The sequence below is a fragment of the Zalophus californianus genome, chromosome 12 (assembly GCF_009762305.2).
Source record: "Zalophus californianus isolate mZalCal1 chromosome 12, mZalCal1.pri.v2, whole genome shotgun sequence".
Lineage (NCBI taxonomy): Eukaryota > Metazoa > Chordata > Mammalia > Carnivora > Otariidae > Zalophus > Zalophus californianus.
The window spans coordinates 81164430-82317862 of record NC_045606.1 but is presented as its reverse complement, the minus strand read 5'-3'; the positions used below and the strand labels follow the sequence as shown (position 1 = coordinate 82317862).

Here is a 1153433-nt window from a genome sequence, read left to right as displayed (position 1 = left end):
TTTTTTTTAAGATTTTATTTATTTATTTGACAGAGAGACACACAGTGAGAGAGGGAACACAAGCAGGGGGAGTGGGAGAGGGAGAAGCAGGTTTCCCGTGGAGCAGGGAGCCCGATGCGGGCCTCGATCCCAGCACCCTGGGATCATGACCTGAGCCGAAGGCAGCCACTTAACGACTGAGCCATCCAAGTGCCCCAATACTTTATTTTTTTAAACATTTATTTGAATTATGTTAACTGAATTGAAATTTTAAAAATATTAAAAAAAATAAATACATAAATATTTGATAGAATTCAAAAAAAAAAGTAAAGATTTATTGGAGAGAGCGAGCGAGCGAGCACGCAGGGGAAGGGTCAGAGGGAGAGGAGAGAATCTCAAGCCAACTTCCCGATGAGCAGGGAGCCCAACAAGGGGCTTGATCTCGGGACCCATGAGATCATGACCTGAGCCGATACCAAGAGTCAGACACCTAACTGACTGAGACACCCAGGCGCCCCTAGTTCCACCAGTACTTTAAAGAGCTCCCTCTAGAGCTACATACAAACCTCAGCAATCTTGTTCTACACAGTTCAGTGCCACCGCTCATCTATGGGGCAGCCCTTCAACTTGCCTATTCTGAACCTCAAGGGCCAACACTTGAGAAACAGGAGTTCCTCCTCCCCTTACAAACTCAAAAGTTGAGGTTCATTTTCTAAAAGTGAGTAAGTTGGACAGATCTGTCCAATTCTATCAGTTAACTGATGTCTCCCTAGAAAATGCCTCAAAAATCAGATGATAATCCTGCCAAGATATATAAAAGGTTCTTAAATACAGAGAGAAGAGAAGCAAACCACAGCCCATCAAACACCAAATGCACCCCTAACCCCATACAGCCCAGTCTGCACGGGCACACTCACTGGATGAAGGATGGTACCCAGAATGTTCTGGTTGTGGCAGCTCTCCAGAATGATCTGAACATCTCTCTGAAGCAGTCGAGACTCGGTGAAAAATTTGGCTTCTGCAGCAAAAGGCTCTGGCGTTTCACTGCCATCTGCTTCCCGCCGAAAAGTTGGGCACTAAAACAAGAGTAAGGTAGGTGGGTAATGCAGCCTCAGTGTGAGTGCCAGGCACTCCTCACACCACACCAAACCACCCCAAACCGCAAATACCACAAAGCTAAGCTACGGAAGGTCTCAAATCAGGCCTTCTAACCCCTTTTTAAAACATACTGGTAAAAGGGACTAGAAATAGCAAATTGTCAGACTTCTTGGGAAGGTAAATAAAACTCATGTCACTATCATGGGGCAATTTTAAATTATATTTGAAAATTACCCCTTGCCAAGAAAAGAGTCACAAATGCCTAGTTTTAAATCCCCAATCTTTTTTTTTTTAATCAAAATGGATATTTTACATTAAGACAAGCCATTCTCAGAAGAGACAGAAAGCTCTGAAGTTTGCTTTCTGCGTCTCAACCACCTCTTCACCACAGCCCACTCGAAACAAACCCTAAGTACTTTAAAAGATTTTTTTTTTAATCTTATTTGATCTAATGAGAATAGTCCCACTGCAAAGTTTACAGTATAAAGTACTCTAGTCAATGCTAATGGCCCATATTAGGAAGAATAAGTAAATCCAGAGTCCCAGAGTAGAAGAATCTACCTGTCACTGAATGCTTCCACAAACCCTATATCCACCCCATAGCCCACTGTATGGTCTGACCTTGATCCCTGACAGCATGACCGTAACCAGGTAGTAATCTGGAAGGAGCAGGGCCCTGACCACACTGCCGTCCCGCACATGCTCGATGATAGCTGTGTGACAGAATAAACAGCTTAAGTCATTAGCAAAAGTTGTGCCAGGGATAAACAATGCCCAATCAAACTCCATTTAACACAGTTCATCTCCCCAAAACCCCCAGAAAGCCTCCCTCTGAGAAGTGACAAAACACTAGAAAGATCACAAGTATCCATACAACAGAGTCTTCTACAAACTACTCCTGGGAATACAGATTAGACTGACTTCTAGGTCTTCTCTACTTTCTGGGATCTCGTGGCTCATACCTAGGCTTTGTTATCCGTAAGCTAGGGGGCTCACCACTTGAGTACCAAGTGTGCAGCAAAAAATAAGTAATAATTCAGATTTGGTAATAATTTTATTCTACTCAGTCTGTAGTTAACGAAGTCTCAAAACTGGGCCAAGAACTACAGTGTGAATGAGTGTATGCATGTGTGTGTGTGTGCGTGTGTCTTTACTTATATACAGAATATAATTTCAGGGATGTTACTTAAGCAGCAGCTTTTAGAACACAGCAAGTTACCCAATGTGGAAAATTACCAGCAATCTACTACCCTGCACCAGCAAAGGATTAACCTCTCTCAAAATACATCTGATGTAACCTACATGAACTGGATTCAAGTTACCTTCCAAAATACCACAGTGCTATTGCACTCTTAACAATTTCCTTTGGATACCAAGTAAAATAGCTTTTATAAACCTCAAGACACTTGAGAGCAAACAGAAATCACTCTGCGTCTTGTCTGTCTTTTCCCACCAGCCTCACCATTGACAGGTTTCTGATGGTGTGAGTCCACAAAATGCCTTGGGTTCTCAATGGTGTACTTGAGGTCCCGGATAGTATGTGAACCATTTCCCTCACTCCATGTTCCTTTCTTAGCTGCTTTTGCTTGTTCCTCACATTCTGAGAGTCGGTTCTGCTCAGGACTGGGACATGAAAAAGAAACACGTGTGATAAGTTCACAACGGGGAAAAAAAAAATCAGGTTCTTCTTTGAACTCAGCATCTGCTCCCCTTGAAGAAACCAAAGCTTTTGTTTCAGACCTATGGCTACAGACCCAAGCCTATAACCAGAAAATCACCATGAGTGTAATTTCCGGATTCCAGTCTTGTTCCCTCAAAACAACAGATTTGCTCTTAAGAGCATTTAATGAGAAGATGCAAAGAACACACATCTCGGTACTACCACCATCAGTGATTACAAGAGAACAAGCTGGTGGCTCAGAGGGAAGCCTCTCCGGGGGGTATAGCCTCATTTAACCATCCCAGATTCAGGAACTGGAATCCAGGAAGAGCTCAGCACAACACAGCACAAGGACAGTGACTAAGAACCACTCTTATTCCCTATTGTCTACAGAACAGGGCTGGGGAATACAGAGCAAATACTATTATTACAGATGTCACCCCAAAACTACTTACACGTTCAATAAGACCAGCTAGGCAAAAGAAGTCTGAAAAGCTTCCATTTTGAAAATGGAAGACTCCTCCTTCATGAAGCAGGAAACCAAATATATATGAGAAAAGTCAGAAAACCAGAAGATAGACCTGAAAACAAAACCAGAAATGGTTTCCCCCTTCGCCGCCCCAGAAACACACCCCTGAGCTAAAGGGAACAGTGAACTCCAAGGCCTTTCCACAATCTCAACACCCGGTCCCATCAAAGGCTGTGTGCATAAATTGAATCTCCCACCTTGAGCAGTAGGGATATGGGAACAGAGATCCCTGACCTACAATTTCTTAAGCCAGAAGTCTTTAGTACTGTTCTTTTCCCCTCCTTCCCAAAGAAGATAGTCACATCTTTGGGGACCCAAGACTGCAACCAGAATTCAATAAAAAATGTAGCTTAAGAGATAGAAGCAAACATAGAATCTGAGGAAAGGAGAAGTCAAGACAGCTTTAAAGAAAAAAGACTGGGACTCCAGGGGAGATTTCTTTGTTGAGATGGTACAACAGAGCTATGAGCTTTTTAAAAATTTTCATTCTGGTTGCAAACTGGATTCCCAAAAAATACTGCAATGATAATCATGTCAACAATTCTCCTTAAGATACAACTTCAGCCTCCAAAAGTGCCACTTAAGACAAATGTCTTTATTCAATTAAATTCCCAACATGCTCACCCCCCAATTATAGGCTCCAACAAATGTTTCTTTGCAGTTAGAAAGGACCCACAGAAGTATACGGTGAATGAGTTGGCCTCAAAGTCTATGAAGGCAGGAAGAATGCAAAAAGTACATTCTTGTCTTTGCTCATCCTCATCACTGGTACAGTTCATGCAAATATTTACCTAAAACCTTTTGTACACCAACAACAGTCATATAATACAGCAAGGACTTAATGATTTAAACAGCATCTTTAGCCTCCAAATTACTGATGTAACATATCACTTTTCAGAGACTAAAGTGTTAATTAAAGCCAGCTGCAATCCATCCTACTGTGAGCCAATACTGGTGAACTTGAACATGATACATGTGCTATAAAGCTTACATAACTAACACTCATTCCCATTACGTTCACACTGCCATTAGCTAAACAAATACATTTCTACCTACTATTTAAGCATCTACAGATCGGTAGACCAAAACAGGCTTAAAAGGCTTTGGAGAGACAGAAAATTTTCCCTGACTTTAAAACAGAACCATTGAACCCTTGTCAGTTTCCCTAGATTCTAAGCAGCAGATTTTGCTTTGAATTCTATTTAATTCACTCCACTTTATTTTTCATTGCACTTATTTCTTGCACATGATATACTGTATATCTATTTGTTTATTGGTTTCTTGTCTATCTCCCCATTAAAATGTTAGCAGAAACTGTTCACTGCTGTATTCTCAGTGCCCAGAACACAGCCCGGTACATAGTAAGTGCTCAATCTTTTGGGATGGATGGATAAATACTCTGGAACTGAATATCTATCGTGTAAGACATAGCCTATTGGCGCTTATGAATATAAAGAATGGAAATGCCTTGTCTCAAACTCCTTTATTTAAAGGAATTATACATGTCAAATGCTACTAATGAATCTTGAGTGACCTCCCGGCTCAGAATAATCCACACTGGGGCAGGAAATGTCCTAAAAGCCAGGAGAGCACCAGGGGACAGCACCAAGTTACCCAGGGGACAGGAAAGAAAATGCAGCAAAGACACAGTAAAGCTGACTACCCAACCTCTTTTGAGCGACCCCAGCTCTCAAGGTGGAGGAGAAGGAAGTTTGAGGGGGTCAGAAGAGTAATAAATACTTACTTATTAGCTCTCATGCCTTCTCTCCGGGTGGCCAAGCCCTCTGCAACCAGAGATTCTGCAATGTTTTCCCCATTGGTATCTGAGGAGGAAAAAGGGAATTAAACACAAGATGCAAATCTGTCTCCAAAGCAGCAGAGCTCAAATGGAACCACTTTCACCCTTAACTCTTCAAGAAGAATGATGTTGCCAGAGAACTGGACAGGGCAGCAACATAGTGTTGGGTTTTTCAGAAAACCTCTTCTCCCAAAATGTCTAGTCTTAAAGACCCAAAGGTCTTTAAATCTTCTTCTTCAGGACTTTGTTTCTAATTTTCTTGCGTATCTTCCAGGCCAAAGGCAATCTCGGGAACTACGGAGACTGAAAGAAAAGCAAGACACACACAGCAGCCCAAGAGAGTATAAAGAACACTGACCTAAGGAGCAGAGGCCTGGAGCAGAATACAAATTCCGCCACTTAATAGCTTAGACAAGATCTCTCAGTATCTTATTTTATTCACCTATAAAATGGGAAGTATACCTGCCACATGGGTTCTTGCGAAAATTAAACCACAATGTCTGTAAATCTAACCCAGTGCCCAGTACACAGCAGGAATTAAAAACAAAAAATTAGTCCCCACACATGTACAATCATGGATTCATTTAGGATTGTCTATCATGTTTTACACAGCAAGTCTAACTCCTCTCAGGATACCCTATTCTCTGCTCCAAGAGGACACCAAGACAAGCTACACTGTTTGTCAAAGACTTTCTCCTGCTCTCAGAGACAGAGGGGCAGAGGTAGTGTCTAGATTTCTAATCTATCATATAGTAGCAAGCAAGAAAAATGAAGTTAAACTTAAAACCCAATCTGATTAGGTTCTACCTGGGCACTTGAAACATTAATTGCATTTCCATGCTATTGAAAAAGCTTTCAGGTTCTGTATGCTCTTAAATCTCCGCTTGTCAGACAAAGCAATAAAGGAAGACATCTGTGAAGGAACTGCTGCATAAAAATCTTTAATGTGGCAGAGAACAAGGTCCCAAATAAACTGAAACACAGGAGTCTAGCTAATAGGTAAGGTCAGCAAAGAGTAAAATTCTTAAGATTTATATACACTATGTATTGACTTCTGTAAGCAGTAACAATATATACACCACGCCCAAATCCAGCCTAAATGTCCTGCCATTAGCATTGCCCAAATTGCTACAGAAGCAAATTATAAGCCTCTTTTACTACCAAGGAAAGTCGAGATGAATGATATTTATACAACAAATTCTCAGGTTCTGAGGCTGAGCATGGATCATCAGAACCTCTCCAGTGAGGTTACTGTGGAGGCCAGACACAGGCACACACAGCTATCTGACATTAGCAAATATTACAATGGTTGTTTCAAAACAACAGGAATCCCAAAGAGTAAAAAGTCAAAAGGAAAGGTTTAACAATTAAATGAAAACTTGAGCAATAAGGTGCCAAGATGTCAGGGAGCAGAAAGAACGAAGCCCAGGTACAAACAAGGTGTGTGGTCACAAAACCAGCCAATCAACTGCATGCCAAATAGCTTTCAGTTTCTTGGCACAGGGCACTGTGAAAAAGCCGTTGGCTGGCCCACTTCTAAAAAGTGAGTTCTGATTGCTCCTTCAAAAGGAAGAAAAATATACTTCCCTGGGCTGAACTCTGGCAACAAAATGTGGTGGACAGAATACTGAAATGGGGGATTTGCAGGCCAAGGATCTTATTCTTGCTTAGTACTTATCACTTATAAAACTGTAGTACTTATCACTTATAAAACTGCAGTACTTACCACTTATAAAACCGCAGTACTTATCACTTATAAAACCGCAGTACTTACCACTTATAAAACCGCAGTACTTACCACTAATAAAACCGCAGTACTTACCACTTATAAAACCGCAGTACTTACCACTTATAAAACCGCAGTACTTACCACTTATAAAACCGCAGTACTTACCACTTATAAAACCGCAGTACTTACCACTTATAAAACCGCAGTACTTACCACTTATAAAACCGCAGTACTTACCACTTATAAAACCGCAGTACTTACCACTTATAAAACCGCAGTACTTACCACTTATAAAACCGCAGTACTTACCACTTAAAAACCGCAGTACTTACCACTTATAAAACCGCAGTACTTATCACTTATAAAACCGCAGTACTTATCACTTATAAAACCGCAGTACTTATCACTTATAAAACCGTAGTACTTATCACTTATAAAACCGCAGTACTTATCACTTATAAAACTGCAGTACTTATCACTTATAAAACTGTAGTACTTATCACTTACAAAACTGCAGTACTTATCACTTATAAAACTGACCAAGTCACAATTGGGATGGTATTCTGACCACGTAGATGACTAGATTTTCTCCAAAAGTCAGAAGACTTAATTTTTTTTTTTTAAATAAGTTCTAGGTCAACCAAAATTTCTGAAATTCTACCATTCTTCTCTGTCAAATAAAAAGTCAGTAGCCATGAAATAGGATAAACATATGGATACTAATTTACCTAAGCCACTGTATCCTTCCATTAGAACTGGCATGGAGATTTCCTTAAAAGAGCTGAATGAAAATATTAAACTTTAAGTCATTTAAACCCGTAAAACTAAAAGATGTAGATAATTCCAAAAATTCTTTCAGTATGTATTTACTGATCACTTCCTATGTAGCAGGTTTTATTCTAAACACTAGTACAGTATCATGCTACATTATATCCAGTTTATAATTTGGGTCAATTTTAAAAATGAACTTTCTAAAAACAACAAAGAATTTTAAACGTCGACTTCCCTTAAAATAAACACTTAGACCATTTTAGCTGAAGACCAAGTTTACTTAAAAGAACTCTCAGAGGTGGTCTCTTTATAGAGATATCTGTGCCTGACATTTTCTGTAGTTTCAGGGAGGTCTCTGGCAGGGTACAGAAGACTGACCAGCTGTTATGGAATTGCAGTTTTTTAGGTGATAAAATCCTTGAGCGACTGCATTCTGAAGACCATGTGCTTCTATTCTTTCTAACCAGGAGCCACCTAACAACAATGCCTAAGTGTTTTATTTCCTACTGTTATTATTTGAATTTTGGATAAAAGGCAAATTTGTTTCTTTTTCTGAAAAGATTCTATATATTTCTATAATTCCCCATTTAATCAAGAAGCAGATAGCCATCTGTCTGGGAGGCTGAAAAGGGCGTTTGTCTACTGGGTAAATCAAATGAAGCATCTCCTGGGTCACCCTGGAGTCATCCAACTCAGTTTCCTAAGACCTCTACAGTTAAAATCAGAATCTTAAGAGGATGTTGTTAGCTGCTTGCTTACTTCCAGCTTACGTACTACCCAAGTCAAAAAATTATCTAAAGCAGCTCCGTTGGAAAGTTATTTTATCAAAGAATCAGAGAATTTAATCAAAGATTTAAAAAAAAAAAAACGCACTCCCAAAATAACTCCACAAAAGGCTGCTTTATGGAGAACAACCTACCAATCCTTTCAATGTCCTATTTCTGTTCAAACTCCATTCCACAATCTTATTCTCTCCCTGTACCTAATCCAAAAAAGATCAGAACACCTAATATCCCATGAGCCACCTGACCCAGCTAAACAACAGGCATATGTGCACGTGCACACACAATTACTGAGTACATACTCTGTGCCAGAGCCAAGTGCTTTACACATACTATCTCTTTCAACTCTCTCGATAGCTTACAAATGAAAAAACTAGGACTTACAAAGGCTAAGAGTTAAAGAATACACGGTAACAGAAGCCAGAATTCTAACCCACATCTACACAACTCCAAAGCCTGTGTTCTTTCCATTCCATTCCAAAACATGTGGCTTGCAAAAACCCACAAGCCCTAAACAACTCCTCCTTTGCTAAAAAGCCCCAGGAGAAGAAAAGCCAAAAGACTGATAAAGGAAACAGAAGATGCAATAGGAAATCTACAGGAATTCAATTAGCACTAAGACCTAGAAGCACAGAGCCACTGGGTTCCACAGGCTGATGGTCTAACTACAAGGAAGAATGCTACGGGGTACTACGCACACCTAACCCAGGCCAGCAAAGCAGGCACAGGAGTAAACAAGGAGCAGGAATCGGGGGCACTGCACCAGGAGCGCCTATGCACCATGAGCTCTGGTACTCAAAGGACTTCCAATTACACCTACAGCCAATTGTCCTCCATCAGAACTCACACTGGCCTTCCACCAGATAAAATCTGATCTTTGGAGAAACTTTAGACTCTGAGGGAAGTAAATCCTTTTCTCCTTGCTAACTCACCTTTTCCAAGGTAGATCATGCCATACTCTCGTCCCTGAGGAGTCTTGTTTTCTATCGTGAAACAGACTTCCTTCCCAATCAGCTTCTTCCGAAGGAACTCTCGGGCAGGAAATGCCCAAGGCTGAAAGACAAAACAAATGTGTCACATGAGAACCGCCTAGTTCCCAGGGGTCCTGGGATCGAGCCCCTATCAGGCTCCCAGCTCTGCCAGGAGTCTGCTTCTCCCTCTGCCCCTCCCCTGTTCATGCTGCTCACGCGCTCTCTCTCAAATAAATAAGATCTTTAAAAAAGGAGGATCCAGCAGTTGGTTTAACAAGCCCAGGCCCTAAAAACAGGCCTCATAGTTGCCCAGGTACTGGCAGCAGTACTTTCAGAGCTATAGTTTACTTCATGAATAATAACTGCCAATAATTTTATAGCACTTGCCATGAGCCAGCCACTACTTTCTAAATGCTTTGTATTTATTTATCAACCCACTCCTGAATGGGCTCCAAGAACTCACCTAGTCAAAGGGAAAACATAAGTAATACCACCTCCATTTGTTTGCCTCTCTCCAGTTTACAAAGCGCTTTCACTAATTATTAAACTAGCCTGAAAACAGTTCGAGGCACTGTCAGAATGAAGGCAAGGTTCTAGGGCTCTTATTTCAGAGTGAGTCTCCTGCTCAAGTAATAGCCTTGCTTATATCATTTCCTTCACCTTTTTTAAGAACAGCAGAGTTGAGAAGGGCAAGAACAATTCTCCCCAAAATGTCTCCGTTTCCTGCTCTAGTCTGAGGCTGCACCAATGGGACCCAGGTCCCTGGTAAGGAGTTATCTTGAAAATGGTGGTTCTTCCCTCCACCCATCTAAGGCCCTGACATAAGGGGTGAGCCACACATCCACAAAATGCAAAGTCTCCATGTGATCTCCAGATCCCCACCCCATCACTTCTAGGATGGTACAAAAGGAGAGGTCTCTGAAAGAGCCCTGTCAGTCAGAGCCACCTGCACTTGAATTTACAGTCTAGACCTAGCTCAGTGCCCCCAGTTCCCTTAGAACAGAAATGAGGAAGGAGGGGGTAAAGTTCAAGGAATATAGGATCTGCAGGACCTCATGCGCAGAAAAAATGCGAAGTACAAAAGGGAAGCGTGCACAGGATATGCATGTGTTGTCTACAATTGCCCAGAGCCACAGAGTTCGAGCTACACAGAGTAAAGGCAAACGGTATATCACTGATGTGGAAAGGAAGCCTCTGCTAACCTTTTCAGACCATTAAGATTATTCCATGGGGCTATCCAATAAGCTTTTCTAAAAGAAAAACATCCATATGAGTTCTCAGAAATCAGAAGCCAATCAAAAGATGGCAGTCCACCAAGCCATTGGGCCAGTATTCACAAAACTAGCACTGTTACGTAACATCAGTTGGGAATGCTTCTAGGAAGAACTGATCCTGTGTTAAGCTCTCTCAAGGACACAAAAACAAGCTTATCCTCATTCATCTAATGCTCTTTCCTCAAAGCACCCAAACAAAAGAGCCAATCACTCAATGGTCATATAAAGTTCATCATATTTTCATGTCCCATTTCCACCCCTTTCTCCACTCCCTAAAAATGAAAACAGCCACCTGTCACCAAAAAGTCTTGTAATTGAAAAATGAGCCCAATCATCAACCACATCACAAAAATCGTACTGAACAAACTAACACAGCCTCCTCCATTTTTTTTTAAAGATTTTATTTATTTATGTGAGAGAGAGAGAATGAGAGAGAGCACATGAGAGGGGGGAGGGTCAGAGGGAGAAGCAGACTCCCTGCCGAGCAGGGAGCCCGATATGGGACTTGATCCCAGGACTCCAGGATCATGACCTGAGCCGAAGGCAGTCGCTTAACCAACTGAGCCACTTAGGTACCCCGCCTCCTCCATTTTTATTACCTTAGTGATCGACTTCACTCTAAAAACATCCTCAGCTACAAATGTAATGTTTAGTATTCAGTTTTGAGACCACACTAATATCTAAAATTCAGTTAACACACGGTTTTCCTAAATACTTGGAAAAGCTCTGACAAAACAAGTACTCCTAAAAGACTTTGGTAAAAACTCATTTATCAAGGGTCAGTTCACAAGGAACTATCTAGCACCTATGGGGAAATCTGCAATTTCTACCAACTAAAGAAAATTACTAAAAGCTTTTAAGACTTGCTGAAGGAGCACCCTTCTCTTCACCCTTAGGACCTCATATTTTACAGTTGGTAAGTCACTGGGCAATAAGAGAAAGCCACCCTGGAGGTCTTGGAAAGGACATATACCTAATCCTATAAGAAAAAATAACCTAATTTCTGTAACCTCGCTTTTTTTAAACCAGTTTTCTCAAGTTGTGTTCCACCCAGAGTTGGGCAAATTCACAAACTACACAAGACTTTAGCTATGAAGAGAGGCAACTGAGGGAACCCACGGAAGCGACTGACCACACCACTCCTCACTAGGCCAAGAGAGCACTCCAGGACAAATCTTTGCGCAAGTGTCCATACAGAGGACAGCCAGCAGACAGCTTTCTGCTGGAGAAGGCTATCCCAACAAAGCCTCCCAGAACAACTCTAGGAATCAAGTATAGGGAAAGATGCCCAAAGCATTTATCAAATAAGCTCCAGAATGGCCTCACAGGAATGATAGCTGTGGTCTGTTCATGACGTCCCAGAGCTCAGTCTAAGAAGCAAATGGCTGTTAAGTAGTTGAGACTCAAAATTACCTCTTCCCTTTAGAATGTTCAACAGCATGCAACCTAGCAGCTTGCACTCTGCTCCCTGCCTCAAGCAAGGTTTAAGGTCTACCACAAGGAAATGAGTTTTTTATTTCCAATCTTTTCTTTGAACCAGGTAGACTCCTCCACTACTGAACAGTGTATGTAGTCCTTCAAAGCTAGCTACTTTTGTCCATGGCCCAGTGCTCAATACTTCTTATCCCATCTTCTCATCACCCCACCCATGGTATCCCATGTGTATGTAACCAATTCCTCTCGGCCCCACCACCCCACCACCCTAATTCTCAAGTGCTCCACTGAATGTAGGACTATAACATTCATTTCTGGATTTCTCATGAAACCAACATAGAGCTTCACACATAACAGGAACTCAGTAAATATGTGGGAAATAAGTATGTAATTCCCACAGTGCCCGTGAGTGCAGTATCTAGGCTGCCTAAGTAGCTAGGCAACACTGGGGATTAGCCTGGAACAGGGTAGTGATGGCTGGGGACATACAGTGGAGCTGCTTTTACTGCCACAGGACTTAGGAGAGAGCTGAGCTCCTTTGAAAGATGGTATCATGAGTGAAGGCAGAGAATAAACAACCAAATGATATTTGGGACAGTGACACAAAGGGAAGCAAATGAGCAATATCATCCTTGACTCCATCTGAATGTGAAAAAAATAGACAACATGCTCCAAAACAAAGGAAAACCAGCGAGAAAGGGTAATGCCACATTCCACAATCCACTGATCCCCAAAAAGGAGATGCTCAGGTTTTTTACCCTCATTATTCACATGTTTATTCACTGTTTATCTGTTTCATGTCAAGCACTGACTAGGTTCAAGAACAGAGATGTGAGATAAGGTCCCAGCCCTCAAAGTGCTTAAAATGTAGTAAAGAAAGACATATAAACATGAAATGAATGCGGGAATAACACTGAGCAAGGAAATGAATGCAATTCTGTTTCAAAAAGATCTGGGAACATATGGAGAAAGGATTAGAGGGGAGGAGAATGAAGGCAGAAGGACCATTATTTCAGCATTCCTAGCACACCATCAGAGTGGAACAAAGAAAAATAGGAGTAGTAATGAAGTTTTAAGGATGGAGAAGAGATCTCTTAAAGGAGGCAGACTCTCTAGGTCTTGATAAAGGCCTGGATGTCACAGGGGAAGGGAAGAGCAAAGGAAATCGGGTTTCTGATTTGGGTTACCAGTTGGCATCACTGGTCACTTGAGCCAAACCAGGTTCAAAAGCAAGGTGGTCGGGGGTGGGGGGGGGGGGGGCAGAAACCAGATCACAGCAGGGAAAAGAGAGACTGGATTATCAGGACAGAGAAGTAGTGACTGTGGCTGAGAAAGGGTGAAATCTGTAGCCATCAAATACTTCACATCTCCAGGACCTTTGAAGAGTTACCAGGAGAAACGTAAGGAGACAGGGTTGCTCTGGAAGAGAAAAAAAAGCACCACACTGTATAAATACATGAAACTGGAATGAGGGCTGGGATCAGAGCACGTAGTATTCTCTCAGCTAGGATAGTTCCTGTAAGATTTTACTGTACAGTTATATAGGATACAGTTCAAATATTTTAGAACGAGTTCCAACTGGCCATGTGTTCCTCCGCCCTAGATTCCCATCCACAAAACAGGAAATTAAAACCCAACCCTTCTTTCTTAGAGGCTACATTGCATCTTTCTTCTGGGGCAATGAACTTAATCAGCCCTAGCCAGCCAGGGTCAATGCTTCTCCTCTCATGAGCACTTGAGCTGTTACACAACACACAATTGAAAGGGAAAGAACTATTCCAAATGTTGCTCAAGAAAAGCACTTAGGACCCAAAATCTGAAAAGTGCTGTAAGAGTTAATCTTCAGGGCTCCGTCTAACAGTACTAGGCATATTTATAGTAAAAGAAATTAAAACAAATGGCAGTAGAGATTATAAGTAACATTTATCAAGTACTTTTAGACATGGGCTAAGCATTTGACATGATCTTGTTTCAACCTTACTAAATAACCCCAATGTCTACACTATCACTATTCCCAATACCTGTGGTCCTGATGGAGGACCAATGAAAAAGAATTTCTTTGGCCTATTTTGTCATCATCCCAAGAATCTAACTGGATTGCTGCCGAAAGAATTACGGGGGACTTTTCTCCATTTTCTAGACTACTGCTTCATTCCTGTAACTCAAAAAAAATGCCCCTTTATTATAGATTTTTAAAAACTACACGTTTTCCTTAAACAGAAGAGCCCCATGAGTTGCGTTTTCTTCTTCTCTTCCACGTCAGGGAACAGCAGAGGAAAGCTGAGGTAGCAAACTTGCCCAATTATCATCAAGTTGGGGACAAATAATCAGAATCCAGAAATTTCACTTTTGATGATAGCTGAGCACTACTTAAGAAGAGACAAGAACTGAGGTTTCAAAGTACGGGAGCCAAGAAGACTAAACAATGCCAAGTCTGGACTCACAGCAGTTGCTAGGAGATAGAAGAACTGAAGAAGTCCAAGGCAGACCCCAAACACAGCAAGGTGGGCAGGCGCTAGGGGTAAGGAAACAGGGCAATGAGGGGGATGCTGGGGCGCAAGGTCACAAGTCTCTCAAACGGCCACAACACAATGGTTCCTGCCTACTGAGCCACAAAGCTGCCTTGAGAAACCAATTAAAAACTCCCTCCTTTAACAATGCATGTTTACACAAAACTTTGCACACAACTTCAGGGGATTCACAGAGGCCGTTAGGGGCTCACGGATCCAAGATTAAGAACCTGTAATAAAGCACAGGCATGCAGTATGCTACTATTTATGAAAGGAAGAGTGTCTGCTTGGGAAGGTGATAAATATCTCTGGAAGGAGATACAACACACTAACAACATCAGTAGTCCCTGGAGAGAACTAGATTTTTCACTCTCTCTCCTTCTGAATTTTGAACATGAAGAATTCAAACATACATTAATAAAAGAACTCTGCCATAACCAATGGCAACCTCAAATGACTGAGACCATGTAGGAAATATTCCAACCTAGGCCAAGAGAAGGAGTGAAAACACGGACAAACCTGAAGAGGCTCCAAGCTTATGGGAAAAGGCAGGAGAAAAGGGCCAGAGACTGGGATTACTGCTAACAGGGTGAACGTGTAAACCTATGCAAGCCATGGTAGGTATGTCCAGAGTCATCATTCCTATGATACAAAAATAATACTCAAAATATACAGGAAAAGATTACAAAACTTGCATCAGTCAAGGAGATTGGGCTATAAGCTGGGTCCACAGCCTCAGACAAGCCTCTGGAAGCACCTACCTCATCCGGGGTATCTTTTGCATCAGGTTGAGTTGCAGCCGCCCGGCGGGCAAGATTTCCAGCTCGAATGTTGCTAAGGTTGATCTGCCTCTCGGGGGGAGGCCCACCACGAGGCTGCCCTCTGACAATGATGGCACAGCCTGAGAGGACCTACGGAGAGGGAGAAAAAAAAGAGAAAATTAGCTGTCTAGAGGTTAAGAAGAACATAGCAGAAGTTGTTCACTTACTGTATCCCCAACATCTCGAACAGTACTTGGCTCCTTTGAGGCATTCAAATATTTGTGGAATGACTGTTGAATGACTAAATGAATGGGATCCTTTTTAATTTCATAAGAGAAACACCTACAGAAACATTGGGCTAGCTTCTCAAAGGACAGACCCAGAAATAGAAGTAGGAATTAAACAAACACTGGAGAAGTCATAAAATAAATAGACCGTTCGGGATAAAGAGGCATGTGAGACATGGAGATGAATGACCTTTGTAATTTCATCCAGCGAGCACCACCACGTTCTTGTCAATTATTAAGAAGTTAATGTCTCCCCATCCACACATCCCATTCTAGGATGGAAGCACGCCATGTAAGGCCTAAGAAAAAGGGAAGCTGAAGGAAGAAGCCTTTACACTCCATCTGCAAGGAGCTGAGTATGCCCGATGCTACACTTCCGTTGCAGACAGCGCTCAGTCTACAGTAAGGGAGACATATGAAGTGATCTAGAAAGTCCATGCTCTCCAGGATTAAAACAGAAAAATCGAAGAGGCATCTCACAGCCCCCAAGCACAGTAGCTCCTTTTATCTCTCTAATCAAAGGCACCAGGCATAGAACCCACTTGCAAAAGAGCTCTGAAGCTCACTGGGATCTAACTTAAAATATTTGCAGGGGAGAAGAAGGGAGGATTTCAAGTGGGAGAAGAGAAGAAAAGTCGTAGAGAAAAAAATGACAAACGTCACCCAAGCTATTCAAGTTGTCTTCGCTCAGCAAGGCACAATTTAATGAACAGATGGACTCAAGCACTGGCTCTGAAAAACTCCCAATCTCACGCTTCAAAACAAGAAATAGCTGCAGAAAAATTAGTAGATGGAAGGCTGGAGAGTTCTGCCAACACAGAGCCCTGTGGCAGACAATACCATGGAGTTCTCTGTAAAGGAATGAATGCTTGGAAAGGCAGGCAACTCCTGGATACATTTGCTTAGCTGATATTTCTCCCTCACCTCTCCACTTCAATTAATGCTTTAAATTGTGAAATATTAATATAAATACAGAAACACATTTAAACACATACATACACATTAAAAAATAAGCAAAGAACTGAGTAACCACCACCCAAGTGAAGGACTAGGAACACGGCTGGAACCTAAGCTCCCCTCTGTGCCCCACTCTACTTGTAGCCCCTTCCCCTGCCACCATTATGACAACCCCTCCCTTGCCTTCCTGTACAGTTTTACCATCTATGTATACATCTCTACACAATATGGTTTCATTTTTTCTATTTCTGAACCCTATATAAATTGAGTCTACTGTGTGTGCCCATATGTAACTTGCTTTGTTTGCCTTTTGTTTTGTTTTTCTTGGTGAAACTCAACCGTGTTGATGTAAAACACTTGCTTATTCACTTTCATGGCTGTATATTTCACTGTATGAACAATTCATTTATCCATCCTACTAACTTTTACAGAAATGTCCAACAAATATACACATTCCAATTAAACAGAAAAGATAGTGCTCTGATTAATGTCTCAGTATCCTCAATACTTTAAGCACAAAGACCTTGGTCTAAATGGCTCTTCTCTGGCTACACCAGGACAACATATAATAAAAGACAGTCTTTCTTATCTAGTTACAGGTCATGCTCTTCATTTATACCCTTTCTGATCAAGTGTTACCAGCAATTAAACTCTATAGTTTCCAACCAAACAGCCTTTCGAACTGCCTCTCTTGAGAACCCATGCCCTGGGCATCATCCCTAGGAATTGACATTCTAAAAAGACAAGCTTTCAAGGTGAAGCCAGGAAAGAACAGATACATTAGAACACCGGATGCTTGGTGTTCCTGAAATGAGAAGCGCCAAGGATGTAAAGGAAAAGAGCCTGGATCACATTCATTTATAGTCAAGTCTTCACAAGCAGCGGAAGCAAGAATAGCATATTATAGAATACCTGCACTTGAAATCATTCACGCACAAGTTCTGAATGGGGCTGAGGAGAGCCAAGCTACATACAGCATATAAACCAGACAGAGCATCTGTCCCCAGTGCCTGATCCTCAGTTGTAGTCAATCTTTCACAAAAAGTAATGAAGCACTCCCAGGAGACCCAGTACTTCTCAGGGGGGAAAGCTAAGGTCCATTTACAAGAAAATCCACCTTAGTTGATCAAGGTAAACCCTGATAGGAGTGAGCACTGACCCAGGCTAGGGAAAAAAAAAAATCCTTATTTCAAGTCTGACCAAAAAAAAAACAACAAAAAACACAACACTGAAAAGCTCAAGAATAGAATGAGTGCTGGGAAGAATCCCCTTTGTCCCTACATATCAGAAAGGTGCTACCTCTAATGCCTCTACCTAGTAAACTAGATCCCTGGGGGGCAATGGGTCTGTAACTATTATTACCCTGGCCCCATAAAGGGCTTTGGCAAACAACTTGTGCACAGGAATTTTGCAAAACTTCCTCTGTACCTCCTCCCCTCTCCCTAAATGCTATTCTGAAGACTGTTGTCAGAACATCTCTGCATTATTGCACCAAATATGCCATTCAGACAACAGTCAATGCTTGGATTAATATTAGAGAGAGAGGATTTACTTTACATGTTGCTTGACACCTTTTATACTACTAAGTATACAAATTCAGGTAGCAGGCACGAATTCAACCTCCTAAGCAACAAGAATAGATGCTCACCATGGCAGGCAGTGCCATTCCTAGTCCCCCAGGAGGAAAGGACTGACCCATGTACATTATTCCTGTGAAACTCGCTCCCCCTCATTCAGCCATAGCCTTAGTGGAGAAGCAGGAAAAGACTGCGTCTGCAAACCATTAAGAAAGAAGAGACCTGGGGCGCCTGGGTGGCTCAGTCGTGAAGCGTCTGCCTTCGGCTCGGGTCATGATCCCAGGGTCCTGGGATCGAGCCCCGCATTGGGCTCCCTGGCCGCGGGAAGCCTGCTTCTCCCTCTCCCACTCCCCCTGCTTGTGTTCCCTCTCTCGTTGTGTCTCTCTCTGTCAGATAAATAAAATCTTTAAAAAAAAAAAAAAGAAAGAAGAGACCTATCTATAAGAGAAGAACCAGTTTCCTTCCTACTATTTATAGGAAATGAAATAACAAAAAGGAGGTATAGTGTGTGCTGAACTATCTCCATTGCAGCTTCTTTTTATTTTATTTTATTTACTTATTTGAGAGAGAGAATGAGATACAGAAAGCATGAGAGGGGGTAGGGTCAGAGAGAGAAGCAGACTCCCTGCTGAGCAGGGAGCCTGATGCGGGACTCTATCCCAGGAGCCTGGGATCATGACCTGAGCCGAAGGCAGTCGCTTAGCCAACTGAGCCACCCAGGCGCCCTCCAATGCAGCTTCTAAGGACTGTTAAACTCCTTCCACCTGCCTTATATGCCAATAATCTTTACTCAAGGTCTTCCTCAATTAAAAACAATTTTCTTTTGAGAGAGAGAAATTGGGGTGTTGGGGAGGGGCACCAGAGGGTGAAATGGGGGAGGGGAGGAGGGGTAGAGGGAAAGAGAGAGAATCCCAAGCAGGATCCACACCCAGCATGGAGCCCAATGCAGGGCCCAATCTCACAACACTGAGATCATGACCTGAGCCGAAATCAAGAGTCAGACACTTAACTGACTGAGCCACCCAGGCGCCCCCTCGATAAAAATATTTTAATGGTCTTCTCTTATCCAAGGTTCGTCACCAAATAAAGCCAAGGAGAAATAGCTTCTGGTGGGAAAAAATACTTAAAGGGTCTTTAAAAATGAAAAAGGCCAAGGGTTTATATATCAAATTTAACTTGTATCTCCTTATAGCACCAAAACAAATCATTTTTCCCCTCTGAATGACCTGACATCTAAGTGGATAACTTTTATAATTTTATTCATTGATTCATTTATTCATTTATTAAATCAATGCAAATCTGAGTACCTACTATGTGCCAGGTATTGTTCTAGGCAAGTGACATACTCAGTGAAATAAAACAGACAAAAATATCTACTCTTAGAGAGCTGACATTCTAGTAGGAGACAAATAATAAACATAAGTAAATAAAATATATTGTTTGTTTATCAGAATTTTAATTTCAGAAGAATAATGTTAAGATTGAGAGGAAACTGTCACGGATAACTGTTTTGCCAAAGCTGTACTGATTCATGTTGCAAACTTTCATGGATGCGGTAATTATCCTTAATTGCTAATTTACAGGGCATAAAAAGCAAGTCATATGGTAACTGCTTTATCCAATTATATTAATAAAATGACATACTCTAGAAAAACGATCTTAGCCCTACCTGATACAGCAGGAGGTTTGTGAAACCAGCTGTCACAATGAATCAGTTTGAGGTTATAGATTAGACATTTCTCAGCTCTGCCAATAAAGGTTGCAAAGGGACTGGTGTGATTCAGAGGACCTGGCTTCAGGGCACAAGTTAGATGGTGACAAAGGCTGAGACAAGCCAGCTAAGTAGGAAAATAGGGACTCAAACTGTTCAAACCCACTTACAGGTTTACAGGAAGATTTACCTACGGTGAAACACTATACAGGCAGCCACTAAAATGTTGCCCAGCAACAGAATACCACATTAAACCTTCGCTAGATCCTGATAGATGATTTGGTGCATGTAACTCTTAAACCCCCAGACCACAGACACTAGGAGACAGAAAACTTATATAAAACCCTAGCCATGTTATACTCAGAGCAAAGAAAGTGATGGTATGAAATCCATTTAAGTATGGGGCACCTGGGTGGTACAGTTGGTTAAGTGTCCGACTCTTGGTTTTGGCTCAGGTCGTGATCTCAGGGTCGTGAGATCGAGCCCTGCATCAGGCTCCACACTCAGCATGGAGCCTGCCTGGGCTCCTCTCTCCCTTGACCTCTCTCTCCCTCTGTACACACAAGCTCTCTCTCTCAAATAAATAAATCTTTTTTATTTTTTTTAAAGATTTTATTTATTATTTGACAGAGAGAGTGAAAGAGCACAAGCAGGGGGAGCAGCAGAGGGAGAGGAAGAAGCAGGCCCCCTTCTGAGCAGGGAGCCTGATGCAGGACTCGATCCCAGGACCCTGGGATCATGACCTGAGCCGAAGGCAGATGCTTAACCATCTGAGCCACCCAGGCGCCCTAAATAAATCTTTTTTTAAAAAAAAGAAATCCATTTAAGTATGACAATAAAGCCAGTATTTTTTTCACAGTACCAAGAGTTAAGAGTCATCTTGGCCTGAGAATGGAATCTTATTAGCTGAGAACATCTCATTAAGCTCTGCAAGGAGAACTAGATTAACAGATATATCTGCCTATTAAGATTCAAGAAGAATATCTTAGCAACACCTGCCAATATGAAGACCTAATATAAATAAGGGGAGCCACTTGATGAACATTAATATGTTACCAAAAAGGCCTGAAATAAACCCACATGTTTATGGCCAAATGATTTTCAAAAAGGGTGCCAAGATAATGCAGTTGGGAAAGAATGTTTTCAACAAAAATGGGCTGAGAAAACGGTATCTGCATGCAAAAGAATGAAGTTGGACCTCTACCTCATACCATATACAAAACTTAGCTCAAAAGTAGCCAACTTAAATATAAGAGTTAAACTACAAAACCCTTAGAAAAAAATATAGGTATAAACCTTCATGACCTTGGATTAAGCAATGGTTTCTAAGATGTAAGATGATGCCATCTTACAAAGCACAAGCAACCAAAAACAAGATAAACTGGCCGTCAAAATTAAAAACTAGTGACTCAATGGACACTATAAAGAAAGTGAAAAGATGGGGCACCTGAGTTATTTAGTCGGTTAAGCATCTGCCTTCGGCTCCGGTCATGATCCCAGAGTCCTGGGATCGAGCCCCTTGTCATCGAGCTCCTTGCTCAGTGGGGAGTCTATTTCTCCCTCTCCCTCTGCCTACCACTCCCCCTGCTTGTACTCTCTCTGTGTCAGATAAATAAATAAAATCTTAAAAAAAAAAAAGTGAAAAGACAGTACTTACTAAACATATCTGATATGGGTCTAGTGTCTAGAATAAGGAACTGCTAGAACTCAATTTAAAAAAAACACACACAATTAAAAAATGGGAAAAAGATTTGAATACACTTACCCAAAGAAGATACACAAATGATCAATAAGCACATGAAAAAATACTCAACATCATTAGTCATAGGGGAAATGCAAATCAAAGCCACAGTGACCAGGGCACCTGGGTGGTTCAGTCCATTAAGGGTCTGCCTTTGGCTCAGGTCATGATCTCAGGGTCCTGGGATCGAGCCCTGCATCAGGCTCCCTGCTCGGGGGGCAGGGGATCTGCTTCTCCCCCTCCCTCTGGGCTCTCTCTCTTTCTCTCTAAGTCAATAAAATCCTTAAAACAAAACAAAAAAAACACAATGATCACTTCAGCCACTAGGATAGCTTTAATCAGTAAGACAAACGATAACAAGTGTTCGCAAGGATGTGGAGAAGTTAGAACCCCCCCGACATTGTTGGTGATGCAGTCATTTTGGAAAACAGTGTGGCAGTCCCTCAGAAGTTAAACAAAGCATTACCATATGACCTACAATTCCACTCCTAGGTATATACCCAAGAGACTATGACCACACAAAAATTTGTGCACAAATGTTTATTCCAACATTGCTCATAAGGGCCAAAAAAAGTGGAAGCAACCCAAATGTCCTTCAAATGATAAATTAATAAATAAAATGTGGTATATCCATAAAATGTGGTATATCCATAAAAAGGACCCAAATGTCCTTCAAATGATAAATGAATAAATAAAATGTAGCATAGTCCATAAACTGGAAATAAGAAATGAAGTACCAATTAATACTACATGAACGAACTTTGAAAACATTACAATAAGTGAAAGAAGCCAGACAGAAAAAGCCACACATTTAACGATTCCGTTTATACGAAACATACAAGACAGGCAAATCCACAGAGGATTAGTGGTTCCAAGGGCTGGGAGGGGAGCTAATGGGTATAGGGTTTATCTTTTCAGTACTGACGAAAATGTTCTAGAATTAGACAGTGTTGAACATTACGTAAACACAGTAAAAGCTACTGAATTGTATACTTTAAAAGGGTGAATATTATGGTGTGTGAATTTATTTCAATAAAAAAAATTTTTTTAACATCCAACATGGAAGTACAAAACCTTGGGGACATAAGATGTACGCTTTGCTATAGAGCATTCCCATATCTAGCAGGAAGATTAGCTGCTTAGCTGATCAACGCTAACCAAAAAAAAAAAAAAGGGGTGCTAAAAAGGCAGTTGACTCAGAACCAAAAGTCAGGCATGGTGACTCACCAAAGAATGGAGGGCTACTGTAAACTTTCAAGTCCACTAGAAATAACAAGGTAGAAGTGACAGGAAGGAAGCAGAACTTCAACGAAATCTGCAAAGCTCTAAAATGATGAAAACAATATAAGCTCTTTCTGAGAAAGAACACAGCAAGGAGAATGAACTCCTTTCCCTCTTGGGGCACAGAAAGAGACAGTCACTGGGCTGAAAGAGCCACAGCGCCATCTGGAAGCCAGCCACTGCCACACCCCAGGCTGCCGGGGCTGTGTGTCAGAGTGACAGAGCAGCAGGCCAGGGACCCTTCCCTGGACAAGGCGTTTCTCTACCTACAAACACCATCAGGGGATGGGGAAGGAGCTGTTGTGGATAGGGTGGGAAAGCTTTTATTAGATACACTCTCATGAAGCAAAAAACTTCTTAAAAAAAACAAAACAACAAAGAATTAAAGAGTAACTGAAGAGAAACTAAATTGAGGGAAATTTCAGAAAGTATATCAGGAAAAAGCTTCTTGGCAGCCAGAGCTGTTGCCTCCACAAGAAGAATCATCACTTGAAAATTAAAAAGTCATTGAGACAAAGAGCAAGCAATCCCAAAAGAACATAAGCTGTGTGGTCTGGGAGGTCTTTCCCAGAATACTCGCCAACACAGCCAGCTTTTTCTTTCATTTCTGGCAAGAGCAGAAGGCAAACCTAAATTAGAGGCCCAGCATTCAAACACAATGAACTGGAAGCCCGTGGCCTTGTGGCAAGCTATGTCACTTGCTCTGGGTGCACCAGCACATTCAGCAGAGACGAGCAGAAGCAGCGGCTCCCTAGGCCAGCTCTACCACAAACTGGTCCTCAGTTTGAAAATCGGGGAGTTTACATCTCAGAGGGACTATAACAATCATCTACAGAGAGGGGGCAGCTAAAGAGAACATCTAATCTGGGCCCTTTTATTTTAGAGATGAAAAATCTGCAAGCAAAACAAGTAAAATGACTTTTGCTGACAAAAAGTACTGATGGCCGAGCAAGGACTAGACATGAGGTCCCCCAGTCCTCACGTTCCACTATGCCAACACATGTAGAAACAAGTATCTGGGGAGCTGACGTGTATTAATACGGTATCTGAAGTTACCTGAGGATTAAATCTGAGATTACCTACTGATTAAATCTTTTTTCCAATTACAATCTCCATTTTTATGGGTCAGCAGAGCAGGTGTCAAAGACTAAATCACTAAGCAAGTAGAGCTTCCATGAGCTAGCTGCCTGAAATCAAACCAACACTTGTTAAATACCACCATATGCAAGGCAAGCAGAGACTTAAGAGTCCAATATTACAAAAGAACACCCAAAAAGGAAACACAAAGGAAGAAAACTCCAGAATGATAAAAACAGGATTGGCAAATGACAGCCCGCTGGCCAAATCCATCCTACCACCTGTTTTTGTACTACCCATGAGCTAAAAATGGCTTTTACGTTTTTAAATGGCTGGGGGGAAAAAATCAAAAGGGTATTATGTAACATATGAAAAGAGTATGAAATTCAAATTTCAGTGTCCATAAATAAAGTTTTATTGGAATATGGCCAAGATCATTTGTTTGTCTATGGCTGCTTTCACACTGGAAGCAGAGTTGAGTAGCTTCAACAGAGACCGTATGGCCTGCAAAGCCTAAAATATTTACTACCTGGCCCTTTACAGAGTCAGTTTGCCAACCTCTGATGTATTATGACAAGGAAGTGAGATGAAAACTAATCTTATGGTAGTCTAAATAGCAAGTGCACAGCAAAAATAAATTCTGGACTACCACTTCAAGTTATACAAACTGCTCCTTTTTGTAATCAGAGAAGGGACAGTGGTATGTAGCAGTAAGAATTTGGTTTCAGAATCAAATCAATGTCAGTGGTGACCTTTGAAAGTTAACTGGCTCTATTTGCCTTAGTTTCTTCATTTATAAATATTCATAAAATATACAAGAATACCCATGAGAGCTGTAATGAAATCTAAGTAAGAATAGCTGGCGAAAAGACCCAATAATAGCCAATATTGTTTAAGAAATGGTTCAGGGGCACCTGGGTGTCTCAGTGAGTTAAGTGTCCAACTCTTGATTTTGGCTCAGGTCATGACCACATTGGGCTCTGCACTCAGCAGGGAGTCTGCTTGGAATTCTCTCACCCTCTGCCTCTGCCCCTCCCCCTGCTCTCTAAAAAAAATAAATAAATCTTTAAAAAAGAGAAATGGCTCAAAGTGTAGTCTTCAAGTAAAGATTGTAAGAGTATGTACAATAGAAAAAAGTGGACATTTCTTCTGGGGGTAGAGTAAATACCAAAATCATGGAAAATTCGCCAACAACTGAATTCAATCAGAAAAGATTAAATAATCCATAATCTACCTTCCCTATTTATCAGCTAAGATCCCCCCGTCTAGGAAAGTAGATTTAAGTGCTTATGTCAGAATCTTTGTCCTAAGAGGTAATGGTAAAGAAGTATTGTAACTTACATCCGCACTGAACTTTATCCCTGACAAAGTATGGTGGCACTCATAGCCTCTGATGTCCATCAACTCTGAAATCCGTCTTGAGTCTGAAAACAAACTCAAGTAAAAACCATTCCAAGTACTGCGATATTCCCTCACCTGTAAATGAGGACAATACTACTCCCCCCATCCCCTCTGGGTTGTTAGGATGACGAAGTGAGATGCCTCACAGTACCAGACACCTAGCAGGTACTCAGTAAAAGTTAAGGGCATGTTGGTCTCTTTTCCCTTCCCTCCCTGACCTCCACCCCTCTTGATCCTCACAACAATGCTCTGAGGAAGCAGAGCAGGCCCGGTTATCCTCATCTTACAACGGAGGAAACCATGGCACGGTCATATGATGACAGCAGAGCTAGAACCCAGGTTTTCCTGGCACACTTTCAGTAAACCCCAAATGCTAAGTTTTTGAGAACTCTGAGTCAAAAAACTGGTGCCTGTGGGTGACAGCGGGCAAAGTAGGTGAAGAGAGTCAAAAGGTACAAACTTCTAATTAAAAAATACATGAGTCATGAAGATACCATGTACAGCATGGCAACTATATACTGCACTGCGTATCTGAAAGTTGCTAAGAGAGATCTTAAGAGATCACAAGAAAAAAAGTTCTGTAATTATGTATGGTGACAGATACTACCTAGACTTCTTGTGGTGATCATTTTACAGTATACAATATCACACTGTTATGTTGTACACCTGAAACTAATATATGTTGTATATCAATTGTACCTTAATAAAAAAAAAATTGGTAGCTTACATTAAAACGCCAAGATTGTAGCTCACTCATGCACAAATAAAGCCTCACCATGAAGGAACTGACTCAATCTCCGGGAAGCCTGTACCAGGACTGTCCCCAGGATGACTCCTCTGCAGAACCAAGTCCTCGCTACTCAATGCTCGGCTCCACTGTTGTCAAGGACACAGAGATTGAGACACAATTAGTCAGAAATAAGAGAAGAACTCAGGAAAAACTATATGGCAGGCAAATGTGAGCGCCATTTCAGAGAGATCCATTCCAGTTGTCCAAAGAAAATTTCAAAGTGAGCAACAGTCACATGTGAAGATTACCAAAAGAAGATGAAGAAAAAATTAATTGACTTTGGAACATAAAAGATTATCCCTAAAGGATTTTGACCCCTCTACTGACTGAATGGTTATGGTCAAGTACTCAGACTATATTAAAGGTAAAGAAAAATTACTGCAGTCAGCAGGGCTTTTTGTTGAAGATCTCACTGTTTAAATTTAAAATGGTCCCCAGGTGTAGTCCTGAAGTGATCTTTAAGCACAAAGAAAGATGTTGTGATGTGCCTTACAGAGAAAATGTTAGATAAATTTCATCTGGGCATGAGTTATAGTGCTTTTGGTCATAAGTTCAATGTTAATGAATCAACAATATATATTAAAATAAGGTGTCTTTCACCAGAAGCACATATGGAACAAGGTCAGATATCCATCACTTGATGAAAATGTGAGGACCAGAGGCTGGCAGGAACCTAACTCTGTTATCTCTCACAGGAGAGATGGTTCAGTATTCTCTCCAGTGTCTGCAAGTTTACAGAACAGAACTACCATGAGTAAGGACTGTAATAAATACAGAGAGATGATATGGCAATTGAGGACTCTGGATGAAGGGAACACAGAAGTTATTTGTACTACCCTTGTAATGTTTATGTAAGTCTGAAATTCTTCAAAATAAGGTTTAAAAAAATTTTAGGTGCTAAACATACTACAGGCTGTCTTAGAGCCTTATGACAATACAATCACAAAAACTGGATCTCATTGGTACTTCTGAAGCTGGTGGTTGTCTTGCTCCTCACCTCCCTCCCTCCCCTGCTCTATGCACACAACACTAAGAAAATGACTGTCAAGTTGTTATGGTGTTGCAGGGACATCTTTTGAAGTTATCCATTCACTGCTTCACATTCTTTTTCCAAATAAAATACAATGCTTTCAAATCACAGAATTCAAACCTTGTCTGAGCGCGCAGTTCAAAAAGGTGATCGCACCCAAAAAGGATCTCAGGTTTTAGGGAGAGTCCCTCTTTCTTCCTATGCTAGTTATCTGGTGGGGATTTTTAAAATTTACATGTGTGATCTAATTAGGTTTTATATTCAGAAAAGCCAGAAACTGCTTAATGTCTCAAAAGTTTTAGGAAACAACTGATGACAGTTCAGTTATGATTGAGAACATTCTTGTGTGTGTGTGTGCGTGTGTCAGAGAGAGCGAGCGAGCTCACAAGCAGGGCGAGCGGCAGGCAGAGAGAGAAGCAGGTTCCCCGCTGAGCGGAGAGCCGGATGTATCGCTCGATCCCAGGACCCTGGGATCACGATCCAAGCCGAAGGCAGACACTTAACCTATTGAGCCCCCCAGGAATCCCAACTGAACATTCTATAAGAGACAAGAGCACCATACACATTTTTGGTTTCAGTGAAGCCTTATATAATCTTGGTTATAACCTCTTTACCCCTCAGAGTGGGCCTTCTTTATTATCATAGAGGAATGGGATTATCAAAAACAATGCCTGAGTCCCCCACGCTTATCTAGAAGGGTGTTTTGGGAGATGCCAAAAGAAATTCTCTGTTAATATGCAAGACACTGGATTTTGTTTTGTTCTTAACCAAATCCTAAAATTTACTCCTCCCGGCCTTCTCTACAATGTAGGTTGTCCAGATCAAAATGGAAGGACAGTAGAGTAGAATTTTCAGTCAGCATGTGGAGGGCACAGGAGGAACAATCTCTACTGCTAATCAATTACAGCTAGAAAGCCCTAGACAGTTCTATTACTGCAGCCACCATGGCTACAGCCTGGGGGGAAAAATGACCCAATTGAGTCCCATCATCTTTCAACTGCAGCAAAAGAATAAAAAAGGCAGAAGTGAGAAGGACGCACAGAAAGCCTCTGAAAAAAATTACAGACCAACAATCACTTGAGAGGTTGTCAGAAACGCAGACACTCCAATTCCACCCAGGACCTACCGAATCAGAATCTGCATTACAATAAGATCCTTGAGTGACGGGTATGCACAATAAAGTTATTAATTCCCAGTCTCTTTATCCCACCCTAACTGCCTGGCTCAGAAACATGTTCTCTGGCAAATTCACTTAAACGGTTTCCTCAAAGAGGCCAAACCCCAGACTGGGTCAGATGGCCTTGCTATATGTGCTGACTACGCTGTACTTTTTCCCACGGAATACATCACAACACTAAATAGAAGAGCTGTTTAGTACTGGTTTTCCTCTCAAAGCTACAAGATCTATGAGGACAAGGATCAGGTCTACCCTAGTCATCCTCATAGCCCCAGAGCCCAGAACAAGACCAGAGACAAAGGCAGTATGAAGGATTTTTTTAATAAATGAGTGGCCCTACTGTGTCTAAAGCACAGTGCCAGACTCTGGAGAGAGGGGCCAAGAACAATTAAGACATGGTCCTTGTCCTTAAACAGCTCCTAGCTCAGTGGATTTTTGCTGAAGCTGACAAGAGCCAGGATCTCAAGAGCATGTGCCACACTCACAGCTGTTTTCCTATTTCTCTGCCAAGTGGCAACAGGTAGCCCAAAGGCCTGCCACCCACCCCCTCGGCACGACCCACAGGCAAGCGTCCTCCTCCCTTCATCCAGGATTCTCCACTCCCAGAGCTCAGTACCTGGTCCGGCCTGCTCTGCCCTCTCTAACGCAGCCTCAACTATCTTCAGCATCGGTCCATTCTCCCCTAGGAAGTTTGTCTTATTTCTGAGAACATTTTCTTCAGCCCCCTTCCCTCAGCAGTCCTCTTATTAGGAGATGTTGAATTTCCCTTGCTACCTCCTTCAAGAACGTCTTAGCTAACTCATTTCTAACCACTCAACTGATTATTTCCTGTAAGCTGTCAAGTCTACTCTATTCAACAGAAACCACTCAAATCTATATCCCAGACCACACGGGAGAGCCTCCCAATTAAGTGTTCAATATTCAATTGTCTTCCCACTTCCCTCAGTCACTTCCTATATCCCCCAAAGGGACACTAGCAAATGTGATAATTTTTTCTATGATTATATTCTCCATAATTCTTACATTTATTCTTATTTAACAGACAAGAATGTCTTGCTAGGTTTATACCCCAAAGCCTGTATCCCAATACTAAGGTAACAAAAATACATTTGAATGCCTTAACTGGAAGCAACAAAAGTAATGCTACTTCCTTTTTATCTTCAGAGAAATGTAAGTGGGTAGGCAAAGAACACACTGTGACAGAGAGGCAAGTGCTCAGGGAGGGCACAAGCAAGCTTGGGCTACCATTGAGCCAGCACACAGCGGTCTCTGACAGGCTCATAATCCACCATTCCCCAACCAGACCCCAGGTGGAGTCCAATGCAGCCACTAGAAACATCCAACTGTAGGCTCTAGGGCTCTTCTAAGCGCTGTACATGCACAAAGTACTACAGATGTGTTCCTGTGCCAGCCACGAGCAGGGTTCACAATTCTAAGGGCTGTGCATTCTGAATGTTTTCCACATCCCAACCTGTAATAGTGATTAACCAAATCATGATGAACTGGAACCCTAGTCCAAAGATTTGGTTGGGGACTACCAGAAATTTTAAAGCACTGAAAGCACTTTAAAAAGTCACTGATTTGTACCTTTTCTTAAACACTTCAAAATACACACTTCTAGAGTATCTGGCCTCAGCCTGTCTTCCGGGTTTCAAATAACTGATGCAGCTGTTCTGTTCACATACATTTCATCTACATGCCCACTGTTTCAGGACTACTTCATGTGGTCATATGAGAGGAGGCTTGAAGAGCAGATGCCTCTTAAACTTCTGTGTCCACCCTGCAGGTAGAGGATGAAGCTCCCCAAACACAAAGACTTCTTCTTTCTTCTCTTAAGGAAACCCCCAAAAAAGTTTCTGATGACAAAAAAGGCCATCCCACCATCCCTCTTCCCTGCAGGAACTGATGGGGGTGAAGCAGGGGTTGCTGAGGCAGACTAGAGAAGCCTGGGACTGCATTCCGGGAGCTACTCAGTTATTGGGTCAGTCCAGTCCCCACCCCTGACTTGGACTCTTTCCGCCTCAGCACCCTCAATGCTCAGAGGAAGGAGGGAAGTGCCCCCTCGCTTCCTGATCCAGGGAGGCAGCAGCCAGAGGGCAGCTATTACCCGACTAGCCCGCATGGCTGTAGCCGCCATCTCGGACTTCTCAGAGCACTGCGGGCATAGTGGCCCAGAGTACAACAGGTCACATCACAGTCCAATAATTAGGAGGGGAAGGAGGGCTGATACCAGATACAGCTAAATGAAAGCACACCAGAGACCCTGAAAGACCTGAGAGAAATGAAGATTATTGCCTTTGGTTTGCTGCCATAAAGTCCTATGCATTTTTTCTTAGAACTTACAGCAAAAGGGATGCTAGCTTATAGAGCATAATACTCAGTACTATTCAGAGTGAATCAACTCTAAAGAATATCTAACATATTTATTTTGGTTTATATGCAGGCCTGACTGTAGAACTTAAGGATGTAATTCAATTTCTAAGCTACCCACGAAAAGCATTAATTTTCCCACTTTATTTTCCAGATTTGTTTGGAAACTCTTCCTATTTGAAATGTTAATGCTCAATTTTAGATGTCAAAATAAAGTACGAATCACAAATCTACCATAAACATTTCAGAGTCCTTTATTGCTAAATTAATGTACCATCCCAGGATTCTTCTTACCATTAAAATCCTAGGAAAACTATCATGGGGGAATAAAAATTGAAGTCTCCAATCATCTAACACAGCTGGAGAACACAAGACAAGTGGTCATCCTTCCCCACTACCTGGTGGTGCCCCAGTCTCGCTCCTCCATCCTCCACCACAAAGCACAGATTTGCATACCTCCTCAAGAAGCTAAAGAGAAGGCTATCTGGCCTATCTGGAATTCCCCTGTGTTATCTTAACTGCAGGTACTGCCCAGAAGAGATTGCTCCTCCATTTTATTAAAAACGCCCCCTCCAGGGGCGCCTGGGTGGCTCAGCCTGTTAAGCGTCTGCCTTCAGCCCAGGTCGTCGTCCCGGGGTCCTGGGATTGAGCCCTGCATCAGGCTCCCTTATCAGTGGGGAGTCTGCTTCTCCCTCCCTCTGCTCTTCCCCCCCCCGCCACCCCCCGCCGTGTGCTCCCTCTCTCTCAAATAAAATCTCAAAAAATAAATAAAATAAAAACATCCATAATATTCTGCACAGCCTATGCTAACCAAAAAGTCCAGCTCTGATTCCCCTCTCCTTTGCGGGGGGGTGCGCAGAGGGAGTGCACTCTCTAATGAATGACATAATAAATACATTTCTTTAAAATAAAGCATAGAATTCAATCCAAGTTTATGGACAGCTCAGACTCACAGGGCATCTTTACTCTTTGCACCGTGCCATCAACCACTTTCAAAAACCAATGTTCTAAGTTCTTCAGATAATCTAAGTCCCGAGCTTCTTATTCTCCCTACACTGGCTTTTAGCTTCTGTTGATAATCAAAGAAACACATTTTCTTTGACACAAGAGTGAGAGAGGTACTTTCATTAAGAGCACTGATAACGGGAACACTTAAGAGTTAAATGGAAACCAAGCGTTCCCTACACTGCCTCACTATGTAACGGAGAGCTAGTCCTCCAGAGCTGGAATCACGATGACTAACACTGGGGCAGGGCAGGCTTACCCAGGAGCTGGGCCTGTGCCCCACAGAGAGCCTGCAGGAGGTCTCAAGAGATTCTAAAGCTCTCACAAGAGAAGAGTTTAACAAGATAACTCGGCACTGAAGTAACAGAGGCAGCCTCCTGGCCTCTGGGCTGTGAAAGGGCTCACCTGCCAAGAGTAATAACATAAGCAATTACTGCACAAAGAATAACAGATCTCAGCAGGATTCCAGGACCCAGGCACTCCAGAGTCTCCCTTCCGCACAGAGGGAAGAAGGAAAGCAAAGTAGGGAAAGAATGCACCACTTTTCATGAAGACCTGGGAGAGTACTGTTAGGTAAGCAGATCAATTACACTTGGCATGATAACGCACTGTTTTGGGTTGCTGCCAAAAATTAAAATGCCCCTGGTATTAAAGGCTATAAAACAATGATTTTCCCTTTCCTGGAACAGAATTCATGAAGTTTAAAGTTCACTAACCTCCCATTCCAAAGACTGGAAACAAAAACTTAGAAACCTCACCTCTTGTTCCTTTCTCCACTACAAACTTCCAGCAACGCTTAGTCACTTTAGGCAAGTTGCCTTAACCCTGCACATTGCATCCACGTTGCTCACAGCTGCTTCCAAGACTACCTGGTATTTCCACCTGTACTTACCCATTTCTCCTTTTAGCTCATCTATTTTCTTTCTCTGCCTCTGTCAAGACCTGTCACTTTCACCACCTCCCCAGAAAAGATTTTTAAAACAAACGGATCTGAAAATCTCACATCTGATTTTCCAACCCATCCATTCTCCAAGAAAACCATCAGTATTTAAATTCACAAGTTTCCCTTTCCATCACAAAACAAAGCTACCTGCTTCTATTTAATAGCAACATTTTAATGAGACTGACAACTAAAATTTCGTCAGCCCAAAGCTTTACCCAGAACCAAGCACATAGCCTAGGGTCTCAAGCCTAGGCCGCCTTCTGTCCATTAAAGGCTTTCTTAGCCATGAGACCCTCCTTTTAGGCCATCCCAGTTGCTAGATTTACAGAAACATTTCCCTTCGGTTTATATTGGTCTCTGTAAACTTTGTCACCCCACTCTCTCCCAGATTTGACTGTTTGTACCAAGTAAACAACCATTTTATCCCTGGAATCAGGACAGTTTGAAGTGAAAAGGGGTGTTACTGATAATTATGCCAAGACAACAGGTGAGAACTGAGTCTGGCTCCAGATTCAGCATGGAGTCGGCTTGAGATTCTCCCCCTCTCCCTCTGCCCCTCCCCCTCCACTCAAACGCACTCTCTCTAAAATAAATAATTTTTTTTTAAGATTTTATTTATTTGACAGAGAGAGACACAGCGAGAGAGGGAACACAACCAGGTGGAGTGGGAGAGAGAGAGAAGCAGGCTCCCCGCTGAGCAGGGAGCCAGATGCAGGGCTTGATCCCAGGACTCCGTGATCATGACCGGAGCCGAAGGCAGACGCTTAACCACTGAGACACCCAGGAGCCCGAAAATAAATAAAAAATTTTTTTAAGATTTATTTATTTATTTGAGAGAGCGAGAATGAGAGAGAGAGAGTACATGAGAGGTGGGGAGGGTCAGAGGGAGAAGCAGGCTCCTCGCTGAGCAGGGAGCCCGATGCGGGACTCGATCCCGGGACTCCGGGATCACGAACGGAGCCGAAGGCAGTCGCTTAACCAACTGAGCCACCCAGGCGCCCAATAAATAAAATTTAAAAAAAAAATGTTTTAGGGGCGCCTGGGTGGCTCAGTCAGTTAAATGTCTGCCTTTGGCTCAGGTCATGATCCCGGAGTCTTGGGACTGAGCCCCGCATCGGGCTCCCTGCTCAGGGGAGAGTCTGCTTTTCTACCTCTCCCCTCGCTCTCGCTCAAATAAATAGTCTTTAAAAAAATGTTTTACATTGTAGTGAAAAAATTGTTCTAAATATATCACCATATCAACTTCCAAGTTTTGATGTGGATTTGGGCAGGGGTGGAGTTGACGCAAGCAGTGATAAGGGTACTGGAGGAGGGGGAGGAAATGCAGGATGGTCCTATACCAGAGGCTAGAAGGTTGCTGGGAGGATGCGGGCAGGGAACCAAAGGGAGTTAGAACTTTTCTCACTTGAGTTCCTCCTAACTAGTCACCCCTGTGACACTGAACAACAGCTAGTACTGACACACACACAACTGAAGTCTTCCACACATGACCTCAACTTGTTTAATCTTTCCTAGTATTTCAATAGCTAATATCTCTGAAGTTCAGAGGAGTTACACATTTGCCAGGTGTACACATTTCTGCTGTGCCAGGGGTTCCCAGACTTTTAAATTTCATAGACAAGTAAGATTCCCCTGCCCCCCTCCCCAAATTAGGGACTAACCGGTTATCTAGTTTTTACTTTTGCCAAGGATATTAAAACGACTGTCATCACATTATTTATACAATAAAGGATATTTTAGCAAAAGAAAAAGTATTAACAACATTATCTCAAAACTAAAGCCAGTCCTTTAAGTCAAACAACTTTAACATCACAAGACCTGCCAGGTGTCTTTCTTTATTCCTCTCATTTTGCTCAACCAGTTTCGTTTTCATTCCCATCTGACTTGAGGATTGATACAGAAACTGCTGGACTAAGACCAGCTAATGGTTACTGAATGCCACATGCGCTGGACACTGTGCTAAACATTTTCCACACATTCTCATTTAATCAGCCACAACCCTATTAGGAGAGTGCTGTTATTACACCCATTTACAGGCAAAACTAGAACTTGAAGGGGTAAAATTACCTGCCCATGGTTATATGGCTAGTAGTCAGTGAAGCTAATGACCTGAACCACAGACGCTCGAGAAATCAGTTCAGTTCTGCCTCAAGACACAAGTTATGTCTGTTTCCCAATGTGTGGGCTTGTTTAAAAACAGACCAAAAAAAAAACTGCTTTAAGGGATAAATGAACCCTGTATATATCAGCATTTAATATCTACACATGCATAAGAACTGTCCCCGTTCCAAGTCTCCTTCAATGATTCCTATTAAATGAAGAAGAAAGTTCCAGTTTGGTGGCAGGAAGCCTTTGGCACATCTTCATCACTTGTTAAACTTTCTTCAGAGCCCTCCACAAGACACAAGACCTAGCTAGAATTTAATAACATTTTTTTCATTGTGCATCTTTTAAGATACTTTCTAATTATGGCAGATAACACAGGTTTTTTCCATTTCCAACAGTAAAATTAACTTTGCTTTATTTTTTTTAGGATTTTATTTATTTATTTGAGAGAAAGAGAGAGAGAGAAAAGCAGATTCCCCACTATGCAAGAAGCCCGATGGGGGGGCTCAATCTCAGGACCCGGAAATCATGACGTGAGCCATAAGGCAGACGCTTAACCAACTGAGCCACCCAGAATATCCAAATTAAGTTTGCTTTAAAAATAATATTTCAGGGGTTCCTAGTCATGATGATTTTTTTAAAAGTTGCAGGACACATATATTATGACCCCATTTTTATTTCTTAAAGAAAAGAAGGAGGATGTATATTTCTGCATGAAAAGTTTGGAAACACATTTCCTTAGGGGAATGAGAATGAATGTTAGAAAACTGAGGGATAAGGCCAGAGAGAGAGAGATTTTTGTATTTAATTTTACATACTTCTATGCTATTTGAAATCTTACGAGCAGGTATTAAGTCCAAAACTTAAATACTGGTAATTATTAAATTATCAACACTGGCTGGCATTCACCTGAACTTTTTGAAGGAATTCAGGGATGAACTAGAAAGCCGTTGGTCAATATGAGGAAAAGCCACCAAGGGAACTACAGATGTGACCTTTAATCATAAGGTCTTTGAAGACTTGAGAATTTTAAGAAAATTTTATTTCCATATTAGACAAACTAGTGGAATAAAAAGTAAAGACGAAGACCATCAAAGAGGTCATTCGGGGTTTTACTGATATGGTTAAGAATGGGGCTTATAAACAAGAAAACAGGAGAGAAACAAACCAAAAGGCCCAAGTGTATGGCTCCCAAGGATTACGAAAGTAGAAAGTGAGCAGCACAGAATCTTCATGTTTGTAGATGACACTAAAGACTTCCATAGTAATAATGTGCCAAGTTATTGGCGCCAAATTATAGGAAGATCTTGGGAATCTATGCAAATAGAAGGAAAAGTGGCAGATGAGTGTTAAAATGAGCATATGGCCTAAATCAGGCATGTAAAACAACAACTACTCAGCTATCAGTTATGACCCAAGAATAGGATCTCAGATCACTGTAAATGGACCCCTGAGGACGTCAGCCCAATACTGAGCTACAGATTAAAAGCAGTGCAGGGCGCCTGGGTGGCTCAGATGGTTAAGCGTCTGCCTTCAGCTCAGGTCATGATCCCAGGGTCCTGGGATGGAGTCCCGCATTGGGCTCCCTGCTCCTTGGGAGCCTGCTTCTCCCTCTGCCTCTCTCTCTCTCTGTCTCTCATTAATAAATAAAATCTTTAAAAAATAAATAAATAAATAAGTAAATAAGTAAATAAAAAGCAGTGCAAAGTGTCCTGGAAGCCATCAAGACAAGCACTAAAAAGAAAGAGACTAGTACCCTCCCCTCATAAAATTCTGATGCACCCACCCAACACTCCTTTTGTCATTTGTGTCCTGCCCCTTCAACTACATACAGAAAAGGAGTTAAACAAGATCAGTGGGTCTCAAATGCCAGTCCCTGAATTGATCCAAAAATGACTCTTTTAGAAATCACCTAGGAGAGGCTTTTTAAAAAATACAGATTCCCAGGCCACACTCACTGAGATTCTAATTCAGTGCCTCTGAAAGGCCTTCCAGGTGGTCCTGAAGCAACGATCTGGGCTGTTTCTCTCTAAATCTACTCCCACAAAGGATTTAAGAAAGCTTACAATAAAAAATAAACTCAAAAGAAACCATGTGAGGAACTACCAAGAATAGATTATGATGGTTCCTATACTTGCACATTAAATGAAGTGGAAAAGAGTTGCAAAAGACAATTAGGATGACCTAAAGGAAGAAGCTCCAGCCTTGAAGTGTGAAAAGCAGAGCTCAAAACCCTACCAAGCTCCCCCAGATTCCTTCAAGTAAGAGCAGGACCAGAGTAAATGCTCCCCATGAGCTACAGGTTCCCGGAGTGCCCTCCTCATCCCCACCCTTCCCAAGTCAAGACCTGCTGCCCCAGGAGAATGTCAGGATGTCCTGAGGCAGAGCTGAGATGGTAAATAAAACCCACTGCTGGCATGTTCTTCTGGGTCCCAAACGAGCATCCACTAGTCTATCCTGATACCACTGCTGAGGCCAGAAACCCCCTGGCTCATTTCTATCTACCACCTCTAATCCACTCCGCTACTCAGTCATTTAGTGTAATTCAAATTCTAACTCCCTCATCTTCTACACTACAAAAACCACATTTCATATTTCATCTACTGTCGCAAAAAAAAAAAAAAAAAAAAAAACAAGCAATGGCAACAGAAAACATGTTTCATTGCAGGATAAGCAGCAATTCAAAGTGAAGCCTACCATACGGTAGATTTCTCAGTTTTGATTCATCATGCCTAAATGAGATGCAATATAAGGTTTCTTATACAATCACAGTCTTTTGGGACTGTTAGAAGTTTAGAGACTGAGCTTACCACTTCATTTAAGAAAGAGTCTGAGAGGTGAAATATCTTACCCCACATCACCCATGTGGAGAATAGCACCATCTGGGCTAGAACTGTATCCCCTGAATCCTAGGTCAATCAATCTCTCTTCTCTGCCAGGCTGCTTCCCAAAGACAATGTTAATAAATTAGGTTTATTAACTTTAGGCACAGATTCTCCCATCTTTTCAATTCCTCCTCTTACACAGGAGGTTGATGTTATAAGACCATCCCAAGAAGACTTCCCATATAGAATCTAAAGCACCTCAAAATGTGTTAAGGCATAAAGGGAGGAGATGGTGCCTTAAATCACTCATCATAAGCATATAAAGAGAAAATGTGTCAAGCCCAGTTTATATCATACATCTCAAAAATGACATCCGAAAATGTCACCTAATTTTCATTAGATTTTTACCTGTAAGTTGTTTTACTTCCTAATTTTAAAAAAATGCCAACTGAACATTAGAGCTAAGTGAGAAAAACATTAGTTTATCATATTGAGTCTCACTGAAATTAAGTGAAATCCCACAACACTCCATCTGCATCAAATGTTCACAACCTGTGATTCTGCATCAATTTCTACTGTAAAAACAAAAAGCATATGTCAGTCTCCCAAGAGAGGAATTAGCAACAGAAACTGGGTATCTCTCCATTTCCCAACAAGACAAAGGGGAAAAACTACATAAGCCCCTAAGAGTTGAACCCCTTTACTTCATGCCCTGTCCCGGAAACGGCAAAGAATTTCCTACAATATTTAGCTATGTTATTTCTTGAAGAAATGAAATAAAATAAATCCAAAGACCAGATTCCAAAGGATATCTACTGCACCCCCTGCTAGAACCACACCTGTCAGCTGGACAGCTAGTCCACGCTGGTGAGTACACAACAGGACTTAGAACCTTCACTCATTTCCCAAATGTCACACTCCAAGTAAACTGAGGCACAGACTCCACCAAATCATCTGCCCACTTATTACCAGCACTGATCACTATCCAGGCTCAGGAGTCTCCCCTCATGTTAATAAGCCACACTATGCATGAGCTAGTTCCTTCCTGACCATTAGTTTGAGCTCTGGAGCATGCTACTTTGCTTTTCACCATCACTGTCACTAAAGCTTACTAGGTTAAAAGTGTTGCCAGAAGCCAGAGCAGCAGAACATTCAACGTAGTAATAAAATGCTAACAGAAGTATAAACAGTGACAAATTCTACATGCTCTTTGACTCTCATTGAGCCTGCTCCTGGCATTTATCTTTTCAGTTAAGTACCCTCCACTGAAAGGTGGTGACCTTAAGAATACACAGGACTGGCTAACAGGAAGTCAAAAAACCTTAGCCTTGGCCCTGTACGAAACATGTATATGACCAAGAGCAAGTATTTTTTTATCAGTTTCTCACTGTTTACATTGAGTTAATGTCAGCTATCTATCTCACCAGTGTACCAGGACAGCAACCACCTCTACTGCCTTTCTGCCTTCTATCACCCTAAAACACAGATTAATAGTTCAGGTTAAATCCATACCATTTATGTGGAACACTGACCTTGAAGGAATTAAAGAGCTACTATAAAAACACTGAAGATAAACATGAGCGGGGACCCTACAGCTTTTGCACTTGCTGTTCCCTTTACCAAGAACACACTTCCCCTATGGCTGGTTGTTAGCTGTCCATCAGATTTCAGCACAAATGCTGAGAAAAGCGTTTCCTAAACACCGTATCTATGGGAGCCACTCCTTCCATTGCTCCCAACCACTCTGTCCCATTCCCCAGAAATCATTATCTTATAATATCATGCTTATTTCTTGTTTACTTTTTTATTGTCTGTCTCCTCCATAAACCATAAGGGCAGGAATCTGATCTACTTTTTACCACTGTTTCTCCAATATCCACATAAAGATTGACACAGCAGATGATCAATAAAGTTTATTCAAGAAAGAAAGGAAGTATGATTGCTCACCACTCTGTATCATTAGTACATGGCAGCAGCCAGCTGGATGCTTTCTTTTCATGCAGAAAAAAAAAATGACAGAAAACATTTAAGATACAGTAGAAACTTAGTGGAAACTTAGTGCTCCTTTACTTACAATCTTGACTGAAAGCTACCATGCTCACCTGCTGAGAAGTGGGCAATTTTAAGACTACAGGGAAAAGCCTTCCATCCTATTTTACCTAGTTCTTTGCAAATGGCTCTACTAAAATACTGTTATTCAGCTACCTTGTCCCTGAGTAGTAGAATAAGAGTATTTTAAGTAGGTTAGGAAAGATGTTTTTTTCTTTCAGTCTGCATGAGCTAAGTGCACGTAGGAAGGAGCAGATCAATGAACTACTACTCTTTGTCCCCACTACACTCTGGAAAGACACATACTTCTTAGTTCAGAAACCTAAGAAACAGTTAGCTATAATAATCTAAATTACAGGTAGCATTTCCTACAAGCTGCACACTGGAGAAATTTCCACTAAGCTACTCACTAGGAAGTCTATATCCCACTTCAGAACAACCTGGCAGCACAATTCCTGCTGAAGGAGGAAACTGTGGCCATCTCCTCCTTTTGATGCCCCACTGCCTTAGTCACCCAGTGAGAATCATGGTTCTCAGCCTAAAACCAAAGACGACTGGCAGAGGGATTCCTTTCTCCTTTAGGCAATTAAGAGGGGCGGGGTGAAATAAACGGAGATTTCGCATTATCCTCCCTTTGGCCTTTCACACCATAAGCAGGGTAAGATATGCTGCTTCCATAGCTGCTTCTGATAAGCACAAAAGATTCAAAAACTGTGGCAGACTAATTCGGCTGTCCTGAAAGCAACCCAGGTGGCTCCTGCTTGAAAAGACACACAAACACACCGAGTTAGAATGGGAAAGTCAGAGTGAAAAGACATAGAAAAGGGCTCTATCCCCAAAACAGAAAGTAAATCAGGTGGGTAAGACTGGAGAAAACAGCCATCTCTAAGTGCTGCTAAGTGGAGTGACCAAATTTTATACTAAATACCCCAAGACTTCTCCCAATCTCATCTATCTTTCATGTGCTGATAATACTCTGTTGCAGTTAAAGAAGTCTAGCAAATTATTAAAAAAAAAAAAAAAAAATCCAGAGTTAGAATCCTTCAGGGTTTTGAGAAAATAGTATCTGATTTGACAGGACATTTACTTTTCCAGGTTATATTTTGTCTGCCCACACACTTGCCAGTCTCATCCCAACTCAGGAAATATAAATCCACCTTCAGTTTTTCCATCATCCTCACTGCCTTTTCAGTAACAGAACAGCTCCAAAATGCTTATGTCAACTTACTGCCCACTTCCTCCTTAAACACATTCCAGAACCAACTCTGTTTCTGTCTCTTTGCTCCCACACTCAAAAGCAGACAAGCCACTACCTTCACCATCATTTTTTAAAACTGGTCAAATGGAAAGATTTTTTACAACTTGATTTCTGAGTACTTTCTTCTTTAACCTTAAAAAAAAAAAAAGTAACACAGAACTTACTAGGATTAGAAGGCAGAGACCAGAAGAAACTTGTACCTTCCATGGCTCTATAATCTGATTTTTGCCCCCCAAAAAAGAGGAAAGACTATTCAGCAAAGCTCATCCCTATACCGTTTCAGACCTGCAGCTCAGCCTGAGTCCAGACAAATATGGAGGGCTCCCTTGAAAAGTATACCTCTGGTTAGTCAGTATTCCAGGCTCTACCCCTCTCCCAAAAGGCAGTAACTATGTTCCAATTCTCCAAACTATTTCCTTCTCACTATCCTTTCACAGAGCTCCATTTTCCTTTGTAGAGTTCTTACAAAGCAGTTCCTAGTACCACTGGAAATGATCTCTCTCCAGGAAAATACAACTTTGCGTAGCAGAAGGGCTTCACACAGAGCAATTTGCCAGTGGTCGATTTTTCATTCCAGACAAGGCTTCTACTCCTGGCACAAATCTGCCTGTCGCCCTGCAGTTCACCTCGCTTCCCTCCCCTAACCCCTACCTGCAACTCACCCACCCATCCCTGCAGTTTGGTCACAAAAAAGAATAGACTACTCAATAGCTGAATTTTCTTTTTTTTTCTTCTTTTAAGATTTTATTATTTGAGAGAGTGAGAGAGAGAGAGAGAGCACAAGCTGGGGGAGAGGCAGAGGGAGAGAGAGAGGCAGGCTCCCCGCCGAGCAGTGAGCCAATCCCAGGACCCCAGGATCATGACCTGAGCCAAAGGGAGATGCTTAACCAACTAGGCCACCCAGGAGCCCCACCAAGGGCTGAATTTTAAAAGCTTCCTCCCAGATTCAAATGTGTCTTCCACACCACACTCCTATGCACATAATGACCATAAGCACTAAATGAAGTCACTCACCACAATAACAGCTCGAGGATAAGACAAGGAGTAACATCTAATCTTTCCTCAACTTGATCACAGTCAGCTTCACTTTCCTGCAATTTTGTGGTCATGCATCACTGGTCCCACCCTCCACATTATAAAAGCATGCCCTGGAGGCAGAAGCAGCATAGCATGATGTCGAACAGCACTTGCTATGGCAGCCAGTCCTGGGTTCAAGTCCCAGTTCTGCCTCTTATTGCCAGTAAAAGTGCCTGTCCTGGGGTGAACTATTCTTTCTAAACCTCAGATTACACATCTGTAGACTGTAACCAACAATGCTATCTACTTGTTAGGTGTTATAAATGAAATAATACAAACAAAATGCTCAGCACAAGACATGACCCTTAATAAATGATTGTTGATATTCAGTATCCATGGGGGTAAACTGTGGGCATGGTCACCTCATAGAATCCAGGTCACCTTCCTTAGAGAAGGAAAAAATTCAGAAAGATCCACTCAATGCTGCCAATTCCACCACCACACCACTAAGCAATGCTGTGTTCTTATGGTGACGGGGAAGATTAGTGCAAATGAAAAAGCTAATCTAAGAGGAGCTACTCATGGGACAGATCAAGATTCGAAGAGGCAAAAATATGTGGACCTTGGAAATTCCCTTCTCATTCAGCTTCTAATAAATTCTGACTTTCCATTTACCCATAAAGGAGAAAAGCAATACCGAAAACCCTGGGAATCGCAGCTGGTGGCAGAATTTTATCTAAGAAATGAATACATGAGAATAAGGCTGGAGAAAAAAAAATCTCAAAAATTTACACACACACACAAACTAAAGAACATTTTAACCCTGACAGATAATGAGCCAAGAAAACAGAATGTTTTTTAAACTTTCTGGCAACCGCAAAAAACTGTGGAACTTTGAGAGAAAATGTCATAAAGGGCATTTGCTGTTCCAGAAGGAAGTCAGTACTGAAGTCTGAAATGTCTGAAAGTCCATTAGTCTGCAGTCATCACAACTGGAAAATCTGTTAACAACCAAGAAACGTCAAGTTCCAAGATGTGGGAGGGCTGGGGGGAGAACAGAGGTGACAAGTGATAAAGAGAATTTATACTACAAAATTATCATGGAGCCGGAGAGTTAATTTTTTAAAAATTAGTCTTGCAGGGTTTTATATTCAAAATTCAAGAATGTAGGGAGTGAAGGGATATAAAATCAGGCAGAATCTAGCGTTAGGGCCGTGGACTGGGAATCCGAACACTTGGGCCCCGGTCCTGGCTCCGATCCAAGCCACCATGTGATGACCTTAGGCAAGTCACTGCCCTCTTCGAACCACTCTCCTTAAGTATAAGGGGTGAGGGAACAATAACGATCGCTAAAATTCCTACTGGCCTAGCATTTAAGGATCAAAAGGAGAGGGAGAACAAATACTAAGAGCTTTCGGGACTACACACTTGACAGAAGAGGTGGAGAGAAAAAGACGGAATACGAGGGCCAAAAAGCGAGAAAACTTGGGAGTAAGTGAGCGTCAGTGGAAACTGAAAAGCTTCAAGATGGCCAAATGCTCTTAGTTTCAGGGAAGAGCGGATGTCAGGATCTCGAAAAGCTGCACACTGCTCAGCAGATGTCAAAATGGACAGAAGAACCGGGCGATGGGAGGGCAGATATCAACTTATTACCCCCGTTAATCAATCAAGTAACCGATCTGTCCAGGTAAACAGCAGATCTGAGTGCCGCGCGACCACGGAAATCACCGTGACCCTTGACGGCCAGGGTGTCCGGAAAGCAAAGTACTAAGGGGATTCCGTGTCGGGTTCCGTCTAGGAAGGAAATTCCGAGAATGGGTGAAAAGGAAAGGAACAGAGGAAAAGGGATCTGGGAGACCATGCAGACTCGCGGAAGGGGAAGAGAAGCCGGCGCCAAAACCCGCCCGGAGGCGGGCGGTGGGGTCAGTGTCCCGGGCCCCGCTCTCACCATCTTGACGATGCCCCGCTGCACGGTGGGGACCGCGGGTCCCCCGGAGGTGCCGCCGCTCTGCGCGGAGGAGGCCATGTGTAGAGATGGAACGGCAGCAAGTAAGGCAGTGGGCCGGCTTGGAGGTGTCAATGTGGGTGTCGGTGTTAGTGGGAGGCCGCCGCGGCAGAGAACTGGCAAGCGACGGGTTTCGGGCAATGGACGGCACGGACTCGCCGGGCGCTCACAAGAGCAGCAGCGGGACTGGGAGCGAAAGAGGAGACGCGCTCTCCGCCGCCGCCGCCACACGTTCTACTCGCCGCGCAAGCGTGCCAGAGCGCCACCGCCCTCCGGCCAATTAGCGCCCAGAGCCCGCCGGACCTCAAACCAATAGGCACCCTGTTCGCGGAGCCCCGCCTTTTAGTCCCTGAACGCGAGGCAAGCTCCAGGAAGCGCTGAAAGAGCTGATTTGCGGTGACGGGCTAAGTATGGGGCGGGACTTCCGGGGCAGCCGTAGTAGGTAGTGTCGGGAGGTGTAGTGGGAAGGAAAGGACACGTCAGCATCTGGCCGCGGGGCGCGGGGGGCCATGGGAGCCGGGGGGTGGGGCCAGCCTCACCCTCCGGCCTGGCCCCGCCTATTGCGCCCCGCCCCGCGGGCCACCGGGGAGCCCACGTGGACTTCCCGCGTTCCTGGACTGCGCCCCCGGATTGGGGAGTGCGGACTGGGGAATCCGGAGCCATGAAGGCGAAGACTTGATAGGGTCTCGTACGGGCTGCACGCCTAATTCCGACATTTTACCTCAGCTAAAAATGTGGGGAGAACCTGGAAAAGTCTGAGCATCGTGAAATCTACGGATGTTGGCGCTGACAGGCAGCGCGGCCTGGCGCCTTCCCTGTATTCGGGAGTGTGTCTCTTTCGTGTTTGTGTCGCCGGTATCTCGCACTTGTAAGGGTCTCGATTAATGTTCGTTGGTGGGAGAAATAAATGTCTCTTAGGGGGTGATGTGCCATGTGCACGCGCGAGAATGACCCTCGTTTTCGGACTCTTCCTAGTTTCGCTAGTGAAGTTAGGGAAAGCCTTGGTACAAACTCTCCCTGGGCCTGGAGGAGAGAATCCCTAGTAGACCTCTTGCGATGAGCCACGCCGCCCCCAACCGCCTCATCCCATCCCTTTACCTGGCCCTGGTCTCTTTTGAATAAAGAGATTGAGGGAGGGGTACAGAGCGAGGGCATACAAATGTTTAAATGAATGTTTAGAGACAACTAATATTTGTCCTGTGCCCACTATGTGGAGCCAAGGACCTTTCCTTTAAGCCACTTAATCTTCAAATGTGGCTCTACACTGAGGACACCACTTCCCCTGTAGCTCTTTTGAGAAGAGGTTGTCTATGCTTCCACATTTCACATATCCCAGGGTCAAGTTTTGGGGGTCAGCATCTTCCTAGATCCTTAGTGCTGCCCCTTGCATCCCATTAATTTGCCAACCTCTTAAAAAAAACAACTTTGGGAAGGGTCATTCCATCTGATTTATACCACTATCTCATTAAATTTGTTGTCTTCTCTGCCTCAACTGCCACCTTGTCATTGGTTGAAATCAACACCTGGTGCATACTTCTCCACCCAGTGATCCTGAATGACTTAAACATTTATGAACCTGACTTGTCCAATACCCTGGCGTCTCAGCTCCTTGACCTCATCTTCAAGGAACTTGACCTCTGTGCCAATTTAGCCACCCTCTTCGGTAAGGATGAAGTATGGCAGCTGTTCCATGGCTGAAATTGTGAACCCCAGACCCCCCATTCTCTGATCATAACTACTGCCCTCTCTCCCTTCTCACTCAGTTACTTCTCTTATACCTTGTGTTAGTTATCTATTGCTGCATAACAATTAACCCCAAAATTTAAGTATTAAGCAATGAGCATTTATTATCTCACCATTTTTGTCAGGAATCTGCATAGCTTAGCTGAGTGCCTTTACCTCACGGTCTCTCACAAGGCTGCCATCAAGGCGTCAGTGGCAGCTGTGGTGTGAAGGTCTGTTATCTGACGGGGAGGATCTGCTTCCAAGCTCACTCATGTCATCATTGGCAGGATTCAGTTCCCCAAGAGCTTTGGACTGAAGGCCTCAGTTCCTTGCTGATGGGTCTCTGCATGGGGCAACTCACATGGTAGATGGTTTCTATCAGAGCAGGCAAATGAGAGAGCAAGAGAGGACAAGCAAACCAGTCTTTCTGAACCTAATCTCAGAAGTAACATCCCATCACTTTGGCCATATGCTATTATTCATTAGAAAAGTCTCTAGGTTGGGCCCACCCTCAAGGGGAGAGGACTGCACAAGGGCACAAACACCAGGAGGCAGGATCACCTGTAATCATCTTAGAGGCTGCCAATCACACACTGTTCTTTAGCTTTACATAGAATTCAAAGTCCCTGAATCTATAATCAATTCCCTTCTGCTTTCTCCTGAATCCTTGGTTAGACTCTGTCATTTTTGCCCCCTCCTCTCAATATCCTCATCTCTAATCCCTGTTTTCTTCCATCGGGCCTACCTGTCAAAATTCCAATTCTAGATCTCTCTGCCTTCTCCAAACCTACCACTTAGCTAGAGAAAACACTCCTCAGCTGTGCAGGTTGGTGCCACGGTGAATTCATGGGCCCTCACACATTGCCTGGAGTTCTGTTTCCTCAGCCACTTTGGCCAGTAGGTGTGGTTGTTGTTTAATTAACTGTATTTTTTTAGAGCAGTTTTAGACTCAAAGCAATAGTCCCTGCCCATGCACATGCATAGCCTCCCCCATTATCAACACCCTTCACCAGAGTAGTGTACTTTCTACAGTTGATGAACCTACGTTGACACATAATCATCACCCAAAGTCCATAATTTACATTAGGGTTCACTCTTGATGTTGTACATTCTGGGTTTGGACAAATGTATAATGACATGTACCCACCATTATGGTATCATACAGAGTAGTTTCACGGCCCTAAAAATCCGTGACTCTGTGGGGAGAGGGAGGATGCAAAAATATATATATATATTAAAAATAAAGTAAAATAAAAATCAGGCTATTTTAAACCTCTTTTCCTTTTAACTCCAATTCCACTGGCTCCCACACTCTCAAATAGTGGTAGGCCTTCTACTTGGGAGAGATAATAAAAGCCATCAAGAACGCCGTTCATTTCCTACCACCAAATCTGAAAACTTAACTTCCTTCTCATTCCTTGTCTTCTCCCTTGTTACAAAGAAAAACCATCTTCCTACCTCTTAGGCTAACCCCTCAATCTATGTTCTGGATCTACCCCCTCCACCTTGTCAAGGACTCTGTTTGTTTTTTGTTCTTTTTTTTAAATTTAAGTAATCTCCACACCCAATGCGGGCCTCGAACTCACAACCCCAGGATCAAGAGTCGCAAGCTCCACTGACTGAGCCAGCCAGGTGCCCCAAGGACTCTATTCATAGATAATTCCCTCTCCTGTTTTTATAGCTTCTTGGTTTATCCTGGATTCTTCTTATTAGCATTTAAATATTCTCAAATTTCTTGCATAGTGAAGATAAATAAATCTTTCCTTTATTCCACCTCCCTCTTCTGGTAACTCTCCTCCTCCCCTCACAGGCAAACACTCTTGGTGAAATTTTTTATGTTTGTTGCCTCCCACATCCTCACCCTGCAATCAGTCATCAGCACACTGCACTCTATTGCTCTTATCAATTTACTGAAACTGTTCTCTCCAAGGTTAATAATGACCTCCTCATCACTACATTCAGTGGACACTTTTCACACCTCACTTTGCTGAGCCCTCTATAAAATTTGACAATATTTGCTCCTTGAAATGCTTTTTTCCTTCCCATATTCCTTCTATTCTTCCCATCTATATGGCTGCTCCTCCTTATCTCCATTGTGAATGACTCTTCTTTTGCTTGCACTTAATATGGATGTTCCTCTGGGTTCTTCTCAAAGCATCTTCCTTTCTAATTTGAAACATTCTTCCTAAGACATCTTAGCCACTCCCCTGGCTGTATGCTAAGGATTCCCAAATATAGGTATATAACTCCTGTTGAAATCTCTCTCTTGAGCTCCAAATCCTATGTTCAACAATACTCTGGATATATGCCTACGACTGTCACCTTGGGAATTCAAATTGAACATGTCTCACAAGGAACTCAATTATCTTTCCTCCCAAACCTGCTCTTCCCTAGTATGTGTCACAGCCCAAATAATGACACCAAAAGTTACCCAGTTGCAAGCCAGAAATCTGGAGATCATCAGTGACTCCGCCTCTTACTCATTCCCCACTTCTTAGTCAACCTCTAAAATCTGTTAGATCCACAGGGGCATAATCAATCCCACATGCCCTGGGAACAGACCACCTGGGTTCACATCCCAACACTGTATAGCCTTGAGCAAGTTATATAGTATCTCTATTTGATGGATGTCTCTTCTGTAAAATAAAGATGATAATAGGATCTACCTCCTAGGGTTGTTCTGGTCTTGAGGGTTATATGAATTAGTATATGCTAAACACATAGAACACTGTCTGGATCATCTATGTGTTAAATATTTTATGATTATTATTAAAAATCTCCTATTGTTTAAATTTGGCATATTTTTTACTTGGACTGCTGCACAGGTTTATAATAGAGCTCCCTGACACCAGTCTTCCTTACCTACACCCCATTCATTCTTCCTATTGCAGCCAAAGTGACATTTTTTTTTTAAGATTTATTTTTTTATTTGAGAGAGAGAGAGAGCGCGCATGCACAAGGCCGAGGGAGAGAGAGGGAGAGCAGCAGAATCCCTGCTGAGGACGGAGCCCAGTGCAGGCTTGATACAGAGCTTGATTTGGGGCTTGATCCCACGACCCTGAGATCACAACCCAAGCTGAAATCAAGAGTCCGATGCTTAACCAAATGAGCCACCCAGGGCCCCCCAAGTGACATTTCTAATGCCACTTTCTCTTCTCCTCAATTCCCTCCTGTGATTTCTTCACACCAGATCTCCTCTCACAGTTCTACTCTTTAAACAGCCAGACAGGCCAAGTAAACTTGGTTTTGGTCTCTCTAGGAAACACTCCTTTGCCTTCAGGGCTTTTTTGCCTACTTTTGTGTCTGCCCTGATCACTCTTTCCATCCCTCTGTCCTCCTCCCCACCCCCACTCACTTCACATGGCTACCCTCTCCCCATCCTTCAATTTCCCACTTAGAAATCACAGTGCCTCCCCTGAAAGGCATTGAGAAGAATGACAGGTTCAGTTCTCTTTCCTCCTATTTTTGGTCTACCAAAGCACTTATCAGATTGGAACATAATTGTCACTTTGCCCTCTAAAATGTCATGAGACTCACTCTGACTTATTTACAGTGGAATTCCCAGCCCAATGTCTGGCACAGATAGCTGGTCAGTCAGTATTTGTTAATAAATGAATGAGAGAAAAGCATTATCGTACACATTTTACCTATAAGGAGCTAGAAACTCATGTAGGATGTTTGTTGAAGATCACAGAGCTAATAAGTGGCAGAGAAAAGATTTGACACCAGTTCTTGTGACTCTAAAGCTCATGATCAATTTGCCTTTATAGGAAGGAAAGAGACTTTGATCCTCCTTAGAAGTAGATACTGGTACCCGTCAGAATGGCTAAAATTAACAAGTCAGGGAACGACAGATGTTGGCGGGGATGTGGAGAAAGGGGAACCCTCCTACACTGTTGGTGGGAATGCAAGCTGGTGCAGCCCCTCTGGAAAACAGTATGGAGGTTCCTCAAACAGTTGAAATTAGAGCTACCATTCAATCCAGCAATTGCACTACTGGGTATTTACCCCAAAGATACAAATGTAGGGACCCGAAGGGGTACGTGCACCCCAATGTTTATAGCAGGAATGTCCACAATAGCCAAACTGTGGAAAGAGCCAAGATGTCCATCGACAGATGAATGGATAAAGAAGAGGTGGTATATATACACAATGGAATATTATGCAGCCATCAAAAGGAATGAGATCTTGCCATTTGCAACGACGTGGATGGAACTGGAGGGTGTTATGCTTAGTGAAATAAGTCAATCAGAGAAAGACATGTATCATATGACCTCACTGATATGAGGAATTCTTAATCTCAGGAACAAACTGAGGGTTGCTGGAGTGGTCGGGGGTGGGAGGGATGGGGTGGCTGGGTGATAGACATTGGGGAGGGTATGTGCTATGGTGAGCGCTGTGAATTGTGTAAGACTGTTGAATCACAGATCTGTACTTCTGAAACAAATAATGCAACATATTTTAAGAAAAAAGAAAAAGAAGAAGATAGCAGGAGAGGAAGAATGAAGGGGAGTAAGTCAGAGGGGGAGACGAACCAGGAGAGATGATGGACTGAAAAACAAACTTGGTTTCTAGAGGGGAGGAGGGTAGGGGGGATGGGTTAGCCTGGTGATGGGTATTAAAGAGGGCACATTCTGCATGGAGCACTGGGTGTTATGAACAAACAATGAATCATGGAACACTACACCAAAACAAATGATGTAATATATGGTGATTAACATAACAATAAAAAATTAAAATAAAAAAAAAAGTAGATACTGGTCACTTCTGTGCCCAGGCAGCATCAGACCAGAGGGAGTGAACTGAGCGTTGAGCAGGTGTAGAGGTGAGAAAGCCTCATCTCCTCTCAAGAAAGTTAATACAGGAGCATTTGCTGGTTTGGAAACATAGTGGAGATTGCATCTCTGGTTTCTCTCAGTGGAATATAATAAGAACTCTAGCTCCTGGTCCTAATTGTACACCCCAATCCCTTGCTTGGAGCTAGGCCTGGATGTACCTAAGCTGTCTCTCTCAGTTGTATAGCAGCCCCTTGGAGAAGGATCAAAATTCAGATGCATGTGGATGGGGTAAAAAGCCAGAGTACAAATTTCTTTCCCTCCAGGAGCCCTCACTCCCACCTCCCCACAGAAACCACACCTGCTGTAAGATGTCTCTAGGTGGCCCTGTCCTCAGACGGGGGTCAGGTGTTTTATATCAAGGGTGCCCTGAATATATTTTATTTTTTAAAGGATCTATGTTTGTGAACTTTATGTATACTGGCAAGATTTTTAAAATGTATTTAATTTTGTAATGTTTACCAATGATTTATTTACAAGCTATTTACTCAAATAAGTGGAGCTGATTACAAAAAAAAGAGAGAAAGAGAGAGAGACTTTGAAGTCCTTAAAGATGACTCCTTCTGTGTGGTGAACACACACACACACACACACACACACACACACACACACACACACAGAGACTAGAGATGGACGAGATTCATTTATACAAACAAAACACCTTGCTTCCTATACTCCTTCGAGAGCAATTTTTTTTTTATTTTTAAGATTATTTATTTATTTGAGAAAGAGAGCATGAGTTGGGGGAGGAGCAGAGGGAGAGGGAGAAGCAGAAGTGAGCTCCCCACTGAGCAGGGAGCCTGACAAGGGGCTCGATCCCTGGACCCCAAGATCATGACCTGAGCTGAAGGCAGACCCTTAACTGAGTGAGCCACCCAGGTGCCCCACTTTGAGAGCAAATTTAAGAAATATATCCGTGGCAGTAATAATAACCAAAATATATTGATCACTAAACATATACACTAAATAGACTTTGTGCTAAATGCTTTTCTCTGTATTACATGACTTAATCCGTAGACCAGCCCTATGAAATGGATATAATCAATCTCTTTCTACAAAGGACAGTAATGCTTGGAAAAGGCAGGCAACTTTAGGTCAGTAGCTAATCAGGGACAGAGTCAAAATTTTAACCCAGAACTTTCTGACTGTAGTCTGCTCTTAACTATTTGACTAGCCTGCTTCTAAGGTGGCCAAACATGCCCTCCTCACTCTAGACCTGCACTTGTAGGATCTAGATGCTGGACAAAGGAAGAGTTTTCAACTCTCTAGTAAGCTTCCTTTAGGGAGAAAACTCACCACTAGAGTAACTGCTGTCTCCATTCTTCCTGACCCACCTCCAACTTCAACCCATCCTCCACACTGTTAACCTGGTGTTCTTTCTAAAATGCAGATCTTAGGGCGCCCAGGTGGCTCAGTCGGTTGGGCGACTGCCTTCGGCTCAGGTCATGATCCCGGAGTCCCGGGATCGAGTCCTGCATCGGGCTCCCTGCTCGGCGAGGAGCCTGCTTCTCCCTCTGACCCTCTTCCCTCTCATGCTCTCTCTCTCTCATTCTCTCTCTCTCTCTCTCAAATAAATAAATAAAATCTTTTAAAAATAAAATAAAATTCAGATCTCAGTCACATAGAATCCCTCCTCAACCATGCAGCTGCTCCCTTTCTGTTTCAGGATAGTTTCAGCTCCACCTAGTAGTGCACGAGGCCTTTACCATCTGGTCCTGACCTACTTTCCCCTTCCTTCTCCTTCTTTTTTGAGTTGGTTTTGGATGGAACTGTTTCTCCCCCAGATTCCCATGTTGAAGCCCAAGCCCCCAGTGTGACTGTATTTGGAGACAGGGCCTTTGTGGAAGAAATTAAGGTTAAATGAGGTCATAAGGTAAGACCCTCATCTCATAGGATTGGTGACCTTAAAGCAGAGGAAGAGACCAGATCTCTTTGTCCCTGCAGATGCACAGAGAAAGGCCACGTGAGGACACAGTGAGAAGGTGACCATCTGCGAGCCAGCGAGAGAGTTCTCACCAGAACAACCCTGACACCTTGATCTTGGACATTCGGCCTCCAGAGTGCTGAGACACATTTCTGTTTTTTAAGCCAGCCACTGTGTTGTTATGGCAGTCCACACTGACTAATACAAAGTTTCACTGTACATTTACTTAAAAGAAAAGACTCACAAACCTAAGTTGTCCAGATCAGGCCTGGTCAGAAGAACTTTCTGTGATGACGGACCCTTCCGTGTATGCTCTGCCCAGCGCAATAGCCACCAGCCACATGTGGCCAATGAGCACTTGAAATTTGGCTAGTGCCACTGAGGGACTGAATTTTTCATGTTATTTCATTTTAATTAATTTAAGTTTAAACAACTCCATGAGGCTAGTGACTAATGTATTACACAGCACCAGTCTAGGTGATTAAACTTGAATCTTGATTAAACTTGAATATCTGATACCATGATTTTCTATATGAGTTTTTAAATTAAGTGATTTCTATATTCCTCGTGTAGTCCAAACTTGATTAAAATGCATGACAGCATAAGGCATCATTTAAAAAAAAAACTTAAGAAACAACAAAATAAGTATATAACATTAAAAGTAGAACTTAAATCCTCTTTGACAAAAAAGAAAAAAAAAGAAAGAAAGAAAGAAAAGAGACAATTTATCCTGTGCCTGAGACTTAGACATTATTTCTCAAAACTTACGAACCTTAGAACAAAATTCATATCAACCTAAGAAGGATAATGCAGTCTTCCCAATTTGCCCTCTCTATATAGTAAGTCAATGTGAAGGATTTATAAAGGTGTCATATGCATTTATGCAACTATATGATTATTTGGGCAATAGTTTCAAAACTTTTAGTTAATGAGTGAACCTTATACCCTGTCCTATTGTCATCTGATGGCAAGACCAACCTTAATTCCATTCTCCTAAATGCTATTCATCAATGTCTCTGGGTTCTCAATAGCCTTAGATAATTGTATATTGATTTTTCTCCTGCTACAGCCATCATTTTAACCACCATCACATTTTGTCACCTTGGACCCTCCCTGCCATACTCGAACCTCTAAGAAAAAAGGCATAAGGAGAGCTCCAGCCACTGGTGCCATCTTTATCAGAGGGTAGCATGTTGCTCTGAATCTCTGTCTCCTCTCTGCAAATTGAGATAGATGATCAAGCTAGGACAGAACCTAAGGATTCCTTTTTCTCTATCCCCAGAATCCTAAAGTCGCTGGCTAGCAAACTTGAGAGTTAGGAACGTTTGAGCAAGGAATAACCAACTACATGAACCATAGGCTAAGTATACATTTTTCTTCCACAGATCGAGAGGTTGGAGGCATTTGTTTAGAGGCTGAACCATCTCAGGGTGGGCATCTCTGCAATCCTCTTAGCTTTTCCCCTGTGGTTGCAAAATAGCTGCTTCGGCTCCAGACGCTCTAAGAAGAAGAAGGCAAGAGAGAGGAAAGAGACCAGTACCAGAAAAATCTGCCCATTTTTATCAGGAAAGCAAAAGCCTTCCCAGAAGTCCCTGACCTAGGGTTCTCCTTGCTGCAGGGGAGGCTGAGAAGGCCTTTCGATTGTCAAGGGAGAAGGATTCCAGCGTGGGTGCTGGGGCGGCCTGAGCACTGGGTGTCATCTTTGCTTCTGGCCCTGGCCTGCCCTTCCTAGAACTCTGGCCTATTTCTAGGCCCCATTCCCTTTCTCAAGGGAAAACACCATCCCCTCGTTTTTTCCAGACTAAGAAAGCCCAAAGCAGTAAGCCTGTGTTCGTCTGTGCCGTCTCTGGACTCTGGCCCTTGCTATCACCTCCTCTACTGAAGGCGAGTAGAGGGAACATGGACTTCCTCCCCTTGCCTGGGGAAAACCCTTCTATCTACTGCAGGACAGAAACACGTGCTGCCTTGCCCTCCCTGTGTTGCTCGCTGAGCCCCAGCAACTCTACTACTTGAGAAACCTCAGTCTAAATATACCCAGGGCCCAATTCCCTCCACTGGGATTGCCCTTCCATTCGGTGCAGATACAGCTTTTCCTATAAAAATCTTCTGAGATACCTGCAACTAGAAGTGACCCCCACCTCCTCTGTATCACCAGGCCCCATGGGCACCCCCTACCCAGTTTTGTGCACTATAATCTTCCTGTGTAATAGTTGAACCGGCCTCGGAGCTTTTTGATAACAGGCTCCTATGAGTCTTGCTGGCTTTTGCCTTCCCTCCCTAGGCCTGGTACTGCCTTGGAAAGGAGAAGCACTCAGTAAGTGTATTTTGAATTAAACGGAAGTAGTCAGCCTGTTTGAAGGACTGAGATGACTTACTTCCTTCCTCTTTTTGGCTCTTATTTCCATCACATATTTTTTTTGTGTGTTTTCTGGAAGTTGCAACTGAGAACGTTGGGGTGTTTAAGGTGGAATTTAAGGGGGTCATAGTGGGGGTCATTATCATCGGACAGCTCCAGACACAAGATAGTTCGTCTGAGGCATGAATTTTATTTAACTCCTGCCCACAATTATCTGTCCTCACCCCTTCCCGAACCCTGGCCACCACATATACCTTAACTTTTGTTTGCCGCTTGTCTTAGATAAGGTAGACCAGTTACAGAAACAAAAGAACTCACAATTATTCGGGGACAGAACAGCCCAGTCACATAGTCATCCAAAGGCCCACGCTGGTTGCAGCTCTTCCATCCATTAATAGGGACTCTAACAGAACTGTCCTTTGGAGTTAAGAACAAAGGGAGAGGGATATGTAATGATGCAGAGACATTTTGTGGCAGAGAAGAAGGACAATGAAATGGTCACATTGGACATTCTCAATCTTGCACACGAAGTTAGGAGAACTTAGGAGTCAGAAGACGGGATGAGTCCCTGGGGAAGCCATGACCCCAGGATTGAAGATGAGGCCCTTTCCAGGGAGTCTGTGGCCTGGAAGAGCCAGCAGCTGATCCAAACCCAGCCAGGACTCTGGAGTGGGGAGTGGGTTGGCATGGTCCCCACCAGGACAGCCAGTGTCAGCTGTTAGAGTTGAGAAGCCAGAGGGACCCAGAGGAAGCATGGCCAGAGGGACCCAGAGGAAGCATGGCCAGAGGGACCCAGAGGAAGCATGGCCAGAGGGACCCAGAGGAAGCATGGCCAGAGGGACCCAGAGGAAGCATGGCCAGAGGGACCCAGAGGAAGCATGGCAAGAAGCATCGGCATGAGAGGTGATGGTTGGGAATGTAGGGGCAAAATGAGGAGTAGGGGACTGGGCCCCAGGCTTGGGGAACAGACACAGGGTAGTTGGAGTGTGTTGGGGTTGGAGCTGCCGGCAGTAAATGGCCAGAGTCCAGGCAGGCGTGTCGTCTGCTGGGGGTGAAAGAGCAGAGGAGAGCTGAGGCAAGAGGATGGCGTTCAGGGGGCAGCTTGAAGGGACTCCCCATCTGGGTTTGCTCAAGGTGAACTTCAGGACAATCTAGGCATTTTTATCAGTGCCCTTTTCTGGATTTCCTCCAGCTTAATTCACTCAAAGGACAGCTATTTCAAGTAAAAGTACACCCTATTTCAGCCACATTCCACATAAACACCACAGAGACATTTTGATGTCAGAAAATCACCTCTCTTTGTCTTTACCCAAGTCTTTGTTTCATGTATTTGAGGGCAGCATAAATTCCAATAAGAAATGATTTTACGAAAAGGCAAGATAATTCTAAAGTTATACTACACCGTGTTGTTCAGCAGAGAGCAGTTAATAGAGTTACTCTCTTAAGAGTACTTCAGAGGACAGGATGTTGCTTTATGCTGCAATCGAAACAGGCTAAACGACCATCGAGTTCTGTGATGTTTCCATGCTTTTTTAAAAAAAGTCTCTTTCTCAATACAAGGCCTTTGAGCAGCTTCCCTCTGTCTGGAGCTCTGTCCCTGCAACAAGGAACAAAACGGACAACATCCCTGCCTTCTGGGAGCTTACATTCTAATATCAGAAAACCAGGTTGGGATGATTACGATGGCTGAACTTTAAATTTGGATTAGAGGTATTTGCAACCAAGGCAAAAACAAAAAAGACACATTAATGTTATGTAAGTCTCACTGACTGATTAAAGGAAGCATATTATTTTATGGGAAGAGACAAACTTTTCCCTTGACATTGAATTCTGGAAGGTTTTTATTACATGACTCTTACCTAAAGAGCAATCAGTGAGTAAGATAATGGGCGATGTTTTTAGGAGAGTTTTGAAAGACATGTAGAAATGTGGCTCTTTCTAATAAAAAGTTCACAGAAAACCTAAAGGAATACTACTACTGGATAGTAATCCAGTGAGAGTTTGATAGGACACTGCAATCATTATAAGGAAAAAAATATGCTTGGAAAAAGAGGGCAAAAATAACTAATTCTTTCCTTCCAGGTACTGACAGTCAACCAAAACATTTAAGAAAGGGAAAGCGAGACCTTTAAGGTTCTAAGTGAGTCGAGTGAAGAGAATACTATTAAGGCATTCACCAGAACATACCATTTTGCTGAGGGAAGATGTATGGAGAGGCTGTACAATTGGATTCCCCAAACTTGACATGAATCTGACCCTTCACTAAATCCCACCCAATGTCACTGTAAATTGGTTCAGAGTGTATAGAGAATAATTTGGATGTGTAAGAGCCTTCTAAAATTGTTTAAGACTTTCAACTTGGCAATTCCACTTCAAGAAATCCCCAGAAAAAATAAAAGGTTCCAGGTCAGGGTGGGGGGAATCCAAAGCAAGTGTTCTACAAAGGGGTTGGGAGTAAGGGCACTAGGATGTGATTGCCAGAGTTTTCACAACTGTTTGTGAAACTTATACTTTGCAAAACTTGCAATTTACTTGACCTCTCCAAGTCTCAGTTTCCTTATCTGTAAGATGGGAATAAAAAGAGAACCTGTCTCAACAGGTTGTTCTGATACTAAATGAGATAATGAATGAAAAGTTCTACTCACAGTGCCTGGGCTCGAGGGAGTTCTTAGCAATTCAGGCATCAATTAGACTCAATAAGGAAACCAACACAGCTTTGGCCAGATTGAGTAGTGAATTGCAGTTTGGTGAGGATGATGATGATCTTGAAAATTTGAAGTCATTCACAGTCCCAAAGATATGAAAATAGCTAAGAAAATGTGTAATATGTAAACACAATGAAATACTAGGTAGCTATTAAAAATGATATGTGTGTAAACTATCTTTATAATGCAATGTAAAAAACGAGGATGTGAAAGAGTTCGGCATATTGATTATAGCAAGGTAAGAAGATATATCGACATTAAAAATAACCCAACGGAATTTTTAACAGAGTTTAATGACCTATCAGCTTGCTGGCTACTGTTTCCAAGTTCATAGTGAATTCTTCTTCAAGTAAACCTAGTTCTCAGTGCCAAGAGATTCATTTCTTATTTTGAAAGAATCATTGTATGATTATAGGAATCATTTTCTTATTTTATTGTGAACTATAAGAGTTAAAGGAAGGTGCCCCAACAAAAATGTACAACTTAGTGATTAATCACAAAGTGAACACCAGTATAATTACCACCCAAGTCAAGAAAATGACACCAGCATCCCCAGAACCCACTCTCCTAATTATTGCTCTAAGCATGTATCTCAAAAAACTATAATTTTTTTTGTGTTTTTAAAAATTTATAGCTGAAATTAAACAATATGTATTCCTTCCTGTGGCTTCTTTTGCTCGTTATGTTTGTGAGATTCATTCATGTCGTTTCATATAGCTGTTGTGTGTCCATCTTCATTGTTGTATAGTATTCCGTTGTAACGAATATACCACAATATATTTGTCCATTCTACTTTGATGGATATTTGGTTTGTGGCAGGCTGTATTTTCCAAAGATGGTCACAGACATATCTCTCAACATATGTGTTCTTCTTATGAGGTGACCTCGTCCTTCCTCCCATTAAGACATGGAGTCTATGGCCTTCCTTTGCTCTGCCTTTGCCAATAGACTACAGTGAAAATGATTTCTTAAGTCACTTCATAAAAGTGACTTGGACTTCTGCTAGCTTGTTCTTTTGGAATTCTTGCACGGGAATCCAGCCACCAGGCTGTGAGAAAGCCCAAGCTACAACAGAGATAGGCTGCACTCAGGTGTTTTGGCCAATAGCCCCAGCTGAATTCCTGCCAATAGCTGGCATCAACAGCCAGATGCGTGAGTAAAAAGCCTTTAGATGACTCCACTGAGTCACAGCCTTCGAGCCTCCCAGCAGAAGCCACATTACGGAGCTGAGATAAGCTAGCTCCTCTAGACCCATTCTTTCTGAACTCCGGACTCACAGAACCATAAGCATGACAAAATGGTGGTAGTTTTATGCCTCTATGTTTGGAGTGGTTTAAAACACAACAACAATGTCTGGAACAGTGTTGTATACAATTTTCAGATATTATAAATAAACAGTCATGAACACAAACTTCTTTGGGGAATGATAGGGGGTCATAGGTTATGAATATCTTTAACTTTGGTGAATAATGCCAAACTTTTTCCAGAGCAGTTGTACCAAGTTAGACTCCCATACAGTAGTATCTTATTATGATCTTAATTAGCATTTCCCTAATTTCTAATGAGGGTTAGCATTTTAAAATATGCATATCTGGCATTTGGTCATAAAGATATTCTCCTGTATTATCTTCTAGGAGCTTTATTATTTTACCAATCATATTCGTAGGAAAAATTCCAGGAGGTACTGTGACATCATTTCGTTTGTCTTTCCTCAATTCATCTTTTGGGACTGTAGCTATTTACATGCTATCCTAATCCAAAATGAGGTAGGAGGGTGAGAGAGGACCTACCCCTGGGAATATTCTCCTGCTCCCAGAGCTTAGAAATTCTTAATTGTAAGCCAGCTGATAAAATAAAAATCCTATGGCCCTAAAAGAGTAGAACTCTTTATTCTCCAAGCAGCCTGGTCCAACTTAATCATTTGGGACCCAAATTGTAAAAGAAGTTACTGACTCACTCTGTGCTCCCCGTCTCAGACCTCTCCTCCAAACCAAGTTCTACTTGAACCTCTGGCTCTCCACCTTTCTCACTGTGATAGCCAAACAAACTTTTCCATTCGCATCTAGCCCCTGTGACCAGGACAAGGAGATTCACTCTTCTGGACTCTGGATTCCCAGATTTAGGGGCAAACATGAGAGTGTCAGTGCATTTTAACTGTACTTTAGACGTTTGAGTTCCCCTGGAAGGATTAGGTTGGTTTCTCTTCTCAGAAGTTACTACCCATGGAATTCCAGTGAAATTAGATTTCTAGCCTGCTTTTCTCTAAGATGGGAGACCAATTTCTGCTTCCTAGCCTTGACAGACCCATGGGAAAATGTGTTCAGTTACCCTAATGGTAACTGCTGCCCAGACTCCCCTAGTCATTCATTTCCCTTCTCTTCCTCCCATTCACCTTTCTTCTTGCTTATGACTCCTTCACATTCCTAAATTACTTTGTCTCTTTCCCCAAACTAAAAATAAACACATTGTAATTAAATGCCCCCAATACAAAAAGTCCACCCCCTAAGCACACATTTTTTTTTTCCTTAAGATTTTCCACCTAAAATGTAAAAACATTTTTTAGGGCCAGGAAATGCAAGAGACAGAAAAGGAGTCAAAACGTAGTGTGAGCATAATAAATGTTTACAGAAAGGGGTAACAGCTGGTTAGGAGGTTGACAGAAATGCGGAATCTAGAAGTGCTTGGGTGCTCACAGAGACCCTCACCTCCCTCCTGCCCCCAGCCTCCTCTTAATCTTTCTCTCAGTTAATCTTTCTTTCTTTCTTTTTTTTTTTTTAAGATTTTGTTTATTTGAGAGAGAGCATAAGCAAGGGGGTGGGTAGAGGGAGAGGGAGAAGCAGACTCCCCGCGGAGCAGGGAGCCCCATGCTGGGCTCGACCCCAGGACCCTGGGACCACGACCTGAGCCGAAGGCAGATGCTTAACCGACTGACCCAGGCGCTGCTCTATCAATTAATTTATTCAAGAAGCATTGTTTTGGAAGCCTCTTGGAGTCCATCCCACCCTGCCCAAAGGTTGAGGTTATTGTCAAAGACTTGTTCCACTTAATAACATTCACCTTATCTGCCCATTTTTTCTTATTTCACAAGGCCTCTTACTGGTCCTCTTGCTCAGCTGTCTTTTATTTTCCCCACCAAATGATCCTTTTTATTTCAGTCCTAGAAACAAAATGCTGGAGAGATGAGTCATTGTTGCAAGCCACTGTGGCAATTCTCTGCCTTCCTCCTACAGAAACTGTTCTCTAGCTCCTTGGGAAATTTTTTCCCCCTTTTATCCAACTTGATTGTCCTTTCTTTGCCAAGAGATTTTTCTGTTCCTACAAAGTAGAGATGAGAGGGAGTCTCGTCTAAACTCCCTCTTGGGTTCAGACAGAGCTGACAATATCTGAGAAGGTTTGGAAGTCCCAGGAATGATGTTTAAGGAGGGGATTTACTTTAATGGTCCTTGCTTGTTCCCCATCCCCATTTCCAGGGCTTTTGCCCCCTCTCGGGGATTCCTTCCTTCCAGGTACTTGGTGACCAAATGCTGCCCTCTGGCTGCCCAGCAAAACCTTGTTGGCAGGGCATGCCCAATGCTTGGTCTATGGCCTCTTTCTCCAGACTAGCTGACATACTCTGGATGTCATAGGATGGTCAAGGCGTTTGCAGAAGGCATTCAGTTAACTTGAAGACTGTTTATCGGATGGACCCTGGACAGCTCCTGATCTCCTCCCTACTCTGGGGCCTAGAAATTCCAGGGAGAGACAGGATGAACCTAAAATGAGTTCTAAAGGCACTGTAAGAACATGATGAGCAGCATAAAGTGGTGTTGGACCCGTGGAGTGGTCTACAAAGAAGGGCTTGCAAGTGAGGGTAAAAGGAGAAATGGCATGTTTGTGAGAGCCAACTACTGCCTTGCTGTTCGAGTCCCTGCCCAAGAAGCAGGGTAGGAACTCATCTTGGTGACCAGACAGGAGGACAGAGCAGAAGATGCTGTCTTCTTGGGATGTGGCCACGAAGGGCCTGGTTATCTCTCTCCAGGCCTCAGTGCTAAGAGGTTATTGTAGAAGAAGTCCTAATTAAAACAATGGACTCAGTCTTGCTATGGGTTGAACCATGTCCCCCCCCCAATTCACGTGATGGAGTCCTCACCCCCCGGTACCATATAATGGGACTGTACGTGGAGATAATTGTAGATGTAATTAGTTCAGTTAAAATTGAGTTATCCTGGAGTATAGTGGACCCCTAATCCAATACAACAGGTGTCCTAATGGAAGAATGCCTTGTGAAAGGACAGATACACAGGAACACTGGAGTCATGGAGCCACAAGCCAATGAGCTACCAGAAGCTAGGAGAAAGACCTGACACAGATTCTTCCCTAGAGCCTCAGAGGGAGTGTGCCATGCTCACACCTTGATGTCAGACTCCCAGCCTCCAGAACAACAAGCCTCCCTATAACAACAAGACAAAGTAAACTAGAGTTAGTTTATTCGTAGAAAGCTGAGGTCTCGTGGCAAATAAGTGGCAGAGTTTGGCCTAAATATCAATTTTTCTAGCCCTCCACACGCCTGCCAATGGTGTTCTCCCACCCTGTCTTGACAGGGCAGGACAGAAGATGCCAGGCAGTCAAGAGCATAGATTTCCCCATGTCTTCTCTTTTTCATTCCTCTCCCACATACTATTTCTTCCTACTCCAAACTGTTCCCTTTCATCTCCTACTCCACGCATTTTTAAAAGATGGGAATAAATTGGGAGAGGAACAATTTAAAGCCTAGGAGGCAGGACTCACTTGGGTATTTTCATTCCTCTATTTTGTCTCTACATCTTTGTCATCTGCCTAAGGAGACTAGCGCTCAGGGGGCTCACCCTCTAGTGCAGAGAACCCCCAGCATCTGGGGGAGATAAGCTGCCATCTTCTTATTTGAATTGCTTGGCATCTCTGCGGGCTGACTGATGAAATTCTCTTGCCCTGTCTTCTCTCTCGACTGGGGCTCTCCCAGTACTCAAGATGTGTGAACTCAGAACCCTAAGGGAGTTTGCTGTTTACAGACTTGCTTTGCTTCTACCCATCATCTTCATAGATGGACACCTCCATTCTTCCCCAAGGCTCCACCAATAGCTCCAGAATCAGCTTTAATTTTTTGAGACGGGGGTGATGAAGAGGAGCGCAAGTAGAAGCAAGCACAAGAACTTCCTTCTCAAAAACATCATGGTAAATGAAATGAACAAGACACAGAGGACAAATATTGCATGAACCCACTTATAGGTGGTCCCTAGGCTAGGCAAATTCATGGAGAGAAAGTGTAGAGGTCCAAGGGATGGGGGAGGGAGGAATGCAGAATTACTGTTTGATGGGTACAGATTTAGGATGATGAAGAGTTCTGGAAATGGAGAGTGATGATAGTTGTACAACGTTGTGAATATGCTCAAAGCCACTGAATTGTACATTTAAAAAATGGTTAAAATGGGAAGCTTTATGTTATGTGTATTTTCATGCAACGGGGGAAAAAATGACCAGAGGTAAAATCAGCATTTTTTAGTACAGATGCTACATAATTACAATTTTTTTTTCTGAATTAGTGCCTTTGAGCAATTATGTTAGATGATTTGATATTTTTATTGTTTGTTTTAAAATAAATTCCCTGTTTTCTCCTAAAAAAAAGGGGGAGGGGGAGAATTCTATTCTCAAACTCGGCTTCCTCCAACAGTGGCAATGATACTGAAAAGATTTTACTCTGTTGAGTTCCAGAGCCTGTCTTTTCCATTCCATCCCTGGAGGCAGAAAGACGCGCGATACAGGAGTGGGTTTGGGAGGATGTGGGGTTGAAAAGGGACCTGGCGCCTCAGAGCACTCCCAGCTGCCATGTCTTGCCCAAGTCTGCCTCTCCTTTGCCCCTTTTGACCTGGTGCTGACTCTCCTGCCCAGTCACACCGCTCAGGCTTTCAGGGGAGTTGCGAGGAGGGAAACCTGGGTCACCGAAGGTTACAGTCATGCTGTGTCCCCACCAAGTGCAGGGCACTGGGCAGGCTGCAGGGGGAGCCCGCCTGCAGACCCAGCAGGTCGCCTGGATCTGCCAGGCTCCCCAGTGACTGATCTCCGTGGGGTCAAGCGGTGAGAGCCAGCTTTCTCTCCAACCACTGCTTGGTTGGAACAATAATTATTATACATTAAATTACAAAAAATATAAAGAAAACTAAGAGAAAGAACTCAAGGTACCAGGAGAATAAAGAAAAACCAGCATAATGGGTGGAATAAGTCAGGGCTGCAGTCAGCCGTCTAAATGCTGGAGAGTGGGAGAAGGAAAGAGAGTTAGAGAGTCAACAGAGAATTCCCCTGAACATTATTGTTGCGTGTCTTCCAGGGGAAAAAAAACAGGAAATGTGGAGCAGTGCAGGGAAGGCTAAAATCATTGATTCCAGGGAGCGGAGACTTGAGAGTAAGAGCAGTTTGATGTGGAACCAAGAGTGGACCTGAGGGCCAGCAAGGAGGAATCAGGCAAGCTGAAGATGGTGGTGAAGGGGAGGCCAGCTGGGACCATGGATGAAACCCGGGACCAGGGACCATTCCCAGTCTGGTTATTGTGTTGGATAGTGCCAAGCCAGAGACAGTAATGAGACTTTCTTTATACCTACCTATCTTTACATAGCTTGATCTCTGGGTAGGGTAGTGACTTCTGTTGGGCTGAGCAGGTATTGCTTTGGAGGCCTTCGGAGGCACAGGAAAGGTTGAGAGCTCTGGATTTCTGAGACAGAGGTAAGACCCTTATCCTTAGGAGGGAGTTTTCTTCCCCATTGCCTTTGGGTCTTGCTAAGCAGTGGAAAGTTACCCATAATTGGAACACTGAGCTTTCTTATGTAGGACCTGTTACAGATCTAATTTCAGTGATGGCTAGCTTAAATTAACACAGTCCCCTCTCACTCTGTCCTAGGCCTGGCCAAGCCCCCACAACCTTCAGAAAGCATATAAGCAAAGACCTTGGATCATTGATGACTTTTGTTCTTCATCTCACTCTTTCAAAAATGAAAAACTTTTACTACACTTCAAAGGCAGCAGAAAGATAGCCACCCAACTATCTCCCAGGTAAGGCAACCCTAGGTCAGAGAAGGAATATCATATAATAGGCTTAATGAACCCAGAGATCAGGAGGGTCAGCTGAAGAAGCATAGAGGCAGAAATGACAGGATTGCTAAGTATGTACAGCAAGGGTAGGGCTAGAAATCTAGACTGTAACTACTGAACTCAGTCAGTAGATAATTGGATTAACTATTGGCACATAACAGTAGTAGTAGTAAGAGCAGTAATAACAATAATAATATAATAGTTGTATAGAAATGTTCTTTATGTATATTAACTTATGTAATACAACATTCCTATGGCTACTGCTATAGTTCCATTTTATAGATGTGGAAAACTGAAGCATAGAAAGTTTTAAGATGTGGGACACCTGGGTGGCTCAGTCGGTTAAGTGTCTGCCTAAAACCCATCACCTATTTCACCCAACCCTTCTCCCCCCATAACCATCAGTCTGTTCTCTGTAATTAGGAGTCTGTTTCTTGACTTCTCTCTCTCTCTCTCTTTCATTTACTTTTTTTCCCCTTCCTCATTTGTTGTGTTTCTTAAATTCCACATAGAGTGAAATCATCAGGTATTGGTCTTTCTCTGACTATTCACTGCCGCTATCCCAGTGCCTGGCATACAGTAGGTGTTCAGTAATTATTTGTTAAATTAATAGTTAACTGGCCCAAGATCATGTAGATAGCATGGCAGAGACGGGATAGGAATTGAGGTTTGGTGGTTTTAAAGGTTCTGCTGTTAAATACTGAGTCATACCGTCCTCGATGCAGTTACAGGAGATGAGCTTTGTGTGTCTCTCAGCCTGAGTTACATCTGCTTGAAGAACCCTGCCCTCACTCTCAAAGTTGGTTATCTGAGGAAACCCTTCCTAACTCCTTGTATGAGACCAACATTAATTACCCTAATGCCAAAGGAGATAAAGAAATTATGAGAAAGGAAAACCAAAGACCAATATGTCTCATTAACACGGATGAAAAAAATCCTCAACAAAATATTAGCAAATTGAACCCAACAATGTTTAAAAAGAATTATAGGGGCGCCTGGGTGGCCCAGTTGGTTGACCATCTGCCTTCAGATGGAGGGGGTCCTGGGATCAGCCTGCATCAGGCTCCCTGCTCTGTGGGGAGTCTGTTAAAGGACTATTATCCAAAATAAGCAAAGAACTCTTAAAACTCAACAATAAGAAAACAAACAATCTGGGGTGCCTGGGTGGCTCAGTTGGTTGGGCGACTACCTTCGGCTAGGGTCATGGTCCCGGAGTCCTGGGATCAAGTCCTACATCGGACTCCCAGCTCAGCTGGGAGCCTGCTTCTCCCTCTGACCTTTTAAAAAAACGGGGGGGGGGGTGCCTGGGTGGCTCAATCGTTAAGCATCTGCCTTCGGCTCAGGTCATGATCCCAGGGTCCTGGGATCAAGCCCCACATTGGGCTCCCTGCTCAGTGGGGAGCTTGCTTCTCCCTCTCCCGCTCCCCCTGCTTGTGTTCCCTCTCTCACTGTGTCTCTCTCTGTCAAAATAAATAAATAAAATCTTAAAAAAAGAAAACAAACAATCTGATAAAAGAACGGGCCAAAGACCTCAACAGACATGTCACCAAGAAAGGATACACAGATGGCAAATAAGCACATGACAAGATAATCTACATCATACGTCATCAGGGAAATGCCAATTGAAACAACAATGAGATAACCACTAAACAGAATTGCCAAAATCTGGAACACTGACACCACCAAATGCTAGCAAGGATGCTGAGCAACAAATAACTCATATACTGTTGGTGGGAATGCAAAATGGTACAGCCGCTTTGGAAGACAGTTTGGCAGTTTCATACAAAACTACCCTTACTATATGATCCAGCAGTTGCGCTCCTTGTTATTTACCCAAAGGAGCTGAATCCTTATGTCCACACAAAAACTTACACATGGATGTTTGTAGCAGCTTCAGTCATAATTGCCAAAACTTGGAAGCAACCAAGCTGTGAGCAGATAAAGAAACTGTGGTACATCCAGATAATGGAATACTATTCAGCACTAAAAAGAGAGAGGCTCTCAAGTGGTAAAAAGACAGAGGAGACTTAACTGCATATTAGTAATTGAAAGAAGCCAGTCTGAAAAGGCTACCTAGTGCATGGCTCCATTATATGGCATTCTAGAAAAGGCAAAACTGTAGTGAGAGTGAAAAGATCAGTGGTTGTCAGGGGTTTGGGGGCAGGGAGGAAGGTTGAATAGGGGAGCACTGGGGATTTCTTAGGGTGGTGAAACTATTCTGTATAATAACTGTACTTGTGGATATATAACATTATGCATTTATCAAATGCCATAGGACTTTATAGCACAAAAAGTGAACCTTAGTGTATGAAAATTTTAAAAAACTGATGCAGAGGTCAGGGACTTCTAAGATGAAATGCAGGGTATGACAAAATAACCTAACTGTATTACAAACATATGCAGCAGCTTCAGTGAAGGGAGTCAGGGGAAGGGAGTCAGTTTAAGTAACTTTGGAAATGAGTAGAATCTGAGAGACTAACAAAATAAGTTGTACATAGATATTATACAGAGTTCACAGAAACTAGGAGGGGAGGATTTGTGTAATAATGGACTAGAGTTGGAGACATCATGTTTAGTTTAATATAGATTCAAATGGTTACATATAGAACTGTTCATAGATATGTCTATAGACACAGGTTAGTCCACACACATCTGTTTCTCTGCTCTGTCAGCTGAGAGAGCCTACACGCACTGATGCCCCAGTAGCAACAACATATGAGGCACCCAGATCTTCATTTCTCATACAATTCTCCAACAAAAGGTACCAGGCTCCTTGGAGAAATGCTGATTCTAGGACCGGGGCAGGAAATATACAAGATAAGCCTGGATCATCTTGCAGCGCCAAAAAATAAGGAGACACACACATACACACACACACAGGATAAAAACCAAACTCCACAACAATAGGGCTATGCCAAAGGGACATGGGAGTCAAACCAAAAGAGCTCCCAATGGCCAAAGTTAGAACAATTTGAGTGTCAAGTAGTATATTGGATTATAATCCAAAGAATAAAATAATTATTCACAAATCCATATTGATATAAAGAAATCATTGAATAAATAAATGAGAGAGAAGAGAGAAATCTGGGCAGAAGAAATCCAAATGATTTATGTAGATAGTCCACCCTCAAGCCGAAAGCACAAGTCCCCACTCCTTAAGCATGAGCTGTGCATAAGGACTTCCTTCAGAAAAGTGCTGTATGGGAAGGAAACACAAGAGTAACTTCAGTGGAGACACCTGACAGACACTACCTCAGCCAGGTGATCAAGGTCAGCATCAACAGAATTAAGTCATTTGACAGCAGGTATCCTTAACACGATGTGATGGGAATGGCACCTACCTTTTTTGGTCTTCTCCCTCAAAACCCCTAACGCCAGTCGAATCATGAGAAAAATCTCAGACGAATACTAACTGAAGGATGCTCTCTGAAATACCCGACTCCTAAACATTTTCAAAATTATCAAAAACAAGAGTCTGAGAAACTGTCCCAGCCAAGACGAGCCTAAGGAGACATGGTGACCAAACGTAAAGTGGTGTCCCGGATGGGGTCCTGGAACAGAAAGGACATTAGGGAAAACCTGTGGAAATCTGAATAAAGAATGAATTTTAGCTAATAATAATGTATCAATATTGGTTTATTAATTACAACAAATATACAATACTGATGTGAGATGTTAATAATAAGGGAAACTGGATGTAGGGTGCATGAGAACGCTCTGTATTATCTTTGAAAGTTCTCTGTAAATCCAAGACTGTGATAAAAAATAAAGTTTATTCAAGTGTATTTAAAAAAATTGACTGCTATCTGCCTTCCCAGATCCTCTACCCCAAGCACGGTGGGGGAGGGGAAGGAGAGGGAAGCGTTGGAGAGCACAGAGCGGGCAATCTCCAGGGAACAGATTGAATTTCAGGTTACTGGGTGGGAGTGAAAACCCCAACCAGGACGCAGCAACTTCCCCACATTGGCAGGGCTGGTGCGCATGCGGACCCAAGGACACACTCTCCACAGGTGGTGCGCCAAGCTTCATCCGACCTCCTGATCGGCTATAGTCTGAGGCGCACAGTGCTGGTCCTGGCAGCTCTAGGCTGGGCTCTTCCTAGCCTGCCCTTCACATCCCCACCGGTTTCCTTGCCTGGCCTTCCTGGGTGCTGGGCTTTAATCCCTGAACTCCCCAGCTCTCTCTCCAGGGAAGTGCAGACTCACCACCCTGCCCCGCAAAGCCCAGTCCTGAGAGAGACATGGAGAAGGGTTGAGCTCAGAGGCTAGGGGCTCTTGGTAAAAAAGAAGAGAGGAAAAGGAAGCATTTTCTATGCCCCAGTTGGGAGGGGCACAGCCACAGCAGGGGCACCTGCTCTTAGTCCTCGTTTCTTCAAAGCCACAGTTGGGAGGATGTGCTCTTCACTGCCTCCCTGGCGTTGAGAGGGAGGGAGCTGGATAGCCAGCATCTAGAAACTGAGCCAGAAGTGCAGGGATTTGCAGATGTTAGAGCTGGGACTGGGTGGGGAGAGCAGGATGACTACATAAAGCCTGGGGGTGGGGAGGGGTTGCAACTTCAACATCAAGTTTAGGAATATCCAGGGAACTTGGGAGATTCCCCGTGCTTCTGTAGTAAGGAAACTACTATGACTTTCAACGGGGAGGCACGTGCTGCCAGAGAGTGGTTTTGGAGAGATGGCGCAAGGCAGTGCGCTCTGGAGAGCTGAGGGCTGGCCTGAGATGGTGCTTGCTGGAGAGAGGGAAGGTGGGAGACAGAATCCCACAGCCTACTAACAGATGCCAAAGGGAGGGGTGGAAACAGCTTAGAACTGGTGTCACCTCCCCCCAGTGAGCGCCAGAAACCCCAGGTGAGGTGTCAGACCAAAGCTCCCGCCGCCGCAGCCACAGCCACCGCCGCTGCCCGCCAGGTCCCTGCACCGGCTGCGCCCTGCCCTCTCCAGCTTTACGCACAGGCCTGTCTTGTCTTCTGGCCCCATGAGGAGGGCAGGGGAATTCCAGCCACCTCTCCTGAGGACAGATCTTTTCCCACAGCCACCTGACTTTATACTAGGAGTTTCTGAGGGCTGAAGAAGCCAGCGATTAGGGCTCTACATCAGGGTGAGGGACAGACTGGAATGGCCATGGGCGGCCTGGAGAGGGGCGCGCAGCCTGGCTGGCGGGTGGCAAGACCTCTGAGTTAATGTATAATTTCGAGCAGATGGCGGGGGCTGGTGGCAGCCTGGGCCCAGCTAATGAGGGACAATTAGCCCCAAACCTGGTGGGGGAGGCTGAGCGAGTCAGACAGTGAGGGCAGATATTTGCTCCTCAAACAGTCTGGTGCGCTGGGCAGAGGGCTGAGTGGCTGAGCCTTTGGGCTGGCCAGGCCCCCCTGCCAGGGCCCTTCCTCTCTTTTCCCTCCCCCCATCAACTCTAGGTCGAAAGCCTCTGTTTGTTCAGACCCAAGAGCGTGTTGTAAAGGCGGGGGGAGAGGGTAGTTTATGGGGGAAATCGCTGCCACCACCATCTGCCAGGGCTTGTCCCTTCTCCCCTTGACACCCATCTCTCCACCCCTCATGCAGCTGTCCATGGTAATAACAGGTCAGGACGCGGAGCCTTGCGCCCCCAGATGCAGGGACAGGTGTGGGGGGGAGGGGGGAGGCAAGAAAGGAGGACTAAGAACAGGGCTACCACAGGACTTCCATGGGACCCTCTGTCACCCAGGCATGGCCAAGTGGAATGAACAGCGGTCTCGCACGCCCAGGGATTGAATGGGCTTGATAGGTACTAGTGGATGTGCTGTCCTCCCCCTGGTGCTGAAGCCAGCTGCTACAGTCTCCCCTCGTGGCCCCCCGGGCTCTAGCCTATAGCCTGAGGAAGCTGGAGGAGGCTAGAATGGGAGGGGAGTATATGTGGGGGTAAGAGAGAACACCGATTTCTGTGATACATTTGGCCCTGCTTTGAGAACAGGGGTTCTCAACCCTAGGATCAAGCTGAATGTACAACACACACTCCCAATGCCCCCCAAACCAAAGTATTTACCAGTGAAATCCATTCTTCCACCCTCCGGGTCTAGTCTTATTGCCCTACACCCTGCTTACTTTCAGCCTGACTTCTAAGAGCGTTTCACAGAATCCAAGGTATGGAATGGACCCAAAGGACTTTCCATGTTGGATTCTTCATGAAGGATCTGCCCAAGACCATGGTGGTAATGAAGCTTCCATCGCTAGGGCTATGTTTCACCTTCAGCACCCCATTCCACAAGAACCACCTAGCCAGCTACTGGTTTCCCCACCCCAACAATGATCCAGATAAACTGTGGTTTCCTTTGTGGGCACAGGAGTGTCATTCATAACATAGAGTTCAAAAGCACCAAATCCCTAGTGTAATGGAGCCTGATAACATTGGAGATAGAAGAACGACAACCAATCTGCACACCTCCTCATAAACACCCCACTGGCATCCTCACTACCCTTAGAGGCTCATTACCACCACCACTGTTGCCATGGTTCTATAGCCCAGGGTGCCCCTATTTCTAGGCAAAAATTCATCCTTGGTGTCACCTCAGTCAAGGAGCCACTTGGAGAATTGGTGAAGACGCTCTGTGGAGAGAGCTGGTGCTATGTGACACGTGCTTTTCTACATGGACCATCATTCTCTCAGAGATTTAGAGCCAATTTGGCCAGTATTAGGTATGAGTCTATATACCCATTTATCTTTTATTGTAATACACATAAGACCCAGGAGTTGACCCCAAAACCCTGGCATGTGCACTGGCTGGGGGCAGCTGTCTGAGGTTCTGGAAGTCACCCTTGGGCTTCTGTGCATTCAAAGTCTTGAGGATACAGCTTGAAATTCCCCCATCTTCCATATTCCCCATTCCTTTCAGGAGTCCTGGACCCTGAGCGGGTGCACTTGGGGTCCAGGGGGCCTGCACGAGACATGGCTCTATACCTGCCTTAGGGTGGCAGGTGGACACCGGGTGGGCTCTGAGGACTGCCCGTGGAAGGGCAGAATGGGTCACTGGCTGTGGCTTGCTCTGCCTCAGGGCCGGTGTCAGTCAGCCCCGTGCACACCTCCCTCCTCCTCTCTCCTCTGCTCATGGCCTGTGACATCACTGCCTGCTCCCAGAAGGCTGCCCTCTTCTCCTGAGCACGGGCTCTCTGTAGCTCTGGACCCCCTGGCAGGACTGAAGCAGGAGCAGAGAGGAGGCTGTTACTAGGACCAGACCACCATCAGCCCTGGAGCCTGCAGGGGTCTCAGGAGCCCAGCCTAGGAGACTGAGACCCTCCCACTGAAGCGCCCACTTCATTGGCTCCACACAGGTAGCTCACCTGCAGGCTCATTGTCTGCTCTGCCTCCCAAGCCGTCTCCATGTCTTTGTGTGGCCAAGCCAACTTCCCTCCTCCTCCTCTGTCTTTGCAGCCTAGCGCCCTCCTGCCCCTCCAACTCCCTACCCTGCTTTCCTGTCTTGGGAGCACCAGCTCTTTTATCAGACGAGTTATTATGAATGTTGGGAAGGAGTGGGGTGGCTGTTGGGCATGGGGTTTCTGTTGGTGAATTTTACATTTGGAGATGATTTGGGTTTGGATGTTGAACCTGAGTCCCCACTCCTCCTCTGAGTTCTGGTCACTTAGAGGGGACACTCAGTCATAGCAAAGGTTTGGCTGATATCCTGAGCCCCCAGCCCCCTGCCCTGACAGAGCCCTTTCTGTTCCCAGCTTGGCTCTTCTCTCCCCATTGTTTTGGTGGCAATTACACAAACATGAAGCAGGGGTGGGGGCAGAGAAAGAGCCCCAGGATTAGGAGCTGGAAATTTTGGCTTCTGGGGAGGGACTGGCTTCTAACCCTCCCTGAGTTTTACACCCTGGGTGGCCCCTGATTTGTGGGAACCCCAATCTGTGCCTCAACTTTCTTTTTGGAAAGATCTCTGCCTTCTTTCCCGGCTCTCTGGAAAGATGAGAGCTTGAAGGGGAACGTGTCTCTACCTCCCTGGACAGGAGTAAGTATAAGCCAATTCAGCCACTGAGTTAAAAGGAGCTCTGGATTCCATACTCTGGGAGTTCCTTGTTTCTCCAGTGCCCATCTCCTCTTCCAGGCTGTGCTATAATCTCTTGGAGGGCAAAAACCTTGTTCTTTTTATTTTCACTCCCTTTATCCTGAACAACCAGCAATGTGCTGATGATTAATACTTTATTCAGCAAATAATTGCGGATTAATGAGCTAAGCCAGGATGGCGTAGTTACTGCAGGAACGTTCTATGCATGAGCTGTTTTCTGGGGTGACCTCCAGCCCTGCCAGGGTTCTAGGCAAGAAACGAGGTGATTTCTACTCCTGTTACTTGTTGATGAAAGCAAGAAAGGCAGAGTGGCCCAGGATCTGCATCCCTTACTGCTCAGAGACTCTCTTGTGCTCACAAGTTATTCTGTATCAGTCAGCATGCGGCTCTCTCCTTGGAGCCCGATGTGGGGCTCGATGCCAGGACCCCGGGATCATGACCTGAGCCGAAGGCAGACGCTTAACCACTGAGCCACCCAGGTGCCCCTCAGCTCTCTTCTGCTCCTCACTCTCTTCTTTCAACATGCTTTTCGTAAGTTTTAGTTCAATGAGCGAGTGTCTGATCCCAGGCACTTGGTCTCTGAGAGCGAAGCTGCTTCAACTGCAGGATCTAGAACTCTCCAGAGTTAATAGGAACCAACAACCCCAGCATGTTAGAAGATACCAAGAGATGTGTCTTCCAAGAGAAGCCTAGACTTGATGCTTGTTCATCCTTAACTTCCAGTGGGTGGGACCAGAGCCTCAATGCCCAGGACTGGAGCTGAGCCCCCATGTTTCCCCAGAGCTTCCTGGAGAGTATATAAAAAAAAAAAAATCAGGAGCAAGACCCTCCCTGAAGTGCTCTGAGGAAAGCTTTCTAGTTGGTGGTCTGGAGAAACTAAGCTTAGGAGCTGCCTGGTAGTGAAGGCGGCCTTGAACCTGGTCTCTAGTCTCAGACCAGGGCAAATGGGATCTTTGGTCACTGATGCCCTCTTCTGGCTGGGCAGAATATTCTAAGTTTTGGGTTTTGACCCTATTGAATCTGAACTTAGGAAGCCTAAGCACATCACCCAGGGCTGAGAAGGCTCTGAGGGGTCAGCGATAACAGTGGTCCATTTGCAAAAGGGAAAGCCTGAGCATTTGGATGCATAATCCTTTTCTACTTCCCTAGCCTCTTTCAGTGAAAAGTGTGAGAAATGAGAGCCTACCCACCCGCCAAGCCCTTACCAGGACATCCAGAAAGACCCGGTCCTCTGCTGGCCCTGTGATATGTTAGTTCGTCACTGAAGGGTATAAGTAGAGAGAATTTGAATTTTCTCACCCAACCTGCTGGCAAATTTTAGAAACCTGACCCTCTATCACAAAACATTACAACCCAAGACCATTCTGAGCGAGAGGCTTCACCCAAATAACCTCGGTCATTGCAGATCCAGCCCCAAGACCAAAGAAGGAGCTCCTAGGAGGAATCGCTCTCCCCAGTCTTCCCAGTTCCTGCCCTTCTGTGAAGAGCATTGGCCTGGAACATGCCGCAGGATGGTAAGACGCCTGGGAGAAGTGGGAAGAACAGGCTAGTGTAAGGGGGGAGGCAATATCTCAGGTCCCTGCTTCCCTCCAGGGGAGGAAACGCCACCAGTTTCCATGCCCTTGGCCAGTGTTCTGGGGGAGCTTCATCCAGGCACTTCCTCCCTGCTCCACCTGCTTCTCTGAGATCACAGGGGTCAGCGCTAATGGCCTCAAAGCAAAGACTCACCCGTGAACCACCTCCCAAAGAAAGGGGGAGCTGGGGGACCCTGGGGGTGAGGACTTTTTCTGTGATGGGAAGCCCGACCGGAGCAGCCTGAGGAATCCTCCCCAACAGGGTCCTCCATGCCGCAGGTGGGCTGGGGAGAGGGGAGATGTGTGGATGCCTCCTTCTCATGCCCAGGGATCAGCAGTGTGAATCAGCTGGGGGGATTTTTTGTGAACGGCCGGCCCCTGCCCCTGGACACCCGGCAGCAGATTGTGCGGCTGGCAGTCAGCGGGATGCGGCCCTGTGACATCTCCCGGAGCCTGAAGGTAGTACGGTTTACCCAGGGATGGGAACAAGAAGCAGGGACATGGCACCCTCTTTAAGGCAAGTCTGAGGCTGTTGCAGACTCTGAGGGCTTTGGGGGCTTGGGCTACTTCATGGGAGACCCTCTTGGGGTCCAGGGTGGGGATCTTCAGGCTCCCAAGGGTGAGGCTGAATGCTCAACTCTGCGGCCTGGGCCAGTAAGTCTCACTTTGCCTTGTAGCCTCCTTCTGCCCTAGGGACACTCACCCTCTGCCAATCATGCCATCATCTGTCCCTGCTTCTCACCTGACCCAGGTATCTAATGGCTGTGTGAGCAAGATCCTAGCACGTTACTACCGCACAGGTGTCTTGGAGCCCAAGGGGATTGGGGGAAGCAAGCCACGTCTGGCCACACCCCCTGTGGTCGCTCGAATTGCCCAGCTGAAGGGTGAGTGCCCAGCCCTCTTTGCCTGGGAGATCCAACACCAGCTCTGTGCCGAAGGGTTCTGCACGCAGGACAAGACTCCCAGTGTAAGTGCTCTCCCCTCCCTGCGGGGCTGGCAAACCAGCTGTCTGGGGAGAAGACCCCCTCTTACTTGACAGTGGGGCCATCCCAGGCTGGGGAGGCTGGGCCGAGGGGCTCTCTTCTGAAAAGTGGGGTCGTGGGACAAGAGAGAAGGAGAAAGCTTGGGAAGAGAAAAGCCTGCCCTGGGAATGATGTGGGGGTCCAGACAGAGGAAAGAAAGGATATTGTAGGGATATTGTAAGGATTCAGGATGTGACCCTGGGTCTGCACACCATCTCCCCACTCAACACCCTGACTCCCCCAGGTCTCCTCCATCAACCGCATCCTGCGGGCGCTCCAGGAGGACCAGAGACTGCCCTGGGCACAGCTCAGGTCTCCAGGTGGGTCTTGGAGCTGCCCCCAGGGACGCTCAGAGCAAACGTCAGCATTTTACAGTTTGCAAAGCCCCTTGTTCTTTCTTGGATCACCCTCACAGAAAGACAATAAGGAGGGCCTGGAAGGGAGTATTGTTCTCTCCTGGCAGAAGAAAATCGAAGCTCAGAGAAGGGAAGTGACTTACCCAAGGTTGCCAGCTAGCTGTTGGCAGGTCTTGGAATGGAACTCACGTCCCTTGGTCCTCAGGTTCACAGGATCTGCCAAGGAGGAGGAAGGACTGGACCTTCTGCACCCTCCCTCTTCCTCGTGCACAGCTTCTCAGAACACTCTTCATGTTCTGTGGGATCGTGCAAACCTGGACCAACCTTGCGGCTGTTTCCCCAAACACTAAGCATGCACCCAACCATGGCATTGGCTGTGCCTCTCACTCAGTGTCCCTGAAGTAACCTCCAAGGAGCTGTGAATGTCCTACCAGCACAGCTCTGCTCTTGTACCCATGCCATCCCTTGTCCATAGCCCCGGGGTCTTGGGGAACCCCATCTGAGGAGAAGAATCACTATCACAAACCACCACAAGCATTTGTCCCCCTTTACAGCTGTTTTGGCTCCAGTCCCTCACCCTCCCCATAGTGGCTCTGAGGCTCCCCGGGGTCCCCACCCAGGGACTGGCCACCGGAATCGGACTATCTTCTCCCCGGGCCAAGCCGAGGCGCTGGAGAAAGGTGCCAGGGCTGGGGCAGACAGAGGGCTCGAGGGTGCTTGGTGTGACACATGGAGGCAATGCCGCAGTTGAGAGGTGGAGGCTGTGGGTGGCCCTGCCTTGGGGAGGAGGGTAGTTTAAGGTTGTAACAGGTGGAAGTGGAGCCTGAGGGGGAGACCCAGGCCTTGCTTCTCTCCACATGCCCTTACTATGCGAGCCTCGATCTCGGCAGAGTTCCAGCGTGGGCAGTATCCTGATTCAGCGGCCCGGGGAAGGCTGGCTGCCGCCACCTCACTGCCTGAAGACACAGTGAGGGTGAGTGAGCTCTGCCCCACAGTGTGCAGAGACTACAGGAAGAAAGAGTCTGTGCTGAGAAGGCTTTGGGTTCTGGTGAGGTGGGGAAGGGGGCGAGAAGGTGGAAACAGATTTGTTTGTAGCAGAAATCAGACATAAGACCCTCCTTGTTCTCCTTCAGCTGATTGCTCTCCTCTCTTCCCCACCCTAAACTTTTGAGGTGAAGAAGGGGACAGAGAACAAAGGCCAAAGCAGGGAGGGAGGGCGTCAAGTCTGAGGAAGTCTGGGTCCAGACCAGGAACGTGTGGTGAGAGCAGTAGGTGCCGGGAAGTGGAGAACACAGCCAGCTATGCTGTTTCTGCCCTCCCTCAGGTCTGGTTTTCCAACCGAAGAGCCAAATGGCGCCGACAAGAGAAGTTCAAGTGGGAAATGCAGATTCCAGGTGATTTCTCTGCACATCCATGCTTCTATCCATCCACTCACCTACCCACCCATTCTTCCATGCATCCACGCGTGCATTGCATCCATCCATCCATCCATCCATCCATCCATCCATCCATCCATCCATCCACTCACCTATCCATCTATCCACCCACCCATCTATCCATCCATCCATCCATCCATCCAACCATCCATCCATCCACTACACATTTACTCGGCATCTTCCATGTGCCAGGCCCTGTGTTAGATACTCGGCATTCAGAGTCTCTGTTCTTCAGGTCTGCATGGTCCCCAGTTTACCATCCCTGAGATTTAATCTTTCTTCCCCAGTCTCCCAAGGCTCTGCCTTGAGGAGGAGGCTGTTTAGGGTGGTAGCATCCATCTTTTCCCATCCCTGCCAGAAGTTGCTGCCTTTCCTAGAACCTCCCCACTCCTCCCCACTCCTCCCCACTCCCTAGATGCATTCCTTCTGAGTGGATCTGCTCTCACCTTGTAGGTGCTTCCCAGGATCTGACTCTACCGAGTGCCTCCCCAGGGACCACTTCTGCACAGGTATCAGGAAGAGAGGGGAGTCTGTAAACTGGGAAGACAAGAGCTCACTGCTTCTCCCATTCCCAGTTTGAGGTCTGAGCTAGAATTCCTGACTGCTCCAGGTTCCTACACTGCACATTTCAGAAAGCACCATCCTCATAGTCTACCGTGTGAATGGTGCCTTCTGGAGTTGTACAGGATACAGCCGGAGGCAGGGGGCAGCCTTAGAGCCCCAGGTCTGCTGAACAGGAGCCATCGCTGACAGCAGGGGGGGGGGGTCCTCTTGCTTTTTCTAGCAGTTACCTTGCTGTGTGCCCACAGCAGTCCTGCCTGCCCTCGAATCCTTGGGTCCCTCCTGCTATCAGCTGTGCTGGGGGACAGCACCAGACAGGTGTCTCAGTGACACCCCACCCCAAGCCTCTCTCAAGCCCTGCTGGGGTAAGAATCCACAGGCCCAGTCTCACTCATGCACGGCGTGGGGAGGGCTTACTCCTTGACCCCCAAGAGGGTGCGGATCTTCAGTCGGGATCATCAAGGAATCTTGACACATCTTTCTAGACTAGCACCCCCGGAGTCTATAGTACCACAGACAGCCTTAGCAGGAAAAGGGGATGGGATTGGGATTTGAGTATATATATCCATCATATATATATATGATGTCTGTCCCTCTTCCCTCCAGTGACTTTGAGGGGTGGGATCACAGCAACAAACCCAAACTCACCCTCTCTTTGTCCCCACAGGCTACCTGTCTCCTGGATTCAGTCCTGCTCTGCCACCCTTGCCCTTCCTTCCATTGCCTCCATTGCCAGTCTTGGTACCCCTGAGGCCTTGCTCTGGCCCTGCTCCCCACCCCTGCAAGGCCTGGAATGAGGGCGGAGGGCCAGAGTGGAAAGGGGATGGGGTCGGGAGGAGTTAATATCATCCTGCCCAAGCACATTATTGCTGCCCGCTCCTTCCTGGGATTCTTCCTCACCCGTGGACCTGGCCTGGCCCTGCCCTGCTGCACCTCCGATGTGCACTTCTTTGGAGGGGCTGGAGAGGCCGGGGCCACGCACTACTCACACTGGCCTTAAATGGCTTCTAGTTGGCAGGAATAAAAACATTTTTTAAATAGCAGTAGTTCCTGTTGGTGTTTTTCCCATAAACATTCATACCTCCACCCCTATATTTAACAACGATAAAGTTTGTTCTATCTCTATCTATATGTCCATCTATCTACCTATCATCTTTATCTTCCTATCTATCTCCCTATCTTCCAATCCATCTAATCCATGTATTAGTCTATATGATCTATTTATATATGTAACTATGTATGTATGTATGTAGCTAGGTCTCAGCTATTTAGTGTATCTGTAGGTCTATGTAACTATTTAATCTGTCTAATCCATATATTTATCTATCTGTGTATATATCTACATATGTATGCTTGTATATATGTATCTATATTAATGTTTGGATGCTCATACACCCACAGGTGCACCCACCCACACACCCATACACTGATGGTACATCATGGGATGTCGCCCCTTATTTGGGGGATCTAAAATAAGGAACTTTTCTTACATAGTTACAACATCTAAGAACATTTACAATAATTCCTTAATCTAAGAAAATACACATTTCTTCCTTAATTGCATATTATTTTTGGCAAAGCAGCAGAGCGGAAAGGCCATTATTCATACTCTGCTTGTCCCTTTATACATGATCGGGGGGCAGGTTTGCTTGCTTCTTCTTGGCAGTAAGTTCCAAATCTTCTCAATTTTGTCTCCCTGCAGATAAATCTCTAGGTTCCTCCTGGGTAGCCTTAGCATGTAGGGAAAGAGAGGAATATGGGGAAAGGGGGGTGAAGAAAAGGGTACCTTGAATGAGGGATGGGCTCATCCCATCCAATTTTTTCCCCTTTGAAGAGCTGGGGATGGAATGATGATGGTGCAAAGCAGGATAAAAGGAGTGGGGGCAAGTCTGTTTTCTCCCATCTGGGAGGGGTACTCCTCCAGAAGTTATCTCATCATCAAATACTCTAGTGCTGTGCTCTTCAGCAACTAGCCACCAATCACATGTAGCTATATAAATGTAACTAAAATTAAGTAAAATGAGCAATTCAGCTCCTCATTCACACTAGTCACATATCAAAGGCCCAATAGTCACAGGTGTCCCCTGGCTCTGTATCAGACCGTAAACATTATAGAATATTTCCATCAGCACAGAAAGTTCTATGGACCAGCACAGCTCTCGAATGAAATCCCAAGGGTCATGGAGCACACTCTGCCCCTGCCCCTGGTGACAGACTGCCCAGGGAAATGGGTGAGGTTTTGGGGGATGACAATCTGCATGGTACAGTCTGAGAACAAGCCATTCACTCAGCAGTAGGACTGAGGTCAGCAATGGAGGGAGCTGCCAGCTGAGGCCCCATGGCCAAGCACATTCAAGTGGAGGATGGATGGCCACTTGTGGGGAATATGGGTAACAGACTATGTGGTGTGTGTGTGTGTGTGTGTGTGTGTGTGTGTGTGTGTGTGTATCTGTGCACATGCATGATTGTGCATCTAAGTTTGTATATGCATTTATGGGATGCTGAAGAAGAGATTCTGCATTAAATGACCCCCAAGGTCCTATCTCTCTGAAGAGTGTAGTGTATTCCTCTCCATATCTTTGGCCTATTCTTAACATTCTCTAGGAAAGAGATGCCCTGGTCTCTAGTGTTCTCAGGCTTTCCTTACTAGATTAAAATTTTTACAGAATTCTTTTCTATCTCTTGAGGAGAAACATACTTACAAAAACCTGAGGTCATTTCCCTCTATGCAAATGGAATCTCTCTCATGTTGTGGTTTTAGTTTCTTTTCTTAACAGATTAAAAACCAGGCACGCATTATAGTATGGTGCAATTTCCCCAAATTGGGGGTCAGGCAACAGTGTTGGTATTTGAGAACACTTTAGGAGGCATGTAGACACTGCTTTAAATAATATTTAGTCAGAAATGAGAAAATTATTCCCCTTTTGACTCCCTTTCAATTCTGATTACATTGAAGAGAAAGCTTTCATTTTGGTCCTAGTGTTTAGTGCTTCTGTAACAGTTGTTAACTTTTTTTGTAACAGAGGGAAAGGGAACCTCAGGTTCTGAGCCTTGGGCAGGGGAGGGAATCTAACTAGGATTTGATAACATCACTTTGTTTTCATTGTATTTATTTTTAAGGCCACTTTCTATTTATGGCAAGTGATTCTCATCTTCCATTTTATGATAGTGATTAAAATATTCCTTTTTTTATTTTAAAAGATTTTATTGATTTATTTGACACAGAGAGAGAGACCCCAAGCAGGGAGAGCACCAGAGGGAGAGGGAGAAACAGGCTCCCTGCTGAGCAGAGACCCCCCCCCCCCCGATGTGGGACTCGATCCCAGGACCCTGGGATCATGACCTGAGCCAAAGGCAGATGCTTAACTGAATGAGCCACCCAGGCACCTTTAAAATACTCCTTTCTAAATAAAAGTACTTAAGAGTCTATGTCAGTAAAGACACTGATAGAGCAAATAGTAGTTAGATGAAGGCCAAAGTTATAAAGACAGTACGAGAATGATGGTCATTGTGGAAGCTCTGTTTTGATGGAAAGAGTAGTGGACGTTACAGTGCATTCTAATCGAAGAATTGAGTCAGAGCTCCCAGTCATGGGACCGTCACTTCAGCTCCCTGTAAAAAGTGGGCAGTGTTGGGGAAAGTACCTGTCTTGCCCAAATGACAAGATCAAAGGTGAGATGGTTGGTAAATTTCAGGCTATCCAGGTATAAGGTGTGTCATAACCATTACCCTATGCCCATAGGACCCATAATCCTTCATTCTTTCCAAACCAAAAGACATCTAATCATTTCTGGATTCTGAATCCTTCAGGGCAAAATGGCTCCTCATAGGATTACTGGAAGAATTCTAGTAGTCCTGGCGGGGATGGGGGAAGATCAATGCAAGAATTGGTTACCATTTGGTCTCGCCTCTTCTGGATAGAACTTGGAGTGGCCTGGGTCCTTGGTCTCCACCCATATCCAGACCCCTATTCTGTACTGAGTCAGATGCACACAGGGGTCTTGGGGGTGGCCTTTTGTGTATTGTTGCTCGAAACAGGTGCTTTGCTAAACTGGGTAGGGAAAGTTGTATAACAGATATTCTCAAGGATCTTGACTCTGAGGTTCCTGTTGTGTTTTGTGCAGTAGTTTCTCCTGGAGGATTTGGATTTCCATAAGTGGCATCCCATTGACCTGGGAAGAGAAGAGGAAATAGAAATCTTTGGTCAATCGTTCGCTGATCTTGGGCTTTTAGGGAAAATCTGGTAAGATCATCTGGGAAAAGACAGAATAAAGTGATTTGTCCCATTCTTTTTTTTTCTTTCCTGTTTTTAAAGGGCTCAAACTCATAACCCTGAGATCAAGCAAGACCTGAGCTGAGATCAAGAGTCAGAGGCTTAGCCGACTGAGCCACCCAGGCACCCTGTTTTGTCCCATGTTTGATGATGGATTACACAGATGTATGTGAAGTTAATTTATAGTAAAATGCTGTAAAATTATTTTTTAATCAACTTAATGGTGTAAAAAATAGCCTCAGAGTTCAAAGGGGTATTGTAGTCAACAGATGAGATTTACTAAGAATTCAGCTGGTTCAGGGAAGGCTTCTGATAGAGCACAGTGCGCTAGCTGCCAGGCTGTTTACTACACATTTTATAATCGTTATCTCACATAACACAACAAAATCCTACAAGATAGATACTATATTCCCATTTCATTGGTAAGGAACCTTTGAGAGGTTCATTTTTCCAGGATCAAACAACAAGTTTAAGTGATAAAAACCTAACTAGAACCCAGTTCAATGTCCAAGAATGAGCTCTTAACCACTATGATGCATTGACTACTGGAATGTCAGGCCTGGAAGGAGCCTGAGAAATTTAGTTCAATCGAAACCCTTCATGGAACAGATAAGAAAACAAGCCTGGTGGAATTTCGTTTGATTTTTTTTTTCCAGTTTGGCCATAGCAAAGGGTTTGTATAGAAAACCAGTAGAAAATGCAAGAAAGGAGTGAACATATATAGTGGGGAGATTCATATGGCTACTTAACCTTCATACCACCCTATGAAGTAGATATTATTCCCATTTTACAGATAAGGAAACCAAGGCCTAGAAATGTTAAAGCAATTTCCCCAAGGTTCCAGGTCTATATGATGACAAAAGCAAAGCTCTTCTTCCTACAACATCCTCATGACCTTCTAAGCCAGGAAAGCGAGGCCAACTGTGAAGAAACAGGGCTAAGAACAGTGAGGTGTCCTGAAGAGGTGTGAACAGGGAATGATGGATTAGAGACAGCACTTTAAGAAAGCAAACTTGGTGTGGAAAAGAGCTTGGATGGGATTGGTCTGGAGGCAGGGAATGCTGCTGGGGAGCTCTTATTGCAGTGCAGGCTTTGGGTGAAAAGCCTGGATCCACAAGGTAGCAAAGGTAGTTAAGAAGGAGCAAGCACCCAAGAGGCATTGTTAAGGAAGTACCCAAGAATTTTCAGAGTTTGGTAAAGGGAATGAAAGGGAGGAAGGAGAGACGGTGCTGAGGTCTTGATCCAGAGCATTTGGGAGGACAGCCATACCCTAGATGGCCATGGGGGAGGACCGGAAGAATCATGGGGGAGGGCCAGAAGAATCATCTGTGGGAGGGAGGGGGAGGAGGCTGATTTTGAGGGGATGGCAGGACAAAGTCAAGTCAGTCGTCAATCAGGAGGTTGGAAAGAGGAGGTTATTGTTCAGGAGAAGGGTGAGAGCTGCAGATGAATATTTGAGAGCCATCAGCACTCAGGGATCCAGGGGTGTAGGAATAGAAAGTGCACAGGCTAGAAAGCATGCCCCAAAGTTACCTGTCTTCCCTAAAAATGGGGCAAAGCTCTGCATCTTAATGAAGAGAGATAAACACATGAGGACACCTGATTCTATCCCCTGCAAGCTTGCTTGCACGCATGTGTCAGTGTGGCATAATCGCCAGAAACCTAGCGCCGATTTCCCCTCCTTTCTCCAGCAAGTCTGGGTTTAGAAGCCCTGAGAGAAAAGGCACGGATTTGGAATAAAAGTCTGGAGTTGATCAGGCTGTGGGACAGCAGTTAGTCCACGGGTGTGCTTTGGTCTCACTCTCACCCACTTCTCTTCTTTTCTTGCCCCTCCATGCCTGCTCCCCCACCTCCTGGTCCCGACCCACTCGATCTTACCTAAAACTCCCAAATACACTCTTTGGTAATCTCTTCGCTGTCTGCCAACAGGGTGCCGCTTCGGTCGGATCGCATGTAGAAGCCATTGGGTGCCAGCACCGTGAGCAAGTTGCTCCCATGAAGCTCTATACAGAAGTTGAGAGCAAATTTTCCCCAAGGACGAAAGGTGCCGAAGGATGTTATTGACCAGAAGGCTCCACCCTGTGCTGGGGAGGGAAGGGTGAAGGATGAAGTCTTCCAGGGGTACCACCTGCGGAGGCTCCCGGGGAAGCATGCCAGCCCTCCTGGCCCCCCTACCCTGCCTGTGTCGGCAGGTCCCTCTGTGGAAACGCAGGAGGGCTGGATTTTGCTCTGCCAACCCATTCTGGGGGACTTGAAGTGTGAAAACAAAGAGAAACTCTGTTTTTCCTCTTTGGATGAGTAAGCTCTGAGCAGCAGGCCATGAAGTCTGAGTTGGGGCTAAGGCAGGACAAGACTGTGAACCCAGGGCCAGAGAAGAGGAGCTCCTCACCCTGGAAGTGGTAGATGCCCTGGCGGCAGGGCAGCAGGTGAATGCAGTCGGGCTGATCCATATTGCACTTCATGAGGTCGTGCTCTGAGGAGGTGCCCACATACCCATAACGACCTCGCAATACAAGGAAGGGCCGGTTAGCTAATCGAATCCCAAATTCCTCATTGGGGCCTGAAAGAAATAGAAAGGAGTTATTTGGATGAGCTGCTTCTAGATGCTTTCCCAGATAGAAGCAGGAAGAGGGATGCTAATTGCAGAAGGTTGTCAACATTTTAACAATTACTGAACACCTACTATGTGCCAGATCTTAGGCTAGGTGCTTATAAAATGTTTGTGAAAGCATTTAGTACAGTGTGGAGCCCAGGAGGTTTCAATATTCTTCCTTCCTTTGAGATGTGTGAATCTATTTAATCTTCACGAGAATCCTGTGAGGCAGGCAGGTTGGATGTCACCTCCATTGGTAATGGAGCCAGGGAAACTGAGGCTCAAAGAAGTGTTTGCCCAAGTGATGACAAAAACTCAGTGATTCAGCAAATACACAGACCCAAATCTTCTGACCCCAACTCCAGTGCTCTTTCTATTATATCCCAGCTCCCTCTGAAAGCATCTTTGACTTGGAATAACCTGGCAGGAGGGCCACTCTCCTCACCTGGAATGGTGGCATTGGCCATCAGCAGGCCATTGTCTATGATGCCCAAGAAGCGTCCATTGGGAGACTGCAGGATGATCCTGCCACAATTCCAGTGCACACGGAAGAAGGTGTCAGCCTCCATTGGATGCCCATTAGCCACCACTGTCCTGTGGCGCCTCTGGAGAGATTACAGGAAGCAGAGAAGAGAAATAAGGACAAAATCTCAGCTTTCTTCCCATCATTTTTATTCCTAGACCCTTTCCCACATCCCACCCACTGGCTTTCTTCATCCTCCCAGGGCATGATTTATGCTTTCACATCCTTTTTTTTTTTTTTTTAAAGACTTTACTTATTTATTTGACAGAGAGATCGAGCACACAAGCAGGGGGAGTGGGAGAGGGAGAAGCAGGCCTTCCTCCGAGCAGGGCAAAAGATTTGAACAGACACCTCACAGAGAAGATATACAAATGGCCAATAAGCACATGAAAAGATACTCAACATTATTAATTATAAGGGAGATGCAAATTAAAACCACAGTAAGATGTCACTGCACATCCATTAGAGTAGCTAAAATTAAAAAGACAGACAATAATAAGTGTTGATGAGGATGTGGAGCAATTAGAACTCCCATACATTACTGGCAAGAACGTAAAATAGTATATCACTTTAGAAAACTATTTAACATTTTCTTAAAAATGTAAACATGGGGCACCTGGGTGGCTCAGTCGGTTAAGTGTCTGCCTTCGGCTCAGGTCATGATCCCAGTGTCCTGGGATTGAGCCCCACGTTGTTGGGCTTCCTGCTCAGTGGGGAGTCTGCTTCTCCCTCTCCTTCTGCCCTTCCCCCCTGCTTGTGCGCTCTCTCTCTCTCTCTCTCTAACTTGTTCTCTCTCAAATAAGTAAACAAAATCTTAAAAAATATATAAACACACATTTATCATGTGACCCAGTATTTCTACCCCCATGTATTTGCCTAAGATAACTGAATATATAGGCCCACAAAAAAATCTGTACACAAATGTTGCTAGCAACTTTATTTTTTTAAGATTTTATGTATTTATTTGAGAGAGAGAGAGATCGAGAGGTCAAAAGCAGGGGGAAGAGAGAGAAGTAGGGAGCCTGACATGGGGCTCGATCCCAATATCCTGGGATCATGAACTGAGCCGAAGGCAGATGCTTAACCAGCTGAGCCACCCAGGTGCCCCACAACTTTATTCACAATAGCCCAAACCGGAAACAACTCAAGTGTTCATCAGCAAGCAAGTGGATAAACAAATTATGTTTGTGTTGATGAGTAGTAGTATGGAACACTGCTCAGCAATAAAAGGGGACAAACTACTGATACACGGATCACGAATGAATCTCAGAAACATTATGCTGATGAAAGGAAGAATACATACTGTAATACGCTGTGATTCCATTTATATGAAATTCTAGAGTAGGCAACTCTAATCTATAGTGACAGAATAGTAACAGTGGCAGAGGGGAGGGCAAGGGGAAAGGGGAACTGACTACAAAAGGGCAAGAGGGAATTTCTGTGGTGATGGAAATATTCTTTAACTTGTGATTAGGTGTATCCATTTGCGTATACATGCATAAGTGCATACATTTGTCAAAACTTATTGAATTGCACATTTAAATGAGTGCACTTTATTGTATATAAATTGTGCCTCAATATAGTTCCTTTTTCTTTTTTTTTAAAGAGGCCCCATTGGATGAAATCGGGCCCATTGGTTGAAACTTGACAAGGGCCTCCACAGTTCACCTCAGCATCTGGTCACCTGCCTTGAAGAAGAAGAAAGTATGTCTAGAATGGGAGAGCTCAGAGATTAAGGGTTCTCTTGCTCAGGAGGCCCATGTCTCACCTGGGCTAGGTAGCAGCCATTGGCTGCACGAAGCTGTAAGGTAGGGCTCTCATCATCACATTCAAACTGGAACAAGGACATTGGGGTTATGTGCTCAGAGGCAGCACATACCTCAACATCTGCAGAGAAAAAACATGTCAGAAGGAGTCAGAATCTGGCTTCACCCTCAGTCTCAGTCCCTCCTCCACAGTTTATATCTGTGTTCCCTCTGTTTTCCCTCTTCAGCCTTTACCACCTTCTGTGGATCATAGGTGCCTGGAGAAGACCCAAGCTACTTCCCCTAAAGCCCATACCCCTGCCTTATCACCCTGCTCCATGACCTAAGAAATCCTGTTGGTACCCCAGGATCTTCTTTATCAGCAGGTTCAAAAATCTTTGCTGATCTCCAACATATTTTTCTCTTTTAAGCAGTCAGCTCTCTCCCTCCCTCCACAGCTGTCTTGGACCCAGCACTTGCCATAGATGATGGAGAGGAACTTCCGAGTCTTTGACCTGAGGCTGACCCAGGTGGGACAGCGCTGTAGGATGAACCACTCCTCACCCCTGTGGGGCTTGGAGCCCAGGCCCAGGAGCAGACGCGTGCCCTGTGGGTACAACATGCCTCCTTCTCCATCACTCAGTGCCACGAGCCCTCCGGGCCGCACCTGCATATGAAAAGCTGTCTGTGTTGAGGGTTGGGGGACTAGCCGGTCTAAGTGGGACAAGAAGAAGTGTGCTGAGGTCTCCAGGTGGTAGCATCCGTCTTGGAAATGCAACAGGAAGCCACATTCCTCCAGGCAGGGAACTGGTGCATCCACCCAGACGCGGCCCATGGTGGGGTCAGCCCGGGCATAGCAGTGGTTGACAGGGCTGTAGAGGATCACGTGGACATGCAGGGCTGGCCGGGGGGTCCACATGTGGTAAGCCGAGAGGACCCTGGAGTTGCAGAACACATCCTCACCATCAGACTCCAGATAACGGCCACTAATTATGCACTGGAGGGTCCACTTGCCATTTCGGTGGAAACGCAGGAGGAAGCACCCATGGTGGCTGGTCCTTGGCCGGCCATAGCACAGACTGCCGTCTGCCTCGCACAGGAGGTAGAGGCCCTGCAAGCCCCTTAGTCGTACCACGGCCTGGGCATCGTGCTCATTGCTCACCAAGATCTCCCAGGTCTGGAGGCGTCGTTGGGAGGGAGAGGAAGGAGATCAGTACTGCCAGATGACGGGGCCAGGGAGTCCTACCACCATCACTCCCAGCATCACCCTACAACCTTCATGGGACCAACCACCTGCCCCTCCACATCAGCCTCCATGGTGACTGTCAGCTCTCCCATCCTCTCATCCAACAGTAATCGAAAGATTGCAGGAGACCTTTACTACTGAAATCAGAGCACTTCTCAAGATCCCAAGAGACGTTCTAAATGCCTACCTCTTCCAGCTAACAGAAGGTAAACCTCCTTCTCTCCTACTTGGTGGTTTCCTTCAATGACTACTTTTCTAAGAAGTGCTTTGGTTTAGGTTTTACTTTTCTCTTCCTCACTGTTGCCCCTGGATAGCATGCTAGCTAACACGCCCCTTCCCCAAAGCCCACCTCCCCAGCATGGCAGGAGAAGATCAAGACCTCTTACAAGCAGGCCCAGGCTCCAGGGATAAGGATGGGAACACACACGGTTGAGATGCAATTGTCTGGTTCAGCTGGGATCAACCCTGTTCTAAACGAGGGCCTTGCTACTGCCTCACTCTGGGGTAGCATTGCAGGGTTGCCTGCATCCGTCTCTAAAATGAAGACGCACACTCCCAGAGGGCTTGTAGAGTTCCCCATTCCCAAACCACAATCCGAACAGAATCATGGGCCCTGCAGTCCCTCCCCCGGATGCCCACAATCCTGCCTTCCAGCCTGGGCTCTTCACCTCTCCCCTTTGTGATGACACAACCACCCGGTGTTGGTGGAGGGAAGAAAGCGGCCAGAGAAGGCAAGGCCGCAAGGGCTGAGGCTTTGCCTCTCAGAACAGGTTTAGACAGGGGGAGAGGGAGCGATGGAGACCTGTGAGCAAAAGCCTGGGGGAGGAGGGTCTCGGTCTGGCAATGATCAAGAGTGTACCCCAGCCACCCCCCCCCCCCCCCCCCCACACACACACACACACACGGCCACTGGGAAAGATGACTTCAGCACAGGTTTGCTACCTGTTTCCGGCCCAAACCCTTTGCAGTAGCAGTGACCGTGTTCTTATATGCCTCAAAAGTGAGGTAGGATCCTGCCCAGCTGATGAGCCCAACCCTTAGCTCCTCAGGCTTGGGTCTTCCCGTCCACTCCACCTCCTCCATGGGGCCGGCACCGCAGGTGATGACTCCGTCCGGCCCAGCCTTCCCCCCCTGGTGTGGTTCCACAGGCCATAGGGCCTGGAATCAGGCCTGTAGTACCCACCAGAAGACGTTCCCCAGAGGAAATTTCTCAGGCAGAGCCTGGCCTAGGGCCCAGCACCTCTGTGACCCGGGAGCATTGTGACTGTGAGGGCTGCCTCCTATCCGTGGTGGGGAAAGGGCACTGGCCTGGCCATGTCGATCCACAGCCCAGAGGAAGTGGGTCTAGGGCCTTTGGCATTGACCTCCCCGCGCGACTCCAGGCGCTGAGGTGACTGAGCTGAGACTGGGATTGGAACTTTGGCCTGTGGCAGCGATCACCTGGGACTACAGGCAAGTGTCTTCCCTTCTTCACTTCTGTTTCTCATTGTAATCAGAGGATAAAAATCAACCTCTTTCCTCCCCACGAAGTGAGGGTGAGTTGTCTGGCTCCCTAGGGACACAAGTGTTCAAGTTCAAGGTAACCAGGAAAAATCTATTAACTTTTACAGCCCTTGGGAGAATGAGGCCAAAATGTCTCAGAAGTTGCCTTTCAGGAAGGGTGAGGAAACCCTAGATAGATAACCAGCAAGGATCACATGACTCGTATTCATCAGGAAGGGCTGGCTCAGAGCAGGGGAGGGAAAATGTCCTGGGTGGAGAGAGCACGGGGCATCTTCCTCATAATCCCCGGCTGCACTGCTGCTAAGGAGCCCAGCCCTTCCCCTCAAAGGGTCCCTGTCGGCCAACACCCTCTGGGACTCATTTCCTACAAAGCTCCTGGAGAAAATCAGTCCAGAACCTGGAGAATTTGACAATGTGAAAGGAGAAAGACAAGAAGAAATAATGGCGGTGGGGTAGGTTTTGTTTAAGTTTTGGGATTCAAAGAATGCGCAGAGTAACCCACACTTGGGGAAACAGCCCACATTCCTGGTTCCATGCGCACACTTTCCTATTCCCCATGGTGGGGGTGGGGTAGTAGAGGGCAGGGATGTCTCCCCAGGTAGAAAGAGTTCCAGTGCACGGGGAGGAACTTTAATCCCCAAGGATTAAAAGGGACCTACCAATGTTTTATAGAACAAGGCCAATAAACTACTAGTGACAGAATCACTTGGGTAATTTCTAAGATGCATATTCTTGAGCTTCAGACCAGTCCTAATTAATTATATTTTCTGAAGTGCACCTCAGGACCTATTTTTAAAAAATATCCCCTCCTCCCCAATTTTAATGTTCATAGTACTCATTAAGAACCACTGCTAGGAGATGGAGAGGCACAGGATGTATGGGATTTACAGAATCATGAAGGTAGACCCCGCTTCCCTCAGCAAAGGCCCCCTGGAATTGGGGAGGAAATGTTATTTCCTCCACTGGAACCCCTGAAGCACTTATGGCCTCAATAACAACATGGGAGAAGCTGAGCTAGATGAAAGCAGCAGGGTGTGTGCGTATGCTGGGAGGAGAGGGTTGGCTCTGCAGCCTTGAGCCTCCCCCAAATCTTATTGTCTCTTTGTACCCAACAATCCAGCCCCCCAACTTCTAGGCTACAGACAACACCGTGTACAAACCACAGCAAATTTATTACTCAATGTCCAATGCCACATCATAGCACCACCCGGAGCCCTCACCTTCCCTCCCCACCTGGCCCCGGGGGACACCCAAAATGGAAAAAACAAAAGTAAACCCAGATCCCTGCTCCTCCTCTGGAAGAAGGGGCCTTAGCCCTGGAAGTCCCTTCCACAGGTCCCAGCAGGCAGGAGAGTGGACCCCTCCGTGCCCAGAGAGTGAGGCTCCAGGCTCCAACGACAGAGAGAACATGCAGGCAGGAGCAGAGGCCTGTGTCTGTGGGAGAGGAGTGGGAGGGAAGGGCACTGCCTGAGGAGTCCGGGAAGCTGGCCATCCCGGGATGCACGCGGGAGCTTCCGGGCAGCAGGGGCCGGCCCCTGGTTGGTTAGCGCTTCGACAGCTCATGGGACAGCCAGTCGAGCCCATCATACAGGCCTGTGCCTTGGGTTGCACAGGTGGCCTGGACGTACCACTGTGGGGAGAAGGAAAGAAAGATCAGTAGCAGGGAAGAAAAGGGGGGGATGCCTTTACTTCCCACCCCCTTCCTGTGGCTCCCCTGGGAGAGGCAGGAGCCTCACCGTGCGGCTGCGCAAGTGCTGCAGCCCCAGCTTGTCGGTCAGCTCGCTCACGGGCATGGCATTGGGCATGTCCTGCTTGTTGGCAAACACCAGCAGCACCGCATCCCGCAGCTCATCCTCCTGCAGCTGAGAGAGGTGAAGGGGATGGAGTCTGGAGTCCTGGCGGAGTCTCCAGGCCTCCCCTTCCCTGCTGTGTAGGGGAACCCCCCTTTCTACCTTCTAGCATATTCGTGGGAAACATGTAACATTGTGTAGTCTACTGCTGAACACAAGACAGAGAGTCATAAGTCAGCTTGAAGCCATCTGGCTTTAAATCCGGAAAGAGCCTTTTTCTAATGCCTTGCCCTAGTCAAAATGACAAAATTTCCAAATGGAAAAACAAGAATGTAAGACGATGTTTCTCTCTACCACATATAATTCCCCTTTCCCCACCAAACTCCTTGGATGTGAAGCCGTGAGCATTCAAGGAAAAACTCAGTCCTATGCTTTTTTACCTGACTCAAATTAAAAGGAGAGTAAGATATGCCTGCCTTGTGACTGTGTCCACAAAGAGAAACACATTCAAGGCCTAGGAAATGTTCCTGACTTTCACCCTAGCACAGAGATCTCAGAGATCTGTCTCCAAACGAGGGCTCAGTTCCCAGGGCTCTGGGTGCTCACCATCTTCTGGAGTTCATCAGCAGATTCCTGGACCCGCTCTCGGTCATTACTGTCCACTACGAAGATGAGGCCCTGGGTGGGAAGGAAGAAAGGACAAGCGATCACTCCTACCTGGGACATACCCTAGTCTGGCTCTTTCTCTCTTTTTCCCATCTTTGTCTAAATCTTCTCATCTTGTAAATTTTCACTAAGGCTCTGCAGACATGCTGGCACCAAGTGGAGACACCCTGCAAAGGATACAACCTCTGCCGTCAGGCAAGCAGTGTAGTTAGAAGAAGTACAAGGGAACAGGGAAAGACCAAACGAGAGCTAAATGAGGCAGCATGAGTGCACCTGGCTGGCTCAGAGCATGCAACTCTCGATCTTGGGAGTTGTGAGTTCAAACGCCACGTTGGGAGAAAAAGCTTACTTTAAAAATAAATAAATAGATATCTATCTATCTATAAGGCAGCATGGCCCCAAAGCCCTGCTTCTCAGGAGAAGCTAAGGTGGCTAAGTCTCAGAAGACTAAGGCCCTTCCTGAGGAATGAGGAGAGGTAAGCCTACGAACGCGGACAGATAGGAGGTAAAGGTTTCTTCCTGGCTTGCGGGCCCAGTGTAGGCCAACATCTCAGTCTCTGTAGCCCTAACACTTTTTCTCCTGGGGTTGGGGAGCCCCACCCCACCTGAGTGTTCTGGAAGTAGTGCCGCCACAGAGGCCGAATCTTGTCCTGGCCTCCCACGTCCCAGACTGTGAAACAAATGTTCTTGTATTCCACTGTTTCCACATTGAAGCCTGGAGATAATTGGGGGGAAAAAAAACATGAGAACAAAGTCCTGAAAGAAAGGAACTCTCTAAATCTAGATGCATTCATCAGGGACATAAAACCAGAAGGCAATGATCAAGTCCCATGGGAACAGAACCCCAGAGCACAGGCAGTCCACAGACCAGGTGGAGCTGGGTCACATTCACCCCGCCTCAGCACCATCCAGCAACTAAAGGTAACTATGACCCACTTCTCAGGTAGCAGTGTCTGGTGTCAGGGTCAGCTCCCTGCAGAGATAAGGGCCTCAGGCTGAATGGGTAGCCGACCCTGGGAAGGCCTGCCGCCAGCCTCCCGCTCCTCCCGGCCTCGCCTCAGAACTCACCTATGGTGGGGATGGTGGTGACAATCTCCCCCAACTTCAGTTTGTACAGGATTGTGGTCTTGCCAGCTGCATCCAAGCCAACTGCAAGGAGAGGGGCATAGGGATGGAGACGGGAGCGAGGGAGCCCTCTAGAGACCAGGGAAGGGGAGAGGCCAGGACAGCTGATGGAGACGGGGGCGCAGAGCCCAAGCGCCTGCAGGTGCGCGCTGTTCTCTACCTTCGAGGCCTTAAGAACAGTCTGGATGGTGAGCACCAACTCGTGCCCCCGAAGCGGGCGAGAGGCGGGAGAGGGCCGGGGGGTAAGGGGCATGGGAGGAGGGCCGCGCTCCTTTTAAAAGTCGTCTCCAAGGGCGGAATCCTCCCTTCTTACCAGCCGGGCTGGGGCGGAGGGAGCTTCACCCCACCCAGGCCCGCAGCTCCCGGGCTCAGGCCCCGGGGTCGGCGCTGCAGACTGCGACCCACCCGAGAGCAGTGACCCCAGGGGGTTAGGAGGTGGGCGACTCTGGGTCAGAGACCCGGCTGAGCCCGGCTCGGAGGGACGCGGGGGCGGGAGGGCTGAGCGGGGGCCGACGCTCCGGCCCGGGCCGCGCGCTTGATCTGCCTCACCCATGAGGATCCGCATCTGCTTCTTCCCGAAGATCCGCGAAAATAGCGCGGACACGGTGAGGCCCATGGCGGGGCCCGGGGGAGGGGGTACGGGCACGGACGCGGGGTGCGGACTGGAACCGGCCGGCCGCTGGGGGATGGGGCGCAGCAGCAGAAGGAGGAGGCTCCGCCGCCGCCTCCGCGCGTCCCGGCCCGCCCTACGTCAGCGCGGGCCCGCCCCGCCCCTTCCCCGCCCCTTCCCCGCCCCCAGGCTCCGGCTCAGGCGAAAACTGGAGCTTAGCGAGTCTCCCCAGCCTCGCTGCGTCCCGCGCCGGCTTTAGAGAGGTAAAGAGTCTGGGTCTCTCCCCGTTTCTAAAGCGCTGGCAGATCTGTGGCTGCTTCAGCGGCAGCCCGAGCGGGGCCGAGGAAAGTCTACAGTGCTCCACAACGGCCCTCGATTCCCAGCTTGAAGTGGCCGGCCCCTGGGCTTTGGTTTGTCGCGTCCAGCCCACCCTGTGCTCCGGTTTAGCTCTTGCGAACTGGCATCACCCACTGTATGCACCACCCTCCTGGGGGAGCGGAAGCTCTGTGCTCGCGTCTTAGGCTTCTCTTTGGCCCCTTCAGCGCCCAGAGAGGGAGGGGCTTTGAGCGTTGCAGGTGGTTCAAGGGACCGTAGAATCTCGAGAGGAGTGCGCTGGAGGTGGAAAAAGAAGGTGCCCAAGCTCTAGCTGGCCTTCTTGGTTTTGCAATCAGCAGAACCTACTCCTGCATGCAGGAAAACAACGCCTTTGCCCCGATGGCCCAGACACAAAATCCTTCAGCTGACCCAGGCAGCTTTTTTTGAAGCTTCTTTACTTTGCCACAGACCTGGGAACCCGGATTTTTAATGCCCACCTGTCCAGGAATTTATGAAACTCTTGTGGCCCTAGACTCAAAGTGCTTCACAGGTAATTTCCCCACTCAGCAGAAGGGAAATAACAAGACAGGAATTAATTTAAATTTCTTCTACGATGGAGACTGGGTCAGTGCCAGGCACCTAATAAATGCTTAACAAATATAGTACTTGGTTTGGATGAACTAATAGGCTACTCAGTGGAGTAAGGGCAAGCGATTTGAAACCGGAGCGCCAGTAGGCTTATGGACTGGACGTGGTGAGGTGAGCTGAGAATCAGAGAACCTTCATTCATTCACTCATTCAACAAATATTGAATGCCCACTATGTAACATTGTTCCAGGTCTCAGTTCAAATCTCAGTTCTGCCTTCCCGCCCTTTTTTTGAGGGCTTAGCTTCAACGATTCTCACAACCTATTATTTTCTACAAAAGGAGACTAATATCTGCCCTATCTCGTGAGGTTATGGTGAAGATTAAAATGATGAAACAATATATCTGAATGTTTTGTATAGTACAGCTGGATTTTGTCTGGGCCACTAAGAAATTAACTGGGTCTGAACAGATCTCCAGGGTCTGCCCCATCCTGACCTGAAAAGTCTGTAAAGAGAACAGGCTTCGGACACCAGGTATGAGTGGGTCCATGACTTTCCTTTACTCTTCAGCCACAGACTTGCGTTCTTAAGAAGGCTTTTTACAAGGTTGAAGAGTGCATTTAAGAGTCTCAATATAATAACCGAGCTTGTGGTGACGAGGTCAGTTCCATATCTTTAGCTCTTTTAATTAGCCTCTTCCTTTCCATCCCTGTTGTCCTTGCCCTATTTCACTACCATCTCTTCCTCGGGACAGAAATAGCCTCCTTACCAATCTCCTGCCCCTTGGTGTCTTCAACCTGTCATACAAGTCCGGATGATGCCACTCAAGATTAAAATCTTTTAGTGTCTTCTTAGCACCCAAGATAAAGTCTAAATGCCTTAATTTGTGTCTCCACCTATTGTGCCTGCCCCATCTGTTGCCAACCTCCTTCACATACCCTAAGCTACTGCCATGAAGTGATTCTCAATGCTTCCCCGGGTGAGCCAGGCTCTCTGATGCCCTAGGAGTCCTAGCAATCTTTTCTCTCTGCCTGGAATGCTTGTTTCCCTCATCTCTAGTTAGATGGGACAATCGCTACTCATGTTTCAGATCCCCAAGTATTCTCCCTGAGAACCTTCTCTGCCTCCCCTAGACAGGCCTCCCTCCTCTTAACTTCCATATCACTTTGAATATACCCATACATACTGGTATGAGAGCAGGACTTGTGTTTGTACCTCTGCTTTCTCACTGGAAAGGAGCTCCTTGAGGTCAGGACCTTGTCTCTTCATGGTGATCACCTGGAGCAGCACTTGGTATGTTGAGAATTGGACAGATATAGATAGGATTCCTAGCTCTGTGACCTTGGGCATGTTATTTAACCTTTCTGTGTCTCATGTTTCCACCCACTGAGCAGAATAACTGCAAGGGCCAAATATCAAAACTCTTGTTAAAGTCCTGGAATACAGATGGCCCATAGGATGGAGGTCATGGCCATAGGGTGCCCTCTACATACATTTGTTGAATCAACTCAGCGGAACTCAGGAAGGGTGCTAATAATTATTATATTATATACCTAATAGGTGCCGAAACTGTCCTATCAAGGGTTGCAGTTTTCGTGGTCTAAATGAGAGTCTTACTTGTCGATCTTTAGGGTCAGAGATACTGAGCCCCAAATGTGAGGAAGAGTCGCTCATCCGGGTGTTTGAGAAGGACCCAGTGCGACGTTGACCACTGTCTCTCGCTCATCGTTGACCGAGGGTAAGCTCAGGCGCCGCCACCAAAGCATTATCACTCCGGAGTCCTCGACATTCCTTGCCCTGCGTTCACAGCCCCGCTTGGTTCGGAACAGGCCGCCTCCGGCCCTCCGGCCGAAGTAGCTCCGCCCACCTCGCGCCCCTGGGGGCGGAGCCTGTTGCTTCGCGCTGTCGTCACTTCCAGTGGACCCGGAAGCGCCGTTCTCTGGTAGCTGTACTTAGGAAGTCGTGATGGGGTTACGCTCGGTTTAAACCCTTGGCCGGCCATGGCCTGAGGGCCGGCCGGGACTGCTGTGGCCCGGGCGAGCGCGGAGCAGCTTCTGAGACAGTACAGGCGAACCCTGGCCCTGTGCTTCTCTTGGGCCGGCGTCGCTCCGCCTCTAAGATAGGACCCGCCCCCGCCCTCGGTGCCTGGGACCCGGCGGACGCTTCTGCCAGGTCGTCCCGCGTCCGGCATCCGGTCTCGGACAGCTGGGAGGAGCGACTTCGGGGACAGTTCTCTCCCTGTCGTTTACAGCCCCCGCGACCCTCTTCTGGCTGACGTCGAGCAACCTGGTCTGAACATGGAGAAGTTTGGTATGAATTTCGGGGGCGGACCTAGCAAGAAGGACCTGCTAGAGACCATTGAGTTGCAGAAGAAGCAGCTCCTCCAGTACCAGGCACGTCTTAAGGATGTGGTCCGCGCCTATAAAAGCCTCTTGAAAGAGAAGGAGGCTCTAGAGGCCAGCATTAAGGTGCTGTCGGTATCCCACGAGGCGGATGTGGGCCTCACAGGTGTCCAGCTTCCAGGCCTCTGTTTTCCTGACTCTGTGGATGACCGATGCTCCACTCACAGCGAGGATAGCACTGGGACCGCCACAAGCTTGGATACTGCAGCCAGTCTCACCAGCACCAAGGGTGAGTTTGGGGTAGAGGATGAGAGGCTGGCTCGTGGACCACCACCTCCAAAGTCCGAAGAAGCCAGTGGGTCGGAGAGTGGCGTTAGCAGTAGCAGTGGGGATGGACCCTCTGGGGGTGGGGAAGTGGACAAACGACTGCACCAGCTGAAGACTCAGTTGGCTACTTTGACCAGCTCTTTGGCTACAGTCACCCAGGAGAAGTCTCGCATGGAAGCTTCTTACCTGGCTGACAAGAAGAAGATGAAACAGGACTTAGAGGATACCAGTAAAAAGGCAGAGGAGGAGAGGGGCCGTCTGGAGGGAGAATTGAAGGGGCTGCAGGAGCAGATAGCCGAAACCAAAGCCCGACTTATCACCCAGCAGCATGATCGGGCCCAAGAGCAGACTGACCATGCCTTGATGCTTCGTGAGCTCCAGAAACTGCTGCAGGAGGAGAGGACCCAGCGCCAGGACTTGGAGCTTCGGCTGGAAGAGACCCGAGAAGCCCTGGCAGGACGGGCATATGCAGCCGGTCAGATGGAAGGGTTTGAGCTGCAGACCAAGCAACTAACCCGTGAGGTGGAGGACTTGAAAGGTGAGCTGCAGGCTCTTCGGGATGAGAAGAATCGGCCCGACCCTCGGCTGCAGGAGCTTCAGGAAGAGGCTGCCTGCCTGAAGAGCCATTTCCAGGCTCAGTTGCAGCAGGAAATGAGGAAGGTAATTATTGTCATCTCCTTCATATGGTAGTCATTTAGTCTACAGTAGGAAATATTAGGGTTTTGGCTCCTTTGGTAGTTAGAACTAAGTGGCTGTGCTCTCAATTTTTGATGCTATTCAGAACGTTGCCCTGTGAGTCCTGGGAAATCTGTGTGGTATGGTGTTGACAGTATCCACAGAATGTGCTTCCAACAGGATATGGGCTTCCTCAGTGTAGGCTGGTTTGGAACCAGATACCTGTGAACCCTGGGCCTTGGCATCTCACCAGCTGTGCTCTGTGAAGCAGTATAGCGGCAGCTGCCCAGTGAGAGGAGCGTGTCCGCCTCTGGGCATGTGCATTACACAGGGAGCTGTATACGCCTATAGGTAGGGGGCTGGGGTGGGATGGTATAAAAGGAATCTTCTCCGAAGTAACCTCTCAGGATTGCTTCTAGTCAATTTGCTGCCTGTTCCGGAAAGGTGTGCTATTTTACAGTGCTCCTTTCAGTGTGGAGAGAGATCCAGCTGAGTTTTGAACTTTCAGGAATATTGGGAGAGGAAAAGAACGTTCTATGATTTCTTAGTAGGATTTGGGGAAACAGATGATAAACAAAGGTCACACACTTCCCATGTGAGCCTTGTGTATGACAGGAGAAAAGCGGGGGCACTAAAGCAGAACAACAGCAGATAGATAGAGGTTCTTGATATTGTTCGGTGTGCTTTATCTCTGGGAGCAGAACGCAGCCAGGTTACAGGAACTTTTGTTAGTTTCCAGAGCAACATACAAAGCCCCACTTTCCCTTCTCACCAGGCCATCCCAGTCCTGTGACCCTTTGGCCCCCCTCTCTTGCGCTCTCAGTTTGCAGTGGGCCTTTGCAGTGGGCCTTTGCGGCTTTTCTGGACGCGTTGCCATCCGTTCCCTTGTTTTACAGACAGCCCTGGCAGAAGATCAGCTACGCCAGCAGTCTCAGGTGGAAGAGCAGAGGGTGGCGGCCCTGGAGAATCAAATATCTCAGGTGTCTGAACTGCTGGGCACCTATGAGAAAGCCAAGCAGAAGGACCAGCTGGCCATCCAGAAGCTGAAGGAGCGCATCGTGCAGCTGGACCTGGAGAATAAGACGCTGGCTCTGGCCGCTTCTAGCCGCTCCCCCCTAGACAGCCATGGCGAGGAGTCCAGTCTGGATGTCAATGTCCTGAAGGATAAGATGGAGAAGCTGAAGAGGCTGCTACAGGTGGCAGCCCGGAAAAGCCAGGTGACCCTGGATGTGGAGAGGCTCTGTGACCTGGAGATACTGGCCAGCTCGGAGGCTGCCGACGGGGAGAAGGCTTCTGCGCTCTACTACCAGCAGGAGCTGAAACAGCTGAAGGAGGAGTTTGAGAGGTACAAGATGAGGGCCCAGGTGGTCCTCAAGAGCAAGAGCACCAAGGACTGTAATCTGGCCAAGGAGCTGGAGGAGGCCCAGGAGCAGCTGGCAGAACTGAAGGAGAAGTATATCTCCCTGCGGCTGTGCTGCGAGGAGCTCGAGCGCCGGCACCAGCAGGAGGCCGAGGGCTGGAAGCAGGAGCTGGCCCGGCTGCAGCACGCGCACCGGCAGGAGCTGGAGCAGAGCCAGCTGGACTCCAGGGACCGCACGCTGAGACTGGAAGAGGAGCTGCACAAGCAGCGGGACCGGGCCCTGGCCGTGCTGGCCGAGAAGGACTTGGAGCTGGAGCAGCTGCGTTCCGTGGCCTTGTCGTCCGGCCTGCCGGGACGCAGGAGCCCCGTGGGTGGCGGGGGGCCTGGGGACCCGGCTGACTCATCTGCCCCAGACAGCCTGACCCAAGCGCTGCAACTGGCTGCATCCAACGAGCCCACTTTCTTCCTGTACGCCGAGCAGCTGGCCCGCAAGGAGGTGGAGATCACATCGCTGCGGAAGCAGAGACACACGCTGGAGGTGGAGGTGCATCAGCTGCAGGACCGGCTGCTGGAGGAGGGCGAGCGGCACCGTGAGCAGGTTGGAGCCCTGCAGAGCCACATTGAGAAGAACATCAGGGACCAGAGTAGGGAGGGAGCCAACCTGGAGTACCTCAAAAACATCATCTACCGCTTCCTGACCTTGCCCGACACCCTGGGCCGCCAGCAGACGCTCACGGCCATCCTGACCATCTTGCATTTCAGTCCTGAGGAGAAACAAGTGATTATGCGGCTCCCGACCAGCGGTAGCTGGTGGCCTTCTGGCAAGAGATGATGCCCTTGTCACTGACTCCCGAAATCTCTGTGCCTCTTGTGTGGGAAGGACAGACTCTGGTTTCTGCTGCCCTTCTCTTACATTATCATTTCTTTTCTTCACTGTGTTGAACTGGAAGAGTCTTTAATGCGGGATGGGATTTTCTGCCAAATGCCATTAATGTCACTTTGTCCTTGGGCCCTAGAGATCCTGGAAATGCCCTAGCAATATGTTCGGGCGGTGTGTTTGTGAGGGGAAGAGCGGGGAGAGATGAAGACTGGGAGGTGCCAAAGTTGGGGAAGTGGTGAGAATCTTCCAAAATAAGACTTTCTGTTTTAGTATTATGCTCCTAGCACAGAACCAGGAGTAAATGTGACTCCAAAAGGAGTTCAGTTATTTCTAAACACTCACAAGGACCGGCTCTTTACTCCCTATCTCATCACGGTCTGAGTCTGGTCCACTGCTACCCCAATTTTCTGGGGACATAAATCCGGGTTGGAGAAGGACCAAGAAGTTTGAAATGGTGACAGATTGTCCCCTATTGTCCACAGATTCTTCTGTCCCGGAACTGGGAAGCTTGGTCTAGTTGGGGCTAGGTACGGCCTGGTCAGTCTGGACGAAACACACCCATAACTATGACCATCCTGTAGAGGGCCCCGAGCACATGTCAGTCCTAGGCATTTCCTGAGTAACCTGCTTTTGGCCTGAATAGGGTTATCGCGGGCTTCTTGCATTTGACCCTGCCTTAACCTGTCTGCCTCAGGTTGGCCTGAGATTTCGTGTGAATGATTTTGCTAGCTTTTCCTCAATGTTGAACTTCCATTGAGAGAAAAATCCTGGCTTTTACAGAGAAGGGCCCAATTGGGAAACTCTGATCCTGTCTAGATAACAAAGAATTAGCTCAGAGATTTACAACCTCCTCCCCTCCCCGGCAGCTGTTTCTGCCTTTGTAGGGACGGAGAAGAGGAGGAAGATTTGCTGATTCCAGAAGATTCTGTGACCCCCACAGGAAAGTGGTGGAAGTTTGGCGGAGGGCCTGGAGAGCCAGTTGACCCTTGGATAGCATTCCAGCTAAATCTCCACCTCCCTGTACACCCAGCCAGGGTGTACTTGGGTTACTGTTACCAGGGTCTTTTGCCCACTCCTTTAGGGGGTCATAGAGTTTCAGTACACAATGCTCGTCTTCCCCACATGCGTTACTACAATTTTTCCTCCTTCCTGGGTTTTTTATGTTTGGTCTTGCACAAGTAGATTTAATCTGCATGTAAGGAAAGGGGGCTTCAAGGCAATCTGGAAAGGAGGGCCTCGGAAAAGTTGGGTTGAGAGAGGCCATATCAGTCCCCTATTCTACCCTTTCCCCCTGTGCTCTTGCTGGCCATAGAGATCTTTGGACGCTAAAGACCAGTGCCTTGTCACTGACTGAACTAATATATATCTCCCTGTTATTTCATCCTAGAGAGCTGTTGTGAGGGTTTGGGGTGCAGAAGGCTTTGATTAGATGTTCTAATTGGGAGCCTGGGTGCCCTGGACTATCTACAGACAGCAGACTCAATGAAACAGATGCGATGTGTTCAAATGACAACGTAGTCATTTGAACGGAGTCATTAAATCTGAACAACCTGACCTGTGTGCTTTCTTAACGGAATGTCTGTGTGCACGCGCACACACACGTATATACACGTACACAGTGTGAGTGCAAATGGTGGATAAAAAGGATGGCGATAATCATGAGTTTGAGGGGCGCCTGGGTGGCTCAGTCTGTTAAGCATCTGCCTTGGGCTTAGGTCATAATCTCAGGGTCCTGGGATTGAGCCCTTCATCAGGCTCTGCACTCAGCAGGGAGTCTCCTTGTCCCTCTGCCCCTCCCCCTCCCCATGTGTGCTCTCTCTCTCTCAAATAAGTAAAATCTTTAAAAAAAAAAATCCATGAGCTTGAATTTAGAGAGGAACATCTCAATGCTCTAACTACCTCAATTACAAGCAAAATTTTCAGCCTGGAATTATGTGTGTGTGTAAGCAGCTACACTAGAAAAAGCTTTCTCCTGGGTTTGGTGGGCGGACTTGAAACTTCAGAAGTAATCAATTTTTTGAATGCTTTATTATGCTTCAAATCAGGGTTCACAGTATCCTGGAAAAGTTAGGATTTCAAACTAAACTAAAATCATCTCTTAATTGTCTTACCCAATCCCCGTAAATGTAGCATATATATACATATATATATATTTAAGATTTTATTTATTTATTTGACAGAGACACAGCGAGAGAGGGAATACAAGCAGGGGGAGTGGGAGAGGGAGAGAAGCAGGCTTCCCACAGAGCAGGGAGCCCGATGAGGGGCTCGATTCTAGGACCCTGGGATCGTGACCTGAGCCGAAGGCAGACGCTTAACGACTGAGCCACCAGGTGCCCCTATAGCATATATTTTGATTGTTATTTCTAGGTGGTTTGGGACAGTGTAGAAAGATCCATAGTCACAGCTGCTTTCCTAGGACTAATAATTTCTGTGCTTTTGACTTTTGAGAAGATACCACATAGGCAAAGAAGCAAGTCAAGTTCTGATTAATAATTTTTAAAGTATTGCTATTTATAAGCCTGTGAATGCTCCCTACTGAAATGGAAAAGGCTTGGTCCCTTCCCGCCCTTAAGAACACAAGTTCTTTATCTCCCCACATTTTCCTCCCAAGTATGTTTTCCAGTTACTTGACTGGTTTTCCAGTGCTGGGTACTCTTCTAAGAAAGGAAAGGGGGAGAGAGAGAAAAAGAATTGAGATCAGATACAGTCAGAGAAAAATAAGTTTTCCCTTGGCCTTGGTTCCAGAATATCAGACAGTGCATGAGGTGTGTCAATAAAGTAATGAGACAACCTTGTTTGTTTATTACCACAGAACTTAGGAGGATTGCTGAGAAGAACAGATGCAGGGAGAAGGGGACGGGAAGGCAAGTTGATCATTCTAAGGGCTTTCTGCTTTCCTCCCCCCAACCCCATCTCTTGTTGGGTATCTCCTCTCTGGGGAATAAATAGCCATATAGTCAGGCCCTAGATATAAATCCCCATCTGTTACCCAGAACACTAGGGCTCTTGGCCTTGTCTTGAGAAGCTGCCGCTACAGGGTTGTTTGGGAACACTTGCCAACCGTGCCAGCACCGTGTCGAGCTATTCACACCCATGGTATCATTTACTCCACACACGTGTTGTTATCCTCCATTTTTACAGATGAGGAGAGAGTGGTTGAGATGTTAAATTTGCCCAAGGTCATGTAACTGCTAGATGTCCAAACCAGGTCTGATGACCCAACGCCAGCTCAATCTGGGTATGCGCCTGTCTTCTCAGGACTTGCGGTGGTCAGCGCCTATCTCCACAGATGACTGCTAGGGATGGAGAGACTCATCTCTAGGTTGAACTGGGTTGGTTCAAATGGAGAGAAAGTCTCCAGCTATAAAATTGCAGTCAAGCGAAGTTGCTATGCTGTAGAGTGAAACAAGCAACATCGGTTCTTTATAAAGAGTCCTGAAGCTGCCCTGTCCCTCAGGGCTAATTTTTAGGACTCGAATCACTAACAGAGCAAAAGGAGGCCTGGTTACCAGCTATTGCTGTAATGGGTTCCAACTATAACCTCTAGTAAAGCTGGGGAAACAGCTTGGGGAATTAAAAATAGAGCCCTAATGAACGGGTCACTTTACCGATCGTTGATCCCCTTTACTTCCCTCCTCTGTCTTCCCGTGCTTCACTAGGCAGCCTGGTTACCTCCGCCTGATGGTTGTGGGGCAAGGAGCTAGGCTCACACATTCTGGGTTGAAATCTCAATTGGATCTCCTGTCAGCTCTGTGACCTTATAAATTAATCTTACTGAACTTAAGTTTCTTAAAATGGGGATAATAACACCTATTTCAGGGTTCTATCCTCATTTTAAAGAAAAATTAAGTACATAAAGAACCAGCCCAGTACCCGAAACAAAGTAGCTGCTAAACCACATAAGATGCTTTTTTTCCCAGAGTGTGTAGGTGGCAGAATGGAAGTTAGATTAGCTCCCTGGATTTAAGTCCAGTGTTTCTTAGCCACAGATGTTGCTGTAAACAAAAGTAGAAATAACAGTGGCCTTTTGTGGAGTGCCTGCTATGAAGCAGACTCCTAGCATTTTCCCTGCATTATTTTACTTAATCACACCAATCTTGAGAAGCGTATCTATTTTGCAAATGAGGACGTGGAGGCTTGGCAAAATGAGATGAATTGCCCAAGGCCTAGGGCTGGTAATGGCATAATCAGGATGCAAACACGTGTATTTGAGGCCGTGCTGTCCACTGTCAAAATATTTTTGAGGTTAGTAGTTAGAGTAGGTCCATTGTCTTTCTCTTAGTTCAACCGCTATCAGGCCTCTGAAAATGCAGCTTCAGTCTAGGGAATATCACAGGCCCTTCCCAGGGGGAAGTCCCGTCCTGGCAGCCTGTATACTCCCCTGGCCCATCTGCCCAGCGTGGAGCTTTAGTCAGCTGAGTTGGAAGGAGTCTGGAGGCCAAGCTTGTTGTGCTGGGTTTGTAGGCCTATGCAGAGTCACCTGGTCAGTTTCTATTTTCCAAAACTGGGATCCCTGGCACACTGTTCCTTCTAACTTCACAGTCCTCCCCCACCCACATCCCAACCCCGGCAGTATGCTCCTGCCCCTTCACACTCAACTGGAATGTCACTTCCTCTATGTCGATTTTTCTGATACTTAACCATGTGCAGGTGCTTCCTTCTCTGAGGTCCTTTGGCACTTTTTTCGTACTGACCTTGGGCACAGTGGTTTCCTGTACTTTTTTTTTTAAGATTTTATTTATTTATTTGAGAGAGAGCACAAGCAAGGGGAGCGGCAGGCAGAGGGAGAAGCAGACTTCCCGCTGAGCAGGGAGCCCGATGCAGAACTCAATCCCAGAACCCTGGGACCATGACCTGAGCCGAAGGCAAATGCTTAAGCGTCCCATCCGTTACTTTTTTTTTTTTTTTTTTTTTTTTAGAGAGGGAGACATGGTGGGGTGGGGCAGAGGAAGAGGGAGGAGCAGACTCCCGGCTGAGCAGACTCAATGGATCCCAGGAGCCTGGGATCGTGACCAGAGCTGAAGGCAGATGCCTAACCGACTGATCCACCCAGGCTCCCAACCCAATAATATTCTTTATAGGATTTGTCTTCCTCTTGTAAATGATCCTGTCAAGGATCACATATTGCATTTAGTTGTCATATCTCTTTAGTCTTCTTTAATCTGGAATAGTTCCTCACCTTTTTACGATCTTTTATGACAGTGGCATTTTTAGATAATACATGTGAAGCAGACTGCTTGCATTTTCCCTACATTATTTTACTTAATGTAAAAGCCCCCTCCCACTTTAACAGAAGTTTCTTCATTTTGAGTTTGATCTTTCTTCATGATTAGATGCTGGTTATACATTCCCTGCCAGAATATTATACAAGTGATATGATCTCAGAATATTACATCTAGAGGCAAATGCTATCCATTTACCCCTCACTGGTGATATTAATTGTGGTACCCAGACAGATGTCTGATTTCTTCACTGTATGGTTAGTCTTTTCTGCTTTGCTACTAATAAGCAATCTATGGGGAGATGCTTTAAGTCCCTGCAGATATCCTGCTCCTCATCAAAGTTTTCCCTCCTAAATTTAGCATCAACCCGTGATAATCCAATCATTACTCTCTTGACCGTGATGGTTGCAGAAATGATTTTCAACTCCAGCATTTATCTTTTGGTCCTTGATGTTTTCTAAGCAAGGGCCCTGCCTTCTCCATCGCTTATTTAATAGTTTATTTATCTATTTATTATTGGTATGAACTAATGGATTCCTATTTTTCCACAGTTTATAATTCACCGTTTTCCTTAATTATTTTGGCTCAAATTTCCTCAGATTTGGTAAAAGTCCCTTCAAACTCCTGTGTTCTGGTGACATTCCCCCATCATTTCTGGCATAAAAATGTGTGTCTGGCTCATGTTATGGGTTCTATACTCCAGTCCTGAAATCAGCGATTTCTCTGGGGATCCCTGGTTCCTTTTTTTTTTTTTTTTTTGGTGTACTGTTCCATGATTCATTGTTTGTTCATAACACCCAGTGCTCCATGCAGAATGTGCCCTCCTCAATACCCATCACCAGGCTAACCCATCCCCCCACCCTCCTCCCCTCCAGAAACCTCAGTTTGTTTTTCAGAGTCCATCATCTCTCCTGGTTCGTCTCCCCCTCTGACTTACTCCCCTTCATTCTTCCTCTCCTGCTATCTTCTTCTTTTTCTTTTTTCTTAAAATATGTTGCGTTATTTGTTTCAGAAGTACAGATCTGTGATTCAACAGTCTTACACAATTCACAGCGCTCACCGTAGCACATATCTTCCCCAATGTCCATCACCCAGCCACCCCATCCCTCCCACCCCCGACCACTCCAGCAACCCTGTTTGTTCCTGAGATTAAGAATTCCTCATATCAGTGAGGTCATATGATACCTTTTAGTGGAGACTGGAATCAGAAACCAATGTCTGGGAGTGATATAAGCTCATCGTCACTGGGGTGTCTGCTTTTAGGTCATCACAGCAGGCAGGAAGTGTAGGCAAATAGGAAATGTCTGCATATAATGTATATACATACACACACGTACACGTGTGGCTATATACACTTTACAAATCCTGAGTTCACACCCATACCTCCAATTCCAATCCATTTCCACACAGTGTTTCTGTATTTGTGTTTCCTTTCTTCTACAGCAAGAACTCTTGGATGGAGTCCTTTAATGCTTCATTAATATTAAATATTTCATTAACATTTAAAAAGTAGGCAGAGGGAAAAGAGCACAAGCAGACAGATAAGGAACAACCAGAAAAGGAGGAGAAAGCCAGTGGAGGGGATGAAAAAGAACTCAAGGGAGAGTGAGTTTCATCATGGAGAGAGTGCTCAGTCCTGCCAAATTAAAAAAAAATAATTAAAAAAATTTATTTGAGAGAGAGACAGAGAGAGGGTGAGTGCAAGGGCAGGGGGAGAGGGAGAGAGATGTCTCAGGCAGACTCTGCACTGAGCATGGAGCCTCATGCAGGGCTTGATCTGACAACCCTGAGATCATGACCTGAGCCAAAAGCATGAGTCAGATGCTCAGCTGGGTGTGCCACCCAGGTGCCCTCAGCCCTGTCAAATTTTAAACCACATTCCAACGGGATTTGAAATGGCTTTTTAACATTCACACACATTCCTGCTGTGGGACTCAGCAACTGTTTTCATTTTTTTTTTTTTAAGATTTATTTATTCATTTGAGACACAGAGATACAGAGAGAGAAAGCCTGAGCAGGGAGGGAGGCAGAGGGAGAAGCAGGCTCCTCGCTGAGCCGGGAGCCCGATGCGGGACTCGATCCCATGACCCTGGGATCATGACCTGAGACGAAGGCAGACACTTAACCATCTGAGCCGCCCAGGCGCCCCGCAACTGTTTTCATTTTGATGCTCCCTTCCAGTATCTGCCCACAGGAGTACTTGCCTTTATGCTGCACGATTGGGACAGTCTGCGAGATAATTTGGTGGTTTTTTTTTTTTTTTTACTTGAGATTATTTTATAACACATGTTCATTTTCCATGTGTCCCCTCCCCTGTTTTAATGGCTGTAGTGATTCAGGAAGGAAGAGGCTCCCTTTGTTTCAGTTTCTGGGGCTTCCCTGGCCACTCACGCCTTTGCCCCTTCATCTGCTCCTCCCACCTCCCCCCTGCAGAACAGACAGCGACTACACTTAGGCTGTGTTTGCTGTGCTGAAGATTCACAGATCTGCTGGCATTGAATCCAGAGCGACAGCAGTTTCGTATGGTCTCAGTCTACCGTGCCAGGTACTACGTCTACATGTAAGAAAGACCAGACTGAAGAGCTTCTCTCTGCTATGAATTTAATTATTCATTATTTATTCATCAAAACAGCCTCATGAAGCATTATTATCATCATCCACCTTACATCTGAGGAAACCGAGACAAAGGAAATTAAATAACTTGCCCAAGATCACATAGCTAGCAAGCAGGAGGTGCCGGATTTGGGCCCAGAAAGTCTGGCTTTGGGGGCCCGGGTTCTTAATCACTACCCTACAATGCCTCTCTAGAACGGACTTGCTAAGCTTGAAAGGACCAAATCCAAAGTTGTTGAAGGACCCAGAACCAGTTTTCCTGCTAAGTGAGTGTGAGTGCCCAGTGTTTCCCCCTTTTAGAATTTATTATTTAATGTATGTGGACATTGCTCAGTAGATGTCAGAACCAGGAGGCTAGGGAGTGGGCCTGCTCTTTATGCCCTCATCCCTAGTGCCTTGTGCAGTGCACAGAGGAGACATGCCGTCGACATTTGCTGAAGGAGAAAGGAAGGAAGGGAGGGAGGGTAGTAAGTGGAAGGTAGACCTTGGGTTGGAGACTGGGAGGGCAGGCGGGATAAACTGTAGCAGGCGCCAGTTTGACTTGTGTGGGGAGTTGGGCTGGGAGGGGCACCAGGCTGGGGTTTTGTACTTCTGGCATCCAGAGTAGGACGGCCCGGAGGGGTGAGTGCAAGCCGGAGATGCTTAGTGTCAGTCAGATGGTGAACCCCCGACCCAAAGAGCTGCTGCCAGGGTTCAGAAGAGGGTGGAGGCCAAGGTGGGGAGGGGAGAGGCAGGAAGGAATAAACCCCTGAAGGAGGGAGCCTGTAGCATCTTTGAGTTCCCTTGCCCTGGGAACCATGCACGCTACTGTGGTAGGTCTGAAACACCTAGACTGCCTGCCTACCTGACTTCAGGTCACGGTCTAGAAGACCAACGGTGGAAAGGCTCAATTAACTTCGGGTCTTTGAACTCTTTCCATAAGTGCTAGATGTGGTGGCAGAATGCCTGCAACCATACAAATGTTCTTATTAAAGTGGGCTTTTGATTTCTAGCACCTGGGACTCAAGTTCTTTGAAAGAGTAAGAGACAAGGCTGAGGACCACTCCTGAAAGAGATAAAAACAAGATACCAATTTTGTCCTCACCTGTCTCTGGGAACTTTGTGACTCATTGTTTCGTTTTTGTTTTTAAAGATTTATTTATTTGAGAGAGAGAGAGAGCACGTGCATGTGCGGTGTGGGGTGGGGAGGGGCAGAGGCAGAGGGAGAGAGAGAATCCCGGGCAGACTCCCTGCTGAGCACGGAGCCCGATGTGGGGCTTGATCCCAGGACCCTGAGATCACAACTCAGGCTGAGACCAAGAGTCGGACACCCAACCAACTGAGCTACCTAGGTACCCCTGTGACTCACTGTTTTTAATCTGTCAGAAGGGGAAGCAGTGCATTTACATAGTTTCTCAAAGTTATTGTGATGATCAAATCAAGCAGTGTATTAAAAGTTTTTAGAAAAGTGTAAAGTATTGGGCTGCCTGGGTGGCTCAGTCGGTTAAGTGTCTGTCTTCGGCTCAGGTCATGATCCCAGGGTCCTGGGATCGAGTCCTGCATCGGGCTCCTTGCTCAGTGGGGAGCCTGCTTCTCCCTCTCCCTCTGCCCCTTCCCCAGCTTGTGCTCTCGCTCTCTAATAAATAAATAAATAAATAAATAAATAAATAAATAAATAAAATCTTAAAAAAAGTGTAAAGTACTTTAAAATGTAATTATTAATGTCTGACATTTTATACACTAGATAATGTAATACGATGGCAAATTAACTACATGCTGTTGAAGTGTCACTTAACCCCCAGCCTGACTCCCCCACTCCTTCCACTGTCTTCCTAAGCAGTAGATTCATAGTCTCAAAAGGATGAAGTGGGGGGAAATATTAATAGAAGTATTGATTTGTTCCTGATGCCATAACAAATTACCACAAACTTGGTGAGTTTAAAATAACACAAATTATTATCTAACAGTTCTGGAAGTTGGAAGTCTGAGAGAGGTCTCCCTGGACTAAAATCAAGCCTCTGTTCCATCTGGAGGCTTAAGGGAGAAGGTGTTTCCTTGCCTCCTCCAGCTTCTAGAGGCTGCCTGCGTTCCTTTTCCCATGGTCCCCTTCCTCCATTTTCAAAGCCAGCGATGTGACATTTCTCTGCAGCTTTCTCCCAGAGTCGCATCTTCCTCTATCTCTCTTCTGCCTCCGCCTTCTACTCTTATGGACCCTGTGATTACATTAGGCCCGTTGGGATAATCCAGAATCATCTCCCTATTTCAATTCCCCTTTGCCATGTAACCTGATTCTGGAAATTAGGACATGAACATCTGTGGGGGGACATTAGTCTGCCTACCACAGTATATATTTGGAAAATAATTTGCCTGGAAAGAATTTTAGCAAAAACAAAAATGTAAAATGAAAATTCTAACTTCTTGGTAATAAAGGCTCCCAGTACTACTGGATGATTCTTAGCGATACGCTTTTTCATGGGAAACCAGCAACACCTAATGTCTCTCCAAATAAATTTCAACAGAAAACACAAAGTGTCCTCTAATTAAAATGGTAGAATAGAAGGTGAAGCTCAGTGCCTGATGGCGGAGAAAGGAAATTCTCACCACTCAGAGAGGGAGAAGGCTGACGATTCTCTCTTCTATCTGTTCTTTTTTTTCTTTTTAGCATGATGTTTTCAAGGTTCGTCCATAGCTCTTCTATCCTTTAGACCTAGCTGTGAACCCCCACATCCATGCATACAACCAGAAGTATTTAAATTAATTCTGTTTCGGGCATGGCACAATACTGGGCTCTGTGACAGAAGAAGAAAGGTAAGAACATGATCCCCGTCCTCAAATTTCTTCTGTCTTATGGGGCAGACAAGACATACCCTGGCAATTAAAGCATATATATATATGTGTGTGTGTGTGTGTGTATATACCCATTTACAAAACACTAGAGACTTAATGGCAAGGGCACCAGTTATAATGAGGCTTAGAGGTACATATATCAAAACCCAAAAGAACACTGGCTTCCGCGGCAGAGAAATGCATTTCTTGTTCTTGTGAAAGAATTTGTGTAGTCATTGGAAGCCCCTCAGAAAGTTCGACCCAGGAGTTCCACTCCAAACTATATACCCAAGAGAATTGAAAACACACTTCCATACAAAAACTTGTACACTAATGGTTACTAATACATATAATAGCCACAAAGTGGAAACAACCCAAATGCCCTCCATCTGCTGAATGGATACTAAATGTGGTATAATCCACACAATGGAATATTATTCAACCACAAAAAGGAACAGAGTACTGATAATGCCACAACGCAGAGGAACCTGGAAAACATTGTGCTAAGTGAAAGAAGCCAGACACAAAGGCCGCCTAGTGTATGATTCCAGTTATATGAAATGTCCAGAACAGGTAAATCCATAGAGACAGAAAGCAGATTAGTCATTGCTAGGGGCTGCAGAGCAGGGAGGGAAGAATGGAAGTGATTGCTAATGAGCACAGTGTTTCTTTTGGGGGTGATGTTCTGGAATTAGTGGTGATGGTTGGACAGCTTTGTGCCTATGCTAAAAACCCTAACAGCCATTGAATTGTACACTTTAAGTGGGTGAACTGTTTTATAGGTGAACTATATCTCAATAAAGTTACTAAGAACATGCTAGGAGGGTCACGGAGGCAAAAAATGGGTGATGAATAATCAGAGGACACAGACAAGAGATTGGAAAAGTACCTCCCAGGGGTTGTTTGCTCCCCTCTCCCATCCCTTCTTCAGGCCTCAGAGTGGTTGCCCCTGTCTTTCCCATGTATTATGTCTCCTTCCTTTCCTCCTCCCCTACTACAAATAGCAGAATGTTCACTACGTGAGGCTGACCTGGCCCCAGCCAGGGAGAGAGATGGCATTTCTGGTCCCTATGGCAATAAGGTAGAGAATGTGCTGATGGACACAGAATGGAATCGGGTTCACGCCCCCGATCCTGATGGTGTCCCCACATGGGAGGCACTTCTGGTTCAGGGGAACAAATGTCCTTGAGAGTCCTTGGCCCTAATGGCACAGGGGAGGAGCTCTGTGAGCCTGATACATCCCTGTGGCCCATGATGCAGTTTACCCGTCTGTTTGGAGGATGATGAATCTTAGGGCTGCCTGTGTCCCTAATCTCCACGGGGCATGTGAACTAGCAGTGCCTGTCCCCACGCCCCTGGCTGGCCCTGCTTTGGACCCTCAGGCTATTCATCTTCCTCCCAGTCCCCAGTGATGGAGCAGTTCCTCATTAACACACGTTCTGGGATCTCTTTCACAGCCATGTGGCTTTATTCTTGATCTGTCTCCTGTTCCTCTTCTTGTGCTGTACAAACCAAGTACTCCCCTTCCTTCCTCCCTCCCTCCCCCTCCCTCCCTCTTCTCCTCCCTCCCCCTTTCCCTCCCTTTCTTTCTTCCTTCCTTCCTTCCTTCCTTCCTTCCTTCCTTCCTTCCTTCCTTCCTTCCTTCCTTCCTTCCTTCCTTCCTCTCTCTCTTTCTTTTTCTTTTCTGGAGTTGTAACACAAAAAACCCTTTATTTGTAGCAAATAAGGAGGTCACAGGGGATAACTTCCAAAGCCATGACTCCTCAAGTACTGTTTCTGACATCACTACAAGGGTTCTTTCACTTGTTCTAATAGGCCTTTGTCAATAGTGCAGATTGGATTAGGCTTCAGGCATTACCTTGAGTGACTCATGTCTGCCCCTATGACCTTTCTGTCTGTATTCATGGATCCCAGGAGTCTAGGTAGGGTGGAGATGCATGGGAATTGAGTCTGAGGTGAAGGAACCATCCTAAAAGATGGAGTCCCAGCTCTCACAGCAGGAAGTGCAAGGAGACATGATGATTAAATGTAACATGGTATCTAGGATGGAATCCTAGGAAAAATGACGTTAGGTAAAAACTAAGAAAATACAAATAAAGTATGGACTTTGGTTAATAACAATGTATTGCTATTGCTTTATTAATTGAGATGAATGTGCCATACAAATGTAAGATATTCATCATAGGGAAAACTGAGTTTGAGGTATGTGGGAACTCTCTATATAATCTTAGAAAATTTTCTGTAAATCTAAAATTATTCTAAAATTAAGACTTCATTAAATCACTCCCAAATAGTGTCCCTATTCCCATCAGAACATTTAGCTCTGGATTGGCCAGGCCATTTTAAAGGAAGAGTGTCATCCCATATGGCTTCTTTATTTTTTAAAAGATTTTTAAATTATTTTTAAGTCATCTCTACACCCAACGTGGGGCTCAAACTCATAACCCTGAGATCAAGAGTCACACACTCCACTGACTGAGCTGACCAGGTGCCCCCCATGCACCTTCTTTAAAGGGTAGTTATCGATACCACCTGAATCGTTAGTGTGGCCTGAAAAAGATCAATTTACCCATGTATCAAAGACAGGGTGTTAAAGTCCTGGGTAAACGGGTAGGAAGCTGAGCACACTGGTGCCCAAGTGCACATTCTGGTCCCAGGGTGGATGAGGCCTTGAAGGACATTGCATGACTGTGGGAACTCTGGGCCATGTCTGAATGGCTCTTAGGAAAGGACTGGCCCATGAGGACACATCTCAGGGAGTTCAGGTAAGTTTTGCATCCCTGACAGAGCCAAAGGTCAGGAGCTGAAAGTGTAGCCAGGCTCCGTGCCAAACTCATGAGTTTAGTCTGAGATTGAACAAAGGTTGCAGGCGTGTAAACCATGCAAACCTTGGGTCATTTCCAAGTGGGTTCAGGGGCTCTAGGTTCCAAGGTCTCTGATTGGGTGCACAATGGGGCAGCATATTTCTCATGACAAACTGTTAAAGGTAGACAGCCTGGCCAGCAAGATGCCTCTGTCCACCCCTCTGGGGAACACTGCTGAGGAAAAAGAGGGACTGAAGAGTTGGAGGGAGAGTAGAGAAATGACTTGGCAGCCCATCCTACTCTTCAAGTGGTGACTGGTTTTCCTAGAGAGGGTGCTTACATATTTAGTAATGCGCTGAATAGTATCCCTCAAATGCACATCTATCTAGAACCTCAGTATGTGACCTTCATTGGAAATAGGGTCTTTGCAGATATAATTATTTAAGATGAGGTCATACTGGATTCAAGTGGGCCCTAATCCAATGACTTTTGTCCTTAAAAGAAGAGGAGACACACACGGAAGAAGGCCACGTGAAGTTGGAAGCCAGGGAACACCAAGGATTGCCTGGAGCCACCAGAAGGCGGGAAGAGGGACTATGACCCTGCTGACACCTTGATTCGGGACTTGTAGCTCCCAGAATTGAAAGAGAATACATTTACGTTGTTTCAGGTGACCTAGCTTGTGGTTCTCTGTTATGGTGACCAGAGGAAATCAATACATCTGATGGGGCTGATGCTGGGAGGGTGTACAGTACCAGCTACCCTTGGAGGGCCTGCCTGCTTCCTGGTCCCTGGCAGACCCGTTGTGTATTCATACACAGTTTGTTTTTGAGACATCCAGTAATGATTAGAAGTGTGCCCCTAAGCAGTTCTGGGCTCAGCTCTGGCACTCACATCTTAATTAGGTGGATTTTGACTCGTCATTATTTAGTTGCCCATTTTTCCTTAACACAGTGCTTTCTTTGTTTTATGCAATTAGAAGGAGGAAGCTCACAAAAGTCATCACATTACAGAAGAGATATGACAGAAAAGATCATTAATTCTATCTTACTGTACAAATCCCAGCAGTAATTAGGGACTTACGTAAACAGCCCCACTTAAATTATTTAGTTGACAATCGCTAATAACAACTCCAGCTGTGCGGTGGTGCACTTTATTCTTCATAAAAGCAAAAGTGATTAGTTTGCTATATAATCTAATCATTGGAAAAATGTAATTCCCACAGCAACATCTGTTACTATTGCCTTGTAAAAGGGCGGGCAGAATATGGACACATCAAATTGTACTGCAGCCTGAAAAGCAAAGTCAGTGCTTCCTCCACTAGAGGGCTAGGGTCCACACTGTCTTGCGGAGTTCTCCCCCAGGCAGCAGGCAGTGTGGACAGATTGGGGCAGAACCCAATTCTCAGCAATTTCTAACTTTTTCATTACCTGGGTGAATTCTAGGAAGAAATGTTACAGAAGTTAAATATTGGGGGAGAAGAGTGGTTCCAGAAAGATGATGGAAGTTCACATGAGGTTTGGGGGGGATTTCTGCTCCATTCTGCTGCCTGGGATGGATATGCAGTGGCTGAAGCTCTAGCAGCCCTCTTAGACCATGAGGAGGAGGGCCCCACACAAGGAATGGTGGAGAGTGAGCTGGAACGCACCTTGGGTCCTTGGTCACTTAGCGGAGTGCTGGATAAGTAATGGGTTGTCTAGTGGAGTGCTGGATAAGTAAGTAATGGATTGTCTACTTCTAGATTTCTTCTAGATGAGGGACACCTGGGTGGCTCAGTCAGTTAAGCGTCTGCCTTTGGCTCAGGCCATGATACTGCAGTCCCAGGATCGAGACCCGCATCAGGCTCCCTGCTCTGTGGGAAGCCTGGTTCTCCCTCTCTCACTCCCCCTGCTCGTGTTCGCTCTCTCACTGTCTCTCTCTCTCTCTCTCTCTCTCTCTGTGTCAAATAAATAAATAAATAAATAAATAAATCTTAAAAAAAAAGATTTCTTCTAGATGAAAGAAAAATAAATAAATTTTGGTAAAAAAGTAAAATAAATTTCCCATCTTAACCATTTTTAAGTATACATTTCAGCAGTGTTAACTATATTTACACAAACTACTGTTTTTTTTTTTTTTGCTTTTGTTTCTACGAAGCCAAACCTAATCCTAACTGAAACATAGTAGAAGCTCTTTTAACTGACCACCGATTAACGACCTTGTGAAATTAAGGGTCCTGTCCATTTCCTCAGTGACCTGTGCGAGTTGTTACAGCTCATTACATGAATGTTCCTGCCACTAAACTATATACTCTAGGACAGTGTTTCTCAAACTTGCCTGTGTTCAGAATCACCTGGAAGACTTAAGATAGTGATTACTAAACTCTGCTTCCAGAGTTTCTGATTCAGTTGGTCTGGGGTGGGGCCTAGGAATTTTGCATTTCTAACCAGTTCCCAGGAGACACTGATGCTGGGGTCTGGGGACAGGCTTTGAGGCTGATCTAAGGACAGCAGAGTCTTCTGTCCTTGTAGGCAGAGCTGAATGTTACCAGGAATCAATTATGTATGTTCTGAAATCTGTGTATATATATTTACAAATTTATACTGTTACAGTTATAAATCTTTACAGCTGTAAATAGTAAAAAAAATCTAATTTGTAAATCTTTAACAATTGTAACAGTGTAAATTTGTTTATACCTAATGGACTTGTGGTTGTAATTTAATTAAATATCACATCAACCTATGGAAAGGTAGTTGAAAAAAGGATTGTTGCTATGAAACTAAGCTGAATGTTTTTGCAAGACAATATAGGTGCTCACTAAAATAGTATATGTGCTGCCAAAACAAGCCCAGCCCCTCACTAAAATAATGTTTGGTTTCATGGCGCAACAGTTAAAGACCAGGAAAAAAAAAATCTATAAAAATTTAGAGGAATTATGCATTCAAGTTGCTTTAACAGAGTCTTTAAATTATTGTTTTACTTTAAATAAATCAAGGCTGCAAGTTGGAAATGATGTGCTTTGGTTGTGATTTAGTCAATAAAGATAAAATAGAACTTCAATCTGTGGATCCCGTCTTGAAAAAACCCCAAAAACCTTTGGCGAATTGGCAAACAAATGCACGCTTAAACATTTTAAATCGAGATAACATTTTAAATTAAAACTAAACGTTTAAATTAAAATATTTAAAGTTTATGTTCCCTGCGTCCTTGCTTTTTCAGTTAACTGCTTGTCTCAGCCTGGGTTACCCAGAATGCAGAGCAGGTGGAAGTAGCTTCTGGGCCATTGCTTTAATCAAGAATGCAACCCAGGCAAGATGAAGAAAAGGGGAGTTAGGCAAGGAAGGAGGGAGCGCCAGTGTGAAAACGCCAAACTGAGCGGGCCTGCACTTGCAATCAAGTGTGACCAATTTCTTATGGGGCTATTTTTCTTTCTTTCTTTCTTTCTTTCTTTCTTTCTTTCTTTCTTTCTTTCTTTCTTTCTTTCTTTCTTTCTTTCTTTCTTTCTTTCTTCTTCTTTCTTTCCTTCTTTCTTTCTTTCTTTCTTTCTTTCTTTCTTTCTTTCTTCTTTCTTTCTTTCTTTCCTTCTTTCTTTCTTTCTTTCTTCCTTCCCTTCCTTCCTTCCTTCCCTCCTTCCTTCCTTTCTTTCTTTCTTTTTCTTTCTTTCTTTCTTTCTTTCTTTCTTTCTTTCTTTCTTTCTTTCTTCTTTCTTTCTTTCTTTCTTTCTTTTCCTTTTCTTTCTTCCTTCCTTCCTTCCTTCCTTTCTTTCTTTCTTCCTTCCTTTCTTTCTTTCTTTCTTTCTTTCTTTCTTTCTTTCTTTCTTTCTTTCTTTCTTTCTTTTCTTTCTTTCTTTCTTTCTTCTTCTTCCTTCCTTCCTTCCTTCCTTCCTTCCTTCCTTCCTTCCTTCCTTTCTTTCCTTTCTTTCTTTCTTTCTTTCTTTCTTTCTTTCTTTCTTTCTTTCTTTCTTTCTTTCTTTCTTTCTTTCTTTTCTTTCTTTCAAGATTTTATTTATTTGACAGAGAGAGACACAGCAAGAGAGGGAACACAAGCAGGGGGAGTGTGAGAGGGAGAAGCAGGCTCCCTGCCAAGACTTGATCCCAGGACCCAGAGATCATGACCTGAGCCAAAGGCAGATGCCCAACAACTGAGCCACCCAGGGACTATTTTCTGAGAGGCTATATAAATGGCTGTTTTTCAGCACAGTATGTCTAGAGAAAAGAGGGAGAAGAATTTACTTGCTGCCTCCCCTCTCTCATTGACTAAACGTTTGTTCCATGGAGTGTTGATTTTCTTACACTCCCATTGAGCCACACATGGGCACCAGGGCTGGCTTCCTGGGCAGGTGACCAGTGCAGTCATACAAGGCCCCAAGCTCAGGAGGGGGCTGACTCCTGGTGTTTAAGGTTCTGTAGTTGCTGTCTTGAAATTCTTAATAATTTTATCTCTGAATGTGTATTCTGTAAGGGAAGTCTGAGGGATAATGAAGCACGTGCCTGGGGACTTGGAATTTCTGCTCACGTGTCCCGCCTCTCCTCTTTTCCCTGATATCTGGGTTGGGTTCTCGGCAGCCTGCTTCCTATCCCTACAGCTTTCCCTTGCGCACCCCCCCCCCCAATGCCATTACACTGTGTATTAGCCTGAATGTTTCAGGGTGTTGAGGCATATGGTGAGACAGTGGAGTCCATGGTCATGGGTCCCTTGTTACATTTTCTCTTCTATCAGGTGGGTACCTTGGACCAAGGCAATGTTCTGTGTGATATAATGTCAATAGAATAGGCATTTGTAAACCCTGGCTGGTGGTGCTGTTGGAGGCATTGTGGAGATGAAAGGCAAACCTTAACTTAAGCAGGTGTCACATCTGGAAAGAACAGCTACTGCTCTTCATCTAGGGGAAAAGGTTATGTAAGTATAATTCCTTGAGGAATAGTGCTATGCTATTAAATATTTCAGTGTCAGTCTCTGCTCTTGGCAAGTTGGGCATTCAGCAGTGGTACTAGCTTTGTCCATTTTGATGAGGAGTAATTCATGCTATGTAGCCCACCCATACCATGGTGGCTTGGATGAGGCTATGGATATAGCATGAGTCTATTGTACAAGCACGATGGTGGCCAAGAAAGAAAGGTTGTCTCATGTCTGTAAGACAAGTCACCCTGTCCATCTGGTTGGTGAGAGCCTTACCTGAGAGGGTCGGACATTAACATGAGACACAAACATATAAACACTTAGTATCTACTTCCATTGGTCATTCACATGCCTCTTCCCCCAGACCTCCTTATTCCTGATAGTCCAATCTTGTTCCTTTCAGGACTTGACCAAACAGGCCGTTCTTTGCCACTGCCCAGGAATCTCTTCGTATCTTTACTTCAGGCCATTCCATATTGGAATGGGCAGCCAAGTATACTGCTCAGAGGTCTAGCTACAGGGAGAATTTCCCTTTATCACTGTCCTTTAGGTTTGTTCCTCAGCAATGCAGCTGCAGTCTTTTAATTTAATTTTTTTTGCTTTATTTTATTTTATTTTATTTTGGTTTTGTACCAATATATTGTTATGGACCCATCTATGAACCAGGCTTGAGGTCTTTCTCCCTCTGTTAACTGGTATTAAGGTATCCTCTGTGAGGCTACAGGAATGAGTTGAGGAGGAGCTATTGGTGCCATCGAGACAAGTGAATGGGAGTCTGGATGACCTGTGCATGTAATTTACTTAGACCTCATTTTCCATCATTTAGTGGATTGCTGTACTTGCCTGACCTCATGATTCAGTGAATCTAATCATATCCAGCTGGATGGGCAAATCTCAAACTCATTTGCATAGTCAGTTGGTATCCCAAATTCAATCAATCTCTACGAGGACCCAGTGGCACACCAAGAGCTGTTTTTCAAATGGAAATTAGTTCTTAGCCGTAGATGATGTGGCCTTGCTCTATGACCCTAGTATTTTGTGATAACTCTCCCGCTGAGGCTTTCTGAGACTCCACACAGTGTTCTTATCCACCACAGTTGCTTCCAGCACCACCAGATCCACTGAGAGATAAGGTGGCAGAGCAGCTTGCACCTCCACTCGGACTCCTGATTCCGAATGCAATCCCAGGAGAAAAGTGAGGGAAAAGGGGTAGGGAAGCAAGAGAGGAGAGTGAGTGAGTAAATATGAACATGCATTAGTCAATGGCCACCACTTGGATCTGAGAGCAACCGATTTCTCGGGGCACCTGGCTGGCTCAGTCAGTGGAGCTTGTGACTCTTGATCTTGGGGTTGTGAGTTCGAGCCTCACATTGGGTGTAGAGATTACTTAAAAATAAAATCTTTTTTTTTTAAGATTTTATTTATTTGAGAGAGAGAGTGAGAGAGAGATAGCATGAGCAGAAGGAGGAGCAGAGGGAGAAGGAGAAGCTGACTTCCCCTATGAGCAGGGAGCCTGACACGGGTCTCGAGGTGATGCAGGGCTCCATCCCAGGACCCCGGGATGATGACCTGAGCTGAAGGCAGATGCTCAACTGACTGAGCCACCCAGGTGCCCCTAAAAATAAAATCTTAAAAAAAAATGACTGATTTCTCAAGCTCATGAGATAATTTTCTGACAGGCTTTGCTGTGTTTTGTTTTCGGGTCAGTTCACATAGAGTCCAGTGGAAGGAAGAATCTATCTGTCAGCTGCCATTTTGCCTCAGTCAAAGATCTATCATCTATTCCATGGGACATTAATTTCCTCACACTTCCCAATTGCACATATGTGGGCAATATATATATATATATATATGGTCTGCCTCAATAAGGAGATCCTCTGGAAAAACCTGGAGGTCAATGTGAGAGATGTAGGGTGTGGGCACAAAGGTAGAAACTGTTGGATTGTGGCAGCTAGTCTGGAACAAGTGACCAAAATCCTTGGATTCAGTTGAGACCAAGAGTGCCACAGCAGCACCAAGGTAGTGTTTGATTTATTTATTTTTTAAAAAAGATTTTATTGATTTATTTGTCAGGGAGAGAGCACACAAGCAGGGGGAAAGGCAGAGGGAGAAGCAGACTCCCTGATGAGCAAGAAGCCCAATGCGGGGCTCGATCCCAGGACCCTGGGATCATGACCGGAGCCAAAGGCAGACACCTAACTGACTGAGCCACCCAGACATCCTGAAGAGTTCGATTTATTTATTTTTTTAAAGATTTTATTTATTTATTCATGAGAGACACACACAGAGAGAGAGAGAGACAGAGACAGAGACAGAGAGGCAGAGGGAGAAGCAGGCTCCCAAGGAGCAGGGAGCCCAATGTGGGACTCGATCCCAGCATCCTGGGATCATGACCTGAGCCAAAGGCAGATGCTTAACCATCTGAGCCACCCAGGCGCCCCAAGAATTTGATTTATTAACCAACTACACGTCCCAGGTGAACTGGATTGGAGGGTCTCTGTTCCATTTATCTGAATTATTGATCATGATTGTCATTGACCCTATCCCAGCGACCTTTCCCTGCAGCTCCTAACTCATGTGTCCAACTGCCCATATTGCCGCATAAATTTAATCAGGCATTTCAAACTTCATGCTGCCATACCAGAGCTCTTAATTCCTCCCACCCCACCAGACTTGCTTCTCCCTTAGTGAGTTGCTCAATTCTCACATCTGAAAGTTACACTTCTCTCTTTTCCTCGGTGTCCTCTCCCTTGACTACTCCCCATTTGCTCTAGTAACAAGTCTCCCAAGACACGTCTTGAATACGCTCACTTCACCATGACTTCCAGTAGAAGCCACTTTTACCGTTCCTTGTATTATTGAAATAACCTCCCTTCTATACTTGCTCCACCTAGAATCTGCTCTTCCCAGAGCAGGAATACTTTCTAAAAAGGGAATGTAGATCATGTCGCTAGCCTGCTTAAAACTCTCTGATATGCACCCTCCTATAATTAGCATAAAATCAAATCACATAAGTGGTCTAGCTCAAACCTATCTCTCTGACTTTATTTCACACCACTCACTTCCTCCACCATTGCATTCTAGCCACACTGGCTTTCTTTCTGTCCCTAGCTCTTCCCTCTGCCCAGAGTGCGCTCCTCCCTGAGCTATGCATGGCTAGTTTTTCCAAAGAGTCCACCGATGAGGTGTAGCCCACCCCCTTCCTGTCCCACCGCCCTACACTTATTTTTGTTTACTGTCTCTTCCTGGCCCCTCTCATTAGAGTGTAAGCTCCATGAGAACAGAGAACTTATTCTTTTCCACTCTTGGATTTATTGAACCTAGAAGAGTGCTTGGTGCAATGTGGGTGCTCAATAAATATTTCTTGAATGAATGCATGGATACTGATACCTGTAATAGAATTATTTATGACTAAACCAAGAATTCCCTTTTATAAATAGAAAATGTTTCAGATAAATATTTGTCAAATAAATTTCTTTTTAATGGCATCCTGTTTTTCATTTGACTGAAGAGGACATAGAAACTGTTTCTAGGAGACTAAGAGCTTGGGTTCCATGCCCAGATAGGTCAAGTAGGCTTCCCTATGGAGGATTCAGACTGGGGATCAGTTGTTGCAGCCAACTGCCAGAAACTTCACGGCTAATTTCAAATAGACCTGGCTGAAGTTAATTCTTATGCATAGCCTAGGGAGGACCAGAGCCTTTAGCAGGTTAGGGGAGGAAACCTTTCAAGCCAAACCTATGCCGATGAAGCTATTCTGTTACCTAGAAAGCACATAACATGAGAAACTCATTTTAGACCCATTGTATTACCGTTGTCTGTATTCTCTAGAGGAAAGCTCTCATCGTTCTTTGAAATTTTTTTGGGTGGCCCTTCGAAATCATCTGGTTTAGCCTTATTTTATGGATGAGGAAAGTTAAGATCTGGAGAGGGAAGGCGACTAAGCCAAGGTCATTCTGTTAATCAGAGGCAGATCCAGTACCAGAATTCAGATCTCCTAACAGAGCCTTGAGGCTTTTACGATATATCACAGCACGTGTTCCTTTCTTCTCCTGCTCTCCTAAAAAAAAAACAAAAAACAAAAAACAAAAAACTCAAGAGATTTGCCTTAAATAATGTCCTTGTGAGTCCCGATGGGACCACCTTGGGTGTCTGAATGCTGGCAGTGGTAGTAACAAGGAAGGCACTGATCTTCCTTTCTTACTTTGCTTGGAATATTCTGGACTCATGATCAAACACATATTTCCCATCAAGGGAAGTAATTGTGTTTTCAGTTAGGGCTTCAGTGAGACCTATATAAAGTCACAGGAAACATTCCCATTCCAACTAGTTACCAGTCTGCCGAAATTCACTAGAAAGAAATTACTGTGGGTGTGTTTTCTCACAGGGATTCAATTTGTCTCCTACGAATCAACAGTTGTCTTTCCTCTCCAGGTTTAGGTTTGCAGAATTTCAGAAAGTTTATCCAGGTCTCAAAAAACCAGAACCGTTTTTCTTTGTATTGTGTTGCTGTGATTAAAAGGAGCATCAAGGAAAGAGTCTGCATAATTTGTTTCGGAGATTTTGGGGGGAAGATGGAATGTTTTCCTTCACTGAAAACAACTCGATTCTATATTCTCTCTCCTGTATATGTATTCACCGTTTACTTCTTTCTCCGTTTTCCTGACTTCGAGTTTGCGGTTTTCTATCCATATGTGTTTCCTCTAGACAACTCTCAGGACGATGAGGATTTGGTGGTTGGGGGTGGTGAACACCTAGGAGCCAGCTGAGTAACTCACCAGCCCGGTGCATTTCTAGCATGCGGCCAAGAAGTTCAGGACCGGTGTTGGCTGGCTGGAGCGTCTTGGTAAGCGTGGCCCTTTCTAAACATTCTATGCGATGTGATGACAGCAGCACGATGTTCTTTTGTTTCCAGGGTGGGTCTGGGGGGACAGCAGACCACTCAGGACTTCGAGTGCGTCCGTCGCGGAGCAAAAGCTTGAGCTGAAACACCCGGCTGAGATCCTCCCGGGGTTCCTCCCTCCTGCAAATGACTTTGGTATTTACTGCAGCTGCCCGTTGTTTTCGGCACTCTCCTGGCTCCGCTCGGTCCCTGAAGAGGCAGCGGCACATCCAGCAAGACCCGTCCCGTAGCCCTACCTTTGTGCTGCCCTTCCCTCCCCAGTAAAATGTTCTCGGCGCACAAAAGCGGCCGCTGAAGGGGCGCTGCTTGGGGCGGAGAGGGAGGGAGCCCGCCCGCCGCGCGCCGCCGCACCAGCTCCAGCGGACGCCGCTCGCCCCGCCTAGGACACTAATGGAGCGTCCCTAAGAGACCCCAACTCCAGCCTGGCTCACCCCAGCTCTCTCCCCCACCTCCAGACCCCCAGGTGAGACTAAAACAAAGCGACAGCCCCCGCGACCGACCGACAGTCCCGCCTGCCTGCCTGTAGAAGCGGGGCTCGCAAGCAGGCTCCTAAGCCCGGAATTCGACCCGAATCTTGGGCATGTTTTGTTTCGTGGAAAGAAATGTTGTCATCACCGTTTTCCTTTGTTTTCCAGCCGTTTCTTTTCTTGCGGTAACTTAAAAACATTTCCTCCGGGGATGGGGCGAGGAGAGTCGGATATAAATGTTTACAAGTGCCAAGCCCTCTGGCTGACTGGGGTGTTTGCGACTTCAGAAATACCCACTCCTAACCAGGTTACCCAGGCGAGGCTTCCAAGGGCCTCCTCCTAAGAATGGTGACTGAGAGCCAAGGGTACACACGGGATGCTGAGATTTGTGGGGGTCTGTTTCAGCATTTATATTTAAATATCTTGCACTCTAAGAATTTTTAATTGGAGATTTTCGCCTTGAGGTGCTCCAATAAATCAGAGAAGGAGCCAAACCTAGTTATTTCGCTTCGTAACCAAGCTTTATTTCAGGGCTTTCTTTCCCCTGCGGTTCTTGCCCCGAAGCGATCTGTAAAGCGAACCCACTCTGATACAGTTTGAAAAGTGCATTTTGTACTTGGCTCTTTCTTTGATCGAATTAATCTGGGCTTTTTTGTAGTTCTAAATGAGGCCTATGGGCTGACAATGTAGCTGTTTAAAGGGGATTTTAGGGGATAATGGCCAATGCAAATAGCGCCATGAGAATGGCAACTTGCTTTTGCACTTTCAATCACATAATAACAGCAAAGAAAGCTTTTAAAATGAATTGAAATTTTGTGGCATGCCATCTGGGATTATTTGGGGAAACAGTTCTGAATACTGCAGTTGGGCAAAAGAATGGTGGTACGGTCTGCTCTTAAGCTGACATGTTTCAGATGGCAACCTTATGCTAACTGGTGCAAAGTTGGCTAGCATTTTTTTTTAATTTTATTATTTTCTTTCTTTCGGATTATCTGCAAAAATTCTCTTTGATTGCTGGTATTTGGGTCTGAAAAACTTTTCTATTGTTGAAGAATTCAATTCAACCCCTTGCAGCTGCTGATCCCCTCATTGTTCCACTCGTTATGTGTACGCGTCTCAGATGAATGTAGCCAAGCCTTTTAGTGCCTTAATAGGTGTCTACATAAAGGTCATTTATTCTGCCGTACTTGTTTTAACAAAAGTTTATACACAAACAACAACCACAGCTAAAACATTCATGTTAATCAATTTCCTCCTGATGCAGAATGCAAAAACTGCCTCAGGCCACGGCCCCGGGCATGAAAAATGTTTTCTGTGTATGATGCTGCAAAGCAGAAAGTAGTTTAAGTAATTTCGTTGAGGGCAAAGCATAATTATTTCACCACAGTTTCTAGCCGAGAGCGCCCATTCTGTGCTTCTCTGTGTGTGGAGCTATGGTCAGGTTACATGGAGGGCAGAGAGGTGCTTTGGATGCAGGGAGTTGAGGCGTTAGCTTTTCCCTTGATGTTCACCCTGGTTTGGGGGCTGTTCTCCGTGAACTTCTGCTATTGTCTCTGCAGGGAAGGACGGGAAGGTGATACTAGAATCTGGAGAAAATTGCATAAAGGTATCTAGAATTTGCAAAAAAAAAAAAAAAAAAAAAAGATTTCCTCGCAGGTGTAAGTCCCCCTGCTGTACAAAAGAGGACCACAGCCACTTCTTCCCATCTGTAAACCCCACAGGGGCTGCTTTTAGGATGAAGTCAATGATGACAAGAACAGCTTCCCACCGCAAGCTCAGGTGAGGAATGCCCGTAGGCTAACTAACATGGGGGGGGGGTAGTTACAAGCGAGGGTTCCTAAGGGATCTTGGTGCTTGTGGGGGATTGCTGAGCACAGCGGACGTCATATGGAAATTACAGAACTCTGGCCACGCGGGCGAGGGAGCAAGGAGGTCCACCCACCCGGCCTCCCTGAGCAAACCCCAAAGAGCTTGCCTCTGCCAGGTGATTCAGAGATGGGGCCACATTCTTTGATCCATCTCAGGATGATACTTAGTAACTGATCACGGCTCTAAATTCACCCAGATTTTTCAGGAGGTAAATATAAACATTCTTAGGCATCTACAGGTTGTTCTCCCAGGCCCTGTCAGTTTATCTGCTCAAGGTTTAGACTTGGTGAGTTAAGGATTCAAGTCCTTAGATGCTTTGGGGGTTTTGTGAAGGTCAAAAAAGCTCTGAGATTTGGCCTTAGGGTGTGGCCACCTCTTCCCCCAACCTCCTCTGGGGATCTCTTCCTTTCTGGACTCTCCCAGGGGCCCAGCGTAGTCAGCTGATTCTTCCCCGCAGAGACTTCTCAGCCTTCTGGGTTAGACAGTGCTTCTTAAACTTTAAGGAGCTGCAAAGGACCCGGGGTCTTTTAAAATGCACATTGTGATTCTGTTGCTCTGGGATGGGGCCTGAAAATCTGTATTTCTAAGGAGCTCCTTGGTGATTGCTGATGCTGCCGGGGGTCTGGATTTTAACTCACCAAGAGGTGAGGTACAGTTCTCACTGTCCCACAGCCAAATTATCCATCTGTAAGATGATGGGGATAAAAATGCACATTGAGGCCATCAGGGAGTTCTTGGCTTTTCAACTCCAGTAACTTTTCGGGAGATTGGGAAAGGCTTGGGGACAGTCTGGTTTTAGGGAGCTTATCCTACAGTTTTTCTTGCACCTCATTTGATCCTTTGGTTCCAAGCAGGAGACACAAAGTAAATGATATTTGGTCCCAATCTTTTATCATTTCTATATTATTCGCTCATTTAAAAAATGCATTAAATGTATACTGGATGCCTACTATATGTAGGCACTGCCCGAGGTGCTGTGGGCACAGTGGTGGCAAATAGCTCTCATCCCTGTCCACAAGCAGTTTGCACTCCTGGAGCCTGCAGCAGAGAGGGTCTCACCCTGGCTGCACTTTGGAATCACTTCGGGAGTTTTGGGGACTCATAGATGTCTGAGCCCCACTCCCACTTGGAGAGAGGCCCTGGTCTGGGATGGGGCTCAGTCAACAGCAGTTTTGAAGTGCTTTTCAGGGGCATCTAGTGCACCCAGGACTGAGCATCCTTGGCCCAAAGCCTTCCTGCCAGCCCGCCTTTCCAGAACATCACGCTCATTGTCGTGAGAGAGGAAGTCGCAAAGCTACTGTGTGTTCCCTTCAGAACTTCGTGGCGTCACAGCTACTCATGTGTCCGTGACATCAGATCCTGAGTCTAAGTCCTAGGATGTGGTGTCGCTCTGGCATTAGCCCCTCCACTGCTCAGCTGAGGCTGCTTTGGTGCAAAAGAGGGGCAGGACTTCATTGGTTCTAGTTTGGGTGAGCAACTGTCCCGGTTTGTCCGAGACTGGGGGGTTCCCCAGGATGTGGGACTTCCGGTGCTAAAGCCAGGAAAGTCCCATCCTGGACAAACCTGGGTGAGTTCGTAGGCACCTTAATTCTAATGTAATGACTCCTGCTGTGGGGTTCTTAAGCTTGACACAAAAAGCATGACTCATAGTAGGAAAATGGATAAATTGGACCTCACTAAATGAAAAGCTTTTGCTTTGTGAAAGACTACGTAAAGAAGATGAAGAGATTAGCTACAGACTGGGAGAAAATATGTGCTGACCACATGTTCTATAAAAGGCGAGCATCTAGAATATATAAAGAATTTTGAAGACTCAATAGGAAAAACCAAACAGCGCAATTAGAAAACGGGCAAAAAGACATGGACAGACATTTCACTGAAGAGGATATACAGATGGCAAATAAGCACATGAAAAGATGTTTGACATCACTAGTCATTAGAGATATGCAAATTTAACTGCAATGAGCTATTACTATATGCCTATCAGAACGGCGATAATGAAAAATAATGACACCACTGAATGCTGGTGAGGATGTGGATAAAATGGATCACTCTGAGGTCGTGTGTGGGAATGTAAAATGATACAGCCACCCCAGAAGACAGTTTGGAAGTTTCTTATAGAATGAAACATGCAACTACCATATACCCAAGCAATTGTACTCTTGAACATTTATCCCAGAGAAATGAAAACTTGTGTTCACACAAAAAGTTGTACCCAAATGTTCATAAAAGCTTTGTTTGTAATCACTAAAAATTGGAAACCACTTAGATGTCCTTCAACAAGCAAATGGAGAGTCAATGATTGCATTTCAGTAGATAAAATCTTTTATTTTTTAAGATTTTTTAAAAATGTATTTATTTGATAGAGAGAGAGCGAGAGAGGGAACACAAGCAGGGGGAGTGGGAGAGGGAGAAGCAGGCTCCCTGCCGAGCAGGGAGTCCAATGTGGGGCTCCACCCCAGGACCTGGGATCATGACCTGAGCCGAAGGCAAGACGCTTAACGACTGAGCCACGCAGGCGCCCTGATAAAATCTTGTAAAACATTGTTTGTGGGGAAAGAAAATACAAGGAGGTGAGGATATTGGAATTACTATTGCAGTGCTTACTAGGGCTGGATATTTGATTTCGGGGTTCTACATTCAGAGGGTAGTCAGTCTGTGTGGTGAGCTGGGAAAAACCCTCTGAGGGGCTGGGTGAAGAACACAGCAAAAGAGAATTCAATGAACTGGAAAATTAAAAAAACCCAAAACAACAACGACGACAACAACAACAAAAACCCCCAAAGCCAAGTTGTAAGTAAGAATACTCATGTCAGGGATATTTAATTTAGAAAGGGGACTATTTCTAGGATATAGTTGATGTAAGTTCAACTCGATATCCTATGTCTGTACCTCTGTAGTATAGGGATAACAAAGGCTCATAATAATGTTCGGATCATGAAGTGCTTTCTGACTTGTCAAAACTGCTTTATAAGTGTTATTATGGGTAGACTGTATTACAGTTTTCTGCAATGTGGTAGTGCATGGATGGTCTTGTTATGGCATCTCTTAATTAATGTTTGCTGATCCAGACCATGCTCTTTCCCATCCCTTGGATGTTCAGGAGTTGAAGGTACCTGAACCAAACAGAACTCATGAATGCCTCCTTCCATTGCTAATAGAAGGGTTCATCTGTTGGTTCAGATCATCATTCAGGTTGGATTTGGGGCCCAGGCATCCAGAAGTGCCAAGCCAAGGGGCCCACTTGTGTTTTTCTTGCTAAAACGGTACCCTACTGGAGCCCCCCCCCCCCCCCTCTAGTATAGTAGATGTAATGACAGCTGACTCCTGTGTGGTACTTCCATGCACCAGACACCGTTAGAAGTATTTTACTCATGTTAACTCATTTAATCCGCCTTTCAAGCCTATAAGATAAGTACAATTTCTATTCCCATTTTACTGATAAAATGGGCTCCTTGCTCAGCGAGGAGCCTGCTTCTCTCTGCCTGCTGCTCCCCCTGCTCGTGCTCACTCTCTCTCTGACAAATGAATAAAATCTTAAGAAAAAAAAAAGAACCAAAGTTCAAACCCAGTTCATCTGACTCTGGAGTTCATTCATTCCCTTCCAAAATAAAGTATGCAAATGCATAGACTTTGTAATAGGTCATCTATTTGAATGCCAAATATTTTTATTTTAATATGCCTCAAATTTTCCAGAATTTGTTTTGGTTCCCTTTTCTGAATCAATTTCTCTATTAAGTGTCTATATCACTTACATGCAATATTCCAGTTTGCCAAAATGGTAACCCATGGTAGGCTGCATTAACTGTGGAGTCTCACAAATGGCAAGACTAGATTAAGATGGAATAACGTTATTGTAAATGTCATTGTGCATGTCAGCTGTTTTGATGAGGCCTGCATAATTGAACAGTTACTGGTGCTATGGAATAATTTGTTGGATAGCATCATTTTCATTTATTTAAAATTAAGATTCAGGATAATGTGTCATTTGTGTTCATGGATTGCCATTTTCCCCATGGGCACCCTTGAAGATGAAGGACAATAAGTTTTAGAGGGTTTATGTGAAGTGTGTGTCTGCTCTCCCCTTCTCCCACGTTGGCATATCTACTGCAGCTGGGCTGACCTGTGAACACCAGTATGTTTTTTATTCTATGATATGTCCACAGGCTTGGAGGGATTTGAATGGCTCTAGATTTAATCACCGTCTACTGTTTCTTAGTGGAGCACATATTTCTTTAAAAATGAAATGAGACCATGTTATCTTACAGCAGTCTAAGGGATTTTTCTTGCAGGAGTTTGTTGTTGTTGGTACCAAGACTCTCTTTTAGTATTGCTTCTGTTTCTCTATTTTTCAAGAAAAATCAGAGGGTAACTTATGTGATTCCCTCCCCACCTCCTTTCCTCACTCTCAACTTAGACTCCTGAGCTAGCTCAGTAGGAGAGCTAATGGCTGGTAATTAACTTTTAGATAAGTTTACTGCTGGAGGAAAAGGGAAGTTACCTTGAGAGCTGGAAGTCAGTCCATCAAAGCAGTCAGGGGAGACATCCCTATAATTTTGTCGTTTGGCAAATGATGACAGTAATGCTTGCTTGACGATCTAAGAAATAGCATGTCAAGCATGCAGGCATCCAATGAGGAGGAAAAAAACCCTACGCCATCATCAAAGTGTCTTCTCTCTGACTCAGAACATAAGGGGCAGGGAGAACAGTGTCACCACGGCTAAACACACACTTACACTTACCCCCCACCGGCAGTCCTGTGAGCTGCCAGATCAATCTTCAGTAGAAGAAAGTCATGGCCCAGAATTTAGCCAGGTTATAGAAACGACTTTCTCTGAGCAATCAGGCAACTGGCAGAAGATGGAAAAAAGCATCAAGTCCACCCCGTTGTGATGGCCATGCTTGTATAGAATGACAAGAGGACTTTAGCTTTTTCTTACTCTTTTAAGCTCTATGTCACGCTGACTTAAGTCCTAATTCTATGTTCGTTACTATTTCCCCTCTTATTTAGTTTTCCTTTGACTTGTTCCTTAGAATGACAGTTTATAATGATGCATGCTAAAAATGACATGTTTTTGTATTCTATTGGCTGGCTAAACAACTCTTGCTATGTATTCCATCTTTTTTGGCTCATACTTCACTGAATTATGACAACCTTCTCAACTGTTGGAAGTAGCGTTACTATTTTTATCACATATACTATCGAAGCTGGAATTCCACTGGATAGCCCGGAGACTTGGAGAACAGGAAGGAGCCTTTGAGCCAATAAAAGCTGCATTTGCAGAGTGCTTAGTCCCTGTCAAGGATCCCAATAAATGTATAGTGTTTCATTCTCTGCAGTCTGTGGGGTGAGTGTAAATTATCCCCATTTTATAGTGAGGATGAATGAGGCCTGGCCAGGTGAACTAACATGAGCAAAGTCTCCCATCTGGTAGAGCTAGGAGTAAAATAGTAGCTGCCCTCACTCCGGTGTGTGCTCGGAAGGTCCAGGTGCTGACTCCCTGGGGTGAATACCTTAGAAAAGAAAACTGAGGTCAGGAAAAGTTAATTTACCTAAAATGACATCAACACATGGCTGATTTTCTGAGTTAACTAAGAAAGCAAAAAGGGGGGAAGGCCAGGTGAAGAGCCTGGTGTCCTGGAATGGAATTCTATCCCTTCTAGGCCTTAGGCACTTCCCCACCCCCATCTCTGGAAACTCCTTCACTGATGAGAGCCCAAGCACATTCTAGCAATAAGCACTTAGAAATAACAGTTTGTTGAGATATAATTTACATAGCATAATATTCACCCTTTTAAAATATATCATTCAGTGGTTTTTAGTATATTCACAGAGTTGTTGGAACCATCACCAGCCCCTGGTTTGCCTATTCTGCACATGAATAAATGGAATAATTCAATATGTGGCCTTTTGTGTCTGGCTTCTTTCACTTAGCATAATATTTTCAAGGTTCATCCATGTTGTAGTATGAATCAGTTGCCTTTTTTTTTTTAATAAAGATTTATTTATTTGACAGAGAGAGTCACAGCGAGAGAGGGAACACAAGCAGGGGGAGTGGGAGAGGGAGAAGCAGGCTTTCCGCTGGGCAGGGAGCCCGATGTGGGGCTCGATTCCAGGACCCTGGGATCATGACCTGAGCCGAAGGCAGACACTTACCGCTTAACCGACTGAGCCACCCAGGCGCCTGAATCAGTTGCCTTTTAACAGATGAAAAATATTCCATTGTGTAAATATACTACATTTTGTTTATTCATTTATCAATCCGTGGACATTTGGGTCCTTCCACTTTTTGGTTATTGTGAATAATGCTGCTATGAACATTCATGTATTAGTTTTTGTGTGGATGTATTTTTTTTTTTTTAAGATTTTATATATTTATTTATTTGGGGTGGGGAGGAGCAGACGGAATCTCACACAGACTCTGCTGTGAGCACAGAGCCCCATGCGGGGCTTGATCCCATGACCCTGAGATCATGACCTGAGCTGAAATCAAGACTCAGATGCTCAACTGACTGAGCCACCCAGGTGCCCTGTGGAATGTATGTTTTCATATTTGGGGGGCATATACCTAGGAGTAGAATTGCTGGGTCATATGGTAACTCTGTGTTTAGATTTTTGAGGACCTGCCAGACTGTTTTCCAGAGTGGCTGCACTATTTTATAGCCCTCCCAACATGGTCTGAGAGATCTGCTTTTTCCACATCTTGCCCACACTTGTTATTTTCTTTTTGGGTGCTGTAACCGACAAGCCCAGAACTCTTTTGATTATAGCCAACCTAGTGGGTGTGAGGTGGTATCTCATAATGGTTTTGGTTTGTATTTCCTTAATGATTAATAATGTTGAACATCTTTTCATGTGCTTATTGACCATTGTATATCATCTTGGGAGAAATAGCTGTTCATATCCTTGGCCCATTTTTAATTGGGTTGAGTGTTAAGAGTTCTTTGTATCCTGGATAGTAGACCTTTATCAGATACGTAATTTGCAAATGTTTCTCCCATTCTGTGGGTTGTCTTTTTGCTTTCTTGATGGTGTTCTCCAAAGCACAAAGTTTTTAATATTGATGAAGTCCAATTTATCTGTTTTTTAGGTCACTTGGACTTTTTTTGTCATATTAAGAAAACATTTCCTAATCCAAGGTCACAAAGATTTACTCCTATTATTTCCTTCTAAGTGAAATATGTAGTTTTAGTTCTTATTAATTATAGTAAGAACTAAAATCTTAGGTTTATAATGCATTTTGATTTTTTGTACATAGTATGTGATAAAAAGCATTTTTCATGCAAGTTTATGGAAGTTAATCAGGTTGGCAGATATCACTTTGATTATTAAATTGATGTATATTAGAACAATATAGTCCATTACTTGAAATTATGTTAGTCTATTAATATGATTATGAAGGAAATATTAGAATTTTGGCTTCACATTTAAAATTGATGCTAGCCCTGTCTTTTCTAACTTTAATTTTCTTAAAACTAATAATAGTAAAATGTTCTATGATTCTTTGATTCATATCTATCTATTAAGCCACTATACTGGGGATGGGAAATCATTTTCTATTAAGGGACTTCTGCTAACAGAAATAAAAAAGCAATTCATGAGCCACAGGAGTAAAACATAACTTTAATTATTATTATAAAGGAAGTAATAAGATTGAAAAAAGAGTCTGCGAATCTGGTTCTTGCATTAGGAACAGGCAACTGAAAGTACTATGTAAGCACTTAAGAATTAAGTGTTTAAGCACGCCATAGTTCCATATGTTGGCCAACTGCTGAGGAAGAGAAAAGAGATGGACGGGATTGGGAAGGAAGGATCAGGGAAAATGAATTCAGGAGAGAGACCAGTCAGGAAAGCCACCCCCAGATGGCTAGTGTGGCCTGGCGGTTCATGGGGCAGGGGGGACTGTGGCAGAGTGGAGAAGACCCACCCAGATGAATGGCACTCAATGAAACATGTAAAATTTGTGCTATTAAAAATAGAAAGGCAAACAGAATAGAAGAGGAAAGAAAGAGACTGCAATAGGGCGACTGGGTGGCTCAGTCGGTTAAGGGTCTGCCTTTGGCTCAGGTCATGACCCCAGGGTCCTGGGATCGAGTCCCACATCAGGCTCCCTGCTCAACGGAGAGTCTGCTTCCCCCTCTGCCTGCCGCTCCCCCTGCTTGTGCTGTTTCTATCTCTCTCTCCACCCCCCCACTCTCTCTTTGACAAATAAAATCTTAAAAAAAAAAAAAAGAAAGAGACTGCAGGATGCAGAAATTTATCAGAGTGCTGAAAAGGAAAACAGGTTTCAGGAAGTCATGAGCATTTTGGGAGACCGGGATTAAGTCATTTTAAGGGGGGGAGGGTTCTCCTTATTCAATCAAAAGCATAATGACAGATCTCCTATCTTGGTACTCTCACCCTGGGTAGGATGACATTCAGTTAGGACCCCATCCAGCTTCACAACCATGTCTCTTATCTTGGCAGGGTCTCTGCTGTATCACACCTAGACCTAGTACAGAAGATGGAATTTCTTCTAGTGAGTTCATGGAAGTCCTTGTTTTTTTTTTTTTTTAAGATTTTATTTATTTGCGAGAGAGAAAGAATGAGAGAGAGAAAGCACATGAGAGGGGGGAGGGTCAGAGGGAGAAGCAGACCCCCTGCTGAGCAGGGAGCCCGATGCGGGACTCAATCCAGGGACTCCAGGATCATGACCTGAGCCGAAGGCAGTCGCTTAACCAACTGAGCCACCCAGGCGCCCCCTGGAAGTCCTTGTTGTATATTATTCTATTTCTTTAATATATTTCATGCAGCCTTAGCACACCAGGCACTTACTAGGATCATATATAAATGCCTCTGTTTTTGCTTTCAAGGAACTCATAGCTATAATGCAGGTCAGTAGGCAAAAGATTCTAGGTCTCTGAGACAACATTAAACATGTAATATTATTATTGCAAACTTTAATTCAGATTGTGAGCAACTAGAATTCAGTTGTACTGAATTGACATGAGCGCCAGTCTCGGTACCTTGATAAAAAGGTTTGAAGTGATTAAAACAAAATGTTGATAAATAGCCAACAATGTGAGACTCTATCACTGTGTGACAGGTTTTTAATTTAAGAACATTACATGCTTTTGTATCAAGTTTTTCAATAATATTAATTTTCAAGAACATTAAATTCTGTCTAGTGTACCGAAGCTAGTAATTATAATGCATAAAAACAGCTGAATAACTGGGGTAGTGCCAATTACTCTGTCACTCATAAGTAATCAATTATTTTTGTGCAGCATAATATATATGATGGCCGCACACAAAGTGATAATGTACAGCTCGTAAATGAAAAATAATTCTTCAAATGCATGGTAAGGCACATCTGAGGGCTTTAACAAATTTACTTGAGAGCTAGGTTTTATCTCTTTGAGGGGTGCTATGTTGAATGGTTTGAAGGGATTTTGGTTCTGGGCTGGTCTGTGTGTCCTAGGAATGCTGGGAGCATAGCTCCCTTGTGCTTAAGATGACGCATGTCATTTGACTGACCACACGGCAGACATTGACGTACGGACTGTGTGATGAGTGGAGCATATGACATGGGTGGATTACAGGGGTGATAATGGTGTCTGTCTGGGGACTAGGTGTTGCATCTCCAGGATTTCCCCCTACCTTCCCAGCAGCCCCCCTGTGAAGATGGGAGAATCTTCTCTGAGGCTGACAGCCCCTGGCTCTTCTTCATGAGCTATGTTCTGGCATGCTCACTAGACCCCTTGTCTTTCAGAAGGCCTCAGCAGTGAGCCTTTCAGGTGTCTCAAGGAGAGCTCCCTTCCTCAGTTCTGGACTCTTCCGAGAAAGGAAGCTTGGGGAGAAGTTGATAAAATTCAGAAACAGCAAGAAAACTGCTTTATAGGTTGTTGTTAGAACTAAATTAGATATTTGGCAGCGCATTTACTGTGTGAGCCAGGCACTGGTTTAATAGACACTAAACTATAATTTTTACTATTAATTGTTATTAATGATAACTATACATTGGAACTAATTGCCTATTTCATACTCTAACAATCTATTTCCCCTTTGGAAAACTCCACAGTCACAAAGGAGGTAATGGAGAGATGCTTTTCTTTGTAAAGGCTGTGTTTCATTTTAAATTTAAGTATAATTTATTAAAGTCCCTCTAATTCAAATATATGAAAAAAAGTTTGGACCCAGAGTCATCTAGAGGATGGTAGGTAGAGTATTATTTAAAGCAAATTATTGGCTTCAGTGGGTGGCATTTATTGAACATTTGCTGTGAAGCTCTGTGAAGAGTGAACCTCAGTTCTTCCCTCAGGAGTGTGTAATGAGGGCTCAAGTGGACCCTTGGTGAGAGAGAGAGAGAGAGAGCGAGCGAGCGAGACTGTGTATGCGTGTGCATGTGGTCAGGATAAGAGGAAGAGGGACACGAGGTAATAGAAACCAAGAGAGGAGAGTATGAGCTAGGGAGAAATTAGGAGGAAAGGATCCTAGTCATTTTTACTGCATACCAGGGGCTGGGCTTCCTGATGGGTGCCTCCAGGGAGCTTACATGCCACAGGGGAGGGGCGCGCAGACAGGGCTAAAGGCACAGAATCAGCTGAGAGTCACCTGCAGGAGCCTGGGGGAGCAGTGATGGTGCCCTGACCTAGGGAGGGTCAGAGAGCGCTTCAGGTGCTGTAACGGACAAGCCCAGAACTCTCCATGCCTCAACACAACAAAAGTTGTTTCCATGCTGTGTCACAGCCCAATATGGGGATTCCAGGCAGACAGCGTTCTGGGTCTCATTCGGAGACCTAGGGTCCCTCTATCGCATGGTCCCATCATCCTCTCAGACCCCAGAGTCTGCTCCGTTCTGCTGGTGGACGAGGAAAGAGCCTTGGGGATGTACGTCTGCTTTGCAAATGCTAAGTAGTACAAGTCACATCAGCTTATATTCCATGGGCAATAGCTAATCATATGCTCTCTTCCCCACACCAGATACCAGGGGCTTAGAAAATAGAGTGTCTGTCTGGACAGCTGTTTCCCTGTGACAATTCCATGCTACAGAAGAGGAGTCCAAATCTTAGGCGGTAGACCGTGGTCTCTGCTACAGTTGGGTTGGTGAGACATGAATGAAATAAAGCGTAACCCAGCAGCTGGAATCAACAGGTGAATTAATTAAGCTTCTGTGATTGATGGACATGATATCTGAGGGACAGATAAAGTTGTGGGTCACTCCCAGTTTTTGGCTTGGATGGCAAAGCTAATAATCTCTCTATTTACAGAGATAAGGAACAGAGGAAAGGGAAGCAGTTTGTGGGGAAGGAAGAAAGAATAGGAGTTTGATTTTAGGTGTGTGGAGTTGCAGGTACCCCAGGGGGATAGCCACGCGAAGATGAGCAGTTGTGGATTACGTGGGTCTGGAGTTTAGGGGAGAGGTCTAGGCTGGAGAAGGGGATGTAGGAGTCCTCAGTACATAGATAGAAATTGTGTCATGGAAGAGGAAGAACGTTCTGTTGTGTCTGTCTGGGTGAGAGGCAGGTGGATGGGGGTCAGGCCTCCTGCTGGGGGAGGGATCAGGAATGTTGTGGGAGAGAAAAGAAGGGAGCCAGCCAGGACACCCACACCAACACCACGTCCGACTGCAGTTAAGGGCCTGGGAGGGTGGTGCTGTAGTTGGTAGAAACGGGGGAGTTGGGATGGGGTGTTGATTCAGAAGAGGACAATAAATAGTTCAGTGTTTATGATAAAGTTATTGATATTGATACAGATGTTGATTAATATTGATAACACAGCATTAAATAAGGGGCTTTGGAGGTAATCCCTTTTATTCTAAGTCTTTGAAAACTTAGGGGATAAAGGAGAGGAAAGGTCAGGGTGTTCTTTATTCTATGGGATATTAAACCATGTGCTTAGATACAGTCCCATAGACACTGTGCATTAAAAGGCCTCTGGAGGCCTGGAGAGGGAGTCTTTGTGGGTCCTCATAGTTAGGCAGAGGAAGAAAAGGCAAGTGTAGGATCCTGGAGAAGTGAAGAACACAGAGGAGGATGAGGTCGAGAGGAGGAGAGACTAGTTAGCAGGCTGAATAGCAGGAAGCCTTTGTGTGGGCGATGGGCTGATATGTCAATAAGCGTGTTTTGTGTGATCTCCCTCATAAAGTACATTTCAAAATTGTATCAGTAAAATGACAGTTCTCATTTATGCAGCTTGTTTGGATGGATGTGGATGTTGCATACGCAAATGTTTGATTTGTTTTAGAAAAGAATTAAAATGGCATAAAGTCTTGTTTCGTGAGAGAGTTGAAGGCTAACATAAGAAACTCTGAACACAAGTTTGCAATCTATTAGGAGTGAAGGACATCACATATCTTAAATGGCCCAGGGCCGTTAAGAGATTCAGTTTCGTAGGAGCGGTCCCGCAGCTGCAGAGGATCCAGCGCGCTTGCAGCCAACAGATGTCAGTGTTGTGATGCAAGCCGAGCCAGAGTTTTGGCGTCTCCTCTCCTGCTGTACTCAAGGCTCTGATTTAGTGTATGAATACCGTCAGCTTCCTCTCCCCCTTAAAAAAAATGCCAGCAAAAGTACATTATAATGAAAGCTTTCTATATACAGAGAATGGCTTTTACACCCATTTATCTGATCGTGAGAATGGACAAGAGCTGATGTCATTTCAGTGTAACTGCAACAGACTGTTGAAATGATAGCATTGGGGTGAAGCTATCTGATAATGAGTGTCTTAGAATGGACAGGGAAAATAGTCAATGGTGAGGAATATATTGACTAAATGTTAGCGCATATCTTTTTTTGGACACAGTCACTGGCTCTAAAAAGGGCCATATTAATTCTTTCACTAGGCTCCATTGTAGCCTCCGAAAACTTACATTCATTTAAAAGATGCAGCAGCTCTATAGTTCGCTCAGTCCTTCTCTTTGCACGTCCAGGTGTCATGGAGGCTGGGGTCCAGTTGTTTTGTGGGATGTCAGCAACCCTGAGAGGACTGAGTGTCGTCAGCAGTGGATTCCTTCTTTTTCCTTGGAGAGCCTGTTACTGTGACCAAAAGCACTTGCTGTTCGAGGCCGAACAGAGCTACATGTCTCACCAGGCTGCTGGTTTTTAGACCATCGCCCAAAGCGGGGGCTTGGCTATCAGACTTTTAGATTGAATGGGGATGAGCTTGCAGACTGAATTCTTTGGGGCCTAGTCTAACTTCTTTTTTCTCTGTGGATGGGGCTGACAATGTAAGCACCTATCTGGTGAAAGTAAGAAGAAATGACACAGGGGTCAAGGTTAAGTGGGGAGAAGTGTACTCCCAACACCTGCAGCTGGCTCACCATCCTGTATTCTCCAGTCTATTCAGGGATTTGGCCTTCCTTGTTGCCCACCTTCCCAGATATGACTTTTGAGCAACATTGTATCTGAAAGGAAGGAAACTTTGACTCTGACTTTTGGTACAGGAGAAAATAATCCTGATTTCCAGGACTCAGTTTGTCTAGTTACAAGGTAGAGATAATATTGAATTCTCAGCAGTTGGAAGATGTGACATTGTGGTTTATAATAATAAATATAGTTTATTTGGTCTTGGCCCTGTTTTGACACAGAATTCCTAGAACCCTCAGAATTTCCTAGGTGATGAGGGCAATAAAGTTGTCTTTTGTTGTGCAAGTGAGGCGACTTTTAGAAAGCTTCTAAGGATGGGGTTGCCAGGGCAGCTAACTCTGTGATGGGAGGGTTGGAACTTCCTATCCCTCCTGACCTCTGGGGAAGGGAGAGTGGCTGGAGATTGAGTTCTATCAATCAGACTATGTAACAAAGCCTCCATAAAAACCCAGAAGGACAGAATTCAGAGAGCTTCCAGATGGAGAAACTTGGGGAGACTTGGGGAGAGTGGCATGCCTGGGAGAGGGCATGGAAACTCTGCGCCTTTCCCCCATACCTTGCACTCTTCTATCTGGCTGTTCCTGAGTGTTATCCTTTTATAGTAAATTGGTAATCTAGTGAGAAAACACGGTTCCTGAGTTCTGTGAGCTGCTCTAGAAAATTAATCAAACTTAAGGAAGGTCTCTCAGGAACCTCAGATTTATAGCCAGTTGGTCGGAAGTACAGTAGCAACCTGGATTTGTGACTTGAGTCTGAAAAAGAAGGAGGGGGTTGTGGGAACCCCCAATCTGTAGCGGGTTGGTCAGAAACCAGGTAACCACCTGGGCTTGCTACTGGTGTGTGAAGTTGGGGGAGGGGCATCTTGTGGGACTGTGCCCCCAACCTGTAGAATCTGGTGCTATCTAGGGGTAGGTAGTGTCAGAATTGAGTTGAATTCATGGATACCCAGTTGGTGTCCCAAGACTTGCTTGGTGGTATGGAGGACCCTGCCCCACCTGGCCTCTGCCACATTGCCATTGGGTCCTGGAAACCTAAAAGAGAAAGATTTGTACACGATAGTGATCTAACCATGATGACTATAAAACTGCTTCACATAGCAGGAGGATTCAAACCTAGAGTGTAAGGAAGCGAATTCCATCAGCGCACAAGGTGGATGCTAATGACATCATAGTGCATACTGAGATATTTGGATGTGGCACATTTACACTGTGTCATCCTCACTGTTCGTGGCTGAAGCTACGTTAGACACCAGAAATATGGCAGCTGGATACTGAGGATAGATCTTTAATTTACAAGTGCACTTATTTGGCACCAGGAATGGTGATAATACTAGAAAGTCTAGTGACGTGCCAGAAGTTGTGGAAGAAGTGCCCAAATTCTGATCATGACTCTGAAAGCTGAAACCAGGAGACACAAAGTCAAGAGAGCTCCGATTGGACCCCAAGGGTCAAAGGCCAGCTGGGAGTGGCAAAGTTATCAGTATTGCCCTATTCCCTTTTGAGCACTAGCCAGCAACTTGGATGGGGTTGTTCTGTGAGGCAGATGTGGATGAATCAAGGTACGCATATCATGAAAATAGGAGGTGGATTGGGAAAAGAACCAATAACCTTTTTGCTCTTGTGTGTTTGAGTGTCACGGGCAGGGTTGGGTCACAGTTGATGGTTGTCATGGCTGCCTGAGCACCACAGTCCATGAGTTCAGCCCACCAACTTTTTGTTGATCTAAACAATGGATCATTGTTTGGGTGAAAAATGGTGGTGGTTGGGGGTGGTATGTGTGGCAGAGGTGGACAGGAATTTCAGTCCCAGGGAATAGCATGAGTAAAGGGGGGGGCTTTTGAAGGTGATCTGTGTAGGAGAAGGCAGAGGGCAGGTTGTCTAGCCTGGCAAGGGACATGAAAGGACATAATAGAAGACAAAACTCACAAGGTACTTTGGGCTCAGATGTCAGAGAGCCTTAAAATTTATGCTAGGGAATCTAGGCTTGGCCACAGGTGGTGGGAAGCCATTTCCAGCTGGGGAATGATGATATGTCTTAGAGAAAAGTAATCTGGGCAGCAGAAACCTGATTCTAAGGAGAGGCAAGGGCTCCAGCTTAAAAGGAGCAGGTCATATAAGCTATAATGCAGGGCCAGAACCTGAGCAGTGGCAGTTGGATAGCAAAGACATGACTTTAAGGTAAAATTAGGTTGGGTTAAGAAATGCAAAGACCCTAAGCACTGACAAGCTAATGGCATCCTCCCTAGCTCTCATATGTTGTTTAAAATAAAAACACTGAATTGTAAAATAAACATAACAAAATCCAATAAACTTCTGATTTTGCCTATAACAATATTTTGATATTTTTATAGAAACATCAAATATACACTTCTTTCAAATTTTGTTTTTTTTTTTAAAGATTTTATTTATTAGAGAGAGGGAGAGAGAACTCACGCACGCGCGCGCACACACACACGCATGAACGGTTGTGGGGGAAGGGCAGAGGGAGAGGGAGAAGCAGACTCCCCGATGAGCATGGAGCTGATGGGATGTGGGACTCCATCTCAGGACCCTAAGATCATGACATGAGCCGAAGGCAGATGCTTAACCGACTGAGCCACCTAGCTGCCCTCAAATTTTGTTTTCATGCTATTGGAGATGACTTTGCTTCATTCTCATCCTAAGAAGGTACTTAATATTCCTATAGGGTTATCTAGTCATGGATAAAATGGTAGTATTTGGAAACCCATTGGAAATAGGAGATAAGGAATAGAGTGGAGTTTCTGGCTTTGTCCATAGGGAGGAGAGAGAAGCCATTGACAAAGAACATAAGGTGGGTCCTGGGTATAAAGCACTGATAAGGTTCTAGAGGGAGAAACAAAGAAAGCATTAAGACCCTGCCCCAAACGTTGCTGAACGTAAGAGCCATTCAAGCTGCTGACATTGTCAATTATAATATTTATTGACTCATAATATTGCGTTCTTTTAATATCTAGAATATTAAACAACAAAAACTAACCCAATTGAAAAATAGGCAAAGTACTTGAATAGACATATCTCCAAAGATGACATAAAGATAGATGGCCAACAAGCATGAAAGATGCTATACCTCACTCATCATAGGAGAAATACAAATACCACAATGAGATATCACCTCACACCCATTAGTATGGCTACTCTTGAAAAACCAGAAAATAGTAAGTGTTGACAACCATGTGCACTATTGGTGGGATTATAAAATGGTGCAACCACTATGGAAGACAGTATAAAAGTTCATCATAAAATTTAATATAGAACTATCACATGATTCAGCAATCTCACTTTTAGGTATATATCCAAAAGAATTTAAAGCAGAAAAAAAAAGAATTTAAGGCAGGGTCTCAAAGAGATAGTGTGTTTGCATGCCCATGTTCATAGCAGCATTGTGCATGATAGCCAAGAGTAGAAGCAATCTAAATGTTCATCAGTGGATGAATGGATAAAGAAAATTTAGTGTGTGTATATATATAAATAAATAAATAAATAAATAAATAAATAAATAAATAAATAAATAAAATGGAACATTATTCAGCCTTAAAAAGAAAGGAACGACATGGATAAAGCTTGAGGACATTATGCTAAGTGAAATAAACCAGTCACAAAAAGACAAATACTTTGTGATTTCAATTATGATGTGTCTAAGGTAGTCAAACTCATAGAAACAGAAAGTAGAATAGTTGTTGCCAGGGCCTGGGGGAGGGAAACAGGGAATTGTTCTTTTAATGGGCATAGAGTTTTCGTTTTGCAAGATGAAGAGTTCTGGACATCTGTTGCATAAAAGCGTGAATATGGTTAACACTACTTACCTGTACACCTAAAGCTGAATAAAATGGTAAATTTTATGTCACATATTTTTTTACCACAGTTTTTTAAAGTTACAACTTTTTGCCTTTTCCATTATTACAAACCTAAACCATCTCTTCTAAGTTCCAAAAAATCAAGCTACAAAGAAAACATGGAAACATAATCTGTTACTGTTCACAGGTACCCTGAATTCAATTTAATCTAAGAGATTAGTTTGTGTCATACGACTGTAGGGGCATGGGCATCAAAAGAGAAAGGGAGAGAGCAAAGTGGCTTTTTAGTATAAAGCATAATGAGATTTCTAGGAATAAGTCATTTAGCTGGCAGCAAGGGGTCCCACTCATGTCATCACAAAGATGGATGCTCACTTGTCTCAGCATGGCCTTCACTCTACAGTTTCTTCCCTTAGGTTTGTGGATCCTATCTGTGTGCAGTCATAGTGTGTGTGTATATATATATACACACACACACACACACACACACACACACACACACACACACACACACCTATATACCCCTATACCCTGATAGTGATAAAATAGCAGGAATAATGATACAGACCAGAATAATAAGTAATACTTACCGAGTGTTTTCTCTGTAAAGATTCTGTGTCCAGTCTTTATATGCACATATGAACTCATTTAATTGTCACGATGACCCTTTTAGGTAGCTATTAGTCTTCACTCCATTTCTCAGTGGAGGAACCTAAGTCATGGAGAACTTAAGCACACATAAATCATAAATAGTGAAACTTAGGTTTGACCCTGATAATCGTATTTTAGAGCCTGAGGCTTTAACCACCATTCTACTTGTGGTAGTCGATATGAAGGGTTTAGTAGAGTAGGGCATTGCAGAAATGTATATATGGCAAAAATAAAAAGCAGATAGAGTATTGAATCATCTGACTTAAGAGTAGTTTTCCTCTATGACTAAAAAATTTATATACCAATATGTAACTATCTGTAATAGTTACAAGAGTAGTTCTACTAAAATGCTAATAGTATTTGTTTGTATGAGGGGACATAAATGCTTGTTAAAGAGGAAGACATTATTTTAGTACGCTGATAGTAATACATGCCTTTTTAATTGAAAATTTATTGAGGGACCCCTGGGTAGCTCAGCCGGTTAAGCATTCTGCCTTCGGCTTAAGTCATGATCCATGGGTCCTGGGATCGAGCCCCGCATCAGGCTCCTTGTTCATCAGGGAGCCTGCTTCTCCCTCTGCCTGCCACTCCCCCCTGCTTGTGCTCTCTCTCTGACAAATAAATAAATAAAACCTTTTAAAAAAAGAAAATTTATTGAGATAATGGTAGGTTCACATGCCGGTTGCAAGAAATAATGCAGAGAGGTGCCCCTGGGTGGCTCAGTTGTTTGAGCATCTGCCTTGGGCTCAGGTCATGATCCCAGGGTCCTGTGATGGAGCCTGCGTGGGCTTCCTGCTCAGCAGAGAGTCTGCTTCTCCCTCTGCATCCTCCCCCCACCCCCCTACAATGGGCACATGCTCTTGCTCTCTCAAATAAATAAATAAATAAATAAATAAATAAATAAATAAATAATATATATTTTTTAAAGAAAGAATGCAGAGAAATCTCATGTACCATTTACTACACTTTCCCCCAATGGTAGGCATCTTGCAAAACTATAGTACAATATCACAACCTAGATATTGGCATTAGTAAATAATCCACCTTTCTTATTCACATTGTCCCCATTTTTTTGTACTCATCTGTGTGTGTGTGGTGTGTGTGTGTGTGTTTGGTTCTATACAGTTTTATCACATGTGTAGGTTTGTGTATCTACCACTACAATCAAGACCCTGAACATTTCATCACGAGGATCCCCATGTTTCCCTTTTATAAGCACATCTTTCTTTCTCCCTCCTGCCCACACCTTCCGTCCCTAATCTGTTTCCCATTTCCATAATTTTGTCATTTCAAGAATGACAAATGGAATCACACAGTCTGTAGCCTTCTGCGTTGGATTTTTTACCCAGCATAATTCGCTTGAGATGCCTCCAAATCGTTTCATGTATCAGTGATTCATCCCTTTGTACTGCTGAATCATGCACTGTACTATGAATGTACTACCGCTGTTGAACCCACCTGTCGAAGGACATCTGGGCTGCCTTGGTTAGTGACTATTAAAATTGGGCTGCTATGACTCTTTCCTGACAGGCTGTGGTGTGACTCTAAGTTTCCCATTTCTTTGGCATAAACATCCAAGAGACAATTATGATGGCATATGATAGGTGGTATGTTTAATTTTACAAGAAACGGCCTGTATTAATTTTCTATTGCTGCCACAAAATTAGTGGCCTAAAACAACACACATTTATTCAGAAGTCTGAAATGAGTCTTATGCAATCGGCAGGGGGGATTCCTCCTGGGTTTCCAGAGGTGAATCTATTTCTCGCCTCCACCAGCTCCTCCATGTTTAAAGCCAGATTTGGAGCATCTTCTCTTCTCTCCGACACCTGTCTTCATCTTCCAAGAACCCTCGTGATGTTATTACACCCACTAGATAATCCAGGATAATCTCATGTCAAGATTTTGGTCTAATCACATCTGCAAAATCTCTTTTGTCGTATAAGGTAATGTTTCAAAGGTTCTGAGGATTCGGCCAAGAACACCTTCTGGGGGCCTTCAGTTAGCCCCCCGCGCTGCCAAAATTTCTTCCACAGGGACTGCTGTTTTGCCTTCTTACCAGTAATGTAGGAGCAATTCATTTGTTCTGCATCCACATCAGCATGTGATGTTGCCAGTGTTTTTCATTTTAGCCATTCCACTAGTGCATGGTGATACCTCATTGTTGTTGGTTTTCATTTATCTTTCCCTGATGGCTAATGATGTTGAACACCTATTCATGTGCTCATTTGCCACCTGTCCAGCCTTTTCATTCAAATATCTGTTCATATCTTTTGCCCATTTTCTAATGGATTGTTACCTTTTTTTAACTGTTGAATTTGGAATATTCTTTATAGTGTTTAGATCTTAGTCTTTTGTTGGGCATGTGGTTTGCAAGTACTTTTTCCCATTTATAGCTTGCCTTTTATCCTCTTCACATGGTCTTTTATAAGACAAAAGTCCTCAATCTGATGAAGTCCAATTTATTGAGTTTTCCTTTGATGAATTATGCTTTTTGTGTCTAGTCTAAGAACTTTTTGCTTATCCTGAGACCTGGAGTTTTTCTCTTATTTTTTGGTTTCTAAAAGCTTTATAGCTTTATGTTTTACATTTAAATCCATGATCCCTTGTGACTTAATTTGTTTAGAAGAAGTCAGTGCTTTTAATAGAAAAAAATTGGGTGATATGAGCCAATCTTAGAGTCTTTTGGCTCCTGAAGATTATATTCATGATGTCATTTGTTTAGTAAGAATTGATGCCAAAAATAGACATCTTCTTTGCAGATAAACTCTGTGGGTTTCAGTAGCAAAGCAAACATAAAATGTTTCTGATTCCCCTGGGCATAGTTCTGGACTCTTTTTCATGTGAACATCCAAAAAAAAAAAAAAAAAAAAGAAACTCCTTACTTCAATTAAAAAAAAAAAAAAAGAATACCTGACTTTGTAGTTCTTTTCTGAAGAAAAATAATGAAAAAAGATTCTATGTCATCTTTCTTGCTCAATTTATTTGTTGTGGGCTTGAGTAATTTTAACTGATGCCTTATTAGAAAAGAGCTCCGTGAACTGGCTTAATGTTCTCAGTACTGGTTGTTTCATTACCTATTCCTCTAGTTTCAGAAGCATGAGGGGCATTTTTCAATGTTAAGCATCTAATTAAGTTCTATATTATATTGTTGGACTATGGCTGGAGGGTAGAGCTGAGGCAAGTCATAGAGGAATTTTGGAAAGGAATTAGGGAGAGATTTGTAAAAGGTAAAACCCAGCATTTTGAAGGATGGGACAGAAACTTAAGGATTATCGGTATTATTGCTGAATGTTAATAAGAGACCCACAGAGGGTCTTTCCCTCAACCCTAGGTTATATACTAAAGAAGTAAACGTAAACTTGTATCTCCCTCTGAAATATTCAGAAGTGTTCACTCTCATCAGTTCAGATACATTCTTGTTCTGGTAATTTTACATTGCAAATTTCATGATGGATTTCATACTCTGGAACAAATTCAATAGAATGTAATGTATGTGCTTTTGAATTTCCAAAAGTCGGTATGGAAGGTGAAGTGGCTTTTGTAATAAATATAGCAACTGGATTGGTAGAGATAATTATGGAGTGATTCTATCCCTGCCCCTTGAAGATTGATTCCACTGAAATCGATGAAATTACATGCATGGATCAAAGATAGGATGTTGATTAATTTTCACATGTCAAGTTAAATCAGCTCACGAACTAGTTGCTACATGTGCTAGAAGAGCAATGTTAAAATATATAATCAGATCTTTATGTGCTTTTGCAAAAATTATTAGTCTTAAAGACTATATCTTATACATGTTATTTTGTTGTCAAAAATATGATAAAATTAATATGAATGTTATTTCTGCACACGTATCTTGGAAATGATGAGTGCATAATTTCAAGGACCCTTTGGTGATGTATCTGGTCTCCACAATTGTAGCTTGATTGTAGATCATCAAATGAAGGGAATAAGCCTCCAAAAATAAAGATGGCACTATTATAATTAGTCTTTCTTCTTTCAAAGCAAAGACGGAAGTGCATATTCTTTTTTTGGTGGGTGGGGGGGTTCAGAGAGAGAGAGAATCTTTAAGCAGTCTCCACGCCCAGCACTGAGCCCGACTCAGAGCTCCATTTCATGACCCTGAGATCATGACCTGAGCCGAAATCAAGAGTCGGATGCCCAACTGATCGAGCCACCCAGGTGCCCCCAGAAGTGAATATTCTAATGGAAGGTGGAAGACTCTGGTCTTCTTGAGCTAACGGCATAGCCTTCCCCACCCACTTGGGCTCAACCTGTGTGCTCATCCTTTCTTAGCATCTGAACGGCCGTGGACATGTCACATGACATGGATGCTCCTCCCTCACGTGACAGCTCCCTAACGCTGTGTGACCAGATCACAGCTTCTAAAACATCCTATTTCAGACTTGGATCTAGAATTAAAGAGGCCCAATGTAAAAATATCACGTCAGGTTAATTACTCAACCAGAAACCCCCTTTTTGTCTTCTTGGATCACCTGATCATTTTTTTTCTGACCTTGCCCCATTGTCTTTGGTTTGTGGACAATTCTCTGATAGGTATACCCTTATTTAACTTTTGTATAGCTTATGCAAACATAGGTATGAGTGAAGTGGGACTCCATTCCTCTCCAGTGATTGCGTGTGACAAATGCTCACTTTAGCCTGAAAGGGTACTGTACTCTTTCATGGCTTTATTTGGCCATACGGTTGAGGGCTGAGCTGCCTTCCCCAGTCCCTCCATGCAGAAGTAATAGCTCCCTTCTGTGAATTTCCTCAGCACTCCATCTGATTCTGTCTTAGAGAATCTCTAACTCTTTACTTGATATAATACTTACCTATGCACCAGCGTATCTCTCCATAGACTGGGAGCCTCCGGAGGGCTCAGGCTGTGTCAAAGATGCTTTTGCTTTTGTGGTTTCACATGGCGTCTGGTTGGGGCCCGTAGTAGACTGGGCACAGCATAACAGTGGGCAGGCAGGTTGTGTCCAGGTTTTCCGCGTATTATGAAGTCTGAGTGAGGCATATCATGATATTTAGTGGAGCTATATATGTAGTAACATTTAATGACAAGGCTTTTGTTGGTCCGAATCATACCTTTCAGATCAGTGGGTCTGGTGTCCTTATGACCAACTTTTCTGCATTTACGTCTTCAAAAGGAGAAAGTGGCTCTCTCCTCTCTTTTTGTTCCCTGTTTTTATCTCCTAGGACATGAAGCATGCTTATGCATGCTCTTCTTGCTAATCACTACTTTGTGACTAATCATCAGGGACCTTAAATTTAGAAGAAAATATGTAAAATTCATGACCTGAATTTGTTTTTAGGGAGCTACTGAAGTATTTTCCTGAAAAAAAAAATCACAGTCCTAATCCTTTTATTATTAATATTAGATTATCCTTAGAATCAACATGTTATATAGTGATTATGAAGAAACAACCTGATATTTCTATAGAGGCATTATCATACATAAAAAATGTCTCTGGTTTTCATGCAGAAGTACTGTATACTTCCAAAGTACAATTATTATTATTATTATTTTTTAATTATTATTAAAAGTGGGTCTATAAAGCCAGGAAGATATATGTTTTCCAAGAAAACAGGAAATAAATTTGGTTTTACTAGTCATACCCAGTGGAAAGTCATTAATTTTCTTCTGAGAATAAAATAGAATTGCAAGTGGGTGTTTAAAAAATGCATTAAAATGGCAATGTGCACATAATTTAAATGAGCAAGAGCTGCTAATTATTCTGGCATGTGTTCAGTTACTTTTGTACTATTTCTCCTCTAATGTAAACAAGAGAAATCCTCTTAATTGTCAAAAATAGCTTTTTAGTAAAGGTTTTTTTCTGTCTTTTTTCTGTTCTTTTTGTACAGTTCACATATTTAAGAACTAGTCACAAAGTGTGATGATTTAGAACATTTTTTAAAAAAAAGAATGTGCTATTACTTATATTTTTCGGCTCTTAAAATAAAATTAAAGAGCTAATTAAGCTATTCATTTACTAGAGCAGAAAATAATTATGCAATGTGTATCTGGAGGAATAAACGGCCTCATGTGCATCCAATGAGGTAAAAGCGGGTTGAGACATAGTCATGTAACTGGGTACATGGAGCACATTTCATAATGAAGAAGGCAGGTCCTTTACTATAGTATACTTGATCATTGTTTTCCAGAAATGACATTGATTTGTGGACGTGTCTACAGTATTCTTCATGGCTCAGGACCTTCAGTGTATGACTAAATACTGCAGTCTTATTTTTAAGTTTTTTATCATACATTTACAAAATCTAAATGAGTTAATTAAGTTTATTAGAACATGCTTCTGCTTCTTCCAGTTTGGTGAACTAAATACTCAGCTAGTTCCTGGACAAAACATACTTATTGTTGAGTAACAGAATGTTGGACCAAAATTCTTCCCCCTCAGTTTTTTTTTTTTTTTTTAAAGATTTATTTATTTGAGAGAGAGAGAGCATGCACGTGAGCGGGGGCGGGAAGGTAGAGGGAGGGGGGGAGGGCCAGAGGGCCAGGGAGAGAAGCAGACTCCACACTGAGCATGGACCCTGAGGTGGGGCTCGATACCACAACCCTGAGATCATGACCTGAGCTGAAACCAGGAGTGGGTCCCTCAAGTGACTAAGCCACCCAGGCACAAGATTTGTTTATTTATTTTAGAGAGAGAGAGAGAGAGAGAGAGTCCCTGAGTTTTGATTGAAGCACCAATATGATAGATACCGAAGAGAGAGAACATTGTGAGAACCACATCGATGAGGTAGTAGCTCAAGGACATGAAAAGGGTCATTGCATGGGAGAAGAAAGGGTTAGTGAGGAGGATATCTTTGGAGAAAACCATGTGATAAATCCCACAGTTTCCCCCCACACAGAGGGAGATCCTTCTTCATCTCAGGTCCAGTGAGAACTTCCATGACACCATCTAGAAAGCTTTGTTATGTGGAGTCCGAGTCTGGTGTCAGAAATCTAGAGGGCAAGAGAAGGGCTAACCAACGACCCTGTGGCAGATTTTGGGAGGTTTTTTTGTTTTGTTTTGTTTTTCGTTTTTTGTTTTTGTTTTTTTTTTTTTTTGTTTTTTTTTTTGGGGGTTTTTTTTTTTTTTTTTTTGGCAAAAGCTGTCTCATTGTTTCAGAGACTAGACGTGGGCACTTGGGTGAAAAAGCCAGTGTGGTTTCTGTTAGAGCCTGCCATGTGCAATGGATGAGAAGATATTGGGAGATAGAGGCTGGTTATATACCACTGGTGTACAAAGACTAAGGGGGAATTGTGAATGACCACTTATATATAAATGGGTTATAAAAGCACCCATTTGGGGCTAGACATTATGAGAGAAAGATATCCACTGATAGTAAGCTCTGCAGAGCTCATTAACCCTCAGCTCATGAGGATATCAGTTCAAGTATGAACGTTTGTCCCATGTCTCTGTCATCCTCCTAATTTGACCCTGATGACATCAAAACATCAGCTTGGGAGAGGGAAGAGGAAGAAAGAGAAGAGAAGCACAAAGCAGTGAATTAGGGAAGAAGCCAATCAGCCTCTCTCATTGTAGGCTTTCAACTTGAAGCAGAAGCGAGCTGGGAGAGGAGGAGATTTACTGCTAAATCAAGCCCAGAGTTATAATTATTATACAGAATTGGACATCCTAGTTTCTGAATCAAGACTGTTTTTCTTTCAAGCATAGGGAAACATTATCCCTGCTAAATAAAGCCTAATGGAACAGTGGGAGGCAGAAATAAAGTTGTGTTTTGATTACATTATGATATACATGTGCTTGAGTAACATCGTGATTTCAAATGCAGTGCTGTTTGTAGGAAATGAGGGAAATATCTAACAGTGTAAAAAAAAAAAGAATACTTTGTTGAAATTTGAGTAGCAGATGCAGTGAGCTGTAAGCAAATGCAATCAGGAGACTGAGCTTTGTGCCCAATGGAAGGTGACTGAATAGAACATGAGACTTCTTTTTTAGGTTCAGACCCTGGAAGGGAGATAAGGAAGCTCCAGGTCTAGTGCTCCCTGGCCTCCAGCAGAAGAAAGGGAAAACCTGCTCTGGAGGAAGGCAACCTCCATTGGCCCTCAGGATTCCTATAGATTAATATCTACCAAAGATAAACTCACAATCAAAGATCACCAAAATGACAGAAGAAAAAGCCTCTGTCTCATCATGAGAAGAGTCAGCAGAAACAATAAGCAAAGGATTTAGAGCCCTAATAAATTCAGGTTTCAGAATTATCAGAATGTAAAATATCAAATGATTATATATGAAATGTTTAAAGAAATAACCTGGTATCTCATAGAAATGAGAAAGCAGTAAGGAACTATCCAAAATAAACAGGAAGATTTGAAAAGAGACCAATACAAATTTCAAAATGGGAAAATATAATTGTTCAGTTGATATTGAAAAATTAATGAGTTGGTTAAATGGCAAATTAAACACAATTGAGAGAATCATTGATATATGGATTGAAAGAAATTACCTAGAATGCAGCATAGAAAGACAAAGAGATGGAAAATGTGAGAGTTTATCATCAACAGGCCCTAATAAACGAACTCCTTAAGCAAACATTTTGGCCTCAAAATTCCTTTGCATTCTTAAAAATTATTGAGGACCCCAAAGGGCTTTTGTGTATATGGGTTATATCTATTAGTATTTACCATATAAGTTAAACCTGAAGTTTAAAATTTTTTATTAATTTATTAAATTTATTTATTAAAAAAACAAACCCATTTAGGGTACCTAGGTAACTCTGTCAGTTAAAGATCTCTCTCTTTTTTTTTTTTAAGATTTTATTTATTTGACAGAGAGAGACACAGAGAGAGAGGAAACACAAGCAGGGGGAGTGGGAGAGGGATAAGCCGGCTTCCCGCTGAGCAGAGAGCCCGATGCGGGGCTCAATTCCAGGACCCTGGGACCATGACCTGAGCTGAAGGCAGACGCTTAACAACTGAGCCACCCAGGTTCCCCTAAAGATCTGACTCTTGATTTTGTCTCAGATCATGCTCTCAGGGTTGTGAGATGGATCCCCATGTTGAGCTCCCTGCTGGGTGTGGATGCTTAAGATTCTCTCCCTCTCCCTCTGCCCCTCCCCACTCCCTCTCTTAAAAAAAAAAAAATTTGATGTTAGCATAAATGACGTATTTTAAGGAAAAATAACTTATTTTCACACACAAAAACATTAGTGAGAAATTTTTTTACATTTCTGACAATCTATTGCCTGGGTAAATAGAAGACTGCTAGATCCTCATACCTGCTTCTGCATTCATTCTGTTGCTGTATGTTGTTTTGGTTGAAATGTATGAAGAAAATCTGTCCTCATGCAGATGTGTAGCTGGAAAAGGGAGAAGTATTTTAATAGCCTTTGCAGGTAACAGTGGATATTATTCTTGGTACTGTAGCAAAACTCATCAAATAGTAGTTTCCTAATGGTTAGTTGCAATGTGGAATTTGAAAGCAATATCAGTAAACATTTTTTACATTTTGTTACATTAAAGTTTATTTGCCTATCTTAAGCTTTAAATGGATCTTTTACCTGTGTATGATCTTATAACATCAAAAACTGGTGATTTGGAAAACATTGGTAATGTAGGTCTTCTTAACATTGATACAAAAGTCACATTCATTAACATCATCATTGATCTTGTTATGAAAGTCCATGTACTGAACAGCTGTGAAGCCCATGGTGCGAAATACAAGTTTTCTAAAATTCTAATTTTCCTTGAAAACTTGAATTTTGTCATTGGCAACAAATTCTGTCATTTGTTTTCCTTGAAATAACAGGCTTACTTCATTCAATTTTAAGAAAATGATGCCAGTTATCCAAGTCTGAATAGCCATAGTTCATCCTGTCAGTCATTCTTTTAAGTAAAGATGGTGTTCCATGAAAAAACTGTTTACGTCAGCTTGCAACTCAATCACACAAGTGTTTTCCTTGAGACAACCGTCATACTTCGGTATTCAGAAGTGTTTTTCGTACTTCCCATTTGGTTACAGAGAATATTAAAAAGACATTGTGTAAACAGGGCCAAGATTTAATAAAATTAATATGTTCTTTTCTGCTTCACCAAGCATACTGTTAAGTGAACTAGCATTTCAGAAAATTTGCTAAGAGTGGGTGACAGAGAAGAACAATTGATTCTTAGCTTAGTTTGGTCCACTGCCTTGATTTGTGTTAAGGTACCAGCATTTTTACCCACCGTTGCTTTTGCACCATTAAGGTATGTGTCAATGCAGTGAATAAGACAAATAACACCTTAGTATTATTATGAAAGTATTTTGACCTTCTAGACTCCTCCTAAGAGGGTCTTGGAACCCTTGTCAGTCCATAAAGCACACTGTGAGACTGTTATTCTAAAGAAATGAGAAGAATGTCTCCAGAAGTAAGGTCTAAAATAGAAGAAGGTCTAGTGAACAAAGAAACTGGTAATCTAACGAATCTTATGTGTATAAAATAATAACATCTTATTTGTGGGAATTAAAACACTAGAGTTAAATTATATGGGACAGTGGCATGTAAATTGGGAAGGGTGTTCAGGAGTGAGGGCTGTGGAACTGAATAACTTTAGAATTTAACTTAAATACGAAGGAGATGTTTTAAGAAGGAGAATGTCCAACTAAACATTATAAATTGAATGCTTGCATTTATTTTCAATCCCTTCCCCAAATCACAAGCATGACAATAAATGGATATTTTTATTTAAAAAAATTTTTTTAAAGATTTTATTTGAGAGCGAGAGACCCCATGCAAGTGCATGCGCGTGCCCTCATGAGCAGGGAGAGGGGCAGAGGGAGAAACATAGACTCCCTGCTGAGCTAGACTTCTGTCTTAAAAATATCTATTTAGGGACGCCTGGGTGGCTGTCAGTTAAGGTTAAGTGTCTGACTCTTGATTTTGGCTCAGGTCATGTTTTCAGTGTCTTGAGATCGAGCCCTATGTCAGGCTCCACGTGGAGCCCGCCTAAGATTCTCTCTCTCCTTCTCCCTCTGCTCTCCCCGCCCCCCCCCCCCCCCCCCCCCCCCCGCCCAAAGACAGAAGCCTATAGGAACAAGTGAAGAGACAATAGCAGCCAAATTTAGGAAGCTCATTTAGGAAAGCAGGTGATCATCATCTCAGAGGGCCTGGGAAAGCTGACTTCCAAGCTTCATGAAGAGTCAGCAGAAACAATGAAAAATGATTTAGATTCCTAAGAACTTCAGATTTAGAACCACCAGAGGCAGAATATAAATTATGTACAAAATTGCTTAAAGAAAATAACATATGTCCTCACATAAAAAGGAAAGCAACAAGACGCTCAGAAATGCCATGTGTACCTGGGAGAAATAAATGGCATTATATGCATCCAGATGGAGAAAGCTGAGGAGCAACTGGTTGAGGAACCCTCTGATAGTTCAGGTGTCATTAGGCATGTCTTGGAAGTGGAGGGAAGGTGAGGCCACAAAAGGAGGAGTGGCCGAAAGGTTATCTAGGAAGCGGCTAGCCCCCCAGCTTTTCTACCCTGGAGATCTCCAATGGATAGGGTGATTCGTGCCTTCTGGGCTAGCGAGGGACCAGCACAGTGGGGGTGCAGTAGAGTTAAAGCTTAAACACTGGAGGGTAGGCACTGAATGTGTGTGCAAAGCAGCAGCATCTATCTAAAATTCAAATAACTGTTGTGCGGATTGAAGAGTGATATTTGTGCGTATGTGGTAGGTTAGAAGAGGATGGGGGTATGTGTGAAAGTACTTTAAGTCTTTATTTTCCTGAGTGAGAAGGTAATAGATAATGCCTGAAACAAAAAAATCAAGAAGTAATAATATGAGCATGTTATGTAGAGATATGGACACCAATAGCCTAAGATATGGACACAGCCCAAGAATCAGATAAAAAATTGAAAGTACTTACCTCTGGGGATTAGGGTATGAAGCTGCATTTGACTCAAAAACTATTTGATTCTGGGGCACCTGGGTGGCTCAGTCATTAAGCGTCTGCCTTCAGCTTGGGTCATGATCCCAGGGTCCTGGGATCGAGCTCCACATCAGGCTCCCTGCTCAACGGGGACTCTGCTTCTCCCTCTCCCTCTGCCCCTCCCCTGTTCATGTGCAGGCGTGCACTCAGGTGCTCTCTTTCTCTCTTCTCAAATAAATGGATAAAATCTTTAAAAACCAAGACAGAAAAAAACCTATTTGACTCTAAGCTATGTCCACATGTATCTTTGATTAAAATAAGAATGAAATTTTAAAATTATAAAGGTAACTACTGAAAGAGTAGAAATAGGTTCTATAATTTCAAACTCGTCAGAGAAGAAAAAAACCAGAAAAAGTAATCTAAATAAGATTTAGGAAAAAATACCAGGCCCAGATATTTTTACCAAACTTTAATGAATAAGTTATTTCAGTCTTATACTAATGCTTCTAGAATATGGCAAAAGAGACAATACTTCCCTACTCATTCTGTGAAACTTGTATAAACCTAACACCCAAATTTGTCAAGAACAGTATAAAAAGGTAAATTACTGGCCAGTCTCATTCCTGAACATTGGTGCAAAAATTCTAGATTAAATATTAACAAGCCAAAATCCAGCAGTATATAAAAAAGATAATGCATTGTGAAGATACTGGGCTTCCTCTAGGAATACAAGGGTAGTTTAACATTCAGATATTTGTAAATGTCATTTGTTATTTCAAGAGATTAAATGAGAAAAAAATCAATCCAATAGATGCAGAAATTATTTTGACAAATTCAAGATCTATTTATGATTTTTAAAAAAATCTCATGAAGCCAAATGTTGGAGGATATTCCCTTAACGAGATAAAGGGTATTAAACAAACAGTACCCTACAGTGAACATTTTTCTTAATGATGAAATCTTGGAAGCTGTGAACATTATTCTTAATGATAAAATATTGGAAGCATTCTTTTTAAGATCTAGAAAAGGCAAGGGCACCAACTGTTGTCAGTTTTCATTAACATTTTATTGGATTTCTAGTAAGGCAAGAAATAATTAAGAAGCAAATAGGTCATTATTTGCGGATAGTATGATTCTCTACCTACAAAGTTAAAAGAATCTATAGGCTTCTTAAAGAATTAAGAAGGTGGTTGGATATAATGTTGTTCTATAAGCTATTTGCCATCAACAAATAGAAAATATAACAGGAGAAAGAATATCCCCTTTATAACAGCAACAAAAAATGGTACTTATGAATAAATCTACCAAAAGATGTACATAATCTTCATGAAATAAATTGTAAAACTTTATAGAAAGAAATTAAAGAAGACCCAAATAAATGGAGAGATATCCTATGTTGATATAGTAGAAGATTCTATATCTTGGACCATTGATTCTTTCCAAATTAATTTATAAATTCAATGCAATTCCCATCGAAATCTCAATAGGGATTTTTTCTTTTTTGGTGGGACTTGGAAAAACTGATTATAAATTTTATATGGAAGAGTCATGAGCCAAAAATAGCCACAATACAGAATACAGTGGGTACGATGCTTCATTGTATTTGAGATTCCTACACTTGGGAAGCGGTTGCCTGGTGAGTTATGGCTAGATTCAGGCTGAGATAATGTTTGACTCAAAACCTGGGATAGCTTTCAATGATAATTGAATTTCTTAGAGTTAAAGGGAGAAACACAAACCATATGGAAATAAGTGGAAACATTTAACAGGAAGAGCTATAAATATGCAAATATATCTTTCAGAGTCATTGAAGTATTTTATAATTTCTTCTTATATTCCTTGTGCAGTCCTACAGTGTCCCTTCAACCTCTTTCCGACATCACTAATTAGCAAACTCCCCCAAGTACATGATTGCAGTCACATGAAGTCCTATTGGTTTGCCACCACCTTTGCTATCTTGAGAAACTTATCTGCTCATTGATTTATGTACCAGCTTATATGGATAAGTTGCATTTCTACACCTCTTGCCCTAATACCTTATTATCTCTGCTGACCAAGGATTCTGAATCTCTAAAGTATATTTCTGTGTGTGTAACATTCTGTTAAGTAAAATAAACAGATTACATTGCCTTTTTTCCCCATCAAAGTACATGATATCAACAGATTCTCAGTGCTTTGGAATCATCCCATTGTGGTACTTTTAACTGACTGTATGTCTTCCTGATAGTTCTTCATCTAGAACGGTACTGCCGACTACTGTAGCCACTAAGTATATGTGGCTATTTGAATTTGAATGAATTAAAATGAATAGAATTAAAATTTCAGTTTGGCAGTGAGATTAGCCACGTTTCCAGTGTTCAGGAGCTACATGTGGCTAGTGCCTACCGAACTGGATAGAGCAGGTATCAAACATTTCTGTCACAGGACAAAATTCTCTGGACAGTGCTGATCCAAGACATTTCTTATATTTGTCTTGAGCTTTTTATGTTCTCTACCAGCTGACCTAGGCGACATCCCCCCCAGTATGCCTAGATGTCTACAACCAAGACTTTATGGTCTTCTCTCCCCAGTTTCTCAATCCTTGCAGTGTACTTCCATGAATCATGCTGAATCTGAGGGTTACACTGGGGCCTTGTCATCACCCAGAATCACTGCTTCTGACACTTAAATCTAAGAACTAAGAACTGGTTCTGAGTTCCTTTGCTCTCTGATGTCACTGCACCGGCTCTTTAGTTACCCTGGGACCTCCGGGTCCTAGACCCAGCTATTTGCTCTCATTTGACTCCTCGGTCTTTCTTATTCATCCCAGTGTCCGTCTCTACATGCTCCTCTTGCCATTATCCTACACTCTGCCAATCCTTATAATTCTAATACATCCTCCTCAGCTTCTCTGCCCCCTTATCATGTAAGTGGAGCAGGAAGACTGACAAAATTAGGTGCAACTGAAATTGGTTAGGTGTACTTAACCATGAGTTGTTGTGTTTTTCAAACTGAGTCACAACCCATTGATGAGCTCAATCTAGTGGGTTTTTTTGTTTGTTTTTTAGGTTAAATAGGATAGAGTAGAAAGCATTCATCTCAGAAGGGTAGTGTAAGTTTTGTTTCATGAATCTTTTGTGTTAGTTATGTGTATGTGTGTGTGTGTGTGTATTGGGCCATAATATAAAATGCATTTCTTTTCTTTTCTTTCTTTCTTTTTTCCTTTCCTCTCCTTTCCTCTCCTCTCCTCTTTCTATCTTTCTTTCTTTCTTTCTTTCTTTCTTTCTTTCTTTCTTTCTTTCTTTCTTTCTTTCTTTCTTTCTTTCTTTCTTGGGAGAGAGAGAGAGTGGGGCGGGGAGGTGCAGAGGGAGAGAATTTTTTTTTTTTTTAAGATTTTATTATTTGAGAGGGAGGAGAGAGTGTAAGCTGGGGGAGGGGCAGGCAGAGGGAAAGAGACAAGCTGACTCCCCACTGAGCAGGGAGCCAGATGCAGGCAGCTCGATCCCAGGACCCTGGGCACATGACCTGAGCCAAAGGCAGACGCTTAACAGACTGAGCCTATCCAGGTGCCCCTAAAATGTATTTCTTAATGTAGAATAAAAATGTTTGACGGCTTCAGCTCTATTTTGTCTAGAGGCTTTCAGTGTGTCTGATGTCTTCAGAAGCTATTTTAAAATTTCCCTTCAGGGGCGCCTGGGTGGTCCAGTCAGTTGAAACACTGACTCTTGATTTCAGCTGAGGTCATGATCTCAGGGTCATGAGATGGAGCCCCATGTCAGGCTCCGTGCTCAGTGGGGAGTCTGCTTGAGGATTCTCTCCTTCTGCCCTCCCCCCGCTGGCTTGTGCTCTCTCTCTAAAGTAAATAAATAAATCTTAAAAAAAAAATAAAATAAAATTTCCCTTCAGTCCTTAGCCCAGTCCTCACTTTTCAGCGAGGCTGTCAGGCCAAACACCTTGAACGTCCTCCTCTACCAAGAAAGACACATCCATCTGCCCCTGTTCTTCTTCCTGCTCTTCTGCCTTAATAACAGAGATGGTTACCTATTGTTGATAAGGAGCTCAGCTCTTTCTGTCCTTGGTGGCCCTGCTTCATTGTCTCTCTGCTCTCTTGGGTCTTCACTCTTTCTCTTCCATAGTCTGTGTAAGTATGCAGTTTCCTACCTTTTAAGAAACATCTTCCTCCATCCTGGATCATGTGTTCTCTGTGTGTATCTTTTTTTTTTTAAAGATTTTATTTATTTATTTGAAAGAGAGAGAGAATAAGAGAGAGCACATGAGAGGGGGGAGGGTCAGACGGAGAAGCAGACTCCCTGCTGAGCAGGGAGCCCGATGTGGGACTCGATCCCGGGACGCCAGGATCATGACCTGAGCTGAAGGCAGTCGCTTAACCAACTGAGCCACCCAGGTGCCCCCTCTGTGTGTATCTTACATCTACTTCTTGTCATAGTCATTTAAAGTTTTTATTTTAAAACACATTATCCTTTAAAATATTACCTTTGTTTCCCTTGCTTATTATAACAGTAACACATGTTCTCTGTAGAATATTAGGAAATGAGAAAGTCGCCATGCTTATAGAAGAAGTTTCCACCTGCTGTGGCCCTTCTTCACAACCTGTGCCCCTCAGAAGCCTCTGTGACCTGGCATCCATTTCTCTCTTTCGGTGAAGCTGACCTTGTCCCTCACCAGTGACCTCTACATGTTCTGGCTCTTGATTTTCCTCCTGGTAATAGGAAGCCCTGTTGACCATTTCTCCCTTCTCCAAATTCTGTCCTCACTTAACTTCTAAGTCACCCCCTTTCCTTGGCTTACCTCCCACCTCTGTGGTCATTCCTTCTCAGTCTTCTTCCTGGTTCCCTCTTCCTCTGGTCACCCCTTCATGGTCAGTGTTTTCTCGGTCTCTCTGCTTGTGTTGCTGCCTTTCCCAGCTGTATGCCATGGTATATGCAGGTCTCCTCTAGCCTGCAGTTGTGGGCGCCACATGAGCCCTGATCACTTGTGACTATATCTCCAGCCTAGTGTCTGGAGATGTCTAGGGGCATCTCCACTTGAGTGCTCCAGAGCACCCCCAAATATACCTAAACGGCACTCATTAGATTTTCTCCAAACCTGTTCCTCGTCCCAGGTTCTCCACCTCAGTAAATGACACCCTCCCTCTACTAAGTTGCCCCATAAACTTGCATATGTTTTAATATTGCTCCCTGTTCCTGCCCACGCCTGTGCAGTCACTGATTGCACATCCCTCTCTCTTGCCTCTATGTCCTCTTCATCCCAAGGACAGCTGCCCACCCTGGGCCAGTCCCTTCTTGCTTGCTTGTTGATGGTGTCCTCCTCACTGGTCTCGCTCTCTCTAATCTTGCTCCTTATTAATCTTTCCTCTACTCTGCCACCACTATGATATTTCAGTTTTTGAAAATTGCAATAAGATTGTACAAGTAGGCACTCGCACATTTTTGTTATAAACATCTTTTTTTTAAAGATTTTATTTATTTGAGAGAGGGAGAGAGAGAGAGAGCGCACCCACGTGAGTGGGTGAAGGGGCAGAGGAAGAGGAGAATATCCAAGTAGACTTCTCCTGAGCGGGGAGCCCCACTTGGGGCTTGAGCTCATGACCCATGAGATCAGGACCTGAGCCAAAACCAAGAGTCGGGTGCTTAACTGACTGAGCCACCCAGGTGCCCCTTTGTTATAAACATCTTAAGCAGAAAGGTTGAGTAAGAAATGAGTCTCATTTCCCCACTCCCACTCTCTTCCCCAGAGATAATCACCATGGACAATGTGCTGTGTGTCTTTCTGGACCTTGTCCTATGCATTTACGTGTACATATAGGTTCATAAACTGTGGGATTTGATTTTTACATCGATGGGATCATACTGTTCACTCGAGGTTTTTTCTTAATGTCTTAGCACATTTTGTATTTCAGTATATACACATCCACATAATTCTTTAAATTGCTCCATTACTTTACATAGTAGAGGCTTAATTTCCCTTTCTTCTACTAATGGGCATTTAGATTGTCTTCAGTTTGGCCATTACAGATAATACTGCTGTAAAAAGCTTTCTACATACATTGTGTCATAACTGAGAGCATATTTCTGTTGGACAGATACTTAAAAGTGGAATTGCTTGTCAAAGAGTACATGCACCTAAAATTTCAACGGATACTGCCAAATTGTCTTCCAAAGAGCTGTGGCCGATTTATATTTCCATAAAGACCATTTCCTAACACTCTTACAGTAACACTGAATATTTGCAAATCTGATTGTAAAATGTATCCAATTGTTGCTTTTATTTGCATTCTTTGGATCAATAGTAATCCTAGTCATTTTTTCACAAGTTTAGTGTGAAACCTTTTGGTGAAATGCTTGTTTTATTCTTGCCTATTTTTAAATTGTGTTGTCTTTTTCTTACTGATTTGTGGGAGCTCTTACAAATATTTTTTCCTGCTCTATGGCTTTTTCTTATTTTTGGAAAGTACCTTGTATAATTTAAAAGTTTAAAATTTTGGGCTCCTGAGTGGCTCAGTTGGTTAAGCCACTGCCTTCGGCTCAGGTAATGATCCCAGGGTCCTGGGATCGAGTCCCATATCGGGCTCCCGGTTCAGCGGGGAGCCTGCTTCTCCCTCTGACCCTCTCCCCTCTCATGCTGTCTCTCTCTCTCTCAAATAAACAAATAAATAAAATCTTTAAAAAAATAAAAGTTTAAAATATTTTATATAATAAAATGGTCAATATATGGCCTCTGGGTCTGGTAAAAACTTTTCACTCCAAGATTATATTAAAATGATCTTGTATTTTCTTAGGATGCTTTTATAGTTTTGTTTTTACACTTAGCTCTTTAATCCATGTGGAATTTATTTTTGTGCAACACAGGAAGTAGGGATCTAATTTTGTTTCCAAATGGTTAGCTATTTGCGCCAATGCCATTTTATGTAAAATGCTGCCGTTATGATAACAGAAAGTGGCTGCTTCTAGATTCCCTCTTGTCCTCTGTTGACTATACCACATGTTTTAATCATTAAAGCTTCATGTTTTGAAACCTGGTATGGTAAATGCTCCCTTGTTGTTCTTTTTCAAATATACTCATACATTTTTCTCTTCCAGGTGAACTTTATAACAAGCTTATAAATCCCATAAAGAACCATGCTTGGATCTTTTTTTTTTTTCTCCATGCTTAGATCTTGATTGAGATTATATTGAATATTTGGATTAATTGGAGAGTTTTACAATTTTGAATTTTTTCATTCTGAAATATAGCATATTTCATTTACTCAGGTTTTCTTCAGGATATATTTCAGATAAATTGTGTATTTTTATTTACATGAGTTTTATGCATTTCTCATTAGGGATGTTCCTGGATATTTCAGCTTTTGTTATTTCTATAAGTGGATATTTTTATTTTTATTTTTTAACTTGTTATTTCTTATTTTTATTTTATTATTTTTTGTGAATGGATATTTTTTTCATTACATTTTCTAACTGGTTATTGTTGGAATGCAGGCAATTCACTGATTTTTTTGTGTGTTGATTTTGTGCTTAGCCACCTTAGTGAACTTCTGTTTTTTCCTTAAAGATTTTATTTATTTATTTATTTAGTGGGGGGAGTGCAGAGGGAGAGGGAGAGAGAAAATCTCAAACAGACTCCCCGCTGAGCGTGGAGCCCCATGCCGAGCTTGATCTCATGGCCCTGAAATCATGACCTGAGCCAAAATCAAGAGTCAGACATTTAACTGACTTAGCCATCCAGATGCTCTGAACATCTATTATTTATATATTAATATTTTTTTCAGCAAGTTCTAATGGACTTTCTAGCTTGACAGTGACATCATCTTCAAATAATGAGTGTTTAATTTCTTCCTTTGAGATCTTTTCCACTTATTTCCATTTTCTTAAAAACTTTTTTTGTCTTTATTACGCTGGCTAGGATGTTGTGGTAGCATTTTTGTTTGTTTTCCAGCATCTCTTTCTCCTAACCACACCTTGATTAATTGATGAATTATTTGTATATTTGTGGGCAGTCATGGAAGAATGGTAAATCCTGGGACCCTGCTTTCCCATTATGGAAGTAGCAGGGGCCCTTGGATATTTTTTTCATTAGGTCTTTCCCATCAGTGCCCCTGCATCATCAATGGGCAGGTCCATGACCCAAGTTTAGCCAATTAGACTTACCATCCTAGGACTTTGGCTCTTGAAGAAAGTGAACCATATGAAAATGAGCAAGAAAAACAGCAATTCATTGATTCCAGAGACCAAAGAATTCCTGTCAGTTTCTGAGCTAGGTTCTCCAGCCTTCTGGTTGATGCTGTGAACTTTCTACAAGTTTTCCAATAAATCCTTGCTCCCTTTAGATTAAATTAGTCAGAATTGGTTTCTGTTGCTTGCATCCCAGATACTTTTATCTGATACATTTTCTTTCTTTCTTTTTTAAAAATATTTTATGTATGTATGTATGTGTGTATGTATGTATGTATGTGAGGGAGAGGGAGAGAGAGAATGAATGAGCATGAGCAGGGGGGAGAAGCAGAAGGAGAGGGAGAAGCAGGCTCCCCAATAAGCAGGGAACCTGATGCGGGACTCGATCCCAGGACCCTGGGATCATGACCCAAGCTGAAGGCAGACAACCTACTGAGCCACCCAGGCACTCTGATATATTTTCTTGGTCTTGTCTTTAATTACAGTGCCTTTACTAGTTCACCATCAAAAATTTGCATGGTTCTGATGGTTAACTTCTGTCTAGAAAAAGGAAGTTTCTTTCTATTCCTACCTCTTAAAGGTTTTCTGAATCTAAAATAGGATTTTTACTTCAAAAAGACTACAGTCTTCTGTGAAATGCATTTTTGTGTCTATCAAAATGGAGAAAATCCCATTTTCTCCTTTGTCAGTGAGATCTCCTAACATTGACTCATCCTTGCATTGCTACAACAAGCCTTATTTGGTCAATTTATATGTATATTATATACAGTATTAATATACTGCTATATTTAATTTACTAATATTTGGTTTAGGATTTTTGTGCCCATATTTTTGAATAATATTGTCAATAACTGTCTTATTTCGTATGAAATTTAGTTGTGCAAAGTTATGTTTCATTTGAAAAGTAAAGTGGGAAAACTTTCTACCTTTCCTATGATCAATCTGGAATTGTCTAAAATAGAAACCATTTTTTCCCTTAATTTTTTCTAGAACTCACTAGTAAAACCATCTAGATCTTCTTGATGCCTTCTCAGGGATAGATTTTTAAAATTACATTACAATTTTCTCCAGTGGTTGTTGGTCTCCTTGTGTTTTCTATCTTCTCTTGACTCAATTATTTTATATATTTAAAAAAAATCCACTTACTCTAGGTTTTAAAATTTGTTGATAATAACCTATATATAATATTATTTTAAAAATAAGAACTTTCTATAGTTATGCCTCTTTTTTTTTTAACCCTAAAACATGTTTCTCTCTTTCCTTAATCATGCATGATAAGTTTGTCTACCCTCATTTGTCTTTAAAAAATTAAGTCTATCTTATCTTTCTTTTCCATTTTGTCAATATTTGTATTGTCTTCATTAGTTGCTTTTTTTTCTACTTTCTTTGGGCTTGTTTTGTTTTTGAGTTGATAACTTTTATGGGAGACAAAGCCCACCTTCTCTATAAAAGCAGAAAATGTTGGTCTTTCCTGTAGCTTGGACACAGGCACACGATCTAGGCTCCAAACACAGGGATGCGACCCTGGTGTTTGAACTGACAGCGATGGCACAGAAGTCAGAGCATTGGCATCTGCAGCAAGACCAAGTTCTTGGGACAGCAGTGACAAGACCGCCAGGGGCCGTCTCTGCGTCTAGGGCTGGCAGCGGCAGCGGCGCCCGATGCGGTTGCTGGCACCTGGCGTGGCAGAAGCATTGCCCTGTGCAAACTAGTTTGGTGGCACACTCGTGGGCATTGTCTTCACTGTGCAGCTCTCAGCTTAGTCCTACTGCTAAGCCAGTGCTTCTGTGAACTAACCGGTGTCCTTTAATTAAAGTCATTTTCTGCCTAAGTTAGCCAGAGTTGGTTTCTCTTGCTTCCAAATAAGAATCTTAACTGGAGGGGTGCCTGGGTGGCTCAGTTGGTTAAGCGTCTGCCTTCGGCTCAAGTCATGATCCCGGAGTCCCAGGATCGAGTCCCAGGATCGAGTCCCAGGATCGAGTCCCAGGATCGAGTCCCAGGATCGAGTCCCAGGAAATGCTCCCTGCTCGGCGGGGAGCCTGCTTTTCCCTCTGCCTGCCACTCCCCCTGCTTGTGCTCTCTCTCTGACAAATAAATAACGTCTTAAAAAAAAAGAATCTTGACTGTATACATGCTTTCATTGTTGCTACTTTCTACATAGTGTTTCTAAATAAAATAGTGTTTCTAAATAACATTTTTATTTCCTCTTTTTCACAGGAATTATTTAGGAGGATATTTAAAATATTTCCCAGTTGATAAATATTTTGGTTTTTTTTGTTGTTGTTGTTAAGTTCTCTTTTTGTTGTGATAAGGTCAGTTAATGTGGCTTGTAAGATTTTTTATTTTTGAAATTTATTGAAATTTTACCCGTGATCTGATATATGTCACCTTTCCTTACTGTCCAATAGTATATTTTCCATTTGTGAGTAGAAAGTTTCCTTTCTGAATGTAGCCATGTGAGGATTTGTTAATTTTACCTTTTATTTCTAAGAATTTGTCTTCATAATCGATTATATCTTTTTTAGTATAAAATATTTTTGTTTCATTTACTATTTTTGTTTTTTAATCTTGAATCCCATTTTTTTAGTATTGATATTGCTACATTTGCTATTTTTTGTTACCAATTGTGTATTTTCCATACTCCTATTTTAAAGTTTTATTCGTAATTCCTTTTCTTTCCTTCCCTCCTTCCTTCTTTCCTTCCCGCCCTCCTTCCTCCCTCTCTCCCTCCCTTCCTCCTTCCTTTACTTGATGTGCAAATCTCTGTCTTTTAAAGGCGGAACTTAACATATTTGTGTTTATTATGATTATAGATACGGTTAATTATAGTCCTACTAGTTTATCTTATATTTGTCTTTATTTCTTGATTTTTTTCCTTTTAGGTTTTTACTGGGTTTATTACCTTTTCTTTATTTAGTTTTTGTTTCTCTTTTCCTAATCATTTTCCTTTAAGTTTTTAGCCCATATATTTAAACCTAAAATTTTACTTCAAATTTTAGAGCAGCATTACCTAATAGAAATTAATGTGGTGATGGAAATGCTCAATATTCTGCAGATAAGACTGCTTCCTGTATTACTGCAGAGTAGGCACTAGCTGCATGTGGCTGTTGAGTCCTTGAAATGTGGCTTGTGCAACTGAGGAACTGAAGTTTTAATTTTAATTTTAATTGATGTAATTAATTAATTTTAGTTAATGCAAATCCATGCAAATTTCCACAACCACATGTAGCCAGTGAGTACCATTGGTATTAGTTTGCTACCACTGCCCTAACAAAATACCACAGACTGGGTGTCTTAAACAAGAGCAACTTAATTTCTCCTAGTTCTGGAGGCTGGAAATCCAAGATCAAGGTGCTGGCAGGCTTGGTTTCCCCTGAGGCCTCTCTCCTTGGCTTGTGGATGTCCTCACTTGGTCTTTCCTCTGTGTACACCATCCCTGGCCACTCTCTGTGCATCCACATCAGATTGGATGAGGCCCCACCCTACCAGTCTCATTTTAACTTAATCACCTCGTTAAAGGCCCTATCTCCAAATATAATCACATTCTGAAATACTGAGGGTTAGGGCTTCAACATATGAATTTTGCAGGGACACAGTTCAGCCCATAACAACCATACTTGGAGGGTGCAGGCCCAGAGTTAATCTGTATTTATTTTTTTCCTCTACACAGCTACTCACCTTAGGATGCTTTCATTTTTCTCCTCCCCATCCTATACCACTATCTGCCATATGGTAATCATCTGGAATTCTACTTCCAATTTTTTCTTGCTTTCTGCATTAGCAATGATTAGAATTAACTAGAAATTTTACATATTTGTTTATCATTTTTTCATGTATACCATGTATTTCTCTTTCTAAGATTTTATTTTATTTATTTGACAGAGAGAGAGATAGTGAGAGCAGGAACATGAGCGGGGGGAGTGGGAGAGGGAGAAGCAGGCTTTCCACCGAGCAGGGAGCTTGATGTGGGGCTCGATCCCAGGACCCTGGGAACAGTGACTCAAGCCGAAGGCAGACGCTTTAACGACTGAGCCACCCAGGCGCCCCTGCACATTTCTCTTTCTTGAGCTCATTTAGCTTGTTGCCACAATATTGTTCTCAAGCAATTCTTTCAGAGTACTTTGAGGGCCAGGTATAGGATTCTAAATTCAAAATTCATTTCTCTTAATTTGAAGACATTGTTTACATTGCTGGTGTCCCACTCAGACCCCCTGTAGCAGGCTAGTGCCTCCATCCCTCAACTGCGGTGAGCACCGGCTACTAACAGTTCACTCCTGCCCACTTGTGTGGAGAATTGCCCTTTACTCCATGACCCCTAACTCCTTTGGTAAATTACTCACCACTACCCCTCAGGGAGCCTCCAGGCAATTGCTGCCTGATAGGGGAGTTAAGGCTTTTACCATTGTCTCAAGATGGAACAATTCTGGGGGTTTTCCAAGGGATCTAGCTGAAGCCAGACTCCTGCTGACATATCTTAGTTTTAGTTCCTCCCCCAGCTCTATTCTTTCTTTTATTCTCTCTCTCCTTAGAGCGCTCCCTTCATACATCATGTGCACCCAAATCCTGGTCTCAGGCTCTGCTTCTAGGGAATCTGATCCAAGATACATTGTCTCAGTATTTTTATTTACCCCTGCCCTCATGCTTAGTCGAGGACCAATGTCAATTAGACCTTCAGAAATTGTTCACTGAATGAATAAATGAAATCATCTTCCTTGGGCAGCATGTTGATCACATTACACTTTCTTTCTAAATATAACTTCTAATCATGAAATTAAAATTCCTGATTTTGGCTTTAAAGCCTTGTTCCAATGGCTCATCCGTATCAAGCCCATCTGCCTTTATTAGTCTACTCTAATTTTTTGTTTTTACTGATTTTATGACCCCAAACTTTTTATTTTTTACACATCTGAATTATATACAGTACCACATTGCTTGTACAGTGTGTTACGTGTCTTATTTCCTTGGCTGGAACACAATTTTATGGATTTTATGTTTCTCTGAATTGCTTAGGACCTAGCACCTTGCTAGATATATAGGGCTCAATTAATAATTGTGTAATGTTTTTGTAACAGCTTAAAGGGATTGTATTTGAACACAAATTTTCTCTTAGAAAGTACTTCTTTTTTCTTTATTACTCTTGGATCATTTAATCCCTGTTTGAAAACTCTATTTCCATAGCAATAGATTATCATAAAAGAGAGAGGATAGTGTGGTCTTTGCTTTGAACGGCCAGAGAGAGAAAGATTATGGGAAGAAAACTTATAATTGCAAAATTATAAATAAAATGAATGAATCAAGCAGAAGGAAATAGTACAAAGAAGGATAAATCATTTCTAACACTATTAATGGTATTATTGTACTTCAAGATGATTAAACTAGCCAGCAGAATCCAGAAGCTCAAACATTAGTAATGTGATAAACTTTAGAAGCTGAAGGCAAAAAGCATCAGGCCAGTCCCAGGGGTCCTTGCTGTCTTCAAAGCAGTGCCCTCTATTTGATCAGTGAGGGCAGTGGTACAGAACCTAAGCTCTGTAATGATTTACAGTATCATCAAGTTTCCAATAAGCCTGTATTTGAGAGTTGCCTAAGGTGACTTTCTCTTTAATTTGCAGAAAGTGTTCAATATCCAAGTAGTGACAAATTGAATCTGGCCCACAAAAAGGGGAGAAAAATAATGTGACAGAAAACAAGCTTCTTTTTGGAGAACCTAAAGAGCATTCAGGACAACCCTCAGTGACTGGAATTTGGTGGGTATTTCTTTGGCTTTATGTGGCAAGATATTTTAAAATATACTAAGTAGATGTTGCTATGAACCAGACTCTCTTGCCACTGAGCCTGCTCGCCTCTTCTTGAAGTAAAGACTTTTTTGTTGGAAAAAGGGACTGCCAGAGAGGTGTCAAAAGTTCAGGGGCTCCTGGCTGGCTCAGTAGGTAAGGCTTGGGACTCTTGATCTCGGGGTTGTAAGTTCGAGCTGGACGTTGGGTGTAGAGATTACTTAAAAATAAAATCTTAAAAAAACAAAAAAGTTCAGAAATAGCCAAGGTAAAACCAATGGATCACTGAAGTAGAGATTAGTAAACGTTTACTGTGCACACACCAATAAGGCTGTTTGCAAACTGAGAACACCCAAACGAAAACATGGAACGAGGCTCAGGAGTATATTGTTAGAAAGCAGCTTATGTAGTGAGAAAGCACTGACTGTTTATTCTTCACAATGATTGGTTTTAATATAAGAATTCTCTTAAATGATAGGGAACTGGTCAGTGGTAACTAATATCAACCTTGGGAAAGAATTTAAGTCTTGCTTATGATTTTCAGAGGCATAAGCAAGAAATGACCCAGGTCAAATTAGTCTTGCAAAAAAAGCTGAATTAAACTTTGTATGACTAAAACTGGTTTTGTCTGCATGGGGAATTTTCAAGGTTGCTCTCTGTTTATTATTTTAACAGATGAGATCATACCTAAAGCTCAAAACTGACCCAGTCTTGGGAGTGCAGAGATTCAGATAAATCTCTAAGCATGGATTTTTTTTTTTTTTTTAAATTATCAAGTTTGGGATTCATTAGGTTTCTTCAGCTTGGGGAGAGATATCCCATTATTTGCGAAAAGTTCTTAATCATCAATCCAAATATTCTTTTTTCCTATTCTTTTTCTCTCTTGTCCCTCTAGAGCTCTGGTTTGACATATCTTTTGGTTTCTTTTTTGTAATTTCTGTCTTGATCTCTCTATGTTGCCTTCTGGATGATTGTTTCTACCTTCCTGTTTCACACTTCAACGTTGTTAGTCTATTAAGTTAAAAAAATTGTTTTTTTTTTTTTAGTTCTAGAATTTGTATTTTAGTATATATGCTGCCAAACTGAGTACTATGCATATATTTTTTATTTAAATATCTGCATCAGGGCGCCTGGCTGGCTCAGTTGGTTAAGCGACTGCCTTCGGCTCAGGTCATGATCCTGGAGTCCCGGAATCGAGTCCCACATCGGGCTCCCTCCTTGGCAGGGAGTCTGTTTCTCCCTCTGACCCTCTGACCCTCTTCCCTCTCGTGCTCTCTATCTCTCATTCTCTCTCTCTCAAATAAATAAAATCTTTAAAAAAAATAAATAAATATCTGCATCATTTCTATGGCGTCTTTCTTTTTCTTCCTATTTTAAGCCATTCTTAAATTTATTTAGATATAAAGCCTTTTAGACTTTTTTTCAGTCTGTTCTGTTGGCTTTTGCTCATGGTACTTTTTTCCTGTGTTTATGTGTATTTTGGGGGGGTGTTTTTTGTTGTTTTACACCATGACCTCATGTTTCTGGGAACTTATTTGCATGAATTCTTTGAAACTGTGATAAATCTAATTCTGCAGAAAGGATTTTGAATTGTTCCTGCCAGGAACCTGGAGGAGCTAACAGCCCAGGACAACTCTAAACTGACTTTTTTAGCTTGTGATTTATTGGACATCCTAGGTAGTGTGAATTTGGCCTTTAAAACTACATGAAGACTGACTGTGGTTAAGAAATTTTAGGGAAGAGTCCCACCCTCTCTGAGACTACATTTCTGGATAGGTAATTTTGTTTTCAGTTCTGTGAATGCCAGAATTATTTTCCAGTTCACTCTTACACTGGAGCTAAGTTTCATGAAAGGGGATCTCCTATTAAACCCCTCACGTTAGGCTCAGACCTTTGGAGACCGCTCTCCTCTGAGCCCGCTGGTGTTAAATAAACCTCCTATCCTCCAAGAAAATAAATAAATAACAAACAAACAAACAAACAAACCCCTCACATCGGGTGAATCCTGGGCTTTGTGACCTTTATTCTGTGGCTTTATGGGGCTGGAAAAAACAAGGAGCATGTTCATTCAGTTTGGCAAATGCCCCCAAGCCAAAAGTGGCTTCTCATTTTCTCTGATTACCTCTCTGGGTTCCTAGTTTCACTGAGTTCCCCTTACTCAATATCCAGATAATTGATGTATTAAAAATATTTTTATTGTATCTTGATTTCTTTTTTATTTATTTTTTAAAGATTTTATTTATTTATTTGACAGAGAGCACAGGCAGGGGGAGCTGCAGGCAGAGGGAGAGGGAGAAGCAGGCTCCCCGCCAAGCAGAGAGCCCAACACAGGACTCAATCCCAGGACCCTGGGATTATGACCTGAGCTGAAGGCAGACGTTTAATGGCTGAGCCACCCAGGCACCCCTTGTATTTTGATTTCTGCAGGAAGGTCAAGCAGGGTACTTTGTTAACCATACTGCTGGAAATAAAGCCCAGGTATCAATTTGGTATTATACTGGGGGAAACTTTCCTAATACTGAATAACTGGATAGCATTTCATGACCACAAAATAAAACATGACAATGCTTTTTTATAGAAAGCTAATTACAAGTATAGCCAGCAATAATATTATAAATTATAAATTATTATGTATGTATTATAAATACACACATAAAATAGTAAAGCAGTATTTGATCTCTTTCTGTCAAATAGATAAATAAAAAAGAAATCAAGATACAATAAAAATATTTTTAATACATCAATTATCTGGATATTGAGTAAGGGGAACTCAGTGAAACTAGGAACCCAGAGAGGTAATCAGAGAAAATGAGAAGCCACTTTTGGCTTGGGGGCATTTGCCAAACTGAATGAACCATGCTCCTTGTTTTTTCCAGCCCCTTGTTTTTTTATCATTTTATCCATTATTTGTGTTAATGATTATGTAATAGAAAGAGCTAGGGTTCTGTGGCAGTGAAATATTGTATTTTCCTGCCTTCCTCTCTTCAAAGACCCTCTCATATCTTGCATGCTGGCCTGGCAATTAAAGCTCTTCAGAATAAGAAGAGCTCATTGGCTTCATCTTTCCACTCCTCCCTTTGTAGAGACTGGTGCCCTCATCCACCAGATTTCACCACCAGTAGACCCAGGCTGTGCTCTTTGCTTTGCTCCCTCAAAGCCAGCATTTGTCCTTCCTCTTCTTCCCACCCATGCTTTGATTATTTTTGCAAATAACATGGTTTTTGGCCAATAAGGCATCTTTTCTTTTCTATCTCTATTTCTGCTTTGAGGGTTATTTAGAAAGCATCCTTCTGAAACCTCATCCTGACAAGACAAGATGTGATCTCTTTCTTTACCACCGAGAGCCTTTTAAACCTCTCTAAAGCTCTTCTATTCTGGCTTGTATTATTGTCTTGATTTTTTCTTACCCTCTCTCTTAGAGTACTCTTCTTGGATGCGGGGACTTATTCCTAAGTGTTTTCCCCTCTAAATGACAAAAACAGTGTCAAATACATGTGGTGTAGGTACAAGAAAAGCACCAGATGTAGTATAATAAAAAATGTCTATTTAATGGAATGAAATGGACTGGCTTGAACACAGAGCACTCTTCTTTCAGTGTTAGTGCATGTGAAATTATGAATGGAGATAAGGTGGTATAGGAAAAATGTGTGGTTTGTATGCAAACAGGATTTGGAACCCTTGCACCGTGTGGAAGAAAGGGAATCATTATTCAGAAAGTAGGTGGAAAGAAAGAAATGATTGAGTTATTATCATTGACCTTGTGCATAAGTCTTTGTAAGTGGATCCAAGTTAAATTTTGCAAGATTATTGTCATGAATGAGAATTAGAGGAATTCTTCTAGGATATAATTAAGCGTGTGCTAAATGCAAATTGCATAGCTTGGAGTCACCGAAGGGTAGCTTAAATTTAACATGACAATTTTTCAAAATATTATTTTCTTATGTGAGGATCCAGAATAAGCGTGATCATTTTTTTTTTTGTTCGAGCAGCATATCTTTATTTCTGCTCCCTGTTAGGTCTTTTGTGTTTTCAGATGCCTCTGCTTTCACGTGAGGCATCACCAGCAGCCTCATGGCTGGCTGGTGGGATCGCTGCCTTTTTATACTCTTCACCAGATATAAAGCCCTTTGTATCTACATGGCACTTTGAACTTCTTCAAAGCATGTTTACACTTTTTATGCTTGCAACTCTGTGAAATAGGAAGCATGCGTTTTACTACCCACCTTTTACAGAACAATGAGCCACCGAGAGGTTAAATGTTGGGTTAAAGGCAGTGGTGCTTCCTCACTAGCCCACTCTGCTTTCCTTCTTTGAGTGAAATGATGTGGGCACATGAGCTCTCCTGGAACAAACACAAGCTGGGTTATACAGGCTACTTGACACACCTGTGCAATTGCTCGCTCTGTTGTGTGGACAGAGGGCTGCAGGAAAATGAATTCATCCTCAGAAAGCTTGTTTATGAGCTCACATGTTTTATCCACACTGTCTTTTGAACCCTGTGGGCAAGCCAGTTTTCATAATGACCTCACATCCTCACACTAAATGTTATTCTTCACATGATTTGGAAATTGGTTCACTTAATTTATGCCAGATGCTTTCTTACTGTTCTATCACTATGGGCAAAATGACATTCAGATATGAAAATTTTCACTTTAAAATTACGTTTTGGGCTCCCAAGCCAAAAACTCAGAAGACTGGTTCACTTGTCTATTGATAATAGCAAAGTAAGCATATCTCTAGCCAAGAAGCAGGGACTTCTTTCAAAAAATTTGCTTCACCTGGAACTAAATCCATGAATTAGTCTTAGGGGCATGATGAAGTTACTTAAGAATTTTCAGAAGAAATGAATACGTCTATTTACATCTCCTTATTCTTTTGGTAATTCCTGTACAAACTTCTCGAGTGGTGAGTTTTTTCTTCATAATACATTTGTCATGGGGCACCTCGGTGGCTCAGTGTGTTAAATGTCTGCCTTTGGCTCAGGCCATGATCCCAGGGTCCTGGGATTGAGCCCCACATCGGGCTCCCTGCTCAGTGGAGAGCCTGCTTCTCCTTCTCCCTCTGCTGCTCCCCCTCCTTGTGCTCTCTCTCTGTCAAATAAATAAATAAAATCTTAAATAAATAGATAAATAAATAAATGAAATCTTAAAAAATACATTTGTCATGGCCTTACTTTAAGATTTCCATTTAAAATTTTTATTCAGTTTTGTGGCACATTTTCACAATTTTGGCATTTAAATCCATTTCATTCTTCAGTTTTGCATTAAAGCATTAATATAACTATAGTGTTCTCTATGAATAAGAACTTTGATGCCAAAATCTATTTTTCACTAATGAATTTCTTATAATCCTTAAATAATTCTTATGGCTTTCCTCCAGACCAGATAAGTTTGTTTCTCTTTTTCTCCATTATGATTACCTATATCAGGACTGCAGACCAGAATATTCATTTTGCACATAAGGTAGATCTCACCTTTTAAGGCTTCCATTAGCTGTATTCAAGCTGTTCCCTTAAAATAATTCCTGGCCTAAGTTTTTGCAGAATGAAAGTAACAAGGGGAGGTCACCAGCAGGCCAAGAGGGAGCCAAAGGACACTTATCCTCAATAAAGGGATGCTGGAGGTGGGTGACTAGGTCAGCAAATGGGGTCTGGGGAGGACTGGGGTTGTTGAGGACCCCTTACTAATTGAATGGTGGTTGTATAGATGCAGCCTAGTGTCGTGGAGAGGTGCTGAACTTGGGGACAGACTAAAGTTCTAGATCCTCTTCTGCTGCTTTCTAGCTCTAAGATCTTGGATAAATTATCTAATCTCTCTGAACTTCACATTCCTAATTTATAAAATAGTAATGATGGTAATATCTCTTAGGGTCTTTCTGTGTTTCAGTTATCTGTTGCTACGTAACTATCTCAAAACTTGATGGCTTTAAACATGATCATTTATTTGCTCACAGTTTGGTCTAGGTTCACTTTATACCTGGCTGTTCTTCTGTTGGTTTTCTGGGGTTGCTCATGCGTATACTGTGATCTGGGGGTTTGACTGGAGCTGGATGAGCCAACATAGCCTCACCCTCACCTGGAGGTCAGCCAGGACCATCAGCAGAGTGCCTCAGTTCTCTGTCTGGCTGCTTCAGCAGCAGAGACACGTCTCCTACGTGCCAATGGCAGTAATTCCAAGAAGGCATATCTCTGTGTGCAAGTGCTTACCAAGTCTCTGCTCCTCTTGTATTTGCTAAATGTCTTTCTGGTCAAAGCAAGTCACATGACCAAGCCCAAGGTCAATGAGAGAGGGACCTATCCAACAGCTGTGTGGGATGATTTGTGTAACAGTCTACACATTCTGTCAGTCAAATGTGGCAATCCATAGGAGATTATTTTTTTTAACTGATATATCAGTGTACATTCTGTGTTGTGTATATGTGTGTATATGAGTGGTGGTGACGGTGGGGATAAGGTATGAAAACTTTAGTAGATATTGAATTCACAGTTCTGAAAATATTTAGTTTTATCTCTGACTTCCATTATTAAACTAAAAATATTTAATTAAGGTGGGCTCAGAAGTGTAGCATGCTTGAATCTAGGTAATGTGATCAATATGTGAGGCTTGGAGAAATGGATTTAGCTACAGAGAATCAGCAGTGTTTCAAAAATATATCACACTATGGGTGAGTTGGTCATTCATCAGAACCTAGAGGTCCATTCTAAGTGAGTTTAACTTGAAAGTCAGAAGGGTAGTAGTCAATGTCCCACTAGAGCTCTCCGTACATCCTGACTGTGGATGGAGATTGTGGAGATGAGGGTTCATCTGAGACAGGCTGGTGGGAACCAGGAAGGCACCATCCCTACAAGTAGAAGGAATTAGGGAAAGGACAGGGGGCTAAAGGAGGCAGAAACCAAGGCAAATGCCTGTTTCTCTGGACTAGAAAAAAATACATGAGTAGGGAGGGCAAATAGCATATGAATTTGGGAGTATTGTGACTTAGGGCAGGGTTAGACAGGAGCTTAGAGTTTCTGTGTCATGAGTGCCCTTAATGCTGGCCCTTAATGAATCTTGGGATGAAGAGGGAGGATGTGGAAACTCAACAACCATCCTGAGCCACTGGGTCCCAAGTATAAAGGCAGGGCTGAGAGTGAGGTTAAGGCTTTTAAATTTTCTAAGTCAGGACAAGCTCAAGAACTGAAGTGAAAGTGGCAGGCAATAGTGGGCTTAGGGGGAAGGTTTCAGAAGGCTGACCCTGTAAGATAGCGGGTCTTGAATGTCAGTGACCACAGGAATTTTGTGGTTAAAAGTGCACATCCTTGGACTCATCCCAGAGATCGTGACCCTGAACATCTGGTGTGGTGCCCCCAGATTTGCATTTTCAAGAAACAGCTTAGTGCTGATGACCTAATCTGTGCTGTCCAATATGGTACACATGTGACTATTTCAATTTAAGCTAGTTAAAATTGAATGAAATAAAAAATTGATTACTCACCATGTTTCAAGTGCCCAGTGGCCACATGTAGTTAATGGCTACTACATTGAACAATGCAGAATTAGAACATTGTTACCATTATGGAAAATTCTATTGGATTGTGCTGTTTAAGCCATCTACTCCCTGTATCCTTTCCTTTGGACCATATCTAGTTCTGTCAGACCTTCCTGGGTTTGTACTCTGTGCCACATCCATAACTACATCTCCTCTTCCCACAGGAACAACCTGTAGTTCAGGACCATGGACAACGGCACACATGTTCTTCCCTCCCCTCAAATAGGTTTTGTCACTCTGTACTTCAGTCTAAACAGGTGAGAAGCTAAGAGTGGGAGGCTAAAGTAAGGAATCCAAGGCAGCAAGCCACACAAGAGACTTTGACTCATACTGAAAACTTCAGTCCATAATCCCATAGATCACTGGTAGTGATTTTGGCTTCTGGTCACATCAGCTTTTCTCAAGGAGAAATAAGGAGAAGGAGCCCTGAGCTGCTATTTAGAATGAATCACTAACAAGCACCATACATATTGATATAGGGCAGTGAAGTAAGAGATGAACATAGAAGATTCAAGCAGGATTAAATTCTGGGCTGTCATTTACTTGTGGTGCAACCATGGGAATGTTACTTAACCTCTCCAAGCCTCAGTTTTTCAATCTGTAAAATGGCTATAATAATATTAATGTTATTAAATGATAAAATGCATTTAAGATACCTAGTGTAAGTCCTAGCTACATAGTAGGTATTCAATAAATATTAGTTTTATTTCCCCTCTTGGTAAATTGAACTTTATACTCCCTAATGTGGCAAGTTCCAACTTCTGGTACAGAGTCTCTACTCTCTGGTAGTGGTGTCAAAATTGAGGGACAGAGATGACTTGATAGGCCATCTTTTTAAAATCTGCACCCAAGTAGGATCTAGTACAACTACATAATATATAATTCAAGTACCCAGAAGAGCTCAGAGGGCTGCAAGTGTCTGTGAATAGAATTTCAAATAATAATCTGGAGTTAGAATATCAAGCAGCTTCTCTTCCTCTCCGTTCCTTTTCCTCTTCTTCCATCACTTCTTTTCCTTTTCTACATCTCTTCCTTGTCTTTGTTTTCCTTCTCCTTCCTCTTATTTTTTCTCCTCTTCTCCTTCCTTCCTTCTCTTTTTCTTCCTCCTTTTCTTTCTTCTGCTGCTATGAGAACTGCTGTATGGACAAAATCACAATCTTGTTATTTATTGGAGCTAGTGAGTTTTGTTAATGCAGTGTTTTTGAAAATGTCAAACTGTTAGTGTGCTCATCTATTTGAGAACATAAATGGTTGTGTTTTTTTTCCAAAGATATCTCCCTTACATAAGGATCTGCTGATTTAAACTCATCAAGTAGAAATCAGTTTGAAATTATGCTTTGATTCTTTATTTTTAGCTTTACTGAGGTATAATTGACAAATTGTAAGGTATTTGAACTGTACAATGTGTTGATTTGATATACACATACATCTAGTTAATTAACACCTAGTTAGTTAACACATCCATCCAGTTAATGAACACATCCATCCACCTCACATATTTATACCTCCCTTTTTGGGTGAGAACATTTAAGTTCTCTCTTAGCAAATATCAATTTTACAATACAGTGTTATCAACTATAGTCACTATGTTATACATTAGATCCTCTTATGGATCTTACTTATCTTGTAACTGAAAGCTTGTATCCTTTCACCAACTTCTCCCTATTTTCCCCACCCCCCAGCCCCTGGCAACCACTTTTCTACTTCTCATTTCTATGAGTTCAACTTCTTTTTTTCTCTTTAGATTTCACATATAACTGATGCCATGCAAGATTTGTCTTTCTGACTTATTTCATCAGCATAATGCCCTCCAGGTTCACCCATATTGTCACAAATGACAAGATTTCCTACTTTTTTTGAGGCTGAATAATATTCCAGTGTGTGTGTGTGTGTGTGTGTGTGTGTACTAAGTTTTCTCCATCCATCATTCATTGATGGACACTTAGGTTGTTTCCAAACCTTGGCTATTGTGCATAATGTTGCTGTAAACATGAGAGGACAGATATCTCTTTGAGAAAACGGTTTCATTTCATTTGGCTATATACCCAGAGGTGAAATTGCTGGATCATAGGGTAGTTTTATTTTTAATTTCTTGAGGAACCTCCATGCTGTTTTCCACAGTGGTAGTACCAGTTTACATTCCTGCCAACAGTGCAGGAGGGCTCCCTTTTCTCCACATCTCCTCCAGCATTTCTTATCTCTTTTTTTCCTAAGAGCCATCCTAACAAGTGTGAGGTGATATGTCAGTGTGGTCTTGATTTGCATTTCCCTGATGATGAGTGATGTTGAATACCTTTACGGGTACCTTTGGTCATTTACGTGTCTTCTTTGGAGAAATGTCTGTTGAGTTTCTTTGTCCATTTTAAATGAAAAATGGTTACTTGTTTTACTTTCCTTTTTGCTATTGAGCTGTACAAATTCCTTATGTATTTTGGATATTAACCTCATCGAATATGTAGTTTGCAAATGTTTTCTCCCATTTCATAGGTTGCCTTTTCATTTTGTTGATGGTTTCCTTTGTTGAGCAGAACTTTTTAGTTTGATGTACTCCCACTTGTTTGTTTTTGCTTTTAGTGTGAAGTTCAAAAAATCATTGCCGAGACCAATGTCAAGGAGCATACTCTCTATATTTTCTTTGAGGATTTTTACAGCTTCAGATCTTATGTTCAAGTCTTTAATCCATTTTGACTTTGATTTTTTCATGTGGCATAAGTAGAGGTCTGGTTTTATTCATTTGCATGTGACTATCCAGTTTTCCCCACACCATTTATTAAAGAGATTATCCTTTCCCCATTGTATATTTTTGGCTCCTCTGTCATAAATAGATGAATCATATATGCATGGGTTTATTTCTGTGCTCTCTATTCTGTTCCATTGATCTGCATTTCTGTTTTTAATGCCAATATCATACTTTTTTGATGACTCTAGCTTTGAAATGTAGTTTGAAATCAGGAAGTGTACTGTTTCCGGCTTTGTTCTTCTTTTTCAGGATTGCTTTGGCTTGAAATCATGCTTTGATTCCTAACGGATGCAATAAGATCGTTATTGAATATTTCTTTTCCAGTTAGTTGCAAATAATAATATCTCGGAGTGCCTGCTAGTCCAGGACATGTATCTTTATCAACCTTTGGATTATGTGAAGGTTTAGTATCTATATCATTCAGAATGAATCTGTGTTCTAGTTGAGTTTCAAATAACAGAAAAACACCTTTAGAGTAGAACCTTTTTAAAAATTATGGTGTTTTGGGGACATGACAAATTATGCATTCCATAGCAGGCATTGCTGTGTTAAAGTTACTATATTTCAAAGGCATATTTTGACTGACAGTATAAATATGCATATAACATGGAAGCAGTGAGACACCTAGATTCCAATCCCCATCTGGCCATTTACCAGCAATGCAGTGCTCAACAGCTTGCTCAACTTCGCCAAGCCTCACTGTCCTCCTGTTTGAAATGGAGCTAATAACGACCTGTAGGGATGTTGTAAGGATTAGAGATAATATACAATGCTCAGCACAAACGTGGTAAAGTTGATTTTATACTACATTATTACTTTTATTTACTTTGTCCAGGAAAGATTTAGGGAATATAGTATTATATTAATAATGATCATGAGTGTTACTAGGGAATCCTATTAATATTACTAAAAGCAAACATAAGCCCTCATTATTTAATGTTGATTTTATTCTTTGCCTTGAAGATAGTTATTTTAAGTACATGTAATAGAAGATCACCTGATTTTGGAATGTATTACTTATAAAATTAAAAAGAAATGGAATATGTCAAACTACCAAATTTTTAAAAAACATATTATTATAAAGTTTCACAACTGGAGAAAAATACTTCCCTCTCAAATTCCCCTGAAATCGTGGTTTTTCCTACTGGATGCATAACTTACTCTCTCATTTTAGTCTGGTAAAAAATGTGCCCTCCAGAGAATGATTTTTAATTTACTTTTTTTGACTTAATATGTTACCTGTTAAAATAGCTAGGAGTAAACCTTGGCTTTGACATGAGGGGAGAAAAGATTATAATTTGCAGTTCTTTTTCTTCAGTTATTTGGACATTAATGTACTGTTAAAGGAAAGAAAAAACCCTAAGAAGTCTTTTTGCCCTGCATTTATGCAGAGTAAAAATAAATATGTTTCACTTGGATTTTTCTAATTATTGTATTTATTTCCTTTGTGAAGGTGGAAAAATTTGATGATTTAAGACATTTTTACTCTCTCTTGCCCTAGCATAACTATATTGCAAAATAGAATGCATTATTTAAAAGAACTTTTCTTCCTTAATGATGTCATCTTTCCACACTGAAACAGTAAAAATTTTCTTTCATTACATCTGTCTTCAATATCAAGCTACAAACACAGTTTTACTGTCCTTTGTGCATGACAAATTTTGCCACATTTGCTCATAATAGAAACTATGGTTACCCTCTCTACACCGATGTGATGAGTCTTTTGTTTCTAAGGAAATATTTCATAGTGGCATGTGGTGGTGATTTTCTAAAAACCACTTCATTGAGATGATGGACATGCAAAAAGCTGTACATAACTTGATGAGCTCAGAGATACATATACACCTGTGCAACCGTCACCAGAATCTATGCCTTAAACATATCTATCACCTCCAAAAGTTTCCTCCTACCCTCTTCATTTATTATTATTTGTTGTTGTAAGAACGCTGAACATAGGCCTAATCTTTTAGCAAATTTTTAATTATATAAAACAGTATTGTTAATTATAGTGCTGTATCGTTGATCTGTGTGGTGATTAAAAAAATGAAATGCAAAGGAAAACTGGATAATCATGTATTTTCACCTTAATAAGTTAGAAGCAACAATGTTATTTCCCAGAGATTCCTTAGAAGAGCAATAACCTATCTTTCCTATAATAGATTTTCAAACACGTATTAGAGCCAACTGCCTAGGTGAACGATGGACTTCAGAGTTATCTGGTCAGTGCAGGGGCAGGGACATCAATCAGCTTAGTTCCCCCTGCCTGGTCATGCCGGAGTGGATGATGGGAAAGCAATCAATGGGAAACTGCAGTGTGGCAAACCAGCTGCAGGTGTCGAAACGTGCTAGGGAGGACAACGGGTATGGTTGGCTATATAAAGGATGCATTTTTAGTTAAAAGAAAAAGAACACAATGAACTCTCATCCGGGCCAAGAGATGGAAGTTGGCCATATTCCAGATGCCCCCTCTGTGTTCCCGTTAGATCATATTCCTCTTCCTCCTGGCTGAATTTTTGTGCAATATTGTCTTATTTCATTACAGTTTTACCCCACATATTCATTTTAATGAGCACATTGTTCAGTGTTTTCTGCTTTCTAGAAATGGAATTATACTTAGGTATTCATTTGTAACTTGCTCCTTTGCCCCAGTTTTGGATTTTTGAGATTTATCCTTGTTGATACATGTTATTCCAGGTCATTCATTTTCACTGGGGAGTGTTTTTTCAATAAATGAACATGCCACCACTTCGCTCTCTGTTCTGTTGATTGACATTTGTGTTGTTTCTTGTTTCTGTGTTATGACTAACAAAGGCTATAAATATGCTTGTGTATGTCTCCTCATACATGTGCATAAGTTTCTCTAGGGAATTTAACTAGTAGTAGGAATATTAGGTCACACAATATATGCTTTCAAATAAATAGTTTCCAGATTGTAACAACGCACTGTAACAGTGAACCATCCCACCAGCTGTAAGTTTATGTTGCTTTACCTCTTGGTCAACACTTGTTATTACTCTGCCACATTTGTAATGTGACTCTAGGCTTTCGAGCTAGAGTGAATCTGGGTTCAAATCCAGATTATAGCATGTGATCTGAGGCTAACAGTATCACTTGCAGAATTCTTGCAATGTATGAAAAGATGCCTATGCATCTTTATACTGGCAATCATTATTATTGCTGATATTGTGTATTCCTTGTGATAAGCTTTAAGACTCTCTAAGAAAATCGTTCTCTATCATGTTATTTAGAACAATCCCAACTTCCTTTTTAATAAAGTCACTTGATGAATGCATATACGATATGATGCATACATATTTTATATCACTCACCCACATATAGGCAAACTGAGAAAAAAAAACACTTCCATATGTGACTGAAAATATTCTGTTGGTCTGGCTAAAAACAGGAATACTGAGATACATAGAACTATTCATCTTTCTTACTGAATAAACATTTAGTCCAGGAAAAATTCCTTTCAGTCCTTCCTTAAAGGCAGACAGGAGTATTTTTTTGTTCCTGATGGTTTTCTTTTCTTTTTTTTTAATTTTATTTATTTGAGAGAGGGAGACAGAGAGTGAGAGAGAGAGCAAGCACAGGACCAGGGGGGAAGAAGGGCAGAGGGCGAGGGAGAAGCAGATTCCCTGCTGAGCAGGTAGCCTGATGCAGGGCTTGATCCCAAGACCCCAGGATCATGACCTGAACTGAAGGCAGATGCTTAACAGACTGAGCCACTCAGGTGCCCTGTTCCTGATGGTTTTCTGAGGACATCTGTGATAGATTAAAAATTGTCTCAAATTCTTTGACATTCCTTCCATTGAGAGGTCCATTTCTCTCCACTTGAATCCAGGCTGGCCTGGATTCCTTGGATCAAGAGAGCACAACAGAAGTTTCACAATGCCAGTTGTGGGCCGAGACTTTAAGAGGTCTGACAGCTTTCTCCTTTGTCTCTTGGAGCCCTGATCATAAATCAGCCAACAGATAAGAAGTCTAGCTACCCTGTTAGCGAAAACACGTGGAGAGGTGCTGAGATTATATAGTGAGGGAGAAGAACTCAACTGTACTCTGCCATTGGCAACACTGCCAAGACATTGGACTTGTGAGAGAAGTCATCTGGGACCTTCCAGCCTAGCCGTGGAGTAGCATGATTGACCACAGTGATGCCACATGGAACAGAAGAATCACCTGGCCAGGTTCCTCCCAAATTTCTGACCCACCAAATCATAAAATATAGTAAAATGGATGCTGCTTTAAGCTGAGTTTTGAGGTAGTTTGTCACACAGCAGTAAATAACTGGAAGAGAAGGTTTTCAAGGATGGGATGGTGGAATGCTGCATTATTCTGCTTCTAGCTCAAGTGTTTCCATGTCTGGCTGTAGAAATGTAGGGTCCTTCTATTTGTCAAGGACCAAGAGCCATTGTGACAGTGACTCATGAGTTTTAATAAAATCTTAAAAAACTAAGAACTGCAGTTTAGGCAACACAGATGATTTGGCCAACTCTCTCTGTGAAGTAATACCAATGGATGGATTGTAAAAGTTTAGATGACTTTCATGGTACCTCAAATGATTAGTCTCAGAATGTTTAGGATTTGTCTCTCAGATATTTGACTTTAATTATATTTTATTATTTGCTAGTTAAACCCTGCATAAGCTTCTTCGTGTTCTTGGCTAAAATATTCGTGTAAAGTATATTTCCTTTTATTTGAACTTAATCTACATCTTTTAAGCTGTAAGTGGCATCCTCTGGTTCTAGTGTGCTAGGATTGCGTGAAAGGTCCTGATTACACTATTTCTACCTCTATGAATTTACAACCTTCAAGTCTCCAGTGCTATCTTTTGGTCTCTGGTTTTCATAGATTTTCCTTGAGTTTCTAATAAAATAATTAATTACCCTTCTCTAGATTTTTTTTGAATTTCCAGTAGTATTTATTTGGCAATTAATATATAGGTTGTAATAATTTTGTCTTCTGTCCTCTGTCTGATCCTAGCATCCTGCTGGCTTTGTAATTCAACTGCCTGTTGGGATGATGTGGTGACACTCTGCCTTTCTACTGATCATAGCTATTCCCCAAATGACTTCTCATTGGTAGAAATCTTGGAAGTTCACCTAGCCTTTTCCTTTTCCTCTTCTTAGGGGATTGAACACTGTATCTTAAACCCTCGGTTCCTAAATGCACCACCCAATCAGATCAAATCTTCTTGAGAGGCTCTTGGCATAGAATAGATGAGCACCCTTGGTGATTCTGCCATATGTCCTTGCCTCAACTTGAAAATAATGCTTCAAGAATGTATTTTCAACTTCTAATGGATGCCCTTATGGACCATGAGGCATGGTCCAGGATGACTCCAGACCGAGTTCACCTATGTTAAGATAGACTTTTTACTTAGGAAACTTAAAAACCCCACCTCTTTATTATGGAAATGATCAAATATACACAAAATAAAAAGAATAGAAAAGTAAATCCCCTGTAGTCATCACTCAGCTTCAACAGTTATTAATACATGTCTAATCTTGTTCCCGCTATATTCCTAACCACTCTCACTTCTTAACTTTTCCCCACCCTACTGGATTATTTTAAAGCAAATCCCAGATATCATATCACTTCATTGTAAGTACTTTAGTACTTACTTCTAAAAGATAAAGAATTCTTTTTTTTAACCGTAATACCATTATCATGTAGGTATCAAGATTTCAGGAAACAAAGTATCCCAGGAAATAACTTGAACCCGTATAATATTATTAATGTAGGTTTGAATTGCTTTTCTTAAAATGCATTATCTATCCTATTTACACAGGATGAAATCATCCAGCAATTCATCTTCATTCACTTAGCATGCACTATTGAAAGAAATTTAAGGGTCATCTATAAACTTTGCTTCCTATGCAATCGCCTTTATATTAACATTGAATAAAATCCATCTGAGTACTAATCTCTGGGAGAAGAAGCCCTATTTGTTGACACATCTCCACCCAGAGAAAGGTGTATTCAAAATTCACCCTTTTTTACCATTTTTATGAGACCAGTATCCCATCCACATAAAAATATTACTTTCATCCCAACTTTTATTTATTTATTTTATTATTATTTTTTTTTTTTAATTTTTTTAATTTTTTTTAAAGATTTTTATTTATTTGAGAGAGAGAGAGAGAGAAACAGCATGAGAGGGGAGAGGGTCAGAGGGAGAAGCAGGCTCCCCGCTGAGCCGGGAGCCCGATGTGGGACTCGATCCCAGGACTCCGGGATCATGACCCGAGCCGAAGGCAGTCGCCTAACCAACTGAGCCACCCAGGCGCCCATTTATTATTATTTTTTAAGATTTTACTTATTTGTGAGAGAGAGAGAGTGAGCACAAACAGGGGGAGCGGCAGGCAGAGGGAGAAGCAGGCTCCCCGCTGAGCCAGAGCCTGATGCGGGACTCAATCCCAGGACCCTGGGATCATGACCTGAGCCGAAGGCAGACGCTTAACTGACTGAGCCACCCAGGTGTCTCTCATCCCAACTTTTGAAAATGAAAAGAAACTATTATTAAATAGTATATTATTAAAAGGGCTTTTAATAATTTTTATTGAAGTATAATTCACATACAATAAAACTCACTTATTTGAAGTGGATAACTCAGTGAGTTTTGAAAAATGTATGCAATCCTGTAACAGACAGAATGATCAAGACATAGAACAATTACATCATCCCCAAAAGTCCCCATATGTCTACACCAGTACTCTACCATTTGGCCCATGACAATGACCAACCTACTTTCTATCACTACAGTTTTCTCTTTTTTTAGAATTTCTATAAATGGAATCTTTTGTATCTGGCTTCTTTCATTTAGAATAATGCTTTGACAATTCGTTGCCTGTATCAGTACTTTGTTCTTGTTGTTATTGTACATTATTCCATCATATAAAATACCCAAATGTGTTTATCCACTCACCACTTGGTGGATATTTGGATTGTTTCCAGCTTTGGCTGTTTGTGTAGATCTATGTTTTCATTTCTCTTTGGTAAATATGTAAGAGTGGAAGTGCTGGGTCATGTGGTAAGTGCATGTTGAACTTTATAAAAAAACTACCAAACTGTTTTCCACAGTGGCTGAACCAATTTGCATTTCCACCAGAAAAGTATGAAAGTTCCAGTTCCTCTACCTCTTCTATCATTATTTAGTTGTAGTCATTGTAGGAATTGTGTTGTAATATCTTGTGATTTCCCTGATGACTAATGACATTGAACATCTTTCTATGTACCTATTTGCTATTCATGTGTCTTCTTTTATGGACTTTCTGTTTGGTTCTTTTGCTCATTGTTAAAATTGGTTATTCATCTTGTTGATTATAAGAGTTCTTTATATTCTGGACACAAGTCTCTTATCAGGTATAAGTAGTAATATTTTCTCCAGGCTTGTGGCTTACCTTTTCATTTTGCTAAAACTGATTTCTGAAGCGTGAAAGTTTTACATTTGGATGAAGTCAAATTTGTCACTTTTTTTTCTTTTAGAATTCATGTTTTTATATCCTATAAAATTTTATTTGCCTAACCCAAGGTCATGAAGACTTTCTTAATATTTTCTTCTAGAAGTCTTATAGTTTTAGCTTTTACATTAAGTCTGTGACCCACTGTGAGTTAATGTTTATGTATGGTGTGAGGTAAAGATTAAGGTTCATTTTTATTTTTGCATATGGGTATCTGATTTTTATAGCACTCTTTTTGAAAAGATTATCATTTCCTTATTTAATTGTCTTGGTATCCTTGGTGAAAACTGATTCATCATATATGTGCGAGCCTATTTCTGGACTTTTCTGTTTCATTGTCAATCATTATATTTACCTGTATTGTCTATTTTGCCATTCTGTATGTCTCTCTTTAGTCTATACCACACTATCATGTTTACTACAGTTTTACAGTAAAATGTATGAATATCTACAAAAAAATCTTGCTGGGATTTTTATTGGAATTGCATTGAATCTGTTAATCAATTTGGGAGCAATGAGACCAGATTGGAGCAACCATAGTGAGGGCTGTCATCGCCAACTTGCTGTGACAATTCTACTGTCTCTTTTAAAACACAAGACAGAATGACTAGGTAAGTCTGTCCAAATTTCATATTTGTATGTGGTATGTCTTGACCAAGTGCTGATGAACCTCCAGGATTCCCCCTCCCCTTTTTTTTTTTTAAAGATTATTTATTTATTTGAGAGAGAGAGAGCATGAGTTGGGGGAGGGAGAGGGAAAGGGAGAAGCAGACGCCCCACTGAGCAGGGAGCCCCAACATGGCCTGATCCCAGGACCCCGGGATCATAACCTGAGCAGAAGGTAGATGCTTAACTGACTGAGCTACCCAGGCGCTCCCCCTCCAGGCTTCCTTAATAAGACAGGGTGGGATGTCTTCTTAGAAGTTTATAAGGGCAATTGCCAAAATTTGGATGTATGCAAAAATTATTCAATCATTCATTCTACAAATATTTATTAAGGGCATATGATGTGTCAGGGACTGTCCTGGGGCTGGGCTTACAGCATTTAACAAAACAATTTGTTTTGTTAAAACAACATTTACATTTGTTAACAAATGTAAAAACATTTGTTAAATGTTTTTACAAGAGCCTATGATCTAGCCTTGTAGACAACCACCAGTATATAGGATTGATTAAAAGTAGAACTTTAAAAATTATTCTATCTCTTGATCTAGTACTATTTCTTCCAAGAATTTATCTGAAAAAAGTAATTAGAGATGTCAAAAATGATATAAAAATGTGTATTGCAGCATTTATGGTAGCAAACTGGAAAAAGCCCTACATATTTAGTGATAGGGAGTGATTAAATAACTGGTGATATATACATTTGGTGAAATATTGGATAGTCATTAAAAACATAAATTTTAGAGACTATAAGACAAGATAGATAATTTAAAATGCCAAATCACTTTCTAATAAGATTGAACCAAGTTATATCTACCAGCCATATTTGAGGGTATCCATTTAACTTTATCCTTGCTGCAGTGTGTACTTTGAAAAAACAGAATGTGGTATAATCCTAAACACGTGTATGTGTAATATGTAATTATACAATAAAGCCAGTTTGGATAATAAAAGTGGCATGTCATTTTAATTTACAATTCTTTGATTGGTAGTGACACTGAACATTTGTTCATCTGTTTAAGCTATTTGTGTATTCCTTTTGTGAACTGTTTTTCTCTTTGAAGGGAATTTGGGGTAAATTCTATCAGTTTGATTTGTTGAGAAGGCACCTGTTTAGTGAGGTTTTTATTCTTTTATTGAAAAATATATTTATTGTGCTACAATGTGATTTATGAAGGATACTTTAAAATTGTAAAGTATTCGGGCGCCTGGGTGGCTTAGTTGGTTAAGCGACTGCCTTCAGCTCAGGTCATGATCCTGGAGTCCCGGGATCAGGTCCCACATCGGGCTCCCTGCTTCTCCCTCTGATCCTCCTCCCTCTCATGCTCTCTGTCTCTCATTCTTTCTCTCTCAAATAAATAAAATCTTAAAAAAAATTGTAAAGTATTCTTTAAGTTTACTGGGAAAAAAAGCTCACACAAAACTATTTTGAACAGTAAGTATTCATTGTTCTTTCCCCCTATTTCTTTGCTGTTAAAAAACTTGTTATTGGGGTGCCTGGGTGGCTCAGCCGGTTGGACGTCTGCCTTTGGCTCAGGTCATGATCTCAGGGTTCTGGGATCCAGCCCCACAGCAGGCTCCCTGCTCAGCTCAGCTGGGAGTCTGCTTCTCCTTCTCCCTCTGCCTTTCCCCTCTGCTCATGCTCATGCATGTGCATGTATGTTCTTGCTCTCTCAAAAATAAATAAAATCTTAAAAGAATAAAATAAAAAGCCTATTATTAGGTAGGTATAATTTGTTATATTGTTAATTTTGCTTATTGTTTTAGATATTTTAAAATATGTATTTTTTTGCATATGTAACTGCTCTGCTCTTCCTGTGTTTGGAAGAATCTGCTTCTATAACTTTTGATATTAAAGTTTTGATTTGAGAATAAAAATACAACTAATAAGCTAGGGCCAAAAGAAAATTGTTAAGTATACAGCTAAGAAATAATAAAGATTTTATTTATTTAACTGACAGAGAGATAGAGATGCTAGAGAAAGAATACAAGCAGGGGGAGAGGGAGAGGGAGAAGCAGGCTCCCACTGAGCAGGGAGCCTGATGTGGGGCTCTATCCCAGGACTCTGGGATCATGACCTGAGCTGAAGGCAGACGCTTAATGACTGAGACCCCCAGGTGCCCCTACAGCTAAGAAATAGAAAGCATTTACCATCTGTTACTAGATTGCTTTTCTAAAATATCATGGCAAGATGTAGAAACATACGAAATCCGTGTGTTCAAGCAAGTGCAAAGAGAGCATGGGAGTTAGTATGACACTATTGGAAGACAGGAGAGGTGGCTCACAGGTATTGAAGAAAGGTGGGGAAAAGCTGGGGGGACAAGGTGGGACCAGATAATAGGAACCTTAGATGCCATGCCAAAGAGTTGGAAGTTCTTTCTGTAGATAATTGGGAGCAATTAAGTATACAAGTTTAGAAAAGCAATGTAATGAAAATAATATAAAAAATATTTTGTCTAATGTATAACGTGGCAACTGTAGTTGGTAACTGTACACTTAACACCGTATTTTATTGTATGGTTGAAATTTGCTAGAAGAATAGAACTTAAGTGTTCACATTGAAAAAGAAAGGTAAATATATCAGGTAATGGATGTGTAATTAACTCAATGGGGAAAATCCTTTCATGATGTATATGTATATTAAATCATCACATTGTATACTTTAAATACCTTACAGTTTTATTTGTAAATTATACCTCAATAAAAAGAAGAAAGAAAAAAAATTGAATGGTAGTCTTGAATCTATTCATAGCCAGGCTGTGAAGGGTCCTTCCCTTAGGATTTGAGATGCTCTTTTTCCCTTGAGACCACTTATATTTGCTCCAATGAGTTTGACCAAAGTAAACAGAATTATTCCAATCAGCACTCATTTAAGCGAAAGGAGACTTAATGCTTTTAATAAGAAGGGTGTCTGTTACGGCCAAAAATATTACAGAGGGCAGCAAAGATGGCTTCTCATTTGTGGTGGCTTCAGTGGACTTTCAGTGTCAGGGACTTCCTCACTCCGTGCTCGCCTCAGCTGCAGGACCCTTGAGGGACTGTCATCTGTTCTCAGGGCTCATCCAAAGAAGACCTGAAAGTGTCCTTCTGATGGTGTGGTGAATGAGGGCCCTCTAGACCTTTACCCCGTGACTCTGAGTTTCTTTGGACCAAAAAATTAGCTTCTATAGAACTAGATGACTCTCACTTAAAATAATAAAAGAATTCAACTGTGTGCATAATTATCCCTTGGTGGACAAGCAAGGAAGGACCACTGAAGTCCATTCTTGGTTGTAGTTCAGGCAGCAGGGAAAAGTCTAGGGTGGCTATTCCATTGCAACACTGATTGTCAACAACTCCTCTGGGAATAGGAGGGAGTTAGTCAGGATTAAAGACTAGAAGGGATGTAGGCGATCCTGCTGTTTGTCCTTAGCTGAGCCATCCCCTAATATTTCACTGGGCTGAGAGCCAGGGTCATTTCCATGGTTTCAAAAGGCCATACTTAAACAAGATGGGATGTACTTGCAGGAAGATTAAAATTTGAGTGTATATGAACGTTGTTCAATCGTTCATTCAACAAATATTTATTAAGGGTATCCTATGGACCAGGTACTGTGTTAGGTGTTGGGTTTGTAGCATTCAACATAACAGATGAAAATCATTGCTTTATTAAAAGCCTATACTCCAGGGCGCCTGGGTGGCTCAGTTGGTTGGGCGACTGCCTTCGGCTCAGGTCATGATCCTGGAGTCCCGGGATTGAGTCCCGCATCGGGCTCCCTGCTCGGCGGGGAGTCTGCTTCTCCCTCTGACCCTCTTCCCTCTCGTGCTCTCTATCTCTCATTCTCTCTCTCAAATAAATAAAATCTTAAAAAAAAATTAAAAAAAAAAAAAAAGCCTATACTCCAGCCTTGTAGAACCACCAGTATATAGGATTGGTTAAAAGCAGAAAGAGAGAGAGAAAAAAGAAACCAGTGGGTAAAAACTTTTGTGCTTTTACTGAACACCATCAAGAAATGAAAAAATAACCTACAGAATGGGAGAAAATATTTGCAAATCATATGTCTGATATCATATATCTAGAGTAAAGAATATATAAGAAACTCAATAAGACAAGATACCCCAATTTTTAAATGGGCAAAGGATTTATTTTTTAATTTTTTTCTTAAAATTTTTTTCTTTTTCCCCTCCCTTCCTTCTTTCCTTCCTTCCTTCTCTTTCCTTCCTTCCTTCTTTCCTTCCTTCCTTCTTCCTCCCTCCTCCTTCCCTCCTTCCTTCCTTCCTTTTCTTTCTTTTCCCTTCCTTCCTTCCTTCTTTCTTTCTTTCTTTCTTTCTTTCTTTCTTTCTTTCTTTCTTTCTTTTTCTTTCTTTCTTCTTTCTTTTCTTTCTTTCTTTCTTTCTTTCTTTCTTTCTTTCTTTCTTTCTTTCTTTCTTTTTCTTTCTTTCTTTCTTTCTTTCTTCTTTCTTTCTTTCTTTCTTTCTTTCTTTTTCTTTCTTTCTTTCTCTCTCTCTCTTTCTTTCTTTCTTTCTCTTTCTTTCCTTCCTTCCTTCCTTCCTTCCTTCCTTCCTTCCTTCCTTCCTTCCTTCCTTCCTTCCTCCTCCCTCCTCCTTCCCTCCCTCCCTCCCTCCTTCCTTCTTTTTCTTTTTCCTTCCTTCCTTCTTTCCTTTCTCTTCTCTTCTCTTCTCTTCTCTTCTCTTCTCTTCTCTTCTCTTCTCTTCTCTTCTCTTCTTCTTCTTCTTCTTCTCAAACCCTTGTGTCCAGGGCTGACTTTCAATAGATCCCAGGAGGGAGCTGCTCTACAACCTAGGAAACCCCAATCAGAAGCAGGTCGTCTAGGAATGGTTTAGCATCAGGTTCCCCACACACCCGTATTGCATGGTGGGCAAGGGGGTGGCCCCCTTTCCAGCCCTGCCAGGTTTCCAGGGAGGAAGGGCTCTCCACACCTGACCCATCCCCATGTGAGGTGGAGAATGCCATGTGGGGTGCTGGGCGGGTCAGCGGGGCACCAGCTGTCCAAGTGGGCAAAGGATTTAAATAAATATTTTCCCAAAGAAGATACACAAATGGCCAACTAGCACTTGAAAAGATGCTCGATGTCACTAGCCAATGGGGAAATGGAAATCAAAAGTAGCTAACTACTTTACACTCCTTCGGATGACTATAATCAAAGAGAGGTAATAACAAATATTGATTAGGATGCAGAGAAACTGGAACCCTCATATATTGCTGGTGAGAATGTAAAATGGTACAGCTGCTATGGGAAAGAGTCTGGCAGTTACTCAACAGAATAAACATGGAGTTACATATGACCTAGCAATTCCACTCCTAGGTATATCCCCAAGAGAAATGAAAATATATGTCCATACAGAAACTTGTACACAAATGTTTATAGCAGCATTATTCCTAATATCCACAAGTAGAAATAATCCAATCAGCCTATCAACTGATGAATGAAATGTGATAAATCCATATAATGGAATTTTTTCAGCAGGAATGAAGCACTGATACATAGATGAACCGAAACCGTTATGCTAAGTGAAAGAAGTTGACACAAAAGGCCACATATTGTATGATTTTATTTATGTGAAATTTCTAGAATAGGCAAATCGTAGAGACAAAAAGTGTATTAGTGGTTACCTGGGTCGGGGGGAGGGGGCCTGCCGTGGGGGAGAAATGGGAAATGACTGCTAATGGGTGCAGGGTTTCTTCCTGGGGTGATGTAAATGTCTGAAAATTGTGATGGTTGCACAACCCCCATGAATATACTAAAAACCATTGAACCGTACAGTTTACGTGACTAAATTGTGTCGTATGTGGATTATATATCAGTAAAGAGGAGGTTTAGAAAGGGTAGGGGTGAGTGTGTCAGTCTCAGCCCTGGGTTACTGGCAGCTAGAAAAGCAAAACAGCTCTGGAAAAGGACGTTCCCATCCTGTTTGACTAGTGGACATGGCAGCTCCGCAGCAGATCTGCGGCAGTTACCAGCAGCCCGAAGACCTGAGGTCTGTCCTCCGCTTCCTAAGATAGCTCTGGGTTGGTAGTGGGGACGTGGCCATTTGCGGGAAACAACTGATCTTACTTCTACCCCAAATTAGATGACTAAGTTCCCCCCTGTGGGCCAGCGTAAAGAGGGGTTAGGGACAGGCTGGTGGGCTATGGATGGGAGCAGAGAAGAGTGCATCTGGTTTTCTTTTGTTGGAGGACACTATTTGAGAGAGAGGAGATAATCTTGGGCCTCGTGTACAGAGTATATAAGCAAAATTTTAAGTTTCTTTTCAAAAGCCAAACTCAATATATTGTATGCTTTTCAAGTGAAGTAAACGATAATGCTTTTCAAATCACTTCCAGATTCATATACTTAAATCACTTTATATCTTTTGTGAAAATTGTGATTCAAGAGACTCCCCAAATTGTTATGTGGGGAATATTAATAGACACTATCAGAAGACCAAAACAGTAATGGAAACAATTCAAAATGGTTTGATATTCTGAAATAAAACCAACATGGATTAGGGATGAAAAATGTTAATGCAGTTGGCTTCAAATGGTAACAGAGTACATGGACTCTCAAGTGTTATCCATAAAAAGGCTGAAAAAAGGCACTGAGTATATCTTTGGTGAGTACAGGGTCAGTCTTTATGCCATTGCACCAAAGTTCCTTACCAGCCACACCTGTGGTACAATTCACCAGCTTCTGTTCATGGTCGTGACTTGCTCAGCGCTGCACTTTTCTGCCCATAGACGTTTTTGCCTCTTCCTATGTAGAACTCACATGATTTTACTGGCCTGCTAGCACTCGTGGGGTAGGTTTTTCTTAAAATATTTTAATCAGCATGAATTCTGTTATTGATCCAGCTCCCCGAATTTGCCTTCCCCTCCTAGGCCAGTAGTGCCCAAACTTTGCACCACACTGAATTCTCTTAGCAATCTTTAATAAGCTGATGCATGGCTCCCACTCCCAGATATTTTGGTTTAATAGGTATGGGATGCCACCTGATGATTAGGATTTCAAAAATTGCCCAGATGGTCCTCATGTGCAGCAAAATCTGGGCACCACTGCACTATACTATTATGTAAAGACTCAGTGTAAGCCTCTACAAGACTAAAAGGGAAGAGCGTTAACCCCAGCCAGTCACTGTACACGGAAAATAAGACTATTAAATTATGCAATAGTATGTAAAGTCAAGTAGTAAGAGATGTTCCAGTGACATCATTTAAATACTACTTACTACGATTTTTTCCTTTAATTTTATTTAATGCCATTTTTCTTAGCTCCAGGCTAAATGCTTTCTCTTGCTTCTTGGCATTAATATATTTTACATATTTTTCTGTAACCTTATCTCTTCACTCTGTCATCTTATGGCAGGTTCTGCATATTTAATCTTGTGGTCTTTTTGATGATTGGATCCCTGAAGGCTCCTGTTTGTATGTTTTGCTGGCCCTGCTATTCACAGGTTTCTCGTGTGCCCAACTTGAACATGATGTGAGACTAGATGGTTTCGGCGAACAGTGAGGAGAGGCAGTCTTCTGTCTGGATACCCGGTCCCAATCAGCCCTGACGTGGTTTTCACTGACGTCATTGGAAACTAAAGCTCTAATTCATTTTCTGTTATCATTCCAAGAGCTCTCCCCATTTCTCCTCTGCTGTTCCTTCTTGTCATTTGTTGCTTTCCAGGCTTCTCTATTATTGAATAACTATGCAGAAAAGTATTTCCCCGGAGGTATTAGATTGAATTTTTTCTCAAAATAAAAAAAAATGTCCTGTTTATTAATGAACTGTATGGGCAGTTTGTGTCTGGGTTGGCCTGTTTTTACAGTCCTCCCTCTTGCTTTGCCAAGATACTATTTGAAATATGACTTAATATGCCTCAAACTTCCTTTTGGAAACTATTAATATATTAAATAACGTCAGAACCAAAGCAACAATAGCCCAACATCACTGTTGCCTTAAATGGAGAGGCTTAAGGCTTTTTATTTTTTCACATACAATTCTACCTGATGTCTGCATTTCTTTTACTCACTTTTTCTGATGGTAAAAATAATATGTAATCATTAAGAAAAAATTGAAATTACAAAATAATAATTTTAAATTGGGAGGTAAATCGCCTATAGTTTTTTTTTTTAAAGATGTTATTTATTAAAGAGAGCACAAGTGGGGGGAGGGGCAGAGGGAGAAGACACCAAGCAGGGAGCCAGACAGGGGGCTCGATCCCGGGACTTCATGACCTGAACTGAATGCAGATGCTTAACCGACTGAGCCACCTAGGCGCCCCAGAAATTGCCTATAGTTATATTGACATAATTACTGCCAATATTTTGGTATATTCCTTCTTAGTCTTTTTCCTATATATATTTTTCAAATTTTTATAATAAAAATTTAAATATATAAAAAAATGGAAAAACCAACACAAGGAACATATATATATACATACACATACCTGCTACCTAGATTTGACAGTTCTTAGGATTTTGTAATAAATGATTCGTATCCCTCCATTTTTTTCCCCTTGTGTGATTGGCAGGTAATTATGGCATGAAATTTTGACTCTTTTGAGTCTAATCTTCTCATCTAATGGTTTGGGTATCCGCTGAGATTCTTGCCTGAATAAATTATCTTGTTGGGGATTGCAAAATGGCGATTTTCTAATTCTGCCTTTTGTACATTCATTAGCTGGAATTATTTTGTAAAGAAGAGCATTCTTTCACAAACTTTGGTTCCTTCTAAAAAGGCAGGGCAAATGCTTAATTTCCCTTTATTTACTAACCTTCAGAGTAAAAAATTAGTGTAATTCATAATTTTTTTAAAAGACACAAAGTTGAGATCCTAATGCATCTATGGTTTCTATCCTTTTTGGGTAGTATGCTAGTTTTATTGCAGTTAGCATTTTCCCATACTTACAATGATTTGTCAATATCTCCTTTAATGGCTACATATAATTTTTCTGTAAAATTGTATCAAAGTTCTTTCCTATTAAATATTTAGATTGTTTCCAATTATTCATGGTGGCCAATAATGTTTTAGAACATTGTGTGCCTACATTTTTGCTTAAATTTTGGATTATTATTTCCTTAGGATAGAGCCTGTTTTCATAAAACCAAATTAAGCGTATAACATACGAAGAGCATGTTGGTCAGTGACTGGCTCACAGATGTATGACGAACCTTTGTTAAATGCTGGCTCCCCCCTTTTCAGATCTAATGCTCATCTAGTGCTCTCCTTTCCCTCATGCTGCCTTGTATTGTGCTTCATTTGTAATGTTTATGTTGTCTTTCTCAATGATTTATAAGCCCTCTGAGGTAAGGTATTGTTTTTTATTTCTCTGTGTATCCCTAGCATCACGTATTATGTTTTACTCACCATAGACACCAAAGAAATGTTCATTAATGATGGTGATTTTTGATTTTTTTTTTTTTGCCATATCATCCAAATTTAGTAGCCTTAAAGTGACTAGAGTTGTCTGTGATTTTGGAGGCTTCTGTCTAATGTCACTTAGGTCTATTCCTCCTATTGAAAGGCTCCATCATTTTGTGTGTGGAGCAGAAGATTGGCAAAGGTGACGCTACTGTGTTTTGTAAATTTCTCCTGTGTCCTGGATAATATAGTGTAACCTTGGTGCTGACGATTGTTTATTTTAACACACAATCTACTGCATCTTCTATGGTATGCTGCTGAGAGGTCATAGGTGTGGGCCAATTAGTGAGTAATGTGGTTGGATGTCCCTCTCTGTGATGGTATCTTCTCCTGGGAAGATTGCATTGACAGATGAGTCTGCATAAAAGGGGTGAGCAATTATCTTTGGACAGCCATGTTAAAGGAGATAAAACCTTTATTACCTACCTCATTATTATTTATTTGGTTATTGCTAGGAATCAACGATGCCCCCAAACAACTACTTCTTAATGACTGATGTGTATGAAATGACAGCTTATCAGTGGCAAAACTCGCTCTTTCAGAATTCTTTGGTTTTCGTTCAATTGAAGTTGATATATGTTCAACATTATTCCTTATAACCTATTAAAGAATCTTTTTTGGTTGTACTTCACATATATTCTCTCTTTAAAAAATTCACAGTTAAATTTTTTTTTTTTTTAGTTTGAAACATTTTATATTTAGGAATGTTTAGACCTGGAAGTATGATATGTTTTTTAAAGTAACATTGGCAGATGGGTGGAATTATTCTTCTCTATGAGCAAACTATCTCTCTGTTGCATAGACTACAAAGTTTTGAAATGCATGATTGCATTTTTCTTTTTCATTGTTTTGAAATGAGAGAGAATTTCTTAAATAGACTTTATAGTGAGGACAACAATCATGTCTTATTAATAAAATGGAATCTCCAGAACCCAATATAGTGCATAGTAGATGCTCAATAAATTTTGAGTCAAAGAATGAATTTGTCTCTGTTGCTGTAAGTAGGACGTAATCAAAGAACAAATAAAGTAGCTCTTCCAGTCTCTGAACAACCTAAAATCCTTTGTGGTTCTTAGACTAGATGATGGGTGCTGGGGATTGAGGAGTGCACTGGTGATGAGCACTGGGTATTGTATGTAGGTGTTGAGGCACTGAATTGTATATCTGAAACTAATATTTGCACTGTATGTTAACTAACTGGAATTTAAACAGAAGCTAAAAAAATAAAGTTATATGTAGAAGCGTTAAAAAAATAGACTAGATGGTAATAATGCTTTCTTTTAACTTAAAATGAAGAAGTACTTTAATCTCTGTCTTTTGGGCCAACAAAGTAGATATTGCCATTTTTCTTTTTAAGGTGTTTTTTCACAGCACATACACACATCATGGAAAAATACATAAAAATTAATTAAACTGCGGTATTTTCAATGCTTTATAAACAGTCCCATTCATTATCATAATATCCTTGTCAAATAAATATTATTATCTTCTGCAAATATGTGGGTAAATTGAAGAACCATGTCTGCAGTGAATATACTGAGTCATTTAGTGTCATAAGAGTTTTCTTGTTCTTCTATTAGGTGTACAGAATCCATCCATAGTTTTGATGAAATTCTATTTTTCATTATTATAAATTATGGTTAGTACAAACAATTTTTTAAATTCTGGGAACTATCGGGTATTTAAAAAAAAGAGAATAGAAGGTAATTGAGGTATCCTCCACTGGACAAAGATTATAATGAGCAGAGCAAACAATGCAGTGAAATAAGAGAGATTAACCACTAAACTGCAATCCCCAGTGTATTTGTACTTACCGCCAACCACCTTGTTAGTGTCACATTTCAAATCTTAGTGACCTAGAACCATGACTTCTGTTCCCCTTCTCTAGTTACTCTAAGACTCAGCTCTCCCTACACACGTGTTCCTGTTTGACTTGTCAGACTCCCAGAGGTGTTCTGGAACTGTGCCTTTCATCCATGTCACAAAGCCCATCTTCCTTCCCTTCCCATACTCCATTTATCCCCATGAAACTAAGTGGCCCTATGCATACGGAAATGCACACCTGCATAGCTATCCAGCTGTTTTTATCGCTCTTTCAGGTCCCTATCTGTCCCCACACTGGCCCTAGGGAAGAATGTACCAGTGATTTCTGGAGGGAAACTATATAGGTTGAACAGATGGCTGAAGTGCTAGATTAGATTTTGTTTCCTTCTAGGATTTTTTTTTTTTTTTTTAACCACCAGCCTCCAACCTCACCCTAGAAACTCTTTCAGTATAGAAATGCCTCCTAGGCTTGGTTAAAAACTTCCCCAACCATCTGGAAAAGATAGTGAGCTGAAAAAAGACAAGGAGGATGCAGGGGAAGGGCGTGTATGTGGCAGAGTGAATGTGACAGGGACAAGTTCTAGGCTCAAACATTAATTCTTTTGAATTGCACTTTTTCCATTCCCTTCTTTAGTTACTTCATGCTACCTGGGGCACTTGCATCAGGATAGAAAACAATAAAAGTAATTACTCTAAAATGTTATGGTCTCACTATGATATTATTTCTTTTTATACATTATTTCTTTTTTTATAACCACTGTGATGTAGTTAATAGTACTTCATTTTATAGCTGAAAAAAGTGGAGTTCAAAGAAGGTAAGTGATTCGTAGAATCAGTAAATGGCAGAAATTGGACTGAATCCAGGGTTTTTGATGGTAACTAAACCACAGTGTGAAGACAATAAATAGCACAGTATATGGGAAATGACAAAAATGAACATAAGAAAAGAAGCCATAGTTAAGATTTCAAAAAGTTAGTCTAACAACATTACAGAGTCATTATTTGGGTAGGAAATTGTAGAGAAATAAAATGCCAAACTTTCATTTAGCTCACTAGATTGGTACAAGTCAACCTTGTGAAAGGCTGTGCTTCATTAATTTCAGAAATGACAACTACAGCAATAATATGAATGGAGGCCCATAAAATTCACAGGAAGTACCTAAAGGAAATCTAAATGAAAAATATTTAAAAATGGAAATAATAGATCTATGTTAAGGAAAACACATCTTGAAGAGTCAAAGTGAGGAAAATAAAAAACTTCAATCTCAGTGGCTGCAATAAAGAGTAAGCAGTTAAAATATGAATCCCTTCTCGTTACAATGTAACTGCCAATCAACCAAACTGTCATCAATAGCCCATGGAACCGAAGACTGTTAAGCATGACAGGGGGTTACGTACAATGCCTCTATGTATTATAAAAAGAATTTCTCTGTATGTTCCAAAGCAAATGATTTATTTAGTGTAGAAAACATGTTGCCATTTTAAAAAACTCTGTTACAATTAAAATAAATCTATTTGGACTTCTTCCCTAGAATATTTCCTGCCTAATTCCTATGTAGTATAGTCAGTCCATCTGTGACATGTTAGTAGGAAAAGAAGAAAAACAATGGGGAAAAGGTCTCTGTTCAATCTTGTTCATTGAAAAATGCTTTCTATGTCAAATTATATATATATATATATATATATATAATCTTTCTTGGGGCTCCTGGGTGGCTCAGTCAGTTGAGCGTCTGACTCTTGATTTCAGCTCAGGTTCATCTCACAGGTTGAGAGATGGAGCCCCACCTTGGGTTCATGTTCTGGGCATGGAGCCTGCTTGAGATTCTCTCCTCCTGTTCCTCTGCCCACCCCCCAGAAAAATCTTTTAGGGTGCCTGGGGGGCTTAGTTGGTTAAGCATCTGACTTCTGCTTGGGTCATGATCTCAGGGTCCTGGGATCAAGCCCCGCATCAGGCACCCCACTGAGCAGGAAGTCTGCTTGTCTCCCTCTCCCTCTGCCCCCCTCGTGTGCTCATGCTCTCTCTCTCTCAAATAAATTAATAAAATCTTAAAAAAAATCTTTACCTATGAATAGTGGATCTGGCTATAGTCATTCTGAATGATGAATTTCACTTGGTTTAATGGAACCTCATATGCTTACCTAATTTTACCTTAATATTTTAAAGAAAAGATATTAATATAAAGACAAGAATAAAATACATCTGTAATTTTTCTGTCCAGAACTAACTACTGTTAACCTTTGGTATAGTCCTTATTTTGATTTCAAAATGCTAAATGAAATAGGTTATGCTTCAAAAATATTTTCATAGAAATGACACTTTTTTTTAACAGAATGGAAAATTGAAACTTTGAAAAAAATTAAAGTGCCAATTATTTGGATTGGCAATTGCTTAATTAGGCTCCTTGGATTCTCTCAAGGCTCACAGACTCTTGTTATTGAAAGGTACCCAGAAGACCAAAATACAGGAATCACTGTGATAGGTGGTGTTGAATCTTTGACCGAAGATGATTCAACAATTGGCTTGGGTAATTCTGACAACTTTCCCCTTTAAATCATTTTACTTATTAAAGATTTTGGATTCAGTATTTAAAGACTTCCAAAATTTAAAAAATATTTGTTACACAGCAGAGGTGCTAAAACACAGGTATGTATCAGAATCACCCGGAGGGCTTACTAAAACACAGATTGCAGTTTCTCATTCAGTATGTCTGGGTGGGGCTAGAGATGTTGCATTTCTAGCAAGTCCCCATCCCAGAGGATGCTAGTGCTGCTGGCCTGGAGACCACAGTTTGAGAACCCCTGATATAGGACATGCTTACATAAATGCAGCTTAGAAGAGGCAACTTTCCTTACCACTGCAAAAAATAGTGTCATGCTTACAATTAACATCTTCCATTTCACACCACAAGGATGAGCTGTTAAGTTTTATTTCGGAGTTTTAAAATGAAATTTTTAGTCTGGTTTTAATGAGGATGTCAGGAACACACTCAAGTATAAAGCAAAAGAGTTCAATTTAAGGCTGGATAGGTATGAGAGAAAACAAGCAGTTCCTTCAAAAGAAAAACCTCCCGAATCCCAGAATTTCCTACTTATGTGTAGATTGTCTATAAAAGCATTAGGGTGTGTGCCAGCTTATGAATCTGTATGTAGGGTGAAAACTTCTGTTTCTCATGTTCTCAACCCCTGCTCTTTGAGTTTTCCTCTTCAGACCTAAACCTGATCAGCGCGAACTCTTTCCCTTCCCTTCCCCTCCCTGACGTTAGTATCGGGCCACTCTCACAGATGCCCTGGGTCCAGAAGACTCATACAATTCCCAAAGGGCCCAAACCCTCTCGTGCTTTATAAAATCTCTGCAGAGCCCAAGACAGAAATGAGTTCCAGTGGGTCTCAGACCTTTGCCAGACAACCAAGCTCTAGAAAACTTTGCATTTCAAGCTGTCTTTATAGTCATTGAGACCGGACACTGGCTTAGGGGTGAAGTAGCCTCCATTCCAGCTCTAATCCTGCTGTGACTTGGTTGTTAACTGTAGTTAGGCAAATTGCTTAACTCCTTTGGTAGAGTGTTCAGGCCTTTGGTGCCAAGAAGACCTGGGTTTGAGTCCAAGTTTCTGGTACTGACTGGCTCTGGGAATCTGTAAAAAAGGGGATAATAATAAATAAATACAAAGAGCGCGGTGGATGTACATTAGAATATATATGCCCCTCAGTGCCTACAGTAGGCCCTGAAAACCACACAGTAGGCCCTGAAGACCACACAGTAGGCCCTGAAGACCACTAATAATAATTACCATACATGAAATGACAGGCTTGGATTGGATAATTGATGCTGGGGCACATTTCAGCTCTACAATGCTATGATTTTAACTGAAATATGTAGTTGAAATATAGTGACGGCTATATTTGTTTTGCTATGGCTACCATAATGAAGTACCAGACTGGGTGGCTTCGACACCAGAAATTTAGTTTCTTACGGTTGTGAAAGCTGCAAGTCCAAGACCAAGGTGTTGGTTTCTTCTGAGATCTCTCTCAGGGTTGGTTTCTTCTGAGATCTCTGTCTTTGGCATATAGAGGGCCACCTTCTTCCTGAGAAGGTCATCGCGTGTTCTTTTTCTCTCTGTGTGTATTTGTGTCCAGATTTCCTCTTCTTACATGGAAACCAATCATGTTGAATTAGGGGCCACCCTTATTACCTCAGTTTAACTTAATTACCTCTTTGAAGACCCTGTGTTCAAATACACTCGCATTCTGAGTTATGGGAGTGAGGGCTTGAGCATATGCATTTTAAGGGGATGCAATTCAGCCCATAACAATGACTAAGCATGCAGCGTGGGTCTTTGTTTTTTTGTTTTGTTTTGTTTTTACTGGGTTTGATGAAGACTTATGAGTTTTCTGCTTTTGCTGTGGGGCTCGATCCTTGGACTCCGGCATCATGACCTGAGCCGAAGTCAGAGGCTTAACCAACTGAGGCACCCAGGCACCCCTGTTTAGGTCTAATTTAATGTATAGTGAAATTCTCCCTTTTCAGGTGCACAGTTCAAATAGTTTTAATGAACATATACGGTTGCATAGCCGTCATCACGTCTGAGATCTGGAACATTGCTATCCCTCCAAAAACTACCCCTGTGCCCCTTTGTAGTCAATCTCCTTTCCTCCCTCACTGATTTCTGTCCCTATAAATTTGCCTTTTCCAGAAAGACATGCAGCAAATAGGAATCCCATAGCAAATAGGCTTTTGTGTCCAGATTTTTTCTCCTTGGCATAATCCTACTAGGAGTCTTAAGCTTTTTGTGTCATGGGCCACTTCAGCATTCTGGTTGAGCCTCTAAACTTCCTTTTTGGAATAATGTTTATAAATGCATAAAATTAAATATTTACAATTACATAATGAAAATTATGTTGAAATATAGTCATTGAAGCTTTAAAGGAGCTAATTTGTGATATAGTATATGTACTTTTTATTAATGCATTAAATAATAAGATCTAGCCATGGGTCTAAGAACTACTATATCAAAGTAGTCATGAGTATACATTGTATTTTGAGATGTCTGCAACGATTGTAATGAAATATGACCATATTGGTGGTTTTCATTGGTGAAAGAATCAGATGCTGCTCCTAGTGCTGTGCTTTGTTGCCTACCTTAATAATGAAAGGAAATGCAACACTGTAAATAGAGATTAGTGAAAATAAAAATTAAAAGGTTTTTCTCACTTATAGCAGAGATTCTCTGAAGTCTATCCGTGGATCCTGTGGGGCTCCATGTACCCCAGGATAAGAATTCCTGTTTTGGGGGCCTCCTCAGCACTTACAACCAGCCTACAGAACAGGAAAGGAATAGAGAAGCATTGTAGAAGATGTTTCTGGGCCTGGCCCAGCCGTGGGATGTGTCACATCTGCTCGCATTTTGCTGTAGAGAACTTAGTCATATGGCCCCACCTATCTGTAAGAAAGACAAGGGAACACAGTCTAGCTGTGTACCCAGAGAAGAAGCGGATGGATTTTGGTGGCTAGCTTGTAGTCTCTGTTATGCTAACCTTATTTAAATATTTTATTTATTTATTTGTCAGAGAGAGAGCGAGCACAAGCAGGGGGGTAGTGGGAGAGGGAGAAGCAGGCTCCCTGCTGAGCAGGGAGCCAGATGCGGGACTCGATCCCAGGACCCTGAGATCATGACCTGAGCCGAAGGCAGACGCTTAACTGACTGAGCCACCCAAGCATCCCTCTAACCTTATTTAATTTAACCCTTATAGATACCACCTTACCTGATAACATCATAAATGATAAAGAGTGGTTTTGAAAAGTTTAATGATAACCTAATTTAGTTAGTAAGAAACTCAGGACACAAATATGGGTCTTCTCGTTCCAAATCCTTAACTGTTTGTACTATGTCTTGGTGGACTTATGATGCCATGGGATTAAAGGACCACTCCAAAGATCTACATGCATGAACATATTGCCCCATTTTCTGTGATGCCACTGTGCTTGGGGCTTAATGCTCTGTGGCTAGTGTCTTGGAGCTCAATAATTTTATCTTTTAATTTTGTTTTGTTGGGGCACCTGGGTGGCTCAGTTGGCGCCTCAGCTCACATGCAGTGCCACCTGCCATCCCCTCCCCTAGGTCCTTGGCTGCCTGCTCTCTGCCCCCTGGTATCTTGGGCCCCCCTTGTCTCCTCCTCCTCACTCTTGCCCCACGGCCACTGTTACCCTTTCCGTGGCCTAGTAACCAGGTCTTCTCAGCAGAGGTGGGGGAACCTGCATTCTCTTGTCCCATCCTGTCCCTGGCGGTGGCCTTGGTGCAGGTGGAAGTGGGGCCGAGTCAGCTCCATGCCCAATGGTGTCTCAAGTGGCAGCACCCCAGCACCTTTGGCAGGTGACTCAGAGGGACCCTCTTGAACATTCTTAATTCAGGTACTGGGTGTGTACTGGCGTGAAAGTTACAGTCTTTTGGGGGTTGCCTGTCCTCTTTGGTTTGGGACACTGGTTCCAGGCCTTTTCATTTTCATTTTGCACTGGACCCTGCAAATTATGCAGCTATCCCTGTGTGAGGATCCCAGTGAAAGCCGCCATGCTGAATTATACAAGAGAGGCATCCGCCATTGTTTCAGAAGTTTTTTGTTTTGTTTTGTTTTGTTTTCCAACACAGATTTACCTAGAAGGGCTGGAGGGATCCTTTGTCAGTCTCCCACAACCACATTATCATGGATCAAGCTCCTTAGTTTTGCAAATTATAACCAAAGATTGCATCTTTCCTGAGGAAATCCAGGACTGGCAGATTTCTGCAGGTAGATTCCATAATAGTAAACCTGGAGAGGTAGTGGCAGGATGGGCCAAACAGCAAGGTTGGCAGGCTCAGGCAGAATATCCACAGGACGCCAGAGGATGCGGGCCAGGAAAGGCAAACAAGATGTGGGGAAGTGTGCGAGGCTGGCTGTGCAAGGGGAGGAAGCCAGGGAAGGAAGAGAAAGGGAGAGCCAAAAGGGAATTCTACTTTACTTCATAATTTTGCTTGGTCTGGGGTTTGCTTTGAAGACTTAATCTTGAGGAAAATGGCAGCAGGAAGCTGAGGTGTATGTCAGCAGTGTTTATATGCTCAAATCTAAAAGTAGCAATTTCTTGACACTTTGAAGTTTGGCTGGTAATTTTGCACATTCTTCTAAGATGAGTGGTTGTATCTCTGTTGCTATTATATTGTCTCTCACAAAAAACACTCAAGATGACTTAGGACACTTACAAGTGTCCGAGACTTCTGTTATTTTTCTTCTTCAACATCAAGAAGAAAAACAATCAGGAGGACTAGAAATTGAAACTAGAAGTCGTGGTTGCCATACTACTCTTCAAAACCACTATTTTACTTCCTTTCCCACAACCATAATTTCACAGACAAAGCATTATTGCTTTAAGCAAAACAGTAAAAGTTATGGGTTGAATTGTATCCCCCCACCTCCAAATTTATGTGTTATAGTCTTAACCCCTAGTACCTCAGAATGTGGCTTTATTTGGAAATAGGGTTGTTGCAGAGTTGATTGGTTAAGACGAAGTCATGCTGGAGTAGGGCGGATCCCTACTCCAGTATAACTGGTGTCCTTAGAAAAAGGGGGATATTTGGACACACACACACACACACACACACACACACACACACACACACACGGAGAGCATCATGTGAAGATTGTTAGGCTTCACAAGACAAAGAACTACCAGACGTTAGGAGTGAGGCCTGGAACAGATCCTTTCTTCATGCCTTCAGAGGGAGCGAGTTTTTGCCCACACCTTGATCTTGTATGTGTAAGCCTCCAGAACGATGAGATAATAAATTTCTCTTGTTTCTGCCACGCTGTTAGTGGTCCTTTGTATGGCAGCCTTAGAAAACTAATATGGTAAGCAAAAGGCTTGCTGATTCTGTACAATAAGAAGTCTTATCTCATAAAGATTCTCTATTTTATTAAGAAATTACTGGTGAAACAAGGAGAAAGAAATAGAAAGTATGTATTACTTATTACTAAGGTACACAGAGTAAACTAGCAATTTCAACCAAGTAGTCTGCCAGCAAATGACCCAAAAACCTTAAATTTTTATTTTAATCTTAGTTATAATCCTTAAGGAATCACAGAATCCTCTTGTCTAAAAGAGACAAAGAAGTCCATCCTCAGTTCTTCTCTTTGTTTATTACCGATAGGAATAGATGTATTTTTTTCTTATTGAATATTTCCCATGAAAAGATTCTGTAATCCTTCTCAGGAATCTCTTCCTTGGCCATCTTGATTTAGGTATTCCATCCAAGCAGTTTATACCTACCTCCTCCCCAAAATAATGTAAGGCAGTTGATGATTCTTTCCTCCTCTCTGGTCTGGAATGTCAGAAGCATATTGGTGGCTGGATCAATAATACAAGGTTCATTAAGCAATTCACATGGACCAATGTGAGTCGTGTTGCTGTAATACCATAATTATAGTATAGACGATGTCTTGATATTGGATCTAATTCAACTTCATAAAACTAAATTAAAGAGGGATGATTCAGATTGAGAAAGCAAGAATGCATAAAGCCTCCGTATTTTCCAGCTCACAAAGCAGCAACTGGACTCCGATTCTAAGATCTGTCTGTCTTTATTAGCTACAAACTGTAGAGACCTAGTCCACAGCTGAGCAACTCTGCTGTTTGGAGGTGGTCAATACATAAAATTAGAATATAAAGGAACTAGAGTCTTAAGGTCACTGAGCCACTGCCCAATTGTGTGTCTCTTGTCTTTGTAAGTTATACTATTATACTGTTAATCCCTTAAGGTCCCAGATGACTTTTAGTGACAAAGTGTGACTATAATGATACCTCATACCCTGGAGGAGCATGGGGGGGAACACTGGCCATGTTTTCACTAGATTTCAGAGAAAACCAGAAAGGCTGTTATGTTTTTCTTGAGTCAATACATGAGCCTCTCACAGTCTGTTATCTGCATAGCAGCTGGAGTTGATAGAACCCAAACATGATTATGTTACCTTCTGCCCTGCTTAAAACATTTATAGTCAGCCATCATTAAAATACCACATTTTAATTTGGCCTTTAAATCATGAGTTCATCATCTTCCACATTTGAAGCTGAGCCTTGAGGCTTACTGCCCTGGGGATGAGAAGAAAGTTACCTGACTTCTTTAATCTCAAAACCAGGCTTGGGCTAGAGATGATTATCTAAATTTCTGTGGCATATATAGAACCAAGCCCACTAATTTGAGATCACAGTGTAGAGAAGATACCCCATCCTCCTGTGATATGATAGCCAGGCCATGAAGCTTGCTGTCATCCTGTGGTGGATGAGGATATGGTGTAGAGAAGTGGTTCTCAACCCTCTCAGATCCAATGTCCCCTTTTCATAACTAATGTTTTATAATGCTTCCTTTATTACCCTGAAATGAAAGTCATAGATAATATAAATTATCTCCACATAGAATTCCAAAGAAATCAATATAATAACCTAAGCCTAATATAAAGGAGAAATAAAGGGAAAGCAATTTATGATAAAATAATAAGCCTTTCTAGCCTAGACATGTCTAGACTAGAAGACATAATGGGGGGGGTCAGGTGCTTGAGTCTTGTTATAATGAGAAAGTTTGAATTTAAGAGAAGTAAAAAAAAAACTCTTCTGTATAAGAAATACAAGGAAATGAAAGGGCAGAAGTACAAATGGAAACGGAAATAAAAACCAGAATTAGGATATGTAATATCAGATGAGACTTATTTGTATATAAGAGAAAGAGGGAAATAACCATCATTGAAGTGTGGATAACAGCCAAGACAAATTATAGATAGCTGAAATGGAGAAAACGAGGAAATGAGTTTGGTTTTATTTGTTATACAATGTAAAATAATTCCCTTTATTGTGATATTGGATAGGCAGTGATGAAGTATCACACACACAAACAAAACATGTCTCCTGTCTTAAAATCCCACTCTATCCATTCTTTGGTGTATAAAAAGACCTTGGATACTGTATACTTAGGCAGAGGAAGAAGGCAGATTGGAAAACAAAATCATATCAAAAGAAGGTTGTTTGACAGGCTTCTGGGAACAGAATCAGAGCAAGGTTAAAAAACAATAGACTTAAGTTATGTAATTTGAACACGTAATTTTCACAGCATAGATAACAGTGTGTTCTACAACATTAAAAACTTGAGAAATGATGTAAAATATTTTTTAAAAAAACTCTTATCATTAACATTCAGTGAGATCCCTGTATTTCTGAGTCTGTTAAAAAGAGTCTCCAACTCCCTTGGATACATATTTGCAGGTCCCAGCAACAAATGGAGACTGATCTCGAAAAGCATGTTGTACCAGCAATTCAAACACCGTGAGGGCACTGCCCCTGGGGATGTGTTCCGAAATCATGAACAAACCTTGCTAAACTTCCAAACAAAACAAGGTATAAGCAACACTCAATTTACATGGTAGGTGCATTTCTTGAATTTGCTGTATGTTAAAATCATGCAAAAATACTTCGTGGGTTTGAACTGTGTAGGTCCATTTATATGCGGATTCTTTTTTATAAATACAGTACAGTACTGTCAATGTGTTTTCTCAATAATATTTTTTGTTCTCAAGCTTACTTTATTGTAATATTGTAATTATTGTAATAGAATACATAGAACATACAAAATATGTGTTAATGGACTGTTTTATGTTATATTAAAAGTTAAATGTGGATTTTCAACTGTGCCAAGTGTTGGCGCCTAACCCTGACCCTTGTGTAGTTCAAGGGTCAACTGTATATGTAAGCTAGAATTAGATTCTAGGCTCAGCTAATTATAAGCATTTTTTTCACCTTTATGAAAGCCTAGTGGGATATTAAAACATCAGGTATAGTTCTCCAGAGAAGATATACAAATAGCCAATAAACACATGAAAAGATGTTCAGCATCATTAGCTATTCGGGAAATGTAAATGAAAATGGCAAAGAGATAGCACTTCATATTAACTAGAATCATTATAATAAAAAAGACAGACAATAGCAAGTATTAGCAAGGATACAGAGAAATGAGAACCTTCATCGACTGCTGGCAAGAATGTGAAATAATGCAGTTGCCTTGACAAATAGTCTGCATTTCTGCAAAAACTTAAACATCGAGTTACTGTATGACCCAGCAATTACACTCGTAGGTGTATACCCAAGTGAAATGAAAAACATGTCTACACCAAAGCTGGTACATGAATGTTCTAGCAGCACTATTTTTAAAAAGATTTTATTTATTTGTTAGAGAGAGAGAGAGAAAGTGCACAAGAAGGGGGAGCGGCAGGCAGAGGGAGAAGCAGGCTCCCTGATGAGCAAGGAGCCTGATGTGGGACTCGATCCCAGGACCCTGGGATCATGACCAGAGGTGAAGGCAGATGCTTAACCGAATGAGCCACCCAGGCATCCCTAGCAGCACTATTTATAATAGTCAAATGTGGAAACAATCTAAGTGTTCATCGACCGATGAATGGATAAATAAAATGTGGTGTATTCATACAAGGAATATATTTGGCAATCAAAATATTGAAGTACTGACACATGCTACAACATGGATGAACCTTAAAACCATTACACTAAGTGAAAGAAGTCAGACACAAAGGATCAAATATTATATACAACCAGCTATACAAAATATTCAGAATAGGCAAATCCATACAGACAGAAAGTAGATTTATGGTTGCCTTGGGATAAGGGGTTGAGGTGAAATGGGGAGTCATTGCTAATGGGTACAGGATTTCTTTGGGGGTAATGAAATGTTCTAAGATTGATTGTGGCGACAGTTGCAAAACTCTGTATATATACTAAAAAATGAGTAATACTTTAATAGGTGAATTTCCTAGTATGTGAGTTTTATCTCAATGAAGGCGTTATTAAAAAAATGTCAGGCAAGGGGCGCCTGGGTGGCTCAGATGGTTAAGCGTCTGCCTTCGGCTCAGGTTATTGTCCCAGGGTCCTGGGATCGAGCTGCGCATCGGGCTCCTGGCTTAGCAGGGAGCCTGCTTCTCCCTCCCTCTCTGCTTCTCCCCCTGCTCATGCTCTCTCTCTCTCTCTCTCTCTCTCTCTCTCTGTATCTCTGTGTCTCAAATGAATAAATAAAATCTTAAAAAAAAAAAAGTCAGGCAAAATGTTGCCCGAGGTGGTCCTAAGCACCGTGAGACATCTGGTCAGGTATCTTCCGTCCTGTTCAACGACAGTCACAGCTGCCAATCATCGTGACGACCAGTAATACCCCCAGAGAGTTCCAAACATCCCCTACAGAGAATCACTGAACTGAGGAAGAAGTAAAAATAAAGTTTACCCATGTTGGTGGACTAGAAGCGTGAAGATGTTTGGACAAATTCTCATCTCTTTATTCTGAGTTCCTGAAACTCTGGAGAGGAGATGAGTCATGCTGGCCTTCCCCTGGTCTCACTCATTTGGGGCAAGTATACTTGATAAGCTGGGAGGAACAACAGAGGTGGATAGATTATTCCTCCCCTCATTGTTTGGGATCCTGGGAGGAAACTGCTGTGCAGGGCAGTCCTGCACCCACATGGGGGAATGTCTGCCATAGTTAAAATGGTGCTGCGGTGTGTTTAGTCAGAGAGGTTTTGTTTGCATTCCTGATTCTCCCTCAGTTCCCATGTGGCCTGGATGCTGAATTTAGAGCTGGCAGGCCTGTTATGCACAGTCTGCCAGGAGCTGGATGACACATGTGGCAAACATACAGCCTGATCCCAGGAGAGGCTGGGCAGGGACCGAGGGGCACTCCTGGGCTCTGGTGAGGCAGAGGGAAGAACACGTCAGATGTTCATCTACCACAGATGTTAACAGGACATCCATATGACCCAACAATTCCACTCCATGGTATATACCCAAGAAATAGGAAAATAATATGCCCACGCAAAGAACTTGCACACAAATGTTCATGGCAACATTAATCATGATAGCCAAAAATGGAAACAACCCCAATGTCCATCGACTGATGAATAGATAAATAAAACGTGGCATATCCATACAATAGGTTATTATTTAGCAACCAAAAGAAATGAAGTACTGATACATACTACATGAATAAAGCTTGAAAACATTTTGCCAAGTGAAAGAAGCCAGACATAAAAGGCCACATATTCTATGATTCCATTTATATGAATGCCCAGAATAGGCATATTCATAGAGACAGTAAGTAGATTAGTGGTTGCCCTAGGCGGTGGGGAGAGGGGCTTAGAGTTACTAATGGGTACAGGATTTCTTTTTGGGCAGTGAAATGTTCGGAAATTAGTGGTGATGCTTGCGCATCTCTACAAGTATATTGAAAGCCACTGGCTTGTTCATTTTAAAAGGGTGAGTTTTATTATATCAACTATAGAACGCCAATGATATCTCAATTTCAAAATATATGTGTATGTGTACATGTACATACACAACATAATGACACCACATTTTGTGTGCATGTTTGAGTGTAACGATTAGCTCTCTAACCTTGCTACACGTCCTGATGCTTTTGCTTTGCTCTTAAGATAAAGGACCTCTACACATGGCCTGCGAACGTCTTTCCAACCTCAGCTCATACCACGTCCCCTGTGCAAAATCACACTAGCTGTCATTTTTCCATAAGAACTTTATACTTGCCAGACCGTCTTTCTCCTTACTTCATCCAGATAATTCTTTGTCGATTCCTTTGGCAAGCCTTCCCTGACCTCCCTGACAAGGTCAAATCTCACTATTGTATCTCTCATGGCACCGTATGTCTTATTATACCACTTACACTGTGCACATTATATTTACATCATAATGAATGCTTTTTGGGTTAATATCTCTCTTTTCAATTAGACTGTAAACTCCTTGAGGGCTAGTAAATCATGTCTGGTTTTGCTTCCCTCCCCATATACCCTGGAACAGTATCTGATACACAGTGCCTGATCTATAGAGATCCATAAATATTTACTGAATGAGTTAATAACTCCCTTTCTCTCTAGTCCCTTTTATGCCACTTCTGAGTATACTTCCACTTCCGCTCATGTGTTCATTCAGTCAAAAATGCCCATTGAGTGCCTACTATGTGCCAGACTGTATATGGTTGCCTGTGACTAATGAATTCATGACTGGCTTAATCAACTACAATTATAAACGTAGGAGTCCATTTACTTACAAAAGATCCTGAGTAGGCCTCAAAGATACAGGGATTCATTTTCTCATAACATGGCTGTGTATATGGTACCAATGGAAGGCTTTGTAGAATTTTCCTTCAGAGTTCTCAAAATATTATTCTTGGTAATGTCAGTCACCCAAATCACATAACTTAGTCTTGAATTTTTTTTTCCTTTTTAAGATTTTATTCATTTGAGAGAGAGAGTGAGAGAGAGAGCATGAGCAGGGGGAGGGGCAGAGAGAGAAGCAGGCCCATGGGTCCTGATGCCAGGCCCTATGCGGGGCCGATGCCTGGACCCCAGGACCCCAGGATCATGACCTGAGCCAAAGGCAGAGGCTTAACTGACTGAGCCACCCAGGCGCCCCTTGAATGTTTTTTTCTTGCTCCTAACCTAATCCTGCTACCAACATTGAGCTCATCTCCAAATTTAATTTTGTAGCAAATCAAACTATTGGAGTATGTAAGAACTAGGCCTGCTATCCACAAAGATTTCTGTCCTATCTGAAAACTGCAAAAAGTTAGCTAATTGATTTTCATAAATGACTTTTGATTATTCAAGTAATTGTATTCTCTTAATGAATCATATCTTATGCAAATTAATTTGTCTATTTAAATAAATCATAGCAAAAGACATTCTTATATATTATGTATATTTGTACTAACTCCTAAGTATAAGCAGTAGTGTATTTTTGGCAGAGGTATGGTTTCTCAAATTATGTAAATTGAGTGTTTCTGTTGATAATCATGATTTTTCTGCTGAATGTTTAATAGAAGGAAAGCTTTTTCTTTTTAAAGTTATTTTGGCATTTTTAATCAGAAAGTAAATTAATGAAAGCGTATGCATGAAAACAATAGATTTCATGTAACCTGTGGGGGGACAGCAATCAGACAGCTGTAAATTCCATGAAGGTGCAGATCATGGTTTTTGTTTTTGTTTTTGCTCATCATTACATCTCCCAATCCTTGGTACAGTTACTGGAATAATGCAGGTGCTCACTAAATACCTGTTACATGAATGAATCAAAATACACTAATTCGATAATTGATATTTTTAGAGGATAAACTAATGAAATTTTGCCTAGTCAGCAAAGACTTCAAATACATATGGAGGTGTTGGATGGAAGAGGAATTATACAGAATTATATATGTTCTATATACTCATACTTGCTGGGTGTGAGAAGCTCAGGAAGGCCAATTTCAACACAACAGAATAAAGTGGCATGAATTGTCTTAGGGGGTGGTAAATTCCCTAATACTTAGAAATGTTCAAACTTTAGCTCGGCCCTTGGCAGGAATATTGTAAAGGAGATGCAAGCTTTAGATGGAAGGTTGGAGTTTAAAAGACGACTTTGAAGTTTTTTCCAACCCTGACATTGTGCAAAAATGATTGGTCATTGAGCCAAATCCTCATGCCTTTAAACTCATGTAGTTCAAAATATGGTAAATTTGAACACACTTTTCTCGTGTGAATCATGCAGTAAGAAATTAGAGTTATATTTTCTTGCCCCTCCTAATTCAAAGTTAGAATATTCATTTTACTCACTGGTTTCTTTCATAAATAGACACAAACCAACAGTTGACCTATTAATGTCAATTACCCTTTCCTTTCTCCTCACCACCTCTATATTTTTTCTTGGAATTCTTTCCCCTCTTTTTAATACAAGGACGATGTAAGGATGAACAAGTAGACTACAAAATATCTTCTGTAGACTCTTTTTTAATTCCCAGAAAACATGAGGTCTTTGTTATCTTTAAGTGAAATTCCAAGGGACAGTTAGATGAGATACAAATGTCTCAAATGTTTTCCAAATAAAATGCAGCACTTAAGTTGAATAGTCTTTGGACATTCATTTTATTAATCTAGTTGACTTGTGCATTATTTTACATCTTCATTCATCTGGCTGGGCTCCATGTTTAAAATGACCTTCTTATGACCAGAAAGACCACAATTTAGAAAAGGAGGGATTTCAATGAGATCTTTGCTCACCTTACTGTATAACTGTTCTCAGTTTCACAAGTGATTAAGAAAAAAGAACTAACATTAATGGGGGAATTTTTGAATATTCTATAGTAATTGTTCCTTTTTAAAATAAAATTTCTGAGAAATGTAAAGCAAGTTTATTTCCATAAATGAAACTGCCATTCCTCACTGAGTTGGCACACTGTCTCTTCTAGCAATAAGATGTTTAGAAAGACACTGAACGGACTCACTTTTTTCAAAGGCATTTACTTGAGAAGAGAGTGACAGATATTCCCCCAAAAAGTTCGAAGAAGAAAGTGTCATTCTATGGTATTGAAAACAGTGATATTAACTCCAGCACGTAGGTGTCATTGGATGATTTAGGACTGCCTAGCAACACAGGTCTTACCAAGAACCTTGACACTCTGGATCCTATGGTGCTTTTATCCTAAATAAAAGCTACTGTGCCTGAATGGAGGGAGTAACTTCCTGATGATCTTTTTCAAAATTCTTACCAATCTAACTTTTTCTTACTCTATATATGACAATGACAACACTGAAATTGCTTTATAAACAGTCTGTTGTCGCTCTCTGATGACTTGAGAGTAGAAGAAACACCCAGCAAGCTTCTGACTATATAAAATACCATCTCCTTCCATATGCTGTAATTTTAGAGATCTCTTATATTCACGATAGACAACTCTCATTTGAAAAAATTAGAAAGTTTGAATGGGAAAATAAATGTTGATTTAAGATAAAAAGTGATCATTTTGTAGAAATTATTTTAGAAATTACTTAAAATCTTGGACAACTGTAAGTTCAGAAACCAGTCACTTAAAATGTTTCATTAAAATAATATTTTGTTGTAGGTTATGGTTTGATACATAGCAGTCTATGTGTTCAGTTGGAATTAAGACCTGAGGCATATGTATGGATTTTTAGCTTTTGACTCAGTTTCCATAAGCCAAAAGTGTACGTTTTTTTCTGATACTTTATCATTAGAGAAGTTTTTGGATTTGGTAGTTCAGATCAATACGCTAAGGAAGCTAGAGTTACATAAACGAGTTAACTTCATTCTGTTCCACAGCCTTATTAAATCAGTCTTACAAATAAACTCCTTTGGCCATAAGGAGGAGCAGTTGAGAGAATGAAAAACTCAGAATGCATTTTATTTTATTTTATTTATTAGAGAGAGAGAGAGAGAGAAAGAGAGAGTGCGAGCAGGGAGGGGGAGAGGGAGAAGGAGAGAGAGAATCTTAGGCAGGCTCCAAGCTCAGCACTGAGCCCGATGCCGGTCTCAGTCTCAGACCCTGAGATCATGACCTGAGCTGAAATCAAGAGTCGGACGCTTAACTGACTGAGCCACCCAGGCACCCCTAGAATGCTTTTTTAATGATATAATACCAAATACAAAACTCTTCAATGACTACCTGTCTAAATAGAATCACAAAACATTAACAATTTAGAATTTAGAATGCATTACCCTGTTAATACATAACAATAGATAATCTATTAGCCAGCTATTCTTAAGGAATAGGTCTTGGAAACATTATAATATTTACTTGGAAAAAGCAACACATTATTTATTCATCCTCTATAATGTTCTCTTCTCTAATTCAAGTGAGTTGAAAAACGCTTTGCAGCAAATGCTCCCTTTCCCTGTCCCCCTGCTGCTGTTGTGTATGGGACCTTATAATTCCATGGTTTCACTCATCTGTACTGTGCCTGTCTTATGTGATTATTATGAAATAATGTACTATTTTTTTACACGTCATCATTATTAGATTGGGAACACCTCAATAATTAGACTAGAAACTCCAAGAGGATAGGAACTTCCTAAATTATTCATGGATGTCTTCCTAGGACCTGGTGTATAAGGCAGGAAGTAAATTTTTGTTGACTAAAGGGAAGAAAACTTGTCTTACTGTATGTTCTCAGTTTGGCAGGATGTTTGGAATATAATAGGTACTCAGTAAATGTTGGTTGAATGGATTTTCCAATAATTATAAAATTTTTTTCAACTTCATATCATGTAAGACTAACCCAGAAAACAGTTTCCAGTTACATAATTGATCATTAGTTTCTATGATGATTAGAAATAAAAATTAACTTTTATTCTTTTACTTTTGCTTTGATAATTTCTAAAACCTAAACAGAATTATCAAGATCACTAGTTAAAAGGAGTCTCTATAATAAAATCATTGTTATCTCCTTACAAATTGCTTATTCATAGCAAAAATAGAACTGCACAGTGGAGAAACTGAACAGCCACTTAAGCCAGTGAGGAAGATTAACATCAAACAGACATCACATGCCTCTGGTTTTGATACTCTGAGAAAGACACCACATTCCTTATGCTGTATTCCATTCAGAAAAATCTAAGACCTCAATCTAATCATGAAGAAACATCAGACAAACCCCAGTTGACTCTTTCTATAAGAAACTGGCCTGTATTTGTCAAGACGTCATTGTCATAAAAGACAAAGAAAGACCGAAGAACTGTCCCAGGTTGAAGGGAAGTAAAGAGTTATAACTAAATGCAATATGTGGTTCTGGATTGGGTTTTATATTGGAGCAAATAAAAAAACATCCATACAGGGCACTATCAGGATAACTGACACAGTTATAATTAATATAATATGTATATTATATATAGTAATAATAATAACAGAAGAGAAAGAAGTACCGTTGGCCCTTGAGCAATGCAGGAGTTAGGGGTGCTGATGCCACCTCTACCCCACAGTTAAAAATCCACATACAACTTTTGACTCCCCAAAAACTTTACGAATAGTTGGCCAGAAGCCTTGCCAATATCATAAACTGTCAATTAACACATATTTTGTGTGTCATATGTATCATATACTGTATTTTTACAATAAAGTAAGCTAGAGAAAAGAAATGTTAAGAAAGGGACAGGAGAATATATTTACAGCACTGTATTATTTTTATTGAAAAAAATTCATGTATAAGTGGACCTGTGTAGTTTAAACCTGTGTTGTTTTGAGGGTCAACTGTATTGTATCAAATCATGTTTTTTTTTTTTGTTGGCTTGTTTTATTTTTTAAGTAGGCTCTGTGCCCAAAGTAGGGCTCTAACTCAGGACCCCAGGATCAAGAGTTGAATGCTCTACCTACTGGGCCAGCCAGGTGCCCCAAATCATGTTTAATCAAATCAAATCAAATTTATCATGTCAAATTTCCTAAATTTGATAACTGTACTGTGGTTATGTAAGATAATACCCTTGCTTCTAGAAAATACACACTGAAGTAATAAAGGATGAAGGGCCATGATAGATGCAACCTATTCTAAAGTGGTTCAAAAATCAAATGGAGAGAGAAAACAAATATGACAAAATATTAAAAAATTGGTGAATCTGGGTCAAGGGGGTATGGGAATTACTTGCAATTTGGGTTTAAATTTGAGAATTTAATTTAATGAAATTTAATTTCAATTAAAAGTAAAAACAAATCCAAACAAAAAAACTACCCCTCAAAAAAAACAAAAACAAAGTCATAAATGGTTTTATATGATGGATGGTTAGTCGTTTCAAGTATCTAGCTGTGGTATATATTCTACAGCAGTGCTGACTCTGTATGCTAGTGGTTCCTTTAATTGTCCTTGTATGATTGTTCTCTACATTGGAAATGAGTGTCCCATTAGGCCAGGAGCCTAAGTAAACCAAACTCGTGAAACTGATTTTCCCCACTACATTTTTCTTATTATGTTTACTGCTAATTCAGGCCCTCAGGCCCACCCAGTAACTTTTAATGGTTGCCCTGTTATATGACAGAAGTGTGCTAGATGATGGCAAAACACAGAGGAATAAATTAGGGTCTTTGTTCTTGACGAATTCTGATTGATGGGAGAGTCAGACATTTGATTAGAATGGTGTACTACAGGAGAAAGAAGTTGGAGCAATTATTTGTCCATAGGAACTGATTTCATAGAAGGAGTGACATCTGAAGTGGGTCTTGAAGGGTGAATATGAGTTTTCTAGATGAAGGGGAAAGGTATTTCCAGGCATGAGGAGTAGCATGTGCAAAGGCATAAAGCCTTGAAAAGTTCAATAATCATTTCTAATTTCTGTTTCTAAGATGTAGTTCAGAGGCATTAAAACCTAGGTCAGCTACTTTAAAAAACATTTTTATTGTGAAATTTTATACACATTCGTAAAAGTGCATAAAACATATCTATCAGCTTACTGAATTATTATAAAGCAAATACACATGTAATGATCACTGAGGTCAAAAATCTATAAAATGGCCAGTAATTCCCAAATTGGTACTGCTTCATTCACTTCCACTTCCAATCTTCTCCTTCCTGGAAAGGTAACCACTATTCTAATAGTTGCTTTAACAAATGGATACACCCTCATAACTGACACCTCTATCATCTCTCTCTAAAATTCCCTTGTGTCTCACACTCCTTCTCTACTCACCTTTTGCTTTGTTAATTTCTGAAAAGGGTGAGAAATCCTTAGAGCATAAAGTTGTGAAGTTGTGGGTGGGCCAGATGTAATGAGTATTTATTATTTCATACCTGTACTGTGTTCCAGATCCTGCTGGGTACTTTATTCATTAGCTGATTTCTCACTAAGCTGAAAATAGCATAAAGCTGAGAAAACTGAGGCTCAGAAGAGGTTCTTACTTGCCTAGAGACACAAAACCCATGATTGATGGAAATAGGACTAACATCCAGATTTTTCTGACCTCAAAATGTACGCTGGTTATATGGTTCTTGTTAAGATTTTATTTCTTCATGTAAAAAATTGGCAGTCAACAGAGATTTTCAGTTGGAGAGTAATATTGGATTGGTTTGGACTATCATTTTGTTGATAGTGTGGAGTAATTGAGGGAGGGAGAGATGGGTGGTAGGGAGACCATGGAGGTGGTTATGGCAATGGTTCAGAGATAGGGTTTTAGACTAGAGCATTGATGGTGCATATGGAGAGAGGAAACTATTTTCTCGAGCTTTCTGAGGTGTAACAAATTGTTTATGGTGGTAGGTTAGATATTGGGGATAAATGAGATGAGAAACCTGTATATAGGTAACCTCCGTTACTTTGCATCTGTGCCAATGTTCTTCCTTTGACTCCAAGGCTTCTGTCTTGAGAGCCTAAATGGATAGGGACACTGTTGGTTAAAATTTGAAAGAGAAAGAACAGTTTGGTAAGAAGTTCAGTTTTGGTCCTGCTAACTTTGAGATGCCCGGGGAAATTCAGATGGTCTCATGGGTAGTCAAGAGTTTAGAGGCTCCAGGGACAGGTCTGACCTGGAGATAAAATTTTAGTAATCATTAGAATATATGTAACTTGAGACATAGGAACTGGACTCAGACCTATATTTAAGTCTTGGCTCAGACATTATTTGTTTCTCTTTACATAATATGGGATAATATTTAACCCAGGATCTTTGTAAGGTTTCAGTGAAAAACTAGAAAACACTTAGCACATTGAGTTCAAAAGTGACAAAATTATCATTAGCTATTGTTAGATTACAATACAGACTTATGAACAAACTCCTTTATAACCAAAAAACATTTTTAAGAAATGAAATTCACTTAAATGCTATCTGAAATGCATTTGAATGGAAGACTTGTCAAGGATGGTTTGGTGCCCAGATGACAGCGTGGTGCATGCATTGTGTCACCTGGCCAGCAAGACCTAAGTGTGCCTTAGCACCAGGAATGAAAGATACAAGTTCATGTCAGGGTTTTCTGGTAGGCAGCTTATCTCCAGGGGAGCAACACAGGTACAACCTACTCCTTACTCTCCTTAAAATAAACACCTTAGGGAAAGCATTATCTTCTTTTCTCCATATTATGTTGCTTGTAATTCTATACAGTTGATAAAAGAGCAACAGTTTAATATTTGTCCCTCTAAATCAATTTTTCCATGACTCTAAACTCTCAGCCTCTATTTTGGCCCATAATCTGATTTGCACATAATTATGAATTTAATTATTTGTGTTATAAAGTGCCACGTCATTATCAAAGCTAGCAAAATCTGGACCAGAGTAAAGGTTCTATAGAAACCATAATTCTATTTGGTGTTAGGTTTTTATGCTGTGTTTTAGTGGGATGTGTTTAAAAACAGATGGGAAAACCTTTCAAAAAGCAACAAAATGATGAGAAAAAGAAGTCTACTTGGAAAAGTTAAGTAATCATCAGTTTATCTACACAAGGCCACCAAATTGGCCCAATTATTTAAAGAATAGGTTTGATTAGTATCTTCTTGTTTTGCTGTTCTTAAAGGAATCATACAGCATTAAAAAAATTCAACAGCTTTAATTAGCTAGTACCATTCTTGAAATAATTATCTATTTTAAAAGAGTATATGCAAAGATCATCACAATAATCCTTCCCATTCCTATTATGCATGTCCCTTTGAAATAGGACTTCGCTGTTCTTCCCATCCAGAAGGGGAATCTGTTTTCCCAATTCCTGAATCTATGCTGGCCTTTTGACCTACTTTGACTAACAGAATGTGATAGAAGTGATGTCATGTAACTTCTGCTTCAAGAGGTCTTACAGCTTCCTGTTCCTACCTGCCTGGCATGCTGCCTACATATGAAGTTCAGGAAGAAAGGCTAGGAGATAGGTGCAGCCAATAGTCAACACCAACAACCAGTCATGAGTGTGCTCAGTTAAGATGCCAAATGATTCTGCATGATCCCAGATAAGGCCAGTCTGAATCACTGATCTATAGAATTGAGAGTACATAAAATGGTTTTAAAGCACTATTTCTAGGGTGGTTTCTTATGCAGCAATAACAAATGTGTATGTGTGTGTAGAATTTTCCTGCCTTGAAGATGAGAGAATAATTTTAAACCATAAAATGGTCTTAGGTTAATCATCAGGACGTATTTCCAGACTTTAAGGATCAAAAAGTTCCTTAAAGCCATAATGTGTCACCTAGGTTGCTGCAGTGAACAATGAAGACATAATTTTTCTGGGATGATTTGTGCAGTGGGATGATTTGTGCAGTGTTTTTAGAGGTAGGATGGTAATTCTAGATGATGTCCAAAGTCTAAGCTCTAGAGCCCTATGAAATTTCAATTAAATTCTTGTGATTTAACAACTCCATAAACTTGGACATAGCATTTTAATACCTTTCACAAATGACAGGATCTACTGGCTCATCTTTCACATATAGTGTGATCCAAAATGGTTATGGTAGAGTGTAGGCAACATGGTATAGGCAATATAGCATAATGGCTAAGGTCATGAGTCTCAGAGCCAAACTGCTTGGGTTCAAATGCTGGCTCAGTTGCCTATCAGCTGTTATGTACCAGGTAACCTTGAGGAGTTATCTAACCTATTTCTGCCTCAGTTTCCCTACCTGTAGAATGAATTGAATTGTTGATAGGACTAAGTGAGTTATTTAAAATTTTTTTAAAAGATTTTATTTATTTGAGAGACAGAGAGAGTGAAAGTGAGAGAGAGGGAGAGAGAGAACATGAGTGGGGTGAAGAGCAGAGGGAGAAGCAAACTCCCTGCTGAACAGGGAGCCCGATGCAGGGCTCGATCCCAGGGCCCTTGGATCATGACCTGAGCCGAAGGCAGATGATTAACCGACTGAGCCACCCAGGTGCCCCTAAATGAGTTATTCTTGAGCTTAAAACATATTACTCAATACATGTCAGATACTAGTATTGTTATAGAAGGGATTGATCTAGGTATTAGACCCAGTTCTGTTACTTTGTGACCTTTAGCAAGTCAGTTAACCTCTCTGGATTTCAGTTTTCTCATTTATAAAGTAAGGTTTACTAGATAATTTCCATGGTTTCTTTTCATCTTTAAAATTCTGATTCAGTATTCCAATATCTGTTTTACCCACACAGACGTTCCAATCTTGTCTATACTTATAATTTCTCAAAAACTGTTTAAAATTCATTCTATTAGCAAGCAATTTTGGGGACCTTCTAGTACCAACCACTCTAAAGTATAAAGACTGCTGCATTTACTCAGGAAGCTAACCATTTTTTACTCATATGTGGCCAGCAAACATTTATAACTCACATATTTGAAGCAATGCCTTTTCAGGTTTATGGAAACTTAAAATTGTATATTCATTTTTTAACCTGTGCTAAATAAATGTGCTTATCGAAGTAGGAAAAGCTCCTCTGGAAATGAAGAAAATATTTCACCTCAAATTTTACCAAAGAGCTCCAATGTTAAATAAAAATTACCTGTAACTCCACTGTTAAGGTGTCACATTAAATTTTTTCGATATGCTTAAGCATACTGCACACAATTAAATATTACACAAAATGATTTTTATTGGCTGCCTAACAAACACCATCATGTGGACATATCATACTTTCTTTTACCTTACATGTAGGTTGTGGCATTACATTTTAGTTTGATGTTGTGTGACGCTTCTTGACAATGGGACAGGAAAAAAATGATCAAACGTAACTACGCATGTGACTGGTGTGTAGAATGTACAGTACCTGGAATTCCCTTAAAAAAGTGTATCACTTGGACCACTCTGCTTCCTTTTCCTGTCACCCGTATAATCAAGCTGCTACAATCCCCCAAGACCTATGCAAATGCTCCGTTATTTTCACAATAACGAGTTTATCAATTAATTACTGGACCTACCACAAACTTTCCTATTAATTTTTAAAACAGATTTCAGTCATTCGTTTGCTCTTCCATGTACACACAGAACCTACCGACTGTTAAACCGCTCTTTCAGGACCCCGCAAACGGACAATTCAAGCTACACAACTGCGGAGATTTTCAGTGGATCTTTCGGCGCGAGAAGATAAAACAAAGCTTTTTCTCCCTTAAAATTTCCTGACCGACAGTGGACACGTATTTGCTTGTAGAACAAAAACTCCGTTCTGGGAGTTGAGGAGGCGGCTCTCCTGCCCCAAAAGGCGACCACACGGGTTTTCGTCATTTGACAGACGACCGCGATCTTCGGGGATTTTCCAAGCAGGACGCGGGCACCGAAGAGGAGGGAAAGTGCGTCCTGCCCACGTGACCCACCTTCGTCGCCTTCAGGTTCTGGAAGAGCAGCGCCGCGGCAACCAATCCCGATCGTCCACCACCAGATAAGTTTCCTCCCAAGGACCTGATGAAAACCCCAAAGTGCTGAGAGGCACACTTCGAAAATTCTTAGGTAAAAAAAACAGACTTTTACCATAAGTGTGCTGACAACCTTTTCGGAATCACCACTACTTACGGCTCACCCATTTGTCGAGCCTCCTCCTACAGTTCATTCCCGTGCTTTTCCAACCCTCCCAGTTTCGGTCCCAATGGAAGGAGAAAAGCAACAGTTTGCCTGCCCATCAGCCCGCCTCTCAGGCACTAACAGCCCAGGGCTTCGGCTCTCCGTCCGCCCGCGAGAGGACGCGCGGACGAGTAGCCGGCCCGAGAACCCCGGGCGCAGACCCAGCGCCACCGGCCCAGGTTCCCTCCCTTTGCCCGGCCGCAGCGCGTCGCCTCGCCACAGGCCCGGGCGCCCGGCCGGGCGCATGCGCGCGGCGCTCCCGGGCGTGCCGGCCACACTCCCCCCACCCACTCCGAGAGCTTGTCACTTCCTGCCCTCGCCCCATCTCCGTCCGGGGTCAGTCAGTCGCTCCCTGTCGCTGCGGGAGAGTCTCTGCTTCCCCCTTCCTACCCGCTCCGCGGCGGTAGCTCAGGCTCTTCGGGGAGGGGGAGACAGAGAAAGAGAGAGACTGACTTAATAAAGTTTCCTGAAACAACTACTACCAAAAAAGGCCCAAGGTGGGGGGGAACCCCCATTCTTCCCCGCCCCTCTCCAAAAGCCTGAGGGACCGTTGCAGGTGGAGCGGCGCTTGGGGGGGAGCCGGGCTCCGGCGGCAGCCGTTGCCCCGGCGAGGGGCGCCCAGGTCCTGCCCGCTCCGGTTTCGGCTCCTTCGGTGGCGGCGGCGGCTTCTGCGGGGCGGTTCCTCCTGTCAACTGCCTGCGCCCGCGAGCCGCCCGCCCGCCCAGCTCCACAGCGCGGAAGGACGCCGTGAGCCGCCGCCGCCGTCGCCTCGGGCCGCGGAGGGACGTGGTGAGCTGTGGCGCTTCCGCGTCAGCGGCGGCGGGGACTCTTTGGGAGCGCGTCGGGCCCGAACCCCGGTCCCTTCGCGTGGTCTGCCGAGGCTGCGCCAGGTGGGGCCCGAAGCCGCCTCCCACGCCAGGCTGTCTCCGCGGCTGCCCGGCCTGCCTGCCTTCCTTCCGCCTGCCCGCCCTAGGAGTTAAGTAAGTTGGGCGCACTTGGTTATGGGGACTGGGGCTCCGCCGCGGAGACCCCAACGCACGTGCGTAGCGGGAAGGCGCGGCGTGGGCCGGCCGCCGGCGGGAGCCGCACCTCGACCGCCCCCGTTGCCGCGCCCGCCGCCCCGCGGGCCCCGGCGCCAGCCGTGCCCGACGCGCTCCGCGCCTCCGTCTCCGCGCGCGCCCGCCCGGGCCGGCGAGGCCGCTGCCGCCCGCGCAGCCGGCCAGGCCCTCGCCTTGCGCTGCGCGCCCCAGGCTGCGTTTCCGGGTAGGGCGATGAACCTGTGCGGGAGTTTGGGCTGGAGAAGCCTTCGTGCGTTTTTCTTTTTTAGGTTCTAGAGGAAGGTACGGGTCCGTGGAGGGAAAACGGAGGGCGGGTGGAGGGAACGTATCTGGAAAATATAGCCAGAGCCCCCCCAGGAAGTTCAGGGTGAGTGACGGATTTGTGCTTCTTTCAACAGCCAAGCCGCAATGAAGAGCTTCTTACAGTGAAAGGAAAGTAGGTCTCGCCCACTGAAAATGCCTTTAAGGGACAAATACTGTCAGACTGACCACCATCATCACGGATGCTGTGAACCAGGTATACTCCTTTCTTCCTCCAGTTACTTTGCTCTCCGTCAGAGCCACTCTGTCTTGTGTTTTCCTTCCAGTTTTCTTTTCCTTATTTCCTTATTTCCTTATTTAGAAGTCATTTCTAAATAAGCAGCCTATAATTTCCCCCAGCATAAAACTAGTTATGAAGCTAAAATCTTGTACAAACAAGAGGGCTCCCCTGCTTGATCCCTTAAAAAAAGTACTGCAAGTGTCACCTTCAATCTTTTCCACAAGATCAATCACTCAGTCCCTTTTCCTTCTTTCGAGGCAGCCTGCAGTTAGTAGTGTACCTCCGTGTCCTTTGAATGTTTAAAACTGAACACGGGAGAAGATAGGTAGCTGAATGCTAGTATGTCTTCGTGAAAGTGGATTCATTTAAACTTCTAAAAAATTAAGTTTCTTACGCATATTTATTAGGGAATAGTGGTTAAAGCCTAAAAATGAGTTTAGTTCGGCTAAAAAAGTTTTTTAAACGCAGCTTGTTGGAAGAATCAGGTTTTGCTGACTGCAACCTTTAAAAATTTTCTTGCACAGAACATACTGTATTGCAAAATAAAAAATCTTGTTATGTAGAATACATAAGTATTTTCAGGATAGTTTACTCAGTAGAACTGTTTTTAGTTGGATTTATGGAATGAAAAAGCTCCTTTTTTGAGTCTCTTGAAGAATATTAGAAAACTTTGATAAAGGTATATAAACTTGAGTTTTTCTAGTTATCAGAAGTTTGCTGAGTTTTGTCACAAACATTTAGAGGTACAACTTGGAATCATTGAATACATATGTCACTAAACCAAACAAAGGCTATTCTATTCTAGTTTAAAGGCAGGTGTTTGTCATTATTTTTGACCTAAAAGTTATTAGGACTCTTTATGTTTTTGTTTTTTTTTTTTTGTTGGGAGTATGTTAACTGCTCTGATGTACTTGGTTCTGTCACAGTAGAGTTCAAGTAGAGGACTTTTTAGACTAATGGGAAAAAATGGCAGTGGTAAAGAGGAAGAACTCCCATTTTCAGAAAACTTTGATACACATGAGAAAAAATTTGTACTATGGCCCTCTCTCCCCATTGGTTTACTGGAAATCAGTCATAACTTATCTCTGCTAATAATATAGTCCCAGAATGGGATCCAGTTTCTGTTCAACTGCCCATGACCTATTTTCAGCACCCCTTCATACTGCATATTTTGTGTATTTTGTGTGTCGTTTATATTTTATCAAATATTGAATGGAGTTTGTTAGTTTTGAAGTAGAAGGCTGTGAATGCCTTTTATACTTGTGTTCCACTGACCCTTTATTCTAGTTTTTATTTGAGAAATTTCAAGTCATTTAAATTGAATTAGTGAAATCATTTTCAATAAAACTACTTACTTAGGAGGAAGTTTATGTGTTCATTTATTTATTTCTTTGACAAATTATTACTGAGCACCTGTTAGGTGCTAGGCACTATCCAAGGCAATGGGCATGTAAGTTGTGAACAAAACCGATAAGGTCATTCCTTCATAAAACTTTTGAGTGGGAATAAATAGACAAGTAAATAAATAATTTGTGACCATACCTTATTTAGTGTATTCTGATAATTAAAGTTTTCTAGAGACTTTAATGTCTTTTTAAAGATGTTTTTCAGAGTTGAACTTTTTAATATGTATTGGAACTCCTTTGCTTTTTTTCTCCCTCATTAACAGGAAATCATATAAGTTGCATTAATTTTAAAAATTAAACTTTCTTTTACCAGAAACTTTTTCAGTACAGTTTATTTTTCAGACTACCAGGTCATAAGTAGTTTACGTTTCTTTTGCTTCTTAGCTAGAATTAAACACTTTCTGAAGATTAGTTTGGTGGAAAGCTAGAAGTTTGTTAACTTACAGAATAGTTTATTGTCATTATTTCAGAGGAAGGTAAGTGCTGTGTGGGAGGGTATTTCCAGTACTGAGAGGAATGTTAGGATAGTTTTTAAAAGAGGATGTCTTTAGATGGAGGGAAGAAGATGGCATGCTGTTTGAGAAATTCTTTTGATGGGCAATCATCAGAGGTCTAGCCTCTTTTGAATCAGGAATAGTGGGGCTGGTCCCTGAGCAGTGTGTTCTGAGGAGGCCTTGATAGGATGGGTCAATTTGTAGTGAAGGGTGGTGATGGAAGCCTGTCGGTGTATGTAAAGTACTTCTTAGTTATGTTTTAAGACTGTTTCTTACAGAACTTTTCAAACATTCAAAAGTAGAGAGAATGGTGTAAGGAACCTGTTGTAAGCGTCACACAACTCAACATGTCAATACATGGACAATCTGTTTTCGTCTCTAATCTCCCTTCTCCACAGTTCTGTTCTCCACCCTCCTACTACTTCCCTACCCTCTATTATTTGTAAGTAAATCGCAGACATCATAAGGAGAAATTTATCTTAAGGGGCTTTTTTTAAGGTAGGAGAGACTGTTAACAAAAGTAGGTATTTGATTCTGGGACGTGTGTTCTTGGAAGGATGTAAAGACAGATGTTAAACTTCTGAGGGTTTGGGTGTTTTGATTGGAGGGCGATGATGGCTTTTTTCCTAATGGTCATGTAAACCGATCTTGGGAGGGATGATAGGGTATATGAGAGGGAACTTTTATAAAATACTAATATATAAAGTTTTTTAGGGTTGAGAGTATGTTTTCAAATGAAGAATCATTTTTTTTTTTTTTTTTTTTTTTTTTTTTTACAGTGGGAACTACACAGATCTCTATGCTAAGTGGATGTGTCCATGGATAACTAAGCTAACTCTGGGGTTATTTTGAATGGTGTCTCAGATGTTGATGTGTCTAGTGGTAGCAGTGTTCTGAAGGTGATTAGGTAACAAAATTTTGCTGTAGCTTTGAAATCAGATGTTCTCATGTGGAAATGGAAGCTGGCGTATTAAAGAAAGTTTTCTGGAGCATTTTTAAATGAGGAAAGGGGGACTCCAAGGACAAGTTTCCATTTTTTCTCCATATCCCTCCCTTATTCATTACTGTTTTTTTTTTTTTAATTTTCCCTTTCTAGAATTCTTGCTACTTATAGAGCCAAACCTTGATGCTTTTAGTTCTTTACAATTGTACATTTTCTACCCTCTCTTTTGTAGTTATTTTTTTTTATAAACAGTTGTCAGTTGTTTTGTACAAATAGTGAAAAGAGATCCATCTAATCCAAAGAAATGGTATCATCAGTCTGTTTTACAAATTTCTGCTATTGCATCTTTAAAGGATTGAATTCTACTTCTCTTAGGTTTTGGAAACAGTTTTTCAGTTTTTGGTGTCAGAAAGCAACTGATTTGTACATGATGGTGGTGGTGGTGGTGGTGATAGAACACTTATTGAACACTTAATATATCCCAGGCTCTGTTTTAACCAGTTTACCTGCATTAGCTCATTTAATCCTCATACAACCCTATGATTTAGGTACTTTTATTATCCCCATTTTAGAGTTGAGAAAGAGATCAGAGAGTTTAATTTGCCTTAGTTGTATCTAGAAAATGTCAGAAAAAAATTTCAGTGTAGTAAGTCCAGGTCTGGAGTCTCTATATTTTTAATCACTGCAGGTAGTGCCAATGTCAGATGTTCTCAAAATGAGTTGTGGGTGCGTGCATGTTCTTAATTCATTTAAAATTCTCCTAATGTATCTCTTAAAATTGGAAAAGTTGTACTTAATAAGATGACTTGGTCCTGAGACAGTTCCTCCCACTTATGTACACTGAGCACAAGACTTGAAGCCTTAACAGAGAATCTAAGGCTGTGTCTATACACATAGGAGAGCAGGCTTTAGCCTCCTTATCCAGAAAGCTAAATGCTGCCCAAGACCGGGTCCTGAAGCAGTAGCAGCACACATTATTGAAGTAATCCTCCTTATTTTCCCACAGAGTGGATGATCCTGGGTTAAGACGGTAATAGTTGAGTAGAACATTGTAACATATTGAAAAAAGTGAATTAAAGTGACTGGTTTTTCTTTACCAAAAACCATTTCTTTATTTGGTATCTGATGGAAAAACTTCTCCTTTTCAGTTACCTTGTTTCATATCATCATAATCTAATTATATAATTGTACTGTGAACCTGAGAATTTTTTTTTTTAATTTTTATTTATTTGACAGAGAGACAGCAAGAGAGGGAACACAAGCAGGGGAGTGGGAGAGGGAGAAGCAGGTTTCGAGCCTGATGCGCGGCTCAATCCCAGGACCCTGGGATCATGACCTGAGCTGAAGACAGATGCTTAACGACTGAGCCACCCAGGTGCCCCGAATCTGAGAATTTTGGAAAGCAGACCTCTCTATATGAAAATGAAAATTTTTATTTTTAAAGTGGAAATATTATTTTTACTTATTATAAAAGTGTGTGTGTGTATTTTAATATGCACACTTCTAAAAGCCCAGGCTCAGAAGCACTAGCGAAGTATGAGGCCGAAAATTAAACACCCCGTAAAGTCCACCCTGACAGAACCCTTGTTTTGTTGGTATCCCACCAGACTTTTTTGTGTTTATATTAGTGTCTGTACATACACACACATAAACATTAAATTTCTTTCTTTCTGTATCTATTGAAATGTATATTAATATAAGTGAGATCATATTCTTTAACCTGTTTTTGTTGCTCAGCAGTCTATTATTGACATCCTTTGTCGTTGGTACATGTAGATCTAGATCATGTAGATCTAGCTCATGCTTTCTAATAGCCGTGAAGGATTCTGTTGTAGGGATATTTCATAGTTTATTTAGTCTGGTTCCTACTGAGAGATTTTTAAGTTGTTTGAAATTTTTTCTTTCTTATTTACAGTGCTGCAGAGTGCTGTAGTGAACATTCTTGAACATCTGTCATTGTGCACTTCACTAGTTCTTTCCTTAGGCAGTGAGTGGTTTTTGAGTTTTGCTCTCATAATTGCCCAAAGAGCTGTACTAGATTGTCCAGAGGGTTCTGGAATGGTTTATGAGATGTGGCTAGGACATCATTGCCCTAGAATTTTGATTAAATACAGAGGGTCCTCTTCAAGGGGAATAAAAAGGCAAACATGACGAATATGTAGTAAATAATACCAAAATAGTAAATCTTTGCATTTGAAGCCTTAAGTAGCTTTAATTTAGCCTTGAATTGAGAATAATTTTAGTTATTTTTTTCCCATTATTTCATTTTGCCTTACAAAGATGATGGTGAAGTATATACGAACAAGTGTGATTATCATTAACATGATTGTAGCAAACCATTGTTTTACTACAATAGTAAATGATTTAAATAACCCTTTTTTTGTGGGGATTGGGGTGGGTGTTTGTCTTCCATGTAGTTTATATCCTGGAACCTGGAGATGCTCCTTTGTTACAGCAACCACTACAGACATCCAAATCTGGTATTCAACAAATAATTGAGTGCTTTCGATCAGGTATGAATGTTTTAGGATGTATTTTTCAATCTTCACATAATAGTTAAAAACTACCTAGAAATCCTTAGAATTAATTGTTAAAAAATATTAAAATGTATACATTGGTTTTATAGAATACTTTTAATTGTCGTATTTTTAAAAAGTGATTAATAAATATTGACTTGATCTAGATTTCTTTGTCAGTACTATATATTATATATTAATATAGAAATAAACTTATTTAGTGTGATTTAAAGAAATATGTGGTATCTTTATTGGTAATGTGCCTCTTCTAACAATTTATTGTTATTTTTTGGCATATTTTTGTAAACCCTCAATGGGCACTAGTATCTTATACTGGGTCTTTATAAGCATTGGCAGAGTAGATTATTTATTCAGAATATCTGAGATGTCACTTGTTCTAGATTAATTACTTTATCGTCTCTGTTTATGTGACTCACCTTCTCCTGCCTAACCCTGGAGTTTCAACATCTTTGATAGAACGCAAGACAGGAAAAATACTTATTCCAGTCCCTGGTCTCTTTGGATACATTTGTTTAGCTTTGCTTTCTATTAGATTATTGTAACAGTTGCATGTATAATAATGTGCAGTTGCAGTCCAATGCTTTAAAATAGGTGTTGCTTACTACATATATATGACTGAGAACTGTTGGAACTCCTTTCTCAGTGAGATCTTGGGTTGCTGTGATTCTTACGATTCACTTATCCACCTTTTGTAGATTTGTCTTCTCTGACATTGCAGACTGTTGCGTCAGATATAAACAAACAAATACACATGATTGATGGGACACCTAACTGATGGAAACTTAAAGGATTAGAATATCTTTTATTATTTTAAAGCTTACTATTTTAATGAAAAATTTCTGAGATTAAAAGGAAAAGGTATTTATATGTAACCACTTGTTTTGTATTGATAAATGCTTTGAGGTGCCTATTTTTAAGTCATTGTAAAGAGAAATAGCATATATTTGCTTTATTTTAGGATCTAAGAAATAGATTGCTCCTTAATCTAAAATAAAATGTTTTTATTTCTGACTTTCTGAGATCTGTTTCTTGGATTTTTAATCTATAGTCCTTATGGCATTGCTTTTATGTATATTTAATTCAGTAAGTATTGAGTGTATACTCATGCCTTGCTCATGTTGAATGGTGGTATAACCTATTTTAGGGTGTTTTTTGTTGTTTTTATTTTTGATAGTTGCCCTTCATTAACAGAAGTAACTGACGGGTCAGGTTTTCCTATGATAAATACAATTAAAATTTTACTTACTAGGGGCAGTATTTATAATATATTTCTGGCATAACGGAAGAATGATTAGTTTCTGGTCATAGTAAGAGTTTTTTTAGCTACCTTTAGTAGATAATTCTTTTTGTTCTTTCTCATGGAAATGAAGGTAGTAGCTTTTCACATTTAGTTATGTTCTTTACTATAGTTATTTTTTTCTTTCTTTTTTTTTTTTTTTAAAGAGAGGGAGAGAGAGGGGTGGGAGGGGGAGAGGGAGTGGGAGAGAATCTTAAGCAGGCTTCACACCCAGTGTGGAGGCAGATGTGGGGCTCAGTCTCACGACCCTGAGATTATGACCTGAGCTGAAATCAAGAGTCAGCTTGATTTAACCGACTGAACCACTCAGGTGCCCCTAGAGGTTTCTTTTTTAAAATCCAAAATTTGGAATGAATAAGATTATTTTATACTACTTCACTTTATTATAGTGTTATTTGATTAAGAAGTTAGAATTGGTTTATCATAAATGCTTTGTCTTGTAAAATATACTTTTTCAGGAAGATCCTGTTCTCAAAATCCGTGCTTAACTTTGGAAGATGAATATTTAGAAATGAAATCAATTGTTTTCCTTTTGCACTGTGCTCATGTCTGTTTTCTGTATTTGCTATTTCTTTACAATCTAAAGAAAAGGGTCTGTAAGGGGCACCTGGGTGGCTCAGTTAAGTGTCTGCCTTCAGCTCAGGTCATGATCCTGGAGTCCCAGGATTGAGTCCCACATCGGGCTCCCTGCTCAGTGGAGAGTCTGCTTCTCCCCCTGCCTCTGCTCTTTCCCCTGCTCATTCTCTCTCTCTGCCTCTCTCTCACTCTCTCTCTCTCTCTCTCAAATAAATAAATAAATAAATCTTTAAAAAAAAAAGGGTCTGTGAAATGGGTAAAATGTTCTTTTTTAAATGTCTCCTTCTGACCTTTCAAATTCAGATTTGCCTTCTGAGTTATGTTTTATTTAGGTAAATTCTGAAAATACTATAAATTTAATTCTGAGTACCATTTAATTTAAATTAGAAGTGATTTAGAAATATGTTTAGCAGGACAAAGAACTTATTTTGGATTTAAAAAAAGGAATTCTTTTACTTTGTTAATGTGTCTCAGAACTAAGCAATTTTAATTTCCTCAAGATTGTAATCTTTTATATATCCGTGTAATCTAAAGTTTGCTAAGGTAGTTCTTCAGCACTGAAGTATCCAAGCCCTGGCTGACTGAAACTTTGGGAGGATAGAATGGAAGTTTGGGCCACATGACTTAGGGACGAAGATCCATTCTTACCCCTAAGTTCTTCCTGGTCCCATTCTACTCCCAACCACACCTTCAATGACTCATTCCTTTCTAGACTCTTTTCATTATAGCTGGGTCACACACATTGCATTTAAAGAATTATCCGAAGTCTATGCTTTTGCTCTTGTTAACCTATAGAGGCCAAGTCAGGTGGGACATTAGTAATGTGTTAGGATATCTAGCTTAATCTTTAAGCTCAGATAGTTGTCTTCAGCTACTGTATCATTTCTAAGTGACTCACCTCCTGTCTACACTGGGCTGTCTGTGACTTGGTATTAATTCCTACCCAAGCTGGAAGTTCCTAAAAGGCTGAGGAAGGAGTTAACTCATTTTTTTAGGTCTACCAGCCCCACATGTGCTGTACTAACTGCTTGATCAGTTTTGACTTGTTCTCTTTGCTTCACATTTCAGTTTTTGCTTTGGACTGTTTTTCTGTTTTTAAATGATAAATCTTTCTTGACCTCTGATAATCTTTTTATTTCTGGCTGCTTCACTTGTAAATTAATTTGAATAGATTTTTCTTTTTGGAATTAAGTAATATTCCTATATTGGAATAAGTAATATTATTGGATTAAGTCATAAGTGCCTGTGGTTTAAAAATAAAAAGGAAGTATAAAAGGATATACAGAAATACAAAAAATAAGTCTCTCTGCTCAGGCAACCACTGCTACACGATTTGTGTGTCTTCTTCCAGAGACCGTATATACATATACAAGCATATATATATCCCTCACTTTTTTCCCCAGTATGAATGGTAGCTGAATCTGCACACTGTTATGTATTTTTGCTTTATTAACAGTACATTTCACTGTTGTTTGACATTTGTCCATAGATAAATACCTCATTTTTTTTAGAAGGCTGCTTGTTTTGCTCCAACCTACAGATTTTCTACTCTGACATCCCTGATGGTTGGATGACTTTGAGACATGCTGTTTGCTCTGTATCCCTGGCTTTTGGTACTATCTTGACTGGGCCCTGCCTTTTGCTAGAGCACTGCCTTAGCTCTGTTAATCCTTCTAGGATCACATCTGTGACGTGGTGTCTTCAAATTTCTCTCCTTTTTATTGACGCTTTTATTTTAGCTTCCTTTCTTCCTGAACTGAAACAGAATTGTAAGTAACAACAACAAAAAAGGTGTACTTGCATGAGACATTTATTAAAATCGATTTAATTGAGCTTAATATTCTTTCTTAGTCTCTTAATCTTCTGGTGCAGGCAAAGGAGCTATTGAATGCCCTAAGATTAGAAACAGAAAAATGGGGAGAAAAGAGAAGGATAATCATTTAGTCTGGCATTCAAAACTGGTCTTTCATGTGAAGTTGACATTGTTTTTTTGAAATCTTGAAACATATTGTAAAAAGATAATATAAATTATCTGTCTATAAAATACTGCTGTGTGCAAGGAAGGGCATCTTTTCTGACTCTTAGGGAGGAGTAAATGGTAGCGAAAAATGAGAATTAGCTTTGTGTTGTATTTGCTATTGTCATTATCATCTTAGGTTTGGTCATTTAACGTCTTAGAAGAGTTGTTTGTTTCGTTTTGGTTTTGTACTGTTTAAAACAAGATTACCTGCATTTAGTGTAAGCTGTTCCTGGATGGCGATGCCTGAGTCCTGACTCAGCAGACAAAAACTTAGGATGGAAATGTGATTTATCAGAGATACATAAGATAAGAGAGTGCTATATGATATGGGTTTTGTTTTTGGTTGTTACACAACAATAGTAGGAAATTTAAAATCAGACTAGATATTTTTTGGATGAATAAGACAGATGTAGATTTGTTTGATTTGTCGTTCTTACATTCTTCAAGGAATGTCATCTGAGGCTGTGTTCCTAGAAGAGCAGACATTTATATTAGTCTGGGAACTTCTTAAGGGCACAGATCAGATCCTTCATCCCATGTTTCCAGTGAATAGCATTGCAACCTCATATTTAATAGGTGTTCAATAAATGTTTGTGAGACTAAACTTAAAGATTCACCAAGTAGGCACTAGAATAATTTTATTCTGCTTATAAATTTATTGTATTATGTGGCAGTGTTCCATAATTAACCTAGTAATTTTTTTTAAGGATTTTATTTATCCATTTGAGAGAGAGAGAGAGAGAGAGTGCACAAGCAGGGGGAGAGGCAGAGGGAGAGGGAGAAAGCAGACTCCTGCTGAGGAGGGAGCCCGATGCAGGACTCAATCCCAGGACCCTGAGGTCATGACCTGAGCCGAAGGCAGACACTTAACCATCTGAGCCACCCAGGCGCCCCTAACCTAGTAATTTTTTTTTTAACCAACTCTTGTAGGTGGTTTTAAGAAATCAATTTAAATTTTCTTAAGTTTTCCCTATTTTTTAACCTTTAAGTACTTTTGTTAAGGGATGATCAGTTAGAAATTTCCTTCATATACTGGCCTTGGAAATCAGTTTTGACAGGAATCACAGATTTGCTTGCAGTGTTGAGATGATACTGTGTTTAAACAGTCATGCTAAAAATGATTGAGCTTATGTGTGAATCATCATAAAGCAAGCAGTATAGCATTTAAAAATCATTACTGCTACAACTTAAAATGGTCATTGACCAACATATCCATATGTTAAAGAAAAAAATGAAAGCTTATTTTTGGCACAGAAGAGTTAGAATTAATATCAATCATGTAAAGTGATTGCCATCCATCCTAATGTAAAACTGAATACTGATTCCTTTTGAAAAAAATCTTGTAAACATTTTTCTCAGTATATACAGTGTATTTGATATTAAGGAATAGCACATGACTAAACCCTTGATGAGGTTTAGGTAATTTTTACTGAGCACCTATTATGAGAATCTGAAATATTCACTAATTAGTTAATTTCTAGGCATCAAAAGCCTTACCCTTAGTGGGCTGTGTAGTTTTTTTTTTTTTTTTTAAAGATACTGATTAATGATCTATGTAATCAGTAAACAGTGACTTCAAAGATAGTTTTAAAACCCAGGGCAAGAAAAAGTTACTAATATGGGAAAAGGAATAATTAGTAGTAAGATTGCATGGATCTCTTTCAGGATCCAGGGCAGTGGAAGAACTTAATGTTGCTGTCTAGATGACCATGTCTGTTGTCTCAGGTGATGAAAGTTTTAGCTGTTGACAGAGGCACAGTTGATTGGCTGTGTCTAATTGTTAGTAAGCAAAGCAGTCACAAAATGGTAGCTGACAAGACCATTATGACCAAAGTCATTATGACCACATGGGAAAAACAACAAAACCTTAAATGGTAACTAAAAACTAACTTAGGGAAAAACTTCTATTGTCTGTATTTATGGAGTGGGCAACATCTTATTTTTCTCATTTGTAGATTGTATAAGTTGAATTAGAAAATCTGAGGTCTCTTTTTTGACTTACCTGGCAACTTAAATAGACTAAAAAAAAAAAAATCTAATTTATAGAGAACGTTTCCTTAAACATAAAGCTGTCTAGTATGTCATTTAGCAAACCTCAATCAGGCATAGTCCTGAGGGCTGGGAATATAGTGGGTAATCATTAAAGGTATCTTCTCTGTCCTTTTAGAGCTTCCATTTTAATGGGACTACAGAAAAATAATTAATTACAAGATAGTGGGATAATATAGTACGGATGTATAGGGTGCTGTGGGAGTAGGGGTGAAGAATTTGTAACAAAAAACAGGAATCAGAAGGCTTCCTGGGGGATGCGACTTCTAACCTGGAGTTTTTTTTTTTTTTAAAGATTTTATTTATTTGAGAGAGAGTGAGAGAGAGAGCATGGGGGCGGGGGAGGGGGCGGGAGTCAGAGGGAGAAGCGGACTCCTCACTGAGCAGAGAGCCCGATGCAGGACTCGATCCTGGGACTCCGGGATCATGACCTGAGCCAAAGGCAGTCGCTTAACCAACTGAGCCACCCAGGTGCCCCAGAGTTTGAAGGATTACTAGAAGTGAGCCAGACCAGGGAAGTGGAAGATTGTTATAGGCAGAGAGAAAAAAAAAACATAGGTGAAGGCCTGAAAAGTGAGAGAGAGAAACAATTTGGTGAACCCATGGCTCTGAAAGAAATTTGATGTACCGGCATCAGCACAACTGTGCTTGTATGTGTGTATGTGTATGTGTAGGTGGGGTGCAGTGGGGGAAGCATTTGTGAATTATTATTAAGAGTGATGAGTTTAGGTTAGAGCCAGAGATTTTTTTAGGGGGATGCTATTGGAAACGAATAGACACTTTGCTGAATATAACTAGTTCTATAACTAGGACTAAAGAATATCTCTCTGTATAGATTTTTTAATTTTTAATTAATTTTTATGGTTGAGAGAAACTGGTGGGCAAAGTGAGATCTCTGATTTAGGGATGCAGTCTTATATTTTTAGCAGTAACTGTTTTTTATGTATAACCTCATACTTTTTTTTTTTTTAAAGATTTTATTTATTTGACAGAGTGAGAGAGCACAAGCTGGGGGAGCAGTAGAAGGAGAGGGAGAAGCAGGCTTCCCGCTGAGCAGGGAGCCCGATGTGGGGCTCTATCCCAGGACCCTGGGATCATGACATGAGCCGAAGGCAGATGCTTAACCATCTGAGCCACCCAGGCGCCCCTTAACCTCATACTTTCTATTTAAATCTTCAGCTGAGTTCTTAAGTTAAATCTCGTTCAGCTTGTTTTTGCATTCCTCTTCAATCTTTTTTGACTATCTTTAAAGGCAGAATTGAATCTTTAGCATGGGTCTAGCAGGTATTTCAATTTAGAATTAAAGTGTGCAAAATTTTCTATGTTTTCTTCTTACTGGTGCTACACTTAACTATACTTGGGAATTATATGTAGGTATGTTAGGTTTATCTAAAATATTTCACATTTAAGCATTTTTTTTTCTATCTTAAAATTGATTTTCCCTATATACTTACTTTATGGATCAAAACCTTATCAGAATCTATTCCCTTTCACATTGGTTGTAAAAGTTGGAGGTTATGGCAAGTAAAATAATACTGAATTTTTCTAAAGCTGTCTTTGATGTTGAATAAAGATTTTTATTTATTAAAAAAAATACTTTTGTCATCAGTCTACCTCTCATAGTTTGTCGTCACTTAGGAGGTTAACTATGAACTAAACACGTTAGCAGTCTATTGCCAGTATATTTTGTTATGTGAAGTGGACTAAGAAGGTGCGTGTGTGTGTGTGTGTGTGAAATTACTTTTATATAAAGAATAATACTCAGGCTGTCCTCTGAATCTTTTTAAGTTTATGTTTTCTGATTTTGTGGTAATATGGTTTAGTGCAGTAAACCATTGATTCGGATTTGAGAAATGGTGGAGATGATTTCATTATATTTATTTTTTCCCAGTAGAAACCCAGATGTGTAATTTAATTTTTCTGGGATTTAGGTTCATATTTTCTTTCATGATTCTCTAAGATAGGTTTGGTTTGGTTTGTTCATTTTACAAGATGGATAGTATAGTGTGTTTACTCTTTAGTAGTCCCAGAGCTTAACAGAGTGTCAAGTACTTGTGGCATGATGGAAGAACACTTTGTACCTCGATAGTTTTAAAGTTTTTTTTCAGGACACATTTGTTTTTTCCTCTTGAAGTCGATATTATTAGCATCTTTTTTATTTGAGGAAATTAAAGGCTAATTAATTAGTAAAGCATGGCAGATCAATTTTGTCAGTTTACCTGTGGCAAAAAACCTGTAGGAAATAATGGTAAAAGATCTTCTATTTGTGTTTTATTCCTGGTGGATGTTTTTATTTTAAAGATTGGATGCTCATTGCCATTTATTTTTTTTCCTGCCTTTTGATCTTCTGTCATAATGCTTAGATTCCCTATATCAGTGGCATTTCTTCAACTAATCTTTACTGAGCATTGCTAGACCTGAATACTTTGTAGTTGTAAATAAGACAGGTTTGGTCTTGGCTGCTTTGGAGTTTATAATCTAGTGGGGAAGACAGGCTTTAAATTATTTTAAACTGTAAACTATCAGTATTTAATTAGTTGCACTTGGAGTGAGTTTTTGAGGGAGAAAGGCTTTGAATAAATTTATAGTGGTATCAAGAGGCCTAAGCAAAATTCAAATTATGGATAAGGGTTCTCTACTCTGACACTCAATGGCCATAATTCCATGTTGGCCCAAAACCTTGAAGTAATTTGAGCTGAATTTAAAGAAAAAGTCACAGGCAATCTTGTGACACAGTTTTGATTTTTTTTAAGGAATCAGGGGAAAACATATTACAGAACTCCATGTTCACGTCTTATTGCGGAAGGGAGCTATAGGAACCAGCCAGAAACTTTGGCAAGGAGTAAGGGGTTGGGGGGGAGGGGCATGTTTAATTCTGCTTTCCCCTTCCAGATCTGTTGAATCAGAATCTCTAGAGGTGGGTCATGTATATCTTTATTCCCAGTTTATTGTGATGATCAGCCAGATGTTTGAACCACTGTTGGGATATTCTAAGAATTGATTGGCTGCTGAATTAGAAAAAGAATATCAATTTTAGCTGTCATAATATCCAGGTGATGATAGAATTTTACTTAAAATTTAGTTTATAACTTAGTTTTGAATACAAATGGTGGAAATTGGCAATGCCTATATTTTGTTTGCAAAGTGTAATTGCACTTTGGTTTGTCAACAGTGGTTGCCCAGTTTAAAAATGCATGTTAAAGTTACCTTTTGTGTTAAGTTTTATTTTCTTTTTTCCTTCAGGAACTAAACAACTTAAGCACATTTTATTAAAAGACGTGGACACTATTTTTGAATGTAAATTATGCCGCAGTCTCTTCAGAGGATTACCAAATTTAATTACCCATAAAAAATTCTACTGCCCACCAAGTCTCCAGATGGATGACAGTAAGTTTTATTCATATATTGAGTTATACATTTTACAGTTAAGTATTCTTATACTGCAGCTGTACGTTTGTGTTAAAATGGTATCAATAATTTAATGATGGGGAATAAAATTAAATATTAGACTTAATGTTCATTTTCTTAGGTACTTTCATACTTTTTACTTGGGTTTTTCTAAAGATATATGAGGTTAGGTTTATGAGTATATTTATTTATATTAAGATACTGGATATTGTTTTTGAATGTTTATATGGACCATATAGTTTATATTCAGGATTTTTCTAAGTTAAAATGTGAGTGATTAAGGGGGGTATTGGTATTTTTCATTTTTACTTCTTTTAACAACTTGCTACCTATGACTGATAATTTACTAAGATTATCCTTAAGTAAATGAGAAGGTTAGAGCAAAGAATGAGTAAATGAGTTGATTTCTTGGGAATGGTGAAGAGCATTAAAAAATATTAACCTTTCTATTTTTTTCTGGGTCTTGATTTGAAGATCAGTTTTGTTCTCAGTGAAATTTATTTATAACTCAATCATTTTATCAGAAATGAGATTGTGTTATAGGCCGGTTTGAGATCTGAAGTAGCTTTATGCGATGAAGGCAGATTGTAGGCTAATAAAGTCTTTGTGGAACCGAATGTTGGATTAAGTGTATTGCCTTTGTATGATTAAGTTAGCAGTATATGTAATGGTATTACTTTCTTGCTTTAAAGAACCGATACAAATTCCTTAAAGTATTTTAATAAGTAATAGGTTACTTTCATTATTTCTTGTTCAGGGGTTTAACTCTTTGTGGATTTACAAATTATAGAACTTATTTTGTCAGTTTGATACTATAGTTGCATTGTGGAGTTTGTGCACTTTTCAACTTAACTTTTTTGGGATGGGAATGAAATGAAAACTCCAAATATCAAAAGTACCACTTAATTACTAGCATGAAGCTGATTTAAAGTATACTATAGGACATAGTTGAAATAAAAATTTCATTTTTGGAAATTTTTCCTAGTACTGTTAGATCTTATTATACTTGTTTTTATCATTGAGATATAAATGAAAAGGCAGTCTGTAGGGATTAGTTTCAGATCTGATCTTTTAATAAAGTATTTCTGGTAGTTATTCTTGTTTTTAGTGTAGAGTTGACTTTTAGAAATATAAATAAATGGATTTGTTGGATTATTGTATATTTTTCTTAGCAATAGTCATTCTAGAAATACTTCTGTGAAAGTGTTATCCTTATAGACACTACTTTATCCCTTTTAAATGGGAAGATTACTAGAAGAGCAATAATGAATCATTTCTTGTTTTCTAAATATCAGATTTGATGCTGTGTTTGTAGCTAGATTTTAGAATTGTATGTGGAAACATAATCAATGTTAGATAAATCTGGTATAGTAGTAGGAATATTTGGTTGCCTATAGGGAATGCAATTATTGCACAAGTAAATAAAACTAGCTCTGTTTTTGGAATAAATCTATAGTTTTTAATCACTTGTTTGAATGGGATGGTACCATGTTAAGAAGCCCTGTAATAGCAAACACTTCTCTACATGTCATTCATATTTATATCCTACAAATCTTTCTTTTTCATTTCCATAAGATCTTGTAAGTGTCCCTTTCTACAAGTAGATTAGGTTATTATGGATTAAGTTAATACGAACGCTGTTATGTTTTCTAAAAAAAGAATCATTTTTATATATAATAGTACGTTCTTCATGATGTTTTATCCATCTTGGGTTATGAGAACTTTGATATGCCTTTGCTAGGCTGAAAATTTTAGACTAAAAATTTGAAATATTGTTTTAATTGTTTAGGACACTCATGTGCTTATATATTTGGTATTAAGGGCACTTAGGAGTGGAAGTATCTCTTCAGATTGCATTTATTCCTTAACATTTGTGTACATTGATGAGATTTTAAATTAATTTTAGTTTAATTCTAGTTTTAAAACACGGAAAAGTAGATAATGCTCTTCTAAAAATAAATATAAACCAGTAATAAATTTTAAGGTAGAGGTTCATAATACATTTTTAAATTTTAGAGAGCTAGAACAGGCACATTATTTCAGATTAAAATGTTGTTTTTTCCTTAACAGACCTTCCTGATGTAAATGATAAACAAAGCCAAGCCATAAACGATCTCCTAGAAGCCATATATCCAAGTGTGGACAAGCGAGAATATATTATTAAGCTAGAACCCATAGAAACTAATCAAAATGCAGTGTTTCAGTATATTTCAAGGACTGATAATCCTACTGAAGTCACAGAGTCAAGCAGTACTCCTGAACAGACCGAAGTTCAAATACAGGAAACCAGCACTGAACAGTCTAAAACAGTACCAGTTACAGATACAGAGGTGGAGACTGTAGAGCCCCCTCCTGTTGAGATTGTTGCAGATGAAGTTGCACCTACATCTGATGAGCAACCTCAGGAATCACAGCCTGACTTGGAAACTTCTGACAATTCTGATTTTGGTCACCAGTTGATATGTTGTCTTTGTAGAAAAGAATTCAATTCCAGACGAGGTGTTCGTCGTCACATTCGAAAAGTACACAAGAAAAAGATGGAAGAACTAAAAAAGTACATTGAAACACGAAAGAATCCAAATCAGTCCTCTAAAGGACGCAGTAAGAATGTTCTAGTTCCAATAAGTAGGAGTTGTCCAGTATGTTGTAAATCATTTGCTACAAAAGCGAATGTAAGGAGGCATTTTGATGAAGTTCATAGAGGACTAAGGAGGGATTCAATTACTCCTGATATAGCAACAAAGCCTGGGCAACCTTTGTTCCTGGATTCTGTTTCTCCTAAAAAATCTTTTAAGACTCGAAAACAAAAGTCGTCTTCAAAGGCTGAATACAATTTAACTGCATGCAAATGCCTTCTTTGCAAGAGGAAATATAGTTCACAAATAATGCTTAAAAGACATATGCAAATTGTCCACAAGATAACTCTTTCTGGAACAAACTCTAAAAGAGAGAAAGGCCCTAATAACACTGCCAGCAGTTCAGAAATAAAAGTTAAAGTTGAACCAGCAGATTCTGTAGAATCTTCACCCCCTTCCATTACCCATTCTCCACAGAATGAATTAAAGGGAACAAATCATTCAAATGAAAAAAAGAACACACCGGCAGCACAGAAAAATAAAGTTAAACAAGACTCTGAAAGCCCTAAATCAACTAGTCCGTCTGCTGCAGGTGGCCAGCAAAAAACCAGGAAACCAAAACTTTCAGCTGGCTTTGACTTTAAGCAACTTTACTGTAAACTTTGTAAACGTCAGTTTACTTCCAAACAGAACTTGACTAAACACATTGAGTTGCACACAGATGGGAATAACATTTATGTTAAATTCTACAAGTGTCCTCTTTGCACTTATGAAACTCGTCGGAAGCGTGATGTGATACGACATATAACTGTGGTTCATAAAAAGTCATCCCGCTATCTTGGGAAAATAACAGCCAGTTTAGAGATCAGAGCTATAAAGAAACCCATTGATTTTGTTCTAAATAAAGTGGCAAAAAGAGGCCCTTCGAGGGATGAGGCAAAACATAGCGATTCAAAACATGATGGCACTTCTAACTCTCCTAGTAAAAAGTATGAAGTAGCTGACGTTGGTATTGAAGTAAAAGTCACAAAAAACTTTTCTCTTCACAGATGCAATAAATGTGGAAAGGCATTTGCCAAAAAGACTTATCTTGAACATCATAAGAAAACTCATAAGGCAAATGCTTCCAATTCACCTGAAGGAAACAAAACCAAAGGCCGAAGTACAAGATCTAAGGCTCTTGTCTGGTGAGGAACAGTTACAGAGTTTTGCTTTTTTCCCCCCATCGAACTAAAAAAATCATTTGACCATAATTTATAGCTGGTTCCATTTTTAACACATGTTTGCTTCCATATATCTTATGGCAATGGGAACTGCAAGAGTAATGTGCATATTGCATTTACCTCTTCAGTGACCTTTATTCCAGTGGCTTGGGAACAAAAGTTAACTTCAGAACTTATCTTTCACAGGACAATACAATATAGTTGTAGGGTAGATGGCACAGGGTCAGTGCTTTCCTCCCAATGTTGTAAAATATATACATTTATATTGGCTTATGTTTACAATAGAAGTCTTCTGTTTAACTAACTTTGCACAGGTTTAATTCGGTTTAGTGACCTAGTCTACTAATACATTGTAGAAAAAGTGAAATATATTAGAATGAATTTGTGAAGGCGATAATTAGAGGAAAAGTCTTTTGAGGCACTGTAATTATTGTAAAAATTAATCTGTGATGGCTAAATAAAGTACTGCACTCAGAAGAAAAAATCCCCAAATTGAATTTAGAACAATTAGCATTTATTATTTACATTTAACATAGTGCTTCCAGTCAAAGGGGAAACTTGATAGATAGAAGTGTGGATTTTTTTTTTCCTTCTTGGGAGTATGCGTTAGTTACTGTTTTTAGTTTTGATCTGTGGAAAAAGTGAATATATAGGTTTCAAATCTTACTTTTCCATTTTGTTTTAAATAGACTTTTTGTGATCATTTCAACATAGTTAATATTATTAAGTAGGGCTTTTTGTTTGTTTGTTTTTGTTTTGTTTTGGTTTTTTGTGGTTGTGCGTTGTAAGAAAAGGAAAATCCCTATTGGGAAGAAAGAAAAAAATTTTACTTTTTTAGAAGGTTTTGGAATAAATGTAGATTTTTAAAATGCAATATAAAATAAGGAGTAGACTCCCTATACTTGTTTTTGCAAGTCTCTCTATATTTTTAAAAGTTTACCTTCAGTACCTGTCTCCCTGTATTAAGGCATTTAATATATTTAATTAGTATTAAATTAGTTTTGGATTCAGGTTTTAAAGCAGTATACTTAGTTTGAGTGCTGAGTAGGTTAAATGTTGTGGTTTGAGTATCCCACATTTTTTATTTGTGTGGAAACTTGAGATGAAACCATCCTTTAGAAGTCATTTACTATTGTGTAATTTTAAAAACAAGGTTTTATTGGTAAACTCAAAAGTGTTCATTTATTCCCATTTCTCCTCAGATAACTTCAAGTGATGTACGAAAAGGTTTGGAGTTCATTTTTGTGGAAAGACTTTAAATTGGTGTTAGAACCACTAAACGTCTTCAAATGGTACTATGAGAAAAAAAAGGAAAAACAATTTCATAAATATTCGACTGTAACTGCTGTTTTCTGACTAAAATAATAACCATCTAACCACTTGTTTCTAAGGCACTGCCTCTCCCAGCACTTTCAAGTAGCTGTGACATTACCTATTGTCATCACAGTCCATCAGCTAACCACCCTTGACCTTGTGCATTTGGTCTACAGTTTCTACAAAAACGTTGCAAAGTTTGTTTTCCAAACAATTTGTTGATTAAAGCGATCAACAACCTGAAGAATATATATCACCACTGGTGATTTTTAATTGACAAAAAGACTATATCTTAGTGATTTTAGTTTTGTTTCACTTTATTTGGCAAAATTTTCATCTGGATTGTACAGATATATTTACTAGTGAGTGTATGTTAGGACCAAAAGAGAAATTAGTATCAACATATTATAAATATTTAGCGTACTAAATATTTGTAATTATTCTTACATTCATTTATTTCTAACTTGTTCTCCAGCACTTAAATGTTTGAAAGTTTCATTCTAAAATATATACTACAGGAAAGTTCCAGTTCATTTTCATCCATGGATCATTACCCTTTTTATTTGTAAACATCTGAGGTTTTTATAAAAATTAAACATTCCCCTTTTTTTCTTTAAATTTTATACAAAGCACTTTAATAATAGATGCAACTTAATTTTTCAGTTTCTTTTTTTTTTAAGACTTCACATTTACTAATGTTAATATGAAGGTAGTAAATAGCTTACTGATATTTTGTGGATGCAGACAATCCATGCACAACGACTTCTTATGATATTAGTTTATTTCTTTAAATATTGCTAAAAAAGGAAGATGGGAGTGAAACCCTGAATTTTTTCTCCCAAGTAAAATCTTAAATGACTACTTTAGATGATATTTGATTCCTACTGTAAAATTTGGAAAATAATGAATTCTTGTCCATTTTTGTAATCAAGATTTTAGGAAAACCAGAAGTACATCTATCTTTATGAAATATTGGGCAGGTTTTTGTGTATCAATATTTTGTACTTTTTAGGGAATATTTTATTTTTTAGTAATTTTTGTCAAATTATAATTTTAAAAGGTACAGCAGAGAATATACCATGTTTTTATATAGGTTCACACCTGTACTTAGGAGGGACCCTGTCCATCTATATACTTTTTGTATAAAATTTTAAAATGTTGAAGATCACAAGGTCATAATAAAATGCTTCTATAGCTAGAAAAACATTTACCCTTCCCAGTGCTTTGCACTAAAATATACTGTGAAAGGAAAGTAGAAAGACTGTAACTGTTGCTGGAAATGTTCTATATTGAATGTACATGCTCTTGTTGGAAAAATGTACTATATGTGATGGAAATAAACCAGACTCAAAGTTATTTCAGCTAAATGTGCTTCAACAAAGGTGCATTGGTTGAAACTTAAATGTTTTATCAAATTTAAGTTTATTCAGTGACTATGAGCAGCTACACTTGAATTTTACCGATAGTTTTATTTTTAAGAATTAGAGTGATAATTTCTTTTTAATTTAAAAACAGATTTACATTTCCACATATGGAAAACTTGTACTTATAGATCTAACTTTAATGATTAATAGCATAATATATTTAGGGAACTAAATGTGTAGGTGGTATTTCATTTATAAACCATCTTCATTAGTTGCACATTATTAAATCTGTATGTTTGACTTTTGCAAGGTGTTATCTTTTATGCATTCTTACACACAAGACATATTCCAAAGATATTTTCCAGACTTAAGTGCCTACAACCAGTGAAAAGATATGAGTATTCCTAAAAAGCTGGGGGTGGCTCTTTGCTGTAGCCTCTCATCTGCATGTCAGCCTCTTGCTCTCTACTTTACTTTTTTAAATACTGTAGGGAAAAAAGAAAAATAGCCTGATGTGGGTGGAGGGGAGCCTAATTGCTGGAGTTCCTTTACTGTAGCTCACGTATTTCCACAGTACCATTCACGGTTTGTCTCCTCCGTCATAACTCTAGGGCCACAGAGCGGGAATTTAGAAGGTGGAATTGAGGATTCCAAGGACTGTCAAAAGGTTTCATATGGGTCATAGAGGAAAGAATAGCACTATGTCAGGATGTGTCTGTCTAATTTAGAATTGCCTGGAGAGAGTAGGAATATTTTATCATAGTAGACAAATTAATGGATTATGGCAGACAAGAGTTAGAGGCTAAACCAGGACAAGTTTAGAAAGGTAGGATGAACAAGTAAAAAGTTACTAGAAATTCTTTGTTCTTCCTATTTGTTTCTGGTCTTCATCCTTACTTTTTGGTTTTTATTTTGACTCATGAGCTCTGTCTTCTCAGAGGGCTTAGGCCTGAGGCTCTTAAGGAGAACAGTCCTAGGAAATTTGTGGCAGAAGCTTTTCTGGGTGCAGGCTATATGAGCACATATTTATAGCACTTTTTGTTGTGGGGACAAGTAGGTAGGCAGAGAGCCATCAGAAACTGCTTATTTTATATTAAAACCTATTTCGAGCTACAAATTATATCTACCTTTGTTGTTATTTGATCAATTAAGTTTTCCTATAGAATTCAACTCATCTTGTTTCCTGAGAAACCTTCCACACCTAAGTGCAGTGGAAGAGGAGAAACAATAAGAAGTAATGGCTTGCATTTCAACTTCCTAAGTTTGGATAGTGCACGGCAGAGCTGCATGGCTGACACCGGTCAAGTGTTCATTAGAACTTACAGATACACCTTGAATTCATAATAACCTTTTTTGTTGTTTTGTTCATGTCTCTCTTTTTCCCCTCTTCCCTCCCTGCTTCAGGAAGAAAAGTTTCTTCTTGAAGAATATATGTATTCTTGCAGAATATATAAATTACCCATCCTTAATTTTTGGCCTACTTTTGTGGATAGGAGCTAAATTTTTGGTCGACACAGATTGCTGGTATTATTGAAAAGTACCCTTTTTTTTAGGAATATGTAATATTGCTTTATGATCTATAGGCTGTTCTACCCAGTTTGCTTCAAAGAGCTTATGGATGCAGTAGCAGGGAATTTTGTGGTTTTGCTATGGTTTTAGACTGTGGGTATGGACAGAGGAGTTTCTCAACAGGTGTTATGGCAAGAAGGTATGGAGGTAGAGAGAGGCACGAGTGGGTATCATTTCCTGTTGTGAAGTTGCAAAAGATCTTTTCAAATAACATGACCACTGAAAAATGCTTCTTAAACTTTAGAAATTAGATTTCCAGGTTTCCTGGAAATATTCTAGGTCCTTATTTAGGAGTTTTAGAAGCTACCTTTTTAATGGAATCTGAAGATTACTAGGATTATGATTTAGCTGTGGCCCTCATAGTTGATCAGAAGCCGAGCTCTAAGATAGGTGCAGTACGATGCTGGCTCTTCTGTTGGACAAAAGCCTTCTGTACCCTGTGCTGTTTTTCCCTCCTCTGACTTTAAAAAGCTCGCAGAAACCTCAGGATTGGAAAGGAGTAAGGATCAGCAGTCTTAAGAATGGCTCTACTTGTTTAGTTTCTAAGACATTAGGCGCATGATAGAATGCTACTCACCTGCAGTTATTTTGGCTTTTCTAATTTTGAACTTCATTCCTCCTCTCTCTTAGAGTTTGTTTCTGTACCATTTTACCTTGAGTTCTCTTCTGAATTTCTGGCTCTTTCCTTTTTTCTCTTCTGGTTAATTAACAGAGATCATTAGTACCAAGATAGCCAAAATGTTTTTTGAGAAGGTAAGAGGGTAGAAAGTCAGCTCATTTCCTCCTGAATCTTTATCACTCTAAATTCTATTTGTGGGGTTTATTTCTTTTTGAACTGCTTCTTCTGCATGTATTCACTACTACCACACCACAAGCAGAGGGGAACTTAATGACAACCATAGTTGTGTCTGGTGGGGAAAATGCCCAAAGTTGGAGGTTTTGCTCTTTGTGTCCACTCAGAGTTAATTTGCTTGATTGTGTATATTTGAAGTCAGGGACTGTGTCTTGATAATTTTGTTTAGTGACTAGCACATTTTCATGTATACCCAGGCACTTCAAATAAAAACTTGATATTAAAGTAAGTGATAGCCTTTTCCCTCTTAAAATTGTGCTGTCATATACTTTGAGACTTTGGATCTTAATTTCATAAACTTTTATTACCTCCATGTTGATTTTACTTACTTTAGAAAACGCTATCAGTACTAAAATGAGAGTTTGTCATAATAAACAGAACTCTTAGTATTAGATAGTAGTAATGAACATTCATGGAGTGCTTACTATATCCCAAGCACTCTCCTAATCCTTTCTATGCATAATGCCCCTCATCTACCGAGATCTACCAATAAAATCCGCCAATAAGAACTGTTACTTCGTTATCTCCATTTTATAGAATAGGAAGTTGAAGCTTAGAGAAGTTCAGTGATTTACTTAAGTTCACATAGCTAGTAAATTACAGAATTGAGACTTGACACTAGATCTGACTACAAAACATGTGCTCTTAATCAGTGAACGTTACTTTTTTTTTTTTGCATACATTTTACCATTTGCAAAGCACATTCGCTACATTACCTTATTGGCAGCTTGATCTGGAACTAGATTAGTTGGTGAAATTTTTGACCCACACATTATTTCCTGTGTGACTGTACAAGTTACTTAAACATTCTGTGCCCTAGTTACCTCACCTCTTAAAGGGGATATTTACCTCATAGGGTTCTGAGGATAAAATGAAAAGTACATGTAAAATATTTAGAATAGTGTTTGGCATGTTACAATAAACGTTAGATATGGTTACTGTAAGTGATTTTCATGGCATTTTAAAATGTGTAATTTTTTTTATTACCACTTAAAGTTTAGATTGAAAGGGGTGCATTAGAAGAGAGAACTTTATTGTTACACATCAGATTTTAACTGCTGCTGTGTATTTAATTGAGACAATGAAGACCTAACTATTACTATTTGCTGTCAATTTTCTTCTGATCAGGTATTACTAGTTTACCATTCTTACTCAGATTTTTCATTTATCTTGAAAAAGGTATTAGGTAGTTGTAAGCACATTCATTTTGAGTTAGGCTTTATTTTTATGGTTACTTCCCAGAACAACCCCTCTGTCTTAAAATCCTCATTAGTATCTTCCCTATCACACGAATATTTTATTTTTGGTCATGTGCAGAATAGTGACATGGAACAAATATAAACTGAGTAACATAGCTGAAATGTTTCTATAAAACAAAAGTATATGTGCAGTACTATTTGAAAGAAAGCTTCAGTTATGGAACTAGTGGATTCTTAGGGAAAGCACGATTTGGGCCAGGTCAGGAATTTTTTTGGTAAATGTGTCATGAAGAGATAAGAAGAAATGGTACTTTTTCAAGAGTCTTGCCACTGGTAGTCATTAGTGGCAGTATTCCAGATTTCAGCTGAGGCCCAAGTACTGTTAGATTATCTGCTGAGAGGTTTTACCCACACACCTGACTGTTCTTGATTTTGCTTTTTTAACAATAAGATAAAAATTTTAGGGGCACCTGGGTGGCTCAGTCGTTAAGCCTCTGCCTTCGGCTCAGGTCATGATCCCAGGGTCCTGGGATCGAGCCCCTCATCGGGCTCCCTGCTCGGCGGGAAGCCTGCTTCTCCCTCTTCCACTCTCCCTGCTTGTGTTCCCTCTCTTGCTGTGTCTCTCTATCAAATAAATAAAATCTCTAAAAAAAATAAGATAAAAATTTTAGTATTTAGGGACTTGTATAATTTGCAACATCAGAGAACCTTTGTCCGTAGGTTTGGATGAAACATCATATTCTGAACTTCAGATCAAGTGCTGGGCTTCCAATACCTGTGTTGTGTGGCTTTTTAGTGATTTTGATACTCAAATACTTGTGCCAGGTGTCTGGAGCATATTCCTGTCACACAAAACACTATAATGTTTAAGGAATAGAATGATGTGCTTGAAAAAACAGCCAAACCAAAATAAACCAAAAAACCCTCACCCTGAAAGCTTGAGCAATAATAACTTGCAACCTATCTGGGTGTCCCTGCTTTATATAATCTCATAACTTTTTTTTAAAGATTTTATTTATTTATTTGAGAGAGAACGAGAGACAGCATGAGAGGGAAGAGGGTCAGAGGGAGAAGCAGACTCCCTGCTCTGCAGGAAGCCCGATGTGGGACTCTATCCCGGGACTCCAGGATCATGACCTGAGCCGAAGACAGTTGCTTAACCAACTGAGCCACCCAGGCGCCCTCATAACATTTTCAATACAAGAGTGTGTAATGATGTTATGTCCAGAGGAAAAGTTACTACACCAAAATGAACCCCAAGTGCATGGAACTGTTTTTACAACTCAGGTTTTGAATATTGGTTTTTAATCTCTTCTGTGGGATTATCCTGGAAATAAATTAGCTCTGAGAAATGGAACTGTGGCTTTTAGTCAGACTTTCTTTCTAAACTGTGCAAAAGTATTTTTTAAAGTAGCTGAGACTCTTGCATAGATTGGTGCTTTGGTAGACCTGAACCCCAAAATACCTGTTAGTTGTGACTGGTAGCATTTATTTTGAAGAGAAAGGAAAAGCAAGGAATACTTTTCTTCTAAGAAAAAAATAGTGAAGACTAGGAAAATACTGTGTGCACAAGTGATTGGATTATATGAAAAAAATTATACTTTTAGGGAAACGATTTTTATGTAGTTTTCTTGAATTTTTGACATAAGTTGTTAGGGGCGTTTTGTATAGGTTTCTCTAGGAGAGTGGCTTTGTCATTTTCAAGCCTTTTGATCATTAGATATTTTTAGAATTCCTTGGAATTCAGTGTGTTGGGCATTTGTAGATGGTTGAGATCTCCTTTCCTTTGAGTGAACAGACTTCGAGGTGATAAGATAGGCTAATGGGATTATCATAAAGATAGGCAAGAACACACTTAGTGTAATTTATGAGTAATTTTCAGTATATCCTCAAGTTAAACTTTTTTCAAAACATTCTCATGTTTTTCCAGTTTGTCCTTTCTTTGCTTGGCCATCCTGACTAGCCAACTGTTGTTTCTTGTGATATGAGAGAACAAAATCACTTATTTGCCATAAAATTCGGACACAAACAGAATATTGCACACACAAGAGGAAGAGATGGTTTTGTTTCCTGTAACTTCCCTGGATCGCTTCTCAATCTCTAAGTGCACAATTGTAATGATAGGAATTGTTAAATTTTAGGGTTGAAGATGCTTCTTTGAAGGCCCTTTTTTTCTAAAACAGTTAACTAGAGCTAAGTAACAGTGTCTTCAAATCACCGATGCTACAAGATGGAAATAAGACCCACAATGCTTGAATTACTACCCACCACCCAGTTTGCCTTGTCATCTAACTGCAGGTGTGTGAGTGCATGTGCACTCATATAAAAATATTGTACCACACTTTTTTTTTTTTTTTGGTTGCAGGCAAGACAGAGCTTTACTTGGTCTGTAGCTAGTAATGAGAAGTTTATTAGATAGCTTTATGTGGGGAAATAAGGGAGATCGAAGTGGCCAGACCTTATGTACAAACTGGCTTCACCATATGGATTTCAACTAGGTCTTAATAGAAACTGGAAAAAAATAAATGCAACTCTAGTGACTGGGTGTGGCCCTCTTAGCAGCAGAAGTATTACTTCTCTGCTGCTATTGGCCCTTTGCAGATTCTGCTTTTACTTTTTATTTTTAAACGAATCACCTCATTCTCTGTCTTCTCTATATGGTTATAACTGCCTCATTACTTCTGCTGCCTGCCTTCTCTGTTTTTCAGCTAACTTTCCCTCTGTATAGCCTGAGTTCAGACTCCTGTAAGAGAAAATCTGATTGGTTGAGTTAGATACATTTCTTCTTGGGCAAATCTCCCATGCCAGGCCTCTATAGGTTGTGGGCCATAAGTTGCTCTTCATAGATTGGCTGCTCTTGGGATATGTGCTGTCCATTACTCCTGTCATTGGTGATCCTGGGGGAAGTCAGTGACTTAAAACACGTCTGTGGACCCAATAAAAGGCATCTTGGTGGGAATCTTTTAGAAGAGGGATCTGGATAGTCCTAGGGCGCCTGGGTGGCTCAGTTGGTTAAGCGACTGCCTTCGGCTCAGGTCATGATCCTGGAGTCCCGGGATGGAGTCCCGCATCGGGCTCCCTGCTCAGCAGGGAGTCTGCTTCTCCCTCTGACCCTCCCCCTCTCATGCTCTCTCTCATATAAGTAAAATCTTTAAAAAAAAAAAAAAGGATCTGGGTAGTCCTAGAATGTAATCATCTTTCCAGTACATGTGATTTTCTTCCATTTTAATGGTGATATAATTAGATAAATGGGATTAAGAGTACACTTACTGTGATGAGTGCTGTGTAATATATAGAATTGAATCATATTGTACACAAACTAATAGAACACTGTATGTTAATTATACTACGATTAGGAAAAAAAGAGTTGGTAGGTACCAGATTCATGGTGTGAATCTATTTTGCTCTGGAAAAAAAAAAAACCCACCTAAAACCCCATAAAGGTGATAGAATTAAAGGTAACCTGGGGGTTTAACTTGTATGTCATACAGCACCAGTCCTTTCCATACTGGGAAAATGTGGGAAAGTTTTCTGATCAGCGTCTGCAGTTCCTTTTCTGAACTGACTGGTGGTGTTTCCATCTTTGGCTTTGCAGGTTGATATAGCCTGAAGTTTTCACTCACAAAGAACCATTACATCTCCTGTAACAGCACATTAGGCCATTCTGCAGTTGCAGCTGCTTTCCACACACTTCCACCTCCAGTTATGCTGCACAGTTTAAGTTGGTGATTTAGTGAATCCTTCATGTATTGCTTCTGCTTTTCCACTTGTTATTTTCCATATTTGGGTTCACTTTGCAAGAGCTGCTTTATATCCTTTCGTTCATTCCTTCAATGACACATACTATTGAGTGTCCATCATGTGCCTGGCACTATTCCATTTTTTGGGGAAACAGAATCATACAGTGATTAAAGTATGGATTTTTAAGAATCATGCAAACCTGAAAAAAAAAATCATGCAAACCTGAGTTCAAGTCTGGTTCCTTAATTCACCAGTTACTTCTAAACTTCAGTTTTCTTGTCTATAAAATGATAGTATTAGAGACTACCTTACAGGTAGGTTTTTTGTGGGAAGTTATAGAAATTTAGTGATATATTGTATATAATATACTTAGCACAATGCCTCGCTCAAGTAAGAGCTCAATAAATATGCATTATTACTGTTGTAGTAATCACTAAAATTATTATCAGTTTGCTGCTGAAATACTTTCTAGCACTTAGTTTCTGGATATCTTGCTTTGCCATTTGCAGTTCGTTGCCTTTTTGTTGGCATTAATCCAACCGTTTAATGAAAAGTCAGATGTGACATCTGTGATAAAGCCAAGATACACAGCAGTTTATTAAGTTAGAACATATTATTTTATGGGTCTTTAATCTGCCATTTCTGATAGCACCTTTTGCTGATTGTTGAAGAATTTGTTGAACTTTTCATACAATTTTGCTTTGTGGTTAATGTAGAGTTTGTACAGCATGTATGGTTTGAGTAGCAAAACTCAAAGCAGCTTTCGGTTTTATTCTTTTGTTGTAAACATTGGCTGTGGGTACATGGACATACTCTTGAGTTTATAAGCAAGAATCGTATCTTCTCTTTGTGCCTCACAGTGTACCTGGCATAACGCAGGTGCTAAGAGAATGTTGAGGGAAGGAAAAGGAGGAGGCAGGAACATTACATCAGTTATCTTCAGGCTTATCATCAGTCCACAGTATATCTCAGCTTTTAAATTTTTCTTACCATTACCTCATCTTCTGATCTATATAGTTTCTCTACCTGTGAGCTCCTCTTTGTTTCTGTTGCTTCCGTTGTCGGCCTTCTGTGCGTGAGCCTCTTAGCTTCTGTCATTGCTGCTTAGTAATGGTGACAGATTTAAACTCATGGGAGTGCTGTGTTGGCTGTATACACTGTAAGTAATCTATAATCAGTTGTACACTGTATGGGTGTACATTTATTGATTTTTTTGGATAATTCCTTTAAAGGTTTACTTTTGTTTAATTCATGCCTATTGAATTTTTGAAGTGCAGCTCACATTTCACTTCCTGTTCCAACTCCCAGATCTAAACAAAAAGCAGCAACTAATCGTTGATTGCTTCTTCTGTCATTTGTGTAATCGTAGGAATTGGAATTGATTAGTTAATTTATCTAATTCTCACATTGCCTACTTCAGAACTTTTGCACCATCCTTAAAGCCCCCAACTGTGTTTTTGGTCCCTTAATAAGTGCCATAGCCTGTATCATGTCAAAAGGTAGAGGACATTTCTTTATGTTCCCCTCCTGCATCACAATTATTTTTTGTCTTCTCTCTCTGCTTTGGTTCTTTGCAGAAAGAACTGTTCTTTTCCAAGTCCAACACTTATACCCTCACCAGTCTTCTTCCCCGAGACCTTCCTCCAACAACCCTCCTCTGTTTCCCGCCTCCCCATCTTCTTCCTTTCCACAAGCTTCTCCCCCTGAGCTCACAAACATGTTCAAATTCCTTTCAGCCAGAAAGTAAATTTTGCCTCCCTACTATCTTCTATCTAGTTACTGCTATCTGTTCCTCCTTCCTTTCACTGTCAAGCTTCCATGTGCTTTCTTACTGCTCTGTTTTAGCACTAATTTCACTGTAACTGTCTATTTCCTTGTCTTCTTTCTCCTTTAGACTGTAAAGCTCTTAGATCTGTGTCTTGATCACCATTGATTCCTCAGGGCCTAGGATGTTTCCTGCTACATAGTAGGCATTCAATAAATACTTGTTGAATGAACGAACGATTCGGTGTCATTCCTATACCCTTCTCTTGTGAACCATTGGCAATTTTTTCTACCCCTACATTTCTATTAAAAGTTTACTTGAAGGGCATCAATGGCCATGTAAATGCTAAGTCTTGTGGCTTCTTGACCTCTTCATGGCCAATAGTGCTTACAAATTTACTTTTCCCAGACTTTTATGGTCACTTATAACTGGGTCACCTTGGGCTAGTCCCAGCATGGTATTGCATCCAAAAAAAGTCAGGCCCAAGATTCTTTGGAAAATAATGCATCTATTTCCTATTTTACAGAAATTTTCGAAGGAGATAAAAAGGTACAGTTACATAAAGTTTAGTAAACTTCATACAAGTTACTTTACCCATCTCTCTTCCCACATCCTCATATAACCTGGCAGCTTCCTCAGTCTTCTGTAACATTTCCCCCAAAGCCTTTTGTAAAGTTTTTACCAAAAATCCCTTGTTCACTTTCCCATCTTATTTTCTTCCAAGAATAACGTTTTCCAGTTTAAATCACTTTAGCCTCTCAGCTTCTTCCAGTTCTTTTCTATATCCATTATCTTGCTTAGCATTCCAAAAGTCTAGAACGTTCTCTTGATTTCATCGGTTTGCCCTTACCAACTTTCTTTGCATGATTTTACCAAATCTTGAAGCTTTAGATCAGACACTATGTCCTTCAGTGAGTATTTCCTGACTTCCTAGGTTTGGCTAGGTTTCCCCCTTGTATGTTTCTGTAGTGCCCCATCAATAACTATATTGAAACAATCTATTTGTGCCTCTTCCTTCGGCTATAAGCATCTTCAGGGTAGGGCTTCTATCTTTTCTTTATGCCCCTGGCATCTATCATAGCACCTGGAACATGGTGGATGTTGATAAATATTTACTGAACGTTTGCTCCTGTGAACTCTGATTCTTTCTCTCTTGCCACTGGCCTTTGTTACTAGGCCTTTAAATATGGATCAAAGTTTCCTTAGTCTTTTTTTTTTCTTTTTTTTATACTGTCTCAGTGATTCCTTCACTTCCAAAGTATCAGTTATCACTTCAGTGAAGATGACCCCAGACCTATTTTCAGCCTGGCTATTCTGATTATAAGATCATTTGTTTTCACAGTTGCATGTCAGACATCTCTGGATGGATGTTTCTCTAGGATCTTAAATGCAACAAAAACTCAGTAAACTAAACATATTATTTTCACTTTAAACTTGTTCCTTCTTTATGTGTTCCCTGTCTCAGTTATTCATGCTCCTACCCTCCCAGTTGCCTAGACTAATCAGAATCCTAGGAAATACCTTGACTTTTTTTTTTTCCTCTTATACTCTTCACCTAATCAGTGATCAGTGCCTGTCCATCCTGCTTTTGAATGTTTTTTACATTTGGCTCTTGCCATCTCCATGTTTAGTAGTTTAATTTGGACTCTTATCTTGTACCTACACTATTGCATTAGTCTTGTAACTGACCTCCTCTCTAATCTGCCTTCCGCGCTGCTGTCAGAACTATCTTCCTAAAACACAGATCTGCTGTTACTGTCTGTTCATCACTTACTGACTTATTCTCAGGTCTTGGCTTAATTGTCACTTCTGAATAAAGACAACCTGGGGTCACCTGAGTGGCTCAGTTGGTTAAGCATCTGCCTTCGGCTCGGGTTATGATCCCGGGACATGGTCCCAGGGTCCTGGGATCGAGTCCTGTGTCAGGCTCCCTGCTCAGTGGGGAGCCTGCTTCTCCCTCTCCCTCTCTCTCTTTGCTCTCACTATCTCAAATAAATAAATAAAATCTTAAAAAAAAAAAAGACAACCTAAAGTATGTCTTCCTTGTAGTTCTGTTTCATATTCCTTTCCTTCTTGTCATCTAATACAATTTGTAATTATGCTTATATTTGTGCATTGATTTGTTTAATGCCTGTCTTCCCACTGGAGAGATTTATGTAAGAGACGAGGAGAGTTATGTAGACCCTGTGCCTAGCACAGTGCTTGGGACATAGTTATGCTTTGAAAATAGATGTTGAATGAGTGGATGGATGGTAGCTTATCAGTATAGGCAAACAGGAGATAGCAAAGGCAGAGAAGTTACAGGGTCCTAGACTCTTCCTACATTCTCAGAGACCTTGGTCTGTAGTTCTGGCTTTTCTATAATATTAATGGGCTTCTCCCTTCTGTCTTTTGCATTTATTTCCACGAGGATGGGAGTCAACAATTACATTACCCCACACTCACACTAATGCTGATGTGACTGCAGTTGATTTGGGGGCCATTGGGTGGTGGCAGCTAGATTTGTTTACCTATTATTGATAGGTGGTACCCTAGACATGCAGGCAAACAGGTATTTGCTAGGTCAAGTTAACCCAGATTCCTTTTTAGCTTCTTGAGTGATGCAAGCCTTTATACCACATGTTAATTAAAGTGTTTATTACCTGTAGGACTAGTTGTATTTGAAAAGAGGTATTTATTTGCCTTTTAAAGATTGAAGATTTCAATTTTACAAACTTTTATTGAATAGAAGCTGAAATAAGTGGTTTAAAAACATCTAGGGATAGATCAGTGATAATAAGCAAATTAAACTTTTTTTGCCCCTGTGAAGCCTGCTCTGGTATCAAAAGTCAACGAACTTGATGCGTTTTGTAGATTGACTGGTTTCATCCATTCAGTAGGCATATTGAGCTCCTGCCTTGTGTGAGGCACTGAGTTAGGTGCTAGGGTTACAGAGATAAGAAACAGTTCCTTTTCTCAAGTATCATAGAAGAAGAACATATTATAAGGATACATAGAAGTGGAATATTAAAACACACTGAGGGATTGGGGAAGGCTTTTCATAATTCTTAAATTCGTTCTTGAATTCAGTTTTGAAAGAGGTTAGAAAAACTTCCAAGTGGGTACAGAAACATGAGACCACGTGTAGACCAAGGGAAGGAATATGAGACAAAGTGATAGCCGAATCAAGAAAGAAAGATCTTTTGTACCAACTAATTTGAATCATATTTTGAAGATTAGGGGTAGCTGTTGAAGGATTTGAAGCAGGGGTATATGATAGCATTGAGGAGATTGAATTGGGGTGGAGAGTAAGATTTGTGGTGGGGAAATCAAATAGAAGCCAATTTCAGAAATCTAAGTAGGAAGTGATAAGGGCCTAAGTTTAGGTAAGGCAATGAAACTGGGGAGACAGATACGGGTACTATAATTATTTTGGAAGTGGAATTTTTCAGGCAGTGGAGATGAATAAGGAATTGAATATGATTGCCAGGTTTGAAAATTTTGGCTGGGCAGGTGGGTTACACCATTCTTCAAGGTAGAGAACACAGGAGGAGGAACACTTTTCTGGGGGGAAATGAAAGTTTAGATGTGTTGAATTTGAGGTGCTGATGGAACATCTCATTGGAGATGCTTAGTAGGACCAGTAGATACAGACTAGAGGGCAAGAGAGAGATTGTCCAGAGGCCTGAGATTTATGAGTCATTAGTGTATGTGTATTTTAAGCCCTAGGTTTTGAAGAGGTTACAAAGAAGAATAAATAGAGTCAGCATATCATACTCACATTCTTCTGGTTTATTGTGTAATTTAGGTCAGTGCTTTCTATTTCAGTTTTGCATTTGGGAAATGATGTTTGGCTAAGCACTGATTCTCCGTCTGCCCCACCCACTGCTACTTTCTGCCGCCATGTGAACAGTCTATAATGTAACATATATTTGATAATACTCTAAGAAGTGCTGGATAATTAAATTGTAATACTGTGAGGCAATGTGAACTAACCTGTGTTTTATTTAGAGAGCTTTACAGAAATCTGTAAGACCTATTTTAAAAGATTAACTTTAGAAAGGAAATACCTTATTTTATAAAAATAAAACTACTAGTGTTACTAGAACAAGATCTGCTTGTTGAGTCCTATACCTTGGATATGTCCAGGATTTGGTTGTGATTTAGTCCCTTTTCTTTCTTTCTTTCTTTCTTTCTTTCTTTCTTTCTTTCTTTCTTTCTTTCTTTCTTTCTTTCTTTCTTTCTTTCGAGAAGGGGAGAGAGAAAAGGGGCTTGGGGAGGGGGAGAAGGAGAGAGAGAGAGAAAGAGAGAGAATATTAAGCAGGTTCCATGTCCAGCGCAAAGCCCAATGCAGGCTCCATCCCACAACCCTGATATCATGACCTGAGCCAAAATCAAGAGTTAGACGCTTTGCTGACTGCCACCCAGGTGTCCCTAGTCCCTATGCTTCTGACCAAGGCAGAAACTATTTTTGAAAACTAGGAGGAAGCCATCTCACTAAACTAATAGGATCTGACATAATCCATAGGATAAACTTAACTTAGTATCCACAGTCAGAATCTAAGGGGGAAGATGTGCTATTAAACCCTGAACAGATGATTGAAGTATATTAATTTTACTTTTCCAAGCTGCACTTTTTGGATAGGTGAATATTTAAGATAACAGTTAAAAATTAGGTCCTGCATTGTCATATATGTTCCTGTGGCCCTCACTGGTTTCTCCCAATTTCTTTTCCTTCCTTTCTGAATGAAGGTTTAGACCTTGCCATCTAGATAGCCACTAGAGCTCTCCACAGGTGGAGGTTTTTGTGCCCTCAGAACTGACATGAAGCAGCTTGTTTACCCTGCCCAGGCCAATGGATACTGAGGAGGGTATGCAGAATGAGTTTTAAGAAGGCAGCCCTGCTTGGGATTGAAATCAGTGACTTAATACTGAAAGCACAGGTCTGTATACCATTTGAGCTATCCAGCTGTTGATTCACTTTTAAAATCTGCCTTTAAAGGCAAGAATTCCTGGGAGACTATCTGTGTCAAGTTTTAATAGGTGAATTTTATGGATGAGTTATGACCCTTAAAAACTGAATTCAGTAATAGAAATGCTGACAGACTTGAACTGAAAGAGGACAGCTATATTATAGTCTTATAATCTGTAGTTAAATGAGAAAAGAAACCTTTAAAGTTTTCTGGTCTAATGCTTTGAAAACAATTTCTTTTTCTTGTTATTTGAACTTTAAATTAATAATAGGCATTAGCATAAACCTAATATCCATGTCAGAATAACACAAGGCACATTGCTGTAGCACAGAATTATTTTAAATCATCAACTTTTAACTAATACTTGTTTCAAATCTTCTTTTCTAAATAAATTTGTTTTTAAACATTTTTTCTTTCCTGGCAGGCCCCTATATACCCATTCTCAGCTCAGTAAATCACTAAGAGATTATTGAATAAAGGTAATTTATGTATTTAGGCACTTGTAGGATTGTAACAAAAATGAAGAGTGGAATAGAATTTTAGTATATTGTCTGCATTGAGGACTTCATTTGTTTAATAACCTTCTTTATATTTGTTGATATTCTTTCTTGCCCCATGCCAACATTTTAGAAATTTTGTTTAGGAATTTCTTACAAGATTTATCATGTTACAATAACACACACAGATTTTTTATCCATAAGATAATGAATACCTTGAATTTATATTCTGTATTATGCCGAAATTTGTTAAGTGGTCTAATATGCTTTTAGCTTTACTAGATCACTGAGAGATAGAGGGTGGTTTTTTGTTTTGACATTCTCTCTCATTTAGTAAAATCCACAACACTCTATTACATCAACTAGACCCAGTTCACAGGCTTAATCAATAGAAAAGTAAAACTGGCACCTCTTGATTTCCTGGTTTTGTGTATCTTGGGTGGAGCTGACTCCTGAGTATGAAGGTTGTGATAGGAAATGATGCTAGGTACTTGCAAGAAAATACTGGAAGGGGTTTGCCAAACATCCTGTTTAAGTATGATTTTTCTCATACCTCAGAGCCCTGCCGTATTAAAAGTTGCATCTAGGTGAATATTGATCTTGTATTTGAGCCTGTTCAGTCACTTTTGACATAATACTAGCATGGCATTACTCCTCTGTAGTAGTCTGTGAAGGAAATTTGGCAACCCAATATTTGAAATTAATTTCCAACAGGTTTTGCAAAGTTACTATTTAAAATCAGACTGTGACTAAAACTAAATCCATCATTCTGCTACCAGCACTGACTTCCCTTGCTGACTTTATTTTGTCCATGCTACCACCACCATTTTGCTTCTCACGCAGATTTCAAAATCCTATTTCTTTTATGAATCTGTTCTTGATAGCTCCAACCCCTGGTGATCGCTTCCTCGGATGAACTCATGACATTTACCTTACCACTTATTTTGCACTCTCATCCTTTGTGTTGTTATTGCATTATTATTTAACTAGAATGTCCCCACGATTAGACTCTAAGCCCTTTGAGGCCCAGCGGTCTTTCTCTACAGCATCATGAATAAATGGATCGCCAAGCCTCTTCCTATTCTCTGTTCTCCAGATGTCAATTTGGGTTTCTTTCTTTTCAGGGTCCTCTTCATGTCTTACTTTGGCCTAAACCTTCTATTGCTCTCCACTTGGCTACTTTGGTTCTCTTAGTATCTTGTGTTAATGAAGATTATGAATGATTTTAGGAGATTCTTGGGCTAACTTTATGTGAATAGGGGGTGATTTTTCAGGCTTTTTTCCTATCTCAGGATCCATTTTTTAAACTCTGCTACAAAAATTCTACCCTTTTACAATTATTTTTAGTATTTATTCATTTATCAAAGTATATTCTGGAAGTCTGTATTTTGGAAGCAATAGTTTAGATATATAAAAAAGGAGGATTAACTGGAAACAAAGAAGAGAAACACTGTTGAGTTGCCAAACACAAATTTTATTCCCAGACTCGCTTGCTATGGTGCCTTTTTTTCCTTATAGCCTCATGGGAACAGAGCAGGCAGAAATGTAAATAATTGTAATATCACGTTATATAAGTCACTGCAAAGTAAGGTGTTACAATTATATTTCTTTAGCCACCTGGCATTTTGTATGTACCATCTTTTGAGGCATAATTCTATTGAACTGCAGATGGGGACTCTAGAGATTTAGTAGAACCTCATTTTAAAGTGGAGAAAGTTGAGGTAAGTGATTGCACCAGGTCACACATGTAGTTAATGAAGAAGTCAGGAATAGAGGCCAGCTATCTCTTAAAGATTATTTTAGTAGGTAATAACACATACATGTAAAAAAAATAAAACAGTACGATGAGGTGTTCTGTGAAAGGTAAGTTTTTTCCTATCCCATTTCTCTATTCCCTCATTCTCTACCCCAGAGTCAAATTACCAGTTTCTTGGGCTTTCAAGAGCTGTTCTATGTATATATAAACATATAAATGTATACATTCCCCCTTGATGAAACTGGTAGCATGTTTGTATACACTCTTCTGTACCTTTTTTTAATCACTTTTTTTTTTTTCCACATAGCATATGTCTGAATTTTGTAGAACCCAGATATTTTTATTCTTTGGTCCATGAACTTTCATTTTACTATATTGTCTGTCATTTAAACAACCAGTTTTTTTTCATGTGAATGGACAAAGTCTTAAATTATTCTTTGTTTCTAGTATATATTGAATTCCTCATATGACCATAATGTAGTATTTCACATTACTTTCAGAAAAGAATCATGGTCATTGATTTATTTTATGATAAATGTTGAAGTTAAAATAAGTGAAATATATATAATAATTATTATTGCTAAGTAACCTAAAATAGCTGATTAGGATATTTGCTTTTCCATTTGAGAAAGAAATGACAGGCAAAGTTTTCAGGAAAATGATTTACCTTTAGACGTGTAAAAATCTGGTATGTACAAAACAGTTTCTCAGTGCCAGTGAAAAGCAAAAGCAATGATGTTATAAATATCAAACCACAAATGTTTATTTTATAAATTCTTTTTTTTAAAAGATCTTATTTATTTGACAGAGACACAGCAAGAGAGGGAACACAAGCAGGGGGAGTGGGAGAGGGAGAAGCAGGCTTCCTGCTGAGCAGGGAGCCCGATGCGGGGCTCGATCCCAGGACCCTGGGATCATGACCTGAGCCGAAGGCAGACACTTAATGACTGAGCCACCTAGGCGCTCTTATTTTATAACTTTTTAATACCTTTTTTAAAAGATTTTATTTTTAATCTCTACACACAACATGGGGCTTGAACTCACAACTCTGAGATCAAGAGTCACATGCTCTACTGACTGAGCCAGCTAGGCTCCCCTATTTTCTAAATTTTTAAATCTCCAACATCATATGCAAATAACAGATATGATTTTTCATTTGTTTCTCAAAACAGATTGTAACTGTGTTTTAATCTTCTTGATTAAAGGGAGCATGACTCATCACCTGTATAAAAATGTATCCTTAATTTTGATCATTCTGGGTTTAATTTGGCTAACATAATATGTATCAATGCAATTATGGCTTTATTTTTCAGAGATTAATGGGGCCTAAAGAACTGCCTGATTTTAGAACTTTTGGGCCAAACTATATCACAAAAGGCAAATCCATTAAAAAAATACGTCCCATGCCAAATGTCCATGATAGGATTTATAGAGGTTAAGGATTTATATTTGAATTTTACTTTAGATGGACAGTAATCCTGTGTTCTCCCTAAGACAGCAGTACTTCTCAGTGCATTATTTACTGAGTAATTCTGTTTGAAAATAGTATTAATTATCACTCCATTACTGATTGGAAAAAAGTTAATCATACTAAAAGTATATTTTCATAATACTTTCACAATAGTTAAAATTCAGTAGTGGAACAAATAAGATCGTATCTTTGAGGCTTATAGCATTAGTGCAGCTTTTATGTGTTATATCCTCAACCCCGGACACAGGGTTCTACTGGTTCTTACTGCATTCTGACTCTGGAATTCTTGGTGTAAGACTGAGAACTAGTCTTGTCAAAAACTGTGATAAGTCATGTTAGAACCTTGCTATATTTATAGGTCTCTCTCCTATGGAGATGTTATCAGAAAACAAAAACTGACAAAGCACCCCAAACAAAAACAAAACCCTTAAGTAACCATGTATTATGTGAGACACAGGAAATGTTTTGATATCTCTTCTTTGGTGTAAGTTTGTAAGTCCCAATTCTACTTCTACTTGAATTTTTTTTTTTTTTTTTTTTTTTTGGTGTAGGTGACTAACAAGTGAAACAAATGCTTATTGGTGCCATTAAAAAAAAAATCTTGAGCCTTCTCTGCTGTAAAAACTAGGCTCTAAATTCACAAGGTGGTGCCCTGGATTCTGGAGAAACACTGTATTTTCTTCCTCCTTTTTCCATCATTTTCATTCCTAACTGGTTCTTTGTGTGTGTGTGTGTGTGTGCGCGTGCGCGCGCATGTGTATGTGTTTATGTGTATTTGAGATCACATGGCATTGTAGTTTGAAGATGGTGAACAAGACAGGGAGGGCAGGCTAGCTTCCCTGCCGGGCCTCAGGTAACTTTGACATGGCCATTACTTTCTAAGGCTGGCCTTGATTACTGGTTGATGTAGCAAGGTGACTGGGTACTAGAGAACTGGGTCACTAACCAACCTCCTAGATACTGATGTGTAAATTCCACAATGCTAGTTTTAAAATTTGCAATGAGAGGTATCAGGCATACTGGTTTCTCATTTTTATGGCTCAGTGTGGTTTCTCCAAATAGGCAAGTCTACAATCTACTAAATTATAATCAGAAGGTTGCTTGATGAGCATTGAATCAGCTCTCAGTGACCAAAATCAGCAAGTTCTGGTAGTATAATGCATTCATCTTTCCCAAGGAATATATTTGCTACTCAGACCAGATGTTCTCAATTCTCAGAGCATCCTTTTTACTAGACTAGGCTGCAGACAGATGGCCAGCTTTTGATTTCTTGATTTTTTTCTTAAATAGTTACTATAGATGATCTCCTTTAGCACATTTTTTTCCATTAGAGTTTAATAAAATGGCATTCATATCTGTAAAATAGCTCAGTGCCTGGCATACAATAATTAAATAACTAATATTGTTAAGTATAAGTGGTGTTGAGTTCAGGTCACCTTGATACCTGTAATGTCAAAGACAGTATTTTGGGCCATTTCTTTAGATAACTGATCTGTTCCATCTTTTACATTTTGAGTTATTTTCATTCCTTATTCTTTAGTTCTTTTAACTCCTTAATTTCATTTATCTTTAATGTTGAATCCGTGACCTAATTAGGACAGTCCTTTTTGGCTCTGAATGATTTTGTTACCATTTTGTTTTTGAGACTTTGATTCTTTTCAAATTTCAGTTTTTTTGCTCCAGAATACCTCATTCCCCACAGTTTCCCATCTGCAATGTGAATCTATTGAAAGAGATCATCTTCAAGTTACTGTTCAACTCTAGAATATATAGTTTTATATCTTATTTGAACAGATGATGTCAGTTACAGCCCTTTCCATCTAATCATGCTTACCTTCATTTCAAGCTCTGCTTAAAATCTTTCTCATAGAATGTAAAGTTATTTTGGAAAATGGTAGCAGCATCTGGAATCTTAGAATAGCAGGATGGCCACGGAATGGGGAGGCAAATGATTGAAAACCCCAGAGCTTAGAGGTATGATGATGGTGAATTCAACAGTCAACAATGATGTTGCAGCTATGACAAATACACATTTGGCAAATCAAAACTTTTTGTATGAAAATGAGTACAGAAAGGAAAAATTGAGATGAGTCTGTTGGTCACTCCAGCAACAATGAGCATTGTCAGCCTATCCATCCAGGGATCAGTTATTCTTTTAAGAGTGGCAAAACAGATTTAGGAAAACAGTGGAGACATTGCCACAGCTCTTTCTGGTATTTGTAAAAATACAGATTATGGTGCATTTTTGAAGCTGGTGGTCTCAGAACAACACTTACTGTTGTGGGAGTTCAGAAAATGGAGAGATCATTTCAGACTGAGATATTCAGATATTCAAGCTTGTTAGGAGTGGCTTTGGTCTGGGTCTTGAGGGATGGGCAGTGTTTGAATAGATGAGGGAGAAAACATTTTTTTGATGGGTGAAATGCCAAGAATAAAAGCATAGAGGTGAGAAATAATAGTGTATGTTAGGGGAGTGGAGAGTCAAGTAGTTTGGTGCAAAGTTTCTTAAACCATGGTTCATGAAAGAATTGAGGCAGTGTTTCTGTCAAATATCACTTCAGAATTAGAAAAACTTGGTTGTTCAGCATGCAACTGGGTGAAATTATTGATGCCTCTCAGTGCATCAAGCTTCACGTTTTCATGTGCTCCCTGATGTCATCAAAGAAGAATTCCATTTTAGGACACTTTTTGGAAATTGGAAAGGCTGTCAACATTTTCAAAACAATTCTCTATCTAATATTCAAATGGAAGAAAAAAAATAGCACTCTGAGGGCAGATGTGTGCTCGTCATGTCAGGTACACATCATGGCTTTCCTGCCTTGATGAGGGGATAGCCACACGTCACTATGTCTCATTACTCTCTGTATCAGCTGCTGTCACCACCTTTCCAAGAGGTATTACCACGAAAGAGGAACAGAATAGGATGTTTTTCTCCACTAGACAGAAGTCTGCTGCCTTTCAAGAGGTCTTAACTGGATGTGAAAGCAGAGGAAATAATGTTACTTGACTCTAGCTTGAAGGTCTTGGAGGAATTTAGTGTCCCAGTACAGAGGCTGCCTCAACCTGACAAAGCATTCTGTGGAATTCTGCTTTGGTTCTGTGTACCTTTGTGAGTCAAAGATTTCAGTACTTGTTACCATGGAGAAAAAAGTTGCAATTGATTATCGAAGATGTATGTGTTGCTATGTCAAAGACTATCGTAATTTCATCTCAATAAGCCAAATCTCGTTGAGATTTACTACTGAGCAGTTAGAAGTTTTTAAATTAAGTTTCTTCAGGAAGCCATCATTTTTCTCTTATGAAAAATAACGTGGGGGAGGCATAATCCTTTATAGTTTTTTTTATGTATGTTCAGGAAATCAGTTTCCAGTGCAGTGAAATAAAGATGTGTTGTATGCATTTGTGTGCATGTTTCTGGAGGAGAAGTCCATATCTTTAATCAGAATCTCAGACTGGTCTTTGACTCCCCCGAAAGGTTAAGAACTAATAACTTAGCTAGTGTGGAGACAATGGGATGCTATGGATGAACCTGAGCAAAGGAATGACAGGAAACTAGAAAGCTCATGTAAACAATGTGAGAAGGAAAGCTTTGGCAGGACTGAGGGGTGATGTAGGGATTCAGATTAGCTCCAGGGTCTGAGTTATCCTAATAATCTGAAGGTAATTTTCTAGATAGAGCTTCTCAAATGTAGTAACCCCCTGTTATCTTCTTTGGTCTTAGTGTCTAAGCACAGTGCCTGAGACAATAGGTACAACTGTCAGATTAAATTGAATCACTCTATGGATAATGAAAGTTGGACTACAGCACCCAAAATAAATGCTCTTCTGTTTTATCTGTATTTAATCCTGTTTATGTTAGAACTCATTTGGTGGCAAATAAGGTTTTTGGAGAGAGAATGCTTTATAAAAAGCTCAGACAGCCTTCTTTCTGTTCAGGAGCGGTTAATTAACACAGATAGTGACAGATAGTAACAGAGATAGCGAGAGAGCGCACAAGCAGGGAGGAGAGGGAGAAGCAGGCCTCCCACGGAGCAGGGAGCCAAACGTGGGGCTCAATCCTAGGACCCTGGGATCATGACCTGAGCCGAAGGCAGACGCTTAAAGGACTGAGCCACCCAGGCGCCCCAGGGATAAACTGCTTTGTAATACTCTGATTTACTCAGAACCTTTCTGGAAGGTAAAGTATTTCTGGGGACCATCCATTCATTCTTAAAATCTGATGTCCTGGGCGCCTGGGTGGCTCAGCCGGTTAAGCGGCTTCCTTCGGCTCAGGTCATGGTCCCAGGGTCCTGGGATGGAGTCCCGCATCAGGGAGCCCTCTTCTCCCTCTCCCTCTGCCTGCCTTTCTGCCTACTTGTTCTCTCTCGCTGTGTCAAATAAACAAATAAAATCTTTAAAAAAAAATCTGATGTCCACCAGTTTACTAAACAATATTTTCATAAATTTGAATTGGGATAAAGTTAGAATGGGTACATAAGAATGGAGTAAAATTTTAAGTTAACTTGTGTTTTTTATTATAAAAATAAAATGTGCTTATTGTATACAATTTGGGAAATATCTCAATATTACCTGCGGCCTCATCACCTGGATATGACCCTGTAACATTTTGGGGTGTTTCTCTCCATTATTTTACACATCTGTGGCATGTTGTGTGTGTATGTACGCACATAAATATACAGCTCTCCACACACACTACAAATGGGGATGAAAACTGATTTTTAATAGCAGGCTAATATCCACTATAAGAAAAAGACCGTCATTGAACCGACATCTTACTATTTCTAGTTTTTCTTTATTTCTTTTTAAATTTTCTTTGCCTTTTATGTTGTTTTTTTCTGTTATAGATACTTGTGTTCAGTGGAACACCCTTTATGGAAATTTTGTATGTATTCATAATTATTCCTTAGGGGAAAATTCTAAAACTAGAATTGCTAGGTCAAAGTATGAAAAAACTTTAAGGGTTTTGATACATTTCCTTACATTGCCCACCCCTGGATGAGACTTCAGCTGGATGCTGGTTTCCTCTGATCAACACAGTTTTCTCTCCGGTGTCTGGGACAACCTGTTGGGCGGAAAAAGGCATCGCGCTGAGTTTGGGTTCGCGGCTCCCGGATTAGCTGGGAGGAGCCGGCGCGTGGGTCCCGTTTCTAACCGGCGTGTCTTTGTCTTTCTCCCTGGGGACCGCTGCCGCCCGTGCGGGCCGAAGCCTCGGGAAGCCGTCGTCCCGCAGCGCCGCCGCCCTGCGCCCGGCAGCCCCGGGGAGCCGCTGCCCGCCCACGGGCGCCGTCACCACGCGCCAGGCCGCCGCCAGCTGCCGCGCCAAGCTCCGCGGCGGCGCCGCCCGGGAGCGCCAGCACGCCGTCCGCGGCCTCGGGAAGCCCGCGCCGCCGTGAGCGCCGCCGCCCGGCCACCGGCGGGACTACGCCAGCGCTCCGCACCGCCCGAGTACCTCAGGCGCCCCGCCGCGGCCCGTCTTCTTCCCCGCCCGCCCGCCCTCCAGACCCTCCCGGGCTCTGGGAAGTCCATTCTGACCGCAGCGAACTCCCCGGGCGCCCGGCTGTTCGCACACCTCCCTTTCCCCCCTCGCTGTCCTCGAACCTCGTTCACCCCAGAATCTTGCCCACGCAGCCCCTCGGGAGGACCGTGTGCCTTAGGGCCGGCGGGGCGGGAGGACGGCCTCCTTGCTAGTCGTTGCTGCTCTGGGAGCATTACTTCCTCATCCTGCCTGCCCAAACCCTGGCTTTTTTGAGAATCTTGCCACTGGACAGTAGCATCCTCTTTCCCTCTTTGTAATTTATCAACTTCCTAGGCAGTTTGTTTCATTAGTTCTTCAAAGACTAGCTACCGCTTTAGTCTTCTTCACCGCAAATCCTTATCAGCAAGCTAGTTACCCACCCACCCCCCATCCCCCCGTCTGCCAGAAGATTGTTTTAATTAGTGTACAAATCCCCAGTGACTACGGGCTCATCAACACAATCTGGAGTGTGTAATGCATAACTGTGGTTGAACTTGAACTCCAACATCCAGTGTCCTCTTTGTAACTTCATCTCCAATGACCATTTCTTCCCTTCGGAATCGGTCCTTGCCCCCATGGTTCTAGATTGCCATCCCAGGGGATCCGCTCCGTTTTGCACTGAAGCCATGCTTCTCCTGGGCCACTCCCAGCCCCTAACTGAGCACAGTGTGGGTATTAGTGATGGCCCGTTCACGTGACAGGCCGGACTCCTCTAAGGAGCGACTATGTCATGGGGACTGCTCAGCAGCCTGGCTGAAACTTTATTAGAACTGTGCTGCATGCAGTCTACGGCTCTTCTTGCTCAACCCCCTTGTCCTTTTGTAGTGTCAGACTTGCATTATGGTGTGAAGGCCTACCCCTCCCCCCGCTCCTGTTTCCTTCACAGATGTTCCCTAAATAAAACTCTTGCTAGTTGAACCCTGCCTTGGTGTCTGCTTCTAGAAGGACCAGAGATAACACCTTATCAGACATTCCACTCCAGTCACCATCTTCCTATCCTTCTGGATCCCTCATTTACTGACAGCGAATTCATTAACCTCCTTTTCCCCACTATCAGCCCATTTTGGATTCACTTCCTTCCTTGTCTAGCCTAGATGCCACGGTCCATCATTGTAATCATCCTCCTTGAAATACAGTGCTCTCAGCAGTCTTGAACCTCAATTTCTTCCAATTTACTTGCCTGGTAAAATCCCAAGTCTGGATCAACTTTACTATCTGCCTTCCATGGGCTTGATTGGGACGACTGAACATTTTCCTCAAGAAAATCACACAGTGCAGTCAATTAGTTTCACTTCTAACTTGTTATTTCCAACCTCAAATTGGTGCTATTGTTCCTAGGGAGTCTCAGATTCCCACTAAAACTGATAAAACTTTTCATTTCTCCTCACATTTTTCTGATCCCCTTCTGCCTGTTTACTTTAAATTTCCCTCAGAAAATAGAAGATACTACATAAAAACTTCATCTTCCCACCATCAGACTCTCCCCCCACCCCCATCTCCGTCCCCTCACCCCCAACCCAGCTACCTTGGTAACCCTCTCCTTCCTTTTGGTGACTATGGAGGAAGTTTCAAAGGCCAGCCCCTCTTGTGCTCTGGGTCCCATTTCCTGTCGCCTTTCTGGGGACATTTTTCTCCTTAGATTTTCCCCTTTCTCTCGTCTGCATCATCAATCTCTGTTGTGAGTGGATCATTCTCATCAGCCTGCGGACATGTTCCAGTGTCCCCGCATCTAAGCCACATCTTTCCCATCTGTTAGCCATTTCTCAGCTCTCCTTCATAACTCAACTTCTCTTTGGAGTTATAGATTGTCTTCATTTTCTAATCTTCCAATTACTTTTCAGTCAACAATGTGACTCCCCTGCCACCACCAGCATTGCAAGTGTCCTTGTTAAGGTCACCAGTCACTTCCATATTACCCTATCCAAGAGGATACTTTTCTGTTCTCACCTTGACCACTCTCTGCTTCTTTAAATGTTCTTTCTTCATATCCAAGACACTGTTCTCTCCTGGTCTTCCTCCTCCTTCACTGATCAGTGTTAGACTCCTCCTGCCTACCTTTGAGAAGTTGAGATTTCTCACCTCCACTCAGGTCCCCCCTCTTTTTTTTTCTATGTACTTCCCCATGACAGTCTTATCAGTTTCCATGGATTTAAGTACCATCTTTATGCTAAAGGGTTTCAAATTTGTTTCCTTCCTTGACCTTTGAGTTCTAGACCCACATATCTAATTGCTTGCTTAATATCCTCATTTGGATGAGTCAGATCTTTCAAACTTAACATGTCCCAAATCTAATTCCTCATTCTTATCCCAAACCTGTTTCCCCCTTCTCTATTACAATAAATAGTACCACCATCCTATCAGTTGTTCAAGCTAGAAACCTAAGAGTCATCCTTGATTCTTTTGATGACCTCTTTTTTTTTACATCAAATAGGCCAGCATAATCTATTAGTTTTATCTCCAAAATATACCTTTAATCCATCTGCTTCTTTCCATTTCCAACACGATTACTTAATCCTGATGAATATTTTTTCTCACTTGATTACTGTGACAGCCAGTCCTACCTAGTCTCTCTGCTTCTACTCTTGACCCATGACCCACTTCTGTACATTCTTGATACAGTGGCAACAATGACTATAAATGGAATTGAGTAAATTGTTGCTCATAGAATAAAATGTAACCCCCCCACCTGGCTTACACAGTCCTGTACAAACTGATGCTTATTGTTCTCTCCATCCCCATCCAAGCTCCCCTCTTTATTGCTCACTATGATGCAGCCACACTGGTTCCTCCAACAAGCCGAGATCTTTTCGGTACCTCAGGGGCTTAGTAAATGTTATCTCTGCTTTATCTGCTCTCCTTGGCTATCCTTTATATAAGGCTTAATAAATACATCTTGAGAAAGGCCTGCCCAAGAGCATTGATTGAAAGTAGTCCTCACCACTCTTCTCCCATTTGCTATCTCGGTTCTTTGTTTTCTTCATTACTCAATCCTTTATCTCAATTTGTAACTTTATTTATTTGTTTATTTACTTTTTATATGTGTGTCTGTTTCTCATACTGGAATGAATGAGGGAAGAGACTGTGTCTGGATGTCTAGATTCTTTAACATTGTATTTCTAGCCCCTAGCACAATACTTGGCACATATTAGATGCACAATAAATACCTGTTGAAGGAATGAATAAACACATTTGCTAATTTTCTGTTGGGAGTTCACTTTTTATTGATTTATAAGAGCTCTTTATATATTAAAACCATCAACCATTTGTTCTATATGCTGCAGACATTTTGCCCCTGGTCATATATGTACAAATTTAATTCATGATGTCTTTGATATATAGAAATATTACATTTTCCATTTAGATAAATCTCTTCCATGATTTCTGCTTTGGGTAATATGTTTAGAAAAGTCTTCTCCATCTCAATGTTATATAAATATTTGTTTGTGTTTTCTTTTCTTTTAATTTTTAAGATTTAAATCTTTACTCCAAATGGAATTTATTTTTGATATAGATGTGATTAAGGCTCTAAATATTTATTTAGTTGTTGCATCATCATTTATTGAAAACTCCCTCTTCCACTGTTTTAAACCATATTACCAAATATTAAATTTTTACATATACTTGGAGTGCTTTCTGGATTTATTGTCTGTTGGTTGGTTGGTATCCATCTCTATTCCTGAACCATGCTGTTTTAATTACTGTCATTTTATAATTTGCCTTATTATGTGGTTAACTTTTTAATGGGGCAAACGTTACTCTGGGGCAAACATTATTCTTTTTTTTCAAAATATTTTCATCTGTATTTGTGCATTTATTCTTTCAGATAAACTTTAGTTATATCTCAGTCAAACTGCAAAAGGAATTCTATTGGCATTTTATTTAGAATTGCTTCAATGTTATAAGTTAATTAGAGGAGAATTGCCATCTTTGTAATATTAATTTTCCCATTCAGGAACTTGTCACATGTCAAGGTTGTTGAAGGCTTCCTGTATATTCCTCAGTAAATTTGTGGGTCCTGTGTATTTCTTGTTAATCATATTATTAGATATTGCCATATCTTTGTTGGGATCATTTTCTCATTATATTTTATAACTGGTTGCTCCTTGTAGGCTCAAGCTATTGATTTTTGGTAACTTTCTGAACTCCTCCATTAATCCTCCTAGTTGATTCTCTTCTTCTAAGTAGACAATCATTTGAAGTGTAATTAATGATAATTTTCTCTTTTCCTTTACAATATTTATACCTCATATATTAAATAAGTGATGGTATTAATTTTGCTCTTATTCCTGACTTTTGAGGAATGTCATTTATATTTCATCAGCTTTTAATGTTAGCTGTTGGACCGAAATAGAGGTCTCTATCTGGTTAAGGAAGTGGTTTCCTGGTTCACATATATTAAGCATTTTATTGGAAGTTGTTGAAGTATATTAAACATATCTGGGAAACTAGAGATGATTTTATGGTTTTACTTCCTTGACCTATTATTACAACAGATCATATTAATAGATTTCTCAATGTTAGATTATTTCTGCATGAGATACATCCTATTTCATTATGGTGGGTCTCTTCCTCTTTCAGTATAATATAATAATGTTGAATTCAGCTCCTTACATTTTATGTAGGATAATTACATTTATATTCATGAATAAGATTGGATGGTAGTTTTACATTTTTTAATTCTATTTTTATCAGCTTCAAAAAATCATGTTCTATGTTCTAGATTAGTAGAGTATAGGAATAGCTTTTTTGAGGATTTGGAGGAACTCACTCATAGCACTGTTTAGGCTCCAAGCTTTTTTTCAGGGTAGGTGAGTGGGGGATTAGTTTCTGAAAACATTAAAGTTTTCTTCCATGACTTTGGCCTAGACAGGTTAACTACTATTTCTTGGGTATCAATTTAAAAGATAATATTTTAAAAGAAAATCATGCATTTTCATAGAATTTAAAAATGTATTAGCAGAATTTTACATATAATTATCTTATAATTAAGAATATTTTTCCTCTATATTTATAGTTATAGCTCCTTTCTCATTTCTAATTTTTTGGTTGCATTTTTCTTTCTTTTATTAGGCTTGCCACTCTTTTAAAAGAACAACACTTAGCTATTCCATAAATTCTATTTTGTCTATTTTTTACATCACTAATGTAACTTTTTATTCCTTCTTTACTCTTTTCTTAAGTTTATTTTGTTTTCTGAATGTTTCTTTGTAATTGATGACTTAGTTCATTTATTTTTATTTCTTTCTTATTTAATAATAGGACACATAAGGCTATAAATTTACCTGTGAGAACAACTTTGACTGCATCTCAAAAGTTTTGGTATGTAGTCTCTTAATTGTTGCTATTTTAAAATAATGGATTACAATTGCTGTTTTTATTTTTGACTGGTGTTATTTAGGATAGTGTTGTGAGGTTTTGTTTTTGTGAATCCTGATTTCCTTTTAATAAAGAATAAATTTATTAATATTTATGTTGCTATTTTAATAAAGAGCTAACTTTGTTTGGAAAAAGTGAAGGTATCTGTGAAGTGGTCTTATCTGAAGTTATATGCAAGCATTACCTAGAGTTTCTTCTTACAAGATCTTCCCAAAAACATCAACCAGTGGTGTCTATACTAATTACTGACAACAGGGATTTCACACACTAATACCAATAATTTACTGAAATTGTGATTTCTATATAATGTCCTAGATGCTCATGTAAAAGGCAAGAAAGAGCTTTAAAAATGTTTATTGCATCCAAAATCCTCAGATAATATAGAACTTAAATGATCATCTAATAATTAGAAAAACTCATTATCAACATTTATGAACTCAGGAAGGATTTGAAAACTGTAACATGGACTTTGTCAAAAAATTTTGGCATTAAAAATTTTTTTCTTTAGACTTGGAAAAAGCAATTTTAAAAAATTTATTTTTATGATTACAAATGTGATTTATGTACATAAATAAAATAAAAATTATCTGTAACTCTATCACTCAGAAAAAACACTGTTAACATTTTGTTATATTTTCTTCTAAGACTGTTTCTGTACATTGCTCTTTCTTTCTTTTTGATAGAATTAGGATCATATTCTTTTGCATCTTGGTTTTGTGTCTTCACTTATTATTTGTGAGAATTTCCCTATGAAATAGGAACTGGAGATGATTGGGAATTAATTTATTTCACTGTTAGCAGTAAGGATTGGCGTCTTCCTGTTGTGGTTTCTACTGCTTAGACTGATTGCTTTTCCAGCGTGGTCTGTGAAGACTCTCCTGGTAATCTTCCATGTAATTTCTTTGTTTCTTGAACTAGAACGAGTAGTTTCTGTCACTTGCACTCAAGAACTCTGACTGATACAGGGTTTTGTTTTATTTGATTGATAGCATTTTCAGAATTCTTATGTTAAAAGAAATATGCATGTGTGTGCAGGCATGTGCGCATGCACACACACACACACAAACACACACACTCACACCCATACACATTTGGGGAGTATTGACTACTTTATTGGCCAGTCTGGAGGCTCACAGACCAAATTCTCATACTGAAGGTTCTGAGAAGTTCTACATAAGAAAAAGGTTTGCTTTAAAAATATTTCAAATACTTCATTGTAGAATACATTTTTTTCATATATAATATAAAATTATATTTTATATAATTTTATATATAAAATTATATAAAACCTCAGGAAATACTGATTTTATTTATTAGCTTAGCAATGTTTTGATGGCCCTTTCTCTTGGCTTCCACACAGCAGTTATATTTAATTAGTATGTATAGTATAACTCTCAACTGAGTCAGCATATAGAACAAGTTTATTTTATTATTGTGTACCAAGGCGGTAGTCCCAGCTGGGCCTGAGGATCTTATCTCAAGATTGCCCTCAGACCCAGGTAAGAGAGGCCTCTGCTTTGGGCCCCATGCTTTACAGGACCCTGCTCTGTCACTTGTTCAGTTACTCTTAACTTTGCCGGGACAAAGAGTCTGGGGGAGCCAAGGGTATATGCCCACCTGGACCCTGAGTCCTCTTCTGCAGACTACATTCTGGGTGCCTGTAACCCAAAAGTCTCAGTCCACACAGCCTTGCTGTCTGGAGCCTCTTCAGGTCCATCCTTTTGTGCCATCACTTAAACACCCGTAGGCCCAAAAAGCAGCCAAAGGGTGGCATTTGCAAGGGTGTGGACACAGCTTGGTTCTGCAGGCTAGAGAGTCCACACAGGTGCATGTGAGGCCCCTTGCGGTGTGGGATACACCTGGGGGTGTGAGACAGGGACCAGTTATGACTAGGCTACCATGCTGCAGCATGGGACTCTGAGGAATCCCAGAATTCTTAACTTAAATGTGGCCTTCTAGGAAATTATGAAGATATATGTGTTAGCATAGAACAATAGGACTCATTTAATAGTTTGTTGGTTTGTTTTGTAACTTTGGAAATATTTGGATGTCTGAGACATAAGTCTCCATTTTACTCTTGCCTGGCCCCTGCAAATATTAGGGGTCAGATTGGTGCTAGGAGGGCTAGAAGCAAAAGTTGTAATCCTGGGGGCAGTGGCACATTTGGGAAGTCTTGGGACCTCAGAGGAAAGTGGCCATGGAGTGCCACTAGGGTGACAGAACCCTGGGTGCCATGACTTTCAGCCTGACGCAGTCCTAAAGCTTGGCATGAAGCACTGGAGCCTCTGTCTTTGAATGAGCTACAAGCTGGACAGTGAGTATCTCAGTAGTGAGCGTAGACTGCAATGGGTTAAAGTCTAGATGCCTTTACCACAAATCTTAAGCACTCCAGAGGCCTCCAACAGCCTTGCCAACACATAATTCCCCCTCACTGGTGAGTGGGAAGTTCAGAATCAGATTCAGTTTTACTTAGAAATTAAAGTAATAGCATCTCTTTTATATCTGAATGTGGTGGTGTGAGAATCACACTAACAAAATTGTAATAAGTGAAAAATGGTGCAAATAGAAGCACAGAATGTCTTGGAAGAATGAAACAGAGAGGGGCCTCCCTTGGTCTGGAAGTTAAGGTTAAGTTCTTGGAAAAAGTAACATTTAGCTGAGAAGTGGACAATGAGCAGAGTTTTCAGGGCCAGCATTCAAGGGAGGAAAAGAGCAAGGGCATTGCAAACAGGAAAGAAGGCCATCTGGGGAGGTTGGACGTGGGAGAGAACATGGTGGATTAGAACTGAATGGAGGTCTGTGTGTTGTGGGAGTTGGAAGCAAGATGGACAGTGTGGCCAGATAAGACTGGGGAAGAATGCAGAGGCCTGATCACATGGGGGGCCTGTAAACCATGCCATGAGCTTCTTCAGGAAAACAACCAGACCATATTTTACCTTCAATGAGCTCATGGTCTAGTGGAGAAAAAAGAATCCAGTAAGGAAATTATTAAACACAACGAGGTTTACTATTTTCTGGGACCATGGAGGAAAAGGAGCACTTAAATATTACTGAGGGAATCAGAGAATGGTTTGTTTTCAAGGACGGAAGTGCTTGAATTGAACCAGAAGGGTTGAATGGGAGTTTCCCAGTGAACAAAGGGATGGTGAAAGAAAAAGAGAAAGGGAAAAGCAAGGGCACAAAGACTTGGGGGACAGACATCCATTCCTCTGGATGGAATTAGGGTGTATGCCTTGTTACATTGCTTGGATGTTTTCCTCTGGGTGATGGCAGGTATTTAAAGACTTACCAGTAGGGACATGCATGTTAAGAAAGATCATTCCAAGGTCAATGTGAAGGATAAGTTTGAGGGACATATAACTGGTGCTGGAGGACATAGTAAAAATTTATTGCCAAAATTCAGGTGAGAGGTGAAGCTCCTGAAAGAGAAAGTTGGTAGTAGGCGTGGGGAGAAGATGGGGAGAAGAGAAGATTTGGAAATGGGAGGAACCAACAGGTTTTCCTAGACCTTTGTGCCTTATTCATCTCATCTTGACTTCGGACAACCAGAACATTAAAAATAGGCCATTCTGTAAAGAGCGAAGTCTGATGACCCCATTCACAGTCATGTATCAATGACTGTTAAGTTAGATGTCCTTTCTCAGAGGACTTTGGATTTAAAAGAATATGCCAGGAATGGGCAATAAGTGTGTGGAAGGATGGAATTTCAGGTGCTTTGGATCTTGGTAGAAAGGTAATTATTGGATAGGGGAGGGAAAAAATCTGATTGCTTCCCTTACATCAGTGGCTCTCAGCTGGGGCACGTTTTTGCCCACCCAGCAGACATTTGGCAGTATCTGGAGACATTTTTGATTGTCACAACTGGGGAGGGGGAGTGCTGGGGTTAAAGGTGAGGGATGCTGCTAAAAATCCCATAATGCACAGGACATCCCTCCTGCCTCCCAACAAAAAATTTATCCAGCCCAATGGGCAATATTGCTGAGGTTGAGAAACCCTGCCTTAAATCATTACAATAGTGGCTCTGTATTAAGACTTGCCCTATAGCTAAGAATTACAAAATTATTAGGTTGAACAATTATGACTCAAGGGACAAAACCATAAAGTGACTTCTATTATTGTCAGCTTTTCCTTTACAATGGTTCTGTGGGGCTTGTTCTTGTTCTGGCCTTGGATAAGAACTTGGACAGTCATCATGAATTTTCCATTCACTTTTATACAACGAAAATAGTCCTATATTCATTTTAAACCACAAAGTACATTCTCAATTCAGTAATTAAAGTGTCTAGACCCTTGTAATAATCAGTAATCCAAGCTTGAACACTCCCCTAACACCTTCCCCAAAGGCTGTGGTGGAGGAAGAGGTGTGGCAGGCTTCTTCCCCTTTTCCAGGCTCGGTGCTCTCTCCTAGCTGGCCCAACCTCTGGGGTTGGTGCATGGGGAGTGATGAGGGGGAGGGGGCCAGGAAAGTTCATAATGAGTTGAGAGTGTCGTGAGTTGGTGTGGAATTTCCTGGGCCTGGCATGTATTTAGTTGATTCTAGCTCCTTGGATATTTCTAGGGGCCTCTCACCTAGAATTCCCTTCTGTGAGTCATGCACTCTCCCCTCACACAGGGCTTCTTGAAAAGCTATCCGTGGTGAAGAACCAGGATTTGGGGGTGTGTGAAAGGAAGGGAAAGGGAACAATAGTTTCCAATTATTTCCAATCTGCTGAGGATGGAAGGTTTTGAAAATATACAATAAAAATGAATTGCTAGTAAAATAAAACGAAAGAAAAAAGACATACAAAATGAAAGAAAGACATAGAAAATACAAACACATGTTTTAACTGACCACATTCTACAGACATTAAGTTACTCTGTCAAACTGCTATACAATTTTCTAAAAGCTTACTTTTGATTTCTGTACTTTTACAACATTGTAGACCAGTAGCAAGCAGTCTGTGGACCAGCCCCTCTTCTCAGACTGCTGAGCACCCATCTAGCTCATTGCTTGCTTTTTCCCTAGTTGCCTGAGAGATGGCTTCATTTGGTTTCTCTCCTCTGAGGCATGGCTGCTCCTCACGCTGCCTGAATATCCTTCCTCTCTCACTCACATTGCCCATATCATTTGGCCAATGGAAAACATTAAGGCATCCCTTGCTCCAACATGGTCCTGGAGCGCAGATTACCCAATGGGGCTGCCCCTTCGGGCTCACCCTCCCAGCTGCTAGCCAGCAAGTACTCTCCAGGTGTGGTCAGCAGAATAATGACACCCCTCCCCCCAGCCAAGACCTCCATGCCTAGTCCCCAGAATTCATGAATATGACTTTACATGGCAAAAAGGGTTGGGCAAAGGGATGTGATTAAGTTAAGGATTTTATTTTTTAAAAAGATTTATTTATTTGAGAGAGAGAGAGAGAGCGTGCGCACAAGTGTTGGGGGTGGGGGAGAGGTAGAGGGAAAGGGAAGAGAATCTCAAGCAGACTCGGTGCTCAGCATGGAGCCTGATGTGGGGCTAGATCTCAGGACCCTGAGATCACCACCTGAGCCGAAACCCAGAGTCAGATGCCTAACTGACTGCGCCACCCAGATGCCCCTAAATTAAGGATTTTGAAATGGAGGGATTATCTTGGATTCTCCAGGTGGGCCCAGTGTAATCATAGGGATCCTTATAAGTGAAAGAGGGGGCAAGAGAGCAAGATGTGATGGCAGAAGCAGAGGCTGGAGTAATGCACCCACATATGTGGGCAACCTCTGGCAGGTGGAAGAAGAAGGAAATGGATTCTCCTCTAGAGCCTCCAGAATGAATGCAGCCCCACCGACACCTTGATTTTGGTCTACTGAGACTTCTTACTTCCAGAAAGGTAAGGGAATAAATTTGTGTCATTTTAATCCACGAAATTTGTGATAATTGGTTACAGTAGCCGTGGAAACTAAGCAAGAGTGAGGCCCCAGCTCACTGTAGCCCCAAACTTGGGTGCTCTGTTCAAAGTACCTCCCTTTTGTCTTGCCTTGAGTCAGATTTCAGTTTCATTTTTTAAAAGATTTTATTTATTTATTTGATAGAGAGAGGCACAGCGAGAGAGGGAACACAGGCAGGGGGAGTGGGAGAGGGAGGAGCAGGCTTCCCGCCGAGCAGGGAGCCCGATGCGGGGCTCGATCCCAGGACCCTGGGAACATGACCCGAGCCGAAGGCAGACGCTTAACGACCGAGCCACCCAGGCGCCCCTCAGTTTCATTTTTAAGCAGCACAATGCTTGGCTGCTTGGTGGAACTGCCCTTTAAGCTGTTTCATTGCTTGTTTGTGAAAGAAACCAAAAAACCAAAAAAAAAAAAAAATTAAAGTCTCAACTTTGATGGCAGGGCTTAATGACCCGTTTATCCCTTTTGAGCTGAATGAAAAATATTCCCCAAATTATAAACCTTAAATTTGCAATTTTACTTCTATGCCACTCTTTAACAGCATTCATTGTTTCTAACTAAGAGGGATATGAAATTAGCAATTTAATTTATTTGATCACTTTGATGATTTTCTCTTATACTTTCCTTTCATTCAAATACTGTAAAGTGCCTTGTAGAAATCAGACTTCGTGCAAATAATTAATTCTCCTTTGTAGGCTTTTGCTTGTAGTGTTAGCAGAAACCTGAAAATGATATATGCAAACCCAAGTTTCTTAGGATAAAACAATACTTAAAAGCCCTTGCTATTGTTTTACTCACCCAACTTTTCGCTATTCTATGATATATGATTATTCATCATTGTGCAGAATAAACAAAACACAATGGCCCTAATGCTGATCTTCTGAAGGCACTTTGGCTATTACGTGGTTCCATTTTTTAATTGGAAGTTCTGTATTTAATAAAGTTGGACTGAGTTTCAGAAAGAACAGTGAGGCTAAGGCTTCAAGCTCACAGCCCTCAGAAAAGTTCCTATTCATACTTCACGATTTAGATATTTGCTGAATATTTAGAATGTAAGACAGTGCATTAAATTCAATAGAACGTCAGAAATTATTTCTCTTGATTAATTGCCCAGGAAATATCTTTAGGTAATTGGGTGATTATCCTCTTGAATATCACTATTTCCAGGAGATGCCCACATCAGCACTATATCATATATATAAAATCAAGAAACCAAAGGAAGAAGTAGATATGTAACTCGAGAAAATCCATTATGAAAGAACTGATCTTCCAGCTGATGCGAATGCTTTAGAATAATCAAACTGTTAAAAAATGTTATGCTTTCTTCATAATTTTTTCTTTGAGTGCTCTGGGTTCTCGTGTAAGTTGAAAGTGATAAAGGAAATAAAAGAGGAGAAATGGTTTGCTTTTGGACTGTCACTGTTCTGGGGCCCCCATCAAAGAAACTCCATTTGTTTTGATTGAACAAGGTGATAGAAATGAATGAAGAGAATTGAATTGGAAATGGAAAGAGTGTGGTTAGGATAAGCAAAAGATTGGGACATGGATCTGACATCTAATAGTTTTGGCCACAGACACTAATTTTATCTTTTGATGCTGACTTCTTGGTTATGAATAAGATGGAATCCGTCGACTCATTTAACTCTGTGTTCTTGGAAAACGCAAGTTAATAAGAGCAAAATGCTTACAGTATAATTGGGCATTGGAAGTCCAGCTACATTACATATTATGGTTAAAGACAGAAAGAAGGCTAATGATGACAGTCGGAAAAGACAAACTGAAACCTTGAATTCATCAGTTAGGGTACTGTGTGTACTTCTCTTTTCAAGACTAATCTTTTACTTTTTTTAGGTAAGAGTTTTTCCTTTAATTATTAGAAACTTGGAGTAATTGATAATGCATTTAAATATCTACTTGTAGATTAGAACTTTGCATCCTTTTATTGCAGAAATGCAAGTCATCAATACTTCTCTAGGCTGAGACCAGAAACCACATTCTAAGTCATCCCTTACATTAAAAAAAAAAAATTCTCTTTCTCATTGATGAATAAACGTAACTCTAATTGAGGCCCACTGTTTTTTGTTTTTTTATTTAAAGATTTTATTTATTTATTTGAGAGAGAGCGAGAATGAGAGATAGAGAGCACTAGAGGGAGGAGGGTCAGAGGGAGAAGCAGACTCCCTGCCGAGGAGGGAGCCCGATGTGGGACTCGATCCCGGGGCTCCAGGATCATGACCTGAGCTGAAGGTAGTCGCTTAACCAACTGAGCCACGCAGGTGCCCTGAGGCCCACTGTTAATTGTCAGCAACATACATTGGTATTACCCTTTAAGTTTCAGCCTATATTAACTTTGTCCCCATTTTAGCTGTATTACAGAAGGGAGAATTTTATTTATTTATATATATTTTTAAAGATTACATTTATTTATTTGAGAGAGGGAAAGAGAGAAAATAAGCAGGGGGGAAGAAAAGAGGGAGAGGGAGAGGGAGAAGCAGGCTTCCTACGGAGCAGGGAGCCCGATGTGGGGGCTCGATCCCAGGACGCTGGGATGGTGACCTGAGCTGAAGGCAGACGCTTAACCGACTGAGCCACCCGGGTGGCCCCAAAAGAGAGAATTTTAAAGATAACTGTCCTTTGTGTGTCAAAGTGATCCCTGAAATGACAGCTGAATCCACTGTCTCCAGAGAGTGTGTAGGCTCCGAGGAGATAAGCCCTGGTACTTTCTGGAGTCAGCTTGCTCCTCAGCATAGTCCATCCATTTCTAGATGAGGGTTTGTTTTGCACTTGACCCGCTGACTCTGGGGGCGAAGGTGATGTAGCGCCACTGGCCTTCCGCGCGCATGATCGCTGTGTTTTATCCAGTCCTCTCATCCATCAAGGGACGTACACTGTTGATGCTACATGTTGAATTTAATTTAACAAAAGACATTTAAAACTGTCTCCAGAAACCTTCTCTTTTGTCGTACTGCAAAGCCCGCGGGTCTGTCTCAAGCCACGGATATGCGAGGACAGGCTTTGTTATGGTTGTCAAGAGACACAAGGTGACATTTAGAGGAAGGAGGAGGGGGAAGTATGATCGTCGGGCCGGGAGCACTCGGTCATCCAGGCTGAGAGCCAGTGCACCTCAGGCGAGGGCGGGACAACAGCTTGCGGACCCACCGGAGGCTTACTCGGCCAGATCGCCTGTGCCTGCGTAAGGCGATGCGGGCCTCTGCGCGGCTCTGCTCTCAAACTTGTCGGGTCTTTGTGGAGGTTGGCTTCCAGGCCGTGCTGCAGCAGAATGCACGCTGTGGACAAGTTCTGTGAAGGCCCAGCGAGGTGCACGTGACTGGGGAGGAAAGGCCTGTGGGAAGCGCTGATAGGCAGCCTGCTGCCTTCTCGGGCTCGGCAGAGGTGCACCTGGCCAGGCTCCTCTGGGAACAGTTTTTGGGACTGTGAGGGGGCCGAGGATGTGGGGTTTTTCTATCCCTCCCAGGCAGCCAAAGTTCCCTGGCTGACACCCAGAAGGCAGTAAATCCCACGCCAAAGTACATGGTCAATGTATTATGGGTTGGATGCTTTTTCAGAAATAATTATTTCAATACTTAAAGAAAAATGTAAGTCCAGGCCTGATGGAAGAGCTATCTGAGAAAGCTCATGCTGTTAAGTGAAAGAATCCAGGCTATAATAAGAAACTTAAGAGAGTTTAAAAGAAAAGGTAGAATTGTCTTAAAATATGCCTTGTCTGGAAGAAAGATCAGGTTGCTCTGAAGGAGGCCAACTTCTGCAGGGCTCAGGAATAGGCCTAAAGCTGACCAGTACAATCTCAGTTCTTCATGAGATTTTTTTTGATTAAGACAATAAATTTACTGGTCAAGAAAAAAAAAATTCCTCAAAAACATTACTCCATGATTCAGCACTGAAAAGTTACATACAAAGAAAGGAACAGAGCAATTGGACATACATTTGATATCAGGGAATTGGGTATTTATTGTTAGAGGGATAACTGCAATTCTATACTTTCATACAAAGTAAAACCAAATGCTCTCAGGTACCTAAGAAAGATACTTAAGAAAGCAAGCAGACAAAGCTATGGTATGTGTCTTCTTTTGATATGAGCAAAAGGACTACCTATTGTAAGCCATGCAAAACCCCTGAAGGCAGAAGAATTTGTCACATCCCCTGGACTAGGTGACGGAATTTTAAGGTGATGGGAGAAGCTGCTGGGATCAGTCAGGCCTGGTGCAGGTCTGTCGTTAAGTCATCAAACATGAATTTATCAGAAACTTTCTGCTACCTATGAGTAGAAATTCCTTAAGTTCCAGCCACTTGTGATTTTATTGAGGGAGAAAATTAAAGTACAAGTTAAGTCAAAGTGGTTAGTAAGTGCTAGTAAAACCCTGGTGTTCCTTGACCTGTCTCGAAATTATTCTGTTATTGCAAAGGTGCTAGAAAAGATCAAGATCAGGTGAGCACAGGTTTCTGGACACCTGTCTCTAAGGATAAAAATAACTCTTTCAAAAAGTATAAAATACAAATTCCAAATGGTAAGAGAGCAGTGTTATTTATTTTTTAGGAGTACATAAAAGAGTGGCATTTTAGGTTCCACGAAACACGTTAGCTCTTCTGGAATCCTGAGTCTAGCACAGCACCGGGCACCCTGGGGGGGCCCAGTAGGAGGTACCCGGCTGACTGGAAGGATGAATGGCAGTGGACCCTGGGACTGGTTACATTTCTCATGGGCACTCAGATGGGTCAGCCGTGGCTCTGTGGACTCCCATTAAGTTTAGAATTTGCTCCAGTTATTCCACATACTAACCAAAGAGGGCTCATCTGCTTCATGGGAGACTTGGTTATGCAGAAGAAAGGAGAGACAGTAGCTCTGAATGTGAAATCTTTTCTGTTCTAGCACGAGCCTCGGGATGCGGTAGAGCGGAGCACGTTAAAACCATGGGCTTTACAGTCAGGAGGCGTGTACAGCTGGTACCACTGACTTGCTGTGTGGCCTTGACGGAGTTACTAAGTCTCAGTAGTTTCATGAAGAAAATGATAATAATAAAGGAAGTCCTACGCAATGGGGTCGTGTGCTTAGCACAGTATCTGGCACATAGTAAGTGCCCAGTGAATGCAATTATGAGTTCAAGGTAAAGACAGAAGGAGTTACTGGTTCCCTTCTCTAAATTATGGGAGAGGAGAATGGATGGGAAATTATGTGAATACTTGTGATGAGCACCGGGTGTTGTATGAAAGTGTTGAACCACTAAATTGTACACCTGAAGCTAATACTGCACTGTATGTTAATGAACTAGAATTTGAATAAAAACTTTAAAAACCCTAATAAACAAATAAACAAAAGAAAATTATGTGAATACATTTTGGCCACCAGAACAGCTAAAATTATAAAAACTGGCAACACCAAATGTTGGTGAGCAGATGGAGAAACCAGAGCTCTCTTATGTTCATTGTTGCTGGAGGTATAAAGTAGGAGAATGACTTTGGAAAAAAGTCTGGCAGTTTCTCATAAAACTAAACATTACATCTACCCAATGACCTGAAAATTTTACTGCTAGGTCTTTACCTAAGGGAAATGAATATGTCTACCCAAAGGCTTGTACAAGTATCTCCATATCAGCTTTATTCATAATAGCTCAATATGGGAAATTTCAGATGTTCTCAAGAGGAGAATGGACAAACCATGGTATCTAGCATATAACATACAATGGAACACTACTTAGCAGTAAAAAGGAATGGACTTTGAATACTCATGAAGACATGCATGAATCTCAGAAATACCATCCTGAGAAAGAGGAGCTTTACACGAAAGAACACGTCAAGTATGATTCCATTTTGAAAAAGTTTTAGAATAGGCGAAACTGATCTATGGTGAAAAAAATCAGAATAGTGGTTGCCTCTGGTGTGGGGGCTAGGTATTGACTGGAGAGAAGCCTGAGGGCGCTCTCTGGGATGATGAGAGTGTTCTAGACCCTGCCAGGGGTTTGGGTTAGACAGGTGTGTGCATTTGTCAATATGCAATAAGTGAACTAAAATATGCGCATTTCACTGTATGTAAGCTTTAAAAGAACTATAAACAAATATTGAACTCTAGTTGATGGTATGCAGGCTGATGGGTTTAAGAGCGAAGTATACTAATGCCTGCAATTTTGACATGCGTCAAAACTAAGACAGTGATGGATGGGTAGAGGGATGGAGAGATGGATCCGTCTGCTTTAACACAAATGCAGTTAAAACGTTCATTGTCAGATGTAGGTGGGAGGATACAGGTGTATCGTGTACAACTATTTCAGCTTTTCTGTACGTTTGAAAAGTTTTATAACAAACGACAGGAAAACATGGCATATTTACACTTATGTAGTGGGCATGCTCCTCTTCCTGGAGCAGGGAGATCAGGACATTCATCCTCCAGTTAGAACTGGTACTGGTTAGCTTTCCTTCTTCTCCCAAAGTGTTGTTCTACTTGCAGTTCTTTGTTTTCAGGGTTTGATTTCTGGCTATTTCCTACGCACTCTGAAGCATTAGAATGCTCTGGATCATTTTAGCCTCTTAGCTTCTCAGCTGTTACTGATGGCAGTTCCTTGGGCCACTCAAATGCCTGTCCTCAGTTGATCTCACCTGTTTCCCCAAGTTTGCATTCTCCCAGCACTGCCCTGTGTGCTGCTTCTGCTCCCACAGCCCCCAGATGTCACCTAAGAGGGTGGGTAGAGGAAGAACACACTACTCCCTGGCTGCTTGGTCTCTCCAATGCTACTTCTTAATGAATGTGTGTAGTGTGTGCTTGATGGTGTTCTACACAGTGACATCTCTTCTTTTACTCTAGGAATTGAAGCCCCACAACGAGGCTTTTATATTAGTGCTGTGTTGTCTAAGGGATACGCATCTGGAAGGTGGGACACCTGACTTCCTCCCGGGCTCGTTCTTCCCCTAACTCGCCATGCAACCCTTGATCGTTTACATCCTCGGCCTCGGCCCCTAAATCTGTAAGATGAGGGATTGGATTAGAGACCATGCAGAGACTGCTTCAACCCTAAAATTCTGAGTCCAGGTGGTTAGATCAATGCCTAGGGGCAAACCTTGCCCTACTGCCTATTAATTATGTGACCTTAGGCAAGTTGCTTCTGTTTTGCGAAGGCTTAGTTTTCTTATTTGCGAAGTAGAAATAATAGTAATAATAATTATTTATCTCTCAGAAATTTCCTTAAGGATTGAGTTAAATAAAGCATGGAAGGACCTTGCATGGGTCCAGGCACACAGTAAGTACTCCAATGCCAGTGGCTACTGCTGCCACTGTTCCTCCTTCTGCTCCTCCTCTTCCTGCTTCTCCTCCTCCTCCTGCTCCTCCTCCTGCTCCTCCTCCTCCTCCTCCCGCTCCTCCTCCTCCCGCTCCTCCTTCTCCTCCTCCCGCTCCTCCTCCTTCCACTCCTCCTTCTCCTGCTCCTCCTCCTCCTGCTCCTCCTCCTGCTCCTCCTCCTCCCGCTCCTCCTCCTCCCGCTCCTCCTGTTCCTCCTCCCGCTCCTTCTCCTGCTCCTCCTCCTCCTCCCGCTCCTCCTCCTGCTCCTCCTCCTCCTGCTCCTCCTCCTCCTGCTCCTCTTCCCACTCCTCCTCCTGCTCCTCCTCCTGCTCCTCCTCCCACTCCTCCTCCTGCTGCTCCTCCTCTTGCTCCTCCTGTTCCTCCTCCTCCTCCTGCTCCTCCTCCCGCTCCTCCCGCTCCTCCTCCTCCCGCCCCTCCTCCTGCTCCTCTTCCTGCTCCTCCTCCTCCTCCTGCTCAGAAAGCCTGGAAAGCTACCATCAAAACAGCTGCAAAAGTCTTCCAAAGGCTTCATGTTTCTTTTTCTCTCTCACAGAGAACTTTACTGTTGTTTTTTTTTCAGTTTGACTAAAGTTAACTTAAATGTTTTCTCTCTGATTTATGTTTGGTAAATTTATATTTGCAGAAACTTTAGGGGGTGTGCTCTTTTATTGTTCGGCCGTATTGATTTTTCCAAAAGGATATCATATTAAAAATAAGTATCTGTCTTAATTCCACACTCTCTTCCTAATCTTTCATCTTCTGAAGGCAAAAGTCTTCATATTCTTTCTTCTGCGAATCATAGGGACTAAACTGAGAAAATCAATTCTTCCTAAGAAAGGAGAAAAAGAAGTGTTATTAAGAAGTAAAGAATGGTATGAGGAGGGCGTGAGGAGATCAATGGAACCATCAGAGATATTCTTCGTTTCTAACTAAAAACTAAACCATCACCTCAGGCTGCTGCTGCTGGACATCTATCCCCATGGGAATCGGTCGACAGAAATATAGGCAAGTACCCATCAGCCTCAGCTCTCCGGATCTCTGCCTTTTACTTACCACTCTTAAAACAACAACAACAGCAACTGAGAATATCAATCGTTAGATGAATGCAATTAAAAAAAATAATTCTAGTGTAAGACATGAGCTACTTTTAGCTATCCAATATTCTATACTATTTAGAAGCATTTAACTAGAGCTTTTAGAAGCCAGAGGATACAACTTTTAACCCAAAAGATGAATTATATTTATAACATAAATAATAATTTTTCCAGAATGGTGGGGATGTAGAATCATGAGTGAAAATCAGGTACTAGTATTTGATCAGAAGCCCCCGATATAGATAACTTTGTCTTGAGGTAATCTGCCATCTCTTCAAGGAGCTTGTGGGAAATGTGGGCACAGAGGACAGAAGACTGCAGATGTCCACCTCTAACTTTGGTTCCAAACCCTAATGTAAAACCTTCGAGTGCAAGATCCCCTTGGCCACCACCAGAGGCAGCTGTGTATCTAGCACATGGCAGGCAGGCTGAGAGTCTACTCTATCTTAGCTCTTTTCCCAGCCTCAGCCTCACCACCCATGGCAAGGAAAGGCCTGTTTAGGGCAAGCAAGTTGCTGGGCCCCTCTTTAGGCCCTGTCAGGCTGGCCCAGAAGTTCTCTAGCTGGAAGGTAGGCTGTGTTTCAACTTGGGAGATACCCAGACCCCAAGGTCCCTTAGCACACTGAATCCATTCGGGAGTAAAGCAAGCATGGGGTGCGGGTACCCAAGAGCCCTGCTGCTGTAGCTAGGGTGCTGGATCTCGAATGAGATTTAACGCCATGCCCCCGTGAGGGGGAAGTGTTGCAGCTAATGTATTATTAACACAGCTCTGGACACTTCCAGAGCTTACAGGTGAAGGCTCTAGGTGAGTCAGCTGTGAAAAGAGGAGCAGAGGAAGTGAAGCAGGGGTGAATCTGTCCCAGGGGTGAATCTGTCTCTTCATTTTCATGACTTCCCCAGGAACTGGAGAGTGATGATGGCTGTATTCTGAAAGGGATCCCAGGAAGAGCCTCATAGAAAAAACTGCAGGTCTTCTCTGATCATCAGGCTGAGGAGGTATTCTTCTCTCAGCCAAAGATCTTACTGACTTTATAAGGCTAAAAAAGACCACCTAGTTACATTACTACTATTGCTAGGGTAACAGATTGGGAACATCAGCATCTTTTCTGAGGAGACTGACACAGGCATAATGTATAGGTTTGCAAAAGTAACAAATATGAGATGTTTTTCTTTTATAAAAGATTCGATATAGAATACCTGTAAAAAACAAACTTCCCAAGTGCAGTTGAAATTTGAGTCCATTTATCATCCAGCTTTTTAGGAATGAATGTATATCACATATGGCAGGAATTATTCCTATGAGATACTTGTTTTGAAAGCAGACTTTAAGTCTTGGTAAAGAAAAAAAAAAAACAACCAATAAATCAAAATGTAGTATGAGTATGTTTCAGAGAGGTCAAATCAAAGCTTTGGTTCTAACCACAGGTATAATATCTAGACCAATTTTCCTGGAGACCTAGTCCACCAGGAATCCGAATGAGGAGATCCATAGTGAGATTCTTTTGTCAAACCTGTTATTAAAATGAGGGGGTTTGTGTTAAATCTACAAAGAGGAGAGGTGACAGAGGAATTCCCATATTATTCCCACAGTATTTCTGAAAGCTAAGTCCATCAATCTTGTTGCCTGCCCTCTGCTCATAATGCTAGGTGGTGGGAATAGAAGACAACCCCTCATTTCAAGGAGTTTTAAGGCTTTTTAAAGGCCAACCTTAAATATGAAACCGGCATGGTTGAGAGATGGCCTCTAAACTCACTCACTAGCTGTATGACCTTATTTAACTTGCCTATGCCTCAGTTGTCCTATCTATAAAATGAACTAATAATGGCAGTTATCTCATATGGTTGCAAGAATTAAGTGTGCTAATTTATGTAGCATCCTTAGACTGGTTCCCAACGTAAGTAAATGCTCAATGAATGTTAGCAATTATTATTGTGAAACAATTACACAGAGTATTATAATGCCAGTGCTAGGTTATGAAGGAAGAAAGGTGATACAAAGCATCCTGGATTGTGTTAAAACAACTGCCTGGGTAGAGCAGGGAGTTAAACTACTCATTTTCAGAAAGAAACTAAATCTTGCAGTTGTTAAGATTAAATATAAGCCTGTAAAATGAAGCATTTCGTATTTTATTTCTCAAGGTAAAGAGTACCCACTAGAGACTGTGTGCTTTACTTAACCACTGTCACTGTGGGAGAGGATATTCAAGGAGGACGAACCTGGTTCTTCCACCATGAGTATCTCAGGGTGAAGCCCCCGAGATCGTCGTGATGAAGGAGCCCTCCCTCGCATAGCTGCTGCTCCCTCACCTTCACGTTGGACACCCGGGGCTGGGAGCAGGTCCTCTTTTGTCTACAGCAGATTGCGAACACAGCTTAGTTACTAATCCCTTTTAGTCCAATTTTCTCAACAAAGATGTATGGTTAAGTTTTTCTAAAAACTGTACCACCAGTTACTCTATGAGAACAGATGGGATAAAAGAAATGGGGGAAAATCCTGAGGTATAAAGCAAAAGCCCGAAGATTTACCAGGTTAAATGTTCCTCTGGGTGCTATGAAATTTGACTTCCTAGCTTGCAGCTGACTGAGGGGTGAGAAATGGGGAGAAGGAGACATCTGAGAAATACATAAATGAGTGTTCCATTTGTGGCAGTCGCGGCATTCCTGTAGTTACAAAATACAAGTGGTCAAAAAATATACACAGCAGTCTGGAGAAGAAAATGAATAGGGGAAAGGTAATCTTACCAATTCAAGGTACCTCAGTCACTGTCCGAGGCCTCCTTCCTCCGCTCCTCCCCTTCTCCCTGACTGCTTCCCTCAAGGGGCTTATCCACCATCCTGGCATCTGGGCAAGGCTTCCAGGCCGTCTCTTTTCTCTGTGGGCATCTACATTTTTGTGGCTCATCCTCTGTTCTCTTAGGCACAAGCCGTATATGGCAAGTTCCCCAGAAATTCAGTCTCTCCCTCTCCAGATCTGGTCCCAACCATGGCTCTTTTTGGGACTTGCTATTCTGAGAGTCAGCCACCTCCTCCAGGTCCCTACTGGTTCATCTGTGGCCTCAGCTCGGGGTCAGCTCGCCTGGAACACAGTTACCCCTTCGTAGTTTTGCTGATTTTCAGTCCTCAGCTGCCTTCCGTGCCTCTCTGGGTTTCTCGGCAGGCCCAGGAACTGAGGTGGGGGTGTGGTGTTTATCTCAGACCTAGCTGGGGTTCAGGTGGCCGGCTGCCGCTTCTACTCCCCTGCAGCTGCATGTTAGCCGAGGGTATGTGGAGCCTGCCTCCTTCCAAAGATGGGCACAAGCAGGGCACAGCTCTGACTCCGGTCTCAGATTCCCAACCTCCTGAAGAATTTCTACAGCTCGTCCCCACAGTGTTTACCAAGGGAACAGGTAGGGACAGTGTGTGCCCCCTTGGCCTTTATGAAATGGTTAGGCACTGCACAATGGTGTCACGTCTGAGGGAGCCCTATTCACATCAAAGACATCATAGATTTGTACATGGATTATGACAATTTTCTGGAAAATAAAAGTCGTATGTCTTGAGGGATGAGCACTTTTTTCTAATTCACACAAAGACACCACCTGGGACAAAATGGTGGTCCAAGTGCCTGGGCCAATATGGAAACCCTCCTCCTCTTTCCAAGCTCCTTTTCGCAGCCCATAATCTCCCCTTTGTGTGGTAGCAAATTGGCTCTTAAATCAGCACACATCCTTTCCCATTCTCTGGCTTAATGTTACACCTAGAGTCTCTCAGCCTCCCTCTTGGTATTCAAGCTTGAAATCCACCCCCATCAGCCCCTTCCCTCCCAACATTCTTTCTCACAAATGCCTGGCTTTTAAAATGAAAAGCCAGAGCTTTCAGAGCTCTAATTTGGAATTTAAAGCTGGAGGTTTGAATCTGTTCATGCTGAATTTCATGATGGATAAAGGAGAAAAATTTCCTGGTGATGAAAGCTGGAGGACCACTTGGTTGAGGGGAGATAAAGAAACCATCATGGTTCTCTGCACTTGCTGAGCTAACAGAGCCAGGAGAGAAGGACTGAGAGAGACACCATCCAGGGATGATGGCAAGATGCCAGTAGCTGGTTGGGATGGCAGGAGAGGGGTCTTCTGCTGCCTCACTAGAGTTCATTCAGAGCGGGATAGATTTGGACCAAGGATGGAGAGCCACCACAATGATCCGATCTCAGTTCAAGTTCTGTTTCCACCCGTCAGGCTCGAGACACGATCCCTGGCTTCTGTATGAGAGACACGGCCATAAGAAGCGAACTCTTTCCGAGCACAAGTGTGAGCAGCATGAGACGCAGGGAGAGACAGCCACGAACAGAAACAGATGGAGCTTGTTAGAGCTTCGGAGGCTCGCTAAGGGGCACATCAGATGTGCACACAGGGTAGAACAGGCAGCAGGCTACTTTCCTTCTTGCCTATCAGAAACCACATTGCCAGAAGTGTCTTTCTCGAGGTGAGGAGGGTGTGCGATAATCACCTCTCCACGGTACCTCTGCACGAACGGCCGGCACCAGCGCTGCTAGGCTTGCAACCTTGGTTTGTGAAAAGCATGACCCTGCTTCTAGGTTTCTGTTTTCTCGGCTTTGTTCTTACCGGGGCAACCACCAACCGCCTGGCTGAGCCACATTCCCTGGCCTTACCGCCCTCACACACCAGCCTGGGAGGGAAGTGAAGTTAGCAGAGAACTACGGAAACCCTGCTGTGCTGTCACTAGGTTTGCTGTATGGTTATAGCAGTCTTTTTAAGAACATAAGATTGAAAAAAAAAAAAGTGCGAAACAGAAGACAACCTATATTTTAACTATTGTTTCTGCAATTTTTATGCTATAATCTATGGAAACAAGCTGTTAATCACATGACTTTAAAGGTATGTTTTTTAAAGAGTAGCTAGAAGGTCAAGGGTAACCTTCTCTTCTCCTGTATTTAGGAATGCCAAGTGTATAATGAACCATCGCAAGTACAACTTCCAGATATTGCTGTCATCTGAGGTCATGTCAGCAGAGTCCCTTATTGGTGAATGCCCCTCATGTGGACTTGATTTTATTATCCTCGTAAATGTGTCGGCTTGCGTGCATGGGGAGAGGAGAAGGGTGGAGGACTGTGTATGGGGTGCCTAATATGTGCGGGCTGCTGTGCTAGGTGCTGAACACTTGTTATCGCACTTATTACCCCCAGTAGTAGTATAAAGTGTGTGTAACTATGCCCACGTTATAGGTGAGCAAAAGGACGCTCTGAGAACTCACATGACTGGATCAAGGTCACATAGCTAGTAAGTAGGATTTGAATCCAGGACTGTCTGACTCCAAAGCCCGGGATAATTTATCAAGTGTGTGGCCCTGGGTAGTTCAAAGGGACCAACCTTATTCCAGATTCTAGTATATAGTGACGTTTTAGCACAACTTTTATTTTTTTAAAGATTTTATTTTTCTTTAGTTGAGAGAGAGCGAGAAAGAGCACAAGCAGGGGGAGGAGCAGAGGGAGAAGCAGATACCCGCCCCCCCCCACCAGGACCCTGAGATCATGACCTGAGCTGAAGGCAGAAGCTTAACCCACTGAGCCACCCAGGCGTCCCTTCACTAATAGTTCTTACACAGTAGAAACATATTTAGTTTCTTCAGTGCAACATTTGTAATAATTCTCCCACAAATCACCTCTCAATCCTGTCAATTTGTATCACCAGCAAATGGTCGGCTTTGAAACATTACATCATAAAAGGACACACATACTTAATTACTCAGGGAACAAATGCTATCCACTTAAATGAACTTTGATAATATCTTTCTAAACAGATTAATAGTGATTTATTATTTGGTAAAAATTTATCACAAAACAAATGAACTTTGATAATAATTCTGATAGCATTTATGTGTCATCCTTGTAAATGAACTTTCAGAGTATCTTTTCTTTTGACGTGGATAATGTCACTTGTAAGTGGCTGTGCCTTCAGAGAGATTTGTGAAGGCAAATGGAGAATTGCAAGTTATTTCTGTGCATGACCTGTAAATTTTATCTTTGTTCATTCATTCTTTCATTCATCCAGTTAGTCATTTTATTTTCAAAGGCAATCATAGTCTGGAGTACTGGCTGGAAGTATAGTATAAACTTTAGTTAAATAAGCAAGCAAAATATTAGAGCTTTTCTTATCAAGTGGTTACTATTACGATGTTAAGCATTTTTGTCTCCAAAGCCAGAGACGTCTAGAGATTGGTTACTAAGATCTAGATCCTGGTTCTCCCACTTCCTCTAGGACTTTGAGTGAGTTATGCAACCATTCTGTGCCTCAGTTTCCCAAATAAAAAGGGTGACTCCAGTTCATGCGTGTAAATTAAGTGTGTTAATCTATTTAAAGGCTGGAGAAAAATGCTGGTGCCCAGTTGATGCTCAATAAGTGTTAGTTGTTGTTAAGAACTGGAGGAAGAATTCATTGCTCTGGGAATTTTTTGAAATTTCTTTGAACTTATATTCTGAGATTTCTCAGCCCAGAATGGACCAGAGATCTGGTCACACGGTGATGCTCTTACCTACTGTAATTGGACCACCACTTGGGTGCTGTTGAAGTGTTTTTTCCTTAGCTCAAGATTATCAGGGAGAGGGGCAACAAGCAGTCCATGGGGAAACACAGACCCGTGGGCTCTCTGACGATGAGACACTTCCCAAAGGCATTATTTATACAAAGCGAAACAGTGTTGACTATGGACAGAGCAAGACACTGCCCAGGTGAGTCTTGAAACAGGGTGTCAGGTTATCATTCTCTTCACCTTTCAGCGTCTTTTTGTGTTGATTTTATGTATAATGTCTAGGTTACTCATAATACTCATTGGAGGACTAGAGAAAAGTATGTGTTTCATATTCCTGGAAGCAGAAATCTTCTAAAAATGACTTTTAACAAAGGAAATTATTGTATGTTTAATGCACTGAGTGACCAACATGCTTCTTAAGGCACATACTGGGGGGCAAAAAGTCCCATTTTCTGACAAGAAGGGCAACAGTTACACAGCTTGCCACAGAGCAGTAGGATACCCACAATAAACCATTCCATTAAAAAATGTTAAATACTTACTTTGCCTGTTGCTTAGTTTAAATAAGAACATATGGCTGTAGTCCATCTTGAACATACTGCTGGTAACTAATTTTAACATTATTATTCATGTTTTTTTTTTTTATTGTAACAGAAGGAAAAGTTTCTGCTCTTTAGGTTTCATAAATGTGAAGACCTAAAGCAGGTCAGAGTCCCCACACAGGCTTCTCGCATCTCCTGCACTCATACTCTGTCTTGAATAGCAATGCCCCAGAACACGCAGGGTTCCCTCTTCAGCTGCCTGCACAAGAAACAAGAATCTTAAAAAACAAAAAACAAAAACAAAAAAGGGCTCCTGGGTGGCTCAATCAGTTAAGCGTCTGCCTTCTGCTCAGGTCATGATCCTTGGGTTCTGGGATCAAGTCCCGCATTGGGCTCCCTGCTCAGTGGGGAGTCTGCTTCTCCCTCTCCCTCCCCCACTTGTGCTCTCTCTCTCAAATAAATAAACAAAAATCTTAAAAGAAAATTAAAAGAAACCCCAAACCCATGGTTCTTGGCCTTCCTGTCCATCTGCATGGCAGTGGTCCTGCATCAATAGGCCCTAAATTTACAGTGTTCTGGAAGAAACCTCACCACTCTCCATTCCTTACAAAAATAAAAGTTAGGGGATGTTGTGAAATTTTTCTGAAAGCCTCTCAGAATACAGGATAGAGCTGATAACTTATAAGGGATGTGTTAACTTTTTTTTAACGTTTCATTTGAAATGCGGTATCGATGTATCTCCTGTTCTTTCTTCCATATTAGCGAGTAAATTATTTGCTATCTTGGTATATCAGTGATTGTACCTCAAATTGTATCTCTATAATAGAGAGAGTTCATCCAATAATGTAGTCTTCTAAGATTGTAAACTAGACAAGTCTTATGGTTCAGTTTAATCTAGTAAGCATTTGCCCATTATCTATAATGTGTTATGGGGTGAGGGGATAAGACAAGAACAGGGCATATCCTTGCCTTCCAGGGGTTCATAGTGTGGTAGGCAAGAGAAATGTGAAACTCTTAAAATAATTCTTTTTTTTTTAAAGATTTTATTTATTTATTTGACAGAGAGAGAGACAGCAAGGGAGGGAACACAAGCAGGGGGAGTGGGAGAGGGAGAAGCAGGCTTCCCGGGGAGCAGGGAGCCCGACCTGAGCCGAAGGCAGATGCTTAATGACTGAGCCACCCAGGTGCCTCTCCTAAAATAATTCTGATATATGGAAAGTTCTGATAAATGCCATAGCAGGGTAAAAAATTATAATGGAAAGATGATAATATGATATACTGTAAAAACAAATGTTTCCAATTAATTTAAGACATTATAGTCTCAATATTGTAAAGCTGGAAGGATGTCTAGAAATCATCTAGTTTAAATCCCTCTTGTACATGGTGAGTCTAGAATATTTTGTCATACCAAACAGTAAGACGGCTCTCAAAGACTACTCTGGTAGTGTCAAAAGGACTCAGAGTCAACTTGAAGAGGACTCCACTGGCCAAAGATGGGACATTTGAGGTTTATTAAGGATAAGAAACTCAGTGAATTGAAACTCACATAATATGTTTAAATTAATGAGTTCATAGTGATGTAAAATTATTGATAATATTCAGAAGATGATGGGGAGCTGATTAACTATCTTAGAACTTTTTTTAAAGGGAAAGAAGCATTTCTTACACAAACTATATCAGTGGTTATACTGGGTAACTAAATAGTAGATGAGTTAAGCATCTGTTTATAAAAATATCCTAGCTAATAAATGAAGATAAAATGTAGAAGTGGAATATCACCATTTGACTACTCCCAGTGAATGAATGGATCTGGCAAAGAGTGTCAATGGCTGTTAACATCACAAAAAGAGAGATAACATGACCACTTATAGACTTACCAAAGTGATTGAGCCTGAGTCTGACCAAGTGTTTGGATCCAGGTGCCATATGCAGGACATATAGAGGACAGAAGAACATGTTGAACTGCACCATGAATGTGGAGCCAGCAACACCCAGATGGTGGGAAACCAGGCCAAATGGTATGAATTTTCCATCAGATAAAATGTGAGGAAAAAAAAATAGAGGGGAAATTCTGTAGATTAAAAGAGATTTAAATGACATTTTAAAATTTTGAAACTGGGCAAGACTAAATTATTGAGTCTAAAAAAACCAAAAAGAAATATAAGGTAGTGATAACTAAGGGAAGATAGAGGTTACTTTTGGAGGGAAGGAGGTGGCTGTGTTGGGGTAGGGCATGTGGATGAGCTACTGGAGTGGTTGGTAAATGGCAATTTCTTGACATAGATGATAGTTACAAGAGTGTTTATAATATTCATTAAGCAGTGCACTTATGTGTGGTTTTCTGTATCTGTGTTTTATTTTACAATGAAAAGGTTAAAAAAAGTCTAAAAAGCCTAAAGACTAAGCCAGTGCATCAATCTCAGAGTGTTCTTTTTCTCCCTAAATTTCATTTTGTCTAATTCTCAACATCTCCGCTCATGTATAAGCTGGGCTAATAAATAAGGGTCATCACGCATCCAGTTTGCCAGGGACAAGTCCCACATTTGTCTGTAGTCCTGGAGTAATTATTAATAGTGTTGCCTTTCTTTTTCAGAAGTGTCTCAGTTTGGACAGTAAAGTATACGGTCACTCTACTCATAAATAACGCTATCTCTTTTCTGTCTAGGTTCAGACCTATTGAGAATAGTCCAGGAATCAGACTGATAGAAAGCAAAATGTCAGCTTAATAACTGATAAAGCTGTTGGAGAATATAGCTCCAGGTCTTGCTAATGTTTTTGTCTAGGAGTAGGCAGGTTTACCACCTAGCCACAGGCAGCACAGAGCGACCTTGCTGCCGCTGTCCTTCCCTCCCACCCACAGGGGGGCCTGTCCCCATCTTGGAACAGCTGAGGAACCGAGAAGGGCCAACAGTATTGCTCTGATGGTGCTTCCTGTAGTTCTTTGGTCTTCTGCTTTTTGCCTTTCATTGAGCTGAACACTTTTGAAGAGTATCGACTTGTTATTTTCTAGATTGTAACTAAATTTGCATTTTTCTGATTTTTCCTCATGATTAAATTGAGATTATGCATTTTTGGCAAGAATATCACGTGGATACATGATATTGTATCTTTTTCAATGCATCATATTGAGAGGCACAAAGTATTAATTTGCCCCATTACTGGTGATAACTTTAAGTACTCGTTGAAGGAGAACGTCTGTCAGGTTTCTCCAAGAAGTTACTCTTATCCCCATCATAATACAAATCATATGGAAAGATAGATACTTTGAGACTGTAATTATCCTAGCTCGCATAAAATTTTCACCTACAAATTTTAGCATTTGTCAACGATTCTTGTCTGAAACAATTATTACTGTGGTGTTTGCCAACTAGATTTTCTATTTTCATGATTCCTTCAACCAATATTTGTTAGTTGAAAATCTATTGTATGGAAGAGATTTCTCTTCATTTAATGTACGTATGTGTTTAATTTATTTATATCGCTGTGAACTCTGGACTTTTATTTCAGTCCATGGATTATAACCCAATACTCTCCTTTTTTGTTGTTGTTGCTCAAATTGTCTCAGATCTGACTATTAGGAGCCCCTTCAAGTTGGCTACTGTGTCCTTTTAACATATTTGAAGCTGTTCCTATTTGAGACTAAAATGCTAAAAATATTCACTTGAATCCTGAAAATCTACAATTCCAGAGACTTCTGGAGGCTCATTCCTGCCCCTCTGGACATTGGTTCTGGGTCCACGACAGCTCCTCAGAAGAGTAGGCTATGCCAGAGGTGGAACTCAGGTGAGTCCCTCTTTCTTTCTCTAAAAAAGATTTTATTTATTTATTTATTTATTTATTTATTTATTTATTTATTTATTTATTTATTTATGGACTGTGAGCAGGGGGAGGGGCAATGGGAGAGGGAGAGAAAGAATCTCAAGCAGACTCTGTGCTGGGCGTGGAGCCCAATGCAGAGCCTGGGGCGGAGCCAAATGTGGAGGCCCACCTGGGGCTCCTGGAGGAGCTTAGGGTCAGCTCGATCTCACGATCCTAAGATCCTAACCTGAGTCGAAATCAAGAGTCAGTCCCTTAACAGACTGAGCCACTCAGGTGCTGCAGGTGAGTCCCTCTTTCTAACTGGACATCTCATCTACCATAGAGTTCCCATCATTTCATATGTATGGAGATCTTTCCTGGCTCCTTTCAATGCCTCTGTAACTATGCAAGGTGGGTCCTTCCTTTGGTGCACTTTCCGTGGCTGGCCTGGCTGTGTGTGACCCAACATAGCCTACTTTGCAGGATAGCAAGAGGATGAAGCTTATAACTTTTGCTACTTCTTTGCCTACAAATTTTTCCTAAAAACTTTATTTTGAACTTACATCTTGTAATGTCCATGCCCTGTCCATGCCAACCTTATCATTTAGATCTATTCATGTAATAAAAGTTGCCCCGTGGTGAAATTAATTATTATAAGTACCTCACTAGACATAAGCTGTGGAAGTTTTTACAACATTACATATGACATTTTGTATGGATTTACAGTGTTTCTACATTTTAATGGCATAAAAATGAACTACTACTCAAACATAATATTATCAAAGAGTGAAAAATGGATGAAAGTGACAGTAAGTCAACACTTAATCCAAGTACAATGTACAATAAAAAATTACTCTGTCCAGATCAAGTTTTGGGAAACTCTAAAACTTGGATTATTTTAAGCATGGGCTATTAAGAAGCAGATATCAGTACAAAATTGTTTTTATGACAAAATGTTTTGTTCAATTTAATGGTTTTTAATTTTTCATTGTTTATGTAATGGGACTTCACTTTTTTAAACAAGAATTTTTTAAGAATTGAGAAGTAAGGATTACTTATGATATTCTTAGAGTCATATAAGAATATTCATATTTTGTAAAGATTTGCTTTAAGTTTTTACACAATGATGAGCCGGGTGACCTTAGACAAGTTTCCAAACTTTCATGAAGCTTATGTAAAATGGCAATGTTTGTAGTACCAAATTGGATAATATTCACAAATAGCTTAGTATGGTGAGTAGACCATAATGAACCCTCTGTAAGTGTGAGCTATTACCATTATCTGAAACCAAACAATTGGGCAGTCATTTAATTATACATTTAATATCAGTCTGAGACTGTTCGAATGAAAGTGATGCCAATAAAAATGATCAATAGTTTAGTGGTTTTACAGAAACATGGGACAGGCTCCATTTCCATACATAAATGAATCTGAGATTTTAAAAGCTCCCTGCCTGGGGCATTCTCAAGTATCCTGCCTCTCATCTATCATAATGAACTCAGCTGTAACCACGGAGCTGAGGCTGTGGATTCATTAGTGCCTGAAAAACTGATACTGAAAGCATGTTATGGGAAGAACATTGTATTGAGGTAGAGTAAAACTGTTGAGAAAAAGGTGTTATCTTTTCTCACACAAAGTTTGACCCCTTGAAGTTCAAATGCATGTGGGTTGATTTAAAATGCCTGGTAGTGTCCTTTGGGTGTTTCTTAAAAAGGCTTTTGAAGACTTTACTTTAAGCTCTAACTTTAGAGCCTGTGGAGCCAAACAGATGTTTTCGTGGACTCAGGGTGAGTAATGTCCTCGTGTAACCTGGGTCATAACTCATCAAATATTGCTCTAGTGGCCTGGAAGAGGCCATATAAATCTGAGTATGCACTGGGGATGTACTTTAATGCCAGAGGATCTGGTTCAGTAACCAAAAACGTATTTGGATCTTAAAATGAAAATCCCAATGGGAAATCCATGCTTTAAATACATTTCAAGAGGATCCTCCTTAAATCAGCTACCCATTAGTTCTCAAGGTGTTGATGCCAGTTGTGCTCAGGACAAAGCTCTTGTGAGAACAGAATTATTACTAGTTTTAATTTTTCAGTAAATCCATTAGCATCTTTGTTCTAATAGTCTTTTTTAAAAAAGATTTTATTTATTTATTTGACAGAGAGAGGCACAGCAAGAGAGGGAACACAAGCAGGGGGAGTGGGAGAGGGAGAAGCAGGCTGCCCGCTAAGCAGGGAGCCTGATGGGGGACTCGATCCCAGGACTCGGGGATCATGACCTGAGCCGAAGGCAGACGCTTAACCACTGAGCCACCCAGGTGCCCTTTGTTCTAATAGTCTTGATAGCAGCTGAGTCTTGGTGGTATGGGTTGTTTTTGTGTTGTTGCATATGGGCTACAGAGCACCTGTTTTGGTGTGTTTTTGCATTTTTACATGAATTGCCTCAAGTAATTAGTTTAGTGGGATATTGCCTTGGCTAGTGTAACTGCTCTCAGGATTCGAAGCATGGAATAGGCATGGCCAGTCTAGCCTCCTTGTTATTCTTCTCCCCACAAAATGATCAGACTAGCAGTTAAATTAAGAGAAATGCTAACTTTTTAGCTTACAATTTCTCCATCATATATACTTGATCACAGGGCGCAGGGTTATTATCTTAGGGTAGAGAAAAGTGCTGAAGACAAATTCTTGACTTTGAATTTCTAGTAGTGCAATAGTTTTTTGATATCTACAGCAGAGTGAAGGATTTAAATTGCAGAAGTGTAGGTTTTTGAAAGAGAAAAGATATTTTGAGATCCAGAGGGCTAAGAGACTGAAGGATTCAGAGCACAAAGTTCATATAAAAGACAATAGATTTGGAAAGACTGCATGAAGGTGACAACTAGTTCTCCTCCTAAAAGTTTGGGTGGGGGTGCTGATATGTTTCTAGGAGTAGGGATGCCCCATCCCATCCTCCATCATGGACTAACGGCAGTAACAGTACCCAACACATCTAGTACTTACTATGTGCCAAGCATTACTCTAAGTGCATTGCTTTTAAAATTCATTTACTTGTTAGTACATGTTTCAATATCAAAGCAATTATAATTTGGAAGTCATTTGTGAATAAATGTGCAAGACGAGTGCATATTGGATGTATATGTTTACCATGTGTTAGAAAATAAAATTATTTTGCTGAAAAAAAATTCATTTACTCTTCTCATCAACCTTATGAGATAGATCTCATTTTTCAGATGAAAAAAACTGAGGCACAGAGTGTTCAAGTGATAGACCCAAAGTGACCATGTCAGAGCCAGTGTTTGTATTCAGCAGTCTGGCTCTGGAGTCCTTGTTGAGCAGTGACCAATCCCTGGGTGAATTTACTAGCTCAGCTTGGTTTGGAGGGTTCCCAGGGAAAGATCTGTGCCTCACTTCCTGGTCTCAGCAGCAAATCTCACGAACACACTGAAGCATCAGCAAAGCAGAGACAGCAGCTGGCCCAGTCTAGGTGAGAAAGGTTCTGATAGTTTGGAGTCTCCCGAAGCCCAGAGAAGAGCCCACAGTAATTTTCAGTGTCCCTGAGGGGGTTGTGGACATGGGCAAGAGAGGTTGGTGACAAGGGTTCAGTGTAAGCAGGAGCAACATGGAAAAGCTGGGGGCCATAATGCACACTTGCACAAGGGAAGGGTATGCTTTGGAAATGGTGGCCAATTACCCAAGACCTGCAGGTGGGGGTGCCCTCAGCAGATGCCAAGGGAGGAGCTCCTCACTTCCCAATGCCTGCCACACACAAACCCACAGAACTACACTGTCGTTTCAAGAGAATGAAAGGGAAAGGGTTGAAAACCTGAATTTGTCTGATTTTATCCATGAAATGACTGAAGAATTAATAATTTGAATTAAGTTAGGAAGATTAACTTACCTGCCACAGAGAAGACTGGGAGCTTGAGATAAAAGTTCAGTTCAGTGGTAGGAAAAGTAAAGGTTGTATTTTTGTACCCCTGATTATTGGCTTTGTAGAAACTGTATTCAGTATGATTGTACTGAAAAATCATCTAAATTCAACACCAGAAGCCACCATGTGAACTCTCTGTCATGTTTTCAAATAGAAAGTCCTCGGTGTTGGGCATGGTTGGATGAGATGGACTCTGAGTCCCTGGCTTCACATTTCTTGTGCAGACACAACTCCTTGAAAAGCAATTTCCACTCAACTGCATTTGCTTTTCTACAGGCCGGAAGCAGTTAAGGGAAATGAAGGACGTTTCGGTGCCAATGTTATATTGGTTACTGATACCAAATTATTTCTGTATTAGAAACACTGTGGTCCATATTGTGGCAGTAAAAGTACTTCGCACCCGGCTGTGGATGAGGCTAATGTGTCAGTTTATAGACCTTGTATTCCCTAGAGTGCCTTGTAAGTTTGTGAGTTGTTCCCAAGTGCTCTATTTTACATTTGGATTCCTAGGAGAGCTGGAAAATTAAATGAATAAGCACACACACATGTGAAGAGGTACCTGGTTAATTAAGCATCACAGGAACTAGACATGCTCCATTTCTTTTTTGTTTCTTTTATAAAGCGTTTTTTTTTTTTTTTTGGTTGAATTTTTGCCAGAGAAACAAAGAAGGGTTTTATTTTCTTTTTCTTAAAGATTTTATTTATTTGACAGAGAGAGAGAGACATAGAGAGAGAGGGAACACAAGCAGGGAAAGTGAGAGAGGGAGAAGCAGGCTTCCCGCTGAGCGGGGAGCCCGATGTGGGGCTCGATCCCAGGACCCCGGGATCATGACCTGAGCCGAAGGCAGACGCTTAACGACTGAGCCGCCCAGTCACCTGGGTTTTATTTTCTGAAAAGAGGTGAACAAAATACTTCAGTAAGAATTTATTGGTCTTGGAAAGAAGTTTAAATGACCAAAGTGGGTCTGGGATGGGCTCCTAAGCAAAGAACAAGCAGATTCTTACAGTTACTGCAGTCAGTTAATGTTTTTTGAGAATCAGCAATGCAAAGGACTCAGTTCTGGGTTTAACACACACTTATGTCTTAGTTTTGTCCCTAGTAGATAATCGCATTTGAAGTCTTTTCTGTAGACAAGTCCCTCTTTGAACTTAATGCATGGTCTTTTGCTAAATCAGCCTGCTGCCCAGGAGCCAGGAGAGGCTCCGAGTTGTTCTATGATTCTGTGCTTCGATTTTCTCCTCAATGCTAAAATGGAGATAATATCTGCCACAGACACATATCATTAAGATGTTCGAGTAATTTGTGAGCCATTACCCGAAAAGTACTTTAAGTATCTTAGGAGAAAAGAATCATCACATGTAGACCAGCATTTCACTCCCACATCCGACTAGGAGAGATTTCACCAGCTCACGCATCCCCCCAGAACAGGACAGGAAGTCATGATTTTCAGGTCTCTGAATGCACCCTGTGTTTCCCCCCATCTCACCCTCACCCAGGGAGCAGCAGGACCCAGGAGTGCAGGCCGTTCCACCTGTGACATGATCTGTTTCAGTTCTCTTGTCTGTCAATTTAGAAAATATAATTCACAGGATTGCCATATGGAGTAACCAGGGTGCTGGCAAAGCCTTTTGCAAATAAAAAATGCTACATGTAAGTGAAGAATAATACTCAAGCACATGCATTTTCAGTGCAGAGATATGGGTATTTGTCTCTTCCACCCTTTATTTGCAGGAAATGAGTTTGTTAGTTGAACTAAAGCCGACACAGCTTTTAAGACGACAGCTGTGATACTTAAAAACATATGCTGCTTCATATTGTTTCTGCTTGACACTGCCAGATTGAAGATTTAAAATGAGTTTCAAAGAATTTCCAAGGTATTACATATTTTGAGGCCTTTTTCATAAAGGACACACTTTTTTGGAAGTATAATTGACAGAAACATTATATTAGTTTTAGGTGTACAACATAATGATTTGACGTTTGTATACACTGTGAAATGATCACCACAATAAGTCTAGTTACCATCTGTCACTACACAAAGTTACGTACTTTTTTTTAAAGGACACATTTATTAAGCCTATTTGGCCAAGCCATCTCTGGGATGTGCCTGCTGTGAAAATCCTACAACAGTGTGTCTCATGGGTGACCAGAATTTCCCTGGACATGTAAGGAAGTCCTCAGTCTACAGCAGGGACCACTAAACCCAGACCAGCAACAGGCTCCCCAAAGTGGCACAAATCTGAACTTTGTTAGTTTGGTAGGCCATGGCTCCTTTTTAATCCCTTTATAGTGTTGTAAACACAATATTTTTTCCATTATTTTTCTTAAGAGTTGGGGGCATATATTGCCTGCATTCTGGAGAGTGAGTCAATGCCTGAGTGTCATGGTTGCCTTGTAAATCCTGAAGAGCAGACCATCACTGATAAAGAGCAGATATAGACTGGTGTTTTTTTCCTTGTGTGCTTTCCAAATTCCCCTCAAGTAAAGCCCAGTATCACTGAGGAAGATATTTTTATTCCCTAACTCTGAATTAGGAGTGTGGCTGACATATCATCGGAGCTCCAGATGAGTAATTTTTTTGGTTATATGTAGATAGAGGTTCCCTGACTCTGGGGAGCCAAAGTCCTCCCTGGAGGTTCCAGACCATGCCTGTCAGGGTTGTCCTTCTTGGAGGGCCACAGCCCTGAGCCTAGAGGGGAGGTACTCATCCATCAGTCACGGTGATATGAAGTCAGCAGAGAATGAAGCGAATGAAATAGCAAGTGAGGAGGCAGAGGGGCAGGTAAACTGGGGTGCCAAAGCTGACATCAAGGTGTGATCAAATGTGAGGATGGAAGAAGACCCTGGAGACTTGGTGCTGAGACTGGGAAGAGGTATGGGTACAGGGTAGGATTGGTCCAGTGAAAGGAATAGATATCAAACACATTAGAAACATGGTCAGTGGTGGGAGAGGGAGATGGAAACAGAAATAGGGGATAGGGAGAAAATTCAAAAGTAAAATAAAAGTGAGACCTTTCTTGGAGCCAAGGAAACTGATGTGCCATGAACTATGGAGTATAATTAATTCAATCCTTGGCTCTGTAGTTGAACAAGGACAGACAAAACAACCTTGAAGTGGTGGGATTCTGGCCCCTGGATTCTTTTATATGCATCTAGGAGTGTTCCCCATAAATGGGGAGTTGACATTCTGAATTCTGCAGCACCAGATCTCTCTTGAACTCTTCCACCAGTATCTGGCCTTTTTTCCCTCAAAGCATGGAGGGGAGGAGTAAGAGGCAGAGGGAGAATAGATTTCCTTACCCTTTGCTCCTTCCGCTTTTTAATCTTTCTCCCCTCCAACTACCCCTGCTATAGTCTCTCCCAAGTAGAAAACATAAATTCTATGCATAATGCATATGAGTGCATGAAAACAGGTATTGGGGTGGGGAGACAGTTTAAGAGAAGGGGGAGGTGGGGATTTGACTGCACTCAATATTGGAAGCTCCGCTAGGCCAGGTAGGAATATTGTCGACATTAATTGGCATATAGATGGACAATTGCTGGATTCCACCATGCTTCTCTCTCTCTCTCTCTGTCTCTCTCTCCTTATTTGACATCCTGTGACCTCTGTGTGAAGATGGGCCTGCAGGTGCCCCTTGCTTTGGTCCCCTTAAAATTTTGAGGCTGAGGGAAGCCAGGCTGGTAAATTGAGTCATCTCCTCACCAGACTCAAGAAAAGACTTTCTTTGTCTCTTTTGCGCAGGCCCAGGCCTTGAGGGACAGGGAGAGTCTCTGAGATTCTCACATAGTCCAGGGCAACCCAACAGGCAGCTCCTGAGTTTGGGCTTTTGAGAAAATGGAGTGGATATTTGGCTTCTGGGTCTTTGGCAGCACCTAACCCAGAGGCTGGTGGCTGCCTCCTGTCCAAGATCCCTTGATGAGATATGATAGGCACAACGAATGTTTCAGAGAGTATGCTGGAACTACTTAAATAAACTTATCCAGCTTCAAAGAAATGCTCATTCACAGAAAGGCAATAGGCTAATTATTCTTAGCCATTTACAGAAAGGGCAGATATATACTCGACAACATTTTGTCAGTTGTATTTATTTAAAGGTAAGAAAACAATATTTCTTTTAAAAATACCTTACAATTTTAATGGTTTTTCCCTGAATAAGAGAAAAACTGTATAGCTAAGATTCACAGCCACATCTTCTGTAGAAATTTATCATTGGCAAAGCATTTTCCAATATACCATCTTGTTTAGTCTTTACAATGGCCCTGCTTGATGCTAGGGAACAGGGCTGCTAAGGCCTTTGTCCAGGGTCATGCAGCCAGCAGGGAGCAGAGCAGGATCATCAGCTTTCAAATCTTATTTTGTGGTTCTTTGGAGCATCTTAAACTTAGAATGAACTTGAACAAAGTGAATGTCAAGTCCTCAGTTCTTCCTAGGCTTCTTAAGCTGTTACATGCACAAATTATGGCATTTTGAGCTCCTTTCATTTCCTTTGGGAAACTCCCCAACATTTTTCTCTCTTGTTCTGTCTCTCTCTCTCTCTCTCTTTTTGTAAGACTTTTGAGAGATTTTTATAGTTTTGTTTTTGAGTTATTTGGCAATGAGTAACTTGTTTAAAGGTTGGCTGTGATGTCTTAGCGAGCATAGTGAATATACTCAGGGATCCCTGTAAGTGAGAAAGATCTATCCTACGAGTTGTTTTCAGATGTAATAAAGATTTGAAGTATATTGGATTCAGTAATTAACAGAGCCTATGTATGCTATATATAGCAGCATTTATATGTTTGCTTACATTTATATAGCTATATATTAAGCACTTATTTTGCAGTTTCCTTACATATCTTTATAGGGATCATATATTTTCATAGGCCTTCAAGAAACACATTTTTAGTTTTCTCATCTTTAAATTAGATATAATAATAGTATCTTACTCAGAGTTGTGATGAAGATTAAATCAATTTCAGTTAATAAGATTAAAGCTCTCAGAATACCTAGCACATGATAATACTGATTAGCTATTAGTATTATTATTCCTAGTAGAAAAAAGAGCTTTCATTATATACCTCACCACAGGACATATTTGTAGGGAGCCACTAATTCGACAATTTGAATCCTAATATGATCCATGCCTGCTAGTTTATGCTGAATATCCAAATAACTTTGGAACATAGCTCTTGAGAAATGATACGGTTTGAGAGAAGGGAAGACTGTGTAAGGTAATTACAGTCAAATATAGCAAGGATATTAATGGGACTGTATTAATGAGAGGCAAAAATCAGTGCTTTCCAGTCGAGTAAGATGATTAAGAGCATGGATGTCCTGTTTCAAATATTGGCTTTGAATTCACTCTCTGTGTGATCTTGGGTAAGTTATTTGAGCCCTGGAAGCATCCCCTGCTTTCACCCACAAAGTGGAGATATTAATAGTATGTATCCTGAGGGCCAGGGAGGAATAAATGAGATGGTGCCATAATGCTTAGCCCAGTACTTGGCACCGAGTGGTGGTCAAAGTGTTGGCTGTTAGAATTATGATTGTGAGCTCAGGGCAGGAGCCCAAACAGCCGTGATACTCATTTATTGCCTTTATATCTCTCACATGCCAGTGTTTTGCAACCCTTAAAATCCTTGCCCATGGTTGATTAAAAAAAAATCACATTCTTTGTCTTCCTTTTTTTTTTTTTTTTTTGAGATTCTAATACCCACCTTGGGTGAACCTCCATTTGTGAATCAGTGTATATTCTGCATATTTTTTCCAGCCAAGCAAATGTTGTCAAGTGTTGGTTTGCTTTCTATAGTTTCCATTATGAAAAAAAATATGTAAAGACACATATCTATTTACATATATGATATACATATATACAGTTTCTGTAATATAAAAATGTAATACTGAATAAATTATAAAAACTCTAGAGTCACATTTTCTAATTTCTCTAACCAGTTTGAAATATAGCCTATCTGCAATAGAGGACAAAGTGCAGAAGTTAGTTTGTGATATTGTGATTGATAATAAGAAATATATATTTGTTCTTCATCCCCATTCTAGCACAGAGCTTCTAAAAGGTTTGGGATCTTCTAAGCTTTGATAGCCATAAAGGTGTCTTTTGTTATGTTAATAAGGTGACTTTGGGGACCCCCCCCACCTAAGGATGAGGGCTGGTTGCCTGTGGATCCAACCTTGTTATTAGAGGATTGGAACCGCTCTGGAGATTTAGTTCCATTGCCAAGAGTCAATGATTTAATCACTCATGCCTATGTAATGAAGCCTCCATAAAACCCCAACAGAATCAGGTGTGGAGATTTCTTGGCTGGCGAAAGCATGGAAATTAGGGGAGAGTGGCACACTTGGAGAGGACATGGAAGTTTTGTGTCTTTGCCCCACACCGTGCCCCATACCTTCTTCCATCTGGCTGTTCCTGATTTATATCCTTTTTAAAATAAACCACTGATCTATTAAGTAAAATGTTTCTCTGAGTTTTGTGAGGGAAGGGGTTGAACCCAGGGAAGGAGTTGTGGGAACCTCTGATTCACAGCCAGTCACAAACACAAGTAATCACCTAGATTTGCAGCTGGCTTCTGAAGGGGGTGGGAAGTGGATAGTCTTGTAGGACTGAGCCCTTAACCTGTGGAATCTGATGCTATCTCTGAGTAGATAGTGTCAGAATTGAGTTGAACTGTAGGACATCCTACTGGTGTTTGAGATGCGTGTGTAGAAAACGCCCTTCTCTACATTTAAATTGGGTCCTAGAATACCTTTTAGTGTTTAATTCAGTTTGCCACAGGTTGGGAAAAAGCCCAAGTTTTCCAAGGCAATTTACTAGTTGTCTATGCAAAAAAAAAATCATATTTTAATGCATAACTAATACTGTTATAAATCTCTTGTTTGAATGCTTTTGTCAAGTTATCTATTTTCCTTTTAAGAGAAATATACCTGCCCTTCATAATTAATTTAATTTCTATTAAGTATTTTTCTTTTCTCATCGTAATAGTTTTCTATTTCAGCCCTAACTTCTTTTGTTTAAATGTGAAATTTGTGAGTCAAATAAGGCAAATGGTACAAAAAGCAAAATTATCTTTAATTCATTATTCTTCAGTTTTATTCATTTCCATAATAGGCTTCATGGTGGGAAAGTATTGACTTTAAGTCAGTTAATTTAGAAACTTTTGTAAGAACTGAAAATCTGAAAATGGGGATAAAAGAAAGAGGTAGAGAGGGCTGTACTGGGTGGAGACTGGTCTACCCCCTGGGAGGAGGGTGGGACAGGTAAAAGTGCTCTGGAAAGGAGGAGAGGGTAAGTCATGGTTTCATGCAGTTGCGTGGGTAGAAATATAGGAATGTTGGCATTAGAGGCTCAAAAAGCATAATTAGATCTCAATCACATAGACCTGGAGAATTTTTTTTAATAAAGATTTTATTTATTTATTTGACAGAAAGAGACACAGACAGAGAGAGGGAACACAAGCAGGGGGAGTGGAGAGGGAGAAGCAGGCTTCCCGCGGAGCAGGGAGCCTAATGCGGGACTCGATCCCAGGACCCTGGGATCATGACCTGAGCCGAAGGCAGACGCTTAACAACTGAGCCACCCAGGCTCCCCTAGACCTGGAGATTTTTAACCTATGTCAGTAATTCCAGAAAATAATCAAAAGTTAAAAGTGGCTAATTGGTTTCAAGAAGCCCTCTCTGCTTAAAAATCACTTTTGCACTGATGTTAAATATAAACATATCTCACAGCTCTACATTGATGTGTTTCTGAACCTCTCCTTAATATATCCTAGACCGTAGAAAGATTATCTGCTCATGAGCTTATCTACAGATTTTACATTTATTGGCTTTGGCAACAAATAGTTTTCTGAAAAATGAGTGGCGAAATAAATTTTTATAAATGAAATATCTAGTTTTTAATACCAGAGGAGCTCTCAGTTTAAAAGAACTCAAATAATTATTCTTTGATTTGATAACTCTGTAAGTTCAATTATACTAGGTTTTTTTGAGCTCTGGGGAGAGAAGGTTAGAACAGAAGATTGTCTAAAATGGTCATAAACGGGGTGGGGGCAGAGGCAAGGGCAGACTATATACGTATTGGTTGGCAAATGCACAGTATCTCTGAAGGATTCACAAGAAACTGGAAACATCAGTTACTTTTGGGAGGAGAACAGGATGGATGGGGAATAAGGATAAAGGAGATTTTTTCATTGTAAATCCTTTTGTGTTACTTGAATTTTGAAGCTTGTGGGTATGTTACCTATTTCTTCTCCTCGAAAAAAGATGATAAGCACTGTCATTTGACTTTGTGAAAAGATCAGTCCTTCATTCATGTGTAACTACTTTTTAGGTGTCTGTCTTGTGCTAACCATTGTTCCAGGCACTAGCTGGATCCCGGAAGACTTTTCTGAGGAGGTAGCATGTGAGCTGGACCAGACTGTGCCAGGCAGAGGGAGTAAGTACAGAACACCCAGGAGGGAAAGGGGCCTGAGGACTAACCATTGTTGAGTTGGTGGTTACTACGCGTGTATTTAAAGGTGTGTGTGTATATATATATTCATGGCTCTGACTCTGGTCCGTGTCAGCCCTCCTGGGGATGGCAGGATCAACATTTTACCAGGGTGGCAGAGAGTTGTGAACTATAAAACCACTTCTGGATTCTGTTTTGCACACCCCTAGGGTTTGTTCCTCCATGTAGCTTCCATAAATACCACAGATAACATTAGGAGGAGCATATTAAATCTCCTCTCACAGAGGCAAGCCTGAGGTTTCTTCCCCAGTAATCCGAGAGAACATCCAAGAAAGAAAGAAGAAATGAAAGTTTTGGCCTCATGCTCGGCATCACCTGTACAGATGCTACCTTTGCAGGGGGAGGGCACGGTCCTCATGAACAAGAGGACTTTGGAGAGACTTAATGAGACCAGGTGGGCTATGAAAGTAGCTTGTAAAATAATGCTTGAGGTAGTGATTTTATTGTCTCCCCCCAACCACCAATCCTTCTTCTTTAGAGTAGGTCATAGAGAGAGCCATTTGATTTTTGATATTTTTTCCTGTTTATTTTAATTTAATTTAATTTTAATTTTTAAGAAAGATTTTATTTATTTGAGGGAGCACATGAGAGAGAACACAAGCGGGTGGGGGGCAAAGGGAGAGGGGTAGCAGACTCCCCCCCGGAACAAGGAGCCTGACCCGGGGGTCGATCCCAGGACCCCAGGATCATGACATGGGCTGAAGGCAGAGGCTTAACCGACTGAGCCACCCTGGTGTTCCTTTTCTCCTATTTATTTAGCAACTTATCACAGGTCAGGCACTGCTCTAAGTGCTTTATATATTAATTCATTTTATATATATAATATATATATTTATATATTTAACATTCTTATTGCTAGTCCCATTTCACTGACAATGAAACTGAGTCAGAGAGAGGTTACACAACTTGCCCTTGATCACACAGCTAGGGGGCACAGAGCACAGGCAGGGTTTCAAACCCAGGCAGGTTGGTTCCAGAGTCTATGCTCTTACTGATTATATTGGCAAGGAATACATTTAAACTTCCATATTTTCCATCTCAATTGATTTCCATTCAATTTGAATAGTGATGTAAACACTCTTAGAAAGAATAACTTAATAATGAGTGCCAGCATTTAGATGATATAATAATTAGAAGAGAGATGAAGAAGGAAGTTTATTAGCTTGTATGTCCAATCAGAAGATTTGACTTGGTTTAGTTCAATTTTCCAGAAGAATCAAAAAAAGAAAATTAACACATTTTATTGCACTCCTCTCTTATTAGATAAGCATGTTAACATAGTACGGGTTTGTCCTTTTTGGATAAGAAGGTTTAATAGTTAAAGGGCCATGAAGTTCATCATACAATAATGATGGAACAGCAAACAAAGAGTCCCCATTCAATAGCCTGGCATTTGTCTATTCCATGGGACAATTTTTACCTTATTGCATCATTACACTTTATTCAGGCAATATTAGCAAGTACGATGGTCTGTAAAGAAAAATTAACTTTCAATAAAAATATCAGGATTGAAGTGAAACATGGGAAATTAATACTCTTGCTGCTAGGATCCCTAAAATGTACCACAAAGTTCTAGTAGTAAAATTTCTTTGAAATCCATGGTGCTGCATGAGAGGGGTTTTGTGGAAAAATAAAATGGAAAAGATATCCTTTTGCCCTTGTTCACTGTGATACTTATTATGTGGTTCCTCCTAAATGCCTGCCCATTTCCTCATGCACAGATCTAACATATCATTTCTCATTTAACTATGCAGAATTGAGAAAATGCATAATTTATAAAATCGTTCACTAGAATGTCAAGTGGCCCGAGCTGTGTGTTTCTAGAGCTGAATTTTCATTTCTTGCACCAGAATAATGGCCCATGACTAGAGATCTAGGGCTACTACTTTTTCCTCAGACCCTGCTCCAACATCCAGGAACACAGTTTTGCCCTAAAATGTCAGTAGGGCTGGCAGTAACATTCGGGTATTAGCTTGAGAGTGTGTGTGCAGACACCCATTCACACACACACAAACACCACACACTGATCTCCAGAGATTGTATTTGGAGATGGTTACACAAATGTAGTAGAGCCCTTTGGCAAATTTTGTCCTGTTTTAAAGCTGGGTGGCTCAGATGGCTAAGCGTCTGCCTTCGGCTCAGGTCATGATCCCAGGGTCCTGGGATCGAGTTCCGCATCGGGCTCCCTGCTCCTTGGGAGCCTGCTTCTCCCTCTGCCTCTCTCTCTCTCTCTCTCTCTGTCTGTCTCTCATGAATAAATAAATAAAATCTTTAAAAAAAAAGATTTAAAAAAAAAAAAAGCTCTGTTGTAAAGAATAATCACTGTAAGCCCAAGCACACTCTATTCCTCTTGAAAAGGATTCATCTATGAAAATATTTTTTTTTGGACTTAAGGCCGTATCTTAGAATGTATAGTTGAAGCACATTGTTTCTAATGATAGGTAAGGAATCATGATGCTCATGTCACTCCTCTCTTCAAAATCCTACAACTATTCTCCATTTCACCCAGCATAGATGCCAAAGTCCTCAAGGTGGCTGACAAGGGATCCCCTTTTCTTTTCCCCATCTTACAGCCTTTACTCCAGTTGTTCCCTGCCTGGAATGTTCTCCTTGCTTACTCCCTCCTTCCATCAAATCAGTTCAAATCCTTCTTTCTCAAAGAAGCCTACCTTGACCCACTTCCCCACCCCTGCTGTCCTGATCCCATCTATGCTGCCTTTTTTTTTCCTGTTATATTTGACACTTTTACCCTATGATATAATTCATTTATTTATTGTTTACCATTTAGCTCTTTTTTTCCTAAAATTGCAAGCTCCAGGAGGACAGGAATCTTTTTTTTTTTTTTCACTGATGAATCTCAAGGGCCTAGGGGTGCCAGGTGCACAGATGTTGCTGAGTAAATATTTTTTGAGAGCATGATCGAATTAACTGAACATACATATCACAGAAACAATCCCAAGCTCTACGATTCCCATTTTCTTGACAGGAAAACTGCTCAGACTGATTAAGTGACTTGTCCGAAATAAAAGGAGTTACCAGTGACAGGATCATGACAGGTCTGCCTACCACCAAAGCCAGTGTGTTTTCTTCAGCACCAGAATCACAGCCTTTGTAACAGAATTATAGTTGATAAAAACAGACTGAGTTATGGTTTGTCATGACAGGACAGAGGCAATTCCACACAAACTGAGAGAAATTAGTGGTTTTTGTAAGCCTAGGTTTGAATGTGACCTTTTATGTGGTTTTGAGGGCTTGGGCTGTGATTGAGAGTCAGAGAGAGGAGATGATTCCAGAAAGCTGCATTTCAACATTCTTGAATTTGCTATGAAATAAACTAACCCAGAGAAGAAGGGAGAGACATTAAATAGATACAGTTCAAAAAGGATCTGAAGTTAGCAATATGGTGTTCAGGTTAATTTTTATTTTTAGGGTCCTATTCACCTAACATGTGTTAGAAATTTCCTGGGGAATATATGAAGAATTTAGATTCCTAAGCTCCACTCCAGCAGCACTGGTTTAGTAGATCTGTAGACCCAGAAATCTGCATTCTCATCAAGTTCTTCTGTGGTTTTAAAGCAGGTGACCCAGCGATCACAGCCAGAAATTTGTCCCTAAGTTTCGTAAGCGGAAAAAAAAAAAAAGTAACTTTAGAGACTTATCAAGTCCCTAAAATATTCAGTATTTCAATTTTAATCTCTTTCTTAAAAAAAAATGGAAGAGTCTGTCGTATTAAGACATTCAAATTGGCTTAACTGCTCCCTTTTGGCACCTTTACCATTTGGCTGGTTAGTGATTGGAACCTACTGACAGCGGTGGGGATTGAAATGCATAGTTCTTAGGTGCAACATGCCTTCTGAAAATATTTGTTGACTTGAAATGCAAGTGCTTTGTAACCTCTCTTGAAGAGCTCTCTAGAAATAAAATATAACAATTAATTCTCACTACTATAGTTAAGTTGAAATGTTAATGTCTTAAGCATCTATATCCCCAGGCTGCTCTCTCAAGTTCTACAACTTATAAAGACCGTAGAGTGGTAGGGTATTGAATCAGTGGCTTTCACATATAGAAAATTCTTCCTTTTTCTTGAAATCTCTTTTGTTGTCATCATGTAGTTGGGGACATGTGCTTCAATGAAGACATGATTAAAATGAAGCCTAATCAATGAGTTTGCTAGTGGTAGTCTCCTATTTACGTGAAATTCTGGTCAAAGCCCCACAGAGGCAATCTCATTGCAGATAAGGGTGTGGCTGGCTGCCTATCTCAGGTAGAACCTCATGGTTTTCAGTTTTGGAATTATATTACTCTAGCCGGAAGTGAGATCTTCATTTCAAAGTCATGAAATTGAATTTGTCACTTCATGAAGTTTAAGTGGTATTGGGTTGATTAAGTCAAACCAGATTCATAGGATATTTTATTAAGAAATAGGAATCCCAGTTTACCAAATTGCAGTGGAAGGGCCACCGACCCTTCTAGCTGGTTGAATGAGTAGTCCATTCATGGATAGTATGTCATCTTGGTGAGCACAGAGCTAGAGGGAGGAAATAGGGTGCTGCTAAAATGACATTTGACTTAGGTTAATGTTAATTGCTGTGTTAGGTTTCTCCAGGTTAGGAATTTTTGGTCTAAATAAGTCCTGATTATATTTAGGGCACGCTCTTCTGTATTCTGAGCTGCTCACATGTGTTTGTTTTGATGACTCCATTTATCAGTTACTCCAAACTTTTATTACACCACTTCTTAGCAACATTTAACAATTTATCTTACTGCTATATTTTAGTGAGTTACTTTCTAATTTTATTGGCAAACTCTGTCTAAATCATTCATAGTAATAATGCCAACACGTGACTTCATAAGGGACCTTAGGAGTGGACACCTAAGGATATCTAGCCATTAGGGATAGAATCTAGACTAAAACCCAGTTCTCTGATTCCTAGTTATGAACTCTTTAATTCATACTGCCCCATATTCCTATGGCTAAATGAAGATATGGAACCAGTTTTTAGCTGTGGAATTGAGTACAACTAAGTAGCTCATCTAGGAAGAGAACCTACCATCATGATCTCTTTAACACAGCATTTTCACCAACCTACGAGTCTGAATGGGTCATCTCGGATTACCAGTTCATTGTAATTATTAGAGGGATGAGAGAGCAATATATGCTTTGTGTAGACCTCAATCTAATTACTACAGATACAGAAATTTGTCTAAGGATTTTCAAGCTTTTGTTGCCCAATTTCTTGGAATTTTCAAATATTAGTAATTGGCTTGGGTTTTGGAATAATTTCCTTCTTCGGTCTTAGAAAAGCACTGGCCCTTTTGAAGGCATATTTTTAGTATTGGTATAGAATTTCCAAGTTTAGTCTCCTTCAAACAGAAAGAGAACCATTACATTTCCTTTTTTTTTAATTGGGAAAAAAACTGTACAATGGCTTTTCATGTCCCTATAACTTGAAAATAACTGAATTTTTCAAAATAATATATTTCCTCATATTTCCTAGTACAGACAACATATAAGATAGGTACTTAATAAGCATTGTTGAATGAACAAATATTTATTTTGGCCATTGAAAAGGAGTATATGAATTATATTACTTCTTACTCCTCTGGTAGCACTGGATGAAAATAATGACTCTCTCAGATGAGAAGCCAGACATCAAAGTGGCTGGTTGTATTGTACAGCCTGAGACCCAGGCAGAACCCTAGGTGTTCTAGTTCCTAAATCACTAATGTTTCCCTAATGATGTGTAAGGAAGATCTTTGATACTTTTGGTAAAGAGAAAATCATGACTCTCATGCAAATATAAAATGAACATATACCAAAGATTTTATTTAACTCATTAATGACAGAACCAGCAAGATGTTAAAACTGGTCAAAAGAACATTTGAGTAGCTAGGCATTTACAGGCAAAACTAAGATAAGATTAAGGGGTTATATACAAAACTGGTTAATATCCAATAGAGCCATAAACCATAACCTGTCTGGTTACCTATTCTACCAAACAAACATCTACAAGTTAACCTGTTCCTCTGCAGAGTCGTAAACTGGCCTAGACAATAAAAAGCCAAGCCCAGCCCTTTACCGAAAGGGTTCCCAGTAATCTCTTTTTGCCTGTTTCCAAGTTTCAGATACTTTTCTGACACCCTGGCGTGCCAAGGGTTTCTTACCGTCACCACTGTCTTACTGCCCATACTGCTGCTGGCACTGATCCTTTCGTCTTCCTTTTCTTCTCCCTTTTCTGTCTCTAATATATACATTGCTTTCTAATTGATCCTCTATTTAAATTTTGTCTTGGGTGAAAGTAAATTGTGACATTTATCTGGGACTCCCCGTCTAGTCCATTGATACTCTTCTCTTTTCTTTCTTTCATCCCTCCATCTACCCATCCACCTATCCTTCTATTCGTTTCATTTTTATTAACCAATTCGCGCATTTATTCAGCAGGCATCTGCTGAACTTCAGTTATAGGTAAGACATGTGTCAGGAGCTGAGGAGAATTAAGTCCTTCAGATAGCGTATCTATGTCTTTTCTGAATTCAAGCTTATAAAACAGTTGGTGAGACAAGACATCCATTAAAATTTTTTCACAAGAGTTATTTTGTTTGCCAAGACTAAAACAACAGTGTTTTAATCAAACATTTTTTCAAAGGCTACCTGGTCATCCACGACTCTAGCATGCTCCTGTATGAACTTTTATTAATAGAAAATTATCACTCTGAAAGCAGTGCTCTAATAAAGACAGAGTTTGATTTGAAAGTATTAACTTTTGCCCAGTGAGCTATATATCAATTCAATTCAACAAAAAGAGAGTCTCTTATGCCCTGGAAACTGGATGGGCATTGGGCATATATCTTCACAGAACTCTGTTAAAATGCAAATCCTCCCCTGAGAGACATACATTTTTAAGTGCTGGTAGTCATTTCAATTTTAGTGTGTTTTCCATCTTTTCTTGAGAGTAGATTGAAATAGAGAATGTAAGGGTATTTGAGCACCTAAGAGATAAAAAGAGGGACTCCCCTTGAAACAATATAATGAACAAAATGGATGATGGAATTTCAGTCATTAAGAAAATTAATTAAAATAAATAAAAATTAATAAATAAGTAAATTCGTTTTAATTCCAGTATAGTTAACATACAGTGTTAGATGAGTTTCAGGTGTACAATATAATGATTCAGCAATTTGACGTATTACTCGGTGCTCATCATGATAAATATACTCTTAATCCCCTTTACCTGTGTTACCCATCCTCTCACCCACTCCACCTCCGGTAACCATCAGTTTGTTCTCTATAGTTAAGAATCTGTTCCTTGGTTTCCCTTTTTTCTTTCTCTGCTGTATTTCTTAAATTCCACATATGCGTGAATTCATATGGTATTTGTCTTTTTCTGACTGACTTATTTCACTGAGCATTATACTCTCTAGATTTATCCATGTTCTTTAAGGCTGAAACAAATATGTAAAACCAGCTGTCTTCTACTGAGTCAGACATTGAGACTTGGAAAAATCTAAAAACTCTACTCTTCTGAGAGAGAGACATTTAAGTAAGAACCAAAGAGATGAGAGAAACTGAATAGAGAGGAAAACTGGATTTAAGAATTGCTACACACTGCATAATCCTATGTGTTAAAAATGCAATTAAAAGTAATTCTTTAAAAACAAACAGAAAATAGATTCATCCATGTTCTTGCAAATGGCAAGATTTCATTATTTTTTATGGCTGAGTAATAGTCTATTATATGTACACCACATCTCTCTCTCTCTCTCTCTCTCTCTCTCTCTCTCTCTCTCTATATATATATATATATATATATATATATATATATATATATATATATACCACATCCATTATATATATACCACGTCTTCTTTATCCATTCATCTATTGATGGACACTTGGGCTGCTTCCATATCTTGCCTATTTTAAATAATGCTGCATTAAATGTAGAGGTGCATATATCTTTTCAAGTTAGCATTTTCATATTCTATGGGTAAATACCCAATAGTGGAATTACTGGATCATATGGTAATTCTATTTTCAACTTTTTGAGGAATTTCCATACTGTTTTCCACAGTGGCTCGGCCAGTTTGCATTCCCATCAACAGTGCAGAGGTTTCCTTTTTCTCCACATCCTTGCCAAGACTTGCTGTTTCTTGTTTTTGACTTTAGCCATTCTGACAGGTGTGAGGTGATATCTCATTGTGGTTTTGATTTGCATTTCCCTGATGATGAGTGATGTTGAGCATCTTTTCACGTGTCTGTTGCCCATCTGTATGTTTTTGGAGAAATGTCTATTCATGTCTTCTGCCCATTTTTAAAATGGATTATTTTATATTATTTTTGTGTGTGCATGTGCTGAGTTTTATAAGTTCTTTATATATTTTGGATACTCTTTATTGGGTATGTCATTTACAAATATCTTCTCTCATTCAGTAGGTTGTCTTTTAGTTTTTTTCATTGTTTCCTTTGCTATGCAGAAGCTTTTTCTTTTGATGTAGTCCCAATAGTTCATTTTTGCTTTTGTTTTCCTTGCTTTGGGGACATATCTAGAAAAATGTTGGTACAGCCAATGTCAAAGACATTACTGCCTATGCTATTTTCTAGGATTTTGATGGTTTCAGGTCTCACGTTTGTCTTTACTCCATTTTGAGTTTATTTTTGTATATGGTGTAAGAAAGTGGTCCAGTTTCATTCTTTTGCATATTTCTGTCTAGTTTTCCCAACACCATTTGTTGAAGAGACTTTTCCCTATCGGATATTCTTTCCAGCTTTGTTGAAGATTAATTGACCATATAATCATGGTTTTATTTTTGGGATCTCTGTTCTGTTCTATTGATCTACATGTCTATGTTTGTGCCAGAACCATACTGTTTTGATTACTACAGCTTTGTATTGTATCTTGAAATCTGGGATTGTGATACCTCCAATTTTGTTCTTCTTTTTCAAGATTACTTTGGCTATTTGGGATCTTCTGGATTATTTGTTCTAGTTCTGTGAAAAATGCTTTTGGCATTTTGATAGGGATTGCATTAAATCTGTAGATTGTTTTGTGTAGTGTGGACATTTAATATTTGTTCTTCCAATTCATGAGCATGGAATATCTTTCCATTTATTTGTGTTGTCTTCAATTTCTTTTTTTTTTAAAGATTTTATTTATTTATTTGATAGAGAGTGAGACAGCACAAGCAGGGGGAGCAGTAGAGGGAGAGGGAGAAGCAGGGTCCCCGTAGAGCAGGGAGCCCGATGCGGGGCTCGATCCCACCCTGGGATCATGACCTGAGCCGAAGGCAGACGCTTAACCATCTGAGCCACCCAGGCGCCTGTCTTCAATTTCTTTTATCAGTGTGTTATAGTTTTCAGAGTATAGGTCTTTCACCTCCATAAGTCTATTCCTAGGTATTTTATTATTTTTGGTGCAACTGTAAAAGGGATTGTTTTCTTAATTTCTCTTTCTGCTACTTCATTTTTAGTGTATAGCAATGCAATGGATTTCTATATATTGATTTTGTATTCTGCGACCTACTGAATTCATTTATCAGTTCTAGTAGTTTTTTGGTGGAGTCCTTAGGGTTTTCTTTTTTTAAAATTTTATTTATTTGTCTGAGAGAGAGAGAGTAAGCATGAGCAAGGGGGAGGGGCAGAGGGAGAGGGAGAAGCAGATCCCCCACTGAACATGGAGTCCCACCTGAGGCTTGATCCCAGGACTCTGAGACCATGACTGGAGGGGAAGGCAGATGCTCAACCAACTGAGCCACCCAGGCCCCCCTAGGGTTTTCTATTGGTAGTATTATGCCATCTACAAATAGTGAGTTTTACTTCTTCCTTACCAGTTTAGATGTTTTTTTATTTCTTTTTGTTATCTGATTGCTGTGACCCTCCCACTTGATTTGGTGAATGATTTTTTAAATGTATTGTTGGATTCAGTTTGCTAATATTTTTTTGAGGAGAAATTTCAGTCATTCTTAAGAATGTGTGGGAGGGTTGAGGGAGTTAGTGTGGAGAGAAGAGGATTTGTTAGTTATTTGTAGGTTGGTTGGTTGGTTAAGGAGAGAAAGGAATAGAAGTGAGAGAAGGACATTGCAGAAATTCCACCATACCTTGCCATAGCTCTCTGGGTCCTGGTTGGGAAAGGGGGTAGGGCAGGTGGAGGAAACAAGTTCTAGAAATGCAAAGGGTCTCATTGTCTTAATATAAATTGGCACTAACCTAAACATGTCAGAGAGGTTGCAAAATAAATCACTTAGGCCATCTTTGAGAAGCCAGGTAGCTCAATCCTAGTTAAGGACAAAATCTAGGAAATCATATTTTCTTGTCTACCTAGTTAACATATAGCTGCTTTCAGTCCTGGCTTATTTGGTTTGAAGCAGCTTAGTGATTTGAATAGTTCTCATTAATGAAGAAGTAGACTGCATGTATTAAACTTTTAGAGTTTCCATTATTGGCTTTCTGTTAAAATGTTCCTAATTTTGCTCCTGGGGGAGAGTATGTCAGGAACTGGGAGGAGGAAGGCTGGGAACTAAAGTCAGGTTAACTTGGGAAGAGGAGCTTGGCCAACTTTGACAGTTTGTTGGTACTGCCAAGAATTAATCCTATTCTCAGGGAGGAGTGTAGGTTGTTTTAGGCTCCATGTCTTTCATTCATATGTCTTGAAAATAAGATTGACTATAGGAAGCTGTAGCTAGGATAATGCTGCTCAAAAGTCATGCTTAGTAAATGCTTTTGGGAAATGTAAATAAACTGCAGTATTCACTTTATTTGTCTTCTTCATTTGAATATACTTGTGATTAAGACTTTGGGTCAGGTAAATTTAAATATCCAGTAAACAATAGAGTGTGATTTATAATAGAAAACCTATTACCTTAATTTGAAAAGAACATTGCATGGAATAATTTATGAATGCAGAGAAAGAAATCTACAATACATATTTATTTATATGTAAATATATATATAAACATATATACCAAATATACATATCTAAAAATGTAAACCTAAACACTCCTTATACGAGTTTTGGGGTGATGTGCAAAGGACTGGGCCAGGGTCAGCAGGCCAGTCTTCTAGTCCTCTCTTTTCCTCTAACTCACCAGGGGATCTTGGGCAAGTCCTTGCCCTGCCCTGGGCATCAGTTTCCTCACTGTGGTTAGAAGGGTTCGGACAAGATAACCTTAGCAGCTTTTTCTATCTTGGTGATTCTATGTTTGGCTTGAATTTGAGTACTTTAGAAACAATGCTCTTGTGTTTTGGGTGACTTTCATTCTATCCCTACATACTGAAGCATCCTTCTGGATTCCCTTCCTGCCTTATCTCCCACTTTCTTTCCACTTTTTATTTTCTTACCCCTTTGTCTTTTCTCAAAGCCCAGGTGAGAGTGGTTGTCTCAAGGAGACTCAAATTTGGGAGCGACTCAAATTTGGAGAGACTCAAATTTCTTCCCCCAGCTCTTACGTATTTTTACAAAAGGAAATCTTAGACCTTATATGCTAAATTTTAGCTTCAGAAATGAATGTATGAGAGTGTATTTTTCTGAATACAGTTCCTCAGAAGGAGCCACACTGGCAAAATGGCTGGTCTTGTCAGATGGTGAGATGGCCGCCTATGCATACTGCGTTGGGTACAGCACCATCCTTAAGACATGCTAGTCTATTTCTTGGGGAGTTTACAAAATCCTCACCTGATTAATTTGGAATTCAGCACTGTCTACTGTCTAAATGTCTTTATGGTGAGACACTGAGTGTACCTGAAATGTTTCCTGACTAGAGGGGATGTTTTGGCTTTGAATGGTGTGGGGGAGGGTGAAGACCTTCTTCACTTGTGGCCAGAGCACCATTCAGTGACATTCAGTTATCTTTGGGAGTCTTTCTAGTCAAGGCACTGCTGTGACATAGTCTTCCTTAAGCTGTGACAGTGACAGGATCACACTTCAGAGTTTAGCAGCTGGAGCCCTACACATGCTGCTAAAATAGTATCAGAATTGAGGTGAAAAGCTTAATTTTAGGCTTTTGAGAGCTAGGCTTTCTTTTTTCTTCAAAGTCTGAGATCAAATTGTTGCTTATCATCTTTTTTTTTCTATTGCTGCCAATGAAACTCTTTACTGTCAATCATTAGGATGTAATAATATATTTGCAATATAGATTATTGAGACCAGTTTAATGAGTTTAATAAGTCTTTCTTTGTATTGATTTTATATTGTAAGATATTTTCAATCCACAGTTTATATGCAAAGATTTTAAATTTAGTTCAGATTTGGTGGTCATGCTAATGTCCAATTGGGAACCTTAGACTTAAAAAAAATGACACTTGCATCAAGGAAGAATTTACTGACAAGTGTGCTATGTCATAGCCCAGCACATCATATAGAGATTTAACCCAACTATTACGGTTTGACGTAGGGACATGAAAACTTTTTTTCTATCAAGGGTCAGAGAAGGGGAAAAAGCCTATTGAAGGTTACATAAATTAAAAATAGTGACCATCTGTTAAGGTTTTAACTTAGAGCAAAGAACAGGAAATTCTATTCAGGAAGTATAATATATAATAGATATCCTTTTATTTTGTAATAAGGTCACATAAAGAGTAAGGACTGAAGGAGAGAGAAAAAAAAAGATGGGAAGAAAGGAAAGTGAACAGAGAAAGGGTAGAATTAGGAGGTAAAGTTTGAGAAGGCTGGAGAAGGAAAGGAGAGAAAAATGAGCAGGTCCTTCAGGGATGGAGACTTTCCATGGGCCCATCTGAATACCTCTTCATGTTCTCAGCAGCCATTAACACATCCTTGGGGAAAGATTACTCCTTCTCTACCTCTTGTTTAAGTTCTCACTTTTCATATCCCCTTATGGGGACCTGGCCCTGCTCACCAGCTATTATTCTGGGCACTGTTCCCTCTCCTGCCCTTCCCAGCCCCACTCTTCAGGTCTCACTGTTCCTCTTTGCTTTTGGGCAGCCTTCCCGTCTGCAGCCCCTAGTGTTCCCACCGGCCTGCATACCCGCCTCTGCCACCACTCTCTTTCCCACTCAAACAACTGCACCCAGAACTTGCCCCTGGAAATGCTCCTGGATTCTGCTTTTCTATCTCAGAAGAGTGAACTGGGAATTCCTCCCTCACTTGTAATTTAAGGCAATAAAACCCCAGATGGCTAGAGTCTTCCCCAGAGCCTCATTTTCCCTCCTCTCTCTCCTCCCCTCTTTGATTCCTTTACTGCTTTCTTTCCTGCCTCCCTCTTCTCACTTGAAATGGGGAAAAAAAAAAGATTAAGAAGTGCAGTAATTCTTCCAGAAGATGATCATGTTTTTCACTCTTCTTCCCTCCAATGAAGTTACCACTTAGTATCCAAAAATGGAAGAAATGTGAAGGAAGGAACAAAAGGAGAAAAAAGAAAATAAGACTGTTTAGGTACAGGCAAGACCTGTATTAGATGCTTTGTGACCATCCAGAATTAAAATAATAAAATTAAAGCTGTTAAAAAGCAATGGAATCCCAGCCAACTATTCTCTACCTCACAAACTAATTTTTTCCCCATTAAATGCAACAATGTATTAACACTGTCAGTTGCACAGTTTATAAATTTATAAATAGTAGATGCTGTTCCTTGCTTAACAATTGCTCTGAGTGCCTGATGGAGCCATAGGCAGGCACATTCAAGGCTCTGCAAGCCTCACTGTGATGACAACTTCAAAGCAACAACTCCTGTAGCAGGCAGACTTCTAAGATGGCTCCTGAAGATTTCTGCTTCCTGGAGTTTGTACCTTTGTGTAATCACCCCCTTTCCTTTGAGTGGGGTTGAAGTGAGTCACCCAGTGACTCACTTCTAATGAATAGAAGGATAATGGCAAATGTGATGGGATGTCACTTCTAAGATTAGGTTACAGAAGACTGTTACCTCCATCTTGCTGGCACTCTCCTGATTTCTTTCTCACTTGCATACTCCGATGAACTAGTTGTCGAGTTGTTGGCTGCTTTATAGAGAAGTTCATGTGGCAGGGAATTAGGGGCGGCCTCTGGCCAACAGCCAGCAAGGAACTGAAGCTCTCAGTCCAACATCCCACAAGGAACTGAATCCTGCCAACAACCACTGAGTAAACTTGGAAGCAGATCCTGTCCCAGTCAAGTCTTGAGATGACTAAGGTCTCAGCCAACACTTTGACTGCAGCCTTGGGAGGGAGCCTGAGCTGGAGACCTATGTAAGCCAGGCTTGGATTCTTGACCAATAGAAATTGTGAGATAATAAATGTGTGCTGTTTAAAGCTGCTAAGTTTTGGGTTAATTTGTCATACAGTTGTAGATACCTACTATGCTGTCTTGTAAGTTAACTTTTTTTTAGCTGGGTTCCTTTGGTATCTCAGTACATCTGAGTGAGTTTCATGATTTGCTTACCATAAGCCACATTTTTATACCTAGGAAATAATATTTTAATAAGATTCTTTTGGACTATGGGACTGTGGGAAAGGGAAAGCTGTGTTTCCTGTAAGCTCTGGAACATACTATTTTGTTCTCTACCCATCCTTCCTAGACCAGCTTGGTCCTCTCTTCTCAAAACCTTCTCAAACTCCTAGAACACCCGATTCTGACCTATATAATTTAGCTGTTGATTGTTGTACATTTTCTCTGTATTACTACGTATCTATCAGGCATATCTGTTATTTTATGATGTAGAGGCTATGACTTCATTTAGTTCCCTGGGCCAAGTGGGTAATCATGAGTTACTTGATTATTAGCCTTGGAAAGAATCAAATAGCTTATCTGGACTCATTATTGAGTTCATGTTCGTCTGTATACTTTTGTTTGCTTATTATTTCCTGGTCAGTTGATGATAAGCAAAGCAAGCCGAGACATCCTGTCACTGGAAGTCTCATGAAACGAACGCTCATTTCTGACATCAAATTATCACAAGAAGTCTTTGGTACAAATTTAAAGCTACATGAAATGTAATACAAGTTGTTTCTTGGACAATAGCAACTAGTAGCTAACATTTATGTTCTTTCTATCTGCCAAACATTGTTTTAAGTGTTTTTCCCATAAGAACACAGGTTTCTGAGATTCAGATTAAAAATTTAATGAATAATTAGAGTAAGGTTTAGATAGTTTTTAAACCTAAAGAACTGAAATGTAAAATCACATTTGGGGTTGAGTTATATCCAGCAATTTTTACAAAGTGATTTAAAAATATGATATCTATTAAGCTTTCTCTAGTGTCACCTTTTAGCCTTGGAGGGCACTAAGGTGGGTGTGTGATGGGTGGTGGTAGGGGACTGGGAGGTAGAGGTGGTGCAGGTGGTGGTGATGGAGGAGGAGGCGGTGGAGGATAGCTGGTGGTCGTGGCAGCTACAGTGGTGGTGGTATTGCTCTTGATTCTTTCCAAGGTTAATAGCCCAGGAACTCATGATTACTTACTAAGGGCGCAAGGACTCAAATGAAGTCGCTACTACACCCTATGAGAAAACAGTCCAGCTTGATAGAGATGCAATAAGAGAAAAAATGCATTAATATAAACCACTAACAGCTAAATTGTGCAGGTCATGTTAGGGTGTTCTAGAAGTCTGGGAAAGTGTTTGAGGAAAAGGCAGGACCGAGCTGGTCTGAGAAGGGTAGGTGGAGAAGAAATAATGAGGGTGCTTCAGTGCTGGGAAACACAGATTCCTTTCCCCAGCTAGTTCAAAAGAATGTTTTTTTGATACTTGAAGGAGGTCCTCTAAGAGGACGTGAGAAGCAATTCTCTCATCAGTAGCAGTCCCCTTGGCTTGAAGATGTGTCTGGTCCCAGGGAGGGAGGAGGCAAACACTGCAATGCTGCTATCTTTTCCTTCTCTCAGGCCAGGTTATGCCAGAGGTAGGGAGCATGGGGCTTGGAAAGGACACGGACGTGGCGCTGTGCATCTGAGGGCACAAGTGTTGCTAAGGAAGGGCACGTAACCATGCTGAAGTGGTTCTTAGAGAAGCAGAGATATTTCTCTCTTGTGTCTCCTGGGTTTAGTGGGGACACACTTTACCATGTCCACATGTTGGTTTGCAATCTTGGCAGTTCACTGGGTGAAATCTGAAACTGGTCTCTGAATGCAGAGGGCAAGGAGGCCTAAGGAAGAGGCAGACCACTCCAGATTGGTATGTGGTAGGAGTAACAAGCAAGGGAACTTACTTATGAGGCTTGTCTTGGGTGGCTACAAGACAAAGAGATCTCTCTGCCTGCCCACCAGAATCTTAACAGTTTATACAGTGGCCTTAATGGGGTTCAGTCACGTATCCAGTCCAGATGGTCTCAACAACACATTACTCTCTCAAGGCTATGTCCTTGCAACAGCTGCTAGCATGGGAATCGTAGGCAAAATGCACATTCCAAGGACAGGAGAAAGGGTAAGGAACCACCGATTGCCTGGGTGGTTGCCTAACAGCAGTTAGGTCCTCTCCATGACCTCCTCCAATACCGCTTTATTAGTTAGAATAAGAACTAAGTGCTATAACAAACGAATCCTTAAATATCAGTGATTCAACACAGTGAAAGTTTCTCACTCACTTAATAATTCAGTGTGGATGTTTCTGGTCATCAAGCAGCATTCCTCAACTTGGCAATTTGAGGACCCAGGGCCCTTCCATCTTAAGCAGCCATTCCTAGGACCATGAAAGTCTCTGCCTCCACCTGGAAGAAGGGGAAAGGGTGGGGCGGTGGGGCGGTGGAAGCATCTCCTTCTCAATTTCCTCAGCCTAGAAATGGCGTGCATTGCTTCTGTTCACTCTACAACTACATATGTGACCCCACCTAGTGCAAGAGAGGTGGGGAGATGCAGTGTGTGTGTGTGTGTGTACATTGTGTGTGTGTTAGCCCCTTTCCAGTGACAGCTCTACGTTATTGATAGGGGAGTTGAACAGATGGCTGCCTTTTCCATACCCACATACAGGTAAAAAATCGAGGTGCAGAAATGTTAAAAGGGCAAGAGGATATGATTTATCAATGGCAGAGTTAGGTGAAACTCAGCCTCTTTTCTTTCTCAGAAAACACTGGGTGGAACCTCCTCAGTTTAAAAAGAGTTGTAAAAGAGAGAACAAAGACCTGGACAGCATGGGCATCCCCTCCCCAGGCTCCTGATTTCTAAGATTTGTCTCCTTAGGCTTTGCAAGTAACTTTTTACATATTTAAACATGCTGCCTGCTGGTTGCCTGTGAAGAGAATGATTTCCTGAAAGCAGTGGATTTCAAATTTTAATGAACATCAGAATCACCTGGAATGTTTGCAAAACATACAGATCCCCAGGCCTTATCTCGGTGAGTCTGATTCAAACAGCTCTGGACTGGGCCCAGGAATCTGTGCCTATATCTGGCTCCCTGGTGATTCTGAGGCAGGTGGTCCCAGGACCACATGTGGAGAGACATTGCCTTGATCCTTGTAAGTGTTGTGTGGTTTTCCTAATAGCAGATGTTGCAGATGCTGTCACCTGCTATATTTTCTCAGCCTTCTCCATTAAACACTGCCTGCCTATTCACTGCCAGGCCCTGCATTTCTTTACTAGAGGGTTTTACCTGGCCTTTGGAGGCTGGCTGCCACCCAGGTAGTAGGCTGAAATTGCCGGAAATTAACACCATCTGTGAGCAGTTCTTACCAACACCTGATAGGAGTGGGTGTATGGCTCCCTCACCTCCGGGTTGGGGCAACTCTGGTGTGTGTTCTACCCTAGCTTCCAGAGTTCCCCACTGGTAGTAAGCTCCATGGGCCCACAGTGGCAAGTGGCTTGATAATGCACACTTTATTGGCTCACTTCCCCACCTGACTACTGGGACTTCCTTCACCCCTTAAGTAAAGTACTTGCCCTCGGGTGCCTGGGTGGCTCAGTCGGTTAAGCGACTGCCTTCAGCTCAGGTCATGATCCTGGAGTCCCGGGATCGAGTCCCACATCGGACTCCCTGCTCAGCGGGGAGTCGGCTTCTCCCTCTGACCCTTCCCCCTCTCATGTGCTCTCTCTCTCATTCTCGCTCTCTCGAATAAATAAATAAAAGTCTTAAAAAACAAAAAACTACTTGCCTTCGAATCCTTGTCTCAGCCTGTGCTTCTGGGGGAACCCAAATGAAGCCAGTTAGGGATTCATGTACACTGTGCCATATGTATCCTTTCAGGAAATCCCTCCCATGACTCTTACACACAGGTGTGAGCTGTGAGGGTGAGGGGCACATCACTGTCACGAACCTCATTGGCCAGTGTTTTAATAAGCTGAGCAAAACCAACAGGATACACTCACCACCACTTGCAGATGGTTTAGCAAGAAAAATATTGTCTTAGTTTCCAAAAGAAACAAATCCCATTCCCACTTTTCCCTGTCAGTTTTGCTCTATGTGGGAGCTTCATGCTGTCAATATTCCTCCTGGGTGAGTAGCCTGCAAAGGTTCTGAGTCTTAATGATTACCCCAAAGCAGGAATTGTGGCATAAATCTCCATGTGTGGAATACATATCACAGCTTGAGTTAAATGGACCCCAAACATATGGCATTGTTTTTTGCATTTTCTAACACATGGACAGTTTCTCACATTTTAAATCAACTGAAAATGAGAAGATTATAGGCAAATCTTCTTGGAGGATTAACCACCAGGAAATGTATTTGGTTTGCATAAATATTTGGGGTGGGATGGATGATGAGGTCAGACACCTTCTGAAGATACATTTCACACGGCGGTGTGATAGCCCAAGGAGAGACCAGGTGGATGACTCTGGAATTGCCTGCTATCTGGACTGCCTGGGCTTTAGACACTCTCCTCTGACACAGGCTGCAGCAGAGGGCGAGCCAGAGGCGTGGGGTTTCAGCTTGATGAATAGGGGTTGGACAGTCTAGTGCCTTTATTATGTGAGTGTAACTGACAGGGACCAATGACTTGTGAAGATGATCTCTCTTCCTCTGCCCTGATGTTGCCATCCGTCTGGGTGGATTATAACCTGTGCATGAGTTTATGTCACTTGCTCTGGGGCCACCAGATAAACTCATTGAAAACACTCCAGAATATGTGTGATGGGTCTATTCCCTATTGACCAGATTCCATGTAGGACTGGGATGATGGTCCCATTGTGAGTTTCAAGAATTAAAGATGATGTAAAACCAAACATGAGAATTAAACTTTCCCTCGGGGAGATCAATTCTGCTCATCTCTCAGAGGGCTGCACCAAAAGAGGCAGCGATGTGCCTGCAGGACACCAGTTCCCTGCAGGTGACGATCAATATGGAAAGGAGAAAAGCAGGCTCATTAGGCACTTCTCCCCTGAGCAGCTCACTTAGCCTTATTAGGCCTCCAAAGCCCCAACCAGCTATGCTGTCCTCATTTCTGAAATGGGCCTGCCAGAGTGCCAGGGTGCTGCCCTCCCTGCTCGCCCTGGAGCAACAATCTACCTACTGGGCCCACAGCTTGCCTCTAGCAGACCCTGGAGACCATGGTGTGGTCAGCAGCTCTGTGGGCTCAGCGTATTTTCAGGCTTGCTATGCCTGCTGTGTCTCCACTCTCCAAATGTATTAATGCATACACAGTAAAGGGTTTAGAAAGAGACTCAGACACCCCTGTGACCTGTGATAACTGCTAAGACATACACCACTGGCCTACAGTTTGGGGTGGAGTGGTGGGCTATCTACTACAGAAATCAGGCTGCTGAGTGAGAAATCACACTTCTGGGAGAGAAGAAGGGAGCCCTGCCAGTTGGTAAGAAAGTCTCCCAAACTTCATGCAGACACATGACTGATGAGCCCACCCAAACCCTAATCTGATCTCTGTATCAGGGGTTCTCCTAGCACCTTCTCTGCTCCAGGCTGTGTTGCCTGCTGGTCACTCCCTTCAAGGCTGTGCTATACATTCATAGTGGATTGAGGATCCCTATCTAGGAACCTGACGACAGGGGACCCAGTCAATTTTATTTCTCCAAAGCCTCCTTCTTCCCTCCAGGTGGTTGTGATCATAAAATAATGATTCTACAATCAAGTAGCCCTCATGGGAAGATGGGAGAGGGAAAGGGAATGCGAATGGGAAGAGAAGGGAGTGAAAGGGAAGAGGTCTCCTGAGCTGGAAACCTGTAGATTTTTCTAAGGGACAAAGAGGGTGGCTTTACGAAACAGCTGTCTCTTCAGTGGAAACTTCACACACTGATGCCAGTTTTGCGTAAAGCAACAAGCCCCTGGAGGAAGTGTGTGCGGGGTTTGGAAGCCAGGCAGCTCTGATTTCTGGCTCTAGTACTTTGCAGCTGTGTCTCTAAGCCTCGGCTCCCTCCTTCATCTGTAGAGTGGACTTAATTTATTATTTTCATCACCTCACAGAGTTGGTGCGAGAATTAAAGGAGCCTGAACAGGATAAGTAATATACAGGATAATGCAAGATACCTGTCATGATGCCCGTGACGTTCATGATGCCCGGGAAGTTGAAATTCGTTGCGGAGATGCCGAATGGGGGAGGCGCAGCTGCCTTGCACGGGGTCCATCCGCCCCTTCTCCATCCTCCCCATCTCCCACCGGCTGTCCCCCAGTCCCGCAGCGTTCCCCACTTGGGTGGCGGGGAGAGGCGGCCGAGGGCTCCCCGGCTTACCTGGCGGCCTGGGGTGTGGGATGCAGTGGCGCGCGGCCGCCTCTAGATGGAACTTTCTCACCAACACAAGGCGGCGCCGGCCGCCGCTCCCCCGGCGCCGGGCGGCCGCGGGGCTCCCTCTCGCGCGCGCGGGGGCAGGTGCGCGGTGCCTGGGCGATAACTCGGGGGAGGGCCGCTGGACTGTGCCCGTAGAGCCCGCGGGTTTCCCTCGGCTGGGGGCGGAGGGAGTCCCAAGATTCCCCCTCAGAAACCGAGGAGCCGCGCGGTGCGGGTCCTCAGGAGTTTCCCGCCCCGCATCTGCGGCTGCTAGAATGGGCTCAATACCACGACGGTCCCCGTGACCGCAGCGGGACCGTCCTATGTCCATGCTCGAGCTCCGGGGACTCGGTAGAAGGCGCCCCCCGAGACCCTCGGGAGCGAGGGTGGGGGAGACAATCGCCGGAGCTGCGGGCAGGACAAATGGCCGAAGAGCTGCGCCGCGTGAGGTAAACTTTGCAGGGGAAGCGCGCGGCTGGCGGGCTTTACTTTGAGCATCCCCGAAGAGAAAGCGTGTGGCGACACTTGCCATCGACCATGTATTCTTCACGGTGACCCTCTTCGGAGCTGTGCTCCTGAAGGAGGACCCCAGGCTCGCGGTCCTGACTCCCGGCTCCGCGTGGCCGTCGTGCGGCGCCTTCCCGCGCGGGTCCGGGCTCGCCAGGCAGTCGGAGCTGCTCAGCCGCCCCACAGCCATATTCTTCCTTCCATCCGCCCGCACTTCTTCCTACCCTTCCCGCCACTCCCCACCCCCCGAGTCTTTGAGTCCTCCCTTTTCTGTTGGGGGCGGGGCGGGTGCGGAGGGTGTGTGTGTGTGTGTGTGTGTGTGTGTGTGTGTGTGTGTGTGTGCGGAGGGTGTGTGTGTGTGTGGGTGGGTGCGGAGGGTGTGTGTGTGTGTGTGTGTGTGTGTGTGTGTGTGTGTGTGTGTGTGTTTTAATCAGAACTATTGACATTTCTGGTCCCGGCGTTGCTGCGGGCTGAAGTGATGTAGCGCGGAGGGGAATCCGTCGGCCGAGCGCCCCTCTCCCTGCCCGCGCCAGGCTGGCTCAGCGGCACCGAAATCCAGGGGTTCCCGCCCCTCGGGGTTCCTCCTCCTGCTTCCCGAGGTGACTGGCTGGCGCAAAGCGATTGGCGATCCCGGACGCGATCCCGGCCTTGGCTCCCCGCGCAGCGCGGGGTGAATGGCCGCGGGCGGAGGATCGGGAGGCGCAGGGCGCAGACCAATCGCGGCCGCCGGTGGGAGTATTTGTTATTCACATGGAAGACACTTGGCGCCGGCCGGGCCACCTCAGCCCCCTCAGCCCAGAGACCAGCCACAAGTGCGGCCGCGGTGCTTGCCTCGCGCGGCGGCGGCGGCGCCGCTGACATGGAGATGCTGGCCCCCCGCCGGCTTCCTCACCGCGCCCTCTGCGGGGAGCAGGGTAAGACGCGCCGAGCAGCAGAAAGAGGAAAAGCGGGGCAAGTGCCGAACCACTGGGAAAAAACGCCCCCACCCCCAAACTCCCCCCAAAGGTTGTGCTTGCGGAAAAAGGAGAATTCCCCCTATTTTATTCCCCTTTCCGTTTTCTTCTTTAAAACCTTTCAGTGGACAGCCAGGTGCACCGTTTCTTCTCCGATCACTTTAGTGATTTGTTTTTCCTGGGCACAAGTAAATGGCCTTGCACATCGGAGTCTGGGAGAGAACTGGCGGGCGGAGGGGACGGGAACGGGGGGCGAGGGGCTGACCGGGCATGGAGCTTGATTGGGTATCTGTTGATTTTACGTTGCAAAGAACAAGGCAGCCACCCCTCTTGTCTTCCCATGATTACATTCCAGTGAAGAGGTTCAGAAAAGAGGAAGGCTTAGCTTGGAACTCCCAAGGCTTGGAGATGTGATCCCCCAAAAGTTTAGTCGGCGAATGAGAGACTGAAGGGTGACAGGAAGGGGGCAGGAGCGCCTAGGGTGCTCTGATGGGGCGTGTGGCGGCAGGATTGTAAAGCGCTCTTCCTTGGATTGCCTGCCCTGGGTGACCTCCTGGACCTGCCCTGGCGGAATCCGGACTTGCCCCGCCGAGATGACGAGGTACCTCCGGTCTGCAGATCTAACGGGAGGGATTTCCGAAGTTAGAGGCTTCCGGGATGAGTTGGGTAACCCCTGCCTTCTTGAGAGCGGGGCTGGATGAATGTCTAACCAGGATCTAGGGAAGACGGGAGTCGCGGGAGAAGCCTGGTGATTTGGGGGTTCTCGAGAACCCCTCCATCCCTGCACCTCTGCTTTGAGTTTGGTATTCTCCGAGTTAGCCCGGCGAGGTTGGGATTTCCGCACCCCCCCTCCCCTTGTGGCTTTTGGGAAAACACGAGTTCCCTGTCCTGTTGGGGGTGGGGGAGAGAAGAAATGGTCTCAGGGATTTTGAGTTTAAAGAGCAAAGGCAGGTACGCCCGACAGCTCCTCCGAAGCACCTGCGCCCAGAGTGGCCCCAGTTTCGGGCGGACCCGCGCGGGCGTGGGCGCTCGGGGCAGCCAGGTGGGGCCGGGGCGGAGGCGCTCCCGGTCCCGCAGCTCTCGGAGGCTGGATCCCCGGGCGTGCGGGGGGACTGGGGCGGCACTGGAATACCCCAGCGGCGCGGGAAAGGCGAGAGAAACCAGGTACTTCTAAGGCCCTGGGCCCTACCCGGAGCCCGGGTTCAACAGCCGAAGGAACTGAGAAGAAAAAGAAAGATGCAGCAGGAAAGAGGGGAGCGGGGGCGGGGTGAGTGGCTGCCGGCTGAGATAGAGGTAGAGATAGAGACAGAGATAGAGAACCCTCTGAGCCGCGCGGATAGCGAGCCCATCTGCTCTGCCAAGCAGCTCGGAGATCCCTTGAGGTTCATACAGTTGGTGAAAATATAACCGAATCACCAAAAAACCGAACAAAACCCAAAGCAAACAAGAAACCCGTCTGTCTGACACGCTCCCTTGGTGCAAATGAAATGCAGAGGGGTGTGCAAGTCGTCCAACTGCGCAAGACGGCATCCCCACGCTTCCCCGAAGAATTGTTTCCCTCGTGGCCCAAATTGCAGGACCTGGGGTCAGAGTGTCTGTGCTCCCAGGATGGTAGGGGTAAAAATAGACCCACCCGCCAGCTGCAGTTACCCAAGCCCCACAGTCCCCGAAGCTAGTCCTGCTGGGGAAGGGATGCCCTATTTGCCATTTGAGCGTTCCTACAGACCTCAGGGCATGGGAGTCTCTCGGAACACCCAAGAATACGCTACCCTTTCGGCTACTATCGCAATTGAGTACAAATCCTGCCAACTGACAGAACTGGAAAACAAGGCTGGTGGTGGAGATATTGACAAGAAATATCATAAAGAGTAGAAATGCATTCTGATAATAGCTTGTATTTTGCTTGAAAGAAAAAATAAAAAGGGAAAAGAGCCACCAGCAGGTAGATCTTGGATAAACAGCTTATTGCACTTGACTGTAATTCCCATTTTCCGTTATGAAATTGTTTGTCAATAATTGCAAATGGCTACAGAAACCACTTTAGTTTACCTTGGTCACTTGCTTGTGAATAATGTCTTGAAAAATCTCTGTAGAAGACAATCAGCTGTGTGAAATTCACTGCCCAGTTCTTGAAAATATGTGGTTTTATAATTTTGAAGAGAAAAGCCTTATCCATCAGGGAAAATGAAGTAAGGTTCTTAAATGCAATTTTCCTATTTCGGAGTCAACTACAGGTTGCATCATACCTGAGATAAAGACAGCATTCTTGCTATTAACTCACGGATATAGGGAGCAGTAGCTCAGGAGAGGCTCTCTGGGAGAGGACTTAGCCAGAATAAAGAACAAGATGCTGAGAACGCAGCTCTGTACCGTCATTTAGGCTCTATTTGTTCTATTCGGTTTTTGCTGGCTAGTTCTGCCCTACCATGCTCTCTTTGCAAATTATGACTACTTGAATAATTCTAAAAACATCTAAATACAAAAGGAATAGATAAAAGGAAGAGTTGGGATTCTATAAGTGTGACAGCAAGTTAGCGTCCTGGAGAGATGTGCTCTTTTCAAACTTAGCTGAGCAGGTTAGAGCTGCTAAGGGGCTGGTTTAATTGGTATTTATGCAGCAAACAACAGGCTGACATTCACGTTGGCAACACTGTGTGCCAATTTTTGTGTAAGAATGTTCCGTTGTCTTCAGGTATGAGGCACAGTACACTGCACACACAGGAGCTCGCTCATGGTATCAGTGATGTTTTTCTTTCCGAGTTTCTTTCCTACTATCTTCCTCCTGTAGATAGAATGTCCAACATAAAGAGGACCTTGCCTTTAGTCAGGGGAGTGGAGTTGTTCTGTTTCAATGTCTTAAAAGGAAGATGCTGCACGGATTTATCTTTTACCTGGATCCATAGCAAAGACCCAGACACATTTCCATGCCTGTAAAGTAGGCTGGCTTTCAAAGGTTCAGGAAACTATTGCTGTTTTCTTGGTAGAACCTGATTGGACATCACCAGACTCACACATGTAGTTTTGTCAGGAGGGACGGTCATTCCATGTTGTTCCAGGAGAGGATGTGAACAGAGTCAGCTGAATCACATTGTTTCTATCACAAGAATGGGTTTTCTGTACCCTAAGAATTTAATTTTATTTCTTTTTCCTTTCCTTTCATCCCTCCCTCCCTCCCTTCCTCCCTCTCTCCCTCTCTCTTTCCCTCCCTCCCTTCCTTCCTCCTTCCTCCCTTCCTTCCTCCTTCCTTCCTTCCTTCCTTCCTTCCTTCCTTCCTTCCTTCCTTCCTTCCTTCCTCCTTCCTTCCTTCCTTCCTTCCTTCCTTCCTTCCTTCCTTCCTTCCTTCCTTCCTTCCTCTCTTTCCCTTCCCCCTCCCTCCCTCATTCCTTTCTTGGCTCAGAGAGATGTTTTCTTTGATTTTCATTTCTACTTGGTGCTTTGACAGGTTGTGATGAACTCACTGACTAAGGACCTTGAGCATGATGTATTCTTATCCCAGGACCTGCCTTCTGAGTGGTAGGCGTTACTGTTGGAATGATTTGAGGGACACTGCTGAGAGGCTACTGATTCATGATAACTCCTGGCTTTGACTTGTTACATTACTAGTCTTAACCACTATTAGATACATTTCTTTGGTAAAGAAATTATGGATCTCTTGGAAATTGTCTTATAAATGCAGATGTTCCAGTTGGGGGATGACACTAATGCTTCTTTAGGTTTTGATACCTGTTAATGAATTACCTCAGTCCCTGGGGAGTGCCAAGGTAATGGGAGAACCAGGTCTTAAGAGTGTGACTTGTAGGACACATCAGCACTGAGGGAGGGAAGAGATACATGTCTGGGGGAGGAAGGAGCAGGTGAGCACAAGTGGGAAGATATAGGAGAGCCCAAGAAGAGTCTGTGGAGATTATTGAGCATGTGTGTTGCCAATTTTATATTTTTCCAGGCAAGATTGTGTCTAAAGATAGAAACCTACCAGCTGTTTGTTGGCTAACTTTTCCAATGGCAATGACCCTTTGAGGTAGAAGCTTTGTGTTATATCTTGTATACAACTGAGGAAGGTTTCCTATTATCCTCTTTTCACTGCAGAAGAATATCTTATCACCACTTCCTTCAGAATAGCTCTTTGGATGCTCCAAGTGTCCATGAACTTCATTCTCCTGGTCAGATGCTGCACTTGCATTGACTTCCTCTGGGGTACTTCTTTCCAATTTTCCTTTAGTCTCCTTTGATTCCTTAGACACATGACTTGTTAGGGTCTGGCTGGCTCTGAGTATGATGGTAAAATGTTTTTTTCAGGTCTTCTAAGCACAAAACACTAGTAAAATATTTGAGTTCCAGGACTGGTTAAACTAAGAGTATCTCTGTACATTCTTAAGCACTTGGCAGGTTATAGAGTACTTTTACCTACATTATTATATCATTTGACTTCACAGTCTTGGGAGGTGACCAGAAATCATTCCTCAGTTTAGAAACAAACTACTCCCAGGTGAAGTGACTTGCCAATGCCATATGGCAAGTACTGGGGGGAGTGAGATTAGAATCAGGGACTTCTTGAACCCCAGGATACCACACTCATGTGCACATTATCTGTCGTGGTCTCCTGAACTTAAGGGGTGTGGAGTGAGGGAAAGAACATAGCAGTAGTCCTGCATTTGAATTCTGGCCCAAGATTTTGGACATATTCATATAATCTTTCTGTTTTTAGGTTCCTCATCTCCCAAATGGGGGGCGAGATACCAATCTTACAGGTGTGTTTTGTGATGGAAATGAGATCATGTGTGTGAGGCTCCAGGTGTGCTGTGGGCATTCAGCAAATGTTGGTTTCACTCCCTTTCCCTCTTCTTGTATGATACATACTATAAAAGTGGCTTCTCATTACTTTAACCGTGGTCTTTTTATGCAATAGCTATGTTATTGGGAAAAAAACTGCACAAATTGAATTCCAAATCAGATTGCATTTTAAATGCATGGGGGATTTAGCTATTTAAAGGAAACCTGTGGTGAATTCTTTTGTAATGCAAACAGTCACCATCTAATTTATCTGTTTAAGTTGAGCTCCTCATGTATCAGATTTTCTTAATATGGGGCTTGCTTGTACAGAAGAGCTTTCACAACCCTCTCACTGATGGGAAAAATTCACTCAGCTTGCAAACAAAATCAGTTATTGTGTTCAGCTGGCAAAGCCTTGCTCTGGTGTTTGAGCATAATCTCATTCCCTTATTAAATAATAGAATCTCAGAATGGGAAGCTGGAAGATACCTTAGAGATCATATGGTCCTCTCATTCATTTCACAGATGAGGAAATGGAAGCACACAGAGGTGAAGTGACATGTTCTATGTTGCCAGCCAGTGACTGTCAAACAAAGATCCCATTCCAGGCCTCTGTTGCCAGGGGAGTGCTCTGTCTGGGACCCATCCTCACTCTGGGACACCCCCCTGCCCAAGATTCTAGGGCCATGCACATATGTTGTAGCATAGGAGATTGTAGACAAATGTGATGCATTTTCCAAAAGAACCAAAAAGAGCTACAAGTGTGGGCAGTTTCAGGTGAAACTGCTAGATTTGCAATTTTGAGTTGATGACAATATTCAGCTTAACCTTTTTGTTAAAGAGCTGAATGAAATCCAGCCTAGGGATGCTGTTTGGGCTTTTTATGAGGGGAAAAAAAAAAGCACAATTCTTGGCTCATGATATTCCTCAGTGAGGATTAAGCTCTCAAGGTCCATATCATGTCTTAAAAGCACTTGCCAAGTGCTGGAGGAAGACCTGCTAACAGACCTGAAGGGCCTTCTGTGGGATGGTGGGTTTGTTCTCATTGGCATAAGGCTGGCCAGGAAACCTGGTTTGAAGCAGGGGTTTGGACAAACTGTATTTGATATCCTCAACGCTTTGAGGGATTTGGAAATTACCCTGCCCTAGAAATGCCCCCAGATTGTCTCCTCCTAATTGGTCCATTATTTTTTTTTTTAAAGGGCTAACTGTTGAAGACCTACACATTTCTGAAAGATTTCAGTCAAGGGGAAGGGCTTTCATACTCATGTGTCAGCCAGTGTCTGCAGCACTGAGCGCTTTCTGAAGGACAAGGACCCATCTTGGGGGCCTGAGGATTTTGACTATGGTACCATTCACTAGCTCAGGGCTTTGGGCCATACTCAATCTTTCTGGGCCTTCTTTTCTTATTTCTGTAAGAGCTGGTGATGGGTGTGTGAAAATTCATGTGCTACTGTGTTACATACTGGGGTCTTTGGTATAGAGAAGGTATGTAGAAAATAAAGAGAAGCAGAATTCTGGGCCCTGGCCCTTGAGGAACTGTCCTTACTGCTGGCCTTTTAGGAAACAGAGCACTCTTAGGAGGCCCCAAACTTATGTTCCAGCTGGAGGCCTCCTCCCCACCTGCCCCGGACCAGCAGGGACTTTTGGTGAAGTGCTAATGATGTATGATGTTCCTTGTACCTAAAACGGGCCAGGGCCAGGAGGGAGTGAACCCGAAGGGCTTTGAGGGTTAATGGTTAAGCCTCCTCACAGGTTGTAAAGCCCTTGTTGTGGACTCAGAAATAGTGTGAGGTATTTGCTCCCCTCCGATGCTGATTTCAGGATTGCAGACCTCACACCTCCTTGAAGAAGTCCATCAGCACAGGCGAGGTTTGTACCCATTCCCAGAGAAAGGTCCATTTGAGAGAAAAACTGTTTTATTCTAAGCCAAGCACAGAACACGAAGGAGAGCTATTTAGTTCTGTCATATGAAAAGGTCATTATTTCTTTAAAACTCATTGACTCCAAGTAGGATGAGTTTAGATTAAAGCTTACACGAATTGCATAAGAGTAAGATTAGGCAATGTAAGATTACACAATGAAACTGAATTTATATGGTCTTCCACAAACTTTGAAATTTATTTGTCCTTAAAATTTAAAAGGGAAATTAGTTTCCCTTCAGTTCAGTTGTTGAGAGTCTGATTTTTATGATGTCATATCAAATTTTGAAATAACTGCAATGTTTCAGTATTTTATAAGTAGTTCTGATTTTAATGTAATTTTTAAAAAGGATTTTATTTACTTATTTGTCAGAGAGAGAGTGTGACCAAGCACACAAGCAGGGGGAGGGGCAGGCAGAGGGAGAAGCAGGCTCCCCACTGAGCAAGGAGCCCAATGTTGGACTCGATCCCAGGACCCCAGGATCATGACCTGAGCTGAAGGCTGACTTAACTGACTGAGCCACCAAGGCGTCCCCTGATTTTAATTTTAAAGTGACAAAATTCAGTAAAAACCTCACCAATTGGGCAAATATAGAAAAAGTTGCTCTGCCTTAGTGGGAAATGAGTTACAGACTAGATTAGCAATGACAGCTCTTGTTTACTGAGCACGTACCCTGGACCAGGTGCTGTGCTGTATGTGCTGCATGGCAGTTTCCTGGTTCTGTCATTCCTTTACAAACAAGAAAACCAAGCTTTTGAGAGGTTGTGTACCATGAATTCTATGTTGCAGGGGAGGGAACTTAAGCAGAAATTCAAGTGAGCTGTCCAGTCAATAATAACCAAAATGGAACCTCTCTCATTTTCCATTTAAGTGCCTTCATCTACTAAATAAAACGAATTCCTGCCTCACTGCTGCTCATCCCCAACCTTAAAGTTCTAAAAGGACCTATGAGATGCTAAAGAAACTAAAAAATTATTACAAACAAATACTTTTATAAGAAACTCAATTTTATTAATTCCAGGACTGTACAGTGAGTGGAACTAGGTTAATGCCACATGAGCGGGGAAGGATGATTTGTAATTAACAGATGGACAGTTTTTATGTTTGTATAATTGAAAACCATTTATTCTTTTAAGTACTTAGGAGTGGCTTGGTGTAACGAAGAAAGGCTGGTCTTTGGAGAACAACAGGTGTCCTTCCCCTTCTCTTTCCTGTTAAACATTTCTCCTTCACATATCCATTTATTCTGCACTCTGTCAGAAAGGATATGCTAAGGGTCAGCCTGGCCATGTGGACTTGGTCTCAAGCTCTGAATCAGTGGTCAGAGTTAATGAGGTTTTACTGTCTTCTAACTGGTGTTCCTTGTGAAACTGTAAAACATAATCCTACATCTCTTAATGGGTGGTTGATATAATTTATGGTCCATCACTTAAATGGTTTTAGCCAGAAAGTCAAGTTGACTTTCTGAGTGTTTCCTTTTGTGGAATGCCTGGGGTCAGGCTATTGTCAACTCACAGATTTTCTGAGGGAGAAACAGCTGCTAGGAGAATTGAACATGAGGGAATGTCAGTCAAGTGGTGAGAAAAATCAGAAAAGGACTAAGTATTTGGGGGCAGAATGGAGGGAATCTAGGGCTTAGCCTGTGGCAGGAGGCAGGGAATGCTTGTCATGGGCAGAATAGAACCATCTCAGCAGACTGGGCCAATGGCTGTATTTCTGAGTGTGCGCCAGGTGTATGCTCAGAAATCCAGGGCAGTGGGCTATGATGAGCCAGCCCCCATTTCTAATTTGAAAGTGAAAAAAGTGCAGCTTTCTCTGAAGGCTTTTGGACATATGTTCAGTTATCCTCTAGGGAGGCAGTATCCTTTCCTTTGGGACAGGGAGGATGGAATGAAAATTTTATGAACTGGAAATTAAACAAGGGAATGGAAACTACAACCAGATGTTGGTTGGCTAGGTTAGAGGAGAATTGTCCAAATTTCAGGTTTCAAACCCATATGTATAAAAGTAGGTTAGAAACGAGCCTTAGATGAACCATCCTGCCAAAACAAATTGGTGCTGTTTATTCGCTTAATTATAAGTGCATTTCAAATATCAGATTGTCTTATGTTAAACCAGTTCTTGCTTTCAGTTAAGCCTCCTCAAAAGTCCTTTGAAAGAACCTCATGGAATTATTTAAGATTGAAGGTCCTAAACTTTTTCTCTAGATTTGCTAGTTAGACGTTTTCATTTTAGGTTATTTCTAGCCTTGATGAAATAACTGGTTTCCCCCTGAGTCAGACAAAATTAAGAAGCTCTTCAATTGATCTCCAGCTCTGATTTGCTCCTTGTGATTCTAGGATCAAAGAATGTTTACTTTCAGCACTGTGAGAATACCCATTGCTTCTACCCCAACAAATTCATAGGAATATCGTCACACATAACCCTCCTCATGTGTCTCATTTTCAAGTCTTTGTTTTGTTATCAGAGAATAATAAGATAATTTATACAAAATAGCTGACATTTTATGTTAAATCTTTTCACAAGCTATAAAACATATACACTTGGGGTCCTTGGATTGACTTCCATCCTTCCTTCCTCCCTCCCTTCCTCCCTTCTTTTCTCTCTTTCTCTCTCTCTTTCTTTCTCTTTCTCTCTTCCTTCCTTCCTTCCTTCCTTCCTTCCTTCCTTCCTTCCTTCCTTCCTTCCTTCCTTCCTTCCATCGATCCATCCATCCATCCATCCATCCATCACTTTTTCCCCACTGGGAAATATGAGGCACCAAAAATGTCATTAACAGATGACTGGCTTGTTGAATACATCAAAGAAAATAAACTTTCATTATGATTTTGTGGACAACATTTAAATGCTAAATTCAGACAGCTGTCAAAAGTAAAAACAGATTTGAAAAGAAATAATGCCATAAATCACAGGATTTTTACCTGCATGGATATTGGATTTATTGAAATAAAATGGTAAATAAAAATACTTTGTGGCTTGGGAGAATCAGCCTAGTTTCTGATACTTCTCTGTTTCTCTTGCTCCCAAAGTGTCATCAATCTCTCTGTTTAGATGCAGTGCAGCCAGGTGTTCAGAATCATAGGGGGACAAAAAAAAGTAGTTTCTTACTGAATAGGGGAAATGAAACAAACAAACAAAGAGGTTGGTATAAACAGGGCTTAAAAATATGAAAAATGTAGACCCGTTGAACTGAACCCTTTTTTTCCCTTCCCCTGCCCCCCCAGGAATAATTCTGCTACAGGGCTGACTTCAAGGACGTGAATTGTTGACCTCATCCCACCTTCAGAACCTCAGCTGTTATTCTAATTTTTGCACCATTCCAGGCAAGTTGACTTTATATGGAAATAAAATTGAACCTTAGGGGTCTGATGGAAATTCACTGTGACATTCAAATCAAGAAAACTTGCTGAAACCCACAGAACCTTTTCCCCCATGGGCCCTGATGGTAGCCTCCAGAAGGTGCAGCCTCTGGTGGTCCCCCTTCTTCTGTGGCAAGAATAAACTTTGGGTCTTGGGTTGCAACACCACCTGTGGAGAAAATGGTATGTGAGGGAAAGCGATCAGCCTCTTGCCCTTGTTTCTTCCTCCTGACCGCCAAGTTCTACTGGATCCTCACAATGATGCAAAGAACTCACAGCCAGGAGTATGCCCATTCCATACGAGTGGATGGGGACATCATTTTGGGGGGTCTCTTCCCTGTCCATGCGAAGGGAGAGAGAGGGGTACCTTGTGGGGAACTGAAGAAGGAAAAGGGGATCCACAGACTGGAGGCCATGCTTTATGCAATCGACCAGATTAATAAGGACCCTGATCTCCTCTCCAATATCACTCTGGGTGTCCGGATCCTTGACACATGCTCCAGGGACACCTATGCTTTGGAGCAGTCATTAACGTTCGTGCAGGCATTGATAGAGAAAGACGCTTCTGACGTGAAGTGTGCTAATGGAGATCCACCCATTTTCACCAAGCCTGACAAGATTTCTGGTGTCATAGGTGCTGCAGCGAGCTCCGTGTCCATCATGGTTGCTAACATTTTAAGACTTTTCAAGGTAGGTAAAGGCATTGTCTTTCTGACCATTGTGAAAAGACAGTAAGTTGTTCTGACTCCAACCACAGGTTTAAGAAGAAAGTGAACATGGTGAAGATGTTCACAGACCTTCTCAGGGTCACCAGGTTCCTCAAATGGAGCATTCTGTGATGGGGTTTATACATGTGTTGATTTAGTTAGTTTAGTTAGTTTGGATTAATTATGACTTTTTTCCCCCCGGAACAAACAGGTGATAATTTCTGTGACATGTTGAGTCCTTAACATCTTGGGATATCTTCCTTATTGATGCTCATTGTAAGTCAGAGCAAGTGTTTTTAGAGAGTATAATGAAATCTTAGCACATTTTTCATATAAAACATATCTGTGGTGTTTGAGATATAAGATAATTTACTTGGTGAAGCTTCTTTAAAGTGGGATGCTCTTTTATGACAAAAGTTCCTGTGTGAAGAAATAGTATTTATTACTAACATGTAGATGGGAGTGACATCCTGGGATATAATATGGCCATAAAATTGTCAGGTTTATAATAGCTACAATAGAGCAGAACCTCATTAATTCAGACTGCTCTGATGCAGACTTGGAATAATTATATATAATTCTTATTGAGTTAAAAGTTCAAGTTATCAGGATAATTCAAGTCTTTCTGATATAGATTTGATGATCTACTACCTATAAATTGCATTTACATATTGAATAAAATTGACAAAATAATGTATGGAATAATACTTTGAAAAGTATAAAGTGCCATAAAAATAACTCACCATCTTTCATTAACTTTCTCATTTTGTTTGTTAATATCTATTATGTAGTATTCTATAATAGATAATTTTTTAAATTGAAAATACTTTTCACTGGTTTCTTGGTGGGACATGACTTTTCCAATTTAATCTGAATTAATGAGGCTTTGTTTTATATTGTGAGAAACTGTTCCTGTGCCTATTAGATTTAAAAATATTAAAGGAATATGGAGAAGTTGGACAGGTGACAGCTATGGAGACAAAAATGAACAAATTGATGGAAAACTTCACAAAAAAAATGAAAGGAATTGAATCAAGGACTCTTGGTTTGGAAGATATCTTGAGGCATCGTGTAGTCTGGCTCACTTTGTATGCTCGAATCCTCTTTGTAACCTCCCCCTAGGTGGCTGTCCAGCTTCTGTATGAATCCCTTTAGTTTAGAGGACAGAATGCTAAGAGGCAGCTTAATGACTATTTTCAGATTGATGAAATTTTCTGAAATGAGGATGCTGCTGAGCAGAAGCTCTCTGTGTCTAAGGGGTATTGAAGAGGCACAGAATGCTGGAGACATTTGGAAGGACGTTAGGAAGAGCCTCTTGGCAATGAGAAGGACACAAGATTAAAATAGGCAGCCAAAGGTGCTCTAATTCATCATTTCTAGAATAATTTCCCTTGGGCTAGCTGACCCCTGGAGTCGAAATGACTTGCCTGGAGACAAGATGAAGACCAGGATTTTCCAGATGTCTCATCACATCCTGGGATCTAGAATTTCTTCCACATGTCTGAATTCTGAACTACATGCCATTTTGTGCTCTATGATGGTATCTAGTTTCAGCCACTTTCCCACCATCTTTTTCCTCTCTGACTTGATTTCTTTTCCCGCTTGCTCCAAAGCATCTCTTTTCTGTTCTTAACTCAGTGACTGTTGCTCAACAACACCCACTTTTCTTTAATTTTTTTAAAGCTTTTAATTCTGTTAACATACAGTGTTCTGTTAGTTTCAGGGGTACAATATACTGATTCAGCAACTCTGTACCGTTACTCAGTGCTCATCATGATAAGTGTACATTTTAATCCCCATCACCTATTTCACCCATCTCCCTTCCTCCTACCTCCCCTTTGGTAACCATCACAGATAATTTGTGAGCTTGTTTCTTGGTTTGTCTCTCTCTCTCTCTTTTTTTTCCTTTACAACACCCACTTTTAGAGAAGAGGGAAACCTTCATGAGGATCTTCTCCCTTCCTTCTGTTACCCTGCCCTTGTACACTAATTCTGGTTCCCATCAGTCCCATAATAATTCCTATGAATCCCTCTCCTTCCTATAGTCTGGTGGCCAGCCAAAAGTAGACACGGATTTGAGGAGTGGAGTATTGGTGATAATTGCTTATTTGAGCTTTTTAAAGCATGTTTACATTAATTTTATACTAATAGAATCAGCTTATCTATAAAATGGGGATAAAAACATTATGTTAGGTTTTTGGATGGATTTAATGAGAAAATGCAGGTGAAGGGTTCCACCAGTACTTGCCCATGCCCTTCAACTCCTTGAGCTGCCAAAGGGACCTTCAGGCCACCTGAAGGGTGGATTTAGTTTTTATGTAGTCTGGATCTGGCTTCCCTCTGTTCTGTTCTTCAGTCATTGACCAATTCTCTCTTTACTCTCTTGGGTAGTTCTGGAGGGACCTTATTTGCCCAGGTGGGGGAATTACCATTGACTCTTAAGGCAGAGCTCAGTGTGGCAGGGCAACCCCTAAGACAGTGGTCAGCACATGAGCTGGCTGTTCTTGCCACCCTTGACCAAATCACAGAGAGCGGGTGACTTAGTCAGGAGGGGGTGTTGGTTATGGAAAATATCATAACTAAAATCAGTACACTGGCACAGAGTGAATGTTTATTGTGTGGAAGCAAATATATTTATTAACCAAATTACTGGGGCTTGAAAAATGTATGTCTTTCAAAAGTGAGAGAGAAGAGGTGCTTAGCCTATCTTCCAGCTGAACCTAGAACCACATGAATGTGAATTTGATAATGATAACTTTTATTGTTTTGCTACTTTAATTCATTTTGATGATTTATGTGAGACTCCAGCCAGCACGCTACACTGGTATTAATCATGAAATGATGATAGTTATTCTTGGAATAGAAGATGTTTCACTTTATGTGTGAATGTATTCTGTTTAAACATGTATGTTGGGATTGCCATGAAACATTAGAATAGTTAGCAAAGGAATGTTTAGCAAATTAATGTATTGCAGATTGGCTCACAATTTCTTTTTGAAAAGTAATAGTGTGATTAAGCCAAATGCTAGGATTTAAGTAAAGGTGAACATTTAGGACAGTTTTTGGAGTTTGGGCCCCTTCAGGATAGAATCTAAAAAGATGCACAGATATCAATATATTGCCACTTATTCCTAAATTAATGGAGTTAAAAGAAGGTAGTGCATCTTGGTTTGGAAATACACAATTAAAAGTATGATAAAGGATAAACAAGGTCTTAATTAATGAATTTACTCACTGTCCTGCTCAACAATAAACATTAGTTGAGGTCTTTAGAGTGTAGCTGGCACCTGTTTTAAAATTCTATAGAAAATACTTGTGCAAATCTTAGTTCTCTTTTTTTGGACAACGCTGGAATAGCCTTGTCTTCACCTGCTATAGCTGCCTGGCCCAAGTTGTATAGGAGACAAAGGCCTCCAGGCATCTCTCTCTTTCTTCAGCCTTGTTCTTCCTGTGGCAGCTTCCCCTGTCCTGTCTCCTTCTATGTTCTAATCAAAGCCTGGTTTCAGGAAAGGAGCTCTGTATGATCAGTCATCTGCATAGAGTATGTCTGTGTTTAAATCAGGAAGATTCTATTTTCTGCAGGATCCCTAACAGTGGGATGCAATGATTTGTCTTTGTGAAGGGGATTCAGGCATTAGTTGGAGAGGTTCATTTAGCTCCCCCAGCAGAGACTACACCTCGTGGGTGGCCACCTCCTTTGCCCAGGAGTACAGCAGGCTCTGCTCCTCTCGAGCGGGAAGAGATGTTGTTCTATTTTTGCTTCTCTTCCTATCAAAACCCAGAGACAAATGAAAAAAAAAAAAATCAGCCTCTTTAACTTAGGAGGAAAGTTGGACAGGGGGCTAGAGCTAGAAGCTGTCCTGTGGCTTCTGCCCATAAGACCATGGATGCTCTACTAAACCAGTGGTTTTCATTCCCGGGGGGTGGGCTTCATGCCCTTCTTTCTCTTATTGCCCCAGTGGGGTGTGTTGGCTTATCAAAATGACCTCAGAGGCTTTTCAAGTGACAGGACCCAGGATGTGAGTATGTGCCTCCCCCAGCTCCCTGGGAATCATTTCTATGGATTGAAGTGTTTCACATTTCTTAAGTGTGTTGGGAGTGAGAACAAGTTGGAGAGCCACAGATGAGGACTTTAAGGACCTGAACTTTTTAGAAGCACGGCTGTGCCTTAAAACACACACATGTCATAAATGGGTTAATATGAGGGCAGCGTGGTCACTTAGGTGACTGTTTAATCTTTACAGCAAGTTAATGGTTTTAGATAATAATGGTATCAATTAGGAGATTGTGACATGTAACTGCAGAGTAGCAACCCCAGAACTGCTTCATCCTACGTATCCAGAGGTGAAAATGCCACCCCAGTGGCTCTTGTATTACAGAGACTAATGAAAAGAGGGGCTGAGCTCTCAGAGATTGTGTAGTTTAGAAAGAATTAAAAAAGAATGAAGGGGCCTTCTGGGAATGTCAACTGGGAAGCCCATAATTTAAATTTTTTTAAAACAAGTTTGAGGAATTTGCATATGTTTTATAAAGAGCTCAGATTTCGCCCCCTTTTCTAGAACATATTCCACAGCCTCCTTTAAATTAGAGCAATTCTGTTCCTCAAAACACTAATCATATACTTACTTTGAGCAAGGATTGAACATTCTAAGTAAAAAATAGCACATCAATGCTTGGAGGTAACCACTCACATTAGTGTCCATATAGATGCATCTGGGTCATAAAAGGACAGTGTCAGATATAATTTCTCTCTCTCTTGTTTTTCTAGTTAACTTTACCTAGAGAATGAACTTTCTACTCTTGAAGAATAGGGGTTAACTAGTTTTTAGTGTATATTTCCCAAAGCAATCAAATGAGATGTAAATTGTGGGTGGGATAATTTCTTTACACGTGTCAAGTGGTCCAGTTATACATGGATAAGATTGACTTTAATGTTAAGTAACTGAAGGACAGTGAAACATCCCATTACTCTGGAAGTCTTCACCTACCTTGCTGTGTTTACAAAATATGTTTCTTTCAAGAGACTCTACTAACTGTAGCAACCACTTCCATAAAGCCAAGCATTTTAGTGAGTTATATATTGCATACAGTGGACTTTATTAACTGTAAACTTGGATGAAGTAAATCTGCCAAATTCAGGCTCATCTTAGTTAGATGGACAGATATATGAGCCCAATCAATAAACTCAGCAGGAGGTAACATTTCGTGTTAAATATTACTTGATGGCAAATAGATAATGGCAAATTGAAAGATAAACTCCTTAAGTCAATCCTTTGCCACGGTAGCAAGCTCTAATTTAACTTTGTGAAGAGCCCACTCACCTCAGATGAGAGATGAGGGATACTCTCTCTTAGTGGCTCTAAGTGGGAGTACTGGGGAAGTGGGCATTGTCTGTGGTCACTGGCACTTAAACTTGTGGCCAGATATAAATATTTATAAAAAATATATTTAAATATAAAATATATATATATGTGTGTGTATATATATGTATATATATAAAATGCAGACTTGGTAATGTCACTTCCCTTAACATTCTTTAATGGCTACCATTAACTCCAGGATGAAGTCTACCTCTATTTTGGGAAGTCTTTTCTCGCTTCTCTTGATGGAATTAAGTTTCTTTGTTACATGTAATAGAGTTCCACTAGGGCAGGATAATATCTTGATATATATGAGGGCAGGTATCTCTTGTTTGTTGCTGTATTTCCAGCACCTATCATGGACCTGTCTGGGAATCCAATAAATGTTTGCCCAATGAATGAATGAATGAAGGAATGAATGAATGAACTGTATCTCTCTACCTCCTCCAACTCTACTCTCCCTTACCCCAATCCCAAACGTTGGAGATAATCTGTGTTGGGTGGATAGGACAGAAATGGAACTTTATTTATTTTACTTTTATACTCTTTGAGAAAAAGGAACAGAAGGAGGAAGAAGGGGGGAAAGAAGGAGACATAGTATATTTCGGGAGTTACTATTTTCATGTGCTTCCTCATTTTCCTACAAATTCACATTTTCTCTAAACAGATTTTTAAAATTAAAAAAATAAGTAAAGGACATGAGCACATTCTCATTTTGAAAAGTTTAAGCAATGAATAAATAGTGTAAAACAGAGAGACCATATCTAAATACATTTTAATAAAATTATATACACAGACACATAATTTTATTAAAAGATCTATGTCTCGTGACTTTTTTCACGTAATGATATATCCGAGAGACATTTCCATGTTGGTTAATATAGTTCTATCTCATTAATTTTCAACCCTGACTGCACGTTAGCATTACCTGGATAGCTTTTAAATAAAAATATATGCTCAAACTATCCAAGACTGGTGAAATTGGGGTGGAACCCTGGTATTGGTATATTTTAAATAATTGCTAGGTGATTCTGATATTTGTATAGGATTGAGAACTAGGAATCTTTTTTTAAACAGCTACTCGGTTTTTGATTATAAGAACAGACCGTTATTTCATAAATTGCTTAGTGATAGATTACTTCACTTTGATTTCTTAAGATCATTTATCGTATGAAAAAAAGTTAAAACAATGCTAGAGGCTCATCTAAACACATTAGCTCCAAAGTGAAATTTGGTATGATAGGGCTCCTTTATGGAGTAACAAAGGGGCTGAATTAATGAATTACCAAAACATCTTGCTATAAGGCAGACTCACACATCACAGACTGTGGCTCTTCATGACATGAAGTATCTTAGAGTCAGTTTAGGGGTCATGTGCTCAAAACACTAAAGGAGCATCATGACTCTTGTTGGGTGAAGCAGATTTTTAAACTTGGGGAACTTAATCTTACTTTTCCTTAGCTGTGAACAGTTGGAAATCCTACCATGAATACTAAAGGTATCTTAAGAGCTTACTTAGTGATTAATGCCTGTCTTTTGAGTGTTTTAAGTAATGAGGTTGTTTTGAAAATAGTGAGGAGTCTTTCCAAGAGAATGGCTTGTGAATGGATGCTATTTATTATTTTTTCTGTTCATGAATATTTATTAAGCAGCTCTGATATGTCAGGTTAAGGTTCATCTTCACTGCGGGGATAGAGAAGGAACAAGAAAAGTCTGTGTCCTCAGGGAGTTTACATTCTGGTAGGGGTAGAAGATATGAGGTATACAAACAAATGGAGACAGCCAGTGACAATGTCATAAAGAAAATAAAGCAGGTGGGCAAAGACAGGGCATGAGCTTGAGTGGCGGGGAAGGCCTCTCTTTGAGGTCATGGTGGAATGATAGGACAAAGCCAGTCAGTAAACAACTAGAGGAAAGCATCCAGATGGATCTTCCTTTTTCCCAAGCTCCCCTCAGCCCAGGCCCCGGTCTAAGAGTATCTCAAAGGAAACCAAGTTCTGGGGAGTGATGCCCTTCCCTCCCTTTATTATTGAGATTTTTCAGAGCCAGGATAGACCTGATATAAGAGACTGGGATGGGAGGGGATCTGTATGGCCCCTTTTCTCCTCCTGGCTGTGGTGCCACAGGCTTCCTCTGGTCAGGGGCACAGATCTGACTCCCTGTTTTTTGAGAAACCAGGCCTGTCTCCCTCATTCAAGTGTCCTTCAGGTCTCAGGCCAAGCCAGACCCCAGGGCTGAGCAAACAGGTGCGACAATCCTTCCTGACTTGAAATCCAGGTCCTTGGGAAACCCAGGGGTGGGACTGGCTGTCAGGATTTCCGAGAACATGACCTCACCTTTCCCAGCAGGCTGCACAACACATTAGGAAGATGTGAGCCTGGGCCGTCACAGGAGGGGGAGGGGAGCCGTGTGGCACAGCGAGACTCCCAGGGCAGGTGGGCAGTCAGGGCTGGAGGTTTCTGGGTCCCTCCTTCCTGGCCCGGTTCACCACGTAGTGGGTAACTGTGACCAGGTGGACGACGCTAATGAGAGACTTGAGCACCATGATAAGGGCAGTGATCCAGAGGCCCACTTGGAAAAACCCACAGAGCCAACTAAAGGTCCCTCAGAGACATTGAACAGGTGGAGGAGGCAGTAGAAGAACTCATTTCCAGCACAAGGGATAAACAGAGCAGGCTTGATGAAGGGCTCGAGCAGCATGCCCATGGAAAGCGTCCAGAAGTCCCATGAGCAAGTAGGAGGAGGAGGCCCTGAGGGGGCAGCAGGGCATGAAGGAGAAAGAAACCATGGTGAAGGCAATCTGGGCATAACCTTGGGTTGGACATGGCAGTCAGGGTGGGATCAGAGAGCCCGTGCAAGGCCCCTCACCCTCCCATTGGGCCCAGAGGTATACGGCAGCACTCATTGATGAGATTAGGCACAAACAGGAAGATGTTTTCGCTGTGAGGCCTCACCCTCCATCCCAGTGCCCCAGGCCATGCCAACAACGTGCAGGCCTCTGCCGCCCCCTGCCCTGGATGCGATTTATTTATTTTGTATTTTTAAAAGATTTTATTTATTAGAGAAGCAGAGGGAGAAGCCGACTCCCCACTGAACAGGGAGCCATAAGCTGAGTTCGATCCCAGGATCCCGGGATCATGACCTGAGCCGAAGGCAGACGCTTAGTGGACTGAACCACTCAGGTGCCCGTGGATGCGATTTATTTTTAAAGAACTTGTCTGATAACCTTTCTAGAGCATACATATATATGTATGTATGTATTTGTGTATATATACATACACACACAACAAACACATGTGTAAGGAAAGTCCTGTGCTCTTTCTACTCATTCACCCTAAAAATTGTGGTGGTTGGTTTAACAAAAAATTTTTTATAGACTTTATTTTTTTAAGGAAGCTTTAGGTTTACAGCAAAATTGAAAATGGCAGTGGTTTTATTTGGTTTCAGGACAGGTTTCTCCCCAGACTCTTCTGAAGATAACTTTTTGCGACCAAAGGTGTACTTTTTGGGGAAGACTTAGAATCCAAAGGCTGTCCCCTGGCTCCTGCCCAGTAGATCTCAAACTTTAGCATGCATCAGAATTACCCAGAAGGCTTGTTAAAACAGATTGCTGAGCCCACCTTCAGAATTTCTGAGTCAGTAGGTCTGGGATGGGGTCTAAGATTTTGCATTTCCAACAGTTCCCAGGTGATGCTGATGTTGCTGTTTTGCAGACCACACTTTGAGAACCACTGCTCCATATACATCACTTGCTGGCTGGCTTAGGAAGTCAAAGTACACAAAACAAAAATAAGACTGAACAATGTTCTGTCTGGCAGCAGACTTTTTTCTTTTGACTCATGCCTGGTTGGATTTCTGTTCATATTGGTCATAATCACAACAGCTGCTGTATGGATCTGTTTTTAATTGTGTGCCCTTTTGGAAGTTGTGTTCCTTATTAAATAATGCATAGCTCAGGAGTAATGACCAGCATAATGGTCACTTGAACTTGATTCCTATAGCATGGTCCCTCAGATTACCACTTTTACTCATTTTTACTACCTGTGACAGTAGAGCAGACTGATTTAAGGAACTTAGACTGTAAGATACACATTAACTGGGAATTGAGAATAGTAAAAGACGAAAGAGCCTATGATTTGTTTCAGCTATCAGCAATTTGTCTTCAGAAACCATGACAGCTACCTCCTGATTCCCATTATCCAAGGAGATTGCAAATAACATCCCACAGCAGTCTTAATCAATAGAGGGTCAAAAGAGGCCCTTCTTTCCCCATGGTGGGGGGAAAAAGGGCCTATTTACCAATTTAAGTGATAGAATACACTCTCTGGCAAATGACAGAGACATCTCTTTCAGCTGTAATTAGGGATTTTCCTTATCTCTAAGCATTCTTAATAACATAGAAATATACACGTAACCTTTACGTATTTTAAGTACATAATGAGCACCAGGCTGATGGGGTGGGAAGGAGTCCAGGTATAGCAGCATCCAAAGCCACCTTTATCTGTTTCCAGAAAGAGGCCAATCTCTGCTGCTTTACTCCATTAAGCTCAGCAAGCTAATGGGCATGTGTTCTCAATATTGGTTATTAGTCTCCTTCCAAGACTCTCCTAGGCTTCCCCCCGTGCTTGGGAGACTGGGTTCCTTGGTATAACATAGTCCCAGATCTCTTGGTTAGGCCCAGCTCCCGAGAGGTCATGATCTGTCTCTGTGTCCCCCACACAGCCATGCTAGGCTCCCTGGGGTTGTGAGGATGGTGATGTATTCTTGCTCCAGTTTCTCGCCTTTGCTTCCTTTCACATAGATTGAGATTAAACTCTAGCTTTCATTAGTGCTTGTACTGTTTCTCACACTTTAAATCAAAGTATTTACATTGTGGCAATTCTATAAGAGTTCTCAAAGTAGTTTATCATCTTAGCTCTGAGAATGTTTGAATTTTATAAAACAAATGGCATTTCATACTTAGGAAGATTTGTTGTGCAGGTATTTGTGGCGTATAGATATTTATCATCAGGAGCTGTCTATTCAAATTATAGATTATTGTAATATACTTATCTAGTGGTGCTGATACTCTTTTGAGTAAAAGAGAGTAATATGCATTATATGAAATAGGTGAAGCTCTGAAATCAGACTGCGTGGGTTCAAATTCTGATATAATGCTTATTAGCTATATTCTTTAAACAAGCTGGTTAATCTCTCTTAATCTTAGCTTTCTTATCTATAAGAACTATGTAATAATAGTATTTCCTACATAAGGTTTTAAATGAAGATAAATAAGATAAAGTGCATAGCGTTCTAAGCAAGATCCTTGGCAAATAGCACCATAAATGTTTGCTATGGTGATGATAATAAGGAGGAAGATAGTGATTACCACCATCACTAAGATATTCATTTTGAGTTATACCTCTTTTCCAATTTCTCAACCGTTCATCCTGACTTGCCTTATTTTGTGAATAATGGCAGGTTAGCATTTAGATGTGTAGTCATTGCCCAAGAAACAACACAATAGGTCCAAATAGGCTCTGGCATGGAGCAAGGCTACCTAGTTTTTCTGAAGACTGGACATGAGACTGGGACCTCACCAACCCCATGCTCCAGCCAGCTAAGCTAAGAAAGTAGTGGTACTGTTATTCTTTGCAAATACATGTGTTAGGTGGTAAGAGTCTTGTTTTATTTAAGAAATAAAACCAAGGAGAGGATTGGATGACCCAAAGGTAAGCTGTGCTAAATTTTGATGTTGTTCCAAGACCCAAACAAAAGTGCTACTAGGATTCAACTTTGGAAAAAAAAATGAATTTTTGCACATTTGGATTCTTTCCCAGTACCCCCAGTTTGATGGTATAAGAGGTGGAGTTGTGGTTGAGGAGAAGCAGTGGCTTACCCCAAAGCTGGATGGCAGCCTTTAAAGCTGTCTTTTGGGTTGGAATTCCCTTTCTTTTCCATGTTTTATACAGTCCCAACGTAGAAACACAGGCCCACTCTGGACAAAGAACACTACCTTTTTATTGAGGGAATAATTTTTCTTTCTCCCAGGGATGAACTGCATGACATTTATACCTATCACTTTCTGATACAAATGTCAGAAATATAAGCACTAAAAGAACTCAGAGGTACTTTCTTTAGAAGTCAGATTCATTTTGGGATAACTGGAAAAATAGTGGACCTAAATATATTAAATTTGACTCACATTATGATGTATCTCTCTCCACTTTTTTTTTAAGATTTTATTTATTTATTTGAGAGAGAGATAGCGAGAGAGAGCATGAGCAGGGGGCGAGGGGGGAGACGTGGGGCTCCATCCCGGGACGCTGGGATCATGACCTGAGCCGAAGGCAGACGCTGAACCGACTGAGCCACCCAGGTGCCCCTCTCCACCTGTTTAAAATGTGAATTCAGTCAAACACATATCAATTATACCATGTCAAATTTTCATTCTAATCAAACATGGATAATTTACTCACATGTAAAAGGGAAAAAGAAATGCTGTTTTCATAATGAAGAATTCTAGTGAGGTCTAATTAGGAAGGACAGAATCCTATCAGAGTGTTTTAAGAGGTTGCTGAATAGTTCTTAAACTCAGCGCTAAATCTCTTTTTTTTTTCTCCACCAAGAGAAGCAGAATAAGGTGAAGAAATGCCGGGTAGTATTTTCTTAATTTTATAAATGAGGAGAGTGTGGCTCAGGAATAAAATATTATTCACTTATTCTCCTTCTTTAACAGGTGTAACAGGTAGTAGTAAATCAATCCCTCAGCAGGGATTTATTCAGTGTCTCCTAGGTATATGCATCATGTTTGACACTCTAGGGAACAGCTATGAAAGTAAGTATTAGGCCTTCACATTGCTTAGATCCAGTTGGGGAGAAATATGTAAAATAACAACAAACAGTATAAAGCGATATAGTAAGAGCTATAGTGTGGTGCCAGGGTTTCGAAGAAAGGCCAGCTTCACCTGAGGAAGTTGCAGTTATCAGTCAAGGCTTTGTGTGGTAATGTGGGGTTGGGCAGGACCTAGAGGGATGAATAGAGCACATCAACCCAGAGGCCAGGAGAGGACTCCTGGAGAGGGCTCTTCCAGGCCTAGGGAATCCCATGAACCTTTGACCTGATGTCTGGTCCTGTTCAACTATGTGAAGATGGAAGTTAAGTGAAAACCTTGTTTGTTCCTCATCACATCTCTTTCCTGTGATAAAACCTCAGAGGATCACTTTAAGAGTCTTCTAGGAGGATTTAAAATGAGGAAGATTAGAGGGCTATTTCCCTGCTCCCATTGAATACAAAACTTTGGACCTCTGCTAAAATCCAAGCCAGTGTGTACAGAGCACCCAGAGGGCAGAATGCTAAGCCCTCAGGGTAGGCATAGCTAAAGGAGGTGAATTGCTGTGGGATTCAAGCAAGGAGCTAATGGACTTAGGAAAAGCCTTACCCCCATCCCCCATTCTTTGCACTTTGGAAATCCAAGAAACTTAAGATCCCCCCCAAATTTTTTTCATTTGTCACCTGCATATCTTGACTATTTATATTATTCTCATTAAGCAGAGGTACACAATTGTTGAGAGAAATTAAATACATTATCAGTGAATTGATTTTATTTGCCTCATTCCAATAAGGAAAACCACTGTCCTTGAGAGGCTCATACTTTCTTACTTCTATCTTCTTGACCCCTGACTAAACTGGAAGTAATCGTATCTGCACTTTCTGTTTCACACAGTGGTCATAGATCTCAACAATGTAAACATTTGGGGAATTTACAGTATTCTAAGTGTTAAGTGTTTTGAGTGATTTGGAAATTGGTTCTGTATTGAAAATGGCATAAATGATTATTTTTCTTCTTAATGCTGTAGTACCTCAACTTGTAATTTTTACTCTTGTAACCCAACTGATTTAAGTGGGAGCTAGATATAAGATGTTCTGTTGTCTTTGAAACCACTGGGATGGAATTTTAAAGCCTTGTATTTTTTCCCCCTCCGCCTGAGGAAAAAAAGACACTGGAAATTCCATTTTTAGTTTGGATTACTTTATTTCATTTATATTCATGCAGCTAAAGTACCTAGTGAAGTTTTACGTGTGTATAAATTAGTATTTACAGGTAACACCTTGCTGAAATAAAATAGATTAAGTGGAGAATATTTTTCCCACAGCTTCCTTCTCTAACGAAAATAACCCAGCACCACTCCTTAACTGAATGCCCCATCTGTCACCTCCAAGCTGCTCTGAGCCAACACTGTCCTGGGAGGAGTATGGGGCCAAGGGTCTGCATGCAAAGCTGGATGGGTTTAGACACATGCTGGGAGAGTTGGGATTTGAAGCCTCAGACTTATATTTACTTTTATGTATTTCTCTGAATTATGAGGAACTAAAACGAAAACCTGTATTTTTAGACTATAATTACAGTTAAATTTCAGCCTGTACTGATCAGTATTAGGCATACCATATGATAAAAAAATAGATATTAAATCAGTGATCTAAAGTACTGTAGTCATCCGAGGTTGATGAATAAATTTTTAAAAATAATTTTTTATTATGTTAATCACCATACATTACATCATTAGTTTTTGATGTAGTGTTCCATGATTCATTGTTTGTGCATAACACCCAGTGCTCCACGCAGAACGTGCCCTCTTTAATACCCATCACCAGGCTAACCCATCCCCCCACCCCCCTCCCCTCTAGAACCCTCAGTTTGTTTTTCAGAGTCCATCGTCTCTAATGATCCGTCTCCCCCTCCGACTTACTCCCCTTCATTCTTCCCCTCCTGCTACCTTCTTCTTCTTTTTTTTCTTAACATATATTGCATTATTTGTTTCAGAAGTACTGATCTGTGATTCAACAGTCTTGCACAATTCACAGCGCTCACCCAGCCACCCCATCCCTCCCACCCCCCACCACTCCAGCAACTCTCAATTTGCTTCCCGAGGTTAAAAATTCCTCATATCAGCGAGGTCATATGATATATGTCTTTCTCTGATTGACTTATTTCACTCAGCATAACACCCTCCAGTTCCATCCACGTTGTTGCAAATGGCAAGATCTCATTCCTTTTGATGGCTGCATAATATTCCATTGTGTATATATACCACATCTTCTTTATCCATTCATCTATCGATGGACATCTTGGCTCTTTCCACAGTTTGGATATTGTGGACATTGCTGCTATAAACATCGGGGTGCACGTACCCCTTCAGATCCCTACATTTGTATCTCTGTGGTAAATACCCAGTGCAATTGCTGGATCATAGGGTAGCTCTATTTTCAACTGTTTGAGGAACCTCCATACTGTTTTCCAGAGTGCCTGCACCAGCTTGCATTCCCACCAACAGTGTAGGAGGGTTCCCCTTTCTCCGCATCCCCGCCAACATCTGTCGTTTCCTGACCTGTTAATTTTAGCCATTCTGACGGGTGTGAGGTGGTATCTCATTGAGGTTTTGATTTGGATTTCCCTGATGCCGAGCGATGTTGAGCACTTTTTCATGTGTCTGTTGGCCATTTGGATGTCTTCTTTGGAAAAATGTCTGTTCATGTCTTCTGCCCATTTCTTGATTGGATTATTTGTTCTTTGGGTGTTGAGTTTGATAAGTTTTTTATAGATTTTTGGATACTAGCCCTTTATCTGATATGTCATTTGCAAATATTTTCTCCCATTCTGTCGGTTGTCTTTTGGTTTTGTAGACTGTTTCTTTTGCTGTGCAAAAGCTTTTTATCTTGATGAAATTGATGAATAAATATTATTTTAACACCTTATTTTTAAAGTTTCATGATGTTTAAACTAATAGCATTAATATTTCATTCTAGTAAAGTGGTACAAGTTTAGGATTTGAAGTAAAATAAATGTAAAACCTATAAATTTGCTGATCACATCTACATGAAGAGTATTATCCTTAAAGAATCTATGACCTGTTAGAAAGTGGTTCTTGTGAAGGAATAAGTACATAGTTTTGCATTGTACTTTGTTTTAGGTAACTCAGTTAAATTCATTAGTGGAGTTCCACTGTTTTCAAATATCATACCCACTAGTGGGCATTTAAAAAAAATGTTTCTGGAGGCTTGGCGCAAAATAGTTTATTTTTTTCTGAAGTTGTTTTCCTAGTTCTCCTAAAACTTGCCATTATGGAACCTTAGAGATGGAAGGAATTTCTGAGATCTTCCATTATAGCTTTTCATCCAAAGCAGAATCTAATCTATTAAGATGTACATAGTGATTCAGTGGTACGTAGTGATTCAGTGCTGCCTTTTGGTCCTCTTAACTGTGTTAAATATGTCTCCACCCAACCCCCCTCTAGAATGTAATGTTCTTGACAGCAAGAAATATGCCTTACTCATCTTTATGTTCCTGAGAGTACCTGGCCATGGTCCTTGGCACGTAGTAGGTACCAAATGAAGGCATTCTGAACTGATTTAACATTGCCAGTGATGGGATGCTAATAATCTCACAAACTGACCCACTCCATTTTGTAATGGCATTAATTTTTTTCTTTATTCTGAACTGAAATTTTTCTCTCCCTTGAATAGTTTTAAGAATGGTTTTAGTTCCAGAAAGGGGAAGCCCATCTTAGCCAGTTGGAATCCTGGTGCTTAAGAGGGGAGCAGATATCATGGTCAATCGCTTCTACCCATTGGCCCTGCTCCTGTCTTCTGATGCATTTCTTTTTTATGAGACACAGAGTCCTGAGTCTTGAGTTCTTTAGGCTGAAAGTTCCTATTGCTTTACCTGCTCCTACTAGTAACAGCATAAGAGCTAATGTTTGAAAGCTTCTTATATACCAGGAGCTGTGCTAACCACTTACATGCCTGATCTTATTTGATTACAGTTCCATCAGATAGGTATGGTTTTCAGATGAGGAAATGAGACTTATGGAAAGTAAGTGGCCACTGGGTGTTATACGTAAGTGATGAATCACTAAATTCTACTCCTGAAACCAGTATTATACTATATGTTAACTAGAATTTAAATAAAAATTTGAAAAGAAAAAAAAAAAGTGGCCAAGCCATACTCAAACCTTGGTCTGACAAATGCAAAAGTTCATGCTTTGAACCACTGGTTTGTATAGCCTTCCATACAGTATGATTTTAAATCTTTCTGTTATGGTTTCCTTCCTCTGAACACAATCCTGCTGTTAGTTTAACCCTGTTCTAAGTTAAATCCATTTTTTCCTTGCTATTCTAAAAGATTGCCTTTGAGAAGAAGAGTTATCACACAGGCTTCAGCTCTGTAAGCCTTACACTGTAAGCCTCAGTGTGGAATGTCTGGAATGGGAGATGGGCTGGCCAGCATATCCTCAGTGGGCAGTGGCCTCAATACAAGGATTGAGTCTGACTGCCCATGACCCCATATGGCTTCTCTGCTCCTGGAGTGGCCACACAGTTCCCCAGGAAATGTTGGGAAACGTGTACTCCTTTAGCAGTGTTGATGGGAGCCTCCTATTGTTACAGATGTTTTCCAAGGAGTATGCTGAATGGGAAGAATTTATATTATTACAGATGGCCAGAGCACTTTATGTATCAGGAAGTTTTCCATGGAAAGACTAATGTATCCAAAATTATTCTTTGAAGTTAATGGCAGGATGTGGTAAAACTACTTGGACTTCATAAAAACAATGAGAACATCAAAATAAATACATGTGGTTTGCACCTACTCCTTTCCCAAACTAAAATAGGACCCATGACAGCATTTCCTCAACACATGGGATCAAGTTCTAGATCAAATGCAGAGATGATAAAATGAGCATATTTGTAATTAAGGTTCTTTCATTTACTCCTCATTTCCACTGGGTCTAGTTTAGAATGGTTGGGTAGGGTTATTTGGACCAAAGTTTGTGTGATATTATCAACGTCAGAAAAACAGACAATACATTTTCATATTATGTGGGGAGAGAAGAGAGTTCTAATTCTATTTCCTGTACCTTGGCAGAGGAAGAGAACTGGGTTCTTTTAGCCACTCTTGGGGACAGACTTGGGCAGCAGCCCCACTTATCCATCAGTTAACCAGCCCCAGAGCCTCCCAATGCAGCTGCTGTGCATTCACTGTCACTCTACCCACCCACCCCTTTTTCCCTCCGGTAACCTGCCTCATTATTCCACCCCAAGGCTTCTTTAAACCAGCTAAGATGTGTTTGGTTATACCTTTACTTTGAAAACACTTTTGATCTTTTTAGAGTTCCTCTTGATTTTCCTATTAGATAAAAACAGCTTTTTATATCTTTTGTTTCCATGGTAATGGATTCCAGAACTACTTGAGAAAAGTACTAGCTCCGTGTGCCAGTGTGTGCCAGTGGAAAGTTGGAGCGTTGTGGCCTAACACAATAAAAACCAGCCCACCTGTAAGAGGAGAGCAAGCTGAACCAGGGTTATGAGATGATGTGAACATATTTAAAATGAAATAAAAAGTGAGTCCTGCATTGCAGGCAAATGGTTTGGGAGCATTAGCATGAAATTTAGTGTTCACTGATCAGCTCAAGGCAGAAAGAACTAAGCCCACTTGAGGCATTAATTTCAAATTTAACAGTATATAAGAAGCCATAGAACCCCATTTCTTGATTTTCAGAAACCTTTGAAGATTTTGCAAGGGCCAGTTCTGCTCTTGGAAAGTTGGAGGATATAGGCTGAGGAGAGCCTTCCTTGGGCTCTTTGCCTTTTGGTGAAAGGAAGATTGTTTCTGAAACCTCAAGGGAATCTACTCGGTATTGTCAGCAAATGTATCTAGTAATCTGGGGTACAGACTATAACTCAATAGAAAAATATGTTAGAGTTGGCCAAAGGCAGGGCAAACGTAAAAAAACAGATATTTTTCTGGAAAAAATAGAGCTACTTTTTATGAACAGTCTTAGATTTCTGAGTATGTGGAAGGAGAAGGAATAATCAGATTTTTGAGGTCAAGCCTGACTCTGCCCCTACAACCCTGCTTTTTGTTATAAGGGGGAAGAATGAAAAGGAAGAAAAAAGGCAGAGGGAAGAAAAGAGGAAGGGAGGGTAGAAAGGAAGATCAGAGGTGTGTGCCAAGTTGATCGTGCCTATTTGGAAGGAGAGAATGAATCAAAGCCCCTTCTTTCCTAATGTGGATTTTAATATTTAAAATTTAAAATTATGCTTGCCATTATTGAAGATATTAAGATGCTTTTATGTTGAACTGATTAAAATTACATTTGGAATAACGAATGACATGTAATGTACAAATACCCTCCCAGACACCTTTAAACAAAATTTTTTTTAAAGCATAAAAATTATAAACAACTGTAATGGAAAGTTTTTGGAAGCAGTCTTCTAGAAGACATAGGGTTGGGGGACCAGGGGCCCAGGGCCAGCAGATCCTATGAAATGGTTTACTAATAAGATTGCGGGCTCCTCACCTGCCTGGGAGGATTCAGGACAACTGCTTCTAATGAAATTAAAGGGAGGTTGAACTACTCTAGAACTCAGTTTCATTCATTTCTTTTTAATATTCCAAGATTGAAGATGCCTCTTAATACAGGTCTTTTATATATCTGGTAGGGAGAGTTTACCAAGGCTGATTTTGAATCTAGCTCATTTCTTTGAGCATTTGGAGCAGGGATTCAAATGATCATACTTGTCCAGACCTTCACCAGACCTTCATCAAAGCCACCTTAGTTCCATTTTTTGTTTTTTTCCCCAGCAGTATGGGTTGCACAGAAAGTGGGGCTTTTGCCTTTGTAATCGGAATGTAAATGTACCACCCTCTCTAAGGAGGAGGCTCCACTGTGCTGAAGGTTAGCTGAGACCCAAGGCTGAGCAAGGAATCCCTTCCAGTGTGAAGGCAGGTCAGCCTGTTGGCTTTGAAAAGAGCCTTCCATGATTACCAGTACAAGCATTCACCAACCCACTGTACTTCCTGAGGAAAAGTTCTGTGGAATTTCCTGGCGGGTTCCTTTCTTTGTCTCCACCCCAAATGTGTACCCAAATAGCAGACAGATTGCTCCTCTGTGGAAAAGGTCTAGTTAGCTCCAGAGTGATCCTGGTGTAAGAGATGCCTCCCACTGCTCCCATTTTCTCCTCTTTAGTCTCTCCTTTGCCCTTTTCCAGCTTTCCTGTGAGTTACTTGAACATTTTATAGAATTCCATTTTAATTTAGAGTGCTGTTATTTTGATTTGATTTGTATTTTAGAGTCTCTTTAAAAAGCTTTTTTTATGGTTCTACATATAACATTTATATATACATAATTTATCATAGTCTACTGGTGTTGACATTTTACCAGTTCTGTTGAAGTATAGGAACTTATATCCATTTACCCTCCCCCTTTTATGATTGTTTTAAATATGTCCTCTCTGTACCTTGAGAACCATAATAGACAGTGTTATGATTATTGCTTTAATCATAAACCATATTTAAAAAACTAAAGAGAAGTGAAGTCTGTTTTATTTACCCATATTTTTGTTCTGCTGTTCTTTCTTTCCTGATGTTCCAAGATTCCTTTTTTTTTTTTTAATCTCCTTTTTGTTTAGAGACCTGTCTTTAGCCATTCTTTTAGGGTAAGTGTGTTAGTTTTCCTTCATCTGAGAATATCATTACTGAAGAATATTTTCTCTAGACATAGAATCCTGGGTTGATTGTTCTTTCTTTTTTTTAATTTTTAATTTTTTTATTATGTTAATCACCATACATTACATCATTAGTTTTTGATGTAGTGTTCCATGATTCATTGTTTGCATATAACACCCAGTGCTCCATGCAGAACGTGCCCTCTTTGATACCCATCACCAGGCTAACCCATCCCCCTACCCTCCTCCCCTCTAGAACCCTCAGTTTGTTTTTCAGAGTTCATAGTCTCTCATGGTTCGTCTCCCCCTCCGATTCCCCCCCTTCATTCTTCCCCTCCTGCTATCTTCTTCTTTTTTTTTTTTTATAACATATAATGTATTATTTGCTTCAGAGGTACAAATCTGTGATTCAACAGTCTTACACAATTCACAGCGCTCACCACAGCACATACCCTCCCCAATGTCTATCACCCAGTCACTCCATCCCTCCCACCCCCCACCACTCCAGCAACCCTCAGTTTGTTTCCTGAGATTAAGGATTCCTCATATCAGTGAGGTCATATGATACATGTCTTTCTCTGATTGACTTATTTCGCTCAGCATAATACCCTCCAGTTCCATCCACGTCATTGCAAATGGCAAGATTTCATTCTTTTTGATGGCTGCATAATATTCCATTGTGTATATATATCACATCTTCTTTATCCATTCATCTATCGATGGACATCTTGGCTCTTTCCACAGTTTGGCTGTTGTGGACATTGCTGCTATAAACATCGGGGTGCATGTACCCTTTCAGATCCCTACATTTGTATCTTTGTGGTAAATACCCAGTAGTGCAATTGCTGGATCATATGGTAGCTCTATTTTCAACTTTTTGAAGAACCTCCATACTGTTTTCCAGAGTGCCTGCACCAGCTTGCATTCCCACCAACAGTGTAGGAGGGTTCCCCTTTCTCCGCATCCCCGCTAACATCTGTCATTTCCTGACTTGTTAATTTTAGCCATTCTGACTGTGTGAGGTGATATCTTATCGAGGTTTTGATTTGGATTTCCCTGATGCCGAGCGACGTTGAGTACTTTTTCATGTGTCTGTTGACCGTCTGGATGTCTTCTCTGGAAAAATGTCTCTTCATGTCTTCTGCCCATTTCTTGATTGGATTATTTGTTCTTTGGATGTTGAGTTTAATAAGTTCTTTAGATTTTGGATACTAGTCCTTTATCTGATATATCATTTGCAAGTATCTTCTTCCATTCTGTCAGTTGTCTTTTGGTTTTGTTGACTGTTTCTTTTGCTGTGCAAAAGCTTTTTATCTTGATGAGGTCCCAATAGTTCATTTTTGCCCCTGCTTCCCTTGCCTTTGGTGATGTTTCTAGGAAGAAGTTGCTGTGGCTGAGGTCGAAGAAGTTGCTGCCTGTGTTCTCCTTTAGGATGTTGATGGACTCCTGTCTCACATTGAGGTCTTTCAACCATTTTGAGTCTATTTTTGTGTGTGGTGTAAGGAAATGGTCCAGTTTCATTCTTCTGCATGTGGCTGTCCAATTTTCCCAACACCATTTGTTGAAGAGACTGTCTTTTTTCCATTGGACATTCTTTCCTGCTTTGTCGAAGATTAGTTGACCATAGAGTTGAGGGTCCATTTCTGGGCTCTCTATTCTGTTCCATTGATCTATGTGTCTGTTTTCGTGCCAGTACCATACTGTCTTGATGATGACAGCTTTGTAATAGAGCTTTAAGTCCAGAATTGTGATGTCGCCAGCTTTGCTTTTCTTTTTCAACATTTCTCTGGCTATTCGGGGTCTTTCCTGGTTCCATACAAATTTTAGGAGTATTTGTTCTATTTCTTTGAAAAAAGTGGATGGTATTTTGGTGGGGATTGCATTGAATGTGTAGATTGCTCTAGGTAGCATTGACATCTTCACAATATTTGTTCTTCCAATCCAAGAGCATGGAACGTTTTTCCATTTCTTTGTGTCTTCCTCAGTTTCTTTCATGAGTATTTTATAGTTTTCTGAGTACAGATTCTTTGCCTCTTTGGTTAGATTTATTCCTAGGTATCTTATGGTTTTGGGTGCAATTGTAAATGGGATCAACTCCTTAATTTCTCTCTCTTCTGTCTTGGTGGTGGTGTATAGGAATGCCACTGATTTCTGTGCATTGATTTTATATCCTGCCACTTTACTAAATTCCTGTATGCGTTCTAGCAGTTTTGGGGTGGAGTCTTTTGGGTTTTCCACATAAAGTATCATATCATCTGCAAAGAGTGAGAGTTTGACTTCTTCTTTGCCGATTTGGATGCCTTTGATTTCTTTTTGTTGTCTGATTGCTGTGGCTAGGACTTCTAATACTATGTTGAATAGCAGTGGTGATAGTGGACATCCCTGCCGTGTTCCTGACCTCAGGGGGAAAGCTCTCAGTTTTTCCCCATTGAGAATGATATTCGCTGTGGGTTTTTCATAGTTGGCTTTTATAATATTGAGGTGTGTACCCTCTATGCTTATACTCTGAAGAGTTTTGATCCAGAAAGGATGCTGTACTTTGTCAAATGCTTTTTCTGCATCTATTGAGAGGATCATATGGTTCTTGTTCTTTCTTTTATTAATGTATTCTATCACATTGATTGATTTGCGGATGTTGAACCAACCTTGCAGCCCAGGGATAAATCCCACTTAGTTGTGGTGAATAATCCTTTTAATGTACTGTTGGATCCTATTGGCTAGTATTTTGGTGAGAATTTTTGCATCCATGTTCATCAAGGATATTGGTCTGTAATTCTCCTTTTTGATGGGGTCTTTGTCTGGTTTGGGGATCAAGGTAATGGTGGCCTCATAAAACAAGTTTGGAAGTTTTCCTTCCATTTCTATTTTTTGGAACAGTTTCAGAAGAATAGGTATTTATTCTTCTTTAAATGTTTGGTAGAATTCCCTTGGGAAGCCATCTGGCCTGGGATTTTGTTTCTTGGGAGATTTCTGATTGCTGCTTCAATTTCCTTAGTGGTTATAGGTCTGTTCAGGTTTTTTATTTCTTCCTGATTCAGTTTTGGTAGTTGATACATCTCTAGGAATGCATCCATTTCTTCCAGATTATCTAATTTGCCGGCATATAGTTGCTCATAATATGTTCTTGTAATTGTTTGTATTTCTTTGGTGTTGGTTGTGATCTCTCTACTTTCATTCATGATTTTGTTTGATTTGGGTCATTTCTCTTTTCTTTTTGATAAGTCTGGCCAGGGGTTTATTAATCTTGTTAATTCTTTCAAAGAACCAGCTCCTTGTTTTGTTGATCTTTTCTACTGTTCTTTTGGTTTCTATTTCATTGATTTCTGCTCTCATCTTTATTATTTCTCTTCTCCTGCTGGGTTTAGGCTTTATTTGCTGTTCCCTTTCCAGCCCCTTTAGGTGTAGGGTTAGGTTGTGTATTTGAGATCTTTCTTGTTTCTTGAGAAAGGCTTATATTGCTATATACTTTCCTCTTAGGACTGCCTTTGCTGTATCCCAAAGATTTTGAAAAGTTGTGTTTTCATTTGCATTTGTTTCCATGAATTTTTTAAATTCTTTAATTTCCTGGTTGACCCATTCATTCTCTAGTAGGATGCTCTTTAGCCTCCATGTTTTTGAGTTCTTTCCGACTTTCCTCTTGTGATTGAGTTCTAGTTTCAAAGCATTGTGGTCCGAAAATATGCAGGGAAAAATCCCAATCTTTCGGTACCGGTTGAGACCTGATTTGTGACCTAGGATGTGATCTATTCTGGAGAATGTTCCATGGACACTAGAGAAGAATGTATATTCTGTTGCTTTGGGATGGAATGTTCTGAATATATCTGTGAAGTCCATTTAGTCCAGTGTGTCATTTAAAGTCTTTATTTTCTTGTTGATCTTTTGCTTAGATGATCTGTCCATTTCAGTGAGGGGGGTGTTAAAGTCCCCCACTCTTATTGTATTGTTGTCGACGTGTTTCTTTGCTTTTGTTATTAATTGCCTTATATAATTGGCTGCTCCCATGTTAGGTGCATAGATATTTACAATTGTTAGATCTTCTTGTTGCATAAACCCTTTAAGTATGATATCGTGTCCTTCCTCATCTCTTATTACAGTCTTTGGTTTAAAATCTAATTTGTCTTTCTTTTGGTGTCCATTAGCATGGTAAATGGTTTTCTACCCCTTCACTTTCAATCTGGGGGTGACTTTGGGTCTAAAATGAGTCTCTTGCAGACAGCATATTGATGGGCCTTGTCTTTTTATCCAATCTGATAGCCTGTATCTTTTGATTGGGGCATTTAGCGCATTTACATTCAGGGTAACTATTGAAAGATATGAATTTAGTGCTATTGTATTGCCTGTAAGGTGACTGTTACTGTATATTGTCTGTGTTCCTTTCTGGTCTATGTTGCTTTTAGGCTCTCTCGTTGCTTAGAGGGCCCCTTTCAATATTTCTTGTAGGGCTCGTTTCATGTTTGCAAATTCCTTTAGTTTTTGTTTGTCCTGGAAGCTTTTTATCTCTCCTTCTATTTTCAATGACAGCCTAGCTGGATATACTATTCTTGGCTGCATATTTTTCTCATTTACTGCTCTGAATATATCATGGCAGTCCTTTCTGGCCTGCCAGGTCTCTGTGGATAGGTCTGTTGCCAATCTAATGTTTCTACCATTGTAGGTTACATATCTCTTCTCCCGAGCTGCTTTCAAGATTTTCTCTTTGTCTCTGAGACTCGTAGTTTTACTATTAGATGTCGGGGTGTTGACCTATTTTTATTGATATTGAGAGGGGTTCTCTGTGCCTCCTGGATTTTGATGCCTGTTTCCTTCACCAAATTAAGGAAGTTCTCTGTTATAATTTGCTCCAATATACCTTCTGCCCCCCTCTCTCTTTCTTCTTCTTCTGGGATCCCAATTATTCTAGTGTTGTTTCATCTTATTGTATTGCTTATCTCTTGAATTCTGCCCTCGTGATCCAGTAGTTGTTTATCTCTCTTTTTCTCAGCTTATTTATTTTTCATCATTTGGTGTTCTATATTGCTATTTCTCTCTTCTGCCTCATTTATCCTAGCAGTTAGAGCCCCCATTTTTGATTGCACCTCATTAATAGCCTTTTTGATTTTGACTTGGTTAGATTTTAGTTCTTTTATTTCTCCAGAAAGGGTTCCTCTAATAACTTCCATGTTTTTTCAAGCCCAGCTAGTATCTTTAAAATCATCATTCTGAACTCTAGTTCCGACATCATACTAATGTCCGTATTGATTAGGTCCCTGGCAGTCAGTACGGCCTCTTGTTCTTTTTGTTGAGGTGATTTTTTTCCATCTTGTCACTTTGTCCAGAGGAGAATAGATGAATGAGAGAACAAAATGCTAACAGGGTAATAACGTCCCCAGAAAATATACTCTAAACAAATCAGAAAAGACATGACACTGGGGGAAAAGAAAGGGAAAGAAAGGAAAAAGAGAAAAACAAAAACAGAACAAAACAAAACAAACCAGAATATGATCAAATATGATCAGGTTGGGCATAGATTGGTGCCACACACTAGATTTTGGGTGTATTTTGGTCTGTTTGAAGAAAGTGCCTCCCAAAATTTTAAAGAAAGAAAAACTTATATATGTATAAAAATAAGGGTTAATATGATGAAGGGATGGAATATGACTGTAAAGATGAAAATTATAAAAGATTTTATAAAAGGAATTGATGAGATAAGTTGTTTGAAAAAAGAAAAAAAAGGGAGAGAATGTGATTAGGCAGGAGACTAGAACAAAGCCATATGCTAGAGATTTAGGGTATATTTTGATCTGTTCGAAGAAACTGTATCTCAAAATTTTAAGGAGAGAACAACTTATATAAATATATGACAAAAATAAGAGTAAGTACTATGAAGGGATAGTATATGACTCTAAAAATGAAAAATTAAAATGTTTTTTAAAAAAGGGATAAGATGTTGGTTGAAAAAGGGAAAAAGAAAAATTAAAAAAAAAGACAGTTAAAAAAAGTTAACTTTGAAAGACTAAAGAATCATGGTAAAAAAGCCATGAATTCTATGTGCAGTATTCCCCTAGCACTGGAGTTCTGCGTTCTCATTGATGGGTAAACTTGGTCTTGGCTGGGTGTTCTTGCTGATCTTCTAGGGTAGGGGCCTGTCGCAGTGGTTCTCAGATGTCTGTCTTTGCCGGAGGCGGACTTGCCCTGCCCTTGCCAGGGGGCTGGGCTAAGTAATTTGCTCGGGTTTGCTCTCGGGCTCTCGGGGGCTTTTGTTCCCTGCAAGCTTTCCCTACAGCTTTGGAGGCCGAGAGTGAAAATGGCGGCCTCCCAATCTCTGCCCCAGAGGAGCCGAGAACTCAGGGCCCCACTCCTCAGTGCACCCCCAGAGAAAAGAAGTCAATCACTCCTGTCTCCCCGGTCTCCAGCTGCGCTCTGTGCTCACCTGGCCTGTGACCTAGCGTTTCTATCTCTGGCGCACAACCCCATGTGGAGTCTCCAAACCCAGCAGATCCCTGCGGTTCGCTCCCGCGCCACTCCTCCCAGGGGAGGAAGGGGAGTCTCCCTGGATCTGTCACTTGTTGGGTCCCTGCTGGAGGCGCAGTGGCCTGACTATGCCGCGGATCACGGTTTATGGCCACCCCGAGCTGAGAGCCCACTCCTCTGCTCCGTCTCTGCAGCCGGCTTCCCCGCTTCGATACCCAGGAGCTCTGCCACACTCAGGCACCCCCCGTCTTTCTGTGACCCTGCGGGTCCTGAGACCACACTGTCCGGCAAGGGTTCCACCCCCCACTTAGCCACTGGAGCAACGTCCCTCAGCGGAGCCAACTTCTAAAAGTTCTGGTTTTGTGCTCTGCTGCTCTATCACTTGCCAGAAGTGGCTGACGGAGGCCCCCTCCCCTGCCGTCTATCCTCCCGAATATCGCCTGGGATTCACTTCTCCGCAAGTCCTACCTTCCAGAAAGTGGTCGCTTTTCTGTTCAGAGAGTTGCTGCTATTCTTTTCTTTGATCTCCTGTTGAGTTCATAGGTGTTCAGAATGGTTTGATCCCTACCCAGCTGAATTCCTGAGACCAGACGAAATCCAGGTCTCCTGCTCCTCTGCCATCTTGCTCCACCACTGATTGTTCTTTTCTTTCATTACTTGAAAACTATAGCACCACTTCCTTCAGGCCTCCTTGATTTTTTATGACAAATCCTCTGTCATTCCATTTGTTTCCCCCTTGTAGCTAATGTATCATTTCTCACTGGCTACTTTTCAAGATTTTTATCTCTGTCTTTAGTTTTCAGAAGTGTGATTATGATGTGTCTTGGTGTGGATTTCTGGGTTTATCCTGTTTGGTGTTCACTGAGTTTCTTGGGTCTGTCTTTTGCCAAGTTTGTGAAGTTTTCAGCCATTATTTCTTTAAGTACTTTTTCAACTTCTTCCTCTTTTTCCTCTCCTTCTGGGAGTCAGATAATCTAAATTTTAGATCCTTTCTTATGATCCCACAGGTCTCTGAGACTCTTTTCTTTTTTTCTTTATTTTATTTTATTTTATTTTTTAAAGATTTTATTTATTTATTTGACAGAGAGAGATAGCGAGAGAGGGAACACAAGCAGGGGGAGTGGGAGAGGGAGAAGCAGGCTTCCCGTGGAGCAGGGAGCCTGATGTGGGGCTCGATCCCAGAATCCTGCGATCATGACCTGAGCTGAAGGCAGATGCTTAACGACTGAGCCACCCAGGCGCCCCTCTTTTCTTTTTTTTAAATCAGTGTACATTCTCCCTATTGTTTTTGATTGGGTATTTTCTATTTTTCTATCCTCAATTCACCAGTTCTTTCCTCTAGCATCTCCATTTGCTGTTAAGCCTATCCATTGAGGTTTTTTCTTTTTTTAATTATTTCAGTTATGGTATATTTTAGTACCAAAATATCCATTTGGTTCTTCTTTGTATCCTCTTTCTTTGCTGAGAATTCTTACTTCTTTGCCAAATCTAATTTTTCATTTGTTTCAAGAATGTTTATAATTGCTTATTGATGCTGATACCACTCTGGCTGTTGGGGGGGGGGCCCTTGACATTGCTCCACGTGACCTCCAATGACACTGCTGGGGGTTGGCACTGCTGAGTGGTGATGGTAAAGTCCTGAGTCTCCACTGGGCTCTTCTGATAACACCTCAGCGAAGGATTGCAGTCAGCAGAGATGAAAGTCCAGTCTCCCCATTCAAGCTTCTCTAAAATCATCATGGTCAGTGTGTCGGGATACCTTGTTATCATCTAGGCCTTTTCTGGTGTGTCAGGGATGGGACTACATTTTTTTCTGCAGTGTTTGGTTGGAGTAGAGTGATTATTATCTAAAAGTTTTCTATCTAAAGGGGCTAGGCTACTCCTTTCCTGGTTCTTTGGAGAGAGGGGTATTTTATTTTTTTCTATGCCTATTATAATTTCTAGGTTGTTGGATTCTCTAATATCTAGTCTAAAATATATGAGGAAAAAAGAAAACGTAGGAACTCACCACCATGTTATTCCTTGGGTTGTCAGGTCCTTAACCTTTTTGACTTCTCTTTATCTTTCAGAGTCTTCTTATGTTTGTTCTAGAAGTAATGTCCATGGTTTTTAGCTATACCCGAGGGAGGAATAGGGAACAGTATGTTTACAACTTCTTCCTGTCAAACTTCCTTTTGATCCTTATCTTTATCCATTTCAGACACCCTTTGTGTTGTTTCACTCTCTCAGGGTCAGAGAATGTAGTATAATTTTGAGAACATCCAATAATTCTGTAGGAAACCTGGCTTGGAACAGGAATTGCAGGATGTAACCAGACTCAAGCACTGTAGCAATGGCATGACATTTTGGGGGAAGAGGCCCAATCACATACTTCATGGTTAGATGAATCTGGGTTCAAATCCTGTTTCTACCATGTAATTGTTACATAACACTAATACGTTTTTTACTCTCCTTGAACCTCATTGTGTCTACCTGTTGTGAGTAGAAGTGGCATATTTCTGGTGCCTGGTACATAGTAGGTGTTATAAAAGAAACGCTATTATTGCTATGAAGCCGGTTATACATTCTTTGGATATTTTGTCAATAATCTGACCTCTACCAGGAGAGAATCAAGTCCAAACTCAGGAAACTATTTTATGTAAACAAGTCATAGTTAAATGATCTCCAGAAATGATGTCTTCCTGTCCCAAATACTGCATCCAGTAAGAACATCAGTTACAACATGGAGCAAGCGCAGTAATTCCTCTAAGGAAGTGGACTAGAATAATTTCAAAAGCAATGGGTGGCTTGTTGTTAAAGTTAATGCTGTGATGAGATCCCCATTCTCCATTTAAAAGATTTTACAGTGCAAGAAGCAAATTAAGGGACCTTGGGGAAGGTTTCTCTGTTCCCTAAGGAGCAGAACTGGAAGAATGAGTCATTGATAGTATTTTTAGGCAATGTTCTGTTGTTGATAACCTCAGTTTGATTGTTTACTGACTTCAGAATATGTCTTTTAGCTCCTAGCTACAAGTCAGGTGAGAGCTGAGAGGGCAGGAAGGAGGGTGTTGCCTTTTCCCAGGGAAAGAGTAGATTTCTAAACTGGAAGGGACAAGGGGGCTATTCCTGGCTTTATGAGTCACTGGATTTAATGTTGGGCTCTAGATAAAGATAGTCCATGGAGGTCTTTTGACCATTGTGGAGACTGAGGTGATATGCCAGCTTGGGACACTCATGGGGAAGTGCAGCATCTGGTTAGTGTCCCCAGACAGGAGATTCTTATACAAGTGATTTTTTAAAGAGCATTCTCAGGAGAAAGGATGTGCTTTCAGGGGAAGCCTAGGGTCAACCTAACCCCATGGGATGCTCTGTAACATCAATCACATCAGAATCTAATCTGTCTTGAGGTGCAGAAGTGGGGATTTGATATTGTTGCACCAATCAGTTCTTAGCTAGGGACAGCCTAGCCCTGTGTTAGGGTAATTCTAAGGCACCTTCGGACAAGGTGGCTCTATCACCCAAGGTCAGTTCTCTGGGGAAAGTTACAGGTGTGAGGGTAGCAGTAGCATTAGCAGCTGCTGGAAGAGGGATCCCTGGGAATATGGGCATGGCTTAATAGGGCTCATCATGGCACCAGGTAAAAACCGTTGGCTTGCATAACAGAAGGCCTGGCTTCTATGTCCTAATTTGCTGTGTGACCTTGAGCAAATCATTCAGGCTCTCTGCTTTACTTGTAAAAAGGGATTGGCAAAGGTGAACTCTTAAGGCCTTGTTGACTCAGATGAGTTGATTGAGAACATTAGATTTTGTAAGACCTGGGCTTGCTGGCCAGTGGTACATGGAAACAAAGCCTTCAAGAAGACAAAGGAGGCAACTGTGAGGTTATTGCCACATAGCCTGAAACCCAGGGAGGCATCTCTGGGGGCCTGGAAGGGACAAGGGTTCCTTACCTTGGGGGCTAGGACCTGCACAGGCCTCGGGTCAGGGGAGGAAGAGCTGCATGGTTTGGTGACCAAGGGGACAGCAAGGAAGTCCACATTAGAGAGTAGATTCTGGGTGGAGCGAAGGCTCCTTGCTTCTTGTCTAAGTGGTTGCAGTGGGAATCTACTCTAGTTAGAAGTTTAAATAAATGCATTTAGTATCTGGACTTCAATTTCTTGTATTTTGCAAACTTTTTTTCGATCCCTCTAATAAGAGCCCTTTTCATAATTTGATTACATTATTAGTAATATTTTGCAATAATTCTTTGGCTCATTATTGCAGTTTGTATGCTGGTCAGGGGAAGAGGCAGTTGCTTCTGTATTTTCGTACGTGCCCACAGGCAGAAACTGGACAGCTCTAGGGAGTAGTAGGAGCAGGTGAAGTTGGGGTTGGGGTGGAGTGAAACCTCAGTAATGTCAGTCCTGGGGCTCTCTCAGGATAGTGGAGCTTCTCCCTGTAATGCAGACAGTTTCCTTCTGTAGGACAGAGGTTTCTAATGGGGATATTTTATTGTAACATGACACAAGCAGTTGATACTTTGCTGTTACCCTTGTTGAAATATGGCATAGATTCTGTGTTGGTCCCTGAAACTGCTTAGTGGTTTCAGGAAATTATAGGTCAACATCCAATGAAACAAACTTTTTTCATGCAGGTCTTTTGATTACAAAGCTTTTATCACTCTCAAACTTTAGCTCATTGTGGAAACGCTCCAGGCTGGAAATGCCTTCACTGTGGAGTGGAATCTCAAACCAAATTGACTGGCTTCATAGTAGGTTAGGAAGAACCCTTCAGCTGGCATTGTTTTGAGGCATGGTCACCTACGTTGGCTTTCACCAAAAGCCAAGCATTGATTGTCTGGAGTTGGATGTTTCTAAGAAGTTTTTAAGCTTGGCTAATTTATTAATAAAAATACTGCATTCTTATGGGACCAGTATCTTTCCTCCATTTTTCAAAGGGTTCCACAGCTGAGAAAGCTTCAGTCCCTTTCAGAGGGAGGAAGGTCTCAGCTTGGTGCAGCAAAAGGAAATTCTGCCGAGGAGTGAGCTGCCTGTTTGCGTGGGTCTTGCTACATTTGGGAATTGCTCAGTAGATTGGCTTTTCCAAAGGAGTAGTCAGTTTATAGCCGGGTCAGCAGATCTGTCTGTGGTCTGGTGGGACTTGTGCACCTCAGATGTCTCATCTCCTCTGGGTGGAGGTTTTGGGATGGACGTGGAAGCTCACAGGCATATTATTGGATTTGCGTGAGGATAGTGCGGCAGTGCTGCTTTTTCTGCTGACTCTCCTTTCTCTGGGCTCTTGAAATATCTGTGTTCATAAATAGTGGCTTATTTAAAATTCAAGGCAAAACTGTAAAAATAGTTTAATTTAGAAAGAAAGATTAATAATTTTAAGTACCTCCTTAGGAGATTTAGTAAAAACATGACTTATGAAATACTTTTTGCCATGGAAGAAAAAAATCTTACTGTGTTTCTATATTTCCGTCTTGCAATTGTTGACATTTTAAGGACGAAACTTCTGTGGCTGAGATGTCACCTGGACAGATACCACCATTTGCTACTAATGATGATTGATGGTAGTCAAAAAAGTTCTTCTCTGTCAAGAGGGCACTTGGAAGGCAGGTTATAAAGAGCAGTTCTCACCATCTAAAAGCATTTGTTGTCACTCATGCTTTGATGCAGCAACACATTGTAGTTCTTGGCATAATGAGAGCCAGGTTCCAGGAGTTACTGCTGCAACCAACTCTTACGTGCCTAACTATAAAGACAAACTATTTTGAGGATTAAAGGATGGAATTCCTTTGTGCTTTGTTGAAGCAGAACTGAAAGGTTTATAATGACAGACAGAATCATTAGGAGGCATGTCAGAAAAAGAAGCAGCAAGGCTGAAAGTGTTCTGTGCTAGAAAGGAGTTGACACTGTTTGAACATTTAAGTTCAAATAATGTGGCATCCTTTACCTCCATAGAGCACACTACTGACCCACTGTTGGTGGAGCGTGGGCTATGGGTTGTTTTCCAGCAGAAGGGATAGATTTTCTTCAGATCTGTGTTCTTATACTTGCCAGAGATCTCCTCTGGGACCAGTAACAGGCACCGAGGAGCCTGAAAGCTGGAGAAAGGGGAGGCTGGATTGTAATGGTGAATGCTTATTGAGTGTGTGTGATGTGCCAGGCTTCCTTCTAAACAGTTGACATGAATCACCTCAACTATTCTTCACAAGCAACCATCTTACGGAGTAGGATTGCTTAATAGTCTCACCTTACAAATGGGGAAGTTGAGGCTAAAGAACCTGTCCAAGGGCACACAGCAAGAAATTGGTGCAGCTGGGATTTGAACTCATCATGGATCATGCTAGGGCAGCAGCTCTTAAGCACCATAACCTGCTATAGTCTAGTTAGCGGTTGAGAACATGGATTCTGGAGTCAGAGAAACATGGGCTCAAATCCTGACTCCCTCCACTGATTGCTCCTTGAGCTTGGGTAGGTTACATAACACAGTTGGGGCAAGAAAGGAAATCAGTCAGAGAAGCCTGCTACAGATCATGGCATGTAATAAGCACTCAATAAATGCTAACCACTATTATTGCTAACATTTCGTTTTTGCCACAGAACAGAGTGAAGCTAAGAGGTGGTGGTTCTGCATTTGCATCAACATGGATGGAACTGAAGGGTATTATGCTAAGTGAAATAAGTCAAGCAGAGAAAGACAATTATATGGTTTCACTCATATGTGGAATTTAAGGAATAGCACAGAGGACCATGGGGAAGGGAGGGAAAAAAGAATGGGAAGAAATCAGAGAGGGAGACAAACCATGAGATACTTTGGACTCCAGGAAACAAACTGAGGGTTACAGAAGGGAGGGGAGGTGGGGGGATGGGTGACCCGGTGATGGGTATTAAGGAGGGCACGTATTGTGATGAGCACTGGGTGTTATACACAACTAATGAATCGTTGAACACTACATCAAAAACTAATGGTGTAATATATGTTGGTTAAGTGAACATAATAAAAAAAAGTGGTTCTGTACTTGAAGTGCCTAAGAAAGAAATTGCCTATGATATATTTAAGAATAGGTACAAGAATATACCTATACTGAGAATTACTATTCTTATTAAGAGATTTCTGGACTCCACTCATGACAGATTCTAATTCAGTTGGGTCTGGGGGAATGGTGGGTTGTTGGACCCAGGAACCTGAATTTGTTTCTCTTTTCTTTCTTTAAATTTTTAATTTTAATTCCATTACTGTTAATGTACAGTGTTATATTAGTTTCAGGTATACAGTATAGTGATTCAACAATTCTGTAATTACTCAGTGCTCATGATAAGTGTATTTTTTAATCCCCATCACCTATGTCACCCATCTCCCCACCCACCTCCCTTCTGGTAAACATCAGTTTGTTCTCTATAGTTAAGAGTCTGTTTCTTGATTTGCCTCTCTCTCTCTTTTTTCCCTTTGCTCATTTGTTTTGTTTCTTAAATTCCACATATGAGTGAAATTGTACGGTATTTGTCTTTCTCTGACTTATTTTGCTTAGCTTTACACTCTCTAGCTTCATCCATGTTGTTGCAAATGGCGAGATTTCATTCCTTTTTTATGGCTGAGTAATATCCATTTTATGTATATACACCACATCTTCTTTATCCATTCATTTATGGATGGACACTTGTGTGGCTTTCATAATTTGGCTATTGTAGATAATGCTGAAATAATGCTTGAATTATTGTTGTTGTATCTTTTGGGTAAATACCCAGTAGTGTGATTACTGGATTGTAGGGTAGTTCTATTTTTAACTTTCTGAGGAACCTCCAAACTGTTTTCTGTAGTGTCTGTATCAGTTTGCATTTCCATCAACAGTGCATGAGGGTTCCTTTTTCTCCACATCCTTGTCAACACTTGTTGTTTCTGTGTTTTTGATTTTAGCCATTCTGACAGGTGTGAGGGGATATCTCACTGTGGTTTTGATTTGCATCAGGAACCTGAGTTTTTTTTCATTTTCTAAATTAACATATAATGTATTATTTGTTTCAGGGGTACAGTGATTCATCAGTCTTATATAACACCCAGTGCTCATTACAATGCATACCCCCCAGTGTCCATCACCCAGTTACCCCATCCCACCACCCCTCTCCCCTCCAGCAACCCTCAGTTTGTTTCCTATAATTAAGAGTCTCTTATGGTTTGTCTCCCTCTCTGGGACCTGAGTTTTTAAAAAGAACTTTAGGTGATATGGAACAAGTGGTCTGCATATGTCATGTTGTGAAGCTCTGTGGTGTAGGAATCACAGACTGAGTCACCCTCCTGCTCTGTGCCCATCCTGGTGAGGCTGACTGGCCACAGGCAGCTTGCACAACAAGGCTTTAGAATTTACCAAAATCCAGAGCTGCATTTCATAATGATTTATGCATTGAGCCATAATCAAGCAATGGACTGGAACACAGATATTCTGTGGACTCTCTCTTAATCATTAAAAACCAAAAATAAGCCACACACAAAATTTAACCATTAAAAGGACTTGTGTTTCACAGTGTCAGTATTAGCAATTTTATAATGTGTGCTGGAGCAAGCACAGGAATCACTGATGGGTTTTGAGAGCTGGGGGTGGGGGTGGTGCCTTGGAGATTCTCGAGTCACACCTCTGATCAACCAGATGCTGACACTGAGGATGGAGGGAGAAGCAACTCGCTTATAAATTGCAAAGTTTGTTGGCAGTGAAGTCTACAGTAGGATACTCTGGCCACCTCTGGATGAGGGGCCACACTTGAACCCTTTGGGAAGTTCTACAGTCTCTGAATTTAGGGTGACAGCATAAAGGAGGGAGGAGTCTCTCATCTGCTTGCCACTGCATGAGGTCTTTTCCTGTCCGGATGCTTTTTTCCCACCATGTCTAGCCAGCATCTACCCACTCATTAGGGTCTTTTGTCGGCTGCCTTTTCTGGGACAGTTTCTCTGATGTCTCCCACACTTGCTCCCAACAGAGTTTATTACTGTCCCTTTAGCTACTACTGAACCTTATAGCAACTATTGCACTAATTGGAAATTTTTGCTGCTTGTCTTATTTCCTGGGATGCAATTAGGTGGCACAAGGGAAGCAACTCTCCTATTTTTCACACTTGCAGACATCATTGATTATTTATTCTACTCATTCTCCTACATGAAGGAACCCCCACTATATATACCAACTTCATTTAGAGAATACAGAGCAAAGAATGGACTTCATAAATGAGAAGATACATAAAAAAATTAGATATTGTAAAACACCAATATGTACTATGAAGAAACTAAGAAAAAGAATGATGTAATAGGTAAATGATACTGGGTGGTCAAGGAAGGACCTTCTCAAAGGGTCTCTCAGTTGAGCTGAGACCCAGATGATGGGAATTGGGGTTCATATAAAGATCTGAGAGAAGAGTGAGTATTCTAGGGGAAAGGAAGAGTTCATGAAAATGAGTTAAAGTGAGAACGACCCAGGCATCTTTGAAGAACAGAAGGAAGCCAGTGTAGAGAGAATGGAATGAGCAAGAAGAGTAGTATAAGATGAAGAGTGGGAGATAAGCAGGGGCACATCCCATGGGGTCTTGTAGGCCATGGAGGAGTTTGGTTTATAGTCTAGAGGCAATGAGAAGCTGTTAGGGTTATGTAAGCAGGAATGTGGCATGGTGTAATTCATATTTTTAACAAGTCACTTTTATCTACCGAACTTTGACTTGTTCTCAGACTCTAAACACTGTATGCTGGGCAGTCTCTACTTATTGATCAGTTTGTACTTAAGGAAAAAAAAAACCTTTAAGGAATTGTTGCTAAATTCCTTGAGGACCACCTTCATGTTTTAATCACTTCTGTGTGCTGAGCACTTTGTACTGTGCCTGGCAAAGAGTAGATTCTTAGTGAATATTTGTTGTATGAATGAATGGTTTCTGAATTATTTTATTCTTTGGAATAAAGAAGTAGCAAGGTTCTCTCTGTTGGGTGATATGTTTTTTTTTTTTTTAGTAGGTCTACTAAGTGGAAGGTGGCAGGATATTGTGAAAATTAATTGACATCCCAACTTATCTCAATTCACTTCAAACATTTTTTGGTTCTATAAAATTCAGATATAGTTAAGCCAGGAGGTGACAGAGAGGAGCCTTTCCAAAGCCCTGGAAGTTACAACTATACTGTCTCACTAGCTTTTAAGCATCAGGTGGAGAAGGCCTGGTGTACGTCTGCCTCCTGGTATTATGGCAGACTGAATGTTTCGAGAAACTCTCCTAATTATGCACACCGAGAAATGCTGGATATCATACAAAAATGTGTAGCTAAGTTCATGCAAATTCAAGGTAAATTGGGCTAAAAAGGGAAAGTTGACATCAGGGTGGTGAGTGAGCACCTTAGCTATGGCCTGCCTTGGGGGTGTGTGAAGATAATGGAAACCTGGAGCCTTGGTTTCTAACTGTCACACTACAGAGGGTGTGTTGCCAGGGGGATGTGGTAGAATAGGAGACAAGTCTTAGACGCTACAAGGCAGTGACTCAGGCTTGATTAAGAGCCTGCAAAACCAGAAGGCTTGAAGATTTGTATGCTCAGTGAAAAGATGGACTGAAAAATCCTCCTGGCAAAGAAAGTTGCTGGGAAAAGTTGCTTGTTCCAGTCTTGGCTGGAAATGGGGTAATAAAAAGAGTCCTGAGAATTCTGACCTTGTGAAGATTTGGGGTTTAAATTTACATTATCCACATATGCTGTCCAGGAAACCTCAAGTGAAAGAAGTGGGTTAAGATGATTCTAGTGTGAGACTCAGAATGCCAGCAGAATCACATGAGGATCCTCTTTGGAGGAATGCACCCACAACTGAGGTTCTTTAGGAACCCCACAGACTGAGATCAGCCATGTGTCAGTTCATAGTAAAAAGTTACTAATTATGGAGTGCACAAGTTATAAGCAGAAACAAAAACAATAGAATTAGACTTCCCAAGGACTTCAATATAAGGATTATCAGAGTCAGAATATAAACTAAGTATCCTTAAAATATTTATAGAAATAAAAGACAGCATTTAAAACATGAGCGAGGAAGAAGAGGCTGTTAAAAAATGATTAGTTAGGGGTGCCTGGGTGGCTCTGTCATTAAGCGTCTGCCTTCAGCTCAGGTCATGATCCCAGGGTCCTGGGATTGAGCCCCCCCCGTCAGGCTCCCTGCTCTGCGGGAAGCCTGCTTGTGTTCCCTCTCTCACTGTGTCTCTCTCTGTCAAATAAATAAATAAAATCTTTAAAAAAAATGATTACTCAGAATTTGAAAAAGAACCAAAATGAAATTCTGGAAGTAATTTTATATATACATACATATATATATATATATATATATATATATATATATATATATACATATATATATAACTTTTATATATATATAACTTCTATATGTATAATTTTAAGTTTTTATTTAAATTCTACTTAGTTAGCATATAGTTTCAGGAGTAGAATTTAGTGATTCATTACTTACATATACACACAGTGCTCATCACAAGTGCCCTCCTTAATCCCCACCACCCATTTAGCCCATCCCTGCCCACCTCCTCTTCAGTAGCCCTCAGTTTGTTCTCTTTGGTTAAGAGTCTCTTATGGTTTGCCTCTCTCTCTCTTTTCCCTTCCCCTATGTTCATCTGTTTTGTTTCTTAAATTCCACGTGTGAGTGAAATCATGTGGTATTTGTTTTTCTCTGACTTATTTCACTTAGCAAAAACACTCTAGCTCCATCCACGTCATTGCAAATGGCAAGATTTCAAGGAGTATTATATTTTAAATTGAAAACTGGAAGGGAAAAAGAAAAGCTTAACTACCAAGTTTTCTGAAAATCTGACTGATAAGGAGTTTGAATTTATAATATTTAAAAAAGTCTTACACATAGAAAAGTGTAAACACCATAATTGTATAACCTGATGAATTTTCACAAATTATATGCACCATGTAACTAGTATTTAGCTTAAGAAAGCTTATCAGCATCTCAGAAGCCCTCTTCATGTACTTTTCCAGATAATCTCCCCACTCCAAGGGCAACCACTAACCTGAATGCTAATACCGTAGTCAGTTTGCCTGTTTTCTTTTTAAGCATTTTATTTTTTATTTATTTATTTTTTAAATTTTATTATGTTAATCACCATACAATACATCATTAGTTTTTGATGTGGTGATCCACGATCCATTGTTTTCGTATAACACCCAGTGCTCCATGCAGTACATGCCCTCCTTAATACCCATCACCAGGCTAACCCATCCCCCCACCCCCCTCCCCTCTAGAACCCTGTTTGTTTCTCAGAGTCCATAGTCTCTCATGGTTCATCTCTCCCTCCAATTCCCCCCACTTCATTTTTCCCTTCTTTCTCCTAATGTCCTCCATGCTGTTCCTTATGTTCCACAAATAAGTGAAACCATATGATAAGCATTTTATAAATTTATATAGGACATACTTTTTTGGATATGACCTTTATCTCTTAATGTATGAAAATGATAAAAATATGAAATTCATTCATATTTTTCTATATAGTTGTAGTTTATTTCTTATTTAATATAGTATTCCACTGTGTAAATATATCACAATTTATCTACTCATTCTACTGCTCAGAATTTAGGTAATTTCCAGTTATTATTTATCCATTTCTCTTGGTTTATACCTATGAAGGGGATTGTCAGGTCACAGAGTATGCATATGTTCAGCATTAGTAGAAACTGCCTAATAGTTTCCCACATTTTTCTAACCCTGGTGAAATCTTGTGTGGAAATTCAACAAATAAAACCAAATTCAAAATGTCAAAACAGACATACAGGGGCACCTGGGTGGTTCAGTTGGTTAAATATCTGCCTTCGGCTCAGGTCATGATTTCAGGGTCCTGGGATCAAGCCCCGCATCGGACTCCCTGCTCAGTGGGGAGTCTGCTTCTCTTTCTGTCAGCTGCCCCCCTCATGCTCTCTCTCAAATAAATAAATAAAATTTTTAAACAAACAAACATATAAAACCTAATGGAATGGACGGATTAATAACAGATTAGACCCAGTGAAGAAACAATCAGTGACTTGGAGATAAATATGAGAAATACCCAGTATGCAGCTCAGAAAGACAAAAGGATCAAAAAAGAGATTAAGAGACATAAAAGATAAAATTCGAAGACTTATGTCTAATTGAAGAAGGCTCAGTGGAATTGAGTCAGAGAAAGAGAGTAAAAATATCTAACTCACCATTAGCAAACAGAAAAGTAATATGAGCCACACATGTAGAATTTTTTTTATAATTTATAGTATATGTGTTTTATTTAACCCAATATATACAAAATATTCTTATTTCAACAGGTAATCAGTACAAAAATTATTATTGACATTCTTTTTTCATATCAAGTCTTTAAAATCTGGTATGTGATTTTGTACTTATAGGACATCTCAGTTTAGCCACATTTCAGGTGCTCCATAGCCCCCTGTGGCTAGTGACTACCAGATTAGACAAAGCAGGTCTAACCAATCAAGGTATATAGGGAAGAGGAATTGACCACAGGTTACTAGGTTTCTGGAGGAATGAGCCAGTTGAAGCAGAGTGATGTTTTGTGAAGGTGGCAGAATGTGGGTTAGTGTAACATCACACAGGTGGCATTGGGCTTTGAGTTTACGCACATTCATAGCCTTCTGTACACTTATTATACCCTTCAACATCCAGTGAATTGCAAAAGTACAGCTGTTGAGTAGTTCAGAGCAATAATAAACAATAGCTGAGTACAAGAAGAGAAATATATCGTATCTGTTGAATTTACAGGGGGATTTGGAAACTTGGAATTTAATTATCCTCATGCAGATTTGACCAGAAGCCTAAAGTGAGCAAGTCTGACATTTACATCAAAGTTCACTGTGTGTATTAATAGAAGTAGGCAGGTTGGGTGTGGCTTTCATTTCTTTGGCTGTAATGATATGAAAATTTGACAATGAATACAAGTAGGTTGTTACCGTGGTTTTTATGTCTCAGTTAAAAGATAGTTCCGTGTCCTAGTGTGCTCATACAACACAAAAGCTATATTATCAGGCTCTGAATCAAATACCTTATGAACTTGACCCAAATAACCTCAGACTTCCTAGGAAATTCTGTTTGGGAAGAGATGTGGCTTTAGTCAGTTGGGTCACTCTTGCAACAGCTTCAAAAGCAGTGAAGAAAGGTGCCTGGAACCTCTGTCTAGACTCTGCCATTTGAGAAGTAGTAATAAAATTGAAAATGCATTTCTGTCTTTAAAAACACCTCCAAAGTGCTATGTTTATTTGTGTAATGATAACACTTTTTATGCTGGCTCTGACAGTCCAAAAATAGGGGTGTGACTGTTATGCAAGGCATACCATTATATAAGGTTGTGATCTTTATGATGGAAAAAAGTCTTTTTCCCATAGCCTAAGAATGAGGCCGACTCAGCCAATTTAAGTGCTGCCATATGTTTGATTATGAAGCTAGCAGTAAAATTATTAGTTTAATCCAATTATCTGGAATGTTCTGTAGTAACTTTGAGATATTCTTTGCTTTGGTTTCAGAAGTTTATGCAACAGTCTCACTCTAATGTAGAACCTATACTAAGTTGATCATCCTACAAAATATGTGAAAGCATATCCATCAGAGGCTGAGCCTTTTATTTGTGCCCATTATCTATGAAACCAAAGGGAATTTTTCATAGCCAGTGTCCTTCTGGGGTATGAGATTGAGTTTACTGGTGATGCTGAAGATCATCTAGTTGGAAGTATACTAGGAGTTAGAGTTTCTGATTGTGTGACTAGAGGAAAGTCACTGATCACTTTACTTTTGGATACTTTTGCAATTAAAAAAGGATTCCTCATATACATTAGGATTGGAAGAAGTCTTAGGAGTCATTTATTCTTACCTCTCACCCAAATTACTAGAACTCTAAAGCATCTGTGACAAATGGCCATCCAGCTTTGGCTTGAATGCTGGACCAGAGTTTACTCCCTTATGACACTGCTCCATCACTTGATATTTCCAGGGTTAGACCATTCGCCTTTGTATTGAGAGCTAAAACCTTTTTAGCCAATGCCCAACTCATAGGATACTTGGGAGGTAAAGCATCATAAATATTGAAAGATCTTTTTTTAGACAAAGTTAAAAGACAGTATATAAATTAGCAGATATATATCACTGTTTAGAGAGGTGAGCCTACATGAATGGAGCTAGTCTAATTCATGATGCCTAGATCCTTGCTGTTCTTTCAGCAACTCCCCAAACTGAAAGAATCAACATCTTTGTGGTACAGCTTTAAAATTTAGGCATTGAGCTACTGTGGGCTTGTCTTGGAAGTAGGGAGAAGAATTCTGCCTCTCTAAGGTTGACCAGGGACCCTCAATTTTTTTTAAAGCTGATTTCATAGATCATCAGGGTCTAACATCTAAACTCTTAGCAGGTTTAGGAATTCTCTCACTTCTATTGCTTACCAGGACTCCAGAACCTTGTAGCTTTTTCCAGAATGGAGATAGTGGGTGAATTACATGTGTGGGATCTCTTTGGTTCACTCTATGTTTTCTACCCTGGAAACTCTGAATCCGGCTCTGAAGGTTTGGAATTTAGACTTGGGCAGGATGGGATGTGGCAAATAACAGAGCGGCAGAACCAGACAAAGGATAATGAATTCTCAGGGTTTCTGGAGGGGGTAACCTTCTGTCTTCTCAATGTTCTCTTTCACTGAAAACTTAACAGCTAATGTCTTGGCTGGGCTTCATACTGGACAGCATATTCTTGACTTTGGAAAAGGTGGTGGGGTTTTAATAAGCTTCCTTTCTGATTTGACACTTAGTGTTGGTCCTAGGGTAATTCCTTCCAAACAGCTGCTGTGTATCCCTGCTCTTTCTCAAATGAAGTTTCCAGGTGGATTTACTTCTTCAGCAGTCACAGAGTGCAAACTGAAGGCACAGTGTTTTGTTCTAGGTGCTAAATCTTGTTGGAGTAGAGAGAAGGGAGAAACCTAAACTATACTTAAATAAACATGGTAAGTCCCTTGGCTCATGGTTGGCTGCCTTTGGTTTCTTTCGGCACCAAGCAAAACATCCATTTTAAGTATTTATATCCCTGATGTTGAAACAAACACACTCTATTAGACATTCCAGGATTAAAACTTTTGTGGGAAATGGAATTGGGAACTATGTATCCCCAAGGAAAAGTTAGGCATTAAAGGCAAAAACTCAAATAACAGGAAAAAGAAAAGAAATTCAGGCAGCTTACAAGCTGGAAAATTCAATGAAATGACTGAAAACTAGACAGATGATTACAGGCAAGAGTGGGATTGGGAAGAGGCTGGTGATAATAGATCATGTCAAGTGTACTGACTCCAGTGGTTAGAGGCCTGGAAAATGGCAGATCTGTGAGATTTGAGGTGAACAAGCAAGGTGAGAGTTATAAAAAGCTTTCTACTCATTTGCTTGTGGGTCTGCCTCCTGAAGGGATCTTGGGCTCTGTGAGGAAGTTGTGGGATAGCAGTCTCAGTGTTGGATATAAATTCTGGCTCCCTACTTGTTATCCAAGTTCCTCTACATGTCTTTCTCTCAGTTTCATCATCTCTGTATATCTATTCCAATAGCATCTTCTTTGCAGGGTCACAGTGAGATTGTAATGGCAGGTTAAGTGATAGCATGGTGGCTGGTACTTCTTACATGTCACGCATTATTAGTATCTATATTTCTATAGCTCAGAATGATATTTGGCTCATAGCTGGCATTTAATAAATGTTGAATAAATGAGTGAGCATTTATGATTAGTGTTTCAATAAAAGTTTTCATCTAATTTAATTAATTCGTTTAATTACTTCCCTCTCCAGCTGGTTAATATTACTTGGTGTCCTAATAAGACATATAGAAAACTTTGGAATAAGGGTTCTGAAAATAAGAGGGCCAAATGCATAGATAGTAAATACCAATATTTTCTCTTAAATAAGAATATAAGCATTTTATAAATCAAAAATATATGCTCTTCCATGTGCTTCATCATTTTGCAAAAATATAAATTAGTATGTAATTAACCATATTTCTCTCCAGCTCTGCTTCTCTTCCTATTGTTGAATAAAAAATGGCCGGATTCTCTCTAGCATGTAAGCCAGAAATCTGGGAGTCATCACTGCCTCCTCTCCTTCCCTCATTGCCCATATCCATGCATGTTTATGGACATATAAGCCATTTCATCTCCTAGCTAGCTTCTGAGTTTATCCTCTGTGTTTATCTCTGCTGTTACTGCTATTATTAGTCCAGCTAATTGTCATCTCTTGCCTAAATTAATATCATAGTGCCCCGATGGATAATTAAGGAAAAGTCTTCTAGGAAAGTCTAAGGCAACCAGTGTTTGAACTTCCTACTGGCAAGCTCTCCAGTGTTCATGCACAAAGGATTCATGAGACTTAAGTAGCTTGGATTTCTGTGGGTTTGCAGAACGTTGGAGGTGCTTGCTTTCTCTTCCTACTGCATTATGTACAAGACAACTGCTGCTGAAGCTAGTTAGACATGCGTTTGTGATGCACAAGCCTGGAAGTTTTTCTGAAGTTTGCTGTTATCATGCCTTATTAATTCCAAGGAAATATAGCTTCTCAGGATTACAAAAGAGCTAGCTGTGAAAAAATTCACAAAGATAGGAAAATAATTTTTATGTGTATTACAAAAACACAACTTATTTAATCTAAATTTATTTACCAAAGTCTATATGTATCTTCAGGCTACCCTACTTAGGGCAGTTGATAGCCAGGGAAAGTCATATAGGACTATAGAATCCATCTTTCAGAATTTAGAGGCTCAAAGTTTCTATATTGATTAGGAAAACGCATGTTAAATGGGTCAATATTCTCAAGTCAGTTGTTCTAGGAGATGACTTTACCACATTTGGCAAGATTATTGACAACCTTACCAGAATGGTTAGGGAATCCAGCTTTGCAAGGAATCATAAAGCACCTTGGTGGATTGGCATGACTGCACCTCACTCATGAGATCCAAGTACTCTAACTCTGTAGGCGGAGGTAGGAAGATGCTAGGATCCAGCAGTTGGGTGGAGAAATAAGTTTGTCAGGAAATAAAATTGAGTGGTTTAAGGACTGGTTCTGGTGCTAGTGTCCTTGATCCCGATGGCTCTCAGTTTTCTCATATATACATAGCTAGCAGAGCTTACTAACAGAGTCCGGCATGGGTTATGGCTTTTGGAACAAGTTAGTCACTCCTATGAGGATGTAGTTGCCTAAAATGATGGTCATAAAAACTTCTGTTACTGAAGGGAAAAGAGGGACCTGTTTTATGTGTAAGTGCCTGGAGGGATGTGGGGAAAGAGATGAGCATAACGAGGACTATAGGGAGTATAGCAGGAGATGGGCAAAGGTCAGAATGGGAAGGAGTAGTGTTTGTGAAAGACCATGTGGAAGTTATCAGGAAAGAATTGTAGGGCCCAACTGACCACTCATAACACTAGTAGGTGGGTGAGGCTCCATCATTTTCCCCTCACCTGCCATAGACCCCAGGGAAGATTTGACACCCTGGATGCTCCCTGTGCCCCCAGTAGAGCACACTGGATTCCTGCAGAGCAGCAGTAGAGAGGATAGGTCCAGAAAGTCACTCATCTCATGGTGGCCCTGGAGAGATGGTAGTGTACCAGTTCTCTTACCTCCTTATGAGGAGAGGACTAGCAAAAAGGTCAGAGTGGAAAGACATAGTGGTTGGTTTTGTGCTTATTGAATGTGAAGTGACATCTGATAGTACCCCAAAATAACTTAGGGAGACTTCAAAGGAAGCCTGAGTGCTAATAACTCAGGCGTTAATGGAAATGTGACTACATTTGTGTTCATGGGCTGGTGAAACTTGCAATATTTGGAATATATACAATGCATTAATGCTAAAATGCTATGATTATGCTGTATTTAATAACATTCAAACATGTGAGATAAAAAATTACTTAACACTAATTTACAAATGAATCACAGAATTTTTATCTAGAAGGAACTTTAGGAATCATCTACTTCAACTTCCACATTGTACACATTAGAGTCAGAGAACAAAGGATGGGAAGTGAGTGAGCTCTGTGATGTTGGGCATGTGAGTAGCAGAGGGTATCATATCCAGAGTTCCTGGGTCCTAGACTTAACCATTTTACAACAAAAAGTAAGAGAGGAAGTGGAATAAAAAAAAAAATCAGTAAAAAATACCAAGTACCACTCAGTTACATGTCAAGTTAGAATTCCAAAAAATTACATTTTAACTATAGTTTTGTACCAAAACACATTAGTAGTTCTCTGAATAATAGTGTATATTTAAGAAAAAGGTTCTGAAATTTCAGTTCTATGATTAGATATCAACATAAATTGTGTCTTTGATCACTTTATCTTTGGCATCTCCTTCCTGGTGGGTTTTGTTATGAGAGAAATTTGGTGGTGGTTTCGCCCCAGAAGGGGACACAGGCCTCCAACAGGCCAGCTCGCTCCATCTAGAGCCTTGCTGAGGTTATTTCCTCTACCTCAAATATCTTCCACCAAATCATCCTGAAACGGTCTCTTTCTCATCTTTTATGGTCAGCTCAAGAGTCACCTCTCCTTAACCCCTTCCCCTCCCCAGGCTGGTCATATCAGTCTCCAGTGGCTCTCAACTGAGGGTGATTTTTGTCCCCCAGGAAACATTTACCAATGTCTGGAGACATTTTTGACTGTCAGGACTGCAGGGTGGGATGCTAGTGGGTAGAGGCCACTGATGATGCTAAATATCCTATAATGTACAAGATAGATCTCCACAACAAAGAATTATCTGGTCAAAAATGTCAGTAGTGGCAAGGTTGAGAAACCTTGCTCTAACCCATTCCCTTAGCTCTGTTTTTTTCAAGGTCTACCACAATCTTATCTTCTTTGTTTGCATGCTTTCCTATCTGTCTCCTCCCGTCCCACCCCCTTGAATGAAAGCTCTACAAGTCTAGGAACTGAGTTTCATTCATTGCTGTAAATGCTTCCAGAACAGTACTTGGCACATAGTAGGTGCTCCGTAAATAGGAGTTAAGTTGATTGAATGAATGACCCTGTTGCTTCTACTGGAAAGATAACGCACAGGGCCAACTGGACTCTAGTGGTACAGCATACACATGGATGAAAGACACCAAGGCAAATGCACCAGGTAAAATGGAATGGCTTTTTTCTTTTTGGTTTCATACAATCAGGGTCAGCACAATTTTGTCTTTCAGAAAACCCACAAATGAAAAAAGGCGAGGTTATTGAAAACCCGTGGGTACTGCCTGGGTGTCAGCTGTCAGTGTAATCCTGTAGCTCCTATAATACTGGTTATCTAGGCTCAGACTGCAAAGGGGAATGGAAATGAAGCCATTTGTACATAAGCTACATTTGGCAAGGAGTAACAACTTATTGATTCAGGCTGTCCAGGAAGGCCACGTTTCTTCTCCATGCCTTTTCATTCCTAGTCTGGGTTGAATTGAGAACACAAATTCTACTCAAATGTATTAACAGCCTCCTAATGTAAGCTATTGGTCATGGAGAAATGAAAAGAATTATTTGAAGCACTCACAATAGGCCAAAGTTTCAAGATGATTTATTTTACCTGTATGTTATAAAAAATGAAAGAGCAACCCTGTGCTAATGCCAAATTAGAGATGCATCAGTACAATTTTCTCAATAGAACTGAATAATAGCGAGCATGTCTAGCAAATGTGATCAGGAGCATCATGGAAATAAAGACTGAAAAGTGCTTTAACAGCTTTAAAATTCACAGATGGCAAATCAAGTAAAAGATCTGTTTATCACCCTCTGAGCACTCCATAAAATGCACATCCGAGGGCTAGGAAGTTTCTAATGGCAACTGCTGCACTTTTAGCAACCTCAATGGAACCCTTGGCTCTCTGATATTAAGCTCTTCTGGGGTCTTGCTGCAGAATGGGGAAGCTGCCTTCCTGACCACACAGCTTCTGTACGATATAACTGTGAAGACTGCTTTGCCAGGAGTGTCTGAAGGCGACAATGAGAGTCAGATATGTATAGTAATGCTTTGGAGATTGTTGTGCCATGTCCTATGTTTCACAAAGTCTTGCACAAACAGCTTGATATAGAATATTACAGAATAGTAAAAGCTGCTTTCCCATGTTTGCTCTTTCTGTCTGCAATTCAGTGAATGGTATGTACATTCTCAGCATAGCTTGACGACCACATTTCTTTTATGCTATGAAAATATAAATTAATTAATGAACTCCATAATCAATTAGAGCTCTACTATATTTTGACAGTGACTCATATTTAGCTATTTATATTTTAAAATTATTTTAATTTAATCCCTATTTGTGTGACATACATTTAAACAATTTTATAAAAATAAAATTTAAAAAATTCTGCAATTAGGACGTTCCTTTTCTGGTTATGAGGGGCTTCTTCTTTCTTTATCTTTCTCTCCTTCTTCTGTCTTCCCTACTCTCCTTTACTTCCTTCCTTAAACCAATTCATACATAGTTCAACCCTTTAAAATCCCAAACTTAATCACCTGCTTTGTTAAATATTTGTTCATACAAAAGTGTCAAAATATACTGGATAATATTTATCTTTGTATAAAATAAATGTAATTTCATTTATGACATGGATCTCTATTAGATGTCCAGTTGCAATGTAGATCAAATCATGTCTCCTGAAACATAATTTATGGTAAAAATCCGATGTGTAGCATTTGGCCTCCATGAGAGGTCTGTCTTTAACTAAATATGAGGAGATTGTCTAAAGAGTATAGCCCAAAAACTTTGGCTTCCTTGAGCTAAAAAGACAAAGATATTCTAAAGATGAGGATTCTTGATCCTACCTCTGTTAATCTCCGTTAGGTCAGAGGGGATCTCAAAAGAAGAGAATGGCTGATTAATATTTAAGGATCCTAGGATAAAATGGCATACTTGAAGAGGTCCCCAATCTTATATAAATGAATGAGTGGGCACTTTATTTGTGTGGAGGCAGGCTTCAGAGTTATGTGAACCTGAGTCCAAATTCTGGCTCATCCATTTAGTAGGTCTTGAATGACTAACTACTTACGCTTTTCAGAGTCTATATTGATAAAATGGGGATTTAGTAATAACTACCTTGTATGATGGTTATATGGAAAAGGACTATGTACAGAAAATGCTTTCTTCTCTGACACCCAGTAGGCATTAATAGTAGCTATTAGCAATATTTATTTGTAAACAAGTAAAACGGAGTGCATTAAGAATCCAGAGAGTTCTGTTTTTGTGGTATTGTTTATAGTATTTGTGAGATAGAATTGATGATTAAGTGTAATATACACACATGATGCACACGCACAGTCACATATGTCCACACACATTCTCAGCCAGAATTTGTTCCTGAGACATCAGGTGCAAGAAGGCATCTTTCAGCAACTAACTTTGGCTTCCCAGTGAAGGTACAACTTTTTTTTTTTTTTTTTAAGATTTTATTATTTGTTTGAGAGGGAGAGTACGAGCAGAGTGGAGAGGCAGAGAGAGAGGGAGAAGCAGGCTCCCCAGTGAGCAGGGAGCCTGACGTGGGGTTCCATCCCAGGACCCTGGGATCATGACCTGAGCCAAAGGCAGATGCTTAACCGACCAAGCCACCTAGGTGCCCTGAAGGAACAACTTTTTAAAGGCAGTGTCCAACATGTGCATTTTCTCTAATCCTTCATCAGATAAAAAGAATATGCTTAAGAAGTATTGAAAGATTAAATGGTGGGGGTGAGGAGTCTAATGAGACTTGATAGGCAGATTTTCATAATGGAATTCTCCTTTTTAAAATTAAAATGCTGAATGGAGCACTGGGTGTTATACACAAAAAATGAATCATGGAACACTACGTCAAAAACTAATGATGTAATGTATGGGATTAACCTAACAATAAAATAAATAAATAAATAAATGCAAATCAAGGAAAAAATAAAATTAAAATCCTGTTCAATGTTTTGACTATGGCCACATAACTGATCTGAAAGTTCTGTATTACATCCCAAACAATTTCAGGCTATCATGTAGGTTGCAGAAGGTAGGGAAATTAGGCAAGTTTAATCTGTAACTGTGCTGGCACTTCCGGGGGGGGTTTCTATTTTCTTCTTGATCTGCTCCCCAAACCAAGTGTAGGGCCTCCCCCAGGCCTCTGGTAAACATTTGTTGAGCCAATGTGTGGTTGGATATAGGGAATGGCAACTGAAGTGCGTTGATACTTCCTGTGGGAATTGAATCACACATCCAGAACATCTCAATTACTGCTCAATTTTAAATTGCTATGGAAGACCAGATAAAGGCATAGATTTTAGTGAGGTTTACATTTGTGTAGTCTTTCCATGTTTCCCCAAGCTCACAGCACCTGTGATTAGTTAGTACCAAAGCTGTGTCTTTCTCTTCTTTAAGAAAAATGTGCACATGATAGAACCTCTGCATGTAACTGAAAGCATTCCTGGTTATTTGACCTACATCTACAAAAAAGCAAAGCTGAAGTTAAATATTGTAAAAAATCGGTAGTACAATGAACTGAATAACATTTTGTCTGAAGCCTTTTTTTGGTTGTTTTTCTGTATAGAGGATCTTTCTGCCACTTAATACAGGCATTGCCAGCGTCATGTTCCTCTGGCTAATTAAGATCCTATGCAGAGCTTGGACTCAAGGAAAACGGGAGTGGTTTGTGTTTTTCTAAATGGAGGCACAATTTACATCTTTTTAAATAATAGGTAGTGTGGTTCCAGACAACGCTGCTACAAGGTGGAGGGATGGCTTTAGGATGGAGTACAGAGAAATCCTATCCTCATGTGCCTCTATTCTCTCATAATGTGGCACACTATTTTGGAAACCAAGGCCTGGAACTGCCTCTAGCTGTGATCCTGAAGGGGAGATCAACATTTAAAGCAGCAGAGCCTGACTTTTCTCATGTGCAATCTCGGCAGAGACTTTTATGAAGAGGTCTTGTTTCTCATGTTACATAGAAGTTCACATCTATAAAAAAAGGCGGGGGGGGGGGACTGTCTATTAGGAGTGGTTTCAAGGTACATTGTCGCTTTTGTAAACTTGCAGTAGACCCAACTTCTTCATTGATGACATATGTTCTCATTTTTTTGAGAGCAATTTAAATTTCTACTTAATAAACATTGAACTGGTTGTCCATTAGCCATTATCTTTTTTTTTTAAGTTTTTATTTTAATTCTGGTTAGTTAACATACACTGTTATATTAGTTTTAGGTGTACAAGATAGTGGTTCAACAGTTCCATACAACACCCAGTGCTCATCACAACAAGTGCACTCTGTAATCCCCATCACCTCCCCACCCATCTCCCCACCCATCTCCCCTCTGTAACCATCAGTTTGTTCTCTATAGTTAAGAGTCTCTTTCTTGGTTTGCCTTTTTCTCTCTTTTTATTCCCTTTGCTTATTTGTTTTGTTTCTTAAATTCCACATATGAGTGAAATCATATGGTATTTGTCTTTCTCTGACTGACTTATTTTGCTTAGCATTATATTCTTTAGCTCCCTCCATGTCCTTGCAAATAGCAAGATTTCATCCTTTTTTTGTGGCTGAGGAATATTCCATTGTGTGTGTGTGTGTGTGTTTGTGTGTGTGTGTGTGTGTATACCCACCACATCTTTATTCGTTCATCAGTATGGACACTTGGGCTGCTTCTGTATCTTCATTATTATAAATAATGCTGCTATAAACATAGGGGTGTATATATCCCTTTGAATTAATGTTTTTTGTATTTTTTGGGTAAATATCCAGTAGGGCAATTGCTAGATTGTAGGGTAGTTCTACTTTAACTTTTTGAGGAAACTTCATGCTGTTTTACACAGTAACTGCACCAGTTTGCATTCTTATCAACAGTGCAAGAGAGTTCCTTTTCTTCCACATCCTCACCAATACTTGTTATTTCTTGTGTTCTTGATTTTAGCCATTCTGACAAGTGTGAGGTGCTATCTCATTGCAGTTTTGATTTGCATTTCCCTGATGATAAGTGCTGATGGCATCTTTTCATATGTTTGTTGGCTATCTGTATGTCTTCTTTGGAGAAATGTCTGTTCGTGTCTTTTGTCCGTTTTTAAATTGGATTATTTGGTTTTTTTGGATGTTGAGTTTTAGAAGTTCCTTATATATTTTGTATACTAATCCTTTATTGGATATGTCATTGCAAATATCTCTTCCCATTCAGTAGGTTATCTTTTAGTTTTGTTGATTGCTTCCTTTACTGTGCAGAAGCTTTTTATTTTGATGTAGTCCCAATAGTTAATTATTTCTTTTGTTGCCCTTGCCTCAGGGGACCTATTTAGAAAAAGTTGCTACAGCCACTGTCAGAGAAGTTACTGCCTTTGCTCCCTTCTAGGATTTTTAAGGTTTCAGGTCTCACATTTAGGTCTTTTGTCCATTTTGAACTTATTTTTGTGTATGGTATAAGAAAGTGGTCCGGTTTCATTCGTTTGCATGTTGCTCTCCAGGTTTCCCCAATACAATTTGTTGAAGAGACTCCCTTCCCCCTGCCCCCCCCCCCATTGAATATTCTTTCCTGCTTTGTCAAAGATTAATTGGCCATAATTATGGGTTTATCTCTGGATTTCCTATTATGTTCCATTGATCTATGTGTCTGTTTTTGTGTCAGTACCATACTGTTTTGATCACTACAGCTTTGTAATATAACTTGAAGTCCAGAATTGTGATGCCTCCAGCTTTGCTTTTCTTTTTCAAGACTGCTCTGGCTATTTAGGGTCTTGTGGTTCCATACAAATTTTAGGACTGTTTGTTCTAGTTCTGTGAAAAATGCTATATTTGGTATGGATTTCATTAAATCTGTGGATTGCTTTGGGTAATATAGACACTTTAACAATATTTTTTCTTCCAGTACACGAGGATGGAATGTCTTTCCATTTCTTTGTGTCATCTTCAATTTCTTGCATTAATGTTTTATAGTTTTAAGAGTATAAGTCTTTTACCTCTTTGGTTAGGTTTATTCCTAAGTATTATTTTTGGTGAAATTGTAAATGGGATTGTTTTCTCAATTTCTCTTTCTGCTGCTTCATTATTGGTGTGTAGAAGTGGAACAGATTCTGTACATTGATTTTGTATCTTGCAACTTGACTGAATTCATTTATCAGTTTTAGCAGTTTTTTGGTGGAGTCTTTAGGGTTTTCTCTATATAGTATCATGTCATCTGCAAATAGTGAAAGTTTTACTTCTTGGATACCTTAAGAGAAAATGAAATGGAAAACAGAATATCTCTTTAGCACTGGACAATATAAGCCAGATCTCGAAACCTAGAATAGGGTAACGGACCAAAAACAAAAACAAAAACACAAAAAACCCCCAAACCTCAAAACAAAAAAAACAACTCCAAATCAAAAAACCTCATATAGTATCTGAATGAAAAAAAAAAAGCAACAGTAACAATAACTAGCATTTATTAAGGTCTTTCTCTGCACCTATTCCCTGGGTGCTTTATATGAACCAGCTCATTTAGCCTTCCCAGAAGCTATACAAAGACATATACTATTATTGATTTCATTTTTATTTTATAGGAAGCTCTTATTCAAATTGGTTCAGAAACTTGATAAAGGCCCCAGAGCAGTTTTCAAATTCAGCACTGATTGCACACAGTTGTGTTCATTATGACATAAAAATCGATTGACTTTTGTCCAATTTACACGAATCATGTTTTGACCTGTGCCTGAAATTGTATAAATATTGTTTAAACAAATTAACTTTTTTTTTTAGTCATGAATCAAGGAAAACCTCATAAGGCCCAAATAAACAAAAATAACCCTTTTGGTGATTCCACATCTAGAAAGCAAAAGATGTATAGTATCCAAATAATTAAGAGTTTGGATTTCAAATGCTTTCTGCTAAAGAAATAGTACTGAACCTATGAGTATTATTGCCCAGAGCAAGTGAATTTATAAATGTTTCCTTTGCCCACTTTCTGTGCCTTATTAGATGCAACAACAAGTAATGTTGTCTCCTTTAGGTATGCCAACTTGGTATTCTGTTCTCCCTAAGTGTCCGAAACTTTTGGTTTCTGCAAATAAATGGGCCATATCAGAGAAGTTCCTGGCATATTTTATTGTTTTCCTTCCTATTGTTTGCTCCTTTCTCTGAGAGATTTTTTTCCTATTTTTCCCCTTTTCTTTTTCAGACAGACATGTTTCCTTTCTCACTGTGGAAGATAAAAGAAACTGTTTTGTTTAGTGACAGCAAAAAAACTTAACAAAGCAAAACAAAATACATACATAAATCCATGAATTTTGAGTTGTGAAGCATGTTAGGAAAAAATTATTGTTTCTTTGGTCACACCCTCTCTGTCACTAGGATGTGCATAGAGGTGGTTAATTAACAACTTCTCTGAGAGGCAAAGCTTAAAATAAACCCCAACATTTAGGGCCCTTCCAATTTCTTTGACAATTGTCTACCTGCACAGGTTGTTGAAGTTTTGTGAAATATCTTCTTAAGAAGTAGTTTACAAGTAAACATAAAATTAAAGAATTTTGCACTTGAGCATTTAAAAATTGAAAAGCCCTTTTGGAAATGGGCTAGAAATCCTGGGAATTTGTTCTAACGAACGAACAAACTAACTAACTAACTAACTAACTAACCAACCAAATGATCACCCTCAAATCCATATAGATAAGCAATCTAGGAACAGCCTAAATGATTGACATGAACTCATGATTATAAAGATAATAGTAATAATTATATATTATTATATATTTATTATTATGAAGAAAATACCCTAGAGTGCTAACTATATATCAAGCATTCTTCTAATCACTTTATATTAACTCATTTAGCCTTCACAAAAACCTCATAAAATAGGTACTACAATTACCGTTCCTATGTTGTAGATGAGGAAACTGAAGTGCAGAGAACTTAAGTGACTTGTCCAATGTCAAACAGCTGTGAAATGATAGGATTCAAACCCAGGCAGTCTTGCTCAAGGCTGTGCTCTGAAGCACTTACTTTATTGCCTTCAAATTATGATAAATGAATACACAGGTTGTTTATAACACTGAAGATGGTAATTATGAAAGAAGTGTAATAATGTGGACCATATACAAAGTACTATCTTAATAGTCAAAGGATAATTGGCTGTTATATACATACATGTGCTTTTGGTATACAATGTTTATATGGACAGGGATTGAAAAGAATTATGCAATAATAAAGTGATGGTTCTAGGAGATGAGAATAGCCCCTCAAATTAAATGTCATATTTTTTCATAAATGAGTAAATTATATTAAAGTGCTAACTATTCATATTTGTATTTGTTTTGCTGCTATACTATAGGTGATGTCATTGCATATGTTCCCCACTAAGTAAGAATTTATGACAATGTAGAGAGAGATTTAGCAAATGAATATCTCTTTTAATTTAAGGGTTTTTGTTTTTGTTCATTTGCCATCCACTCATTTATTCAACATTTATTGAATGTTGGGTTTTTTGTTCCAGGTCCTATTTAGGTGGTAGGGAAGACAAAAGTATATAAAAAACCCACAAATATCTGCTTTCAGTGAAAAAATCAGTCAGTTTTTGGAGGGAGGAGTAGACAGTAACTACACGAATGACCTCAAAAGAGTAGCATGAATATTAGGAAGAGGGAAGTTCAGAATTTGGCAGGAGCCTAGGGAAGCGTTCTTCACATTTTCTGGTTGGGTTTATAGAAGGGATCCCAGAGGAGACAGCTTGAGTTAAGTCTGGAAGGAGTAGAGTAGGAAGTAGTCACAGGAAGATGGTGGGGAAGGGCATTCTGAGTAGGCAAGAGAGTGAGGTGAAAGTGCAAATGTCCAATGGAGAGAGAACTCACTACATTGAGGACTATTTAAGTAATTCAGTAAGTGCAAAGTGAATAATGAGGGTTGGTGAATCCAGAATGGTTTGTCTCCACAGGGCAGAATTCTGTAACCTTATGGAATTTTAAAGTTAACTAATTTTGTCTAATCTGAGCATGGTAATCTTGACTAATAATTAGTTAAGATTTTCTCCAGTTCATATCTAGACTCTAGAATTTCTGAAGATGAAACACTTTGTTTTGCATCACTGATACCATACTCCATAAAGAAGACTAAATATAAAATAACATTTTTGAACTTTATTTTGGATTCATAAGCAATAGAAAATGGGACTATTAATGAGTTCTGCTGAACATACTGTACTAGGCAAAACAGTGGCCTCCCAAAGATGTCCATGCCCTACTCCTTGGAGATTGTGAATATGTTACCTTTCATGCCAAAGAGGACTTTGCAGATGTAATTAAGATTAAGGTTTTTGAGATGGGGGAGATAATCTGTTCCCTCTGTTGCTGTGTCTCTCTCAAATAAATAAAATCTTAAAATAAAAAAAGTACGTTTTTTATTATGTTAATCACCATACATTACATCATTAGTTTTTGATGTAGTGTTCCATGATTCATTGTTTGCGTCTTCATTTGTTTTTTAGATTTCACATATAAATGAAATTTTGTATGGTATTTGTCTTTGTCTGACTTATTTCACTTAGCATGATACCTTCTAGGTTTATCCATGTTGTCACAATTGCTGAGATTTTATTTTTTTTAATGGTTGAGTAGTATTCCACTGTGTGTGTGTGTGTGTGTGTGTGTGTGTGTGTGTGTACCCCATATTCTTTATTCATTCATCTATTAATGGACACTTGGATTGCTTCCATAACTTGGCTATTGCAAATGCTGCCATAAAGATAGGAGTGAGTATATCTCTTCGATTTAGTGTTTTTGTTCTCTTTGGGTAAATATCCAGTATTGGAATTACTGGATGATATGATATTTTTAATTTTTGGGGGATCCTCCATACTGTTTTCTATAGTGGTTGTGCCAATTTACATTCCCGCCAACAGTGCAGAAGGGCTCTCTTTTCTCCACATCCCCACCAGCACTTGTTATTTCTTGCCTTTTTCATACTAGCCATTTTGACTGCTGAGGTGATATCTCATTCTGGTTTTGATTTGCATTTCCCTGATGATTAGTGATACTGAGTATTTTTTTATGTGTCTGTTGGTCATCTGTCTTCTTTGGAAAAATGTCTATTTGGTTCTGCCCATTTTTAAATCAGATTTTGTTGTTGTTTTTTGTTGGTGTAGAGTTGTATAAATTCTTTATTTATTTTGGATATTAATCCTTATTGGATATATCATTTACAAATATCTCCTCCCATTCAGTAGGTTGACTTTTTTTTTTTTTTTTTTTGGCTGTGCAAAAGCTTTTTATTTTGATGTATTCCCAATAGTTTATTTTTGCTTTTGTTTCCCTTGCTTGAGAAGACATGTTCATGAATATACTGATGAGGCTGATGTCTAAGAGATTACTGACTATGTTTTCTTTTATGAGTCTTATGGTTTCAGGTCTCATTTAGGTCTTTAATCCATTTTGTGTTTTTTTTCCTTTTTTTTGGTATGGTATAAGAAAATGGCCCAGTTTCATTCTTTTGCATGCAGCTGTCCAGTTTTCCTAACACCATTTATTGAAAAGACTTTCATTTCATTTATTCTTTTAATTAATTAATTAAATTATTATTTCATTTCATTTATTGCAAAGTCTTTCCCTCATTGTATATTCTTTTTTCCTTTGTCATAGGTTAATTGATCATGTAAGTGTGGGTTTATTTCTGGGCTCTTTATCCTGATCTATTGATCTATGTGTCTATTTTTGTGCCAGTACCATACTGTTATAATTACTATAGTTTTGTAGCTTAAAATCTCGGCTTGTGATACCTCCAGCTTTGTTTTTCTTTCTCAAGATTTCTTTGGCTATTTGATGTCTTTTGTGGTTTCATACAAGTTTTAGGATTATTTGTTCTAGTTCTGTGAAAAATGCTATTAGTTGTTTGATGGGGATTGCATTGAATTTGTAGATTACTTTTGGTAGTATTGACATTTTAACAATATTTGTTCTTCCAATTCACAAGCATAGTATATCTTTCTATTAGTTTGTATCATCTCTAGTTTCTTTCATCAATACCTTGTAATTTTCAAAGTATGTGTCTTTCATCTCCTTGGCTAAATTTATTCCCAGGCAGAGGGAGAGGGAGAAGCAGACTCCTAGCTGAGCAGGGAGCCTGATGTGGGGCTTCATTCCAGGACCCTGAGATTATGACCTGAGGCGAAGGTAGACATTTAACCAACTGAGCCATGCAGGCGCCCCTCTTCCTTACCAATTTGGATGCCTTTCATTTATTTTTCTTGTCTATGGCTGTAGCTAGGACTTCTGACACTATGTTCAATAAAAGTGGTGAGAGTGGGCATCCTACTCTTGTTCCTCAACTTAGAGGAAACGCTTTCAGTTTTTCACCATTGAGTATGATTTTAGCTCTGAATTCTTCATATATGGCCTTTATTATGTTGAGGTATATTTCCTCTAAACCCACTTTGTTGAGGGTTTTTATTATGAATAGATATTGTATTTTGTCAAATGCTTTTAACTGTATCTAATCATATAGCTTTTATACTTCCATTTGTTAATGTTATGTTTCATATTGATTGATTTGCAAATATTCAATCACTCTTCTGTTCCTGGAATAAATCCCACTTCATCATGGTGAGTGATCCTTTTAATGTATTGTTGAACTTGGTTTGCTAATATTTTGCTGAGAATTTTAAAATCTGTGTTCATCAGGGATATTGGCCATTGGTCTCTTGAGTCATCTATAAAAACAAATTCTAAACAGTACATTATTCAAGGATTATTTCTCAGTATCACTATTTCCCAATTTAAAGAAATTTTACTTTTTGACCCCTTTCAACACTTTCTTGCACCTCCATTCCCACCTCTGGCAACTACCAATCTGTTTTCTGTATGAGCTTCTTTTGTTGTTGTTGTAGTTGTTTTAAGATTCCATATATAAGAGATAATACAGCGATTGTCTCTCTCTGACATATTTCACTTAGCATAATGCCCTCAAGATTAATAGAGAAATTATACACTACCAGTTTGGATAAGATGAAATACAATTTCACTTTTACCCATTTGCAAATCTAAACAAGACTTTTTTCTCTTTAAAATTTGATTAATTTACTCTTTTTCTTTTTAAGAGATTCTGTTAGTTTGGAAACTGTTTTTCTTCCATATTTATCTCAATGCATTGACCATTTCAGTTTTTTGGGTAGGTTGCCATAAACTTAAAAACATCTACCTCTAAAAGGCACATATCCTTTTTTGGCTGGTTCCTTGGGATTCCACATGGTCTTTAGTGATGACTTTAGGGTGCACCATATCCCAGACCCCCAGATACCCCCTCTAATGGTTTTGGTTTCTGGTGGGCAGACAAGATTAATTCAGGCATTGAGATGTGGTATGTGGTATGTGGTAGACTTAACAACCATAGTGTTGACCTCACTTCTGGTACTATTCATTGTTACATAGAGTCAGATCTATTACAGCTCACAATGTATTTTTCCTCAAAAATAACCGTACATGGTAGGATTGCAGTTTAATATGGTTCTGCTACAAGGCAGGTGTTAATTCTGAATCCTGGTCTTAGCATCATAAAAGGTTTTTGTTGATTTTTCTTTTCCAGAGACCATTATTTTGCCTGAAGCCTGTCTTAATTATTTCAGAATTTTTGATTTTTGACACTACAATATGCTGAGAATAATGGGTTTTTTGGGGTTTGACATGCAAAATTAACATAACATGGACTACAAAATAAATCTTTTTGGGGAGAATTTTGTCATTATCATCATCATAATTGAGAAGAAAAATGTAACCCTCTCATCTATTCTTTGATTAATTAATTAATTGCTTTATTCAGAAAGAACTCAAAGGAACATTGAAAGCATTGTGGTGGTTTCAAAGAAGCAGCAAACAGTTTTTATCCTGTGAAGATATTTCTGTTGAGGGAGAAAATCACATTGAAATAGAATATAAATGAAATAACGTATGAACACAATCACTGATAGGAAATTTCACTGTTGTGAAATTAGAATACCAGGGATAATATTGTAGGACAATAAGGCTAGGTGAGCAGAATTAGCAAGAAAAGGCTTTTATGTGTTGTGATGAGCACTGGGTGTTATGTGCAACTAATGAATTGTTGAACACTACATCAAAAACTAATGATGTACTATATGCTGGCTAGCTGAACATAATACAAAAATAAAAAAAGGCTTTTTATAGGCAAAAAGGCTGGAATTAGGTCTTAAAGTGATGTATTATGAAACCAGGAGTGCATTACATTTTCTGATTTCAAAACACTTTACAAAGCTACAGTAGTTAAAACAATATGGTACTGGCATAAAGACAAATGAAACAGATTATAAAGCCCAGAAATAAACCCATGGATGCATGAGCAACTGAATTTCAACAAGGATGCCAAGGATACACAATGGATAAAAGATAATCTCTTTAGCAAAGAGTGTTGAGAAAGTTGGATATCCATGTGCAAAAGGATGAAGTTGGACTTTTATTTATTTTTTAAGATTTTATTTATTTATTTGACAGATAGAGACACAGTGAGAGAGGGAACACAAGCAGGGGGAATGGGAGAGGGAGAAGCAGGCTTCCCGCCAAGCAGGGAGCCTGATGTGGGGACCCTGGGATCATGACCTGAGCCGAAGGCAGATGCTTAACGACTGAACCACCCAGGCGCCCTGGACTTTTATCATATACCATACATAAAAAGCAACTCAAAATGGATTAAACTTAAAGACCTGAAACTAAAAATCCTAGAAGAAAATATAAGGGAAAACCATGACATTGGTCTTGGCAATCATTTCATGGATATGACACCAAAAACAGGCAACAGAGGAAAAAGTAGACTAGTGGGATTATATCAGACTAAAAGGCCTCCTCACAGCAAAGGAAACAACAGAGTGAAAAGGCACAGCCTACAGATTGGGAGAAATATTTTTAAACCATAGAGCTAATAAGAGGCTAATCTGCAAAATATATAAGGAACTCCTACAACTCAATAGCAAAAACCCCAAAACTAAAACCAAACAAGGCCCCCAAACCTCCCCAAACACTTCAATTTAAAAAAAATGGCCACTTGAATAGATATTTCTCCAAAGAAGACATTCGAATGGCCAACAGGTATATGAAAAGGTGCTCAACATCACTAATCATCAGAGAAATTGAAATCAAAACCACAATGAGATTTCACCTCACACCATTTAGGATGGCTATTATCAAAATAACAAAATATACCAAGTACTGCAAGGATATGGAGAATAGAACCTTTGTACATTGCTGATGGGCATGTAAAATGGTATAGCCACTATGAAAAACTGTGTGGAGGTTCTTAAAAAATTAAAAATAGAACTACCATATGATCCAGCAGTCCCACTTCTGGGTATATATCCTAAGAATTGAAATCAGGATCTGGAAGAGTATCTGCACTCCCATGTTTATTGTAGCATTATTCACAATAGCCAAGATTTGGAAACAACCCAAATGTTTATCAACAGACAAGTAGTTAAAGAATATGTGGTACATACATATGATGGAATATTATTCAGCCTTAAAAAAGAAGGAAATCTTGCCATTTGTGACAACATGGATAGTCCCGGAAAACATTGCATTAGGTAAAATCAGTCACAAAAGATCAAATACCACATAATTCCACTTATATAAGATATCTAAATTAGCCAAACTCCTAGAAGCAAAGAAGAGATGGTTGATGCCAGGGTATGAGGGGAGAGTGAAATGGGAGTTGTTCAATCAGTATAAAATTATAGTTACACAAGGTGAATAAGATAAAGAGATCTACTTGTACAACATGGTGCCTATGATTAACAGCATGGTGTTGCCACTTCAAAACTTGTCAAGATTAGATTTCATGCTAAGTGTTCTTAACACACGCACACATGCACACACACACACATACACACACACACACACAAGCAAGGGGACACAAGAAATCTTTTGGAGGCTGTTGGATATATTTATTACCTTGTTTGTGGTGATAATATCACAGATATATTCATATGTCTAAACTCCTCAGAATGTGTATATTAAATATGTGCAACTTTTTGTATATTAAGTATACCTCAATAAAGTGGAAAAAAAAAGGAAGTGATAAACATGAATGAGTGGAATGGAGAAGCACGTATATTGTGAGAAGGACATAAAGAGATACAGACAAGGAGGACCAAGGTCAATGTGGGGGCTGTGTGCCAAAGATAAAACTGGGAACTAGCTACAGGGAGATCACTATTTGATCCCAATATCTAGAATGCCTAATAAGATCAAGGAAGTCAAAAGTGAAGTTTTATATCGACATTTTTATATTCCATTTATCATTTCAACTGGGGTCTGGGAGGGGAGGAGATTTAGACACCCTGTGTATAAATCACCTTATTACCTGGAAATCCCTGGAAAACATGGCTTGACTTGTGTTTATTAATCCTTTTGATATAAAGTCTCTAAAAATGATTTTCCTTTTTGTGATAAGGAGTAATTATGCTGATTTCCCTGGACGTCTGCTAAAATCAGTCTCATTGCTTAGTATTCACATTTTCTCTATCCTATAATCAGTCTATCAGGAATGCTAGTTAGATGAGGGAGTTAATACCACTTCTTATGGATTAACCATCAAGGACTTTGTTGAAATGGGACTACTTTCCAAGTGTTGTGTTCTTAATTTTAAAAATAAAATGTATCTGATGCAGAAGGTGGGATTCCCCAAAGTTGACAACGGTGCCTTACCTTTTCATTATAGTGCAAAGGAGCATTAAGGAGAAAATTAATCTTAACCTCAATGAAAGTTAGAGGCTCAGTGGGGCCTTTCTTGGAGTCTTCTACTATTATATAATAAACTGTTAGGAGTGGAAGATAACCTAATCTAATTCCCTTATAATAACAATGCTGATAATGATGATGGTAACAGCTGAAGTTTACTGTCATCCATATATTAGTTTACCTAATTTTTACCATAATCCCATGAGCATTACTATCATTGTATGCATGAAGAAACCAAAGCTTAGAGAGATTGATTATAATGTCAAGGTCATACAGCAAAGCAATGTCAGAGATGATGTTTGAAGGTAGGTTTGTTGAACCACCACTCTGAAGCCAACATTCTTCACTGTTATCCTCCTATTGCTACATCATACCCTGAGGAAATTGAGGCAGAGAAAAGCTAATTCCATTACTAAAAGCATAGGACTAGCTGCTTGCAGAGCTGGGGTAGAAGCTATGTCTTTGGACTAAGAGTCCTTGGGGGAACTCTGAGCCTGTGGGTCAGCTGGTGGTAAAATCTGGTCTTGCCTCTCCCTGGGTACCCTCTTACACCAGTGGGGCTGCTCATCTTTGTGATGGGGGCTCACGTGACTTGATCATGCTTCAAGTATAATTCATGTTATGAGAGAGATAGTATGTTAATGCTCTTAGGATTTTAATTAAGTTGTATTCTTTCTCTGTTTTTGTTTTCTGATGCTTGGACTGATGATTAAAATGTTTCCTGAAACAGATATTGAAAAAGAGCTTTTTGGATGGGCTGGGCTCTAACTTTAGAGATGCGGAAGTTTATAGAGGCAGCTGCCTAAACAGTGGTAGAATTTTTTTCCTCCTGTCTTCTCTGCAAGTTGCAAGACTGTAATATTTGAGAAGGTGATTATGAGGATATATTCCATAATCATTGTTCCTGACCCTAAGTATTAACAGTTGCTCAGGAAAAGCTATAACCTCACTCTTTAAGCCTCCGTAAAACTTGGAGCCTTTTGAAATGTCCTGGGAATGTCGCTTCAATTGAGAATTGACATGGGGACATACAGTACTCCATCTCACACTCTGGAGTCTTAGTCTGTGGAGTTAACCCACTCAGGGATCCAGCACTATAAAGGAAAGTAGGTTTTCACTGAATTGGGTTTTCCAGAAAATGATATGAAAATTTCAAGCTTCACTATAGCCTGAAACATCTGCCCTGAGTCAGTGATGCAAACTCTTCCTTTTCCATCGATTCACACTTCTGAATGGACATCGATGAGGGTTATGGCTTTTGCATTCTCATTTACATTTGTAGGTTGTATGTATGATGATTGTTATTATTTTTATAAGAAGAAGATATTAAAAATTAAAATATAAAAACATATTAAAAACACAACAGACAAATTTGTGTTATGCATTTCCTTTGGGGGAAGGCTCAATGTTACCCATTTAGGGCCATAACTGAACATTCTGACATGGTTTTATCCTTACAAAATGTATAACCTATTAGGGAAACTGAATATTTATGTAAGTCATATGTAACTACATGGATGGTAGGGAAAATTAAAAGCTGTAATTTTTTTTTTAAAGAGAGAGCATTCACTTTGTTTTAGAGTACTCAGGGAAGTCTAGGAGGTGGGAAACGAGGTGGACCTTAAACTATGGCTAAAATTTAGGTGTGAGAGGCTTGAAGGTAGGAGGCACAAGATATATTCAGGGAATATGTAGGGCTGTCTGGCCAGAGCAGGGTCCGCGTTAAGTGTTCTTTGGGGAGGTAGGAGTGGAAGTGGGAGGTGTATTCTGCCTGTACTCCAGCCTCATACCTCTTCTCCAACACCGGGCTTTGGGAAACTTCAAGTGTGAGTGGACATTTTGTTTTAATAACATGAAGACCGTGAGGATGGCAACCCAGTCCCCATACTTGTTCAGACCATGACCTTCATTTTCAGCACTTTCAGGGGTTCTTCCTATGCTGTAAATAATATAAAATGCTCCCTGGCTTGTTGTCAATATTTTTTATGTCTCTCAGACTTCCTTTCCTTTGTAAGCCCTTATGGGCTCCCTGAGACTGATAAAGCACAAACCTAGCGGGTGAAAACAGATATGTCATAAATTAGTGTACAGGAGCGCTCGGAGAGCTTTGTTTGGAACAGTCTGGAATCTGAGACCACAGTTTGCAGTATCTCCCAGAAACAGATTTTAGAGTTCAGCTCCCTCGAGAAGTCATTCCACCCCACCCCACCCACCTTGGGAATTTGAAATAACTGCAAATGGACTAAAATTTAAATGAAGCTTTAGTACCTATAACGTACTTTGGTTAGCTATTCAAAATAATGATGCATAATTTGGCAGCATAAAACATATGTTCCTCTTTTATGCATTTGTTCTAGTCACTTCCTCCAAGTTTTTATTTGAAAAGGTACTTCACATATATTCTGTGCCCCCGGTAGTATTTTCTAATCAGGATATTGTGCAGGTCTTTTCATGTGGAGTTGACCTATGATGTGGTAATATGTTAATGATAGCAGCAGTTGTTCAATACTATTTTACAGAAAAGGAGAGAAATGCGTTGCATCAGCTTGCTACCACAAATTGAAACATACATGCAAAACCATGAGTTTTAATACATGTGACATAAGTTAACAGAGCATGGAAGACAGAAGAATGGAAAATGGTGTCCTTAAATCAATTTAATGTGGTAACAACCCCAAACAAACAACAGATTGGGCTTCTTCAGCAAAACACACTAGAAAAACGAAGGTTGTCAGAAACTGTGCACAGTATATTCTTCATCAAATTGCAGAGGAGATTATCTGACAGAATTAAGTACAGAGTCAGTTATGAGAAATTTGTCCTCTTGGTAGCTAATGCTGAGAATATTATTTATATTAACAGGCAAAATAGGCTGGCAGTACACAAGCAATTATCTAAATTTTATGGATGTGGTTCTTCCCATAAATCTGGGTAATGATGGCATCTCTCTTACTGGGACTACATTAACTTATGGGTTACCATAATTGTATTGAATCAAGGGAATGTCCCCTTGAAGATTAAGGCATCAGAGTGATAACCACTAGCTGATGGACAGGTAAAAAGGCTCTGGTCATCAACAACAAAAGAAACTTTCCAATTAACTATAAATGAATGTAATTTGAACACTGACCCCTTCCATATTCATTATATTCTCTAGAACTATTTCATTGCTAGAAGGTTAAAGGATGTGAAATTAAAGTAGTCTCCTTTTTCATATGATAAAAACAATGTAGGTAGTTAAACTGTCAAGTGCACTGAACCCAGAAATAGAGATTCTGATTTTTGCAGAGATGTAATTTCATTTCAGGCTTCTTTCAGTCTGAAGCTTCTGATATCACAGAGTGATTTAGTCTGGGTCCTGATGTGAGTGAGTTGGTATTTCCAAAATATAAACTTACATAATTGAATCAGATGAGAAATACAAATCTAGGACTCAGATGTGTCTTTGCTTTGTCAAAACTGTGAAATGAAAGTATTTATTAAATTTAAAGTACTGAAATAAAATTTTAATTTACTCATAATCTTTGTTATATCAGATAGATTATTTCATTTCTCCTTTTCTCCAAAAATTAGAAAAAAATTGACCATTGCCATAGACTTACGAAAATGTTATAGTTTTTTATTAGCTCATAAAAATATTTTACCAGGTCACTTGAATAAAGAATACCCAGAGAGGAAAGAAATCAATTCATTCTCAGCATAAATGTTACTTACCTCAAGTGAATATTTAACTAATCGTAATAACAAGATTGGAGTTAAAAAATAATGATTGAACTAGATATTTATTAGAAAAAATAAGGACCTTCTTTCAAATTGCTTTCCTAGTTTACTACTTGCAAATATGCCTGAGTTCCATCTTTGTAATTAAAAATGCTGTAGTTTTTATTTTTGTATAAATATATCTGTAGCAGACTGCATCACTAGCCTCACTTCCCCTTTTCTCCCTCTGTAACTCCCTTTGCCACATAACCTTATAGTCCATTTCCAGTGAAGGCAGGACATAATTCCCTGCCCTTGGTTTCAGCCATATGGCTAACTTTGGCCAGTAGAATAAGGTAGAGGTGAGGACTAAGCTTTGAGTTTAGGCCTCAAGAGTCCTTGTGTATTTCTGGTGGCAAGCTCCACCTCCACTGCCATGAGCCCATGACTGGGATGGTCCACTGGAGGATAGCAGACATATGGAACAGAGCTGAGTAGTCTCAGTTGTCCCAGCCAAGGCCAACTGATAATGGCCAACAGCCAGTGACTGTAGACACTATAGACATATGAGCAAACCTGGCTAAGACTAGCAGCTGACTGGGGCATAAGCAATAAATATTTTTTGCTGAATGCTGTTGAGGTTTTTGTGGCTCTTTGTTATGCAGCACTATTATGACAGCAGATAGCTGGTATATTACTTATGCTGATCTACCTTCAGAGGTCAAAATGTGTTGACTTGTATTTTTCCAGCAGTGGGGATGAATTGCTCTAAACTGGTTACTGGTTTTCTAAAGGTTCTCCTAGTAGTAAAATTCAAGAGGAGGGTGTTTAGCCCTTGAGGTCACAGAAAGGTCTTCAACCCTGTAGGGCTCAGTTGCTCATGAGCCAGACAGATGTAGTCTATGGCCTTGTCTTCTTTTCACGTACAGGTACCAACTTCACCTCCCTTTCTTGCTTCTGTTTTTTTTCCTTTGCCTTTATTGCTCTGCAAATATTAATTAAACATTTATTTAATGTCTTCTATGTGTCGGACAGCCATTGTGGGGCCTCATAAACTAGACTGAGGGAGGGTATGCAAAGTGCACTTTGTTTGAACCAATTAAGAAGTAATTTGGGTAAAGCATCAATGTGGGGATATTTGCTTAATATTTAGGCATACAATTCTTATAGCAGGATAAAGGAAAAGGAGTAAACTAGACCTGCTACACAGGGCAAATGAAACAGAATTCTGCAGATTCTGTAGCAAATGGAATATAATGATGCCCCTCCCCCTCTGGCCAGTTCTAAATAAAGCCACTTCTCTGTGCTGGAGATGAATCACTGCATTCATGATAAGGCCCTTGAGAATTACTTTTGTTTACTGAAAGCATCACCAGCAGAAAGGTTTAAGAATACCCCACAGTTAAAACACAAACACATTTACAATGATGAGTGATGGAAAATAGCTCAAATCTACTTAGGTCTGCAGGTCTTCCCAGCACAGCCAGTGTACTCGTGTTAGGTAGTTGGGGAGGGAATTCCACCACTAGTAAGAGAACACTGAAGGTAAATGACCACAATCCAAATTCCTATAAAGGCACTTTGAAGCTTCTAACTTTTATGGCAGTTTTGGATTTACAGTATCATAAAAACCTGGGCAGTGAAACCATGAGAAAATAAAAGTTTCTTTCACTACTTTGGAGGCTCAGTGTTCATAATATCATTTAAGACAAGATACAAGTCAAGGGGATAGAAGTGTGGAGTATTGACTAGAGTACTGTTGTCAATTTAGCCCTGGTGGATTGATGGGGGAGGCTCTGGCAGGTCAAGGTGAGTGAGTGTCCTCAGACTGATCTGCTACAGTTTCTATTTGACTCCCTGGATAAAGCGAATTATTTGATTTATTAACAAACTTTGCTTGCTATTTGATAAGCACTATACCAGGCTTGGCTTGAGGTGCCCTTGATGGACTGATTGAAGAGATTAAACATGCAATGAGAACAAGTTAGAAAAAAAATGGTGTTAGATGTAGTATATATACAAACTAACAATCTCATGTACAAAATAATAAAGCACAAATAGGAGTCAATTCAATGACTCTGATGGCTCTTTGGAGGTGAAATGTTGGGCCTTTGCACAATGCTGGCTGAAGAGGGAGATTAGCTGAGAGTAGGCTCCAGGTGGGGCCATGACATTGGCACAAGTGGACAGTTCAGAAAGCATCTTGGAGCTCGTGTAATCCCTCATGCTGGAAATCTTAGTAGAACTAAGATCTTCTTATTCAATATTTTATTCATACTTTTAAATACAAATGTTTCACTATTATTGTTTAAGAGGCAGTATCGTAGAGGATCAAGCTATCTAGGTTTCAATCTTGGTTCTGCCATTTACTAGTTGTAATGGGCCATGATAACCAATGTGTCTCAGTTTTTTCATCTATAAAATGGGGTGATCAGTTGTGCCTCTTCATATGGCTGTTGTGAGGATATAAAGAGCCCTGTTTAAATACCCTATGTAGAAGTGCTCAGAAATGGTAACTGCTATTACATGTCAAGGGCAGGGACAATTTTTGTATTCCTAGAACTCAGCACTGTGCTCTTCCTATTTCAGACACTCGGTAAATGCTAGATGTGAGAAGGGCTGATACCAAGAGGCCAAGTGACAGAGGATTATTACATGAGATCAGATGAGTTCAGTGGAAGAATGATAAAATCAGAGCTAAGGGAGGCCAATGATATTGCTTAGCCCCATCCTATTATCTTTTTCCCCCCAAAGATTATTTATTTATTTGTTTGTTTATTTGAGAGAGGGAGGAGGAACACAGGGAGAGGGGCAAGCAGACTCCCGGCTGAACCCCAACATGGGGCTCAGTCTTATGACCTTGAGATCATGACCTGAGCCAAAACCAAGAGTCAGACACTTAACCAACTGAGCCACCCAGTTGCCCCCTTATGATCATTTTTACAGATGAGCCACAGGTCTGAGTATATTCATGTTAATCTGAGCCTTTTGGATATTGCAGATGGAAGAATGATATGAAGCTATTGCAGTGGAGAAAAATTGGGCTTGAGTGTAAAAATGAAAGGAGTCAAGGTAGTGAGAGCAGAAGTTGTGGGCTCCAAGGCTTGTGGCAGGGAGAACTGACACAGAAGGGGCTATGAAGGAGGGACATGTCCAAGAATCACGTAGAGGAAGGGTCCAGGAGTTCATGATGCAGAAGAGAAGAGATAAGAACACCAAGTGTGGATTTATGTCAAGGGAGTTGGTGCTAGTTATGGTCCATACGCTGATGGCTTTGGAGGTCATCTGAGTGCACTGTTGTTTGCTATTTGTATGTATGGAAAACCCTACATTTAATGTTATGACTTTAGGGACTGGAGACACACTTTGATTTTACAGATAGACATGCAGTTCCTCTTTGAAATCAGATGTGAAAGAATCACTCCTGCTTGCTTTGACATGAGCATTCTTCTTTAAAAAATAGATCCTCTCTCAAAATAGTTTGGTCTCAGAAATGGAAAAAAACAAGCTTATATGTTTAACATCTCCAGGTACAAAATGTTGGGGTTATTATAACCTAGATGCTTTGATAGTAAATGATGTTCTTTTAAACAGCTTATACTTGTCTTTGTCAGGAAATTCAACTTGGAAGGTAGTTCTGAGTTCATTAATAAACACCGATTGTGTCTTGTTGTATGTTCCCAATGAGATGTTTATTAAGCAATGGGCTAGAACTGGGGCTAAAAAGACCATGAAAAACTCTACTCTTCATCTCACAATCTGACTGAAAAGACAGATATATTAAGATAATAGAGGCCTCACTGAATTGTGCAACACTTGGCATTTCTTGGTTGTACATTAGGTGTGGAAGCCAACTACAGGGGCTTGAGTTGACATAACTCCAAGAGTCAGACCTCTTGGCATTTTTGTAATTTTCAGATTCCCTCACTTCATGAAGGGCTCCTCAAATGAAGCCCTTTTGTGTAAGCTTTTTTCATGCCCACCACAACAATCTCATGATAATTATATGCTGTGCATAAAGAGTAGGGAGAACAGAGAGGAAGGCATAACCAATTCTTGGGGTTGATAACTCCACAGAAGAAGTAAATCCTACTTAAATTTCTTTTGTGTAAGATCTATTTTGTTAAAACGAAAACGCCTTTGTTGTCAAATATATATTTATATATGTATATATTGCATATTCTCATGTGTACATATTTTATACCTGTATCAATAAGGATCTAGGCAGGGAACAGATGGGGAGAAATAAAGGGACTGTTTCAAGGATGTGGGCTGACTTTCTTAAGGGAAGCCAACAAGGAATGCTGCAAGAGTATAAAATGATACCCCTCCTATTACTGAAGGTGCCTGGGGAAGGACTGTAGGAATGGCTGCCTGCCAGGAATTATGGCCTTTGGTAGAGGGATACGGCCATTGTCCACCCACAGCATCGTAGAGTGCTAAGAAAATAAATACTCTTGTTTCATTCTCCTCCTGCCTTCTGACCTCCTGCAACTTGGCTTTCACAGGAAGCCACGGTGAAGGCACCCTTTAATGTAGACCATAACTGTCAGACCCCTGGGGCAGAGTGGAGAAGGTGGAGGTGTATCTGGAGAAGCAATGGGGAATATCTAGCATGATACCTGTTAGATTTCTTGGCTTGAACCTTCATATGTGGCCACGTCTAATTAAAACATAGGGTCATTTCCCTCCAAGACATAATAATTTGACGTTTCTGATTTATGACTTATTTAATTGGTTTTTCTTGCTAAGATATCTGTCCTGGTTATCTCTTTAGCCATGGTTTATGCAAGTTTCCATGTCTCTGTTCCTCGCATCATCCCCTTCACTTGTCTGGCCCAGAGTTCTTTTCATTTTATGCTGTTACAGCATATTTATCATGATCCTATGCTCTCCATAGTACAAATATATACATAAGGCATTTTCTTCAGCTTCCCCCCGAAGGCTCAAATCAGTGCACATTATTAATTAAGCCTCAAAATGCCCCAGTGAGATAGATAGTAATGCATACATAATAAGATGTCAAGAGAGAAATTTTATCAAGATGATTAAATGGGTAGTAATTTTCATGTGTGCAGGCATGAAAGATTAAAAAACCCACACCACACTGTATACACAGATTCTTGTTGAGGTCACCTATTGCTTAGACATTACATTGCTGGGGATCCTGGATATTCTCCTCTTGGTCCTTCCATTATGGCAAGTTCTCTTGAATGGTTTTGGTAACTGAGCTGATGAACTTGCCTCAGCCAGATGCATGGGTGGCTCTTTGGGTAATGTAATGGGATGGGGAATGCCTCAGATGTCTAGCTGGCAACAGTATGTAGTTGTCTTATTTCATGCCTTTTTTCTGTTTACATATCGGTTTGGGAAGTTTTTATTTATATATCTTCAAGCTTCCTGATGCTTGGTCATGTCCTGTCTACTGGTGAAACTATCAAAGGCATTCTTTATATCTGTTATGGTCTCTTTGATTTCTGGCATTCCTTTTTTGGTTCTTTCTCAGAGTTTCCGTAGCTTTGCTTACATTACCCACCTGTTCTTGCATGTTGTCTAATTTTTTCATTATAACCCTTAACATATTAATCATAATTATTTTAGATTTCCTGTGTGGTAATTCCAAAATCTGTGCCATGTCTGAATCTGATTCTGATGCTTATTTTATGTCTTTGTTTTTATCTTGCCTTTTAGGATGCCTTGCAATTTTTTGTTGCAAGCCAGACATGATATATCAGGCAATAGGAACTGAGGTAAATAGGCTTTTAGTGTGAAGTTTTATGTCAATCTAGCTAGGAATTGGGCTATTTTTATTGTTTTCTGTAGACATAGGTGCTAGATATATAGAGGAAGGAAAATTCCATCCAGACAGATGGATCATGAAAGGTCTTCGGAAGCACTGGAGTAGTTTTGAAGGTGAATAGGATTTTGGTATGTGGAGTTAGAGTTGGATACTCTGGATTAAAATGTTAAAACAAAGATCAAGAATTAGGAAAGGGAGAGATTTGAATACCCCCAAATGTTCCTGTTTGGCTAGGTAGGGGAGTAGTAGAAGTAGTGGGGCCGAGTAGGATTATAGGCGGAGTTATCGCTGGAGTCAAAGTAGACTGAGGGCTTAATTGATAAAAGGGTCTTGAAACACAGGCTGAGGAATCTCTATGCTGTATCATTGCCTCCTTGAACAATTACTAGGAAGGTTAAACTTGGGTAGTTGAAAGGTCTTGGGGTTGGGCTAATGTCAGAGAACACAACCCAGTGTCAGCAAGGAAAACCAGAGGGGACTCCATTGCCCACCAGGCCTGATATTACGGTTGTAGTGAAGGTTAATATGTCCAAGGTGGCCACTGCCTTATCTTCTTTCTCAATGAATTTTTTTTAATCTCTTAATTTTTTTTTGCTATCAGCTACATTCCTGATTTTTAAGTAGAAATTATGAAAATTAGATTTTTTTCTCTTTAGTAATATTTAGAAGTCTGTAATATAGTTAACACCATAAGAATACCCCATCCTTTGGAAAGTTTGAATAGGAATGAGGAAGAGATAGAAAATATTCTAGCATTTAAGTACTTATTGTGGTGACAGGGCACCATTAGGAGATATCTTCAGGAGGGTTCTCTCCATTTTACCTTTCCTTGTGGGTCTTAGGCTTTCGGGGGCTGTGCTCTTACTTGACAGAGTTCTTCTTCCCTTTCAGAATCTTCATTTCCTGGGCTCTTTCTACTCTCCTCTCATAAATCTGTTTTAAGGAAGGGGTAGGACACTCATCATTTACATGTTAGTGTACATGTAATGATTTTCCCTCTGGCTGTATTACTTCTACATTTTAAGAGTCAACTTTTATTGTACAATCTTTGCTCCACGTTAATGATGTCAAGGCATCAGTGTTCGTGTGGGGAAACTTTGTGGGTAATGGAGTCAAGGCAAGCTTTGTATTGTCCTTAAATAATATCAAGTAGGGATTTGCCATCTCATGAGACTTCCTTGGATGGAAGCTGTCACGTGTGGAAAAAGAATCTAATCTGTCACACTCAGTACAGAGCTCCCTGTATGCCCATAACTGACTGTCCTAACAGAAACAAGACCTTAGTAATATGAGTAATTCAAATCTGGGTTTCTGAAGTATGAGTTGATAACACTGGGTAATCACCAGCTCAGAACTGTGAGCACTGGCATGGTACCTGCTTTAGCAAACGTCAGAGAAAACTTTTTTTTAAAAATTAACATACGATGTTATATTAGTTTCAGATGTATAACATATTGATGTGACAATTCTATACATTACTCAGTGCTCACCAGGGTGAGTGTAGTCACCATACAACATTGTTACAGTATTACTGACTACATTCTCTATGCTGTACTTTTCTTCTCTGTCACTTATTTATTTATTTTATAACTGGGAGTTTGTACATCTTAATCCCCTTTATCTGTTTTGCCCATTCCTCCCCTGTCCCCTTTGGCAATCACCAGTTTTTCTCTGTATTTAAGAGTCTGTTTTTTGTTTGTTTGTTTGTTCATTTATTTTGTTTTTTATTTTTTTTAACTTTGAAAAATTCTTCCTTTTTATTTTTATTTATTTTTTTTTGGTAGCACTTTTATTTATTTTTTTATTTTATTATGTTAAGTTAATCACCATACATTACATCATTAGTTTTTGATGTAGTGTTCCACATATACATGAACTCATATGGTATTTGTCTTTCTCTGTCTGACTTATTTCACTTAGCATAGTACCCTCTAAGCCCATCTGTGTTGTCACAAATGGCAAGATTTCATTCTTTTTTATGGCTGAGTAGCAATCTATCATATATATACATATCATATATATAAATCTATCATATATATCTTCTATCTATCTATCTATCTATCTATCTATCTATCTATCTATCTATCTATGTACCTTCTTTTTCCATTCAGTTATCAGTGGATACTTGATGTTAGCAAACAGCAGAGAAAACCTTTAAACAGAATTTTCTATATTGTTAAGAAATACCATTTTTGAAAACATTTATTTGAGAGAGAAAGAGAGAGCAGAGCAAGAGAGAGAGAGCAGGAGTGGGGGCGGGCAGAGGGAAAGGGAGAAGTATGTTCTGCACTGTGCAGGGAGCCCAATGTGGGGCTCGATCCCAGGACCTTGGGATCATGACCTGAGCTGAAGGCAGACACTTAACTGGCTGAGCCACCCAGGTACCCCTAAGAAATACCATTTCTTGTATTTGCTCAATCCTAGGCTCAAATTCAACTTTTGGTAGCAAATGTGGGTAAAAATTGATGCCCACCTGATGCTTTTCATCTTGTTTCTGACAGTGCTATTTTTGGAGGAGACATTAAAAAACAATTGAGAAGTTAAAAGCCTTCTGTTTTGACAAAGAAATGTTAAGAAATTTTACTGACAAAAGATCTAAGTGGAATTAATGTAGTAATAGTCTTAAAAAAACAAACAAACAACAACAACAACAAAAAAACCTGAGTCAGGGACCTAGAGGACCAATTAGGCTACAAAGGGACATCATTTAGTCAACTCTCCTGAAGGTGAGGGTTAGGGGGTAGGGCAGGGCCTGAGGGCAAGGTTTTTCCATTATGCTCAGATGGTGGGTTAGCTTGAGGTAGGAGCTGGCTCTGGCTCAAATTTTAGGGAGACAGATTTTTCTCCAGGAGTCTCCTTGCCTCTGCATTTCCCACTTCATAGCTTTGCGGCCATGCACATCTTCTGGGATTCCCTTTCCTCTCTCTCTCCCCTTGTATCATCCTTATTCTATACTAACATGCCGAAATAAGGGAAATGGATGGAAAAGATACCATAACAGGACATTCTCTACGTCTTCAGGCATACATTCAGGATCTATTAGCATTGTAGTCAGTTGTGGATAGAATGTGAGTTTATAATGAGTAAGTATTGAGGGGTGTGTGTGTGTTGCTGTGCATGTTTCTGACATTCATTCCTGCCTAATTGTCAGCTGGTTAATTGTCAGTTAACAAGGGATAAATTGATTTGTATCAAAAAGTTAATTTTCATAGGTTAAACATCTAAGAGCAATTCATAGTTTTAGAGAAGACTCTTGAAGATACTCAGTGCAAAATAATTAATCTCAAACGGTAAAATCTTAGCATCAGGGCAGCATCTCTAGACCCTTACCTGAAGAATGCCCTTTCTGAATCCAGGAAACTTGATGAGGTGTACACCATCAGGAGGGCTGCAGGGCAAGAAGTAAGGGAAGAAAGGGACTCCTAGCCAGTTAAATCAGGTGGATCTATCTTGGGGGTGAATGTGGGACGGATGTCTTAGCTGGATTGCCCTCAAGTCCCTCCAGTCTGCCTGGAGGTGGTTATTTCTCTTATTTTAAGGTTATTCTTTTAAAGATCGTAAGTTGGATCATGTCATTCCTCTGCTTAAAGCCCTGCAATTCCCTGTTTTGCCCAGAGTAAAAGACAAAGTCCTTTTAAAGGCTTACAAAGCTCTCTACAGTCTGACCCTCCTTCCTGTTTGGTCATCTCCTACTCCCTTCCCTTTCACTCTGCTTCAGCCACACTTGGCCTCCTTGTTCTTCCTGGAGCAAACCAGGCATGTTCCTTTCCCACGGCCTTTGTACTGGCTGTTTTCTTTGCCCAGGTTGCTCTTTTCCCAGGTGTCCAAATGGCTAATTCTCACATCTGTCATGTCCTCTTCCCAATGACAAATAACCACCCCACCCTATTTAAAACTGCAACCTCCTAGCACTCCTGATCCCTTATACCATGTGGCATTTATTATTTTCTCTGTAACACTTAATCACCTTCTAATAGATGACATTATTTACCTGTTCATAATGTTTATTATTTATTGTCTGTGTTTTCCCATTACAACATAAGCTACTAGGGGGCATGAAGCTTATCCCAGCTGTACTCCTAGTACCTAGACCAGTGCTTGGTGTAATTCTGGATTCTTATTAGCCACTTGTTGAACCGATATTTGCTGAATGAATGAGTACCTTGGTTGTTATTTTCCCTTTTTTCTATACCCTCCTAGGGGTTATTTTCTTCTGGCTGCCTTAGAATCTACCACCCTAGGCTAGCTCACAATTTTGATGTAAATTTTGTTACAACTGGGACTCAGACAAAAGGTTAGAAAGTCAGAAAGAATGTAAAAAAACTCCAGAAAGCCTGTGGTGTATACATGTTTGCACTCAGAGCATGTAATTTTTAACACTTTCTTCCTTTATGTGAAAATGTTATATTCAAAATTATTTCATATGCAATGAATCATGGAACACTACATCAAAAACTAATGATGTAATGTATGGTGATTAACATAACATAATAAAAATTATTTCATATGAATTGAAATGCATGATAATAATGCATGATAATGATAATAGTGACATATAGAAAAGACATACAGATGATGGATATATTTTTATTGGACTTCATATATATATAATTATGCCAGTAAAAACTAAAAAATAAAACATAAAACAAGGGTTATGTACAAAAAGGAAAAATGTAATGGATTTGAATTACATTAAAAATTTTTTTAAAAAGGAAATTACTTATTCACTGGTCAATGACAATAATGAATAATGTTAGAATTGAATATCAATTTAGTGACAAATAAGAATAGTAAAAAAGAAGAAATTTTAATTTAAAAGGTGATTATTGAAATTCAGTAAAATATTTGTGTATGAATTAAAATTTGCTCTTACCAAACAAAAATACTTCATCTCATATTTTGCGCTGTTTCTTCAGTTTGTTTGTTTTAAACAAAAATTAAAACTCCAGTGATCCCTTGAGTGATGAATTAATGCAAACTTGTTTCTTTTTTTTACGATGCATATCCTATCATTGTTTATTTCTAATCTACTGTTTAAACGTAAGACTATGGATTATCATAAGGATCGGAGGGTTGTAGATACAAACTGTGCCCAAAGTGAGCCAGAATGTTTCCTGAATCTTCATGAATTTACTTATGGAATGAATATGTTTATCTGGGCTGCATGTGTCTGGAGTCAGCTGTATAACTGGGAGTTAGCTGAATTATCTTGCTTGTAGATTATAATGTATATTAAAAGATGAGTTAATAAATGGGGCGCCTGGGTGGCTCAGTCATTAAGCATCTGCCTTCGGCTCAGGTCATGATCCCAGGGTCCTGGGATCGAGCCCCGCATCGGGCTCCCTGCTCGGCGGGAAACCTGCTTCTCCCTCTCCCACTCCCCCTGCTTGTGTTTCCTCTCGCTGTGTCTCTCTCTGTCAAATAAATAAATAAAATCTTTAAAAAAAAGATTTATTTCTAAAGAAAAAAAAGATGAGTTAATAATATGTTAACTTAGTTTGCATACATATGATTAAAATCCAACCATAGCAAGTGTTAGAACATATTCAACAATTTTTTGGAGAGGAGTATTTTATCACTTACATTATTTAGAATTGCCATCACAGGGGATAATAAAAAAGCAGACCAGCACTTGGTCGGTTTTAATGTTTTTAAATGTTCACACTCATTTTTGCCTTTATCCCAGTTTGCTCCCTTTTTTCTACATTTGGCATGCCATTGGAAACACCAGATCTTTTTTTAAACATTCAGTCCCCACATTTAAAAAAAGCAATTTAGAGTCAGTGATTTCCTTCTTTTAGTAAACTTTCAATTTTGTTCAACCCATGCCTGCAGATCATAATTTTTATTTTTATTTTTTAAAAAGATTTTATTTATTCGACAGAGAGAGACACAGTGAGAGCAGGAACACAAGCAGGGGGAGTGGGAGAGGGAGAAGCAGGTTTCCCGTGGAGCAGGGAGCCCGATGCAGGGCTTGATCCCAGGACCCTGGGATCATGACCTGAGCTGAAGGCAGAGGCTTAATGGCTGAGCCACCCAGGTGCCCCCCAGATCATAATTTTTAATCTAAACACAAAAGGAGAAAAAAAAATCATTACCTCTGATCAGGGTGTTGTCTGGAAGATTAAAATGTGTCACACCAGAGGCCCCTTGAAGGTGAAGCAGTATTAATTTTAACATGTCATTTTAGAAGAAATATAAAGATCCCTTTTATAAAAAGAACTTAAACTAGGACAACACAGGATATTTTTATGAGGGAAATCTGTGTATGAGGATGTGAGAGAGAAAAAGGGTGGAACTCTCAGGTGTCTTTTCTGTAATGTTCTAACTTGTGAGATAACAAAACTATATATTTTTTATCATTACTGAAAAGAAAACAGTATTTTCTCTCATATTGCTTTTTTTTCCATATTTAGAACATTCAGTGTTGTAAACGCTAGAGTGCCGCCAGCCCAGGCAGTTATGTTGCCTCCTTCCCTGGCACCTGGGAATGTTCTGGGCACGAGCCAGTCTTTGGACGGCGGCTCAGTTCCAGAGCTCACGTGGAACATGCAACCAGGTGAAAAAACAGGCCGATTTTGTGTGGACCTCATTTATCACCACTTCAGAAAGCAGTAACATCCATCTGAGTTGCTGAGCTGTTGGTGAAGAAAGGCTCTAAATTTATGTGGTCTTAGGTGAATTCCTTAGAAATTCATCCTAAGAATTTAATTTCTAAGCTTTTCATGTTTTCTAATCTTGAGTGACTTTGGACCCTGTGTATGATGAAGAAGAAGGAAAAAAAAATCACAGTAAAGGAGCAGGAGGTAAAGAGGAATGTTCAGATAGCCAAGATGCTTGCCTGTGTTTATTGCTTCATGAAGGGAAAAGCCCAGGGACTCAGAGTTAAACTGTCCACTGTTGTTTTGTGTAGCTAGAAATATATATATATACACATACACATTTATATATATTTATATATATTTTATATATTATATAAAATTATATATTATATATTATATATACATTTCTTTTTTTAAATTCATTCCATTAACTGACTTACAAAGGACTGATAAGGTGACAATTTTCATCACCAGAGATTTTTTTTCCCCCCTTGGTGGAATAAGTGTCACATGTATCTTCCTGATCCTCTGACATTTTCTGACACAAATCCTTATTTTATTAATTCTTAGGTTCTGAAATTGTCAGTAAAATGATGGTAGGGCTCTTGTTACTTCTCTCCCACGTCTTATTTCTCTGAGTCCTCCGCTCCCACCAGTGAAGCCACCCACCTCCTTCCAGACATACACCTTCTCTCAGGTTAGCAGTTACTTTTGGAACTTCTCTCCTCTTGGCTATCTAGGGGTGAGAAGGGACCAGAGAAGAAAGAATGCAAGAGTGGAAAAAGATGAAAGAATTCAGTGACAGGGACTCTGATATACGAGGCCAGCAGGGAAACTGTAGCATGAAAGCAGTTTAAAGGTGCGATTCAGACGGAAGGCGGTTTCTTAGGAAACAATTAAAGGTGAAGAAATTAAAAGGCCAAGTCTGTGAAATAGCAGCAAGAGAAGAATCTGTCAACAGTGCGAAGTTGTGATGACAAAGCACTGTGTTTGATAAATTAGGTCAGTATGAAAAAGACAATCGAGGAGGACGAGAACATTTGACATGGTCGTGAAATACAGCTTTGGAATGGATACCTAGGTTTATAATGCAAATTTGTCTCTTGACCAGCTGAGAATCCAGGTTGGGATTCTGGATTATCATTACTAGTTGCAAAACATGTAGTTTCCAAATATTTATAGTGTGTTGATATTTAAGAGTTTTTTCTTAGGCAGTGAAACTGGTTTAAAAACTAATTTCAGTATATGCCTTTTCATCAAAATGTCAGGTTCTTAGAGAGGCCAGTCCAGACCACCTTATCTAAAAATAATACCTTCCTCATTTTTACACTGTTTTAGTTTCCTCAAGCACTTAGCACTATTTGAAACCCTAATATTTATCTGTTTATGTGTTTATTATCTGTCTCTCCGCTAAAAAGAAGCTCCGTGAGGGCAAGAGCTTAATTTTGTTTACTGTTGTATCCTCAACTCTCAGAAAAAGCCATAGTGGAAGCTCAGTACATATCTTTTGAATAAATAATAATGGTAGCTAACATGATTGAATGCTTCGTATAAGCCAGTCCCCATTTAATGTTTACTATTGTGAACTCTACTTTAGATGCTGAAACTGAGGCACTGAGAGGTTAAGTACTTGTCCAAAGTTACCCAGTAACTGGTGAAGCAGAGATAGTAATCCCTAAGGAGGAGAGTTTGTTTTGGGTTAATAGGGTCAAGACAGAATTCATTTTGGGTCAATATGGTCAAGATAGACTTTAAAGCTGAGTTTTGAAACGGCTGAGTTTTGGAGTGAAGTGGAGAGGGCCAGGAATTTGTTAGTATGAGGAAGAACATGTCTAAGACAGCTATAAAAGAAGTTTTCCATAAAGATTTGCAAAAACATACCTTGTGAGATAAGATTGGAGGAGGGGGCATGAAGGCCAGTCTGAGGTTGAAATAAAATTGTTCAATTTTTAAAAAAAATTAAAAAGTTAATTTATTACATAAATCTTTTCTGCATCAGATTGAATTGTTCTCCTAGTTAATGAAGGTGAGTTAGTGAGGTCTTACTGTCTGTTCCCAGTTTAGAAAAGACCACAAACACGTTATTTGAAACCTTTGTTTTTTAGAGATAGTTCCAGGCAAAATTATATAACGGGCAATGCTCATCTTGCTGATTGATGTTCTCTACTCCTCTATTCCTGTCTCAAACCAGGTACCCACGGGAAGCAGATAGCATACCCCAAAGGTGTGATTAGAAAGAGGTTTTTTCCCCATTAAAAATTTTTTTATGATGGGGACGCCTTGGTGGCTCAGTCGGTTAAGTGTCTACCTTCGGCTGGGGTCATGATCACAGGGTCCTGGGATCAGGTTCCACATCAGGCACCCTGCTCAACAAGGAGTCTGCTTCTCCGTCTGCCTGTCACTCCCCCTGCTCGTGCTGTCTCTCTGGCAAATAAATAAATAAATAAAATCTCAAAAAAAAAGTTATTAAAAAATCTTTTTACGATGGAAAAACTTAAACATGTACAATGGAGAGAGAAAATTATAAAGGAGACCCATTTACCAATTATTTATCAACTCATGGCCAAACATGCGTCAGTTCCATATCATTTTATCCCTAAATATTTCAGGAGGGATCTCTAAAAAACAAAGACCACTTTAAAATCAGTCACAATATTATTATTACACCCAAAGAAATGAGTAATTCTGCAGGGGGTTGTGACTGCAGGGCCTATTAACAAAGGGTTAGGGGTTGAGGGAATTCAACAAGGGATGGTGAAGCACCCTAGGGTTAGCAGTGGGAAGCCGCCGAGATGGCTCTGCAGGCTTGCAGAGATGACCGAAATCCATGGAGACCTGTAGCTGTGGGAGAGGTCTGTCTGGCAGGAGCTGTGGCCTTCAGCAGAGAAACAACCACTACCTACCCAGCAGGGACAGATGGGGGCTGTGCATGTCTCAGTTTTCCTCTGTCTACCTTCTCATCCCTGACATGTCCTTTCCATTGACTAAACACAGCAGGAAGCCAGAGGGCAGGCTGGTATGGTTCATAGAAGTCAGCCTCCCAGGCACATAGCACACAGCAGGTTGGAGAAGGATAGAGAGTGGATCTGAACTGCATTTCATTCCTGCCTAGCACTACCCATCTCCTTCTCAGCCACACACCTTCTTCTAAGGATGCTTTTTGAGGCTTGCCTTTGCCACACTGTACAACAGACCCAGAATCTATGACTTTGGGCCCCACCCTTCACCTACATGACTAAAAAAAATAATCTACGCTGTCAATATAGGTAAGCTAGCAGGGTTAGTTAGATATTTTGGTAAAGAAAGTCCTTTCCCTTCCCATTTCAAAAGCATTCCTATTTTCAGCTGATCTTGATGCTGCTGAAACATGAGCTCAATTTCAATATACCACTCTTAGCTGTTGATAAATCAAGACATAAGGGAGCTAGCTACTCTGTCTTTTTGAACTTGCTTTTCTTTGCTGTGTTGCAACTAGGTCTAAAATACTTAGATGAGAAAGAGTAGTTCTGGCTCATTTAAGATAAGCCTTTAGTAAGAAGCAGTTTGGAGTTTGCTGTTGGAAGCCGGCAGGGGTTATAAAATGCAGAGTCTAGTTAAATAAATCCTTTTACTATTAACTCCCTAGTAAGACAAGAGGGAGGAATCAGAAGAACGGTTAGTCTAGCAAAAGGAGAGAATAGGAATTACTTCCAGTTAATACTTGGTTACCCAGGCAACCATTCCCTGATTGGTGAAAGCCATCTGGAGTCTTGGTTGGATGGAAGGAAGAGACCTCAGGTTTTCCTTTTTGAATCTTTTTCTTCTGGCCTGGGAGAAAAGGGAGCAGGAAATATATAATAGGACAAAGCAAGTGGGGATCACCCCTGGATGGAGGTGTTGGTGAAGGAAGGGCAGTGACTGAGGGAGGATGGCTGCCTTTTCCCTGGTGCCTCCTTGTTGGGGCTGAGGTGGGATGTCAGAAAGGCTCAGAGCTCCTTGAGGCTTTCCAAGCAGCAAAACCCACCTAGAGCTCCTGCTCTCTACAGCTTGGAAGGTCTCAGGGCCACCAAATATTTTAGTTCTGGGAAACAACCAGAGACCTGGAACCACAGAATTTTTAAACCATAGAGGAATCTTACAAATGATACAAGCAATGGAAGTCTAACACTTTTTTTTAGTTGAAGAGACAGACCAGGAGGCTTAAGGGGTCCTCCAAGAACCACAGTTAGTGATGGTGTGTGAGTGATGAGAGGTGTTGCATTTCATTGACTCTAAGATACACATTTGAACATTCCCATGACCAGAGCTGTCCTGCCGTTGATGTGATAAGGTGGAACTGAGTTATAGTTTGCTTGGTAACATTTTTTCCTTTCACAATGGCATATAAAATAATGGTACACTGTTTGCTCAGTGATACCTTAGATCCATGAAAATAGGGTAAATAGTGACAGAAGAGTGCATCATTCTGCTGCACGCTCCTTAAATCTTGCTCATCATTATGATCGTCTTGTTTATTCACGTCTTACAGAGATTAGTTATTTAAATTATTAACAGATTTTTTGTTGATAGAGAAAGTACATTCAGGTAAAGACTATGTTTTCTTTCAGATATCAGCTGTTCACATTTGGAATAAGTCTGTTGTGCTTAAGCAGCACTACTACTACTACTACTACTACACACACACACACACACGCACACACACACACACGCGCGCGCACACACACACGCACACGCGCACACACACACGCGCACGCGCGCGCACACACACGCACACACACACGCACACACACACACGCGCGCGCGCGCACACACACACACGCACACGCACACACACACACGCACACACATTTCACAGTAACCTAATTCTCCCTTCAGTCCCCTTCGAGTGCTACCCTGACTGTAGATGACTGAAACTGGGTGTCAGGGCTTGGTGATGACTGGGGTGATGGAAGGGTCGACTTTAGGAGTGTGGGTTGGGAGGGAAAGACTCGTACCATCTCCCTCAACTGCTCTAGGATTGGCCTGCCTCTCCATGTCTCACAGATCAGTTTTCTTCTGTGCTCTTCTTATTTTTTCTAAGTCTTGATCTTTTCCCCCTCTTTTCTTTTTTCTTCTCTCTCAAAGGTCAAAGTACCAAATGGGTTATATTTATTTGATGAAGATGGGAACATTATATGGTTTGTTATACCTCTACCTCAGGTTCGTGGTTCTTAAAATTCTGTGTGGTGAGCTAAGTGCCACAGTCATATTTCTTACTTGCATTATTTTCATACAAAAATCTCTAGTTCATTATAAAAACTGAGCAAATCAGAAAAGAATAGAGAAGAAAGTGAAAACAATGACCTTAATCCCATTATCCAGAGAGAACTACCATACTTGATTGTCTTTCCCCCAAATCTGAGACCTGCTTGTTTCTACTAAGAAAACACAGATTTGGCTTTGCTTTCTTTGGGTTGGATCTATTTGATGGATTTCTGAGAACATGGTGGGGAGCAGGCAGGCTCAGCCAAGGTGGGTGCAGTTGTAGGTTGTCTGGCCCTTACTCATACCTCATGTCTGCCTGATTGGGAAGTGACCTCCATTCCCACGAGGGAGTCCCCACATGCCTCAGATCCTCCCCTAATTCATCTTGTAGCCAGAGGCTTCTCTTTTGCCAGAGAACTGCTATTTTTCTCTCAGCAGCCTTTCCATAGCTCCCCAGAGGAGGGGGGAAAAAAAAGGCTAGCCCACTAAGCTTGCTTCTCTCCAGATCTATTATTAATGTGAGGGCTCAGAATTTTGCAGCTCCCCAGTGTTATATGTGAGGGCTGTGTGGGAGTGTGTATGTATGTGTATGTGTGTGTGTGTGGGGGGTGACTGAACCTCCTTACACGGACGGTATCACTCTCCTCCACGCCAGAATCTTCATTTTCTTTCCTCACACACTATTTTCTGAGGTCATGGCCTTTGGTTGTAAACTTTTCTTTGTTTGCCAATTTCTGGTCAATTTTTGTATCCCCCCCCTTTTTTTTGGCCAGTTTTTGTTTCATTTTTTGTAGAGGGAAATAACATGAGCCAATTCATTCTGTTGTCCAGACCTGGAAGTTCCACGGGCAGGTTTCCATGCCCAGTTTAGTGTGAGTTTGGAAAGCTCACTAACCACCCTTCTCCTATAAGGATGAGCTCACATATAGTGTTGGCCGGGGTTTTGTCTAAGCAGGAAGTGTATATATGCTACTTCCCCTTTGCTATAATATTAGATTAATATTTTCTTGAAAGAGATCTATGTTAATAAGCTTTAAAATGCCATTTTCTAGTTTTCTCATGCTTAGCCAATGCTTTTATAAAATCTCTCTAATAAATATGTTCTTTTACATTCCATTAGAGTGTTTGTTCTTTAGCTTTGCTTTCCAACTGTGGAAGTAAAGTCAATTATCAGAATCATCTTTTATTTGCAAAAATAACAAATTAGTATGCTCCAGCCTTTTAAGCATACTACAGTATCAGTGCAGTGTCAGATGTCTTTCAGGGAAGAATCTAGCATTTGGATTATTTTGTTTAAATTTTAGAATGCTCTAATTTAATAAAAAGGTCAGTCCTCTTCATCTTTGATCTATTTGCCATTTAAATAACATTAACTCTCATGAAAAAAAAAAGTGTGAAGATCAATGGCTCTATACACAGGTACAGTCAGGGGGGAAAAAACGCATGTGGCAAAATGATTATAATCTGATTCACTAAATGAGGAGTTTGTTAAGGAGATACACATAGATGAATAATTACTAAAAAAATTGTAAGGTCGCTTGCAATCCCATCCTTCCTCCCCACCCCAGCCCTGAGACTCCAGGGGTTTTCTACCCTCATGGATTCATCCTGGCAGGTTTGACAATTGTATTAAAATCATGCCATAAGCTTTTATAGAACTCTTCCAACAGTGTCATACATTTGAAGTTGGTGATGAGTTTGTCTAAAAGCTTTGCCAGTGTTTCTTTATCCCCCATATTCTATGTAACAATTAATTAGCTCATCTGTAAAAATAGATGCTGGTGGCTAAACTCAGCATATACTCAGACAGTGTTTCCTTTCCATTAATTTTCTGTGTTCACAAGTACTTTATCTTGCATCTTATTATCAAACAGTGACTAAATGACTTAGCTTAGATAAGTAATTTTAGACAAGAGAACCTATATGTAGATTACATCTGTTATTATTAGTTCACAAAAAATGACGTGAAGAATATCCAAGAGAGCTGAAAGCAAAAGCTTCACTTTCCTTCTCTGTGGCCTGCTCCAGCGAAGCATCTCTATGCTCACAGTCTACAGTCTATTCTTTTTTTTTTTTGCATTTTTAAAAAACTTATTATGTTAATCACCCTACATTACATCATTAGTTTTTGATGTGCTGTTCCATGATTCATTGTTTGCGTGTAACACCCAGCGCTCCACTCAGAACGTGCCCTCTTTAATACCCATCACCAGGCTAACCCACCCTCCACCCCCCTCCCCTCTAGAACCCTCAGTTTGTTTCTCAGAGTCCATAGTCTCTCATGGTTCATCTCCCCCTCTGATTCCCCCCCCTTCATTTTTCCCTTCCTACTATCTTCTTTTTATTAACATATAATGTATTATTTGTTTCAGAGGTATAGGTCTGTGATTCAACAGTCTTGCACAATTCACAGTGCTCACCATAGCACATACCCTCCCCAATGTCTATCACCCAGCCACCCCATCCCTCCCACCCCCCCCACTCCAGCAACCCTCAGTTTCCTGAGATTAAGAATTCCTCATATCAGTGAGATCATATGATACATGTCTTTCTCTGACTGACTTATTTCACTCAGCATAATACCCTCCAGTTCCATTCTTAAACCAAACCTAAGTCTAAGAAGGCATGTGTCAGCAGTATTACCATATGACCTTTCTATTGTGAAGTATGCTTTATGGCATGCTTGGGGGCCAAGAGGACTTGTTGGCAGAGTTTGGTATGCTGTCACTCTAGTTTTGGGTAGGCCCCTTCGGGGAGGTTGCCATGAAGATAACAATGAGACAGAAGGGAGAGTGCCAACTAGCTGTTTTGCTGCCACTGGAGCTAGGACTGGTGAAAACACCAGGACAGTGTATTCAGCCATCTTTTGGGTATGGATAGGATGTCATGCCTCCACCCAAATGTCTGGACAATCATTGGATTCCTGAATCTGCCCTGGGTTCTGACAAGAGAGTGGACAGTGGGGTGCTGTATATCTGAGCTGGAAAGGACACCTATGACTAGCCTTTCAGAAGCTGGTTCTAGATGCTGTCCTATGTCCTCTCCAGTCTGGCAGGCTCTTAGCTTAGACTTGGCTTCAGTGGCATCTTGAGATGGGGTAAGGGCATCTCTGAAAATGGTAATTTTAGGGCTATTAGACCTCACAAAGTCTGCATTTATTTGTACAAACTCTTTAATTGCTCTCTGACATTTTTTTTCTCTCTATTCTAATAAATGCCAATTACTTCTTACTTTCTGCCTCCAATCATCTATAATGGTGGTGTTTGTTTTAATTAGATCTCAGGTACAAAGAGTTAAGTTAATCATTCTCCTTAGTTCATAGCACATTGTCATCATTTATTGGTGCAAAGACTTCTTCTTATTTTCTTTCTCTTTCATCTTCCCTGATCACTGCTCCAATTCCCTTTTCTCTCTTAGCATTCACTCTGGTGTCTTTGATGTATGTCTTAAATATATGGTGTCTTAACTACATGTGTACCCTTGTTAAGTCTGCCATGTTGTTTTGCATGTGAATGTGTTTTTAATTTTCATCACTGGTATTATACTATACATCATACTCTGTTTTCTACTTCTGTCAGTCATCTCTATCCATGTAGCTATGTATATCATGAATGTTTGGTTAGGCTGCAGTTATGACCAGTCTCCTAAATTTCAATGTCAGCAAAACAGATTTTCTCGTTCATGCTACGTTGCCAAAGCCAGATCCTACCCTGTGTCATGTCTGGTGGGCTTGAAGAGGGGAGGTTGATGGTGTGCCCCAGGATGGAGGGTTCATAGCCCCACAGCCTGGACTTGAGTTTCACATTTGCTGTCTTTCACTAAAACTCTGCCCCTGAATGAATCTGCCTATGCTTCTGCTGTGAACCTTCTCTCTTCCTGGATCTTTTCTATTTTAGCTGTCTAGTCCCAAGCTAGGGCTGTGGAGGGGACAAGCAGGTAGAGGGACCACCCGGGCAGGCTAATCAGTCACATTCCAGTTCTGCCCTGATGTTAACTCATGACTGCTGCAGGGTGGGATGGTGCTGCTATTCATTTGCCCCAGCAGTAAGGGACAAGTAAAGTTCTATAGAGTAAAAAGAACACAACTCATAGGCACAGCACCAGTCTATCTGTCCATACATTGCCCTTCCTTCCTTCATACTGGCTGCCATATTTCTTCCACACTTGGCTACTACTAATCTTTTTCTTCCCAGAGTTTCTTCATCGTCTTTATATTAGGTATGAAGATTCATATACTTTTAGAGTGTGTGTGTGTGTGTGTGTGTGTGTGTGTGTGTGTGTGTCTAGGGTTGGGCTAGTGGAGGAATTCAATAGCTCTTGCATGTTGAAAGAAAAACCTTCAGTGTTTACACATAGTCATTATGTAGGAACAGTTATTTCATGGGATTCCTGAATGTGTGTGCCAATACCTAATTTTTTCAATGAGAGGTGAAAGATTTTAATAAATGGTTACTTTTTCTGAAAAAGTCCTCTTATGACATGGCAACCCCGTAAACGTAAATAACCGCTGCTAGAATTAGCTGCATGGTGTAACAATGGGCACTGCTGTTTATTAAATATTAGTCAGTGGTCAAGAGTGGCTCAGCCCCCAGTTTTCTACCACCCTCCTCTCCTGTGCTGAGCCACAGGGCCACCTTCTGTTGTTCCCCATGTTATCAAGCTAAGAGATCCCTTGATTTTCTTCCAATAGTCCAGATCCCACATTAAATTAAAATGAGTATAGGAAGGACAGAACTGGGGTGTCTGGGTGGCTCAGTGGGTTAAGCATCTGCCTTCAGCTTAGGTCATGATCTCAGGTCCTGGGATTGAGCTTCATGTAGGGTTCCCTGCTCCGCTGGAAATCTGCTTCTTTCCCCCACCCCCCATCATGTTCGTTTGTGCTCTCTCTCGAATAAATACAGTCTTAAAAAAAGAAAGAAGGACAGGACTAATTTCATTGCCTTTTTCTACTTCCTGACATGTGATACTGGCCCATTTGTATGCATGTTTTATAAACCTCATATTTATTGAGTGGAATTTGGAGGACTCTACATGACAGACTTTGTGAATAAAGCTTTTGTAAACTCAACTTGCCATTTGGTTCTAGATAACTCTTTCTGCTTTTTCCTTTTACTTCCTACATGGGCCAATAGGGCTCAGCATACCAAATATTTACTTTAGTGCCCTTGGTAACTCAGCATTATCCTCCTCAAGTACAGTTGGTTTAGAAAGACATTCAGCTTGTGGCAGGGGTATGTTCTTCTTTGATTTCCCTCATGGGCTTGTTCAATGAATTAAGTATTTTGGGAGATATTTTATTTTATTATTATTTTTAAAGATTTTATTTATTTATTTGACAGAGGGAGACACAGTGAAAGAGGGAACACAAGCGAGGGGAATGGGGAAGGGAGAAGCAGGCTTCCCACGGAGCAGGGAGCCCGAAATGGGGCTTGATCCCAGGATCCCGGGATCATGACCTGAGCTGAAGGTAGACGCTTAATGACTGAGCCACCCAGGCGCCCCAGATATTTTATTTTAAATGATTCATGATAGTTAATTTATGTAGGATGAATCAAAGAAAGAACCGTCTCCTGTTTCAAGAAAGCATATTTTCCCAAACAACAGAACCATGGTTTTAGAGTATAAAAACAACAGAAATGCCATGCTGGGTTAGATCAGACCAAACTGGATGTATCCTGTTCAGCGCTACCGCTACCGCTATGACAAGGATGCAAGTGGTTCTTTGTGGATAAGTGAGGGGTGGGTGCACCCTGCTGACAAGGTAAGTAGCTCTAATTTCTACTCAGTGACATGTTGGAACCATCATCCTAGATTATAGCTAAGTCTTTCTTGGAACCTACTTATACTTTCAAGTCTGTACCAATTCTTAGAATAAAGTTTCATGTTTGCCACCTGCTGGGTAAAGTGGTACTCTTTTTTATTTATTCAAAAGCCACTTTCTTCAGGCTTAAAGGGGTGCCTCTAATTCTAATATTTCTGAATTTGGAGAATGATCAGAGTTTTATTTCTTTTGTAATCCTTTGAGGTATCTTTAAATGCCTCGTCTTTAAATGTTTAAATACCTATGTCTTTAAATCCTCATGTCTCTTGTAATATTTTAGACATTTTTAAATCAATACCAACCATCATGTTTCTAGACTGTTCGAGTTTTAAAAATGTGATAGAACAAAGTGAAGAAATTGGTATTCATTTAAAATGTTTCTATCTTTCGGAAGTTTTATTCAAAAAACCAAATAGAGAATATATATAGTGGGAAGTCCTGAAATCACTTTAAAAGAAAAAAAGATTTAGTTCATGGGTTGGAAAACGGAAATGTCACAATGAATTGATACCTAAGAAATAGCCATTTGTCTGAAAGGTGAATGGTACATTCAGTTCAACAAACATGCACTGAGCATTTTACTGTGTGACAGTCACTTTTCAAGTCACTGGGAACAAAGGTTACATCAAACGTGGTTTCTTTCTTTCATTTTTCTTTCATTTTAATTTTATTATGTTATGTTAGTCACCATACAATACATCATTAGTTTTTGATGTGGTGATCCACGATCCATTGTTTTTGTATAACACCCAGTGCTCCATGCAGTACGAGCCCTCCTTAATACCCATCACCGGGCTAACCAATCCCCCCTCCCCCCTCCTCTCTAAAACCCTGTTTGTTTCTCAGAGTCCATAGTCTCTCATGGTTCATCTCTCCCTCCAATTACCCCCCTGCCTCATTTTTCCCTTCCTTCTCCTAGTGTCCTCCATGCTGTTCCTTATGTTCCACAAATAAGTGAAACCATATGATAATTGACTTTCTCTGCTTCACTTATTTCACTTAGCATAATCTCCTCCAGTCCCATCCATGTTGATGTAAAAGTTGGGTATTCATCCTTTCTGATGGCTGAGTAATATTCCCTTGTATACATGGACCACATCTTCTTTATCCATTCATCTATTGAAGGGCATCTCGGCTCTTTCCACAGTTTGGCTATTGCGGACATTGCTGCTATGAACATTGGGGTGCATATGGCCCTTCTTTTCACTACATCTGTGTCTTTGGGGTAAATACCCAGTAGTGCAATTGCTGGGTCATAGGGTAGCTCTATTTTTAAATTTTTGAGGCACGTCCACACTGTTTTCCAAAGTGGCTGTACCCAACTTGCATTCCCACCAACAGTGTAAGAGGGTTCCCCTTTCTCCACAACCTCTCCAACATTTGTTGTTTCTTTCCCTGTCCATTTTTGCCATTCTAACTGGTGTAAGGTGGTATCTCAATGTGGTTTTGATTTGAATTTCCCTGATGGCTAATGATGATGAACATTTTTTCATGTGTCTGTTAGCCATTTGTATGTCTTCTTCAGAGAAATGTCTTTTCATATCTTCTGCCCACTTTTTGACTTGATTATTTGTTTTTTGGGTGTTGAGTTTGAGAAGTTCTTTATAGATCTTGGATACCAACCCTTTATCTGTAGTGTCATTTGCAAATATCTTCTCCCATACTGTGGTTTGCCTCTTTGTTTTGTTTCTGTTGCTGTGCAGCTTTTTATCTTGATGAAGTCCCAAAAGTTCCTTTTTGCTTTTGTTTCACTAGCTTTTGGAAATGTATCTTGAAAGAAGTTGCCGTGGGCAATGTCAAAGAGGTTACTGACTATGTTCTCCTTTAGGATTTTGATGGATTCCTGTCTCACATTGAGGTCTTTCATCCACTTTGAGTTTATCTTTGTGAATGGTGTTAGAGAATGGTTGTTTCATTCTTCTGCATGTGGCTGTCCAATTTTCCCAGCACCATTTATTGAAGAGACTGTCTTTTTTCCATTGCATGTTTTTTCCCGCTTTGTCAAAGATTATTTGATCATAGAATTGACGGTCCATATCTGGGTTCTCTATTCTGTTCCATTGGTCTATATATCTGTTTTTGTGCCAGTACCATGCTGTCTTGGTGATCACAGCTTTGTAATATAGCTTGAAATCGGGCAACGTGATGCCCCCAGCTTTGTTTTTCTTTTTCAACATTTCCTTGGCGATTCGGGGTCTTTTCTGATTCCATACAAATTTTAGGATTGTTTGTTCGAGCACTTTGAAAAATGTCTTTGGAATTTTGATCAGGATGGCGTTGAAGGTATAGATTGCTCTGGGTAGCATAGACATTTTAACAATGTTTATTCTTCCGATCCATGAGCATGGAATATTTTTCCATCTTTTTGTGTCTTCTTCAATTTTTTTCATGAGTGTTTTGTAGTTCCTAGAGTATAGATCCTTTACCTCTTTGGTTAGGTTTATTCCAATGTATCTTATGGTTTTTGGTGCTATTGTAAATGGAATCATTTCTCTAATTTCTCTTTCTACAGTTGTGTTGTTAGTGTTTAAGAAAGCAACTGATTTCTGTGCATTAATTTTGTATCCTGCCGCATTACTGAATTGCTGTATGAGTTCTAGTAATTTAGGGGTGGAGTCTTTTGGGTTTTCCACATAAAGTATCATGTTGTCTGCAAAAAAAGAGAGTTTGACTTCTTCTTTGCCAATTTGAATACCTTTATTTCTTTTTGTTGCCTGATTGCTGTTGCTAGGACTTCTAGTACTATGTTGAACAATAGTGGCGAGAGTGGGCATCCTTGATGTGTTCCTGATCTTAATGGAAAGGCTCTCAGCTTTTCCCCATTGAGGATGATATTCGGTGTGAGTTTTTCATAGATGGATTTTATGAACTTGAGGAATGTTCCCTCTATCCCTATACTCTGAAGAGTTTTAATCAGGAAAGGATGTTGTATTTTGTCAAATGCTTTTTCTGCATCAATTGAGAGGACCATATGTTTCTTCTCCCTCCTCTTATTAATGTGTTCTGTCACATTGATTGATTTGCAAATGTTGAACCATCCTTGCATCCTGCGGATAAATCCCACTTGGTCGTGGTAGATGATCCTTTTAATGTATTGTTGGATCCTATTAGCTAGGATTTTGTTGAGGATTTTGGAATCCATATTCATCAGGGATATCGGTATGAAATTCTTCTTTTTGATGGGGTCTTTGCTGGGTTTGGGGATTAAGGTAAGGCTGGCCTCATAGAATGAGTTTGGAAGTTTTCCTTCTGTTTCTATTTTTTGAAACAGCTTCAGTAGAATAGGTATTATTTCTTCTTTGAATGTTTGGTAGAATTCCCCAGGGAATCCATCAGGCCCTGGACTTTTGTTTTTTGGGAGGTTTTTGATCACTGCTTCAATCTCGTTACTGGGTATTGGCCTATTCAGGTTGTCAATTTCTTCCTGTTTCAGTCTTGGCAGCTTATAGGTTTCCAGGAAGGCCTCCATTTCATCCAGATTGCTCAGTTTATTGGCATATAGTTGTTGATAATAATTTCTAATAATTGTTTCTATTTCCTTGGTGTTAGTCGTGATCACGCCCCTTTCATTCACAATTTTATTAATTTGGGTCCTCTCTCTTTTCTTTTGGATAAGTCTGGCCAGTGGGTTTATCGATCTATTAATTCTTTCAAAGAACCAACTTCTAGTTTCGTTGATCTGATCTACTGTGTTTCTGGTTTCTAATTCATTGATCTCTGCTTTAATTTTAATTATTTCTCTTCTAATGCGTGGCTTAGTCATCATTTGTTGCTTTTTCTCTAGTTCTTTAAGGTGTAGAGTTAGTTGGTGAATTCGGGATTTTTCTATTTTTTTGAGTGAGGCTTGGATGGCTATGTATTTCCCCCTTAGGACCGCCTTTGCAGTATCCCATAGGTTTTGGACCAATGTGTTTTCGTTCTCATTGATTTCCATGAATTGTTTAAGTTCTTCTTTGATTTCCTGGTTGACCCAAACATTCTTGAGCAGAGTGGTCTTAACTTCCAAGTGTTTGCATTTCTGCCAAATTTTTTCTTGTGATTGAGTTCCAGTTTTAATGCATTGCAGTCTGAGAATATGCAGGGAGTAATCTCAATCTTTTGGTATCGGTTGAGACCTGATTTGTGACCCAGTATGTGGTCTATTCTGGAGAAAGTTCCATGTGCGCTCGAGAAGAATGAGTATTCTGATGTTTTAGGGTGGAATGTTCTGTAAATATCTATGAGGTCCATCTGGTCCAGTGTGTAATTCAAAGCTCTTGTTTCCTTGTTGATTTTCTGCTTAGATGATCTGTCCATTGCTGAAAGTGGAGTATTGAGGTCTCCTACAATTAACGTATTGTTATCAATATGACTCTTTATTTTGGTTAACAGTTGGCTTATGTAGATGGCTGCTCCCATGTTGGGGGCATAGATATTTACAATTGTTAGATCCTCTTGTTGGATAGACCCTTTAAGAATGATATAGTGTCCTTCTGTGTCTCTAATTACAGACTTTAGTTTAAAATCTAATCTGTCTGATATAAGAATTGCTACCCCAGCTTTCTTTTGAGGTCTGCTTCACTTTCAGTCTGGATGTATCTTTAGGTTCAAAATGAGTCTCTTGTAGGCAGCATAAGGATGGGTCCTGTCTTTTTATCCAATCTGCAACCCTATGCCATTTAGAGTGATTATTGAAAGATATGAATTAATTGTCATCATGTTGCCTGTGAAGATGTTGTTTTTATAGATTGTCCCTGTAAATTTCTTTTGTATATCACTCCTGGGGTCTTTCTCCTTTTATAGAACCCCCCTTAATATTTCTTGCAGGGCCAGCTTAGTGGTCACATATTCTTTCAGTTTCTGCCCGTCGTGGAAGCTCTGCATCTCTCCATCCATTCTAAATGAAAGCCTTGCTGGATAAAGTATTCTTGGCTGCATGTTCTTCTCATTTAGTCCCCCGAATATGTCTTGCCAGGCCTTTCTGGCTTGCCAGGTCTCTGTGGATAGGTCTGATGTTATTCTGATGTTCCTCCCTCTGTACATAAGGAATCTCTTCCCCCTAACTGCCCTTAAGATGGTTTCCTTGGTTCTAAGATTTGCAAGTTTTACTATTACATGCTGGGGTGTTGGCCTGTTTTCCTTGATCTTGAGAGGGGTCCTCTCTGCCTCTAGGACATGAATGTTTGTTTCATTCCCCAGATTAGGGAAGTTCTCAGCTACGATTTGCTCAAATACATCTTCTAGTCCTCTCTCTCTCTCCACTCCCTCCGGGACTCCAGTTATTCTGACATTGGAATGCTTCATGGTGTCCCTTATTTCTCTGATTCTATTTTCATGGATTCTGAGTTGTTTTTCCCTGGCCTCCTCTTTTCCCTTTCTATCTATTATATTATCTTCCAGGTCATTTATTCATTCTTCTGCCTCAGTTACCCTAGCTGTTAGATTATCTAGATTGGATTGGATCTCCTTGATAGCATTTTTAAATTCTGCCAATTCAGCTTTCATTTCTGCCCTTAGAGACTCTATGTTGCCATTAATGTATTTCTCCATTCTAGCTATTGTCTTCACAATTGCTAGCCTGAATTCCATCTCCGACATCTTGGTTATATCTGCATCCATTTGTAAATCTGCAGCATAAGTCATAATCTCTGAGTCTTTTCTATTTTGGGGGCTCCTCCTCCTAGTCATTCTGTTGATGGGTAGTTGAGGGAATGTATAGAGTCCAAATTATTGACCAAAACCCAAGCAAGATGCACCTGTTTTCTTGGGACCTTAGGGTTGCTGGCCTCTTGTTTTCCCAACCTGTCTTCTGGGGGAGGGGCCTGCCGGGCTGTTACTCAGGCAACTCTGTTTGGGCGGAGCTGCCCTGCTCCACCTGTGGTAGGGGATGGGCTCAGCGGGAATCAGTTTTTGGGGCTTTTGTTCTCTGGTGGCTTTCCCTGGCAGCTCTCCACATCTCTTCCGCGAGTCAGAGCAGAAGAGACCATTTCCAACCCTCCGCCTCAGAACAGAGAGACCGCAGTCTGTTCTTCAGTGAGCTCTCCAGGCCACACTGTCTCCGTTTCTATCTGTGCTGCTATAAACTGCAGTGGCCTGGGTTGTGTGCCCCTCCGCAGCGCCCCCGTCCTGCCTCCAGGTCGGAGTGTGTCTCTGCCCTTTGTGCTTCTAAAACCGCCAGCCACCCCCAGATCGCACGCGCGACCCCGCTGCTCCGGGTTTCTGCCCCGGGGGCTGCCCTAAAGTCCTTTCCCCGCCGCTACTGGTCTGCGAGTCTGTGCCCAGTCCCCAGCTTGCGAGGCTGTTGGTCACCGGTGGCTAGGATCCCCTTGGCCAGGCACCCTCCTGTTGCCATTTATCCTCCAATATCTGCCCGCGGAATCACGGCTCCCCACTTCGTACCTCCAAACCAAACGCCTGTGATATTCTGTTTGTAGAGATCCAGATCTTACATCTCAGGCTGGTTTCGTGGGTGCTCAGAGTGGTCTGGTAGATATCCAGCTCAATTCCAGGGACCAGTTGAAATAGGTCCCCTACTCCTCTGCCATCTTTCCTCCCCCTCCACCCCGTGACCTTACATTTCTTGATATAAACTAGCAAGATTACCTCATGTGCTGCATGAACTGTCAAGAATGGTAATTCAGTTTCCTGTACTTTATAGTTAAAAATAGACCCCAACTGGGTGCAGTCGGTTAAGCACCTGACTCTTGATTTCAGCTCGGGTCCTCAAACATGGTTTCTTTCAGGCCTTCCAGTGAGAGGGGACAGCCCACACAAAGCTGGGAACTTAAAACATGGTGTTTCAAACCAGGAAATAAAGTGGAATAGCTGGAGCATCATGTACCAGGATGGAAGTAGCAAGAAGAAGCTAGAAGGGCTGCATGTGGGGGGCAGGAACTGGATCCTGAGAAAGAGAGTGAGGCACGCAGTAGTGTTTTTGAGTTCCAGGGAAGAGTATTCTTTGCAAAACTAGAAGTCTAGACTAGTTGAGCGATTGGTTTCCTCAAAGCTTTTCTCTAAATTCCAGCCTGCAGAGCATTATTCTCCTACAGAACCAGGGCCATGTTGTGGTGCTGTTGATTGCTTTGATCCTCTTTTTGGAACCCTGCTGCCCCTATGGTGGCATTCAGCAGAGGTTGACCAGGAAGCCATCTAATCTTCACACCCACGCTCCCCAGGTTCCCTGCACTTGGAGCTCTTCTCACCTGACCTCCCCTGTATCACCGACTGACCTTGAATACAAAGCCAGGTCTTGGGTTTTCCTTCATGTATACGTCGAACTTCACTAATAAGTCGATTGTATTTTGCAAACTTTAAAAAAGTTACAGTATTTAAAAGGTTGTTTATGCTCAGATAATTCAGATATTTGTTGCATCTAATTGAATTTAAATAACATTTATAAATAACTTTGTGCCAGGGTCTGTGCTAGGTGCTGGTGACACAAAATCAGTTAAGGCCTTCAGGAGTCCGGTTGAGTAGGAGAAATGGGCAAAAGTGGATTGAGAAGTTTGAGACTCCTCCTAGTTCATGTTCACCTATTTCAGATTGCCTGACAGTCCTCTGTGTCCCAGTTAACTTGCTCGACAACTTCCACAGTGACTGTTTCAAGTTACCACTCTCTCCACTTCCCATCATTTAACAAATGACTTCTATGATTTCACAGAGAAAATAGAAGATATCTTCCCAGAACCGTCTCAGTGTCTACCAAACCTTTAAATCTGCCCACACCCAAATCCACCTTTGCTCTTTTCTTCCTGTCATGGTGGCAAAGGTGTTCCTCCTAGGAAAGTTCCAGTTATTGTCTGGATCTGACCTTCTCCCACATTTTCACAGTCTCTCTGCTATTAACTTTTTAAAAATGGATTTCTCTCTCCTTTACTATGTTTCTGACCGCCAGGGACACCAGAATTGGACTTAGACGAGCTTTGCACGGCACCTGGATTAACTGTGACTTCTTGCCTGCAGAGGTGCTTCTGATGGCTGTGAAATATGCCTTTCCCATGGACTATAATTAAAATGAGCCTCACACTTTATTAATGAATTCTTCCTTTTCAGTGTCCCAAGTGATCCAAATGCTAAAGATACAGTATTTCACAGCAGGTTGTGCGACCTTTTATGTAATATACCCTTTAAGTAAGTGGGTTATGGTCTTGTGATTAATGCGAATTGATGTTCACATTGAGAAAACGGGAGGTGTTAAACTCTTTAAGAAACCCAAGAGCTGTAAGGAGATTTTTGTGATTCATGCTAATAAGATTGACAAATTTGTTATTCTACAAATGGCATGCCTGTAATTTAATTTTGATTGACAAATGGTTCCAAACTGTTAAGAACATCAGTATCATACAACATTTGAACTCTAGTTTTCTATAAAGCTTGTCTGAAAAATTATTCATGGTTTTCCTCTTTGGAGAATTTCTTTAGGGATCTTTTAATTGTTTTCTCCAAGTGTCATCAGCTGTGCTTCCAATTTAAAGAAATAATTTCTGTCTCATAATACCTACACTCATTTATAAAAGAACTCAAAAATATCTTGCAAAGAAAAAGGTCACCTAGAAACACATTAGGCCAACCTTCCCCGGGGATCAATTATTGGGTACTATGGAATCTGAATGTGGAGATAAACTGAAGTCAGATTAGGTTATATGTGGGTCTCAATGGAATTTTCAGTCTAGCTCGAGCATCTTTCAAAACAGAATGAAGTTGCTGTTGATCAGGTTGGTAGAATATTTCTTTTGTTGTAGGTACTCAATCATGATCATTTCTTGATTTTAGGGTAAATTGTATCCAGTGTTTTTTTCTTACTTCACTATCTTCACCCTCTCTGCCTTGTCTTGTCATTTTTGCCCATTATCATTACCACCACCACTACCGCCATCATCACCACCAATGCCGTCGCCACCATTACCACCACTCCTACCACCATCACCACCACCACCACCACCACCACCACCACCACCATAATCACCACCAAAACCACCATCATCATCACCGTCACTTTCACCACGACCATCATCACCTTTGTCAGAGTTTGAATTTCTGCACTTTTCTCAGTGCTTTACCTCCATTGTCTCTTACCCTTAGACTAGCCCTGCAAGGTGAGTTTTGTGCTTATTTAACGAGTGAAGAAAGCGAGGTTCATAGAGGTTAATGAACTTGTTCAAGTTATTTGGTAACTGCTAAAACCTGCGTGGGAAATTGGGCCTGAAGGACCTTAACTACTTTGTTTCCCTCCTGCTGCTTCCATGGGTCCTGCCAGTCTTTCCTGTTCCTGTAGTTTGTACACTATATGTGTTCCCTTTTTCCCCTAAGGTAACAGGAAATGGAGAAGAGATAGCAGTTTCCTTATTTTTAAGATTAAAAATAAAAGTGAAAATTCAACAATTAGCAAGTGAGAAGTAGTAAGAGTAATTTAAAAATGATGTAGGAACATGTGATATTAAAACTTTTATCTGCTTTGGAACACAAATGAGAAATGCTAAACCTTCAGAATATAAAATACAATTTACATTTAATACTGCCAACAGAAGAAAAGAGTAGCATGTAAATTTTTAAAATGCCCCCCAAGGTACACACTACCCCTTCTTCAGGTTTGTCATCCATAAACTAAGTGGAAGCAGCTTGTCTCCCTTATGTGCTTCTGGGCTTCTTACCACACTGAAGAGTCTTTTCTTTGAGATTTTTCTGTAAATACCAACTTTTGATATGTCTCCATTTGTATTTCTTAAAAGCCCAATAGAGAGCTATAAACTCAGAGACTCAAGGAATATGGGATGATGATGAAGGGCAGAAGTTGCAATGAGACTCAACACCTTTGAGAAGATCACCTGATACGTTTACCGTAGAAAATGTTGATGACCACTTAGTTTCATGTGCTTTTTCACAACCACCCAAAGTTGGGTTTTAGATGTTCTTTCTTTTATGATATGTACCGATCCATAGGAGGGATAACTTACTTCTTACCAGGGTGTTGCTTGTGGGGAATTTCTGAAGGTACTTGGTCTATATGCTCAAAGGTAACCAGAGCCCTGGAGTAATTGAGTTTATTATAAAAGCAGATAAGATAATTTTCTGTAGGCAGGCCATGGCTGGAGAAAGGTCTGGGATAGCACAGATTCCGAGAACGAAAATAGATCCCATGGGTCAGGCTGAGAGACCTTCAGAATATAGAGTCTGCAGTGCTGCCCTAATGAGACCTGACCTCCTACAAAGTCCTTCTGCACCAAGGGACCAGGTGGTCACATGCTTAGTCATGCCAGCATATGTTATTCCCTAAGGAAGGAAAAGTGCTTCATTTTTGTTCATTGTAATATATAGCACTTACGAACTGAGAAAGAAAAAAAAAACCACTTTGTTAAGAAAGCATTTCATAATGTCAGGTTCCTTAGGCTCACTGTGAAGGCAATCTTATTTTTAAGGTAGGGTTTACCTATTTTGGACATGAGTGTGTAGTAGTATCTGGAGGGCTTCTTCAATTCTGGACTTTGTGAAGCCAATCAAAGTGTTAACTAGGAGTGATTGAGTCCCTGCTATGTAATAAAAACCGTATCTATTTTACTCACCTTGAATAGAAGGAGGCAGCAGAGCACAAGTACGTGCAGAACAGGCTGGGGAGCCAGAATGGTTTAGAATCCCATGTTGTCACTTTCAGCGGTGTGTGTTAGATGAGTTACACAATCTTTCTGGTTTTTCATTTACCCCACTTGTGAAATGGGATAATAACACTTACTGTGTATTATAGTTGTGGTTGAATGATGTAGTAGAGGTGAGGTCCTTGGTTTAGCTTCTGGCATACCAATGCTAGGCACAAAAGAGCCAGTGGGGCTGTGATTTAAATTTCCAATTCTTTCCATTAAAACTTGGGATACTCTGTGCTGTTGTCTTCTTTTCTGCTCTGGTTCTGATGACTCCCAGCCTCTGCTGGGCACTACTGTGTATCCATGTACTCCTGTTCCACTGTCTGAGGATATACCCTTGTTTCAGGGACCTGCCTACCTATGTGGTTTCTGCTATTGCAATGCCTCCAGTGTTAAATACCAATTCTTTGTCAGTTGTTTTCCAGGAGGTGATTTGTTCTTTCTCATCCGAGCCCTTTGTTCTATGTCTATCTGCTTTTCCATTTCACTGAGGCATTTTAAACTCCTTTGATTGAAGAGGTGCTTTCTAATTGGTAGTTTGGGCAGAAATAGATACCTGAATTGACTCCCCTGGTACAGCCATTCAAGAGATATTCCTTGTAGATTACTTCATGCCTGGTATGGGGAAAGTCAGCGCTTCTCAAACTTTACTGTGCAGAGTAATCACTTCGGGAATCTTGTTAAAATGCAGATTCTGGTTCAGTAGGTCTGGGTGAAGCCCAAAACTCTGCGTCTTCAACAGGCTTCCAGGTGATGCTGGTTCAGGGACCATACTTTGAGTAGCAAGTAGTTGGGGATCTTAATGCGATGGACAATTGAGTTCCAAGATGGTTAAGAGTAGGCACATTATATCTTAGAACAACAGAGTTTTCTGTGCTCCTCTATACTAATTTTCATTTAATCACTTGTTAAAGCTATGTTTGGAACACCAATAATATGCAAAACTCTGACATTTTTTGTCTGAATAAATAACAAAATATATGCTAAAGTCTTGACATATAACTGTATAGGGATTCAGCATTACAGATTAAAAAAAAACCCAGTAAAATTGAATGTATAAATTAGTTCAGAAGGGTGTTTAAAAAGAGGTGTTTTGAGCCCAGCTTGAAAGATACAGCAAATGTGGATTGGATGATATTGGAAATAGGCTAAGTCAGTGCACTTGTAAGGGGCAGAGGGTGGACTTAATCCCTAGGGACTGGGGGTGGGCTGGATGGGGTTTATCCAAAGCAGAGACTAAGAGAGAACTGCAGTGCAGGGCGCCTGGATGGCTCAGTTGGTTAAGCGAATGCCTTCGGCTCGGGTCATGATCCTGGAGTCCCGGGATCGAGTCCCATATTGGGCTCCCTGCTCGGCGGGGAGTCTGCTTCTCCCTCTCACCCTCTTCCCTCTTGTGCTCTCTGTCTCTCATTGTCTCTCTCTCAAAAAAATAAATAAAATCTTTAAAAAAAAAAACTGCAGTGCGTTTGTTCTTCAGACAGAAGTAGCCCACCAAGCTTGCACAGAGCATTATGAGAGAGTTTAACAATATGCATGAGGAAACAGGATCTCTTTCAAGTAAATCTAAACTTTCTCCCCTCTATTAGTGGGGCCTGTCAGAGGACCCTCATCCACAACAGCAGGAAAGCAGCATCCTTACTCTCTGCACTTCTGCCAGGAAACCTCACCTTTCAGTTGGGGAGGTGGGCCTTCTGACCTTTGGGAAGCATTGATTAGCTCTTTCTGAGGGCTTCATTGGGCTGCTCAACTTTAACTCATTGGTCCATTCATTTGTACATTTAATATTGTTGAATTGTGTGCCTATATTTGAACTTCATACTAAGGGTGTGCTGATTACATGTTTGCAGTTAAATAGCACCAATAACAACAACAACAAAATGGCATCTAACCTAGAGACAGATGCTTTCCCCTTGCCTGCCGAAGACCTTCATACATTGCAGGTAGGCCCTGGTGTTAGGTGATTAGCTTCTGTTCCCCTTTTATTTTTCCCAAGCAAACTTCCTTTTAATCTGGAGACCCTTTCTTTGAGTTGAAGAGCAGCCAAGAGCCTTCTTTTAGGTCATGGAAGACTGTTCCAAGAGATGCCAGGACTGCAGAGATGAGGTGGGGTAGAAAATTACTATACAATGAGTAACCCTCAAATGATCATGGGATTTTTGAGTAATTGGAGGTGAACAGAGGGACGTTTTTGAAAGGGAGGAGATTAGTAGCGCCAGCTATCTCCTGGAACTTGTCTTTGGTGAAATAGCTGGATGATTGAATTCAGTTCTAATCTTGCCAATTAAAAGGTAGGGATTTCAAGGAAACCATACTCCTGATTATCATATCCCTTCTGAATTCTCAGCTAGAAAAAAACACTAGCACTTCCAAAAACTTGTTCTCCTTCCTCTCCCCCCTCTGGGTCTCTCAGTCTGTGGATCTCTGTCTCTTTGTTCTGCCTCCCTGAGCTGTGAGACACCCCCCACCCCCTTCTTTAATCTTATGCTCACTTTTGCACTGGAAAGCAGCTGTGAGTCTTGTCAAGCCAAGTCTCTGGGAACTACATAGTCTTCCAGGGATTTCCCAAGAAACTGTAGAGTGCTCCAAGTGTCTCTGGCATTCTCTTCAGCAACAGACACCCTTGTGCTGCTTATTGTCCTCTGAGACCTATTTATTACTCACAATTAAAAAAAATAATGAAAGCAGAGCAGATTAAACAATAGATCAATAACTTTTAAACTCCAGATACGATTTACTAAATAAACAGTGTTTGTTTCCTGGACATGCTCTCTTGATGCTGGCTAAGGGCCTTTCCTAGTACCCTCCCAGGGCCCTGGAGTTGTCCAAGGCGTTGTCTACCACCAGATTTCTCCTCTTTTTTCTGCAGCTCACCCTGTATCAGGCAGCATGAAATTGTTTCTCAAGGAGAATTTATCTTATAGATACTCCATTTTTATTTTTTAAAGTTTTTATTTAACTTCCAGTTGGTTAACGTGTAGTGTAATACTAGTTTTAGTAGAATTCAGCAATTCATCACTTACATACAACACCTGGTGCTCATCACAAGTGTCCTCCTTAATCCGCATCACCTATTTAATCCATCTCCCTGCGCCCCTCCCCTCCAGCAACCCTCAGTTTGTTCCCTAGAGTTAGGAGTCTATTTTATGGTTTGCCTCTCTCTTCTTTTTTTTCCTCCATGTTCATCTGTTTCTTAAATTCCACATATGAGTGACACAACCTTTGGAATGGGAAAAGATATTTACAAATGACATCTCTGGTAAAAGTTTAGTATCCAGGGGTGCCTGGGTGGTTTAGTTGATTGTCTGCCTTCAGCTCAGGTCATGATCCCAGGGTCCTGGGATTGAACCCCACATTGGGCTCCCTTCTCAGTGGGGAACCTGCTTCTCCCTCTTCCTCTGCTCTTTCTCTGTCAAATAAATAAAAAAAAATCTTTTTTTTAGAAGGTTAGTATCCAAAATCTATAAGGAACTTATAAAACTCAACACCCCAAAACCAAATAATCCAGTAAAGAAATGGGCAGAAGACATGAATAGACATCTTTCCAAAGAAGATATATAGTTATCTGATGCATGAAAAGATGCCCAACATCACTCATCATCAGGGAAATACAAATAAAAACTACAATGAAATATCACCTCACACCTGTCAGAGTAACTAAAATTAACAATATAGGAAACAACAAGTGTTGGTGAGGATGTGGAGAAAGGGGAACACTCTTACAACTGTTGGTAGGAATGCAAACTGGTGCAGCCACTCTGGAAAATAGATACTCCTCTTTTAAAAGTAAAGTTGCCTGCAAACGATGAATTATGGAACTCTACATCAAGAACTAATGATGTACTGTATGGTGACTAACATAACAAAATAAAATAAAATAAAAAATCATACCCTCAACTCCTAAAAAAAGAAGTAAAGTTGCCAGATAAAATAGAGGATACCCAGTTAAATTTGAATTTCAGATAAATAATGAATAATCTTTTGGTCTAAGTATGTTGTATGTGATATGGGACAAAAGCCAAAAATTATTTATCTATTTATTTATGCTAAATCTGGCAAAACTGAGAGCAGGGCTTATTCTATTTTCTTGATAAGTCAATGTCTGTTGATACTTTATGTATCATTTTCTATATAATCACTCTATGCTGCTTCAAAGTGTTGAGTGGCTCATATTTACTTTCGAAAATAAAATGAATTAAGTCTAATTTTGCTTTGAGAAATTAATAATGCCACTTGGCACAATTAGCTACTCTTACTGTGTTGCAAAACCAGGACAGGTATCATTGACCTATGGCAACATGAAAACTGGATATCACAGAACTGGATTGTGAGGCTTGGAAAAATGGCTTATCTGGATCTAACAACCAAACATAAATCTTTAACTGTTGAATTCAGGCTTTAATTCCTTTGTATTATGTTTTTGCACAACACATAAACTAGTGTCTTGAACCACATAATTATGACGCGACTACACTGTTGCTTGCATACCACATGAAGAGAATATGAATCATAATACAAGAAACTTTACTTGGAAGCTTATTTATGAATATAACATGACTATATAAGTACACAAAAGGGAAATATTTCTGATTATGGGTAGCTTGAGGTCACTGTTTTTTCCAAGGAGAAATAACTACATCAGATTTAACAATAATTTCCATCAAGCTATTTACAGTTGAGAAAATTAAATAAAATGTCATTGTTTAATTATTATTTGTTACCCTTAATTAAAATGTTAATTGAGTACATTTGTATGTGCAACATATTTAATGTGTTGACTTTTTGACAAAGGCAATGATAATGTTTTCTACCTTCTACATTTAAATGCTTAATCGTTCACTTGACAAGTATTTTGGAGAAAAGACAAATATATTTAAGCAAACAGAGCAGCATAGATTGAAAGGTTATTTTTCTGCGAGAGCTGTAGATAGTAGATCTGTAGGAAATCAGCACTCTAATCACTAGAAAGGAAATCTACCAGAAGTATGCATTTTGGTCTTTTATTCGCATACGAGAAAAAGGGACAAAAATTAATCAGCCATAAAATGTCCACCCAGAATGACATTTTTAAGTAAAGAAATTGATCTTGAGGAGATGCATTTTAAATATATTCTTGCCTCACTAACAGTCAGAAGAGGCTAAAAGATGATAAGGACTTTTATATTCTTTTATATTGATGTACACTTGGACTTTTCATTTGACAACACTTGAGACATTTGTTTAAAACAACATATAGACCTATGCTGCAAAATTGGTTTGAATTTCCTTTTAACAATGGTTGTGATTTCTGTTTTCTATGCAAACCTACTGTACTGACCTCTGTTCAGTAAATAAACATGCTTTGTGTTTTGTAAAGCAAGGGTTTCTTGTATATTAGCATAAAAACAAAATGGTTCCTTTTCAAATAATTTATGAAGTGTAATGCTTTCCAAAAACAGCATCAGTTAGGCAATCATATGCACTGTACATCTATCAGCAACCCAAGCAATTGGGGAATAAAGAAACAGATGATGGAATAGACATAATTCTCTGTCCTTATAGAGCTTTGAGGCTAAAGATTTCTTCTCCCTGGCCTCCCACTCCTGAAAAACTTACTCTCTTGTTTTTTTTTCCTTGATAAACTCTAAGACTTTAAGGACAAGTAGAATGAGATGAGATAGTGCTTTTTAGAAAGTAATAACCATAAAAATAACAAATACACAGTGTTTATTTAGTACCCACACTTCTAAATACATTATTTACAATATTTCATTTAGTCTTCAAAACAATCCTCTTTGTAAGTACTATCATTATTCCCATTTTACATGAATAAACTGAGGCACAGCTTTCCCAGGGCCATACAGCTAATAAGCAGTGGGGCTGGGAGTTGAGACCAGACATTCTGGACTCAGAATCTGTTCTCTTATCTTCCCACTATCCTTATGGATATTAAAAGGGTTTAGTGCAAGAAATATCAAAACGTTTTGAGCAATTTGCAGCAAAAGTAGGAGAAAGTACTTGTGTTGACACTTCAATTCTAAACTCAATGGTTTTATAGTCTTCATCAATGATCATTAAAACATTAAAGTATGATTAAGAGCAAACAAGGGGAAGCATAGGCTTGTAATGTAATTTTTCTAAGAGTTCATCATTTTTTCATACATAATGAACCTTCTGCTGTGAATGAGGATACAGTCAGTAATTTTGTGGAGCTACCTGGCATTTGTTAAAATTTCACCTCTGCCACTTACTAGGCAAATGATCATGGATAAATGATTTAACCTCTGTAAGTAACATCTTCTTTTGCAAAATGCAGATACTAATGCCTTCCTCACAGGTCATTGTGAAAATTAAAGACAAGGCACACAGCACAGCGTTGGGCTCGTATAGAGACCCACTAAAGGTGAGCTAGAGCTGTTACAAATTAAATAAGCAAGTCATTTTGTTGAGAAGTATCAAATTGGACATTACTTAGTACCTATTAGGATAGCTCTGAAGAGATTTAGGAAGAATATATGTAGATATGCTGTTTAACTAGCCTAAGTGAACAGGCTATCGCTGTTTAACTAGCCTAAGTGAACAGGCTATCACAATTTCAATGGTTTGCCTGTTACTAGCAGTGAATATTTATTAAAAATTAAAATGAAACTTTTCCATCTGTTTAGGGACTATCCCTGAAGAGCTGATTCATTTTGCTGTTTTCCTTCCCTTGCAACCACTTTATCTATTAGAACTGTGGAAAGGAGACACAATTAAAGCGGGAGATGCAAAATGGAGCGAAGAGAGGATGGCTTCAAGAAGCCATGCTTGACTTCCAAGGCAAGTTTGGAAGGGGAGAGAGGGGAATGATTTGGACTATTCTTTCCACTTCACCCTGTCCAGGGCTTCCCAGTGTGGCAGGGTGATTATTGGGTGCATCTGCTCTTGGGGAGTGGTGGAGAGAATGCTTAGGCATTGCTGTACTATAAATGGTGTCTTTCAAACTTAAAAAAAATCTATGATGCACTAAGCAATACATTTTACGTTTCTATCTAGTCTACTAGTATATAAGCATCACAAGTGCAGGGATCTTTATCCTTTGTAGTCCGTAATATATTTAAGTGTCTAGAAAAGTACTTGGTGCATGGTAGGTGTTCAGTGAATAGTGGTTCAGTATTATCAATCACCTATTCATCATCTATCTACCCAGGAAAAGAAAAATTTTATGGAACATTCTTACACTTATTTTTTGCTTGTAACATATTCTGAAATGTTCTATTCTGTTCCATAAGAAGAAAAAAATGCAGTCAAGACCTACTAAATTAATTTCAGTACATTCACTGGGGAGAGAACCTTAATATGTCATTCTTTCCAGTTCTCTGGGTTATGATCTGTAATTGGGAAAGCACTCTGTATCTCTGGGAGCAACTGGTTTTGTGTGTAAATTGACTTGTGTCATTGAGACTTACCTTTCTTGGGATCACAATGCTTCATTTAGCTTGGGTATTTCACCTGTCCAAGCACTAGTGTGGATACTCACCTTACTCATGCTATAGGTTGGTGGAGTAAGTCAAGTAGTATTGAGGGTTGTTGTCCAACTTCTTGGAGATTCTGAAAGTATTTGCTGTACTCTGAAGGGTTTGTTTTTGTGAAGTCCCCATGTAATTATTAATTGTTGGGTAAGTGATACAGCCTAGCCAGGGCCAATGACTGACTAGAATGGTTTGGATGTAGTTCTCTATAAAGGCAGAGGATTGGAAAGAGTGACCTATTAAGATTCTCCCCACAGTGAGCATACTTTTAGTCCATGCAGTTGCTGAAATTAAAATTAATTGTTGGGAGGATTTTGAGACTTTTAAAGTCTTTATTTTTGTTTCTGATTTCTTTCTGAGTTATCTATACTTACATTTTATAGTCACTGTAGTTATAAGAAGGAAGGAGATGGAGTAGAAAAATTGATTCAATTAAGTGTTTTGCTAGGAGTGAGACTTGCAAAAATCTTTCATTTCCTGAGAAAATATGTTGGAGTAAAAAAGATACTGTATTCAGATATTATATTCATTGTGAAGGGGCATTGGAGGTCTTAGTTCTGTTAGTTTTCTTTACCCCTAGAAAAACAATGTAGCTAGATTGATCTAACTAGACAAGCAATATTCTGGCTTAAGGTTTAAGTAAAATTTGAATGAACTATCTAGAAGAGCTAATTGGATATTAATTCTAGTGTCTACTCTAGGTCTGAGTGCCATAGCCTACCTAAGGTAACTACAATCTCATGAGCAATAATCTTGATCAGGAAGTCCCCCAGTTGCATGGGTAGGATGGACACTGGGGAGGGGGCAGGGTTGCAGAATGAGACTGACTGGCTGAGGATGGCATTTAGAGGGGTTGGTGAAATCACAGATGCTAACAGCCTAATACAGCCATTGACATCTTGTAGGTATAACAAGGTCTAATGAGCATTGTTGACTGGTTGTGGAAGCTCAGTGATAGCTAAGCCCAAAGTAGATGATCTTTGTAATTCCAAGGAACAGACAAAATAGTATTGGATTAACAATTCCATCAGCAAGCAGGCAGTCACAGATTTTAGGTCAGAACTGGTAAGAATTATTCAGGAACCTGATCACAGAGGATCATGGCTTCTGAGATCAATTATAAAAGTATAGGAACAAGGCAGAACTTAAATTATCAACACGGAGTGGTGAGTGGGAACTTTTTCCCCCCCCCAATTCAAGGCACATGCTTGGTTTTCAAATACTGAGTCACAAGGATGTGGTTTAATAAGAAAGAGTAGGAGTGACAAGACACTGAGTATGAGAACACTAGGTTAGTGTCTCTCCTTTCCAAACCAAGATCAGTCCTTGAGAGAGGAGATTGGAGGTGAGTCTAAAACTGGGTAGAGTTCAAGGGTCCTAGATGTTCATAAAAGGAAGATGTAAAGATGGAAACCAGGCAGGACCTGACATTTCATTCAAGGATACTTAATACACCACCACCAGAATAAAGGACACTGGATGTCTGGATAAATCAGAAACATAGAGACTTATAGTAACATAGGATATGAAATATCTTTTAAAAAGTTGCATTGTGGTACAGAAGTATTACATGTACCTTTTAAAGACCCCGATATGGGACAAATTGAGCAAATAGAGCAGTGACTCTCCACTAAGAGCGATTTGCTCACCAGGGCCATTTGGCAGTGTAGGGAGATGTTTTTTGATTGTCACAACTTGGGGAAGGAATTTGCTTTTGGCATCTAGTGAAGCTGCTAAACATCCCACAATGCACGAACACCCCTTTACAATAAAGAATTGCCCAGTCCAAAATTTCAGTAGTGCTGAGACAGAGAAAACCTGAAAAAGAGTAAGAATTCTATTATGAAGTCTTAGTTGAATGATGAATTTTTATGAGCAGTACAGTATATTTATAGGTGCACATAAATTGGTTCTAACTTGGTTGTTGGCAAACCAGGGCTCTACTATCAGAGAGTAAGTCGGACTAGGAGTATATCGCCTTGAGGTGCGGAGCCACCTGAGCCACAAGCAGAGTGGAACTAGCCTACCATTTGAACATTTATCTATGGATCTGTGAGGGAACCTGTGCTTCTGGTGTGAGTGGTGAGCTATCTCCAGTTGTGGCCTGGTGTCTATAGGATTTTGTGTAGTGTTTACTAGAGGTTACTCGACCTTTCCACTTACTTTGACTTTTGCCTTCTTTGTAACTTTTGACTGAGTGAAGGATTTGTGCCATTCTTTTTTTCCACAAAACTCTGCCCAGTGCCCCAATCTTCATCTACTCTGAAATGGGCTTTCCATGGGCTGCAGACAAGGGAAAATACTAGTGGATGGTGCTGATGAGGGGTTGATAGTTATCTCCAGGATGGTAAGTTTAAGACAAGCAACTGATTCCAAAGCTGAAACTTAAATTCATTGTCTGGAGTGAGTGACTGTTTCTTGAAGAATATATGCCAGAATGATTTCTCCACCAATCGGTCTATTTAGATTTGACTTTTAGGCAGTTTGCTCACTATTACTGTTTTGCTGATATTGCTGCTCTCATGGGTCCGTTGTTCAGGCTGGTACTACACTGCTGTGACTCTTGTAAATCACAGGGACCCGTGAAATGTGCCTCTTGCCCTGATGTCCTCACATTGCATTTTGTAATCTTTCTCCTGTGGAAGAAAAAAAAATGAGCCTCTGAATAAGTCTGTGAAACATTCAGACTTAGCATTCAAACTGTAGTGTCCTGTTTCATGGGAAATGTTTCTAGATAACTCACAATCAAGAAATTGTGAGAACACATTACTTTCTCACTGTCTACCAAATCAGGGCTGGTGGGCTGGAAATCAGCATGGCAAAGTAGTTTGAGTTTGTGTTCTTAGGGTTGGACACACCTAACATGGAGTCCCAGCTTTGCCATTAAAGATATGACCTTGGGCTTGTGCTTAACATCTCTGGGCCTCAGTTTTCTTATCTGTGAAATGGGGGGTTGTTGTGAGGATTAAATAATTTATGTGGCTCATATGACACAGTGCCTATGTCAGTAAGGACAAAATAAATGTTTTTGTCAGCATCACTGTTACTATTCATTGTGTTGAGCCATCCATTCTGATTTTCTTATTGTTAAAGACAGTGTGAGCTGATTTGCATTTCAGGCAGGTGGGGCTGATACTCTTCTGTGCTTTCCCCACTAAAGATGTTTTGCCTTTTTCCTTTGGGTTTTCCCTTCAGATCCCCTTGGCGTGTGTGGATGTGTGTGATACAAATAAAATTTTAAAATGTATAGTGAAGTAGTTCAGATTCCAAGAGACAATTGCTTTATTGACCTAAATATTAGTTATCATGAAATGGAAGTGTTGTGACGCCATTCACAGTTGTGCTAAAACATGAAGTCATTCGAATGCTGGCCCAGGGGGGTGAGCAGATGATTGGGAATCTAAAGCATGTTTATAAAAATGAAAAGCCATGAAGAAAATCTGCCTGTCTGGGCTTTACAGCGTAGGGCTGGAGAAGAGGGTCTCAACCCTGAGTGCATGCACATCAGTATTGCTGGGAAGGCTTGTGAAAACTCAGGTTTCTGGGCCCCCTGCAGGAAATATAAAGGTTCTGCAGGTTGCTAACAGATAGGACTCTAACAGGTGCTCTGAGCAGGAAATATTCAAGCCTCTGGCTATATGGTCCTCTCTCTCTCTCTCTCTCTCTCTCTCTCTCTGGAAAAATACTTCAGAAGGAGAATGGGTGAGAGTCGAGGTGAAGATTAGGTTGCATGCCTCATTTGTTTGGAAAATGCTAATTGGAGAAGGGCTTTGTAGCTCTGGATTGAAGGTATCATAGAGGTTCAAACTAAGGGTTGTGAAACCTCAGCTCCATGACCTGTTTTGGGCACACTTTGTGGAGAGGAGACTGGAGGGGCTGCTTATACTTCTGATTGGGATTGGGCCACCAGTTTGGAGAAGGGAGAGAGAGAAGGAGGGAAGAGATACAGAGATAAACTGATTTGTGCCAAATAGGCTGCTGTAATCTTGGCAAGTGTTTAAAAATTAGGATCTAATTTTTTAAAAAGGAATGAATTTGAACAATTAGTGCAAATTCTAATCTGTAACATTCCTATGGGCTTATAATCTGGCAAAACTATTTTCATTTCTTTACTCTTTAATAAAAATTGTAAACGTGAAATCTTGCCTGTAGGCAGAAGTCAGTTATTTAAATTTTTACTCAGAAAATTTATTGTATTTTGAATCAATAAAGAAGCTCACCTGGTATTCAGGACCCACAATTCTGTTACTATTATTTTTTTAATAGCAAAGAAAATTAAATTTTTTAAAAGATTTTATTTATTTGAAGAGAGACACACAGCGAGAGAGGGAACACAAGCAGGGGGGGTGGGAGAGGGAGAAGCAGGCTTCCCGTGGAGCAGGAAGCCTGATGCGGGGCTTGATCCCAGGACCCTGGGATCATGACCTGAGCCGAAGGCACACGTTTAATGACTGAGCCACCCAGGTGCCCCGAAAATTAAATTTTTAGAAACGTACCCAGATGAACCCAAGGTGGTATAATAATAGGGGACTTTTAAATTTCAAATTTTAAGTAGAAAAATAATAACTGTCACAACTGCATAAGTTTCTACCTACATAAGTTCAAAAACAGAGGGAGAAAATTTAATAGATTAAGAATGGACACACTTCATTTTGTTTGACCTACTTCATAAAATATGTTAACATCTAGGAGAAGCTAGATGCTATCACTAAGTATAAGTAGCAGTTGATTGGGTTCTACTAGATGCCGGGTGTGTGTTAGATCCTGAGGTTATAGAATTGAATATGACCCAGCCTCTGCCTCTAATGGCCTGTAATGTAAGGAGGAGAGAACATGAGTAGATAATGCCTATATCAGGTGGGAATGGGGCTGTAGAGATGTCCGCATGTTATTATGCATGTTTAGCTATAATTCAGAGAGTGACTGATCTGTGGATTGTAGCAGAACCCAAGCTCTTCTGCCTGGTGCATAGCAAAGCCAGTCATGGAGACACTGAGTGTGCAGCAAGGGAAAGGTGCAAACATGAGAGGCAGCCACATGAGGAGATGGGAAGGGCAAGCCTTAAATCCACCTTCCCAAAGAGGGGGATGACAAGTTTTTTATAATCATAGGGGTTGGGATTATCTACATATTGATGAAAACGGTGGGGGAAATACCCCATTCATTCATGAATGACTATTCGTGAAGAAAAATGGAGTGTGTGCATTGAGCAAACATATATGTAACATACATCCCATGTTCACTTTGGGTGAGGGCTTAACATTAAAATGAGGCAAAATTTGGCTCCTGACATTAGTCAAGAGATCAAGGTCATCTGAGGACAAGTAGAGGGGCTATGCACAACCTCCAAGAGCTGGTATGAGCTGGATGGGGTCTTGGGCTCATTATCTCCAATAAGGAACGCAGGGCCTTGCTTGTTAGTAGACTGAAATCATGTCAGTGACCTTCAGTCCAGTGACCTTCAATCCACAACTTGTGGATTTGTTAGTGGGGTCTGAAAGTAAACAATAGCTGATTAGGGAGAAATAGGTCTCTGAAAAACAAGTTCTAAATTTCCTGTAGTTTTGGGGCACCTGGGTGGCTCGGTTGGTTAAGTGGCTGCCTTCGGCTCCGGTCATGATCCCAGGGTCCTGGGATTGAGTCCCGCATTGAGCACCCTGCTCAGTGGGGAGCCTGCTTCTCTGTCTGCCCCTCCCCCTGCTCGTGCTGTCTTTCAAATAAATAAATAAAATCTTAAAAAAAATAAATTTCCTGTAGTTTCAACTTCATTAACTCTATGGGGCAGGGTTTCATGATTGTGCTGCAGTTGATATATATGGTGTGTATGTGTGTGTGTAAACTCCAACTCCCCCAAAGGTCTTACTTTTATCCCCATTTTACACATGAGGGAATCAAGGCTGAGAGAGATTAAGTTGTCTGAAAACATAGTCAGTTTTATCAGAACTGAGATTGGAACTTGGAGTTCAGAATGACCTTGAAACCTCTTTGCATTGTAATGCTGTGATTTTTACCCTCTGATCTAATTCTGCATACCTTCTATCAAGCTAATATGCAATTGTTCATTTTTCCAAGTAGATCTGGAAACCTCCTTAGATTACAAATATTTTAGAAATTGCTTACATGTGATGGGGGATTTTCTCAGGAGTGAAATATTAAAAAGGAGAGCTAGAACACATAGTATTTTCAACTTGAACTTTGCTGCATAGTACACATTTCTCTAGAAGAGGAGATGGGAACATCCATTATATTCTCAAATGCAAACACATCCTCCATGTTAAATGAACGATAAATTTTCTCTTCTAGAAACTTTCATTGTCTGTGCACATACATGTTTATAGAAATAGTGAGTTGAGACTCAGAAGTACACAGCAGAGGTTGGTATTTTTCCACAGTCCTGGGTAAGTTTTGTAACTGATCTCAGCTACTAGGATTTGAAAGATTTGAATAAAAAATATATCCCTTTAGTGGAAAGAGAGAAGTCTCTGATCTGCCACAACCTACTAAATTTATGTTTTAAATATCTTCACATTTTATGTTATAAAAGTTCTGCTGGGCTGTACTTTATAACACATAGTTGAATGCTACTATTATGGATGCTAGCTTCCTTCCTGGAGGTAGAATGAATACAACATAATCTATTCTGCCATAACATGAGCTATTAGAAGTGATGCTTCTGGCTGTTAGGGGTAAATCATATCTGTGGAATGAATTAAGAGTTGAGCTGTTTGCAGTATATTGGATTTGCCCATTTCACAACTGCATTCATTAAATCCAAATTTGATGAAAGCTGTTCATATTAAATTTGATAACCCCAATTCTAGCAAGTCACACAAATTATAAAGCTCCTTTGAAAATTCTGTGACATTTGTGTTATTTTTGTCCCTTAATAACTAAGTCATTTTAAAATTAGGTACCCGTGCTTAACCATGTTTTGGTGGAAACACTTCATAATTTATGACTCTTAATTGAATTAGTTCAGAATTGAGTGCTCTTGTCTAATTCTGTCTTTATGCTTTGACATTGAAGAATCTAAGTGAATAATTTGTTTTTCAGTGGAATTCACTGAACTTTTGAGGGATCCTTCCGATATGCATAGCACTGTGCACGATGTAGTTAGTTTGAAGAGGAAAAAGAACTAATTCTCACTTTCTAGAAATTACTGTCTACTGAGATAATAACAAACAAGAGATTTGTACTAGGTATTTCCTCTGTTATTTGTCAGAGAGGGGCAATCTCTTTGGAGCTTGTCATGTGTGGAAAATGGTCTATTTTGTCATTTTTAAATTCTCCTTGGGAGTAAGAACCACAATCCTAGATGAACAGAGTTCTCTGTGCCCAACTGCTTCTAACTGTCTTGTTCCTGGTTCTTGTTTTAAAAAATAAATTACCTATTAGTTTTTTTTTTTTATCTCTCAACTCTGACTCTCGAGGTGAAGTCTTTTCATCCATTTTTCCTGATCCAGTCCTGTCCTGAACTGCAGAACACAATTGCTTCTGGAGGGAAGGCTAGGGGAGAACTTCGTTGAAATTAGTAAAAAAGTTTTTATTATGAATAGTTCAAAATTTAGTCTTGTTATTTTCAAACATATGTAACAGCTTAAACAATACCTAAAAAGAATTGCTTGGAATATTTTCAGTTGGAGATTTCTATGGATCTGCTTTCATGAATAGCTAAAAAAATGATTTATTAGCTTACATAGTGTTTACATTTATTTATATGAAAATGGACATGTTAGATTCCTCAAAATAATTTTTCTTCTTTGAAATGGGTTAAATGCTGTTTTCTAAAAATGTTTCCATCCTATTAATTTACTGAGTAAGCTTCCCTTTTAGAAATGGGTGATAAAAGCATAAACCCCAACTCAACCATCCCAGCATCTTCTCTTATCTGATTCAGTGATTTTCTTTAATATAACATGTAGTGCTGTTGGTAAGTTAAATATAAAAATCCCTTTGCCTATTAAATTTTCATCATGTTAACTTTCTCTGTTGGTCATCCATTTAATGTTTTTTAAAAAACTTATTTCTGAAGTTTACAGAAATATTAGCTTGTTACAAGATCTCTGTGAAAGTTCAGACCCATGTTTAATGGACCCAGAGGAAAGCTAGCTGAAATTTGGATAGACTCTTCACTTAGCTGAATATTTTATGCTCTTAGAAGATATATCTCTTGCCTACATTTTATAGTTAAGAGCTTAAAGTTTTTTTCATATGTAGGAAAATGCTTATCAGTTAACAGTCCAGGAAATGCATGAGCATTTCCTTAACAGTTAAAATGTTTCAAAATGTTATGGTAGCAAGTGAATAATATTCATTTTATTTTTTATTTTTTTCTCTTTAAAATTGTTTTGGCTTTCTTATAATTCAGATTCTATTTTAGCTGCATTTGCTTTTGACAGAAAAGTGTTTTAGTTCATTCTTGAAATAATTCCACTTGATTGTCACACCTCCTTCATTGAATCATATGAGGTTTAATGTCTAAATCAGGTTCTTTGGAATTTATGTAATGGTAGTTTATCAAGTTGAGGTATTTCATGGAGGTGAGATCTGTAGCAAGGTATGACTGTTTTAAATGGGTCTTTGAAGTGCTGAATAACTTTGTTGCAACATTGTAGATATTTTTTCACCCATTTTTTTTTCTCAGTACTGTCTGTCGTTTTGTTTTTTTGTAAGGAATGAAACTTTCTGAGTACAAATGTACTCAGCAATGGGTTCTTGATTTACTCATGAATGAAATCATTCATAAAATGTAATTATAATAGCAGTTAATGCCCAATCAGTACTTTTATGTACCTGGCTCTGTGTTAAATACTTCACGTATATATTTCATTTACTCTTCATAGTTAAACCTGCTTTTTGGGTGGGGAGGCTAAGGGTTAATCCTGTGAAGATGAATGGAGGTAATATTGAAGTCACATAAATAATACGAGGTGGAAGTAGGATACAAACCCAGAATTTGCCTGTTGCCAAAGTCCGTGTGCTTGATGATCATATCTATCTCAATGAGACTACTTTCCTTGGGAATCCTTCCTTTTAGCTAGAACTTTTAGGGAGTCCTATGTCCTAATAAATTACTGCAAAATGATTTCAATATAGACTGCAAAATGGCTTCGCTTCTTTGCAGCATTAGAAGGTAAGGATTACTTTTTGACTACGTTATTCACTTGCATACACACCAAAGACAAAGAAAAAGCAAAAAGAAAAAAAACAAAATGTCAGTTTATTTGATTTTTTTTAAGTTGGCAGAGATTTATGGAGTTAATCATATTTTAAAAATATGCCAGTATTACTCTAACAAGAGTCCTCCTTAGGGGGTGCGGGTCTGGGGACAAGTCATGCAGTGTATCTTGCTTTCTTCAATAAACATTTAGGATTCATCTTGTCAATCCATTTACTGCAGTCCCAGAGGAGTTTCCCAGAGGATGCACACTATCCTTCCTTCCTCAGGGCCTTTTACCAGCCCTTTCCTGCACTTAGAAGCCTCTTCCCCTGGTACTTACAAAGCCAGGCTCTTTCTTGTCCTTGAAATCTTGGCTTAAATGCCATCCCCCTTGAAAGTCCCTTTCTGGCCCTCAACTAAAGTGCAATTCCTCAATATTACCTATCCCACATGCTCTTTATTTCCTATGTTATACTTTCTTTAGCTGTTGCCAGTCTGTTGTCTGTATATTCCCCACTGCATGCTAAGCTTCTTGAACCGTGTCTGTTTTATCTTCGAGTCTCTAGCATTGAGCAGGATGGCATGAAACAGGTACTCAGTAAATATCTGAGGAATGAATGAAAGAACAAATGAATAGAGCTTTTATAAGGAAAAGAAATAGTTAAAAGGAACAAAAATGCAGTGAAAATAGCTTTTTAGTTTATAGAGTGAGCAGAGTGGATAGCACCAAAAGGTGGGGTGGAGGGCCTTTTTTCCTTAGCATGTGAAGTGCAGACTTGCCTTTCCCCTTTGAAACCAAACAAGGAGTTACAACTTCATTCTCTGAAAAATACCTGTGTCCCTGGTCACTTCTTTTAACAAGGCAAGACCTTGATCCAAATTCTAGGCTTCAAATTTGCCGTATCCCAGAGAAGGCTGTTTGTATCTTGCCATAGATAATGAAGACTGGTCTGCAGTGCACAATAGATTCTAGTTTGCCCCTATTTTTTTTTTTTCCATGACTGCAGAACTCAAAATGAATGACATATTTTAAAGTGTCATTCCTTATTTTGAAAAATGTCATTATTACAGTTAAAAATTAAATTCACATTGTTCACTCTTTTGCATTTAAAAGGTCAGAGCTGCACAGGTGTAGGGAGGAAAACATAATTAAACATAAGTAACAGATGCCAGGAAACAAAGGATAAAAGGAGGAAATGTTAAATTATGACAGTAATATGGCAAGAAATAGGCAACACATCTCCTTCTACCATAAAGTCACTGTGGAGGTGACCAATCCATTCCATCTTTAAATTCTGCATTGAAAAAACACAGAAATGAGAATTATGGTAAATTGATTGGCTAACAACACATAAGTCATATTGCTATTTTTTAAAAAAATGGTATAAGAATAAAGCTAGGAATTTGAGGTGGTGAGATATGTTAAACTAGAGTCCTTGTAGGCTGGTAAGAACTGAGAAAGTGACATAAAGAAGGAAACCCCATTAACTGGAGGTCCCTGGCCCTTACATGTGAATCTACTTAAAATGGGAGCCAACTTTTCAAGGTCGAAAAAATATTTATCTTAAATGTAAGAACAAAAATTATGAAAGTAATTTCCTCTGAAACCTAGATGTTGTCTGTGGTTTTCTGCACTTGGTCTAACTGTCCTGAAGGTCAAAGGCCAATGGATTAATGAATATTTTCACGTTATGACAACCTTGCTTCTCCGTGCAACACCATTATGGCGGGGACTTGGATAACACATGCTCCGTCAATTAAGTACTCTTGTAATTCTTCTCTTAAACCCAAATCTCCTGTCCTGCCACCAAATCTTGTTACTAAGAAGTGACTGGGAGACCAGGGATCTTCAAAATTATCCCGGTTGGCAACCAGAGGCTTTCAAATTCAAAAAATTGTTTGAGCCATGTATTAGTCTGCTAGGACTGCTGTTACCATGTACTGTAAATTGGGTTGCTTAAATAACAGAAATGTGTTGTCTCACAGTTCTGGAGGTTTGAAGTCTAAAATCTAGGTCTTGGCCAGAGTTGTTGGTTTCTTCTGAGGGCTGTGAGGGAGGGTTGCTCTGGGCTTCTTTCATTGGCTTGCAGATAGTCATCTTATCCCTGTGTGTATGTATCTCCATGTTGTCTTCCTTCTATGGGTGTCTGTCTCTGTGTCCAAATTTCCCCTTTTTATAAGGACATAAGTCATATTGGATTAGGGATCCCCCTAATGACCTCATTTTAACTTGATCACCTCTATAAAGACCCTATCACCAAATATGGTCCCATTCTGAGGGACTGGGCATTAGGACCTGGGAGTTAGGACTCCAATATAGCTTCTTTGAGAGTACACAATTCAACTCATAATAATACACTGTTCTTCTTCTTCTTCTTTTTTTTTACTGCATAAAGGTGTCTATAGAACTCAAAATCAATTTGAAAGGAGTTAAGTACAGTGAACTGCTAATGTAATGATTCATGACTAAAATGAATGCTTGTTGTTGTTTTAAGCCACTGAGCTTTGATTTGTTATATAGCAATGGATAACTTAGACCATGATCACACTAAAGATCACTCCAGAAATTTCTGAGTTTAGAGAAAAGGGATCAATGTTTCTGTGCTGTTATATATTACAAAGAAGGGTTTTTGAAAAAAAAAACAGCATTTTTGAGGTGAAATTGATATACAAAGAACTACATCTATTTAATGTGTGCAATTTGATGAACTTGGACATATGCAACCACCCATGATACCATCACAATTAAAGTAATAGACCTATCCAATGCTTGCCACAAAAACCAAAAGGATAAAAGCAAACAAGGGGATTTTCACAGACTGAGTTGGAGCTCAGATGTTGATAGTGTTGCAGTCTTTTTTCCAGTCAACTTCCATTCTTTGTTATTTTGAGAAATCTTATCTTGAAAATGGGAGAAGGGTCTGATTGGAGGTAGGGCTTTTGAGAAAAGAGGAGAGTAAAATTAATAAAGGTGTGGTATGATATCTTTTGCTTCCGGTCCTTGCTTGGCTTTGAGCTGAAAGAATGCAAGTCTTTATGTCAGACTAGTAAGATTTTGAGCACCAGAATATCTTCTTGGGACCCCAGCTAACACAGGGGGACCTTGCGTTGGTCCTGGAAACTTGGGACAGTGCTTTGGTAGTATTGGGAGAACAGAAACATTGGTTTTCTAAAGGTGGGCACCACTTCAGAGGCATGTATGGTGAACCACCTTACAATGCTTCATGGGTGGTAGTGGATGTTCATAAGTGGGAGCCAGTACAGTGCAGTTGCCTTGGGCTATTTCCAAGAGAGACTGGTTTGTGGGTACATATGAGATATTTCTCTGGGGACTTCTCCAAGTCTGGTCCCAGGACCTGCAGCAACTTGTTAAAAATATAAACTCTTAGCACTTTCTACAAAGCCATGGGAACATGATCTAGTATAGAATCTGATAGTGTGGGAGAGTCCGTGCCTTGTCAGGGACCTTCAACCGATGGAATAGGGAGTTGGCAAATAAATGTACTAGACTTATATTATTTAGAAGGACAATTCTGAGGCATGTTTTATATAGTTCCTGTGGGTGCCTTGCAGAGTTGAGTCCCAGATTCCCACTGTTCCAACCAAGTAATGATATATCCTCTAACTTCTTCATCTCACCTTCCCAACTCATTTATTCCTGCTTTCTGGACTTAACCTCTTGAAAAAACCAAGTCCTTGTCTCAGGCTGTACTTGGGAGATAATAATAATCTGACAACAATAATAAGATACCCACAAACACATTCATTGGTCTATGAGAATATTCTGATTTGTGATAAGTATATGGATTCCAAAACAATGTTTAGGTTCCATGATAAACTGAGCAGCTCTATGGGAGGAACATGGGCTCTCTGTCACCTTAGTGGATGTCCAGCATGTTTCTTAGGAAGAGAAAAAACTCTCTACCAAGATTCTGGCACAGAGGAAAATAACCACATCCATGACTTGCAAGCCTAGCCTTCAGATTGAGTCTCTTATTGATTTTGCTTCTTGTGGCTTGGGAATTCCCCCACTATGTGCAATTTTTACTTATTAAGAAGGTGAGTCTCTTAGCAAACTGTTCCTTGGTGTGTCTGGATAAGGATGAGAAATGAAATCTTTTACAGTTTAACACAAGTGTGCTTGAGAGTTTGATTTTTGGTTAGTTTGAATATTTAATTTGCGTGAGTGTTGCAGGAGGTCATTGAGAGGACATGCCTGCCAGTTGATTGGGGAGCTGGACTGGGGCTCCTCACCCTCTCCCCTGTTCTTGAAATGTACATTCTGCCCCCATTCTCACACTAGGAGGTGTTTCAAGGCCATAGTCTTGAGAGAGCAGTATGTTATTGAGACCGTCTTGACTGAATATGTGACTGAACCCTGTTAAGGCCTCTGTATCAACTTTTAAGATTTTGGCGACAGGTGTGGAGATCTACTCATCTTCTGGCTGCCAAAGACAAGCCTCCTATGTAAGTTCCCTTGCTTATTTAACCTGCCAGTCTGGAATGGATAACCTCTTTCTTTGGTCTCTCCTTAACCTCCATGTACTGGGGCCAGTTTCAGATTTCAGGGGAACTCCCAGGGTTGTGAACCTACAATGGGTGTATATATTTTTCAGTATATAATAAGTTGTTGGTTAAAATTATTCTAAGGAACAGGGAGTTTGATTTTATGCCCAGTAATTTATTTTCTCAAATATATTAAATACTTCTGCTTTGATGTGGGGGAACACAGTTCAAAGGAAATGAATATCTTTTTTCAAAAAGTAAAGTTATTAGCTAATAGCTGCAGTAAGGGATGGTAAATACAAGTGTTAAGTCTTGTTTGTGCTTCAGCTGAAAGAATAACATTTTTTTTGTTTGTACCTGTGATTCTCTAGATTTATTAAAGATGTCAGTACTTGAAAATGTTGATTTCACCTATGTTCCTGTTATGAAATACACCATGCATGAAATGATAACATACTTATGGACATTTATACACATCGTTTCTTTCTAGGAAGAAATAATTCCAATTTATCAGGTTGGATTTGGTGAAGGAGTCATTTTGAAGTCATATGATTGATGTTGATAATATAGTTATTATAGGACCTTAATTCATGTGGGTTTTTCTTTCTTTTTGCCAGTTTTTTTTCCTTCATTCAGATTTTGATTATTGTTCAGGTCTTTGCTGGGTCTTCTGCTATGCAGCTGCCATTCACAAGCTGAATGGGGAGAACAAATTCTGGATGTAAATATAAAGGTTGCAGTAGATATGGCAGGAAATATTTTTTCCTCCTTTTTACTAAGGAAGTTATATAGTGTCACAGAAAGAATGTAGTCTTTGGAATCCCACAGATTCTAGCTCAAGCATTAGCCCTTCATCATTAGCTTGTTGCAACAAGACTGACACAGGATTGTTGCAAGAGATATAATATACATAGTGCCTAGAAGACTTACAACAAATAGCAAATATTATTACTGTTACTCTACTACATTGAAAGGAGGTTTCAGATAAAGACAGCTCACTTTGTTAACAGTGTGCTTGGACAGCAGGTTTCCAGGCTGTATAGAAACTGTGCTATAAACAAAATGACTCAGCTTGAAGGTCGTTATGTAGGGTTTTTCTCTAAAGACTTATAGCATGATAGTCAAACCTGGATAATTCTTAGGATACTTGGAGGAACTGTTCAGTATCATCCCAGAACAGAGATTTTGGATTTTTAAAAGTTGCCTAGGTGATTCTGACAATCAGAAAACTTTGGGCACCATGTCGTAGGATTCAGACCCAGGTTTTCCAGACCAACTTGGGGCATCATTGGGTGAGTAGCTACAAATTATTCTTAAGACTTTTTATCTTTTTTTTTAAGTAGGCTCCACGCCTAGCATGGAGCCCAATGTGGGGCTTGAGCTCACAACCTTCAGATCAAGACCTGAGCTGAGATCAAGAGTCAGACATTTAACCAACTGAGCCACCCAGGCGTCCCTTATCTTTTCTTTTTAAACTATTTTTTTTCCACTCCGAACAAAATTAATGTAATTCCTTAATATCATCTAAAGCCCAATTTATATTCACCACATCAAAAACTAATGATGTATTGTATGGTGACTAACATAACATAATAAAATTAAAAAAATTAAAAAAAAAACAAAACCAAATTGCCTTAATTGTCTTAAAAATGTCTTTTACAGTTGGGTTATTTGAATCAATATCCAAACAAGGTCCACATATTGCATTTGGTTGATATGTCCCTTAAGTCTTTCTTCTTTTTTAATTTTTAAATTAAAATTTTTTTTTTTTTATTTTTAAGTAGGCTCCATGCCCAGTGTGGAGCCCAGTGTGGGGCTTGAACTCACCACCCTGAGATCAAGACATGATCCAAGACCAAGAGTTGGACGCTTAACTGACTGAGTCCCCCAGGAGCCCCTCTTCTTTTTTAATATCATTGATTTTTTTGAGGCCCCATGTCATTTACACTATAGAGTGTTCCACATCTTGGATTTCTGATTCTTTCTCATGTATTCCAAAATGTGGAACTTTTGCTCTATCTTCATATTTAACATGAACTGGTAGTTTGATAAAGAGGCTTGATTCGATTTAAGTTCAATTTATTTTTGGATTATTATATTTTTAATGTGTTCTAATTTATTGTATTAATTATTCTTTTTGATGAAAATTGTTCTATATTAGGTCAGTAGGAACTCCTTCATACTGGCTCCAGTGGCCTTTCATACAACCCTATTAATTCTTGATAATATCCTTGCTTTGTGGCACAATATGTTGTTTCAGGTTCATCTTGCTGTATTTCTAGAATCAGTGATTCCTAGAAGAACCCTTCTTCTTTTCCACGAGGAATGGTAGTTAGAGACCACAGTCTGAGTGCCAGGCGAGTTCATTGCTATTGTACTGTCATTGCATTTAGCATTTTCAGTAGACAGAATTAGGAAATGCATGTTTAAAAATAAAAGGAATCATCAGTGTAGGCTGACATTTCCAATTCAAATTTAAGATTATATAATATTTACTTAATTTGCTTGATTTTATACTTGTATCTCTTTAGTCTTAGGCTGAAAATTTGAAGGCTTTCACCCTAAGTTGTATAGTTGTGCTGGCTTTCAGTCTATCTGCTTTTATATCCATGCTTCACCCATCCTCTGGTTTGCCCTATGTTATAGGAGGTTGATCCCTGTAGTTTGTATTTCCATGGTTCCCCTGTTATTGAGCTTCCAGTTGATCTTTGTTAATGCAGGGCACTGGTAGGAGATTGGCAGATAGAAAGGAAAAAGATTTCTAATTATTTCTCCCCTTCTATCTCTGCCTTGGAGTCATATGGCTAATGTTGATATTCTCCTCTGAAGCCCCAGGATTGTCAAGGGTTCAGCTTTTATTGGTTGACCCTGGCCTCTGGCTCTAGTTATATCAACTTCTCCTTCTCTGTCTGGCTTAGGCATGGTAGTGGCTTCTTCTTGGTGTCAATCTTTGGGTAATTTCACTGTCCTCTGGGTTTTTATCTCTCCTGTCACCTATGTAATGAATTACCTTCAGAGTAGTCTTTCTGTTTTAAATACTCAAGTGGTTTCCAGTACTTGGTTACACTCTGATGCAATAGTGTTGCTGAAATTTTTTAACATTTTATTTTACCAACACTGTGTTACCAAATGTGAATTTTTGACTGCTTGGAGCTTGCATACCAAATCCTGACAGCCATTATTATTATTATCACAAGTCATTCTTTAATCATAACACTGTGGGTATCATTTTATACATTTATGATCTTCCTTTTTAATCACAACTCTTAGCCTTTGTCTAATCATACTTTCCCTCTTGCTCCTGAATCTGCCATTCCCACCGCTGTCACACCACTTCAGGCCATTATGACAGCCTCCTTAAATTTTGCAGTCACTTCACAACTCTCTCCCCACCTTTAGTCCCTCTATTTTCCAGTCTATTTTAAAATGTGCTGCCAGATTTATTTTTATAAAGCACAGATCTAATAATTTATTTCTATAAGACACCATCACTAAGAAAGAAAATCTCTTGTGGTTCCCCATCACTTACCAAATTAAGCACAAAATCTTTGTGCTGGCCTTCAACATTCTCCACAGAATATCCCTAAACTTACTTTTATATTGAGTCTCTCATCATACAAACCATGCTTCAACTTATTGATCCATTGGCATAGAAGCTCCTTGGAAGTAAGAAAGATATCCCTGATTTTGCCATATGGGATGGGCTGTTTGAAATGTCTAAGTCAAAATAGGCTTAGAGGTGGTAAACAAATTTGGAGTCGCCATTATAGAAACAATTCCTCCTGCATTTATTAATTGGAATCCCTCTATAGAGAACTTCCCCTCATTTGCTATGTAATTACTCTGAACTACTGAAAAGACAAATTAAATATTTGGTTTTCCCTGTCTATTATCAATTTTTGGTGTAATGATTTGGTGCCCAAACAACTTCCAATGGTGACCAATGAATTTCAGAGTATTGTGAATTCATGCATCATTATATGTGTGTGTGTGTGTGTATAATATTTTATATATTTACATTCACTTTAGTTATTTTTGTTCTTGATGTGCATTGTCACATCCCAGGTAAAGAGTTTATCTCTTTTAGATTTTAAAACATAGAGACTACAGTGATGTACCTTAAAGATAAAATGGCATTCACCTTTTATACGTTTGTTTATTCTACTCTGATTTCTGGGTCTTTCTGGATTCATTTTAGAAACAAAATGTTAGTGCTTAAAGAAGGTACTTAACTCTCAGAGAAGGTCATCATTGACACTTTATTTTATCATTACTGTGGGCTTACTTGGTCTTATTTTGTTCTTTATTATAGGCTACATTCATTCACTTATTCATGTTTGTTGAACTTTTTATTACTAGGTACTGGAGATATGGTGGTAAATAGGATGGACAGGGCCACTGTTCTTGTGAACCTTAAATCCTACAGTGGATATAGAAATTAAACCATAAATTATATAAATAATACAATTCCAACAGAAGTAGGTACTATGGAGGAGAATCTCAGAGTGTTATGAGAGACCATTGTAGGCTTTCCTGAGGAAGTGATGTTTCAACAGAGATCTGAAGGATGAGGGAGGATTTAGGTGATGAGGGTATATGAGCATAGAATACAGAAAGTGAGAAAGCCTTAAAGAGGGAAGAAACATAATCTGTTTGAGGACTGAAGGGAAAGCCACTGTGGCTAGAGTGTGGAGACCTACAGGATGCCTGAAATATTGAAGAGATATGCAGGGACCAGGCCATGCAGGGCCTTCTAGATCATGGTAAAGACTGCAAAATTTTTTAAAAGGCTATCATCATCTGATCTGTATGACTAGAGCATGGGAAATACACTGGAAGGACACAGGAGAGAATGCTGAGATACCATACAGATGTCGGTGAGAGATAATGAAGTGTAGGACTAGAGACGTGCCAGTGGAGATAAGATGTATCAAGACTCTGAGATATTTTCAAAGTAAACATAACATGGTGATTATATGAATATGAGTGTTGAGGGAGATGGAAGTGGGAAAGCATGATACCAAGGTTTCAAATGACTTGGAAAGGACTTGGTTTTGAAGGATATGGGCTGGGGTGGAAGGAGAAGCTGGGCATAGATTAAAATAAAATCAACTTTATTAAAGAATAATTTGCATATAATAATATACACCTATTTTAGGTAATTTTTACATATAACATGAACTTAATTTTAGGTGGATAGTTTAATGAGTTTTGACACAAATGAATATACCTGTTTAATCACCACCAAAATCAAGATAGAAAATTTTTCCATCATCTAAAAAGTTTCCTCTTGCCCTTCACAGTACATAGTCCTCTGCCCGGGCCCCAGCCAATCACTGATATTTTTTCTTACTAGAGATTTGATATGTCTTTCTAAAATTTCAAAAATGGGAACCATAGTGTATGTAGTCTTTTGGGTCTGGCTTCATTTGTTCCATTAAAGGGTTTAGAGATTCATTCATATTATTATGTGTATGAGTAGTTTGTTTCTTTGTATCACTGACTTGTATTCCATTCTATTGCTGTACCACTATTTGTTTATCCACTCATCTATTGATGGGCATTTATGTTGTTTTCAATTTTTGGCTATTACAAATAAAGCTACAATGAACATTTGTGTCCAAGCCTTTGTGTGAATGTACGTTTTTTATTTATTTAAAATATTAATTCCACTATAATTAAAATACAGTGTTATATTAGTTTCAGGTATACAATATAGCGATTCAACAATTCTATGCATTACTCAGTGCTCATCAAGATAAGTGTGCTCTTAATTCCCTTAACCTATTTCACCCATTCCCCTCCCCCGGCCCCTACCTCCCCTCTAGTAACCATCAATTTGTTCTCTATAGTTAAGTCTTTTTCTCATTTGTCTCTTTTTTTCTTTGTTTTGTTTCTTAAATTTTACATGTGAGTGAAATTATATGGGATTTGTCTTTCTCTGACTGACTTATTTCACTTAGCATTATACTCTCTAAATCTATCCATGTTGTTGCAAATGGCAAGATTTCATTCTTTTTTATGGCTGAGTAATATTTCATTGTGTTTGTGTGTCTGTGTGTGTGTGTGTGTGTGTGTGTGTGTGTGTATGTGTATCATATCTTTTTTGTCCATTCATTTATTGATGGACACTTGGGTTGCTTCCATAATGAACATATGCTTTTATATCTCTTGGATAAATATACTTAGTAGCAGAATTGCTGAGTTGTATGGTATGTGCATATATTTAATTTTTATAAATATATATTATATAAGTATAGTACATATACACATATGTACACATATACATATATAGTATATATATTAAAGAAATTGCCAACTTATTGTCAAGAATGCTTCTATCATTTTGCACTCCCATTTGCAACATATGAGAATTCTAATTGCTCCATATCATTGTCTACATTTGGTATTGACAATTTCTAACTTTAGCCATTCTAGTGGCTAGAGAGTGGTATCTCATTTGTTGTAATTTCTATTTTCATCTCCCTGAAGAGTTTCCATTTGACTATCTTCTTTTCTGAAATTCTCTTCAAATATTTTTCATTTCAAAATTAGGGCTATTTGTGTTCTTATTGAGTTTAAGAGTTTTAAAATTTCTGTGTAAAAGTTTTTTGTCAGATATCTATGGCAAATATTTTTCCCCAGTCTATGACTTGCCTTTTAATTTTATTAATGATGACTTGTGAAGAGCGGCAATTTTGAATTTTGATGAAATCTGTTTTAGTCCATTTGGAGTGCTATAAAAAAAAATACCATGAACTGAGTTTATAAACAACAAACATTTATTTCATACAGTTATGGAGGCTGGGAGGTCCAAGATCATGGTGCTAGCAGATTCAGTATTTGGTGAGGACTGCTTCCTAGATGGTAATATCATATGATAGAAGAGATGAGCTAGTCTGCAAGTAAACACATGTGTTACTTTCTTTCTTTCCAATCTGTGTGCCATCTATCTATCTATCATCTATCTATCCTTTGCTTGTTCTATTGTATTGGTTAGACTCTAACATAATATGGAATAGAAGTCGTGAAATAGACATCTTTGATTTGTACATGTTTGGTGGCCCAGCATATGGTCTATCTTAGTACTTTAGACACACTTCAAAAGAAAATGTATTATGCTATTTGTTGGGCAGAGTGTTTTACATGTATTAAGTCAGCTTGGTTGATCGTATTATTCAAATCTTCTGTATTCTAACTGATTTTCTGTCTTCTTGTTCTATCAATTCCTGAAAGAGGAGTGATAAAATCTCCAATTATAATTTTAGATTTATATACTTCTCCTTTGAGGTCTGTCAGGTTTTGCTTCATGCATTTTATAATTATACTTAGTTTCATATAAATGTAGGATTGTTATTTTTTTATTATGTTTCTATCATTATGAAATGTCCTTCTTTATCAGAAAGTATTCCTTGTTCTGGTCTTCTTTGTCTAATTATTTCTGTTTTAGCTTTCTTACGATTAGGGTTTCTATGGTATATATATTTTTAATTTTTCTTTTTTACTTTTAACCTGTGTTTTTTGTATTAAAGTGAGTTTTTGGTTTTTTTCTCCAGCTTTATTGAGGCATCATTGACAAATAAAATTGTAATGTATTTAAAGTGTACAATGGACTTAGCACTTAGCAGAAGAGTCAAGGGGAAGCCTATGCAGATTTCTGGAGCTCTTTGTCTGCATAGCTTCCACTTATCTGGTTCTTTGATCTACGAATTTCTATCACTTTAGCTTCTTTGAACTCTGTTTTCTCAATTCAGTGGGGTCACCTTGTCCTGCCTGGCATGTCCCTTCCTACTCCATAGTCCAGAAGGTGACTTCTGACAGAAAGCCAGGACTATCATAGGACTCATTTGTTTCCCTTTCTCAGAGATTATAGTCCTGAATTTATTTCATATATTTTGTCCAGTTTTCTAGCTGTTTAATGTGGTGGTGGGGTTACAGTTGGTCCCAATTATTTCATCATGGCCAGATGCATGATTCTGTACATTCAGTTTTGATCATACTGAATTTAAGGTAAGTTTGAAATTTTTAACTGGAGGTCCATTATCCAGTTGGTGTTAGATTTACATTTTAGAGGAGAAATCTGGGCTGATGAAATAAATTTGGGAATTGTAGTAATATGGTTGGTAATCAAAGTCATTAGTGTGATTGGATGTTATCACCTTGTAAGAATGCAAATATATGAAGAAGATTGGGCTTTGGGTCACACTTCAAGGAACTTCAGTTTTAAATTCCAGGCAGAGAAAGACGAATTAGAGGAGGTAACAAAGAAGGAACATTTAGAGAGGTAGGAGAAAACTGGGAAAGCATGTGCAAGAGCCAGGGAGGGTATTGTCAAATTTTAATGATGCTGGTTCAAGTGAAATGAGGGCTGAAAATTGGCCATTGGATTTTGTTACATGAAAAGTTTTAGTGACCTTATCCACAGCAATTTCAGTAGAGCCCTGGGACGGAAGCCAGATTTAATAGTGAGAAGAGAGTAGGAGGTAAGACAATGAAGAGGGTAAGTTTAGATAATCTTTAAAAGTTTAGTTGTAAAGGGAGACAAAAGTTAGCTTGAGAGCTAACTGAATGACAGTTTCAGAAATGGTAACTTTTTTTTCTTTTAAAAATTGTTTTAAATCTTTTTTTTAATTTTATTTATTTTTTGACAGAGACAGCGAGAGAGGGAACACAAGCAGGGGGAGTGGGAAAGGGAGAAGCAGGCTTCCCATGGAGCAGGGAGCCTGATGTGGGACTCGATCCCAGGACCCTGAGATCATGACCTGAGCCGAAGGCAGACGTTTAATGACTGAGCCACCCAGGAGCCCCCCCCAAAATATTTTCTTTTTAAATAGGAAGGGCTTGAGTAAATACAAATGTAAATAAGAAGGACCCAATGAGAGTATAAAGTTAATGATTTAGAGAGAGGGGATATTCTATAGTATTAAGAGCAGAAAACATGTTGCATGTGCATTCAGAGCACGAGTTGAAGCTTGATATTAGATAGAAAAAGTGATATATCATCTTGTAACAGAAGGAAGGGAGAGGGAATGGGTGCCTAGGAAGTCAGGTTTGTCAGTTTGGTGGTGGGAAATTGAGAGCTTATCTTTAACTGATGGCTTTTATTTCTTATGAGAAAGAAAAATATGCATTCTAAAAATATTTTGAAGAATAATTGACCCATATTGATAGAACAGAAGAACTTTTGAAGAAAATTTGGTAATGTTTAATCAGAAACTATGAGCAGAATAATGCAGTTAAGTTTGTGTAAGTCCAGTTGTGTTGATTATAATATCTGCCTGATGGTTAGTCATGATGGGACTCAGTATCCCAGGAGAATGGTTGGATAGAATGAGACTACACTGAATCAAGTCTACACCAGTCCAGAAAGAGGACCTCCAGATGATTAGGCCAATGGTAGCCTTCTAGCAAGAATGGAAGATTGGAGAGAAAACAGTGGCTTCTTTGCCTGTTCCTTCCCTTGCTAGAGGCTCCCACTTCTCTCTTTTCACTTTTCAGGTTTCTTTCCCTGTTTCTGATGTTTCAGTCCTCAAGCCTCACTGCTATCTCCACTAATCCTCTTCTTCTCAGTCTCCAGCCTTATTACTTTAATTATGGTTTCTCATCCAGTATTTAACTTTCTTAAAAAAAAATTATTTATTTATTTTAGAGAGAGAGAGAGAGAGAGAGAGAGAGAGAGCGTGCGAGAGAGAGCAGCAAGAGGGGGAGGGGCAGAGGGAGACAGAAAGGGAGAGAGAATCTCCATTAGACTCCCCCCTGAGCAGGGAGCCAGAAGCAGCCCTGGATCCCAGGACCCTGAGATCATGACCTGAGCCAAAACCAAGAGTCTGACGCTCAACCGACTGAGCCATCCAGGTGCCCTAGTATTTACCCTTCTCACTCTTCTTCACCCTTCTCCTGAAAATAGTCTCTTCATTACTTATTGAAGTCTTTTTTCCCCATCTTTCAGTCTTTCCAATTCTTCCTGTTCCTTTGTGTTTGTCCTGCTTAAAAAAAAACAAAAACAAAAACAAAAAGAACCACCTTGAATATGACTTGTCCCACTCTATTTAAGAAAGAAAAAGTCTAATTTTCAGTATTCCAAGTCCTAATTTAAGGTAGATTATATTCTTTCTTTTTAAAGGTTTTATTTAAGGGCATCTAAAAAGCAATATATAAATCTCATCAAGTTTGAGGTTGAAATAGTATTATTTTTCAAGACAGAAGTACCTGAAAGGTTTTATTTTCTTTCCTTTTTTGCTTCTTTTTTTTTTTTAAAGAGCCCAATGATACTTACATACAGTCTCTGGCAAACCATTATGAAAACATTTACATATTTAGAATATTTAGAAAATTAGAGAGAATTGGAAAGACAATAAATGTCTTCATACATCTAAGTTATGGTCTATGAAAAAGGAGTTAGCTCTTCATAAAAAAATAAAAGTATATTTTCATTTAAGCACCAAAAATGTGAAAAGCTTTTGAGAAGCGGTGTTACTAGGTAGCCTGCAGATATTAAAAGTCAGGAATCCTGAGTTGTTTTACTGTCACTACTAGGCAATAACATACGTGGATCATCTACTGTGTACAAAGTACTTTCCTAGAATCTGCTAAAAAGTAAGTATATTCCAGAGTCTTAGCTCACAAGCCTGCCCTCTGTTAGGGTAGTTGTTGTAAGGAATACATTTGTTCTTTAAAACTCAAGTGCAAGCAACTTTTTTCTTCTATGCCAAGTAACTCTAGCACTGAGCCACATTGACTTGTATGTCAAGAAATTCAATCATTGTCATATTTGGGGCCTATACTAGTTTCAAGTGCTACAGAGATGTTCGCTATGGAGATGTGCACTGTAGGCCCCATGGGCTATTAAAAGGCAGTGACTCTGTTCCTTCCATGGGAAACACAGGTAAAAGTCTTCTTTGATGAGGTTCCTGGGTTCTCAGACATTGAAAGGGAACAAAATGAAGATCTCCATCCTTCCCAATCCCTGATGAAGCACTGCACTACTCTCTCCCTCCCTTTCCAATTCCTCCTCTTCAAACCTTGGGTGATCTTCCTTCTCTAGAGAATTCAGATATACAGCCTCTGTAAGCTAAGGCTTCTGAAAACAAAGCCCGTTTATTCTCTAGGGAACACAGGCTTGACTGCTTTTGTGGAGGGCACAAAAGGAGAAAAAAAGGAGGAAAAAAGGAAAAAAAAATTCTTTCATAGTTCTTCTAGAGCAATAAGAATCGATAAAAATGAGTATGTCACTAAATTATCCTGTTGCATATGAATGCTATGGGAAGTTTCTTGATGACAAGGTACATTGCATTTTAAATTTGACTTTCAATCATTCAGCCTTTGTCAAACTTTTGTTTTTCAAAAACCCATCCATTATTTTCAAATAAGCAATATGTTTTAAAAACCTCTTATGCTCAATACTCGACATGATGTATTCACTGGTCTATAGATTAACCATGACACAAAAATAAACTTCACGACAGCATTTGATGCAAGAATTGAAACACAATACTCTTAAAATATGACTACAATTTGTGAGTAGTGGGATATTTTTGGAAAGAAATTTCTGGCTTGTTAGGAGATGTTTTTCACCTTAGGGGAAGTGAACATCATGTTCAAGGCACCAACTTCTTCATAAAGTGAGCTTGGAGGGAGCTTTTATATCTCCTCATGATGATAACATCAAGATCTACCAAAATAATCCTTGCAATGAATGCATTTAAATCCCTTTGAGTATGATATGGAAAATTTTCAAAAGAAAATACAGGGCTCCTGAGTACACATTCAATGTTTTAGATTAGAGCAGTGCTTCTCCAACTTTATTGTGCATAGGAACCACCTGGAGATCTTGTTAAAATACAGATTCTCATTCAGTAGGTCTGGGGTGGGGCCTGAGGTTCTGCATTGCTAAGCAGCTCCCAGGTGATGCTGGTGCTGTGGGTTTGCTGACAACACTGAGCCCCAAGATTATAGAGAAAACTTCATTGACTATAGATATTGTAGTCAATGCTGGTATATCAGTCTTTTGGAATGTGAATATATCTTTCATAGCAAGCATATACCAAAGCATACTTCTTTCCTCTCAAGGAAATTAGGACCTAAATTTATTTTTTGAAAAGTCTTCATTTCTGGTGGCTAACCTGACCACTGAGAGACACAGGAAAGATGAGGGCCAGACAAGGTAGACCAAAGTCATTCATTGTATGCTGTAGGAGGTAAACACTCAGTACTGTGTAGTTAGAAGTTGTTACAAACAATAAAGTATGTAGCACTTACATACATTTGGAATCAGGCTGATTAGCTTGATGTGGTTTGAGACTTTTGGTATACCAGTTGGCTTCCAGTTTATGCTGGTAAAGATGTAATAAGTTTTGGACATGTTTCGACATACAAGTTGGACACTCAAGATATTTCAAGGACACGGGTGTGGAGCTCAGAAAAGATTTATACTGGATGGATAGATTTGGAGCGGGTATGAAGTAAAAAGAAAAGAGAGTGTAGATCATATCCTAAAGAAGACTAACAGTTAAAGGAAGAAACACAGGAATAATAGCCAACAAAGGAGATAGAGATTTATGAGGAAAATTGGGAGACTGATTTTTCACAGAAGTCAAGTAAGATTGTTTGCATATAGTAGGTGATTAACAAATGCTTGTTGAAATGGAAACCAAAACCAAACAAACAAAACCAGACTGAACTGGGCTCATGGACACTTTGTACAAAGACCACTGAATTGTTTGATTTTCCTAAGCATATTCTTTCCTATGTTGGTTTCTATCAAATACTGTCCCCTCTGCCTGGAATACCCTTCAGTCTCCTTCCACCTTTCCTGATTTCCACCTCTGCTAATCACCCCCTGTTGTTTTTGCACATGCTTTTTCTGGTCTTTGGGCCTCAACTATCCCCTTGGCTCCTGATTGTCCTTGTGGACCTGGATGATTGCTGCCCAAACTACTCAAACTCTACCTGTTCCCACATTGTCTCTGACCAATTTGCTGGTACCCAACTGGGTTAGGAAGACTTCCTCCACAGAAGGGACTATAGCAATTGGTAGAAACCAAAGAAGGAGATATTTACTTATAGGAAATGTAGAAAATGTTCATATTTCCTTTTCACTATGATGACTTACATGGTGATGGTAGTGTCCAAGCTCTAGCTGAATCATGACCTGAGACCCTGAGAGAGTTGTGTATGTGACTGGAAGAGGTGAGAACAGGAAACTGTGGTTGCATTTTTAGGAATGTGGGTACTTGTGGGAGGCAAAGCTACTGAAGAATGAACATTTTAAAGTAGACCTGAGGTAGTAGAGGGTAGAGGTGTTTAAGAGATGAGTCAAGATTCACACTGCCTGTGTTTGAATCCCATTCTACCATTTACAAATTATTCAGCCTCAGGCAAGTTATATAACTTCTCCAGGTCTCAGTTTTCTCATCCATAAAATTGGGATAGAGCACTTAGCAAGTTCTTGGCCAATACAACATGCTAAAAAAATGTTAACAAAACCAACTACACACACATACATATGTATAGGTATGCCCGTGTACATACACATGCACACACAGAGTTTCATTAGTTAGGTGTGCAGATGGGATATGACACATAAAGGAGTTTATCAAGAGCAGTAAGCTAGCCCTCCCCTGTGGATGGGGCAGAGATGGTAATAAAAGGGCTAATTAGTCCACTTTGGAGAAACTTAATGTGCTGCCCTTTGAATATTAAGATGATAATGATGTTGCTTGGTAGAGGAACATGTGCTTGGCACATTCTTCAATATGTAGTGGAATAATAAAATATGACTCATTTGCATTCTTTCATCTACTTTTGCTATTATCCAATGATGGCCATTTATGAAACCAACTATTTGGTCTTTGGAATGTGGTTTTTTTTTTTCTATGTAAATGGAGCTGTAATTAAGACCTTTAACCTCATATGCACCTTCCTCTAACATACTGAGTTCACTAGCTTAGACAACATAAAGGAAATGAAAATTTCAGTGGCATTTGGCATTTGGTGTTCAGAATCAGTACCTGAATGCCAGCTGGGGGATAAATAATCAGTTGAAAACCAGGATATCAGTGAATATGGGTAATCACTGAAAATCCAAGAAATTGTCAATTGGGAGACTTATTTACGCAGACAAATGTCCTTATCAACATTCTGCCTTATTTTCAAGATTCAAATCATATATTATTGAGTGATAAAGTGCTAGTCTAAATGGACTATTTGCCAGCTTAAGGTTTATTGACTTCAATTCATTGGTTATAATTACTAACTTTTTATTTTTTTAATGTTTTACTGCTGACACGCTTGGGGGAAAAATTGAACCATAGTGGTGATTGCACAGCAAGAAAATCAGCAGAAGAGGAAAATTAAATGCTAGGTGACAGTTTTAAGTCAGCAGTGGTGGGAATGAGTGGGTGGGTGAGTTAAATTTTTAAGTGATTTGGCAAATGATGCTAAGAATGTGCCACAGCATCATTTTGGTTTTTTCTAATGTAACAAATCATAATTGATCATTTTTTTGTGTTCATGTAAAAAAACCTCTTTACAGAAAATTTTTACTGTCCTAAGGAACTCATTGAGAAGTTTCCCCCACCTTTTGTTTAAAAGAATATTTAGAGATAGATTTCATTTCAAAATCCCAAGCTGCAGGGGTGCCTGTGTGGCTCAGTCCTTAAGCGTCTGCCTTCAGCTCAGGTCATGATCCCAGGGTCCTGGGGTTGAGCCCCGCTTCGGGCTCCCTGCTCAGTGGGGAGCCTGCTTCTCCCTCTACCACTCTCCCTGCTTGTGTTCCTTCTATTGCTTTGTCTCTCTCTGTCAAATAAATAAATAAAATCTTTGAAAAAAAAAACAAAACAAAAACAAAATCCCAAGCTGCATGAAAACTTTTTCAAGAAGGTATATCTTTTACTCTGGAATATAGTGAAATCATGGCAGTAGTGGTTAGAAATAATGAAATCAGGGAATGACATTCTCCTTGTCTCTCTGGGATGCTGGGTCACTGAGCAGAGTTTTCAGAGGTGGACAGATTCATTTATTTCTCTTTCCACCTCCTGAGAGGTGCTGAAAATATATATTATCTTGTAAGGGGGAAAAAGCCCAAATTATTCTCCTCCTGGGTTATTTCTAACCTGCTTCTCATGTCTTTTGAAATCCTATCCCAAAGCCTTCACTGCCTGAGTGAAAATGAAGTGTTTCTTTTACTTTTCAATCACTTTTTTACTTTCCTAAAGGAAATAAATATCAGAGCTTATAAGTAATATAAAGTATGCTTCCCACCACCCCCCCCCCCCCGTGCCCTTGCCTTAAAGTTGTCTTTTTTTCCTATGGGCTTAGTTTCTGCTGGATTTATCCATTCTTTCATTTCCCATCTATCCATTCATTTGTTCATTCATTCCCAACCCTTATAAACCTCAGGATCTATGAGAACATAATGCAATTCTTGCTGATAATTACATAGTTATTTTCTAAAATGGTTCTGATATGAGAACCCAAATTATGCTTATACTAGTTGAAAATAGTATGTGTAAAAATCATGGGAAATGGTGGTCTTTGTTATAATATTATGCAGCCTGTGGCAAGTTTCTGAAATTAAGTACCTGTTAGTAGACTGCCCCTCCTCCTCACTTGTGCAAATTGGGTGGTTTACACATCTGAAGGGAGGCTGAAGTGAAAGACAATCTGTGGCTGGTGTTCAGTGTTCCTTTCCTTTTTTCCCTTACCTTTTCATGTGTCAGCTTAATGTCATTTCCTCAAGGAAGCCCTCCCAATCCCTCTCGGAGCAGATGAATTACCCTGTTACTCTTTGTAGCCTGTACTTCTCTTTCCCAGTGCTTATTACAATTGCTGTTAAATGTTTATTTGGGTGATTGTTTCTTTAATGCCTGTCTTTTGCATCTGACCATATGCTTCATGGGGTTGGAAGGACCTTGTATTGTTCGCTGCCCTATATCCAGAGCCTGTCATGGTGTCTGGAACATAGTGGGAGCTAATTTGTTGAATGGACTAATCAAAAAGTAACCATTAAAAAGACATTATATTTAATTTAACCACTAATCAGAAAAAATGTGTGTATTGAATTAGCCTTTTTAGTTTGCAATTTTACATATATACTGGTTATCATTTTCTAGAAATTACAGTGTACTGAAATGTATAGAAATCAGAAAAAAATAGTGTTCACTTATTTTTTGAATAAGGAAAAATTGAAGGTCAGGAAAAGCCATAAATTAGAAGAACTAGAGAACTAGTTCGAATATTAAAGTCCCTTCCTTAAAAAGTGAAGGTTTTAAATCCAACTTGCTATTAGAATTTTTGGATGAATATATGCAGGGTGGTTAGGCTTAAAAATTCCCACACTACTAGTGACTTGATAGATTATAACAACTCTTTCCCTTAAGGAGCTACTGTGCTTTCTCATTGTGAAATGTAATTAGCAGCCATAAAAAAAGTTTATTAATCTTATAGGGTATAATTATGGTTGTTTATATGTAAATTTTTTCATGTTCATGGATTGCTTGTCTTTCATTTTAAATAAACAGGTCAGAATGTCATTACCAATTTGATTAACATCATTACCATTTTCAAACAGGGCATTACTTATTTTTCAAAAGAAATTTCAACTGAATTGGTTAGTTTTAGGGTTGGAATTTCCAATAGCCAAACCAAAATGTCATAGTGTAGATGTTGTGCCAAAAGTATTTGAAATCATATAGTTATGAAAAAATTGTATAACATAGGAAAGTGGAAATCTGCACAGTTGTACATAAATTTATTTAAAGTGTCTAATGATCAGTGATGAATGATACCTGAGATGGATTGCATCTGCTTGCCCCTCATATCCACCTTTTTTCTCTCTTTTGCCTTCTGTTCACTGTGTTGGGAAACGATTCTGTCCCAACAACATCAACAGGTTCTCTTACTCCTTGATTTTCAGTGAGTTTGGTCAAGGAGGGAGTCAGCAGGAGGTCAGGGTATAATTCTTTTGAATCCCTTTCTGTGGAGTGACCAGGGACTGGCTATGTCTCCCTAGGGAAGCCATTGCATCTTTCAAGATGGCTTTCATTCATGACTCCTTCTCCTTTGTGTAACTGCTTCCTTCTCTAGCCCTTAGGGCCCAGAGGTGGCACCTGCCCCCTTCTGACTTTTACTGGATCTTGGCTTTACATTGCCATTGCCTAAATACTGCCCCAGCCTTGAAAATAGTCCCTTTATGAACTCTTCTGGAGTTACCCTAGTTTGAGTGTGCCACTTCCCTGACTCATACAGTACCTTTGCGAAAGTGGTGAGAAATGTACCCTATTACAATTCAGTAGAATATCCAAATGGATTGCCTGAAACCAAGAAATGACTTTGTAAGTGTAATATATATTCATACTTTCAGATACATATATGTACAAAAATGTACTCTTTATGTTTTGAAGAAAGTGTGCCTCCTATGACTAGATCTTCATATTTGCCTCTGAAATTTCAGATTCATATCAGTAACAAGCCATCTTTGAATTATTTATCTAGGAGTGAGAATGAATTGACCTTGTCTCTCTTCTCTCTGGTTGGCTTTGTTATCTGTGCTGTACATTTGTGAGGAGGATTCTGGTGAGGGGTACAGTCTGCATCCTGGCCCATAATGAAATTAAACTCGTGACCTTAAAAGTACCAACAGCATGCTATACTAAGCTATGTTAATGAACCACAGGCCCTTTCAGTGTGGGTGTGTAGGTAGAGTCCTCTTACTCTGAATGAGCTGATGTTGGGGAGAAGGATAAAAACAGAGCACAGTGAAATCTCTCTCCTTGTCTCTTTCTTTCTCTCTTTTCATGGCCTCCACAATTTCCCGTTTCAATAGACTTCCTCCCTTTTCTTTTGCTAAGCTCCACTGTGTAGCAACACACAAAAGTTTGTGTCCCTTTGAATCAACTGTGGGAATTAAACCGAGAGGAAAGCCAGGAACTGAATTTCACACTTGGCACTAACTTATACAAATAGGAATATTACTATCTGTGCATTGTGCAGGCAGGATTGCTTTGAGTAGGTCTTAGTTTGGGAGGAGAATAGTACTTCCTCATGTTTTTGGAAGCAAACTGTGGATAGTCATCACTCTTCATTATAATTCCACTCTTTGGCTCTACTTTTCCTTTCTCCTTTCCTTCTCATTCATTTTTGTGAAGCTGAGAGGAGCATGACAGCTCAGGACAGTGAGGAGGGGAGGATCAATGCTGGACATTGACTTCTAGCTCCAATCTCCTTATTTTTATCTAATTTCTGATTATATACTGATGTTTTGCCAAGAGCAGCTAGTGGTTTTAATACCAGAAAAGTAGTCACATCTGAAATGACGAAGTTAAATGGCTGTAATCATTATGGTTTCCTGGACCTGGTTCTGTAACAACAATAAATCCATTCCAAGACCAGGTGGCAGGAAGTTATCATAGTGATGGCTTTTGTTGCTAAGGCTGGCATTACTGAGGAAGTTCACAGGCAAACACTACCCCCTGAGGAAACAGCATAGCTTCAAGCTGATCTTTCACTGGAGAAAACCAATGATGCTATTGAACAGCATGAGGAACCCACCCCACAAACCTCCTCCACTAAGTTCGACAATCAATGGACAAGGTTGTTTGTAGAGATAAACAAGAACAAAAACCTTTTTGGCAGAAATTGATGGTGAAGATGTTTGTGACTCAGGTCTTAAATTGTCTTCTGTCTGCAAACCTGTCCTCAGATGTATATAAGTGTCTTACAGAGAGACTTAAATTTACCAGGATTCTGAGGCAGTTCCTCTGAGCTGTGCTTCAGGTGGCTCATTGCTAGTCTTGTCGGGAGTGCCTTGGCTCTTTAGGGATCTTTGTCAAACCAGAAACTGAGAAAAATGGATGCAGGATTCATAGTGTTTTGAATAGACAAGGCAAGTTTTATGCTAATCCACAGTATTTTGATATACAAACAGTGGGAAGCCCAAAAAAGGCAGTTGGAGTGGAATTATAAGCTTCTTGGACCATGAATGAGTATTTATTGTGTCTAAAAGTCCCTCAGCCCCTTTGCAACTCAGTAATGTCCCATTTTACCCTCTCAGTCATGTGCAGTCAGACTCAGTGATGGCAGCAGGGAGAAACACAGTCCATTTAAGGGAGATTAGAAGCACTCTCAGCCCTGTCTAGAATATCCATTTTACAGATGAAGATAAGCAAGAAGGGGCAAATAATTTTAAAATCTCTGACTTTGGTCCTTGATTAGAAATGTAATTTTTATTCTTCTTTAATGACAGATGGAAGTGTTTGCCAAGATAGTTATGAAATTTTCATGGCCGTTTTCAGCATTTCAAAAAGCTTAGTGGCAGTTGTATGCTTCCCTACAATGAGCCTGCATAGCCACAGTAGAAATGACACTTAGTTGATTTGAACTGGAATTTTATCACCTCAGCTTGGTAACAACAGATATGCTGATCAGAAGCTTTAGCAAATGAATAGATCTTTGAGTAATAAAGAAAATGGGAAATGGGTGAATTTTTACTTAAATAGTTTTATAGAAAAATCTTTCAAAATCACAATGCATGGAGAAAAATAATAAAAGGGGTCCTTGATTGATTGGTGGATGTATTAATTTTTCTTTCAATGAATATTTATTGAACCTCTACTATGTGTTAGAAGCTCATGTTACAGTTGTAAACAACACAAAGAAGACCCCTGTAGAATCTACATTTTCGTAGGGGAAATGGTATACACAAATTGACACAGGCTGTGATCAAGTGTAATGAAGGAAATAAATAGGGTGATGTACTAAATGAGGGTGGGGAGACCCCTGTAGGAAGGAAATCAAGGAAGGTCTCTTTGAGTAGGAGACATTTGAACTAAGGCTGAAGCATGAGAAAAACCTGGAAGGACTTGGGCAAAACATATGGAGCAATAGACATGAAGCTTGGAGGGCAAAAAGGGCTTGGCTGTGTCAGGGAACAGAAAGGAAGCCACTGTGGCTGGATCAGGTGAGTGAGGGGAAAGATGTCAGATGCCAAATCACAAGGATCCTGTAGCAAGATGTTTGGGTTTATTATAAGAGCAGTGGGAAAAAACTGAAGGGCTTTGGGCAAGATTTTTATTTTATCTGATTTTTTTGAAAAGATCAGTTTGGTTACTGGTGTAGAATAGATTTGGGAGAGGCAAGAATGGAAGCAGGAAGAACTGTCAAGTGCCTTTAGGAATCTAGATATTGCAATGGCTTGGACTAGGTGTGACTTTTTTTGCTCTACCATTACTGGGGCATGAGCTGAAATGGCTAATTGAACCTTAGACATCATGTCCGAATTCTGGCCAACAGGAAAGAGGGAGGTGCATGAGAAAGACATATTCTTTTCCTTTAAGACCATTTTTCAAAATTTACCCTCACCACTGCTAATAATCATAACTAAGAAGGCTGGGGAAATATCTTCTTCTGAGTGGCCAAGTTCTAGGTAAAAATCTGGAGTTCTGTCTAGAAGAAGTAGAGAACAGTCATGAGAGGAAAATAATCTCTGCTAATTCTTATTTAAAATGTATACATACTATACATATTTGTTTATTTTTATTAAAGTATCTAAGAGGTTATAACTGAATTTCTTTTTTCTAAAATAGAACTTTTGCTTCCTTGAGTTCCAAGTCAGACTTTGGCCTCTCGTAGAGTTTGTAAGTCCAAGATTCACAGAATGACTAGCTAAATGTGGATCAAGTAATTAGTTTTATTAACAGCTGGGCAAACATCAAATAACTTCCTCATACACACAGCTGCCTGTGAGAACTGGACTGGAAAGCATTTAGTGTGGACTTGAGACCAAAATTGTGTCTCCTACTCCCACACCACATCTCAACTTAGGACTGCACAGAAGACTTGAAATCAGCTTGTTTAACCAGTGACATGGGCTTCAAGCCTCCCCTCCAACACCTGGTTGTTAGTGGAATATGGAGAGGAAGGGTGGACTTCTTCCCCGGGGCAGAGAGGCCTAGCCTGGTCTTCTAGCCATACAGAGAAAAGAAGCCTGGTATGTATGTGGGCAGGTCAGAGAATGAAGGCAGGGCCTGTTAGTGACTCTTGCCCCATAAACATAGAATCTGACCTCTCATTCTGTTCTCTTTCCCTTTGGGCAGAGGAAGGTAAAAGGTAGAGATCTAGGTAGAAAATACACATTATACAACTCCCCCAGAGAGGTAAGGTTAGGGGTAGGAATCTCTTCTTCTTTGGACTCAAGTGAAAATGTAATGGAAGAAGAAGAGTTTTTTTCCCTAACCAAACCAATTATCAGAAAAGTGGAAGCTAAAGCACTTTTTTTAAGGAGAGTATGGTGATGAGTATATTGTGTTGTGCAAATTAATTGCCTCAAATATGCTTTATTTGTGTAATGGAAATATGACCTTAATTTAAGTACACATCATATTCTTTTTTTTTTTTGTAAGATTCTATTTATTTATTTGACAGAGAGCAGGGAGAGTGTCAGGCAGAGGGAGAGGGAGAAGCAGTCTCCCCTTAGAGCAAAGGAATCCCAATGCGGGACTCGATCCCAGGACCCCGGGATCATGACCCGAGCTGAAGGCAGTCGCTTAACCAACTGAGCCACCCAGGTGCCCAAGTACACATCATATTCTTATGGAAACTCAGCACAAGAAAAATAAGTGATTAAAAGCAAAATGACAGATGTTTTCAAGTGATGCAATTTGCTGTTATAAGGCACTGAAAGAGAAAGAAAGGAAACAGAAACAGGCATGTAAGGTAGAGTGGTAGAGAAGACTGGAAGGGAAAATGGATGGAGAAGGGTTAAGAGGTTAGGGCACGGCTGAGGATGGGGAAGCACGGCAGTGGATGTCTCTTCTACAGAGACCTGAAAGAGTGGGTGTATTAGTCAGGCTTCTGGCAGGGGGTAATGGGAGAGACGTTAACAAAAGTACTATTTATAAGATGTGGGCACAGATAAAGGACCCAACACTGGATGGGAAGTACTCAGGAATTGGCAACACTGGGAAGATCTGAGGGGTAAGGGTAGAGAGTAGTCACTAGAACCTTGTAAGAACTCTAGCTGTGGATGAGGGCTTAAGTAGAGAAACACCAAGTTGGTGGAAGAAGGAGTTGGGAGAATTAATACTCTCACTTCTATCTTCTGCCCTCCCATCTCTGTTGGTGTCTCCCAATGGCCAAACCCAGGTGGAAGCCTGAGGTGAGGGAGCTCAAGTGAGATAGTCACAGAGCAGCCTCCTCGGACATATAGTGGGAAGGAGAAGGAGTAAGAAGGGCAAATGGAGAATAGTCTGTCCAATATTTTGCTGGAATGCAGGGCAGAAGGCTGTGGGGAAGAGTCTGCATCAAGATTCCTGCCACAGTTTAATTAATTAATTGTCTCCAAATATTCGTTGAGCATTTGCTCTGTCAGATGCTAGGGATACCAAATAAATCAATAGACAGTTTTCCCTTGGGAGGCTCATAAGCAAGCACACAGTCATGGTTCTCATGTCAGATGATGGAAGTTATGGGAGCAAGGAGTGGCAAAAGACTGCTCTGCCTGAGGGAATGAGCAAAAGCTTCCCAGGGAGGAGGTGACTTTTGAGTTGGATATTGAATTTGGGTAGAAGATCTCCAGGTGGACAGAATGGGCTTCACAGGGAACAGCATGGGCAGGGGTGCAGACTCCATCAGGGCATGACAGGGAAGACAGGAGGTTAGGAAGGAGGATGGGACAGAGTCTGTCATCAGGGTTTGGTGACCCAGACTGAAGAGTTTAGATATATTTTGAATGGGCAAGTGAGAGTTAATAGAGGCTTATGAAGGATGTTATTTGTTACAAAGAATGAGCTGATGAAGAATGCTTTTCCTAACACACTCTTTTCTTGGTACATTCTCCTTCTTTTCTTTTCTTTTTTTTAAAGATTTTATTTATTTGAGAGAAAGAGAGATCATGAGCCGAGGGAGGGGAAGGGGCAGAGGGAAAAGGAGAAGCAGACTCCCCACTGAGCAGGGAGCCCAATGCAGGGCTCGATCCCAGGACCCCAGGATCATGACCTGAGCTGAAGGCAGATGCTTAACTGACTGAGCCACCCAGGTGCCCCCATTCTCCTTTTCTTTCTCATTTCCCTCTCTACTTCTGTCCCTCACTTACCACTTTTTTTTCCCCACCTTTCTTTTTTTACTCTTGTTGTTTCTAATAAATGAAACTCAGAGTGAAGGGATTAGTTAGGATGGATTTAGTGGAAAGAAAAGAAAAAGGAACATTCTAGGTTTTAAGGAAAAAAATCCCACTTCAGTTGCCAGTAGGGGGTTAATTGAGGATAGTGGAAATATTGGGAATGCTGGCACAGAAATCAAAATTTTTAATGAGCCAATGCTTAGTGGTCAACCACAATAAAATTAAAATGAGATGCAACTTCATAATGACTTGAAAAGTTTCTTAAAATATGATCAGTATACCCTGATGTCTATTATTGTAGACTGCAACATAGCAAAAATTGAGCAAATGAAAACACAAACGTGTACTCTCACTTTTCCACACCTTGATCTGCAAAGAGAAAACTCCTCAAGACTTTGGGGAATAAGTCCTTTACCTAATTATTCAAGCAACCATTTTCTATCTGCACTTTTATTTTATATACCCTTTACACCTGTTTAATTAATCCTAAACATGATGCTGACTGCTAATTAAACAGCCCTGGAAGTGACTGACTGAAGGTAGTAATTTGAGATAATTAGTTTTGGTTTCAAACACTCAATTTTCACACTTTGCACTCATTTTTAGAAAGGGGTGGCTCATTATTATAAGCAGGGTGGGGGTTGTGTAAGGCATTTTACTGCTGGACTCTGAGTAGCTGAGGAAGTGGGAAGATTATTATATATCCAAATAAGACAAGGCAATGGTATAGTACTATAGAATTTGCTATAGAATGCTCTCCTATCTCTTCCTACACACATACACACAGACACACACACACACACTCACACATGCACAGAATTCCTTCCAGAGTGAAAGTCAGGCTGCTGAATCTTTTTCATTAGAACATAGACATGTACATGCTCTTGATCTTTGGGAGTTTTATTTAGTAGACGGTAGATCTCACTGAGCCATTCACTGTCTCTTTCCCAGGTTATTTAGAAGCAAGCAATAGAAGGTGAAAGAGGCCCAGATTTGGTGTGTGGTTTGAGATTTGAAGGGGTGTCCTTGCTGAGGAGTCATAGGCAGAAGGTCTAATCAAGGGAACAGTCTTCCAAGATAGGACCAGTGTATCTAGCAGAGAAAGCATAGGGGCAGGAAGGAGGCAGGACAGACTGGTTTTTATGGTCCCACAATGTTAATAAGCAAGTTAACATGGTCCCATCAGGAGAACAGGACCAGGAAGAATTGGGGGTTAAATAGGATAAAATCATTGTATAGTTAATATACATAGATACTGGTTACACAAAAGCAGAATGGATCCTGCAGCACCCTGGAGAGCTCCAAGCACATTGTTCTAAGTGCCGCTCCTGTTAACTGAGGCTTTTATATCTTGGAAAGTTTAGTTTCACTTTACTGGCTATCAATATGGAGTAGGACTCTCTAGACCCATGAAAGGTTATTCAGATGTTGAGGGCTTTTCAAGGATGTCAAGAGGAGAGTCCACTCCATGGGGACTTGGAATTATCTGGCCAGGGTGTGGTGGGTGACCGATTCTAGACTGTGCAGTCAGCCCCATGTGGGAAGATAGAACTGCAGCCTCTTTGACACCTTAGTACTGACATTACCTGCAGGATCAGATGGAGAGCAAAGTGAATTATTTTATGTACCAGTCAAACCTGCATCTTTAACCAAGCAACCTGACTTAGGGCATCTTGGAGTCATTTTGACCTCTGAACTTACACACTATGGCAGGGCAGCAGAGGCGTGGTGAGATGCATATTTGCATAGCTCACACTCCCAAATTGCCCTTCTTTCACTCTTGTTACTTTCCTTGGCTTTAACTTCTTCATAATGCGCCCCCTGCCCCCCCGCTGTGTGGCCTTCTTAATCTCCAGTCCCAAAGACTCTTGAATTCCATATCCCAATATTATTGCCTACTTTTTAGTTGCTTTCATTCATTTCATAGGAAGCTCAAAAGAAGCCAATAAAAAATTAAACTCACAATTTTTGTCTTCCAAATCTCCTCTTTTTCTATGTATCTTGGTAAATAGCAAACATCATCTACCCAGTTACCAAAGTCATAGAAATAAGAGTCATTCCACATTTCCCCTCATTACTTTCACCTTTCCTTGCTTTTTAGATACTTATAGGTTCTACACCCTTCCCCACCCCCATTCTCCCCCATCATTGCCTTAGTTTCAGTTTTCATTGCTTAGATTTCTATAGTAATTTTCTAACTGGTTGTTCTGCATCTAACATGGCTTTCTTTTGATTTATCTCTAAGCATAGTGTGGGCCCACCTGTATTAGATTCTTCTGGAGAGCATATTAAAAAGCAGATTTCTAAACCTCTAGACATACCAAGTCAGAATTTTCGGGAATGGGGCTATTGAGGTGTACATTGAAATTTGAGGGCTGCTACTTTCTCCACTGCTGCCAATGTGATCTTTCTAAAACAAATATCTGATTATGCCACCATCTTAGTTAGTCATTCTGTGCTACCCCATGCCTTTGTGATAAAATCCACACTTGTTGTCAGACCTGACTAGCCCTTTGTCCAGCTTTGCTGTTTATTTGCCGACATTCCTCCCTTGCTATCCTGCATTCCCTCCATGTGAAATGCTGCAATTCCTGGAATCTACCATGCCCTTTCTTGACTGTATGCCTTTGGGCATGCAGTTCTTTGTGGCTGAAATGTCCTTCCTCTCCTTGTTTGCCAGATTTCTTTCATCATCTGTGCCCCATCTAGCCTGAATGTCCTTCCACTGTACTTCTTCAGCATCCATGTATTCTTCTATCCTAGCGCTTTTCACTGGTAGAGTAAAAGTCCTTGCTTGGATATATGAGTAAATGTTACTCATTTTTATATAAAATTTTTACAAATTTTAAAAGGTTTTTAGGGGGAGATTGTGGCATGTAGTTAATTTGTTACTTTGAATTTATTTAGGATAAGTGACATAGGATTCCTAGTTTTCAAAATCTGGCAATTCATCCTATGTATGATAGAAAATTGTCTCTTTTCCTAAAGAAATTATAGTATAGATTCCCGTTTTGTAATTTTTTTGGGTGGGCAGCTGGAAAGATCTTTTTATTAGAAGATACATAGTTGGTTGTTCCCAAATCTTTCTGTGGCACCCAATGATTATATCAATAAACAGTGAATAGACTCGTAAAACTGTATATTTAAAGTAATTTACCGAAAGTGTAATCTTAAGATTGAAATGGTATCAAGTGTAAAAAAATCTCATATTAAATTCTCTGTTCATGATCGTGTAGCCTTTATGTCCTAAAGCTAAATACAATTTCAGAGATGACCTTTTCTGATGTGTGTATGCATTATACCTTCATTTTGGCTTCATTTTTGTGCCAGAACTTATCATCTATGGTATAAAAAAGAAGCAATAAAAAGCACAAGTGTTTTGCTTTGGCTTCACAACCTGAAGCAACACTAGGTTCTTTTTTGCTGTTTAGAAATGTGTTTTGAAAGAAAGTGAGCCTACAGACTTTTATAAAATACTAAATAAAAATAAAATAAAATTGGTGGTCACAAAACCATATTTTGGCTTCAGGCTGATATGGCTAGGTTACTGGTATAGCTTTGGCTACTTAGTCTCTTGTGTGACAATTCATCATTCGACAAGATTCCTTATGGGTTGAAATGATCTGTCACTTGTTTTGCAGATACCTCAAATCAGCTATGCATCCACAGCCCCAGAGCTAAGTGATAACACCAGGTATGACTTCTTCTCTCGGGTAGTCCCACCTGACTCCTACCAAGCGCAAGCCATGGTGGACATTGTCACGGCACTGGGGTGGAATTATGTGTCAACACTGGCTTCTGAGGGCAACTATGGAGAGAGTGGTGTGGAGGCCTTCACTCAGATCTCGAGGGAGATTGGTAAGCATATATTTATCAGATGACTGCATTTGGAGGCGACAAGTTGTGGAAGTCTGAGCTTCTCCAAGTGCTCTCTGATCTGTGTGGAATAATTAGAGCTCCTACAGATGCATGACCTAGGCTGTCCACTCTAGGGGGAAGTTGGGTTTATTATAAATGATTTTGTTGTTCATGGTCTATCAAGGTGATATTTTGGTGCTAATTTAGGAAATAGAGCTCCTGACTCAGGTGAACATTTTTTAAAGTTGTCTGTTTTGATGAGGGAGCTTGCTGGCACATTAGAGCCACTGTAAATTTGAATAAATGACATACTATTTGATTGTTCTAGGTGGAAGTTTACATTAGCAAGTCATTAAATTAAAAAAAAAAGGCAGTGGAATTTAACATCCAACACTAGAGGGATTAAGACTGGTAATCATCTTAAACAATACTGAAGTAGCCCCGGAGCCTATACTTCAGCAATATTCTTATTGTCATATTTGACTTTTTGCATTTTTATTCTTACCTTATGCTCTGTAGCTTACAGTGAAGTGAAAGGCAGTATGTAAAATTTGGGCTAGAACAAGGTGCTGATGGGCTCTGTCCTGGGCTTTTTTTAAGGTGCTTATCTAAATCTCTAAAGGCATTTTACCATGTGTATGTTTAGCCATGAGGTTGTAAATCCATTCCATTATGTGAAAAAATCAGAACAAAATAAAAAACAACTTAAAGTGCAAATCTTACTGCTGACTGGTCAACAATATAATTAGTGGGTGAAAGGAGACATATTGTTACTTAACAAATCTAATTTTCTTATTGAGAATTACTGAATAAGATGTACATATTTTTTCTCTAAGAGTAATAATAATATTTTGTGGAAAAATTAAAGTGCCCCTTGGCTGTTTTTGAGTAATTTTGAACTTGAAGGAAGAAATTATATTGATAATTTGTTGTCTCTCTTGGAGGCTTCAGTTCAGGAAAAGACCATGGGAGTGATTTGGGCTTATCTAGAATTAGGAAGGACGGAGTCTAAAGTTATATTATTGGAATAAGGTTTCTCTTGAAAGACTTGAAGATGCTTGGGATCTGTTCTGCATTTACTAGGGCATGAAAATTTATTATACACAACAGTTAGTATATTTAACATTTATCCCAATGCTGTGCTATTGTGGAAAATGTAGAAAAGGCCTGGTGTTGTTGGACAGCTTGGGATAATTGATTTAATTCAAGAACTGTCCACACTTGTTGTTAGTGTACATGATACCATACTCTTTGCTCTTTGAAATTTTAAATTCCATCATTATTTCTATAAAAATGATTCAAACATTCAATTAAACTTTAAATGATGACAAATTATATTATCTTCTTGCATAAGAATCCTAAGTTTTTCTTAGAGGAAATGCCCACTCAAATGAAAACAAAAGCTTCTGGAAGCAGGGTTAATGCATTAGTTAAGCAGCTGATGTCAGTTCTCACCAGAGTGGTAATTCAACAAGAGAAGGAAACTGATAGAGTATGTATTGAAATGATATGTTTTTTGCAGTGATACTGTACATTCTTCAACTACAGGTCACATTGTGTGCATGAAACAGATTGCTATGAAAAATTCAATACAGGACATAATTTGCCAGTTGTTGCAGAATCTGACAAAATGCATTGTTCCAAAAGTTAAGTGAGATCGCAGTTTTATTCTTTTGACTAAAAAAAGAAATACTTAGTTTTCACTTTTGGGGAGCATTGCTATACTTTGGTAATACTGTCACATAAAAGGATTCAGATGGTGCCGTTCATTATTCCTGTTTCTATCTTAGTCATTAGTATGGGAGAAAATAATTTTAGTGCCTTGTGTATGCTCCTGATTAGAGCAACACATTTCTTCAATGTTGATCCTTTCAGTATTCTGTGACTTGATTGGCTGTCCATTCTATTTCAGCTCTCACTTATCTGGGGAATGGAGGAGGGCTGGATTGTCAATTAATATGCAGAATACTGAAAAGGCCAAATTGGTACCACACTAGAGTATGCCATGGAATATATTAAATATCAAAACCATCCCTCATTTTAATGACAAAGATTTTTATCTAGAACAAAAATAGCTGAAAATTAAACCTTTTACATGACAATGATATTAATGGGAATAGCAAATGGTAGCAACTTAACCCATTCTGAAATGATCTGATGACTCTGATGAAAATTCATTAGTTCTGTAACATTCACTTCTCTTACTACAACATTGATGACATTTCTGTCACCATGTTAGTAGTGTGTTTTTAAAAATCTTAGTATCTTGACTGAGAAGGAGATGTATAAATTCATTTTGTGGAGTGTCTGCCTATTAATAAAATTATATATTTTCCCAATTCTTATAAATTTTCCTGTACTCTGTTCTGAATTTCTCTCTTTAGAAACATTGATTGCTAAGAAATTCCAGTATAAATTGAGGCTTCCAATGTTTCCTCTCTGATTAATTCAGATTATAATGGAACGATAAGGAAGTGAAAATCTGTTTAGTGATAAATTGCTTGTATGGTTTGATTAGAACATTTTTCATTTTAACTAATCTGAGACTTGGGGGAAGTGTCTGTGAATCTTGGAGAATCAAGAAAATGAGTGAATGATGGTCATGAACACAGCCAGATGTCTGTGATGGCTCTTATCTAACCAAGATCATTCTAGGGAGAGCAGGACAGGAGTTACTTCATAAAATAAAGACAAATAGTCCCTTGATATCCAGCTATTATAGTATCAGCCCAAGGCATTCTTGACTATAGGATTTTTTTTTTTAAAGGCAAAAACATTTGAGATCAGCAAATAGCACAACTTGATTAGAGCATATTTTGTGTCATGATGTATAGTAGACAAAATTGGAAGGCTTGACGTGGACACATAGTTGAGTATTCTACCTCCCAGAGAGGTAATTTTATTCATCTTCTAGACAATGAAGGAAACTGCTCGAGAGAGGGATCTATCAGAACGTATTTAAGATTGTATTAATGAGAAGTCGAAGATGGGGAGACCAGTTGAGAGGCCTTTGCAATAGCAGTCTTAGCTTGATATAGGGCAGTGACAATAGAAATGGAAGAGGGAACAGACTTAGGAGATATTTGTGAGGTGGGGTCTAAGGAATAGGAATTGATTGGAAGTAGAACTTGAGGGTAGGAAAAAAATTAAAGTTGAACTTGAAATTCTGAACCTAGGCAATTAGGAGAATGCAAGTGCCACAAATAGAAAAGAGTCAGTAAAATGGAGAGGTTGGTTTGGGATTGGATGGGAAATGTGGTTATTGTATTTGGTTACAGATACAGTAAATTGTAGGTACCGATACATATCTTTTTGGAGAAAAACAGCAAAGAATGTTTGTCTAGAGCTGAGAGGGGAGGGAACTGAGATATAGACCTGAAGCTCATTCTCACAAAATTGATAATTAAGGTGGGAAAGGTAATTGCTGAGGTAGAAGATGTAGAGGGAGGATTGAAAGGGGCTGAGGATAGACTCTTGGGGGAGAAGTTCTATGTAAAGGTAAACCATAAAAAGACTAGGTAAGGATGCAGAGGAAAGCGAGCCCTTGTACACTGTTGGTAGGAGTGTAAATTAGTGCAGTCATTATGGAAAATAATATGGAGGTTACTAAAAAATTAAAAATAGAACTACTCTATGATCCAGCAACCGTACTTCTGAGTATATATCTGAAAAAAAAAATGAAATCAGTATCTCGATAATGTATCTGTGCTCTCATATTTGTTGTGGCACATAATAGTCATAATAGCCAAGATATGGAAACAACCTAAGTGCCCATTGATGGACGAATGGTTGAAAAAATATACATAAGTAGAATATTATTTGGCCTTAAGAAAGAAAGAAATCCTGCCATTTGTGACAACGTAGATGAACCTAGAGGACATTATGCTAAGTGAAATAAGCCAGACACAGAAAGACAAATAGTACCGAAAAAGTTGAACCTGTAAAAGCAGAGGGTAGAATTGTGGTTTCCAGGGGTGAGGGAGTAGGAGAAATGGGTAAATGTTGGCCAAAGAGTGCAAGCTTTCAGTTATGCCAGATGAATAAGATGAATGTATAGAATGGTGACTACAGTTAATACTGTATTGTATACTTGAAATTTGCAAAGAGAGTTGATCTTAAGTATTCTCACCACACACACACACACACACACACACAAATAGTAACTATGTGAAGTGATGGATATGTTAATTAGCTTCATTGTGGTAATCATTTCACAGTATATACGTATTTCAAAACATCATGTTGTAAACCTTAAGTATATACAATTTTCATTTGTCAATTATATCTTAGTAAAGCTGAGGACAATTGATATAAATGGAAAAAAAGTGTGGGAATAATGGCCTAGGCTTAGCAAAGCTAAGATTAAGAATGGCAGAGTGTTACCTTCTCTTGATGGGTTTGTGGCTCTGTGGGGACTCTCCGTCTCCTTTGAAGAAGATTTCCATGATGGGAGATGGTAGGAGTTCTTGAGGAAAAAGTCAGGGATATTGAGCTGATTTCATAGGAGAACAGGAACTTTTGCCAGAGAGCATAGCTGAACATGTGTGGTACAGTGGCAGGAATCAAGGGGTGTCCTTGAGGGGGTGCATTAGTTCCCTAGGGCTGCCATAATAAAATGTCACAAACTAGATGGCTTAAAACAATGGGAATGTATTGTCTCGCAGTTCTGGAGACCAGAAATCTGAAATCAAATTGTTAGCAGGACCATGCTGCTTCTGAAAACTGTAGGGGGGAATCCTTCTTTTCCTTTTGTAACTTCTGGTTTCTGCTAGTCATCCTTGGTGTTCATCGGCTTGTAGAGACATCACTTCAATCTCTGCCTCTGTCATCATATCACAGTCTTCTCCTTTCTTGTGTCTGTCTCTGTGTCTTCTCTTCTTATAAGGATCTCCATCATATTGGATTAAAGGTCCACCTACTCCAGTATGACCTCATCTTAATTGCTTTTGTGATCACCCTATTTCCATATAAGGTCACATTCTGAGGTACTGGGTTTAGGATTTCAACATACCTTGTTGGGAGACACAATTTAATACCCATAGCAGGGAACAGTAGTGAAGATGGGTGTACTTAGGGAGCTAACTAGCAGTGACAGGAATGGGAGGTAGACCAGGAAGACAATAGATTAGAAATGAAGATGAGAGGGGTGCTAAGTAGAAAAAATTTGGTTAAATGGAGAAACCTATAACAAAACCAGTTCAGAAGTTTCTTTTTGAATGTTACGGGATTTGAACTTCCCTATCCTGGCTACTTGGGTAGATGGAGTGACCTAATGGATGATTCAGGGTTCCATACTAGGGTAGGTGGTGGGATCCGAGTCTGGCTTTCCTAGGCTTCTAGGTAGTTAAGAGCTTCCTAGTAGGATCACAGTGGGCACTCCCTGTGCAGTGATGAACTGGCCGTTCAACCCCCCTGCTTTGTGTAATCCCAAGGTGCTGCTCTTTTCAATGACACCAGGAAAATTATGGACATCCAAAGAGTCCTATTGAGACTAATTTGTTTTTATTTTCCCTTTTGGGCTCTCTTGGCCTGAGGGAAGGGAATAAGCTCAGGTGCTGCTGTTTGTTAAGACTTATCCATGTTGCACACCCTCAGTTGTTAGGACCAGAGTCCTCTATTTCTGTCTTGTTTTAATTATTTGATACAATGTTTTCATTGATATTGTAATAAGGAGGTTCATAGTATATGCTTACATTTTTCCATAAACTCTGGGACTTGCAGCTTGTGACTCAAAAAAATGACTTCCTTGAGTCTATTTAGACAAGCTTTCACTTGTCTTACCTTATTATATTATTTTTAAAAAGAAGACAGGATAATAAATGTTAATGCTACCACTATCATTATAAGGGGCAAGAAAGCTAAAGCTTTATCTTTGAAGATAAAAGGAATTTGTGAAAGCATTATATCTTTTCACTGTGGATTTGTTCAGTATGGCCACACACCTCCTTTAATCAGTCATCATGTTTATGAATGGCTTATTGAAGATGACAGGCCTGCGAGTCATCATTGCACACATTACAGGGGCCAGAATAGACCTGATTCTGTCAAATCTTCTAGCATACGTGACTTTTTCTAATTTTTTTTTTAACTTGCAAACGCTGGAAGCTTCCAACTATTGTCTGATATGTGTTTGGAATCTTAAAAATCTCAGAATTGGAAGGGATTGCAGAGGTCATTGGACTGGCACAATCTGTTTGAAATGTTAATGCAATAAACCAATTTAATTAATTCTTTTTTTGTGTATAAAATGACTGACACTTGGCCAATAGTGATTTATTTTTTGGCGGGGGTCAAGTAATAAAGTCAGGGAGATTTCATTCCTAGTATATAATTGAAAAGTGCCCACTGATCATATTTTTAAACTATGTCAGTACCATTTTAAAAGAAAGCATTTTTTTTCCCCTCTTGGATTATAAACAAGAACCAAGTTTCTATTAGCTGAAATGGATTCACTTCAAGATTAAAACAAAGAATTTTCAATGACAGAAAGGAATACATAAAGCACAGCTTTTCCCCTCAGATGTTCATTGCTTTGGAAAAATGACTTCCAGCAGGCAAAAATCAATTTGACAAAAGTATTAATGTTGTAAAATACTATGAATGAAAGGAAACATTTAAATTCAATTGAAAATTTTACTTTATATTCCTACAGCTGAGTTCCATTGATAACACCAAATTTCAAGTTGCAAATCACATTTAATTAATATTAACACCAGGTAATTGGCAAGAATAACTTCAAAGGAGGGCTGAGGAAATTGCAAATTGGAACTGCAGGTGCAGTGATCCTGCAGAAGCTTTATAGGGATCCAAAGAAAGTGTATATGATTTTAACAATTACTGCAGAACCTGATCAAATAGAGCATCATTTCAAAGCTGTTCTTCACCTTGGCCTTTCTTAATATTTAGGACTTAGGAACTGCTAAGTAGCAGCAGCTGCTGTTAATGTGAAATAGCAAACAACATTCAATAAGTGCTTTCAGACCTATGATTCTTAATGCTGTAGTTAAGTGTTTCGTAAACAATGGCAGTTTGATGCAGTGGAACCCACATTGGAGTCAAGAACTTGTTTAAATCTCTCTTCTTCAATTATGAGACTTTGAGGATTAATTTTCTTGTCTGAAAAATGGGAGCCCTCTCCTCAGTGGTCATTAAATGATATAAAGCTGATGAATATTACTCATAAACTCTAACATGCTATTTGATATCAGGTATTACTAGTGAAAGGAATGGGGATAAAAGATGGATTTTTTCCCCAGTGTGTGGCAAATCTACATATTACGAGGGTAGTAGATGTACTGCCTGGTGTGTAGGATAAATAGCCAGAGAGGGCTTGACTTGATTCATTAATTACCTTCAAACTTATTTATGTCCTTCCTAAGAGATCATAGAGATCAGAAAGGAGGGTTTTGTGAAGCTCCTGACACCTTCCCCTCTTTGTTCTCCTTATTAGTCTCCATAACCACTATGGTAAGTCTTCTACCCTAAGTCTTATTCTTGTCAGGTGACACAATGTTACTTATTGTGTCACCTGACAGTTGTCTTTGCTTGGGTCTGGTTGTTTAGTTGCCACTTAGAAGAGTTGAGGTTTCAGGACAAGTCTGGAATATCTTGCCTTGTCTTCAGAGATGTGCTCCTGTAGGTCCCTTGGCACCACTTGGCACTCTGACTGTAATCCTGACCTCTCTGTATCCATCTTCTCCCAGATTGTGTTTTTCTCAGGGGATAGACCCCCCCCTCCAACCACATACCCACCCCCATGCCAACATCCAGCAGAGTGCCTGGCACATAACAGATGCTTTATGAATGTCTGTTAAATGACCATTGTCACCAGATTCATGGATGTGTTGGTATTGTGACCCTAGACGGCAGGCTTGCTCAGGCTCTGGGGTCTGAAAGGGAGAGATGTTTCCAAGAACAGTTTATCCATTTTCTTTCCTAATGTGTAATCGAAGTGGGAAACTTCAGGGACTTCCATACTGTTGAGCCACTTAGAATTCAGTTTTTTCTTACTGGCAAATACCAAAGCCTATAGTTTGTAGGTGGAGACCACCTCTAAGCTCTCAGGTCAGACAATGCTAGGGAGTAATTAAATACTTATCTTGAGCTGGGTTTGAGTTCCAGAATTGTCATATCCTAGCTCTGAGACCTTGGGTAACTTAATCTTGTTGTGCCCCAATTTCTTCATCTGCGTAATGGATTTAACAACTGTGCAAGATGTGAATGAGATCATACATGATGATGTGTGGCACATGGTAAATGCTCAATCATTGTTAACCTGTTTGTATTAGGAGTTCATTCTCACCAGTGGGTAACAAAGGAGGGGTCTTATTGCCCTGAATCTGTATCCAGTTTGCTTGATGAGCAAATAAGAAGGCAGAGTGAGGTCCAAACAAGTGCTCAATTAAAGGCTGCCAGTGCTCCTTATTCCTGAATCTTGCTTTGTACCTCCTAGCAGTGACCAATCCTATTATTACTATTTTTTAGCCTGACTGATTTGTTACCTAGAATAGTGTTGGCACATAGTTGAATGCATGAGTTACTTAAATATCAGTCAGCCTTGGAACACTGTTCTCTTTCTCTTCCTTTTTCAACCTAAATATTAATCTATTCAGCTAGCATTTATTGTGCACACACCCTATATCAGGACATGCTTGTGCTAGGCTTAGGATATAGAGATGAATCATGGCTTCTGCTTCCTAGCTGGGCACTGTGTATCAGAGGACTCAGAGATGCAAGCAAACCATTACAAATGGATGTGATTGTTGCCTTAACAGAGGTATCATTTCTGGGCATTGCCCAAGAACACATTGCCCCAAAAAGGGCATCCTGCAGTTCATGTAACAAAAAGACCCTGCATAACACAGTGGAGGGTGGCAGTCTGTGAAACTTAAGCTGAAAGACGGTACACTATGTGATGGGAAGTGAAATTTAGATAACTCCAGCAGAAACATAGTTTCCTGAAGAAGAGGCAGCACAAAGAATTGAATGTGGAATATACCGACTTTGTAATGAATGTTGTGCTTATTTGTGAAATGTTTAATAGCTGTAAAATGTATATAGCTTTTTGACCATTTTTATTTCTTGATCTTTTGATGATTACTCAGGTGTATCCACTGATGGACAAGTGTATGACTTGCCCTCTCACATTAGCTCTTCTCCCTGATCACTCCTACCCAGCATCACCTATGCCTTTGGCAGTGTTTTCATCTTTGTTTAGTTCCTGAGTCTGAGCCAGGGCCAACAGTTTTCCTCAACCTCAGCCCACAAATTTCCAGGTTTTGAAATGTTTTGACCATGATAGACTCTGTGCCTGGTGGTTCTAGGGTGAGCCCTGATCCCCTCTCTAGGTCACTGCAAACCTACTGTATTATCCCATCCTTGACTCATACTCTGGATCCCTGGGAATGGGGCTCTGCCCCCGACTCTGAACTCTGAGGTTTGGGCCATGACACACTGCTGATTCCTTGTCAACTCTTTCACCTGATTGGGTGGGGGTGTCCAGGCCTGCCTATATTCTTGCACAGCGGTTGCAATCTGACTCTGCATAAAGTTGCTGAGCACAGCCCTGCCTGTAGAGTGGGCCCCTGATATGTCCTGGGGTCCCTGACCCTCTCTGGCTTGTTGCCTTTACATCTCCCACATCCTTTTAGTGTCCTATCCCTAGAATAAGAGAGCTTAGCCTCAGATGATGGTGTGAGGTTCTTTTCCAGAGATTGCCAGGCAAATTCTTGGGAAGGGACAGGATCTGTCATTTCAGTAGCGCAGTCCCTGTTTTGAGTTATTTTTTCCTGCTACCTAACTCTCATAACCAACTATATTACTTTTCTAGGGCTACCATAACAAAGTACAGCAAACTGGGTGACTTAAACAACATCAGTCTAGGCTCAAGTCCTAGATCAAGGTATCTGCGGGATTGGTTCCTTTTGTGCACTGTAAAGGAGTATTTGTTCTATCCCTCTCCCCTGGCTTCTGGTGGTTTGCTAGCAATCTTTGGTGTTCTTTGGCATGTAGACATATCATTCTGATCTTTGTTTTCATCTTCAAGGTATTCACTCTCTGTGTGAGTGTGTGTGTGTCCACATTTCCCCTTTCTTTCTTTTTTTTCCCCAAGTTTCAGATATTTATTATTCAGTGTAAACCCCAAAACAATACACCAACCTGATTTGTGCATTTAGAGGGGAAATATTTCCTGGATAAGTGGAAAATTGTGTGGATGGCTTCTGGAAGACCTTCATTCTAAGCAGCTTTAGAGTGAAACATTTCATTTAAAAGTCTGGACCTTCTTTCTTCAGTTTGCTGTAATCTACATTCACTGAGTAGAACTTGTATTGATCATTGGGACCCAGTTTGTTCCAGGGTTCTGGGTTATTCTTCCTATCCCAACTAACATCTGGATTGAACAATGCCAGGCGCAAGACATACAGTGCTGCTCCAGTACCTCCTGCCCCAATAAATACGAAGAGGGGGCTCAAGCTCCAGTGCTTCTTGGCCTGACCAATGATCTGGCATAACATGGTTGTGGCAGAGGCCTCCTGTCCAGGAGAAGAAAAAACCAGACGTGGAAGGCCCGGCACTAAGTAATCCCTCCAAATTTCCCCTTTCTATAAGGACACCAGTCATATAGGATTAGGGGCCGACCCTAATCTAATATGACTTCATATTAGATGACCTCATATGAGTATGATCTCATCTTAATCTCATTTGTAACGACCCTTAATTAATTACAACTGCAATGAAAATAAAGTAACATTCTGAATTACTAGGAGTTATCATATGAGTTTTTCTGGTACCGTTCAATCCATAACACCAACGATGGCTGCTGGATTTATGGGGTTCTTTCTGAATCAAACCTACATTAGTCCTGGTTCTTTGGATTCTGGGCATTGGGCTACTCAGTTTCTCCTGAGGCATCAGCTTTTATAACCAGGTTAAGCAACCTTGTTTCCCCTTGTCCTTGCAGCTGGTCTCTGCATGCCTCAAAACTGAATGCCCGAGTCATGACAAGTGTGTGCTTCTCCTCTTTGCCTAGCCCTAAAGAAATCACATTCTTTTATTTCCTTTTCCAAAGTAATTTCCTCATTAAAGCCATTCTGCTTGGAAACTGTAGCACTAGATGGGAGCTTTAAGGTGCAATTTGTACTTCACTGTGTCGATAGGAGAACATAATATAAAAATACCCTCCTGCAGAAATGAAGAAGCATCAGAATCCATTTATGTCATTTTTGTAGGCCTGAAAAGGTTGGCCTGAGAATTAGGAGTGTGTTTTCCCAGTTTATTCTATTACTTATCAACTAAGCACTAATTATGGTTTCCTTGAAAATAAATGGCTCAAGAATAGTACAATCAGTTTGTTGAAATAGGTGCCAGTTATTTCTGGGGTCGTGTCCCTTAGCAAAACCATGCTGCACAGTCTTTGTTCTCTAACTTCTGCATGTTTGACAGATACTGGGCTTCTTTCTTGGCTTTTTTCAGTGTTACCTGACCAGAGCCATTCCATGACTCACTGGGGGTCCCACAAGGGGAAGGCAGGGGAAAGGAGAGAAAGTAAAACTCAAGTCAGCACATTTTGTTTCTTGTTAACAGCTCTGGGAAGAGGTTTGGTCAGGAAAGAATTTTAAGTAATGATTTAAACATATCTTCTGGCATTGTAGCAATGAGAGAGAGAGGGGAAAAAAGCCTCTCGTAGCAGCTCAGATACACTTCCAAGGCTGTGGTACTCAGGGCCATGTGACTCTGGGGCCACATTTGCATCACGTATCACGGCTGGCATGCACATAATGGACTATTAAGGGAAAGTGGGATGCACAGAGTACATTGCCAGCCTTTTGTGTTTGATTTCGTGAAGGGCAACCAGTGTGTTCCCCTTCAAAATTACGCATGATGCTATTGCCAGAAGGAATCCTGCATTCGGTGGAACTATTCATGTGAGCTGATGTGACAGTTTATTCAACAAATACTTGAGTACCTACTGTGTGTGTGGGCCCTGTTCCTGGGAGGTTATGGATATGGTGTTGGACCAGTCAGACCTGGTTCCTGCCCTTGTGGGATTTCTAGTTAAGCTTACTGTCTTTACATTTCTCATGTTCTTTTAGTCTCCTATCTCTAGGCTATGGGAACTCAGCCTGAGCCAAAAACAGTGTGAGATGCCTGAGATTGAGAGTCCATGAAAATGTGGAGAAGGGGCCTGCATCTGTCACATCAATAACTAGATCCCCTCAGTGTTCTGGAGGCTTCCATGGCATGCTGAGAGGGAAGGGACATATGTTTGGAGGAAAAGTACACATGTATGTGTTTGTGTGGGTGTGCAGAGGGATAGACCTGGACCAAGGAGGGAGACAGGCCCGCTCCCTGGGGCAGGTGTTTGGGAGCAACACCAGGTGCCAGTGGGGTGAGTGCCATTCAGGCATACAGAGCATAGATCAAGAAATTATGTTCCCAGGTGAGTAATGTGAACTTCCTGCCGTGTGGCACGCCTGGAATTCCTGACTTCCCCTACATTGGTCTGGTTAATGTTTCCTTATTCTTCTGTTCTCAGATTCTTTCCCAGAAGTCTTCTCTGATCTCCTTTTCCTTCTCCCAGCTAAGTTAGGGTTCTCTTCTCTGTGTGCTGTCAAATAAAAATGAATCTAGACATGGATAAGGAAAGACTTTATTCAGAAGAAAGACTATTGTAATAGAGAATGCTCCTATCTCAGAAATCTGCAAACATGAAAAAATCGAAGGGGAAAAAGTCTTTTCTTTTACAGGGTAGAGAGGAATAAGCAAAAGCTTAATGGAGATTTTTAAAAGGGAAGTTTGGGCAAGCAAAGGGGAAATGACTAGTGATGTCTGATAGGAAAGTCTCCTCTTGTGGTCAACCAATTCCCCAGGGAAACTAATAAGGGGACATGTTCCATTTTTCAGTGCTTGCTCAGATTTGGGGGCAGACAGAGTTCTGAGGCATGTAGGAAGGAGAGAAGCCTGATCTAAGTTTTGTCAAGACAAAGTAGAAGGGGCAACTATGAACACTTGGTCAGTTTCCAGGTACTTTACAAATAGATATCTTACCACTTTGTATTTTAATTACTTCTTTGTCTTCCTTCAGAGGTAGAGAGCATACCTTATTTATCCTTGTATAGTACTGTGGGTCTAGAAGAGGTTCTAACAATGCTTGTTGAGTGAGTAGATAAATGAGCACAAGGCAGGTAAGTGTATCCTGGTGACAGGATATCAGGAAGGAGGTAGTTTGGAAGATGTAGGTAGATGGACAGGCTAGCAGTCCACATGGAAGGGGGTGCACCCTGCCTAGGGTCAGGATTCAGCATCACATCCTACCTTCTGGCATTTGGGAGACTTGGGGCCTGGGCAGCAGGATGGCTCTACAATGGGAAGTTTCATGGGAAGGAAGGAGAACTAGGAAACCAGAGTTCAAGACCAGGTTTAAGTTGGGAAACAGAAGCAGTAGCTTAAGTAGATGACAGCATGTTTGATGCCCAGATTGGTGAACTTGATTCTGAGAACCAGAACCAGACACGACCTATAGTTCTGGTGGGGCAAAGTTGAGTTAAGGTTTAGAGCTCTGCGAGGTCTGACAAATAGGTGGATGCAACATCAGAAAGTAGGTAAATGTGTTGAATGTATTACTCCTCTTTCAACTGCCTTTGAGTGTTCCGGGTATAAGTGTGTGGTATGATTCATGACTGTAAGATGTCCTAAAGGTATATGGCTTCTGGTATTTAGAGCCATGACTTCGGGCCCTGGGGAGCTTGTTTATTCCTGATTCATTCGACAAATGATTGGAGCCAATATGAGGTTCCAAGGATTGTGCTAGGTGCTGAGAATTCACATATGTGGTCTTTGGCCTCACGGGGCATAGATTCTAGTGAGGAGACTGATTTTAAAAGAAAGCCAGTAAACAAACTAATAATTATAAATTCAAGCTGATAGTTATAAATCGTGTCTAATTAAGAAAGAAATAAATGCATGTTTACAGTTTATTTGTGAGATATGTGGGAAGCTGGTGTGGCTAGAGCCCAGCAAGGAAAAGGGTAGCAGCTCATGAGATGAACATCAGTCAAAGGCATGATTGACTGGTTTTGTAGACCATGGCAGAATGTGTGGATTTTATTTTCAAGCAATGGAAAACCTTTGAAGGCATTTGATTTGGAGGGTGGCATGGTATGATTGAGATTTTAAGGGGATCATGTGTAGGAACTGGATTGCAGGGCAAGACGGAAGCTGAAGATGAATTAGAAATTCATTGCAGGCAAGGCCTGAGGTTGGCTTGGACTAGGGTGGGGGTAAAGGCAGGGAGATGTGTGAGTTGGCTTAGGCACAAGTACAACTGAAGTTCCGGGCCTGGGGGAGTAAGGTGACTTGCTGCTATGGGCATCTAAGCCACTGAAACAAAAGTCCTTTAAGACGTGTTGGCCAGCAGCCGGGTATGTCCTGGGGCACTTAGATTGGGATGGGTGTGTCATGCACTTAGATTGGGATGGGTGTGTCCCGCATGACTGGGCGGCTCTCCTAAAAGGGTATTTCTTGGTGGTGGGGGGGGATGTCAAGTGAATTATTTCCTGGCAAAATTTCACTTCAACTAATACTTAAGTGAAAAAGAACAAAAAGGTAAGTGTCCCCCAGGTTGCTATTATCTTTTTTTTTTTTAAACAAAATCCATTTAGAGATCTTTATTGCTGTTTTTCCTGAGTGCTAGGAGGACCTGAAGTTTAGAGTGTTCTTGTTAATATTTTCGAACATTTTCTTCTTTACTCATATTTCTTGTTGCTATTTTACTCATATTACTGATTCATTTTAAGACTCATTAATCATTATGCAGTTTTCTGAACATTTTTGTGCTCTTGTAATACAGTGGTGATTCTGGAAACACTCCCGAGTCCACATAGTCAAGGGTCATAGAAATGGGTGATTTGACACTTTGGTCTCTAAAAATTAGGTTTAGTACATCTTTCATTTAAAGTATGCAAAATTATGATTTGACCTGATAACTTTTGATTTGCAAATTCCAACATGCATCATATCTATTAAATGTGCATATTTGCTTACCAAAGTCTCAATAAAGCTTCAATGGAAAGTGGAACCTCTCTTGCTCACCACCCCCACCCTGTCTTATTGTTTCCAAATCCAAGACTCTCCTTAGAATAACTCATTGAAAACCAAGGGAAAATCGTGTTCTTTTTACTACCACTTGCTATTTTTCTTTTGAGGTCGCAGACTTTGGTTTCTGCAGTCATGTTTCTCATCTTTGCCTTGCCAAGCTGCAGGGAGAACAAGGAGACAATGTTCTTCAAACAGCCTAATTTCTTACCTTTCCTTCCTTCTCCCCTCACTCACTGTGTTCCATGCCACACCTTATGACCTGAACATTTTTTAATGTGCCTGTGTGGATTCTCTTCCATTTTCTGGAAATCCTGCATCCTCCATGTCTGCCTAAAGCTATTTTTGTTCTTTAAGACCCAGCATTAATGATACTTAGTGAAGTCTTCCTGGATTCCCTTAAGTAGTGTTAGTTGAGCTCTTTTCTGAGATTGCAACACTTTGTACACACCTTTAGTAAAAAGAGCATTTATTTCACTGTCTCCATCTGAACTCAAACCAATGAGGGATTTTGGGGTTCAGAAACTTAGAAAGTCTAGGAATAAATCTGACTTCAGGTAGGCTCAGCTCTGCATTTTAAAATGAAGTCAACAGGAAGGAGTTCCAGCTCTGAGTTCTGCTTTCTTGCATGTTGGCTTTATCCTCAGGTTTCTTCCACGTGGTGGGAAGATGGCCACCAGCAGCTGTGGGATTATATACTGCCAGTTTCCCAGAGCTGCCTTAACAAATTGCCACACACTGTATGGCTTAAAACAACAGAAATTTATTCTTCCACAATTGTGGAGCCAGAAGTTGGAAATCAAGGTGTTGGCAGAGTTGGCTCCTTCTGGAGGCTCTGAGGGATAATCCATTCCATGCCTCTCTCCAAATTTTTGGTGGTTGCCAGCAATTCTTGGCATTCCTTGGCTTGTGGCTGTATAACTGTAATCTCTTTCTCCATTGTCACATCACCTTTCTCTCTTTGTGTTTGTGTATTTTTTTCTGTTTCTTATAACAACACTTATTGCTGGAGATAGGACTCACTTTAATCCAGAATGTTCTCATCTTGCATTTCCTCCCTTAATTATATATGCAGGGATCCTTCTTGCAAATAAGACCACATCCTGAGTTCTAGATGGACATGTCTTCTGGGAGTATACCATTCAACCCACTCTGGCAATCTTAGTTCCCTCCCATCAGTTCCAGCAGAGGTCTAGGCTTGGCCCCACCTTGTTGGGTTATAGTCCATCACTCAAGCAACCACTGTGGGCTAGGGAAGGCACTGTTCACCTTGGACTTCACATGAGTCACATGCCCATCTGGAGCTGGGAGGAGGCAGGTGGGGTAAGCCCCACTTGAAACACAAGGTCAAAGCCAGAGGGAAGGGTCAATCCTCAAACCTAAATTGAGGTGCTCTCCTAGAACAAGGAGAAAAGGCTGCCAAGCAAGTGAATTGCACAGATGTTCATGGCACACACTGTGTGGTGCCCGTCTGTTGACATCTCTGCCTCCCACCTAGACTGTGACCTTCTCAGGGGAATCAGCAACCTAGTCTTATTCATCCGTGCCTGGGGCATTGGAGAACTCTATCAACGTATGTTAAATTAAGTTAAAGAAGCTAAATTTTCCTGAAAAAATAGGACTTAAAAGTAACCATGAATCATAATATTTGTCAAACATAGGTTTGACCTCCATCTAAACAACAACAAATAAAACAGTTTCAAGGACAAGAAAAGGCTTCTGTTGAGGTATTCTCCTCTACTTTGAAAAGGATCTGCATTTTGTCCTGCCTCTCTCGGCCCTAGTGTATTGGTAACCAAAGGATTAACCCAGAGGCTTCATGCTCACTGATGGGAGTCATGTCTACTACTCAGCCGTTGTCTGTGGCAAGATAAGGACTGCCCACCGCCACCATTAATGGAGTTCAATCTGTGAAAATAGCACAGATCATACAACACTCAGATTGCTGCCTGATAGGGCCTCTCAGGTGTGGGCCAGTTCTGAACACCAACTAATTGGACAGAAATCAGAGCTCAGGTCAGAAGGAAAGAACTAGAACATTCTGTCTGGCTGTCATAAACATGGCTCAATCCTGTTTTCAAAAAAGGTATTTTAGTTCTTTCTATGGTTTCTAAATCAATGACTTTTTAGTTTCTTCATTAAAAAAAGGAATCTCCCCCCAAAATGGAATTATCTGTGGGACTGTCAAGCAATATGGAAGCCTTTTGTGCTCTATGAGTCTTGAGAGAAAAGCACTCTGGGGAAGCCCTATTATTAAGATCTGACTTAAAACGTGTAAATATAACTGGCATATTGAATATAATACATTGTGCCACTTCTTTATTTTAAAATTACAACTGCTTTATTTTAAGTAACTTTATTTTTTAAGTAGCATTATTTTTCTTCTTCCTACTAATTCTTTAGATGTGATGGTCTAGTTTCCCCAGCACTCCCCTCTGGAGGGTATCTTGGTCTCATGCTTTTAATTCTCTAGTCACTTCTAAATATATGAAAAGTCTCATTTCAGTTATTAAAATGTCCAGTCCAATGGAATAAAACTTTGAAATTCAGCAAACTGAAAGTTTCTCCCATCCCACAGCCTGGAGCTGCTTTAGGCTAGAACCCTGCAGTGGCAAAGGGGGTTGGGCTATGGCTGCCTTTTTCTCTGCTGCCCTTCTGTGCCTTTTCTCCCTGTGCCCCAACTTCCTAGTCCTACTTTAACATCCTGGAGTGGTTAATGAAGCACCAGCAGGGGTATTCCTGGCTTGGGATGGCTACAGTATCTGTCCTTAATTTATGGTGTTTTCTCCTTTTTTCCCCATTTAATTTTTCCTTGGAGAAACCTTGATTTTCTCCCTGGTGTTTGGTATAGGGCCCTCCATGTGGGTCACCATATGCTTTGGGTCTTGATCTCAGCAGCATGAACTTGTAGTTCAGCTTTTCTCTCCCTTGCTTGTAAACAAAAAGCTGGAGGTAGGACTTGATTAATGAACGTGGAACAGGAAACTCTGGTTTCTTTTATATATGCTACGATAGGAGATGTCCCCTGGTCACATTGGATGAGATGTATTGCATGCTGGCTGTAGGCAAGGCACTGTGACAGGCATCAAGGAGGGGCACAGAGATGGATGTGATATGAGGTAAGATTCCAAGAACTTAGAGACAAGATGAGAAAAAAAAAGAATTTCTGGAGGGAGATGCAGGTCATGAGTTGTGTAAGTGCAGAGCATGAGGTGATTGGTTCCAATCAGGAGTGTTACAGGAGGGCCTTCTAGAGGGGATGCATTGGGCTGGGTACTGAAGGAAGAGGGCATGTAAGTAGTTGGAGACCAAGCGGGCAGACGTTAGCATTTCAAGCAATATGTGCTCCATGGAGTTCAGGATTTCTATTGATAAATACACAAGATTGCACTGGAATTCTCAATTATAAAAATAAAGTTTAATTTGCTTCCTCTGGCATACATGCCTTTGTTATTTTTCCTCATTTCAATTTTATGATCAATTTTATGGACCCGGTCCGTCAATGGGATTTATGTTTTTGATTTCCCAACATTTTTGATATGCATTATTTTATCTCATACCTTTTCCATGTTGGTGGTAATAAAGACTTGCTATTCTGTTCTTACTTTGAAACCTTCAGTGGTCTGAATGTCACTGTCATTGGAACTGTGGTGTTTCCTTCACTAGCCTTCAGTAGCAGCGATTCCTAAACAGGGACCAAGATGGGTGAGTGTTAGTGGTGGGACAAAAACACTTCTCAATAGTCTCAGAATGGGCCATGGTGATTAGGGCCTGCAATCACTATCTCCCTCAACAATTTACCTTCTCATCCTTTCTGTAGGTGTGGCACAACTGTGTCACTGTTTTATTTTAATGACTTACAGAATCTAAGGCTTATTACAACTTCATGTCCCCACATTGTCGATGGTTTTGTGTTTGCAGAGAACTATAAAGCTATCTCCTCTATAATGAAGGTGTCTTGTGGTTTCATGTGTTGTTTACCATAACTAACAAGGTCTGGAGTATACCTAAAGTTCCCCAGTTTACTCTGACAGTTCAATTACTCAAGTGCATAGCTGTTGGATACAGCAAGAAGACTATAGTTCAGCCTATCTCTTCAAAAGATTCTACCCCCTAACCTGTTTTGTATCTGAAGATCTTTGTGTTTGCAAGTGCAGCCCAGTCTAGCTCTGTACATTTTCATTATTCTGGCAATCATTCCTTTCTTGGATACCAACTCTCCTTGGAGGTTGGGAAACTTTTTTTTTTAACCCTTGCAAGGCAAAAAATATCGTATAATCCTTTCCAAGGAAAAATGGGGCTACTTGCTGCATCTAGATACCTTCAGTGATTTTTAAGCTCTGTATTACATTATGAGATTACAAGAATTTTTTTTTTTTTATCCATTAAGGGGTGAGGGGACCACAAATGTGATCTGTAGAAGGTCATATTTCTGCTAAGGTCTCTTAATACTTTTATAAAGTACCTGGTCTCATATATCCAGGTACTATGTTGTTAGGTGTCGAGGTTACCAACATGAACAGAACACAACACTATCTTCTGGGGATTTACATTGTAGACTGGGAGTTACTTTCTGTGGTTGGAAAATTTCTATACTGAGGCTCTGGGAGGGAATGTATGAAAGTACTTTGTTTTGCCCAGAAATCTCGGGAAACACTCTCATGAAATGATGTTTGAACTGATTTGGGGATAAAGGCGGCTGGCATTTGAAGCAGAGGGGGACAGCATTTGCAAAAGTGTGGAACCAAGAAAGAGTATGGCAATTTTAAGGGAGCGCCAATGTTTTTGCAAGGCAGGGTGCAAGGAATCTGGGGGTTTATGGGTGGATGATGGGAGATGAGACTGGAAAATAGATGAGAACAGGCTTGTAAGGGACCTGTTTACCAAACCAAGGAGACAGGCCTATTGAAGGATTTAAAACAGGGCAGAAACATGGCCAGGTTTGTGTTTTAGGGAGGCCCCTCTGACAGCAGGTTGAAAGATGGGCAGAGAAACCCAATCCATCTGTAGGCAGCAAGATGAGTTAGTAGGTTATTGCAATAGTCCAGGCAACAAGTGACAAGGCCTTAAATAAAACTGTGGTAGCGAGGATGTAGGTGAGATGACAAATAGGAGAACTGTTAGGGAGTAGAATCAGTAGGTTTTTGCAAGCAATTGGATGTACAGTGTGAGAGAGAAGAAAGAGTCAGCGATAACTCTCAAACTTCTGACAATTATGTGGATGATTGTTATTAATCCAAATGAGAAAAACAAAAGGAAATGTTTTAGAGTAAACTAATACCTTTAAAAATATTATTGAATACATTCTACAGGGATGTTTTTGGATGAGATTAATGTTTACATCAGTGGATTTTGAGTAAAGCAGATTGCTTTCCCTAATGTGGGTGGACCTCATCGAATCAGGTGAAGGCCTGAATAGAACAAAAGATTGGCTTCCTCCCAGCAAGAGGGAGTTCTGCAGCAGTCTTCAGACTTGCACTGCACCATCGACAGCTTTTCTGTGGGTCTCCAGGCCACTGGCCCACCCTGCAGAAATTGGACTTGCCAGCTTCCATAACTGCATTAGCCAGTTCCTTAAAATAAATCCCTAACTGTCTACCTCTCTTCCTCTCTACCTGTCTATCTACACATCCTATTGATTCTGCTTCTCTGGAGAACCCTGACTAATACAACAGGCTTTGAGGCCATTGGTCTGGCAGTTGCCCAGTGATACCACTATGTGTTGACATTAGGTAGGTGACTTCTCTAAGACTCATTTCCCTCATTTGTAAACTGAGGATAACAATAGCCTTCACCGCTATGGTTTTTGTGATGATTAAAAAAGAAAATCATATAAAGTTTTAAACTTGAGGTCTAGCATGCAGTAAGCTCTTAAGAAATGTTTGCCATTATTATTATAACCAAGGAAACATTTCCACATTAGTGTTAATGATAATAAAAGCTCAGATTGTTACCTTTCCCAGGAGGGATTTATGTGATAATAGGGATCAGAGTTTTCCATTAGAAGAATTAGCCTCTTAGCTTAATGCTTTGCACATTGAACTAATAGGCAAATGTTCATTGAAAGGTCTAATTGTTTCCCAGTACCAATGAGTAGGATCAGAGAACCACAGCAGATTCGAAAGGGAGAAACTGAGGTCCAGAGAGATGAATGACATAGTAAAGGCCATAGTATGAGTTCATGGAAAATCTAGTACTGGGACTCAGGTGTGCTGGTTCCTATCTTGCGCCTTTTCTCCTGAAGCAGAGGCCTATCCTTGAAACCAGACCATGTAGCTAATCTCCAGGCTGCCAAACCAGCCCAATTTAGAGAGAACTATATTTTATATTCTCCTTTGTTCAGGATAGGCACCTGATGACTTGTTTGGTAAAATCCTTACAGGTCTTAGTCCTGAATGGACCAAAATGTATAAAGGCATTAGTATTTTTTTTTTAATTAAATAAAAATGTTTTCAGGGTTATCAGCCTATATGAGTATGGAACAAAAGAAGACAAGGAGTCATATATTTTTTCCCTTCCTTTTCTGGTCAAACACTTGCACACGCAGCGTGTGCTCACCGTGGGCACACCAGTTCAGTGTTTACTCTCATTTTAGCTCCCTGCCATTTGTCCTCTTCTCTTCTCATTCTAGTGAAATTACTTTGTTGGAGGTTATCTCTCAGAGACCAAGTCCAAGGCCTTTACTCAGTTTCCTTCCTTCTTGATCCTTCGGCATCATCCACCACTGCTGATCCCTTCTTCTGGAAACTGCCTCCCACCCCAGTGGTAAATGTTTCTGAAGGAACTTTTCTTGGCAATCTCATCCAGGCTTTCCCTTTCAACTATCATCTGTGTGCTGATTGCTCCCCAAATGGTATCTTCACTTCTGATGTCTCATCCAAGCTGTAGACTCACACTCTCTCATTCATATTTATCTTCCCTCCCTTCTTCCTTTTCCCTCTTCCCTCCCATTCAGGGCCAGATGCAGTACTAGGAGCAGAGGTTACATACGAAGGCCACAGGTTTTGCCTTTAGAGCTCCGGTTAGCGAGAGGGGAGTCAGATGTTGGTTCCTACAATCACAGCAATTCTAACAATTTGAAAAGTGCAGATGAAGATGTGCCTAAGATTCTGTGGGAACATAGGTAAAGAAATATCATGAATGATTAATTCTCTCTGGGCAGGGCTGATGGCAGTGTTGGTTTCATGAAGCCAATAGGAGTTGAATTGTGAAGAATGGGAAGGTATTGGCCAGGTAAAAAGGGCTCTAGGGATCATTCAATTGCACAGGTATGGAGAGGCATGTATTTGCAATGGCAAGTTGTTCAGTGTGACTGAGCTGCAGGAATTCAGGCCGGGGGCTGGGGAGATGGGTAAGTGAGAGAGAATAGGCTGGGAATATGGGCAAAGGCCAGCTCAGAGAGGACCTTCTGTGCTGTTCAAGGGAGTTTTAACTGTCTCTCAACATCTCTAATTAGCATTTCATTCTTATCATCTCTCAGACTGAAGTGATCTCTTACTTCAAATATTTCTGTTGACCATACTAATTTTCAGCTAATGAGGAGATACCTAGCGGTGGGTGTTTTGTTTACACACTGAGTACATTTCTGGTAAAGGGAAGAAAGGCTGCTTTTGATGGCAAGCCTTGGACCCAATCCAAAACTGGCTTAGATAACAAGTGCATTTATCTTCCTACCTAACAAGAAGGCAGGAGGTATGTCAATTCCAGGGTTGGTTATGTCAATGCCCAATGAAAGCAGCAAGGATTTAGCTTCTTTCCATTTTTCTGCTCTACTGTCTTTAGCACGTGGGCTTCCTCCTCATCCTCCTGCCCTCCTTGTCTCATTTTAACAGGTCTAAGTATTTCATGTAAATGACAACATCTGTAGAGAAACAACAGGAGATTTCTCTTTATGGTTTTTTCCATTTTTTTTTTTTTCAAAATCAAAAGAAAAATGTCCTTTCTTAGAAACCTCCAGAAGACTCCCTATCATGTCTTTTTGGCCAGAATTCTTTCACATGCCTCTTTCTAATTCAGTACTTAAGTAGGGAATAGAAATACAATGATGGAATTAGATCATGCATTCTCAATGGTGGCAGAATTGCCATCATAGGGACAAAAATTGGTTTGGGTTGTGGAGGGGTTTAGTTTTCTATGCTACTATTACAAATCACCAAAAACTTAGTGGCTTAGAAACTACAAAGACCTATCTTACAGTTCTGGAGCCCAGAAGCTTAAAATGTGTCTCACTGAGCTATAATTAAGGTGCAGGCAGCACTGTGTTCCTTCTGGAGGTTCTAGGAGAGAATTGATTTCCTTGCCTTTTCCTCCTTCTAGAGGCTGCCTGCAATCCTTGGTTCATGGCTCCCTTCCTCCATCTTCGAAGCCAGCAATGATCAGCTGAGTCTCTTTCATGATCCTCTCTTCCTCTTTTCTGATCTTCTGCCTTCCTTTTCCCCATTTAAGGACTCTGTGATTACACTGGACCCACCAGGATAATCCAAGATAATCTCTCCATCTAAAATTCAGCAGAACAACAATCTCAATTCCATCTGCAACCTTAATTCCCCTTTGCCATATAACCTAACATACCTACAGGTCCCAGAGATTAGGATGTGGAAATATTTGGGGAACCATTATTCTGCCTACCACAGGGACAAAAAAAAATCTTAGATGTTACAATGGTTTGTTGTCCTCCAAAGGCCACAGTACATAAACAGATGTACAGTAGATCTGTGGTATTAAAATTTCATGTGGAGGGAGTTGGGGAGTATTTGAGGAAAAAAAATGTCTACAAAGGCTCTCTTGGTGGGCAATGAGGGGAAAGAAGGATGAGAAATATTCAGTTAGACTAATTAAACTAAGATTCCCCAGCAGGGCTCAGGAGGGGCCACTGTGCTCTGAGGCAAACAACCAGGGCTACTGGAACAATCTACCAACAAGGAGGAAAGTAAGTAGGATCTGCTCCAGGGGTGTGGTCTAAAGCTGAGGCAAGAGAAAGGGTTAATCAGTAACACAGTAATAGGCAGAAAGCCATTAACATTGGCAGGGATGAAGTCATGCAAAATCCAGATGGTTTCTGCCACTGTTTGTTCTTTCTCTCCACTATTTTTGACTTATTTTTATTTTTAAATAAGCAAAATGATGAGATATCTATCCTCAGCATCCAAGTTTGATTGTCACTGACTTTTTTAAAAGATATATAAATGATATTGCCTAATACTTCAGTTGTGCTTATATATGTCATGGTTAGATGGCTTGATGTAACAATATTTGGAAGACGAGATCAAAATGGCTGATTAGAGCACTGGGTGTTATACGCAACGAATGAATCATTGAACACTACATCAAAAACTAATCATGTACTATACAGTGGCTAACTGAACATAGTAAAAAAAAGAAATGTAGTAATTTTTTTATTTTTTAAATAAATGCTCTTCTTTCTATATGGACATCTTTTATTTTTTTCCTATTTCACTAACTGATTGTTTATCTAGAAGTTACCATTTGAAATTCCATTACTTCATGAACTGCTCACAAAGCTTTGGAAAATTACTGCTAATTCTAAAATAATTGAACCACTTATCATTACTCAGTCAAGAAAAATGGGCATTTATGTATGCTTTAGCAATACTTAGATAGGCTGTTACACCTCTTCCTTTAAAATGTTCTGATTGCAATGCAAATTGCAAGCTGTGATACCAGTCACTGAAAATTGGAAAGGCAACAGTCTCGTCTGGTTGATATCCTCTGTTGACAATGGGTACTTCTGATAGCTGTGCTTAGTCATCTTTGGATCTCTTTACTGAGAGGATCAGTGAGTGGTCTTTTAACTAAGGCCATATACTGCATTGTCATATAGTCATTCCCATGGCATGTGTGCCTTCTCTGCCTAACAGGAATTATGATTGCCCTCTGCTGCCAACGCAGTCTCTACCATTCTGTCAGTCTTGGTACTGAGATTGGGGGAGCTGCTCTATGATCACTGAACTCAATTCCATAAACATTATTAAATGCCTCTTCTATGCCAGGGTCTGTGTTAGGGGGACTAACAGGGAATGCTTGATGCTGCTATGGTCTGACAAAACGGATGAATAGGATGGTGGTGTGCAGAAGTGCCATGAAAGCACAGATGGAGGAGTGGAAAGAGGGATCAGGGAAGGCTGCAAGAGGAAGTGATATTTAATCTGGATCTTGTTAGGAAAACTGAAATAAAGACGTGCTATTTTAAACTATAGCCACTTTCTAAGGAGGTAGGAAGAAATTTGGATAAGCGTAGAACTGTGTTTGAGAATAGAACTGGCTACAGCCAAGTTCTCTAGCTAAGAATGTCTCAACCCCAGGATTCTCAATCCCATGACATTTGGGGCTGGATAATTCATTGCCGTGGGAGCCTGTCCTGTGCTCTGTGGGATGTTCAGCAGCATCCCTGGTTTCTACCTAGATTCTAGTACTGCCCCCTCAAGGTGACAACCAAAAATGTCTCTAGCCATTTTCAAATGTTCCCTGGGGGTCAAAATCACCCTACCCTCAGTTGAGAATCATTGTTTTAGATAGCAGAATGAGAAGAATACAGAATCCCAAGCAATCCTCAAAGGAGGAGGCAAGGAGAACAAGAGAATGGGAAGGAAGAGTAAAAAAGCCAGGGAGATGGTAAAAAGCTAGGTTGCCAAGGAGGGTTACCTGGCCAGTAAAAAATTCCTGGGGGAGGAAACTTAAAAACAAAAACAAAAACAGCCATGTCTATTGGCCAGCCTCAAGTGGTTTGCATCGTTTTGATGTAAAGGGCCTCACTGAAAGCTTCTCAAATGCACATGGCCGTCTTGGGTGGATGGTTTTGTTTTTGGTGGGAATACTCCACATATGGAAACATAGAACGTAGAACAGGGAATGTCACATTCCTCCCAGTAGCTAGTCCATAACTGGAAGTATTTGTTAGAAAAGAAGCTAGAACCATAGGTAAACTCAAGGCTGGAACCTGCTCTAAAAATCACAGCAATCTGAGGGAAGTCTGTGAATGTACACAGAGAATCAAATGGAAGTTTAGGCGAAAACAGTTTAGATCTCAAGGAGGGGAGGAGCACTTCTGTTTGAGGTCTGGGTTATATGGGAGAACACACCAGTTAGAGGAATATTACTTATGAAAATGCTGGCATTTGCCTGGCAGAACACCAGAGGGCCCGAGTGAGCACACAGACGCTCCCTAGACCTCTGTATGCTCTTCTTCCAGCACAGGTGCTCTGCTGAACACACACACACACAGACACAGGCACATACACTCCATTAAAGGTTTGACCTGGGAAAAATATATGGACAGAGAGCAATTCAGGATAACAAAGGCTAATTTTACTTAGCATAATCTCCTCCTCCAGTCCCGTCCATGTTGATGTAAAAGTTGGGTATTCATCCTTTCTGATGGCTGAGTAGTATAGTTTCACTTATCTGTGGAATGTAAGGAACAGCATGGAGGACATTAGGAGAAGGAAGGGAAAAATGAAGTGGGGGGAAATTGGAAGGAGAGATGAACCACGAGAGACTATGGACTCCGAGAAACAAACTGAGGGTTCTAGAGGGGAGGGGGGTGGGGGGATGGGTTACCTCGGTGATGGGTATTAAGGAGGGCTCGTACTGCATGGAGCACTGGGTGTTATATGAAAACAATGGATTGTGGATCACCACATCAAAAACTAACGATGTATTGTATGGTCAACAACATAACATAATAAAATTAAAAAAAAAGAATAACAAAAGGCTATGTAAAGGGAGAATAGCACATACATATGATGTGTGGATAGTGGTTGGAGCACTGGACAGGGAGTCAGGAGCCAGGACTTCTGTCTTGGGTCACTCAGTAATGCTCTGTATGACCCTAGGAATCATGTCACCTCTCTGGACTTTAGTTTCATCCTTTTTAAAGACCTTGATTGGACTATGTTGTCTAACCATAGATCTTTCCTGCTCTAACATCCTATGAACCCATGAGAAACCTTAAACATAACTGATGTGACTCCTGTTTTCCACTGGGGCAGGACATTTGTTTATAGTGGCTGAGCCAGACCAGATCAATTAGTGCCAAAACCAAGGTTTGGGATGGACACAATAGCCAAGCATGGAGTGAAGAGTCCTGAGGCTTCAGTCAGCCACCTGGAGGATCCCTGACAGTCATTGCTCTTTAGGGACTCCTTAAAGGGCATTAAAATCCGAGTGTTGTCCTGGGAGGAAATAGGAGAAACAGAAGAGAAGAAGAGAAATTGCTTGGACAGCGGGCACTAAACTTCCCCAGCTGAGTGTCTCAAAAGCTTCCTAAAGCTTCTCATGCCTCCTCTCAACCTTGTGGACTCTCTCTTCTTTCTGTTTTCCTGGGCTTGAAATCTCACTCCTTTCAGTATTTATTCATTGTTGATAATGATGACTCAAAAACTGGTCTTCTCAAGATTCCCTGACTGTTTGCTGTGCTTTCAAGATGGGTCTGAATGTGGAACAGAAGTAGAGGGTTTCTGTTCCTGTGGCATATTAAAGCATTAAGAGTCCATGCTCAGAGCGCAAAGTCTTTTTAAGGCAGGGGAACTATTCTGTATGATATTTTAATGGTGAATACATGTCATTATAAATTTGTCCAAACCCACAGAATGTACAACACCTAGAGTGAACCCTAAAGTAAACTATGGACTTTGGGTGATGATGACATCTCAGTGTAGGTGCATCGAGTGTAACAAGTATACTGGTGCGAGGTCTTGATAATGTGGGGGGTGGCCAGGGGTTATATAGGGCATCTCTGTACTGTCTGCTCAATTTTGTTGTGAGCCTAAAACAGCTCTAAACAAAACATTTATCTGCCTCCTCTTTTGTTTTTTCTCAGCTTTTCCATCCTTCTTTGGGACTCAGAGCTGCCTTAATGAAGCTTTTACCATACTATGGGAAGTTGTTTACCAATTTCTGCTTTTAATGCAGCTGTCAGACGCTCAAACTATCTGTTAGCCAAACTGGCTCTCTACCAACCACCTTTTCCAAACTTCTGTCTCTTAAATACAATGTTTTTGACTAGACTGAGCATATCAAACAGTCCTTTAACACTTTTAAAGCATGGTATTTGTCACCATACATTTCAGTTCGATAAATGTCTTAGCACTTTCTCTGTGTAAGGCCTTCTGCTGGATGCTGTTGGGTTGTACAAAGATGAATAAGGTGCTATGCTGCCCTTTTTAATTTGATCTCCAGTAGGATTGAGAGGTAGGTATGGGTGAGTGAGTTGTTTTGCTCTCCTTTCAGGATTCCAGTGAGCACTGGTCCAATCAGTAAGTGCTGGCTATTCAAATGTCCTGGTTCCCCTGCTCCATCTGTGAATAATAGGAGGAGTCCCCTTGGCTACTGTCTCAAAAACAGGACAGGGCTATATTATTAAGTAGATACAACATATCTTGAGAGGCTCTGTAGGTCACTGCTACCCTCTTTGCCTTATTCCATCCCAAAATCAAGAAGGTGGATTTATTTCATGGATGATGAGACGATCCACCTCATTTGTTTCTAATTTCTCTGTTGTTATCATATCTACTCCCTACTCCATTGCATTCCACTTAAAACAACACACGAATGCATTTATCAAGTAAATGTATTACTGTATTTCCACCAATTTTATTTTAAATAATTAATTTCATTTTACTAAACTGCTAGTATAGCTACATTTTCTTCAGTGTGATCTATTGGCTAAATAACTGAGGGGGAATATCTAATTCTAATGGACTTAAGACTTAACTCGAAGTAATGCTATATTTTATTATGGATAACAATATTTATTGCCCATGATTTATCATATTAGGGATCATGCAACCTATTGATTGAAGTTACAGTCTCACTGGTAAGATGCTTGCTGTCACCATTCCCTCTCTCACCTCTACCAGTTAGGGCTTTACTAGGAACTTGACTGTGGGCAACATTTCCTACCACAGAAATCTTTGGGAAAATAAAGTAAGCTTTCATACAAAATGAGCAGGGGTGCCTACATTAGGAGTGGCTATCTGGAGGTAGGAAATACACCCATAATGCTGAGAGTGAAATGAATTTTAAGAATACACAGAGGGCAAGTTTGAGTTTCTGTTAAAATACCCCATCCAGGACAGTGTTTGTACATGGACACCGATAAGCACTTGAAGAATATCCAAACTTCAGAGTTTCCAATCAAGAGGTCAGGGTGTAACCCTAGACAGAGCTTGACTCTATCAGTGGATTCAAAATTGTGGCAGGGCTGAAAATGCCGACATCTAAGAGAAGGTGCTTACAGAATATGGAATTAGTGTAACATTTATTTATTTATTTATTTTTAAAGATTTTATTTATTTATTTGACAGAGAGAGACACAGCGAGAGAGGGAACACAAGCAGGCGGAGGTGGAGAGGGAGAAGCAGGCTTCCCGCGGAGCAGGGAACCCAATGCGGGGCTCCATCCTACGACCCTGGGATCATGACCTGAGCCGAAGGCAGACTCCCAACAACTGAGCCACCCAGGCACCCCGGAATTAGTGTAACATTTAAAAGGAGGGAGGAGAGCATGTAGAAGGCAGTGGCGTATATCCAACGTTGTTAGGAGAGGACCAATTGAGTGGATGGAATCTTATGGCCCCATGACCAAGACAACTGGTATGATGAGGAAAGATGCTTTATTATGTCAAGAGGCATGTCTCAAAATCATCTCATTTCAAATGATAGTGAAATGTGTGAGCATTTGTTAGTGTGAACCACTCCCCTGGTATATAACAAAGTTGTTGGCGTACAAAGCTGAGGATCATCCCTCAGAGGAGGGCAAGTGGGGACATCCCAGAAGCTTTGTCCCCAGAGGAGGAGCAGTACCCTGCCTCATTTCCTTCCAATACACACATCTGTGACCCTCTGCTGTCCTTGTCTTTTGCCTATATTGTACAATTTCATGCTCAGATGTGATGCATGGATGAAAATTGGAAATGTAAAAAAAAAATGGACTACGTGGAATTAAATTTTCATAAATGGCAAAAAGACTGAATTTTACATTGAAGTCCCCAAAGCCTCCCTCCTGCGCCACCAATGGTGCCTATACTCTGGATTATAATTAATTAGAATACTATTTTATTGCTACATCTATTATTTTAAAAGTCCAATATTGTTTGGAATATCAGATTAATTCAGCATACCATTGTATTGCCATCTGGGCTTATCAGTAGCAACTACTTCCATTTCCAAGTCTTATTAAACCAAACACATTACAGCAATTTGTATGTGAAACATTCCAGCATTACTAAAGCTTTCATAATACTGAAAACACAAGTTAAATCAAAGCGTACTCCTTTGGCTACCTAAGGTTTTATTAATGTTACAGTCCTATCTACAGAAGACTTTTCTTTCCAAGGACAAAAATTTGTTACAAAAACTTCAAATTATTTAAGAGCTAGTGAATCCTTCTCAACAGGATTTTCTGTCTACTTAAAGGAGCACAGTCTTATCACATGCATAAAAAAGTGTATGAGAGAAGAATTTGTGCTCAAGAATCTGGGCCGGTCTTTCCTCTGGTCCCTGATCTGGTGGGTTTCCCCCTCCCTGTGACTACTGAGAGCCTGGGTGGCTCATAAAATTTGAACTCAAAATGCTCTTCTGCTGTTTCTACTAAAACCAGTTTTTGCTGGGTTGGCTTTAGTTTCATAGACTCTGGAGAAACCAAGCCATTCCATACTTTCACCTCTTCTGAAAGAGTAAGTAGAAACTTCTAAGCTAACAGCAACCTCTGAACCCCTTTGAAAGTGTTCATCTTCTCAAAATCCATATCCATCTTAGGTATCTTGAACAGTTATCTTTGAGGTTTTCTGATGGAATAAAAACTGTCTTTTTTCTGTACTTACTCATCTGCCCCCTTTGGAGTCATGGTCCATTTCTCCGTCCTTCCTGTTCATGTAGTCGGACTGACCCAGAGGCATTTGGGTTTTTACCCTGAAAACCTTTTGTGTGGCTGACCCTCATCAGCTGTGAAGAGATTTCTTCCCTTAGTAGGTTCTCCAGTCCCTAGAAGTTTTTATTCCCTGCAAAGATTTGCTCAGTGGCCTCGGATGAGTGATATTTGTTCCTGCCTTCTGGGCAGAGGAAGGCTTCCTTCCTCCAGCTGTGGCAGTGATGAATGACTGACTTCTCTCTCCCTCTCATTCCTCTTTCACCTTGCCTTCTCTCCTCTACAGGATAGCTCTATAGACTACTTTTTGAGAGAAAAGGAAAGAGATGGCTAATTTGCAAGCAGTTGGTGGGCTAAATTCACCTCCCTTGATCCCCTGCCAAAATAAAAGAAGGGAACTAGAATAGTATCTAACCTATCTCCCCCATCTTCAAGAACTGGCTAAAAATAATGTTTTTTTTTTTTTAAGATTTTATTTATTTTTTGACAGAGAGAGACACAGCGAGAGAGGGAACACAAGCAGGGGGAGTGGGAGAGGGAGAAGCAGGCTTCCCGTGGAGCAGGGTGCCCGATGCGGGGCTCGATCCCAGGACCCCGGGACCATAACCTGAGCCGAAGGCAGATGCTTAACGACTGAGCCACCCAGGTGCCCCTCTAAAAATAATGTTTAAGATTTATCATTTGGTCTGGGAAAACACCTAGGGTTTTCTACCCTAAATTATGCTTTTTACTTCTCTATGAACATTCTTTGTGTGTGTGCTTTTTTATGTTTTGAGGTAGCACTATATTTTTGTTCTTCCATTCATTCATTCAGTCTTGTTGAATTAATAATCATCTCCTGGGTGCCTATGATATGTGTGGTGGTGAACCAGATGCTACAAAAGAAATATAATATGAAGGTTTAGCATTTAGTTGCTGATAGGACAGGGCAGAAATACACATAAGACCTTTTTGAAATAGTACAGAGAAGCGTAGAATTCAGCTCAAGGGCAAATGATTTAGATATAAATGCTAAAAGATTTCAGAAAAGAGGAGGTCAATGTAATCTGGAGTGATTGGAGAAAAAAAAAAGTCCACCAACACAGTGAGACCTTGGAAAGCCTTAGAAGTCAGGCTCAGGGGATTGCACTTTATTCTATAATGGGAAACTTTTTGGAAATACGTTAGCACTCTCAAAGCATCCTGTTGGGAGAGATGAGCACCCGAGAACTCCGTGGCTAAGAAGGAAGTGGCTCAATAAAATGTGAATGAAGAGCCTATCCGGACCGGAAGAGCCTTTTGAGATTCTCAAGTACAAGGGTGATGAAAATAAAGGAAGAGAAAATGTTTGCTAAGATTAGAGCGTTGATCAGGTAGACATAGATTGTACAGGGTGATGTTTGAGTGAACCAGGTATTGAGCAGGTGAGCATGGGCATGATGCATGCATACATTAGACAGAATGGGGGAAATTAGGTGAAAGCCCTGGAAACAGAGCATAAGCCTCACTATGTCTCAATGGGCAGAGTGGCAGCTTGAGTAAGAACTGGGTGATCAAAGGGAATGGAGAGAAATTGATGAATTCAGGGGATATTTATTAGCAGTATCAGGGGCATCCCACTCAAGGCAAGCTGGGCATGTGGAGACAGAGGGGAAATCCTCAATGAAAAGACAAGTGTTTCTATTTTTACTGTACTTAGTTTCAACTGGAGGTCTGATACTCAATTTGAAATATCTTTAACAGAGAGGAGGCCAATGTGATTTATTTCTGCCAAAAGAAAAAAGTATAGAAAAATTCAACTGTGAATCTCAGGTATGTCACCATATTTTAAACCTATTAATTTGATTTACATTCAGAGACAACCTTCTCTTTTGAGCCACGATGTTTGCCATTGTCTCTGAACTGACCTCCACAAATAAGAGGAATAGGAAAGACGTCTGAATTCCAGGCTGGGTTTTTTTCCACTTAACTTTTGATCTGTTCCAACTAATGAAGCCCCCGTCAGGGGCTAATAAAGGAGGCTTGTTGTGGGTGATGCAGAGAATGTAGCTCTAAATGGTCTTAAATTAATATCTGTTCACCTTCATGCTTGACTTTGATTGAGCCTAATGGCATCAATGCACAAGGAAGGCAGGGTGAGGTGGTCTTCAATCATTATCTGAAAATCGAGTCTGTAGGAAAAAAGTTCAGTTTTAAGCTCATTAAGGGATACTGCTGAATACTCTAGGATATCAAATTAACCATTAAAAACCTTTGAAAGTTGACTTGAAAATGAGAACATTTTTTTTCCCCAAATCTTTTGAGATTCAGTTTTTGAAGTGAATGAAACTCAGAGCTTTTTAGTTTTTTTCCTTAGTCAGGATGAACAGAACATTAAAGGACGTTTACTTAAACTACTTACATCAAATCTACGAAGTTAGTTTGGAGAAAGAACTTCTTTGGCAGTGTTATTTTCTGTAGGATAGTAAGTGTAATCCAGAGCATGAAACTCCTGGAAAACAATTCACAGATCTTGGTATATGGACAATTTGGAGGGTAAAACCAAAGTACTTATTATGATACATCATTTAATGCTTTTAGAGCCTTAAGATGAAATGAACTGGTTCAATATATTTCTTGGCTAGAATTATAATGTTACTGAAAAGGAGGAAAATTCCCCTTTTTCTCTTATATAGTTTAATGGGTAAAGAGTATGGGATTTAAAGTCTGATAGACACAGGTTTAAGTCTTATTTCTGCTGTCACCAACTCTGGGACCCTGGGCTATTTTCCAAGTCTTAGTTTCTTCATCTGTAACATGGAGATAATCACAGTCCCTGCAGCACAGAATTATTGTGAATGTTGAACCAATTTATCTAATAAATATATTATATATATATTTATATATACATATATAAAATGTCTAGGTCAGTCCCTGGCATACAGTAATAGTTCTTAATTTTCAGTTGTAGTAAACATCAAAATTAAGAAAAATAATCCTTCTGCTAGCTGCCTTTTTTACACAAGCTCCTATGATGCGTCCTGGTTTATAATGACTTGGAAAGTTGTTAAATGGACAAGATATAGGAAGAATTATTGACTGTATTGACTTTTATATATTAGTACAGAAAGAATTCCTGATTTCTGTCCTTTTTTTTTTTTTTGGTCATTTTTATTGTTGTTCAAAATGGTGGTGAACTCTGTCACCTTCTGCTTGATGCTTGTGTTGGTGATATAAGTAAATATCAGCTTCAGAGGTTTTAAGTGTAGTATTCACCCTTCTACTGACAAATCATGATTTTATTTAGAGGACAGTTGAATCCAGTGAAGTGCTCAGAATGGGCTTGTTATATATGATTCTTGTGTAGAAACAAGCTTACTTTTAGACAGACACCACATAAGTATGTAGATGAATTGACTGTCCAAGTGCATTTTAAAAATTTTCAAGTACAGATATTAAAAAAACTTAGATATTGAAGGCTAAGAAAAGAAAAAGAAAATAAACAGAATTTGTTCCCATGATGCTGCTATTGATTAGTAATCAATGGTGATAATGAACATTTTTTTCCAAATTTGAGTGAGTGACCTAGTTTTTCATTTGCAGACAGGATATTGGCAGGGAAAAAAAAAAGGAAATAACTAACATTTGTTGAACATCTACTAGTATCAGACATAGCACTCTACATTTGTTATCTTATGTAATTTTTAGAAACTCCCTACAAATTCTGAGCTATCCTGCCCATTTTTCAGATGAGGAAAGTTTGTCTCAGAAAGGTCCAAAACAAGTCAAGATCCTCTATTTAATAAGTGGAATAAATGGGTGCTTAATCTTGATCACACTAGATGCAGCAGTGTGCCCTAGCTGCCTGTGGAGAGAGTAGAAGAACTTCTGTTGCCTTCCCATGAAAAGTGCTTCAGTATAACACAAACTCAAACTGAGTACTAAGTTTATATGTTTTTAATAACGTACAGTGACTTTTCCCTCTCAAAAGCAGAGAAGCCCTAGAACTCTGGTGTGATCTTTATCTCCTTTTGCCAGTGTTGCAGTGGGAGCTCAACTCTACCCACACACATTCAAGTATAAAGTGGTGCATTCCAGCTTAAGTGAGAGCAAGGACAGCAGATCACTCAGGCTAGCAGAAAAGTGCAAAGAGAAGACAGGTGAGGAGGAAAGGCCTTCTTCCCATATTGCTCCAGGCTCTGTTGTGTGGCCGTCTGTGCCCCAGCTGCAGACTCAGCCTGTCTCCTGCTCAGGGGCCAATCTTGTCCTCAGTAGCGGGTCAGTAAAAGCTCTAATTTAGTACCCCTGGATTGCACATCAGAGCCTCTTGGCCGGCTCCAAGTTTGTGTTCTGGCTCTAGTGCAGCTTTTGCCCTGTTCCCAGGAGCAACTCCTCCTCCGTATGTGCCCTAGTTCCAGGGGGAGGTTTTCCCTAAAACCGAATCTAGGGAAACCAACCTGGTTTGTCCAGGACAGTCCTGGTTTTAGCACCTGAAGTCCCATGTCCTGGGAAATCTCGCAGTCCCAGGCATCTGGAATGGTCAGTCACCTTGCAAGCCCCCATCTGGATAATGGGCCTAGAATCCCCTTGGCACTAGACCTGCCACTCTTATTGTTTCTTGTTAAGTTTGAAACCTCAGACTAAATTGCTAAAACACTCTTTAGTTATTGGTGAGCACATTAATAAATTGAATCTGGGATTCTGGCTGCAAGTTCCTGTAAAGAATGATTTTGAATCTCAAACCACCCATGTCTTTTGAACATGAATTCTAAGTGACTAAAATTTCAATTCATAAAAGAGTGCTATTAATACCAGGTATTTGGGGAAGTTATCCTTGACTAATATGAGGGGGTGGTCGGGGTGGGGAAAACTCAAGTTTGACCATATGAGGGTACATGTTTTATTTAGTGGGAAAGCTTTCTGCTCTGTTTGCTTTCCCTGGTCTAAAGGGATCATGCATGTACAATTATCTAAATATGTACAATTATAAATAGTATCTCTTCTTGTTCTCCCTAAATCACAAACCACTTTTGCTGGAGCTTTGTCTAAGAGCATGTTTTATGTGGTCCTTAGAGTGTTGTCATTTGTAAGCAAAAAAATTTAAATAATAATTAAGATGAAAATAAAGATTATTGTAACAAGATGATTTATTATGTAACTGGCAAAGAAGGGACCTGACATACATTCTAAATTGGAGTTTACTTTTGCTCTAAAATAAATGTCAGTTTTATCTAATGATGCTTTTAATTGCTTGCATCTAATGCAGGATAATGTCCTTTAAAACAAAAGGGGAACATTTAAGCATAATGAAGAACTCTGAAGAACAGATTTTAGAACTCAAGCATTGCTTTTATCCATCATAGGCAGTCTTGGTTAGAGGGAGGGAGGGAAAGGAGGGCGGGGAGAGAAGGAAAGAAAAAGAGAGAGAGGAACCCAATAAAGAATATTCCAGATAGTTTCTCAAATCAAGCTAAATATTGAGTGGGCAAAATGAACTCTCACAAGATTAGCTTACAGTGAGACAAGTCTCTTTTAAGAATTTCAAATAAAGAGCGATTCTTGATTGGGTAGAATTCTGTTTGCTGTTTACATGAACTGTCACATGGCAAGAATCATTTTAAACAGAATAAGTACAGCACCTGTTACTACCAGATGTGTGGCTTCCTTGGCTACAGAGATGATGGGTATACATTGCAGAAATGCTTACATGTGATTTGGTACGTAAGAAAATAAGCAGTTTTGCTCTAGAAATGGTAGCTTATGATCCTCCTGTAGCAAGGGCTCATGTGGGAAGCCTTGGCCACTGGTGGGGGGTGGCCAAGAAAGATGCAGAGGGGAGCAGAGCCAGAGCATGTTGGAGCTGTGTGCAAAGGAGAGAGCCTGCTTGAAAAAGCCTAAGTTGGCATTGGTGCTTATGGTGCCACAAGAGAATTGTGGGTGCGGGAGACAGACCACAGATTTTGGGGGGAGAATCTCAGCTCCACTTAATAGCTAGGCAGCTTTAGGCAAATCACTTTCCCTCTCTGTGCCTTGTTGTCTTCACTGATCAAATAGGTGGGGTTAATAATACCTCTCTCACAGGGTTGTTTTGAGCATCAGATGAGATAATGTCTGAGAAAGTACTTTGTAAACTCTTAAATGCTACACAAAGGTTAACTATTTTCCCATAATGTGGTTTATAATTGCATACGTTTAGATATTCCATGAGTCACAACGTTACCTCCAAAAGCTAAGGCCTCATATAAGTTATTCTGTGACACAGATATTAGTCTTCTCCCTGGGTAGAAGCATTATAAAAGGTTAGCACTATATTAAGTAATAGATCTATTGCTCCACTAAATTTTTCATGATTATGTGTTCAGTGAATGATCAGTTTGATTGAAATAATCGTCAGGTGTTCTCAGGGCTCTGGAGAGAAAGCTGATAAATGACATAAGGTTTCTTCATTGTGATGACTTCGCTTCTATTAAACATTAAGAAAAACCAATTAGTGGAATCTGTGAAAAAAAAATCAAGTTACAGTCTGGAATGTTAAAGGAATTATCCTTTTTTGGAGTCATTTTTTTCAACAAATCAGATCTTTTCAGCAAAATTTCAGAGTGGTGAATGAGTCCAACCATTTTCTGAAGATTAGGTTTTGAGTGAGAAAGAGAGAACCCATTCCTTTTTGAAAAGGAAAGACATGTTAATTTTGCTGCTGTTGTTGAATGAATGAATGAATGAATGAATGCGTCCGGCTCATTTTGGCTAGGAATTTTATTTTATTTATTTATTTATTTTTAAATTTTTTGTATGTTTCTTTTAAAGTTTTTATTTATTTATTTGACAGAGAGAGAGATAGCGAGAGCAGGAACACAAGCAGGGGGAGTGGGAGAGGGAGAAGCAGGCTTCCCGCCGAGCAGGGAGCCCGATGCGGGGCTTGATCCCAGGGTTCTGGGATCATGACCTGAGCTGAAGGCAGATGCTTAACGACTGAGCCACCCAGGCGCCCCTTGGCTAGGAATTTTAATAGTTGTTGAAAAGGCTCCTGTGGCCTTCAGAACCAGGACAGTAACAACCAACATGACAATCCTACTCGGGTACCCTACTGTCGTCTCAAACTCCTCACATCTAAAATGAAAGTAATTTTCTCCTCCATCATCTCCATCAGCACAATCATCTGACATTACCTTTTCTGTTGATAGCCTGACATTTTTCCCATATCTAATGTAAAAATTCTTTGGAGTTGTCCTGGTCTTACAATACCCTCTACTATGCTCACAAGTCCTGACTTTTATCCTTCTGAAAATATCTCTAGCCGGACCCTCACTCTCCCCACATCCCTTGCTACCAGCCTAACTCCAGCTTTCATGCTTATAGTGTCAAGACAGCTTGGACTGCAGTGGTTGTCTTCCTCAAGTTCCTTCTGATTCGTTCCATAATATCACTTTCATCACACCATTACTTCTTGTATAAATAGCTATGGCCCTCTATTGTGGGCCATATTGAGCTCAACTACCCTCTTGGGGTAGCTTTCTTTGTCATGAACGTTTCAGTAGATTTGCTGGGACTCTGTTCCTGCACACCCGGGCTTAACCAGTTTCATGGCTGACCTGTTCCCCCTTGCAGCTCTGATTCTCTAAACTCCTTGGGATTGGCTCTCACCCCCTGCAGGGACCCTGGGAAAGGCCGCACATACAGGGGGCAAGATGGTGTTTCAAAAATTGAGGTTCATCAGCCCCCAACTTCAATTTGTGCTTCTTTCTTCATTTTGTCACAGTCTGGGATGCTTCCTCCCTATTGTGAAAAAGCAAGTGCATTGTCTATGGAAGGGCAGTAGACCATTTCCATTCTGGTGATGAAAGCATTCTCTCTAGCAGTGGCATCTGCAGCTCTGGATCTGTGCAGGCCAGGTGGGAGCCAGGAGAGCACTGATCAAGTCCATGTCATCAGTGAGGGTAGCAGAGACTTGGCAGTGAACACCGCAGACAGTAGAGTAGGGTCTGGGGGACACAGCAGAATTTGGATGTCCACAAGCATTAGCACAAGGAAGAAGGGTGTTTGGAAGGGAAGATAGAGTTGGGGCTGAGTATTCCACTAGAGGAGCGCCAAAGCCAGAGATTATTAATCAGGTTGGTAACTTGATCTATGCCCACTTACCTAGAAACTTCAGGAAAATGATAGTAAGTTGGGTTAATTTTAAAATAACAGTGCCCGTTCAGAGACACTTAAGATTAGTAATATTTCTATTGTTTAAAAATGATGCATTATTGGCTTAATTCAAACAGCTGAATTTTGTGATTTGTATTGGTTAGCAATCATGTTCCCCTTCAAGATCATTAAAAATGTGACTGAACTGAACAACATATGTAAAGCACCTAGCTTTTCTAGTAGCTAGCAGATCCATAATAAGTGAAAGTGCTCTTACCTCCCCTCTCTCTGAATCATATAACTTAAAGAAGATTATTCATATAGGTAATTAAGATTTAAAAAATCTCCCTGTGGACTGTTTTGTTTCAATTCATGGTAATCTGAAAAGTCCTCATTAAGGAGAAGAAAAGATACAGGTAGGAAGATATAGGAGTATAGAAAAGATAGAGGGGCAGGAAGAATGAGTACAGGTGTTTGCTATACCTGTCTCAGATATAGTTGCAGAACATATATCTCGATGTAGGTATAAAATATGGAGGTAGACAGGCTCCATGTGAAGACTTCCAACCCTACTCCTAGGCTTACTCTGTTGCTATATAACTGAGACATATTTGCAAAAATGAGTCCCAGTTTAAGAAAGCTAGTATGTGGAACTCTGAACTTGTAAAACCGACAAGTTATGGGTGACTACACTACTATAAAATATTCTTTTCTCTGAAAGAGATAGACTGAGTGTAAAGTTTTTGCCACATTTGTGGCATATTTGTTCCATAAAATGAATTTTATCTGGATGAAAAGTGCATTAATATCCATCTGAATAAATCTGCAAAAACAAGGATGTTTTTGAAGTTGCTATTGTTGCTGTTCTTATTTTTTTCTTCTGGATTTGGAATTTTTAAAAAAGATATACTTAATATTCTTAAAGAAATAAGTCTTAAGTTTGTTAACTCTATAGCCTACTGTTGGGTGCCATTGGGTTCTTATCTTATGCAGATCTTGTCTCCCATATTCTCTGTATTTTATTTTCTAAACTGCAACATTTAAGTAAATTTCTTATGACATCTTGTTTCTTTACTATTCTATTATGATAAAATTTTGTATGTTCTATATGTGAGAAAGAATTGGTATTTGGAAAATTTCTTCTCTCTCACCGTTTATTCCTTATGGCATGTCTTTGGGAGTCTAGTTGCTAATTATCTGTTTTTTATCATTTTATAGAAAAGATATGTTAATGAATATACATTATATATGTATATTTGACATGGTTTAAAAACTATATGTTAAAGCTATTTTCATTAAATAATTCCTAATTTCCAAAAAGCTATGTGTACATCTAGCTTAGAAATGACATTTTAGAAACTTGTTTGAAAACTTGCCTCTCAACATCATGTAATTTTCAGAAAGATAAAGGCAAGTCTTTGGGGGCTGAAATCCCCTAGAGTTTTTATTCTCTTGTCATGTCTAGTTTTTAAAAACCTTTTGAGGATTATGGTAGCAGTAGAAAATACCTACCTGTGGCTTTCATGTGGGACCAATTGTCAAAATATATAACCACTTACCATTGACTGAGCTGAAGTGCTTCTTCCATAGTGTATTAAAAAACAAATATTCTTCAATGCTTATTTTAAAAAGGTGAATCATCAGCAGGGATTTTTCCAATCCATCTTTATGTACATACCAGAAAAGAAGTTACCAAGATCTTTGTGGCTAGTCAAATGCTTTCTAGAAAACACAAGTGACTGTGATTTCTAATTTTTATTTGGTTATGAAAAGAGAATAACATATTTAGCCTCATGGATAGAAAACGCTCCTAAAAGATAACTCTACTGCATTGATGTAGTGTGTTTAACAGTCATCTAGAAGCTGTTTGTAATTATGATGAAGGATTATGGTAATGTTAGTGTGTGAGTCAGTATCCCTCAAAATATCATTTATATGAATGGATCATTTTGAGAAAATATCTACAAAAGGATGAATCAGTCTAATACTTTAGGATCTCTTATATGCCCAGTTTTTTGCATTTGAATCTGGAATTTTTTTCTCCTCTGCCTACTCATTTTTCAAGATTCAAAAATGTTACCTCCCTTGTAGGATCCTTTTGGCAACTCCAGATACTCCTTTCCCTTTCTGAGTCTCCAGAATACTCTGTCTCATCATTAGAGCCCTTAGCAGATTGTCTTGAAATCTGTTGCTTACCTGTCTCCCTTATTGCTCTGTGGACTCTTCAAGGTGACACTGTTTATTCTGCTTGACCTGAGTTCTTGTACCTAAAACAGTAACTGCACATAAGGACTGAGTTAATGAAAGAGAGGTCATGCATGCACACAAACTTCATGTTAACATTTAATGAACTGGTAACTACATCTTTTTGGAAGAGTTTATAAGTAAATTCAGATAGTGTCCAGATATAGTTTGGATAACATTTGGGTATGTCTTATTCAACTGCCCCATATTTATAATGGATGCTAACATGGAGACTCAGCTTGTCATCAGGCTGTGTTGGCAAAAGATCCCCTATCACAACTTCAACACTCCTTCCAACCTTACATAAATGTTCTTGGTCAAAACTACTGGCTGCATCTGCCTCCTGCCCTCCCATTACTTGCTATTTCAGAATGTTAGAGAAGAATGTGGGAAAGGAGGAAAGAAAATTGGAAGAAGGTGGATGATGAGGGCAAGAAACGAGGAGCCAAAGAATTAGTTTTCTTTTTCCGTAAGACCATATACTATGCTCTTATGACCATAAAAAAAAAAAACCTAACATATGCAAATATTTATCTCTAAAATGGGATTCAGGTGTTTCTAGTTATGGGGCAAAACAAGTAACAGCCTACGAAAACCATCCCTACAAATTCTCCTTTGTAACTTTCCAATGCCTCTACTACGGGATCCAGTAAGTTTTAGGAAACCCGGAAATGATTTGTGAAGTCCGCTGTTCTTGTCTACAGACCAAGAGTGTTGACAAGAGCAAAGAAAATGTTTTAATCTCTCTTGTCCTTCCTGGGGCCAGGCTAAGGGAATGCTGTCGAATTTAATTTGATGATATTATGCCATGACATTGTGTCAATATGCGATGATGTGTGTGATGGCACAGCGTCATCACGTGGTGACGCAACATCATGACGTAAGACGTCACAACGCTAATTAAAGACGTGACTCCCGGAGGGTTTTTAAATTGAGCAACAAATCTACAACTATTTGGCTAAGGACTTGAGGTAGTGTAAGGTAGTGAGGAAGCGGAGATGTGAATTACAGACTAGAAAATGTTTCTTTGCATGAACTTTGGCTCTTTATTTATTTGTATATGGCTCCTTCCAGAAATTATAACCTCTGTTCTTGCGAGGCAGCTTTAGAAATCAAAATATAATTTTGTTTAATAGACTGCTCTTATCATAGGTTGTCCCTATATTAGTTTTCTTTTGTCTGTAGAATATGAGCTGGTGCTAAATTTCAATATAATTTCAGAATTAGATTAAAACATAAAATCTCTTAATTTGCATGTTTGTTAAAAAATTTTTAGTACCTCATAGAACTCCAAGTAAAATGATTTATAATTGAAATTACATTGTAACTAATATCTTTTGTAGGCATACATTTCGTAATCTTTCACTGAGATTCTAATCATATGAAAATGTTAAAAAGGAGAAATAATTTGGAAAATATGGTTTACTTTCTGTTGTGTGCATGTGTATGTGTGGGTGTGCATGTGTGTATGCACATGCACATATGTATGTGTGGCATCTTGGGCAAGCTTTTATCTATTTTGTGCCTCAGTTCTACCATTTTTAAAATGAGGATCATGCTTTTTTTCCAGATTTTTATAGGATTATAGTATAGACAAATTATATGCTGTATATGAATGTTCTTTGTGCTCTTTGGAACAAATGTTATATAAATCCAGGGTGTTGTTAAATAACTCTCTAGAGCTACGTAGACTCTACTTATGAACTTTGAAATTAAATGGGGAAACACTTGTTAAGTTAAAACTAAGATGGGTTTTATATTTGATTCTTCATCTTGATTTTTTCCTGATTGTTTCATTTCTAGATTTATGTGTTTAGAAATGAATGAAATTCTAAAGTTGAGACGGTAGTGATATACACAAAATCTTATTTGTGATATTTAAAGTTTTGGATAACTCCTTCTGTCAGGTACATGTGGATATAAAGGTGTTTGTGTGTCACTGGTGAAAGGCACTTTACATCCCACATCAGGGAGAATTAATTTGAGCAAAGGTTCACAATTCCCTCATTCATATGTAGCTTTGGCAGTTCACAGTCCAGAGAATACTGAAAAAGCTGAAGGTACTACAGTGGTTCTTTGCTACTTCTCTTTTTACACAGTATAGTGAAGAGATTGTTTGTTGTCTTAAAATTCACACTAGCTTCATCACTCCTTCTATAACTCCAGTACAAATGTACCAAAATTTCATGCCTTCTGAAAATGATACATGACTTTTTGATGGAGTTTGAAATGGTGGCTGATTACTTTTGAATACTCAAGCTCCACTGGTTGGCAGCTCACATCTGCAGCAGAGGAAAACAATTAGCAAATTTGTGAATTAGCTTTAGTTTACACATTAAACAAGTAAAGTAATTCTTTATAACTTTAACCAACAGGCTGTGCCTTGATTACAGGATATAGTTGCTCATTAATAAATGGAACTATATTTAGATTTTGTCAGTGTGTATGCGTTTCATTTGCTTGCCTTTTCTGTCTCAGTCACCATTTTGTACAAATCTCCGGGACTACGTACGTAATTTGTAGGGACCAGTGTTAAAAAATTATTGACTTTCTAGACTTTGACAGTAGAACATTAAACCAAGTGTGCAACCAGTCTGGGTGGAGGGCCTTTTGAGTGAACTGCACAGGTCACATGCCCATGTGGTCCTGCCAGTCATGCATTTGACAACATTGGGTTCTATGGGTTGACCCAGTTTCTGTAATTTATGGCCAGTGTGTGTGATTCTCTAGCTTTGGTTGGATTTTTTTAAGGTAAGTTTTAGATTATTCACAATACATTTATCTCTCTCTAGTTTGTAATTACTTTGTTTTGGTTAGTAAAGCTCTATTATAATTTCTTGCTTATCTGTAATCAAGAATTCAAAGCAACCTATCACCAAAGAAGTTCCTTAATAACTTGAATTAGTGGGGCCTAATTTAAACTTGGGAAATGCCCAGGTCACATGAAAGCTGGATTTCTTAACATTAAAAAAATAACTATTATTTTCAGTCATTTGTACAATACAGCTAAGCATTGAACAATGCAGAATCTGGGGGTGCTGATGCCCTGCACAGTCAAAAATCTGTATAACTTTTGACTCCCCCCAAACTTAATTACTAATAGCCTACTGTTGATTGGAAGCCTTACCAATTAGCATAATCAATCAACACATATTTTGTATGTTATATGTATTACATACTGTATTCTTATAATGAAGTAAGCTAGAGAAAGAAAATGTTATTAAAAATCATAAGGAAAAGAAAATTTAAATTACTGAACTGTATGTATTTAACAAAAATCTGTGTATAAGTGGACCTGTGCAGTTCAAATCCATGTTGTTCAAGGATCAACTGTGTTCAGAATAAATGCTGCTCACAAGTACTTATAACTGTTTAATCCTATCTGACTTGAGGTAAAGAAGGGGTCATTCAAAAATTAGAAAGATTTATTTGTACAGAAATTCCAAGCTAATTATTTTTAATAGTGTTTTCTTGACTTTAGATATAAGGACAAGCTTTCCTCCCAGAATTTTTTTATATTAATAATTTACTTCACAAACATTTTTTTCCTTGCAGATGGCAAACTGATCCTATTTCCCTCTGAATTACTACAAATTTCAGAGTAAAACCTGAACTAATGAGGCTTTGGTGTTTATTCCTCTTTGAAAAGAATCATGTTTGTTTTTTATATGTGTATACATATTTGAGGAGTGGGTGGAAAGTAGATTTAACTTCAAACCATATCTTGCTGAGATCATTGGTAACATGAGTACGTCTTTAACAGTCACCCTCTTTTTAGGCAACTTGTAGATTGTGAATTTATTTTCTTTCAGGTTTACAAGGGACCTCAAAATGCATCACAAAACTCCCACTCATGTGTTAATCCCCCATGCAGTATCCCAGCAATAGATGGTTCAGTCTATTATCCCTTTATCTAACATGGGGGAAACTCACAATCTTGTCATCCTATCCCATAAATGTCCTTGTTATGCTAAGTGGCAGTCTGTTTTCTTTGAACCTATTGATTCACTTGACCTTTTGGGGTCCTTCAGAGTAAGACTATTTTCATTCCATATACCACTTCAAAAATATTTTAAGAATAGCTGTCATATCCTTCTTTAGTCTTCTTTCCTCCAGATGAATATCTTTTTCTAAAAAAATTATAGTTTAAAATAGTCTCTTCATCTGACATGGGACCCTTCTGATGTGAGAAACTGAATGTCGTTTGTCTACATCTTTAAGGTTTAATGCCACTTTGTCTGTATCTTTAAGGTTGGACACCAAAAAATATATACAATATGGAAATAAATTACCAGTGTCAGGAAGAGCAGGCCTATGACCTCACTTCTTTTAAATACTATTTCTGTTATTGCAGAAATTTCTTGTTTCTAGTATCACTAAAGGTGGCACCAGCTTTCAGGTAGTCATACTATATTGTTGATTCATATTGAATTTACTGTCAGCTAAAGTTCCTATGTCTCTTTTAAGGTAGTTGCAGACCATTTTTTTCCCCCAAAACATTCTGTACTTAGGAAGTTTCTTTTTGGATCTCAAACTTATCTCTCTTAAATTTCAATTTGTTTGACTTGACTCATCTCTTTACCCTGTCAAGTTTATTTTGATTTATATAATCCATCATTACCCCACTCAATTTTTTGTCATCTTCACATCTTCACATTCTGTCCATTTAAGTCATTGGTAATATTTGGGAGCCAAAGAAGGTCAAGGGGAGAACCCTGTGGCACAATTCTTTGTCCAGGTTGAAAATCTTTTTTTCATCACTAGCCTTTTGAGTATAGTGGATATAATAGTTACTAGTTGTCCTACCATCCACTCTACATTTCTCCATCTTTTCCATTTGAGTATGAAGGACCCTTTCAGATGTTTTACTGTAACCCAATGCACATTATTGACAGCAATTTTCCGACCAGTTTAATAGACCCTCAAAGGAAATTAAGAAATTGATATAGATAACTGAATATATTAAGAAGTCTGGTAAAGATAAAATAGGTACCACAGGTAATTCTAGGGGCCACAAGGTGGTAAAATTCAAACGGGGTTCATCTAAGTGAGAATAAGGTCTGACTAATTGTCATTCCAGGCCCCATTATTTTAGCTTTGTTTTTAATCACCAGAGAGGCACATCAAAACAATGAATAATGGAAAATGTCACAAGAGTACTGAAGTAAGAAGGATAAAGTTGAAGGTAAATGTTAAACAAAAGCCAGAAGTTGTTTCAGTGATACACAAGGGTGAAGCCCATAAAAAGTTCATTTATAAAGCATGTGTCTGTCTTTGGGGTATTAATATTGTCACTGAGGTACGCCAAGACACACTTAGAATCTTGACTAGTATTTATAGTGCTATGATTCATACCAGGTAGAAAGTATCCCCCTCTCAGAGTTGTTGTAAGAATTAAATAAGAAATTGTTATAAATTCCTAGCATAGTCTCTGACACAGTATGAACTTAATGATTAATCCTGTTAATTCAGCAAGCATGAACTGTATGCTATTATGTATAATAATAGAATGCTGGACATTTATTTTTTGTATGATATATGTGTAGTGTGTATTTTTCTTTCTCTTAAAATATGTACCTTTTATAAAAATAAGTAAATATGTATACACACACTATATTGAATCTAGCTGGAGTCTACATGATTCATTAATGAATTTTTCATTTTTCAACCAAAAAAGTTGAAAACTTAGACTGGGACTACACATATAAGGCTAGAACAATTGGTTTATTTAGCCATTCCAAGGAACCAAAGGATTTCAGAGATTGGCGGGATTTTATTAACAAAGTCCAATTTGTACATATCATAGATTAGGAAAGCAAGGCTAAGAGATGATTTCCTTAGACTACTTAGTACACGTTAGAGCTGAAATAAGATTGGCTTATTTTTTTTTTTAAGATTTTTTATTTATTTATTTGACAGAGAGAGACACAGAGAGAGAAGGAACACAAGCAGGGAGAGTGGGAGAGGAAGAAGCAGGCTTCCCACCGAGCAGGGAGCCCGATGCGGGGGGCTCCATCCCAGGATCCTGGGATCATGACCTGAGCCGAAGGCAGATGCTTAACGACTGAGCCACCCAGGCACCCCAAGATTGGCTTATTTTTGACTTATATTACTTATCAGTCAATATTAGATATGTTTCCTAACATATTGCTCTAATCAAATGCTTCAAAAGAGGCCTGGAACCACACTTGTGATATGATGTCACAAACCACAAAGCAGAAAATGCCATCCTTACCTGGCCTGCTGATTTGAATATGTAAATTAGCAAAACTGTAAAAAAAATAAGACATCTTGGTGGTGGATATAATTGTGTATTTGAAATATTTTGTAGTAAATAATAAGTTAGTCAAAATTGGCCACCCTTTGTAGGTATAGTTCATCAGTATTATGATGTTGATGTTGGAATGACTGATCAACAAACAAGTGTATTTGGAAAGGTAATTGCCCTTGTAAGGCATAACTTGAGAGCAGCTCAGGAGAATCAATGGACAATGAGAAGCTAGGCTTTCCTTCATGGAAAATGTCAGCTAATTAATTGTGTTGAATTGCATCTGATGTTGAGGTGGGGAAAAGAAGTGGAGGTGATGCCCAAAGAATAGGGATAAAATAGTGTACATTGCTATAATGTCAATTCAAAATTCTCTTCCACCTGGTGAAATCCACTGCTTAGGGAATCTTAGGGAAGATTATCCTTCAAGGAAAGGTTGCTTACAAATTCAAGGTCATTTTCTAAATCCCACACAGCTTGTCTGTGTGCCAAACTTTTCTGGTTTTATTTTTATTTTTTATTTTTTTGCCTTAAAATATATCTTAGAACACAGGTTTTATGACTCTTGCTTTGTGATATGTTATTAGTCCCTGTCCCAGTTGCTGAGGCTATTGTAAACGAGGGGGCTATTAGTGGGGACAGCTGGACAAGGAACAAGGGCTGAGGAACCTATATGTGGAGAGGAAAAAGGCAAGGGACTTGAGCTTTTTCTATTTGAGCACCAGAATAGATCAGAGAGGGTGAAAGAGACAGACAGATTTCAGAGGTCACTGAATTCAGCTTCCTCTATTTTGTAAATGAGGAAACTGAGGGCCTGAGAGAGAAAATAATCTGCCTTATACCAAAGATCTATTGTCATAGTTGGTCTTAAAACTCAGGAAGTTTAATAGCAAATTCCAACTGATTGTTTTAATCAAAAACTCTATTTTTTGAGAGAGAGCGCACGTGTGCACAGGGGAGGGGCAGAGGGAGAGGGAGAGGCAGAATCTTAAGCAGGCTGCATGCCCAGTGTGAGCTCGAAGCAGGGGCTCAATCTCATGACCCCGAGATCAATACCTGAATGGAAATCAAGAGTCGGATGCTTAACCAGGTGCCTCTTTAATCAAAAATTTTAATGAAATATTTCATGTATACAGAAAAGTATAAAAAGTAATAAAGAAATGGCTGTGCACTCATCTCCCCTCATGTCAAATCTTAATTTACTGCTGAATTTTCTTTAGGTGGTTTAAGAAATACCATTGGTGAAGCCCTGCTAGTACACATCCCTGATCCCCTTTCCTCTTGCCATGCTGCTCCAGAGCTAACTCCTGTTCCAAATAGACTGCTTATCATGTCTTTTATCATATTATTATGATTTAACTGCAGGCAGACATGCCATAAACAACACATTGTACAGCATGTTATAAACATTATATAAACATCAAACTATATATATTCTTCTACAACCTGCTTTTTTTGCTCAACATAATGTTTTTGAGATTTCTTTGTGTTGAAACATGTAGCTCCAATGAATTCATTTTAACTGTGAATGGTATTCTAATGTACCAACATACTACAATTTAACCTTTCTTCTCTGTTGATGGGTTTTCAGGTGAGTCCTGATTTTTCATTATTAGAGACAAAACCACAGTGAACATTTTGCACTGGTGTATGTCCAGGTGAGTTTTCCTCTGGTGGGCTGTGAAAGGATTATAAACAGGTGCTTAGGCCAACACCACTGAACAGGGTCTAGGGCAGCTGGAGCCCTGGGCTGGTGGCTTCAAGCCTCTAGCAATTTCTCCTTTTAATATAGGGCATTGTACAAATAACATCACTTTTAAATGTGAAAAGGTTGGAAGAAGTGTTCTAAGACAGTTCTCAAGCATTAGCATGCATTAGAATCACCTGGAAGGCTTGTTAAGAAAAGTGCTGGGCTCCACCCCCAGAATTTCTGATTTAGTAGGTCTGTAGTGGGGCCCATGCATCTGCATTCTAACAAAATCCCAAGTGATGTTAATGCTCCGAGTATGGGGACCACATTTGAGACCCACCTAGGGTATATATTTAGGAGTTGAATAGGAAGTGCGGATTGATTACGCAAACGCCTTTGCGTTATTGTAAAATATTTTATCATAATTGGCATATAATGTGATCTAGAATATAATTTAAAAATAGAAAGGATATGATTCTGTAATCGAATAGCTTGGTATTTGCATGCCTTTGTGTGAAAGAAAGATAAAAAGCACTTAATCATGCTCAGAAGCAACTTCCCCCATAACTGTAAATTCTGCATTCCCTTTTGAGTGTTTGGAACCAGGAAGAGGGCTCTAAAAAGACAACAGAATGAGAAAAGCAGTCCTTCCTTCCTTCCCCTGTTATCTTTATGGTGTAATCAATAGGTACATCACCATTCACCAAGGAAGGAAAGAAAAAGGGAAATGTTTAAATGATTAGAATGTTGTCAGCCCTCAGCAGAGTTGTAAAGTAATCAGAATGTTCTTTGATACGTTACCTCCTTTGCGTCAGTCGTGTGTCTCTGGAGGTCCACTCCAGTTCCTGTCTTTTTTGGTGATCTGAGCACCCAATTTCAATGTGAGGGTTGGGGGGCTGGTTTCCCACACAGCACCAAGCAATTCTAGGGACACCAGCTGGGTGTCCTACAATTCAGCTCAATTCAGACTCTACCCTGAGGTAGCATCAGCTCCCACAGGTTAAAGGCTCGGTCCCATAAGACTGCTTCCCCCACCCCCGCTTCATACACCAATGGCAAGCCCCGCTTATTACCTGTATTTCTGACTGGCTATAGATTAGAGGTCCCATGACCTCCTCCTTGTGACTTCACACCGAGTCACATCCAGTGTGAAGTAGCACCTCTCCATGTTCCCCATCTTAGTGAATGACCCTTCTAGCTAGCCAGTCAGAAAATGAGGGTTCCTCGTCGGGTTTTGCTTCTCACTCATGCCCCACACTGTCCCTATTGACTTGAATCTGTTCATCTTTGCCCATTCCGCCGCCTGTACCTCTGCCTCCATCCCTGTCCCTGTCCTCTGCATGATTACAACCGCCTCCTAAATGCGCTTCATTCTTGTTCCCTTCTGATCCAGTCTTCACATAGCACCTTACTGACCTTTATAAAATGAAAACTAGATGTCACTCCACTACTAAAAATCCCCCCTAGTGGTTTCTCTTTGCTCTTAGAGTTAAATGCAAACTTCTAGCCAGACCTGACCCAGCCCCTGCCTGTCTCCAGCTTCACCACACACGGTGCCCACTTTGTCCTGTTTTCCATCAGGCACACCCGACTTTTCTTTTTCCCCAAAGCATTGATTCACTCCTGTATCAGTTTCTTCTGTTGAAATATTCTTTCTTTCTCTACGTATTTGCTCTTTTTGCTTGACTAACTTGTACATGTCCTTCAAGTCAAGCTGAAACATCACTTGTATAGGGCAGGCTTCTCTAACTACCCTCTCCCTCCCACACTGAACTGGGTTTAGTCCTTGTTTAGAGCAGTCCTGCACCTTCCCTCCTTCTTCATGGCTTCCCTAATACTTCTAATTATGTATTTATTATTTGGTTTTTCTACTAGGCTATAAGCTTAATGAAGGCAGGGGTCTTGACCTTTTTATTCTCAGCACTGAATCCCCAGGGACTAAGATAATGCCTAAGGGCCACTCAATAAATTCAGTAAGGGTCTGTGGCTGATTGATTTAAATTCTTGACTGTATTTTCATATATTGATTACATACTGTTAAAAAGCAAAAATTCAACTGAGTAAATTTGAAGATCTAATTGACTTTATTAAGTGATTCATAAATTGGGCAGCATCCTATCTAGCAAGTAGAGGGTAGCTCCAAGGAGTTGTGCAAAATGGAAGGCTTTATAGGAAGTAGGGTAGGGCAAGGAAGTTGTTAGCAAAAGAAGAGAAAGGATTGTTCCAGGCAAGGTCACTTTCCCTTGGATGGTGGGGTGGGGAAAGAGCAGTAGGTCTTATCATGCAGGTCACCTCATCCTCTTTTGGGCAATGGAGAGGACCCATGTGACAGAGTAGTTCATTGGTACTTATCAGAAAAATCCTGACTGGCCAATGGGTAAGACATATTTCTGGGGGAGGTTGAAACTGCAGTTAGGTTGGGTATTAAGCCCTGGTTTCATGACTTGGTCTAAGACATCATTTTGGCCTATGGTTTTCTTTTTAACAATATACACACATATATATTTAAATTTCTCAACATCACGTACCTATAAACCTGGGTCAAAGTGGCTGGCTTAAAAACTCAGCATCCCTAGATTAGAGATCAAATTTGTATGACCTATTTTTATGTCGTTCATGTTTTATGTTGAGTGGCTGGAGCTGCTCAATTTGTGCCTGAAGAGTCAGTAGAAACATTTTGCTGGCAAGTCCTTCTCTATAACTGTCTTTCTTACCAGTGATATTACAGAAGATAGCATTATAGTGTGCAAGATGGGATTTGAGCTTGGCAATGTACCTATTAGTCAAGAGATTTAAAAAAAAAAACACTCAAGTGGTGAAATGACTTTTAGAGAATACAATCTGAGACTTTATAGGAGAGTGGGAACATAATGTTGGATCCTCATTTCTAGGGCTAAAGTAAATAAATCTCTGGGTCCTTAGGTGTATTTGAAGCAAAACTAATATTTGAAAATCTAGGTATAATTTTTTTTAAAATTTATTTATTAGAGAGAGAGAGGGGAAGTGTAGGGGCAGAGGGAGAGGGAGAAGCAGACTCCCAGTGGGGCAGGGCATCTGAGGCAAGGCTGGGCTCGATCCCTGAGATCAGCGTGACTTGAGCTGAAATCAAGAGTTGGATGCTTAACCCACTGAGACACACAAGTGCCCCTAGGTTTAATTTTTTTGAAAAAATTTGAAAAAATAAGTAGTTCAAGAACAAAATCCAGGAGTCTGGATCTATGGCATCCAAGTAGGTTTTATTAAAAAGAAATATGATTTATCTAAAAATCTATGAGATTTTAATAAATATGTTGTAGAGGCCACTTTTAGACAATAGGCTTGAGCACTGGAAACTTGATCAAGGCAGAAGGGCCCAAAGTGACCCCAGCCGCCTGGCTGCATACAGACAGGCCCACGAGGAGACCCACCTCAGAATATCCATGGGCCCTAACTAACCAATGAGCTACTTACTATGAGGCACAGTTACAAAAAAGGGAGAATTCCATATCTCCCTACACCTCCTCATCTTCCCCCTTTAAAAACATCCCCCGCCTGCTGCCTCGGGCGGACAGGGCCCTCTGCTCCCCTGTACTGTATTCAATACACTCCTCTCTCCTTTGTTCTGCCTCAGGTAACTCTTTTCACAGCCTGTGCCAGGACTCCAAGACCACCCCCCCCCCGGCCCCGATCATCAGATCATCACCCCACATTTGGGGGCTGCCATCCGATCAGGAGAGACACCACCTTTAGATGCCACATATATGATTAATTTAAAATCATGAAACTCTTGAAATAATTATAATATCATACATTAAATAATGATTATTTTTTGAAGCACATTCACATAGTGAAGTCCATGTCGATCTTGTAGCCGGACTCAAGGGGTTTGTGGCTTAGGGTGAATTAAATTGAACACAACCCAAGGAGATGTTGAAAGCAAAGGACTTTTTATTACTTGTGACAAGTAAGGAGACAGAGCTCTCAAAGCACTGTCTTCTGTAGGGTTAGTACAGGAAGCTTTTATTCAGTGTATTAGGGAGTGGGGGCAGGGAACTCGCATAGGTATTTCTGTTCAATTGTGAATGCCTAGCTGTCAACATGCTAGCAACACATTGTGTGTTCCAAAAAAGTGGTGGGAAACTCCACCTGGAGGAGATTTTACTATTATAATGAGCTAAAGGTAACTTCAGGACAACTCAGGGGGCTTCTGCACAGGTCCTTAGCTCTAGTCCTGCTCAAACTGGCTCACCTAAGGGGCTTACCAAGCAAGGCACAGCTAGCAAAGGGTTATCAGGTGAAACACATAGTTGGGCACCTCCTTGGTTGGAACTGTTGGTTCTGAAAAGCAAAACACATTCCTTCCCTGCTTTTGTCCCTTGTCGCTTCTCCTTTCTGCTGATAGCCTTCAGCTCTTTAACTTGAGTAACTTCCCCATTGCAGCCTAGCTAAAAGTCTGATTCCAGACTTTTATCTGGAATCAGATACCACACTTGGACCTTGGCAGACTCTGGGTGTGAACCAGCTCTGCTTTACAGTAGCTGTGTGCCCTGGTGTGTTATCTGTCTGCAGTCTTAGTTTCCTCATGCACAAAAAGGACATAATAATATCATCCATCTCATCCACATGTTGGGGGATTAAATGATATGAACTCTCCCTCAATATTGCAGTTTCCCCCCGGACTGGCCTTGTAGCTTCTATAACTGGTCCTCACCACAATAGCCAGAATGATCCTTTTTAAAATCAGCCAGATCACTGAACTCCTCTGCTCAAAACCCTTCAGAGGCTCCTCATTTCCATCAGAATAAAGCCTACAAGGACCTCTGACCCAGCCCCTATAGTCTTTTTTTTTTTTTTTGATGTCGTGTTCCATGATTCATTATTTGCATATAACACCCAGTGCTCATTACAACACATGCCCTCCTGAATACGCATCACCAGGCTACCCCATCCCACCACCTCCCTCCCCTCTGAAACCCTCAGATTGTATCCCAGAGTCTATAGTCTCACATGGTTCCTCTCCCCCTCTGATTCCCCCCCTTCTGTTTTCCCTTCCTTCTCCTAATGTCCTCCATGCTGTTCCTTATGTTCCACAAATAAGTGAAACCATATGATAGTTGTCTTTCTCTGCTTGACTTATTTCACTTAGCATAATCCCTTCCGGTTCCATCCATTTTGATGTAAATGGTGGGTAGTCATCCTTTCTGATGGCTGAGTAATATTCCATCGTATTTATGGACCACATCTTCTTTCTCTATTCTTCTATTGAAGGGCATCTCAGCTTCTTCCACAGTTTAGCTATTGTGGACATTGCTGCTATGAACATTGGGGTGCATGTGGCCCTTCTTTTCACTACATCCATATCTTTGTGGTAAATACCCAGTAGTGCAATTGCTGGGTCATAGGGTAGCTCTATTTTTAACTTTCTGAGGAACCTCCATACTATTTTCCAAACTGGCTGTACCAGCTTGCATTCCCACAGTGTAAGAGTGTTCCCATTTCTCCACATCCTCTCCAACATTTGTTGTTTCATGCCTTGTTAATGTTTGCCATTCTAACTGGTGTAAGGTGGTATCTCAGTGTGGTTTTGATTTGAATTTCCCTGATGGCTAATGATGTTGAACATTTTTTTGTGTGTCTGTTAGCCATTTGTATGTCTTCTTTGGAGAATTGTCTGTTCATGCCTTCTGCACATTTTTTGACTTGATTATTTGTTTTTTTGGGTGTTGAGTTTGAGTTCTTTAAAGATCTTGGATACCAGCCCCTATAGTCTTTCTCATCTCATCTCCTATGCTTTTTGCTTCATCTGTCCCAGCCACACTGGCTTCCTTGGGTGAATACACCAGGAATACTCCTGCTATGGACTTTCTGTGTTCCCTCCCTTACCTCCTTCAAGTCTTTGCTCAGATGTCACCTTGTCAATGAAACCTGCTGACTGCCATGTACCACATTGCATTCTTGCCCCCCCATCCTCCTTTCTTTATACCTCCTCAATCTGCTCTTTCTCGATCACATATTATTTCCTTATTTTTAATTGTTTGTTTCTCTCCATTAAATTGTAAGCTTCACGACAGCAGGAATCTTTGTTTGGTTCACTATTATATGTCAAGCCCCTAGAATAGTACCTGGCATATAATGTTTGATCTGTATTTGTTGAGTGAATGAATTCTGAATGAAGTAATTTAGTATAGCGCTTGGTACATACTAGATATTGAAGAAATGTTGGCCCGTTTTCTTTTTGATTTAGTCAGAGGAAGAGATTTTGTATTGCTTTTTAAAAAATATAGAAGAGTAAGGGGGAAAAAAAGAGAGAAGTAAAAGGGGAAGAAGGAATGGGGGGGAAAGGAAAGAGAAAAGAGAACCTTTGATAGGAGAGGAAGTGGACAAAGGTTAGGGAGCTAGAAGAGACATTTTTTCAAAAAGCCTCTTTGTCCTGCTTCCTGGTTTTTCCTCAGCCCTCCAGTATAGAGGGTAAATTGTAAGAGGAGGGATTTAATATGGTGTATATCAGGGTGGGCGAACTTTTTCTCTAAAGGGCCAGATGTTAAATATTTCAGGCTTTGTGGGCCATTTGGTCTCTGTCAGCTATTTATCCAACTGTCTTTATTGTTTGAAAGCAACCGTGGATAATTTGTAAATAAACAGGTGTGGCTATGTTCCAATATGCTTTTTAAAAATTGTATTTAAATTTTTTTTTTTTTTTTTACAAAACAGGTTGTGTAGGCTGTATTTTGCTGATTCCTGGCCCAAAGTATATTGTTGCTAAATGTTTAGTGTAAGCTACAATGTAGGTATTAAATTTAGGAAAATCAAAATCCCTACATCAAGACCCATTTATGATAAAAACACCTATCAAACTAGGAAATGCAGTGGGCTTCCTTAACCTGATAAAGAGTATCTAACAAGAAATTATGGCAACATAAGTATTAATGATGAAACTTTAGCATATATCTTTTAAAGGGAGTTAGATAAGAATGTTCTTATTTCCTGCTCCACTTATCATGATACTGTAAGTCTTGGATAATATAGTAAGACAAGAAAGAGGAATATTTATACATATAAGGAGTAGGAAGGAAGAAACTAAGTTTATTCCTACTTGCAGATTATATCATTATTAAAAAGAAAATCTAAAATGATCTACAAACTATTTGAACTAACAAGAGAGTTTGCAAGGCCACTAGACATAAAATTAATTTACACAAATTAATGATATTCCTATAATAATGAAATTTAACATTTACATTTGGTTACTATGTGCCAGGCACTTTGCGTATAGTTCAGTTATTTACCTCTCACAACCATCTTATGAGGTAGCATTGATATTATTCCCATTTGAAATTTGAGAAAACTGAGTCACAGAGAGATTAAAGAATTCGCCCATGCTCACTGTATGTATGATGAAATTGGGGTGAATTGACTCCAGATTTGGTGGTATTGCTTTTCTTCCACTTATACACCAGAAATGACCCATTAAAAATGTAGTAGAAAAAATACTCTTCATGCTGTCAACTAAAGCTATATGGTCCTTACGAATAAATAAAAATCTGTACAACCATTATGGAGAAAATATAAATATAAATAAGAGAAGGAGACCGGAATAATTAGTGAGATAATTTTGTTGATTTAAATTCATATATGGATGTTTCAGTATTGTGAAGTTGTGTTATAAGGTGTGTGTATTTGTGTGATGGCAGATTCTCACATATGCAAATGTAGCACTGTAAGAATAGCCAATCTTGAAATAAACAAGTAAAAAAGCCAAAAACAAGGTTTGCCCATATATTGATTTATAAAAATTTTCAGTACAAGGCTGATGGAGTTAGCACAAGGGTAGACCAATAGATCAAACAGAATAGAATAGGTAGCTTGAGAAGGTTCTCACATACATATAGGACCTTGGTATACGATGGAGGTGGGATCGACAATCGGTACAGAAAGGACTCTTCATTGAATTTTTTTTTTTTAAATGAAATTAGGTCAGTACCTTACACCATTTATAAAAATAAACTTAAGATGGATTAGAGGAACGAATGTGAGAAAGAAAACTTTATAACTGTATGTGGGAAATATAGTTATAAGATAGATAGATAGATATAGTAGGATATCTTTACGATAGAGAGAGACAGGAAGATATCTTTATGACATCAGAGTAAGGAAAACTAATGGATTGGACTATATGAAATTAGGAATCTTCTGAATGCCTAAGACAGAAAAACAAAGGAAAAGCATGACCATATCCAGCCTAAAGACTCCTATAAGTTGTTTTTTTAAAGTCAAATAGAAAAATGGGTAAAGCATATGAATAGGTTCCATACAGAAGAGGAAATCCAGAGAGCCAGGACATGTATGAAGACATACTCTATCACACTAGTGAGTAATCAGGAAAATGTAAATTAATAGAAAACTGAGATGTCATTTTACTTTTATCTGATTGGAAAAAAAAATCTGATCATGCCAAGTGTTAATGAGCAAGTAGGAAAGCAGTGAGAGTGAAAAGTGGTAAACCTCTTTGGAGAGTAATTTGATAACATCTAGTGAAGTTTAAAGGACATATCCTATGACCTAGAAATTCTGCTCTAGGTAAATGGCCTGAGGGGGACTTCTGCATGTATGCAGTATTGTTTGCAATATCAAAAAATTAGGAATAATTCAAATAAACCTTAGTAAAGCAATAGGTGAATTATGAAGCATGCATAAAAAAGTTAAATAAATTAAAGTTAAATAAATTAACTGAATTCTATTACTCATTCAACAAATATTTGTTAGGCATCAACTACGTGGCAGGCACTGTTTACGTGCTCAGGATACATTATTGAATAAAACAGAGAAATCCCTCTGTTTCTTTCATAGTCTAAGGGTGAGAAAGCACCATATTATAAACAAAACAAATGAGTAAATTTAATGGCATGTGCAAAGTTGATAAGTGCAGTGGAACAACTAATCAACACTGGTAGATTTTGAAGCCACATATTTGAGTTGATAAGAGAACATTTTAGGAAATAAAATAAAAACCTAAAGCCATACTTTATAACATTTACAGGTTCATATAAATGTGACAAAATATGAAAATGTTACTGAATATGCACGAGATTCCTGGCATAGAGGCTGACTCCTAGGGGAGAGAGGAGGAAATGGGGCTTAGGAAATGCAAATGGCTTCATCTATAACTTTTTTATTTTATTATTTATTTATTTATTTATTTTTAAAGATTGTATTTATTTATTTGACAGAGAGAGACACAGCGAGAGAGGGAACACTAGCAGGGGGAGTGGGAGAGGGAGAAGCAGGCTTCCCGCCGAGAAGGGGGCCCCATGCGGTGCTCGATCCCAGGACCCTGAGATCCTGACCTGAGCTAAAGGCAGATGCTTAACGACTGAGCCACCCAGGCGTCCCATCTGTAACTTTTTTAAAATAAAAAAAAAATCCCAAGCAAATAGGACAAAATGTCATTTGTTAACTTTGGATGGTGGCTACGTAGGTGTTACTGTATTTTCCTTTGTACTTTTTCATACATTAAAAGAAATGACTGAATAAGAAAATGCCTGACCCACAGAAGCCATCGGTAGGAATGCAGACACTGGGGGCTGTTTACTTTTCAGCCCACTGCAGCCTTAAGTAGCCCTCAGCTTGCCTGACTCCACTCCAGCCTGTCTTTCCCACTGCGTTGACTCTGCTGCCCCACCTGACAGGGAGGGATTTGGAGTTTTGAGCCAAACTTTGTTACTTAAATTCCTTGGCAATTACTTGATTTTTAGCTACACTCTAGTTCTTATGCATGATTTAGGTAAATTGCTAGTAAAGAATTTGTTTTAATTACTTTTAATATCTAAATTGGAGTAGGACTTTTAAATGGACTCCCTCTGAATCCCACATGGAGAGGTATTTATGTCTCCCGAAGCTCGATTACTCCAGGGCAGGGTGTGTCCAGCCATCCAGAGTGGTCTCCTGTGGGCAGATGGAGTTGAACAGAGGGTAGGCTGCCTTCTGGACAGGGGGGAGTGGTAAATCTTCAGCTCTTGAGCTTGCTTCTGCTTCAGAGAGGGGTGCATGTCTGTGTCTTTGTGTATGTGCCTATGCATGTGTGTGGGGGTGGGGGTGGGCATGACACCCTGGGGTAGGCGGGTAATTTCGGAGGCGCGTCAAGGACTCCGGGCACAGATGGTGTCCTGTGCAGGTGCAGTTGGTGAGTTCTGAGTTTCCCCTCCCCACAGTCCCATCACATCTTCCCAGAGCCACTACTTGCCTCTCCAATCCTGAGCAAGGGGTTGGGCATAGCTTGAGAAAGTTAAGTCCTAAGAAGAGTTAAAAAAAATATATATATAACATGACATATGAAAAGGATAAAGAAAAGAAATCAAGTTTGTCTTTGGTATCCTTCAACTCCTCTTTCAGGACCCTGTGCCCCTTCTCTTGCCACTTCTTGGCCACCGTTCTTCCAGAATCCCAGTACCTCACTGTGCCCCACGTTACCCGGAGTCTCCTTCAGCTGACTCCAAAGACACCTATTTGTAATAGATTTTACCTTTAAAATTATTTTTTTCTTTCCCTTTCCACAACCTTATCTGCCCTTGCACCTTCCCACTTTATCTCAATCAAAACTGTTGCCCCTCTGTGTCTTTGCACCTGCTCTTTCTTTGCTCTTCTGTCTAGATAGAATATGCTTCCTTGCTTTCTGGTGCTCCACTTGGCGATGCTCAAATGTCATCCTGTTGTGATCCCATTACTTACCCTGCAGCCACTTATTCTTCTCTGTCTCTGCTCTGGAAGCTCTTTACACATAACCTGTATTGCCACATCTCACAGATTGTGCTATAATTGTCTATTGATGCATTTAACTTCCTCTTCAATAGTAGAGAATACATTTTATGAATTTGTGTTTCCCCAGCAGATGGCATAGTATCTGATTATGAACACTGAATGAATGAATGAATGAATGAATGAACAAATGAATGAAGAGAATGGAAACTTCCATTTTATCGGTATTGGAAGACATTGATAAATTCCGAACTGAGATGATGCTGGTTTTGGGGAGACTGAATGCCATGTATTTCAGCCCTCTCTCCCTAAATACTACACTGTACTGGCATTGTAAGGGGAAGTAAAATGAAATGCCTCAGCCTCCTCCCTCCTACAGATGCAATCTTGCCCTAAAACCTGCTGATCCCAACCCTCTGTCTGTGCCCCACATTTCCCCCCTACTTTTGAGGTTAACTCTGGATTCTGAGGACTTCAGAAGAGCCTCATTGTGACTTTCTCCTCTGGATAATTTACCCCCTCCTTACCTGACCACAGACATGCTAATTACAGTCATTTACAGGAACTACTTCCATTTATTATTAACCACGATGAAACTCTGTAATTCAATATGTGTGCAATTATTTGTTCCTCTAACATGAATTGAACATCTCCTCTCAATCAATCACTATGCTTGGTATTGAAGATGCAAGGATTGAATTTGCATGGCAGATTAATTTCATTGCATTTTTGTTTTGATTTGAAACCAATAAGTTCTCTATTCATGCACATTTGTTTTTTATGTTCTGTTCCTCACATAGCATGTTAGACAACTTATAGTTTTAAACAAACAAACAAACAAACAGGCATTTTTATTCTCTGTACAGAGGAAGGCAGGCAGGCTCAAAAGGTATGGGCTGAGTGATCTTGGGTCCAAACTCCAAACACCACCTTTGAACTAGGTTTTACCACCTGTAGCTCCTTGCTCTGGAAGCTCCTCAGCAGGATCATCATAATCTTTATTTACATTTTTAATTTGGATAGCTAGCATGTCTTTTCACAAAAACTTCAGAGGTAATTTGCAGGACAATTATCTTCCATGTGACCAGCATTCTTCAGTCAGTGTGGTCTGACTTCATTGATTTTTACTGTACAGAGCATGGAACAATATTTGAGGGGGAATGAGAATGTTCTGTCACTTCACATAGTAACCAAACTGAAAAACTTGTTCATTCAGTGGGAATCTCTATGGGCGTTTGTGTTGTCTGAATATAAAGTCCTTCCTGGACTGCCCAGAGCTGTGGCAGTCTTCCAACGTGGACAGCCATGAAATGCACTTCTCAGATTTCTGGATGTAAGGAGTGTAATAAACTGACAAATCCAACTGCTGTGCTGTGAAATCCATCACTGCTGCTGCTCATGAGCAGTTCTCAGCCAGTCACTGAGGATGGCAGAGGTACCAAGGCATCCATTTTGGGGAGCTATAGTACTCTTCTATGGCCTTGCCAAACTTGCCTTGGACCTGCACTGCTGTCTCAGATTTTCCATCCTCCCTCTCTCCCCTCCCTCCCTCCCCCCCCTTCCTTCCTTCCCTCTCTTTCTCCTTCACTCAGGGTCAGACCAGCTTTGTGGGTTCATGGTTCTCCCAGCTCCCTCTTCATTTCCTCCCATAGGAGTTTCCTATAATGTATGAGTTTGCTAGGGCTGCTGTAACCACTACAGACTGAGTGGCTTAAACAATAGCGATTTATTTTCTCACGGTTTGGGTGTCCTTGGTCTCAGAAGGGTTATGCCTCTCTCCTGAGGCCCCTCTCCTTTGCTGGGAGATGGCCATCTTCTCTCTGGGTTTTACCTCTGTGTCTATCTGTGTTGTGGTTTCCTCTTTTTATGAGGACATGATTCATATGGGATTAGGGCCTGCCCTAATGACCTCATTTTAACTAAGAGAACCTTTAACCTCTTTAAAATTTTTAATGCTTTTAAAGACCCTGTCTCCAAATGCAGTTACATTGTGAGGTATTAGGGGTTAGGACTTTAATATTTGAAATTGATGGGGGGGGTGAGGGGGTAGGGAGGGCATACAATTCAGCCTGTAACACCTAATAAATATATTTGAGGATTAATCCTATCTTGGTGTCCGAGGACAGGGACCGATATACCCAGACTCCCTACTGGGTCTCATGGAGTTCAGAATGCAATGTGGCTAATCCTAAGGAGCACTGAAGCAAGTGGAGTGAGAGCTTTCCTTGCCCACTAGCTGTTTTGGTCAGTTCCTAAAGTTTTTATCTTTAACTCAGACTTTCAAACATTTCACGTGCTTTCACCATATACAATATGCCAAGTTTTGCAATGGTTATTGTGATTATATGAATTTATTAACAGCTGTCATTATTTTAGTTGTCATCTGGTCAAGTGTAGTCATTATTTTGATAGGCTCAAACCAAGAAGGTGAAGAAATACCTCTCCTCAATTTAACTACGCTATTTGAGCAAGGAATATAAAGTTTGGTTGTGTCATCCACTGTTGGTGATTTCATTATTCTATTTTTACAATAAATTATTTTTATTATTTAAGCTTTATAGGCAGCTTTATGGCTTCTGAATTTTTCACTTGCTTTCTTAAAAACTAACAGTCAAGATATGAATATATATTTCTGTAGGTAAATAAAAATAGTGTTTTAAAGTTCTTCTTTATAAGAGTTCATTCAAAGCTTGTCTTATTTCATTATAATGTAATGGGTATATTAATATGAAATAAAGAGTTCTTTAAAATCTTGAATATCTTCTATATCACAGAAAACAATTTTTCTGCCCAGACTGGAATGCCCTTCCACCAAATTTATATCCTAGATTTTCTTTAAGCCTAGGTTCAAAACCCACTTTCTTCACGTAGCCTTCTTATTTTGGCCCATTGTTGCAAATCCCCTCATTTTTCTGTGAATCATGTCTACTGTAATCTTCTTACACATTGTCTTAGATTTTTCTCCAGTGGTTTCAGATATGTGTGCAAACTCTGGTCTCCATAGTGAGATTATCAATTTCCAGGCATCTCTTGCTGTGTTATTTAGATGATAAGGAAAAAAACAAAAGGAGTATAAGATATGGTTCCTGTCAATGTCTCCCTTAATGTTGGAAACTGTGAGCCACAAATCTTGAGGCCCAACTGACAGGAAGCAGTTTTTAGCATGCAAATCAAATTCAATTTGTAATAAAATTAATGATACTACCATGCTAGTTATTTTGCATCTGGTAATTAGTCATAAATGGTAAATATATTTTGTATATAACTGTAATTGCCATTTCTTTTACACAGTCAAACCATGTTTTCAGTTTTTCTTCTCTTCATTAATTCTTAGGTCTATATTAAAAACATCAGAGTTGGCAGTTTTTTGCTGATATTATATATAGTGTAATTTTAGATACACACAGACACACACATATACTTCAGCATCTGTCTGTCCATGGCTCCCTGGGATTTTTGTGCTCTGCAGGGCTGAGGTACTACTGTTTCACACCCTGCTTCTGGAAGCTCCTCAGGCTGCCTTTCTCTTCCCCCATTTACAGGGTCCTGATAGCCCCTGCTCCTTGTTCACGCCTGCCTGCCGTTGAAGTTGTGAGGTATACAACTTTGAAGTTGAGGCTTGGGCTGGTGGACGCAGCAGAAAGTCATACTATGAGAAAAAAGAGGTGGAGGTGGGAGTGGGGCATGTGTTAGGATGCCAGTTAAAGTTGTGGCATGAAATGGGGCACAGACATAGCAAGAGAGACTGAAAGGACCATCATTTCACAGTCTTTGGGCAGAGAGGGAAGAAGTGGGGGTTTGGGGGTGGGGGGGGACTCAGATGGGTGGGAGGCCTGGGCCTCTGCCTTGGTGACAGGGTCTTGGAAAACTCAGTGACCTTCCATTCTGTTGGGCTTGCAGCAAGTCCTGGGAGGCAACTCTAGGGGCCTTGTGCATTTACTCAAGCAAGGATTTGTTCACTGCAATCCATGGACCATGGTCCACCTTCAGATGTTCAAGAGGTAATGGATACACACACACACACACACACACACATATACTCAAACATTTTGGATGGGGGTAGATCTTTTTTCTAGAGGGAAGACCTATCTATGCATTTAGCAAAGGGGTCTACGACTCAAGAAATGGTTAGAAACCATTTCATCATCATGTAAAATGATTTTTTAAAATCCATTTTTGAGCAAATGATGCTGGGTGAGAGGTGGGGAAAGACATGAAAGCACAAATAGTGGGGACTGGGAGGTTGAGAGAAGCAGAGGGATAAGCAGTATTCTCTCCCACTTATCTATTTAAATTAAAAGCAGGGGGGAAACAATAGGAAAAGTAATGTGGGGCATTAAGTAAGATTTGGAACAAGATAAAGATGACTATAAAACCTGTTCACTCACTTAGGATAGATCACAAATTCACCTTTAACCAAAAAGGGAAACCTGGTTAGTTAAAAAGGCCATACGGTCCCTAAGCAAAGATCGAACAATTGCTTTGGAAAAGTTCTGTCCTTCGTACTAAGACCAGACAGGACTCTTCCCCAAGAATCTTCAACGAAGGGGACTCTGCAATGTAACAGTGTCTTCAGGTCCTTTTAACTGTGGACCCATAGCTGAATCCCACAGAGTTAGCTACTTGGCAAGTTGCCATTTGGCTTGATGACTAATAGAGCCAACTCTGTGGCTCTGTGATGGGCCAGTACTGTGGAGGTCCAAGTGCCCAGTTCTCTGCTGCTCTTGCTTGTATAGTGGGCAGTGGATTTTCTAGCATATGGAGAGTGTATGTGCTTCAAGCAGTCCTGTTAGATAAAGGATTCCTTCCACCTGGTTGATGAGACATATTGGGTAGCTACAAGTTTGCATTAAGATTGTGGATTCTATGTTAAGACTCATATATCTTAACAATAACGCTGGGGAAAAGGTAAACATCTTCTTAGGAAAACTGAGGAGGCTTTGTTAGAATATGTGCCTAAACAGAAAGATATCTCATTTCCACTAATAGGGATCCAAGAGAGACTTACTATTTGTATCATCATAAGCAAGTTCCTTAACTTCTCTGGAGCCTGAGGTTTCTCATATGTTAGATGTAGGCATTAGAACTGCCCTTATACTGAGTGAAGTAAAGCATAGAACACTGGACAACTGTTAGATGTCATTTATTATTTAATTGATCACAAAAAATATAAAAATAGCTGGATATAGCTTAACAGATGTATTGGATCAAATCTCAAAGAGCTTAATAGTCTTTGCAGTAGGTGATACCAAATATGTACTAATGAACACAGAGCAAGCCAGCAGTTTGTGATTAAATGCTCAAATATCTGGCGTAGAGTAGAGGAAGTCAGAAGAGGGAATCACTGTCAACTTGCCAGGGAATGCTCCGTAGAAGGTGTGGCATATGAATTGGAAGAGGCTTGAGTACAGAGAACAAAGTGGGGAAGCCACCTGACAGGTAGGCAGGCATAGTAATGTAGACATGGGAAATTGTGTGGCCCCTCTGGGGGAAGCACTTAACTAACTTTTTTTATAGGGCCCTCTAGATGGGATGAAACAAATAACATTTAGAGATTACAAAATGTGACAAATTCCCATCATACCACAAAGGCAACTTGCCAATAGCCATGCCATTGACTGATTCCCCACACTATACACACCCTGACACTGGACAAGGTAGTAAGTAGATGGATAGGAAGCTGCCCCTGCCTTTTGAGGAGCTTGGTGTTTAGTGAGGGAGATAGACTTGTAAATAGGTAATAACCCTGCAGAGCATAGAAATGGGAAGTGAGTGCTGTGGGCGACTGCTCCAAGTGGCCTAAGAAGAAGTAGGAGAGCAGACAGTATCCAAGAAAGTGGCCAGCCAATCAAACAAGTCAGCCAATCACTTGGTTAATGTAGGCAAACAACAGGGGCTTGAGTAAATGTTTCACTAACCTGACTGAGTGCAACAACCTAATCAAGTGTTTGCTGGCATCATATAGACACAACCTTAACAATGCAAGTATTATTTAATCCCTTGCCTTTAAAATGATTTGATGGGACTTTCCAAAGAATCTGGGCTCCTTGTGTTGTCTGGCCTTGTTTTGACTTTCTGCCCCATGGTGAGAGAGAATTATTTTTTATGGAATATCATGCACTGTCTAAAACACAGCTCTGCAAATATTTCCAACATTGGCATTATTTCTATGATTTAAAAAGATATAGTTGGGCACCTGGGTGGCTCAGTCATTAGGCATCTGCCTTCGGCTCAGGTCATGATACCAGAGTCCTGAGATCGGGTCCCGCATCCGACTCCCTGCTCAGCGGGGAACCTGCTTCTCCCTCTGTCTCTCTGTCTCTCTGTCTCTCTGTCTCTCTGTCTCTGTCTCTTATGAATAAATAAATAAAATACTTAAAAAAATAAAAATAAAAAGATATAGTTGAATTTTTTTTTTTTTTGAAGGCAAAAGCTCTTTGCTTGGCTGTTCACTGGGAACTGATCTAAACTGAGCTGCTTTAGTTTATGACCATAACCACCTTCCTAGATTCTGCTTTTAAAGCTCTGCAGATATATTTTTTCCATGTCCACCCCAACCAAGGACTTTTAAAATGAGTGAAAGATCGGAGTTTTATGGGCTTTCCTATAGTATTGCTATTTTTAGGATGGAAAGCAGGATATTTAGTTCTTTTCTTTACCAAAAAACCAATTTTGTCTCCATGATCCACTCTACAGCAGTGCTCGAGGTTATTCGAGGGATAGAGTGAGTGCAATTTTGCTTTTATCCCTTGGAACTTGTACCATATACCACAAAGTGAAAACACTGGACTTGTGGAAGGTCACAAATGTACTTCCGTGACGTGGATTGTGTAACCAATTTTGTAATCTGACCGTGTAGCCTCCTAGTCCCTCCTGAGTGAACAGCAAGCATAACTAGACAGCTTATCATTTAGGGCTTGGTATGGAAAGGGAACGAGGGAGCAAGGAGAATGAGGGTTAGGATAGCAGAGTGACTGTTGCTGTTGGTTGATTGTACAGTGGGATAGTGGCTTTATCTCTTCAGTTTATTTGGGGGGTCAGGTGTAGCAAGTTCAGATCATAGGGGCTCTAATATGGGCTTCTGTCTCACCGTCTTCGTGATCACACTAGATCTATTATGGGACCATAAACTCAAATGCCTGTGGAGGTGGGGCCAGGTTACATAAATGTATCACATCAGGCCAGGTGTGATACAACAGGGACGAGTATTGCTTGTGGCAAACTGGTCAGCTCGTATTCATTTGTGTGGAACAACTGAGACTCTCCTGCAGGCTGATTTTGGCGGCTGAGCATTACCAGATTTGGAACTCCTGAATTAAAGTGCATGAGAAGAGCATGAGAAGAAAATATATTTATATGTAACTGATGAAGAGATGTGAAAATTAATTTTGCAGCGGTGTTCCTGTGTAGTTTGCCTTCTTTGTCCATCTTCAATTTGATTAACGAAATGAAACAACAGTGGATAGGATAGTCCATCTTGGAGATTCAGAATTTTCATTCTCTCAGAAAACTATTCCATTAGACCATGGCAATGAATCTTCCAAGCTGTAAGTTTTGTTGTATGTCTTCTAGACAGCATAATTTGTGATGCACAGTTAGTGCTTATGGGGAAATAATTGAATAGATTAAAAGCAATGTGTTTACACATGTGATTTTAGCTTTCATTATTAATGAGTCTATCCTTTTTAATGTATGTGTCCAGAATTTATATGAGAGAGGATTGTTCTGTGGGTCATCAGTACTATACTTTTTTAAACCTAGAGGTTGTGATTTAATGTTTAGGAAGTCCCTTCTAGCTGGAGGTCTGTGGGAGAAATGTGCATAATTTTTTTATAGTCAATAAAATGCCATGATTATGCATATGGGTCTTTCATCAGAAAATCCAACTTCTTAACTTTGAATTCTGCCTCTGGCACTTATGATTTGTAAAACCTTGAGCAAACGACTTAACCACTCTAATCTTAAATTTCCTTATCTATAACATGTGTTTTTGTAAGTCTTAAATGAGATGGTACAGATAAATAGATCAGTCCATGGTCCATAATAAGTGTTCAATAAATGTTTAGATATTGCTATTATAATTAATATTAGTAATACAGTTGTTGAAATCTGATAAAAGGCCATGGAGACGATCTGAAGTAAGTCTCAAGGATATATAAGGCTCAAAATATAGAAAAACTGGGGAAAAAAAAGGCTTAAGATTTTTAGACCAGAGAAGGTAAGTCTGAAGAAAGAGAATATTGCTTTTCAATTGATCAAAGCATGTGGTACTTTATAGGTTAAAAGAACTAGACAGTGACATAAAAGGATAACTTTACAATTTTTGGGTAAGGAAGACATCATAAAAAAAGTCAAAAGACAAGCAATAGACTAGGAGACAAAAAGCATGACACATATACCAAACAGAGGATTACTATATATAAATAAACTATCTTTACATTCAATTAAAAAACAACATCCAGTGGATAAAAGCACAAAAATATATTGAGACAATTCACATGTGAAAAGATTTTTAACTTCCTTATGGTCAAGAAAATATAATTACGACAAGATACCATATCGGCAAAAATCAAGAAAAGGAAGGCCTTAAGGTAATTTCTAGAAACCCACTGATTAAGAGTATTCAGAATGGCCTTTGAGAGAAGTTTTGAATAAAAGCTCTCCAGATTGAACAGCAAAAGATCTTTCCCAATTCAGTCTTCAGTAGAAATAAAACAACAACAAAAAAGAAAAATTAAAATTTAAAAATAGAAAACTCTTATCCTCCTTATCTTATAGAAAAAAACCCACAAGCTCTTTCTCTCATCCCCTCTCATCCCCAAATCTGGATGCCATCCAGATTGGGAAAAGTGGAGTTCTAAGAAGGGAACAGATGATTTGAAGGCTAAATGATCTTTTTATATTTTCTTAAATTTCCTATGTTCATGCATAGTTAAAGATTTAGGCTATTTATCTCCAGTGGGAATTAAGATTGCTATTGATTTTTTTAAGTACCCCAAATTGTGGCAGTAAATGAACCTTTACAAAGTACAGGGCTTCAATTGTCTTTAAGGAGCATTGCTAGAAAGATGGTAGGGACGGTCTTCTTTGGTGCTGGCTGCAGAATTCAGGTGTCCCAGAGAGTGAACCATAGGTGGGTGACAGGCAGAGGTGAAGCATTGCTCTTTCTGAAGAGCTGCTACCAGCTGGTCAGCCATCAGTGAAAATGAGTTGAATGTGAAAGGGTTGCAGGGCAGAAATCCTGGGGGAAATAGTGATGCATGATTAGGGGAAATGCCAAAGCAGAAAGTGTGAGACTGTTGGAGGAGAAATGATAGCTCTGAAAAATGCTGTCTCATAAAATGTCTTTTTAGAGATTCAAATTTGAAATAAGGAATAATGACAGAATAGGTTCTCTACTTGGAGATGTTGCTATAATAGGATAGATTATGGAGAAAAGATAGAAAACTCAAGTCTTAATTTTCTTCTATTTCATCCTTTCCAGCAGAGCAAATAATCTTCAAATTGAGAAAGGGTAGGGCAAACCAAACAAATAATATGAATAATTAATTAATTCCCACTGTGGACTGAATTGTGTCCCTCCAAGATCCATAGTTGAAACCCTAACTCTAGGTGATGGTATTTGGAGGTGGGGCCTTTGGGAGATCATTGGTTTCAGCTCAAGTAATGAGGGGGGAGCCCTCATGATGGGATTAGCGCCATCTTAGGAAGTGACACCAGAGAGCTTGCTCTCGTTTCATTCTCTCTCTGCCATGTGAGGACACAGCAAGAAGGTGGTCATCTGCAAGTTAGGAAGTAGCTCTCACCAAAACCCAACTATGCTGGCACCCTGATCTGGGACTGCCAGGCTCCAGAATGGTGAGAAAATACATTTCTCATGATAGCCCAAGATGACTAATATAATTCCTAAGGAGATAATAGAAGAAGGTCTACCCACTGTCAATGCTCAGATTTAGAACTTCCTAAATACTAAGGAGTGGGATGATTTGGCTCTGGAAATGGTGGGGTTCTGTGGGCATTTATGGAGTTTATGAGGAGTCTGAAGAGGGACATGTATCCAGATTTTCAAAAAAAGGTACAAAGATTTTCGGAAGATCAGAACAACAATATTGATGTTAATAGGGATAGGTTATGATAATTTAGAAAGTAATTAAGTGGGTTTTTTTTAATGAGAAAAAAGATAACTATGCATCTATCATATTAACTTAAATGTATCTTTGAGGAGAAGGTGATCTTATTTATTAATCATGGAACTGTTGTAGATGTATCATTTTTAAATTTCTCTAGAGCATTTCTTAAAAGCTCCAGTTTTGTAACAACAGAGAGGGAGAGAGAGAGAATTAGAATGTGGGCTGCATGCGGGCAACATTAGGCAGATTTAGGTAGATTTGCAGGTGGATGAGCAGCCATATTAAAAAAGAGCCAGTTCAGAAAAGAAAGAACACCCCAGGGCTCTCTGACTTGGCTCCATTCTCTGCAGATCACTGGGTGAAAAATGTGGCTTAAGTGAAGATAGAAAATATGTTTGTCAAATTTGCAAATATTGACAAATTGAATATCTTAATGTGCTAACAAGGTTTTAAAAACTTCTAGAAACTAGAACGGACAAAAACAAAAGGAAGAAATATAATGAAGCTAAATATAAGATTCAACATTTATGTTTGAAAAAGTCACTTAACCTAGTGTTGGAGGTGAAGGTCTGACTTGACACTAGTCCATATTAAGAAAATCTGAGGTTTGTTGACTGCACATTTAATGTGAGCCAACTATGTAGTTCCTTCACTGAAAAAATTAACCCCATACAACAAGCGCACAAATCTTAAGGCAAGTTTAAGCTCCTTTAACAGAAAAGGAATATGTAGCTCTCAGGAAGTGATAGTTCAGTTGCTTGTCACTGGTAGACCACATCCTAAAAGTAACACTAATGCTTTGAAGAAGGGCAGCCAAGATGGTTAGGGAGTCTGGAAACCCATGTGTCATGAGAAGCCTGGAGAAGAAAAGCAGTCAGGATCATCATCTCTATCTGGAAACATTTAAAAGAGATGCGATGTAGAAAAAAAATAGTTTTCTGTTGTTCTGGGCAGCAATACAGTAAAATGGATATACATTTTAACTAAATTAAAATGAGATTCTTTTGATTTTGAACCACTAGGGCTGTTCAGCCATTATGGGCCTCATTATAATATAGTTAAATTCTCATTTTAGCAGTGTTAAAAACAGGATTCATTTAACAAATCTTTTTTTTTTTTTTTAGAGATTTTATTTATTTATTTATTTATTTGAGAGAGAGAAAGAGAGTGTGCGAGAGAGCACAAGCGGTGGAGAGGAAGAAGCAGGCTGCCCATCTAGCAGAGCAGGGAGCCCAATGCGAGGATTGATGCAGGGCTTGATGCGGGGCTCCATGTGGGGCTCGATGCCAGGACCCTGGGATCATGACCTGAGCCGAAGGCAGCTGCTTAACTGACCGAGCCACCAGGGTGCCTGCATTTAACAAATCTTTAATGAGTACCCATTATGTGTCAAACACTTTTCTAGGTGATGAGGGTAGACTGAGATGGTGGAGATTAAGAAGGGACTGAATTGAGCTTGACAGAGAGTAAACCAATACATGGCAATGGTATTTTCCCCTTTAGTCTTAGAATTGGGGCTTCAGCTCAAAGCTGAAGACCTGAAGAACTAAGTGTACCTCCAAGTTCAAGGTGCTGCAGACCACTGCAATAGCCCTTCTGCAGTAAGTACTGAGAGGCATCAAGTAAGAATGAGACTGACCACTAAGCCCAGTCAATATAAGAAGATGACTGAAGGGGTGGGAGTCAGCATTTTGGGGAGCACATATTCAGAGCCTGCTTTTCCCTTCCCTCATGAGAGGAGGAAGGCCCTTTGCCATTCCCCAGAGCCAAGTGAGTGGGACTTTGAATGAATCAATGTTGGGGGTATTGCCAGAATTGTGGACTAGCATCTCATTCCCCGGCAAAATCTGTAAGCCTTTTTTGTTACCATTGGAGTAGAGTGGGAGAGGAAAAGAGCTTTGGAAGAGTATTCTTGGAGCCTAGCAAGCCCAGGCTTGCTGTTCTTTTCCATCCCTGATCCCTTTCGAAGGAGAAGAAAAGTGGGTGTTTGATATGCACTTCTGAAGATTAGGGATGGTATGTCTAAAGATAGACTCTGGAAGTCCACTGGCAGAACCCAGGACAGGAATGAGTGGTACCTGGAAAGATGGGGGCAATGTTTACACCATCCTGGTTTCTGGCAGCAGGGTGGTGGTGATGTGTGTTCAAGAGGACTCTAGTTATTAGAGTGGCTCTACTTGTAGTCATTTGGGGAGTAGCAAAATGCAGGAGCTGGACCATATCTTGGGACTCTTAACTTGGGGAAAGGTAAAGGTGTCAGGGCTGTTCTCTTGGAAAGGTAAAGGAGAGGGTACTTCCCTCAAAAAAATCATTCCCCTTCTCAGCAGGTTCATAGTTAGATTCATCTTAAATCAGAAAAAGACACAGAAAACCTTTTACCACCAGTGTGTGTCCATGCACATAAAAAGATTCTCTGCAATAATAGTGGGGAAGGTTGTGCGTGTGTGGGGGCAGGGGCATGTGGGAACTCTCTGTACTTTCTGCTCAATTTTGCTGTGAACCTAAAACTGCTCTAAGAAATAAAGTCTATTAAAAAATGATAGCTTATCTGACAAGGAGGATCCCTCTCTCAGAGTTGTCTAGAATTGATATGATTTTAATTGTTAAACGAAAGCAGCTATAGCTGTTTCTACTGAGAGCAAGGCTAACTCTATTTTTCAGAATTATAAAGATTTAGCTAAACAGAGATAATGGAGTTTGCTGCTGGCCAACTATCTTGTGGACTGTCTTTGAACAGGATATTGACTGCTGCTGAGTTGTACATGACTTGCAAGAGAAAAAAGAAGTAAATGTTGAAGATATAAGAGACTCCAAGAAATGTTTTCACATGTGCCTCTGCAGTGCCTGGCATGTACTGAACACCTAATGCATTGCTGCTCATATGAATGAATGAGCAAATGAACTAGTGAACTAAAAGAGGGAGCTCTTGATCCCTAAACCAGCTCATGATGGAATGATGGAACTAAAACAGCACACTTCAGTGGGAATTGGGGGCTGGGGGGGAAATGTCATATCTCAATAGTCAACCAGAATAGAAAAAAAGAGAGTCTCTTCACTTGTGCAGTTTTTCTCTGGGTGTGGAGGGTGAGACTGAGGTTCCATGAGAGTCTGGTGTCTGAGGGGAGAAGGTGGGGAGAAGTTGAAAGAGAGAAAGAAAAGGAGAAATGTGTGAATAGAGTGGATTTCCCTCTATTCTCCACCTTAAGATACTATGGTCTCGCCTGTGATGGGGAAGGGGAAGAGAGCAGCTTTGAATTAACTCTGTGATGGATATTTGAAAGGAAGAGGTCCAAGTCTTAAACAAAATGAGACTGTCCTCAGTCACAAGTGGCTGAAAAGCTATGGAGTTTGGCTAAGATGCTATAAGGGACCTGTTTCCTTTCAAGAAAGGGAGTTTGACATGGTACTGTTAGGAGAAATATTTCATGTTTATATCCCAAGAAGTAGAGATTTCTCCATAAATTAGTTACATAAAAATCGAGTCATGGGGAGAAGTGAAGGAAATGAAATAGAATGGGTAATAGAGTGGAACAATGGGATGGAAGGATTTCTAGGGAAGGGTATGGGGGGGATTGCCCTGAGGAAGTAGCCTCTGTGGCTACTTTGTATAAAGAAGGACCCAGCCATGTGAAGACCCAAGTAGTGAGCTTATAGGCAAAGGCAGTGGCAGATGCTAAGGCCCTGAAGTGGGAACAGGCTTGGCCAAGGGCAAGGAACATACACAAGACCATTGTGACTAGGAGGAGGGAAGACATGCCATGGAATGATATGAGGGATTGGTTCCTGGGAGGCCTCAAAGGCCACAGGACTAAGATGGACTTCATTTTCAGTGTGAAGTTAAGTGTTTGGAGAGTTCGGTCAGGGGAGGGACATGGTCTGATATACATGGTAGATGATTTGAGTGCTGTGTGGAGACCGGAGAGAATGAGGGCAAGAGTGAGCAGGGAGGCTAATTGAACAGCAACTAACTCTATTTTCTCAATTAAAATAGAGGAAAAAGTATGAAATCTCAATTGTTGGTGTCATCATGATGATGAATAGAGAAAAGCGCCAGAAAACAGTGGAAACTCCTGGTGGCCAATGCTAGACAGATCATTTTCTCTCTCCCTCTGTTTAACTGTAGAATAATTGCTAGGAAATATTAATAGCTGCCACATACTGAGTGCTTATTATGTGCCATGCCTTGTGCTAGGCTTGTTAATTCATTTTACCTTATTTAATCCTCACAAGAATAGGCCCCAGAAATGCTGGAGAAGAGGTGGAAGCTGTTAATAATCAAATATAAGACTTGACAAGCTATCAATTTAGTCAAGCAAATGATTAGCCATGCAGTGATTTGAAACCAATTCCATATTTGACTAAATTCCATCTTTTCTAAAAATGACTTTATTTACAGGCTTAGCCTTGGAGAAAAGACTTTCATATCAAAAGGAACACTTGAAATATTCTTCTACTGATGCAGAGATATTTTGAAGTCACAGGCACTGTCAGGAATACATCTCAGAAAAATTACCAGATCATTTTCTAAAATGTCCTTCAGATGTTATGGTTCTTAATATTCTGAAAATTTTATGGTCTATAGAAAACCCACATTGAAACCCACTATTTACGGAGGGCCTCACTTTAATGAGCAAACAAGATCTGTGCAAACATTGAATGAAGGATGACCGTGGATTTAAAATTGGAAATTTTTGTCAGCCAAGGAGATTTTTTTTTTTTTTTTGGTCTGTCTCCATGAATTCAATTTTACAGTTTTTACTTGATGAAATGATCAAAGCCTTTTGCTTCTGAGCTAACATCCCTTTGAAATGTAAAATTAATAGTTTAAAACTTAAAGGAGGAAAAAAAAACATGGTTTTAAGTTTCAGAACATAACCAATTGTGAATATTTGGGAAGAGAAATTCCTCCTTAAAAAAAAAAAAAAACACATCCAGGTTTAGAAATTAGTGTCTTTTCCATACAGGTGAAAGTATTATCAGGGTTTGTTTCTTCTGTATAGATCCGTGTGGTTCAGCCGACAGTGGGAGGGTGGTTGGCACCACTAACTGGTAAGGAAGACTTAAAAAAATATATCTTGCCATAATAAGAAACTATAAATAATGGATGAATAAACCAAATTCATAAACATTTTAATTTCATTCTCAATAAAAAAAATCATGATAAAAGCAGAGAAGGCCTGTTATGAAGGAAATGGCTTTGAAAGACAAAGCCCTATGGAAAACATAAAGGAAGAAATATTCCTTCTGAGTCTTAGAAATAGTGCCCTTGAAGTGAGCTGTGCAGCTGCGTGTAAATGGTGGCATGTACTAGAGCAGGGACACAGAGGGGTGTCTAGAAAGCCAGTTAGTATTTTCACATCTTTACCATAAATTGAGTGTCTACCTTGTGGCAGGCTCTTTTCAAGGCACTGAAAACTATGTTATAAGATGGATACTATTATTCCCAGTTTATAGATGAGAAATTAAGTGGAAGACTTAGGTTTTGAACTCAGGTCACTATACTACACTGCCTTTTAGGTGTTATAAAAAAGCCATAAAATTTAGGTGGTTGGTGAACTAAAATGTATAGAAAGGTATAACATTCTGCCATTAAAATCAATGGGATTTTATTAGTAAAAAAATTCTTAGTTACTGATATCTTCTTTCTTTCCTGCTTTACATGTTTCCTCCTAGAAGAAATGATCTTGAAAACTGGGCTTGATCTATTCTTAGTTGCCTTTTTGCCAGTGACCGTATCCTTTGCTCTCCCTTCACTGCCCCCGCCACCTACCGCCCAAAGCTCTCTTCATCTCTCTTCCCCTGCCAAGGGTGGGTGAAGGGAGCAATCTGTGGAGCTTTGGGTTGGATAGTCATTATGAACATTAAAATTAAAAAAAAATTTTTTTTAATGAGACTCCTGAATTCCAGAAGACTTGAATTTTATTTTTATTTTTATTTTTTAAAGATTTTATTTATTTGAGAGAGTGAGAGAGAGAGCACGAGGTGGGGGAGGGTCTGAGGGAGAAGCAGACTCCCTGCTAAGCAGGGAGCCCGATGCAGGATTCGATCCTGGGACTCTGGGATCATGACCCGAGCCTAAGGCAGTTGCTTAACCAACTGAGCCACCCAGCGCCCAGAATTATAAAAAAATTTTGTATATTATATTAGAAATTGACATTTGCAGTAGAAACTTATCATATACTTGAATATTTCTTCATTTTTTAATGAATTAAAGCTTGGTCTAATCTTCCAAACATCTAGACGATCCTTATAGGCTATAGTGGAACTATGCTTGAACAACTGCTACTTCAAAGATGACTTAGAATTTCGATGCAGTGATCTGTATAACCACAATAACATTTTTGTTGAAAAAAATATAACACCATCAATACAGAGAAAGATAACAAGTAATAGTGTTCTAAGAAGATCCAAACACGGTTTAACTATGAATTACTATCATGTTTGGGCTGCGAGCCAGCTAGTTCCTAGACAAAAAAAAAGTTAGAACTGGTAAGTGCAATTTTAATATTGTTGCCAGTTATTAAATGCCTAAGGCATAAGACTTAGGTTTGGATGACATATTGTTTTATCAGAACTCAACTCAATTATAAAGCTGGTATAGAAGGAAACAAAAATTTAAAAATACTCTAAAAGCCAGAGAGATAAAAATTATGCATATTGCCTGGTGATGGGTATTAAAGAGGGCACATTCTGCATGGAGCACTGGGTGTTATGAACAAACAATGAATCATGGAACACTACATCAAAAACTAATGATGTAATATATGGTGATTAACATAACAATAAAAAAATTAAAAAAAATTATGCATATTGTTTCATTGTATCTTGTAGCATTCTTTTTAACCTGAACCTAATCTTGTATTTACCATCTTAAAAATTTGTTGAATTTGGTTCAATTAACTTAATAAATAGGAATTATTAACTATGTGGCTAAATTCATCAATTTTTTCTTTTTTCTTTTTAAAGATTTTATTTATTTGAGAGAGGGAGCGTGCACATGAGCAGGGGGGCGGAGAGCAAAGGGAGAGGGAGAAGCCGGCTTCCCACTGAGAGCCCAATGCAGGCTCAGGCTGGATTCCCAGGACCTTGAGATCATGACCTAGGTTGAAGGAAGCCGCTTAACCAACTGAGCCACCCAGGTGCCCCTAAATTCATCAGTTTTCTAAAAATGTTTTTGCATGACTGAGGTCCCTGTGTTAAAACACCATGAAAAACAGTAGGGTTTCTAGTGATTTTGTGGATGGAAATTGCCTTTTTCTAAGTAAAGTCTACTTAGGGATATTTAATTTAGGTATAATTTCACAGAGTTAGAAGATCTACCACTTTGACTTGTTGACTAAACTTGGATTATTAACAACTAGATTGATTCACTTTTTTCTCTTATACTACCACAATATAGCTATAGTGGCTAAATTGACCAGTAGTATTTAGTTGACTTGCTGGAAGTTAGTCTCACTTAGTTTCTACCTTTATTAGTAGAAAAATTACCAAGGAGAGAAAATAATTTAACAGTTTAGGTTTGAGCTTATTATATTTCTTAGAAGTTCATTTCTGTTAAAAAAGAAAATCTCTGTTTGTAGTAGCTCTCTGGTTTCAGGTCCTTAAAGAAAGTAGTTGGTGAGGTGTGGGCTTCTGAGCCTGGTGGTGAGGGCAGGGTTTTGTTGGAAAACCCTACACCGTGGAAGCCAAGACTTCAGTCTCTCTGCTTCTGTTGGTCTCTGGCTTTGGCTCTGTCTCTGTTTCTCTTCTTTAAATAATAACTGCTGTATTTGCAATATTTGTGATGTAAGTGAGTGTAAGTGGCTTTCTCCTATAGCAGCCTTTTGAAAAATGTGAAGATATTATTCCTCGTAAGCATTTAGAACTGAAGTTGAAAGACTAGAAAGTGTTGGCAATTGTACATCACACAATTGCTTATCTCTTTTTCAATAACGTACTGTTCAGCACAGCATACATTCCCTTAGGAAGCTCAGTGGAGTTCCCCTTTCTTCCACTTGGGAGGGGAGCTTTAATTTCCTTCCTGTATCTACTCTGAATGGTAATTGGACATTGAGATTCTTGTTTCCTGATTTATGATGATGATTAGGGCAACAGAGGAATAATACAAATTTGGCCACTCTAACATGAAATAAAATGAAACATCCTCTGAATAATTACAAGGAGATAATGCTGTTTCTCCTCTCCCTCTCTCTGCCCCCCACACTCCTAGGAGAGAACCGAGGAAGCAGCACGTTTGTATTAACAAACAAATGGATTGCCATTTTTGAGACTGACCAAGGAAATGCTACCATTCACAGTTATTTCAAGAAAAAAAATTCTCAGTACCCATAAATAGTACTACTGTTTCAGCACTAGGGTCCTACTTAGAATCATTTTACTCTCACTGTCCCTTGCTTGACAGATTGCCCTGAGAGGAGTGAAATAATCGGAGAGACAACTCATCAGACTCATCAGGGAGGTAATGCTTGGCAAGGAACTCCCCACTGCTCTCTTAGGGAAGGTATTTGCTGTGCTGGTGTGAGCAGAGGGGGACACACAGCTGAGGGGCAGACAGCTGTGAATGTAAGGGTCACAGGAAGATGATGAGAGCAGGGGGATTCGTCAGGAAGCATCCCCCATCCTTAACACTCTCTGCTCAGGGCTGTGCCTAGAAATATCCTCTACCCTGTGTCTATAGGACAAATAAAGTGAGTCCTCCAAATTCTTTTCTGTGAACTGTACTTTATGCTTTGTGATTACATAATACTAACTTAAGCTTTTTGAAAATGGAAACAGTCCTTAAAATATTCTTTATATGGTCTGCATGATGTTTCAGTAATGGCTACAATTGATTTTTACCATCCTCTGTATGTTTACAATCCTTGCTTCAGAGTTTAAGTAGAAACCCTCTCTTCATGTTGCACTTAATTAGGTTGGGATCTGTTCTGTAGGAACAGATTTTACTAGCTTTTGCTTCTGTTTCCTTTAATGAAAATTCCTCAAATGCAGTTCAGTATAGGAAATGGGCAAAAGAGAAAGGAGATAATGTTTGTAGAGAGCTTCTAGCAGTGAAGGTACCTCATGTACTTTGTGTTTGTCTAGAAAGGATCTCATTTAATACTCATCCAGTGTAGCTAGTCAGAAAACCAAAGCTCAGACAGATTGGGTAACTTGCTTCAGGTAATACAATTAGCACGTGATAGAATGGGATTTAAATCCCAGACTGGACACACTTTACAGTGACATCTGTGCTAGAGTGGACAACATTGTAGAAGGTGCCAGTGTAGTGATTCTTGGTCAAACTGGCCAGAGCTGACTTCACATATGCTTCAAAATGGGAGTGTCATGACAAATCAATGTGTATAATTAGGAAAAGGAAAATGTTGAAAACCCATTTATGCTTTAATAACTAAAAAAGCACTGGTCTTCTGCCAAATTGACATACATTTTTGGAATCAGAGACTCTAAGATACTCCTTTATATGCACTTATGATAAATAATGCCATTTAAATGTCCACCACCTGCTACAGCACATGGCTGAGTTCTCAGAACAACACTTCCATTACTTCCTCAGATGGTCTTGATTAAAGTACAATGATGGAGAAAAAAAAATTTTTTTTCCAAGAAAATGTTCTGATGTGACAATTAGATGTCTTTAAATATACCAGTTTTCTGTGGTTTAAAGTTAAACAACTTCCAGGGGATAATTTTTATATTTCCAAAGCATTATCCTAAATGATATAGCACTTACTTGATCGTATAGCCTGATTATCCCATGTATTTGTGGCGGTAACAGTGTCCATGCTGTCAAAAGGGACCAAAAATGGTTTTATATCCCTATTTCTGTCTATGTCATCTCTATTTTGATCATCCTTCACAGTGATTACTCCCCTTACCCTCACTGCACCCCTGGACCAATTAGGGATTACATTTGATCGCAAGTAACGAAAACTGGTCTACCCTGGCTTAAGCAAATGGAAAGTAGCTTTCTCTCCTAACACAAAGCCCACAGGTAGAGGGTCTAGAACTGTTGCAGTGGCTCCAGGGAGGAGCAGACTCCCCACTGAGCAGGGAGCCTGATGGGGGGCTCCATCCCAGGACCCTGAGATCATTGACCTGAGCCACCCAGGCCCCCTGTGGCTTTCATTCCTGTGGTTGCCTTACCTTATAAGACAGCTTGACTGATTCACTTCAGGCCTCACCGTGTCAATCAAGATAGGAGAAAGAAAACCAGGTTGCTCACAGGAAGGATCTGTGGTGCTAATGGGAAAGCAAAACTTCCCTGAAATCCCCAGCAGCATTCTGCTTATGTCTTATAGGTCAGCCTTGTCATCAGTTACCCTAGCTGCAAGGCAGGCTGGCAAAGTTAATACCTTAGCTGGGCCCATTGCTACCCTAAAAAACTTAGGGTTCTGTTTAGTAAGGCAGGACTGGTGAATAGATATTGGGTAAATTGTTAGCAGAGTCCAATCCAACCCCAACTCCACCCTGAACTGCCTCATTATACTTGGCTTTGGGATTAGAGTGGAAAGAGCAGGAGGAAAGAAGAAAAGGAAGCTCCTAAAGATTGCCAGGGTATCTTTATTGCCCTGCACTGCATATTTCACTCTTCTTTTCCTTAGTGTGTGGTATCTTTACTTCCTCTGACTTAGGTGATCACTTTTCTTTCTTTCTTTTTTTATTACTCATTTGCCAGGTCATGTCATTTTCTTAGGGTAACCTTTACTAACACTTCAGACAAGATTAGGCAGCTCCCTTTTATATATGTTCCCAGCACCTGGACCTTGTTTTTTTCTTCTTTTTGGAACTTTATCACAATTATTTATACTTGTGGAGGGTGGGGAGGGAAAGAGGGGGTCATGCTATCTGTCCAATGTCTTGCTCTCTTTTCTGCTTCTAGACCGTAGACTCCAAGAGGGCACAGGCTGAATTTATTTTGTACCTGGATAACCCCTGCCCCTACCTCAATGTCTAGCACAGAGTAGATGCTCAATAAATATTTGTTAAATAAATTAATGACAAATGAATAGATTTTAAGGCCCTTCTCTCACCGGTTGTTTTTCCTTTTTTTTTTTTTGAGAGAGAGAGAGAGGGAGAGCGCCAGTGAGCAGGAGGTTGCAACGGGCAGAGGGAGAGAGAGAGAATCTTAAGCAGGCTCCACACCCAGCACAGAGCCTGATGCAGGGCTCAATCTCGCAACCATGAAATCATGATCTGAGCTGAAATCGAGTCGAACACTTAATGTACTAAGCCACCCAGGCGCCCCCTTCCTTTTTTTTTTTTCATGCATCTTTTTTTGTCCTCATTTGCCAGTTATAATTTTAAACATTCTTTAAATACTATCATTCACATTTACCCATTCATTGATACTTCTTTTTCTTTGTCCCTGCCTCTGCTCTGGATTCTTCTTCCTCTCTCTCATGGGGTATTCTCTCTTTACTCACAACTCTGCATGTGTGCCTAGTCCTTTAACTCAGGTTTCAGTATCCTGCATCCAGTTGCCTACCACTTTTTAACTGGAATGCCTCTCCAGCACCCTGCACTCAACAAGTTCCAGATGATTCTCATCAACCAGGGCACCCCCCCCCCCCCGCCCGCCCGCTCCATCTCAATTTCCTAGTCTCTGAGAGTGATGACACCTTCATCTAGCTACCGAAGCTTGGAATCTTGGTGCCACTTGTGGCATCATTTACTTGTATCATTAAGTTGTTGTTTTCTCTACCTTGGCAAATAGCTCTAGCTGTTCTTGATTCTCGCTACTGCCCCAGGATACACTGTGTGGATTTGTGGGCTCTGGTACATGTGGGAGGGCAGGATCAAGGTGACGGGAGCCCATGGACCAAATGCTCCCCATCAAGCATAGGGCAGAGCAGAGGCTTTTGCCCGTTCACACCACAGTATATGCATTTAAACACGATGTTCTAGTGCTCATGCCTCATGGCACAATCAATTTGATAACCCGAGATGACTCTAAAGTAAAATTTGATTGTATTTAGCTACTTAAAATAGGTGGTACATTTTAGGATAGTAGGTATGGACAACTTCAGCAGTATTGATGAAAAGATCACAAAATGATATTAAAAAGCTGCAGAAGTATAGTTTCAGTAATAAAGGATTTTGTAAAGACAGATTAGATGTTCCCACTCAATCAATTTGATAATGCAGAAATGTGGAAATTTATTGAAATTAATAGGTATGAAATTTAGAAAAGTTAACACCGTTGCTTCACAGATTATCTCATTACTCAAGATGTGCATTTTTCTTTTACAGAAAAGTAGTGAATCATGTGGATAGATTGGATGAGTAAGTGAATATGGCAGTGTTTCTATGATGTCAAAATGATTGGTTCAAATGGAAAAAATTTCAACAAACTTTTTATTTAGCCTTTGCAGTCTAAAACTCTGTTGTTGGGGGACAAAAGTAGTATTTGAAAAAAACCATGAGCAAACAAGGTCACAGTTTAACACGAAACTTGGGAAAGCATTTTTTTTATTTATTTATTTATTAAAAAGATTTTATTTATTTATTTGACAGAGACACAGCGAGAGAGGGAACACAAGCAGGGGGAGTGGGAGAAGGAGAAGCAGGCTCCCGCTGAGCAGGCAGCCCGATGTGGGGCTCGATCCCAGGACCCTGGGATCATGACCTGAGCCAAAGGCAGACGCTTAACGACTGAGCCACCCAGGCGCCTCAAAGCATTTTATTAAAGAATAATTTCTGCATGGCTTTAGATTGATTGATTACTCACGTACTATTTCAGAAATCTAGTGAACACCTTCCACATTACCCTAATTATTTCCTAGAGAATATAAGTTTCTTTAGGATATTTTTTTTCTGTTTGGATTGAGAAAGAGCAATGGTTTATGATATAGTTCAATTTTTAGTTCACTGCATTTGTCAGATTGAAATTCATCTCTGTCACCGTGTTTGTTCTTTAGGGTATGTTCTTTTGATAGATAGAGGTTTAGATATATAAGGCATGGAGGCAAAGAAACACAGCTAGTATCAATAACAGGCTCACATCACTCTTAATCTCCCTGATTTTATACTTTTCTCCTTGCTTTGCCATTCAAGGATCCATTTGATTATAGGGATTTCATATAGAGAAATGTATTATACATAGATCCATGAGGGATTTGTTTCCTTTAAAGTTTAGTTCAGCTAATTCTGGTCCTTTTAAAGTATCTAGCATTGGAATGTAGGAATTAAAGCCATGTTTAGATTTCTGGCATAGTCTTACATTCCCATCAGAGGAGTAATACTTGAAAAGGAGACCAGGGACCAAGATTCTATTCCCCTTTATTGGTGGATGTATTTCATTTATTACTTTTAGAGATTTTTCTCCTCTGGACATTTTCATATTTTTTTCAAATAGGATAGAGCAAATATTATTTGGGGTTTCATCCATCATAATAATAGAAAGCTACTGTCATAAGGAGAAGCTTGTGGTTTGAGAAGTGGGGCAGTGTTAAGTCAAAAAATTTAAGCTTCTTTGTATGACAAGAACAGTGAATAAAAGCAATGCGAGAGGTACCTAATCTTTTTCTTGGATTTCATCTTCATGAATGTCTCAAAACAAAGTGGTTATAATTCAGTCAGTTAGTTCAACTACAGTCATGCAAAATGGTGGTCATTATTCAGCAATAAAATCATTTGAGTAAGTTCTTCTCATTTTAGCTTGTTGGGCTGGGGTGTTTTTTTGTATCCACAACTAACCTTCTGTACCTTGATACATGTCACTATAGTGAAGTAAGAAAATTGGCTCTATCAAAAAAACACAGTAACCACCTATACTGGGGCTAGTAAGATAGTCTATTTATAAGGAAGTTTCTCTACCATTTTTATGGAGGTGAAAAATCCAAGGGCAAGAGTCAATAGCAGCCAATATCATCTTTTTAATGTAATGTGGTACTTAGTGGAATTACAGGCAGTCAAAATTTAAATCATGTCCATTGCTGAATAGCCTGTTTCTTACAGTTTGAGGTCAACAGATGAATAGAAGAAATGGTCTTGAAACTATAGGGTCCATTTGTAGGTTACCCACCTAATATCCACCTCCTCTCTTCCCACCCAGACCTCTAATTCCCCAAACATCCCAGCTCCATCCAATCAGCATATCCCAACCATCCATCAGGCCACAGGAATTGGTCTGAGAATGATCATGTAACTTGATAGGAGACATATGTTGGAAGATCAGAAAGACTCTTCCTCTGGTGTGTCTCTCTCCCTCTCTCCATCCCTCCCTTCCATGTTGGATGTGTATGAGGTGTTAAACAGCTTTCTTATACTAGTCAACACACTTTCAATCATAAGAGAGTTAGTTGTAAGACAAAGTTGACACTTAAGTGGTCAAAAAAAAAATCCTACCTGATTTAAAATCATTTCATTTAAAAACAAGTGGTAAAGCCAATTTGCCTACAATTTCTTTATTATATGTTTAAGAGGACCTTTAATCCGAATTATGAATACTTTTCAAATCAATAATAATAGCATCTATCAGCTATTGATCTATAACTGTGTGCAAGGCATTGTACTAAATAATTTATATGTTTTAGTTAATGTAATCTGGAAAACCATATTATAAGTTAAATATTACCATCTCCATTTGCAGATGAGGAAACTGAGTCATGGAGAGTTTAAATTGCTTGTACAAGGCATACAACTAGCAAGTGGCAGAGTTAGAATTCATTCCCGAAGACCAGGCTTTTAATCTACCAAGCCATACTCAGACCTTGAATTTGGGGAAGCCTATTCTCATGATCATTTAAGTCTTTATCCTGAATATACTAAAAAGAGCCCTTAGAGGACAGTTTTGCAGATGAGCTTTTGAGACATTAGAGGAATTAAAGTTTTAGTAATGGTTGTATAATAAGTGGGATGAAAAAGCCATGGTGGTGTGGTTAGGAAATAATTTGGCTGTGTGAACACAATTCATCCACTGTCTTTGAGGTCAGTGGGCTCTGTTTGCTGCTCTGTCTTCCCAGTATCCCTAGGCATCCTGCCTTTCCATCTTTGATCTTGTCATCACCAATTACCATGTTCTGGGAACCCAGATGTCGCCTTGTCTGATTAGCCTCACTCCACTCTATGAGGAGTAATCCTTTACATTTCTGTAGAGGCCTATAACTCACCCAAAGTCTTCTCATCCATGATCTCATTTGGGCCTTTCAACCACCCTATAAGATGGGCTATTGTACTCATTTTCCTTATGTCTTAGGTACTTAGATGTCTACTTAAAGTTAACTTGCACTTGTAAGTGTGTTGCCTTAGGAGTGATTTTTGGTTCTATCTTGCAAAGGTTGCTGAACTTGCCACTGGACTGCAAGCTCCATGAAGAGAAGAGTTGATTGTGATTTTTATGTGCTTGACTTTCCTATAACAATGCCTCCTATTGGTACACAGTGATTTCTCAGAAAAAAGAGAAATTTATTAGATTAATATCTGAAACAAGGACACGTATAGTTACTTTTAGTGGTGTGGAACTGGCACTGGCTTACCAGAGTTGATTGTTAAATATTCAGGAATTTTGTTAGCCAGTTGTTAAGTTGTTGGTAGTTTGAAATCTATGGTGAGATTATTTATACCATGAAAATTGGCAAAGGCTACCTATCAGGCTTCCCTCCATCCACTTCCACCTGCAGGAGAGCTAGTTTATCTTGAGACTTCTGTCTACAACCTTTCCTTTGGTCTATAGGCAACTGCCCTGACTTGTTTGTGGATTAGCTAAAGCCCTTGGCCCTGATGAGAGGAGGTGGAGGTGAAACCACATGATCAGTCTCCAAGTCTATACTGTCCTGAGACTGAGCAGAAGATGACAGTTCATGTTCACTGTAGAAAACCAAACTACAGAAAACTGTCAGGGAAAACTTGGTCAGGAAGCCTAGCAGACAGCTGCCTCCTTCCCTGCTCCAGCCTGTGACTCTCCTCTCCATTCATCTTTGATTGAACCAGTAAGGTGATCCAGCTGTGCTAACAGGGGTCTTGGAGACTGTAACAGAATACTTTTGGGTTGCAGATAAAAGAATTCCTGATTAAAAGTGGCCTAAACCACATGGATCTTTTTTGTTATTCAATGGCTTCAATGATCCTGTTTTGTTTTCCTTCTCTGACACCCTCGGTTTGTGAGTAATGTTCCCCCTTCTGTCTGCAAAGAGGTTTTAATAGATCCAAAGAATAGGCAACTAATTCACCATCTAAACCTTCAAAAATATCCTGAATTTGTGATAGAAAGCCCCCCCCTTTTTTCTAATTTCCTGAAGTAGTATTCTTATGGAGTATTTAAAAATAGCCTAATGGTAAAAATAATTTTGAGGTATTCATTTCCAATTAGCAAGAAACTCTAGTGATTCTATGTGATGAGAAGTTAATTAAGGAAGCCAGCAACCCAAGACCATCATAGAAGCTGTAGTAAGAACTCAAAGAAATACACTGCAAGAAGAAACAAAAGCTTTCATTATAACATTCAAGGCAGTAAAATGCTATTTTTCCCAGTGGAACTGAAGACCCAAATGGCTGCGATTATATAATGTTGCAAGTTTTTTCACATTAAAAAATATTTTTACTTTTATGGGAAGCAAAATTAGATGAAGCTGCCATATGAGATAGGGTATCTAAAATCGTAGGAATTAGTGAACACCCCTGCCCTAAGGGATTTGTTCTTGGTTTCCCTTTGCTAACACAGTACCTGGCATACTGTTTGAGTGTTGACTGAGAAGAAAAGACAGGGAAGGATGTAGATAGTAACTATGGTACTAGGTGGGGATAGGCCATTGTGGAGGGAGCCCAGGCACTGGCTATCAGAACTGAGGTAAATAGGCTTCAGATGGAGTTGGGAGGTTGAAAATGTTTGGACCCAAATTTGCCTCATTTGCTGCGGGAGGAGCAGGATTGGCTCCAGAATCTGGTGAAATAACCATGAAGGCCTGAGGACTTCAGGGATGGATCATTATCCCCATTTTCCTTTGTAGGGTCAGCTTTCTGGCTTAATCTATTTGACAACAAATACTACTTCTCTTCTCATATAACTGGTTGAAATGAAGTAATGAAACAATTAAAGTTGATCCCAGGTGGCTAATATTTGTATTTATTGGCTTGATTGGCTGTTTCATAATCCTTTTGAGAAGAGGGGGCAATCCATACAAATAGAAGGCTAGGTTAGATGGCAATACCATGAGCTTCAGATGAAAATACCACCACACAGGATCTAGGGTACAAAGGAAGTCTTGTAATCTTCCTGTAAGATTTTTGTTTTTTTTAAATGATATTCGATGTGTGAGTACATATGATACAAACCTTTTTTTTTTTTTTGAACTCTGCCTTCAGTACATCAGAAATGAAAATGTCCTTTGAGTATTGAACATCAAAATCCATTTTCATATCAAAAACTACCACCCTTTCTTAGAACACAATAGATTTCGTCTTTTTCTGTCGAAGTCCTCATAGACTTCAGGCACAGAGTAAAGAGTAAAGAGAAAGAAGAATATATATGCAAGTAATTTAATAACTATAGTTATAGTTTCACAATTCCACTTATCCTAAATGAGATATACACATATAGTAAAGATTGAAAGCATCATCTTTGTGAAGGATAGGCAGCTTCCTTCCAACAAATTTAATTTATATAATTAAACTTCAAGTTATGCTTTGTGGGCTTTTATATTAAATGCATATGTTCAGTTAGTACTGCATTAGTAGTGTGACTTGACTTTAAAGATTTTGAGTTCTTTCCTCTCTGGGGCAGCATCACCTCTTTCACAGGAAAAATGTGAAAGGCCAACTCTGCAGAATTTTATAAACATTGCTATGGGTTTAAGGTTGTGCTGTTTTGTATTCCATGAATTTGTTATTGAGTTTCATAGAATCTGACACTCAAAGGAAATGTCTCTTAAATATTACTTCTTACTGAATAATACATTGCCTTTTTTTTAAAGGCAATATACGAGAAAATGAAATAGTATCTAGGACTGTTAAGTAAAACCCAAGGACAATAATAAGTAATAATAACTAGATGGTAATCTCTTTGAGTTCAGAATCCTTGTTCAATAATTATTTCCCTCCCCCTTTCTCCTCCTCCTCCTATGCATCTTCCTTTTTCTCCTTCTTTCCTTTAATTAAATCCTATGCAGCAAGTGGCTTTGCATATTATAGCTACTCAAAGAATAGCTTTTTTAAAATTTTATTATGTTAATCACCATGCATTACATCATTAGTTTTTGATGTAGTGTTCCATGATTTGTCGTTTGCGTATAACACCCAGTGCTCCATTCAATACGTGCCATCTTTAATACTCATCACCAGGCTAACCCATCCCCCCCACCCCCCTCCCTTCTAGAACCCTCAGTTTGTTTTTCAAAGTCCATAGTCTCTCATGGTTCGTCTCCCCCTCCGATTTCTGCCCCCCACTTCATTTTTCCCATCCTACTAGCTTCTTCTTTTTTTAACATACAATGTATTATTTGTTTCAGAGGTACAGGTCTGTGATTCAACAGTCTTACACAATTCACAGCACTCACCATAAGCACATACCCTCCCCAATGTCTATCACCCAGCCAACCCATCCCTCCCACCCCCCACCACTCCAGCAACCCTCAGTTTGTTTCCTGAGATTAAGAATTATATCAGTGAGATCATATGATACATGTCTTTCTCTGATTGACTTATTTCGCTCAGCATAATACCCTCCAGTTCCATCCACGTCATTGCAAATAGCAAGATTTCATTCCTTTTGATGGCTGCATAATATTCCATTGTATATATACAACACATCTTCTTTATCCATTCATCTGTCGATGGACATCTTGGCTCTTTCCATAGTTTGGCTATTGTGGACATTGCTGCTATAAACATTGGGGTGCAATGTTTATACCTCTTCGGATCACTACATTTGTATATTTGGGGTAAATACCCGGTAGTGCAATTGCTGGGTCATAGTGTAGCTCTATTTTCAACTTTTTGAGGAACCTCCATACTGTTTTCCAGAGTGGCTCAAAGAATAGCTTTTGATAATGAGTGGACACGTATATCTTTTTGTCCTTCCCCAAATCTGGCTCACCCTGTTGAATGTACTGAGTGATTGATAAGCATTTATTGAATGAAGTTTTTGAATTATAGACCATTTTTTTTCCTCTAAGGGGTTCAGTCTTGTAATTCTGAGACTTGTATTGTACTGAACAAGAAGCTATCAAAATATTGTTGAGTAAGGGTTTTAATGGGATCACCTGAATATATAAAGAGGAGTCATTTGGAATTAATATGATGGTATGCAAATAAACACTGGGAAAGGGATCGAAATTAATTTGTTCACCCAAGTAGATGGTTTTCCTCTTACTGTTTTGTACATAATTTTTTATGTATTGGTTTTATATATATTTACTTCCCAACACCTAGCTATTTTTACCACTGTCATGATTTTTAGATATACTTGCTTACCACCTGTACAGTTATTACTCAATATTTTCTTTAAATTGATTCATTTTGTATTCTAAATTTATTTAAAGAGAAAACTTTATATTAGTACTGTGAATTGAAAACCAGTATTCTCTGCTGAAAACAGAAGGCAACTATAAAAATAAATACAATGTGATGAAAATGATATTATTAAATTATGGTCAGCTTCTGCTGCCTGAAGCGAGACTGAGCTTGGGATAAATTTTCTTAAAGAGAGAGTTGTCAAATGTTAGAGAAGTGTTAGAGACATATAGGCACTGAACTGAGTCCTTGTCTGTGGCCATGTTATTTATAAGGATTGAAAAACAGTCCAAAGAAGAATAACTTTTCTTTACATTGGATCAAATATAAGCTTCAAGAAAGAAAAAAAGTCAAATTTTTCCCAATTCCAAATTGGGGGGGGGCTATAATTTGTGAAATTTTAGTACTTTGTAATTTCTGTGATAAAGTGAAAACATTCTCTTCATTTTAAATTTTATTTAAAACATTTGACTTGACACAAACAAAATTAAGAATATAATTTTAGGGGCAACTGGGTGGCTCAGTCAGTTCCATGTTCAACTTTTCAATTTGGCTCAGGTCATGATTTCAGGGTCATGAGATTGAGCCTTGCATCGGGCTCTGTGCTCAGCTCAGCAGGGAATCTGCTTGAGAGTCTCCCCGTGCCACCCCCTCCATGTGCTCACATGCTCTCTCTCTCTCTGAAATAAATAAATAAATAAATAAATAAATAAATAAATAAATAAATAAATAAATATTTTGAAAAGGAATATAAGTTTGTAGTGAAGCCTCCATTTTCCTTCCATGATTTTTTTTTTTCCTGCCCAATGGGTCATATAAGTAATGTTAGGTTTTCTATGAAGGTACCATGTGCTGCGTTAGGTTTATGCTTTCTGTATCATTAACGCTTCATAAGCAACTTTGCTCTAGGTAGTGCCCATGAAATTATGATGTTTGGGAGAGTAAAATTTTATGAATACTTTAATGTCATATGGAACTCATCCAGCAGAGAATAGGTCTAAATGATCAAAATTCCAAATTGATGTAGTCATGGGTAATGAGTGTTAGTATATAAGTTTTGGAACTACTTCATTGTTTAGTGATTGCTTTGGACTGGTTATCTCAACATTGATAAAGATCATTTTAGGTCATATCTGAAATACAATCAGATTGCCCTCTTGATTGAATGAATTGATTTCTTTCTTTTTTTATTATGTTAATTGAATGAATTGATTTCTTAACAGGTAAAGTAATAGTCTGTCAATTCTGTTAACCCCCTAGTGGTCAGTCACTTTAATCAAAGTCAAAATGATTTTGTGTAGAGATGGAAAAGAAAACTTGTAAGTTCTGTGTCGTTGCTCTCCTCTGTCATTTCAGGAACAGCTATGTGGCTCAAAACTCAGCCTAGAAAATTTAAATAAGGAAGAAAGCAAATGAAAGATATGATTTAGAAATCTCAGATATTATGGTGACATGTGTTATGTAATGCTTTCTGATGAGAGTTTCATAAATGATTTATCTCATTGATGCATATAGAAATATATTTGAAATTCTGAAAAAGTCAAAGCAGTTGACTTTGCAATTGCTTTTTTTTTTGGATGCGCAATAAAATACTCTCCCTATGCTACATGAAAGGCAACCTACAAATATATGGAAAATACTCTCATGACCAACGATTGATGCTTTATAGTAACTGGGAACAGAGGCTGTTTTTAAAGTGGCCTTGGCCTACTAATTGATTTAAAACTAAAAACTTTAACTTAAATCAAGCATAAATGCTATTACAAGACAAAAACAAGGGTTAGATAAGTGTTTTACTTTTTTTTTACTTCTGAACAAACACTGAGAGATTAAATTTCAACATAAAAACATAAATAGTTTCAAATAATTTAGAAAACAGCACATAGTTTTCACAAATACATCACAGACTATTTAGTACGCAGGTCCTGAGGCATGAGGGAGAATTTTAATAGTGCTATAACTATAAGCATGAATTTGTTTTAATGTGTAGATGGTTGAAATTTTAGCCTGTTTACCTTCTTCCTTCATGCCCTCATGTCCAGTGTTTCTCTGATTTTCTAGAAGGAAGCTTATTATTTGAATCAGTCAGATATAAAGTGGAGCAAGATGAGGGTTAGAGTTAAAATTCTTCTTATCTATCAACTTAATGTTAAAAGGTTATGTTTAACCCTAGCTGGATATCTGGGCCCAGAGGATTAGTTCCAGAAAGAAGCCATTTACTCTTTGTACCATAAAATCAAATGTATCTTTAAAGCCTCTGCCTAAAAGATAAAAGTGGAAAACACTGGTAGAGACTATACCTCTTAGTTTGACTTTCTTTGCTTGCTTGTCTTTCTTTGCTTCATTGTCTTTATATTTCAGATCAAATCCGAAGAAACAATTAACCTTGACAAGCAGTGTGGGTGATCTTTAAAAATTAGGTGCCTACTACAAATTTAAAAGGATTTGGTGAGGTGGCTCCTTTAGGTATAAAAACATGTCTTATGGCAATGTAGAAGCCTGGCAATGCTCTGAAAATTCATTGTTAAATCTGCAGGAGCTATTGAAAGTTAGAGACTTTAACAATAGCTCTGTTATAATGAATTCTATATTGGGGCATCTTTGACTTGAGTCCTGTAATCTTATTGGAGTTGCTTGAGCAATAGCTATGTGTATGGATTTCTGTGAAGGAGATACTTGATAACATATTTTAAGACACAGTTTCATTTGGCATCTTTATAAAAGCTTTCCCCAACTATGATTATAAGAAAATTATCTTGGCCTGAAACTTTCTAAGAATCTAAAAAAGTTATTCTCCTTTATTAAGATGTTAATCCTTACCATATTACCCTGTAGTTGTCTGAAAGAATTCACTAGTGATAAAACATTGCTAGAAGTCAAAAGTTAATAGTAAAATTAATGAAAAAAGTTATTAATATAAAGTAAAGCAGAGTGATGGAAAGAATCAAGGATTCTTCCCTAAGGGATAAAATGTTTTCTTGTGAGAGGATTAACATTTTTTTTTTATTTTTTTATTGTTATGTTAATCACCATATATTACATCATTAGTTTTTGGTGCAGTGTTCCATGATTCATTGTTTGTTCATAACACCCAGTGCTCCATGCAGAACGTGCCCTCCTCAATACCCATCACCAGGCTAACCCATCCCCCCACCCCCCTCCCCTCTAGAACGCTCAGTTTGTTTTTCAGAGTCCATCATCTCTCATGGTTCGTCTCCGCCTCTGACATACTCCCCTTTTCTTCCTCTCCTGTTAGCTTCTTCTTTTTCTTTTTTCTTAAAATATGTTGCGTTATTTGTTTCAGAAGTACAGATTAACATTTTTTAAGAAATAAAGCATAATATGACACTAGGAACCTTTATATTTTTACCACCCATATTGAGATAAAAATCTCTCTTATGGTCATGAGTGATCACTGCATTCTGTGTTTTTTAAAAGGTGTGAGTGGTAATTAAACAAAAATGGCAATCCATTCTCTTCAGTGAAAACAACTACTGTTATCTACCATACAAACCCACAATTTGTATTAATTTCAAATACAAATAGTTCTGAAATAATCTGGGGAAAGTGAAGATCCTTAAAAGAAGAAGATAGAGGGAAAAAAAGGGGGATAAATAATTTGCAGCTCTCCATCTTCACTAAAAAAAGGAGTTGGAATTATTTCTCTCTGAGATAGACTTTTAGGGATCTACCTGCTACCAAAGATGCCAGTGTCTACCCTACTCTACTTGACTTAAGCTGGCCAAATACAACGAAAGAATAAGATAGATAGATAGATAGATAGATAGATAGATAGATTGATAGATAGATAGATTATAAGGGATTGGCTCACAAAATGATTATGGAAGCTGAGAAGTCCCAAGATTTGCAATGTGAAGACACTGCATACATGAGAATCTTATGGTATAAGTTCCAGCTCTATGTTGTCAGGCAGAGAGAGCAGATTCTCTCTTGCTCAGCCTTTTGATGTTTTCAGGCTTTCAATGCGTTGGATAAGGCTTAACCACATTGGGAAGTGCAATCTGCTTTACTCAGTCTATCAATTCAAATATCAATTTCATTCAGAAATACCTTCATAGTCATGCCCAGAATAGTGTTTAAGTATCTAGACACCCTGTGATGCAGTCAAGTTGACACATACATTTAACCATCATAGTTATGCTTTAACATTTATTTAAAACCATCTTAAAGATTTTTAGCCCCCACAAGTTGCTGGAACTTTCTGTTCAAGGGGAAAAGTGAGGAGGGGTTGGGAAGGCTGAACTGATAAAAATAGCTACATTTTCGGTACTGCTGCATCATGCCATCATGTGATTGCAATATGCTTATTCTTCTGGATGAGGTGCTTTAGAAGAGGTGCTTTAGAGGTAACAGAGACCCTAGTGAGGGTCATGTATACATGTGGATAGCTACTGGCTGGCATGAATATGCTGAATACTAGTAGGTGAGGAAGAAAATGGGAAGGTGGCTAAAAAATGAGCAGGTTCAGCATTGCCTACATTGAAATTTCACCCAGTTTACACTGTCCCCACATAGAAGACAGAGTAGTTGTCATTTAACATCATCAAAAACTTGCCCTCCCCAGGCCAGCAGTGAGCTGTATCAGTCATGTTGTTTCAGCAGGCAAAGAACATTCTTTCATTCATTTATTCAGGAAATAATCTCTTGAGCACTTCCTGTATTAGTTTCAGCAGGCATGGGGATATGGCAGTAAATACAGTAGAGTTCCTACTTCAAGGGGTTACATTTTAGTGGAGAAGACTGACAATTAACAGATAAAGAGAGGAATAACAAAGTATATTGTAAAGAAAAGAAAGCCAAATTAAGAAACAGAGTGATAAGAAGATGGGGTGGGTGATGTTTTACCTAGGCTAGTTAGACAAGGCATCTTTGAAACAGTGATGTTGGAGAAGATATTTGAATGACGTAAGGGATCCATTTATGTGAAGCTATTAGGGGAGAGAATTGCAGGAAACAGCATGTGTAAGTGACCTGGGAGAAATGGAAATTCTGTGTGTTGGTGGAGGCAAGAAGGCAGATGTGGCTGGAATGGAGTGAGCAGGAGAAGTCAAAGTGGCAGGCAAAGGCCAGATCATGTGGAACCTGTGGGCCATGTTAAGGAGTTAAATTCTACCAAGAGTCAATGGATTCCTATTATAGTTTTCAGCAGAAGAATGATACAATCTAATCCATGTTTTTAAGAGTTCAATTTGATTGTTCAATGGAGAATAGATTACAGGGAAGCAAGAATGGAAGCAGGGAGTCTAGTTATTAGGCCATTGTGGTTGTCTGGGTGAGAGATGATATAGTCTAGACTAAGGTGATTGCATTGGAAGTGATGATAAATGTTGGATTTGCAATATTTTGACGGTAAAACCCACAGGATTTGCTAATAATTTGGATCAGGGTTGAGGAAAAGGGTAGTTAAAACTATTTGATAGTCAAAATGATAAGTAATCAAAAATTACACTTAGATTTTTGGCTTGAAAAAAAGTAAATGGTAGTACTGGTAACTGAGATGAGGGTGATTGGGAGAGGTTCAAATTCACTAAAGATAGAAATAAAGAGTTGTTCTTTGGCCATTAGTTTAAGAGGTATATTAGACAAACTACTGGAAATGTTAAATAGTCAGTAGTAGGATATCAAGAGTTGTAGCTTAGGGCACAGGGGAGAGCCTGGAAATGGAATACAAATGTTAGAATACGGACCGTAAAGACTATATAGTATCTATATGGTTTGGGAATAATCAGCATACTGGTAATTATATAATATCATGGAAGTAGATAAAGTTATCTAGGAAGAAATAAGTATAAAGAAGAGAAGGCAGCCAAGGACTGAACGCTAGAGAATGCTAACACTGAAGCAGGAGGAGTCAGCAATGGAAACTGAGAAAAAATGCCAAAGAATTAAGAGGAAAACCAGTGAAGTGCTCTTCACTCTGAAGTGAAGTAAGTAAAGTGAATACTTACAAGTGAAATATTTCAAGAAAAAGGCTATTATCCATTAAGTTAACACTTTTGAGAGGTTGAGTTAATTTGGGGACAGATGGGGCAAGATAGATGTTGTTGACGACTTTGATTTGAGCAGTTCATGGGAGTGGTGGAGACAGAGCCTGATTGGAGTTAAGAGTGAACAGGAACAAGTAGAGACATTCTTTTCCCAAAGGAGGAACGGAGAAGTCCCAAAGGAGGAATGGAGAAGTGAGCAGAAGCTGGAGGAGCAAATAGGATCAAGGAGGTTTGTTTTGTTTGTTTGCTTTTCAAATTGAGAGACTTTTTTTTAATAGCGTGTTTACATGCTAATGGAAATGATACATTTGAGAGGGTAAACTGAGGAGAGCTTGGAAAAGGAGGGGAAGAATACCAGTGGCAAAATTCTGAGAAGTTAAGAAGGGATGGAATCTAGAGCACTGTGAAGGGTAGGTTAAAATGGACCAAGGAGAGGTCAGCTATCATATCTGGGGGAAGGACAGAATGGATGGGTCAGATGCAAATAGGTTAGAAGATTCAGTTATGGGAAAATGGGGACTTTTTTTCTGATTGCTTTTAGTTTTTAGTGAAATAGAAGGCAAGATCATCAGCCAAGAACAAGAAGCAGAGGGAGGAGGGAGTTTTGAGGATTTGCGGTAAGAGGAAAATATGTAAAGCAAATTTTTGGCAGAGTGGGAAAAATAATTTACTGTGGAAACATAGAAAAATGCTGGGTGGTAATGAGGTCTTTCTTGAGATTTGTGGTCATAAATTTATTTTAAGAAAATGAAGAATTTTCTTAAAATTCTTTCTTAAAATGTTTATATGAGATTGAGTAGCTCAAGTTAGTGTTCTTTTCCCGCCATTTTCAGCTGCCAGGGTCAAGTGTGAAGTAGATAGAAAGTTGGGTTTTAAACAGAGTTTGGGTTTTGCTAGGTGAACACAGTGGAAAAAAAGAGAACAATGAATATTTGAGTTACTAAAAATAGGGTCTGGAGTAGTGGTTGAGAGGTTTACAGTGAGCCAGTTGCTAAAACCCTAAATGAAATGCAAGGGAGTGATTGAGAAGAGAGTAGATAATTTTAAGAGACTCATTGCAAATATAATTATGCTTGGCAAAGTCACTTAGATCTGCAACTTAGTGGAAATTATGTCTGGTCAGGAGAGTTCACAGCCTGGCCTTAGGGGGTTTAAAACAATATCATTATAACCATAAATGAGCTTATAATTTTATTTTTTATTTTTAGTACTTCCACCTTGCAAAACCACACATTATCTGAACAAAGAGAAAGTACAGGCCTATGTCTTTGGGGAATTGACATTCTACTAACAGTGATCTGGCAGAAGAGATAATTATATGTAGAAAATGATTCACAATTGTTTTGTTGAGTAGATATGTTTAAGTAGGAAAGCAACAGGCACACTAAGTTGTTTCCCTGCTCTTGTGGAGCAGGATGTAAATATTTATGGAATACAGACCTCTTTTAATCAGTAGCACAGTTGGGCCTCTGCAAATATGGAGTTCTCTTTCAAATACTTCACGTTGGCAACAAATATCAGGCAAAATTGCTGACAGGAAATTCTCCTATATCAGGTATAAGCAGATATTCTCAAGAATTCATGTATCTGATTTGTGATCAATACAAATGAATGATGACTTTTCTCTCTCTTCCTCTTCCTTCTTTTGTAATGATTAAGTTACTAGGAAAATGATAAAATAGTATCTTGGCAAATCCATGGTCCTTTTCTCCCTTCCTTACCCCTTTCCTTTTTTTCTTTATATTAATAATGATGGTATTGCTTTTGTAAAAGTAAAATGTGATGAAATGTGTATCTTTTTTGGGGAGATTTCATGTGCCCCTTTCAATCTACAGATTTATTATTTTCTTAATACAAGAGAAGTTTGTGCTCTATGAATACTGTTCCATTGTATTTGCTGTGTTCGCTACCTTTTCTGCCTTCTATACATATTACTTTTCTTATAATTGGTTTAGTGTCTGTATTTTTTCTCTGCACTCACTGTGATTTTCTCAAATGTTTCCTCTAGTGAGTAATTCAGTTTACAACTTTGTCTAGTCAGCTCTTTGATCTTAATAATTTGTTATTTTATTAAGCGTTCTTTTGACCCTCACTTTGTTTCCTTACCTCTGCAATCTTTCTTTTTGGTTTCATTTTGTTGTTTCATCATATGGTTCTTGAGCTTGTTTAATTGAATTCATATGAAAATAATTTATAGTATAAAGTAATCAGTGAATTTTCTTAAAACTCTTTCTTAAAAATTAAGAACCACTAATAAAAAGAGGTGCTCTTATTGTAATTGTAATTGTTGATTGGATTCACCTAGTTTGAATACTTTTTAATCCTTAAAAAGATTTACTGAGAATGGGGGGCCGCTCCCTTCAAAACAAATTGTTTAAACTGAACTAAATAGTTAATTAACTTAGGCTTATATAGAGAAAAATCTATAAATAAATGTCATACAGATATAACTACATGGTGTTCTGGGATTAACTGTCAATTTCACTCATTAGGACATTGGTGAAACCCTTAACCAAGGGATGCTAAGAGGTTATTTCTGGCTGGTTGTGGTTGATCCTCTTCTGTTATTCTCCCAGTTCCCTTGCATTGACTGATACTCCTCATGTCCCATGCTAACCCATACAAGCTTATGTCAGATTGGTTACTTTCAAGACCAAAACCAGATATAATTGTGAAAAATTGTCTGTCTAACATTGTTTAAAGTTAGCACTTTGATATATTACTTCTCCATCAACTCAATTTCTGTAGTTCGGTTATGTGTTCTGACACTCTACAGTTCCACATGATAGGGATTGCTCCCAAGAGTTGCAGTACTCTTCCAATGTACAAGTTGCAAGATGTCTTGTTACAAAATGTCTTCCCTTTCTTTACTGTTGTGGAAGAGGTTTAAAAACTTTCTTTGCGTGGGTGGGAAGGGACTAGTTTTCTATCTGGATGCCACCTGTAAGAGTTCACACCTTTTCTCAGAAGAAATTTATTCTATAACAGCAAGCTATTTCACGTTCTTTTAAGCAATCCGAATCTCCATTCTCTAGGAGTTAACTGTAAAGATTCTTTATGGGTTGTTTTCCTAGGATGTTACTGTTTATAGAATCAATGCCACTTGTATTTAAAATTTAGCAGAAACAAGGTCAACAACAATCAGTTATAAATTGCCCCATACTCACGAGGGACAGTTTGAAGAAAGTATATAGTGTCTAAATTGAATTTGATTATGTATTTGATTATTATCTAGGCTGTCTGTCAACTCACTCCAAGCAACTGGAGGACCAAAAAGTTAAGTGTCTCTGGTAGAGCAATCAAACAGTGAATCCATTAAAGCAATATTTCTCAAACCATGTTTGAAGGTTGTCTGTGCTAGAATCACCAGGGAGGTGTTAAAAGGCATATCCTTGGGCCCTAATTCCAGGCCCATCATAGACCTCTGAGGATCTGGGTTAAGATCATGAAATGTTTGAAAACCATAGTAAAATTAGTATTAATAGTATTGGAAGTTGTATGTGAGATTATCAGAGACAATGGACTTTATTAAGAAATTTAGAAAAGCCTCAGAATGAATTTTTATCTGCACAAAGAACAATGCATAAAACACCACTTTAGTCATGCTTTGTTTTAAAATCACTTCTGGTTAAAACCTGAGGTTTTTGAACAAAGAGGCTATCTTGGAGTGGGGATTGAGAAATAGTGGGCTGTCCTGGTTAGGAAAGCAATGGAAGTGACAAAAATGCACAAACATCTTAATATCACCCACAGATCAAATAGTTTACTAAAGAATATAGCTTCTGGAGACCTGTCCATGGTAGAGGTTTCCTGAGTTCTGTCTCAAGTACCCACTACCAAGAATAGCTGTCTTCTTTCAGGAGGAAGATACCTGGCTCTTGAGTTGTTTACCTGGGATAAGTACACTGATGGTGGAAAAAAAAATGTGGACATTTCCACCTGGGCATAAGGGAGAGATTGTCCCTGGTGCTGCCAGTGACTCAGAATTCTGTTTATCCTCAAACCTGAATTTACACCCCACACTTCAGTTTACCTGTGGGTGTGCTTGGCTGTGTTGCCTTGACAATCCATTTTTTCACAGCCTCGGCAAATACATGATATGGATTTAGTAAGGTTATAGGTATTTATTTCCACTTTTCAGACTTCTATTAAGGTATGATTTACATTTAATAAGATACACCCATTCTAAGTATAGAATTGGATGAGTTTTGACAAGTGAATACATTTGTGTAACTACCACCACAATCAAGACAGAATATTTCTATCACCCAAAAAAGTTCCCTCCTGCCACTTTGCAGTCAGCTCTCTCTCCTACCAGCCACAGCCCTGGGCAACCACTGATCAGTTTTCTTTCATTATAGATTTGTTTTAGAATTCCATATAAATAGAATGATACAGTATGCATATTTTCTTTTGCTCAGTAAAATGTTTTTGAAATTTACCCATGTCATTGCCTGTATCAATAGTAAAATAACCTGCCTTTCTTTCTTTTTCTTTCTTTCTTTCTTTCTTTCTTTCTTTCTTTCTTTCTTTCTTTCTTTCTTTCTTTCTTTCTTTCTTTCTTTCTTTCTTTCTTTCTTTCTTTCTTTCTTTTTCTCTCTCTCTCTCTCTTTCTTTCTTTTGCTTATTTTTTATTGCTGAGTAGTATCCATTGAATGGATATATCACAATTTGGTTATCTATTCCTTTATTGATGCGTAGTTTGGTTGTTTTCCAGGGTTTTGGCTATTATGACTAAATCAGCTGTAGGTATTTTTGTAGGGTAGGATTTAATCACTCTTGGGATTGTCAGGTCATATGATAGATATACGTTTAACTTTATAAGATTCTGCCAAACTGCCTTACAAAGTCATTGCACCATTTTCCTTTGACACCAGCATGGTGTGAGATTTCCACTTGCTCTACTATTTTTATTTTTAGCCATTCTAGTGGTTTTGTAATGATATCTTACTGTGGTTTAAATTTGCATTTTCCTGTTGATTAGTATAGTTGTACAATCTTTAGTGGCCATTTGTGCATCTTCTTTTAAAAGTGTGTTCAAATCACTTGATAATTTTTAAAATGAGTTTTTGTCTTCTTGTTAAGTTGTAGGTTATTAAATTCTGGATACAAGTTCCACACACACCCACCCCACACCACTTTATATATATATATGTACAGATATAGATATTATATATATTATTGATATATATTGATATATATATGACTATATTCATATATGTGTGAGCGCATATATATGTATATAAAATATATAATAAAATAAAATAAATATAAAAATATAAATAAAAATATATATAATATTTCATCCCAGTTCCTCCTGGTTTGGTTTGTAGCTTATTTTTTCATTTTCTTAACGGAGCTTGTGAAGATTTTAATTTTAGTGTAGTTCAATTAATCAATTTTGGAGTTTTCAAATTGTTCTATTTAGGAGACTTATAATTTTAGTTTTTACATTTAGGTCTATGATCCATTTTGAGTTAATTTGTGTATGTTGTAAGGAGAGATCAAAGTTCATTTATTCAAGTGCATATCCAGATGTTCTACACCATTCATTGTAAACATTCCTCTCCCTGTTGAATTACCTTGGCACTTTGTTGAAAATTAATTGATCAAATATGACTCTCTTTCTGGACATTTTGTTCTCTTCCACTGTTCGTATATCCACCCTTACAGTAATACTACACTGTCTTAATTATTGGAGCATTATAGTGAATCTTTAGGTCAGGTAATATAAGTTCTCCAACTTAGTTCTTGTTTTCAAAATAGTTCTAGTTATTCTAGGTTTTTTTACATTTTTATGTATATTTTACAATCAACTTGTAGATTTCTATGGAAAAGCTTTCTAGGATTTTTTTTGGAAGTAGTTTTCTTTATTGTAGTAAAATATATATAACAAATTTTGCCATTTTGCCCATTTTTAAGTATACAATTCAGCGGTATTAATTACATTTACAATATTGTGTAGCCATCACCAATATTTCCAAAGATTTCCATCACCCCAAACAAAAACTCTGTACCCATTAAACAGTAATACTCCCTAGCCCCTGGTAATCTCTTATCTACTTTCTGTCTCTATGAATTTGCCTGTTCTAAATATTTCATATCAGTGTAATCATACCATATTTGTCCTTCTGTGTCTGACTTATTTCATTTAGCAATAACATTTTCAAGAGTCATTCATATTGTAGCATGTGTCAGAACTCCATTCCTTTTTATGGCTGCATAATATTCCATTGTATGTATACACCATATTTTGTTCATCCATTCATCTGTTGAGGGACACTTGAGTTGTTCCTACCTTTTGGCTATTGTTAATAATGCTGCAGTAAACATTGGTATGCATGTATCTGAGTCCCTGTTTTCAATTATTTTTGGTATATATCTAAGAGTGAAATTTCTGGGCCATATGGGCCTCATGGGATTTTAATAGAGATTATGCTAAATTTGTAGAATAATTTGGAGTAAATTGATATGATCTTAACAACGTTGAGTCTTCTGATCCAGGAACATGGTATATTTCTGTCTTAGCATGGGCTGTCAATACAAAATATCATAGACTAGATGTCTTAAAAAAAGAAATTAATTTTCTTATGGTTCTGGAGACTGGGAAGTTCAAGATCAAGGTGTGAGCAGAGTAGATTTCATGGTGGGGCTGCTTCTGTCTTGACTTGGAGGCAGCTGCCATATTGCTGTGTGCTCACATGACCTCTTCTTTGTGTATGGAGAGAGAGAAACAAGTTCTCTTATGGCCCTCTTTTAGGGCACTAATTTCATCATGAGGGTCCCACACTCATGATTTCATATAACCTAATTGCCTCCCAAAGGTCCTATCTTCAAATACCACCACACTGGGAATTAGGGCTTTAACATATGAATTTTACTGGGATATAATTCATTCCTTAGCAATCTGCACATCTAAATCTTGTTTAATTTTTCTCAAGAATACTGTAGTTTTAAGTGTACTACCCATGCACACATTTTAAATTTATTCCTTAGCATGTCATGGATTTTGGTGCTATTATAAATGTATTTTTTGTTTCATTTTCAATTGTTTGTTGCTTGTATAAAAATACAAATGATTTTTGTCTATTGATCTTACATCCTGCAACCTTACTCAATTAACCTTATTTGTTCTAGTGGATTTTTTTTTTTAAGATTCTTAAGATATTCTATATTTCCAATCAGGTTGTTTTGTGAATAAGGATAGCTTTGCTTTTTCCTTTCTTATCTGTTTGCCTTATTTTCCTTTTTCCGTTGTGCTCTATTTCACTGGCCAAGACCTCTTGTACAATGTTCAGTGGAACTGATGTGAGTAGATATCCTTGCCTTGTCCCCAGTCTTATGGAAAAAGCATGCAATCTTTTACTATTAAGTTTGATATTAGCTGTAGGACATTTGATTTGCATTTTTATATTTGTAGCTAATATGATCAGCTTATTGGCTACATAGGCCTTTTCCTCACCCAGATTCTATAATCGGTGATTATGGTAGCTTCAGGCCTCTTAACTCTCTTTCCATTAGAGAAGTTCTTATTTATGTATTTTATATACTGAGCTGCTACATAATATTTTATTTTCTAGGTTCCATGGCTAAAAATGATTTTAAAGTTACTGGCATAATGTCATGTTATTGACTTTTATTGAAGTTCAAAGCCACTGAACGTCATTGATGAAAATACTTTGTATTATGAAACTCAATTTTCCTTGAAGAAAGGCCCAAAAGATAAATTCCTACTGGAATTTAGTACCAAGACCACACTTAGAATTAGTATATAAAAGTATTACAGATCAGCTTTATAAAGTAATGAGAATTGCTTAATCAATTGTATTTTCATTTTTGCTTAGTCTCATGGAAGCTCAGAGCTAAATTTTGTGTATAATCAAATGATTTTTATATTTGTGTCATCTTTTCCAGTGCTTTGATATGTTTTGATTTATTTTAACAATCTTAATCTATTTATGTCTTTTGTTGTAGGTCAACTCAAATCCTATTAGAAAGGATTTCAAAGTATAAATAATTATCCCTTTTTGAATGAACAAAAAAGCCATTTCATAAAAGGACCTACCTTTTAAATATTTAATTGGAATAAATACCTACCTTTAAGAGGCTTAATGGAAAGCTATAAATGGAAAGTCTCTAGGCTTGGGAACACAGTCTTTTATTGGCTTTGCAAGATAAGCTTCCAAAGAAACAGTTGGGATGATGATCATATTGAAGTGAAGCTAAAATGGTTATGACTAAAACAAAACAAAGCAAAAACCAGAAACCTGCTGTTTTCTTCAGTGATTCAAGAGGCATGGTTGAATGTCCTGAAAATAAGCAAATAATGAAACACTAGAGATTCACAATGCCTCGGGGTTCTGGATGATGTGAAGAGAGATAGTTGTGGGGGAACTGCAGGCCAGTTCAGTCTATCCTTGTGCTGAAGAAAATAGTTTACTTTTCTGTGACAATAATTAGAACAAAATAAAAATTTAAATTGTAGTAATTATTGATATTTGTACCACATACTTTAATCATACATGAGTATATTTGTGCATTTTAATGCTAATTGTAGATGCTTTGACATAAAAGATATATAGGGTGGGAATTATTTTATGAAGAATTGAATTCACTGCCACCCCTAAATATTAATTTTTAATATGTAATTATCTGGAAGAAAGGAAGCAGCTTTTAAAAACATTCCTAAATGTATATATTTTAGTATTAAAGTATGCCTTTAATGTTTGTGAGTAATACCATGTGCCAAATTCAATCCAATTACTTTACATGCATTATTTCATATTTCTTACCATAATTCACAACAATTCTGTGGGAGGAATTGCACTTATGCCCGTTTTATAGATGAGAAACTGAGCTTAGAGATGTTTAGTAAATAGACAAAGGTCAATTTACTAAATTCTTCTTTGTCCATTTATCAATCAATGGACACTTGGGCCGCTTCCATACCTTGGCTATTGTAAATAATGCTGCTATAAACATAGGGACATGCATCCCTTTGAATTAGTGTTTTTGTATTCTTTGAGTAAATACCCATTAGTGTGATTGATAGATCCTAGGGTAGTTTTATTTTTATTTTTTTGAGGCTCAGTGACTGCAACAGTTTGCATTCCCACCAATAGTGCAAGAGGGTTCCTTTCTTTCCACATCCTTGCCAACACCTGTTTTTTTATTCTAGCCATTCTGATGTGTGTGAGGTAATATCGCATTGTAGTTTTGATTTGCATTTTCCTGATGATAAGTGATGATGAGCATCTTTTCATGTGTCTGTTGAACATCTGTATGTCCTTTTTGGAGATATGTCTCCAAATATGCCCATTTTTTAATTGAATTATTTGCTTTTTGGGTATTGAATTGTATCAGTTCTTTATATATTTTAGATACTAGCCCTTTATAAGATATGTTATTTGTAAATATCTTCTCCCATTCAGTAGGTTGTCTTTTAGTTTTGTTGACTGCTTCCTTCCCTGTGCAGAAGCTTTTTATTTTGATGTAGTCCCAATAGTTTATTTTTGCTTTTGTTTCCCTTGCCTCAGGAGACATATCTAGAAAAAAGTTGCTACGGCTGATGTCAGGAAATTACTGCCTGAGTTCTCTTCTGGGATTTTTATGGTTTCAGGTCTCACATGTAGGTCTTTAATACTGGTTTACAATTTAGTGGGGAGATAAGGCAAACATGTATTATAGTAGAAAGGGTACTGTACAGAATGATTGGAGGTGCAGATTTCATATTATCAAAAGCATAAAAAAGGGATAAGCTTGGATAAGTTGCATTGTTAATAGAATTTAAGATGGAAATGAAGAGGAATTTATCATTTTGTTAACCTCTATCTTAAGAATCAGAACGGCCTAAAAGATAACAAGATTTTATTTATTTATTTGACAGAGAGAGAGAGAGCAGGAACACAAGCAGGGGGAGTGAGAGAGGAGCCCTATGCAGGGCTCAATCCCAGGACCCTGGGATCATGACCCGAGCTGAAGGCAGATGCTTAATGACTGAGCCACCCAGGTGCCCCACCTAAAAGATAACAAAAAAGTCAAAACCAAAACATAAAAGAGCCAGGGAAGACAAATACCAAATGTTTTTCCTCAGTTGTGGCATTTAAGAAACAGAACCAATGACCAAAGAGAGAGAGAGAGAGAGAGAGAGAGAGACCAAGTAACAGACTTAACTATAGAGAACAAACTAATGGTTACCAGAGGGGGGTAGGTAGGGAGGGATGGGTGAAACAGGTGATGGGGATTAGGGAGTGCACTTGTCATGATGAGCACTGACTGATATATGAAATTGTTGAATCACTGTATTGTGCACCTGAAACTAATATAACACTGTATGTTAACTATACTGGAATTAAAATGAAAATTTAATAAATAAAAAATTGTAAAAAAAATCAGTGAGGAAAAGTTAAGGCAGTTAAGGAAATCTCACTGAAATTAATAGCTGTTAGTAAAGTTGTAGTTGGTCTTGGTCAATTAATCCAGTTAGCTTCAAATTATTTTGCCTTAAGAGCCTCAATATGATCTCTTCATTTAGGAAGGGTTAATATTATTAGGGTAGTGACCAAATACCCATCTTCATGTCTGGTACCTCTGGGAAATTTTTATAAATGGAATATCCTTTTGTATGTTACAGAGGGGTTACATGGGGTCATTCGTTCATTCTAACAATCATATATTGATGCACAATCAGTGCTAGGAAATATTTCCAGCCCCAGGGGTACAGAACTCATTCTTTTCTTCAGGAGCTTGTGGTTTAGGAGGAAGTTGGTCTTCCAATGCCCATCCAGCTCCCTCATTTTATCAACCTATGGCCAGCCCTATGCCAAACTCAATTTGACTATTTCAGGGAATTGCCTGCTCAAATTAGGCAAAAATGCAAAATGAGCAGTTAATCAGAACACTCAAACTGCATGTTTAAACTGACATATAGCTATATATGTTCCTGCCATCCAAGATAAAATGTAGAATTATTTATGTCAACTACAATTCTGTTCTTCTTCCCACATATACTAACAACTTACTGCCTAATGCTATTAAACTGGACCCCAAAATCTGGAAATTACTAACTCAATTAAAAAAATACAGTTTTATTGTCAGAAGAAGGACTCCTATAAGTATACCCAACAGAGTACCTAGCACTTAATAGGAACATAATTAACAATTTGTTGAGTGAATGTTGCTGAATGAAGGCAAATGCATCATTGTTTCTCTGTAGAACTATATTTTCCAAGAGTTAGTAGGACTTTGCTAACAAATGCATCCATTTGTAAAGAGGTAGACATTTTAGAAAAGTTATAGTTTGTGTTGGTTAACAAGTCTAGTTAGGTTCAAATTATTGTGCCTTAAGAGCTTCTGTAGCAATTTTCCTGGAAACACATAAAGTGGTACGTGAGAGGCTTCTCGTGATATATCGAAATCCTCTGTTAAACTGACAAGCTGTTTTGATGTCCTTTGCACAAAATGACGTTACGTCATTTCTTGTGGAGAGCAATGTGCTACCTGGCAATTGTTTCTCTGCTGCAAGGTTTTAATGGAAACGTTTTGTTATAGTAGCTTGGTATATATTCTTTGACTTTTAGCTTAAAATGCTCAGTGCAGCTCTTCAAATGAGGGACTTTAGTGTCTTTAAGTTTGAAACACCCCAAATTTTGAAAGCTCTGTGACAAGCCAGGGATAAACCATCCATTAACTTATTTTTCTGCAGTATCATTTCCTTTAAATCACAAGCCTATTTCCACACACTGGGTAATTTTAAAATTGGAATATGTGCCTACTCCCATGGGTAAAGAGAAGAAATTTGTTTATTATAGGTGTCATAACTTGATAAGAAATCAATTTAACTCTTTGACTGCTAGATGATTTATAACAATGCTTTATCAGCTCAAGGTACACATTGGAGCTGCAACTGTGAACAAGACCTACTCCTTACCCTTAAAGAACTTAATATTTAATATGCAGAAATCATGGTAGATGCAGCCATAGGACAAGGCACAGAGCACAGCAAGAAAGCACCCAAGCCAGGGAGTAGGGGATCGAGGAGACCTTTAGTGTCTGCATGGGAGCGGCCACAAAATGATTTCATATATCAAAGGGAAAACTTCTTTCCCCATATAATTAAAAGCTATAACACCCTTCTACTGAAACTAGATTTCAAATATAGAAATAATTTTGAATACTGAAGGGCAGAGCTCAGACTCTGGAGCCCAATTTCTAGGCTCAAATTCTGACTTTGCCGTTTGCTAGCTCTAGGGACTTGAGCAAGACACTTCTCTTATGCTGCCGTTTCCCCATTTTACAAATGGGGATAATGATAGTAACTAACTCACAATGTTAAATGTTATTTAGCATTTATAAAGGGCTTAGAATAGTGCCTGGCATAGCAAGTGCTGTATGTGTTTGTTAAATAAATATAATCATAGAGATACAGAAGCGTTTACAGATACAGAAACATTTAAGCACAATTAAGGACTTGCCTGTGACCTGTGATATAACATGTCTTCTGTGCTCTTCGAAGTCAATGCAATCAATTCTAGTGACCTGAAGCTCCTGTAAAATGGTATTGGGAAATGGGATAAATATTGATTTGCTTGATCTAGTCTTGTTTAAGGAAATTTTTTATGTATAATAATTTATATTGTGTATACATGTTTATTAATAATTTTGAACATATTTCAGGGGATCTGAGTAACAAATATAAAAGTCTACATAGCTTCTCAGAGTCTAGTACATTTATGACAGCAGAAACAGTAATTATGCAGAAAAAAGTAAAAAATGGATTTTAGTAACTTTAAATATCAGTTAACTTGTATAATTGTTTTAAGGACATACTATAACTATAAGAATTAATTCAACTGCAATAATACATGGCAGAAAGATAAGAAAAACTTCCTTTTCTGTGATTGCTAGAGCAGGTTATGATAATAAATGAGACTTGACTTTTGTACATTTAATCCTCATAAAAAGGAAATAGATATTTTTGAAAGGTAGCTAGCACATTCTAAGAAAGAATCTTTCAGTACTTTTAATTACTAATAAACTCAAATCACAGTTTTGCTCTTTAGACATCTAAAATACATAGAAGATCAATATTTAGTTTGAGATCACAATAAAGTAGTGGATTAAAGACTGGAATATAAGTCCTGAAACCATAAACCCTTAGAAGAAAACATGGGTGATAAACTCCTTGATATTGGTCTTGGCAATGATTTTTTGGACCTAACTCCAAAAGCAGAAAGAACAAAAATAAACAAATGGTACTACATGAAACTAAGAAACCTCTGCACAGCAAAGAAAATCATCAACAAAATGAAAAGTTAACCTATTGAATTGGAGAAAATATTTGCAAATCAAGTATCTGATAAGGGGTTAACATTCCAAAATATATAAAGAACTCATACAGCTCTATAACAAAAATGCAAACAAACCAATTAAAAAATGGCAAAGGACCCGAATAGACCTTTTTCCAAAGTAGACACGCAGATTCCAACAGGTACATGAAAAGATGCACAACATCACTAATCATCAGGGAAATACAAATCAAAATTATACTTGAGATACCACTTCAAGCTTGATGCCACCTCATGCTTGTCTATTATCAAAAAGATAAGACATAACAGGTGTTGGCAAGGATATGGTGAAAAGGTGATTCTTCTGCACTGCTGGCAGCTACTATAGAAAACAGTATGGAAGTTTCTAAAAAAAAAAAAACAAAAAACAACAACAAAAAAAGAACTACCATATGATCCAGCAATCTACTACTAGGTATTTACCTGAAGGAGATGAAAACACTAATTAGAAATGATATATGCACCCTATGTTCATTGCAGCAGTATTTATAATATCAAAGAAATGGAAACAACCTAAGTGTCCATTGATAGATGAATGGGTAAAGAATATGTCATATTTTTATATTATGGATTACTAAGCCATAAAAAGAAGGAAATCTTGCCATTTGCAACAACATGGATGGACCTTGTGAGAATTATGCTAAGTGAAATAGATCAGAGAAAGACAAATGCTATGATTTCACTTATATGTGGAATCTAAAAAAGAATACAAATGGACAAACAAAACAGAACTAATCTCACAGATACAGAGAACAGAACAGTGGTTGCCAGAGGGAAAGGAGGTTTGAGAATGGTCAAAATGGGTACAAACAAATAGTCTATAGGTACAAACTTCAAATTATAAAATAAGCAAGTCATGGGAATGTAATATTCAATCCAGTGACTATAGTCAATAATATTGTAATGCATATTTGAAAGTTGCCAAAAGAATAAATCCTGAAAGTTCTTATTATAAGAAAAAAAATTTTTTTAAAGATTTTATTTATTTATTTGACAGAGAGAGACACAGCGAGAGAGGGAACACAAGCAGGGGGAATGGGAGAGTGAGAAGCAGGCTTCCCACTGAGCAGGGAGCCCGATGTGGGACTCGATCCCAGGACTGACCTGAGCCGAAGGCAGATGCTTAACGACTGAGCCACCCAGGTGCCCTATAAGAAATTTTTTTTTTTAAACTTTGTGTGGCAATAGATGGTAACTAGACTTATTGTGGTAATCATTTCCCAGTGTACACAAATATCAAATCATTATTTTGTACACCTGAAACTAATACAATGCTATATGTCATTTGTATCTCTCTCTCTTTTTTTTTAAAGAGTTTGATTTTTGATTTTTTATCATCCTGGCCAGTGGTGAAATCATTAATCACAAGTAGGTCCTTAGGTTAAAGACTGAGATGTTTTTAGTTTGTGGATATTGATCCAAAATTTGCCTGCAGAAAACCACTTAGTGACTTACTCAAGCTATTGAGCTTGGGACCCTATGGTAATAGACATAGTGTAGACTTCATGTGGGTGGCAAGGAAATGGGAAAGGTATATAAAATTGGCCAAAATAATGCTGAAGTAATTTGCTTGTGCTTCTTAAAACTCCCATTTGTATCAGTGTACTCAGTAAATTATCTTTAAAAGCTTTTCCCCCCTTCGTGTGTGTGTGTGTGTGTGTGTTTGTGTGTGTGTTTGTGTGTGTGTTTATGTTGCAGAAGAGAATTTGTGGAAACTGTAGGAGGAAGATGATTAGGAAAGTTTTAACTAGATAAAAGGAGGACACATAGGCAGGGACATAATATGTCATAGGAGCTGTGTGTTATATCAGCCTGAAAAATCTAAAATCATATTTAGAGATTAAACAGGTTATAATTCCTACTCCTAAATGAAACGTTCATTTTAATAACAGAATCATTCAGTTTTAGCCTTTTCTTTTTTTTTTTCTTTTAAAGATTTATTTATTTATTTATTTGACAGAGAGAGACACAGTGAGAGAGGGAACACAAGCAAGGGGAGTGGGAGAGGGAGAAGCAGGCTTCCCGTGGAGCAGGGAGCCCGACACGGGGCTCGATCCCAGGACCCGGGGATCATGACCTGATCCGAAGCAGATGCTTAACGACTGAGCCACCCAGGCACCCCTAGCCTTATCTTTTCAAAGCAACAAGTTCATGAAAAAGAAACTTGATTCTATAGTTGATAGGGAGCCAGGGTAGATTTCTGGCCAGGGTAATAACAGGTTATTTATTTTTGTTATTCATACAGTATTTATTTTACTTTTTACTATTTATTTACTTTCCTCTATTGAATCCTGAACCAACCACTTTTCCCAGGCTAATTGGGGAGGTATAGGGAAAGGAACATACATGGCATGAGAGATGTGGAAGAAAGACATATGGGAGGTGGAGATGGCTCTTTCACATGACAGAGAGCATGAGAAAGGCCGCCACCAGGCAAAAGACCCCCATGGCCTCCAAAATGTCATAGGAGATAAACTTTTGCTTCAGAGAAGGGTTCTGGGCATAACCAGTGATGAGGGCCCAAACACAGTCCCAATCCCAGCCTCAGAGCCAGCCACTCTGACCATGCCAGCCCCAACCCCAGTGAACTTGGCTGCTGGGTCACTGTCCCTTGAAATGGTGCCATTTTCAGAGCTGCTACTGGGATGAGTGAGGTCAGGGGAGGTGGGGCTGCCAGGCTACTGAGGTACTCATCTGTCAGTGTTGGTCCTTTCAGCACCACTGCGGAGAGTGGTAGTCTCAGCAACTACTGGGAGGTGATCCCAACCAGGGAGGGGATGGAGACAAATGTGGCATGGGCATACATTTTAGTAATTCAGGTATGAGGAAAGACAGTTTAGATTGTATGGCCCCCTGGGAACAGAAGAGAGAGATGAGTTCAAGAGGCATTCTAAAGATCTAATGATAAGATTTAAGAAGCTGGGGTGGGGTCTTCAAAGAGGGGATGTCTAGTAGTTTGTTTTACTATTTGGGAATGTAAGTAATTAAGAGTAGTCACACCTAAAAATGTGATAATTGGAACTATAAAGCCTGGAGAACACTTTGTGAGGGAATCAAGTGCACAGGCAAGAATTAAGCTGTGGGCAGAAATTCTAAAGAAAAAAAGACAGAAAAACACACTAGACTCAAGTAAATCCTAAAACCATCAGTGTTTGCCATCTGAAGAAAGTCAAGAGAAAGGCTGACCACTGTAGGGACGGGCTCATTTGAATGAAACAAAAACACCTTGTTACTTTGAGGTTAACAGGGAGATATGCTATGATTAAAATTCATAATCAATAATCTTTTCTATTAGCTGTTCACTTGTTTGTTGTTGGCCTTCAGCTAGAACATAAGCTCCATGAGAGCAGGTACTATGTTTGTTTGTTCCTGATTATATATCTAGCAGCTAGGAAAGGAATGGATAAATATTTGTTGAGTGAACAAACGAGTAAACAGTTGCACACTCAGATCTTTAGTGGAAGATAAAGTCTTGCCTAACTCCAAAACCAAGGTTTGCCCAAGTCAAGAACAAAATGGGATCCTAGAGCAGCGTTGTCCAATAGAGAGTGATAAAATGTTCTATACACTAGCCACTGACCACATGTGGCTGTTGAGCCCTTGAAATGTAACTGGTACAACTAAGGAACTGAGTTTTAAATTTTATTTAATTTTAATTAACTTAATGTGTTTAAGTGAACAGTGGCTACTGTTTTGGACAGCACAGGCATATAGTAAGACTTTACCAGTTAGGAAAACCTGCCTCCTGTGGGTAGATGTAATCTGTGCCAGAATAGAGGCTTTGTCAGCGGCTAGAATCAGACTGAGACTTGGGAAAGGAATCAAGGATTAGCTGTTGGGGCTTTTTTTAATTAATCTTTAGCCCAAGGGACAAGAAGAGTCTGCCAAGCTCATATGAGATCCAGGCTAGTTCATCAGGGAAGGAGACCAGAGAGGTATTTGAGGCCAAAGCCCTAGTTAATAATACGGTTGTGTTTACTCTGAAAGTCTTTATGAACATATCCATTAGGGAACTTGCTGTGCATGGGAGAGGCCTCTGTGGATGACTAGAAAGAATTCAGGATGTAGGGATTTTGGTTACTTTTCTTTGTGCCATGATAAACATTAATTGCATTTGATTATTAAAAGATGGGGTAGGTATAATATGCTCAAAACAAACACTCGGGCACCCAAGAACTCACAGGGTGGAAAAGCAACATTTTTGAATATGAAAGTACAGCAGATGGTAAAAAAATACTTATATGTTTTAAAATATTTGTTAAATTAGAGAAATATTTATCTTACTATATTTATGTAATTTATATTAGGTTTTGGAATGTTCTACTGTGGTTTTGTTTTATCAGACTTACCTGGTTACTTACAGCTTGCATAGGAAATATTAAAATTATACTGATTTCCTTGAGGTTCCTGTGACTGGGCCATGGGAGGAGGAGGAATTTGTTCAAGAGTGTGTTAAATTTGCCTTGTATTCAAACTTCACCCAATAATAATACATATAAATATCATGTATTGAACTGTGTGTAGGAGCAGATGTTTGGCATGTTTTCAGGCTACTTTTGGGAATAGTTTCTATTGAAGAAAGGAAAGTACACTTCAGATCCATTCACATAATTTATGAAAGTGAACAGGGATTTCTCATAAAGGAAGAATGCTGGGCCGACTATTATATTTAGCAAGATAAAGTGTGCTGTGTGCCAATTCCAAAGTCAAGCCGGTATAGCAGAGGACAAACAGATATTAACACGTTCCAGGGGAAGGAGATTAGTTCTCTAAGGAGCAAACACACAACACATTAGAAGATTCTCTTAGGGTTTCCTGAAGACTTGGATCACCTCCGAGGCTAACCATTTGTTTTCATTGTTTTTGTAAGAGAAAATCTTTTGCAAGAACCTACTTTACACCACAGGGGAGAAAAAAATGTTTGAGTATTGAATCTTGAGGTTGGGAAGGACTTTCAAAGATTATCTAGTCCCCACCTAACTTATGCTTGAGTTAATGTGGCAAAAGCTGTGCCGAGGATCTTCTGGTCAGGGCTTTTAACATCTCCTGGAGAAAGTGGATATTAGCTCCATCCTTTGAGAACTGAGCCATTCCATCTTTGGAGAACTTTGACACTGAATTACTTTTACAGAATCCAGCTCTGCTGCTTTGTGCCTTCCGTTCATTTGTCCTACTTGTAACAAATTTTATGATGACCTCTCTATATTCTCACCCAGGACATTGAGTAAAGCGTTAAACAAATGGAACCTAGGACAGAATCCTTTTATGATGATCAACACCTAGAACCAGATTGATATGGTTCCATTAATTAGCACCCTCTGGGTACAGCTGTTGAAACTGCTTGTGACTAATCTGCCTTCTTATTGATGCACTCAGCTTATTTACTTACCTTCTAATTTTTTCCCATTAAAGTTCTTAAGATATTTGAACATGCTTATCAGATCTCCAAGGCTAAATGTGCCTGATTCCCTCAAGAATGTCTTGGATGTTTTTGATTTGTTGATTTGACTGTTTGTACATCTCAGGTCACCCCTGAATAAACCCAGTTTGTCCATTCTTATACGGCAGTACTTCAAGGCTGGTCTGGGCTGCACAGAGACAAATGGAGCTTTTGCTACTTTTTATATAGATTCTCCTCTCCCCGTCCCCTCTTTTCTCCTCTCCACTCTCTCTCCTCCCTTTCTTTCTTCTTCCCTCCCCTACTCTTCCCTTTTTTCTCCTCTCCCACTGATTCTATACTATTTTATTCATTCATTCAATAAACATTCTGTCTACTGTTGACTCATATTAACCCTTCTATAGACTAAAATCTCTAAACATGATTTGCTACAAAACCATTGCTACTGTTCATTCTGTACAAAACAACCGTCCTTTTGAACTTAATCACCTCATTTAAAATTTATTTCAATTACTTTTCATTTTATTATGTTTAGCCCTTGCTTCTAACCTGTCAACTTCTTTTTCGATTCTAATTGAGTCATCTAATATAGTCACTTTCCCTTCTACAGATTTTGTGATGTCCTCTCCATATTCTCATCCAGGACATTGAATAAAATGTTGAAACAAGTGGAACCTAGAAAGAATCCTTCTATGATGCTCCAAACCTGGAACCAGATTGATGTTGTTCTATTAATTAGCACCCTCTGGGTATAGCTGTTGAAACTTTGACTAATCTGCCTTACTATTCATGCACTCAATTTACTTACTCCATTCTGTCCACAAGGATAAGTTGAAAGATCTAAAAGTCTCTCTGAAGGTGATTTGGGCTAGGTGTCTACATTTTCTGGAATCCTAGAAATTATACTAAAGAAAGAAAGAAAGGGCATTTGGCTGTTATTCTTTCCTCCTGAAATTTTCGCGTTGGCCTCTTGTAGCTTATTTTTCTTAGGCAAGCAATAACCTAATGGACACATAAGACTAAGAAAAAAGGATAATGGGAAAAGTTGAACATTCAGATAATTATTAGAGATGGTAATGGCATTTTATGGGAGGACAAAGTATAATATCAAAATGCTTTGACATATCAAGTGAGATCCGCTACTTTCTAATCAGCAGAGGATTTGAAATAATTGCTATTTTTGCTAAAACAAACCAGAATCTACAAGCCACTGCTAATGGTTATTTTTTAAGTTTTTTCTTACATCTTCCTAGGAACTGAAAATATTTAAAATCAGCAAATACACGGATGACATGAAACTTCAGGAAGTTTATACACGTTTTGGGAAAAATAGATAAGGTGTACAAAGATTCCCTCAGTGATGATAAATCCTTGTGGAAGGGTCACATGAGTCAGTTGAATATTACAGTTGGTGGATGGAATTGAAGAATTACAAGCTCAGTCTTTGTTTCCTTATGTGGAAAAAAAGGGTTGCATTCATTGTGTAACTAAACCTTTAAGACAGATCAGTTAAAAAATACCATCTTCTATATTTATAGTAAAACGTAAACTAATTTCCTATAAAGATATTGCTGCTTCCTCCTCTTTTAAGTTGACAGATATTCTCAATGACCAGTGTGACTTGTGTCTAGGATGTCATTATTCCGGTGACTGAGTTTCATATTAAATTATATTCTACATGTACAATCATTTAAATTATGTAGACATTTTTGTTTTTTCATGATATCTTGTTTTTCCTCCTCTGTAACTGGAAACATGAAACTTCAAGAACATTACAGTTTTAAAAACATTGTTGTGGTAAATCTTTAATATATAACTATAGAAAGAAATTTAATATGAGCCAGGACCAACAGTAGTTTCCAAGGTACAAAAAAATATTTTTGGAAGTATAGATTTCATTGATTGTGTGTGTGTGCGTGTGTTGTGTGTGGTTCCAATACAGTGAGAAAATGATAAAATCATCCAAACTCATGTATTTTTCAATTGTAATTATGACTGCTATAGTTTGTCACTATGTGGACCTTTAACAAATGTCCTTTGTACTCCCTGACTTACGCATCTTATGTTTGTTTGTCTATCTAGATTGAGTCCTCATTAGCAAACTCATAGTTATTAGTGATCCCATTCATTTAAGGAGGGACTGGGTAGTCACAAGATAGGAAAGAGTTAAAATGAAATTTTCATAGTTGGAAATCTGCAAATACAGCTATGGTTTTATTTCTTCATTTCATTAGTAATTTACATTCTTAGAATTGTCAGGAGCTAAAATTAATATTATTTTATTTTCTTGTTATAATTCACTTGTGCATGGAGACTACCAGAGACCATTTACTGAAGTTATTAGAAATTGTAAGCTCCCAAATAAAAATGGCAGAAGATACTGCTCTGTTCTAAGTTATGTTACAGAACGAATGCATTTCCTATGGGTGAGAGCATTAGTATCAAGTTGAAGGAGGTCATATGCTACTAATGTCTTCATCCAATGTTCTTAGATTGAAGGGAAATTGCAACTACCATAAATTTGATAAAACAGTCAGATTATACAAAATCAGCTTCTTTTCCCCAGCACTTTACACAGTACAATTTAAAAATCAAGATGGAAGATAAAAACTTACTACAGCCAGTCTCAATAAGGTGTGGGACCTTGACCATGCTCCCTTCTCTCCCAAATGGAAATCATGTTTGGTCTTCCTTAAAAGTCTCCCCCAATACCCCTCAAATCTCAGGATTGGAATTCCTGTTTAGGAAGAAAAGTCTGTCTTGGCCTGACACCTTCTTGCAGACTGTACTACATTCTCCTCTGATCTGATTGGCTCTACCAATGGATTGATTTGTTCTCATCATGTGAATAACTGCTCTTCAGTGGGAGAAGGCCTCTTCCAGGTTTGGAGTGCAGATGCTGTCAAACCAAGTGGAAATATTTTTGTTTCATTAATAGCCAGTGGAATTATATGATGGATCATGAGATTGGCCTGTGTTATAGTTTCAGGCCTTCCAACCTGTGCGCTGTCTTAGCTTTGAGGCGTCTGAACTCTGAGTTCCCTCTGCAGCTATCACATTGACTAGGTCAGTGTTTTTTAACCAGAATTGCACATCACAGTAGCCTGGGAAGCAAGCCCAAATTCACATCTGTACCTACTGTATTTTATTAACTCCAGGATGTACATTTTTCTCACATTTTCTCATTTCCGAAATATGAATGTATTTTCTATTAGTTTAATCCTAGTATAATTGCAGAATTTCTTTCTTAGCAGTACATAAAATAATGGTCCATCTTATAATCAATGGCATCTTAGAGTCAATGAAATCAGAATCTCTGAGGGGGAGGGTAGCTCATTGTGTGAATTTTACAAAAATTTTTACCTGTGCGTCAGGTGAGTCTGATGCACACTGCTGGCTATGAATACTTTGAAGTAGCTGTTGATATATTTATCCACTTAAGAACAATAATAATAATAAACTGATCACTTCCATGCATTGCTTTTTTTCCCTGCCAGGCACTGGGCTAATCACTTTCCATATTTTTATCTCATTTAATTCTCATATTAAACCTATTGCATAGGTATTATTATGTCCACTAAGTGGATTAATAAACTGAGGCTTAGAGAGATGAAGTAGGCTGCCCAAGGACATATAGATCTTAGAAGAGCTAGGATATGAACCCAGCTTGGTTGACTCCAAAGCTCTAACCACTACATTGTATAGCAGTGGTTCTTAAAGTGTGGTCTGTAGACCAGCATCATCAGTATGCCCTAGGGACATATTAGAAATGCAGATTTTAGAGCCCTATCCCAGATTTAAGGAATGAGAAACTCTGGGAGTCTGGCTCAGTACTGTTTTAACAAGCCTTCTGATGCATCCTAATGTTTGAGAACTACTGTTATATAGCATAGAAGTCTCTTACAAAAGGAATAGGAGGCATTGCTAATAAAGATAGGGCCTAATAAAGTTTACTGGATAGCTGGCTGGCTCATATTGTAATCCTAAGATAATGCCATATTTGCAAGGTTGACTAAGCTTTTAGTTGCTTAATAACAAATAAAATTGCATTTGCTCAAATGTGCTTTAATTATAGTTCCCAGTAGGCACAACTATGGTAACAAAATATACTAGGCTCTAATGCTTTTTTGCATAATGAGAATACTCAAAGCATTTAGCACAAATGTATTACAATTCCCCATATAAGATGGGAAGACTGTAGAAGGACCACGTGACTTTCATTGGCCTGACATCCTCTTGTCCTCAATCTTAGTCTAATTCTATTATTTCTTTTCTTCAAAATTACAGAATACAGTATCTTGTTCCTGAGAGGAAAGGGCAAACTGACAGGATTCCTCCTTGTATTATCTTGGGTTGATAGATTGGTTAAATCTAGCATTTGTAATGCAGATAGAAATAAACAGGTTTGAACAAAAGCTGATTAAAGAATTTAGTTGAAAAAACAAAGAACTTGCTTGCTTAGTGAAAAAAAAAAAGATTGACATTAAGGAATTAAGCATCCCAAAAGGATAAATTTGATTCCAAGAAGAAAAGGCAGTTTAAAAAATAATATACCAAAGCGACAAAGTGTGGAGATGCCTCATGAATATGTCTACCCAACATCAGTACAACTATTGAAAAGCACAATATTCAAAAGTAATTTATTTATTTTTTTTCTCTGCATGATGCAAAATAAGCAATTTGATTTTTCTTTTTCCCACTGAATTGACTGGTTCTTGAATGCATTATTTGACCCATAGTACTGTGTTATCCATGGCATTTCCCAGGTGACTGAACTAAGTAGATGTCTTACTGTTGTTGTTGTTTCTAATAAGGGGATGAGGACAGTGATAAATGGAAAAGAGGAAAATACCACATTTGGAACTCAGTGGAGATTTTAGAAGCATGAGTGGTCCTCAGCCTAGAAGATCTAGTGTTCAGCTGCGGTGACCTGCAGGCCGCACCTCTGTCTCCATGGACTTATACACACTTAATTAGCATAGATTGGTGCCTTATAAATCGGGCCAAAGGGTCCAGGACCTTTTCTCAAATTCTGAAATGCTCCCTTTTTGATATGTTTCTAACTTTGCTCTGGTGTGGGACTTGAATATCAACGTGGGCCCGGATTTACACCTAAGAGCTGTTTCCTCCTATGCCTTTCTGTCTTACATGAATCTCTAGACTCCTGCCCGGTATGCCCTGATTCTGTGGCTGCCTGTGTCCCTGCCTGGCTTAGATCTCAGCACTGGAAGCTGAGATCACCTGTCCAACTCTTGGACTTTGTCTACAACCTCCAGTTTGACCAGTTTCTTGGAAATTAGCCCTCTTCGTAGACTTATGGGGGAGAGGGAGCAGTGTAGTGTACTGGTTAAGTGCATCTGCTAAGGCTGGCCTGTAATTGAGACCCCTCTTGGCAATTCACTAATTGTGAGATCTGGAGTAACTCCACTCTGGACCTCAGTTTCCTCATCTACTTTATATCCAGTGGTATGTGTATATATGTGTAGATATATATTCATATATATGTGTACCTGTGAATGCATTTTAATGAATGAGTGGAATGTAGATGAAAATGAAATAGAATAATTATGTTTAATACACTTAGCAAAGTCTAACACATAGATTAAGTGTCCAACATATATTTCCCATTCTTATTATGGCTTTTCCCCCTATCCCTTGGTTATTTGTTTTTAGCATTGTTTACCACCCAGTCCCTGTCCATATAAACTGGTTGCTGGCCATGATCTCTATCCTGTTGCCCAGTCTTGGCTACCCCCATCCCACAACTTTCCATAACCTGCCATTGACAGGCCAACACAAATTTAGCATGGATCAAATAATTTATTTAGAAAAGTTTATTGTTGTCAACTGAGGCTTATCAGCATTGAGCCATTGAATCAAATGATTTCCTCAATCTGTACAATATGAAAACCATTTTAGGATTTTTTCTCCTAAAATTCTGTAAGAACTTTTGTGGGAGGAACTCCAACACAATCCAAATGTTTAATTTCATTGTTCTGGCTCCCTGGATTGAGTAAATAGTAGAAGTCAGGGAGTACCAAAGCTTAACCATTTAATGTGGAGCCTTGACTGCTTCTTAATTTGGGCAACTGTTGATTTAATCATTGGTTTGGGTTTTCAAAGCTTGGCTTTGGCTTGATCTTGCAACAGCAGTCAGCCAATCTAAGCAATTTGTCATCATAACAAGGATGCAGAGGAAGACCCGAAAGTGGTAAATTGGTTTGGAAGTCATTGTAGCTAAAACTTGATTGAGTTGGAGGATTAGATTATTATGGATACAGAAATGTTTTATTGACCATGATTTAATGGCTTCACAATTTTCTTTTTATTTCTAGAGCATTTACATACCTCTGAGTTATCTAATAGATAAATCTTAGACAATGGCATTATACCATGATGATGACACAATGGTAAACTCATATATTATATCTAATGGATATCAAAGTAGTAGTTTCTCCAAGACCAATATATGTCTATGAGACATTTTCATAAGCGGAAGTCATAAAACACATTTACATCTGCATATGTATCCTGTGCATTTATAGGTGCACATTTAACAATGCATGAATATTTATATATTCACACACATGAATTGGGATTTGTTATGAGTGCTGAATATGGAATTGTAAAGTCATGGAGGCTTAAGGCAGTTTCTTCAAGACCTACTTTTGCTTGATTATGATTTATTAGTTTAACCTTAACCAATTATATATTAACAGTACTATTCTCTTTGAAGAGAGGACTATTATTTCAAAGCTTATTAGGACTATATATGAATTTGGACCTATTTCAGACTCTGAATTGGATTAAAGAAATAGTATATGAAGTAATGTAAGTTTCTAAACATGAAGGCTGCTTTCTGTTTTGTGATTAAACATGTTAAGATGCTTTCAGGCATTTTTAGGGATGCAATTGTATTTGGGAAGAAAAGGAAGAGATGATTTTCTAAATAAAGAGAAAATGAAGAAGATTGCTGTATTGTTATTTTTTTCCCAAGGAGGATAGATTTAAGAGGTTTGCAGATAACCTTAGCTTGTAGAGTTCTTAATCTGGCATAGTTACTGTTATTTGTCGTTATTTGTAGAATTATCTGGGTTATATATATATGTTGTGTGTGTGTGTGTGTGTGTGTGTGTGTGTGTGTGTGTGTAAAGTCTCATATATCTTGAGCATTGTGAATAAACGAGGCAATGCTAAGAACTACCAAACATCCACCTCACCTATGGACCTAATGTAGGATATGCTTATGGTCCAAGCATTCTGTGTTTCAGGATGAATGAGTCCCGCAGCAGAAGTAGTATGAAGGAGTCTCATGGAGCATGGCTCTACTCTGGAATTCCCTATTTTTTTATATCCTGGGGGAGATTGGGATGGTAGAGTTAGGCCCTACGAGTAACATTAAAACTCTACAACAGACACCCAATAGCCCTGGTCAGTGAACAATGAGTCCTTCACCCCTTCTCCCAACCCTTGTCCCTGCCCCATCCCTCTTGTCCCTCAGAGCAGGCCAGAGCCACAGTGGTCCTTTTCTCTCAAAGGCAATTCTATTTCTCATCGACTTATTTTTTCAGAAGATCTAGGGAGAGCCTTGGGCAGCACATTATTATTTCTATTGACCCAATTACTTTTGTTTTACTTAGGAAGATAAGTTTCGCAAATCAAGTTTCCTGGCTGGGTCATGCTGACCAGTATATTAGTATCTCCAATTATTTTGTTATTTGAACAAACCACATTCACTCCCTAAATACTCAGTGTAGAAATCATGATATATATGTTTCTCTCTTTCAAGAGGAGGAAATAATAATATTACTTTGTAGGAAAATTTCCAGTGTACAGGCAGATACTTGCTGTCTCCCTTTCCTTTTAAGGTGAAATAATCACAGTTTTAAGAATTCTCTGTGCACCCTTGCTTAATGCATCAATCTTTTCTTTCTTTCTTTCTTTTTCTTTCTTTCTTTCTTTCTTTCTTTCTTTCTTTCTTTCTTTCTTTCTTTCTTTCTTTCTTTCTTTTGTGTATAAATCTTTTCTTTTATTCTTGTGGAAATATATTTTGGCTTTTAGTTTGTTTCTATGAAGTGCCATTTCCTGTTTCAATCTAACTTGAAGAATATTTTGGAGTACTCACCATGTGCCACTCATTGTGCTGGGGCTGGAGATAGGAAACCAAAAAAGACATGAAGCTGCCCATAAGTAGCTCACAGTATTGCAAGAAAAAGTTTACAGTTTTGTGCTTAATTGTCTATATGAGTAACTGTAACGAGAATCTTGTCCACAGTGTACCAGGTGACACAGACAGAGGGGCTGTGGGGGGATAGTCAGGGAGGGCTTCATGAAGGAGGAACATTCTGAGCTCATTTTGAGCAAATAGGGAACAATGATGTATTAGTTAGAAAAGAACTTCAGGTAGGGAGGTTGCTGGAGGCATATTCTTATTTTACAACTATAGGAGATAAGTGGGAGAAAGTTTCCTCAAAAGCTTATCATACTAAGAAGCATATTTGGCAGTGGAAAACCAGATTCAAGAGCATTTGTGCTTATACCACAAAAAGACTTGTAAACTTAAAAAGTCTGAATTACTATGCTTTTCTCTACAAATATAATTGAATAACTCTGATAACATTTTAATATATATGGTGCATTAAGCTAACAGATTAAGAGCTTCACTTATGAATATATCAGTTATTTTTGTTTAGATAATGTATTAAGATTTTATTCCTGTTAAAATGTTCTTTTCCTTAGTAGACCCTCCCCCCCATATATATAAGGCAAAAGGATTTTGTCGCTCAACGTCTATCAGAAATTATAAAATCTGAATTTGGTTCTGATTAATGAGGTTTTAATGGTATTGACTAAAATGTTTTTTGCTCAAGTCACTGAAAACCACTTAATTGCCCCCATTCAAAAAATACTCTCCAGTCCTGATCTGACGAAATTTAATACTAGCCCTCTATCAGGCTACTGATTGGGGTTCTTTCCTTCTCTGTTATCCTGTTGTATTTTGTTCACATTTTTATTTGGGGGAGTTATCACAGCATTGTGAATAGTCGTTGTAATGTCTCTCTTGCTCTCATACAAGTCATGAACTCCGTGATGTTATTTATTGTTGGATCCCCTGATATTGAAATAAACAAATGGTGACATTCCTGTGTTTGTTAACATTCTCCGTTCTGTTTTTGATAAGTGGTTGTCAACTTTGGCTGCTCATTGAGATCACCTGGAAGCTTTAAAAAATACTAATGTTTGGGTCTTATTCCCAGAGATTCTTGGTCATGGGTCCGAGGGTGGCCTGAGCACCCAGATTTTTTAAAAGCTACCCAGGCGACTGTGCAGTGAGGTTGAGAACCACTGATCTAGACCTGTGCTTCCCAATATAGTAGCGGCCAGCCACAGGTGGCATTGAGCACTTGAAATGTGGCTCGTCTGAATTGAGTGTAAATATACATGCCAGGTTTTGAAGATTTAATACAAACAAGTATCCAATATCTCAATAATTTTTATATGATGACATATTGGAATTAATATTTCAGATATGTTAAATAAAATTTGTTTAATTTATATTAACACTTTAATAATAATGATAATACTAATTTAATTTCATCCATTTCTTTTTACCTTTACTAGAAAACTTAAAATTATATATGTGACTTGCATCATATTTCTATTTAGCAGCACTGAGCTAGGTGATAAGTTTCTAAGTGGAAGGAACAGAGTTGTTTAACAAAATACATGCTTAATAAATGCTTTCTGGAAAGTTGATTGATAGTATTTATGGTTTGTACAATATTTGGTACAAAAACTTCCTCTACTAACTATATGTATTTAAAACAATTCAGTTGATTGATACTATTGATTGCATGAGTTATAGAAATTACTGTGCTGAGAAGAGAAATAATGTTTGTGATTGAAACAGAAATAAACCAGGGACTCTCTGGTGTCACTGTGTAAACATGAAGTTGAGCCTTTGAAAACGAAATAGTCATTAGAAACTGACCAAAATAAGGGGAATTGAGAATATATAGTGCTATTTTTTATTACAATCATGTTATAAGGAAAGTAAAACCATTCTTCCTGAACTAGAGCCTATCTGGTGTTTAAAACAACAACAACAAAACCCTGAGTGAGTTACTTGGTTTACATACAGAAGAGATGAATAAATTGTGTACATAAACATATGTAAACATTTATATATGTTTACACAAGTTGGAAAGTGATATACAGAAAGAGAAGTTAGGGTCAAAGATGTCCAAGGTTTTCATGAATGGAGAGACAGCTGTAGAATTGAGACCTTAGACAACATAACTCTCTTGAATACTGAGCATGAAACTCAGTTTTAGGGGAGAGTACACAGGAATAATTTGACCTATAGGGGAAACCACTGGACAGAGTAAACATGTGGGTGGTAGGAGTAACACATTTACTGCAGGCTTAGCTGATCGGGTTATCGTAGTGGGCAACATTTGCTCTAGCCCCAGGTATTCAAAGTAAACAATGTTAAGTGTTTTGAGCAGGCTCTTATCGAAGGGGATTGGTTAAAATTGGAAATTGCTAACTGTGAGTTATTAAGAGACACAGTATCCATAAATCAATTATGGTGCATTATATTCTCTTCCATTGCCAGAATTCATTTAAACATAAACTACTGTATGTTCTACTCACAGTAGTACAAATCAAAAGTTTAGGCTACTTGAACTTATTCTGCAGTGTTTGTCTTTTGTTGAAAGAAATTAAATACTTCTTTTGGTTTGGTTTTTGATAAGCTTTTGAAGGACAACAAATTTGTATTCAGCAAATTCCTAGGGCTATAATCTTATTTTTGCTTTGCTTCTCACATCCTGACCTTATGAAGCAGTGTGGGGCATTTTGAAAAGCTGGCCTTTGGCATCTGAGTGGACCTGGTTTGAATTTTGTCTCTATCACTCACTGTTTGACCTTGGTCAAGTCAAAGGTTGACCTACCTAACCCTTAATTTCCTTGGCCCTATTACCCACTTTGCAGGGCCATTTAGGGGAGGAATGTAAAATGCATTGTCTTTATAAACACTATTGTTATTGCTATTATTATTATTACAAGGTTGAAAAGCAATCTGAGGACAGTTTTTGTAAAATCAAAAATTATAATTAAAATTAGTATTTTATATGTGAACAACATTATTTGTACTTTTAGCCCACAGAGTCTGGAAGGAGGAGAGGAGGGGTGTAGAGAAGGGTTGGGAAGGGAGCAAGGGGGGTACCTGGCATCAGCAAGAAACCTTCCTTATTTATAGTTTGAGCTGCTGGGGAGTTGAATTGAATCTCCTCTAACAGTGGATACAGAGGGCTATTCAAGACCAGAACAGTTGAGTGAGGAGGTAGAACAGAGCTGGTTGATCCCGCTGTAATGGGACAGCAGAGCCCAGAGGTGCTTGATTAGCAGATGTCCAAGCAAAAGAGGCTTGTGGAGGGAAGCACTTCTCCTTCCCCTCCTGCCAGCCTGGGACAAGTGCTTTTCTTCAGGTTCCTGGGACTCTATTAATGTGCTTCCTGTAAGCAAACATGACAAAGATACATCAGGAAGCACCTGCTATGTGCTGTTCAGAGGCAGGAGTAAAGCCAGCACCAGCCTGCTTACCCAGAGCCTGACACACAGTAGGGGTGCCATAAGTGTTGTTAGGATCCAAATGAATGCACACATCGTTTACTTTACAGCCCCCATGAATATCTGGAGCTTGAGCAATTCAAACTAAATTCTAGACAAATAAGAATCTTGTTATATTCCCTTACACATGGTGATAGTGTAAGAGAGGAAAGGAGAATGGAAATCAATGATAAATTAAGCAAAGTGTATTAACTTCTAAAAGACAAGCCCTTTAAATGCCTCTCAAAATTCTGCATTTGCTTGTTTTACAAAATGCTTTGATCAATGAAATTCAGTAGGTGAGGAGTTTCACACTTAGCGATTCTTTCTCCAAAGCCTATTTAGGATGAACCAGAAAATCTTTCACTTTTTTTTTTTTTAAGCTTAACTTTTTTACATAGAGAAAGGATTTCTGTTATCTTCCTTTAAAGTAAGACTTAGATAACTAAGATCAATTGAGTTTTGAGAGCTATATACTTTGTCCTTTAGCTATGATAATATGGTCAGAACTGTCTTTATGAAAATGAGGAAAGAATTGTTTGATGTGTGAATATTCACAAGAGAAGAACTGGCTCCAGTTCTAGGCATCCCACTTGTTTATGTGTCAGTCATCCATAATAATGAAGGAGAGTATCTCCTGGAGGTGGGAATGTTCTTTGCTGAATTTTAAGGATTGCTAAACCATTTAGGAGGGGGATTTACAGTTCCACTCAATTCATATAAGAAGTGGGAGTAGCAGGAAAAGAACAAAGTTAATGGCACTGTTTTCAAACTAGGAATAGTTTGGATTTTAAAATTCATCTGCTTAGAAGTGACATAGTCCAATGCCGTTCACATATTTCAATTCAATTTCTTTTTTTATATATGTCTGGGAAATAGCATACACAAATAATTTTTCCGGGTCTAGAACAAAGCCAAATTTAGGTCCCAGTTTATTTTTTTCTAAGATTTATTTATTTATTTTAGAGAGAGAGAGAGAGAGAGAGCATGAGGGGAGAGGGAAGGACAGAGGAAGAGCAGGGAATCTCAAGCAGACTTCCCACTGAGAGGGGAGCCCAATGCGGGGCTCAATCCCACGACCCTGAGATCATGACCTGAGCTGAAATCACGAGTCAGACGCTTAACTGACTGAGCCCCCCAGGCGCCCCTCTGTCCCATTTAAAGTGTTACTATTTCCTTGGGTCTGCCCAGAATATATTAAGATGATTGCCTTTAGTTCTGTCCCGATAGTCGTCTTCTCAGAAAATGTAACTTCATAGGCTATAAAATAATTTGACTTTTAATTCTGAACCAGCATTCTAAGAACAGTGTTGTCTTTGGATGGGAACACTTTTATTAATTTATTAATTTTTTCATTCCTGTTCTTATAAAATATTGTCTACCTTTTGAAAACTAAAGCTATGTGTTTTGTTTTATGCATTTCCTCAAAAGCTAAGGCATCTCAATTGTTTTTTGGGGAGGAGTATTTCATTTATTTATTTATTTATTTATTTATTTATTTATTTATTTATTGCTTGAGTCTTTGAAGAAGGCTGAATGAAATAGCATTGTATTTAGTAGAGTTGTCTTCATTTGTAAAGACCCCTGCTAACTGTGACATCATCTCACTCTGTCCTGATAACAAAGATGATGCATCTCTGCAGTAGATTTTTGTTTTTTTCTCACTACCAGTTGCCAGGATCTTGGCAGGGTAGAAAAATTGGAAGATTGATTGGTGTCCTTTTCTTATTCATTGATTTACTTGGGTTTCTGGCCGACTGATGTCGGATTATGTGTGTGAGAAGAAAAAGAGCTCAATAATAAAAATAATAAGAACTATCCTTTATTCAATGCTGGCAATTTTCTAAGTGCTATGGCAAGTACTTTGTATACATTGTCTCTTCCAATCTTCTCAGTAATTCCATCTTACAGATGAGGAAGCTGAGTTTAGAAAGAGTAATTAATTTATTCAATGTCACACGGCTAATGAGTGATGAAGCTGATTTCAACCTAGGTTTATCTGACTTTAGAACTCAGACCAGATGGCTTCTGATCAAATTATGATTTATGATCAAATTAAGCTCAAGATTATTTGAGTCAGGTATTTTACTAGGCACCATGGAGAATGCAAAGATCACAGATTTAGAGTCCCTTACAAGAAAAAGACATATACACAAATAATAATTGTAAGCAGGTTTTACAGACAAACTTCAGGTTTTTCCCTTTTGCCAGAAATCTCTGGATCTTTCAACCTTTACTCTCCAAAACTTGGGTTCCATGCCCTTTAGTTCAAATGGAATATAATGAAAATATAAGTTTCTATGACTTTCTCCCAAGCTCAGGATAATGTTGCCATCTTTCAAACAAGGAATCAAAAAATAGTCTTTTAATGATTTCCTTTGTCCCTTAACTTCACTTTTGTCAAATTTTTTGCCTGTAAACGCTCCATCCTTCCCTCTCTTCCAGGCCTCTGACGGAGCTTCAGCTTGGGGACTTTCCATCTCTGGTCTGGTCAATTGTAGTTTTCCTTCCAGCAGCAGGCACCACTCTCTGTAATCTGTCCTTACTACTTCTTATCACTGTGGCGTTTTTCTCTCAACTAAAGATCCCACCAAGCCAGTCCTTATAGCTCAATTGGATTCACAGCCTCCACTCTCCTTCCAAGTCTCTTTCTAGGGTTACTCCTACAAGCTCACTAACCCCCTCCTTTCGTTTTTCAGCTTTCTCCTTCCATCTGCCCACATTAGATTTCACTGTGTTTTGGACCCTGGTTGAAGAGTCAATAGAGTAAATTTTGAGTCTAAGTGTATTCTCCATGCGGGTCACTCCTTCACAGTTTTGATGACACTGGACAACTTTACTGAACGTACTTCATGAAATACACTGGGTCGTGTGCTGACTATTTGGTGTTTCAGTACATGAAGTTGAGGGTGGGGGAGGGTAGAGAAACCCTTTAATAGAGTACACAGTGGCTCTTTCCCATGTAGATTCTTCTTTAAGGGAAGAGATCCCAATTCCCATGGCGGATATGGAGGGGACTCTTCTATTATAGGTTTTCTGCTTTTTAATTTTTTTTCAGCTAATATGTTTCAGCGCTTACTAATTTTGTTCAGCTCTCTGAGAGCTTTGATACCTTCTAGGCACAAGCACGCTCTACAACAGTGCAGTGGCCTAATCCTTGCCAGGCAGCAGAATCATCTGTGGAACCTTTAAAAAGTTGTCACACAGTAGTCCCTCCCCTGTGCCTCTGATTCTGTGATTAGTTACCCCGCTTGAAAAAGATGCATGTCTTCATTGGAAGGTCTTCCACTGCATAGATTATTTTTCTTTATCCAGATCTAGCTTCATGATTCATTTTCACACTAATATTAAGCTCTGCCTTGGGTGAAGAATTCCATAATGAGAGAGAGGGAAAGATAAACTTTGCAACTTTAATTAAGCCTAAGAATAACCTTTGCTCCTAGTATATTCTGTGGAGAATTCTGACATGATTCATCTCTCCTCATCAGTATTGATCCCTTCCTACCACATGCTTGTTGTTTTCCCTGTTCCTGTTCCTGCAGGGTTAATAAAGAGAATGTTCGGAAGTAATAAAGGAATCAAATTGTGGCTTCTTCAGTTATATTTTCATTTCAAAAGGGAATGTTGAAGAAGAGGAGCACAATGGAAATTAGCCTTTATTGAACTTCTACTAACTGCCAGACACTATTTTTGGTGGTGTTACATATACTATTATGTTTAATCAAGTAATCTCTGAGGGAGGCATCGTCATTTGCCTTTTATAAATGAAACTGAGCCTCAGAGAGAGAAAATAATAGGAATAGAGTGGAGTCCACAATACATTGTCTTTTCTGTCATCATATTTCTTCTCTGGAGATTTTCAAACCTCAAAGGTAGCTCTCTATGCATCTTTTTCCCCTTTTTTCTCTAAATAAAGCTAATAATGCCCTGATTTTACAGTGATAAGCTTAAATTTTATAAAGTATTTTCACATGCACGTTTTTGTGCCTATGGCTTTAAAGTGCCACTTATCCTCAGATAGTTACACTTAGCCTCAGATAGTTACATAACAAAGTTGTCTGAACTTGCTTCTCTCTGCTAAGCAGATCACACATACATGTGCAAAGGCTGCCATTCAATCAACTCAGATCTCAACTTGAACGCCTGAGGTTCCTTTTAAAGATCACTACTTTTTTTAAAAGATTTTATTTATTTATTTGACAGAGAGAGACACAGCGAGAGAGGGAACACAAGCAGGGGGAGCGGGAGAGGGAGAAGCAGGCTCCCCGCGGAGCAGGGACCCCGATGCGGGGCTCCATCCCAGGACCCCGGGATCATGACCTGAGCCGAAGGCAGATGCTTAACGACTGAGCCACCCGGGTGCCCCTAAAGATTACTATTAAAGGGCCACCCAGGTGGCTCAGTCGTTAGGCATCTGCCTTCGGCTCAGGTCATGATCCCGGGGTCCTGGGATGGAGCCCCGCATCGGGGTCCCTGCTCCGCGGGGAGCCTGCTTCTCCCTCTCCCGCTCCCCCTGCTTGTGTTCCCTCTCTCGCTGTGTCTCTCTCTGTCAAATAAATAAATAAAATCTTAAAAAAAGATTACTATTAAAATGGGAATGTGATGACTAGAACAGAGTTCCTATAATCACTGGGAATCCCCTACAACAAACATCAGTGTATACTTGTGAAGTTGATGAAGTTGTCAGGCTGATCTCTTATTAAGGAAGTTAGGGGGGAAAATTGAAGACCTTAGAGAGAGTCACGTATTTTTTTAGAGGTGGCACAATTGAGCAGCAATATAATGTAGGAAAAAAATTACCTTAAGATGTTGGAATCTGGAATTTATCTGATAGACTAGGGAAAAGGACCCACTGGGATTCGTTAACAGGAAGCCAGACTTGCATTGACAGAAATAATTAACCTCTTGAGTCCAGATAGAGAAAAAGAACTCATTTGAGTCCATGGGATACCCTCAAATACTTATGAATACTAGCTATAAGGACAGTGAATCATTTATGTTGATCCTGGCTCCAGGGAAAAAGGAATGGTCTTTGGAAACTGCTGGTATAACTGGAGACTTAAAGCCCCCTTTATTTATTAATTTTTTTACCCATCTAGACAGCAGAAAGAATGAGTTGATAGTGATTCAAACAATTTTCATCGAGAACCTTTCTGCTGTTCTGGTTTTTGCATCCAGCCAAGAGGAAAATGTTATTTTACAGTCTTTGTATTGGTGTTGATGGGTTCTTAGGAGACGTCTTGAGAATCTGAAGGTGGAAGGGGCAGATAGAACACTTCGAAGAGAAGAGCTTAAATATTGGCTGCTATCCAGGCATAGGTAATCTTGGAAGGGATTGTAAACCAGCCTCCAGACAGAAATATTTCACTAGAGGTCCCTGTCAATTCCTTTTTTTTTAAAGGGCCAGTGATAAGTGTGTTCTTAATTTACATATTTTCCTTTTCCTCATATTTGTTTGGGCTTATCTCACTTGTTTCACTCTAATTCTTTTGCCTTTTATTCTTAATTGAAATGAAAAATGAAATGTATGAAACACTGGAAGAAAATTCTGTAAACATTCCTCATTCTGAAGCCTGATGGTAATTATTACTAAGGGATTACAGGAAAATCTTACAGTGTAATTTAGGGAGTCTCAATTTATTCACAGATTCTTCTTCTCCCTGTACCTTGCTCAGCAAAGACATTTTCTAGCTTTCTGATAAACCCAAACTTTGCATATTGACTTGTTTGCTCTTTTAAGGAATATTTTATTCAATGCAAACATAATAACAAAGTAATTACAATAATAAGAGCAAGCGTTTATTGGATGCATGGTATTCTGCTAAGCACCATATAGACTGATTCCTTCCACAACAATCCTATGAGCAAGTTATAATAATTATCCCATTTTACAGACGAGGAAACGAATTAGAAAAATTAAATAAATTGCTTGAGTACCACAATGAGGAAGTAGTAGATTTATAGAAAAATCCAGGCCCTGGAAGTTAAGTTAACTTAGCATTACTTATTCATTTCTCAGAAGGGAAAAGGGGAGTGAGCAGATAAAATATGGGACACTCAGTTAAATTTGAATTCCAGATAAGCAACGAGTAAGTTTTAGGGTAAGTATATCCCAAATATTGCACGGGACATGGACATCTGTATTTTCATCTGCTAGATCTAAGAACACAAGGAACGTTTGACTGCACAATCATTTTTGACCCGGAGAGTTCATTCAAGGCTATCGAGCTCCAGTGTCTTAGTCACAGGTGAAGAAAGGCTCCAGGAGTCTTAAGATGTTCATGTTCCTGTGCCCAGCAACAAAGTGAGGTTTAGGACTTGCTGTGCTGCCTCTCTTAATTCCTAATAAGGCAGTTTTGCATTTGACTAGGATGTTATTTCTAAGAGTGTTTATCTCCTGCCTTTTATTCTGAATTGTTGTCTGGAAGGCAAATCCTTGCAAACACTTTACCAATAATAACTTGAGCAAAAGTAGAGGGAGGGAAGGAGGAAGCAACAAGGAGGAGTTACTGGCTGCCCCTGTGACACAGATTCTTTCCATATGGATCTGTTTTGGTAGAAAAAAGGGGCGTGAGTATAATGGCATATATTAAATATCTACTTGTCCTAGTCAAGTTTCTTTTAAGACCTTGGCCAGGGGGTCCAATTTGAATGACTACTAGTGTTATCAGAGAATGAATAAATAGGAATGCATTTTATAAAGTAGTCTTCCTTTTAGCAGATAGTAAATTAAAATGTTGTATAATCCACTGGAGTTCAATATTGGGTCATTTTCTTCAAAGAAGAGAGAGGTATTAATTAGTCTGTTGCTTGGAGGCATCATTATATATGCTTCATTCCCTTTGCTGTTGTAACAAACAGTTCCTGGGCGCTGGGGCCCTGACTGATTAACTTACATAGCTGCCTCTTGAGAGCTCTTCTTCTGACAGACACCATTAAATAGGGGAGAGAACGGGATAGAGGAGTAGAAAAAAGACAAAACCCCAACCTGGCTTTTTCATGATGTGAGAAAGCAAATAAATGCACCATCTCAGCAGATGAAAGTAAAACGAACTGCCCGAGTTGTCCATCTCAGCCATAGGGTTCCTTTGGGCCCCAAATCAAATGTATTAGAGGTTTTTCACGGTTGGAGTCGTAAATAGCTAAGAGATGACAAAGAGCTTCGTAAGGTCCCATCTTCGGGAAGGGGAAAGATGCCTCTGCTGAAACTGGAGTATTAAGATTGATTACAGTAGAGGAATAAAAACTCTTAAGTGTGTTGTATACAAGGGGCAGATTGTTGATAGAAATTCTTAAGCTATAACTGCCAAAAAGTAGGAATTTTGGACCAAATGTAGTTTCCTTGCTATTATTTTCACATTAGAGTGTTTTTTCCCCAAAATTTGGTCTTTCTCCTCAAAAATAGATTTACTTCTTCAAAAGCATTTTCAGTTCTGTCGGAGTAGAGACGGTATCTTTTTTTTTAACTTTTGATATTGAACTGTATTTAAACTTACAGAAAAGTTGCAAAACTAGTGCAGAATTTCCATATATCCCTGCCCTAGGTTGCGATAGGGGAAACCACAAGGTTGAAGCCTTACTTAACCATTGTGCAGTTGTCAAAATCAAGAAATTCACACTGACAACATAACACTAATAACTAAAATAAAGACCTTATTCAAATTTCACCAGTTTTTTCACTAATGTCTTGTTGTGGTTGTTTTTCTGGGATTCCATTCAGTATCCTGCATTGCATTTTGTTGCTTTTTTTCCCTCTGTGTTCTCCTAAAATCTCTAACAGTACTTCACCCTTCCTTAACCTTTATGACCATTTCTGATGAGTATAGATCAGTTATTTTGCCTAATATACTTTGCCAACCCTTGATTTGGGTTTTTCTGGTGTTTTCCTAGGATTGGATTGAGGGTATGTATTTTTGGCAAGAATACCACAGAGATGATGTTGCGTCCTCCTTAGTGCATCGTATCATGGGGTTTGTGATGGCAGTATGTCTTGTTACTGGTAGTGTTGATGTTGATTACTTGGTTAAGATGATTTCTGCTGGGTTTCTTCACTTGACAGTTATGACCTTTTCCCTTGTTAACAAATATCTTGGGGCAGATGCTTTGAAACTAGGGAAATCCAGTTTCTCTTCAAACTTTCACCCATGATTTTAGCATGCGTTGGTGGATCTCGGTTCTGTAGCGATTATTACTACGCTATTTGCTTTATGGTGATGTTCTGTTTCTCTCTTTCCTTCAACATTTATTTATTGGAATTCTATAGCAAGACAGCTATCTTTCTCTCCCATCTATCCAGATAATTGATTATTTATATCCATGAGTATGGACTCATGGATATTTATTTGATTCTATGGGTCATAATCCAATATTAACATGCATTCACACTGTTACCTCGGGCTTCACTTTTGTCTTCCCCCTTTATTTGTCGCTTCTCTCTCCAATACTGAAAAATCTCGTTCCTGTTTTCTACAATGCATTTATTTATTTAATTCTAGTGCACACATAAAGTTCATTTCAAAATTGTTAAACTATACCCACTTACTGACTAAATTATTGCATTTACATAGTTATTTTTGTCTTCAGCCTTACAGTATCCAGTCAGGATATTATTTTCCAGTTATTTAGGTTAGTTTTATTATTCCCCACCCCTTTACTGTGGTTTTGTGATTAATTTGTAATGGAGTTAGGTTCATTTTTAATTTTTGTATTGCATTTTTGCATTGCACTTTGTTCCTCGTCCAAGCTTTAATCATTTTTTGCTTGGGGATATGTGAAAAGTATGAACCATAACTGTGATTCTAAGAGCTGGAGGTTTACAAAGTAATGTATCCCTTGTCCCTGCCACCCCACACCATTCTCCCCTCTTTCCATCCCCTTCATACCCTCTATACATAACTAGTCTCTTTACTTTCAGGTTAATCCTCCTCGCATTTCTTTTGTACAAATGAGCAGTTGCACATGTATTTTCTTATAATCACTTATTTCTTTTACAAAAGATACCATACTAGAGATACTTCTGCACTTTGATTTTTTCACTTAACAGTCTATCCTAGAAATCACTCCATATCAACTCATTAGACATCTTCCTTAATATTTTTTTCTTAAAGATTTTTTATTTATTTGACACAGAGAGACACAGCAAGAGAGGGAACATAAGCAGGGGGAGTGGGAGAGGGAGAAGCAGGCTTCCCCCGGAGCAGGGAGCCTGATGCGGGGCTCGATACCAGGACCCTGGGATCATGACCTGAGCCAAAGGCAGACGCTTAACAACTGAGCCACCCAGGCGCCCCTTTCCTTAATATTTTTAACAGCTGTTTTTTACTCTATTGTATAGTTATATGACAATATCTTCTTCATGTTCTACTTTCTTTTTTTTTTTTTAAAGGTTTTATTTATTCATTTGAGACACAGAGATACTGAGAGAGAGAGAAAGCATGAGCAGGGAGAGAGGCAGAGGGAGAGGGAGAAGCAGGCTCCTTGCTGAGCCGGGAGCCCGATGTGGGGCACGATCCCAGGACCCCGGGATCATGACCTGAGCTGAAGCCAGACGTTTAACCATCTGAGCCACCCAGGCGCCCCTTCATGTTCTACTTTCTGTAGGAGAAAGGCATGCCAGTTAACAGGCTAAGGAGGTTTAATATTAACAAGACATGACAGGAGAAAGCTTAAAAAAAATTCAAAATGGAGCAAGACTGGGCAAAGTTGGTAGATGTAGCTACTGTATTTGTACCAATCCAAGTGGAACAAAGCAGAGGTAATAATGATTTACTAGTTTAACATTATTAGAGATGTCTTTGTACATGTCTGTGACTTTTCACACCTTAGCATGACGATTAAGAGCAATGTCTTCCATTTTGGGTTTGGACCATCAGAAATTTTGGACTTTTTTTTTGCAAGCCGGGCCTAGGGGGAGGCCTTTAATGAGCAGTGGGAACACAACACAGCCCCGTACAAAAGCATCAAACTCAGCTCTAAAGGAAAACACAAGAAAACACACCAGACTTGCCTGGAGAAGGGGCTGCCTTTCAGTTGGCTGAGGGAGGGGGAAGAATGTTCCCAGGGCCTTCGGAGGGCAGTGGGGGCCTCAGAATCGGGGGCATGGGAGTTGGGGGATGTACCCCAGGATTTGAGGGGTGAACTCCAGGAGGCTGGGGGTGGACCCCCAAGAGCTGGAGGAGGGACCCCAGGAGCCGATGGGTGGACCCCAGGAGGTGGAGGGTGGACCCCAGGAGGCTGGGGGTGGATCCCTGGGGCTGGTGGGTGGACCCCAGGGGCCTGGGGATGAATTGCAGGAGCTGGAGGGTGCACTCCCGGGGCCTGGGGGTGAACTGCAGGAGCTGGTGAATGTACCCCTGGAGCCTGGGGGTGAACCCCAGCAGATGGGGGAGGATGGACACCCGGAGCAGGTGGGTGGGCCCCTGGGGCTGGAGGGTGGACGCCCGGAGTCGGTGGGTGGACCCCAGATGTTGGTGGGTGGACCACCGGTGCCGGGGGGTGAACCCCAGGAGCTGGGGGGTGGACTCCTGGTGCTGGGGGGTGGACCCCAGATGTTGGGGGGTGGACCTCTGGTGCCGGGGGGTGGACACCGGGTGCTGGGGGTGGGGGGCAGCTGGGAAGGGCCCGGAGGCCCTGAGGGTGCAGGCCCACTGGGCGGCATGGGTGGCAGAGGCAGGCCTCCCGGTGGTGGTGGGGGCAAAGACTCTGGCAGAGGCAGCCGGGAGGGGCAGACCATTCGTGGGGGGGGGGGGGCGGGGGTCTCTTCACCCCAGGAGGCCCAGCAGGGAGGCTCGGTGGGGCTGGTGGCTTCTCTATCTTGAAGTGAAACTGCAGGAAAAACTGCTTGGTTTCCCGATTCCAGTGAGTCCAGAACTTGCCTTCGGCCTTATCGATTTCCCTGCTTGGCACCTTGAAGGCGATGGTCTCATAGGGCTCGGCAGCCATGAGCAGGTACTGCCGGCACGGGTCAGGAGGCTCGATCATCTGCTCATAGGTAGACATGGAGCGGTGGCAGGGCATGATGCCCTCGGTGACCTCAGGGTAGTCAATCTGGAGGAGGAGGCTCTGCTGGCCCATCTCCGTGTCCCTCTGCTTGGTCGGCCAAGCTTCACAAACTTCTTTACCTCCACTGTGACCTTTTCTGGTGCCGGTTCGGCAGGGGCCTCCTTGGCCTCCTTGGCGGCTCGCCGGGTCAAGTTGGTCTGATGCTTCTGCCCTTGGGTATGTGCCAGGTAGCTCCCCTCACTGTTGTGCAGGGTCAGACACAGCTTGCACTCGTACGAGCCCAGAGGATTCTTCTTGAAATATGGGTCCTTGTTGATGTCGATGGTCTCCAGGGCCCGCTGCCAGAGGCGCTCCCTGTGGTCTCGGCTGCTCTCCGAGGAGGAGGCCACGCCTCCACTCCCGGTCTTATCCCCCAGGGCGATGCTGGAAGTCCATGGTGAGGGCGTTGGGGGCTTTACCACACTGGTAAAGAGACCCCGTGCACCTGCTCACTCCACGCCTGCCGCTGCCACCAGAAATTTTGGACTTTTATGATTTACTAGTGGTGTGAATTTCAGCAAGTTAATATCCTCATGCCTCAGTTTCTCTTATCTGTAGAATAGGAATAGTAAGAACGACCACCTTCCAGGGTTACAGTTAAACCGTGGGAAACAGTACAGTATATAGGAACATGGTAAGCCAAAAACTGGGAATGATAATCATTACTGTGTTGCTAATTGCTCTTATATGTTATACTGATTTATACTCTAAGCAGAAGTTTTTGATGGTTTGGTTTATATACACAACTGATAACACTAGGTGTTTTTTAGATATTAATAGCTGTTTTTATGGCAAGGGAGGGCAAGAAGGAATGGGGAGGGAGAGAGGGAAAGAGAGAGAGGGACTACATAAAAAAATGAAATTATCCCTCATGCTACTAGCAGAGAAAATCTGTTAATGCCTCCAGATAATTTTCTATGCTTATGCACATAGTGTCTTTTGAGAAAGATATATATACATATTTTAACCAAACTGTATCCTATTCCATATACCTGTGTTGTTCACCATTTAAAATTTTATTGTGAATATTTTTTCTGTGGTATTATGCTTCCTAATGGAAGTTTTAACCAGATCATTTGGTCATTTTAGTCTAAGGTCTGATCAATCAAATGTGAAACAAAAGGGAATAAGCAGAGAGACAAACTAACTGAAAAAAGCTCAGTAAATTTAGATGTCTGAAGTACCCGGGTCCTCAATTCAACCAAGTATATACTTTTGTAAATGTGACTTTGCCAGATACTTCCTATAAAAGATATAGTTAAATCCAAGGAATCAATCCCTTGTTTTTAAAACTTTGTGATGGGGGCACCTGGGTGGCTCAGTTGTTAAGCATCTGCCTTCGGCTCAGGTCAGGATTCCAGGGTCCTGGGATCGAGTCCTGCATCAGGCTCCCTGCTCAGTGGGAAGCCTGCTTCTCCTCTTCATCTCCCCCTGCCTGTGTTCCCTCTCTCGCTGTGTCTCTCTCTGTCACATAAATAAATAAAATCTTTAAAAACAAAACAAAACAAAAAACCCCCAAAACTTTGTGGTGTTCATTTTAGTGGTATTATAAAGTGAAACTAACCTTAACTTCAAGCCCATCCATGTCTTTGATCTAAAAAGCTTGACAGAAACCTCAAAGCTTCCAATAAGGCTGCAGGTCTGAAAGAAGCACTTCCATCATGACTGTAGTTTTTAAAAGTTGTAAGTAAAGTTTCAGAGTTTTGAGGAAGAATTATTGAGGTAAAAAAATCTTTCCTCCCCTAAAGTCTCCTCTGCTGTATTCCTGTTAATGACTGAGCCACCCAGGCACCCCCATCTAAAGATATTCTTAACTCCAACTCTTAGCTCTCAAAACCACCATGAAGTAGGAGGAATGGTGGCAGGTATACTATTTTTTTTCCATATGAAATATAAGCCTGTAGTATGTATTTTGATTTGAGTACTCTTTGCACGTTTTAAAAGAGGGTCTACTCAGTGGTACAAGGAAGAAAATAATTTTTAAAAATTTTATTAGCTACTCCAAGTGTAGATCTAACCCTTTGCTGAGCTTAGACTGAAACTGCTTCATAAGAATATAAGAAATGCTGCAATGGAGCAGAGGAAAGTCCCCTTTAATGTATTATTTTGTCACTTGAAGACTCTAGAGGGGAAGAAAGGAGGTAAGATATCAAGAAGAACGCTTCTAGGACCATCTGTCAGGTTCCAGACTTCTTTAAGAATAGGCAGAGTACTTGACTGTATGACACTAAATGATAATAATTGTAACTATGGATTACTAAATGCTTACCGTGTGTCAGATCTGTGCTGAGTGCCTCACACATACCATTTCATCTAATATATATTCATGACAGGAGGCAGGTGTTAATGTATCTCCATTTTATAGATGAGGACCCTGAGTCTTGGAGAAGTGAAATAACCTTGTCAAAGTCACATGGCTATAAAGTTAGTATACCACTTGCTAAGATTTCATCTAGGTTGGTTGGACTCTTTATTACTTCAGTGCTACCTACGATTGAGTCTTGTGGGTCTCAGTGATTCCCTAGGCCATGCTTCTCTTAGGATCAGCACAGCCTTTGCTCACTGGTCCAGAGGTGAGCAGCAGTGGGCTCTGGCCTTAGGCTTGGCCCCACTGAGAACCCTGAGTATCTCCAACACCTTCCCCATGGGGTCACGTTTTGGATGGTGAATGGCACTTTGGGGCTAGAGGGAATGAAATCCAGCAGAGATAAGTGGAAAAAGCAGTAGACACATATTAACCTCCTCCTTCTCATTCCATTCCGAATCAATTGTTCCTCTATGTCATTAGCTGGGTCTTCTTGTCTCCTCTTCATTAGGAGCATGCTCTTTGTCAAAAGGAAGGATAACTGTGTCCTTTACCTGTTTTGGTCTTTTATTGGCTCATTCCTCACCTCCCTAGGCAAGAGTCAGCTTCTTTCCTTGGCATTATCTATTCTTGCCTATTTCTTCTTTCATGTCTCCTGACATTCCCAACCTTCATCCTAGGTTCAAGCTTATCAGCTGCTTACAGTTCCCAAACGTGTGTGTGTGTATGTATATTTGGGTGTGTGTGTGTGTGTGTGTGTGGGTGGGTGTGGGTGTATGCATGTATGTGTTTGTGGTGTGTGTGTATGTGTGGTGTGTGTAAGTGTGTATGTTTTAAATGCCTGTGCATGTGCTATTTTCTCTGCTCTATCCTCCTCTGCTCTGTATGCCTAAATTCCTTATTTTTCAAAATGCAGCTCAGTTGTCTCTTTCTCCATGAAACATTACATGTCTCTTCAGAGAGAGATATTCTTTCCTCTGAGTTCTCAAAGCATCCCACAAACACCTTTGCTTTACGATGTGTGACTGATTCCTTCATCCTTCACTTCCACCAGGCTGTGAACTCCATGAGGGCGATGAGTTTGTCTTAGGATTCCTCGGGTCCCTACTGCCTAGCATAGCATCTAGTTAGTGTTCAATAAATCTTGTGTGAATGGATTACTGGATGGACCAGGAATTAGAAACCATAAAATTAGAACTCATACTGCCCGCAGAGATTTTGTATGGCATTTGGTAAATTATAAGATCTTTCAGGGCCTTAGTTTCCTTATCTATGAGGTGAAGATGTTGACCATAAGGACCAACATCTCTTCCTTGGAGAACATTTGTAATATAGCCAATTTAACAGTGAAGAATAAAGGAGCTTTTGATGGCATCCACTTTTCAGCCTGCTTTTGGCTAAAATCTTCATCTCAGTCCAAGTTTTTCAAATGACTGATTTGGACTGAGAGAAAGCACACCAAAATCTATGGAGACTAAAGAGGAATGAAAAGGTTACTTTTATGATCTGAAGGCCTTGGGGCTTGTTTCACTGTCTCAGGATCATGGAATGTTCAAATTGGGAGAAACCTAAGAGGTAAGTCACCCAACATCCTTATGTGAAAGGAAAGGAAAAAGAGAGGAAGGAGAAGGGAAAGGGGCAGGGAGAGGGAAAGGAAAGAAAACCTAGAGTTCAAATACCTTGCCCAAAGTCATAGCAAGAGTTTGTAGTGTAATGTATCCTCCCGATTCTCAGGTTTATACCCTTCTGCCACACCAATCACTTGATCTATGTAACTACATCAAGATGCAGAATAATATTGTCTGCTAAGATGTGCTCTGTGTTGCAGTTGACTCAGTTTGGAGCAGACTTAATGACATGATTTCTCTTTATATTCATTTTGGCTAGACTCTACTGCCAAATGCAGCACATGTTTATCAACAATCTGTTGTTTTCTGTCTTTTCTTCAGCATCAGTTAGAGAAACCTGATGAAGGGTAAATGAAGGCACATGACACACCATGCTGGGAGATATGCTACAAGATTCCACTTGAGACTAGATTGGTGGGGCTCCAGCTTCATGGAAGATGAAGCCATCTTCTAAATAAGAAACTGGATAATTTGTTGGCAAAATAAAACAAGTTCTGATGTTAGACCCTAATGATGACATTAATAATAGAAGCTTGGAGTTGTTACATGTTATGTCTAGGTGTGAATCATCAGGTCATTTTTATTAGGATGGATGGACCTTTTTTCCACTCTTAAAAATCTCATATATGGTGAAAGCATGTATTAGCTATTAAGGCATGCCAAAATCACTCCAAAACTCAGTGGCTTAAAACAATAAACATTTATTATTGTTCATGAGTTCATGGGTCAACTAGATATTTCTTCTGGTCTCAGGCTTCTGTAGTCACTGTGAGTCTGGTGGGCAGATTTCTGATTTTGACTTGGTGCTCTTATATGTTTGGGGGATTAACTATCTCTGGACAGGTGTAGAATAGTTTCATCTGGGATAGCTAGACTCTCCTCCACCTTGGCACATCATCATTTCCTTTGCATTCTATTGGCCAAAGTGAGTAACAAGGTCAATCAGAGTCAGGTGGAGACCTCAAAGTTACAGGAAAAAGGCTGTGGATGGAGACATGTCATAATTGGGACATCAATGCAATCAATATACTAGAACATATTCATACATATGTGAACAGCACAAAATTAGGTGGAGTAAAATGGAAAAATTCCCTCTTGACCCTCTTTTTCCATTCTACTTTTTCCCCAGGGTTAACACTATGAAAAATTCTCTGTATTCTGGGGTGCCTGGGTGGCTCAGTCATTGGGTGTCTGCCTTCAGCTCAGGTCATGATCCCAGGGTCCTGGGATTGAGCCCCACATCGGGCTCCCTGCTTGGCGGGAGGCCTGCTTCTCCCTCTCCCACTCCCCCTGCTTGTGTTCCTGCTCTCGCTGTGTCTCTCTCTGTCAAATAAATAAATAAAATCTTAAAAAAAATTCTATTCTTCCAGGCTTGTATGTATGTATATATAATATATACACAGTATATATTATAGTATATAATAGATACATATATAATATATAATAGATACATAGTATATACATAGTATAATATATATACTATATATAATATAGTATATATACATACATACACCTATAGTGTGTGTGCATATATGCAAATAAACACATAGTGCATATATTCACATATATATCCTATACAAAATAATTAGTAGTAAAACATTTTTTATGTAATTTACTTGTTTGTCATAAGCTTGATTATGTTTTAGGGGTATATATCCTCCCTTAACAATATCTATAGCCCTGAATAGACTTTATGATAGACTTTTATTTAAAAGTTAATTGTAAGATACTTGAAAAATACAGAAAACACAGAAAGAGAAAAAGAAAAACCTATAAACCCATCTCCCTGACTGAGCAATATAAATGTTTGCAAGATAATTGCATCAGATTTTTTCTCATAAAGGGAAAGAAATAAAATACTCCAAATAGAATATATCAACATTTACTTATTGATTCCTCCTTATTTATGAACATTTTGGTTGCCGGTTTTTCACTGTTGCAAACGTTTCTACAGGGAACATCCTAGTTGCATCTCCCCGTATATGTATCAGAGTCTCTCTGGGGTGAACAGCTAGGTGTGCACTTGCTGGCTTTCAGGGCATGTGCATCTTCCTTTGTACTAGATGTTGTCAGTTTGTTCCCTGAAGGGTTGGTGCCAAGTTCCTTTTCCATCAGCAGTGTATTAAAGTTTTCCCCTATCTTAACCTACAATTGGTATAAGGCTTTTTAATATTTGTCATCATGATAGATATGAAATATCATGTTATTAGTCATTTTACCTTTTTTTAAAAATTTTTTTATTGTTATGTTAATCACCATATATTACATCATTAGTTTTTGGTGCAGTGTTCCATGATTCATTGTTTGTTCATAACACCCAGTGCTCCATGCAGAACGTGCCCTCCTCAATACCCATCACCAGGCTAACCCATCCCCCTACCCCCCTCCCCTCTAGAACCCTCAGTTTGTTTTTCAGAGTCCATCATCTCTCATGGTTCGTCTCCCCCTCTGACATACTCCCCTTTTCTTCCTCTCCTGTTATCTTCTTCTTTTTCTTTTTTCTTAAAATATGTTGTGTTATTTTGATTATTATTGAAGTTGAGCCAATTCCAAATACTTATTGGAACCTGGGGTCTTATTTTGGTGAAATACCAGCATGTATCTCTTGCTAATTTTTCCTTAGGATTGTTTGGCTTTTTCTTATTGATTTTTGTAAGTCCTTTATATATTCTTGATATTCTCTGTATTTTATGTACATTCATTTATCCTCTTTTAGTCTGTGGTTTGTCTTTTAGCTTTGTTTATGTTATCCTTTGGGTATCAAGGTCATAAAAAGTTTGGCTAATTTTTTTTTCTATTTCCTGGAACAGTTTGAATTTAAGGTGGTAATGGCAACTATCACTTCTGAATTTCTTTTATATTGTTTTAACATCTTTAATAATTTAAGTCTATTTAGAGTAGAAACTAAACTTTACTTCAGCATCCCTGGGCAGAGGTGGAATTTTTCCTGTCTTTTCCTCAAGGCTTGGGAAGACCTGGTGGGCCAGGTGCTCTGTTCTAATTCCCCACTGGGTTGACATCCAAGGCCAGGACTCTATGCCTGACCTTTAGTACCCATATACACAAATAATATACTTTTGGATGTCCCAGCCACGGCTCTAGGTCACATCCCTGACTTTGACCTCCCTATTTGGTTATGATTCCTGAGAATCTTATATCTTTCCTTCAATTTCAGATGATGTTATCATATTTATTTTGGTTATGTTTTATACAACTTTCCATGTGTTTGTCATCAGAAGAAGGTCCGTGTCAGCTTACTCTATTATGTTGCTGGGTGTTCGTGATTCTGATGGGGACTATTAGTGTCTCATGCATACAATGTTAACTTAAGGACCTCAGTTTTATTTGCATGCTAGTAGTATTTAGCCCAGGAAGGTTGAAGAAACTGAGCTATCTGGAAAGATACAGAAAGCAGGAATGTACCTTTTCAGCTTAGACGTTGAATATTTAAACTTTTGTCAAACTCACCAGTGAAATGAGCCCCTTAGAGAGAAAAGTGCCTTCCTTAGACAAGGGAAAAGCTCTTTTGGCAAGTATTTGACAAATGTCTAAATCAATCCATATATGGTTGTAAATTTGTCAATCTATTTACTCTTTATTGAGCTCATAGCCGACTCACCCTCCCTTGTAGCTCTTCTGCGAACATGACTCTGAAAGCCTAATTTTAGCTGCCCCACCACCTTCTATATAGAGACCTCAACTAGAGAGGGAAAAAGTGAGTAAGATTTCACCTTGGATTACCCCAAGAGCTATTCCACCCTGTTAATTAAAGTGAAATGGAGCCTGGGGCAATGATTTAATGTATTTGAGATGGGGAAGACTGCAAAGGCCCAAACATCCAACAACTTTGGGGTAAAATGATCTGTAAACCTTGTGCCAGACTTTGACCAATAGCTGTACAATTCTGATCTTAGCCTTACAGCAGGGATCTAAGATTTGAGTACCTTTTACTTCCTTGCCTCCCATCAGTACCACCACACCCGTCTATCTAAGATCGGCTGCGGTCACTTCTCTGTGCCAGTGCCCACAAGACCAGGCCCTTGCCCTGTGTCCCACAGCCCCCTGGCTGCCTGCTCTAGAAGCAGAGACAGAGGAGCACCTGACTCTGAGTTCTCAGCACTTGTTAAGACTTTACTTTTGACCATTCTTTCTGAGTGATTGTGAGTGGTCTGTTATCTGGATTCCTGAAAACTTGATGACCTTGACCACTAGTATTTGTCAGTTTCTTCAGAAGTTTTCTGACCATTTAAATGTTCGAGCTCCAGGATTCCTATGCACATGGCACTCTGAGAATCTCTCAAATCCTGTTACTTAAATCGAGGTCCAAGGACCCAGCAGCCCTGATATCACTTGTGAGTTTACTACCAATGCAGAACCGCAGATCCCTCCCCAGACCTACTGAATCAGAAGCTGAATTTTAATGAGATCCAAAGTGTGTCAAATGCACTGTTTCAACTGACTGAATTTCAGTTCAGTACTGGGTTATCATTACCTACAAGGGTCCTTTTTTCAAAATATGTACCCTGAAAAATGATGGGGATAGCCCCCTTCACCTGCCCAATGAGTGTACTCTCTGATGATCAGTGCTCATGAGTCTGTGTTCCTGATGGAAGCATGGTTCCCACTTGGTTGGGTGTATTAGAGAAAGAAACAGAAGTGAGAACTAATGAGTCTTATCTTCACTGAGCATGCCTCTGACCTTGACCACAACCTGTTCTGAATTTAACAATGTTTGATTGTACCTCCCAACCCTGATTGTCATAGGAGCTTGAACTAGAATATTCACATACTCATCATGGTCCACACCCTTCCCCTCCTTCCTCCCACCACAGTGGGTGAGCCACAGCACAGACCAAGGCATTTGGCTTATGGTCATGGAGCAGAGCAAATGTCCACCTGCGTCAGATCCAGGACCTTGGCCTTATTTGCACTGACCTACAAACTAAGCTTGTCACTGCGATGTTCCTCATCAGGTAATGAGTGCTTAAGCACCTACTGCTTCCAATTAAAGTGAACTATTGGCAATATGGTCTCAGCCCTCAAGCGACTTTCACAGTCTGAAATGGGAAAATGATATAAGGAAAGAAGGAGAAAAGACATGCAGAATGAAAAAAATAAATAAATAAAAGCATATAGGCCTGCATGGTTATCTTGACCACATGGTAACGACTTCATTATCAAGAAATTTTGGATTTTTAAAAATAGGCACATTCTCAATACAGTAGTGATGGACCTCCATGCTGTTATCTTTAGCTGGGAATGTGGGTGTTTGGAGATTTGTTTGCTCATGTAATCAAGCTATCCAGAGAGTAGTTTTCTAACTTAAAAACTTTAAATTTAAATTTTAAATTTTAAACTTCTCAATTTCACTACCTAGAAAACAATTCATGAGGTTAACAGGCTTTACTAATTCTCTCAAAGTCATACTCCAACCCAGATGAGGAAAAGTATTGCAGAAAGAGGGGCGCCTGAGTGGCTCAGTCATTAAGCGTCTGCCTTCGGCTCAGGTTATGATCCCAGGGTCCTGGGATCGAGCCCCACATCGGGCTCCCTGTTCAGCAGGAAGCCTGCTTCTCCCTCTCCCACTCCCCCTGCTTGTGTTCCTGCTCTCGCTCTCTGTCAAATAAATAAATAAAATCTTTAAAAAAAAAAGTATTGCAGAAAGATATGACAAAGTGCATTATAACTGTAAATCAAATTTCAGTTTTTAAAGAAAGGGAAGATTTTCACCTACCCTATATATATATATTTTTTTTTTTAAGATTTTTTTTATTTGACAGAGAGAGATAGTGAGAGCAGGAACACAGGCAGGGGAAGTGGGAGAGGAAGAAGCGGGCCTCCTGCTGAGCAGGGAGCTGATGCAGGGCTCGATCCCAGGACCCTGGGATCATGACCTGAGCCAAAGGCAGACACTTAACGACTGAGCTACCCAGGTGCCCCTATCCTATATATTTTTGAAGAATTCATCTGTGTCCTATCTGATGTAAGTGGAGAGGAACTTAACAACAGAGATTTTTTTTTAAAAGAAATGTTTCTAGGTAGATGTAATTTTTGTTTTTAATATTGATTATTTATAACTCAAACTTTGGAGTTTATAACTTTTGTCATCACCGTCACATTTGAATGTAACCTTGTTTGCCATACTTTACTGGAAGTAAAAATTAACTATTTAAAAAATTATGTGAACTTATTCTGCTAACAGTTCAGATTCAAATAAACATAAATTAAGGCCCTTTCTAGGAAGGGCTTTAATTTGCTTGTATTGGTTATAGCAAGACTGTTTCAGAAACTGAAGAATTAGAATTGCTCCTCGCTGTGAATTGTGCAAGACTGTTGAATCACAGATCTGTACCTCTGAAACAAATAACACATTATATGTTAAAGAAAAAAAGAAGAAGAAGATAGCAGGAGGGGAAGAATGAAGGTGGGGAAATCGGAGGGGGAGACGAACCAGTAGAGATAATGGACTCTGAAAAACAAACTGAGGGTTCTAGAGGGGAGGGGCGTGGGGGGATGGGTTAGCCTGGTGATGGGTATTAAAGAGGGCACGTTCTGCGTGGAGCCCTGGGTGTTATGCACAAACAATGAATCATGGAACACTACATCCAAAACGAATGATGTGTAATGTATGGTGATTAACATAACAATAAAAATTGAAAACAAGAATTGCTTCTGCTCGCATTGAGAGATCCACTGGATCTCTATTGTGTGTCCTTTGGTCCAGTGTTTCCTGAGCATGTGGTGAAGACAGTGCAGGTCCTTGGGAAGGCTCCCTGGGTGAATCGGGCAAGGAGACTGTTCTCAAAGGGCTTGTGAGTGAGGAGGGGAGACAAAACATGATGTGAACCATTTCAACACATGGTTGGAAATAACTGTCATGAGAGATATAAGGAAAGGTGCTGTGGCTTTTCAGAGAAGGAAACAAGAATGAGGGAGTGAGGGAAAGCTCAGTGGAGTGGGGACAAGTGGACCTGGTTTGGACAGATAGGTAGAATTTGAACACGGGTCACATTCCTGTATAAAGACCTGCTGTGGAGATGGTGAACTAAAACGTGTAAAACTCTGTGCCTCATTATCATTGCCTTTGTTTCAAGGTAGATGCAAACAGATAGCCTGAAAACTGGCCAAGCAAGCAAATAATGATATACAAAGCCCCCTTTCAATCACATAATCTGCAATGATTACACAGTGGGCACTGGCTCTAGCCTGGGCTCTTAGCCGGGACAACCAGCCAAGCAGCAAGCAATCCAATTGGACAGAGTCGAAAACATCCTCAAAGGAAGAGAGAGGAAAAGAAGAAGGAGGAGGAAGAGGAGAAAAAGAAGATGACCCCAAATGACAATCACAGAAGACAGCTAAGACTTAACAAGGGGGATATTACAGCATAGCCAGAAGTCCTAGAGTAAGGCTTTGCCTACATGAGGTCACCCAGTAGAACACTTTAATTGAAGTTCTTCTTTAATTTCTGTTTTGATTTACAGAGGATCAAGGGGTCTTGTCTGTGACAACAAAGACAATGGATCCTGGTCTTAGTTCTGCCACCACTAAGCAGTGTGACCTGGGTTCATATATGCCCCTGGGACCTGAATGAAGAAGGGCAGCAGTATTGACCGTTTCATGAAGTGCCCACCACATGCAGCCAAGATGGTTCTAGGGACTATTGCAATAGGGAATTGAAGCAGATGAACTGTGAAACCACTCAGCAAGCAGCTCCACAGCTGAGAAAAATCAGCTTAGAAAACTGGGTCAGGCTGGGTGGTGACTATAATCAGAAACCTGCAAGAGGAATCACTATAAACATGTTTCCCTGGGCAAGATTGATTGTTTTAAAATAAAGATGAAACAATGGATGAAAAGAAGCAATGCCAAATATCTTCCATCCTTATGGAAATGGGATGAGGAATTGGAATTATAGGGGGGAAAGTGAGGAAAGTTTCTATTTTAATCCAGAAAAGGAAAGTCTCATTTTCTCTTCAAACATGTTTTTAAATTTCAGGTTCATTGCCATGAATGAGTGAAGGAGAAAGGGCCCCACTCCACTCTGGATGTTGGGTTAACCCATGACACTAATTGTCCCAGTTGGCGTTCTGAAAGCTAAGAGGGCATTTTCTTTGCAAACTTAATTTTAGTGTTGTGAAATGGTTATGTCTTGGAGGATGCTGGGTGACCCAAACTTGATGGAGATTGGGAGAGAACATGCTTGGGTGGTCAGGGTGACCCATTAACATGATAATATCACAAAGTGTGTGCCCTATAATCAGTGGGTCTCAAACTCATGTGAGGGTGTCATTGTTTTATCATATGGAAAGTATTTTACTATTTTGTGTAACAATAAGTGTGCCAATAATAAAGTTTGCATTGTCCATTATCTGAATGCTTCCTATGTGCTAGGCATTGTAGTGAGCATCTTATGTGTATTATCTCATTTAATACTCATAGCAATCCGTGAGGCAGAAATTATTGTCTCCATGTTACAGATGAAGAAACCTAGTCTCAAAGATGTCTGAAGACTTGCTCAATATCACACAAGTAGGAAGAAAGAGTTCAAAACCCTGATGTTCCTTCTTTAGGTGAGTGCAAGCATAGAGAAATGAGAGTTTGCTCCTCACACCTAGAAGCTGTGTTAAAGAAAACTCGTGAACCTGACTTTTTATCAGCATATTTATTTTAAATACATTTCCTGATTGAGTTTCTGCTTTTCCTTGAAACCTAAGGCACTAAACATTTTGTGGCTTGCCACCTTGAAAAAGAAATCAATTTTTTTCTGGCTTCTAATTGTGACCTTTACACAATCAGGTGGTGATTAATTTAGACAGTATTTATTGCAATCTTACTATAAATTGGGCAATGCCATAAGTGCTTTGTGCATTGTTTCATTTAATCCACAGGAAACTGAGACACAGGCAGCTGAGGCTTGGCGAGTCTAGGTTAGAGTTCAAGGTCAGAGAGCTAGCAATTGGAGATTTAGGATGCATAACTGGCAGGTCTGTCTTCAGGATCAGACCTCTTAACCACAAAGGTTTACTGCCTTTTTACTATGTGATTTTCCTTTCTGATATTTGGTGCCAAATATTGGGGCATGTGACCATTCACTTTTCAAGTAAGTTACCTTTTTTTAATGGGATTTCTTCTTGAATAGATCAAGTGGCTTTCTATTATTACCTCTAACCCATTGAAATAAAAGATAAATAACTTAATTTTATAATTCCTTTTATTTCTGTAGGGAGAGCATTGTCAAACTGAATATGGTTTCACTTACATGGATTTTGTTGTGCTCTGATGAAGGTTACTCGATTTCAGTACACTCCCTACTTCACTGCCAGATATTTTCAGTTTTGTTTTGGCAATACTCCGTGTCTAGATAGCAACTTTATATTAGGATACAGGCTGAGCTACTACAACAAAGAGACCCCAAATATAGACAAGATCGGAGTTTATTTTGTTTTCACTTAATGGTCTCCAAGTAGGCAGGTAGTCCAGGATTGGTCAGCATGTCTGCTCTGCAATATCCATTAGAGACCTGGGTAGTTCTATTTGTTACTCCGCCTTGTCCCAAGGGGTTGCCTTCAGCTACAACACTGAAGCCGGCACACACCATTAGTCCATATTCCTAACTGCAAGAGATGGGAGAGCGGGACACAAAGTGGAGGTAAACAATGTCCTTATGGAAACATAAACAGGAGTTACAGGATCCTTCCCAGTTACGACTCATTGGCTAAAAACTTTGTCCTATAGCCACACACACGTAGATGCGAAGGAGGCTGGGGAGGGAAGGATGGGGTGATAGTTTCTAACAGGGCAGCTGCTGTTTTTTTCTGGATTTTTTTTTAAGCATTCTGCTTTTTGACTACAAATATGTAATATGCATAAAACGAAATATACTTTTTAAAAATTTCAACTTTAGGGATGCCTGGGTGGCTCAGTCGGTAAAGCATCTGACTCTTGGTTTCGGCTCTGGTCATGGTTTCAGGGTCATGAGATTGAGCCCTGAGTCCAGCTCCATGCTCAGTGTGGAGTCTGCTTGAGATTCTCTGATGCTCCCTCTGCCCCTCCCCCTGCTCTCTCTTGCTCTCTCAAAATAAATAAATAAAATCTTTAAAATTTTTTTCACCTTTATTGAGGTATAATCAACATATAAAATTATAAGATATTTAAAGTGTACATAGTGGTCATTTTATATACATATATGTTTTATATATATTTTATATATTACATACACACACACATTATAAAAGGATTCCTCCCATCTGGTTAATTAGTACATCCATCACCTCATATATTTATCTTTTTAAAAAATTTTTCAGTGAGAGCATTTAAGTTCTACTCTCTTAGCAAATTTCAATTATACAGTACAGTGTTATCAACTGTATAAAATAAAATACACTTTAAGACTCTGTTTTGGTGCCGCTGGCCGGAATTAAAGTTCTCCTCCTTTAAAATATGAGATGAATTGAGATTTCCTTTATGTTTTAAATGCCTGCCTCCAGGATACATAAAAATGGGAGAGGATTTGGAAACCTGGGGCTAAGGAGGTTAGGAACAAGATTCCCCTAAATAAAACTCAGGGGATTCTACAATGAGCAGGACAAGGAAAGAGTGGATCCTGGAGAGTCAGAGAGTCTCTACCACAGTCCTGCTGAATAATTATGAAATGAGAATAAAACGTGGCCAGACTCCTGGCATGCTCTTAAATACTTTCTCCTTCATGAGGAACCTATCCATCATGGAAAATGATAAGAAAGATTAGTGTCTTCCTGGTCTTGTTGCTCATTCAGCTTTCTCACTGTGTTTTTACAGATATAATGTGAATTGAGTGTTAAGAAAAAATACCATAGGACAAAAGATCAACTTTTTTTAAAATTTAAATTCAAGTTAGTTAACATATAGTGTGTTATTCATTTCAGGGTAGAGTTTGGTGATTCATCAGTTGCATATAACACCCAGTGCTCATTACATCAACTGTTTTAAGTACAAAGATGTACTTGAGTTCCTTCAGCCAGCCACACTGTAATTCCACCACTGAAACTTACTCATGTGTCTGGAAAGGTGTGGTCATGACTGTAGCAGCATGATTTAGATGTGTCTCTGTGTGTGTGTGTTATTTTTTAAAAAATATTTATTTATTTGAGCGAGAGAGAGCATGATCCTGGGGTAGGGGCAGAGGGAGAAAGAGAAAAGCAGGGTCCCCACTGAACACAGAGCCTGACATGGGCTCGACGCGGGACTCGTTCCCAGGACCCCGAGACCATGACCTGAGCCAAAGGCAGTTGTTGAACTGACTGAGCCACCCAGGTGCCTCGATTTTTCATCTTAATGCTGACTTTGTTGCAGGAGTAATTCAGACTTGGTAGTAGTCATGTATGCTCTAAAGCAACCATGCTTATATTCTGTTACATGAAGATGTAAAAATAACAACCTGGGTGGCCAGCTTACTCAGTCTGAATCTCTGTTGCCCCTGAAAACACTGAACTTGTAGACAAAACTGCTTTCTAAGTTTGTATTGGGGAGCAAGATTTATTTCAGCTGAGAGGAAAAGTAAAACATAGAAGAGTCATAATACCTAGAAAGTGAGTACGTTGGAAAACGTAGATTGGAAGTGACACACATGTATTGTTTGCTGATATGGTAATTCCATCTGGACACCTGTAAGCAATTTCCTCTTTATCCTGATTGAATTCTGTTTTCCTCCCCTACACACACAATTGTCAAAATTCATTTCTGAATCTGTATGAGTGTGCATGTGTGTGTCTTTGCTTTGCCCTCCATTCACTGAGTCAACGAGTAGCTGTAGTTCTGATGCTCTGACTCTTGTCCCACCTAAACCTTGCATTGTTCTCTTCTCCATTCCCACATCACATCTTCTTGGCTCTGAAGGTATACATTGCCAGTGTTTTGTCACTCTTAGTTGCTGTCTTGCTGCTTGGGTAATGAGGATTCCTATTCCAGTGTGTCTGGGTTTCCCAGATTCCCTTGCTCTTGAGCAGGGTTGGGTCTCTGCTAGATTGTGAACTTTGCCTTTAAGACCTCTCTTCCTTTCCCTTTTCTTTCTCAGTCTTTCCCAGTGAGGTGTCCCTCTTCAGCACAAACTCCTGTGTAGCTTAAGATGATCCACCACAAGCATAATGCTTCTTTGTAGTTTTATGTTTTGTTTTTAACAGGCATGCAAATCTTGCATTCTATGGCACAATTTATCCATTTGTTTAAGTAAACAAATAATTTAAATTACTACCAGTTAAAACATTTGTCTCTCTCTTCCTCAAATCTTCAAGGAAACTTAATTTGCAGGTAGATAAGCCATGTTTATCCCATGGATTTGCACAGTCTTTTGGCACATGGCTCCAAACCTCCATGGAGTCAAAAAGTATTCCAGTTTGAAGAACACAGAATTTCATCGTCAGAGAAATTAAGCTCTAATTGTGGGATTTGAGTTGAGGGATATATTTTTTCATTATGCCTTATTTCATTTTTTATTTTTTCAGCTTTACTGAGGTATAATTGACAAAAATTATGTGTAAAATTAAAAAATGAAAACTATATATTTAAGGTGTACAACTTGATGTTTTGATATACATACATATACATCATGAAATAGTTACCACAATCAAGCTAATTAACATATCTATTGCCTCACATAGTTACCATTTTCTTTTCCTTTCTTTCTTTCTCTTTTCTTCTTTTTTTTTTTTTGTGGTGAGAACACTTGAAATCTACCCTCCTAGCAAATTTCAAGTGTACAGTACAGTATTAGCTATAGTCACATTGCTGTACATTAGATCTCCAGAACTTATTTTGTATAACTGAAACTTTGTACCCTTTGACCAACATTTTCCCGTTTCATCCTATCCCCAGCCCCTGGCAACCACCATTCTACCCTCTGTTTTTATGCGTTTGACTACTTTAGGTTCCATACATTAGTGAGATCATGCAGGATTTGTCTTTCTGTGACTGGCTTATATAACTTAATGTGATGTTCTCCAGGTTCATCCATGTATTCACAAATGGCAGGATTTCTTCCTTTTATAAGGTTGAATAATATTCCATTGCATATGTGTGTGTGTATCTATATTCATCCACTGATGGATATTTAGAGTGCTTCCATATCTTGGCTATTGTGAAGGCCAAGGCTCTCTTAGAAGCCTATGAATCATACAGAAAAGTTGACACATAGATCCAGTCCAACCAGTTCTTGTCTCTTTCCATGTCTTGTTTGGTCCATTGAAGTGTGATTGCCTCCTTCCTGACTCTAACTACAGGCACAAGGGACCTGAGATTTCTATACCTGACCCTCAAGAATAACCTCATATTATTTAGTGGTCTGTTGACTTTAATATCTCCAGTCAATTGAAGATATATTTTATTTATTTACCTTTCAAATTTTTTGGTATTGCTACTTTCTCTGGCCTAGAAATTACTGGCATGTTCATTTTTAACTCAACGGTTTAACCTCTGTGTATACCATTATCAAAATCAATTTTAAAAAGTCACAAGCATGCTGTGGAGACCCATCACTGAACAATTTTTATGAATGATTTAGAGCAGGGCTAAATAATTACATCTTGTGGCCCAAAGACCCTCAGTTTATTAGTTAGAGGGATTGAACATTTCTTTGCCTTTCTTAACATATACTAGAGTTATGATTTTTTTTATACATATATAATGTAAAATCATTTGATAGCATAGTTGAGAACTCTGGGGGATTTTGCCTCCACCTACATTTCTCTAAATTTGGCTTCTCAAGTATTGGGAAAGTGCCTGGGTAAGTGTTAAGTATGATCATCACACAAAGGGAATAATGTCTTGCCCCTAGTACTTGAGAACAAGGGGACAGAATGAACATGTATTGATATATATATATATATATATATATATATATATATATATATATATATATATATATCAAGGACTTGAGTAACAAAGGCTAGAATGACTTTTTTATTCATTTATTCCACATATATTCACTAGCAACTCCTACATTCCAAACACTGTGCAGGGTCCCAGAGAAGTAGTAGTGGATAAAATAGATAAAATAAACAAGGTCCCTCCTCTCATAAATCCAGTGGGGGTGACTCCATTTTTATCAAAGAGTTATTACATGCCAGACATTGTTCTGCCAGCTTCACATATATTAGCTCCTCATCTTTACAATAACCATTATGAGGAATGGAATATATTTATTTACAACTACCAAGTGTTGAAACCAAAGTTGGAACCATAGCAACTATCTCCCTGGCACAGTGTCTTGGCTTCCACACTGTCCTCTCCTCTTACATAATCAGCCAGCGTGTACAGGTTTATCAACCTGTAAACCATGATAATATTAAGAAAGAAGAGTACAGAATGCTAATTGGGAGTAGTAAAGGGATGTGGATTTAGAGAAGAACACAAGAAGAACAGTTAGAAGTCACCACTTAGACGTGAACCGAAGAGAAACTGGCCAGGCAAAAGACCTTGGTGTGTTCAGCTGTGCTTTTACTACTAGAGTGATTCCCAAATCACCTCAATCCAATCATTAATCTCTATGCTCTTAACTATATTTCAGGATGCACTACAGACAGTCCCCGACTTAACAACAGTTTGATTTATGATTTTTGACTTTACAATGGTGCAAAAGCAATACACATTCAGTAGAAACCGTGCTTTGAATCTTGAATTTTGAGATTTTCCTGGGCTAGTGATATGCCCTACTCTACTCTCTCATGATACTGGGCAGCAGCAGTGAGCCACAACTCCCAGTCAGCCATGCAGTCATGAGGATAAACAGCCAGTACCCTTACAACCATTCTGTACCCATACCATTCTGTTTTTCATTTTCAGTACAGTATTCAATAAATTACATGAGATATTCAACACTTTATTATAAAACAGACTTTGTGTTAGATGATTTTGCTGTAGACTAATGTAAGCGTTCTGAGCGCTTTTAAGGTAGGCTAAGCTAAGCTACGGTATTCAGTAGGTTAGGTCTATTAAATGCATTTTTGACTAAGGATATTTTCAATATATGATGCATTTATTGAGATGTAACTTCACTGTAAGTGAGGAGGATCTGTATTTTCCTGCATTGCTCCTAGCACCTATGATTGTATACAACTTAATTGAACCCTCTACTTCCTTTCGTTTAAAAGCTTTCGAAGTCTGTCCCTTTTACAATGTTTTCTTGAGAAGAGGTAGAGAAGTACGTTTCCATTAGCTGGGAGCTAATCCATGCTGCAGCTGTACTTGGTGTCCAGCTTGGTGTCTAGGTATGATTCTGAGGGCCTCATCCTTGCAAACATGAGAGAATGGGTCTTTCTCTGAGGTCACAGAACATAGTTCCCTAGGGAAAGAATCTTGGGCTTTTCATGATCAGAATTATTCTCATCCTGGCTCTAACCCTTTTCTGGATAGAAAAAGTGTTCCCAGGGGCGCCTGGGTGGCTCAGTTGGTTAAGCGACTGCCTTCGGCTCAGGTCATGATCCTGGAGTCCCGGGATCGAGTCCCACATCCGACTCCCTGCTCAGCAGGGAGTCTGCTTCTCCCTCTGACCCTTTTCCCTCTCGTGCTCTCTATCTCTCATTCTCTCTCTCTCAAATAAATAAATAAAAAATCTTTAAAAAAAAAAGAAAAAGTGTTCCCAGATTTGTGACAGACCTCTTCATTTATTGTTTTTTGATGTTATATGACTCCAGAACCTGGACTTTTTCTTTACTTCATTTTGTAGCAAATGTAGTTTCAGTCAAACATTTGCAGGATTCATCTCTTCCTCTCCTTCTTGTCTTCCTAACCTGAATTGTATAGACTCATTTTTGATAGTCCTTTTGAATTCCTCTATGTGACCTGATAATATCCATTCTTTTCTGGACACAGGGCATTCTTATTCTTTTAATAAAATGTGTTCTAATTTTTAAGACCTATACCTCTTCAAGAAAAGCTTCTTTGATTGACTCAATTCATTAAACTTCATTATAAGTCTCTAGGCACTCTTGTATGCTATTTACATAATACACTTTGAACTCAGTAATCCACTTTTATACACATGCCTGTTATGTTCCGCAGCTAGATCATGTACTTTTCAAGTGTGAGAGCTATGCCTTTTCTTTATAATTCTTCCAGTGGGTTGACCAACTGTAAATACTGAAGACGATTTCCTAGTAACAGATTCTATATTAATTCTTTATTAGTTGTCTGTGATTTGCTCTGTGTGATACCAATCTTGACTTTAGTTTGTCAGCTAAAAATGCACCCTGGATTTGGTATTAACTAAGGACAAAACAGCTTGTTCATTGATTGACTTTCTTACCTTCCAGTCTGTGGTGTTAGCACTGAGGAGTGTTAACCTTTACATACTTTGGATTTCCACTGCTTTTGAAAGTCCAAATGCTGCAGTGAACATAACGGATTCTTAAGGAAAGATTCACAATAAATCCAAACCAGCCAAAGTAGCTGACGTACCAATGGACAAACAGAATCGTGCTTCAGAGATTCTGAGGAAAATAGAAAAATTGTTTATATCTATCTGTTGAAGATGCCAGAGAGATTCCTACATTGGGAGGGTTGACCCTAGACAACCTTGATGTTTCTTTCCAACTAAGATGCTATTTTAAAATTTAGTGGAGAAATTAAAGAAGAGAGTTAAAAGGAATGTTAGCCAAGTGAGTATAAAAATGAGGTCTTTGGAATTTGTTGTGAGGAGGCCAATAGTTATTTTCTGTTGAGTTAGATGCTAAGTGCTGTGTGATGCTTTCAAAGCAACCACGATGAATTATTAAGTATCTGTAATTTATTACACACATCAGGGAATAATGTATTGCAATGTGAGCTGATGTGACTAAACAGTGCTGGCTGAAGCATTTGTCTACATATTGCACAAGATTGTCTGAAAAGCAGTGGACTCCTTAATAGCTCAGATTGTTGCAGGAGACTGTGTTTCCTTTCTTATGAGTTTTTCAATTTCAAACTGGAAAATGAAGAATTGTAAAGACATATTATTCTAGTGTCCTGGAGAGACTTCTGCCCTCTGGAATTATTGGGATAATCACCATTGTTTTCCAAGTGCAAAAAGTGAAGGGCAGAACATGGTTCCTTCTATTTGAAACAAATATTTTATGAATTCTTGATAAATATATATTTGGGCTTTTGACTTTTCAGTTATCTATGGCTGACATGAAATGCTATTAATCTATTGTTTGTTAAGCTAGTTACAAGCTGCATTTTCTATTCTGCTCACTATAGTTTTACAAAGAATAATTCACACTGAGCATGCAAAAGCATGCCTCAGGTAAGGATTAATTCATAAAGCCCCTGGAGATGACTGTTTTTCATAGCATCTTCACAACCTGAGCGGTTTCTTCTGCTGATTCAAAGCACATCATTGAATTTGTTATTTGGAGGAGAATAGAAAATATTCTTGCATTTTCCTTCCTAGCAATTATATAGGAACCCTTGTCATATGCTGTGGATTGTTAGCTCTGTAATACCTTGAAAATCTTTAATTTATTTCACATCACTCCTGAAAATTGTTATTTATTTATTTATTCATTTTTATTATTCTCCAGTTTAATGCTTTTCTTTCTTAGGTATTCTAAATTTCACCTCCATTCTAAAGTGTTCTACAACAGCTCTACTTACAGACACATTATTCCACTCCTCTGGAGAGCTTTCCAGAAAACTTTAAAGCTTCTAACTACCGGCACCAAGCACTGAGCTGGCTGGAGAGAGGAGGAAGGAGAGGTGAGGGGTATATGAGTGACAGAAAGGGACAGTGGAGGCTTGAAAAAGTAGAGAAAGTTCAGAAACAGGCTAGGGTATAACCAAAAGCAAGATTAGGAGTACAAGGCACACCCCAGCTTCAAGTTAAAAAAGTAGAGTTCCTTTAAGAATTCTGACTATGAGTGTCATTTACAATGCTCTATTCACATGAAAACATTTGACAATTGACAGGAATGATCAGCTCATAATTTTAACTATAGTTTGTAACCTCTTAGAATTTGGAAGGAAAAGTGGTCATGCAAACTAGATAGAATAAGAATTAGGCTAATAGGGTGATGGAACTGGATTATCAGGAGGCGGTGAAAACTTGGTTGAAGACCATCTATTATCGTTTGTTTAATATTGTGCTTTCCCTTATCTGATACTCATGAGGCAAAGATATATTCACAGTGATGAGAAGGACCAGTCAAGACCAGAGCAGTGTGTCCTTCCAAAAGAGGTTTCTCCATGCGCTTGGGGGACTGCTAATCCCTGGGTGAATTGTTAATCCATTATGAGCAATTTATTTACTATGTATGCCTGGCACTGTTCTAAACGTTTTGCATGTGTTAACTTGTTATCAGTCCTATGAGGTCAATACTATTAGTGTTCCCATTAAGTTGAGGAGGAAAAATAGGCACAGAGAAGTTAAATAATTTGACTAAGGTCATCCAGCCAGTAAAACAGAACTGGGTTTTGAGCACAGGGTGTCTGGCTGCAGAGTCTGTATTCCTAATCACTATTGTCTCCTGCCCATCCAGCATGGCTCAATAGGGTCTTTGCTCCACAGGTGCAAAGTAGGTGAGGACACAGGGCTCTAATTCCTTTCTTAGTGCTTCTGTTGAAAGAGAGTCCACATTCATCTTCAGCTTCTATACTCTTGTTAAACAAAATATATGAAAATACATTATAAATTGTGAAGACCAATGAAAGTATTATTTAATTATCTCCCAGACAAATTAACTTGCCCCTTAAGTCCTCTTCCTCCTTAAATTTAAAAGATTTCTTATTTTGGGGGATCACTTGGGTGGCTCAGTTGGTTGAGCGTCTGACTCTTGGTTTCAGCTCAGGTCATGATCTTGGGATTGTGGGTTTGAGCCCCCATCTGGCTCTGCGCTCAGTGCACAATCTACTTGTCCCTCTCCCTCTACTCCTCCCCCTGATCTCTCTCTCTCTCTTAAATAAATGAATAAATAAAATCTAAAAAAAAAAGATGTCTTATTTTTTCAAGCTGTAAGGATATAGAATCACATGTGTGGCTATTTAAATTAAAATCATATACAATGAAAAACAGGGTTGCTCAGTCACACTAGCCATATTTCGGGTGCTCAGTTACACATGTTGCTGGTGGATCCTTATCAGGCAGTTTAGCAATAGAACATGCCTATTAGTGCAGAAAGTTCTATCGGGCAGCATTAGATTACAAAAGGTAGTATTTCCTTTCTGGTTTAGGCAACATGGTAATTACATCACCTTAATATTGGACCATCTTATTTTTTAATCGTTGCTTCATGCTTGTAGAATAAATAGGATATGGTATGTCTTCACTCTTGTTTACTTCTTCCTTTACACAAATACACTTGATCACATTCCTCTTTTTCTATTTTTCTTGCTTCAACTGCTTCTTCCATTGTGAATATGTGTGAAAACAACTGCCAGAGCCCATTAAGTGTGTCAAAACCTTTGCCTCTGGGCAGCCTCCTTCTAGACTTGCTTCCTTCAGACAGCCTTTCCTGATCTGCAGGAGGACCCTCTGAGACAGCCCAATTGTACCTGAGGCTCTGCATCTCCCTTAAGTTCAATTTTTCCTTGAAGGCATTCACACTTTCTTTCTTTTCTTTTCTTTTCTTTTCTTTCTTTCTTTCTTTCTTTCTTTCTTTCTTTCTTTCTTTCTTTCTTTCTTTCTTTCTTTCTTTCTTTCTTTCTTTCTTTCTTTCTTTCTTTCTTTTTCTTTCTTTCTTTCTTTCTTTCTTTCTTTCTTTCTTTCTTTCTTTCTTTCTTTCTTTCTTTCTTTCTTTCTCTCTCTCTCTCTCTCTCTTTCTTTCTTTCTTTTTCTTCCTTCCTTCCTTCCTTCCTTCCTTCCTTCCTTCCTTCCTTCCCTCCTTCCTCCCTCCCTCCCTCCTTCCCTCCCTCCCTCCGTCCCTCCCTCCCTCCATCCCTCCCTCCCTCCCTTTTCTCTCTTTCTCTCTTTCTTTCTTGTGGTTTTTCTCTACTATGTATTTGTCTATTATTAAGGTGGACTTCACATATAATGCACATGACAAAGACAATATCCAGTATTCTATTTAGGAAATCACTCAAAATAACCAATTTCATGAATGTTTCAGGCTACCAAATACTTTAGCTGCATCTTGTACATTTAACAGACCATTTACCCAGTCATATGCAGCAGAGATTTAATAGTAGCTCTCTAGTTTTTAAAGGTCACAACCAACAGAGTGAACTGTTTGGTAGGTACTGTCACTGGAAGACATTGAGCAGAGCCTGGACCATTCATTCCTTTATTTATTCATCCACCAGACATTTATTCATCATCACTAACAATTCACTTTTTGCAGGGCAATGAAGATTCACTTAAAGGCACATCTTAACCTTAAGGAGCCAAAAGGCTAGTAGGGAAAATCAACAGCTAAATAGGCAACCACAATACAGTGGAATACATGCTCCAACTAGAGGTTTCCAATCTGTTGATGAAATTATGAATGACCAATCAATACTGGCAGGATGTGGAGTTAGGGAAGTCTTCTAGAGGAGTGGACCCCTGAGAGGAGTCTTGCAAGATGGTAGCCATCTAGGTAAAGGCCTATAACAGCATAGTGTTTGGGTGTTGAGTGGGTGTGGAGTTAATGGTGAGACAGAAGACTAAAGACTGAGCTAGATTGTGAAGAGCTTTGTGTGCTATGTCACAAAGTTCAGATTTTGTCCTGAAAAAAAAAAAGAAAAAGGCATGTTATTGGCGTATGTAAGCAGAAGAGTAACACCCATCATCAGATTGATATTTTAGACCACACACAATGCCGACCATTGAACCGGAGGCAGAGATCCTGGAGAAGAGGTTATTGTAATCCAGGTGAGGGCTAAGGAGGGCTTGAACTAAGGCCATATAAGGGAGAGAGAGAAGAGTGGGCAGACTGAAGAAGGATTTGGGGCTTGAAACAGCAGGACTTCGCCGTATACTGAATGAGGGCAATTAAGCACAATGAAGAGTCAAGGATAATCAATGATTTAATTATCAAAAATTTCTCTATGGGTGAAAGACTAGGTGAAATTATATCTATAGTCCTTTATTGGACTATGGGTCATAACTTAAAATTTTGTTAACTTTCTGGACTCCTGACAACTTCTAATTATCATAAAATATAATAAAGATAACACATCAGTAATATGGTGGGATATCCTTTTTCAGATATGTTATTAGCAAAACATTAAATATACTATTCAATAATGGTAAGGCTGCTATGCAATCATATATTGCTAGTAACAGTATATGTTGGTGTGAATCTTTTGGAAAACAATTTGGTCATATGTACCAAAAGGTATAAAGCATATATAAATATGTTCACCTTGCCATGATGTTATATCAAGAATATTCTTCAAAAGATGAAAAGAGCTATATCAAGGAAGTGTGTATTACAGTGGCATTTAGACCTATGAAATATTGGTGACCTAAATGTCCTAGAACAAGAAGTATAAGTAACATTGGTTACATCAGTTCCATGGGGGGAAATAGGTAGCTAAGAAAATGATGACTATCATGACTATCCTGGGAACTAAAGCATGCTAACCCTGAAACCACATCTTCTTGCTCAAAAATTGGTGTTCTTTTTGCTGCTTCTCTTGAAATAGCATGGAGGAATACTAACAGCACAATACTCCATGGAAAACCAAGCATAAGAATTATATGCATATTTGTAAAAGCTGATAATTATGGATTTATGTGGATAAACACTAAAATAAATCATCAAATTTTGTAATACAAGTATGGTAAGGTGATGGGCAGGATTCTCCATTATTTCCCTCCTATAAATGTTCTGTTTTCCCAAGGTGATGCCTCAATGATATTATAAAATTTAAAAAAAATAACAAAACAGTTTTATTTTGGTTTCAGAATTGTACTGTTTAGGTCTTCAGCTCTTCCACAAGATTGCTTGTTATTATCCTTCCCAATTTAGAAGAGTTAGATATTTAATAATAGAACACATGTGCAGCAATTCTAGTACCGCACTCTGCTTTCTAAAAATTCATTCAGCACAAATTTTGCAGAAGCCCACCTACACTTTTTGAGCTATTTGATTTTTCACAGTTTTATGCCCATGTTGTGTGCCAGCACCCATACAAAAATAAATTGAATGATAACCGTTCTGCAGAAAAATAGACAAAATATATGCAACGAGCTCTAAAAATGACAAACCAAGTGTTATTTTTGGATATTTTTCATGCTTGGTAATAATAAATGTAAAACAGAAAGACAAAGTTCCTGTATTTGAGATCTTGCTGTTCTCCTGTGTCACATACCACCTGAAGTTACTAAGAACTGTCTCCTTTTCATTCAGACGCTTCAATGCCTCTTTTCTTTCCTTCTCTCCTCTTTGCCCACATTTTTCCTCTTCTCACATAAATTGTGATCTTTCCCACCTGAGTCCACAGACATTTGCTGGAGACTAACTTTCAGAACACTGTAAAGTAGTATTTATTTGTGTGGATTTGGTCCTCATGAAAGGCATTGACCTCTTTTTCCTCATTAAACTTCTCACATAAATTGTAAACTCTGAGAGGTTCCCATGTTCATTAATTTCCTTTGCACTATGCTGTGTCCAATTAGAGCCTGATAAGAACTGGTTCTCACACTGACACCATCAATATCTAAGAAAATTAGTGATTTTTTCCTTAAAAAAAAAAAAGATACACAGATGTCAATTCAATAGGACAAAAAAAGGAAGGAAGGAAAGAAGGAAGGAAGGGAGGGAGGGAAGATTGTGGCTATTGGTTGATAGAGAGTGAGAAAAGCCTGTTATCAGAAAACAGTGTAACAACCTGATTTCACTAAATCACTATGTATGGGACACCCATGAGACCCAGAAGGATTATGCAATATAATCCCTGTTGTACAGTGACTTAATGCAGGGAAAGAATTTAACACTTTTGGGCTACATTTTTGAGTTACACGATTGTTCCTGATTTTATGCCCAAGTCATGTTGGTACAAAATCCATGAGATTTAAAATGAATATTTAGGGGTACCTGGGTGGCTCAGTTGGTTGAGTGTCTGCCTTCAGCTTGAGTTGTGATCCCAGGGTCCTGGGATCGAGTCCCACGTGGGGCTCCCAGCTCAGCGGGGAGCCTGCTTCTCCCTCTCCCTCTGTCTGCTGCTCCCCCTGCTTGTTCTCTCTCTTTCTCTCTCTCTCACTGTCAAATAAATAAATAAAATCTATTAAAAAATAAAATAAAATGAGTATTTATTATTTGGTATTAAAATGAAGGAATGACTTATGAATCCAATACCTTTTATTTATTTCACCCCTTAGACCTCAAATTCTGTGAAAATCAGGGTCTGGTTCCTCATGTCCCATGCCTGGTACAGTCTCAGCCTCAGACATTTGTCCCCATGGCTGATTTTTGATCTGCCTTTATCCTGTGTGAGTGCTAGGGTGAGGGGTCTCTTCTTTCACCATGTAGTCTAAAGGTAGGTAGCCCGTTATCTTTGGAAAAGAAATCACTGCAAACCTTTTCTGAAAAACTGTGAGATACAAATTAATTCCCCAGTGCTTCAGTGTATACCATATATTTTAAAAACATACGTGCATGTATTTGAGCCACAGATTATTGAACTCTGTCATTTATTTCCCACATAGCATTCATCAAGTTTCAATCCTGGATAGCTTAGGCTAAAATTTTGCCAGGAAGCTCCTTCATGCTTGCTTGCTTGCTTGCTTGCTTGCTTTCTCTTTTTCTTTTTTTAAAAGATTTTTATTTATTTATTTGAGAGAGAGAGAGAGCATGAGAGAGCATAAGCAGGGGGAGAAGCAGACTCCCTGCTGAGCAGGGAGCTGGACACAGGGTGCAGGGCTTGATCCCAGGACCCTGAGATCATGACTGGAGCCAAAGGCAGACATTTAACAGACTGAGCCACCCAGGTGCCCCTCTTTTTTTTTTTAAGTAATCTCTATGCCCAGTGTGGAGCCCAAAGAGGGGCTTGAACGCATGACCCTGAGATCAAGACCTGAGCTAATATCAAGAGTTAGACACTTAACCGACTGAGCCACCCAGGCACCCTCCTTCATACTTTCTCATGCCTTCCTGAAAGCAACCTTTCCAGGGCTTCAAACCCTATCAAGAGGGGTTTGGAGGACAACCACTGGCATAATTTTCATTCCTACCCCTTTCTCTTATGAAATACTATTGAACACCTACCAACATTACTGTAAGCTCATGTAGCTGATATGATAGCTGGAATACTAGTGTAACCTCCACCAATGCCCACAGCTACAAATAGCCACCTTTGGGTCTTCCTCTCCTCCCCTCTACACTCTGGCCAGTTTGGCCGTAGAGTTTCATTCCTCTGTGGTCCTCGAAATAGTCAAATAAGATTACCTGGGTGATAATTATGTCCTTATGTGAGAGAACTCATTTTCTTTATCATAACAAATTGCAAATAGTATCCAGATAAAGTGTTATTTGTGGTTTTGTTTAAATGATGGGTCCTTTATATCACTGAAAACAGTTACTGCTGTATCTGCTAAGAATCTTTGGAATTTGGGTATGAGACAACTTAGGGACAGGTTAGCTTTGACTGAGGTGGAAGCTGGTGCTTTAAACCCTGGCATGTGGCTTGTCATGTTGTTCTCATGAGTGATTATTTTTGTCAATATACATTATTGTCTGGGTTTTGGTCCCAAGGAGATGAAACAAACATCTGTTATGTCATCAAAAGCAAACAAAACAGACACAGAAAACCCCAAGTAAGTTAGATGATACAGGCATATGTATAAAGATGCAGAAATGTTTTTAAGAGAAACCCAGTTATAGAAAATGCTTCCCTTAACAGGTAGGATTAAAATCCTCTTGCCATCTTCAAACTTTGTTCTTCCTACTTTATGAACTTAAAAAGCAGAGCCCTAAGCATGTATTTTATCTAAGTGATATCTTATGTAGTGCAACCCCACCCTCACACTTTTGATTCTTGATCTTTTAGAAGATTTGTTTTTAACTCCTTTTGTGGGGTTTTTCTTGTATTCATCAACATATTGCCCTAGAACATGTTTTAAATTAATTTATTTTAGAGAGAGAGAATGGGCGGAGGGGCAGAGGGGGAGAGAGAGAGAATCCTCAAGCAGACTCCCTGCTGAGCTTGGGGCCTGATGTGGAGCTCGATCCCAGAACCCTGTGATCATGGCTTGAGACAAAATCAAGAGCTGGCCACTTAACTGACTAAGCCACCCAGGCACCCCTCCATAGAACATTTATGCTGCTATCCTGATTTTTTAATTTTCATTTTGATTGTCCTCCTAGTATGGAAGCTGCTGACTCAATGCCCCACCCCCAATACACAAATTGCCCATGCGTGTGCATGTAGAAACACATACACTTCTCTAATTCTTCCAGTAGGATTGTTTCACAGTCTTGGTCCAATTAATATTCAGTGTTTATGTCATAATGACTGTGCACATGATGTCACAATTGATCTAGATAGGGTCTTTTTACACATATGTTGTTTTTCCTGGAATTGATAATGCTTTGCTTTGTCATATGCTTGGTTTTCTATGTATCTATTATGAATTCATTCTCAAACTCTAACAGATCTGTACATATTCTTTCTGTACATCTAAACACATCAGTTCTGTTTCTTTTTTCTTGGAGATACTTCAGGAGTCTTCCACCTTTCTGCTCTAATCTGGACTGGATGATGTACAGACCAGTTGTATGGCTGTTAACTCTTGACCCTTCTTCATCATAACTTGGAGAAATTCCTCTACCTTTCTGGTGTTAGAATACCTGTTATCTGGACTTGGAATTGTCCTCTTTCTTGTTTCATCCTTGTTTAGTGTATATCCTCCAGGAGCTTCCTAGGAAGGGTACATGGGAACTAATTTTTTTTTTTTTTTTTTTTTTTTTTTTTTTAGATTTCTGCATGTTCAAAATAGACTGTTTTACACACTTGATTTATAGATCTGGTGGTTTTATGTTTGTCTAGAATAAAACTCAAGTTTCCTCAGCAATTTAATGGATTGCTGTATTTTCTTCTGACGAGTGGTACTGCTACTGGGAATCCTGAAGCCATTCTGATCCCTAATCCTTTTTCTGCAATCTGTTTTTACTCTTAAGTGTTTTAAAATTTATGCTCATGTTCCTTCATGTAGGTCTCCTCCATTTCTCTTCCTTCTTTTTTCTTTTAGCTAGGCAACTGGTATGTTCAACTCAAAAACTCATGTTCTTTAGTTCTCAGAAATATTCTTTTATTTCTTTGGTAATGGCTTCCGTCTTTTTGAGACTCCAGAATTTGAATGCTGAACTTCCTGAATGAATCCTTTTATGTCATGATGATTTTTTTTTTTAACTTTCTAAATATTTCCTCAACTTTCTCTTAGAACTTATTTATTGTGATATTCCTATCTCATTTGTCCTTTTTAATTGTTAGGAGCTCTTTCTGAGCACATTAATATTCTTGAAGTTATCTTCTACTTGTGTCTTGTTGCTGTGTCCTCTGAGTTCATCTCTTCTGTTTGGTGAGACATTAAGAATGTGGTGCTGAGATGCCTGGGTGGCTCAGTCAGTCAAGCATCTGCCTTTGGCTCAGGTCATGATCTCAGGATCCTGGGATCTCCTAGTTGGGCTCCCTCCTCAGCAGGGAGTCTCCTTCTCCTTCTCCCCTTTCCTCTGCCCCTCCCCCCTGCTCGTGCACTCCCCCCCCTCAAATAAATAAATAAAATCTTAAAAAATAAAAGAATGTGGTGCTGCCATGTCTTTTGGAAGCTTAGGAAGTGTGGCAAAGTTCACTGCCTGATGGTTTTACTGTAAAGTGAGCTGATAGACATGGTTATTTGGTGGGAAGACATCCATATGATATCAGTGTGTTGTTACCCTTCAGCCAGTTTCTCCAGAGAAGATTCCTCTAATATCCGGCCTGGGAGATGAATGTTAGGCTGCTGCAGTCTGAGTGCCCAGCAGGGAAAGGGACCAGGGGCTCCCCATTCAGCATGCAGGCTTTTACTTTATAGAAACTTACTCAGTCCTCAGCTGTGTCCCTGGCTTCACCCTCTATAGAAAGCGATGCTCTGATCTTCTGTGCAGAGGGACTGGAGTTGACAAAAGGAACTTATACATATTTCACCTAACTCAGTTTTCAACCCCACCTTCTGGATTCTCCAGAAGGCCTCCATTTCCAGGGCCTTTCTGGGGTATTGGGTGGAGTGACGGCTTTGTTTCTGTTGTCATCAGCCCATTCCACATCTTGTGGGCTTTATTTTGTTTTTTTTTCTGCTTTGGTAAGTCAATTATGTCTTGGTCATCATCTGCTTTTTAGCTTTCATAACAGTGATAACATTTCTTTCCTGTTATCCTCATTTTATACTCTGCAACTTAGTTGTATATTTGGAAGAAGTGGAGCTCCAATGAACATGCTCTATTTTCTTTCTTTTTTTTAAATTTTATTAAGATTTTTTATTTATTTGACAGAGAGAGACACAGCGAGAGAGGGAACACAAGCAGGGGGAGTGGGAGAGAGAGAAGCAGGCCTCCCGCCGAGCAGGGAGCCCGATGCGGGGCTCGATCCCAGGACCCTGAGATCATGACCGGAGCCGAACGCAGACGCTTAAAGACTGAGCCACCCAGATGCCCCGAACATGCTCTATTTTCATGCTTAACCAGACTCCAGGCCACACAACAGTTCTGTGTTGCTGCATCTGCCCTGTTAGTGAGTCTGGGTTAGTGACAGGACAGAAGTCATTGCAAGGGCATGTATCAAGTGAGCTGGCACCATTTTCTGGTGTTTGAAAGGGGAGAGGGTAGAGTAAGAGAAGAAAAAGGAGAAGGAAAAAAAGGAAAATGGAGTACGATAAAGAAATATGTGAGGGGGAATTAAAAGATGAGCGAGAAGGGGGCTGTTATGGAACAGACAAATGAAAGTTATTGGTGGACAAATCGACACAAAGATGTCTCCACCTTCTTCACAACTATGCCTAACTCCCAGTCTCATTTCATTTTTATTGCACTGACAAGGAATTACAGTGCTTTGATGAATGGTCCCCAGACCCCAAGCACCTGACTGAAGCTCTACTTCTCTTGTTAAAATCAGTCTTTAAGTTACCCAGTCATGCCCTGATTCATGAAGCTAGGCTTCATAATTTTTATTTGGACAAGTTTTCTTATGTGTCTTCTAGTCTTTTTCTCCTGTAGGCTTTTTCTTTTTTTTAAAGTGATTTATTGTATTTTACATGATGTTCCATTCCCATATTAGAACTTACATAATTCTCAGTACTCAGGGGAGGCAGTGTATGTGCTATATTCATAGAAATATAAAATGTCAAAATTCAAAGGAATCTTGAGATCATCCTGTCAAGCACCTTTCTTTTTACAAATGAGGAAACTGATAGCCAGAGGGGCTAAGTGTCTGCCCAGGGTCATAGAGGGAATGTGGACATGATGAAATGTAGGGATGAGAAGATTATGTCATGTCATAAGAGAACTTGTTGTTATAATGATAGAACCATGGCTTCTGTCATACTGTGCATATTTCAGGATTTTTTTTCCCCACAAACCAAACTGCTTTTCATTTTATAGATCTTTACTTGCTATATATGGTTGAGATATAATGCATTTGTAAAGAGTGTGAATTTTAGCTGGGAGTCACTGCATGAACGGAAATTGTAGGAATTATATCACAGAAATTTATGAGGTAACAAATTGTTATCCTTTTGTCATTTGCGGTTCTGATTAGTTTTCATTTTTGTGCTTGGATGATGTTGGGACTATTGAAAGCTTAATGTTCTTTTCTAAGAACCCCCTTAGATAAACGATATAATTGCAAAATGATGTAACACACCTGGTAAATTTTCTGTAACAACACTGAGGATGTAGAAGTTTCTTAGTTTTGGTGAAAGAGTGTTTGATGGTGAATCCCTAAATGATGTAATTTGCCCTGGTTTGTACATTTTCACAATTTGCAATAATAGGAATAGATGTTTAGAAAACTATTCTCACAAGTTCTGACATGTTTTAACATTGAAATAAATAATGCCATGCATATAGCAGTTTGATTTGTTGTGATTAAAATTTATTGAACCCAGGGGTGCCTGGGTGGCTCAGTTGTTGGGCGTCTGCCTTCGGCTTGGGTCATGATCTCAGGGTCCTGGGATCGAGCCCCGCATCGGGCTCCCTGCTCAGCGGGGAGCCCGCTTCTCCCTCTCCCACTTCCCCTGCTGGTGTTCCCTCTCTTCACTGTGTCTCTCTCTCTCTGTCAAATAAATAAATTCTTTTAAAAATAATTATTGAATCCAACTGAAATCCTTTGTTCTTAGGATTGGTGCTTTGCTATTCTTCCCTTCAAGCGGCCTTTTCAATGGTTATTTATTTTTTCTCTGTGTTCCTTCCACCCCAAGGTGGGTTGTCTGTTTCTTATTGTGGAAAAGTGAAATTAAATCCCCTTTTGTACATAAATGTGGGGTGTTTATTACATCATATTTAAATTATTAATGTCAATCACATTTCATGGGAAATATCAAACTTCTCTGCTGATTGGTAGTATCCATTAGAAGTAGATTTTACTGTTTTCTGGCTAGCTAAAAATCAACCATAAGCTCACTTCTGAAATGTTTTCTGATTTGTTGATCCTGGTGCATATCGATGTACTATAGAGCTATTTTTTTACGCTTCTCTGACCACATCTTCCCACGGTCACTGGCAGGAGCCAGTGACTCTTATTCGCGGTTACTAGATTCCATTCTCTTGGCCCTGTGTCCCTAGGCTACGCTGAATTATATAGCATTTCTCACATCAAATTGTAATATTTATTTATATATTGTGTTATGTGCTATAAGTATGTTAAGACCAGGGGCCATGTCTTACTCATTTTGGTAACTGCAGATTCCAAAAGAGCATCCAGCACATAGTAAGGGCTCAGTTAATGCTCTGTGAGTGGTGGCAGGCATGCCTGGGCTTGTGGGGGATAGATGCCTGAAGGACACTTTTTTGAGAGGATGTTAATGAATGAAATTTCTGCCTAACCTAAACCAGACTAAAAAGCATTTTTCTATATTATTTGGTCCTGATAGTATATAACTTTGGAGTTTTCATTTTGATTCTCCTACCTTACCTGTTAGTGCTCTGTTTAATTACGTTTATTGAGATTTAATGACCAAGAAGATAGTTGTTGAGAGACAGTAGAAAAGTACAATAAGTATACTTAGCGATTAGGATAAGGTTCACGAGGCCTTCACCTGACTGCTTTCTAGCTCTGTGATCTTGGAGACAGTTTCTTCAATATAAAAATAATTTTATAATGTTTACCTTATTCAATAGCACTGGGATATTATGAGGGTGAAATGAGATATTAAAACATGGTGAGCTAGTGCTTTTTGAGTCATTATTATTATTTTGTATTCTAAAATAAATTTTTCATTAAGGGAAAGGTAATAATTGATTTCATTTCTGTATGGGGGAGTCTTGCATCTCAAGTTATTAATTGTCCTCTATTTTAGTAAAATCTAGTCCAAAATGTATTTTAACAGGAGTCCTTTAAACTTTTGCAACTCAGTAGGGAAAAAACAAATCACCCAATTTTAAAAGTCAAAGAAATTGAATAGATATTCCTCCCAAGAAAACATACAAATGGCTACCATGTATATGAAAAGATGCTCAACATGACTGATCATCAGAAAAATGCAAATCACAACTACAATGAAATATCACATCACACCTTTTGGTATGGCAGTTATCACAAAACAAAACAAAACAATCAAACATCAGAATATAGCAAGTGTTTGCAAGGATGTAGAGAAATTTGGACCCTTGTATATTGTTAGTAGGAATGTAAAGAGGTACAGCCATTATTGAAAACAGTGTGTAGTTTCCTCAAAAAAATTGTAGCTAGAACTACCACATAATCAAGCAATCTCACTCTGGGTACTTATCCAAAAGAGTTGAAATTAGGATCTCGAAGAGATATCTGTATTCCCATATTCATTGCGGCATTATTCACAATAGCCAAGCTTTGGAAACAACCCAAATATCTATTGACAGATAAGTGAAGAAAGAAAGTGTGGAATATACATACAATGGAATATTATTCAATCTTAAAAAAGAAGGAAATCCTACTATTTGTGACAACATGGACTAACCTGGAGAACATCATATTAAGTGAAATAAGCCAGTCTCAAAAGGACAAATCCTATATGATTTTGCTTAAAAGAGGTGTCAAACTTGTAGAATGGTGATTACCAGGGACTGGGAGGAAGGAAAAATAGAGAGTTGTTCAATGGGTGTAAAGTTTTCAGTTATAAAAGATAAATACATTTTAGAGATCTCCTACACAATATAGTGCTTATAGTTAATAGCACAGTATTATGCACTTAAAAATTTGTTGAGATGGTAGATCTCATGTTTAGTGTTCTTACTATAAAAAAAAGGCAATGGCAGGGACACAAGGAAACTTTTGGAGATGATGGATAAGTTTATTACCCTGATTTTGGTGATAGCATCATAGTTACATGCATATGTCCAGACTCATCAAATTGTGTACATTTAACATATACAGTTCTTTTGTATATCAACTACACTTCAGTGATGCTTAAACTTTTTTTTAAAGAAAGAATCCTTTAAATAATTAAAATGTGAAATAGCTTGCTATCAAAAACATGTGTGTTCAGTCTCCCCTCTTTTTAGTCCTACTTGAATCCAAGAAGTTAAGTATATAGCTATGTTTTTAACCTTTTTATATCTCAAACACATAGATCAAATCCTGCTGTGGAAAATAATCTTGCATTACCAGAGAAACACTACAAGTTCTTGCATTTCCTTAAAGAGTGAGTTTTTAAAAGCTTTTGCTGCATATTTTTGTTCTCAGAAGTCCATTTCTTCGTTTAGTCACTACTGTACTTTGATCATGGGGAAACTCTTGCTCTAAGGAGTTATTTAACTAAAATAACAATGACATTTTAGCTATCGGTTCCTTCTTCCTTAAATAGAGAATGTCACCCCCTTGGAATATTTGTTGAAAATGCTGCTTTGAATAGAGGCCACTGATTGAAAGCCTATACATAAGAGAGTTCAAGTAATGCTGACAAATAGAATAGGATATTTCTTGGGTGCTTGATAGAAGAATGCTCATGGTTTACCAGCTGTGAAAGCTGCTGTTGAGATCCTGTTGAGAGTGTACTGTTGGCAGAAGCTATTTGGAAATGACTTCATGTTATATACACATATAACATAGAAGCAGAGATACTTTGCCTTTTTCTGAATGATGGCATTTTTAATACGTAGACATGCTTATTATCTCTTTATTAGATCATTCCACTATATCATGAAATAGGAGCTTCTTGTTCACTCACTTATTCATCACACATCCAGTGAATGCCCACGGGTAGCAGGCTTTACCAAAGCCTAGAGATCTACTGAAAAGTAAGCTCTATGAAGTCAGGGGCCTTCCCTATCTTGTTCACTGCTGTGTACTCTGTGACTAAAAAGCATCTGACAAGTAACAAGTGTTCAATAAATATTTGTTGAGTAAGTGAAGAAGAGTGGACCCCATGGATATCCTCCCTCCGTCTCAGTAATTAAACTTAATGGCTGTAATTCTGTAATGAATTCCTAACGTGTTACTGAATGACGAATTTCTAATCTAACTGTGATAGGCTTAATTCACAGCCCAATACTAATTTTTTTCCCCCTAGTCCAGAATGGGTAAGAAATTTAAACAGCGCTCATTTTGATTCCAGTAGTTTTGGCATAAATGTTTTTCCAGGCAATGGACTGGAAAATATGAAATTCTCTTCTCAGCAAGTCTGTTCATATTGGGCCTTTGAGCATTTACAGGGAGTTAGTTTTATCTTCTGAAACCTTCTTGTCATATTGTTGGCCCCGGTATCTGGTAATCTACTTTAAAAGGCAAAAACAAACAGACAAAACAAAATAAAAGTCCCTAAACACTCCAAAAATGGTACTTTAAAAATAATCCAAAGAAATATAAATGCGTACAACACATTAGTAAACTTATTTAAAACTGGTCCAATCTTCCTTCTTCAGCTGTTCCTAACCCCGCATTTGCTGTTTTGGTCCTACAGAGAATCCTTTTTTTGTCCAGCTCCAGAGATACTTCTGATCCAGACGGTGTGCTCTCTGGGCTCCCTATATTCTACTCTTGCTCTCTCTCCCCTTCCCTTTCTTCCCCCATGTCATTTCTCCTCTCACTACCTCCCCTTCCTGGTTCCTCTTTCTTTCCCCTTTCTTTCTTTACCTGAATCTTTCCCACGTATTGTACCTACCCATATCTCCTTAGATAGTTACAATTTTTGGGAGTGGGAAGAGGCAACACATCAGAAGTTTAAGGTCTAGATTGTGGTGGGCATGAGTTTCCCTTCTGACTGTAAGACTTTCTGTAATTAACGCCCCATTGACTGGAATCTCTATTAAGAGTTATCATTTTATGTACACTTGGGGTATGAAGTTTGAGGTGTTGTGAAATAATGTTATAAGTGAATATTGCTTGATGAAAATGAGTTGCCATTTCTATTTGGGGTTTGTCAATTTTGATTTAAAAATGTACAACTCATATGTTTTCTGTAACAAAAATTAATTTGTTGAGTGCTTATTTAATCCCTTATTTATTCACAGTAATGCATTTGGAAGATAGTAGCATCCCCTTGCTGTTCGGATGAGAAACAGAGGCACAGGAAAGTCACATAACTTACCCAGCATCACTAGTCAGTAAGAGAAGGGCCAGGATTTAGAGCCAGGAAGTCAAGCCCCAGAGAAGAGATTCATAACCACCATACCACTCTGAGCAAATGTTTAGAACTATAATGATGAGTCGTGGCCAAATTAGAAAGCCTACTATGTATGGACACTGACCTTGTGAGACCCTCCCAGCCCAGTCTGCCTCCAGAGCATCAGCATCTCTCTGAGGTGGCAGAGACAGGTTGGAGGGGGCAGGAGATGGCTCTCTGCACCAGTCCTTTTCATAGTGGCTTGTCCCTGTTACGGCTCTTCACGGACATGTAAAGGAGTAGCATTTGGCTCATGTCTTTTCTGTACCAGGAGTATCATTCCCTTATTTCTTTGCTTTTCAGACTCCCTTTAAGAGTCTTCCTGGCATTTATACCAGAAGGATAAAATGTTTTACAGAAAGAGAGAAAGAGAGAGAGAATGAGCACAGATTTAAGTACAGTTTTGCTGTTTTAATCCATGTTGTTAAAGATAACACTTTTTCTTTACTGTGATGTGTGAGATAAATCTTCTCTTTCACAAAGTGCACTTCAAGCTGACAAACATACACACTTTGATCATGTTGTGCACTTTTCTGCTAGGTCCCAGTTGTACACCACATATGGAGATGAAAATATTGTTACAAAAGGCGTGATTACACTTATTTGAACCTTAGAACAAATTTTACTCAACTACCACTAAGGACCAATTACATTAGACCAAGTTGCTGTTTTACTTGTATCTCCAGAAAGATGGAAAGAAATGATGTCAAGGGTATTTAGGTGGAGAGTTGTGGTACTGTGGTTTATAATAAATATATTACTTGGTTTCTCTCCTGTTTTGGGGACAGAACTCCTAAAAATTGTTGGAGTCTTCTAAGTGATGAAAGTAATAAAAATGTCTTTTGTTATATTAATAAGGTAACCCTGGGAAAGCCCTTAGGTATCCTGAGGACTAGGGCCTGTTGCCCGGAGAACCAACAGTGTGATTGATTATCCAGTTGGAACTTTTAGTCCCACCCCCAGCCTCTAGGAAGGAGGAGGGGCTGAAGATTGAGTTCAATCACCAATTGCTGATGATTTAATCAACCAGGCCTAGGTAATGAAGCCTCCATAAAACCCCAGAAGGCAGGATTTGGAGAGCTTCTGGATTGGTGAACACCTAGAGATTAGGGGAGAGTGGGAGAGTGGCACACTCAAAGAGGGCATGCATGGAAGCTCTGTGCTGTTTTTCCATATCTTGCCCTATGCATCTCTTCCATCTGGCTGCTCCTGAGTTATATAGTTTTATAATGAATTGGTGATCTGTGATCTCTCTCTCTGAGTTCTGTGAGTTGCTCAAGCCAATTAATTGAACCCAAGGAGGGGCCTTGGGAACCTCTGATTTATAGCCAGTTGGTCTGAAGTAGAGTTAACAATCTGGATCGTGACTGGTGCCTAAGTGGGGTGGGGGAGCAGTCTTGTAGGACTGAACCCTAAACTTGTGGGACGTGACGCTGTTTCTGGGTAGATGGTGTCAGAATTGAGTTGAATTATAGGACACCCAGTTGGTGTCAGGAGAATGGGTTCATGGTGGTGGGGAAACTCCTCCCCTCCCAGGAACTGGAACTAGGATCTGGACACTTTGAAGAGTTTATGTGTTTTTATTGTCTTTAAGAAAAAAACAAAAACTGGTTATTTGGTTTTTGTTCATTGCTATTTTCTGAAGGAACATTCATAAGGAATAAATAATGGTTGACTGACTAAGTCACATTTTTATTTGGCCAAAAATGGTCAATTATAGGCAAGCTTTTTATGGTCAATCAAAAATTGTGACCAATTTTTACCAATAGTCTAGTCATTCTGACAATTGATAAAATGGTAATTCTGTTGATTTGTTTATGCACCAAACCAAAGTCTGTCATGCAGATCTAACAGGTTATACAACCAGAGACTTGACCTGATATACTTAGAACTTAACTTGATGGAAATTGTGAACCAACCAACACTGGAAATAATCATGTTTTTAAAAAAATCACATTTAATATTCTATACACATCTTTGTAAGTAATTTCATTCCTAATAATTTAATCCTTCTCGATTTTCAGCACAGTTGGAACTTAGTGCTGTGACATTGTTTCTTGTTTTATTTTTCTCCTTCCATATTATTAATAAGATTTTGTTCTTAAAAATAAGCAACAACTAAAAACGTGATACTTTATCCTTCCAGATTGCTTTAACAAAACTTACCTATTAAAATACCAGGGAGTTTTATGATCCTAGTTCTGTTGTCTGAGCTGGCCTATAATTCCAGTTTTGTGCTGTATTTTTATAATTTGTACAAATGGTAAGTGCCCCTTCAGATCTCCATTCAGCAAAGGACCCATTGGCTTTGCCATTAGGACTTCTCTACTGGCCCTTGAAGGATTGCTTGGCTGCAGGGAGCTGCATTGCCCAATCTCTAACCCCACTCCTACCCTGCTACCTCAGGATGGGGCCCACATTCAATGACTGATTAATGTGGAATGTATAATGATCTAATTGAAAACAACTCTGGGAGCCATTCTAGTCAGAGCTCCCTGTGGTGTTGGGAGGTTGTCATTGGGCCACAGCCAGTTGGACTTCTCTGCTCAGTGCTGCTTCCTTTCTTGACCCTCCATATGATGGAGGCCAATAGAAAATATGCATTTCAAACTCCTCCTAAGGGTCTGCTTCCTGAGGATCCCAACCTGCTGTTACCAGTGTAACAACACTGTCTTGGACACTTTAGACTCCAGCTTCTTAATAATCTACAGGCTAATGTTAAATGAAACAGAACGTGTGGTTGTTTTCACAGTAGCCTTTGCTGCTTAATAGTTGGCACCATTAATAGTTTCATAGTTTTTACTATTGTATTCTTCTTTTAAAGAGTTAAATTCTAATTTTCAACCCTGATCTTCAAAATACTCATGGACCCCCTTCAGGAAAAGAGACTTGGATCTTTAGGGTAGGAATTGGGGGGTGAAGAGGAGAATGTAAGTAACTTTTCCCATTCTTTCACATTGAAATTGCCCTAATCACATCGTGTTGACCAATAATGGGTGAAAAGTGAAATCTAGTCATCTTATTTATGGCATGGACAAATGTACAAGTATCACTTCTCAGAGTTTCCGATATTTGATAATATTATGCAAAGAGTGGTGAAGGGTTCAAGAATGTGATTGATTGACAATCCCATGTTTTAAGTCTGAGCAGCAACTATCTCCCCTGTCAGGTTTGGTGATGGTGCTTATCTGGTCATGATGATGATTATTATTAGCCACAGTAATAATGTACCACATTTGTATAGACCTTTATCATAATACCCTTTTAAATTTGATTCTCTTGACATCTCTGGGAGATGGTTATGAACCTTGTTACAGAAATGAGGAAACTGAGAGGTGAGAGATTTGTCTCAGGTCACACAGAATCCACTCTCAGGTCTTCTGATGCCAAGTCTGTTTTCTTCTTCACTCCAATATCTTTTTGCACTGGCAAATCAACACATATGAACATACCTTTCATCTCTCAGACTTGAGGCATCAGGCTACTCACCCATGAAATAAAGAGATAAAACTTTTAAAACGAGGGGCACCTGGGTGGGTCAGTCTGTTAAGTGTCTGCCTTCAGCTCAGGTCATGATCCCTGAGATTGAGCCCCACATTGGGCTCCTTGCTCAGCAGGGAGCCTACTTTTCCCTCTCCCTCAGCCTGCTGCTCCCCCTGCTTGTGCTTGCTCTCTCTCTCTCTCTGTCAAATAAATAAATCTTAAAAAATGGAATTTTCTTATGAAATAGAATTATTTACAAATTTGCTCTTGAATCAAGGAGAACAAATTATTGTGCCACCCTACAGATGAATGAACTAAGGCTAAGGTGGTATTCTAATTCTTGGCACCTGATAAAACTGTTTTGGGAGGCAGACCCATTTCAGTGACAACTTCCTTTGAAATATCAGGGTCCACTTTTTTTTTACTTCTTTTACGTCACTTATTTTTTAACCTATAATTACATGCATCCTTTTGTTTCTCTACTGGACTGAGAGGTGTTTGAAGGCAGAACTGTCTCATTTCTATTTCTCCATGCCAGCAGTGCCTAATATAAGTCTTCCATCTATTCACTCAACAAAGGTTTGTTGAAGTCTTTATGTGCCAAACACAGTGATAGGTGATATGGGGTATGGTGGTAAATGTGAAAGACAAGTCATGCAGTTTGAAGTCTAAGGTGAGAAAAAAAAAAAAAAACCAAAATAAAAGAATATAATTATCGTGGTTGCTGCAATGCAAAGGAGAAGTGGAATATGAAAGACTTCAGGAAAGTCTTTCTGAAGACATGCATTTGTAGGGATAATTGGAAAGTTTTGAGGGTAGACTGGTTACATGCTGAAGAAAGTTTAAGTTAGTTCTAAGAAATCTGCATAGATTCTAAGTTTCCTAAGTTCTTAATACTCAGTGAAAGTACTGTATTTGTATAGCTGTCAATTGATCTATAAGGGGCAACCTGCTGGGTTTTTTAATGAATCTGTAAATTTGCTTTATTTTATTCATCAATCATTTGTATCTATTTAACCATTAAGCAACAGGTATGGTCAATTGTGGATAAGCAAGATGATGGAAAAAGTCTAGACTTGGAGTCAGACAGACATGGCTCTGAACCTGGGCCCCAGCCTCTTGCTAGCTGTTGATACCCCTGTTTCTCAGCGTGCTCATCAGATATATGGTGATAATATGAGTCTTAGAGTCCTGCAATTAGGACCAGTGAGGTATCAGTGAATGAGACTGAGAAAGAACAGTCTTGTGTGTTGTGAAATGCACATAAAGTGTTCAGTTCTATAAATTATCTTCCAGTTATCATTAAATAATCAAAAGAAAAAATGTACACAAGATAATCAGACAGTAAATTCCAGAAAATAGCCGATTATAAATTCCTCCATGCAACATTCTTTTCCTATGCTTTAGGAAGGTGCTAAGCTTTAGAAATTATTTCTTGCAGAACTGGGAAGCCTACAGAATAGGAAAGTTGGTGTCCCTTGAATTGCATACAATCAGCACTCTTTCAGGTTGAGATAGGGAAAAATGGATGCAACAGACATATTCTTTGATGGAGGGCAACTCCTCTTCCTCCTGCGCATGCCAGGAGTCTAAATCAAGTCAGAGACGCTCTTTAAAAATGAAAACATTAGATAATGTAGGAAAGGTACTGTAGGCATTGTAGGTATGGGTATTGTAGGAAAACATATCTTCGATGAAGCATAAATGTTTGACTCAATTTTACTGTTTTTTTTTTCCACCAAACCCTAAGAGTATATAATGACTTCTTTTGAAGTCATAAGACTTATTTCGGGGGGTGATGACATTTATTACTGCATTTTGATATAGCCTATGCAATCATCTTTCATTAGATAATTTTACATTCTCATCTGGCTTTTCTTATGTGTACATCTCATCATTCAATTATATTACAAGATGCTGAGGACAGGCAATCTTTGAATGTAACTCCTGAAACATAGTAGACCATGAGTGCTTATGAATGGATTTACTGTCGGACTTTTTGACTGATGTGAAGATAGAAAGTGTGAATGAGTTTCAGGGCTAAGAAAAGAATCCTAATATTCTAGCTCCAATCATTTGAGAAGTAATGCAGTCCACAGTTTAATAAAATATCCATAAGGCATCAAACAGTAAAATGCCATGTGGAACAGGTTCTCCATAAGTATTTGTTCAGCTGAAATAAATTAATTGTGTAGTCCCTCTTTCCAGGAAAACACAAATTGACCAGGCTGACAAATATGGCAGAGGCATAAAAAATATGAAATGGATTTAGACCATGTAAAAATCTGACCTAACTACTCAGTTTTTTACAAACAAAAAGTTCGATAGATCTGTAGTGAATGCATAAATCAATGAATTCAGACTAAACTATGTCTGGATCGCCTGTTTGTCTCATCTGAAATAGTCATAACAAAATTTTTTCAGCCTTCATTTCTTCTGGCTATGGAGTCAGTAGTAATCTCAGAATGATACTTAGGATATGACATGTCTTTAATGGGATGCTTAAGTAATCACAGCAATTTAATTAAAAGGGCAGTTGGATTTTAAAACAGCTATTGTTCCCCAGAGTGTTACAGTTTTGCTCTCACATTACTACAGTTAATTCCACTCATCAGTTTTTTGTTTGTTTTTTGATTTTTAAAAACATTGGGTAGTCCTTAACTTACCACTAGATTTTGTCTCAAAAGTTTTCTCCTCAAAATATGTGATTGCTCTTTCCATTTGCATTTGCTAGCCCCCTCTCCAAAGCTCCTGGTTTTTCAGAGCTCCATCATTTACTTTTTCCTGTCTTTGATTTAAATATTCCCTCTGGATGGCGCCTGGGTGGCTCAGTCAGTTAAGCGTCTGCCTTCAGCTCAGGTCATGATCTCAGGGTTCCTGGGATCTAGCCCCATGTTGGGCTCTCTGCTCAGCAGAGAGTCTGCTTCTCCCTCTCTCTCTCTCTCAAAGAAATAAATTCAAAATAAATAAATTATTATATATATATTCCCTCTGAGTGATCTGTTCACTCCCAACCCTTCAACTACTGACTGAATCAGCACCTGACAAAATTGTTATCACATTTTCCGTTTCTTTCTTTAGCTCCAGATCAGCTTCTTCAGTTTGATGTTGCATGGGTACTTCAAAGACAACCTGTCCTGAATCAAAAATCATTCTTTTCTCCTCTACATACCTGCACACTCTCCTGTGGTGCTTGCTTGTTTAATGGGGGCGTCACACAAACTGGTCACAAAGGCCAAAACCTTAGTGTCATGCTTAGTGGTTTCCTGTTACCTCACTACTTAGATAAAATCAGTACAACCTAAATATATACAATTTTTATTTGTAACTCCTACCTCAATAAGGCTGGAAAAACATAGTAAGAAGGTTCACTGATTCTAACTCAAATTCTAATAGCTCAACCGGCTCCTCCTCAGCCCCAGTAGCACTATCTTAAGCATCATTTTCTGTTGCCTCTTCCAGGAACCTCCTCATGGACCTCAATGCCTCCTGTTCTTTCCACTCCAGGTTGTCCTGTGCATCAGCAACCCTCCTCCATTTTTCTTCCCTGAAATGCAATGTTCACAGATGAGACATATTTCTATGGGCTACTTAAAAGAGTGAAGAGATAGAAACACTGAGTGAGGCAGTTAAGCACTTTAATTATTCATAATCTTCCATAGGACCTGCACAAGCCATGCATTAGCTGAGCCCCATCTATCTCTCATCTTTGTCTCACGCTTCTCTCCCTCTCATTCCTTAGCTCTGCTGAGTTGTTCCTGCCCTGCTCTGTGCTGCCCTCCTCTTTCCTGCCCTTTCTCATGCTGTCTTCACCCATTCTCGCTTCTTTCTGACCTCAGCACCTCTTGAGGGAGACTTTTCTTGAACACTCCTCAATGTAAATTAAATGCCCTTGCTCTTCCTCATAGGACTTGCCATAATTTATAATTATATGCTTATTTTTGTTGTTTTGTTCTATGTTAAGCCTATTTCACCTACAATGTTTCTAAACTCTGAAGGCAGAAACTGTGTCTGTTATATTCACCATTGTATCCACAGCCCCTGTGCAGTATCTGGCAGATAGTGGCCATGCAATAAATATTGAATGAAGGAATGAATCAATCATCACAACTAGTAACGGCATATTGGTAGGCTAGCTATCTATAGGCTCTGTCTGTGGATTAAGGGCAATTCTCGTCCCTAAAAAGTTAGTAAGAGCATTGCTATTGTAGGGATAACTTTGACCACATAACCTTCAGTACTCTAGCACTGTTATCGTACATTATTGCCACACATGGTAAGTCTGATCACAGCACACTAGACACCCATTCTCTGGCTACCAGACATTTCTTCTTTATTTGGCTACTTGAGGTTTCTTCCTAAGGCATAAAACTCATCATGTAATTCTCCTACTTAAGAACTTTTAGTGGATTCCCATTGTTTTCAAGATAAAGTCCAAATTATTTGACAGGTCTAACGAAGTCATTCTCAAGCTGGGCCTGGCCATTTTTTCCAACCTCAGCCCCAGCCGGTCTTGACCATAGGCCACGATCAAACAAGGTTCTTTCATACCTGGGCCTCTACCAGAAATGTCCCACTTTTGTCCCTAGATGGATACATATTTGCTTTTTAAAATCCAGCTCTCTCAAGCACTTGAGTTACTCCTTCCTTTGTGTTCCCATTGTGTGGGTATATCCTCTTAATTCCAAAATTTACCACATATTCTATGATAATTTATTGGGATACCTGTCTCCCAGACTAGATGGTAACTCCTGGATTAGATTGTGTATTCCCAGTGTCCAGCCCAATACATAACATATAATTGTACCTCGTAATGTTTGGGTGACTGAATGTATTGGCAGTTGTTTGGAAGTAAAGATGCCTTTGCTTACTATAGCAATGTTATAAATGTGATTTAATTCTCATCTGACTCAAAAAAGCCTATTTAGGCCATAATGCAACTGAAACATATTGCTAATATTCCTTTTTTTCTAATATTAGAATATGTTCTCTTTCTACTCCACCGAGATTGAGGAACCCTGAAAGGTGGCAGAGATCTTTCCTAAACTTTTCTCTTTGGTCTCCTATTGCCTTAGAAGGAAACGCCAAAGGAAGAGTTTCTTTCTTTCTTTTTTTTTTTCGTATCATAATGGGATGGGATTTCTGCCATTTTGATTTTCTTGGTGGAGACAAAATGTCAACTGAGGGTTTGAATCTTTGGGACTTGTCTGTGTCTCAAATAGTCTCAAATACCACTTGTCTCATAACATACCATTTTGTGATTCATACAAATTTTGCTGTAATACTATGAGCTGTAAAATGAAATTAACTTTAAAGGAGGTCTACTAATAGGAAACTAATAGGAAAAGGATCTTTTTACTTAATAAATGGTCTCACCTATAACACATACTCATATTACTAATCCAGGCAATTGTTTTTCAACTTACATCGAATGAATCAAGACAGCCATTCTTCTTTGCAGTCCTTGACTCTCATTACACATTTTGTACCTTTGGTTTTATTATAGTTATCCACAAAAATAATGTTGAAACTTGGAAAATAAAACAATAATCCTGATGTATGATTACATAATTGATGCCATTTATTTGATATATATTGTAATGTGAACAAACATGTTTACTTTTAATAGGTGAGAATGACACATGTTTTGAAAAACATTATATTGCATTGAATCATATGTTTTTATAAAGTAGCTAACCTCATTAAGTTGGTTTATTAAGTAAGTGCTTTTTCTGAGTCACTCTCTCTCTCTTTCTTTTTAAAATAGGTGGTGTTTGCATTGCTCAATCACAGAAAATCCCACGTGAACCAAGACCTGGAGAATTTGAAAAAATTATCAAACGCCTGCTAGAAACACCTAATGCTCGGGCGGTGATTATGTTTGCCAATGAAGATGACATCAGGTGCTGATTAAATTTTCTTCCTGATGTAGGATCACATTTGCAACACACATCCTTTTTTTTCTTTTAACATATTTCATGTTCAATGTAAAATCTTGTGAGATTTCACAGGAATTGTAACATTCTCATGCCATTACAGACTGCCTTCCTTCTGCTGCAGAGATACAACAGCCTTCTAGTTTCTAAGTCTGAAATGGCTATAGAGTAAAACCTGAGAACTGAAAGAAATGAGACCAGTAAAGATGATAGACAGAATGATGTGAAGGAGGTTAAGGATGAGGCTAATTAACAGGTGCTGGAGTAAAAGTCTCTAATATGTTTCCTTTAGAAACGATAAGACTCAGACAGTTAGTGATTGACTAATTGTTTAACAGTGACTTATTGAGTGCATATAATTTGATATAACTGGTCTTGTAACATTCCTAAGTGTAGTGTTTCTTGATAAATATGGTGTATTTTATTTCTTTTTATTCCTGTAGGAGGATATTGGAAGCAGCAAAGAAGTTAAACCAAAGTGGCCATTTTCTCTGGATTGGCTCAGATAGTTGGGGATCCAAAATAGCACCTGTTTATCAACAGGAGGAGATTGCAGAAGGGGCTGTGACAATTTTGCCCAAAAGAGCATCAATTGATGGTAAGGACAAGCCGTAGAAACTTTGTTTCATTCCAACTGAATCAAAACTCAAAGGCAAAACCAGAGTATCAGCATAGGCTGAAATAAACCCATTGTTGATGACTCTGGATAGAATTTTTAATTCTGATGGTAGAATTACCAAGACAATAACTATTTAACCCAGCATATATTTTTCATTAGAAAAGAGTACCCATAAGATTTTTTTCTTAAAAAAAGAGAGTTAGAGTTGGCCTTAGCTATTTCCATGATGTTGCTCGCTAACCTTGCATATTTCTGTGGCACAGATGATGATTACAGCACTGTCATGGGGAGGGGAGAGTGCTGCTATATAAAAAATGGAGCCGTGAGGCTGGGCTGACCCTACAGATAAATTAATGCAACAGCGAAGATATGGAGCCTCCCTGAAAGAAAGTCTGTCTCCCACATAGCCTTTCCAATGGTCTTAGCGGTGACTGAAATTCCTACCTTCCCCATTATCTTTTGGAGTAAGGCATAAGTTCCAGGTGGTCTCCCTTTGATGAGGTGGTCCCCTGAGCAGGCTGACACTTTGGCCCATTACCCATGACCCCATAAGATTACATCAGGGCTGATTAGTTATTGGATTAGCTGAAAATGGAACATATAGGACAGATACATTTTGAGGCAGGTAGAAGCATAGAAAACTGGAGCATTTATTCCTGCTAGGAGACAGAAGAGTGAGAAAAGTGTGAGTTGGTTCTGAGTATCTAGCAGAAGGTTGCTGGTGGCTGCGATGTAGAGGAGATGGGGAGGTTGTGAGGATGACACCAACAACAGGCTCTCCTGTTCCATTCATCTGCTGAACCAGGTGCCTAAATGGTGAACAGTGAGGGCGATAATACTGTCCACTGATTACCCTTGGCTTTGACCATAAGGGAAGACTGATTTCTAACAAATGGTTCCCCCCATTTGTTAGTATGTTTTGTTTTGTTTTTCTCATGCAATGATCGCAACATAACATAATATCCATTCAAAAGCTCTGACAGTATTTGGTTTTGTTTTTGAAAGAATATTAAAATCATACTTTCTTCTCTGAAATAGGGTTTGATCGCTATTTTAGAAGCCGAACTCTTGCCAATAATCGAAGAAATGTGTGGTTTGCAGAATTTTGGGAGGAGAATTTTGGATGCAAGTTAGGATCACATGGAAAGAGGAACAGTCACATAAAGAAATGTACAGGTAACCACGGAAATGTTTTCCTTGGTGTGTTTGTTTTATTGTGACCCGAGAAAGGAAGTTTTTCTATGTGGATAATGATCAGAGTATCTTCTATTTCTTCATGTCTCTTACTAGTTTCTCAACAGGGTTGAGCATACACTGATTATTCAACAAACCTGTGTGGACTCATTGGTTCTTAGAGTTGACATGTATTTCTTGGCCACATGCAATGTGCCTAAAACTGGGGTATTTGAATTCTATTTAAAAACATTTATTGAGTTTCTACTATGGGCACACTTTAGTAGGCTTGGTGGGATATAGACAAATAAGCAAGAAATGATACTGGTCTCCAGGAACTTAACATGTAGTAAAGATGATGGATCGTAATACACTGATATAAGATAGTCACTTTTTTTCACTATTTCAACCCATGTCCCCTATAACATAATTGCCCCCATATCCTGCATAGCTCTTGCAGCTATGATTTTTTGATGCTTTACCTTCTATATCATATGCTTAAAAATAATAGTGATATTAAATGTACATATTTTGAATGTAAGAATGAAAGTTTTTATTTTCAGATAACATGATTATGTACATAGAACCACCGATGGCATTTTAAAAATTACTTAGAATTAAGTACTCAGTTTAGCAAAACCATAGATACAAGGTCAATATAAAAAATTTTTATCCGTGTGTGTGTGTATGTGTGTGTGTGTGTATGTATATATTCTTTTATAGAAACTAACATGTGGAAAATGAAATTTAAAGAATCCTGTTAATAGCAGGATCAAAAAACAAAACATCAGGGTTAGTTTTAACAAAGATGCATAAAGCTTCTATGCTGAAACTTGAATGAGTATTTTATAACCATATACCCCTCCCTCATCTACCCCTCACTACCATATTTTGATAGATCCTCCTTTTCCTCTAATCATTTCCTTTGGAAATAACTGCTCAGTAGAAGATATAATATGATCAATGCTAGAGCAGACATATACACAGAGGAAGGACGGGCATGTGAAAATGGGTGGCACGCTGTGGAGGGGTCTGACTTCAGGCTTCCTATGTGCCAGGCACCCTTCCAGGAACTGGAATGGAGATGAGGTCTGTGCTCATGGGGCTTACACTGCAGTGTGAGGAGACAGACACTAAATAAGGAAACATATAAATGAACTGAGACTTCCAGATGCTGAGGGGTGCTTATGGGAAATACAAGGCAGTGAATGTGAAAGGCTGAGCAGGTGGTATTGGCCGGGAGGGTGGCAAATAAGCTGTGCAGTCACAGAATGCTTCTCCAAGCAGGTGACATTTGAGATGAGACCTGAACTGCAAGATGTTATCAGCCTTGTGAAGATAAGATGGCAAGCCATTCCAGGATCTAGGGCAAGCATCCTTTGTTCAAAGCCATGGGGGCGGGGGAGGGATCAAGGTAGCTGGAGTGAAGGAAGGAAGGTAGTAAGTGAGAGGGAGAGTGATGGCCAATGAGGCTAAAGAGATAGGCTGGGGTCATGTCATGCAAGGTCTTCAAGTTGTTCCCAGGAACTCCCGTGCTGGGGGGTTTGGGCTTTATCCTAGTTGTAGGATAGAATTACTCACGAGTGCTTTTCATCTAGGGCATTGCTCAGGTACGTGTTTCAAGCAGATTCCTTTGGTGGAAGTGTGAGAAGGGCTGGAGATCAGGAGAGAGAAAGGAGAAAGGTCAGTCAGGGCCTGTCCTGTAGTCCTGGTGATGGACAGTCACAGCCTAAACAAGGATGTGCAGGTCTGGGCAGAACACAGAGGAAAGAAGTCCTGGGGACATTACGTGGTGAGTGACGAACACTGGTGTAGGGGTAAGTGATGGAGGTTCTGGATGTGAAATCTCTACCAGCTAGGTCTAGGAAAAGGGTGATGTAATTAGCTAGCAGAGAAGACGGAATGAATGGTAGATTTGGAGGGGGCCGACTTGCATTTGGTTTTGAGATGGCCCCATGGAACAGACCAGCAGGTGGCAGCATAAGGTCTGGGACCGCGCAGAGAATCCAGCACTAAAGATACAGGCTCTTGAATGGCAGATGGAGACCTGGGAGTTAAAGACCAAGGCAGAGAAGCAGTTGCCAAAGGAGTTGGAGCAGAGCTGAGGGACGACGACTGAAGATTCAAGGGGAGGAGCCAGGAAAGGCCAGTGAGCATGGTGGGAGGTGCGTGCAGTGTCCTGCTGCTGAGAGGCGTGGCTGAGGGATGAGAAGTGTGGTAGACTCAGATTGTGAGGGGCTGACATAGAGCCAGAAGAGAGGAAATGGGGGAAAGAATGCTTTTTTTAAAAGTCTGGCAAAGAAAAAAAAAGTAATGGTGAAAAACTTCAGTAAGAAGTAGGGTTACAGAAGTTTTCTTTAGGATAGGGTGCACTGGAGCATGTTTTCAGAGACATATAGTATTCAGAAGGAGTAGCTAGAGAAAGAGAAATATGCTGTGGGATAGGATCTTGACAGAAACTTTAGAGAGAGGTATTAAAAGGGAGGTGTTACCTTGAAGTAATGTGATTCTGTTGGGGAAAAAAGATACACACAGAATTGTACGGAAATAGAGGGAGAAAAATCCTGTAATTAAAAGCTAGATTTGGTGAGATACCACCTCACAGTCAGAATGGCTAAAATTAACAAGTCAGGAAATGATAGATGTTGGCGAGGATGCAGAGAAAGGGGAACCCTCCTACACTGTTGGTGGGAATGCAAGCTGGTGCAACCACTCTGGAAAACAGTATGGAGGTTCCTCAAAAAGTTGAAAATAGAGCTACCCTATGACCCAGCAATTGCACTACTGGGTATTTACCCCAAAGATACAAATGTAGGGATCCGAAGGGGTATGTGCACCCTGATGTTTATAGCAGCAATGTCCACAATAGCCAAACTGTGGAAAGAGGCAAGCTGTCAGATGAATGGATCAAGAAGATGTGATATATATATACAATGGAATAATATGCAGCCATCAAAAGGAATGAAATCCTGCCATTTGCAACGATGTGGATAGAACTGGAGGGTATTATGCTGAGCGAAATAAGTCAATCGGAGAAAGACATGTACCATATGACCTCACTGATATGAGGAATTCTTAATCTCAGGAAACAAACTGAGGGTTGCTGGAGTGTTGGGGAGTGGGAGGGATGGGGTGGCTGGGTGATAGACATTGGGGAGGCTATGTGATATGGTCAGCGCTGTGAATTGTGTAAGACTGTTGAATCACAGATCTGTACCTCTGAAACAAATAATACATTATTTGTTAATAAAAAGAGGATAGTAGGAAGGGAAAAATGAAGGGGGGAAATCGGAGGGGGAGATGAACCATGAGACAGTATGGACTCTGAGAAACAAACTGAGGGTTCTAGAGGGGAGGGGGGTGGTGGATGTGTTAGCCTGGTGATGGGTATTAAAGAGGGCACATACTGAATGGAGCACTGGGTGTTATACGCAAACAATGAATCGGGAACACTACATCAAAAACTAATGATGTAATGTATGGTGATTAACATAACATAATGAAAAAATTAATAAAACTTAACTATGCTTAAATACAAAAAAATCTAATGATGTAATGTATGGTGATTAACATAACAAAATAAAATTAAAAAAATAAATAAAACAAAACACAAAAAGGCTAGATTTGGACATGGATATTACAGAACTTCAGAAAATATATGATTGTAAGTTCAAGTTGTGAAATTCAAAACTTCATGGAAGAGATGAGTGTTTGATAAGAAAGATTTGAGAAAGAGCATCCAAGATGAGGGAAAAGGTGGGCCAGCAGGGCAAAGGCACAGAGTAGGACATGGCATGGAGATGTGGGGAGGACAGGGAAGTGGCCAGCGTATTGGAAAGAAGGCTGCATGTTAAAAAGTAATGGGAAATAAAGAGGGTCCAGTTTATAGAAGGATTTGAAAGGGGAGGTTACAGAGTAACTTCCGTGCTTTCATTCAGATATATTTTGCATTGTGCTTAGTTCTGACTTCTGAATGTTACTGTTTGATTGTGTACACATATTCACAGCCCACTGTCCTTTAGACCATATGAATGAGGGTCTACCAGTTAATGAAGTAGCTGAACTCCATTCTCTCTCTCTCTATATATATGTATATAAAGTTGGTAGGAAATTAGTTATTAATTGACCATAATTTTTAATAGACTGTTTTCAGAATCTAAACTCTATTTTCTCTAAACTCCTATTTTCAAAAAAAAGTTGATGTATGTGGATGTCCTTTTAGCATCTATGGATGGTATATACTGATACTTAATTCAGGCATAAATTCTGACCTGGGTTATGGTCCAGTCCAGACTCGGTGTCATGTCTGCTGCAAATTCCTTCGATTCATTTGGGTGTTGCTAAAACTGTAAAACTCTGTCAATTTAGAACTATTTCTAGTGCAATGAAAATGGTGTTTACTCCAAGTGCTAGCCCAAGTGCACCCTTAGGGAATGGGATTAGTAAACAGCTTTTCAGGCAAATTTCATTGTGAGTGATACTGAAATAACTTGTTTCTGGGTGGAAAAGAAATGATGCAATGTTCTAATTTAATTTGTTTTTAAAGATATATTTATTTATTTTAGAGAGAGAGCGCATGCGTGTGTGAGCAGTGGGAGGGGTAGAGGGAGAGGGGGGGAAGGGAGAGAGAAGCAGACTCCCCAATGAGTGTAGAGCCTGCTGTAGGGGCTTGATCCCACAACCCTGAGATCATGACCTGAGCCAAAATCAAGAGTTGGACACTCAACTGACTGAGCCTCCCAGGAGCCCCATAACTTAATTTTTTTTAAAAACAGTAACACATAAATATTTCCAGATGTTGAGAGAAGATGTTTGTGCCCCACATTACCATCAACACTCAGTTTTCATCTCTTTTTTTGGGGAGGAAAGATGATCTATCATGTTAGTGGTCAAATATACTTAAGAAGGAAAACCTATGGATATTCATGAGTAGGGGTGTCCAGGGTTTGAAAATTATTTATATTTCCAATTTGTCCAATCCCACCCAATTCTGAAATGAATGAATATAGATGTGCATGTTTCAAAATTTGGCCTTACAGAGTTCATGTTTAATCATCCACAGTGAGTCAAAAAGTTAGGGAACTGTGTGAAAGAGGTTATCTACAAGGGCCTTTTTGCTGCATTTAGGGTATCATTTGTGGATTATGTCCTGAGTAAAATTTTGCATTAGGCAATGATAATCTATGAACATAATTATTTGCTTCCATTGGGGCGATACTGGTGATGTATTTACGTGGATAAGAGAATGCTTCCCAGCAGGGGAGGGCTTCTGTCTTACCAGTTTTCAGGAGATAGAATGTCTTCAAGCAGTGAGGAGCATCCTCTTCCTGAAATTAACTTGGTGCAGTTTTCTGAGATGATTTTTCCTCCTAGAATCTCAGGAAAGCTTTCAAAAAGATGTGATATTACTGTTAACTTTGATATGCTGGCCAAATTCCAAAGTGAAACAATTCCTACCATCCATTTAGCTATTTATGTAGTTATTATTGCTTCTGAGAACTGCTGAGTTCTGAAAGCTACTACTACTTAATCCTACTTAATATTCCCTTTGTCTTTCTCAAGAAGAAAAAAGGATTCTTTTGTACTTGTTATCAGTGGTGGTGGGTGTTATTTTATAGACATTTATCGGACCTCTCTCTCCTTTTCACCCTCCCTCCCTCGTTCCACTCTCAGCCTTTATGCCTCTTCACTCCGCACAACTCAGACACCCACAGCCCCCCGAGAACTGTGGGTCTTCATCATCTCTCCCTGTCTTTGCACGTTTTTCACAGACCCATTTCCCCACTCCGGCCTCTGCCGGAGCTCCTCTCCCACTGTTCCCCTTCACCACCTCATTTTGTCTTTCTCCTGTCTTTTCTCTGATTAGTCCCTAATCTGCCATTGTTTGGTCCAGCAAGAATTTCATCGGCAGTGGAAAGTTTTTCTTTTGAGGTCTTGCTTGACTTTTTTATGGCTGTCATTCTGATTTCTTTTCTTCCATTGTGAGGCCTGATGCTGAATATTGCAGGCCTAGAGTATGTGGGAAGTCGTCCGAGGTCTATCCTCCCCAGAGGCAGGCTCCCTCTTGGCTCAAACTGTGTCCTGGACTTTGTTTCTTCATCATGAATTGTGAATAGCAATCTGTGCCCTTACCAAAACAACATCCCTGACCAACCCAGTAAATTCAGTCGGTCCCACAGAGCATCTTAAAACCTCCCTTCGCCTCATTCGTCTGTGCATTCCTCATGATTCACTTGTTTATTCATTTTGGATGACCTGCCCTGTGCCAGACACTGTGTTACAGATACAGAGACAAAGAACAAACTACTCTTCCCCTTTTATTGCTCACACACATGCACACTGTCTTACCTATGGCATTTGAACTGCTTTCCTTGTCTGTTGGGTTTTAATCCTTAGCCAGGAGGTTGGAACACTGCTCCTTAGCCTGCATGCGGCTGACACTCTGATGCTAAATGGTGGTGAGCATATGCTACTTGAAATGGCCTATTGATTCTTATTAATGATGATAGAAATAGTGGTAATGGAAAAAGCAATGCACACATATGTTTCTTCCCACAAACAAGCAATTCTGTCAGTGAACCAAATAGCAGTCTCAATAATTAGCTCCCTGAAAGGTCTGCCAATTTATTATCTAGGGCCAGAGTAACTAACTAGGTGACTTTTCAGGTGTAACTACCTCTCCACAGTCCTTTCTTTGCTTTGGGAGGCTATGGAAGGTGGAAGCTTTCACCCATTTGCCCAGGATGGCTGGAGACCATGTGAGTGAGTTGGATAGTTAACAACAGGGATGGATTTAGACAATTTGATTTGGTGACTCAGGATGAAGGGAAACTAAGATAACTTTCCCTGTGTTAAAATATGTTCCGCCATCCTTATATGCTCCTTGCCCCTTGCCTAGAGTAAAACTCTGGGGGGCAGTGTCCTTACGTTAGCACCATAGCGTGCTTATTAGCCCACATGCTGCTGTTGGTAGTGAGTAAAATAGCAGCAATCCCAGAATGAGTTATTTATGCCACTTCTGAGATTCCATATTGAATTTCAATAGATGGCAAAATAGGCATTGATTTCAGACATACAAAACAGTTACATACAAGGGGCTAATTATTTGTATCACAAAAAGAATATTTTCTAAGAAGATTTAATAATTTTCAGAATTTTAGAGCTTGGATATAAAATCAAGATCATTCTCTCATTTTCTAGATGAAGAAACAGGAACCCAGAAAGATTAAGTGAATTGTTGGAAACTCCACACAGTCTCAGAGCTGCAACTAGAATCTTGGTCTGTTTTATTTAAATTTATCCTTGACTTTTATATCCTCATTTTATTTTATTATTTATTTACTTCAGAGCATTACCACATAGTTGGATAATGCTTTTTTCTCTTTATAATACTTTATGTGTGACAGCAATGCGTAATGGAATTTTAAAATCAGCTACAAAGTGAAACAGAAGTAACATATTGGGTTGTTACCTAATCCTATAGAATATGGTATTTTAGTATTCTTCACATTGATTTTCAATGATATATGTAGTATTTGCGAGTGGGTCTTGGACAGAATATACTTTTTATCCATTTCCCTGGCTCTCTGCCCTTTATAAAAGTAGACCTAAGACTCTATTTAAAAAAAATAGGAGAGGTTACAACTGTAAGTTGTTATAACTCTAAGTCCAGTGGCACTGAATTATAGCAATTTACTTTGCTAAATTAATTTGCTCATTTATTCATTCCCTTATAGAAAAAAACTCACTTATTTTAAATCAGTTCAGGAAACACTATAATGTATAATAGCACTTCGAGAACTTTTGTGTGCACATGAATTACCTGAGCATCTGGCTAAAATTCATAGGTCTGGGGTGAGGCATTCTGCATTTCTAACCAGTCTCAGGTGATGTGGATGCTAGTGGGCTTTGGGCCACACTTTGAGTAACAGGGGATATTACAGTTAGTTTATAGAGATAGCAACAGCACCTGATGTTCAATTAGCAGAATAAATATTCAGCTGTGCTAAAGATTACTGATAAACCCAAGATGTTCTACAGAAGATCATTTAAATAAGACTTTAAATTGTCAGATGCAAAAATCTGTAATCAAAAATCTATGTTGTATATAAAATCTTCAGTAATTATTTAGATCAGTAAAGTCTAAAGATACAGTAGTGTGTATGCATGTGTGTGTGTGTGTGTGTGTCCTCATTAGGAAATCTGAAAGTGGGAAGTTTAATTACTAAATTTAAAGAAATGTTCACAGATGCACCTGTATCTTCAAAATCTGCAAAGTAGATCACAAGTTTGCCATGTCAGGAACCAAGAATACTCTGAAAACTTAGAAATTACACCATCAGTCATAAATGCACATAGAGTAAAGGAGTTGGAAAGGTTCATAGAGATCATTTTGCTTAACTCTTTCATTTTACAGAAAAGGAAATTGAGGCCCCTGTGGTTTAAGTGAGTTGATGTTCAAAACTTTCAGCTACCTGAAGGTGATGGTAGGACTGAAATCCATTTGATACTTGATTCTTTCCTCAATCCTTTCCTGCTCAGGAGTTCTTTCCCAGCAAGGGCCTGAGTTGTACAGATCCGTCCCACTATTTTTTCCTGGTATAGTATCCTAAATGTTTCCCCAGTGGCCACCAAAGTTTAAGTATCCCCTCTTTGTGACCCTCCTTGACTACTAGGAGGTCAGATTGATGCTCTTGGTCTGAGAAACACTAATACTGCTAGAATTGTAGAAGTGTAAGAAGTATTCTCTGATTAGAGTGAACTTCAAAGATACATAAACTCTCCCATTTTTCAGGGAATAACTTAAAACAGAAAAACAACCATTCTACAGAGCCAAAATGAACTTAGAAGTCTAGGAAACCCTTTCTGCAAAGCATACAATGGACTCTGATATTAGCTTGATTGATTGGGAGTCATACAAATCTGGATGGATATATCTCTGGAATATTAACTGAAGGACTAAGAAGTGGAAAAGGAAATATAGACAATCAAGTGACAGTTAAGCAGTTTCGAGAACCAATGATTTGAAACATTACAGAAAGACTTGGGTCAGTGAAGATGAGGGAGGGGGAGAAAAGCACAGAAGACATTAGAAGAAGCTGTCTTTCCCTCAATGATTATTAAACCTCAATTGAGGGAACCAGTTCATTAAAACAAAATAAAGAAAGAATGTACAGATGGCTCAACACTAGGAAAATTTGATATCTCTCCCCCCTACTCCCAAAAAGGAGTACAAAACAGTTACATACAAGGGGCTAATTATTTGTATCACAAAAAGAATATTTTCTAAGAAGATTTATCTTGGGATTCCTTTAAACCCATGGGATTTGAGGGAATCCCATGGCTACTATGACTTGTTGAAATAAAAGAGATTTATCATAAACTCTTAGGAACACATCCAAACAAGAAGAACTATGTAGCTGAATAATGAATTGGATGCATTAAGACAGAAGAGGCATAAAATGAGGTGTGATAAGAGTTTACTAAGGTTCATTGAGAAAACTTCCTGGAGAGTCTTATTTTTGGTTACTTGTGGCATTTTTTAAAACTATATCATGCTAACTTCTCCCTCCTTCTCCTCAAGGAGCTTATAGTTTATAAAAAAGACAATATAAATGTTAAGTGATTAGTTTGTAACTTTTTAGTAGGCAAGGCCTGTATCCTCAGGACTTAGAATATGCTTAGCCTTAAATGTTTGTTAAATTAGTGAAATGGTCAAAAGTGATGGTCAAATAGTCCTTTTGCTTTCCATTCTAATCATTCAGACATGATGCATGGGACCTAGTTTGGCATGCATTTAGCTGACAAATATTTTAATTGTTGGAATTAATTTTTACATATTTTTGATGAAACAAAAAGCTCAGTACAAATGACTATATTAAAAAGGATCTTTACCATAATTTAAGAATAAAATTAACTCTTCTGGTAGTTTATCGGTCTTTAAATTCCAGATTGCACTGCTAATTTGGAGATGAGAATAGGATTCTAGAAACACATATAGGCTTGTATCCATCATTCAGATTCTAATTAGAATGTTTGGTTTCCTGATTATAAAAATGCCATAACTCTATAATGTGTTTACAAAAACTACATTTATATTATCTGGCGGGGGGGGGGATGTATTGTATGCCCATATTGCTACAGATAAGGTAACAGAATAATGAAAAGATAACTTGGAAAACATGATGGAAAAATGTCAGTTGAGAATATGTTCATTTATTCAATTTAATCATGTATATTAGTTTATTAGTATATTGTTGGTTTTCTTTCCCCCAAGAACACAAGGATTGGACTGTGTTTTTTCTCTGTTGCATCCCAGTGCATAGGATGGCATCTGGCACAAATAGGGCTTCCTTAAGGTATTTGTTGGATGAAGAATGAATTCAATTCAGCTTATTTATTATTTTTGTCAGGCACTGTCTATTAGATGTCAAGAGCATGTTGGCGACAACACAGAAATGGACTTTGCCCTCATGGGGCTTACAGTTTAATTGAGAAGATAAACAATTGAGTCATGACTCTGCAATGACGTGTTGTGGTTCGTGAATGGGAGTGTATATCAGAGAAAACTAATGTAGTGTAGAGAAGAGTGGTGTCATTTGAGACTAGAGCATGAGTGGAATTTAGATAAGATGAAGAGACGATCAATAGGACTATTATTTCAAATAGAGGGAAGCACAAAGGCCAGCAGACAAGAGAAAGGATAGTAGCTTGAGGAACTGGCAAGTTCAGTATGGCTGTGGTAGCCTGTAGGGTGGGAAAATAGTAAGAGAGAAGGATAGGCAAGGGACTGAGCAAGCAAGATTTTGTATGGCTCAGGAGGGAGTTGAAGTTTGTTTTGAAAGGAGTGAACAGCCACTAAAAGGTTTAAAGCAGATCCATGACATAAGCGGATTTCCATTTTAGAAAGATTATTCTGGTTGTAGCATAATGGTGAGGCATAGCACTGAGGAAGGGAGACCAGTTAGATATTACAGTAATTCCTCCAGAGATGAGAGTGGCCCAGGTTTTGATGGCCGCACTGCACTGGGGATGGGGAGAAGTGGACAATAGAAAAGATATTGAAGTAGTTGATTATGTGAGTCTGAAGCTGAGAAAAGAGGTCTTGCTCTAGTGAGACAGTTGGGACTCAAGTAGCCTATAAATAGGCTAAGACTGGGTGAAGTAGACCCAGAAAGTAAGTGGAAAGCAGATTGGAGAAGGCCTGAGTCAGAGGTCAAAGGACTTGGCTTTTAGGGAATATGTTGAAGGAGATGACCCTGAAATTCCAGTTTTTCTGGGAATTGTCCTCAGTATCTATGGGTGGACCCCTAAGGACCTATCTCTGATCTACAACCCTAATTCTTTCCCCAGTGTCTGCAGCTACAATTGGTTGGCTTAAGGCTGGTGCTTGACCCAAGCTGGACCATCAGAGTCCTTCCAGCGGTTATTTAAAACTGGAATTGAAGGAGGAAGATCAGTCCCTCTTGGGGGGTTAGAGGAGGCAGTGCTGTGAGATGTGAAGCTGGGGAGATGGTCAAGTTCCTCATCATGAGGAGAAAGTTGTTCTGATCCTGACATGTAGACAGAACAGAGATGACAAATGGAAAGAGTTCTGTGATCAAGACTTTACCTGTGCCCTTCCTGCAGGTATGTGAGCTAGTTCAAGGTGCTTCTAATTAAGTTTCTCCATCCTTAGCTAGCAACCTAGCATGCAGACTAGCATATGACAATAATACTGGGGAAGATTAGAGGAGGTAGTATGCACAAAGCTCATTGCTTGCTACCTAGAGAATACAGCAGGTACTGTTGCTTACTTACCCAAGAGCAGTTTCCTTGCTGGAGGCCAGCACCATCTCGTGGATCTTTCTGTGATGAGAACCGTTTTCTCTGTCTGTGTTGTCCAGTGGGGCAGCCACTAGCCAAATGTGACTACTGGTCACTTGAAATAGGGCTAGTGCAACTAAAAAACTGAATTTTACATTTTATTTAATTTTATTTGGTTTACATTGAGGTGTAAATACCCACTTGTGGCTAGTCTCTATCACATCAGATAGTAGAGGTCTAGGCTGACAGACCTATAGAGCAACAATTTTTTTTTATTTTTTTAAAAAGATTTTATTTATTTATTTGACAGAGAGAGAGCACAAGTAGGCAGAGAGGCAGGCAGAGGGAGAGGGAGAAGCAGGCTCTCCACTGAGCAGGGAGCCCGATGTGGGGTTCGATCCCAGGACCCTGGGATCATGACCTGAGCTGAAGGCAGCTGCTAAACTGACTGAGCCATCCAGGCGCCCCGCAACAATTTTGTTTTAATGTATATTTCATGTGGCCCAGTTAATTTTGATTGGTCTGGTCCAGTTACGGTAGTCCTATCCTGCTTGTCAGTGTTTGTGTGAAAGAGTAACTTGTTACACAGTTCTGATCAAAGAGATAGAAGGGAAAGTCTTCCAGGACCTTTAAGAAAGTGCAGGGAGGGGAGTCTGTTTGTTCTGGTCATTGTTATGTCTGCAACTGGTGCCCGGACCTGCAGCAGAAAAATCATGTTGATGACACAGCACGACAGAAAAACAGAAAGAAACTCAGCCACAGCTGACATCCGTGAACTTCTAAATTAACCAGTCCTGGAATGCCCTTCCATTCTTGTGATATGAGAGAATAAATCCTCTCAATTTTAAAACCATTTTGCATTGCATTTCCTATGATTTGCAGCTGAAAGCATCCTAACAAATACATTATCAATAAGTGAAAATGATTCATTTAACATGACATGAACATGCCTCATTTTAAGAAGATCTGAAAAAAATTAAAGTTCTAAAATCAGCAGGTTAATATTTGTAATACAGAAAAATTGTTTATATTAAATGGATTCACCACAGGTTTCTTAAATATTGACTTCCCAGTCAGTGATTATAAAATATGACTTGCTTTATTAAAATTAGACTGATACACAGCTTTTCAGCAATATTTCACTAACCTATTTCTATGAGGATGCTCCTTAATTTATCAAACTAATTCACCTCTGGGTTCCTTTAGACAACATGCCCTCTTGTCTACAAAAATCTTATTTTACAGATGGTGGTATTGTGCTACTTACCACCCAGACAGACAGTAATTTAGCTAAGCAGTTTTCTTTGCGGTGTAAATGAAAACCTGTTCAAAGTGCTTGCAAGTTTATCAACTAAATTATAAGACCTAAGAGGAAGTAGATGTTTCTGTTACATTGTCTGGGTCTAGTGGAATTCTCAGCTTCATTGGTAGACACTCATATACTACATCTTAGCTGTGTGATCTTGGTCAAGTAATTTAACCTCTACAAATTGTTGCTACATGCTAATTTTTCCTGTCCCTAGATAGGAATTTTCCTGTCTCTAGTGGTGGCTGTTATCAGTGGACCTATCTTTTACAAAGTATTGCTCTAGCTCTCTCTTATGTTACCAAAATGCTCTATAGCTAAAACATTGAGCTTACATGTAGAACTTGTATTGTTTTTAGAAAATTCTTGTCTTTATGTGCCTCTCCACTATGTCCCAACGGTGAGCTGACTTGACTGTTTGCTTGGAAGGGAGGTAGTATTCTAACCAACTGTGATATCATTTCACCCCTGTGTTACTTTCCATTAAACCATTGACCCATATGGAACCTTTTAGCTGTAGGTCCATTTGCTTACATCACTGTGACCAATGGTTAGAATTTTAGATTTTCATTTGGGAAAATGATTAATATCTTTCATTAAGGACATTAAAATGCTGGTTTGAATTTCCCTTTTGTTCATGCTTCATGAAACACCAAAGCTTTCCCTAACCTTGCGGTGGGAGGTGAGAATATGCTCTACATCTGTCTCTTACCCAGATCTTTTTCAGAAAGACTATAGGCAATGTTAGCTAAGCAGTAGATGGGAGCAATATTCAGTTCTTTGCCAAGAGAGATCCGGGATTCCAAATACACCGATTCAGCAGACCACATGAGATTGTCTAAAACTGAAGAAAGGCTCAGGAATCCATCAGAATACATGATAATTTAAATAAAATTCAAATCCCACTGGCCAACAGAGAATCAGGGGACATGAGAGAAGGAAGGAAACTTAGAGGTCATTGTATCCAGCATTTTGCTGAGCTTCACCTCTCCGACTGATGTAACATGAGGACAGGGAGTGCACAAAACACTTGAGTTTTACTGATTCAGTAGAACTCGCGAAGGCTTTTATTGGTGCAAAATGAGGCTTTCTCATTGACTCTAAATAGGCTTATTAGCAGCGCATAGAAGGATTTCCATCGTGATCTTCTCTTTGTCCCTAGTCAGAGTGAGTGTGTAGGTCTGAAGCAGGCTGATAGCTGTGAGAGTGAAAGGTACCAGTGGACCGGAGTGCAGAGAGTGGGCTGGTCGCCACCTTTGGGTTCAGCACCCTGAGGAGTGTCATTTATCTGAGCTACTTTTATGAGACAAAAGCCCTCCTTTGTGGATTTGTACCTAATGAGAGGGAGCAGTGGTGTAGCTGATTCGCAGTAGTAGCAGGAGAACAGATAATTCATATGAGTTGAGGACGCCCACCTACACCCTCTTTTTCAGGAATATTAGTTTACGTGTCAATACATGGCCAACGTTCTGGGGATTCTGGCTGGATGCTTCCCAGAGGGTTTTTATTAACTGGTAAGAAGGTTTTAATTCAGTCCCATCCAGAAAACTGTTTAACTTTTTCTCCCCTGCTACTGATTTTTTTGTGGGGTCGGTCTGCATCATTCCTAAGATGGACACAAAACCGACTGCAGACTGTGGTGACGGCTGCATGACTAACATGCTTCCCCAAAGGGCCTCGGCTTTGATTAAATGTTTAAATGACCTTTTAGGACAGATGATTATGGGGATGGGCAAACACTTTGTTCTTCCAGGTCTTAATAACTTTGGTGTGTATTTGGGGTAAGTATAGACTGTTGGGAAGACTCAGGTATCATTAAAGATGAGGATCATGAGGATGATAATCCTTTGATATAAATAACCAGTGATTACGATTTGCGAAAAGGGACAAAACTCAACACGGTTCCTCATGACCAGCCCCTCCTCTCCCTCTCAAAGACAGACACACACAGTGTGTTCTGTCACTGCTGACTCTCTAACCACGGAAGCGCTCCAGTGTTCTTCAAGGACCACAGCCCTGCGCCCGCGGAACTTTGCCCCTTGATAAATCGCTGGGCAGCTCAGTACTATCTTTCACATGGCAAGGATAATTCAAGGGTAGATTTACCTCAAAGAAATCTCCAGGCAAACACTGTATGCATTTGGAAATGACACATAATCTCATTATTCAGTCTGTCCTTATGGAATGTTACAAATTGGCTACAGGTTTTACTTCCTAAGTCTTAGGTATCTATCTCCAGTTGACTTTTTTTTTTTTTTTCTTGAGAAAGCAGTCTTTCCTGGTTTCGTTTTCAGGTACATCCCATCCTCATTTCAGGGTCCAGATTGAAAGCTTCCTTTTCAAGAAACCCATATGGACCACATCTTAATCCACCAGGTTCTTAGGATCCAAATCTCTTGAGTGAGTTCACCTTGATGAGACACATTTCTAGAATAAGGCCTCTCTGTCCTTTCAAAATATAGTCTACCCTTATTTTTGCCCTTTTCTCTGCTGCTCTAGGACACTCATTACCACTCAGAATAAACACGAGGCAACCATCAAAGTTTAACTTCACGTTTTATATATTTTATTACCTGGGAAGTTGGCTACATATGAACTATAGTAACTTAAGGATGGGGGTATTATTCAAGAAAGTCTCCATACATATTATTTTGGATAACACAATTTTGACTCTATAAGATAAATTAACTATGAAGGTTTTTTTAGAAAAAATACATATTCATTGGCTTTTCATTTACGTTACCGTGCTGTTGATCTGTAGGCATTAATGAATTCATGTATCCTTCTCAGAAATTAATAAAATCTGTTTATACTATAGAGGTAGTATAAACAGAGGTATACAACTGTATAAGGGGTATAAAATGTATCTGGAATTTTGCTGCTCTGTTTTCTTCCTTGTTGGTGTAAGTACTTAACTGGGTGATCTCAAGATGGGCCAGTGGGTATGACGAGGGTGTAGGTAATTCTTGTCAATACTGTGGGGAAGCTCAGATTTAACTTTGCAGTTTATATTAATATGCAGATTGATCCTGTCATCGATGTCTCTATGTTATAACACCTGCTGTGGCTTCATGATAGAGCCCTTGTTTTGGAATTAGCCAACTTAACTAAAGGAGAACATCACTGTACCTGTGCAGGGTTACCTGGGTTAATTGTGGTTATAAAGAGTAGGATGAAGATTGTACCATTATAATCACCCCCACGTTAAGGCACCTTGAAAGAAATGATATTGTGCCAAGTGCCACAAAGGATAAGAAAATGCAGTCCCCTGTCCTTCAGAAGCTTATATTTCCAAGGAAAAAAACAAACTTGACTTTGGATTCAGATAAGAGCCTTTGTTATTACACAAATTAGGTTTCCTCCTTTTATTTCAGAAAGTTATATTGGAAAGTAGAGGATAGCTAGAAATGCCCACCCACCCCTGTGCCATTCCTGCTCCCTGAGGGTTTAAAACCATTCTTGAATTAGTGAATGTATTCAAAAATTAAAAATTAAATCAGATTTGTTTATGAAATCATCTAAACCTAATTTCTCTATTAAGGCTAAGTTCATTCTCTGTTTCCTATGCTTAAATGTCCCATGATTTTCTGCTATCAAAAACAACAGACTCCCCTGGGCTCTTTTTCCTGCTCTCTATCTCCCAGGTCTATCAAAGATATTTAGGTGCTGATCAAGACAGTTATGGCTAGTCTACTCCTCTGGCTATTCTAAGGGTAAGAGGACAGGAAGGAGCAGGGTGGGATTGGGGGGTAATCTTGGATTGATTTTGTATTCTTTTCCATGTTGATGGTTGCCTCTTGTTAGGAACTTCTATTTTTAGAAGTTAGGACTTAGTTTGTGGTTGGATGTTGTGTGTGCATCTCAGCTCTAGAAAATTCTGTTTATCCAGTTCTTCACTAGGCTTTTAAACTACCTAATATGTCACTGTAAGAATATGCCGAGGAGGGGTGATGAGTCCCATGGGATCCCTGCAAAGCCAATCATGCTACAATAACCATCACTAATGGGTAAGGACCAAAGCTGAGCCGCCATGTTTGAAGAAGGTGTTGGATAATGTGGGGTTTGTGCTGAAGTGTTGATTCATCTCTCATGACATGTTGAGCTCACTCTCAGGAAGGCCAGTCAAAAAGCAAGAGTCAGCTTTGGATACAGAGGTACATAGTCAGTAGCTGCCCATAGGACAGGACTTTGGGGTGTTCAGAAGGACGTTCTATTCTTGGAAATACTTTTCTCACCTGTTTGCTGATGAGTGAGACTCCAGGAACAAGACACAAAGCCCCCCAACTTGTCTTACCTGTCTGATTAGGTCAGATCTCCTTGCTATCTGCCTATAGAGAACTGTACTCACTTTTACATGATTACTCAATTATACCTTATTTATGGGATTGTTTGTTTGATTGATTCCCTATTAAGCTGTAAGCTCCATGAGGACAAGGAGCATGTCTTTGTCGTTTACCTTCATGTCTACTGTGCCTACCACTTAGAAGACACTGGATAAATATTTGTTGAATGATTAACAGCCTAAAAATACTTCTATATATATTTATTAAGTTTACACTACAATGAAAGACAGTTCTCCCCAATGGAACATGATCTCCCTGTTTTTCTTCTAAGTCATTTCTAGTTGCTACGTGGACTTTAAAGTTGTGAGATTGGGCTATGATGCAGTATATGCATAAACTCTTCAACAAATAACGCGCTTCGTTTTCCTTTATTTAAAGTGAGAGAATAAGGATGAAGAAAGACAAAGAAAAAAGTGAAAGGTTTATTTAGCTACTGATATCCAGTTGTTGGTTGGAAAAGTATTTAGGTTGCTTACATTCTATTTATTCATGAAATTCTTATGTAAATATTTCTATCTTTGACCAAGGTTTATGCAATTAATCTGGCTGTTCATTTTTTTTCTTTAATTTTCTTTATTTAATTCACTGGTTTAATCTCACTGGTGAGTGGAATTCAGTGTTTGGTTGTACAAAGTATTCCCATGTCTCCATCTTTTAAGGTAATGTTCCCAAATGACTCAGTCAATTTTATTTAAAGATTTTATTTATTTGAGAGAGAGAGAGAACTCGAGCAAGAGCGGGGGGCGCGGGGGGCAGAGGCAGAGGGAGAAGCAGACTTCCCTCCTGAGCAGGGAACCCAATGTGGGACTGGATCCCAGGACTCCTGGGATCTTGACCTGAGCTGAAGGCAGATGCTTACCTGACTGAGCCACCCAGGGACCCTGACTCAGTCAATTTGAATACGGTTTTTGTATGTGTGTGTTTTGTTCTTAATATGTAAGTGATTTCTATCATTGTTAACTAGCACTCATGAGAATGATGATTTTTAATTAAATTCTAGGGAGCTAAAAGTAAAAATCACAGCTTATTTTCTTGGGGTGTAGGATCTTATACCAGATATATTTGAGTACTATTTTTAACCCTTAATCATTTCTGTTTTTTTTATTTTTATTCTTATGTTAATCACCATACATTACATCATTAGTTTTTGATGTAGTGTTCCATGATTCATTGTTTGTGCATAACACCCAGTGCTCCATGCAGAATGTGCCCTCTTTAATACCCATCACCAGGCTAACCCATCCTCCCACCCCCCTCCCCTCTAGAACCCTCAGTTTGTTTTTCAGAGTCTATCGTCTCTCATGGTTCATCTCGCCCTCCAACTTCCCCCCCTTCATTCTTCCCCTCCTGCTATCTTCTTCTTCTTTTTTTTTCTTAACATATATTGCATTATTTGTTTCAGAGGTACAGATCTGTGATTCAACAATCTTGCACAATTCATAGCGCTGACCATATCACATACCCTCCCCAATGTCTATCACCCAGCCACCCCATCCCTCCCACCCTGCCCCACTCTAGCAACCCTCAGTTTGTTTCCTGAGATTAAGAATTCCTCATATCAGTGAGGTCATATGATACATGTCTTTCTCTGATTGACTTATTTTGCTCAGCATAACACCCTCAAGTTCCATCCACATCATTGCAAATGGCAAGATCTCATTCCTTTTGATGGCTGCATAATATTCCATTATATATATATACCACATCTTCTTGATCCATTCATCTGTTGATGGACATCTTGGTTCTTTCCACAGTTTGGCTATTGTGGACATTGCTCTATAAACATCGGGGTGCATGTACCCCTTCGGATCCCTACATTTGTATCTTTGGGGTAAATACCCAGTAGTGTAATTGCTGGGTCGTAGGGTAGCTCTATTTTCAACTTTTTGAGGAACCTCCATACTATTTTCCAGAGTGGTTGCACCAGCTTGCATTCCCACCAACAGTGTAGGAGAGTTCCACTTTCTCCGCATCCCCGCCAACATCTGTTGTTTCCTGACTTGTTAATTTTAGCCATTCTGACTGGTATGAGGTGGTATCTCATTGAGGTTTTGATTTGGATTTCCCTGATGCCGAGCGATATTGAGCACTTTTTCATGTGTCTGTTGGCCATTGGATGTCTTCTTTGGAAAAATGTCTGTTCATGTCTTCTGCCTGTTTCTTGATTGGATTATTTGTTCTTTGGGTGTTGAGTTTGATAAGTTCTTTATAGATTTTGGATACTAGCCCTTTATCTGATATGTCATTTGCAAATATCTTCTCCCATTCTGTCGGTTGTCTTTTGGTTTTGTGGACTGTTTCTTTTGCTGTGCAAAAGCTTTTTATCTTGATGAAGTCCCAATAGTTCATTTTTGCCCTTGCTTCCCTTGCCTTTGGTGATGTTTCTAGGAATAAGTTGCTGTGGCTGAGGTCGAAGAGGTTGCTGCCTGTGTTCTCCTTTAGGATTTTGATGGACTCCTGTCTCACATTTAGGTCTTTCAACCATTTTGAGTCTATTTTTGTGTGTGGTGTGAGGAAATGGTCCAGTTTCATTCTTCTGCATGTGGCTGTCCAATTTTGCCAACATCATTTGTTGAAGAGACTGTCTTTTTTCCATTGGACATTCTTTCCTGCTTTGTCAAAGATTAGTTGACCATAGAGTTGAGGGTCCATTTCTGGGCTCTCTATTCTGTTCCATGATCTATTACCATGTTTTTGTGCCAATACCATACTGCCTTGATGATGTTTTTGTGCCAATACCATACTGCCTTGATGATGACAGCTTTGTAATAGAGCTGGAAGTCTGGAATTGTGATGCCACCAGCTCTGCTTTTCTTCACCCTTAATCATTTCTTACTAAACGATCTGTACTGTCTCTAGTCTGATTTTTATTTTTTCATTATATATACATATATATGTATATAGTACAACTGTTTTTTTTAGAAAATATGGTTGAAAAATGTCTTATTTTTCTATTTCTCTATTGATTATCTCTCTATAGATTTATCTATCTCTCTATCTCTAAACCAAGTTTTTGGATACATATCCAACAAATAGGTGTGGAATACATCAACAATATAATTTCAGATGTGAGCCATTTTTGGTTAAAGGATTTCTTTTGTTTCTGTGACTTGGCTTCTTCAACTTGGCATGATTCTGGCTGAGTCCTTCTTTTATCTGGTGTTAGAGTTTTTGTGTACTCGTTCGGCTGCTGCAGATCCACCTGAAATGCAACCTCATCAGAATATAGGTCTGCAATTGTCCTTCTTGGTATATAAAACAACAACTTTTTTTGTAGAGATGGAAGAAATATTAGAGATTATTTATCCAGAGTCCTTTTTTTACAGATTAGGAAACTGGAATCCATTATTAAGTAACTTGTCTCAGGTCCAGAGAAAGGAACCAGGACCAGAAATCCCATCTATCTCCTTATCTTACAGTGAATTGCTGCTAATGTGATCTACTAGTTTGAATGATTTAGGCACACCGTTCTATTTGTCTTTCTGGCATCAAAATAAAAGAAGGCCCGGTTGGTTTATTTTCTTCTACCCATTGCACAGTTGAAGTGAGGCTCAATATTCTATTGTAAATTCAGAACATTGATCTAGCTTAGAATAATCAAGTCTAAGAAGATGAAGGGGACTATGAATCATTTATCTAATCCAAACACCTAAATTAGCTGTTAATTATTTGTTTGTGAGGCTTCTTAGTTTTGATGTGGTGTTTTGGATTCAGGCCAATCAGGAATGACCCCTGAGTCCAGATTCTATCTAGTCAGTCCCTCCTTGACCAAGGAGAACATTTGGGCATGAACTGTAGTTTTTATTGTCCTGTGACTGATTCCCATTAGAAATAGCTACCTGAGGCCAGCCTTCAGGTCTCTTTTGATCTAATTATCCTATGGACAGAGGCTTTAGTGTTCTTGACCTTTGAATACTGCCCCAGGGCACAGGGAAATTACAGATGCCATTGAGATTGGATAGTGTCGCAGTAATGAGAATTCTATTTTTATATTCTTAGGGATAGATGCTTTTTCACCATGGGATGCCAGAGTAGGAAATTTTTATGGTCCCAAATGTACCCACAACATTCAAACATCAGGAAAGTCTCCTATTATAGAAATTCTCCTGAAAATTGGACTCAAAGGATCAAACTCTTCCCAGTACAGACACTTGACCTTCTAAGAATAAAGCCTTTTTCCTTCCTTCCTTCTTCCCTCCCTTTCTTTCTTTCTTTTTCTCTTTCTTTCTTTCTTTCTTTCTTTCTTTCTTTCTTTCTTTCTTTCTTTCTTTTTCTTTCCTTCCTTCCTTCCTTCCTTCCTTCCTTCCTTCCTTTTCTCTCTCTCTCCCCCTTTCTTTATTTCTCTATTTATTTATTGTTTGTTTGTTTGTTTATACCTCTCATAACAGAAATCAGTGTAGAATCTCATTCCTTTCTAGTGAACATGACATATAACCTTTATAAATGTTCTCCTCTCAGCTTTTAAGTTCCTTTTTCTAGTGGAGTCAAATTGACCACAGATTTTTATAGGCTCTCCCTAGTATTCTTGTTTTTTATTATTTAAAATATTCAAATGTTAAGAATTTGTAATGAGAAGAAGCTCAAAAAGCAGAATGCCCCCTTCTAACATGCTTAGTGATACAGAAATGACAGCCAGAATACTTTTTCACATTTTCTTTTGCCTTTTTTTTTTTTTTAAATTAAGGAGGTTGAATTTAGAGACTTAAAGCAAAATAAGCAAAAACCTGGAGCTATAAATTTCTGGGTTAATCCAAATACATAAAGCATTAAAAATGTCAGATACAAAGCTAGATGCAAACTGACAGGGAAAAAAAAAAAAAAATCTGTTGGTGTACTTAAAGCCCTAAACCAAAAGGAAAATTAAACTCTGTGCCTTCTCCCTCGGGGCTGCAGATGTCACTGCTGTCCAGGGCACCGTCTGTTACTGAGTGGAGGAAGAGAAATGGCATCCAAGTCACTAGTGTAAAATAAAATAGTCTGCCTGCCATGTTCTAAAGATGTCCTGCCATATTTTTTAAGGCAAGGGGATGTGGGGTGGAGGTGAACTACAAAGGTGACCACTAACATGCACTGATTCTTATCTTTGATGGTCCATTCTTTTATAAGAGGTTTTATGAGTCAGTTTTATTATACTAATTTTCATTTAGTCAGTAACAGTAGTTACCATTTATTTATTTCTTATTGTGCCAGATATTTTACATACATTTTTATTTGAATATTCAGAATTATTCTATAAATGGAGTATTATTCTTATGTTAAAGATAAGGAAGCTGAGCCTCTAAGTAAATGAAGTTGCTCAAAGCAACACATAGCTGCAATTTCAGTGAGGTTTCTAGCTGTTCTCTCACTCTGAATGCCAGTAATCTCAGAAATTACTACCCTCCAATTAAGGCCACAGCTTAACTGGGGCCATGCAAGTTCTCCACTCGCCATGTTCCCACCCATTCTCCACCTTTCTTTGTCTTCTCTGAGTCCTGGGAAGCTGACCTTTGAAGACTGCATGACCAGGACTCTCTTCCCTTTGTCTTCATCTTGGGCGTGGCCAATGGAAGGCACTAGAAGGATATCAGAGGGTGAGAGGAGATAGAGGTGGCATATTTCCTCTCTACGTCCTGCTTTGACCCTGTTCCCTGGCTGTGGTGGTGTCCTTTTAGGCTGTCATTTCCTCCAGGCTGCCCTCTTCCGTGCCTCCTGCTTTACCTGGGCTTCTGAGGAAATGCTATCCCCTTTTCTCGTCTCTCATCTCTATCAGTAATATTGTCTTCTCGCTGTTGCTAGTCTGGATGCTTCACCATCTTGTTTGTTCCGTAACTCTGTCTACAATTTGGTAAATAACTCCTTCATTAAAATCTCTTCATTTGAACCATCTGGGATGTTTCCTTCTGGGACCCTGACTAATATAGAGACTGATAGTATACCCAGATGAAAATATGTCAAAGATAATTTGCAGAGCAGGTTTTAGAAGCTCTAAATTAGGATCGCCAGCGTGCCAAAAGGCACTGATAAGAAAGCTGATTTTTTTTTTTAAACTCATGTAGAATCTGCCTCAAGGAGACATGAGAAACTAGGATGGTGAGAGGGGAAAGACTTTGAGAGTCTGTTATATACCAAGCATTAGAGAATTGTGATAGGTTTTGAACTTGTGATAAAAGCTGTCTTTGGGGAAGATTTTTCTAGCAGCCATTTGCAGGAAGAGTGGAAGTGGGAAGAAAAGTTGATGGCAGGGAGAAGAGCTACAAAGCTTTTAGGATAAGCCAGTGGTAAAGTGACTGGAGATAGGTTTGGATTGTGGCTGCAGGCATAGGAAATAAGGAATGAAATAAAGCAAAAGAAATATCACTACTAGTTGAGTTTGCATTCTTGCCCATGTGATGCATTTGCTTTAAGTTGGTGTAAGCTCTTCACATGTGGAGGGCCCATATGCCTTGATGTAACATTAGATCAAATTGCAGAAATTAAGTTTGGAATTAGGCAATATTTGGTTGTAGTGAACATCATTCCTTTTTCTATCTCTTGGACTTAATATGGAAGCAGTTAAAGTCCTAAGAGGCTAATTTCAGTTCAATCTATTTATTTAACAATATTTTAGATACTTAATTTTCTGTTTCCAGATGATCAGACTCCTCAACTTGAAATCCAGGGGCATTATAGGCTTCAAGGAAATTGCTTATGCATTAAGACTTTGAACTTTGGAAGAGTCCTATAAAAGCCCCATTGTTGCTGAAATGTTTTCTTAATTGTGTATTCCTTCTGAGTGTTTATTTGAAAATCTTCTCTTTTGGTGGGGAGGTTAGTGAGCTGATGTGTATTGAGCTCTAGCCACTTATTTATTTATTTATTTATTTATTAATTCATTCAATAAAAATTTTAGTGAATAGATATCAGGCACATTTATGTTTTACCCATGTGGCCTTTAATTTAATATTCATCCATTCAATCATTGGTCACCTATACTCAAAAGTTTATAGACTTTGGAATTAGGCAGGCCTGGGTTCAAACTGACCTTTGCCACTTTCTGGCAGGGTTGTCTGGGCAAATCATTTTTTAAACTCCTCTTTGGGTTATATAAGATAATTTTTGTAAAGAATCTGCATCATGACAAGGAAAAGGCACTCAAAATAGGTGAGTTTAATCCTTCTATGTCTTATTCCCAACTAACTTTATATATACACATAAATACATAAGGTTCCAAGATGGATAAATTAATAAATGGAAGTATGATATCCACTCTTAAGTGTAAATGCAGATACAAGACAAAATACAAAACTGTTTAAGTATATGAGAAAATTAATATAATGAAGATAATCAGTATACCTTTTTCTTCTGTTATTTAACTGGTATAAAATTAATTTTTTGAATCTTGTATTTTGTCAATAAATATGATAATGTATCTTGTGATATATTGCTTTGCCTTGAGAAGGAAAAAATAATTATAGCCATAAAACATTTAAGAAAATTCTGGAAAATAAGAGTAATAGAATTAATTTTTTTTAAACATTTCCCAAATGTGTTTTAAATGGCTTTCCTGAAGGGGGGGGGGAAGAACTTGCAGATATAATTACAGATAAGACCCATGCATATTATAAGACTTAAAAATAATCATGCATATTCATAGCTAAATTGCTAATTAACATTCCCAGAATTTTTGTTTAATACAAGCAAGTTATTTTAATGGGGTTAAGGCAAAAACAGAATGATAAAGATCTAAATATGTGGCTATTTAACCAACACTGAAAACTTGACTACACTGCCTCTCCCCCCTCCCATAGACATAAACAATTAAGCTTCATTATCTTGTTTTTTAAAGAATAAACAAGGGCAAATAGAAAATAGTGTATTGAGATATGACACTTTGAGTCTTTGGTGTATTGATGAGTTTTGAACCCTCAGGGTATTTGAAAGAAAGGCTGAGAGAACTTGGAGACAGAAGACCTGGGCTGACTTCCTATCCCTGTCACTAAATAGCAATGTGAACTTCAGGAGGCTTCTGAACTCTTTCAGCCTCTGTGAAATGGAGATAATGTTTCCTGCACAGCAACCTCAGAGCTATTGGGGGAAATCATATGGAAATGAATTATGGCTGTCAACAAGTTTTATGAACTGTAAATTACCTTATACATTTGAGGCATTTATTCATTTATTCACTCATTCACCAGTGGAGCTGTGTGTACTATTAGGCATATGGAGTGGGCATTGATTCGGTAAATGAGATAGAGGAAGCAGTGTGTCCCCACGATTAAAGGGTATGGGCTTTGACGTTAGACTGACCTGGAGTGATTCAGGGCTCATTACTCTGTGACCGTGGACAATCACTTCCCATCTCAAACTTTCATTTGGCCAATCACTTCATCATCTTACATCCATTTCCTTAACATTAATATAGTGAAACACCATATATTTCACAGGGGAGTTGTAAGGATCTGAGAAATATCAAGCACTTAGCTTAGCACATGGAAAGTACTCAGTGACAATTGGCAGATATCAGTTCTTCAGATGCTTTCATCTTTAATCAGGGAGAACAGACGTTCACACCAATAAGGATAAAGCAAAGAAACATGGGTAAGAGTGACACAGAGAACTTTGGGAGTTCGTAGTAGAACCATAAACACTTCCAGCTGGAGTGATTGGTAAAGATTTTGGAAAGAGGCAAATATTTAGGGTAAATCTTAAAGAAGGGGTCATTTCAATAGGAAGAGATATGGTTGGTGGACAGCATTCCTGATAAAGGGAGTGGAATGGGCTAAAACTTAGAGATAAAAAAGACGAGTAGTCCAGCTGTCTAGATTAGCACCGCCTAACAGAACTTTTTGTTATGTTGGAAATGTTCTAAAAATGTGTTGTACTAGCTACATATGGCTACTGGGCACTTGACATGTGGATCATGTGACAGAGGAATTGAATTTTTAATTTCTTTTAATTCTTATTAATTTAAAAGCCACATGTGACTAGTGCTGGTCTAGACCATAGGATACATGGAGAGCAGTGTTGTGTGGTAAGATCCAAACAGCTTGCCGAATTTGGAAGAACTGCCAGACAAGTAAGTTTAGATTCCAAAACGGAATCAAGCATATCTAGAAGCAGAATAAAAAAAAAAAAAAAAAAAATAGCAAAGGAGATCCAAAGTAGCAGAGTGGGAACACCAGGAAGCCAACAAGCAATGAGTGTTGAAGAAAAGCTTGCCTTGCACTATTAGTCCAGAAGCCAACTGGTGCTGCTAAATTTTGTTAGATTTGGCAATTCGGAGATTATTAGCGATCTTCAAAAGAAAAGTTTCCATTGAGTGGTGGAGGTGAAAAGATTACTGCCAGAATTAAGGAGTGATGTATATTGAGTAAGTGGCAACATGAAGCAAGCTATTCTCTTTGAACAAGTTTGTGAGTTAAAGAATAAAACATTACACACTAAGTTTCAGAAAGTACTGTGTAATCATCAAGTAAGTGGAGTTCATGCAGGCAAACTAGATAACTTCAATGCCAGGTGTGAAATTACAGTGGTTTAGATAAAATTTTAAAGCAATTGTACAAATAACTACTCTGAGTCATGACATTTTTAGGCCACATCCAAAACACTGGCTGAAAGAATACAAACAATGTTGAAATCATAACTAAGTCCCTTGCTGACTTTATATTCTGAACTAAGGATAGATTATTCTCATGCCCTTATTTTTGTATGATGAAAAACTTTTTTTTTTTTTTTTAATTTGCACAACACAGTTAGGTATCAGGTAAATGGGGAAGCGTGTCCCCATGGATATTTCAAAGAGAGGCAACCCAAGGACAGAGCTATTTTGTGAAAGACATAGATGTTCTTAATTCTTATGATTAAATGACTATAGTGATTCTCCCATTTCCTCCTTCATCCTCATGAAAATCACTTCGAATACTTGATAAACATTCAAAATCTTTTGCCCCATTCCACACTGGTCAATATGAATCTCTAAGGGATTAGTTTAGGGATCTGCATTTTTAATTAGGACCCAAGTGATTCTTAAGATCAGGCACTGTGGGGAAATACTAAGCTATTTCATTTATTCATCATTTCAACAAACATCTATTGAGTATTTTCCATGTGCCAGGTGCTCAGCTAGTTACCAGGACATAAAGATGAATAAGACAGTCTCTGACCTCAAGAACTTGTCCTGTTGGGGAGATAGTAAATGCTGCCGGAGACTAAGTGGTTTGGTAGATGATGCAAAGGAAGCACAGAAGAGAAGCAGCTCAGCCTGGGAAAGGTCATGGAAAGCTTTACTTGGGGGAGATAAAAGAATGAGTAGAGTGTCAAAGGTGAAGTCATCCAAGTGTAGAAGGAAAGAGAAGCATTCTATTCAGGGGAAACATTACCGGAAGAGGGAGGAGAGAGAGAGAGTGTTGGGTGCAGGATTAGCACTCAGTTCACATGGCTGGGACACAGGTTTCCCATGAGAGAGAGGCCAGTTGTGGCTGGAGATGGAGGCAATGGCCAAGCACAAAAAGGAGTTTCTAGTTATTCTCCAGGTGATGAAAAGTCATTAAAGTGCAATGTGGGGTTGATAAGATTGGAGATAGGGAGACCCATTAAAAGCTTAATACAATAATCAAGGTGAGAAGTGACATTATCTGACCTAGGGCTATATCCACAGAGGAAGTATGGAGAGGACAGTTTTTGAGAACTAATTGGTCATTTCTTTTTTTTTTTTTAAAGATTTATTTGAGAGAGCGAGAGTGAGAGAGAGAGAGTACATGAGAGGGGGGAGGGTCAGAGGGAGAAGCAGGCTCCTCGCCGAGCAGGGAGCCCGATGTGGGACTCGATCCCGGGACTCCAGGATCATGACCTGAGCCGAAGGCAGTCACTTAACCAACTGAGCCACCCAGGCGCCCTAGTTGGTGATTTCTTATGCATGATATAACCAGATGATAGTTTATCTAATTCTTTATTAATGTTGTCTTATTGAGATGAATTGGCTTGCTGAACAATGATTGTGTAGATAGTCCACATGATGCATTTTGGCCATGATGATGAACATATAATTGCTTGTTCATAGCTATAGTCACTGCTTAAATTGGACTGCTCTCGGGCAAGGTTTTCAATATTGGGACCACACCAACCTAGAGGAGGTGTAGAGGTTTACACAGCTGCCTCTGTGGATATCTCAAATTCTTTGATTTTATGTAGGTGAGGAATTTCATATTGCTTACTACCTATTTAAATTCTTCCTAGTATTCTTACTCTTTAATACTTTCTCCTGTTTGTTTTTCCCTCTGTGGTACTTATAGTTATAATATTATTCCATTTTATTTTATTTTATTTTTTTAAAGATTACTTATTTATTTATTTGACAGAGAGAGAGAGAGAGCAAAAGCAGGGGGAGCGGCAGACAGAGGGAGAAGCAGGTTCTCCGCTGAGCAGAGAGCCTGACATAGGGCTCGATCCCAGGACCCTGGGATCATGACCTGAGCTGAAGGCAGACGCTTAACCAACCGAGGCATCAAGGTGTCCCAATACTATTCCATTTTAAAGCTTCCTTTAGATCTCTTCTTAACCCATCCCAAATTTAAATTAATATATGGAACATGCAGATTTCCAAAATATAAGTGAAATAAATGAAATATTTTTGAGATTTTTTGACACCCACTAAAATATTTGAATATATCTTGAGTTATGAAATGAAATTTGAAGGGTACTGATTTATAGTGATAATATCTGTGGTGATTCAGGAAAAGAGGCACTGGATAACTTAATACACAGTTTAATAGACTCCAACTACATGGCGTCCAATTAGTGACTAATAGAATACAAATTGTAACAAAATGTGTGGTTACCTTATGATTTGTAGGCATGTCCTACAAGTTGAAATTAAGGCTTCAAAACATTTGTGCAAAATATGTGGTTGTTAACACATTTTAATATGTTAATTCTATTGTAGAAAACACTGTAATATGAAGTGTTTAATGGTTAAAATGGTCAAATGTATCTCTATGTTTATACAATTTGCATTCATAGGAGGAAAGTGAGTAACACAGAATGAACATTGCTCTAGAGAAGCTGACTAAACCCAGGGAATTTAGAGCAAAAAAGGCACATGTTGGGATTCTGATGCTGTCATTCCACAAACTTAGATGAGTGGTTTTACCACCCTGAGCTCCACTTGCCTCATTTGTAGGATAATGCTTACCCTACAGGATTGTTTTGAGGATTAAATGAGATAATACAAGTAAAACACTCCCTATGGTGGCTGGCTTACAGGATGCTCAGTATAAAAATAATGGCAATTACACAAAAAAATCAGAATTCAAGATTCTAGTTGCAGTTCAGCTACAACTCAGGATGATCTTGGACAAGTCACATTTTCTTGCAGGGTCTGAGCCTCTTCAACTGTAAAATGAAGCAGGTGGATTGGGTGATTTCTAAATTTGATGGTTGGGGTTAGGATTCGATGAGTAATATAAGTCACATCTGAATTTTTGTCAGAAAATGTATCATTCAGAAAGTTTTATTTTACCCTGAGTCATGCACTTCTATATGAGCACTGAAATATATTTAATCTAAACAGATTTAGAAGCTTCAAGAATGGTGACCTGTTGATTTTCAAAGTGCATGCTAGGTTTCCAGATGAAGAATTCCATGTGGCAGTCAGAAATGAAACTCAAAGAGGTCAGAGCTTAAAAAACATGATAATTTAACAATACAAATGATATTTAAGGAATGAAAGTGACTGACACCTCCTTAGAAACAAAGTATGCAGGCAAATTTCACACTTATATTTATTTATTCATGTATTGTCTAATAATCCTAAAAGGGATAACCCATTAAGTAATCTATACTTGAATAGGACTGTTTATTAATTGCAAATTTTTTTACAACATATTGACTTAGAAGAAATACATAGTTTTGATAACCACTTGACTTTCCACATATTTGTCACAATAGTTAGCAAATGTTTGACGTATTTGGAATAGGTGAAACCAATTATTTTTTGAGAGCATGGAAGAATTCTGTATGTGTCAGTCAGAGAGGTTGCTATATTGACAGGCTGGACATGTAAATGACTGCTTAAAGACAAAACACAGCTCTGGAAAAGGTGAGGTCAGGAACTGACGTATTCACATGTTTGGCTTATTCACCCTTAGTTACATCTAGTTAGTGTGAATTAATGATAGTTCTCTGCTTATACTCCTGCATGTGGGTCTTAGAGAGGCTAACGTGTACATTGCAGTGGTTGGCATTGGTCTCTGGCTCTAGACTTCTTCCATTCAAATCCTAGCTCTGTAACTTTGAGAAAGTTATTTCTCTCTTTGAATGTTTAAATGGAGGTAATAATAGTACTATTTTCTAAGGGTTCATGAGCAGTAAATAATATATATAAAACACTTTGGCTGATAACCTAATAATGCAGTTTATAAGCATCAGCTGGTTTTCCCACTCAGTTATTACAGTAAGTTTTGCTCTTATTAAGCTAAAATGTAAAAGAGGGTTCTCCATCTTAGAGGAAACTAATATGCTCAGTAGATTTGCTCATGTATGGGATAAAAAGTACAGTAAATGGGGTTGTTTTTGAATTGACTTGGCATTTTCATCAAAAAGCCAAAGTGAGTGCACTGTGCAGACACAATTTAGGTTGAGAAGTGCTCCTCAGTGAAACTTATCAAAGGTGAAACAATGGTAATACATGTCAGAAGAGGAAAAACACATCTCTAAGACTGTGTGTGTGTGTGTGCATGTGTGCATGCATGTTCGTGTGTGTGTGTGTGTGTTTTAAATTGTAGTAGAGAGTCTAAATATAGAGCATAATACTAGGGAATTGGTAGTTACTTGGTAGATACTTTTTATTAATGTAAAAGTTTCTTTACAATCTGAGTACTTTGTAATTGTGTTAAAAAAAGAATTTTGCAAAAGTTATCTTAGTTTTCTCTCTGAAAACTCTGACATATGCCTGATGGATATAGATTTTCATTTTAAAAATTAAAGAGGGGCTCAAATGAGTTTAGTTATTTTCTTCGATGATGAAATGCTCCCCGGAGGTGGACCAAGAGGAGTTATAAATCTTTGATGCACCCGTGTAATATATGCAGTACACTGCTGAGAATATCTCGTTTTGAGGTTTCAGTGGCAGAAAACCAATTGCAGAGAATCTGGATATTCTAGTATAGTTCTGACCTTAAATGTTTTATCTACTGAGAAGAATAATGCACATTTTCAAAAATGTTAACATGGTCCCAAAAGAAGGTGAGGGTCTTTCTTTTTCTTTCCACACAACTTTAATAACACTGTACTAAACAGATTAAAGTACTAGTATCACCTTGATTTTAAAACAGAGGGTCCTTGAGAGTACTGCTGGTTGCGATGACTTAAACAGAGTCTTAGCAATGAAAAGAGTTAATGCTCCTAATATTTCCTCTGGTGTTGGGAAATGGCCTCCCAGGAAGATAAGACTAAAAAAGCAATGGAATGGGAGTGACTTTCGTCTTCCAATGTCCTAATTGTGTGATATCTTCCTTCCCAAACCTCTTTGGCATTTCAGAATGCAGAGGAAAAAAGGGAAAGAAAAGAAAAGCAGAAAGAAGAGATAGGGCAGAACAACACTTAGAAGAGTTTGATTTTCAAACCCAAGGACAGAGAGTTGAAATTTCTCAAAACACAGAGCCACTTTCCTTCCCTCCATCCTATGCAAACACAAAGACTATGAGCAGAAGCAAGTTTTCATGGCAAGTTACAGACCAAGCACCCAGGTCATTTAAGACATATGCAAGTTTACTCTGAGTGCCCTTTGGTGTGAGCTGACAGTGGTGGTAAATGCTTCATGCAAAGAATAAAGCATAAAGGATAATTTGGATCCACAAACACATCTTATGAAGCATATGTATGAGTATTTTAGTTTATCATGATCAACTGCAAAATTGTCTCTTCTATTTAACACTCTTATTTAACACTTCTAGTGTTCACTGCATGGACAAATATAAGTATCTGTAATATTTAGAGATGAATTTTACAAGTCATTTTCAGAGCCATCTTTCCTATAAATTGTAACACAAAATGTGCAAAGTTATTTATTTAAAAGGTTTTGGTTTTATTTTTTTTGCGAGGGGGTGGTGGGAGAGAGAGAGAGAGCACAAACAGGGAGAAGGCGCAGAGGGAGAAGCAGACTCCCTGCTGAGCAGGGAGTCCAACTCAGGACTCAATCCCAGGACCCTGAGATCATGACCTGAACAGAAGGCAGACACTTAACCAATTAAGCCACCCAGGACCCCTGTGCAAAATAATTTGGTAACTCTTCTTTTACCATACACTGGCAACATGTGTAACATCTAGGAAAGACTAGATGTTGCAATATTAGGACTTGTTTGTCCATTGTATACTCAGGAAAGTAAAACAAAATGGACAGAACATACAGAACAGTGGTTAATCTTGTCTTATTATAAAACCATTGACGTGGAGCCCTTTTCAGTCCCTTCTTCTCCCTGTCCCCTGAGTCAGTGCTCACACACAATCATACTGCTCAAAGAGGTGGTTTGGTCATTCCGTTTCCAAAAGACAGATTTCATATGAATTTTAACAGAAGGATATTTATAAAATGTGTTATTTTACTATCTCTACTTTAAACATAAATCAGGCACTTCAGAACATCTAGAGAGATTAGCTATTTCAAAAAAGTACTTAGTGTTGTTAACTATACAGTTGTGAGGAATATCATGCACATACAGTATGATGGGAAAAATATGAAAATATCTCCTAATATGGCACATATAGCATAGGAACCATATTACTCCTCTTCATTGTCTTTGGCTTCGCCACCTCTAACCTACTGAATATATGTGGACCCGTGTGGCTCCTGGTATTTCTTCTAGAGGTGGTCTAAAAATTCCATTTCCAAAAGTCACTTTCAGAAGGCATTTCTTGTCTATAATTTTTTTCTTCCTTATTCTTTCAAAAGGCCATTTTCAAGATGAGGGATCTATCATACATCAGATCTTCTTTACATCTAAAAGGCCCAGATGTAGCAAAATAAGTCTGTATTAAAAAAAATTCTAGCTTATTGAGGTATAATTGACAAATAAAATTGTAAGGTATTTGAAGTGTACATAGTAATGATCTGATATATCTGATGTATCTGTACATTGAGTTAACACATCCATCACTAAACCCGCATGCACGTGCACATATACATACTTATTGGTGAGAACACTTAAGTTCTACTCTCTTAGCAAGTTTCAGTTATACATGACATATTATTTATATAATATATATTATTATATTTTTTATACTTATATACTATATATTGTATTTATTATTATATAAATAATATTTGTATATATAATCTGCATTATATATATGTTCCTCTCAGCCAGGTGGGGGCCTTGGGTGCCTCTGGTGGCCTCAGACTCATAAGGGTGAGGTCCCAGGCAGGTCCCAGGAAGTGGGGTGGGGTGCTGCTGCCTCAGGGCTTGGGCCTGCCCTCCAGCTACATCCCACTAATTATCACACTCTCTGATGGAGCACCTTTATTTCCACATTTCATTATTTTCTCATGAACATTTTCAGATGGGTAAGTACCTTAAATCCTGGTTGTATGATTTTGTGCTGCAAACTGTTAGTAAGATTGAGTCACTTTATTATTACTTCCAGATGTATTGCTGATTGATTCCTTCTCTTGAATTCCACTTAAGATCCTGTCCCTGGGGGCACCTGGGTGGCTCAGTTGTTAGGCGTCTGCCTTCGGCTTGGGTCTCTGGTTCTCAAACTGCATCCTTTTTTTTTTTTAATTATTATTATGTTATATTAATCACCATACATTACATCACTAGTTTTTGATGCAGTGTTCCATGATTCATTGTTTGCATATAACACCCAGTGCTCCATGCAGTACGTGCCCTCCTTAATACCCATCACCAGGCTAACCCATCCCCCCACCCCCTCCCCTCTAGAACCCTCAGTTTGTTTCTCAGAGTCCATAGTCTCTCATGGTTCATCTCCCCCTCTGATTTCCCTCCCTTCATTTTTCCCCTCCTTCTATCTTTTTCTTCTTCTTCTTCTTTTTTTAACATATAATGTATTATTTGTTTCAGAGGTACAGGTCTGTGATTCAACAGTCTTACACAGTTCACAGCGCTGACCACAGCACATACCCTCCCCAATGTCTATCACCCAGCCACCCAATCCCTCCCACCCCCCACCACTCCAGCAACCCTCAGTTTGTTTCCTGAGATTAAGAATTCCTCATATCAGTGAGATTATATGATACATGTCTTTCTCTGATTGACTTATTTCGCTCAGCATAATACCCTCTAGATCCATCCATGTCATTGCAAATGGCAAGATTTCATTCCTTTTGATGGCCGCATAATATCCCATTGTATATATATATCACATCTTTATCCATTCATCTGTCGATGGACATCTTGGCTCTTTCCACAGTTTGGCTATTGTGGACATTGCTGCTATAAACATCAGGGTGCATGTACCCCTTCAGATCACTACATTTGTATCTTTGGGATAAATACCCAGTAGAAACTGCATCCCTTTTTATTACAGGTGGAAAATAATAGTTTTTTGTCATGTGTGGTTCCCCTCCTCCCTGTTTCTTGTCTTTGCTTCTCCTTTCACCTTAGTTTCTATGTTATCCCATCTCTGTTCTTCTCTGGGTTTCTCCTCTACCTTTCGCTCCTCTCATTTCTCTGTGAGCATTCTTACCATTTTTTTTTTGCTTCCACTGACCAAAGCTTTACATAGGGTCTTTTGTCTCACCCCTTACATCTCTCTCTCTTTTTTTTTCCTGATAGTGCAATATAGAGAGAAATGCAGAGAAGAATTATTTACTAGGGTTTACCATATTATAAAGAATTCCTATTCTTTCTCTTTGCCAGTGATTCATTAATTGAAAATATTGACATCAATTTCCAGAAATTCGTAAAAGTCTCCAGTCAATACATCTAAATTTCAAATAAACGTCCAGTGGTTTTGGTAAGAAAGTGTCCAATTTATTACTTTCCCTCTTTTTTTGTAAATCCTGGCAGTGAGAGTTTAGAACAAGGCTGCATCAAGACAATGTAAGAAATCAGCCTATGTAAATGAGTTTTTAATTTCCTTAGAATCCATCATACTAGTGACTCAAGTTGGTTAAAGCTCATTGAACTTTGTAGTTCTTGGTGCTTTAGTACTCCCTCTTTATCTTGTATCAAAATTGAAGTAATGATGGCTCCTTTTAGTTCTGTGGACCATAGAAAATGTAAAAGAATCAATATCTCTGTACTAAGATTTAAAATTCCATATATTTTAGAGAGATCAAAATATCAAGGAGGCTGGTAACTCACATCATCTAATAGTGCTATGATAACAATTATGTATAGTAACCCCAAATCTGTCTTTTTTTGGTCAGATCATTAATGTTTAGAGAAGAACTTTCTAGGCAGTAGCCACTTTAAGAAAATACTACTGTGCTTATACCATATGAAAAAGTAATTCAGTATGATCAAGGACTTAAATGTAAGCTCTAAAACTGTAAAACTCTAAAGCAGGAGTTCCAGAAGGATAGAATAGAAAGATGTAGATATAGAGAATGAGATGGGTCTCAGACTGAAGGAACAGCCAGGCCCACTTAGACACATCACAGGGAAACTGGGAAATGAAAAGACAAAAGGAAATCTTTAAAGATACCAAAGGGAAAAGACATGATCCATGATGGTTCAGCAATAAAATTACTAGCAAAGTTCTAATTAGTCACATAGATGCCACAAGACAGAAGAAATGTTTTTTAAATGTTGAGGGAAAAATAACAATAGTTATAAATCTATTCTCAAACTATCATTTAAGAATAAAGGGAAATGAAGGTATTTTAGGTCATATAAAGAGTTGGGGAATTTGCCTCTTACAGACTCTTCCTGAAGTAATTACTAACTTTAAAAGAAGGAAATTGATTCTAGTAATAAGCAATAAAGTATAAGAAGCAATGATTTTCAAAAAGTGGCTGGCATTGGTTTTAAATAATGTGGAAATAAAGCTTTAGACAACAAGGATGTATTTGAATGGTTGAAATTAAGCCTTCCTAAACTCTTTGCATTTTTCAAAACAAAATAAAATAAAAATAATAATGTACCTAATATGTCATTATATAATTGTGTACATTAAAAACTTAAGGTTAACAGTTAAAAGAATAAAAGTACAATCTATAGCTTAGAAATCACTAGAAGCAAAAAAGGTGTGCTATACCAAAAAGTTGATCAATCTGATGAAAGGCAGAAAAGGAGAAAACATAGAAACAACAGAAAGGATGGTAAATAAAGAATACAAAATAAGTCAGTAGAAATAAATATAAAATATCAATAGTTACAGCATAACTCAGCCATTAAAACAGAAAATCTCAGATTGAGTAAAATGCACAATCCAGCAAAAAAGTAGTGTATTACACAAATACATACACACACACCCACGTGTGTGTATGTATGCATATGTATGTGTGTATGAAAATAAAAAGTGATTTGCTAGGCAAATTCAAATAAAAAGAAAATGAAAGGTGGTATAGTAAAGTAATATCAGAAAATAGAATTTATTGTAAAGTATTAGTAGAGATTAGAGAAATATAGGTTAATAAAAAATCATTCATCAAAAGGTAAGACAAGTATGAACTGAAATGAACTTAAAAAGTAAAAGCACAGTGAGATGAAATTAATGAAACTATAATCTAAATAAGAGATGTTAACACATCTCCCAGAAATTGATATATTAATTAGACCAAAGGATATAGAAGATTTGAATGACTCAATTAGCAAAACTGATCTCATCGATGTATATCCAATTGCACGTTCAACAAATGTGAACATCTGTTCTCCTTGAGCATGCTACATCGAACCAGTCTGTTTTGGAGGGTGTAAGTGCAGACTCTGGAGTTTGACCAAGTCTGAGTCTTAGCACCACAATATACTAGGTGTGCAAGGTGGTTAAATCTTGCTATGTCTTGTTATGGCTCAGAGTCCTCATTCACAAATTATAGGTAATAATAATATCTAGGACTTTTGTGAGTTTTAACAAGTTAAAACGTGGTGAACTGTTTAGAATAGTGCCTAACACATGGGAAATATTTGACTAATGTGTGTTGGTATTATCACACAAGGTCCCAAAAAATGTTAGCAATAAATAAATAAATTCCATGAAATAAATTCAACAAAATTAGGCACGGACTATAAAAAACAACCCAAACTCTCTCATCTAGCTGGAAATTGAAAAATAGGCTTCTAAATAATTCATGAGCTAATGAAGAAAGTAAAGTAGGTATCATACTATATTTATAATTGAATGACAGTGAACATAGTACATATAATAACTCATGGGTTGTGGTAATCTCTTAAAGGAAGGTTTCTAGTTATAAATGTATATATTAGAAAATAAGTGATTTGAAAATAAACAAATGAGGATTTAACACAAGCAGTTAGAAAAGGAACAGCAGAAAACCCACAGAAATGGAAAGAGGGAAATCATAAGAAAAGGAGCACAAAGTAATAAAAGAGCAAACAAAACAATATGGAAATTACTAACAAAACACAAAGGATGGTTTTTTGAAAAAGAGGTTAAAATAGATGAGCCCGTGGCAAAATTTATCAATAAAAAAGGAGACACACAAACACATACAGCACTATGAGCAATAAAAATGATATAATTTCTGATCTAGTAAAGATTTTTAAATCTTGAGACAATATTCTGAACATGTTATGCCAAATAAATAGCATGCTATCTTAGATTAGCTGAACACTTTTCTAAGACAGTATAAATTTCCAATATCAACAGAGGAGGAAAGAGAAAATCTGAATATACTAGTTAACAGTTTAAAACATTTATGGTAAATATGCTTCCCTCTTCTTTAAGGATGCATGCTGTCAATTATTTATGTAGCTAGGCCTGAGACTATACAATAAGACAAGAGGAGCATATAGGGATTAGAATAAAAAAGATCATATAAGGATTAGAAAATAAGTAATAAGATTATGGTTTGCAGAATATAAGTGTATATGTAAGAATATCCAAGAGCATTTACTGACAGATTTTAGAAGTAGCAATTTTGTTGGGTATAAGAATTATTTAAGAACTTTTTTATACTGCAGAAACAAATGTCATTACATTGAAAAATTCAAAAGGGCAATAATAGCTATGAGCTGCCTATAAGATACCTAATTATTAATTTATTTTTGTACATTTATTGCAAAACAGAATAGAGATCTCAGGAACTGATCATATGGGAAATCAAATGAATGGAATGGTATTAAAAATCAGTGAGGAGAGAATAGATTATTGATTATATTGAAGTAATTTGCTATATAAATGGACAAATAAAATTAATTAGGTTTGTACCTCACATTTTAAAACAAAATAAAAGCCAGACGGATTTAAAGACACATTTGGAAACAACACTTAAACAAATTTTGTAGGAAACATTATATATATATATATATATATATATATATATATATATATATATATATATATATATATATATATTAGGTTCCTGTCTATATAAATAACTCCAGAAATCAGTGAGAAATGAAAAACAGCTCGCTGAGTAAAATAAAAAAAAAAAAAACAAGAACAGGAACAAGCAGGTAATAAGTGTGGATAAGTAAGTGGCCAATAAACATGAAAATGCTCAGGCTCACCAGTAATCAAGATAATACAGATTTTAAAAAATCAAGGACATATACTTCTATACCCATCAAATAAGGTGGTTTTTGTTGTGTTTTGTTTTTGTTTTTGTTTTTTTTAATATTGGCAGTACCAAATACAGGAGAGGTTGTAGGGAATTTGAAACTCTCACACACTATTGGTGAGAGAATACATTGGTGAAACCACATTAGAAGGCAGTTTAGCAATATCCAGTAATGTTGAAAATTTGCATTCTGTACTAGCGCTAGTAATTCTTCTAGGTACATACTATAGGGAAATTCTCATATAAGTGCCCATGGATTTTCATATAAGTGCTGCATTGATTTTAATAGTGAAAAATTAGAAACAACATAAATGACTATTATAGGGGAAAGGATAAATAATTTGTGGTATATTACATAAGACTTCAATAAATGAAGTAGATCTTAATATATCAACATTGGCCAAATCTTGAAAGCATAATGGTGATAGAAAAAGTAAAAGTATGATACTTATATTCTTTATGAATAGATACATATGAGGGAAAATAAAAATACAGACAGGGAAGGAAATACAGCAACTTCAATATTGTGGTTATATCTGGGGAGGAAAGAAGGGGATTATAAATACTTGGTGGTGGGGATGTGACTTTTCATATAACCTTCTCTGTGTTTTTGCATGTTAAAAATATTCCACATTAACAAAGTCCCAGCCAGCATGGTATCCTTCTGAGCTGGGAAATAGCTGGCTGGTATAGAATGAGAAAGACATGGACAAAAATTCACCAATAAAAGATTTATAATAATTGCTGCAGTCACAAGCCATAGAGCAATCTTAACATGTCTACCATATCAAATGGATTCTTCATTATTTATAAGTCTTTTCAGTTATGTACTAATATTCACAGGTCATGAAGACTAAAAGTGATTTTATTTTCAGGAAAGCAAAGGGATCTCAATATATAAAAAAATACACTTCAAAAAGCAAAAGGGCACAAATATATTTTAAAAAGTGCAGCATTTCCCCAGTATTCCCAACTTGAGATACATGTTTTGGCTAGTAAGTGTGTCATGTAGAATGGAGTAGAATGTTTGTACTCCGCATGCTTGCAATTTCCATAAATAAATCTGTTGCAGTTTGAAAGAATTGGAATTAATATCCACAAACTGGATAAAATATTAGCACATTTTCAATGAGGTTATATTTATGCTTCTATTGTAACACTATTTGTTCTGTAGTCATTTTAATTTGTAATTATTTCTCCGTAATTGTTAATATACTTTAATTTCACAAATATATCTGTATTGCCAAATATCTTAGTCGAGGTAATCATCTCCTAAATAAAACTTTAACCAAAATACATTTCTTAAGGTCATAGATTCCTAATTATACATATAAATAATTATATTTCACAATAGTACTATTAATTGCTTTCATAGCTGATTTTTGTTTAAGGAACTTAGTTTAAAGAATAGCAAGAAAGCTCATGGGGTTTTCGTGAAGTGAGCAAAGGTAAAAGTAACAGAAGATGAAGTCAGAGAGTTAAGGGGAGTGTCCAGATCATTAGTTAAATGAAATAATGACTGAGCCATTTTTAAAATAAGAATACATGGCATAATATAGAGAAAGGAGTTTATAATCTGGATATGAATCTAGGCTCCATAATGGACTTCTTACATGGAAGTGACTTACCCTCATTTTTTCTCAATTTCCAGACTGCAAAAATGGGGCTCATTGACCTCACAGTTTGTTTTGAGCATTAAGTTCAGTAATCCATGGAAAATAGATTTCAGAGTGCTGGTGTTAGGTACCAGTCTCAGCCTGTCCACACCCAGTGTTGTGGCTGGACCAGCCCTTGTGGTTCTTATTATGAGTGTAAGATGCCTTTCTGTAATCACCATCAGGAAACTTTGAAAAAAAGAGAAGGTTTATTACTTACAAGCCCTGGAAATACACAGCACATCTGGGGCCACACAGCGAGGTGAGAGGTGAGAGAGAGAGGGAGGTGTCTGAGATTGATTGTGCTTTTATTGTGGTCAAGGGTGGGGCCTCGGTTTTGTTGTGCTCACTTCTTATTGGTTAATTTACAGTATGAGAGCAGGAATGTAATGCTCCAGAAGAGGAAAAAAAAATACCCCACAGCCCAAACTGGTCATTTATTGAAACCAACCAAGATCACTAAAACAAAGGAGCCTGGGGGTGAGGGGGATGGTATGGCCTGGCTCTTTCTCTAGTTTGTGGCTGGCAGTGTGTTTATTTGAGAGAGAGCTATTTTTGAAGTGGATGCCTGGCAACTGAAGCCTAGGTCAGGTACTTGCATTACAAAAAAAGAGAAAACCCATCTGTCAGGGTTTTACACCACAGCTGGACACACATTAGTGTCCAATAAATGTATTACTTCCTTTCACTCCTCCCAATTTACTTATTCTTTCTTCTCAGTTTGTACGGGCAATGGGGAAGTTCGGATTGCTTGAGGAGGAGTTATAAGTAAAACCAACAATGCCTCAAGATTTACGATGGGAGACAATGGAACCTTGTTTTTCATGGGGTAAAGAGAGGATTTATTTATTTAGGACCCAGAATCTTCAGAGTGTATAATGGATAGACTTCACTCAAACTGTCTGTAAATTTTTTCTGTATATGAATTTTTTCCAGAGGTTTCTGTCCAAACTTGCTTCAGATTGTCAAAGAACCCATGATCTCCTAAAATATTAATATGCGCTGGCTCTTAAGCATGAGTGGCATATCCTTTAAAAAATAAAAAATGTGCTGTTGAGGATTATCTGTGATACCTTTCACATCAGGATAAACTAAGGTTTCAACTGCAAAATGTTAATTGCACATACATAAAAAAAAATCTTCCCTGTCCTTCCCCACCTTTAAAGTGCAAGAATGACTTATGTTGGTCAATTAGTCTTAAAGAGGAGTTAATTCACTGGGAATGTGAGGTAGCGTGATACAGGGCTTATGACACAGAGCTGGCTTCATTTTTTCATATTTATTCAGGACAAGCCCAGCTTTTATTCACTTATTTAGTAAATTTTAATTAAAATCCCACTACATACCAGAATCTGTGCTAGCCCCTGGAGCTGCCGTGTACCAGAGAGAGAAGTAGGCCAATAAACCAATGAGAGGATTTTAAATCCTAAGTGTGGGGGGTCGTGGGAGATGGAACTGTGTTGAGAGACGTGTGTGTGCCATGATGAAAACCAACTGAGCTGCTGGAAGAGAGGCTATTTATGATGTGGTGTCAGGGAGAGGGGGACAGTAGACTATCTGCCTTGTGAAGAACAGGGAAGGGCACCCAAGGCGGAGAATATGACAGAGGCCTTGACTAATGGGAACGTGTATGGCACGTTCGTTCAAAGAACAGAAACGAGCCAGTGTGTCTTAAGCATCCTGAGTGAGAGGGAGACAGGCAAGAGGTAAGTTTGAGGGGCAAGCAAGAGTCAGAGCATATAAATACTTACAGGCCATGATTAAGAATTTGGGTTTTGCGGGCGCCTGGGTGGCTCAGTTGGTTAAGCGACTGCCTTCGGCTCAGGTCATGATCCTGGAGTTCCGGGATCGAGTCCCGCATCGGGCTCCCTGCTCAGCAGGGAGTCTGTTTCTCCCTCTGACCCTTCCTCCTCTCATGTGCTCTCTCTCTCTCTCTCTCTCTCATTCTCTCTCTCAAATAAATAAATAAATAAAATCTTTAAAAAAAAAGAATTTGGGTTTTGCTATAAGAATGAACTAAAGAATTCTGAATAGAGGAGTGACCCAGTTTAAGTGTTGAAACAATGATGCCTCGTGCTCTGTAGGAAATGGATTGTAGTAGCCAATTGTAGATTCAGGGAGACCCCCATATCCAAACCGCCAAGATATCATATAAGTTCTATCACCGCCAAATACGTGAAAGATCCAGCTTCTTCCTTGACAGTGAGGGCTGAGGGCATGTGTTAATTACCAAGTTTTGACTTTAAAAACTAGGTGATTGGGAGTACTCTTTTCTTTAACAAAAAAGACTAGGAAAGCTCATATTTGAGTGTGCAGAGGGTGGGAAATTCTCTTTTGAGCGTGTTAAATTATAGGTACCTACCTAACATCCATGCAGTGATAGTGTTGCATATAAGAAACTAAAGTGCAGAGGAAATGTGTGGACTGCAGATAAAAACTGAGAGTCAACAATACACCATTTTATTTAAGACCTGGGACTAATAAGGCAGAAAAGCAAAGAGGACTTGGGTAGTGCCTCTCACCTGATGAGTTTTAATCTGAAGGAAAGAATAGAAATGGTGTGGGTAGAGGTAGCTGTAGGGTCAAGGCTGGAATTTTTTTGTTTTTTAAACTTCTAATACAGTATTAGAACATTTCTGTATGAGGTTGGAAATGACCAATTTTCCGGGAGTAAATAATGGTGCTAAGGGAAGATGACTCATTGCTCTTGTCAGAATTGAGGCATTTCCTTTATCAGTGGGTCCCATGTTGCACCTCCTTTTTTTTCCCTATTGAGTATTTTACAAACTCAACATCTGGACTCTCTTTACCTGGGTAACTAAGTAGAAATGGCTGATTATAAATGCAGCTACCACCTCTGCCTGTAGAATCATAACAATAGCAATAACACCATTCAGTTCAGAGGCATTATAAAACTTAGACTTCTCTAGGCACCAGTAGAAGCAGAGAGCATCCCATGTAGCTGGGTTGTGGTAGTGCACAGAATTTTTCCTATTATTTGTATTTCTCCCTTGTCTCTTCTTCTAGAAAAGGCATTATTTCGCTTTGATGAGTGGTTAGGTAAATTTTCCAGATCCTTTGAGTAAAGATCTCCCTGCTCAAGAAAGAAAGTTTACTTTGCTTCCACAACAGAGTAAATGTACCATGCAATTACAAAGGACCTGCTTATCATTAAGACCTGTGCGTCAGGAATCTAGTCAGAGAGAACTTTCTCAAAGGAGAGGAAGAAAAGCATGCTTATTCCCCAAATACCATTAAGACAAGAGCTAACTGACTGAACCAAGAAGACTACCTCCTACAGGGCAGAATCAAAGAATGCATGAATCTTATGGTAGATAATATGTCATGTTAGATGGGTGTTCCCCATAACAAGAATTACCCAGCAGTGTGGAACTTTACAACTTCTCCCTGATTTGAGGGCTTTGAAATTTCTTGATTGCCTGGTTTAGGTGGTGGGCATTTATATTTGCTCCCATTTCCAAATTTTCACATAAAGAAATCACCCCCAAATGAATTAGCTAAAATGTTTCTAGGTTCATCTACATCATAGGAGGACTAGGCATTATGAGTTTATTCGCTGGTCTGATTGACTTCTAAGCTTAGTTGTATAAAGGAAGATATCACCATATAACAGAACTCATCCCTGAAGCTACCTCAGACAAGATTAGGAGAATAACAAATAAATGCAAAAGAAAGGCAAGTAGAAATAGCACTGTTTTCCCTCTAAGTTCTAATCACTTGAGCTCCAAGTCCATATTTCAACTGCATCTACTCAGATCCTTCAGAACAGATTGCTTAAAAAAAAATTGTGGCAATGTTATTTTCGTTATTTGATTTTTTAATTTACAGGCATTCCCTGCAGATATCACAGTGACAGCAAATTTATAGAGTGCTAATAAAAAGGATGCACTGGCTGGAAGTATTTTAAGATATGATATTTCTTGAAATAATTACTCAAACCAGTAAGGCCCATAGCTGTTACATTCTGTATATTAGCCTGATCTCTCATTAATTATTTGAGCTCAGGAAAAAAAAAAAAAAACAGAGGGAATTTACTTTTGAAATAAAGTAGATTTTAGCAATATTTGGGAGCAAATGAAAAAAAGTTGGAGAAAGTCCATGTTTCTTAATCATTAAGACCATTATTTCTCATTTGAAGGAAGATTCTCCATTCTCTTGTTTTTTTTTATTATTTTATTATGTTATGTTAATCACCATACATTGATGTAGTGTTCCATGATTCATTGTTTGCATATAACACCCAGTGCTCCATGCAGTACGTGCCCTCTCTAATACCCACCACCAGGCTAACCCATCCCCCCACCCCCCTCCCCTCTAGAACCCTTGGTTTGTTTCTCAGAATCCATAGTCTCTCATGTTTCGTCTCCACTTCCGAATTCCATTCCCCCCTTCATTTTTCCCTTCCTGCTATCTTTTTTTTTTTAACATATAATGTATTATTTGTTTCAGAGGTATAGGTCTGTGATTCAACAGGCTTACATAATTCACAGCGCTCACCAAAGCACATACCCTCCCCAATGTCTATCACCCAGGCACCCCATCCCTCCCACCCCCCCACCACTCCAGCAACCCTTAGTTTGTTTCCTGAGATTAACTTTAAATTTCTTGAGGTCATGGTCTTCATCTTTAATTCAATTAAGATATTTACTAAAAATCTTTGACGTGCATTATGGGAGATGCAACCATAAGTGACTCACTATCATTACTCTTAAGGAATATTCATTTACACATTAGCTCTAATGCAAAGGGAGGTGATGGTCTGAGAGAACTCTGGCTAGCTACAGAAGCCCAGAGGAGAGAGAAATTATTTTTGGTCTAACAAGTAGGGAAGACTTCATAAAAGACACAGTGCTTAAGAATGAAGTAAGTGTGGCATTTGCATAAGTATAGATGAATGAGTAGAGGAGCATTCTTGAGAGATTAAACCAGTGATTCTCCAAGTGTGACCCCAGGACCAGCAGCCTCAGCAGCACCTGGGAATTTGTTATCAATGTAAAATTTTGGGCTCTACCCCAGCCCTCCTAAATTAGAAATTCTGGGAGTGGTTCCAGTGGTCTGTGTTTTAATGAGTCTTTCAGATGATTCTGGTGCATGCTAAAAATTGAGAACTGTTGGATCGAACTACTCAAGTGACAATAAGAAGGTGGGAAAGATAAAGTGTAGGAGTGCTGAAAATAGGGACTCCATCTTTGGCCCTCCATCTTATTTCCTGTCTGCACAGTGACCTCCCTCAGGGCTGTCTGTTCCAGGCCCCTTGGAGGTTAATGTATGCCCTGACCAGAACGCAGTATGGCTTGTTCTGACTTTCCTACTACCTGTTTTTACTATCGTTTCTTTCCTCATTGGAGTATAACTTCCATAGGGACAGGATTTTTTGTTTGTTTGTTTGTTGTTTTGATTGCTGCTGCATAGAGAATGCTCAACATTTGTTGCGTAACTGCTGTATTGACATGACAGTGGGCACTGGGAGCACTGGGAGCAACTGGGAGTCAGAGGGGGATGGCACACTGGAAGATTAGGCTGAGCCACCCCTCCATGGGCTGGAGGTATTGATGTTGAACACTCAGGTGTGATGCTGCGGGTGGTTTTGTCCTTGTTTGTGGGTGGAGTTACCTACCTCTGGGGTATGCTCCGGCCAAGGGAGCCCTATCCTTCTGAGTCACCCCTGTCTGCCCTGGAGAGTGCTCTGCTCTGGCCATTCTATGTGCTTGTTTGTGACTATCACAGACCCTTAGGCAGCATGACTTGGCTTGACCTATACTGTTTTACTTTGAGCTAGACATCAGCATGTGGCATTTTGTTTCTCCTCTCCTAGATACCATCAGACGGAAGTTTAGCTCGGGAAATGGCAGAGTGTACCACAGAATGGGGGTGGTGCAGGGTGCATCTAAGAGCATCTAAGATGGTAGCAATTGCTCTATTAGTAGCTTAAAGGGCCACAGGGGCGGGCGGCAGTGAATAAGCACTACTGATCTCTTTTTCCCCCACACTAAATTATCCTAGTTTCTCATTAACAAAGGAAAAAAAAATGAGAAGACCTTAAAGTAAATAGATTATAGAACGAAACTAGAAAGATGAGGCCTTGCTTTTATACTAAACTGTGATGTCTAATAAGCCCTTTTAGAGATCTAAAAGTGTATTGAGCTTATTTTCTGTGGAAGACTTTCCAGTTGTTGTGTTTACAAAATCTAGTGCCATGTAATTTTTCCTTCACACAGTCCAGCTTGCTTAACTAATCTTGGAATCAGGGGGCGCCTGAGTGGCTCAGTCGGTTAAGTGTCTGCCTTCAACTCAGGTCATGATCCCAGGGTCCTGGAATCGAGTCCTGCATTGGGCTCCCAGCTCAGCGGGGAGTCTGCTCCTCCCTCTCCCTCTGCTGCTCCCCCTGCTTGTGTGCTCTGTCTCACTAATAAATGAATAAAATCTTTAAAAAAAACCTAATCTTAAAATCAGGCAATGTGTGTGTTACATGATTATACTTCTATATATCTCCAGATTTATTTTATATGTTCATATTTATGAACTTGTATATTTAAACATTTACACTTATAAAAAAAATTAGGTAAAATTCTACCTTGTTGAGTACTTTCAAGTTTTGAATTGACCCCAATAATGATTGATCAACATTTTAAATGTAGTTCAAATGCCCTAATGTTGCTCTGAACAGATGAGAAGTAACCCGATTGACTTTGCTAGTGTCTGCATTTTTTTCCTAAGTCAAAATATCAAGAGAAAACAATTCCAGTAGATGGAACATTTTATAAATACAGGCCTCAAGTTGAGGTTTTTGTAAAAGGATGAATCTCCTGGAGTAATGCCAGTGCTACCTGCCACCCCTGCTTCCTTCAGCTGCTTTATGTTAACAGGGATGTTACTTGACTGGCCTTAGAGGATGAAAGAATCAGATCACTGCAGACAGTGTGAGCTGGATTTGGCATCAGCTTTCCTCTTCCTCAACAGTTACCAGTGCGTTGTTTGATCTGTAATGTGTAATAACAGATGGATTTCTTAAAAACTCTGTCCCCTTTACTTACAGTGGTCAGTTTTTACCTGTCGGGTTTGTCCTTTAAGAGGCCCCAGGTCCCAGGGAGAAAATGTGGGCCTTTGATGGGCCAGGTTTACAGAGGCCCACTATTCAAAGAAAGGAAACCTGTTACTGACTTGATCTGTGTATAAATTAGAACTCTTTCTGGATCCAGAGAAACTTAGAAGGTGACCAGCCCCTTTCACACATGGTCCATCTACACAACTAATCTTTGACACAAGATTATATATATTTAAATTGATATCATTGTGCCCTGGCGAGTCTCTAGTAGCTTAAACAAAAGGAATTTAGCATAAGAATACAGTGGTGGTATACTGAGCTTCAAGAAGGCCCTGGACCTCAGGAATGGGCAGGAACCAGAGGTGGTGTTCTCTCTCACTCCCCTCTCTCTTCATCTGCTCTCTGTTATTTGCCTTTGCTCCTGTCAGTTGCCTTTCCTCCTTACTCTTCTCTTCTTTGCTTTCTCCCAATTATAAAATGCTATTCCATGTTGTAATATGAAGGAGTGGATTTTTACTGGCTCTGGCTGAGCAGGTACCCATGCTTGACCATCGTCTGGGGCTGTGGCTAATTGAACCAACAAATAGAGCTGTCAAGGGCTCACCACTGTCAAGAGGGAGCTGATGGAGCTGTGGACACTGGTGAGAGGATTGGAGAAGGGGGTGTGGATGCTCCTCAAGAAAGGAATTGGGAAGCATTACGTCTGCTGTAATTCCTTTTTGTGAGTATTTGGGTGGGCAGGAAACAAGCAGTTCCCAGGTTTGACAACCTCTCATGGTGCCTTTGTTCTAGTTTCCTAAGAGCTGCTGAAAGGATATCTGTGCAGGTTATAGTTTCCAAAGATGGGCCCACCAATATATCCTACCCCACATGTTCTTCCTACAATGTAAATTTGATACTTCTCCATATAGAGGTGAGGTCCATGTTCTCTCCCTTGAAACTGGGGAGGCTTATAAACACAACAGAAGCAGAGCATAGACGTGACCTAGGTAATAAAAAGTGATATGCTTCTACCTGCTCACTCTCTTGGACACATGCCGTGAGAGTACTGAGCCAACGTTTAAAAAGTCCAGCTATGCTGAAGCAACTACGCAAGAGAGATCATGAGGAGAAATTACACAGAGATAGAGCTGCCCAAGAATCCCAACTGTTCCAGGCCTAGTTGTTTGAGGCTTCAGATAACACCAGCCCCCACACATGATAGTGTCCTGGCTGATGCCAAGAGAGACGGGGGGAGCTGTCCCCTTCGAGTTCTACACAGTTGTAGACTCAAGCAGAATAAATTTTGCTGTTGGCTTTTAACCACTAAGTTTGGGGTTAGATATCTGGAACACTTTTCCTGTCACTTCTCACTTTCAGCCTTTCTATATTACCAACCTGCCTTAACAGTTGTCTGCCACACCATTCTATTCCCTTATTTATGTTGCATAGAAAATGAGGGTTGGGATCTATTAGAGCAAGGCAAGATTCTCCTGGGAAGCCAAGTGTGAAAGATACTATCAGTTTTATTATTGACTTTAACCGACCTTCTATCCTAAATAAAATCATTTTTAAAAATGAATGCTAATTATATAAAGATCATTTGGGGAATAGATACAAGCCATGCATTTGTTTCTTATGTTTATATTTAATAAGTAGAGGATATGGGTTTCTTGCATTTTAATCTGTGGTGCAGTGGGAAAAAAAATGCCAGAATAGGAATTTGGTTTTTGATGTGTGTCTGGTCCTGGCTTTCCTATGCTGGGCCCTTGAGAGTATGGACTCAGCAATGTACAGAGCTCTGCCTCCCTTTATGAACTAAACTACTATGGCCGTTTTCTTATTCTGACTTTTTTATTTTTTCCTTCCTCCTTTCTTTTTCTCCCCCTCCCCTCTTTCTTTCTCTGAATAGCACATTTATGCTTTTGATATTTTTGATTAATAAGTAATTGGGAAGTCAAATGTCCTGGTGTTGATGTTGAAAAAGTATGATCTCTTATTGAATTTATGAATATCAAATATGTAAAAATGAGCCTATTCAACCTCAGGACTATAGAGATCTATGCTTATCAGAAAATTTATTATAGAAAATTTTTGTCATTTTTTTTGAAGAAGATATTTTTCTCCCATTAGACTTTATATTTCAGTAACCAAAATTTTCCTTCTGTAATGTTGCTTAGACACACTTTTTAAAGATTAAGATGTCATTACACTTAAATTCACACTATGTGATTATTTTGGGGAGGAAATGATTGTGTCACTCACAGTGAGAATTTTCAGTGAAATATAAGGAGAACACCTTTTCTACATTTGATTTATTGGTAAACGCCCTTGCCTCTGAATGTAGTTAAGCTTTTGAGTGAAGGAACTCCATGTGAAGTTTGAGTTTTAAATTTCCAAAATTTCCTAGACAAATTCCTAAATGTGAAATATCATGCTTTATTTCTTCATAGTTTGCTGTAATTCCTGGTCCCACATTTAAATATCTTATGAATTGGACAATTTAACTGATCTTCCTGAGCCGTAATTATCTATATAATATTCAAGATTTTTATGAAGGAGATATAAAATATATGTTTTATATATCAAATATTTTTATGTAGGGAATATGTGTATATTTAAATGTTGTAGGGGTACCTGGGTGGCTCAGTTGGTTGAGCATCAGACTCTTGGTTTCTGCTCAGGTCATGATATAGGAGTCCTGAGATCAAGCCCTGGTGCAGGCTCTCTGCTCAGCGGGGAGTGTGCTTCATCGCCCCCCCCCCCATGCTCTCTCTCTTTCTCTCTAACATAAATAAATAAATCATTATAGATAAATGAATGAATGAATGAATAAATAAATATTGTAGTGTGCTGACTGTATATTAGGAGATAAAATTAATAATTATTATTTTATTTTATTTTCCATAGGAGGAATAGTAGAGTCAGTGATAATAATCTACCCTCCCCTGTACCCATCTGCACTTTTTCTTCCCATCTCCCTCCCTATATGGGCCTCAACCCTTAGCATAAACCTCTCTCCAATGCATGTCTACCCTTTCATGACATTTTGAAGTCTAAATGTTCTCCGTGAGAACAGATACTTCACTAGTGATAAATTAGCAGGAATAAAGTAGTCATAGCCAACAGATACAACGTGGTCTTCAAAGCTTAATGAAATAATGTGTATTATATTAAAGTCAACTCTCAGGTAATTAAGGTCTGACTATTCATCCTAGTCAGCCCTGATGTCCCATCACTGAGAGGTCAATCACAATTTCTTGCCCGTGGGCCCAAAACAGAGGGGAAGCATGGCAAGGGAGGGTAGAAATGGTATGGGCTCTGAAATCAGGCAATTTGGGTGAAAACTCTAGATCCCACTTACTAGTTGTAATAGGCAAGTGCTGTGCACTAAAATCTGTCTCACCTACCCCCTCCCAAATTTGAAAAATTCATATGTTGAAGCCCTATATGACTTATTTGGGGATAAGGCTTTGAGGAGATAATTAAGGTTAAGTGAGATTATAAGGATAGGGTCCTTATCTGATAGGGTGGGTGGCCTTACTAGAAGAGGGAGAGAGAGATCTTTCTCTCTTCCTGAACCCACTTGAGGGAAGGCCATAGGGAGGGAGCACACAGTAGCAGTAAGAAAGCAAGTCAGGAAGAGAGCTCTCCCCAGAACCTGACCATGTTGGCACTCTGATCTCAGGCTTCTAGCCTCCATAACTGTGAGAAAATAAATTTCTGTTAAGCCACGCAGTTTATGGTATTTTGATATGGCAGTCCGAGTAGACTAATACAGCAAGTGACTTAATCATTTGCCTCTTCATCAGAGTGGGGATAATAATCATACCTAAAATCACAAGATTATTGTGAGGACTAAAAGAGGTAAGTACATAAGGGCTTGGAAATATAAAGAAAGGAAGAAAGGAATTTGAGCAATAATATTGTAAATTATAAAATTTAAATATAAATTAATTGTAAATTATAAAAATCATTGTACAGATTTTTATATGATTGCAAAATGGATCTGGTTCTATTGACCTGATCCTGTGGATCAGAGTGTCCCAGAATGCTTGTTAAAAATATAGTTTCCTGTACTAGACCTAAAGACCTAGAGCTAAAGAATTAGAATCTCTCTGAGGGGGCCCAGGAATCCAGAGTTCCAGGTGATCTTCTGTACGCTGAAATTTAAGGACACTACCTCAAAGGCAGGATATGTTAATCAATGTCTCAAAGTGTTGTTCTACAAATGCTTAATGTCAGGAACTCAGATTAAAAGAACTGATGTCAGTAGATGCCAGTAGGCAAGGAGAAGATGAACAGAAGTCATAGTCTGAAAGCTGCTCTGAGAATCTGCTTTTGTGCAGGTGCACGTGGATACCTTAGATATACCACAAAGGACAGTGGTTGAGTGCTGGTTATAAAATTAATTTAGATAATATAGCAAGATTACTATGTAATTCTACAAATTGCAACCCTGTTTAAATATCACTTGTTTGATCAATAATATATGAGAACACAAGAAAATGAACTGAATGCTCATGATTCTTTATCTGTGCTGTCTTGAATAAATAACTAGCAGGTAAAGTTGACTTTTGGTAGGTACACGTAACAGCTGAACAGAAGAAAAACATCAGTACCATTCGCTCCCTGGCTCAGAGAAATATTGACTTCTTTTTTAGTGATGCTGAGTCTCATCTAAATGATTAAATCTTTAAAAAGAATACCCAGCAAGTGGTAATTACAATGCCTAATCCACCTCCTCACATCTTCATGCAAGACAATATTTACTCTGGGTTATGCGTTTGCCAGAACAGTCATAGCCCCACGTTAGCTGGTGGGTGTTCGGTTGTCTCTGTGCCATGCATTTTTGCAAGATGTTGTGAAGACCCAACTGAAACTCAGAAGCTTTGTCAATGGTTAAAAATGTCTCACTAGGAATGCATTAGCATTTTCACTTGGATTTCAATTTGACTTCTATTTTTATTCCAATTAATTTTAGCTCCCTTCTCTCTTCCTTCCTTTACTAATGTACCCAATTTCACAAGCCATATGTGATAGTGAGCTTTGTTATTTTCTAGCCCCATTTAGTTTACATAATGGATGTATTCTTTATTGAACGCCTACTCTTTATCAGGCACTGTGCTAGTTACTGAAGTCCACAGCTGCCAAAATCGACAGTAACAAAATAGGAGGAGGGCTGATATTCTGAACAGTACGTGGAGCATATTTGTTATGAACTTGACAGGGTTATGCCAAGCGTTATGTGTTATGGACAGTTATCTTCTTTTATAAGATATCTGTAAGTCTCAGTATAGTTTTTGTCATCCTTGAGCAACTGTTTGCAAATTAAATGCTTTTATTTTTCTCTTTCAAGTCGCCCATACATTTTTTCATAATTGTATTAGTTTCCCAATGCTGCTATAACAAATAACCACCATTAGTGCCTTAAAACAACACAAAAGCATTATCTTAGAGTTCTGGAGGTCAGAAGTCTGAAATCAGTCTCACTGGGCTGAAACTAATGTGTTAGCAGGGCTGCATTTCTTTTTGGAGGCTTCAAGGGAGAATCTAGGTTTTTTTTTTTTCTTTTTTCTTTTGCCTTTTCCTACTTCTTATAGGCTGCTTGCATTCCTTCATTCATGGCCTCCTTGTCTCTTCAAAGCTAGCAATGGACAATCAGTTCTTTCTCATGGTCCCATCTGTTATGGATGAATGTTTATGTCACCCCCAAATTCATATGTTGAAGACCTAGTGTCCAATATGACTGTATATAGGGATAGAGCCTCTAAGGAAACAATTAAGGTTAAATGAGATTGTAAGGGTAGGGCCTTGACCTGGTAGGATTAGTGTACCCATCAGAAAAAAACATCAGAGAACTTGCTTCTTCCCCCCTCTCTCTTTCTTTCTTTCCCTCTCAATCTCTCTCTACTAGCATGCAAGGAGGAAAGGCCATGTGAGTACACAGCAAGAAGCTGGTGATCCACAACCCAAAGAGAGAGCTCTCACCAGACATCAGCCCTGCTGGCACCTTGATCTTGAACTTCAGCCTCCAGAACTGTTATTTAAGCGACCCAGACTGGGGTATTTTGTTATGGTAGCCTGAGTAGACTAATACACCATCTCTCTTGTTCTGGTTCTTCTGCCTCCCTCTTCCCCACTTACGGACACTTGTGATTATATGAGGTCCACCTAGATAATCCAGGGTAATGTCCTGTTTAAAACTCCGCTGATTAGCAATTTTAATTCCATCTTTGACTTAATTTTCCTATGTTGTAACATATTCACGGGTTCTGGGGAGTGGAGTGTGGACATATCTGGGGGGACCCTTATTCTTACAATATGTTGTTTACTTTCAGCCTCAATCTCTCTCTCTCTTTGCTTTCAGAGGTTAAGTGTTATTTACTAAATCTCTTTCCTTTTATTGTATTGTTTTGGGTGAGGGTGCCTCTTTTCAGCCATTTCTGTCTTAGACATCGTCTGCTTCCAGGGTCAGACAGATAGTTAGTAGAGGCCCATCCTGGTTTTCATAACCTATAACCTCTTAAACATCTTTTTGGTGACTCTCCTCTTCCTTTCTCCTTCTGGTATCGTTCTCGGAAGGCTGTCCTGTGCCTTTGGATCCTCCCCTTGCCTTTTAGAAACGTTTGTCCTATTCAGAGAGTGTTCTTTTCTCGATTTCATTTCATACAGGCAGATAAAACTATATTTAGACTTTTCCCTTCAAATTAGTGTGTTCTTTCGTCTTAGCAATAAATCACAAAGATTAAACAATTTGCTGGCCATACCTAAATTTTTCTGTCAATGTAGGTGTGCAAACTTCCTTTTTATAGTAATTATCTTATTCATTTCCCCCAGCAGCATTTCTTTTTAAACTAAAGGCCACACTTCATTCATTTTTCTTTGGTTTTACATGGTATCCATTTTCTGTCCTGGGCTCTACATTAAATTTAGTTAATATGTCCTTCTCTAGATGGTAACAGTTTCTCAGACTTCACTTATTTTTGATGACCTTGACAATTCAATGAATTCTGGTAAGGCATTTTGGAGAGTGTCCTTCAATTTAGGTTTGCCTGGTGTTTTCTTATGATTAGGCTGGGGTTATGGGTTTTTGAGAGTGAGACCATGGAGGTTAAGTGCCATTCCCATCATCACTAGAATCAGTTATTTTTCTGAAGGGCTCTGGTTATTTTCATTGTAGAATGAAATTTGAAGCCAAGTTCTGGGTATTGGGGGGTGCCTATTGCTACTAGGGTGTTGTTCTAACTTTCTCAGCCAGTGGACAGAGCTTGGAAACATATGGATAGATGCTAACCTCTGTACACACATGTATCTATAATTATTTCTACATCTACCCATCTGCATCTATATTAACCTGAACATAAGTTTATATTGATGTCTCAAACTCTAATCTATCACCACATGCATCGTTCTAGACTCCTCTCCTTGCTTATCTATAACTCTCTACTCCCCATAGTGAGCTCCCACCTTCCGTTATCCATGTATAACAATTTCAGAATTGTTAACCTGTACCCCATGAAAAACAACTTTATCAACTAGAATACAGTGTTTAGGTACAATTCCTTTTTTCTTTGGTAATCTTCAAAGTTACTTTGGTTGCCACCATTTAACCCCACACCCTGAGTTCAGGTTATATATTTGTAGTACAATTAGATTCTCTTGTCATGGTCTGTATTCCGTACTGGGATCGCCTGACCTCCTACTTTTTTTTTAAATTCATACATTAAGGTTTACTCTTTGTGCTACAAATTTCTGTGGGTTTTTATAAATGAATAGTGTCATATGTCTATCACCTCAATATCATACACAACAGTTTCACAAAATATCTCCTGTGTTTTGTTTATTCAACCCTCTCCCTTCTCCAAACCGCTGGCAACCACTGATTGTCTTTTCCAAGTGTCATGTATATTGAGTCATTGTAGTATGTAGCCTTTTCAGACTAGCATTTTTCACTTAGCAGTGTGCATTAAGATTCATCCATTTGTTGTGTGGACTGATAATTCATTTTTTTTAATCTCTGAAGAGTATTCCATTGTGTGGATGTACTACCATTTGTTTATTCATTACCTTTTGAAAGACATCTTGGGTATTTCCAGTTTTTGGTGATTATGAATAAAGCTGCTATAAACATGCATTCATATATATGTTTTTACATACATAGTTTTCAAATCATCCTGCTAAATCTAGCAACTGACAAATCATATGGTTAGATTATTTTTAGCAGTGTAATAAAGCACAAAACTGTCTTCCAAAGTGATTTTGCCATTTTGCATTTCCACCAGTAATGAATGAGAGTTTCTTTTGCTTCATATCCTTGCCAGGAATTGACGTTGTAAGTTTTCTTGGATTTAACTATTCTAATAAATAGGTTGTAGTATCTCATTGTTGTATTCCTTAGCAGCATCTGAAATTTGTGCTAAGCAGCTATAAAAGGCCAAAGAAGAGAAGGAAACAAAAAAAATGGGTTGTGGTGATGATGTATATGCTTTTAACATGGATGATTAGGTTGGGGATAATCAAGTTTTCTATATTATATTATTTATTCAACTTATTTTCCAGGCCTGGACTCAATGAGGGAGTTACATTTGGGAAAGTGGGAGCTACTTTGAATCATACTAATTTGGAGATTTACTTTGTTATACATGTGTGTATATATCTATATTTCTCTCTCTCTATATATATATTATATAATATATATGTAATAATATATTATATATGTAATATCTCAGTCACTTATTGGTTGGGCAAAGAAGGACATAAGGATCTAAGTGGTTACCTGTGGTAGATTAAAGATGCCTGCACATGTTTTGCTATTCCTGTTATTGAGCAGTGGAGTTTAAATTCATTCCCCTTGAATTTGGTGTGGCTTTAGTGACCTGTTTAATCAATAAATGCAGTGGAAGTAATGTTCTGGGAATTCTGAGGCTAAGTCAGAAGAAGCCTTACACTTTCCATCCAGGGCTCTTGGGACATTTCTTCATTGGGAACCTTAGCCTGCTAAGTAAGATGCCTGACTATTCTGAGCCCACCACCACATTGGAGAGGCCACATGTAGATGCTTCAGTCAACTGTCCAGCTCAGCCCACTCTTCTAATCATTTCCTCCAAGATTCTAGAAATGTAAATGACGCTGGCTTGGCCTCTCTGGAGCAGCCCAGCCAGCAGCTGAATACTGCACGGTGACTTCTGTCTACGTCTCATGGCACAGAAGAATTGCTCGGACAGGCCCTTCCTGAATTCTCAACCCATAAAAGTATAATAGATGATAAAATGATTGTGGTAAGCCACGAAATTTTGGGGGTAGTTTGTTATATAGCAAGAAATGACCAGAATAGTACCCAATGGCTTTCTGGGTCTGGAAGTGAACCATATAGTACACATTAAGGCTCCTTCTTTGAGATTTTACAGCAGTCACAACACCGATGCTGCATTGTTCTATTATAGAAAATAAAGGACTTCATTTGCAGGCACTGCCAATGCCGTTAATCTTCACATACACAGCTACTTACCCAAAATGAAATATATCTTCTTTATTAAATTTTCAGATCTTCCTGATAGGAGCTAGAGTAATCTAACAAATATTGATTATATAAACAGAAACTCTAATCTCATGGGCTCTGATCTCATCTGTGACATAAAATTAGTGTATACTTTCCACTATGAGAATGAAAGTTTGGTGAAAAACTATAATCTTCCTTTCAAAAATGAGTTGCCCTATATTCCCTTTCATTTATATTAAAAATACACAGAAAACTAGTTTTTTTTTCCCCCTCTGGAAATGTATTCATTAACAAGTCATCCTATGATATGTAGTATTTGGAAAATTTTCATAGTGAAAAACTGTGTGGCCAAACTTTCATTTTTAAATAAACAAGCTCAAAGGCTTAGATATTGATATGACGCGAGTGTCTCTTTGAGACACATAATTACAATAACACAATAATGGAAAAGAAAAATACACTTAAAAATAGTACTAAATTCTCCTCCAAGAAGAAATGAAAATATTGTCTAATTAAAGTGTTAAAGAAATTAGGTACTATGAAAGTAACTTACTAAAATACTCCAGTACAAGAGGAAGGAAAAATAATAGGATCCAGTTAGTTTTTAACGAAAAGGCAATAGAAATAATTCTAATTATGATAACGAATAGTGGATGCCTGCAGTTTACCTCTCTATTCTAGGAAATCAAAAGATTTGCTTAGAAAATTTGATAGTATAAATAAGAGTATAGGAGAAATGTATAACCAACTTAAGTTTGAGGGAAATTTTTTAAGAGCAGATGCTAATTCACATAAAATAACAAATTTTGATTACTTCTTAGGCTTGGCTTTCATCACAGCAGATTCCAGATGGATGCTTGATTGGTTAATATAGTTTGATTTATTATACATAGTGGAAAAAATAAAATTGCATTTTAAAGATTTTATTTATTTTTATTTGAGAGAGAGAGCATGAGTGTAAGCAGGGGAGGGAGAGTGACAAGCAGACTCTGTGCTAAGTGTGGAGCCCTACCCAGGGCTCGATCTCACAACCTCCAAGATCATGACCTGAGCCAAAATCCAGAGTCAGACACTCAACCAACTGAGCCACCCAGGTGCCCCTAAATTGCATTTAAAAGAATTTCCTACTCCTACAGATATTTCCATTTATCAGACTTCTTGAAGTAGTTGGTATCTCTAGAAAGCTCAATGTTGGGCTGATTGACGTAAGAATCTGAACAGTAAATATGTACATTAAGCAAAGGAAAGTCTGTCTCTCGATTCTTATGCATCGGCTATGGTTCATGGGAAAATGATCCCGTGCATAATTCAATTAAGACTGCTTGAGCTTCTTGTTAGGGTTATTTGATGTCAGAGAGCACTTTAGGTAAGCTGGAACAGTGTTACCCTTAGTCCTTAGCCAAACTGCAAAATGGACAAAGTGTGCTTTTAGCCCAATTAGCTTTCCCAGTGGTTCTCTCGTACTCCCCTACCAAGAGTATCTACTATCTCTATGATTTCCAGGTTACCCTTTTCTCCTCCAGAATTTATAATTCTCAGTATCAAGTTTTGTCAGCTAATGAAAAAATCATGCCTAAGTGTAAATGTACTCAATGCTTTTCATCCTTTAGCTGTATTTGCATCATCAAGAAGAGGAGGCTATTTTAATATCTGGATTTTTGAGTCAGAGTTTAAATCTCAGTGGTTCCGTTTACCTAGAGCAGTTCTTCTCAATATTCATATGCATATAGATTACCTGGAAATTTTATTAAAATGCTGTTTCTCATCCAGTCCTCTGGGGTTGGGCCTGAGATTCTGCTTTTCCAACAAGTTCATGGGTGGTGCTATACCTGCTATTCCATGGACCATGGTTTAAGTAGCAAAAACCTGGAGCATGTTATCTGCCTGTTTCCTCACCTATCAATTGAAAATAATGCCAACCTCATACAGTTATTGCAGGTGTCATATGAGTTTCTTTATGCAATGTGCCTGATACAGTTCCCTGGCCAAGAATCATGCAGTATACTGGGGTGGCGGGAGTAGTGATAGTACTGTGATGATAAGAAGAGTTTTAATAATATATCGGAGAATTTCGGGCTGAAGGCCTTGGAAATAATTTTCAGATATAGACACTTACTTGGATACCAAACACATCTTCAGAGGCAGCCCGCCCAAACCACCTGCATCTAGGGCTTTCCCTGAGGGACAGAGCAACACCTGGGTAGCCCCTCAGTTCTCCAATAACTCAAGACCACAGAGTCCTCTGAGAGTCCATGTCTTAGGCTCTGTGGTCCAGTCAATACAAAATACCAGCTGAGTTAACGTTTTCTCTCACGGCCCAACTTAGATGCTTTGAGCGGAGATTTCAGAAGGGGGAGACATGGGAGAGGGTTTTTGTTTTATTTTGTTTGTTAGTATCTACAGGTCAGGAGGGTTGACTATCTAAGGAAAGAGAGATTCAAGTGCAATATTACAATGCCTCTCAGCATTAATAAAATTGTATGTGGGAAACAGAAGTATAGCATGATGTTCATCCCACCTTTATCTCTAGGGATCTCTAAGAACTTGAAATGGAGCAGTTTCTTTCCCCTTGGTAAGAGATTGTGGCTGGGGAAGGTTACAAACCACTTCTTTAATGTCTTTGGTTGCTTCCATTACTCTGTAATTCCAGGAAACTCTTATAAGTGTAGAAAAACTGAAGTTTCAATGCTGAATAAGCAGAGGAGAGAAACAAAAGAAGAGAGGTGATATTACCAATACTTGGCTGTGTCACTGGAGTCTTACTGCCCACATTTTATTGGCTGATTTTTCAGGAAAACATTTTTTTTCCCCTTGGGCCTTTTCTTTTTTTCAAGATGCTATTTCTAAAAGGTCAGTTATTTGGCATATCACTACTACCACATATTAAAATGCAGAATTCATCGAATTAGAATAAGCTAAAAGTTACTCCCGCAGTTCACTCAGTACATATTTTTAATGATATTATTTTTAAGATTGTCTGTTTAAGGGCACAGGTAGTATTTATGATTGAGCATCTATCAAAATTTTCCCTTCTGCAACAATGGTTATCTTTCATAATCCATTTGAAATAGCCTTCACGGTCCCTTTAACTTTAAGAGGATATGGTTTCCTTCTTGGATTTTTTTTTTTTTTTAAAGGAAACACTACAAGTCTTTGATTTTCTGCAGTACTGCTTGAAAGATGAAGATGTCAAGATGGATGACAGCTAATGAACTGAATGCTCAATAGTTCATCACCTTGGTTTTTCCTGAAACCATTTCTTGTCCTTGCTTGGTAAATTGAAATCACTTGACTTTGTTGCAGTACCTGACAGGAGTGAAATCCCCCAAATACCCAGACAGGAGTAAATTCTTTTAACATCACAAATCTTTTGCTGTCTGGGGCTATTAGGCCAGTGGGTTAAGGTATAGAAAAGAGAAGACCATGGTCATGTTCCATCTGGCACTTGCTGGCTCCCTTCGCTCTGATAGAAGTGCACAAGGACCATAGATCCTCTTACTTTGCCATTTGAAGAGGGGATGAGGTGAGAACTGTGCATAGAGCAGCATAAATGAATCTCCACTCTTAGAAGATTAGCTCAGACACGAAGTCTACTTATGATTGGCCAGTCATATCATTTTGGTGTATAAAGTGTCTGTCTAGTTTTCATGTTCATTTAAATAGTTGTTCATGTCAGGGTGCATTTGAATTATAAAGTCGCATACACCCTATATTGTTTTCTAAGCTGGTGAAATAATCCACATAAATAGAACAATTAAGTAGTACCAATTGATTTCTTTTTATTGTGACATCTTGGGCATAAAATGTATTAAAGGAAATAACATTAATCAAGGTTTTGAGATACCTCATGTGACATCAGTCTTAGGTATAAATTACAAAAAATCATTGTTTGTTATTCACAGTCTATAATATTCCTTAAATACCAAGCTTTCTTAGTACTGAATATAAGGCCTTTCTGGATATGTCTATACAGTGTTATAGCAAATAAGTGAAGACTATAATGGTCATTAAACAGTTCTTTGGGTTATAATTTTAATGTCATAACAGTAATGCCTTAAATTTGATTGGCACTTTCCAATTTTGCAAAATGTTTTTGTTAATATAGCCCAGATAAAATATGGAGAGGTTATGGTGTCATTGCCCAAATTTACAGGTAAGAAAACTGAAGCTCAGAGAAGTTAGCTGACTTGTCTGAAATAACATGTCATTAGTAAGTGTCAGACCTAGGATGTCATTAATTTAACATCATTTATTGAGTGTTTATATTACTCACTATACACAAGCCCTCAGGAAGAGAAAAATTAAGTAATTACACAAATGTATAGTCACACATGCTGGCAAATGTTTCAAAGGAAAAGTAAAGCATGCTTTGAAAGAAAATGGGTTCCCAGTTATGTGACTGAGGAAAGACTAAATTTAAGGACTGATATGTGTGTGGTCTGTGTCGTGTGACTGAGGAGGAACAAATGGATGCTCAGTCTGAGGAGGGGGCTGGCTGGAGTTTGAGATTGGAGAAGCCAGCAGGCAGCATGACACATGGGCCATGTCATGGACTTTTAATTTCACTGTAAGTTACACAGGAAGTAGGGGAAGGCCATGATCAAACTTGAATCAGGTATTCTGCTTCAGAGTTTAAGGGATGTTTACATCGTACCACATCTTTCTTTTGGTAGTGCCCCCTTGGAATTCTTGTTTTCTTGTGTTTATTTATTTGCCTATTGCTTACACTATTTTTCTCATATACAATCAGTATATAAGAGTTTGATCTGTTGGCTGTCATAACTGGTGGCTCGTGCATTTTTTAAAAAAAACTTTTGCAGGGACATGATTCTGGCTAGGAAATTACTATATGGCTCTAGGAAGATGGTTTCATTCTCTGTGAGCTTCAGTAATGTGGAATTCAGCTGAGATTTTGATATAATTTCTTCATTATATTAAACAAGTGGTTGTACAATGCTTTGGCTCCAAAAGGAGTAAGTTGACCAAAGAAGGAATATTTTGAAAGCTATGGGATGATGCCCTTGAGTGCCTGTCAGCTTTTTCTTTTGCCTCCAGTCTCATGTGAGTCTTAATAGCCTGCATTTAGATGTTGAACAAATATTCCTGCCTTGAACATGGCCCAATCCTTTTAGAAATGAGTTTATGTGTGTGTTTTAAAGCAGAGAAATGCATTGTGTTCACTTTGAAGTTGTTTGCTTTAAAGCAACCAAGTTTCTGCCCTTTGAATTAATTTCCTAAAGTTTTTGAGAGACATTTAGGACACAGAGATGGGATCATCCACCTAATTTTTGTTTTCCTGAGGGAATATGTCTCTGTGCCAATGGCATTTTGAGACCAGTACTTACAAATAACCTGGGACCAAAATCCATAATAAATCTAAATGTTTGGAAAACTTGATGTTTTCAAAGAAATTAAATAGATTTTTTGAAGATATAAATAGTTTAATTCCAACAATAATTTATCATGACAAACATTTTTTATGTTTATGAAACTGCTCCCCAATGTGCCAGTGATAAGTTCCTAGGCACCTAGAACTTGGCTAATAAATTTTTATTGTATTACCTGAGTCTTAACTTTATCCCGGAATATTTCACCAGAATCAGCAAGAGGAGCCATTTAAATTGGTATCTAGGAGGTTTTATTTTTTCCAGTTTTATTGAATAATCATTGACACATATCATTGTGTAAGTTTAAAGCATACAGCATGATGGTTTGATTTACATTTACTATGAAATGATAACCACAAGAGGTTTAGCTAACATCCATCTTCTCATAGAGATACAAAAAAGGAAAAGAAAGAAGAAAAAAGGAAAACAAAATTTCTCCTTGCGATAACACATAGGATTCAGTCTCTTAACTCCCTGTATATGTTTAATATAACAGTGTTAGCTATAGTCCTCGTTCTGTATATTACATTCCTAGTACTTATTTATCTACAAACTGGAAGTTTGTATCTTTTGATAACCTTCCTCCATTTCCACCTACCCCCACCCTTTGCCTCTGGTAACCACAAGTCTGATCTCTTTTTTCATGTTTGATTTTTTTTTTTTTTACAATTCCACATATAAATGAGATTAGATCATACAGTCATACATATTCTCTGTCTGACTTATTTTACTTCGTGTGATTCCTTCAAGGTCTATCCATGTTTTTGCAAATGGTAGAATTTCCTTATTTTTTTATGGCTGAGTAATATTCCATTGTATTCATATACCACACCTTCATTATCCATTCATCCATTGATGGACACTTATGTTGTTTCCATGTTTTAGCTCTTGTAAGTAATGTTTCTGTGAACATGGGGTGCAGATATCTATTCAAATTAGTGTTTTTGTTTCCTTGGATATCTTATCAGGAGTGGAATTGCTGGATTATATGTTGGTTCTATTTTTAATTTTTTGAGGATCCTGGACACTATATTTTCCACAGTGGCTGTACCAATTTATAACCCTACCAACATTGCCCAAGGGTCCCCTGAGTATTTGTTATCTCTTATCTTTTTGAAGATTGTAACAGGTGTGAGGTGATAGGTCATTGTGGCTTTAATTTGCATTTCCCTATTGATTAGTGATATTGAGCATCTTTTCGTGTACCTGTTGGCCTTTCATATATCTTCTTTGGAGAAATGTCTAATCATGTTCTTTGTCCATTTTTTAAATTGGGTTATTTGGTATTTTGCTATTGAATAGATGAGTTCTTTGTATATTTTGGATCTTAACCCCTTATCAGATAAATGGTTTGTAAATATTTGTTTTCATTCCGTAGGGTTTTTTTTTCCACTTTTTTATTGTTTTTTGTTTTGTTTTTTTGCTGTGCAGAAGCTTTTTAGTTTAATGTAGTCCCACTTGTATTTTTGATTTTATTGCTTTAGGTTTAGGTGTCATACCTAAAAAATCATTACCAGTACTCAGGTCAAGGAGCTTTATTCCTATTTTTTTTTTTTTTTTTAGGAGTTTCATAGTTTCAGCTTCTTATATTTAAGTCTTCAACTGTAAGACTTAATTTTGATTGAATTTTTGTGAGGGGTATAAGATATGGGTCCAGTTTTATTCTTTTACATGTGAATATCCAATTACCCCGGCACGACTTATTGAAGAGACTGTCTTTTCTCCATTGATTATTCTTGGCTCTCTTGTGAAATATTAGTTGGCAGCATATACTTGGATTTATTTCTGGGCTCTTGATTCTGTTCCATTGGTCTATTTGTCTGTTTTATGCCCATATAATACTGTTTTGATGACTACAACAGCAAAATAGCATCTTTTGAAATCAGGAAGTGTGATGCCTCTTGCTTCTTTCTCAGGATTTCTTTGGCTATTCAGGGTTTTTTGTGGTTCCATATAATTTTATGAGTGTTTTTTCCTACTTCTATAAAAAATGCCATTGGAATCTTGATAGGGAGTGCATTGAACTTATATTTGGCTTTTGGTAGTATTGACATTTTAACAATATTAATTCTACTAGTCCATGAACATGAGATACCTTTCTATTTATATGTATCTTCTTCAATTTCTTTCATTAATTTATTGTAGTTTTTAGTATAGATATCTTTTACCTCCTCAGTTAAATTTATTTCTGCATGTTTCTATGTATCTTATTATTTTTGATGTCCTTGTAAATGGGATTAATTTCTTTTTTTTCCCAGAAATTTTGTTGTTTATAGAAATGCTAAATTTTGTATGTTAATTTTGTATCCTGCAACTTTGCTGAATTCCTTGATTAGATCTAACAGTTTTTTGGTTCAGTCCATTGGATTTTCTACATATAAAATTATGTCATCTACAAATAAGTACAACTTCACTTCATCCTTTCCAATTGTTATTTTCTTTTTTTCCTGCCCGATTGCTCTAGCTAGGACTCCCAGTACTATATTAAATAGAAGTGGTAAGAATGGGTACCTTCGTCTTGTTCCTGATCTTAGAGGAAAAGCTTTCAACATTTCACCATTAAGTATGATGTTACCTTTGGGCTTGTCAAAAATGACTTTTATTATGTTGAGATGTTTCTTCTATGCCTAATTTGTTTGGAGTTTTTTTCACAAATGGATGTCAAAAGGTGGTCTTTACTTCTAAAGAGAAGTGATCTGTAGGAATTATAGTTCATTTTTCTTACTGGCTTGTTCTTTTACTAAACATACCTTGAGTAGATCTAATATATAAATAATTTAATAATAAGCAGCGCTATGGAGGCATTCATTTTCCTTTTACTTGAAACATCAATAGTTTCATATATTTGAAGGACAACTTGAACTTTTGTAGGGAAATATACAACACACTAAAAGTAATTTTAATTTTCTCAGTATAATAATTTTGTTTCTTTTGGTGCTTCCCTCTTATGCTTGTGAACAATAATCGTTTTAAAAATCATCATAATATGTGTGTTGCAAAATAGTTTGAAGCTGTTAAGGTTATGATTTCATTGTTTTAAAAATTAAGCTCCAGTAATTAATTCTGTCAAAGCCTTGTCCATTCAAGGTTTTTATCTGATCATACTACATTATCTTTAGGACAGTTGAATGAGCAGTTCTCCTTGTGACTTTTTTCTGAAGGTCATCTTTTGTTCGTTTGTTTGTTTGAACCACTTAGGACCATAGATTTCCCTTCATGTTTAGCAGAGAAGACAAAGTAAACCAGTAAACAAAAAATATCATATGTACTTAAATATAATCCTCACAAGATTTTTATTTTTGTTTCTCTTTCAAGAGAATTTTTCTTGGCATCACACTGTAAGGGAGATGCTTTCTTGCTCAGGGTGAGCTCTCTTTGGCTAGACTGATCCCATTAACCTACACACAGCTATATTTACCCAACTGGCAGTCAGTACCCATCTACTGCCCCTCTTGAAATCCATCTTATAAACTCATATTTAGATTGGATATGAGGATGTGATCTAAGTTTATTCTTTTTTATTTCCCTTTGCTCCAGGGGCACCTGGGTGGTTCTGATGGTTAAATGTCTGCCTTTGGCTCAGTTTGCAATCTCTAGGTTCTGGGATCAAGCCCTGCATTGGGCTCCCTATTCAGTGGGGAGTCTGCTTCTCCCTCCACCCCTCTGCTGCTACTTCCCCCCACCCTGCTCATGCTTTCTCTCTCTCTCTCAAATGAATGAATGAAATCTTTAAAAAAATAGTTTTCCTAGGTCATGGAAATATAGGTGGGGTTGGGAATTGGACAATGAGTATATACAGACTACTCAAATCAAGGACCGTTTTGCTAACATATATGTAGATGTGCCTATGTTGGCCATTCCTGGTTCTGGTTCTTACCATTCATAAGACAGTCTGATCTCAGAACATTTCCTCTCCTTCAGGCACAGCATAGGGAATTGTAAACAGTCCCTTCAGCCTAAAGGCAACCTATGGCATAATGTCTCACAATGTGGCCAGTGAACCCTTGCATCAGCATTCCCTGGCCTGCTTTTGAAAGTATTCCCTGGCCACCTCCTAGATGGAATGAATCAGAATCTCAAGTGTTGTAGGACTGGTGATCTGGATTTTTCCTATATATCCCAAAGTGATTCTTAGGCACACCAAAGTTAGATGACCAGTATTATGGACTGAATATTTATGTCACACCCAAATTTGTATATTGTAGCCATAAACCCCAGCATGATGGTGTTAGGAGGTGAGGTTATTTGGGAGGTAATTAGTTTAGATGAGTTCATGAGGGTAGAGCCCCCATAATGGGATCTGTACCCTTATAAGACACCTAGACACCAGAGCTGCTTCTCACTGTCATGTGAGGATTCAACAAAAAGACAGCCATCTCCAATTCAGGAAGAGGGTCCTCACCAGAGCTAGACTATGCTGGCACCCTCTGTCTAACTTACCAGTCTTCAGAACTGTGAGAAATGTCTGTTGTTTAAGCCACCCAGTCTATGGTATTTTGTAATAGTAGCCCAAGCAAGCTAAGACAACCAGTGTCCTAGGGGAAATTCCCTACATCTGGACATACAGATAGCTTTATCCTTTAGGATGAGAATGAAGATTTGGAGTACAAAGAATGATTGCTCAGAGATGACTTTTTGCATATAGTGGTTGTGTCCGTTTTTCTGCTGTGGCAGCTGCTGTCCATTATCAGGTGTCTTCATACGCCTCCTCCATCGCCTTGCAGACCGCTCCTTTTACTGGCTGTGCTTGGTGCAGAGGAGTTTTCAAAGCACATCTCAGGTGTTGGATTTAATTTCCTAAATGTTTCCTGATTCCTAATCTGCCTTTGGCCAGCCAAGAGACTGATTGTGTAAGACTCCTTATGTTTCTGCAGAGTTAGCTGAATTTACTTTACCATTAAATTTGAGAATATCATGTGACTTCCCAGTATACATTAAAATTAACAACATTCCTTTCGTCTTCAGCATAAAATCATGGCATGCATTTTTTGAGATCCTGCAAAATTTATGAACTGTTGTTGAATTTTCTGAAATTAATGCAGTATGTTAACAAATGGCAGTAAATATGATTTATGGGGCGATATAGCCATTCAACATATGCCGTAGCTTTTAATTTTTGGTTATTACTGTTAGCCAGGGAATCACTTCAAAATGCTTGAGAATAGGAACTGAGAGAAGAAGGTTTTCTATAAAATGAAAGTACCAAAAGTGCATATTTTTTCCTGAGTTTTTTGGGAAGCATTGTTGTTTGGTTTCGAAAATTCAAAGTCCACAGCCACTTTCACATCCCTTCTTATAATAAGGGTTTCATATTGAATAGCTTGTTAGTTAATATTAGGGTTATATCTAATTACATAACATGTAAATAAATCTAGGTTAAAAAGTGAAAAATGTAGGCAAAACTGTTATTTACATGTAAGTAAAGAAAGAACAGCTTGCTATTTCAACTGAGGTTTATAATGTTTAGCTGTATATACAATTATGTTTCTTTTTGCTTCAACTGAATAGAGATTGAGTTTAGAGACTGAATACACAAACAGGTTTAAGAATGACCTAAATAAATCCAAGGAAAGTGCATTCATTACAAATTATTAAGATAAGTGGAAAACGTTTGGATACCTCTTCCTAGCTTTATGAAGTTGATAAGCTATGACAATCATCTCTTCCAATGTGTACCATCTTCATCACAGAACAAAGGTCCGAGTGGACCAGGGATCTGATCCACTCACTATGGCAATTTTGGGGAAGACAGAATGGTGTGTGTACCAGCTTCTGGACAAAAGAGGCAACGATCTGGGTTCTAGTCATGACTGTCTCCCAAACTTCAGGTTCCCCAGGCTTTTGGCATAGAGGAGGTACACGACAAATGCTTGAATGTAAATTTGTGCAGCTATGCAAATCTGCACTTACTGAGATGGTTTTCTCATCTGCAAAGGAAAATAGAACATCTATTCCACTAAACTTCCAGAGATGTAGACTCTCAAAATGAAAAAGAAAATAAGTTCAACCATCCAAATATATAATACTCAAGGGGTTATTTTATCTATGAACATTTCATTTGAGGGTAACAGTTCCAGAGTTTTGAATTTTTAAATCAGTATTTATAAGCTGTCATTTAAAGGTACAAATTCATAGTATGTTTTTGGCATAGTTCTCCTATTTTACTAGGTCCTGTATATTTAAGGGCACTTCTAAGAGCATAGCCTTTTTGCAATCTCCTGAGGCCATTTGTAGCAGTAACTCTGGATTTGAATCGAGAAATCTGGTAATCTGCTACTTATTTATTAGCTGGTTGATTCTGGACAAGTCGTTTAATATCTCTAAACCTTAGGTTTCCTATTTATTAGTCAGGCATAATAATAGTAATAAAGAAAATAGTAACACCTCGTTGAACTATCACACATTTTACAGAAGGTCATGTTTGGGTAATCACTTTGTAAACTGTGATGCAGTAGCAGACACAGGGGCCATCCAAAGTTCTGCTGTTTTTAAACTACTGTCCTGAGGAAAAAGAGGTTCTTTGAGAGGGTTCTGTGGTAGAGAAGTTTCTATGAATCTTTATTCCTAATGCTCATTCAGCTGACTTTGCAGCCTTCTTTAATTTAGCTACGTATGGGTGAGGGAGGAGGGATCCAATACAATGGGACTGCTAAGAGTTGATGAAGGCTGAAGTATTTCAAAATATTCCTTAGTCACTAACTAAGGAAGTAAGGAAAATGATAAAACATCTTGTTCTGGCTATGGGGCCAAACAAATGTCTCCTAATTCCTCAGCCATTATGATGGGACACACTGAACTATAGCATGGATGCAAAGACAATTAAGGTGAGTGACTAGTTGAACGGCCTTCCTGGAAGGCTGCTGACTGATGGATCATTATAGCCCATGTGTGAGTTTCCAGTTGTGTGTGACAGAGCTGTATCCTATTTCTTCCTACTTTTTCATTGTATTTGGATCCCATGTTTTAGATGAAGCTTAAGAAGACATTCTCACTAAATTTGCACATGAGGGGAATGGCAAACTCAGGGCCAAGATATGGTTGTTTGTTCAAATCTCGTATTTTTTAGGTTAAGGCTTAAGCTGCTGTACTCTGAAATACAAGTAGTTTTATTTTGAGCAAATGAAGAGTAAATTGCAAGTGTAACTTGTGTTCACACTCCATTTATAAGAACATGGTTACACTGCTCTACCTCTAAATTATCCAGTATGGTAGCAGGGCCATATGAGGCTAGTGAACTCTTGGAATGTGGCTGGTCTGAACTGAGATGTGTTCTGAATGTAACATACACACTGACTTCCAGAACTTAGAATGAAAAAAAGGTTGCCTGGTTGGGAGGAGCAAGATGGCGGAGGAGTAGGAGTCCTAAATTTCACCTGGTCCCAGGAATTCAGCTAGATAGGTATCAAACCATTCTGAACACCTACGAACTCAACAGGAGATCAAAGAAAAGAATACCAGCAACTCTCCCAACAGAAAAGTGACCACTTTCTGGAAGGTAGGATGTGCAGAGAAGTGAATCCAAGGTGATATTCAGGAAGATAGACCTCAGGGGGAGGGAGCCTCCGTCAGCCAGCTACCGGCAAGTGATAGAGCCATGGAGCACAAAATCGGGACTTGTAGAAGTCTGCTCCGCTGAGGGACATTGCTCCAGTGGCTAAGCGGGAGTGGACCCTTGCTGGGACAGTGTGGTCTCAGGACCCTTGGGGTCACAGGAAGACCAGGGGTGCCTAAGTGCGGCAGAGCTCCCAAGTATTGGAGCAGGGAAGACTGCTTCTTCTAAAACTGTTCCAAAAAATAGAAATGGAAGGAAAACTTCCAAACTTGTTTTATGAGGCCAGCATTACCATGATCCCAAAACCAGACAGAGACCCCTCAAAAGGGAGAATTACAGACCACTATCCCTGATGAACATGGATACAAAAATTCTCACCAAAATACTAGCCAGTAGGATCCAACAGTACATTAAAAGGATTATTCACCACGACCAAGGGGGATTTATTCCTGGGCGGCAAGGTTGGTTTAATGTCCACAAATCAATCAATGTGATACAATACATAAAAGAAAGAACAAGAACCATATGATCCTCTCAATAGATGCAGAAAAAGCATTTGACAAAGTACAGCATCCTTTCTTGATCAAAACTCTTCAGAGTATAGGGATAGAGGGTACATACCTCAATATCATAAAAACCATCTCTGAAACACCCACAGCAAATATCATTCTCAATGGGAAAAAACTGAGAGCTTTCCCCCTAAGGTCAGGAATGCGGCAGGGATGTCCACTCTCACCACTGCTATTCAACATAGTACCAGAAGTCCTAGCCACAGCAATCAGACAACAAAAAGAAATCAAAGGCATCCAAATCGGCAAAGAAGAAGTCAAACTCTCACTGTTTGTAGATGATATGATACTTTATGTGGAAAACCCAAAAGGCTCCACCCCAAAACTGCTAGAACTCATACAGGAATTCAGTAAAGTGGCAGGATATAAAATCAATGCACAGAAATCAGTGGCATTCCTATACACCAACAACAAGACAGAAGAGAGACAAATTAAGAAGTCGATCCCATTTACAATTGCACCCAAAACCATAAGATACCTAGGAATAAATCTAACCAAAGAGGCAAAGGATCTGTACTCAGAAAACTACAAAATACTCATGAAAGAAATTGAGGAAGACACAAAGAAATGGAAAAACATTCCATGCTCATGGATTGGAAGAACAAATATTGTGAAGTTGTCAATGCTACCTAGAGCAATCTACACATTCAGTGCAATCCCCATCAAAATACCATCCACGTTTTTCAAAGAAATGGCACAAATAATCCTAAAATTTGTATGGAACCAGAACAGACCCCGAATAGCCAGAGGAATGTTGAAAAAGAAAAGCAAAGCTGGCGGCATCACAATCCTGGACTTCAAGCTTTATTACAAAGCTGTCATCATCAAGACAGTATGGTACTGGCACAAAAACAGACACAGATCGATGGAACAGAATAGAGAGCCCAGGATTGGACCCTTGACTCTATGGTCAACTAGTCTTCGACAAAGCAGGAAAGAATGTCCAATGGAAAAAAGACAGTCTCTTCAACAAATGGGGTTGAGACAATTGGACAGCCACATGCAGAAGAATGAAACTGGACCATTTCCTTACACCACATACAAAAATCAACTCAAAATGGATGAAAGACCTAAACATGAGACAGGAGTCCATCAAAATCCTAAAGGAGAACACAGGCAGCAACCTCTTCGACCTCAGCTGCAGCAACTTCTTCCTAGAAACATCGCCAAAGGCAAGGGAGGCAAGGGCACAAAATGAACTATTGGGACTTCATCAAGATAAAAAACTTTTGCACAGCAAAGGAAAGAGTCAACAAAACCAAAAGACAGCCAACCGAATGGGAGAAGATACTTGCAAATGACATATCAGATAAAGGGCTAGTATCCAAAATCTATAAAGAACTTATCAAACTCAACACCCAAAAAACAAATAATCCAATCAAGAAACGGGCAGAAGACATGAACAGACATTTTTCCAAAGAAGACATCCAAATGGCCAATAGACACATGAAAAAGTGCTCAACATCGCTCGGCATCAGGGAAATCCAAATCAAAACCTCAATGAGATACCACCTCACACCAGTCATAATGGCTAAAATTAACAAGTCAGGAAATGGACAGATGTTGGTGAGGATGCAGAGAAAGGGGAACCTTCTTACACTGTTGGTGGGAATGCAAGCTGGTGCATCCACTCTGGAAAACAGTATGGAGGTTCCTCAAAAAGATGAAAATAGAGCTACCGTATGACCCAGCAATTACACTATTGGGTTTTTGCCCCAAGGATACAAATGTAATGATCTAAAGGGGTACGTACACCCCAGTGTTTATAGCAGCAATGTCCACAATAGCCAAACTATGGAAAGAGCCAAGATGTCCATCGACAGATGAACGGATAAAGAAGATGTGTTGTATATATGTATATATACAATGGAATATTATGCAGCCATCAAAGGAACAAAATCTTGCCATTTGCAACGATGTGGATGGAACTGGAGGGTATTATGCTGAGTGAAATAAGTCAATCAGAGAAAGACATGTATCATATAATCTCACTGATATGAGGAATTCTTAATCTCAGGAAACAAACTGAGGGTTGCTGGAGTGGTGGGGGAATGGGAGGGATGGGGTGGCTGGGTGATAGACATCGGGGAGGGTATGTGCTATGGTGAGCGCTGTGAATTGTGTAAGACTGATGAATCACAGACCTGTACCTCTGAAACAAATAATACATTATATGTTAAAAAAAAAAAAGATAGTAGGAAGGGAAAAATGAAGGGGGGTAAATCGGAGGGGGAGACAAACCATGATAGACTATGGACTCTGAGAAACAAACTGAGGGTTCTAGAGGGGATGGGGGTGGGGGATGTGTTAGCCTGGTGATGGGTATTAAAGAGGGCATGTACTGAATGGAGCACTGGGTGTTACATGCAAACAATGAATCATGAACACTACGTCAAAAACTAATGATGTAATGTATGGTGATTAACATAACAATAAAATAAAATTAAAAAAACAGAAAAAAGGCTGTCTGATATCTCATTAATACTTTTTATATTAGTTGCATGTTAAAATAATACTTTTGATATATTGGGCTACATAAAATATGTTATTAAAATGAATTTTACCTCCTTTTACTTCATTTAGGATGGCTACTAAAAATCTAAATCACATATATGGTCCTCATTGTATTTCTGTTGGGCAGTGTTGTATTTAGCTGATGGCCAGGAGCCCAGATTAAACTGTAATACTGTGGAAGAGGAGAAGAATGGATTGAGGTTACAACTAAAAGTCTGTCTCACTACTGTGCTTCCAGTGTCTCACAAAACGTTGAGCATTTAGTGCTTGCTCAGTGTATCTTGATTTAACGAATAATTGAATTATTGTGTTTGGATCCCAGAATATATCAGACTTGAGTGATGGGCCAGATTCAACAGAGTGACATAGTGTGTCCTAAATTTTATCTGTACAAGTATAGAACTGGGAAAACAGCTACAGCAATATATTTATTAAAAAAAAAAAGATTTTTTTTTTTGTAGTCAGCGCAATTTGTGTCAATTATGCAGTGTGGCCGCCACCAAATCTAATGCAATCTTTGACTGCATTAATAAAAATTTATTTCAAAGGACAGCTAACATTCTTGACCTACTCTCTACTTTGTTGAGTTTATATCTATCATGGTTTAGTAGGTTTGGGGGAGGGTTTCTGAAATGTAAAACAGATCATATTTCACAAGGCTAAACTTTAGGTTTGGTTGGGGGATATGTTCAGTTTATGATTCCTATAGGATATCCTATGGAGATGTTTAGAATATGCTTGTATATATAGTTATGAAAATTAGGAGAGAGAAATGTGTTAAAGGTATAGATAGATGTGGGAATTGCCTGTACATGGATGGCAAGTAACACCAGAGACTTAGACGCCTTCTTCCAGGGAGAGTGCCTAGTTACAAATAAGCGCTCTGACATTGAGAAGAAGGGGAACAGAAAAGGAGTGGGAAAGGGGACTGAGAAAAGCACTCAGAAAGGTCAGTGATAAATCAGTTTTGCTGCCGCTGAGTACAGGTGTCGAGTAAGAGCACTCTGCAATGTTAAGGCTCCTGCGTGGCCCAAGAGTGGAGGGCCAAGAAGTTGTGTGGGGTTTTTTGTTTGTTTGTTTTAATCGAACAGCTAGAGAGTTCTTGGTGTCCTTGATAAGAGCAGTTTCAGTAGACCGATGGGGCCTGAAGTCAGCCAACAGTGGATTGAGAAGCAGGAGGGAAGAGATGAAGTGGAATCAGCGAGAGGAGATAATTCTTACAAAAAATTTTCCTCTGACATACTGACATCATGAATCTCTTGATATGTCCTGAGAAGGGCACAATATCTTTCTGTGGTATTTTGCTGAAAATGCAAGAATTTTTCAAATTGTAATGTGAGAAAATATCACACAAACCCAAACCGAAGGATATTCTACAAAATAACTTATTAATTCTCTTTAAAAGTGTTAAGGTCATAGGAGAGCAAGGAGAAATAACTAGTTGCGGGGTGGAATCCCAGATTGGATCCTGGAATAGAAAAATGCCATTAGTGGAAAAACTGGTGAGACTTATATAAAGTCTGTAGTTTAATAGTGTTGCACCAATAATAATTTTCTGGTTGTGATCACTGGGCCATGGTTATGCAATGTACTTAACATTGGGGGAGACTAGGTGGAGGGTACGTGGGACTCTGTACTCTTTCTGCAACTTTTCTGTAAGTCTAAAATTAGTTCAGAAAAAAATTTTTTCAAGTTTTTCTCTGAACAGAAGAGATGGGGAAAGAATCAGAGGCCAAGGAGAATTAAAAATTAGCGATAGTAGTGAAAATGAGTGATATTTTCTGAGAGCTTACCATACTCTGAGCACAGTGCTAAGTGCTTTGTAGAAAATCTTCACTCAGTGTTCAGGACTATACTATGGATAGCTTGTACAGATAAGGAGAAAGAAACATGAATGAGGTTGAATATGATCACAGAGCAACGAGTGGCAGAGCTGGGATTGGGAGCTGATTTCGTAAGCCACTGCATTATATATTCTCTACAAAATCAGAGTGAATTAGGTGTATTTGAATGCATCAGGGATGGATGGTGTTAGATGAGAAGAAATAGAAAAGGCAAGAAAAAGAAGGAATATAAAATAGAGGCTGAAATCAAGAATGTGGGTGGAATATAGACTTGGACCTTGAGGAGTCTGTGGTAATAATAGGGGAAGCATAAAGAATAATTAGAAAGGGAGTAAATGTGTAGGTTATATTGGCTGGAGATTGAGAAAGTTCTTGTCAGGTAGTCTTTAATTTCTTGGTGAAGTAGGAGCTGAGGCTAGCAGCCAGTAGTCAGGTCAGAGATGGTGGGGTTGGAAATTGGAAATAGTGGAAAACTTTTAAAAGAGCAGTGGAAAGAAAAGGGGAGACTGCTGGTAAAGACACATGCAGGATGGCCAGGGTGTGCTGAGAATGAGCCTGTGAGACCACACATTCAGGGGTCCACCTCCTCTGCAGAGGTCTGACTTTGTACGGCATGTTCTGTAGTCCATGCTGTGGACTGTGGCATTTATCCAAGACTGAGCTTCTGCCAGGTGGGTGTCACAAAAATAACTAATCAAGGAAGAGAAACATGTCAAGAAAGAGTAGAATGGATAGACTCACATCTGACTAATGGGAATGAGGTGAAGATGGGAGAGGGCTGAGAAGGAGAATTTAGAGCTGTCAATATATTGTTTCACTTTGCATTTTTCTGATAACTAGTCAGTGGTGAATGGCTTTCATATATTTATTGGCTATTTTTATTTCTTTTTGCATATCATCTGTAACCCTACTTTTTTTCTAATAGGAATATTGTTTTTACTATTATGTAAGAACAATTTATGTTTTAAGAATATAATGTAGTTATTCAACCAGTGGATATATTTCTTTCAATTTTGTGGCTTATATTTTTATTTTCTTCTTATGGGATCTTTTTAAACCTATAGATCCATGCTGTCCAAAATAGCAGCCATTAGCTACAAATGACTATTAAATTTAAATAGAACTTGAATTTAGATTAATTAAAATAAAAAATTCAATCCTGCAGTCTCACTAGTTAAACTTTTAGTGTCCTGCAACTATATGTGGCTAGTAGCTACTGTGTTGGACAGTGTAACTATGGAACATTTCCATCAATCCTAAAAGTTATATTGTACAGCACTGCTATAGATTTTTTTAATTGGAAAAGCCATCATCACTTTCCTGATTGATGTCTGCCTTTGGAGTCATACTTGGAAAAATCTTTTCTATCCTCCAATATAATATAAGTGTTGACTTTAATTTTTGTCTAGTATTTCTATAGTTAAAAAAATTTACATTGTTCATGTATCTGGAATACATATTATTATATTGTATGAGCTAAGGTCTAACCAATATTTTCTTCAAATTTTTGACTACAAATCCCAATAAAGTTAAATGAAGTTGAAATGACATCTCTATCATTGAATGAATACTTAAATATTTGCAGTTTATTTATTGGATCTCTTTTACATTACATTGATTTGTCTGTCAGAATCAATTTCACATCAGTGAATATTTATCAAGGAGATTAATATGATTAAGACTAAGACATGATTCATAGTTTAACAGGGAGGTAGTTGACAGGATAAACATTTAGAACACTATGTGAGTTTATTCATAGGAATAGGAAAGAAAACCCAGTATAGTCTCAAAGGCTATTAAAGTGGGCTATGTGTTTGGGAAGGTGGGAGGGGATTAGGGTGAATATGATGTGATGTGATGTGTGGGTGAATAGGAAGAGGGAGCAGCGGGGCCGGGGGGAGAAGGTGGTGAAGTACGGGGAAACTAAATTGTGAAGCATTTTGTGTGTGACACTAGCTTGTTAGCCATCCTAAGCTTTGTTCCCTAGGAGGATAGATCTCCTGGTTGTTCAATTAAGGATCAATTATTGGGTGGGTGGCCACAGAAGCAAGGGAGCTTCCTCACACAGCTGCTCTAGTAGCTGAGAGCTGAGGAGGGCCTGAACTAAGGCATTAGCAATGGCGCAGATTAAAGAGACTTTTAGAAGGTTGAGGTGACAGGAGCTGGTCATAATTGGATGTGGAGGGGATCAGTGATTGAGTACTATTCCAAGATATACCTGTAGACTAGAGTAAAGCATGCCTCAGGTTCTGCCAAAAATGAACCAGTTTCCTGACATGATGAAGCCGAATAGTAGGCAATATGCCATTCACCTTATTACTGTCATTTCCTTGTCAGACTTCTCAATAACTGGATATGATTTCCTTCAATTTGAATATAATTGGAATTTAGCTTATAAGAGTATCTTAATGCTGGAGAAAAATTTACTTACTTTGGCTCATCATAGTGCCAAAATTAATTCTGATAGGAGTTAGGAAAATTACCAACTTTTAAAATTTTGAAAGACTGAGAGAATCTTTCCCAGAATTTATTTGAAGCAGGCTGAATAAACTGAGAAGAATGGAATTTTTATAGTTGAAAGATTTGACATTTGATATTTTCCATTGTCACTAAGGGCCTAAAAGTTAGTTTAATGACAACAAGCAAGAAAAGATTATCTTTTCAGCCTTCAGTTATATCTTCTGGTTTCTCTTCCTAGAAAATATTTAACAGAACAGTTGATGTTATTCACTTAAAGAAGATAATCAAACCATAAGTCAGCAACACAGAAATTTAAATTTAGATTTAACTGGTTTTAGGACATGCTTACACTAAGTGTCCTAAGTTATGTCTCTTAAGATTTGTGAAAGGAAAATATCTGGAAACCAATTCTGTTGTTTTTTGGCTGAGAATAAAACATTTCTGTTAATAATTACATTTGACATTTGACTAATATATTTTCTGTCAAGAAATTTAAAATGTCATAGTTTTTGAGAACTGATGGTTACCAGAGGGAAGGGGCCTTGGGGATGTGTGAAATAGGTGATGGGGATTAAGGAGTGCACTTGTCCTGATGAGCACTGGGTGATGGAATTAAAATAAAAACTTAGAAAAAAAGTCACAGTTTTCTTAGAACATTCTTCTCTATTTACCATCCTTTTTTTTTTCTGATTGGAAAAATAAATTTTTTCTTCAGGATTTTTTGTTTCATTTCGTCATTGCTGCTATTTCCCAGACAGAATTAAAGACCGTGATTCACTAGTTGAATTACCTCTGATTCTAAGTGTTTTTTCCATGAGGCTTGTGAAGATTTTGGGATGCGGTGGCATTTACTATAGTTTGAGAGCAAAGAAAAAGTATGCCAAGAGGAACAGAGAGAAAAGGAACAGCTAATGAAATAAGTATATAGAATGAATCTAAGATATTTTCTCTTTATCCTTTTAAAAGGACACTTTACTTACCTTGGTGAAATTAAATCTTTTTCATTGAGGTGAGTTATTGACTCATAAGAACAGGAACGTTCAAATGACCTCCCTTCATCCACTCCCCTCAAATGTTTGCTTCTGAAAATCAATTGCTCAAAACTGATGATGGCAAAAGTGGTCAGGATGTGTTTAGGGGATGATAAATGATAGGGAAGGACTTTTCGTAAATATGCAATGTATAGGATATTTTCTCAATTTACGGGTAACTGTACATCAGTAATCTTCAGTAAATAAACTGAACCTTACAAATGAACCGGACAAGCAAAAATTCATCATCCCTCAGGTAAATTATTTCTGAGGGAACTGGTAAATATTTTGAAAATATTTAAAAGTATATTTATGGCACTGATTAAGTGAACCCTCATACATATCCTCTGTGGTATCGTTTTGCTATAATTCTTTTTACTGTATTAAAATGAACTAAATAGTAAATATTACACAGCCTACTCTGGGTTGCTTGGATATTAAAATACTAAAAAATTGTAAAGAAAACTTACCTAAGGTAGTGAAGATAAGTATTAATAGAGACAAAATTCAGTCCTATTTCAGATCCTCCCTCTTGACAAAACTATGGAATCCAATTACTGACCATTCATTTTTATGAACACCATTTTAAACAAAAAAGGAGACATAAATGTTTGGAAACAATTGAAATGTCTATAAATCAATGTTAAACTTCTCACCATATTAGATACAAAGTGCAAGCAACTGGTATTATATAATATTAAGGAAATTTTAGTGGTGATAATGGTATTATGGCTATATTTTATAAAACAGTCTTTATTCTTTAATGATGTATAATGGAATATTAAAAATGAAATGATAGATGTTTGGGATTTGCTTCAAGTAAAATAATTTGGGAGGGAGAACTGGGGACGATGGATGAAAAAGATGTGTATGAGTTGATAATTGGTGAAACTTGGTGACAAATGGAGACTCTGTAGACGTCTGCATATGCTTGAAATTGTGTGTGTGTGTGTGTGATTATGGAATTCAAATTTAGAATTATCTAGGGTGTGATCAATAGGTGATAATAACTGGCTCTTCTTCTGGATAGAAGGACAATAGCAAAGCCATAGGTTGATTTGTTTATGTCCAACCTTTATAGTTTTTCCAGGATTGTGTTAATAGGTGACATAGGACCTGAAAATAGCCTCAACTGTCTTTATAAATTTTCTCCAACAGTGTTAATTTAAGATAGTGACCGATTTGTTTCTACTATAATGAGTTGTTTCGTAGGGAAATTTAGTGAACATCCATTTGAAATTATCTTGTGCCTCCAAGCATTTTTATGAGGCGTGCCAGAGATGATCTGAGTGAAAGGTACAGCCAAATTTTTTCCTTTCTTCCTTTTCAAGAACTTAACTTTGATTTTTCATAATGGCCTTTTTGAATCCCTTAAGGGATTTATCCATTGAGGGTTTAATTAAGATCATAGCCTTGGTGAAGTCTGCCTGTTTGGTAAAATGATCTATTATAGGATTTTCTTTAGCTTCCATATTATCTCTTTTTGCATCAGTCTCAACCTTTATAATAGCCACCTCTCTAGGAAGCATCTAAAAGTTGCTTAACTTGTCCATTTTTGATGAAGTTCCACAGAATTGAGAAACCCCTTTGCTTCCAAAGCATTAAAAAGTCATGTATTATTCCAAAAATGTACCTGCTTTCTATAGATGTGTTTATTCTCTGGTCTTTGGCTGGATGACAAGCTCCAGTAAGCATAATGGGTTCTGCCACCATAGCTTATTTTGTGTTCGTTAGAAGACTATATTCTAAAGGAGAATTTAAGTTAGTGACAACATATCCTACTTGATAACCTCTAGTTTTCATTTTGAGATATCCATCAACAAATAATAATAGGTCAGGGTTCTCAGTAGGAGTCTCTACTAAATCTGAGTGAGGTATAGAAAGTTCCTTGCTTTGGATAAGATCATCATAAAATTTCCCATCTTCTGGTAGGGGCAAGGGAGTGGCAGGGTTAGGGTATTGCTGTGGTGAATAGTAATGTGAGAAAGAGTAACTGTCATCAGAAGTTAACTGACTGGCTAAAAAATGTGGTTTGCTCTCAGTCGGTAGTAAGGCGTCTGTGCTGTGTGAGGAACCATGAGGTCAAGCTGGAAGCCTAGAACGAATTCAGCAAAGCATTGGCAAGTTTCAGAAGTGGCAGTTAATGTCCTGAGACAAGCAGTTAAGCCTTTGCAGCCAGGTCAGGGGTAAGGAGATAGTAAGCAATAGAAACTGAGGGTTCTCATGAAGTTGAGTTAAAGTCTCAACTTGTCCAGATCTCTCATGAACAAATAGATAAAGGGGCTTTTTGTAGTAAGAAATGCCTAGGGGAGGAGGAGTTTAAAGAGCCTTCTTTTAAGGATTTTAAAGAAGGCTTATTTGTGTTTGGCCTCTCTGAGAAGAGTATCTTTCAGAGGCCTTATTCCATTCATAGAGAGATGTTCCAATCCCAGAAAAATTTGAAACTTATTATTTGCAACAGCAGTTAAACCTAGAAATCCTCTAAATTGTCATTTTGTGTAGGGACTAAAGTAAGTTTGTATAGTCTTTAGTCCATCAGGAGAGTTTTCCCTTCATAGATAACTTATGCCCTAAGTAATGGACTCTGTTTTGGTCAAACTATAATTTAACTTTCGAAATGTTAGCTCCTTTTCTCCTAAGACTGAGAGCAAGTAAAAGGTATCCTTTTTTTTTTTTTAATAGGCTTCATTGTCCTCTGAAAAAAGTAGGAGATCATCTACATACTGTGTCAGAAATGAATTATGAGAGGAATTTAGATCTTGTAATCTTATCTGACAATCTGGAAAAATGGGAGGGAGTTTGGTGAATAATTGTCCATGTATTTTGTTGTTCTCCCCAGGTGAAGGCATAAGGTATTGACTTTATTGGTCTAGAGGCCAATAAAGTGGACTGGAAAACATAGAGCAGAGCCACCACAGTGCAACAAGTGTTTTAATTTGGAATTGATGATAGGATGTTATTTGGGTAATGTACTAATGGAAAGCAAGGGATAATAATTTTGTTGATAGCCCTGAGGTCTTGAACAGATCAATATCTTGTCTTGTTTGGTTTCTTTACTGGCAGGACAAGTGTTACAAAGGCTACCATGGGATATGAGAAGGCTTTTGTATATAGAACTTTTATCTATAAACTTGAGGCCTTTCTTTGCTTCTGATTCCAAGGGGTATTGGAGAAATTTGGATAACTGTGTAGTTGGATGTATCTGAACTTCAGTAGGCTCTCCTCCAGTAATTTTTCCTTTGTCAGTGGAATTTTAGCCCACAGACTGTCAGGCATCAGATTGTGGTAGGTAGAATAATAGGCTCCCAAAGATGGCCACATCCTAATATCTGGCACCTATGAGTATGTTGGGCTATATAGCAGTGGAGAATTAAGTTTGAAGGTGGAAGTAAGGGTACAAATTATCTAATCTGGAGATGGGGAGGTTAGCCAAGATTATCCAGGTGATACCAGTGTAATCACAAAATTCCTTATGAGTAGAAGAAGAAAGAGTTAGAGATTTGAAGACTCCCCATTGCTCATTTTAAAGGTGAAGGGAGGGGTCATGAGCCAAGAAATTCAGGTGACCTCTAAACACTGGAAAATACAAGGCAATGGATTCTCCCCTAGAACCTCTAGAGGGAATGCCCCTTTACCAACACTTTGATTTTAGTGCAGGAACACCCATTTTGGAAAAAACAGAACTGTAAAATAAAAAATATATGTTGTTTTAAGCCACTAAGTCTGTGGTAATATGTGACAGCAGCGATTGGAAATTGAAATAATGTATGTGTCAAAACCTTTATCTGGGATCTACATCAAATATAACAGAGGAAGGAAAGATATCTAGAGCAGACACAACTTGGTTATCGATAGAGGAGTCCTCTGGAACCTCAAGAAATAGTCACTCTGGCTTCCATTTGATATTATAATTTCATTTTCAAAGTAAGTCTCTTCTTTTAAATTTGGAGGGGTAGTATTGCGGAGCAGGAAGAAATGTTTTTCAAGTGCCCAAAGGTTACAGCTAAAAGCCTGTGCATTAGTTGAAGTACCTACCACCTGTGTAGTGAGTTTACTCTGAGGAAGAGGTTGAGCAAAGATGGGGGGATTAGTAAAGAGTAGCTCTTGTGTCTGCTGGGAGGTTGACCAACCATATTTACAGTTAATTCACCTTGGGTGTTTATTTTTTTTTTAAGATTTTGTTTATTTATTTGAGAGAGAGAGAGAGAGAGAGAGAGAGAGAGAGAGAGAGGAAGCACCAGCAGGGGGAGGGAGAGGGTCAGAGAGAAAGAGAGAGGGAGAAGCAGACTCCCTGCCGCAGGTCGAGGGGCGGGGCCTGATCCCAGGACCCTGAGATCATGACCTGAACAGAAGGCAGTCACTGAACCGACTGAGCCACCCAGGTGCCCCTCATCTTGAGTGTTTAAAGGGTAGGGCAGGATGTTGTGTTCTTTTTCCTTCCTCAGAACATCATCTTTTTTCTGAATCAAGGGATTTTTTTCTTTGACTTGGTATTTCTTTTGTAAGATGGGACAGTCTTTTTCCCAGTGTCCCTGTCAGTGGGTGATCTATCAGAAAGTGGGCTACATAAGCTCTTTTATCTACAGGACCATAAGTTTGTTTGGATCCTGTCTTGTCTTTGCTCTAAACCCTTTGTTCTGTAGGTTATTGTAATTCAGGTAGATGGGTGTTTCCCCTTCTAATTTCTGTCTATAAACTGGGTCTCCAATTTCAGGTGTCACTTCACTGACAAAATTATGTATGTTATATCTGCACCTTTTTTTTTTTGAACTCTCTAGTGTTGCCAAAGATATTTTCTAGTTTATCCTGAAAATGTCCTAAGTTTATCTTATCTCTGTTTGCATTATTAAATTATAGTACATCATTTCTTATTGGAAATGTTCAGGTATGACTTTTATGAGACTTTGCCCTACTTTTTCATCTTTTTTGACTTTTAGTTTTCTTGTGGAAAGAGAGATCCCATTGGTTCCTTTTTGGATCACTTTTGCCACTTAGGATTTAGCATCTGAGGTTCTGACCAACATGTTTTAAAAATGACGTAGTTCAAGTATCCATGGGTCATATATATTCAAAAGAATTCTGAATTCTTCTATGAATAATTCCTGGTCTTGTCTGGCTTTAGAGAACTCCTTAATTAAATTGCTTTTAAATCAGCTTCTATCTGACATATATATTCTAGAGTTACTTGCATATCTGGCCTTGAAAGGGATAGATCTTTAGAAGCACCTGGCATTTTAGGATCTTAGGAGAAGCATTGGAAAAGCGTAGGGGGTCTGGACAAGGGGAAAAGGAGGGACAAGACGACAGAAGAATGGAAGGAGAGAGAAGAATAAGAAGCAAGATGGAAACCTGGATGTGGGGAGGCAATGAAGGGCAAGGAGGGGATGGGTTTACCAGGGAAACTAGTCTAGCTTGTTGCTTAAGTCTGTCAAATTGCTCATTCACCTGGGCCAAAGAATCTTTTCTTTTTTTCTTTTTATTTATTTATTTATTTATGGGGTACCTGGGTGGCTCATTTGGTTAAGCATCTGCCTTGGGCTCAGGTTGTGATCTGGGGGTCCTGGCATGGAACCCAAGTCAGGCTCCCTGCTCAGTGGGAAGTCTGCTTCTCCCTCTCCCACTGCAGCCCCCCCCCACCATGCTTTCACTCTCTGTCTCTCAAATATAAATAAATAAATAAATAAATAAATAAATATGATTTTATTTATTTATTTGGGAGAGAGTGTGCTTGCAAGCAGCGTGGGGGGGAGGGCAGAGGGAGAGAATCTCAATCAGACTCTGCTCTGAGCATGGAGCCTGACACCAGGCTAGATCTCATGACCCTGAGATTGTGACCTGAGCCAAAATCAAGAGTCGGATGCTTAACCGACTGAGCCACCCAGGCATCCAAAGAATCATTTAAAGAAGCAATTTTTGTATCAGAATTTTATTTGGAGGCCTCTGCATGCTATTCAAGAAATCCTGCCCATTGGGCCTGAGAAATCGTATTCCTTTTTCCCTAAGTCACTTCTCAAATGAGCAATTCTGTTTAACTCAAATGTTCCTAGAATGGCCTCTGAAGGCCCAAATAATCCTTGGTGAAGTTATGACATTTAGAGAGATATGTCCAAGAATTAGGATCCTAAAGGGAGTACATAGAAGAAGCAGCAGTTTTTCTTAGAGGAGAGGAGTCAGACTTGCTCAAAAGCCAGGCTTGTGTACTTCGTATCTCAGGCCCCTGGTCTGTTGGCTGCCTTTAAAAGCAGACCTGACAGTTTTTGCCCCCTCGCAGTCAGAAAAGCAGAGGAAACACTCTCTGAAGATGAAAGCCAAGCTCTCAGGACAAAAAAAAAAAAAAAAAAAAAAAAAAATTTAAATGGAAGCAAGACCACATCCAGTTTTATTGGTGACCCACAGCAAAATTTGTCCAGATGGAAGCCGGTCTACTGAAAACCTAAAACTTTCTTGCCCACGATGCTTACTTAAACAATAGACTTCTAAGGCTTATGCTTCTGTTCTACCCTGTGATTCTCCTTCACAGGGTTGTAATGTTGTGAAGTGTTTATGATAAACAACACTTTGAGACAAACAACATTTTAAGACAGCATAACACACAGAGAAGCACAGAAGGAAGTAAAAAGGCATGAATAGGAACAGTCTGCCAAAGATGTCACACAAAAGGGAACCAATAACAAACTTGGGGACCAGACACAGCACGGAGCTGAGGAGCTCAACACAGAGAGCCGAGTTCAGAGCTTGTGCTCACTTACCACATCTGTATGTACTCAATAAACCACAAGCAGCAAGGCATAAGGGACATCCATGGTACCGCGCCTGGTGCAAACCTAGGGTCAGCAGCAACGAGCAGTGCAATGGTATCTCAGTGGAACCTCCAGGAAATCTGCGGAAATGACAGACTACCCAAATGAGAACAAACAGAAGTATTTATTCAGAGCAGGCTCTAGCAAGGGAGCGAGCCATAATCACTTGTGTTTGTCAGAGACTCAAAGATAGGGAAGGGAATGAGAAAGCTTTGTACTAAAAAAAAAAAAGATGATTCCAGGTATGTTCTGATTGGGCATTATTAGTGGTGGAGAAGCTGAAGATAGGCTAACGAGAGGGTGGGCATCTTATGTGATTGGTTTATGTGATTATTTGGCTTTCATTGATTGGTCCTATGTTGGAAGCAGAGCAGGGACCCCCCCCCCAAAAAAAAAAACCAGAAAAAAAAAAGAAACTGGAAGTCATTGACTTGGTCAAGTTCTGACCTTTCTGGACCAATTCCTGCATAAGGTGTGGTTTGGCTTTCCAGGCTGATTACTATAGGGCTTGTGGGTCAGAGTTCTGTGTCATTTATGGTCTGGCCATTGTCTGTTTGTGTACTCCTGCTCTCAGATGGAAGGAGAGTCTCTGAATAGGTTTATTGTAGAATATCAAGTGGTAAGGAGACCACAGTCTGGGCAAAGAATCCCCTCTTTCTATCTCCCTCTCTCTATCATCTGTTTGGGGGTGAATCCATGTCGAATAATTTCTAGCAGAGCAGGATGGAGCTGGTTAAGATTCTAAAAGACCTACAAACTGTTAATATACCTTTAGAATAGGTAGAGTAGATCTTGATGGAAACCTGATTCAGCCGATTCCCTCTTCTCTCCCTTGTAATAAATACATGCAGGCAATTCGGCTACCACAGCCAAGTTGCTGTAATGCAACCCTAAAGAAAGAGGGTCACTATTTCTGGTTCAGGCTGCAATGCTGTTGGCTTCTAAGGGCAGCACATTCACAGTGAAGATAGGATGCAGGCATTTCTGTCGAATGGATTGTGGAATGGAATTACAGCTAAATTTCCTTTCAGCTGGGACCATTAGATAAAGGGGTGGTAAGGTTCTGAGATCAATAGGTTAATGACATAACTTTTACTTCAGCTGGCTAACTAACCTGGCCAACCATGGTAGGACAAGAACTGAGGAAGGAAACAATGAAATGGGACAGAGTTGGAGGGGATTTGAAGAAAGTAAAATGCGTGTGTACAGTCATTTCAGTATGTTTTGGTCATGTTTGGAAAGATAACTAAAAGAAAAAGTGACCCTGCTAAGTAAGAATTTCCTTAAAGTATTAGAAATGGAACGGGTGTGTGTGGGGGGGAACACTAACCTGCCAGGCAGCTACAGGAAAAGCCATGGGGCTGGTAAGCCAGGGCAATGGGAACCGGCATTGATAAGAGCTATAATTGCGGGGTGCCTGGGAGGTGCAGTCGGTTAAGTGTCTGACTCTTGGTTTTGGCTCAGATCATGATCCCAGGGTTCTGGGATTGAGCCCCTAGTCGGGCTCCCTGCTCAGCAGGGAGCCTGCTTCTCCCTCTGCCTGCTGCTCCCCCTGCATGTGCTCTCTCTCTCTGACAAATAAATAAAATCTTAAAAAAAAGAGCAATAATTGCAAAGAGGGCAGACTGAGAGGGCAGAGGGATGAAAATCAGTTGTAAAAGGGAGAGGGAGCCCCCTTCTAATGGGATAGCCTCGTTTTGCATCTTCTGTGATTAGGGTGGGAAGCTAAGGTGAGTCTGCTGATGCCATTTTCCATCTGCGTGTTCGAACAGAGGAAAAGGTGCCCAACCAAGCACTTACTGTGAGTAATGAGAACAGATAGGATTAATGAGGGCTTACTATATGCCAAGCATGGTGCTTTAAATTTAGCACTTTAAACACATATTCTCTCATTGAATCCTATGAGTCAGGTATATGGTTAATACCATTTTACAGATGGAGACACTGCAGTTTAACAAGATTAAATAATCTGCCCAAGGAAATGGTGAACAATTTAAACCTATGGCTTTTCAACTCCAAGGCCATAGCTCTTCACCATAGTGGTGAGCATCTTCATTTAGGGATAATTAAGGACATCAGTTTACATGGTTGTGGTGGTCATAAGATAATGCTTAAATATCAATAACTAGAACATATAGGGTTGGAAGGAAGGCAGTTATGGAAAGCTGAATTTTAGGATGTAGGAGAATATAAATTCTGGATATGGAATTTATAAAAATATTAATTGATAATAAGGGATCAGGTAATTAGGAGACTCTCAATACCTACAGATTTTTTTCAACTTTCATTTGTATTTGAAAATGCAACCTCACCTTTTTTCTTACTGAAGAATAGTTGACACACGATGTTACATGAGTTTCAGGTGTACAACACGGTGACTTGACAAGTCTATATGTTAACGCTTTCTCACAAGTGTGCCTGCCATCCGTCACAAGACAGTGTTCTTACAACACCATTGACTATATTCCCTATGCTGTACCTTTTATCCCCATGATTCATTCTTTCCATAAATTCAATAACTGGAAGCCTGTATCTCCCACTCCCTTTCTCTCATTTTGCCCATCTTCCCCACCCCCTTCTCTAGGGCAACCACCAGTTTGGAAACTCACTTCTAATGAACTTCTTATGATACTTACACACTTTTATTTTTAGAGGTCTCGCTTTTCCTCTAAGTGCTATAGTTTTTGTGTTTAGAAAGAATTAAACTTGGTATCTTAGGGAGAGCATAGGGCTACCTGCAGTCTGTCTATTGAGAAACCTGCTATATTACTCACTAAACCAATGTTGCCATCTGCTGGTAACTTCCCTGAACTGCAGACACAGGTTCCAGGGTCCTTACTAATTAGTAGGTGCCCCAGGGATGGCATCTTAGAGGGAAACAAATCATCACACCCCCAAAAATTCACAATGAAAAGCCCAAATAATTTTGGCCCTCATGGGTACAGAGAGAACCACCAACTTATTCAAAGAAGATTTTCATTTAGTAGCAGGGAATTGGCCATTTGGAGACCTGTCTCTTTGACCTGCCTCCATAAATATCTGCCTGGATCTCCTGTTCAAGGTCAGTAAATTCTGCCAAGAACTACCTGAAAATTTATTCCTGTTCACCAGGTTCATAGTCCACAGTCTATGAGTTTAATTCACATGATGCTTCAATTATGTGAACGAGCACAATTCTTCCTTGAAGGGAGTAGTTATTGTCACCATTATATTCTCTACACATTTTGACCTTTGTGATGTTAAATGACAAAGGTTTTTCTTTTCCAATTTAAAATTTTAATTTTATGATTCTCTCCTGGTTTGCAGCACACCTTCAAGTGATACTGTCATTTCTGCTCCAGCTTTGGAGGAAAACGGCTATGTTTAGGAGAGGCTGTAGTTGAAGGCGTTAAGTTAGGAGTTCTGAAAAGGTGCACTGGCCAGTCAAGTGAAGAGGTTGACCAGAGAAATCACAGGGGTGAGGCTTACTCAAAACTTCCTCTAACATAACAAAGGAAACTCAGAGATATCACAGATCTTTGAAATCTCATATAAATAGTGTATTGACACATATTGCTTACGTTAGCCAGATAAACCATTAGGAAACTCTTACTTACTAGAAGTCAATTACAACCTAAATGTTGACATTTAATTGTCTGTATGTCCTTGAATAGTTGAGGAAGTGCACCAAGCAATGGAATCAAAGGAGTTACCACCACTGTCTGTCTTCCCTCTGGGGAGCAGGCCCTGTCTACCTCGCAAAAAGAGAGGGAGCCTCTTCTGAATATTTTGTATGCTGGCTCCCATTTCCTTCACCCAATGTAAATATTTATTTAAAAATTTAATTAACATGTATTTATAACTAACACATACATGCATATTATATAAAATTATATAATACAGACAAGAAAAATTTAATTAATAACCCATTAAATACCACTCAGATATAATGTTGAATATTTTAGTGTCCTATGCAAACATATTCATAGTTATTTTCATTTTATAAAGAACAAATTATAAGAAAAAATACTATGCATTAACCTGTTTTTTTCCCTAATATAGCAATATATCATGAACTACCTTTAAGTGAATAATTATAGACTTATCTCATAAATTTCTTGGCCACAAAGTATTCCATTATACGTATGTCCCCTATTGTTGGTTGTTTTAATAAAAAAACAACCTTATATCTGATTAAGATAAATTTTTATAGGTCACATAGCTAGGTAAATTATATATGGCACCATTAGCATTGAATGGGATAGTAATAGGTGAATAATATAGTTTTAAGTGTGGCTTTGAATTGTGTTTGAAACATGTGAGGTTGAGTACATTTTATATGCATATTAGCTGAATGTATTTCTTTTTGAATATCTTTTCATAACCTTTGCCACTAAATTTCTTATAAAAATTTACTTCAGACCTTCCTCATTTTTTTCTTTTTATTTCAGCTTTTTCCATATGCGATGTTATATCTTTTGTTCATCATATGTCACAAATATTCACCCCAGATATTTAATACTGCTGATAAAATATGGCTTGTTCACATTTCACAAGTTTTGTATTCAGGTAATCACTCCTTTTAAGGTTTCTGACTTTGATATAATGCTTTAAGAAGTTCTCCCTCAAATCAAGGTTATATTAGCACTCTTGTTTTTCTTAAATTTATTTTTTACATTAAAATCACTAATTCATCCAGAATTTATTTTGGTGTTCATTTGAAAGAAGGATTTAACACTTTTTCTCCCCAAATCATTGGCTTGAACACCACTTAAGTGATCCCACAAAGCTGGATATTCTGTAAAGTGTCATGCCCTCCAAGTATTAACTATACTCTGGTGGCAGATTTGGGGATGATGTGAACAGCAAGCTCAGAGGCCAGTTAAAGAAACAAATGGGCATGAAGTCAGAGAGACAGAAACATTAACTTAGTAATGCTCTACATTTCTTTGTCTTTAAATATAAGAGGAATTACTATTGATGAACTGGGGCATGGCTACATCACACTTACAAATATTTAAATAGGAAAAACAGGGGGGAAATCTACCAAAGGCAGTGATTTCATAGCAGAGGAGCAAGGAAGAAGCCTGCCTGGTGAGCAGATGAGGGACGTCTAAGGGGAACCTCGAGTGCATTAGGAAGGACGCTTTGATGAATGACAGAGGCTGGTCTCCTTCCTGGGTCTGTACAAAGCAATGCATTAGGATATGATGAGATTTGTAGAGCTTATGGTTTTTAAGGGACCACAAGTAATTTGGTAAGGTTGAATATTTTCAGCAGCATTAGTCATCATTATCGTCATTGCCATCATCTACAAATATGTGTATATATATATATATATATATACCATCATCTATAAATATATAAATATATATATATGCCATCATCTACAAATACACACACACACACACAAATATATAATCGGAAACAATTTTGAAAGTTAGAGCTTATATTTGAGGATGACCATGTCATTGAACTTGAAAAAGGAGTATGTGTTTATTTTCTGATTTTGTACCATATGAGATGATTCTTCCAATTCTGGGTGTGTCTTTGGAAGAGACATCAGGGCTCGGCTTCTAAATCTCCTTGGGCTGGGAAGGAGATGACTGGCTTCTACAGCTTTGGGCTGGTTTGCCTCAACTTCAGGTCTATCTCACTCAGGTTCTTCAGTCTCACTGAGCTAAGGAAACCCAGCCTACAGGGAGCAGGTTGGATAGGGTGAGGAGGTGTGACCAAAGTATTAGTAATAATTATTCTTATTACAACAACAATCACAGTTGTGGAACACCTACCAAATGACAATGTTCCCTGTAACTCAGCTACCAGTAACTCTAAGGTTACTAGTAATATCCCTGCTGATGCACAGGAGTAAGGTGCCTCCTACCTGGGGAATATGCCTCCTGCAGTCCAGGAAGGAGGAAGAAGGGATGGAGGCGCTACATTTGGAATGAATTTCCGAAGTACAAGGAGAGTTCCTTGACACTTTATCCATCCTCCGTTCTTGTGTGCCAAACTGGGAATCAGAGAGGTAGTTTTAATTTGGTTTGGCTGATCTTACTGCATAGGTATAATCATGTCTACCTTGTTATTGTTACTGCTTGTCCCTTTATGCTTATATCCATCCTACTCATCTTCATCATGAATGTTCCTAAACTACTGCTTTGGTATTTGCCGTCCTCTTATTTGTTTCACCTAGGATGTTTGTTGAAAATGGGGATTCCTGCGCTCACCTTCAGCTTTAGCATCCCAGGTGATTCAGTTAAACACTGGAGCAGTATTTCTCCAACATCAGTGTGTACAAGAATCTTAGGCAGAGCTTGTCAAAATGCAGATTCTCCAGAGGTCTGAGGGGGTCCTGAAGCTGCATTTCTGTGAGCTTCCATATGGTGTTGCTGCTTCTGGTAGACCAATTACACTTTGGGTAGGTAGCAAAGGGCTAGATTGTCTAAACTAGTTCTTCTGGCATTTTAGTCCTTCTGTATAGTTGACCACTTTCGGCTCTCCAGATGACTTCTTCTAGCTCCCCGAGGCAGTCAAACCAATCTCTTAAATGTTCTCCAATAGGACGACACATAATGAACTATTGCTCCAAGTTACCATCACTGCTGTTCTTTCTCATCTCCGTCTGTCAAAAACAGATCCTTCTTGGAGGACCTTCCCAGTCTCACGTTATGGGGCAGGTTCTTTTCAACAGCCCCAGGCTCCTGAAGTTCCCTGACCTTCTGTATGGATGCCCGTTGTCTGTCCTTGGTTCTGCAACAGGGCCAATAAGCCCTGCAACTTCACACGTGGATATATGAGGAGTTCAATTAGGTAAAAGTACAGTCCTGTTGAAGTGAACTGCTTATTTTCCCTTGTTCTCCACTCAGTTGTGCTACTAGACAGGAGCTAAGGGTTGACATGGAGCCAGCACAGCCATATTTCAAAAGCCAAAGCTCTCTTTATCATCCCTGCTGATGCACAGGATGCTCATCTTTGTAGTTACCTCTAACTTGAACTTGTCGTTCAAATTAATCCTAGGTGTGGGCATGGGGGACATACGGAATTGATCTATGTCTATGAGACAGAAGTAACTACATCTGCCCCTCTCCCCAAAGTAGAGGAAAATGTTCATATTTCTACCCAGTTTTCCTTTGCCTTATATTTCCAGACTAGTGTAACTTGATCTGTATTTTCTCCATTGGAACTTTCCTTGATGTTTTTGTTCTATCTTGGTAGTTGCAAACACCAAAGCCCTTTCCTTTATTTTTTTTATTTATTTTTATTTTTTTATTTTTTTTAATTTTTTAATTGTTATGTTAATCACCATATATTACATCATTAGTTTTTGGTGCAGTGTTCCATGATTCATTGTTTGTTCATAACACCCAGTGCTCCATGCAGAACGTGCCCTCCTCAATACCCATCACCAGGCTAACCCATCCCCCTACCCCCCTCCCCTCTAGAACCCTCAGTTTGTTTTTCAGAGTCCATCATCTCTCATGGTTCGTCTCCCCCTCTGACATACTCCCCTTTTCTTCCTCTCCTGTTATCTTCTTCTTTTTCTTTTTTCTTAAAATATGTTGCGTTATTTGTTTCAGAAGTACAGATCTGTGATTCAACAGTCTTGCACAATTCACAGCGCTCACCATAGCACATACCCTCCCCGATGTCTATCCCTAGTTACACACTCTGAATTTGTCCTTGGCCATTCCCTTTGCATCTATGAAGGTGAGAAACACTACACAATGGGAGAAAATGCTCTAAAATATTAATCTCAATATAATGCATAACAAGTTGAAGACAGTGGACTTGGTACTGTGTAAATCTGGAAAAAATTCTGAGACATTCTTTAATGCAGAACTTAGAGTGTCATGATGTCATTTGTTCTCATAGAGGTATTTTCTTCGTACACTTTTTTTGGAGATGTAAATTTATCCCCAAGGAAGACAATCCTGAATCTCTTTCAAATGCTATTAATGTTAAGATATACTTTTATGTATTAAATAGACTTGTCATTCTTGTTATCTCCTTATCCCTACTTTTAATGTGGACATAAAAATGTATCTTGAGATAGTATCGGGCTTAGGCAGACAAAAGTTCATGTTGGTGTTAAGGGAGAAGAGAAGGGGGAGTAAATTTTGGGTTGCTTTGTTGTTTTACGCTATCTTAGTGCTAGTTATGGATTTTGGAATAATATTTCATGTTCTAGGAGTAGTTTTTATCCAATGATTAGACCTTCAATTTTTCAGCACTTTTCCCCTGAATCTCTTAAGGTAAAAAATCATGAATAAATCCATGCTTGATAGACTGAAAGGTTTTAGCTTCAGAGAGTTGTCAGTAGACTTCAAATTGGAGCAGTCTTTCAGTTCTGTTACTTGCAAGTTATTGATAAATTTGCACACCACTGGCTGTAGACCTCATGAATATATTCATGGACCATGGAGCATGACTTGGTATTTAGAAGAATCCAAAATGTGATTTAAAAAAAAAATTAAATTGAGCTGGGAATGTTATTTATGACTGAATATTAAAATAAATAATTGAAAATTAAGAATCTGTGCCATTGTACTTTTAACTCCAGATTAAATGTGAAAGATGTAAATAATAAATTATAAATCACAAATGATGTTCTTAGGCCATTCAGTTTAAGCCATTTTTACTAATACTAATGCTACTCTCAACACAGATGAAGTACTTATAAAGATTAAGAGGTTTAGCATGGTAACTCTGATTAAATTCTAACCTTTATATTGATAGAAAAGTTAGGAGAATTATGAACTGTGAATATTTCAAGAATTAATGAACTACAATTCTAATAATAACTAATAGTATGGGGGTAGGAAACCTTCAGATTTGATGACTCTTTCCACAGTCTACAATTCTATCTGAACTTTTTTGCTTGGTAGACAAATTGTGATTTTAAAATGTCCAGTTCATCTCTCCCAATAAGAGGAGAGAACAGAGCACTTCCTTTCATGAAGGTATATCTTGAAGAGTGGCAAGATTGTGAGCTCAGGGCAGGACCGAGGGTAGAAATGAGCCCTACCCCAACTGGTCTTCCAAAAATGTTTCTTGGAATGTGAATTGAATGTTTATTTGCTGTTAATGAATATAATTGGGGAGTTACTATTTTTGAAGAACACTTTAAAAGGAGTGTCTTAGCCAACTGATTTTATGCTATGCATTCACAGAGATCAACATGCTAATGCCCTCCTAGATCCAAAATGGAGAAATAGGCACAATGTGAACCTCAAAGAGCTGGCATCTTCCATATAGTTTTTTTTTTAACGCAGTTTTTTGGTGTATAAACTAAGTCAGCAAGTTTCTATTAGCCACTGTGCTATAATTATTAGTGGGACATAATTTACCAGAAGCTTTGATATGTGATCACATTAAATACCACCATTGTAAATACCACCAAATCCTGGGAGACTTGTAGGTAGAGGGGGTGACTGGCTTGTCCAGTATATTATTATTGTCACAGACCCAATTCAGTGAAGAGCATTTCAATCATCTGCTGGTCATTTATGTTTCCTCCTTTGGTAAACATCACATTTTGAAGACATGGGTAAATTATTACCAAATCTGGAGCTGTGCTAACAGATATCAAGAGAACTTTAAAATTCTGTTTTCGTTGTGGGAAGTAAGATGGTTACTGATAAGTATTCGCTGGACCTATACCTTTTTAGAACATGTCCATGAAATTTGGTATGTGAGACAAAGTCTTATAAATTATAAGGAAAAAAAGCTTAAAATGATCATATGCCTTCCCACTGATCCATTTGGCAAAGTCTTCCTTCATTTACAAAGGTATATAACAAAGATATAGTCTGCTAAAATTTACTTAGCCCCTCAAAGCAGTTATCTGATTAGAATTCAACTTTGTGTAAATTTCCATCTTTAAAATCTTAACTCATTCGTGTTGAAAAAACTTGCAAATTAAAATATTTGAAAAGATAATGTTATCATGTTAATTGTGGTATACTCATCATTTTATTTTATTTTAAATTGTTATTTGTAGATTATGTTGGCGTTTTAAATTTAGAGTGACTGTAATGAAGGAATTCCACCTTTCCAGAGATTTGGGGGCTGTTATTTATCAGCTTTTATTGTTCCAACTTCACAGCTATATTAACCTTCATCTTTTCCTCACTGTGTAAACCGTGGATAATTTTGTATCTTGGTTTATTCCATCTGTATCCCCATTCATTTGGACAATTGAGCAATGTCTAAAGGCTCCCAGCTTTTTCTTGAGGAGAAAATGGCATTAATTTTCTGTGGCTTTATAAACACTCCAAGGTGAAGAGTGGTATCATTCATTGAGAGTGTGGCTGTTATTTATGACTTCCCTCCTGCTGGGAATCCTGGGGATCCAGAGAGGGGTGTGTGACTGCAGAAGCCAATTTACGAAGTATGAAAGAGTTTAGCTGACCGTGGAAACCAAATTTTAGGGGCCCTCATTTTATTTAATATTTTCTAAGTGTTTTCTTAGAGGATATTTCATTTTAAAAAGATAGATTGTTTTATAAATAAAACCTAAGTCTTATGTTGATGCCTTTCATTTATTATGTACCTAATTTAAAATTAGTCAATTCCTGTGAAATTTTCGAGAAAACGAGTAAGAGTCAAGGTGGAACAGATCCATCCTTAGTTTGCCTGCTTTTGAGCTGGATTATCTCAACTCTGCCCCTATTGTCTGAGTGTTTCTGTGGTTCTATATTACAATGTCTTTAGAGCCTTGGTTTACAATCAGTTGTTTTCAACCTCAACTGCTCAGTTGACACAGAGGGAAATTTTAAAAATTCTTTTGCCTGGGTTCCATCACTTGGGCTGACAGATTTAATAAACAAAAATACAAGATACCCTGTTAAATTTAAATTTCAGTTAAACAACAAATGGTTCTTTTGTATAAGTTTATTAAATAAGCATGTCCTATCGTTCATCTGGCAACCTTACTGAAAGTCCATAAATGCTGAGTTAATGGGTCTGGAGTGAAGTCTGGCCACTGGTGTTTTTATACATTCTCCAGGTGAGCATAATAAGTCTTGGGAACTATTGGCTAAAATGAACAGTGTTTCGTAGACAGTAGTGTGAATAGGAGTGAACAGCAATATTTGTGAAAATGCATCTTCTCAATTACCTTCCAGTCTGGTTCACTAGGATGGAGTTGAGATACTTTAACAAGTATCCTAACTAGTTCTGCTGCAGGTGGTTTATGGACCATACATTGAGAAATGCTGTCTAAGGATATGTTAGCATTCTTTTTCTTAATGTAAGAGCATAATGTTTTTTTTTTAATTTTTAGAAAAATCTCAGAATAACAAAGTTTCAGGGTGAAGCATAATACACTGGTTATAAATGAGCACTCTTTATATTTATATATTAGAATAAATGATATGGATTAGAAAGATGTTTCTCAGAAGAAAAATAAAAATAAATGTGAATTGTGTTCTGTTGTTTGCTATCATTTCTTATGTAACAAATAAAAAACATTTATCTTCTGAACTGGAGAACAAATAGGTCTTTGTGATGACATTACATTAACCTTAAGGACTGTGCTTCGCTAAAGGACTCTAATCTTTGGTAACTGAAAAAAAAATGACCTTAGGTGACACTGAACCTAAGGAATTGACACGAACAATTTGGGATTGGTTGTAAGCTCATGCTGAGCAAAGTATCTATGAAAATGCATTCTACAAGGTTAATGGGCTGATATTTTCAAGATTATATACAAGGAAAGATAATGTAGATAATTAACACTGCTAGTGCCAAGGGCTATTTTTTTTTTTTTTTTTTATTTCTTAGGTAGTTTCAGTAATAAAAGAGCAAAGACATTCTGTCTTATTTCAGCTTCTTTGTTTTGGTGATTTCTGAGTTCCAAATTGATATTTTTTCCTAAGACTTACTGAAAACCCAGGGAAGTAAATATTATGCTTTATTTTCAAGGACTATTTAAACTGATGGAATCTATACTGCTGTTAATGATCCAAAATAATTCCTTATGGGAATGATTTCTCCCCTCCAATCTATTAATGCATTATCAATTAACCTCAAAACCTATTTTATGTTAGTAAACATTTTCGTATAGGATAGACCCCACATCCCTTTGCATGGTTCTTTTAGGTAGTGTGGTCTTTAGCAGGTTGACACCTTTTGTTCCAGCATTCCTACAAATATGGAGATATCTTAGGTTATATTTTCCAAGTTTCTCTATTTTGAACTATTTCAGCAAACTGAACAGTTACTAATTGCTTTTTATTACAAACACTTACTAGCTAGTCAGTTGGCTCAACCTGTCTAAATTGTGGCATTCTGAAAACTCTAGAGATTAAAAGGCCACTGTTGGGGCGCCTGGGTGGCTCAGTTGGCCGAGCGACGGCCTTCGGCTCAGGTCATGATCCCGGAGTCCCGGGATCGAGTCCCGCATCGGGCTCCCTGCTCCTTGGGAGCCTGCTTCTCCCTCTGACCCTCCCCCTTCTCGTGTTCTCTCTCTCATTCTCTCTCTCTCTCAAATTAATAAATAAAATCTTAAAAATAAATAAATAATTAAATAAATAACTGTTGAAAAAAATAAAAGGCTACTGTTATTCTAAGGGGACTTGTGATAGCTTTTGGGTTCTAGTTCTGTTAGCTTTCACTTGGAGTCTGTTAAGTTCTCTCGCTGATGCTAGTAACTCCAGTTTACACAGCTCTTTATAATGTTCACAATGACTTTACATACACTTTTTTTTTAATTTGGTCTTCTCAAGAGTTATATGGAGTATACAGGACAGAGGTCATTATTAATCCTGTTTTTCAGATCAGAGTTTGAAATGGCAAGTGCTGATAAGTCTCTAAGTGCTAGAATTGTCCCTTGAATGCAGTCCTTCTCACCTGCAGTGACCTTTCCACTCTATCAGATTATTAGAACAAACCAAACGAGGGAAAAGAATATAAAAGGGCAGTGGGTAGCTGTTGCCAAGGAAACTGTTATTTTAATTTTTAAAGTATTGATCAGAAAAGAAGTAGAAAAAGAGAACACTTTTTTTCACAAGTAGAAAGAGGAAACAAATAGTCAAGTAGGGGTTTAAAAGCTAACTTGCAGGAAAATCACCACAACAAAGCTTCACGTAACGTGATCATGTACAGCACACTCTTCCCAGCTTCCTTCTATTTCTGGGAGGCAAAATGGGTACAGGCAGATAAGCAGGAACATGAGAGAGTGTTCTGTAGTTTCCGATGATATTGCAGGGAAGAAGTGATGTAAATTCTATGGAGTGGACCTCAGTAGGGAAGAAGACGAGAGAATGAGCAACAAGGAAAGAACTTGCATCTTCTGTGGCCAAGGGGCAGTGCAGAAAAGGCCAAAGAAAAAGTGGGCTCAGGCTGTGACCAGACATCACATTGACAGTTGCTGGATATTGTTCCGTTTCCATCAGTCGCTGAAATGGCTCAGACAGAATGAATATACTATCCGTGGCTGGAACGGAAACATCATCTGATAACTTACATACGGGGCTTAAAAAAAAAAAAAAAAAAGAAAAATCAGAAAAATGGCCTTATTTCCTAGAACCGATTGTTTGAGGTTGAAACTGCTTGAAATGTAAGGGCTGTGCTAGTAAAGTCAGGGGGCGACAATCAGGTTCGGATTAATTAACGATTAAAGCAGAGAGTAACATAGAATAATTGCATTTAAATGCTTACAGTTTAAACCAGTGGCTCTGACTTTTCAGTGAATCAAAATCAACTTTGCTAAAACACAGATTGCTGGGCAGAGCCCGGAGTTTCTGATTCCACATAACTGGGCTGAAACTGGAGAATTTACTTTTCTATTATCTTCCCTGACAGGGGGATGCTGCAGCTGGGGTCCAGGGACCATACATTATAAACCAACGGTTTAAGCATTGCTTTGGTAACTTTGGGCTTCCAGGGGCAGTAGATATTGATTAAAAGAGAACACAACCTCTCTTAAATTTCCATCAAGATCAGATGTGGAGAGGCCCCCAGGCCTGGAACAGCCTGAGATCCTCCTTCTGGCCTTTCCCAGTTACTTGATGCAGAGGAGCTCACTGTGGGCCATGAACCTGGCCCTCCAGAGCACCATACTGCCAGATACTGGAAAAAATAGAATTTTCCACACAGATCTTTAAAATCACCACTCTGCAAATGTTTCACTTATCATGTACAAGTTTGCTTTGAAAGGATATTTACAAACGAGGCACTCCTCATTTCCGAAGTAAAGCCAGCATCAACAAGCCTGTTTCCACATCGAGAAAGAACACAGAATCCTCAGGTGTGCCCATTCGGTGTCTTGGTCTCCATCTCTCCATCTTTCCAAAGAAACTGTTTCCCTGCAGTTACATGTTCAATTTCAGCATAGTGATTGATAGCCTGATTAAAATTGATGTTTATCTATCTTAGAGTCTTTTATTTTTTCTTCGTGGCATTCAGTTAACCACCCCTATGGTTCTTTCACCCATGAGCTGTACCCAAGGGACTCTTTTTCACCTGATGGCAACAAATGACAATTATGAGCAAAACAGTTTGAAAGATCATTTCAGTCTATGCTTTTCAACATGATGCTGTGAACTGACTGTAGATATTACAAGTTGGGGTTTCTCCCCTATAGCTCCTAAGCAAGAAGAAGAGAGGATGCCTCTTCCTTGATTCTGTGCTTGAATTGAATGTATGCAGAACTCAACATTGAGTTAACCACCTTGAGCTGGCAGCCTCCCTCGTTATGGCAGTACTTGAAAAAAGACTGGTTTGGGAAAGCTGCTTCATATGAAACAATACAGTCAATGCTTTGCATTAAAAACAGAAGGTAGAAAGATAAGAATAACTCTAAAAAAGGTCTGTTTTGTGAAAGCAAGTCAAAGAAAATGTAGACAAAGCTGGTAGCAAGTGAAGATACTCAGTTATCTAAACATGACATCTCAAATTAAGTATTTTTTTTAGAGGAACCTAGTAACGTAGTTTTCTTAAGAACTGTTTGCTGTGCCTGAATAGATCAATCTCTCTCTTTCTCTGTCTCTCTCTCTCTCTGCTTCTCTCTCTCTTTAATGTAATAACTGTTTGAGATGTAGGCATCGTTGTTACTCAGATACATCCTTTGGGTAGGGGTAACACCCAACATTAAGAAGCCGGGCACTTTAGGATGCACATTTATTCCAACAGATGCCTGAGCTCCTGTTAGAATGCTGGCACTGTCATTTATCAAATGGCACCCTCGTGATCTCAAAGAGTTAATGAGAATCTCAAATTTTGTACTTACTTCCCCACAGGAAAGGCATCTGACTCACATTTTGCAGTCTAGCAAAGCACTTGGCGCCCCTGACATTCATATCAAGTCATTCTACTCAGAGCCCCAGATCCTCACCCACCGAGTCACCAGTCGTTCCTGTCTTCCTGTCGGCATCTACATCTATGGGGCATCACTGCTGCTCTTCCCCATTCACCTTCACCTGTTTGGACTCTGGACCATTCTTACCATATGTTCCTGCAACCATTAGTGCAGCCCTGGCTCCGGAGGTGGTCTCTGACTTGGCAAATTTCTCTTCACCCTCTGATTGCCTTGGCACAACCATCTGAAAATAGAGCTTATTCACTTCTAGGACTTATAATCAGAATTTTTAATGAAAAAAAATCTTTTAAATAAAATGCTGATACTTTTTAATACGATGACTAGTACCACTATATGAATAGATGCTAATGCAAAGCCAAATACCCAACATTTAATTTAAAATGCTGGTGTGACTGGATGTATTACCTATTGCATCTTTATGAAGCTACATAAAGCTAGATTTCTCCTTAGGAAGGACAGTGTTTCCATATTTATTAAATAAAAATAGATTTCGGTATACACTTTGATTTTGCCAGTGATCTAATTTTTTTTAAAGGTAGAATATCATGAACAATGTCTTTAAGGATGTGCTCATATGCATAGTGAATTCCATACTCCAAGCTGTAAGCTAGAAAACAGGTTAGCTATTCAACTCCTTCAATAAATTAAAAGGGAGTCTTCATCTTTCTCCTTTTCCCAATAAATTGATCTGAGTCTGTGTGACATAATCTATATAGCAGATCTTCTCTAGAAAGTTACTATATAGAAAATGTAAATGGCTGGAGTAGCAGAAAGCAACTCATACTTTCTACTCCACTAAATGAAATCATTTAAACAAGTCATGATATCAGATAATATCCACATAGTTTAGAGCATTTTTCATATGTTCATATCTCTTTAGGCTTCTTATTCATTATAAATAAGAAGGTACTTTCTCCTGATGCTTAGTTTTAGTTGTTTATATTTTAAGCCCACTCTATGAGATTTTAACATTTAAAAAAAGAAATTAGCTTCGGTGGAATATTAGCCTGTACACCTGGTCCCGGATGCGGGTGCTGATGAAGGGAGCAGCCCCCTAAGAACTGGGAAGTCCCCGTTGTCTGTCAGCACAGTGCAGATAAAAAGCTTGCAGATCCCTTCCATTTCTAACATGGAAACTGACTGGGAGATTCTTGCTGTTTCTTTCTGTGTTGCCGTGTTTGCAGGGCCACAATTATAAACTGATTACAGCTAGCAAAAAAAAAAAAAAAAAATGCTTCCATTGTTCTCCCCGCTGAATGGTAATTAGTCTGTTATTGTGTTCATTGCCATTTTTTGTTGTTGCTAGTCTTTTGAATATTATTAGGCTATCTTAGATTTCAGTATGGCTTCTGGGAAGCAGGAAATGCAAACCAAGTGCAATGTATGTAAGATGTTTATAGTGATTATCTTATTGTATGCTCTAAGTCGTATTGTAGAAAAACTAAATATATACTAGAAACAAAACATTTTTGTTTTCCTGTCTATAGTCATTTGAACCACGTTTGATGCTCTTCTACTTCTCCCTCTTTCTTGATCGTATAGCTAGTTCAGAAAAGGCTGTTTCAAAGTTAGAATGCCATATGTTGCAAGATTTCGAATATAATCTGGACAATATGAATTCTATTTCTATGTGAAGAACAGCTTATCTTGAAGCCTGCATTTACATTAGCTGAAAAGGAAAACTATTGGCAGGTTTTTTTTTCTGTCTCTGAGTTGATTTATTTATTTTTTGTTGTTGTTTTAAATTGACCGAATCGACCTGATTGCTGTCTCGCAGACATAATCTGTGAATTCATCTCCTAGACTCTAGGTCTAATTAGTCGAAATGCTTTCTTGGTTTGCTACTAATTTTATGCTTAACTCTTAAGTTATGATAAAGGCCATTTGAAGGGTAAAATAGAATTCATTCTTCATGTCCTTTAATGTAATTGTATCTTATTTTATCATTGCCATAGGTGTGGATAAGACAATTTTTCCCCATTCTAGGGCATAGGGAACATTTGAATGTCTTTGAAATAGGGAGAATATGCAGGAAGACGCAGTTTAGTACATTAGGAAATGTTAAAAAGCATTTACAGTTTTGGGAACAAGGAATGAAATATATGCAAAGGATATCTGAAAGGGTTTTTCGAATGATAGAATATGTATACACTTTTCAGATGACTTTTGCAGTTTTTGGTAGATTTGACCAATGATTTACTGAAGAAAGTAAATAGAGCAAGTGCATTTTCTAATCTGACACTTTCAAATAGAAAGAATTAGTTTGAGATATCCCCCTCTGTCACTTGCATTTGATTTTCAGTGACATCTCTTGTCTAAGAGAATGAGATTGATTACAAAATAAGTTTTAGGAATTTCTCTGAAAATTAGTGAAGCTACTAAAAATTATATTTCAGTAGGATTTACCTTAATTGAAGAAGTTGCATAATTGGGGTATGATGATGTACAAATAAGTAGATGAGATCAAATATCCAAAAACAGAACTAAAAGATCCACTAAATTATTAAGGCATGCAAGTATTTGACACAGCAAATAAAAGCTAGGGATAATTATGAAGAAGTTAAAAAAGAGCAAAATCACTAAATAGTAAATTAATTAGTAAAGAAGATGAGATACTACTTGGAAAATTGATCAAAGAGAATAGAAAATTCTCTATCATTTTGTAAATATAATAGGAATAAAAGATCTTTTTTTCTTTCAAATTTTTATTTAAATTCTAGTTAGTTAACATATAGTGTAATAATGGTTTCAGGAAAAGAATTTAGTGATTCATCACTTACATATAACATCTAATACTCATCATAACAAGTGCCCTCCTTAATGCCCATCACCCATTTAACCCATTCACCACCGACCACCCCTCCAGCAACCCTCAGTTTTGTTCTCTATCATGAAGTTTCTCTTACAGAGAAACTTTTTTCCCCTTATATGTTCATCTGTTTTGTTTCTTAAATTCCATATATGAATGAAATCATATGGTATTTGTCTTTCTTTGATTTATTTTGCTTAGTGTAATACTCTCTAGCTTTATCCATGTGTTTACAAATGGCAAGATTTCATTCTTTTTGATGGCTGAATAAAATTCCATTTTATATATATATATATATATATCCCCCACATCTTCTTTATCCATCTATCAGTTGATGGACATTTGGGCTTTTTCCATAGTTCAGCTATTGTTGATAATGCTGCAGTAAACATTAGGGTGCATGTATCCCCTTGAATCTGTATTTTTATATCCTTTGGATAAATACCTAGTAGTGCAATTGCTGAATCATAGGGTAGTTCTATTTTTACCCTTTTGAGGAACCTCCATACTGTTCTTCAGAGTGGCTGTACCAGTTTGCAATCCCACCAACAGCATAAGAGGGTTACCCTTTCTCTGCATTCTAATATCTGTTGTTTCCTGTGTTAATTTTAGCCATTCTGACAGCTGTGAGGTGGTATCTCATCGTGGTTTTGATTTGTATTTTTCTGATGATGAGTGGTGTTGAGCATCTTTTCATGTGTCTGTTGGCCATCTGTATGTCTTCTTTGAAGGAATAAAAGATCTTGAAAGGTATTTCTTTCAATTAGATTGGGAAGAAAAGACAGTAATTGACTTGATGATATTTTTTCTGTACTTTTTTTTAAAGATTTATTTATTTATTTATTTATTTATTTATTTATTTATTTGAGAGAGAGCGTGCATGTGTGTGCACATGCACATAAGTGCAGGGAGGAGCAGAAGGAGAGGGAAAAGCAGATTCCCCACTGAGCATAGAGACTGAAGCCACTGGGGCTTGAACCCTGAGATCATGACCTGAACTGAAGTCAGATGCTTAAACAACTGGGCCACCCAAGTACCCCTACTGTACTTATTTTTTTAGTAGTGAATTTTTACTTTTGAAGAAAAATAGAATTTTTATTAAAGCAACACTATGTAGGGGATTTTTTTTAAGTTAAATATGCTTACATGTTTAATTTAAATGACTAGTATCAAATAGAAAAGGAGTACTGTAGAATTTGACTAGAGTTATTATTGCTCCCTCCATTCTTTTTGTTAATGCCTAGAAATCTAACAAGAGGATCCTCATTAGGGTAATTGAAATAAATGGCCATCTAAATTAGGTGATTGTTTCCTACCTACAACCTGCTGATGATTTACATTAAAGATGTGAAGACATGTTAACAAAGTACACTCGGGGTGGTAACACCTTGAATGTTATCAACCATTTAATACCTCTTTGCAAAGCAATTTATCTCATCCATAACTGGGCACTTGTTGGACAGGGATGAGGAGAAAGGATTGCTATGTATGTATGTATGTATGTATTTAAAGAGAGAGAGCACGCAATCAGGGAGGGGTAGAGGGAGAGAGAGTCTTAAGCAGACTCTGTACTGAGCATGGAGCCCAACGGGGTGCTCGATCTCAGGACCCTGAGATCTGATCTAAGCCAAAACCAAAAGTCAGAAGCTTGACCAACTTACCTACTTAGCCACCCAGGTACCCTAAAAGGATGGCTATTTAAAGAGGAAAAATGATCTAGAATTGCAGAAGCATGGGGGCACTGGATACTAACTTAGTCTGCCTCTTAATTTGGTTAGACATAGTCCTAACTATGGGAGCAGAAAGAGCCGATATTGTGAGCAAAATAGTGTTCACAAAATGAAAGGGATACAGCCCTGAAAACCATTCTGTCTGTGAACCTAACTGAGAAAAAGAATGAAAAGCAGACATGCAGATCAAAAACCCTGTCAGATTAATCTGACCTTCTAAATTAGACCAACACATCCAACTGATTGACAAAAAGTCTTCACATGCTAATTATAATAACTTTAGAAAGCTTTTGAGTCTGTGTATTTATTATACTTATGGTTAGGCTATAAGAGTGTGGAATGGAATAATTAGTTTTTATCAAGGGACATAATTGGCTATAGGTTTGTACTTAGGAGGTGAAGGACAGGAGGTTGCCAGAGGAAGTGACCTTTAGGGATGGGGCCTAACTCATAACTTTTCATGGCCAAGGAAAAGACCCTTTGCTATGGGAATGACTGTAATAGAAGTTTGGGATAGAGGACACTAACATTTATTGAGATGTTACCATGTGCATGGAAATAAAATGACAAATGAAAATAAATATGGTCCCTGCTCTTGTGGACCATTAATGACATTGTCTTAAAATCAGATAAGATACAGAGATGATTTTAGAAACCATAAAGAGGAGAATGCCTTCAAAGGTTGTTTTCCTTATGTATTTTCTTTTTTTTAATTTAAATTCAATTAGCCAACGTATAGTACATCATTAGTTTTTGATATAATGTTCAATGATTCATTAGTTGCGTATAACACCCAGTGCTCATCACATCACATGCTCTCCTTATTGTCCATGAACAACAATTCATTTATTTGAAGAAAGTCAGAATATTCATTAATTCAGTAAGGAAGTGAAGCTAGAAAAGGGGTACTTGGATTGGAAGGTATTTTGAAGTCATAGGTATAAAATCTGTAATCCTAAACTCCTTGTGTCTTGTAAAAAGGGACACACACTGTAGTTTCCATTTGATTGACTGCTTATAACAGCACTCGAGGTAGGAGGTCATTTTCCCCTTATTCACTGATAAAGACACTGAGACCAAGAGAGGTTAACTCTTGTCCCGTAGATAACAGAGCTAGTAAATAGAGGGATTTCTATCATAAATTTCATATTTTTCCTACTGTTTCATGTACCTCATAAAGACTGGTACAATAAAAATTCAACATGTGGTAAGTAGGTTGCTGTCCTTGAGTTTAGACACAACGAGATCACGGTTGTATATCATTTAGGATTATGTCCAGCTATAATAACAGGGAGGGAAAATAACACTTGTTTCAACAAGACGGAACTTCATTTTTCTGTCTGGAAAAGTCCAGAGGCGGTATCTAGGAATGGTGCCGTGGCTCTGCTTCACTCAGGCCTCAGGGACCTCTGCCTCTAATACTGCCCTGCTGTCTCTAGGGTATGACTCTAATTCCTCCTGGTTCCAGATGAAAGGCAGGACTCCAGTTACCACCTTTGGTTTTTAAGTAGCAGGATGGAAGAAAGGATGAAAACAATAGAGACAAAGTGCACACGTCCGTGTCTTTTAAGAAAGGTTCCTGCAAGTTGCCACCTTACACGTTTGTTCACAATCCTATTGGCGGCTATATTTGGATACAAAGGAGGTTGGAAAATGAAGTCTATTCTGATCAGCCAAGTTGCCTGCTAAAAATCGTGAGTTCTAAAACCACAGAAAAAGTGGTAAATTAATACTGAGGTACCACCAATGGTCTCTGCCCAGAGAGTCTTGATGTGTGGTTGGGCTAGAAGACAAATAGAAGGCAAGATGTGAATGGCAATGAAAGAGTAGATGCATAAGTGCTCTTCCAAGAAGGTGGGCTCTGAAAGGGAGGGTGCTTTACCAAAATGACTCCCATACCCGAATCCATCTCATTCCAAAACGCATTTGATTGAAAGACGATCAGAAAACTCACATATTAAAAGCTGCCACTTCATACAGAAGATGAACACACAGGACTGTCATAGAAAGTCAAAGGCCAGAGGTTTACCAGGTTTACTTAGAGGTTTACTTAGAGCAGTCCTATTAAATGAGACAGATCTATCCAAGGGTCTGACAATGGGTTTATATCTTAATCTAAATTCATTATGTTGTATCTGGGCACCTTTTTTATTGTTTAGACCTGACTTGTAATGGAAAAAGCAAGACAGTTGGAATAAGACTAGGAAGCAAGATACAGTGTGGAGGCTTGGCTTTACAGCTTTACTATGTTTGGGACAATGGTCAGGCTGTTTAACCAGAGACTCAGTTTTCTTATGAAAAAAAAATTACAGTAAAAATAATGAAGAATACTATAACTTGCCTCATTGAGTGATTGTAAGAATTATGTAAAAACATATCCAGCTTGTCTAGCATGGTGGTTGGCTCATAAAAGATCCAATAAATGTTAGGTCTCTTCCTCTCAGCTTCTAAAAAGAAGGCTGTTTATGAACATTTGTACACTTGAGCCATTATGTCTAAATGTTTCCTTTATCATAACTCCCTGTTTCTATCCAAGTCCTTGATGGTAGTAACATAATTTGGGGAGTAAAAATAAACCACTGAGAACAGAATCCAAAAAGCAGATTTGTTAGAACTAAATTTAAAGTGCATCTCAGGCTATGATTTTCACTTTGGTTCTAAATATATCAAATTTCTATTTATAATTTTTCTCACAAAATGTGTTTTGATATTCAGAGCATGCAAGAAAAGTTTAAAGATGAAAATATTTTCAATTATTTTTTGCATTTGCATGCACTGAAAGTTTAAAGATGAAAATATTTTCAAAAAAAATTTTTTTTGTTATTTGCATACAGGGGTAATAATGAGAGATCCCAATAGGTCATGTTCCATCTCTCAAGGTGAAACCAGGGCTTGTTGCCAAAGAGATCCTTGGTGGTTAATTTGCTCCTCACAGGGCCAGAATTCCACTTTTGTCCTGGAAAGTTTTCTAGGTATAGAGAGGACTCACACTAAATCATGAGTTATAATTTAGTTTATATGTAATGTTGAAGGACATTACAGTTTATATTAGTTAGATTTAAAAAAAAAAGACATGACAAATAGATCTATTCCTTTTCCATTGTAAGGTAAGTTTCTAGTAAAAGCTACAATTTTTGATCTGAGGCAACAGTGTGTAGGAGTTCTGCTTAATGAATACTGATGTTCTGTTGTTTCGGGAGTGATGAAATACAGCCACGGGTTCCTGGATTTATGAGGGGTTTGAAATGAGCACTTACCTCATCTTGGATCTGTTGTTTTAACACTGTCTAATGTGGTTAGTCTCAGATGGTCTGTTTCCTCTATTATGGAAATTATCCTACCAGTCCATGTGAAGAGAAGCAAGAAGCAAAACACCCTTACTGACCCTACCTTTTATGTACATTTATTTGAACATAAAAATAGAAGGCATAGCTTTGGTTTATTTGAAAAAAGTTTTCCCAGTTGTACTTTATTATATCCCATATAGTTTCTTGGAGTGGCACTTCATAAAATATTAAAGAAAAAGGATAGTGGCTTTATGCACAGCTAATTGGAATTATCTTATTGATGTGTCCTTCTTTGGAATGAAACTCAGTTCAAATTGGTTTAACAAACATTGATATTAACCTAAGACAGATTTGGGCACCATGGTAGGACCAGTGGGTCCTCAGAGGAGGCAGATCTAAGCCCCTGTCCTTCATGAAGTTTCAGATTATTGAGAAAATAATATTGAGAAAGAAGTTGCAAATCAAAAATGATGACTGAAAGATGAATCCTGCTGATTCATTAAATGCAGTCTGCAGCCTCTCTGTTTACTGATTCCTGGTGAGGACTTGGAATGAGTGGACGGTCTGCATCCGTGAAGATGTCTGACAGAAGCAGAGCCTGATTGAATTAATTGGAAGGCAACAAGAGAGGTCATCTTGTCTGGTCCCTGTCCCTATGAAGGATGGCACAGAAACTCTCCCAGACAGATTGTGACCTGCTTTAATCAGCCACCGGCATTATACCCATGCCTGTGCTGTGACCCTTAAAATTGGGAAGAAAAGTGAAAGACCCAGTCAGTCACCCAGAGGATTGACCACACTGCACAAAGGCAATGATTGTTTTCCTCTTTCATCTGGGTGCTCCAGTATTACACACAGATTCCCTAAAATGTTCATTTAAAGGATATGCATCTTATATGTCCGGTACTTCTGGCTTTCTGTTTTAAATTTAAATTCCTTTTATAATTTACACTTAAGTTATAATAAAACCCTTTGCTTTTCTATTTTTGACCAATGTTATTGGTTTCTACGGATACTCCTTTTATGCTGGCATGAGAGAACCTTACCATAACTCACAACTTCTTGCTATTCACTTTTTCTCAGAGTTGATTTAATTAATTCCTTTCAAGGCTTTTAATTCCTCATGGGCAAACCCACTTAGGGATCCCCTCAAGTTTTAGTCATCCTCAATGGAACTTAATTACAAAGGGAGAAAGTGCAGCTAAAGGAAGACAATGTGATATAAAGGGAGGAATCATGGAATTAGGTGGTAGGGTTTTATTCCTAGCTCTGCCTCTTCCTGATATGTTGGACCTGGAAGAACCCCTCATAGTTCCTCAACCTCAGTTTTGCCATTTGTAAAATAAGAAGATTGGATGAGGTCAGTGAGTTTCAAACTCTTTTTGGTTGTACTCCCGATTAGTCATTTATTGTATAGGGCAACCCAGTGCTCACATGCCTTCCAACTGAAATGGAAGTTTTAAGAAACGGTACTGATTTCCATTTTATTTTTTAAAATGCTGTTTTTAATGTGATTTAAAAAACACTAGTAGGACATGTCATAAATTTAAAAAATAGCAGATAGGATCACTTTTGAGGTTGTTTTAGTGTGAGCATTCCTATTTTATTAATTGCAAGCTTTGGGGTCTCATTATATGCATTCTTGTAGTGATATTACTCCATTGTTGACAAAATCTTAAGAAGAGTGAGAAAGTAGGGGAGTAGGAAGGTGGGACTAGAGAGAGTAGAAAGGGGGAAAGTTTTGTTTTCCTATGTGTGTGTTTAATGCAGACTGTCTTATTTACTGTTCAGCTTTTTGTTCCAAAGAGAATATCTGAGACAATATGATTAATGACTTGCAAGAAGAATGACTGAAGTCGGTTGCTGAATAGTAACATAGTCTTAGAAACAATTCCTGTCCCATCTCTTTCCCCAGTTCCTGGGAGTGTGTAAGTAATCATAAAAATAATGAACTCCAGGGGGTGGAACCCTGACCTGGACTTAGAGAAGCCACAAATCAGACAGGGTGCATTCCTATAGTACCAAGGGAGCAGACAGAATATTCAGGTGCAGGCTACTGGGGTTTCCCTGGCCTGTCTTAACAGGAACAAATACACCATGCTCATCGCCCATTAGGCAAATATGTGGCTATCTGGTGGGACAATATATTTCTGGCCTAGACAGCATCCATTGTTGGTCTCACTGAGCAGCAGGGTCTGCCCAGATACATAAGCCAGGAACCTGGAAGTCACTCTTGGCGATGCCCTTTGCTTCAGCTCCGTACAAACCCTGTTAATTACGTCTCCTAATGTCTCAAACTCGTTTACGTTTCTCTGTCTTCATCATCAACTTAGCGCATGCCACCATTTGTCCTTGTTTATATTATGAAATAACCTCCCAAGCAGCTCACCCCATCCACTCTTTCCTCCTTCCTGTCTGTTCTTCTGACCCACTGCTCTTTTTGAACTGGAAACCCAATTATTTCACCTTTCAGTGGCCTCTGCACATAGGAAGAAGACAAATTGACACCAGGTAACCTGCAAAATCCCTTAATCTGCCCCACCTGCCTCTCGGGCCTCATCTGTGTCACACTCCTGCCCAGCTCCAGCTTCCTGGATGTGATTTCAGCCCTTCACACTTTTCCACTCTTTCTATCACTAGAAGAAGTGTCACTGTCACTCAGCCTCTTGTGTTCCCCCTCCTTCCCTTTCTCCCCTAATTCACTCCTGTTTATCCTTTAGATCTTAGCCCATCACCCCATGAGTTTTAGTTTACCACTGTATCCAGCCCAGTGCTTAATATATCATACAAGCTGACTGAATGATGATGATAAAGATGATAATAACAACATCCCTTTACATAGTACTACTTACTGTTTCCAACACACTCTTCAGACTGCCTTATACACATTAACTCAATTATGACAACAATTCTGTGGGAGAGTTACTTATTATTACCACTTTACAGATAGGGAAATTGTTGCATAAGAGACTAAAGGACTTAAAGTCCCATAACTAGTAAATAGTTATGTGAATTTAAACCCAAGCAGATTACCTGCAGGGTAGTTTCTAATCATTGAACTAAATTACCTCTTTCATGTTTATTGGATGAGTATATGAATATATATCCTGGGTTTATATTGGAATTTCTTTTGTTTGTATAATTGGAAAAGTGTTGCTCACTATAGAAGCTTATGTATTTAATAGCCCCGCTTAACAAATAATGGTGTCCATTTATTCACTATATAATATGCTTAATGCCATGCATTATCTCACTTAATTCTCACAACAACCATGCAACATAGGTATAAATTCCCATTTTATGAGTAAAGAATAGGAGACTCAGGAAGGATCTCAAGTCTTGATCTGTCTGATCTCAGAACCCATGCTTTTTTGCATTTTTCTGTTTTTTTTTTTGTTGTTGTTTAATTTTTTACAAGAGATGGGACTTAACCTGGACCCTTGGTTACATACAGTTTAAGGGGAGAAGAAAATGTTGAGTACTAAGAATGAATTGAGGGGTGACCTGGTGGCTCAGTCAGTTAAGCATCTGACTCTTGGTTTCTGCTCATGTCATGATCTCAGGGTGGGGAGATTCAGTCCTGCTTTGGGCTCAAGCTTCTGGAGCGTACACATGTGGAGTCTGTTTGAGATTCTTTCCCCTTCCTTTCCTCTCCCACTGCTCACACTCATGCACGCAAACACGTGTGTGTTCTCTCTCTAAAATAAATAAAAATCTTTTTAAAAAAAGAATGAATTGGAGGGGCGGAGCAAGATGGCGGAGGAGTAGGAGACCTGGATTTCGTCTGGTCTCAGGAATTCAGCTGAATTGGGATCAAACCATTCTGAACACCTATGAACTCAACAGGAGATCGAAGAAAAGAATAGCAACAACTCTCTGAACAGAAAAGCGACTACTTTCTGGAAGGTAGGACATGCGGAGAAGTGAATCCGAGGTGATATTTGGGAAGATAGCGGGGGAGGGGACCTCTGTTGGCCACTTCTGGCAAGTGATAGAGCCGGGGAGCACAAAATTGGAACTTTTAGAAGTCAGCTCCGCTGAGGGATGTCACTCCAGTGGCTAAGCTGGGGGTGGAACCCTCGCGGGACAGTGTGCTCTCAGGACCCTCGTGGTCACAGAAAGACTGGGAGTGCCTGAGTGTAGCAGAGCTCCCTGGTATCGGAGCAGGGAAGCCAGCTGCAGAGACGGAGCCAAGGCGTGGGCTCTCAGCTTGGGGTTGCCATAAACCGTGATCAGCGACACAGTCGGGCCACTGCTCCTCCAGCAGGGACCCAAAAAGCGGCAGATCCAGTGAGACTCCCCTTCCTCCCCTGGAAGGAGCGGTGCGGGAGCACACCGCAGGGATCTGCTGGGTTTGGAGACTCCACACCAAGTTGGGTGCCAGAGATAGAAACGTTCGGTCACAGGCTGGGTGAGTGCAGAATGCAGCCAGAGACCGGGTTGACAGGAGTGACTGACTGCTTTTCTCTGGGGGCTCACTGAGGAGTGGGGCCCCGAGTTCTCGGCTACTCTGGGCGGAGATTGGGAGGCCACCATTTTCACTCTTGTCCTCCAAAGCTGTACCCAGAGCTTGCAGGGAACAAAAAGCTTCCGAGAGCAAACCCCGGCAGCTTGCTTAGCCCGACCGACAAGGGCGGGGCAATTCCGCCTCCGGCATAGACATTTGGGAACCGCGGCAGCAGGCCCCTCCCCGAGAAGATCAGCACGAACAGCCCCCCAAGACCAAGTTTACTGATCAGAGAGAATGGCAGAACTCCAGCGCCAGGGAAATAGTGCACATAGAATTCATGGCTTTTTTTACCATGATTCATTAGTCTTTCAAAGTTATTTTTTTTAACTGCTATTTTTTTATTATTTTTGAATTTTTCTTTTTCTCTTTTTCAACCAACATCTTATCAATCCCTTTTTTAAAAAAACATTTTCATTTTTCATTTTTAGAGTCAAATTCTATCCCTTCATAGTAGTTACCCTTATTTTTGTCATATATATATATAAGTTGTTCTCTCTTTAAAATTTTGAGATACAGTTTCTTCTAAAAGATCAGAATATACCCTAAATCACTGTATATGGCTTTGTTCTAGTCTCCTGCCTGATCACATTTTCTCCCTTTTTTTTCTTTTTTTAAAAAATCTCCTTTCTTTTTTCAAACAACTTCTTATCTTATCATTTCCTTTTATAAAATCTTTTATAATTTTCATCTTTACAGTCATATTCCATCCCTTCATTGTATCAACGCTTATTTTGTACATATATAAGTCTTTCTTTCTTTAAATTTTAGCAGGCACTTTCTTCTAACAGAGCAAAATACACCCAAAATCTAGTGTGTGGCACTGATCTATACACTAGCCTGATCATATTTGAACATATTCTGTTTTTTTTTTTTTTGTTTTCTGTTTTTGTTTGTTTTTATCTTTATCTTTTTCTTTTTTTCTCTCTTTCCCTTTCTTTTCCCCTGGTTTCAGGTCTTTTCTGATTTGTTTAGAGTATATTTTCTGGGGACGTTGTTAACCTGTTAGCATTTTGTTCTCTCATTCATCTATTCTCCCCTGGAAAAAATGACAAGATGAAAAAAATCACCTCAGCAAAAAGAGCAAGAGGTAGTACCATCTGCCAGGGACCTACTCAATATTGACATTAGTATGATGTCAGACCTAGAGTTCAGAATCATGATTTTAAAGATACTAGCTGGGCTTGAAAAAAGTGTGGAAGTTATTAGAGAAACCCTTTCTGGAGAAATAAAAGAACTAAAATCTAACCAAGTTGAAATCAAAAAGGCTATTAATGAGGTGCAATCAAAAATGGGGGCACTAACTGCTAGGCTAAATGAGGCAGAAGAGAGAATCAGCGATATAGAAGACCAAATGATGGAAAATAAAGAAGCTGAGAAAAAGAGAGATTAACGACTACTGGATCACAAGGGCAGAATTCAAGAGATAAGTGATACGATAAGACGAAACAACATTAGAATACTTGGGATCCCAGAAGAAGAAGAAAGAGAGAGAGGGGCAGAAGGTATATTGGAGCAAATTATAGCAGAGAACTTCCCTAATGTGAGGAAGGAAACAGGCATCAAAATCCAGGAGGCACAGAGAACCCCTCTCAAAATCAATAAAAATAGGTCAACACCCCAACATCAAATAGTAAAACTTACGAGTCTCAGAGACAAAGAGAAAATCCTGAAAGCAGCTCGGGAGAAGAGATATGGAACCTATAATGGTAGAAACATTAGATTGGCAACAGACCTATCCACAGAGACCTGGCAGACCAGAAAGGACTGGCATGGTATCTTCAGAGCACTAAACGAGAAAAATATGCAGCCAAGAATACTGTATCCAGCTAGGCTCTCACTGAAAATAGAAGGAGAGATAAAAAGCTTCCAGGACAAACAAAAACTAAAGGAGTTTGCAAACACAAAACCAGCCCTCCAAGAAATATTGAAAGGGGTCCTCTAAGCAAAGAGAGAGCCTAAAAGCAGCATCGATCAGAAAGGAACACAGACAATATACAGTAACAGTCACCTTACAGGCAATACAATGGCACTAAATTCATATCTTTCAATAGTTGCCCTGAATGTAAACGGGCTAAATGCCCCAATCAAAAGACACAGGCTATCAGATTGGATTAAAAAACAAGACCCATCGATATGCTGTCTGCAAGAGACTCATTTTAGATCCAAAGACACCCCCACTTTGAGAGTGAGGGGGTGGAAAACCATTAATCATTCTAATGGACACCAAAAGAAAGCTGGGGTGGCAATCCTTATATCAGACAAATTAGATTTTAAAACAAAGACTGTAATAAGAGATGAAGAAGGACACTATATCCTACTTAAAGGGTCTAACCAACAAGAAGATCTAACAATTGTAAATATCTATGCCCCTAACATGGGAGCAGCCAATTATATAAGGCAATTAATAACAAAAACAAAGAAACACATTGACAACAATACAATAATAGTGGGGGACTTTAACACCCCCCTGACTGAAATGGACAGATCATCTAAGGAAAAGATCAACAAGGAAACACTTTAAATGACACACTGGACAAAACGGACTTCACAGACATATTCAGAACATTCCATCCCAAAGCAATGGAATACACATTCTTCTCTAGTGCCCATGGAACATTTTCCAGAATAGATCACATCCTAGGTCACAAATCAGGTCTCAACCGGTACCAAAAGATTGGGATTATTCCCTGCATATTTTCAGACCACAATGCTTTGAAACTAGAACTCAGTCACAAGAGGAAAGTTGGAAAGAACTCAAGTACATGGAGGCTAAAGAGCATCCTACTAAGGAATGAATGGGTCAACCAGGAAATTAAAGAAGAATTAAAAAAATTCATGGAAACCAATGAAAATGAAAACACAACTGTTCAAAATCTTTGGGATACAGCAAAGGCAGTCCTAAGAGGAAAGTATATAGCAATACGAGCCTTTCTCAAGAAACAAGAAAGGTCTCAAATACACAACCTAACCCTACACCTAAAGGAGCTGGAGAAAAAAACAGCAAATAAAGCCTAAACCCAGCAGGAGAAGAGAAATAATAAAGATCAGAACTGAAATCAATGAAATAGAAACCAAAAGAACAGTAGAACAGATCAACGAAACTAGGAGCTGGTTCTTTGAAAGAATTAACAAGATTGCTAAACCCCTGGCCAGACTTATCAAAAAGAAAAGAGAAATGACCCAAATCAACAAAATCATGAATGAAAGTGGAGAGATCACAACCAACACCAAAGAAATACAAACAATTATAAGAACATATTATGAGCAACTCTATGCCAGCAAATTAGATAACCTGGAAGAAATGGATGCATTCCTAGAGATGTATCAACTACCAAAATTGAACCAGGAAGGAATAGAAAACCTGAACAGACCTATAACCACTAAGGAAATTGAAGCAGTCATCAAAAATCTCCCAACAAACAAAAGCCCAGGGCCAGATGGCTTCCCAGGGGAATTCTATCAGACATTTGAAGAATTAATACCTATTCTCCTGAAACTGTTCCAAAAAATAGAAATGGAAGGAAAACTTCTAAACTCGTTTTATGAGGCCACCATTACCTTGATCCCAAAACCAGACAAAGACCCCATCAAAAAGGAGAATTACAGACCAATATCCTTGATGAACATGGATGAAAAAATTCTCACCAAAATACTAGCCAATAAGATCCAACAGTACATTAAAAGGATTATTCACCAAGACCAAGTGGGATTTATCCCTGGGCTGCAAGGCTGGTTCAACATCCACAAATCAATCAACGTGATACAATATATTAACAAAAGAAAGAAGAAGAATCATATGATCCTCTCAATAGATGGAGAGAAAGCATTTGACAAAGTACAGCACCCTTTCTTGATCAAAACTCTTCAGAGTATAGGGATAGAGGGTACATACCTCAATATCATAAAAGCCATCTATGAAAAACCTACAGGGAATATCATTCTCAATGGGGAAAAGCTGAGAGCTTTTCCCCTAAGGTCAGGAACGCAGCAGGGATGTCCACTCTCACCACTGCTATTCAACATAGTATTAGAAGTCCTAGCCACAGCAATCAGACAACAAAAAGAAATCAAAGGCATCCAAATCGGCAAGGAGGAAGTCAAACTCTCACTCTTTGCAGATGATATGATACTTTATGTGGAAATCCCAAAAGGCTCCACCCCAAAACTGCTAGAACTCATACAGGAATTCAGTAAAGTGGCAGGATATAAAATCAATGCACAGAAATCAGTGGCATTCCTATACACCAACAATAAGACAGAAGAGAGACAAATCAAGGAGTCGATCCCATTTACAATTGCACCCAAAACCAGAAGATACCTAGGAATAAATCTAACCAAAGAGGCAAAGGATCTGTACACAGAAAACTATAAAATACTCATGAAAGAAATTGCGGAAGACACAAAGAAATGGAAAAACGTTCCATGCTCATGGATTGGAAGAACAAACATTGTGAAGATGTCAGTGCTACCTAGAGCAATCTACACATTCAATGCAATCCCCATCAAAATACCATCCACTTTTTTCAAAGAAATGGCACAAATAATCCTAAAATTTGTATGGAACCAGAAGAGACCCCGAATAGCCAGAGGAATGTTGAAAAAGAAAAGCAAAGCTGGCGGCATCACAATTCCGGACTTCCAGCTCTATTACAAAGCTGTTGTCATCATCAAGACAGTATGGTACCGGCAGACACAAAGATCAACGGAACAGAATAGAGAGCCCAGAAATGGACCCTCAACTCTATGGTCAACTCATCTTTGACAAAGCAGGAAAGAATGTCCAGTGGAAAAAAGACTGTCTCTTCAACAAATGGTGTTGGGAAAATTGGACAGCCACATGCAGAAGAATGAAATTGGACCATATCCTTACACCACACACAAAAATAGATTCCAAATGGTTGAAAGACCCAAATGTGAGACAGGAGTCCACCAACATCCTAAAGGAGAACACAGGCAGCCACCTCTTCGACCTCAGCCACAGCAACTTCTTCCTAGAAACATCGCCAAAGGCAAGGGAAGCAAGGGCAAAAATGAACTATTGGGACTTCATCAAGATAAAGAGCTTTTGCACAGCAAAAGAAACAGTCATCAAAACCAAAAGACAACTGACAGAATGGGAGAAAATATTTGCAGATGGCATGTCAGATAAAGGGCTAGTATCCAAAATCTATAAAGAACTTATCAAACTCAAAACCCAAAGAACAAATAATCCAATCAAGAAATGGAGAAGACATGAACAGACATTTTTCCAAAGAAGACATCCAAATGGCCAACAGGCACATGAAAAAGTGCTCAACATCGCTCGGCATCAGGGAAATCCAAATCAAAACCTCAATGAGATACCACCTCACACCCGTCAGAATGGCTAAAATTAACAAGTCAGGAAACGACAGATGTTGGCGGGGATGTGGAGAAAGGGGAACCCTCCTACACTGTTGGTGGGAATGCAAGCTGGTGCATCCACTCTGGAAAACAGTATGGAGGTTCTTCAAAAATTGAAAATAGAGCTACCATAGGATCCAGCAATTGCACTACTGGGTATTTACCCCAAAGATACAAATGTAGGGATCTGAAGGGGTATGTGCACCTCAATGTTTATAGCAGCAATGTCCACAATAGCCAAACTGTGGAAAGAGCCAAGATGTCCATCGACAGATGAATGGATAAAGAAGATGTGGTATAGATATATACAATGGAATATTATGCAGCCATCAAAAGGAATGAAATCTTGCCATTTGCAACGACGTGGATCGAACTGGAGGGTGTTATGCTGAGTGAAATAAGTCAATCAGAGAAAGACATGTATCATATGACCTCACTGATATGAGGAATTTTTAATCTCAGGAAACAAACTGAGGGTTGCTGGAGTGGTGGGGGGGTGGGAAGGATGGGGTGGCTGGGTGATAGACATTGGGGAGGGTATGTGCTATGGTGAGCACTGTGAATTGTGCAAGAGTGTTGAATCACAGATCTGTACCTCTGAAACAAATAATGCAATATATGTTATGAAAAAAAAAAAAAAAAAAAAGAAGAAGGTAGCAGGAGGGGAAGAATGAAGGGGAGTAAATTGGAGGGGTGGTGAACCATGAGAGATGATGGATGCTGAGAAACAAATTGAGGGTTCTAGAGGGGAGGGGGTGGGGGGAGGGGTTAGCCTGGTGATGGGTATTAAAGAGGGCACGTTCTGCATGGAGCACTCGGTGTTATGCACAAACAATGAATCATGGAACACTACATCCTAAACTAATGATGTCATGTATGGTGATTAACATAATAAAAATTTAAATAAAGAAACACTTAAAAAAGAGAATGAATTGAAAATTTATTAATTATACCACGATAAACCAGTTAAAAAGAAAATGAAAAAAATTCTGTTTCATAAAGCTACAAAACACAAAATATCGAGTCATTACTTAAAGAGATATGTGAGTGACATATCTTTACTGAGAATTCCAAAAGAAGTTTTGAATAAATGGAGATCCTATTTTTCCAAATGGGACACTTAATATGGCAGCTATTTCAAGTCTTCTGAACTAATTTTAAAAATCAATACAATTCGAATAAAGCTGCAGTTTTTGGAACTAGCTTAAATAATTCTGAAGTTTATTTGTGAGAACTATCAAGAATTTTAAAAAAACAAGAGTATTGATAGAACTTGCGTGAACGGATGATAACAACTTATTATAAAATTACAATAATTGCCCAACAGATAGTATTGGCATATTAAGAATCAAGTGGGCTAGAGCATAAACTCCAGCTATATATCCAAAAACATATAAGAATCTGATGTGTGTTAAAAGTGACTTTATATAAATTAATGAGGAAAAGAATATTCGTTCAATAAATAGTGTGGAACAATTGGTTCATAATGTGATAAACAAAGTTAGATTCCCTACCTTGCATCAAATATCATGTTGAGTAATGGGAAATAGTTAAATGCAAAAACCTGAATCCATTGGATGAACTACAATGCAAGTAAAAAAACTATGCTTTCCTACAATATAGGGAAATTCTCACAATACGTGAAGTGAATATAGCAGATTAAAAAATATACACAGAATCTTCTTAATTTTTAAAAATAAAGGGAGAAAATAGAGAAATCTTGCAAGGCAATAGATCAATATGTAAATGGTGGTTAATGTGGTGGACTAATAGGCATTCTTTATTTTCTTCATTATAATTTTTTTTCTCACATTTCTACTAATACTGATTAGCTTTTGTAATTAGAAAAAAATAAAAATTATTTTTTTAAAGGCATGTCCGAAGCCACATTATAAGGTCTGCAATGACTATATAACATATCTTGGGGTGGGAGGGGACATTAGAAGTCCTATCTGCTAAAGGGGATTTATGGGGGGAAAATTGGATTCTTCTATGGGGGAGCTTTAATGTGATTTAAAGAAAGAAACTCTACTATTAACTATTGAGTTAACTCTGTCAGTAGTCTTACACACTATTTTGAATCAAAATTTGTTTCTGATGTGCATGATCTAACATAATTATGTAGAGAAATGCAACTGTCTGAATTTAATCAAATGCCTTTTCTTTGGGGACTTTGGGGTATATCTATGAAATAATTTCCTCTTCCGAGCATCTTTTTTTTTTTTTTAAACTGGTTGTTTTGCCTGAAGATAAACTCTTAATCTTACTTGCCTCTTACCTAAGGTTTTTCAGTGTTTTAAAAACCCTAGGGCATTGCATGGAAAATTTAACACCTGAAGGGGACACCTGGCACCTGCCTGAAGCACTTTCCATTTCCTGCCAGGCATACAAAGGAGAGAAGTCATTGTGGGCTGATAGTAGCACTCTTCAGGGGTTGATTTACAAGTGTCTCCGATGTGTCCTTAGGCAGCTAAGAGCCTTCAGTTCTTGGGACTACATTTAAATTACAGAAGAAATAGAGAGCAGGTGATTTTCAGCAGAGGACCCTTATCTTCTCATTTTCTCTGCCCTTTGTAAATAGATAAGGCAGAGGCTCAGATTAGTTCATTAGTCCAATACATCTGTTTATACAGGTCCTTGACAAAGCCTAGTGCAGAATCTACAAAGCAGAACCTTAGGTGTGGTATTCTCTTTTGAGCTTGATGTTAAACTTTCTTAGAGAAATCTTACAGACACATACGTATGTGCTCTTACCTTCCAGAGCTAAAGTACTCTATTGATTTTTATAAATATTAATTTATAAGTTTTATTAGCTGTGGTTTTTGCCACAAATATCTAATCATCTTGCTTATGAATTTCAGCCACATTATGCCAATTTTTATCTCAGGTGTATGACTGAAATTCACAAGCAAGATGAGTTTTTTGTACGTCAGAAAAATACTTACAATGTTATAGGAGTGTATTTCCCCTTTTTTGTATATTTTAATATAAATATTGTCATTTGTTAATATGTATTAGTATTTCTGTAAATGTATATATTATTTTATAATATTCTTTAGTTTCTGCTCACTACATTTAAAGGTTCAAACACACACACACACAATCTCTAACTACTACTTAACATAAAAGACAAATCAGTTGTGGGTCTAATGGCTAAAAGTTAAAGAGGAGTTCAGAGAAGTGAAAGGAAAGCCTGATTTGGAAAAAAACACAATTTCACAGAGGAGGAGGCAGTGTAACAATAAATGGCCAAGGTTTTGAGTCAGACTTGACTACATTTACTGCTGTAACTGTGTGATCTTGGGTAAGTTATTCAAATGTTGAGCCTTAGTGCCTTTATCTATTAAAAAAAAGGGGGAGTAATAATAATTTAGGACTAAAGAGATGCTTCTCATGAAGGGTCCTGCCCTTATTTGTGTCCTTTTTCCTTCTCTGATCTTATTTTCTATAATTGATTTCTTTAACCATTAGATCAAAATAAAAAGAAAATTGAAACTTTCTCCTTCACAAGGAACTAGATTTGAAATAGCTCAATTCTAAGAGTCATGCAAATGCAGTGACTCAGTTAACCAGACTGACAATATAGGAAGAAAAATCCAGACTGACAGTTGGTACTTTTTGTTAGTGTAGAATTTCTAGTTCTCAGTTGTAGTCCAGTTACTGGATAATCCAAACTGTTTTGGATAATTTTTGGTGGTATTTTTTCACTCGTACCCTTATGCAATCTTCCAGTGATCTTAGTGAGTGTAAGGAGGAAGCAGAAATAAGACAACATGCCCTAGCATCTAGAAATTTAGAACCAAAGGGACCCTGACTGATCATCTTATTCAGTTGTCTAATTTCTGAGAAGTAAACAAATGCCGGAAAGCTCATGACTTGACCAAGGACACAAAATCAGTTTGTCATTCTGTTAGAACTAGAATGCAAGTCTGACTTCTCAGGCCATTGGTCTTTTTTTTTTTTTTTTTTAAGATTTTATTTATTTGAGAGAGAGAGAGAGTACATACAAGCACGAGCAGGGGGAGGAGGAGAGGGAGAGGGAGAAGCAGATTCCCCACTGAGCAAGGAGCGCGATGTGGGACTCGATCTCAGGACCCTGGGATCATGACCTGAACCAAGGAAAAAGGCTTAAATGACAACTGAGCCACCCAGGCGCCCCTCAAGCCATTGGTCTTATGACAGCACTATAAATGGTACTTTACTCCTGATTGGCTTAAATTATTGCAATGTTATAAATAAATGATCTGCTGTATTACTATTATGTGATTACGCTGAACATTTGGACTTCGCTCTTAAATTATTGCAATGTTATAAATAAATGATCTGCTGTATTACTATTATGTGATTACGCTGAACATTTGGACTTCGCTCAAGTCTATATACTATGTTAGAGAATATAATAAATACTACAGAATCTTATAAATCAGCTCTTTTAACTGAGGTATTTCTTTTTTTTAATAATTTTTTATTGTTATGTTAATCACCATACATCATTACTTTTTGATGTAGTGTTCCATGATTCATTGTTTGTGCATAACACCCAGTGCTCCACGCAGAATGTGCCCTCTTTAATACCCATCACCAGGCTAACCCATTCCCCCCCACCCCCCCTCCCCTCTAGAACCCTCAGCTTGTTTTTCAGAGTCTATCGTCTCTAATGGTTCATCTCCCCCTCCGACTTACTCCCCTTCATTCTTCCCCTCCTGCTATCTTCTTCTTTTTTTTCTTAACATATATTGCATTATTTGTTTCAGAAGTACAGATCCGTGATTCATCAGTCTTGTACAATTCACAGTGCTCACCATAGCACATACCCTCCCCAATGTCTATCACCCAGCCACCCAATCCCTCCCACCCCCCACCACTCAAGCAACGCTCACTTTGTTTCCTGAGATTAAGAATTCCTCATATCAGTGAGATCATATGATACATGTCTTTCTCTGATTGACTTATTTCACTCAGCATAACACCCTCCAGTTCCATCCACGTCGTTGCAAATGACGAGATTTCATTCCTTTTGATGGCTGCATAATATTCCATTGTGTATATATACCACATCTTCTTTATCCATTCATCTGTCGATGGACATCTTGGCTCTTTCCACAGTTTGGCTATTGTGGACATTGCTGCTATAAACATTGGGATGCACGTACCCCTTCGGATCCCTACATTTGTATCTTTGGGGTAAATACCCAGTAGTGCAATTGCTGGATCATATGGTAGCTCTATTTTCAAACTGTTTGAGGAACCTTCATACTGTTTTCCAGAGTGGTTGCACCAGCTTGCATTCCCACAGTGTAGGAGGGTTCCCCTTTCTCCACATCCCCGCCAACATCTGTTGTTTCCTGACTTGTTAATTTTAGCCATTCTGACGGGTGTGAGGTGGTATCTCATTGAGGTTTTGATTTGGATTTCCCTGATGCTGAGCGATGTTGAGCAGTTTTTTCATGTGCCTGTTGGCCATTTGGATGTCTTCTTTGGAAAAATGTCTGTTCATGTCTTCTCCATTTCTTGATTGGATTATTTGTTCTTTGGGTTTTGAGTTTGATAAGTTCTTTATAGATTTTGGATACTAGCCCTTTATCTGACATGCCATTTGCAAATATTTTCTCCCATTCTGTCAGTTGTCTTTTGGTTTTGATGACTGTTTCTTTTGCTGTGCAAAAGCTCTTTATCTTGATGAAGTCCCAATAGTTCATTTTTGCCCTTGCTTCCCTTGCCTTTGCAATGTTTCTGGGAAGAAGTTGCTGTGGCTGAGGTCGAAGAGGTGGCTGCCTGTGTTCTCCTTTAGGATGTTGATGGACTCCTGTCTCAACTTTAGGTCTTTCAACCATTTGGAGTCTATTTTGTGTGTGATGTAAGGAAATGGTCCAATTTCATTCTTCTGCATGTGGCTGTCCAATTTTCCCAACACCATTTGTTGAAGAGATTGTCTTTTTTCCATTGGACATTCTTTCCTGCTTTGTCAAAGATGAGTTGACCATAGAGTTGAGGGTCCATTTCTGGGCTCTCTATTCTGTTCCATTGATCTTTGTGTCTCTTTTTGTGCCTGTACCATACTGTCTTGATGATGACAGCTTTGTAATAGAGCTGGAAGTCTGGAATTGTGTTGCCGCCAGCTTTGCTTTTCTTTCCCCAATATTCCTCTGGCTATTTTCGGTTTCTCTTCTGGTTCCATACAAATTTTAGGATTATTTGTTCCATTTTTGAAAAAAGTGGATTGTATTTTCATAGGGATTGCATTGAATGTGTAGATTGTTCTAGGTAGCACTGACATCTTCACAATGTTTTTTCTTCCAATCCATGAGTATGGAACGTTTTTCCATTTCTTTGTGTCTTCTTCAATTTCTTTCATGAGTATTTTATAGTTTTCTGTGTACAGATCCTTTGCCTCTTTGGTTAAATTTATTCCTAGGTATCCTATGGTTTTGGGTGCAATTGTAAATGGGATCAACTCCTTGATTTGTCTCTCTTCTGTCTTGTTGTTGGTGTATAGGAATGCCACTGATTTCTGTGCATTGATTTTATATCCTGCTACTTTACTGAATTCCTGTATGAGTTCTAGCAGTTTTGGGGTGGAGTCCCTTGGGTTTTCCACATACAGTATCATATCATCTGCAAAGAGTGAGAGTTTGACTTCCTCTTTGCCGATTTGGATGCCTTTGATTTCTTTTTGTTGTCTGATTGCTGTGGCTAGGACTTCTAATACTATGTTGAATAGCAGTGGTGAGAGTGGACATCCCTGCCGCGTTCCTGACCTTAGGGGAAAAGCTCTCAGCTTTTCCCCATTGAGAATGATATTCCCTGTAGGTTTTTCATAGATGGCTTTTATGATATTGAGGTATGTACCCTCTATCCCTATACTCTGACGAGTTTTAATCAAGAAAGGATGCTGTACTTTCTCAATGCTTTTTCTGCATCTATTGAGAGGATCATATGATTCTTCTTCTTCCTTTTGTTAATGTATTGTATCACGTTGATTGATTTGTGGATGTTGAACCAGCCTTGCAGCCCAGGGATAAATCCCACTTGGTCTTGGTGAATAATCCTTTTAATGTACTGTTGGATCTTATTGGCTAGTATTTTGGTGAGAATTTTTTCATCCATGTTCATCAAGGATATTGGTCTGTAATTCTCCTTTTTGATGGGGTCTTTGTCTGGTTTTGGGATCAAGGTAATGCTGGCCTCATTAAATGAGTTTGGAAGTTTTCCTTCCATTTCTATTTTTTGGAACAGTTTCAGGAGAATAGGTATTAATTCTTCTTGAAATGTCTGATAGAATTCCCCTGGGAAGCCATCTGGCCCTGGGCTTTTGTTTGTTGGGAGATTTTTGATGACTGCTTCAATTTCCTTAGTGGTTATAGGTCTGTTCAGGTTTTCTATTCCTTCCTGGTTCAATTTTGGTAGTTGATACATCTCTAGGAATGCACCCATTTCTTCCAACTCTATGCTGGCATAGAGTTGCTCATAATATGTTCTTATAATTGTTTGTATTTCTTTGGTGTTGGTTGTGATCTCTCCACTTTCATTCATGATTTTGTTGATTTGGGTCATTTCTCTTTTCTTTTTGATAAGTCTGGCCAGGGGTTTAGCAATCTTGTTAATTCTTTCAAAGAACCAGCTCCTAGTTTCGTTGATCTGTTCTACTGTTTTTTTGGTTTCTATTTCATTGATTTCAGTTCTGTTCTTTATTATTTCTCTTCTCCTGCTGGGTTTAGGCTTTATTTGCTGTTCTTTCTCCAGCTCCTTTAAGTGTAGGATTAGGTTGTGTATTTGAGACCTTTCTTGTTTCTTGAGAAAGGCTTATATTGCTATATACTTTCCTCTTAGGACTGCCTTTGCTGTATCCCAAAGATTTTGAACAGTTGTGTTTTCATTTTCATTGGTTTCCATGAATTTTTTTAATTCTTCTTTAATTTCCTGGTTGACCCATTCATTCCTTAGTAGGATGCTCTTTAGCCTCCATGTATTTGAGTTCTTTCCGACTTTCCTCTTGTGATTGAGTTCTAGTTTCAAAGCATTGTCGTCTGAAAATATGCAGGGAATGATCCCAATCTTTTGGTACTGGTTGAGACCTGATTTGTGACCTAGGATGTGATCGATTTTGAAGAATGTTCCATGGGCACTAGAGAAGAATGTGTATTCCATTGCTTTGGGATGGAATGTTCTGAATATGTCTGTGAAGTCCATTTGGTCCAGTGTGTCATTAAAGTCTTTATTTCCTTGTTGATCTTTTCCTTAGATGATCTGTCCATTTCAGTTAGGGGGATGTTAAAGTCCCCCACTATTATTGTATTGTTGTCAATGTGTTTCTTTGCTTTTGTTATTAATTGCCTTATATAATTGGCTGCTTCCACATTAGGGACATCGATATTTACAATTGTTAGATCTTCTTGTTGGTTAGACTCTTTAAGTAGGATATAGTGTCCTTCTTCATCTCTTATTACAGTCTTTGTTTTAAAATCTAATTTGTCTGATATAAGGATTGCCACCCCAGCTTTCTTTTTTTTTTAATTTTTTTATTGTTATGTTAATCACCATATATTACATCATTAGTTTTTGGTGCAGTGTTCCGTGATTCATTGTTTGTTCATAACACCCAGTGCTCCATGCAGAACGTGCCCTCCTCAATACCCATCACCAGGCTAACCATCCCCCTACACCCTCCCCTCTAGAACCCTCAGTTTGTTTTTCAGAGTCCATCATCTCTCATGGTTCGTCTCCCCATCTGACATACTCCCCTTTTCTTCCTCTCCTGTTATCTTCTTCTTTTTCTTTTTTCTTAAAATATGTTGCGTTATTTGTTTCAGAAGTACAGATCTGTGATTCAACAGTCTTGCACAATTCACAGCGCTCACCGTAGCACATACCCTCCCCAATGTCTATCACCCAGCCACCCCATCCCTCCCACCCCCAACCACTCCAGTAACACTCAGTTTCTTTCCTGAGATTAAGAATTCCTTATATCAGTGAGGTCATGTGATACATGTCTTTCTCTGATTGACTTATTTCACTCAGCATAACACCCTCCAGTTCCATCCATGTCGTTGCAAATGGCAAGATCTCATTCCTTTTGATGGCTGCATAATATTCCATTGTGTATATATACCACATCTTCTTTATCCATTCATCTGTCGATGGGCATCTTGGCTCTTTCCACAGTTTGGCTATGGTGGACATTGCTGCTATAAACACCCCAGCTTTCTTTTGGTGTCCGTTAGCATGGTTAATGGTTTTCCCCCCTCACTTTCAATCTGGGGGTGTCTTTGGGTCTAAAATCAGTCTCTTGCAGACAGCATATTGATGGTCTTGTTTTTTAATCCAGTCTGATAGCCTGTGTCTTTTGACTGGGGCATTTAGCCCATTTACATTCAGGGTAACTATGGAAAGGTATGAATTTAGTGCCATTGTATTGCCTGTAAGGTGACTGTTACTGTATTTTTCTATGTTCCTTTCTGATCTATGCTGCTTGTAGGCTCTCTTTTTGCTTAGAGGACCTCTTTCAATAATTCTTGGAGGCTGGTTTCGTGTTTGCAAATTCCTTTAGTTTTTGTTTGTCCTGGAAGCTTTTTATCTCTCCTTCTATTTTCAATGATAGCCTAGCTGGATATAGTATTCTTGGCTGCATATTTTTCTCGTTTAGTGCTCTGAAGATACCATGCCAGTCCTTTCTGGCCTGCCAGGTCTCTGTGGATAGGTTTGTTGCCAATCTAATGTTTCTACCATTGCAGGTTACATGTCTCTTCTCCTGAGCTACTTTCAGGATTCTCTGTCTCTGAGACTCGTAAGTTTTACTATTTGATGTTGGGGTGTTGACCTATTTTTATTGATTTTGAGAGGGGTTCTCTGTGCCTCCTGGATTTTGATGCCTGTTTCCTTCCCCACATTAGGGAAGTTCTCTGCTATTATTTGCTCCAATATACTTTTTGCCCCTCTCTCTCTTTCTTCTTCTTCTGGGATCCAATTATTCTGATGTTTCGTTTATCGTATCGCTTATCTCTCAAATTCTGCCCTCGTGATCCTGTAGTTGTTCTCTCTCTTTTTCTCAGCCTCTTTATTTTCCATCATTTGGTCTTCTATATCACTGATTCTTTCTTCTGCCTCATTTATCCTAGCAGTTAGTGCCCCCCTTTTTGATTGCACCTCATTAATAGCCTTTTTGATTTCGACTTGGTTAGATTTTAGTTCTTTTATTTCTGCAGAGGGAGTTTCTCTAATAACTTCCACAGTTTTTTCAAGCCAGCTAGTATCTTTAAAATCATGATTCTGAACTCTAGGTCCGACATTGTAGTAATGTCAGTATTGAGTAGGTCCCTGGCAGATGGTACTACCTCTTGTTCTTTTTGCTGAGGTGATTTTTTCATCTTGTCATTTTGTCCAGAGGAGAACAGATGAATGAGATAACAGAATGCTAACAGGTTTACAACGTCTCCAGCAAATACTCTCTACAAATCAGAAAAGACCTGAAACCAGGGGACAAGAAATGAAAAGAAAGAAGAGAAAAAAAAAAAGGAAAAAGAAAAAAGATAAAAACAAACAAAAAGAGAACAAAACAAAAAAGACAGAATATGATCAGTTATGATCAGGCTAGTGCATAGATCCATGCCACACACTAGCTTTTGGGCATATTTTGGTCTGTTAGAAGAAAGTGCCTGCTAAAATTTTAAAGGAAGAAAGACTTATATATGTACAATGAAGGGATGGAAGATGACTGTAAAGATGAAAATTATAAAAGATTTTTAAAAGGAATTGATAAGATAAGAAGTTGTTTTTAAAAAGAAAGAAGATTTAAAAGGAAAAAAAGAAAAAAAAGGAGAGAATGTGATCAGGCAGGAGAATAGAACAAAGCCATACACTAGTGATTTAGGGTGTATTTTGATCTGTTAGAAGAAATTGTATCTCAAAATTTTAAAGAGAGAACAACTTATACATATATGCCAAAAATAAGGGTAACTACTATGAAGGGATAAAAATATGACTCTAAAAATGAAAAAATAAAAAATGTTTTTTTTAAAAAAGGGATTGATAAGATGTTTGAAAAAGGGGAAAAAAATAAAAAACAGTTAAAAATTAACTTTGAAAAACTAATGAATTATGGTAAAAAAGCCATGAATTCTATGTGCAGTATTCCCCTAGCCCTGGAGTTCTCCTGTTCTCCTTGATCGGTAAACTTGGTCTTGGCTGGCTGTTCGTGCTGATCTTCTGGGGGAGGGGCCTGTTGCTGTGGTTCCCAAATGTCTTTGCCAGAGGCGGAATTGCCCCGCCCTTGTGAGTCTGGGCTAAGCAAGCTGCTCGGGTTTGCTCTCAGGAGCTTTTGTTCCCTGCAAGCCCTGGAGGACCCGGGTGAAAATGGCGGCCTCCCAATCTCCGCCTGGAGGAGCTGAGAACTTGGGGCCCCACTCCTCAGTGTGCCCCCAGAGAAGAGCAGTCACTCCCGCGTCCCCGGTCTCTGGCCGCACTCCGTGCTCACCCGGCCTGTGACCGAGCGTTTCTATCTCTGGCATCCGACCCGTGCGGAGTCTCCAAACCCAGCAGATCCCTGCGGTGCGCTCCCGCACCGCTCCTCCTGGGGGAGGGAGGGAATCTCCCCAGATCTGCCGCTGGTTGGGTCCCTGCTGGAGGAGCAGTGGCCCGACTGGGCCGCGTATCACAGTTTATGGCCACCCCGAGCTGAGAGCCCATGCCTCGACTCCGTCTCTGCAGCCGGCTTCCCTGCTCCTCTGATACCTGGGAGCTCTGCCGCACTCAGGCACCCCCGGTCTTTCTGTGACCCCGAGGGTCCTGAGACTACACTGTCCCGTGAGGGTTCCACCCCCCCCCCCCCCCCCCCACATCCCCCCCCCCCCCCCCCCCCCCCCCCCCCCCACCCCCCCCCCCCCCCCCCCCCCCCCCCCCCCCCCCCCCCCCCCCCCCCCCCCCCCCCCCCCCCCCCCCCCCCCCCCCCCCCCCCCCCCCCCCCCCCCCCCCGCTTAGCCACTGGAGCGAGCGACGTCCCTCAGCGGAGCCGACTTTTATAAGTTCCGATTTTGTGCTCCATGGCTCTATCACTTTCCAGAAGCGGCTGACGGAGGCCCCCTCCCCCGCCGTCTATCCTCCCAAATATTGCCGCGGATTCACTTCTCCGCACGTCCTACCTTCCAGAAAGTGGTTGCTTTTCTGTTCAGAGTGTTGTTACTATTCTTATCTTCGATCTCCCTTTGAGTTCGTAGGTGTTCAGAATGGTTTGATCCCTATTCAGCTGAATTCCTGAGACCAGATGAAATCCAGGTCTCCTACTCCTCCGTCATCTTGGTCCGCCCCCCCCATAAGAGACAACTGAGGTATTTCTTGATGCAGTTGGGAGAGCCAGAGCAGTCAGAAACAAAACCATCTTGTTAACCTGATTTGCAAATTCTGTTAATGCTGTTTGTTCTATTACCTTGCCTCAAGACCCTGAGTTGTTGATTGCCTTCAACCCTTACTCCCATACTTAATCAGGGTGCCAAATACTGTCAGTTTGACATCTGAAATATTTTTCTGTCATTCTTTTTTTCCCCACTCTTTCGACCTATATCTGCCCTCCCTTCCAGCTGGTATCTCTACCCTCAAACTACATTTGCTTCAATTTACTTTACCCATATTCCCAGAAACGTTTTAAATATCGGTCATGGCTCTGTGTTTCCACTTGAACAATACTCAGTATTCAAGCATAGCATTTAAGATACTCTATGATCTGATCTGGGCTGCTATATTAAAAAATTAAATATGAGTGCTCCCGCCTAACTTGATTTGACATCTTACGTGAAGCTTGGAGGCTGAGCAGGAGGTATCTAGGAAGGAGTGAAGAGTTGCAGAGTGAACATCTGGGGGAAGTCCTGCGGTGGGAAATCTCATGTTCTAGTCAAGGACCTACAAATGTGTGGGGGGGTGGGTGGTACAAGCAGATGAGGCTGAAGAGATGGGGTATCCCATCACAGAGCCCTGGGGGCAACTTTCCCAGTCCATGGCCCAGGCCACTTGCCTTGGGTTGTGTTAGTTGGGACCTGAATCCAGGTCTGCCCCACTGGTCGCTCTTCTTTCTCCTGTAGCTGCTGCCTCCCTCAGTCAGTCTGTCTTTCTGCCTTAGACAGGGCCCACCTTCTCATTTCTGCGGTTTGCGCGGGAGCTGCACAACGCTTCATTCGCATATCCCGGCGCTTAGGAGATATTCCTGGATAATTGAATATGCTTCTGTTTCTTTCCCATCTTTCCCCTGTTGTATCCTTGAAGCCAAATCAGTTTAAATTCAGTGGAAGATGACTTAGGTTTGCTGACTTGATAACGACTCCTTTTTAGTGTGCATTGTGATTCTTCCTGGTTCTCACGGATTGTCACTGGCGTGGTTCACTGATTTCAGTCACCCACTGTGCAGTGTTTGCCTACATGTGAGGCACTGGGAGAGCTGCTTGTAGGACATGACAGTCTTTTCTCTGGTGCATTGAGTAGTGAGATAAGGAGTTGTGGAATTCAGAATGACTCTTCAATCTGGTCCTATCAGCATAAATGTGTTCCTAACAGTTCACAGATTCTCTTCTTTCCTCCTAGCATCCTCTCCACACTAACTGCAAGAAAACAATTTAATCATTTAAAATAGTTGCTGCATTCTTATGAAAAAGTCAGGGAGAAACAATAATTTTTTTAATTTTTAAACTTTTTAACCTACAAATTTAGAATGTGGGATTCTTTCTGCTACATGCTAGAACTGTATTAAAAAATCAACCCATCGGATATGTGGTTTCTTGGGAATAAAACAACCGATAGGATTTCCTTTCTTCCTCCTCCTCCTCCTCCTTCTTCTTCATGGAATTGATCAGTTTATTGGACCATCATTACATTAACATAATTTCAGGAAAAGGAAATAACATCAAATCTCAGTCTATAAAACTAAACTATGCCCTGAGAAATCAGAAATTCTTAGAAAGCAAAACTCAACAACTATCTGTCAGTCAAAGAACTTAAAATTCATGTCAGGCTTATCTTAGGAACTCGCACTATAATGTATATGGCACTTTGCAAACTTGAGCTGATTTGCCTTTTGAAAACCAAGAGGATACACCGTGATGTTCAAAAGACCTTAACTGAGGCACATGTGATATTGCTTGGACCAATAAGAATTTACTCTGTTGTCCAGGAACTTGAGATACAGTCAAAAGTTTTAAGTTTCATTAATGAAAACATAAAACAATCTTGCTATAAAATTTACGAGGCTGACTTCCTCTCCTACCATGCAGATGCTTTGCTATATGCTGTTACTTTTAAGCTATCCACTAAAACACATCACAACTTTACAGTCAGTGTTTTAAATGGAGGGCTGACATATAGCCTTTGACAATATTTAGCACTTTATAGCAATACGTTAATGGTAACTTTAGAAACTATAGCATAATGAAATTTTAAAGCCAATTAAGTTGATGAGTCACTGTCAGCTTCTTAAATTCCTCTTTTAGATGAATAAGACAAGCAACTGTAGGAAGTGAGGAGCGAACTCTAGCTCTTGTAAAATCTTAAGTGTCCTCATGAAGTTAAAATGTTAGGGAATAGAAAAATAAGTCTAAACAGCCTGGAAAGAAATAAAATGATTTCTTGTTAAATTTCGAAATGGTAATAATGTTCAGTCTTTTAGTTTGTCACCACGTACTTCTATCGATTCATGGGAAGAGTCATATAATGTCCATTGACTTGTGTGACGACTGTCACTAAACAGCCTTCTGAACTTTTACTTAAAAAAAAGAGGGGCAAAGTTGGAATATTTTATCTCTGCTCATACTATTAGGAGTTTATAACTAGTTAAGGAAATAAATAGTTTGACAAGTGCAAATTTAAATATGTCCCTTTAATAAGATATATGGTATTTGAGAATTAATTATAAATCATTATGTGTAAAATTGAAGTTGTTTTAGGAAAAAATCAAGAAAGAATATGTCTATTAAGGGTGCCTGGGTGGCTCAGTCAGTTAAACGCCCAGTTTGATTTAGGCTCAGGTCATGATCTCAGGGTCATGAGATCAAGGCCTGCCTTGGACTCATACTTTGTGCAGAGCCTGCTTAAGATTCTCTCTCTCTCCTTCTCCCCCATCTCTCCTCCTGCTCTCTCTCTCTCAAATAAATAATCTTTAAAAAAAAGAATATGTCTATTAAATTAGGGCATCTCCATTAAAATTTATCTGGAAAGTGTTATATATAACTTTATCCCAGTTATTAAATGTTAAGAAGTATCTTTATAGATTGATAGTGAGGTTGCAGTAGCATTAAAATAAAATCATATTATGTTAAATCCAGAACATTTTAGGATAGAGTAAATTTAAAAATATAAAACATTCACACACATCTAGCTCTTACATATATTCCACGGACTGTGAAAATTTTCCAAATTCCTTAATGTTCTCATGGTCATTACTTTCTCTGAATCAATTAGGCTTGGGTATTTTCTGCCATTTCTATGCCTGCTATTCATATTCCACCCAGTGGTAATAGAGACAAAGAAATTCTCTCTTTTCTTTAAAGTACACAAAAGGGGCACCTGGGTGTTTCAGTCTGTTAAGTGTCTGACTTGATTTTGGCTCAGGTCATGATCTCAGTTGTGAGATTAAGCCCTGCTTTAGGCTCCTCACTCAGTGAGGAGTCTGTTTGAGATTCTCTCTCTCCCTCTGCCTCTCCCCCCTTCTCTCTCTAAAATAAATAAATAAATCTTTAAAAAAATGTGTGTCCTCTTGATTATTAGAGAGGAGCCACGCATACACAAAAATAAAGTACACAAAGAAAGCAAAATCAGAAAAACAAGCAATAATGTTTGCAGGAGTGTGGCAGAGGCGGGGCAGGGAGGGGGTGGTGTGTGTGTGTGTGTGGTGTGTGTAGCTGAGGGATTTACAGAGCAGCAATACAAACAACATAACCTGTAATGTTAGTGTGACAGACAATGTTTGTGTCCCTTTCAAATGTATATGTTGAAACTCTACCCGTAATATGATGGTATTAGGATGTGGGTCTTTGGGAGGTAATTAGGATTAGATGAAGTTTTGAAGATAGAGCACTATCCCTCATGAATGGTATTAGTGTCCTTAAAAGCAGTCACCAGAAGTCTGCTATCTTCCATGTAAGGATATAATAAGAAAACGGCTGCCTGCAACCCAGAAGACATCCTTCACCAGGACCTAACCATGTTGTTACCCTGAGTCTGGACTTCTAGCCTCAAGAACTTTGAGAAGCAAATTCCATTGTTTAGAAGCCACCCAGTCTTTAGTATTTTGTTATAGCAGCTCAAACTAAGACAGTTAGGTATCTTATCTGTGTTTCAAAATTACAGATTTGTCATGTCCCCAAATTGGGAGATGCTGATTCAGTAAATCTGGAGTGGCCCTCAGGAGTCTGTACTTAAGAAGATAATCAAGAATGAAACAACTGCTCTGGGATTTATAGTCTTCATTTCCAGTTATCAAATTTAGTGATACAAAATAAATGAAACCAGGATCTTCTCATTGACCTAAGGACGTACCCTCAAAGTAGTTATTTCAGTCTCATATCAAGTTTACTTGTCACTTCCCTCTTTTTTCATAGCCAATCATGCTGGTCTGCCCAGAACTATCTATATTTTGGTCCTATGTTCTGAGAAACCCCTCAATCCTGGACTAACCAGGGTGGTTGGTCACCAGATAAAATCTTTAAAGAGACAACTGCATCTTTTTGGTTGCCGTGACCATTCTTCATTATTTATTTATGAATTGTCTACTTCGTGGTGAAAACTATGGGAGAGAAATTTTTGGCTGAAACTGAAAGGGCTCTTTTCACAAGGTCACTTGATGACGTTCTGGACATAGCAGAGCTGTTCTAAGACCTAGGAGACAAAGTGCCATACAAAGTTACAGAGAAGACAGTGCTCCCCTATCTGCATGGATGTTAGCTTAGGTCATATAGCTATTGCAGATTGAAGGAATCAATATATCTTTTGACACCTTGAAAGTACTCTTTGTAAGAACTGATCTTCCCTCTCTGTGCTCTCAAACCTGTAAGACCCTCTATTGGAGGTTTTAGGGAAATGATGTAATTCTCTATAATAATAGCTTGGTTTTAGCTCTATTGAGTTTAACATGGAAGCAGACTACATAGGAATATGATAAGCAATTGGAAATGTGGGCTGGCAGTTACATGACAGAAAAGTCCTAGAAAACTAATTTATCAGACTGCTAGATTTAATGAATTAAATTGATTACTATAGAAATAGAAAATTGATGGAGATCTAAGCACAGCATGGTGACTATGGTTAACAATACTGTATTGTATACTTGAAAGTTGCTAACAGTAAATCTTAAATGTTACCACCCCAAGGGAAAAAAAAGGTTACTATGGGAGGTAATGAATGTGTTAACTAACCTTATTGTGGAAATCATTTCATAATATATACATATATAAAATCATCATGTAGTATACCTTAAACTTACACAATGTTATATGCCAATTTTATCTCTGTAAAGCTGGAAAAGATTTAAAAATAAAATAAAATAGAAATTTGAGTTCAAGGGGCACCTGGGTGGCTCAGTTGGTTGAACGTCCGACTCTTGATTTTGGCTCAGGTCATGATCTCAGGGTCCTGACATCGAGCCCCACATCAGTCTCCAAGCTCAGCACAGAGTCTGCTTGTCCCTCTCCCTCTCTCAAATAAATAAATAAATAAATAAATAAATAAAATATTAAAAAGAAAATTGAGTTCAAGAAGAAGATAAGTTGAATGATTCTTCTGAAGATAGCTGGTTCACTTAAGGAAACACTGTCCTTTAATATTACAGAAAGGGCTCCCAAGTAAAGCACATTCAAAATGAGAATAGGTATGGAGGGGAGAAAAAAAAAGACCTTACTTTGAGACACTAATTAAATGATACTCCTGGAACTGAAGTAGATGAAAAGAATGAAATCTACACATTTTACTTATAAGATCAAGTCACTTCCAAAATGTTATGTAATTACTAGAATGTACAATGTAATCAACTCAGTATGATGGAAATAAAGATAATGGAAGTATAGGTTTTTATTTAGTTTATTTTTTTTTTTGCTAACAGAATAGTTTCTGTTCTTTCCAAATAAAAAATTCAATACCCAGTTTAAAAGTCTGACTCAGTAAGTATAGGATTAAAATAATTGGGAGTAAAATCAAATAGTTTTGTCTCATTAAGTGTGCCTCAAATGTGGAAATCTTGGCCCTAATGCCATCTTTTAGTGAAATCTAACACCAATTGATGGTTTTCTTTTTTCTTTTGCAGGGCTGGAGCGAATTGCAAGGGATTCATCTTATGAACAGGAAGGAAAGGTCCAGTTTGTAATTGATGCAGTGTATTCCATGGCTTATGCTCTGCACAATATGCACAAAGATCTCTGCCCTGGATACATTGGCCTCTGCCCACGAATGAGTGCTGTTGATGGCAAAGAGCTCCTTGGTTATATTCGGGCTGTAAATTTTAATGGTAAGTTACAACTTTTTTTTGGTCATTAAATACTTTAAAAGTGAAGGTGTTTGTCCCTCCCCACCCCCATATATAGAAGATACTTAGAGTGGGAAGCACAGGATTAGAAGCAATTCCCCTTTTTAATCAGAAGTGTGAGTTTTCCACCTGCATTTAAATCACAAACATATTTTTTGTGCTCTTGAAAGAAGCATTAATCTGCTCCTGAAAGAAGAAGTTAAAAATAAACCTCTATCAATCAAAATATTCTACTTAAATATCACTATTTCAGAAATAACTTAGGAGGCTCATTTGGAAGCATTGACAACAGATTAGATTTCTTTGAAAATGTTTTGTTTGTGCCATTCTTAAAGAAGAAATTGTAGAGATTTTGTTTTAAAACTGATTTTCAGCTTTTTAAACAGTAAGTTGACTTGAGGAAGGTACATGATCTGGAGTTGCTACATATTTGCCTTCTAAGAGTGCTGGGTTAGGTTTCTGTATCCTCTCTTTCCTTGTATCACTTTCAGTGATTTGGTCCCTGTAAAGCAATGGGCTGCATCCTGTGAGCTAGAACTACATCCGACGGACACAGTGTAGGTGGGATTTGCCTCCTGCACAAGCAGAGCTTCTGCTTTCTGTTGAGTGTCACAGAAACGGATACAAAATATGCTGGACCCAGAGTATTCGGCTGAGAATAGCCAACTGCCTGTCTGAAGCAATGGAATTATTGAATGTTGCTCCTCTTTCATGAAAGTTATAATGGTTGCTGCCCATGATTTTGGCCATTATTTTCAAATGAAATGATAGAATGCTCCGAGCTGTCTAATTCTTTCTGTTTGGCTGTAATCCACACAATGGACATGCCTCCGAGTCACGAACAGCCCTGCACTGTCCATCATAATACACTCCAGTGACCTCAGCTGCCAGCCTTTCTCAAAAAAGCACAAGGTCATCTTCAATTTAGAATTCAAATGGAAACTTCTTCTTTTGCTTTGTGCGGGCAATGTGAGGCAAAATTTGGTTTACATGCAATACTTATTTTCAGCAGAATTTTTTTGTGAGACATTACATAACAATCCTTTTGTTACAAATGTAAATATTAAGGGGGAATGTAAAAATAATTTTCTTGCAATTATGAAAATTGAGCAAAAGAGGAGTATTACAATGCAAGGTTATTTATCGTAACATGAGGTTGGGGAGCACTCCATTTATTCAAGTAGTTAGGAAGTGTGAAAAGGAATGCAAATGATTATGTTTTCTCAATAACTGAAGCTCACCTCCAGAAGATGGGAAAATCTTTAAAGAAACACGAGATTAAAGTATTTTAAAGGTGGATTACCAGTTTCTCTCTTATCTTAATCATAGATAAAAGCCAAACCCTTCCTTGATGACTTCCATTATTATACCATACTATAATATAATGATGCTATTAAAGACTATTAAAAACATCTTAATGCCTAATGATTATTAAGACAGTTTACCTCTAGATTCCGATGATTCCTGAGTTCTTGTCTGCTTTTTATAGTCTTTTTTCACCCCTTCTACCTTATGAGACTGCTGTTTTTGTGATTTTTTTTTTTTAGGGCTAATGTCTTCCATAATTTGCTTCTTTCAACTCACCATGGACAGAGAAACACATATAACATTTCATTAATTTAGTCAAGATATTTATTGAGCACATAGAATGTGTTAAACATTGTGATAGGTGCTAGAGACATACTACTGATAAAAACAGTCAAAACAGATACGAGATTTAGATTTTCTTGGGGAATTTAGATATTAATCAAAAAAGCACACCAAGGTATCATAATATAATCTGTAATGAGTGCTGAAGGCAGAGGTGTGACGGACTGAGTTTGTAATAGGGAAACATCCCTACTCTAGGGAGTTAGGGACAGGTGAATCTGAGGGAAATGGGTGTCAGAGATAAGGGTAAGATAGAACACAGGAAGTCTTACAGGCCATTCTTAAGAGTTGTTTTTATCTTGAAAGCAGCAGGAACCCCCTAAAGCATAATAGAACTGTGTCTGATACAAGAGTAAGTATACTCCTCATATGAGGGTCATGTAAAATACGTGAATTTTAGCATATGAACATAAAAGAGAATCTCTTTGAGCTCCCTGGAAAGTTGTTTTGCTAGTGGCTTGAAACTTGTCTATATTACAACAGCTGATGCTACAAGTAAGAGACGTAAGCATAAACAGATTGTCGTGGATTGTATAATCCTCCAGATTTTTAGTAATTTTCAGTGAGTTCATCAATTTTTAAATTTCATTATTTATTATTATTTATTAGTGTTCATTTATTATTAGAGCCTTGCCTATTTATGATAAAAAGATATATAGGGCGGTTCAAATTGAAGTATATTATCAAAGCCATTTAAAGAGGAAGAAACAAAATGGTAGCCAGGATACGGGACTACATCAAGTTCTGAGCTTTGAGAGCAGTCAAAATATAAAGGGACATTCAGTGGGATTCATAACTTTCATTATGTGACGGAAGCAAGCCTACCTATTTTTTTAAGAGAGGGTTAAGTTTCTTGGAAACTATTTCTAAAAGAAATGTATCATGTGGGACTTTGACAGCCTAATAATATTAGCAAGGTTATTTAACAAAATTTTATATAAAAGAAGAAGCTTTCTCTTTGACTGTTTTGTACATGGACCCACAATCAAGGCCAGGAATGTAATGCTTGTAACCCTGAAGGGTATTTTTATTAAGCGTTTTCAGGAAGAGGGAGATAATCTTCTTTGATCTAGATTTACAATTCTCTCAAGCTCTGATGATATGGGGATTACCATATTCTGTTAAGAATAAATGAAGAGCATTTCCCTTATATTCTGCTCTTCAGACTTGATCTTCAAAAGAATGCTACCCAGAAATCTAACATTTCAGTCAGTTAAAATAAGAACTGCTGGGTTAAAGGGGTGGCCATAATCTTGGACACTCCACTTCTCCTAATGCTACTTGCTGGTCCTGGAGGAACCTTGAAATGTTCTAATGGCTACATGGAGCACTCATTAAATCCGCAGACTTAAATATTCTCGCTCCTCACAGGGCTTTCATAGGAACTGGAAGAAGACATCTAGAATGTGTGCTGGGAACCTAGCTAACAGCTATTATATATTGTTAATTCATGCCAACTGAGTGGGTTGTGTTGGTGATGGTCAGTATTCTCACCTAGTGAGATGGCCACCTCACTTCCCACAGCCTGGAAGTGTGAGAGGACCATTGGCCAAACCCCAGTTTCCTTGAGATCGGTTTGGAATACCCTGAAGTATTGAGAATGTACTTGACTAGACCCAGAGCTGCTTACTGTATGTGACAAAAAAATTATTGTATACATACTGAAAGTTTTCTTAGCATAGCTATTTCCAGTTGTCAAAGAATGAGCTTTGTAAGGCAACTGTCAATTTTGTATAGTGTAGCCTTCCAGATTTTCTCTCAGGATCACTGAGCTACAAAAGGTACTCTTAAGTAATTTAAAAAATTGACCCATTGGATGGAATTATCTAGCAATGCCCATTTAAATATTGGATAATGTCTGCCCTAAAGTGTAATTTGTGTGTTGAAAAAAACTATTGTTAAACTGCTTCTTTCTGACATTAATGAGCTACCGAGGCAAATTGCTTTTCATAATCCCTTTTAATTTGAGGTGGTAAATAAAACCTTGTCATTGGTTTGAAGGGAGACTCTGAGTTTGTAAGAGCAGGAGGTGAAGGAGCCAGACCAGCTGGATGCTGCACAGACCACTGGTCTAAAATTAAAGTAACTGTTTAAAACTCAGTCTTGCTGAGATTGTAACCTTGTGTGCAGTATGCCTAATTAAGCAATGGTTTAAAGATACTTAGTTTAAAAGGTCATGCTTCTTCCAGTCTGTTGTTTAACTGAGAACATAACAATCATAGAATTTCCAATGATAAGTGATCAGTATTTCAGGCCAGAATTATTCTATAACACAACAACTAGTTAAAGGTGAAGCACTTAGTCAAACTACTACACTACAAAGTGGTATTTCCATCAAAGACTTAAACACCAATGGTGGTTTGATTGAATTTAATCACTCAAGCTGATATTTTCTCATCAACGGAAAAATTTACCTGAACCATAGTCTGCATGTATATTTTAAGAACACTCTGAGTCATAGCATATCTGGAATTACTCATGTGTTCCTTATAACTTTTCTCAACCTTTTCTCTGTACTTGGGGAGGGAAATAAAGTTCTGCCTTTTGGATTACTTTCATTGCTACCATTTGAACAAAGCAGTGTTTCTATAAATGTTTTAAATCCAAAGATTTATCAAAAGAAAAACATAAAATAAAGAAGAGGGGTTTAGATTTTTCAGGAACTTAAGCATTGATGTCAATTCCTTCATTCTGATCTATAGGCAATAAAATATTAATACTTACATCTTGTATAGAATCAGAGTTTTCTGTTGCCATGAGAACCTTAGTTATCATAAAGAAAACGTGTTGGATAGAATTCCAGTTGCAATCTCCCCTCTCCTTTTCTCAGTACCTGAGCTCACATCAGGGGCAGGGAAGGCACAGCGGTAATACTAATCAGGAGTGTTTGGTTGTAGGTAACAGAAACCACCTTAAACTTGCTTAAGCTAAAAGGAAGAATTTATGAGGGTATGTCAAGAAACCGCATGGCAGAGGGCACCTGGGTGGCTCAGTTGGTTAAGCGACTGCCTTCGGCTCACGTCATGATCCTGGAGTCCCGGGATCGAGTCCCACATCGGGCTCAAGTCTGCTTCTCGCTCTGAGCCTCCCCCCTCTCATGCTCTCTCTATCTCATTCTCTCTTTCAAATAAATAAATAAAATCTTTAAAAAAGAATAAAAAAACCACATGGCAGAATACAACAGGGTCTAAGGAAAGGAGTGGTTATAAGAACAAAACACTGGTCAAAAATCACAACATCTCTCTGTCTGCTCTGTTTGGTTCTGTTTTCTGTTTGGTTCTGTTGATACTGGTTTTCCCTACTTCTAGGTCCATAGGGTAGATAGCAGAAGGCCATTTACATTTCTAGAAATTAACAGCTATTTCTTCAGGGCACCTACTAAAATTATCATGTATGTATTTCTAAGTCTCAATTCTAACGTCTTGGAAACTTGAATCTCATTAGCCATACTTCAGTTGGATGTCAGATCTGTTCCAAATTATCAGTGGTGAGGAGCAAGTAGTACCAACTTGGCTGTCCTGGGGCACTCCCTGTGGTTGAAAGGGATATTTGGGAAGTTTCTGTAAGTGACTGAGGGGAAAGTTGAAGCAAAGTGAGCAGAGAGAAGAAAACCTGAGAGGGGGTGATGCCCCTGTAGGCTCAGAATCTCACTGCTTCTTTACAAGGGTGAGTTTTTGGTAAGCTAGAGGGGACACAGTTAAGAATCACACAGAATCTGTGAGAACCTGAGAGAGGAATCAACTTTGGAATTGTTTAATGCTGTCTTCATTTTGTGGTTGAATTTCCTGACATGAAAGGAATGAGCAGCTTCCCTGAACTCCCAGTGAGATGGTGTCTGACCATTTCAGTGCTCAATATTTTGAGGAAATTATGGGAACACTAGTCTGATCACAGAGGCAGGAATAGAGGTGGAATTTACCAGCACCTTATTTTCTTTAAAAACCTTATTGATTTCAGGTACTTCATGCAAATTTCCAAATATACAATTTTGAGTGTCTCTGAACACTATATTCTGATTTTGAAGCAAATTTATTTGCATAAAATAACTTTAAGCTATCTCAAAGAACATAGGTATGACTTAATATTAGGAAATGCACTATAAACACACTAACAGGTCAAATAAGACAATGATAAACATAAGATTCTGTAAAGCCATTTGATCAAAATATATCTCTCATTTCTGTTACCAGTACAAAAACATAAACTAGAAATGGAATAAATGTTTAACATGATAAAGTACATCTCTCTCAGCCTATAACCAGTTATATATTTATAGTTGTTATTCTATCAAAGAGCTGGATTAGTCCTATTACCACTGTTATTAATATTCTATAAATTTTAACCAATGTGATGAAACATGAAACAAAAATAATAGAGATTACTACTAAAAATGAAAAAGTATTAGTATGAGTATTTTCAAATGATTTCCTCTCAAGGCAATAAATTGAAAAAATATATTAGAAGGACATACTTTAGGAAGATGATCAAATATAAAATTAATATTAAAACATGAAGAGCTTTCCTACATACTAGTAAGAAACTAATATCTAGGAAATTAAACTCTGTTTCCTTTGCAAAAAATATTTAAAATATCTTGGAATAAATTGAACTAAGACATATGAAAGGCGTATATGAAGACAACTTTATTGAGAGACATTCCTTGTTTGTAGACATAAAAACTAATTACAAGAAAAAACGTTAATCTCTTCTGAGTAAATCTGTAGTCAGGCTTAGTATAATTCCAACCAAAATGACGAAGGAGCATTTTTTTGGAATTTGAAATAATATTTAAATTTTAATTGTGAGAATAAATGAGTAAAAATTGAAATGATTTTGAAGAAAAATTTATTTCTACCAAACATTTAATATTTAAGCCTAATGGTAAGCTATAATAATCAATCTAGTATGGAACTAGTACTGGATAAACATATGGTAGATGGAACCAGATAGAAATATATAATGATAATAAATAGATATAATGATAATAAACCAATCAGTTTCTACATGTACATACTTACATATGAATTTATGATGTGATAATGATGGACTTAGAACTCAGTGGGAAAGGACATTCTATTAATTGAGTGTCAGTTTACACTAAGATCAAGTGTGATGATTCTTCCACATGAGAGTCTTATCCACTTGGAATTTACTTTAGAGTTAAGTGAAAAAGAAGCAAGAGAAAAAATAGAAGACAGTTGATAGGATTTGAATGGGGAAGATTTTTGAATAGGATAGTGAAGGAAATTATAACAGGAAAATAGACATGTTTGATTTAGTAAAATTTTAGCACTGTCAGATATTAAAAATGATCATAAACACAGTTTTAAAACAGACTATAAAGTAGGGGATATATTTGGGCTGTTGTGTCAAAGGTTAATATCACAAATATAAAAAGAGCCACTGTAACTGATATCAATGATGACATCTTGAAGAAATCAGTTGGCCAAACTTATAAATGTTAAACATTTGAAAAAAATGTTAACCTTCACTAGTAACTAAAGATCATTTATTTGTTTTTAAAGATTTTATTTATTTGAGAGAGAAAGTGAGAGAGAGTGTGTGCACACACATACGCAACAAGTGGCGGGGAGCAGCAAGTAGAGGGGGAGGGAGAAGCAGACTCCCTGCTGAGCAGGGAGCCAGGCGTGGGCTCCATCCCAGGACCCTGAGATCACAACCTGAGCTGAAGGCAGATGCTTAACTGACTGAGCCACCCTGGAGCCCTAATAAAGATCATTTAATCAGTGATAAAAGATTGTTTTCCACCTGTCAAATTTACAAAGACTTGAAAATTATAATAGTAATTATCAAAAGGTAATTATATTGTTTCTTCCAAATATGCTTGGCGAGAGTGGATATTAGTGTAATTTTTTCAGAGAGTATTTGCTCAGCCCATATCATTACTTCTAGAAATATATTGTAAGGAATGTATTTGAAATACTTGGATTTACAAAAATGTATTGAAAAAAACAGGAAAGGAAAATCACAATTTTGTTCTGTTTCTAATAAATCCACCAACAGTATGTCATATAGTGGCACAGCACCTTGACTGTGTTTTGGAATCTCAGGCTTTTATCTGAACTCTGCCACTACTTTCCCTCTGTGTTGTGAGCCCACCTTGACCTCTTGCCTTCACCTTTTAAATAGAAGGATTATACTAAAATATTCTAATCTCTGAAAGCTCTTCCAGCTCTTAATTTTCTACATACTCTTTTAAAGGTAAAGGTATATTTTTAAAACACAGATGCCTATCAGTGTTCTTATTGTTGTCTTTTGTTTTTGTTTATATCCATTTTCATATTTCATGAATCATTTATTTATCCCAGATACATTTTATTGATAATCTTATAAAGATATGTAATAGGGTTCTATGTTAGGCATCAGGAATAGAAAGACCAATGAAACATGGTTCTATATGTTCTCAGATATCATAATGCAATATAGGAGGGACATAAACATGTGACCAAAAAGAACTCAATTTGACAAGTGATATGATAGAGACATGGGGCTCCTGGGTGGCTCAGTCGGTTGAGTGTCTGCCTTTGGCTCAGGTCATGATCCCGGAGTCCTGGGATGGAGCCCCACATCAGGCTCTCTGCTCAGCGGGGAGCCTGCTTCTCCCTCTCCTGCCACTCCCCTGCTTGTACACTCTCTCTCTCTCTGTCAAATAAATAAATAAAATCTTAAAAAAAAACAACACAATATAAAGCTGAGATAGGAAAATACAGAAGGAGGGCCTTAAAGAATACAACACATCTGATTTAAATTACAAATGGAAAGTGACATTTCTTAGATGGACCAGATGGGGAGAAGGCATTAATGGCAGTCCATTGACTGATGAACAGATAAAGAAGATGTGGTGTATATGTACAATGGAATATTACTCAGCCATAAAGAAGAATGAGATCTTGCCATTTGCAACAATGCAGACAGAGCTGGAGTGTATTATGCTAAGTGAAATAAATCAGTCAGAGGAAGAAAATACCATACGATTTCACTCATATGTGGAATTGAAGAAATGAAACAGATAAAATAGTAGCTGGAAGGTAGGGAAAAGCATGCATTCTAAAGAAGCTGAGCATCTACACTGCAGGAATTCAAGAGTGTGGCATGAGAGCAGCCTGGAAATGAGACTGGCCGGATGAGCTTGGGCTTGGTTAGAAATCTGTCAAGTTCTGGTGTTTGAAGGTGCCACAGTAGACAACAGGGAACTGAAGATATTTGAACAGGACAGTGAACTGATATGGTTTGTGTTTTAAAAAAATAACCAGAGCAGCATTTTGCAGACTGGAGAAAGTGAGACTGAAGATGGGTGGTTAGGTTAGGGGACAGGTCCAGTAGTCCCCGTGAGGAAGAGTGCTTGAAAAGGGAAAATGAAAACACAAGTGAAATGGGAAGAAAAGGAGGAGGGAGCAAGGGAACATAGAATTATTTGAAGGCTGGCTCTGTTTTAGGTATGGTGCTTTGACTAAAAACCAAGCAGTTTTGAGAAATATCTTACCTTCCCAGATGATCTTTCTTTGTAACTATAACAATTCCTTTACTGGAGTTAATTCCGTATTTTAGTAGGTATGTTATTGATGCTAGTGGCTTTACATTACTTTTTATTTACTTCTGTAAGTGGAAAATGAGATATAAAATGTCAATATCCAGAAAAACTGACAAAATGTCATCTCTAGAAGTTATGCTGCACAACTTCTTTGTGATTAAATATTACCTATTTAGTAAATAGAGATAAAGTAAAATCAAACATGATGAAAGTCAAATATGTTAATCTTAAATGTAAGTATCTTTTGGTAATTACCTCATTTGAAATAAAATTGAGAAAATTATTAATAATTTGGAAATACATTCTATAATTTATTTTGAAGCTGAAGGTTTGCAAGTAGTAAAGTATTCCTGGAAATGCTGTATTTTTAAAAAAATGAATGAAATATATAGTAATATCAAATATATAAAGATAAATAGGCTGATTTGAAATTAGGTAATTTTTCAGTTTCTGATTAAGGAAACTTCACGACTGTTATAAAATATTAATCTTACAAGTTAAGTCATCATGGAATTTAGCAGTGTAAATGTACCTGCCTCTGTTCTCTAACTGAATAAGGTGATAAACTATGGATTTATTTTTAAGTCTAATTTCTTTTATCATCATAAAGGACAAGGTTTTATCACTCTCTCATTTCTTCCCTTAATATATAAACAGTTAAATGTAGGCCAAGATGGAGCCAACATCGAATAAAAGCTTGAGGCCAATCCATGGCATTGCCTTAGTTTTTCCGTATGGTCCTATGCAGCTTCATCCACTGCATTGGGCTGCTTTTACTCATTCTTTATTCTTATCATTTCTGAACTTCTCTATCATGTGCTAAAACATTAAGAATAAATGTTTAAATCCCAGAAACAGATGAGGTGCTTAGTAATTGAGGGTTAAGCTCTGGCCTCGGGTCCATACTGGGATACAGCAATAAGGCTTGAATGAAGGATGAGGGAGCAGAGAGGATTTGGGGTAGTGGGAAGTTTCTGGAGTTTACACTGGACAGTTGGTATTTTACATAGTGATCAGAAGCCCAGGCTTTCTACTCAGTTTGAGTCCAGTTACCACTCACCACTTGGTGATCTTGGTCAAGTACCAAAACCTCTTTAGATCATTGTTTCCTCATCTATGAAATGGGGATGATAATATTTTCTAGGGTTCCTGTGAAATCTAAATGTAAGGTGATAATACATAGAAAGTGCTTAATAAAGAGAGATAAACTGTATTAAGTATGGAGGATATTTTATCAATAGTGATTAGTACTTGGATCATCTTATGAAGATGATGAGATGGGTGGATTGGGACTGAGGACTTGGGAATCTTCAGATAGACACAGAATTAAAAAGCACTACATACAAGGATCACCAATGGGAACGAACAAGGCAGATGTCAGAAACAATGCTTCTGCCATGGCACCAATCAATGAAGTTTCCCCAGCAGCGTCAGCTTCTTAGATATAGGAACAGAGATATGATTGTTCATACAATATTCTCAAAGTAGATGGGAAAGTGCATTACTGCTGATATGGACATCTGATGAGTGTAGATTAGATCAAATGGGGCTCGTTCTCTCATTATTTCTTCTGTTTCCTTCAAAATTATGTACTTTTTTTTAATGAAGGAAAGAATTTAATGGAATAGCTCCCATGTTATTAAGTGTAATTATTTTCTGGTGATATTTAGCTTCAGAAAGAATCTACCCGAAAATTATAATGGAGACTTGATTATTTTTCTCTTTAAGGTTATTAACTCTTATAATTACATTAAAGTTTAATCAAGAAGTTAGTTTGAAAGCGAGGGATATGAATGAGAAAATTCTTTTTAATTCAGGTGCCTAATTGTTAACACTTTGGGGATTTGGGTTTTCTCGGTCTCTTGCATATGTTCGAAAACCACGACTGTAAAATAACTTTTCTCTTGAACCATATACACACCTTTGTCTGTAGCTAAGGGAATAATGACCAATTTTAATTTAAAAATATTTATGGAGTGTGTATTTATGACATTTACTTGTAAATCTCATGCACATTCATTTGACAAACATTTATTGAGTGTCTGTTATATATCGGCACTGTGCTATTTATATTTTGTCCCCCTTCCATTTTTTCACTTCTTCTTTTCCTTTCTTTATTTTCCTTTGTGTCTTACACTTCTTTTACATTCCTTGTATCCTCTTTTCTTCTCAATAATTCTCCTTTGCCCTTGTGATCATTCACTGGTCAAGATAGTGACAAGTGGCTGAGAGTATGAGCTTTTGAGTTGATACAGAGATGAACTAAAATTCCAGCTCTCCTACTTAGGTGGTGGGTCCTTGGATAAGTCGTTTCCATCTTATAAACCTTGATCTTCTCATCTTTGAGTGGGAATAATAATCACACCTACCTTGCAGTGTTTTTGTGAGCTTTTAATGAGATAATTCACCCTGAAGTGCTTAGCACAATGCCTGGCACACTGAATAATCAACAAATGGTAAGCTATTATTTTTTCCTTCTGCCACCTGACAAAAGTAAAGCCTCTGTATATGTTTCCTGAATTTACCCCCCCAAACCACACCCACTCACACACATTTCCCCTACAAATCTTAGACTTCATCTGATAAATCTCTTATAATCAGTGATACTATGTTGTCTGTAATGAATTTATTTCTTCAAGGCATAATTAATCTATTTTTAAGGATTATTTGGTTTTTTAGTTCACCTCTTCACTCTTCTCTTAGAGTCACCTTGAACCCATCAATTCTTATTAGCACCATAGGGTGAGGTATTGGAAGAAGAGGACATAAAAGTGCATTACTGCTGATATTGAGCAGTACTAGTCCATTTTCTCCAGAGTAAAATGACCTGATAGATAAAGGGGTGGAAAGTGTTGCTTGAAAGAGTGTTCAGAGAATGTGTTCTAGAATAAAGTATACCTCCTCTGTTAAGAAACTCTTCAGAAACTCACTTTGACATAGGCTGTGAAGGAGACTCCTACGACCTGTGCAAAGAATTTAGCTGCAGATCATTGGTCACATGCAACCCGATTAGAGAGAACGACTGTATAGTGAGTGTACAAATCATTCAGTTGTCCATGCCCACAGAACTGGAAGAATGGACTTTACATGATAGAATTAGTTCAACTCATAAGCCCTATTCATTTTTAAATGGAATTCAAACAGAAATGAAAATACACATTTTGGCAGGTAAAAGGGATGTGGTTAAAGTCTCCCAGAAAGATATTTACTAATTCCTACCTCACTCTTAATCCTGCTTAAGAAAGCTCTAACTTTCCCCAGATCTTACATTTTTCTTTGCTGGCTGTCTAGCTTAAGTAGGTGTCCCTAGGATTTATACTAGCTCATGAGTAACACTAAGAAATTCCAGCCTGTTGAGTGATCTATCCAAAAAGCCATTCCTCACACGTCCTTGAAGCTCTCTTAACTTCTTTTTGTTTTCTATCCTTATATTAACTGCAGGCTTATGTAAAAATGTATATACCCTTGTTTCTATCCCCTCTTTGCTTCCATCAAAACTTAAAGAACTATGTTTACTGCCTTTTCTTTTTTTACTTTTAAAAAAGCATAGCAAAAAGTCAATAGCTCCATGAATTTTCACAAACTGAGAACACCCAAACCAGTATCCAAAACACCCAACCAAACCCCAGAATCCTCAGTTGGCCCTCAAAAGCCTCTTGTGCTCCCTTTCTGTCACTTTCCTGACTTCTAATAGCTTAGACCAAGGTGGCCTGCTTTTGTACTCATATAAATGAAATTACATAATCTGGTCTCTTTTATGTTTGGCTTCATTTCACTGCAATTTTTGAGAAAGAGGAAGTAAAGCACATTCCTACCATTATCTCTTTCTAATTAACATTAGATTCAATTATTTAAATTTACTTGTAAGATATTCAGTATTTAATTTTTAAGCCCAATGAATTATTTTATAACATTTAATATCTACTAATGAGGTTTAAAATATATGAAAAATTAAATTTTTTAGTACAATACCTATAATCTCTTAGAAAGTGGTAAAGAAAATATTACCTTCAAGAATCTTCTCATGTTGGTCATGTTCTCATAATTTTTTTAAATAGTAGACTTACCGAAGTTTTAGGTTCACAGTTAGACAGAATAGAAAGTACAGAGATTTCCCATTTACCTTTTGCCCTCACCCATACACCAGCCTCCCCCACTATCAGTATCCAGAACAAAGAGGTATATTTGTTACAATCGATGAACTTACATTGACCCATCATTATCATCTGAAGTCTGTAGAGTTCATTCTTGCAGTGCCAGTGTATGGGGTTTTGATAAATGTATCATAACATGTATCCACCAATATAATGTGATATAAAATGGTTTCACTGCCCTAAAAGCTTCTGTGCTTTGCCTATTCATTCTTTTCTACCCCTTACCAATGGCAACCACTGATCTTTTTATTGTCTCCATAGTTTTGCCTTTTCCAGAATGTCATATAGTTGAAATTCTGCAGTATGTAGCCTTCTCAGATTGGCTTCTTTCACTTAGGACTATGCATTCAAGCTTACTCCTCATCTTTTCATCATTTGATTGCTCTTTTCTTTTTAGCAATGAATAAGATTCCATTATCTGGATGTACTACAGTATATTTATCTGCAGTGTATTTATCTATCTGTTCATCTACTAAAGGACATCTCGGTTGCTTCCAAGTTTTGACAATTATGATCAAAGCTGCTAAGAACATCCCTGTGCAGGTTTTTGTGTGGACATAGTTTTTTAAATTATTTGGGTAAATACCAAAGAACATGATTTCTAGATCATAAAGTAAGAATGTATTTAGTTTTGTAAGAAACTGCCAAACTGTCTTCGAAGTGGCTATACTAACTTTGATTTCTACCAGCAATGAATGGGAGTTCCTACTGCTTCACATTCTTTCCAGCATCCACTGTTGTTAGTGGTCTGGATTCTAGCTATTCTAATAGGTATGCAGTGGTGTTAATTTGTAATGGCATATAATGTTGAACATCTTTTTGTATGATTATTTTCCCATCTGCATATCTTCTTTGTTGTGTCTGTTCATATCTCTTGTCCATGTTTTAATTGAGTTGGTTCATTTTCCTATTGTTTAGTTTTAAGAATTCTTTGTGTATTTTGGATAACAGTCCTTTATCAGATGTGTCTTTTGTAAATATTTCCTCCCAGTCTATGGCTTGTCTTCTCGTTCTCTTGACATTGTTTTTTGCAGACCAGAAGTTATCAATTATTTCTTTCATGTATTGTGTCTTTGGTGTTGTATCTAAAAAGTCATCATCATAATACAAGGTCATCTGGGGTTTCTTCTGTGTTATCTTCCAGGAATTTTATAGTTTTGCATTTTACATTTGAGTTCAATTTTATGAAGGGTATAAGGTCTGTGTCTTAGATTCATTTTGTTTTTGCACGTGGATGTCTAGTTGTCTAGTTGTTCAATACTGATTGTTGAACTTAACCTTTTTTTGTTGTCGTTAGAGATCCTATCTCGTATTGGCATCAGCCAAAATTGAGGTTCTAAAATATTATTTTTTTAATGAATCATGGAAAATGGTTATAGAAAAAAACAGAAAAAGTTTCAGGTAACTTCGTAAGGTCTTTTGCTCAGACTCAGTTTTTGTCATTAGAAGTAAAGTCAAACGTTCTTTGTAGCCCGAATATAATATTGTTACCAGTGATGTGGTTGTTTTTGTGATTGTTGGGGCTGAAGGGGCATAAATGTAATATGTGAAAAATGGTGAGAGAAATAAAATTAATAAGGTTGAATTGAGAAACTACCCAGTGGAAATATTGATACATACATACGACTTCTACACTATTCAGATGTTGGGCTCTTGATTATGCATATTGATAGTAAATATGACTCCTGAAGTATATTTCACCTTCCAGGAAACAGCATTCTCATGACTGTTTAAATTTTAATCAGTATCATAAAAAAATACTCCTTAATTGCCTAATTACATCAGTCTCTGTCCTGGGCAGTGAAGAGAAGGAAATTATCCTCTTGCAGCTAGTACTCTAGGATAATTCCAAATATCCAAAACATCAGTGTAGGGCTTAGCATTTTTTTTTTTTTTTTAGTATTTAATGCTTTTATTTACCAGGGAAGAAAGCACATTTGCTTCATTTGCTTTTCCTGATTTAGCTGTTAATAAAAACATCTCAGAATTGTCACAAATTCTAGAGTCAATAGGTTCTAGAATGCTAAGAGGCATTTGAGAAAACTTGCAGTGTTTTGCTACATGTTGTATGCTTTTCCAGAAATATGTGCTCTCTGATTTTTCTGCCCTCATGTTTATCTTTTGAAATGATACTGGCCCTCTGTAAAAAAGCTTCGGACTACATTTCCGGACATTTATTTCCATGTAGTATTTAAGAATTAGCTGGACATATCTTTTTGATCCTACTCAATATTTTTCAACCAAAACCAAAAAGAGAACTTTTTATATGTAAAAAGTAGTTGGGGTGAGGCAGGGAATAGCATTTTCCTGTAAAGCCTGTAATTAACCAGTAGATTTGGATGAGAAAAATTTTCCTTTCTTTTTAAACATGCTCTATATAGTCACAGACAATCAGATATTATTTAAAAAATGAGATTTTTATTGCAATGTTTGCATAATATTTTCTTTTTATACCTTTACAGGTTGTGTGTTCATCAGTTTGAACTATCTGAGCCTTTAAAGTGAGGCTGCAGATGCAAAAATTAAATGACACTACTTTGGACAGTTATATGCTAATGTATGAGTAAACAAATACCATTTCATGTTGGATTTTTTTTTTTTTTGCATTACTTGAAGTGATCTTTTGGCTTTTGAGCATGATAGCAATATGCTTCACTGGTATTGAAGCATTAAATAACCAGTTCATACATTTTCTAGTAACCTCCACACACAAAATATTTATGAAAATTAAGTAATACCTTTAGCAAAATCAAGGATGGTTTTGGCTGAGTAGCTCTAAGTTCTTCAACAGAGCTAACTAGAAAGTAAATTTCTAATGCCAAGAGTTTTGAAGTGGACTGTGGAGTGTATGCATACATACACAGAGGCATACACAGACACAGTTATATACAAGCACACACTCCCTCTTTATGTAGAAATAGAGGAAGTAAACAAAAAATAATAAAATGATATGGTGGAAAGAAAGGATATGTTTCCTTACCATTGTCAAAATAAACTTTCTAATTTCATAGAGATTAGAATTTTTGAATTGCTTCGTATCTTTGAATGGGTACTTGGATAAACCAAATGACATTTGAGCTTGTGTTAACTTTGGCTGGCATTTAACAAAAAATGTTTCCAGAGCCACCTCATTACCTATTTTATTATCAATTTTTTAATCTTAAGAATTGACAACACTAAGAATCAGAAATGTTCAGAGTATTGTGATCAACATTCATCTTCTTTACTACACTTTTAGAGTGTCATAACGTTGGCAGATGTGTTTGCAGATGAGTGTAAATGCACTATTAAAAATTTTAGCAATTTACTGCAAGTTTTAGATACCTCATTCTGAATGGCCCATAGGTTGAGCTTAGGTGATCTGTGGCCTCATTTGATAGCATAAGGAACTATACTTAGAAATTCAACCTAACATAAAAAATTAACCCTGTGTGTGCAAGGTTCTTTGAAATCATAATACCTGATTAACTCATCCATCTCTGTCATTTGTTTTGAATTAGGAATAGGATGTTGAATGCCACAGTGTTATCCAGTGATAGTTCTCTAGGATTTCAAGTTCTTCCCTTTGTGAATCAAGGAATATGATTTCTTAATCATTGTAGTTAAAAAGACTTTGTAGTTTCCTGGCAAAGACAATAATGTCACAAAGACATAAAATTGATTAATTCCAGCATGGGTTCAGATCAGTTGAAATGCAGAGTAGGAGGGCTCAAATAAAATGAGCTACATACCGGTTGGGAAAAAACAATTTAATTGCTTAAAACTTTTGTGTATTATTTTCTGTCCTCATCACGGACTTGGAATTGCCAAAATTCTACTAGTATTTGAGGTGAAAAATAATTTTGTCATTTTAGATTTATATTCAAACAAATGTATATATGTAAAGATGATAAGCCCCTAACAATAATTTCTCAGGTTTTTTATTTGTGTCTCAGTGAAAGATTTCTTTTGATGATAAATTTTAAATTTATCCATATTGAGTCTTTTTTAGTGCTAATTACCTTGAATTGTAGCATATTACAATAATAATCCCAGGTATCTTAATGCTTTTCATTTTAAAGTACTTTCATATATATATATATATATATATATATATATATAACGCCTCTCATTAGTCCTAACAGTCATACATGGGAGGGAAAGTAAGTGGGTGTTATTATGCCATTTGATAACAGAGATGTATAAAATTTAAATTAAATATTCAAAACTCACAGATAGTAAGTCAAGGAATTGGGACTAGACCCAAAATTTTCAATTCTATGTTTAATCCTGCAAGTATCAAAGGAACTGAAATAGGGCATTGTTCTGAAGATAGCCTATTAAAATTCCTCAATCTTCATTCATGCATCAAGGTATTTATTCAGCAGTTTACTAATAAATGCCTACTCTGTACTGGTCTTTATTGGGATCATCACCAGCAGTGGTGAGCAAAGAGCAGTCCCTGCTCTCAGGAGGACGCAGGTCTGGGGGGCAAGCAGTCATTAACAAACCAGTACAAAATGTGAAGTATTATAGAGCTGAACTAGAGAATCTGGTGGGAGGAGGATGGGACTGATTAGATGGAGAGGGTGGTGACATTATCACAAAAGTGATACTTAAACTAAAATCCGAATTAGGAGAAAGATAAAAATCTAGGAAAAGACTGATGCAAAAGTCTTAAGGAAAGAGATTTTTTGTCACTACCAATGCTGAATTCTTCTGTCAATGGAATCAGAACCTTTTTACTAAAAATATGTTATTTCCCCCAAATTCTCAAAATGGCGTATTAGGTAGTATAAGCGCTTTGTAGAAACCCATGGAAGCCAAATGTAGCTATTCTTCTAGGCTTATGAATGTCCTCCATACAAGCTTGTACGCCATTCCACTGTCATTGGGAAGTACTGATTTTAGAAGTGTTTTCTTCAAAGTTCACGTTGTGAACGTGATACTACTGAACACTGAAGAAATATTTTGTCTTGCAAATATTTCCAAGATTATAGTATCAGTAATTGGCAAGTATACTATAGTAAACTATATCAGATAATAATTAGTCACATTTTAATTCTCACAGCAATTTTAACAATTAGTGTGGGCTTATATGGAAGTAAACTCTTCAGTACTCTGTATTATCATTGAGTTCTCCCCCTCCAACCCAAGGAGAAAGAGGCTGGTTTGGATGGATCAGATTTGAGCTTTGACTGCAGTGTTCCTGGGTGGGGGTCATCCTTTGGCTAAAAGCAAGTGGCTAAGGCTCTCAGGGAAGGATTCCCTGAAGGCGAAGTAATAACGAGGGCTAAGATGATCTCTCTAAACAGGCCAGGGCCATCTAGCTTTCATTCTGTAGATGTGCTTTCTTACATGTGGCTGTTGACAAAAGATCACTATCCTGATCTGAGAAGGACTGGGGCAGGTTGGCCTACTTCAAGGCAAAACTGGGCCTTGCTTATGTAACTGGTTCATTTTCTCAGCTAACATGGGGACAAGGATCCCTCCATATCATATTGTCTCCCCCAGTTTGTAAAGTTCCACCGTGGAGCTTGAGCCAAAGTCACAGCTAATCATGCAATCTAATCTAATCCAATCCAATCTAATAATAATAAGTGACTTCCTTTGCTCACTTTACACATATATTTGTTTCCTTGGAGGCCTTTATAGTGGGAGGATAGGTTAAAGCCAAGGTAGGCCTTGTGTATTCCTAGTTTTCCTATCCAAATAATTCCTCCAGTGCAAGTCCTTTAAAGAATCCCAAATTAAATTTAGGTTAAGATAAAGTCCATGCACAGATACACACATGCATAAGGCAAACATACATACATGTAGCAGACATAGGAAATATCCTTCTAACATAATGTTGAATTCATCTCTCTCCATTGTAACATGAACCAGGAAATTAAGAATACAACAATAACAACAAAAAATAAAGAAGCCCTACAACACTAAGTAGAGGATGACTTTTCAGTTGACTTTTGAAGTTACAGTTGAGTATAATTCCTGGATTTAAAATCTGAGTTTGGTACTTTATTGAATAGCATTGTCTTTATTTCTCTGGAATTGCCAATGGAAAAATATGAGGCCAATAGAAATGCTAACATTTATTGAGTACTTATGATGTGCCAAGTATATTTTTAAGTACTGTTTGTGTATTATCTCATTTAATCCTCAAAATAATCTGATGAAATGGGAACAATTTTTATCCCTATTTCTGCAGATGAGGAAACTGAAGCACAGATTCACTTACCTAGTCAAGTGGTGGGGCCAGGACTCAAGTCCTGGAAACTTAGCTTAGAGGTGCAGTCCTAATGACTGTGGTGATTATGGTAATTACTATGGTAACCACCTCTAATGATAACTGCTATTATAGAAGCTATTGGTTAGTGAAAAAAAAATCCATGTGTTTAAAAGAGAAAACAAAGAACCTTTATAATTTCAATAGAACACTAGGAATCATGGAGTCGGATTAGTTTTCTGTGGTTACACAGGTGATGTGAGACAAAACAAAAACCAAAAAATGTTTCTGGGGCACCTGGCTTAGCTCAGTCTGTAGGGCATGTGACTCTTGATCTTGGGGATATGAATTCAAGCCCATTGGGGTTACACGTTACATAAAAAAGTGAAAAAATAAAATTAAAAAAAAGTTGTTTCTGAGAGTTGGAAGCTAATGAATAAAACAAATATGAAGTCAAGGAAAATCTGTTGAAAACTCATAATCATATATGAGTCTCGGATATTAATCTCCATGACTTTTTTGAGGTTGAGAAATGGGCATTAAGGTGCCTTCTAGCCCAGTAATTTTATCTAATAAGCTTCATGAGGTAAAATACACGTTCAATAAAGTCAATTAATTTTAAGTGTATAATTTGATGTGTTTTTTTTTAACAAATATATACAGTTTCAGAACCACCCCCACAATCATGGTATAGAACATTTTCATTACTCCAGATGTTCCTTCCTGCCTCTTCCAGTCAATCCCCTCCCCACAATCCCTTTCCCTGGAAACCACTAATCTGCTTTCTGTCAGTATATTTTTGCTTTTTCAAAAATTAATAGGAATGGAATTACACATTTTGCAAGTTTTGTATCTGGCTTCTTCTACTTAGCGTAAAGTTTTTGAAATTTACCCATGTTGTTGTGCCTGTGGTTCATTGCCTTTTTTTTTTTTCATGAATATACCACAGGTTGTTTTTCCATTTATCAGTTGATGGAATTTGGATTAGTTTCAGCTTTTTCCATTATGAATAAAGCTTCTACAAACATACAAGCACAACTCTTTGTGAGAACATATGTTTTTGTTTCTCCTGGGTACATACTTGGGAGTGGAATATCTGGACTGTATGGGAAAAATATGTTTAACTTCATAAGAAACTGTCAAACTTTTCTAAAGTGACTTCTCCATTTTGTATTCCTAACAGCAGTGTATGACAGTTCCAGTTGCTCCACTCCTCTCCAATACTTGATATTGTCTGTCATTTTAATTTTAGCCTTACTAGTGGGTCTATAGTGATTTCTCATTTTGAATCTACTCTGCATGTTTGTATTCCTCTAATTAATCATCTTGTGTATTTTTCCATATGCTAATTTGCCATTTCTATATCTTCTTTGATTGTTTCTTCAAATCTTTTACTCATTTTAAAAACTCAATTGATTTCTTATTATTGAGTTGTAAAAGTTCTTTATTCTAGAAAAGTCTTATATATTATATATTACATATATAATATAAATATTTTCTCTTTTCCTTTTAATAGTGTCTTTTGATATTTTTAGTTTTAGTAAAGGCCAATTTATCAAATTTTTATTTTTTGAATCTTACTATTTTTTGTCCTAGCTAAGAAATTTATGTCTAACTCACGATTACCAAAGTTTTCTACTGGAAATTTTATAATTTACATTTAAGTCTATGATCAATAGGAAGGTAATTTTTGAATATGGTATAAAGTAAGGCTTGGGGCTAATTTTTAAAATATGTTCATCCTATTGTTTCTCCATCATTTTTTGAACAGACTACCCATTTCCCATTGAATATCCTTTTGCTGAAAATCATTTGAACACATATGTATGAGTCTATTTCTGGACTTGCTATCTTGTTCTGTAGATTCCCATGTTTATGTTTATGCTAATATCACACTGTCTTGATCATTATAGCTTTATATTAGGTTTTAAAATCAGGAAGTAAATTCTGTTTTTTTTTAATTACTTTGCTACTCTATGTCTTTTGCATCTACATATCAATTTTAGAATCTGTCAATTTCTAAAAAAAACCCTGCTATTTTAATTTGGATTGCATTGAATCTGCACATCAATTTAGAGAAAATTGATATCTTAACAATGTTGAGTCTTTTCATCTATGAACATGGTATATCTTTCCATTTATTTAGCTATTTTAAGATTTCTCTCTACAGTGTTTGTAATTTTCAGTATAAAAGTGTTGCACATATTTTGTTAGGTTTTCCCTAATAATTTCATATGCTTGGTGGTCTTATAAGTGCAATTATTTTCTAAATTTCCATCTCTAAATTCTTGTTGCTAGTAGAAAAATTGATTTTTATATGCTCACTTTCTATAAAGCAACCATTATTAACTCATATTTTAGCTATTTTTCTGTAGGTTCCTTGGGCTTTTCTACATAAAAAAAATCATATTGTCTACAAATAAAGATAGTATTACTTCTTCCCTTCATATATATATGCTGTTCAATTTTTCTCTCTGCTTTGTAATACTGGCTAGGACCTCAGGACAATGTTGAATAAAGGTAGCAAAAACAAGCATCCTTGCTTTTTATTTATTTTAGTTTGAAAGAATTCCATCTTTTACCATTTAGTATGATGACCTACCTGGATAAATCTAGAAAATATAAGGTTTTTTTTGTTTTTGTTTTTGTTTGTTTCTATTCAGATTTTATTTCTTTATTTGACAGAGAGAAACACAGCTAGAGAGGGAACACAAACAGGGGGAGTGGGAGAGGGAGAAGCAGGCTCCCGGCTGAGCAGGGAGCCCGATGCGGGGCCTGATCCCAGGACTCCAGGATCATGACCTGAGCCGAAGGCAGATGCCTAATGACTGAGCCACCCAGGTGCCCCGAAAATATAAGTTTATAAACTAGCAGCTATGTGTAACATATGATACAATAAAATATTATAAACTATAATAACATAGAAACATTAATACATAGGATAAATTTTTATAGATACAGACATGTATATAAAATGAATAAAAACATACATAGAAATGATAAGTACCTAGGATAGTGGTTATCTCTGGGAAGCAAGGAGGAGAGGGAGAGGAATTGGAAAAATTAACAGTTCTTCAATTGTATTTGTATTTCTTTTCTCTTTTTTTCTTTTTTTTTTAACTTGAAACAAAACTAAAGGGAAGAGAAAAGAACAAGTAGTATTTCCACATTTGGAGAAAATAGGAAAAACTTCACAGGTCTTTAATTAGCATCATAAGAAATGTAAGTATAAAAAGAACTAGAGAGAATATTGTAAATATTTTTGTTGGTGAGTAATGAGAAATAAGATTCACTAATATGTTGGCATGAGAATATGGATATTAGCGAAAACCAGGTAGGATAATTTAGACCTGCTACTGTAGACAAAAGAGAACCATTGTAGTTTCTTGCTGTGTTAACTTAGGTTATAATTCTAGCAATTTACCATCAAATGGATTATTTGGTCTTGATTATAAAATCTTTATCCAAACCAAGGGATTCAATCTTTTTAGAGGGTATGAGCTAAACAGGTAACATAAATAAAACTAGAAAGAGATAAGACCACAGAAGATGGGGCTAGTAGCTAGGAATGTATGCCTTTCAACATTTTAAAATTCAAACGTAAATGTTTTGTTTGCCCAACAAAATATTCCTGCAGACGGAGTTATAAAGAGTGAAAACAATAACAGCAATATTACAGACAAGTCACCTGTCTCTGAAAAAGTAACATCAATACATATGACTATCCCTTTGTAACCAAGCATTTTAAGGTAAATTGAAGTATGATTTGACATGTAATCATGCTGAATGTATACTGTGTGGAGAATAGTGACTAAGATGTTAGGAGGTGCCAAAGATATAATTTGACTAACATGGTGCCCTATAAAAATTTATATTTCAATTAAGAGGTAAAATATAGGCATGAAAACTTAAGCAAAACAAAGTAGTATGACTAAATATATGTGTTCTATATATTTTTTGTATTCTGTCATTACAAAATGTGTAGAAGTGTAAAACAAAAATAGAAGCATGATTTAGATTACTTCTACCTTGTGTGGAAGATAACTGCTTATTGATACATTTCATATTTTACTGAGTAATTTTAGATGTGAAAAATGTTAATTTATCTTTCTGTTACTAATTATAAAATTTTTAACTTTTAGGGCAGTAGTTATGATGTCCCAGTAAAGCAGTAATAATATCTAAATTGGAAAATTTCATTCTCTATTCCATGCAACACTGAGCAAATTTCCTTGTTATTAATAAATCTATAGCCTTCCATTCTGAAAAATTTATCATCTTAGGTAACATTTAATAGCTATTATGATTTATTAATGTAATTTTTGTAATATGAATGCTTTGTTAAAACATGGAAGTATTTCTGTGGGTATGGTCATACCTCGAAGGTTAGTTTTTATTTTATTTTTTTGATTCACAGGGAGTGATATTTTATTTATTTGTTTATTTATTTTTAAAGATTTTATTTATTTATTTGACAGAGAGAGAGACAGCAAGAGAGGGAACACAAGCAGGGGGAGTGGGAGAGCGAGAAGCAGGCTTCCCACTGAGCAGGGAGCCCGATGCGGGGCTTCATCCCAGGACCCTGGGATCATGACCTGAGTGGAAGGCAGATACTTAATGATTGAGCCACCCAGGTGCCCTGGGAGTGTGATATTTTAAAAACATGACTCAATTCTTCTAGATTTTCCTTTTGAAGTTTTCCAATTTAGAAAAAAGTTTTCCAATTTCATCTATTTTAAATAACCACATTAAAACTCTGATTGTAACATTTTATGATAAGGGCCTCTTTGCCATTTTAAGAAACAGTGCTCTCTTAGCTTTCTTTAGGGAAATGAATGTGTGCAAATCAATACAAGAATTTTCAGAAGATGTAAGTGATAGTGATGGAAACTGAGTGCTCTGATGACAAGACCCGTGTCTTATGTTTTTGTTTTTCCCTATTGCACCTGGCCCATAGCAGGAACTGAGAAATAGTTGTTGAATAGATGACATATAGATCTTTGAATCTGTAGAGCAAAAGATCCAAACTCAACAGAATGAAAAATAGCATCGCCAGAGGGTTTGTCTTCTTTCTATCAAATTATGTAGATTCCTAACATAAATTTTCTAAATCAGATGTTTTCAAACATTTTGGTCCCAGCATCTTTTACACTTAAAATTATTAAGAATTTCAAAAAACCTTTGTTTGTATGTATTATATATATTGATTATCCACATTAGAAATTAAAAATGATAAAATTAATATGTTTATTTACTAATTCACTGAAAAGTGACAATAATAAACCAATTACATCTTGATATAGATAACATTTTAATGAAAATAATTATTTTAACAAAAAAATTTATGAGAAGAATGGTATTGTTGACACTTTTACAAATTTCTTTAATGTGTGGATTAATCGAACATAGCTTGCATTCTCATTTCTATTGCATTCAGTCTGTTGCAATTTGAAGTTCCAGGTGAAGAATATTGAAAAAAAAAAACCTGGTCTCACATAGATATGTAGTGACAGGGAAGAGTATGTTAATATCTTTTTCAGATTATCATTGATACTACATCACAACTTGACAAATACTGTTTCATAAAGGTTAATTCCAATCTAGAATCTGAGACTGTATCAGTAAACTTAAAATCTAGTTGGTCTTTTGCTTTGAATGAATCTCTTAACTATGGAAGATTTTGAAATTTTTGGATAATATTGGTTCATTGAGTCATATATCTGTTTCAAATGTTGTAACATCTTATTATATAATAATAAAACATTATATTTATTAATATCACCACCAATATAATCAGGAAAGTCTGATCAGAAAAGCCTGATTAAATTTGTGGAGGACACAGGTTTTCCAAAATGCTAATTTTTACTTGAAACCTCAAGATTTATCATCAGCTAAAGTTTCCATCTGTCTTTCTTGAGCTAACAGGTTTACTTTGTTCATTTTTGAGAAGAAACTTCCAAATACCCAAGTCCCATAATTGTGGCTTATCTGTCAGTAGTTTTTCCAATAAAAATGATCTGCCATTTAAAAGGTGGCTAGTTCAGCTCACAAGAGAAAGGATTGCATACATGCCCTCATCCCCTCATCCTTCCCCAAGTCAAACATCATCCTTCAGTCTGTAATGTAAGTGCTTTGTGTCTACTTTACATTTCATCATACAGTACACTATGAAGATTTTTACTCCAGTCAAGATTTTAAAAATCAGTAAGTTTTACTGCTTCATCAAGGTTATTCTTCAGTGAATATATATATATATATAATATAAATATAAATATATATTTTACTGCAAGTATGTAGCAGTGAGTAATATACAGACAACTAGTACAACTTGGCTATACTGCCTTCTTCATGGTAAGACGTCAGTAGCTCAAACATGATTTCATTAAGAAATTTCAGTACCCTTTGTTGGTATAATTTCTTTAAGAAACACCAAAATAGAGAAAATGTTATGTTTAGCCATGGTTGGATTTCCTCTTCATTTTCACTCTAGATCCCTTTCCTTCCCTTTTGCACCTCCTCTCCCTCCCCCCTCCCCTCCCCTTCCTTTTTCTATAAGATTATGATTGAATATGAGTTAGTATAGTTTTAAAAACTTGTCAGGAGGGTCAGTGTAAAGTGTGATAGGAAAAGTGGATAATTTTCATAGCACATGTACTGAAAATCAGTCTATGTTCCTGGGACATTACCCTCTATGTCCTCAAACATTTAAAAATGAAAATGGTAGACATTTTATTGGATCTGCATTATAATATATTAAACTATAAAATCTTTATATGGGAGAATGACTTTTTAAACTGCTAATTAATTGCATCCTTTCACTGAAATTTTACTACCTATGACCTAGATTCAGTTTTGCACTAGTCTTTTTTTCCGATATTAAAGACTTAATGCTTTATTTTTCAGAGCATATTTTCATTTAGTGTCTTTCATACCCTGAGTTAAGGGCATCATGGCAGGTACCACATGACTGAGATGGGTTTTGTTTGGGGCTCTATCCATGGCCATGAGAGTCTGCAGTGCACACATATTATTTCAACAAATTTGTGCTGAATATCCATTGTATGCAAGAGAACAGTTCAGCCTCGGTGGGGACAAATGAAGATATGTAAGATAAATTCCCTTCCATCAGGAAACGTGAAATCTAGTGGAAAGCCAACTACTATTAATTGGCAATTTATATTGATATATCATTTATATTGATATATCATTCTGATATATCAGAACGAACTTGTGACTAGGATAAGTAATGGAAGTATACAGAGATAATTGTTCTATGGGAGCTCAGTGGAGGGAATGATGCATTCAGACTGGGAAACTTTAGGAAAGGACAAATAGCTTTTGGTCAGGTCTTGTAGGAGTAAGGTGGATTCTGCTGGGTGAAGATGTGGTTTGTGGGTTACATTCTAGGCAGAAGAAAGAGCAAGAATGTAGGCACCGAGGAGCAAAATATGTTTGGCGTGTTTGATAATGACAAGTTGGCAGTGGGACAGAGTGGGAGGTAGTTGGGAGGGTGATCTTTTAAGTAGTGGCATGTGTGGTTCTGGCAGGGGCTATGATAGTGAGCAGAGGTTAGTCCTTGAAATGCTCATCCCAGATCTTTTTTTGTTTCTCTAGATTTATTGCGATGTGATTGTGTAAGTTTAAGGTGTACAACATGAAGTTTTGATATATGTATATATCTCAAAGTGATGACCACAGTAAGATTAGTTAACACATTATGCATATAGTTTTGTGTTTGTGTTGCCGGGCATGGCCAGCAATCCCTGTACGCACGGCTAAAAGATGACTCCAAACTTTGCTGTGAAAGAGAGGAGAAGGCGAGGGGGTCAACGCTCCGAGACCAAGACTCTTTGCTCTTCTTTGCTCTCGCCTTATTTTTGCTTCAGGATAATCATAAGTCTTTATCACTCTGTTTCTCAAGCACTGATGTGTGATAAGGGGTCTTATTGGAAGGAGGAGGATCTGTTTACGGGAAAGATGGGATATGGTGATCTGCGTGTTCTATGAGTTCTGCTAACCATAGCTTAGGGGACAATGCACACATCTCTTAGATCGCAAGGCAGTGGTTTGGGCTAAGAAAGCTTCGGGGAAGGCAACTCCCTGTGGCTTTCCTATGGCAGAGTGGTCACACTGGCCTCGGCATTCCAAAGGCCTCTGCCCTTCTCTGAAACCTTCCATCGCCCCCAGCGGCCTCCATGTTACATTTCAGCAAGCCAGGTATTGGATGATTTCATGCTCCACATTAACCCCAACAGTGTGTGTTGAGAACTTTTAGTATCCACTCCCTTAGCAACTTTCAAATGTTATACAATATTGTTAACTTAGTCACCTTGCTGTACATTTCATCCTCAGACCTTACTCATCTTATAACCGGATATTGTACCCCTTGACCACCTTCACCTATTCCCTCCTCTGCCTCCAGCAACCACCATCTACTCTGTTTCTGTATTGTTTTTTCCAGGTGCCATATAAAGCAAGATGATACAGTATTTGTCTTTCTTTCTGTGACTTATTTCACTTAACATCAAGTTTCATCCGTGTTGTTGTAAATGGCAGGATCCCCTTCTTTTTTAATAGTATTCCATTATATATTATAAATTATATATATATATATACCACATTTTCTCTATGCATTTATCCATCAGTGGATGCTTAGGATGTTTCCATGTCTTGCCTAATATAAATACTGCTGCAATGAACATGGGGGCATAGGTATCTCTCTGCGATAGTGATTTCATATCCTTCAGATATATACCCAGATATGGAATTGCTGGATCACATAATCGTCTTATTTTTAATTTTTTGAAGAACCTCATATTGTTTTCCACCTAGGTATTTTAAAAATGCCAAATCAAGGGAAATTAGATAGTATTTTAGGACCATTTTACAGTTCTGAAACATCCCTTCAAACTGCTCTTCTTTCTTGCTTTTTCAATCTCTGTTTCTGAGCACATCCAGTGTAGATGCTTTCTCCTGACATTCTGCCTGGAGAGGAGATTAAAAAATGAGAAAGTGGGGTGCCTGGGTGGCTCAGTCATTAAGCATCTGCCTTCGGCTCAGGTCATGATCCCAGGGTCCTGGGATCGAGCCCCACATCGGGCTCCCTGCTCAGCAGGAAGCCTGCTTCTCCCTCTCCCACTCCCCCTGCTTGTGTTCCTTCTCTCGTGTCTCTCTCTGTCAAATAAATAAATAAAATCTTTAAAAAAAATAAAAAATGAGGAAGTAATATTTAAAAATCCTTTACTGGATTAGTTTCATTACAAAGGTTTGATTTAATCATCACAGCCATCCCAATACTAATGGTAATAATGCATGCATTATCTCATTTACTCCTCACGACTCTATGGTTGACAGTCTTGCAATCTCCATTTCACAGATGAGGAACTTTGTCTCAGAGAAGTAGGTGGCAGAGTTGAGATTTAAATCCAGTCTTAACTCTCATGCCATCCTGCCTCCTACAGTCTTGTGGAAGGGAAGTGGCTCCTATACTTATATTCTGTATTTATAAATAAGGAAGCTAAGGTACAGCAAGATTGAAATAATTTGCCTGTATTCATATGCTCTCACAAATGGCAAAGCTAGGATTTTAGCTTCTGTTCGCTGTGCCTGCAAAGCCTTGGTTCTTTATGTGACATTATGCTGTCAGCTTGTGTTGGACTGGTCTTACTTCCTGAGGACATTTCAGTTCTCCTACATTTGGAACTGGAGTCACAAGAAAAAAATCTTGGCTTTTTCTTAGGGTAAACAGAAAGGAAAGCAGTTGATGCTTACACAGTTATGTGCCCTTGCAGCTATATTAAGTGCATCTCTGAGTTAAGGAAAGCTATTGTGTGGCATGCCTCTCTCATCAGAAGACCAAATGCTTGGACACAGATTTCTTCCGTTTGCAAACGGAGACTTTTTTCTCTTTTGTAGGTCGTCTAGTTTAGTGATTTCCATGCATTGGAAACAGCCCCATTAGAACAACATGGGAACATTGAACACACACACAGACACACACAGACATGTTCCTGGAATTGTGATTCAGTATGTACCAGGTGGTGCCCAGTAATGTGTTTTCTAAAAGCTTCTTGGTTGAGGCAGTATAGTGCAGTGGTAAAAAGCTGATCTCAGAGCCAGATCTCATTAGCTTTATTCTTAGCTCGATAACTTTGGCAAGTTAGGTAGCCTCTCTGTGCCTCAGTGCATCCTCTATATTTGAGTTCCCTACATACTGTGGTTATTATGTGCAGCCTGGGTTGAGAAACACTGGCCTAGAAGATATAATAATTTAAATGGATATCAAGAGCTGGATAAGGAAATTACATGAATCTGAAGCACAGTTCCCTAGCTATGTGAAGAGAAAGAGAACCATAACTGAATATATCCAGTTCTGTTGTGGAGCCCACTTACGTTCAGTATGCATTGTTCAAACGTTATAGTAACACAGCTTAAGTTTAGACCTATCAAATTAAAATCAGAGTGATGTAGGGGTAGAATAAACTGAAGTTCATTCTTAAAATGTTTACAACACAAATGCTTAGTAAGCACATTAATATTGTAATCCAATTGCATTGAGGGCCATTTGGCCAAATTAAATGAAAAACAACACAACAACAATTCTTAATTACCTTGCAGCATATATTTGTACACAATTACACACGTGGCTTTTCCTGGCAGTGAATCTATTTAGTAATGCTTTTATAAACTATAGGACCTTGGAGCTCATTAAAACCTGACAAGTTGTTCATTTCTATAGTGAAGAAATTGAATAACAGAAAGGTTAAGATGACTCTATAAAACCTGACAACTGGTTAGTTGCCAAATCAAGACCAGGAGTCAGACTTTAAAATTTTTTGTTCTAATCAAAATTATGGTAAAATTAGTTTTTTATTAAAGTGGTTCCAACAACTCAGACCCTTCGCTATGCCAGACTGGCTGGGAGATGCTGTGTTGTAGAAGAAAGAAAACAGGCTTGGAGTTTTTCAGACCTCGGTTGAAAGGCTCTCTCATTTACTAGATGTGTGGCAGGGTATGTAACTTAGCTTTAGTGAGCTTCAGCTTTCTCCTCTGTATATGTAGGTTACAATAAAATTCACCCTTGTTATTCACGGGTCTAGCACTCCCATGTCTCTATATTTGAGAGCAACTTCCAAGATCCATGGTGTGAAACAAACCATGTGCTTCAGAGAAGTGAATTCATTAGCTAATGACTGAGCATAATCAACTTTGCCGATTTTCTTTTGAAGCTTAGAAATCTCTATTTCTTTATTTAAAAATAAGCCTGAAAAGAAAGTCAAGTGCTGGTGATGATGATGGAAAAGAAAAGAAATGAGAGGAATCTAATAAAGTCATGTTTCTTAGCAGATAGAGAAGGTTAGCATATATTAAAGAGTAGAATGTCAAATTCTATACGGATTCAGATCCAAGTTATGACTGATTCTGCCATAAGTTCCATAAGCAGAAACCAGAGAAAGTGATTCCTGAAACTGTTTCAGTAAATGCTGTCATCTTTGCAAAACTACTCAAAGAAAATCAAGCTTGAGTGTAAATTGAAATGTAGGTTACACTGTGAAGATATACACAGGAAACAATTGAATTAAACATGAATGTGGTTTTAAAAACCAGAAGCCTGGATACAAATTTCCATATTTGAAAATTAAGCAATTTGGGAAAGTATTGAGGTATCTTGTGAACAAATATAACTTGACTACAACTACTTAATAAAGTAGTTATGAGGACCGTGGGGTAAAACATATAATACATTTAGCACATTGTCTAGTATATACTTTGTCCTCAATAATAAAAATTATTACTTCTCTATTTAATCTGTACCAATAAAGTTTTACCATAGAGGCAAATAAGTTTTATACTTGGTGTCATTTTCTACATAAAGGACTAATCAGTTGCCCTTATTAGCTTTACTTATCACTAACTTCTAACTTCCCCCACTTTCAACTTCTCCTTTTCATAGTAAAAGTTGTTAAGATCTTATGTCCTTTACTGTAGGAAGATGTTAATCAGTGGTAAAAGTTTAACCTTGCCTTAGCATTTTCCTTAGTATTTTCTTGAAAAAAATTTAATTTTACTTAACTGGTGCTTTATTGATCACCAATTGGGAAGTTCTATATTTTCACTCTAACAGTAACCCTGCTTGAAAATTTAAGTTACCAAGTATTATGGCTGGTTTGTGTACTTACCTGAAAGAGTGTGAGGCATCAGAACAAGACTGCTCTGCAGAAATCATCTGTGGCTAGAGGAATCTTTGAGCGTACTTTCCTGATCTTTCAAATCCAGAATTGCTGTGTTTGAGTCAGAGATAATAGAGTTTTCCTTCCAAACCTATCAAACTAAGATAGGTGGTTTAAATGATTTGTTCAAGGTCATGGAAGGAGTGCTTATTTGAGTCTAGATTTGTGATCCGGGAGCCATCTTTTGTGTCAGCTATTAGCATAGAGTTCCCTGTTTAGCAGTAAAAGCTTAGTTTAAGAAAGACAGAGTTGATGTCCATCAACAGATGAATGAATAAAGACGTGGTACACACACACACACACACACACACACACACACACACACACACACACACACACACACACTAGAATATTATGTAGCCATCAAAAAACCCGAAATCTTGCCATTTGCAACAACGTGGATGGAACTGGAGGGTATTATGCTGAGCAAAATAAGTCAATCAGAGAAAGACATGTATCATATGACCTTACTGATATGAGGAATTCTTAATCTCAGGAAACAAACTGAGGTTTCCTGGGAGTGGTGGGGGGTGGGAGGGATGGGGTGGCTGGGTGATAGACATTGGGGAGGGTATGTGCTATGGTGAGCGTTGTGAATTGTGTAAGACTGATGAATCACAGACCTGTACCCCTGAAACAAATAATACATTATATGTTAAAAAAAAAAAAGAAGATAGTAGGAAGGGAAAAATGAAGGGGGGGAAATCGGAGGGGAGATGAACCATGAGAGATAATGGACTCTGAGAAACAAACTGAGGGTTCTAGAGGGGAGGGGGGTGGGAGGATGGGTTAGCCTGGTGATGGGTATTAAAGAGGGCACGTTCTGCGTGGAGCACTGGGTGTTATACGCAAACAATGAATCAATGGAACACTACATCAAAAACTAATGATGTAATGTATGGTGATTAACATAATAAAATAAAATTTTAAAAAGTTGGTTCTTTTTAAGTATGCATAAAGTACCTGCATTTTATTCAAATATTTTTAAATGGCCATTGATCTTTTTGCAAAACTAATTCATTTGACTTGATAGGAGTTATATGCTAGTGAATAAAAAATGGTCTGTGTTAGTAGTCAGAGATGATATCAGCCTATGGCTTGGTGTTCAGTGGAGCATCTCCTATGATTGATACAGCTCAGGTCTTGTGAAGTATCTTTATTGTTCAGGAACTAGGTAAACAGCATGTTAATTGTGTGACTGGTTGTTTTCATCATACTTAACATTGCCTGGCCTTTATTTATGTGAGCAGACAGCGTATAGTTTTGGAAAGGTGCTTTGGGATCTCTCAGGGTGAACAATGCTATGTAAATGTAAGTCAGAACAATTATTAAAAAATTACAGCTCATATTAAACTAGAGTTAGAAACAAACATCAGTAAAAACTATAAGTAATTATATAAAATGGTTGTAGGAGAATTAGCAGTCTGCAAAGGGAAGGTGCGAGATTTCTCTAGGAACACTGAGAGCAATGGTATAAAATCTCTAGGGGAGAATTACTCTAAAACACCAGTGTTAAATATTAGGTGACTAAGCAAGACACCATGGTCTTAAAAGAAATGTAAGATACAGTGAAGTGAATATTACATATTTACGCTCTAGTAGGATAGATCATGTTTTGCATGAATGGCAGGTATTTGGGGACACAATTTTGAGCAACTTTGGCAGGGAACTTCAAGAGGATTCATTCCAGTTCGCAGCCGCTGCTCCTCCTATTGCTGCTATTTTATTACAACTTTGGCGTCAGAATAGAAAGTGGGAGGAGTTTATCGTCTGTTCCCATAAAACTGTTTCCAAAAGACTTTGTTTCTATTGGAAAAGGATGTTGCCAAAATTACGCATTGTGGAAAAATTCGTTATGAAAATAGTTATTTTTAAAATTACTGGTTGATATGGAACATGTCTTATTCCCTCTTTCCTTCCTTTGACAACTGTGTGGAAAATTGATATGCACTGTGTCCACACTGCCTATTTCCCTCCTTAGCCTCTGGAATCTGTTACTTCTCCTTTCCGGTCACCTCCTACCGCTGTTTCCCTCAGATCTGATTTCCATATTGCTAATGGCTCTAAACATTTGTCTTTTTCATCTTATGTGACCTCTCTGAAGTATTTGAAACATGTAACTTGCTTTGGAATTTTTCTTCATCAGCCTCTTTGGGTCTCCTCTTCTTGTCTTCCTCCTTTTCCTCCTTTGCTCCTCTAGTAATTGTCTGTGGTTTGCTTGCTGTTCTCCCCTCAGTTTAGGGTTTCACAGGGTTCTATGCCAGTACCCTGTTCTTTCTGCATTTAACATCTCCTGCCAGCCCAGCACTATAACCGTGACCGCTCCCATGGCTTCAGTTACCTCTGCTATGTAGTTACGTGCCGTAACTCTGACCTAGACCTTTCACTTATCCAGTGTATTCTGCACCAGTGCGCTTGGATCTTGAACTCAAGCTCAAAATTAAGTTTATCATTTCTCACTCTAACCTAATCCTTTGCTCGAATTTCTCATCTCAGTGATTTAAACAGAGTCTACCTCGTCCTCCAAATCAGGAAATCTAGAACCAGTTTAGACTCCTTTCTTTCCCTGTATACAGTGTTTCACCAGTACTGAAATATATTCTAAATCTGTTCTCTCCCCTAGATCTCTCCTACCTTAATTGAAACCATTAAAATTTCTTGCCTGGATTATTGCAATAACATCCCATTTCCCTCTTTCAAGTTGGCTCTCTCTTCAGTGTATCCTCCACAGAGCAGCCAGAGGGCTTGTTTTCAAAACATTTATCTCATCACATTTTTCTCTTGCTTAAAGTTACTAAATGGCTCCCAGCAGTTTTTAGCATCATATCCAAAATCCTTGGCTTAGCACATCACATCCTCCCTGAAAAGGTTCTTTTTTATTCTTTTTTCCACAAGTGCCCTTCACTGGCATAATGCTGGGCTGTGATTCTGTAAATTAATCATGCTCTATCACATCTTTGTGATCACTCATGTTGTCCCCCCACCTTTTTTTTTTTTTTTTTTTTTTTTAGAGAATCCTCACTCCTGCCTTTGACATGGTACCTTTGCCTCTTCATTTCCAGACTCAGCTCAAGGGTCTCCTCTAGAAAGCCTCCCTAGACTTGAGCCCATCCTCATTTGCATTAGTCTGATTTCAATGTTCCTCCTCCCTGTCCCTTAATCAGTACATAACACTCACTGTGCTGCAGGTGAATGGCAAATTTACTTGTCTGCCTCTACCTAGACTACAGTTTTCTTGAGGGTAGGAGTCATGACTTATTTGACTTGATATTCTCATGGCTTGGTTTAGTGCTTAGCTAAGTACTGTTCAATAAATATTTGCTAAATGAATGAAAAAAATGACGGTTGAAAATGGCTGTTTTGTAAATCTGGCCATTGGTAAAGAAGGGAATGGAAACATTACATGCTAGTGAATATTTAGTCTAGTGTTAAATTTTATATCATGTGAGCAGTTATCTTTAGAGGGAAAACAAGAAAGATTAGATTTTATTGAAAGGGTACTAGGTTGGGACATAATTCTGAATCTCTAAGAAACTTGACAGCATTGCTGTAATGACATTTCCCAATCAGACAAATCTTTGGATATTTAGAACCATGAGCATATTTGGTTTCCTATAGAAAAGCTATATAAATTAGTGATGGGCTGAACTTTTCATTTCTATTAAGATATTTTGACATCATGTAGCCTCAGAGGATAAAGAGTAGCAAAGGTTAGAAATATTTAGGATGCTTTATCCCCTAAATATAATGGGAGGGACATAAAAACATCCAGATTGCAATTATAGACTCACAACATTGACACACATAATTAATGAATGACCTTGTCCAAATTACAGGACGGACTGAATATACCAAACATGGCAAATGGAAATGCTTTTGCTTGGTTCACTGGGTTATGTTTATAAAGTCTAGGACATTTTTGTATCCTGTTCTGGGGGTTCTGTTTACACATAATTTAAGCAGTTGAAGATGAGCTAGAATTCCAATAGGTGCATAGTTGTAAAGGTGTTGCACATTTCCAGTTAATGTGAAGAGCCCATACACGCACACATGTTGTACATTAGGTTGTTTCTGATTTACCAGAGCACATTTTGGCGGAGGCCTTCCTGGCCCCTGGTTCCCAAACAGATCACAGAATTGCTGTTGATAATGCCCATACTAAGCAGAGTGGCATTCCATGTGCGAAAATGCTCAATTTGTGCTGAGCCACCAGTCTTTTGTACCCAGAGCTTACATCAGCCTTCTGGAAGAACTTAACATTAACAATCTGTGTGCACTTCCATTTAAGGTACTGTATACAAATATTGGGCTCTTCTGGTTCTTGAATCAAATTTAGCATTAGCAAGGCTTCATTCCCATCCAGGGAAAGAAAGACAGTTAGTGCCCAGGTGTCCCTGTTTCTGCCTCCCGCTTTTTAGTGTTCCAGAGAACCCATTTCCCCGCAGGTGCACAAATGGGACTCGCATTGTCTCCATCTGTGTCTTTTATTCTGTGCCTTTCTTTGTTTTTGTGATTAGAGTTTTTGAATTGTGGGTGCCATCTAAAAAAGAATCTGCGTTTTCTTGATTTGAGTATCCCGTGGGGACAGGGCTTTACAATACTGAACAGGTTTCATTCTGAAAAATAAATAATTCATTGGAATCTTGATAATAACATGGTGTCCTTTGTGTATGAAGAAGATGACAACAGTCTGTTTACTTGTTCAATTGTTTTCTTAGCAAAAATTCTTAGACCTTTAAGATTCTTGATAGATCTTATCAAATTGCCCTACGTTGTTACACACACAGTAGTAAGTGGGTAAGTTGACCTATCTTTTTGTACATTATCAAAACTGGGTATTATTATTATTTTTCATCTTTATCAATACTAGAGGTAAAATTTATTTTATTATTTTAGTTTGCAAAACTTTTATTCCTAATGAACTTAAAAGTTTCTATATAATACTTAGCCAATTATATTTATTTTTTTGCAAATTGCTTGTTCATTACTTTGCCTCTTTTGGGTATTCCCCTGTTTCCCACTGATTCAGAAGAACCTCTTTTAGACTAAGTACATTAACCCTTGATCTGGCATATATTTTACAAATTTATTTCTGTTGTTCATTCTTTCATATATGGTGTTACCTGTCCTACAACAATTTAAACAAATTATAAGGTAGCATCTATCAAGATTTTTTTCTCTCCTTTCTGTCTTTGTGTTATGCCTAGAAATATGTGTTGACAGTCCTATGGAAAAATCCTGGGAGAGGCCTGAGTTATCAAAAAATGTTACCTTTCCATGAGGCTTTTCTTTTTGTTCTCCAAACTCTCAACTAAATTATTTGGAATCTGAGTGCCTCAGGCTATAAGTCAAATGATGCAAATTTATTATAGTACAATAGTTTGAATTAAGGTCAATGTTATATTTGAATTACACGAATGTAATTAGATTTTAGTGAAGCAATTTCAGAGGATTGTGTGTCACTTGTAGAGGTAGGGGCTAGCCTGTGAATGTTTGATCGCTTGTAGTAGGCATGGCTACTCTGAGTTAATTCCAGGAGGTAGGGAAATAGCCTTCTGCTCTTCTCTCTGGGACAAACAGAAATATGCATGCACACATGCATGTATTCTGATCTCTGCCATTACAGTTATGGAATGCCATTTCTCGTCTGGTCTAGTGAGATGAACCCGGCCTTTCTCCTAGATGTACAACTACCTTATGGTGCCTACTTCCATACCGTTTCTGTTTTTCCTACATCCTCCAGCTGATATACAGCAATCAGTGTCTGGAGACTGACTACCAAAGTCTTTCTCTTTGCTTTTGCTGGAGACTCTTTCTCACCACTGCCTCTAGGGGTACAGATTTCAATAAGCCCTCTTGTTTTTCTTACATCTGCTGAGTTTATATTCTCCATTATGTCTTGTTGACACTGAAGTCTTTCAACTAGGAAATTAGTTTTAAACTAGACAAAAACAGATATACTGTGCTTTCAGAATTAATAAACAATATTTTTTTGTAGCTTTTTCATGATTCATTATTTTATAATGAAGTATTGAATTCATCTTCATTTTATATTGTAAGATATGAGGTAGACATCTAACTTTTTAACTTATGTATAGCCAGCCTCCAACATTATTTATAGAAAAAGCCATCAGTTTTTTCAATGACTGAAATGGCCATTTTAATCATCTGCTATATTATTACATTTTCTGGTTCTGCTTATGAATTTTCTATTCCACTGATGTGATTATCCATTTTTTGTGTGCTAGTACAACTTCTGTGTTAAATATTGTAGTTGAATTAGTATATGTTAATATCTGGTAGAATAAGTTGCCATTAGTATGAGTTTCAAAATTGGCTTTATTCTTGTATAGTTAGGTACATTGTATAAAATTTCTTCAAAAAACTGAACTGTGATTTCCTTTAGGAATGGGCTGAATTTACAAATCAGCTTGGAGGGAATACTGTATCTATACTAGATAGTAATGCAAAATTTTTATTCAACTTATGTGTGGCTCTCAGTAATACATTACCAGTTTTTAATACAGTTCTGGAAAATTCTAAGTTTATTTAAGAGCATTTTATATTTACTGATGTTATTATTAAAGGGAACTCTTCCCCATAGTATTTTAAGGTGATTATTGGAAGTATATTAAGAAGTTATTAAGATTTTTTTACATAAAGATTCTGTAAGCTGCACTTTTATTTACTACCTAATTGCCTCTAGTGGAATTTCAGATGATTCAGTTATTTTTTTAAGTACACATTCATGTTAGAAAATGAGCATAATTTTGTCTCTTCCTTCTCTACATTTATCTTATTTCTTTTACTTGTCTTATTACATTGGTTAGGACATCCAGAATGACATGCAACACTGATTATAATACTGGGCATCTTTGTTTTGACTCTAACATTAAAGGGAGTGCCTTTACCTTTGGGGGGGATGTAAAGCTGATTGTTGATATCTGATAGTTACTGTTGACTGTGCTAAAAACTATTTTTAATTTAAAATTTTTCTGAAAACATAATCAGTATGAATTTTGTCCTTTGTTATTGAATTTATTAATTTTTTCCCTGTAACATATTTGATCAGGCTTTCAACTAAGCAGAAATAGTAACTCAAATGAATTGCACAAAGTAGGATGGGTAAATTTTAAAACTGAATTTTATAAAGCTTTCTACATGCTCTCTTAATATTTTTGATGAAACAAAAGAAAAATGTGTTTTTTCCTTCATGATTTAGGTCATTGTAGCTAGCTAGAGAGAATGACTTCATTAATATATCTTCCTTTAAATTAGAATATGGAGAGATTTTACTAATAACTCTCAAAGTGAAGCTCATACAAGAAGTAATATTCAGGAGACTAAAAGGAATTTGTTCATTAGAGACTTTGAATTTTTCTTAGATAATTTAGAGACAGTTGCTATTGCTCTGAATAGATACAGAAGACTTAATTACATAATTTCTTTGATTTCTTAATGGGGCTTTTAATTTTTACAAGGTTTTTTTTTTACAATTGGTCTTTTATCATCGTTAATCTTATATCATCTTTATCTACAGTTTTTCAGTTTAAATTAAATTAAATACTTAGTTTATTTTAAATTATATTGAATACCTAATATGGTGAAAAAACATGATGGTACTTGTTCTGGCTACCTACTAAGTTTGGTTAATGACAGTATAAAAGGAATAACTTCTGACACATTTAACTAATTAGGCTTTTGGTGGTACTTCCTAGACTTTATACGTTATGGCAATTTGTCTAATGTCAAATGAAGTTAGGTCCCAAATAGGAAATGTATATTACCTCCTATGTAGAGGAAGCTTTTACAGTATTGTACTAAGAAAACCTCATTTAAAAAGAAAACTCACTGTTTTTAATAATACAAATGATATACCTAATTGATTACTTAGAGTTATTTTCTATTTACAAAATTTATTAGACAGAGAAAATGAGAAAATAATGTATTCTCATGTTGTCTGGGAAAATATTTGTATTCATAATTTATATTTATATATGCATTTATCATAATCCCATGATTATATAATGATCATGCATATACTTAGTGAAATAGACTAATCTAAATTAGATTAGAGTACTTCTAATATCTTATTACTGGTATGAGTGAGATTGTGGAATATGAGAATACTGTGTATTAAATAAAGAAATCGTAAGTAGAAGATTGAGATACCTAGAAATATTCCATATTGATAATAAAATGTCAGAGAATGCCTAGATTCAAATGAGAAATTTCTGGAATAGAATTTATTTCTCCTCTGTCTACTACCATTGGGAATATCCAGGCAATATTCCTTCAATTTCTTCTAATTAAAGGTTTAGAAATTAAGGATTAAAGAAATATTGTAAGGTAGGAGGTGGAAAAAGGAATCAGGAAACCCATAAAGTGATTCTTCAAATTTCTGAGATGATTCAATCTCAAGAGTAGATATTTAGGTCAGATTTGGGTCTACACTTAACTTAGTTCTACAATAAGTTCTCAGGATGTCCATTGTTTTTTCCATAACCTACTGATAATGGGTAAGGTGTCAGGCATAATCAAATGTGATCTCAATGTAGTTAATCAATATTAAGCCTTACCAGCAGAATGTTAGGAGAGCACATGGTTAAAGAATGATAAAATCATTTTTACTTTTACAAGTATCTTTCCGGTTGGCAAATTTGGTTTAATATGAAAACATAATCTAACACCTCCATTCTTTGAGGTTCCTTTAAGCAGATAAATGTATTCTAAAAAGAATTCTTTGGGGTGCCTAGGTGGCTGAGTCAGTGAAGTGTCTGCCTTTGGCTCAGGTCATGACCCCTGGGTCCTGGGGTCAGGCTCCCTGCTGAGTGGGAAGTCTGCTTCTCCCTCTGCCCCTCCCCTTGCTCATGCCCTCTCTCTCTCTCAAATAAATAAATAAAATCTTAAAAAAATTTTTTTCTTTAAATTATAAGCATAGATACATAATTTGAATTATAACTTTTAACCATGTTCATTAATAAAATATTATAGTGTTTATTAAATGATTATATTCAAGACAAGAGACATTATATGTAATTATCAAAAGATTAATTTGATAACTAAATTAACTGCATAGCTATTACCCTCAAATGTACATAGCTAATAGATAACATCAGTTCTTCTGTGTTCTGTACCTAAAATACACCTTGTTTCCTTAATTTTATAATTTAATTAGTAACCTGAACATTACCCTGCTTTTGGTACTTCTGAGTAGCATCTCTCTCCATACTGAGCCTCACATTTAAACAGTTACCAACTATTGCATTTTCCATCACATTATTTCTTCCATTTTACCTTCTCTCCTTTAAAACTATTGTGATAGCTTTCTATCCTGCCTCCCTCTTATATAAACAACACAGGTTAATGCTCCTTAGTCATTCCATTTTTTATACTTAAAAGTTTTCATTCAGTTCTGCATTATTTACAAAAAGACTTATAAATTTCCTAGACTCACATCCAGGGTTCTCCATGATCTACTCCCAATTCGCTTTTCCAAATTTGCTTTCTAATATCCCTAGAGTGATTCTTACAATTCCAATCCCACTAGTATATTTATTGTTGCACAAATTGACCTTCATCCCGTATCTTGGATCTTTGCTCATGCATTTTCCAACTTCCAGAGTGTTCTTATTTTGTATTTTCTATCCATTTATGTTTTCCTCTTTTATTTTCAAATCTCTGCTCAAGCTACATCATCTTCATTTTGATCGCAGCTTCTTCCTGCTTCTAAATCAGTGCATTGATTTAGAAGCCATTTCTTTGACATATATATTCTTTATGTGTAGATCTGTTGCTAATCTTCTCAACCAGTTCCATGAGCCTTAGATCATGATCTGAAATAATAGAAGAGACTCAAACATTGCTCTTACATTACTACTTCCTTATTCATAAGTCTTTGCTTTTGTTTCAGCTCTCATTTGGTCTATATGTTTTGTTTTGTTTTTCCTATTGAACTTTCTCAGCAGAAGGATGGTGTTTCTCTTATATATCTAAGGCTGTATTTCTGTTCCCTGAGCTTAGCTGGGTAAAACCCATAGGTCTTGGACTTTTGCTCCAGAATTGTTTAGATTTGTTACATTGTCTTCTGACATTTAATGCAGTAGAGATAGCCCAGAACAGTCTGATTTTCTTAACCTTAACTCTTTACTTCAGGTCTTTTGTTTTGCCTCAAAGCTTAAGAGACATTTACTTTCTTATCCTTGTGATTCTAAAAATAATTGCCAGAGTTTGTTTAGGTGTAAGGTGTTAGGGATTCTCTGGGATTTCAGGGCTTGAATTCTTGTCTCTGAGATCTTGGATGGGGAAGAATCACAGATAAAATAAGGTAATCACATTTAAAGTGACATATCACTTTATTTTGGACTATTCCGGTACTCAGTATCCTCCAAATGTGGGCTTTCCAAATTGGAAAATACAGCTTGTACTGTGGGGCTTAGTGAAGTTACCTGCTTAGAGTCCACCTACCCAGCGAGTCACACAGATGATAGCAGTTTCCCCAAAGGGCCAAGCTCCAGCAGGCTCCCACTATGTGGAAGTGGGAAATGAGCATTTGGTAGATTTCCTCTGTTTTGAAGAGCAGGAACCACCCCCCTTTTGCCATTAGTAAAATGGGCCAAAGAATGTCCTGGACTCCATCCAAACAGGTGAGTGCTCACTTTTTTGTGGAGAGCTCTGAAGTGGATGAAGAAAGTAGAAATGACTCTTTGCATACTTAGGCCCCCTCCCTCTCCCATTTTTTTAGAAAAATATTTAGCCTATTCTTCCATTGGTTTTTATTACCATTCCTAAAGAGAACTTTTGATTTCTTCCTTAGAAACTCCTGAAATTCTTAGCTTTGATTTTTGTTCTTTGCTCTCCCCATTCATCATATTCATTCCAGTCACTTTCACCTCTTTGTCTCTTTTCCTTCTATTCAGGAATAGCCTCTAATTCTGCTTTTGTGTTCTTTTTTTTTTTTTTTAAGATTTTATTCATTTATTTGACAGAGACAGACACAGCGAGAGAGGGAACACAAGCAGGGGGAGTGGGAGAGGGAGAAGGGCTTCCCGCGGAGCAGGGAGCCCGATGCGGGACTCGATCCCAGGACCCTGGGATCATGACCTGAGCTGAAGGCAGACACTTAACGACTGAGCCACCCAGGCGCCCTCTGCTTCTGTATTCTTAATGTGGTTTCTCCCCATGCTATTCCGGGCCTTCACTACCCTCCAGTGTGAGTTATAACAGAGCTGACACGTATCGTTTTCTTACAGTTATTGCTCTCATCTTCCCTTTCTCTCATACTATTGTCCTTTTATCCTCTTTTTATTCATTTCACAAAGTGTTCATTAAGCAGGTACCTTTTACCAGGCATTGTTCTAGGCGCTGAAATATAACAATGAATTAATAAAATTAATGCTTGCTGAATGCTTGGTCTGTTCCAGGTACTGTTCTAAGCACTTGCTTTTATCAACTCATTGAATCTACCCAGTTACCCTATAATATAGGTTTCAAAGGTCTTCAGAGGTGAACCCTGAGAGCCGCATTTGCATGCAAACAGCTTGTGGGGAAGAGATCTCAGGGAGGAGTGGCAAAGGAGTGGAGAACCGAGATGGGGAAGGGAAACGAAGAGAAGAAAGCCATCATAGAGTGTGGAGGTTATGTGCCATCGGGGCTCAGTCCAGTTGCAAATAACGTCAGCTACACTCAGTAATAAATAAGAAAAATAAAGCAGAGAGAGGGTAAGTAACTTGCTTAAACTCACACAGCCTGGAAGCGGTAGATCCAGGGTTGGAACTCAGGCCTTTAATCGCTATGAGAGACTGCCCTTCTGTTCAAGTGCTGTGAGGAATCTGCCTACTTTAAAGGCAGGGGAGGGCACCAAAGAGTGAAGGAAGCTGCTGTTGAACAGGAAAAGCCTTTCTGAAGAGGACACCTGTGTACAGAGCCCCGAGTGAAGCCGGCCATGAGCCTCAGGACCTCAGGATTGCCTCAGGAGAGAACTTTTCGGTTTGCATGGTTAAGATGCAGCAAGGACAGCCAGGTGGCTGGGGCAGGGTGAGTACTGGAAGAGTGACAGGGAACCAGGGGCCTTCTCTTCCCGGGCCCAGAAGCCTGTGTAAGACTTCCTGTGTTTGAGGCTCTCACATCATTAATGATGTTCTTTCTTGTCTCCTGTTTTCTAAGATGTTCATCTAGGGCTGCTGCTGAAATGGTTTCAAAGGTCTTCTCTTCCTATGACTTTACAGAATCAAAGTCTTTTTCTTTGTTTTAGAGTGTTTTCCAGGGGCACTGTGTGTTTTTATTTTCTTGTTTGTGCATTTGTGTAACGGGGGCAACCTCTCCAGAGCCCGTGTGGGTGTGTTACTTCTCTGTGATTTTCTCTCTACTCCTTTGTTTGGTCTTTCACGGACTGAGCAGACCATAGGGGATTGCACAGAGCTCCGAGCCCTGTTCCTCCTGTCTAGGAGGCTTTGCTCTTCTGCAACCTGACTGCTCTGCAATGGTATCTTTTCTTCTGCTCCCACTGTGAGCCAGCCAGTTGGGGTCCATATTTCCTCAGGAAGTGAAGAGAACCTAGTGGCTATGCACACACAGCATCCCGGTCGGGGCTGTCGGCAAGGGCACGGACAGGAATTCGGTGGCAGGCACCAGATTTGGGAAGGGGAGCCCCAGGTGTGGGGCTGTGCAGGGCAATGGTTGCCCACAGAGATTATTCTTGCTGCCTCAAAAGGCAGCAGCTGTGCTGTAGACACCTTCTCAACAATTCTTTTCTTCCTGGCATTTCTTAAAATGAAATGATGTTCATGTGCACAACCCACTTCCCTGTGTGCCTGTAGCATTTGTGCATTTCCTAATGTGCTAGGGGTAACTCTACCCCTTTCTTGCTGAATTTGTAAATCATACCAGAATCCAAGCACTAATGTCATCTTAGATGTAATTGTATTCAAGTGTACATAAAAGAATATTAGCAAGACGCTACTTGCTCAACACATCACATCTGGCCTCAATGCCCAGCTACTCAGTTTGTAAGTTGTCATAAATCTGTCATGTCTTTAAGGTAGTGGGTGGCAAACCTGGGGTCTAGGAAGGCAAACAGCAGAGGGAGGACCTACAGTTTTGTAGGCAACATTTCAGTTAGTAGGAGGTTTGTTTTTTGGGTTTTTTTGTTTTTGATTTTGTGGGAACTCTACCAGGTATAGTTTAAATCCACTATAAGCCATTTAAAAATTCTCTCCAGATCCTGGACTTAGGCTTACTGTTAGTACTTTCTTTAGCTGATATTGTTTTTCTTTTTTTTAATTTTTTTAGTGTCTGTAGTTATTTTAGTGGGAGATTGGAAAAGCCTGTATCAGAGACATCTACCTAGATGCCAATTTATCTCACTGAGTTTTTTTTAACTCACTGGTACCAATTCAATAAAGGTAGATTTTTCATTTAAACTGCTTTGGAGTCAAAAACTGTATTTTAAAAACCTCTATTATTCTGAGGCAATAAAATTCCGAATCAGTTACGTTTCTGTATTTATATAGCTCACATATCTTAATTAGGAGTATCAGTGGTTAGAGTTGTTTTGTTTTGTTTTTTAAGTGGGCTCCAGGCCCAATGAGGGGTTCAAACTCATGACCCTGAGGTTAGGAGTTAAACACTCTACTGACTGAGCCAGCCAGGTGCCCCAAGTTTTTTTAAAGTGTGTTCTCAATGTACTCACATACCTCATACCGAAACCCACAGAAGTTTACAGAATATTTTAAAGACTGTCTTATTGAACTTACATATTAATACTCATTAATATGTGAATATGTATATGTATTATAATATATTTAATATTAAAATATTTTACTTGAATACATTTGGGTACTAGCTAAAATTATTTGACTTTGGTGATTCAATAATTATGTATAAGTATGTATGTACTTGTATAGTTATATTATTAAATATTAAATATATTAAAATATGTGTGTATGTTTACTAATAGTATATGTATTTGAATAATGTTTTAAAGATTTTATATTACCCAGTAATTGGAACATAGCTAATTAAATACTGTGATATACTTTGAGAAAATCTTATTTTGTTAGAGGAAAATGATACATAGAGAATATGTAAATTTATATTTTTAAATGCTTAACAATACCCAAGATTTGCTCCAAAAGGGTTAGAAATAATTTGTTTCTGGTTTGTATGAATAATGGGTTTTTCTGAGGTGTTATTCATACAAACCAGAAACAAATTATTTCTAACCCTTTTGGAGCAAATCTTGGGTGGCCAGTCTTGATTTCCTCAGAATTTTCTTTGGAATGGGAGTGGCTTACACTTAGAGTTTTGTTTTGTTTTAAACATTTCATTTTTGTATAGCTCTGCTGTGGGATATAGTAATTTTCATAAAAACCTGAGGATTTTTTCTGGGAGGTGGCAGCAGATACTTTGCAACTCCTCCAGTGTATTCTGAAATAGAATGGACTCAGACCCAGAGGCAGGGAAGGGCAATGAATTCCTGAAAGGAAGTCCCAGGAAGGTTACAGCAAGGGAACAATATGACCAGAGCCCATGGTTCTGCGACACAAGGGGGAGTTAGTGAGTTTAAGAGCTGGCTCAGGAATCACCCAGCCTGGGGAACAGCGGGGAGTTTGGCAGGAAAGGGAAGAGCTCATCTACACAGGCATAGAAATGCAACGTGCCCTTGGGAATCTGGATCCACATGGCTGTGAAAGGCTTTGGGGTATCAAAGAACTGTTGACTCCGAGTACCCTGTCCAGTCTAGCAGGTGTGCCACTGTAGGGAGGGTCCGCCTACCCTCAAAGAACCACAGGGCAAGGGATCTATATTTGCCACTAAAATCAGGAACTGGCTTATCTCCTACTTTTTCTTTTCCTAACTTGCCCCACCGATGATGATGATGATGATGATGATGATGATAGCAGGTGGCACAGAGTTTACTCTTGTCAGATGGTCTTTTGAAAGTGCTTAATATGCATTAACTATATTACTTCTCATAAACATACTATGAGGAAGTATTTCTATTCAAACTTTGAAGAAACTAAGGCATAGAGAGGCACATTTAAATGTCCAGCATTGGTAATTGGATGAGCCTGCCTCCTCAGTTTATATTCTCGACTTCCAGGTCATCCCCCATCTCAATTCAGAAGCCCATGGATCTTCTGCTGCCCTCAGTGCATTAAACTAAGATTGAACCACATGGAATTTTTCTGTATTCCCCCTACTCATAAGCAGCATAGGGATGGTGGACCTTTAACAGGGATGGCGTAAACCTTAGAAGGGAGTGACAGGGCTTCCTGCTGCTATTTTGAGGTCCTGAGCATCACACTCAGGGTCCTGACTGTTGTGTGTGCTTTGTAAAGGAAGTTGCCCCAGATTGAAATATGCATGCACCATATTTATTTATGCACGTGATAATTTATGATCTAAGTTAAAGATGGCACGGGGAGCAGCTAATTTTCTTTCATTATTGAGTATAATGAGATTAGTCTTGAAAAGACCAACTTTGTTCAAGATGCAAATCTGGAGGTTTGTGACTAGCTACAATCCACCTGGCTGGTGATAGCTTGTAGACTGTGTGCTTTGATGCTTTCAGAAAATCTCCAGTTGTCTTGAGCAAACATCTGCTCTTGTCACTTCCTTTGCAGTTCTTTCTCACAGCATATTACCTCATCTGAGAGAACCCACAGACTATAAAGGCTGACGTGTGGTACTATCCATTTCTAGATACATGTAAGAATGTGCATCAATTTAAGTAACTTTGGATATCTTTTTATTTCGTTTCCTCCTCTTCCCCAAGCCCCATTATAAGCTGCCAGTGATTTTTCATTTCTTTTTAAAGTGCTGCTTAAAATTAGTTTTGAAGACTATTACAGGAGACTTGTATTAAAACAATCAGAATCCCAAATCATTTTTTTTTCTAAAACAGAAGCTTATTATGCATATGTGGGTATTTCCAGCTTCTCCTTTTCAGGCACATATTTTAAGATGTGCTTTGAGCAAATATGTCTTTAAGTTATACATATTCACACCCATAAAGGAGGCAACATAAATGGATCATCATGAGGCATCCCTAAGATACCCATGTTTGTTAGGATAGACAATTGTTGTAATAAGCATTGCCAGAGTGGCTCAGTGGATTAACATGATAAAGGTTGATTTCTTCATAATTACCTCAATCCACTGCAGGTTAGTGAGGCTAAGGGAGGGCCCTTTACTCCATGTAATCAGCCATTCTGGGACTCAGATGCCTTTCACACGGTGACTTTGCCATCCCCTAGAGCCTCACAGTGCTCTACTGGATCTTTGCACCTGGCTAGTCAATAAGGGAAGAGAGAACACATGGGAGAGCCAGCAGGATGCCTTTCAGAGGTGGACCTGGAAGGGTCATGTAGCACTTCCGCTCACATTTCATTGGCCTGAACTCCGTTATGGCCGTTGGGAGGGATGCTGGGCAATGCAGCTCCCAGCCCAAGAGGAAGAGAGATACAGTTTGGTGAACAATAAGCTAGTCTGATATGTCTCCTTAAAGAGAACTCACTCTAGTGGCTGCGTTGGTTTCCATCCCCTAACCCCTGAGAGTAGGTCTCTAGTGAATGAAGGATATAGAACATGTTTACTTAATCACCTCACATTGACACCTGTTTAAACATATATTCCCTTCATGTAAATGTGAATTTCTGGGGGCACCTGGGTGGTTCAATTGGTTAAACGTCTGCCTTCCGCTCAGGTCATGATCCCAGGGTATTGGGATCGAGTTCCGCATCAGGCTCCCTGCTCAGCAGGGAGTCTGCTTCTCCCTCTCCCTCTGCCCCCCCACCCCACTTCTGTGTACACGCTCTCTCTCTCTCAAATAAATAAATAAATAAATAAATAAATAAATAAATAAATAATAAATAAATAATCTTTTTAAAAATGTGACTCCCTGGAGCCAGGGGTAGCATCTTATCCATAGGCCCTTCTTTTAGTAAAATTAACAGTTCTATATTTTTTTCCTTCTCATCACTGTTTCCAATCACTTGTGTTTTTTATCGTGACTCTGATTTCTTCAATGTTCTCACCCTTTTCCTACTGCTCAGGGTGGCTGAAGTTAGGTAGATGCTAGGAGAAAAGCAGTTTGATGAGATGATTTGCACCAAGATACTGCTAATTGTAAAATCCTCTTAAACTCCCAGGTGTAAAATCCCACTGACATTCGTGTTCTTATTCCTCATTCAGACATATTTCAAGTGCCTCTGCAGATCACTGTTTTCAGGGTAACTGCACTTTGACTTGCTCTCCCCTGTAAATCCAAGGCTGCCCACAGTGTGGCTGTTGATACGAACACTGATTCCCTTGATCTGTTGTGATCTGCTTGTCTACAGAGAAGCTCTTTCAGTTTACCTCTGAGCATTAAGAACTACAAATTCCTGGGCCCGTGTTCTGATTCCGTGGTGTTCTGATTTCTAGTATGCATGGGGCTCTTTGATGCTTGCTTTACTCATTCTTTAATCCAGATTAGTTTTGGGAGCTCCCATTTCCCACCCCTAGCCTATGCTGCTGGCCCCTAGCCAGATCTGAAGTAACTTTTCAACTGAAGCCAACAGGTCACAGCAAAAGGGAAGTGCTAGTTGATGGAATTTGAAGAAATAAGTGAAATGGAGAAATGTAGGGGGCTTCATGAAGGAGGCATCATGGTGAAGAAGATAGTTCCCCTATCTTTTCACACCGTACTCTCAACTGCCATCAGCAGTGTTATGTTAGATCTGCTTCCACGTAGTACATCTGCAGCCTTAGAAATAGGAGCAGGGAAAGGAGAGCTCTTACAGTCTTTCAATTTCTACCTCTTTCAGAGGAAAAAAGGGAGTCAGTATTTTTGTTTTTATAATAAGAGGGCAAGTGATCTCTAAGGAGGGCCTGTAAGATGGGCAGCCTGACCCAACATTACTTATCCATATGTTATCATCTCAATGTCAGTTACTACATCCAGGGGAAGTATTCTTGTGAAAAGAAGACCTGACTCTTCACACATGTGGATTATTAAAACCCTTTGCTGGAAACGAGAGGAAGTCCAGCCTTTAAATGCTCTGGGGATCTTCAGAGAGATGTCCAAGATGATTATTCATACCTCATTCTTCCTGAAACTAATTTCAGAAATTCCTCCATCATTTCAATTTCTTTAGACTCTCATCTCCCTGACCAGTCCCAGTCCTTAATCTGTTCTATTGTGTGATAAAATTGTGTCAGGGTCTGCTAGCTGTCCACTAACTTTTTCTACCATCTTCATGGGCCCAGGCAAGAATATATCCCAGCCTCCTTTGTACATAAGTGTGTCCATGCCCTGGGTCCCTTTAGTGGGAGTGGGTACATGCCATGTGAAGCCCAGCATACAGATTTCTCCCACACACTTCATGCTTTTGCTCTTTCTGGCTCACTCAGCTACTGAGCACCAGGATCACCTTGGAGCCTCCTATAGAAGAAGGCAAAGAATCATCATTCTGGATCCCTGGATGACTCTGAGAGCTGCCCCATTGCCCTAAACACTAGCCCTAAACTATTACATGGGGAAAATCGTTGTTGTCTTTTAAGACAAAAAAATTTTGAGGTTTATTTTTTTCTTCAGTCTAGTCCATATTAATTAATTCAGGGGGATTGAACTGGGATTCATAAGATGATTTTCATATCAGAAAATAGCCTAGACTGACTGTAACTCTTTCTTCTAGAACTAACCAGCAAAGGTGACTTTGGTTCAGTCTGGTCTTGGGTAGGCTTCCAGTCTGTAATGGATTTACTTTTAGGAATTGGAGTGATTAAGTGGACATATAACTTGTGATCCATTTTCATGCCACCATTTATTCTTTCTTTGTGATTCTCTGTCTTCTTTATTTCTTGTCCATGAAGTATGGCTAAGCACTGAAAACTTTAAAAAAATCATTGAGAAATGTATTTTAAGCATTTCTACTCTTGAATCTTATGACTATATATCTTAGCTCTGATGTCTTATGCCTTATGCAAACCTCAAGTTTACAAAATGAACAAACATAAAATGAAGGAAATGTTATTCATAAAAAATGTGTAGTAGTGCCATATACTTTTAGAGTATATTAATATTTATTCCTTAGGAGTTAGTATTAATAATATATATTATTTTCTGAACCAATGAGGTAGTTGAATGAGTGATATACATGTTGTTTATGGATGCTGTAACAAATTACCACAAATTTAGTGGTTAAAACAACACAAATTTATTATCTTCTAGTTCCTGAGATCTGAAGTCCAAAGTGAGTCTCACTGGGCTAAAATCAAGGGTTTTTTTTTTTTTTTTTTATGTTATGTTAGTCACCATACATTACATCATTAGTTTTTGATGTAGTGTTCCATGACTCATTGTTTGCATATAACACCCAGTGCTCCATGTAGTACGTGCCCTCCTTAATACCCATCACCAGGCTAACCCATCCCCCCGCCCCCCTCCCCTCTAGAACCCTCAGTTTGTTTCTCAGAGTCCATAGTCTCTCATGGTTCATCTCCCCCTCTGATTTCCCCCCCTTCATTTTTCCCTTCCTACTATCTTCTTTTTATTAACATATAATGTATTATTTGTTTCAGAAGTACAGATCTGTGATTCAACAGTCTTACACAATTCACAGGCTCACCATAGCACATACCCTCCCCAATGTCTATCACCCAGCCGCCCAATCCCTCCCACCCCCCACCACTCCAGCAACCCTCAGTTTGTTTCCTGAGATTAAGAATTCCTCATATCAGTGAGATCATATGATACATGCCTTTCTCTGTAAAATCAAGGTTTTGATAGAGGCACATTACTTTCTGGAGGCTCTAAGAAATATTCTGTTATCTTGTCTTTTATGGCTTTTGGAGGGCACACATATTCCTTGGCTCAAGACCTACTTCCTCCATCTTCAAAGCCAGCAACAGTGGAGTCCCTTTCACACTGAATCACTCTGACCTCCACTTCTATCCCCCCTCCATATTTTAAGTACCCTATGATTACACTGGGCCCACCTGGATAATCCCAGATAATGTCTCTATTTTAAAGTCAGCTGATTAGTACCCTTAATTCCATTTGCTACTTTATTTGCTCTTTGACATGTGATATAATATATTCATGGTTTCTGGGAATTAGGACATGGACGTCTTTGAGAGGGGACCATTATTCAGCCTACCACAAGTGCTATACCAAAAGCACTTGAATGATAACCTGGTCCTTAAAGATTGTAAAGTCTCCCCAAAAGAACAATTTATGGAGTGATAATACTGTGATAGAAATGAATCACAATTTATTGGAGTATATTGAAGACCATTGAAAACAGACTGAGGACAAGAAGAGAGAAGATATTGTCATGGATTCATTCTTGGTTGAGCTTGGTTGATTTAGTGAGAAAAGGGTTGGCTAAGCTAAATATAAGCAAATGGCAAGAGCGTCAAAATTATCTCAAAGGACATGAAAAGCAACAAAGACTTTTAGACTCTAGAGTGACATGAATAGTTTGTCTTTTAGAAAGATCATCCTTCTAGCCCCATGGAGGGGTGATTGGAGAGAGATCAGATTGGGAGTAGGGAGACCTAAAATGCTACAACATCCAGTGAGTGATAAGAAAAATGTCAGGGGAGAGAGAGCCTGGGCACATTCAAGAACTAGGTAGGAGATAGATTCTCTGGAGTTGGTAATGCTTGGCTAGATGAAGGAGAAACAAAACAGAGTCTAGAATAACTTGTTTTTTTTTTCTTTTAAATAACGAAAGTATTAAAATTAAAATAAATATACGAGGAACAACAGTGCCATAGAGAGAAAGTCTGTTTTGTTTTAGATATGTTGAGTTGAATTCCCCATGGGCCATTCAGGGAGAGGTCCAGTTGGAAATAAAATAAATAAACATGGCACTCAGGAGCAAAGTTAAAGAAATATGGTTTGAATCTAGATTTGATGATCCAGCGCCTTCTGATGATTCATGATACCTAGTCAGGGGTGTGATGTAGTCAGATGCACGTGTATCAGTTAGCCGTCTCCTAACACACTTCTCCTCAGGTGTCCATTGGTACACTCAGTCTCTCACATCCTCTATAATCCAGGATTATAGAGGTTTGGGCCTAGCCCACTTCTTTTTTTTTTTTTTTAAGATTTTATTTATTCATTCATGAGAGACAGAGGGAGAGAGAGAGAGAGAGAGAGAAGCAGAGAGAGAAGCAGGCTCCCAAGGAGCAGGGAGCCTGATGCGGGACTCGATCCCAGGACCCTGGGATCACGACCTGAGCCGAAGGCAGACGCTTAACCATCTGAGCCACCCAGGCGCCCCAGGCCTAGCCCACTTCTCAGAGAAGCCAACAGAAAAAAAAAAAAAAAATCAAAACAACAGTAAGATACACAAAATGAGGTGAAGATTGATCTAGAAAAGAAAAGAGGCTCTATTGCCAGTATTTTCCCTTCAGAAATTGAACAACAGGCTAGAGGTAGAATGTGAAACACTTGACAGTGCAATTTAACACAGGTGTAGGGAAGCCCTGCTCACAGAGCTTATCTTTAAGTGAATGTTCATTAAATGAAAGTGAATCAACAGGCAGAGGAGTGCATGAGAGGACAAGTCTAAGTAGAGAGAGACAGAAAAAGGGAATGAGAGGAAGAAAATACATTAGGCCACTTGCATGTCCTGTGAAAAATAAATCGGTGATGTTGATTTTCTAACAGATCCGGTAAAGTATGTTTGAAGTCATTGCCGAGGAGGAATTCCAAAACAGTGTTCCGGGCAATGACAACAGTGACAGGAAAGTGTTTAAACTCTCAAGGGGTCACAAAAGGGACACGTTTCATTAAATGCATGAATTTCTTGTATGCTTGGTACAAGAAATCTGTTTCATTTCTTTACAGCCTCATTATGTTCATATTTTAAAAGCTTAAAGGACAAAGCAGAGCTTTAGTGATGGCTGCACTTCACTATTATCAGGCAAGGTGCAGGGTTTAAGTCTGAATTGAAAAGATTTTTGACTGTGTAGATTCAGGATCAGACCCAAAATTGTGTGCCTTTGAGTTTGATCACTATTCAAGCCAAGCTCTGAGGCATTTGACGTTGTGAAGAAATAGTGACAGATCAAAGGATAAAGAGAAAAATCACTGCAGATAAAATTCAGTTCACACATTTTAAAGGCAGGTGTATCCTATATACCATTGGGGTGCAAGGTCAAGCTGTTGGTGCTGATGAGATGGCAGCTCAAGAGAGCAGAAAATATTTTATGTTTTGATGGCAGTAGAATGGCCAACACACTGATCTTTAATCCCTGTGTTTGCTAGAGGGGAAAGTGAAGGAAGGCAGCAAAACAGACACTCACAAAGCAGTTTATCAAAAAGCCATCAGTACGTAAGTTTTGAGCCTCCTCAGACTCTTCTTAGAAATGCCAGTGAAAAGTCCATCCCCTTCCTGTGAAAGTGTTCTTCCCCCTCATTTGTGAAAATGGGGCAAAAATTATAAAGAAGTATCTTTGGTGGGGGCAGTATTACTCTATTATGTTAAATTCAGTTTTTTATAAGATATGCATAATATGTTTTTTCCTAATCTGTTTTACCACCATTAACGGTTTTATATTTTATCAGTCTGTTCCTTATAATTAGAATAATGAAATCTTGGAGTTTTAAAGATGGTGGGGGTCTTAGAAGCCATGTAGTTATCCTGTCCATATCATCTCTTAAATAACCACACAGCAACAATTTTGATTAAAACTCAAACTTTCCTTTCTTGATATTCACATATAGTGCCCTTGTCAGGGAAGGAATCGATCATGAGAAGGATGACTGCTGTAATATCTACTTGCTTATTTCAGAGATAACATTTGAGGATCAGATGAGTTAAATGAGGAAGGAAGGAAGGAAGGAAGGAAGAGAAGGAAAGGAAGGAAGGAAGGAAGGAAAGGAAGGAAGGAAGAGAAGGAAAGGAAAGAAGGAAGGAAGGAAGAGAAGGAAAGGAAGGAAGGAAAGGAAGGAAGGAAGAGAAGGAAAGGAAGGAAGGAAGAGAAGGAAAGGAAGGAAGGAAGGAAGAGAAGGAAAGGAAGGAAGGAAGGAAAGGAAGGAAGGAAGGAAGAGAAGGAAAGGAAGGAAGGAAGAGAAGGAAAGGAAGGAAGGAAGAGAAGGGAAGGAAGGAAGGAAGAGAAGGGAAAGAAGGAAGGAAGGAAGAGAAGGGAAGGAAGGAAGGAAGGAAGAGAAGGAAAGGAAGGAAGGAAGAGAAGGGAAGGAAGGAAGGAAAGGAAGAAAGAGAAGGAAAGAAGGAAAGCAGGGAGAGAGACAGAAAGAGGGAGGACTGGGGCGCCTGGGTGGCTCAGTTGGTTAGGCAACTGCCTTCGGCTCAGGTCATGATCCCAGGGTCCTGGGATCGAGCCCCGCATCGGGCTCCCTGCTTGGCGGGGAGCCTGCTTCTCCCTCTCCCACTCCCCCTGCTTGTGTTCCCTCTCTCTCTGTCTCTCTGTCAATTAAATAAATAAAATCTTTAAAAAAAAAAAAGAAAAGAAAGAGGGAGGACAGAGTAAGAAAGGGTATGTTCATAATTATAAACAAAGATGGTCCTCTTCTAGGGGCATTGTAAATTAGGGAGAAGTAAAAATTATGAATGTTGCTTTAAAAAATATAACATTGAAATTTAGAGAGAAGAAGGAAGAAAAAAATAGAACTTGCTATAGAAATCAGTAAACACCTGTATTTCTTGATTTCTTTTTTAAAGATTCAAGATTGCCTTTTATCCTAACAGCTGCTGCTTTGAAGAAAAAAAAAAAATCCACCCACTCCTCGAGTCTCTGTCTATTTGTAATTTCTCAGCTCCCTGGAGGCCTGGTGAATTGTGTGGCATTTTTCCAGAGAAAGATTGCCCAGCTAAGAACTCTAGTGGATCGCAGCCTGGGTAAACTTCAGCTATCACAAGGCTTTCCAATGATACACCTCTGTAAGGTAGCTCAGTGGTTCCAGGGCCCTGTCTTGTCATCTTTCACACATGTTGACTGTCACAGACAACAATAATGTACTTTCATGCGAATGCACCGAAGGCTTGATGAAATCATTTACAACCTATGTTGTGACTCTTTTTAGTACAATACCTGAACCATGCCTCCCAGGTTACCAGCATTTGATGGCTGCAAAATTCCTACAGGTTTAAGACTATTCACACTGATGAAAATGTTATTGAGTACACATTTCAACTTTGACCACTTCATAAAGTTTAGAAACAGAAATCTATGTTTACTTTACAATAAGAATTACTTTTAAAATATGCCTCTATATTGCAAGGACTCAGCAAGTTAAAAGGGAGTAATGCATACTGTGACAATTTATTGACTGTGTGCCAAGAATTATGCAAAATGCTTAAATATATCATTTATCAACTTATTCTTTACAATAACTTTGTAAAGTACCTAATACCCACTTTATGGGTAAAAATTCTGAGTTTCACAGAGGTTAAATAACTTTCATAAAACCTCCTACCGCATAAGTGGCTAATCTAGGAATTGAACTCATGTCTGTTTTGGCTCCAAAAGCCAGGTATTTCCATTCTCTCACAATGTATAATATGTATTATACATTAATATTCTTTTGAGGTGGAGAAAAGTAAAGGAAAGATGACATTAGAGAGGCTAAACATTTTCCTTAAAGAAGTAGGGAGTAAGATCATTTGCTTGGCAAGTGCAGCAGGTTTTGAGAGAAGGTTAAGGCCACCTCCATGAGAAATGTCTTTGGGCATCGATAGAAACTTAATAACTGTGGTGAGAGCCTGAATGAAAGAGGATGATGGCACAAATATATAATGGTGTAGTCACTGGAAACGCTGTAGCTGTCGGGTAATTCTGGACAAGGAACAGGTAGAAAGCATGGACAATGGAATCGATCCCAGAGGCAAATGATTCTAGAGACTGGACATGGAAAGCAAATGGAAGATCTAAAGTTTGCCTCTGATTACATCTACCTCTGACTTTCACTTGGCTGTGATGCTCTTGCAAAGTAGCCAGAGGGGACACTACCCAGACAAGTCCTGGCCTCCAACTTCAAACCAGCAAAGAACTCACCAGCAGAGAGGCAGATCTCATCACTGCAAGTTCTTATACCTGACTCACCCCAGGCTGTGATATTTCTAAATTAAAAGCCAAAACCTCTGTGAATCAAATCTTTCCCCCTGTTGATGTCCACTCTCACCACTGTTATTTAACATAGCATTGGAAGTGCTAGCCATAGCAATCAGACAACAAAAAGAAATAAAAGACATCCCCGTTGACAAGGAAGAAGTAAAACTTTTGCCATTTGCAGATGACATGATACTCTATATAGAAAACCCAAAATTTGCTCTACCCAAACTGCTAGAACTGATGCATGAATTTAGTAAAGTTGCAGGATACAAAATCAATGTACAGAAATTTGTTGCATTTCTATGCACCAATAATGAAGCAGCAGAAAGAGAAACTAAGAAATCAATCCCATTTACAATTGCACCAACAATAACAAGATACCTAGGAATAAACCTAACCAAAGAGGTGAAAAACCTATACAACTACAAAACACTGATGAAAGAAATTGAAAATGACACAAAGAAATGGAGAGGCAGTCCATGCTCTTGGATTAGAAGAACAAATATTGTCAAAATGTCTATACTACCCAAAGCAACCTACACATTTAATGCAATCCCTATCAAAATACCAACAGCATTTTTCACAGAGCTAGAACAAATAATCCTAAAATGTGTATGGAACCACAAAAGACCCAAATAGCCAAAGCAACCTTGAAAAAGAAAAGCAAACCTGGAGGCATCACAATTCTGGACTGTAAATTATATTACAAAGCTGTAGTGATCAAAACAGTATGCTACTGGCACAAAAATAGACACATAGATCAATAGAACAGAAGAGAAAACCCAGAAATGAACCCACAACTATATGGTCAGTTAATCTTTGACAAAGCAGGAAAGAATATCCAATGGGAAATTCCTACAATGGTGTTGGGAAAACTGGACAGCAACATGCAAAAGAATGAAACAGAACTACTTTCTTATACCATACACAAAAATAAAAATAAATTCAAAATGGATGAAAGATCTAAATGTGAGACATGAAACCATCAAAATCCTAGAGGAGAACACAGGCAGGAACCTCTTTGACATCAGCCATAGCAACTTCTTTCTAGATACGTTTCCTGAGGCAAGGGAAACAAAAACACAAATAAACTATTAGGACTTCATCAAAATAAAAATCTTCTGCACAGCCAAGGAAACAGTCAACAAAGCTAAAAGGCAACTACTGAATGGGATAAGATATTTGCAAATGACATACCTGATAAAGGGTTAGTTTCCAAAATATATAAAGAACTTATAAAACTCAAAACCCAAAACATGAATAATCTAGTTAAAAAATGAGCAGAAGACATGAATAGACATTTTCCCAAAGAAGACATACAGATGGACAACAGACACATGAAAAGTTGCTTAACATCACTTATCATCAGGGAAATACAAATCAAAAACTACAATGAGATATCACCTCACACTTGTCAGAACAAGCTAAAATTAACAACATGGGAAACAACAGGTGTTGGCGAGGATATGGAGAATGGGGAAACCTCTTGCACTGTTGGTGAGAATGCAAACTGGTGTAGCCGTTGTGGAAAACAGTGTGGAGTTTCCTCAAAAAGTTAAAAATAGAACCACCATACAATCCCGTCATTTCACTACTAGGTACTTACCCAAAGAATACAAAAATACTAATTCAAAGGGATACATGCACCCCAATGTTTGTAGCAGCATTATCTACAATAGTCAAACTATGGAAACAGCCCAGGTGTCCATCAGCAGATGGAGGGATAAAGAAGATTATTTTATTATTTATTTATTTATTATTTATTATTATTATTATTTTAGATATTTTTATTCAGCCATAACAAAGAATGAAATCTTGCCATTTGCAATGATGTGGATTGAGCTAGAGAGTATAATGCTAAGCAAAATAAGTCAGTCAGAGAAAGACAAATACCATATGATTTCACTCACATGTGGAATTTAAGAAACAAAACAAATGAGCAAAGGGAAAACAAAAAGGAGAGAGAGGCAAACCACAAAAAAACACTCTTGCCTCTAGAGAACAAACAGATGGTTACCAGAGAGGAGGTGGGTGGGGGGAATGGGTGAAATAGGTGGGGGATTATGGAGTGCACTTGTCATGATGAGCACCGGGTATTGTGTGGTTGTGTTGAATCACTATATTGTACACCTGAAACTAATATTACACTGTATGTTAACTAACTGGAATTTAAATAAAAACCCAAAACCAAGTCTTTCCCATTTCAGAAACTGAGCCTGAAATATTCAAGTATAAACACACCTGGTATCTGAAGAATGCATTTTTCTACACTTCCCAATATGGAACAAGCTTAGCTTTCCTTGTGGAAAAATAAGAAAACAGAAATAACCCACTGAAATTCTGAAAGGCATCACTATTCAAATTAAGGGATCCAGTCAATTGTGTTCTTATGAAAGAGTTACTTCTAGAAATAAGAAAATAGTTTAGGTATCTTAAATTTATATTCTTAGCATGGTTTCTAAATAAATAAATATTTCCATAAAATTATCCAGATAGCAACCAAAAGAACTGATAACTTAAGGTCTATTATTATTTTGATTAAGTAATTGCTTTGTAAATTTTTTATTAATATGTAAGGTGGTAATATGTAGTGTGGGGCAATGTGTATTTTTCAAATATTAGATGTCACCATCCTTTGAAGTGGAAATAAAGGCTACTGAAAACTGTAACTCCTCAAAATTGTATGTAGGGAAAGCATGGCTACTGACCTACTTTATTTGTCTTAATTGTCTCTTTTTGAGCAAACTTGTTCATGGCATAAAGGAGGGCAATGTGTAGCTGTGTCTACTGAGTTCTGTCACTCCTACCGCTGATGTCCTTGTAAGGCTCACTTGCAATTATGTGTAGGCCCAGCCAGCTCCTGTTTCTCCCTCCATCCCACCAAACCTGCACCTCTCAGTTAATCACCCTAATGCTTCCCATGTTCAGTCTCTAGAATCATTTGCTTCTAGGATCAGCTCCATTGTCCATGCTTTCTACCTGTTCCTTGTCCAGAATTACCTGACAGCTCCAGCGTTTCCAGTGACTACACCATCATATGTTTGTGCCATCATCCACTATCATTCAGGCTCTCACCACAGTTATTAACTTTTTATTGATGCCCAAAGACATTTCCCATGGAGGTGGCCTTAAGCCTTCTTCATAACCTGCTGCACTTCCCAAGCAAGTGAACTTACTCCCTACCTCCTTTTTTAATTAATTAATTAATTAATTTTTATGTGGTGTTCCACGATTCATTGTTTGTGCATAACACCCAGTGCTCCATGCAGTACGTGCCCTCCTTAATATCCATCACGAGGCTAACCCATCCCCCCACCCTCTCCCCTCTAGAACCCTCAGTTTGTTTCTCAGAGTCCATAGTCTCTCATGGTTCATCCCTACTTCTTTAAGGGAAATGTTTAACCTCTCTAATGTCATCTTTCTTCTAGTTACTTTTCTCCACCTCGAAAAAATTTAAGAAACTCTTACCCTCTTCCTGCTCCCCTTGATATGTTTATTTCCTCTCTTCATCAATAGGGAAGAACTCACCTGCCTTGTTTGGAGGGTAACCCCTCCACTCGTGTTTTTGAGCCTGCCTCTTCTCTCCCATGCTTCCCTCTCTCAATTGCTCCCATCTCTTTGGTCTCTCCCTCTTCACTGATACTTTATCCTGTGCCTACAAATATTCTCAAATACTCTTTCTATGCACGAGAGTAGAATGATCCTTAAAAACAACCTCAGGGAGAATGAAGTTTCTTATCTCTTAACGTTTCTGGGGATAGGAACAAATGGAATAGAAGATGTAGTTGAAGTTTTGAACAACAAAGGGTGTGTGACAAGAGTGTTGAGGTGAGAACCCACCTCCCACAGGGGTACCTAGGAAGGGATTACTGGAATGTTGAGCATGATGCATCATGCAGTCATACTTTCTAGCAGCACACACCTTTGGGATGCTGGGAGAACAACAGAAGCTGATGCCACAGGGGAGCAAAATGTATTATAGAAAAATAGTAGATATTACAAGCCTAATTGATCTCTTTCTAAATTTCAGTAAATTTATATAGAGAAATAACTTAGTTGTCAAATATACTTCTCTGGCTAACTGCTTCATAACTCCAGATAGTTATGGAAAATGTTGCTGCCAACTTGATTTTTAAATTAGGCCAATTAGACTGAAAAGTCAGGAGTCTAAGGCTGACTATAAGAAAAAGGAAAAAAACTGTTTTGAAAAAGAAATCAGGCTGGCCTTTTAGAAAGGAAGAACCAATGTGTTTATTAAATTTGTGTGTCTAAATTTAAGTGTTTCCTAATCCAATTCAATGGTATCAAACAGATTATCTTTAAACACCTACTCTGTGTCTAGCTATTTAGAGAATGCAAATGTGATAACAAAGTGATATAAAATCTGTTTCAAGTGATAGGATGTTTGCACGTGAAAAAATTAGAGAATAGAATTGAAGTATGACCAACTGTGAAAATATATCCTCAGTTAATAACCTGAAAGTGGTCAGAAGAGAGAAAAATCAGTGTTGGCTGCAATTATCCATAAGGGCAATGGTAAAGAAAAGCCAATGGAGAGCGAGGAAGAATATAAGAAAATAAAGAAGCTGATGCACGTGGGCCTGGGAAATCCAGCTTTCAGCTGTGGGAATATGGATAGGAGCCTGTCCTCAAACTGGAAATACTGATGTTGAGGAAATAGGAATGGAGACAAATACTTAAAAAACAGAGAGTTAGGGGCGCCTGGGTGGCTCAGTCGTTAAGCGTCTGCCTTCGGCTCAGGTCATGATCCCAGGGTCCTGGGATCGAGCCCCGCATCAGGCTCCCTGCTGGGTGGGAAGCCTGCTTCTCCCTCTCCCACTCCCCCTGCTTGTGTTCCCACTCTTGCTGTGTCTCTCTCTGTCAAATAAATAAATAAAATCTAAAAAAAACAAAAACAAAAAAACCCCAGAGAGTTATCCTCAAATTCACTTTCTGGAACACTCTTTATTCAAACACTTCTGGGCAAACCTTTCTTTAGTACATTTCACGGAAGAATTTCATGGTCAAAAGCACAAGCCTGGTTACACCATTTAGTGAGTGACTTTGAGGAAATTATTCAATGTTTCTGTCCCTTAGGTTTTTTTTTTCACGTATAATATGGAGATTATGAGGGACCTCCCTGATAGGGCTGCTGTGAAAATTAGATGACTTGATGTATTAAAACAGGTGAGCACAATGTCTGGCGCAGAGTCAGCCCTCTAAGCGGATGCTGCCATTGTCGAACTACCTTTTGGTGCTTCGAATGCACACCCCATGTACCATTTGAGTAACTCCTATTGCTTCCAGTTTGCTTGTAATTCTGACTCCTCTTTGAAATTCTGATACTGAGTAGAGGGACTTAACTCCTATTAAAAAAATGTCTAATATATTATAATGGCTATAGTCTCTTAGTAGAGGTGAAAGTTAATTTATCTTTGCTGCTCTGGTGAGCTGTCCATTGTCATCCTAGATTCCTGGCTCGGGAGGGTTATGGTGACATGTTTGCGAAGATTTATCTAGTAATGGATTGTTATGAAGAGATTGGCAGTAGCGCTGACAGGTAGGTTTGAGGTAAAAAGGACCAAGGTCTTGGTGAGCGTTTGATTTACTTTTGTAGTAGACACAGAAGATATTGGGAATGGATTGAGCATATTGAATAACAGAAGCCATTGAAAGAAAGGGTAGGAGGAGAATGCACAGATTACTTTTTAAAAACAGACTTGGAGTAGTTTGTACTCTCTGTGGCAGTTATTATTCATGTTCACTTTTTTCTTTAGCATGGAGTTTGAGTAAAGACAAAAGGTTCTGAGAGAATGTTGGCCTACTGTGATGGTCAGTTTTTGTGTTAACTGGGCCACACAGTGCTCAGATATTTGGTCAAACATTATTCTGGGTGTTGCTGTGAGGGTGTTTTTGGATGAGATGAACTTTTAAATCCACAGACTGAGTAAAGCAGATTACCCCCACTAACATGGGTGGGCCTCGTCCAGTCAGGTGAAACCTGAATTGAACAGAAAGTCTGACCTTCCCCTGAGTAAGATAGGATTTCTCCTGCCTGACGACCTTCAAACTGGGACATTGGCTTTTTTCTGCCTTCAGACTTGAACTGAAATATTAACTTCATGTATTTTGAACATGCCAGCCTTTGAAGTAAAACTGTGTCATCACTTCTCCTGTTTCTCTGACTTTCAGACTTGGACTGGAACTACACCATTAGCTTTCCTGGGTCTCCAGCTTGCTGACTCACCCTGCAGATCTTGGGACTTGTCAGCCTCCATAACTGCATAAGCCAATTCCTTATAATAAATCTATTTAAATATATATATTGAAATACATATATATGTGTGTGTGTATGTATACACACACACACACACACACAAACATCCTATTGGTTCCATTTCTATGGAGAACCCTAATATACCTACTTTATAAATTTTCCTAATGCAATAGGCAATTTCTCTCAGATTCACATGAATCTCTTTGAAACAAAAGGAAAACCACCCAGATGTTACTTGCATGCATCTTCTTTATACGAAATATTAGCAACATTAAAATTAATATCAACCCTTGCAATCATGTGTTTTCTCCGATCTTAATGGAACTTTTATCTAAATTCATTTCCTAGTGATATATTTAAAGATTACTTGTGTCTTCTTTATTTGCATTAGATTTTAATAAACCAGACAACCTGAACAATAATAAATAGTTCAAAGTTAATATAGTGAAAATTCCTAAAGGAAATAGTCCTTCAGTTGCTGCCGTTCTTGAATAAATACGCCAGGATGTTTATTTTTTTATTTTTCTTTTTTAAAATAAATGATTTCATCTTAAAGTTTGAATGTTTAAATATTTTGAGGATCTCCAGTGTTTTCAGTTAGTGGAATCTTAACAGTTTCACATGTTTCAATGGCTGTGAATTCAAATAATACATTCATGACAAAATATTGGTATAGCATTTATGTGTATATGTGTATATATATATTTTTAGGCATGTGCATGAATATCTGTATATGCACATAGAAACATAGAGATAGGGGAGGCAACACATATATCCATGTGTATTCTCTCTAAAGATTTCAGGCGCACAAATATATTTAGGTGGAGATAAAGTATATGTTCAAAGAATGACTGATATAGCCGGTTTTCAATGTATAGCAATCACAAAAACAACCACTACCACAACAGTGTTGATGGTTATGGGATGGGCTAGGCAAGTTTCTACACCAGCAAGGAGGTTGGCCTCATGGGACACGGTATCTAGTGATGCTGTAAATGTGCTTATAAAGAAGCACCAAGTTGGCTTCCCTAGGTAGTTAGGATAAAAGGTTGAGAAGACTGGAGCTTATGGTCTCAGGGTTACTGCTCTGGTTTGGGAGTATGAAGTAAACAGAGCAGGAGGTTTGTAGATAACCAGACAGTCTGATTTAGTTACTTGTTGGTGATAGGTAGGCAGGAGAGGTCCAGACCTTACTGGGTCAAAGGGAAGTGTTCATGAATCTGGGGAAACACAAGGGCTGCAGTTGTGGAGTTAATAGACTAGAACTGCCAAGGGTCTTTGATAACAGCCAACATAAGAAATAAGTGCTTGGATGCACTGTGCTCAGAGGGTGTTTTTATTTTTTTTTTTTTCCCTGACTCTGTGCTAAAACAATTTGACCTGGTTCAGATGAGGGTCTCTAGATGGAAAACAGTTCTTTTATAGACTCTTATTTATAACTTTTCCTTGACATAACCCCTTGGATGTCCAGTTAGCATTTCAAATTCAACTTGTGCAAAAAAAAACAAAACAAAAGCAAAAAAACAAGCAAAAAACTTGATGCCTTGACTACAAGCTTATTGTATCCCCAGAGTCCCCATTTCAGTGAATCGCACCAAAGCTATCCTTCGATTCAGCTAAAAGCTGAGCACTCACCTTTAATTTGTCCTTCACTTGACTTCTCCTTCCCCCCTTCCTCCTCCAACAGCTCTATAAGTAGTCATCTTGCTTTCTTTTTCTACAAGGCATTCAGAGGAATGCTCTTATTATTCAGTCACGCCTGATTGAAACTCTTTGTTGACTTACCAGTATATTTATGAAAAAATCTGAACTTGATCTCACTGACAGGGCGCTGATCTGTCCCAGGCTCTACGTCATCCTTCCCATTTCCACCTGTACACTCTACTCCACCAACAGCAACTCTTTTGTTCCTTGAACACGCCAAGTCCTCTTCCAGCCTCACTACTCTCTGCACCTCCTGTTTCTCTGCCTAGAATTCTCTTTTCCAGATTTGTCACATGGCTCCTTTTCATTCTTCAGGTCTTTATCACTTAGCACTCTTTGACAGACAACAGAAAATACTCTATTTTGAGCAGAAGGGAATTTAACATGATAAATTAGTGTTTACAGTTTTTTTTTTTGGAAGGGCTTGGGAAGGGAAGCTCCATGTTGGGCCTTCAGAAGTGACTTCTGTCACCCTCCAGTCTTCTGGGCAGGGGTTTTGGTTAGGTGGACTGGCACAGCAATTCTCTACTTCTAGTGGTATTTCTATGACTAAATACTTTCTCATAAAACTTGACTATTGGGACTCAATTTTAGATCTTGAAATAATAAAAATCAAAGCAGATTATAGTGTAAAGATTTCCAGTGTCATTTTAAACAGGTTACTCAGCAATCACTGAGAGAGTTTATCAAAAGAACTGATATTTTTTTAAAAAACTTCTTTCCTTTACATACTAATTTCCTTGGTAGAGCTCAAGAATCCATCCATTATAAGAACTATCCATGCCTGTGGTGCCTGGTTAGATTTAAGAACCATAAGACTAGAAATCTCTGAGGTCCCTTTCGTATTTGGTTCAAGGATTAATATGTACCCTTTACACATATAATCACTGGCATTAACTAAGGTAAAAGCTATAAAGGGGCCAGCAGTGGGAACCGACCAGCCATTGTGCTCCTCTATATCGGCATTGCGTGTGGTTGCAGCGCTCTGGGCCTGCAGCTGGGATCAGCTGTGACTAAACTGATCCCCAAAATAGCTGACTCATTTCATTGCTTCCTGTTTCTCTTATTGTACTTTAAAATGTTTGCAACGGAGAGCCTAGCACACTGCCCAGTGCCCTGTAAGTGCTTGGTAATTACTAGTTATACATACATGTTTACTAAAAAAAGGAAGGAAAGGAAGGAGAAGGGGTAGGAGGAGGGAAAGAAGGAAGGAAAGGAAGAATCCAGTAATGAAATAATGTGGGAAATCTAGCGTAGAAACAAAATGTACTATTCTTAGGTGAGGATGCAGCTTTTACTTAGGAACATAAATACTTAAGGTCTCTCAGGATGAAGATGGTATTATGTCCTCCATTGTTTATGACTGGCCAAAAAATTAAATTTTATGGCACTGGTTTTCAGGCATCTGAGAGCTTAGGTAGTTTCTTTTTTTGACTGAACATGGCTTAAAAATAAATGTAATAGACATTTTTATCAGATCTTCTTGCAGCTTGATGTGCGAATGGCCTTGGGCCAGGTGAACTAAATCAGGACTGGGTTCTAGAGGACCCTTTACCATGCTTATCAAATTAGTACTTTCTATCTCTCAAATTTTTAAACTCTAAAATATAGATTATAGTAACTTTTTTATTATAAGGTTGTTTAGAGATTCAAGTGAGTTAATGAATGAAAAATGCTAAGAAATATTTAAGAGTGATATATAAAAATGATTACTTAGCATTCTTGCAGAAAGAATTAAAACTTCAATCATTAATTGCTAGAATGTAAAGTCATGCTATATTCAATTTTACAGTCTTCAGCCTTATTTTCATTAAATTGAATTCTTGATTTCCCTTAGAACCAACATGGTTTATATCAGATACTGATATACATGAAACAGCTTTTTATGTTATTAGTTGTCCACAAATTGTGAATTTCCATTTCTTCCAACTTCTCTACACCAACCTCCCACATATTTACAATTGCTGTGTAATTAAGTGGATGATTAAAATTACCTACTAACTATCTTAACAATGTGTGTCTTCGTTCTCATGCTCTGTCTGACTGTGGACCCAATATTAGTTCAGTTAACATCTTCCATCCACTTGTGAGTGATGCTTACTAACCTTGAACAAATGTTATAGTGCCTGGAAAAAAAAATACATTTTTTAATAGACCTAGATCTTATGTTTTTTAGATATACTTTCCATCACACTCCTTTGAGCCAATATTTATCATTGCCCTAAAAAAATATGCATTGCAGTTAGAAGGATTCAGCCAGCTCAAGCCAGCAAGTCCCCAGTGGGCTTACAGCATTTCTGGGGCACTCTGGCTCTTTATCTGGAGCCTGAAAATGATTGTTTGACAAACACCAAAGGGAGAACCTCACTGGACACTGAAAATGGCACCCAGGAGCCTGCACATACCTTCCAGTTGCTTTAGGGATGGAAAGCCACAAAGGTGCAGAAACATAAAAGTCAAATTCAAAATGTAATAGAAAAATGAAAGAGAAAATAGAAGAGGAAGAAAGTGATAAAAAGAAATATAGGAATTGCTCTTTATTTTGCAGTCTTATCAAAACCATGGGTGCAGTGGGGAGGGGGCTTGTCTATCAGAATCCAGATTCCTTGGGCGTCTAATGAATCATCATGAATTTTCAAAGTGCTTCACATTTTACATTTTTGAAAGCAAAGGGATTTACATTTGGCATCAACCCAGCAGGTACAAAACATCACTATAGAGCTCTTATAAGCTTATTTTTATTGCATTCAATCGTCATAAAAGCAGTACGGTTACAACTGAGGGAAAGTATGGAAAGTGGCTTCATCATGAATTTTGATAGCATTGTTGAATCTTTAAATCTCCTGTCATTCCGGCCATTCTATCATTAGCCTTTTCCTCTCGAGTCCTTTGATGGCAATCGTGTTTTACAGATGAACCCATTAATTCACTGGAAGTTAAGTGATTAGCTCTACTTGGCAGTCAGTGCAGGGTTAAGATTAGATAAAAGCCCCTCAGGTTCTAGTGATTGCTAAACCCTGAGGACAGTGACCTGCCTTATTATAAGACCAGACATTCAGAAATCATCTACTAGTTTCTTCCAGCACATTAAAAAGAAAGCGTATTACCTTTATAGGAAAAAAATGTCTATGAAGATTTTATAAAGACCAGGTTGCTAGAAATATGTGCTTTTCTCCTCAGAAGCTGAAATGATAACTTAGGGAGAATTTCTTGAAGTAAATATAAATGTATTTCAATTTGTGCAATACATGTATAATTAATAATACAGTATTTAGTTGACCTGCTAATGTTCCAGGCACTACAGTGGGCTCTATTGGGGTTACAAAGATATGTAGCTCATAGAATAAGTCTACAGTTACTGATTAATTCATTGCTTCATTGTTTTAGTCACTGATTTATGGTAGTCAGTAACTGTTAAATTAATGAAAAGCATAGCTTGGTCAGGAAAGGTTTAATGTTGTAGTAGCATCAGCTGGATAGAATGTTAATAAGTAGACAAGTCTGGGTCATTCAGGTACAAGAAAAAATACCGTTCTCTCCCAAATAAATCTCACAGATAGAAAGGCTTAGTATATGTTTAGTTATTACCATATCGATGGATATGCCTGGAGTGTTTTGTGACACAGAGGCAACTGAAAAATAATTTTAATATAAATTAAATATTGATAAGTTAAATAAGTTAAATATTAATAAAACACTATATTATAAAAGATAAGCATTCCTTTGTTAATTTTCCTGCAAATTTGTGTCCCTTTGTTTAGTTTTTCTTATGTTCATTTAGCTTTATAAAACCTTTTTTACAACAGTTTTGTCATAGTTCAATCATTCTAACATAGTCTTCTAAATAACACTGTAACAAAGACTAAGCCACTGCATATACTTGAAAAATTCCCCTTCCATTTACTGTAGGAGAAAAACAACTCTTTAGATTAATTGTGAGGGTTTCACCAGAGTATTGCCTAATTAAAAATGACCAGAAAAGCACTGGCCTCAGAGACTCCTTTAATTTGACAGCCTGGATACTTAGCATGTTGGGGAAGTAGTTCTCTGGGGTAGTTCTGCATTCTGCTCCATTAGTAGAAACCTCTGGAATTTAGCTCAAACAATAGCAGTGCAGGAAGGAATAATTCCTTCCCTGAATAACAAACATTTACTGCATTTTCCTGCCTTGTTTTTCACCTTTTTAGTAGGTATTTTACTACTAAAATAAGTGTTTTATGGAAAAATTGCTCTAAGGTGCAGACTGTGGTGAGCTCAGGGATGCAGCCATTGCTGCCAGGAGTATAATTCCCGCCCAAAGGTTGAGCAAGAGCTCTTTGCAAGCGATGTGAGCAGCACTTAAGCACCGTTTCTAGCATTTTCATCAAACAGTGTTTGTAATGCTTTTTTGTTCCTCCTTTGTTAAATCTTCACATTAGTAACTGCTGATTGATGCTCAAAAGAGAGGGAGATTACAGGAGGATAACTATTGCATACTAATTCCTCTAAATTTGGGGATGGGGAGAAATGCAGAAAGGTGAATATAAATGTTATAAACATTTCAGAAGAAAAAGCAGATGACCTGCAGAGGGGAGATGTGCTGATGAGTTACTCGGATGATAAAAGCACTTTTCTTCACATTCAGTTAAGTGGAAACCCCCTTAGTTCTGCAGACCTTTCCTTACTAACTCGTCCACAATTAGTCCCTCCCCATCCTCAGCCCCATGCCCTTAACTCCATGCTTCTCTGATTTCTTGCTCTCCACGCCCTTCCTCCACCCGCAGCTCTTTTTGACCTCAGAAAATAAACATGCTCAAGTTTCTTCTCCCATAAAAGAAAAGGAAAAAATAAATAAAAACACCTCCCTTGGGTTAATTCACTAGATGAGAAGGATTCTTTCACAATGTGCACGATGTACACTTTAAATATCTCACAATTTTATTTCTCGATACCTCAAAAGCTAAAAACAAACAAGACAAAAAACAAAGCAAAAGAAGCCCACCAAAGATCCATCTTCTCTAAGCCTTCCGCCTACCTGGGTACTATCTGATCTTTGTCAATCCCAGCTTCCTTCAAGGGGTGGGGGCTCCCCTCTGCTCTCCACTGTCACCACACCCCCAGTGCTGGAATCGGGTCCCTGGTTTTCCTCTTGTTCCTCATGGTGGCACGACGCTGATACTGACCTCGCCTTTATTTAATATTTTGATATTTTGTTCATGGATTTTTGCCTTAATTCTGATTTTAAAAATGTATTTCTATTAGGGTAGGATTTATCCTGGTCACTGACTTTTTCCCCCCTGTAATATTTGTATCCAGTTGAATGCCCCACTGACCTCATCCACCTCACCCTATCCCAGCCCTGCATGGCCACTGGAACATTTGGCAGGTCATTCAAGCTAATTCTATCCATCTTCAATCAAATCTCCCTCACACTGTGAATGCCATCCCATTTTACCTGGTTGCCAAAGCCAGAAATCTGGGGAATCCTAGACATGCCCCCACTCTTTTCCGTATCCCTTTCCGTATCCCGTCTCCTTAACCATATAACCCACAATCATATTTTGCCTCCCTTCATTCTTCAGTGTCTTTCTTCAGAGTCAGAGAATTTCTGAGTTGCTAGAATGGTCCTTCATCCCTTCTACCCCTGCGTGTCTCCCATCCTTCCTCAATGACAGGGTTACAGCCCAAGAAATCTTTCCAAAAGGCAAATCTGAGCATACCCCCTGACTACTTAAAATCCTCAGTACCTCCCATTGGCCTAGAATAGAATCCAAAATCCTTAGCAACACATATAAGAACCTTAACCATTTGACCCTGTTAAACCCTTCATTTTCGTCTCTTGCCACTGACAAATTAAGACCTTTGCCGGAATATTGTAGGGCCCTTAATGGTCTATTTTCTCACAGCTTTGAGCTTTCTTATGTGCTATTTCATCTGCTTGAAACTCGCTTCTTTTAACATCCAGTTCATAGCTCACAATCTCCTTCCAGATGTTTACAGTCTGAGCTGGGCATCCATCCCATCTGCTCCCTATCCTTCCCTGCTTCTCTCTCATAGTTCTTATACTGCTTCCTAGTGAGCCTGGTCGCCATGCTATGAGCTCCTTGGGAACAGAGACCATATCTTTAATCCTGTGTCTCTAGTACATGATATAGTTCTTGGCACAAAGTAGGTGTTTCCCAAATTATAGAAGATATCAGCCTGGGTATTTTTTTTCCTTTTCTTATTTCGTTTAAATGATAATATATCTTAAATAATATAGCAATATTTTCATGTATCACTAACTTAGTATTTATTGTGATGCATCATGATGTGGCTCTCTTCCGAGAACTTGTTATTCTTGAATATAGTCCCCTCAACCCTTCTGCTCCCTACCCCACCCTATCTGCTCCTGGAAAAGTCACCTCATCCAGGCAATCCTACTAGGAACAGAAAGAGATCCTTAAAAATCACTACTTTTGCATAGGAGATCCATGATACAAGACCAGGAATGCAGACAAAGGCTAGGGTTCAGCATTAGATAGGGTCACACAGATTCTGTTTCTCAATTTTAAGCTTAGACTCTAGACACATGACACTGTCAAGGCAAGAGACCATTGTTTGCCAGCTTAAATGCCTCTGGCTGGACTTTGGAGCTAGACAGGAATTGCATCAACATCTAGTTCAGGCAAGGAACCTAGAGGGATAGACATATCTCAAGGGTCTGATTGACCCAGACTAATATAATTTACTAGCAAATGCATGATAGCATCATTATATCCAACTAGGTTTGTCTAAGCAGAACCTGGATGAGAAACAGAGATCTAAAATAAGACTTAGTACATTTCAACACTCAAGAGCTTTCTTGCTCACTTTAAGACATGCTAAGAATTTTCCGTAGATGTGACACTTATGAGACAATTAACGGAATACTTTGCAAATCAACTGCAAAAAAAAAGGAGGAAAAAAATGAGTAAGAAACAGCTGAAGTAAAAAAATGAAACTGCTATAAATATAGATAATAGCTCCCATTAAAAGTGTCTTCCAACATTGGAAAGTTTAATCACAGTTACACTCAAATCATTGGTTACACTCCATTTCACAGTTATCCAGCTTGGGAAAATCTATGCACCATTAAACATGATAGGTTCAATGTTTTTTTAATAATATCTGGTCAGCAATGGAAAATTTTGTTAGCTAATTTCATTAACAAGTTTTGGTTTCAATTACTTTTAACAATAACAAATAAAAAGGAAGTATTTTTTTAAAAAATCTGTAGACAACATTAAAAGTAAAATTAGATTGGCTTAAACAGGAGTAGATTCTGGGAATTTCAATTCCCAGATTTTCAGAAATTCAATTCAACTAGAATTGAATTTCTGAAAAAAAAGTATCACAAATTACTGGGGGAAAATAATGTACTTTCCTATTTGATAAAGGCTCAAGCTTTACTCTCACCTCATATCATAAACCAATATAATTCCAGTGGGATCCGATCACGGTCTTATGTGCAATAACAAACCATAGATCAAGTATTCAAAAAAAATACAGATAGTGCATAGCTAATCTGAAGAAGGGAAGGAAATTTTATAAACTTAAAGGAACTGAGAAAAAAACCCACATAGTTTTAACTAAATAAGAAGCTTAAACACTATGAATTAAATTTAAAAATAGCTGGGGGAAATATTTGCTTCAAATATAAGAGAAAAAGTTAATATTTTGAATTTTTACAATGGCCATACAGATTTCTAGCAACCTCTCTCAAAATCCCCAAATATCAGTCAACAAAGGACATATTCAAAGAATTCATGAAAGAAACTACACTTGACTATGAAAACTCTTTAAACTTTAGAAACAATCAATTAAACATATTATAACTTGAGATACCATTTTTCACCTATGGAATTTGAAAGTATATCCAGAAGAAATATTTTGAGTTGATGAGCAGGTACAGAGATGAGAGTCCTCTTTTAGATGGCAGGCAAAAGATGAAATAGGTTCTAAAATAAAGAAAAGTTTCTGGAAAATAACTTGTCAGCTATTCCCTTTTTACCTTTTGGTTCAGAAGTACTGCTTCCAGGAATTTTACTCTAACAAGCAATCTGAAATTAAAAAGTATTTGTGCATAAAGATTCTTATTAAAGCTTTTTATGTTAGGAAAAAAAGACACACCAGTGGCAATAAAATGGAATGTAGTATAGGCATGAAGGTTACAATAATTTAATGAACAGAGAACATCCTTATAAGTATAAAATGCAAAGCATATACAAGGGTAGTGTGTAGTACTTACATATGCCAAAACACTGACAGAAGAATGTTGCCAAATTCCAATGACTAGCTTTATTATTAATTCTGCTTGTTTTCTTGTGTTTTTCTCTATCTCCTTGGTTTTTCAAAATGATGTTTATTACTTTTAAAATTGGGAAAAGAAACATTGCTAATGAAAGGGTATGGTTGAAAATGGATCACAAAGGAATATTGTTAATATAACACTTCCTATTATCCACCAGCCTCAATAAATTAGCAGGCTTTTTGTACCTGTGTTGACAATTTGTTTTTCTGTTTTGTCATTTGTTATTCCAGTAAAATGACTGTTGTGTTCTTTCAGGGAGGTAGCATGTCTAATTAATGTTAACGAAGTTTAAGATGATAATAAAGTTATTTACTTTTACAGCCAGCTCGTCCCTGTTGAGGGTTTGGATGCTGAAGCAGGAGGAGGGGAACACCATTCTCGATGCTAAAATAAATTAATGAGAATAGTTAAATACACAAAGCATTAGGCTGTGAAAAGAATTTGCCCATAAAGTATGACCTATACTAACTTTCTGATCTTGCGTCTGTTTTACAAGATTGTTATTTGGAAGGTGATTATTTTAGTTTTTCAGGATTTGACATTTGGTAGGAATCAACTCCTGAAGGAATAACTCAAAGTAATCTTCACTAAATTCGAAGTTAGTAAGGAACTCTACAGTGGTAGGGGATAGAGAAAGATCGCAGTTTTGTTTTGTTTTGTTTTTTCTTGTTTCCAGTTAGAGCAGTGTGAAATTCTGTATTCTGCAGTTAAGAGAAGCAATATTGAGTGTAGTCTTTGAGATTCTGAAATATTCTCAGTTTATTGCTCAGTGCTATGGCACTTTTAACAAAGTGCTGCTAGAAGAGTTCAATCTTCCCAAGATGACATATTGAACACACCTTCCATGTGGAAGAGTAATGCTTTGTCCTGAGACAGACACCTCCCTTCTCAACACCTTTGACACATGTCACCTAGTGTTGACAGCAAGGCCATAGAGAGTGGCCTTTGCAATCATTATCCTTGGTGGGTAACATCTAGAGGCCTTTGGGACTCAACAAGGAGACATTTCCTCACTGTTGTTTTTACCACTCATTCTATGGCCAGTCTTTGTATTTGCCATTATTCCAGAGTTTGACCCAGTTATAACAGAACTTCAAAGATGGAGGAGTGAAAATTAAATTCTGATACTCAGGGTGTTTTTCTGACTTCAGTGGTACACAGTAGGACTGACAACTGTTCAGAGAGTGTTAGCCCTCCCACTCCTATGTCAAGGTCCTCCTCATCAGAAAAGCCTGACTCCACATTGTGATTAGGCTACATTGTCTTCCATGACTGCCTTTCTCTTCTCGTTTCCTCTCCTTCCTGTTTCCTGTTTCTCCCTCCCTCAGAATTCCAGAGCTCTGGTCTTCTCTCTACCCCATCCTAAAACTACCATTGAGAAAAAGCTTTGTACACTCCTTTACGCTTGGAGCTCAGTGTCCGTTAATTTATAAGATTTTGATTATTCTTGTTTGTATTTGCACTTAAAAAACCCCAAAGATCTGAGTAGTGTAAAGGATTAAATTCTGATTGAGTGGCATTCCTTGAGTTATCTGTAGGGAGTTTTTCCGAGGGCTGGTCTCCTCTTCTTCCTCCCCCGCTAGCTCTGTTCTTGAACAAGGGCAGCATGAAGAAGCTGATGGGCTCCACTCACTCTCCTGCTCATAGGCTCACTTTCCTCCTTGCTGGACCCTGGTCTCATCCCTACAGGCACACACACTGCACCTCAGTGGGCCCACGTGAAGTCTCATTCCTCTAATGTTTCCTTACCCATGTCTGAAGTTTTGGTCCTTCTGACCAGCCCTAGTAGCAGTAGCAGTAAATTCAGAAGCAGATCCAACACAAGAATTGGCCTTTGCTTTGACTACTTTATACAATTAGACCTTATCTTTTATATTTTCCTCTGGACAGCTTCCTTATAATAACGAGAGACTTTCCCAGCTCACAGTTCTCTGTCTGTGTCACCTTAAACAGAAGAAGCTAGACCCCCATCCCCCAAATATTTAATTAATCCAGCAACTGTTACACATAGATACAGTCTCTCAGAGTTCAGACATATAGCAAAAGATGTACCCATGATCATTCAGAGACATCTACTCATATATTTGGTATATTCATAAATTATATATATATATATATATATATATATATACACACACACACACATACATACACACACACACACACACACACACAAACATAAAGAAAGTAGCTATTGGGTCATTCTTACAAGTGAAAATGCAATGTACAGTTGTTAGTGGGATAAATTTGCAGAGGTAGATCTACTCCTGCCAGGTCCTACCTTTTTTCTAATATCCTTTCCAGCCACCCTACCCCTAATCGAACCCCCCCACTCTAATGGGCACTTTCTATTCAGTTATATAAAGAGCGATTTTTGTTGAGACCAGAACCATGGCGTTATCATTTAATTGGGAAATTGAGTCTACTTGGTTTTAATTATTTTAACCATAACTTAATTTTCTTCTATTAGCTGTATAAAAAAGGCCCTGTGTGTGCTAAGCATCTTAAACACATTATCTTGCTCAATCTTCACAATAACTCATTATTGTAGTTGGCATAATTTCTATTTTACAGATTAGGGTTTCAAAGCTAAAGATGGTTGTTACCTGTCTCAGGTCACTATTGTGCAACAGAGCTCAAGATGGAGTCTGTAGAATCCCATGGGCTTTACTGGGGAATCCTACAAGTTAATGTCAGTAAGAGAGGAACACATTCCCAGAGACTTTCAACATCTCATCCGAGAGGTGGATAAAGGCCAGCCCCCTGCTGGATACACAGTGGGTTTATGTTCCAGTGGAGGAACATTGCCCCTAACTGCTCTCTCTTTTTATGGGGCCAGGGAATGAGCAACCTGTCAAGACAGTGCAAATAGATTTTTTTGGATGACAGACATTCTGCATTTAGTTGTCAGCTATTTACTGCAGTCATGTGAGAAAGCCAGATGCTGAGAATCTGGGGATGGTGCAGTCCTTCTTTTGGTGTGAGGAGAACATTATAACCCTATACCTTGGGAAAAGTCTAGCTATTTATTGTTTAGATGACTGCAAGAGTATTCAGGGTCACTTCTGGAAAACTCTGCTTCACACTGCATAGTCACACAGGTTGTAAGTGTTGGTGTGTTATGGGGGATGGGAGTAGGAGTGCAGAATTTAAACTCAGATCTCTGTGACTCTGAAGCTGATAGATAGCCTATAGGACCTGTCAATCTTCTATCTTCTTCCTTTCTATCTACAACTTCCAAAACTCCCTTTTATTGACACCCAGCTTAGCTCTACTCCACCGCACAACCGCATTTCTGTTCTTAACCTTTTTCTTAAACCACAGGGAATATTTATTTTAAGTGAAAATATGCTTCTAAATCTTAGAGACTCCTTTTGCCTTTCCTTAATTATACCCAGGATTCCATTGATCACTGAAAAGGTGATGAATAGACCTTTTTTGGAAACTTTCTTCAGTCAAGAGCACTGTTCTCTCAGTTGAATTAGTAAGACAAGAAAGAGGAGTCCGTGTTTGTTCCCATTGAGACCCTGTTCCACCACCAATGCTCAACAATCACTCTTCTTTGAAGGTCCATGCTCTCCTTATATACTGCTCTCCCCAGTTCTTGTTGGCATCATTCATTCCCATTTAGAATACTTACTTTTCTCAATAACTTCAGTGATAAACATATGATTTCTCTCATTATCCTCAATGGTTCTGAAATTAATCCAAGCATGATATTGACTCAGTTTTCTTAATTCCAATAAACTTTGCTTCCATCTCTGTTCATACGTTACCAGGCTATATTTAGAACACTTGGGTCATCTGGTACATTGGTCAATGTTCTTCAGAGAAAGAAAACCAATAATATGTAAATCTGTAGAGAGAGATTTCTCTTAAGGAGGTGGCTCATACAGTTGTAGTGGCTGGTGAGTTCAGAATCTGCAGGCCAGTCCAGTGAACAACAAACCTGGCAGGCTGGAAAGAGCTGATATATTTGGTCTGGTATCCCAAGCCGGTCTGGAGGCAGAACTCCTTTATTCTCTGGGATCTCAGTGTTCCCTTTAAAGTCTTCAACTGTTTGGATGAGACCTACTCATGTCATGAAACATAATCTGCTTTATTCAAAGTCTACTGATGTAAATGTTAATCACAATGAAAATAATACCTCACAGTAACATCTAGACCAGTGTTTGACCAAACAGCTGGACCCCAGAGGCTAGCCAAGTTGACACATAAGATTAAACATCATGTCTGTTACAGTTCTGCCATTGAGATCATTAATAATACTCTCTTGACCTGAATTTTTTTCCTGCTTTGGGGGCCACTCTTTAACTTTCTTATCTCATTGTTCTATTTTTTTTTTTTGACAGCTCCTCTAAATATGGCTATCAAAGTTTGATCCTTTGCTTTTCTATTACCCATTCTTCCTTCACAGTCTCTTTTACTCCCAAAGTATGATCTGTCAAGTTTTGGTTATATTCTCTTTAGCCTTGTTATTTTGTTCTATTCATTGGAAACCTCCTTAATTTTCTGGAAAAAAATGAATGTATTCAAGATTTACCTTCAAATGACCTTTTCCGACTTCCCATTTTTTTTCTAGGTTTAATTAACAATTCCTAACATAAGTCTCCTCCTAGTGGATTTAGGGAAAGTAAAAAGGCAAGCCAGAGTATGGGACAGGCTACTGGCAATATATATAACAAGTGAAGTGCTTGTATATATTCTGGCTTATGTATATATTAAGAAAAGAATATGACAGATCATTGAGAAAAAGGCAGACAACCCAAGAGAAAAAAAAAAAAACAGGTAATTTGAATATATACTTCACAAACAAAAAAAAGTTAAAATGATTTTAAATCCCATGAATAATCTATAATCTAATAAATACAAATTAAAACCCCAATAAGATAAGAATATCTATCTATAAGAATCTATCCATATCTATCTATAAATAATACTGAGAATATCACATATTGGCAAGGATCTGAAGCTGTAAAAATTCTCATATAGTGCTTGTAGGAGAATAATTGACTCAACCACGCTGTAAATCAGTTGGGCACTACCTGAAGATAGGCATGCCAACTGATCTACCAGTCTCATTCTTAGTTATATACTTAATGGAATATACATCTCTTTGTATCAGGACATATTTAAAAGAATAATGTTTATAATAGTGATGTGCATAAAGCCAAACTAGAAATAACCCATATGTTCACTGATGCTAGAATAGATATACAAATTATCACTTGTCTGTCTAATGGAATACTATTCAGCAATGAAAAGAATGAAGTACATATAACCATAACAGTGAACAAAATCAAAAGTAGCCAAACAGATAAACTGATTCCACTAAGTAAAGTTCAAATAGGAAAAAAAAAAGGTTGATTTTATTTATATAAAGTTTAAAAAACAGGAAAAATTAAACTAAAAGGCTTAGGGATGCACAAGATGCACATTTAGGTGGAAATGATAAAACATAAATCAAGGAAATAATTGTCTTAAAAGTAAGAGGGCTTCTCTTTTGACAAGAGGAGAGCTTTGTGACTGGGAAAAGTATAGGAGGGTCTGTGAGGGTACACGGGGTGCAGAGTAGTAATCTTAAAATGCCCACTGTGCTGTATCTCCTGACCCATGTGGTGGTTACACAGGGGTCTGTTTTGTAAGAATTCATTAGGGTGTATGATTAGGTTTTGTTCAGTTTTCTGTATATGTGGTATATTTCATAGTAAAAAATATATGTATATAAATATATATAGATAAAAACAGATGGAGATGAGCTATTAGAATTGTAGGGGTTTAGGCATCCTGATAGGGACAAGCCAAGCCAATGATTTCTGGCTAGTCTGTCACATACCTTAGGGCTGAAGAAATTGGTAACAGATTTGTTGAGCTGTTGGCACATCGTTTTCCACTGAGGTCACGGTGTAGAAAGGCAATAGAGGGTGACATGGAAGTGCCAAGCTTCTGGGCTTCAACAACCTGTGATTAACGCAGTCAGCCCTCACACAATACACAGAGCATGAGGTGTGTGGGCTCCCAATTCTCAACTAGTAGAACATCCAGGCTTTTCCCAGACTTTCCCTGCCCAGATAATCCTGAGAATCCACAGCACTGGTTACATGTTAGCATGAATCTATCCCTCTTGTCACAGATCTGCTTCCATATCTAGAAAGCAGCAAAACTTCTCCAGGCTAGACTCTTCAGGTGCTGCTGCTGGACAGGCCACTTACTGGTTTTTGCTTCTCCTGATGGTGTCCCAGTGCAATTAGTCTTACAACCCTGCAGATATGGAGGACCCCCAAGCCATCTTCTGATATCTTCAGCGTGTTGCTTGAGGACACCTCTGCCTCAGAATCAGAGTTCGGCCATGCCCCCTCAAACTTCATCTATCAAAATGTGAAACAGGGTATTCTCTTTCATAGTTTCATACCCGAAAGAAGTCATTGCAAAGGATACTGGAAACCAAGTGAGATAACACTCAAAATGCATCATTTCCTCCCTCCTGCTTACCTTCCCTACATCCACGAATTTTACATACCAGGCACTGCACTAGGTAATGTAGAATACAATAGTGAACAAATTTAACACCTTCCTTATTTCATGGAGGTCACAACTTACTGCCTTTTGATCTTATTTCGGGTTATCTATAAATCTCAGAAATGTTTTAATAATTATCTTACAGAAAAGAGAATGCAAATTTGTTTTCTCCCAGGGGGCCTTTAATTTACTTCTAACTGTATATGTGATATATTCCATAGTAAAAATAAATAAAAAGAGCAATGGGAGAGAAGGACCTGCCCATCCTCCAAAGACTGTAAGTCTTTCCAGCAAAAGCAGTTCATCTCTAGGCCCTTGCCTGGGCAAAAATATCTTGTCTGTGTAACTTATGTCAGATGTTAACATATTTAAAAGCCCTGTTTAATATTAAGAAAGGAGCATTGACTTTTATTTAATTAGCGCAACAAACACTTAACGTTCAGTAAGAGGTGTGTATGAAGAGTTAAGTGGAGAGGTGGGGGAGGAAGACAAGATGTAGGGGAGAAAGAGAAATCCAGGAGAAGAGAAAGGCTTACTAAGTTCTGAGATGTCTTCACACTTTACATTGAGAACTGAAGAACGTGATTATCTTATCTCTGCCCTTTGAAAGCCTAATTAATTGTTTAACAAGAGTTTCAGCTCTCTACTGTTCTCATCTTGAAATATCAGAGGCTGCACAGGGAATGAGTGAGCCATCGCACCACACAGGGATGGAAAGGAGATAAGGTGGCAGCAGCAACAGGACAAGACCAACGTTAACTCACCTACGGCTGGTGGAATTTAAATTAGGGCCTTGCCGGGGAGTTGTGCAATCCCACAATAACCCAGTTGTGTTAAATTGGAGGCGGGGAGAAAATTGTGGGTTCAGCAAATATGGAAACCACATCTCTCACTGGGGCAAGATTCCCTGCTTTTCCCTCCCATCCCTCTTACCCCTGTGGTCTGTGCCTTCAGTATATCCTAGGGCGGGGAGCACACACCTCTTCTGTAAAGGGCTGGGTAATAAATCATTTAGCCTTCCAGGCTAGAAAGTTTCCATTGCAAACACTCAACTTTTGCATTGTAGCCCCAAAGAAGCCAGAAGCAAAATGTAAAGGAACGGGTGAGGCTGTGTGGTGGCAAAACCTCCTGTGGTAAACATGGCGGGCAGAGCAGTGCAGACCACACTGGGCTGAGACCCGTCCTCGTGAATAAGAGGACAGGTTTTAAGATAGACAGCCTTGAGTTCAAATGAAAGCTCTCATTTATGAGATTTGTAACCTTTGTCAAGTTGCTTACGCTCTCTAAGTGGCAGTTGTCTCATCTGCAAATTGGGAACGATAATGCCTGCTTTACAGCATTATGAAAATTAAATCAGATCATTAATAAAAACTGTCTGACACGGCGCCTGATTAATATTATTGTCTTCGATAAAGGGAGTCTGTTGTTAGTCATTCACTCATTCATTTGTTCGTTTGGTCATTCAGTGAGTCCTTCAACAGGCATTTCGTGAGTGCTTATTATGAGTCAGGCATGTGGTCAAGGTGGGATATGACAAAAGATAATATTTATCCCTAAGAATCACTTAGTAGAAGAGGGGAAATAAACATATGGGTTAAGGAGATCCCTGCTAAGAAAGAATAATTCCCAAAAGTGTTTTGGGAATTAGTAAGGGTATATCCAGTTTAGTTTTGAAGTTTCCTGGCTTTGAATGAGGCTCTTTATACTTAGAGCAGCTGCTAACTTATTTCTAGGTATTGGGTTTAGGATAGCTCATAAAATCAAAGTAAAACACATTCATAAAGAGGGGAGAGGATTATCCATGAGAACTGACTAAAAATAATGAATACAGTGGATAATGGAAAAAGGGAAAAAAATAATGTCTAGAGTAAAAAAAAAATAATTGAAATTAATTGTGTCTTTGTGGAATACCTGCCTGGATACATAATCATTTATGATTAGAAATATGGATTTGGGGAAGGGGTGATCATTCAAGCTAACTTACCATTTGAGAGGGATCTTCCTATATCAGCCTCTAAAAATATGTATCTAGCAATTGAAAGAAAATACAAGTAGTCATGATACCCGGAAGTCTAGATGCTTGGGAATCAGACAACGTCCCTGCTCTCTTGTAGGTGATTGGTTGGTTCACTTTAGAGGAAACTTCTCAGATCTCCAAATCTTTGAGTTTCAGCCTAGGTTTTCCTTTTCCATGATAAGGAATAGGTGCTGGGATAAGAGGTATGCACTGTATTTTCTGGTTACTTAGCAATCTTACGGTAATGTGTCATGGGTCAGGGAGTAGCGCCTGTAGCTTTGGGATCACTGGGAGAGCACCTTTGTAGATTCAGTTCTTGCAATGGACAGGATAAGTGGAAGTGATGAGCAGCTCCCAGGGGCTTGCAGACATAGAGGACAGACTACTCTCTGAAGGGCGCCAGAGCTGGTGAAGATGACAAAGCTGCTGCCACAGGGCAGTAGAGAACAACTTTTGTTCAATAATGAGATACCCGTTGAGGAATCCTAAAATAATAGGGGGAGGGGACTTGTTAGGGGCTGGTTGTTCTGCAGAAGAATCTGCTGAAAATGAGACATCAAAAATATAGGGACTAAGGAGTCAAAGAATTGGCTGCCTAGCTATTTCTTTCCTCCACCTGCTCACTGTTCCTTCAGATATTTCTAAAGTACTTATTCATAAGTTCCAGAATCACTTATTAGCTTCTAAAAATGAGTAAGTTTTTTTTCCTTATCTTAAGCAACCATACACAGAAAAGAGGGAAAAGATGGTAGTGTAACTCAGACACATGCACGTGTGTGTGTGTGTGTGTGTGTGTGTGTGTGTGTACCTGTATGAATCAATAAAAGTGAATTGATAGCCACAAAGAAGAACTGACTGGCCTCCTTTGGCGAGCACTGAGGATGTTGTTCATTACCACAGATGGTACCTGAATTTCACCAAAAAGTTGGAGGTAACAAATATTTCTGGGTGAACAGCATGAGGTTGGTTATCTTTGCATCCCCCTAAGCAAAGCACACTGCTAATAATATTAGTCAGTGCTATGTCAGGGCACATAGACAATGATAAAATGGGTACGTTAGTGATAAATAGGTTATTTACAGGAGTTATAAATCTAAAATACTCCTTCCTTACTTTGCTTTGTTAAAGAGATTGTATTGCATGGCATGGAGGGGAAAGACCTCACTATCAGAAAGAAATTATTGGAAAAATACACATCCAGATATTTAATATATGTGTATATACTGCATTTCCTCAATTCTATTATCATCGCCTGCAAAAAAAATAGATTTAATAATCATTTTTCTGGACATAAAAGGCATTAAAGATACAAAACAACTAAAAAGCAAGTTCTACTTATTGGGAAACTTCAACAAGTTGCAATAAGTGCTTATTGATCAAAGATAATGGGGTTTATATATGTTGGCAACACTGTTGTTGAAAGATGAGCAGACTGTCAGGTAGGAACGAGGTAAGCTTATAAGGAAAAGAGATAATCTTCTACTGACAATTTCATCGTCAATGCACCATGGATAACCACTAGTAGGAAACTTGCCAATTTATAGCAGAGAATATGCCACTCATGCCTTCAGAAACTTTACTTTCAGTTCCAGTTGTACGTCTCACTAGCTATACGACCTGAGTGAGCCTCCTGCTCATTAAGTCCCATCTTTAATGAGGCCTTCTGAGAGAAGTAGCCCCTGAATGTACAGCTGGGTTTCATCACCCTGTTTTTTGTACTTTTTCAGCATCTCCTACTTCTCAATTATAGCAATTACAATTATAATTAAATTATGTGTGTAATTATTTATTAATGACACAGTCAAGTCGTGTGGATCTCATTCATTACTGTATTTCCAGCATCTACCTCAGTGCCTGGCATATGGTTGATGCTCCAATTATATTTATTGAGTAAATAAAATGATTTCACTTTCTAGGCACTAGTGTTTTGTCAGGAAGATGAGAACATTACACTAAAAGAGCTCTACAGACCACTTCCTGCTCTAAAATTCTGTGATTAACTTTATTTTAATATATCCTCATTTAAAATTTTATATCAGAGGAAATTCTAGGTTTTAATTATGAATTGTTTGTCCATGCATCCAAAAATAATAGTAGGTAGAATATCAGTTTGGGAAATATTTTCTGTAGTATGCACATTTTATGTGATACTTTTAGAGGTATAAAAATTAAGTATTGAACTAATTTAAAAAAGGGACTAGTAGAGTGTTCTCCATTGGACTATAAGCCCCTTGAGGGGAGGGGCTGCACTTTGCCCATCTTTTAAATTTTAATCAGTAGCATAGACCCTGGCACATAATTTTTATTGAATTAATAAAGGGAAGCTGAGTGAATAAAATGGTAGGAAAATAGGAAGAAACAATGTAATGGAGTGCTTTGTAGACAGAAGCTTCAGGAATTTGAAAGAAAGACAGGATTTAAGAAAGGTGCTCAAATGGGAAGCTTTAATAAGGATGATTTACAGAGGGGCGCCTGGGTGGCTCAGTTGTTAAGTATCTGCCTTCAGCTCAGGTCATGATCCTAGGGTCCTGGGATCGGGCCCCAAGTGGGGCTCCCTGCTCCATGGGGAGCCTGCTTCTCCCTCTCCCACTCCCCCTGCTTGTGTTCCCTCTCTCACTGTCTCTCTGTCAAATAAATAAATAAAATCTTAAAAAAGAAGAGAATGATTTACAGAGTTTCAAAGACATCTCTGAATTAAAAACAGTTTTCAAATTATTAGTTAAAATTGTATTTTTGTCATCTAAATTTAAAACAGTGGAGGAAACCTAGCGTTTGATTGGAGGTCTCTCTGCCCTCACCATGAGTCAATTTAGAAAAACTCCCTGTTTTCCTGAAATTGAGACACTATGTGCAGCCAGAGCCATGACCCTGGGGTATCCGTCAAAAAGAAGGCAGCAGCAAGCACACGGAAGATGCATAGTGTTTTCCAGGTAGTGGAATACCTCTTAGTGGAAGATGGTTTACAAAATAGAATTTGTTGGTTTTCGTGTTTTGGTTTTGTTTTTTTGTTTATACGAATATGTCTAAGGAGTATTCTTAGTTTATCGGAAAGAGGGGAACCACTGCTTTAAAAGTGCTTTAAGCAGCTCAGATAAAGAGATCTCCCTTTTGCTACATTGTTATTTTTCTTTGCCTTGCCCAGAGAATCTGTCAGAAGATTCCCAACTTCACACAAATATAACACTCAAGACTCCTTAATAAATTTTATTTTTTAAGATTTTATTTATTTATTTGAGAGAGAGAGAGGATGAGAGAGAGCACGAGAGGGAAGAGGGTCAGAGGGAGAAGCAGACCCCCCGCCGAGCAGGGAGCCCGATGCTGGACCCGATCCCAGGACTCCAGGATCATGACCTGAGCTGAAGGCAGTCGCTCAACCAACTGAGCCACCCAGGCACCCCACACTCAAGACTCCTTATGGGTGAAAAGCTTGAGCTGCTCAACAGTTGCAGAGACTTCAAAATCAGATTCCTCCATGATATTATTGGATTTTCCTTGAATTCAGGACACTAATCTATATCTACTCATCAGCTATTTACATATAACAGATATATCTTGAATATAAAAAATATAAAGAGTAGAAGTCAATTTTTTTTTAAGATCTATATAAATCCTATCCACAGAAGCAGTTCTCAAAAACAAATCAGTAAATCACAAAGTTAAATACCAAATCTTCGTGCTGCTCATGTTTGGGTTTCGTCAATATTCCTGCTTCAAACCGATGACATCCACTAATATCTTTATCAAGGAAAAAATAAATCAGTGAATCAATTAATCAGTTTAATTTTAATCTAAACGTCTGTGGCTTATCCTTGCAGTGCTTCCCACTTCCCACATTTCTGTCATGGCACATGTAGAAAATGACATTTAAATAGCTCACTGGGATTTAAAAAAAAAGTTGGGGGGGAAGAAAAGAGGAAAAAATAGGCTATTTGAGCTTGAGGTGATTGGCCTGGAAGTTCCTTTCCTGTCCTTGTACCACCACCCTGAAGATGGAGGGCTTGACCCACATTAATTTTTGCATTTATGGCACATCAGTGTACTTTAGATCTCCTGGAAATGTGACCAGAACTCTAATCATTTAGTTTTTTCTTTTTCAATTATTTTTCCTGACCCAGGTTTTGTGCTCAGCTATGTACAAACCTAAGGGCAATTGCTAGATGACTGTCATCGATGTAATTTGGCTAAATGGTCAGCTGGCGTGCTTTTTGCCATGGTAACTTGCTCAGAACAAATGATGTTTCCTCCTGTCTGGGGAATCACATGACCCTCGGGCTGGCCAGTTGTACCTCTCTCCTTTATTATACTTATTACATTAAATTATAGTTATTTTTTTTATTTTACATTGTGAGTTCTTGAGGGCCAGGAACTATAATTATTTTCCCAGTGTCTAACACAGTGCATAACATAGCACCTGGTAGGTTTCCTAAAAATCTAAATTTGATCCACTGCATAGTCTGACTGAACATAGCTAATGTGAGGCTTAGCAACACTGAGATGCTTTGATACATTACTGTAGATACAGTTTTGGGAGCGTGAGCACCCACTGCAGGAAGACAATGTACTCTCTTATTTAAAGGAGAAAGAATCCCAAATAGATCACAGAAGATGTTATCACCTGCATTTAAGGATTATGACTAGGGAAAAACACACTGCCTTTTATATTCCCCAGCTGTTATGACACAGACAACTATAAATTTACCTAGTTGCTATTTGGGGATTATCAAATCTCTGGTAAGCAGTACAGTAGAGCTGGAATATGGATTTTGTTGAGTCTGAAGCATGAGAAGGGGAAGGAAATAAATGGGAAGAGGCTGTCGGGTTGAAAGATGGAATAAGAATCAGAAGAGATTGAATTATAGTGTTTGAGTTAGGTAGAAATGATGTTCAACCTGAGTGCAGTTTATATTGCACTGAATCAGTTAATAGAATTGAGGACAAAGGTCTATACTGACATATTTAAATTCTCTATTCACTGTGTGGTATCAGTGAAGAACGCTAATAGAATGCCAACTAAGATTAGAGGAAATATTAATAATATGGAATGTTTCTCCAGAGCATCTAGTAAAACCAAAGACACTCTGAGTTGGAAAATAACTTAGAGGTCATATAGTCTACCTTTTCCACTAATGTCTCTTTAAACTTTTATGTTCCAGACATACTTCTGAATGTTAGAATTCAGAACAGCATATTTGGAGGGATTAAACACTCAAAATAACTAATAAGTTAGCAGTTATTAGAACTCAGCATGTACCATGACAAATTTGACAAGCCTAAGCTTACCCTTTAAAAGGGAAAGAAAAGCCACCCACGCACACTCTATCTAGCAGCTCACTCAAGCCCCATACCTTTCTATGAAGACAATAGAAGGATGGGTGCCCCATGTCCTCTTCTGATCCTCTCTTTGTAAGTTTCCCCTTTCCCCAGTAAAGCCTACTCAAAGGGATCCACCTTGCAAAACACCCCTATATGTCCTATAAGTCCATTATCTCACATTCAAGGTCTTCTCCTTAAGTTGTCCAAGGATGTTGGGGGTGCACCCAGTCAACAGATGGCAGATGAAGAGAGAGGCAAAAGTCTGACAGTTTACTCTTGTTGCTTCTCATGGCCATGGGTTGCTCTTGGGTCCTAACCTCTGCTGCAGTGATGCCTTTGCTGGTCTGAATGCTGTGACACCACCATGGCACATAGTGCTATTCCCATATTAGCTATTGTTATCGATGATGTTATTGTTATTATTGTTAATGATATTATATCCTATAATACATACTACTATATATTGTATTGATATAATAATATTGTTATTAGTTCTCAGTCCTTTAACCCAAGCCTTTGAAACCAGATAAGTTTTGAAATTATTATTATTGTAGTTTTATTTAAAAGGCAATATGGAGATACATGAAGAGCTAAAGTAATATTCCCAGTGGGACATAGGGCAGAATACCATAATCAAGTACATGAATATTTCTGCAAATAAACATATAAATATGCATGCCAAGTTGGAATAGATAAATACTATAAGTAGCCTTCTGTCCTCATTTCAGGTCAGGATTTGGCAATGATTGAGTTAAACGTTTTTTGGTTTTCTGACTTTTTGGATTTCAGAATGTAGACAAAGGATTGCAAATCTTCGTTGTTATTGCTACTGTATATATTATTCTTTTTAAAAAATGACTGTTACAACTTACTATCCTGATTATTCTCTGCATCGTTGCCAGTTTGTCACTATGTTGCTTAAGCTTGAGGTTCCCAGAATGAAACATGTTATTTTGGGTGTGACACCCTGGGCTCAAAGCACAACTGATATATCACCCTCTTGATTTTGAGGTTAATGCTTTTGTGGCCAACTCACCCCAATATGACTTTTAGTCAAATAAAAGCTTTATTTCTTTTTCATATGTGCTACTACATAATCTCATATCCTCTCATTTTTGCACAACTTGTTTTTGGAAAATAAATTTCTCCCTGTGAAATTGTTTCTCCCCATGAAATTTAATATTAAATCTTGGCTCATTTTCCCAGTCTGATGAGATAATTTTGGATTCTGACTCTGTCATCTCAGTATCTGCTATTGCCATGCGTCACATGTAACTTTGATCAGCATGTCTTAATCCAATTTGGTGAGGAAAATATTGAAAAGGACAGTGCCAAGGGCAGTGTTAATGTTGCTCATTAGTGAACATTAGTCAACACTATTTGGAATAGTCATTCAACCAATTAAAATTCAACAAACTGTATGACAGTTCATATTTCTATCCTCATCTCTAAGAATATCAAGAAGAACTTTGAGGTCTTGTTAAAATCCATTTTGATCTCTCTATAGAAATCCCATGACATGCACTACAGTCACCTGAATAAAGAAGGAATTAAGGTGGAGCTCACCTAATTTAGTCTGTCTCAATTCATGTTCCCTCTTGGTGGCTGCTTTCTCTCAAAGTCATCACAAAAATCTGTACGATGATCTGTCCCTCAGATTACCAAGTCTGCATTCTTTAGTCTAGATATAATAACACCTCCCTTCTTCCCACTTTTGAAAATGAGAACATCTGCTCATCTCAACTTCACACCACCACTTCTCCATAGATTTTCAAAGGTTATTGAAAACAATTAAATGTGAAATACCCTCGGCATTCTGGCATAGGTGCGAGATGACCATATAATTTATCATCCCAATAAAGATATTTTTAAAAGAGAAAGGAGGTCTATTAATAAGTATGCCCGAAAGGCAGGCACAAATGGGACTGTATCAGGCAAACCGGGAGCTATGGTCACTTGTAAGTGAACATGGCTGAGAGCCTTTGGTGCATTAAGAATTAGAAAGTGCCTTTTGCAATCTCTTCCACCAGCTAGCTTCATGCCAACACTGGTCTTAACCATCTTTAATTGACAGTTGCCCCCACTACAGAAGAGAATGGGAGGTAGAACCACACTCCACCCGCAAACAGTCATTAATCATCCCCTCTATGAGGAACAAAAGACATTGCTTTTCTGGTCCTTCTTGAACTGGATGGCACTTGAAGAGAAAGAAGAAGGTGGAGGAGGAAGGGGAGGTAAATGGGAAGGAGAATGTATTTCCTACTACATGTATTTTTCTAAGCCTTAGCTTATTACATGTGTTTGCTTTCCTGACTCTATATTTTACAAATATCCTCCTTTTAATTATTTGCCCTTCTATCATGTGCGCAAATTCTCATGAAATTTGAAGTCATTGCAGATTCCTGTTGATCTCTTTAGATGTCTTTTTCTTGCCTTTTTCTTTGTTTTCTGAATTCTTTGCAGAAGAAAAACTGAAATTTCTTTCTGAATAGCCTAATGAACCCCTTGAGCTTTCCTGCCTTTCAGATTCTCAACTGTGCTTTCATCCTTCCCTTTATCAGGACTTTTTGAAGGCTCCCCTCCTGATTTCTATACATCTGCTTAAACATACCATTCCTCTCGCTAGCTCTCCTGAGCCTTAAGATATCACAGACACATTTGCATATGGTTTTTGTCACATTCACACTCCCGATCTACTTGATGGCCAGAATTAATTTGAAAAATAGCAGTTTTCCTCATTGCTTATTCTATCTTCAGCATAATTTACACAGTTCTATTAAGAGATCTCTTTTCCATTTTATCTTCCTTTAAGCCTCCCAGTCCCTGGAGAAGGTTAAAGAACCCAAAGAACCTTTTACAAAATATAAATTTAGAGTAATTTGGAAAGCCTTAAGGTATTATTATGAAATAAAAACCCAGTAGAGTAGGAATGTGAACATGGTGTTTTAGTAGTTAATGATACAGCCTATCCAGTGATCTATTAAAACTTATGCTTTGCACACAGAACCCCAGAATCATTAAAATAGGAGACGGGACAGAAATCAGACCACTGTGAAGACGGCATCTATTGATTTGAAACAAGTTGTTAAAGGGCTCCTTTTTTCTTTCTGTCTCTATGAGGGGATTTTAAATCTACTCTCTTGCAAAGAGTAGTGTAACTGTAATACTTTCAGCATCTCTTTCTTGCCACTTGCTTCGCTTCCTACTCAACAGGACTGATGACCTAGTGAGGGAGGGAGAGAGGCAGGTAAGAACCCCCTGCGCACCAAGCCATTCCCTATAGGGCAGAGGAACTTGGAGGAGGAGTTGTTGGCATTTGACTGCCATTCTCAGCTTCTGTAGGCGTTTGGTCTCTTCCTCCTTGTGGTAATTAATGGATGAAGCAGGGTCAGCTTGGGCTGGCTGACCACTATCCTGTGATGAATCAGGGTCTCGTGGGTCACTGGGGGTAAGTTTAGGGAATGATTTGGGGAGAGAGACTCAATGTATTCATCAATTTGGTCTTCTCAAAGAAGGTTTAAAAACCTGATTTTTCTGGGGCGCCTGGGTGGCTCGGTCATTTAAGCACCTGCCTTCAGCTCAGGTTCCTGGGATCGAGCCCCACATCAGGCTCCCTGCTCAGCAGGAAGCTTGCTTCTCCCTCTCCCACTCCCCTGCTTGTGACCTCTCTCTCTCTCTCTGTCAAATAAATAAATAAAATCTTTAAAAAAATAATAAGCTGATATTCTTTTCTCTTTCTTTTTTCTTTCTCTCTCTCTCTCTCTTTCTTTCTTTCTTTTTTGACATTTGGTGCTGACCTTTGTACACTTACATTCTACTGGACAGAACCTAGACAGTGATTAGGGTTAAGGTAGGATTTAGACAAAAAAGCTCACCTTGGACTTTCTGTACAAATATTTAGAGGGAGCACTTGGAGTGCTCTTTAGAAAAATGACATTTTCATATACTTTTGTTTAATTCCCTCTTGGAACTTTAACCAGGAGTTTTGGCAACCTGATTAGTCAAGGGCATTTTCTGAAAAAAAGAATAATTATGGTGGGATAGTTGCACTGAAAGTAATTAAAACATTATTCAGCCATACTGATTATAATATGGTAGCGGCATTGCATTACTAGCCAGACAGATCAATCGACATCAATAAAAAGTCTAGAAATGTATTCAAACACCTGGAGTCATTTAGTGTATAGTGTCAGCATTTCAAATTAGTGGGATACAATATGTAGTATTCAAAATATAGTGTTGGGGAAAATTTGGAAAAATTAAGTTTAGGTTTGTTTTATTGTATTCTGTAAACTTATGTTCATTTGTAGTAGGGAGTTAAATAATCTCTAAGGTTTATTTAGTATTTATTATATGCCAGGCACTATGCATATACTTTACATGGATTATCCCCGTTATTACTATGAGGTCCTATGAGGTAGATACTAATATTAAGCATATTTTATGATGAAATTGAAGCACAGATCAGATTAACCCTCAGATCAGTGGAAGCAGAATACAGCACAGGGTTAACGTGAGGATTAGGAATGGCTTCCAACCTCTAAGCCCCAGTCTTATTACACCTTGGAAGAACTAGATGAAACTACTGGTGAGTATGTATGTGTGGTTGTAGCACAGAGGAGAGCTTTCAAAATTTGACACCAAAACCAAAAACCATGAGGGAAAACATTGAACTGCATACAAATTTAAAGCCTCCTATATGCAAGAAAATACCATAAATGAAATAAGACAAATCAATGCTATTTTAAATAGCTATGGCAGAGGATGGGTTAATATACTTAATATACAGAGAGTTGTTTAAAAAAGCTTACTACCGCAGGAGAAAAATGGACAGAAGACTTGAAGGCAATACACAAAAGAAATGCAAACAGCCCAAAACATGCAAAATGATGAATCTTACCAGTAACCAAATAAATGCAAGTAAAAGCAAGGACGTTAATTCACAACTTTATTTGAAAGAGAGGTAATTTAGGGTGCCTGGGTGGCTCAGTTGGTTAAGCGACTGCCTTCAGCTCAGGTCATGATCCTGAAGTCCCGGGATCGAGTCCCACATCAGGCTCCCTGCTTGACAGGGAGTCTGCTTCTCCCTCTGACCCTCTTCCCTCTCGTGCTCTCTATCTCTCATTCTCTCTCTCTTAAATAAATAAAAAATCTTTAAAAAAAAAGAAATAGAGGTAATTTGAAGACTTAACTTTTTAACTTTTGGGAATCTAGTAAGAGTAATAGAATTTCACATAGCCTGCAAAATAATGTTTTAAGATTATAAGTATACAATGTATTCACAAGTAGAGAAAGAGACCATTAGGATCCCAATTTTATTTATAAACAAGGCACAGATGTACATATCAATAAAGCCTGGTATATAATGCACCAAGTCTAAATGGGAGGTTTAAGATTGAATATTTTTCTTCTCTTTTTATCTTTCCAACTATTTTCCAAATACTCGATAATGGGTATCTACCACATTTATTTTCAGGGAAAAATACACACACACACACACACACACACACACAGTTTGTGAAATAAGGACTCAAATCCAGGGCCACCTCAGTATTATTTCCCTTTCTTAGTTCTTTTTAGTTTACAAAGTTCAATCATATATATTTTCTGGTCTAACAGAAGTGCTTCCCCAAGTAGATTCCCGCTGCTGCTTGTGTGTAAAAGCTTAATTTTCTATTCCACAGATTTGGGGAATAAGAGAATTCTTTTTCAAAGAATCCATTATTGGAGTTTCTGGTCTCCGTTTTTATTCAAAATGTATTCCTCCCTTCCAATTCATTAGCACATGTCCTCCACAGCTTCCCTTTTGTAAAGCGCCAAAGGATTTTACTACACTTGATCTAGAAAGCAACTTCACACAGAGTAGCTTGGTAACTCAGTGCCCCACTATTCACTTGGGCCCAGGTCTGAAGCATCGAAGAGACTGTGGACAGAGCTGATAGGTGACAGGTGTGCTTCAAACGAGTCATCCCCAAACTTCTCAGATCAGAGGATGCTCTCAGGTCCCTTCCAAGTCTGACAGTGTGGGATCCTGTTCTCTGCTCATCCAGTCTTGATCACTGGTTCCACTCACTAGTTCCTGTCCTTTGTAATTCACTTTATCTCCCACCTCATGTCCAAGGCCAGGCCATTCTCTTCAGATTCCCTTTGGTCCCTGGAGAGGCGTGGCCTTATCTTTTCTGGAGTCTGGGTTCACCCCATTTAGCTTTTGTTGAGAAATGCTTCTGTGAGTCCGTGAGCCATGACTCAGCCTGTGGCTCTTGAATTGCCCTCAGAAACTGTGTGGTCTCAGCACACATTATGCCATCAACTCCAGTGGGCTGAATCTCACCTGGTCTTCCTGCCTGCTTTTCTTCATTTTTCCCCCCTTTTTTCTCTAGTTCCATTAAATTCTTTCTCAACAGATTGAGACAGCTCTAGCCTCTAGGTCATCAGCTTCGGGCTATTGCTTCTTCTTAAAAAATTAATATAACCATTAACATCTCTTTATTAATTTTAGTTGGTTGTTTGCTGGAGAAAGGACAGATCTGTAACCCAGATGAGAAAGGAGCCTTTCCATGAGCCACAGGCCTTCTTTCCTACCCCTTTCAATCTCCCTATGTAGCTGCCTTTGCTGGTGCTTCTCCTCATCTCACCCCCCAACAGCCCCCCACCCCCAGCTGGACTGGACAGTTGACTGACAAAGTAACTGAATTGAAGGGTTCTGACACATTCTCACCTTACACACCATGGCATGTTTACACGATTGTTAACAGTTTTATTGAATTTATAATTTTCGATGGCAAGGTTAAGCAAACATTTCCTCTTAATATCCAGTGGTCCTGTTGTCTGTGGAATTCAGGAGTTCTGAAATTCATAGCTGCTGAGGGTGATAGATGCCTGGAACTATTATTCATGCTCTCTGATTTTAAATTTTATATTCATAAAAACATTATTTGCCCTAATAATGAATAAATGTTAGAAAATATACTTAAAATTTTTACAAAAATAATGTAGTTGTTATCTTGTTTAAAAATTGGAATTGTAACATTATTTGGGGGGGAAAGTGGAATTTTACTACTAAGAAAATATTTCAGTGTCACTAGTCTGTTTACTGTCAAGCAAGCATTTTAGACTCATTTTTATTTTCCAAAAGGTTGTTTTTATGTGTGCAGACGTAGCTTGACTAAATCTCTATGATTCCATAGTAACTACTCGATGCCTTATCTTCCTCACCTAAAAAAAAAAAAAAAAAAAAAAAAAAAATGGAGATAATACCTCAGGGATCTGTCCTGAAGAAAAAGTAACAGAAACCGCTGTAGCATTCAGTAAATGTGAATTGCTGTGTGAACATTACTAAATCAGAGCCATCGTACTATGTGCATAAGCACTTTTCATTTGGGTTCCTGGCTAAGGCATTAATCTGTTGCCAAAGGTTAGACCCTGCGACCGATGTCAGATGTGGATGAATTTGCTTCCCTAAGTACACATCCTCTTCAAAGGCAACGCCTACTGATGAAAAACAGCACATTTTAATTTTTTTAATAGTCAACACAGATTGTCTATGAAAGCAAAGCACCTCCAACAACCAACGATGTCCCTCCTCAGTTCCAGCTGTTAACTTTCAGCCCCTTTTCATGGCTGCCATTCTTCCTGGTGGGTCTTGCTTCCAAGATGGTGACATGAGGAGGGGATCACAGTTCTTAGATCTCTCACTAATGTAAAATTTAAAACCTCATTCTACTTGCTCCCAGTTACTGGTGACTCATCTTGAACCAAGCTTATCCCTGACTGATACTATTAATAAACGAACACATAATATAACATTTTCCATGAGCCACAGGCCTTCTTTGATGCCCCCAGGAAATTAAGGTGCCCCCAGGAGATTAAGGCTGGTCTTTGACTATGCCCCTCTTGCACATTCTTCAACATTTTGATTGCCAGAAGAGATTCAGGTAAGGGGGCACAGTCCCTCGGCAACCCAGTCTATCATGGTTGTCATTAGTCTTCTATCACTCTCCAAATCCCCCAAATGTGGGCATTTAGTACCCATGGTATTATTTTATGGTTATTATTTCTAGTTTGAATTTGGAACCCCCACCTCCCTCCTAAAAAAGAAAGACAATACTAAAAGTTTAGTGGGCAGTTCCCTGATTTTGATAACTGATAGACTATTTAAGATAGTTTTTATTATTTATGTTACATTGCCAACCATGAAGAAATGGCTGAACACAATATTTATGCCCTGCAATCGGAGAGTGCCAATGTTAGCCGATTTTCTCTGCATTTCTGTAAATACAGTTACTTTGTGAGCTGATTTTAATGCTGTATTTCTCCCAGGTGCTATGCTTTGGAAATATATCTATTTGGGATTCAGGTAAATCACATATGATAATTCTTAAGGTGATAGTTCTTTTTTTTTTTTAAGATTTTATTTATTTGAGAGAGAGCCAGAGAGAGAATACAAGCAGGGGCGAGCAGTGGAGGGAAAAGGAGCAGCAGAGTGAGAGGGACAAGCAAGCTCCCCCCTGAGCAGGGAGTCCCACCTGGGGCTCAATCCCAGGACCCTGAGATCATGACCTGAGCCAAAGGCAGATGCTTAACCAACTGAGCCACCCAGGTGCCCCTAAAGTAATAATTCTTGGTGTGATCATTCTTTTTTTATTATTATTATGTTATGTTAATGACCATACATTACATCATTAGTTTTTGATGTAGTGTTCTGTGATCATTCTTATTGTGCTTGAGCAAAAGAAACCAGCTTCTTTAGATTTGGACCAGCTACTTGGTTTCTAGTCCATGTGCATTTCAGATATTATTTGATAAATTAAAACAACACTACTAATTCAAATGCCTAATATATATCTGCAGTAATATATTCCAGAAAATGTTATATTATGTGTTTGTTTATTAATAGTATCAATCAGGGATAAGCTTGGTTCAAGATGAGTCACCAGTAACTGGGAGCAAGTAGGTTGAAGTTTTAAATTTTACACTTTATTTCATATAATTATGGAATGCAACTGCAATCTATTCTCATAGGATAGGTGGGTAGTGAATTTAATGGTACAGAACTCAACCAGATGTTCTGATAGACTGAGATCCAAATATAATGTTGAATGAATGAGTGAGTGAGTAAATTTGAAGAGCTGAAGATATTATTCTTTTTAAGGGGGGACGGGGCAGAGAGAAAGAGAGTCCCAAAGAAGCCCCATGCCCAGGACAGAGCCCTACATGGGACTCGATCCCACAACCCCGAGATCATGACCTGAGTCAAAATCAAGAGTTGGTCACTTAACTGACTGAGCCACTCAGGAGGCCCAAGAGCTGAGGATATTCTGATTGTCTTTATGATAATATGAAAGTTAGGAAAAGTACGGTTAAGCAGAATCAATATTCTGCTTGAAAAATAAGATCTCCATTGCATCCTCCATTTTACACGACTCCCCTACTTTCACTTTCCTGCCCACATTTCTGCAGTTTAGTTTCTTCGGGTCACTTCCTGTGTTTGCCAGAGCCAGTTCTTTCAATCGATGATGATTAGCATCAGTTCCCTGTGGCTCTTCCTGGATTTTTTTCAACCGAATAGTGATTTTTTTTCTTTAACATTTCCTACTGCTTTAATTTTCACTCCCATTTTAAATTCTTCATTAACTTTAATTAAGCTTTCCCAAGGCTTAAATACCTGTAAAACTTTTAAAAACTTAATCATTTGATTTGCCTGCTCAGCTTTCCTAGTCTTGCCTAGTCTTAAGACTGTTAAACCTAAAATTGTACCTGGGAGATCGTGTGATCACAGAGGGAAAGGAAATGATGGCATTGTTAGTGAAAGTTTAATGATGAGTTTCGCTGGAAAAATCTCACACTTCAGTGTTCTTTGTGTTTCATGCTGATAAGCAGCTAATAATTTTAAATGCCTTCATTTTAGAATTAATTTATTTAAAACACTTATAATTTTCAAGTCCACATAAATACTGGGTACAAGTTTACCTAGTCTAGAAGGAAATGAACCTTACATTGTCCTTTGCAAATTTTGCTGCTTACCTCAGCAAGTCTCTTTGATTTTAATTCTGTAGACCATTAATTATTTTCTTAAACCTGCCATAATTTTTTTGATTAAGAATTTGGAACTGGAGGTTGATCTTAAGGAAAAAGTATTCCATTTTTCTTCAATTTATAGAAACTGAAGCCAAGAGAGGATAGATTTGCAGAACTGGGTAGTAGCAGGGCCAGACCAAAACCCAGGGATTTGGCTGTGGGGTCTGTTTACACCCTGGTCACCAGGGATGTTCACAATAACCATAAACCATGTAGTCATGCCAATTGATCTGAAAATTACCCTTGTCACCTCACATCAACTCACATCCAGATATAGAGGAAGCATTATAATACACGTGCCCACCTGCATAGGGCTCTGGTTATTTCTAGAAATGGTTATGAAGAGAGTTCACTTTAAGTCTAATGATGGCATTTTGTCTTGATTCTAGGGGAACTTGTAACCTTCTTACAATCCTGCTATATGAACTCTAGGACTATGCCACTATGACTTTTAAGTCTAACAGTTGTTTATAGTCTGTGTTATAAGACTTACTGAGAATTATCAAAGGACATGTTTTGCGTCATCTGAGAGAGCCCTGGATCCAATTATTTCCCCTTCTTACCCACAATGGATATTACCAAGATAGGCTCTGTTACTGCTTCTGAGGAAGAGAAATAGAAATACAGAGTGCTCTTTGATTAGAAAGCAAACAACCCTATTGAACTATATTAAAATAAATACCAAGAGTATTCATGGGTATGCTTGTTACAGATTATTTGCCCTAAACTATTATTTTTATTTAGCTTTGTGGTTTTTGAGGTTTCCATATATCACATAAACCTTTTTTTTTTTTTTTATTGTGAGCCAAAGAAGCAGCTGAAAAGTGAACCACTTTGACATGAGTAAGTGTATTCTATGTTAACAGTTCATGCTAATCACTGAGATAGATGTATGGGTCAGTGAGGAAAACTGTTCTTCAAAGCTGAAGTGATTCCTGACATTGAGAAGGGGGAGTTGCATAAGATTGACCTTAAACCTTTAAAGTAAGAATGTAAGCACTTAAAAAAAAAAAAAAGATTGATTTGAGAGAGAGAGAGAAAGAGAGAGAGAGACTGTGTGGGGTAGGAGGCAGGGCCAGGGGAAGAAGGAGAGAGAGACTCTCAAGCAGACTTACCGCTGAGCACAGAGCTTGATCTCAGGACCCTGAGATCATGCTCTGAGCCAAAATCAACAGTCAGATGCACTTAACTGGCTGAGGCACCCAGGCGTCCCGAATGTAAGCCTTTTTTTTAAATTTTATTTTATTATGTTATGTTAGTCCAAATGTAAGCCCTCTTAAGTAATTCTGCCCCCTTTGTCTCTGTCATTACATCTACGTATTCACACTTAGGACCCACATTTTTATACATAGATGAAGATAGTAATGTTTTATTTACATAAGAAAGGCACCTTATATAAGTTATCTTAAGAAATTACATAAGTTAACATGGCTTCTAAAAGCCTGAGTCTATCACCCTGAGGCTGTCTTCCCACAACCATTTAGTAAGTAATTTGCAGATGAAGTCCCAAATTTGTATTGTCACTGTAGGTATAATGTAGGAATAAAATATTCTAGTAAGTATGGTGGGAATACAGAGTTTCCCTGTGTTTCCTTTCTAAGAATTACATCATCCTAATAATCAGTTTTTGAACATCATAGTCATTGTTCAACATTTGTTAATATAAAAGTATTGTTTAAGTCACAGTAATTCTTTTCTGTCTATGACATTATTTGTATGTTTCAGATAATGGAGTTTTGAAATACCCAACTTGTTTGTATCTACCAAAAAATTCATCCCTGATCCAGAAGCCTAATTGCATCTAGTCATCAGAGAAAACAGGCAGACTGGGCTTTTGGTTTTACATGTTTGGCTTGAATCTGTCCTGTCACACAGTCCCATCATTCCTACCTTTCTATTTCAAACTGCAACCAGAGCCATTTAAAGGAAGCATCATAAACTGTAGAGCAATTAGGGATGTTACCAATGGAAATAGCTAATTCAAACATTGAACAGATAATTTTGAATAGCCAACTCTGTGTATCAGGCACTACACAAAGCTTGAAATGTTAGAGATAAACAAAACAGACCAGTTATTATCTTCGTAAAAATCAGACAAACAGGGAAGATAGATAATAAATAATCACATCAAGAAATAGATAATTTCCAAGTATGAGAACAGCTGTGAAGGAAAAGTAAAGCATGACTCAAGAAAGCATAGTAAGAATACTTCACTAACACTGGCATAATAAGGTCTCTCTAAAGTTTGGTGTGAGGCATGTGGGGAGCTGAAGGGGGGGGTTGGGGGAGGGGACAGAGCCTTCCTGGCAGAGGAAACAGCATGTGTAAAAGTCCTGAAACAGAAAAGCCCATCTGTTTTAAAGAGGTGAAATGAGGTCAGGGAGTTCAGGTCCTGGTGAAATAAATGGCAGGGAAGGTATAGGATACAGTGAAGGGGGTAACCAGAAGCCAGATTCCTCAAGGCTTTGGAAATGATAGTAAGTCTTAAGAATTTTTTTTTTTTCACGTGGAAGCAATGAGACACCATTAAGAAATTTTCAGTAAGAGAATAACATTACTTTTGAAAAATTTACTTTGCTATGAGGAGAATGCACTGGAAGAAAGCAAATTGGGAAAGGGTGAGAAATTTTAAAACCAGATATTTTGGTTCATTTGTGGGATAGTAGTGATTGATTTAGGGTGATGCCAAATAAAGGTAGAAATGAGTGGACAAATTCAAGATGTATTTTGTAGGCAAAAATGACCACTTAGAAAATGTGGAGGGTAACAAAGAGAATATTCAGTTACAGCTTCCAGGTTCTTGATGTGTTGCTATATGCTAGGATGCAAGCCATTTGGGATGGGAAAGAGGGAGATCAATAGTTCAGTTCTGAACATGTTAAATTTGAGATGGCTCTGAAATATCCAAGTGGGAATGACAAGGGCACAGTTGAATATATGAATCTGAAATTTGGAGAGAATAATAAGTTGAGTTAGAAATTTGACTGTTTTATCAGGATTTTTAGTTGCAGCAATAAAAGCCAAATATGGCTAGGCTAATTCACCCAAAAAGAGATTCATTAAAGAATATGGGGAATTTCACAGACTTTCTAGGACTACCGTTTGGGAACAGGCCCCCAGATCACTCTGTAAAAGTTGTCTAGGAGGGGGCGCCTGGGTGGCTCAGTCATTAAGCGTCTGCCTTCGGCTCAGGTCATAATCCTAGGGTCCTGGGATCGAGCCCCTCATCGGGCTCCCTGCTCCGCGGGAAGCCTGCTTCTCTCTCTCCCACTGCCCCTGCCTGTGTTCCCTCTCTTGCTGTGTCTCTCTGTCAAATAAATGAATAAAGTCTTTTTAAAAAAAGTCATCTAGGAAATACAGCAATACTTCCACTCGTGGGCAAAGTCATGGTGGCTACAGGGCACCAATCCTGTAGACTGCGTTCAGGGGACTGAACCACTGTCTCTCTTCCTTCGGTGAGTGTTGTTTCATGAAGTACAAGGTAAGAGAATGATTGAGGAAGAATGAACACCAATAGTATTACCAATGATAAAAACTAACAACTTTTTGCTATGTGCCAGGTATAAGATCAAGCACTTCACCTAGATTAATTATATCATGTAATCAGTCACCACACACATACACGCGTGCACACACACACACACACACACACACACACAAAATAGAGGGAAATAATTGCTATCGCCATTTATAGATGAGGAAATTTAAAAGGGTCACACATCCTGTGTGTCTTAGAACTGTGATTCCGGACTTATATAAGACTCAGAACTCATTTTCTTAAGCATGGTGGGTGTTAACATACAGCTGAGAGGCCATGGAAAGTAAGAACTGCCAAGGGTCTCCTGGTTAGGCAACATGGATGCAGTTGGTGACCTTTGAGGGGGAAGCTTCAATACCGAAGGATAGAACTAGCTACAGAGGGCTGAAGAGTAAAGGAAGATAGGGTAGTGAATGGAGAGAGCCTTTTAGGGTAACTTTCAAAACCTTTGGCTGAGAAGAGAAGTGGAAAGATAAGGTTGTAGCTGCAGATGGATCAGGGTATCAAAGGAAGACACTCTTCCTTCCTCTTCCTCTCTTACCATCTCTTCCTTCCCCTAATCATAAAATGACCTAATGTACATTTGAATGCTGAGAAGTAAGCCTCCATAATGAAGTGGGTTAAGGAGGCAGTAAGAGATGTGATGATCTATGAAGAGAGACCCCTGAGCATATGGAGGAGGTAATGACCAGAGTATGTAGAGTAGAGTTGATCTTTAATGAAACAGACATTTTCTCTACTTTAGCTAGAGAGGCCAAGAGGGAAGGGGCTGGGTAAAAGACCTTGAACATTTAGTTGTGGAATAAAAGTGGGGGCTATGCTTTATGAGTTTTGTTTTTGTTTTTTTGTTTTGTTTTGTTTTCCAGTGAAGTATAGGGTAAGATCATCAGTGGAGGCCAGAGGAAGGTGGGGGTAGTTGGAGATTTAGTAGAGGGGACAACACAGACAACATTTGTTGAGCACAATGAGAGAGAGCCGCTGACAGAGAAATGTAGGGAGATTTCCAGGCAGTGTTGAAGTCTTCCGAACATTTTGGTCATGAAATTAAAGTGATACTAATCAGAAAAGTTGTTTTATCCCTCCTACCCCCCGGAAAGACATTTATTCTGGGTAAAGTGTGGTGAATGGATTGAGGACTGGATAAGGCTCAGAGTAGAGAGAGATCACCATCCTCACAGGGAGTAACTCTGCCCTTGGGGAAAATGGCTCTTTATTATGACATTGTCCAGGCGTGATCCAATGGACCCTGGTCATGGCTATCACTGTACAGAACATACGGTTCAGACATTGAGATAGATGCTCCCAGTTAAATGGCAGAAACAGGAACATACACAGGTCATTGTAGTGCAGTAAATGAAATGTATCTTACTAGAGATAGCTTGGTGAGTTTTCTTTCTGAAGTTCTTCCCTCATTTACTTCATCATCTATCTACTGACATACACCCATTAGCCAATCATCCAGGATCATTCTCTCATCACTTTGAGGAATTCATTTACTTCAAATGTATAGAGGTATATTTTAAAGGTACATTAAGTACTTGGTATCCACTGTAATGTAAACATTTAGTTACATAAATAGTGTCAGCTAATATCCTTAGTGGAGAAGGAATAAGAAAAATAAGCAAACATTTCCATTGTGTCATTTTTCCTTTCCCAAGTACAATTAAACAAGACATTTTGATTTGATTTAAGTGTTTAGCATCAGAAAAAAATACCTATAAAATACCTGTGAGCCTGAAAATATATGTGAAATCTGTTCACGTTTTTACTTACAAAGGATCATCATCAGTTCATAATGCTTGCCTTTAACAACCAGCAGTCTGTCTTGAGAACTGAATGTTAAACTGAAATAATTCACTGTGTTACCAATTTGTCTCTCACCACTGTAGGAGTTAGAAGGCATTTAGATATTGGCTGTAACATATAATTCTTGTATATACAGTGTTGCAGAATAAGGAAGATTCAGGCAGCAATGGACTCAACTGAATTGAGTTCTACACAGAAAACCAATAATTGTTTCCATGAGATTTTGACTAGACTAATTTTCCAAAGGAGAAAAATCAGGCTCTTTTGCAGCATGACTGAGGTGCTTGGGGATATATCATTTCTGTCCATGGGAAACACTGCCATATGGCCAATGGCATCAGGCAGTTTTAGTGTTTGAAAATAAGATCTTAAAGTAGAAAAGCCAAGGGATGATGTGAATTCTCACACTTTGTCTACATTTCTTCCAAAAACTCAACCAGATTATGATGAAAAAAAAGAACACTAATTAGTGAAGAATGAGGCTGCTGTTGATATATAGTAGAGTGATTTATGATTAAAAATGTTGAATTCACAACATAAATATGTATTAATACTGAAATTTATTCTAAAAATAAAGTTTTTCTCAGTGAGCCCTTAAGGACAAATTTTGGAATTGTGACATTGATCCAAGATACCACCTAATGGAAGATTCACAATTGACTTAATAATCATATTTCTGGGAAAGAAGAAACACTACATTAAATGTGTGTTATGATTTTTAAATAATCTCACCTTTCTGTACATGCATACACATGATTTTATTTGACTTGATTCTTCTGTAACACAATTAACATTTGAGTCTAAACCTTCATTATATTCACAGTCTACATATTCTGCATGATCTTTGACCTTGGGCAACATAGCAATGACCTGCTTTCCAAAACCCATGCTTATGATCTTGACCTCTATACTTGCCTTGGGACTGACAGAATAATTTTGAAGCATATCTTCAAAATACCGGGTTTTGTTTGCATTTCCTATTTGGTTGAAGACACAGTTTTGATTTTTCTATAATAGGAGTATCTATTATTGGATATTAAGCAGTTTCTCTTGAATATCTGCCCAAAGCTTTTAACAGTTACTGAATTTTAGTCTCTAATGAAATTCTATGGGTATCTAGAATTTATCCTAGTTTTTTAGGTCTTATGGTATATTCCCAGATATATTTCTACTGACAATTTCTACTGTTTTTAATTATTCTCCTCTGTGTGTATTAAGCGATTTTTTCCTTTGAATAACTGTACATCTACATATATACATGGTTTTATTTACATATGTATACCTTTTTTTCTTAGAAATTAGAAAGCACTTGATTTTGGACTTAAAAGTTAATGTCTGGGTACTTTCCTCACCTACAGTGATTCATTGCTTCAAACAATGTTAATAATAATGACAGCTAACATTTATTGAGCACTTGTTATGTGCTGGATACCTTAACAGTCTGTTAACATTAACTCATTTAATCCTCACACAGACCTTATTGTCACTTCCACTTAACAGATGAGCCATAAGGGAGAAAATAAGTTTCCCAAGGTCACACAGCTCCTAAGTGGTAGAACAAAAACAAACTTCTGACTCCAGCACCTATATTCTCGACCACTAGCAATACCGCCTCTTAAAGAAAATGTACTTCCTTCAACTCTCTCTCTAACTTGTGTGGCATAACAGTCATTTGCTTGAATGGCTATCATGACATCATCTTCTTGTTGACATTTTAAATCACAATTAGAAAATAAAATGTAAATTAAAGTTCGATCATGTGTGGTCCCCCTGAAGAAAGCGACTTTGCTGTGGTGACACATGGGTGAGCATCAAATACCTTTAACAGGAAGCCAAGTTGTGGAAATTTCTCTTAACACCACCTGTAGAACATACACTGATTTAAGAAATGTTAATATGTGGGAAATATGTGCCTTCGATGCAACGAAACACAACAATGATCATTAAGAGCTACTCGTTATTCAGTGCTTTCTATGCGTGGCAGGTAATGCTAGTGCCTACCCAAGATCCACTCATCTTGGCCATTTTAATGTAATCCAGTTTACCTTGGAGGTAACAATGTGCTCACCCAACCTCCAGGCAGAGCTGGTCATGGGACAGTTCTGGCCAGTGAGGTACAGCTGGGAGTCAGGAGGTTAAGGGCAGGGGAAGATTTTTTTTCTCCATATAAAAAAGAACAGGTTTGCCACAGTAGACATATATTCCAGGTCCTAGAACACATCTTGGATTCTCTTCCTTTTGTGCCTCAGCTCAGGCTGTATACTATGTTTGTATCACCTCCCCAAATCTCTCTTACTTTCCAGGCTTAGCTGCAGAATCTCAGGTCCTAGTGGAAAGTGGCCTGGTGAACAAATGCCCAGGGGTGTTTTTCCAAATCAATTAATCTTGCTAAGCTTCATTTATTTCCTCACCAGCAAAATAGAGATTAAAACTATTTATTTGTCAGGGATGTGAGGATTAAATGGAATAATGTATGAAAACCGCCTCATATGGTATCTGGCACAAAACAGCAGCTTCTCCAAGAAGCTTTCCCATGTACTCAGCAGAAGTAAACTTGCTCTTTCCCCCCTGAGGCCTACTCTGCCCCAGGTTTATTCCTTGCCTCTTACTATTTTTTTTCCCTTTATTTTGATTAATAGTATCTGTGTTTTCTTTGCCAAATAAAGGACGCTTCTTGAAGGCACAGGCCTTCGCTCATAGTACTCATGTTTTTATTGGACTAAAAATATATGTTGTGAGGCTTCTGCTTTCCAGTTCCACATATAAGGAGATTGGAAGTCGAAAACTCTGCCCTAACGAAAGGAAAAAACTGAACAGACAGGAAAAACAACAGTGTTTCTGTAATCCATAAGAGAGGGGGGCATTGGGCAAACTGGGGCCCCCAAGATTGGACAGACAGGGAGCTGTGGCTTATAGGAGCAGAGACTCGGGAATGGACACCACTTCAGGAACCAGTCTCCTGGCGGGAAAACCTGAACTGTAATTAATGGATTTCTGGAAACTCAGTGTGGAAAACTCTGAGAGTTAAAAATTCCAGGGGGAGCCAGACAGACAAGAGGCCCCACAGTTTTGTGAGATGTACCTCCAGGAGCTCAACCAGGTTCCTGTAGTAAATACCAGAGAAAAGTCCCTCTGTGTTTTTGGCTTAGGGAGGGGGAAAGGAACCAATTTGAAATAAATCAGAACACTCTATTCTAAACAGAGCCTGCCCTCGGAGGGAAACTAGTAAACCAGAGCCTAAACTGCTGGGGTATTAACAAAGCCTAACTGACCTGGGAAAGGGAAATCCCAAATCCCAGCACACTCCAGCCAACCTGTCCCACCTAAGAGAGGAAGAAAAAAACTGAAAAATCTTGTGAAGTTCACAATACCGGGGGATAAGAAAACTGAGACCTAATCATAGGACTATAAAATGCTTTCCTGGGGCGCCTGGGTGGCTTAGTCGCTTAAGTGTCTGCCTTCGGCTCAGGTTGTGATATTGGGGTCCTGGGATTGAGCTCCAGTCAGGCTCCCTGCTCATCAGAGGGTCTGCTTGTCCCTCTGCCCCTCCCCCTGCTCATGCTCTCTCTCTCTTCCTTTTTCTCTCTCAAATAAATAGGTGAAATCTTAAATAAATAAAAAATAAAAAAAATGCTTTCCTGACCTCATTACCAAACATCTATTTATAGTAGTTCCTTTTACCCAGTATATTGTGTCTAGCTATCAAGAAAAAATTACAAGACATACCAAAAGACAAAAAAGCAATTTGAAGAGACAGAACAAATATTAGAATCAGATGTGGCAGGGATGTTGGAATTATCAGACAGGGAATTTAAAACAACTCTGATTAATATGCTGAGAGTTCTAATGGATAAAGTAAACAGCCATGCAAGAACAGATGGGAAATGTGTGGGAGAGATGGCAATCCTAAGAAATAACCAAAAAGAAATGTGAGAAAAAAAAAAAACAACACAGTAACAGAATGAATAATGCCTTTGATGGGCTCATTAATAGACTGGAGACAGTGAAGGAGAGAAACTTTGAATAGAAATATATCAATAGAGGGGTGCCTGGGTGGCTCAGTTGGTTAAGCGGCTGCCTTTGGCTCAGGTCATGATCCCAGGGTCCTGGGATTGAGCCCCGTGTCAGGCTCCCTGCTCAGCAGGGAGTCTGCTTCTCTCTCTGACCACCCATCCCCCCTCTTGTGCGCGCTCTCTCTCCCTCTCTCTCTCACAATCTCTGTCTCTCAAATAAATAAATAAAATATTTTTTAAAAACCTACAGAAATATATCAATAGAAACATCCCAAACTGAAAGCAAAGATAATAAACACTGACAAAAACAGGTCAGACTATCCAAGGACTGTGGGACAACTACAAAAGGTATATAATATATGTGTAATGGGGGTACCAGAAGGAGAAGAAAGAGGGAAAGGAACAGAAGAAATATTTGAAACAATGATGGAGAATTTCCCTAAATTAATGTCAAACTCCAAACCACGGATCAAGGAAGAGAATGCCAAGCAAGAAAAATGCCAAAACAAAACAAAACAAAAACTACTCCAAACATATTACTTTAAAACTGCAGAAAATTAAATGAAAAATCCTGAAAGAAATCAGAAGAAAAAAACATCTTACCTATAGAGGAACAAAGTTAAGAATTACATCCAACTTCTCCTCAGAAACCATGCAAGGGAGAAGAGAGGGGGGTGATATATTTAAAGTATTAAGAGAGAAAAAAACAAACCACCAACTTAGAATTCTGTACTCTGAGAAATTATCCTTCAAAAGTGAAGGAGAAATAAAAACTTTCTCGGACAAAAATTGAGGACTGTGTTGTCAGTAGACCAGTCTTGTAAGAAATGTTAAAAGAAGTTCTTTAGAGAGAAGAAAAATAATACGGGTCAGAAACTCAATCTATATAAAGGAAGAACATTGAAGAAGGAATGTGAAAGTGAAATAATAACTTTTATTTTTCTTATTCTTAATTGATGTAAGTGATAAAGTTTGTTCAAAATAATAATAGTGACAATATGTATACATATATACATTATACATAGACACATACACATAAGTATGCATATATATGGAGAGAGGGAGAGAGCATGCAAAAGAGAGCGCATAAGCAAAACTGAATTTATTTCACAATTTTGCAGACCTATTTTCATTTGTTTGGGGTTCAGAATAGTAGATGGTCAGTTTAAAAGGTTTTATTGAATAGTCACAGATCATTGCTCTAGGGACAAAGAGAGCAAGTAAACAGATCTAGGCTAGAGAAACTCTTGATGAAGTATTTCCATTGCTAACAGAACACTGTAAAAGTATGACTCAAAATTAACTATAAATTGATGTTGACTACACAGTCTTTTTGCAGTGACAAAAGTAATAGGAATAAAGCAGCTGATATGATATTTTATGGTGCATTTACAACAGTCTTTCAAGATTGCTAATAATAATAATAATATGATATATTGATCCACACTAGAGAATGAAACACCCTCTTGGTTAGAAGTAATTAAACTTCGTGATGACACATTCACTGGCAGTATATTCTGGTTATTATGAAGATAACATGAGAAGGAGGGGACTAAACTATAACTTGGGGCCTCTCTTTTCCTCATGGGCTTTCCCCACCTGGATATCCCTGAAATCAGGAGGTGGGAGCAGGAGAGGAGAAGGGCAAAAAGGGAAGGATGAAAGGTACATGGGAAGGTTGTTCCAGAACAGCTCCCCAATTTCAAAAGATGACAGGGATTGTAAGGAGAGTGAGAAGAGGGGAGTAGACACATTGAAGAGAATTCAGTGCAGAGAGGTTGACTACTGATTTCCTTTAGTCTCAAAAACTACAGAAAATATATGTGTGCACATCTCAGTACCTATTCTTATGCACCTACATTGAGAGAAAAGACACAAAGAAACAGAGAGATACCTAATATAAATATACGACTTAATATGCACAGGCATTAAAATAGTTCATTTCTTCCCAGATATCAGTTCACTCCATCGTGTGATTCTAGAAAATAGACTGACTTGGTTTAATCCCAGTTTGAAATAATATTTTCTTCTTGGTTATCCTGGTTCTCACAAAATTCTCACAAAACGCTTTTTCCCCCATGGCAGATGGAATCCAATTCCAACACTAAATATCTTGACCTCTCCTCCTCACTGTCCTGTACAATAGAATCTCAGCCATTAATTGCACAAAAGGCTATCTTAGGTTCTGATCAATTTTATTGATATGTAGTAAAATTCTTTAAATTTTTTTTTCCTGTCTAAGATATACTTTTCTGATGAGTACTTAGGCTTTAAGTGAGGCAGTTGGAAAGATTTCATATCCCACATTCCTTCAACTGCTCTATTACAGCCTGTGCGCCTGGTTATGAATAGTTTTCTGACATCTGAAATCACAGCCCCATTTGAGCCACATGGAGTGCTTTTATCTCAAAGGGATTCAGCCTTAAATACAGATGGGCTTGTCGGCATGGTCTAGATGACATTTTTATAACCTATAATGTTCTTCAGCAAGATGTGGTTAATGATCCTTCACATCATCCAACCAGAGAGCCCTGGGTTCCTGGCGGAAGGTCGCATTCACATCACAGCTTCTGAGCCTGCTCAATGCAAAGTTATTACGGAGGCTAATGAAAATCTAGGTATCGCTACATTATTAATTTTACCATGATTGGTGGTGATATTGTTGTCTCCTGTCTGTGCCCTTCTCGTGCTACTTTAGTTTAGCCTGGTTTTACCTTTCGCTTTTGGAACACCATCCTTGCTAGGCTTGGCAGGAAAGGAACGTCGTCCGTCCCTCCCCCGCCCCCCCCCCCCCCCCCCCCCCCCCCCCCCCCCCCCCCCCCCCCGTGGTGTTTCCTCTTGCTTGGCTATAACTCCAAAATGACTAGTCTTTTTGGACAATGACTTGCAGAAGGTTTATGGACCCCCTACTAATGTAATGAGGCTATTCAGAAAATTATTGTGGGAGGTACGTTGAAGCCAAGAGAGAAGACTGTGGAATACCTGTGACACATTGTCTCTAAGTCCCTTCTATTTCCCCCCTTACTCCTTTCAGATTACTCTTCTCTGGGTCTTTGGACTGTCCGCTGCTAAAAATAAATTGAACAAATGGCTGTTACACATCTGCTTTGTGTAAGGCACTATGCCAGGGGATGAGAGGAATATATCTTTACTTCATACAGTTCATAGTGTGTGAGACAGTGGATGTACCACATGGTCAGTAGATGTACTTCCATGCAAAATAAAATAGACGCAATAAATAGAGAAGCAAGCCAAGTGCTAACCGTGGCATTTGGACAAGAACTTGAAAGGGGATTAGGAGTTTGGTAGAAGAAGAAAAGACCAGCATGGATTTCAGGCTGTTTGAAGAGCTTGAGCAAGTTTGGGAGAGTGGACACTCTGCCTGGGGAATCTAGGGTGTAGTTCCAGCGGACAGTGTGGCCAGAGCAGATTGTGCAGTGAGAGTCAGTGGCCCGTGAGGTAGAAAATGCAGTGAGGCCATACTAGAGTATAAAGGTGGGTGTGGGGGTGCTTATGATGTGGGATAAACAAAACTGTCCTTTATCTTATTGGCCATAGGGAGGCATCAGAAAATTCTGGGTAGTACGATTTGACTCGTGTTTCAGAGCCATCACTCTGGTCAATGGAGGACCAGGGTGATCAGTAGGAAAGCTCACATGACAGATCAGGTTTCAAAGGCTGAAGTTAAGGCATTGGAAAGGAGGAAAGCTTTATGGGAGAATTTTCAGAAGCTGAAGATCATACTCCATGAAGAAACTGACATGAATATTCAGAGAAAGAAGGAGAGTAACTCCAGAGTATCTAGACTGAAATGTTGCTGACATTCTGTGGTGTCGCCTATAAATACAGCAGAGAAGCAAGATAGACTAGGTTATGAAGCAGGTGCTTGTCATCTCAGATACATGCTAGTGATCAATACTCCACAATTGCAGTTTGGTCCTCCTAGCACTATTTATGGCTTTCCGTGTCATTTTGTAATGCCTTCTTGCTGTCTGTCCTACTTGCCCACCCAGGCTGCCCTTTCAATACTCTGAACCATCTTTCTACTGTCCCTATGCACCATACCACCAGAATCCTGCATTGAGCTGATTAAGGATAAAATTATCTGTGCTGATATACCAACAAGTTAGTGCGTTAGCGACTCAGAGCAATCCTGCTGCATTTTACACATAAGCTTCTGCCTAATCCAAATAATTATGCTGAGAGTGGGAATTTTCTACCTTGTGCCGGAGCAGTACGGAGATATCTGTAAGAGTCTGGGTCATGTAAGGTGTGTCTCTTTTGTTAATGAATGGAGTGCGCTCTTTATAGAGACATAACTGAGGGAAAGGAAAGTGTTATTAAAATCAAACGATATTTAGGCAATCCAGGATTACAAAACAAAAAATATATTTTAGCACCTGATAAAAGTTTATTTTCAAGATGGTAAATGTATCATTTATTTAAAAATGCAATATTAAACATACTCATGTTGCAGAAAAAAGTGTGATATAAAATGCTTTACTTTTTTCAAAGTGTACTTCCATCCTGCAAAAGTGTTGATTAAACCAAACTTGAGGAGATTTGAGGAAGAGGGGGCTGACATTGGAACTGCTAACAATGACCTATCTTTCCTGAAGATTTTCCATTTCTTTCACAGGTGTTTCCAGGTAAATTTGCATCCTCAAACTTCAGGGGAATAATTCTTCATGTTGGGAACTTTTGTAATAGAGGAATCATGTCCCCTCACACTGAAATGCAGCCACCTCAGGGGCAGGTGGTAATGGCCACTTGAAAGAGCGTAGACTCCTGTAAACAGATTAAGCAGAGAAGTGACATGGATTATGAGAGACTTTAGGGGATTTTGAGGCAGCGAGAACATAATTACCCAAATTAAATTTGGCCTAAACAACAGGCTAATGCTTCTTTTCTAGCCACACATTTCAGGGAGACATTAATGTTCTATGTCGTTATTTCCTGTACAAGGAAAAACAGGCATTTTTGAGCAAAGCAACAATTTCTAAGCCATTATTGTATTTGCTTTTTGGTTGGTATCTGGAAATGTCCAAAGTTCTTGTTTATTTATTTGTTTGTTTAATTTTTTTTGTTTAAAATTGTGATAAAATAAACCTAACAAAGTGTACCATTTTAATCATTTCTAGGTGAACAGTGACTTAAACACATTTGCGTAGTTGTGCAACCATCACCAACCACCCATTGCCAGAAAAAGAGTCCTTTCTTTGGTTCTGTAGTCATTTATGTTTACGTGATAATGTATGCTTAAAGAACTGTGGTTTTCCTTTTTTTTTTCCTTTTTTCTTTTTTCTTTTCTTTCTTTTGTTTGGTTATCACAACCTTTTCCCCACCCTAGATTTTGTGACTATTTCATAAATAGGTTTTCAATTCAGAATGTGTTTCTCTCAGGATTCCTGAGAGAAACATAAATCATACATCCCACTATTCTCAACAGAACTGACACCCCGATTTGAAAAACACAGGAATGCTTGGCTTCTTTAAGACTGTGTTGCTAATGCTTTAATTATGAGCCAGTGATAATTCTGGCAGTTCCTATTCAGCAGTATTGGATTGACATCCTTATGCTTCACAGCGGTTTCAGAGGAGGCTACTTTAAGAAGCAATTTTAATTCTTCCAAATGTTTTTAAAATTAATTTATTTCTCCAGCCACTAAATATCTATCATTAGGTAATTCGTGTTGTGCCACATAAATGCACTGAGAGAGAAAACTGCAGTGAATGTGGACTAGGGCATTGAGTCAACTACCCTGGTGTCTCTTTGGGAAAGACTTTGGAGGAAGGATCCAGCATGCAGCTGGGAACATGGAACACAGTATGATCAGTCTGTCCATTCTATAAAGCACAATAAAATATCATCAACAAGCTTTTTAGTGTCATGACTCCTATGAGTTTTGAATTAAAGTCCTTATTTCCTCCAGATTAATGCATTTTCACATGCACTCTGTTTACTAACCATTAAAAGTGGTGTAAAAATTCCATAAAGCTCATTTATAGACCCCTCAAGAGTCTATGGAATTTAGGTAACTATCAGTGATGTGCAGATGTGAAGGTGAAAACTTTCCTTGATGATCTTATAACAATAGAGTGTTAGACCTGTAGGCTCTTGCTATGCAAAGCATGGTCTGCAGATGAGCAAAATTGTCATCAGCTAGGAGCTTGTTAGAACCACAGACACTTAGACTACACTCCAGACCCACTGCGTTAGAATCTGCCTTTTAAAAATATCCCAGGTCATTTGTGTGCACATTAAACACTGCACAAGTAGGCCAGAGAACAAAGTGTGTGTGTGTGTGTGTGTGTGTGTGTGTGTGTGTGTGTGTGTGTGTGTGTGTGTGTGTGTTAGCATCCTAGAATAAGTCTTGAGGCTTTTTTATATTATATAAATATCAGTGGTTGTTCGTAGTCACTGCTTATTTAAATGTAAAATTCCTAAAAAGAAGTTATGTCCATCAGAATTTGAGATATGTGTGCCCTTTGACACAGCAAATCCAGATGAAGAAAATTTTAAAACAGACTATTATACAAAGAAATAAGCATGAGATTTTTGGGCAATACTGTTATAGGACCAGATAATTGGCAATACCGTAAGTATCCACCAGTATGGGATTAGTTAAGTAAATTGACACATAACCATAATAAATGTATAACCAATAAAGTTATATTAGTGGTCTTTATGTATCGACACATAGAATTTTCTGTAATTGTTATTATATATTATCGATATGTATTTATAATTAAAGTACTTATTTAATATATTCATATATCATTGTATGATATATATATTCTTCAGTATTGAAGAAAGGAAAGATTTAAAACTGTATAGATAGTATGACCTCCTTGTTTTTTAAATAGCTGTTGATATAATGAGAAAGAATGGAGATCAAACAATAACCATGGTTGTCACTAAATAGGTCACTAAATGGACAAATATTTTCTTTTTTATTCTCCTCTTTTTCTTTCTTTTGTTTATCCCACTTTCAAGTTTTCTTTACAATTAATATGAATATCTCTATAATGAATATTTTAAGTTAAAGAGTAAAAACATCAGCATTGTTTCTAAGACTGATACTCAACTCCTTTCATCTGCCATTTGATGATATGCTGCTTCCTCCTATTTTTGATGACAAAGATGGACAGTCACATGAGCTTGGTTTTTAAAGGGCAATAAATAGGTGGAGCATATCTTATTGGATATTGGTGCTTGGACATAGTTTCCTTCTGTTGATACACAACAGAATAGACTATGGACTAAGAAAATGTGAGCATTAATTTTTTCCCTATTCCCAGTGAATCTCATTACTGGTTGCTGCAAGGTAGCATTGCAACCTTAGGTCTGGTCTAACTGTTTCAGTCTTGTCATTACTGCTGAGATGGTGAGGAACTTTAGAAACTAGTGTGACAGCTGTTAAATGCAATGGAAAATGAATGCAAAGAAATTTGGTTACAAAAGTTACATATTGTTGAAAGATAAAAAAAAGGCCAAAGGCACCCAATTTTTAAAAGCTACTTTCAGTTATTGGGCTTTTGTGTTTTCTAGTCTCCCATTTTATATTTGAATTTAATTAGAGTATAAGAACAAATTAATTAATTATGAGGTAGCCAACAGGTATAGATAGAATTTCTACAAGTTTTCAGATGATAGAATGGAAAGAGAAGCATCCCTTCTGATTTTTTCTTTAGATAAAAGGGACTTACAGGATCTTACTGTCTAGTATATATTGTGTACACTATCCTCCTAGGCTATTCTCAGGATTTAAAAATGCAATATACATATTGTCTATATCTAAGTTTCTGAGGGTTTTTTTAGTCATAGTTAAGTGCTTCTATCAACTTCCCAGAGCTCAATTTCAGAAGACATTTAAGTCAGAAAGCATAAAGCACTTAGCAATTTCAAGGGAAGGAAAACAGAGCATCATAAAATTCCCAAAGACTATTTTTGTTATTATTCTTTTCAGACATTGTTTTGGAACATATGGAACTTTTCCTTATGAATTAAAAAAATATTGGGAAGTGCTATCACCATTAACCTGGATATCAGCTTTCTCAAAGAGGAAAAGTTTATGGTTTAGGTGGTGAATTTTTTTAAACCACTTTATGGAGGTATGATTAACATACAAAAAGCCGTACATATTCAACGTATACAACTTGATGAGTTTGGAGATAAGTATACACTAGTGAAACCATCACCATAATCAAGCTCATAAACTTATCCATTACCTCCAAAAGTTCTGTCCTGCTGCTTTTCATTCTTTTTTTTTAACTACCTTTTTTTCTATTATGGTAAGAGCAATTATAAGAGCTATCCTCTTAGCTGATTTTTAAGTCTACAATGCAATATTGTTACTGTAGGCCATATGTTGTACAGTAGATCTCTAGAACCTATTTATCTTACGTAACTGAAGCTTTGTACCATTTGGTCAATACCTCCCCATATCTCCCTCCCTCCAATCCCTAAAAACCACTATTCAACTCGCTGGTTTTCTGAGTTTATAATACGTAAATGCTTGTAAGTGGTTAGGAAATCCAATGTTATTTCAATAAAGCAGGAAATTAATTATTTCCTCATCTTATTATTATAGTGAGTGAACAACTCATGGTTGAGCTGAATGACATTAGTCTGGTGCTCTAACAGGTGTGTCTGTGATCCTAGTGTCAGCCAGTACAGTGCAAGGGATCAGCTTTCCTCCCTCTATGTGAAGGGATGAGCAGATACATCACAGACATTAAACATTTGCAAATGCTACTTTACCTATCGTGTTAATTCTAGTAATATGCCGGAGTTCTTAGGTAGAGGGATTTTTTATATGTGAGATTCATAACAGGAAATATAAAAAAAAAAACCCAGATTCCTCAGAGTTTATCTGATATAAATTTTTTTTTCTGTTTTTGAGGGAATATACTCTGTAATATACTGAAATTTTAGTTTTATTCATAGGAAAAACACTATGCCTCAACAGAAGGCAATAAAGCCCAAAGGTGGGCTTAATGCTTCTGATTATTATATTTTCTTAAATTTGGTGGGATTCAACAGATCAGTTCCTCAATTAGCTAAATATAGAGTGAAGTGCAGAAATTTGATGTTAATTGACAATATGAACATAAATAGCTATAAGTCATTAGCTCCTTTCATATGGGAATTGATATTGAAGAAAATGAAATGTCAACATGGTTAAAATTTTGATTAAATCAATGGGGGACAAAGATAATTTTTTTTAGTTAATTACTAATTTGGCTGAACAACATTATTGATCTGTTCTACATTCATAGACATGGCACTGAAGGATGAAAACTATAATGATTATTGACAACATACTATGTTTTTCAAATGTTATATTTTTTAATCTTCCAGCTACCTTATGATGTAGGTGATACCTCATTCAGAAGAGGGAACATGCACAGTGACAGTTTCTCAGAGATCTCATAGCTGTTATGGCAGGTTTCATTCCAAAGCCTTTGCACTTTCTATCACTGTACCCTTCTTCCTTGGGAGAGCTGTTTTGTAATGACTGTCATAGTCATCATTTAACATGCTATCATGAAAAGTCAACATTAACATCACTGATTTAAAGATAAAATCACTAACATCTCAGGGATCATCTTAAGTAAAGGATAGCCTTTTGTTTGTGCATAACCACAATGTCTGGCCATTAATAAGTGATGATGTCAGTCGAGCTGATGATAATGTACAGTCTCCCTGGAAGGGCAGGTAGGCCAAGGGGAGAGGGTTGACAGGGGCCTGGTTCTAGGTGTCTAGGGGGACCAGGCTAGGTTATAAAGCACTGTCTTATACTAATTTTGAGCTTGAATGTGGTAGCAAATATGAGAGGCAGATCTCTATAGGGTTTTAAGTCAACACTGAGGTTAATAGTCTGGAGCTGAGTTTTGAGATACAAAGGGAACAAGGAAGATGAGATTCCAAGATTCAGAGTCTGTAGGAATAGGAAACCCATTCAAGTTGACAAATGAGAAAGAAAGAGAAAATAGGCAAAGCCTAGAGAAATTCCCAAGGTGGGGTCAGATGCCCCTCATGACTTATTTTTTTGTGGTACTGTGAACTTGGATACAGAAATGCTAGGTGCCGTTGAAAAGAGAGAGACAGGTAATGATGGCCTGGGTATAGAACTGACTTTTTATTTTCACAGATGTATTTAGAACCACTTTAAACACTTTACTTGCTCTTAATCCCTTAATTAGTTTTTTAATCCAATGTCTTTCCATAAAATAAAATTTTAAAATGGCAACAGGTTGTTTCTCTAGTGATCACAAATTAATACACCCTCTTCTCTTTTTTAATGCAACCAAGGAATTTATTCCTAATTAAAACTAATTTTAATAGCACTCCAGTGTAAAACTATAATAAATAATATGCTGGCAGGAAAAAAAAAAACCCTCTATAAACATAGATTGAAAACCTATATTTCTGTTTTAAGGTAAAAGAGTTACCCCTTCCTACACTCATAATAAACATACCAGAAAATATGCAAAATTTATTGTTCTTTTGTCATTAACATAAGGCTAAACTGAACTATTTATAAAATGGAGACACAAATCCCTGATTAATATGGATACTCGATATGTACCATATAGTTATTAGTATAAAAGCTGTTTTCATATTAATCAAAAAGATTTTGATTCAAGTGTTCAAGTAGCTTTTATTTGCAGACCCAAACCCAGACCATATAATATCAAGATCTTGAGGAACATCAGTGCTAATTATCATTAATTATTGAACATCAGTCTCCTTTTTTTTTTTTCCCCCAGGTTCTAACATCTTTTACACAAAAATAAGGGAATAATATTAGGGGTTTTCTCAGAGAAGATATCTGAATGACCTGATGGTGAATTGCTCTTTTATTTTTTTTAATTTTTAATATTATTATTTTTTTACAGAACCAGAGTAAATGAACTAGATTCTCCATGATTTCTTTTGAACTGTATAGGGGAGAACATTGCTATCAGCAGGTTCTGAGAGCTACTTCTATCTGCTAATATCTGTGTATATTAGCCATTGATATGAAGTGTAGGATTTATCAAAAGACACCTTTATTTCTTTTCTCTAGGTCTTCTGTCTTTCCTATGTTTTAAAGAAAACAGATATTTTTTTTGTTTCTTTGGGTTTTTTTAAATAAAAGTAAGACTTTTTTGCAGGAAATAAAGAAAATAATAAGATGTAGATCAGTATTCATTTTGCTATGCAAAGATAACATTTTTAGTGCTTTTCTTTTGAAATATGTATCTATATCCTAGTCTATCTGTTCATCATCTGTCCATCATCCATCCATCTGTCCATCTACCTATATTACACATAATATAGTATAAAATAAGATAATGTTATATGTTAACCTGTAATTTGTTTTTAAAAAATTGATTTCAGTGTAGTTAACATACAGTGTTATATTAGTGTCAGGTGTCCAATATAATGATTCAACAGTTCTATGCATTACTCAGTGCTCATTGTGATAAGTGTACTCTTGAATCCCCTTCACCTGTTTCACCCATCCCCCACCACCACATCTCTGGTAACCATCAGTTTGCTGTCTATAGTTAAGAGTCTGTTTTTTGGTTTGTCTCCTTTTTTCTTTGCTCATTTGTTTTGTTTCTTAAATTCCACATATGAGTGAAATCACATGGTATCTTCTTTCTCTAACTTATTTTGCCTAGCATTATACTCTCTAGATCTATCTATGTTACTGCAAATGGCAAGATTTCATTCTTTTTTATGGCTGAGTCATATTCCATTATATGTGTGTGTTATATACATGATTAATATAATATTATGTATGCTATACATAATATTCCATTATATCCATATATATAAATATACCATCAAATCTATCTATATTAATCATATGCATTTCCATTATAATTTTAATGGTTACCTAGTATTTTATATATATATATGTACACACACACACACACACACACACACACACACACACACACACACACACATATATATGGAAGATGTATATCCTCTTCTTTAGCCATTCATCTGTTGATGGACACTTGGGCTCCTTCCATAATCTGGCTATTGTAAATAATGCTGCAATAAACAAAAAACATAGGAATGCATATATCTTTTCAAACAGTATTTTTGTATTCTTTTAACCTGTAACTTTTTAATTCACATGCCATAAGATTCACCATTTTAAACTATACCATTTAGAAGTATTTAGCTTGTCCACAGGATTGTGTAACCAACATCAGGGTCTAATTCCAGAATATTTCATCACCCCAAAAAGAAACATCATGCCAATTAACAGTCCCTCCCCATTGTCTGCCCTCTTCAGCCCCTGACAAACGCTAATCTACTTTTGGACTCTATAGATTTACCTATTGTGGATATTTTATATAAATGGAATCATATAATATGTGGCCTTTTGTTACTGGTTTCTTCACTTACAGTGATTTTAAGTTTCATGCAGGTTGTAGCATGTATCATCCTTTTCATAGTCAAGTATTATATGAATATATCACATTTCATTTATCCATTCATCATTTAATGTCCATTGGGTTGCTTCTACTCTGTGGCTATTATAAATAATGCTACTATAAATATGTGTGTACAAGTTTTTGGGTGAACATATGTTTTCAGTTCTCTTAGGTACATACCTAGGAGTGAAATTGCTGGATCATATGGTAACTCTATTTGAGCTTTGTGAGGAGTCACAAATCTTTCTCAGCAGTTACACCATTTTACATTCCCATTGGCAATGTATGAAGGCTCCAATTTCTCCACATCCTGACCAACACTTGCTACTTTCCATTTTCAAAAATATAGTTATCCTAGTGGCTGTGCATAATCTCTTCTAAAGTAAAAATATACCATCAAATCTATCTATATTAATTAAATGCATTTCTATTATAATTTTAATGGCTACATTGTAGTCCACTGTATAGATGTATCATTATTTATCCATGCCCTGATTGATGTAAGTTTATATTGTTTCCATTTTCCCTGTGATAGAGAACACTGGGCTAAAGATTCATAAATCTGTATGTATTTTAGATTGTCAATTTTTTTCCATTATCTGAATACAGAAACAGTAGTACAGTTAACATGTTTATACATGTCTTTGTACAGTCACCTTTCCATTTTCATAGCATAAATTTTTATTATTGGATCAAAGAATGGTGCTTTAAATCTTGAAAATTTGCCTCCAGCATGGTTGTGTCAATTTACATTTTCATCAGAAAAAAAGAATTATCAGCAGAACATGAAGGTGTCAACTTTAGCCTACTTTCATCTATAATATTTGTTCTTGGACCAAATGGGAACATCATTATCACATTAATGTCTTTTATTTCTAGGTAGATGTGACATTGCATATATTCTTACTGTAATTGTTTCTATTTTATTTTCAGAATTTTCTGTTCATTTTTTCCCAATTGTGCTACAGTGCTCAATTTTTCTTATTATATGCAAGAGCTCCTTGCATATTAAGAATATTAATCCCTTGTTGCATTTCTATAGGTTGATTCTTTTGAAAATTGTTTGAAATTCAGAAATTTTTAATTTTTATGTTATTAACATTGTCAGTTATTTCCTTAAGATTTGTAATTTGATGTCGTGATTAAAAAAACCATTTATCATTTTGAGATTATAAATTTTATATATAAATATATCTAAGGCTTGAGGAACAGTAAAAACTTTTAATTCTCTAAATTTTCCTCTGAGGACAGCCTTGGCAATATCTATCCTTCAGGTTTTGAAATATGTTACTATCTGTTAAGTAGTACTCTGTAATTTTAGTTGTTTCCTCTTTAACTAAAGAGTTAGTTAGCCTGAGTGTTTAATTGTTTTTTTCTAAATCTGTAGGAGTTTTTTTAATTTTTCTCTTTCTTGGTGTTGTTTTAACTTTTTAATCTTTTTAAAGCTGTTCTTCAGGCTTTCAAGTTTTATTGACTACTGGTTAGAGAATATGACTTAAGATTTATAATAATTATCCATATTTCACTTTGGGCAGAAATAATATTTTTTGTAAATGTTTCATATATATTTGAAAATACAATATTTAATAGTTATCTGTTTTTATCTGTTTGATAGATCAGCTTCAGAAAGGGCTATGCAAAAGTCAGACCATACTTTTTAAATTTATGAGTTTTTTTACTTATACGTTTTACTGTTTCTTTTAATTATGCTCCAAACTGTTATGCATGCAGCATCAAATGGAAACATTGCAAATCACCATGGTAACACAGACAATTCACATCTATCACAGTAGCTTAATATACATTGACAGTTGTGTAATTAGAGAAAATCAGGTCCATTATAAATAAATGTTGTGGTATCCTTTTTTTTAACTCAATACACAAATTATTGTCAAAAATGAGTAGACCTCTCCTAATTTGATATTTTATCCATTTTTTAAAAACTTAGGCATCTGTTTCTATAGTTATCTGTATTTTATTGGCTCATTGTAATTATGCAAATATTAACAAAATATTAATTCTGAAATACATGGGAAGACTGTCCATTAACGATATTTCAAACTGAAACCTGAGATAAAAGAAAATTTGACATTCAGCAAGTAATGAAGTTAAGACTCAACTGGTAAGAGGTGAATTTTAGCCTTATTTTATTCTCCAGAAAAATCTTCATAATGAAAAAGTGAATTAAGCTTTTTGGCTTAAAAATATGTGATTCTAATCCCAGACAGTTATATCTTATAAACTTAGATTTCTGACAGAAGTTTGACTAATATAAAATCTAAAAATATACAGAAAAGCTGCTTTAGAGAATTGGGTGGAGGCAATTCGGTATATGACCCATTTTGTTTGAGTGCATAAACATACAGGGAAGATTCATATTCTCCAAGGGCATAATAACAAGGCTAAGTATAGCATTCAGTTAATTCACAGAATTACACAACATTTAAAGCATTTTCAATAGACCCTTCCTATAAATATATTTTTAGATGTGAATCTTTCCCTTTTTTTTCATTCTTTTATTCATTATTTCTACCTGTCCTTCCTTCTGCTCCCTTACTTCCTATCTTCCTCCTTCTCTCCCTTCTTTCCTTGTCTTTTTCTTTTTTTAAAAATTTTTTATTGTTATCTTAATCACCATACATTACATCATTAGTTTTTGATGTAGTGTTCCATGATTGTTTGTGCATAACACCCAGTGCTCCATGCAGAACGTGCCCTCTTTAATACCCATCACCAGGCTAACTCATCCCCCCACCCCCCTCCCCTCTAGAACCCTCAATTTGTTTCTCAGTGTCCATCATCTCTCATGGTTCATCTCCCCCTCCAATTTACTCCCCTTCATTCTTCCCCTCCTGCTACCTTCTTTTTTTTTGTTTGTTTTTCGTAACATATATTGCATTATTTGTTTCAGAGGTACAGATCTGTGATTCAACAGTCTTGCACAATTCACAGCGCTCACCATAGCACATACCCTCCCCAATGTCTATCACCCAGCCACCCCATCCCTCCCACCCCCCCACCACTCCAGCAACCCTCAGTTTGTTTCCTGAGATTAAGAATTCCTCATATCAGTGCGGTCATATGATACATGTCTTTCTCTGATTGACTTATTTCACTCAGCATAACACCCTCCAGTTCCATCCACATCGTTGCAAATGGCAAGATCTCATTCCTTTTGATGGCTGCATAATATTCCATTGTGTATATATACCACTTCTTCTTTAGCCATTCATATGTTGATGGACATCATGGCTCTTTCCAGATTGGCTATTGTGGACATTGCTGCTATAAACATTGGGGTGCACATACCCCTTCAGATCCCTACATTTGTATCTTTGGGGTAAATACCCAGTAGTGCAACTGCTGGGTTGTAGGGTAGCTCTACTCAAAAAGCTTTACTCAAAAAGTAAAGCTCCACTTTACTTTTTCAGGAACCTCCATACTGTTTTCCAGAGTGGTTGCACCAGCTTGCATTCCCACCAACAGCGTAGGAGGGTTCCCCTTTCTCTGCATCCCTGCCAACATCTCTCGTTTCCTGACTTGTTAATTTTAGCCATTCTGACTGGTGTCAGGTGGTATCTCATTGAGGTTTTGATTTGGATTTCCCTGATGCCGAGCGATGTTGAGCACTTTTTCATGTGTCTGTTGGCCATTTGGATGTCTTCTTTGGACAAATGTCTGTTCATGCCTTCTGCCCATTTCTTGATTGGATTATTTGTTCCTTAGGTGTTGAGTTTGATAATTCTTTATAGATTTTGGATACTAGCCCTTTATCTGATATATCATTTGCAAATATCTTCTCCCATTCTGTCGGTTGTCTTTTGGTTTTGTGGACTGTTTCTTTTGCTGTGCAAAAGCTTTTTATCTTGATGAAATCCCAATAGTTCATTTTTGCCCTTGTTTCCCTTGCCTTTGGCGATGTTTCTAGGAAGAAGTTGCTATGGCTGAGGTCGAAGAGGTTGCTGCCTGTTTTCTCCTTTAGGATTTTGATGGACTCCTGTCTCACATTGAGGTCTTTCAACATTTGGAGTCTATTTTTGTGTGTGGTGTAAGGAAATGGTCCAGTTTCATTCTTCTGCAGGTGGCTGTCCAATTTACCCAACACCATTTGTTGAAGAGACTGTCCTTTATCCATTGGACATTCTTTCCTGCTTTGTCAAAGATTAGTTGACCATAGAGTTGAGCGTCCATTTCTGGGTTCTCTATTCTGTTCCATTGATCGATGTGTCTGTTTTTGTGCCAGTACCATACTATCTTGATGATGACAGCTTTGTAATGAGCTGGAAGTCTGGAATTGTGATGCCACCAGCTTTGCTTTTCTTTTTCAACATTCCTCTGGCTATTCGGTGTCTCTTCTGGTTCCATACAAATTTTAGGATTATTTGTTCCATTTCTTTGAAAAAGGTGGATGGTATTTTGATAGGGATTGCACTGAATGTGTAGATTGCTCTAGGTAGCACTGACATCTTCACAATGTTTGTTCTTCCAATCCATGAGCATGGAACGTTTTTCCATTTCTTTGTGTCTTCCTCAATTTCCTTCATGAGTATTTTATAGTTTTCTGAGTACAGATCTTTTGCCTCTTTGGTTAGATTTATTCCTAGGTATCTTCTGGTTTTGGGTGCAGTTGTAAATGGGATCGACTCCTTAATTTGTCTCTCCTCTGTCTTGTTGTTGGTGTATAGGAATGCCAGTGATTTCTGTGCATTGATTTTATATCCTGCCACTTTACTGAATTCCTGTATGAGTTCTAGCAGTTTTGGGGTGGAGTCTTTACACATAAAGACACATAAAGTATCATATCATCTGCAAAGAGTGAGAGTTTGACTTCCTCTTTGCAAATTTGGATGCCTTTGATTTCTTTTTGTTGTCTGATTGGTGTGGCTAGGACTTCTAATATTATGTTGAATAGCAGTGGTGATAGTGGACATCCCTGCCGTGTTCCTGACCTTAGGGGGAAAGCTCTCAGCTTTTCCCCATTGAGAATGATATTCGCTGTAGTTTTTTTCATAGATGGCTTTTATGATATTGAGGTATGTACCCTCTATCCCTATACTCTGAAGAGTTTTGATCAAGAAAGGATACTGTACTTTGTCAAATGCTTTCTCTGCAGCTATTGAGAGGATCATATGATTCTTCTTCTTTCTTTTGTTAATATATTGTATCAGGTTGATTGATTTGTGGATGTTGAACCAACCTTGCAGCCCAGGGATAAATCCCATTTGGTCATGGTGAATAACCCTTTTAATATACTGTTGGATCCTATTGGCTAGTATTTTGGTGAGAATTTTTACATCCATGTTCATCAATGATATTGGTCTGTAATTCTCCTTTTTGATGGGGTCTTTGGTTTGGGGATCAAGGTAATGGTGGCCTCATAAAATGAGTTTGGAAGTTTTCCTTCCATTTCTATTTTTTGGAACAGTTTCAGGAGAATAGGTATTAATTCTTCTTTAAATGTTTGGTAGAATTCCCCTGGGAAGCCAACTGGCCCTGGGCTTTTGTTTGTTGGGAGATTTTTGATGACTGCTTCAATTTCCTTAGTGGTTATAGGTCTGTTCAGGTTTTCTATTCCTTTGTGGTTCAATTTTGGTAGTTGATTCATCACTAAGAATGCATCCATTTCTTCCAGGTTATCTAATTTGCTGGCATAGAGTTGCTCATCATATGTTCTTATAATTGTTTGTATTTCTTTGGTGTTGGTTGTGATCTCTCCACTTTCATTCATGATTTTGTTGATTTGGGTCATTTCTCTTTTCTTTTTGATAAGTCTGGCCAGGGGTTTATCAATCTTGTTAATTCTTTCAAAGAACCAGCTTCTAGTTTCGTTGATCTGTTCTACTGTTCTTTTGGTTTCTATTTCATTGATTTCGGCTCTGATCTTTATTATTTCTCTTCTCCTGCTGGGTTTAGGCTTTATTTGCTGTTTTTTCTCTTGCTCCTTTAGGTATAAGGTTAGGTTGTGTATTTGAGACCTTTCTTGTTTTTTGAGAAAGGCTTCTATTGCTATACACTTTCCTCTTAGAACTGCCTTTGCTGCATCCCAAAGATTTTGAAGAGTTGTGTGTTTGTTTTCATTGGTTTCCATGAATTTTTTTAATTCTTCTTTAATTTCCTGGTTGACCCATTCATTCTTTAGTAGGATGCTCTTTAGCCTGCATGTATTTGAGTTCTTTCTGACTTTCCTCTTGTGATTGAGTTCTAGTTTCAAAACATTGTGGTCTGAAAATATGCAGGGAATAATCCCAATCTTTTGGTAGCAGTTGAGACCTGATCTGTGACCTAGGATGTGATATATTCTGGAGAATGTTCCATGGGCAGTAGAGAAGAATGTGTATTCCATTGCTTTGGGATGGAATGTTCTGAATATATCTGTGAAGTCCATTTGGTCCAGTGTGTCATTTAAAGTCTTTATTTCCTTGTTGATCTTTTCCTTAGATGATCTGTCCATTTCAGTCAGGGGGTTGTTAAAGTCCTCCACTATTATTGTATTGTTGTCAATGTGTTTCTTTGCTTTTGTTATTAATTGCCTTATATAATTGGCTGCTCCCATGTTAGGCGCATAGATATTTACAATTGTTAGATCTTCTTGTTGGATAGACCATTTAAGTAGGATATAGTGTCCTTCTTCATCTCTTATTACAGTCTTTGTTTTAAAATCTAATTTGTCTGATATAAGGATTGCCACCCCAGCTTTCTTTTGGTGTCCATTAGCATGGAAAATGGTTTTCCACCCCCTCACTTTCAATGTGGGGGTGTCTTTGGGTCTAAAATGAGTCTCTTGCAGACAGCTTATTGATGGGTCTTGTTTTTTAATCCAACCTGATAGCCTGTGTCTTTTGATTGGGGCATTTAGCCCATTTACATTCAGGGTAACTATTGAAAGATATGAATTTAGTGCCATTGTGTTGCCTGTAAGGTGACTGTTACTGAATATTGTCTGTTCTCCTTTCTGGTCTATGCTGCTTTTAGGCTCTCTCTTTGCTTAGAGGACCCCTTTCAATATTTCTTGGAGGGCTGGTTTCGTGTTTGCAAATTCCTTTAGTTTTTGTTTCTCCTGGAAGCTTTTTATCTCTCCTTCTATTTTCAATGACAGCCTAGCTGGATATAGTATTCTTGGCTGCATATTTTTCTCATTTAGTGCTCTGAAGATATCATGCCAGTCCTTTCTGGCCTGCCAGGTCTTTGTGGATAGGTCTGTTGCCAATCTAATGTTTCTACCATTGTAGGTTCCATATCTCTTTTCCTGAGCGGCTTTCAAGATTTTCTCTTTGTCTCTGAGACTCGTAAGTTTTACTATTAGATGTCGGGGTGTTGACCTATTTTTATTGATTTTGAGAGGGGTTCTTTGTGCCTCCTGGATTTTGATGCCTGTTTCCTTCCCCACATTAGGGAAGTTCTCTGCTATAATTTGCCCCAATATACCTTCTGCCCCTCTCTCTTTTTCTTCTTCTTCTGGGATTCCCATTATTCTAATGTTGTTTCGTCTTATCGTATCGCTTATCTCTCGAATTCTGCCCTCGTGATCCAGTAGTTGTTTATCTCTCTTTTTCTCAGCTTCTTTATTTTCCATCATTTGGTCTTCTAAATCACTAATTCTCTCTTCTGCCTCATTTATCCTAGCAGTTAGTGCCCCCATTTTTGATTGCATCTAATTAATAGCCTTTTTGATTTTGACTTTTATTTCTCCAGAAAGGGTTTCTCTAATAACTTCCATGCTTTTTTCAAGCCCAGCTAGTATCTTTAAAATCATGATTCTGAACTCTAGGTCCAACATCGTACTAATGTCCATATTGAGTAGGTCCTGGCAGATGGTACTACCTCTTGTTCTTTTTGTTGAGGTGATTTTTTTTGTCTTGTCATTTTGTCCAGAGGAGAATAATGAATGAGAGAACAAAATGCTAACAGGTTAACAACGTCCCCAGAAAATATACTCTAAACAAATCAGAAAAGACCTGAAACCAGGGGATAAGAAAGAAAAAAGAAAGAGCAAAAAAAAAGACAAAGATAAAAACAAACAAAAACAGAACAAAACAAAAAAAAACAGAATATGATCAAATATGATAAGGCTAGTGCATAGATCAGTGCCACACACTAGATTTTGGGTGTATTTTGATCTGTTAGAAGAAAGTGCCTCCTAAAATTTTAAAGAAAGAAAGACTTATGTATGTACAAAATAAGGGTTGATACAATGAAGGGATGGAATATGACTGTAAAGATGAAAATTATAAAAAATTTTAAAAAAGGAATTGATCAGGTGCTTGAAAAGAGAAAGAAGAGTATTAAAAAAAAGAAAGAAAGAAAGAAAGAAAAAAAAAGGGGAGAGAATGTGATCAGGTAGGAGACTAGAACAAAGCCATACACTAGAGATTTAGGGTATATTTTGATATGTTAGAAGAAACTGTATTCAGAGTATATTTTGATATGTTAGAAGAAACTGTATCTCAAAATTTATTTGGCATAATATATATGCCACAAATAAGGGTAACTACTATGAAGGGATAGAATATGACTCTAAAAATGAAAAATAAAAATGTTTTTTTTAAAAAAGGGATTGATAAGATGTTGGTTGAAAAAGGGGAAAAGAAAAATTCAAAAAAAAAAAGTAAAAAAAAAAAACTTTTAAAGACTAATGAATCATGGTAAAAAAGCCATGAATTCTATGTGCAGTATTCCCCTAGCGCTGGAATTCTCCTGTTCTCATTGTTCGGTAAACTTGGCCTTGGCTGGCTGTTTGTGCTGATCTTCTGGGGGAGGGGCCTGTTGCTGTGGTTCCCAAATGTCTTTGCCGGAGGCAGAATTGCCCCGCCCTTGCCGGGTCTGGGCTAAGTAATCTGCTCAGGTTTGCTCTCGGGAGCTTTTGTTCCCTGCAGGCTTTCCTTACAGCTTTGGAGGACGAGAGTGAAAATAGCAGCCTCCCAATCTCCACCCGGGAGGAGCCGAGAACTCGGGGCCCCGCTCCTCAGTGCGCCCCCAGAGAAAAGCAGTCAATCACTTCCATCTCCCCGGTCTCCGGCCACACTCCATGCTCACCCGGCCTGTGACTGAGCGTTTCTATCTCTGGCACCCGGCCCGGCCCCGTGTGGTGTCTCCAAACCCAGCAGATCCCTGCGGTGCGTTCCCGCGCCGCTCTTCCCAGGGGAGGAAGGGGAGTCTCCCTGGATATGCCGCCTGTTGGGTCCCTGCTGGAGGAGCAGTGGCCCGACTGTGCCGCAGGTCACAGTTTATGGCAACCCCGAGCTGAGAGCCCGTGCCTCAGCTCCGTCTCTGCAGCCGGCTTCCCTGCTCCGATACCTGGGAGCTCTGCCGCCCTCAGGCACCCCCGGTCTTTCTGTGACGCTGAGGGTCTTGAGACCATACTGTCCCACGAGGGTTCCACCCCCAGCTTAGCCACTGGAGCGACGTCCCTCAGCGGAGCCAACTTCTAAAAGTTCCGATTTTGTGCTCTGCTGCTCTATCACTTGCCAGAAGTGGGGGATGGAGGCCCCCTTCCCCGCTGTCTATCCTCCCGAATATCACCTCGGATTCACTTCTCCGCATGTCCTACCTTCCAGAAAGTGGTCGCTTTTCTGTTCAGAGTGTTGTTGCTATTCTTTTCTTCGATCTCCTGTTGAGTTCGTAGGTGTTCAGAATGGTTTGATCCCTATTCAGCTGAATTCCTGAGACTAGACGAAATCCAGGTCTCCTACTCCTCTGCCATCTTGCTCTGCCCCTTGTCTCTCTTTTTCTATTTCTTCCTCTTGGCTCCTTGAATCATGACATGGGCTCATTACTGATATCCAAGGTTGACTTTCATTTATTTAGTTCGTTAGTTATTTGGTTATTTCAAAGACTGTAATAAGCACCTATGAAAATACTCCCCTTCTCCCAAAAGCTAGGATTTTAGCAAAAAGCTATATTCAGGCATATATTCCCATCACCAACCTATCACCCTGCACTTCCTGAACAATCAGTATTTCTATTTTTAAAAAAACAGATTTGGGGGTTGCCTGGGTTGCTCAGTCGTTAAGCATCTGCCTTTGGCTCAGGTCGTGATTCCAGGGTCCTGGAATTGAGCCCTGCATCAGGCTCCCTGCTCCACGGGAAGCCTGCTTCTCCCTCTCCCACTCCCCCTGCTTGTGTTCCTTCTCTTGCTGTCTCTCTCTCTCTCTGTCAAACAAATAAAATCTAAAAAAAAAAAAATAAAATTATAAAACTGATTTGCCTTCCCTGTGTATTGCCCCAAAACACAAAATTTTAATCATTTATACCTTTGTGAAATGGTACTTACTTTTTCCCTCAATATTATTTTGCTACAATACATTCATATTTATGGCTGTCTCTGTAGTTCATTCATTTGGCTTGCAGTATAACATCCCACTGTGTGAAGATTCCACATATCACAATTCATTCATTCTCTTGAGGTGTCTGGGATGATTCCTGGTGAGTTCTACAAAACATTCCAGGGAGATATTATTACAATTTTATACAAATTCTTGCAGAGAATGGAGAAAGAGGGAATATTATCCCAAGGTATTCTCTGCAACCAATATAACCCTGACATCAAACCAAAAAGGAAATGCTAAGAAAGAAAAATTACACATCCACCTTACTCATGAGTATGAATGTAAAGACTCTAAACAAACTACTAGCTGATTGAATTAAACAGTGCAAAAGAAAAAATTGAAATCAAGTTAGATCTTTGTCAAGCTTCCATGACATAACATTGAAAATGTATAGATGTAGTTCATTACAGTAACAAATTAAAAGAAAAAAAAGATTATCTCAAAAGACACACAAAAGACATTGCTAACATTAAAAATGTATTCATGATAAAAAAAATACTAGTACATTTATTATGAAACGAGCTTTTCTAAAGTGGTAAGAAGCACCTGTAAAATGCCTAGATCAAATATAATCCTAAATGAGAATGTGAGCAATATTCTTTAAAACTTAGGAGAAGTACAAGGATGTCCATTATTGCCACTTCATGTCAAAATTGTATTGTGGATACCAGATAGTGCAATAAGGAAAAGGTGGGGAAGATTGGAAGTGTAAGAATGGTTAAGGGGAAAATGAAACTATAACTATTTGTAGATAACATGATTCTTTACATAGCAATTTTTTAAAAAAATTTAGGTATAAATCCTTAAGTATAAAAACAGAATTTTTTGAGGATTTTTCAACCTTAAAACTAATTTGAACACTTGGAACTGGATGACTCTTTATCATAGGTGGCTGTCCTGTGAATTGTATGATGTTTAGCAGCCCCCCTGGCTTCTTCCACCCGTCACCAGTAGTCCTTCTTCTCCCACTGTAACAACCAAAAATGTCTCCAGACATTGCCAAAGATCCCCTGGGGGACAGAATTACCCCTGGGGTAGATATGAGATTAATAGAGAAAAAAAATCAACTGCATTCTGTATACTGGCAGTAAAGTAGTAGATAATATAATTTAAGATACCATTTACAGTAGTATCAGAGAATACTAATTACCCAGGAGTAAATCTACAAAAAATGGTTAAGTGCTATGAAAAGGAAATTCTAAGGCTATATTAAAACTTACAGAGGCAGAACTAAATGACTGAGGCACAACTCATGCTCACAGATAGGAAGATGTTATAAAGATGTTAAATATTCCCCACTGATTTCTAGATTCCATATAGTTTCCAATAATCTAAACAGGATTGTTCGTGGAACTTAAGATGGTTCTAAATTGTATACAGAAGGGAGAAGTCAGAAGACTTCTGAGAAGAAAGAATAGGGAGTGCAGACTTGCCATATCAGTATCAGTCTTATTATGAAACTTTAGGGGCATCTGGTGGCTCAGTCGGTTAAGAGTCTGACTCTTGGTTTGGACTCAGGTCACGATCTCAGGTTTGTGAGATGGAGCCACAAGGCAGACTCCACATTCAGCATGCTTGAAGATTCTCTCTCCCTCACCCTCTGCCCCTCCCCACCCACACTCTCTCCCTTTCTCTCAAATAAATAAATCTTTAAAAAGTGCAAATGTTAAAAACAAAATTTTAAAATAGTAACCATTCTTTTTTTTTTATTTTTTTTGTGAGAGAGAGAGAAAGCAAGAATGTGGAAGAGGGAGAGAGAGAGAATCTTAAGCAAGCGCCACACCCAGCACTGAGCCTGATGCGGGGCTAGATCTCAGGACCCTGAGATCATGACCTGGGCCAAAATCAAGAGTCAGATGCTTAACTGATTGAGCCACCCAGGCCCCCCTCTTAGTAAGCATTCTTATAAAAATTAATAAATTGACAATTTTAAATCTAGATGGCAAAAGTGTCTTTCTTTCCCAGCAACACATTGGACTAGACAGTCAGAGACCTCCTCCTAGTGCCACAAATTTGAACAGGTAGGAATATATGTACTCATATACTTCTCTTTCATAAATGTATTCATTACTGTTAGAGAGATAATGATTAATTAATCATAATGGAAATTATGTATATAAACAAACAAATAAATAAATAAATACATATATATATGATATTGATTAAATACTCCCCAAAAGAAACAATAAAAGGCTTAAGTTGCTCAAGATAAAGAAAGGTTTTCTGCTAGGGAATGAAAATATACTGAATTCAGAGTATTGTAAAACACTTTGGTTTGTTCCCAAATTCCTCTTAAGATGTATTAATCTTGACTAATTATTACATGATCTTTTCCATTTTTTTTCCTTTAATCAAACATTTGATATTTTAGTAGTCTCTCTGGTCACTTTTCTTATAAGAAATTTTATTTAAACTTCCTAATTCATCTGCTTCCCTGAGATGAGTATCACTAAATAATAGATCTTTTCTTATTTTGAAAGTTCAATCAGCTTATTTGAATACTATCAAAGCAATTATAGGTAGTATTTTTATTTCTGAAATAGTGTTCATTAATGATAATGACACTTTGCATTCTTAAAGCACCTTGAATGCAAGGATCATAAAGATATTTCTATTACTATTGTCAGTTGAATTTCTTAATGGAAAAATCAGGAAGGAGGGTTTGGCTGAGAGAATTAGAAATGCCATTCAGCTACATTTCTTGTCCTATTTATTTCATACACCAAAACAATTAGCTAAAGAAAACCATTTTCAACACAAAAAAATGTAAATATAGGCACATATTTTTGACACTTTTACATTTAGTTTTTATGAAAACATCCAATTGAGTGAATACTTTAATCAAAGTAAATGAGTGAAATTCTAGAGTATGGTTACAGTGAAATTCTGTAGTACGGTTACACATTCTGGATTCCACCTTTATATTACACATGTGGATAGCAATAATCAATATCAACTCTAAAGGAGAATCTAAAACAGTTACTGATCCATGCCAATAGCTTTCATATTCAGTTGTAAAACTCTGTATTATTCTTAAAGCTTTAGACAATGATATGAAATGAAGCATTTATTTTTCACATTTAACATAATTTTAGTTATTCATTTAATAACGATTGATAACCCACTTTTCTAGAAATGGTGTTATTATGATTGTCTGCTATAAGAAGTAGACTCACAAGCTATAATGGCCCAAAAAGAATAGAAATTTGTTTTTTACTCAGGTAATAGTACCAGATGAATGGATGGGTGAACCAGTTACTAGCACAGACATCCTCCAAACACACACAGGAATCCAGGCTGATGCAAGCTCTGCCATCTTTAACATGTAGCTTCCCCAGTTACCCAGCATGGTATTTCCATTCTAGCCAATCAGAGGACAAAATGATCATGGGCAACCACTCAAGAGGCTTTTAATGAGGGGCCAGAAGTATCACTTGTGTTCATGTTCCATTGATTTGTGCTAATCATTTGGCCACCCCTAACTATGGGGAAGATTGGAAATGTAGCCAAGCTATCTGTCCAAGAAAAAGAGAGAATGGATTTGGATGATCAGCCAACAGTCTGACTTTGGTGGATCCACACCTTTTTAGGGGAGAAACTAGTGAAGGGGGTTCAGTTTAGTTGAAGCAGAGGTCAGAAGAGTCCAGTCCAGTTGGAATTGAAATGGAGATCAGAAGGATTCAGCAGTGGATTTCTCCAACCTGCTGAAATAGTTTGTCTTTTAGACCTCTGCCGTTTGATATGGATCGCTACTGAGCACTTGAAATACTAGTCTGAATTGGAATGATCTATAGGTATAAGTTATAAACAGGGTTTTGAAGATTTAGAATAGAAAAAAATGTAAAATACCTCATTAATATTCTTTATATTGGCTACATTTTGATGTCATACTACTTTGCATATATTGAGTTACACAAAATGTATTGCTAAAAATAATTTCATCGTTTTTCTTTTACTTCTTTTTAAACTTCTTTAAAAAACAGCTTTAGGGGCACCTGGGTGGTGCAGTCAGTTAAGCGTCTGACTCTTGGTTTGGGTTCAGGTCCTGATCTCAGGGTCGTGAGATCGAGTCTGGCGTTGGGCTCCATGCTTAGCATGGAGTCTGCTTGAGGTTCTCTCTCCCTCTCTCTCTTCCTGTCCTCCACTTGTGCTCTTTCTCTCTCTCTAAGATAAATAAATAAATCTTTAAACTTTAGAACAGCTTTAGAGTTCCAGAAACACTGGGCAGATAGTACAGATGGTTCTCATATTTCAATACACCATTTCTCCAATTATTAACATTTTGTATTAGTTTAGTACATTTGTTATAATTAATAAACCAATAATGATACATTGTTATTAATTAAAGTCCATTACTTACATTCATTCTTTCCATTTTACAGTTAGATATGGGGTTTTAACTTAGTTTTGACTTTATTGAATGGATGGACAGTTGCTAGCTGACTACTAAGAGGGGAAAGACTGTGAGGAACATATTTGGAAATGAGGAATCAAATGTTGTGTCTAGACGCATTAAGTTTAAGATGATTATCCAACAACCAAATGGAGATACAGGTAGTTGGACAAGTCTGCATCAGGGCTAGTTGTATAAATTTGAGACTCATCAGTGGAGGTATGAGGTTAAATTTCAAATTACAACGGTATGAAGAGGTAGCAGGAAATAAGATAATAGAGTGAGACAGCTCACTTAAAAAGTTCTGTTTTACTGTTAAGGAGAGTGGATAAATGAGGCAATAGGGTCAGTAATAGGATTTGTTTGCTTGCCTTATTTTTTTTTAAAGATGAGAATTATTAGAACTCATTTGTCAACTAAAGGGAATAATATGGACAGTTTGTTGATGTCCAAGGAGGAAAAGAGACCTGTGAACCTGAAGGTGCATGGAGAGTGAGTGAGTGCCTGGGGTCCTTGCACCAGGGGAGGAGTATGCCTGTGACCTGAAGGATGTGTGCATGTGTGCCTTTGCAGGAGGGAGGAGATTAATATGAAAGTACATGCAAGGAGTTGTTAGGGTTTGTGGTGGAGTGATGAGGGAGTTTCCGTGCGCCTGCTGCTTTTTCTCAGTGAGAAACGATGAGACAAGCTGAAGTGATGGGGGAGGAAGGTATTGGGTATGTGAGACCCGACACAGTCAGTCATCCAGAGTGGGGAGGTGGGCTCGTTGGGAAAGTGTGGAAGGATTCCAGAGCCAATGTTGACCACACACTTGATATCTGAGGTCATGAATTTAAAGTAAGACCAGCCAGCAGGTTGGGACTAGATGAAGCAAGGGAGGTGCCTAATGTGCAGAACTTAGGGGAACACTCTCATAGTCCTGCCCGAGGCACCTCACCTGCCTCAGTGTAGTCCCGGCCCTGCCAGACATTAAAGTTTTAGGTTTAACTCAAACAATATTCAGCTGCTTGAATATAGGCAAAGAAAATATACAATTGAGTTCAATCATGATTGTGATTTGGCAGAGGAATAAAATTGGTTAGAGGGAAGGGGCACCTGGGTGGCTCAGTCAGTTAAGCTTCTGCCTTCGGCTCAGGTCATGATCCCAGGGTCCTGGGATCGAGCCCTGCATCGGACTCCCAGTTCTGCAGGAAGCCTGCTTCTCCCTCTTCTACTCCCCCCGCTTGTGTTCCCTCTCTCGCTGTGTCGCTCTCTGTCAAATAAATAAATAAAATCTTAAAAAAAAAAAAATGGTTGGAGGGAGATCATAGAACCCAAGCAAGAACAGGAAGGAAGAGGAACTATCATGGGGGTGAAGTATAATGACCAATTGGGGGTGATAAATGAATCAATAAATTCAGGGGATCATAGAAATTGTTGCAGTGGAAGCAGACGGTGGTCTCCATAGAGTAAAATTTGGGAGATGATATAGTTCCTGGAAAGGACTGCTTTTCGAGTGTGTTCATGGTAGTGAGTGGTGAGATGCCTGATAGGGATGATAATGGAAGTGAGGAAGTTGGCCAATGCAGAGGCCAGGATGTTGAATCATCCAGGTGGAGGATGAAGCCACCAAGCATAACGGGACTAGGGATGGAGAAGAATTCAGAGTCAGATGCTCAAGTCTTCCATGAACAAAGGCTGACTGATATATGTAAAGAGTAATCTGATTCCTAAATAATCAAACTATAATATGAGTCTAATTCAAAGATAGAGTTCTGTTTATTGATTGTAATACATACTTGATAAAATAAATTGGATAAGGAAAAGGTGAGCATGAATAATTGAAATTCTGTTGAAAATTGCTATTTCCTGTGACATTTTGGTCAATGACTTAAGTCCAAATATATTCATTCTTTTAAGGGTGCCTAAGATTGCTATACCAACTGATTTCATTTTTAGCTTTCTCATTTTTTTCCTGCTTACCCACTAGTGTGGGTTGTTATGAGAAAGAAAATGGATAAAGTAAAGTTTTGTAGCAAGAGGGAAGAAGGAAAGTAATAAACATGATGATAAACTGAGTGGCTTACACTTATAAATATATTTATAATATTTGCTCATAAAGGCAAATGAATTATTCTTGCATTGCTTTTTGCATTGTGGAAATAAGATAATGTAGAACACAGGAGCGTTAAGTGTAGGCAAAGGAACGAATGATGACGATGATGGTTTTCCTTTTATTGCACCCCTATCGTGTGCCAGCCATGCATTAAGTGCTTTACATACATCATCTCTTGTGACCCTCAGAATAGCCCAGGGAGATTGTGGTTCTTATGCACGCCTGACAGTTGAGAAAACAGATTAATGAGGGTGACTTGCCCAGATCACTCAGGTAATTGGCAGAGCCAGAAATCAAATTCAGTCCCCGAATCCCAAGCCCATAGTCTTCCCCAGAACAATGTTCAACAGAGCCAAACATTTGCAAATAAAATCTTCATTGGATGTATCATTTTTTCCTACAAAACATGTTGAAGTGCTTGATATGCTTAGGAATAAAAATATAGTTTTTCCAATGGATTTCTTATTGAAGGGAAAATATTCAAGGAGATATGTAGACTCTGAGAGCAGTACCTGACGAGTGTAAGTTACATCAGAGCCCCACATTGTTTGTTTCCATTTCTCCACTAGTGCACATCAATTAAAAAATTTTTTTAAAAAATTAATGTACTTCAAAATTTCTGAAATAACTAAGTCTAGGAGAGATCTATCTATGCATATATATATATATGTATATGTACATATATATATTTCTTACCTGTGTTGTGAGTAAATCATAATAAAGTGATGGATATTTTGAGCCATTTGTCATTTAAAATTTTTTTCTGGACAAAATGCCACTCAATTACATTTTTCAGGGGTGGACAGATTCATACAAAGGATATTTTAAATTTCTACTTGTAGAAATTAGTAAACAGCATGGCCTCTCATGGCTATTCAAGGCTGTTCTTTGTTACATAGACCACAGAACCAGGGCAATCATTTGAGATGAGCCAAGGTGTAATGGAGTCATTCTTCCTGTGAAAGGGTTGAAGTAATTCAACTGCAAGCCTAGCCCAGAAATCAGATTAGTAAAGTAAGTTGCAAGAGTGGTTTCTAACATCACACTGATAACAATGTGGAAGGGATTCTGAAGGTCCCTTCATGTGTGAATAAAAAAGATGAGAGGTGACATAAATGCAGTTCATAATGTTATGAAGACAGTGAGTACAAATTTACCTGGGATCTTTAGTGAGTGCCTGATTTATGCTTTACTGCAGTTTATTGATTGTTCCCTCAGTATGGAGCACTGTCTTTGGTTCAGCGCCTACAAAGATTAGAGATACACTCTGCCTTTATTAAGGAGACCTCCTTTGTGAGGAAAGCAAACCTTTGTGAGGAAAGCTCAACACCCAGTGTTGAGCACATAATAGGCTCCCAATAAATATCTGTTGAATAAATGTTTTGACCTGGTATGGGGATGAATAGTGAAAGTGTGTGGAGTGTAGCAAATGCTATGATAGAGTAGGGCAGGATGCAAAGAGGTGCTTGGGCTCCTGCTCTGGGTTTAGATCAGGCTTCTTTAGGTGCGACCTTTGAGCCACATCTTAGAAGGAATTACATAAGAAAGAAGGGTTAGGAGGAAGGCGGAAATGAATTTATGGATAAGAACAGGTGCAAAGACAGGATGGTAAGAAAGAGCATGACAAATTTAGAGAACTAGATTTTAGGTATAGGTGGCATTGTGTTGAAAGAGGAGAAGGAAGATTAGTGAGGGCGACTTGAGGAAAGACATAGATGCTCACTGAGAAGTTCTTATATTTTCATACAGACACGATTTCAAACACAGCATTGCCATAAAACAATAAAGGAAATAATAGTTAATACTTATATAATGCTTACTGTGTACTAAATGTTTTAAATATTTAAAAAAATTCATTTAATCTTCACATATTAATCCGAGGTAGGAACTACTATTAGCCCATTTTAAAAATGAGACACGTGAAATATAGGGAAGTCAAGTAACTGACCCGAGATCATTCACCTAATAAATGACAGCGCTGGGGTTTGTACTCAGTGATCTGCCTCCAGAACCCACACTCCTAGCCACTTGAGTATACTGCCTCTTAAGACAATGTCAAGTGTAGTGTAAATTGCTGTCGATAATGATATTTGAAGTATTTCAGTTGAAGAATTATTATTTTTGTGATCATACAGCTCTCGCTTGCTGCTTTCCAATAAACTTTCTCAAGTTGGAGAACAGAGATGTAGAAATACCTGGAACACTAGGAATTCTATGTAGCTCAGAGCACATTAACGAGAATGTGTTACTGGAGTGGCATTCTTCCATCTTAGGTATCATTGTGGTAAAAAAGATCGGGACTGCTCTTGTAGGAGATAAGAGATCATTCAGTAAGGGATGTAACATTGGGGATTTTAGTTAGAGAAATTAAATATTCCTTTATTCATGAAGGAGATGACATCATAAGTTTTCAAGTGGTATATAAATGTTGGGAATTGTTGATGATGTTAATATGAAATTCATAATGGATATGTATTTTTTTTTCTATCCAGGAATCTTTCCCATTTGAATTTCCATAATCCCTTGTCTAGATATTACTTAAAGAATTTTCAACACCCTATCTATTACTCTGCATTGGTGTGTACTGGAAATACTTATGGGGTGAATAATAATCATCATCATAATATCTAATTACCCCATGCATTGTTCTGTGCACTTGATAGCTGTTTCTTCATTTAATTATTATAAAAACCCTATGAGAAAAGTGTCATTATTATCTCCATTTTTCAGATGAGGAAACTAGCATTTAAAGGTTAACCTGCTCTAGGTAACTAGGAGTTCGGTTTTGGTCAGGTATGGCAAATGGGTTTCCACTTGAGCGTCTACGGAGTAGCTCACATAGTACCGGTTGATTGGAGTCCTCTTATTTGATTTCCCAATTCCTCATTTCTTTCTTAATTTATGTATAGTGTCATTTTCCATATGGATTAATAATAATTATTTAAATGCATATGACTCTTCTAGGACTTCAAAACATGTCCATATTCACTGTTAAGTCCCTACTTGGCAAGTGAATACAAAGAGACATACACAAGTTGTGGAAATAAATGGGAAGTGAAGTTAGCATGGCCATGTGGGTCTTGACTGTCAGTGCTCTTTCCTTCCTGCTGTGCTGTCTTTTGTGACCTTAGTAGTCTTTGCAGATGCCAGGTATCTATGGTCTCATCAGAGACTTCACACTATGTCCAAATCTTAGAAAGATACCAGAGAACAGAGGAAATTAGACATCTCTGCATTAAATACTTGGAAAGCACCCTTATTGCTACTGTGTGATTGTGATCATATTTATTTGCAAGTTATTGTCTTAAGTCATCCATTTTGTTTGATAAATTAAATGCTTTGGAATTGTGTGATTATTGGTATTAGTTAAAAACTCTGCAAGTAGAATAAAGAACTCATAAAATAAAATTATAAAATGGACATATATATAACTATCTGTAGTATATATTTGGGGACAGTACAATAGGAAAAGAGATAGCAAGGAGGAGACACTTTCTAGCACAGTATGGAAATTAAATCCAATATGCTGCAACAAGAAATCCAGGGCCTGGAGAAAAGATAGACACAAAATAAAGGGATTGATGTCAGGTGAATTTCAGAGTCATCCAACAAGGTGAAGGGGGAAGGGAGAAGCTAAGGGCTGTTAGAGAACAGGAAGGTCTCTTCAGATAGTGAGGCTCCATGCAACAAGTAAACATTGGGGTAGTGATCCCTTTCTACTCTTAAAACCTGTGATTCTGCAACAGTTAATCGGAGGGCAAGTAAAAGTGAGCAGAAGCTATGAAGAGAAAAGAGAAAAGCTGAAAGCTCCTTAGAGAAATGGAAGTTTAAAAAATACTGCATTTCTGGCATTTCTTGCATCTTGCTGCCCTGCCCCAGTGAACTAGGGGAAATTTTATGACCTGAGCAGAGTCGGGACTTCCCAGTGATTGCTGTCTTGCCCATTGGGAGGTTCCCAACGATGGCCCACATTGATATACTCGTGCGCAGAGGTAGCAGAAGCAGGGGCTGAGAAAAGAAATTGAAGAAGGAACTGCTTTAGAGTGGAGTTCAAGTCCAAATAAGGCCAAACCCCAGGGGATGTGGCTAGACGTTCTCCTGCTGGATTTTGAGTTGCTGTTTGTAGTTCAGACATATTCTGCAGGAGGTGTTATGCTTCAAGACATTTACAGTCGTCGCTATTGACTGTCACTCTCTGTAGCCAGGATGGAATATTTAGCCTATCAACTTCTATTTATTTAACTGTTATGTACATTGCCTAACTTGGATACTCACCATTTACTTTCTAATGTGCATAATAAAGCATGTCTTCTTCCTCTATGTATGTCTGGGCTTCTTTTCGTGTAGAAGATATTATGCTATCAAGAATGACCTTGTATGGATCGCAATCTTCATATCTCTTACTACACACAATATATTTTTATCTACCATTCTTTTTTAGAGAAAAATAAGCTCAGTGGCTATCTTACTAAAGTTTTATTAACATTGTTTTCTAAACATTTATAGGTAGTGCTGGGACACCTGTCACTTTTAATGAAAACGGAGATGCTCCTGGACGTTATGATATCTTTCAGTATCAAATAACCAACAAAAGTGCAGAATACAAAATCATTGGGCACTGGACCAATCAGCTTCACCTAAAAGTAAGTTATCAATATAATTTTACATGAATGTATGTAGTTCTCAAGGAGAAATGCTTTAAGTTTATAATACAAGTTTTGTTAGAATTGTCTTGTATTTATGTTTTTAAAAAATGTATGATTTTATCCTTTCTTCAACTTTAAAATGTTATGGAAAATCTCAAATGTCTATAGAGAAATCTGTTATCTGGAGGGATTTAATGAAAGACCTCATTTCCTTTTAAGTGACTGCATTGTGTTTAGGGAAATTTTGCCCTTTGCTGAAAGACTCACTTGTTTAAGTGTTGGTACACTGTGTGTCTATATGTGTGTGTTCGTGTGTGTGTGTGTGTGTGTGTGTGTGTGTTGTGGCAGAGGAATGGCAGTGTGCCACAAGTGATTACATTTAGGCTTAAAAATAAGTGTATTTCACCTCTGCCATCTCATAAATTGAGACCTTATGCCTACATCTGATTGATGGAAGTGAATCTTGATCTGTATTTACATTACCTCTTTGAATCGCCAACACTAGAGAAAGTTAATGTACCCAAAAGTGATGTTCAGATCATTTAACAGCTTTAGGGCTGACTGCTGTCCCTGTCTACCTGGGTTGTCATCAAGGCCCAAGACCCATAGATCTTGCCGTTCCTAGAAGTAAGTGGCCATGGGAGGAAAACTTGGAAAGCCTAGCCTGTGTGGGGTCCCAGGGCCTGGGGTGGTGCTAAAGGTGGCTGGGCATTTGCCTGCCTTGGTGTCACCAACATAGAGGGCTCAGCCTCCTCCTACTGGGTCTGGCATGTAGGATGGCTGTGGGTTAGAAGAGCTTCATCAAATGTGCCTGGCTGGTGGCAGCCCTCCTGAGGGGATCTTCTAGAGAAAGGGTCTGTGGGGACATTGCAGAGAGCTATGTGGTACTGGCACCCACCAATTATAAGGGGCTCTGGAGCAGGAAGTTGATCCTGAACCTGAGGGATAAGGGAGACCCAGAAAGGAAGCAGGACTGTCAATGGCTATATGGGGAGGGTGTAGGGGTGGTTGGAGTAGCACCAGCTTATCACTAGATAAGGAATGATTGCACCTTTCAACAGCCCATGGAGTGGTATCAGTGCACACTGGCTTCGTCCAGCATAGAAAAATAAGGAGCATGCCCTGTAGTCTCAGCTAAGGATTGGAGTTCATTCATTGCACACGTCTTCGATAAATTGTAAAATAGGACTATTTACAGGAAAGGGGCCGAGGAGCTGCTCATTGCAACAGCATGTTTCTCTGTAGGCAGGAAGGTGCTTTTAAATGCTTCAGATAAACTAGAAACATACTCATTTACTGTCCTATGATTCTAATGTCTATTTCATTCTCTCCTCCAATTAAAGTATCTCCTCTTCTTGATTCTCAAAGCTGTCACAATGCTGTGCATCACAACGCTGTGAGAATTGAGTTTATTTCCTAAATGAATAATGAAGTTCATTTCCTAGCCATACCTTATCCAACTAGAAGGTAAAAAAGGCTTACGACATACAGGAGGGTGGAGATCATTCTTGTCTGTGTGTGTATAACACTTGTACATGTCCTTTCTTGTGTTTGAACCCACTCAAAAGACATTAGTTTGGTATTTTTAATACATTTTTCACTTTCTGTATCTCCAAATATAGTGGTATGCTTATGCAGCATCAACCACCAAAGTTTTCAACAAGGAATCAGATGATGAGAAATAATAAAATTGGAATATTTGTGATCTGTCTTTGAAATGACTTCCTGTTAATTATCACACTTCTGCATTCAATAATGTGCCAAGACAGCTAATATTTCCGACTATTGTTGTGCTTTGTAAGACCACAAATCTACAGTTTACTACATGTAGCAGCCTGAGGAAATCTTATCTATTGTTCTGCAACCCAAACTGACATTTATCGAAGCATTGTTTTGATAACTCTACAGGTTATTATGCCAATCTGAAAATCAAGAGCTTTGTGGCAAAAGCCCTTTGAAAGTGGACCTATGTGGAATAACATAATTAAACATGACAAAGAAAATTTATAAGGGTTAAAAGAGGGAAGCTACTTTTTATCTGATGTTTATAAATGCCAAACTGCCTATTATATTCTTATGATTAAGGATGTACCTAACAAAATTCAATGGTTGAAAAATATGTGCACTAATATATAACACTAAGATACCTAAAATATTTATACATACAAGTACATACACACACATCTGTCTATGTGCATGATATATTTATTATAAAACTTCATGTTGAATCTCAAGCTGCTCTTTTATGTACACTTAACGGTGCATGAAAGTTTTCTGTTTATTATTGTGTTATTGTTCATAAAATATATCAAAGCAATTTGTAAGAATTATTTCTCATGCATGATTATGACCATTTGTTACTAGATAGTAGTGCCAGCCTTACTGAAACAGAGAGAATGTATCTCTCAGGAGAAAAGTAAGTGAATTAGACTTGGGGGAGAGACTATAAGTCAAGAGTTGACTTCTGGAGCCCAGCAGGACAAATTGTTTCTCCTTGGATCAGTGACCTGGTTGAAGGTCATCCGTTTGAAGGAGTACAGGATGCTTGGAAGAATAAATAAATATTAATAAATATTAAAGTTCTGCCTAGATAGTAGTCAAGGCTCAGAACAAATGCTTTGCTTCATTCAGTTTTATCATCTGTAAAATGGAAACATTAGAAGTACCTATCCTATATGGTTGTAATAAGAATTACATGAAACAATACAATAAAGCATTTAATCCAGGGCTTGGGACACATGAAATCCATAGACATTACCTATTACTAATCCAGTATCTCGTGATTCTATGTGGCCAGTGGGAGAACTGATAATCAATGTGGTGAGTAGAGCACTACCTATTAGAGATGCACTTGGATTTGCTTTAGAAAGTTCTGAATCTCTTCATTAAAATGCTGACCATTTGTCCCCATCGTCCACTCTTTCTGCCTGTCTTTCATATTGGCCTGAATACTTCAGAAAAATCTGTCTACACTTAAAAAGCAACCTTTATGTAAGACAAATACAAACTTTCTTTTTATATGGCAGCATATGGCTAGGTATTATCAGCTAGGCAGTTATTTTTTGAATGGATTGGATAAATTCATTCTGTGCACATACTCAGTGCTAAGTTTTGAGACAAAACTGAGTAAGTGGTTCTCAGGGTGCTCACAGACTGGAAGGATAGACCAGCACTCAAATCAACAACGCTAGCGCATTGAGGCAGGAACACTGAGCAAGGGGTGTGCGCCGTGTCTCAGCGGCAGCCCAGAGAGAGGTTCCTAATCTGGCCTGACTGCTGAGGACAGCTGTGTTGAGGGACAGGGGAGGATACTCTCCTCCATGTACTCCATCTCTCCTTAATCTATTAAACCAGATTTTACAACAGATTTTACACTCTTGGCAGTAAGCATTTATAAGCCAGTTATCGGTCTGAATTCTGTGTATTTTCGAAAAGCCAGTTTTTCTGGCTGAACTCAACCATCGGACAGTTTTGTACACAGTGTACAATTAAGCATGTACGAGTGTGACAAATTTGCCCTGCATGTACCTTTAGTGGTGTGAAAGAATTTTTAACACGAGTAGGTTTTTTTTTTCTTTTTCCTGGAAAATTATGAGGTGTTTTATTTCCTCATAAGCATTGTCTTTATTGTTCCAAATATTATTGTTTCTTTTTCTTTAGTATGGAACTAACATATGTTCTTAATTTAGCAATTAGAATCAGTTAGTAAAATTGTTGAGTTTGATTTAGGTTTTCTATTCAGTCATCTCTGTCCAGGCATGAAGGGCATGTTGTCTACTTGAGAGTGAATCTGAACAATTAGGTCTCTGCATTTTGTGAGGCTGAGTCTCCCAAGAGGCAGGTGGTCCTGATTAGTGATTATAAAACACATTGTAACCTAGAGGTTCAGAGTAAACAGCTGAGCCTGAATTGCGAGAAGAAAGCCATATGCTTCTTTATGTCCGCAGGGAGAAGGTATATGGAGGTTCCTGGATGTACCTAAAATAATGCAGGGCTCACTTTTTCTACTTCCAACCAGAGCTACTTTTTTTTTTTTTTTTTGGATTATGGGAGGAATGAGGCATATGGTTTTACTTGTCTTATTGTTTTGTTTTCTTCTCTTTTTATTCAAGTAAATAATTTGGAGATAAATAAATGTAGTAAAGGACAGTGGCTTCATAAGTGTCTCAACCACAATTATTAGTGGCACAGTGTCAATTGGGAAGGGTGATTTGAAGGACAAGGGCTTCATTGACCCTGATTTAATTTTGAGTAGGTCACCTCATAGAAGAGAGTAACTCTTGACCAGGTACTGAATCCTGAACCTCAGTTTTCTCATCTGTTAAGTGGGGATAATAAATAGGCTTATTATGAGGACTGAAGACATTAGAATATAGTGATCAAGAATGAGACCTCAGGGGCACCTGGGTAGCTTAGTCAGTTGGGCTTCTGCTTTCAGCTTAGGTCATGATCCCGGGATCCTGGGACCGAGCCCCATGTCGGGCTCCCTGCTCAGCGGGGAGTCTGCCTCTCTCTCTTACTGTCCCTCTGCACTCTCTCTCTCTCTCAAATAAATAAAATCTTAAAAAAAAAAAAAAAGATTGAGACCTCAAAGTCAGAAAGAAAGATGTTTGAATTCCATCCTTCCATTCATGAGTCCGATGGCCATGGGCATGTCATATTACCTCTTTTAGTCTCAGATCCTTCATCTGCATGGAAACAGTCATGGCCACTTCACAGAATTCATGAGATAATTAAAGGAAATCACATACATAAAGATCCTAGAACATTGCTTGCCCCATATTCAGGGTTAAATGAATGTGGCAATAATAATTTGTTTCATTTTGTTTTGCCGCTGTAACCAACCTATTACTGAGGACCTATAATTTCAATCTAAAATTCCCTATATGCAAAGTCTTGTCTGCCTTTATCTTGATGTTTTGGTCAGGGATTAACCTTAAAAAGATGTACATGCTCCATAATAACTTATCTGTGCCTATGGCATACACCCAAAATGTTTATTTTGGTATTTAGAAATGGGCTGCAGGCTTTGGGGACAACCAGAAACGAGCAAAATTTCCTCAGTGCCCTCATTTGCCTCATGGGTTTGCTGTTTTGGCTAAACATAGCAGCTTTTCCCTAATGAAGGATATTGAAATATTCTTGAAGTAAGGATGGATTGAATGAAGTTGGAACAGTGTTTGGGGGGAGAAATGACCTTTTATTTATTTGGACTCTTAGAAGTCATGCATTTTTTTTCTCTGCCTCAATTTCCCCATTTGCAAAGTTGCCTGCATTTGGAAACGCTCTTTCATATCATGGTCAGTACTTATGAAAGATAGTTCACCCTATGAGGCCAGCATATTATTAGATTACTCTAATAATCTAGGTCTCTCCATTTTGTGAGGCTGAGTCTCCCAAGAGGCAGGTGGTCCTGATTAGTGATTATAAAACACTAATCTGAATTAGCTCTCCCTTTCCCACAAACCATGAATGTGAAGTCAATTCTCTGAGACCCTTTACTATATTCTGACAGAACTTTAAATGCCACAGCAGTTCCTGCCCTTATACTCCATTCTGAAAAGACTATTCTGCTTCCTTTCCTTATAACAAGATGGCTAAGTGTCAAAACTATATTTTGGTTTATTAGGTGTAAATTTATTCTTTTTAAAAGAGCCATTTTTGGGTCAGTAGTTATATCTCTGTTTATGAGAAAATAAGCATTTGGTAAATTCATGTTTTTGACATGTTGAGCAAATGTCAAGGTGATTAAATTTTAACTGTGTTCTTGCTAGCCCAGAGTAGGTGCTGAATAAGTATTTGTTGAATGTCATGAATAGGATGCTGATATTTTCTAAATACTAATTAAATATGAAACAATGATCCAAGATTATTGATTAGGAAGTGGGCTTGTGCACAGATTATTTATTCAGTGGCTTCTCCCCGCCAAGCCGAATGCTAAGCTATTGAGGAGTACAAGGTTCAATAAAATAAACTTCCAAATATCAAAAGATTTGCAATTTGGGGTGCCTGAGTGGCTCAGTCTTTGGTTCAGGTCATGATCCCGGGGTCTTGGAATTGAGTCCTGCATCAAGCTTCTTGCTCAGCAGGGAGCCTGCTTCTCCCTCTGCCCCTCCCCCCCATTGTTCACTCTCTCTCTCAAATAAATAAAATCTTAAAAAAAAAAAAGTTTGCAATTCGTTAAAGGGAACTATATACTTGAATAACTATAATAAAAGCATAATTAGGTACAGATTAAAGAACAAACTAAATTTAGAAGGTGTAATGATTACTTCCAACTAGGGGGGCTGGATAAAGCTTCTTGATAGATGAGAGTCAAACTGAATCCTCAGTTACTTTAGTGGCCAGAAAGGGTTGCAAGAGTGCATAGGCCATGGAAAAAGCATCCATCCATCCATCCAAGAATAAAGTGCCTCCAATGTGCCGTTGCTATATTGGGTGCTGTAATGATATAGAGGTATTTCACATTTAGTCCCTAGGGTCACACCCGAACTAGTAACACTAGGTAGGAACAGAATCCAAGGATATGTCTCTTTCATGAGTCCACAATGCCTCCACCATGTTCCTTTATTCTTGTCTATTTTAAACACACATTCTTATTAGCAAAGTAGGATTAGTGTTCACAAAGGAGCCTATTATGTCTTGGTCTGGAGACTGGGAATTGGGAACTATTTTGATGCAACTAGTTTGTGATATCCCCATGGAAACAAGTTGGGAAGACCCTAATATTTGGATGGCACTAATCTCCAGATAACTATTTAGAAGACCCCTACCATTTGTTCTCAGAGAAGCACTGATAATTTAGGACCAAGAACCTATTCTACTTGTCTTTAAATCTTTAACAATTAGCCTAATGTGGGTCTCACTAAATATTCATTGAATAAATTAATGAACTAAAAAATAAAAGTAATGTGATCTTCACAAGGCCATAAAGGTGAGCTGACCCTAAAATACTAATCTGGAGCTAAAGTTTAGCCTAGGAGCACCATGGGGTAAAGGTAGAGCTTGGAGCCATAACAGTAAGCAAGGATGAACTCAGTTATAAAAGCCAGAATGGAGAATCTAGTTCAGGATCCATCTAATCAAGCCCTATAAAAACCAAGGGAAAATCCAAAGTCACACACAGGGGAATATGTGTATGGGACCCACATTAAGATTCTTCAGGACTTAACTGTTACTATTACCACTGGCTTTTATTCCTGCCATGCCATTTGCAGAGCTTCCTATACCCTGTGGGACCTCAGAGGTGCTTACTGGCTTCTGATACGAACCTTGAAGGAACAACATCCATTGCTACCTGTCTTGATAGATTCTCTCTGCCTTATCTGTCCATCTACTTGGTTTGAGCCTTGTTCCCTAAGACATTCAAAAGGATTTAATTAGATCCATTTATCATAGCAGGATAAACAAACAAACCCAGTAAATTAGGAAGAAAGAATAAAAAGAGTTAATAAATTTTAGTTAGTAGTCAAGTTCGATTTCCTCACCAGCAATTACAACCTATAGATTCATCTAGGCTGTTCAGTTGAGTAAGAATCATGCTGATATTTTAAGAACATACAAAATTATGCCATATAAAAATATAGTTTCCAGAACAAAGTGCCTCCAATGTGCCATTGCTGAGATATTTTAAGAAATACAAATGTATGACATATAAAATGTGGTTTAATATGATTAAAAATTAGATGCTGGATTCAGCTACCTTGACCTCATTGAAGGCAGATTCCTGGAGTAATCTAATAGTATCCAGGGAATCTGGTAGCTTATCAGGGAAAATGTAAGTAGAGCATTAAAAAGTCTATTATTATTGATGAAAAATAGGTGAGGTCACAGGTGCTTAATTAGGTATTTTAATAAGTAATTGTGACAGTGACACAGAAAGGGAAATGAAAACTAAAAAAATGATAGAGGTCAAATTAGAAAAGACAGATTAAAGAATATATTGCCACTCAAAGAAGGACATAGCATAAAATACAAAATGCCTCTTTATACCAACACCAAAGAAGGGCAAAGAAAGATGGTGATTCTAGACTTTTATGGGGATAATAAAGAAATAAAAATTATAATAAGTGGTATTTTAATCCTTATTCTAACCTTGGGAGGAGCAAAGTAAGAACAATTTTAACATGATGAGTAGAATAGGAAAGGTTAAAATAAGGTTATAAACATAAAATGATAATGTAGAATAGAGGAATAACTGGTAAAAAAAAAGACATTTTCTTATGGTAGATTTACTAAAATATATGTGAACCCTATATGCCAGGGTACTTTTAAAAAGCTCAGTGGACACATCAGTGTTATTTAAAATCTACAACATACAAGATAATTACAAGTAAGAACTGTGAAGCATTATATACGAATAAAATATGTCACCCCCAGCTCTAGACAGAGGTCAAGTTGCTGGTAAGGGCATGAAATTAAAAAGAATAAAGTTACTGTGTCTGTTGACTGAATCAGAAGTTTAGCATGACATCTTTCCTCAGAAGTTCCACTATTTAAGGAAGGAAAATAGAGCCAGAAGCTGGATCCTCCCCCAAGTCCCTATAACATTTTATTAAGGTTATGGATCCTTATCTCTAAATGAAGTTCTAGAAATGTGCAGTTGTGTATATCTCGGGGGGTTGAGACATAAATCCACAAATAAATGACAGAGGGATATAACAAGGACACATAAAAGTACTAAATTTTACTATTACTTGTTTGCTTTTGTTTGTTCTAAAATCATTTTTAATTAAACTTACTTTGAGATAATTGCAGATTTACATGCAGTTGTAACAAATAATAAAGATCTCATGTCCTCTTTGCCCATTACCTTGAAAATTATAGTGTGATAGCACAACACAACAAATTGACATTTATACGATCCACCAATTTTATTTAAATCTCAGTTTTACTTGTACTCATGTGGTGTGTGTGTGTGTTTAGTTCTGTGCAATTTTATTACCTGTGTTGGTCCATGCTTCTACCACCATAGCCAGAGTACAGAACATTTTCATCACCACAAGGCTCCCCATGTTGCTCTTTTATTGCCAGATCCACTTCCCTCCCATAAGCCTCCCCCAGTACCTGGCAACAGCCAATGTATTCTCTATTTCTACAAATTTGTCATTTCAAGAATGTTGTGTAAAAGGAATTATACTGTATGTAATCCTTTGATTTTAGCTTTTTTCACTCAACGTAATTTCCTCATAATTTATCCACATGTGTGTTCCTTCTAGTTGCTCAGTATTATTCCATGGTATGGAAGTACCAAGTTTGTATAACCATTCACCCTTTGAAGGACACCAGCAAAATTATGAATAAACCCACTATGAATATTTGTTGAGAGAGAAACAGGGAAGACTGATGTCTTATCTCAGAACTGAACTAATTCATTTTTATATGACCGTTTTAGAGTTATACTTAACCTTTTAATTCAGAATGCTTTTAGAAAATAAAAAAGAATATTATTGCTGTAGCATGCACCTAACATTTATAACTGGCATAGCGACACCTTGGATGACACCTACTACAATGGCAGCATATTACCTAAGGAGAAAAAGTTCTCATTTAAAAGTAAGACCACCTAGGTCTAGCTCCTTTGAACATCAGTCTGTGAAAACAGACCTGCATTCTTGCCTCTCATGCTTCCCCTTTCTATTCCTTCTATCAATACTGCACTAAAGTTGCTGTCTGTGGCACCAAAAGGAAACTCTGACTTCCTCAAAGTTGCCCCTGCTCTATGTTTCTTAAGTTGTTCTAACACACTTGTAGCCTTCGCTGTATTCGTTCTCATCTGACTGCTTTGTAGCTGTCAGATCTGTTGGTACATGGCATTTTTTTCTGCATTCAGGCCATAATTTTAGATTCCAAAAATCAGACATGACTTCTAGATTAAGCTGCTCTATGATCTTTGAGACTACTGATTAAAACTCTTTGTAAAATGTCTAAAGGGAACCCAAAGGGACTGCTGACAATGGAAATCTAGTAAGGACACCCTTTGAGCTTGGGATCTCTGAATTAAATTTTTTTAAATTGTACAACTAATGACCCTATCCCTAAAGTTAGCTTCTCCAAGAACCAGTTGATTTTTATACATGATATCCATAAAATGTTTGATAGAGATGTGGTTTCATGTCGTTCAAGGCACAAATGGACTTAAAGGGCAGACCCTAGGAAGCTCTGTGATGATGTGGAAAGCATCACTGGAAGTTAGGAGACTGGTTTTCAGCCTGAGCTCTCACTAATCCTGAGAGAGATTTGTGCTTTACGACCTAATATGTGGGGCCTCAGTTTCCATGTTTTTAAAATTGGGAACCAAATATAGCTTTTCACTAAAATTTCTTCCAGATCTATTATTTTCTAAGTGGATACATAGTAGAGTTTTGTAATATGTGTTTTCTTATTTATTTACTTACTGTTTTTTAACTGGAAAACGTACTCTACAAAATGTAAGGCCTCATTCATTCCACCTATATAGAAGTAATGCTCCAGTGTAAACCTCACTGGTCAGAGGTCTTATGTGATTATTTTCAATTCAGGGTATTTATTTGAAGGAGCATGGCTGCTTACAGCCTATGAACATTAAAACAGAAAATGGGAGAGGTTACTTTTGTTTTAATAAACGTGTAAAAATTATTAAAAATGGCTATGCTATTAGTTCTCTCTTGATTTTGCAGACAGGCATTTTTATAATATGCTTTAAAAAATAGGACTATGCTCTAGGGAAGCTAAGTTTATTCTGTTAGATGGACTGAAATCAAGCAGGGCTAAGTAGAAATAACTAACGTGATTTGAGAAATGCTAGTTTATTAGGAAAGCACTTTTGCAGCAAAGATAAAAGAGAGCTAAGTTCCATGTGAAGAATTAGGGGATGTCACGGTAGAGAAGAACAGCCCACATCTGAGCAATAAATGGGAGCTAGGCTTATTTTTGCTCCCATAAAAAGGGAAAAATAAAATGATTTCAGAATTCCCACTGTGCCATCTCAGATTTGGTTGCATTCAGCTTGTGACATTGAGACAATCAGTGTGCAAACATTTATTATTACCCTTTTACCTCGTTCACAGTAAGCAGCTTTGTGTTTGGAGGTAGATGAACTGGGACTCAGGCACAGCGATCACGTCTTGATTCTGCCTTCATGCCTGCTTATCCATTTCCCCGAGTCTCTCCAGAGTTCTCCCCACTCTTTCTCAGCTTTTCACATATTTGTATGTTAAACTTTTCTCCTGAGATGAAGTCTCGCATCTGTTACTTAGCCAGATAAGCAATTACTGGGCATTGCATGAAAAATAGAACTTTTTCATATCCTTTAAGAGAGTCTGAAGAAATAATTGGCCTGAGAAAGTTAATGCCATTCTACTACCCTTTTGACACAGCCTCCCACCAGACAATTGGCTCATTTTTTTCAGAGTTTGTGGTAGCTCTGATTAGGAGATTGCTTCTCTTACAAAAAAAAAAAAGAAGAAGAAGAAGAAGAAAAAGAAAAAAAAATTTTTTTCTAAAACTGTTGGAAACTTGAGGCTGAAGCAACTTCCAGAATGATAACTGTGGTCTTGTCCAAGTCAGCATTTTCTCCAACACCTTCCTCAGAACACTGGGTCTGCAGGATTTTAAATAGCGGCTATCTATGCACACAGAAGCTCCCTGGTCAAATAAGTTTAGGGAATGTCAGGACAACTGTTTTTGCTTTGTTTTGTTTTCCTGCAATACTTGTGGAGCCTTTAATATGCTAATGAATATCATGACTGACTGGGAAGTAGGCATTGGATGCACTGTTTAATACATTGATTTGACCATGAATCCCTTTTTTATTTGAAGGACATTTTGTGGAACTAATATTCCTTGAAGCTCACTTTGAGAAATGTTGGCTTAAGATGAATTTTCCACCTAAGCTGAATTTTACATTTATCAACTCATTTAATTTTTATCATAACCCTGTGACTTAGAAACTGGTAGAATGACCATTTTTAAAAGAGGAAAGTAAGATTAACAATAAGTTGTTTTATTCAAGTTCACTCAGCTAGAGGAAGCGTAAGTGAAATGCACGGGCACACACAGCCCACTCTGGTGTGCAGGCTTCTAGGAATTCTGAAGAAGTAGAATCAAGGAGAAATAGTGAAATGATTGAATATGGGAAACCAGGGAAAGGAGGATCTGGTGATGGCCCTAGGGTAGATGAGGATGCGGGGGAAAGATTTCAGGAAAAAGGTTACTTTGGGACAAAGCTCCAAGGAGGAAGTCACACTGAAGGTAGACAGAGCTTGAATGTTCTGGACAAGGGACATGAGGGAAGGCATGACAAGGGTAGGGAGTAGACTGCACAGGGGTAGAGGAGGGCAGACTAGGAATTTTCATGAAGACCAGAGGGAATGCGAAGGGGAATCATAGAAGATCTATTTAAAAAGTGAATTTTCAATTTGGATCTCAGCTTTACGTGTGGATATGATCCTGTAACTAGCATCAGTCACTGTAAAGAAATGACCTGATCACCACTGGGCCTTAGGAAGAATAAATGCCATTGGCCTACAAAAAGGTGGCTTTCAGAGGCAGTTAAAATTTAACAATGCCACTTGACCATTTACATTATTAGGGAATAGGTCTGCTTTTGACTTAGGGCTTATTTGCTACAAAAAGAAAATTATCCTTTATTCTAACTGCAACTTTTTTCTTAGTTTTTCGAGTGGGATAAGCAGGTTCTCTTATTACAAAACACCTCAGTCTGTTCTCTAGTATTTTCTTGAACTTTGTATTGACTTGATCTCATTTTAAGGAATTTAGGGAATTTTAAGGTAGGGATAGCAACAATTCAAAATTTATTTAACAATTATTTCTATAATATTGGTTAGTAACAGGGTACTAAGCAGATATCTTATAAATTAATTTTACTAATTCCCCCTTATTCTTGCATATGTAAGTGAACAACTCAATGAACAAACTCAGGAAACATTGCAGCGGAGTTTTTAGTTCAGTTGACAAATTATAGACCCTCTTGGTATACCCCAGAAGACAGACAAAAGTAAAATTTCTTTTGCTAGAATACCAACTGCTTTTGCCCTTTCCATAAAAATTCCAAAAAACTAGTTGGCCAATGATGATACATTCTACTAGCATCAGGGCAAAGCCTTGTTGTGATGTCCATTGCCTGCCATAAGCTTATTAAAACTTCCCTGCTCCAGAGTAGAGGCCTTATCAGCACACTACACTTCTGACATCTTTCCTCATCTAGGAATTGGAGGTTCCTATTATATACTAACTAGTTCCTATTGATTGAATCTTTTTAAAGGTCAAAAGGTTTCATATGTGAAAATACTCTGTAAACCTCAAAATGTTCTAGAATTGTTAGCTCTTGTTTGTGAAGGCCATAATCATTTTGTATAGAGGATAATAATCACACAAAGTCACATTAAAAAAAAAATTCAACTTTTTCATTTTCTCCTTTGGGAGGATTTTTGACATACATTGAGGTACACATAAATTTAGTCAGAATTGGATTTGCATATATTCCAACAAAACTGAACTTCTAATTAGTTTCTTCTGATTTATGTGTCTATTTTTGGTGTGGGGTGTGTGTGTATGTGTGAAGTTCAGTCTTTTACCCCAACTTAGAAAAATAACTTTTCATCCCTACTTCATATAAGATAATGCCCATGGAAAAGTCTGGTACTGTAATTGACACACAGAGTAGGTTCTCAGTAAATGTGGGTTGAATCTGAAAAATTTTGTTGTAGGTTTGTCGCTTGACCATTTCTCCCTTACTTCATACGGGTAGATCCACCTGGGAAGAGAAAATATGGGTTTTTTTCTTTTAGTTTTCTTTTTTTCTTTAAGCTTACTGATCATTCTTTAGCTGATATAGCAAATAAAATACTTGTAAAGTTACAGAATGTTTCATGAATGTGCCCTCTTGAAGCCTTTCAGGAGATCATATTTATTGGCATAAAAGAGAGCTGCTTTTCGTAACGGGAGCCCTTGCGTTCGGGAGGACACCTCTGGAGCATTTCAGCCATCAGCTGCTGCTCCCTGGTGGCTGCCCCTAACTGCCCAGATTGTCTAAATGTTGAGTGGAAGAAGAGAAAGGAGCAGCTGTTCTGGAGCTTTGTAGCTGCCTCTGCCCTCCCCATCACCTAGCAAATATTCAGCGCGGCTCCTGCAGCAGGAGACACACTAAGGCAAGCTGTGGTCCTCTCCACACCAGTCAGCTGCTCATTCCTCTACACAAACCACAAACCTCTCTTCTGCCATCCTTTATCTGTTTCCTTTCTCTTATTCCCATTCCTTCTTCAGGAAGGAAGTGGGAATGGGGTCAGGAGACTGAGGGGCTGTACCCAGAGGGATTCAGGCTTCTGGCCAAACCATATTCTGCTCTCCATCTTGCAACTTTTATTTCCTTAACCAAAAATTCCTCCCGTGTCAGACATGTATGTAAAAACATCATTTCACTTGGCTTCAAACCAATCCTTTATGATGATATTGCTGTTTATCTGTAACAGGAACAGCATGAATAGAAGACTATTAAGAGTTTTTCACTCCAGTCTCTTTAAAGAGAATCACTTCTGCTGTCCATAAGCAGGTCTATGAATGAGGGGAGAATCAGGATCACTGAAATAAGTTTGTTTGATTTATATTGAGATGAGCAGAGAAAGAAATGAATATATCGAGCAGATGAGAGGTAAAGGAATAAAGAAAGGGGCATGGGTTGGTTTGGTGGGAGATTTGGAAAGTTAAAAAAGAAGAAGAGTTTTTCAAGTAACTGCTAAGTGCAAAAGGTACATATACAGAGAGACAGAGAAGGGAGGGAGGGAGAGACAGAGAAGCAGAGAGAAAGAGAGAAAGACAGAGACAGAGAGAGAGAAATGAATGCTTGGGATCAAGAAAACGTCTGCAGAAGAAAGCATGCTCAAAGGGGTACAAAAGGATTTTAAGAAATTGTGCTTGGTTAGATGGGTTACATAGAGATTCATCTTTTGGAATTGCTGAGAAACTTCAATAAATATTTAGCTGAGAAACTTCAATAAATATTTAACTTGCTTCCAAATTATTGTTTTGATATTTAGTCACTATGCTATGAGGCAACTGCGTTTTCTGTGGTGACAATCTTTGAATGTAAAGTGTCTTGCCTAGTGTTTTTTGGAGTAAATCATCACCTAGAATGTAGATTAGAATGGAATTTCAGTGTTTTATAGTTGGAAATTTCACAGAAATTTCCAAATGATTCAATGTCATCTGTGGTTGTCCCTGGAATGCTATACCAGAGCTGGAGGGAAACTTTAGCTCCTTCTCTGATATTAGAATAATGGTTTGGGATGATGATCTACTCTTTGACTTTGGATTACTATGTGGATTACTTGTTTTTGTTTTGGATTTTTGTGGGGTTTTTTTTTTTTTTGACTCAGTATTAAATAAATTCACTAAATTAAGACAGCCTAAGAAGTTCCTTTAGGTAACTTCAGATTGGAAATTAGCCTTTTAACCTTACTTCATAAAATATCAGATATCTTAAGAAATGAGAGACCATTCAGAATGGACACAGGAGGTGTGGTACCCAAGCATGGATTGGTTTATGGCCTAAAGTCCTGTGCCACTAACTGAGGCTTTACTCTGAGGGTTTAGACTTGGATACCAACAGTTATACTAGGAATGCAAGGAATTGATGGCCAAGGACAGAAAATTAGGACTTTGAGTTGTGGAGAGGGGTTCCTACTGAAATAGGATGGTTCTGGTAAGCCATGGAGGCTTGTTGAGTCAGCAACTTCAGGATTTGGCTCTAGGATATTTTCCTGGATTCAAAGACCACAAAATCTATGCTTCTGAAGAAGACTGCCTCAATGACCTAGAAAGGGAGCTGCAGAGTCAGTGGGGACTGGGGGTATAAGTTTAACTTATAATTAGGCTTTGATATAAGGCAAGAAGTCTCTACTATGCATTCAGACTGGTGGAAATTTATGCCCTAGGCCTGTGCAGTCAGAATCTTCATTAAGTTTTTAAGGAATAAAAAATTTGGGACACCTGGGGGGCTCAGATGGTTAAGCGTCTGCCTTTGGCTCAGGTCATGATCCTGGGGTCCTGGGATCGAGCCCCGCATTGGGCTCCTGGTTCAGCGGGGAACCAGCTTCTCCCTCTCCCTCTGCCTCTCTCCCTGCTCATGCTCTTTCTCTCTCTGTATCTCTGTGTCTCAAATGAATAAATAAAATCTTAAAAAATTTTTTTTTAAATATCAAAAAAGGTGGGAGGAGAGAAAAAGAGGCAAAAAATAGTGTGGGCTGATTTTCAAGGAATTTCTGTAGAGTTTTAAAAGAAGGAAGAGACTTAGAGACAGTTGCAAGTATGAGAGACACTAAAAACTGGGGAAAGATGACCTCAGATATTATGCTCTATGTTATGAATTCAGTCCTTTTTTGGTATTTGTGAGTGATATCAATACACATTGGAATCACTTTTCATTATTTTGGTGTGAATTTGGTTTTTAAATATTACATAATACTGGACCCCATTCACAGGGTGCATTGGCTTTGCAAGTGTTAAGGATATTTACAGCCAAGGAAACCAAGGCTCAAGAAAGAGAAATGGCTTACTCATGAGTCTTCACCAATATCACCTGACCAAAAAAGACCCCGGGGGGCTTCTACTGTACAATGGCTGCTTCCATTGGCCTCCATCACATTTCTTGTTACTAACCACTCTAGGAGGAGAGTGGGTGGAGACCTGGCGATGGAGGGCTAACAGTTGGGTGATGAGAGAAATATATTTGATGCAAGACCTAAAGTTCCACTTGGAAATTAAGGTGCCAGGGTAAGAGAGACATAAATACAAGAAAAGAAAGTAAAATTCACATTAATTCCTTAGGACATAGAATGGTCTTTGAGGGGGTTGGTGCCTCATAAATGTAAGAGTATCATAGTCAAAAATATAAGAGTATCAGTAAAAAAAAAAAAATCTGGTGTGCGTATTTAAACAAATGTAATGTGTCGGAGTCCCACACTGATATTTGATTATTCAGTTATGGTGGTTTGGTTAATATTTTTCTTTCTTTCCTCAGCTTTGAAAACAAAACTCATGGGTCAAGTAGCCAATTTGGTTTCACTCCCTAAAGGATCTGTTGTCTACCCTCACAGTGTATGCTGGCTCAAAGCCAACTGCGGGAAAAAAAACTGGCAGAGAATTTAAGAGGATAGAAAGTAAGCTGGTTCTGAGACAGCTTGGAATTCAATAGGGCTGACAGAAGACAGTGAGTCATGTTATGCTATCCTGGCCTAATCGAGTCAGAATTCATCAGGGAACCTCTGCACGGGAAGTGCCAATTCCACGCCTTAACAGCCGGGACAATCAATAGCATCAGACAATAGATGTAGTCTCTGGGCCAGCCAGCCAAAGAGTTCACAAAAAAAGGAGCCTGTTTAAAAAAAAAAAAAAAAAAAAATAGTGCACTGTGTTTTGTGAGTGTCTAATTAAAAAAAAAAAAAGGAAGGAAGAAAAGAAAGAAAGAAAATGAAAACGAAAGAAATGGAATTCTAGTCATCCTGAGGGATTTCGGGTCACGACACACTTAAAGACTTACTTTGTAGGAAAGAAAGCAAGGTAAAAACAGAGTTGGAAAACACATCTGAAGACTCAAGTAGTTAAGCTTTCAAACAAAAGCCAGTCCTGAGGGGATAGCTTCATCACTGACCATGTGAGGGGTGGGAAAATCCTTAGCGCCTGAGAAAAGGCCTGTTTACATATGGCATCAGAATATAGTCATGATAAGTATGTGGCTTTCCGAATCCATCACTTCCTTCTCTTACAGCCCCTCGGACTGTGCTCGGACTCCCTTGACTACTTGCAAAGCCTTCACTTGATCACGATAAACCCTATGGCTATGTGTTACAGAGTTCTCTATTGCAGCTGAAATCAGTGGATTTGCTTATCATGTCCAGGGAATGATGATGAGTTTAATATTCTGCCAGTAATTATAGTAATATTTATGATGTTGTGGATTATTTATTAAACCAGTAGTTACTTTTTGGTACTTATTAGCGCACTGAATAGCATTATTGACTGAACCCAGAATTTTGAATTTAGTTCCCAGGTTCCTTGGCAATGAGAGCAGGGCCATTTAAAATGGTGTTTTAAGTTTGACTTTTAAATTTATTTTGAAGTGTTCATTTTAGAAAATTGCTGGAAATGGAAAGTAAAAATAGCTGATGTTACCTCTCCCAGACCTTGGACCCAGTGTCGAGAGGCCATTTCTTTCGTTGTTTATCAGTCCTTCGTTTTTGTTCTTGTTTTTCTGGTGACAACTCCAAATATTATTTTTATATCTGGAATCGAAGGATTTTTGTCAAGTTATCAGATTTATCAAGTTATTTATACATTATGATAAGAAAGTTTCACTTTTGCTACTCTTCACTCTCTCCTCTTGTTCCTGTGTTTGTTTTTATGGTATCATGTTGAGATTCTGATTTTTCTTCTGGTAAATTTTGTGACCATGGAAAGATATACTTAAGCCTCTATTTCTGGCTCCCAACTTTAGACGTCTATCTTACGACATAAATCTCAACTTTCTGCTTCGTAAGAAAAATATATTAAAACATATACTTTGTTATGTTCTTTCTCCTCAGGCATTCAACCCATTGTTTTTGGAGCCAGACTGTCACTTTGACATCATTAAGTTGTTTAACATTGACATTCCCTCCTGTGCTTCTCTTTCTTTGTCCCTAGATTGACTATGAAAGTAGAAAATGAATAAACATTTACATTATTATGACTGTGTAAACATTATTTAAGGTCTGGGCTAAGACTCCATTTCCTCCTCCAAAACATCTGATGCTATAGACGTGGTCCACCCAAAGCAGAATGTCACTGATATTAAGGTCAGATGGGTCCTCTTTTCTTATATTCAGTGTTTTGCTTAACATTCAAATGCCATTTTTCTTTGCTTGATATTTAGACATAAAAAGATATATATATTTGTCCTAATTTTCCAATCACCATTCTGCTTGTTTTCTCTTGCACATTTGTCATTGTTCTCTCTCTCTCTCTGTCTTCTTCCCTCTTTCCTTCCCTCTCTCTCCATTATCCTGATGGGTCTTCCTTCAACCACCTTGAAGATTTCCCTTCTGGACCTCTCTGTCTCTCTGTTCCCAGCTTTAATGGTTACTTTCTAAGTGTGCTGTATAACTGCACTCCCCTAAATTCACCTTCTGGGATGGAATATCATCTCATCAGTTTCATGTTTTCCTCTTACATAGTTTATTTCCTACGTTTTTGGGATACATCTTCAAATAAATTCACATGCCAGGGTACAAGGGAAGAAAACTAGCTCAGTAAATGTCCAAAAAAGAGCTTTATTCTGACTTGTACTTAGTTGGTGGTTTGGTTGGATCTGGAAGCTTTGAGAGAAAATTATTTTCCATTAGAATTTTGAAGGAATTACTTGGTTGTTTCTAATATCCAATATTGCTAATAAGAAATACCTTTGTGAGAAACTGGAGGTGATTTGGTGTCATCTGTCATTCTTTGTACAGGAGACTTGGGGGGCTCTGTCAGTATGAAGACTCATGTCCTTATTTTTGTCTTTCAACCAATCAACCTCCATTTCCTATATTTCTGGTATTTATTTAAAATGTCCTCTGTTGGTGGAACACCTAGGTGGCTCAGTTGATTAAGTGTCTGTGAGATCAAGCCCTGTGTTGGCCTTTGTGCTGGGTGTGGAGCTTGCTTAAGATTCTGTCTCTCCCTCTCCTTCTACCCCTCCCTCCTATTTGGAAAAGAAAAATAAATAAATAAATAAATAAATGTACTCTGTTGGTGACAGCTCCCTTTATATTCTGTGGAATTACATAGTCTCTAATAACTTTATTCTTTCTTGTATATCTAGGATTTTACTGTAGAGGGGTCCTGGCATGATGGACAGCAAATTCAGGAGCCCTCTCCTTATCCTAGGCCAGCAGTGTCAATGTGGTTTTGAAAGTAACCTCATGAAATGTTGTCTTACTTGAGAAGAGAGTAATTGTCTATTAGTTGTATAGATTATTAGATTTGGAAAAGAAATGACAGACATCATAGGAGTGATATTTAAAGCTGGTCGTACCTTAAGCTGACAACATTCTAAATATATGTTCTTAAGGCAAGATTTTGTTGGGATACTATGAATGAACATATGAATTAACTGGAAGCCCAATTTCCAGAAAGAGTTCTGGATTGTGTTTTTGCTCTTCCACGTGCCTGGTTTTCCGAGGATGGGGTAGCTGGGGTAGCCAGAGGAAGTGGTAACTTATGGGTGGGGTGTTGGGGAGAATATCAAAGAATGCTCCTGAACTTTTTAAATAGCTTTAAAATTTGGCATCAGTGTCGTTCAGGGAAAGGATGGTGTTTCTCAAGAACTCTTCAACCTTCTAATAAATGGGTAATAGGAATAGTTCTAAACTAAATTATTCATTACCACTTATAAAAACTTCTTTAGAGGCTTCTAGTCCTTGTCCACAGGAAGTTGCTTCCTGGAGTATAGAAGATATTTTGAATTTCTAATTTCTAGTTTATTTTATATTCATACAATGAAGTTGGCTCTTGCAGCTGGAGTGGCTTAATGCTTTGAGCCCTTAAGTTATAATTCAAGAAATATCCTACCTGACAGATGTTTAGGACCCATATCCCTCTCCATGCTCACTGATGCAAGGATTTTTCATCCAACATTATTCTATACTGTCTCCCAGTGGGGGAGTGCAGGAACTGAAATCAAATATAAAATGACTAAAGGCCAGAAAATATGAATATGTGATGTAGAGAGTAGGCATGAGGCAAAGTGCTGATTGAAAAAAGTGAGACGGGAAAGAAGCAGTGGGGGGTGGTGGGGTGGTGGGAGGTGGGGACTGTGAGTGAGTGGGTAGCCAATAGAAACCAAAAGAAAATATCAAGTTAACTTTGGGAATCAGGGAGATTGGAAAAAAAGATGCAGTCTGGAATCAGAGAAGGGTTAAAAGGAAAATCAGAATGTTCTGTTCTTGAAATCCAAGTGAATAAGCAATAAACTCACATTTCAGGTGACTGTAGAGAGAACATTTTATCACGTGGGGTAAGTTGTTGGAGCCCTGACTGAAAATTCTTAAGCATTTTTAAGGACTGGAATTTAAAAAAAAAGATAATTTCTGGGATTGATGTTGTTTAGATCTGAAAACCTGGGACTGCCTTGGGTGTCTGTAATTTGTCTTTCTGTACTCAGCTTACAGTCCTAACACTTTGCAGCCAATAATACAATAGATATTCCTTTCTAAATAGATAGGACGTGTTGTGGGCTAACTTATGTTGTCAGAGGAGTGTAGGAGAAGACATGCTTTACTACCACATATTAGCAGGAGAAACCACTTGACTTCTACCATCGTCACAGCAGAACAAACTGACCCCAGCTAAGGAAAGCTTCTTGAAAGTTCTCCACCTGGTTTCATTCCAGTTTTGGTACAACATGTTAACACTACCTGAGAAGTACTGGTCTGTTGGTATTTGACTGGCAGCTCTGAGCTGAGTATAAAATGTCCCTTTCTTCTTGCAGTAGAATAAAATTAAAAATAAAATTCAGTTTCAGCATTTTTGTTTCTTTTTCAACAAGTTCAGTGTATCTTGGGAGAACAAAAGTTTCATTACGTGGAGCCTGTCAGGATTGTTAAATGCCTCAATGAGAAAGCACCTTTTTACATATGATAGTTACTTGGTATTTTTGCCAACCTCATTGTAGGGAGCAAATTAGGGAAACATTGGCTTGTGGCTACATTATGTAAAATGAAAAATAAAACTAGATTAAGATACTACTCAGGCTTTAGATGGCCCACTGTTTTGAGAGAAGAAACAACATTTTCCTTATTAGGTACTTGTGAAGCTTTTGTGTGTTCATTTGGAGCTGCTAACATTTGAGGCATAAATTAAAAGAATTTTGAGAAGTATCATAGAATGGTGTTTTGAGGAATCATAAGGATGGGGCTGAATCATTGCTGTTTAGCAGTTAATTTGCAAAGGCATTGTTCATCTTTTTTATTTTCAGGGATTACATGTCTTGATTTGCTCTTCTCCCTAATTTCTCTTTGAATCCCATCAACCTTGACAGAGATTTTACATTTGCTTAGCACGTTTCATCCAGGCTCCATCCAAATCCCTTTCATGATTTCCAACTGATTAAAGAGCTACTAACAATTGTCATGATACTGAAGCCACCAGGTAGACTCTAGGATCACCTTTTTTTTAAGTTTTAAGTTTAGTTCCATTTCCTTTTTAACCTGATCAACAGTTTTGACTTCAGGGTAGACATTATTAATTGAAATGAGGGAAAGCATTGTACCCTTTTATAGTATTTTTTAGTAAGCAATGGATTAATGATCTACATATAATTTTAGGAGATTAATCATTTAGCTCAAAGTCAAACTTTTAAAAAATCTTCAAAGTTTTGGGGCGCCTGGGTGGTGCAGTCAGTTGAGCGACTGACTCTTGGTTTTGGCTCAGGTCTTGATCTCAGGGTCATGGGATCAAGCCCCGCACTGGGCTCTGTACTCAACGAAGAGTCTGCCTGAGTTTCTCTTTCCCTCTCCTTCTGCCCCTCCTGCCCTGTGCGCATGCTCTCTCTCTCAAATAACTAAATCTTAAAAAAAAATCTTCAAAAATTTTTAATTATATGAGGTTAAAATAGCACTCCACAGAGGGACAAGAGAAAAAAGTCACAGAGTTTTCATGGAGAAACGTAAAGCAGAGAACCCTATGTTTTGTATGCTGATTAGATAACCCTGTATTGTTTAGTTCTTAAAATTGAAATCAGTGGGGCGCCTGGGTGGCTCAGTTGGTTAAACCGCTGCCTCCAGCTCAGGTCATGATTCCAGAGTCCTGGGATCGAGCCCAATATCGGGCTCCCTGCTCATGCAGGAAGCCTGCTTCTCCCCTCTGCCTGCCGTTCCCCCTGCTTGTGCTCTCTCTCTCTCTCTCGCTATCTCTGTCTGTGTGTCAAATAAATAAATAAAATCTTTAAAAAAATTGATATCAGCACTGAATCACCTATGTTAACAGAATTTTTTTTATTTAAAAATGAAATCATTTAGAAATACTTTATTTCTTGGAATGTATCTTTTTTGTTATTGTTATCATCAGTGTAAGTGTGAATAATGTATTTGATGTCATAAAAATTCACAAAATCTTAAACCGAGTAATGAACTCATGTTGGAAATGTGAGTCAAAAGGAGGTAATAGTGTTTGGAAGTTTCCCTCCTTTTTTGCTTTCTCAGCCATCCCTGTTCTGTTCTTTGTTCTAATTTTGAGATCCTCAAACTAATAGAAAACAGTAAGCCAAATTTCTTCCTTTCTTGTTATTTAAAGTGGTTTACTAAATAATTTTGATTTATAGTGGTATAAATAAGACCTTGTTTATTTCTTCTTTTTCTGTCCTCTAGAAAATTTGAGTACCCATTCCATAGCTTTCTGATCATTTTTGGCTACCAAAATGAATCCAGCATCATTTGGAATGCAACCTCATATCCTATTTAAAGCTCTACCCCTCACTTTTCCAGTGTAGAATAGCACTATTATTTTGGCCAACTGAAGTGTGAGTGAGGGCTGTAGGCAGGGATTGGAGCAGGAGTGTGTGTGTCCAGGGTTGTGTTCTCTCTTTGGACATCTTACTTCCTTCTCTTTACAGCTGACTGGGGTTGGAGAGGAGCAATAGGTGAGACTAAGTTCATCTTATCCAACTGGAGGCTTGTCAGTGGTGGGGAAATACCTTTTATCTCACTCTGATTCAGTCTGGTTCCATCTACTAGTGATCTTGGCTGACAGGCAGTTTCCATATCAGTAGTATGTATGATTTCCTTGAGTTGAGGTCAGCTTCAACGTCCCATCTTCTCTGAGGAGGAACCCTTTAGAAAAGAGCAGCCATGATATCCCTCCTTCCTTGCTATTGATCAAAATCTCCAATCAAAACTCTTTGACCAGGAGACATATGACTCGGACTCATTGTGTGGCTCAGAGGCTGCCAGAAAAGCCTATGGTTCCGTCCTATTATCTAACTTCTATATATATATATATTTTTTTCCACATAAAAGTGAAGCCATTTGAACTACTAAATCCTTTTCCCCATCTCCAAGATCCTGGAAACCACCTACTATCCCTAAACATAACCATAATCATCACCCTAACTTTTTAGTCTGAACTGGATGAGATACTCTGTTATTATCATTTTTATCAGGCTCCTCCAGCAAGCCTCCAGCCTTTAGAGATCTCTAGCAGTAAGCACTCTCTCGGTTGACATACACCTCACACACGCTGGGACATACATCAGGATATTCTAAAACACCATCTCACCATCCATCTCTCTCATGGTAGTGCCAGGTGTACCTGTGGGATCTGTTGCTCAGTAAACTTCCACCCAGAACATCTTTTCATGCAGATGCCAGTAATCTCTACAAGTGGTTTGGTTGCCAAACCCTCATTCTGACAAGGGGAGCAGGTAGCCTCTACCATGATTATTACTTTCCTCTGGAGCTGGCGAGCCTCAGATGGATGGCCTCCCCATCAATTTGTTCCCTATGTTGATGAGAGGTTACGGTTAGGGTGAGATGGGGACATCCATATTTAAAGTGGAGTGCTTCTGCAGCATCTTGGTTGGCCTTCAAGGTAGATCACTGACTCTTCTGAATGTAAGTCAAAGGCAACTTAGGGGCAACTCTTTCTGGACCTTTGAGCTTTGGGTCTTACTTGGATTTCTGGGGTAAAGGAAAAGTCCCATCCAACATTCTGTTACTCCATGATTTCTTTGTGTCTTCACTGGTGGCATGAGAGGCAATGAATGTTGCTGGCTAAATAGGGAAACCAGAAATTCTGATACTATAAATGGGGGACTTAAGAGAATGGTTCAAAATATCAAGAATTTAAAAATACCATTGATGTCATCATTATCTGAAGGTGGAGTGCAATGCCTATGTACTCTACAGAGCCAAATGCCTTATTAACTGCATTATAACCAGGGAAAGTACATATAAGTGCCCAGAGGGCTGTAGGATTGCCACATTCATTATAAAGGGCTTTTAAGCCTAAAAGCGTCATGCCCAAGTATTATACCCTAGTGCTGCAACATTTTGCATATTGCTAGCCACTTACTTAACCATGCATTTCTTTAGTAATTTTTTGTTTTAGTCATCTTTTTGACATTTAGAGCTCATTTAATTAAAGTCTTCGCTGATTTTTAAGATTAGTTATACCTAAATTTCATTTCTTAATTTAGATTCTTAAGTTTTGTGCCACATTGAAACTTCTTACTTAGTTTACTTTGAGCATTTCTTCAACAATAAACACTTGGTATTGCATTACTTTCACTGAAACTCAATGCAGTCAACATCCCTCATGCCAGGACTCTCTGGTCAATTAAGACTAAAATATTGATTAGAAAGCTAACTGGCCATTACCAGTCATCCATGGTAAGTAGTTTGGGATGAATTGGAAGTGAACACATTTCTTTTATCACAAGAAAATAACAAAGTCTTAGTGGTGCCTTTGACACAAATAGAATCTTTTCTCTTTATCAAGAATTTCACCCCAACACTTCTTTATAAAGCTTTGGACAGCAAGACACTTTACCTTTCAACCTTAGCTTAGTCCTTTTAATGACCAATCTAGCTTGGTATTTCAAGATTTTGTTATCTCTAACTCTTTTATATGCACCTTGTGGATCATAGTGCCAAGTTTCAGGGCTTTGAGAAATATTTTTTGTAAGTCTAAATCATTTGGCTATATTATTTGAAAGTATAAAATACACCATACACACATTTTAAAGAACAATGAAAGAAAATCCATGGATGGATGAGAATTTATCAACCATTGCTATTAGCGAGAATATTTATATTATCATTTTGCCAATAATATGGTGTAACATCCTGAGTTGGGTTTTGTTTTACTACTTTTGTAGTTATTTTTTTTTCCTAAGGAGGTACGAGATGGAAGATGCCAATCATAGTAATTATGGTGGACCAGGGGAAATAATGGAATATATATTCTCGTGTGTGGACAGATGGTGGGATCAGTAGATCATGTAATGAGTCTGTCAGAGGGAGGAAAGTTGACTAATGAAGTTTTAGATGGAGCTGATTTCTAGTATTGAAACTCACAATAAGGAGAGGAGTTGAGGGACTCCTGGGTAGCTCAGTAGGTTAAGCAACTGCATTCACCTCTGGTCATGATCCCAGGGTCCTGGGATCGAGTCCTGCATCAGGTTCCTTGCTCAGCAGGGAGCCTGCTTCTCCCTCTGCCTGCCGCTCCCCTGCTTGTGCATGCTCACTCTCCCTGACAAATAAATAAATAAAACCTTTAAAAAAGGGAGGGGGAGAGGAGTTGGAGAAGTTGGGGAAGCTCTCATAACTTCATGGGCCACTACAATATTTAAATTAAACACAGAATTGTCATTTATTGATGCATTTTGTTAAGATTTTTGTTCAACAAATTTGGTAAATAGGCATTCTATCCATACTCATTGAATATCACACTATCTTCACCCTATTCCTAAATACCATCTATCTCAGAATTTTTAGTATTATCTTCACAACTAGAATGTTCATACTTCAGAATGGTACTTAGAGAATTATTGCAGTGCTTATTTATGCATTTTTGGTTTTCTTGAAGAAACCTGTGAGAAAGTAATCTATTCCCCATATAAGACCTAACTGCTCATCATGCTGTGTTTTTATCCAAAAAGGACATATTTGGACCAATAAATCTTATCTGTGGTACTTGTTTTTTTTTGTTTTTGTTTTTGTTTTACATTATACTCTTTGGTATTTTGCTGGTTCATTTCATCTCTATGCAGAGATTTCCATTTATTTATTGATCATTTAAAAGTAACAATAGAAGCTAACTGAAAGTACTGCTCCTGCTGAGATCTTGAGATATAAACAAACATCTTTCTAAAATTTATTAATTAAGAATGCAATAGTTTCATATGATTTTTTTCTTTATTACTTTCTACCTTTCCATTAAATAGATCAATGTTATTTTGGGGCTTTTTAAACCAGATGGAATATTAGCAATTCATTATAATTAGAAGCCTTGCTACTAATTTGACTTCTGGTTAAAAATCAATGACATATAATCACTAATATAGACTGATAATTATATGGGTTTGAAAACTTCACTGCCCAACATTTTTATGTTCTTTCATCTGAAATAGAAGTTCAGTCATGCCTTTAAAAAACAAAGGAAAGGCAGAGCAGGATATAAGTGTAGCTGCTGATAATGTAAGTGCAGATTAGCCTTTCCCTCTGACAATGCAGCTTTCTATCTTTGGGTTAGATTTCAAGCAGCAATACATTTGTTGCCTTAGCTTTCTCAGATCATAAAATGATCATGTCTGTTGATGTGATTACAGATGTTGCTATTCAAGACTGTCCAGAATTTCAAAGAAAAAACATAGTGTATCCAATTGCAAATGGAGGCACATGTGACTTTCAGAGGCATTCAATTCACTACTCTTACACTGAGGCCATGCAACAGAAAAAGAGAGACTGAAATTTTCAGTTCCCATTTAAAATAATGGTTTACACTCATAACCATGTGGAGCCCTGAAATGTATCCTCAAATATTCCTGTACAACTGGGAGAATTCACCAAATCAGTTGAGCATTTTTTAGTTCTGATTCTAAACACATTTCCCCCGACTCTTGTCTCATTATAGGTTGTTAAGCCATTTAAATGGCATTTTAGAAGGAACCGAGGCCCAACCAGACAATTTGATCCATTCAAGAATTATCCAGCATGTCAGTAACTGAGACGGGGTTTGAATCTCATTGAAGTTGAAACTCTTCAACCGGTATTGAAATTACTAGTAGCCGACACTTGCTTCAAGATCAGTACTGGACTTATTTTGCCTTTCCAGCTATCTGTAGTCTATTCCCTGTGCACATTACTCATTCCACTATTTATACAAAATGACTTGCTCTGGCAAAATGCATGTAAAGTGCCTTGCATCAGGTCCCATCCCTCTTTACTAAGGTGGCAACAGGGCATCTGAGTCTGGCTTTGTCACATTTGTTAGATTTTCTACATATTTGCTGTCCTTGTGGCACTTGACCCTAGCTGCCTTGGCTCTGCCTTAAGATTTCAAAGTTTTCTTCTTCCAAACATCCTAACAAGGAGGAAATCACCAGTGAGGCATTGCACTCTAGTCTGCTGCGCTCGCCAGTCTGTCTAGAGATAGTGAATGTCACGGGAAAAGATCTGTGATTCCTTCTTTATGGAGCAGCCTCCCTGCAGGCAGCTCATTCATCAGGGCAGGAATGGTGCTCTATTTTGTTTTTCTCTCCATATTTCTTCTTTATGCTGGCCCCTAACCCCTCTCTTCAGAACAGTACCTATTATTATACCCATTTTTTTGGTCATGTATCTTTATGGATTCTAAATAAAACTAAAGACCCTAATGAAGAAGCCTTGGCATGTATACCTAATTAGAGAAAGAAACTAAGGGCAATGCAAGGGAACTGACACTCCCTTTAGAGGCAAAATACCTTTTTGGAACGAAAAACACATATTTAGAGTCTTTTCTTTGTATCTTTCTTTTCTTCTTTTTTTTTAATGGTCTCAAGCATGACTGATGTTTGCAGGACTGGAAGTTCCCTCTGAAAATGAGGAAAAGTTTCTAGCTAAAATTTATAAAAGCATGTACACATTTTCTTTTTTTTTTAAGAGGACTGCTTCTCTACTCTAACTCTAGCTGCATTGTCCTCGCTGAGACCTGTTTTGAAGCGTTACAAACCAGGTGCCAATCTGAAAACCACAAAACAATAACTTTGTTTTTAACTGCTGGCCTCACTTTGAGAACTGAAATTATTCAAACATGCATCTGCTTTCATGAATAATTTTGTTTCATGGATACAATGTGTTTTGTTTCTCATTCAAGTGACTTTAGACAAAGGGAGGTATTTCTCCAGTTGTATGTATCTAACCCAAAAATAATTTATTACTTGGAGAAGTAAGGATAAGAAAGCTCTCAAGCTGTTTTTTTGACATTTCTGAGATGAGAGTATATTCACTTTTCAAGTGGATGTGTTTGGTTCCTTATAGACAGAACCATTGTATTTTATTTTAGTATTCTGAGATATGACTTTTCCTTGGCATGTCCTTTCACAGCAAATCGAATTGCTTTTCATGGGCATTACCAAATTTTAAGCAGAGAGGATTCCAATGTAGTGTCCAGAGTGGAATGCATTTCTTGAGAGCATTTGTATTCCACCCTTATTTTACTCTAAGAAGAAAAAAGTATCTGGGCATTTACAGCTATACAAATAAACAAACACCCAACATAAAAAGTAAGCAAACTACAAAAGCTGAACAATGGTAACAAATTGCTAGTAGGGACTCATTTAATGATCTGAAGTGTCAAATAGCAAAACCCTCAGAATAAATTATTTGCCTTCAAGTTAATGTAATCATCGATTATAATAATTAGAAAAATTATAAACAATTAATAAATTGATAATTTGAACAACTGACAAGAATATGGAACATAGCAAGTACAGTAAATCCTGGTGTTTGTGATAATTATTCATTTCTAATTATGGTCATAGTCCTACAGAGTGGTGTATGTGCAACAAGGCAGGGATTCTGGTCTATAGATGTTCCCAGCATTGTATAAACTGATAGTAGTGAAGTAAGGTAAATCTAGCCAGGTTCTGTTGGATTCAGCCTAGCTCTTAACCCAGGTTATGAAGATCATCTCTTGGCCTGAACTATTCATCTGAAGCTCCCTTCATTATTTGCATACTTAGCTTCTTCACATCTAGCTGTGGATACCCTATTTGCAACTTGCCTCAGTGTCGTGGGATTAGGCTGTAAATTGAACCTTACTCTGCTTTATTCACATGGACCAGATTAAGCTTCCTATGAATCTATCAAGAAAATAAATTGCATCTGTTTTGTTCCATTGGTGTTTCGGTTCTAAATGATTTTATTTATGTTCTTTGTATTTGTTTGGGGCTTAGGTGTTTCCTTGAGCTTTGAGATCATAATTTATTCTAACTGCTCTTACCCCTTCATTTTGAGTTATAGGTCACACATTCTTCATTTCCATGATACTCCTCTAAAAATAAGAGTGATCAATGTATGGTGATTTACATAACAATAAAAAATAAAAAAAAGAGTGATCTATGTCCACAAACTGGAATTTCAAATTCCAATTTAATCTTTTCTTCTTGTATTTATTCATTATTCTCAAAACAGGAAATAGAGAATTGTTTAAGAAAGTCACATATTAACCACGGGATGCTCTTACAGTATTATAAACAAACTTATACAACTCAGTGCCTTGAAAAATAACACATATAACAATAAAGAGGAAGGCTGGAAAAAAATCAGAAAAGAAACGAATGAAAAACTACTTCTGAAGACATAAAAATAATTTTAATTAACTCTCCTTTCTATTCTGATTTCCTCTTAAAAGCAGAGAACTCTTTCTAGGTTGTGTTATACAAATGTGCTTTGTCTTTTTGTTGTTCTTATTTTCTCCTATGTCACTCTTTTGATTTATTCTTTAGTCTTTTCTCCAAAACTTCACTTTACATGTTTTGATTTTTATCTACAATTTTTTTTCTGGTACTCTTATGTCTGCACCCATACATTACTGATTACAGGGATGCAACTCTATTCCTTCACACAAAAACCAAAAAATAAAACATTTTTAGAAAGCTCTATTTAATTTAACTCATCTTAAATCTTGAGAAAAGATGTATGCATGCTTATATAAATATAAAACATTGACAAATTATTATATATGTGCATGCCCAAGATAAGCTTTGAAATTGAAAAAAAAAATCGACAACCAAAAGGTACCATGAGATCTGGGAGCAGGGAAGGAATGCCTTTTTCATGTCATTTGTGGTTTGGTGAGTAATAAAACTAACTGCCTTGCCATTGGCAATCCAGAATGCATTCAGCCTCTATCTCGAGTTTATGTGTATTCTTATATTTTTATTGATAGGCTGTCATTGATTTGCTTTCCAGCTAGAGCCATAGTTACATGTGTGCAATTTTCAGGAACATTATCACCTAACAAACCTCTGGAGATAGTGAAACAAGCTTGTGTGTTGGAATGCAATGGAGTCATATTTCATATTGTAATCAATACAGTTGGGTTAACTTCTACGAGCTTAATATGTGAGTCTGAGTTCAGATTGCTAGGCTGAACCAGATGTATCAGAGAGTTCATGTCATACTCTGGGAGATAGACACACATTCTAATCCACGGAAAGCAAAGTACTGCATTGAGATTCATTCATTTATATGATAAATTCACCTTTCAGAGTTGCTTTTGATCAAACAAAATATTGTTTCAGGGAATACAAGGTAACAAAGCTTGCATTTTAATATTCTATATCCATTTTTGAAATGACAAAAAGGATATATTTTTGGAGCTTCATCATCAATGTAACAAGTATACAGAGATCTCTGGATAACAGAAGCTGTTTGACATTAACAGTATTGTTGTGCTTATTTAATTAATATCACCACAAAGAAAGCCCGTAGGATAGGTCAGTCACACAGTAATGAGACTATAGCAATGATATACCAGAGCTATCCACTTTTTGGAAAAAATTTTATGCAGAGAATGCAACATTAGAGTTTTTTTCCCAATAATTTATCTGTTGTTGAATTATAATTATTTTAGAGTAGGAACTATAAAATAGAACACCTCATTCAAGCAGGAAGTAGGGGAGATGTTAGATATATTTTGGGAAGAAGACTAGCAGCAGCTAGTCTTTGAGCACATAGAAAGCAGAGAGAAGGAGGGATGATGGTGGTTGGTGATGATGCTCCCTATGCCTTGGATACTTACCCTGTTCTAGGACTTCTGTGTGTATTCATTCAGTCAGTCCTTAAAAAAACACTTGAAGTGAGGTATTATTGTTATTTTTTTCCACTGCAAAATAATTTTTATTGATATCCCACCAACTGCACAGTTGGCTCCTGACATTAAGCTCCTTCTTCCTTTGCAGTTCGGTCTTTCTTAAGTGGGCCCATGAATGCTGTCTTCTCCACCACAGTCTGGAATCAGCCACGGCCACACTGGGAAGTGGTGTTGATGAACTTAAGGTCAACTGAAGCAAGGTATTATTGACCTGTTTTCACAAATGGGGAAACTGAGGTTCAGAGAAATATGTTTAGTTACGTCATAAAACAGAGATTTAAATCCTGACCTGATTCCAAAACCTGATGTTCAGTCTGATCACTTCAACGTCTCTGCCATGTCTAGTTCTTGTACTCATTCTGTCTCTTCAAGTTTTGTTGCCTTTTGCCTGGGAATATTTTCGTAATAACTAGACAAGATGTGTTGGGTAAAAGCTGCTGCTGTAAATAGGCTTTTAACAAAGTGGTGGTAAGGTGTGGGGAGGGGAAGCGATGTATGGTTTCAGGATTAGTACAGGTCTTTTAATGAGCCTGTGCCTCAGGACTGTGAACTTCACAAGTGTTTTTCAGTACCCCCCACACCCCCCTTCAGGGTGGGCCAGAGGTGGGTATCCCCTTCTTCTAGGTCCACTGGGCTCTGCTAATGCCCCAGCAGGTTAGACTCTAGTTAGCTAACCTGTTTGACAGTTTCCCCCAGGGCAGGCCTTGTTAGAACAGAGTACCCTGGGGTGGCTCAGTCAGGTGAAGTGTCTGATTCTTGATGTCAGCTCAGGTCTTGGTCGTGGGTAGTGAGTTCAGGCCCCACAATGGGCTCCACGCTGGACATGAAGCCTACTTAAAAACAAAACAAAAACAAAACAAAACAGAATACTCTGTGGCATGAGAAGCATAAGATTTTTCTCTGATATTTACTGTGAGAACCTAGTTGAGCTCCTGGAAATAAATCTCACAAAATTGTGGGGGCCCCCTAAGACTGGGTGCTGCTAAGTTTTAACTCTTCGAGTTGTCCACCCTGAGCCTGTAGCAGTTACAGTTCAGGGTTCCCTACCCCAGCACTGGTTCCCAAGGTGGTGTCTTCGAGGGAGTCTCTGGGCCTGTAAGCTGTCATTTTCTCTATTCACCTTTTCGTCACTCCAGTCTCATTGGGTTTTGGAATCAGGTCAGGATTTAAATCTCTGTTTTATGACTTAACTAAACATATTTCTCTGAGCCTCAGTTTCACCATTTGTGAAAACAGGTCAATAATACCTTGCTTCAGTTGACCTTAAGTTCATCACTCCAGGAATAGGGCACACCCTCTGTGTCCTCATCTGTCTTAGAAGCATTTTTGATGTCTCAGTCTATTCAGCTTTTCACATGTTGTTAGGATGGAGTGGTGACTTCCAAGCTCCTTACGTGTAGAACTGAAAAGTAGTATTTTGATGACCAACAATGGAAAGATGGTATTCTAGGCAGAGACAAAACAGGAGTAAATAGAGAAAGAAAGCCAAAATATATATTCAAGAAAAATGAATACAAAAATTGAATGAGGCATATAATTCCCAAATGGGCTTTTTATGTAACACTCAAAAGGCTGGAGAGGGCTTAAAGTTAGGTTACCAGTTTTTATTTTTGCTTTGTGTCATTGAGAAGTCATTGTAAGTTTATATCAAGGAAAGAAACAAATAAAAGAGGATGTTTAGACTATTTTTACTTGGCCCTGATATATATGTGGAAGATGGATCAGAAGAGAAAGGATGGCTAGTTGCAAGCCTTTTATGGTGGTCGGGAATTAGGATAAATGACTGTGTAGGACTAAATAAAACAATGAATGGATAAAAATGAAAAAATTTACACAGTGGCTGATATTGTGTATGAAATTCAAAATTGGACAAAATGAGGGAAATCAAGAAGAAAATTCCTTAGGCCAAATAAGGAATACAGTTTTAGACATGGTATGTGCTTTTTTCCCCATGCTTTGTCTCTGTCTCACAGAGCTTGGCCAGCAGGCCATTGGAAATGCACTGGTTATCAAGAAAACAAGTTCAGGATTGAGGTAGAGCAAGGAGATGTTTGAAGCCAGGGGAAGGATGGGGGGACATCTGATAGAGAAAGACAAGTTGGAAAACATGAAGAATAGAACTTTGAGCAGAGTTAAGGGAAACAACAAAGAAGGAGAACCAATACTTATGCCACTAAGAGAAGCAATAGTAAGTGTTGAAGATGTCAAAAAAGGAGGGTTTCAAAAAAGAGATGTGTTGAGGAGAGGTCATCGAACTTGAATGCTGATGTTTCTCACACAGTGTTTAAGATGAGTACATTGCAAAGGATGGTTTGCATGGGGATGATGTTGCAGAGGGAATAAAACATTGTAAAAGATTAGTCAAGAAAGAAAGGAGAGAAGGAACACAGCAGCTAAAGAATACAACTATGTCACAGACTATTTTCAAGGTCTGGGAGATCAGGGTATGTTTATAAAGCAATATAGTGTTATACTATATTTCACTATATTATATATTAAATTTAGTATTTTCTTATTCTCCCCCTTTTGATATCTATGATTACCTCTGTAATATCAGAATTAAGGCTGTGTATTTGAGTTTTTTCCTTTTGTTTTCCCCCACAATTTAGGCTTGCCAGCTATCTGTAAATTTTATTGGCTATTCCATAAAAAAACTGTTCTTGGATGTTGGTTTTAATTAATTCACCATTATTCTGTCTTCTAGGTCTTAATGTGTGCTTTTATTGTTATTAATTCTCCCCTCTACTTTTCTTAGTTTTATGTTATTATTTTTGCCTAGCTCCAGAGTTGAATACTGAGTTCATTTATTTTTATTTCTTATTTTATAATAAAAACATTGAAGAATACAAATTTTTGTGTTAAGTACAGAACACTGTATGCAACATTCTCATTATCTTTTATTTCTCAATGGCCCTAATTGCAGTTTTGACTTGACTTTTTGAAGGAAGTTATTGTTTAATTTCTAAGTGGTTGCATTTATGTTTATGACTTTATTTCTAGTTATACTGGCAACTGTCAGAAAATGTTATATAAACAAGGTCATTTTGTTTTATCTTAATCTGTTAAGAATTTATTTATGATTCTTTTTTTAAAAGTTTTTATTTAAATTCTTGTTAACATACAGTGTAATATTAGTTTCAGGTGTGTAATAAAGTGATTCAGCACTTCCATACAACACTCAGTGTTCTTCACAAGTACACTCCTTAATCCCCATCATCTATTTCACCCATCCCCTGCCCACCACCCCTGTGGTAACCATCAGTTTGTATGGCAAGAGCCCAAATGTCCATCAATAGATGAATGGATAAAGAAGATGTGGTATACATACAAAATGGAATATTACTCAGCCACCAAAAAGAATGAAATCTGGTCATTTGCCATGACATGGATGGAGCTAGAGAGTATTATGCTAAATGAAATAAGTCCGTCAGAGAAAGACAAATACCATATGATTTCACTCATATGTGGAATTTAAGAAACAAAACAAGAAACAAAACAAATGAGCAAAGGGAAAAGAACAGAGAGAGACAAGCCAAGAAAGAGACTCTTAACTATAGAGAACAAACTGATGATTCATTTTTAAATACATATTCTCTGAGCTCTAGAATTCATCAGTTTATCATTTTTCTAACATTTCTTTTTCTTGTTGTTGCTTGCTTTGTTGCCCATAAAAGCAGGTGCAAGTTATATTTTCACTGAAACATGGGGGCTTGGGATCCAGATTACTATAATTGCATTTTTTTTTTTTTGGCTTCCATTGCTCGTCCTTTTAAGCTTAATAGTTGTATCCAGTTTTATAACTCGATTTACTCATATTTTTATAGATTTCTCAGATGCTTCTATAGTCAGGGTGACCTCTTTTATATTTATGGTTCCCTCTCTGAACTTCTTAAGTTTGCCTTAATTTTCAGCAGACTGGATTTCATATTCAAACAAAAGTTTTCCAATGAAGTGTATTTTAAAATGATGTTTTCTCAGTGATGATATAGTTAACAAAATTTTCCTCTAGTCCTCAAATGTGAAAGAAAACTTTGCAGGTTTTTAATTATGTGATCATAAGAGTTTCTCCTAAAAAATATACTTCTTTTTATTCAGCATTTGTGTTGTGGTGGAAATGTTTGAGACCATCCTCATTTTTAGATAATCTTTTTTAGTCTTGTTTGATTTGAATTGAGCTTTTCTTTAATCTTGTACCTTCTTCCCAAAAGATTTATGTTTTATCAGTGTCCCTTGGATTAATTTCCCTTCCAGTCTCTTTACACAGAGGTCTCTTGAGCAGTGAAATGTTTTCCTTCCTCATTCCTTTGATTATATTTTAGCATAACAATTGTTTTAGTTTCTCCTGTAGATATGTTATCTGTAATTTTCGCATACTCTTTGCCTTCTATCGTCTTCCATATTTCCTAGCATTGTTTCCCTCTCTGTATTTTTTTTCCTCGATGGTTTGAGAAATTTTACAAGTTGGTCTCTATGTCAATAATTTGATTTTGTGCAAACTCTCCCCTTTACTTCAGTGTTTCCTATAAGGATTTTCAGTTGGTGTTTCATTCTTAGCTCTCTACTTTTGTTTCTTATCCACTTTTTTTTTATTATTATGTAATGTTAATCACCATACATTACATCATTAGTTTTTGATGTAGTGTTCCATTATTCATTTTTTTTTCTTTTTTGGCACGCAGGATTTTTAAAAGTCCAATGGTCCTACAAGGTTATTTGGAAACAACATCCCCCCAGTAGACTGCCCCTATTTTCAGATGATCAAAGGTGACTACATTCAATGCTTTCACTGTCCCTTGATATGTTTTACTTTGTATTTCTAAATAACCTGCTTACATTTAATTTCTACTTCCTATTTTTCTGTGTGCCAGTTTATTGACTTCTTGCTATGGATGTGAGGAATTATCTCCTTTATACTTGTCTTCTGCCATTTACACTTCCTGTCCTACCATCTGTCCAATGTAGATGCACCATAACGTACATGTGAATTATGTACCATCCATACGTCTTGAGTCCTTTTGCTTTCCTGGAAAAATTTTTTGTTGTCCTTGTAGCTAATAATCATCATTTTAAAATTGTTTGGCTGCTTAGTGTTTTGGGGTTTTTTTTTTTTTTGGTGTGTGTTGCTTTTTATATGCTAAAGACCAATTCACTCCCAAACTTTTCTTCAGAGGACATCTGGTTAGCTATATTTAAGTTCTTAGAGACAACCCTCCAGCTTCTGTAATTTAGATTGGCACCTAAGTGTACAACATAGCTGGCATCCTAGAATCTCCCTTTACCATAATTCTGGGAATTTTCTTCATATCTCTTTTGTGCTGCATCTCCCGTTTTTTGTAATCCAACTGCCCCTCCATCATTTATTATGTTGTTTGGGTATAGCACATCAACACAGAGCTTCTTTTTTTTTTTTTAAGATTTTATTTATTTATTTATTTATTTATTTATTTATTTATTTATTTATTTATTTATTTGTTAGAGAGAGCATGCACAAGCAGGGGGAGGGGCAGAAGGAGAGGGAGAAGCAGACCCCCGCTAAGCAGGAAGCCAGACATGGGCTCCATCCCTGAGATCATGACCTGAGCTGAACACAGACACTCCACCAACTGAGCCACCCAGGCACCCCCAACCCATAGCTTCTTGAGGGTATATTTAAAAATATCTTCATTTTGACATTATGCTTAAGCAACATGTTGCCAAAATCTAGGTTGGAAATCATTTTACTTTAGAATTTGAAGGCAGTACTTCATTTTTCCTTGGCTCTCAGGCCATTCTGATTCCTTGATTCTTTGTAACTTTTTCTCTTTTCCTTTTTTTTTTTCATCTCCAAAATCTTTCAGGATTTCCTATTTGTCCTCATTATTCTGAAACTCAACAGGATATACCCTAATATATGTATGTTTTATTTATTGTGCTGGGAACTCAGTAGGACCTTTTAATCTAGAATTTCACATCATTTCCTTCTGGGAAATTGTTTTGTTTGATAATCCCAGCTCCCCATTTTCTTTTCCTGGGATTCATATTTAGATCTTGGGCCTTCTGGACTGATCCTTTAATTCTCTCCTGATTTCTTTCTCTATGTCTTTTTGATCACTTTCTTGGAGACTACTTCAACCTTCTAATTCTTCTATTGGCTTTCATTTCTGAAACCATAATTCAGAATTATAATTCTGTTATCTATAATAATTACAAATAATTATTAATTATAATTAATGTAAGTATATTTTTATAATAATTATTATAGTTGATGTATAAGAATTCTTTTGTGCTCTCTGAATATTCCTTTATTTGCAGAAACAACTTCTTGTTTTAGACATGCATTTAAAAAAAAATCACTGGAGCTATTAATTTTTCAATAACTTTCTTTCCAGGCATAGCCTCTATTTACTCAAATTGGTTTTTTTTTTTCCTATTTGTTTTATTTAATGTCTATTTTGCATGGTGGAAAATTTTTCATGCCCAGTTATCCTTGGATTCCACTCATAATTAAGGGTACATTAGAAAGCTGATTGAAAACTCTCTGCACATGGATGTGTTTGTTGGTGGTGGACATCACTTGGGAAATCACCTAGTGTCAGAATGTTTAGATCTTTTCTTTTAGGCTGATGGATCTAAAAGTTTCCCAAAGATGAATCTTTTCATCTTCTGCTTGGAGGATATAAACTAGGCTGGTAGTACTCTGTGAGCCAGGTAGGGGAAGGGGACTGGAAAACTCATAATTCAGTATTCCTGCTTTCACTTACGACTACTTTTAATGTGGTACCTGATCCACCGTGCCAGGTGTCTTGCATTCAAGAGACCCTATGTATCACCTTCTCCAGAGAGTAAATCTCTAGTCTACTGCCAGGTTGGGGGAAAGAAAATAGCCGAGCTTCACAAACATCAAATATTTAATCACATGATTTTAGTGTTGAATTCTAGTCCCTTCTAAATTGGCTCTTTGTGTGCATAAATGTTGCTCCATTCATTTTTATATTCCTAGTACCTACCCTGTTGATTATACTGTTACTACAATTCATATTTTTGAATAAATCATTACTTTATAAATTGAGGAAACCCTTAGCCAGATATGGCCGGTTAGAAATGTTTCTTTTTTTGATGTCATTGAGCTCCTTTTCTTATATTGTTGCCTTAATTCAGATATATTGTTTGTCACTTCTGTATCAGAAAAAGCATGTCTTCCTATCATGCAGGCTTTTCCTACAAGTTTCAGACAATTCCGTTTTCATGTCTGCTGTTGTTCGGAGTTCACATTCTAAACGAGTCTTTACATTGTATTTCACTAGCTGGAGCCTATTTACTGCAGCACAGATACAAACAATTCTGGAAAACATTAAAGTGTGTCTTTGTGAGTTATATTCCACAAAGTGCCATCCATAGTCTCCTCTTCTACCAGCCAGTTTCTCTTTCATTTCTGTTCTTTTCTGCTTGGTCACTTTGCTCATGCTGAGTCCAGGTGAGCTCTGTCTTAATCTCTCTCAATCTTCCCGTTCCATACTGCACTCTGTGGGAAGAGGCTTTCTTTTGCCTCTAGGTTTGGGGCTGAAAGGCAATATCAGGTCCTCTCCATTTTTCAGAAGTCATTTATTTTTGTAGTGTGTCTTAGTTCTCATAGCTCTATTCCTCTCTGACTGCAGGAGCCTTTTTTGTTGCTGTTTAGCAGTTTCACGTTTATCTCTATGAGGGTAGAATATAGAAAGAGTCCTGCAATCCCTGAGAATTAAATATGGAATTGGGATTTTTTTTTTCCTAACCTGGTGTCTTCTGTTTAATTCAGTGAGGTATCATATTTTGCATATATTCATTTGAGATTATGCTATATACACCTTGCAGGCAGGAAGAGTACGTTTTTGGTACTTTGAATGAAGTATGCTAAACTGATAAAATGAAATTTATGATGCTCTTCTTGGGAATCAAATAGCTAGAAGAATCTTAGCTGGAGACAACTCTTTCCTGGAATGATTCTGAGGGGACAGGAATCGGTAGCATGAAGCATAGTCAAACCATGAAACATGTTTATCTTATCCCAAGGTCTTTGCCTTGGTCTGGTGTGAACAAATCCTTTAAATTATCACCAAATTATTTTGACTCTTCTTTCTCAATCTGGTTTAGGCTCCCCTTTTCTTTTCTATTTCCAGTAAACGGACCACCCTGGTCTCATTCACTCGTCTCCTGTTCTTGTCTAGGGCCTCTCCTGTCTAGGTGCCATGCTCTTTCCACCCAGACTATTATTTCAAATGCCTAATGCCTTAGCCTCTGTCTCCTATCTCCTCTGCTTCCTATTCTGGATGTTCATTCAATTTTACTTTTTTTTTTTTTCAACTGTCTATCACGTGTCATGCAGTGCCCTGGGAGGTAAAATTGTGGAGGTAATAAAATACTGTGATTGAGTGTGTGGTTTCAGGCCTCCATCATTTAATACTGTAATGTGGGGTCTATTACCTATCACTTTGTGACTTCTTAAACAAAACGGGATACCTAACTCAGCATCGTTTAAACATTTAATGTTAATTGCTTGGGATGGTTCTGGCACATAGTATGCCTTCAATAAATGTTAGCTAGCATTGTCACCACCACCATCCTCCTCATCATCATCACTTTTTTTTTTTTAAGATTTATTTATTTTAGAGAGAAAGAGCACGAGCGGGAGGGGCAGAGGGAGAGGGAGAGAGAGAATCTTAAGCAGGCTCCATGCCTGGTGAGGAGCCTGACACAGGACTCAATCCCACAACCCTGAGATTGCGACCCAAGCCGAAATCAAGAGTCGGATGCTTAACTGACTGAGGCACCCAGGCGCCCTGTCCATCATCATCACTTTTATGTTTTGTTTGCTGAACAATATAAAGTGGCTTATCACTGAAAATATTCATTTCACACCCTTTTGTCTATCTTTTCACATTCTGAAGGCATTTCCTTCCTAACTTTCCATGGATGGAGTTAAATGTACATTGACTGATATGGGCCAAGATTGACATGGAGAAGTGTTTTGCACTGAATATCTATTATGTTGTTCAAAATATCACAAAATGGTCTATAATGAATTATCTTAGTTTCTGCATGCACTAACAATCAGCTTAGTGTAGGAAAAAGAAGAAATGTAAATAATTAATAGGAATATTCTACAAGTTTACAAAATTGCCCATAGAGAGTTTTAGTCCTGAGCTGACTTTCATATTATTTACTTCTACTTATTATTAGCAATGAAGGCTCTGCTTAATTGAATTTAGTCATCATAAAGTACTGGCATAATGTATTTAAAGTAGCTATTTACATATAACATATAAGTCATGTTTTAAGATTTTGCTAACTTCTAAATTAACATTATGAATGCTTTTAAATAATATTCAGAAAAGAGCTAACATACCAAATCATCTTGAGAAGTTAAAATAGTCATTTATAGCAAACATTCAGATGAATTAATCCTACATGAAAAGAAACCTAAGGAAATTATTTGAAACTAATTTTGGTTATCTAGAATATAATAAACAGAGTAACACACTTGTAGCTCAATGGTTTATAACTAGAAATAACCACTCTTCAAAGAATTAATATTAAAACTTTTATCACAAATTCAAAATTAAGAAAAAAAATGTTCAACATTATTGCTACAAATACCACACATATGCACTGTGTTGGGGTGAAACTCTATTTAGCATTAGTACATCTTGTTCATCCAAAGTATTGTGGGTCTGACTTCCTATACTCTTTCCTGAAACCACCCATCCCACAACACACACACTTAAAGAGGCTACCCTCTCCAAGCTCAGAGCCAAGGGCAGAAGGCACTCACCTGGGTGGTTTTCTCTGCATAGAGCAGTTGGAAGGTGGTCATCTCATGTGGCAGTTACCAGGAACTGACATTAAGAGCTGAGGTTGTGGGAATATAAAAGCAAGGATAGCAGATCTGGATGAAATCCAGAAATGGTGGTGTTTTGCTTGTTGTTTCTGACATAATTTTTGGACAGCAGCTATCTTTAATTATAGGTAGAGAGTGGGGGCCTTCTTCCCAGCGCTGCCTCTTGGTCCTAAATCGAAATGTATGTGGTGTTTCCACCTGTCTTTTTACGTGTTCTGTTCACAAAACACTTTCACAGATACTGCCTTTTTGGATCTTTCCAATACCCCTGTGAGTTATCTGTCACAGTGCACAATTCCCCCAAATTAGCTTCTCTAGGGATATAGATGAAAGAATCTAGACACCACACAGATTGAGGAAAGAATAAGTTTACTACTCACATCTGCCTACTGCCTAAAGCCATGCCTACTCAAAACACTAGTGAGTAATGATAATCATAGATGTGCTTATCATACATTCTATTTATTTATCAGTGTATGTATTTATCAAACATTGACTTTTTATTGAATCCTAGGTCCTAAAACAGGTAATGGGAGGTAAAAAATAATCTGTCCCAGAGATTACTGTGCTCTCAGTCTCATTGGGAAATGGACACATGAACAGATAATCACAATATAATGCCAAAGAATTATGATAAAATACATAATGAAATACAGGGGAGAAACACACCTACCTGCCGGGTATAGGGTAGATCAGAGAAAACTTCACAGAACAGCTGAATTCTCTCTCATGAGGGTAACCAGGGACTCTGACTTTTCCCCAAATCCTATCCTCGTGAAATTTGTATCTTTGGACATCACTGACCGTTTCCTCATTCCTTAAATTATCTATTTGGTTTCATGGACCTTGAACTATATTCTTCCCTAGTTTCCATCTGGCCATGGTTTTCTCATCCTCCTTTAATGATCTTGCTGAGTCTGCTCCTTAAAATGTGCTCTTTCCAGGGCCCCATTTGTGCCATCTTCCTTTCACACTGTCCCTGTGTCTGTGGATGGGAACTCGCTAATAAATATTCATGGTCTCATCTGCCTTGAATATGACTGTGCCTTTGAAATCTTCACCTCCTGCAAACCTGACTCATGAATACAGCTCAAGTGTTCATCTGAGTTGCAAGCTTCTTGGCTTGGAAGCCTCATTGGGACTTTGAGCTCATAGACAACCAAGTCATGATCTACCTTTTAAAACCAGTCATTCCCTTGGGTGCCTTTATTCAATGAAAGATGCTATCACCTGTTCACTTGTTCTTTTGTTCCTTCTTCCTTCATCCAACAAATATTTATTAATACCTACTGGGGGTTAGTCACCACAATTGGCTCTGGGATATAACAGTAGAAAAACAGACCCGGTTCTTACTCTTCCAAGGAAAAGAAATTTTGGTGCTTAGCAAAGTATGGTTTACTAATTCCATCTATCAGAATCACAGGAAGAAGGGCTTTAAAAAAAATCTCAACCTGAGGTTCTTTCCCAGACTTACTGAATTGTAATCTTTAAGAACTGGGTTCCAGGGATCTATATTTTAAGTAAACCCCTTAAGTAATTCTGAGGGACATAACCTAAACTTTATAAAACTACTTATTTTTTAAAAAATCAAACAAATAAATACGTAATTACGTAATGTAAAGTGCCACTGAAAGAGGCTACAAGGTGCTGTGTCAGAGTCTAACAGGGGACTGGGGAGGGTTGATATGCAATGGTCAGCCATTCCTGGGAGTCAGAGAATGCAAGGGCAAGGCCCTGTAGCAGGTGGTGATTAGACGTGAGGGGTGGAAGTCAGTGAATGCTAGGAATGACTCTCAAATCAGAAGTCTGGATGTCATTGTTGGGTTCCTCTCTCTTTATTTTCTTTACTATATCTCAAATCCATCCCATCTTCTTTATCATCACTGCTCCTAATGGAATTCACAGGCTCTTGTCTTGCCTGGAATTACCACAGTTTCTCCCTAATTCTTATCCTTGCTTCTATATCACCCTCTTCCCTCATCTGTCACCACAGCGATCTCCTAATTAAATAAATAAGTAAATAAATTATATATATACACACGTGTGTATATATATATATATTTATTTATATAAATCATGCCACATATTTGCTTAAAATCCTTTAATCACTCTCTGTGGCCTGGAGAATAAAGTCTGAAAACCTGGTGCTGCTTACACAGTCCTTCACGGCCACTGCATGCTCAGATTCCTGTTGCCCTCACCTTTCATCCGGAATTCTCCAGCAGTCTCCAGACTGGCCTGTCTGGAGTCCTGGGCTCTGTGAGTCTTCTCTCCACTCTGCAGCCCATGGATTCTTCTAAACAACAAAACTCACCACCCCTGTCCTTGTCATAATCCTTCAGAGGATCCCCTTGACCACCTCTAAGAGAGCATCCAAACTCCTCAGTGGCCCATAATGTCCTTCAGCATCTCATATGTCATCTATTCTGTAGCCTGACTTCCTTACCTCTTGCCACGTCATCTCATGCTGTAATTTGCATGCCTGGTATTCTTTATACCTTTAGCTTCTCCAGTTTGCCATGGCTTCTTGCCCCTGGTTTTTAATGTCCCCTCCTCTTTTCCTCCTTCTCTCCCTCCCTCACTTCCTTCCTTCCTTTTTTGCTTGCTGTCCTCTTGCAATCCTCTCTCCTGGGTTATCTCACACATCCGTCAGGCTGCCGTTCACAGACCCGTGAAGCCTGGGCTGATGGCCCTGCTGGATGCTTCTCTAGCAGCACCATTTCCTCACTCCTCTCTAGGGAGTCTCATACTGAGCTGTGACAGGCTCTTTGCATATCTCTGTCCCCACCTACACTGTCTCTGGGGTTCAGGAACCATGTCTTGATCACCGATGAATCCCCACATTGAACTTTGTGTCTTGAACAGAATGGATATGCAACATGTTTTTTATACACTGAATAATACTGAGTGTTAATACTTCTTGAATGTATCAAGTTAAATAGTTTGCATATTTTTAAAAGAAGAGTGCTATTGAGATAATCCACATTTGCCCATAAAGTTTGCCCTTTTAAAGTGTGTAACTCAGGATTTTTCAGTATATTCACAGAGTTGTGTATCCATCTGCACCATCTAACTTTAGGCCATTGCCTAAGAAATCCTATACCCTTGAGCATTCACTATGTTCCCTTCTCACCGTAGCCCCTGGCGGTCACCAGTCTATTGTCTGTTTATGGGTTTGCCTGTTCTGGATATTTCATATAAAATAAAATCACACAATATGTGATCTTTGTGACTAACTTTCTCAGTTCACATATTTTCAAGGTTCATCCATTTTAGAGCATATATTAGTACTTTATTCTTTTTGATTTATTTTTAATACTTTATTCCTTTTTATTTATTTTTAATATTTGGTTGTATAGATAAAGCACATTTTGTTTATCCGGTCATCAGTTAATGGACATTCGGGTTGTTTCTGCTTTTTGGCTATTATGAATAATCCTATGAACACTGATATACAGATTTTTGTATGAACATATGTCTTCGGTTTTCTTGGATTGGAATTATTTAGAAGTAGAAACTGTTAGGTCATATGGCAACTCTACGTTTAACTTTTTGAGGAACTGCCAAACTATTTTCCAAAATAACTGCACCATTTTACACTCCCACCAGCAATGTAAGAGTTTTAATTTTTTTCACATCTTCAATAACACTTGATATTGTCTATATTTTTTATTATAACCATCCTAGTGGATCTTGTGTTTTCATTTGCATTTCCCTAATGACTAATGATGTTAGACACTTTTCATATTGTCCATTCATACTTCTTCTTTGGACAAATGTTTCCTCAATTCCTTAACTTATTTTTATTTGGATTATTTGTCTTTTAACTGTTTAATTCCAAGAGTTTTTAAAATATATGCATATATATTTTAAAGGATATTTGTTGTGATAAGCACTGGGTGTTATACATAAGTGATGAATCACTAAATTCTACTCCTGAAACCAATATTACACTATATGCTAACTAACTAGAATTTAAATAAAAACTTGAAAAAAACAGAAGTATTCAATAAATACTCACATGTCTTCAAAAAATAAATAAAATTTAAATGTCAACTCATCTCTAATATATATATTATATATATATGTATATTCTGGATACAGATTCCTTATCAGATACATGATTTGGAAATAATTTTGCCCACTCTGTGGGTTGTCTCTTCACTCTCCTAATGGGATCTGTTGAATCACAAAAGGACTTAATATTAATGAAGTCCAATTCATCAATTTTTATTTTGTTTTTTCTGTGTTTGGTGTCATGTCTTGTCCCAGCACCATTTGTTGAAACAATTGTTTTTTTATTCATTGAATTTGCTTGGGATCCTTGTCAAAAATCAATTGACCATACATGTAAGAAGTTATTTCTGGGCTCTTAATTTTATTTCATTGATTTGTCTATCTTTATGCCAGTTTCATGTTGTCTTGATTGCTGTAACTTTGTAATAAACTTTAAAATCAGAAGTTGGGAAAAATAAAACAAGACAAAAATCAGAGAGGGAGATAAACCATGAGAGACTCTTAATCATAGGAAACAAACTGAGGGTTACTGGACGGGGAGGAGGTGGTGGGATGGGGTAACTGGGGTGATGGGCATTAAGGAGGGCATGTGATGTAAGGGGCACTGGGTATTATATAAGACTGATGAATCACTGACCTCTACCTCTGAAACTAATAATACACTCTATGTTGATTAATTGAATTAAAAAAATATAAACAACAACAACAAAAAGAATAAAAAATAAAATCAGAAGCGTGAATTTTCCAACTTCATTTTTCACTTTCAAGATTGTTTTGTCTATTCTGGGTCCCTGACATTTCCATCTGGATTTTAGGATCAGCTTGTTGATTTCTGCAAAGAAGCCGGGTGGGATTTTGATAGTGATTATGTTGAATCTGTCAATTAATTTAGGGAGTGTTTCCATCTTAGCAATATACATCTTCTTATCCATGAACATAGGGTTTCTTTTCACTTATTTAGATCTTTCATTTTTTTTAATGGTGTTTTGTAGGTTTTAGTGAAAGAAAATCTTGCACTTCATTTGTTAAGTATTTTACTAAGTATTTTACTTTCTTGATGCTAAAATTTTCTTAACTTTATCTTAAACTGTCCTTCTAAATTGGAGAAGTCTGCATTTTTAAAGGTTATGTAGATGTGTAATATTAGATAAAGTCAGGTTTCACAATGGGGATCACCTCACATACATATATTAGACTTTCAGAAACAGTAAAAGTACTTTGAATAGGAGTAGAAAGCTGTGCATGACCCAAAAGAAAGGATGAATATTAAGGAAGCAATATTTATTCATATATGAATATATATATACTAATATACTGAGAAACTTTATTTTGAGTGTCATTATCAAATTAACCATGCAACATGTATTCACACATATGTGAACGATTCACAAAATGCACAAATTTTGACATTTTATTTCTTTTTTATTATATTTTTCTAAACTAGGCTCCATGCCCAGTGTGGAGCCCAATGTGGGGCTATAACTCACAACCCTGAGATCAAGACCTGAGCTGAGATCAAGAGTTGGGCACTTAACCGACTAAGCCACTCAGGGGCCCCCAAATTTTGATATTTTAAATGCTTAGTGCTAATTAGTATACTTGTTAAATCTATTGATTATGTCGACATTAATGAGTAAAGCTTTTTAAAAACACCCAAATTCACTGGAAATGTTTGCGTATATAATATGCCATTATATGTGTCAGATGAAGGGTTGGGTTTCTGAATACTGGGGTGGTGGCAAACTAGTTACCAAAATGATTATCAATACTGTGATTTATAGAGCGAAATGAAAAGAGGTAATTATGATTAACTATCAGTTATCTGTTAATATTTAAAATGTTTCCACATTTAGGGTAATCCCATCAGTGAAGATACCACTTAATATGTGGGGAAAATATTGTAATTGAGGTATTACATTGAGTAAGAATTTTGTACCAAACACTGGAAATTGTTAATTATAATGGGGCCTTGAATCGAGAAACATTCTTGTAATCTTTTTTTCAAGAGCTACTAAAACTATACAGAAGAAAATTGTTCATATAAAATAATGTCTACTCGATGGACTCTGAAAAACAAACTGAGGGTTCTAGAGGGGAGGGGGGTGGGAGGATGGGTTAGCCTGGTTGATGGGTATTAAAGAGGGCACATTCTGCGTGGAGCACTGGGTGTTATGAACAAACAATGAATCATGGAACACTACATCAAAAACTAATGAATGTAATGTATGGTGATTAACATAACAATAAAAAATTAAAAAGAGTTAATGAATGAATTAAGAAAAAAATAAAATAAAATAATGTCTACTTAAAGACTTTATGAAGAATCACTCTAGGTTGATTGGTCTGGAAAGATTAAAGATTAAAAAATAGAAGCACACGCACTCAGAAAGTTGTGGTTTTGTGGCTATTGGTGTATTTGTCTGCAGTAATAATAGGATTTGACAGGAGAAACCAGTTGATGGCTCACATTCTATGAGATGTACTGGATTGGAGACTACAGAATGAATCACTGTTGGTGAACATTATCCAGACAGGAACGGGTTATGGTTTTGTCTCTGGAAAGTCTGTCTATATAACTATCATCCATTTGTTAGACTAGTTTAGAAAGAAATCCTAATATCAGAATAATGTCAAAGACAAGGAAGACAAATTTTAAAAATGCATGGATACTCATGTGGAAGATGATATAATTTGTTAATATAGCTGTGCAAAAGGTCTGAATGATCCTTGTTTATGCCTTAGAGCACAGTTGTGAAAATTAGGTTGTTTAATTTATTCTCAAGTAGTATTGTTTTTAATCACTATTTAACAACATAAGCAAGATACATTATTTGACTCAAATATTAATGTATTTACAAGATCCTCATTTAAGTATTTGCTATTTATTCTTCCCTCGGGTAGTTACTGGTTGGCTCCCAGACTTCAACTATGGCATCAAAACACAGTACAGTTATATATAAATAGATTCCTTGATGAAAATGGAGTCATGTGTATTTACCATGTTTACAAAAATATACTTATTGTTTTCTCCATTATATTTAAAAAAGCCACAGATATGGCTTGATTATATTGTTTTTTTCTTAAAGAAAATGCCTGACTAAAGTATTGTGATATTTCCCATTATCTTGTAACTCTCTTTTTTGTTTATGAAAAATATTTTTCCATTAGTTTAGTATGGAGAAAACTGACCAAGGAAAATTTAATATTTAACTTATAATGATAAGTATTTATCATATGTAATGAGGCTTATCTGGCCTAGGTATATTTCTTTGTTAATAAGTCTTATTTCCTTCTGGAAAATTAAATGTATTGAGAATTAAAGAATTACACATGTGGTTAGAAAGCTGACCTTTAAAGCCTCTTTCAATCTTGAAGTTTAATGTTTTTGAGCTATTTGGCTGCCTTTTCTTTCTTTTCTTTCTTTCTTTTTTTTTTTTTTTACAGTAACATCAAAAATCTATAGAAACCCCAAACAAAATGCAGTTTTGGTTTTACATTAATTAGCTTTGAAACATAACCTTCACAAAAGTGTTTTATTATCTTTTAAGAGTCCATTAGGGTATAAAATCAATACTTTAGCTACTCAGTAGAGCATTTCATTTTTCTCAGTATTTTCGAGAGAAGCCACTATATGCTTCCAATTTAACTTTTTTTCTTTCTTAATGGAATTCTATACATACACAAAATAACTTTCTTAAATCATTAAAACCTAATAGAAAATTAGCAGGGTTGTGATAGATTGCTATACCTTTGTGGTGAAAAGACAGGGTAAGAGCTAGTAGTTTTGAGTGCCCTTCGGACACATGAAACACCACCTATTTTCTCAAGGGAGGATATTTGAAATTAAACAGGCATGAATTTTCTACTCCACCTTGGGGAGATTTGATAGCCCTCTGCAAGTATTAAGCTTGGGGACTGTGCTTCTCTATCCTCAATCATTCACCCCACCTTCAAGAAAGGAAAACATCCTAAAGAAATAGATCTATTCGTGAGAACAGTCTCAGGTGCCTAGTTCCCCAAAGGAAGGCAACTTGCAGGCAATGAAAGCATATTGCCTACATGAGCCACCCTGGGGCAAGTTTTTGGTAAATGACAGCTGTCACTGCCTTCTGAGTAGATTCTCAATAGAACACTACACTGGCAGTGGTCACAGAATGGGTGGAGAAGCTTATTTTGAGTTGTATTGCAGTTTTCCATTGCTGGGTAACAAATAACTGCAACATATATCATCTTACACAGTTTCTGTAAATCGGAAATTCAGAAGCAGCTTATTAGCTGCGGGGCTCTGGCTCAGGGTTTCTCATGAAGTTGCCGTCAAGGTGTTACTGGGGACTGCAGTCTCCTGAAGATTGGAATGCAGCCAGACAATCCACTCTTTAGGGGGTTCCCGTGCATGCATGACAAGTTGGTGCTGTTTTTTGGCAGGTGGCCTGGGTTCCTTTCCATTGGGCTACTTGAGCATTCTCATGAAACTGTGGTTCTCCTGGAGTGACTGATCCAAGAGACAGCAAGGCAGAAGCCAAAATATTTTTTATGACCTCGTCTCAGAAATCACATGTAATCATTTCTAGTATGTACTATTGTTTACATAAATCAACCCTACTCACAGTTGGAGAGGACTACATGGGTTCACAAATTCCCGGAGGTGAGATTATTGGGAGCCATTTTGGAGCCAGACCACCATGGAATATGGTAATTCTTCTTCTGGGTTGTTAATAGAGCTGGTCTTGGAGAAAACAAGTACTGCATTGTTTTGTTCTGTTTTCTAACCATTCTTTGGGCTCCCATTTCTGTGCTTCTTTGAGCAACCTTCTATTACCAGTTCCCAGTACTTTCAAGTTGATCCCTTCTTCCTCAGCGCTCTGCTGTAGTATCCTTCCTGTTGTTAAAAAACAAAATTCAGATGAGTAAATTTGAAGATCTTGAATTGGGTAGCATCTCATCTAGCAAGTAGAGGTGTGCTCCAAGGAGTTGTGCAAAATGGAAGGTTTTTATAAGAAGGAGGGTGGGGCAAGAAAGTTATAAGCAAAAGAAATATGCAAAGTCACCTTCCCTTATGGGGGGAGAGCAGGAGGTCTTATCATGCAGATTACCTCATCTTCCTTTGGAGAATGGAGAAGGCCCAAGTGGCAGACTCCATTGGCATCCATCAGAAAATTACTGACTGATCTGGTTAAGACCACATCGCTGGGGAACATTGAAACTACAATTAGATTCAGGTAGTAAGCCACAGTTTTCTGACTTGGGGCTTTAACCTAAGTGATGCCATTTTGGACCTTTGGTTTTCTTTTTAACACTATCCTTCCTTTCTCTCAAATTCAGCAAAGATTTGAGGGCAAATTGTGTATCAGTCACTGTTCACATCAGTGTACAAAATCACCCCTTTTTTTAAGATTTTATTTATTTATTTGAGAGAGAGAGATTGCGAGAAAGAATAGGAGCAAAGGGGTCGAGCAGGGAGAGGGAGAAGCAGGCTCCCCACTGAGCAGGGAGCCCGATGTGGGGCTCGATCCCAGGATCCTGGGATCATGACCTGAGCGGAAGGCAGGTGCTTAACGACTGAGCCAGGGAGGTGCCCCGTAAATGCAATATTGTGATTTATAATGAGAAATACATGGTCTTTGACCTTATTCATGGCACAAAGGGCCTAAAACCTTTGGAATTTTCTGTGATAAGAACACTAAAGGTATCTTTTATTACATTAATGAAGTGACTTTTGGAAACCCTCTAGATAACCTAAGTATGGGGGCTGGTTGCCCAAGGTACTAACCATGTGATTAGAGGATTGGAACTTTTAGTCCCACCCCAGACTTCTGAGAAGGGAGAGGGTTGTATTAATGCCAATGGCCACTGATTTAATTAATCATGACTATGTGATGAAGCCTCCATAAAATCCCACAAGGTGAGCGTTCAGAGAGCTTAAGAGTTGGTGAACAGGTGGAGATTTGGGGGGGGAGTAGCATAATCAGAAAGCATGGAAGCTCTGTGCCCTTCCCACATACCTTGTCCTATACATCTTTTCCTTTTTATCATAAACTGGTAATCTAGTAACTAAAGTGTTCTCTGAGTTCTGTGAGCTGCTCTAGCAAACTAGTTGAACCCAAGGCAAGTGTTGCTGGAAACTTCAATCTATAGGTCAGTCAGAAGCACATGTGAGACATGGACTTACAATTGGCATCTGAAGTGGGAGGGGAGAGTCTTGCAGCCTGAGTTTTAACTTGTGGGATCTGATGCTATTTCCAGGTAGACAGTGTCAGAACCGAGGTAACTTATAGGACACCCAGCTGCTGTCCGGGATTGCTTGGTGGTATGGGAAAGCTCCTCTTCCCTACCCATATATGTTGGAACTGGGTCCAGAACCTTTAGTAAACAATCCAGGTAAGAGGTCAATGATTGGCAGAATCCCCTTAAAATAATATTTTTATTTTTGTAGAGCTAGCTACTCTGTGATTTAATCCAAAAGAGTAAGGTGCAACTTTAAGGCTCTGAAGCAGATACTAAGCACACGAGGGCGGGCTCTCTCATTTGTACCAGTTTGACTGCTTTAAGCCACTTGTAAGACTACTTCTGTTCAATGGAAAACATTACCACCAAGCTATCTCATTCAACATGGTCTTTTGCACAGTGTGGAAATGCAAGACTGGGGGGAAAAAAGTATTTTCCATGCTCAAACAGAGGCAAAAACATTAATACGGTTATCACCACGGGTACATGATAATTATCAGTGATTAAAGTAGTTAGTTTTGCCATTTCCTTTGAAAATTGACACAGTGTGATTTGAATTTCCACAGATAGGATGAAGAGCTTTGCATCACTGTTTTATGTATATGTTTATATCCTAAGCCAGTGTTTCAGGGATTCTGGCATTTATATCTGTGATTAACTCTAAAACATATTTCCATGGGGCTTTTATTTATTTATTTATTTATTTATTTATTTGGAGTTTCAAAACTTTCAGGCCAATAAATCTTTCTACAATGACAGATTGGTCAACATTGAGGAGGTAAATGGAAACTAATGACGCTCATCAAGTTGATGATATGAATGATTTATTGGACCCGATCATTTAACACTTTCATGAAGAAGTCAATATTGGGGAAAGAAAACCGGGTTCTTATTATGGCAAACTGTATTTGCACTGTCAGCATTCGGTGATGTATTACAAACCCGTGGCTAGGATTAGGAGATTATAAATGGGGGGAAATGGAAGGCTCATTAATTTTTTATCCCCACAGGTGCAAGACATGCAGTGGGCTGATGGAGAACACACTCACCCGGCGTCTGTCTGCAGCCTGCCCTGCAGGCCTGGGGAGAGGAAGAAAACGGTCAAAGGAGTCCCTTGCTGCTGGCATTGTGAGCGGTGTGAAGGTTACAACTACCAGGTGGACGAGCTCTCCTGTGAACTTTGCCCTCTGGATCAGAGACCAAACATCAACCGCACAGGCTGCCAGCTTATCCCCATCATCAAACTAGAATGGCATTCCCCCTGGGCTGTGGTGCCTGTGTTTGTTGCAATACTGGGCATCATTGCTACCACCTTTGTGATCGTGACCTTTGTCCGCTATAATGACACACCTATTGTAAGGGCTTCCGGACGAGAACTTAGTTATGTGCTCCTAACAGGGATTTTCCTCTGTTATTTGATCACCTTCTTAATGATTGCGGCGCCAGATACAGTCGTATGTTCCTTCCGCCGGATCTTTCTAGGACTTGGCATGTGTTTCAGCTACGCAGCCCTTCTTACCAAAACAAACAGGATCCACCGAATATTTGAGCAGGGGAAGAAATCAGTCACAGCACCCAAGTTTATTAGTCCAGCATCCCAGCTGGTGATCACTTTCAGCCTCATCTCGGTCCAGCTCCTAGGAGTGTGCGTCTGGTTTGTTGTGGACCCCCCCCACATCATCATTGACTATGGAGAGCAGCGGACTCTAGACCCGGAGAACGCCAGGGGAGTGCTCAAGTGTGACATTTCTGATCTCTCGCTCATTTGTTCGCTAGGGTACAGTATCCTCTTGATGGTCACTTGTACTGTTTATGCCATTAAAACGAGAGGTGTCCCCGAGACTTTCAACGAAGCCAAACCTATTGGATTTACCATGTATACCACCTGCATCATTTGGTTAGCTTTCATTCCCATCTTTTTTGGTACAGCACAGTCAGCAGAAAAGGTAAGTGCAAGAAATGCATACACTAACCCTTCCCTGGATTTAACTCCTTTCTTTAGGATGCTTCCCTGCCTTTCTTTTCAGTTCACTTATATTCTCTCAAGATGATTCAGTCTGTATTATTCTTATTTAGAAATATATATATATTAATATATGTTATTATATGTTATATATATAAATAATATTATACTTATATGTATCATATATATTTATATATATACTTAACATATATATATATATAAAATCCCTCAAGGTCACTTAACTTTGAATATGTGTTGACTAAGGTTGATCGTCCATGAAGAGTGCTTTAATGGGTCCTCCTTAGCAAGGCTGAAAATTGACAGATCTCACTGTCTTCCCAGGTCTGTTATCAATGAAGATAACTGTTCTTTTCCTAATGTAAATTAAAAGAGGATGGGAGAAAAGGCAGACATGATTCATAGGGATGAGCTATCCCAGAGATATCCCATTGCATGACAAACGCCTCCTTTTCTGGTTCTAATGTGACTCTGGGAAAAAGCTATTCCTTCACAATTACAATGGCTTTAGTCATGGAAGCAGGGTTTATAGTAAAGCGACAACAATAAAAGAAACTGAGGTGGCTTAGTTCAATATGAACCATCTTACTATTTCTCCTCAGCCCCCATTCTTATCACTTTTCCGTATGGGCAAGGTGATGAGGGATTAAAGAAGACAGCAATGGGCAATTATATAAAGCAGTTTATAATTTTTCAGAAGGTAAAGATCAATTAAATCTCTTAAAATAATTTCCTTTGGCCACTAATCTCCAGTTAGGCTTTTCCACATAAATCACTGCAAGTGAAGAACATCCATATGAGAAAGGGAGCATGTACTGCATGGGATACAGGTAGCTTTCTGTCCAGAAAAGCAGAGAACTCACATTAGCCATGAATTCCAAGGTTTGGGTAGGTTAATGGAGACAAGCCAGCTTGTAAAACAAAGGCAGTGCTATCTTTCTGAATGAATAGTCAGTCCTTCAACCTTACTGTGCCCATGAGCACGCGCTTCTCTCAGAGTGAGGATTTCAAGATCGTGCCGCCCTCCATCACCAGAAGTTGTGAGGAAATCAAGCATCCCGGGGACAATTACATTCCCCAGTCTCTAACATTCCAAGCGAGGTCATGCATGACTCTTAAAATCCCAACTATTTCAGAGGAAAAAGTACTCAACAAGCGCACAGAGAGCTCATTAGTATGAGCATTCATCCCTTACTAGATCAATGTGGCTTTCAACCGTGTTTGGATACACACAAAAAAATGTACTTCAGCAAACTTGCTGCTGAAGAGGGAAAACTTACCACGGGTTCCAGATCTGTGACCTTTCATGACTTAGATGGCCTGATAGAAGTCCATGAATATTTTATGTGGGACCCAGCACATGGCAGGAAAGTAAAGTAAGGCGGTCTGATGCTCTAAACCTAATAAACACTACATTTTTGACACATGTAGATAGGAATTTATGGGGATCAAACTTGTAAATATGACTCAGGAGAAAGTGCATGAGCTGGAAAATAAGTCTCTCACAGTCTGTTGGGTCTGTTTTGATATGGTTAGTTGAGCTGGTCAGGGCAAAACGATGTTCTTCAGAGTCTGGAAATGTCTGCATTATGTGAATTATTAATAACATTAAGTGGCATTTGTATTTGAACCAAGGACTGACTTTTTTAATATACTGTTTTATCTGAAAAGGGCCATAGGTAGTTTATTTTGCTTTCTTGTGGGCAATAAATATTTCCCCAGACAAAATCTTCTGAGCTCTGACATCTAACTTCCTTTTCTTTTTTTTTTCCTCCTGCTTTACATTTTATAAATTATAGTCTACTCTTACTTCCCATATTGTGACTTTCAAGGGCAGTGGGGGAGGGCAAATACAAATAAGATGTCATTTCTATTTAGATAAGTCTTTCAGTGCCTCGATTTTTAGCATAAGTAAAATCATGGCATGCTATTTCACAATTGCATAGTATTATCATAGCATTTTAAACATGCATTATACTAATAAGCTTTTTTAAGGTAGTTGAAAAAAAATGGCCAAAGTTTCTCAGAACTAAAACCCTGCTAAGCTGCAGCTTTTCCCTTGCAGTGGTGATGGAGCTAGGAGGAATTTCAGGATAAAATAGACAGGTGAATATGCTGGGAGGGGGGTGGTGAGGCTCGATGCGATGCCACTGAGCCCGTGGGCACTGCGGTATGGCCTCTGAAAACCTGGAGTTTATGTATATATTTTCGGGTATAGATATACCCACGCCTACAAAGATATGAATGCTAGACAAAATTCTTTTTCTCTCTCTTAGCTTTGTGGACTCAAAGTAAGTCAAAGGAGCACATTGTAAGCAAATTATAAAATATGTTAATTGGATTTATTTTGTTTTCATGATATAATTGAATGTAGAAAAGACTGAAGAAATCGGGAAGAAATGCTAATTGTAGGAATTTTCAGAACATCGTAAAGTCCTCAGATGATCTAATTAGTCTTGGAGTTGCTGAATCTGGACCAGCTCTACATCGAGAGCTATTATAAGTAGCTAAGATTTGGCTACCGAGGTACTTTATATAATACAATTACGTATCATCCTAAGGCTTCCCATAAAATTTGCTACCTGTTATTTTCTGTCAAAGTATCTTTATTATTCAAAACAATACACAAAATGCATGAGAATATTTATTTTTTCACATTGCTAAAATTGTTGACACAGATATTGAAGGTGAATAAAACTCTGTATCTCTAAAAGAAAGCTTTACAAACGTTTTATTGATTGGGAGGACCAAAGAGCCAGTCAGTCCTCCATTCTCATTTATAATGCTCAGCCAATTAGCCCACGTTATCAACTTGAACTGTTTGTAGCAGTTACGCAGTACACACATCCATTAATTCAGTAGATCCTTATTGAGCAGTGTGTCCAGTATTGTGCTAATTATTGAGCCCATGTCAGTCTGCTTCCCCGGGCCTTCCTTGTAATGCTCAGTCTGGCTCCCAGCCGATGCCTGCCTGATGCCTGCCAGCACCAGCAAGATGCCAGGCTCAAAGGCAGGAGAAGATCAGGCTCAAGGGCAGGGAAAGATGGTGAGGAGTCAGATCGAAGATGAGAAAGCAAAAAAAGCTATGCATCCTGTAACTATACATCAGTAACCTAGAATTTATAACACAGGAGACAGCAGAAGAGCAAAATTTCTTTCACTGTGTATTTAATTATGCTTCTTAGAGTAATCTGCAGAAGAAAACTCATCTAACCATATACAGGTTTCTCTGAAATTATAACAGAAGTAGGAATAAAAGGTAAAATTAGTTGAATAATTTAGACAGATGTTTTGGAAAACTCCTGTGTAAAATCAAATTATAAAGGTACATTTTAGCACTCATGAAGACAGCTCTGGAAAGTAAGTCTTTATTCAAGATAAAATACCATTTAATTTCCCCACCTTTTTTTTCAGATTTTGAAATGAAGTTGAATCATGTTTTTCCAATAGATTTTAATGACATCATTTATTAGCTTTGTGCCTGCTACATTCTACTAACTCATCGTATAAGTGCACTTTTCCTTTTCTTTTAGAAAAGTGGTGTGAAAGAAGGGTGGACACACTGAGGCGTGGACATGGACTCACACAAACTCTCCTAATTGTGCTGAAAAATCTAAAAAAACTTAAAATATAATTAATGTAATCGTCAGGAAAAGAATCCTCGGGGATGGTGAGGGGCTGTTAGGATGGCAGAAGTCTCTTGAATACATATTTTACCACCTCTAATTGCACTCATAAAGCTGAGATAATCAGACAAGGGTTATGACATTGCCAAGCTCCAAGGAGCATAGTGCTTTAATCAGGGCATTGGGTGAAACAAAACAAAACACCCTCAAAGCAGGGGGAAAAAGAACCAACAAACCACCAAAACTCAAAAATGTCAAATACCCCCTAGTCCCAAAGCAGCCTTTCTTCCTTTGGTGTGGCATCGTCCAGGAGCTCAAGTCAGAAACCGGGGAGTTGTCCTAGACTGCTCCCTCTGCACGCACCCACTCCTTCATTTCTTCCTCTCACCTGCCAATGTCAGCCTTGAAACATTCCTGGAAGGTAAGCTGTAGCCATCAGATGTATATCTGAGTGACTGTGTCTCTTAACACAGAGCCTTTCATGTAGCACCTTCTCAGGTACTGAGGTGAATGCCGACCCAATGTGTGAAAGGACTGCCTTGCACGAGAATGCTCTCATATATTATAATGTTTCTCTATGATTTAAGTTGGACTGTGATGTCATAAAAATCTTATATTTTCATCTTATTGTGATCCCCATTACAACAGCTTCCTTCCCCCACCGAAAAACAAGTTTTCTCATTTCGGTGATGGGCTGTATGCATTTCTTTAAAAAAAATTTTTTTTTTGTCTTTATCACTTGTTCTGAAATAGGGCTGCTAAGTACGTAGGGAGAAAGGCCAAAAGGAATTATGATGGTTGTCTTAGTTCTGTCTAGCATACACAGAACAAAGGAGAATTGATGGCATTAATCAGATACTTTTGCCTCATCATCCCTCCCTTGTTTTTTTACTGTATCTGTCTGTTGAAGGGCAGAAGAGTGTGGGGCTGCCGAGATGGATGAGTGGAGTAAGGAAGAGCACAGGCTCTGGAGAAGGCAGATTTGGGTTCCAATCCTGACTCTGCTAAACTGGCTGGGGAAATGTAGGCAAGGCCAAACATCTGAAGATAACAATAAATTCTCCCAGAGAATGCAAATTCATACAGAAAGCAATATAAAGCCGTCATTTGCCATCTGCGCCCAGCCCTATTCTCAAACTAGAACAGACTTGAGTTCATATCCTCTAGGAAAAGGCAGGAAGATGGGTGACTTTAAAAAAAACAAAAAACAAACCCAAACACTTCTGTTGTCTCATTATGGTGTGGTTTTTTTTTTTGTACTAATAGATACCTCATGGTAGTTTTGCTGAGAATTTCATGAGATAAGTCAGGACAGGTGTTCAGCATGTAATAAGTGATCATTAAAATGTTGGCCGTTACCGCTACTCGGCTGTAATTTATGAGAGCAGGGACCTTATCGGGTTTTGCTCACTGTCATATCCTCAGCACCGAGTCAAGGACTGAGCCAGCATAGAGTCTCAAGAAAAAAAAAAAAAAACTGTGTTTAATGACTGAATACATTCTTACTTACCCAGATAATTGACTCAATGTCTCCAGTTCTTGAGACCGTGTCCATGCAGCACCCCAACTGGATGTGTTTTCTCAAACACAGAGACTTACCCCAGGGTAGTCGATCGTGCAGATTAAGTACCCTAAAGCGGGCAACCAGAATCTGTAGGACTCGGAGAAAGAGAAGAGAGAATTGTTCCCGAGGCAACGTGTCGCTACCTTCACACATCGAGCCAGAAATACTGGAAGCAAGCGAGGTGTCATCAGAAAGCAATTGCTGAAATATGTTAAAATTTGAAAAGTGCTTAACTCTAACAAGAGTTGTGAGAGGTGGTTCTGAAGAGAATAACAAAAGTCCTGCTTTAAGGAATAGTCAGGTGAGAGAAGAACCGCCTGAGCAACCCGTCAGTGTACTCTAGACAACAATGGAAGTGATTTTCGGCATAGATCAGCCCAGAGCCACACCTGTCTCTGCGAGCAGTCCTTCCTGTCCTTAGACAGGAGGGGAATGGAAACAGGAGGCTGTTTTCCTTCCCTGTCAACTTGCGGTTATTAGAAGCGGATCCCTTTGAAGTCTTTGCCGTGTCCCCGTGTACGGTGGCACCTATCATGATACCTACCTATTTCAGGTGTCTGGGCAAGATCAGTCATACCAGAACTGCAGTCAACTCTAGAAGGGGAAAGCCAAACAGAAGAGGAAAAAGGAAAAGCAACCCAAAAAGAAAACATTTATATAATCTCATTTATGCACTCAGTTAAAATGATCTGCTTGGGAAGATGCAGAAGGAAACAACAAGATAAGGAGATTCTAGGGCGCAGTGTAGGCTAGCCTGTTAAGTGCCTCTCCTAGGGAATGCTGCCCTAGCCAGGCTTATTACTTTTGTTCCGGCTGTGCTCCATATTACCATCGCAGAAAATTGCCAACTTACACATTTAGGGCAATTCTTTTGAGGATGCCTATCTCATTTGACAGCATAAAGAAATACTTGCTCGATGAACCTTGCTTAGATTCCATGATCCTCCTTTTTTCGGGGGGCTCTGAGGAAGCTGTGAGGCCTAGGGCTACTTAATTTAAACATTTGGCTGTTAGTGAGATTGTGGTATTTACTCATTCATCTTTTTTTTTAAATTGAAATTGAGTTTACAAAGGGTTTGAATTTTCTATGCCCAAATTATAATAATTTAATCAACTATACAATTAGATAGTCAACCTGGGAACTAAGTCCTCAGCTCACTCATCTCATTAAAATGGTTTAGCTTTCTCAATATGTTTAAAATGCTAGACTACTAGATTTGATGAGGACGAAAATGTGACTTTTTTTAGTCATAGTGACCATGACCTTATTTCAAAAATGTTCAGGGGGAATGCCATGCAAATAGACTTCTTTTTTCTTCTATAGAGACAGAACTTTAATGACACTGACTAATTTACTTGTGTAACTTCAAACTGCATTTTCCATGATTCAGTAGACGCTTATATCTTATGGAGCACACAGGGTGCCAGGAAGAGCAGATTGCAAGCAAATAGTTCCTTTTGGCCGTAACCATATCACATTTTTATGTTACGAAATTTTTTTTAAGTCTCTAAATGCAGTATCATATGGATTAGTACCACCCACCCCAAAGTGTAGAAAAATATTTAACCAAATATTAGTATAAATTCCAGGTTATTGAAAATAAATGCAAACCAGACTTACTGGCACCATTAAAAGAAATATATATACAAAAAAGAAACTTAGTCTGCCTTATGGTTCAGGATATGGGCTGGCACAAACATATTTATATCCCTTTCCTCTAAGGCAACAATGAAATTTAAAAATATAGGAAAGAAGGAAAGAAAATAAAAATATAGGAAAGAAGGAAAGAAAACGAGAAGAAAAAGGAAGAAAAGGAGGACAGGAAAAAGGGGGAAAATGAGAAAGGCCATTATATTTTTAGAGCCAACATAAGGTAGGACAATTTGAGAAACGCCAGAAAAATTAAAGTCAAATGGGTATGATTTATAGAGAAACTAAAAGAAGGAAAGCACAGCCCAAGTGACAGAAATGGTTCTCACCAGGATAGTTTCAAATAATTTCTAAGCCTCAAGTCGGTATAAAGACCTGACGTGGGCATGGGAGTGACCATCAGGAAAGTCACGTGAAGAGCTGCATTTCAAAATAGCTGGGCCAGGTGGGCCCCTCACTTTTCCTTTCTGTTCTAACTTCACAAGGATAGAGTACAAGTGTTACAGAATTCTCTAAAAATTGGGAATTGTCTGATGGTAGAATTATCTTGTGCTCCTTGTGTGGGTATAAGGTACTGAGAGAGAAACCAAGCAGAATTGGACGTAACTTTATTTCAGACAGACATGAACAGGTGGGCAATACGAACTACACCTTCTATACAAGATAGAGACATGATAAATTTCTCAACTCTTCGAGAAAGTTCCTCCAGTGGTGGGACCCCAATCCGTTTGTGTACCTGTATCCGTGCATCTTTGAGAGAAGCCAGTCGGGTTAAACAGTGACTAACCTACACAGGTCTATAGTCTGCCCTTGCACCCAAGGAAAATGGACCCGGCCAGTAATCCTGATCCATCCACCTGGCCCTGCATCCTAATCATACAACAGCCAAGGATGTCATGATAACTGAAGAACCAATATCACAATTTAAAAAGACACGTAAACAAAACAAAACCAGAGGTAATTCAGAAAATATTAGAGAATTGTTTTTAAAGATTTTATTTATCTGTTTGACAGAGACAGAGAGAGAGAGAGAGAGCAAGCACGAGCAGGGGGACGGGGAGAGGGAGAAGCAGACTCCCCGTGAGCAGGGAGCCCAATGCTGGCCTGGATCCCAGGACCTTAGGATCATGACCTGAGGTGAAGGCAGACGCTTAACCGACTCAGCCACCCAGGGACTCCAAGAGAATTTTTAAAAAACAGAATTTTAATGAGCATTCCAAGAGAGAATCAAGAGAATATCAAACTTACACACATGCATGGGTTGCTGTGGAAAAGATCAATCAGAAAATAAAATGCTCTTGGAAATTAAAATACAAATGTGAAAATAAAAAGCTGAACAGATGAACATAAATATGGGATGACTGGGGTTAACACTGGAGTGGAGATGTGAAGGGTAAAATCCGAGTAAGAACCAAGAAGAAAAGGAGAAAAATGAAAAAAGGAAATCTGAGGAAAAGTTAAAATACTTTGAGCATGGATATAAGATTCTAAAATATATCTAATAAACACTGAGAAGAAACAATGAAGGGGAAGAAACGGCTGAAAAAATAAAATAATAAAATAAAATAAAATAACAGAAGTTTCACAAATTGAAGAAAGACACTTTTAAAAATTGAAAAGCTCATACATCTCAGTAAAATTGCTCTAATTCAGAGAAAGTTCTAAGAACTTTTAGAGGGGAGAAAAGAAACATGTAAGATATGAAAATCAAACCTCATATGCCTCCCTGGATTCTAGAAGGCAATGAACAAAGACTTTCTGAGGGAAAGTATTTTAAAGTTACAATAGTATAGCTAGCCAAACTATCAATCAATGTGAGGCTAAAAATGTATGTGGCTCAGAGAATGTCTACATATCTCACATATGAATTATTCTAGATGTGATCCAACAAAATCAAAAAAGCACATCTGATATGAGACGAGTAACAGTGGCACTTGCTTATAACATAGAAGAAATGAAGAAATTTAAGAGGGAATTATAAAAGGACCTATATTAGACCCTACTTGTCTAATTACCTCTTAGCAGGTAGGGTTTTAATAATTATGGTTATTCTTTCTCTGCAAAACCAGTCATGCTACTTGGATGAATCCGAGGGCAATTAGTATTCAGTAGCCATATACAAAAATCACGTTTTATATCAGTCTTATGTTGTTAGAAGAAATCTAGAAACAAAATACAGAAATGTTAGTTTGTCTAAGGAGGTGAGTATAAATATCGTAAACCCCGTTAAATTAAAAATAGTAACATAACTTTAAAAACTTGGGTGGTGGCTAAGGAGCGGCAATTGAGAGGAGCTGTGCAAGCGCATTAAATCACTCACCTTTTACTGTGAGTAGTCAACACACACAATCTAAAGTTGATAACCCCAGAAATAAGTGCATTATTTAAATAACAAAACAAAAACTCTTCAAATGGGTTCAGTCTCTAGAGTAGCATCAGGATATGGGGAGATGGATGATGGAGGGTTTTTATTTTACAAATACGTAGGTTTTATTTCATTTAATAAATAAATTTATATGATAAAAATAGAAATGACTGCATATGGAAGGGTTTAAGTGAAAGTCTCGGGAAAAACTTTCCTAAAACAACACGCATGTACATTCTCATATGGGGGCTCTGGTGCGTAATATGTATTTTGTGACAATACTGTAGATGCAGAAATGAAGAAATGATTTTGAATTTGTAAAATGACTCGAGATTTTTTTGGATGCCACCGTTTGTGAATTTCCTCTTATTTAAGGTTAATGCCATTACTACATCTTATTTTAAGGGCCACAATTTAAGTGGTAATTTACAGCCAGTGATCGTATTTCATTAGAAATATTTGTTAAATGTCTGCTAGATAAAGGGACCTTTGCTTGGTGTTTAGGAAAATGCAAAGATGAGTAAGAAGTTTGCTATCCAGTTGTTTAGGGTCAAGTAGGGAGCCAAACCAAGCCGGTGGATGACTGGTAGGAGGCAGAGTAACATAAACTGAGGCAAAGTGCCCACTCTGAAGTCTTAGGGCCTCGGAGGGAGAAAGGAGGAAGGTGGCATGTCCTGTTGAGGGATCATGAAAGTCTGCATGAAGGAGGTGGGAATTAAACAGGTCGCGAAGGGTGGAGAGAAGCAGATGGAGACCACCTTCTAGGCTATAGGGGCAGGGGGGTTAAACTTTCAGAAAAGGGAAAGTCAGGGCATTTGTGTAAAACCTGTGAGGGAGGAAGTGTTCTGAGTTTAGCACAGTCACAAGGAGAGGTCTGTGATCTATAGATCCCAGTGCGCCCTGTTGTCAATACCTCTCCTTTTACTCTGAAAACATATTTTGGGCAATGCATTATAGGGTTACACACAAAACACGGCTGGTCAGATAACCGGCAACCATTTCGCGGCGGGCCGTAACACCCAGTTTGTACTGCATTTGCTGCGGACCTGAGGATATTGGAATCTTTCTGAGCATGAGTGTATTCTCGGTACCATTCCATTTTGTGAGATTTGTCGGCCAGTAGTAGGTCAGATGAACTGTCCTGTGCAAGGATGAGAAAAAAGACAATAGCAAGATTATTGAGGAAATCTAGGCAAGAAGTATTGGGGGCTTGACTGGCGGCGATGGAGAGTACAAAGCAGAGACTCATTTCCTATTGGGAATGGGGGATGACACAGTGGGAGGTACGGCGCTGGCTCTCTGTGGTCTCTGTGATTCCAGCCTTCTCCGTGGCTGTCACGAGGACTCTATCCGATGGAACTTGAAGCAAGACTCTGTTGTTTGCCCTCTGATCTGGGCTAAAGGAGAGAAAGCAGTTCTTTCCAAGTGCTGATGACTGCATCTAACCAAGTATGGAGAAGGATATTTGGGCCCCAAATAGTGACGTTGGGTAAAAATCAGTTTGTGTGGATAAAAGCAAAGGTAGAGATACACGGAAAAGGATCTCTGGTGGACTCTGATTTGCAGTAAACAAATCTGCTATACTGTTCAAACGAATTTTGAAGTTGAAATGAGAAGGTATGGACTCTGAGAAACAAACTGAGCCTTCTGGGCGGGGGGGTGGGGGGGTGGGTCAGCCCAGGGATGGGTATTAAGGAGGGCACATACTGCATGGAGCACTGGGTGTTATCCGCAAACAATGAATCATGGAACACTACATCCAAAACGAATGATGTAAATGTATGGTGATTAACATAACATAATAAAAAATTTAAAAAAAAGACAAGTTCTTCAGAAATAGGAGTCATTTCTGAATGATTATGACTCAACTTGAATATATAATCACTATTGTGATGTAAATTTGGGTGTTAAATGGATTTTATAGTCTAGTAATCTTGGGCAAATTTTAGGGTAATTTTGGTTTTCTCTGCTTGTCATGGTTGCAATCAAATTCATGCAATAGTTTTTCACTATATGTCTCCTTTTTGTGTAACTTTGGGCACCTTCCATATAACATCTGAATAAGACAAATTTCAGTTTTATTGCTGTTTCTCCTTAAACTTCATTTCTAAAATGTCATGTAGTGTATCCATACAGTAATTTGCAAGGTTCCACATTTTGGCAGCATTCTAAATCTTGTTCCCAGGGAGTGATTTTTGAACCAATCAAAACCTACACCACTGATTGTAAGTTTATTTGTTTGTTTGTTTGTTTGTTAAGGATGACTTGAGGTCATTCTCATTTTGAAAAAAAAATCTTTTTAGTTCAAAAATTGCAATCAGTCGGATGTTTTCATCAGAATTTTAGACTGGCTGAGTTATTTGTTCAGTTTAGTGTATCTCCAGAAAAATACCAAGGGCTATAATGTTTTCTGCTGTCTGTTGGCCCAAACCCGGTAGAATACGACTCCCAATATAACCTTTGTGAGTGTATACAAACCCACACATTTCACACACACATATACATAGAGCTTTGTAGATTTCATGTTCTCAGGCAAGATTAAATGTCATGTGTTTCTCCTGCCAGATGTTTTCTCTAAAATCCTCATCCACACAAATTGAATTGGATTGAAAATAGTATTGGTAGACTGTGAGCCTGTCATAAAACCGTAGAGTATTTACATCAGCAGGCAGCGTATCCCTGGAGGACTGTCCTTTCTTCAACAAAACACTTTCCCCCTGCTAACATGTCCAGTCAAGCCACAACTTATTGAACATTTGGTTATATTGCCTGCTTATTGTTAAGAACTGACAATAACAAGCATGAAATGAAGAATTACACTTGGAATGAAAAAGAAAAATATGTGTAGAAGGTGGTAAGAAAAACAGCAATGAGTAGAGACAGTCCATACCATAGGGTTATAAAGAACATGTCTCCAGTGAAAGCTCTCAAATTACTTATTTCTATCTCACTTATTACTTTCTAGTGTATTTTATATAGAGAACATGCATACCCTTGTGATCGCTAATGATACCCCCATCTTATATTTTTTCCCTCCCTGACACTATGGGAAACCACATCGCTTTGAATCTCTTTTTGTTTCTTTGTCGCCTTGATCTCATCTTCCTTCTGCTCAATGTTGCCCTGATTTTGGCCTTTCTCCCAGGCACCATTTCCTTGGAGCACTCATCGTTCCTGAGGCTTCTGCTATAAAAGATACACTCGTGTTTTTGAATTGTTTTTTGTGCCTGCTCTTTCACATGAACAAAAATATGAAAGTAAGGGGTACCCTGGGTGGCTCAGTCGTTAAGCGTCTGCCTTCGGCTCAGGTCATGATCCCAGGGTCCTGGAGTGGAGTCCCGCATCGGGCTCCCTGCTCGGCAGGAAGCCTGCTTCTCCCTCTCCCACTCCCCCTGCTTGTGTTCCCTCTCTCGCTGTCTCTCTCTCTCTCTCTCTCTGTGTCAAATGGATGGATAAAATCTTTAAAAAAAAATAATAATAATGAAAGTAAACCATCCAAAACCAGAATCTGAAAGCAATCCCAAACCGAAATTGTGAAATTAAGATATCTAAAACCAAAATTTATCATATTTAAAAGAGTCACTATTCATTGAATGCCTCCTGTGTACTGAAAACCAGATCAAGTGCTTTATGTATAAATAATCTCCTTTCATCTCTTACAGATGCAGAGAGGTTAAGAATTTTTGCATTCACACTGCTACCATGAGGTGTGTCTGGGGCTGAACCTACTCTGTTTGACTACAAGTCTCATGATTTTAGCTGCTGCTTCATATTTCTCCATTATGCTTAATCTTTGTGTTAATTCCTCTTCTCTGTCAACATTATCTGTTTTTCAGAGCTCCAAACTTGAAAGTTAACAGAAGACTTCCTCTTCTCTTTCCTCCATGTATACTCTGTCAACAAACTCATTTGAAACTGCTCCTAGATCCGTTCTTTCCTTTCCACTTGCAAGGTCAAATCCTTAGTCTAAATCTGGGCATCTTTTGTGATATAAACTGACCTCTGGGACTTGTACCTTGAGAGTGACTTCCAGATTTCTGCCATATGAAGGTATTTCACATGCATCTTCTGATTTGTCACTTTTTAAGAAATTTTTACTCAGGCAACCAATTTTTACTTAACACCCTCATTCTCCTTAATGCTGACAGTATTGATGGATCTAGATATGGCCTGCCTTCATGCATCTTGAAAGGGGAGACCAGCTTTAAGCTGACAATTATAGAATTGTTACTTAATAGAAATTGTGATAGTTACCAAAGATAAGATGAAGCGTTCTGCAACTAAAATTATTTCCTGTTGACCATTAGCTCAAACCTAAACTTTTCAAATCTGTCTTTCTACTACAGCCTTTCATTTCAGCGAAACCAGTGTTATCAAATCAACCAACCCATAAAATCTTCTTTAACTTATAAAACGTTACAAATTCTGAGCATATATGGACTCTATCTGGGCATCCGTTATTTTACATTTCCAAGGTTGTGTCCTTTGTTGTTCTTGGGGGCATTTATGCATCTGTGTTTGTATCTATGGTTGCATCCTTATGCACAAACCCTTTAGGTAGAGACAATAACCCTAATTCTTTTGTGTTCTTCCTGACTCTCACTTCTTGCTAGCCCCACAAAGGCTGTGAAAGTATGTTGCAAAGAGTTGTCAGCTACAATGTTGTGGAATGAGATGAACATGAAATTGTAAACATTTAAACATTTTCAAGACAAATCTGAGTCGATATGTGCCAAAAAAGTGAGTTAGATGAAAGTGGGAAAATGTTTGGGCTGAATGGCTCTTGTCTCCTTCACATCCCTTGATGAAACAAGTTACCTTCCCTGAAACTCAGTCTCTTCACCTATAAAATGAGGGCTTGACAAGGTGGCCTCTCTTCCAACTGCATTTGGAATGTTAGAACCTAGGGAATAATTGCCCCAGGATTTCCTCACACTTCTCTAAGGCCCTAATTCTAAAATGCTCTTATTGTAAAAGAAAATTGCCAACCACTCAGAAGAGTGACCTAATGTTTAAGCAAATGCACGTGAGGATTATTATGTACATATAGTGAAGGATGCAGATTAATGTGTGAAGCATTTCAGAAGACAAATTTGCTGGAGGCAGCCATCAGTCTCATAAGCCTTAATCAAGTGCATTCACATTACCATAGCATGATACAAATGTATGATCCAGAATCTGAATTACTTTTCCAAAAAGCCCTATGGGACATGTACTCACACCATATGTTTCTTTCAGCTTTACAGAGGTGTCTGAGGCAAGAAAATGAAAAAGGCAACTCAGTACTCGATACTCCACATTAATTTGTACATGTCTTTGCTCTCTAGTTGGAAAAACAAACAAGAAGGTTGAGCTCTCTGGTATAACTGACAGTAGACATCAGATTCTAGTTCATCAGATTTTGCTAGTTTAGCACTGACCTAAGCCTTTTTTTTCTCACCTCTACTCATCATCGCACCTTGTTTATCATTCAAATCATTTTCCCTGCTAGAAATACAGGAGCCCCAGGCTGGAAGACTTAGATGTGATCCCAGAGAAGTTAATGTGTGAAGTAATCTCTTGTTAGAGATTGATTTTGATTTCACCTCGCATTAGTGAGTTCCTTGTCCCCTTCTACTGCATTTTCCTTGTACTTCCAGTCAATGCAGTATCATAAATTGCTCTGCCACAATGCCTTAGGAAGAAAGAAGGAAATAATGTCTCCTGAGCAGACTTCTTGTGACAAATTACAGTGTTTGTAGCAAGAGCCAGTTAGGTTTCCTTGTATGCCTGTAAATTTTTCTCCCATTTGTTTTTTTCCCCTAATTTCACTCATCCTGTGGACAGTGGGAGAATGCTGATGCTTTAAAGTCCTTTGGTAACTGAAAAAAAGAAAAGCTATTTTTGTCTGGAAAAGTAATTCTTGATATTTTAAGACTTAATTCGAGTATAGAAACCACGTAGGTGACAAGAATTTTCTTCCTGTTGGTGGAGAACCTTATAAGACCAACAGAGAAATATGTATTTATCTTGAAACATAAAGGACATATTTCTAACACAGAAAATATTTAGGGTCAATTCTAACTGACCACAATGTGTAATAAACTGTACACTAATTTAAATAACATCCTGAAAAATTAAACTGCGTTCAGTCTAGTTGCATGGAGAGAGCTTGGTGTAGTGGTTACATCCAAGTCTTGCTTTGATATTTTGCATCTTCTTCCATCTCTACATTTTTGTGCTGATGCATTTGGGTGCTTGAGACATTTTAAGTTTGTATTCTTATTATGTAAATCTGCCCGAACTATAGCACCTTATCCTTTCAGCGTAGACCTAGCCCCAAGCAGATACTCAATGTTTCATACTCTCATCTGGTTTAATAGAGTAGAGCCTAATTATTTAATGTCAATTATTACATGATTTTGTGTTTAAAGTAAAATTATTTTTATGACTATTTTTGTGACTGCAACATAACTAAGTAGTAGAGAAGATGTTATAAGTTTGTTTATAAGGTTTTTTTTAGGTCCTATTCCCCACTCTTTAATAATATATCCTGTCAGGAAATAATCTTTAACTGCATAATTTTTTTAAATAAATGATATATTTGTAATATATGATTAAAAAGCATGAATACTATATTTTCTGGAGAAAAACAGCTTCACTTTAATGTCAATCAATTGGAAAATACATTTCTATGTAGTTAAACTCACTTTGATATAATTCCTGGAACATATCTTAGATACATAAAGTATATACAAATCATACTAGTCTTTAACTGAAAGCCCTTTAAATTCCTAAAGCATGACTTCGTCTTCAAATTGCTTCATGTTCTCTCTGTCAGAATACTACAATAATTTAAGGCCGTTCTATATGATAAGATATTATACCAAAGGGTTCTCTTTCTTGCCACTTCACGACTGGTTTCCTACTGTGTTCGGAATCACTGATGCTTGCTTACTTTAGTCCCATGTGCCACAGCAGCATGCTTCCTTCTGATTCCTGTTAACCAAATATTTATTTTCAGTCATTTAAAAATCCGAACAAACTCCAGCTTTTATTTGGAGCCATCCCAATATTGTCAATTACATTTGTATTTGGGTGTTAGTTTCCCATAAGAGGTCTTACCAGATGATTCCACAGATTCTCTTTTCGTTCTTTAGAGGAACAATGTCTGGAGTTTCTTTTATTAGTGCTCTTTTTAGTGAACAGTAGCTTACAAAGGGACTCATTGAGAAAAAGCTATTTTTCTCAATAGCTTAAATTTCCTTTTTCATATTTATTCCACAATTTCAGTACTTTACCCTTATTTTGGGATAGTTGGTCCATTTCAAGTCATCTCTCCCATTATTGAAATGAAATTGTACCTATAATAACATCAAAAGAAGAGCTATATAACTATATTTTAAAATATAATTTTATCATAACATCCTGAAATCTCAATGCCTTCTAATAGTAAAGCAAACATGGAATTGTTTATATGTATAGAAGGAAAATTATAAATATTTATAATATTAAAATATTCTGTCTCTTGTATGGAGTGCTGATAAGCAAAAAAATATCTATTCCATTTTATATCTCAACTCAGTATGTATTAAGTCGTCATTTCCTAAACTTACTTTTTATTTATTTATTTAAGATTTATTTACTTGTTTTAGAGAGAAAGAGTGAACGCGTGCACAAGAGCACTCACAAATTGGGGGGAGGCAGAGGGAGAGAGAGAATCCTTAAGCAGACTCCCTGCTGAACATGGAGCTGGATCCCAGGACCCCGAGGTCATGACTTGAGCCAAAATCAAGAGTCAGATGCTCAACTGACTGAGCCATCCAGGCACCCCTAAACTTACTTTAAAAAAAAATTAGGTTAAGGTTACCAGATTCATTAAATAAAAATTCAGATCTTCAGTTAAATTTCAATTTCAGATAAACAATGAATAATTATCTTGTATAAATATGTCCTATACAATATTTGTGACATCCCAAAATATTATTTGTTCTTTATCTAAAATTAAAATTCAATTAGATGTCCTATATTATGTCAGGCAACTCTATACTAGGTTGATGAGACTAGATTTATGAAACAAATATAAATAAACATAAAGTGAAAATCTTCAAATTATTTGCTATAAGAATTTAGTAAAACTTTATATGTATATTTAAGACACAAAAACAGTAATGAATAGTGCAAATATAACTTTAAATTACAAGAAAAGATATATCAAAATAGACCAATGTGTATTTAAACTTATATTTGCACTCTTAATTGGGTAGATGACATTAAGTTCCATGATGCATAGTTGTGGTGAGTGGAACAAAAGCCTCCCACAGACAGGAACTTTCTAAATCACTGGACCCTGTGAGTGTATTACGTTACATGGCAAATGGGAATTAAGGTAGCAAATGGAATTAAGGTTGCTGATCAACTGACATTAAAATAGATAGATTATTTTGGATTTTCTAAGTGGTCCAATATAACCATAAGGGACCTCAAATGTGGGGGAAGGAGAGAGTGTCAGAGTAACGTGACCTAACAAAGATTCCACCGGCTATTGATGGCTTTTGAGATAGAAGGCAGCCCTGAGCCAAGGAAAGCAGGCAGCCTCTAGAAGCTGGAAAAGGCATAAAAAGGCCTACAGAAAGACAGTAATCCTGCCAACATCTTGATTTTAGTCCGTGAGACCCATTTCTATCTTTTGACAGCCAGAACTGCAAGATAAATTTATGTTGTTCTAAACTACTGGGTTTGTGGTAATTTGTCACAACAGCAATAGGAAACTAATAGAGTAGGTAAATATGATGTACATTAGGTGACTCTTTGGGTGATTTCCTGCTATTTTCAGACGTGGTATACCATTCCTTAAGACCAATTTTCTTATAATAATAATGATGATGATTATATAAATATGTTTAATATTAAAATATTTTTAAAGTGTAGGAATGCACACTTTGAAACAGTATATTAAGCTGAGAGGCTATTCATTAAACATTTTAATTTATTTTTAATCACCTGTGCATAGTGAATGAAGCTGCTTTATCTTTGCATTCTGTCTTTTTCACATTTAAATATTTTATTTATTTAATACACACAAGATTAGCTTATATTCTTTATTGGCACACTTTCTTGAGTAGTAAAGAAACACTAAATTAAAAAAAATGTGTTTACTCAACAAATTTATATAACAACAAAAAGTTCAATGAAATATGAATTGCCTTCCATATTTTCTAAGTTCATTAGTGTGATAATCTCCTTTTTTAAAAACAAAGTATATATTTTAATTATAAATATAAAATACCCACCTTATAGGAAAACTGAAAAATAGAAAACAGAACAACAAAGGCATTTATAATCCTACCCATCTAAGAAATTGCTGTAGTTTGGGAGAATGTTTTTTTCCAAAAGTGGGTTTTACCACTTTTGGAAAAACTGAGTTTTAACCACTTTTGGAAAAAGATTATGTAATATATCATCTATGGATGCCAGGGGTATACCAGGTTTGTTTAAAAATATTCCTGATATAATAAACTATTTAAAAAAGAAGCAAAAAATATTCCTGATAGTAGACATTACTTGCTTTGAATTATAAATTATTTAGATTATTATAAATGCATTTCAAATAAATTCCTTATCCAAACATGATTTTTCACAATTTTCATTGTTACTTCAGGTTAAGTTCCTTAAATCACTGTAGAACCAAAATAGGACATTTTTGTAGATCATAATATTCTTTCTCAAGCTGATTTGTAAATTAGTGATACTAATTCAAATTGGCATCAACACTAAATAATGTTCCAGATTTTGTACATTCTTATAAGCCTTTGTATATGTAGTACTTACTTTGGGTATCCGGATCTGGCTTTGAAACCTAAAGTTTCCAAAGTCTGAATTGTTTAAACTATATTGTACTCTTTCATTTTAAGCATTCTCTACACCCTTATTGAACTGGGCTACTATAAAACCACACAGAAATTGAAGTATACCTTACCCCACATGGAGTGAAATGCTATTGCTTGTTGGTATTCCAGTTGCAAGTCAACGAGAGAAACAAAGCATCTGCAGCGCTTGCTGTTTACATTACTAGATACTCAGCTCCTTGAGGGCTGGGATCCTCTTCTCTTCATCTGTGTGTTTCCTGTACCCAGCACTGTGCTTGACACACACTGGTACGCAGGTAATTTTTGTGGAAGGAATGAACCAGTGCCTGAGTGCATGAACAAGAGAACAACCTGTTCTCTCCATATTGTTTCTTTTTAGAACCTGTTGTGGAAATTGTGTTCTTGAAACCACTCTAAGAGAATGTTGAAAAAAGCTGTATTGTGGGCACTTTTCATTTATGAAGAGAATTGTACATTTCATAATACGCACTTTTTTTTTTAAGATTTTATTTATTTATTCATGAGAGAGAAGGGGGGGGGAGGCAGAGGGAGAAGCAGGCTCCCGCGGAGCAGGGAGCCCAATGCGGGACTCGATCCCAGGACCCTGGGATCATGACCTGAGCCGAAGGCAGACGCTTAACCATCTGAGCCACCCAGGCACCCATAATACACACTTCTGACTGATGGATTTGGGATAAGTATTTAGTCTATTTAGGTTGATTGAGAATTAACTGTAGACTAACAGGTCTCTAAGCCTCCTTCCTCTTGCTACCTGCTTTCTCAGTGTTTCTATGCTTTATCACCTGAAAAATAGGTTTCACCTGAGTTCAGATCCATTTGTCTAAGGATAAAGGTAAGGAGAGGGGAAGAGAGCTGCTGATGAAGGGGAACGCAGGCTGTGACAGGAGAGTGTCACTAGAGGAACTTGAAGTAAACTGCTGACAGCATTGGTGCAGACTGGGAAGGGCTCCTGGGAACCAGCTGTTCTCAGCTGCATGGTTCCGTTCTGTTCGTGCCCCCACTGAACGTCCTGAAGAAGTCCTGGTTCAAGAACTATTAAAACCGAAATGAAGCAGGTAGAGCCAGTGATGGGAAGTTAAAGCTTTTGAGTTTGGGTATTCTGAGTTTCATCAGTCTTTGACGAAACACCCACTCAGTGTTTCTTGTTTCTACCCCGACACAGACTGGCGCTGGGCTTCCTCGTGTAGAGAAGGACCCGAAGTGTCAGGATGGGGACTGCACCCATTCATTCTGAACAAGCTTTTTTTTTTCCCCTAAAACAAATTCTATCTCCACCATTTGCTAGCTATGAGAGTTTTAGTAAGTGATGTAAATCAATTAAGCATCATTTGAAACAACCTGTATATTGGAGGCAATAATTACCTACCTCAAAGGGACATTGGAATATTGAATTAGGTATTTTTCAAGTTCCTGGGAAATATTAACCACTCAATGAACGGCAATAATATTTACTTTTATTATTACTTGGTTATATTGTGGTTTCTATACGGCATTTAACTTCATAATGTGCTCAGTTTGTAATTAATTTCACAACATAATGTGGGATTTTATTCATCTCCCCCCTCCATGTTCAGTTTAAATTATTTATGGTCATATCAGGCATTCTCTGAACAAATACACTGTTTTTGAATCTCACAAAAATGATATACTCTGTCTCCTCAAGGGTCTGTCTTTCTGGTAGCCTATGCAACATTCCAGAAATTAAAATCCTATAAACATCACACTTCCTGTGCAGCTAACCATTCTCTAACCAGTCATGTATCTTTTCCAATATTTTAACCATAAATTTTAAGAAAAGATCATAAAAAATAACTTCTATTCTCAAATGTTTACTTTCCTCCCCATGTTTTCAGAGTTCCAATATGCTTCCCAAATTTATTCTCAAATCATCCTTGTCTTCCTACCTCACCTTCCCAAGGACTATTAGGAGTCAGTAGCAAGTCATTAATTTGTTAAGTCCCCACTTATGGGTTTGTGGAGAGACAACCATCTGTAGATCACCTTGGTCAGGTCTATGTAGAGCCACTTCCATTGGTGCCCTCCATTCATATGATGTCAGTACTTGCAAACACAATTATCGTCTGATATTTATTTACTAATGGTCCTAATTTATTCAAAAGAACAGAATTCCATATAGTTCATGTCATTCTAGGGTTACAAAATTTCTTTAAATTTTCCCTTATATATGTCATCCATTCCTCAAAACACATGCTAGATCATTTATTTGAGAAGCAACCCATATGATTTAACCAACTTAACTTCTCAACTCTTAGTTGATGGCAGTAAAACAAGTCTCATTCATTTATAATCCCAAAAAGGTATATAATATACAAAGACATAATGAAATGAAATTGAGGCCAAGAGTTGAAGTTAGAAATGTTTACTTCTTCAACCATAACCAATACTCTAGAGTAAGGGTTTGCCAACCATGCTTACATGTTGCCATCCTCCACCTATACTACCAGTACAGATACTTTTCAACAATGAGTAAAACAGTAGTAATGAAGGAAATTTCATACTGAAGGGTGAGGATGGGGAGGGGGAGAACCCAGAGCCCAGAAAAAGATGTCTGGATTGATAGAACTGGGGTTATTGCTGAACAACTTGTAAACTTGGAAAACCAAGGGGGTGGGTCACAGGAAAGTAGATTCAAGGCAGGGGTGGGTGGGGGGTTATGTGTGGTAAAGTTTCTTGCAAAGGTGGGACATGCCCCCACAGAAGGAACTGTTAATAGGAGCAAATGCTTCATTCAGGCCCTAGCCATCATTCGGAACCTGTTCAAAGGAAAGTTGGTACTGTAATACTGCCAGGAATGGAGGGAAAATACAAATAAATGAGATTTCACAAAAGAGAAGAATCCAGAAATGTAGGCAGGGAAAGTACTGATCAAGAAGCAGTTATTGACTCCCTGCCATTTGCATTTTGGCAACACAGAGAGATTCCCCAAAGGAAATTATAATTTATTAAAGATTACAGTTACACTAACAACAATCTCTAATTGCAGAGGAAAAAATGATGTACTTTTAGCCAATATTGATTATTTACTAAATTCCAGTCACTGTCCTAACAGAATGTTGTAAATGTATTATTAACCCAATACATCCTCACACTGCTGCCATAAGATATGTGCTGTTATTATTCCATTTTAGAGATGAGGTGGATGAAAACATTAATGTGTACAGAGGAAGGGGTGACTTCCTGCAATCACAAAGTTAGGTAAGTGGCAGAGCTGGGATCTGAAGCCATGCTGGCTGGCTTCAGAATCAGTTTCTTAATCACAGTACACGCTGTCACAAGGAAAATTATGTAGGGAAAGTAGAGGAGCAAGAAGCACTTATTTGATGGTGGGTGATTTGGAAGACTTCATTGAGAACCTCTTCAGGTTGGATTAGCTCCCTCTTCTTGTACTTCTGTGATATCTTTTGTATGTCATGCCCATGAAATATCCTGCATTATATTTCACATATTGGTTTGTATCCGTCTTCACCAGTCAATTGTTATTTGAAGAGAGGAATTGCCTTTCATTTATTCATCCTTATTATCAGAGGCCTTACAGAACGACATTTGGGAACTGGTTCTTCCAATAAACAAATTAGTAAGGCTTTAAAAGATGAGTATGGTTTTCAGAGGTAGAAAAGGGCTTATTGGGAAAGAAGAGTCCCTTCTGGGAGCTTCCAGTCAGAATAGGCAGAAAATCTAAAATCCACTTTGCCAAGGCAAGGGTTTTGCAAGGCACACGTTTGAAAGAAGCATCACAGAGTGGGGCACAGAAAAAACAGACTGAGACTGAAGCTCTGTGTACTTAATTTTTCTTGGTTTGACTCTACTTACCTTCAACTACAGATAAATATAATTTGCAGAGCTTGAAAAGGTGCCCCTTTTCTTGCTCCATTTATTTTGGGGAACACTGGTCTTGTCCAGGGCTCTGAAGTGTTCCCGAGCCATTACTATACTGGACTGCTTTCACTGAATAGGAGCCAGCTTTAGATTGGGGATGTGTGGGAAAAACCTGTCAACATACAAATTCTATAGGGAGTTTCATGGAAAGATCTGCAGTCTGAATGTTTATTCAAGAAAATACTCAAGGTATTGAGTTGGGGCCACTCTAGCCAATGTTCATGTTAATTAGTAAGCCTGCACAATTAAGACGCTAGAAGAAATTTAGGTGGTGAGGGAAGGAAAGCAGAACGGTTGTGGCTTTTATGTCTATGAGTCTGGTTATACAACAAATGCATTTTCATCCTAGTAAGGGTTTGCTTACATCCATCAATTTGAAAACCTAAGTAGTGACAAGAGTTGCTTCTCCTACTCATTATTCCACTTTGGAAATTTGAAACTGAAAAATTGCCCCAGCTACACAGTTGAAGACCTTTATTTTTCCTTCCTCACATGAAGACCTCTATAATTTGGCTCTCCTATCAGTTATCATTACTTGCCAGCTTGTGAATTTGATATTTTTGCACTATAGTTAGTAACAAAAACTTAGTTATTTGGAAATTGGTGAGCAAGAAGCTCTTTCCAGCACACTTTTTGTAAAATTTCAGGCCCAAAATCATATCTCCTTTGTAAACACTGGTAAATATTTTATTGGGAAAAATTAGTCAGGAATAATCAATTGATGCCATAGTTAATTTATTTTTATTACATACGTGTATAATTTGAGCAGAATAATTGGAAAATAATTGGTGAAGTTATTGATGGAAAACATAATACTTTATATGTCTACTGAGACATAAAAAATTAAAATAGTTATTAGCTGCAAAATCATCAATACCCTGATGCTGTTGTATATACGTATCATCATTATAAATGTAGTGAATGGGAAAAAATAAATCAGTAGGAAAAAAGTTCATGTTCCCAAGGAAGGAAACATTTTGACTTATACTACCAAAAGAAAACCTGGATTAAGATGAAAATGGATAACTTATAGTGAATGTTAAAATGTTTCATTTTACCTTTAATAAGATATGTCTTGTTAAAATATAATATGCAGAGATTGATCAGTAATTAATTATTAAACATTTGACAACCATAAGCATATATGCGATTCCTCGAAAATAGAATTTTCATAAATCACATCTATATTTCCAAAATGGCACTTCTGTTTTTGGACCTTTTCTTTTTGGAAATGCCTTACTTGGATATTGTTGAACGAAATCCCATCAGCAAAATGAAATGGGAAATAAAAAAGGGAAATATTAGCAAAGAGAGACTACGTTACATTGTGGTAAAAAAAACAACCCCCAAATTGTAGTGGCTTAGCAGAGCAGAGGTTTATTTCTCAGTCATGCAAAGCCTGCTGGGACCCTTGGGAGCCACCCTCCTCTGTGTGGTCATTGAGCAATGGAAAATGCTTCCACCAGGTGGATCCCCAGTCTCAGCGGGTAATCTCCACGGTCACTGTGGTGGAGGAAGAGGGAGCTGGAGGGTCCAGCACTGGTTGTCGAATGCTTCAGCACGGAAGTGATCCACACCACTTCCTCCACTCCCATCAGCAGTCTGACCTCCTCATATTGTCCCCTCTCTGCAGGGAGCCTGGGGAGGGTGGGAGACCACCGCGCTATTTGGTGAGTAGTAACTGTCTTCCATGGTGGTTAATTTTACAATTCCTTAATGTATAGTGTTGGTTTGTTTGTTTTTACCTTACTATATAATTCCTGTTGGAAGTACGTATCAAGCTAAAAGATTTTAAACTCTAGTTTGTAAATATGCCAGGCTTGAAATACTCATTAACGTAGTACCACCATATTCGGTTGCTAAAAATAAGTCTTCCATGAAAATATAAAATCATGATTTGGTCATTATTTTTTTGCCAGCTATTCCTGGCTTTCTAATACTACACCTGTATCAATATTTGATTTTCCCAAAACATAAATAATTTGGTCAACATCTTTTGCTTTCTCGAACTTTTATTAAGGCAACATTAGGCACATTAGTTATATGAACGATCTCATTTCCAGACAGTGGATCAGAGTCATGCTCATGTTCATCTTCTGTTCCTGGGCTCTGGCCCCTCCTCCATCTTGTCCCTCTCTTTGCTGTTTTCTTGCTTTCTTCTTCATGTGAGCTTCATTCTCTCAGCTGCAGATATGCTTCTCTTTATGAAGGACAAGATGAAGGCCAAGAACCCCACATGACATCCTCGTTTAGCAACTCCTGCAGAAGGAGAAATTCTTTCTCTGACAATAATATACCAGTTCCTGGGAGTCACCCTGTTTGGTCCTGCTTGAGTCTCACTCCCTAACTTTTAACCAGTCCCACTTGCTAGAAGAATGCAGTCCCAATGAAGGATTTGGGACCCATGGTTATCCATGTGCTTGGATGGCCAAGCACATGCTTGATGTGCTACTGGAACCACCTGGAATGTGGATCAGGGAACTGTTCCCAGAGGAACAGATAGGACTCCTCAGTCTGTATCTCCTGCATCATGTTCAAGAATTACATCTACTCTTCTAACTCTGCATTTATATTAGACACTCCAAACTACCTGTTATAAAGTATACATTCAATCAATAGCATTTTTATGTCTTTAATTTTAAAAATATATTAAATAAGCATTGAATTTGTGGTAAGAGCATTCTCAAACTATTTACCAAGAGTAACTCATAAGGAATAAGAATATGAAGTTCTAATTTTGACTATTACATACATGTATATGTATTATAATGATACTTAATATATGTCATATATATATACATATATAATAATTTTAGAATACTAAGAATCTGCAAAGGGTTTTACTAAAATGGTCTCAGTACATGAACCAATGTTTTCTTTTTCTGTCAACATTTTACCAAACTTTCTTTTTTAAAATCAAGGACAAATATTCATTTTTTTTCCTTTAAAATTAGGGTTTTCTGGTGTAGGCTATAGTAGTTTTGTGTATTAGAATAGAGAATATCTGCAATGGGTTCTATCTCTGACACTCTAAGTGGATAATTTTGGAAACTTCTTTCTCCCCTCTCCTATAGAAAGGCTTCTCAGCTACATTTGCTGTGATTGCATAGCCCTTGCATACCTGACAAACAGGCTTCCATACTATGTCGTTACTTAGCTTGTCACCATAGAGGGAGACGGTGCCTTCACCCCTTAGTTCTTTCCCTTTTTCTCCCATGCCCCACTGATTGCCAAATTATAAATCTGTTTTTTTTTTCCCTCTTTCATTTTTGGAATGAACATTCCCAGCCCCAAATATTTAAAGACAAGATCACTTACTCTTATAATGCCAGGTTCTTTGCCATTCAGAACAAAGAGTTTATAACTCATCCCAACAGGTGGTATGGTAACTATTCGATCCAGCCTTGCTACAGGACTTTCTCTAAAAAGTAAATTGGTTCTAGTCATCAAATCCTGAAAACACTTTAGGAGCCTCTCTTATCTTCGATAAATTGATCACTCCTGTCACAGGCACCGTGCCACTGCACCCGGGTCCTCTTGGCTGATCCAAGTCCAGACTGCCGACAGTTATTGCCCAGACCGATGCTCAGCCCTTCCTGGACTGTAGTGGTGTTGCACGCTCCCTTCTTCACTAATTGTCACACTCTGATACCCACTCCCAGCCTGCCTTACCTGCTTTCTGGGTATTTGGATCTCCTGATGAGTTTACCAGGTCTCTAGAACCTTTCCAACCTGTCTAATCTGGTCCGGAGTCATGAAGACCCCATAATGACAAATGCTTGCTTTTTAATTTAATCTGCCTTTTGCTTACTGTTTTCTAACAAATAGTATCTCTGCCTCTGCTGCTGACCTATCAGCCTTCCTTCTCCCTTTTTCTTGCTTTTCCTGTTTGTTTGTTTGTTTGTTTTTTCCATTGACTGTCACAGCTGTAATCATTTGGGTAGTCTGATATGTGATGAATACTTTCATTTCCCTTAAAAACCATTTCTTTGTCTGAAAATTCTATGGCTCTGGAAGTTTGATTTCTGGATAGCCAACTTTTCAGTGCACCTCCATATAATGACACCATGCTCCCTCGACTGTTCTGAGTTTTAAAACATCATTTTCCAGCTCTGTCCTCATTTTTTAAAAAATCTGTAAAATGGAAATACTAAGCATTTACTTTCCTAACTATCCTGCAGTTAAAATAAATAATTCATGGAGAACTTTTGGAAATCCTTTCATAAAGGATGTGATGTGAGTACAAACTCTTACCATTATTCAAAGTAGTATATTATTACCAGTTGGATGTAAACAGAATAGAAAGCATCCAGAAAGGAATTATAAGAATAAAGTACAGTACTAAAAATGATTTATTTTTTAAAGGTTAGAAAAATTAAATATGGTTTGATAAACAAAAACTAAGGAGGCATAACAGATGACAAATAACTTAATGGTCTACAAAATAAGCAAACATTCACACAATGGTACTTTGATATAATGCAATTAAATTAAGTCTAATCCCCTTTGGGTTGATATAGTACCTCATAATTTATATTATAATGCATTAAAGGCTATATAAGGAAGACCTTCTGAGATGAATAGCAAAAGCTGAACTTCTGGTACATAACAATTGCTAATGCTTATTCTCACTTATTACTATGTGCCAAACTCTGTTCTGAGTATTTTTCATGTATTAATGTACTGCTTCCTCACAAAGTAGTTCCATTCCCCTAGGAAGTAGTTACCATTACACCATTTTATACTGAGGAATCTGAGTGTACCCAGTCCAGGGTCACACAATGTTAGGTGGCAACGAATGGAGTCAAACCCACGTTGTCTGTGTCCAGGATCCACGCTTTGAATCATCCAGCCATACTGCCTCTGTATTAACACAAAACATCACACTTTAAAGGTTCTTCTCCAGCCTCGATGAATATTCCTTCTCTGTGACTTTTGCTGGTTCTTCTCTCTTTTCCTTAGTCTTAAATTGTAGTAGTTTCCTACTTTTCTAACTCAGTGATCTTTCCTTGGGTGAACTCCTTTATCCTCCTTCCTGATGCTGTTTCCTAAACATATTATTTTGATCTCTGGCCTTCCCTCTAAGCACCAGAACTGCATGTCCAGTTGTCACTGAACATATCAACTCATGTGTTTAGAAGGTATTTCAGGGAGAACAAATCAAAAATAGAAATCATTGCTTTCCTTCAATTTCTAATCTCTGCTAATGGTCCACTCCCTGACCCCAGGGATACTTAACTCCTCTGTTTCCTTCATTCCCTGCATTCACCAAAATCTCTGAGTTCCAAAATTCTCCAGAAACCTCTTAAATCTGGCCTTATTTCTTCATTGTTGCTACTCCCAGTAAGTTCAAGGCTTATCTCTCAGCTAAGCTAACAAAAATCTATCAATCTCCTAACCATTATGTCCCTTTGCCCCCTAAAGTCTGGCATCCAGTCTGCATCCAGTATTACTTTCCTAAAAATAAAACAAGAGAGGGGAAAAAAAAAGAAGGCCTTCTGGATTAAAAATTTTCATGGATTTCCTGAGTTCCAAACCTCCTAGTGCTCTCTCTCTTCTAAGCCCACATTTCTCCTGATGCACTACCATTCTAAATTTTGTATTGCTCCTGAACATGCTTTTTCTAAAAGACGCATTCCCTATTCTTCTTGCCTGGAAAGCACCGAATTTACGGCCCCATAACATCCTTCTTTCTTTCCTTCTTCTTATCCCTGTCAAACTTAATCTGTACCAGTTTTTAGGTGAATATATTTGCCACTTGACTGAAACTATACTCAAGTACAAAGACCATGTTGGATTCATCTGGATAACCTTAATATTTAACCAGTTGCTTGGCACAAAGGAGATGTTTTAAAAGTTTTTTCTGAGTAAAAGAATGGATGATATTTCATGATTTCCCTTGATAACACAACTTGATGTACCTAAACTCTATGGCCATGAGATATCAACAAAGTTATTTAACTTATAGTGGGGAGGGAAGAGCAGTCATATCAGTTATAATTTTTTTTATTATTTATTTGAGAGAGAGGGAGAACAAGAGAGCACGAGTAGTGGGGAGGAGGAGAGGGAGAAGCAGACAGCCTGCTGAGCAGGAAGCCTGACATGGGGCTTGATCCCAGGACCCAGAGATCATGACCTGAGCCAAAGGCAGATGCTTAAACAACTGAGCCACCCAGGGGCCCCATCAGTTATGATTTTTATTTAAAATGATTAAACTACTAGCCTTGTATTAATACCACTAAATGCTCTATCTTGGGCCTTAACATGAGAGGGTTCTCCTTTGTTCTCTCCCTATAAAGAATGATCTGCTATTGAGAGTTCTTATGAAATTGAAGGCTCTGGTGCTAGAAATGAGCTACATCTGGATCTGGGTCTATATATCGATATATATAAATATATAGATATATCTCTATATAAATATAGATAGATAGATATATATCTGGGCTTATATATATATAAAATTAATCCAGCTATAAATCTAAGATTAATGCTTTCTATGCTTGTTTCATATATATCTGTCTTATGTATCAATAAAAAAAGTAATAAAAATAAAGAAAGTTCAAGATCCAAATGAGTTCCCAGATGTAAACAAGCCAATTATTAAAGATGGCTTCCCTAGTTCTGTGCTCTGTTCCATTTAAACTAACAATAAAAGCAACAACAACAAAGCTGTTAAATATTAGATCAAAGTTGTTAATTTTGGGCATTGTTTAATTATGTTAGAGGGAGCATTTTGATATATGCATACTATGCTCAGTCTGGGTCCACAGAAAGAAAACAGAAACAACTTTAGGTATGACAGCAGAGAAAAACTTCAAAAAGGGAGTCGGTTAGGGGCACCTGGGTGGCTCAGTCAGTTAGCAGCTGAATCTTGATTTTGGCTCAGGTCATGATCTCAGGGTTGTGAGATGGAGACCCAGGTGGGGTTCGGCGCTCATTGTGGAGTCTGCTTAAGTTTCTTTCTCCCTCTACTCACCCCCCCACACCCACTCACGTGCTCTTTCTCTCTCTCTCTCATAAATAAATAAAATAAATCTTTAAAAAAAGAGAGAAAGAGTTGGTTACAAAGGTTTGGGGCAATAAAAAGTGAAAGGGAACGCTAAAGTAATACAGTAGTACATTCAAGAAGCAGCTACTACTCCCTAGGCCTGGAGAAATAAAGGCGAAAAAATAGAGTTATCAGAACCTAGAAGCTGGGGGAGGGGCCCTGTGGATTTATGATGCATGCTTCCGGTGTGGGGGTGAAGGAAGGGTTTGCTGTGTGGTGGAACTGGCATCCCAGGACTCACAGGAGTTTGGTCCTTCAGAGTTGGAACTCAGACCTCTGAGAAGGGAGCCCTGTCCTGCGGCTGCTGGTACCTCAGGAGCTTGGAGAAGAGTGTCGTGGACCTAGAACTCATTCCTTTGAGGAAGATGCTGCCCAGCTGGCTAATTCTTATCAAAAGTACATGAGGCTATTCTAGAAGTAAAGATAAGAAATGGAGACCAAGCCAAATATTGTTGGTAGAGGTCATTGTTGGGCACTCTAAGAAAAGAGGAAATACCTCTTTTTTCACCTTGTCCTCCAGGCTCCCTCCTGCTCTTGGCACAACAAATCAGAAATCCAGCTAACAAGAAGAAATGTAGTTTGTAAAGATGCCCCAGCTTCACAGACCATTAGAGTATATAGAAGAGTGGGTTTGTAGCTGGGAGGCAACCTAACTTCATAACCTGAAAAGATAATAAATCTGAATTATAAATAAATCTCTCATAAATTCTCCCAAAGAGCAGTGGTCTACATTTATTTTCCCAGAAACTTTTAAAAAAGAAGATATATGTCTAGTAATAAAATAAATATGCATCTGTATTCATGTCATGATATCCTATTTTATGCCAACAGTAAATGTAGAAGAGATTCACTATAGGTCAATAACTTTGATTTCTTCTAATTAGCGAGTTACTTTCATCACTTAATGCAAGATAAATACATAATTTATGACCCATAATCAAATTTCATGTAATAAAAGGCCTAATGTGACACCATAGCTACATTATGTCCATTAGAGCTCATCTTTTATAGGTATTGCTAAAGTGAAGTGTGTATGTATTAGTATAAAACAGGGCAGAAGGTGGAAAAAAATGAAGAAGTAAATTATGCTATAAATTATTTAATATTAATTGCCAACTCATTAGTCAGATAAAAACAATAGATCCAGCCAACAGTGCCATCCACCCCAACCCCCCCACCCCACCCGCCTTTTCTGGAGACACTGTGTCTCCTCTGTGGATGAGTGTTTTCTGAAGAACAGTTTTGTTGTGCCAGAAAGGGGCTTCTCAAGATGAGGTCTAATCCAGGGGGGCCCTGGAAACCAGGCACTCCTACTGGAAGCTGATCTCCTGAGGCCCCCACAAATGCTCAGGGGTCAAGATGCTAATGACTCTGCTTTGTGGTCTTAACCCCGAGATTAGGCTTCTCTTTGGCCCAGGATTCCATCTTCCTTTTACTTCATCCAACACAGTTCAGCATGCATGCACAGTCAAGGCTTTGTTTTGTTTTGTTTTTGTTTTTTTATAAGAGAAAATATCCCAGGCAAGAATATAGCATTAGAAAAAATTGAGTTTCTTAAAGTAGCTTTTAGTATGCAGAGCTGTCCCTCCCTATACTCAGCTCTCTCCTGTCCTGCAGTAAAGCCTGCGAATGTTCTTGGCCTCAGGGCCCACCTCTCATTATGGAATCCTCTAAAGGGGGGGGGGGGGTGGAATGTCTGTTCCTAACTTCTTTAAATTTCCAGAATCTGTCTCTTGTCTTCTCTAGGACACATTTCAAGTTCAAGGGACTTTTTTGTCTTAGCCTTGATTTCCTGGTCCTCAACTAGATATCTATTGCTTTGCACTCTGATCATTCCCTTGAACTGTGTGTTCCACTCAACAGCATGAGGTCCCACCTAAACTCCACTGGCAAATGGCTCCTTGCTGCTTCTACCTCACGGCTAATCTGACTGCAGGTCCACCCTCCCTTTTTGATAGGTACTCACTCTCAACATCAAAGGTTACAGTGGCCTATCATTTATGACTCTTACTTCTACTTCAGTACATATAGCTTTAACCCCATATTCTGGTAGAAACTCTCAAGTTTCACATATACCAATTAGAGAAGTATTGTGATTTCTTCAGAAGGGTTAGAAAATACTCCACACAGAAGGATTTTAAGATGTTAAATCAGTTTCTGAGTTGTTACAATGATTGAAGTGGGGCAAGGACATCACAGCCAAGGGGACTGTCCAGATAAGGCAATTCCAACTGGGTCTGTCTGATGAGAACAGCCACTTAATCTCTACTTATAAATAAGTAAATTCACTGAATTTCATTAGCTTGAATTTCATTAGCTTGAAAATGCCAAGTTAGGTGGCAATGTGCTAATGAAAAGGACCTGGATTTGTGGTGCCTGGGTGGCACAGTCAATTAAGCATCTGACTCTTGGTTTCAGCTCAGGCTGTGATCTCAGGGTCCTTTGATCAAGCCCTGCATCAGCCTGCACGCTCAGTGGGGAGTCTGCGAGAGTCTCTCCCTCTCCCTCTGCTCCTCCACCCCCCCATGCTCCCTCTGTCTCTCAAATAAATAAATCAATCTTAAAAAAGGGGGGGGGACCTGGATTTGGGAGACGGACATATCCAGGTTTGAAGGATGGTCCCTCCACCCACTGTTTTAACTTAAGAAGCTCATTTATACTTGCTGCACGCAAGTTTCCTTATCTTTAAAGAGTTTTATAAGATTCTTATGAAAATGAATGAGATAGCAAATGTAAAATGCAAAGCACTGATAGCCGAGTATACAGTTATATAATTAGGAACATTTCCCACCTGTGCTTCCATCTTCTTTCCACATGCTGCTATTTTTTTTTTTTTTTAATTTGGGGGAAATATTGACACCATGCTGCTCTTCATTCCTTCCTTATGCTGAAATGGCCATAATCACTATTCCCATTACTTATTAAATTCCTTCTATGTACCTGGTATTTAATACTATCCTATTTCATGCATTCCCAATGGAGCAGAAAGATATAAGTGCATTTGCTGATATTCATTAACAGGATACTTGTCAATAATCATCAGATGAGCAGGCTGGACTAATCTTCACACATTAGTTCTCAGTATCATGATTTAGCTGATGGTTGCTCTCTTTGCTAACACAACTTTTGATATTTTAAGAACCCCTAATCACAAAGACTGAATGATAAAATAATTTAAAAGTCTTATTACTCAGCAAGCCCTGTCTATTCATACCTTCCCTTCTTCAACTTGGGGATCCCAATTATTATTCTACATTTAAGTTCCTTGGGTAGTTGGTTTCTAACTCCCAAATACAGCCAATTATCAAACTTAGAATGAAAAATTATCAAGACCTGTGTTCCTTTTCAATGTGTCAAATCTATTTTGATTGCTGTACTATCATCACTGCATTTTTAATAGCATCTCCTGATTAACAGATTTTAATCTACCTACTTCACTTAGTTCTAAAACATTTGGGTCTTCTTCATTCCTACTTATGTTTCTGCTCTCTGATTTTGCCATTTAGTTATGAGCAGACTTTGGCTTGCTGAGCTGGCTCTCACCCAGCTTTCTCTTCTAAAGCCCTCCACCGACTGACCCCTGCTTTGGAGGCTGCATGTTTTCAGATGGCTCTGTGAGTCCTGCTGTGGGACTGTCATATTCTCACTTCTTTCCTGACCTTTTGGCAAGAGCCACAGTCTCTGCCCCAGTACTGTAGCACAATTTGCAAATGTTTTTATTATTAATGGGCCATATCCCCTTGAAAGAATAAACAGTTATATATAAAGGTTGTGTTTTTCTGTTTGTTTAATTGATTTCTAACTTAGTGTTTTTGTTATTCTAAAAGGTCCATTGTAAATGCTCATTGGAAATTACTTATGCTGTGAACTCAATTGAGCACCTGTGGACTTAATTCAGCAGCCATCCATTTTAACCAAGTATATAGTATTTTCCAGTGTTCCATTTGCTTTAAGGGAACTGGATTTTGTACATTCTTAAACATTTCACTTTGTGATTTTAGTAACCTAGGCCAGCAGAGTAGCGACATGTTTTCAAAAGAAGGGCAATTTGAAATTCTATACTTTCAATCAGTGGCAATGGCATTCAAATGTATAACAATTCTATTTTTGAAGATTTCAGTTCTTTCTTTTTTGCTTTCTTTCTACTTTTTTTTTTTAAAACGGGTGATACATTAAGAAATGTACTAAGGGCTCTTTGGAAATAAAGGAAAACAAAGTATAGTATGTATTACCTGTCTTCCCCAAGCATTTTCTAAAGGAGGTCTTATCTACATGCTTGCAAAAAATTACAGTGCTACTGTGCTATTGGTTTATATTTTGCTGATTTTGTTTTTTTAAAGAGATACAAGTATAAATTATGAACACAGAGACTGGAGTATTTATGAATTAGTAGATGGATGGGACTGTTAAAGGTACCCTAAAAATCATTAGAATCAATCAAGAATCACATTGACAAGCCACATGTGATTAGTTAGCAGACATTCTCGGAGAGTGTTTGAAATGATATTTATATTACATAATACTACGTATTAAGTACTGTGCCTATCTATGAGTTATTGGTTAGATTGCTTCTTTAAAAAATGATGACAACTTATAATACTTTATATCAAAAGCTTTGTTATTATATGAGAATCACAGATATGCTCTCCTCTCCCTATAGATACTAAACCAATTGCAAGATTAATACAGACTTATAAATAAATAAGAAAGTGATCATCTTCATTATAGTATATATGGGTTATAGAATATGGCTTGGATCTGAGAGCTGAATGCTGGCTTCCTAACACTCTTCCCTTCCCCAGTGGCCAAGTCTGGTTCTTGAGACTCATTATAAGAGAGTGAGCAGGTCTGCGGAGCTGAGATTTCCCCTGCCAGTCATGCTGTGGGAAGTAATTCCTTATGGCAGCAGTCACAGAGAGAAGAATGTGCCTCCTACAGCCAACCGATTCCCAAAAAGAGAGCCTGGAAGTAGCTGAGTTGTGCATTCTTAGTGCCTTTGCCTAATCTCATTGATCAGATAAATCACGCCATCTTCCAAGGGGAAACATAGGGGAGATGTCTCGATTAGAGATAGGTTAGGGAGATCTCCATGTAAAATTGGGAGCTAAAAACTCTAAGACGTCCTCTATTAGTCTAACTTAGAAAATGCAGAAGCAGCCTGATAGAGATTGGTGATGAGGTCAAAGTCCCAGATGGAGCAAAGCTTTAGATGGTCCACTCAGCAAAGCTGCTTTATTCAGAAGCAGCACAGCAACATCACTCATCATCAGGGAAATGCAAATCAAAACCACAATGAGATATCCTCTTCTACCTGTCAGAATGGCTCGTATCAAAAAGATAAGAAATCACAAGTGGTGGCAAGGATGTGGAGAAAAAGGAACCCTCATGCACCATTGGTGGGAATGCAAACTGATACAGTCACTGCAGAAAACAGTATGGAGGCTCCTCAAAAAATTAAGAATAGACTTACCATATGACCCAGTAATTGCACTACTAAGTATTTATGCAAAGAGAATAAAAACACTAATTTGAAAAGATATATGCACCCTTATGTTTATTGCAACATTATTTACAATAGCCAAGATATGGAAGCAACCCATGTGCCCATTGATAGATGAAGGGATAAAGATGTGGTGTGGATGTGGTGTGTACATACACACACACATCCACACCACATCTTTATCCCTTCATCTATCAATGGGCACATAGAATATTACTCAGCCATAAAAAAGAATGAACTCTTACCATTTGCCCCTACATGAATGGACCTAGAGGGTATAATGCTAAGTGAAATAAGTCAGACAAAGTCAGACAAATAAATCAGACAAAGACAAATACCATATGATTGCACTTTTATGTGGAATTTAAGAAACAAAACAAAGAAAAAAGAGACAAAAAAACCCCTCACTTAAATACAGAGAACAAACTGGGGGTTGCCAGAGGGGAGATGTAGGGGGGGGGAGGTGAGACAGATACAGGGGATTAAGAATACACTTATGTTGATAAGCACTGAGTATAGAATTGTGAAATCATATTGTATACTGAAACTAATATAACACTGTATGTTAATTATACTTTAATTACAAAAGAAAACTAATAAAAAACAAAACAAATTAAAATTTAAATAGCAGCACAGCTATAAACCTGTGCTAATGCACACATCTGTTCATTTTCTTCTCACACAGAGGCTGCCGTAGGAGTTTTTTCGACAGCTCAGCCCCACCTTCTGCTAAAATCTGTTCTTCAGGGAAAGATGATCATTACTCTCTTAGCACATCCCTGTTAATCTTGTTGGTACATGCTCCTCTTTTCCTTGTCTGGGGGAAACTTCACTCAATGTCTCTGACCCAGTATTTCCTTAATCTTATGGTCCCTGTGCTTTGCTCTGACCCTCCCCTCCAGCTCTGTCCTCTCCCACCATGTGGCAGACGTTCTGTGTTCTGTACCTGGAACTTGGCACCCTGTCTCTTCTGCTGTTAGTCCTACCATTACATTTTGTAACAGAGCCCCTGGTTTCTTAAAGTCAGATGCTTTTTGACCCCCTTTTTCTTGGGGAGGAGAGGGGATTTCATCATAAAACAATTTTATTAGATGAAAATATTTTATCCACTTTCTAGTAAAAACAACACAAACAAACAAAAAGCCCTCAACAACTTTCTCCAGCAAAATCAATAAATGAACAGAACTTCCCAATGCTTCCTTCTTGTACAGACCGGTGACTTTTCAGACACACTTTACATTTATCCTAGCAAAAGTATCTTTATGGACTTTTAGAAGCATTTCAGGCAGTATTCAAATGGGTTTATCATTAAAATCAATCATCTGTGATTTCTGATTGTCACTATTTTGACTAACAGACATTCAGAATTCTAGTTTGTATGTCAGCTTTGTCAAGGAAAAGAGGTCCACCTGACAGAATTACTCAATTTTGAGATTTATGTATAAGGAATACCTAGCTATAAGTCTGTCTACATCTTAATCTATAAAATCAATGATTGCCCTATAATAAAACTACCTAAGTTCAATATTAGTTAAATCTAATTTTTATGAAAATGATTTTATTTGGTTAAATATTGCCATTTAGTTGCTAAGACTCAACTATATTAATAAAGAACTGGCATGAGATGAAGTAGCAAAAGCAAAGCTTCAGGAGACAGGAAACCTAGGATGGAGGCTGGCTGTAAGATTCAATGTGTGACACTTGCTTTGTGTGTCAGTTATCCCCTTTATAGCTCAAATTTCATCATGTATAAAATGTGAATAAGACCTGACACGTTGGTTGTGTTAGGATTAAACTAAAAGAAAACCATGAATATAAAGTTCTTAGCACAGTTCCTGACACATAAAAAGTGCTTTATAAATGCTAATTTGCAAAAATTGTATTTTTTTAAAGATTTACTTATGGGGGGGTAGGGAGGGGCAGAGGGAGAGGGAGTGAGAATCCCAAGCAGACTCCACGCTGAGCGTGGAGCCTGATGCAGGACTCGATTTCATGACCCTGAGGTCATCATGACCTGAGCTAAAACCAAGAGTTGGTCACTTAACGGACTGCGCCACCCAGGCGTCCCACAATGATTGTATTTTTAAGGCTTGTGAAGATCTGGCATAATTAATACTATACAATGAAAGAAAGGATAGTTTGTTTTGTTATTCCTCTCTGAAGTCAGCCTCCCTATTTAGACATCAATTCAAAAAGACAACAAACAAGGAAGTGGGCCTTGTGGAAACGTGTATAATCTGTACCCATGATTAAAATATTCTGAAACTTATTGACGGCTAGACTGGAAACAGAATCTTTTCACATTCACTGTTTATTATCTTCTTCTATTTCTGAAGTTATTTCCAACCATTATTTTATTTTTTCAATGGTCCTTCCGATTATTAACCTCATTTTACAAATAAGACATTTGTAGCTAAGAATAAATAAAATAAATTGACCAAATGTTCATGGACTCTGTAGGGAAGGGATAATAAGAAGAATTCACATGCTCTTCATTTCCAGTTGATTGTTGTTTGTATGATGCCCCATTACTTCCAACAGTATAAAACTTTGTAAAAGTTGTTAAGTTCTGTACATTTACATTTACATACTTACAAAACGCAAGCTCTCTAAGTTTATGAATAATCCCTCTCCTAAACTGAAGTGTCTTGAAAAAAGCACATGAAGTATTTATGAAAATTTAAATGACAAACAACAATATTCATTCCTTTGTACTTGCCTGTAAAATGAAGATAATAGAAACACACATTTTAAGAGTTGTTTCTTTTGTAACACTTATAATAGTGCTGAATTAAGTTTTGGTAAAATAAAACAAGAAGATGGGCTACATTTAGAAAATTGTCTAGGCTCTATGGAAAGAGAAATTATGTTTCTGTGAAATAGTATATAGTTTTATGAAGCCCATAAAATGGTACCAATACTTACAATATGAATTATGCTTACTTATGAATTCTCAAGATAAACTAATCTGGTTAGAAACTTCCAATCTCAGACTTAATAGTGGATAGGGTAAACATAGATTTAACAAACAGATTAAACAAACTTTCCTAATCACTTGAACTGTTCTTCCCAAGGGTACTGGAGTTGAATGGTCCAAAGATACTCACATCCTAGTTCTGTTATACATTAGCTATGTGACTCTGAGCATATTAATCTTTCTAAATCACCATTTCCTTATCTTTAAAATGGGGACTCTACCAGCATTATTCTGGGGTTAGATGTCATCTGTGTGAAAATCCTGGAATGTAGTGCATGTTTCATAGAAGATGGTGATTATCTGAGTGTGGGTTTCCCTGAAAGCAGAAGTAGAGACAAAGACTTGAGTATAGGCACCTTATTTGAGAAGAAATACCAGGGAGTGTAGGGTTGAGGGAACATGGTGACTGAGACAGGCAAGGAAGCAGAGGTAAGAGGCTATGTGTAGGGTCCATGAGGACCCATTCCCACAAAGACCCCTAAAAATGTGAACCACCTCCCCTACTTATCCATTTGCAAAAAGGAAGCCCAGAGCATTTGTCCACTGTCCTAGTTCATATTCTGTAAGGATCTTTTTTTGCCATCTTAATTTTAAGAAATGTCACCATCTTATGCTTTGTTTGGTCCAGATGTGTGGTTATGACTGCCAAAACTCTCTAAGTTTAGTCTCCAGGATTTTATGTATAAGGTGGAAGACTTTATTCAACAGACTACTGCTATCATCATCAAGAGAACAGCAGTCAGAATGGGGGAAAGAGCTTTTAGAGGGGGCCTGGCTGAAGTGAGAACTTGAGTTCGAGAGGAATTTAATAGGACATCGTATGCTTTTAGAGAGAAGTGAGGGTTGCAGAGGATGGGGGTAAAACTTTAAAGGAGAAAAGAGAAGCCTAATGGTTTTTATGAAATCTTTCTGTTTGGCGCTCTGTATCTGTATCACCTGTTCAGAGCCTTGTCTTTCCTGAAGGCTTTCAGAGTTAGGCTGCTAACCCAGGACCATGAAGGCTTTCTGCCTTACACAGGTTACCTGTTACCTGTGAGATGTGTACACACATAGTTCTTAACCAGTATTCAAGTCCTCCTCTAAATGGAGTATTGTGTATCTCAGCTATTTTTGGATTGTATTTTGGTATGTATTTTTTGGCTGTGTAACAGAATGCTCAAAGATATCTCATTGACCTGTCCAGTCCCCCTAATGGTCATGCTGTGCATCTAGTCATCTTATACCTGATGCTAATTTGCAATCACTGTGCAAGTCTCAGGGTAACAGTTAACATCAAAAGATTACATTTGAATATTACTTTGCTTATAAGAAAAATTCTCATAAAATTTGTCATTTACATATCATGGTAGAGGGGAGCATTTTGCTGTTAAAGGCCCTGGGACCCAAGTTTTGTGGCTGCTCTAAGTCCATATGGTTTTCTAGGTTATTCTGTGTGGACACTTAAATGTAGATTTTCTATCTCCCAGTCCAGTTTCCTTTCCACTATACATAGCTACATTATCATCATATTTGTATCTCATAAGCTTAAAAAAGATATTTTAAAAATAATTTATATTAAAATATTTTTATATAATGATGTTTACATACATAGATGCATATGCATATCTGTGAACGACTCTGAAAATATTGACTTATAAAATTCAAAATATTTTTAATATCATTATTTATTATATGTTCAACTCTGGGCCGAGTACTATACATAGTAAAGTAGGAGGAACTATAAGACAGTCCTCATCTCTGGAGATTTTACAATCTAGTTTAGGAGATAATTCTAATTCCCAAAGAAAAATCACAAATGGCATGTGTATTAGTCAGGATTATCCAGAGAAACAGAACCAATAAGATATCTAGATCTAGATCTAGATCTAGACATATAGTTATATGAAGGGATTTATTATAGGAATTGGCTAACCCAATTATGGAGGCCGAGAAATCCTGTGACCTGCCATCTACAAGCTGGAGAACCAGGAAGGTTTGTGGTGTAATTCAGTTCTGGTCCAAAGCAACAGGGGGGTCAGGGGGGGTGGGGCGGGGACAGTGGTATAAGCCTGAGTACAGTGGAACCAGATTATATTTGGATGTCAGGCATAGGAATGTATACTTGAGGATTTGGCATGGAATTTTTTCCAAGTGTGGCCTGAGGACATCTGGGGGTCCCCCAAAATATTTTAGGTATCTGTGAAGTAAAAACTATTTTCATAATAATACTAAAATATCATTTGTCTTTTTCACTGGGTTGACATTTGCGTTATTGATGCAAGAGTACTTGCAGGTAAGTGCTGGTGCCTTAACATGAATCAAGACACTGACACCAAAACTGTGCTATTAGTCATCATATTCTTCACCACCATACACTTATATTTAGGGGGGAAAAAAAGCAATTTCAGTTGAATGCTACTGATGAAACAGTCAGAATTACTAATTTCATTAAATCTCAATTTACTGGGTTTCTACATGACGAAAAAAGACGCCCTTCTAAACTTACAAAGTAAGATCGTTGTCTCAAGGAAAGACTCTTATGAGACAGAGTTGCAAGCTGAACTAGATGCTTTTTTCATGGAATGCCATTTTTGCTTGAGGAAATGACTGACAGATAAATTATGGTTATTCAAACTTGAGTATATGGCAGATATTTCCTTGAAAATGAATGGAGTAAAGCTTGTCACTTAAAGGAAAACAACTGATAGAATTTGTTGCCAATGATAAAATTTGAGCTTTCAAGTAAAGAGTAGAATTTTGGAAAACATGTACTATCACCATGAGCTTGGAAACTTTTCAATTCTTAAAGAATTTTCTGATGGGATCAATGGTGATATTAACAAATGCAATTTTTTGATAATGTATAAGGAAATGTGTCATTAAGAAAGACTAGTATAGTTTGGTGAGCAAATATTACCCAGTAATAGGCACATGATGTTACAAAATCATGCAGGGATGAAAGATCCATTCAAAGTCTGAAATAGACCAATCGAATTTAATGTAATGGTATATGGAAAGTTTATTGACATTGTTTTGGATTCCACATTACAACTAACCTTTAAGAAACTACTATAGTTGAGTAATAGGGTAATATCAAAGAAGAATATCTATAATTATCTGTAAAGGTTATTAAAATACTCCTCCATTTTCCAGCTACATTATCTGTGTGAGACTGAGTTTTCTTTATATAGTTTAACCGAAACAACATATAACCACAGAAGGCATATAGAAGAAAGTAGAGTCCAGTTGTCTTCTATTGAGCCAGGAATTAAAGCTATTTGCAAAAATGTAAAACAAAACAAAAAGCCACAAGTATACTTGTTTGTGTATTATTTATTGTATTTTGAATAAATACTTTTCAAAAAATGTGTTTACTTGTTAAACATATAGTGGGCTAACCATTATTATTTTTTGAAAACTTCACAGATATTTTTTAAATTTGTTTTAATTTCAAATACTATAAATATTGACAAATATAGCCCACATAAACAAAAGCACTTAGGCATCCTCAATAATTTGTAAGATTTTGAAGTCTTGAGACCAAAAAGGTTGAGAATTGCTACTTTGGCAGAAAGGTAACCACAAAAGATTTGTGAGTCTTCTGTTTTGTCTCGCTTACATCCGGCCTTTATATATGACAGTAGCTGTGGTTTTAATTCCTTTTTAAATCTCCTTAAAAACAAAGCTCTTTAACAGTCAGCGTTTCATATAAAAGCCTCTAGGAAAATCCCTGAGCTTCCTTCCCCAGACACCCCTAACCATTTCGGGGTTTACAATTACTTATGGAGACCAAGGGCAAACCGTCCTGTGCTTATTTCACGCCCTCATGCTTTTGCTCCTGCTCTTCCTCTTATCTGGAAAACTCTTCATTTTTCCCCTTCCCTATATTTAACGTGTCTGTCAAGATCTATTTTGGGCACATCTCCTCCAGGAAACCGTAACGGAACTCCTAGTCATGGTTATATACTACTTGTTTGTGCCTCTATCTCTCAGTGTCAGTATTTAGCATATTATTGTGACATTTTTGCTTCTGTATCTGTTTTCTCTCATGATTAATAAACCTCTTGAGGATGTAGACCTTGTGACTAATACATAGTTGTTACTTACAAATGCTTGATTTAAATTTGCTTGTTTAATAATGCTTAATAAATGATAAATTCTTGCTTTAAAATGATATAATAAAATATTAATTAGGAGAGTTAACCTGGTGACAGACTTCAAAATGATTTCAAGTCAAGATCAACAATATGACTTAAGAACAATTCTGATAAATGCACAAACAAATACATACATCAAACTTGCTTTTTCTCCTTGTTGACATGCAGATCAAGCAACAGTAGGTTTTGTAAAAAAAAAAAAAAAACCTTCAACAATGGATTCATGCAAACACAACTTGACTCAGCTTTCCAAAAAGGGAGGCAATTATTTAATAGTTTTTTTTTTAAGATTTTATTTACTTGAGAGAATGAGAGAGAGAGAGAGAGCACAGCAGAGGGGGGTAGGGGCAGAAGGAGAAAGCAGACTCCCTGCTAAGCAGGGAGCCCAATGCAGGACTCATCCTGGCATTCCAGGATCATCACCTGAGCCGAAGCCAGTCGCTTAACCAGCTGAGCCACCCAGGTGCCCTTTAATAGTTTTAATAGGACATTTATTTTACAAAGGCCAACTCTGACATTTTAAGGTCATTGTTGCAAATTTGATTTCATGAAAATCTGTGCAAGAGTTTTTAAGGAAATAACAATCATACTGATTTGTTGGAGAGACCATGACTTTTTTTTTTTAAATCACTGTGCTAATATTAAATGAATGAATAAGCTAAACTTAAACTCTTCTTTGAATTAAATACGGCCTTTAAACAGTAGTTACATTTTTAAATGAGCACTTGCTAAGCAATGTGTTCACTTACCTACAACGGCCAACTTTAAATTTTTCTGGACACAGAAAAGGCATTTGACTACAGGATTGATAGATCAGTGCTTATCATTAATTTCTACACATTCATGCCATTGAAATGCATGCTAGGAGCTACAGGGACTTGTTTGATCGCTTTTCCAGGTGTCTTCCTGTCTCAGCTCTTACTGTCGTCATCCTGTAGGTCTATTAGCATACTGCATGGGCTGCGTTTGCACCCCTTTCTTGCCAAGAGGTGCCCTGCTGTTGTTCCATCATTGGGGTAACCAGCTGTTACTTATTTAAAGCCTCCATCATTTTGTATGACAGAGTAACTTAATTATACCCTGCTTTGGATATGTTAAATGAAATTATCTTCAAAACAAGTGCACTTCATTTAATATTTTTCTCCATCAAGTACTTGAACTGTGACATTTACGTCATAAGCACTAAGTAAGCAAACACTTTATAAATTGAGGCCTTCAGATAGGGTAATTATCGTGGAGGCAGAGCACTACTCTAAAGTACCTGAGATAAAAATTGTGGTGGCTGATGCTCAGGTCTGAATAAAAAGGTTTTGGAAAAATGAAAATTTGATAAACAGATAATAAGTTGTGGTCATCTACACTGTCGACCAAATTTTGTTTTTCAGATTTTGGATAGGGTCACATTCGAGCTGGTTGCAATCCTTGCAGTGGATCATAAAATCTGTTGAGGATGAAGATGGATGGTCAGCTGAGGATTAAAAATATATACAATTTGGGGGGCACCTGGGTGGCTCAGTCAGTTAGGCATCTGACTCTTGGTTTCAGCTAAGGTCATGATCTTGGGGTCATGGGATGAGCCCTGTGTAGGGCTCCACTCTCAGGGCAGAGTCTACTTGTCCCTCTCCCTTTGCTCCTCCACCTCCCCCATAAATAAATAATATATTTTAAAAAACATATACAATTTCTGACTGCCTCTTTTAAAAATCCTCTTTAGTTGAAGGACTACATTTCACTTTGGAATGTGGAAAATAGAATATTCCAAATTGTTTTAGGACAGCAGCTGAAACTGATTGGCTGGTTAAATGTGTCCGGTGTTGCTGAGAGAGAGAGAAGGACTGAGAAATGGCCATTTGGATTTGGCAACCTGGAAGTGAAGGCAAAGAGCAGTTTTCATAGAGCCTGATTGGAGTGGGTTCAACAGAGACTGGGAGAAAGGCAATTGGATTTGGCAAACAGAGATAACAATTTCACCGAATTTTACTGTAAAATGGTTAAAATGAGTATTTTTAATGGTTGAGAATTAAAGAGGGGAAATCATCAGATGTGCTGTCCTTTAACAGGTCAAAGAGATGGAATCTTGTACACAAATGGTGACTTGACCTTAGATCGTAACAAGAGAAAAGACAGAAATAATGATTACAGAAGCCAGTAGGTTACTGATGTGGTTTAGAAGTATGTGAAAGTGGATGGAACTAGAGGGTATTATGCTAAGGAAACAAGTCAATCAGAGAAAGACAATTATCATATGATCTCACTGATATGAGAAATTTGAGAAACAAGACAGAGGATCATAGGGGAAGGGAGGGAAAAATGAAACAAGACGAAACCAGAGAGGGAGACAAACCGTAAGAGACTCTTATCTCAGGAAACAAACTGAGGGTTGCTGGAGTGGAGGGGAGTGGGAGGGATGGGGTGGCTGGTGATGGACACTGGGGAGGGTATGTGCTATGGTGAGCGCTGTGAATTGTGTAAGACTGATGAATCACAGACCTGTACCTCTGAAACAAATAATACATTATATGTTAATAAAAAATAAAAAATAAATTGACCTGGAAATAAAAAAAAAGAAGTAAGTGAAAGTTCTGTCTTTTTTGTTTCCTCAGTGAAATAAGAACTAGTTACCAGATAAACGTGAGAAGAAGAGTAGGTATTGCAGTTTTGAGAAGGGCATGTAAATTAGTTAGGTTCTTGAAGAGGGGGATAGTGAAATGAGGAAAGTCCAATAGAACTGAAGGGGGCCCAGTTGAAGCTTATCATCAAAAATTTAAAATGAGGCTAATTTACAACAAGCTCACTTTTGGCTTTCCAATGGGTGCAGGCATGAAAGCAGCAGTGAGTTAAATTTAAACAGGCTTGGAATTCAGTTTTCTGGAACAAGAGAGGAATAAGAGAGTGGAGGGTATTCACAAAGCGATTTTTTTAATGGCAGACAATGAAATCTAAGACATAAGGAAGGAATAGAGGAACACAAGGGGGCTTAAATATTGGTGTATTGGTGGAAAGTGTCGGGTTGATGAGTTATTGGTATTGGTACAGAAGGAAGAGGCTTGAAAGAGTAGGAGAGCAATCAGAGCTTAGGATGCTTAAAGGTGAGACTTTGGCAGATGTGCAGTTGTTATTAAGACAAATGGGATGAAGCACACGATTATTGCAAGTAAGGAATGCAAGAAACTGAGAGGCCGAGAAATTGGATCAATGTAGATTTAGATACTGATATCCACAATATTGGGAGAGAGAGAAATAATTAGTCTGATGAATCTTTAATATTACAAAATGATATTTTGTCCTTTTTCTCGTTATTTGGCCTTTCATTCTATTTGCAACAGTTGTTTCTCTCTGATTTTAGGCATGTGACATGGGCAGATATTGAAATTTAATGGTCAATACCACAGATCCACCATGTCCTACAGCACTTTGTGGTCTTTATGGTTTATGAGACAATTTCACATGCATTATCTCATTTTATTTTCATAGTTATCTAGTGAGACAATTAGAGATGGCATTGTTATAACCATTTTATAGATGAGGAAATTGAAGTTTGATCATATTAAATCATTTGCCAAACTTGGTATGGCTAGGAAATGACAGATTTTCCTTGGGAACATATTCCACATGGGTATGTTTTGTGCATGTTAAATGGAAGAAATTTATTAAGTCTCAAACCCAAATATATTTATCTCATCCTTTGTTGTTTTTAGAAAAACCTTGCCTTTGCACGAACATTTTTATGCAATGGGAATTTATGATAAGATGTATTATTTTTAAATTCTAAAACACATTTTAGTTTGGTGATAAAATACTTTCATATTTTTTTTCTGTCTTGTCCTTAAACACTGTTTTTATTTTTTAAGAAATTAGAGTATTCTTATGATGCCTTAGTTATTGTAAGGCAATATGTTATTAAGAATACGCATGTCGGGGCGCCTGGGTGGTACAGTTGGTTAAGCATCGGACTCTTAGTTTGGGCTCAGGTCATGATCTCAGGCTCTTGAGATGGAGCCCTGCATCAGGCTCAGCACAGAATCTGCTTCAGATTCTCTCTCCCTCTCCCTCTGCCCTTCCCACTTGTGCTCTCTCTCTCTGAAATAAATGAATCATTAAAAAAAAAAAAAGAATGCACATGATACTTAAAATGTGCTAGACTAACTGTTCTTATGACTATAGATATAAAAGTAAGTAAAATACTGGGAGCAACTATTCAGCAGGACAGTAAAACACTTCCAAAATGAGAAAATAATAAATATACCAGGGTATCTAATTAACTGGTCAAATCATAAAAGCCTTAAGATCCTATCAGTGAATTATGAAAAAACCCATGAAATTTTCAATATCTGTTCTTATTTAAAAGAAAAAAATCTGTGACAAAAATAATAGAGATGCTCCCATTTTATAATGAAGTGTATGTATCTTAAAAAATTAGCATTATTCATAATGATGAGATTCTAGAGAGATTCTTTATAAAATCAGCAACAAAATAAAGATGTTTATTTGTATTTTTTATTTGGAATTTGTCCACCCAGAAATTTAGGCCAGTGCAATTAGACATTAAACAGAATTAAGAATTCTACTTCTTTTTTTTTTTTAAGATTTTATTTATTTATTTATTTGAGAGGGAGAGAATGAGAGACAGAGAGCACGAGAGGGAAGAGGGTCAGAGGGAGAAGCAAACTCCCTGCTGAGCAGGGAGCCCGATGCAGGACTCGATCCCTGGACTCCAGGATTATGACCTGAGCTGAAGGCAGTCGTTTAACCAACTGAGCCACCCAGGAGCCCAAGAATTCTACTTCTTGACAAGGAAGAGGGAAACGTATCTTTTTTCCCCCAGCTATCATATCCCTCAACTATCAAAAGATATCAAATAAATGCTTCTTACATTAATAAGAAATTTTAGGTCACAATACAATGACTGGACACATTGTACATAGCAAAAAAAAAAATCAACATCTTTTTTATATCCTACGAGTAACCAGTTAGAAAATGTAATGGATAAAAAAAATACCCTATTTATAATGGAATCATTAAATCCCAAGAATAATTCTAACAAGAAAATGTAGTACCTGCATAAGAAAATTGCAGGATTCCATTGAAAGATTGAAAACAAGATTTGAATAAAGTATGCAACATTACCAGAAAGACAAATAAAGGCATAAAGTTTAAAAAGGAAAAAACTCTCATTGTTTACAGATAACATGAATTGTGAATATAGGTAATTCAAAAGAACTTACAGCTAAGCTGTTAGAACTAATAAGTAAATTTAACAAAATCACAGAATATAAGTATATATGTAATTAATTGTATTTCCATGTAGAAATAATACATAAAAAATGAAATTTTTTAAAAAATCACTTAGAATAACATAAGTATCAAATACCTAGAAATAAATCTGACAGGAGGCGGAGCAAGATGGCGGAGGAGTAGGAGACCTAGATTTCGTCTGGTCTCAGGAATTCAGCTGAATAGGGATCAAACCATTCTGAACACCTACGAACTCAACAGGAGATCGAACAGGAGAGTAGCAACAACTCTCTGAACAGAGAAGCGACCACTTACTGGAAGGTAGGGCGTGCGGAGAAGTGAATCCGAGGCGATATTCGGAAGGATAGACGGCGGGGGAGGGGGCCTCCGTCGGCCGCTTCTGGCAAGTGCTAGAGCCGCGGAGCACAAAATCGGAACTTTTAGAAGTTGGCTTGGCGGAGGGACGTCGCTGCAGTGGCTAAGCGGGGGGTGGAATCCTCCCGGGACAGTGTGGTCTCAGGACCCTTGGGGTCACAGAGAGACCGGGGGTGCCTGAGTGCGCCAGAGCTCCCAGGTATCAGAGCGGGGAAGCCGGCTGCAGAGACGGAGCAGAGTCGCGGGCTCTCAGCTCGGGGTTGCCATAAACTGTGATCTGCGGCCCAGTCGGGCCACTGCTCCTCCAGCAGGGACCGAACAAGCAGCAGATCCGGGGAGACTCCCCTTCCTTCCCGGGGAGGAGCGGTGCGGGAACGCACTGCAGGGATCTGCTGGGTTTGGAGACTACGCGCGGGGTCGGGTGCCAGAGATAGCAACGCTCGATCACAGGCCGGGTGAGCACGGAGTGCGGCCAGAGACCGGGGACACGGGAGTGACTGCTTTTCTCTGGGGGCACACTGAGGAGCGGGGCCCCGAGTTCTCAGCTCTTCCGAGTGGAGATTGGGAGGCCACCATTTCTGCCCTGGTCCTCCAAAGCTGTACCGAGAGCTTGCAGGGAACAAAAGCTCCTGAGAGCAAACCGGAGCAGCTTCCTTAGCCCAGACCGACAAGGGCGGGGCAATTCCGCCTCCGGCAAAGACATTTGGAAACCACAGCAACAGGCCCCTCCCCCAGAAGATCAACACAAACAGCCAGCAAGCCAAGACCAAGTTGATTGATCAAGGAGAATAGGAGAACTCCAGCGCTAGGGGAATACTGCACATAGATTCATGGCTTTTTTTTTTTTTTACCATGATTCATTATTTCATCAAAGTTAATTTTTGTTGACTGTTTTTTTTATTTTTCTTTTTCCCTTTTTCAAACAACATCTTATAAATCCCTTTTTTAAAAAAAAAACATTTTTTATTTTTCATTTTTAGAGTCATATTTTATCCCTTCATAGTAGTTACCCTTATTTTTGGCATATATATATAAGTTGTTCTCTCTTTAAAATTTTGAGGTACAGTTTCTTCTAACAGATCAAAATATACCCTAAATCACTAGTGTATGGCTTTGTTCTAGTCTCCTGCCTGATCACATTCTCTCCCTTTTTCCTTTTTTTTTTTTTTCTTAAATCTTCTTTCTTTTTTCAAACAACTTCTCTTACCAAGTCCTTTTATAAAATCTTTTATAATTTTCATATTTACAGTCATCTTCCATCCCTTCATTGTATCAACCCTTATTTTGTACATATATGTCTTTCTTCCTTTAAAATTTTAGGAGGCACTTTTTTCTAACAGACCAAAATACGCCCAAAATCTAGTGTGTGGCACTGATCTATGCACTAGCCTGATCATATTTGATCATATTCTGCCTTTCTTGTATTGTTTTGTTTTTGTTTTTATCTTTTTTTTTCTTTTTCTCTTTCTTTTTTCTTTCTTTCCCTTTCTTTTCCCCTGGTTTCAGGTCTTTTCTGATTTGTATACAGTATATTTGCTGGGGACGTTGTAAACCTGTTAGCATTTTGTTCTCTCATTCGTCTATTCTCCTCTGGACAAAATGACAAGATGAAAGAAATCACCTCAGCAAAAAGAACAAGAGGTAGTACCATCAGCCAGGGACCTACTCAATACGGACATTAGTACGATGTCGGACCTAGAGTTCAGAATCATGACTTTAAAGATACTAGCTGGGCTTGAAAAAAGCGTGGAAGTTATTAGAGAAACCCTTTCTGGAGAAATAAAAGAACTAAAATCTAACCAAATCGAAATCAAAAAGGCTATTGATGAGGTGCAATCAAAAATGGGGGCACTAAATGCTAGGATAAATGAGGCAGAAGAGAGAATCAGCGATATAGAAGACCAAATGATGGAAAATAAAGAGGCTGAGAAAAAGAGAGAGAAACAACTACAGGATCACGAGGGCAGAATTCGAGAGATAAGTGATATGATAAGACGAAACAACATTAGAATAATTGGGATCCCAGAAGAAGAAGAGAGAGAGAGAGGGGCAGAAGGTATATTGGAGCAAATTATAGCAGAGAACTTCCCTAATGTGAGGAAGGAAACAGGCATTAAAATCCAGGAGGCACAGAGAACCCCTCTCAAAATCAATAAAAATAGGTCAACACCCCGACATCTAATAGTAAAACTTACGAGTCTCAGAGACAAAGAGAAAATCCTGAAAGCAGCTCGGGAGAAGAGATATGTAACCTACAATGGTAGAAACATTAGATTGGCAACAGACCTATCCACAGAGACCTGGCAGGCCAGAAAGGACTGGCAAGATATCTTCAGAGCACTAAACGAGAAAAATATGCAGCCAAGAATACTATATCCAGCTAGGCTATCATTGAAAATAGAAGGAGAGATAAAAAGCTTCCAGAACAAACAAAAACTAAAGGAATTTGCAAACACGAAACCAGCCTCCAAGAAATATTGAAAGGGGTCCTCTAAGCAAAGAGAAAGCCTAAAAGCAGCATAGATCAGAAAGGAACACAGACAACATACAGTAACAGTCACCTTACAGGCAATACAATGGCACTAAATTCATACCTTTCAATAGTTACCCTGAATGTAAATGGGCTAAATGCCCCAATCAAAAGACACAGGCTATCAGATTGGATTAAAAAACAAGACCCATCAATATGCTGTCTGCAAGAGACTCATTTTAGACCCGAAGACACCCCCAGATTGAAAGTGAGGGGGTGGAAAACCATTTACCATGCTAATGGACACCAAAAGAAAGCTGGGGTGGCAATCCTTATATCAGACAAACTAGATTTTAAAACAAAGACTGTAATAAGCGATGAGGAAGGACACTATATCCTACTTAAAGGGTCTATCCAACAAGAAGATCTAACAATTGTAAATATCTATGCCCCGAACATGGGAGCAGCCAATTATATAAGGCAATTAATAACAAAAGCAAAGAAACACATTGACAACAATACAATAATAGTGGGGGACTTTAACACCCCTCTGACTGAAATGGACAGATCATCTAAGCAAAAGATCAACAAGGAAATAAAGACTTTAAATGACACACTGGACCAAATGGACTTCTCAGACATATTCAGAACATTCCATCCCAAAGCAACGGAATACACATTCTTCTCTAGTGCCCATGGAACATTCTCCAGAATTGATCACATCCTAGGTCACAAATCAGGTCTCAACCGCTACCAAAAGATTGGGATCATTCCCTGCATATTTTCAGACCACAATGCTTTGAAACTAGAACTCAACCACAAGAGGAAAGTCGGAAAGAACTCAAATACATGGAGGCTAAAGAGCATCCTACTAAAGAATGAATGGGTCAACCAAGAAATTAAAGAAGAATTAAAAAAATTCATGGAAACCAATGAAAATGAAAACACAACTGTTCAAAATCTTTGGGATACAGCAAAGGCAGTCCTGAGAGGAAAGTATATAGCAATACAAGCCTTTCTCAAGAAACAAGAAAGGTCTCAAATACACAACCTAACCCTACACCTAAAGGAGCTGGAGAAAGAACAGCACAGAAAGCCTAAACCCAGCAGGAGAAGATAAATCATAAAGATCAGAGCAGAAATCAATGAACTAGAAACCAAAAGAACAGTAGAACAGATCAACGAAACTAGGAGCTGGTTCTTTGAAAGAATTAACAAGATTGATAAACCCCTGGCCAGACTTCTCAAAAAGAAAAGAGAAAGGACCCAAATCAACAAAATCCTGAATGAAAGAGGAGAGATCACAACCAACACCAAAGAAATACAAACAATTATAAGAACATATTATGAGCAACTCTATGCCAGCAAATTAGATAACCTGGAAGAAATGGGTGCATTCCTAGAGATGTATCAACTACCAAAATTGAACCAGGAAGAAATAGAAAACCTGAACAGACCTATAACCACTAAGGAAATTGAAACAGTCATCAAAAATCTCCCAAGAAACAGAAGCCCAGGGCCAGATGGCTTCCCAGGGGAATTCTATCAGACATTTCAAGAAGAATTAATACCTATTCTCCTGAAACTGTTCCAAAAAATAGAAATGGAAGGGAAACTTCCAAACTCATTTTATGAGGCCAGCATTACCTTGATCCCAAAACCAGACAAAGACCCCATCAAAAAAGAGAATTACAGACCAATATCCTTGATGAACATGGATGCAAAATTCTCACCAAAATACTAGCCAATAGGATCCAACAGTACATTAAAAGGATTATTCACCACGACCAAGTGGGATTTATCCCTGGGCTGCAAGGCTGGTTCAACATCCGCAAATCAATCAACGTGATACAATACATTAACAAAAGAAAGAACAAGAATCATATGATCCTCTCAATAGATGCAGAAAAAGCATTTGACAAAGTACAGCATCCTTTCTTGATCAAAACTCTTCAGAGTATAGGGATAGAGGGTACATACCTCAATATCATAAAAGCCATCTATGAAAAACCTACAGCGAATATCATTCTCAATGGGGAAAGGCTGAGAGCTTTTCCCCTAAGGTCAGGAACGCGGCAGGGATGTCCACTATCACCACTGCTATTCAACATAGTATTAGAAGTCCTAGCCACAGCAATTAGACAACAAAAAGAAATCAAAGGCATCCAAATCGGCAAAGAGGAAGTCAAACTCTCACTCTTTGCAGGATGATATGATACTGTATGTGGAAAACCCAAAAGACTCCACCCCAAAACTGCTAGAACTCATACAGGAATTCAGTAAAGTAGCAGGATATAAAATCAATGCACAGAAATCAGTGGCATTCCTATACACCAACAACAAGACAGAAGAGAGACAAATCAAGGAGTCGATCCCATTTACAATTGCACCCAAAACCATTAGATACCTAGGAATAAATCTAACCAAAGAGGCATAGGATCTGTACTCAGAAAACTATAAAATACTCATGAAAGAAATTGAAGAAGACACAAAGAAATGGAAAAACGTTCCATGCTCATGGATTGGGAGAATCAACATTGTGAAGATGTCAATGCTACCTAGAGCAATCTACACATTCAATGCAATCCCCATCAAAATACCATCCACTTTTTTCAAAGAAATGGAACAAATAATCCTAAAATTTGTATGGAACCAGAAGAGACCCAGAATAGCCAGAGGAATACTGAAAAAGAAAAGCAAAGCTGGCGGCATGACAATTCCGGACTTCCAGCTCTATTACAAAGCTGTCATCATCAAGACAGTATGGTACTGGCACAAAAACAGACACATCGATCAATGGAACAGAATCGAGAGCCCAGAAATGGACCCTCAACTCTATGGTCAACTTATCTTTGACAAAGCAGGAAAGAATGTCCAATGGAAAAGAGACAGTCTCTTCAACAAATGGTGTTGGGAAAATTGGACAGCCACATGCAGAAGAATGAAACTGGACCATTTCCTAACACCACACACAAAAATAGACTCCAAATGGTTGAAAGACCTAAACGTGAGACAGGAGTCCATCAAAATCCTAAAGGAGAACACAGGTAGCAACCTTTTCGACCTTAGCCGCAGCAACTTCTTCCTAGAAACATCGCCAAAGGCACGGGAAGCCAGGGCAAAAATGAACTATTGGGATTTCATCAAGATAAAAAGCTTTTGCACAGCAAAAGAAACAGTCCACAAAACCAAAAGACAACCGACAGAATGGGAGAAAATATTTGCAAATGACATATCAGATAAAGGGCTAGTATCCAAAATCTATAAAGAACTTATCAAACTCAACACCCAAAGAACAAATAATCCAATCAAGAAATGGGCAGAAGACATGAACAGACATTTCTCCAAAGAAGACATCCAAATGGCCAACAGGCACATGAAAAAGTGCTCAACATCGCTCGGCATCAGGGAAATCCAAATCAAAACCTCAATGAGATACCACCTCACACCTGTCAGAATGGCTTAAATTAACAAGTCAGGGAACGACAGATGTTGGCGGGGATGCGGAGAAAGGGGAACCCTCCTACACTGTTGGTGGGAATGCAAGCTGGTGCAACCCCTCTGGAAAACAGTATGGAGGTTCCTCAAACAGTTGAAATTAGAGCTACCGTTCGATCCAGCAATTGCACTACTGGGTATTTACCACAAAGATACAAATGTAGGGACCCGAAGGGGTACGTGTACCCCAATGTTTATAGCAGCAATGTCCACCATAGCCAAACTGTGGAAAGAGCCAAGATGCCCATCGACAGATGAATGGATAAAGAAGAAGTGGTATATATACACAATGGAATATTATGCAGCCATCAAAAGGAATGAGATCTTGCCATTTGCAACGACGTGGATGGAACTGGAGGGTGTTATGCTGAGTGAAATAAGTCAATCAGAGAAAGACATGTATCACATGACCTCACTGATATGAGGAATTCTTAATCTCAGGAAAGAAACTGAGTGTTACTGGAGTGGTTGGGGGTGGGAAGGATGGGGTGGCTGGGTGATGGACATTGGGGAGGGTATGTGCTACAGTGAGCGCTGTGAATTGTGCAAGACTGTTGAATCACAGTTCTGTACTTCTGAAACAAATAACGCAACATATTTTAAGAAAAAAGAAAAAGAAGAAGATAACAGGAGAGGAAGAAAAGGGGAGTATGTCGGAGGGGGAGACGAACCATGAGAGACGTTGGACTCTGAAAAACAAACTGAGGGTTCCAGAGGGGAGGGGGGTAGGGGGATGGGTTAGCCTGGTGATGGGTATTGAGGAGGGCACGTTCTGCATGGAGCACTGGGTGTTATGAACAAACAATGAATCATGGAACACTGCACCAAAAACTAATGATGTAATATATGGTGATTAACATAACAATAAAAATTTAAAAAAAAAAAGAAATAAATCTGACAAAATAAGCACATGATCTCTGTACTGAAACTACTAAATAATATAGAAATATATTAATAAGTGTACCTAGGGGTGCCTGGGTGGCTCAGTCAGTTAAGCGCCTGCCTTCAGCTCAGGTCATGATCCCAGGATCCTGGGATTGAGCCCCGCGTCAGGCTCCCTGCTCAGCGGGAAGCCTGCTTCTCCCTCTCCCTCTGCTGTTCCCCCTGCTTGTGTGCTCTCTCTCTCTCTCTGTGTCATATAAATAAATAAAATCTTAAAAAAAAAATAAGAGTACCTAAATGATTAGAAGTATATAAAACACTCCTGGATGGGAAGACTCCATTTTGTAAAGATATCAATACCACAAATTGATCTATATGTTAATGCAATCCCAATCAAAATTCTAGTAGTTGTGAGGGTGCCTGGATGGCTCAGCTGGGTAGGTCTTCGACTCTTTGAGTTCAGCTCAGGTCATGATCTCAGTTGTGAGATTGAGTTCCACATAGGTTTCCACACTCCATGTGGAGTCTGCTTGGGATTCTGTCTCTCCCTCTGCCTCTGTCCCTCTCCCTGCTCATGCTCTCTCTCTCTCTCTCAAAATAAATAAATAAAATCTTTAAAAAAGAAATTCACTCGATGTGTGTGTGTATGAAAATTGATATGGAATTGTAAAGGACAAAGGATATTCAAGGCTATTTATCATCTGTGTTTCTGCTTATCTATCATCATGTATCTATCCTTTTACCTATGTATCCATCATCTATCCATCTATCCATCATCTATCCTTCTATCCATCTATCCATCTATCCATCATCTATCCATCATCTATCCATCTATCCATCATCTATCCATCTATCCATCCATCTACCATCTATCCATCTATCCATCATCTATCCATCTATCCATCCATCATCTATCCATCTATCCATCATCTATCCATCATCTATCCATCTATCCATCATCTATCCATCTATCCATCCATCTATCATCTATCCATCTATCCATCATCTATCCATCTATCCATCCATCTATCATCTATCCATCTATCCATCATCTATCCATCTATCCATCATCTATCCTTCTATCCATCATCTATCCTTCTATCCATCTATCCATCATCTATCCATCTATCCATCCGTCATCTATCCATCTATCCATCATCTATCCATCTATCCATCATCTATCCATCTATCCATCCATCTACCATCTATCCATCTATCCATCATCTATCCATCTATCCATCCATCTATCATCTATCCATCTATCCATCATCTATCCATCATCTATCCATCTATCCATCATCTATCCATCATCTATCCATCTATCCATCATCTATCCATCATCTATCCATCTATCTATCCATCTACCATCTATCCATCTATCCATCATCTATCCTTCTATCCATCTATCCATCCATCTGTCATCTATCCATCTATCCATCATCTATCCATCTATCCATCCATCTATCATCTATCCATCTATCCATCATCTATCCATCATCTATCCATCTATCCATCATCTATCCATCATCTATCCATCTATCCATCATCTATCCATCTATCCATCATCTATCCTTCTATCCATCATCTATCCTTCTATCCATCTATCCATCATCTATCCATCTATCCATCCATCTATCATCTATCCATCTATCCATCATCTATCCATCTATCCATCCATCTACCATCTATCCATCTATCCATCATCTATCCTTCTATCCATCTATCCATCCATCTGTCATCTATCCATCTATCCATCATCTATCCATCTACCCATCCATCTATCATCTATCCATCTATCCATCCTCTATCCATCTATCCATCCATCTATCATCTATCCATCTATCCATCTATCTATCTATATCTTAGAAGTTGGTTCTGCTTCTCTGGTTGAATCCTGACTGATGCAATCTATAAATATTTTTGTCTAAATAAATCCCTTTCTAGTAGTAATTCTAAAGAAATGTTATATTTGAAGTAAAAATACCTGAGAAAAAGATAGCCATAAAAATGTGGAGCAAGTAGAAAGTATGTAGTAAGCAGGACATAATGAGGGGCTAAAAGTTCAGGCTTTGAAATATAGATAAGGAGTGATGAGGAGTATAATTTTAGATAATATGGCCCCAAATTAGAAACAAAAATCCAAATATATAACATCAGGATATTAATCTCTCATCAATAGGAGTGAGATTATGCAGCTATTAAAATTGGATTATAAACATGGAAATTAAGAAGTGCTTTTGAATGTCTATGGCCAAATACTTAACATTCACAGTATTGTAATTATATAAAATATGTTCATTTAAATATAATACAAAAATATAATTTATTATATAAAATGTAATGGCTGAAAGTTTTTGCTAAAAATGACTTAACTTCCTGAAGTGGAAATTAGTCTCATGAAAAGTTCATAATTTCCTAAAATAAAAAGAAAATATAGGGTAACATATTGTATGTCTTTTGGCACACCAAAATTCACCAAAAGTGGGCATTGTAGAACTCTTGAGTTATCAATGGACTGAATGCATATAATGTATAGTTCTTTTGAAGTAAGATAAAGTTGATAAAGAATTTCTTATTGACCTTGTAGAAATACATTGATAATGCAAACTGGTGTTCAAAAGGATTGCAAAATCAACAGTAAATAGTCCATAAGCAAATGTTTGCAAAGAGCCATTCAATTATTATATTCCTTAAAAAAAACTGTGAGTTTTAAAATTTTATTTTATAATTCATTAAGATAATCTCTATTTCAAAGACAGGCGTAATTCTCTATGAGGGCAATTAGCTTTACTCATTGTCATGTTTGAAGTCATGCAAACCCCAATACAATCATATTTCTATAAATTTGTCTGGTTAATAAGGGATATGAATGAATATGGCTTGCTTAGTTCACTTCATCCCACTTACTCAGTGGCAAGAGGGAGCTACTAAAAGGTGATCTCATGTATATCCTTTCATTAGTTGTTCTTTTTGTTGTTTTTAATAAAACACACACATATACATTCATGCATCTGCAAAATGAAGGGCATGTATCCTTTGTTTAGTTTCTCCTTAGTTTAGTTTGTAAAAGTAATTTTTGAATTTAAAAATGTAGACCAAAAAACCAGAAAGAGATAAACATTACCCATCATTCTACCTCTCATGAATAGTCAGGGTTAATGTTTTGGTTTCTTTCTAGCTTTGGTCTTAGAGATAAATGTCTTGGGATGGTAGCATAGATGCACTTCTGTCTCGACATACATTATTCTTTATAGTTTCCCATGGCTGTGCCATTATTTATTTACGTATTCATTCTATTTTTGGTCATTGGGTTATGCTCTTTTAATTTTTTTAATAATAATTACTAATAAACATCTTTGTAAATAAATCTTTGTTCACATTATCTGATTTTATTTTTTTTTTCTTCCTAATACAGTATTTATTTGTCTTCCCTCTGTCAAACCCTGAGCCAACCACTTTCCTCAGGCTGCCTGGGGAGGTATAGGAAAAGGAACATACAGGGCAGATGAGAAGGGAAGAAAGATCCGTGGGAGGTGGAGAGGGCTCCATCACATGGCGAAAAGGATGAGAAAGGCCACCATCAGGCAAAGAGCTCCATGGCCTTCAGGAGGGCAAAGCCCAGAATGGCGTAGAAGAACCATTGCTTAAGAGAGGGGATGCTGGTGTCACCAATGACGAGGTTCCCAGACACAGTCCCAATGCCAGCCCCATAGCCAGCCACCCCTGCTGTGACAGCCCCAGCCCCAACGAACTTGGCTGCTGTGTCAGTGTCCCTTGATATGTCCCTTGAAATGGTTCAGAAGCTGTAGCTAGAATAAGTGAGGTCAGGGGGCGTGGGGCTGCCCAGCTGCCGAGGCTCTGATCTGTCAGTGTCTCCAGTGGTTTTAGCACCACTGCAGACAGTGATGGGTTCAGCAGCTGAGAGGTGCAGCTGGGAGGTGCTCCTGACCAAGAATGGGGTGAAGACAAACTTTGCACAAATGTACATTTTCAGGGGATGAAGGTCTGTGGCAGGAGAGCTGCTCCCAGTGCAGAAAAGACAGAGAGAGGTGGGGGTGGAGGGGGGCAGGAAGAGCGAAGGTGATTTCGTTTATTGTAAACAGAATATATTCCTGATGGGAAATTATTGGCTTGAAAACAATAAATAATCAGGTTAACATTTTTCATTTTTTCCTGATATTTTTAGTATTGATGGTAGTAAGGTTTCTTAGCAAGGAATGGATAGGTTTACCTTAATTGATTATTAATTTTCTTTTATGTTTTTCTCTTGAATCCAGTGTTTGTTCAGAATTTGTGAAACATTCCTCCCTTTCCTTTTTAGAGCCATACAATCTGACCTGGTCAAATGGAGCCCAGCTGTGGCACTCACTAGCCCTGTGACCTTGGGCAAGGGGCCTAACAATTCTACACTTCACTTCTTCATCTGCAAAGTGCAGATAAACATTGTACCTCCTTCAAAGAGCTGTGTGAATTCATATAAAGCGAGAGTGCCTGGGAAGAGCCTATCAAGAGCCTGGCACATAATAACGACTATTGTAAATATACTTGATTATTATCTTAGGTTTAGGGGGACTCTTCCTTCTAGTATTCTCTTTGGTTTTGCTCCAGTTTGTAAGGCTTGCTTTCCCCACACTGTCTAGGGTTTGCTGAGTGCCCAACTGGATTATGGTTTTGGCCGGGTGACCTGATCTTTACCTCTAATTACCTCTTTGGCTTCCTTGTATTGTTTCAGTCTTACTGCCCTGACCAACTCTTTGTGAAAGCCACATGTTCCTAAATCCCTTATTTTTGACAGAAAAGCTGAAGGCAGAAATACTTGAGGGACTATATCAGTACTGAATAGTATTAACACCCAACCGTTGTATGTTATATCAGTATTTACAGAACACTTCATACAATATTCATCATCAACCCTGTTAGCCTATCAGATCAGGAATAATTTTTCTTGTTTTACATACAAGAAAAAGAGATTCAGAAGTTATTTTATTGACTTGGAGTTACCACATCCAGGGGTGGCAAAGTCAAGCATTTAACTTTGGCTTTCTGACTCTTTCAATAGAATGGCCTTTCAATTGCACCAAATTGAGTCTCCAGGATATATTAGTTAGGTTTTGCTAGTGTGTCCTGCTGTAATAAACAACTCAAAAATCAGTGGCTTGCAAAAAATAACAGTGGTTTATTTCTCACCTGCGTTGCTTGTCAGGGATTTACAGTTGCACCGCTGAAGGACGGCCTCTATCTGGAATATACCATTCTCTCGGCAGAGAGAAGAGCAAAAGCCAACCACTCAACGATCCTTAAAGCTTCTTCTCAGGCATACAGATACAGATATATCGTATCTGTTCACAACTCACTGTTTAAAACATATCACATGATGAACCTTGATAAGGATGAAATGGAGAAGAAAGTCCTTCCCCATGGAGTGGTTCGTAAGATGTGTAATCGTATTATAGGGAAGAGCAGAGGAAATAATTGAGGACAATAATATATAATAGAAATTCATGAATTCAGGACATAGAGGGAAGGCTTTGCAATAGAAACAAAGTATAAATATTTTTAAAAGTAAGTTATAGAACTTGGGAAAAGTTTACTGTGCGAGAGAAGAGTTCTTGATCATAATTCTGCAGCTTATTTATTTATTTTTTAGGTATTCAGAGCTTGGCCATAGTTGTTTCCAGTGACAAGGAAGTTGGTTAGAGGCAGGGTTAGATGTGGACTAGCTAGCTGTACATCAGGGACCGGTGCTAAGTTGCTGACTTTGGAATTTTAGACTACTAATTTGACAGTCCAACTTCCTTTTGGAAGAGCTGAGTTATATAGGCTTACTTTCCTATAAACTCCCTCAAGTCCTGAAACCTATATAAAGTGCCTGAAATGATTCTTCCTTGAAAATTTAATAGAAAACCTAGCTTGGTTCTTTCTTTTCCTAACCAAAGACTGAGGTCACTGAACCTAGGAATGAATTTAATGGCTTGGGATTTTATTTGATAGACTAGACACTTTATTAGAACATGGTAATAATGTTCTAAGGTCGATCGTTACACCATCTGAGGATACTGCAAATTTGTTTTTCTGACATAGCTAGCCATAGACATTATCCTTCACCCTGCTCAGCCATCACACATTAGCCAGAGGGACTGACTGACTACTTGGTCAGTTCAAATCCGCCACCTGTAGAAAAATAACTCAAAGTGAATGCTCTGAGCATACAATTTTCTTTCCCAATCACATAACAGTCTGAGGCTGTTTCTGGTTGACTGGCTGCTCTCCTCCATGTGGTGATTCAGGGACCCCTATTCATTCCATCCTGTAGTGTTACCATCCTCTTGTGCCTCATTAGTGTAAACACCTGGTCAGCGAAAAGGGAAAGAACTATGGATAGAGTACACGCATTTCTTGGTTTCTTGTAATAAATTCTGTAAAACACTTTTATGAATTTGTCCTTTATTTTCACATATTGGTTGAAAACTAGTGACAAGGCTACACTGTTCCTAGTCAGTTGTCCCTGACTGATCAGGAACTTCCCAGAAACAATTCCAAAAAATGGAAGGAGGAGCACACATTTTGATACCTCTGCCACACCCATTGTCCCAGTTAAAAATGTCTTTTTTTTTTCCCTCAGAATGTTCTCCTTGGTAAGCTACTATATTTATAACTTTGCACCTGAAGTCGTTTGGTAAAAGTAATAAAAGAAAAAAAAATACAGGACTATTTTTTTCCATACCGTTAAAAGGGAGAGTACTCAGTGCTGTTTCCTCCATGTCAATTAAAGTTTTCACTTGGGTGCAGTTATTCTGAAGTCTGAAGCATCAATAGTTTGAACGTATTTGGAACTCAATCTATTGGATTTACCAATGGGATAATTTGTTCACATAACTCTCTACTCCTACTCTTAGGAATACAGTTTTAATAATAGCATCCAGATGGTCCTCCAACTTAAAAATAGTTTATGTTCCAAAATCCTGTTTATAATTGATTTGTGGTCTTTGAGATATTATTTTATACCTACAATAGTACATATGGCAATTGTCCTTATGCCATCCATAAAAGTTTATTAATACATCATCTAATAGGACCTTTGCAATGAAAGCTGTCATAAATATTGTTGTTGTGATGTTGGTAATTAATGTAAAAACCTACACATGTAAAGTCATTTTCTGAATATAAAATATTTAATTAAAAATGTTGACACCATAATGTATAAAACAGCTATTATAACTGCACATACTTTATTTGATAACAGCTGGGCTTACTTTTTTGTTATTTAGGAAAATACACGTTACAGTATTTTTTATTTAGGAAAATACAAGTATTTTCATACTTGGAAAAATCCACCTTCTATCACAGTGAAGTATGGTCAAAGTTAACAGCCTCCATTTTAAAACACTTGGAACAAGTCATAACCAGTTTTATTGCAAAAGATCCCTGTACACACTTACATTAATTCTGGTACCTTAATAGGCTGTCTGGCAAGCCATTTCCTTACAGAAACATGCATTAGGAGAAATGAGAAATGCCCATCCCTTCTGGATATTAGCTACTTGTCACACCTGGGCAACAGCACTCACATCACTGAAGCCTATGAACATAACTCTATATTTATTCTAAGTGAAAAATGGAATGACTTAAAGAAAAATACAAGATAATGTAAATAACCTCTTACCAAAAACCCATATATTAGACCAAAACTATCTCACAGCTTTTATTACAAGAAACTAAAAAGACGATTTAAGACCCAGGCTGTGATCATGAGTGTGAGTGGCTGAGATGGATGGAGTAATGGACAACATCATTGGAAATGAGGAGAGTAAGGACAATAATCTGAATTATAGATCAGGGGGATGGAACAATCATGGACACAGAGGTAGAATTTATCCAAAATAACCACATTGCTTGAGACAGAGAGCAAGGCTGTGAGCCAGAGCCAAATCCTCCAATGAAAAGACAAATGATGGCAGGTGTAGGACCAAGATGAGAGAGGATACAGAGTTGAATGTTGTGATAGTTAACAAGGCAAGATATTTGAGGGAAAGGATGAGTCTGTGATGATCCAGAAGCAGCAAAGAGGAGAAAGGAATGCCCTAACCTTATTGCCTTCCTTGAGGGAAATGGATAAAGGGAATAAAAACAACCATCACCTGAGACACTGGAGGGGAAACGATCTTTTTCGAAAGAGAGAAGTTTCAGGTAAGGCCACAGAGCAGAGGCAGGGAGGGGAGGCCAGGACTATAGAGGAGTTTTTTGCAGAACAGGCATTACAGAGCACTCTAGAGTTGGTTTACAGGGCAGGGGAGCGGGAAGAGCTGAGTGAGTTTCGAGAAAACCAGTAGTCTGCTTGATGGTTCGGTAGAATATTTAATATCAGAGCGGCATCATTTTGAAAGCTGATTGACGATGACAAGAGTAATCTGGTGACGTTCGTCTCAACAGAACAACATAGGGCCCCAGGAGGAGAAGACTCAGTTAGATGCAGGTGAGTCAGGCCATTCAGGACCTAAGCAGTTGATCTGAGTCGAATCATCTGCATCCAGCATATCAATGGAACCAATTCTGGTACTATGCTTTTTGGAAAGGGGGAAATCTGGGGTGACCTCTGGTTTGGCTATCCCAGGAGATTTAGATATTTGGGATTTCTGATTGATTGTCAGCTCTAGAATATGCTTTACAGGATTCTTGGCTCTAGCTCACACTTCACAAGTCTCTTACTCTAACTTACATCATTTGCAGCACTACCAGGAGGAGAATATGAATGTCAAGAAATAGACCTGGTTGATACTACTGTGGTAAGGACCTTGAGTTAGTTTCTAGATGCTTCATTCAGAATACATGCCTCTGCTAAATCTGAATAAGGTTTTTCAGTTTTGGGTGGGATTGTAAAACAACCAAGCTCTTTTTCACACCATAGAGTTTATGGAATGATCTATAGGAAGAGAAACTTTTAGCTGTGATCAAAAAGCATAAGCCTGCTGAAAACATTCTCCACCTTTCACTGGTTGTCATTGGATACCCGCAACTTCTTTACGCTGTGATTGCTGGGTGTTTCGATCCTGCTGTAAGTATCTACCTCACAAAACTAGAGAGAGACATTAAACCCAATGACAATACAAGGAAGAAAATAATAAAGATAAAGGATAAAAATCAATGAAACAGGAAATAAATGCAAAATAGAGAACAATCAGCAAAGTCAAAAATTCTGTGAAAAGACTATAAAAATAATGAACTGCTCACAAGACTGACCAGGAGAAAAAGGAGCAAGACATAGTATAAAGTCAGCTAAATATACCACTAAACTAGTATTAGGTGTCGTTAGCAAAAAAAAAAAAAAAAAAGATAAAAATATGTTTAAAATTTAAGGGTGACCTAGAAAAAATTAAAATAGGATCTGCACCTCTGAACCAGCAGGATCTCTTTTCGAATATATATTATCTGCTTTAGCTGTATCTCACAACTTTTGATATGTTGTATCTTATGAGTCAGTCCAAAATATTTTCTTTCACTGTTGGTTCTTCTTTGATTTACAAGTGATTTTGAAATGTGTTGTTTAATTTTCAATCATTTGGTGCTTTTCTTATAAGTTTTGTTATTTGTCTCTATCCTAATTCTATCTTCCACCCTAATTCCACATTAGTCAGATAACATACTCCAAATCTTGATCCTTTGAACTTTGTGAAGACTTTACTGGAATGTGGTCCTGTGGTAAATTTTCTCTGTGCAATTTAACAGACTATCTTTTGTTAGTTTTTGAAAATTCTTGGCATCTCTTTAAGTTTTTTCTTTTTACTGATTATATTTCTCTTCTTTTTCTAGGACTCCAAATTCATGTACGTTCAAATTTTGTATCATGTTTTATACATCTCTAATCACATGTTCTGTATTTTTAAATTCTTCATTACAATCTCCATGCTTCAATATGGACATTTGCTACTGAGCTATCCTTCAGCTCATTAGTATGTCTTGTACTGTATCTAATTCATTGTTAAACTCATCTAGTGAATTCCATGATTACATTTTTCAGTCCTATAATTTTTTTACTTTTAAAATATATATATTCCAGTGTTAAAATATAGATATTCCAGTTTTCTATTTTCTTCAATATATTTCTGTTCAAGTTTTTGGAAACTTGTCTGAGAAGCCCAGTATCTAGATCACTTGTGGCATCATTTCCATCTTCTGCTTTTTTTCCCCTGGGCTTGGGTCATTTGTTCCTGGGACCTGGCATGCCCGGTCAGTAATCTTTAAGTGAATACCCAACACTATACATTAAAAAAAAAAAGTAGATGTTATAGATATTTCATTTCCCTCCAGAAAAGCTTCAACTTTCTACTAGTCAGCAAGTAAAGTAGAGGTATTTCACCTTGATATAATCTGGGATTGGGATCATTTGAAGCTAGGTTTTGGGCTTTCTATGGGTTAGTCTATTTTTGATATTTCTTTTATCCTGGAGGCTATCTCTTCAGATATATTAGTAAAAGGCCAGGATGTTTATGATTATGCATCCTAATTAATGGACCTGAATTCCAACTTTTCTTTCTTTTGTTCCTATAGCTTTTTAGTCTCCGTATCTGAACTATCTTAGAGTTTTTTGTTTGTTTGTTTTGTTTTTTAGCCCATTGCTCCTCACACTTAGGATTCAGCAAAGTCTCAAGAAAAAATTGGTGTAAAACATCAGGCTCACTTCTCTGTAGTACCCTGAAATCTTGGGTGCTCAAATCCTGACTGCATTAGTAACCCTGAATTCCAGTTTTTGTCTCCCCAGCCCCATGAGATCACTGAAAGGTCTTTCTAAAGATTTCTGCCCTCCAACACTCATACACTGAATCAGCACATTCCTTATGGATAAAAGCAATGGAGAATGCCTGGCTCACATCAAGGTTTGTGTTTTTTTGTTTTTTGTTTTTTTTCCTTCCTAGGATCTTGGCCCCTTGGGTCCTGGCTGCCTTGGGTCTTCTCTGATGCCTCCAAACATTTTCTTTTCTTTTCTTTTTCTTTCTTTCTCTCTTTCTTTCTTTCTCTCTTTCTCTCTTTCTTTCTTTCTTTCTTTCTTTCTTTCTTTCTTTCTTTCTTTCTTTCTTTCTTTCTTTCTTCTTTTCTTCTTCCTTCCTTCCTTTCTTTCTCTCTTTCTTTATTTTATGATTTTTTAATAGTTATTCTCAGTGGGTGGCTTGGTTTAATTATATCTACTCCTTCATAGCCAGAATCAGAAGTCCTTCATCTTTTGAGGTTTTAATTTTAATGATAAAAATGGTAACTTCTATGATATTGATTTGATACTTTTTCTGGATGCATTATTCTTTCAAAACTTTTCAAAGATAATTAATTTTACCTCTAAGGTCTTCCTGCATTAACTCCATTGGATCTCTTTCCTTGGGTTTTTATTATTCTCCTTGTGGAGTTTGATGCTTCTCTTTCATAGTATGGGTTCTCCATGAGTATTTGCTAATTCTAGATTGTCTGTTTATCTGTATTTGTAATTCCCAGTTTTCTGCCTACTGTGTTGTCCATAGCATGTGTCTGGTGGCTGAGAGATGGAGTGGTGTCCATGTGGGAAAATGTGCTGGCAATTTTTCCCTCTGGTGGTCAGTGGTTCCATCAGGTACTTCTCTGCTCTGGCCAGTTGAAACTCCATGCTAAATATCTTTATTTAGAAAGATTAATTTATCCATCTCTTTGAGTTCATATTTCCAGCTTGATGATTCTGTTAAGTTCAACCAGATATAATCCTAAGAAAGAGCTTCTCAGGATCGATGAGGTTTATGAGGAAAGTAGCTGACCAATAACAACAGTCTTTAAAAAAAAAAAAAACCCTCTGAATCTCAGTTAAGTATTAATTCAGGTGCTTTAACTGAGTTCCTTAATTTTTAAGAATTTTGGCCCAATTCTATAAGAAAAGGGATGATTTTCCATTTTGGGAAGATTCAAACCATATTAATCCTGCTCTTTCACATCACTATGCATCTACTGGAGCCACTGGATGTGTAAGGAGATGGACTTTCAAGTGAGACAAACCTCAGTTTAAACCTCAGCTGTATCTTCGTGAGTTGTGGGACTTTGAAAAGAGTATTTAAATTCTCCAAAATAGACCCACTCTTGAACTAATAAAATTATTGTGAGGGGTTAATGTGCATAAAAAATTTGGCATAATGCTGATATCTTATCCTCAATCATTAATAGATGTTGTGGTTGTAATTATTGTGTAGTTCCTAAAATCACATCAGAAATCTGAGATATTATTGGCATGTTCAAGCACAAACGAATTACAATGACAGGACTTTTAGAACTCTCTGAGTGACATTGATTTTCCACTTGTGTTTAACGTGCTAGGGCTGCCATAACAAAGTACTGTAGATAGGATGGCTTAATATAAGTTTATTTTCTCATGGTTCTGGAGACTAGAAGTCACAGATCAAGGTGTGGACAGTATTGGTTTCTTCTGATGCCTCTCTCTCACTGGCTTTCTGATGGCCACCTTCTTTCTGTGTCCTGGGCAGGTCTTCCTTCTGTACACACAAACACCTGATGTCATTATTGGTCCTCATCTCCTCTTATAAGCTCACCAGTCAGAATGGATTAGGGACCACCCTAAAGACCTCATTTTCACTCAATTACCTCTTTAAAGACTCTATCTCCAAATATTGTCCCTTAGGGTTAGGAATTTGACACATGAATTTTGGGGAGGACACAATTCAGCCCTAACACCATCCCTCTTGGTTCTTGCTTACTATATAAAGTAAGACCACCAGGGGAAAAAAATAGTATTTCTATAAGATCTTATGCCTTCACAAAAGTTCTTGCACTGAGATCTAATTCTTTTGGCTTTTGAAAGGGTTATATGGGAAGTATCTAGATGAGCAAAGATTTAGTACCTTTTATGAAATTATTATTGGACCCATTTCCATAATGTTACCAAATTTCCTTCAGTGATGCAACCTAAATAAAAAATTTCTCCTCTAATTTAAATTCCAGCAGAGCTTCTATCTCCAAACAATGATAACTATGGGATTCAAAATATTTTCTTTATGCCTGACTGCCAAGAAAAATATATATGATTATGTAGCTCATAGATAAATTTTGTTCTTACAGTAATTGTTTCCTCTCCCTTGCTCCTTTCTTTAAATTCTTGTTTATTTGTTAATATTATGTTTACTATATTTTGTATCCGTTCAAATAGACACTGTTCAAATCATTATAATTAAAGGTATCTCCATTACTGCTATCCTTAATTCCGATCATGGTGTTGCAAAATGATAAAGCACTAAAAGGCAGCATGGAAGCGGGAGTCTGTGGAGGGAAACATGGAGAAAAATACCTGTAAAAGAGAAGCCAGTAAACACTCAGCAAGTAGATGCCTCATATTCATTTGCATGTCACAGCAGAAGTTGCAACACCATTGTTTGAGAAATTATTTTTTATTATGTTTCTATAAATAATACTTACGTAGAATAATTGGAAATTAATGACTACATTTTAATCATGCTTACTTTAAAACATCCACCTTATAAAATGTCTATCAGACTTTAATGAAAAATAAATTACTGTATTTACTAACCCAATATTAATACATGTATATTTAATTATAAACACATTATAAATCCAATATCTGTTATTCCTCTTTAGAGGATCATGAGTCTGCTTCCACTTGTCCTTTTCTACCCTTGGCAGAGCTGATCTTCTACTTGTTGGTTGATGCTTTCTTATTCTGTGCATCTGGTTCCCACCATTCCCAATAAGTCCAAGGTTAAGGATTCAGACCTCACGTGTGAACCAGACCAGTTCTGCATCCATAGGCTTTGTCTTTTGATTTGACTCTTCATTTTTAACATGTGTCCTGACCAAAAGGGGATGTGATGAGAGACTGCAAATGGGTTAGAGCGAACCATCTCTATCTCTTCTAATGAAAACACAGAGCAATGTCTCTGACCTATGGGTGGGTCAGCAACCCTGATTTCTACCTGACAGGAGAAGCACAACCCTCATGATGGTGCCTTTTTCCCAGAATGAAACTGGACTATGAGTCTTTGAATGTGCTGACCCTAGAGTTTCCCACAAACATGAGGCATATTTCCATATGAATATTTTGTGCCTGTGTCTCCTGTGTCCATGTGTGTGTTCTTTATTTAAAAGGCTAAAAATCAGGGCGCCTGGGTGGCTCAGTTGGTTAAGCATCTGCTTTCCACTCAGGTCATGATCCCAGGGTCTTGAGATCAAGCCCCTTGTCAGGCTCCCTGCTCAGTGGGGAGTCTGCTTCTCCCTCTTCCTCTGCTCCTCCGCCCCATGCTCTCTCTCTCGTTCACTCTCACTCTCTCAAATAAATAAATAAAATATTTTTAAAAATAAAAGGCTAAAAATCTTGAGGCTGATTTTGAGAGAGCAATACTGTTAAGTCTTACTGTGTGAGGAATGGAGGAAGATGAATAGAAGATAGGGTCAAGGTTAAGTTATGACAATAGTAGGTATCACTTACTGATTACTATATGCCAGGTGCTGTGCCAATATTTTACATCGATTGTCTTCTAAAGTCCTTTGAATTATGTCTGTGGAAGCTTATAAATATTGTAAGTGCATTATCCTGGGTTATAATGTTCTTACATTGGGGAGGGATCCAGGGCCGAGTCCAGGGCTCTCATATTCCCAAATGGAAACCATTGACTTAATTTATATTGTCTGTTGCTAAGTTGAAAACAATACTGTCATATTTACAGTATAGAAGAGGATCATGTTTATCCATCCAAGAGTTTCTGTCTCCATCTAGATGTTGATTTGAGACATCTTCTATTTTTCCAGCTTTAGACTCTGATTTATTGTCTCCCTCTTGAAACTACATGGGTCATTTCCTTCAAATGCCAAATTCAAGAGTAAGGTCCTGTACCACCTCAAGGAATGTAGCAAATGTATGCCAACCAGGCAGTGGTCCTAGGTTGAGTTTGTAGCAGTGGACAAAACAGGTAAAAATCCCTGGACTCATGGAATTTTTATTCTAATTAAGGGAAACAGACAATACATACATTAAATTAGTAAAATATATAGACTTTTATGCTAGAAAATGTTACATGCTGAGGATTAAAATAAAGCCGAGGATTGCTGGTAGAGGGTGGGACTCATAGTATTTAACAATGTTTAGGAGAGGTCTCCCTGGAGAGGACAGGTCAGGAAAGAACTAAAGGAAATGAAGGAGCAAGTCTTCAAATATAGAAGCCCCAAAGCAGAAGCATGGTTGGTATGTTCCAGGATCATCCAGGAGGCCAGTATGGTGGGAAGAGAATGCAAGAGGGAAAGAGTAAAGCCCTGTCAGCTCAGAGGACCTTGTAGGCCATTAGGCACACCATCAAAGGGAAGTCATTGTAAAGTTTTGAGAGTAGGGGTGACCTAACCTGACTTATGAATAATGGGATTATTCTGTCTGCTGTGTTAAGATCAATCTGATGATCAGACAGAAGGGAGCAAGGGGAGAAGAAGAGAAGTCAATAGGATAGCTTTTGTGATAATCCAAATGAGAGATGATGTTGGCTAAGACCAATGTAGTTCCAGTGGGGGTAGTAGAAAATGACCTGTCTGGACAAATTTTGAAGGTGGAATCAATAGGATTCTTCAGAGATAAAGAGTGTAAGAGAGGAGTCAAGGACAATTTCAAGGGCTTTGTCCTTTGGAAAATGAATGATGGAATTAAGATAAAGAAGATGACCAGAAGGGTAGGTTTAGGAATGAAGATGGTGTTCAGATGCTTGTTAGTTTTATGTATAAATCAGACATCCAAGGGGAGTACCCAGAAGGTGATTAGATTTCCTCAGGGAAGTCTGGAGTTTGTCAGCATGTAAATAGTTTTTCAAGGCAGAGCTACCTATATTATTTGTAGGGCCCAGTGAAATATGAAAATGCAGGTCTACTTGTTCAAAAATTATGAAGAATTTCAGAACAGTGACAACAGAGCATTAAATCAAGTGTGAAGGGACTTCTAAGTGAAGGAACCTGTGTACAGGTAGCACACTCAGGGACCCAGTCCTGGTTTAAGGCCATAATGCCAAGTGTGATGATCAAGAGACCAATGAGGACAGAGCAATAGACAGATGGATAGATGATAGATAGATAGAGAGAGAGAGAGAGAGAGAGATAGATAGAGAATAGATACATAGATACCTAAGGACTGAGGTCTGGGGTACATCAATATAAAAATGATACAGAGATGAGGAAGTTCCCTCAGAATTAGCTAAGTAGAAGAAACCAGCGAGGCATTTGAAATAAACAAAACAGAAACAATGGTAGAATGTTTGATAGAGACTTGGTGACAGTTCACCAGCATCTAGTCTCAGGCAGAAGAGTTGAATTGTTGCCTTTGATATTTGCTGTATCCAATTGCAGGAGAGTTTTATTGGAGTTTCGATGTTGCATGATTGGTTGATTTGGGGCCTTTACCACCACAAGACAACTGCACAATTTCTTTGTAAACTTATCTTTTTAAAAAAAATGTAAAGGGCGCCTGGGTGGCTCAGTTGGTTAAGCTTTAGCTCAGGTCATGATCCTGGATCATGCTCATGATCCTGGAGTCCCTGGATGGAGTCCCGCATCGGGTTCTCTGCTCAGCAGGGAGTCTGCTTTGCCCTCTGACCCTCCCCCCCTCATGTGCTCTCTCTCGCTCAAATAAATAAATAAATAAAATCTTAAAAAGAATGTAAATAACTTCTAGTAATGAGGTTTTGAGGTCCATTGACTAAAGCCTGGCTGAAAAGCAGAATAAAATCCATTTCTGGATTTAGGTGCCACTTTGAGGGACACACAGATGAGGGGATAGGTAATAGAAGCAGAGAAAGGCAGGCTTTAAGTGTTAACATAGCTTTCTCACTGGTCAGACTGTGTGCAAAATGGCCAAATAGAATCTGGCTGACTACAGCAAAAAGTGAGATTCAACCATCCAAGGCAAGGCAGAAATATTCAGGAGTAAATAATGAATTTGTTTCTTTTCAGATGGCACAAATCTGCCTTGGGTTTTAGGTCTCATAATAGGGTCACTTTGTTACTAAGGGGTTGAAAACTTACCAGGATGGATGTCTGAGTCTATGGAGTTCTCTGACTGACCCTTTTCCTGAAGTAATATAATCTCCTCCCTCCTCAGTTCTTCCTGGAGTTGTTAATGATTCCAGGCCGTGACCAGTAGACCCTGAATATGCACAAATGACCCCTTTGGAGAACAGAGAGTTACTAGAGTAGGTCCCAGAAAAGGTGTCGTGGTAGTGTTCTCCATTGTGCCAACCCTTCCTGGCTTCTCCAGAGATCATTTAAATCTGTTTCAGTGCATCTGACTCTTTCAGGTTCAAAATGTCTATGGGGTGTGGAGGCAGAGGGAGTGACAGGCTACCAGTGGATGTAACAGAAAAGATGCTCTCCTTCCTCTGGTTATTAATATTTTAGAGTGACAGGGGGCAGAAGGTGGGGCATAAAAAACAAGTTGGAAAAAAGCAGGTTACATTAACATATCCGGTACCATTGTCAGCATCTCTCAATGGATTTATGTGGGTTCGAGGGAGTTAATATTGTTCCCTTCTGCTTTCTGGTGAGTTGTAACTTTGATGCAGAGAGCCAGTGTGTTATTCTAGAACTATAGCACAGGCAGTGAATATAGCCTTGACATCGGCAAGTAGTGCTGACTTTTGGGGCAAATTTTATTCTGTCTACTTTGAAGTAGGATTACAAAAGCCTTTCCCTTGACATCCTGTAGTTAAGGGTATAGCAGTTAGCTAGTCACGAAACAAAATTGCTTTGTGTAACTGACTCACAAGCCCCTCTCTTATCCTGGATACCTGGAAGGGTGCTTTGTTAATGTCCTTTTAGATTCAAAGCCGTAGGCTAAATGATCTTTGTTGAGCTACTGCTGTTTTGTACCTTTGAGGCATTTTATAAAGATTATGTCATTCCACCCTGTAACCCTTCTATGAGAAAAGTATTATTTTCCCCCAACTTCATAGGTAAGAAATTAAAGGTCAGAGAGGAAAATAAGATCACACAGCTGTCCAATTGCCAGGGAAGTTTTATTAGAGATTAGATTGTCACCTGGTGGGTTGACTTGAGGCTTTAACCGCCCACAAGGCAACTCCAGAGTTTTCTGTAAATTTCTTTATCTTAAGAACAACAACAACAAAAACTATAAGCAGTGGTGTTCCTTTCTTACATGGCTCAGATAATTAGAATTTTCTATAGCTATACAAAAATCCATGAGTTTTCTGGAATCAAATGCTCATTTTCAATTTTCTGATATAATTTCTACATTTATTTTTAAATATGGGAGATATTTGGAATGCAAGAATCGATGATGCTGAAGATTTAGTTTCTCTAGAGTGAGAACAGGTGGCATTTTTATTTCTTTGTGTGTTTTGCCATTGTTGCTTTCACTGGGGTTATGTATATATGACTTTGTCATTTCATTAAATATTCAAAGATGAAGTTCAAAAACTTAGTTTACTAACACTGCAATGCCTTGTAACAAATTCTGGGCCACTGTAAGTTTTTGGATTTTAGGTACAGTTTTGTATAGATGCTTTTTCTGTATTAACTTCACATGAAAATTTTTCAGAAGCTGTTTTAAGAGAGCACATAAGTAAAATCGGCCTTTTGGTGTAATTTGAAAGCATAGTGTCTGATAGAGAGCTTGGCCACTAAGCACAGTACTGTCTAATCCTCATGTCTTTTTTATTACATCTTCCATTGAGTTGGTTTGCCTAAAAGATAGACTGCAGTAACATATTTAATATGGAAACTAGCAATCCAAAACCTTCTTCATGCCTAATATTTAGCAAGATCACATTATTATATATTACAGAAATGATTCTGAATCAGGGAAGAAAATTACCATTTATATTTATGGTAGCAGAGAAAATTTACAAGGCTTTCAAAATAGAAAGGTAATTATGTATTATTTAGACTAGTAGTATACATTTTAGCAAGACCAACAGATTAAGATTTTTGAAAAGAATCCAGCGAATCAGTGTGGGTGTTCCCATCATTTCACGTCGGTTTGACCGTAGAGGTTTTTTGTTGTTGTTGTTGGTTTGTTGTTTGGTTTTTAAGCTAAATTGAGTTGGCAGGGTCTGACTGGGACAAAACTGATGGTTACCTATTTGAGTGGGCTTTGGGATATTTATGTCTATGGTTTGCATTCGGGGGTATTGTTTGCCTACTTTAATGTCCTTTCTCTATAGCCTATTTTCTGCATAGGCTTCCTGCAGAAATGCTAACTGGAGAGTAAGTAGAAATTTAGAGAGGATTAACTAACACTTTGAAGTTTATAAGTATTCATAATAACAAGTTGCTGAAAAGTAGATGGACAAGCTTAGGGGGATTTGAAGGCACATATCCATATTTTATCAGGACTTTCTTAATTGCAGATCCTTGGTTCTCTCAAATTTAACATGGGGTTTCACTTATTGGCAGAAGAGGTCAGGACGTGTAATAATTTATCCCTTTGCTGAGGAATGTATTTGACTCATGTCTCTGTTGAAGCTAATATGCATGAGCCCAAGCTAGAATCTGGATTCATACCTCATCACTTTTCATTTCTTAAAATGTCTTCTACCTTATGTTATAGCCATTGCTGATGTCCAATTGACAGAGTGGAAAAATTTGGAAGGCATGTTCTGTATGATTTGTGTAAATCAGATCTTGTGGAAAACTGTTCTTCTTGAAGAGCTTTATATACCTAAGAGTAATGAGCAGTTTTTCAGTAGTTTTTGTATGTAGAATCTTGTATAGTTTCTTAGAGGTTTATAAGGAAAAGAATGTAGGTTAAGCCTCTAAGGAAGTTTAAACCCTACTTGTGCATTTCATAATTTACTACAAAGGTCATATAAATCACAGTTGTAATTACATATAAGTCACAGTTATAATTACGTAGTTATGCATTGGTAAGTGCTCCAGTGTATTGATTTTTCAATGCATTAGTGCTTAGAAGTAAAATAAGACACCATTATAACATTATAGTTAAGGTAAGACTTATCATGGAGGACTTCCTGGAGGAAGTGAACTTTGAAACAAACCCATCTATATATCACCTTGTTGAAGGGTATTCCTATACTCACAATGAGGTCGTATGCAAAGGACTGCCTTGGTGATAGATGAACCGCAAACTCAGTAACCAGCTTGGTGTGATTTCATAGACAAGGGTAGTCTCTTAGTACTAGTGCCTGAAGTTCTTCTCATTGTTTGGACAGTTCTTTACCTCACAGCTTTACCCTCTGTTAAGAGAAGTGCTGATTCAGGTACTTACCTTTGAAGGTGAATGTTTTTTGATCCCTTATTTAACAGGATACAATTAGTTTGGGTCCTGGGGATTGCCTGATACAATGTGACACTTTACATTTTCAGAAATATTGTTAGAGTGAACAGATATTAACGAGGATCCTAGATAGGAGGAAGGGAACCTCTAAGAGCTTCTTTGTGGCCTCAGTATTCCAAGTTATTTGGGGGAAATTATACTTTGAGCTCAGGACATGAAAACTGGAAGTAGGTCAGAGGTTTTTATTTTTGAAGATGTGATATATACCTACAAGGGAATATTATTCATTCTTAAAAAAGAAGGAAATCCCACAATCTGCATCCACAGGGATGAATCTGGAGGACACAATGCTAAGTGAAATTAGCCAGACACAGAAAGACAAATACTGCATGATCCACTTATATGTAGAACCTTAAAATAGTCAGACTCATCAAAGCGGAGGGTTGAACAGTGTTTGCCAGGGGGAGGGGAAGGAGGAAATGGAGAGATGTTAGCCAAAACACGTGCAGTTTCAGTTATGCATGGATAACTTCTGGGGATCTAATATGCAGCATGGCAGCTATAGTTTACAATACTGTGCTATAGTCTGGGAATTCACTAAGCCGGGTAGATCTTAAGCATTCTCAGCACAAAAACATAAAAGGAACAATGAAAGAAAGTGGTAACTAGGTGAGGTGATGGCTATGTTAATTACTTGAGAGCAAAGATCATTTCACCCTATAGTTGTTTATCAAAACATCGAGTTGTACACCCTAAATACACAATTTCTGTTTTTCAGTTATAACTCAGTAACACTGAGAAATTTTTAAAAAAAGATTAAAATGCTATCATGTCTATTTTCATACCATAATGAAAAAGCCAAAGTGATTTTAAGTTTGGCTTTTTCAGCTTGCTGACCTCTAGATTCTAGGAAGAAGAATCTTCCAGAGAGACTGCTCTTTTTAAGTACCACAGCAGTCAATTTCAGTGCATTAAGTGTAAGGAATGAGCATAGGAGGAGAATTTTCAAAATGCAGATGCCAGAACACTATCCCCAGAGGGCATATTTAAATTTTGGAGGAGAGTCATGGATTTTGTAAAAGCACCCGTGTTTATTTTGATATGATGCCACCATTGAGAAACCCTCTGGAATTGTCCTTGGGGTGGCGGGTGGTATTAAAAAATCAAGCCTGTATGGAATGTTCATGAGGTTTATCAGGTTTGATAGCTGAAATTAAGTCATGATGTGAAGATGCAAATGCCAGCATTAGTCAAGCAATGGTGGGCAATAATGATGTTCTGGATGTTCACTCCCGCTCATTTCCACTATAACCTTCTAGGCTAAGTTTATTGTTAAAAGAATTACACTTGACCCTCTAATACCTCTCTGAAGAAGGGATGTGTGGCATAAAATGTTACTCTTTGGCCAGAATGGTTTTGGTTTCTTTTCTTATATATGTTTAAATATAAACTAAAAAGGAAACTAAACTTCCTCAGCTTAGTTGTTTGTGTTTGTTTTAAGGAATTAGGCTCCATAAACAAGACAACTTTACCCATATTTGCAGGTAGGGATAAAGAATTGCTTGACTGTTATTAAGGGCAATTTCTATAAGTACCTTCTCGTGCACCCTGAGCAGAGAAGCTGCGATCGTTACAGAAAATGGTTGTGCTGTTTGCTTGATGTTAGATCAGGCTCGCCAACACTGATTCTTTCTTTTTTCCTCCCCTCAGATGTACATCCAGACAACAACACTTACTGTCTCCATGAGTTTAAGTGCTTCGGTGTCTCTGGGCATGCTGTATATGCCCAAGGTTTATATTATAATTTTTCATCCAGAGCAGAACGTTCAAAAACGCAAGAGGAGCTTCAAGGCCGTGGTAACGGCTGCCACCGTGCAAAGCAAACTGATCCAGAAAGGAAATGACAGACCAAATGGAGAGGTGAAAAGTGAACTCTGTGAGAGTCTTGAAACCAACAGTAAGTCATCTGTAGACTTTCCGATGGTCAAGAGCGGGAGCACTTCCTAACAGATGTACGTTGAACATTCTTCTAGTCTGGGGGACTGTGCTACATGGTTTCAGGGGCATAGTGCGACTCGCACACCATGAGACCATCATGGCAGTGAGAACCATTTGGTTAGAACCCAACGATTTCAAGGCGAGTGGCTCTTCTCCAGAGCATGACCGTGCACACAAAATCTCTTTTACAAAGTATGACCCTCATGGCTCCCTTTTGAGGCATTACCAAGCATCTGAAGCTGGAACTCTCTTCTATGTATAAAATTATCTTTTGGCACTTAGGAACTATTCTCCAGTCTCTGTTAGTTCAACTTTGGTTGTTCTCTACTGGTTTATTGGTTGCTCAAAGATCTTAAATAAGTGATATGGTACATAAGTATTTAGGGAAATGAGAAAACTAGTGGGTTAACATGTTAGGTTAAATCATAGTTAATACTTATTTCCCCCCAGTGGCCCCTTCTTGGTTATATTAAGATAGTTAGAGCTCTTCTCTGAAAACCTCATGACCCTGAAAATAGGGTCCTTCTTATCAGCCACCGAACCACTCGTCCCCTCCTCACTCACCTTCCTCTTCTCTCTAGTCACCCCTGAAGGAGCTCACGATACCAACACGCCAGGACCAAGCTAATCCAGCAGAGTTTAACTGGTCCATTTTGGTATCTATGGAAGAATAGCAAATAGGTTGAAGATCTGTATTGTAAAATACTAGATAGCCGAGTAAAGTAAAAAAAAAAAATACAATCTTTACATTACTAGTTTCTGTAGATGGATCAAAAAGATATGAAAGCCAAGGTTCTTGCATTAGACCTCAGGCTTCCTGTTTTTGGGAAATATAACAACCTATTTAATAATTAAGGATAAAACCCTATGCAAAAATACTCTTACTCTCAGATTCCTCCCAGCAGGCTGTATTCCCTATTCTCTGTACTTCTGACATGAAATACAGGGAAGATTAAGTGTGGATTTTATCTGATGTAATTATTAAAACATAAACCTTTTCTTACATCAAGATTTCCAGATGAACGTTGTCTATTCTAATGCCCCATATGCAGAAATGGCCTTAGAAGATAAGTTTTAATCAATGAAGCTTACTGACTACAATTACTATTAGACTTCTTGGAATTATTGGTCAGATTTTCTGGGAAGATTGCCTTCAGCTCACTCATAACCAAATTTAGTCACTTGCACATAAGGAAGCCTTTTAAGAATTCCACAAACACTCCCCACATATTCACCTTTCTGCAAACAGAAACCCTGAAAAACTGCGAGAGAAGTCACAATAAAGACAGGTTTTGATAACAAATCATTATAATCATCTCTGATTATAGGTAAGCAATTTAGTTATAATGGGCCTATTTGGTCTTTTAGCAAAAGAAGCACTATAACAACTATCAAAGGTGTCGGAGTTCAGTGCGTGTGATTTGAGGGCAGAATTTTATCTGTGTTTTTCTACCTCAAAAGCATCAGTGCAGACAGTTAAAACCTGTTGTAGGATGCTGGCAAACTGCTCTTGGCCGCTATTGGCGCTTCTCACCACGACTCACCAGAGCCTACAGTTGGACTTGCTTTTTAGCAACACTCTAGAAAACCTGATGTTATATGGTTGCAAATGGGAACAACCAAACAGACATTGAAATAAACACTGGTCATCCCAGACTCACTTCTGGAAAGTGGTAAGAGAAAAAAAATTAATAAATTTTCCTACTCTTTTAAAAAAAATAAATAGGTTCCCTGAAGAGGAATAGTCCCAGCACTGATAAAGACTAATCCCATATTTAATAGAAGTAAGTCTCATATGCTTTGTTTTCCTTCTATTATTTTCTGTTGATATTGAAGTAGAAATTCTATAGCAAGAATGCATTTCCCTATTTTCTCTGAAATAAGAATGAAAGATCATAAATGTGGGGCCTGTATGGGAGGTAAGCCTATACTCTGCTGTAGGAGTCAGGTGCCCACTTTTGGAAGGTAAAAGAAAGTTCAAAAGGTCAATCGAGATTAAGTGGATTACTACCTGAAAGACGGTTAAATTGTACTTTGGCAACTTTAGGACGTTCATCTTTTAAGTAGTTTGGATTTGAATAAATTGGGTCCAGATGAGTGATTATAGTTGACACATTCAGGAGAGACAGTGCATGAAATCTTCACACATCCTTCCGCCATCCCACTGCCGGAACCGCTGTTGATCCTTGTTCACTTGCATCACCAGGGATAGTGGACTCCCTGCGTCCCTGTTACCTTGACTACACGGATCAGTGGTTTTGAGGCGAGAGTCTTCTAAAATCACATTCCCTACAAGTATCAATAACCCTAATAACTTAAATGCAATATTTTTCTTCTAAAATGTGTCTTTTTTTTTAAAGATTTATTTATTTATTTTGAGAGAGTGAGAAAGTACATGAGAGCGGGGAGGGTTAGAGGGAGAAGTAGGCCCCTCGCCGAGCAGGGAGCCTGATGCGGGACTCGATCCGGGGACTCCAGGATCATGGCCTGAGCCGAAGGCAGTTGCTTAACCAACTGAGCCACCCAGGCACCCAACTCTAAAATGTGTCTTATGTCTTTAGAAGTAGAACTGAATATTGGAACTTTGTCCTTCAGCTGTCTGTACCTAAACTGTGCCTCCTCAGATTTTTTTCCCCAAAGATTTATTTATTAATTCTGGAGAAAGCGGGAGAACTGGAGCGACGGGAGGGGCAGAGGGGGAGGGTGAGAGAATCCTCAAGCAGACTGTGTGCTGAGCACAGAGCCCGAGGTGGGACTCTACCCCAGGACTCCAAGATCATGACCCCAACTGAAATCAAGAGTTGGCCGCTCAACAGACTGAGCCACCCAGGCACCCCGTGCCTCCTCAGACTTAAAATGCCTCCTCTGGGAATGGGTGGAATCTGTTCTCAGTAAATCGAGCGAGGTCTGGTTAATCCACTGGAACAATATCCATGTTGCTGTATTCTCATACCTTCTGCTACGAGACTTGTGACAAGTCACCATTACAGTGACACGGGAGAAAGTGTTTTGTAAACTGCATATCACCATATAAATAAGGTAGAAGTGTCATTGCTGCCTTGAAAATGTAGTTTGCTCTATCATTAATAGAAAAGATTGAAATTCAAAAACTAGTGTTTTAGCATCCCTCTTTCTTCTTCTTTTTAATATGTGAAGGATTTGGGTAATTATGGCGCCATTCCATTGTTGTGGGATTTTTTTTTTTCCTGACCAATTAGCAATGTATTTATGATGTACATGCAATGCTTTTCCTTCGTGGCCATGGAGCTCTCTAAGTCCATTACACTTAGAAACTTTCATCTTAAAGATTACTTGTTAATGCCAGAAATTCTGGCCACATATTTAAGGTTTTAAAGCTTCAAAATCTCCACAGAATAAATGTAAGTAATATGAAGCTGGAAGGGAGACCAATGAGTCCATGTTAATTACTGAATTTGCAGAGTGCTACATTTCACATAAAAAAAGGTCAAGTGTTGTTTCATAAAAGTGTGTGGAAAGGGAGTTAGAAACAAAGTTGATGTGTATGAATTTATCAACTCTGTCCAATTAACAAATGCTGTAACATGGTATTCCTTAAGCAGTGTTCATGAATAATTCATGAAAACAGCTGCTGCTAAAGGTGGAAGTGCTTTCTCTAGCTCATGAACACAGTGTGGTGTCCACAAGGCAATTCACTATTGCTGTATTCCAAAACGGATCGTCATAGAAGTCTATTCATCCCTGCTATAAAAACTCCCTAGCAGCGCACATGTGCATCTCTGATATATTTCACACTGTAATACTTCCAGGATAAAGATTCTCACGAGGCTTCTGCCTTTCACAGTTTGTCCCTCATCACTGTTTTCCCATTGACTAAATCATCCGTGTCCATAGCCTTGCATCCCTTTTTCTTAGAAAAATTAAGATGACTTTCCTTTTGTAAATTATAGTCAGAGTTCTCAGTAGAATTCTACCATCTTTTTCCCCGGGGATAACTTTGAAGAGTTCAAAAAATGAAGTATGAATCTTTAATTAGCTATAGAGTCTTGAAGTTGGAATGATCCTTGAATGGTCTGATCCAAATCACCTTCTGTTAAATTAACATCTTCTGAATATCATCTTCCTCAAGGTCTTTTTTGGCTCTTGTTCTTCTGTTTCCACCATAATTTTTCTTTCCAGCTATCTACAAACTTGATAAATATTTCCTACATTTTTAGCTACTTTTGAAGATACTGAATAGGGCAGGGCATTGAACCACCATTTCTAAGGGTTGTTTTTCTAACTCTTACAACAGTTTTTCGTCATCTTTCTTCAAAAACTATATGAAAATCCTTCAAAAAGAGAGTTGACGTACAGATTTTGCTTTCTTACAGGGAATTTAGAGGTATATGAGAGCATTATAGATTTAGAAATTTAAAAAAACTTTTTAAAAAAGTACACAAGCATAAAAATCATTGTGTTTCATTTCACACCAAATGGAATATCACGGACAGTTAGCCTTGTGGAAGGGGTGAGTAGGAAAGTAGGATTCCATATTTGTTCTGCCACACACAGCTGCTCCCCGACAAACCTACTCCTCCTTCATCCTCACAAAACCCCAATGTTGTGGATTTTGGACTAGCGATGAAACTGAGGCCCAGTGACTTGGTTCACCGATCTTTTTCTAAACTCATTTTGTAGGGAACAGAATGTAATTTAAAACCAGATCTAAAACCTACTTCCTTTCTGTGTGCCACAATAAAAACCCTTCTAGAAGTATGAACAATGGAGATGAGAGAAGCAGATATGTCAGCTATTTTTGGCATGAAGCTCATAATAGTCAATGAAATCAAAAATAGTAAAAACATGTATGATTAGTACTTCCTTAGACTTTCTGCATTTATTTTTGTAATTGTGAACTTTATGTGATCTCAGCCTCAGGTAAGATCTTGTCTGGTCAATTATGATGTTGATGTGAACTAAAATGGAATGAGTCTGATTGCCAGTCCTACGCTTCCAGAGGAGGAGCTTTATAATTTGCTTATTTAATGTTCAAAAACTAAATAATTACCTAAAAATCTGTTTCCTTATGAATTGGATTTATGTAGTGAAATACATACATGTTTAGCATTTTTTCTTACAATTATGCATTCTGGAATTCCACCGAAAAATAGGACATCACATTTGAATTTTAGAACAGAGATTTATCCCATCACATCTTTAAAAAAAACCGAAGGAATTATTTGGATTTAAGTTCACATTCTTGGAAAATTTAAGCATGAGTATAAATTTGACTTAGAATACTTTGTTATTCATATCTTTCTAATAATCTTACAATAATAAGTTTTACTTCATAGTGAGTTGGTACCAGAACAATTAAATATATATTTCCTTCTTTGAGTCTTTGTTTTTAAACATCTTCATTTGTATCCTTTGATTGAAACCAGAGCATAAATATGTACTGGCAATATACATATTTACAAATATTCTATATACTTCATATTTTACTACGTTCACTTCTACAGTCTAAAAGTATTATTTGTTTTTAAGGGGTGCATGGGTGGCTCAGTCGGTTAAGGGTCCAACTCTTGATTTCAGCTCAGGTCATGATCTCAGAGTCATGAGACCGAGCCCCGTGTCATGCTCTGCACTGGGTGTGGGGTCTGCTTAGGATTCTCTCTCTCCCTCTCCCTCCACCCCTCTCTTCTCTCTCTCTCTCTCTCTCTCCCCCCCCAAAATAAATAAAGAATAATAATAAATAAAAGTATTATTTGTTTTTAAGTGGAAAATACTCATTCTCAAAGCACAACTAGTTATAATTACTTAGCTGTTTTGGGTTATCAAATCAGACTCAAAGCATTGAGGTCTTTAACTTAGGTTGTAAAAAAATATTTTTTGACTTTTACGGGATAGATAATTTATGTGTTCTTTCATTTTTCATATTGTGTATCTTTGTTAGTCAAAACACACATTTAAATTGAATTTCACCTAAATTTATTGTAATTAGAACTTTTCCATTTTTGGTTTCTGCTAAATACTATAGACAAGACTAGTGGTTTTATAGATTAAAACTGTTGGTGCATTATTACTCCTGTGATCTCTGAATTCCTACTACATGGTTTAAAAAATAAGTAACATGTTGTAAAAATGGAACATCATAAAAATAGTGATTATAGGATTTGAATTTTAAAATCATTTTAGCAAAATAATTTATTTTGATGTGCTATTAATCTGTTTTAATTTGTCTTAACAGCTTCCTCTACTAAGACAACATATATCAGCTACAGCAATCATTCAATCTGAAACAGGGAAATGGTACAATATGAAGAAATCTGGTATGTGATCTTAAACAATAAACATGACATCGCCAAAACTCACTCCTGGAGATCTCTGTAGACTACAATCAATCAAATCAATAGTCAATCTTGTAAGGAACACAAAGTAGCCATGAGCCAAAAGTATCAATAACAGAGTGAAAAAAAAACCCATTTTATACAGTACAACCAATGAGTGTCAAGCTAAAGTATTGCTTACTCATAAGCAGTTAAAAAAAAAAAATCACAAAAGGAAAACTAATGTTAGCTTGTGAAAAAAAAATGCTGTTGAAATAAACCATGTCTGATGTTATTCTTGTATTTTTCTGTGATTGTGAGAACTCCCGTTCCTGTCCCACCTTGTTCAACTTGTATAAGACAATGAATATGTTTCTTGTAATGGCTGACTGGATTGAAGCCCTGGGTTGTGCTAAAAATAAATGCAATGGTTGACGCATGCAATTTTTTATACAAATAATTTATTTCTAATAATAAAGGAATGTTTTGCAAATGTTGAGAGTTGTTTCTCGTTCCAGTTTTAAAGCCAAGGAACACTCTTTCCAGTTGGCACTTCTGCTGTTAACTCCTGATGTAAAAGCCCACGGTAATATGATTTCCTCAAGGATTGTGTCTTTGTACATTCATGCGTGTATGAAGAAGACTGTCTTTTATTCCTCTATGAAAAAGCGTTATTTCTGTAAGATTCTGTGACTATTTCAAAATTGATGTGGTAACTTTTCATAGTAATTGCTTTTTTTATGAAGAAACAAGCAATAGCTTGAGGTAAATTGCTTCAAGTATTCTAATTAACAAATAATGAGTTAAATTTTACTATGGAGAATGTAATATGAAAATCACCGTCAAAAGTATATGGAAGGGTCACTGAAATCCTCCATGATCTAAGTCAAAACTTTTGCACAGTGAAATATTTCAAGGTATGTGCTATTAACCTTTTCTCACCTGGGCCTGGTATCCATTGAAATCAGTGAAGTAATGGGCCTTACCCAGTACATTCCTCAAAGCCCAGAATTAGCATATTTATTTCCTTGGCATCACTAAAGAAACCACAGTTCAGATAACATGTCAATGCTTTCTTATTTTCCAAATGAAAACATTCGTTGGTTCGTAGCACAGTATCATTAAAGAGAGAAAACAGGAAGCCTATGTCATGCTAATAAACCATGCTAGGATGGTTAAAAGGAGCCTGTTAAAGGCTTTCAAATCTGTTACCATTTCCATCAGGGGCTCCTCAATTCTATACAATCCCAGACATCCATCAAGTCAATGGGTCTCTACAATCATTTTGTTAGTAAATGTTCTCTCTGCTGAGTTAGCTTGGATGGCTCATTGCACTCCTTATAGATATAAAGAACTATGCTTTGTAGCTTCAGCTCAGATATTGACAGTCACCTTATTCAATAGAGAGTTGCTCCTTCATCATGTAGTAACATTTCCTAGATACCTACAGAGACAGAAAGCTACATAGAGAAGGAAGTGTGTACTTATTGGCCTTTTGTTGAGTTTCTCCTAATAGTATTGGACAATATTTAAATGAAGGAGTGAGGGCATCATTTTCAAAATTTCAGATAATCTGAGTTACTGATAAATACAATCCTGTAATCAGGATTCTAAACCCACCTCTAGGTGTGCCTTTCTAGATAAAACATAGTTTAAAACAAACTCATAGCTGCACATTTAGTAATATTTTATTGTGCCATGTATCTGAGAATCAATAGCCATACCAAGAAAAGTAATTATAATTTTTTAAGTTGACAGTTTTCTTTGTATTGGAGATTAATGGCTTTTAAAATTTTTTTACTTAATTTTAATTAGTAAATATCCATATGTTTGGTTGAGAAAAATGCTTGAATTTTAAACAAGCCTTGCATTTCATTGGAAGAGCAAAATTCAAGTATGTTTTCATTTACTAATTTACTCAAATCAGGGTAAGTGGATGCTACAGGGTGATTATGAGAGCAGAGCCAGCTCTCAGGCCAAAGGTGGGTTATCATTATTTTTTAAAGGCTTTAGGAAGAAAAAGAAACATAATTCATGACATTTCAAAATTGGTCTTCCTATTACAAACTTACCAATGGGTTGTTTTTTTTTTCTAAGTTCTTTTATAAATAATTGATACTTGTTTGGCGTTCCGCAAAATCTTACTTAGCTCATAATAGAGTTGAATAATAGTTCTTGTAGATTTGCCTATCCCAATCATCCTTTCTAACACTCTCTCAGCGGGGTGGGGGGGGATGACTTTCTTCTTGATGAGAACGATCATCTGTCCCAGGCAGTGGGAAGGTAACTCCCACAACATATTACAGTAGGAGCTGGAGAATTCTGACCTCCGCTGTGTTTTTTTACTCAGGGATTTTGCTGAGGGCTCAGGAGGTAGTCATATAGGCTGGGACAATGTAGGGAGGCATGCTGTAAGGAGAAGGATTTAGCATGTGCTACTAGTGGTTCATAAGTCCTATGCTTTAAAATGAACTGCCTGTGTACTATAGATAAGCAAATGCAAAGTTGCATGGAAAAAAATATAGTATTATAGTCCTCAGAATCGACCTTGTGTTTTATTCTGGCCAAGAAACGTCACATCTAATCTCACCATGCCAGAGGGAATGCTAAAAATGTAGCCCCAGGTAATATTCAGCAAATATCACTAGTAGACAGTGAGCAATATATTAGTGTGACCTTGGGCCAAATCGGACCTCAATTTAAAAAAAAAAAAAATTAGCTTACACTAGTTAATATTTAAAGGTGTCTAAATCAATGATGGTTGATCTGTCACAAACTAATTGTTTTCATAAGAACAACTACTCATAAATTTAAACCTGAAGGACACCATTATGAACATGAATTGGAACTGAATAGCTAACTTAATTTTTGGAGTTTTTAAGAATTTTTTTACCAGAAATAATTGGCATTTCAGATGAACAGGGTTTTACTTTTTCAATTTAAATTAAATACCATATTACAGGAAATCTCACTAGGAAGAAAAGTTTGTATTGTTTATATTTTCTTCCCCTTTTAACTCTACATTCTCTATTATTTACTGATGACAATGTAGAAAGAACACTAGCAGTTTTCAAAATTAGATTAACCAACACTGATATTTATTCAGTCAGCAAGTGGGAGAAACAGCATTCTCACACTCTATTATGCAAACCTACCAATTTTTCTCATTTCATTTATTTAATTTCCTTTAATGTCAGTATTTTCCTCCATCTTCTGGAATAAAATTGCTAAAAATAACAATGAAGTTGCATGAAAGGATGAGCAAGAAATAATACCAAATTGTAGAATATGCTAATCATATACAATCATCTTTAGAAATGTTTCTTTTGCTTTTATTACGGTTTCCCTTTAATGAAGATGTGAATAGTGAAGAAAAACTTGACCATAACTAGAAGAAAAGATTTCCTTAAGAAGAAATTGTGTCTGCGAATGTTCAGAAACTTGCTGACTGTCACTGTTGGAAAGTGTCACATTTTTAAAGGCATAGTAGCAAAAGCAGAACAATAACTGTTTTAAAAAAAAATGTATTTTCTGTGACTATTCTATTTCAGTTCTTTCCTCTTTAAAACTTTTTGCAGCATAACCTTTATGTTGGTATTACCTTTGGTTGGCATTATTTTGCATTTAATTTAACGCCTCAATAGGACATTCAGAATATTTTTCTCTTTGTTGAGCTCTTGTATCAGATTTTGATTTACATATCTGCTTCCTGAGTGATAAGGACAGAGAAAAAAACTGATCTATAGAATATTTTTTTCTACTTACCTACTGTTTAAGTCACTTAGGCAGAGCTAACTTTGACAAATAACTTGTTACAGAGTCATTATGGCCAAGTATGGAGTGGGACCTATGAAAAAACAGGAATTGACTATGTTATGACTTGGATGGGAGACAGGGGTGATGTGGTTATAAAAAAATGGGAAAGACAAATGACAAATGTAATATTTCAGTTTTTGAAGTAAGTGTAAACTTATTTACCAATAAACTAAATCCCATTGGGTAAGTTCACTAGAACATAGAATGGTGTTTGAGAGCTGATGAAGAGTCTTAGAGTATTAAAGTATAATTTCAAAGTTAAAAATATAACTCTCATACGGAGGTAAAACAAAAAAGTCAAGGATTTATTCTACTCCGTAACTAATGAGGGAACCAGTAAGATGTTAAAATGAGTCCAAAGAGCATTTGAGAAGCTAGTTATATATATATATATATATATATAAATGGGCTTTGCAAGAGTATTTCTGAAGATGACAAATCAAAAATATAGGTCCATATGGATATATATATCTCCATATGGACCTATATATTCATGTGGATACACACACACACACACACACACACACACACACATATGGATAAGTCAGAAGGCTAGATATAAAACTAGTTTAGTGTCTTATAGTACAATAAACTATAAACATTTAGGTTTTCTATTTCACTGGACAGATGCTATTTGAATTTACACAATAAAAATCAACAAATGAACACCTGTACCTCAGAGGTATGAAGTAACCACACTGAAAGAAATTCAGTGCTGCACGGAAAGAATGAACATCCTTTGCCTATTTCCAAGTTTTGGATTATTTTTCTGATGAGTGATATTTCATTATTTTACTTCCGCTAGTTTCAAGCATTACCAGTATTTGAATTATAAAGATCACACACACACACACACACACACACACACACACACACACACACACAGAGACAGACCCCTAAAATTGTATAATAGTAAAATTAATAGAATGGAAGGGCTCCAGCATGAGGCTGTGTTTTAATTATTCTTTCCTACTGTTACTCTTCACTCTGTCTGGAGAGAGTAATTCAGAGGCTGGATTGAATAAAATGATATGGAGGATAAATGCAAACAAATGTGTGGCTGCCTTCAACTCACAGTTCCCTCTCTGACAGTTCCACAAGTCATCTGTGACTGTGCCTTCTTCCTTTTGCCCCCTGGGCACTGTCACCTCTAGTCCATATTTTTTTCTCCCTTTCTGTAGTATATAACCCTAAAAGAGGAAATGGGCTTTGCAAGAGTATTTCTGAAGATGACAAATCAAGGATAATCGACCATTTCTCCATGCCTACCTCCTATCTGTTATTGGCTAATAACCCTGGCCTATCCCAATAAAGCCTCTTTGAGGATCCACGTGCATCTTCCAGTCAGAAGAAGCAAGAATGAAGTCTTCTCAGTCAAAGGGTGGGAGTGCAGAGGGGACAGGTGTGATGAACAGAGCTCTGCTTTTCCGAGAATAGCCTAGAATGTAAGAACCCCGGTGTGGCTCTCTTCTCTCTGGCACTCTAGGCTCTGCAGGGCAGGTTAATGGTGGGTTTAAGGCCATAGGACTCTCTCCATATGGAACCCATTTTCTGAGAGCAATACTAAAAGCATCAGAGCTCAGTGGTCCCTCTGATGGATCTTTACTCATTTCCTGGAAGAAGGAAGAAGAGGCGGGCTGTAGGAGGCAAAATTATGAACTAGACGAAATGTAGTTTATGGACTTTTCTCTTTTTCAGGATTTTTTCCCTCATAATGTTCTTGAACTTCTTTATACCTCTTAAAAATGTCACTAGCTGAACAATATCCTCAGTATACATTCTAGGGACTCAGAGATCTACTTTTCTCACTTTCCATTTTTGGACTCACTGATACTTTGCTGTGCTCCAATGCCTCAATCCCAAATTACTTTTCTATGTCAAAGTTTTTCCCACCCCCCCCAAACACACCGATATCAAAGAGGCATATTGATGGTCCCTAGGGAAGGTACTGAAGCTGGATTTTAAGGAATAACCATATAATTAAGATCATTTAGTCATTCATTTTATTTAGAAACTATTTATGGAGGACCTGCTATGTAGTAGATGTTGTAGGGGCTGAGAACAGAACAGTGAACCAAAAAAATCCCCCCCAAAACAATAAACAAAACAAACACCCCAACTCTGACTCTTATGGCATTTATATTTCTGTGGGAGAGATAAGTAGTAAACAATATAAATATAAGCTAAATATATACATATAGGATGAGTTAGAAAGTAATAAATGTGGAAAAGCCAATTAAATCCAAGAAAGTGGATAGGAAATAGGTCAGGAAGTAGCCTTTGTAGAGTGTGGGGTTGAAATTTAGGGCGAGTGGCTAGGGATGGTGACATTGATGAAAGGCCTGAAGAAAGGGAGGGATGGATGTGTGCCGTGTCCTGGGGAAGAGAATTCTGGGCAGAGGGAACAAGGAGGTAGATCCTGAGGCAGGAGCATGTCTAGACCAGGGCAAGGTGAAGGATGTAGGGTGGGGTGCCCTGCATCTTTCGGAGGCCTTGTAGGTCACTGAAAAAACTGTAACTTTTACACTGAGTGAAAGGAGAACGTAAGGGAGTTTTGAGCAAAGGAGTGACATAATGGGTCCTAATTTTAATCGAGTCAATGGCAGAAGCATAGACACGAGTTAGAAGATTCTTGGATGATCCAGGGTAGAGATGCTCATGGATTGAGTGGAGCAGAGTAGTAGAGGTGGTGAACAGTGCTTAAACTCTATGTAGATTTTGACAGAGAGCTTATGAATTTGCTGATGATTTAGATGTGCACCGAGGGAGAAAGGTCAATCCAAGGCTTCTGACCTGAGTAACTGGAAGGGGGGGGGGTGCTGCTATTTACTGAGATGGGGGAGACTGAGAAGAACGAGTTGAGGGAAATATGTCCAAAAGTTCTTCCCACTCAGACTCCTCAATCTGCATTTTTAAAGATGCATGAGTCATTAATTAGAACAACTCTAGAAATCCTGGGATATGAGAATGAGCGTTTTTTCCCCTTCGAGATGTTTTCAGCAGGGTCTCAGATCCTCTCCTGACGTCACCAAACTCTTCTCTCAACTCCCTCTCCCAGGCTAAATCCGGATCTGAGTTTTTTCTTCTTCCTAGCTTATCTCTATAGCACTTTTATATCCCAGGTCTTTTGTGGTTATTTTCAAATTTGTTTGATTAGTGCTGTAGTTGGTTTTGATATTGTGTTGTTTTCCCCAAGGAATGGACTATAAGCCTTTGGGTCAGCTTCAAAACCCCTTTCTATTTTCTTGGCTTCTGGGTATTTAAAAGTGAATGTTGCTCCTCAGAATCTACCACAGGAAAATTATCCTTTACACCCAACCTTTGATCCCAATCAAGACTCTTTCTTCGTCCAGGAAGGTCAACCGCCTTCTCGACAAACATAACTGTCTGGAGCATAGAGGAAGGAAATCAGGGGAGAGTGGCTGAAATTATGAACAGGAAGGGCTGCAGGAGGAGACTACCTTAGTCATGTTGTCCTATAGTATACAAGCTCCCTCTCTCTCAAGGGCTTGCCTTCTATTTTCACTCATTATTTCATTCATTCATTCATCCATTCTTTCAATACGAACATTGTGAAAAGTCATATATTCTTGTGTAGAGACGCAAAACCTTACTAGCCGGGAGGGATGGTAAGATGCCTCATAAGGACAATTACAATAATTATAATAATTGTTACTATACTAGGTAAGATCATGAGTCTCCTATTTTATGTCCGACAGCTTGCTAAGTGCTATATTGGAGTAAATCCTGCAACAGCCTTGTGGGATGGCTATTATTATTACTCCCGTTTGAAGACGATGAAATGGAGACAAAGGTTGATTAGCTCACTTGCTGGAGATTAAAGAGCACAGAGCCGCGGTATCAGACAGAGACAGCTGAGAGGACACAACACTATAGGGAGCAGCTGGGAAAATCAGGCCCAAGTCTATGAAAGACGCTCCTGCAGTCCTCTGATTTGATTTCTGATACCAATATGCTGTGCATGACCAGCCGTTCTAGGAGAGCTACTCAACCTTCTTAGCTTTGGGAAATATATTTAGAGGGAGGGATATTCTTTGGATAAACTCAAGTTAATGCCAACATTTTTTTATTGATTACGACTTCTCATTTTTATTGAGTTGCTTCTAATGTGCAGTTTCTAAAGTTATCCATGCACATCACAAGACCAGCTATGGATTGATTGTAAGCCTCTTTCCTCCTGGTTCATGACGGATCTCATTTAAAAATTTTCAAACACTATGAAGGAAATCAGAAAAAAAGAAATGACAAGACTACTTGAGGGACTTATTTACGACTTAGGGTTAAGTTCAGATGTCAACCTAGTTTTACAGTTTGCTATATTTAAAGTAATCGTATTCAGAAGTCCATTCAAATCATTTGCAAATGTGTTCTTATTATACCCTCAGGACGGCAAGCCGCGATTGTTTCCTTTCTTGCAGACTAGTTTCTTAGGTAACTGCTGCGTGATCTCTTTCATAGTATATAGACATTATGATAATGTCTTCCAGCTAGGAAGATCAGGCTGATGATTGTTAAAAGTTCAGTGTCAAATCATCCATCAGTAATTGAGCCAAGAATAAAACCTTACAATCCACAATGGGATTTAATACCTCCTCTCTTAGACCACACCCAGCTGGCTCTCATCATTCTGTCTTCAACACAGTTGTTACCTAATAGCTATGTCCTGGGCCCACAACTTTAGTATTATTAGCAGAAGGTGTCTAGATTCTTGAAGTCTTTTTGAGTGGAAACTCGTAACAAAGCAAAAAGACAAAGACCTTGCTGCTTCTTTCTGGCTGGTCCAGATCTTCCAGGTCCAAAGGGAGGGTGTTTGCCTTCTCAGCTGACAATTACCTTTGCCAGTGCTGTGCTGGATTCAGTCATCAGTTTGGGGAAAAGGTTTTCTAGGTGTTTTCAAGTTGTAAAAGTCTGAGTCCATCCAGTTCTCTCTCACCTATCCCCTAACACTACTTTCCCTCTCTCCAACACGTATGAAGATTTTTCAGAAGCAAAAACTAAACCGGTTTGAGTTACGTAAAATGAAAGTTTCAAATTCAAAAACCATTATACCTATTTATGCATTGTAGCTGGGTTTTGAGAACATGTGTCTTCTATCAGCAGGGATCTGAGATGTGAAATAGACCTTTACTGGATTCCTGGGGCTGCTGGACAGGCACAACAGTCCGTAATGGCTCTGTGGAGTAGCTGAGTGAACCAGAACACTGAAGGGTTTATGTGATAGGCCTTAACCATTATGAAGAAGCTGTAACAGCCTATTGTCGCAAAAACGTCACTTTTCGGAGTGTACCTAAATACCAATTTACACAGTAGGGATTTTTAACTAACAGCAACAGCTGTCCCCCATTGAGGAGGCATTTTTTTTTTTTTAACTAGTAACCAATAAGAAAAGAATCTGGCTGCTTCAACATATTTAATTTCTAAGTATATTGACTGCATAGTAGTCAAATATAATTACCATATTTATGGGTCTCATTCTGCCTACAGAATATAAAAGTGGCATATTTAATATGAATAATAAAGAGAAAATGTCTTCTTAGTATATTCCTTATTGCTGTCAGCTTTAGAAATTCACAAGTGTGTTACAATATATTTTAACTTAATTTTCACCATTAATACATAATAATGATGCCTTCTTTCAATCATTATATGTTCTGAGGTTAGCATTAAAATCCAGGAGGAAATGACTCACGCTGAATTAAGCTAAATAAATATTTAAAATCACTGGGAACATGCAAGAATGACAAAATTCAACCCTAGCGTGGAACTGAACTATTTAGTGGAGGTATTTTGTTTAGAGGCTGTGCACAGATCACTAGCATTCCTACATGCTGAAAAAATTTTTTTCTTGAACTTTTAATGTCTGGATAAAATCTAAACATTTATTATTGCAGAGATTACACATACTTCTTTTTAATGAAAAATTTAGCAGTAAATAGTCACAGTATGTTCTAAAACTGTATGATGTTTAAGGTTGGATTGAAGTATGGTATAGTTCGGGGCACCTGGGTGGCTTAGTCGGTTAAGCATCTGCCTTCGGCTCAGGTCATGATCCCAGGGTCCTGGGATCGAGCCCCATGTCAGGCTCCCTGCTCTGTGGGAGCCTGCCTCTCCCTCTCCTCCCCGCTTGTGCTCTCTCTTGCTATCTCTGTCACTACCTGTCCCTCTCTCAAATAAATAGACAAAATCTTAAAAAAAAAAAAAAGTATGGTATAGTTGGAGTACAGTATAGTTCCTTGACTGACGAAGCTGGCTGGCATCATATACTGAAGCATAAAAATTCGAGCAAAAGAAGAGTATGCACTGTATATCAGTAAATGGTGAGGATTTTCTAAATGAAAATACATAAAACCTATATAACTCTATGCAGGGGTGTCATTTTACAGTGTAGGTGAGAAGCAGCAAGGAGCTCAGTTCCCATGTTTCCACCGCACACATACCTTATCATTTCACCATGCTAAGCACCATCAAAGGACCATTTCAGAACTAGGCCTTTTAAAATAATCAATAAATCTGTAAGTCTAAAATTAGCTCAAAATAAAAGTTTTTAAAAATCTATAAATCTGCCTCACCTCTCTTCTTTGATTAGTACCCACTGGCTCCAGAAATTTCCTTTGAGGGGAAAGTAGGGCACCGATATTTCAGAAACCCATTAAAATGAAAACATTTGATGGATGGCTTTACTCGGGTGTTTCTCCAAGAGTGGGCAGAACACCATTGCATCAGGGTCAACAGGGAGGTGGTTTAAAATGTAGATTATGAATTTCAGGGTATGGGGTTTGAGAATCTGCATTTTTAATGCATACCTCTAAGCATCTGGTGCTCAATAAGTTTGAGAACTACTGGACTAGATGAGTTGGAGGAACTCTATTCTATAAATGGCCCATGATACAAAATGCATTTTAAGTATAGTTTTCATTGTCAAATTTTACTATTTTTTAGCCCAACTTCTGTAAGTTCTTTGTACTACACTATGATCACTTATAAGTGTACAAAAGTTTTAATTGACTGAAATTATAGTAGACTTTTTTAATGGCCATCCATGACCATTTATAGTTCCTACATGATAGGAAAACTCTATCTTAGCTTTTTCCTTGATCTAAATGAAAAGTTTTTACCATACAGTAGTGATTTACTTTTTTCTATTTAATAAATTCTAGGAACATCTACTTCTCAGTCTGGTAAGTTGGAGAAGACTTTTCACCTAACCTTACGCTACACCCCCTCCCGCTCCCAACCAGTAGAATTGCACTTAAACACTCACATGAATAATAGGGGTCATCCTTCCACCAATAGGCTGGTCTTGTATCCCAAACAAGGAGTAAAAATTAAATATAGTTTATCACATTGTGGGTTCCTAGGGAGTAAATATGGCATGCCAAAACTGTTCAAGTCTAACTATTGGCTATAACAGTGATATATAGTGAGTCCACTTTATGGGAATAACAAATTATTCTTTAAGAATTCTAAAAATGTAGGGGCACCTGGGTGGCTCAGTCGTTAAGCGTCTGCCTTCGGCTCAGGTCATGATCCCAGGGTCCTGGGATCTAGCCCCGCATCGGGCTCCCTGCTTAGCGGGAAGCCTGCTTCTCCCTCTCCCACTCCCCCTGCTTGTGTTCCTGTTCTTGCTGTCTCTCTCTCTGTCAAACAGATAAATTAAAAAAAAAAAAAAAAAATCTTAAAAAAATTTAAAAATAAATTAAAAAAAAATTCTAAAAATGTTGACCTGTGTGCAAATCTAGGTTTAATATATCATCTCTCTGCTTTGTCCACATTATTGCCTCATGTTACCAAACTTTTTTTTCAATGGTATATGGAATGCATTTTTGCACAAATAAAAAAAACCCATACGTATTCATGCTGTGTTTTTTCCAGCACCTTGCCTCTCTGTGACACAGGATAAAAGTTATTTAGACAACAGAAACTCTCTCTATTGAGAATTCAGACCTCAGTAAACCCTCTTGAGGAGGGACCTCTTTTGCAGTTGAACAGTTGGGTAATGGTGTGTGGTTTGGCATACCACTGTCTTTCTTTTCTCAAAAACACCAACAGTTACTTTTTCATTTGGGTGATTATAATGCATAACTCACTCTTTGGAGGCAATGGAATCTCATTCAGCATTAAAATAAGCATGATGTTCAGAACATGAGAGGAAGAGTTTCACATCCTATATTAAAGGTATACAAATATACAAATCTATAGGTTTATATTTGGGGCCATATAGAGAGATCGTGACATACAAGTATAATCAGATGAACGTGAATTGAAATCATTATACTGTAGGGAATTTTGAAAAAAGAAAAAAAAAATAACCAAGTGTGTTAAGTTAGAAGAGTAGACTTGTAAGTAAAAAGCAAGAAGACTGAACTCATATACACAGACTGTCCTTAGAAAAAGGAGTGAATCTGGTTAAGTTACCAAGGCAGATTTAAACTGCCTTGCTGCATGTAACAAAGTTGCAAATGGAAGCTATATGACCATCCCTAAGAAATTATGTACAGAAGTTTCTTGTTTTATAACATAAAGTGTGACTAGATGACTCCTTAGATTATTCCAGCAATGACAAGCTGAATATCTATAAAGTGCCAATCACCCTGCCAAAGGCTACAAAGAACACAGAGGAAGAAAGACATCTATGTTCTCAACAGTGATGGGTGTTAGAGGAAATGCTCAAAAATCCTATGAGGTTTCAAAGAGGAGAAATATTTCAGCTCTAAAAATCTCTGATTTGGGTTTGCCTTTTGAGACTCTTTAAGCAGTTATCGATATGACATCGAGTAAGATAAAACAAGGATTAAAATTTGTCAAAATTAAATAATCTGGAACCCAATAATCTGAGACATCAGAGAAGCCCCTCTTTTCTAACAAGTGATTCTGACCACAGAGACCGGTATGGTGAGTATGCAAGATTGGTAGGTGTTTCTGAAGAACAATTAAACAACTAATCATATATCAACCTGAAGTGGGTCCCCTTCAGGTATGCTTATGCATCATTCACCAATAAATAAAAATAAACACTGTAAAAATGCAAATACGAGTACATTAGAACTTATCAGAAGGTCTCATTGGTTTGTATTTTAACAGCAAACCATATCAGTTACCTTAGGTAGTTTTCTGACACTCAGCCTAGTATAAGTTTCAGATTTCTGGAAAGGGTCACCTTCAAATGATTTGCTATCTTTTGTTTTGTTTTCTTTTCTTCTCTTTTCGTTATTTTTAAGTCCATTTGCCATTTCTGAACAAAGCATGATGAAATATTTTTGAATGTTGTCATGTGACTTTTAGTAGATGCGTAGCACTGATCCATGGCAACCCAGGAAAGAGGGAGTTAGAGGAAGCCCTACCCTAATTCTACTCTTCTTCTTCCCTAAATCTCCTGTGGATGCCGCCGCCTACTGGCTGAACCCAAGGGAGCTTCTCAATAGCTTCCATGTGGGTTAGTCTATAAGCCACGGAAGAGTGTGTACAGTTGGAAAGTGTTTCTAGAGAGGCAAATGGAATAAATTAGGGGCAAATGGAATAAGTCAGGCACACATGCCAGTAAGTACAAGGCTCTCTTCTGTGTATTTGGGGTACAATGATAAAGGGAACAGCTTCTGCCTTCCAGCGACTCAGACAAGTGAATAGTTAACTCCAGAGTGGTGGGTGGGCCTTATATTAGAAGCGAGAATAAGGAACTCTGGATACAAATAGGAGGTACCTAACCTACAGTTTCTTCTTCTTCCTACAGACTATTAGTATTTGTATACAACCACACTTGTCATAAAGAGAACAACAGCATAAAGATGAGATGCATCGCACAGCAGAATTTTTAAGTACCATCTAGGTCTTTACAAAGTTCCAAATCTGGGGAGATTTTTCTGAATACAGCTGATTATTTATACAAAAGAAAAATATAAGTTAAACTTCTTATAAGTTGATATTTAATATCTCATGCCTATATCTACTTAAAAAAAAAAAAGCATAAAATGAGGGAGAAAGAAAAATGTTTTGTTATTCCATGAGTCAAGTATAGTCATTCCATGATGAATTTGCCAGAAAGAAAGTTCCATTGTCTTTTAGAATGGGAGACGACAAGACATATATTTCATATAGCAGAATTTTGCTTTTGTTTTTATTTCTAGATCTTAGACCCCTGACCCCAGAAACACAAAGTCTCCAGATTCTGTGAGACCACAAAACAATCATTTAGCCTTTGGGCCTTCACTGCTTTATCTGTAAAATGGAAGTAATAAGACTTTCTATTTCCTTCAGAAGACCTCAATTTTGATAACTAATAAGAAACTAATAAAATGTTTTGAGCTCGTTGGAGATCAGCCACTAGCTGGGATAAAGTGGGTTATTATAACAGCACTTCCTGAGCTATTGGTACTTATAGCAACCAAACCCAAAATATATCACATCCTGTCGAAACTGCCCTTGGATAGGAAGAGTGCAATTATCCAAGGGTAAAATTGATTGCAGAGTGTCTGTGAACATCTGGACTTTTATAAAGTATGTGTTTGGAGCCCTGAGATATGTGGACTATTTACAAAAGTGCTCTCACAGAAGAGGTAAGCATAATACACTCTTCCTGTCCCTATAGCTTTTGAATGTGTGGTGGGGTCAGAAAGCTAACATTCTTTTTCCCTTGCAGTGTCAGCCACCAGCAATGCTGTCATGTTGCAGTGAGAGCATGAAGGTGGAATTTTCTCTTCTGAGGGTGTGTGTGTGTGGGGGGAGGATCATGAATGTCACCTAATTGAAATAGAAGCAGCCGATGAGAAACAACACAGGTTATGCCAGGCAACTGCATTGCAAACTCAACTAGACCAGTATGTGTGATATTAAATAAATCTCAGGTCCCTCATTTATGAAAAGAGACCCACTGAATCAGACCATCTAGAAGTGAGGCTCAGGCTGCTATATTTTGAGAAAGCTCCACAGGGGACTGATGAGCAGCCCACTTTCAAATGAGCTCTACTGGAGCCACTGATCACCAAGTTCTCAAAGTTAATTCTTTCTCTGTTTAGAAAACTGTCTTAGGCAACCTCATATCTTTCTCCACATCCTCTTAAGACCTCCAATTCATCCTCAACTCCTCCACGTCATGGAAGGAAGTTTGGTTATGTAGACCTATCATTGGCCCAGCAACCACCGTTTCAGGTTCTACCTCTCCCATAGGTGTGGAAAAAATGGCAATGTCATGGGGCACAGTTCTGTTTTCTTATCTCTTCCGGGCACAGTAAAACAGGAGTGGTTAACTTGCTTCTGTCTTAGCCAGTATTCCTGAGTCTAAAATATGGCTCAGGAAATGAAAAGTCATAGGATCACCAAGGGAGAGTAGAGTTTATAAAAAATGGCAACACAGAAGAGAGAATAAAAAATAGAAGCAATATTTGGGTCCTGTTCTCAGGGTTTTGGATCATTTTAAAGGCATTCAAAGATTATTTTAAAGGCTGCATTTGGTTAGGAGACTCAGAAATGCTGGCTCTTGCCCTCAGCCACAACTGCTCCAATAAGAGTTCCCTGGGAACACCCACACACCCACACACAGTACAGAACTACAGAGCTGGCAAAGGAGCCAAGACAACTTAATGTTTACCAGAGGGACTTTGGACCCTAAATTCCAAAGGAAGACCTGAAGCAACTGTTCTCAAAGTACCCTCAGACTAGCATCATCTGGAATCATCTGGAAACCTATTAGAAATGCAAATTCTCAGACCCCCACCCAAACCTATCAAGTCTCACATTCTAGAACGGGGCCATTCCTTCTATAGTTTAACAAGCCCTCCAGGTGATTCTGCTGTGCTGCTCAAGTTTAAGAACCATTGACTTGAACTACAAAAACGAATGGCCACTGGGTCTTCCCTCCGGCTTTCTCTAAAGTCTATCCCACGTCTTTGTTATTATTATTATTTTTTTAAATTCCAGACGGAGGAAGAGGCAGATCCAAAGTTAGAGGATCAGGAATAGGAGAGTAAGAAAGCATTCACTGCCCTCAGAGGGCTATTGGTTTGGGCTGCCCACCCCAAAGACCAAGAAGTCTTCCCAAAACACAGTGATAGCTGTTGGATTGACAAAAAAAGTGCTTGGGATGGAGGCAGTTGGGGGAGTCCCTGATAACTTAAATGGCAGACTCACCATCGGGCTTAGTGCAACAGCCTTTTTGAAAAAAACTTCGATTTTCTTTACATTTATTTTACTCTCTAATGTTGTTTGCACTTATAATGATACATGAATGAAACACCATAATCTTTAAGAGTGTAAGGCTTCTAAATATCTTTTTTTATAAAGATTTTATTTATTTATTTGAGAGAGAGAATGAGAGATACAGGGCACGAGAGGGAAGAGGGTCAGAGGGAGAAGCAGACTCCCTGCTGAGCAGGGAGCCCGATGTGGGACTCGATCCCAGGACTCCAGGAGCATGGCCTGAGCTGAAGGCAGTCGCTTAACCAACTGAGCCACCAAGGCTGCCGGGCTTCTAAATATCTTAATCTTGTCCTAGAATAGAGGTGAGAATGAAAAAAAGAGAGAGACTGCCCTCAGGGGGATTGTGAGGTCTAGACAGCAAATGTTCTCCCTTTTGGGCATCAGGCATCTATTGCCTCCTTACCATTCAAGTTCTGTGGATATTTACACCCGTTATCTTTGCGCTCTACATTCACTGGCCAGTGCTTTAATCTGTACTCTCCACCCTGAGTAACACTTGATTTCACCGGGTAGGAAGGGTCGGACTCGTTCCGAGTTTCTTCTGCACTTGGAAGTGAGCAGTCTTCAGAGAAGGTCTCGGGCTCCCCCTAGAGGTGGGCACCTCTTAACGTACTCAGGATGGCAATTTTCATAGGCAGCTAGCACCTCTCGCCAGTCTTGCACTGGAAAGAAAAGCGAAGTTGAACCCGCGCTAGTAAATTGCTCAAAGTAATATAACTTGTGACATTTGCCAAGCCAATGCTATTTCCAAGCCATAGCCACAGGTGGCTATTCAATTGTAAATGAATTAAAATTAAAAAATTCATTTCCTCAGTTGCACTAGCCACATTTCAAGCGCTCAGTAGCCAGTGTGTGGCCAGTGGCTGCAATACCGCACAGCGCAAGCATAGAACATCGTTAAGAAGCCGCAGGTTCCGGAGGGAGAGCTGCGGCTGAGGTTGGTGATAATCTAAGGTTAGCAAAACTAAGCCCCACAGCAGGGAAGCAACACGGCAGCACACAGATGCCAACTCGTGTATTCAGGCACAGAACGAAGGCTCCTGGCTTCAACATCCATTAGAGGGGAAAAGGTATCCTGCATCCTGGGCCGAAGGTGTTGCAGGGCCACGGTTTTATAATCACAGAAGCCTCCGTGATGAACTGCTTCTCTGTGCTGCAGGGTTCTGCCTTATCATCATCCGGCAGAGCCTCTCTTTCCCCACTCACCCTACTTGCTACGCGACTCTTCATAGTTCTTTCCTTTCCTTTGTAATCCAAGACCCTGCTCACAGGCAAGCTCAAGCAAACATAAGTGGGTAATAACAGCCTTAAATTCCCTTTTCCCTCGAGCTTATTGTACTTACTACACTGTCTCTCTCTTTTCCTGGCCATTGTATGCCTGTATTCACTTTGGAAAAAGCCGCCATTTGCCCACTAGCAGTGGAAGGTCAGCAGATCTTCCAAGTTTCTGCCCAGCCCTTCCCTCCGACGAGCCCCGCGGGTGGGATAGACCAAGTAAGGGAGTTCATTTTATAAGTAGAATGGTAGGTGAAAATCACTTAACAAATACCAGTAGCTTTCGTGGCAGCCTCCTCCCCGCCCGCCGGGGCTTTGCTTATTTGGCTTATTTGGCTTATTTATGAGCTCCGCCAATCCAGTCCAATTTAAGTGATCTGCTCCTGGAATAAGACAATTGTAGAGCATTATGCAGTGCTGTATTTCTTTATTTATCAGCAGCTCTGTTGCTGAAAAGATTGAAGGGCAGCATTCCCTGTAAATATTAACTGTTTGGGGAAAACTGAATCTATAATCGTATAAGGAGTGGTTATAAAATTATAAAACTGAATTCCCAACTCACACATCAAATCAAGCTCATTAACTTAGAGTTACGTCTTGTAAATCCACCTGCATTCACCATGTCAGATTTACGTTCCTTGCCATTCATACAGGGTACAATGTAATTTAACCGGAATATGTCAGAGAAAAATTAAAATGTTTTGATCATTTACAAAACAGTAATCAGCTACAGTTTTTAGATATAATAAACAAAATACAACAACATTTACTTCAACAAGTTAGGGTCTAATTCTGTACATAAACATTGAGTAAAGGCAGGTGCAAACATAGTAAGTCTCCTCCAAATTGTACTAATTGGGAGACAAGGTAATCAAATCTGGGAGAAAATCTGAATTATAGGCTTTAAGAACGCAGTCTTGTTACCCTCAGAGAAGCAGTCAGAATGATGACAACAAAACTAACCACTCACAAGAGAGTTCCGTGTACTGGCTGGCCTTGCTTCACCAGCAGATTTTACTGCAAAATGAGTAGAGGAGTGTTTAATTGGTTAGGAGGTAGAGGGCTAACCCAGATGACCGTTCAGGATCTTTCCAGATCCCAACATATGATTCCAGGGTCCGCAAGTAGCAGTGATTATATAAAATGAATTAATGTGATGACGTAGTTAAATATTGCTCTTTCAAACAGGTTAGCCATATTTTCTATAATGTCCTTTATGTTTTGCTTTTTGAAAGAGAGCAAATACAAAGAGAGATACAAAAAGACCAGATCAGATTATAACATTTCACATTCATGGAATCTGAATGAATCCCATTCTGCTCTGACGGATGTCTCCAGGGTGCACACTCGAGGGAGAAGACGTAGTTGAGGCCCCAGCTCTGTCTCAAGGGACTGTTTTACAACATCTTTGACCTCGAGTGAGGAGCTGCAAACCTCTCCTTTCTGAGGGTCTTTCCTTCTCCAACCTCTGTTGTTATGTGCATGGGTGCAGTTTCCTTGCAATCTATGCACGTGTGGCATTAACCCAAAGGAATGTAGGGATTAGAGTCCATTTCTTACTGAACTGAGTTGCTATTTCTTCAAACCTAAGGGATAGCAAAGTTCTTTGTTTTGCTTTCTATCACTGAAGTGACTAAAAATTTTTCTGGTAATGATTACTTTTTTTTGAGAGAGAGAGAGAGAGTGAGACGGAGAGAGAGCAGGAGCTGAGCGGGGGCGGGGGGGGGCAGAGGGAGAGGGAGAGAGAGACTCTAGAGCGGGCTTCAGGCCCAGCAAGGAGCCCTACGCAGGGCTTGATCCCACAACCCTGAGATCATGACCTGAGCTGAAGTCAAGAGTTGGACGCCCAACCGACTGAGCCACCCAGGTGCCCCTGGTAATGATTACTTTTATATCTAATCTGAAATCTTTTAATTTTATGCCTCAAGAAAACAACACACAAAAATTCTGTAGTATTCTCAATTCCGATTGCCCTGCTGTTGATATGCTGAGGTATTTTTGTGGCAAGAATAAGATGGGAAGCCAAAGACCGTTCAGCAGGCAGGCTGGTAAAGGTGAATGCTCGTATATATGCATTTCCTGCAAAAATCTTAATGACAGGTGATCTGGTGGAACTTGTTATACTTGCATAATGTTAAGTCCCTTTGACACTAGTGGGAGACAGAGTTCTTGTGTTGCCCAGTATCATGGGAGTACTTATAAACAAAAGCCAGAAAGCAGAAGAGCAGCATTTTGACTAATTTCTAGATTCAATGGACTTCTCTGGAGCTTACAGACCTTTTTTTTTTTCTTTTTTTCCATGTAATAAAACAGGGAAGGAGTAGAAATGATACTGTAAACATTAAGATTGGAAAAGTTATATATTCAGTGGATATCCTCAAAGGCAGGTGACCATTTTCATTTTGAGGAAAATGAAACAGAAGGTAGAGAAAATAAATTCATTTTAGATAACAATTGAAAGCATACCCGCTGTCTATTAAGCATTCTGCTTTCATGTGTCACTCAATTGCCAGATTTTGGAGAAGAATGGATCCAGTTCATAGAGGGGCTGTCTTCTCCATTTCAGTTGTTGGTCTGAAGACAAACTAGTCAGCCCAGTCATCAGTCAAAAAATGCAGTTAGTGTATATATATTTAGATTCAGAATACAATCCTTGAAATGCAGAGCAGTATTTCTAGTGATTTTATGACATTTTATCTGGCATTCATCAATCCAGGACACTTTAGTGCGTCTTGTTAACATGGCTGCAAAACTTTGCAACCCTCACTAAATAACAATGTCTGGTGACCAACAGTACAACTTTTTTAATTCAGAAGTTTTCAAAAGGCTTTAACCTCAAAATGGATGGTCTCTTCATGATAGATACTGTTTCACTAGTTTCTCTTCTCCAATGGGCTTGTCAACTTTATAGCATTCTGACCCATACCTGGTCAAGGTTTATGTTCAACTGCATCACTAAAGGAAGTAGGCCAGACTGAAATATGGGGCAGAAAAAAAAGAATAGCAACATGACTTTGGGGATGAACAAATACCCTATTGATATTCAGCTACAGCTTCTGAAAATGCTCACAGGATGTTTGGAAATTGCATTTCTAAATGTTATGGGCTTCGGGTCTTTCAACCATGTAATGAATATATATTTTTTCTCCGTTTATTTATTATTGGTAGAAATGGAGTGATGGACTTTTCCACTGATGCCCCATCCATGTTTATTTTTTCATTGCTGCAGTCAGCATTGTTATCTGACAATGCAAAACAAGTTACATCTGAGTTGATACGAAGAGGCAATCCTTCTTTCAGAGAATTTTCATCTGTCACCATCATCTCCCCTAAAATGCAGAACAGGGAATGACAGAATGATTGGTTTTATCTACCTTTTGGTATATTTTTTCTTTGAATGGCAGCCCCAGAGAACACAATTTTCAAAATAAAATAACAAAACTGTGATTATTTCAAATGGCGGGGTTTAATGGAGGATTATAAATTATCGCCTAAAGTGCCAAATACTTTGGACCAGTAGCTTGAAATTGTGTTCTGGAGATTGTTTGGAATGATCGCTTCTCAGAATCTCTTTCTTCATTTAAGAAAATGAACTTTTCTTGAAAATGGCAAATGACCAAAAAGAGAAACAAACAAACAAAACACTGCACAAAATAGCAAGGTTAAAATAAATTCAAGGAAAATGGACTATATATTTCTCTTCACACTGGTAACACTTAACAAGAGTACTTGTCAAAGGCATGCACCTTTGTTTTCTAAAAAGGAAAAAAAATTGTTAAAACCTATTTTTGCTTTACTTTTCAAATGACACAATTCAAACATAATTGCATGCATTTGATAAATTTAAAATATCGTGAACTCCTAAGTAAAGGCTCATTATAACAAGGAGTACTTAAAGATCATGAAGGAGCTCTGTACAACAGACACTAACAAATTTGAGATTCATCTACTTAAATATGATGAACTCACTAAATAAGACACCTGTTTCTTGGGCTTGGGTTGAACTGAGCAACGGCAGCAGGAGACCAGGTCAAGGACGATCAAAATAATGCGAATATTTTGGTTAAAACTCTTCTTTGGCTATCACTTAAATCAGATAAAATAACAATATTTTCAAACCTAAAGGAGAATATTGCTATGCAAAATCATCTTAATGTTAAAATGCAGCAGTGGGTTACCTGACCATCTTTCCTCTTGAGTGGGTTTCTAAATTAAAGAAGAAGCCTAAAATACTGAAGGCAGCTCGGTCTCCATAACCTACAAAATCTAACCTAATGATGTCGACCACATGCATCAACTTCTTTCCTGTTGGTCTACGACAGAGGAAAACATATAGGGAGATTGGTGTGATTGTTTTAAGACTACATTATCTGCTTTCAGTGGAAATATTTTGGCAATCTGAATGAGCATTAAATTACAGCCTCCACTGATGTCCCAACTTCCCTGCCCCCTGCCAAAATAAAACACCTTGGAACCATCAGTGATGCCAACACTGTCAATATTGACTGTGTCAAAACAGAGGGCTGCCCAATTTCCCAGCTATCTCTGAGCTATGGATGCAGCCAATCTAGATGGGGCAGGCATAAAAAAAAAATTCTTGGATCAAAAGTACCTGAATTCATGAATTGGATTATTGTGAATTCAGTAGATTCTGCTTTCCTTAGCTAGTGAAAGGCAAAACATTACATTGATTTTTGGGGAACAGTAATAGGATTCTTTTAGCTATCGGTGGAGAAACGGCTGTGGAAACTATGAATGAATGACTGTAGGACGTAGGTTATGTGTTGGTTAGCATATCATTAAGATCAAAAAGCTAAAGAGTTGAGTAATTTACAAGGAAATTTTAAAATTGATTGATGGTCACATATTTGTCTACTTTCTGGGCCTGAGATACAAGGAAAACAAAGCTTTCTCCTCTGATTACTGCCTAAATTAAGTGTGCCTGGCTCTTCATTTCCTACTGTATTTGTGGAGTGGGCAATGGGGAGGCAAGGAAAAGAGAAAAAAAGGAAAATGTAGTGAGAATAGATGTGGCAAGGGAACAGCTGAAGTGAGAAGCATCTTTGAATTATTTTATTCTAGCTGGAGACACTGAGACATTATAATTAAGACCTTAGAAGTGATTTCTATATTTTCACCCCTTTTCCAAATATGTGTGCAGTTCAAGAACAATAGAGAGAGAGAGGAATTTCCTGGCAATTATTCTGACCATTTTAATGGGTCATTGAAAATCTTCATGGAAAGACCAGTGATTAGTGTGCTCAATCTTTTATTTTTATTTTTATTATTTTAAAGATTTTATTTATTTGTTTGACAGAGAGAGAGAGACAGCAAGAGAGGGAACACAAGCAGGGGGAGTGGGAGAGGGAGAAGCAGGCTTCCCGCAGAGCTGGGAGCCCGATGATGTGGGGCTTGATCCCAGGACCCTGGGATCATGACCTGAGCCCAAGGCAGACGCTTAACCTCCTGAGCCTCCCAGGCGCCCCTCTTTTTTTTTTTTTAAGATTTTATTTATTTATTTGTCAGAGAGAGAGAGCACAAGCAGAAGGGGCAGAAGGCAGAAGGAGAAGCAGGCTCCCCAACCCCCAAGCAGGGAGCCTGATGGGGGACTTGATCCCAGGACCCCAGGATCATAGCCTGAGCTGAAGGCAGTCGCTTAACCAACCGAGCCACCCAGGCACCCCAAGGTATGCTGAATCTTATAGTAATACATTAAAACTATGGTGATAAAATGAATTTTTTATTTTTTGTAAAATAAGTGAATATATATATGATAAAAGGAAACTAAGATGGTACTACAGAAATCAAAGCCCTATAGAGCTGCCAACCTTTGCCAGTACAATTAAATAGCTCTAGAAAAGACTTGTTTCTATCAAAAATAAAACATGGCTTTTTTTAAAAACAGGTCTCGAAGAAAAACAGTTCTATGTAGTTAACATCGTACATTTGAGGGCTTTTAATCTCAGTCTTCCTTAAATAACTCTTGTTCTTATATTCTTTAAGAAAAGATACAAGTTTATTTACAATCATCAAGCGTGAGGTAAGTGACAGCACACAATGTGGCTTGTGAGACCTGGTCCCTTCTCTTTAAAAAATGCTGAATGGAGAAAACAGACATTGCCGAGCCACAGCCTAAGGAAGAAAAGCTGGTGTTACCACCTGTGTCTGTTCATAGACGGGCACTCTTCCAAGGGGCCTTCTTTCATAATTGGGGTATTCTATTAAATCAAGTCAGTATCGGAATGGAGATCAACTTCTCTGGATAATCTCTGAAGAGACAACACCATGATCAGAACTATCGATGATGTGTGAGTTGAAGTTCGAAAGTTTCAGATGTAGTAAAGATGAGCCATGTTAAATAAATCAATGAAATCAATGAAGCAACATTTTGGATGCTCAGTATAACTCCAAGCGTAACAAAAAAAAAGGGGGGGAGAAGAAATCTTCCCAAGGGCAAAGATTTTCTTCTGCTTTATTCACTAATAAAGTCTAAATTAGAACAGGCAGGTACTTAGGTCCTTCAGTATTTGTTGAATTGAGTAAATAGATGAATAAGTACTTATGAAATACTGAAGTTTATGTTAAGAATAAAATATTTTACGATTGTTCAAACAATTTGTATGGATTATCTCCTTATCTCCTGTGACTACCGTATTTGGTATTTAATAATATTACTCTCATTTACATGTGAGAAAAACGAGGCGCAGATGATTAAGTAATTCACTTAAGGTTACCACCGTTTAAATCGTGGTGCCAAGATGCCTGACTTCAAAGCACTCACTCTCAACCTCTTTCCACCCACAAGTCACTTCCCTTTACCTAATACTCATCTTTCCTGTACTGTAAAATGTAAGTCAAAGTTGATTGTTAAACACCTTCTCTGGATATATGTCAAAGCTCAATGATAAACGTGTTAAATACATCTGCCATTAATGATAAGGTTTAACACCTGATGCTGGTAGTGATGTGAATTTTTTTGACATATTCATATAAACCAGCATTAAAACTGATAGAGTTATTATTGGTTGATCTAACTTCTCAGTTTTCTGCAATTTAAAAAGAATTTGGGACCATAAATATTCATATTTGCAATACTAAATAAAGAACTACAGTCATCATTCCAGGGCACCTTTGAGAATACTAAGTTATCGATCTACCTGTCTATCACTCATGTGAAAGCCTAGTGCACATTTACAAAATTTTACAACTTTCAAAGGATAAAAAAATATAATAAAGCGACAGGAATGTCAATTTTTCACACAATGGGTCCCAGGCAATCAGGTTCATCTCTGACAACATTCATTCATTGTTCTAGCCAAGCTCCCATTCCAGCTGCACCTTGGGGTCAAATCTACTGGATGCTGACGAGCCTTATCCTCTCTTGAAACCAAAAAGGACTCAGCATATGATTAAACAGGGCAGATTTTTAAATAATGTTTAGTTGTTCCTTACCTGAGTAAAAAATATCAAGGCTCACTTGGGCATCATTTTGAACATCAAGCGGTACATGAGCACTACCAGTGAAGACAAGAAAGGGCATGTTCCTGCTCTCTCAGCCTCCACAGCTTGGGCGTGAGGTTTCATGGTATAAAGTTGCATGAAATACGCCCACACTTGCCAACTGTGTCATTTGTTTCTCCCTTGTAACTTCCAGTGTTCGGAGACAGGAACTGTGGCTCTTCTATTTTATCTGAATCAGAAAATCTCAAGATCCCAAAGCACTGAACTTTGGGGACAAGTCATTAGCCATCTAAACTTGACCAGAATTGAGTCAGAAACAGAAAGATCATGAACCACAAATAAAACAGTCACAGAAAAGAAATCAAGAGTGGTTTGCCAGGCTCAAGTTTGGAATGCTGCAGTCAGCATATAATTAAGAGAAGAAGGCAAGGAATTGGGATTAAATCCTAAAGCTTTCCTAGGGAGGCAGGAAGAAAGCACCTGGGGACTTTCAGACCCAAAGATATCAGCCATGTGGCTTCTCTGCCAGACCCTGATGGGAGGGAAAACCTGCCAAACTGTTGAATCATGTTTTGTTTTTGTTTTTAAAAGATTGCTGTTCTATTAAAAACTAATGATGTAATGTATGGTGATTAACATAACAATAAAAAATTAAAAAAAAAAAGATCGCTGTTCTGATGGACTTCTAAATGTCTCTGAATACTCATTATCCTCTTCCCCTATAGTAACAGACACTCCACTTTTCGGCTGGACACACGCCCACCTGAAATAAAGACCCTATTTCCTATCTCCGTGTAGCTGGTATGAGCATGAACCTTCTCTTCTCTCTTTCACTTTTCCACTGGTTAAAAAACAGAGATAAAAAAAAAAAAATGCCCAGCTGATTTCTGACGAAGGAGAAAAAAACCAAATCAATGAAAGAAAAGAGCCTTCTTAACAGTTGGCATCAATTTCAAAAGATATGAACCTTGACCTAAAGCCCACATTTTACACAAAAATTTCATTCAAAATGGATCATACATAATAAATGTAAAACTATAAAATTAAAAAAAAAGAATATAAGAGAAAACCTTCATGACCTAAGGTTAGGTGACAAATTCTTAGACATGACACCAAAGGCACGATCCATGAAAGAAAAAGTCAACTATTGGACTCCTTCCAAAGTAAATAGTTTTGCTTTGTGGAAAACCATGTTAAGAAAATGAAAAGATGAGCCACTGATTTACAGAAAACATTTGTAAATCACATATCAGACATATTGTTCATATACAGAATATATAAAGAATTCTCTAAACCCAGCAGTAAGAAACCAAACAATCCAATTAGAAAATAAGCAAAAGATTTCAACAGACATGTCATCAAAGAATATATACAGATGGCAAATAAACATAGGAAAAGATGTTCAACAACATTAGTCATTAGGAAATGCAAATTAAAACCACCCCAAGACACCATTACATATCTATTAAAATGGCTAAAATAAAAGAAAACCCATATTGATAATATCAAATGCTGGTGAGGTTGTGAAAAAACTAGATCTCTCATACATTGTTGGTGGAAATGTAAATGACACAGCCACTCAGAAAATTTGTCTGGCAGTTTCTTAAAGTTAAACATATACTTACCATATAACCCAGCATTTGCACTTCTGGGCATCTATCCTAGAAAATAGAAACTTATGTTTATATAAAAATCTATGCATGAATATTCATAACAGTTTTGTTTAAAATAGCCAAAAACTGGACATGACCCAAATGTCCTTCACTGTCAATGATTAAACAAATTGTGTGCATCCAGATAAAGGCATAATACTATTTGGACATAAAAAGAAATGAACTATTGATGCATGAGACTAATGGTTCAATCTTAAGGGCATTATGCTGCCAGAAAAAAGCCAACCTCAAAAGTAAACATACTGTATGATTCCATTTATACAGTGTTCTTGAAATGGCAAATTAAAGAGATGGAAAACAGATCAGTGCCACCAGGGGTTAGGGAAGAGGAGGTAGGTACAGAACGAGGAAGCACCCTCTTGTGCTAGAACAGTTCTGTACCTTCATTATAAGAATGCTAGTTATTCGAATCTATACATGTGATAAATTGCCAAAGAATGAATCACAAAGACACACAAAAAAGTGACTACAAAAAATGGTAAAACCCAAGTAAGGTTCATAGTCTAATTAATTATACTGTTCTAATTAATTTCCCAGAGTTGATAATGTCCTATAGTTATGGAAGGTGTCACTGTTGGAGTTGCTGGCTGATGGGTACACAAGACCTCTCTGCACTATTTTTGCATCTTCTTATGGGTCTGAGTCTATAATTATTTCAACATTTTAAAAGTTTAAATAAAACATCCCTGGTCATGGAGTTACTAAAACAAATCATAAAAAATTAAATACACAATTAAATTCCACGATCACACAAATATTTGTACTACTAATACATATACTATTTTTTTTTACCGCTCCTAACATAAGAGTACAAAGTGGGATGAGAAGATTCAATTTCAAGAGCTCATGGATTCCTACCCATGCTAAGCAACCCAAATCCCCCTGAGGCTGAGTAACTAGCTGGCTCTGGACTAACACAGTGTTGTGTTTTGTTTTAAGATTTTATGTATGTATGTATGTATGTATGTATGTATGTATGTATTTATGTATTTATGTATTTGAGGGAGAGAGACAGAGACAGAGAAAGAGAGCAAGGGAGGAGCAGAGGAAGAAAGACAAGCAGACTTCATGCTGAGCACAGAGCCTGATGTGGGGCTTGATCCCAAGACCCTGAGATCATGATCTGAGCTGAAATCAAGAGTCTGAGGCTTAACCGACTGAGCCACCCAGGAGCCAGACTAACATAGTGTTCTTGATAGTAAGTGACTTATATTTGATATCCCAGCCAGATCCCAGAGAAACCTCTTTCATACATTTAACTTTACACACTTAATATTTTATCACTTTATAATTAGTACCCCATTCCCTTTTTCTTTACTAGAGTGCAGTTTAGATAACTGAGCTCATTCAAAAGACTATCCTATCAAAATGGCAGTATTTCGGGTCAAATCCTTGGTGTCAGCCTTTCAGTACCAAGTGGCTGATCTCAGTGGGTGATGCTAGTTTGACACTGACCATTTTGTACTGAGCAGATTTCATCCCTTGAACTATTTTATATTCCATCCTTTTACCTGGAATTAGATACAACTCCCAAATTACGATTTTTACATTATTATCTTAAATACCTTTTAAAGTGTATGTCACATAGCCCAAAGCACAGGATACAGTATTTCATCCCTATATCCAGCTTAATTCTGTACATTTTTGACCCAATAGAGAATTTTCATTAGAAAACTTAAAGATCACAGAGGATGCAAACCTTCCAATTAATAGATTAATACAACATTTTCACAGCACAGGACAGTTTGATTATCCCAGCTGAGTACTGAGTTCTTCATCTGCTGTAACAGAATACAGCTACCTAGTAGTCATGTCTGCCTACCTATTTGTTTTAATCTGTTTTAGTTATGATGAAATGCCAGAGAATCATAATAATTTCTAGAAAGAACAAAGAGAAATGATTTAATGTGTTCCATTAACTAGTTCTATTATTAGCATCTTTAATGCCAAAAATAAATAAAAATCTTTAAAAAAATAATAGAAAGCCAATATTTTCTATATAATTAACACATAAACATTTCAATATTTAGACCAGTAAGAATCCCTTGGTAAATGATGATGCTCCTCAAGCAGATATGGTCTTGTTCTTTTCATGTTTATTTTCTGAGTGCAGAAAATAAGCCCAATGGTACCATCATTCCCATTCATTAAACTTTTGTTGAGTGAATAAATAAATGTATGGATGAAGAAAATAAGTGGCGGTGGCAAAAGTTGGTCACCAAGCTAGCTCTCATCCCAGCATGTTTTATATAAAATAATGAACTATTAAAGATGTATGAGGTTTGGGCAATGTTGGAGAATTATTTTCTAGGGAAATTTAGGTCTGAGTTGATGAAAGGACTAGCCATGGAGAGAAAAATGATAAATCCATCATGAATCTACAACGGATTGCTGGAGAAGAAAAGCTTGAGCAGGGCTGTGAACCAGTTTGAGGAAATCGATTAAAATAAATAAGTAGATATTTGGGAGGCATCTATGTGTATTTAGTAAATAAACGTTTTTAACTCTTCATTGTTAAAATAAATTTTCCTTTTTGTTATAATATCTTTAGTCTCTTCATTTTCCCAGTCTGACTCTTAATGAATTTCTAATGGTCACATTACAGAAAGCAAGTGCCCTGTAAATACTGTCCTATTAGCTTTGCACCTGATCTATTCAGGGCTTTCACGAACCATGGATATATTATTCAGTTTTGATGGCTTGGCCATCATATTTTCTGCTAACTGTAGAAGAATTTCCAACCAAAACTTATTTCCAAATTTTGGATTAGAACCCAGTTAGATTCTGCCTTTTTCCCACTGAATAATCCATACTTCGTTTTCAAGTAAGTTAGAAAATTTAATATCATGTGGGATGGGTGCTATTTCCAGGGAACGAGACAAAATATTTAGCTCTTTTTCAAAAGTATCTAAGGTTTTTAAAGAATTGCACTTCTCTGCCTTCCATGGAAAGTTGTGGATTATTTCTTTTTCTCTTTGGGGGAAAGGAGATTAAATGAACAATGTCATAAGTGTTTAGAGCTTTTTTCTATTCTTCACAATAATTAAGGTGCTCTGAACAATTCCCGCATGGTGCTTTAAAGGTGAAATTCAGTTAGATAATAAATGGGCTGACTCATAGCTCCATACCAGCCATATTCATCTGAAAGTCAGTTTCTGCATCCTGTGTTTTTTAAGTTTCCAACATATGGGGCTAAGAAAGGACACTGTCAAATCATCCATAAACTCAGACACATTATTGAACTCCATATGCAAATTGGTTTAGAAATTCTCTGCTGATTTCATTCACACAACTATTAATTTTAGGAATAACTGGATTTAAACTAGCTACTAAGTAATTTCTAATGTAGTAAGAGTACACTAGCTGGGGTGGGATCCAAGTATTTATTGAAGCCTAACTGGTTAGTTGTAGAGGAAAAACAGCCTCTTCAAAGCTGTCAATTCTCCCCCCATATTCTCTAGAATATGACATACATTCTGGATTCAATTTTGAAAGCAGATTGCATCTTAACTTTGAGGGAGAAGGGAACAGCCTTTGTAGGTCTTTAAACTTTCTAATATAAAAGTCAATATTCCAGTCTGGAAGGGAATATTTAGAGGTAAGGAAGAGCCAAATATTAATGAAAATATGCATAATAATCGAAAGGTTGTTTTCTTCCAGATTAAGTTGCAGCTTTGCAATAGTTTACATTCAGGGAAATAAAAACAATGACAAAAGATAAAACAATGGAAGAAAGCTCTTGTTTCCTCACCAAGAACTTCAGAAAGGGTGAGGGTCTAGACATCAGGCAGGACAGCCTGGGAGAGGGGGTCACTCCTCTGTGGTTGGTGAACTGGCTTCTTGAAATTATAGTAGGCTTGGGGTTGAGAACCGCATCCATCCAGGAAGAGAACCTGTAGAGATGCATGACTAGGAACATACCTTTTCCCCCCTTAATCTACTTCTGCATTTCTTTATCTTTCCATTACCCCTAATATTTTAGTGAGTTTTTGCTAAAAGTGATAGTTAGGTGTGATAATTTCTTTGGAAAACTAAGAGAAGAGTTTATGTCATCCTTTAGGATGATACAGTATTGGGGGGGGCAGTATATGAAGTTGGCTTGACCGCTGAGTAGAGGACTATGAAGGCAGAGAGGGAATAAGTGACCATCAGGCTGCATAAAAAGCAAATGCATTTATTGGGATTTCTCAAAAACAGGAAGGGGCAAAAACTTGGCTTCCCCTGACCAAATATGATAGAGGCGATGTGGGTATCAAAGAAGGATGATCTTGAAAGGCTGCAGAAGTTGAAGGTGGGTTATGCAGGAATATCTGGTTAAAAAGGTCATTACTTAGGTTAAGAGCTAGTATGTAGTTCGTTGACATTTAATAGATATGTTATTATTTAGTGAGCTAATCTTTTTGGAAAAATAAATAATCTTTTTGAGCTTTGGTATACTGCTTTATGTGAAAAATACATTTTAAATACAAAAGATATTATTTTTGTGACACTACTACATGAAGCACAATAAGCAAGCATTCTGTGATTAATCGATTCAAAGATTCAGTTTGAAGAGAATGAGACTAAATATACCCCATGGGCTTAAGGCTTTAGGACACCAAGGCTGTGCCGATAAGAACAAAGCTAAGTGATTAATCAATCCAATGAATTAGATTAATGCAACCAGTCAACCTGGATAATACAGGGAAAATCTTTTTCTTTTTCTCAACAGCAAGTATTTTTGTCTGTAGTTGTTCTTAATCATTCAAATAATTGAATTAGCTACTTTACTCTGCTTATATGAATGGCTTTTCTTATTTAATTTTTTTCTCTTTGAATTTCTAATTTCTGAAGGCTTTCTACCTTATGTTCTGCCTTTGTGGGTCATCCAAAAACTGTTCTTGCGAGGTGATTGTCCCCACAAAATATGTATCATTTCAATTATCTGATGGTTTTTTCCCCTTTCTTTATCATATTAGTATAAATAAGTTTGATGATAACCAACCATAGAAGGTGACCTTGATTTTCTTTTCTTGAATCTCCTTTATCTTCTCCATAAAATTTTCATCTACTTGGTTTACACATTTATCTTAATTAGCCTTCAATTCCTTCCATTAAGTCTATCTCTATCAATGTTTGCTGTGACCAGGACAAGTGGGGGATAACAGTGCTATTTTAAGTAAGTATGAGTCAGATAACTGTAGCCCCAGGAATGTTACATCATTTTTTCCCTCCTTGACAGTCCAAGGACCAAGAGAAAGACAAATGAAGTAATTAGAATGAGAGTTATACCTTCATATTAGAGGCAAGGTCAGAATTGTTCTTCAAATTCATTTGAGTGGCCATCAGGAAAGTTATCTGTGGCTGTGATGATAATAAGTCAAGTGTTTAAATAATATTAAATGAAATGAGATATTTATGTAGGAACCCTTTAGATTTTGGTGAAATATATCACTTATTTTGAGTAGATTACTAGGTAGACTTATGACAATCCAATCATGCAGAAATTTAAGAAAAAAGAGAATTGCCTTTCTGGCTAAGATAATGTATTAGACTGGGAAGAAGTAACCTAACATCTTACTGTATTCGATTTTCCTACTTCTCTTGTTTGCCTGAAAATGAAGAGAGTAATATTAAGAAACGGTAGGGACCTGTCTTCTCCTTCCTATGGTCATAAAGCTCCTGTAAAAGAAATTTCCCCCCAAATGGATAGATTATGTGGTTTATAGAGGAAAACCATTTCTGATGGTAATTCATAGATATGTTTAGACATCCACATTTATAATTTTTGTTAATCTGAATAATTTTTGCTCAGATCTTGTTTTATTTTCTCTGCAATCTGTGTGATTTGTTGACCCATCTCTACTTTTGTACTTTAGAAGATTCTTGAAGAAATGTTGTTTGCTTTATTACTATAAATTGTGATTCTATAACTTTCATAAATCTTTTTTTCTTACAAAATGAAACTATAGTTCAATATATCCAGCTAACTCCCGCTGTTTGTTAACAGATAAGTACAAGTAATAGGGGGATACCAGAGGGGAAAAAAATATATATATATAGGCTAAGCAGAAACATCTTTTCAAATAGCAAACTGTGGCCACAGAATTTTTTTTTAAATAAACTGTCATCAGATTTTAAATCTGCTGGAGATATTAAAAAGGATTTTGCCCAATCTCTTTATTTTACCAAGCTGAAATTCAGAGCTTTTAAGATACTTGCCTCGAGCTGTTGATCGGAGTACAATCAGGTGTTAGGGTACGTGCCTGACCTGAGGCTTAGCTGTAGATGGTGTTTGGAAAGACAGAGAATTTATTGTACGTTAAACTTCAACTTGAACCTCTGGTTGAAGAAGACAGCCTCCTCTCAAGATTCCAAAAAAGGAGTGGAGTCAAGACTCCTGCTTTCCCCTGTTGTTTAATTGTTACTTCTCCCAGTCCAAGCCAAAGCCATGTGTGTGTGATAAGCCCATAACTCATCTGCCTCTTCAACTTTTCTCTACACTGTGACTTAGGGCCAGGGATAAATAGTCTGTTTTATCTTTTTCTTCTCTTGCCTTTCTCCTATGCCTCAGCCCCCCTCTTCCCTTTGAGCAGCAGGCCTGGTGACCTCACACTCCCAAACCACCACTTCATTACTGGTTGACTCTGTGAACTGAGTCCTCCAGATTTAACCCTTACTGTATTGAATATAATAGAAGAAACTGGAAACTCTTCTCTTAAGAAAATGTCTTTGTTTGCAGAGCCATTGTCAAACTAGAAAATCCTATTTTGAATGCCAGAAGTGAAATATTATTTCATCTCTTACTCTAGATATTCCTAGAAAAACCTAATGAAGCCCCAGAAAGATAGATGCCTTAAGAGAAGCTCAAAGAGAAATGCAGTAAACACATTAATGATTTTCAAAATAGAATTCTGATAACATTTATTTTGTAAGGAAACACATAATCCAGGAAGAAATCACTAAGGAGAGGTCTATACCTAAGGCAATATTGTTAGTAGTTACTAAATTGTGAGAAAAACCAAGTAGTGTCTCTAAACGCCTTCAATCAGAAGTTATAGTATCGTCATGGAGGACCTATCTGAATGCAGCTTACATGGCTACAGGAAGTATGCCTAAGAGACATCAGAAAAATGGGGATTCTGATAGATTTGAGACACAGCTGAGTATCTGCTGAGACTGAGAGGTGTCCTTCTACCTCAGCAGTTGTACAACCCTGTACAGGGAGCCAAAACCTACTAACTGGATCAGCCATCCAGGGGGGATTTCAACAATTTTTCCTAGTTCTATCATTCTGGGGGCCTATCATTTTTTCTTTTTTCTTTTTTTTTTTTTTTTTTTTGAGAGAGAGCCAGTGACCATGGGGAGGGGCAGAGAGGGAGAGAGAGAAACTTTAGCAGACGCTGCACTGAGCAGACGCAGGGCTTGTTCTCAGGACCCTGAGATCAAGACCTGAGCCAAAACCAAGAGTCCAATGTTTAACTGACTGCACTACCCTGGGGCCCCGAGCCTATCATTTTTATGACACTACAGGGGAGACAAATTGCAAGAGAAATTCTCTTAGAATGAAAAATCAAAGGCTAGCAACTACTCAAAGAAGCCAGTCTTGGCCTCACCCCTTCCTACCCTTTTAGCAACAACAAGTAAAAGCCATTTTAAGGCTTTTACGTATGCTTTAATTATTTTCCTAGGAAATGTACTTTTCACTGGAGAAAGCAAAATTTATTTACCTAATCTGTGGACTGACACATAGTAACCAATAACTAAATACAAATGAACCATAAGGAGAACAAGGAAAGGCTTAATATGTAAGGATCAATCCACCTGTCGAGGCTTATTTTTTAGTGCTTAGGTTCCCCCAGCCCCTTCCGGATGGCATCTAGTATAATTGTGTTTTGAATAACTCTTGCATGTATGGCTTTTTTTCTTTCTTTTCTTTTTTTTTTTTAAGTGTTTCTAATTTTTATGGAAAGATGCTTCTGACGTTTGCTTTGATTTTTTCATTTAATTTTCATTTATGCTCTTGTTCTGTTATTTCTAGGAGGTGGGGAATCAAACATTTAAATACGATCAAGGCTATTAAAAGCGTATGCACTTCCATTGAAACTTATTACCATTTTGTTCTGGGTATAGTCTTCAGTGTGGGAATATAAAGGGAAAAGTTAATGTTTGCCAATGCATATTGCCCTTTATTTTTATTTACTTTTAATAGCCTGGGAATTGTGGCTATAATCCTAATGCCATCTGAATAAGAAAACTCATTCTATGTATAAGTTTTACATATGAAATTATATTGGAAATTGATAACAAAAAATGATGATTTGACAGTGAATTTTCCTATCATAAAATCGAAACTAAACAAGGCATTTTTAATTTTTAATTAGATAATTACACACCATTGATCATGGGCTTAATGTTGTTTTCTGACTCTGTGATGTGTATATTTGCCAGGATTTCAACTGTAATTTATTTAGGTTTGAATCAGGGACATATTGTACCATGATTCATTTGGTGTGCCTTTTACAAAAGCAACGACTTAGCCTTTTTTCACTGTATATTCATGAGAACATCTTAATGGCTATCTTATCATGATGAAGGCCAGCTTCTCTTAAATCTTACGAAGAGCAGTTTTTCCTCAGCTAGCATTAAAAGAGCAGCCTTTTTTAGGTTTAAAAATTTTATAAGGTGTTAAAAACTCAGAACCAGTTACTAATGTTCAACAAATATATATCAAGCACCTACTGTCTGCTAGTTTCTATTTAGATCTTTAGAGATACAGCAGGAAAACTAAAGCAGGTAATCGATCTGGAAATGAGAGCTCAATTCTGGGCATCTGCATGGGGACCATGTCACCTGCGACTGAAAAGGTCAAGGAAATAAGAATGACAATTTACTGTTTTATTTCTGGATCTGACCATATAGATTTACTTTCCCTGTCTTTTTTTTAACTTCTGAAATGTAAATAAGGTACAGAACAGGTACAGAAACATATACAAATACAGAAATAGGTAAAGAAACATATATAAATAAACATACACTTTAATGAGTTATCATAAGATCAACACTCTAGTTCCACTGCTCATATTGAGAAACAAAACTATGCCCAGAACCACAGAGGCCCTATATATGCTCCATCTGTCACTATCACTTCACTCCCCACAAAAGTGGCCGCTTCCTTTATTTCTATAATAATCACATCTTTGCATTTCTTTACAGTTTTATCATCTAAATATTCAAGGGACTAGAACAGAGCCTTGCAAGTTGCACAAATTCAGTAAGTTCCTAAACAAGTTAAGTCATTGGTTCATTCTCAAGTGTGCAGCCCTAAAAACTACTTAATCTCACCCCATTTTTAGTTTTTTGAGTTTTTTCTCTTTTCTTTTTTTTTATGATTTGTGGATGTGTCGAACTTAAGTCACTGTTCCTTCACAGCTTTCCCTTCCCTTATTTTCCTTACAATTTATTTTTTTAATTAGGTCCATTTGACCTATAGTTTTGAATATTCCTCTGTCCTCTACATTACCTACAACTTGGCAGCCGATACAGAGGTCTGATTAGACGCAGGCTTAGTCCCTTCGGCAACCCTACAAGTTGTATTGTGTTCTTTTATTAGGAGGCACATGTAGCTTGGTTGCCCTTCTTCTTTTTTTTTTTTTAAATATTAGCAGCTGTGAATGCCCATGGCCTAGATCCATTAATCTGATGGGAGTTCTAAAATAGTAATATTCTATTGCTATCATTTATTTTTCATTTATTGACTGGAATAATTCTATACAATCAGGCTCTCCTTCAACTATTATTTTGGGATCCAATAATATTGGTAAGGCAGGATAAATGTTTTTTTAATTAATTTACTTAAATAATCTCTACACCTAACATGGGGCTTGAACTCATGACTCTGATATCAAGAGTCACACACTCTTTCGACTGAACCAGCCAGACACCACAGAATAAGTGTTTTATTCTTTCCTTTTATTTCCCATATGTCACAATAAGAATACTGGACTTACCTACTGATGAGCTTTCCAGTGCAGGCATGTTGGCTGTTCTGTTCTGAGATCCCTCACCTACCCCTGCTTCTTCCCACGTGGATGCTAACGCAATGCCCGTCTTGAGTCTCTTGGTGATGTTTTACCTTTCACTTGTCTTCAAAATCACGCAGGATACCGTGCCACCTAGTTAATTGTAAATGTTGCGCCTTGATTTAGGGGTTTTGCTCATTGGTTACTCTGTTTTCATAAAGAGTTTGAGGGAGATTCACAAGCTATGTGGCACGGCTGCCTTGCTCTCTGCAGATTTCCTCACCTCCTTCAGCTTTGTTTTTTCCCATCTTCTGCACTCTCTCCTCTACACGAAGCCCAAAGTCATCCAAAACTGTCATTTTGCCCCTTGTAAATTAATCCTTCACCCAGCATCAAAACTATCCTTCCGAGGTCATAGTCTATTGTCTTGACATCTAAAAAAAATAAACAGGAATGTGTTGATTACAAATACATTACTTAGAGATGCTTTCTTCTCACTAGCCTAAAGCACTGTCTACTGGATGCCCAATAAGAATGACTTTGGATGATTATTGACACTGTGGATGTCCCTTTGGCATTTGGAAGTGTTATAAAAGAGAATAAAAATTGGTCTGGATACCAGCATCTCAGGAAATTGCTGATACTATATTTCCCAGATAGACAAAAGAGGAACTGGGGCATGACTTTCTCTAACCTAGCTCCAAAGTATTTGTTCTGATTAAAGAACACATAAGGAAGGAAAAAACCTCCTTTCCCGAAGCAACATTTCACAATATTCTCTTGGTTAAATTCCCATTCTAATACAGCATGAAAACCAAACATGTAAAACATAATAGGGCAATAGGAGAACTTTATCTGGGTTAAGGACATAAATTGGTTTTCCATAATAAATTTTGCTCTCTTTTCTTTTTCAGAGGGTTGGGTTTGCACTAAAAGATATAAAGTTTTAGCCTGTTCCTCCTTGGGATCGCTCATAATTATTTGTAAAACAAGCCAAGCTTAGGCATACTGTCTGAAACCATGGAGCAAAGGGAAGCTAACTGGCCCATTCTAGATGCCTGACTCTCATGAATACCACGCTCTAAGCAAGTGAACTTATTGAAATACAAGTAATTTTTAAAAGAACTATCAGCATGTTATCTTTAATGCAAGAACCAAGTTACTGAAGTCATGTTTATTCATTTAAAAGTAAATGACACATTTCTATATGCATCAGGAGAAAGTGGTCCATGCTGAATTCAAATTAAGTATTGCAAGCCTCATGTTTATAGATATTTTCTTAATTACAAAAATTGCCAGGAACCAGTCTTTGATCTAAAACCTGTCAGCCTGCATTGAATTACAATGTAATTTGCTTCCTCCATCCCAAAATGACCAGTTTGTGCTGTAAGATGATCTTCTAATAATGTAATCTGAAGTACCTGGTCTAACAAAATTTGATTTTTTTGATGAGCAGATACAAAAATAGTGCAGTAATATTTTTGTCTTAGAAAAGACTTAAAATGCTTTTCAGCCAACCAATTTGCTTTAGATATACCTACCTTTCCAGTGTCCCTGCATCCAAGCAACTGATGGTATTGAGAATCAAAGGCCCAAAGAAGTACTTAATCACAAGATTTTATTCTAAGGAGCAAAACCAAGGCCAAGTCTATAATATCATGTGGTTTGGGACTCCACCTGCAACATGCGTTTGATAAAGCTGTTTTAAAAGTCAGTATACCCAGATCCACATGTAGAATCATATCACTTTTTTCCTCTTCAGTTTTCTTGAATATCATTTTGTAAGAAATTCAACTTTTTAGGATAACTTTCAAGGTATTCAGTTATTTGGCTTCATCCTGATTTTGAAGGTAAATAATTTTCTGGAAGGTTGGACAGCTGGGGAGTGGAGAGAGGAAACAAGGGATGCCAGGCATTGAAATTGCTTTTTCCCTAAAATAGAATATGATCTTGTCAATGTTAAGTAGAGCATAGGGTAAGAAAGCCCAGCTGTCTGTAATTTTTTCTATTGAAAGCATAAAATGATTGAATACATTTTTCCTGAAAACTGATGAGAATCCAAATTATAAATGTACTGGGATACAGCAGAAATTGAAGATTCTCAGATCTAAAAAATTCCTAGTTTTCTCGTACAGAGTCATTGGCAGCTGACTGTCATCCCCTATTGCACCCCAGAGACAAGCATGGTGTTCGTTCTACAAGGGAAATGAAGCCACTGTAAAAGCATTTTGTATTCTTTGCCTAAAATAACAATAACAAGAGTAAGAAGGAACTTCATCTAAATCTATGGGTTGGGTTTATTATGTTCCTACAAATTGCTAGTCTCTTCTGAGAAGCCACACCTGCCCTGCTTCATCTCTGGACACCATGTGGTCTTTGGGTCCTGTCCTCAGTCACACCATTTCTTCTGTGTTTGTTTATGCTGCTGCCTCCACTCGTAATGTCCTTCTTTCCTTACTTCCTAATTACATTTCACTTAAATTTCAAGGTTCCTTTAAAATGCTGCTTCTGTGAAAAAGCCTTCTGTAGGGGGCACTCTCACTTGGCCCGTGTTCCTGCCTTTATGTGATGTATTCTGTGTGCAGAGGTGAACTGAGTGCGAGTCAGGGAGCTGCCCGCACTGTCATCCCTCCAACCTCACAGCTGCTCCCCCACAGCTGCCTTTCTCTGGGCAGTTGATGAATGATATTTGCAAAGCTGGGACTTAATGGTTCAGAATACACGGGGGGCATCTTTCATGGCAACAGGATCCTTCTGGACAGGGAGATTGCCCAAAGCTGAGACTGTGAAAATGCATTGCAGGGGATGTAGGATGGTAATTATGAGAGGAGGTTGTTTGTTTGTTTGCCATTTTAAAGTATACAATCCAATGATTTTAAGTATATTCACGAGGTTGTGAAACCACCACCACTATCTAATTTCAGACACCATCCAACACCCCAAAAAGAAACACTACACCTCCCAATTCACCCTTTACCTCATTCCCTGGCAACTACTAATCTACTTCCTGTGTGTACATATTTGTCTATTTTGGATATTTCCTATAAATGGAACCATGCAATGTAAGGTTCTTTGTGTCTGGCTTCTTTCATTTAGCATCATGTTCTCAAGGTTCACCCATGCTGTGGTATTAGTATCGGTGTCAGTACTTTCTTCATCCCTTTTTATGGCTGAATAGTATTGCATGGTACAGATGTACCATATTTTTTAAAAAATTTATTTATTTATTTATTTATTTATTTATTTATTTATTTATTTATTTATTTATTTAGAGAGTGCATGAGTGAGGGGAGGGATAGAAGGAGAGAGAGAATCTCAAGCAGACTCCATGCTGAGTGCACAGCCCGACATGGGGCTTGAACTCATGACCCTGAGATCATGATGTCATGACCTGAGCCAAAAATCAAGAGTTGGACACTTAACTGACTGAGCGACCCAGGTGCCCCCCACATTGTTAAGATTCATCAGCTGATGGACTTTGACATTGTTTTCACTTTGGGGCTATTATGAATAATGCTGCTGTTAACATTACGGAAAAGTTCCTATGTGGCATATGTTTTCAATTTTCTTTGGTATATACCTAAGAGTAGCAGTGTTGGGTCACATGGCAATTCTGTGTTTAACTTACTGAGGCACTGCCAAGTTGTTTTCCACATTGCTGCCCATTTTGCATTCCCGGGAGCAATGTATGAGAATTCCACCTTCTCCGCATACTCACCAACACTGCCAAAACTTGTTATTTTCTAGGGGTTTTTTCTTCTTTATTTTCATGGCATCAGTTCATGTGCTTATTAGCCATTATATATCTTATTTGGAGAATTGTCTATTCAAACCCTCTTTCTGCTTTTAAATCAGGTATGAATCTCTATATATTTGGGATACTTAGCCCTTCTCAGATAAATGATTTGAAAATATCTTCTCCCATCCATGGGTTGTCTTTTAATATTCTTGTGGTTTTGGTATCATGTTTAAGAAGCAATTGCCTAATCCAAAATCACAAAAACTTATGCCTATGTTTCCTCCTAAGAGTTTTATAGTTTTAGCTCTTATATTTAGTCTTTGATCCATTTGAGTTCATTTTTGCATATGATGTGAAGGAAGGGTAGAAATTCATCATTTTGAGTAGGATATCTACTTGTCTCAGTACCATTTGTTGAAAAACTTTTTTCCACATTAAATAGGAAAAATTTATCTAAATCTCCTGAAATAGAAAATTTAGAAATCTAAATTGTCTAAAATAAATTAGGCCATGAAGGTAAAACTCTCATGAATGAGGTTAGTTGCCCTTATAAATGAGATCTCAGAGAACCTCTACTCCTTTCCACCATATGAGGACATAGCCAGAAGATGGTTACCTATGAACCAGGAAGCAGGCTCTCACCAGATACCAAATCTTTCATCACCTTGATCTGGGACTTCCCAACCTTCAAAACTGTGAGAAAGCCAACCAGACTAAGGTGTTCTGTTACAGCAGCCTGAACTAAGACAACTACTTTCAGGCCACCATGATTTAAAATAAGAAATCAGCTGTTAATCTTATTGAGGATTCCTGTATTTGATGAGATCCTTCTCTCTTGTTCCTTTAAGACTGTCTTCTTTGTCACTGGCTTATATAAATTTGATTATGATGCATGTGGGTCTCTCTGAGTTTATTTTACTTGGAATTTGTTGAGCTTCTTAGATGTGTACGTTAATGTTTTTCATTAATTTGGGGAAGCTTTTGACCATAATTTCTTCAAATAAGAAGATTTCTCTTTATTAATATTTGATACAGATTGACCTCAATTACCCCTACTCTCTACTCTTGACAGTGATTTTAATTAGATAAAACCAAGCCCTCAGGCTCCAATCACAGAGAATGGCTCATATATAAACAACCCAGTTTGGGTAAAATAGACTAAAGAAGATGTTTTCTGGATATCTGGCTTATATGAGCTTTCTATCCTTCTATAGGAGCTACTGGAAGAGATGCTTCTCTTCTGGATAGTATGCCGCAATGCTACCATGCGTTAAGGATAGCTTGATTAGAGTGCCCTGGAGGAAGGAGTTGCTAAAAAGGATGATAGAGAAATAAAACCAGAGCCCTGAACTTATTTTTTTTTTTTTAAGCCTAGTTAAATCAGAACTCAGAAGGTTTGTATGTGGGTATGTGTCTGCCTGTGTAGTGGTTTGGGAGAAAACAAGGCTAAAAAGTAAGGTTTTAGCTTAAAAAATAAATAATTTTGAAAATTCACTAAAAGTTTTCTTCTAAGCATTATAGAGATATCTATGATTTTTTTGTGTGAGGAACAAAATTTTTATGATAAATGTCAAGTTATATACTTCTGCAGCTAGAGATAAAGAAGACCTAAATTTTGGATAGCTAACACCTTGAAAATTTTAATATGCAATATAGTCTCTGAATAACCACAATGAAAGGTGTAATCAATTGAACACTGTCAAAGTTAATTGCAATCTGAATGGTCCAGGATGCCATACTTCATGTCAAACTTAATTTGAGTCTTTTTAAAAGGTAAGTTTGGTTTTTAGTTGGTTTGAAGTCTTCCCCAAAGCATGCCTTTCCAGTTGAAATCTTTTCATTGTGAGCAGGAATAAAGTGATGTACTTGACATAGCCAGATAAAACACATCACCACTGTACCTGACAGCCAAGAAATTTAAACTGACAAGAGTCTCTTAAAAGAGTCATAGAAAAAGTGGACTTTGAACTAGGAGTGCAACCAATAGACACTGGTGTGGCCGTGGGCACAATGGGGGAAATTCTGCTTCTTTAAACATCTTCTTTCTCATATGTCTACTTAAGGAACTAGGTTTTCTTCCTTTCTTTTTTTTCCCCTCTTATTTATAGCTTCTTAGAGAGCTTTGGGTATCCAAACTCTAAAAGCAGAGGCAATGAACTAAAAACATGTATAGAGTTATATAACCCATTATTTTGGCTTTACTTTCTATAATTAAGGATGAACCTAATTCCTCCCTTTGCCTCAGTAAGAATAAAGAATAAAAAATAGATACAAGGTTATATACTGCATTATTTTAACTTTACTTTCTTTAATTAAAGACAAAGCTGGTTTTCTCCCCTGCCTCAATGAGAACAAAATCTGTTTCTCCCCATTCTTCCACATAACTCTGACACTGTTACCTACCTAGGTGGGATGCTACTCAGGTGGGATGCTTCTACCTAAACACCCAGCAAATGGTGGCGCTTGTGTATGCAAATATATTAAAATGAATTTATTTATGTCCCTCTCTGCCACTTCCTCAGTTCACATAATCATCACTCTTCACTAATATGCTAATTAATAGTTATGTTCAGTATGTATTTTGAACTGTCTGCTTCCCAGGGCATGTCAAGGATGTATATCCCATCCTGTCTGAAGTTAAGCATAGCCATGAGACTTTCTTTGGCCAGTAAAATGTGAGGAGAAATAATGTGTGTTACTTCCAGGTGAAAACTTTAGAAGTCAATATATAATTTTCCCTCTTCTTTTTTTATACCTTCACCATTAAAGAAGCTCAGAGATGGAGCTTTCCCTCTGCCTGGTCCAGAAAGAGTGACATGGCACACAGTCCCCTTATGGATCATTAATGGCCAGGTGACTCATTCTGGCCAATGAAATATAAACAGAAATGGCACATCGCTTCCAGGCTGAGACCAGTGAGCCTCCTCATTCCCTCTCTACTACTTCTTCAAGAAATGACAATGAAACCATATATGAAGAAGTTGTTGCTACCATACTGTATGATCTTTATCTCCAAATCACCCTACATCTAAGCAGGAGACTTAATCCACAATGGAATGACTTTGTATGAGTAAGAGATAAACTGTATAATGTTAAAACTTTCAACTCACCAGAATGATACAAAAATTCTCAATTTGAATACATCTTATAAATTCAAAATATGTAAAGCTAATATTGATAAAACCACAAAGAGAAGCTGCCAAACTCGTTATCGTGGTCATGCCAAGAATCACCTTAAAAACATACCAATTAGCAAAGAAATTAAATGTTTGAATAGAACAATCAGTAAGCTTAATTTAATGGACCTATATGGAACCCAGCATGCAAGAATTAGAGAACCCATATTCTTCTTAAGCATGCAAGAAACACACATAAAAATTGAGCATGCCCTTGGTTATAAAGCAAGCCTCAAGAAATGCCAGACATTAGTATCATAAAGACTCTTGCATAGCACTGAAAATAGAGAAAACATTACTCAATTATGAGCTGGCTTAACCTAGAAACTTAAAACCAGGCAAGGATGATTTATGAAAGGTAAGCAGTAGACACCACAACTTACTTGTAACCTCTTTATCAAAATATGAAAACAACTAATTTAAGAACTTCCAGAAAACAAAATCAAGTACCATCACTGAGTCAGGTATGTTACAGGAATAGAAAGGTGGTTATTAAAAATACTATAAATGACACTCATCATAGTAAAATAATCTGTTACCTCAAAAGGTATAGAAAAAATCTTTGATATATTTTAGCACCCATTCTTGATAAAAAAAATATTAGTGATTTAGGAGGAAAAGGAAACCCTTTCACCTGTTAAATTATTTACCAATATTCTACAGTAAAAATATGCTTACTATTGAAAGTTTTCTCATTCAATGAGGGACAAGCAAAGATACTATCAGTGCATCTACTGCATATTTTACTGGACACATCAACAAATGTAGTAAATAAGTTAAACAAACAAAAAAAGCTAATATGGTCAGGCAAGAAAAAAACGAGACTCTCAAAACTGTCCATTACCACATATGATAGAATCCTTTCATTGGAACAAAATGTCAGTTACAGAACATTATTAGGATTAACAAGTTTGGCATGGTGGTTGGATAGAAAATCAAAATACAATAATTAATTATATTGATACCGATTAGCAGCAATGACCAATCCTGCTCTCTCAGCCAAATCCTGGACTTGCTACTTAGTATTCTGTTGAGGAAGCCAATCTGTTTTGCAATCCTATATTGGATTATCTGTTGTCTCCCCAATTCTGACATCATGGCATATATAGAAATAATAAAACTTGTTTAGCAACCTGGAGTAAATGCATGAGGCTATTCCGGACAGGAGGGAACCAGCCCAGAATCATTTGTGGCATATGCTTTTTCATATTGATAAACCCACATAAAGCTTACAGAGTGCTTTCATAGGCATTTAATAGATGTTTGATCTAGCAGGTAGAAATGTGCAGTCATTTCCAATGAAGTTGTTATTTAATAGATCTGCACAAATACTCATGCAGGTCTGCACATATATAACTGCCATCTGATACACTCTCCTTGCAACACAGCTGACTTAGAACTGATTGAAGAAACATATAGTTAATTCCTATTATAATGCCTAATTGACTCAAAATCATTATTTACTCCCCCAAATATCTTTATTTTTGCCATATATATGAAAGACAATGCTTGGACGAGATGCAGTAGTCCTCTCTATAGGAATCAGGCTTGGGATGCTCTTTAATCTCAAGACCTATATGAGTTCTAACTTCAGTATTTGTCAGCTTAGACAATTTTGGATAAACTGGATAACATTAAGGTTTGCCAGTTGTTTTGGAAGCTTTGCAATAAAACTCGTTTTTAAGAATACAACTGAAAAATTTCCCTTTCAAACTAGTTCTTGTCTATAAGTTTATAAATCTGAACATGTCCTAACTTAAAGAAGCATATGATCTGTATTTTAGTATCACTTCATCCACGACTTAAGCTGACTAGATAGATAAAATATTAATGTGGAAACAATACACACACTCGGGATTCAAACTCCTGAGATTTGTAAATCAGTTTCCTCCATCCTCCGCATTTCCTGCCATTCAAAGGATTTCAACCCATGTCCGAGCTTTTTGTCATCTATTAGGAACTCAGCGGCTCTGGATTGCTTGCTTCATTTATCTGCTTCTTTTTGGTCTCCATTTATCATTACTTTTAACAGTTGTCAGCATTAAACGTGATTTGCCACATCAGCCAACTTACACAGGAAATGCAAATCCTTTTGAATTTCACTTGCAATTTCTGGACTTCCCTAGTCATTTCAGCTTTGCTTTATCAGCACTATTTGATTTTTTTTTTTTTTTTTTTTTTGCCATTAGGGACAGTTCTCAGTGATTTTTATTGTTTTAAAGGAAATAGAAACTAAAACAGGCATGTTCAATTAGACATGGTTCTTTAGTGTTACACAACTAGGGCCCTTCGATTTCAACAGCACTATTTGAGATCATTAATAAGACTTCCCTATCCAGGGACAAATAATACAAAATAATTGGATTTTTTTATCCAATTATTGTTTGACCTAAATTTTGATCCAATTTTGGGAGAACACAGGAAAAGTCTATGTATATACACCTTTTAGGTTATCTGTGTACTGCTCCATTATAGCATTTAACTTTGTGTTTATCTTTTAGCTTACTATTTGCTTTTGTTCCTGAAAATGACAATTCAGAAGACATTTCTTTATGAATATACAAACATCATAGAAATCTAGCTTTATGTTTGGTCAGTATTTCACTTTTTAGCACCATCTTTAGATTTTTAATAAGATGTAATATTATACAGATCTTGGATACTAGCCATTTATCTGATATGTCATTTGCAAATATCGTCTCCCATTCCATAGGTTGCCCTTTAGTTTTGTTGACTATTTCCTTTGCTGTGCAGAAGATTTTTATCTCGATGAAGTCCCAATAGTTCATTTTTGCATTTGTTTCCTTTGCCTTTGGAGATGTGTTTAGCAGGAAGTTGCTGCGGCCAAGGTCACAGAGCTTGCTGACTGTGTTCTCCTCTAGGATTTTGATGGATTCGTGTCTCACATTTAAGTCCCTCATTCATTTTGAGTCTGTTTTTGTGTGTGGTGTAAGAAAATGGTCCAGTTTCATTCTTTTACATGTGGCTGTCCAATTTTCCCAGCACCATTTATTGAAGTGACTGTCCTTTTTCCATTGGGTATTCTTTCCCACTTTGTTGAAGATTAGTTGACCATAGAGTTGGAGGTCCATTTCTGGGTTCTCTATTCTGCTCCATTGATCTATGTGTCTGTTTTTTGCCAGTACCATGCTGTCTTCATGATCACAGCTTTGTAATACAGCTTGAAGTCTGGAATTGTGATGCCACCAGCTTTGGTTTTCTTTTTCAATGTTCCTTTGGATATTCGGGGTCTTTTCTGGTTCCATACAAATTTTAGGATTATGTGTTCCAGCTCTGTGAAAAATACTGATGGTAGTTTGATAGGGATTGCATTGAATGTGTAGACTGCTCTTGGTGGTATAGACATTTTTACAATATTTTTTCTTCCAATCCATGAGCATGGAATGTTTTTCATTTCTTTGGGTCTTCCTCAATTTCTTACATAAGTGTTCTGTTATTTTTATTTTTTTTTAATTTTTTAAGATTTTTGTTTTATTTATTTGAGAGAGAGAACACAGAGGGGGGAGGGTCAGAGGGAGAAGCAGACTCCCTGCCGAGCAGGGAGCCTGATGCAGGACTCGATCCTGGGACTCTGGGATCATGACCTGAGCTGAAGGCAGTCACCCAACCAACTGAGCCACCCAGGTGCCCATTGTTCTGTAGTTTTTAGAGTACAGATCTTTTACAACTCTTTGGTTAGGTTTATTCCTAAGTATCTTATGGTTTTTGGTGCAATTGTAAATAGGATCAACTCCTCAATTTCTCTTTCTTCTATCTCATTGTTAGTGTATAGAAATGCATCTGATTTCTGTGTGTTGATTTTACATCCTGCCATGTTGCTGAATTCCTGCATGAGTTCTAGCAATTTTGGGGTGGAGTCTTTTGGGTTTTCCACATAAAGGATCATGTCATCTGCAAAGAATGAGAGTTTGACTTTTTCTTTGCCAATTTGAATGCCTTTTATTTCTTTTTGTTTTCTGATTGCTGAGGCTAGGACTTCTAGTGCTATGCTGAACAACAGTGGTGAGAGTGGGCATCTCTGTTGTGTTCCTGACCTTAGGGGAAAAGCTCTCAGTTTTTCCCCATTGAGAATGATATTTGCTCTGGGCTTTTGTAGATGACTTCTATGATATTGAGGTATGTTTCCTCTATCCCTACCCTGTGGAGAGTTTGTGTGTGTTAAAAGGAACTTTACTGGGTGTCGGGTTTTGTGTGTGGGGGTGTGTGTGTGTATGAGTGGAGAGTTTTAATCAAGAAAGGATGCTGTATTTTGTCAAATGCTTTTTCTGCATCAATTGAGAGGATCATATGGTTCTTGTCCTTTCTTTTATTAATGTGATGTATCACATTGATTGATTTGTGAATGTTGAACCATCCCTGCAGCTCAGGAGTAAATCCCACTTGGTCATGGTGAATAATCCTTTTAATGTACTGTTGGATCCTTTTGGCTAGCATCTTGGTGAGAATTTTGGCATCCATGTTCATCGGGGATATTGGTCTGTTACTCTCCTTTTTGATGGGGTCTTTGTCTGGTTTTGGGATCAACGTAATGCTAGCCTCATAGAATGAGTTTGGAAGTTTTCCTTCCATTTCTATTTTTTGAAACAGCTTCTGAAGAATAGGTATTAGTTCTTCTTTAAATGTTTGGTAGAATTCCCCTGGGAAGCCATCTGGCCCTGGACTCTTGTGTGTAGGGAGACTGTTGATTACTGCTTCAATATCCTTGCTGGTTATGGGTCTGTTCAGGTTTTCTATTTCTTCCTGTTTCAGTTTTGGTAGTTTATAAGTTTACAGGAATGCGTCGATTTCTTCCAGATTGTCTAATTTGTTGGCATACAGTTGCTCATAATATGTTCTAAAAATTGTTTCGATTTCCTTGCTGTTGGTCATGATCTCTTCTCTTTCATTCATGATTTTGTTAATTTGGGTCCTTTCTCTTTTCTTTTGGATAACTCTGGCTAGGGGTTTATTGATCTTACTACTTTCAAAGAACCAGCTTCTAGTTTTATTGATCTGTTCTACTATTCTTATCAAACTCAACACCCAAAAAACAAATAATCCAGTCAAGAAATGGGCAGAAGATATGAACAGACATTTCTCCAAAGAAGACACACAAATGGCCAACAGACACATGAAAAAATGCTCCACATCACTTGGTATCAGGGAAACACAAATCAAAACCACAATGAGATACCACCTCACAGCAGTCAGAATGACTAAAATTAACAAGACAGGAAACAACATATTTTGGCGAGAATGCAGAGAAAGGGGAACCCTCTTACAGTGTTAGTGGGAATGCAAAGTGGTACAGCCGCTCAGGAAAACAGTATGGAGGTTCCTCAAAAAGTTGAAAGTAGAGCTACCCTGTGACCCAGCAATTGCACTACTAGGTATTTACTCCAAAGATACAAATGTAGTAATCCAAAGGAGCCCCTGCACACCAATGTTCATAGGAGCAATGTCCACAATAACCAAACTGTGGAAAGAGCTGAGCTGTCCATCGATAGACAAATGGATAAAGAAGATGTGGTATATATATATATATATATATATATATATATATATATATATATACACACAATGGAATATTACTCAACCATATGTACTATATGTGTGTGTATATATATATATATATATATACACAATGGAATATTACTCAACCATACGTACTATATGCATATTCTACCTAAATGTGGAGGAGTAAATATGTACCATTTACATCGACATGGATGAAACTGGAGGGTATTATGCTGAGTGAAATAAGTCAATCAGAGAAAGACAATTATCATACGGTTTCACTCATACGTGGAATTTAAGAAATAGCACAGAGAATCATAGAAGAAGAGAGAGAAAACTGAATGGGAAGTCATCAGAGAGGGAGAAAAACCATGAAAAGCTCTTAACTATAGGAAACAAACTGAGGGTTTCTGGAGGGGGAGATGGGTGGGGGAATGGGGCAATTGGGTGATGTGCATTAAGGAGGGCATGTGATATGATGAGCACTGGGTGTTATATGCAACTGATAAATTATTGAACACTACATCTGAAACTAATGATGTACTATATGTTGGCTAATTGAATTTAAAATTAAAAAAAGATTTACTATTTTAAAAACTCTCTGAGCATCAAAGTCAAATTGCTTTATGTCCTTTATCACATAGGTCACAGTAATTTGTGTTCATTTAGGCATAATACCAATGCTGGTTGAGGTGTAAAACCACATAGATACAGATAGATATCTATACATCTATATCTTTTGTGCCTTTAATACAAGCAGTAGCAAACACATTCATTGAAAACCATAGCAGAATATTCTACTTAAATGTGGAGGAGTAAAGCTAAGATCATAAAATCTCTAAGCTCAAACACCTAATAAAACTAATATCAATTAGAAACACAAGCAAAAGAAATTAATTGGCAGTAACTTAATCATACACCCCTACACCATACACTTCGAAAGTGTTAACCTGTGAAAAGCATCAACGCGGGTCACAATGGTTTGCCTTCAGATCCTTCTCCCTTTGACTGCCTCTTGTCTCCCCTGACATGTATATTTTGAGCTTGAAGTTGTTATCAGAAAAGCACAATCCCTTCTGGGAGAGATTGTCGCAGACTTCCTTTTTTTTTTTTTTTTTAAAGATTTTATTTATTTATTTGAGAGAGAGAGAATGAGAGATAGAGAGCACGAGAGGGAAGAGGGTCAGAGGGAGAAGCAGACTCCCCGCCGAGCAGGGAGCCCAATGCGGGACTCGATCCCGGGACTCCAGGATCACGACCTGAGCCGAAGGCAGTCGCTTAACCAACTGAGCCACCCAGGCGCCCGTGTCGCAGACTTCCTTTACATCACTGGTCAGATGTGGCTGCATGAAGACTGGGGAAGGGTGGGGGACACAGTCCTGTGCTTGGCTTCGACATATCCCGAGCCTCTGTCTGGGACCAGGTGCATCATCTTCAGAATCAAATTGAGATTCTTTTACCAAAGGGGTGGTTGTGTGTATCAGGTATGCGACTCTGTATCTATCACACCTACTTTCTCCTAATTAAAGGAGAAGACTAAGGTGGTACGTTTATCCCTTCCCTCTTCCTACTAGAGAAAGTCAGAATGGCTGTTGCAGGGAGATGGAGAATGTTGGAGAAATAAACAACTAAGATTCAATTATAGAAACACAGAGCTTATGGTTCCACGTGGAATTGGAAGAATACACTAAACAATATATATATTTCTGTGGCGAGCTGAAAATTGAACCACCGCTTGCCAAAGATATCCACATCCTAATCCCTGGACACAGATATGTCAAAAAGGAAAAGATCTTGGTAGATGTGATTAAGTTAAGAATGTTGAGATGGTATTGTATTATTCAGGTGGGCTCTAAATGCCCTAAGTCTTAAATCTTCCTAAGAGTGAGGCAGAGGGAGAACACACACACACACACACACACACACACACACACACAGAAGTGAAGAAGGTATTATGACAACTGAGGCAGAAGGTATTGTGACAACTGAGGCAGAGATGTGGGCATAAGCCAAGGTATGCTGAGAGCCACCAGAAGCTGAGAGAGGCACGGTGAACTTTGCTGACGCATTCATGAAAGCACTCTGAAATGAATCAACAGGATTTGCCCAGACACATGTAAGATATCATGTGTTATATCAGTAATGAAGAATAAAATCATTAATTTATGTTTTATAAATTATTTCCCACTTTCTATCTTAGGAAATTTACTTTCATTGTACCGAGAATATGCTTCTATATTATGACATTATGCTGATAATAAGAAAAAATTAAAAAAAAAAAAACTCTTGTAAAGACAAATGCTTTCTTAGTTAAGCAGATAAGCCTTAGGCTAATAGGATGCTTAACACAGATGAATAATGCCTTGTGATCATTTGTGCAACATGGCACTTTAAAGTCACTTATTAAATGTTCATAGCCCCTTAATATATACTTTATGTCTGTAGGTTTACCCTCACTTCATGAATGAAAAAAAATTGAAAATCTCCCTCTCCCTCTGCCTGCCGCTCTGCCTACTTGTGCTCTGTCAAATAAATAAATAAATAATCTTTAGAAATAAATAAATAAATAAATAAAAAGAAAAACATAGTAGTTCCCCTTTATCTGCAGTTTCTGTTACCCGAGGTCAACCGTGGTCCAGAAGGAAACGATCCTTCTCACATATTGTCAGCAGCAGCCTACTGCTACATCACGGCATCTGTGGCCCTCAGCTCCCTTCTCTCGTCACGTAGGCACGTTACCAACCTACATCACCACAGAAGGAGAGTGAGTGCAGTACGGTAAGATATTCAGGTATTTAGACAGAGAGACCACATGTAACTTTCAGTACAGCATATTGTAATTGTTCTATTTTGTTGTCAGTTGTTAATCTCTTACTGTGCCTAATTCATAAGTTACACTTTTTCATAGGTATGTATAGGAAAAAACATAGTATACATAGGGCTCGGTTCTGTCTGCAGTTTCAGGCATCCACTGGGGGTGTCCCTGCAGATAAGGGGGGAACTACTCTATTTTAATACAACATCACATCTATATACTTAAATAAATATGATTAATTATTCTGGCATCCCTCTGAGTGTCTAAGGATTTTTGAAAAGTGTATTGTCCACTGTCCTCTAGTATTCTCACCCATTTCCTAATTTCCAAGTACACACAAATCACTGAGTCTAAGCTTCTTACAGATACATGTGTCGGAAGGATAATGTGTTGAGGGAGCAGACAAAAGTCCAGGAAATACGGATTTCTTTCTTATGGAAAAGAATAGAAACTATAAAACTAATTTTTGTTTTGTTTGTTACATAGTTTTGAGAGTCATATTACACAGTTTGGCTACTGAATGGAATTCACCTAGAGTTGGCATCTTTATATGATACTCAGGAATGTGTATCAGCTCAGGACAGACCCTCTCATGGTTAAAATTCAGCCTTCTGTTAGAGTTTTAGAAGAGCTGAAGCTTGTTTGTAGCATTACCATTCCTCACAGTCTGTGGGGCTTTTTCCTTCATGGTGACCGATGATTATCTGCTCCTTCTCTTATTCCTTATCCCACAAATACTCTCTCCATTCAGGATCTTTGAATTATGCATATTTATTTATGCAGAAACTATAATTTGGTGAGTTTACTCTAATTTACTGGTAACAGTCATTATGTAACCTTCTGCTATAGATCATTGACTTTAACACGCTAACAAAGACTTCAATTAAAATAATGTAGCTCTAAGAGAGAAATCTCAGGTTTTAGTGAAGGGATTTGGAGATGGGTAAGAGATTAATGAATTTCCCTACATCCTGGGAATAAGGAACTCCTACTGGACGTGTGTACCTAAAGCCAATATCAGTCCTACAACCTGGGGCACATAAGACTGTTTTGTGATAATACAGTAAAGAAATTATTTTACTCCAAGGATATTTGTTTTATCTCATGAAAAGATATGGATCATTAAACCATGTCAAGGATTTTAAGTCTCTCAACTTCATATTATATCATTTCTTTCTTTTTTTAAATTTTATTTATTTGTCAGAGAGAGAGAGAGAGAGCACAAGCGGGGGGAGCGGCAGGCAGAGGGAGAAGCAGAGTCCCTGTTGAGCAGGGAGCCCAGTGCAGGACTCGATCCCAGGACCCTGGGATCATGACCTGAGCCGAAGGCAGACGCTTAACTGACTGAGCCATCCAGGCACCCCAAGGACCACTATGTTTTTAATCTAGTGTATTTTGAAACAAGCAAACATATGGTCTGCCTTGACTATATATTGTTGCTTTAGCAGACTCTGCCTTTAAATGTATTTGATATCTTTAGTCCTATGCACTCCCAGTTTATGTCAAAGAATACATAGCTATAAAAGGGATTTTATATTTATATTTATGGATAAATTTATAGAATCCTATTTAGATATAAAGATAGATGACAGTATTCATAAGTTGATATTCAAAATGAGCACATACTTTCTATGTGGTCCTATAGGTTCTATTACATTGCCAATTATCTGCAAACCAGTGAAGCAGTTTGGATGTTTCTAATTATTATTCCTTGGGAATCTGTACTTTAAACTGTTCAGAGAAATGATTGCCTGACTGAAAGTCAGAAGACTTCAAGCATAAAACTGCTGAAGTGACCAAGAGTCAATGGAATATTCTAAATGGGTTTGTGTGCTGGTCCAACCATAAAGAGGACTGCGGAGGGCACTCAGCTCTTAGTAGCGGAGGGGGGCAAATGTGGAGCAAGGACAGGATTGAACTCCCCGGGGGCACTGAGTGCAGGGTAAAGGTTATGCTCTGGATCAAAATGTTTATGAAGTCAATGAGGAACCTTACTAACCCTAGTGGGAAGGAACCTAAGGATGGAAAATTAGAGACGAGAGTGAAGAATTTAGGTTAAAGAGACCATTGGTGATTTTGGCAGACTGAAAGCACTTGGGTTGGAGAGAAAAACCAGAGATAGTAGACACAGAACTGTGATGTTTTTTTCTTCCATGCTTACTGAGATATAACTGACATAAGATACAACAGTGTGTAAGGGTAAGGTGTGCAACATATGATTTGATACACTTGCATATTGCAATATGATTAACACTGTAGGGTTATTTATATATTGTGATACAATAATCTCTATCACATAATTATCAAGTCTTTGCGGGGGATGAGAACACTTAAGATCTATTCTCAGCAATTTTCAAGTGTACAATACAGTACTGTGAACTCTGATCACAATGCTGGGCATTGGATCCCCAAAACGTACTTATCTTCTTACTGGAAGTTTGTACCTTTTTCCTAACATCTCCCTAATTCTCCCCCTGCCCCCCAAATTCTGGTAGCCACCTTTCTACCTTTCTACTCTGTTTCTATGAGTTTGGCTATTTTAGATTCCACATATAGTTTATTCTTATCTAGAAGGCACAGTCCTCTAATAGACTATATCAGAACTTCTCAGTGCAGGAGGAAAAGGAATAAAAGACTCCATGTGCATTGATAAATAATATTGAATAAAATTTCATGTGAGAACAAGCTGAGTACAGTTGATATGGAGAATATATTTGACAAGCTCAGAAATTCAGGCACTAAATGAGATGAGTAATAGAATGAGATGAGTAATAAAGAAAATGTATACATGAAATAATTATGTTGAGCAGAGCAACATTGATGATATTGGCCTCTTAGCTTCTTCTGAGCAAACATTGCCGATATGTTTTTCAGTGAGTGTGAAATGCACTAGAAGGATCTATATAAATTCCCTCATGTTGCAGTGGATTTATTGTTATTAATGGTCCAAACAGGAATAGAGTTCATTTTAACTCCCATTTGCTACTGAGTGAGACAGCCAATCTATTTTAAACTATGTTATGATTGAGTGGTCACAGCTGGGAGAACGGATTAGGCATTACTTCAACGTGGAAAATAAAAAACTCATTACCTTAATTTTCTGTTAACAGGCCTTTTGAGCCCTTTTAACCAGCACTAGGTTGTGATGGTGGTGACCAAAGGTAATGGTGGACTGGGTGAGAATTCTGACCTTTCTCAAGCGTCTAACACAGTTTTTCTGCCATAGAACTCGAGCCAAAGCTTTTTGGAGCTTGGAAGGGCAGAGATCATTTTTAACATCCAAGACTTGAAATGGAAGCATCTCCTTGGCCTTCCTGAAGACTCTAACTTTTCTTCCAGTGACCTTTGCTACTTGAGTCTTTTGACTGTTTTAGTCATTTGCCGTGTATTCTTTTGTGAGGATCGTGCTGTGGCTCATTCAGCCTTTGAGCCCAAGTCATTTATTTTGATGCCTCATCATGTCATAACAAAAACTACAGCAAATACTTTTTTTTTTTTACTTTTTAAACCCCAAGTTTATTCTGCATTTTACATGCAAATGATGTAAACATATTCGAGACTGAAAAGCCCAATTCTGTCTTTTTCTTTCTTCTCTCTCTTCTGCCTCATAGGAAATGGAGAAATAGTTCATGGAACAAGACTGAAGCTTAAAATATGTGCTCTTTTTGATTAAACATTCTTCCTGGTTTGACTGGAATGTATGCAACTGATCTTCAAAATAATTGAGTAAACTGAGAGATTAAGATGTGTTCTTAGTGTCATCTACACATTCTATATCTGGTCCTACACTGTAAATGTGGTTTATAGGACTCCCTGGGAGTGGTTCAAAGAGAGTAATTTTTCTTAAAAGATCACTCAGGTAAAGGAGATCAAGAAAGCTTAAGTAAAATCTTAAAGGATTTTCTTTAGAATATGGACATTAGTGTTTACCTAAGGGAAATCAGAAAGATATATCCCAATATAAGCAAATTCACTGTCCTGCTGTTTGGGTTAAGCTGAAGGTCAGCTGCATAAGCTTTGTGTATACAAAATATGTATTTCTTTTATGCAAGGCCAAATTGCATTTATGATCCTTGACCTAGATCATCAGCAGAAGAGAAAGGCTTTACTGCAAATTAAAAAAATAAAAATAGCACTTTGTTTAGCCCTTGGCTTATCAACTGTAAAACTGTTGGGTTGGTGGAGTTGAGCAGAGCATGAGCACGTGCCCAGATGTTGATATAAAAAAATGTAGACTCCAAAGTCTAAAAATGGCCCTTAGGTCTTATTAACTTCAATGACCCTAGGTAGGAGTGGTAGCTTCAGTGTTTGAAGACTATCAAAGAGACGATCAATACTGTCCCCTTGTTCTGGAGCCTTCACAGGTTTTTAGAATGGTCTTGTCAGACTCATCACATTCAGGTTCTTCAGTGCTGGTCCTCAAGGATCTCCATTAACTGTTCCCACTTGTTACCTGTGCACTTTCTCTCTCTCTCTCTCTAGACTGTCAGGCAGGCGGCAATAATGTCATTCCCTGGTACTCTGCTCATTTCTGCCTCTGTGATCTTTAATAATATCCTCCATGTCTTGAATGAATTTTCCGTTTTCTGTTCCACTAAAGAAGTCATAGTGATACTTTACTCACCTAAAAATTGGAGTTAGCGCAGCCAGCAAAACTAACAAAATGGGCCATAAATAAAGCAGAGTCCTGGCAGAGCTTACATTCATTTAAGGTTGAGCTCATGACACCATGGAATTCTTCTGAACCAAAAACTGCTTTTTTTCTGTATGTAACTTATATTATTGTGTTTGAAATGTTTCCTTAGTACTTCATTGACATATATTCAAAGGTTATTTAACAAAATGAGTTTTAAAACTCATTCAACTTTAAAAAATGGTATCATTACCAGTGATAGCATCTATTAAAATTTCATCTCCATGACTGAAAGGAGATCATTAAACTTCCACAATGAACTATGATTTTCAAATATACCTGCATTTTTTTTTCAAACTGTACTCTTAAAGTCCCTCAGCAAAGAAAATAAGAGCAACACTTGGTTTTTCACATTATTATCATTGTGGTCTTAATGTCTTTATATTATTAAATGTATGCAATTTTAGAGTATAAGAAACCATAGAAAATAAAAATCACCTGTATTATAATACACAAGAAAAAATTGTTAAAATTGTGGTGTGTACCTCTCAGAAAAATACACAGAAATTAAGTTAAATATATGTTTCTATGGAATTATTTATATTTTATGAAATTTTATAATATGATGTCAATATGTACAGTTTCTCCAGCTTAATAATTGACAACTGCCCTTACATAATGATACACACACATTTGTAATTTAAATGACTTCCTAGTATTTCATTGTATGACTATATCACAATTAATTTAATGTATCCCCCATTTGGGGCCATTTAGTTTGGTTCTATTTTAAATAAGTTGCAAGGGGCATGTTTATAGCTTTATTCTTGTGATACTTATTTCTGTATGATATATTTCTACATGTGGAGTTGCTTGATAAATAAGTTTATGTTTTAGTAGTTTTTTGCTATATTTTTGAGAAAATATTTCCCAGAAAATGCTCTAATATACACTCCCAATAGAAGTTATCAGCATTCATTTCTCACACATTAATACTCCTCTGCCTATTAGGATGGTTTATGATCAGATCATATATATTGTCACTGCAGCATATAATCGACACAAAAATTGAGATATTTTAAAGTCCTTTTTGGTACTCAATCTCTGAGTCAGTGTGTATTTCATACATCTACCACATCTCAATTCAGGCATCAAATTTTAATTGGGAATAAGTTGATTGATGTTTAGATTCAATTTGATTTACAATTAAAATATATTCACATACCCAAATTGTTCAAAACATATTGAGAAGTTTCCCAATAACTGAACTGAGAATCAATTTAAAATTTTTAATTTAGATGAAATCAAATTAAAGCGCAGTCACACTAGCCATATTTCAAGTGCTCAAGAGCAACATTCGGCCAGTGACTACAGTGCTACACGGCACAGGCCTAAGGTCCTTAGCACAATCAACGCGGCCCCACATGGTCCAGCCTCCCATAAATCCTGTGACCTCGTGTCTGTCATTCTCGTCCTCCAGCTTTCCCACTCTTTATGGAACACAGCAGGCATCTCAGGACCTTCCTAGTAGCTCTTCTTTCTGCCAAAATGCTCTTTCCTCAAATATCTTAATGGGTTGCTATTACTACTTTACATCTTTGCTGATACTTCCCCTTATCAGTGAAAGCTTCCACGACCATTGCCACTCCCTTCCCACTTCTCTATGATCCTTATCTGGGTTATTTTTCTCCTAATACTAATTTTCTCTGTTTATTGCTGGTCTCCCCACAGTGCAATATAAGCACTGTGAATGCAGGGCATATGCTCACTGCGTCCTCAGTACCTGGCACATAGCAGATGTTCAAATAAGTCCTCATTATTAACAGGTCTTGGGTGCAGGGCTCTGTGCATGTGCCTCAATGCACCACTACTACTTTCTTCTCCCTGTCTTCCTTTTCTTTTTCCTTTACTTTTCATTATGAGCATCCATCTTAAGAGGCACTTTCCCCTACCATATCTCTTACCATGTACCCTATTAGCTCTCCTACAAAACCTTAAGTTTTATTGACAGGTCAGTGGGTGAGAAATACCTTCACCTCAAATATGGGTTATACCAGCCTCAGACATTCACATAAATATGCTTAGGAGTTAAAAGCTCTTGGTGATGGGTTGTTCAGAGCAAGGCTTACAAAACAGTATGGCCCACAGGTTAAGTTCCATCATATAAATGAGGACATGTGATTCAAGACAATTAATTATCCCTCATTTCTTCTGTTAGACACAAATCAGTTATTCCCAAAATAGAGCTTATCTATGATTCTGGAATAGATAGTAATTACAACCTCATTCATATATGTATTTTAGCACTGTTTGCCTAATGAATACTTGGCTCTGAAGAGATCATATAAACTTAGAAAATTATATCAACAGTATTAAAATAAGGATCAAATCATCAATGGCTCTATCAGTCATTTGTCAATCAAAAACTTAGATCATATTTATAAATATTTAGTATAAACACTGGTAATTTAATATAATGCAAATTTTT

General features: G+C 39.1%; 9 protein-coding genes, 3 long non-coding RNA genes and 2 pseudogenes across 22 annotated transcripts in view; 6 read left to right on the top strand and 8 right to left on the bottom strand.

Moving 5' to 3' along the window:
* SND1 (staphylococcal nuclease and tudor domain containing 1) overlaps positions 1 to 44161 on the bottom strand; it is a 410452-nt gene extending 366291 nt beyond the window's left edge. The window contains exons 1-7 of the mRNA XM_027574982.1: positions 43847 to 44161; positions 15297 to 15446; positions 9279 to 9399; positions 5011 to 5089; positions 2540 to 2700; positions 1699 to 1790; positions 897 to 1055 (exon numbers count right to left, since the gene is read on the bottom strand). Of these exons, the coding sequence (XP_027430783.1) occupies positions 897 to 1055; positions 1699 to 1790; positions 2540 to 2700; positions 5011 to 5089; positions 9279 to 9399; positions 15297 to 15446; positions 43847 to 43924 (840 nt within the window). The 5' untranslated portion in view covers positions 43925 to 44161. The remainder of the gene's footprint in view (positions 1 to 896; positions 1056 to 1698; positions 1791 to 2539; positions 2701 to 5010; positions 5090 to 9278; positions 9400 to 15296; positions 15447 to 43846) is intronic.
* A 30419-nt stretch (positions 44162 to 74580) lies between these two features.
* PAX4 (paired box 4) lies at positions 74581 to 78280 on the top strand. Its single transcript, XM_027574963.1, has 9 exons — positions 74581 to 74613; positions 74906 to 75121; positions 75421 to 75496; positions 76087 to 76212; positions 76423 to 76505; positions 76857 to 76926; positions 77422 to 77477; positions 77753 to 77908; positions 78197 to 78280. Exons 1-9 carry the CDS (start codon positions 74581 to 74583, stop codon positions 78278 to 78280), a joined length of 900 nt encoding a protein of 299 aa, XP_027430764.1.
* A 2768-nt stretch (positions 78281 to 81048) lies between these two features.
* Positions 81049 to 89112, bottom strand: FSCN3 (fascin actin-bundling protein 3). Of its 2 annotated transcripts, XM_027574241.2 has the most exons (8): positions 88852 to 89112; positions 87144 to 87840; positions 86687 to 86805; positions 84841 to 85000; positions 84192 to 84362; positions 83681 to 83881; positions 81425 to 81701; positions 81049 to 81141 (listed from the first exon to the last, which is right to left on the bottom strand). In XM_027574241.2, exons 1-8 carry the CDS (start codon positions 88990 to 88992, stop codon positions 81129 to 81131), a joined length of 1779 nt encoding a protein of 592 aa, XP_027430042.1. In that variant the 5' UTR covers positions 88993 to 89112; the 3' UTR covers positions 81049 to 81128. The 2 variants fall into 2 exon arrangements, with proteins under 2 accessions (XP_027430042.1, XP_027430043.1); XM_027574242.2 differs by lacking the exon at positions 81049 to 81141 and having other exon boundaries at positions 81531 to 81701; positions 83681 to 83886.
* Positions 89113 to 90560: 1448 nt separating this feature from the next.
* On the bottom strand, positions 90561 to 93731 carry ARF5 (ADP ribosylation factor 5). Its single transcript, XM_027574060.2, has 6 exons — positions 93543 to 93731; positions 92937 to 93017; positions 92474 to 92583; positions 91809 to 91880; positions 91149 to 91274; positions 90561 to 91042 (listed from the first exon to the last, which is right to left on the bottom strand). The coding sequence occupies exons 1-6, from the start codon at positions 93607 to 93609 to the stop codon at positions 90956 to 90958; spliced, it is 543 nt and encodes a 180-aa protein (XP_027429861.1). The 5' UTR covers positions 93610 to 93731; the 3' UTR covers positions 90561 to 90955.
* A 2339-nt stretch (positions 93732 to 96070) lies between these two features.
* Positions 96071 to 102293, top strand: GCC1 (GRIP and coiled-coil domain containing 1). Its single transcript, XM_027574059.2, has 3 exons — positions 96071 to 96244; positions 96758 to 97835; positions 98747 to 102293. The coding sequence occupies exons 2-3, from the start codon at positions 96804 to 96806 to the stop codon at positions 100040 to 100042; spliced, it is 2328 nt and encodes a 775-aa protein (XP_027429860.1). The 5' UTR covers positions 96071 to 96244; positions 96758 to 96803; the 3' UTR covers positions 100043 to 102293.
* Positions 102294 to 137820: 35527 nt separating this feature from the next.
* Positions 137821 to 176811, bottom strand: LOC113911941. Of its 2 annotated transcripts, XR_003516639.2 has the most exons (7): positions 176771 to 176811; positions 173521 to 173639; positions 152722 to 152802; positions 148305 to 148479; positions 143403 to 143539; positions 138503 to 138668; positions 137821 to 138180 (listed from the first exon to the last, which is right to left on the bottom strand). It is a non-coding gene; the product is annotated as an uncharacterized LOC113911941 (long non-coding RNA). The 2 variants fall into 2 exon arrangements; XR_003516638.2 differs by lacking the exon at positions 148305 to 148479.
* Positions 176812 to 224036: 47225 nt separating this feature from the next.
* Positions 224037 to 249949, top strand: ZNF800 (zinc finger protein 800). 5 transcript variants are annotated; one of them, XM_027574015.2, is made up of 6 exons: positions 224598 to 225213; positions 225690 to 225808; positions 231093 to 231188; positions 240398 to 240541; positions 242633 to 244325; positions 245564 to 249948. In XM_027574015.2, coding segments are annotated over exons 2-6 (1995 nt in total). In that variant the 5' UTR covers positions 224598 to 225213; positions 225690 to 225747; the 3' UTR covers positions 245565 to 249948. The 5 variants fall into 5 exon arrangements, with proteins under 5 accessions (XP_027429814.1, XP_027429817.1, XP_027429813.1 ...); XM_027574013.1 differs by lacking the exons at positions 224598 to 225213; positions 245564 to 249948 and adding an exon at positions 224037 to 224122 and having other exon boundaries at positions 242633 to 244329; XM_027574016.2 differs by lacking the exon at positions 231093 to 231188 and having other exon boundaries at positions 224597 to 225213; positions 245564 to 249949.
* A 19234-nt stretch (positions 249950 to 269183) lies between these two features.
* On the top strand, positions 269184 to 275354 carry LOC113911879 (translation initiation factor IF-2-like). The gene has a single exon (XM_027574781.1). The coding sequence runs from the start codon at positions 269854 to 269856 to the stop codon at positions 270589 to 270591; it is 738 nt and encodes a 245-aa protein (XP_027430582.1). The 5' UTR covers positions 269184 to 269853; the 3' UTR covers positions 270592 to 275354.
* A 60423-nt stretch (positions 275355 to 335777) lies between these two features.
* Positions 335778 to 1095062, top strand: GRM8 (glutamate metabotropic receptor 8). 5 transcript variants are annotated; one of them, XR_003516452.1, is made up of 12 exons: positions 335778 to 335932; positions 345249 to 346073; positions 493680 to 493896; positions 677757 to 677892; positions 678369 to 678523; positions 679583 to 679720; positions 816485 to 816685; positions 956907 to 957043; positions 1010021 to 1010956; positions 1088052 to 1088353; positions 1090066 to 1090123; positions 1094551 to 1095062. XR_003516452.1 is itself a non-coding variant. In XM_027573922.1 (11 exons), exons 2-11 carry the CDS (start codon positions 345564 to 345566, stop codon positions 1094598 to 1094600), a joined length of 2727 nt encoding a protein of 908 aa, XP_027429723.1. In that variant the 5' UTR covers positions 335778 to 335932; positions 345249 to 345563; the 3' UTR covers positions 1094601 to 1095062. The 5 variants fall into 5 exon arrangements, 4 of the variants coding, with proteins under 4 accessions (XP_027429723.1, XP_027429725.1, XP_035579057.1 ...); XM_027573922.1 differs by lacking the exon at positions 1090066 to 1090123 and having other exon boundaries at positions 1088052 to 1088298; XM_027573924.1 differs by lacking the exon at positions 1090066 to 1090123.
* LOC113911381 (cytochrome c oxidase subunit NDUFA4-like) lies at positions 504122 to 504410 on the bottom strand. Its single transcript, XM_035723165.1, has one exon. The coding sequence runs from the start codon at positions 504408 to 504410 to the stop codon at positions 504162 to 504164; it is 249 nt and encodes an 82-aa protein (XP_035579058.1). The 3' UTR covers positions 504122 to 504161.
* On the bottom strand, positions 605223 to 605631 carry LOC118356122 (annotated as a pseudogene).
* LOC113911380 lies at positions 629862 to 631272 on the bottom strand (annotated as a pseudogene).
* A 15822-nt stretch (positions 1095063 to 1110884) lies between the features above and the next one.
* Positions 1110885 to 1112314, bottom strand: LOC113911003. The gene is made up of 3 exons (XR_003516348.1): positions 1112205 to 1112314; positions 1111059 to 1111317; positions 1110885 to 1110946 (listed from the first exon to the last, which is right to left on the bottom strand). It is a non-coding gene; the product is annotated as an uncharacterized LOC113911003 (long non-coding RNA).
* Positions 1112315 to 1145510: 33196 nt separating this feature from the next.
* The window catches only part of LOC113910990, a 13910-nt gene continuing 5987 nt past the window's right edge, over positions 1145511 to 1153433 (top strand). Inside the window, exons 1-2 of the long non-coding RNA XR_003516343.1 lie at positions 1145511 to 1145613; positions 1146106 to 1146275. This is a non-coding gene — a long non-coding RNA (uncharacterized LOC113910990). The remainder of the gene's footprint in view (positions 1145614 to 1146105; positions 1146276 to 1153433) is intronic.

Coding starts and splice junctions, on each gene's coding strand:
- LOC113911879 (XM_027574781.1), top strand. CDS start 269,854: ATGCTGGTTTCCTCTGATCAACACAGTTTTCTCTCCGGTGTCTGGGAC.
- GCC1 (XM_027574059.2), top strand. CDS start 96,804: ATGGAGAAGTTTGGTATGAATTTCGGGGGCGGACCTAGCAAGAAGGAC. Junction 97,836..98,746: donor TGCAGCAGGAAATGAGGAAG/GTAATTATTGTC, acceptor CTTGTTTTACAG/ACAGCCCTGGCAGAAGATCA.
- FSCN3 (XM_027574241.2), bottom strand. CDS start 88,992: ATGGAGGAGGTGGAGTGGACGGGAAGACCCAAGCCTGAGGAGCTAAGG. Junction 86,806..87,143: donor GTTCCTCTCCATCATCTATG/GCAAGTGCTGGG, acceptor TTTTCTCTGCAG/ATGTTGAGGTATGTGCTGCC. Junction 84,363..84,840: donor GGCCAATGCCACCATTCCAG/GTGAGGAGAGTG, acceptor TATTTCTTTCAG/GCCCCAATGAGGAATTTGGG.
- GRM8 (XM_027573922.1), top strand. CDS start 345,564: ATGGTATGTGAGGGAAAGCGATCAGCCTCTTGCCCTTGTTTCTTCCTC. Junction 677,893..678,368: donor GCCAATGAAGATGACATCAG/GTGCTGATTAAA, acceptor TTATTCCTGTAG/GAGGATATTGGAAGCAGCAA. Junction 957,044..1,010,020: donor CCAATCAGCTTCACCTAAAA/GTAAGTTATCAA, acceptor TTATCCCCACAG/GTGCAAGACATGCAGTGGGC.
- ZNF800 (XM_027574013.1), top strand. CDS start 225,748: ATGCCTTTAAGGGACAAATACTGTCAGACTGACCACCATCATCACGGA. Junction 225,809..231,092: donor TCACGGATGCTGTGAACCAG/GTATACTCCTTT, acceptor TCTTCCATGTAG/TTTATATCCTGGAACCTGGA. Junction 240,542..242,632: donor AAGTCTCCAGATGGATGACA/GTAAGTTTTATT, acceptor TTTCCTTAACAG/ACCTTCCTGATGTAAATGAT.
- LOC113911381 (XM_035723165.1), bottom strand. CDS start 504,410: ATGTTATGCCAGATCATTGGTCAGGCCAAGAAGCACTGGAGCTTGAGC.
- PAX4 (XM_027574963.1), top strand. CDS start 74,581: ATGCGGCCCTGTGACATCTCCCGGAGCCTGAAG. Junction 76,213..76,422: donor AGCCGAGGCGCTGGAGAAAG/GTGCCAGGGCTG, acceptor CGATCTCGGCAG/AGTTCCAGCGTGGGCAGTAT. Junction 77,478..77,752: donor CAGGGACCACTTCTGCACAG/GTATCAGGAAGA, acceptor TGCTTTTTCTAG/CAGTTACCTTGCTGTGTGCC.
- ARF5 (XM_027574060.2), bottom strand. CDS start 93,609: ATGGGCCTCACCGTGTCCGCGCTATTTTCGCGGATCTTCGGGAAGAAG. Junction 93,018..93,542: donor GCAGATGCGGATCCTCATGG/GTGAGGCAGATC, acceptor CTCTCCTTGCAG/TTGGCTTGGATGCAGCTGGC. Junction 92,584..92,936: donor CACCACCATCCCCACCATAG/GTGAGTTCTGAG, acceptor AATTATCTCCAG/GCTTCAATGTGGAAACAGTG.